General features: G+C 38.4%; 2 protein-coding genes, 1 non-coding gene and 1 pseudogene across 19 annotated transcripts; 1 reads left to right on the top strand and 3 right to left on the bottom strand.

The window, feature by feature from the left end:
- The first annotated feature begins 185350 nt into the window (after positions 1-185350).
- TRPM3 (transient receptor potential cation channel subfamily M member 3) lies at positions 185351-1085129 on the top strand. 16 transcript variants are annotated; one of them, XR_006338659.1, is made up of 29 exons: positions 505826-506296; positions 790576-790655; positions 791973-792177; positions 810427-810640; positions 814463-814587; positions 828199-828370; positions 845263-845337; positions 867567-867741; positions 891115-891238; positions 946381-946453; positions 974969-975069; positions 976738-976872; positions 983673-983723; positions 990845-990880; positions 991042-991182; positions 992513-992542; positions 993358-993647; positions 994285-994513; positions 996805-996972; positions 1003888-1004028; positions 1010472-1010600; positions 1015252-1015503; positions 1021071-1021245; positions 1062466-1062616; positions 1062737-1062936; positions 1064892-1065024; positions 1075310-1075593; positions 1077255-1077362; positions 1084624-1085124. XR_006338659.1 is itself a non-coding variant. In XM_043891374.1 (28 exons), the coding sequence occupies exons 1-28, from the start codon at positions 506120-506122 to the stop codon at positions 1077275-1077277; spliced, it is 4089 nt and encodes a 1362-aa protein (XP_043747309.1). In that variant the 5' UTR covers positions 505826-506119; the 3' UTR covers positions 1077278-1083675. The 16 variants fall into 16 exon arrangements, 14 of the variants coding, with proteins under 14 accessions (XP_043747302.1, XP_043747304.1, XP_043747300.1 ...); XR_006338658.1 differs by having other exon boundaries at positions 505816-506296; positions 1075310-1077362; positions 1084624-1085129; XM_043891374.1 differs by lacking the exon at positions 1084624-1085124 and having other exon boundaries at positions 1077255-1083675.
- LOC122686371 lies at positions 259932-260037 on the bottom strand. The gene has a single exon (XR_006338739.1). It is a non-coding gene; the product is annotated as a small nucleolar RNA U13 (small nucleolar RNA).
- On the bottom strand, positions 882825-892513 carry LOC122686218 (annotated as a pseudogene). Its single transcript, XR_006338661.1, has 3 exons — positions 892504-892513; positions 890637-890644; positions 882825-884151 (listed from the first exon to the last, which is right to left on the bottom strand). The product of XR_006338661.1 is annotated as a histone-binding protein RBBP4-like (transcript).
- On the bottom strand, positions 898044-899773 carry LOC122686220 (ras-related protein Rab-22A-like). Its single transcript, XM_043891379.1, has one exon. It carries the CDS (start codon positions 899518-899520, stop codon positions 898936-898938), a length of 585 nt encoding a protein of 194 aa, XP_043747314.1. The 5' UTR covers positions 899521-899773; the 3' UTR covers positions 898044-898935.
- Positions 1085130-1153433: the final 68304 nt, after the last annotated feature.

Genomic DNA, 1153433 nt, shown 5'->3' with positions numbered 1-1153433 from the left:
TAATTAATTAATTAAAAAAATAAAAATGAATTTCTTTGGGGTGGGAACAAGGGCTTATGTATACAGAGGGAAAGATAAAAGCTTGAAAAAGTAAACAAAAACAAAAACCTGCATTAATGCATTTACATAAAATTGTGTCTGAATATATACATGTCCATAAATATTAATAGAAGTTCATTTACCAGTAAGTAATCCAGGTGATGGTTATAAAGATAATTTCCCCAAAAAGCAAAATTCTATGGAAGGTAATTTACTCATCTATTTATAGTTTTTATTTAGTGGCTTTTTTTGGTCAAAGCCTAAAAGGATCACTCTTTTAAATTATGGTATTATAGAAGTTCAGTGTATACAGTAGGATTTATTAAGCTACTTCTAAAGCCTGTACAGTGCAAAGTTTGTTTTCTTCAACCTCCAGATTTTGCCTCTTTACCATAAAAATGTGAAAATAATCTCTTCTGATCCTGATACTGTGTTTTCAGCCATTTGTATCAGCCTTAGCATGTGATAGAAGGATGTTTATGATTATTTGCTTGTCTTGCAGTGCCTGTTCTTCACTTTCACTTAAAGAGTAATAAAAGTCTATCTGAAGATGCTAATTGAAATATGTAATAGCAATATGGGGTAGTGGAAAGATACCAGCTCTGTCACTCACTATGTATGTAAACCTTGGCAAGTTATTGTATTTCTGCTCTTCAGCTTCCTTATTTGCAAAATATAGATTAAAAATAGGACATAACTCATAGATTTGTTGTGAGGATTGAATGAGATAATTAAGGTAAAGTGTTTAGCAATATTCCTGGCAGAGGATAGTCGTTCATTCATCTGTTCAATCATTCATTTAAGAAATATTTACTGAGGGCCTACTATGTATCAGGCTCTGTGCTGTTTGTGTGGCTATCCAGTGCTGCCTCCAGAAATCTGATTTTGTTTGTGAAAGGTAGAATTTTCATCTAACAAAATCTATGCCTTCCAATTTTGAGCCTTATTTCAAAGGTTTTTGTGTCATTAGTTTCCCTTGCCAAAGTCGCAGAAGTTGGTTGGTATGGGGGGAAGAAAGTTGGCAAGCCACTACAGCATTCTCTAGCCTTACGTGCTTCCGGCAAGAATCTCTTCTATTTAGGATAATAATGAGGCACTAGTTTCAGTTCACTACAGTTTAGCAACTACAGCTCTGTGTTGGCATATACAAATTTTTGGAAAAAAAATATTAAAATAGAGTTCTCATTCAGAAGAAGAGAGATTAATAAAAACTAATATTTTTAGTATTCTACTTTCTTGGAAGACAGTACACCAACCTTGGATGCTAACAGTTGGAAAGAATGAAGTCTAAAGAAAGCTCCAATCCTGCCAAAAACTGTTCTAGTACAGTTTCCCTCCAGTGCTACTTTCTGCTCAACTCCAGTGATTTTAGGGACCACACAGTAAAACTGTCACCATTTTAGCCCTAAGAAAACCAAACAGTCCTGCTACTATGCTTGTCTGATTTCCCTGAGTACTGCTGTACCTTCCTTTATTCATTTCAGTTCTCAGGTCTTGAATGAATGTGCCTTCTTGGTAGAACTTAGGTTACATGTTAAGCTCCAGTTAAAAGGGATTCATAGGAATGAAGTGTTATCTTTCCATCCCCTCTTATACAGAAAGGCATGATAAGGGAGTTGGCATCAGGAATTGGGTGAGCCAGTTTGTAATACCTTCCACAGTCTACCTCTTTAGCTCTGTCTACAAAGACCTATGATTAAACTTCAAAACAACTATGGCAGTAAGAAAACTTTCCTGAAAAACATAATGTAACCATTTCTTACCTTCCTTCCAAAGGGGAGAATCAGTTTCGCCAGTTAATAAAAATATCTTGATATGCATTTATCCTTTAGTTCAGGATGTGGCAAACTGCAGTTTTCAGGTTAAATTTAGCCACCACTCATTTTTTTGTAAATGAAATTTTGCTGGAGCACAGCCATACTCATTTGTTTACATATTGTTTATGGCTGCTTTTGTACTCCAATTGGTGAGTTTAGTAATTGCTATTGATACAATATGACCTGCAAAGCCTAAAATATTCACTGTTGGACCCTTCTCAGAAAGTTTGCTGACACCTGTTCTAGCTAATTATAATGCTATCTTGATCTCCCATAGCTAAATTATTAAATTAATCACCATGAATGCACCATATATGGAATAAAAAGGGGATGAGAATTTTTTTTTAAAAAAGAAAAACTTACTAACATATTCAAGCAATATGAATATATGCTATTGTCATCATTTCTACAACACATTAACAGTTTCCTTTTCTCATTTTCCATGCTTTTACCCTTAGAAAAGGTATAATACCCCTGGCAGAATAACCCATGCTTTCATTTCTAAGGGTCTGAGCCTCATTGGTTCTATATTTATGTGGTTGCTGTAGTTGTTCATTGACTATTACTGCTGAACATGGCAGTATTAGGAGGATCCAAAGGAATCATTGACTTCTAGACACGTGCTTCTCTGCTTACATTGTAGAGCAGAAACCTTCTTTCCTTTTCATCATTAGGTTCTGTTACCTCAACCAACAAAATATCCCCCTCGTCCTTTTGCCAACACATTGCAGAGATATAGAAGTGCAAAATGACTGGGTAGCATTCTTATGTTCTAGATAAATCAAATTATTACTTTGTGAGCAAAAATTGTCCCTCCCTTAGGTGCTGAGGTCTTTACACAAGTTAAGCACAGAGACACAAGAATGGAAAACAGAAATTTTGTCAGGAGTTTATTAGATGTAGTATTGAGAAACATCATTCTAAGTTTTACCCTTCTGTTCCTTGTTTTGGGCTGAATTGTGTTACCTTCAAACATTTATATGTTGAAATCCTAATCCCTAGTACCTCAGAATGTGACTGTGTTTGGCAAGAGGATCTTTACAGAGGAAAACAAGTTAAAATGAATACATTAAGGTGTGCATTAATTGAAGATGATGTGTGTCCTTTTAAGAAGAGGAAATTTGAATGCAGACACATACAGAAAAAAGATAACGGGAAGACACAGAGAGAAGGCAGCCATCTGCAAGTCAGTGATAGAGATCTGGAAGAGATCCTTTTCTTAGGGCTCTCAGAAGGAACCAGCCCTGCCAACACTTTGATCTCCAACTTCTAGCCTCCAGCACTGCAAGAAAATAAATTTCTGTTGTTTAAGCCACTCAGTCTATGGTACAGTATGATGGCAACCCAAGCAAACAGATATAATCCTGGACCAATATATTTTAGCTATTTTAGCACCATATATTATTTACTTGTTTATAATAAACTGTAGAAGAGCAACCCAAACTCCTGGCTAATGTTATGACTTTTCAGTTGGCAATTCCACTACTTAATAGAGTCAGCTGCTTTTGAGTGATGAAGATCATCATAAGATTAGTGACTCCTGTGAGTGGCGCCTATTGCTTAAGATCTGCTGTAAAATTAAATTCATTAGTCAGAATCAATATTTTGTGGTCTGTTTTAATGAGAGCGTCCAAGGGTGGTGATGTTGGCATAAGCATGACTAGCTAGGACTGCAAATCTATATGCAGAATAAATGTCTATTCCAGAGAAGATGAATTACTTCCTCTGCTCCACCAGGTGCCTGGCTGATTTCCCAGAGGTATAGTACTAGCCTTTGGTTTCTGTGGCTTGAATTTTGGATAATCATCAATGGTGTTAGTCAGATAAGCCTTGGTTTACTTTCTAGTGCATACTTTCCATTCCTGCCACTGCTGTTACTTGATAGATGAGCCCATTGAAAAGTGGATTAAAATGCCAGCTGACATCCACAGAGTAAATCATCTTGTCCACATAAATTATTGTTAAATGCTATAAGAGGAGATTTTGGATGATACTGTTAAACAAGTGTTTTACTACTTGGTTGATTCTGAGAAGACCATGCATGTGTGCATGCATGCTAAGTTGCTTCAGTCATGTCTGACTGTGCGACCCTGTGGACTGTAGCCTGCCAGGCTTCTCTGTCCATGGAATACTCCAGGTAAGAATACTGGAGTGGTTACCATGTCCCCCTCCAGGGGACCTTCCCAACCCAGGGATCAAACCCATGTTTGTTAGGTCTCCTGCATTGGCAGGTGGATTCTTTATCACTGGCACCAGCTGGGAAGCCGGAGAAGACCATATATATACTTATTCCTGATACCTGCTCATCAATCTAAGTCCATGACTGTTCAGACAAACCATTAGCCACAAACTTCTGTGAATTATTGTAGACTGAGTGCTGAGTCCATTTGTCTTCTAGACATTTTCCAGCTGCTGTCCTTAGGGCCAGACCTGATTAATGCTGTATTTATGCAGTAGTTCATTTATGGCCAATGCCAGTATTTTGAACAAGACCAATTGTGAATCACGCTAACATTTCAACCTCCCACCCCCCTTAATCAACTTCTGAAAGGTAGCTTCCCACCAGGTCATATATGTGGCAGTGAAGCAGAAGTAGGCATATTAGGAATATGTATATAAAAATACATGCTTATTGCAAGTTGTGCTTTCATGACCTACTTGAACTGATATTAAATATAAAAACTTAATTGATTCTGAGGTGCTGCTGGCTTGGTGGATCAATAACCCCAATTTATCACATATATTTCAGACCTCATGGTTGCTTTGTGTCTCATTGTCCATGTTTTCAGGGACCAGGACCAAGTCAGAAACTTTATTTTAGAAGGAAAATAATGATTTGCTAAAAAGTTAATTTTTCCCCCCAAATTCCAAAGGGCTTACTTACAATGTGATCCTTCTTTGTAGACTTTCTTCAATTACCACAGAATATCCTGGTTTGTGATAGGTATTTTAAGTACCTTTGAATTTATTGGTTCATAAAGGCCAGTTGGCAGAATTTTTTGCCCTTCAATGATATGGGTGGGTTTGAACTTTAGGTCTTTAATCCATTTTGGGTTTCTTTTGTATATGGTGTTAGAGAATATTCTAATTTCATTCTTTTACATGTAACTCTCCAGGTTTCCCAGCACTGCTTATTGAAGAGACTGTCTTTTCTCCATTGTATATTCTTACCTTCTTTGTTGTAGATTAGTTGATCATGAGTGAGTGGGTTTATTTCTGGGCTTTCTATTCTGTTGCATTGATCTATATGTCTGTTTTTGTTGCAGTACCATGCTGTTTTGATTACTGTAGCTTTGTAGTACAGAGAATAAAAAAATTTTAAATTTGTATGGAAACATAGAACACCCCAAATAGCCAAAACAGTCTTGAGAAAGAACTGAGCTGGAGGGATCATACCCCCTGACTTCAACTCCTTTTAAACATGAAAAAGTCTTCAAGTGAGGCAGCAAAAGTCTTATCTGACAGGGAGGTAAAGGCTACTTTTGCTAATAAGAGAAGCTCAATGGGGTTTTAGAGAATGGATAACTTGAAGTCTCCCAAATTCCATGCATTTCCCTATTCCTGTTTTTGAGGTCCCACTCTTTCCAAATTCATGCCTTAACTCTCATATAAGACTTTTGGGTGGGTTGGACTTGGCCTTATATTATAACTTAGCAACCAATAGGATCAGATCTTATAGTTTCTGGGGGCTTCCCTGGTGGCTTGGTTAGTAAAGAATCTGCCATATGGGAGACCTGGGTTTGATCCCTGGTCAGGAAGATCTCCTGGAGAAGGAAATGGCAACCCACTCCAGTGTTCTTGCCTGGGAAATCCCATGGACAGAGGAGCCTAATGAGCTACAGTCCAGGCGTGGTAAAGAGTCAGACACGACTGAGCAACTAACAGTTTACAGGTTCTGGGTTGCATCTGTGTAGCAGCTACAAGAGATAATGTACACACTGGGGAAGTCATGGTTATCTGACTGTGCCTTTGGCCAAGAATTTAAAAGCCCAAGCATGCCATTTTCTTTGTTAAAGCTCTCCAGTACAGCCTGGCTCCCACACGACTATTGTATGCCCCATATTTTTCAAAATAGCTTTCTTTAGCAGTAATGTGACCCATAAAACCCTGCAGCAGTTTCTTCATTCAAGGGGACTATAGTGATAGTTTGACCCTGAAATCCTTGGAAATCCATTAAGTAATTAGTGCCCCAACTTCTGGGGCTTCCCAGGTGGCGCTAGTATTAAAGAACCCTCCTGACAATGTAGGAGAGGTAAGAGACATGGATTCGATTCTTCAATTGGGAAGATCCCCTGGAGGAAGGCATGGTAACCCACTTCAGTATTCTTGCCTGGAAACTCCCATGGAGAGAAGAGCCTGGTGGGCTCAGTCCATAGGGTCGCAAAGAGTCAGACATGACTGTAGCAACTTAGCATGCATGCATGCATGCCCCAGTTTCTAAGGCTAACCAGACTGACTGATCTCATACATACCTAATCAGAATAGATAGCTGTTACGGACTGAATGTTTGTCTCCCCACCCGCTGCCCACAGCTCATGTGTTGGAGTCCTAATCCAGATGTGAATGGTATTTGGATTTGAAGGTGGGGTCTTTGGAACATAATTAGGTTTAGATGAGGTCATAAGGATGGAGTTCCCCTGGTAGGATTAACGTTCTTTTAAGAAGAAGAGCGATCAGAGAGTGCTTTCTCTCTCTTTGCCATGTGAAGACACAGTGAGAAGAAAGCTATCTGCAGTCCAGGAAGAGGGCCTTCACCAAACAGGGACTTCACCAAATATTGGTCTTGCACTTTCTACTCTCTTGAACTTTGAGAAAATAAGTATATTGTTTAAATACCCAGTCCTTGGTATTTTGTTATGGCAGCTGAAGCAGGCTAACCCCATAACCAACATTAAATTTCCATTTCCTTAAAGGATCCAATTTTGAGAAGCATTTCTGGTATAAAGTCCCATATGGACCTGCATTAATAGTTGCAGACAACAGAATTTACTTTCAGTAGTTTATATAGAAAGTGATTAATTTTAGAGCATTAGCTAGCATGCCAAATTTTGAGAAGGGCCAGGGAGCTACATTTGGATACTGTACAGTCAGGGAAAAATAGTGTAGAGAAACTCTAAGCCACCTTGGGATTGTTTTAATGGAAACTTCCTTGTTGCTGTTGCATGTTCCGTGTTATTTATGATATTAGCGACGTGAGAGTAGAACCTCAGCCACAGTTACTGCAGGAGAGCCAAATACCTCTTCTCCTTGTCAGAAGTTTTGATCTCCCTATGTGGCTGCCACCTACCATTGTTTAGATATGCATTACAAGTCTCTAAAAGATATTTCTGCAAGAGAATCTTGTAAAATTTTCTTCTGCAAAAAGCAGGCAAGGTGTCTTTCAAGAATTCGCTTGAATCCTGTATATTCAACATGAAAGCAGTTGTTGAAGATGAAAATCTTCAAGGCAAGATCAACAATAAAGACGAACAGAAGATTCTTGACAAGTGTGAAATTGTCATTGGGTTGATAAGGACCAGAATGCAGAGAAGAAGGAATTTGAACAGAAGGAATTTGAACTCTTCATCAGAAGAAAGAGCTGGAAAATGTCTCCAGCCCTATCATTATCAAGCTGTACCAGAGTTCAGGAGGCATGCCAGGAGGAGTACCTGGGGGCTCGCTTGGTGGTGGAGTTTCTCCACCTGGTGATGCCTCTTCTAGACCCCCCATTGTAGAGGTCTGAGCATACATTTAGCATTGTTCCATACAAAACATTGAAGGACACAAATTTGTAGCAAATTCAATGGGAGTTTAAAATTTGAGCTGCTATAGTAAATAATTGGGCATTGCTTTTTAGGGGGTAATTTTTTAAAGCTTTTTTTCATTTTATTAAAATTTTTTTTTTTTTTTTTTTTGGGCTCAGGAGCGCAGACTCCCGGCCTGCGGGCCTGCGCGTGGGCTCAGGAGCCCATTTTATTAAAATTTTTTAAATTGGAGGATAATTGCTTTACAATGTTGTGTTAGTTTCTGTTGTACAATGTAAACCATCTATACATATACGTATATCACCTCCCTCTTAACCCTCCATCCCACCTCCCATCCCCCGACCCCAACCCCATTGCCCTAGGTAAGTAGACATTCATGATACTTGAATATGGAAAATGTGCACAGGGAAAGGAAATAACATTGCACTTTATAAGCACTGTGATATAAGTGGAAAATTTTGTTGTTCAGTCATTCAGTTGTGTTCAACTCTTTGTGACCCCATGGATTGCAGCATGTCAGGCTTCCCTGACCTTCACTGTCTCCTGGAGTTTGCTCAAACTTATGTTCGTTGAGTCGATGCCATCCAAGCATCTCATCCTCTGTTGCCCGCTTATCCTCCTGCCCTCAGTCTTTCCCAGCATCAGTATCTTTTCCAGTGAGTCAGTCAGCTCTTCACATAAGGTGGCAAAAGTACTGGAGCTTCAGTTTCAGCATCAGTGCTTCTAATGAGTATTCAAGGTTGATTTCCTTTAGGATTGACTGATTTGATCTCCTTGCTGTCCAAGGGACTCTCAAAGTCTTATCCAGCACCACAATTGGAAAGCATAAGTTCTTTGATGCTTAGTCTTCTTTATGATCCAACTCTCACATTCATACATGACTACTGGAAAAACCATAATTCTGACTATACAGACTTTTGTCAGCAAAGTAACATCTCTGCTTTTTAATATACTCTCTAGGTTTTTCATAGACTATATTTAAAATCAGTTATGTATTATGTATCTTAAATATATTTCTATACATGAATCTTACAGATTTCTACAATAGAACTTGGGTGATATAGATATTAGCCTTGTAACACATGAAGACACATACTAGAAAGAACCTGGGGTGGGTGTTGAGTATACCAATCTGTAGTATTGTCTGCAGCTCCCATGAAATCTAATGAAAAATAATTGTGAAGACATAAATGTGTAAGATTGTCAGTCTTGTCTTTTGTTATCTAGTTTACATATTCAAAAAGACCCTTCTGTGTTATTGGACCTAAATGCTTCGTTTACTCACTATAAGGATAAGCCATCTTTTTAAAGGATGCTTAAGGGAAAACTGGCTTTGCGGGAGGAAAACTGGGTTGAAACTCTCTTTTTCTTTTTTCATGTCTGTGTACATGTCTCACTTCTCTAAGATCTAGTTGAATAGCTCAGGACTTTGTTATTGCTTTCATCGCAATGAGAAAGTCATAGCACAGGTTGACAGGCTGTAGCCACTGTTTCCCTCTGTGGTCCTTCTGGAGTTTGTTCTTCCAGTGGCATGCCAGTCTCTTTTTAACCATCCTAATATCAAAGTATGTTTAGCAGTGAATGCTGTTTTCTGGTAATCTCTCATCTCCTGTGAAAAAGCAATTTGTCAAATAATAAACTGGAGGGGTTCCTGTCCTCCCACATGCCATTTTCTCACATTCTTCTTAGGTCTGAGTATTGAAAAAAATCTACAATATTTCTGCAAAAATACTATTCAAGTGCATCTCTGAGAGCTTCCATGTCTCTAATAGGAACGGTGTGGCCTTTAGCTAAGGGCAGGAGCTAAGGGGGTGATTGTATGCTTCAGTGCCCGGTAAAGAAATGTGAAAAAACCACACCTACTTAGGAACATTATTCAGGCAGTGAGGAGAAACTATGGACCAGGTTTTAATGAGAAATGTATTCTGCCTTGGAGAGAAATGTTGGGGTAAAAACTTGTTCATGGGTAAGGATGGTCTGGCTCACTTCCTTAAGAAATAGTAAGTTTATTCTTTGTGGAAGGAAAATAAAAAAATCTTTAGAAAGAAGAATTTTAGAATGGAGGTTTTTAAAAATTTCTTTAAACTTTTATTTCATACTTGGGATATTTGTCATACCTTTATTTTTGTAAAATTTATTGAAGTATAGGTGATTTACAGTGTTGTGTTAATTTCTGCTGTACTGCACAGTGATTCAGTTATACATATACATATCATATGTATATTATTTTTCATATTCTTTTCCATTATAATTTATTACAGGGTTCTGAGTGTAGTTATACAATAGGACTTCGTTATTTATCTATTTTCAACGTAATAGTTTGCACCTGCTAGTCCCAAGCTCCCAATCCATTTCTCCCTCCCCGCCTCCCCCTTGGCAACCAGAAATCTGTTCTGTATGTCTGTGAATCCATTTCTGTTTCATGGATAAGTTCATTTATGTCATATTTTAGATTCCACATATAAGTGATATCATATGGTATTTGTCTTTCTCTTTCTGACTTACTTCACTTACTATGATAATTTCTAGGTTTGTCCATGTTGCTGCAAATGGCATTATTCCATTCTTTCTTATGGCTGAGTAATATCCCGTGTGTGTGTGTGTGTGTGTATATATATACATACACACCATGTCTATTCATTCATCTGTTGATGGACATTTAGGTTGCTTCCATGTCTTTGGTATTGTAAATTGTGCTTCTATGAACATAGGGATACATATATCTCTTCACATTACAGTTTTGTGTAGATATATGCCTAGGAATGGAATTGATAGGTCATATGGCAATGCTGTTTTAAGTTTTTTGAGGGACTTCCATACTGTCTTCCATAGTGATTGCACCAGTTTACATTGCTGCCAACAGTGTAGGAGGGTTTCCTGGTCTCCGTACCCTCTCCAGCATTTGTTTGTAGACTTTTTAATGATGGCCATTCTGACCAGTGTGAGGTAGTAACACATTCTAGTTTTGATTTGCATTTCTCTAAGAATTAGCTGTGGAGAAGGAAATGGCAACCCACTTCAGTATTCTTGCCTAGAGAATCCCATGGACAAAGGAGCCTGGTGGGCTGCCGACTATGGGGTCGCACAGAGTCGGATACGACTGAAGTGACTTAGCAGCAGCAGCAGCAATAATTAGCTGGGTTTCCCAGGTGATGCAGTGGTAAAGAAAAAATCTGCCAGTGCAGGAGATATAGGAGACACAGGTTTGATCCCTGGATTGGAAAGATCCCTTGGAGGAGGAAATGGCAACATGCTCCAGTATTCTTGACTGGAAAAGTCCATGGGCAGGGATGCCTGGTGGGCTACAGTCCATGGGGTCACAATGAGTTGGACACAACTGAGCAACTGAGCACACACACACACAGAATAATTAACTGTGTTGAGCATCTTTTCATGTGCCTGTTGGCTATCTATATGTTTTCTTTGGAGAAAAATCAATTTCGGTCTTCTGCCCATTTTTTTGATTGAGTTTTTTTGGTTGTTGCTGTTATTGAGTTGTATGAGCTATTTGTATATTTTGGAAATCAAGCCCTTGTTGGTTGCATCACTTGCAAATATTGTCTTCCAGTCCATAGGTTGTTTTTTGTTTTGTTCGTGGTTTCCTTTGCTGTTGCAAAAGCTAATAAATTTCGTTAGGTTCCATTTTTTATTTTTTCTTTTATTTCTATTGCCTTGGGAGAGTAACCTAAGGAAACACAGATACAATTTATGTCAGAGAGTGCTTTGCCTATGTTCTTTTCTAGGAGTTTTATAGTATCATGGCTTTATATTTAAGTCTTTAAGCCATTTTGAGTTATTTTTTAATGTATGAGCGTGTGTTCTAACTTCACTGATTTACATGTGGCTGTCCTAGAGGTAGGACATAGGTCACAAACTTACCTGCCTAGAGGTACCAGCCAAGTATTGTATAGTAAATGATCAAAGTGGGCCCTGTGTAATACAATAGGAAGGGGTTGCAGCTATGACAGATTAGTATTTTAAAGGGAGTAGTTGCTTCTCAACACCAGCCCATTGTTGCCCTGTGAAAACGCAGGCAAGTATTGCAGAAATTTCAAACATTGCAAGAGAAACCCAGTGTTATCAAGAGAAAATGATGTGAAATTCTATTTCTAAAAATACTATTCAGGTCAAATGCATCTATCTCTTAATTAAGGGACCATAGAGAATGAACATATCTTATTGCTTTTGTTATAATCTCTGTATTTTTTTTCAGTTTCATAAAATATTTTTCTCCACGTTACTAACATAGTCATTTTTGATTAAGGAGTTTCTCCTGAGATAATATGTGTTTATGGCTTTACTATGTCAGTGATTATCATAAACTAAAGCGCCTCTTGATGAAAGTGAAAGAGGAGAGTGAAAAAGTTGGCTTAAAACTCAACATTCAGGAAACCGAGATCATAGCATCTGGACCCATCACTTCATGGCAAATAGATGAGGAAACAGTGACAGACTATTTTTGGGGGCTCCAGAATCACTGCAGATAGTGACTGCAGCCATGAAATTAAAAGACGCTTGCTCCTTGGAAGAAAAGTTATGACCAACCTAGACAGGCATATTAAAAAGCAGAGACATTACTTTGCCAACAAAGGTCCATCTAGTCAAAGCTATGGTTTTTCCAGTAGTCATATATGCATGTGAGAGTTGGACTATAAAGAAAGCTGAGCACCAAGGAATTGATGCTTTTGAACTGTGGTGTTGGAGAAGACTCTTGAGAGTCCCTTGGACCGCAAGGAGATCCAACCAATCCATCCTTAAGGAAATCAGTCCTGAATATTCATTGGAAGGACTGATGCTGAAGCTCCAGTACTTTGGCCCCCTGATGCAAAGAGCCGACCCATTGGAAAAGACCCTGATGCTGGGAATGAGTAAGGTCTGGAGAAGAAGGGGAGTACAGAGGATGAGAAGGTTGGATGGGATCACTGACTCAAGGGACATGAGTTTGAGTAAACTCTGGGAGTTGGTGATGGATAGGGAGGCCTGGCACGCTGCAGTCCATGGTGTCGCAAAGGGTCAGACATGACTGAGTGACTGAAGTGAACTGATATCAGTGATTTAAGACTTCTTTTTTTTTTCCTAATGGAGATTCTTATGAACGAGGTAGGTAAGTTGGTATGGCTGCAAAAACTCACTGCAGTATCTTAAAGCAGATATGTTTGCATCCATTTCCTTGGAGAGGAAGGATTAATGTGAGAAGGGTATCTAGGGTTCCAAGATTTTGCAAATGAACTTTTTCTAGTTTTTGGTCCAGATGCACTACAAATATGAACCAGAAGATTTCACCTAGTCTTTTCTACAAGGCAATTTTTTCTTCCAGTAATGGGACAGAAAAACAAATCTCTGTGTAAAATTTCTAGGCACTTACCGGGAGATCCAGTGGTTAAGACTCCATGCTTCCAATGCAGGGGACATAAGATCCCACATGCCACATGGTGCAGAAAAAAAAAAAAAATTTCTACAATAGTTTCTTTTTGTTGTCTGGTCTTATTTATACACTGTGATAAAACCATTATTGTTTCTTGGTATTTTCTTCCTTTTTAATTCTTGATCTCTCTTTTGAGAACTCCTAATATTCAGATATTGACCTTTTAGACTAATCCTCTAAATATTGCACTGTAACTTTTAGGTAGAAACCTATTATAAGATTAAGGAAGTTTTCTTCTGTTCCAATTTTGCTAACAGCTTTATGTTTTTATAAATGAGTTTTTAATTTTATCAAGTGATAGTTTTGCATCTATTGAGATTTTAATGGTTTTCCTCTTGTTAATATGAAGAATTTCTTAAACTAATTTTAGAATGTTAAATCATCTTTACATTCCTGAAATAAACCCTGCTTGATTAGGATGTATCATAGTTTTCACATATTGCTGATTTGACTTTCTAAAATTTTAAAAGGAGATGGATATCTTTGTAAGAAACTTTAGCTGTAATTTTCTTTTTTATAATTGTCAGATTTTGAGATTAGGTTATACTGACTTTATCAAATGAATTAGAGGTATTTTTCATTTTTATCTTCTGGAAATAAATAGTATTAAATAATCTTATCGTCTCTTCCTTAAATATTTGGAGGATCACTGATAAAGCCAACTGAAACTACAGATTACTTTGTGGAAAGGTTTTATTCAATTTCTTTACCAAATATAGGACTATTCAGATTTTCTGTATTTTCTTGTGTTAGTTTTGATAAGTTGTGTTTCTCCAAGTTTTTGTCTGTATCACCTATATTTTCAAATTAATTAGCATAAGATAGTTTATAACATCATCCTTTAAAAAATGTCTGTTAAATCTGTGATGTCTCCTTTTTATTTGTGGTAAGGGTAACTTGTGTCTTTCTCTTTTTTCTTGATTGGAGTTTCTAGAATTAATTGTCTTTTTAAAACAATACAACTTTTGGCTTTGTTCATTTTTTTCTGCTGAATGCTTTCTGCTTCAATAAGTATTTTTGTTTTTATAATTTTCTTCTTTTCTCTTTGGGTGTTATTTGCTCTTCTTTTTCCAACTTCTAGAGAGATATATATATATTTAGGTCATTGATTTTTCAACCTTCTTTTCTAATTTAAGGTGCTACATTTCTCTATACAGACTGATTTAGCAATGAATCACAAGTTTTGATGTGTTACATTTTTGCTAACATTTAGTTAAAGTAGTTCTAATTTGCATTGTGATTTCTTCTTTAACTCATAGGTTATTTAGAAATGTACTGCTTAATTTCCCAATATTTAGAGCTTTCTTGTATCTTTTGATTTCAACTATGGTCAGAGATTGTTCTCTGTGTCTTCAGTCATTACAATTTTGTTGAAACTGGCGTTATGGTCCAGCATATAGTCAATTTTTTGTATATGTTCCATGTATACTCGAAGAGAATAAATACTCTCAATTACTGAGAGATGAGGGTTGAAATCTTCAAGCATAATTGTGGATTTGTCTGTTGTCCTGTTAAATTCATAATTTTTAATTGCTGAATACAAATTAAGGTTTTTTATATTTTCCTGGTCAGTTAGCACACATTTTATGAAATGTCCCTCTTTTTCCCTAAACTTTCTTGCCTTAGAATTGACTTTCGGTGACAGTATAGGCAAATGAGCTTTTATTAGTTGTTATTTGTGTGGTATATATTTTCCATCATTTTACTTTTATACATTCTAAATTCTTACCTATTACTTATAAAATGTGCTTGTTGTTGATTATCATGTAGTTAGATTTTGAATTATATTTATCCTCACATCTTTGGCATTTGAGTGTATAAATCCATTTATAATTAATACAATATATATTTTGGTTTAGGTCTTCAATCTTAGTTTTGTATTTGTCCCACATGTTTTTATATTTATATTTATTTCCTTTCTTGCATTCTCTTTGACTAATTAAGTATTTCTTATTATTCCATTTCCCTTCTACTTTCTTATTATTAATATTGGGTTAAACCAAAACGTTTGTTCGGGTTTTCCCATAAGATTGTACAGAAAAACCCAAACAAACTTTTTGGTCAACCCTATATTCCTCTACTCTTTTTTCAATAGTTACCTACCTAATGTAAATTACTACTTTTAATATATCCAGGACAATGCAAGAAACCTAGAAGAGTTTACACCCCTCAGCTTCACCCAGTGGTATGCTGGAGCTGACTCAAATCCATCCCTGAAGACTGATAAATTTTCAGAAATTTTGCAAGCCACTTGTTGAAATGTTGATAGCTTGAAATTGACTGTGGTGGTAGTGTTTATAGCAAAGGAACTGAAAATAATCAAAGTAGATACTTTGGGGTTTTTTGAGAACTTGTCAGACATTACTAACACATTACTATCTCCATTCCCCTTTATATTACTGTGTCCATATATTTTAATACTGTATGTATTTTAGACCCCACAAAATTATTTTACATAGTTAGTATTCTATATGAATAGAATGAGTAGAATCATAGATCCTTGACAGAACTTAATAACTGTGTAATTTAAAATCACCATGTTTCAGTACTCCGAAGGACTAAAGTACAATGAGTAAATATCTAACCAATTGAGCTGACTTCAGATGTGGGCAGAGACTTTGCTTGATTTTGACTTCTTTTTGTATCAACAACCTGAGGAATGTTAACTATTGTTCCAGACATTCAGCCTAGTATTTGTTTAATGAAAAGTGAAATCAGTAAACACATGATCTATAACTTATTAGATAGTTATCTTTGATACTACTACAATTATTACTATTATAATAAAATTAAGAAAGGAATCCCTTTTACTATATGCCTGAAATGCAGTGTGCATTCAATAAATATTTCAGAATTGGTAAATGCATAACGGCAAGCCGCAAACAAGCGCCTACTCATCAGCATAATCTTCTCTAAAACTGGTACTATTACTATTTTATCTCAAAATGTATATTCATTTTTCATTCTCAGCTTCTTCTAGAAAGCCTTTCCTGAGTTTTTAAGCTCATGTTAGTTACCCATTTGTGTCTCCTCACCATCCCTGTCTTTCTCTAGCCTGACACATATCTCAGTGCACTGTGATAGCTTGTTTAATATCAGTCATATCCAGTATCCTGGGTGGCTTTGAAGTCAGGGATTATGGCTCTTTTGTCATATAGTATATGTTAAATACATTTAACTTGAATATAGGAATTGCAAATTCCCAAAGTCAGGTGCTAAATCTCTTTTGCCTGTTTTAACTTTGCAGTGTTGGCATGGTACTATGTTGCTACATGGTTCTCAATTAATACTTCTTGTTTAAAGTTGCCTCCCATTAGGCCATGTGTTCAGAAAAAAGAAACTGCTTTTAATATTAACTTGGACAAAACATAGAAGACTGAGCTTGGCTTTAATAGCCACACAATGATATTTGAAATATTTTCTGTTTTAGTATTCCAACTTTTGTTCCTTTCCAACAATATCAGTGACTAAGCTCTTTTGGCATTTCCAAAAAAAGGGGGGAAGATATAGTCACAAGATACATTAATTAGAGCATTTCCAAACATTTATGTGGTATTGAATGGTGATGTTTAACAAAACTTGGCAGGAGTGAATCAAATATGATAACAGAATGAAGTCAGGAGTCTTGACTTCCAGCTTCATGGTTGAATAGCTTTGTTCCATTTGCTCAGCAGGCAGAATGCCTTGGAAGCTGTTTGTTGTGCCTCATATAGTACTTGGTCCATATCTTACCCAAGAAGTCAGAATCTGTGTTTTTCAATCCAGTCATCATTCTTCCACAAGCCTCAGGCTCCATTGAACAATTAATTTAACTAGAATAACATTTTTTCCTTTGTTTTGCCATTGCCAAAGCATATTGTGAAGGTTTATAGACCAGAATCATGTATTTGGCACTACACAAAGTTTATGGAACTCCCTGGTTATGGCCTTCGGCTCAGAACCAGTTGGCAACTCTGACTGATTGGGTCAATTACATTTGCAAAGATTTTAGTTCTTAGAAAATAATATTCTATGAATAATGAAAGGGAAAAAAAAAACCTCTCTAACTTGGCTGGGATGAGGCTAGTCATGTCATCTGTCCTAAATTTAAATTTGTTGAGAATGGAGAAGACATAATCTCTCTTTTTAATTTGATTACAGGTCATCCTTTCCATAGCCTGACCGCTTTTGGCAACATGTTATTGTATTAAATGGCACGTAGACAGTTTTGCAGAGAAGGCAATGGCAACCCACTCCAGTACTCTTGCCTGGAAACTCCCATGGATGGAGGAGCCTGGTAGGCTGCAGTCCATGCAGCCACACAGAGTCGGACACAGCTGAAGCGACTTAGCAGCAGCAGCAGCAGACAGTTTTGAAACTGATGCCATGAGATTTTCCTGCTTTCTTTTTGTCTTCTTTTTATTTTCTAATCACAGCCTACTTTATCTGGAACTTTTCTTTGACTGTGCTGTTAGAAAATCCTAACCAGAATTTCCTTAGGGAAGATTTTTTGAGTTGGTCACTGACCATATTTTTTCTACTTAACAGAGCAATTTAATGAGTAATTTAAACCATTAGATGGTTTATTGTCTAGTTTGAAGAACTGTTCAGTTTCTAGTGGCCAGGGCTTGGAAGCAAGATGGAGCCTCTGCTTACCATGTAGAGAAAGGTTTGCTGCCAGATCAGATTGGACAAATGCCTACTCTAAGTCACATGCCACATTATTATCTAGCTCCTGCTTCTGTCTTCTCTATTGTGCAAGTGATATCATCCCCTCTTCCCCAGCTTCACACACAATTGTATGTTTATTTTTGTGTGTATGATATGGGGACACAATGGGGACTGTTTATCTTTTTGATTTTCTAACTCTGGGTTTACTTCCTTTGTGATTCTTGTTAAGTACAGAGAAAAACTGAGCGGCAATTCAGGGTTGCTTAATTCAGGGTAAAATTCCCTCTGCCTTAGGCATTCTCTTCAACTTATGACCCAGATGGGCTCCTACCTTCTCAACTCTGAGCCGAGAGAATGCTTGGGCACACCTGCATCCTCTACCTTATTTCCCTTGCTTTTTCTTTAACCACAGTTCTGGAAGGGGCAGCCTCAGGACAGATTCCTAATGTTAGAAGCAGTGTTCTCTCTGTATTATGGCAGAACCTCTCAGAGGTCATCCAACAGAAATCTTGACATCGGAGCCGTAGGATAACGTGGAACTGTGGACTATTGAGAATGAAAATACATTGGTTTAATTCTTCCTCCTCAAGAATAAAACCCTATTATATACACTTACAAAATGGTGCTGCACAATTCATAGTTTTGCAACCTAGTTAAAAAATATGTCACCAACAGCTTCCTGTGTCCGCAAATGTAAATCCATGTGGTCATCCTTACTGACTCCATGGTGTTCGACTGTAGTTGATTAGAACTTCCTTTGTTGATATAGAAAATAGAAGATTTAATTAATAGGCCTCTTTTTGTAATAAATTTCATAGTAGTTTCTATGTTTTATTTCAGGCCAAAAAATTACTGCCTCTGTACTTTAGTGTATTATTTTCTTTTCTAAATTCCTTTTTAATGTTGTAGTTATTATTTTTTATTACAGTATATTTGACTTACAATATATTAGTTTTAGGTGTATAGCATAGTGGTTCATTATTTTTATACATTACAAAATGATCACCATAAAAAATCTAGTTATCATTTGTCACTGTACAAAGTTATTACAATATTATTGACAATATTCTCTATGCTATACATTACATGTTTGTGACTTATTTTATAATTGGATGTTAATACCTTTTAATCTCTCTCATCTATTTCCCTCATCCCCTACCCCCATTCCCTCTGGCAACCACTAGTGTGTTGTCTGTATCTATGAGTCTGTTTCAGTTTTGTTATGTTTTGTCATTTGTTTTTTAAATTGCATATGTAAGTGAAATAATGGTATTTGTCTTCCTCTGACTTATTTCACTTAGCATAATACACTCTAGTTTTATACATGTTGTTGCAAATGACAAGATTTCATTTATAATGGCTGAGTAATATTCCACTGTGTGTGTGTGTGTGTGTGTGTGTGTGTGCATGCGCACATGCGCCACATCTTTTTAATTCACTCATCTACCAATAGAACTTAAGTTGCTTCTATATTTTGGCTATTGTATTAATAAATAATGCTGCAGTGAACATAAGAGCCCGTAAACCTTTTCAAATTAATGTTTTGTTTTTGGAAAAATTCCCTAAACTGGAATTACTGGATCATGTAGTAGTTTTATTTTCAATTTTTTGAGAAACTTCCATATTATTTCTTATAGTGACTATACCAACTTACATTCCTACCAACAATGCACATGGATTTCCTTTCCTCTACATGCTCACCAACACTTATTTTGTGTCATTTTGATGATAATTATTCTGAGAGGTATGAGGTAATACCTCATTGTGGTTTTGATTTGCATTCTGTTGATGATTAGCAGTGTTGAGCATCTTTTCATGTGTCTGTTGGCCATCTGTATGCCTTCTTTGGAGAAATGTTTATCCACGTCTTCTGCCCATTTTCAATTGAGTTGTTTCTTTTTTGATGTTGAGTTGTCCAGTTCTTCAGGTTTCCCTGGTGGCTCAGATGGTAGAGAATCTGCCTGCAATGCAGGAGACCTGGGTTCAATCGCTGGGTTGGGAAGATACCCTGGAGGAAGGCATGGCAACCCACTGTAGTATCCTTGCCTGGAGAATGCTCATGAACAGAGGAGCCTGGTGGGCTACAGTCCACGGGCTTGCAAAGAGTCAGACATGACTGAGTGCCTAAGATATGTCATTTGCAGGTATCTTCTCCCATTCAGTAGGCTGCATTTTCATTTTGTTGACTGTTTCCTTTGCTGTGTAAAAGCTTTTTAGTTTGATGTGTGCCCATTTGTTTGTTTTTGCTTTTGTTTCCCTTACCTGAGGAGACATTCCAAAAAAATATTGCTAGGATGCATGCCAAAGAGTGTCCTATGTACTGTTTTTCCTAGGAATTTTATGGTTTCGGGTCTTACATTGAAATCTTTGGTCAGTTTTGAATTTGTTTCTGTATATGGTATGAGAAAGTGGTCCAGAGTGGTGCTTTTCATGTCGTTGTCCAGTTTTCTCAGTGCCTCTTATTAAAGAGGCTGTGTTTTCCCCCTTATGTGTTCTTGCTTCTTTTGTTGTAGATAATTGTCCATATAAGTGTGGGTTCATTTCTGGGCTCTCTGTTCAGTCCCGTTGATCCGTGTGTTTGTTTTTGTGCCGGTACACTACTGTTTTGATTACCATAGCTTTTTAGTATAGTTTGAAGTCAGGCAGCATGATATCTCCAGTTTTTTTCTTCTTTCTCAAGATTGTTTTGGCTCTCTGTGGTTTTTTATGTTTCCATACAAATTTTAGAATTATTTGTTCTAGTTCTGTGAAAGATAGCACTGGTATTTTGATAGGGGTTGCATTGACTCTGTACATTGCCTTGGGTAGTATCATCATTTTAACAATATTAATTCTTCCAGTTCATAAGCACAGTGTATCTTTTCATTTGTGTCATCTTCAATTATTTTCATCAGTGTCTTACTGTTATCAGTGTAAAGGTCTTTCACCTATGTGATTAGATTTATTCCTAGGTAATTTATTCTTTTTGATGGAGTTGTAAACAGGATTGTTTTCTTCATTTCTCTTTCAGGTAGTTAGTTGTTAGTGTATGGAAATACTGCAGATTTTGGTATATTAATTTTGTATCCTGTAACTTTTCTGAATTAATTTATTCTAATGGTTTTTTGGTGGCATCTTTAGAATAATCTATGTATAATACCATGTCATCTGCACACAGTGGCACTTTTACTTCTTTCCAATTTGGATTCCTTTTATTTCTTTTTTCTTGTCTGACTGCTGTTGGCTAGGAATCCCAATATTATACTGAACAAAAGTGGTGAGAGTGGGCTTCCTTGTCTTGTTCCTGATCTTAGAAGAAATGTTTTTAGCTGTTCACCATTGAGTATGATGTTGGTGCTAGGTTTATCATATATGGTCTTTATTGTATTGAGAAATATACTCACTTTGTTGAGAGTATCATAAATGAATGTTGAATTTTCTCAAAAGCTTTTTATTCTTTTATTGAGATGATTATATGATTTTATTCTTTAATTTGTTAATGTGGTATATCATATTGATTTGTGGACATTGAAAAATCCTTGCATCCCTGGGATAAATCCACTGGATCATAATATTATTCTTAGGTATTACTGAATTCAGTTTGCTAATATTTTGTTAAGGAATTTTGTGTCTATGTTCATCAGCAATATTAGCCTGTAATTTTCTTTTCTGTGTGGTGTCTTTGCCTTGTTTTGCTATCAGGGTGATACTGGCCTCATAGAATGAGTTCAGAAACATTCCTTCCTCCAAAGTATTTTGGAATAGTTTGAGAAGGGTAGATGTTGACTTTTCCTTAAATGTTTGGTGGAACTCACCTGTGAAACTTTTTTTTTTTAATTTGGAGGATAGTTGCTTTACAGTGTTGTATTGGTTTATGCTGTACAACAACATGAATCAGCTCTAAGTATACACATATCCCCTTCCTCTTGAGCCTTCCCCCGACCATCACACCGCTCTAGATCATCACAGAGCCCCAAGATGAGCTCCATGTGTTACACTGCAGCTTCCCACTAGCTATATGTTTTACATCTGGTAGTGCATATATGTCAGTGCTATTCTCTGAATTTGTCCCATCCTTTCCTTCCTCCACTGTGTACTCAAATCTGTTCTCTACGTCTGTGTCTCTATTCCTGCCCTCCAAATAGGTTTATCAGTACTATTTTTCTAGATTCCATATATATGCATTAATATATGATATTTTTCTTTTTGACTTACTTCACTCTGTATGACAGACTCTAGGTTCATCTACCTCAGTATAACTGGCTCAGTTTTGTTTCTTCTTATGACTGAGTCATACTCTATTGTATATATGTACCACAACTTCTTTATCCATTCATCTGTTGATGGACATCTAAGTTGCTTCCATGTCCTGGCTATTGTAAATAGTGCTGCATTGAACATTGGGGTACATGCAGCTTTTTGAATTATGGTTTTCTCAGGGTGTATGATTTAATTTCATTACTGGTCATTGATCTGTTCATATTTTCTATTTCATCCTGATTTAGTTTAGAGAGATTGTACATTTCTAAAATGTATCCATTTCTTCTAGGTTATCCATTTTATTGGCATATAATTGCTCATAGTAATCTCTCATGACCTTTTGTATTTCTGTGGTGTCAGTTGTAACTTCTCCTTTTTCATTTCTGATTTTATTTTTTGGAGCCTATCTTTTTTAGGAGTCTACCTATATGTATTATCAATTGTGTTTATCTTTTTAAAGAACCAGCTCCTAATTTCATTGATCGTTTCAGTTTTTCAGTTTTATTTATTTCTGTTCTTTAATATTTATTTATTAATTTTAGGTTTTGTTTGTTGTTCTATCTCTAGTTCCTTTTGGGTTTAAGGTGAGATTGTTTATTTGAGACTTTTCTTGTTTCCTAAAATAGGCTTGTACTGCTATAGACATCTCTCAGATTGCTTTTGCTGTATCCCACAGATTTTGGATCATTGTGTTTCCATTCACTTGTCTCCAGGTATTTTTGCGTTTCCTCTCGAATTTTTGTCAGTGACCCATTTGTTATTTAGTAACACTGTTTAGACTCCATGTGTTTGTGTGTTTTGCTCTGTTTTTCTTATAGTTAATTTCTAGTTTTATAGCATTGTGGTTGGAAAAGATGCTTGATATGATTGAAATTTTCTTAAATGTACTGAGGCTTATTTTGTGGCCTAGCAATTCTGGAGTATATGCTTCAACAAAAAAGAATATGTATTCTGCTGTTTTTGACTGAAATGTATCTGTCCATTCCAAACATATATCCATTTGATCTAATGTGTCATTTAAGGCCCGTGTTTCCTTAATACTTTTTGTCTTGATTATCTGTTCATTACTATCAGTGGGGGTGTTGAAGTCCTGTTAATATTTATGTATTTAGATGCCCCTGTGTTGGGTACATATGTATTTATAATTGTTATAACTTCTTGTTGGATTGATCCCTTGATCATTATGTAGTGTTCTTCTTTGTCTCGTTAGTCTTTGGGTTTTTGTTTGTTTGTTTGTTTGTTTTGTCTGTGCTTCATTGCAAATGGGATCTTAGTTCCCTGACCAGGGAGACCAGGGATCGAACCTGCACCCCCTGTAGTGAAGGTGTGGCATCCTAACTACTGGACCTCCAAGGAAGTCCCCAGTCTTTGTTTTAGAATCTGTTTTGTTTGATATAAATATTAGTGCCCTAGCTTTCTTTTCAATTCCATTTCCATGGAATAATTTTTTCCATCCTCCTGCTTTCAGCCTATGCCTGTGTCTTTAGATCTGAAGTGAGTCTCTTGTAATTGGTATACATATAGGTCTTATTTTTTTAATCCATTCAGTCACTCTGTCTTTTTTGACTGGAGCATTTAGTCCATCTACATTTAAAGTAATTATTGATAAGTATATACTTATTGCCATTTTATTAATTGTTTTCAGGTTCTTTAGGGAGTTCTTTGTTCCTTCTTTTTTTTGCTTTCTTTTCTTGTAATTTGATGACTATTTTTAGTATTATTTTTGGATTCCTTTCTCTATTTTGTGTGTGTGTATCTCTTATAGGATTTTGGTTTTTGGTTATCATAAGGTTAATATATAACAACATATATATAAGTTTGTGTGTGTGTATATGAATTGTATGTGGCTATTATGGATCTAGATGAGTTTAATACTTTTGTCTTTTAACTCTCTTACTAGCTTTATAAGTGATTGACCTACTATCTTTATTATATATTTGCCTGTATCAGTGAGATTGTTTTCTTTAGTAATTTTCATATTTCTAGTTGTGATCATTTGCTTCTGCTTGGAGAAGTCCCTTTAACCTTTCTTGTAAAACCAGTTTAATGATGCTTAATTCTTTTAGCTTTAGCTTGTTTGTAAGATTCTTTATCTCTCCTTCAAACCTGAATGATAGCCTTGCTGAGTGGAGTATTCTTGGCTGTAAGCTTTTTTTCCTTTCATCACTGTAAGTATATTCTACCACTGCTTTCTGACCTGCAAAATTTCTGCTGAAGATTCAGCTGATGGGATTATGGTAGTTCCCTCCTGCAGGACTGGTTTCTTTTCTTTTGGTGCTTTGAAGATTCTTTATTTTTAATTTTCCATTTTAATTATGCTGTATCTTGGTGTGGCTCTTTGGGTTGATCTTGTTTGGGACTCTCTGTGCTTTCTGGACCTGGATGTCTGTTTCCAAGTTAGGAAAGTTTTTATCTATCATCTTTAAATTCATTCTCTGTCCCCTTCTCTCTTTCTTTTCCTTCTGGGACCTCTATAGTGTAAATATTAGTATATTTCATGTTGTCCCAGAAGTCTGTCCTTATTTAGAAAAATTATTTTTTATTCTTTCTGCTCAGCTTGGGTGATTTCCACTACTCTGTCTACTAATTCACTGATCCGTTCCTCTGTATCATTTAGTCTATTTGTTTGTTTTGGCCACATGGCTTGTGGGATCTTAAGTTCCCTGACCAGGGATCAAACCCAAGCCCCCTGCAGTGGAAGCTTGGAATCCTAACCAATGGACCACCAGGGAATTTCCTCATTTAGCCTATTGTTGATTCCTCCTAATTTATTTTTCAGTTATTGCATTCTTCATCACTGTTGTTCTTTATATTTTCTAATTCTTTGTTAAAAATCTCATTGTGTTCATCCATTTTTCTGAGTTCATTGAGCATATTTATGATCATTACCTTGAACTCTTAATTGGGTAGATTGCTTATCTTCATTTCACTTAGTTCTTTTGTGGTTTTGTTTTATTTCTCCTTTTGCAACATAGATCTCTGTCTCTTCATTTTGCCTGATTCTCTGTGTTTATTTCTTTTAATTCTTTAGTTATTATAAAATATGGGCTGCACTTCTTATGCTTTACAATATATCCTTGTAACTTATTTATTTTATACATAACAGTACTTTGTATCTCTTAGTGAAAAACTGAAAGTGTTAGTCACTCAAGTCATATCTGATTCTTTGTGATCCCATGGATTGTAGCCTGCCAGGCTCCTCTGTCCATGGAATTCACCATGCAGGAATACTGGAGTGGGTTGCCATTTCCTTCTCCAGGGGATCTTCCTGACCCATGGATTGAACTCGAGTCTCCTGCATCACAGGCAGATTCTCTGCTGTCTGAGCCACCAGGGAAGCCCCTAACAATGGTTTGTATCTCTTAACTGCCATCCTTATATTGCCGCTCTCCCCTCTCTCTCACACCACTGATAATAGTTTATTCTTTATATCACTCCATTTATTCCTATGTATTCTGTAGGTCAGTTATATTTTTTGATCACTAGAGAGATGGAATTCTGTACAAAATATCCTATAGGGCCCAGCAACACACTCCCTCTGGTCAACAGAGCTATATATTCTAGGGGTATCTGTTTTGTGGGCTGAATGAGCTGCTTTGTTGTGGCAGGGATGAATTCTGTGGGAGCATTGGTAGGCAGGGCTAACCCCCAACCCAGGTGACTGCCAGGAACTGCCTCATGTAGTGGCTGCCAGACCACTGGTGGGTTGGGCATGTCCCTGCATGGCTGGCTGTGTGGCCTGAGGGGTGCAAGGCCTGGTGCTGCCTACTGGTTGATGGGTAATCCTCCAGCATGAATAGGCCAGAAGGAAGAATCCACATTGGCCCTTGTCAGTACCCATAGCCTTATGGTAGAATAAGCTCCCTCAGATGGCTGCTGCCAGTGTCTGTGTCCGAGGCATGTCACAGTTGCATTCTGCCTCTCTGAGAGGCTCTCTAAGGTCAGCAGGTGGATCTGAACCAGGCTCCTTACAAATTACTGTCTTTGTCCTGGAACTAAGAGCATGTAAAATTGTGCTTGTGCCCTTAAGAGCTGAGTCTGTGTTTCTGTGAGAGAGTCTGTGGCTCTCTTGTATGCAGACTCAGCCATTCTAGTGGCTTATCTTCCTGGTGCAGGACCTCTGGGTTGGGGAGCCTGATGTTGGGCTCAAACCACTTGCTTCTTGGGGAGAACATTTTCAGCTGTGATTATCCTCCCATTTGTGGGTCACCTACCTAGCGGCGCAAGTCTTGACTGCACCTGTCTCAACTTTGGATCCTTTATATCTTTCAGTTCAGTTCAGTCGCTCAGTCGTGTCGGACTCCTTGCAATCCCATGGACTGCAGCATGCCAGGCTTCCCTGTCCATCAACAACTCCTGGAGCTTACTCAAACTCATGTACATAGAGTCGGTGATGCCATCCAACCATCTCATCCTCTGTCATCCCCTTCTCCTCCTGCCTTCAATCTTTCCCATCCTCAGGGTCTTTTCCAGTGAGTCAGTTCTTCACATCAGGTGGCCAAAGTATTGGAGTTTTCAGCTTCAGCATCAGTCCTCCCAATGAGTATTCAGGACTGATTTCCTTTAGGATGGACTGGTTGGATCGCCTTGCAGTCCAAGGGACTCTCAAGAGTCTTCTCCAACACCGCAGTTCAAAGCATCAATTCTTCAGCGCTTAGCTTTCTTTATAGTCCAACTCTCACATCCATATATGACTACTGGAAAAACCATAGCTTTGACTTCATGGACCTTGTCAGCAAAGTAATATTTCTGCTTTTTAATATGCTGTCTAAGTTGGTCATAACTTTTCTTCCAAGGAGCAAGCGTCTTTTAATTTCTAGGTGCAGTCACCATCTGCAGTGATTTTGGAGCCCAAAAAAATAAAGTCTCTCACTGTTTCCATTATTTCCCTATCTATTTGCCATGAAGTGATGGGACTGGATGTCATGATCTTAGTTTTCTGAATGTTGAGCTTTAAGCCAATTTTTTCACTCTCCTCTTTCACTTTCATCAAGAGGCTCTTTAGTTCTTCTTCGCTTTCTGCCATAAGGGTGGTGTCATTTGCTTATCTGAGGTTATTGATATTTCTCCCAGCAGTCTTGATCCCAGCCTGTGCTTCATCCAGTCTGACATTTCTCATGATGTACTCTGCATATAAGTTAAGTAATCAGGGTGACAATATTCAGCCTTGACATACTCCTTTCCCAATTTGGAACCAGTCTGTTGGTTCCATGTCCAGTTCTAACTGTTGCTTCCTGACCTGCATACACATTTCTCAGGAGGCAGGTCAGGTGGTCTGGTATTCCCATCTCTTTAAGAATTTCCCACAGTTTGTTGTGATCCACAGAGTCAAAGGCTTTGGTGTAGTCAGTAAAGCAGAAGTAGATGTTTTTCTGAACCTCTCGCTTTTTTGATGATCCAACGGATGTTGGCAATTTGGTTCCTCTGCCTTTTATATCTTTAGTTGTAGAAAACCTTTACTGCTGATCTTCAGGTTGTTTTCATAGATAGTTGCTCTGAAATAGTTGTAATTTTTGTTTGCCTGTGGGAGGAGGTGAATTCAGGGTCTTCCTACTCTGCCATCTTGTCCACCTGGCATTTTCTTTTCTAAGCCTCTGAAACAGTTCTAAGGCTCTTAAGGTTTTCCAGAACATTGTAGGTAAACGTAATGCTCATTTCAGCTATTGATAGTCAAACAATTGCTGGTGAGATTTGAGGTACCACATTGAAGTTTAGAATATATTCAGAAAAAATTTCCTAACCTCCAGGATATACTGATAAACAGAGTTAAAATACCTAGATCTGATTAACCTTGGGCCCAGTTCCTCTGGACATATGTTAATTGGCCCCACCATTATTAACATGTTGTCAGAAAGAGCTTGTTGCCTTAATATTTTTCTAATATTTGAATACTGTGAAATCCTACTTATAGTGGCCTTATTACTTTACCTTTTGATTCCATTATGGTTATGAAATGCTGCAGCTGTCAGCACCATTTATACTATGGTGAAAGTTTCAGAAGTCTTGTTGATTTTTTTCTCTTATTCTTTCTTAAAAAATGTTGTTCAAGGGAAAGAAGATAATCATATTGGGTACCTCATGTAGGAGGGTGGCCTGACAAGTGTGATGGGGAAGGTTTGGGGGCTGGGTACAGTGGGGAGTATGTGAATAGATGAGGGAATATGGGGGAGGGAGTAGAGGTTTTATGAATTTGGAGTCTGGGATCATTACAGGGCAGTTTGTCCAATCATAGTATTGTGCACCACAGTTTCTGATGTGGTCATAGATAAGAGTATAATATTTAGGCCTTATGGGGAGAAGAAAAAGAAATATTAAAACTCAGCATTCAAAAAACTAAGATCGTGGCATCCGGTCCCATCACGTCATGGCAAATAGATGGGGAAATAATGGAAACAGTGAGAGACTTTATTTTTTGGGCTCCAAAATCACTGCAGATGGTGACTGCAGCTATGAAGTTAGAAGACGTTTGCTCCTTGGAAGAAAAGCTATGACCAACCTAGACAGCATATTAAAAAGCAGAAATATTACTTTGCTGACAAAGGTCCATGTAGTCGAAGCTATGGTTTTTCCAGTAGTCATATATGGATGTGAGAGTTGGACTATAAAGATAGCTGAGCACTGAAGAATTGATGCTTTTGAACTGCGGTGTTGGAGAAGACTCTTGAGAGTCCCTTGGACTGCACGGAGATCCAACCAGTCCATCCTAAAGGAGATCAGTCCCGGGTGTTCATTGGAAGGACTGATGCTGAAGCTGAAACTCCCAATACTTTGGCCACCTGATGCGAAAAACTGACTCATTGGAAAAGATGCTGATGGTGGGAAAGATTGAAGGCAGGAGGAGAAGGGGATGACAGAGGATGAGATGGTTGGATGGCATCACCAACTGTATGTACATGAGTTTGAGTAAGCTCCAGGAGTTGTTGATGGACAGGGAAGCCTGGCATGCTGCAGTCCATGGTGTTGCAAAGAGCCCGACACGACTGAGCAACTGAACTGAACTGAACTGATGGGGAGAAGAGTGTAATATTTAGCCCTTATGGGAAGAAGGGGCAATTCTTATATTCCATGGATGGATCTGATAAGGAGCTTGGAAAAAAAAGCCTAATTTCACAAACTTACAATGAGGACAGTCTCTTTAATATTCAACAGATGTCAAACAATTTCTTTATGTAATGTATTACAGTAGGCAAAGGAATCACAGGCATAAGGGCCAAGAATGTAAGTACTAATTTACTGACAGTTCAACACCTCTTAAAGGATGGCCAGTGGAGAAGATGGTCCAGGATCCTGAATTTTGACTCTTTTCACTTTTTGACAGTCAGTGGGGCAATGCCTGATGCCACTTGAGGAGAAAAAGTGCCTCAAGCCTCATAACCATTCATAATGGAGCAGTGATAATTCCAGCTTTCTTTGTGTCCAGATGTTATGGGAATTATGGTAAGTGGCAATACTTTGCAATCTATGAGGTACTACATGGATGTCAGTAGTCATTACTGCTATGACTATTCTCTGTAAGTCTCTCTGAGATCTTATCTGGAAGAAAATGTAATTTCATTCTCGTAACAGTCCTGAGAAGAAGGGAAGAAACTACAGTTGACTCTTGAACAACATGGGTTTGAGATGCTTAGGTTCAATTATATGTGGACTTTTTTTTGTGTATACTATAGTGCTACACAATCCATAGTTAATTGAATCCGTGTATAAGGAACTGTGAGTACAGAGGGCTGACTGTAAGTTGTAACATGGATTTTTAACTGTGTGGGGGTCACTGCCCCTAACCCCTGTGGCGTTCAAAAATCAACTGTATTTTTAACTTTGCAAAATGAAAATAGCTTTGTTTGGTTTGATCGTGAAATAATACCTATATAGCATATCCAGAAAATAAATATAAACCAAAGAAAAGTTCTTTAAATTTTGATACATATCATCAAATAACTTTTCAAAAAGATTCAACCAGTATGCTTATGAGACATATATGAGAGAAGCCTGTTGCCGAAACACAAAATACCATGTTTTGCTCATCTAAATTATAGCTGCACTGTTACTTTATTTCTATTTCTTTGATTACTAGTGAGACTGAACATCTATTCATATGTTTATTGGTCCTATGTTTTGATGCCTATTTAAATACTTTACCCATTTTTCTTTCTGTTTTGTGCTGATTTATAAGAAAATGCTCTATGCCTATTTACCTTTCCCTGGTACATATGTTGCAAGTATTTTACTCTAGGTGTTGTGTTATAGCCTTGATTGAAATATTTTTGTTGTTAAAAAAGCTTATGTTTTATATAAATAAAGCATAATTAATTATATTTTCATAATTAGAATTTATATTAATAATTTGAGTTAATAAAACAGTATTCATATTAATATTTTCATTTATGGTTTCTGGTTTTGCACCATACATGGAAAGGCTTTCCTCATCTAAAGATGTAAAATTATTCACCTGTATTTCCTTTGAAAATAACATTTATTGGATGTCTACATGTGCTTGGAGCTGTTTTTGCCTTACTACGTGTATAATCTCATTAAATTTTCACCAGAATCTTATGAGTTACGTTTTATCATCATTCTCATTTTGCAAATGAAAAAATTCCAGGACAGAAAGCATGATTTATTCAAGGTCACTCAGCTGAGAAGTGATAAATTCACAACTAGAGGACACATCTATAACTCCATAAAATATGAACTTTTCAAGTATTTCATATTCCAGAGATGACCCTACCTGAAGATATTTAATTTGAATAAATTCATAAGTTAAAAAGCAGTCATTACAAATATTTCCCTAGAAAAAATACCCAGTCGTGAAAAGAATTATTTTACTAGCTTTATGTAGGCCAGGATAATAATAATAATAAAAAAGAAAGAGGGATAATGGCTGAGAATTCCAGGAACTAATTTACAGAGTAAAAATTATTAATTTCCATAATGTAAATGGATGGAATATTTTGGTTATTCAAATATTCTAGTTAAAATGCAAGGTAGTCTCCATGAGTCGGTGGATGAATATTCTGAGGTCCTTCCTGGTCAGAAATTGTATTCTTCTGTAATAATCAGGAAGAAATGAATGAATGTTATGTCCCCCTTAACTATAGCTTCTTAATAGGGCCAACATTTTGTTTCTACATTCTTTACCCATTACATTTGTTAATTTATTTCTGTAGTCAGGCCATGGTTTCATACCTTTTCTTTTTTCCGGTGTAAGCACTGTTTGATACCATATCTGTTTGTTTCCTTTGAATTCTTTGTCATGGCTCGTTTGTGAGCCACTGTTAGCATAGTCAAACAAGTGACCCACAAGATGTTCTGTAAATGAGTTATCCAGGCTCTTGTTAAGATGAGAACTGGTGGGCAAATTAAAAATATATGTAAAGACCCAGAGGAATCGGGTGGAGAGGGAGGTGGGAGAGGGGATCGGGATGGGGAATACATGTAACTCCATGGCTGATTCATGTCAATGTATGACAAAACCCACTACAATATTGTAAAATAATTAGCCTCCAACTAATAAAAAAAAATATATATGTAAAAGCATGATGAAGATATTGGTGTTGATATGGGTCTTTCATGTTGATACTTTGAGTTTTGGCTACTTTCAGAAGATTTATAGAGGAAATGAGATGTTTTTATATTGCATAAAAGAGTTATTAACATTCCTTTGAAAGTTTCATATCACAGAGAAAATAGTGACTTTTCTTAATTGATATTCAGTAGTTAAGGATGATCTCCAATATTTTAAAGTCAAGAAAAAAATACATGGAGTAATAAGGCAATAGGAGATTGTTTTAACCAGCGTAATACCAGAAAATGTTGCAGAATAATTTCAATTTACTTAAAAAATTCAGTGCATGTAAGAAGCAATATCTAAGGATGTTTATTTTTTGTCTAGGGTTGTCAAAGAAAAGATAATTTTGTGTGTACTTGAGTTAGTGATCTAAAATAGATAATTCAAAGGTATGAAGAGAAAAAATTGTAGACAAATTATCCATTAAGTAAGGGAATTGAGTGAAAGTGATAAGTGAACCTAACCTTTGTGTCTTCAAAGAATGTTTCTTGAACAAAAGTCTAGATAAATTCCTTTGAATAAGCCAAATTTCTTTTTGCCTGTTTGACCTTAGAACCATGAAAGAGAGAGTGAGAGGGAGAGAGACTGACTACTGGATAGTTAGTGTCTCAGAGAGAGGGGGAGAGAGACAGAGAGAATGTGACTAACTACTGGGTAGTAAAACTAATTTCTTTTTGGGATGACCCATACGTAATGAGCCTTGACTCAGCGGTAAAGAATTCGCCTGCCAATGCAGGAAACTGGAGTTCAATCCCTTGCTTGGGAAGATCCCCTGGAGAAGGGGATCCTCATGTCTGCATTGAGTCGGTGATGCATCCTCTGTCACCCCCTTCTCCTTTTGCCTTCGGTCTTTCAAAAGGAGAAGGGGATGGCAGAGGATGACATGTGGGGTACTTGAACCCTTGGTAGAACATAGAGGAGACAGATACAGCATGTAAAAATACAAAAAGAGGTGAAAAGATGACAGAATCCTACAACTCACTCCAGTATTCTTGCCTGTGAAATCGCATGGACAGAGGAGCCTGGCAGGCTACACCATGGGATCACAAAGTCAGACATGACTTAGTGACTAACCAACAACAACAAACTTAATGGATAGAGAGTCAAGCAGAGTGGAAAGATGATGACTTGAATAATTGCATAGATAATGGTTTCAATTACTAAGATGGATGGCTATAGGAAGGAAGCCTGAAGGGAATTGGGCATAGATACGTTTGAAGTTCATGACAAGGATCTGGACTGGAGATACAGATGTAGGAGCCATTTATTTATTTGGTCAACAAATACCTATAGGGCACTTAGTATGTGCCAGGCACATTTGGGAAGCACTGTCCTTTGTTCACTATAACTGTAGGCCATAGGTAATTGGACTATTTGAGGAAATATTAGGGAGGGTGCTCTGTCTCTTCTTACATCCCTTTGTTCCCTCCTTACTAAGGGAGAGAGAAAAGGTTCATCAGTAGCTCAGAACTTGAAGTTAATGGACTGCATTTTATTATGGGCTGAGCCACTGTATTAATGGTGAGTGTTATTAATGGTGATAATGGTCCTCTTCTTTCATCTGCTTCTGGATCCTTGCTGTTAGCAGTTTAAACTGTCAGAGACATTCCCCTTGTGTGAACTATGGTTATTCCCTTTCTCTGATCTTCCCCCATAGGTCAGACTGGCTGCAAAATCAGTGGGGGCCAGGTGGGAACTACAAAGTCAGGTAAGCTCTGAAAAAAGCTTTGGAGTTGAGCTTGCTCTGTCTATGACAGTCTCTGTTCCTCTGTGTTGTGGCCGGTGAGGTATGCCTCTGATTCTTATCCAGGTGAGTAGATATGTGAGTGGATTTGAGGTTGCTGTGCAGTTCTGGCCTTCATTGCTCACTAACTCCAGGTGTAGCTCAGTCTTAGGTCTGAAGGCTGGGAAGCAATGGATCTCACTGTGACCTAATTGAGCCTGAGTTGTGTTTCCTATACTATCTTTTGCTAGAGCTCTGCTCTGCTAATGCCTTAGTTTTGTTTGGCTAGTGAGCTCTTGTGCACACTCCATTGGCTAGGTCTTAAAGGGAAGGAGGGGAGAGTGGTAATTCCATTCAGTTCAGTGTGACTTAATTCTGAGTGTATTTAAATAACATGTGAGGTTGTTTCGTTTTTGTGTCTGACTCTTTGTGATCCCTTTGACTGCAGCACTCCAGGCTCCTCTGTCCTCCACTGTCTCCTGGAGTTGCTCAAATTCATGTCCCCATTGAGTTGGCATTGCTATCTAACCATCTCATCCTCTGTTGCCCCCTTCTCCTTTTGCCCTCAGTCTTTCAAAAGGAGAAGGGGATGGCAGAGGATGACATGTGGGGTACCTGAAGCTTTGGTAGTAAATGGTGGAGACAGAGACAGTATGTAAAAATATGAAAAGAGGGGAAAATATGACAGAATCCTAAAACTCACAATATGTAAGGGGACAGGTATTACATTATATAACTGTACTGTGAAAGAAGAACTAAAAAGTCAAATAGAAACAGGCTAATACTGCCCATGTGGACATTGGCGCCAGGGAAAGTTTTGGTATTTCTCTTGTTTTCACTTTATGTGCCTTTTTTCTTCTATCTTAACAATGAGCAGTAGCTACTTTTATAATAATAAAATAAAACTTTAAAAAAGTCATATGGAGAAGGAATTTAGCAGTATGATTTAGGCAGTGGAAAAACTCCTTGGAATAATAGTTTTTTAAGATGTTAGCTGATTCTGAAATACTGCTATTTCTCTATGGTCTCAAGGAAAGAAGAATCTTCCTTCCACCTGAGGGTACAATGAACAAATGTGCATTACATGTGCATTGTAAGTGTGCATCTATGGCAGTTAACAATTGTATGAAGCAAATATGGATTTTGAGGAAATTCACTTTGTGAGGAGCCATCTGGGGATAATAAAGTCTAAGGCTGGGAAGCACATACTAAGACTGGAGAAAGTATGCAAAAGGAAAGACATCTGCTCTACGAGTAGAAGGAATTTATTCTTCTGTTCAGCAAATTCTCACTGAGGGCCTGTTATGTGTCAAGTTCTGTGAGAGGTGTTGGGAATACAGTGGTCAGCAGTATTAATGTGACTTCTGTCTTTACTAACCTTCCATATTAGCAAGGGTACAGGCAAGTAAGGAGGGAGTTACAACAGAGTGAAAATAGTATGATGAGGCATTAGGAGCACCTGAAAGCATCTAAAACAGCCCTTGGTGAGAGATGAAGGGGGTGGTGGTGGTGATGTCGTGGTCGTGGTGGGGAGAAGCATGTAACTGCTGAGGACCTATGCTTTTCCTAGCTGTATATCTGGAGATTCCTCCCCAGACAAGAAAGTATCATTTTCCTTCAGAAACTGAGTATGCAAATTTGTGATGCTTCAGCATAGATATGCTGATGTTTCTGTAAGAGATAAATAAATGACTGTTTGTTAATCACCAAAATAGCTAAATAGCATGAACACTCAGCCCAGTATCTGAATATACTTTTTAGTTTTCCTTAAGAGGCCTCTTTCACTTAAGCTGTCAGTTTTCCATACCTAAATCCAGCTGAAAAGTTAATTTATCAATAGACGATGTCAAAAGTCAAGACAGACAGGCTGTTCTGTAGCAGCTGTAGAAGATTACAGCCTGTTAAGTTTGTAATGACTTTTGTAATGTAGTGCCACTGTGCCACTCTGCTTCAGGAAAGCCATATGTTCTGTTCTTAGATGTTTTGGGCTTGACTTCCCTCATGGTTTCACCTTAATGCTGGTGTGTCTCATAGATGTGTAGGGAGCCAGGTACATCAAAGGTATATCTTCTAGGTTTAAAAAAGGAAAATTGTGTGAGCAGGAGATTGAAACAAAGATCGAGATAAAAATGTGTAGCCCTATGGTTTTATTCTCATTGCCATATGGTTCTGAGCCTATGATCTGCCAAAAAATTCCAGTCTAATTTCTGGTAAGCTTTTCATTAATTAAATGTGGGAATTTGTAAAATGACCATGCTAGCTATAGGGGGAGCTTACCTCTGCCTTTTGGATTTAGAGATGCAGGGAGGTTTATGGGAAAGCATGGCATTAGACCCTAACCTTTCTGGGCCAGGAGGTGCAGGAAGGGGCATGCCCTGAGAATTGTAAGGTTATGGACCTGTAAGGTTATGAGGATGTAATGAGAGAATGCTAGTGAAAACACTTAGCGCATGTAATAGGCGTGTAATAAAACCTCAATAAGTGTTCCCTTTTCCTTTCCTATAATTATTTCCCTCTTCCATCTGGTCCTCAGATTTTACCAGCTCTTCTGCCAACTTGTTTGGGGACATAGAACAGGTTTTGTGGAAGCAGAACTGTTAGCAGGGCCACTATTTCTACTTAACTTTCAGGCAAGGACATAGTTTTTTCAAATTATAATAATTCTGGGTCATCCTTGACCTTGAAAAGAAGTCCCTCTCAAGTTGTCTCAGTGCCCACATCACAGCTGGTCACCCAGTCAGAGCCTGAGGACAGGTGGTTAGGATGCTGGATGCAAAAGAGCAAGGTTCTCACTTACAGCAGTGTTCCCTTCCTTCCTCCCTTCTTTTCTTCTTCACTCCCACCCTTCCTCCCTTTTTCCTTCTATCCTTTCCCACCAGATGAAGAAAATAAAGCAGAAACAATTAAAAAGGAGTAGAAAAATACCTAAAGAGTAGAAAAATTCCTAAAAACTAGGAATCCTAGTTTAGCCGTTTACTAAAGCTATGTACTAAATGTAGCTCTAAAATTCCTAGAAACAAAGTAGAACTACTCAAGCATACAGGAGCCAAAAATAGGCTGTTTTAGCAGTTTGGCAATGATACATTTGTGAATAATCCTAACCTTGGCTTGTTCAGTAGACTGTTTCAGTTCTCATCATATTTATTGCTCAGTTCCTTTTTTGCATCTGCAACTATTTGTAATTACATAAAATTTCATATTTTCTGGTTTCTTATCTTCTGACTTGATTAGACTGTAATCTTCTTGAGGGTAGGGACTATGCCTAAGTTGTCTACTATTGGATACCCATTGCCTGGCAGAATGACTTTTGTACAGTAAATGCTCATACATTTTGGTGAATATGAATGAATGAAAGATTCTGAAAGGTATATTTTCTGTTCACTTATACAGATTAAGTAAATGAAGTTAAAAAGACTCCTCCAAGAATAAGATCAGGGATGAAATTCCCTCAGATGTTTAAATTTAAGGATCAAAGATCAAGAGTAACTTAGTAGTCTGTAGTTTTGTATAGCAATTTGTTGCCAGTGGAACCAAGATATTGAAGAGTATATAATTAAGAGGGAATTACTGGGAGACTGTATACACATATATATGTATGGCTGAGTTGCTATGTTGTGCACTTGAGACTATCACAAAATTGTTAATCATCTATACTCCAGTATAAAATTTTTAAAAAATCAAGGAGAATGCTGCACTCTCTCCTTTGGGGTAATTTTAATCTATTCTTATCCACACAAAATAATAAAGCCCTAATCACTGGTCAAAGAAAAGAAGGAATTGTCCAATAACACCTCTCCTGTATACCTAAGTTATGGAACAAAGTATCGTATTTATGTTGTCTTTCTGCTAGAGTATTTCACAGACAAGCCACACAGGTTTTTTTCCTCCTATGTGGGAAAACATGCGTGTGTGCTCATTCAGTCAGTCGTGTCCAGCTCTTTGTGACCCCATGGATTGCAGCCCACCAGGTTCCTCTGTCCATGGAATTTTCCAGGGGAGAATTCTGGAGTGGGTTGCCACTTCATACTCCAGGGGACCTTTCTGACCTAGGAATCGAAACAGCATCTATTGTATCTCCTCCATTGGCAGGCGGATTCTTTACCATGGGTTACCAGGGAAGCCAGGAAAAACCATATTCTATAAATGAAGAAAGAAAGGGATGACTTGTCCAAATCCAAATAGTGAGCCACTGACAAAGATCCCGGAAATGTCTAATGAGCCATGGGAGCCTCTCTGAGTCACTAATTCCTCTGTGGCTCATCTGGCAGGTGTTATTGTAATAGATGTCCTATAACTTGTCTCACAGGGTTATTGAGAGATTTAAATCTCCTACTAGATGTGAAAGCCTTTCTGAGACTCATTATATAAATGTAACATAAAAAAAGTGTTATGTTTTATTTTGCTTGCAGTATGTGGTTCTGTATTACTAGGGGAAAGCTAAACTGCAAAAACAATAGACCCAAAAGTAATGGCTCCAAACAGCGAAGTTTCTTTCCTTCTCACATAACAGTCTAGGGTAGTTTTAATGGTGACAGAGGTAGTGGTCAGGTGGTGGGAGTAGAGTCTCTCCATGTAGTCATTCAAGGACTTTGACTGACTGTGGCTCTGCCATCCTCAACACATGACTTGTTGCTCTGGGTCATGCTCTTGCCACTTATGGGAGAGACAGTACATTTAATGGGTCAGGCCCGAAAGTGGCAATGTTGGCTTCTATACACTGGAGTACATATCACATTGCCACCCCTAGTAGTGAAACAAGCTGGGGAACACAGTGCTGTTGGCCAGCCCTTTGCCTTTTTTGGTGATAGAAATTGAGAATAGATTTGGTGGGCAGTTGGCAGTAGATGCCACTGCTCTTTTATCTGGATGGGGTAAAGTCCTTCTTTTAAATAGGCTTTCATAGCACCATATAGCTCACATTTTTCACACTGGTCGAACACACAGTTTCACATTTTGTATTTATTTGATTCATTTTCCCCCACTAGACAAGGGTAAGGATCATATATCTCTTGTTCATCATGGATCTCCAGTTCTTGACACAGGGCCAGGCTTGTAGTAGACCTTCAATATTTGTTCCATGAGAAAGAATACATGAATGCATCAAAGACATTGATTGACCTAAAGAACTTCAGATGAGACTGTTTGGATGTGGCTCATAAGGTGCTGGGGGCCTTGTTGTCATCCAACATCTCTTTACAGCTTTTGATGTACTTGGGGAAAGGAAATATAATGGGCAGAATTCTAAGATGGACCCCAGTGACCCTCACCTTCTTATAATCTCCTTTCCTTGAGAGTAGGTAAAACGTTCAGGTGTGATGTTGTTGTTACAGTTGCTCAGTTGTGTCTGACTCCTTTGTGACCTCATGGACTGTAGCCTGCCAAGCTTCTTTGTCCATGCGATTTTCCAGGCAAGATTCCTGGAATGGGTTGCCTTTTCCTCCTCCAAGGGATCTTCCCTACCCAGGAATTGAACTCACATCTCCTGCATTGGCAGACAAATTCTTTACTGCCATTACTCCACAATTGGGTTATGTTATATGGCATGCTTGACTTTGAGAAAGGGAATTCCTGAGTGGACCCCACCTACTCATGTGAGCCCTTGGAAGGGGCTAGGTTCTCCCTGAAGAGACTGAAAGTGTGAGAGGAATTTGATGCAAGGGAGACTCCTGTTAGTGGCTTTTAATATGAAAGGGGCCACATGGAGAGGAATACAGATTGCTTCTAGGAGTTTACAGTGGCCCTCAACTAACAGCCAGCAAGGAAATGGGGGCCCCAGTCCTACAACCACAAAGAATTGAATTTGACTAAAAACCTAAATGAACTTACAAGTGGATTTTCCTCCAGAGCCTTCAGACAGGAACTTAAGCTAGCAGATGCCTTATTTCCACTACAGAAGACTGAGCAGACATACTCAGATTTCTGATCTATAGAAACCATGATATAATGAACAGGTTTTGTCTTACACCACTAAGCTCACGGTAATTTGTTAGGCATTAATGGAAAACTAATACAGGTTTATGTTTGTTTAGTGGGAGCAAACAGATGGGATGGGGCTGGGGCAGAAGGAGGTTGGAGAAGAGAGAATGTTGCCTGTTTCCTTGAGGGCTTCATGGATCTGATATCTGAAACAGGATGACTGATGGTTCCCGTTTGCCTAGGACTGAGGGTTTCTGGGGTATGTGGGGTTTTCAAAGCCAGTCATAGGACAGTCCTGAAAAAAACAGTTGGTAACCCTGCAAACTGTGGGAGTGACTTTGTGAAGAACGGGTACATTGAAACTAGTGGTGGGATGGCCTTCTTTTGCTCAGTAGCAGCAGGATTGCAGTGCTTACTTTGGCCCATGATGGCTTGTTGTTTCCAGAGCATTGACACCAGTGTAATTGTGGTCAGTCAGTCAGTTCAGTCGCTCAGTCGTGTCCGACTGTTTGTGACCCCATAAATCGCAGCACGCCAGGCCTCCCTGTCCATCACCAACTCCCGGAGTCCACCCAAACCCATGTCCATCGAGTCGGTGATGCCATTCAGCCATCTCATCCTCTGTCGTCCCCTTCTCCTCCTGCCCCCAGTCCTTCCCAGCATTAGGGTCTTTTCCAATGAGTCAGCTCTTCGCATCAGGTGGCCAGAGTATTAGAGTTTCAGCTTCAACATCAGTCCTTCCAATGAACACCCAGGACTAACCTCCTTTAGGATGGACGGGTTGGATCTCCTTGCAGTCCAAGGGACTCTCAAGAGTCTTCTCCAATACCACAGTTCAAAAGCATCAGTTCTTTGGTGCTCAGCTTTCTTTATAGTCCAACTCTCACATCCATACATGGCTACTGAAAAAACCATAGCCTTGACTAGACGGACCTTTGTTGGCAAAGTAATGTCTTTGCTTTTTTTTTTCTTTGCTTTTTAATATGCTATCTAGGTTGGTCATAACTTTCCTTCCAAGGAGTAAGCGTCTTTTAATTTCATGGCTGCAATCACCATCTGCAGTGATTTTGGAGCCCCAAAAAATAAACTCTGACACTTTTTCCACTGTTTCCCCATCTATTTGCCATGAAGTGATGGGACCAGATGCCATGACCTTAGTTTTCTGAATGTTGAGCTTTAACCTGCAATCGAGGCTGTTGGGAGGCCCAGCCCTCAGGTGACTTTGCAGGTTGCAGGCTCAAGTGAGAAGTGACTGAGGGACGTTATGTGAATGTCAAGTGTGATCACCGGGACATCTCCAGGAGTCCCCGGAACTAACCACACACATCTCTGAAATGAATCCACAGCTCCTGTGTGATACAGATTGGCAAGTGCCAGGGAAATCTGCATTCTCATTGGCAATGTGATCTTGTCATAATCACAGGCTCATGATGCTAAAGTGCACATGCATTCATTATGCCAGGCATTGTACTAAATGTTCTCACACGTGCCAGGTCACAAAATCTGACAAAATCTTACAAGGTGAATATTATAAGCCCCATTTTGACTATGAGCAATCTGAGGCTTAGTGAATTTACATAATTTGCTTAGGAATAGCCACCTGGGGCTATTTTATATGCATGCTACATCTACAGGAAATACTAAAAACAGCTTTAAGAATCAGTGCATAGATAGCATCTGCAAAACACTCGAACTGTGGGAGAGCACAGTAATAATTCGTCTTCTCTATTTGTCTCTGCTGACTTAGCTTAGGAGCTGGAAGCTCTGTGGAAGAGGTAAGGGATACGTTGAGTCTGAATGCCATCCACATAGTTCCTGCAGGCAAAATATCTGCATTTATCAAGGACATCTTAAACCTAGTATTTGACCATGAGTTGCTATTAATTAAAAGACTTTGGCAGATGGATTAAGTGAATTCAGTAAGCATTAGCACATGATTTACTATGATGCTCCTTCATATAATAAAGACTGTCTGACAAAAAGGTAGAAAAACATACCATGTTTTGTCCATTGTTGTTGTTTGGTCGCTTAGTTGTGTCCAACTCTTTTTGTGACCCCATGAACTGTAGCTCACCAGGCCCTCTGTCCATAGTATTTCCCAGGCAAAAATATTGGAGTGGGTTGCCATTTCCTTCTCCAGGGGATCTTCCTGACCAGGAATTGAACCCATGCTTCCTGCATTGCAGGCAGATTCCTTACCACTGAACCACATTTATTTATTTGTAGTGCTAAGGTTATACAACCAGAAAATGAGCATGTCTCCTTCCAGCTCTTGTTTGTGAAGAAAATAGATTATGGCAACCCACTCCAGTACTCTTGCCTGGAAAATCTCATGGACAGAGGAGCCTGGTAGGCTACATACAGTCCATGGGGTCGCAAAGAGTCGGACATGCTGAGCGACTTCACTTTCACTTTGACAATCTTCCTTTTGGTGACATAGCTGGATAGGAGGTTATCTAATGTGTTTGGTCTTACCTTCCAAGCCTCCAAGCTTTTCTCTGTTTCTACATACCAATACGGTCTTTATTCTCTTTTATTAACTATGTGGAGAACACAAATATCTGAGACTTGGTGTTGTGTTATATCAGCCTTAGATTTTGGAAATGGATTATGTTCTTATCTTCATATATTTCCAATGATATTTTGTTGAAAAATGTGGAGAGGCTACATTGGGGTCAGCATCCTAAACTAGATTTCACATTGTGAGTTTTTAAAATAATATTTAATAATGGTTCAAATACATCTTTTTATTTGATGATTATTAAGGGGACTTATATAGAAAAGCAAATTAATTATTTTTATAAACAAGTCCTTAACATTATTGGAGTAAAAGGTATCCTAAAAAAAGTATCTTTTTTTTTTTTTCAGAATAGTTAAAAGTGATAAATGAAATGAATCTGTGAATAGTGTGAGCCTGTGTAGGCTTGTGTTGCACAGCACGGGATGAATGATGCCCCTGGAGTTGATGAATTCAGTCCCAGTGAAAACTCTGTCATTTAGTAAATGCCATAAAAATATTTTAAAATGGAAATTTTTATCACACACAGATCTAAAACCACATTTGATTTTAAAAAGACATAAAAAAGGTTGGCAAATAATTTTCCTTTCACATAATTGACGATGGTTAACAGTTGCCAAAAGAACTGTGTTAAGAAGGATTCTGGGGACTTCCCTGGTGGTCCAGTGGTTAAGATTCTGCACTTCCATTGTAGAGATTGCAGGTTTGATTCCTGGTTGGGAAACTAAGATCCCACATGCCACTTTGCCAACAACAAAAAGAAAGATTTTGAAGCTACATCCAAACCTACAGGGGATGGGGAGAGAGGTCAGGATTGATTGATCATGATTGTCAGAGGCACTGACAAAGGAGTGGCAATATATGTGTCATGCTTTTCGTATGAAATATGAGAAAAACATGATTAAAGACAAAGAAACTAGGAGAAGCAATGATGTAAAAACTAAGTGGATTAGTTTCAAAAAGTCTAAGATGTCTTTTCCCAAAATAACATGTAGCTTGGTTAAAAGTATGTACAAAACCCTGTACCATGAGCTCTGGGGAGAAAGAGCTATTAGATACAACTGGGATCCCTTCAGATCCACGGATACCCATGGATTAAATTCTGAATGCTGAAAGCTTGACTTTTTTTCAAGCAGTCTTTTATTCAAGACTGTCAAGAATACTGAGACTCCTTACAAACTGATCTTACTGAGCATTTGTAGTGTATCAAACTTCGATGACTACACAGTGATAGAAAGGGCATTTCCTTTATTGTGTTCATTTAAACAATATTTTTTCTCGATGTTTGTTTCATGATTGTGTTAGTCTGCTTGGGCTGCCATGTCAAAATACAACAGGCTGGATTGGATGGCTTAAATAACAGAAATTTATTTCCCCGAGGGATCTGATGTCTTTTCCTCTTCCTACAAGGAAGAGGATTGGTTTATGGCCTATTGGATATGGCCCCACTCTTATTACCTCATTTAACTTTAATTCCTTTCTTAAATGCCCTATCTCAAATATAGTCACCTGGGGGTAAGGGATTTAATGTATAAATTTTAAGGGGATACAGTTCAGTCCTTATCAGTAGTCTTCTACCTTCAGTGGCATGTAGTCTCCTGGAGGGGACAGACATGCTCAGCTTCTTACAATGCAAGGAGATTGAAATCAGTACTGGGAGAGGAGTACAAGAAAGTGCTGAGGGAGTTAAGAGGTTACCACTAGTGACAACCACAGCCTTCTCCAAGTTAACCTTTTCCTTATCTCTCTAGCTATTTGTATCTCCCTGAACATTAGTCATATCTGTGTCAATGGTGTTTCAAACTGTTCTGCAGAGCCCTAGTGTTCCATGGCTGTGTTTCAGTAATTCCTTAAATGTGTGCTCCAGATTTCACTTAAAAGTATACTTCAACTATCAAAACTGTAATAACATGTAAACAAGCCACATGAAATAATTCACGTGTGTTATATGCCAAATTTTAATACATTAAGGACCACTTAACAACTTAGAGTGTCAGGTAATCTTGATGCCCTGTAGGCCTTGAAATGAAACCATTGCCATTTCTGACTAATTGAAGAATATCTTTAGAACACACGACACGCTGTCAGAAAGATTACCTGGGCAGAGAAGCAAAAATATTATACAGATAAATTGAATGTTGAGGTTAATGTAAAATCTAATTCTCATTTACCTCCCGATTTCTGCTTTTTTCCTTATCATTAAAACAAACTGACTTAATAAAATTGTTACATATATGAATGTGTACCTCAAATTAAAGCTAATGAGTTTATGTCCATTAATAACAGCTTTATACTTACATAGTGTAAGGTTTCATCTGAAAGTAGGATTGCTGCTAGAGCAAGTTTGAAATCACTGTTGTATTTGCTTACGTGTATCCTTTGCTGCATGTGCTATTAACCAACTAATGGCTGCTGAAGCCTGTCATATGATGTACATTGAGCAGTGAGGTGTGATTTGGACCAAACAGTTAAAATCAGGCACATGGAAATCTAGGTGGGTACACACACATATCATTTACCTGCCCTTGGGTCACTGGTTTTTCTGTCTGATGGTGAGCAGTCACTCATGATAAATCATTAGAATTTTAATTAAAAAAAATTAGTGTAGGGAGCTGAGTTGGGGAGGGACATTAATATGAGTACTTGGTATTAAGATGAGAGCAGCTCGGTAGGAAACTTCCTAATGGAAATGTCACTGATAGTAATTGCCCCTTTCCAGTCAAGCAGCTCTTTGATTTTCCTCCAGCATTAGGGGACCAGACAGCCTGACAGATACAGTGAAATAAGAAGGGTGATTTAGAGAGCTAGAGAATCTGGAAAGCTGGCTAGGGAATTTGGAGACAGAGTGTAATTTGATATTTGCATTATCTGAAAAGTGCATTGGGTCATGCTTTTTAATTGCTAAGCACAAATTTAGTGGAGGAAAACTGGTGTGGGATATGAGAATGGAGACAATGAGCAGAATCCCAGGCCCATGGATGTGTGCTGGTAGGCAGGGGATGGGCAGGAGAACCAGTCAAATTCAGGGGAGCACTAACAGACAGTTGCTCTCGCCTTTCTCCTATGAGATCTCTCTAGCTGTCTGAGGGCCCAAGGGTGATGTGTCAAGGACCCATGAAACATTAGGAAAATGTATAGCATCATCTTGTAGGTGGCATGTGAGATGTTTATCATCACTCAAAGCTTGTGAAATCTATTAATTAAACTGAATGTGCGAAAAGCTCTAAATACAGTCTCTGAACTAAAGCAGCTTTTTTTAGCTTTAAAAAATTAATTCTTGGAATTCTTAAACCTTGTATAAGCAACATCCTACTTTCAGAGAAAATGCTTACAAGTTTAAGAGTGAAATTTTCTGATGATTACACAGCTTCTTGCCAGTGGATAAATGTTTGCCTTCTATTCTTTAGATTTCCAGTGTTGGTATCCCCTGTGTTTTTTTTAATCATTTTCTCCTTTATAAAAACAGCTCTGTGATCTACTTAAAATGAAGAGGTGGAATGAAAATTCTGGTCCTGGATGTTTCTTTTCTTTTTCAATGATGAAAACTTTCTTTATAAAGTACATTAAGGGAAACATGTAAGAGGGCATAAATTATCCTATATTTTCATGTGACAAGTTAATAATAAGATTGAGTTCTTCTGTCTGTCTCTGAGGTGACTCCTATTTCTCTGAGAATAGATAATACACAGAGAAATACACATTTAGATGACAGTGTATAAAGATGGCAAGTATGCTTAAGGATTTCCATAGTGAAGTTAGATGAATGTTATCAATATTCAATTTTTTTTTTCTCAAGAATGGACATGCTACAGCTGTCCTGTAAAGCTAACCTGAATCTGTATTAACTGGCTGATGTGATGTTCAGGGGTATTTTTTTGGTTAATTTCCTAGCAGTCAAGAGATACCGTGACGATTCACTGTGTCTGATTTTTGTGGGTTGGTAATGGTTCAAACACATGGGAGTAATTCAAAGCTTTGCTTTTGTGGGTTCAATAATTCCATCTCCACTTAGAAATGAAGTGATAGATTTTTTAAAGCAACTAAATAATGCATGGTGTGATGGGATAAGGAGAGTATTGCTAAAATTCACATCAAAAAGCATTCTCTATCACTCTGCTCAGTTCTCAGGGCTGTTCCATTAGTGCCCCCTTTAACATGTAATATTTCCCAATTAAATGTGTTGGTAAGAATTATTCATTTTAATAATTAAAGAGCTTCCCCAGCTCCCTGAAGAGCGTTACCATGGAGGCCCAGCTCCACTGCTGGGAATAATCACAGCATGCTAATGTAGGGAGAGGATGACAGTTGAATGCCAGTATTGCCATTGGGTGAGACTAACGTTGAGCTCATTTCAGTGGCTGGGCCCTGAGACACCCATGAAGTGACCTTTTGCTATGGCAGGTTGTGATATGGGTTTGTTCTGTGACTATTATGGAGTGTAAAATTTATCAGCTGTTATGTATATAGATTATGCTTTGAGACATTCTGATAATGTGAAAAAGCTTTCTGATTGTCTTCAATATTACTTGTTAGCCCAATTGGGTTTTGTAATGCCTCAAGAGCTGCCATGAAATTCTGCCAAGAAAACTTTCTTTCATTTTAATTTAAAGAAATGTATGACCTTGAGGCTTTTAGCAGAGCCTGATGTAAAAGTAAACTTTGAAAAAGAGTCTTAACCAAATACAACTATAGTCATTGGTCTGTTGGCAGCGGCTCTTGAATCTTGGTGTCAGGGGAGTAGTGAGACAGTGCCCTCTTGGGTAGAAAATGCCAGTAAAGATAATTATAGCTGACAGCTTTAGGGTATTGATAATTGCCAAACACTGCAGTTACTAGTATAAGAAAATTATGGAGTACCATAAAGCCAAAGACCCCATCCCATTACTTCATTATTTTTGAATAATGATAAGAATCAAGGTAACCATTACCACTACATCTCATCCTAATAGTTCATGCTTAGAGAGTACTTACCATGGAACACTGTTCTAAGTGCATTACATAAATGGAATCATTTAATTATGATTTACAAAGATTTACAAAGGTCCTAATTCTGATAATTTGATAAAGATATCAATAGTGCTAACTATGTTTACAAATATTAGCAGTGCCCATGTGATGATGATGCTTTGTGACTGTTTAGTACTACTAATCTTTCAGACCACTCTCACACTTACTTATTTGATTCTTGCAACAAACCATTGAGGTAAACAGAGCTATTTTTGTGTTAGTTGTACAGAGACATTATGGACTTTCCACAGTATTAACAGTTAATATTGGAGTCCCCAAATCTCCAAATTGGAAGTATTTTTTACCAATTTTTACCAGTGAGGAAAAAAACTGACTTACAGAGGTTTGTAGTTTGCTGAGGCTTTAGGTCTTGTCACTGTCATTCTTATGAATTTCCCAAAGAATTAGTATTTTTGCTCTGATTTTCAAAATGGAATTACCTTTCTTTAGCTTTCCTTGATAAGAGCTTTGCTTAAGGTCACTCAGGAACACTCCAAGAATAAAAAGAGCCAAGTGGCCTCTCTGAAGGGTTTTCATCAGTTCCCAACTTGGTTAACCTGGAAAATGAATAAAAGATGAGAAGGCAGAAAAGGGTCAGAAGGCAGAGGGGGAGAACAGATTACCTGTCTTTGATTTCTGACACTCTCCCTGGAAGAGGACAGAATTGAGCACTTTCTGGGTTCCCAGGCAGTGAGTGTACTGAAGTGTGGTCTCCCACTGGATTCTAAGCTGCAGTCAGCCCATCTTGGGTAGCTTGCTCAAAGTTTTTTGTCCATGTTTGGGAGTAGTCATAATGTAGTCGTGATGTGTGAGGGATGGCCAGAAGCCTGGGCTGTAGGAGCCAGCTGCCACATTTCTCCTAGGGTGGATCTGATTCTCCATCTGTCAGCAGGCCTTGCCACCATCTTCTCTGTAATTCAGGGCCTATCTTGACAGATGGTTCTTACATGATGTTATCGTGGTTTTTGTTTGGGGGGACATTTTCTCAGTCCTCAATTTATAGTTAATGTTTTAGTTAAATCTTTCTCTGTTATCTTGGGCTGTGCATAGACATAGCCTAGTGACTTTCATGTGTGCTGAGTAGTATAAATAACCTGCTAATCCTGAGTTTGAATACAGCAATACATGCATGTGATGTTTGCATCACCCCTGAACTGAAGATAGAATCATCACTAATTACTTTGAGTAGAAAGGGAGAGAGACTCCTCTCATAGTTTGTCCCCTAAGTTCCTCCATGTACCAGTTGTGCTGTTTTTCATATTCCTAGATAATTATGATCTACTACTTACCTGGCTAACTTAGTCAGGGCACAATCAGTTTGGTTGTACTCCTTACAATCTCCTTACAAAACTCCTTACAATCAGTTTAGTTGTAAGGAATAAAACTCTGTGTCAAATGAATCAGATTAAAAGAAGGATTCATTTTAGGGTACAGTAGTGTTCTTGCCTGGAGAATCCCAGGGATGGAGGAGCCTGGTGGACTGCCGTCTATGGGGTCGCACAGAGTCGAACACGACTGAAGCGACTTAGCAGCAGCAGCAGCAGCAGTGGATTTTTAAGACCGTTCACAGCTAGGAAATTAAGCATGGACTGTTCTTATGGGATCAGGGCTTGGAAATATTGTCAGAGAGCTAACTCTTTCTTTCTTTGCGGTGCCTCGTTGTATTTGTTGTCTGCTTTTCTTGGAGTGTCTGTAGACTGTCTTCTGTGCTGGCATAGCCTCTCATGGCCATCTCCAAATGGTAGCTTCAGCTCTCAGATTTCCCTTGTTCTATCGTCTCATCTTGGCAGCTGATTGACCTGGATTCTGTATATCAGTCTCTCTTCTTAATTGTAAGCATCAGAAATCACCATGGCTAATTTAAGAAAAAAACGAGTTTACTGGGGACACTGGGGAGCTCACAGAATTGTGGGAAAGTGTTGGAAAATGGGCAAGAAACCAAGAGACTTGATAGTCAGAACCACAGCCACAGGTGTCCTCTGAGGACACCACTGCTGCCAAGTATCTGACTAGCACTTGGGACAGTGACACGAGGGACACAGGATTCAGTATTGCTGCTTCTACTGCTGCCCTTCTCAGTCCCCTCAGAATGATTCTCTAGTGTCCCTACAATTGTGCATCACTAGGTTCCAATTCAAAGTCCAGGGTAGGTATTTCTGATTAGTCAAGTCTAGGTCATATGTCAGTTCTTTGACTGCAGAAGAGGCTGGGAAAGCAAGTATCAGGCACTTTCAGGCTCTATAGTAGAAAAAGAACTATCCTTTCTCCCATGTCTCATAAGGTGAAAAATTCCTCAAACCAAGGAAGGATATTTCTATTCTAGGCAGCCCCAAATCATATGGTCACTATACTCAGTGTCCCAGTTCCTCGTGTTTGAATGAATATGAACAATCCATTTTGAATCAGATATCAAAATCAACTTAACAGTTGCCCATAACCAGTGAAACAAAATGGGGTTCCCTGGTGGCTCAGTTGGTGAAGAATCTGCCTGTGATGCAGGAGACCTAGGTTCAATCCTCGGTGGGGAAGATCCCCTGAAGAAGGAAATAGCAACTTACTCTAGTATTCTTGCCCGGAAAATTCCATGGACAGAGAAGCCTGGTGGGCTACTATTCATGGGGTCACAGAGTCTGACACGACTGAGCAACTAAACTACCACCACCAGTGAAACAAGATACTTTTATACATAAGGCTGCAATTTGCAGGATTTAGGTGACAGATTCTTCTCTAAGAAGCTGGGTGAAGTGTGTGGAAATCATGGGTAGATGATCATGGCTACCTCTATTTCTGATACTGGCTCAAGATCAATATACTGAGGTGACTAGTATATTACTTCCTGACTTTCCTTCTGTTGCATTAATATGTTTATTTAGTTTCTCTAGAATAAAAATGACACTTTGGGGCATTTAGTAGCTTCATGGATCCTACCTCTTCCAGAAGACCCTGTTCCTTTTCATGCTTAACTAATTGACAAATTCAAGCCTCCTCCTTCACTAGACACTTGAAATTGTAGTTTCTAATAGTCTCCAGACTGTGTTTAGTGAGATATCCCTGTGGGGCTTTGACAAGGGTCTGGCAAATATGTCTTACATTTTTGAGGTATCTACCTGTGTAATCTTTGAGAATGCGTTTAACTGTGTATCTCTTGAAGATTGGTTAAGTGTAAAAATGGAAAAATGCTTTGGAGAGGTGACACTACTAAATGACAATTTATTGCAATGAGTTTTGCTCATTCAGAAATGTATATTGCATGCCATTATATGCTAGGAACTGTGCCAAATTTCATTCAGCTTTGTTTTTCTTATTTTAAGAAGAAATGCTCATGGTAAATTGAAATAAATCTCTCTCAACTGTAGCCAAGTAAATAACCAGTTAGAGCCATATGTAGACATACATAGTAAAAGCCATATATAGCTTTATGTTTCTATAATTTAATAATTTGTATATTTGGGATTAAATTATAGGGAGACTGGATATGTGGCTCAATATTATAATTCCCCCTCAAGAGAGTTTGAATTTTTTTTCATTAATAAAAAATTCTGAAACTCTTTCTGGAGTTTTTGTTTGGGGCCTGAATTTTAAAAGTACAACTGGGTATTTGTTTTGAAATGGCTAAATGGTGCCAGGAGCAACAATTATCATTAATGTTTACTGTTATTTGAACTTTGGAGGAGGAAAAATAAAGCTCATGGGAAATACTGAAATTTATAGGTAATAAAAGGAGTCTCTAAGAAGAAAACACAAGTAAGAATGAATATTATATGAAAATTTCATCATACTTAGGGGCAAGAGTAGTAAAAAGATTTTCTTAATTATATAGTCTAGTCAGATTTTTTTTCCCCAATTATTTTTATTAGTTGGAGGCTAATTACTTTACAACATTGTAGTGGTTTTTGCCATACATTGACATGAATCAGCCATGGATTTACACGTGTTCCCCATCCTGAATCCCCCTCACACCTCCCTCCCCATCCCATCCCTCTGGGTCATCCCAGTGCACCAGCCCTGAGCACTTGTCTCATGCATCCAACCTGGACTGGCAATCTGTTTCACACAGGTTTTTAAAGTACAAGGCTGTAATATTAAATTTGGTGAAAATATTTGGTCTTTTGGAAGGAAGATGTGGAAGTTTAAACATGGGCGTATATTTAAGAATATTAAGGATCTATCCCATCCTTTTTTTTTTTTTAAAACTAATTCACCTCATGATCTACATGCACATCTGTCTTTGTTCTGAAGGTCTGTTATATCCCAGAAAGATGCTGTAGTTGTGTTTCAAAAGTAATGACACATAATTTTGTGACACAATTTTGTCACAAAAATGATTGGCAGGGCAGTTTTGCTTGATAACATGATTGTGCGATATATCAAAATAATCCATGCTCTTTTACACCATTTAAAAAAAAGAAGAAACATGAAGACATGTGAAACAGTAATTTGTATACTCAGTAGAATTAAGACAAATCACTGTAAAATAATCTCTTTGGCTCTTAGGGGGACTAAGTTTGTGTTAAAGGGCAAATACACATATAGCAAGCAGCAGGCACAGCCATAACTTAGAACCACTTGATATAGAGTAGTCTGCTGGAATGAGATCCTTCTGCAGCCACTCCTATTCAGCCAAAGTATGGATGGAAAAAACCCTCGTTATGTTAAACATTTGAATCAAGGAAACTTACCATCTAACTGAATTCTCTAAAATAAGACTCGGTCAACTTTCTATAAAGGGCCAGATAGTGAATATTTTTGGTTTTGTGGTTCCTACAGTCTCTATCACAACTACTCAACTCTGCTGTTTGAGTTTAAAAGCAGCCATAGACAATATGTAAATGAACAAGTGTGGCTGTGTTCCCAAAGGATTTTATTTACAAGCACTGAAATGTGAATCTCACATAATTTTGTGTGTCACAAAACGTTGTTCTTCTTTTTATTTTTTTAGCCATCTAAAAATGTAAAAACTATACCTTAGTGTATGGGCCATGTGAAAACATGTGAAGGTCCAAATTTGGCCCATGGGCAATAATTTACCAGCCCTGCTTTACAGTGCTCTGGCCATTTCCTTCTTTCATAGTTTCCAAACTATTAGGATTAAATAGACTTTCAGGAGGCACACTGCATCTGTTTCATCACAACTCTGTTTTAAAATACTGTGATCTGAATATTAAATGTAGATAGAAGTGGCTAGAATTTATAGGTTCAGTATTTAACTACTCTCTTCCACATTATGCAATTCATCTTTTCTTTCATAACATAGTTTCTAATCCTTTTTCCTTCAAATCTCATTTGTATGTGACATATATAATCTTCTTTGGAAAAGATATTTGCCTTGACTCAAACAATCCCTTTGTTCACTCTTAGTTTTTACTCTTGAAATGAGAGAACACACATTTTGGTTCTGGATGAATAAGAGCAAAAAAGTAAATGGAGTTGAACATCAGCCAAAATACAGTCTTTGCATAAGATGCCCTAATTTTCCTCAGCTTTGTCCACTCTATTAATTTTCTGCCAGTGGTTATTTTCTCCCAAATCTTACACACCCACTGAATGCAAAAGCAACAGCAGTGAAATCCATATTTGAACCAGATTAGTGGAAAGAACTCAGCCATTTACACTATTATAACCAAAAATAATTTCTTAATTCAATTTAACCAATAATGAGAGTGTGAGCATGTTTTTCCAGAGACAGTACTGTTTAGAGTAAGAGGTGATAAAAGCCCATGCAGTAGAGAAGAAAGAATATGCTCAGCTATATTCCAATAAAAATAAATAACAATAAATATGTCACCTGGTCTAACCAAGAGGGTAACAGCATCAGAGGACAAAAACTGTTCTGTGTGGTCCTTTTACTTTCCTCCTCCAAGTGTTATATCATTAAGAAGGTGTTGGCCCCTCTGAAATTCTACAATGCTGAATAATTTTTCACATTGCTTCTCTTTGTAGTACCATCAAAATATGAAGGATTTTGTTATACAGCTTCTTGAGCACTGAAGATTTCTGCTAGCCTGAGTTCCCCATCTGGATAGTGCCCACTGCTTAGGAATATTTGGTTGTTAATCCTCTGTTGTTTCTAGCTGGGTACCCTGAAAGTCATGTTCCTGATGTGGGAAATGTCGTTGGCCCATTTTTGTTACTCTGCTGCAAAGCTCTGGTGTTTCCACTCAGTGTTTCTTATCAAATAGAGAACACACTTTTAACGTTTTAAATGTCATGTTTGTTGTTAGCCCCTTTCCCCACCTCAGGATTCAGGAACTGCTCCATGAAGGTGGTGATGTGAATAAATTTGGGACCAGACACCAAAATATGATCATTTTTTCCCTTAGTAAGAACCCAGTGACCTCAAAGCAAGTGTACAGATCTCAGTTCTCTCTTCAGCATGAATTTCTTCCCCCGAGCTTTCTCAGACACTCACTTGTCTAGATCCTTGGCCAGATAAATTCCATAAGCCCCACTAAAATTTTTGCTCAGAGGCCACACACAGCTTGGATTTCCATTCTGGAATTTCCGTAAATGAATATAATAGAGTGAATCACACAAGTGGCAGAAGTTGTAGATGAGTGTTCAGGGAGACTAAAGATTGTGCTTGAGCTAGAGTCGTCCAGGGAAGAGTCTAACAGAATCTAGAGTTTGAGCTGGACTTTGGAAAATGGATATGAATAGAAATCAAAGTCAACAGACATAGTCAGTGTCTTTTTCCTTTGGTACTCTGATACACATTTTAGGAGTTGATAGTCAAAGGCCACTTATGTAGACAGGTCATTAGGAGACAGACAATAGACTAGGTATTTAAAAAAATCATGAAGTAAATAAACAAATATTTAGAAGAAATCAGTGGGAGAAGGGATTTCTTACGTTAGTCAGTGTATCAATGTTAGCTACAGATCAGAGTGTGTAATCTGCCCTGTAGCATATTTCAATTATATCTGCATAATATATAAACAAACTTGTGTGCAGGAAAGACTTTATGGGAAAGATGGGATTTCAGAAGTTTTTGAGTACTTCCTGAAGATTTAGGAGGCTCTGACCAATACTAGTTCATAATACTTGTAGGATAAAGTTTCTTGGAATACCACCAAAATGAAACCCAGTGTGAAATATTTTTTGTTTTTGCTTTAATTGCTTTTCTATTGAATAGAGTTTTAAAACTACATCAGACAGGTTGATTTTTGATTGAAAAAGATACATTTCTGTGTAAATCACCTAAAATAGCAAAAAAGAAACTAGAAACTATTAGTGTTGGATTCTCTGGAATTTTTTTAAAAAAATTTTTATTGAAATATAGTTGATTTACAAAGCTGTGTTGGTTTCAGATGTACAGCAAACTTATATATATATATATATATATATATATATATATATATATGCTTTTTTTTTTTTTCCTGGAGAAACGGCAACCCACTCCAGTATTCTTACCTGGAAAATTCCATGGACAGAGGAATCTGACGGGCTATAGTCCATGGAGTTGCAAAGAGTCAGACACAACTGAGCGACTGAGCACACACGTTCTTTTTCTTAGATTCTTTTCCATTATAGGTTATTATAAGATACTGAGTATGGTTCCCTGTGCTATACAGTAGGGCCTTGTTGTTTTTCTATTTTATATATAGTATATGTAAATGTTAATCTCATATATGTGTATAGGTTAATCTCAACCTCCTAATTTATCTCTGCCACCCATTTCCCCTTTGGTAACCATATGTTTGTTTACTGTCTCTGTGAATCTATTTTTATTTTGTAACTCATTTGTCTCATTTCTTAAAGATTGCACATATAAGTGATATCATATGATATTTGTCTTTCTCTGTCTGACTTTACTGAGTATGATCATCTCTCTAGGTCCATCCATGTTGTCACAAATGACATTACTTAATTCTTTTTATGGCTGAGTAATATTCCATTGTGTACATATACCACATGTTCTTTTTCTATTCATCTGTTGATGGACATTTATAATTATATAATATCTTTCTATGGTGGCACATGGTAACGACTTATCACAATGATCTTTTTGAAATGCGTAGGAATATTGAATCAATATGTTGCATACCAGGAACAAACATAGTAGGAACAAACATATGTAGGTCAATTATATTTCAAAAACAAACAAGCAAACAAAAAAAACTCATAGGAAAAGAGATCAGATTTGTGGTTACCAGAAGTGCAGAGTGGGGTACAGGAATTGAATGAAAATAGTCAAAAGGTACAGACTTCCAATTATAAGGTAAGTGTGTGCTAGGGATGTAAAGTACAACATGATAAATATAATTAATGATGTTGTATGTTGTGTATAAAAGTAGTTAAGAGAGTAAATCCCAAATTCTCCTGACAAGGAAATTTTTTTTTCTATTTCTTTATTTTTGTATCTGTAGGAGATGATAGGTATTATTAAACTTATTATGGCAATAATTTCATGATGTATGTAAGTCAAATCATTATGCTGTACACCTTAAACCTATACAGTGCTGAATGTCAATTATAGTTCAATAAAACTAGAAGAAAAATAGTTTTAGTATACTAAGTCCAACATCTGGACCCAATCAACGTTTATTTCTTTTTCACTGTTCTTTTTCTGCCCTAAGTATGGTGGGCCCTACTTTCCTCTGTATTTGCATGTTTTATAATCTTTTGTTGAAATGGACCTTTTGGATAACATTTTGAAGCACCTCTGTATTTTAATTTTTTTCATTGACAAAAAACTTTGTGTTCTATTTTGTAACTTACTTGGACTTGATCTGCAGAATCTTTTCTGTGGTATGTGACCACTGATGTGTCCCCTCAGTTTGTAGTTTTTAATTTTATTTCTGGTCTAGCTTCCTAATGGCTTTTGCTGTGTTTTCTACCTCAGTTGTTAGCTAATGATTTCGGCTGATGTTGTGCTCAAACACCTCAACCCCATAATCTTTCCCCCTCTGCTGACGGATCAGTATGTATGTTTGGTAGCATGTTCAAAGTTCAGATCATTCTTACCTGCCTTGAATTTTATTTACTACCAGACCATCTCAAATTTTCCTTGTACACATGTTTAGTTTTGTAGTCACACAGGGATGAGTAAAGAGCTTATCAAGCTCTTGTATGCCTGCATGAGTGCTCAGTTCCTCAGTTATGTCTGACTCTTTGTGACCCCATGGACTGAAGCCAGTCAGGCTCCTCTGTCCATGAAATTTTCCAGGCAAAAGTATTGGAGTGGGCTGCCAGGGGATCTTCCCAACCAGGAGATCTTCCCAACCCAGGCTCGAATCCTTATCTCCTGCATTGGCAGGTGGGTTCTTTACTACTGTGCCGTCTGGGAAGTCCCAGCTCTTGTATGGTTCTCATTTTTAGGTTTTCCCTATTAACATTCTGGTTGGTCCACAGCTTGCCCCAACTATACTTTAATCTCAAGTTAGCAGAGCTGTGGATTTGCCCCATTCTTTTTCTGCTGCATTTGCCTCTTCTACTGACAGCCTTGCTGGGTATGGATTTATACCTTCTGTCCCAGATCAAGTCTTCCAATACTGGCAGAAAGCCGCTAGTTTTCATGGTCAATTTTGCTTTTGTAATCCTCCTGCACTGACAAACTGGGGGATTCAGAAGTGGAATGGGAGCAGCCCTAGGCAAAAAGGCTGCAGAATCCCATATCTCTTACCCGAAGTTCAGTTGATTTTCATGAATAAATGCTTCTTAATTTGTTGTCTACCTTTAGTTAATTTCTAGAGCCCTGAAGTGATTGTTTTGGATTTTCCCCCCCAGTTTTATGGTTGTCTTTAATGGAGTGGGTGGGAGGCTTTATACCTCTTTCGGGTCCTTTAGACAAAAGTTTTTAAAGCATCGGAGTACAGGTATCTTGTTTTACTTATGAGTCTAGTTATGGCCAGAGGAAGAAGGATCTGCTTCCTCGGGAGATTATTTCCCCCTTTTCAGAAGTATCACATCAGAAGTGATACTTTGATGTTGCAAAATATAATCTATTTAAAGATGGCAGTAACTTATGGGTTTAATTTTATTTTTTCTCATCACATATGGATAACCTATGGCATGCTAACAGTGAGATTATTTGTATAAATGGTGTGGCTTGGTGTGGCTCATCATATTGACGAGTGGGATGCATACTGTTAAGTTCCTTATTTTAAAGAAGATTTAAAAATTACACAGTTTTACAACTTTTAAACTTTAAGTCTCTTAATTATCACTATTCATGGAGATGAGCAAAAGTGTAATAATATTAAAATATTGTGCAATATGAAAATCATATGTGCTGCTGCATATTTTGAAATAGTTTTATTTATTGTACAAACAGTTTTTAGCTACCAGGTTAAACACTGTATATGTAGTCTTTAATTTCGTCTTGCCATTTCCTTGATGGGATTGTTATTTTATCAGAATATATTGTTATTATATTATCATCATTATATTATATATATCATCATTTTACAGATGTGGAAATTGTGACTGAGAGAAGTTAAGTAACTTGTTCAAGGACAGACGTATAAAAATTTATGTATGCATATCAGAAACCCAATTGGTCTGCCTCTCATATCTTGCTTGGATAATATATGGTCATGTGATGTGGAAACTCATAGTATTATTTCCAGCTGGGGGTAATATGAAATTTAGAGGTTAGGCTTTTTAAATTCCTTATCCTTTATTTCTGCTGAACTTCTAGCATTGCTTCTGAGGCTGATTAAAAAGTGTCCTTTTAGAGCAGTTCTGGACTCTTCAGCAGTACCTTGCTGACCTATGAATTCCCTAGGGCAGAGTGGTAATTGCTTTTATATACCTTATCTTACAGCTCTTGCTTTACATAAGGCAACAAAATCAATAAGCACAATTTTTTTTTAAAACCATCATTTAAATACAGATAATCTTCTCTTTGCTTTCCAAGTATTGGAAAAACTTATATAAACAGCTGAGATCTTAAAATTAGTGTCTGTAAAATTAACAAGTGTAAACCCTGATGCATTAAACAGAATGGTGCTCTAAGTTCAATATGTTTTCTACTGCCTTTCTTAAATGCAGAATATATGATGATAGCATAAGGAATCTGAAAGCAATTATAATTTTTGCCACTTGAAAAAACTTTGGGATAAAGAAAAATACTATAACCATCCTTGAGTTTCATTTGTGTAATTTCCAACATGTGATTCTCCCTTAAGGATATCATGCTTGGTCTCTATACTTACAAAAAACATGTTAAATTAGAGTAACACCTGATATATGTGAGAAACTACTTATTTGCTAAAATTTACTGTTTTCTTATCTGTTTGTTTGAGAGTACCTTTGAAGAGTGAGCAAAGTGTTCTTCTTTTCCTGGGAGCCAGCCTAGAATGGACATATAGCCAAATGGACTAATGCTACTAATGTTTACCTTTTGAGAATGAATGTAGCCCAAATCATTTCAGTCTCTTTGATGCTCACAAGAGAGGGAGAGAAAAATCTCATGATCAAGTAACATAAATTAGTTAGTCTTCACTTTTGCCGAGGTCCTGCTGCTAGCTGTGGGCTTTCTAAAATGTTGAGGGAGATTCTGAATCCCGAGTGGCCAAAAGCACACAAATTGTACTAGAAGCTATTCTTATTGAAAAATGAGCAATAATAGAGGTGTGGAAACAGCTCATTTTACCTTTCTGATTTTTCTGAGGTTTGAATCATGTTCCTTTTTTCCCTGGAGGCTGTTTTGACCACAACTTATTTCATTCTTAGGTGGCTCAGTATTTGAATATATCAGAGCATCACTTTGCACTCAGTGTGGCTCAGTGACAAAGCATGATCGTTATGTAAAGGGGGAACAATGAGTAGGGAGTTCTTTGCTTCCAGGGTTTGTCCACAAATACCCTACACCTAAAGATATTCTCAAGGCCCTGAGATGTATAAATTGCCCTAAAAAATCACCACCACAACTGCCACCTACTCTTCAGAATCCTCCAATTCTGTCTGCCCTCCCCAAACATACAGTTTCCACCAACTATTAAATACACAGGCCTATAGAACCAAGAATGTAGTCTGGTGGCCTCTATGATAAAATGCAAACAGATAATTATAGATAATTTCTAGTGCAAAAAATATGTCTTAATTTTTGCTGTAAACTTTTGGGCAAAGTATGATTTTTTTATGCCATCTCTCCTCAGACATGGAGTTTTAAAAGAGATTACTTCAGGAAAGGAAATTATTTGATAAGCAGCAGAAGTTTAAGTATTCTGTGATAGGAAGGAAAGAGTGAGGAAACATTTGTGGCCCCCCTGCATGAGTAATACAATATTCTGGTTTGTAGTCAGATTTCTCAGGAATAGAAGCACACAGATTGGAAGTCTGAGAAAATGAACAAAAGTGATCATGAGCAGATCAGAGTCTATAGAAATATTTCAAAAAGTGATACACTGATGTTCAGAGGCCCTGTGCAAACTACCAGATGTAAGGATTTTGAAGAGGAGATAAATGTCCCTCAATACCTTTTGGGTGAATAATACAGACAAAGTAAAATCTTTTTCTTCTTTATTTCAAATCAGTGGGAAACCTGCTAAGTAGAAACTACTATTCTGGAAAATAAGGGAATTGGATTTGGCATTAAGTTGTAATTTTTCTATTAAGATCTTTAGAATTCAGAATTGATGTGTGGAATGTCAGCTATTGTTTATGACTACATAGCTGTGACAGTACATAAATAATAAAGGTTTGCTTCATCTTATATCCAAGAGCCTGGGATGCTGGGATGACCTTAGAAATGTTGCTTCTTTCTCACTGCCAGTTATTTAAAGATGTTTTTGATGAATAAGGTGGAAATTAACATTCTTCCCCATGAAACACTATGTTCAGGCCTTTGGCTACACACAAAAAAGCTAGGTCTGTTGTGTTCTGATTTATTGGAAGTCTCATTAAAATTCTCAGATGAAGCTTACCTTTGTATGTATAAAATAAATGTGAATACTATTCAGCAGCTATATTATTTCTGTACGTCAGAATGTGTGATATTGTGTATAAGTATCAGCTAGACTCCAAATAGAAACTACTCTGAGTTTAAAACAGGAGATTTAATACCAGATTGGCTAAACAGGTGATAGAAAAGCTGAGAAACCAAATGGGACACAGTTAAGTTGATCTCATCGACTCATTGGGCATGAGTTTGAGCAAGCTCTGGGAGTTGGTGATGGGCAGGGAAGCCTGGTGTGCTGCAGTCCATGGGGTCGCAAAGAGTCAGACACGACTGAGTGACTGAACTGAAGTGAGGAATTAATAGCAGCAGGAAGTCAGTACAATCCTATGTTAATTATCTGTGGCTGTGTATCAAATTATCCCTAAAGTTACTGGTTTAAAACAACAAAATATTATTATCTCATACAGTTTTGAAAGTTGGGAATATTAGTGTGGTTTAAATGGCTACCTCTGACTCAAAGTCCCCCATGAAGTTGTAGTCAAGCTGTTAGCTGGGGTTTCTGTCTTACCTATGGGTGCTTGACCAAGGTGAGACATTTATTTCCAGGTTCACTCAGGTGATGATTGGTAGGTTCTGGTCTCTTGCCATGTGAGTCTCTCCACAGAGTAACTTTACATCATGGCAGCTGGCTTCCCCTAAAACAAGTGGACCATGAGAGAGAGAGAGTGCACTCAAGATAGAGCTGTAGTCTTTTTTTAAAAATTATTAAAGTATAATTGACCTACAACAGTATGTTAGTTCCAGGCACACAGCATAGTTATTTAATATTGCTATACTTTAAAAAATTATCACCATGATAAATCTAGTTACCATCTTTCACCATATAAAGATATTACAAGGTTACTGACTGTATTTCCCATGCTGTACATTTCATCTCCCTGACTAACTTCTCTTGTATTGGAAATTGGTACATTTTACTCTTTCTCACCTGTTTCACTCATGCCCCAGTCTTTTTATATCTGAAGTGATATCCCATTACTTCTGCTGTTTTCTGCTTATTCTGAGTCACAAAGTCCAGCCTACACTCAAAGGGGGAGGATTACACAAGTGTGAGCATACCAGAAGTTATGTATATTAGTTTGCTAGGACTGCGGTAACAAAGTACTACAAACTGGGTGGTTTAATAGAAACTTACTGTCTCAGTTCTGGAGTCTAGAGGTCTGAAATGAAGGTGTCAGCAGGGTGTTTCCTTCTGGGGGCTGTGAGGGGCTCAGGCCCGTGCCTTTTCTGTGCTTTTGATGATTTGCTGGCATCTTTGGCGTTCTTTGTCTTATAGATGAATTATTTCAATCTCTGCCTTCATCTTCACCTGATGTTCTCCCTGCATCTGTGTTTGTCTCTCTCTCAATTTTTCCTTTTTATGAGGATGGCAGTGGTACTGGATTAGGGCCCACCCTAATGATCTGAACTTGACTTCATCTGTAAAACCTTATCTTCAAATAAGGTCACATTCACTGACTCTGAGGGTTAGAAATTCAGTGTATCTTTTTTTACTGGGGACACAATTCAACCCATAACAGTGAACATCACGGGGGCTGTTTTAGAAACAGCCCACCACATGTTGCTAGCTTGGAAGCCAAAGGGAGGAGACAATTTTACAGGAGCCTGCTGGGATCAGCTTCCACCTGGTGGAAGCTGGAACTGTGGTAGACTGTCTGGCCAGAGATGGAGCTGTGGAGAAGACTCTTGCTGCCAGACTCTGATACATGAACATGGAGGGAATGGGAGAATAACCTGGTTCTTCCCCATTCTGCCCCACTCCAAGTCAGTTGACAAGGTCACCTACAAAAGTCAGCCCTCCTGAAAGAGCTGAGCTGGAGAAAGGCAAGCAGTGGATCTGAGGCACATATATGCTCATATGTGTTAGATCTGCAGCAAGGTATCCCAGAGTGATACAGCACACTCACAGAGACATCACAGGATATTTTTAAAAAATTTGAGGTTAACACAGCTGTATTGATACTTGTTGCAACTACTTGCAATGCTAGCTCAAGGTAGTTCACAGATGTGACATTAGATTGTACTACATTTCTTTTTGATATATTGGCAGTTTCTGTGTCCCAATTACTTTAGTAAGTGGAACTTTTAGATATATCTATGCCTAGAGAAGCCATGAAAAAAATTCCCAAGACACTAAGGACTCTCTGAATTGAGAACATCTTGGAACGGCTGACATTAGGCATTATTTATATTATTATTCACCATGGCCATATTTATAGAGCAGTCCTGGGAAGGTTGATTCTTTAATGTCTTGGCAGCTAACTTTCTGCTCTCCATTATCCCATTTTGATCTTAGAATGACTGAAATCAAGGTTGGGCTATGAGGACTGTGGAGTTGGGTTAATCCAAGAGAATAGGAGAAGTCTTACCTAAGAAAACCAAGGTAACATTTATGGATCCCAGAGAGTGGGGCTTTAAAATTTTAGTGATTCATCTGCGAAGGATGCCATTTGAAAGAAAGGAAAATCTGGACACATATATATGTTCTAGCCAAACTGAGTATCACATGTTCGCATGCAGCTTCAGCCCTTGCACCTGCTGTTCTTATTGCCAGAGAAGTCTCCCCGCCCCTACTCCTGTCTCCCCTCCTATCAGGGGATGAATTTTCCTTCTTGGGCTCAGCCAAGAGCTCCCTTACTCCCTTCTACCTGTCCGGTACTCTCTCACAGCTGCTGGTGCTGTCCCATTACAATGGTTACCACAGTGAGCCACGACGCATCTTTATGTATTTCTTCCTGCTGGTTTGTAGGCTCCATGAGGGAATCATTTATTTCTGTCTGGCCATCACTGTGTCTCTAGTATACAGAGCCTGGCACATAGACACTGAATAAATATTTAAGGAATGAGCAATTTTTTTGGAATCAGATTGAAAAGAGATTATAGCTTTTATTACAGTGAGTCAAAGGTGGATGCTTCCATTGGTGACAGAGTATCTTCTGTTATAGTCCTCAAAGACACTAGAACAGGAAATGGTTCTGTAACAGGAAATATAATTTAACCAGATCTGAATATTCACATTGTGACTCAAATACGCATAAGTGATGCTTTATTTATGGTGGACTGTTGTGCCCTACTTGTCCTTTAGAGATCACTCAGCAGTTTTCCATTCACTGCTTAGTCTCTTACATGTTACCTCAGTCTCTTTAAGGAAAGAAAGCTTTTCCATGGAAAGGGTCATCTATCTTTGGGTGGTTTGAGTGCTGTTTGTTATGAGGAAGGGGGCATCTGTTCTGCAACCATCTTCTGACCCCTGGATCCTACTGCAGCGCAGCTTGTCCTGCCTGGCCGTGGGTCCTGTTTGGCATCTGCCTGGTTATTCAGCATCAGCTGGCAGCCTTGATGATGTCCAAGTTCTGTCATGCTTGTGATCTTGAGGATCTTATATTTTATATCTTCCTTACCTCAGATTTGGGTCTCTTCTGGTTCACAAAACATACTGGTCTCTACAAAGCCCAGAAAACTTTGGCTGCCTTCTCTGCGTCCCATCAGATTGTGAACATCCCTCAGGCTCCCATGAGTCAAAACACATGCTGCTTTTTTTTTTTTTTTTTTAATCACCTAAGCACCATGTCCCTGCATTGGCAGGCTGAATGTCAGGCTCCCTTGAGGCAGCTTATACTCTTTCCAGGATATTCCCTGGAAAGTGAGGCTCAGCTGACTTTTCTTTGTTATTCTGCCAAGCCTCCTTGGGGGTCCTATTATTTCACACTCCCTGCAGCTAAGGCTCAGAGAAATAGGGTGTTGAAAACAGTGACCCAACCCAGTCTCTAATTACCTAAATCCTTCTCTTCCTTCTCTGCTTTATGACCTAATTTTACAAACTCTTTGAGGTCAGTCCTCTAAACTTGTTCTATTTTGGCAATTCAAAATATAACCACCTCTCACTTTAGTGCCTAACTCTAACTAATCGAAAGTACTTTGGCTTTTGGAGGATTATTTTTCCTCTGGGTATAAAAATATTTTATTTGAAACTTAAAGCCAAGCAATGACTTCTTGGTTATAGGAGATATCTGCCTTCCCTTTATCCAGGGAGCTTAGCCTTGTGTTCGGGGCTCAGCTTTACTGGTGGAAAGGATAAGTTCAAAGAAGAGAGGTGGGTGAGAGCAGGCAGGGAAGGAGATTTAGTAGAAAAAATATTATCCGACTACATTTGTAGTTACAACTTATATTGCATTTGGGTTATATAAAGCTTTCTAGCTTACAAAATGCTTTTGTGTTTATCATCTTGAAGCAGTAGAGAAAAATGGCTAAAAGCCCACACTTTAAATCTGGGTTTTGATCATAATTCAGCCATGCACCAACAGTGTGATATTGGATGAGCTAATATAAATTTCTTCACTTGTGAATAAAGATGAGAAGAACATATTCACAGAGTTAGCACCATTAAATAATATTTCATTTATGTGAAGAACTTGGCATATGTCAAGAAATTAAAGAGTGTAAGGACTTCCCTGGTGGTCCAGTTACTAGGACTCTGTGATCCCAATGCAGGGGGTCAGGGTTCCACCCCTGGTCAAGGAGCTAGATCCCACATGCTGCAACTAAGAGTTCACATGCTGTGACCGAAAGAGCCTTCATGCTAGTAGTAAGCCCCAGCACAGCCTAATTAATTAAAAAAAAAAAAAAAAGAAAGAAAGAAATGGAAGAGTACAAATAAGGGCCACAGCTTAATTTTTCCGCTGGTATTAATCTCTTTGGAGCTTTCTTCTTCAGTCAGATTTGTTCAAACTGCACCCTTAGTCATGGATTTCCTTCAGTTTGCCTATAGTAAAGAAAATGGAGGCCCTCAATTGCTAAAATATTTGGAAGTTCATGTGTGCCACTCTCAAATGGCCATTTCATATGACCTTGTGCTGCTGCTATGCTTGGGGACTTTGTTGACTGATGCTGAGAACTTGGGAGCTTCCAGCCCAGATTCCCCACGTGGGAGGCAGGGGGCAGGGAGTGGTTCTAGTCTCACTAAAACCTCAGCCTTGCAAATGAAGCCCCTCCTCTTTCTCACCCAGTGATTCTCCTTCTCCCCCAGCCCCTATCCTCCTCTGGGCTGACCCAACGTAATCTCAAGAAGTTCACATTTTAGCAACAAAAGCCAGGAATGGAGGCTTATACCATAATATTTGTACTTTCTGCGGGGCACCTCTTGTGTTCTGCTGTAGCAAGAACAAAGCACATGTTAATATCTCAATATACTATCCTTCTATGCAGTGAATGAATGAAAGGAGTTGTTATATTTATGCCATGGTATAATGGAAAGATAAGAAGCTTTGAAATATACTTTAAACCCAAACCCAGTGAAAGAGTTTTAGGAATGACTATTTCAAGAATACTGAAAATGAAGATAAAGCATCAGACCCAGAATTCTAAGATTTCTATCAGACTTGTAGGAAGGAAAAAAAAAGGACTCAGACCAACACTGAATGTTGGTCTTTGGGAATTTGTCCTTGTTATCAGAATGAATTTAGAAATCAGAAGCTAGGTATCTATAATGATTAAAAATGGGAATGCAAATATGCATACTACAAACAAAGCTCATGGAGGTGATAGAATTCCAGCTGAGCTATTTCAGATCCTGAAAGGATGCTGTTAAGAGTTACACTCAGTATGCCAGCAAATTTGGAAAACTCAGCAGTGGCCACAGGACTGGAAAAGGTAACTTTTCATTCCAATCCCAAAGAAGGGCAGTGCCAAAGAATGTTCAAACTACCATACTATTGAGCTCATTTCACATACTAGCAAGGTAATGCTCAAAACCCTTGAAGTTAGGCTTCAACTGAAAACTTCCAGATGTACAAGCTGGATTTAGAAAAGGCAGGAGAACCAGAGATCAAATTGCCAATATCTGTTGATCATAGAAAAAATAATAGAATTCCAGAAAAACATCTACTTTTGTTTTATGACTATGCCAAAGCCTTTGACTGTATGGATCACAACAAACTGTGGAAAATTCGTAAAGAGATGGGAATACCAGACCACCTTACCTGCCTCCTGAGAAACCTGTATTCAGGTCAAGAAGCAACAGTTAGAACTGGACATGGAACAATGGGCTGGTTCCAAATTGGGAAAGGAGTATGTCAAGGCTATATATCGTCACCCTGCTTATTTAACTTATACATAGAGTACATCATGCGAAATGCTGGGCTGGGTGAATCATAAGCTGGAATCAAGATTGCTGGGAGAAATATCAACACCCTCAGATATGCAGATGACACCAACCTAATGACAGAAAGTGAGGAGGAACTAAAGAGCCTCTTGATGAAGGTGAGAGAGAAGAGTGAAAAAGCTGGTTTAAAGCTCAGTATTCAAAAAACAAAGATTATGGCATCCAGTCCCATCACTTCATGGCAAATAGATGGAGAAAAAATTAAAAATAGTGAAAAGCTTTATTTTCTTGGGCTCCAAAATCACTGTGGATGGTGACTGCAGCCATGACATCAAAAGATGCTTGTTCCTTAGAAGAAAAGCCATGACAAACCTAGACAGTGTTTTGAAAAGCAAAAATATCATTTTGCCGACAAAGGTCCATGTAGTCAAAGCTATGATTTTTCTAATAACCATGTACGGATGTGAGAATTGGACCATAAAGAAGGCTGAGTGCTGAAGAATCGATGCTTTCAAACTGTGGTATTGGAGAAGACTCTTGAGAGTCCCTTGGACTGCAAGGATATTCAACCAGTCCCTCCTAAAAGAAATCAGTCCTGAATGTTCATTGGAAGGACTGATGCTGAAGCTGACACTCCAATACTTTGGCCACCTGATGTGAAGAACTGACTCACTTGAAAAGACCCTGATACTGGGAAAGATTGAAGGCAGGAGGAGAAGGGGATGACAGAAGATGAGATGGTTGGGTGGCATCACTGACCTGATGGACATAAATTTGAGCAAGTTCCGGGAGTTGGTGATGGACAGGGAAGCCTGACGTGCTGCAGTTCGTGAGGCTGCAAAGAGCTGGACACAACTGGGTGTCCTCTGAATGACAACAAAGTCTCTTTAGTAAATGGTGCTGGGAAAACTGGACAGCTGCATGTGAAACAGTGAAGCTGGAACACTCCCTAACACCATACATAAAAATAAACTCAAAGTGGATTAAAGATCTAAATGTAAGGCCAGAAACTATAAAATTCTTAGAGGGAAACATAGGCAGAACTCTCTTTGACATAAATCACAGCAAGTTCTTTTTTGAACTCACCTCCTAGAATCAAGATAATAAAAGCAAAAATAAATAAATGGGACCTGATGTGTTTGTGTTAGTTGCTCAGTAGTGTCCGACTCCTTGCAATCCCATGGATTGTAGCCCCCCAGGGCCCTCTGTCCATGGAATTCTCCAGGCAAGAATACTGGAGTGTGTAGCCGTTCCCTTCTCCAGGGGATTTTCCTGACCCAGGAATCAAACCTGGGTCTCCTGCATTGCAGGAAGATTCTTTATCATCTGAGTCACCAGGAAAGCCCACCTTTTGCATAGTAAAGGATACCATAAAAAAAAAAGAAAAGACAGCTCTCAGAATGGGAGAAAATATTTGCAAATGAAGCAAATAACAAAGAATTAACCTCCCAAATATACAGACAGCTCATGCATCTCAATATTAAAAAAATGAATTTAGTGAAAAACATGGGTGGAAGTTCTAAATAGACATTTCTCTAAAGAACACATACAGATGGCCGAAAAGCACATGAAAAGATGCTCAGTAATTATTAGAGAAATGCAAATCAAAACTACAATGAGATATCACCTCACACCAGTCAGAATGTGTTGTGCTTAGGTGCTCCGTTGTGTCTGACTCTTTGTGACCCCATGGACTGTCAGAAGGGCCCAGTCAGAATGGCCATCATCAAGAAAATCTACAAACAATAAATGGCTGGAGAAGCTGTGGAGAAAAGGGAACCCTCCTACACTGTTGGTGGGAATGTAAATAGGTATAGCCACTATGGAGAACACTGTGGAGGTTCCTTAAAAAACTAAAAATAGAACTAGCATATGAGCCAGCAGTACCACTCCTGGGCATATATATGGAGAAAACCATATTTTGAAAAGATACGTGCACCCCAGTGTTCACTGCAGCACTATTTACAGTAACCAGGACATGGAAGCAACTTAAATGTCTATCAACAGAGGAGTGGATAAAGAATATATGGTATATATATACAATGAAATATTACTCATCCATAAAAATAATGAAATAATGCCATTTACAGCAACATGGATGAACCTAGAGATTGTCATAGTGAATGAAGGAAGTCAGACACAGAAAGACAAATATCATGTAATACTGCTTATATGTGGAATCTAAAAAAGGGTACAAATGAACTTACATGCAAAACAGAAATAAAGTCACAGATGTAGAAAACTCAGTTACCAGGGAGTAAGGGAGGGGGAGGGTCAAGTTGGAAGGTTGAGATTGACATATATACACACTACTGTATATAAAATAGATAATTAATAAGGACCTGTTGTATAGTACTGGAGCAGGAAATGGCAACCCACTCCAGTATTCTGCCTAGGACGTCCCCTGGACAGAGGAGCCTGGTGGGTTACAGTCTCTGGGGTCCCAAAGAGTTGAACATGACTAAGTAACTGAGCATGCAGACACACAAGACATTTAGGGAAACATGTGATAACATTTTTGGAAATTGAAGAAAATATGAGATGCCTTCATGAGGCTTGGAGACAGAAGACTGATGTTATAGTCCAGATCCAGGCAGGATCTCAGGTCACTTGACTTTTTAGTGTCCTTTATTTCCTTATATGGGTTTCCCTGGTGGCTCAGCTGGTAAAGAATCTGCTGCAGTGTGGGAGACCAGGGTTTGATCCCTGGGTTGGGAAGATCCACTGGAGAAGGGCATGTCAACCCACTCCAGTATTCTTGCCTGGAGAATTCCATGGACAGAGGAGCCTGGAAGGCTGCAGTCCATGGGTCGCAAAGAGTCGAACATGACTCAGCACAGCACGGCACAGCTGTGTAGTATAAAGAACTCTACTCAGTACTCTGTAATAGCCTGTATGGGAAAATAATCTAAGAAATAACAGACATCTGTATATGTATAATGGATGCACTTTGCTGTACACTTAAAACTAATACAACATTGTAAATCAACTATACCCCAATAAAATACTAAAGAGTAAAATAAAAAAACACCTTGGGAAAATAAAAATCTATTTAAAAAAATATTCTACTGAGATATTTTGGGCCTCAGTTACTTACTTTAACTTCTGTCTGGGAAAACAGTTCCAAAGTTTAGCCAAAAATAGTTCCCCTGATAAACGTTGAAGCCCAACGTATATTTCTTGAAAAAAAAAAGGTTTTTCAAGAAAATCTAGACTACATAGAGCAGTGTGAAAGAAATGCGTAATCAAAACTGGAAATTCAGACCTATAAAAAAATGTAGTTATATTTATTAAAAGTTGAAAACAGTTATGTGATGCCACAGTCAAAGTAACAAATGATAAATTTAGAAAAAGTATTACTATTACAAAAGACAAAGGGTTTATACCCATAATTATACACATAGCACTTAAAACTTGGCTAAGACAAATAAATCAGTAGAAAAATGGAAAAAGTATGTGCTAAGAAAATACATGAAAAGTTGACATATTGATTTACTGACATTAGACTGATAAACAAACATCAACCCTGGCCTGTGGCCAGCATTACCTAAACAAATTCTGATCTTATCCCAAAGTGAATTTATTCTCCTTATGTTCAGTGATTGCTAAAATGATATTTTCTCATTCATATTCTCATCTACTTTTCATCAGTAGCCTGAGAAGATATTATTGTCCCTATTTTTACATACAGTATATGGAAGAAGGAATCAGAGGTCTTCATTGACTTGCCAAAGGTCATAGAACTAGTTGGGACCTAAATTCAGATCTCAATCTCTGTTTTTTCCTCTGTATTGTATCACAAATGCTCCTAAGCACATGTTTTCCTAACTCCTTCCAAAAACTCAACACTAATCCAAGTCCTAGCCGTGGATGGCTGTAAAACTGCTCACACCCAATAGTGAAACTTTCTTCTCTGGTTGTCAAGGTACCATTTATTTTTTCCCAATCTCTGCTTGGCTAAATGCTATCCATTTGTGAAATCATTTGGGTACCTCTCAAATGCATGGTATCAAAAGAAGACTCAGCTCTATTAGTTGCCTTCTGTCTCAAGTAAAATAGGGTGGTCCTTGAGATAGTCCATGATCAAGATTTTCTCAGCCTGTGTGCTAAAGAAATAAGACAACCTACACACATATAAAGATCTCACAGCTTCAGGCTACTCTGAAAGAAACGGAGAAAGGACCAAAATATATGGTTGCTATAGGCTGAGTCTGTCCTCCCAAAATTTGTATGTTGAGTCCCTATCCTCCAATGTGATATCATTTGGCGGTGGAGTTTTTAAGAGGTAATTAGATTAGGTTATGAGAGTGGGGCCCTCATGATGTAATTAATGCTCTCATAAAAAGATGAAGAGACACAGGCATTCTTTCTCCACTGTGAGAGTACAGCTAGAAGCCTGGAAAAGAGCCCTAACTAAACACTAAATCTGTTGGCACTTTGATCTTGGACTCCTCAGCCTCCAAAACTGTGAGAAATAAACGTTTGCTGTTTATAAGTCACCCAGTCTGTGATATTTGGTTACAGCAGCCTGGGCAGACTAAGACAGAGGTGCAAACAATAAACAGAAATTTGATGCAACTAGTCTTGTAACATAGGCTTAATATGTCAGTGTCTTTATTTCTTAAATTGTGGTAGGCAAGATTCTAAAATGGCCCTCAGTGCGTCATGGCTTTGCATAATCCTGTCCCCTTGAATGGAGGCAAAACTTGGGATTTGCTTCTAGCTAGATAATGGCAAAGATGATGGGATAGTCAGTCCCAGGATTGCATTACATTATGTAAGACTCTATCTTAGTGGATCGGAGATGGATTCTCCTGCTGGTCTATATGAAGGGAATATAATCTGCCAAGTTGTGAGAGGGCCACAGCTGTGGGTGGCCTCTAGTTGCTAAGAGTGGTCCTCAGCTGACAGTTAGCAAGAAAAACAGGGCCTTTAGTTTTGAAACCACAAGGAGGTAAATTCTGCCAACAACCACATGCACTTGGAAGAAAAACCTGAGCTCTGAAAAGAAATGCAGGCTGGCTGACATCTTGATTGCAGTGCTCTGAGACTCTGGGTAGAGGATCCAGCTAGGCATTGCCTGGACTCCAGACCCATGGAAACTACGAGATAAGAAATGTCTGTTGTTTTAAGCCACTACCTTTGTGGTAACTTCTTAGGCAGCTAAAGAAAATAAATATAATACTTAACAAGTACAAACCACAATGTTATGGGAAAAAACACTGCTCTGGAATATAGGAGACCTGGGTTCATTCCTCATGAATCAGTGAGCTTGCTGTGGGGCATTAAGCAAGTTATACAACATTTGGGGGCCTAGGTGACCCCATATGTGGACTGATGATCTGTTCAAGATCTCTTTAAGGTCTTGATACTAATGCCTCCTAGCTAATGTTGACATTAATTGTTATAGGATTTTTACCCATATCAAATATACTATATATTATCATCATATATTTTAGTGTGGCCTATTTGTTTCACTTATTTAGTTTTAGTATTATCATCCTCCCCCTGCCCCGCCAAAAGTCCATTAAAATCAGCACCCTCAGATTTTGATTTAAAAAAGCAAGAAGAAGTCCTAGTTGAGAAAGGTGCTTAAGATGATTATCATTACCTTTCAGAAATTTCATTGTGAAGCTGAGAAGAAGTACATAGCTAAGGTCACAAAAGAGGAAATGAGAATTTTATGTTCTGAAACATTTCAGGAATGTGAAAGTTGGGTTATATGTGAGTCCTGTCTATTTCTGGAGCATTGCACAATGTAGGAAAACAGGACAAACTTATAGCTTCTCTGGAGAGAACTGTACCCATTCCCTATGTAAGACTCGTAAGCCAGAAGGTAGCACTTTCTCATCAGCATCAGGATGCTGGTGGTTCCTCAAGTTCATCTAAATGGTGTGCATTCACTCAAGCATAAAAGAAAAAAGTGAACAGCAGTGCTGCCGCCATTCATTTTATTGTACTTTGTCACTATTATGAAGCATCATGGTTCACATTTATATTTAGTATAAATGATGAGCCTTCCTGAAGCAAAGCCCCATGCTCTCCAGGGTAAATGGTATATTCCCTCCTGATCCCACAAGGCACTGTAAACAAAGAAGACTTCTGCTATAAATAGGACCTGGGTCAGGAAACATTTGTGGGATTATTAATAATCAATGCACTACTACACAGACAGTGTGAGGTGAGGGCCAGAGTCATTATCATCCAGGTAGGAAAACCAACGAAATCTTGAGGAAACAAATAAATATTTCCTTTGCTCTGGGAGGCAGTTGATGTGACCGAATGAAGGATTCTTGATTAATTCGGTTTTCTTTCTTTGCATTGACTCAGCGCCACAGTGGACACAGGAGTACTGGGGTTTCCTCTAGGAGTCAGCCCTTGGAGCACAGGAGTTAACTGTCATTTACAAACTCACCGCGCCACTGGAGGCAAACCTAGAAGGACAGAGCCGCCCAAAGCCAATCGCTGCCCCAACCTGTGGCAGGCTCCTGCCCCGGCTTTCCCCCGCCCCCTGGCGGGGCCCGCCCCTCAGACCTGCTCCTCAGAGTGCCGGCTGTGCTCTCCTGCACCTGTCACACCTTGGATTTGGCAGAAGGAAATGAGGAGACAGCTGGAGTCACTGTAGTTCCTCTGTTTGAAGGTTGCCCAAATGAAAAACAAACAAACAAATCTGGTGAGTTTCGTGTTTCTTTTAAATGTACAGAAATGCAGCTGCTAAGTGATGTAGGAGATCAAAGGAGCCTTTTAAATAGGACACCAAAGTGTTCTTCCTGGCTTGATCCTTGATGGACATTTGTTAGAAAACTTTAGAAGGAAGTTGCAAAAGAGGATTAGGTCTATTAAACTCGTCTGAATTGTGAAAAGTTCTTTATAAAGCTCATTAAGTGTCCTCATTGCTGATCCTGTGGAGAATGTGTTAGTGCAGTAAGCCCTGAGGTTGTATTTCTGTTTTTTTGTGGTAGGAGTCAAGGGCATAGTTGAAAATATTTATTTAATAGAGGGATAAGGTGATATGATTGATTGCCTATTAATTGTCAGGTTTCTTGGAGAGAAACAAGGATATGTTCTAAAACATTCAATAATTTCAGTACTTGGTGTCAATGAAGATTAATCTTAGTTTCCAAATTTGAAGTTATATCTTAAAATATAAAGACATTGTGTAGGGAAAATAACTGGTGTATTCTTTTTGGTGTACATTGCAATATTTTAAATAGCTTAGACTCCAATGATAGGGGCAAAAATGTTAATTGTTATTTCCTATCAGTACCTTAGCAGTTGTTAATTTTCCTAAAATTTCTATTTATTTTTAAAATAATGTAAAATTACTTGTCATTGTAGATTGCAATAGAAAAAGTAATAGTATTTGAGTATTCCAATTTTCTGAATACAAAATCATAAACATTCTTTAAAGTTGCAGTTTTTATTTTATTCTGACCAGAATTGGTTAAATGGCTGGTTTGTAAAGGGTTTATACTTTAAAGTTATTTTTCCTTAATTTGACATGCTTTAAATAAGTTCCTGATCCCTTTAACATTTCTCTTTAGCAGCAGAAAATCTTTAAATGTGCTACAGAGATAGAACTAACATGGGAAATGTGTTCTATAGTACATTTTGGTGGTTGTTGTTAATGTTTATGTGAAAAAAATACCTTGGTTGTTCTGAGGGTTTTTTTTTTTTTTTCTATTTGGTCTCTAAATCCAATTAACTGTTTTTGGTTAACTATTTTTTCTGGTTAAAATAATATATCTAAAAATTAATTTCCACCTGTAATTGTTTTAACCCACAAATTTAATTGAGAACTATTTAATAATTCATTATTTCGGTCAAATTTGAATCTTCCTTTGACAGCTTTAAGGGGCTTGCTTAGGAGGGAAAAGAGAAAGTGAGTGTGGAAGAAGCTCTTGAATTAAATAATGTATAAAGGTTAAACATCAAGCATTCTTGACTGTCATCATAATTCTAAATCATAGTTGACCATAGATATTGATCTCTTCCTCCGATAAGTCCTAACCTCCTTGATGTATTTTTTTCTTCTGTTGATCAAATTTTCATTTTCTTAGCCTCTAAGGTTAGCTCCATAAAAGGTAGGTTTGAGGACAGGATTCCTGAAAGGTAGGTTTTTCATTCCATATTCATAGTAGACAGTTTGCGTTCATGGTGGTCCTGTCAAAGTGCTGAGCTGTAGTATTGATTGGTTCTCCAGCAGAAGGCAAGTGAATATGTGTACCTATCTAACTGCAAGACAAACTCTAGTTTTTAAATGATATGTATAGCATTTCTGGAAATGAAACTTTAAATACAGTTTATAGTGATTCATTGAAGAGTCATTTTATTTCTCCTCAAATTTGAAGATTAATTCACAACATTTTAATTTGGCAATTGGAATATGATTTGACTGTTGGAAAGAAACTATGATTGTCCATCTTTTGCCTTCTATCTAAAATGCCACCATTTTTCTTGTTTCAGTGAGTAAAAGTGAAAGTCGCTCAGTTGTGTCCGACTCTTTGCGACCCTATGGACTATATAGTCCTTGGAATTCTTCAAGCCAGAATACTGGAGTGGGTAGCCTTTCCCTTCTCCAGATCTTCCCAACCCAGGGATTGAACCCAGCTCTCCCACATGGCAGGCAGATTCTTTACCAGCTGAGCCACCAGGGAAGCCCATATTCACTTGCCTTATTTCAGTACCCAGTGGTATATCTTTTTGTCTTTATGTTTATAAAGTAAAGCCATGCAGTTTGTAAAATAAAGCCTCTATTTAATTTCATTAGACATTACCTAGAGTATGTGTTTCACAAGGTACACTGGAGTTGGAAACTTTATCGTGTTGTCTTCTAATTCAAAGTAGTATGCATGTTATTTTGGAAAAAATATTTTAAAAATGGTACATGTTCATTGTAGTTAAGTTAGAAGGTGAAGGAAAGTACGAAAACAATTATAAAGACCAGTTAGTCTCAATAGGTAGAGACAACTATTAAGTATTATGGTGTATTTATTAGTATAAAGCATGCACATTTTTAAAAGTGAAGTCATACTGTGTACAAACTATATTCAGACTTTACCCATAAAATGTTATTTTCAAGCATTTTTGGCTATTTTTAAGTTGCTACATTATATTCTGTTAAATGGATAAGCCATAATTCTTTGAGATATTTGTTTGTTGACATTTAAAGCTTCATTTTATAGTAAGTAGATACAAGAAGATTTGCTTGGTACAGTGCAATGTTGAAAACACTGGCTCTTCCCTATTCCACAAATGTGTTTTCACTTCTCAAAATGGAATGTTTCATTTGGAAATAGATAAAAGAGGCTCTTTGACTGATTTCAACACCTTCATTTTAATTTTAGTGGTAAGCATTGGAAACACCTTTTACTATAGCTAATTTTGATAGAGTTCTACAAAGATTCATTTAAAAGACTTACTAGGCCATTAATACATCAAGGAAGCACCTTGTGAAGAGTCTCCTTTACAAATAATTCAGAACACTTTCCTCTCACTTGTGTATTTGCAAGCAAGCAGGATATTTGTCTTTATTAAAATTCTCAAGGTACTTCTGATACTATGACCTCTAAAATAGTAGTAGTAATGTCAACTGAGGTGTAGTTTTTGGTGGGTTATAAAATCGCTAGGGGATGATGGATTTTTAAATACTGACTATCATCTGCTAGCTTATAATTTGACTAGCAGTCCCTGATTTAAGTTTCCTACATTTCACTAAAATTTTAGGAAGACATTTTTAAAAGAGGAATTCATCATACTTTCAAAGACCAATACTACTAGTATTTGGGAAAAATTTCACTGGGCTGGAAAATATCTGTAACACAAGGTTCATTGTGACCAGAAAATAGGAAGAAATCCACTATTTATCCTTTTTCTCATGTGTGACTCCTGATTCACAACTGTCTATACCAAATAGGGAACAGGATTTCCATTTCTTTACTGGGTACTGCTTTTGAGGAAGTCCAAGCACTCTGTTCATGTGTCTCTGAGATATTAGCATTTCCCTTTCTAAAACTGTCAGAGGTGGCAGACCACGTAAACAACTGTGGAGAAAGAGAGTGGAAGACTGACAGTGGTGGTGGTGCCCTGCGTTCCTCGGGAAAGCTTTGCAGGCGGGCTGAGAGACTGGCAGAAGCCCTGGGTGGTACTTGTGTAGCTGAGGGTTTTAAGGCGCTCCATCTCTTCGGCCAGGGCTGCCAGAGCTGGGCAATGCAGTGTGTGCCCTGCCCCAAGTGAGCAGGGCAGATGGAGGCCGTCTCAAGTAGGAATGGTGCCTTTTTGAAATTGTGTAGTGTGTGTGTTTCATACAAAGTCCCTGCATGTCCTAGTGGTGGCCTTGTCTTTAGAGCATCAGAAACTCAGGCTGTTTAGGTAGGAGACATACCACAGCCAGCAGAACCGTGGTGCAAGTGTGACGAGACCCTGGGAATTGGGATGGGAGCTATGCGAATCAGTCTACCTCCCAGCAGCAGCTCTGAGACAGGAATGTGATCAGAGCCCAACTGACCAAGAGTGAGGTCAAGGGCAATTCTCCTGGCCTTCTTGTTTGTTGGCAAACACCTGCCTATATTCTGTTTTTATGAAAATAGAGTGCAATTCTGTTAGATAACAGATATATTTTAAAAATGCTTGAAGGAGAATAGTCTGGCCGTCATGAGATCATGGGATTCTGAGAGATTTTTCTTAAACTTAAAAATAATCTGTACACAATATTTAATAGTTATAAAAATGAAAATTATCTTTAACTTAGAAAACAACTAAAATAAGTTTTGCATTCCTTTGTATGCCAGCAATATTCAGATCTTTCTTACCTTTCCTTTTATTTGCTTTAGTTAGTGAAGATACCTAATAAGAAGATGTCAGTAGTTCTATTTTCTTTTTGAATTGAAGTTTCAGTGACAGTCACCTTTAAGTTTATCACACACAGGTCAGTTAGGTATTATGGTAAAGAGACAAGGATTGCTTAATCACCTAGATTTTCTTCCTTCTTGTAATAGCCACACCAAAAACCACACCTGAAACAACTCTTATAATCTCAACAATTTCCCCCCTTGCTCTGGTTAGAGAATGTCAGAGTGCGCTGGGCAACTAAGGTTATGTGATCTGGTGGGCCAGATCCGATTAATGTTTTTAATTGTGTTTTCAAGATGTAACACACCCAGGGAGATTTGTTCCAGATGGATGCAGTACAAAATGAAAAATAAAATAAAACCCCCTCCAAGCACAATATTGTTCTGAATATTTCTTTGAGGCATCAGCAGATTTTAAATCATTGGAAGATGAGCTGAAGGCATTCTCTACATTATTGTGCCTTTCCCAGTAATTTAAACTAATTTTTAGTCTTAAAGGCTTTTCTGTGTAGCTCTTTTCTCTACCTGGCATTGGCGATATCACTGATTATATTTTTTAAAAAAATATCAGAAAAAAGTATATAACAAGTCATAATGTGAGTAATTATGACTAAGAGTATTTTCTATGACATACCCAATATTTTGTCTTAGTGCATGAACATTTCTGCATGTTTGTGTGCGAATGTGCATACTTTAAAAGGTCAAAGACAACACAAAAGCTTTATCCTTAGAGAATATTAATGCCAAATGTATATGTAATGAAGAAACCGTTATGTGAAAACTAATGAAACAAATACATCTGACTCTTTTTTTGTATATACACAAGTTGGGATATTTAAAATATCAAATCAGAAAATTTATTTATATGGAAATTTCTGATAGTTACTAGATTTCTCATTTGATACATGCCATATTAACTAGAATTTAATAATATTTTAAATGGCTCTTAGAATCTGCAAGAAAAGCAAATTTGGTGGGGAGGGTGCTTTTGAAAGTATTTAATAAGTTAATTTGGATCTGGGTATAAAGTTCTCACACACGTATGTTAGGCTTACAGATTAGTTTTATTTTGATGCTCTTAGATTAATAACTAGTTCTTATACCTGACAACTCTTGTGTATTAAAAGTGATATTAGTGATGCTAATACCTTTGTGTATTAAAAGTGATACTCCATATTTAATGCCATTTTGGCTTGTTGTTGGGAGCTCTCCAGATTTATCTCTAGGATGTTTTAATTGTGAAAGCACATTTAAAAACATAGGTTTTTATACTCTTTGAAGCAAGTACTTCTCTTTTACAATAAGTTTGCCTTTTCTCTTTGGATTTAAGTAGTCTTAGAAAAATAAAACCATCTTAAACTCTCTCTTTCTTACAATTTAGAGAAAAAAGAAATACATCATAATCAGAGGTACTAGATATTTAAGGAACAAAACTTAGGAGATCAATTTCATGTTAAGTCAGTTACCCAGAATATAGAAAATTAATTGTGTTGAGTATGGAATTGGAGATGTGATATTTGTCCTAAATAGATCATAGGGACAATTTGCACACAGGTAGGAGATGAAAACTTAGGTCAGTTATTAAATAATATGTTTAAAATATGCACGCCTGTAAACCTCAAGCAGTTTAAAACAGGCCTCTGTACTGCAGCCTTAAGTTCCATTCAAAAATGAAGCAGTTTGCTATGAAATTCTTCCTACTGTAAATTCCATAATTTCTAAAACAAAAGAAATAGTATAAAACCATTTCAAATATTTAGGCTACGGTCATTACCATTGAGATTTTTTTCTCAATATAGATTTCTCTATGAAGTTAAAATTACATAAATATAACAAATAGCATGAACGTCTTTGGCTAAATACTGTAACTGTTTGAACCTTATATGTGTAATTGCCTTAAGTTTTTTAAAGTATTAGGAGAATTAGTTTTTTAAAAAAAAATATTTTATTGAAGTATAGTTGATTTGCAGTATGTTAATTTTCACTATACAGTGAAGTGATTATGTTTTATATATATACACACACACACATATATTCTTTTTTATATTCTTTTCCATTAGATTTATTACAGGATATTGAATATAGTTCCCTGTGCTATACAGTAGGACCCTGTTGTTTATCCATTCTCTATATAATAATTTGCATCTGCTAAACCCCAATCCCAATCCATTCTTTCTCCATCTCCCTTCTTCCTGGTCAGCCACAAGTCTGTTCTCTCTGTGAGTCTGTTTCTGTTTCACCGATAAATTCATTTGTGTCATATTTTAGATTCCATATGTGAGTAATATCATGTGGTATTTGTCTTTCTCTTTCTGACTTACTTCACTCAGTATTATAGTGTCTAGGTCCATCTGTATTGCTGTAAATGGCATTATTTCACTTTTTATTTTATGACGGAGTAGTGTTCCATTATATACATGTGCCACATCTTCTTTATCCACTCCTCTGTTGATGGACCTTTAGGTTATTTCCGTGTCTTGACTATTGTGAATAGTGCCACCATGAACATGTTTTTTCTGAGTTATAGTTTTGTCTGGATATATGCCGAGGAGTGAGAGTACTGAATCATATGGCAACTCTGTTTTTAGTTCTTTGAGGAAGCACCATACTGTTTTCCAAAGTGGCTGCACCAGTTTACATTCCACCAACAATGTAGGATGATTCCCTTCTCTCCACACACTCTCCAGCATTGGTTATTTAAAGGCTTTTTAATGATGGCCATTCTGAGCAGTGCGATGTGGTCCTTCATTGTAGTTTTGAGAGAATAAGTTGTTGTTAGTGCTTCTGTGCTCAGTCGCTCAGTTGTATCCAACTCTTTGTGACTTGTGGAGTAGCCTGCCAGACTCCTCTGTCCATGGGATACTCCTGGCAAGAATACTGGAGTGGGGTGCCATTTCCTCTTCCAAGGTATCCCTTGACCCAGAGATCAAACCCACATCTCTTCCATTTTATGCATTGGCAGGCAGATTCTTTACCACTAGCGTCACCTGAGAAGCCCACAGTTAACAACTCCACATGTTGGAAAAGAAGATAGGCAGAGTTCTAAACTTTGCCTGGGGAGATTCTAGAAGATTTGCCAGAACAGATGATCCTAGAGCAGCTTATGCATGCTATTAATACATGTTCAAGAAATGTTTGCCTAACATCATTATTGTTAATCCTAGTGACAACTGACCTTGGAATCAGATATTTTTTAAGATTTTTTTCCCACTGGGTTTAGTTTGACTTTGGTCTCTGGCTTTGGATATCTTAGTTTTCGCACTTTCTTCATGTCTGTAACTACTGTAGCAGATAAAAAACCTTTATCAATGCTCTTTAACATGCATGCAAGTTTTAGAATTCAGTCTTTATGTAAAAACTCTGGAAATGATGTTGAAGGATGTCGAGTTGCAGATTTCGCAAGTGAAAAAGGATGTCACGGAAGTACATCTGTTTCTTGGATAGTTTGAGATTTATTTGAAAAGTCTAGTATATAATGGATGTGGCTGCTAAAATATTATGTGTCCTTTATGTGTCAGGAAAGCTGATGGTATCGAGGAGGCTGGTTGGTTAGGTTCTCTTTAATTATTTCCCTCATGGTACAAACAAAGTAAAGGTAAGTAAGGTTTTACCTTTTAAGTAAGTAACCAAGGTGAGGTGTTTAGACTTTTTAACTGCTTACCAAAGAGAAATTTGGCTAAGAATGAGAGGCAGCTTGAGGCCAACTCATATTAAACCACACTAAAAGTTTAGGACCAAATTCCTTGAAGAGCATTTCCCTACAAGGTAAGAAAAGCTCTGAGTGTGTGGTTAAAGGAAACCTTATATCAATGAGAAACATATTAAACTTCTTTATTAAAAATGTATTTCATTTTGGTTTTTTATTGAAGTATAGTTGGTTTACAATATTAGTTTCAGATGTACAATGTAGTGATTCAATATTTTAAGAGGTTATACTCCATTTAAAGTTATTATAAAATATTGCCAATATTCCCTGTGGTGTACAATATATCCTTGTAGTTTATTTTATATATAGTAGTTTGGACCTCTAAATCCTCTATCCCTATCTTGCACCTCCATTTCCCTACTGGTGACTAGTTTGCTCCTATATCTTTAAGTCTGTTTTGGTTTTGTTGTATTTATTCATTTGTTTTATTTTTTGAATTCCACATATGAGTGATAACATGCATTATTTGTCTTTTCTTGTTTGACTTATTTTACTAAGCAGAATACCTTCTAGGTTAATCCATGTTGTTGCAAATGACCAGATTTCATTTTTAATGGCTGAGTAATATTCCATGTATTTATATACATCTTCTTTATCCATTCATCTGTTGATGGACAATTAGGTTGCTTCCATATCTTGGCTATTGTAAATAAAGCTGCTGTGAACATTGGGGTGCATGTATCTCTTCAAGTTAGTGTTTCCTTTTTCCTTGGGTATATACCCAGGAGTAGAATTGCTGGATCATATGGTAGTTCTACTTTTAGTTTTTTTGAGGAGTCTCCATACTGTTTTCTGTAGTGGCTGCACCAGATTACATTCCCACCAACAGTGTACTAAGGTTTCCTTTTCTTCATATCCTTGCCAGCATTATTTGTTGACTTTTTGATTGATAGTCATTCTGACAGGTATAGGGTAGACAGCTCATTGTGGTTTGGATTTACATTTTTCTAATAATTAAACTTCTTTAAAAACTGCTTTCTGATACCAATTTTAAAATGATGCTCACTTAATAAAAATTTTGCTTTAATTTGCAAAATACTGTATTTTAACAACTAAAAATCCTATCCTTTTATGAGGAAGAACTGACTAGAGTCAAATTTCTGACAGGGCTCTTACCATGTGATTTGAATTATATATTAGAGGCAGCCTTGCCTAATGGTGGCATATTAAAATTGCAAGTTTAATTTCAGTTGAAGTAGGAACTTTCAAAAATGATAAATACTAAACAGTGCAATATAGAAGTGATGTGAAATATCATTTTACTTTTTCTTAAAAAGATATTGTATGAAGCATATGATTAAAAAGACCATAGAAATCTCTGGAAAGAAGAAGGTATAGAACAGTCTTTTAATTGGCAGAATCTCCTTCACTTACAAGATCTTTCTTGTTAAATGTAGAGCACAAAATACTGAGAAAAAATTGAATATCTTTGTTGAAAGATATGTGAGTAGAACATGGTCAAAGCATTGCATGTGACATTTATCAAGCTTCAGCGGGGAAAACAAGAGATTGTCAGTTCTCTTTCAGGCACTGGGATAGTAATTTTTATAGTTATTAAGTCAATGATATGCAGCACACAGAACGATAAAGCAGGCTAATTTCTAAAGGTAAAAAAAAAAACAAAACGGTGTCTAATATTTTAGTAAGAATTGAGTAACTCTGTGGTGGCTCTCTTTATTTCTTTCCTTAGCTATTGTGGCTGTTTCTATTTTTAGTGCCCTTTTCCATCTACATTATTTTTAGTATTGAGAATGAAGAGTCTAATCAGACAGACCATGAGAATCTATAGATAAAATTACTGCTTTGGCATTATGTTTGCAGAAATTGAGTTTTCTGGAATTGACATAAAGGTAGTATAAGCAAAAGCAAAATATATCCTTTTAATTGTGGATTTTTGCATAAATCATTAGCCATTGAGCCATAAAATCACACAGTTCTATTATCTTTTTCATTTGCCTCATTATGAGAATTCCATTATGAAAGAACTGACAACTCTTGATGAATTCGGTTGTGCCATTTAGGCATCTTGTGGAAAAATTTCTTCTGAGAGGTGAGCAACCAAATGTCACTCTGAACTTCTGATATATTAATAGTGATTTCCTGAGAGTCATAAATTACACTCATCCAGGTTTGTATTCTTCTCCTTTGTCTTTTGTGTACAGACCATCCCCCCACCCCCTGCCCCAACATTTCCACAATTTAGCTTCCTCATAGCCTCCTCCTACCTACAAGGTTCTACATTGCTGACTTCTCAACTTATTCAAGTGGCTGAGGACCTGAATATTGGGGAGTTCTTTGTGGCACAGCATAGTAATGATAAAACAGAATTATTAAACATATCTTTTGGAATTCATTCACACACTATCTGATAAGAGATATTATAATCAAGTGGTTATATGTTATGCTATGTGTGCATGCTCAATCATGTCTGATTCTTTGTGACTCCATTGACTGTTGCTTGTCAGGCTTCTTTGTCCATGGAATTTTCCAGACAAGAATACTGGAGCAGATTGCCATTTCTTTCTCCATAGGATCGTCCCGACTCAGGGATTGAACTTGTGTTTTTTGTGTCCCCTGCAAGTGGTAGCAGCAACCAAAGGTAGAAGAAAACTTATGAGATTGGCTTAGTAATGATTTCCTTATTAACCCATTGTTTCCCTTTGAAAATTGGGAAAAAATATTTTGGTTGAAAACTGTGCTGTCCCATCTTTTGAATACCAGTGTTTTGAAACATAGTTAAAAAAGCATTATGCTAAGGTCAGTGTGTCTCAGCCTTGGATATGATTAGAATCACTGGAACACTTTTTAAAAATCACATCAATACCTGGGATGGATTTATCGAGAATTCTTGGGTGTTTTGCTGAGGCATTTATGGTTTCAGAAAATTTTCCTTTCCAGGTGGTTCCAAGTGTATAGCCAAGGCTGCCAATATCAGGCCCAGTAGGGCTGTGGATAGACATTGAGGGAGAGTCTATGCAGACTTTGTCCATGATAAGCAGGTCAGCTGTCACTGTCGCCCCATGAGCTCTGCTTTATTGCAACAACAACCCTAGCCAATCATGTAGCCACCACGCTCCTCTGTCCATGGGGATTCTCTAAGTAAGAATATTGGAGTGGGTTGCCAGTGCCCTCCTCCAAGGGGTCGTCCCAACCCAGGGATCAAACCCTAGCCTGCAATGTGGGAGACTTGGGTTTGATCGCTGGGTTGGGACGACCCCTTGGAGGAGGGCACTAGCAACCCACTCCAATATTCTTAGAGAATCCCCATGGACAGAGGAGCATGGTGGCTACAGTCCATGGGATCACAGAGTCAGTCATGACTGAGTGATTAAGCACAGCACAGTACACACAGAATCAAGTCTTTAGTAGTTCAGTGAATAAACTATGCAGATTAAAGACATTTTGAAATGTGATGCTTTGAAATATTTGTTGAACCCTAAGTAGAATCACCATTTTGAACTAGCATGAAGGCATAATGGAATTTTCATGTAAAACAATTTTTCATTATTAGTCAGGGACTGTATAGTTGTATAAATGCATGCATAAAATCAGAGTCTGCCAAGAACTAATCAACAGACAATTTGCATGTATGGCTTCTTTTTAATGTAAAATCAGTTATTCTGACCTTTTTCTTTGAGCTCAAATATAGCTTTGGTTATATCTGGAGGCTCTGGCTTCTGGTTATGTAGGCTTTCACATTGTGATGCTAAGAGCAGATGGAAAAAAGTGCTATAATACTACAATGTAGTCTTGCAAATAGATTTGAAGAATCAATCTAAAATTTCATAGACTTCTACTTTTAATGGCTACACCTATATGATTGTTGCAAGTGGTTTTATAATGTAACTAGCAGTCCTTCTTTGGAGTTTATCTTTATTTCTTTTAGGCTTCAAGTGATCCTGTGAGGCTTTGTTTGAGGTCCTTAATTTGAAACTGAAATATACAGGAAGGTTGTCTATAAAGCTGAGAGTAGGCAGGGAGAGATAAGGGTGTGTGTAAAGGCTGAAGGTATTCTATGCATGTTTCTGGTCAAAGATAAGGAGCTACAATGAATGGGGGAGGAAAGCCAGGAGTACAAAATATATGTTCAACCATTAGTTTATTGAGAACATAAACACTTGGATGAGTGAATGGAACCCCCACTATGTGCCACACACCACCACTGATTCTTACACCTGTAACTCTTCTTCCTGGTCAACATCTAGACCCTTTTCTCCAACCAATGCTATCTTCAACTAGGTAATTCAGGTTCTGTATTTCATTTTAGTTCACTCTTCAAGTAAAGCTGGTACATTGTTAGAGAATATTTTCAATTTTACTTCCTTCTATTGTTCCATAATCAGTTCAAAAGAAAAGTTACAAATTAAAAAAATGATATTTTCAGTATTCTACATAAAAATGAGTCAGTGCAAAATAAGAGTGACACTTTTATTTTCAAATTCTAGAAATGTATGGGTTTCATGGTACTCCCCCCACTTCATGCAGAGTTACTAAGTAGGCTTGTGCAGATTTTGCACCATGTAACTCTAGGGGTTGTATGAAGAATTTCGTTCTGTCATTATCAAATGTAACCCTTAAATTGTTTAGTGTATAACTTGGACAACTGTACCTGGTGGCCTAGTATATGTTACTTACTCTTCTCAAGCAATAGTGAGAGCTCATGAAATATGGTTATGATGAATTTTTATATTAAGTTTTTTATTCAATACCACACTAGAGTGATATGTGCAGTTGTTTTTAGAGGAAATATTAACTGAGCAGCTATCCCCAATGCTTCTGTATCTCATTCCTAGTTAACTATATTAGATGATCCCAGACTTTTCATTGAGGACCAGTTGATGACTTGACTTTCTCTTTCACGATTTTCTGTTTTACATAAGCCAGTTTCAGTCACCCACTAAAGTACAGATTTCAGGGTGACTGTTTTAATTTCCCATCCCCTAGGGCTATATGTGGGCTTTCCAGGTGGTTCAGTAATAAAGAATCCACCTGCAGTGCAGGAGTCACAGGAGATGTGGGTTCAATCCCTGGGTCAGGAAGACCCCCTGGAGGAGGGCGTGGCAACCCTCTCCAGTATTCTTGCCTGGAGAATTCTTTGGACAGAAGAGCCTGGTGAACTACTGAACATAGGGTTGCAAGAGTTGGACATGACTGAAGTGATTTAGCACAGCAGCACAGGGTAATATATGTCCAATTTGCTTGATGTCAGGAATAAGTGTCTGTAAATACACTGTAAATACAGATTACTACTCTCCTTTTTGTTTATAGAACCAGAAGTTCTAATGTAGGGCCTGGGGATTTTTATTTCTGCCCTGGGGTATTATATTTATTATGATGCAGAATTTCCTTATCATAAAACATTGTTCCAGCAGAGTATCTACCACAAAATATCTCCAGTACCAAAGCCCATAACTAAAGTCAAAGAGGGTAGGTCAGATGTGTCCCAGGAACTTCTTACAGAATACTCAAATCTGCACATTCAGTGAGGAGCTTCACAGTGGCTTTTGCAAGTTAGTCCATTATGTAGTGTTCTTAAGTCCATCCTATTTGAGTTGGAACTTTTCCAAAACATAATTTAGTGACTAATGAGGTCACTAACCAACCAGTGATTTTCTACCACTCATCAAAGACAGGGAGGCATCATATGCATGATTAAGAAAACTCTGGAATTCTGCCACCTTGCTCAGACTGTAGAGAACTTGCCTACAAATCACTTCATGGACACCACACAACAATGGGCATGTGCCACTGATGGGGGAACTGATGGTCCAAGAGGCTAACTCACTTTCCTAAAAACACCCAGTCAGCCAGGGTTATGACCAGAACACATTTATGCTTCTCCAGGATTCCAGATTGATGGTATTTTTTGACATTATGCCCCTCTCTATTACAGTGAGTGCTTATGTGTGTGTGTGTTGGGAGGAAGTACATGTTGTGACTTGTTGATCACTCTCTGGTCATGGGCAGGATGGATGGGCTGGGGTGAGCATGTGGCCTTTGGCAATGTGTGTACCAGTTGTGCTGGCTTGTAGGGTCATGGAAGACCACTCTGGATAGGAAGTTGCTTTTCTAGAATCATCATCTCATCTAGGGGGCCCATTTTCTCATCTCATCTAGGGCGCCCATTTTCAGTGTGGCAAAGATGAAGAAACTCCAAACCAAGAGACACTAACTTTGGTTTAGACTTCTCAGAATTTTTTTTCTTCCTGCCTCCATTTTGGCACCAGTGTTTACAGAGGCTGAATGTTTTCTCTACATGCAGAAGATACATGGTCCTGTAGTATGTGCCTGTGAGGAGCCTTGCTCTCTAGGGAGGTGGATCCCTGTGGATTTTGATAATGGAGTCTACCTAGAAACACTTTAAGAACAAATTGTGTTGGGAGTGCCTACAAGGCATTAACAGTAGCATTATTGAGTGGAAGTTATGTGGGTTTGAATGACTTTGTTGTATTGGGTTCTGGCAAAACACTTTGGGTATTATTTCATCTCAGAGATGACAAGAGTGCCTTCCAAGTGATTCTAAATAAATAATTGGCCTTGACATTTGCTTAGGTTATTGTCGTACTTCGTAATTTTAGGTCTTATGTAGAAAAATTTCAGAGCAAAAGTTCTGATGAGGTAAAATAGTGTTCCAAGGCAGCTGTGTTGACATGGGAGTTCACACACATTGGGGGTTCATGAAGACTTCCCAGACTCTTAACATTCACACAAACTTTCCCCTAATTCTGGGGACCTGAGGTTTGCTGGTTTTCCCTACTCCTACCCTCATGATTATCCTTTCTCAGGTTACCATGAATTTATCATTTGAATTGGAACACTTCTGAGAGTGAGTAGGAGCACTATTAATAATAATGGTGAGGCAGCAAGTGTGAACTGGGATTATTTTAGCTAAAACTACATTGTAAGGTCACATTACACTTTTCTCATTTTATGAGAGGAAGGCAAACTTCTTCCCCGTGCTGATTCTTCCTGTGGTGAATGACCCTGAGTTGGGTAAATTTCTGGACGCCAAACAAAGGGACAGTTGAGAATCCATAAGTGCATAGGAAATAAGTAGTCAGATTAAGGAGAACACGTTTTCAGTAAGAAATAGTGAGGGGGTGGCACCTTACGTCATTCATGCAATAAACTCGTGGTAAGTCACTGTGCCTTCTCTCTCAATCTCGTCTTAGAGGTGGAGTTCAGAAGTGACATGCTTGTCACAGGCTTGTGTAGTGATACACTGACTTAAAATGAAAATGAAATCTGGCTTTTTAAGATGAAAAATAAATCTTACGTGGCTGCTGGGTTTGACAGTGAGTACCAGTGTCACCTATCAGGTTAATATGACAGATATGTTCTGTAAGTCAAGTAAACTAACTCTTCAGCTCTCAGGTTTTGAAAAAACAATTTTTAAGCCATTTACATTTTACCATATGACATAATTATGTAATTAGTATTTAGTAATTATTACTAAATTATTACTTTAGTAATTATTAAACAAACAGCAATGTTTAAATGTTAACTTAAAGGTATAGGTGGTAAACAGCTTCTCATGATTTTTTTAGCAATAATCTTTGAGGACCTTTTGAAGTGTTTGCGTTGAGGCTTCATTTTTGCTGTCCTGGTTTCCTGTCTCACAGTTGCTGTGTCATCCACAATGGCCATCACATATTTTCAGATGTAACCTACCCCTTCCACACATGTGGACCACTGTGGACCCAATATCTCTTCAAGTGAAGAACCTTATGTTGAGAAGGTACCTGAAAGGAAGACCCTGCCATCTTGTCCAGTCAGGCAACTCAGATGTCCTGGCCTGGACATTTTCACTTGTGTTAGGTTTGTCAGGGTTCAAGTATACTTATTTCTGGAAAACTTGGTAAAGCCAGTTTATTCCAAAACATATATACTCCCCCCTTCTATTTGGCAGCAATCCACCCCCCCCTTTTTGTGATGGCATTTAAAAATTAACAGTAAGAAAACAAATTGCTTTAAAATTTGGCACAGCATGAAGATTATGGATGAGGCCATTAGGTAGATTTCTATTTACAGAATACCAGAATTTATACCCAAGCCATAGTAGTCAATCCAATTACATCTTTATTAGTTTGGCAAAATTTTCCCTGTACCGGAAAGGTTGCTGTTTTGTTTTACTTTGTTCTTCAGTGAATCTAAGTACAGTGATATAGATTTAAGCAAAAGGAAGGTGATTGAAAATTTTCTTGAAGAAACTGGAGATCGGTCTTCCTGGTCAGTGCACAGAGGAATAAAATCAGGTTTACACAGAACAGAAAATTATGATAGGAATGATCCTTTTAGTCTTCTTTGCAATTTTAAACTCAAAGTAGCCAAAATGGAACTGGGAACTTGAGAAGTTCATGAAAAGGACCTGCTGCTTTGGAACAGGAGAGGGTAAGGAGGGCCAGGCAGGGCTACTTTGCATGGTGGCTTGCCCACCTGTACAAAGGAGCTATCATAAACATAAACATCATAATTACATAAACATGGAGGAAAGCTTCTTGGGCAGATAGGAATTCTTAACCTAATTCTTAGTCTGTATGTCTGGATACGTCTGAAAAAGTAATTTTCTCTGATCAGGTCAGCAGTGCTGCTGTACCTTTGGTATTTGACAAGAAGATCTATAAAAAGTGCTTTATATTTTTGTAGATTCTTAGTTAGAAATGGCACCTTCCCAGATATTATTTTATTTGATTTCAACAAGAATCGTTCACCACGTGTGCAAATGGCATTCATGCTGAAGAAGGCAACTCAGAGCATTCTGGCAAGCCTGGAAGGTTTATAAAAAGCATCTTCCAGGATTACACTCTGCTTTTTGTATAAAATCTACTCAAATCAGCAAATTAGCCTGTGAAACAGTTAGTTGACTCATGCCTAATTAAAGAATGTCTCTATATCCAAGATGAAAACAATTAAATGAGTAATTTACAAAAATTATTTTTTAACATTTTACAGAGCTAATTATGTCACCACTGCTAAACTTTAGGTAACCCAAAACTAAGTGCATTATAATTATAATGAATATGACTGGCAAAAATTTAACCCATGGTTTCAGGCTTCAAAGATATTTTTTCTTCAGCTCCCAAACTAGTAATTTTTCACAGAAGTCCATTAAACTTTCTAAAATAATATATATACCATTAGAAGGTAAACAGGTGCACATTTTGCATGCTATCAAGGTGAAGGATTGGGTATAAGTAGTGTACATTGAAATAGATGAGTCTGGAAATGGAAAAGATAGGTTGGCACATTAGATATTAATATTTGTATAGGATTTCTCCTTGTTTCCTATTTCCACCTTTTTAAAATTATCAATTTAGCACTTAATATTCATGGTTACAGTGAAGTTTTGACATATATTGTGTTGTTCAAAAAGATGTTATGGGAAAACCCAAATGAACTTTCTGGCCAACCCAATACTTCACATGAAAGTCCTTACTTAATAAACTAGGATGTTAGTTCAATACACAGCAGGGGAAATTACATAAAATTGTTTTAACTATGATTTTTGTTCCAGTTTTTCTATTTCTGCTGCTGCTAACTAGAATCAGACACTTATTTCACTGGACTTTTGTAATAAGTAGCGTGTTAAACAGTCTCTTCCCTTGTGCCTGCCTTTATGCTTCATTCTGCATCTTTAGATTAATCTGAGTGCTTCCTTCATCATTTATACCTCTTCAGTGGCTCAGTAGTTGATATATAAACTATTTAGCCTGCCAATCAAAAGTAGCCACCGTTTATTTAGTAAGTATTTAGCAAACATTGTTCTGTTTAATCCTCACAGTAACCCTTGTGGTAGATGCCATTGTCCCCTTTCTATTAAGAAGGAAAGAAAGGCTCAGAGAGTTTGAATTATATTTTTAAAGTCACACAGCTCGTAAGTGGTAGTGTTGGGGTTGGAACCTATCTGCCCAATTCCAAGGACTTTGAATGTAACTGCTCGGCTAGACTTCCTTCAGAGGGATTCTAAATCTGAACCCAGCTTAAAATCTTTTGCTGTCATGTCAATTGCTATCCTGCATCTAGTATAATTCAGTTATTCATTCAAAAATATTTAGTAAGCATCTCCCATGTGCCGTAGACTGGTAAGGAATGGTTGTCCCCTGCCCTTCCATTTCTTGTGATCTTGTGATGCTGTTGTTCCAGGCAACCTGGTCAAATTACTGTTCTCTAAGCATGCAATGCACTTTTCCTTCCCCATGCTATTTTCCAGTGCCTTCTTGTCATATCCTGTTTATCCTTTGAGAACTATCTCTTTTCCTTCTTTGTGATCATGTCTTTTTACACCACTCAACCGTATGGAGATTTCTCCCTTTCTGAAGGGAGTTTATATTCTTACTCTAAGTTCAAATACTAGCTTTGCCACCAATTTAGCTGTGTGACCTTGGGAAAGTTATTTGACTTCTCTGCACCTTAGTTTCCTCATCTATGAATGAGAGTAACAAAAGTATCTATCCTGTAGAGTTATTGTGAGGATGAAATAAATTTATTTACATAAAGTGTTCAAAACAGTGCCTGACTTATATTAATAATATGTGGTAGCTTAATTAATAGTCACTATTAATACTTTATTATTGTATGGTTTATTTGTAAAGGATCACGTGACATTCCTGGTATTAAGTATCTAGCATTGCATCTCTCTTGTGTTATTCTTTTAAAACTATTTATACTTTCCTTTCTTTTTTTTTCCTATGGCACTTCACTTACCAGAGTTCTTTGTCCCACTCTAATTCTGCTCTGATTTTTCTTTATTAGAGAATTTCCTGTCAGAATAAATATTATCTTTATTTATAAAAGGGTCATGTTTTAAGAAGTAAAAGACCAGGTGGTAATTTAGCCCTACTCTATTTATAGTCTTATGATTTACTTAGCAATATAAAAAAATCCAACTTTTCCTGTGGCTATATAAATGTTTGCTTGTATATAGTAATCTTAAAAATAAAGAATAGACTGAGGAATTCATTATAAAAATCCTTTACATTTGAGTCTACTAATTGTTACTAAACCTTGGATTCTGAAGTTGTCATCTGCTTCAGACAGTAGTCTCCCAAATAACTCTATCCAGAAAATTACTCCTTTGCAGTGAAACAAATACTTGAAATATTTGAAAGGTTAAAGGAAAATGTGTGAATAGTATTGATAAAAATGTTGAAGGAACATTTTGTTCAGGAGAACAATCAGTTTCTTATCTTTTTCTCATGAAATCCAGATGCCTGGGATAAATTCTGATTACGGAGATTTCATGATCTAAGAAAATGCAAATTCCTAGAGAGAGCTTAGAATTCCTTTCTAATAATCTTTTATTTTTCATATATAAGACAGTATGAACACAGATACATTGTTGATGAAGTGATATCCTAGGCTGAAGGAAGAAAAGTGGACATGATGAGTGTGTGAATGTGGGAAAGGGAGCTAATATGAGGACTGCTCTCGGCCTGACACTCTGCTGGATGTTTTGCATGTTATTATTAGACAATGTTCAATAAGTATTTTTTTTTTCTGGTAGCAGGTAACAAGAACTCAAAGCAGCTTATTTTAAGTAAAAATAAGTTACTTTGCTATGTTAGTAAATACAATAATCCAAGCTTGAGAGACAGCTTTATGCTGGGGTACAACTGATGCTAATGAGAATTGGTCTCTCTCAACTCTGCTTTTCTCTGTGTTAGCTTCACATTTAAGAAGACTCTTTCCATGAAGAAGCAAAGGTGGTTGGACATTGATTGATCTAGTCCAAGTTTACATTATTCTTTCGCTAGGAATTTCAGGAAAATCTAGTGGAGAAACTGGTCAACCTTCCCTGGATTTGGTGCACATCCTTGCATCACCACTTTGGTTAGAGGGATGATGCAATCTGATTGGCCTATCTGGGTTGCGTGTTCACCCTCACTCTGGTGCAAGCAAGGCTTTGAGGTAGAGGAAGAACAGTTTCCAAAATGAGATTGTGATGATGAATATCCACTGGAAAAGACATAAAAACACTTTATTATAAAATAAGCAATGATGAAAATATTAATGCCCTTCTTGACTCTCTTTCCTTAAATCCCTCAGTCCTGGGAGGTTGAGCATGTGTGTGTACATATCTGCGTGCAGTTCCTCTTCAGGATCTAGAGGGCAGCGCTGCTTTTAGTCTTAGAAAGATGAGGCCCACACAGAGGGCCCAGGGTGCATAATTTACCAGCACAGCATCAACTTAGTCTTCCTCTTGGTTTCACTCCAAACTTGGTAGTGCAGTTCTCCATTGATTGAGTTCTCACTTTGACTACTTGTTACTGGGTTCACTGTGACTGAATCATTGTCCTGTTCCATACGGTGACACCAACCTGACCACTTCTAACTTTATGATCAACTTCTTTTTACTCCCCTTCTCCAGTTGCTAGGGATTCCAGTTTCTGCCATGTCATTTTTTGGTTTGAAACCTTGTTATCATCCCAGCTCCGCCAGGAATAGGTTTTCTTTCTGTAAACATCTTATGTAGAATTAAATATTGATTTCTTGATCCCTCTTTTCTGTGTTGCAACCCAACTTGGTGTAAAAACATCTTCCATTATCTTGGCTATTAGATTCAGCTACTTAAATGTTCATTCTTTCATCTGTTAAATAGTTATACTGTTTTTCCTTGATAAATCTTATTTTGGTTCTCTTAGGTGCTTAGTTCTAGGTTAGGGCCAGAAATAAAAATAATGAATGGTTCCTACCATCAAGATTTTAAGTAAAAAATCTTAAGGACTTCTCTAGTGTTACAATATATAAGAATCCACCTGCCAACGCAGGGGTCATGGATTTGATCCCCTGGTTTAAGAGGGTTCCACATGCCGCAGAGCTGCTAAGCCTGTGCACCACAACTACTGAACTCGCAATCTAAAGACTGAGCTGAAACTACTGAGGCCAGGTGCCACAACTACTGAAGCCCACACACCTAGTAGTGGCTTGTTGCTCCGCAACAAGAGAAGCCACTGCAGTGAGATGCCCACACCCTGAAGCAGAGAGTAGTCCCTGCTCACCACAATTAGAGGAAGCCTGCATCTGCATGTAGCGGCGAAGACCCAAATCAGCCACAAATAGATAAATAATTAAAGTTTAAAAAAAATCTTAAGAAAAGATTGCTTAATACTCTCCAAATTACTAGAGAGCACTAGGAATGCATATACAAAGGCCAGGCCTGAACAGAAAAGAGGGTCAGGAAGGCTTCCTGTGAATGTGGTCCTTGGTCCTTGAATGACTGGTAGTTAGCTGGAAATGGGAGCTGTCCAAGCAAGAGGAACAGAATCTGCAAAGGCTCAGAGTCATGAGAGAATACAACACTAGAACCCTGTGAGTGATTTATATGGAAGAGTGTTATCAGATAAGGAAATCAAGGTGTAGAGAGTGACAAGATCATGAGGGGTTTTTCAGTCATAGAGAGGTGTTTGATCTTTTTTCCTAAAATAATTATATGTTGTTCCCTTCTTGAAGAGACTCCCTTTATATTTATTCATTTGAGGATTTTGGTGAACATCAGTTGAATTCTTCCTGTCTTCTTTTCTGTCTGACATATGTGCAGCATCAGTTCAGCTGAGCATTTAGACTTCTGTCTGAATGGCTGTCCTTAAAAGCCAGTACTGGATCACATTTTTTGAGATCCTTTTTTAATTTCTTGACTGTGCTGAGACTTACTCTCCTACACTCTAAATTTCTGAAAATATTTAGTGATGGGATAATCTCAGAGATGATGGAGAAAAACCTTCGTTTTGGAATAAGGCAGAGGAACCAGAGATCAAATTGCCAACATTCGCTGGATCATCCAAAAAGCAAGAGAGTTCCAGAAAAACATCCACTTCTGTTTTGTTGACTATGCCAAAGCCTTTGACTGTGTTGATCACAACAAACTGTGGAAAATTCTGAAAGAGATGGGAATACTGGACCACCTGGCCTGCCTCTTGAGAAATCTGTATGCAGGTCAGGAAGCAACAGTTAGAACTGGACATGGAACAACAGACTGGTTCCAAATAGGGAATGTCAAGGCTGTCTTTTGTCACCCTGCTTATTTAACTTATATGCAGAGTACATCATGAGAAATGCTGGGTTGGATGAAGCACAAGCTGGAATCAAGATTGCCGGGAGAAATATCAATAACCTCAGATATGCAGATACCACCACCCTTATGGCAGAAAGTGAAGAGGAACTAAAGAGACTCTTGATGAAAGTGAAAGAGGAGAGTGAAAAAGTTGGCTTAAAACTCAACATTCAGAAACCTAAGATCATGGCATCTTGTCCCATCACTTCGTGGAAAATAGATGGGGAAACAGTGGAAACAGTGAGAGACTTTATTTTTTGGGGCTCCACGATGACTGCAGATAGTGACTGCAGCCATGAAATTAAAAGACACTTCCTCCTTGGAAGGAAAGTTATGACCAACCTAGACAGCATATTAAAAAGCAGAGACATTACTTTGCCAACAAAGGTCCATCTAGTAAAGCTATGGTTTTTCCAGTAGTTATGTATGGATGTGAGAATTGGACTATACAGAAAGCTGAGCGCTGATAGCCGAATAATTGATACTTTTGAACTGTGGTGTTGGAGAAGACTCTTGAGAGTCCCTTGGACTGCAAGGAGATCCAGCCAGTCCACCCTAAAGGAAATCAGTCCTGAATATTCATTGGAAGGACTGCTGTTGAAGCTGAAACTCCAATACTTTTGGCCACCTGATTGAGCTGACTCATTTGAAAAGACCCTGATGCTGGGAAAGATTGAAGGTGGAAGAAGAGGACAACAGAGGATGAGATGGTTGGATGGCATCACTGACTCATTGTACATGAGTTTGAGTCCATGGTGATGGACAGGGAGGCCTGGCGTGCTGCAGTCCGTGGGACTGCAAAGAATTGGACATGACAGAGTGGCTGAACTGAATGTTATTAAAGGGCACACCTAACCCAAAATACTTTATCAATACCTGAGTCTGAGATTATGATTAGAATTATTCTTAGGTTCTTTTGGGGTAAGGTTGGGTATACATTTTCAGAGTAATAGGAGGGAAAACATCCTAGCTCTCTGACACATTGGAAGGGCTTTGTCTATCAGATTCCATGTAAGTTTTTATGAATTTTAATAGAAAGGGGTCAATAAGGAGGACTATGGGGTGTTTCTCAAGTCTGTTAGCCTTCCCTACCACTAAGCTTTAGAAGGGAGCCTCCCGCCTGTAAGAAACATGATGGTCTTCAGATATCAGGTAGAATGGTTGAAGAAGGATACCAGACTCATGTTAGACTGACTCATATTTTTTTATAGAAGGCAAGAAATATTGGCTATGGGATATGAGGTAGAGGAAAATTTAGCCATAGAGCCTGAAAGAAGATCCAGATATGTATGAAGAGGTTAAGAATAATCCTTAGCTAAAAGAAAAGCTTGTAGCTACTGAGAGGGATTGACTAGAACATCTTCTAGACCATCTAGCATATGCCAGGACATGCTAGAAGGGAGTCAAGGGCATTGAAAGTTTACAACAGGCAGCAAATCCACATTTCCACTTGTTTTTGTAAATGCTTTGTATTGCAGGGAGTAGGGGGTGAAGGTGGGATGGGGGAAGCATCAAGCCCCCCTCCCTTCTGAAAGCACTATACAGTTTCGAGGTAAACTGGCTATTCCTTCGTTTTGTGTCCACTTATTTCTAAACTCATGGCAATGATTTGCTCTGACTCTATTTTTGTTTTATTACATGAAGTCGCTCAGTCGTGTCCAACTCTTTGTGACCCCATGGACTGTAGTCTACCAGGCTCCCCCATCCATGGGATTTTCCTGGCAAGAATACTGGAGTGGGTTGCCATTTCCTTCTCTATTTGTTTTATTAGAGAGGCCCTATTTACAAAGGGCATACTCATCTCACCTTTAAAAATACTTTTATGTAAAGAGAAGTGATATTTTGTGTATGCATGTTTTTATTCCCATCAAACTATATCCTGTACTCCAAGCCTTCATCTCCTCATTGTTGTTATTCAGTGGCTCAGTCATGTCCAACTCTTTGTGAGCCCATGGACTGTAGCACACCAGACCTCCATGTCCTACTATCCCGAAGTTTGCTCAAACTCATTTCCATTGAGTTGATGATGCCATCCAACCACCTCATCCTCTGTCACCCCCTTCTCCTCCTGCCCCCAGTCTTTCTCAGCATCAGAGTCTTTGCTAGTAAGTCACTCTTCGCATCAGATAGCCAAAGTATTGGAGCTTCAGCATCAGTCCTTCCAATGAATATCCAGGATTGATTTCCTTTCGGATGGACTGGTTTGATCTCTTTGCAGTCCAGTGGATTCTCAAGACTCTTCTCCACCACCACAGTTCGCCTCCTACCTTTATACATATGTAAGGTCAACACAGCTGTGTTTTGCCATATTACAATGCTGCCTATACTGTTGCTGGTTTTATTTCATAATGCCATTAGCAGAAGAAAAGTATTTAAAACAAACATATAAGAAGTGTGCCTCTTATATTTCCTTGTTTCTTAATTCACTGCAGTTGTTTTCTCTGTAGGATGAACTGAGAAGTTCTGCAAAATTGAGTCCAGTGCATATTCTCCTCCATCAAGTGGCTATAGGACTGAGCTTTCTCCTTTTAGAAGCTTTTGGATGAAGAACTTGTCTGGTGAAACTATCTTAATAGAAAGCTATAGAATTGTAGCATCTTGGAGGAGTAACATGTTTACATAAGGATAACAGATACATGGCGTGTATGGTACCCATCCTCTACTTCTGCATTTCAGCCATGCTACTCTTTGCCAGTGAATCTCAGTGGGGCCTTAGAATCTGTGCCAGAACATGCTCCAGAAGACATTACCAGTTAGAATAGGAGCAAAATCAGTTTGTTGTCAGTGCATGGATTGTGTTGGATTGAGTAGTTTATAAAGTTGATATAGCAAAAAGCCATCAGGAGAGGGTCATTAAAGCACTTACCTTTTGATAAATGTAGGGAGTTGGAGGAAGAGGATGTCTTTCTGACTGTAGAGAAGTGGAGTTTTAAAGAAAAATGGTATACAGCAAAAATAAGTGTTGGGACAGGGGAGTTCACACTTTGTCTCTAAACTACCTCTGCCTGGTTACTTTGTATTTCTGTATGTTCTAATTCCCATAGACAGGAGAACTGAGAATCTGTAAGAAAAAAAATAACAACAACAAAAAACCACATTATGTAATTTAAAATATTTACCCCATTAGTTTCTACCATTTCATAGATCTTTTAGTCTCTAGGGAAGGTCTCTGCTGGGTAGAACACTGGCATAAAATAATCACACTGGAACCTTGTAAGGATCATACTTTCTAAAGTTACTTATTGATTGGGAAGCTTCTCTCTTCTGATCCTCCCAGGTCACTGTAATTTATAGTTATTTCTAAGGTATTTTAAAGGATATCACGTCCTGTTTTCACCTTCTTGATCAGAGCTTCCAAATGGATGAGCCTATTTTATCTAAAGAAAGGTTCTGTTGAATAGAATCTGTTTTCAGTTTCCTCTCTTGCATGAGGTGTGACATACAAAAATAACAAAATGCATCTCACTAAATTTAAAAGGTCCTTTCTGTCATCTGTGTACAGATATATTTCTAGGTGGCTTGATAGGACAACTCCTTAGAGAGTCTGACTTCAGAAAACTGTATTTAGGAGCAGTTAATAAATATTGCCTGAGTGTCGAATAGGTACTGAGGACGTTTTCCAAAAGGAAAATCCTGGAATCCAACCCACACAATGTTTCCATATTGGTCTCCTCTCTTTAGACAGACTTGATGATTGGGGACTGTGGTCTTGAACAATTTGGGGGTTACTTTTTGTTTTGCAACTGTTGGAAATTTTTTTTAAATCCCTATACAGTGAAGTTCATTTATATAGTTCTGAGTAATTTTTTCCTGTGCTATTGTTTATGTCTATGGCCCTGCCAAAAAGAACACAGGCTTCAAATTAATTTTTCCTATGCATACTATTTTATACATGTTCTGTCTTTATTTTTGGTTGTTGTGAGGTCACCAATTTTGTTTTCTCTTTGGTATCCAATATTCTTGGACAATTTTCTGTGGCCTCAGAGAGACTCAGAGGGAACAGATGTTGTATAAGCCGTATCCCCTGCATGTTTTCCCAGTTATATTTTCCTTTTGAAAGAGAAGGCAGAGGACAGCTCTTGTGTATGAAAACTTTTTTTAATGCCCAAAGACTATTTATTAAACCCATCTTACCTCTATTGTGAGAGAGAATGCTGCTTTTCAGATGGAATGATTGGTAAAGTCTCCAGCTGCTCGGAGATTGATAAAGGACATTTTGTAGATACCCATAACTCTGGATAGCATATATGAGCCACAAATCTACTTATTTTTTATTCCTTTATGCGGAGATCTTTTGAAATGCATGTTAAGTTCCTGCAAAAGTCAGCTAGTCCAGGACCATATGTCAGAAATCTTAGCAGTGATTAATCACTCTACTTGGTTGAAAGACAGAGACAACTTCAGTGTCTATGAACTTTATCATCTGGGCTAAATACCTACTATATCCATGGGCCTGTTCCAATTTGCCAAGTAAAGCCAGAAGTCCATGTCACAACTTTTGTCCTGTTTTTCTGTGTAAATGTTGTGCCCCCTCTGCTGCAAATGTTTGAAATAAGCTGAATAAACAGAACACAGTAGGTAACCTGGGGAGTGTTTTAATCAGAAATATTTTCACTCATGGGGTAAGGCTTTATATAACCTACTAGGAGTTGTGATTTGAACCACCCATTGCAAGCAATAAAGCATTGAAATGAGGATGTATTTTTTATCAGATTTCCAGCTCCATATTTATTTATTTTTTTGTCAGCTACGTATGTAAAACTTCATTGTGAATTGTACAGATGCATAACTCTACCTGCCTATTGGGCAATATGTTCAAATGTCAACTTTTCTTCCCAGATAATTTTTTCCAATATACTTTTTCTTCTGAGTGTCAGAAGATAATATAAAAATACAAATGCATTGAAGAGACAAATGCGAAATAAAATCTATCCTTTTGCATTGCACATCTTAGTATCAGATAGCTGATTTCCAATGCACATTGGGTTCTAGTGTCTTCTAAATGATAATTTTGCCTTATAGCATCAACATGGTGAGATATGAGAAAAAAATCTCTCTTTATTTATCTTTCTAAAAACATATTTTGCTATAAACTGTATCCTAAAATGTCATGTAATATATATGTGTAACATGTATGTACCATGTACACTAATAATAAACTGAACACCTATGTAATCACACCTATCTTGTGAAATATATCCATACCTTCTAAGTCCTTTGCATGTCTGTTCCTGAAACCCCTCCTATCCATCTACTCAGAGATAACTTCTATTTTGAAAGCTGTTACCATCTCTTACTTTTATTTTAAAATTGTATATCTCCATGTTTCCATAAATTACTTTTGAGCATACAGAAGTCAAAAATGACTTTTGAACTTTCTGTTAATATAAATAAATGCATACCTATGGCTGAGTCATGTTGAGGTTTGACAGAAAACAGCAAAACCCTGTAAAGCAATTATCCTTAATAAAAAAATTAATGAAAATATATTTTGTCTGTTTATTTTGCTCAACATTATGCTTCATGTTAACGTGGGTAGCTGTGGTTCATTTATTTTCACTACTGTATAGTATTCCATTGTATGAAAGAAAATCCCCTACTATTTATTTTAGCCATTCTGTCAAAGGTCATTTTGAGCTGATATTTATGTTTTCTTATTGCAAAAAACATTGCTAGAGAGATTTCTGGTCCATGTTGCCTGGTGATTATGGATAAGAGTTTTTCTAAGATATATATGTATATTTATCTAAGACTGGAGTTACTGAGTTGTAGAGTTTGGACAATTTCTACTTTCTCAATATCGCTATCCAGCAGTTGGTTTTTATTCAATTTTTTAGAACGTGTATTAAAAAAAAATCAAACTTGTGAATGCAACTTAAACTTGATGTTAAATTCTGTTTTCCCTGGCCACCACATGCCAAGAGAATGGCCCCTGGTTTATAGTTATAAACTGTAGATCTGCAGGAAGCTGTTGTTGGTAGCTTTGCTGTATTTTTTTTCTTTCTTGTCCTTTCTGATTATATATAATTAGTCCGGACAAGCTTCATTAGGGTAATGCCATGGTTCCTTGGCTGACTCATCACTACAGTCTTTCCCATTAGTTATATGATGAACAGTCTTTCTCTGCATCTGTAACTGAAGTGTTCATAGGTTGTTTCATCTGACTGTCACCCTATCCTTCTGGGAATAGTATTCCTCGTCTTTTTAAACAATTTAAACAATTTATTTTTAATTGATAAAATATATGTAATATAAAAATTACCATCTCAACCATTTTAAAGAGTACAGTTTAATAGTTTAATGTTCACATTGCGTGAATGCATGCTAGGTTGCTTCAGTTGTGTCTGATTCTTTGCGACTCCATAGACTGTAGCTGCCAGGCTCCTCTGTCTATGTGATTCTCCAGCCAAAAATACTGGAGTGGGCTGCCATTTCCTCCTCTAGGGGATCTTCCTGACCCAGGAATTGAACCCATATCTCCTGCAGCTCTTACATTGCAGGCAGATTCTTTACTGGTGACCACGGGGGAAGCCCGGTGTTCACATTATTGTAGACCAGTTGCCAGAGCTCCTTTTATCTTGCAAACTGAAACTCTGTGTCCATTAAACAATAATTCCCCATCCCTCTGTTCTGCCAACTCCTGACAATCACCACTCTTCTTTCTATCTCTATGAATTTGACCACTCTAGGTACTTCACATAAGTGGTATCACATAGTATTTGTATTTTTGTGACTGACATTTCACTTAGCAAAATGTCTTCAAGGTTCATCTATGTTATACCATGTGTCAGGATTTCCTTTATTTTTAAGATTGAATAATTATTCCATTGTATGTTTTCCACATTGTTTTTCTATTCATTCATCAATGGGCACGTGTGTTGCTTCCAACTTTTGTCCTCTGTTGATAATACTGCTATGAAAGGGGTGTACAAATACCACTTCATGACCCTGCTTTCAGTTCTTTTGGGTACATACCCCAAAGTGGAATTGCTGTTGTACTTCCTCTTCTTTGAGGAGTACTCCCCGCTACAGGTGGTGCTAGTGGTAAACAATCTGCCTGCCAGTGTAGGCAATGTAAGAGATACGAGTTCTATCCCTGGGTCAGGAAAATCCCCTGGAGAAGGAAATGGCTACCCACTCCAATATTCTTGCCTGGAAAATCCCATGAACAGAGGAGCCTGGCAGACTACAGTCTACAGGTTCGCAAAGAGTTGATCATGACTGAAGCGACATGATATGCATGCATACACCCCTACCCCATTCCAATTGTGTGGTTCTGGTGGAAGCTGCCAATTCAGTCAACACCATGCCTTTTCTTGTCACAGTTGACTGGCTGACAGGTGAATATCTGATCCAAACAAAGTCAAGAAGAATTCTTCCCTGGGAGTTTTCAGAGCAGAGAAAACAATTCAGCCTTCTCTGTGGTGGAAGCTGTGATGCTTAGATGCTGTCACTGGCCAGCTGCTCTGTCATGTGGAGACGACCCTTCTATGAGAGGAGAAAATGAAACCATTAGGCAGAAAAAAAGTGGAGATCAAAAAGTCTTTCTGGCACTTTCTTTTCTGTTCTTTCTACAGTCATATGACCTAATAAATTCCTCCCTTTAGTCAGTTGGTTTGAGTAGAACTTCTGTTTTTTGTAGCAAAAAATATAGTGATTAATACAGTGTCATAATTATACCTGCCTTATGCACTAGGGAAATTAAACTTTACATTGATCAAAGGTCAACATTGATTTCTACAATTCTGAAGGCTGTTTTAATGAAATGAGAAGAAATATAATGATATAAGACAGAGTTACTTGTGCACCACATCCCCTACTGAAACTGGCAGTAGGGAAGAATGAAAGAGTGAAACTGATCGTTTGAAATTAAGACGGTAAAAAGACAGTAATGAGCAATTGGAAGAAAAGATTTGGGTTCATCACAAATATTTGATGGGGAGATTGACTTAGCCTATAAACCTTGAGTATGAAAACTAGTAGATTTTGGGGATTACAAAATGCAGAACAACAAAATTTGTTGGGGGGTGGGGACAGACTTTTGGGGAATGCAGATTCATCTTAAATAAAAGAATCAGTATGGAATTCTACTTACAAATGACCTTGGTCTTCCCCAAAATTTGGAAACTGAGAATGAAAGAAAGTGTTCTGGATTTGCTGATTTGGAAAACAGGCATTTATAGATAGGTTAACTATTTTTTAGTTACAAAAACCAGAAATCTACTTTAACTTCAGTTCAGTTTAGTCGCTCAGTCTTGTCTGACTCTTTGCAGCTCCATGGACTGCAGCATGCCAGGCCTCCCTGTCCATCACCAACTCCTGGAGTTTACTCAAACTCATATATGTTGAGTCGGTGATGCCATCCAACCATCTCATCCTCTGTCATCCCCTTCTTCTCCTGCCCTCAGTCTTTCCCAGCATCAGGGTGTTTTCAGATGAGTCAGCTCTTCACATCAGGTGGCCAAAGTATTGGCGTTTCAGCTTCAACAGCAGTCCTTCCAATGAATATTCAGGACTGATTTCCTTTAGGATGGACTGGCTGGATCTCCTTGCAGTCCAAGGGACTCTCAAGAGTCTTCTCCAACACCACAGTTCAAAAGCATCAATTATTCGGCTATCAGCTTTCTTTACGGCCCAATGCTCACATCCATCCATGACTACTGGGAAAACCATAGCCTTGACTAATGGACCTTTGTGGACAAAGGAATGTCTCTGCTTTTTAATATGCTATCTAGGTTGGTCATCACTTTCCTTCCAAGGAGTAAGCATCTTTTAATTTCATGGCTGCAGTCAGTATCTGCAGTCATTTTGGAGCCCCCCAAAATAAAGACAGCCACTGTTTCCCCATCTATTTTCCATGAAGTGATGGGACCAGATGCCATGATCTTAGGTTTCTGAATGTTGAGTTTTAAGCCAACTTTTTCACTCTCCTCTTTCACTTTCATCGAGAGGTTCTTTAGTTCTTCACTTTCTGCCATAAGGGTGGTGTCATCTGCATATCTGAGGTTATTGATATTTCTCCCGGCAATCTTGATTCCAGCTTGTGCTTCATCCAACCCAGCATTTCTCATGATGTACTCTGCATATAAGTTAAATAAGCAGGGTGACAAAAGATAGCCTTGACATACTCCTTTCCCTTTTTGGAGCCAGTCTGTAGTTTCGTGTTCAGTTCTAACTGTTGCTTCCTGACCTGCATACAGATTTCTCAAGAGGCAGGCCAGGTGGTCCAGTATTCCCATCTCTTTCAGAATTTTCCACAGTTTGTTGTGATCTGCACAGTCAAAGGCTTTGGCATAGTCAACAAAGCAGAAGTAGATGTTTTTCTGAAACTCTCTTGTTTTTTCAATGATCCAGCGGATGTTGGCAATTTGATCTCTGGTTCTTCTGCCTTTTCTAAAACCAGCTTGAACATCTGTAAGTTCACAGTTCACATATTGCTGAAGCCTGGCTTGGAGAATTTTGAGCATTACTTTACTAGCGTGTGAGATGAGTGCAATTGTGCGGTAGCTTGAGCATTCTTTGGCATTTCCTTTCTTTGGGATTGGAATGAAAACTGACCTTTTCCAGTCCTGTGGCCACTGCTGAGTTTTCCATATTTGCTGGCATATTGAGTGCAGCACTTTCACAGCGTCATCTTTCGGGATTTGAAATAGCTCAACTGGAATTCCATCACCTCCACTAACTTTGTTCGTAGTGATGGTTCCTAAGGCCCACTTGACTTTACATTCCAGGATGTCTGTCTTTAGGTGAGTGATCCCACCATCGTGATTATCTGGGTCATGAAGATCTTTTTTATACAGTTCTTCTGTGTATTCTTGCCACCTCTTCTTAATATTCTGCTTCTGTTAGGTCCATACCATTTCTCTCCTTTATTGTTTCCATCTTTGCTTGAAATTTTCCCTTGGTACCTCTAATTTTCTTGAAGAGATCTCTAGTCTTTCCCATTCTGTTGTTTTCCTCTGTTTCTTTGCACTGATCACTGAGGAAGACTTTCTTATGTCTCCTTGCTATTCTTTGGAACTCTGCATTCAAATGGGTATATCTTTCCTTTTCTCCTTTGCTTTTCACTTCTTTTATTTTCACAGCTATTTGTAAGGCCTCCTCAGACAGCCATTTTGCTTTTTTGCATTTCTTTTTCTTGGGGATGGTCTTGCTCTCTATCCCCTGTACAACGTCTCAAACCTCCATCCATAGTTCATCGGGCACTCTGTCTATCAGATCTAGTCCCTTAAATCTATTTCTCATTTCCATTGTATAATCATAAGGTATGAATTAGGTCATTCCTGAGTGGTCTAGTGGTTTTCCCCACTTTCTTCAATTTAAGTCTGAATTTGGCAATAAGGAGTTCATCTTCTCAGCCCCAGTCAGCTCCTGGTCTTGTTTTTGCTGACTGGATAGAGCCTCTCTGTCTTTGGCTGCAAAGAATATAATCAGTCTGATTTCAGTGTTGGTCATCTGGTGATTACCATGTGTAGAGTCTTCTCGTGTTGTTGGAATATGGTGTTTTCAATGACCAGTGTGTTCTCTTGGCAAAACTCTATTAGCCTTTGCCCTGCTTCATTCTGTACTCCAAGGCCAAATTTACCTGAAGTGGAAAAGGAGGAGGAAAGGAAATTTACTGGAAAGATATGGAAGCGTCTACCATTTGGCCTCATAGAGGAGTAGTCCTTCATATGGGAATGCACAGGGAATGAAAACATTTATTTACTTGTTGCTATTTTCCCTCTCTCTGGATCCTCTCTTCTTTTTTTTGTATGTATTTCTACTTTATCTTTATTGCTTCTCTTTATAGTCTGATTTTCTCCATTTCCTCATCATACTCATATCTTAAGCAAGACCACTTCAGCCTTGACTTTACATGTCTTACATATCCAACACTTTAATTTCAGAGAAAGACAATCTGATTGGCCTAGGTTGGGTCCCATTTCCACTCTCGTCCAACTAGCAGTGCTCAAAGAAGCTTGCTATCTATTCAGCAAGAAGTGGGTTAACCAATGATCTGAAAGGATGATGTGGGCATTCTCTAACAGTGAAATGGGCAAAAAAGAAGAAATTACTGATTTGTATATATATTTATCTGGATAAAGGTGGGCATAATACTTATGGAGTTTGAACTATCAAATTTCTCAGAATTCTGTTTCTAGTTTTCCCTGTCAGTGTTTTAGTTACAGTTTTTAATGCTTGTATAGGCCTCACTATGTATTTTTTTTTTTTTTTTGGTACCCAGAAGATATATATGGTTAACTCCCACATTAGTGTAAGAGCATGTTGTCTGGAGCCAGAAGAACCTTAGAAGCACATTAGCCACTCTGTAGTTGAGTGACTTGAGCCATAATTTCCTTATCAATAAGATGGGGGTAATAGTGTATGTTCCACTTATCTTACAGGGTGTTTATAAAAGTTGAATGAGATATTGGGAGTAAAACTGATAATAACCTGTAAAGCAGTTTCAAAGAAATGGTAACTAGAGCTGTGATTTTCAACCCCAGTGTAGATATTCTGGAATCACAACATCATTTGTGAGGGGTAAGTGATTTTTTGCCTGTCATTTATTATTAATCATAAAGATCAAGTGTTTATGAAGCCCTTTTAAAATTTAAGAATATATTCAAAGTTATACTTATAATGATGTCACTCCTCTTCATTCATATTTCAACATTTTCCTTAGTGGGCAGAGAATAGGTGGAGTTTGGGATAGCACAGTGAGAACTGCCCATAATTTTGAATCCATTTCTGGCAGCGTGTCACCATGTGAGCTTCATCTACCACCTGTTATCGTGGCAGAGTGTGGTTGAGGGATTCAGAAATCACTGGACTATAACTGTATAAGGTGGGATGTGCATTTTCTCATTCACTGTATGCCCAGCAGTAAGCATAGGTCTGCTACATAGTTTCTCAGTAAATATTGAAACAACCGGAAGCTGACATTCTAAGGGACTATAGGTAGTTTTTCTATAGTAGGTAATAGAATTTCATTGTTGTACCAAGTGGGAAGGCATATGTCTTCCTTTCTCCTTCACATAGGAGAAAAGTATGATGTTCAGAGTATTTGTGGCTGATTTAAGTTAGTTGCTAAGTTGCTCCTTTGAGGTTCTAGAAGGAGTTGTGAACAGAACATTAAATTATGAGGCATTTTCTGATGTGTGCATCCTAAGCCATGAGGGATTTGTTGATGTTTTAATGAAAATAGTTGTTTAAAGTAATATAAAACCTTTGAATAGAAGGTGATTCTGAGGGACAGAAGTTTAAATGGGTGCTCCCCCCTTTGTTTTTTGGAAGGAAAATAAAATTAAGTAAAATCTTCATCCTGTGTGGGGGAGACTCTAGATAGGGAGGAAATTTGAACTTCCCTAAGAAAGAGTTATAGAAGATGCTGATAACCAGGAGATTAAGAAATGAGAGGGCTACAGTTGACGACTTTAGTCTTTAGATATTATTTCACTTTTAAAAAGTCGGTAACAAGTTGTTAAGTGATTTCCCATGGTGTTGGCAGAGTAGGTGTTGGGGAATAGAACAATTGCTCCTTTGAGGGAGCTTGTTGGGTGTTTGCCTCCTGTAGTTAGATTTTTCTATTTAAGAGAGCCATCTGCTTCATTAAACTTTCCAAGATCAGGCACTATCTGTAGGGAGTTCCACAATACCTTAAAACTGAGAGCTGCAGCAAAGTTTTAAGTTGCTGCCAGAAAACCAGATGTTAACCAGATTGTCAAGTTCTTTTTTCTTTCCAGAACCAAAGATTTCATGTAAGACTGAGTGAATGCAAATGTTGGACAATCCTTATAGTTAGAATTGGGAGGCAGCACTGGTCTCCTTTGGCCTCTGTTCATGAAGCACCTCCAGACTCAGTCAAAGGGAATTCTATTTATGGTGGTTAAAAAAAAGAGGGAGTGTAAAGGGAGAAATTCTGGCCTTTCACATTCTCTAATGCACATTCCTTACTGAGAAATTACATGTGCTAAATGCTGGGGAATTCAATAGATATTCCCAGGGCTGTTTCCTTAATCCAACATGCATTTCTCCAAGTTTTGGTTGGGTTTTCATTTCTAATTGTACCCTACAGACTGCCTACTGATCTCAGAAAGATTCAATGGAGGAAAAATATGTAATGGAAACTGAAAATGAAAACTGCTCCTTTCACGTCCCCCAAGAACTGACATTTGAATATCTGAATTATTTGGACTGGGTCTCTCAGTAGAGATTTGCAGGCATGAAAATAGGTATATGATTTCTAGAAACAAATGCTGAGGGAGGGCTGTGTGGTTAAATACTCTGGTGGGTAGGAAGGCATCCATTTTTGTTTTGACAAGTGCTAATATATTTCCTGGGATTAGGGAGTTCAGAGGTTCTCCCTATACCAACCAAACAAGGTAACGTTCATGTGTTCTTAGGGATCCAAAACTTATTTGTATTTTCTCCTTTTAACCTCTTTTCAAATTAAACTAAATCAAACACCAAGCAACTGAACAACAGCAGCAAAGCAAAACAAAAACAGTCCTTCCTTGTTTCTAATTGTGGGTCTTATATTTTCAAAATGGAAAGCATATGTTTTAGGTGAACACATTCTAATATTAACCATTATTTTCTCATTTCATTAGACAGAATCAAGAAAGAAAAACCTCAATTCTGTTGACAGGTTTGATTTATCTAGCATGGCTTTTTAATATTTTACTATTTAAATAGGTCTTTATAATTATTGTTATTGAAGTATAGTTGCTATACAATATTAAGTTATAAGTATAGAATAGTGATTCACAATTTTTAAAGATTATACTCCATTTATGAAATGGTTAATATGAAATATTGTTTATATTCTCTGTTATACAGTATATCCTTACAGCTCATTTTATACCTAGTGGTTTCTACCTTTTAATCCTTACCCCTGTATTGCCCCTCATCCTTTCTTTCTCTCTAACCACTAATTTGCACTGTCTATCTGTGAGTCTACTTCTTTTGTGTAATACTCATCAGCTTGTTGTGTTTTTTAAATTCTGCATATGTGATATTATACAGTATTTGTCTTTTCTCTGTCTGACTTTATTTAACTTAGCATAATGCCTTCCAGATCCATCCGTGTTGCTGCAAACGGCAAAATTTCATTCTTTTATTCTATTAAAATAATGTTTTAATTGTTATTTATTTAACTGAAGTTGGCCATATTTATTTAACTGAATCCATAGCTATTAATGGGCTTCCCAGGTAGCTTAATAGGTAAAGAACCCACCTGCCAGTGCAGGAGATGTAATAAGTACAGGTTTGATCCCTGGGCTGGGAAGATTCCCTTGGAGGAGGGCATGACAACCCACTCCAGTATTCTTGTCTGGAGACTCCCCCCATGGACAGAGGAGCCTGGTGGGCTACAGTCCATGGGGTCACAAAGAGTCGGACATGACTGAGCAACTGACACATACACACACAATTATTAATACTTATGAAAATCTTTTAATAGCACTAGGAGAATAAAAATACGTTGAATTCTTGGCATGCCAAATGTAAAGATCTTCTATACATATACCTGAATGTCCTGATTCTGTTTTTGACCCACTGATATGTCTTACTGTCATTGCAAACAAAAAGACATTCTCCTCTGTGATAGGAGCATGGTTTTCTGTCATAATGTGCTGTCACGTGATGAAAATGTCTTTAGACACACATATACGTATGCTTCTATTATTTAAAGGTATTTCAATTAAATTGATCATTTCTGTCACTGGAGTCTGCAAATATTTGGACTCAAATAGTATTGTCATAGTTGATTTCAATAATAGAAGGAAAAACTGGCTTAACACATCCGATAAGATGTGTTGTTGTTGTTGTTTAGTCTCTTAAGTCATGTCCGACTTTGCAACCCCATGAACTGTAGCACGCCAGGCTCCTCTGTCTTCCACTGTCTGTCAGGGTTTGGGCAAATTCATATTCATTGAGTCCGTGATGCTGTCTCACCATCTCATCCTCTGCCACCACCTTCTCTTTTTGCCTTCAATCTTTCTCAGCATCATGGTCTTTTCTAATGAGTTGGCTCTTTGAATCAGGTGGCCAGTGTTGGAGCTTCAGCTTCAACATCAGTCCTTCCAATGAATATTCAGGATTGATTTCTTTATTTCTTTTAGGGTTAACTGGTTTGATCTCCTTAAAGTTCAAGGAGATGTGTAGGGTCAGGGATATTCCATTTCTTAGTGTCCTTCATTCTTCACCTACATCAGAGGCCTACTTCAGTTCAGCTTCCTTGAGGACCCTCAGGGAGAGTTGAATGAAACAAACTGTTCCATTGCTAAGGAAGGAGAAGCCTACATTTCCTACATTTCTGCCTTTACAGATAGAATATTTTTGTTCACAGAAAGAATATTCTTACCAATTTCAAAAGATATAAATTGCTATATTAACATCACCTCTCAACTCTGTAGGATTTTCCATAGCTGCTTTTGTGATCATTTATGATATTTTAAATCTTTCTGTTTTTAGCACACATTATCCAATCAAATCAATGTAGCCTTCTGAAGCACTAGTTTGCAGCTACAGGAGAAACATCCTGTTCCCTGTAATAACAATAGTTTAAGGTGCTGGCATCAATTTTTTTATTTACCACTGGCAAGCAGAAAGCTCATCATCGTGGGTGCACTGATCTTTTTCCAACTGTATTTCCTTCTCTCCAAGTAACAATGTATTATACTGTCATTCCCTAGAAAACCTTGCGTTTCTGCTACTAAACCATAGAGCTGCTATAGACAGAACAGCTTTCTTATCAAATGAGCCATGGATTTTAAAACTGCCAATTCAATAAGAATTAACATCAAGTTTCACTTAAAAAATGAGAATATCATTCAAAGAACATTTGAAACCAAAAAAGCAGTCACTTCTTTAAAAAAATTTAATCATCATAATCCCTTTTCAAGAATTCTCTTCACTCCTAGAATCTGCAAATAATATGCCCCAGATTTTCATTACAAATCTGAGTAGTCTGCCTTTCAGTTTTCCAAGTATGAGAAACTTCTTGGCTATTTGCCTGGGTTGTGTATCTCCTACACTACCAAACCAAGTTTGAATCAATCTTAGAGCAATACTGATATAAAAAAAGGAGAAAGCCCTGCAGAGATCTCAGCAGTAGAAACAACTAAATTAGCTTTTGATCATTCTAACAATAGAAATAAATTGTGAGTTCCTTTTTGGCAGAGGCCATATCTCTTTCTTTCCATCTTCCCAATTCTGCCTATCACAGAACTGAGCATGTAGTAGGTACTCAATAAATTCTCCGAACAAGTATGTCTCTTTTTTCCTCCAGTTCAGAAAGCACACTCATTAGACAGCTTTAAGAAAATGTAAGAAGAAAAAATTCACTGAAGGTCTTGCAAGCCAAATTTCAACATAGTTGATTTAGTAAATGCATAGTTTGAAGAAAGGCCTCTATTGACTCTGCCTGCTGTCAGGTCATTTCCCCAAGCCCACTCTTTCTCATTCCCTGTAATCCCCAAAATAGTTCTTAAATACCTTTGCATATGAAAAATTCATATCTGCCATGATTACAGCTGGCTGAATGAGACATCACATTCATACTACTATGCCCCTGTTGTTGGGTTTAAGGGAATTCAGAAATTTACATGTTGATAATTGTATCAGAGCCCTTGTACCTATCCAGTCACGTATGTGGTGAGTGCTCACTATGAACTGGGTCATTCTATGCTCTAAGAAAACAATAGTGAACAAAATAGACCTGTCTCTTTCATCCTAGAGCGTAACACCTGGTGAGAGAGAACAGAAATAAAACAAGTAAGCTTTAGAGTAAGCATAGAATTCTGAGAAAATCAGGAAGCCAAGAGGAATAAGAGTTTCTTTTTAAAAAAAATTTTATTGTGGTATAGTTGATTTAAAATGTTGTGTTAGTTTCAGGGGTAAGTAAAGTGATTTAGTTATACATATACATATACTTGTTCTTTTTCAGATTCTTTGCCCATATAAGTCATCACAGAATATTGAATAGAGTTCTCTGTGCTATGAAGTAGATCTTTGTTGGTTTTCTGTGTTACATATACTAGTGTGGGTTTGTTAACCCCAAGCTCCTGATTTATCCCTCACGCCCACACTACATTTCCCTTGTGGTAATTGTAAAGTTTGTTTTCACTATCTGTAAGTCTGTTTCTGTTTTGCAAATAAATTCACTTGTGTCACTTCTAAAATTAGATTCCACACATGAGTGATAGCCTATGATATTTGCCTTTCTCTGTTTGACTTACTTCACTTCGTGTGATAATCTCTAGGTCCATCCATGTTGCTGCAAATGGCATTGTCCATTCTTTTTATGACTGAGTAATACTCCATCCTGTATATGTACCATAACTTCCTTATCCCTTCATCTATTGATAGGCATTTAGGTTTCTTCTATCTCGTGGCTGTTGTAAACAGTGCTGCAGTGAACACTGAAGTGTTTGTGTCCTTCTGAACTGGTTTTCTCTGGATATATGCCCAGGAGTAGAATTGCTGGATCATATGGTAGTTCTGTTTTCAGCTTTTTAAAGAACCTCCATACTCTTCTCCATAATGGCAATAACCAGTTTACATTCCCACCAACAATGTAGGAGGGGGTTCCCTTTTTTCCACACCATCTCCAATATTTAATGTTCATTTTGTTGAGACATTTGTTTTTCTGTTTATCAGGGATATTGACTTGTTTCTTCTCTTGTACTGTCCTTATCTAGCTTTTGTATAAGAGTTATTCTGACCTTTTAAATGATTTTGAAAGTGTTCCTTTCTCTTCAGTTTTTTGGAAGTGTTTGAGAATTGGTGGTAAGTCTTCTTAAAATATTTAGTAGAATTGATCAGTGAAACCATCTGATTCTGGGCTTTTGTTGTTGCTGTTGGGAGATTTTAGACACTGGTTAAGTCTCCTTATTTGTTGTTGATCTGTTCAGATTTTCTTTTTATTCATAATTCAGTTTGGTAGTTTGCAGGTTTCTAGGAAAGTCTCCATTTCTTCTAGGTTGTCTAATTTATCGAAGCATAATTGTTCACAGTATTTCATGATCATATTGTATCTGTGAGGTATTAATTGTAATGGCTCCTATTTTGAGCCTTCTCTCTTTTTTCTTTGGTTAGTCTACCTAAGATTTGCTGATTTTGTTTCTCTTTTCAAAGAACTGATTTTTATATTTGTTAATCTTTTCTATTTTTCTCTATGCTCTAGTCCACTAATTTCTGCTCTAATCTTTTTTATTTCCTTCTTTCTGCCAATTCTGGGCTTACTTTGTTCTTTCTTTTTATTTCCTTGAAGTATAATGTCAGACTTTGTTTGAGATCTTTCTTTTTTATTGGTGTAAGTGTTCATTGCTATGGAGTTTCATCTTAGATTTGTTTTTGCTATATCCTATAAATTTTGATATGCTGTGTTCCACTTTTATTTGTCTTGCTGTCAAGATTTTTACAATTTCCCTTTTGATTTCTTCTTTGATCTTTGGTTGTTCAAGAGTGTTGTTTAATTTTTGTCTTTGTGTATTTTCCAACTTTCTTTTTGTTATTGATTTTTAGTTTCATATCCTGTGTCAAAACAGATACTGGAAATAAATTTTATCTTCTTGAATTTGTTTTTGTGGCCTAACATATGATCTATCCTAGAAAATATTTCACATGCTTGATCAGAGTGTATATTCTGTTGCTGTTAGATGTTTTTTTGTATGTCTGTTAGGCCCACTTGATAAAATGTTGTTCAGATCTGCTGTTCCCTTATTGATTCTGTCTGGATAATTTGTCCATTGTTGAGAGTAGAGTATCAAAATCTCCAATTATTATTGTATTGCTGTTTATTTCTCTTCTTAGCTGTTAATATTTGTTTTATATATTTAGGTGCTCTGATGTTGAGTGTATGCATATTTACAATTTTTATGCCTTCATGAATTGATCCTTTAATCATTATATTATGACATTTTGTCTCTTGTGACCATTATTAACTTAAAGTATTTTTTTTTTTTTTTGCTATAAGCACAGCCACCTCTGCTGTGTTTTGATTACCATTTGCTTGAAATTTTTCCATCCCTTTACTATCAACCTATATGTGTCCTTAAAGCTTTAGTCTCTTGTAGGCAGGAAATCATTGGATTTTGTTTTTTAATTGTAAAATTAAAAAAATCTATTCAGCCATTTTGTCTTTGAATAGAAAATTTAATTGATTTACATCTAAGGTAATTATTGATAGTAGGAACTTCCTATTGGCATTTTTATTGTTTTCTTTTCTTTTTTTTTGATAGTGGAATGCAGTTTATTACACTGGCAGGCCCAAGGCAGAGTCTCCTCTTAGCCAAGGACCCCGACCAGCATTTGTGAAAATCTTTTATACCCCATGTGTATGTGCCCAACCCACCAGCCCAAATCCCTGAGGCTTACAAAGGAAGGGTAAATACAATCACAATAACCCCATCATTCACGTGTTATGTGTTCAAACAGTTAATAATCAATAAGCCTGTGGTTACATTCCGATAGATACTGTCCGGAGGCAGGGGTGATTAGTGTCTGTTTTCTCTTAGGCAATGAGTAACCTGGATGTGATCTTCAAGATTCTCCTGCCCAGAGGAGGGCTTATCCTTCCATTGTCATTCCCAGAGGTGCTAAGCACAGAGTTCAGAGTCCATTGGAGAGGCGGCCTAGCACGATCAACACGGACAGGCCTGAGATGGAGTCCAGGCCCTATGAATTCCTTCTTCATTCCCCCCTCTTGATGCTCTTAGTTTACATAACGAGCATCATTTATTGAGATATATTGTACCTTAGCCCTCCTGCCACCCACATGAGAGAATGCACTGTAGGAAGCAGGGCCCACAAAGCAGTATGATCAAGATTACTATAACAGCAGTTCATTAGACATGGCTTTCACTTGATTTTGCATATCCTCCAAGGCAGTAGATACATCTTCAGACAGGTCAGGGATGTACACACAGCATTCGCGCAAGTGAGTATGTCTAATGCCATCCTATTTTGAATTACTGCCTTCCTCATCTGAATCTGTTCTTCGTTCAAAGCTTGAATGGCTTTAGTACTGTCTAAGAGGGCCTGTTTAGTGAAATTAGTTAAGGCCTCTACCTTAACCATGATATCCATTGTCCCTACAGAGGGTACAAACAAGGCAGCAAGATAGTCATACCATTGGAACACAGATAGTGTCCATCTTGGCATGCAGATAAGGCAGGTTTACTGGAGGCCGCTTAATTCTGCCATGGGCGAAAGCAAATCCTAATGTGCAACGCCCCACCCAGTCAACTGGTAACCATGGCCATAAGTTAAGCCCACAGACTCGCTGGGTCCCATTGGGGGCTACCCAATGGATTCCAGGGCAGTCGGAACCGGGCCACTGAGCAGACTGATTGGGGTGATAGGTAACTTCCAAGATTTGTTTACATTGTTCAGGGCACAAATAACAATTCTTTTGGGTCTAGGGGATGGTCTCCAAATCCAACTTTCTGTTCTTTTTGTTCCCAGCAAATAGTAGCAGGGGCAATCAACTGTCCTTTCTCAGGAGTCATCCAGAAATATTCATCCCAGACCTGGTAGTATTGCCCAAGGTACCGGGAGGCCTGTCCCCCTTTTGTAAGGGAGCCCTTTTCCTCTTTAATTCTCATATATGAGGTATAAGCCTTTGTTATCTCCATAAGGCTGGTGTTCATGTTAAATGTAACCCTATGTCCCTGGCCCATTGATGGCTTCTTCTTACACCAGGAGAGCAAAGAAAGGTTATGGTTGGTGAGAGAGAGGCCTTTCTGTTGTTAAAGTTCCCATAACGGAGTGGCAATACACACCAGGGGAGTCTGTCCATTACTGACAGGGGCATAGCCCCACATACCCAAGTTCAGAATTGCATTGGTGAGGCCAAGCAGCAGGAGTCGTTTACCCAGCTCCATCCTGTAGAGGGCTCGTCCGGGACCTCGTTTTCTTCTTCCTCCTCAGAATGATCTTGGTTTCCCATGGGTCAGTGGGGTCCTTCTGGGTGGTCCACTCGGCGTCCTCCGGGTCACGTGGTATGCCTTCTTTGCTCTGGTGTGATGGATCAAGGGACAATACCTGCAACTTTAACTGAGGCAAATTTGTTGACACCTGTTTTCTTATGGGAGAAGGCCTCCCATACACAATTTTGTGTGGAGAATAGCCTTGGGACTGTGGGGTCATCCTGAGTCTGAGCAGAGCCATTGGAAGCAAGTCCACTCAGGAGCAGTCAGTCTCTCTGATCCACTTGGAGAGTCTCTTTAAGTGTCCGGTTGGTTCATTCTACCATCTCAGAACTCTGGGCCTATATGCAGTGTGCAGTTTAAAGTTTTGCTTACGTGTTGTACTAAATCAGCTACAAAAGCCGAGCCATTGCCTGATCCAATGCTGGTAGGAAATACTGTCCTGTCCCTGGGCCAGATGAGGTTTTCCGGTGGGCCTGAGATAGACTTTCCCAGAGCAGCAGCTTGCACTGTAAGTCTCTTGTCTGTTCTCTTTCATTCCCTCTGGCTCTGGCAGAGCGTAGTCTCTGCTTAATTCCTATGTCTCCCTCCCCTTCTTGTCAGTACTCACCGGGAGAGGCAGGTATAGCTTGGGCGGTTCGGTTGGAGCGGGATCCTGGAAGTGTTGGCCAGAGGCTTCTGTCACCGGGATCGGAGCCTGCCCAAACGGCGGCTCTGCGAACTCTGGGAGAGCTGGCAGAGGAGCAGCAGCTGTTGCAGAAACTTCACCTGGCCCTGGATTGGGCATTAAGGCAGCCTCCGGTCCTGGTGAAGCACTGGGAGGCAGGCGTGTCATTATCCAGCATGGGGGAGGGGTCAGGTCATCCCCGTCCAAATCCTGCCAGACCCCAGAGGGAGAAGAGGGATTGGCGTGTCTTCACCTGCTGGTCAGCACAGCTGAACCAGAACATCACATGGTCCAATACTGTTTCTCCCTTGAAGTCCGTTCTGCCTTGGTGGGCTGAGCGCTCAGTTCCCCTGCAGCCGTCCACTACTTGCTGACATGAAAGGTCCGGGCGTTGAAAAGCAGAATCCTTCCAGAGGGGCGAGGAGCCTTCCCCCCTCTAGGAGATTCAAGCTACAAAGCCTCGGGGTGGCCTCAAATGAGACCTGTCTCGTCAAAGTGAGGAGTTTCCTGGCCAACGCACCAAATGTTGTAGGCATGCTTTCCGGGAAACAAACTCACTCAGAAGGACAATGCAGATAGTGGAGTGCAGTTTATTACACCGGCGGGCCAAGGCAGAGTCTCCTCTTAGCCAAGGGCCTGTTTTCTGATCCCTTATTCCTTGCTGCTTCTCTGTCTTCCTTTGTCATTTGAATACTAGGGGTAGTATGCTTTGATTTTTTCTTTTGTCATAATCTTTTATTTATTTATTACAGATTTTTCCATTATGGTTATCATGAAACTTAAAATATTTTATACTTACAATATGCTGTTTTGAGTTGATAACTTTGATAGCATAGAGAAACAATATTTTTTTTCTTCTCTCCCCTCTTACATTTAAGGTTTTGGTGTTACAATATTTCTTTTATTTATGTTGTGTATCCAATACATAATTAGTACATAGTTTTTAAAAAATGTTTATTTTTTTACCTTTTAGGCCAGAATTGTGATTTATTCACCATTATTACAATATTAGGGAATGTGGCTTCACATCTACCATTTACCATTTCCAGTGAGTTTACACATTATGTGTTTTTTTATCATTTCCAGTGAGTTTTATACATTATATGTTTTTTACCATATTGATTACAGTAAGTCCCTTAGGTATGATCAAGTTCCATTCCTAGAGTGAATTTGTAAGACCAGTTTGTTCATTAAGTCCAACAAAGTTAGTTAGCCTAGGTACCCAACTAACACAATTAGTTATATAGTACTATATTGCTATAGATTTACAATACTTTTCACACAAATAATGCATAAAAAACAAGTACCAAAAATTGAAAAGTGTTTTTAATCTTACAATATGGTACCTGAAAAGTACAGTAGTACCAGCTACATTACCACTGCTTTTATGCTTACTTCTGAACATCCTGGGCTTGAAATAAAGATAGTGTACTACTGCACTCTATATAGTTCTGTACAGTAAAGTACACAAAAATACAACCATTTATACCATTTACAGAGCATGGTGCCATTTATAGAGTACTGTTCATGAAGGATGAATGCATGCGACAGTGTGCTCCTTACCTAGGTGATACTGGGCTAAACTCCATGTTCAGACAGGGTCACAGGTCAAGGTCCTCAGCTGCACAGAGGCCCAGGCTGTATCTGTGATCAGGCAAGGCCACAGGCTGTGCTCCACGGTTGGGAAAGGTTGCTGGCTGGGCTGTCTGATTGGGTGGGGCCTCCAAATGTACCCTCTAGCTGGGTGGGGCTGGAGACTGCACTGTGGTCAGGCTAGGTCGTTGTCTGGGCTTCCTGGTTGAGTGGGACTTCAGGCTATGCTCTGCAATTGGGTGAGTTCACTGGCTAGCCACCCTCCCTGGACAAAGCCATAAGCTCTGCACAGAAATTAGGCTGACTGTAGGGTCAGGTCTGTAGGCTGGACTCCAAGGCTGCTCAGCGTCACTGTTGAGGCTTGCTGACTGTGTGAGGCTAGAAGTCACCCTCTACAGTTGGGCAGGGTTGCTGGCTACTGGGCGGCTCCATAGGTGGTACAGCTCGTTGGCTCGGGATCCGAGTCAGGCAGAACTGTCAGCTGAGCTCCCTGGCTAGACAGGGCCATCATTTCAGCTCTGCTCATGGGCAGAGTCTCTGGCTTACAAATCTGCTTTGGCATTACTGTAAGCAGGAAGGTTGGCCATCATAATCTGATAGTTGCTATAAGCTCTGGCCCCTTCTCTGTCTCTATTTGATCACCAGCGGTTGAGCTCCTTAGGTTCCCCTAGTGTTCCCTGTAAGGGCCTGAGTGGGCCTCCTAGGGAGGCATCCCACAATGTTGAGGAATCTGGTTGTCTACTTTGGGCTTCCTTTCCCCCTAGAGAGACCTTAGGCCAGGGTCAAGGTAGGCCTTTCTTCCTATGGCACTGTACTGGTTCGGGGCAGAGGTGGTGCAGTCAAAGTGCACTCCTCTTACCTTTCTGAGGCAGTTCTTCTTTGTCTGTGTGGTCCCGGGGGCTTCAGCCGCATCCTCAGATTTTCGGATTTTCACAGTGGTATGTTGTCTGTGAAGAGTTGTTCGTTGATCTTCTTGTGAGAAACACTGAAGTCAAGAACAAACAATGTCACCGTTTTGATGATATCACTCCTCTTCATGATCTGCTGATTTCTGAAGTTTATCCTTGGACCTTATTCACATAGGAAGAATTAGAGCTATGCTGTGCATTTGGAGATAATTAATATCTTTACATAATGTGTAAGAGGAAACTATTTTACTCATGTTCTATGACCTTGAAAGCATGGCCTGAAAGAATCTAAAAGCAGAATAGCTTTATTTTCCTTAAACTGTGTGTGTGATAAAGGGCATTTCTAACAAGGGTTGTTGTTGTTCTTCAGTTGATCAGTCGTGTCCAACTCTTTGCAACCCGATGGACTGCAGCACACCAGGCTTCCCTGTCCATCACCATCTCCCAGAGCTTGCTCAAACTCATGTCCATTGAGTTGGTGATGCCATCCAACCATCTTATTCTTTGTTGTCCCCTTCTCCTCCTGCCTTCAGTCTTTGCCAGCATCAGGATCTTTTCTAATGAGTTGGCTTTTTGCATCAAGTGGCCAAATTATTGGAGCTTCAGCTTCAGCATCAGTCCTTCCAGTGAATATTCAGGACTGATTTCCTTTAGGATGGACTGATTGGATCTCCTTGCAGTCCAAGGGACTCTCAAGAGTCTTCTCCAACACCACAGTTCAAAAGCAACTATTATTCAGTGCTCAGCCTTCTTTATGATCCAATTCTCACAGCCATAAATGACTACTGGAGAAACCATAGCTTTGACCATATAGACCTTTGTCGGCAAAGTAATGTCTCTGCTTTTTAATATGCTGTCTAGGTTTGTCATAACTTTCCTTCCAAGGACCAAGCGTCTTTTAATGTCATGGCTGTAGTCACCATCTGCAGTTATTTTGGAGCCCAAGAAAATAAAGTCTGTCACTGTTTCCATTGTTTTTCCATCTATTTGCCATGAAGTGATGGGACCAGATGCCATGATCTTCATTTTTTGAATGTTGAATTTTAAGCCAGCTCTTTCACTTTCATCAAGAAGCTCTTTAGTTCCTCTTCACTTTCTGCTGTAAGGGTGGTGTCATCTGCATATCTGAGGTTACTGATATTCTTCCTGGTAATCTTGATTCTGGCTTGTGCTTCATCCAGCCCAGCATTTTGCATGATGTACTCTGCATATAAGTTAAATAAGCAGGGTGAAAATATACAGCCTTTACATACTACTTTCCCAATTTTGAACCAGTCCATTGTTCCATGTCCAATTCTAACTGTTGCTTCTTGACCTGCATAGAGGTTTCTCAGGAGGCAGTTAGGGTGGTCTGATATTCCCATCTCTTTAACAATTTTCTAGTTTTTTGTGATCCACATAGTCAAAGGCTTCAGCGTAGTCAGTGAAACAGAAGTAGATGTTTTTCTGGTATTCTTTTGTTTTTTCTATGATCCAATGGATGTGGGTAATTTGCTAGCAACAGGTTGCAGTTTTCAAATGACTTGAATCAAAATTCATGAAGACTGCTGATTTGAATTTCAGTATACATGTATGGGTGTGAGAGTTTGACTATAAAGAAAGCTGAGCACCGAAGAATTGATGCTTTTAAACTGTGGTGTTGGAGAAGACTCTTGAGAATCCCTTGGACTGCAAGGAGATCCAACCAGTCCATCCTAAAGGAGATCAGTTTGGGTGTTCAATGGAAGGACTGATTTTGAAGCTGAAACTCCAGTACTTTGGCCACCTGATACAAAGAGCTGACTCATTTGAAGAGACTGTGATGCTGGGAAAGATTGAAGGCAGGAGGAGAAGAGGACGACAAAGGATGAGATGGTTGGATGGCATCACTGACTCAATGGACATGAGTTTGGGTAAACTCCGCGAGTTAGTGATGGACAGGGAGGCCTAGCGTGCTGCGGTTCATGGGTCACAGAGTCGGACACGACTGAGCAACTGAACTGAACTGAACTGATGCTTACTTATTAACAGTGAGACCATAAGCATGTTAAAGGTCTCTGAACCTCAGTTTGCTCATCTGTAAGGTGGGAAAATTTTCTGTTTTACAGCTTTCTTAAGGACATTAAATAAAATATTCTTTCTGGAACTTTATGTCCAGAGCCTGGCATTTAATAGACATGCAATGGATGTAAGCATTCTCATTCATTATGGATGCTTGCAAGAACCTGTGCATTATTTAGTATCTCGAAGCTAAAAATAATTTGAAAGACTCACTTTCAGTTCAAATACCACAGCGGTTCTTAAAAAGATGATAAATAGTCTTATAAAGTAAAAGCTTATAGTTTAAAACCATTCAGATATGTAAATTGTACAGATCTGTGAAAATACAATAATAAATTCTAATAGCAATAACTATAAGAAAAACAAAAGTAATGATAGTAGCTATAATTAATTGCAAGTTTATTTTGCTCACAGAGAAGATGATCTTATTTAATGTTTGCAAAACACTTGGATGTTTATTATTCACATTTTTTGGATGTGGAGGCATAGAGATTAAGTTAATTGCTCAAGATCATGTAACTAGTAAGCAGAATACCCAGAGCTGAGAACTAGTCTGTCTTAATCTAAAGTCCAAGTTCTGATGTGAGCAGTACCATTCTGGGGCCTAGGCCTATGGCCCCTTGCCTTGCATCCTACACATAGAAGGATCTCTTCTGACCCTCGTCTGGTGTGTCCTTTTCTTAGAGGCCAGAGCCTGAGGAGCCAAGGGGACATGCTCACCCAGAGCCTGTGACCTCTTCTACACCCCAACTTGGATACTCCAGGCCTTGAAATTCTCTGCATTCAGAGTCCCCAGCCAGCTTTCCAAACTTGCTTAGACTTATACCCAGTATATCCTCCTGAGCATGGGCCATCCCTGGTGTGCACACCCCAAGTGGACTTGTGAGCTGGTATGTACGCAAGTGGACAGATGGGGCACCTTGAGGTGTGGGATGAAATTGAGGGTGATAAGAAGGAGGTGGCTTGAATACAACCAGGGTACTGTCATGTTCTCCTGGGGGCTGGCTGTTACATTCTGGCCTGTAAATTTTAGGAGTTCAAGAACTCTAAATCTGAATCCGGTTTTTCAGGTCATAGTGAAGGCATTTTTCTCAAGAGAGGAGATACAACAAATTTTACTTGATAGTTTACTGTCTTGATTGATAACTTTTAGTTTTTGAGGATAGTTACAAGAGCTAATTTAAAAGAAAAATGCTTTCTGCTCATTCCGATATTTGGATTGTTTGGAGGTCTGTCTTTGGTAATTACTTTTTCCTTGGATATGGGCCTTTTTTTTGGGGGGGGGGCTGTGCTGGGTCTTCCTTGCTATATGGGCTTTTCTCTAGTTGCAGTGAGTGGGGGCTACTATCTAGTTGCAGTGCACAGGCTTCTCATTGTGGCGGCTCCTCTTGTCGCAGAGCATGGGCTCTAGGGCACGTGGACGTCAGTAGTTGCAGCACATGGGCTCAGCAGTTGTGACTCCGAGGCTTTGGAGCACAGGCTCAATAGTTGTGCACAGGCTTAGTTGCTCCACGGCATGTGGGATCTTCAGCGATTGAACCCATGTCTCCTCAACTGGCAGGCAGATTCCTTATCAGTGGGCTACCAGGGAAGCCCTGGGCTATATTTTTTGGATTTTTCATAATTCTAGTGATTATGGATTATATTTAGCACATTGTGATTGTATATTATAAAGACTGTACATTTTACTGTGTTTCTCTTCAGGGTTGTTTTGTTTGTTCTTTTTCCATTTTGTTCTAGCAGACAGTTAAATGACCTGAACTCATGCTTTAAACCCAACTTCTTCTTTGTGGGTAGAATCTAAGTCTCAGGTCAGCTTTTTTAACCTTAGCTGAGCTGTGTGGAGTCTTCCCAGATAATAAGAATGGGCAGAGTTTTTATATCAGATTTGGGGTTACCAGTTTTCTGGTTCTTCTTTCTGAAATTTCTCTCCTCACTTTCCTGTTGCTATGGTTGCCTTGAAATCTCTCTCTTTAGTAAGCCAGTAGAACTGCAGGCTTCAATCAGCATGATGGTGAAAGGGACCTGCCCTTAAACTACAGGCTTTAAAACTCAGGAAACTCATTTCTGTTGTCTTCTTTTAAGTGTCCACTCCTACTCTCTGCCCCAGAATCTGCCTTCTTTTAGTTACATGTAAACACAACTAATGAGTTCTTTACTAGTTATTCTCTTGGATATGAATATCACTCATTTTAGACAGCCAAACAGAATTTCATTTTATTTAAAATTTTCAGTATTATTATTTTTCCTCTTGAAAAATAATAATAATCAACCCTTGGCTTTTTGGGTTGATTTATTTTTTCCCTTGTGCTTATCTGCAAAATGCTTATTTGGTCACCTACAAAATTATTTATCTTTGGACCTTTGAACTATGTATACATATATATGTATATAACTGATAGTCAAAGTTATTGTCAATATGTACATTTAAAGAAAAAAATGTAATTTTTGTGAAAGTAAGTATCTGTTTGTTGAAGGCCAGACTGCATTGCCTAATTTCCTATTGTGAACTATAGCAGTGTATACATATTGTCCCTTGATGTTAATTGAGTCCCAGACCCTACTTGCCTTACTACTCTAATCCGTTGAAAAATATGGCAGCGATATTATTAATATTTCCAGGTTGTAGAACTTCTGTGCTCTGGTTTACCAGTTGTGTTTTAAGTTAGAGGATGCTCTATTTGAGCTAAGTAATTGGAGCAGAGTGTACTAAAGACCAATAACGGAAATTCAGTACCCAAGGATTTTGCTAACAAAACATAATCCAAAGAGAGAAAAATCTAAGAAAGATAATGTTTCATTTATATATGTTACTTTTAAATCTCTTAAGAAGGGTACTCATTTGAATATATGGCTGAACACTTGTAAAAAATCTGGGAATTTTTCATTTCAAAGAGAGGTTTCAGATGCAGATGATTCTTTATACTGAAATACACCGATACTGAATAATGAATGAAAGGGATTCAACTCTGGAGGCATTACTGCTGGTTTCTAATAAGCCCAAAAGACAGTCCTTTGACTGAAGAAGCAATGGGAGGGAGCATTTACCTGTTACCCAAACAAAGTTACTATGTAGAGAGGGCCTTCTCTGCACTGGGGTTAGAGATGATAAATGTTCCAGAGACTATTCTGAAATAAAGGTTTTTTTTTTTTTTTTTAAATATATGTATTAACATCACCATATACCTCAGTTTGCTCTGCTTCCTATAACAAAAGTAATGATTCAGGATGACTGAAACATTTTGTAAATATGAGGTTTTTTTTGGTCAGGACTACTATTTGTGTGATTTTTCTGCCAAATATATTTTACTCATTAATACAAAATTCTGTATGTATCAATTTCTCTGTAGTAGCAATGGTTAGAATCTAAGTTTCTCTGACAATAAATATCTTGACTAGTGGAACATATATGTTATATTTTGTTCTTCTTTGATGATTCAGAAGATAACTCAATATCTCATTGTACTTTGGAGCCATTACAATTATGTACATCATTTTCTGTTAATATATTGACTCATATTAATTTTTCTAATACCCATTTGTTGAATCTGGAGGAGGAAATGGCAACCTATTCCTATATTCTTGCCTGGAAAATTCCATGGACAAAGGAGGCTGGTGGGCTACAGCCCATGGGATCACAGAGTTGAATATGACTGAATACATACACACACACACTTGTATGTTTTCAGCATGTAAAATACCATATTATACATATGGCTAGAAATAATGTTTAACAGTGTCATTTAATAAAATGACCTAAAATTAATAATTTATTACACTTTGCATAAGTTTTTGTATTTCCTAGATTATTTTTCTCCCATATCACAGAGGATGACCCTCATGAATCTAAAGAATACATGAATTATTTACTGTCAGAAATCTGATAGAAGCTGAAACATAAATATAGTTACCTAAAATTGGAAGCATAAGTTGCAGTTCTTTTTTTAAATCATAATTTTGTTTGTTTATTTTTAACAAGATGGACTCTCTCCTCAAAGAGAAATTTGTTGCTGTCACATAAAAGTTGATAGGTCTGATCTTGATGCCTTCATCTCTGATGGAAGGTTGATACTTTTGATTCCCCTCTTAAACTGAGAAAGACTCCCCTCACTCCACCTATTTTTTTCCTTTGTCAACCGTTATTTTAGCCCTTAATCTGTGAGTCAGAGACCTAACAGGAAACATATGGAGTAATTTAAGTAAATTAATAAAAGGAACAAGTGTGGCCAGGGCTTAAGGAAACCAGAACGTGTCTTTAGCTTTCTTTGACTGAAGAAGCAATGGGAGGGATCATTTACCTGTTACCCAGACAAAGTTACTATGTAGAGAGGGCCTTCTGATAGGAGCTGTGACCTCCTACAGGGACATATCAACCTGTCACAGCTGGTCAGGGGCGACCCCTGGCAAGAAACTCCCTGGCCCCACTTTCTTCCTAATTTTTTTGGTAGTTCTAATTAGCCAAGTCCAACGAACAGTCAGAGACAAAGGAACCTCCAAGGGCTTAAGGTAAGTATATAGATGTGGACATTGAATCTGAGGACACAGATGGAAAATATTCAGCATGTGCTGCATCATATGTTACCAAGTCAGTATCCTGACTGCTTTCTTCTAGATGCAAGGATCCACGTTTCCCAGAATCCCCTTTGCTGTTGGGTTCTTAATTTTGGTCTGACGATAAAAGCCACTTGTGGGAGGTTAGAAGGATGAGGAAAAGTGAGAGACCTTTCTTTTCCCTACACAGTGGTGGACACGAGTGCCCAAGCAGTTCCAAACAGCTTCTAGGAAATTCCTTGAGAACCATCCACTTCATGGAAGACTGTAATAGCTGGTGGGAACATTTCAGAAGTTTTGGAGATTCCATAGCCACATTCCAACAAAAGGGCCATCAGTTGAGCTCATTGGTAGCAGCTTTCCTATGCCTTTGTTCTCTCAGCACTTTCAATGGCTATATATGTCTCTATTTCCAAATTTAGAAAATGTGGAATGGTTGCAGTTTTTCTGACTGATTTCTGATTGATACGCAGAACATTTCCTGTCTTCTGAAGTGCTTGAAATGTTCATTTTATTTGAAGAGGGAATATTGGGATAAATGATCAGCTTGACACTAATACAAGGCCACAATGGGGAACCCTAAGGATGATGAGACACCAGGATGCTCTGGGAGTGTGTTAAGGTGAAGAAAGGAGAAGGAAAATGGAGTCATGCTGTGCTGCTGCGTTCCCTGGGATAGCTATGAAGAAGAATTCCTTTGTAACTATGGAGTTGGATGGCACTGTCAAATACCTAATAGATATGGGCCAGTTTTGGTTTTGTAAACAGTAGTCAGTTGATTCAAGTATATTGTTATTATGATTTCAAGGCTATTAACCTCTTAAGAAAGTGACATATACCCCTTTTGCACACAATTTAGCTCATGGAGTTGCTCTCTGAACAGCTTCAATCACAGCTTAACCTAGTGGTTTTCTACTTAAGTTGCATATTAGAATTATCTAGGAAGTTTTTTTAAAAAAATCATACCAATTCCTTGCAATAATCCCAGATCAGTTAAATAGAATCTCCAGGCATCAATGATTTTTTTTTTGGAGCCTTACAGGTGATTATAATGGACAATCATATTGAGATGTGGTTCTGAAGCCTTGCTACTCAAACTCTAATCCCCTGATCACAGGATGGGCAGCCATCCATCTATCCACCCATCTGCCTTGATAGCAGCATGGGCAGCTCTATCCCAAGTCTTTTGAATCAGAACCTGCATTTTAAGAAGATCCCCAGGTGACTTGTGTGCGCTGTTAAAGACTGAGAAGCACTAGTTTGGCCACCCTAAGTAGGCAGAATTTACCATTGTTCCATCATATGATCCCATTAGCACTTGTCTGCTTTCAGAAAGCTTTGTTAAGGTATAATTGTGCAGTTTGATGAACTTTCCACTGTGGAACCATGAGCACAATCAAGACAATGAACATATCCATCATCACCAGAAGATTCCTTCTGCCCTTTTCTATTACTTTTTTCACACTCCTCACCTCAGCACTTCCCCCCAGCCTTATCCGCATGCAACCATTGATCAGCTTTCTGTCACTAGGATTAATGTATTATATACATGCAATGATATAATGCATGCTTTGTTAATCTGGCTTCTTTCACTTAGCATAATTATTTTGAGATTTATCTGTACTGTTGTATGCCATTCTTCTTTATTGCTAAGAAGTATTCTATTGCATGATGTAATACAATTTTTTTTATTGATCTGTTGATGGGCACTTGGGTTGTTTCTAGCTTTGGCTTTTACAGAAGAAGTTGCTATGAATTTTCATGTACAAATCTTTTATGGATATGTGTTTTAATCTTTTCTTGGATAAATACCTATAAGTGTAAAGACTAGGTTTTACAGTAGATGTGTGTTTAACTTTTCATAGAAATCTTTTTCATAACAATCCTCTAAGGTAGGTATTATTGTTGATCTCATTTTTCAGTTGACAAAAAATGGTCCAGCGAGGTTAAGTGATTACATTGTCTATTGTGAGATATTTCCTACTCTTTATAGTGATAACTCAGTGTTGACAAAATTTTCACAGTTCTTGGATATTTAATTATAGTCTTTATTACAGTTTGGGGAGCACTCCTTGCTTCTAGGCCAAGTATGAGTCAAACCTTTTGGTACAGGGAGGGTCCTTACATATTCAGAAAACTCCTTTTCCTTCTGGCCATCATATATTATGAATTAACAGATGATGCTGATTGAAGTCAAATCCCATGATGGCTGTTGAGAAATCTACTGGTAGACAAATTGCCATACTTTTTAGAAGATCTCTGTATCAGTCAGGCATTACTGTGTAATAAACCTGAATGCTGAAATCTAAGAGCTTTCATTAATTTTCACTCGTCTGTGAATTGGCTGGGAGCCATAGGATCAAGGCTAAACTTGGCTGGGTAACTGTTTGAAGCTGTATGTGTGATTGAGCTCTGCTTTTCATTGTGTGTTGGGCTCAGGTTAGCTCCATTAGTCTTCGTTTGAAGGCCCAAATATTAATTATCAGTGCAATTATTCTTTACGAGCCCAGCCTGTAAGCTAAATTTACTAAAGTCAACTTGCAAAGGATTGTTAGTAGAACTAATACAATGGAAGAATAGAAATAGCATAAGTAGGAGTAGAATGGGACAGAACACAGAAATTTCACAGAATTTTTTCTTACAAGTAGGATACCTTTAGCAGACTCTACAGTTATTTCTCACCATCAAACTGTGAAGAGGCTGATATGTTTGCTTAAGGACTCTTGGATAAATTAAGGATCAAATAAATTCCATTTCGGTTCAGTTCAGTTGCTCAGGCGTGTCCGACACTATGCGACCCTGTGAACTGCAGTATACCAGGCTTTCCTGTCCATCAAAAACTCCTGGAGCTTACTCAAACTCATGTCCATCGCGTCAGTGATGCCATCCAACTGTCTCGTACTCTGTCATCCCCTTCTCCTCCAGCCCTCAATCTTTCCCAGCATCAGGGTCTTTTCGAATGAGTCAGTTCTTCACATCAGGTGGGCAAAGTATTGGAGTTTCAGCTTCATCATCAGTCCTTCCAGTGAATATTCAGGACTGATTTCCTTTAGGATGGACTGGTTGGATCTTCTTGCAATCCAAGGGACTCTCAAGAGTCTTCTCCAACACCACAGTTCAAAAGCATCAATTCTTCTGCACTCGGCTTTTTTTATAGTCCAACTTTCACATCCATGCATGACTACTGGAAAAACCATAGCTTTGACTAGATGGACCTTTGTTGGCAAAGTAATGTCTCTGCTTTTTAATGTGCTGTCTAGGTTGGTCATAACTTTTCTTCCCAGGAGCAAGCATCTTTTAATGTCATGGCCGCAGTCACCATCTGCAGTGATTTTGGAGCTCCCCAAAATAAAGTCTGTCACTGTTTCCATTGTTTTACCATCTATTTGCCATGAAGTGATGGAACCAGATGTCATGATCTTGGTTTTTTGAATGTTGAGTTTTAAGCCAGCTTTTTCACCCTCCTCTTTCACTTTCATCAAGTGGCTCTTTAGTTCTTCTCGTTCTGTCTTAAGTGTGGTGTCATCTACATATCTGAGGTTATTGATATTTCTTCCAGCAATCTTGATTCCAGCTTGTGCTTCATCCAACCCAGCATTTCTCATGATGTACTCTGCATATAAGTTAAATAAGCAAGGTGACAGTATGCAGCCTTGACGTACTCCTTTTCCTATTTGGAGCCAGTCTGTTGTTCCATGTCCAGTTCTAACGGTTGCTTCTTGACCTGCGTACATATTTCTTAGGAGGCAGGTCAGGTAGTCTGTTATTCTCATCTCTTTAAGAATTTTCCACAGTTTGTTGTGATCCACATAAAGTCTTTGGCATAGTCAATAAAACAGAAATAGATGTTTTTCTGGAACTCTCTTGCTTTTTTGATGATCCAGTGGATGTTGGCAATTTGATCTCTGGTTCCTCTGCCTTTTCTAAAACCAGCTTGAACATCTGGAAGTTCATGGCTCAGGTACTGTTGAAGCCTGGCTTGAGAATTTTGAGCATTACTTTGCTAGTGTGTGAGATGAGTGCAATTGTGTGGTAGTTAGAACCTTCTTTGGGATTGGAATGAAAACTGACCTTTTCCAGTCCTGTGGCCACTGCTGAGTTTTCCACATTTGCTGGCTTATTGAGTGCAGCACTTTCACAGCATCATCTTTGAGGACTTGAAATAGCTCAACTGGAATTCCTTCACTTCCACTAGCTTTGTTCGTAGTAATGCTTCCTGAGGCCCATTTGACTTCACATTCCAGGATGTCTGTCTTTAGGTGAGTGATCCCACCATCGTGATTATCTGGGTCATGAAGATCTTTTTTGTACAGTTCTTCTGTGTATTCTTGCCACCTCTTCTTAATATCTTCTGCTTCTGTTAGGTCCATACCATTTCTGTCCTTTACTGAGCCCATTTCTGCATGGTATCTCTAATTGGTATCTCTAATTTTCTTGAAGAGATCTCTAGTCTTTCCCATTCTGTTGTTTTCCTCTATTTCTTTGCATTAATCACTGAGGAAGGCTTTCTTATCTCTCCTGGCTATTCTTTGGAACTCTGCATTCAAATGGGAATATCTTTCCTTTTCTCCTTTGCTTTTTGCTTCTCTTCTTTTCACAGCTATTTGTAAGACCTCCTCAGACAGCCATTTTGCCTTTTTGCATTTCTTTTCCATGGGGATGATCTCAATCCCTGCCTCCTGTACAGTGTCACTAACCTCCATCCATAGTTCATCAGGCACTCCGTCTATCAGATCTAGTCCCTTAAATCTATTTCTCACTTCCACTGTATAATCATAAGGGATTTGATTTAGGTCATACCTGAATGGTCTACTGCTTATCCCTACTCTCTTCAGTTTAAGTCTGAATTTGGCAATAAGGAGTTCATGATCTGAGCCACAGTCAGGTCCCAGTCTTGTTTCTGCTGACTGTATAGAGCTTCTCCATCTTTGGCTGCAAAGAATATAATCAATCTGATTTCGGGGTTGACCGTCTGGTGATGTCCATGTGTAGAGTCTTCTCTTGTGTTGTTGGAAGAGGGTGTTTGCTATGACCAGTGTGTTCTCTTGGCAAAACTCTATTAGCCTTTGCCCTGCTTCATTCCATACTCCAAGGCCAAATTTGCCTGTTACTCCAGGTGTTTCTTGACTTCCTACTTTTGCATTCCAGTCCTCTATAATGAAAAGGACATCTTTTTTGGGTGTTAGTTCTAAAAGGTCTTGTAGGTCTTCATAGAACTGTTCAACTTCAGCTTCTTCAGCGTTACTGGTTGGGGCATAGGCTTGGATTACCGTGATATTGAATGGTTTGCCTTGGAAACGAACAGAGATCATTCTGTCGTTTTTCAGATTGCATCCAAGTACTGCATTTCAGACTGTTTTGTTGACTATGATAGCTACTCCATTTCTTCTAAGGGATTCCTGCCCACAGTAGTAGATATAATGGTCATCTGAGTTAAATTCACCCATTCCAGTCCATTTTAGTTCGCTGATTCCTAGAATGTCGACATTCACTCTTGCCATCTCCTGTTTGACCACTTCCAATTTGCCTTGATTCATGGACCTAACAGTCCAGGTTCCTATGCAATATTGCTCTTTATAGCATCAGACCTTGCTTCTATCACCAGTCCCATCCACAGCTGGGTATTGTTTTTGTTTTGGCTCCATCCCTTCATTCTTTCTGGAGTTATTTCTCCACTGATCTCCAGTAGCATATTGGGCGCCTACCAACCTGGGGAGTTTCTCTTTCAGTATCCTATACTGTTGCCTTCTCATACTGTTCATGGCGTTCTCAAGGCAAGAATACTGAAGTGGTTTGCCATTCCCTTCTCCAGTGGACCACATTCTGTCAGACCTCACCACCATGACCTGACCGACTTGGGTGGCCCCACACGGCATGGCTTAGTTTCATTGAGTTAGACAAGACTGTGGTCCTATGATCAAGTTGGCTAGTTTTCTGTGATTATGGTTTTAGTGTGTCTGCCCTCTGATGCCCTCTCGCAACACCTACTGTCTTTCTTGGGTTTCTCTTACCTTGGACGTGGGGTATCTCTTCACGGCTGCTCCAGCAAAGTGCAGCCGCTGCTCCTTACCTTGGACGAGGGATGTCTTCTCACGGCTGCCCCTCCTGACCTTGAACGTGGAGTAGCTCCTCTCGGCCCTCCTGTGCCCGGCAGCAGCGGCTCCTAGAGTACTGCATTCTACTCTGGTCCTTGAGGAAAGCCTAAAAACGACCTTGATAGCTTATAGAGAACTCTCAAAGTGATAAACTCTAGTCTGCCCTTTCACTTAAAGTTTGACTGTTAACAGACTGATGATTTAGCAGTATGAATAAGTTTAGCATACTGGATAACAATGAACTTTCTGGCATAATATGTAAGGCACTGATTCAACTGACTTTGAATGAGATCATTAAGTTGGTGTTAACAGAGTGCAAATGAATGAATGACTGGCAGATAAGAGCTTTATATGATTTTAAAATAATAACATTCTTAATCTGAGATAATCCGTTAGCTACAAATGCCCTAAATGTTCTTAGACTAAATCAGACTTTGATTGAAATAACATTTCACCTTTTCCTCTGTAATTAGTGTTTGTGTATCTATTTGGGAGCAGATAAACATTTTCCCACTCATGTTATCTAAACACAAAATGAAAATAAAGACATAATTAGTATAAATATTCAGTTCTTGGTAGGGTGTCACAGTCTAAATTAGAATTCATTAATTCTAATGTCAGAAATTCGTTGTCCTTATAAGACAGGTGAACTAAGAAGACTTGACTTGCAAATAATGGTACCACACCATCACCACCATTTGAACTAATTTGATGTGGCATCATGCAGATGAAACATGGACATGGTTTCCTAGGAAGAAATGCTTTTGGAGATAGGCAAAACATTGGCAGATGATCTCTACCTGCCAGCAGTGGAATAGGTGATAGTCTGGCTAAGAACATTGACATCTCCTGAATCTTTTGTTAACATAGAGGTGCTCTTCACTGACAGGTTAAAAAATGAGTCATTTCAATTTTATATGTTGTTATAATATTCAGCTTACCCTTTCATTCTTACTAATATCTTAATACTAGTTGGGATACAGAATTCATAGAAGATGGAGTTTTTAAAAAATAATTTTATTCATTTATTTATTTTTGGCTGTTCTGAGTCTTCATTGCTGTGTGTGTGGGCTTTTCTCTAGTTGTGACGAGTGGGGGCCACTCTTCATTGCAATGCGAGGGCTTCTCATTGTGGTGGCTTCTCTTGTTGCAGAGCATGGGCCCTAGGTGTGCGGGCTTCAGTTGCAGCCCATGGCCCCAGTAGTTATGGTTCCTCTAGAGCACAGGCTCAATAGTTGTGCAGGGGCTTAGTTACTCCACAGCATGTGGCATCTTCTTAGACCAAGGGTTGTACCCGTGTCTCCTGCATTGGTAGGCAGATTCTTTACCCCTGAGCCAGCAGGGAAGTTAGAAGCTGGAGTTTTAATTAAGCTTATATTGAGGACTCCCATGATATTTCAATGGTAAAGCAATGTAAGACACAACCAATCTTCCAAATTCAAGTTCATGTCCCTCAACTAATGTTGCTTTAACTTTTGTCTATGACATACTGTGCATGCATTAGAGAAAGTTATTTTTCCCTCATATCATTGGTGCTCTAACTTGAACGATAATAAGTATTTCAGGGCTGCTTATTAAAACTGTAGATTCCTAGGACCTACCCGAGAGTTTCTGATTCAATATATCTTGAATGAAATGGAAAATCAGCATTTAAAATAAATCCCACAGGGATTTTGAAGGTGGTCATGAGCTCATGCTTTGATGTAGATGCCGTTAGACCTTTGTGATAAGGAGCAGAGCCGTCTCATGGAGATAGAGGGTGACTTGTCTTATCATCTTGGTGTCTAGATGTATCCCTGCGTGACCTCTTCTGCTCTATTACACAAGACTTGAAGTGGAAATGCCTCAAGGTAAACATAGATTTTAAAACGACATAAGCAACCAAACAATATAAAGCAGAAAGATTTAAAAACAATTTGAATAAGTAGTCAAGGTTGAGAGAAAATAGTACAAATAAGAAGGTATAAAGTCTTGATTATTGTTTGTAACTAAGCTAATAACAACTTGGTTCACATTCTCTGGGCAGCCAAAACAATAAGAAGCTACAGTTAGTTCTCCAGTCAGTTTTCTGTTCCCAAAATGAGGAATAAATACCCCTGATTTAGCAGAATTTGCTGAGTGCTGGGGCAGGCCATGTCCTCAGCTGCTTTCTTCACTGATAGGAAGGGTGACCTATTCCCCCACTTCTCTGTTGTTTCCCTACTCACGAAAGATGAGGTATGTGTTACTATAATCTAGGTGCAGAAGGCATCCATCTGGCCCCAGATTGCCAGATCTTCTTCTGTTTATTTCCTTTAAAAGCTGAAGATTGGCATGAAAAGTATTTCTCCGTAACTCTCACACCTTTCTTCACTCATCCCTTCATTGATCATATTTACAACAATCTTCTGTCTTGCAGCAGAATCATGTTCTTCCATCTAGCAGAGTCCTGCACAAGGGCTACCTTCTCTTGGAGACCTTTAGCCGCATGATGGTATTCCCTGTCTTATTAAACTCTATCTAAGGGGAACTGCAGAATATAGAGTTTTTACAGTTGAAAACATGATAGGAACCAAAGTCATACCACCTTTCCCATAATTTTAAGATCCCACTCAGCTTTTAGATCTGGACAGGAAGGAATAGGACTGACATAGGCTCCTGACTGTTTCTTGCTACTGAATTTAGTAGGATGAGAAAAAATCTTGAAAGCTGCTTTTTAGATTTTGTCTGGAAGCCTGCTTGCATCTTAAAATCATTGCTACACTTATGTGGAGGTGAAATCTAGATGATGAAATTTGAAAGGCAAAAACGAAGATTTTCAAGTACTTTGTAGTTTAGATTTGAAATTCCACCATTGCCAATTCATTCCTTTGTGTTTAAAACTTTCAACCTTGGTTGTATCATGAAATATACAGGATGATTCAATATGAGTACATTCATCAACTTCAGTTTGTAGCAGAAGGACCAGGATTAATTGAGAATGCTGAGATGCTAGAAGCAGAAATCACTTACAGAAGGAACATAGGTGTACAAGGGAAGCAAGAATTAAAGATATTTATCTGTATCATAATTTTATCATGATCATGGCATCCGGTCCCTTCACTTCATGGCAAATAGATGGGGAAACAGTGGCTGTCTTTATTTTTTTGGGCTCCAAAATCACTGTAGATGATGACTGCAGCCATGAAATTAAAAGATGCTTACTCCTTGGAAGGAAAGTTATGACCAACTTAGACAGCATATTAAAAAGCAGAGACATTACTTTGCCAACAAAGGTCCATCTAGTTAAGGCTATGGTTTTTCCAGTAGTCATGTATGGTGTGAGAGTTGGACTATAAAGAAAGCTGAGCACCAAGGAATTGATTCTTTTGAACTGTGGTGTTGGAAAAGACTCTTGACAGTCCCTTGGACTGCAAGGATATCCAACCAGTCCATTCTAAAGGAGATCAGTCCTGGGTGTTCATTGGAAGGACTGCTGTTGAAGCTGAAACTCCAATACTTTGGCCACCTGATGTGAAGAACTGACTCATTTGAAGAGACCCTGATGCTGGGAAAGATTGAGGGTAGAAGGAGAAGGGGACAACAGAGGATGAGATGGTTGGATGGTATCCCTGACTCAATGGACGTGGGTTTGGTTGAACTCCAGGAGTTCGTGATGGACAGGGAGGCATGGTGTGCTGCGGTTCATGGGGTCACAAAGAGTCAGACACAACTGAGTGACTGAACTGAACTGAACTGATTCTTGCCTATCACACTGGGGTAGAATGAAATAGTCTATTTTCTTTGGGAGGTGCCATGTTATCTGCTCGTAAAAGATGTAATCTAAAAAGAAAGGAAAACTTTTTATGTTAGGGATGCTTTTTCACTAAAATTGGCACATGTAGCACTGATATATTTATAATATAAGGGGCCAGAGAAGATCATAGTTGGCAGCTGAAGCCATGAATAGGGGAGTGCAGGACTGCAGGTCACAGCAGATGCCACTGAGAACCTTAAATGAATTTTTCCCCAGACACTACTTATATTCTTTGTAAGTTGTTGCTTTGGTGGCTAATGTGTTGATTCCGTGATCCCATGGACTGTAGCCCACCAGGCTCCTCTGTCCATGGGATTTCCCAGGCAAGAATACTGGAGTAGGTTGCCATTTCCTTCTCCAGGGGATCTTCCTGACCCAGGGATTGAACTCACATCTCCTGCATTAGCAGGAGCCACTGGAAATGAGTGGCTCATTACCACTGAGCCACTGAGCCACCTGGAAAGCCTATATTATTTGTGGATAGTGAGACTTGATTCCACTGGGAGAAGTCACAGATCTGGAGTGGATTTTATCCAGAACATTAGGGAGGGGACATTGTTAGAGAACCTTCTAGTCACTGTTTCCTACTTAATATGGCAAAGTTTGTGTTAATAACGCCTAATGACCCGATGTCTAATAATCTGGTAAAATCTGGGCAAAATGTAAGTGTTACTCCATTTGAAAATGGACAGTCATATGGTCTCTTTGTTTCATAAAGCACATCTCAAAAGTATAGTATGGTGTAATTGTCATTGCACGTGAAAATAAGCCAGCCTTTCCTAAGATTAATCTGAGGGAATGGTCTTAAATGTAAAAGGAAACTGTTCAGTGAAGTGACTGGTCTTGAGAGCATTTTAGTTACACATTATAAAGGAAAATTACATTAGCTCTTCATGAAAGGAAAAATGGGAGAAACTAATTTTCTTTTCTTATTTTTTTTTTTTTAACATTCCCCAGTGGTATATTTTTAGAAGCTATTTTGAAAGTAAGGTATCTTTTTGCTTAACACAAACATCCTCCAAACTTATTTGTAGGCTAAGGCCCAATTTTTCTGTATGAATTTAAAAATGTATTTAATTCAAAGCAAATTATTATTGTCATAATAATAGAACATTCTTATTTAAATCTTCATAGATTTTTAAAATTATAATATCACTTATATAAATTATATAAGTAGAAGTTATATACAATTATATAAGTAGAAATTAGGATCTGAAGTCCCTGATCAGACATGATGGAACCCACAATGTAGCCCAAACAAATCAACCCTTGTCACTCTGCTGCATGTCCTTGGATCTATTACCCAGAGCACAAGATTTGCAAATCCTAATTCCCTGCAGGTTCCCTGGGCTGGAGGTTTGTTACTTTGTGGCCTTCTAATCCTTACTAGGGTAATGTTCTTGCAGAGAATGGGGCCATAGCAAGGGGAGGCAAACTTAAGCAAAAGAGGGACCATGACCCCATTAGCGGTAGATTCTGAGGTCAGACTAGGTAAGGGTTTTTATTATCGTTGAAGTAGGATCACTGTGAGTAATTCATAGCTCTTAAGACTTTAAGGTAGGGACTACCTGTCTCTCATTTTTGAGCATTATCTTTGAGTAGGGAAAAAATTGGTAGACCTTTTTCATATTGTCCCTGGAGTCAACCAGCAGAGTTGTTATCTTGGTATTTTCTTTTGGAGAAAAGAATTGGTTCAAAGTGATGTGGAGTATAATCTTTCCTTTAGAAGTTTGACTCACAGCCAGCAACAAATGGATGTTACAGATAAAAGGAATCACAGTTAATAACAAGGCAAGAAGTATAGAGTTACCTAGGAGATTACTCTTCTTCCAGGTCTACTTTTATAGGTTCCTCTCTTCTTAGAAATGCAGTGGATTAGATGAAGTGCCATCTGTAGGAATTGTGGAACACAAACATGGAATTGTGGAAACAATTATGCCAGCCAAATAAAAAGCCTTTATCAAGTATACATTAATAACATTGAAACTGTCCTTGTAACATAAAAGACATAGTTTCTAGAAAAAGCAAATCCATTCATGGAGAAAATCAGTAAATGAGTACATAAAAGCTATAGAACATTGGAGGTGGGAGATTTCTTAAAGGTTATCTGCCCAACTGCATTGAATAGATGTGGAAACACACTCAGAAAAGTTGGTCAAGTGCTCAGGCTTGCAAGGTCAGAGGCAGGGCTGGAGTTGGATTAGAATACAGGATTCCTAAATCCTATTTGAATCTTTCCCTTTCTTTTCTCTACATACCGTGTCTCCAGAGCTGTGGTTCTCAAGCAGGGGCAATGTTGCTTCCTGGGTATACCCTTTGGCATTATTTGGAGATGATTTTGTTTGTCACAAGTGGGTGTGTGTTGGCAGGGGGAGGGTTGCTATTGGCACCTACTGGGTAGAAGCCAGGAATGTTGTTGAAAACTGTACAATACACAGACAGTCCCTACAACAATGAACGATCTGAACTAAAATGTCAACATTCAGGAAACTAAGATCATGGCATCCAGTCCCATCACTTCATGGCAAATAGATGGGGAAACAGTGGCTGACTTTATTTTTTGGGGCTCCAAAATCACTGCAGATGGTGATTGCAGCCATGAAATTATAAGATGCTTACTCCTTGGAAGGAAAGTTATGACCAATCTAGACAGCATATTAAAGAGCAGAGACATTGCTTTGCTGACAAAGGTCTGTATAGCCAAAGCTATGGTTTTTCCAGTGGTCATGTATGGATGTGAGAGTTGGACTATAAAGAAGGCTGAGCGCCAGAGTTGATGCTTTTGAACTGTGGTGTTGGAGAAGACTCTTGAGAGTCCCTTGGACTGCAAGATCCAACCAGTCCATCCTAAAGGAAATCAGTCCTGGGTGTTCATTGGAAGGACTGATGTTGAAGCTGAAACTCCAATATTTTGGCCACCTGATGTGAAGAGCTGACTCACTGAAAAGACCTTGATGCTGGGAGGGATTGGGGGCAGGAGGAGAAGGGGACGACAGAGGATGAGATAGTTAGATGGCATCACCAACTCAATGGACATGAGTTAGGGTAAACTCCGGGAGTTGGTGATGGACAAGGAGGCCTGGCGTGCTGTGGTTCATGGGGTCACAAAGAGTCAGACATGACTGAGTGACTGAATTGAACTGAAAATGTCAATAGTGCTGAGGCGAGGAAGCCTGCTTTAATAGCAAATCTTGCATTAAGTGAACAGAGTGTGAGAAAAACTAGACTTAAAAATAAGCAAATGCTTTATAAAGAATTTACCAAAGGTTTTATTAATTGATCATGTACTCTAATGTGAGAATCTTAAATAAGGCTTAGTCAACAACAAAGTCAGAGACATAAGTACTGTAAAATATCCTGACACTTACATGAACAAAACATGAACACAACTGAGAAATAAACATGATAATACTGTTATTTCTCTACATTCTGTAGGGTATAGTTCGATTTCACAGGTTATTCTTCATTATTAGAGTCTTTTTATTATTATTTTTTTTATTATTAGAGTCTTGTAACAACCAAGCCAAGTGGGAATGGGAAGCATTCCTATAAATATGAAAACTAAAGCTCAGAGAGCTCAAAATTTTGCCCCCATCATACATCATGGGTATTCAAACCCAGGATTTTTGTCTCCAACAACAACGTTCTCTCTAAACTTCTGTGTTGTCTATACAATATATAGGTATATATATTTTAAAAATGTGTAGTCTAGAACATGAAAGTTCTTAATGTCTTATATGTTTTGGAAGTATGTGCAGAGAGAACTAGTCTTATTTCTCACTGGGAACCAGAAATGAAAATAGTTAATAATATTTTACAGGAGCTTCTCTCCCTAAAAGTGGATTAATTTAAAAATCACAACTTGTTTAAAGTTTCTCTTTGTAGGATCCTTAGAACTGTGTTAAGGTGGAGAAAGTCATGACTGGAATCCATTGAAGGGTCCAGATAAATGTCACACCTATTGCTCTCAGATAATTTCTCATGCACTTTTTACATGATTCCTTTGCTCACTGACTTCAGCAGAGTTATGGGGATAGGGTAAAGGTGACAGGACTTTATTATGATCTCTTGGAATCAAAAGACCATGATCATCAAGAATGTCAACTCTGATACTTTGGGAAAAAAAATCTTTGTTTTCAGTTTCTGAGTTTCTGTCCTTTCTGAAAAATTTTAAAAGGAACAGCATCTCCAAGTGAATATTCAGTAATATTCAGTGACATCTGATGTTAATAAGGTATTTCTGGTGGGTTCTAGATTTTGCTGTATTGCTTTAAACTTGCAAGGAAATAATTTCTTCTATTTCAAAGAGTTGATAATTAAGAACTTCTTTAATTCTGAACCTTTTAATACAGGCATTTTTACAACATGTAAACCCTGGTTTATACACTGAGAGCAAAACTGAAATAAAAAGATTTTTATGGGAATTTATTTTATACTTAGCCAGAATGTGGAGAAGTGATGGGAATCTATTTTAATACTGTTTCATTTGGTTTTCTGCAGCCCAAATCTAAGTATCTTTTCTGTAGGCTATTTCTCATTGGCCTCCAAGGTAAGACAATTCATTCTCATGTTTTCCCCCCATCATTTTAATCTTTTAACCTCTCCCATGGCAGAAATGAAGGCTTCTTTTTATTTCTTTTTAAAAAAAAAATTTTTGTTGTGTTTTTGCCATACATTGACATGAATCAGCCATGGATTTACATGTGTTCCCCATCCTGATCCCCCCTCCCGCCTCCCTCTCCACCCCATCCCTCTGGGTCTTCCCAGTGTACCAGCCCTGAGCACTTGTCTCATGCATCCAACCTGGGCTGGTGATCTGTTTCACCCTTGATAGTATACTTGTTTCAATGCTATTCTCTCTGAACATCCCACCTTCGCCTTCTCCCACAGAGTCTAAAAGTCTGTTCTGTACATCTGTGTCTCTTTTTCTGTTTTGCATATAGGGTTATCGTTACCATATTTTTAAATTCCATATATATGTGTTAGTATACTGTATTGGTCTTTATCTTTCTGGCTTACTTCACTCTGTATAATGGGCTCCAGTTTCATCCATCTCATTAGAACTGATTCAAATGAATTCTTTTTAACGGCTGAGTAATATTCCATTGTGTATATGTACCACAGCTTCCTTATCCATTCGTCTGCTGATGGGCATCTAGGTTGCTTCCATGTCCTGGCAATTATAAAGAGTGCTGCGATGAACATTGGGGTGCACGTGTCTCTTTCAGATCTGGTTTCCTCGGTGTGTATGTCCAGGAGTGGGATTGCTGGGTCATATGGCAGTTCTATTTCCAGTTTTTTAAGGAATCTCCACACTGTTTTCCATAGCGGCTGTACTAGTTTGCATTCCCACCAACAGTGTAGGAGGGTTCCCTTTTTTCCACACCCTCTCCAGCATTTATTGCTTGTAGACTTTTGGATAGCAGCCATCCTGACTGGCGTGTAATGGTACCTCATTGAGGCTTTGATTGGCATTTCTCTGATAATGAGTGATGTTGAGCATCTTTTCATGTGTTTGTTAGCCATCTGTATGTCTTCTTTGGAGAAATGTCTGTTTAAATCTTTGGCCCATTTTTTGATTGGGTCATTTACTTTTCTGGAATTGAGCTGTAGGAGCTGCTTGCATATTTTTGAGATTAATCCTTTGTCTCTTTCTTCATTTGCTATTATTTTCTCCCATTCTGAAGGCTCTCTTTTCACCTTGCTTATAGTTTCCTTTGTTGTGCAAAAGCTTTTAAGTTTAAATGGGGGCATTTTTATTCTCTTTCACTTCGTCTCAACTCTGTTTCCATTTTGTACCCAACAACTAAGGTGAAGCAAATTTCTTCTTTGAAAGTAACATTTTCCTGGATGTTGTAGGGAAGATGATATTCATTCATACCTGACTGATCCTTGGTATCCCATGGCTCAGAGGCAGAAGGCAGGCTTGGTCTGGATTAGGTGTCATAGAATATTTTGAGCTTTAAACATCACCTCATGCATGTGTTTACTCTTAGGAAGACTGCCTGTGGAAAGGTACTGGAACAAAGGGGTCTGGGAGTTGAGGAAGGAAGGGTTTGAGCAGCCATCCCTGGGAGCCCCATGGGAAGGTATCACAAAGCAGGACAGAACTGTTAGAAATGCAAGAAAGTGCTCAAACTATTTCAGGATATTGTCCTGGGAGGCCTCTGCCCACAGCAGCAAATTCAGCTGCCAGTATTCCATGTATTCATAACTTCGCATATTCTTAATTAATTAACTTAGGCATTGGTTAAATCAAACATTTATCGTTGATTATACACAGTTCCCAGCACCACAGTCTCAGGAAATTAGCTGCCCAGTGTTTTCAGGAAAGAGTCCCTTTGTACATGAATATGCCCATGACATGAATTCTTCAAGAGTAGAAGGGTAGGGCTATGTTGTTACTACTTTTAGCACTTGTGAAAAGTACTTGAACTGGGATATCGTAGGGCTGCCTGTTTGGGGAAGCATACTCACAAATACATGCATACATGCACAATCCATAGAAACTAATGGAAACATGATTTACTTGGAGGATATTACTCTACAAAGACATAGATGTGTGTACTTAGGAGCTGTGACCCTGAAATATTGAGACTGACTTTACAGTTAAGCATAAAATTAATTTTCATCATTTTAGAGTTATGATTTTGCGTTGAAATATGATGCAGTGACAGGAAGGGTCAGAATCTAAGAGTCAACAAGTTGCGAAAAAGAGATACATCTGAAAATTCCAGAGGTAGGCTAAGTCAGTGCATATTTAAGGACCAAGGGTATTATTTTATGGAATTAGCATTTTTGCAAGCTATTCCAAAAATGGTATATTGATAATATTTTTGCTTCTGCATGTTATGGATAAAAGTAGATAGATATAAAGAAGTAAAAAGCTTGTGTCCATATTCTCCCAATCCTCTATCCCACTGAAGAAATAAATATCAATCTTTTCTTCTGCAAGAGTGACTACTTTATCATAACATAAATAAAATAGATCAGAAGGAATTAATACCTGGGAGAAGTAACTGAATAAATACATGGAAAAGAACTTGAGAGAGATTTATGTTTGTGTTTTGTGGACTGTAATATTAGATCTGGGCAGCTTAGTGTTGGACAGATAGACGGTGCTGTGGTGTTTGTATCTTCAGATCATTCCAACAGAGCCATCTTTGTATTTATTGAGAATGTGGATTGCAGGGTGGTACAGTGAAACTCCAAATTTATCACAGCAAGGCTCAACAGGGGAAAAATACATGTGTAAGAACCATCAGGAGAAGTCCATTTAGCAAGAGGAAGCTAATTGCTTCATTTTTATTCCATGGCAAAATCAAAACCAGGTGGCTGGCAGGCAGCCCACATGTGAAGATGTTTCTGAGTTTCTCAGTCACGGGTCGTGGATGCTGTCAGATGAAGCTGGAAGGCTGAAGCAGCCATCTGGTGGCCGGTCATATTGTTGAACTCAGTGGCTTTGGCTCCATCATGGAGCTTTCTAGCTTAATCACCTCCTGGTGGTCTGCTCATCCTTTATTAGGAATCAGCAGAGCTGCAAATGCTGTCCAGACAAAGCTGCAGACACCTAATTAGCTCACTTTAAGGTTGATTGATACTCCATTCTTCATAAAAGTAGAACTCAGTAAGCAGTGTTTCTTAGACTTTATAATGAACGAGGATCGCCTGGGGCGGGGAGTTTCTGATCTGGTAGGGATGAAGTAGGTCCTGAGAATCTGCATTTCTATCAAGTTCCCTGGTGATGCCCTTGCTCTGGTACACCATCATGACAGGAGCCATTTGTTACGTTAGGTATAAATAAAACAAGAAGTGAGTTAAATTTTTTCCCTTAACATTTGACTCAAAATTCCCAATCTTTTATTGCTGGCAAAGTTATAAAGCAGGGCTGCCTGTATTAACCTTTTTATAAAAGTTCCTCCTGATCTTTGCTTTTAGGTGATGCACCTGTCTCCACCCTGTCACCCTGATAAGTACAAATAAATGAGTGTTCCTATTTAGAGTGACTCATTACTTGGTTAGAAAACAAATTCACATCCAGTGTGGGCTGACCTTACCTCTAGTTTATTAAAAAGAGAAGCAAAGCCAGTGTTCTTGCCTGGAAAATCCCATGGACGGAGGAGCCTGGTAGGCTACAGTCCATGGGGTCGCAAAGAGTCGGACACGACTGAGCGACTTCACTTTCTTTCTTAAGATTTCTTTTTCTTTGATTCTCTTCTTGGAGAACTAATTGACCTATACCTGGTATACTGTCTAGTGAATGTTTTCAGAGATTGCAATGATAGAGAAGTATAGAGCAGTGACGGGCTACAGAAAGATGGTAGGGTTAAAAAAGGTGCTTTAAAACGTATCCAGAAATGAATTTTTTTTGGTTAAAAGTGATGACTTAGGTTCTGAATATATAACTTTAATTGACTAAAATAGAAGTTGGTTAGGTGCATTAGAGGAAAGAAAAACTTTTTTATAATATAAGTCTTGAAAAAGAGGGACCCAATCAGCATAGGTGAAATGGAGACATGATAGTTTAGAAGAAGCAGTGTTTTTTTACACTTTTATTGAGATATAATTGATGTATAATATTGTGTTAGTTTTATGTATACAACGTAATGATTTGATATTTGTATACATTGTGAAATGATTACAATGTCTAGTTACTGTCTGTCACTGTACGAAGTTTTATTTTTTTGTCTTGAGAACTTTTAAGATTTACTCTCTTAGCAGCTTTCAGATATGCAATGTAATCTTACTGATTATAGTTGCCATCCTATACATTAATTCCCCATGGTGTATTTATTTTATGACTGAAAGTTTGTATCTCTTGACCCTCTTTACCCATTTTGCCCACCCTCCCTATCCATCTCTGGCAACCTCCAATCTGGTCTCTGTATCTATGAGTTTTGTTTTGTTTATCAGGTTGCACATATAAGGGGAATTATACAGTATTTGTCTTTCATTGTTTGACCTATTTCACTTATCATAATGACCTTGAGGTCCATCCATGTTCTCACAAATGGCAAGATTTCCTTCTTTTTTATGGCTAGTATTCCATTATGTATAATGTATATACATTGTTATACATTATATATATATATATATATATATATATATACACACATCTTTATACAGATCGACCTCAACTTATGATGAGGGTACATGGAAAGTTGAAAATATTGTAATCTGAAAATGTGTTTAATACAACTACCCCACTGATCATCATAGCTTAGCCTAGCCTAACTTGAATGTGCTCTGAATACTTGCACTAGCCTATAGTTGGGTGAAATCATCTAACACAAAGCCTGTGTTTATAATAGGGTTGAATACCTCAGTAAATTATTGAATATTGTACTGAATGTTGGAGAAGTCAATGGCAACCCACTCCAGTACTCTTGCCTGGAAAACCCCATGGACGGAGGAGCCTGGTGGGCTGCAGTCCATGGGGTCACCACGAGTCGGACACGACTGAACAACTTCACTTTCACTTTTCACTTTCTTGCATTGGAGAAGGAAATGGCAACCCACTCCAGTGTTCTTGCCTGGAGAATCCCAGGGATGGGGTAGCCTGGTGGACTGCCATCTATCGGGTCGCACAGAGTTGGACACGACTGAAGTGACTTAGCAGCAGTACTGAATGTAAAAGAATGGTTGTATGAACTCACAATGGTTGTAAATGAATCAGTTGTTACCCTTTTGATGTCATGGCTAACTGGGAGCTGTAGCTTATTTCCTCTGCCCAGCATCACCAGAGAATACCATACCACAAATGGCTAGCTAGGGTAAAGATCAAAATTCAAAATTTGAAGTATCATTTCTGCTGAATGAATATTGCTTTCACATTAGCATAAAGATGAAAAATTGTAGGTTGAACCATTGTAAGTTGGAGGCAGCTATATATTTTGGGTATTAGCACATTATCAAATATATGATTTGCAAATATTTTCTCCCATTCAGTAGGTGCACTTTTCATTTTTTTCAGATTTCCTTTGCTGTGCAGGAGCCTTTTAGTTTTTTATGTCGTCTCAGGTATTTATTTTTGCATTTGTTGCCTTTTCTTTTAGAGTCAGAAAAATCATTGCCAAGACCTATGTCAAGGAGTTTATTGCCTATGCTTTCTTCTGGGAGTTTATGGTTTCAGGTCTGTCTTACATACAAGTCTTTTATTTTCAGTTAATTTTTTGTGAATGATGTAAGATAGTGGTCTAGTTTCACTCTTTCCTGTATATGGATGTTTAGTTTCCCCAAAACCATTTATTGAAGAGACTATCCTTTTCCTATTGTATATTCTTGGCTCCTTTGTCATAAATTAATTGACCATAAATGTATGGATTTATTTCTGAGTTCTCCATTCTGTTCCATTGAGCTACGTGTCCATTTTTATACCAAAACCATGCTCTTTTAATTGCAATAGCTTTGTAATTAAATATATTTGAAATAAAGGAACGTAGATGGAGATGGAGATCTTTGTTCTTCTTTCACAAGATGCTTTGGCTCTTCAGGGTATTTTATGGTTCCATACAAATCTTAGAATTGTTTGTTTTGTTTTTCTGAAAAATGCACTTGGAATTTTGATGGGGATTGCATCATCTACAGATTGGGCAATATGGACACTTTAACAATATTAATAATTCTTCCAGTTTGTAAACACAGAATATCTTTCCATTTATTTGTATCATCTTCAATTAATTTCTTCATTTATGGTTTTCAGAGTACCAGCCTTTCACTTCCTTGGTTAAATTTATTTCTAGGTATCTTATTCATTTTGATATAATTTTAAATGGAATTTTTAAAAAATTTCATTTTCAGGTAGTTTATTATTAATTGTATAGAAATCTGACAAGTTTTTCTAAATTGATTTTCTGTTGTGAAACTACTGAAATTGTTCATTATTTCAAAAGTGTTTTGGTGGAATCTTTCTAGTTTTCTCTATCTAAAATGATGTCACCTGCAAGTAGTGATAGTTTTACTTCTTCTTTTACAATTTGGATGATTTTACTTTTTCTTGTCTGATTGCTCTGACAGGACTTCCAGTGCCATGGTGAATTAAAGTGGATATCCTTGTCTTGTTCCTGATCTTAGAAGAAAAGCTTTCACCTTTTCATTATTGACTATGATGATAGCTGTGTCTGTGTCTTATAGAGTCTTTAATTGTGTTAAGGCATGTTTCTTCTGTACCCACTTTTTGAGAATTTTTATCATAAATGGCTGTTGAATTTTGTTAAATGTTTTCCCTGCACCTATTAAGGTGATCGTATGGCTTTTGTCTTTCATTTTGATAGTGTGATGTATCAAACTGATTGATTTGCAGACACTGAAACATCTTTGCATCTCTGGAATAAATCCCACTTGATCATATTCTACTGTTGTTCAATCCCTTAGTCACGCCCGACTCTGCGACCCCCTGGACTGCAGCATGCCAGGCTTCCTTGTCCTTTACCATCTCCAGGAGCTTGCTCAAACTCATGTCCATTGAAGTTGGGGGGCCATCCAACTATCTTGTCCTCTGTCATCCCCTTCTCCTCCTGCCTTTGATCTTTCCCAGCATCAGGGTCTTTTCTAATATGAAGAGTCAGCTCTTCATATCTGGTGGCCGAAGTATTGGAGTTTCAGCTTCAGCATCAATTCTTCCAGTAAATATTCAGGATTGATTTCCTTTAGGATTGACTGGTTTGATCTCCTTGCAGTCCAAGGGACTCTCAAGAGTCTTCTCCAACACCACAGTTCAAAAGCATCCATTTTTTTGGTGCTCAGCCTTCTTTATGGTCCAACTCTCACATCCATAAATGACTACTGGAAAAACCATAGCTTTGGCTATACAGACCTTTGTCGGCAAAGTAATGTCTCTGCTTTTTAATATGCTGTCTAGGTTTGTCATAGCTTTTCTTCCAAGGAGCAAGTATCCTTTAATTTCATGTTTTGCTTGACCTGGAAATTTCCTCATCTCTTCCTAGGTGCCTCCCTAGAAGCCTCTGTCCTTTAATTTGATTTGCTGCTATATTTTGATAGGATTAACTAAATGTAGCTTATAGTGGATGGAGCTGTGTGTTCAACATTCAGGGGAACTGAACATTCAAGATGAAGGCTGTCTACCCTTGCGGCTGATGAACTATAGCATGTACCCCAAAGTCAGGCAGTCTTATCAGTGGAGACTTGACAATGGCAGTCTTGTCAGTGACAGTCAGGGATCTATCAGTGGTGCAGTTACTACATCCAAACAGCTATGGCTAAGTTATACTGGTTCATTCAGTGATTTAAAGTACAATTATTAAATTTAATGATTTGCATTATGAGCATGCTTGTTGATTACTTTGTTGATCTGGAAGTCCTGAGGAGCAGTAGCATGGCCATAGCTTGGGTGAGTCTGTCTTTGAGTCCTGCTGAGACCTTGACAGCACTGACGATGGAGGAGGGAAGGAATTGATGAGTGAGCAGGACTGGAGACAATGCCTTGACTCCTGACTATAGCGTTGACCAACAGAGAATGCTGTTGGTCAATGCTCGGGAAATATAACTTTTAATTCTTACCGAAAACTGACATCTGAGGAGGTAGGACCAGCTCCACCGTCTGCTGCCTGTGAAAATCTGTTAAGCCAAAATTCCCAGAGTAATATCGGAACATTAATAATACTTAAATTTTAGGATGGTTGTGAGGATTAAGTGAAAAGTGTCAAGTGTTTAGCATAATGCTCTCAATGACTATTAACTTCATTAATTACCTATGTCCTCAAACTCAAGCTACTCACAGGCTTCTTTCCATATTTTTTATGGAAAGTGGAAGATTCTCTATTCAGATGTTCTCAAAGTGTATCTTCAAACTAAAATCACTGGCATCTTGCTCACAATGCAGCTCCTCAAGCTCTTCTCAGACACACTACGTCCAAAACACTCGGGGTGGGGCCCAGTAATCTGTGTGTTTCACAAGCATTCCAGGTGATTCTGATGCACTTCCAAGTTTAGAACTACATCTCTAGTGGGACATAATGGAGTCATTTAAAACAAGGGTGTGATGATCATAGCTGATGAGTGAAGCACTGTGGTTCCAGGGATTGGCAACTATAGCAGAGGCTTCTTGCCATCAGCCAGAGGTATTGGGGATGGGGTCTTATCTTTTAGGAAAGGAGACTGAGTCAAGAGGTAGACAGCATAGCAGACTTAACTCTATCTTTCCTTTCCTCATCCCCATCCATGTTGACTGACTGGGGACAGAGTTCTTGTCCTTTGAGGGAACAGGAATGCTAATTATGCCAGAATCCCATCATAAATTAGGGCAAAGTTAAAAGAGTGTAAAGGAAATTTACTATTCTGTGAATATATAGGTAACCAGGTTTCACTTCCTGGAAGTGAAGTTTGGAAGAGCCTGGAATAAGTTTGGAAGATCCAAACTTATTCTTGATCAGATATGAATTAAGTTGGAACTAATGCTGAATATAAAAAAGTCTTCATCCTTCTCGCTGAATAGAGCTTGGTAGGGCAGGGGCTGAGATGCTGGTTGGATTAATACAAACTCTTTGGTAAAGCATAAGTAACTTTATTGCACATCTTGGACTCTCTGCTCTGTAGGCCTATTCTGTGCTCTTGGCTGATGTATTCACAGGCATTTTGGAAAAATACTTTTTACTTTGTTTTAGCATTTTCTTTGAAAGGCCAGCAACAGGCTGTGGCCACGCTATTTGTGTCTGGTGCCAACTGCATGAAGCCCCTGGGATTGCACACTTAACTACAGACTGTGTCTCAATGTCCTGGGCTGGAAATTCAAAATGTATGTTTGTGATCATCCTTGACTGAAGATGATGCTTTCTACAAGTGCTCCTTGTGGAAGTCGCATGGTAGGAAATCATAGAATGATATAATTGAGAGGACCTCTGAGAAATCATTTGGCTTTGTCTCCCATGGAGAGACCAGGACAGAGGAAAGAAAAAGAAAAGGAAAGGAGAGGAAAAGAAAAACTAAAAACAGATTATTGATTCTCTTCCCTCTTGCTGACACTATATAATGTCAGTGCTTTCTCCCCATACCAACAGAGGAAGTTAGGATGCGGGAGCCACTTGGATTTTTTCCCCTGCTGCCTATCATTTGAGCTTTCACAGTGTGATACTCAACAGCTTGGAAATATTAGCACTAATATGTAAGATATGGATGGAAATTCAGCCTCACAATTATGATGGGAAACAAAATCAAGTTGAGCTGATGAGTGTCACATTGTTATTAAATAGAAATTAAAACCTAAAAATGTGAATGAGTTCAGTAAATATTTGAGGTCCCATTAGGGTGGTCCTCAAATATCAAATGGAAATAGCACCTGAAATCTTATGTAAAGTGTTTTCAGGACCCACCCCCAGAATGTCTAATTCATTGGATTGGGAATGAGGCCCAGAAATCTATATGTTTAACAGTTGTCCCCAGACATTGCTAATGCTAATGCTTTACAGAACATACACTGTGGAGCAATGTTTGGAGAAAAGGACACCTACTTTGTGAGTAGTTACTATGTTCTGTCCCTAGACTGTAAGCTTTCCACCAGCTGAAACTCTTCATCTGCCACCATATTGTTCAGTCTTGTGGCTTTAAATACCATTTATATGCCTACAACTCTAAATCTGTATTTTCAGCCCAGATACAGCTTCTAACTTCAGACTCATACATCCACTCAACACCTCCATACAGATGTCTAAGGGACATCTCAAACTTAACATGTTGAAATTGACCTTTTAATCTTTCCCTAAACCAACTCTGCTTATAGTATTTCCATCTCGACTAATGCCAAACACGTATTTTCATTCACTCTTACCATCCTGATTCAACATACTCTGTCTAATCTCTCCTGCACGTGTGTTTGTGTTTGCTCAGTTGCTCAGTTGTGTTTGACTCTTTGACACTATGGACTCCTCCCTGTGGAGCCCTCCAGGCTCCTCTGTCCATGGGATTTTTCAGGCAAGGATACTGGAGTGGGTTGCCATTTCCTTTTCCAGGGGATTTCTCCAATCCAGGGATAGAAAACTAGTGTCTCTTGAGTCTCCTGTATTGGCAGGCAGGTTCTTTTACTATTGAGCCACCTGGGAAGCCCTCCTCTAACCCCTCTTCTTCGTTTAGTTGCTAAGTCATGTCAGACTCTTTGAGACACCATGAGCTGTAGCCCACCAGCCACTTGTCTCATATCCATGCTTTCATGCTTGCCCCCCATAGTCTATTTTCAACATAGAAGTCAAAGCAGGACATGTGACTCTTTGGTTCAACACTTGCTATTTTGAATAAAAGCCACATTTCTTACAATGGACTGCAAAACTCTGTTTGAGAAGTGACTTCTTGTTGCCTCTCTGCTTTATGTCTTGTTCTTCTTGCTTTGCCACATCCACACAATCTCCTGATTCTTCCTGCAATGTCCTCTTCACGTTTGCACATAGGCCTTTATGTTGGCTTTTTGTTCACTTTGCCTGGAGACTAATGTCCCCATGTATCCACATAGCTCACCTCTCACCTTCTTCATGCCTTTGTGTCTTTGCTCAAATTTGTCTTTTTTACCTTCTCAGTAAGGTCTATCTTGACTTCCCTATTTAGTGTTATAATGACTTCTACCCATACCTAGCATTTCTGAACTCCTTCTCCCCTCCTCTGTGCTGTTTTTTCTGTGACATTTATCACCATTTAACATACTATGAAATTTACTGATTCATCATGTTTATTTGTCTTTTTTCCCATTAGAATGTAAGCATCACAAGTGTGGAGATCTTTGTTTTGTTCAATGGTGCCTCTCAGACACCTACAGCAGTGCCTGCCATGTGGTAGGTACTTTGTTAATTTGTTTAACAAGTTAATTATGCATGATAAATTCTCAATATTTATTAAATGAGAAAGCATTTAGAAATATTACTTCATTTAACTCATAGCAACCCTTTAATCCCCACTTTATAAATGAGAAAACCAAGGTTGACATATTAAGTAACATGATCAAAGTCAAATATCCAAATATGCCTGACTCTGAAATTCCTTTACTTTCTACTTTTCAACTACTTATACGATGCCTCAGGCAATATGCTAACTATTTAGAGGATATGAATGAAAGAGGCATATTTCCTTCTCTAAGGATCTCCTTCTCTAAGGATCTTTGTTAGACAAGACAGATGTACAGGAAAAAATAACTATCCTACAGGGAACTTATAGTCTATTACTATAGCAAATATTTAGATAATTAACTATACTGCAAAGCAGAGTGTGGCATATATTATAAAAAATGCATAGGAGAGAGAATTAGTCTTCCATGGATTAACAAGAAATTGAACTTGGAGGAGGAGGAAATAGTCATCATTGAAAGTGTGAATAGCCACTGAATGATGGATGGGATTTAGCAGCTAGAGATGTAAAGGCAAGTATTGCAGCATGAGAAAAGGAAATAAGTAGGAAAGTGAAGATTAGGTATGGGGAACATAGTATTTTCTAGAAACAATCTGTATGAGGAGACATAAAAGCAATAGCCTAGGTAAATCTATTGGATCTTTCCTCTGAATGTACTAAAATGTTTTGGTTGATGGAAAAGCTGTATTCTGGGAGAGCTAGTCTGGCAGCATGCGTTCATTTGTGTACCATTATTTATTAAGTGCCTGCTATGTATTTGATGAATAGTTTAAAATGGAGAGATGGAAGATGCCTCTGTTCTTCTGTAACCTGGTAGAGATGACAGCTAACTTAAACAAGAAAATACAACTCAATGAAATATTTACAATGGAAGGAGACACAGAACTTGTGACAGAAGAATAACCCAGTCTGAAGTCAGGGAAAATATTAGAGACTTATCAGAGGAAGTTACATTTCAGCTGAGAATTGAGGGATGTGTAAGCATTACCAGGGCAAATATGAGGACAAAGAGTGTTGTAGGTAAGGGAATGACAGGTACAGACAACCAGAATTGACCAATAACATTCATTGAGCCTGCCAGGACTCAGAAAACATTCAGTATAGTTGGAGTTTCAAATAAAAAGAGAAAGTGGAAAGAAGTGATGTGGAGGAGTAAGCATAAGCACATTATAGGTGTGTTAAATTTTTTAACTTTACCAAAAGGCAAAAGAGGTATCATTACCGGTTTCAAGCAGAGAAATTGTTATGATCAGATTTACATTTTAAAAGCAGAATGAATTGGAAGGGACTAAAAATGGAAGTAAAGAGATCTGTTCAGGGGCTGTTAAACAATAATCCAATCTGGTGGGGATTGATTAAAGCAGATGGATGATATTACCAGGATTTGGAAATTGATAGAATATATGAGATGAAGATAAGGGAGAGGTTAGAGGTGACTTGCAAGTTTCTCAATTGTGCAAATGGTTCCTGGGTAGAGTCAATTACTGAAATATGACTGGATAGAAAGTATGTGTGTAAGTGGTTATATATATGTAGATGTAATCAGTTAGTGAATTATTGTAATAGACCAGACAAGAGATTAACAATGGTAATGGCAAAATGGAAATCAGGCAAATAATCTCTCACCAAATTTTTAAATATTTAAAAGTTACCAGTAAGAATCCATGTCAACTTAGGAGGTAATGATGGCACAATTTTTATAATCCTTTTATAGTTTTCTAGATCATTTTATTTGATCTAGAAACAGTACAAACAGGTAAACAATAGCCTGTTTACCTACTGTGTTGTTGAGTCAATACTCCATTTATTTAGTCAGTGCTTACATAGGTAGAGTATCTTAAACCATCTTTTAAGATCAAAATTTATTATTAAACATGTTAAAAATATCCATCATTATCATCCAATTATTTCAAATATCTGAGGTAAAGAATAAGTACACTGTTTAAACAAAACGTTAATATATTAGCTACAGAACAACCGGAGCTTCTCGCTAGACCTGAGAATTCTTTTTCAAGAAACACAGTAATTTGCGAGTTGTCTGATTATATAGGTTTAAAAAGTAAATAGAGGCAATAACAAGTTACATATGGCTCATCTATATAAAGGATGCCTGGAAGTTCAACTTAGCTTGATTCTTCAGGGAGTGATTTTATTCAGACACCTAGCTGAATTCAGATATAATGTTCATCCAAGTGGCTCAGTACATCTGCCGCAAAAGCCTCATTCTGGGCTTGTAAGCATTCTTCTTTTGAAATGGTAAACTTAAGCATTACTTTTGAAAGCACCAGTATAGAACATGAGTCTTCAAAATATTCATTTAGGGCAATCATCAGTAAGATGGTAATCTTCCTTGGGCTAAGAATGATGGGTGGCCAGTGCTCAGAAGCTGACTTAACTGTTTACCCTGATGGAGATTGGGATAGTAGCAATAATCCAGCATATAGGAAAATTAGTCTTGTCAACCAAATGGACTTGGTAAGATTCTCCTTCTTTCTACTGTTTTGAGTAAAAAGATGGTCTCTGTAGTTCATATAGTTCTCAGAAGTGTGATCTGCTTTTATTATATATCTCCTTTTCAGAAAATATATAAAGAATTCCAACCCTCCACCAGGGACTTTGTCAGGTACTGGGGATACAAGATATAGGTGCTGGTTTTAAGAAGCTTATGGATTGGCAGTGGGTACCTTCTCTTCATTCCATTCCTAGTAATTAAGTGACTAGCATGTTGGTCTGCTCATGGCAGGTATTCAATAAATGAATAAATGTAATAATAAATAATTAATAATTTATAGTCCACATGGCCTGACTTGACTTCCCTGATTCCCTGTAGAGACCCCTGCACTCGAGTGGTTCTTTTTTTCATGCAGTAGCAAATATTTTGAATAGGAAAATTTTTATGAATACTTACTGCAGAGCCTTTGAATTTGCCAAAATAGATTTTTCTCAATGATTATTGTTCTGTAACACTAAACTTCTAATACCAAGATTGTTCCTTGCTAAATTATATTCTATAAAGTAATAACACATTTCTGCCCTAGCAACCAAAAAATCAAAAATTGGATATACACAACTGAATGGAAGACAGTTTCCTCACTTAGCCACACATGTTGGAGGAGGATGATCAGCACTTATATGGTGACTTGAAGGGCCTTCAGTTTATTGTTTCTCATAGTAGTTCTCTCCTCCACAATTCTGTCTTCTTTGGATCTCTAATGTCATTCACTTTTCACAATCTGCCCTCAGGAAAGCACTCATAACTTTGTAGAAGACAAAAATTTATTCTCCCAGTGGCTCTTACAAAAGCCTAAGTTTCATTGTAAAAACAAAAGTATGTAACCAGACAAATGTATTGTATCTTTTAGGGTCCAGGTGAGGGATCATGAGAGGAAGGATAGGGGATCTTTCTCAGTATCCTTATATAAGAGCGAGTTGCTCTCAATAAACATTCGTATAAATTAATTCATTCTTTCCTTCAATAAGTGAGTGGCTAATAAGACACAAAGTTTTTGGTACTTTTGAGACAAGATGGAGTTATGAAGTGACAGAAGTTATGACTCAGAAGTAAAAAGTATACAGTAAATAAAATGGAAATAATGAAGTCAGAAGATGAGATAAACGGAGCAGACCTAGGAAAACATACATACTACCAAAGAGAGTAGCTGGCTTCAAATGCCTTAAAAGGACTGAGGTCAAGGCCACACTTGACTCACATGCCATTGGAAAAGCGTATGTGTGTGTGTGCTCAGTCATGTCTGACTTTTTGTGACCCTATGGACTGGAGCTTTCCAGGCTCCTTTGTCCATGGGATTACCCTGGCAAGAAATACTAGAGGGGGTTACCATTTCTTTCTCCAGGTGAATTCTCTACCACTGAGCCACCTGGGAAACCCTTAAAAAAGCATATTGGAAAGTATTGTAAAACTTCAAGTAGAATGGAAGTAAGTTAGGAGCCAAGAAATTAAGCTGTATACTCTTTCCTTTATTCCTCGTAATTCTAGCTCTACTTCTCTTCATGACATTAAAAAAAAATTGGCTTATCTTCAAATAACTTAATCTGTTCCCCATTTCCAGAATTCAAATTGTATGAGAATAAGATAGGCCCAGCTCATCTGTGCGGAGAAGGCGATGGCAACCCACTCCAGTACTCTTGCCTGGAAAATCCCATGGACGGAGGAGCCTGGTAGGCTGCAGTCCATGGGGTCGCTGGGAGTCGGACACGACTGAGCAACTTCACTTTCACTTTTCACTTTCATGCATTGGAGAAGGAAATGGCAACCCACTCCAGTGTTCTTGCCTGAAGAATCCCGGGGACAGCAGAGCCTGGTGGGCTGCCATCTATGGGGTCACACAGAGTTGGACACGACTGAAGTGACTTAGCAGCAGCAGCAGCAGCAGCTCATCTGTGCACAACAGACTTGATATATTTATGTCAAGTGTCTTTATCCTTGTCTAATCCATCATCCATCAGTGGCTTCCCAAAGCTGGAGCCATGAGTAAGTAAGACTGTGCCCTTTATAAGGGATTTGGGACACCACAGGCATGAGACTAAAAAAATCTAGAGTAGAAATGAGTTACTAGAATATAAAAAGTGGTAACTTCTCTAAGTATTTACCATATGCTACACTGTGCTTTATACAGTTTAAATTTAACCTTTGTAACAATCCTTTCAGCATGTAGCATCATGATACTTTTTATGTGAGGAAACTGAGGTACTGAGGTATATTCAGTAACCTGCAAAGCTGATTCATCAAGTGGAAGAGTTGAAAACTGAACTTAGGCAGCCTGGTTCCCAAACCTGTGTTCACAATTATGTCCTACTGAGTAGAACATAAAATTATAATTTTTCACTTACTGTTAGTTATGTGTTTCTAGGCAAGTGATACAACTCCTTTAAACTCTTAATTTTTCCATCCTTCCAGTGAAGATAATGGTCTTCCCAGGTGGCGCTAGTGGTAAAGAATCTGCCTGCCAATGCAGGAAACTCAAGAGACGTGTGTTTGATCCTAGGGAGATCCCCTGGAGTAGGAAGTATTCTTGTCTCCTAAAATTCCATAGACAGAGGAGCCTGGTGGGCTACAATCCATGGAACAGCAAAGGATCTGATGTGACTGAGCACACAATGAAGATAATAACCTGCTCATATACCACGTAAGATTGTTCTCGTGATTGAGAAAGAATGTATTTGAGAATTTTTTAAACTGTAGAACAAGGTATTGCAATTTAAGACACAAATATTGTGAGTTTCAATAAGAATAATAAAAGTACAGAGAAGTTTGGTTAAGTAGTTAGATTTCTGATATAGTTGCTTTAAAAATTCATGTTCCCATTATAAAATAGCTGTCATCACCTTTTACTCTTCAATGCAGTAATCTTTTAGGGGATTTTTTTTTTTTCTTGAAGCTAATCAAATTTCTGCTGTGTGATCCAAGAAATGGTAATATTATGGGAAAGGGGCAAATGTTCTGGATCTACATCTATTTTTCCCTTTTTTTTTCCTACTCCTACCCATGATTATTTGTGGGATAGATAAATTTATAACATACTTTAAAAGCTTCAGATAAAAGGTGTTATAGGCAATTTAAAATCAGTATGTTCTGTACTTTTTTTTTCCTTGAGACTTTCAGCAACAAACTGCATAATGGAAAGTTCTTTTATCTTAACTGCTTACCTGTTTAGTTATGTATCTCTTTTATTTTAGCACGCTCAGATTTGCACAGCATACATCTAAATAAATGCTATAAAAAGAAATCATTAAATTTTTTCTCTTATCTATGAACTTTTCTTTCTAACACAGTTCTTCAGATGAAGTAGGAATACCAATGCATTTAAAAGGGAATAATTGGGAATTGAGGCAGATTTTTTCCTTCCAGGTTTCTCTATTGCAGTAGTAAGCACATTAAATGCCAAAACAGTGTTAGCCCCAAGAATGTATTAGCTTTCTATGGGATACTTAGAGCTCCATGGTAACAATTATTTGCAGAATTCACAAGATACACTTTTGAAATTAAAAGATGCTTATCTCATTTCAGGAAGCATTAACATACACAGATGAAGGAAAATAGGAGAACGTTTAAACAAAATTGTTGTTTCAAGAACAGTCTTTATCCATATTAATCTTTTCCTGTGATTATAGTTATGTTTTTTCACTTTCCCTTCGTGTATTTCTCATCTTCTTTCACACTGAAAAAGGATAAGCTTGGGCTTGTAGTTTTCTGGGGATTGTATATGGTTATGAGATTGGGAAGATGTTACATTTCATCTCATAAAGTTGATTATGTCCTCAGTATTCATAGAAAGGAAATTTCCTTTATTTGTTTGCTCTTGGAGTAAGAGTCTCAGGTAAACTACTTGTTTTCATTTTACCTGGGCTGATGGCCATATCCTCTTCCTATCCTTCATAGCATTCCTGTTACATTTTTGTCTCTGGGGCAACAACCTGTATTCATAAACACAGAGATAAAAGAGTTGGGGTAATCATCTGCAAACATGGTAAACATGATAAAAAGTTCAGCTATTATCCAGTGGCCCTGGCAGAAATTATGTTACTAAGGTCTTAGATGAAAGAGATCCTTTGGAGTTTCGAAGATGTGAAATCAATACTATCATCAGTTTCTCCTGGCCACAGAGGCAGTGAAAGCAATAAACTTTGTCAGAATCATTGCTAATTATAACTTCTCTCTCACCTCAGATTGTGGCCCTAAAATTCTTCTCCCACCTAAATATAAAAATGTAATCCATAGCTGAATCAGTTCACATTTAAGATTGCATTTTAATTTCTAAATGTCAAGATTGAGGACTTAATAGATATTTATAGAACATTGCATCCAAAAGCAACAGAATATACATTCTTGTTAAGTGTGCAAGAAAAATTTTCTAAGAGATTGTGTATGAGGCCATAAAACAAGTCTAAGTAAATTTATTTATTTTTCATTTATTTTTATTAGTTGGAGGCTAATTACTTTACAGTATTGTAGTGGGTTTTGTCATACATTGATGAATAAGCCATGGATTTACATGTATTCCCCATCCCGATTCCCTCTCCCACCTCCCTCTCTACCCAATCCCTCTGAGTCTTCCCAGTGCACCAGGCCCGAGCACTTGTCTCATGCATCCAACCTGGGCTGGTGATCTGTTTCACTATAGATAATAGATATAGAAAAGGATTTAAATTATAGCACGTGTCTTTCCAACCATAGTGGTATTGAACTATAAATTAATTACATGAAAAAACTGGAAAATGCACAGATACGTGGAGATGAAAAAATTTGCTACTAAATAACCAATGAATTAGAGAAGACATCAAAGGAGAAATTAAAAAATACCTATCACAAGTGAAAATAAAAATGAAATATATCAAAATTTATGGGATGCAGCAAAACCAGTTCTAAGAGGGGAGTTCAGAGTAATAGAACTCAAGAAACCTAACACCTAACTCAAGAAACAAGGAAAATGTCAATCTAATTTTACACCTCAAGGAACTGGAAAAAGAAAACATATGAAACTCAAGTTAGTAGAAGGAAAGAAATAACAAAGAGCAGAGCAGAAATAAATTCAGATTGAAAAGATCAGTTAAACCGAAAAAGAGCTGGTTCTTTGAAAAGATAAAATCAACAAATCTGTAGCTAAACTTTTAAAGGAAAAAAGGGAGAGAATTCCAATTAAATCAGAAATGAAAGAGGAGATGTTACAACAGAGATCAAAGAAATACAAAGGATCATAAGAGACAGCTATAAACAAATACTAACAAATGGACAACCAAAAGAAGTGGATACATTTCTAGAAACATAAAGCCTACTAAAACTGATTCATTATGAAAAAGAATGTCTGAACAAGTCAATTACTAAGTATAGAGATTGAATCAGTAATCAAAAATCTCTCAAAAATTGAGTGATTAGGAGTCTACCACTTCACTGTTGAATTCTACCAAATATTCAAAGAAGATTTATTATACTTTTTGAAAAAATAGACCTGGATGGAACACTTTCAAACTCATTTTATGAGGCCAGTATTACCAGATCCCTAAAACAAACAAACAAACAAAGACAAAGAAGATTACAGGCAATATGCTTGATGAACATAGACGCAAAAAACAAAATACCTGTAATCTATTAAAAGATCATGCACCATGACCAAAAGGGATTATTCCAGAGATGCAAGAATGGTTCAGCATTCACAAATCAGTCAATGTGATAAGCCACATTAACAAAATGAAGGATAAAAACTATTTCATTATCTCATGGACTGTAGCCTGCCAGGCTCCTGTGTCTATGGGGATTCTCCAGGCAAGGATACTGGAGTGGGTTGCCCTCCTCCAGGGGATCTTCCCAATGCAGGGATCAAACCCAAGCCTTCCACATTGCAGGCAGATTCTTCTGCCGTCTGAGCCACCAGGGAAGCCCATTATCTCAAAAGATGCATAAAAAGAAAATTTGACAAGGTTTAACACCCATTTATGATATAAACTCTCAATAAAATGGATATAGGTGAACATATCTTAACATAATAAAGGCCAGATATGACAAGCCTACAGTGACATCCTATTCAGTGGTGAAAGGCTAAAAGCTTTTCCTCTAACATCAGGAGCAAGACAAGGATGCTTACTTTTGCCACTTTTATTCAGCATAATATTGAAAGTCCTAATGAGGCCAGTTAGGCAATATAAAGAAATAAAAGTCATCCAAATTGGAAGAGTAAAAGTTTCCTATTTATGAATGACATGATATCAGATATAGAAACTCAGAAGACTCCATTAAAAAAAAACTGTTAGAACTAATAAATGAATTCAGTAAAGTTGCAATACATAAAATTTGTTGTATTTCTATATACTAATAAACTATCTGAAAAAAGAAATTAAGAAAGCAATCCCATTTACAGTTATATTAAAAAGAATAAAATACCTAGGAATAAGTTTAACCAAAGAGATAAAAGACCTGTATATTGAAAACTATAAGATGTTAATGAAAGAAATTGAAGAAGACACAAATAAATGGAAGGTTATTCTATGCTCATAAATTAGATAACTGATATTGTTAAAATTTCCATATTATTAAAAGAAATCTACAGATTTAATGTAATCCTTACCAAAATTCCAATGACATTTTTCACAGAAATAGAACAAATAAGACTAACATTTGTCTGGAACTCTAAAGACCCTGAATAGCCAACAGTCTTGAGAAAGAACAAGTGGGAGGCATCATGCTCTCTGACTTCAAACTATATTATAAAGCTATTATGATTAAAGCAGTGTGGTCATGGTATAAAAACAGATACATAGATCAATGGCATAAAATAGAGGGCCCAAAAGAAAAAAAAAAAAAGAAGGCCCAGAAATAAGCCCACTCATATAGGGTCAATTCATTAGCCAAAAAGGGGCTAAGAATATACCATGAGGAAAATATATTCTCTTCAGTAAACAGTGTTGGGTGTGCTCCAAGATGGTGGAGGGAAGGTGAATCAGTGAACTAAAATGAACTGGAATGGGCAAATTTAACTCTACTATTGTGGGCAAGAATCCCTTAGAGGAAATGAAGTAGTCCTCATAGTCAACAAAAGAGTCCAGAATGCAGTTCTTGGGTGCAAGCTCAAAAATGACAGAATGATCTGTTTTTTTCCAAGACAAACCATTCAGTATCACAGTAATCCAAGTCTATGCCCCAACCAGTAATGCTGACAAAGCTGAAGTTGAATGGTTCTGTGAAGACCTACAAGACCTTCTAGAGCTCACACCCCAAAAAGATGTCCTTTTCATCATGGGGGACTGGAATGCAAAAGTAGGAAGTCAGGAGATACCTGGAGTAGCAGGCAAATTTGGCCTTGGAGTACAAAATGAAGCAGGGCAAAGGCTAACAGAGTTTTGCCAAGAGAATGCACTGGTCATAGCAAATACCCTCTTCCAACAACACAAGAGAAGACTCTACACATGGAAATCACCAGATGGTCAATATGGAAATCAGGTTGATTATATTCTTTGCAGCCAAAGATGGAGAAGCTCTATGCAGTCAGCAAAAACAAGATTTGGACCTGACTGTGGCTGAGATCATGAACTCCTTATTGCCAAATTCAGACTTAAATTGAAGAAAGTAGGGAAAATCACCAGATCATTCAGGTATGACCTAAATCAAATCCCTTACGATTATACAGTGGAAGTGAGAAATAGATTCAAGGGATTAGATCTGACAGACAAAGTGCCTGAAGAACTGTGGATGGAGGTTCGTGACTGTACAGGAGACAGGGAACAAGACCATCCCCAAGAAAAAGAAATGCAAAAAGGCAAAATGGTTGTCTGAGACGGCCTTACAAATAGCTGAGAAAAGAAGAGAAGTGAAAGGCAAAGGAGAAAGGGAAAAGATATACCCATAAGAATGGAGATATGAGAAAGCCTTCCTTAGTGATCAGTGCAAAGAAATAGAAGAAAACAATAGAATGGGAAAGACTAGAGGTTCCTTCAAGAAAATTAGAGATACCGAGGAAACATTTCATGCAAAGATGGGCACAATAAAGGACAGAAATGGTATGGACCTAACAGAAGCAGGAGATATTAAGAAGAGGTGGCAAGAATACACAGAACTGTACAAAAAAGATCTTCACGACCCAGATAATCATGATAGTGTGATCACTCACCTAGAGCCAGACATCCTGGAATGTGAAGTCAAGTGGGCCTTAGGAAGCATCACTATGAGCAAAGGTAGTGGAGTTGATGGAATTCCAGTTGAGCTATTTCAAATCCTAAAAGATGATGCTGTGGAAGTGCTGCACTCAATATGTCAACAAATTTGAAAAACTCAGCAGTGGCCACAGGACTGGAAAAGGTCAGTTTTCATTCCAATCCCAAAGAAAGGCAATGCCAAAGAATGTTTAAACTACCACACAATTGCACTCATCTCACATGCTAGAAAAGTAACACCCAAAATTATCCAACCCAGGCCTCAACAGTACGTGAACCGTGAAATTCCACATGTTCAGGCTGGATTTAGAAAAGAGAGGAATCAGAGATCAAATTGCCAGCTTCCATTGGGTCGTCGAGAAAGCAAGAGAGTTACAGAAAAGCATCTGCTTTTGCTTTATTGACTACACCAAAGCCTTTGATTGTGTGGATCACAACAAACTGTGGAAAATTCTTAAAGAGATGAGAATACTAGACCACCTGACCTGCCTCTTGAGAAATCTGTATGCAGGTCAAGAAGCAACAGTTAGAACTGGACATGGAACCAACAGACTGGTTCCAAATTGGGAAAGGAGTGCATCAAGGCTGTATACTGTCACCCTGCTTATTTAACTTCTATGCAGAGTACATCATGAGAAATGCTGGGCTGGGTGAAGCACAAGCTGGAATCAAGATTTCCGGGAGAAGTATCAGTAACCTTAGATACACAGATGACACTACCCTTATGGCAGAAAGAGAGGAAGAGAGAAAGAACTAAAGAGTCTCTTGATGAAAGTGAAAGAGGAGAGTGAAAAAGTTGGCTTAAATCTCAACATTCAGAAAACTAAGATAATGGCATCTGGTCCCATCACTTCATAGTAAATAGATGGGGGAACAATGGAAACAGTGACAGACTTTTTTGGGGGGCTCCAAAATCACAGCAGGTGATGACTGCAGCCATGAATTTAAAAGGCGCTTGCTCCTTGGAAGAAAAGTTATGACCAACCTAGACAGCAGAGATGTTACTTTACCAACAAAGGTCTGTCTAGTCAAAGCTGTGGTTTTTCCAGTAGTCATGTATGGATGTGAGATTTGGATTATCTCTGAGCACCAAAGAATTGATGCTTTTGAACTGTGGTGTTGGAGAAGACTGTTGAGAGTCCCTTGAACAGCAAGGAGATCTAACCCGTCCATCCTAAAGGAAATCAGTCCTGAATATTCATTGGAAGGACTGATACTGAAGCTGAGACTCCAATACTTTGGCCACCTGATGTGAAGAACTGACTCATTTGAAAAGACCCTGATGTTGGGAAAGATTGAAGTCAGGAGGAGAAGGGGACGACAGAGGATGAGATGGCTGGATGGCATCACTGACTCAATGGGCATGAGTTTGGGCAAGCTCCGGGAGTTGGTTATAGACAGGGCGGCCTGGCGTATGCAGTCCACGGGGTTGCAAAGTGTAGGACATGATTGAATGACTGAACTGACTGAAACAGTGTTGGGAAATTGGATAGCCACATGCAGAAGAATGATACTGGACCACTATGTTACATCACATATGAACATTAAATCAAAATGGGTTAAAGATTAAACGTAAGACCTGAAACCGTAAAACTCCTAGAAGAAAACAGAGGTTATAAACTCGTTGACATTGGTCTTGGTGATGACTTTTTGAATCTAATACAGAAAGCAAAGACAGCAAAAGCAAAAATAAACAAGTGGGACTACATTAAACTAAAAACCTTTTATACAGCAAAGTAAACCATCCATGAAATGAAAATGCAACCTACTAAATGAGAAAAAATATCAGTATTTGCAAATCATATATCTGATAAGGGGCAAATATGTAAAATATATAAAGAACTCATACAACTCAATCACAAAAACTAAACTATCTGATTTAAAAATGGGCAGAAGATGTAAATAGCCATGTTTTCTAAAGAAGACATACATATGACTGACAGGTATATGAAAATATGCTTTACATCATTAATTATCAGGGAAATGCAGATCAAAACTACAATTAACTCTTACTTCATACCTGTTAGAAGAGCTGTTATCAAAAATATGAGAAATATCCCATGTTGACAGGGTGGTAGAGAAAAGGAAGCACATGTGCATTGTTGGTGGAAATGTAAGTTCATGCAGGCACTATGGAAAACAGTATGGAGTTTCCTCAAAAAATAGAAGTAACATATGATCCAGCAATTCCAACTCTGGTATTTAGCCAAGAAAACAAAACACTAACTTGCAATGATATCTGCACCCAGAATGTTCATGCAGTATTATTTACAGTAGCCAAGATATGGAAACAACATAAGTGTCCATCAATGGATAAATGAATAAAGAAGAAAAGATGTGCATGTGTATATAATGGAATATTATTCAGCCATTAAAAGAATGATACCTTAAAAAAAAAAAAAAAAAAAAGAATGATACCTTGCCATTTGTGAGAAAGTGAATGGACCTTGAGAACATTATGCTAAGTGGAATAAATTAGAAAAAGACAAATATTGTGTGATCTTTCTTATGTCAAATTTATATGTTATATATTTAATATCTAGTTTATATATATAGTGTCTCTCTGTACATATATATTTAATCAATTATATATATAATATATATATAAATATAAATAAAATCAAGCTTTGTAGATACAGAGAACAGATTGGTGGGTGCCAGGGGCAGAGGGTGCAGGGGTGGGTTAAATGGCTGAACTTATTTTGTTTTTTAATTTAAAATAAATTTGAAAAATAATTTTTAAAATGTAGGCTACAGTCCATGGGGTTGCAAAGAGTCGGACACGACTGAGCGACTTCACTTCACTAATCCACACCTGGAATAGTTTATGAGACTCAATTTTAATTTCTACATGCTAGGGTTGAGGACTGAATTTTGAATGAGTTAGTGTTTCGTGGTTGTCTATTTAGTGTGAACGAGTAATCTCCTCCATTGACTAGAAAGAGCACCTAAAATTATACTCTCAGAAGGCAATTCACTTAGGTGTTGCTTTATTTTCAGTTCTTGAGGTTTCCTTATTAAAATGAAGATTTTCGGTAATGAAGAGTCATTATTTCTTTCTTGACTAATAGGAACTGAAACACTAAGTTTATCCAGATGAAGAAAATTTTTACTCTATTAGTGAACAGCTAGCTATATGCAAATCTCAAAAAGTAACAGAGGGCTTCCATTCTGGACCAAGATAGAGTAGATATATTTTTCCCCATTCCTCCCACTAAGTACAGCTAAAATCCTGAACCTTAAATATAAAAGAAACATAAGGCTTGAGAGTGGAGAGATCAGTTCCCTATGGTCCTGGAGACCTGACGAACCACATGGAAACATGGGTTATCTTTTTGCCTGTGTATCTCAGACTGAGTGCTGGAGAAGCAAACAATCTAGAAATGTCACTGTGAGCAGACAAAAAAGCCCCAAGGAAAGCTTCCTGTTTCTAACCAAAGGGCCAGAAGAAGGGCATCCTATTGAGACAGAAAACTTTTTAGACAATGGCCACTCTACTACCAGGTCACCATGGGAAAATTATAATCCCATAATAATCCCACTTCCCCTTTTACCAGCAAAGGCCCAGCAGAGACTGAGTGGGGAGCCTAGATCTCCAACTTCATCCAGCTATAATGAGGTTCCTCTCATCCCTTCACCCATGAAAGACTAATTAGGAGTCAAGACTTTCATCCATGACTAGGGGAAGTTGAACTTCACTCCCATTTGAGAGTAGTGAGTTACAGCCCCTGTTCCCGAACCTGTGTTGTTAGAGGAGGCCTGCTAAAACAAATTTATATAATATTCATATAACATACAATTGATATACAACTATGCAATAAAAAAACACATCATACCAAGAAAAAGGATAATCACAATATGAATGAGAAAAGGCAATCAACAGGAAGAAACTTCAATATGACATGCTGCTGCTGCTGCTGCTAAGTCGCTTCAGTCGTGTCAGACTCTGTGCGACCCCATAGATGGCAGCCCACCAGGCTCCCCCGTCCCTGGGATTCTCCAGGCAAGAACGCTGGAGTGGGTTGCCATTTCCTTCTCCAGTGCATGAAAGTGAAAAGTGAAAGTGAAGTTGTTCAGTCGTGTCCGACTCTTCGCGACCCCATGGACTGCAGCCCACCAGGCTCCTCCGTCCATGGGATTTTCCAGGAAGAGTACTGGAGTGGGTTACCATTGCCTTCTCCCAATATGACATAGGTGCTCAAATTATCTGTCAAGGCACATATTATAAAAATGCTTCAATGAGTAATTATGAGCATTCTTGAAACAAATGAAAAAAAGTCTCCGCAAAATAATAGAAGATATAAATAGGAACCAATGGAAATGTTAGAGCCAAAAGAGAATAACCGAGATTAAAAGATGGGTTCAATGGCAGATTGGAGGGGAAGGAAGAAATAATCTGGAAACCTGAAAGTAGCAAAAAAAAAAAAGAAAAGAAAAAATCCCCCAATTAGAGCCAAAATAGACTAAAAAAGATAGACTTTTGAGGACCTGTGGGATTAAAATAATTAACCTAACATTCTTGTCATCAGAGTTCCAGAGAAGAGAAGGAAGGTGAAAGTAAAAAAGTATTCAAATAAATGACAGAAAAGTTCATTTGTTTTAACAGAAAACTTCAGAAAATTTGGCAAAAGGTATGTCTATAGAAAGCAGAAGCAGTAAGCTCTTTGACCAAGCGTAGCAAAGAGCTACCAAGCGTAGCTCTTTGACAGCGTGGGAATCTGTCTCCTTGGGCAAGGACAACAAAAGCAAAAATTAAAAAATGGGACAACATCAAGCTAAAACCTTTTGCACAGCGAAGGAAACTATCAATGAAACAAAAAGGCAACCAATTGAATGGGAGAAAATATTTGCAAATCATATGTTTGATAAGGGGTTAATGTCAAAATATAAAAAGAAATCATAGAACGCAACATCAAAGAAAGCTGGACAAACCTGATTTAAAAATGAGCACAGGACCTGAATATACATTTTCCCAACATTCACATGAAAAGATGCTCAACATCACTCATCATCAGGGAAATGCAGATCAAAATCACAATGAGATATACCTTTATACCTGTTAAAAAAACAAGAGATGATAAGTGCTGTTGAAGGTGTGGAGAAAAGGGAACACTTGTGCACCATTGGTGGAAATATGAATTTATGTTGCTCCTATGGAAAACAATATGGAGGTTGCTCAAAAAATTAAAAATAGAACTACCATATGACCCAGAAATTATACTTCTCAATATTTATCCAAAGAAAACAAAAGCATTAATTCAAAAAGGCACATCTATAGAGACAAAAAGTAGATTAATTGTTGCCTGGGCTGGGGAAGGGGGAGCAGGATGGGAAGTGACTGTCAATAGGTCTGGGGTTCCTATGTGAGGTGATGATATGTGGTGAAAGATCACAAGTCTGTGAATACATTAAAAATCATTCATTTTACAATTTATATGGGTGAATGTTATGGTATGTGAATTCTATCTCAATAAAGCTGTTAAAAAGGAAGTTGAACAAACCTTTAACAGTATAAACCCAAAGAAATTCATGTCAAGGCATATCATAATTCACTTTAGAAAACTAAAGACAAAAAAAACTTGGTTGTTTCACCTCTGAAATAACCTTTGAAATGACAACACAAATGGCATTGGATTGTCATCAGAAACCATGGAGGCTGGGAGTGGTGCAACATTTTCAAGTACTCAAAGAAACAAATCATCAGTCCTGAGTTCTATATCACACAAAAATTTCTGTCAGGAATGAAAGCATTGTGAGACAAAGGAAAATGAAAGGAATGTTTTCCAGCAGACCTGTCCTAAAGTCAGAGCTAATAGAAGTTTTTGAAAGAGGAAGGAAATCTTAGAACATTAGGAAGGAAGTGCCAAAGATGGGTAAATTGAAAGAGCCAAAAGATGGGTAACTATAATAGACTTTTCTTTTACTCTTGAGTTTTCCAAATTCTGTTGGATGATCTAAGCGAAGAGTAAAACTGTCTAATGTGGATTGCAATATGTGTAGAGGAAATATTTAAGACAGTTGTATTATAATTAGGAGGAGGAAAGGGGACTTAAAGGAAGCTGTTTTCACTCTGGTTGTATTGACACCAGTAGTTTTTTTTTTTTTTTTTTGTGCTAGAGTAGTTTTGTATCTTGATTTCCATGGTAGTTTCAGGAATCTATGCATGAGTCAAATGGCATAGAATGATGTATATTTCACCAACATCAATTTCCTGACTTAGATACTGTGCTTTATTTACACAAGATATAACCATTGATGGAAGTTGGGAGAAGAGTACATGGAAACACTCTGTAGTGTATTGGAAGCTTCCTGTAAATCTACAAATACTTAGAAATAAACTAAAAAATAAAGGTGATTCAGAAGGTAGAGAAACACCTACGGTGAAAATGTATGTGTATGTGTGTGAGTTACTATGAGAGAGAATGCATGTGCACAAGAGTGCTATATTAAAAAGAAAGATGCTAAAAAAAAAAAAAAAAGAAAGATGCTTAATAGAAGATAGAAGGGGAGAAATAAAAGGTAAATGTCACTTATTCCTCAGCCAGGCTAATGGTAGTCCTCATACTTCCAGTATAGTATATTATCTTCCCACAATTAATTTCTCTTATTTTTTTTTAATCTCAATGTCTTCCGAGTTCATACCTGCTGACTTCTGACACCTTTGTTGTAACATGGATAATAACAACAGTTGCTTGTGTTCTGTTTCAAGAACTGTCCCTTATCTATCCTTCCCCAAAGTCAGGATGCATCTCCTATTTTGTGACTTTGTTTCCCACTTGAGTGTGTCTTTGATGTTTAATAGCATCCTTTGTGATTTTTTTTTTTCAGTTAAAAGACTTTTAAAAAATAGGCATGTACTTGCTAAGTACAACATATGTGCAAAGTAGAGTAAATTTGAAGATTAGACTATTAAACAATATATTTGAGAGAGTAAAAGAATAAGAGATGTTGTATCTCATATTTTTAAACTTTTTTAAAGTAGTTTTAGACCATTACAAGAGATTAAACTAGAAATATTAACTACAATAACCTCAACAATCAGAGAGGCTAATTATAGTTAAACAAGACAGAAGGTGGGATCTCTTGCTGACAAAAAGGAAAAAATAAAAGCAATGATTAAGATAGTGGGAAGGATTGAAGTGAAAAATAAGTCCATTTATAAATAAACAGCCCTTCCTTCACAAAAAGAAACAAAGTTTAAGTTAATTATTATTCCCTTTTATGAAGATAGAATATATGAGAAATATAATAATAACCTTTAGATTTAATTAGATTCAATAAATATCCACTTGTTATGATGAATGACAAATGCTTTCTGGATTTCTGCATCTTTGAGTGAATTGGAAGATTGATACTTCTGAGGTGGAGCAAGTAGGCATGAAGATTAAAAAATATTAAGTTTAATGGATTTGCATTGTATTATTTTTAATAAGTAAATAAAACTGGGATGTGATAGGAATTGCCTGTCATGACCAGATTGAGTGGTTTATCTATCAAGAACTCCTTGAATATATAAACAAGATACCTAGTGCATGTCCCCAAACTCAAAAAGATGACTTAGGAAAGGAATTCAAGTTTTTATGATTCCATTTGTCAAGGGCAAACTGAGAGTGTTTATAGTTAGATCTTGGAACTTAACCTATCCAGCATAAAAGCAATATTTGTTGTACTATGTCTTTATCTAGCAGAGTATAATGATCTGTTTCAGAATGAAGAAGCACAGAAAATAGTACAATTCAGGAGTCCTGGCATTTGCTAGAGAGATAAGGAACTTGGGCCAATTATCCTGCACATTCTCCCTTTCCCTCTACTTTGATATCAGAATGCTGAAAACAAAAATCCAGCTAAAACTAATTTAAAACATGAAAAGAAGTAAAAAACTAATGATGTGCACATTGGCTTGATTGTGGTAGAGGTAAGGAAATTGTGGGCTGAAATATAATAAGAGCACTCAGTTATTTTAAAAAATAATCATTGGTGGGTAGAGCTGCCACCTCCCCACCAACTGCCTCCATGACTCACAGCCCGTTCCCCATCAACCCTGGGGAGCAGTGATGGGGGTGGCTGGGTGACAGACCTTATGTAGTATTCAGTTGTTAGCTGAAAAGTTTGGCTAGAAATCCAGCTGGTGGGAAGTGCTTCCCGAAGCACTGAAATGCTTAATGATGTCGTCTTGGATTAGGCTAAAAACAAACAGCAGGTAAAGTAGTAGCTGCTGCTAAGTCGCTTCAGTCGTGTCCGACTCTGTGCGACCCCATAGACGGCAGCCCACCAGACTCCCCCGTCCCTGGGATTCTCCAGGCAAGAACACTGGAGTGGGTTGCCATTTCCTTCTCCAATGCGTGAAAGTGAAAAGTAAAAGTGAAGTCACTCAGTTGTGTCCAACTCCCAGCGACCCCATGGACTGCAGCCTGCCAGGCTCCTCCGTCCATGGGATTTTCCAGGCAAGAGTACTGGAGTGGGGTGCCGTTACCTTCTCCGAAAGTAGTAGAACCTTATACAAATAAATGTATTATTGACATTATCATTCACAACCTCTAGCACCATCACCCGGAGAAGGCAATGGCACCCCACTCTAGTACTCTTGCCTGGAAAATCCCATGGACAGAGGAGCCTGGTGGGCTGCAGTCCATGGGGTCACTAAGAGTCAGACATGACTGAGCGACTTCCCTTTCACTTTTCACTTTCATGCACTGGAGAAGGAAATGGCAACCCACTCCAGTGTTCTTGCCTGGAGAATCCCAGGGACGGGGGAGCCTGGTGGGCTGCCGTCTATGGGGTCACACAGATTCAGACTTGACTGAAGTGACTTAGCAGCAGCAGCTGCAGCAGCAGCACCATCACCATTATTTTACTAGAAATGAGAAATCAAAAATTGGGTGGCTTTTCTCCATTAAATAGATTGCCAGCATTTGCCTTAAAGCAGTTTAAATATGCATATTTATATCTGTTACTACTATTTGCCTTTCAGCTCTCAGAGGGCTATTTGGGGGAATCTGAAATTGATTATGTAAGTAAAAAGGGAAAGAATATACAAGCGCCAAACATTTTAAAATGTGTATTTGTCATATTTCCTCTAGTTTATTCTGATGATAACTTTATCAGTGATAGCATTAATGAATGTGATGAATAATTCAAATTTTGAGGTACAAAAAATTAGCTGTGACTTTTCCATTCATCACATAACATAAAGGTTATTTTTATTAAAATAAAACTTAAGTATGAATATATACTGACAAGAATAGAGTTTTCAAAGATACTTTAATAAGAAAGATCCCCCTCACCCCTTGTATTTCCAAAAGAAATAGTAAGCTCAGTGATTATTTTCAGGAGTATGCCTTACATACTGGACATGTTTAACAATTTAATTTTTTTGGCATTGAAGTTGGCATCAATAAGGTATTTTTCAGTTGTTGAGGATATTTATGTTAAAAGAATAAAACATTTTTTCACAAACTGTAGGTTCAGTTGTTTAGACAGAAAGATTTTTAAAACTTTTTGTTTAGAAATAGTTATAACTTTTTAGGAAGTTGCAAGGAAATGTATAAGGAAGTCCCTTGTACTCTTTCCCTAGTCTTCTGATGTTAACATCTTATACTATTGTATAATATCAAGATCAAAACGTTGACATTGGTACAATCCATACCATTTCACTAGTTATACATGCGTTCGTTTGCTACTTATTTCTTAATCTCTAAGATGTAAGTTCCTAACTACCACTTTAAAACAGTAAGAAGCAGGTAATCATTATATAGTAAGGAAATGTAGGATGATGGCTTAAAATGAAGCTTCTGGAATCAGACTGCTTAGGGTTTGAATCCTAGCTCTGTCATTTATTTGATATATGACCAAGGGCAAGTTACTTGACCTCTCTTGCTTAACAAGCTAATAGAGGTAACATTTGGAACAGTGTCTGGCACATAATAACTGCTCTGTTGTAATTAACTTTATTTTTTATATATTGTAGTCATTAAAGAGTCCTAATCCATAGTAAATCACAAATAAACATTAGTTATAACTTGTTATATATTTCACTGAGAGAAGGATCTCCTTGGCTAGAAGTATGTTAAGAAACAATTTTTACTTGGACAAGGTTATTATCTTTATTAGAGAAAGTCACAGAATCGTTATTGTTCTATGTTGTCCTTTAGTTTACATGGAGCTTCTCCTGTGTTCAGTATAGCATAAACTCATCCTTTACAGGCTAAGTTGCTAAAGTGAAACGGCTATACAGAATAAGCTCAGTTTTAAAATGTCTGCTGAACAAGGTAAGTGCCATGTAACACTAAAATCTGACAATTTTGTATAAAACTTAGCAAAGACAACACTTCCCAAAGAGTGAGGTTTAGTATGAAAAATAAAAAGTGAGTGAGTTGATAACCATAGGAACTATGTACAGTTGTGTTTTAACACTATCAATGTGATTCCATCCTATTTTCCTCTTTCCTGAAGCAGGAAACTGCAAATCCTAATGGGTAGAACTTGGGTCATTCCAGTGAGGAATTAGAGCACTTATTTTTCTACCTACACATATGCATTGTGGAGCAACCCTCAGGGCCTGCATGTTTTGACCTGCAAAGCCAGAGAAAGAGCTTGACAAATGTGACAGAAGGAGTGATTTTGCCAGATCCGTGCTTGAAATTTCCTGATGCTCAATGTTGCGGTAGCTCTCTTGGGCTTAGGTCATTTTCTGTCAACATTTTATCCTCCTCTAAGGAGGATAAAGTTGCAAAACCCATTTTAGATGCAAGGTGCAGAGAGCAGTGTTGTCACTATCAAGTGCTTGTGATTTCTATTGTGTTTTGAGTTATTAACTTAGAAAAGGAGGCTTTAGATCTTATGTATTCCAATTATATGTGTGGTTTTTTTTAGGCCACAAATAAAAAACAGGTATATTTCTTGCCAAAATAAAGTAAATATTTTTAAGTGGAAAAGAGTTTATTTATGGAAAAGAGAATAATGTCAGTGAAATGATTCTGTTCTCTATCATAAGTAATTACTATAAAATTGAAGAATAATAGTAGGTATCGTTTAACTTCTTTTTAATGCTAGGCAGGGTACACTGTGTTTTGTAATTGATACAACATTCCTGCTGGATTGGTGTTATTAGGCCTATATTACACCACGCTCTGCTCTAAGGACACTGTGGGTCAAATAGTAAATAAGATTCTTGCTTCAAATTGCATAAATAAAGGCTGGAGTATGAACTCAGACCTTTCTGATCCCCATATCCTTCTCTTTAGGCTAAATCTTTTATTTTCCATAAAACATTACCTTTTCAAAGATGAAACTAACATTAGGGTCAAACTTGTCTTGGCCTCTCTTGAGTCCAAGATTTAGCTACAAGTGTATGTGTGGTAGCCGCTCAGTTGTGTCTGACACTTTGTGACCCCGTGAATTATAGCCCTCCAGGCTCCCCTGTCCACAGGATTTTCCAGGCAAGAATACTGAAGTGGGTAGCCATTCCCTTCTCCAAGAGATCTTACTGACCCAGGGATCGAATCCCAGTCTCCTGCATTGCAGGCAGATTCTTTACTGTCTGAACCACGAGGGAAGCCCCTAGCTACAAGTAAAGGCAGGTTTTCCTTGATTAAAGAATTTGATAGTCAAGGGAAGGATCACCTAGGAAACTTTTGTCATTCACGAAAGGTAAATTTACAAAGAAAAACTCCTGCAGTGCCAGTTTACTTAATGCTATTCTCATGGTGGGAGTTTTCCTCAGAAACTTTCTACATTTAAGGGATGATTATAAATATACAGTTTTCAACAGAGATTGCTATGATTTCTTTAAAAAAAAAAAACAAAAACAAATGTACAAACTACCCTCTATCATCTTTTGTAGCTCGAAGAAAAAAAAGCTTTGTAATTTCAGGCATTTTGTTCAGGAGAGAAGAGGTAATGAGTACCATATGGCATGTCTGCTGTGAGAAGTGATGCATTATTTTATCATCCAGAGAACAGCATTGGGTAACAAGACCAGGATTTGTATCATGGGATCATGGAGCCAGAAATACTCAGGGAAGAGTTTGCCAGCCTCTTATAATTTGTCACCACCTGTAATTCTCAAGTTACCACTTTCTCCAAAGACAGGGAAATTCTGGAGCATCCCCAAGTGTGAGAGGCCAGACAGCAAGGAAAAGCAGAACTTAAGGGTCTCACAACTTCCTATGCCACTTCAGAGGGGGTAATGGGTCTATTCTGATAAAACCCTAGAATATACCTGAAGAGTCAGGAATTTTGGAAGCTTCTTTGGTTCTGGTTTCCCCATGGATTGTTCTAATCTTGTTTCAAAGCTCATTGTTGGTCTCAAAACATTATAAGCCTTTACGAGAGGAGAGATGGGTTGAAAGTGGATAGGATATGATAACTGATTTTGAATGGTATGTATCATGCATTGCCCACTTTTAAGGTTGGGACATGAATACATACACACACACACATGATTCTTTCTAACAGTAAAGAATCTTTCCTCTGCTGATAACATTCTTCCTGTCTTTAAGAGTTGTACATAAAGGTTCAGCTGTAAACACCTATAGGCAGATTTCCTAGGGTGAAATGAATTAAATACACTTAGGAAAAATAAGGGAAATAGTAAAGCAAATGATAGGCTTTCAAAAAGAAATTTTATAATTTTTTAAAAGAAAGTAAAAGACGCTAGTTTGGGGGCTATTTACAAATGTTAAAAATGGAAAAGGAAATAGCTCTCTGACACAAAATCACAGGTATAATAAAAATATAAAGGAATGGACGGGGAGGCTTAAATACTTTTTTTTTCCCTCCAAGGTAATAAACATTGTGCCTGAGTTAATGCTCATTTAGTCACTGAAAAATGCATTGGTAACAGTTGGTACAAAGGTCTTTGTAAACAGTAAAAGTTTCAATAGTGCCTCTACACTTAGAAATAATCATCCATTCTGTCAAATTAATAAGAAATTGATGGAGGGAGATGCTACTGAGAAAGAATAAGTAAATATTTGATAGCTAGTGTGAAAAATAACATTAAATAACACCGTGTACCTATATTTTAAAAAAGATGAGCAGAAGCATAAAATAAGGATTCAGAATATTTTGAATTTTGAGTTATTTCATTCCAAAAATGGATGAGTGAGTCCAGTGATGTTATAAATGATAAGGAAGAAGGAGAACGGGAGCCCAAAGTAAAAGTCAAATTCTGTAACTCTTACATAGAATGTTCACAGAGTTGATCATTTGGATGCCTAATTAAATAAATTCAGGCCATTAATGGATCCTTCTGACATTTTGGGAGAATTTGGAATGCTTAAGGTTAAACCTCAAACCTAGGTCCTTGTGTACTGAATAAAAAAGAATAATAAAATAGAACAAAGTTTTTCATGATATGGCAGTAACTTCTTAGGAAATTAAGAAGAGTGGAATCATACTGTTGTTTCACTTGACTTAATGTGAAATATTAGATAAAAAATCCCCAATTCTCATGGGCCTCCTTGTAATTTCTGTCTCCATGACACCTGTAGGCATTTATTGTGAGAATTCTTTAGGTCTGCCAACTTGTATATGAACGAACTCCTAGGGGCCAAAGACTGCAACTGCTTTACTTTTCTCAAATTACATTGTGCAAAACCGGGAGTCATCCCCCAGGATGTAGGCAAATTCCTTCTTTCTCAGTGTCTAGAAATGATTGTCTTGAATCACCTCTCAAATAAATCTCTTAAAGCAGATTCTTTAGCATGGGTCATGGACCTCCTTAAATTGTGTGCAAACATCTGGGAGTATATAGCCATGCTTCTCTTCAGGGAAGAGGACATATAGCCTCCCGAAGGTTTCTGAATTATTAACTCACCCCCTACCCCCCTACCATCATGCTTGAAAACTGTACTTGGATGTTTTTATTTGGTGTTTTTTTGAAGTCAGTCACAGTTGCTGAGGTGTTATTTTATGGTGTTGTATATTTCTGAAACTGTTGTCAAGTAAGGTAACTACTAGCTGTATATGGCTATTGAATACTTGAAATATGGCTAATCTGAATTGAGTTATGATGTAAATGTAAAGTACACACTGCATTTCAAAGGCTTAATACAAGAAAATGTAAAATATCTCATTGATTTTTGTATTGATTACATGTTGCATGCGTGTGTGCTAAGTTGCTTCAGTCATGTCTGATTCTTTGTGACCCTGTGGACTATAGCCCACCAGGCTCGTCTGTCCACGGGATTCTCCAGGCAAAAATACTGGAGTGGGTTGGCATGTCCTCCTCCAGGGGGTCTTCCTGACTCAGAAATCAAGCCTGCGTCTCCTGTGGCTTCTGTATTGCAGGCAGATTCTTTACCTCTGAGCCACAGGGGAAGCCTTGATTACATGTTATAATAAAAATATTTTGGATATGTTGAGTTAAATAACATTAACATTAATTTCATCTGTGAATACTAAAATATTAATATTACATGTGAAATTTGAATTATATTTCTAGTTAAATAGTGCTGACCTAGAGTGTACAGCTCTACTTATCCAGAGCTACAGAAAAAAACAAATAATTTTTTGGTTACTATTAAAAAGCATCTTCTCTTACAGGGAAGGGAAGAGAATTAAGAATGTGAGCAAAATGCTCTACTCATATTAATTCACAGAATTCTCTCAGCTCCCCTATGAGAGAAATAATATTGGCTGAGAGAATCCCCAAGAAAACAGACAATCTCATCACCATTCCCCCTGACTTTAATTCCTGAACCAACTATGACAATCCATTATTTTAATAGCAACAGTTATGCTTTAAATGTTAAACTAGTTTAGCAGTATTGTGGTAAAAATGGTTGAATACACTAAAATAAAGTGTAATGGTTACATCCCCAGACTTGAGAGTCAGACACATTAGAATTGTATTTGGGATACCACCAATAACTACCTGTGTGTTTTGGGAAAGTTGCTAAGACTCTCCAGACAGCAATTTCTTACTTTTTAATACAGAGGAGAGGATGAATTGAAATGGGTGTGTGCTCAGCTGCTTTGCACTGGGTCTGGTTGCATAGGAAATACTCCATAAATATTATTGTTTATTATTCTGATTATTGCTGTTACTCTGAAGAGGTCAGGCTAACTGGCGGTTAATCTCAAATTCTGCCACTTAAAAATTGAATAATTTGGGCCATGTTATTCTTGTTGTGTGTAAGTCTCTGTTTTTCTCACTTGCAAAATGACAGTAATATTTCCTACTTACTCGAGTTACTAGGATTAGTGATCTCATTCAAGACACTTAGCACCGTGCTTGGCACCTTTGTGCCACTCTTAGGCAGTCCCTATCAGACTGCTATAATTATTTCCTTCCTATAGTGACCCCGTAGAAAAGGCCATGGTCTTTGGAGCCAGACTTCCTGGGTTCAAGTCTAGGGTCTGCCACTCTCTAGTCCTATAACTTTAAGCGATTTCTTTAGCCTCTTTTGCCTGAGTTTCCTCATCCATAAAATGGAGTCACTGTGAGAATTAAACAAATTAATCCATAGAGAGGAATGAAGCCTGGTATGTAATAAGTGCTTAATTAATGTTAACCATTTTAATACCATTGTTATTAGTTTTTAGTTTCTCATATTCTACTTTTCCTTTTGTACTTTCATTGTTTTTCTTTCTCCTTTGTATTCTTTTCAACATATTTGAACTTTCAGGGATACTCTTGAATATTCTGAATAAATTATTGACACTTGGAACTAAAATTACTGCTGTGATCTTAACCAGTATGTTTACTTTACCTCATAAAGTAATTTGGAAAGAATGTGATCGTGACAAATACATAGATTTCTCATGTTACCCATTACCTTCAAGTTGTTTCATCACAGGTATGGTCAAGAAGTTGAGATTCTGAGAACATTTTTAAAAAATATTCTCAGAAATTGTTATATCTGCAACCCAGCTGGCCAAACCATATTACTGTTGCAGATCTGGCTAGAAACTTTCAACCAACTTGCAGAGTTGTTCACACAGGTGAATGAATTGTAGCACCCAACAGAATCTTTTTCAGTGAATATGGTGGAAATAATGAATAGGAACACTTCATGTGTTTGCCATGGTTCCACGTTAGGTTTGGTTGAAAAATACTGGTGAAAGTGAAAGTCGCTCAGTCATGTCTGACTCTTTGCGACCCCATGAACTGTATAGTTCATGGAATTCTCCAGGCCGGAATACTGGAGTGGGTAGCCTATCCCTTCTCCAGGGGATCTTCCCGACCCAGAAATCGAACTGGGGTCTCCTGTATTGCAGGCGGATTGTTTACCAACTGAGGTATCAGGGAAGCCCGAAAAATACTGATAAAAAGTAAGAAATAAAGCTAACTAACCAGTCAATGAATACTAAGGCAAAATGTTGTTAGAGATCTTAAAAATCAGTTAAATTTTCACCTTTAGGTAAAAGAAACATTTGTCAATAAAGTCCTATAAAAAAGAAGAGATTAGAGGACTATGACTTTCCCATTTGCATTATCATTTTGGTTAAGTTTTTATTTTAACTAGCTTGGCATTGCTTTATATCTTATTGTAGTTTCTACACTGATAAGTTTTATTTCCATGCCAGTAAACTGGACATATAGCTTCTTACATTGTTACAACATAGTTCATAACTTTCAGCCAATCAGATCAGCTTTCTTTTTGGCTAAATGATTAGCATAACTCTACATAATTTGGTACGTATATTTCCTTTAATCCTATTTAATACAAACCATCTTTTAATCTCAAGTGCTATAGTAGGCATTGGAATTTCCACTGAACGTCTCAAGACCCCATTCACCAGGCACAGATGCAATGAAATATATCATGTTAATGACAATAGCTTGTCTCATTTTGTAGCATCTTGTTGGGTTTGTTTTGTGGAAGTCAAAAGAGAATATGAATCATTTGAGAGTTTTAGTTCATTGAGCTCTGACTTCAGCCTCTTCTCAAGCCGCCAAAATGATTTTACATGAGTTGGAAGAAATGAACTTTGAAATACATCAAAGATGAAAAGGTAATTAAGATGCTGTTTCATATTTAACTAATTGCTTTCGATTCATTCACCTTTGTACTTTGGAGGGGAAAATGCACAAATGTGTTCTGTTTTGAGTGGTGAAAAATGCTTAGTAGGATTCCAGTTAATATGCTCAGATTAAAAATCACACTAAAGAAATCTTTTCCAGTGTGAACAGAAATTGTGACTTTAAGAAATATGGTAATTTTGGTTGGTAACTTATATGTTCTCTTTTCACTCTGTTTTGTATCGAAGCAAATGACATTACTATTTGTCCTTATGCAGAAAAGGACAAAATTGCACAAAAATATCCAAATGGACAGTTTAAAATTTCAGTTTCAAAAGCCATTTAATGCACTTACATTGAGGAAACTAAATGTGTCTTAAGTGCTGGACCTAACTGCTTAGGACACTACTGGATATTTTTCTTGACTGTGTGGTGCTGTGAGAAATTTATACTTTCTTAAAATTAAGAAAGAAAAAGTAAAGGCTTCCCCTAGTGATTAGACCCTGTTTGTTTTGACGATGACCTTTGATGTTCTCCTGTTCTTTATACTGGACAAAGACATAACTGGACTTTAGCAGAAATGATTGCCCTCTGTTCTAATGTTCTAAATCTGAAGCAGGAAGGAAACAATAGTTTCCCTTTAGAAACCTCCAAGCGCTGCATCCTGCACCTCACCTTGCCACATCTGTGCTCTGTATCCCTGTCTCCCAGTCTCTTGGAGTTCTTGCTACTCACCTAAAAAATCTTAACCTTAAAAGGTGTTAATGAGTGATAAAATTTTAAGAATTACTCATCAAGGAAGGAGTGGCATTTTTAAAGAAGCAAAAGTAGTGAAAGTTTCAGGTATCCGTGATGAGGGAAAAGCAGTTTGAGAAAACACGTATCCCTTGTACACGAGTAGGAACCAGTTTCTTTGCTAACAAGAGCAGTTCCTCCTGGGGATAGCAGAACCTTCTATCAGTTGAAAAGTCAGTTAAGCTTAAACAAATTATTTTAGCTTAAAGTAGATTATATTTATTTACTATCTTTGATGTAAGGATAATGTCTTTTCTTGGAGTATGTTACTAGTTATTATGACTAGTATCTCTTTACATAGACCACATCCATCCTGTAGGATCTAATTTTCAGTTAATTTCTATTTCTTTAAAAGAGACATCTTAATGATAACTATAGAGCAATTTGGTGTAAGTGAACTTTTATATTTTTTCTACTTTATTATTTTTATAGTTGTCTACACTACATTATTCATATTGCTTCATCCACAGTTTTGCAGGTAACTGGTTCATTCCTCCTTGTTACTGTATACTATGCCATAACTTATATATCCATATTTATGCTGATGGGCATGTAGGTAGTTTCTAGTTTGGGATTTTCACAAATAGTGCTGCTGTAAATATTTTTTCAGTTTTTATTGATTGCATGCATCCATTTTTGTTGGCTATACACCTTGGAGTAGAATTTCAGGGTCATGCTATGCATACCATCAGCTTTAGTAGACAGTGAGAAATAGTTTTTCAAAATGGTTGTACCAGTATACTCCCACCAGCAGTCTGAGTGTTCCAATAGCTCCACACACATTCTTGCCAACCCTTGGTATTTTTCATCTGCTTAAATTTTCTGTGTACAGAATTTTGGCCATTCTGATGGAAGTGTTATATTAATACTTCAAAATTTTAGACATTATTTTACAATAGGTAAGAATTTAGTTCACTTACCTGACTCTTCCTTTTCTATTCTTTCTTCCTTTTTCCATTCTGTCTCCCTTTTACCCCGATTTTAATTGTTAAATTATTTTCAATTCTATTAATTTATTTTTATACTTCTTATACAACTTTAGTCATGATCTCTTAATTTTAAAATAAAATTTTAGAAAGCTGTGTATATAGAAGGAGGCAAAGTTGTTTTATATATATATATATATATATAAATTTATGCAAATACATGAATGAAAAATAGAGGGTTTATACTAAAAATTCCTCCCAAGTCATAATGTGTTTAAAGAGTAGAAAGCCTGTGCAGTTGGAAGGATTTGTTTGTTCTATGCTGAGAGTATGGTCTAGAGGAAAACTAAAAATAGGAAGGAAGGAAGGGAGGGTGGTGAGAGTGGGAGAGAGAGGGGAGAAAGAAGAAAGGAAAAAGGGAGAGAGGAAGGAAGGAAAAGAAGGAAGAAAGAAAGAAGAAACGAAACAGTATAGATAACACAGGTTCTCTGACCTTCAGTGACTTCTACACCGAAGGACTTGATGGGGTGTGTACTCAGTGTCAGCAGGTGTTTCAGGAAAGATATCACATTGTTTTCATATCAATTTCAGGAAAGATATGGCATTGTTTTCATTGTTTCATATCAGTGTTTTCAGTTCTGTGGGATCTCCAGAGAATTTCATCCACTTAGATGGCAAACTTCTATGACCGGGGTAACCTTACCGCTCCTTGTCTTTATTAACAGTCATCGGGCTTTGGGAGAATTTTTTCGCTTGAGTTGCAGAAATAATTGTGTCAGTTATCACATCTTTTTTTGGCTTTTGTGAGAATCAGCTCTCATTTACTGAAGGGAATCTAATCATCACTAAACACATCGTATCTCCTGCTTTATGGGCGTTGACTAAGCCCACTTTGCTCTGACTCTAGTCATAGTGATTAAGTTTTTAGTGAATTCACAAAACAGTTGGCCCCAAATTCATTTCACACTCACCATTTTCAAAATTCTTAGTTTTCTAGACTGCCAGTTCTGACTTTGTACCTCCATCTGTGTGAGGATATGATGAAAGGAATCAGACATTGTTTAGCTTAAGAGAAGATAAACATTAGGGGGCTTGTTAAGGCCATCTTCAAAAACTTGATGACTATCATGAGGAAGAGAACATATGTTAAATTGGAGTGACTCTAGAATTTGGAATAAAGGTAGAAGGCATGGGTTTCAGCTTAGTTTATAAGGTTGAGCTTCCTAATGCTTAAAATTGTTTAGTAAGGAAATGTCCTTCTTGTAATAAAGAAGGTATCTAATGCTACAGACTGAATGTGTAGACAGAGGGTAAATGATAGCTTGTTGGGTTTCTAAGGTCAGACCTCTAAGCGTCTATTTCATTCTGAGCCTCTATGATTCAATAGAATGTATTATACTGAATCTGAGATACCATCTATTATAAAAAGCATCCTGATTTCAGAGAGGTTAAAAATGTAAAAAATTGAAGGTGTTAAAATTGATGAAATATGCTTCATATTCTCTTATTTTGTGAGGAAAACTTGTGAATCAAGCATAGCTTTGTAGTTTTCATCACTTTCTCTATGTTTAATCTCCCCTCTCACACTTAGCTTGATCTGGTTAGTCCCAGGGCATGCCTGTCTGTTTACACATACTAGAAATAACCGAAGGAAAAAATATTTAGTATTCATGCTCATGCAACACAGTGCATGGCCTTGTGACCCAGAGCAAACAGGATATGGAGAGTTTCTTCTGATTATAGACTCATAATAGAGTCAACAGGCTAGTAGGACTATGTAAGATCATAGAGTACCTAAGACTAACAGAGGACTGTTGGCATCTACTATCATCTTGAAAACATTTTTTGGAATCCTACTTAAAGTTCATGTTCCAGAACATTTCACAGTGTTATATTTTGATTGATTTATACATAAAATTTGTTTTCATTTTATGTAGAAAATCCTGTTATTTTACAATATAAGTAATTTTGCCTTAATCTTATTTTATTAATATTTACATTCTTTAATGCCTGGAAACAATGGAGAAAAAAAGGTTTATATCATAATTCCCCATTTGCCTTTTTAATATATTGACATCCACCTTTGTAACTGCCTTGACTCCTCCAGGAAAGTTAAGACTCTCTGGAAATGTTTTTTTTTCTTTTTTTTTTTTTAAGTATAAAAGTGGCAGCTTTTATTTATTTATTTTTATTAGTTGGAGGCTAATTACTTTTCAGTATAGTAGTGGTTTTTGCCATACATTGACATGAATCAGCCATGGATCTACATGCGTTCCCCATCCTGAACCCTCCTCCCACCTCCCTCCCCATCCCATCCCTCTGGGTCATCCCAGTGCACCAGCCCTGAGCACTTGTCTCATGCATCCAACCTGGGCTGGTGATCTGTTTCACACTGGATAATATACATGATTCAATGCTATTCTCTCTGAACATCCCACCCTCACCTTCTCCCATAGAGTCAAAAAGTCTGTTCTATACATCTGTGTCTCTTTTTCTGTCTTGCATATAGGGTTATCGTTACCATCTTTCTAAATTCCATATATATGCGTTAGTATACTGTATTGGTGTTTATCTTTCTGTTTTACTTCACTCTGTATAATAGGCTCCAGTTTCATCCATCTAATTAGAACTGATTCAAATGTATTCTTTTTAATGGCTGAGTAATATTCCATAGTGTATATGTACCATAGCTTCCTTATCAATTCGTCTGCTGATGGGCATCTAGGTTGCTTCCATGTCCTGGCTATTATAAACAGTGCTGCGGTGAACATTGGGGTACATGTGTCTCTTTCAAATCTGATTTCCTTGGTGTGTATGTCCAGGAGTGGGATTGCTGGGTCATATGGCAGTTCTATTTCACTCTGGAAATGTTTTTTAACCCTAATCCCAGAATTTCAATGTTGATGATTTTAAACATGTTCTTAGATTTGATTCTGCTTTTCTCTGATAACTTTGTGAGAGATATGATAGACATTCAGTCTACTTTTCTAGTTACTGGCTATTAGGAAATTTGAAAAAAAGATAAATGAACATCAGAAGAAGAAAGGGTCAATTTTCTGCTTGACCATAATCATGTTGAATTTAACCTCTTGTAAAGTTCCCAGACATTTGTGATCCTTGTCAAGTGCAAAAAAGAAATGCAGAGATGGTCTTCAAACAAGGCTTTAAAAATGTTTCTCTAAGATGAGGGCAATTGAAAGCTCATTTTTAAACCAAAACAGCAAAAAACAAAAAAAAAGACATATGCAATCACAACTCATCATTACATTTTTCTAAGTGTGTCTGGAAAACTTGTCAGTTGCTCTGAGTGCTCCTGTATGTACTGGTAGCATCATTCATGACAGATACCATTGATTGATAGCAGGGTTATTTTCACCTTAATAGGCAGATGCAGGTGAGCCAGGGGCTTGCAGCTCAGTGAGGTGAGCATTCTTGGATGGAGTGCTTTGATATATCTGGAAAGACCCCTTGTAGCTCCTTTTCAGGGATGTTATCATTATACCTAAAGAATGAACTTTCAAGTTCGTCCAGGTTAGCCGCAGGCTTTTCATCTTCTAGGGAATTCTCATTTCTGTTCCCCTTTGTTGACAACTAAGGGAAAAGATAAATATTTACTTTATCATAATTTTCTGACTTTTATTTTACTCTCTAATTGATATTTAGTTCTCATACCTAATTTGTAAACTATGCATAATCGTTTTATTTTTGTCAGGGGGAGGAATCTGGGATGAATTATTATATTTTCATGAAATGTCACTAATAGTTTCAAATCCATGAACCTAGATAGGAAGTGTGAAAATACAGAATGGAGCCTGTGGTTTTCTCATTAAATGCCATTGTGTATTGCAAACATTGTTTAGAGTCTCATCTTGTTTAATATGGGTGTGTGATTTCTGGACACAGTGGGTTGTTTAAAAAGGGAGGAAGTATGCTCTGTGAGCCCCTTTGCTTAAAATGACAAGATTAATATTAATGTAGCATTACTCACAGGTGCACGGCTGTGGGATTTTAGGGCTCTGTGTTCTATTCTTGTGAACAAGCCACTTCCAAAACTTCTGCTTAATCAGAGTGACCACTGATGAATCAAATGATGATTTTCAAAACTGGTATCACACCACCAGTTTCCCCACAGCATTTCTCACTCTCCTTCCCTCTTATTCCCTTTGCACAGTTTCCTCCCAGGAGGGCCTGGAATTATTCAAATAGGAGGGATAATGCTCGATTTCAGAAAGGAATGAAAATACATCTGTTGCCATTGCAACAGTTAAACAACCAGACAGCCCTTTTCAACTAGGAGCAAGTTTAGGCCTCCTTCTCTTTAATAATGAGCAAGGTCATTGTTCCAACTTTGGTAAATTTGCAATGCCCCCAACGGCCTTCTCTCATCTGATCAAGGACATTTCTGAATAGGAGGACAGCTCAGTCTGGTAAAATAACTGACACAAAGCTGATGAGAGACTGTGGGCTTTCCTTCTAATGAGCAGAAGGCAGTATGTGAACGGAGACTGTGGTGGAGTTGTCAGAAGAATATACCATGAACAGGAGCTCACATACCATTTTCACTGCTTAACAACTGCGCCACCCTAGCCCCAGGAGTGAAAGGCTAAAACTGAATACGCATTCCAACCTGGAGAGAAAAGTGAGTTGATTTAAGAAGTATCACCTCCCTTTCCTCCCCAAAGATCCTCTTCTGCTCTGTCCTTGAAGGCTTTTAATTGCAGTTAAAACAGCAAGAATCACCCAGGGAAATTTTAACTATCCTGATTCCCAGGCCACAGTCAGGGCAATTAAATTAGACTCTGAGGAATATCAGAGTTAATATTTTTTTTTCCTTAGGTAGCTCCAATGTGCAGCGAAGTTTGGGAACAAGTGGGTTAGTTTGACCATGCGTGAGAAGAAATTACGGTGGAGTCTGACAAGGAGATGAAACCCTACTTTTCCCAAGGATGTCTGGGAGACACTTGCTGCAAAGAGGAGAAAATGAAGAAAGGGAAAAGAAAGGAGGACAGAGTTTTACGTTTCCAGTCTTTCTCCAAGCCAACTGGAGCCTCCATCCACCCAGTGTGGGTAACCTAGGCTTGCACCTGCAGCTCGGGTTGGTCTCCAGGCCTGGGGGACTAGGCGGGGTGGGGTTACTGGAAATAGCTACCCTCCAGTATCAGTAGCCCCAGGGGTGGGCCGTGCGTCTCCTTCCTGCCCCCAGGGAAGGCGGCGGCTGCGGCTGGAGAGCAATTTGAGGGCGCAAAAGGAAGCTGTCTCTGGCGCAGGTGGCGCTCGCCGTCCCACGGTTTGGCCAATCGCGGGCGCAAGCGCAGCCTGGCGGCGGCGGCGGCGGCGGCAGCAAACAAGCGCAGGGCTGTGGCAGGAGCCGGCGGAGGCAAAGGCGGCGCCAACAGTGAGCTACACGCAGGCGGGAGTGAGACCCAGTGGCGAGAGGAGCTTGCGAGAGCTCTCGTTGCTGGGGTGTTGCCCGGCGGAGCGAGGCGAACTTAGCATGGGGAAGAAGTGGAGAGATGCGACCGAAATGGAGCGGGGCTGCTCGGACCGCGAGGACAGCGCGGAGAGCCGCAGGCGCAGCCGGAGCGCCAGCCGGGGCAGGTTTGCCGAGTCGTGGAAAAGGTTAAGTTCCAAGCAGGGATCCACCAAGCGCTCGGGACTCCCGTCGCAGCAGGCGCCGGTGAGTGGCTGGGGGAGAGCCCCCGGTGTCTTCCACTGCTTGAGGCGACTCGAGCCCTTTCCATGGTGCTGAACTTGCCTCCTTAGTGGCTCAAGCCAGGGAACTTGTGGAGCTGCTTCTAATGCAAGTGTTGGGGGCTGTGAGGAGGGGCAAGAAGGAACGACTTTCCTTTCCTCAGCTCGGGGAGGGTCTCCTGACGTCGCTGGTGTCTCTGCAAACATGAAAACATGTTCGAGAGGCGAGGGCTCACTGTCAGATCATGAGAGTTTTGCAATTAACAGAGCGTGGGAGATGTCGAATGTATTGTTACTCACAGACGTCCTGAGGGGTCTGCCTGTGCAGAGTATTCAAAGGTACTAGGCATCCGCTGAATGAGAGCGGAATAGGAAGGAGATGTCATATTTTTACTCCTAACACTTGCTGTTTTCCATCCCACACTCCCACTATGTTAATGGTTGCATTTAATTGTTTGTAGAGTTATTTGCATGCAGAGAATAGCAAGAATATCCCAGGTGCTTATAATCCTGCTGTTAACATATACAACGTTCAGAAAACAGTTTTCCCATGTGTCAGCCTCTCTTCAGTGTCTAATTAGTGCAATAAAAGCACTCAGGTGAAATTAATACAGTTGTCATATGTGTGTAGAGAAGTACAGTTGATTTAAAAAAGCTGTGCTTGGATTTTTAGTATTTTAAACATTGTTTTCCTTCAGACTAAAGGGAGAGAACTCTGTTCTAGAAGAGAGTGCAGAGCCCTCCTGTTGCTCCTAGGGAAGAACGGCGCACCACTTTAACTTCTAAGACATCACTGAGAAATCAGTGTGTGTGTACTTATGTTTTACATCCAGAGGAGTTGACAGCAGAGATTGTATAGTGAAGAGAAATTGAATTCATTTTTAAAAAAAGGACGGTACATAAGCATTGTTTAGCATGGATAATATTAGCCTGTTCTGTTTTTGAAGGGTCATCATTGCAGGACAAAAATTAATCCCCCAAAAGCAGGCTGTCTAAAACACTTCTTCAATAGAGTAAAATATAAATGCATACACAATGGTATTTGTGTTTATTGTTTGCTTCTTCTCAAAACTACTAGCAAAAAATGTTATTAAATATTTGAAGTAGTATACTTTAGGGTAAGTTTTCAATTTAAAATAGACATAGAACACTTAAAATGCAATCAATTTCAACCACTGAAATACTGTTTTTATAGAAATGTAGACTTGAAGATATTTTAAAAAGGAAAATATTCTGAAGATAGGATTTTTCTGAAGTACAATATGTAGAACATATAAAATTCATGACTTCCTGGTTTCTATCAATTATGTGAACTAAGAATTAACTTTATTCCCCTTTTAATAGAAAGTCTAACTATCAATCTAAGTAACTTGTGCTGATTCGTTGATTCTGTTCAACAGGTGTGTGCAGAGTCTGTATTAGGAACTTACAAAATCTTCATAAAAGTATAAGTTAGATTAAATAGCTTGTGAGTCTGTTAGCTAGAATAAAAATGTGAGAGAAAGAGGACATAATAGATACCATGACAACAAGATGACATCTGGAAAAGTAACCATGTTCTCCTGTTTACTAAGGGTGATGATGGTGCTGTATTTCTCTGTAGTACTTGTTAGTTGAAACGTTAGTAATTCAGTTACAAATCAGGGCAAAAGCCTGTACTTATTCTCACGTATCATGGCAAGTTTGGTATTGATTTTCTAAAAATCTAAGTGGCTAGATAGCCATGACTTTAATTATCAGAATTTTAAAAACAAATATAATGAGGTTTTATAAATCTTGGGTTTGACGGTTTTTAACCAAGGTTTGATTCCATTAATTAATAACAAAGACTTTTTACTTCATTTGTAAGTAAGACATTCAACTTATTTTTGCAAACAGGAAGGAAACAATAATAATGTTTGCAACATATATGCTTATAAAAGTTTTTAATCTTTAAATAAGATTTTTTTTCTCCCTCTTAAAGTGAAGTGGTGCTATTTTCAACTTTCATTGAATTTCATGTAAAAATAGCTTAAATTATAGAGGTTAGGAAGAGATTAAAGCAATTAATATAATAAATACTGCTTTTTACTTATTCTTATGACTAAATAAGAATTCCGTGATGTGGCTTTGGATCTTATTCACTTTGTGTTGTACTCAGAAATATTGTGGCATCCATCCTGATAAACATCACATAAGGATTTTACTCTTTCCTTTGAAGACAAAATAGATAAATGTGGGAAATTTTTTGTTAATAATAAAACATGAAAGCTTTCATACATCTTTCTGTCTTCTTTCAAGAATAGAAAATGATTATAGAGTTTTATTAATGTGGGCTTTGTTACTCTCTGCTTTAGTTAGAGTCTTGCAATCACTTCCAGTTGAAGTTATTCCCAGGGAATGATACAGCCTATGACTCTGTCCCACTGGGAATGATTGCGTTATTTTTCATTTTCACTACCAACAAAGCAGAGCTACATCATGGATAATGGGGGAGATTTTCTTCAGCAAGAAGAGATCTGCCTTATTCTTGGTTATCCAGGAGTACTTTTCTTCTGTGATCGGAGTCATGGTTATTTTGTGTGTGAAGTATAGGAGGAGGTGTGTTTGAATCAACCTGGGTAATTAGATTTCCCAACTACTTATCATTGAATATATTGGAGTTTTCTTAGAAATATCTTAGAGGTTGGACTGGTCCCATGACTTAAGGCCACTATTAGAAATCAAAAAGTCGTTTTTGGCAACCCCCAGATGGTCTTTGTGGAATGTGGCAGGCCCGTGGTAGGACTGTGTGTGCCGTCCCTGCTCCACCTCCCGGAGTCTGCTTCTGTCCTGCAGAAGCAGCGCCACCCTGAGCAACAGCTGGAGGCCAGGCAGCCGTTCCGAGTCCTAACAGTGGCATTAAAGGCATATTTTCAGTTTCTGGACCACAGCTCTGGGTGTGTCTGACAAATCAATCCTTGCTGATTTCAAAGGTTTTTTTTTTTTTTTTTTTTCAGTTTTCTAATTCAAGAAGCTCCTCTTTCCTTATTTTTAGACTTCATGGTTGACAATTCAAGCTTAAATCTAGTAATCTACAATACTCAAATTCACCCCAAGTTGTAAAATTCTGATAGGGTGAAGTACAATTTAATCATACTCATCCTTTGGAATTTGTTCCTCTCTGAAGTACATCATAGATTATCTTTAAATTTAAAACTACTGGTTTTTGTGTGTGAATTTAAAGGAATTTTGTATCAGCTTTATAGTTAAATTAATATGAAAATTATGTATTTGGATTTTGGATATAAAATTAAGTTTCTGGATGTTAATGTTTTATGTAATGTCACTGTTGAATTGGGCTTCCCTTTTGGCTCAGATGGTAAAGAATCTGCCTGCAATGCAGGAGACCTGAGTTTAATCCCTGGGTTGGGAAGATCCCCTGGAGAAGGAAATGGCAACCCACTCTACGATTCTTGCCTGAAGAATTCCATGAACAGAGGAGCTACCGTCCATGGGCTTGCAAAGAGTCAGACATGACTATCATTTTCACTTTCTGTTAAATTGGTTAATGAATATAAAAGTAATTTAAAACTTTTTTGTCTCCATACTATAGGATCTGGATTTCACATTTCTCCTTGTTCCTTCTATTATTTGTTTTAGTTCCATCCACACAAAAACACATAGAAATCTCCTGAAAGTTGAGTCAGCAAGTGCTATCTAGTGTTAACAAATATCAGATGTTCACCTATGTATATAGTATTTTTAATATTGAAAGACGATTTCCTCCTCTAGCCCATTTACACAACTATATAATGGCTTGCTTTCAAATAGAATCAGATTTAATTTAATCTCTGAGTAACCTCTATGCAAAAGGAAAAGAAACAGCAGTTCTGAGGGAGTCAAATGATGGAGTTGTAATTAGAGTTGTTTTTCAACCTTAGATGTCATGCTTCCTTCCACTAATGCTATAATTACCCTCATCAGCAGGTGCCTACCACAGAACATCACACTTCGTGCAGACAAGAGGGCAACTAAGGGTGTATAGAATCAGCAGTGAGTCTATAGAAACAGCAGTCCTGCAAAGTAGACAAGTCTGGTTCAGCTGATGCCAAATTCCCTCTTCCCATAGCTGTTTGAGATGATGCTGTGTGTGCAGAGCGTATTCCATAAACAAACTTGATTCTGTTTCTGAGGCTGACTTGTCCCTTTTGGGGAAAGTGACTTCCAATTGTTCCTGCCAAAAGCTGGGCTCTTCAAGATCTTAAAATAAACAAGAAAAAGCTGAGTCAAAGACAGGGGAAAGTCAGAAAAACTCATTTCCCAACCAATTGCCCATTTGAGGATTGTGTGGACAGTAGATCCCATGGTGGCTGTGATGGAAACAACAGCAACTTGGTGAAAAGAATCCTTGCTTCCTTTTTCAGAGTCTAATATGGTACTGAGGTGTCATTAAACCCTTAATAGTTTATTCTTGTTACACAAAGGGCTCTCTGGTGAAAGCAGAACAGATCCCCTGTAGTGCTAGTCCATTACTGGATAAACCATTTCTTGACAAGTTGATTTTTGTCTACTGCCTTTTACTCCTTATATTTTTTTTTTAAAGGGACAATGTTGCATCACTTAGGAATATGGCTATTATTTTCTTGTTGTGATTTTTTGATGGGAAAAAAGCCATTTTCTAATAGCCATCTATTTTGTTTAAGCATTTCTGGATTCTTTTTCTAGTAAGTAATATAACAACTAACAAGCTTTTTCTTATCAATCACAGTGAATTAAAATTTAATTTAGTTTCATCTTTAATTTGAGGGCCATGGTATTAGGTGCCAAGTGAGTAATTAAAATATTTTAAGTTCTGAAGAGGAAGAATATCCTTGTAGAGAGATGGTTTTAAACATGTTTATGGTTATTCCCAAGTATATTATAGCAATTTCTTCCGCCATTATTTATTGAGATCTTGAAAAATAATTAAATCATTAAAAATCATTTATAAATAGCAGCAAAACATATTCATTTGCTCTGGCCAGCTGTGCTGGTCTGTACATTGACTTTACTTTTTATTTCTTTCATTGGCAAAGACAAAAGGGGGTATGGTGCTGGTAGAGCAAATATGAAAGGCTCATAATGAACAATGTTTAAAGAAACTTATTCCTCTAACATTCATTGAGTACTTAGGAAGTATAAGGCACTGTGGTAGGTGCTGGGACACTTCTGCAATAGACCTAATGGTTCAAAACAAGAAAGAGATATGCAAAGCAACAAGACAGGGTTAAACACGGTCTAGCTTCATGGTCAAAATACAACAGAGCAAAGACTCAAGTAGTCAGTACCTCTTAATGAATGATGATGGAATATTTAGCTAAGATGCTTCCTAGACTTGGTGCCTAATTCTCAAAATATTAGGAAGAAAAAGAGTTGCTTAGATTTGGCAATTTGAAGAGAAAGCAGTAAATCCTTTCTTAGTCATTTTAACAGACTCTTAAGAGTCAATGCCTGAATGCAGTCAATGGAAGGCATCACAGATGAGACGGAGAAGTAACCATGATGACAACAACAAGGCCAAGCATGTATGTAGTCCTCAGTATGTGCCAGGCACACTTCTAAGCACGTCACAAAATGCATTATGTATTGCCTGCCTTCAGCTGGACTGTGAGCAAAGGTGGGGACCTTTGTTTTGTTTATTGATTTATCCAGATGCCTTGAACAGTGCCTGGTGTATAGTTCAGTTCAGTTCAGTCGCTCAGTCGTGTCTGACTCTTTGCAACCCCATGAACTGCAGCACACCAGGCCTCCCTGTCCATCACCAACTCCTGGAGTTTACTCAAATTCATGTCCATTGAGTTGGTGATGCCATCTAACCATCTCATCTTCTGTCATCCCCTTCTCCTCCTGCCATCAATCTTTCCCAGCATCAGGGTCTTTTCAAATGAGTCAGCTTTTCGCATCAGCTGGACAAAATATTGGAGTTTCAGCTTCAACATCAGTCCTTCCAATGAATACCGGGACTGATTTCCTTCACTTGAATATTTGTTCAATGAATAAATTGGCCAATTAGGAATAAAATGGTAACTTTTAAATTAATGTGAGGTAGACTTCAGGTTCTTAGCTATGAACGAAAATAGAAATATAGGCAATGTTTCTTTCTTTTCTTTATTTTTCAAGATGGGAGAAATTTTAGTAGTTGATTTGCTGGGTGAAGAACTTATTAGAGAAAGAGGGTTTAAATAATAGGAAGAAAAAGTAGAAATGAAACTGGTCCATGGATTTGAAGGAGTTGGGATATTTTTAATGGGAGGGTTGAAGATCTGTTTTCCTTCAGGGTAAATCCTGGCTCTCCCCTTTTTGTCTTAGGGACCTGGCTGGTGGAACTTAGACCCAGCAGTTGATTTTTTTTCAGGTTTCACTTAGTACATATTTAGTCTCTTAAGTTAATGGATAATTCAAAATTATCATGCAAACATATGTAGTTTCGGGAAACTATCATTTATTTAATAATTCATAGATTGCTAAAATGTTACTTTGTATTTTTGACATTTCTAAATATTAATGGTGACGGACAAGGAAGCCTGGCAAGCTGGTGTGCTGCAGTCCATGGGGTTGCAAAGAGTTGGACACGGCTGAGCGACTGAACAACAAAATAGTAATATCTCAATACTTTGATCTCACCAAATACCTGAAGAGATATGGGAAATTCCTCAGATCTCAACAAGGTGGGAATCACTGCTTCAGTTTCCCCCCTACCTGGGATGGTTATCTTAAGTTGAGTTGACATGACAAGCTACTAGTCCCTGCATACAGAGTCGTGGGGTTGCATATTTACTTAAAATACCTCTGTAGAGCATCAGAACTTCAACCATAAAATAGTCACACAAAACAGAACACATTCATAGTAATAATCAGCTACATTTTGTTGATTTTTCTAGGTCTTCCTTGAGAGTGAGCTTTATCATGGTGAAATTAGGAAGGACAACACTTTTGGCTAAGTGTTCCCAACAGGCTCAATTTGAATGCACTTCAGCTCTACTTGGGAAGTTCTGTGGACAATCTGAATGGATTTTAGAGAACAGTATGGTGGCTTTGGAAGCAGATAGATCTAGATTGTAACCCTGGCCTCTGTCAGTTATTACCTCTGTGGCTTTAGGTGAATTATATTTCTATGCCTCTCTTCTGCCCAGTTTTATCAGGAGGATTCCTTCTTCCTTTCCCATTGTTTAAGATTCATTCATGTTCTTTATTTTTTAAAAGAAAGAGTAATTATTGTATTTATTTTTATTTAAAATTGAAATTGTCCCAAATATGCAAAAATAGAAAATATTACAAAAATCATTCACATATATATACTTAATATATATATTTAATACATATACATATGCATATAATATATATATCTAATACACATTAAACCAGGGTTAACAGTTTGCCATGTTTTCTTTATATCTTTTTTATTAAAAAATCTCATTGCTTTTTTATTCACCTAGTGCACATAATAAGAAGGCTCCATGTTTCATGAAAAAAAGTTAAAACCCAGAATTTTACTCTTTTATGGCTAGTAAGTGCTTTAACTGAAATATAGTTGATTTTTACAGTATTATATTAGTTTCAGATGTACAACATGGAACACATTCAATATTTTTATAGATTATACTCCATTTAAAGTTATTCCAAACTAACAGCTATATTTTGATGTGCTGTACAATAGATCCTTGTTGCTCATTTGTTTTGTTTTTTAATTGTTATGAGTGAGTGAAGTCACTCAGTCGTGTCCGACTCTTTGCGACCTCGTGGACTATAGCCCACCAGGCTCCTCCATCCATGGGATTTTCCAGGCAAGAGTACTGGAGTGGGTTGCCATTTCCTTATACCCCTACCATTCTCATGATTTCTTTCCCAAAGCTAAGAATTATTTTGAACTTGAAGTTCATTCTTCTCATATAGATTTATTTTAGAAAAATCTCTGCTACATATTTATGTATTCATAACTGTGTATAAAGAAAGGTTCTGTATATTTAAAATTTTTTACCTGAATGTAAATATGTTCTTTTGCAATTTGCTTTTTTTCCCTTAACATTGTATTTTTTGTATCAAGGAGTTACTTGTACATGTTGCATATTATTTCAGTCTTTTGTACTATAGGTAATATAGTCATTTTTTCCTGGCAAAAAGTTAGTTTATTTCCTTTTTTTTTTTGGCAATTACAAACAATATTCAGTGAAAATCTATGCACTGTTTCTCTGATTCTTTACCTACAAAAGCAAAATGCAAACTCAGAAACTGACCTTGCTCTTTGGAAGATATATGGACCAGGGCTTCTTCCCTACAGTTGTTTTGTACCAGAGAAAGATCAGGATTGTCCAGGTGCTAACCTCTGAACAGAGCCAAAATTTGCCCAGGAGTTGAAAGGGAATGGTCCTGGCCTTCTGCTTTAAGCCTGTATTGACATTCAGATCAGACTGGCCTGATTTCCAGTCTGACTCAGGTCATTAACTGGTTTTGCAGCTTTATCTTTCTGTGTCTCAGTCCTTAATTATAAAATGAAGTTGGGAATACCTGTCTCCAGGATGAATTGTGAATGTAAAGTTCATTGATGTGTGTAGCTAGTTCATTGTCTGGCAAGAGCTACTTTTAAGTGGATGTTACCTAACTATTAGTACTAACCAGAAATTTACAACAAATATCAAAAATAGATGTCTTTGTTTGATAGAGAAGTGTTTATAATCTTTGATTCTTTTGAAATTAACATGTTGGTTACAGTCAAGAGGTAATATAAGGCTAATGATCATTTGTATTGGGCTTCTGGTTTTGAAAGTGCTTTGGAAAATAAGAGTCGGCTTGTCTTTTCCAAGGTAATTGTTTTCCACAGTTGATTTTGGTCCTTGAAATGTCCATTATTCTATGTTTTTACTGAAGGTAAATTTATTGACATTTTTAGAGATAAAATATGAAATCCGTACCATATTGAAATACAGGATACTCTTTGCTTTGGGTATTTTTATCATTGGGTTATTTATGTTTTGAAATAAATTATGGTTGTAAAATTATTATCTTCATGAACCTCAAGACTTTTGAGAAAGGATGCTTTTAAAAATGTATTTATTAAGGAATATCTGAACATAAACAACACTAGAGAGAATAGTATAGTAACCACATTTACTCATAATCTAGCTTCAATAGTGATCAAATCATGACAAATTGTACTTTATTTGTTTACCTCTATTTCCCGTTTTTTCCCTTTTCACTAGATTATTTGCAAATTCCAGGTATCATATTATTTCTTCTAAAGATATCTGGAAAATAAGGACCCCTTATTTTAAACCATTATGAAGTTTAAGCAAATGAACAATTTCCACATATATTAAGTTGGAATCACATTTCCTTAATAATCTCATAATTCTGCTATCTACCCACAGTTTGTTTGAATCAGAATACAGTGGTAATTGATACATTACAAATGTTTTGTTTTTTTTCAGTCTATATTTTCCTGACCAGATCTCCTTTTTTTTTCTGTTGAAAATTATTTTTCAAAGAAATGTATTGTCCTGTAATGTTTCCTACCTTATATATTTTGCAGAATACATCCCAGCGGTGTTGTCTTACATGCTTCTCTGTCCATTGTATTTCCTATGAACTGGTAGTTTGATTGTATGAACAGGAGCCTTGATTGGTTTTGATTTTTTTTTTTGAGAGAATACTTCATAGTTGTCTGTCATTTTAGGTATTAGCTACCATTAATAATCATTGTCGAGAGCAGGTGTTGACAGACTTTTAATGTAAAATCCAAATAGTAAACATTTTAGGTTTTGTGCACCATCAGGTCTCTTAGAACTACTCAACTCTGCTCTTATAGCCCCAAAGCAACTATGGACATTATGTAAATAAGTTGACATGGCTATGTTCCCATACAACTTTATAAACACTGAAATTTGAATTTAATATAATTTTTGTATGTTATAAATGTTATTCTTCTTTTAATTTTTTTAACCATTTAAGAATGTAAAAATCATTCTTAGCTCACATGCTAAGAAAAAAAAAACAAGCCGCAGACTGGATCTGTTCCTTAGCTGGAGTTTGTTGATCCATGACCAAGATCTGTTGTTTTATTAGGACATTGTAGAACGGTGATTTTATAATTCTTTCTTTCCTTTTTCATTTATTAGATGAAATTTCATAAATAGAAACTGCTACATCAACTATTTGTTGAATTCATACCATGAAGTCAAGATAAATATTTGGGAAAGACCATTTTTATTAGTTTTTAAACTAGTAATAATAATAGGAGCTTCATGGTGGCGTTGATCTGTTAGTTTGCCGTCAGACCTTAGATTTTAATTGGGTCACTGTGTTCAGTTAACCATTAGAAACTATTTGACTCTTTATTATGGAGGCCAATTAAATTGTTATTAAATAGAAGATATAAAAACATAGTGTCAAACTATTTCTGTATTAAAATGTTTGCTCTCAGTAGTTAAGAAATTCTGAGCATTGAGTTAATTCTACTGCTGCCATGAAAATTACCACAAACTTAGTGGCTGAAAGCAACATGGGTTTATATTATCTTACAATTCTGTAGTTCAGAAGTCTGATACGGGTTTCTCTAGACCAAAATCAAGGTGTTAACAGGGCTGTGTTCATTTCTATAGTTTCATTGGAGAATCCATTTGTTTGCCTTTTCCAGCTTCTAGAAGGTATCAACATTCCTTGGCTTCTGGCTCCTGGCTGTTTCATCAAAGGCAGCAAATTTGCCTCTCATTGACCCCTGCTTCCATTGTCACAACACTTGCTCCACTCTCTCTTTTGCCTTCCCCTTCCATATTTAAGGACCCTTATAATTACATTGGACTCACTTGGATAATCCATAACAATCACTTTAAGGTCAAATAATTAGCAACCATAATTCCCCTTTGACATATGAAGTAACATATGTATTCACAGGTTCTGGAGATGAGAGTGTAGACCTCTTTTGGAGGCCACTACTTTGCCTGTCAGAGACATTAAGGTATTATTGTTTCATTTGTTAAATCTTTACTAGACAGTTGTGAAGGTGGTGGTGAAAGATCCTCTCTAAGGTATCTTTAAACCCATGATAAATACTCATCTCCTCAGAATGAGGTTATGCTGGACAACAAAGGAACAGAATAGATAAGAATTTATTGCACTGTTTCTGCCCCAATTTCTCCTCAGGTTTGTTGAGTTATAATTGACAAAATTATATATATTTAAAGTATATAAGATGATTTTTTGCTAGAATATACATTGTAAAATAATTACCACAATGAAGCTAGTTAACATAACCATCACTTCACATAGTTACCTTTTTGTGTTTGTGGTGAGAATATTTAAGATCTACTCCCTAAAAAAAAAAAAAAAGATCTACTCCCTTAGCAAATTTTAAGTATATCATACAGTATTGTTGACTTTTGTCACCATGCTGCACATTAGGCTTCCAGAGCTTATTTATCCTGCATAACTGAAACTTTCACTCCTTTGTTTTCTGAATGTTGAACTCATAGTGAAAACTTTAGAAGTGAAAATTACCTTTCCTATTCCTGGATATTCAGTAGATTTGGGGATATGAATGTTTTTGTTTTGACATACATTTTAATGACCACCCACTCTGTACAAGATAAAGCCTCAAATGCTGCAGGAGAAAGAAATGTTGAAAAGACTTCTGGAAGATTTATTTATGATTGGTAGGAGGGATGAAACTGTAATTTGGCATATAGCATGAGATGCTATGACATATTAGGTATATAGTTAGCAATTGTACATAAATGATATATTATGACTCATATTCATAAGTATGTAAAGATTGTCTAAATTACATTATTAGTTTGTTAAAAAGCTTAGTCAGAATCATCATATGACTGAGAAAATCAATTGATTGGACCCATGAACAAACTGGTAGCAGATCTTTCAGTTTTTGAGCTTCTGACTTGAAGTTGTGCAGGTAAAATAACTTTTTGGATATCCTTAATTAATATTTTCTTTAAAAGTTTTTATACAATTTTAAAGGTTAATTTCCATTGATAGTTATAAAATATTGGCTATATTCCCCATGCTGTACAAGGCATTCTTGAGTCTATCTTACACACAGTAGTTTGTACCTCCCACTTCCCCACACCCCTGTACTGCCCCCCCTCCATTGGTAACCACTAGATCGCTCCCTAGATCTGTGAGTCAGATTCTTTTATGTTATATTCACTAGTGTTTTATTTTTAGATTCCACGTATAAGCGATGTCGTACAGTATTTATCTTTCTGTCTGACTTATTTCACTTAGCATAATGCCCTCCAAGTCCATTCATGTTTTGCAAATGGCAAACTTTTTTCTATATAAATGTCTCAAAAAGCAATTTTTACTAGTTTGTAAATATTTTATTGATTTTTGTTCCTTTTAATGAATGAACATAACCCTTAATTTGAAAATTTTAATTGCAACCACTTTTTAAATAAGGCTGTAAATGTTTTTCCCTGTTGTTTGAGGATATCTGATTATTCACATAAGTGCTGGTCTCCTTTACTCAATAATCATTGTAACAATAGATAATTGTTATAAACCACTGTTAACAGAAAAGAAAGAAGGATGAATAATTAGCAGCAACTGAGGACATTACAATAGATAGTGTCTTCAAAATGCTAAAGGTCAAGTAGGTTGAGAAATTGTCTCTATTTATTTTAAAAATGTTCCTATTTCTTTTTTTATTGATATATATTTCACTATAACTTGTATAAATTTAAGATGTACAATGTTAATTTGGTAACATTTATATGTTATAACATGATCACTATAAAATGCAAAAGGACAAAGATGAAGACAAAAGAGCTCGATCTTGACTAAAGATAAGTCAAGGCATTCATCTCTTTCTATCACTCCTGACTCAGGGTTTTCCTGTGATTATGGCTATGTATTATTGTTATTTTTAATTATAACTTTTATGTGTGATTAGGTTTAACATAATGTTGGTCAGTAAACTGTTTATTTTATTTCCTTCCTGTTGACTTTATAAAGTGTGTCATAAAATAAAATCTAAAGAAATTATTGATGGGAAGTAGCAGAATTGGACCTGACAGACATTTGTCACGAACTCATTGTCCAGTATGGTGCCAGTTTCAGAACAGGGTCTATTTCCATTTGTTTGGATTTTATATCATGAAGTTGACCCTCCTTGTAAAGACACATTTTGAACAAAATTTAACTTTAAAATTGCTTTCCTTTGTTCTGAGTTATTGGCCACCATTTTGTAAGAAATATGGGGTTTTAAGTATTTAAAAGTATTAGATACCCTAGCAGTAAGTGAAATTAGTTTTCTTTGAAAGATAAACAATAATGATTCAAATTACTGGAGCCTAGGACAAAGTAGGAATGATTTGGGTTACAGCTACAGAAAGGGCTCACTGTTTAAAAAGTGCATCAAGTTATTGGATTGTAACTATAGAATGCAGTGGAAACAGTTACTAAAACAACAGCTTAATTCATGTTTTGAAGGTCAAATTCTCCAAATGAATAGACTTTGAAAAATGAATGCAGAAGGAACCAGTGATAAATAATGGCTAAATCCTCCTTTTTTGGTCTCATTACCCATTAAGTACACATAGGGAAGGGAAAAAATGTGTGACTATGTGATACCTTGTATTGGTGCCTTTGGATTCACCGATGGAGACAGACAACTTAGTATGATCACATCGTGGTCCTGCATTGATTTGAGCATTGAGGTAATTCACAAGATATTCTATTACTGCACAGTTTGTGAATCATACACATTGTCAGACTTTGGAAGGCTGGGCATTATTTCTTCTTCCTGGGGAAAATGATTATCATAATTTAGTACTTTGGTTTAGGATCTCCTTTAGGATAAGGATTGTGTTTTATTTATCAGCGTAGCCCCACATTTTAGTCTGTACCTGACTTGTCATGGAAACTCAATACTTAATGTGTGGAGTAAATGAAAAACATGATGAAAATGCTCTAGACTTAGGTGTTCCATATCCTGGACAGAAAAAGGGTGAAGGAAAGGAGGAAAATATGCATTATTTTGATATTTTTAAATACCAGGCACTTTCAGTGATCACTTATGTAATCTTCTTTACAGTATTCTGAGGTAGGATTAATTTGGATGCCTAAAGTACAGATGAAGAAACTGAATTTCAGAAAAATCAAGTCTGCTTTAGCCAGGGTAACTGGGAAGTGGTAGAGACAGAATTCAAGTGCAACCATCTATTAATTTTTTTCCCAATTATTTGTTGACTTATGAGTTAGGGATAAAATACTTAAAAAGTATAAACAAGGTTTATGTCTTTTCCCTCACAACGGTGATTTGTTCTTGGAGATAGCTTAAAGGTCAGTACTGGGTGGTGAGACTAAGTCAGAGCAATATTGAGTAATGAAAGCAATTAAACTGTTTTTGACAGTCCTGCAAACAAACTCAGTCCTGGGAATAAACTATTGAATGGAAAAACAAAAACATGATAATTTGTTATTGTTGCTACTTTTCTTAACTGTTGTTGGGTGAGAATAGGACAATATAATTTTATTTACATGATTTTGATACTTTATTTCCTTTATTTAAAAAAATATGTTGAATCATTTGCTTATTCTTTCAAGTTTTACATAAACTCTGGTTATTTCATTTTTGTGATGTCAATCAGAACCAGATTTAGAAACCTTTAATTTCAAGTGAAACTTGAATATAGGATACTTGTTAAATAAAATCTGTGTGTGTGTGCATGTGCATGTGTGTGTGTGTTAGAAAATTGTGACAAATAAGAGATGAATAAAAGCCTTTCCTGGGAGTTTAATCTGCTAAAGTAATTACCTTGATTTTTCTTGAGGTCAGAATAGAATCAGGCCAATATGCTGTATCTTTAATATTGTGTATGAAAAGGGAATTAGTGTCCATAATAATGAACCAAGATACTATATTCAGACATAAGAGAAACGTAGATTTGTGTTTCATGCTTCCTACTTACTAAGACAAAAAGCTGAGTGAAGATCAGGAAAAGAGATGTTCAATAACAATGGGTGAAAGAAAATGAGCTGTTGATTAACTGGAAAAACATTTAATCAAAAGAACCCTTTTCACAAGCATTCTTATTTAATCTTACTCTGATGGAAATAAGAAGTATATGTTTATATTTTCACAACCAAGGATGTTTAAAATCTAATTAGGATGTGCTGACATTTGCTGTAATTCTGAATTATGACCATAAAATTAAAGAGTTTCCATTCATTCTTCTCAGGTCTCTAGGATGTCTATTGTCAGGAGATGAAGGTGGTTGTAGAGATGTAAGAGAGGCAGTGTGCCTACCTTCTTTACTTGTTGTTATGAGGAAAGGGAGAAAATGGACATTTGCTGTGTGCTCAGCACTTTTTATATTTATGAAGTTTTTATATTTTATATGTGTTATCTCATCCAACCCACACAGCAACCTGATTAGGTAAGCATCCCTCTTGGAGCTTGTATTCATTCTAGTGATGGCTGACAGAAGATACACAAAGTACGTAAATATATAATAAAATGTCTAGTGTATAAGTATTATGAGGAAAAATAAAACAAGGCCAGGAGGTAAAGAATGAGTGGGGTTACTATTTCAGCTGGAGGGGAAGCCTCTCTGATTGCTGCTATTAGGCAGATGTCAAGATGAAGTGAGAAAACAAGTCATGGAGTTAACCTGGGGAAGAATGTTCCAGGCAGTGAGAACAGTAGGTACACGTGTCCTGAGGCAGAGCAATGCCTGATGTGTTAGACCAAAGATGGTGGAGAAAATGAGTCAGGAGAAGAGGGGAAGAAGATAAAGATTTGAACCCAGATCTATCTGACTCCAAACCTTTGTCCACAATGTTCCTCTCACACCATGAATTGAGAAGTTGTATGGCAACTAGAGAATGACCCAGGAAACTGAAAACAACTTGAGACGTATAGTATAGACTGTTAAGTGTAGAAAATCAGGAATAGGACAGAAGGATGTTTTGTTGGAGGCAGGGATGACATGGGCCTGGGCTCTAGGAGATGCATAAACGTGGGCTTGCAGATTCAAACTACAAAGCGGAGGTGAAAATGCAAAGAGCAGGGACATGGGCATGTTAATAACAGTTGCACATGTTCAACTTCATGTGCCAGAGGCTGTTCTGTGAGACTTATGTATATTGAATCCTTTGCTCACATAACAACCTCATTGTACCCCTTTATGGGAGAGGAAACCAAGATGCAGAGATATAAAGTAACTTGCCCTATGCCATGGAGTTTAGGTTTGCGATTAGGATGCCTGGTTCCATAATCTGTACTCTTAAAGAGTGATGAGATTGAAAGAAAATGTGGAGCAATTTTAAAAATGCTTTTTAAAATTTTCACCCATAAGTTTCCTGAGATGTGGGTCAAAGATTGACCTATGACCTATGAGAAACAGAGTTTACTCTTATCCTCTGAAGAATATGAAAGGAAGTTTGGGTGGAGTGTGTTGGGGAGGATGGTGAAGATACACATTTAGTCAAAGTATTTTTTTTATCTTAATTTGCCTCTGGCTTTTAGCTAGGGTGAAAATGTGGTTAACCAGTGATGTACAATACTGTGCACATAGTTGATTCTCAATAAAGTGCTCCTTAAATCTGCTTTAAAATATTCTTTATAGTTTGTTTTTCTTTTTTTTAAATGATTTTTATAGTTTTTTCTTTCTTTTTTAAAAATAACCTTTGTATCAACGAAGTCGAGAAGCTGATTATTGAACTAGGGCAACTTCATGATTAAAACGTATTAAATATGTGTTCAAGTATTAAGCCTTGAGAGAGTATACATTTGTTTTCATTATTGCTTTTGGTATTTTTTGTGTCTGTGTTTTGTGTTTTTCACTGAGCAAGACTTTTAGGCTTGTTTCACTTGCAAATTGGCTGCTGAAATAGAAGCATCAGAACAAGTAGTTTTAGATTAAATTTGTCAAGTTCTATAGGGATACATGAGTGAGATTTGAAACAAACAATCTATCCAGGAATTCGGAAGGAATTTGACAAAGAGTAAAACTGTTCATCAAAATGTGTGACCAATTTTAAATAGCCACCACATTGGGTAAGTGTTCCCAAACCTCCTGGCCATTGGGATCATCTGGGAACTGTTTAAAACTAAAGACTGCTAGACTGGCCACACCTTGCCTGTGAACTTTCCATCTCTGTGACAATGCTGGGAAAATTGTGAATTTGACAAGATCCTCATGTGATTTAGATGATAACCCATATTAAGATACTGTTTTCATAAGTATTATCAGTGATGGTGGGTCTCAGTGTTAGCACATATCGGAATTACCTGGAGGACTTGTAAAACCACTCTCCAGTGGACTCTAACTTCCAGTCAGCTTTAATTTCATTGCTTCTCAATAAATAAAGACCTGAGGCGTGGTCTGAGAATTTGCATTTTCAACAAGTTCCCGGATGCAATGGCTATTTATTGCTGCTGCTGGTCTGGGCATTTCACTTTTGGAGCCATGACTTATATATGGACTTCAGAGTAAGATGTGGGTGGCTTCAGGACAGGAAAGCAGTAGGATTTTCATTAATAGCATCAGGAAGACTCCACAGTATAGTGTAGACTCAGTGACCACTTAAAAATAAAGAAATTATAGTGAGTGAGGCAACATTATTGTCCTAAGGTATATTCAGTCAATTCAGTTATTTGTGGTTTTAGTTAAGTTTGTAAATAATGGCTTAACAAGGGCAATATAACTTATTAGACAAAGGCTTTGTTTGGGTTCTAGACTAAGAACTCCTAAAATAATCTAGTTTCATGGCATTGGAAAAAATGGATGTGAGAAGGTAATCTTTTGTTCAAGGTAATCTTTTTGTTCAGATTTACAGACATAAAAAGGAGATTAGCAGGTATTTTTCAAGGCAGAGAAAACAAAATAGTGAATTACCTCTGGGATTAGGTCTGGAAATTTATTTTCCTTAATGCTAGTAAATGTCTTACAACTGTGAATACCATGGTAAATCACTCCGTGTGCTTGGATCCTAAATTCTTCCCTGTAAGAAAGTGCCAAGCTAGTAGGAATAAATTTAGGAAGGTCTTCACAACAAAATCTGTGATACAGGCAGGAGCAGCTGCATAATTTGTGGAGCTCTTTGCAAAATGAAAATGCAAGGCCCATGTTCAGAAATAACTAGGATTTCAAGACTGCCACAGGAAAGCGATAAACAAAGTGTAGCATGTGGGGCCCTATGGGGTAAACCGATCTCATACCCACGAGGCCAGCTCTGCGTATGGAGTCAAAAGGGCTTCAAAAGTCTTTGAGTTAGAGCTAGATTTGAATTCCATCCCTGACACTGTGTCACTTTGAGTGACATACTTTTGCCGTTTGGTTTCTTGATATGTACAATTTGCTGAATAAGTCTTACTTTGAAAATTTATTGAGAAAAACAAGTTAGGTAATAATGAAACTATGGTAGCACGTGGCATATGGAAGATAATTTCTTTAAATTCTAAAAAATAAAAAAGACTTGGTAGGGATGGAGAGGTTACTCATCTCCTCAGTATGGGTATGTCATTTCCCATAGTCTTACTGATTTATTAAAGGTTTGTTGATTACTTATAGAGTGTGAGGCAGTGTCCTAAGTGTCCATGTTTGTGTAGGTCACAGTCTAATGGGAGACATGGCCAGTAAACAAGAAGATGAAACCATAATTGTGAAATGTGAAGTGCAATGGAAAAAAATAACTGGCATTGTGGTATGGTCTTAGAGAGAGGCCCTGGGAAAGTCTCTCTGAAGAGGTGGCATTGAAACTGCTGTTATCTACAGGTGAGGAAAATCTCGTTAGGGGAAAAGAATTCCAAGTGGAGAGAGAAACACAAGCAAAGCCTCTTAAAAGGAAGGACTTTGGTGTGTTTGAGGAACTAAATGAGATGAGTAGGCTGCAGCTAGAGAATGGAGTAGAGAGTGCTAGGAGATGAAATTGAGAAGGAACACAGGACCCTTTGTGGGTGAAAGTTAAGAAGTCTAGATTTTAGTGCAAGTGTGATGGGAAACCATCGGAGACTTAAGCAGGGAGATGATGTGAGATATTGTTAAAATATCACCAGATGCTTTGTAGACAGTAGTGAACAAGGGACAAACAAGGAACTGAGAAGCTATTGTGGAAAACTCAGTGAGAAATGGTAATGGGCCGGGACTAGGTTTGTGGCAGAGGCAATCTGGAGAAATTGACTTTCTTTTTCTAATGTATTTTGGTGATACGAGCAATTGAATTTGCAATTGGGATGTGTGTGAGTGTGGAGAGAGACAGATGAATCAAGACTGGATCTCAGATTTCTGGTTTGGGCAACTGGGTAGATGGTAATATTCTCAGAATTCATGAAGACCTGGAGGAAAACAGGCTTTGGAGGAGAGTGAGAAGTCCAATTTTGAACATATTGATTTTGAGATGATTGAATCAAGTTGGTTAGTTGAATATATATGACTGGAGTCCAGAGGAGAGGTTGGACTAAGATATACTGTGCATATCATCTGTTTATTGATGGTAATAAAGCCCTGGAAATGAATGATGATTTGGATGACAGTACACAGATAAGGGAGTGCAAAATAGAACCCTGTGGATATGTTTACTAGAGGAACCATCAAAGGAAACAGAAAGAACAACCAGAGATGTATTTAGTTTCTTATGTCACAGAGGTCAAGAGAAACTCTTTCAGGAAAGGAGAAGTAATGATAAGAGGGTTGAATGCTGCAGAGACTGATCAAGAAAAATGAGGATACTAGAGACCATTGTATTTGGCAGTTTTATATTCTTGTGAACTTGCCAAGAAGTTTTGTTTCAGTAATGGGGACTGAAGCCAGATTGGAGCAGACTGAGGAATGAGGTAAAATAGTGGAGACACGATTGGCATTTAAGAGGGCATGCACTGTCAATGTGCTTTTTTCCTTGTAAGATGAATAATGCTAGGGCATGTTTGTGTGCTGACAAATGATACCACATAAAGGGAAAGAATAATGGAGAGAAGAGAGACTTATTAAACACAAAGTCATAGTGAAGACTTAGGGGATCTGTAAAATTGTGCCAAAAAAGCAGAGTGACTGGCTGAGAATAAGTGGCCACAAAGTAAATCTAACATTTGAGCTATGTCCTGTCTTATCATATTGCTTGTATTTGGGTTATTTAACTTGCTTTGCATACTTACTTGTTTCTCTTCTTGGCTTACCAGCTCCCAGAGGAAGATAAAATGTCTAATTTACCTGACCCCTTGCACAGTATCTTGGTATACATGTCATCCGGTTGAGTTTTCTGAAATGTAGTGGGAAAAAAGATGAAAATTTGAACCCAGATATCTTAAGAATTGGTAGATGGCTTGCCATAAGGCACAAAATGATGGTTTCTGAACAGTATATGAGCACAAATATAAATTGGACCTAGGGTTACTGAACTGAGATATAAAACAGCAAAGAAATGAGATTTCTCCACAGAAGACTGTGTTTTGAATTATCTATAAGAAGCCTTATGATGATGTAAAGTGATAGTGATCTGTAAGACATCCTTAAGAATCCAAATGATGGGAGCTCTGGGTGGAAACCAAAAGCAGACCCTGAAAGTTGAAAAACTGAGCCGTATTCACTCTCACTGGGAGCCCTCAAGGTCGAGAAGCTCAGCCAGGTGCTTCATTCAGCCCCTTCTCTTACCTTGTCCTAGACAAGGTGAAAACATTACTGGACTTGGAAGAAAGGCAGATGATGGAAGTAGGTTAGTTATGTGAAGACTTGGTTGACATCTTAATAATCTTGGCCCCATCAGAAAAACATTGTTTCTCTGTATTATGAAATTGCGAGCTGCGGTTAAGATTTAGAAAGAAGTAAACTGTGAGAAATAGAAGAAAAATATTATTCAGTGGTTTAGGCAAAGCTGTTATTGCTCTGTAATGTCAATATCCTGAGCTATCCTTTTAGATTTTTTCAAATATATACTTCTTAAATTCCATGGCCAGAGATACTGAAAACAAAACGTTAAAAGCAAAAACATTTTTTTTTAATTTCTAGAAGAACATGATAATGTTTTCTATCCATAAAAGTTCAGTAATGATCATAAAACATTGGAAGAAAACAAACTTAAAACTACTTTCATGGTAGCAGGCTTTAGTTCCAGAAGACTGTTTTGTAGAGAATGGTGACAATAAATAACTCCTAGTGAACAAAGGAATGTTTACTCAAAAATGACAGGTTTATATATTGCTTAGATGGAGATTTGCTTCTTCTGTATTCTGGTCACATTCCCAAATGGTTTTAAAGGATGAATCTTGAAAACAAACTGGCAAATTTTGATTGTTGTTAAAAGGGTGGTTCGTAAATAAAATAAAAAATCCTACTGAAAGATTTTTCTGGCCATCCTTACTGGATTTTTCCTGTTTACTTCATATAATGTTGTCAGTATAAAGTTGCTTGTCGAAGAGTGAATATTTACTCTAAACAGGAGAAGTAAATTTAATGGTAATGAAAGCAACTTGCTCACAGCAGGGAATGGAGTTATGCTCCAGGTTTTTTGCTTTGTTGAGCAAGTGATGAGAGACTGAAATGAAAGTGCTAAGAACTGAATGAAACTCTTAATAATCAGCAATATAGGGAATAGTCATAGAATATGTTTGTTCAGTTTGCTGGGATGGAAATTAGAGCAGTTTTTGCTTTGTAGATATTGCATCTTGATGTGGTAATCAATGTGGGAGGGGCCCTTTAAAGGTCAGCCATATCACTATGTGTGTGTGGTAAACTGATAAAGCCAAAGGTTGATAAATTATTCTTAAATCTCCACTGAACAAAAAGGTAAGATTTTATGAGTTGCTCTAATATGTAGTTGTCTCAAAGATCCGGAGATACTGGAAAATGTCAAATAATGTGTGTATTTTATCAGCTGAATAATCTTCAAAAGCTAACTGTTTATAAGAAGCCAAGCATAGCACTATGACATGGGTTCAGCCGAATGTGTCTCATTTGGAGTCCCTTTTGAATTTCAGTGATCTTGGAAATGTTTTTGTTCACCTGAAGTCTTTGGAGATATGCTTCAAGAAAAACCTTCAAATTATGTTATCTAAAGCATAAGGAGACTGATTTCTCAAACTGCTTGTTGGAACCCCAGGTTTTTGTAAAAGGTTTATTAGGCTTCTATGGGGAGCTAGGTGTGTGGTCAAAGCGGTCATAACTCTGCCTCTGTGTTCAGTGGTGAATGCAGATTGAGCGATCTCAAAGGCAGAAGGTTCCCCAAGTCAAAAGGACAGAAAACCAATCCCTTAAATAATACATACAGATGGCATTGCTTGCTGTGAGTGTCTGTTTGTAACTGTGTAGATAATCTGTCGCGTTTTCCTTCAGCGTCTAACACACTGCTTCCTTTTTTACTTTGCTTTTAGTATGATGTCAGAATGGTCATGGTTTCTTCCTGAGTTGATAGTCGTATTACCGTACCTCTGTATTTGCTCCGTTACTCCTTTCAGAGTCTGTGCTTGACACACTTCCTCTAAACATCAGCCTGAATGAAGGAGGGGTTTATATAAGACACATTTGTTCAGTTAATTAGGTGGTTCTGTAAAGGAGGAAGTAGGCAATAAAGCCAGTCTATGGAGCATTGTGTCCTGGTCTTTTCTTCAGTCACCTCTCTAATTCGCTCTTTTTCCAGTCCCCTTCTTACCAGACTTTCCACCCACACCACCCACCCTGAGATGGTTCAGATTCCTACTGTTCTCTCCTCCTTATGAAGAGTAGTATGAGACAAAGGTGGTAGCCAATGTTTATGAAGATTGTTAAATATGGAACATGTGAAAATTTTTATTTAGAATGATATGTAGCAGAACATTTTATTTTAAAATTAATTTTATATTGGAATATATTTGATTTGCAGTGTTGTGTTAGTTTCTGATTTACAGTGTTTAGTTTCTGCTATGCAGCAAAGCGTATCAGTTATACATATACATACATCCACTCTCTTTTAGATTCTATTCCCATATAGGTCATTGCTGGGTATTGAGTAGAGTTCCCTGTGCTATGCGGTAGGTCCTTATTAGTTATCTATTTTATCTATAGTGGTGTTTATATGTCAATCTCAGCCTTCCGATTTATCCCTCCCCCCTTTTCTCCCTTGGTGACCATAAGTGTGTTTTCTACATCTGTGACTCTCTTTCTGTTTTGTAAATAGGCTCATGTGTACCATCTTTTTAGATTCCACATATAAGTAATATCATGTGATGTTTGTCTTTGACTTACTTTGCTTAGTATGGTAATCTCTAGGTCTGTCCATATTGCTGAAAATGGCATTACTTCATTCTTTTTCATGGCTAAGTAATATTCCATTATATATATGTACTACATCTTTATTCATTCCTGTCATTGGACATTTAGGTTACTCCCATATCTTAGCTATTGTAAATAGTGCTGCAGTGAACTTTGGGGTGCATGTGTCTTTTCAAATTATGGTTTTCTCTGGATGTATGTCCAGGAGTGGGATTGCTGGATCATATGGTAGCTCTATTTTCAGTTTAAGGAAACTTTATACTGTTCTCTATAGTGGTTGTACTAATTTATATTCCCACCAACAGTGTAAGAGGGTTCCCTTTTCTCCACGCCTTCTTCAGCATTTATTGCTTGTAACCTTTTAAAAGATGGCCATTCTGACTGGTATGAGGTGATATCTCATTGTAGTTTTTTTTTTTTTAATGTAGTTTTGATTTACATTTCTCTAATAGTGGAAAATTCTGAAAGAGATGGGAATACCGGACCACCTGACCTGCCTCTTGAGAAACCTGTATGCAGGTCAGGAAGCAACAGTTAGAACTGGACATGGAACAACAGACTGATTCCCAATAGGAAAAGGAGTATGTCAAGGCTGTATACTGTCACCCTGCTTATTTAACTTATATGCAGAGTACATCATGAGAAATGCTGGGCTGGAAGAAGCACGAGCTGGAATCAAGATTGCTGGGAGAAATATCAATAACCTCAGATATGCAGATGACACCACCCTTACGGCGGAAAGTGAAGATGAACTAAAAAGCCTCTTGATGAAAGTGAAAGAAGAGAGTGAAAAAGTTGGCTTAAAGCTTAACATTCAAAAAACTAAGATCATGGCATCTGGTCCCATCACTTCATGGGAAATAGATGGGGAGACAGTGGGAACAGTGTCAGACTTCATTTTTTGGGCTCCAAAATCACTGCAGATGATGATTATAGCCATGAAATTAAAAGACACTTACTCCTTGAAAGGAAAGTTATAACCAACCTAGATCGCATATTAAAAAGCAGAAACATTACTTTGCCAACAAAGGTCTGTCTAGTCAAGGCTCTGGTTTTTCCAGTAGTCATGTATGGATGTGAGAGTTGGACTGTGAAGAAAGCTGAGCACCGAAAAATGGATGCTTTTGAACTGTGGTGTTGGAGAAGAGTCTTGAGAGTCCCTTGGACTGCAAGGAGATCCAACCAGTCCCTCCTAAAGATCAGTCCTGGGTGTTTATTGGAAGGACTGATGCTGAAGCTGAAACTCCAGTACTTTGGCCACCTGATGGGAAGAGTTGACTCATTGGAAAAGACCCTGATGCTGGGAGGGATTGGGGGCAGGAGGAGAAGGGGATGACAGAGGATGAAATGGCTGGATGGCATCACCGACTTGATGGACATGGGTTTGAGTAAACTGTGGGAGTTGGTGATGGACAGGGAGGCCTGGCGTGCTGCGATTCATGGGGTCACAAAGAGTCGGGCACGACTGAGCAACTGAACTGAACTGAATAATTAATATGTTAAACATCTTTCCATGTAGCAGCACATTTTAAATGTAAAAGTATAACCAGTTGGACTGTGGTTGGTTGACTATTTTTAAAAATTTTATATTTTTGACTATGTTGAATGCCATGTGGGATCTTAGTTCTCTGACCAGGGATTGAACCCCTGCACCCTGAATCCGAAGTGCAGACTCTCAGCTACTGGATCACCAGGTTAATTAGTCCAAGTGATTGGTTGACTATTGATAATAATTCATAATTTTATCTAAAAAAGTAGTTTTGTTGGATTTCGTTGAACCTCAGGAGCTTTAATAATTGAGTGTGAGCATTACACCTGACATATGTGTCTGAACCAAGATATGAGCATTGGTATCATTATTCCGATTTTTATTATGGAATGGAAACCATCAGATTGATATATTATGGGAAGGAAATTATCCAAAATGAGATGATTTTTGGTAGTTTTACTTTTTTATTGTGGTAAAATAAGTAACACAAAATTTACCATTTTACCATTTTTAAGTGTACAGTTCAATGGCATTCACTATCTTCACATTGTTATATTAGAGCTTCTAAGGATAAGTATTTTGTGACATTTATTTCTGGTTATAAATTTTTATTGCAGATGTTTTTGTCTCTTTTGCTATTAGTTACCCCGTTATGAAAACTAAGAGAATTCAAGATTTATGGCCACAATAAATTACCTGACTTGATACCTGACTGATTTTTCATCGTGCTCAGAAATAAATTATTCCTCAGGCAAAGAGAAACCTACTAACATGCAAACAAACAGAAACACCACTAGAATTTACACTGAAAAGTTCTCAAACTTGAAACATCTAACCAGTCATTGGGTTTTTTGGTCCTTTTGGAGAAAATTTTTTAATAGGAAAAGTCTTTTTAGAATAAATATCCACACCTTACTACCACTGTAAATAATTATTGTACTACATTAAATCTTATCCATAAAGCCTTTTCTATTATGAGCTTTGTAAGTTATTCTGGAAGAAAAATCGCTGTAGGAAGTAGATGCTATATTGAGATGAACAAAACTTGTAACGGCTCTGACACTTTACATTTTATGATGGCTTGTTAGTTTTATTTTTCTCAAGTTTACGTTCACTACTATGTGTTTTCATATGCCTGCTTTAGGTTCCTATCAGTGTAAGGAAATGTTAACATTTTCTAGGTGTCTTATGGTTTTCACCGCACTTATGTACTTGTATCATTAGAGCCTTTTAGGAACCTTTTAGTTGGGGAGGAAGGGCCATTCTCAGAAGAGTTTTACAGATTGAGATATTTAACTTACCTGAAGTCATTAGTGGAGATTGATTAGTTCCTGAATGCTCAGGATCTTTTTCTGTTTCCTGTAATGCACGGATACCCTTTCCCCCTAGATATAGTCACTGAGGGCTGTAATGAGGGGCCCACCAATACCTGGTCGTGGGGGCAGGTATGAGACCTAAAGCATAGGTGGTTAGAGTCTCCAGTCTTGGAGCATGAACAATGAGATTGCTTGAGGCTGAGGTTACTCCATCTCAGCAGAGGGCATGTCTTGATGAGACCATTCCTGCTAAGAGCACTGCAGAGCTTCCAGCTCCCTCAATCTAGAATCGCCTTGCTGCTTCTTTTCTAGGTTCTCAAGCATTCTGGAGGCTCTGGGAGTCCTTGATATCTTTTCAATAAGTTCCCTTTTGTTTGAGTTTGCTGGAATCTTTCTGTTGCTTGCCACTTCAGAACCAACACAAGATCATTCCCAGTGTTGGTGCTTGGACTCAAATATTCCCTCATTATGTTTCATCAAATATTTGTTCTTTGAAAGCATATTGTTAAAGCTGAATTGAAGCAACTTCTCATCCTTTTAAAAAGATGTTTCCAATTACTTTAATGTTCATCCCCATTTCTTTTCCCGATTTCCATAGGCCCTTCTCACCAAAGAAAAATTTTTATAGTCATCTTAGAAACTTAAATTTTAAACTTAAATTTTTTTCTTTCATGTATTTGCTGACAGTGACAGAGCATAATAAAGAGAAATGATTCATCAAGTACAGGAAAATAATGTATTGAAGGGATAATAACATAAATCTTCCTCAAAGTTGAGGTAAGGCAGTAGTTAGAGATGAGTGTGGAATGATTTTTTTGGTTTTCAAAGTAATCACGTCTTCTCCTAAAGTCATTTTCTTAGAGTACTTCTTGTTTACGTGTCTATGGGAGACAGTGAAAGAACCCAGCGTGCTGGGTTCTTTAATATTTCTGTTTTGTTCACACTTTACTTCTTTTATGCCCTCTCAGATATGCTTCCAATACTTGTTTCCTGTAGATTCTTTATCCACTAACTTAGATTAAGACACTAAGTCGCTTCAGTCATGTCCAACTCTTTGCGACTCTATGGACTGTAACCCACCACACTGCTATGTCCACAGGATTCTCCAGGCAAGAATACTTGAGTGGGTTGCCATACCCTACTCCAGGGGGTCTTCCTGACCCAGGGGTCAAACTTGGATCTCTTGCAAGTGGTCTCCTGCAATGGCAGGAGGGTTCTTTACCACTAGTGACATCTGGGAAGCCCTAAGACACTAATGTCATAGGATAATATAGCACCAAGTCATTCATTCAGTCACTATTGGGTGTCCATGGGTTGGGCATTGTGTTAGTATGGGTAGATATCTTTCAACAAGTAGACTGTTCTCTGAAATATTTGAACAGGAACTTCACAAAGGATGATATAAAAATGGCCAGTAAGCACATGAAAAGATGCTCAGTATCACTAATTTATCAGGAAAATGTAAATTAGAACCACAACTACACACCAGATAGAATGACTAAAATTAAGAAAATTGATGCCCAGTATTGGTAAGCATGTAGAACAAGTAAAACTCCCATATTAGTGAGAATATAAACAGGTGCAACACTTCAGAACACTTTAGAAAACAGTTTTATAGTTTCTCATAAAATTAAACATACACTTACCATATATCTCTGTAGTCCCTATAAAAATATCACCACCCAAAGAGTATCACTTTAGTGTTCATAGCAGCTTTATTTGTAAGAGTCTCAAACTGGAAACACTTGAAAGGTCACTAATACGTGAATTAATAAACAAATTGTGGTATATCCATACAATAGAATACTCAATAATAAAAAGGAATGGACTGATAAATAAAATTGCATGGTTAAATCCTAATAATATGTTGAGTGAAAAAAGTCAAAAACAAAAGAGTACATATCGTATGCTTTCATTTGTATGAGATTCCAGAAAAAAAGCAATCTAAATCTATAGCAGAGCAGTGATTGCCTCGGACTGGGGATGAGAGTTTTGCTGTTTGGGAAGGGGCACAAGGAAGCTTTTGGGAGTGATAGAAATATTTGTATCTCATGGTGGTAGTTTCACAGATATATAATTTTATTAAAACTCATTGATATATACATTTAAAATGAGTGCATTTTATTGTATGTAAGTTATACCTCAGTAATATTGGCAAAAATATAGGTGGGATACTGCCTTTAAAAGGCTTTTTGTTTTATAAATCAATTTGAAATATGATTGTAATTAAACTGGAAACACCACAAGGCACTTAATAGTTATATTTTAAAAAGTATAGTACCTTTTGAGAATTTTAAATAAAAATTCCCATCTGTTTACAATGATGGGGAAATTATCCAGGAAACCAAATATATTTTCCACTGTTAAATAATCTATTATGGAACAAGAGTTCAACAAGTGCTCATACCCTCATATCTTTAAGTAGCTTGTTCTACTCATTTGGGAGAAAAACAAAAAAATTTTTTCCTAGGTGGTAAGAAGATGTTGATCATTCAAACTAATTTATTGAATATAAAAATGATAATTTTAGCCTACTTAACTCAGTGTTTTATTATGTTTTTATAAAATTTCTAAGAAAAAAATATGTGTTAACTTCTCCCATGCTTTCTTAAATGCCTGCTTTAAGTTATGTTATTAAATTGTCTTCATGGACTTGTTTCTCTTAACAGGTGCCAAATAAATCCCAAACAATACTTTGATTCTGTAGGCAAAATGCCTAGATTCTGTTTTTGTGAAATAAAAACATGTTAAAAACTCATATTTTCGATTTGGTGCTGCTCTGCATTCCTCTCAACTAATGGAAGGTGAAGTGAAGGGAAGTTGCTCAGTCGTGTCCGACTCTTTGCAACCCCATGGGCCTACCATACTCCTCCTTCCATGGGATTTTCCAGGCAAGAGTACTGGAGTGGGTTGCCATTTCCTTCTCCAGAGGATCTTCCCAATCCAGGGATCGAACCTGGGTCTCCCACATTGTAGGCAGATGATTTACCGTCTGAGCCACCAGGGAAGGTAATACTTCACAAAAAATCATTGGGATAACAGGATTATTAAAAAATAGGTTTTCCTGAGGCCTCAGGTAATGATAGAAATTCAGTGTTCTACCATCCATTCTTTTAGTGAGATTTCAGAGTAAGTTTTTGGAAAATAGTCTCCTCATAATTCCTTTACATTTCTAGCTTTCTAACACTATTTCATTTTTGGTGCTTATATTTTAAAATCCACACATGAAAAATCTAGAGAGGCTCTTATAGATGAGAGCCTCACAAAGAGTCTTTTGGATACCCATTTGGAAAGACAGGGTATATAAAATTCTCATTGAGGCAGCAACAGAAAGTGGGTGAAGCATTTTGTAAGATGGAGGCATTCAGCTTCTACACTGAGTTTAATGGCCATATGTAGCAGTGGAGGTTTATAATTTCTTAAGTCAGTTAGCATTTTTGAATAGTTCTGAAACCTGTGGGTTTACCTCCTTAAAAGCATATTTTCATAGCATCCTTAATAATGCTTCTATTTATAATTTAGGAAAAGGTTTTTCTTATTAGGTTGTTTTAGCAGAAAAGGAAATGGCAACACACTTCAGTATTCTTGCCTGGAACATCCCATGGACAGAGGAGCTTGATGGGCTATAATTCATGGGGTCACAAAGAGTCGGACTTGACTGAAGCGACTTAGCATGCATATAAATAGGAAAAGATATTTATATATATTTGAAAAATGATAGATAATTACACTATGTTGAAACTTAATTATGACTGTATCAGTTTCTTGTGCCTAAATGTAACAACCACAAAGACAACAAAAACTTATTTTCTTGTAGTTTTGGAGGCCAGAAGTCTGAAATTAGTATCACTAACCAAAATCAAGGTGTCAACAGGGGCATACTCCCCGCATAGTCTTTAGAGGAGCATCTGTTCCTTGTCTTTTCCAGGTTCCGGTGGCTCTAGGCATTCCTTGGCTTGTGGCCACATTACTCCAATCCTTTCTTCCATGGCCATGTCTTCTGTCTAGGTCAGATTTCCCTCTGCCTCGCTTTTATAAGGGTACTTGTGATTCATTTAGGGCCCACTCAGATAATGCAGAATAATCTTCTCAAAATCCTAACTCTATCGCATTTGCAGAGACCCTTTCTTCAAATAAGGTAACAATTACATGTTCCAGAGATTAATTAGGACCTTGTATATTTGAATGCCATTATTCAGGCTGCTGCAAAGACCTAAAAAATGAAGCTTGCTATGCTAATTACATTGCTCTTTTTCCTGTCACTTCAAAGCACATATGGTCTTTCCTACACATTTTTTAATTTAAATATATTACTTATTTACTCAAAAAGAGACTGAATATCTCTGTTGTATAAGACACTGTCTGTTGTCATTTACAATAATCAGAAGAATCTTGGGTTTTTCTGCCTTATGAGTTAATGTCCTATCTCTCCATTACAGTAGTAAAGATTTTGCAGACAAGACCTATGTGATACCATGCTGTGTACTGTGAACCTGAGAATTTCATGGATTGTATTATTTTAAACTATTCAGTCCTGTTGTTAACCGATGTGTCTATTACATGCTAAATTCAGAAAATGTGATTGATGTACACAGACTATCTGACAGAATAGGGTTTTTAAAAGTATCTGTTCAAGAGAATAATGGCATCTCAGTTTTCTAAAGCTAGTTCACCATATCCCACTTCTGTTTTTTTTTTTTCCCCCACTTTGTGAAAGGAAGTGTAAAGGTAATCAATGAATAAGCTGTTAAGAGAGGGGCAATATCAAGTCTTTCACAACATCAGATTATGGCCACCTATTATTGTTATGATGAAATGATTCTTGTAATAAGACTTGATGAAGGAAAAAAATCTATCATATTAACATTTCATTTCCATGGTCTTACTTAGATGCTGGCATTTGCCCTCGAATGGTATATTTTTCATTTTAACAGTATCTTTTAGCTTTGTAGGCCACAGAAACATGCTATTTCTGAGGGGTTAGAGCTACCCTACACATAATAAAGAATGGAGTTACAACAATTGCAATACAATTGGACAAATTAAATTTTATTTTTATACAGCACAATTAAAAGGTTATTTTTCAGTTTAGCCTCATAAATATTACAAAGCAAAAAATCATTCTTCGGAAGCCATTTTTAGGATAGTGTCTGTCAATGAGGTGTAGTGAAGTATAGAGGAGTGAAAAGTGGGTTGACAGTGACGAGTATGCACTATTCACTCATCTATTGAACAAATATTAACAGACTGTCCAGTGTTGAGAGGCTTGTTAAGGGTGTAGTTTGGGGGGGGTCTGCCCTCATGCATACAAATCACATTGTGAGTACTTACTAATTTTATCACCTTGAGAAAGTTACTTAATCTCAGGTACCAAAGTCTATTTTCTTATCTATAAAAAAAGATAATCATAGAAATTATCTCATAATTTTAGAAGTTAAGTTAGATGAACTATAAGAAGCAGTAGAACTGGCACATACTAAGTGTTTAACAGTGTAAATTATTGATTTTCAGGATTTGAACTAGGTATAAAACCAAATAGGAGATAATAGCCAGTTTGATGAATTTGAGCTACCACCACTCTCATTCAAATTAATAAGTAGGCTATATTTAATGCATTTGACCAATAGAAGTTTTTCCTTCAATGAAAATCAGAACTCCATGCCAAACTCCAAACTGGCCCTCAGATTCTGCATATCAAACCTAATTATTGTTCTAAACTTGCATCCCTAAAGTCTGAGTTCTGAAACTCCAGATCACTTTGTTGTCTTTGAGTTCAATGCTTGATCCCTCAAGCAATATCATTATTTCCATTTTTAAAGAGGACACAATACTTCGAAATAGAGTCCTCTAACCCAGTGGAAACTATTATGTTTCATGAAGGTAGTGGCACAGATGACATGATTGCAACAAAGATGGCAGAACAAACCCAACACATTTGTGTTGGGTTGATTTAAGGTCACAATAAATATCTGGAGATGTTCCAGCCATATTTTTTCCCGTGGACAGGATTTCCATTTTCTCTGTGTAAAGACAAAACAAACATTTATTTTTGCTTACTGTGTGTGTGTATTTTTGTGTGGTGTGTGTGTGTGTTGTACTTTTCTTTTGGTAAATTGATGTAAATGGTTTTCATATTTAGGAAGACCAGCTATAGCTAAATGCTGATGTTGGAAAAGTTTAAGTTAATTCTGAGACATTTTCTTCCCTTGGAGTTACCCCTTTCTAACATGCCTTAATATCCTCATTCTTTTAGGAAAATTTTGTTCTACTTTTACTTTTTTTTCTTTTCTACAGAATGTATCTCTGTAGACAGAGGCTATATGTGTGCCTTCTTCCATGCTCTACATTCACCTCTTTAATTCAATAAATACTAAGCACTGCCTATATCCCAGGCATTGTGCTAGGTGCTAGGAATACTACAGTAAACAAAATAGACAAGGTTGGATCTTTTTTCAAAGGGACCTATTTCCCAAATTCTTATTGTTTTAAAATAATGACACTGTATTCAGTAATGGAAGCCTTTATTTTTCTTGTTTTATTCTGTTACCTTCTTAGTATTTATGCACTTAAGTGCGGGGCAATGAAAAAATAGGTACATAGATGTTTTCTTAGCCTTTGGCATCCTTTAAAATATATTTTCATCTTGAATATGTATTAGTTGTCATCTGCCAACTATTAATTACTGTTCTTTGAAGCATGCCTGGTACAGGGAATAAAGACAAATAGAGTTGATACTTTTTGCATAGCACTATGAAAAAGGGAATCATCAGGAGGAGATGAAATTCATAAAATGACACTTGTTATAAAGCAGTTATAATTAGATCTCAATATGTACAAAGCAAACACAGTTTTTCAAGAGAACTCTCTGAACTTACGGTGGTTAGAGTGGTTTAAGCTTACTTTTATCCTCCTCTCATTTTCCTCACGGAAAAAACACACATCTATTTGTATAACATTGACAAGCAGGAAATATCCATTTACGGTGTTGAAGTTTCAGGATAAGATCTTGTTTACGTGGAAAGAAAACCTACCAATTATCTATTACTGTTGGAATACCTTTGAGAATTGGGAGGATGTGGGCAGTGTCTCTACCTAACCTAACCCCAATGGCTGATGATCATTTGTGCCCTTTCCTAAACTCTTAAAATTTAGCACAGGAGGAAGGATCCTATTTTTTTTCCTGATTTCTGACCCTGTTTTTTCTTTGTCTGTTCCCCTAGGCATACGACAGGGCCTACATATGGTAAGGGGGTGCTATACTCTCACGGACTCAGAATGAAGTTGTTTTTTGTGATGGTAGAGTCTATGAAGACAGTAAGACAAGGAGTAATTATCACTACGTTTTGCCAGTCAACAAATATTTACTAATAATTAGTATGAGTCCTATGGACAGAGGAGTCTGGAGGGCTATAGTCCAGGGGGTTGCAAAGAATTGGACATGATTAGAGACTGAGCATGCATGCATAATTAATATGAGAGGATGTCAAGTCAAATGAAAAGGAACCTCTGATTTAGAGATACCCACAGTTTAGGTGAGGGCTTCCTAGGTGGCTCAATGATGATAAAGAATCTGCCTGGGTTGGAAAGGTCCCCTGGAGGAGGAAATGGCACCCTACTCCCATGGGGAAGGAGCAGAAATTACGGCAGGGTAGTTAGCTGGTGGGGACCGGGGTGGGGGAGGCTGGGTAAGAATGTGTCTTGTGGGTTGTGTGAAAAGTTCAGACTTCATTCTTCATACAATGAGGAGCTATTGGAGGTTGTAGGAAGATCAGTGGCATTATCTTAAGACCCAATTTGTCAGTTTCGAGATGGGCTGGAGGAGAGGAAAAGAGTGACAGAGCTAAAACTATTAGAAGATGACAGCATTAGTCCAGTCAAGAGACGACCAGGATCTGCCTGACATAAACACAAGGAAGGAAGGAGAGATTTATTTTGTAACATAGATTTGAAAGAAATTGATGAGTGAGTAAATTGTAGGAAAGGATCAATAAAAGATGGGTAAGAGAAAGGCATCTGGAGTAACTGCAGATTCAAAATATTTGCAATAGAAATGCATCTGATTAGCTAAGTTTATTTCCTAATTTATTACTATAACACACAATTATTGAACACATTTTTATTTCTTATGTGTTGGATACTCCTTTATCCTTAAAAATCCTATGACAGAAACTAGCATTGTTGAGCTACTACTTTGTGTTAGGCATTGTGCTGCACACTAAGATATTTTTATTATCCTCACTGTTACCCTGGGATGTGTGTATTATGGTCCTAATTTCATAAATGAGGCTGCTGAAGCTGTGAGTAGCTACTTTTTCATGAAATGGGACGTACAAGAGGTTTACTAGTTGAATGAAAGTTGGGCATTTCTGATTCTGGAACTCTGCTCTTTTTGCTTCCTCTGCTTCTGTATGTCAGAATTTCATATACCTGCATTTTCAGGATTTTGAAAGGAGAAATATTCCTAATTGGTCATTAGGAAGCACCAACTTGACATACTCTGAATTCCTTTTAAGTTTTATTCCTGTGGATTCTTAATTCTCATTAGGAAAATGCACATGTCCTTTGTCTTCTAGGAGTCTGGAGTTCCATAAGTCTTGTCTCTTTGGATGGCATCTCCCAAAGATTTTGTGGTGATAACTGCCTCATACTTGCCTTACAAGTGGTATAGAGCATAGGAGTTACACCACCTGGGTTCAGACCTCTTCTCTGTCATTTATTAGCTGTGTAACCTCACTTCCATTCTCTCTGCATCTGTTTACTCACTTATCAAATGCAGGTTGTAGTCTTACTTCACGGGACTGTTGTGAAACTTAAATGAAACTTAAATGTGAAAGGATTAGTAGAGTAATACCTGGCAAAAAGCAAATGCTGAAAAATGGTATTCATTATTAATATAGCTTTTTCAACCACCTGTTGCATAAAGTGCTTTGTTACCTGGTCCATATTTATTCCTCTAGTCACGTTCCTCTCCACCTCCCAAGCATGCTCTATGTTCTAGCTACTCTGAGCCACTCATGGTTTACTTTGAAAAAAGCATTTTTTATTTATTTTTTGGTCACTCTGCTATCTTTGCATGTGGTTCCCTACCAGGATGGACAGATCCTATCTCCAAATCCTTTATTACCTCTTTCTCTAGAGTAAGAGTTAGCAAACTGTTTTTATTTTTTTGCTAAGGGCTAAATAGGGCTTATTTTAGGCTGTGGTATGTGGTATCCATAGCAATTACATATTGCTGCCATTGTATCATGAAAGCAGTTATGACAGTAATTGAAGGAATAATTGAGAATGCATTCCAATAAAGCTTTCTCACAAAACCAAATGAATTGGTTTTGACTTGCAGGCCTATTTTGCCAACCTCCTTTCTAGAAAGTTCTCTGGAAGCTCCCAGCCTGAGGTGTGTGCCCTTTTTGATGAGCCTTCACCCACTCATCTACTTGTAACCAAGCATTCTTTACACTCAGGAAATTGTCTCTCTCCTAAGACTGAAAAATTTGAGAACAGGGATTGCATCTTGTCTTTTCTGACTTTTTATACCTTTCCAAGGGTAGAGAAGTCTCATTAATGTTTCTTGAGGAAATGGGTGAATCTCATTAACAAGATGCTGTGTGCTGACTCTGTGATTCAATTGCTCTTTACAAAATCTGGTCTAAACTGATAAGATTAGTGGAAGGTTCAAATTGAGGCCAAATCAGCATGGATCAAAAGGTGTGGCCTCTTATCTCATAGATAATGTGAAATTGGCATATACCATTCCTCTATGTTTGCTTTAAAGTATATTCTGTATAAAAGAGTATAACTTTCAGGGGCCATCAAAGTGAAGTGATTTAATATAAACTGTTCTTTCATTTTTTAGAAATGGGGTGATTCTGTTAAGTGCAATTTTAAGTTTAATGATGTGGAAAAAAATTTGGAGTGTATTGATTAATTGCATGCTTTGGAAATACCTGTCATATAGATTATTGAAGTAGATAGAAGAAATACCATACATTCGTACAAGCCCTGAGGGCATCTTCACCATAGCTGAGTAGGGAAGAGGTTGAAGATAGGGGTTACCAAAATTATCAAAGAAGAATTGATCTGGAGAAGATGGCAAACCAGGTACCTTATATTTGATCATTTTCTGTCATCTCTGTTCCAGTTTTAGGAAACTGTATACACTTCTTATTGTCAACAGGTCTTAAAGCAGCAAGGTTTTGTAGCATCTTTTCAAATTTTCATTAAGTTGTCCTAACAAAAAAATGAATGTAATATCTAAAATAGCTTTGGATTTAAATTTATTTTGGCATATGTAAGCAGCAAAGTGCCAGGCTGTGTAGACTTGCATGCTGATTCTAATTTGTGATAAGGAATTGATGACAATTTGTTCAAGTGTTCATTTCTCCATTTCAGCCTTCCTGACTCAAAGGAGCAGAAGCAATTCTGGTGTGTAGGCAGCCATCACTTTATTGATCATGGATGGTGTGCCCTTTTAGAACTCTTTCCTCTAGTAATCCATGAGAGTGATCTGAGGGGACAACATTAACTTTTACTTTTTGCTTCTTCCATTGACTGTTAAGCTGGATAAATCATTCACTGGAACTAATTCTTCAGTTACTCAGTTAGCTGTCTGTGGTCAGATTTGAGTCTAAGCTTTATTTTGACTTTACGCAAGGAGTCTTAGGCTGTGTCATTCTTTTCAAAAACTGTTTTGAAATGGCAAGCAGGGACTTTGCCTTCCTCCTCATTATAGTTGTCATAACTCAAGTTCAGCTCTTTAGTGCTTTAGCCTTATAGCTCATTTCCTATGCTCTGGTTACTCTCTAAGCACCCTGTGTATTAACTCTGCTTTCAGGATGTCGTTATTTGTTCCAGAATATTCAGTAAATCCTTACTGTGTACATCATCAAGAGCAAACTCTTCACTTCTGCTTTTTTAAGCAGTATTTTTTAACATACAGACTTTATTTTTTATTCTCTTATTTTTTACTGTGTGCCGGCTTTCCTTAGTCGCAGAGAGTAGGGTCTACTTTCTAGTTACGGAGCACAGTCTTCTCACTGCAGTGGCTTGTTGTAGAGCACGTGCTCTCTGGGCACGGGCTTCAGTGGGCTTAGTAGTTGTGGCTTGGCGGCTCTATGACACACGAGCTTCAGTACTTGTGGCACAGGGGCTCATTAGTTATGGCTTGCGGACCTTAGAGCATGCAGGCTTCAGTAATTGTGGTGCATGGGCTTAGTTGCTCTGTGGCATGTGGAATCTTCCAGGCCCAGGGATTGAACCTGTGTCCCCTGCATTGGCAGGTGGATTCTTTATCCAATGTGCCACCAGGGAAGTCCCAACTCTGCTTTTAAGACTTCCAAAATCTAGCTCCATTCTATCCATCCATTCCTCAGTTTTTTCTCTTTTACCTAACTTAAAACACTATTTTCATATCTTGGTTATTGTGAATAATGCTGCATTGAATATGAGAGTGCAGCTATCTCTTGTCAAACTCGAAGAAGTAGAGAGTAGAATGGTAATTGCTAGGGCTGGTGGGGAAAAGAGAAAATAAGGTATAAAGTTACACAAGAGGAATGAGTTCTGGAGATCTAATGTACAACATGTGAAAAATAGTTAACAATACTGTGTTATATACTTGAAATTTGCTAACAGGATAAATTTTAAATTCTTGTCAACACACATATACTCAACACACACAAACACACACAGTTGTGACTATATAGACGTTTTACATTATTTGGGGCTTCCCTCATGGCTTAGCTGGTAGAGAATCTGCCTGCAATGTGGGAGACTTGGGTTTGATCCCTGGGTTGGGAAGATACCCTGGAGAAGGAAAAGGCTACCCACTCCAGTATTCTGACCTGTATAGTCACAGGTCACAAAGAGTTGGACACAACTGAGCGACTTTCACTTTCAATAAATTATTTAGCTTGATTCTAAACTTTCCACACTGTATACATATATCAAAGCATCAAATTATATGCCTTAAATATGTATGATATTTACGTATAGAAGATATCTCTATAAAGTTGTTTTAATAAAACCCACTATTTCCAACAGATGAATTTATTTACTGTGCCTTTTGTTGTTCAGTGGCTCAGTCGTGTCCTATTCTTTGCAACCTCATGGACTGCAGCACGCCAGGCTTCCCTGTCCTTCACCATCTCCCGGAGCTTGCTCAAACTCATGTCCATTGAGTCGGTGATGCCACCCAACCACCTTGTCCTCTGTCGTTCCCTTCTCCTGCCTTCCGTTTTTCCCAGCATCAGGGTCTTTTAAGCCTGCCAAAGCCATGTCCCTCATCTGATGGTCTTTTCTCTAACAGTATGCCTGTATAAATCCTGGGTGACCTTTGAGCCCCTCCAGTTCCCTGCATCCCCTGACTACCCCAGCCTGCCCTGACCTGAACTTCTCTCATCTTTATCCTAATCTATGTCCATTTGTTTCAATTAAATGAAACTGTAAGTTCCTTGAAAGCAGAGGTTATTTGCTATATCATTGATTCTTTCTTTTAAAGATTTTTTTGATGAAGACCATTTTAAAACCTTTATTGAATTTGTTACAGTACTGTTTCTGTTTTATGTGTTGGTTTTTTGGCCCCAAAGCATGTGGGATCTTAGTTCCCTGACCAGGGATCATACCCACATTCCTCTGCATTGAAAAGTGAAGTCTCAACTACTGGACTGTCAGGGAAGTCCCTAATTGATTCTTAATGAACATGTGTTCATTTTTTTAAAAGTGAAAATTAGAAACCCTTTTTTTGAATGTATTTTTATAAAGTTTGTCATTTTCCATGTCATTAGGACCTTGGGAAGATAAAGTGTAGGGGTAAAATTAATATCTGTTTTCTAATTATCTAAAGATAACATTGTTCTCATTTTAGATTTCTTTGTAGTCTTTATTTGAACATATATTTAATAAATAACTATAATCACTGTGACAATATGAAATCTACAGTTTATCTAGATATTTTCACTTAGACTCTAAGCTCCGTGGAGCAGGGAGTTTGTTTATTTTCCACTATGCTCCCAGTGGCTCATATGACTCAATATGTCAGCAAATTTGGAAAACTCAGCAGCGGCCACAGGACTGGAAAAGATCAGTTTTCATTCCAATCCCAAAGAAAGGCAATGCCAAAGAATGCTCGAACTACCGCACAATTGCATTTGTCTCACACGCTAGTAAAGTGATGCTCAAAATTCTGCAAGCCAGGCTTCAGCAATATGTGAACCGTGAACTTCCAGATGTTCAAACTGGTTTTAGAAAAGGCAGAGAAACCAGAGATCAAATTGCTAACATCCACTGGATCATAGAAATAGCGAGAGAGTTCCAGAAAAACATCTATTTCTGCTTTATTGACTATGCCAAAGCCTTTGACTGTGTGGATCACAATCAACTGTGGAAAATTCTGAAAGAGAATGGAATACCGGACCACCTGACCTGCCTCTTGAGAAACCTGTATGCAGGTCAGGAAGCAACTGTTAGAATTGGACATGGAACAACAGACTGGTTCCAAATAGGAAAAGGAGTACATCAAGGTTGTATATAGTCATCCTGCTTATTTAACATGTATACAGAGTACATCATGAGAAAGTCTGGGCTAGATGAAGCACAAGCTGGAATCAAGATTGCTGGGAGAAATATCAATAACCTCAGATATGCAGATGACACCACCCTTACGGCGGAAAGTGAAGAGGAACTAAAGAGCCTCTTGATGAAAGTGAAAGAGGAGGGTGAAAAAGTTGGCTTAAAGCTCAACATTCCGAAAACCAAGATCATGGCATCTGGTCCCATCACCTCATGGCAAATAGATGGGCAAACAGTGGAAACAGTGTCAGACTTTATTTTTCTGGGCTCCAAAATCACTGCAGATGGTGATTGCAGCCAAGAAATTAAAAGACGCATACTCCTTGGAAGGGAAGTTATGACCAACCTAGACAGCATATTAAAAAGCAGAGACTTACTTTGCCGACAGAGGTCCGTCTAGACAAGGCTATGGTTTTTCCAGTAGTCGTGTATGGATGTGAGAGTTGGACCATAAAGAAAACTGAGCGCCGAAGAATTGATGCTTTTGAACTGTGGTGTTGGAGAAGACTCTTGAGAGTCCCTTGGACTGCGAGGAGATCCAGCCAGTCCATCCTAAAGATCAGTCCTGGGTGTTCATTGGAGGGTCTGATATTGAAGCTGGAAACTCCAATACTTTGGCCCCTTGATGCGAAGAGCTGACTCATTTGAAAAGATACTGATGCTGGGAAAGATTGAGGGCAGGAGGAGAAGGGGACGACAGAGGATGAGATGGTTGGATGGCCTCACTGACTCAATGGACATGAGTTTGGTTGGGCTCCAGGAGTTGGTGTTGGACAGGGAGGCCTGGCGTGCTGCAGTTCATGGGGTCGCAAAGAGTCAGACACGACTGAGCGACTGAACTGAACTGAATTGATGCTCCCAGTGTTTTGATAATTGTCAGGTGTATGCTGGATATTAATAAGGACAATTCTCTCTGCTAATTACCATATTAAATAGTCTTCTAAGTCATGATGGTTAATGGATTCATTCTTTGTTTCAATTATACTGTTATATTAACATCCTCTATTTTTGTGCATTTAGGTTGTTGCCATATTTTTCCTAATAAAATTGCTGCTCTGAGGCTTCTTGAACACAGATGTTTCTGTATATATTTGGTTTTTCTTGAAAAATAAATATGGTTTTAGAAATGGGGCAAAGCATATGGCCAAAATCCTTCTATTAAAAGGCAAATTGTGGATAGTGTTAATAATGCCCTTGATAAATGTTATCAATTTTGAGATTGAAAGGAGAACGTTAAGATCTGCATTTCTCACTTATGAAATTGAGCAATTTCCTAACATTCATGGGTTGTATTATTATTATCAATTGCCTGTTCATGCCACGTGGGCTTTCCTTTATGAGGGTGTTCCTCGTATTTCTCACTTTACATTTATACGTGATTTATAGATTCAAAGTACAGACAGTCCCTGGCTTATGGTGGTTTGACTTAAAATTTTTTTACTTTACAGTAGTGAGAAATCAATATACATTTGGTAGAAACAAAATTCAGATACTGACTTTTGATCTTTTTTCAGACTAGCAGTATGTGTGTGGTATGATGCAGCTTCCAGTTAGCCAATGTGATCATGAAGTCAACAACTGATACATTTAGAACCATTCAGTTTTTCACTTTCAGCATAATATTTGCTAGATTATATTTGATGTTCAGCAGTTTATTGTAAAATAGTCTTTGTTGGATGGTTTTTGTCACACTGTAGCTGAATTTAAGTGTTCTGAGCACTTTTAAGAGGCTAAGCTGTGAAGTTCAATGTGTAAGGTGTATTAAATGCATTTTTTACTTTATTTTCAATTTATGATGAGTTTGTTGGTATGTAATCCCATCGTAAGTCAAAGATTTGTACACATAACACCTTATTTACTCACTGTAACAATCTTCTTGGAGAAACAGTGGCATGCGTGAACTTAGTTTTTGCATGAAGAGAGACTCAAGACGCTAAACTTCTTGCTCAGGGTAATGTGCTAAGAGATGCAGCTGGGACTAGAACTGGGCTTTTTTTTTTTTCTTTTTTTAATTAGGAAAGTATGATAACACCTTTACAGGAGACTTCAAAAATATAGAGCAAAGTTACAGATAGTCCCACTATGTATTATGGTTATTTTTTAAGTGGATAAATTAAGATATTTAGTTGAAGTTTCAATATCGAACTGTCAAAAATTAATAGACTGAATAGATACGTGGAAGGATGTAGTACATTTGATAAGCACTATGAGACAATTCAACATAGTTAAGGTTTATATAATTTTCACACAACAGCAGGATACAAATTGTATTCAAGTTCCCATAGACTGTAAACCAGGAGACACTGGAACATATCCAGGGACATAAAACAAAGTGTAAAAATTTCATGATCTAAAGGTATTAAAAATATAATTTAAAATAACCCACATATTTTCAAATGCAATGTGACATTTACCAAGAGAGATCTTTGACTTAGCCTTTGAAAGCCTCAATAAAGTTAAAAGACTGATAAAACAGAAAGTGTGATTGCAGAGAAGAAAGCATTTAAATGAGAAATTAATATGAAAGACACTTTAAAAATTCCATGTGTTTGGAAATTAAATGTCCATTTTTAAATGATGGTTGTATCAGAAGCCATAAGGAAAATTAGGAAATATTTGTAACAAAATAAAAATAAAAAGAGAATTTATCAGAATTTGTTGCATGCAGCTGAAGCTGTTCAATGCAGCTAAATACAATGTGGAGTCTTGAATAAGGTATGAAAACAAATAATGAACACTAGCATAATTTTTGTGAAATTTGAACAAAATCTATACTTTAGTAAATAATACTGTATCACATGTTAATTTCGTTTTTACAGCATAGTATTTCCTTATATTCTCATAATTGAATTAGAAATTTCAAACCTCATTTAGATTTTGTTTAATCACTAAGATAATGAACTTTCTAGACTTTTAGCAGTAATGTTAAATGCCAGAATAAATGGAGCTATATTAAAGTTTATTTATTTATTTTTTCATTTATTTTTATTAGTTGGAGGCTAATTACTTTACAATATTGTAGTAGTTTTTGCCATACATTGACATGAATCAGCCATGGATTTACAAATGTTCCCCATCCTGAACCCCCCCTCCCACTTCCCTCCCCATCCCATCCCTCTGGGTCATCCCAGTGCAATAAATTAGAAATCTAACATTCTGTTCATACTTAGTCAAATGAATGGTACCAAAATGCCATAAATTTTTTAGCTAGGCAAAAATTTGTATGTATTATACATAGTATTTATATATATGTATACAAAATCTTTTCTACTATACTTGATAAAGGCTTGAGGAAGAACAACAAAAAGGAGATGAAGAAATTGGAAAACATAAACCAAATGAAATGGGAGTACTGAATATGAAATAGAAAAGATGAAACAAACTAGATAAAAGATCATATATAGTCCAGTTTTTTTTCCCCCCAGTTGTTTTTAAACATGGCTGCTCATTAGAATCACATCTGGAGCTTTGGGGAAAAAAAAATATCTAGGCATTTGTATTTTTTTATAAAATTCCAGAATAATTCTAATGTGCATCTGGAATTTAAAAAGTGATTACAGGTTTTTCTGTTAAATGGTAGTTTTAGTGATATAAAATTCTATTGTTTCCTGTTGACCAATCATGGTACAATGATATTAAAACAAATACTAGTTGTATTATCACAATAGTAAAAGATATTTATGTTTTCACAATTAATAACCAGACAAAAAACAGAAGATAATTGCAGTTGCAAACCATAATGGAAACATGGTTAACCTAACAATATAAAATAATTACATACATTTTGAGGGGTTAAGTAGAGTGATGTGGTAAGTGGAAGTGTGCATATATGCACATGGTTTTCATTTACTGAGTCAGTCTTCTGGTTGGTGCATTTAATCCATTTATATTTAAGGTAATTATTGATCTGTATGACTCTATTACCATTGTCTTAATTGTTTTGGGTTTACTTTTTGTAGGTCTTTTCCATCTCTTGTGTTTACTGCTTAGAGAAGTACCTTTAGCATTTGTTGTAAAGCTGGTTTGGCGGTGCTGAATTCTCATAAGTTTTGCTTGTCTGGAAAAGCTTTTGATTTCTCCTCAAATCTAAATGAGAGTCTTCCTGGGTAGAGTATTATTCTGTTTCATCACTTTAAATATATCATGCCATTTCCTTCTGGCTTGTAGAATTTCTGTTTATAAATCAGCTGATAACCTTATGGGAGTTCCCTTTTTTCTTTGCCACTTTTAATATTTTACCTTTGTCTTTAATTTTTGTCAGTTTGATTACTATGTGTGTTCCTCCTTAAGTTTATCCTGCCTGGGACTCTATACTTCCTGGACTTGGTTGACTGTTTCCTTTTCTGTTAGGGAAGTTTTCAGCTATTATCTCTTCAAATATTTTCTCAGGTCATTTCTCTCCTCTTCTCCTTCTGGGACCCCTATGATGTGAATGTTGATGTGTTTAATGTTGTCCTAGAGGTCTCTTAGGATGTCTTCATTTTTTCTTTTTCATTCTTTTTTCTATATTCTCTTTTGCAGCAGTGATTTCCATCATTATGTCTTCCAGGTCACTTATCCATTCTTTTGCATCAATTATTCTGCTTCAGATTCCTCCTTCTAGTGTATTGATCATATCTGTTCATTTGTTCTTTAGTTCTTCTAGGTCTTTGGTAAGCATTTCTTCTTTTTCCAAGATCCTGGGTCATCTTCACTGTTACTATTCTGAATTCTTTTTCTGGAAGGTTGCCTATCCCCAGTTTCCTGGGGATTTATTTTGTCCCTTCATCTGGGATGTTACCCCTCTGCCCTTTCATTTTGATTAACCTTCATTTTGATTAGCTTTCTGGTGTAGTTCTTCTTACTTCTTCTGTATGATCTCTGGTGGAGGAGGCTAAGTAAGAGGCTTGTGTAAGCTTCTTGATGGGAGGGACTGGCCTTGGGAAAAACTGAGTCTTGCTCTGTGGGCAGAGCAATGCTCAATAAAACTTTAATCCTATTGTCTGCTCATGGGTGGAGCTGTGCTCCCTCCCTGTTAGTTGTTTGACCTGAGGCAACCCAGCCTTGGAGTCTACAGGCTTTGTGGTGGGGTTAATGGCAGTCTCCAAGAGGGCTCACACCAGCAGACATCTCCCAGGATTGCTGCTGCCAGGGCCCCCACCCCAGTGGTGACCCACTGCCAACCCACACCTCCACAAGAGACCCTCTAACTCCAGCAAGTAGGTCTAGTTCAGTGTCCTGGGGTCATTGCTCCTTTCTCCTGGGTCCTGATGGGTACAGATTTTGTGTCATCCAAGAGTGGAGTCTCTCTTTCCCCCAGTCCCATAACCAGATCCCCCGGCCTTCAAAGTCAGATTCCCTGGGGGTCCCTAGTCCTTTTGCCGAATCCCCAGGCTGGGAAGCCTGATGTGGGGCTCAGAACCCTCACAACAGTGAGAAAACTTCTTTGGTACTATTATTCTCCAGTTTGTGGGTTGCCCACCTGGCAGGTATGGGATTGGATTTTACAGTGATTGTGACCATCCTGTTGTCTCACTGTGGCTTCTCCTTTGTCTTTGGACATGCCTGCCAATGTAGGAGACATAAGAGATGTGGCTTTGATCGCTGGGTTGGGAGATTCCCCGGAGGAGGGCATGGCAACTCACTCCAGTATTCTTGCCTGAGGAATTCCATGGACAGGGAAGCCTGGTAGGCTACAGTCCATGGGGTCACAAAGAGTCAGACGTGATTGAAGTGACTTAGCATGCACATGTCACTCTCTGGACTCAACAAACAATTAAAAGTTGTTTGTTAAGTGCTTTGATAATCATTACTGATGTATAAACATGTGTACATCAAGAGTATCTTCTCAAAAAAGAGTTCCTAAAAAGAATTTATAAAATTAAATGTAGAAAAAGTATATCTGCTAAATAATCCGTGATAAATTCTAAATATAATGAGCCACAGAAGAAGACCATTTTCAAAGTTATTTTTGTTGCCAGCCTGCTTGAGTCCATTTTATGGCTCTAAGAGTTGTTTCTCATTGGTCATGGAATTAAGGTGAAATTACCAAGCTCTTCTTCAAAATAATCCTCTTACTTTTATTAACTTTCCAATTTATATATATATTTTTTCCGTTTTAGCTTTTCTAAGTAGTTTTCTGGAACATTTTCTTCTCCTGACTTTTTATTTTTTGGCCCTCACTCTTACCTTTGTTCATTTCCCAGATTCATTTGGGAAATTCATTTGTTCATCCCAAATAATTTTCCCAGAGAAAATTATTCCATGCTTTCAGACTGTCAGCTCCTAAACAGTTATATTAATTCTCAAATTCCATTTCTCCCACCAAATCTTCTTTACAGATTTAAGAGGGCATTGCTTTTTCCTCCAGCTATGTCTTTTCCAAGGCATGTAATTTCTTCTTTGTTCCTATTTTCTGCTTTAAGGTTCTCTCCTTGACCCCCTAATAGAAGACAAACTTTAGGCCAATTTTGATTGGAATGAAGCTTGCGCAGCACATGAACCTAATAAATTCTTTTGATCATAAAGAATGAACTAATGTAGGGATTTAAGACATTAGTCAAGATGTCTAATCAAATGTTGAAGTAAGCTTTCATTAATTTGCTAGCAGTTAGAAAATAATCAGAAAGGAAAACAGTAACATTTGATCTACTTTGGTACCAATATTGCCTGAGTATAGTACAGGTGTTGTCAGTTACATTAAGGTTAATAATTCATCTCAATATGTGCTTGTTTCTTTAAAAATAACTTCCCTAGAAAATCCAAAGTTTTTGTAATAGTTGTCCTTTTTCTGTATAACCTATTCTGATTTGTTGACATAGTCCTTAGCATTTCCTCGATTATAGTACTCAGAAGTTTCTCACATGACCACACACTCAGGAGCTCACTGTTCAGTTGAGGAAGGCAGAACATTTATATATGAAGTTGTTAATCCTTACGTAAAACCATATAGTTAAGTACCAAATTGAATACAAGAGATGAAGATCCAGAGAAGGTATGTGATGAAGGTGTTAGGGGGAAATTTCCTAGAGAAGACAGTTTGGTCTTGAGCCCCACAAGAGAATAGAGAATGGGAAGAATACAGACAAAGGCTCCAGTGTTTCTCAGAAGTGCTATTCGCATTTTGGCAGTACAACTCTTCTTTATGAGGGACTCCTCTGGTCACTGCAGGATATTTGGCATCCCTGGTCCTTGGGTGCTAAATGGCAGCAGTGTCCCAGTTATAGTGGTGATCAAAATGCCCTACGCTGGTCCAAAACACTTGTGTGGCGCTGTGCTGCCTTGACTGGGAACCACTGTGGAACATGCCATCCTCTTATGGATGTCTTGACTTTGGCTTTCCCATGAAAAGTCTGCGAAGACAGAAAGTAGAGTTGTGTTTATTCACACTGTAACATATTTTAGAAGATGTAGAGTTGAGTGTTTTTAAAGACAAGTTGGATTTTTCTCTTGAAGTTATTTCTAAATGAATTTCTCAGTTATCCAGGAGAAACCTTTTGGTAGGTTAGAGAGAGTAGTCTATGAGTTTGATATATCATGCATAATTAAAAAGACTAGGATGTGTGAGGACAACCCAGGCACCAAAAATATGTAATTTTCTGAAATTGAGTCTCCAGAAAAATTTGGAACTGGTCAGTTTTGGCTGACTGATATACCCGCACAGGGAAAATATCTTCCTATTTATTTTGGAATCCTGTACTCTCTATGTATCTTTATAAATTATGTATAAATAATACAAATTAAATCCAAAAAAATCCTAAAAGAATACATGCTTATTTAAGAAAATTTATAGGACACCAAACATTGTGGAAAAATAAATATTATAGCCTCAATAATTATGGAAATTTTTCCAAAATGTTTTCTATGGTTCACACATGTGATATACACAATGTAGTTTCCTGCTTTTTTTTCTGCTTAAAATCATGATGAAAATATTTTATTGGGTTGCCCAAAAGTTTCGTTCAGGTTTTTCTGTTGGATCATAGAAAAACTCAAACGAACCTTTTAGTCAACCCAATACATATATATTAAACTCTTTATATTTGTCATGCATCAATAATAGAATATTTAATATGAGTCAATTGTAGTACATTTTTCTTTTATCAGTTCTATGAAAACTCTCATGTTAAATGAATTCTGGCAAGTAGGTGTCATTTTTTTTTCTCTCTTAGCAAGGATTCTTTATTTCTTACATCCTACATCTCTTTGAAAAGAGGGCCTTTGGAAGTCAGTGGATCTCTCCTCAGAAAAAAGCTTATGTATATACTCAGAATTTCTAGACCACCTGAAGACTCTCTGTGGATCCTTTAAAGAAATACAGGTCTTGGATTATGAACTCCTATTTTTCAGCATAAGCTTCCTCTCAAATACGGGAAGTGTCAGAGGAGAATGAATGACACTGTTGAGATGGCTGTCACTTGTGGTCTCAGTGGGGCTTAGTAACATGCGTGTGCTGTGTGGTGTGCTCTTGCCAACTGCTCTGAACCCTGAGGCCATCTAGAGTTTGTTTATTCCCAGCTATTGTACCAGAACCTGTTTATTGATGGAACTGGCTGTGTAGTGTTGGAAGGAGTATGTAGAATTTCTAGGTTATTAACTTGGAAAGAACTGAAGCCTACATTTCCAATGAGTCTAGAGATAAATCTTTTTCTCTGGGCAATACTAGTTTGCTGCAGAATTAGGAAATATCTAGGTTTTTGTTGGTGACTTCCCACTTTCCCTTCAGGTATTTTTAATCCTTCTGTTTGACGTTGTGTCCTTAAGTTAAGCTCAACTGCAACTCTCCTCCGCAAGCACACTTAAGTAGCACTTACCAGCATCTCCCTTTTCATATCTTGCCCCATCACTCTGTCATCTGTTTTATTCTTTTCCACTTAGGTCAAATTCTGGAATGTGAGAATGAAAATGGATATTGATTTCTCAACATATGGAGCATTTCACTCCATATTATGCTTTTCAGTATTTATAGAAATATCCACAAAGTGATGTTCTCTCTCTCTCAAACTTAACTCTGTGCTTCCCTTTGACTTTTTTTTTAATTGCCATAGAAACTTTAACACATTTAAAAGTCAATTCATTTATCTCACTCCTTTGGCTTGAATAGAGTTCCCCTTTTCTTATTGCTACATTATTTCAATCACCCCCAGATTCAACTGCCTGGTCATCTATGACATCTTCATTTCACTGGCCATTTAGAACTATGGCATCCTAATTCTTCCTGGAAAACAAATTGCTTCCTCCTTTTTAGTTCTGACTACTGACTGGCCTAATCCAGGCCAATAATTTATGTTCTAGGTTGTCCTTTTTATGTTGTTCTATATTCCTACCAAATAATGTTCTAGAATGTTACTTTGACCACATTACACATGTACTTCTAAGCACTTAATGGCTTTTCCATTTCCTAGAGGGTAAAATGCTTTCAAGTGAGTAATTATTCAAGTAACATGTCTTAAATGCCATTCTCCATGCTGTAGAGGGTACAAATGTAATTTAGATGTAGTCACTCAAGAAATTGCCCCATAGGAAAGTGAAGATGTGCATAGTTAACTATAATGCTAGATAGAAGGTGATCCAAATCTTGAGAGATAGAAAGTTATAGTGAATTTTAATGGGCTGATGTTTCCCTCTGACTGAGAGTTGGAAAGGCTTGTTAAAGCCAGAGCTAAAAGAATGAATGGGATATAGATGAGAGTGAAATGGGGCAGTAGGCTTTAAAAACATGGAAAATAATAGACTCACACTGAGCCTGGGCACGTTTGGGGAATTCAGGTTGTGCTGTTTAAACTTATTCTTGCATTGAGGACCTTACAGATCTTGGCTTAGCCTTCTTTCTCAACTTCACTCCTTCCATCTCCTTATATACATACTTTGTTCTAACAAAATTGGCCAATGCTTTATTTGCCAAATGCCTTGATTCCCCCTCCTTCATGTCTTTGCATTTGCATTTCTGTAAGTAGGCTCTTTCAGATTTTTTCCATAACCAAAATTCAGACTCTCAGTTACAGGTCCTGATTCACTTCTGAAGGTGTTTAGCGCGTATAAAGTTTGTTTTTAACTTAAATTTGAATGCCTAAATGTGAGGCAAACATGCTCTCATTCACTACATTTCCCCTAATTTCTCTTGTCATAGCTTTTAAAAATGGCTTTTCTTTTCAGTTCCCATCTAGATCCTCATCAGCATTTGAGTTTTTGATAATCTTTATGAACTTGTTCAAATCCTACTGAATTTTTCTCTAATGATTTTCCAGATCACTCTAGCCCATGGAAATGACTTCTGTTTTTAAATTGTCTTCCTTCTCTGAACTTACCGTTTTTTCCCCTTCAGCTGGAAATTATGTACTGCTTTAAAATATCTATGGATTTAGTGATTAAGTTTGCATAAATATTTGGCTATTATACCCAGTGTCTTCAGCACTGGTTATGTAGGAGCTAGAAATATTTTACAAGTTTTTCATGCTATAAGAATGCCTTACATTCAGCATGAGTGCAATGAATATTAGGTTGAACCATATGAAATTGTAATTTGTGTTGGTCCAAATGGTTGAATATTAGCAATTTCAAACAGTGCAACATAATAAAAATAAAATTAGATTCTTAAATTTGCAAACTTATATAACTTCCTAAAATGAATTTTTTCATTGTTTGAGTAGAAGTTCATTTATTTAGCATCCTTCTTGTGGAAAAATTCCAATAACATTTAATAAAACTTGATCATTACATTCATGAGTTAGAATTTTAAAAACCAGTTCAATTTAAGTATATGAATAATAACTGTTATTAACATATTTATAATAGGAACAGTTTGGGGAAAAGGTATTGTCTTAGAATCACTTTATATGTTTTACCTATATACATATATATATACATTTTTTTTCTCTCCAAGAAATAGAGGTAGATAGATGTAATTGCTTTTGTATTGTTGTAGAATCAGTTATCTGAACTTGATTTCTGTTCTGAATGTTACTTCATTTTTTTAACCTCAGTTTTCTATGGTATAAAACAGAAATCATAGTAGTATCTCCCTCATAGGTTTGTTGGGATGATCAAATAAGATAATATAGTTTAAGAGGCCAAGGATGGTGCCTAGTATGTAATAGCTGCTTATGTTGGTTTCCTCCCTTTTGATCTCCGGGCAGGGATGGTCTTAGGGAGAATGTTGGTAACAAATGAGGGTAATTTGTAGTGATCAAGTCTACAGGGAATCTGATGTGTAGGACCAGTTCATTAGAAAAGACCCTGATGCTGGGAAAGATTGAAGGCAGGATAAGAAGGGTATGACAGAAGACTAGATAGTTGGATGGCATCACTGACTAAGTGGACATGAGTTGGAGCAAGCTTCAGGAGATGGTGAAGGACAGGGATGCCTGGTGTGCTGCAGTTCATGGGGTCACAAAGAATCAGGCATGACTGAGTGGCTAAACAACAAATGTTGCTCATTTGAGTTGGCCTAATAAGTCATTCTGGCCTTGTGTTCAACACCTTTTACCTCTTCGTTATATTGCTGTTACCTCTGCTTTAGCCAACTCCATGTTATCTTTTTATCTTTGCTGGAACTATCCTCTTCCCTCTGTCTCCTCATGAGGACCAGTCTCCCAGGACTCTGTGCTGCTTTCTGCCTTGTAGCAGGTAACCACAGCTGCAGTAAAACGCAACCGTGTACTTCAGTGTTTATTACCTCCTTCATTAGATTTAAATCCCCAATGCAGTGACCACATCAGTTAATATGCCACCATCAGTGCAAGGCCAAGCATGGTACCTGGTCCATAGTAGGACAGGGTTCAATGAATGCTTGCAGAATCAAAGACTGACATCTAGTTAGTGAATGTCTCCATCTAGAGTGTTGTTGTGTACAATCAAGATGGAGGAAGAGTCAGTTCATGATAATTTTCCAGCTGTAAACTGTCTAAAAGAAAACTGATTCATGTTTATGGTGCTGGTAGAAAGGAGAGTTTAGCTGAACCAATGATTGGGTTCTGCTTTTAGAATGATCAGAATTGAGAGATACACAAGTGACTGAAGCTAAAATTTGGACATATCCTAGAAGTGTAAATGCCGCTCAGATGACAGTAGCCAAGTTCAGTTGTTGGTTGAGATGAGGAAAATTATTTGTTTGTTATGCACATAAACAGGGAAAACTTAATAATCTTAACACAGTGCACTTTTTGTTCTCCCTCTACCCTTTCCCCCTTACATCCTTTCTTCCTTTAAATAAATGGACCCCTAATAGTTGTGCCTCCTGTTCTATGTGCTGGTGAGATCTATGTGGACATAGATTTCACCTGTCTCATATGGAGAATGTAGATGAATGTTTGTATGTGTGTATATATGTCTGTTTATGTGTGTATATGTATGTGTATGGAGATACGCACACAGACACACACAAACGAATATAGTCAGTGCTGTCTTGTCTAAAATATTAAGGTTTCTAGGTGGGTTGTTTGAATTTTATATGAGGTTGAGATTATCTTATTTTTAGCACATAACATTTTGTTCTTCATTTTTTCTCTTAAGAAGCTGTTGCTTTGCTATAGTTCTTATAGTAGGATCAGATTTTTCAAGTGGCCAAACCTATTCACATCAATTCAAGTCCTCAGAATTCTCATTTTGATTTCTCCGAAAAACAGTAGATTCTGTTGATCCCTGGGCTCTGGACTGCAAATGTGCATTTTCTCAAGCTAAGAGTACTCTCTCCTGGGATGCTGAAGCTACATTAGGGAAACTGAAGACAAAAATTCTTTTTTAGTTCTTGAGTTTTAAATGACTTTACTCTGAAGCTAAAGTCTCCCTTGGTTGGAATATGTAGGACCATTACAAAATTAAGAGGCTAGTAAAATGTACCAGTAGATCCTAATACACTGTGTCAACTGTTCTCTAGGCTGAAATAGGTAGATGAGGCAGGAGCATGGATTAATTTCTGCTTCAGTAGCAAACGACTTACATTTGCCTAAAGGGGTTTTTCATACTGTCAATGGCTTTCCTGCATGCGTCCCACTTTATGAGGCCAAGATAATATAGCAAGTGACATATATGCACTGTAAGGCTGTATCTCAGAAATTTTCTGAGGGACTTGTACCAAGCTTTTCTTAACCACTTTTCAATCTTTAAGTCTTTCTTATAACCCGACTTGATTTGATTCTCTCAGGCACATGTAACCAAATAGTCAGATTTTATACTTTTCTTGAAAAGAGATAATGCTCTTTGATTTTTTATTCTCCTAAATTTCATGTAGCTATGTGTGTTTCTGTGTGAGCTTGTGAAAAATAAATATGAAAAAACAAGCCTCAAGGTGAGGTTTTTTCCCCTCCTGGTTCTTCATATAACTGGTGGGTCTTCTTTTTCTTGTCTGGTTATGTGAAATGGGTACTGCCAAAATCTCGACAGTGGCATAGAACTCTGACTAATGAGCCTTTGATTACTGTGAATTCTTTGAAGACAGGAAAAGAATCCTTCAACTTCTTATAACTGGAGCTGTTCAAAGTATATTATTTGACAATGGAAAAGTTATTTGAGAATGTAGATGAAAAAATATATATATATACACATACATATATGTATATATACATGTGTATATGTGTATATATATATGTGGAAATATATTCAATGTATGATTGAGTAGAAAAACATTTGACAACATAGTGTCTGAAGTATGATCTTATTTTTATCCAATGAGAGGATACTTACATGTGTTTGCATCTGCATGTGCCTACATGTGCATGTCTTGCAGAATATGCATTTCAGTGCTAGTAATGGTTATCTCTGGAGATGGTACTTTGGTTTTTGGAAAACTTTTATAGTAAAAGTAGCTACTGGTAGGTAGTCTTGACTACTACATGTCAGGCATTGCTATGCCTTATCTAAATTATTTACTTCTCACATTTCGTAACATTATACATATTTTAATAAGAAACAAGTAACATTTAATGAAAATAATAAAGATTAATGTTTCAAAGTCTTTTTTTTTCATATTTTTCCAGCTATACTAAAAGTGGTATGTATGGTTGTCAAATATTTAATTTGAGAAGTTGTGGAATTAGCATTACTTCCATAAAGATCCAAAGTCTATCCTATTTCCTTCTAGTTTAAGATACCTCTTCATAGATTCAATTTATGGATGTAAAATACCATGGTTCTTTGTAAAAATTAAGATAGTTTTTAGGATCCTGTCACTTTATATTTATCTCTGCATCTGCCAATAGTAAATCCTTTCTTGAGAGATATCCCCCATAAATAATTTGTTGATACCAAATTAAAGATTAGGTTCTAATATCTAGTTTCTTGTAACCATGAAGGTTTAGAATTCAGAATCATGTTTAGTATCATGCTTGGCAATTGGCAGCTCTTTGGTGTCCTGTGGTCTAAAATTCAGTGTTCCTGAAGCTGTTTAGAAAGCTTTTTAACTGGGTTTAGTCATGCATTCAACCCAGATAGTCTCAAGAACGCCTTACCCTTTCAAGGCTATGTTCTTGGAATGGCTGCTAGAGCAGGAATAGTAGGAATATACATTCCAAGGACAAGTGATGGGGTGAGGAGCCTTGAATGCCAGAGTCCAGCTTGTAGGTCAACCAGTAGTCATGTTCTCTTGATGACTTCCTCTAACATGAGTCATTCTGATACATAAGATAACCTTAATGAGTGTAGGAACCATCAGTTGAATAAATGGTATCTCTGGGAAAGCAGGCTATAAGTATTCACTACATTTTCCAATATTCGAATTGTTATTCAGCTGTGTGTTTTCAGTGCCAATGGAGAATAAAGTACTTTTACTAGAAAAGTGAATGTTTTTACATTGTATTTACATCCATCAGTTAAGTTACATGGTCAACTAAGAATCAAACTGAATTTATAGAATATTGTAATTTTCTTCAGAAATTTTATGAGTTCTCTGGTTTTTAAATATTACAGTTATTCCTATAAGTTGAATCCTTATCTATAGCTTATGCTACAGGGCAAGTATATAATGAGTAATCTGGTATCATGATGAGCGATATTATATACTTAATTTTCTTGGGATTACCATTAATAATGGCATGAAAGTTAATAAAGGTTAGTTATATATACACACACTCACAATATTCAGTTGACTACCAGATATATCTGAACCTTGATATTGTACAGGTATTATAGAGTCAGTGATTCTAGATTTATTCTCATTAATTCTGCTACCCCTAGCCCTCTGAATGTATCCTTCTCCTATATTTACTATTTTAGGTAGTAGTCCACTGCTTACCTACTTTTACCTCCCAACCCAGAAATCTCAATCATTCTTAGTTCCAGTCTTTAACTTGTAACTTCTACATTCAGCCAACCATGATTTCTCGCTGATGTTTGTACCTATATATTCTAAGATTACTTAAAGATAACAGATAATCTGTGGATGTCAGCATGGTGACTAGCATGTTTTCATTGTAGATAAGGGCTAGTCTTTTAATTTGAGCATCAAAGTTTGATCATAATGTCATTGGGAATGACAGGGATTGTAGCAAGTTAGATAGTAGCCATGCAGAAGTGCAGATTCCAAGTTTTCAAATAGTCCAGTATTTTAAGAGAAGCTGGAAATCTGATTCTTTGTGTTAGCTTCTGATTTTTAAATGTAAGCCTCTAGTTTAAGTAAAAAAAATACCAGGTATGTTAATACACTCTATAAATCCAGTTTCTACCTTTATACCTGTATATATAGATCATATTGGATACTGTGTTTCATATACATTAAAATTTTTTTTTCTAAGTAGTCATTAGAAGTGAAGTTGCTCAGTCGTGTCCGACTCTTTGCAGCCCCATGGACTGTAGCCTACCAGGCTCCTCAGTCCATGGAATTTTTCAGGGAAGAGTACTGGAGTGGGTTGCCATTTCCTTCTCCAGGGGATCTTCCTGACCCAGGGATCGAACCCAGGTCTCCCATATTGCAGATAGATGCTTTACCATCTGAGCCACCAGGGAAGCCCAAGAAGTCATTAAGGAAATAATTATTTTTCAGAAAAATAGATTTTCTAGATTGATATTTTGAGAATACTGAACAGACAAATGTAGAAATAATACTCTATTTCCTCATATTCTGGAACCATTCTCTGAGACTTAAAACAAACTCCGTAACTCAAATTTACAGCGCTCTGTGTGCTTGCTCAACCCTTTTAGATCTTTTGCTTGTCTTTCCCTTTATCAAGGGAAGAGTTTAGTTTCATTCCTAAAATGGAACGAAAGTTAACTGTGTCCCCATTGAATTATCTCAGGAGATTCAAAATTTTATAATTTCTTGATTACATTTTGCCAAAGGAAGTAGACTTCAAAATCTGTTAACTTTTCCTCTTCATTATTTGAAAGATTTTCATTAACTGAGAAATTATTGCCTTTTGTGACTGTGATTCTTAAATGACATTATAAGTAATCTTAAAAAAAAGAATCTTGAGGATTCCTGAACAGTTTTAAGGCTCACCTGCTCTTGTATTAAAATGAATTCTCCCTGATACTGTATTCATTGCACAGCATTTGATGCCTGAAATAAATTGTTACACTTAGGTACAATATACAAAGAGATTTTGTTTTGTTCTGTTTTCTTTCTGGCTTTGCCAGAAAGTCCTAAGACTGCTAAAGGCTAAGAAAATCATAGCTGAAAATTCAGTGGTATCTGTGGGAGCATCAAGGAATAGAAAGGTTAGTGACTGGCAGTTTCCATGGCAACAGCGGAATTTTCGGGCTAGAAAGATGGTAGGTTACACCATCAAATGTGCCAGAGATTGGTCTCCATGACGACAGCACTGTGAATGGGGAAATACATGCTCATGAGATTTTGTTTTCAAAACCTATTGGGTTATTTTAGAAGGAAATCCTTGATAAATCAGTATTTTTTTTCCTATTATGCTTTCCTTAAAAAATATGGTAAATAAAAACAAATTCCATTTGTTCTAATATTTGAGAAAGTGACATTCTCACTTTCTCTGTATGTTTGTGTTACAGAAGGGATTATTGACTTACAAATAAGTCCTTTGGCAGCATATCTGAAATAGAGAACCCAAAGAATACAGAATTTTCAAATGTATTTACTTTAAAATTTCAACATTTATTTCAGGGAGCAGTGCCTCTAAATGTGAAAATAACTAGTTATTTAAACTTTCTGATGTTTCTGAACATAAATCAACTGCCAGAAAGCATGATGTATTAAAGCTTTACAACTGTTGTATCAAAAAGACAGGATTTATCACACCAGTCATAGAATAAAAGAATGCTCAAGACTAATTGCTACTCAGGTTCTTCTTAGGCTTCAGTTTATAACAGGTCTGGGCAAATTTTCCTTATTGCTGTGTTTTGTAGTCAACAGAATGTGGCGTTAGTGTGTTGTGTACATAATTAAGACCTCATATACAAAGTGTTAGTGAAGGATCGATTCAATCATAGAAATAAACACTGGCTTTATGCTTAAGGTTTAAAACACTTGGTGAACACATTTTGTTTTCATTTCATGGGCAGATGCTTGTGTAATCAGTTTTTGAGACCTGCTTGGTAAGATTGATTTGTTTGTGTTAGTGAGGAAATGCAAAGTTTACAAAACTGTACGCAGGGTTGAGGAAAAGCAAAAAAGGCGTAGTATCCACCAGGGTGGTACTAGCTGGAAGCAGGTAGGCTATATGGGACAAAAAAGAGGTAGTCCCAGAACCTGGAGAGAGGAGCTGCTGCCTTTTTGTAGAGGGACACAAGTAACTAACTTGGAGCTGCCTAGCAGAGCAGGAGCTGAGAAAGGAAACACCCTGATCATTCTTGGCACCCTTGTCAATCTCTTGGTGCTGTTTCCCACCAGCTGATCCGGACAGAGGTCAGAAGACGAAAAAGCATAATAGTCTCTCAAAGTCAGGTACCAGGGGCAGAGGACAGGGAAGAGAAGGGTGGAAAATGGATCTGCAGGGACAAACATAAGATATTTAGCACCAGCAGAAAGGAGACATATTTAAAAAGGTCAAGAATAAATATTCAGTTCAGTTCAGTCGCTCAGTCATGTCCGACTCTGCGACCCCATGAACCGCAGCACACCAGGCCTCCCTGTCCATCAACAACCCCCGGAGTTTACCCAAACTCATGTCCATTGAGTCGGTGATGCCATCCAACCATCTCGTCCTCTGTCGTCCCCTTCTCCTCACACCCTCAGTCTTTCCCAGCATCAGGGTCTTTTCAAATGAGTCAGCTCTTCGCATCAGGTGGCCAAAGTATTGGAGTTTCAACTTCAACATCAGTCCTTCAAATGAATAAATATTAGCTTGATTTAAAAATATCACATACACATATGTATACATTTATATTAGTTTGGATTAATAGTGTTGTAAATAGTGATGTGAAGTGTTGGCAAAATAATTGTTTTTATGCTCTAATATTTTTAAAAAGCCTATTTAAAAAAATGAGTAGTAATATAAAATATTGACTAAGTGTCTTTAATATAATGAGTTCTACTTCATCATTGTTGATAATCATGTATCCAATATCCATCTATAACATACAGTATTGTTTGGGGTTTATATAAAGTAAGCTAAGTAATAAAGTTCCCTTTTCCCAATGTCAGTACTATAGACCTCAAAAGGATTATCAGACACTATTTTAATGTTTATTCTCTAATTTGAGACAATATGTAATATCAACTTTTAGTGAGTTAAGTAAAATGTATGCAGTCGTTTCTGAGTAAAGGAGAAAAAGGAAGTAAAAAACATTGCTCTGGTCTTTAAAGAGCTAAAGATTTGAGCTAAAGATTTAATTGAGAAAGAAGAATCCATTTGAGAGACTAAAAGGACATGAAGCAGATAAAATTTCTATTGCTGTTTTGAGGAATTTTTATTTAATATGTTCAAATAAAATCAGAATACCACAAATTTGGGGGTTCATCTAATGCTTTTACTAGGTCTGCATAAGGCAAGCATTTTCTATTGGTTCTGCCTTATAGTCTTATAGATATGAATTTTTTTCTCTCTGACTGTTTAAATTCATTTCTAAATACCATGGTACTTAGAGTGAAAAAACATGAATCCACATCTTGGTTTTACCATTTTCTAGTAGTGTGGTTTATACTTTTAACATATTGGCTCCTCAGTCACCTTATCTGTGAAATGTGAACTTAGAATAAAATAAAAAATGGACAGATTTTCTACATGCAGCTGCCACACAGTAAACACTACAAATGAAGTGGATTCTAGATTTTTTTTTTTAGTCAGCTAAACACTCAGTTAGATTTTTATGGAGAGTTAAAGATGTAACTGTTTCAAAGTTTAACTAAAATTCTCATTGACTTTTCTAGTCCATGACTTGTTTCCCTCTAGGTGAAACAAATAGTTCCTTTCAAGGACTCGGTTTAATAACTGAATCTTTAAAGTGGCTTCACGAGTTATACATACTTAGCTTCTTGTTAACTTGTACAAGGATTTTGAGTTCCAAGTCTACAGAAACTGAATTGGTTTCCTTGAATTCAGTGACTAATGTGGCAATTATAGACAGTCATGAACAGTAAGAAAGGTAGACATTTGTGTGTGTTCAGACATGTTAGTGCTTTTGCCTAGTGTCATGGAAACAAAGGTCAGTCTAAACTTTAGACCGCAGGACCCCATCACTTATAACACAAGAATGACGGCAGTTTATTGAATGCTTACTCGCCAGATGCCACACCAAGTACATGATCTCACTTAACTTGAATAGGGACCCTGTAGTTCCTAGGTCTTATGATCCTCATTTTATGGATGAATAAGCTGGAGCTTGTTAGAAATTGAATCACCCTATACAAAGCTGTGTAGGTCATAAGTGACAGAAGTAGGATTTAAAATAAAGTCAGACACTAAAGTGGTGTTCTTAACCAAAACCACAACTTCAAATACTTAATTGTGTTAAACGTCATGAATTTGTTTATCCATCCATTCATTCATTTACTCAACTGTGGCCTGTGTCACAGTATACTGTAATTGTTTATTTTCTTCTCTCTCCTGTGGGTCTGTCAGCACTGTGAGGTCAAATTCAGGTGGAGAGGAGGTGCTCAAAAACTGTAGAATCACCCAGCACTTAGGAAATCCAGGACCTTCTCTTAGTGAAGAGAAGACAAATAGGAAGGATGAGGAACTTAGAAAGAACATTTAATAATGCTCCTGTCTGAAAACTAAAGCCATTCTCATATTAGAGGAAACCCTGTAACATAATAAATTGTGTGGGCTCTGAAGTAGGCATATTCACATTTGCATCTTAATTTGCTTGTTGGACTGAATTTGCTTGTTTCTGTTGAGCCTCAGTTTCCTTACCTGTAGGTTGCTGTTAATAGTGGCTACATCATTCATTGTCTTGAATACTTGTATGCTAATAACAAATATTAACATTTAATAGTAAGAGGAATACTTTAGTGCCATCTGTTTTTCAATTTAGCCTGAAATTTTTTTTAAACTTTGAACTTGGCAGTTGCCTGAAGTCCCGCTTAATCACTGAAAACACTAAATGACACACGAGGCCTTATCTAGGCATGGAAATGGCCAGGTTTTGACTTGACCCATACTTAGGGGACTCTTAACTTCCTCCTTCTTGTGGTCTCCAGGGATGTACCCACCTGCTGTCTTCTACCTCTGTGGTTTTGATAATATTCATTCTATGTCTTAGAGATATCAAGGGAACATTTCATTCAAAGATGGGCACGATAAACAACAGAAACGGTAAGGACCTAACAGAAGCAGAAGAGATTAAGAAGAGGCAAGAATACACAGAAGAACTGAACAAAAAAAGGTCTCAATGACCCAGATAACCATGGTGGTGTGGGTGGTCACTCACCTAGGGCCAGACATCCTGGAGTGTGAAGTCAAGTGAGCCTTAGAAAGCATTACTACAAACAAAGTTAGTGGAGGTGATGGAATTCCACCTGAGCTGTATAAAATCCTAAAAGGTGATGCTGTTAAAATGCTGGATTCAATATACCACCAAATTTGGAAAACTTATCTGTGGCCGCAGGACTGGAAAAGGTCAGTTTTCGTTCCAATCCCAAAGAAGAGCAATGCCAAAAAATGTTCAGACTACCATACAGTTGTGCTAGTTTCTCATGCTAGTAAGGTTATGCTCAAAAACCTTCAAGCTAAGCTTCAGTAATATGTGACTGAGAACTTTCAGATGTACAGGCTGGTTTTAGAAAAGGCAGAGGAACCAGAGATCAAATTGCCAGCACTTGCTGGATCTTAGAGAAAGCAAGGGAATTTAAAAAAAAAAAAATCTACTTATGCTGTATCAACTACATAAAAAGTCTTTGTGTGCATCACAACAAATGTGGAAAATTCTTAAAGAGATGGGAATACCAGACCACCTTACCTGTCTCCTGAGAAACTTGTGTGCAGGTCAAGAAGCAACAGTTAGAACTTTACATGAACAGCTGACTGGTTCAAAATTGGGAAAGGAGTACGACAAGGCTGAACATTGTCACTCTGTTTATTTAACTTATATGCAGAGTATATCATGTGTACATCATTGATTCAATGGACATGAATTTGGGCAAACTCTGGGAGATGGTGAGGGACAGGGAATCCTGGTGTGCTGCAATATATGGGGTTTTAAAGAGTTGGACATGACCTGGCGACTAAACAGCACAATATCATGCAGAATACCAGACTGATGAATCACAAGCTGCAATCAAGATTGCAGGGAGAAATATCAACAACCTCAGACATGCAGATGATACCACTCTAATGGCAGAAAGAGAAGAGCAGCTAAAGAGCCTCTTGATGAAGGTGAAAGAGAAGAGTGAAAAATCTGGCTTAAAACTAAATATTAAAAAACTAAGATCATGGCTTCTGGTCCCATCACTTCCTGGCAAATAGAAGGGAAAAAAGTAGAAGCAGTAACAGATTTTATTTTATTGGGCTCCAAAATCACTGCGGATGGTGACTGCAGCCGGGAAATTAAAAGACTTGCTCCTTGGGAGAAAAGCTATGACAAATCTAGACAGTGTATTAAGAAGCAGAGACATCACTTTGTTGACAAAAGTCCATATAGTCCAAGATATGGTTTTTCCAGTAGTCATGTATGGATGTGAGAGTTGGACCATAAAGAAGGCTGAGCTCCGAAGAATTGATGCTTTGGAATTGTGGTGCTAGAGAAGGCTCTTGAGAGCAAGGAGACGAAACCAGTCAATTCTAAAGGAAATCATCCCTGAGTATTCATTGGAGGACTGATGCTGAAGCTGAGGCTCCAATACTTTGGCCATTTGATATGAAGAGCTGATTCATTGAAAGAGATCCTGTGATGCTGGGAAAGATTGAAGGCAGAAGGAGAAGAGGGTGGCAGAGGATGAGATAGTTAGATAGCATCACCAAATCAATGGACATGAATTTGATCAATCTCCAGGAGATAGTGAATGACAGGGAAGCCCAGTGTGCTGCAGTCCATGGGGTTGTAAAGATTTGGACATGACTTAGTGACTGAACATCGACATTGTATGTCTGGGATGATCATCTTTTCTCTTCCCCCATCTGACTGTCACTAGCTTTTTAAAATTTAATTCCAACTTTCATTCTTCTAAAAATTCTTCCCTATCCTCTAGTGTTTATTGATGATTGAGTATTCTAGCCTCTACCACATAATACAACACTGTTTTATTCTGTCTTAGGTCATCTGGCATCATTTCATATTTGTGAGGATTATGGGCAGTGACTGTATCTTATTATTTCTTAAATATAGTCATTAAGTGTTAAGTGTTGGTCACTCAGTCGTGCCTGACTCTTTGCGACCCCATGGACTGCAGCCCACCAGGCTCCTCTCTCCATGAGATTTTCCAGGCAAGGATACTGGAGTGGGTTGCCATTTCTTTCTCCAAAATATACTCATGCTGCTGCTGCTAAGTCGCTTCAGTCGTGTCCGACTCTGTGCGACCCCATAGACGGCAGTCCACCAGGCTCCCCCGTCCTGGGATTCTCCAGGCAAGAACACTGGAGTGGGTTGCCATTTCCTTCTCCAAAATATAGTCATAGTTGGCCCTTATTTCAACCTGGGAACTGACCTGACTCTGCTTATTTAAACCTGTGTGTGTAATGTCCTTCCAGTGGTTATAAGTTGTTCCTGTTCTTCATTCTTCAGTCTTATACTTCCTAGTACCTAAGGGCCAGCTGTATAACTTCTTCACTAGTAAGTTTTAAGTTCTGAGTCAAGATACTGAGTGCTTCAGAGTCTTCTTGGCCAAAGATCAGGGGAGTGCATTCTCCTAGACAGGTCTTAAGTTACTAAGCAGGTCTTATTTATGATGTAGTGAGTGAAAGATTTAGAAATCCGAGAGATAAAGCTCTGTAAAAATGGATTTTTTTAGTAAAATCATTTTTATTTTCTAAGTAATATAATGTTAAATAATAATAACCAGATACAGTCCATACTGGCTTCTTCAGTTCAGTTCAGTCGCTCAGTTGTGTCCGACTCTGCGACCCCATGAACCGCTCTTTGCTAATGAGGGTTCTTCCCCTTGGAAAAATTGTCTTCCTTAAGAGGGATGTTTTAGGGAGACTGATGTATGTATGGTTCAGCCCTGTGGATTGAAGTTGATTACTGCTTCTCCAGGGTCAAAATGACCTATCTCCCTCCTTAGGAAATGAAATGATTGATAAAGATGAAACAGAGTTTAAGCTTATCTGTTTTTTCTTTTTTCTTTTTTTAGTTTTATTTATTTTTTTACTTTACAATATTGTATTGGTTTTGCCATACATTGACATGAATCCACCATGGTTGTACAAGTGTTCCCCATCCTGAACCCCCCTCCCCCCTCCCTCCGCATCCCATCCCTCTGGGTCATCCCAGTGCACCAGCCCCGAGCACCCTGTCTCATGCATCAAACCTGGACTGGCGATTCGTTTCACATATGATAATTTACATGTTTCAATGCCATTCTTCCATATCATCCCGCCCTCGCCCTCTCCCACAGAGTCCAAAAGACTGTTCTATACATGTGTGTCTCTTTTTCTGCCTCACATACAGGGTTATTGTTACCATCTTTCAAAATTTCATATATATGTGTTAGTATACTGTATTTGTGTTTATCTTTCTGGCTTACTTCACTCTGTATAATAGGCTCCAGTTTCATCCACCTCATTAGAACTGATTCAAATGTATTCTTTTTAATGGCTGAGTAATATTCCATGGTGTATATGTACCACAGCTTCCTTATCCATTCGTCTGCTGATGGGCATCTAGGTTGCTTCCATGTCCTGGCTATTATAAACAGTGCTGCGATGAACATTGGGGTGCTCGTATCTCTTTCAATTCTGGTTTCCTCATTTGCAGTGTTCCTCCCTCCGCAGAGCTTATCAGTTCTTAATTGTGGTATGAGAGTTGGGATTCCTTGACTTCTAGTTAATAATATTGATATTGCAAAGTCACAAGCATGCATAATTTCTCATAACATAGGACATGGTTTAAATGTTTACATACCATTTCATATGTTTGTTCTTTTCTGCCTTGTATATATTATCCTTTGGGATTGGAATGGCCAAGGACTTGCTGTGTTAAGCACAAAGAACATCAGTGACATTTTATAAGTGTATCTTTTCCTTGAAAGGAGAATTTCCCTAGGTAGATATTAATAACTAAGAAAACCACTGCACATTGAGGAAAAGCTACAGTCCCTTTAAATTATGGGAGTGTTGAACACTAACATTTTAAATCAAGATTGTACTTCTTGAATCTGCACATCTTAGTAAATTACCTATGTTGAAGGATTGTAAAAGCAGTGAAAATTAATACATGCTTTATTTAAACCTGAGCAACCATTATTTTGCCCTAGGAAAATTGATAATTTAAATTGATGATTGTTCCAAATAATGCTCTTTAATACTTTGTATCTTTCATAAGACCTACTTGAATAATGAAGATCCTTTCTATCATGGCATAAATATATGATTAAGCATTTATATCATTTATATTTTCTTGTAAATATGCCACTTGATGTTTTACATTTATCTAAAGTTAAAATATTTAGGTATTATATGATAAAGAAATAGAAACATCTAATTTCCATGTCAAGTCAAAGTAGTTATAAATTTCTGTGATACAATTCTGTACCTAAAAAAAGAAAATACTGTACCTAAAATGGAATTTAAAAATAAGACAACACATTTTTGCAATTTAAAATTTATGCTCCTTTAATATTTATATCTTCATATTAATATGACAAAGCAACTCTTTTTTTACAGTTGCTGGACTTTTAAGGACAAAGATGCATCTAAATTATACTATTGACTGTTTCAGTGATAGTTGTACCCATTATGTATTATTATTCAGGAATATGTAATTCTATAATAGTATCTAAAGTAAGGGTTGGACATGCCTAGGTCCTAGCAAAGGGAATTCTTTTTTGACAAACAATTCATTAAAATTTTACTTCAATGATATTTTAAGAAATTCACTAAAAGGGGATTGTTATAGTCTAATGTTTTGATAATTTGAATAGTGACAACATAAAAACATCCCCCAAAGGTTTCAGAGGGCGGCAAGAGGAAGCATCTCAGTGTGAAAATACAAGGGAGAGCTAAGTTGGAGTCTTATATCCTCAGAACCTGGTACAGTGTCTGGGACTTCCTAGGTATTCAGTAAGTTTTTGACTGAATAGCATTTGCATTTTGCCCAAATCAAGAAAATTATGGCAAAGGTTTTCAGTGCCTGGGATGGCTCTAACTATAGAATTATTAAATAAAGAATATTACGGATGAAGCTGCCATAAACATTTTTGCTAAGTAGTTTCTTAAAGTATTTGTACCAATTCATAAGTAGTTCTGTCAGCTTGTTCTGTTTGTGTTCAGTCGCTCAGTTGTGTCTGACTCTTTGTGACCCCACGCACTGTCGTCCGCCAGGCTCCTCTGCTCATGGGATTTCCCAGGCAAGAATACTGGTGTGGGTTGCCATGTCCTACCCCAGGGGATCTTCCTGACCCAGGGATCAAACCTGCATTTCTTGTGCCTCCTGCATTGGCAGGTAGATTCTTTACCACTGCACCACCTGGCATCAACTGTGAGCCTAAATTCTAGCTGTTCCATTTTCTTGCCCCTACATGGTATTTTCAGTTTTTTCCATGTTGGCCATTTCAGTCTGTGAGTAGGGGTATCTATTGTGTTTTAGTTTATAGCACCCTGTTGCTTAGTGAAAATAAGTCTTTTTTTGAGATGTTTAGGACTATATGCCTGTCTTTTTTGAAGTTCTTGTTTCAAATCTTTTGTTCATATTTCTATAGGATTGTCTTTATTTTTGATTTGAATTATTCATGTATTTTGGATGTGAGTCATTTAGACATACATACGGCAAGTATGTTCTCCTGCTCTGAAACTTTTCTATTTTTTGAATAGTGTCACTTGACAATCCAAATGCCCATTAATGATGGAATGGATACATATATTGTTGTAATTTCATAAATTGAATATTATTTAAATTATATAGCAGTTTTAAAAATGGGCTACTGCTACATGGGCAACATAGGTGTATCTCACAAATTAATGTTAAGTGAAAGAAGCCAGATACTGAATAGACTAGTAATGTCTTATTTTTATGTCTAGATGCTGTTCACCTAAGTGTTGATTGTGTTGGTGTCTTTACTTAGTAAAATATTTTATACAATAATAATTTGAATACTTTTAGTATATATGTATGGTGGCTCATATATGGTGACTTCCCTGGTGGCTCAGCAGTAAAGAATCTGCCTGCAATGCAGGAGACGTGGGTTCAATCCCTGAGTCAGGAAGATCCCCTGGAGCATGAAAACCCACTCCAGTATTCTTGCCTGGAGAATCCCATGGACAGAGGAGCCTTGTGGCTATAGTCCATAGGGTTACAAAGAGTCAGACATGACTGAAACACTTGAGCATGCATTCTATATATAATATTATTCTATATATAATGAGCTGTATTCTATATATAATGTTATACTTCAATAAAAACTTTACATAAAAGAGAGATTGACTAATCCCACTTATAGAAGGATAATGTATCTAAAATAGAAACACTTTAACAGAAGATGAAATAATGGACATGGTGATTTACTGTAAATATATCTTGTGGTGAATTGATTCAGGTCAAGGTCATATTAAAATTTTGGCTATTGAATACAAGCAACTTAATAGAGCCAGTAACGATGTTTCATATTAAGTTTAAACTTGAGATTTGGTTTGAAGACTTAGATAAGAGCCTTCATATGACTGTTTCCTCCTTCTTGTCAAATGATTCGGATGATTATCTTTGAATAGTGGTTTAATACTCCATCTCTGGATAGTGGTCAATAGTCCATCTCTGAGGTTAAAGAATAGTTAGAAGGTTTTAATGTCCATTTGTCCAAAGTTTATTATAATAATGTTACCAAAATATCTTTGGCTAATAGGACTTTCTAATAGATAGCTATTATGTTTAAATATTTTTTCCATATGAAGCAATATAGCAGGGTGAAAATTTAAAAAATTATTTGGTATCTTCAAAAAGTGGTTTAAAAAAAAAAGTGGTTTGAAACTTGTTTCTGTTATTTATCAGTTCTCATTTGTGTAATTTCCTTAAGTTTTGAGCCATTTTTTAATTGTGTACTGAGAGAAACACTTTTATAGCAAATAGTAGGTACATGATAATTGGTAGCTATTATGCAGTGTTGAATTTTAAATTCCATTCTATGAAAGAATTTTAATTGCAGTGATATAGATGAAAATTACATTTTATAAATAGCATTGAAAATAAAAAACACTTTCAAATTTAACTGAAATATTGAGCATAAATATAAATTTTTAATCCATGCTTCACTGTGGCTTGTGAATAGAAACACAGAGTTATAAAATTTTCAATTTTCTTAGCATGTCATTAAATTAGAATAACCTTGATTATAAATCATGTTACCTATTTTTGATGACTAGAACCTGGATGTATGTGTTTAATTTGGCAAAAAGGAGTTACAATTCTAATGATCAAAATGTTGATGATGATGATAAAATAGCAAGCAATTATTGAGTCCTTACTACATGGCAGGCACTGTTTTATTAGTTTTATATACATTTTTGTGTTTAATCCTAACAACTTGGAGAAAACAGAACATGTAGATAACTATTATATTGACAAGGAAAGAGAAAGTTTAACACAGCATTTAAAACATGCTACAAATACAGAACTCTTGGGAAATTACTAGTTATGTGGCTGTTTACTGATCATTATGAAACACAGTATTGTAGATTTTAAATCTTACATTTATCTATTTAAGTCTTTAAATAGATAAAGAAGTTTCATGTAAATCAAGTGGAGGGGAGACTTGTTTTCTCAGAGTTATGAGACTTGGCCTTAAAATTCTGCATTGCATTTGCATTATTCTATATACTACATTATTCTATATAATATGTATATTACTTAGATTATATTCTATTTTATATAATCCTAAATGAAAATGAGACATAAAAGTTTATTTTTTTCCAGATTTCATTTAAGTTCATTCAGATTTTGGAATATAACTCCCTCCCCCTTACCACTCAATGTTGGAAATGATTATGAGTTAGAGGAAAGAGATTGCAGTCTTGTCAGGAAGTATCTGGTTACATAATTAAAAACAATTTTAAAAAAATTAATTTTTAATTGAAGGATAGTTGCTTTTTAAAATTTTGTTGTTTTCTGTCCAACCTCAACATGAATAAGCCATAGGTATACATATATCCCCCCCTTTTGCCACTTCCTCCCATCTCCCTCCCCATCCCACCCCTCTAGATTGATACAGAGCCCCTGTTTGAGTTTCCTGAGACATACAGCAAATTCCCATTGACTCTCTATTTTATATATGGTAATGTAAGTTTCCATGTTACTCTTTCCATACATCTCACCCTCTCCTCCCATTTCCCCATGTCCGTAAGTCTATTCTCTATGTCTATTTCTCCATTGCTGCCCTGTAAGTAAATTCTTCAGTACCATTTTTCTAGATTCTGTATATATGTGTTAAAATACAATATTTATCTTTCTCTTTCTGACTTACTTCATTCTGTATAATAGGCTCTAGGTACATCCAGCTCTTCAGAACTGACTCAAAGGCATTCCTTTTTATGGCTGAGTAATATTCCATTGTGTATGTGTACCAGAATTTCTTTATCCATTCACCTGTTGATGGACATCTAGGTTGCTTCCATGTTCTAGTTATTGTAAATAGTGCTGCAATGAGCAATGGGATACATGTGTCTTTTTCAATTTTGGGTATATGCCTAGGAGTGGGATTTTGCTGGGTCATATGGTGATTTTCTTTCCTAGTTTTTTTAAAGAATCTCCATACTGTCTTCCATATTGGTTGTATCAATTTACATTCCCACCAACAGTGCAAAAGCATTTCCTTTTCTCCACACCCTCTCCAGCATTTATTGTTTGTAGACTTTTTGATGATGGCCATTCTGACCGGTGTGAGGTGATATCTCATTGTAGTTTTGAATTGCATTTCTTTGCTAATGAGGGACATTGAGCATTTTTTCATGTGTTTGTTAGCTGTCTGTATGTCTTCTTTGGAGAAATGTCTGTTTAGGTCTTTTTCCCACTTTTTGTCTGGGTTGTTTGTTTTTCTGGCATTGAGTTGTATGAGCTGCTGTAGATTTTGGAAATTAATCCTTTGTCAGTTGTTTCACTTGCTATTATTTTCTCCCACTCTGAGGGTTGTCTTTTCACCTTGCTTATAGTTTCCTTTGCTGTGCAAAAGCTTTTGAGTTTAATTAGGTCCCAGTTGTTTATTTTTGTTTTTATTTTCATTACTCTAGGAGGTGGGTCACAGAGGATCTTGCTTTGATTTATGTCATCGAGTGTTCTGCCTATGTTTTCCTCTAAGAGTTTTATAGTTTCTGGTCTTACATTTAGGTCTTTAATCCATTGTGAGTTTATCTTTGTGTATGGTGTTAGGAAGTGTTCTAATTTCATTCTTTTACATTAACTGTCCAATTTTCCCAGCACCATTTATTGAAGAGACTATCTTTGCCCCATTGTGAAAGGAGACTATCTTGCCTCCTTTGTGAAAAATAAGTTACCCACAGGTGCGTGGGTTTTTTCCTGGGCTTTCTATCTTGTTCCATTGGTCTACATTTCTGTTTTTGTGACAGTACCATAGTCTTTTGTTGACTGTAGCTTTGTAGTATAATCTGAAGTCAGGAAGGTTGATTCCTACAGCTCCATTCTTCTTTCTCAAGACTTCTTTGACTATTCGGGGTCTTTTATGTTTCCATATGAATTGTGAAATTTTTTGTTCTAGTTCTGTGAAAAGTACCATTGTAATTTGATAGGGATTGCTTTGAATCTGTACATTGTATTTGATAGTATAGTCATTTTCACAATATTGATTCTTCCTACCCAGGAACATAGAATATCTCTCCATCTGTTTATGTTGTCTTTGATTTCTTTCATCAGTGTCTTATAATTTTCTATGTATAGTTCGTCTCCTTAGCTAAGTTTATTCTTAGATATTTAATTCTTTTTGTTTCTCTTTTAACTAATTCTTAATTTCTCTTTCTGATTTTTCATTGTTATTATACAGAAATGCAAGTGATTTCTGTATATTGATTTTGTATCCTGCAACTTTGCTAAATTCACTGATTAGCTCTAGTAATTTTCTGATACTTTCTTTAGGGTTTTCTATGTACAGTATCATCTCATCTGCAAACAGTGAGAGCTTTACTTCTTTTCCTATCTGGATTCCTTTTTTTTCTTTTTCTTCTCTGATTGCTATAGCTAGGATTCTGAACTATATTGAATAATAGTGGTGAAAGTGGACACCCTTGTCTTGTTCCTAACCTTAAGGGGAATGCTTTCAGTTTTTCACCATTGAGAATAATGTTTGCTGTAGACTTATCATATATGGCCTTTACTATGTTGAGGTCGGTTCCTTCTATGCTCATTTTTTGAAGAGTTTTCATCATAAATGGGTGCTGAATGTTGTCAAAGGTTTTTTCTGCATCTATTGAGATTATCATATGGTTTTTATCTTTCAATTTGTTAATGTGGTGTATCACATTGATTGATTTGCTTAGATTGAAGAATCCTTGCATCCCTGGAATAAACCCCACTTGATGATGGTGTATGAGCTTTTTGATGTGTTGCTGAATTCTGTTTGCTAAAATTTTGTTGAGGATTTTTGCATCTATGTTCATCTGTGATATTGGCCTGTAGTTTTCTTTTTTAATGTTGTCTTTGTCTGGTTTTGGTATCAGGGTGATTGGGACCTTGTAGAATGAGTTTGGAAGTGTTCCTTCCTCTGCAATTTTTAAAAAGAGTTTTAGAAGGATAGGCACTAGCTCTTCTCTAAATGTTTTATAGAATTCTCCTGTGAAGCCATCTGGTCCTTTGTTTTTCGGGAGACTTTTGATCACAGCTTCAATTTCAGTGTTTGTAATGAGTTGTTCATAATTTTGTTTCTTCCTGGTTCAGTCTTGAAAGATTGAACTTTTCTAAGAATCTGTCCATTTCTTCCAGGTTATCCTTTTTATTGCCATATAGTTGTTCATTACTCTCTTATAAGCCTTTGTATTTCTGCACTGTCTGTTGTAACCTCTCCTTTTTCATTTCTAATTTGGTAATTTAATTCTTCTCTCTTTTTCTTGATGAGTCTGGCTAAAGGTTTGTCATTTTGGTTTATCTTCTCAAAGAGCCAGCTTTTAGTTTTATTAATCTTTACTATTGTTTCTTTCATTTCTTTTTCATTTATTTCTGTTGGGATCATTATGATTTCTTTCCTTCTAATTTTTTTTTCCCCTTCTTTTTCCAGTTGTTTTAGGTGTAAAGTTTGGTTGTCTTTTCAATGTTTTTCTTGTTTCTTCAGGTAAAATTATATTGCCATAAACTTCCCTCTTAGGACTGCTTTTGCTGAATCCCATAGGTTTTGAGTTGTCATGTTTTCATTGTCATATGTTTCTAGAAATTTTTTGATTTCCCTTTTGATTTCTTCAGTAACCTGTTGGTTATTTAAAAATAAAGTGTTTAATCTCCATGTGTTTGTGTTTCTTACAGTTTTTTTTCTTGTAATTGATATCTAGTCTCATAGCATTATGGTTGGAGAACATGCTTGTTATGATTTCAATTTTCTTAAATTTACTGAGGTTTGATTTGTGACCCAGGATGTGATCTATCCTGGAGAATGTTCCATGTGCACTTGAGAAGAAAGTGTATTCTTCTGCATTTGGAGGGAATGTCCTGAAAATATAAATGAGATCCATCTCATCTGATGTATCACTTAAGACTTGTGTTTCCTTATTAATTTTCTGTTTTGATGATCTGTCCCTTGGTGTAAGTGGGGTGTAAAGTCTTTACTATTATTGTGTTACTGTCAGTTTCTCCTTTTATGTCTGTTAGTGTTTGTCTTATGTATTGAGGTGCTCCTATGCTGGGTGCATAGATATTTACACTTGTTATGTCTTCCTCTTGGATTGATCCCTTGATCTTTATTTTGTGCCCTTCCTTATCTCTTGTAATCTTCTTTATTTCATGGTCTATTTTGTCTGTTATGAGGATTGCTATTCCAGCTTTATTTTGCTTTCCATTTGCATGGAATATATTTTCCCATCCTCTCACTTTCAGTCTATATGTGTCTTTAGGTCTGAAGTGGGTTTCTTGTAGATGGCATATACATGGGTCTTGTTTTTGTGTCCATTCAGCCAGTCTGAGTCTTTTGGTTGGATCATTTAGCCCTTTTACATCTAAAGTAATTATTGATATATATGTTCCTATTGCCATTTTCTTAATTGTTTGGGGTTGATTTTGTAGATCCTTTTCTTCTGTTGTATTTCTTGACTATATAAGTCCCTTTAACATTTGTTGTAAAGCTGGTTTGGTGATACTGAATTCTCTTAACTTTTGCTTGTCTGAAAAGCTTTTTATTTCTCCATTAATTTTGAATGAGATCCTTGCCAGGTACAGTAGTCTTGGTTGTAGATTTTTCCCTTTCAGTACTTTAAATATATCTTGCCATTCCCTTCTGGCCTGCAGAGTATCTGCTGAAAGATCAGCTGTTAAATGTATGGGGTTGCCCTTGTATATTACTTGTTGCTTCTCCCTTGCTGCTTTTAGTATTCTTTCTTTGTGTTTAGTCTTTGTTAGTTTGATTAGTATGTGTCTTGACATGTTTCTCCTTGGGTTTATCCTGTATGGGATTCTTTGCACCTCTTGGTCTTGATTGACTATTTCCTTTTCCATGTTGGGGGAATTTTCAACTATAATCTCTTCAAAAATTTTCTCATGCCCTTTCTTTTTCTCTTATTCTTCTGGGACCCCTTTGAATGTTAGTGCATTTGATATTGTCCCAGAGGTGTCTGAGACTGTCCTCAGTTCTTTTCATTCTTTTTACTTTATTCAGCTCTTCAGAAGTCACTGCCACCATTTTATCTTCCTGCTCACTGATTCATTCTTCTGTTTCAAATATTCTGCTATTGATTCCTTCTAGAGTATTTTTAATTTCAGTAATTGTGTTGTTTGTCTCTGTATGTTTATTCTTTAATTCTTCTAGGTCTTTGTTAATTGATTCTTGCATTTTCTCCATTTTGTTTTCAAGGTTTTTGATCATCTTTACTATCATTATTCTGACTTCTTTTTCAGGTGTCTGCCTGTTTCCTCTTCATTCATTTGGACTTCTGTGTTTCTAGTTTGTCCCTTCATTTGTGTATTATTTCTCTGCCTTTTCATTTTTTTTTTTTTAACTTATTGTGTTTGAGGTCTCCTTTTCCCAGGCTTCAAGGTTGAATTCTTTCTTCTTGGTTTCTTCCCAACTAAGGTTGGTCCAGTGGTTTGTGTAAGCTTGTATAAGGTGAGATTTGTGCTGAGTTTTTTTTTTTTTTTTTTCTTTCTGATGGGCAAGGCTGAGTGAGGTGGTAATCCTGTCTACTCGTGATTGGATTTGTATTTTTGTTTTGTTTGTTGTTTAGATGAGGGTCTTGTACAGGGTGCTACTGGTGGTTGGGTGATGCCAGGTCTTGTATTCAAGTGGTTTCGTTTGTGTTAGTTCTCACTATTTGATATTCCCTAGGGTTAGTTCTCTGGTATTCTAGGGTCTTGGAGTCAGTGCTCCCACCCCAAAGGTCCAGGGCTTGATTTCTTCATCTAGGACTGAAGAGATGAAAATGACCTCTTTGTTTTTCAGAACTCCCTTGTAGTTATTTCCAATATCTGGTTGACTACATCTTCAGTTTCTCTGCATCCAGCATACCTCAGGAGCCACAGTTCCTCTCACATAATTTTTTAAAGAAATATTTTATTGCAGTATAATATATATGTAGAAGCAACACAGATTATAAGGGTAGAAACTGACGAATATTCACAAAGAAGCACATTAGTGTAGCCATAACTTAATCAAGAAATTGACCATCATCAGCAAGTCAGAAATCCAACACTAGCCTTCTAGTCACTATTCCCCTATATTTAGCACTAGCATATGGTCTGTCTTCTTCATTTAGTTTCTTTAAGTTGCTTTTTTAAAAGAAATATGTCCTTTTACTTATATTTTCAAGTGTGTTGGCATAAGACCATAATATCATCTTATTTTTTAAATGTATAGACTATTACCATCCCTTTTTAAATTCCTGATATTAGAATTCCTATTTTCCCTTTTTGTTTTTTGATCAACATTACTAGGAATTCTATTAGACCTTTCAGAAAAACAAAGTTGTTGATTTCTCCTTTTATATGTTTATCTTTTATTTCATTCATCCATTTTTCTCTACTTTCATTTTCATGATCTTTTTCTTTTTCCCTTTTTATTTTTTTATTTTATTTTTTTTTCACGTCAGACAGGTAATGTGCCGATGTCGTAACAAGGTTTGTGAGGGAGGCACATGTCACGCAGCAGCGTGAACACCCAATCATCATGCTCATGAACTACAAAAGGATCGTCCTTTTCCCTTTTTAAAGGGTTTAATTTGTATTTCTTTTTCTAAGTTAAGATGCATGATTTATTGATTCTTTTAGCTCTTTTCAGCAGCATATCAATATATGTGTAAGACTGTATCCCCAGTAAGCTTGATGTTTTTTTTATATACTACACGTTTTATACATCCTATTTTTATTATTCAGGTTACCGATTTTTAAATTTCCATTGTGATTTCTCTTTTGTTTGGAGGATTTTATGCTTTTCGAATGTTTTATTTTCACTTACTACATTATTTTGCAAAATTGAGTGGATTCAACAGAAGTCCATTGTTAGCAGTTGTCTGTCTTGCTTGTTTTAGTGTTTATCTAGGTGTTTTGTTATGGATAATATAGAAAATATTTGATTCTTTTCATGAACCAGAGTCAAAGCATTTTGTTTATTGCCTGAACTTATGTGCAAAAAAAGAGAACATTTCAGAACAGTAAATCACTAAAATCATCACATACAATTATATTAGAGCTAGAGATGATTGTATAAAAATGTATTACAAATAGTACCACACATTAAGCATTACCTATTTTGATGTGTTGTTTTAAAGCCTTAATACTTATACACATCTGATAATGGAAGATTATGTTCATTTTAGCCTGATATTGAAATTGGTGGATATTTGGGGCTCTGCTTGGGGTACTTATCAAATTTAATTTAGAAGAAACTAGAAGGAAACTATCTCAATGCTATGACATTTAGAAAAACATAGACTGAAATTAATTTGTAGTCTTAAAAGTGCTATTTAAATTTTACTAATTAAGTGAAACTTTAGGCTCCAAAAGAGAGTGTTGAATATTAACATTAAATGCTTTAGGAACAATTGGTACCAATTACCAGCAGTAATTGGTGAGTCATGATCTTATATTTCTACATATCTAAGGATGATTTAACAAGTTTTAAGAGACACAGAGTAATCTTAAAATTTTGACTCAAATCTAGTATCTCATATTTTGACATAAAGAACCCATGCCGATTAAGAGTAACATCGTTTTTAGGAAGAAAAATCAGAGTATCCCTACAACAGGATAAAGTGATAAGACTTTAAAGATATGCATATGGGTATTCGTATAAGAAACTGCATTTTCCAATTACTAGTCAGGAATTTGTGAATGTTTCCAAGCAATACTTTAGGTATGTGCTTGCATGCTCAGTTGCTTTAGTTATGTCTGACTCTTTGTGATCCTATAGACTGTAGTGTGCCCGGCTCCTCTGTCCATGGGATTCTCCAGGCAAGAATACTGGAGTGGGTTGCCAGGCCATCCTCCAGGGGATTTTCCCAAGCCAGGAATGGAACCCATGTCTCCTGCATTTCCTGCACTGCAGGTGGATTGTTTGCCTACTGAGCCACCTGGGAAACCCTACTGTAGGAATATGAGATAATAAAGTATATAGGATTTTTAAAAGTTGCTGTTTGAGTAAACAAAAATCCTTTTTATTTAAAAAAAATGTGTTTATTTTTTATTATACTGCCAGACTGAATCTTTCTTTAGAATTTGAAAATAATGCCTTTTTTTCTTTTTCTCAGCTTGAAATTACTGCAACTTTTTGTTATAAATTGTTAAAGGGACTTATTGATATGTCTATGCAGGTTGTGCTGTAGGCTCAGTGTGTTTTTCTTAGGGTGGGGAAAGGAGGAAATTTTTAGAAAAAAAAATAGAGATTCCATTACAATAACAGAAGTCTTCAGTGAAATAAAACACTTAAGCTTGTAAATACTTAGCATGTATGAAAGTGAGAGGTGACATTATAACCCTCATATTGTATTACTTTTTCCGAAGCACTTCTTGAATGTGACCAACTATGATTTTACTTTGTGTTTTAATGAGTTGGTTTATTAATGATGAAATGGTTCAAGTTAGTTCTGTTTCAGTTACTTGTGATTCTTAAGCCTCTTTTAACTTTAAATTTTCTTCTAGCTTTAGGATCCTAGGAATTAATGGGTAAAAAAACAAATTGTCTGACTACCTTATTTCCCATATTTAAAGGACAGTGGATTACTCATTACTACCTGAAGTCTCCAAATATGAAAATTTTTTAAATGTTTATTTACATGAGAATATGGTTATAAATATGGTTGTATAAGTTATTATACCGTGGTTGCCATTAGGTCATATTCCAGTGACTACTCTATGCAGGCATTATACAGGTAGCCAGCTACCTAGCAAGGTAACAAATTCACCGGTAAGTTTAGCTACTGAAATTCTTTTCACAAAGAAAATGAAAATGAGAAGAAAAAATAGAAAGTGAGACAGTTAAACCAGCAGTATGGTTTGAAGTACACAGGGCCACGTGTGTAGTTTGTGGCTCCTCTTGCTGAAGAGGCACGTCATGTCTGCAATATGCAGTGTAAACCCTCTTGCTTCCCATTGGAGTAGGTTATGACAATATGTGATTTGATTAACACCATTAAGCAGGAAACTCTAGGACACACAGAAGGGTATAGGACAATTGAGAGTTGTAGGAATTCCTATGATTTGTGTCTCTAAATTTTATTGGAAGAAAATCATGGCATAAGTGATAAAAAATTCATGTATCACTTCTGAATTACCCTAGAGTGGATATGGAACTCTAGCTATAATATTTCTTTGCCTTCTTTCCTCTTTTTTCTTTTTTTTCTTTCCAGACTCAACTTATGTACTTTCGGGGGCTCTTCATAGAGTAGAGGCAAAGGACCACCTCAGACATACACATACACATTTTATTGCAGGTCTTTTCACTTGTTAATTCAATAAACATTTCCCAGGCCACCATTACTATATGATGGCCCTTTTGCTCCCTGCTGGGCAAACACAGTTGAGCAGGGTAGACAGGGTCCTTGTGGATGTAAAGGCCTTTCCACCTACTGGTTAGGATACTGCTTTACTCCTTTGGTACCAAAAAAATGCAGTGGTGGAACTTTTTCCCCTGTAGGCCTAATAAGATTTTGAGATAAAAATTTCCCTGCTGTCACTGATATTCACATGGGAGTCAGGCCTGTAGTTTGGCCAGCTGACTGAGGATTATACTAATCCTAAAGTTTGTCAGCAAAAGTTTCAGTGTAGCAATAGCTCCCCGATCTAAGGCATAAACTCTGTAGCTGTCAAACAATTAATCAGAAGGTCTGAATCAGCTTCTACAATTGTACTCACAATCAGAGGAAATAGTGCTGTTGGGAGTCTTCATCACAATTAATTAATACCAAAGAAAATCATTTTAAATTCACTGTGGCAAATCCAAAATCTTGGCCCTCTCTTTAATGGTTGCAGATCCACCCCTGGTTACTGATACTTCTTTAGTCAGTTAGCCTAACACACACACACACACACACTCTCTCTCTCTCTCTCTCTCTCTCTCTCTCTCTCTCTCAGAGGAAGATATTGTGACAGTAAGTTGAAACACCAGCTGTTTAATACATCTAAAGTAGGAGAAACACATCTACTAGGATCCCCAAAAAAGCAACCTTAAACCATCCTAAGAGTAACTGAATATTTGCCCAGGACCCAGGCAGACACTAACTGCACATAGTCGTCAAGAGAGGTGACAAATTCCCCATGGGTATTTTGCAAATAACTTAGCAACATAGAGAAATTGCTGATTCCTTATGCCTGTTCTCTGTTTATAGCACTTTTGCCTTTATCCTTTTACTTAATGATTTTGGTGAGTTTGTACCTAAACTAGATCTTTTTGGATGAGAAAACAGGCTGAAGGAGAATAATGAAACTGTATCTAGAGCTCAGGTCTTCTTTCTCCTCCTGTTACTGTTTTCTGCTGCATAACTTTGTCTCTGTTCAAAACTTCACAAAATGTTATATTTATAAACTTCTATTGTATAAACCATAGTCAACTTGTTGAACTTCAGAAAATCTCCATTTTCTCTGTCTACAAAATGGATATGATAAAATCTTCCTCCCTGAGTTCTCCTGAGGGTTAGTGACCTTCTCCCCATCATATAGAACAGAGGCAGAGACTCCAGGAGGCTCAGCTGTTACTATGCAACACTTTCCAAAATGCTTTACTATGCATGTTCTCTTTTGATTGTTTGTATACATTCTTTTTGAATTGTGCTCTTAGCCTGGGGTAAAGCATTGCTAATATTTCCCGATTTTTCAAACTGTTGTTTTAAGAAAGGAAATTTGATTCTGAAATTACATTGAATGTTTTTCTAATGATCACTTTGCTTTGTTTATCATCTTGTTAGAACAAGACAGTTAAAAAAAAATCTGTAGGAAATTCCTTATTAATTCTATCCATCATATACAAGTTAATGCCCTCTGCCTGGCACTTTGAAACAGTCAATTAAATAGATTCATTTGCTTTATGAAAGTTTTCAGCTTCTTTTAATTGGTGGAATCTCAGCTATAAGAAGTCTATTTGAGTTTGTAGTGACAGTTTAAATTTCTGAATGTGCGGATTCACCACTGCCAAATTATTTCCACTAGAGAGTAATCTACATTGAAATTACTGACTTCACTATTCATAGACCTCTCATGTAGTTAAAAAAAAATGCAAGTTTTAAAGACACAAGTAGAAAGCAATTCTCTTCATGACCAGCTGCCGTGTGGAATAAATTATTAGTAGGAAAACGATCTCCTGGGGAGATAAAATTTTAGACAGCACCTGACCATATGCCCTTAAAAGTACAAAGAATCATAGTGGCTCCACAGGGTCAAGCCCTAAGCAAGTTGATCACATAGGTAGGCTTAGCTGTGGACCCCATATATCCTTCTTTCCTCCCCCCCACAACCTCAGGCTCTCTTCCTGCCTGTTCATGAGACTTCGGGCTATCTGCTGAGCTGCTGAGCTTAACGTGGCTCTGTCCTTCCTCAATTAGTGTGTGTCTCAAGCCCCATCCACCTCCCTGCCCTTCTCCCTGGTGCCAGCCCAAAATGTCATTCCTTTAGGTTCTCTAACTCCGTTCCTCATGTTTTCTAAGGGAATGATAAGAGACTGTTCATGGTAAGGTCCTTGTGGGTGCTTTTGTATAGATTTCCAATAACACTTGTGTATTTTAATAACATGGACTTTAATAACAGAAAAGAAATGAACTTACATTTTTGTTACAACACTTACATTTGAGTGATTACTAGGTACTAAGCATTTACTGTACTAGTTTCTTTACTTGTAAGATTTTTATAATGGTCAATCTTTGGAAAACTCTTTTAACAGCCTTCACTTCAGTTTATTCATGTTTAAGCTCAAGTGTAACCTCCAGAATATCTTTGATAATTACTGTTTATCTCCCTTTTCTATTTCATTTTGTTTTGTAACATTTATTGCATTGACATTATATTTAATATTGATCATGTGTTTGTTTATATTTTCATATCAAGCAAAATGGTAGTCCAGTGAGGACATGACCTTTGTTTTGTTTACTTCAGTTTCCTCCATATTTAGAACAATAGGTGTTACATGCATATTTTTGTTGAATGAAGTTGAATTTATGCCCATTTCCACAGCTGAAAAAACAAGACTTAGAAAATTGAGCTCAAAGTCACACACTAAGAAAGTGCATGGAAATGGGTCAGAACCCACGCTTGTTTGGCCCCCAATCCTTCATCTCTCATTACATCATGGTGCAGCTTTTCCCACCCCTGCCATATAGCAAGGAGGGATCCTAATTAAATAAATGGCAGACGCCACAATCTCTTCAGGAGACAGTTCTTAAAGCCACACCCTTCAGAATCCCTAAAATCATAACAATGGGTTGCTGTAAGTCTTCCCTATAACCCAGCCCCATTCCTGTTTCTATCAGGGGAATTTTTAGAATCTAAAGTGATGTCTTGAGTGAAATGAAGTGAAAAATAACATTATAGGATGAGACAAATAATATGAAGATCAGTCCAATATGTCACTTGGACACTGAAAATAGTAAAAAAAAGAAGAAAGAAAAAAATCTTATGCCTCTACATGGGGTAGAGCTTAGTAGGAAAACAGAACTTAACAAAACCATGCAATTGTATGACTTAATATAAAAAAGCAATTCACTGTGAATCAATGGTAAGAAGTCTATTATATTTGCTCCTTTATTCCAGGGACCGAGGGTCGTGGAATAGAGCTGGAAGTGGGAGCTTTGCCTGTTATTTACAGTGACCTCAAGGAAGAATCAGCTCTTCTGCTCTTGAGTCCCCTGTCAGCTTATTTCCTTCTGTACCTTTTCTTTTTGTTTTACTTTCCTTTCTGACCTAGTGTCACTAATACCAGGTTTGTTTGTTTTTTTTTCTTTGTCTGTAGGTCTACATTGTTAAAATGTGCAGATTCTAGTGAGAAATAAGATTGTATCGTATTATTCTACTTCCTTTATGAAAAACAGACTCTTCCCCCCAGGCGAATGCTTATGAACATTCATGTGACTGACTATTCAGTTAAAAAGAAGAGGGATGTATTCCTGTGTCTGAGTAAATCTTTAGTGATTCACAGTTCATGGTTTTCTTAATTGTAGACTTCTCTGTTGTCACTTTTAATGTTGTGGGTCAGTAACTTCAGTCATCCAGGATGATAAAAGACATTTTATTTAATGAGACACAAGCTGTAGGTATAAATATTCTTTTATTGTGTCATCCATGGAATCCTGACTACCTCCTCTCTCCTAGGATTTGTGAAAATTTTGAAATCACTTCCTTGTCCCAGTTTAGCTCTGAACCTCATGTTAAACTGTTAAGAGGATTTACAATGTTTTAATAGTCATTTGGAATAACCAGTTGGGTTTTGTGATAAGCAAACAAATTAGCCAACCTTTTCCTAATGACTCTCCCTGACACTGCTGAAGGCAGATGTGTTAAGGTAATCTGCCCACCACACGTTTTACCCTGACCAATTAGTGGCTAAAAATGTTCAGAAAATTATCCCATTTAATTCAGCAAAGATAAATGATGACTCCGTGTGTCTCATTATCTTTGAGTGCTTAACTTTCCTTTGATTTGAGAGTTAGTTTGAGAGTGATTTGAGAGTTAGTTTTCAAAATTGTTTTTGAAATTGATATATTCTAATCATGATTAACAGGCTGCCCCAGGAATGGACGATGTTTTTTTATATGTGGGGACCCAATACTTTATTTTAGGCCATATTCTGTGTTCTCTGCTTCTTCTCTTTTTCTCCTTTTTTTGTTTGCATAAAGATGTCTTATCATCATACCATGAGATAGAACTAAATATTTTTCTAGTCCTGTTATTCTTCCTGGTTGACACTAACAAATGGTTTTCAAAATTCAAATGAACTTCAGTACCACAAGTTTAGCATATTATTTCATCCATTTATTTCATAAATGTTTTGTAAATATGCTAGGCTTGGGCACACAGTGGGCTCTAAACCAGGTTCAGGGTCTACTTCTCACAGAACTTACAGACCAGTGGGATGTCAGCCTTCAACAAGCACTTGATTCTAGTGTGATGTGTTCTGGTAGTGAATAGAAGCTATGGGAACATACATGTGTCAGGGTCCTCCTGTTCAGGGATCAGGAGAGAATTCCCAGAGTAAATGCGATATAAGCTAAGATGCAATGGATGAGAATGAGTTAGCTTAGAAAAAGAGATTTTTACAAAGAATACAGTTATACTTTTTATGCGTTTGAGCTTCTAGCTCTGACAAGTGTATTTTACGGAGATGGCTAGGACCAGAAGAGGTGTTTTGTTTTCTAAGGAAAAACAACTCATTGAATTAAAAAAACAAAACAAAACAAAGCATAGTTAGATCATGTGAGGCAATGTAGTGACATGAAAGGACCTTAGAATGCTGGGGGCTTGATTTCAAATCACACCTCTACTGTTTATTACTGTGTGTCCCTGGACACATAACTATGCTGATCTTCATTTCTTTCTTCTCTACCTAGGGTTTTTTTTTTTGGATGAAATAATGAGGTATAAAGTATCAGCATGCAGTAGCTTCTATCTAAATGGTATCATTTTTGTTACCGATTCAGGACTCAAAACAATCTATCACATTAAACATTTGCAAATAGGATGAGCAAATTAGACAACTGAAAGGCATTTGATTTGAGTAACCGTTTTTGCTCTCTATTTATGACATGGCATGGGTGGCACCTTTTTTTCAGAATCAAATTACTCCATGCCAGGAAAGATGGTGATGATCATTGAGATTTTCTTGTAATTAGTAGTGAATCCAGATGAAGTGAGCTCTGCAAGCACAGTGAATTTTATATGTTCTTTATGGGAGTAAGAACCTATGCCAGCATTTTGGAGTCTTCACTATTATGTGGTTTCCTAGAGCACAACTTTGGAGTTCTGTTTTATTCCTTTAGTTTAAAAAAGATGAACTTGATGGAATTAAGAGTATTTATTTAGCAAGCTGTTAATCCAGATTCTGTGGAGAGCACTTTCATGACATATCACGTTTAACCAGCGTTTGTGATCGTATACCTGAGAAGCAGTCACTGTAGTGATGGGGAACCTAGAGTGCTCTTACCCTGACTGTGTTCTAGTTCTGGCCTTGCAGTGTCTTAGCTTAGATAAGTTAATGTCACCAACCCTGTCTTTCCCATTTCTACAGTAATCATTATTACAGTAATAATGGCCATCTGATAGTGATTTCATGGTCAGTTAAGATAATGAATGTAAAGTACATACCGCATGCTTAGCATAGAGCAAGGGCTCAATTAATGGTAACTAATCTCTCAGTTTGGTTTGTAACATAAAAATAAAAAGTGAAACTCCAGGTCCGTTGGCAGGTAGACTACTTACAGATCTATTACAGGTAGAACAAAACTAGTAATTCCGTGACCCTTCCAGGAAAGGATGGTAGGATGGTGATGTTAACCTGGGAATGATGGCAGATATCCTCTTATTTAGCTGGATGTTTCCCTTAATACACTGTTAACTTTCCAGTAGTAATTTAAGTTCTAGCTGAGCCCGTATGCAGAAATTTACCATATGAAAATGTTATCGGAATGATCACTCAGGAGTAAGTCCTACAGGTAGTAAAATGAATAAAGTTAACATTTCTGGTTTTTCAACTGTAATATTAGCAAGGCTTCTTGTTTTCAAAGTATTGCTCTGAAGATGATTTTGCTTTTTTAGTTTGCTCGTTTCATATGAAAGAATTGCTCTTAATGATCTTAAGCAATTCCAATGAAATGCTAGTGTGTTTTCCCAAACCCATGCCTACTAAGTTTAATTCCTAAAGTGGTTATTATTATTATTTTATCTTTATAAGTTCTGGCCTAAATTTTGTACGGTCATTAACTAGAGCCATAATCTGTGTTCCCAAGACACTCAGCTTTAGTAGATATAGGTGATGTTTAATTTGAAACTTTAGATCTAATTCGTTATGTTAGAAGAAAATTATTTAATTAAGTTTTAAAAAATTGTCATCCATTGTGTTCAGGAGGTTTATCTGTAGTCATAGAGACAGGCAGTAATATTAAATAGAGGATTGTTATGAATGTTGGTAGTTTGAAACTTTCATTTTAACTCATTTTTAGAATGTGTGAGTACAAGGGCTACCGTAATTGAAATTTGCTTTAAATAGATAAAAGTAATAGTTCTTCAGGGCCAGCCACAGGGGAAATAGTCAAGTAGACAGTTTTTCTTGGATCCAGTCACAGCTTCCTGTACCACAGCTCTCCTTGCTGTTCTGAAGAAAGCCCCGAGGTGAGCACTTTTAACTTCCTATTCACTGGACCCTGCCCTTCACAAGGTTAGTATCCTTTGTTCTGGGCTGATTGTTTTTAATGGCTTCGGGCACATCTCCTCCCAGGGGATCCAGGTTTGTAATTTCTTATCCCTGAACGAGAAAACCTTTAAAATCCCTATGTGCAATGAAAGATATTCTGGTTGTGAACAGGCCTAGACAGGGGATAGAGAAAACCCTTCCTGAAATTCTTCCAGTTGCCCATATATACCTGTATATGGCCTTATCCATGGGTACCATTCACTCAGTGAGGAACACTAGGGGAGTTAGCCATTCAAGGCTCCATCCCAATGTGGCATTAAGTAAGGTGTGATGATCATAAAGCAGATCACCTCCTAGCTGGACCTTAAATCTCTTGCCAGCGAAATGAAGAAGCTTCAGCTTGAATATCCTGTGATTCTATAATCTCTTTTATCTCTTTTTACACACTTGCTTCCATTGGACTGCAGGGGGGAGAAATGGAAAGATTTTTATTTTTCAAGTATATTTGAAGCTGATCAGAGAAGAACTACTAGTCCTTCAACTCTGCATTAAATCCAGTTTAATTAGTGTCAACTTTTTGGTAGAAGTTGTAGCATGATAGAGACTTTGAAAAAAATTGGAGGAACTTCATACGGAATAATTCATAGGTGCTAGAAACAATGAAAGTCATTTTTACCTACCAGAATTTCTCCATTTCTGTGGCAGTGCCATAGGAATACCACCAATAAAAATGCAATCTGGTCAAGAGAGTGAGCTTCGATGCAAACACATACACAAGAAAAAAACTTGCTCTCTTTTCTAGCCAGCTTGCTGTACCTGAGCCCCTCATGTGTAAAACTTTGATAGCTACCACTGTTTAATCAACAATTTTGGTATGGCCAGCCACAAGGACTGCACATGAACCACTCCCTGCCATAAGTATTTCCACCTCAAGTAGGCAACATTTTTGGATAAAATTTTCTTGTCCCTTGTGCTTCCTTTTATCTCTACCTTGTAACTTTCATTTTCCTAAAGATCTTTGAGAGTTAAACTTATTATTCTGTGATCTTTCAAAACATCATAGGGACATTTAGTGTTCTTATATTTATTAGTTTTTGGAAATGCAAGGCTCATTTCAAGGTGACATGATAGTTAAGATTTATCAATGTCTAATTTTTAAAAATTATTATGAAAAAATTTTAATATATACACACAAAAAATAGTATAATTACCCCCTGCATATCTATCCTCTGGCTTCCACAATTTTAAACATGTTGGCAATTTGCTTTCTTCCTGACTATTTTTCTGAAGCCTTTTTCTACAAACTCCACTGTTAGAGTTCAAAGTCCTATGATATAAAAGGATATACTGGGTTGAGAAGATCCACTGGAGGAGGGCATGGCAATCGACTCCAGTATTCTTGCCTGGAGAATCCCCATGGACAGAGGAGCCTGGCAGGCTACAGTCCATGGCGTTGCAGAGTTGGACATGTCTGAGTGAGGAAGCACATGGAGGAACTACTTTATGGTTACACAGCTGGAAAGTAAAGATGAGGACAAATACAATAAGGATGATACTGATGAAAATAACAACCAATAATTATTTTATCTATATGCCAGCTACTTCCCCACCAACATTGTTCATTCTTTCTCCTTTATTTAATAATTTTTTATTGAATTCCTACTAAGTGCCAGGTAGTGTTCTAGGTGCTGGAGTATATATAGCAAGAAGTAGACCCCCCAAATCCCTGTTCTCATGCATCTTGTGTTCTGTAGAGATCATTCTGTTTGAGTGTATGCTGCAACTTTCCTGATGGCTACTCTTCTTTCCCCCATATTACTGTTGGGGAAATTGAGTCCCAGAGAGTTGAAGTATTTGAAATTCAAGGTCACACAGGTAGGATGTGACACCAAGAATTTGAATACAAGTGGTTTGCTTCCAGGATCTGTTATCATAAGCACCATGCTATATTGTCTCCGTATCAAGCGCCAAAGCCTTTATTTGTAACCACTCTGCTATGCCACACTCCTAGTTCTGCATTTCTTACTGAAGTTCTTAGCTTTATCTTTAAAAGAGAAACATGGGTGGCAAACAGACTATGTATCCCTATGGTTCATTCAGCCTGTTTCCAGGGAAATTCTTTCAGAGCCAAGGGGGCAGTTTTTTCTCCATACTTGTTGAGTCATTGGTATGTTAGGTAAGATCTTCAATTGTGATTGTGAATTTTCTGATGGTAACAGAGAGGGCTGGCTTGTTTTAAAATTTGAGCAGCTTTGTTTCTTGGGATCAATCTTTGAGCTGCCCAGCTAAGATGCCCTAAGTCAGCCAATATAAAATTGAATTTAGAGGAAAGGAAAATGGACTTTTAAAAATATCACTTTAAAAAAAATTTTTTTTTTAAAGATAACTTTCCTATTGAAGAAAAAAGTAGGAAATAGGAAAAAGATTTAGCATATTTCTAGTACTGACTCATCATGAATATGTCAGAATGTGAGAGATATAGTAACCAGCCACAGAAAATGAGTTAAAGCAGCCAAACCTGACATCATGGAAGGTAAGAAATTGCTTTTAACAAAGGCATTCTCTTACTGTGTTTCGTAGAAAAAATGCCAATTGATGAGATGTTTGAATTTAAAAGGTAAAACAAAGACATTCAGTATCTAAGTAGGCTTGCTTCCCTTTTAAAGAGTTCTTACAGAGTAAAGGTATTTTCCTTCCTTAGTGTGAGCTATTAAATATGAGTGTTAAGGATATTATTAAGTTGGGTCTCAAAGGCCCTAAATTACAAAGGCTTCTCTGGAAGAGTCTATCTATAGAAATAACCATGAAGAGTTCTAAAATGGGTTGAAACCATAAGATATTGAAAGCATTTGTGTTGTGGCCAAAATTGAGGGTAGTGCTTAATTAAAAATTTTAATGTCTTTCATAAGCCATCTTGACACTCTTGCTTAGGAACCAAGAAATATTCCCTGTGTGCTCCTTCTGTTAGACTGAATCTTGAAAATAATGAAATTTTCTTCTTAATGTGAAATTCCAGGAACATGTTAAAATCCTAGAAGGAAATATGTACCCAAAGAGAGAATTATTAAGAATATAAAGATTAAAATTTTAAATGTTGGCAAAATAGGAACTATGGGAGGTTAACCATGTTTGTTTTTCTAGCAATTAAATTGACAAGTTAATGCAGAGGCTTTAAAAGTGTTTGTATCTTAGAATAATAGCATTTACTTAGGTGCATTCCAGAATTTCCTGTCAATGTTTCAGTACTTCTCTTAAAGATTTCCTTTCTTCATGGATGCAGCTAAATTCGATCATACATACAACTCACAAAACAAGCATGTTTTTTCTTTTCCTTACTAACCATTTCTTGACTCTTCACCAAATGAATTATTTAAATTATAACAGATTTATTGTCTCACATTCAAGTTCAAAGCCTCTTCTTTCTTCTACATATTGATTGCTATCCCCTAATTCTTCCTCTTTGGGTAGAAGATGATAATTGCTATCATTAATCCTCCCCTAACCCCAGTTCTTAACATTTAGATAAATGACACCTAGCCTTGGTTTCAAGTCTCAAAGAACCACCATATCATAAAAAAAAAAAAAAAAAGAGTATGACCTAATTCTTAAATGGTCAATAGAATGATTTGAACTTATTTTAAGTTGCAAGTTATTTTCAGAAAAATGTAAAAGGCCTGGAGTATAACTGCTGCTGGCAAAAAGTTTGGGAATTATAGGCTATATCTATCTGTTCATCCTTTTGGCAGTAACATCCATGTGTTGCAAGCTCTGATAATTCTCATGCAATTTCTGTAAAAATCTGTAAATTTTCTTCTAAATGTCTTGTGCTTTAAAGGTCTATTTAAGGAAGTCTTTGTGATTTTGAAGTCACAAACATATTCTCTTACATTTTCTTTTAGTAGTTTTTATGATTTTTCCCTTCCACATTTTTATCTTTGGTCTCTTGAGACTTAATATTTGAATTTGATATGCAGTGTTACAATTTTATGTTCTTCTATATTGTGTTGTTGTTCAGTTGCCCAGTCATGCCTGACTCTTTGTGACCCCATGAACTGCAGCATGCCAGACTTCCCTGTCCTTTACTATGTCCTGAAGTTTGCCCAAGCTCATATCCATTGCATTGGTGATGCCATCCAGCCATCTCATCCTCTGACACCCTCTTCTGCCCTCAGTCTTTCCCAGCATCAGGGACTTTTCCAAGGAGTTGCCTGTTGGCGTCAGATGATCAAAGTACTGGAGCTTCAGCTTTAGTATCAGTCCTTCCAGTGAATATTCAGGATTGATTTCTCTTAAGATTGGCTGGTTTGATCTCATTGCTGTCCAAGGGACTTTCAGGAGTCTTCTCCAGTACCACAGTTTGAAGGCAACAATTCTTTGGTGTTCTGCATTTTTTATGGTCCAGTTCTCACAACTAAACGTGACTATTGGGAAGACTGTACCCTTAACTATATGGACCTGTGTCAGAAGATTAATGTCTCTACTTTAAAACTCACTGTCTAGGTTTGTCATAGCTTTCCTGCCAAGAAGCAGTCATCTTCTTATTTCATGGCTGCAGTCACCATCTGCAATAATTTTAGAGCCCAAGAAGAGGAAATCTACCACTACTTCCACCTTTTCCCCTTCTATTTGCCATGAAGTAATGGGGCCAGATGCCATGATCTTAATTTTTTTAATATTTAGTTTTAGACTGGCTCTTTCACTCTTCTCCATCCTCATCAAGAGGCTCTTTAGTTCCTCTTCACTTTCTGCTACTAGAGTGGTATTATCTGCATATCTGGGTTTGTTGATGTTTCTCCTGACTGTCTTGATTCCAGCTTGGAACTCATCCAGCCCAGCGTTTCTCATGATGTGCTCAGCATGTAGGTTAAACAGAGTGACAGCAGACAGCCTGTTGTACTCCTTTCTCAATCTTGAACCAGTCAGTTGTTCCATACAGGGTTCTAACTATTGCTTCTTGACCCACATACTGGTTTCTCAGGAGACAGGTAAGATGGTCTGGTATCCCACTCTCTTGAAGAGCTTTCCTCTGATTCTTATGATCCACACAGTCAAAGGCTTTAGCGTAGTCAATGAAACAAAGATAGCTGTATTTCTAGAATCCCCTTGCTTTCTCTATGATCCAGTAAATGTTGGCAATTTGACCCCTGGTTTCCCTGCCTTTTCTAAACCCTGTTTGGACATCTGGAAGTTCTTGGTTCACTTAATGCTAAAGCCTAGCATGCAGGATTTTAAGCATGACCTTACTAGCATGGGAGATGAGTGCAATTGTCTGATGGTTAGAATATTCTTTAGTACTACCCTTCTTGGGAATTGGGATGAGGATTGACTTTTTCCAGTCATGTGGCCACTGCTAGGTCTTCCAGATTTGCTGACATATTGCACGTAGCATCTTGATGGCATCATCCTTAAGGGTTTTGAAAAGCTCTACTCAAATTCCATTGCATCACTAGCTTTATTAACAGCAGTGCTTCCTAAGGCACACTTGACTTTACACTCCAGAATGTCTGGCTCTGGGTGACTGACCACACCATTGTCATAATCCGGTTCATTAAGATCTTCTTTGTAGGGAGTTAATTTCCCCAATGCTATTTATTAAATAGTTCTTTCTTTCCAGATTGACATGTTCTAGGTTCCTATGTAAATGCTTTTGTTCCTAGATTCTCTAATTCTATATATTCTACATATCTCCTTGTATATGTGTTATTATTCCAGAACTGTGCTGTCATAAAATCTGTGAATTTTTTACGTGACTTGACATATGATAAAGTCTCCTGTTTTTGATCTTTGAAAAATTGTTTTATTTCTGTATTAAAACCTCCGTTCTTCCATAAAAAATTTCTAGATCTGTCAGTTTTATCTCCATTGCCTATGATCAGATACTTGATAGAAGAGAGATATCATATCCCAGCTTTAAAACTTCTGCTGACTTCCTCATTCACCTTGCTTTGTTTTCTGCTTTTTTTGGTCTTCTGACCAAAGTTTTGTATTTTCAATACCTTTATATAGGGTAAGAAATTTGAAATATCTTGTAATTAGAGGGATTGTCAGTAGATTATAAAATATTAAGGCTTATGGTCCGTTTAATCTGAAGAGAACAGAAAGCTTGAGCGAATGGATATGCTTGGAGCCCTTCATTTTGGAGTATATTCTAACCCACAATCTCTACAGTAGACTCCTGTAGTTGTTTTTCCATTATTGGTGGTGGGTTGTATGTGTCCAGCTGTGTATCTTACTTCGCCCTGCCTGACAGATAATGCACGTTTTCTGAAAGATGGTCTGAGGTTTACACGTCCATTGCTCTCGAGAGTGATGTACAATTAACAGATCCAGATAGAGGTTGAACCCATAGCTTTGGCCTCATTAAACCCTACTAGTGAGTGAATTGTTAAAGCCAGGGAGAAAAGAGAAAACAACAAACACTGTTGGGAATGATGTTTGATAACAAATTAAATGGATGTTCTGATAATTACTGAACATTCAGACTACTTTGCTGAAAGTGAGATTTGAACCCAAATTTATCAAGTTTATTGAAGATAAAATGCCTGCTACCTCTTGTCAGTAATTAGGTTCTGTTGAGTAAGTATTATATTCTCTTAACATACAATAAGTATTTTATTTCCACTATATTTATTTTTTTCTACACTTTTTCTCACTCCCCAAGGGCCTTATTGCATTAAGATCTGGGACAGAAATGTAGAGTGAGTAATATAGTCCATTTTGATAAACTGAAATTTGTTTGCAACAGAGTATTATCTTTTAAATTGCTTTCCAAATGCTTTTGGAATTACTTTCCTTCATCACAGATTCATGGGAAAAGCTTTAGAACCGAATAGTTGACTCTCGATCTCTTTTTAATGATTAAAAATTTTTTCTTCTTTCAAAGATAGCATATCACTTAAGTATGAAGCAGTTAAGCTTGCTTTGAACCTAGTCCCAGTGAACTGAGGGCATGATTTGTATTTCAGAGAAGGTTAGTTAATTCTGATGTGTGACATCACAACATAGGCAGTGTTCCCAATTCCAGCAAAACATCTGGCAAATGCATGCTGTTAGAGAGTAGGCCAGGAAATGTTGATGGATGCAAATTCAAGCCAAAGTGAGGGTACAGTATTGCTGTCTTTGTAAGTCATAGAGTTGTTATGAATTTTAGTACAACATGATGTGTCTACTTAAGCTTCGTGTTTGGAACTCCTAAGCTTTGGTTCATTGTCAAGTTACACATCTCACACTGTTTGAACCAGTGGCACTTGAAGAATGTGAACATGCTTTTGGGAAATAAAACATTTTGGTTTGAAGAAAAATGACATGAAATTTTATCTTTAATGTACCATTTGCTTCTTTAGAAATAGCAGACTGCACAGAAAATATTGGTAATGCATTAAGAAGTAAAGCTTGCAGTGTTTGAAAATAAGTCAAATCAATTTTAACTGAATAATGTGTTCATTTTTTAAAAGCAGTTTCCCCCCATAGCAAACCTAGCATTGTGGTAACCCTAAGTGTAGTGGTTTGATGAAGGCTGGGCTGTCTGTTCTATATATCCTGCTGTCTCTTTTTACTGTTTTATTTTTCATGGGTTCTATCAAGCCAACAACCACATGGTTTGCCAAGAACTGCTCTGAAAGAATTTTTTTGTCCCCATTCTGTCTAATCATTTTGTGTTTCCCGCTCTTCCACTAATCTCTTTCCTTGGGTCTCAGGTTTGGCTTACAGAAGAAACAAAGATTAAGAGATAAATATGCATAATAAACAAAATAGTAGAAGTCTCTGGGTTTTGTGCTACTATGTAAAAATGTTACATTGTTCATAGGTAACTGTTGCTAGCATTGATTAAAAACCTATGTGCTAATCATCGACTCAAACAGTTCCCGAAGTTTACCTCATTTAATTCCCACAGCAACATAATGAAATTGTTACATCCCCATTCTATAGCTGTGAAAACTGAGGTCTAGCCAAGTGAAGTAATATTTCCATAAAGATGAGAAGAAGTTGTGATTTGAATTCAAGTGTATTTTCCTAATCACTTCCCTGTTCTACTGTCCTATAGAATGAGACATTAATCTCGGAATTTCCTGAATCACAGACTTCACAGGAAAAAAACTTCAGCTAAAAGTAGTGATCTTCTGGGCCCCAGTCAGTGTTAACTGTATCCATTGGCTGAATGGACAGTCACCTACTTGGCATGATGTCAAGTGTGGCAGAGAGACCCACCTCCTGGTTATTGTCTGAAATTTCACAGTTAGGCATTGTCTTCAGGAATGAGAACACATTGATGCCTAATGAGCTACTAAACTGGCAGATTTTGTTTTTCCTGAAGTGTGCTTTATCCTAGTGCCATGATTTAGGTCATTTGGACTTTAATGTATTAGTTCTCTATTAAAAATCTTAAATTTTTTTCAATGTATTCTCTCCTTTCAGAGGTTGTAACAGTTAGGAAAGTGAAAGTGTTAGTCTGTCAGTTGTGTCTGACTCTTTGTGACCCCATGGACTTTAGCCCATCAGACTCCTCTGTCCATGGGATTCCCCAGGCAAGAATTCTGAAGTGGGTTGCCATTTCCTTCTCCAGGGGATTTTTCCTGACTCAGGGATCGAACTCGGGTCTCCAGCATTGCAAGTAGCTTCTTTACCATCTGAGCCACCAGGGAAGCCCCTAGGAAAAGCAGGGTAGCCTGCAATATGCTGTGATAAAAAGAAATATGCTAACTATCAGAGGTTTGCAGAGACAAAGGTTTTGTCACCTCATGCTGTGTATCCATGTCTGTTATAGGATTTTAGGGAGCTGTGTATGAGGGAATAAGAGATTTTGGAGGATCTCACATCAGCAGTGAATTGCTTTTGCTTTTATGTAATACATATAACTTTTCCTTATAGCTTATTGAAGAAAAATAGTCATATAGCCCCAAATAGTCATAAGAGGGCTGTCTTTATTTCCTAGGGCTGCCATAACAAAGTACTACAAAGTAGATGGCTTAAAGAAGCAGCAATTTCCTCCTTCACAGATCTGGGCTAGAAGGCTGAAATCCAGGTTTTGGTAGAATTGGTTCCTTCTGAAGGTCTGAGTGAGAATCTGCTCCATTCCTTTCTCCTAGCTTTGGTGGTCTTCTTTGCTTGTAGAAACATCACTCTAATCTCTGCCTCTGTCTTCACATGGGATTCTTCCCTGTGTGAGTCCAGAGTCTGCATCTAAATTTCCCTTTTCCTATAAGAACACTAATCAATGGGTTAGTGTTACTTCTGTGAAGATACTTTTTCCAAATAGTTACATTCACAGATACTAGGGACTGGAATTTGGACATATCTTTTGGGGGGAATAAATTTGGGCCACAGTAAGGACCATGAAGTACAATCAGACCATCAAGTTGAAAAAGTAGAGACATGGAAATATTTGGCAAAGGGCACCAGTCACAACTATGCCCCCTTTTGAAATTTTAAGGAGAAATATTTCTTTTCAGAAATTGCTGGTAGTTTAAGAAAGGGTAGCAGCTCAAAGAATTGACTCTGGATGTTAACCAAATAGCCTGACCTGCTAAGAATGTATGAATATAGCAGAGGGATACTATTTGGAAAAGGAGCACACAAATTTTATTTATAGTCTCAGTGGTCTGAGACCTCTGCCTTTCTACCCATCTTTGTTACCTCATGGAAGGAAGTAAATCTGGGCTTATGTGAGCTTAGGGTCAGAAATAAAAACAAAGTCTTTTACCTAACTGGAGTGTTTTATGTAGGATATGTATATTCTCTTGGTGGTGACTTTAACAGAAGACGTTCTAGTGCCAGCCTTGTCTCAAAATTGAGGATTCACTACAAAAATCACAGTTTAATTATAAACAATGACTGTATATATTGCTGATGAAAAATTCAGGGTTAAAGTTGACAAGCTGTATCTTTTGGTTAGTTAATACTCAGGTATCTTTTAAAATAAAATTGTTTTATGTTTAAATACTGCTGCCTAAAAGTGAATTATATTTGGATAAATAATCTGTGGGAAATGAATGGTAATAAAATGTCTTTGGAGTTAAGAAGGAGGTCTCATCAGTAGCTTGTTTAAAGTATCCTTGAGTCGGTCCCATGGGATTCGGGTCATGAGTTTAGTGTAAAGGGTGACGCTGAATCCCAAAATCAAAGTGGTAGCAACATCACAAGGAAACTGTATACCTAGCCAGTGTGAGGGTGGTTAGGATGCAGAGAGGATGCTTAGGACCTGCCAAGTGGCCTAACATAGTCATCCATCTCTTGTTATAGGATGAATCTTCCTGGACCTTGCTCTGTGGCCTTCTATAGCTTGATTGTGAATTTCCCAGTTGCCTATCTCCCACAGTTTTGAGGGGTAGGAATTGGTGGTGATGAGAACTTTCATGCATTAAAATCTCAGCAAAAAATGACAAAGTATTTCAGAGGTAGGGAGGGAGAAGCATGTGGAAATAACAGAAGGGCTCTAGCTACCGCTTATGGTGAGTGACCTGGAACTTAAGGAAGTCAGCAGTTAATCAAAATGAGAAGCCAGGAGATGAAGTTGAAAGACTGAGAGACAGAAGAGCTGGGTTCTAGGTCAGACTTTGTTACAAACCATTTATAGCTTAGGCAAATCCCTCATCGTCTTTACAATTGAATCAGGTATTTCCTAAATTCCTTTCTAGCTGGGAAATATTATGGTTAAGGGCATTAGCATCTTTCTGTTCATCAATATACATGGTCAATGACTCATGGCAAAGATGCAGTCCTCAGCATTGGCAGAAGATTTTTTTCATAAAAACTGCCAGTTGTTTGTAAAGGAGGAGTATCTCAGGTTTGGTATCAGAACTGCATACAACGAACATAAGAAAATAAATAGTATAGTATTTATTGAGTGCAGTAGATACTTACTGACAGGCACTGCTCTGTTTTCTCAGCAATTAGTCTGCATAAAGTCCTAGAGAAGGAAATGGAACTAGAGAAGTTTGAAGTAACTTGACTGAAATAACACTTCTAGTGATAAGGTGGCCTGACTGTTGAGACTTTTCTCCTTACTTCTTTATTAAAATTCCTACCATGGATAAATCCATAGACATTCAGTTGGGGGAAAAGCCACAGGGGTTCATGATGGCCTTGGACTTCACTTACATATATGCATTCACTTATTTACTGAATATTTACCATGCACTTGCTGAGTTCCAGTCACTGTTTTATACACTAAAGATAACAATTGTGATCAAGAGGAGCCCAAGTCCTGCCTTCACAGTGATTTCAGTGTAGTAAAGAAACATAAGACAGTTAGTACTTATAATAAAGTGTGAAAAGTGCTGATATGGGAACAGGTATAGTTAAGAACATGGGTGTGTGTGTGTAGGGAGGTCATCTGCAAGTAACATTAAAGTTGTACCTTGAAGGATGCACATCTGGTGAAGGAAGAAGGAAGTAGGTAAAGAGAGGAGTGTTTGCAGCAGAGAGAACAAGTGAGAAAAATCTAGCCCTTCATCTGGCCTGGCGCTGATGTAGTAGCTTAAGTGTCACTTGAGAACTGTGAACTTCCAGATGTTCAAGCTGGTTTTAGAAAAGGCAGAGGAACCGGAGATCAAAATTGCCAACATCTGCTGGATCATCGAAAAAGAAAGAGAATTCCAGAATAAAACATCTATTTCTGCTTTATTGACTATGCCAAAGCCTTTGTGTGGATTACAATAAACTGTGGAAAATTCTGAAAGAGATGGGAATACCAGACCATCTGACCTGCCTCTTGAGAAACCTGTATGCAGGTCAGGAAGCAACAGTTAGAACTGGACGTGGAATGACAGACTGTTTCCAAATTGGGAAAGGAGTAGGTCAGGGCTGTATATTGTCACCCTGCTTATTTAACTTATATGCAGAGTACATCATGAGAAATGCTGAGAGGGATGGAACACAAACTGGAATCAAGATTGCTGGGAGAAATATCAGTAACCTCAGATATGCAGATAACACCACCCTTATGTCAGAAAGTGAAGAGGAACTAAAGAGCCTCTTAATGAAAGTGAAAGAGGAGAGTGAAAAAGTTGGCTTAAAGCTCAACACTCAGAAAACTAAGATCATGGCATCTGGTCCCATCACCTCCTGGCAAATAGATGGGGAAACAGTGGAAACAGTGGCTGACTTTAGTTTTTTGGGCTCCAAAATCACTGCAGATGGTGACTGCCGCCATGACATTAAAAGACGCTTACTCCTTGGAAGGAAAGTTATGATCAACCTAGACAGCATGTTAAAAAGCAGAGACATTACTTTGCCAACAAAGGTCTATCTAGTCAAGGCTATGGTTTTTCCAGTGGTCATGTATGGATGTGAGAGTTGTACTATAAAGAAAGCTGAGCACCAAAGAATTGATGCTTTTGAACTGTGGTGTTGGAGAAGACTCTTGAGAGTCCCTTGGACAGCAAGGAGATCCAATCAGTTCATCCTAAAGGAGATCAGTCCTGGGTGTTTATTGGAAGGACTGATGCTGAAGCTGAAACTCCAGTACTTTGGCCACCTGATGTGAAGAGCTGACTCATTGGAAAAGACCCCGATGCTGGGAAAGATTGAGGGCAGGAGGAGAAGGGGATGACAGAGGATGAGATGGTTGGATGGCATCACTGACTCAATGGACATGAGTTTGGGTGAACTCTGGGAGTTGGTGATGGACAGGGAGGCCTAGTGTGCTGCGATCCATGGGGTCGCAAAGAGTCAGACACGACTGAGCAACTGAACTGAACTGAACTGAGAATAATTGGTAAATGTGGGCCTGGGCATTTATCTTGTGAACAGAGTGATTTGAATGTCAGGCTGGTTTGTAAACACTGAGTTTCAGGTTGTTTTGACTCCAGGAGTCCCACATATTCTAAGGTCCTACCTGAAGGTTCTGAATCATTTTGGAAGAGGGCAGGAAAAGAACCTGGTTTGATGTGAGAGATTACAACCTCCTTTGGGTTGGGTGGTGTTTGAAACAGACAAAGGTTGGACCTCCTGCAGACTATCTGGAAGTGGCTTGAACCAGCTAGGGGGCATAAGTTAGAGGAGATGCTGAAGTGATATGACATGACCTATTTCCTTCTTATTTGAAAAACTGAATTTGAGGAAGTATTTCATTCTTGAAGATTGTGACAGAGTTACATCCCATGATGAGTAGTGTTCACTTAGGTGCCCACAGTCACATGTGAACCATGTGGTAAGTGTCTGTTAGTTTTGTGACATTTGTAGATATTTTGCATGTGTATCATAGGCCACATACTGTGATAGCTTATCCCATTCTTATCAGTTGAAAACCTTAAAGGAATACAAATGGGACATCATTTTTTATTGTGTCAGTGACATCTTTATGCTATTTTTCCTAGGAAAAAGGTTCATTGTGTAATCTAGTGAAAAAAAATCTTGGAAGTTATACTGTATTTGAATCACCTTCAGAGTATTCATAGAAGTTTTTATGTCAGTTACCCTTTAAAATTTTATCATATTTTTTCTTTCATATTATTGAACTTTTCTTATGTATGAAAAGGTAAGAATAGTGTAATGAACACATATATGTATAATATTCACTTTAAAAATGTTCCCAGTTTCACTCCTTTCTGCCTTATTTTTATTACCCACCCCCACCCAAAACACTTTTTGTTGAACTTGGGGTTCAATTTCAATAGGTGTTCAATTTCAATAATGTTTTAGAACGTCCAATTACTACGTATTTTAGAGTTTATGCCCTTATATAGTAAATGATGACATCTAGGGCATTTAAAAATTTTTTTGGGGTGTATGTAAATGTTTGACCCTAAAATATACAGCAATTGGACATTTTAAAACATTTTATAAATCATAGATTTCCTGTATATATCTTTTTATAGCTTTTTTTAAGCCAAACATTATACTTTGAAGATCTAGCACTGTTGGTATATATTGCCATTTTGTTCATTTTTATTGATGTATAGTATTTCCATCTAGAAAGACCATGATTTGTTATCCCATTGACAGACATTTAAGTTGGAAATGTGATTAATTATACCTATATAAATGATTCAATCTTTGCCATTTATAGCTGCCTCCTTCCTCCATTTTTTTCAATGATCATCAAAAGTATGCAATCATTTTTTCAGAAAGATTAAAGAAAAATAGATAATATTGCAATAACTAAATTTGTGTGAATATGATTACAGCTTGAACACTGTGTGCCTAAGCTTAAATTGGCATTCATGATGATTTGGTAAATGGAGAGGAGTCAGTGAGCCATAATAAAGCTGAAGCTCCAGTCATATTCCATAACCTTGTATTTTCTAGATCCACTGAATTTGTTAGAGGCCAAGTAAATTGGTAGGTTTCTATAAGAAAATATTTTCATATCAGTGTCTTCAGGATAGCCTGGCAAATTCACCTTTAAAAGAATTACTTATTGTAAGAAAAGGTCACCCAATCAGATCCTGTCACACTCTTGACCTTTTCTGTCTTGAATTCCAAATTTTATTTTTAAAAAGTCTTTATTGAATTTGTTACAGTATTGATTCTGTTCTATGTTTTGGGCTTTTGACCCTGAGGCATGTGGGAATCTTAGCTCCTGAACCAGGGATCCAGCCCACACCCCGTGCATTGGAAGGCAAAGTCGTAACACACTGGATTTCCAGGGAAAACCCTCGAATTCTGAATTTTACAATGCCCCCATTTTTAGCCTTCTTAATTCAGAAAGTTTTAGAAATATTTGTTCATAGATATCAACATGGCCAAATCACCAGAGTGTGTATGGAGCTATCATCTTCTCCCTAAAATATCTTCCATGTCAGTTATCAATGATGTTTCAAATGGTCTCATTAGAAGATACATCCTAAAAAAAAAAAAAAAAGAAGATACATCCTTTCTGCTGTATAACTAAAGATAATGCTTATTAAATTTGGATGATATGAATTCTGGAAAATGATTGTAGGTTAGATAACAAAGGTGGTAACTTCATACATTTGAAGGAGGAACCCAAGTTAATGAAATAAAACTAGAATGAATGGGAAAATTCAAAGAATCAATGAGAAAACATTAGACTAGGCCAAGTATATTTGGCAAACTTTTGTATGAAAAACTTCTAAGGATGTTAGATTACAGTAATCTTACTGTGAATCAGCAGTTCAGTTATCCTGTGAAACTAAAATTCAAACTCAAAGTTACATTAATAGAAGTGTAAGTCCACAATCAAGGGACCTAATCAGCCTGTTCTACTCAGGGACTAATCAAACAACATCTGAGAACTTGTTTGCAGTTCTGGAATCTGCAGTTTTCATTGACATGGATAGACTAGAAGTCTGGAAACTGACTGAAGTATTGAAAAGTTTGGAAATTGGGCTACTGAATAAAAATTTTCATCAATATGTATCTTTTGGGATCTAGCTTCTTTCACTTTCACTTAACAAAATTTCATTTGCAATTCATTTATGTTACTATGTGAATCAATTGTTTGCTACTTTATATGCTGTGTAGTGTATCCATTATGTGGATATACCATAGTTTATCTGTTTACTAGCTGAAGGACATCTTTGTTTGCAATTTTTGATTTTGAAAAAAGCTGCTGTAAAAATTTCTTGCATATATTTTTGTGTAAGCATAAATTTGCATTTTTTGGGTGAAAACTTAGGGATAAAATTGCTGCTTCATATGGTAGACTTCAACCTTTATAAAAAACTGCAAAACTGTTTTCCAAAGTAGCCATATCGTTTTGGATTTCTACCATTAGCATTCTTAATTGTTCTACCTTCTTGTTAGCACTTTACTTGGTATTGTCAATATATATATGTGTGTATATATGTGTGATTTTGTGTGTGTGTTTGTATAGCCGTTGTAATGGAAGTGTAGTGTTGGCTTTTTACCTATTTTTAAAACTTTCTTATTATTGAGTTTTAAGAGTCCTTTATATATTTGGATATATGTTCTTTGTAAAAAATGTGATTTGTAAGTATTTTCTCCCAGTTTGTGGGCAGCCTTTTTTAATTTTCTTAATATGATGTTAGTTGCCGTATAAATCATTTTATTTGTAGATAGTAATCAAGGTTATCAATGTGTAATTTTATTGAATATAGATTTTTGAGTTATAGTTTTAGACCATTTCTTATACTTAGGTTACAGAAGAATTCACTCATTTTCCCCCTTGTATAATTGGCAGTTTTATTTTCAAAGTTTAGATCACATATGTTTGGAATTTATTCTAGTATGTGGTATGCAGAATTGGTTCAGTAGACCCAATGTTGTCATTTTTCAAATGGCTATGCAATAATCCCAATATTATTTATTTGAGTATGTTTCTCCCTTGTGGTTTGAGTGGAGAAGGAAATGGCAACCAACTCCAGTATTCTTGCCTGGAGAATCCCGTGGACAGAGGAGCCTGGTGGGCTGCCGTCTGTGGGGTCGCACAGAGTCGGACACGACTGAAGCGACTTAGCAGCAGCAGCAGCAGCAGCAGTGACTTGAGATACTACCTTTATAATATGCTCAATTTCCATAAGTTGTGAAGTCTATTTCAAGGCTTTCTCTTCTGTTTTATTGGTTTGTCTATTCATGCACCAGTGTGTGCTGTGTTTTATTTTTGGAGGCTTTTTGTGTCAGGTAGAGCTAGGTTTTCCTCCAGGACTCTCTTTTTTCATACTGGTTTTCCCAATTTTTATTACAGGTCTGTTTTTTTCCACTTGAACTATAGTATCAAATTTGTCTAGCTCCAGGGAAAAAAGTGATTTTTATTATGATCACATTTTGTTGTTCAGTCACTCAGTTATGTCCAACTCTTTGCAACCCCATGGACTGCAACATGCCAGGCTTTCCTGTCCTTCACCATCTTCCAGAGCTTGCTCAAACAGATCATTGAGTTGGTGATACCATCCAACCGTCTCATCCTCTGTCTGCCCTTTCTCCTCCTGCCTTCAGTCTTTTCCAGCATCAGGGTCTTTTCCAATGAGTTAGCTCTTTGCATCAGGTGGCCAAAATATTGGAGCTTCAGCTTCAGCATCAGTCCTTCGAATGAATATTCATGACTGATTCCTTTTAGGATTGACTGGTTGGATCTCCTTGCAGTCTAAGGGACTCTCAAGAGTCTTCTATAATACCACAGTTTGAAAGCATTAATTCTTTGGTGCTCAGCCTTCTTTATGGTCCAACTCTCACATCCATCCATGACTACTGGAAAAACCATAGCTTTGACTATACAGATCTTTGTCGGCAAAGTAATGTCTCTGCTTTTTAATATGCTGTCTAGGTTGTCATAGCTTTTCTTCCAAGGAGCAAACGTCTTTTAGTTTCATGGTTGCAGTCACCATCTGCAGTGATTTTGGGGCCCAAGAAAATAAAGTCTGTCACTGTTTTCATTGTTTCCCCATCTATTTTCCAAGAAGTGGTGGGACCAGATGCCTTGATCTTAAGTTTTTAATGTTGAGCTTTAAGCTAGCTTTTTCGCTCTCCTCTTTTACCTTCATCAAGAGGCTCTTCAGCTCCTCTTCGCTTTCTGCCATAAGGGTGGTATCATCTGCATGTCTGCGGTTATTGCTGCTTCTCCTGCAATCTTGATTCCAGCTTGAGCTTTATCCAGCCCTGCATTTTGCGTGATGTACTCTGCATATAAGTTAAATAAGCAGAATGACAACATACAGCCTTGGCGTACTCCTTTCCCAATTTGGAACCAGTCTGTTCCATCTCCAGTTTTAACTGTTGCTTCTTGGCCTGCATACAGGTTTCTCAGGAGGCAGGTGAGGTGGTCTGGTATTTCCATCTCTTGAAAAATTTTCCAGTTTGTTGTGATCACATTAAGTTTATGAATTAACTTGGAGAAAACTTACATGCTGATGCTATTAAGGCTTTAAGACCAATAAAGAGATGTTTTCCATTTATACAAGTCTACATTTATATCTTTTATGGATGTCTTTGTAACTTAATAAAGCTTTGAAGTTAACTGACTAAGTTAATTTCTGGGTATGTACCTTTATTGTTGCTACTGTGAATTGTTTTCTTTTCCATTTTATCTTATAACTTGTTACTTGTTATATAAAGAATATTGATTTTTTCCATGCTAATTTTATATTTGCTACCTTGTTTAAATCTTTTATAATTTGTTAGTTTTAACATCAATTCTCTAGTTGTTTTTTGGTATAGTGGTATGTTACTTGCAAATAAAGATAGTTTTATCTCTTCTTTTCTCCTGTCTAATTGCACTGGTTAATACCTAGCATACAGTGTTAAATAGTTTTGGAGATAGTGAGAATTAGAATCCTTGCTTTGTTCTTGATCTTAATGTGAATGTTTATTCTTTTTCCTCACCAAGTAAAATGATGACTCCAAGACTGAGGTAGGGGTATGAGTGTGTATGTATGTATGTGTGTTTGTGTATATGTGTACAAGAAAATATCCATCCTTTCTTCATCAAGGGTTTTACTAGAAATAGTTGTTGAATTTTGTCAAAGGTGTTTTGACTACCGATTTAATTATTTATTTCAGATATTGTTACGTTCTTCAGTTCTAGAATTTCTATTGTTTCTTCTGTAGTTTTCATATCTCTCCTGAAATCTCCATATCTTCACTCATAAATTCATCCTTTCTTGGAGTTTAGCGTTGATCAAAGGTTCTTTTTTTTGTTTTCTAATTGTTGCGTGTTAGTTCCAGTCTGCTGTGTTAATGGATCTGTTTATAATGACCTTTTTTTCGCTTGACCAGAGTTATATTTTTGTTTCTCTGATAATATGCAGGACATTACACTGATGAGGTTTGGGTTCTGTCATTTCCCAGAACACCTTTATTTTCTGGAGGCTTGATTTCAGGATTTTTTTTTTTTGGAGTGGTCCTATATCAGTTTTACCCTTAAGTTAAGGAACATCTTAGTCATGAATTTGATTTTTACTCCTCAGGTAAACTGGGAGCTTCAGTGGAATGGCTGAATTTACCAGGCCCCCCTGACTTAGTGCAGCAGGCAGCTGTTGAAGTCTTGGTCAGTTTTTTCAGTATTCTGGTGGTTTTTTCCTTGGGCTATTTGGGGTCTTGCCTTTAAACATGTACAGTTAGAAGTCACCCAAACATCTTAAGAGAAAATTTTATGTAGATTTTAGGACTCCTTACGTTTTCGGTTTCTCCTGTCAGGGAGTTTCCTCCTTGATTTATAGTTTTTCTAGCAACCCCAAGCTCTGACATTGGACTCCTTAGTTCATTAAGATAACCCTGTTTTCTGCTTGAGGTCTAGCTCTTGCCTTGAAAAGAATAGACTGTGCTCACAGAAGAGTAGTTGTGTTCATGTGGATCTCGTTCAGCATCATTTCTTTTTTCAAGCATGGATTCTATCCAGTTCCTATCTACTTTTCGGTCACTTTCAAATACTTCCAAACATGTTAAAAATATTTTACTTAGAATTTTTGATTTTTATCGACAGGATACTATATAGTCTGATGCAGTGACTCTGTCATTACTTGAATCCATAAGTACAGAACCAAGACTAATCCCAGTGGAATTAAATTCACAGTGTATGCGTGTTCTATTTTATCACACTTCCCAACCGACTCTGATTGGTACTTCTTAGGTATAAGAAATGAGTTTTACTAATTTCTGGTTATTTTTCAAAGCTAGATTGCCAGAAGCATTCTTCTTGGAATGTGGTACTATGCCGACAGTTTAGCTGCATTTAAATGAATTGATTCGTAGTTTGGAGGAGTAACCACATTGACTGTTTTCTCCTGTACTGATGAGTCTCTAATCCCATGATAATTTGCCTGACTTTAGTAAACCCTTCTGCTGCTTTTATGTTGTTTATATACAGAATCTGAAGTTGAAGAGTACCATATCTTGTCACTTTGAACAGGGTTAAAGATATTTTGTACTGCAACCCCAAACTAATTTCCAAATGTTATGTTTGATAGTTCTGCTTGATAATAGACCTTTCCCAGAAATCCCTCATGTTTATAAATTTAATTTTAAGATTTGGAAAGTGTATTACTTATCTATAAGAAACTCATTTAAAATGATTATTTGCTTATTCTTTCAAATAACTCAGATTATTGGTCCTAGGGCATAACAGAGACTAATTTATAATTTCATTTTCATTATTTCAAAAAGGAAAAAATAGGTGAATTCAATTTTGGCAACTGTCTTCAGAATTGTTTCATATCAATGTGAGGAGATAGTTTGATATGCAGCTTCATCAAATTATGAATTGTTGGTTGAGTCATATAATGAGAAGATTATAAAAGGTGTGTCCTACTTTAAGAGTACTCAGTATATGAGAATGTAACTGCTAGTTTGTTAAGTTTAAGAATGGCTACTCATTTTAAGAATGGCCACTCATTTTAGATTAACTTTTTAAAATTGGAGTATAATTATTTTACAATGTGGTGTTTTTGCTCTACAACAAAGTGAATCAGCTATGTGTATATATCTATCTTCTTCCTTTTGAGCCTCCCACCCACCCACCCTCTAGCTCATCACAGAGCACGGAGCTGAGCTCCCTGTGCTATATAGCAGCTTACCATTAGCTATATATTTTATACGTGGTAGTGTTTAAACATCAGTGCTACTCTGTCCCACCCTCCCCTACCTTCTCTGTGTCCACATGTCCTTTCTCTACATTTCCGTCTCTATTCTGCCCTGCAAATAGGTTCATCAGTACCAAGAACAACTACTCATTTTATACAGTATTGTTTTCTTAATGTGGTTTTATGTCAGTGGTCTTCAGATATACATAAAATGTCATCTAAAAGTTTGCTTTGCCAATCTTCTACTGCGGATTTTAGGAGAGTGTTAAATTTACTGCAATCTATGATAATCTGTGCTAATTAGCAGGTCTTGCCAAAAAGGAAAGCTAACTCCAAGTCCCCAGTGAGCCAGGACTATGACTCATGTTTACAGACTTATTAATATGCGTTCATGTCACTAAAATTGATTATGGTTGCTGTTATCCATAATTTCTGGTTATCCATAATCTCCTTTCTAATATTTCCTAGTTCATTGTTCATTTCATTTCATTATGGTGGTTAAAATTTCAGTTGTGATTGCATTTTGTATTGTGGGGCAAAATTCTATCATGTTATCTTTAACAGTTAACATTTTATTGAGTGATATTTTAAAGAGTTCAATTTTGGTATGTATGCCTGTGTGCTCAGTCACAGTTGTGTCCAACTCTTTGCAACTCTATGGACCATAGCCCACCAGGCTCCTCTGTGGGATTTTCCTGGCAAGAATACTGAAGAGGGTTGGCATTTCCTCCTCCAAGGGATCTTCCTGACCCAGGGTTTGAACCTGTGTCTCCTCATTGCAGGTAGATTCTTTACTGCTGAGCCACCTGGGAAGCCCATTGGTATGTATGTATGGTGTAAATTAATAAAAGGGTTTATAGAACCCTTTTTAAAGAAAAAGATGAATAGATGAAAATTACATAGTAATTAGGATGTTAGTTGGTGAGGGCTTGAACTTGTCATCCTTATAGAAATATAAAGGAAGTAATATTTAAGGTAATTAGATTAAAGAAAGAAAGAATATCTAATGAGGCTTGATAACTAGATGAAAATGGCTATGGTGGAGCAGTGCAACAGGGAGGCAATTTGAGGAGAAAAATGAGTACTGAAGAAGAAATAGATTAGCTAAGAGAAAATACAATTTGAGATAAAGGATTGTAGTTTAAGGATCCGGCCATGGATGAAATGCATATTGGGGAGTCATTCTCATAGAAATGATAGATGAAATGTTGAAAGTAAGTAAAATAGGATTAACCATCATTTGTATTAGAACAGATGATGTTATGGTAATTCTGTGGCACAAATTTATAGAAACATTCTGTCTTAAAATATTTCAGTATGACTTATATCCCTGAGTATATTTCTGTATTAGGAATTGGCTTCTTTTTCCTAGCAGTTAGTAACTCATGTATATTAACCACAGTATAGGTTTTTAAATTTAAAAAGGAAAAAAATAATCCCTTGAGTTTACTTTGCTGCTTGCTTATTACCATTTGGCAGAAACACATGAACCAAATGTTAAGCGGCTTTAATATTAGAGCTTTGATTGATTCAAGGTCTCTCTCTGGTGAATTGCTCAGTTAGTTATGATTTTTTTCTTCTAATTTTATTACTGATTACCCTACTGCCTTGCAACAGGAACTTCTTACCTTTTAATATATCATCTCTGTTGTCATTTTATACTTAAAACTAGAAGAAGAAATAGTTTATTATTTTAGAGGACTTTATCCTCATTCCACATGCTTATCAATTCATGTTCACTTTTGATTATCATCTCTAGCTTGTCCCTTGTTAGTATATCGGAAACTGGATATTTGTTATCCCCCTTATCCTTCAGATATTGCTGCGTATTTATCTATTGAATGAATTTTTCAAATTTAAAAATGTTAGGATATTTCACACACATGAATCTGAATTTCCAGATGCTTTGGGAAAATTGGAAAATCTGGTGACACTCTGCATTAACTCTCTACCAGTTAGCACAATATTATTTGTTGTGTCGGTTTCTGTGATTCGGGAATCCAGGTGCAGCCTGACTGGCCCCTCGGGCTCAGGGCCTCTCACGAATCTATTCTCAAGGTGTGTACTGGGATTGCTGTCACTGTAAAATTTCACTGGGAGAGGATCATCCAAGTTCACTCCCAAGATTGTGGGAGGCATTCAGCTCCTCAGGGGGTGTAGGTTAAAGGCTTTCCTCGATTCATTTTTTTTTTTTTAATAAATTTATTTTTTATTGAAGGATAATGTCAAACCTCAACATGAATAAGCCATAGGTATACAAATATCCCCTCCCTTTTGAATCTCCCTCCCTATTCCCTCCCCATCCCACCCCCCTAGGTTGAACAGAGCCCCTGTTTGAGTTTCCTGAGCCACACAGCAAATTCCCGTTGGCTATCTATTTTACATATGGTAATGTAAGTTTCCATGTTACTCTTCCCGTACATCTCACCCTCTCCCCATGTCCATAAGTCTGTTCTCTATGTCTGTTTCTCCATTGTTGCCCTGTAAATAAATTATTCAGTACCATTTTTCTAGATTCTGTGTATATGTGTTAGAATATGGTATTTATCTTTCTCTTTCTGACTCACTTCACTCTGTATAATAGGTTCTAGGTTCACCCACCTCACTAAAACATACTCAAATGCAATTCCTTTTTATGGCTGAGTAATAGTTCATTGTGTTTATATACCACCTCGGTTCCTTTTTATGTTGGCCTCTTCATAGGGCAGCTCATCACATGCCAGCTTGCCTCATCAGAACAAAAATGAGAGCAGGACCAAAGTCACAGTTGTTTTGCAACTTCATCTTGGAAATGCCATCCAGATACTTTTGCTGTGTTTTTTTCATTGGACACAAGTCACTAGGTCCAGCCCATGCTCAAAGGGAAGGCCTCCATTACCCAAGGGAATGAATGCTGTCATGAGCCATTTCAAAAGTCATCGATTGCTCCCTGTTCATGCGTTTTCACAGCACAGGCGTATGTTAGCGCCGAGTCATGACAGGCTCCTTAGGAGTGGGTCATGAACTCTCTGGTCCACAGCCGACCTCCTCCAGTCGCCTTAACCTGTTTATGTTCCCTGCTGGGATTCTACACATAATTGAGTTAGTGACAATGACATTAAAACAGGGATCACAATCTTTTTTGTAGAGATGCTTTTCGACAGTTCCAAATTCCTCTTGTCTCTGCTCTGTGGAGAAAAAATAACCACATGAAGTCAGAATAGGAGATTTGAAAAGGACCAGATTTAATATAGACTAGTTGGTTAAAATATATCACTTAGTTTTGCAGAGGTTCTTTAAGTATTCTCCAAGTTTTGAATTAAACGTTATTAACATAGATATTTCAATTATTTAAAAACTGTTTAAGTATACCTACTAAAGGCATTGATATTTAATAAAAGTTGTCATACTGAGAAGCCAGCAAAGCTTATTTTGCAATACATTTTAAAGTATTCTAAATATGTTATTAATTAAAAGCTTGTGGCACTGTACCAGTTGTTTTTTAAGAAGTTCATTAAAATTATACATGAATGCTCAGTGCTATGAAGCATTTAGGTAGAATGGTATGAGTCAAGTTCCTCATGAAAATATGCAACTAAAATGAAATATTAACTTCATTATCAATTCATTCATATATAACACTGTAACTTTAATACCCTGCTTTCAGATTTTGGGGTTTATCAGATTATGTATTCTCATTGACTTTATAAATACATTTTTTAAAACATGAATTTATTTATGTTAATAAAATGTCACTTTTAGCTCATTTGAAGTACTGTGTAAGAATTCACCTAAAGAGTTTCACTACTAGAAAGCATAAACAGCATTCTAAGCTACTGACCTGTAATAAATTTCCTTTGGGTTAAAGAAACTTTAGCAAGAAATATTTCCAGTATAAGTTTTATTTTTCTTAAGCAAAACCATAAAATAATCATTTCGAATAAAAACTTACTTTTATAAAATAGTGACAAATAATATTTAAAATAAAAAACCCTGAGATACAGCAAGTTTTCAAAGTGTCTTTTTGAAAATCATCTAAGATTTAATATGCATAGTGTAGTTTACAACTTAGAGATTATTAATTATCCAGTTGTATTATTATGTTACTGGACCACCACATTCAATTAACCAGAATTTGCTATTTCCTGACCATACCATTGGAAAAGACCCTGATGCTGGGAGGGATTGGGGGCAGGAGGAGAAGGGGACGACAGAGGATGAAATGGCTGAATGGTATCACCGACTTGATGGACATGAGTTTGAGTAAACTTCGGGAGTTGGTGATGGACAGAGAGGCCTGGCATGCTGCAATTCATGGGGTTGCAGAGTCAGACACGACTGAGCGACTGAACTGAACTGACCATACAGTGTAGCAGAGTTTATTTTATAAGCACTGTATCTACAGTAGCCTATGTAGATACTTGTTTTATTTATAGTAATCTATGTAAATACTTGTTTTATTTAACATGTTGGTTACTATTTTTAAGATACTACTTTAATGATAAGAAATGTAAAAAGTATGCTGAGTATCTCCTGGGATTCCTCTTGTTAGGTATTTTGCCCCCTCTAGATAGAATTTTGTAGAGAATTGTGGCTGCTATGTGCAGTAACAAAGTTAGCAAATCAAATCAGCATTCTTCGAGAATATTTATTACATATGTGTCAAAATAAATATGTGGCTAGTTATCTGAACATTAATGAAAAGTTTATTGTGCTTGTAAGCATAGGTATTTTTAAGAGTTCATAGTATAACTTTTTTTGATGAGTTTCTGTTGTATAGTATTTCCTTTTGTTTCACCTCATTTACCACTCCAACACGGCAGTGGCTTTGTTGTATTTTCTGTAGATGTGCCACATTGTTAAGGAACCTGATACCTAAAAGAAATTGCATCATCCCATGTTTCATGCTAACCCCTTCCCAACGCTGATAAAAATCCCCTCACTCCACACAGAGTTCATCACTAGAATCAGGGTATTACTGACTTCCTGGTTGAAACCCCGAGTTCTATCTTAAATGGCAGATAATTAGTGACAGGCATTTGCACCTGGATATGGGAATCTAATTGCCATTTATAACCCTTCGCTACAATAAAGTATATTCTAAATGTGACTCTAGCTTAGAGTTGAAGTTTTAGAATCCCACCAGTTAAAGCTGAAGATGTGCCGGTACTCTGGTATGCAAACAGGTTTGTGATTATCTTGTCAGTCAATACTTCTAATACAAGTGGCATCCTAGTCTCAGAGTTCCTTTTTTTCCCAATGAGTATAACATTTGTTTTTATGAGAAATTTTATAAATTTATGTGAAATTTATAAATCATCAATTTGAATCTTTCTCACTGTCATTTGACATCCTTGGTTCTTATCCTACTGTTGCTTTGTACTCAGATTCCAACTATCTCATCCAGGACAGACACTTAGGCCTCACATGCAATGTACTGTATCCCTCCAGTGGGTACCATTCACAAAGACTGTCACTTGACTGGTCTCCCGACCACCCCAAACTGTGCGCAGTATTCAGCCAGCACAGTGGCACAGTGGATTGTCTTTTAGCCTATTTGGATGGGCCAGTTTAGCCTGTCAGGATGGTTTTCTCCTCTCACACTTTCCCTCCCTATACTGTATCCATTATAGCCTTTGGATACACGTGCCTCAGCATTAGCTTTCGAGAATACCCATCACCATGGTTCCTGCTTCTCTGAGATGGAGAAATCAGAAATGTATTCTGGACTCTATTATACCATATTGAGAATTTCCTGTATTACAAAAATATTGGCAATAATAAATTCTAAGATTTCAGAGATGTTGTGATCATTAACAGTATAATACCTGGTAAGTGGCTGACATTCAGTAAATAATGCTCATTATCTTTCTTTTCATCCAACTAATTAGTATAAGCTTCTGAATTTGGCAATGCCATTTATGTATAAATTAATACAGTGACTATAAATAACCATTTTTATTTCATTAAAATAGGTCCCACATTAACTAAAAACCTTTTGTTAGCCTAATTGAGTTACCTGTGTTCTTAAAAGTTATTTAACTACACCACATAAAAAAATGCTGCAATTTAGTTTTTCAGAAATCCAGAATACAATTATTGCTCTGATTATCCAACGTTAGTGAGATGCTCCTGTGTGTGGTCTGATAGCCATGAATTGCTTGCATGAAGGATTCACTAGGACTGTGCATAAAGAATATATTTTGGGTTGCTATGTCAGGAACTATGCTGCAGCTGCTACCAGGCTATGATTTGTGGGGAGTTAGCTTTCTTCTATTGTCTTTCTAAATGTGGGTATTTTTTTTCTCACTATTTTTCTCCTGGTCTACCAGCTTACACCCAACAACTCCTTCAAATTAAAACTCAGAATATGATGCATCCAAAAAGTTTTCTATATTTGTACCAAGGTTTATGAATACTTATGTTTGAGTTATTGGTTGGTCAGCATACAGCAAGTGCTCATAAATGCTCCTTTAAAAAAATTCAGAAACCATGAAACACATTTTTACCTTTTTCTGTGTGGAGACAGTATCCTACATTCTGGGGTCATGCATGTATCTTTTTTCCTCAGAATACAGAAAGAGTATAGATGAAATTTACTCTAGTATTTAAGGGGATAAGTGATTTGATGCAAGATACCTACGGTATGTATTGATTTGTTTTTTATGGTTGCATATCATTTTGATTACCCATGGCAATGGTTTTAACCCCTCTTTAATTTCCCTTTTACCCAATTTCAACTTCATTTGAATATCTAAGTTATAAAGCATATGAAGTAAAGCTTCTGGAGTTGAAACTGCATCTTCTTGGCTACTTTGAGCCCTAATTGTATCCCCAAGGCTAAGTTCAGTTGTTTGAGCTTTGAGATATTCCATACCAACTCTTCTTGACCAGTTGAAATATTGAAAAATCATCAAATAATTATTTTATTCTGTCTACTTTATGCTTTAAATCACATTAGATACCACTGTACAAATATAGAAAATTATAAGATCTAATCATGTCTTTACAGATGCTACTTAAGAGATGATATAAGGGTGAACAATCAAGCATAAATAATTGAGAATAACTACATCACAGTTCTGGGGATTCTTGCTGTTGATATGCTTCATGGATGCTGCAAAGCTGGAGATAATAAATAATAGGTAACTTTTATTCAATAGTGTCAGGCACTTCTCTTGCCTTATCTTATCATCATAACAGCTATGCATCTCTCCTCCTTTACATATGAGGAAACTGAGGCTTAGAGAAGTTAAGTGCCTTGCCCATATGCACCAGAGCAGAGTTTTCGAAGTTCACACTATGATTATTATACTTTGCTGGCATTCAGACTTGCCCATATGTGAGAATGGAAGGTCTTGGCATCTGGAGCATGGTGATGGGGATGAATTTATTAGCATGACAGCATTCAAGGTAGCACTTAAAATACAAATGTGATTCGTGGTATAATGCTATACATGAGACTATAAAAATAAAAAAATCAACTGAATAATTTTTTGTATTTTGGAAGCAGTTTTATATACATTATCACAGATATGAAATTATCATGATTAGCTAATGTTTTAACAGATATTGCTATTCACATTGGAAAGATGAGGATATATACCAAAAGACTTTAAATGACTTGTCTGTCCTAAGTCACAGGACTAGGAATAGATTGAGAAATAGAAATCAATCCTGGGCTCCTTTGGAGCCCTTCCACCAAGGTTTTCTTCAGAACTGTAAAACAGAATAAAAAAATGGGTATTTTGTGGGCTGCCTAAATACTTTTATTAGTAGCAATTTTCAGTTCATAATAATGCTTCATGCTTGTCAAAGAAATACTGTACGGAAATTAAACATTAATTACTTGGACATGGAGACTTTATTCACACCTAGTTTTCATTTTTTACAGATATCTTTCAAATACCCCTGAAATTAAACTTGAACCCCTTAATTATTTGATCATATTTTCCCCAGTAACAAATGTGGAAGAATTCAAACCTGCTTGCATGAAACCTAATGGCAGTCACCCAGATAATAGTAGTTACTGGCCATCTTTAGTCTTATGTGCCGGGGTCCAGCCTTGGCAGGATCCAGGGGGTACCCTCAGGATGAACGGCGTTGGCGAGAGAGAGAGAGACCAGACTGGGGGTGTCTGGCAGGGTCTGGCAATGCTTTTATTTTTTACCGTAGCTTTTATACCCTAAATTAGTACATTTCTAAGGGGAAGATAGTTTAACATTACATCAGCTTGTTCTTCACGAAACCAGGGTGTTTTCTGCATACTTCTTTGTTTATGAGGATCTTGTACATTATCTTCTGGCCTTGGGGACTATTAACATTTTATGCAAGTCAGGTGAATGTAAACCTATTTTCCGTTTCTGTGGTGACCTTAACTGAAAGGTAGCAGTCTCATAGGGCAACAGTACAGAGTAGAAGTATAACCATGTTAACACAAAAATTAATCCTTCTGCAGAAGTTGTCAGTTGCATTTATCTAAGAAGTTTACCCCACACAGACTCTGCGACTTTGTGAGGCAGCCTCTGCCTAGCACTCCTGGCTGACAATTAACAACCATCTCATTATTACTACACTAGGGCTAAGCTCTTATTTTTCTAGATCTATAACTATATTAACAATGGTTTCCATAACACAACCTTAGAACATTAAGAGCAAAAACACAGCAAGCAAATGTTAACCCAATAACCACTTTTAGAATAATTTTTCTTATGTTTTCTAATAGGACTCCTTCACCCCCAAAAAAGGCTCTATGTCTATTAGGGCCTTTATATGATCAGGTTCTTTATGCTATTTTATGATTAGGGTATTATAAGCAATCATGCATATTAGTACCAAGGGCATAGACACATTTGTCAAACAAACTAAAATACCAGCAAAGGAATTTAAATTAAAACACTCCTTTCACCCTGGATAATCACATAAAATACCATCACCCAGGAAACTTATTGATTAAAGTTCTAAATTGATTCTTATTTGGAAAGAGATCGGGGAATGCCTTCTGCCTGTGTCACAGAAATTAGGAAGTAGTCTATTGAAGCAAGCATCGGAAAGACAGATATCGTCTTTAAGGTGAGTGCTGGGGGCAGCTTTTCGGAATCCCTGAAAACCTGATCCACCTTGCCTGTCAGGTTTTCTCCTCATGACCTTGTCATGGGTGGGATCTTGCATGCCGGCTCCTAGCACTTATGATCAATCAGTTCTTGAGTATTAATAAATTAGTTAAGAACACTTTCCCTCTTGGCTCAAAATTTCAGAAAAAAACCCACCTCAGTCACATGTTGAGCTCTTGATTATTTGATACCCCATGGCCTGTTAAGGCTGAGTAAAAGATCAGGATGAAACATGAAGTGTCCTAGTTAAATACCCTACTCACAACCTGGGACAAGTTGGACTTTCAGAGAGGCTGCAAAGATGAGCGAGAAGCCAGAATATAGATAGGGGATTGAGGACACTTTGGCCTCTTCATTCTGATCACCTAGTAGCTTTTTCTCAGCACAGCATAACTTTTCCTTGGCTAGTGCCATCAATAGTCATTCCCACCCTTGTTGATATCCAGAGGCTCATCATCATTTCCCAAACAAATTCAACTGAGTAAAGCTATAGAGCAGCCAGCACAGCTTCAGACAGGACTAGCTCCCTGAAGGGCTGCATTCCTGTTCTGCTACTTAATGTTAAATACCACACATAGCTGTCACTCATGAACTGATTCTCCTTATATTCTTTCTGGAAGCAGGGAAGAGATAATAATTAATACATTACAACATTTTTAAAACATTGATAGACCCTCTTCGGAAGATGCTGGTAGGTACAGATTGTTTCTGAAGCAAAGCTAACTTCCGATGGGAATTCAGAGGTTGTTGGAGAGATAAAAGAAGAGTTGAGGGAACCTAGGAACAGTATGTGTTTTCTTTAAGATACACAGAATTAAAAAACAGGCTATATTATTTAAACCTTTTGAAACACTGATTTATTGCTTTTGAGTTGAAAATCAGTGGTTGACTTGTCCTGCACTCTCCCATTTGGTTGTAGTGTTAGTATCTTATTGCATATTTACCTAGTGAATTTTGTCCCAGAAGCTGTCAATGTGACTATTACTGCAGATAAAAATCCTCCTGTATCCTTGGAAAGCAAATACATCTCTGCTGGAGGCAACATTACCTGGGGAGGCCGAGTCTATGATGTGGCTGCTCGGTTAGCTTGTTCTAGCATGCTGGGTGCTTAGGCATCCCTAGAAGTACTAAGATTAGATGGTTATCCACATTGGTTGCTCTCCAAACTCACCTTTCCCCAGTGATTTTTCCCCCCATATAACATTTAAATAAAATCCTAACTTGATGTCAAATCTTCAGCTTCTCCTTAATAAAAGCTGAGACATCCAGCCTCAGTACCACAAGAAAGTAGATGCTGTGTTCCAGGAAAGATGGAGAAGTAACATAAACAGCAGGTCCTAACAGCTAGTCCAAGTGTAAAATCTTGGATCTGATATTTGGAATGGACTTCTGCTATAGTGGAAATATCTTTTGAAACTATAGTCTTAGATTCTGTCCACGCTGGCCAAAAATGAGTGAAATAACTGGGTTGATTTGGTTATGATTTTGCAATAAAAAATATAAGCAGACAGGATTTCCCTGGTGGTTCAGTGGTTAACATTCTGCTTCCAGTGCACAGGGTATGGGTTCAATCCCTGACTGGGGAACTAAGATCCCACATGCTGTGTGGCATGGCCAAAAATTAAATAAAATAAAATTTAAAAGCGATACGCACAGTGAGAAAAATAAAATTCCAAAGGAAAATCATTATCAAATTACCATTCTCATTTAATGAAGTATGTGGCAGTATCTAGATCACTGTATGTATGAGAGAGAGAATGAGAATATGGTTAGTTAGCATCTTTAAGAAGAAAAAAGGGAGAAGGTGCATGTTTGTCAACTTGGTTATTGCCATTATTTTTCTGCCTGAACAATTCTTTCATTTATTAACAAAGCTTATTTTCTTGTTATGTGAAAGGCAGTTCTTCAAAATATGCCTTGTCCTCTCTCACATGTGGGCAAAGATGTGTAGGAAGTTACATGATGGTTTCTTCAGTTCTTAGTTTTATAACTTATAATTTCTGTGACTCTAGACATTTTCTCTCTCTGAGCCTCTGTGTCCTCACCTAAGAAATGGAGAAACACTTTCCTCACGAGATTTTTGTGAGGATTTAATAAGCATATAGTAAAAAGATCACAAATATGTCAGAAGCCTTCGAAGATGATATAAGTGGGTATTTGAAGACATGTCAGTTCCTTTGCTTACCATATCAGCTCTGTTGACAAAAAATTAATCAGTTGATCTAAAAAAGAAATAGAAAATTTTATTTGAGTCATATTGAGGATTATAATCCTGGAAAGCCCCTCAGAATGCTGCAAGAACTATTCTACCCATTTGAAGTAAAAGCATAGTTATAAGTTTTTTGAGACAAAGGGCTGTACATTAAATGATATATTAATATTACCAACAGTTCAGCAATCCAGATCATCAAGTAGAAAGTGGTGGGTCATATGAACCCTTAAAAGATCAAGATGGAAGAGTATCTTTAGAAGAATTGTCTTGTTGGAGTGAGGGAAATGTTGCTCTTTATGGTTAAACAGGTATTTCTGCTGCTAGGGAGGCTTGGTCAATGTATAATGCAGATATGACGTGCACAGTAGAGGGGAGAAGGGAGGCCAAAGGGCAAAGATGTTTTCTGTTTAAATTTTTCTTCTCTTTCCATGAAATATGAATTTTACTTCAAAGCTCTTAATGTAGAATTTGGCTTCTATTGACATTAGTCCTGATTCACAGTCATGTGGAAGATTGTTTCAAAATTATGTACTAGGGAAGATCTGGTTTTTTGGTTTGGATTGCAGACAATACTAATGACTTTGGATCATTTATTCAAGAGATCTATGATTTCCAAGACTCTTTTCATTTAGATACTTTCCTTAATTAATTCCCAGTTGTTACTTTCCTAATTCTTTATATATAAAAATTCCATTGCAATTATAAATGAGACAATAAATATATATCTGTATATAGATTGAATAGAAAGTTATACCAATGGGCATATTCTGACACTCTGTTTAAGGTATCAAAGAAATAAATTTCACAGGGAAGAGCAAATTCACTATTTTGAACATGACAAAAGCAATGGGAATAAAATCCAGAACTTGATGTTAGGTCTTTACTACAGTTTTTTAGTCAAGGCAATTTTGATTGTCACAGAGCCCACTCTAGCTAGCTTAAGTAAAGAGATTCATTGTAATGGGGGAAAAAAAAAAAGAGAGATTCATTGTATGTTTCTAGTAGTTAATTTCATTGTCATCCAAGATCAGGAAGTAAATTACAGCCAGACCTTATGGGCATCACAACTGGATAGCCAAATATAAGATTCTTCTTTCTCCCTTTTAGGTTGCATGGTTCTTCATTTTGTCTTCTCTCTGATCTTAGTGTGTCAACTTCATTTTGTTTTCTTAACCAATTTCTTTGGCTTGCTTGTGTTGGATATGGCTTAGCAAAGTCATTTCTTTTCTGTGGCTTTTCATTATTGATGCCTAGATGCAACAGATAACATCTTTTTGTATCTTGGCTCAAATTCTCATAATCTCATGGGTTGTTTGGGGTCAAATACCCATGTCTGATCCATTTGGTAATTTTTATTGGGAAGGGTACAGACAACTAACCATATCTAGTAAAACCCTTACTAGTTTAGTAAACTTGAAAAAGATTCAGATTAATTTTGTCATCTGAAAAAATGTGGAGAACTACTTTCTTCAACTTCAACTACTTGCAGCCATGAAATTAAAAGACACTTACTCCTCTTTCCTTGGAAGGAAAGTTATGACCAACCTAGATAGAATATTAAAAAGCAGAGACATTACATTGCCAACAAAGGTCTGTCTAGTCAAGGCTATGGTTTTTCCAGTGGTCATGTATGGATGTGAGAGTTGGACTGTGAAGAAAGCTGAGCGCCAAAGAATTGATGCTTTTGAGCTGTGGTGTTGGAGAAGACTCTTTTTTTTTTTTTTTTTTTTAATTTTTATTTATTTATTTATTTATTTTTCTGTCATACATTGATATGAATCAGCTATAGATTTACACGTATTCCCCATCCCGATCCCCCCTCCCACCTCCCTCTCCACCCGATTCCTCTGGGTCTTCCCAGTGCACCAGGCCCGAGCACTTGTCTCATGCATCCCACCTGGGCTGGTGATCTGTTTCACCATAAATAGTATACATGCTGTTCTTTTGAAATATCCCACCCTCACATTCTCCCACAGAGTTCAAAAGTCTGTTCTGTATTCTGTATCTCTTTTTCCGTTTTGCATATAGGGTTATCGTTACCATCTTTCTAAATTCCATATATATGTGTTAGTATGCTGTAATGTTCTTTATCTTTCTGGCTTACTTCACTCTGTATAAGGGGCTCCAGTTTCATCCATCTCATTAGGACTGATTCAAGTGAATTCTTTTTAACGGCTGAGTAATATTCCATGGTGTATATGTACCACAGCTTCCTTATCCATTCATCTGCTGATGGGCATAATATCCCCAAATCAATCAATGTAATACACCACATTAACAAATTGAAAGATAAAAACCATATGATTATCTCAATAGATGCAGAGAAAGCCTTTGACAAAATTCAACACTCATTTATGATTAAAACTCTCCAAAAAGCAGGAATAGAAGGAACATACCTCAACATAATAAAAGCTATATATGACAAACCCACAGCAAGCATCACCCTCAATGGTGAAAAATTGAAAGCATTTCCCCTGAAATCAGGAACAAGACAAGGGTGCCCACTCTCACCACTACTATTCAACATAGTGTTGGAAGTTTTGGCCACAGCAATCAGAGCAGAAAAAGAAGTAAAAGGAATCCAGATAGGAAAAGAAGAAGTGAAACTCTCACTGTTTGCAGATGACATGATCCTCTACATAGAAAACCCTAAAGACTCTACCAGAAAATTACTAGAGCTAATCAATGAATATAGTAAAGTTGCAGGATATAAAATTAACACACAGAAATCCCTTGCATTCCTATATACTAACAATGAAAAAACAGAAAGAGAAATTAAGGAAACAATACCATTCACCATTGCAACAAAAAGAATAAAATACTTAGGAGTATATCTACCTAAAGAAACAAAAGACCTATACATAGAAAACTATAAAACACTGATGAAAGAAATCAAAGAGGACACAAACAGATGGAGAAACATACCGTGTTCATGGATTGGAAGAATCAATATTGTCAAAATGGCTATTCTACCCAAAGTAATCTATAGATTCAATGCAATCCCTATCAAGCTACCAACGGTATTTTTCACAGAACTAGACCAAAGAATTTCACAATTTGTATGGAAATACAAAAAACCTCGAATAGCCAAAGTAATCTTGAGAAAGAAGAATGGAACTGGAGGAATCAACCTGCCTGACTTCAGACTCTACTACAAAGCCACAGTCATCAAGACAGTATGGTACTGGCACAAAGACAGAAATATAGATCAATGGAACAGAATAGAAAGCCCAGAGATAAATCCACGAACCTATGGACACCTTATCTTTGACAAAGGAGGCAAGGATATACAATGGAAAAAAGACAACGTCTTTAATAAGTGGTGCTGGGATAACTGGTTGACCACTTGTAAAAGAATGAAACTAGAACACTTTCTAACACCATACACAAAAATAAACTCAAAATGGATTAAAGATCTAAATGTCAGACCAGAAACTATAAAACTCCTAGAGGAGAACATAGGCAAAACACTCTCCGACATAAATCACAGCAAGATCCTCTATGACCCACCTCCCAGAATATTGGAAATAAAAGCAAAACTAAACAAATGGGACCTAATGAAACTTAAAAGCTTTTGCACTACAAAGGAAACTATAAGTAAGGTGAAAAGACAGCCCTCAGATTGGAGAAGACTCTTGAGAGTCCCTTGGACTGCAAGGAGATCCAACCAGTCCATCCTAAAGGAGATCAGTCCTGGGTGTTCATTGGAAGGACTGATGCTGAAGCTGAAACTCCAATACTTTGGCCTCCTCATGCGAAGAGTTGACTCATTGGAAAAGACCCTGATGCTGGGAGGGATTGGGGGTAGTAGGAGAAGGGGATGACAGAAGATGAGATGGCTGGATGGCATCACCGACTCGATGGACATGAGTTTGAATAATCTCCGGGAGTTGGTAATGAACAGGGAGGCCTGGTGTGCTGCGATTCATGGGGTCACAAAGAGTCGGACACGACTGAGCAATTGAACTGAACTGAACTTTCTTCAAAGTATAATGTGAGAACCAAAGTCAAATACTGTTAGGTAAGGTGTATAGAATTCTATCTATAGCAAGGGAGTCTCTCTAAGGATTACTGATTAGTGAGTAAGTTGAAGTGTTTGGCAGCTGGTATTCCCAAGTCTATAGCTACTCCTCTTTACATTCACTCCAGCTCATCTTAAGGACATAATTCCCAATCATGCTATAAGACATGAAAGCTAATGAAATTGTATCTCTGAAGAATAAATAGAGACCACACTGTGTTTGAATTACTGGGGTGTGAAAACAGGACAAATTAGCTTGATCTGCAGAGGGAAAAAAAATAACTATTTGTGTTCCCAAATGTTGAAATATATTTAATAACTATCCAATCTTGACAGTTAGAATGTATCACCTTTTTTACTTAAAAAAGGCAAAAATAGTTAGAAATATTGCAAAAAAAGATAAATGAAGTGGCTGATCTGTTTGTCAGCAAGCACACTTTTTTAGATGAACTATTATCTTCTACTTGAACTAACCACTTCTTTTTATCAGGTCAATTTACTCAATTTGTGCTTTGCATTTTTAAAAAAGGTTTTTTGGTTTGTTTTTGTTTTTTGTTTACTTTGAAAATGATGGACTCTGGGAAGAATTGCTTAACTGTGCAACTCATCATTTGGAAAATATATCAGAATGTAGAGATCAGGCCAAAAGTAAACAAAAAATAATTAAATGGTTGATCTGGTGCTTTTACATGAAATCCTGGGCTAAATGTCTTACTTAGTGTAGTTTGTTTTTTAATGGTCTCTGTTGACCTCATAAAATGTAAATTGGAAAAAGATAACTGCTTTTTTTATGTCTTGTTCCCAAAAAGCTATTCATGAGATAGGACTCGACACTTTTCTTGTAACACCTCACTGACACAGAACATGTTGGCATAGCCTAACTCTGCTAACCTGAGGCAATATGACTAGCAGAGATGTCATTTCTAGGGTAACATATCAGGTTGAATAGCTAGTTATATATGAAGATGCTTAATGAATTTTCATTTAAGAGATTTACTGCAATCTTAAAACATTTTGAATAACAATATTCATTCCAACAACTATGACATCATCATCTGACTGTACAGTCATTTGAATCACCGTGAAATATCTGTGCAAAATTTACAGGTCAGTATTTATTTAACGTCCCAGTGAGGTCTCTCTTGTCCTCTAAGATGGCTTATGGCCAAATGAATGACAACTGACTTTAGTAATCTAAAATGTTTAGGGCATGAAAGCTACTAAACATTATGACTAATAAACTAGATGAAATACATGGTATACCATTATTCTTCATACAAAAAATCCAGGTTGTCTGTACAACCAAAATTATTTGATGAAAGTTTCCGTAAGTCAAAGCTCTTGCCAAACCATAGGCTACTTCATCTACAACTTCTTACTAAGCACTTAGTTTTCCTACTTCAGCTTTTTCCTATGAAGCTTGTATAAACCTATTAATGTCTTCTCCCTCACCTCATTTTTTTCCTTTCTGTTGTATCTTCTGGTTGTATGCTTTTAAACTTTTTCTTATATATTAATTATGCATCCTCAACTAGATTATGAACACCTTGAGAGTGCGAATCATTTCTTGCATCTCTTTACTAAAAGTTGCTTATCAAATTAATGTACATGTACTCAGTAAATACTTTCTGAATAAGAATGTTTTATACACAATAGCCTCAGCTCAGACGCCCTCAACAGCTCATAGACAATCTCTCAGGTCTAATATATTTACCAAAAAGTTCTTTTTATAGTAACTATTGACATTTAGTTGATGAAAGATATGTATAATACAATTTATATCCTATTAGCCAATGCATAAAATTTTTAAATGTTTATTTTTGTGTTCCTCATGTCTTATGACATAGGATTGAAAAGTCTCATGAATGCCTCTTATAAAAGTGATATTATACATATTCAGTTTCATGTTACTGAATTTTTATTTGTACGATTTCAACTAAGTAGGTTAAGCAAGGAAGAGATTAAAATCTTCTGCTTTAGAACAATGGATGTGACTGAACTTGTAACAGAGATCAGGGAAGCAAAGAATGGAAGTTAAGAGAAGAGTTTCAAAGTGATTAGTATATCCTGGCAAGAGATGACTATGATGATGTCAGAGTCTAGTTGAGTGGCTTTGAGGGTGGAGAAAGGTGGGTAGATTCAAAGAATATTTAGTAGGTAGAATAAAAAATTTTGGTTGAATTTCAGATATGGTGAGGGGAAAGAGAGGATGGTTTTTGTTTCGAAAGATCCCTCTGGCTCATTTGCAGAGTGATGAGAAGAAAAAGAAGAGCCTGGAAGAAGTATGGGTTGGTTTGTTAGGGAGTTACTGTTGTTGTCCATGATGGCAATTTGGATGAAGATGAAAGCAAGTGGGATGGACAGAGGTGGACTGATTTAAGAGAGATACTGTGTTTAGAGGGTTAAAAACAAGAATTGATGACGGCTTAGATATAGGAGAGCGATTAAGAAGAATGAAGTGTCAAAGGTGGCCCTAATGCATGGGTGGCTGGATGAATCATTTGCTGAGGTAGGGAGTTGTGGAAGAGGATCTTATTTGGGAGAAAGATCAAAAATTTATTTTTGGGATGTTGATCTTGAGATAACTTTGGAACATTCAGGAAGATTTTTCAAGTAGGTGAGTGAATATGTAAGTCTAGAGCTATGAAGGATTTGGCTGGAGATGCACTATTATGAGTCATCATGTATAGTTGACAATTAAAGGCATGAGAGTGGATGAGATTGTCAGAGAAAAGAGAGGACTGACAGTTGAGCTTAGAAAAATTTTAGCCTTTACCCACTAGGTCGAGGAAGTTACACCTGAAAAGGAGATAGAGGAGAAATTGTCAAGGTTTGAGCACTGGGGCTCAAATCTGTCATTGGGTTGGAGCAATGACAAAAAAAGTGATAGAGTGTACGGGATATTCATAGAAGGGGGTTTTTCCTTCTCTCATCTCTGACTGACATTGGTATTTTCTTATTTCCATACTATCTGTTGATCTGATTCATTTGTGGAAACTATTCTGATAAGCAGAGAATTCTGTTTCATGAGCAAATTGCTCAGTGCTTAGACCATAGAAAATATATTTGTTTTTAATTAACATTGCAAATATGTTTGTAACACCCGAATAGAGGAAATACAATTCTAGAACTAATGTCATTCTATCCTGCCACTCTTTTTAAAGAATTTTCACAATTTAGGGAAAACAGTATTTTGGAACAATTATGGCCTGGAAGATAGCCCCTCCTGCTTACTCGGGTCTTTATTCCTCTAGATTTATCAGAAGTTATCTCTTCTCTGCTCTTTGCTTGCATTTTCTAATTATATATCACGGTTCTTAAAATAACAGTTATTTTAACATAATAAAATATGTTTTTTTCAAGCTAGAATTTTGTAATTCCTCCTTTTTAGGCATCACGGGAACCAGCAGTAATGGCCCAGGGAGTGTATGTTCTCACCTCTCCAAATTTCCTTCCTGTTTCGTGCAGTAATAACCATTTGCTAAGGATCGTTTACTTGTTGCCAAAGTAATGGAATGTCTGAGGCTGAGATTAACATTTTTAATAGTAATGTTACATTAATTTAATAATATTATCTTGCAAAGTAAATGTAGCATTTGGCCATGGAGAAAACCATGAAGCCCAGCTCATTAATTTGTTCACTCATGGTTAATTATGTGAATAAAAAAATTAGAACTATACTCAGAAATAAAAAGGAACGGTCTACTGATAGAAGCAGCAAAATGATGAATCTCAGAATTATTAGGGCTTCCCTGGTGGCTCAATCAGTAAAGAGTCTACCTGCAATGCAAGTTACCTGGGGTTGATCCCTCGTTTGGGAAGATCCCCTGGAGAAGGAAACGGCAACCCACTCCAGAATTCTTGCCTGGAGAATTCCATGGACAGAGGAGCCTGGCGGGCTACAGTCTATGGGGTCACAAAGAGTCGGACATGACTGAGTGACTAACTTCACTTTCAGAACTATTATGCTTAGTTAAAGAAGCCAAGCAAAATAGAATACATGATGTATGATTTTATTTCTGTAAGATTTTAGAAAATACAAATGTATCTATAGTGACAGAACAGGTTAGCAGTTTCTGGGGCTTGGGGCTGAGGGTAGGGAAGAAGCCTGGAATGTGTCACCAAGGGACTGAAAGAAACTTGAGGAGCTGATAGAAATATTCATTATTTTGATATGGTTATGGTTTCAAATGTCAGGACTAATCAAACTGAACACATATTTAAAGTTTGTCTTACTTTGGTAAATTTTATTTTTTAAAAAACTAAGTAACAATAAAGATCAAATTTGCTCACCCTTCAGACTCTCCCTTTCTGTATTCCTTTTATTTTAGAGATGAGGAGACTGAAAGCAAAGGACAGTATATCTTATGAAAGTTTCTCTGCCTAGTGTTAGGGCTGGTTGGTTATGATTAGATTGCAATTTCTCAACAACTGCCCTCCAACAGAGTATCTCCTCCTCCTCAGAACCTTATCTAGTGAGAGAAAGAGGCCTTGAAATACTACATCCCTGGTGGTTAAAGGAGAGCTGTGTATGTTGTGAACATTGTTTTTGAAAAATGAAAAACTTTACTTACCACTCAGACGTCCTTTAATTACATGCAGTAAAATCTCATCAGTGTGGAGTTGTGGAAGCTCCATGCAAATTTGTAATAAGTTAAAATTTAATATTTTTAAAGGAAAATGTCATTTTAGCTGTCAAAGATAAGTGATATATTAGTGGAACATAGTTAGATTTGCAGTTAAGCCTCTGTTATATAATGTCTCATATTTTAAAACCTCTGATTTTGACTACTTTTTAATAACTTGGAATTCAATAATAAATGCATTTCTGAATTGTTACAAGTCTGTAATAATAGATTTGTCTTAGAAAGCTTCACTTTTTCCCAGTCTGTTTAGAATGTTGAAACCCAACATTCTGCCTGCAATTTTTCTAGGATGTATTCAAAGGATTCATTTTTGTTTGTGTTTTAGATGGGCCAAAATTTGATGAACATGATTAATGTTATCTTTTGATAACTTCTTAACTTTGAATACTTCCTTAAAAAATAAAAATTAGTTCATTGGGTAAAAGAAGAATGAATGAGAGCAGCAGTTCAAAATGTAATTAGAATTAAAATGACAGGATTTTTTGCCATTGTATATTTTGAATAATTTATTTTCTTGACTCTATGGAAAACACAAAAGTTGTTTATATTGATCAATCATTTTCTATTTAACATGACATTGTTATCATTCTAGCCAAGATACTTGCCATTCCTTTTCTGCTAGAAAGAGTTGATTGACCTCTTGTGCACTCATTTTTTGAACCTCTAGTATCAGCCTTCACGGGCGTGCTGCAGTGCAGATGTAATACGATAGGACAGAATTACATCCTGTTGTTAAGAGTGCATCATTGATGTCTTCTGGAGAAGGGAGCAAAGCATTGACAGAAACCAAAAAGCAGAGGAAATATGGCTTACCTATAACCTCAAAGTCATCCTTGCCCCTCAGAGGTGGAGATATCATTATGTGTAGACTGTCTTAATAGAAAAAATACTTTAGAAGTAATATTGTAGACTTATGAATGACTTTACTCATCTGAAAAGCATAGAAGTCCATGTATAAACAATATCACATGATATCTGTCTTTATCTAACTGACTTCACTTGGTATGATAAACTCAGGTCTATCCACATTTTTGCAAATGGCATTATTTCATCCTTTTTTTTGGCTGAGTGGTATTCTGGGAGGGCGGTGTGTGTGTGTGTGTACACACATACATACCACATCTTCTTTACTCATTCATCTGTCAATGGATATTTAGGTTGCTTCCGTGTCTTGGTTACTGTAAACAATAGTGCAGTGAACAGTGGGGTGCATGTATCTTTTTTTTTTTTTTAATTTTTTATTTTATTTTATTTTTTTTAAAATTAGTTGGAGGCTAATTACTTCACAACATTTCAGTGGGTTTTGTCATACATTGGTATGAATCAGCCATAGATTTACACGTATTCCCCATCCCGATCCCCCCTCCCACCTCCCTCTCCACCCGATTCTTCTGGGTCTTCCCAGTGCACCAGGCCCGAGCACTTGTCTCATGCATCCCACCTGGGCTGGTGCATGTATCTTTTAAAACCATGTTTTTTCCTCTGGGTATATGGGATTGCCAAATCACATGGTAGCTCTTTTTAGTTTTTTGAGGAACTTCCATGCTGTTCTCCATAGTGGCTGTACCAGTTTACATTCCCACCAACAGTGTAGGAGGGCTCCCTTTTCTCTACACCCTCTCCAGCATTTATTGTTTGTAGATTTTTAGTGATAGCCATTTTCTGAATGGTGTAAGGTGGTATCTCATAGTTTTGATTTTGATTTCTCTAATAGTGGTGTTGAGCATCTTTTCCTGTGCCCCTTAGCCATTTGTATGTCTTGGGCAAATATTTAGTTAGATCTTCTGTCCGTTTGTTGATTTTTTTTTTTAATATTGAGTTGCTTGAGCTGCTTTAAATTTTGCAGATTAATACCTTGTTGGTTGCTTCACTTGCAAATGTTTTCTTTCATTCTGTGGGTTTTCTTTCCATTTTGTTTATGGTGGCTCATACGATAAAGAATCGGCCTGCAATGAGGGAGAACTGACTTTGATCCCTGGTTTGGAAAGATCCCCTGGAAAAGGGAATGGCTACCCACTCTAATATTCTTGCCTGGAGAATTCCGTGGGCAGATGAGCCTGGCAGGCTACAATCCATGGGGTCTCAAAAAGTCAGACATGACAGTGACTAACACTTGTTGTGTAAAAGCTTTTGAATTTGTTATCAGTTTTCTGTTGCTGCCATAACAAATTCCCACTACCTTAATGGCTTAAAACAATAAAAATTTATTATCTTTTAAATAAATAGGTTCTGTAGGTTAGAAGTCTGACATGGTCTTTCTGGGCTAAAACCAAGGTGTTAGAATGCTGTATTTCCTTCTGGAGGCTCTAGGGGAGAATCCATGTCTTTGTCCTTTTTAGCTTCTGGAGAGCTGCCCAGTGTTCCTCTGTCTTCAAAACTAGCAAGGTAAAACCCCTCTGTAACCTCCGACTCTTAGCCACACATGCTTTTTTAAGGAATCATGTGATTAGCATTGAGACCACCTACTCAGGGTAATCTTGCTTTTGCAAGGTCCTTAACCTTAATCACATCTGCAAAATCACCTTTGCGACTGAGAGTAGCCTGGTCATAGGTTTTAAGGATTAGGGTATAGATGTCTTTGGGAGGCCATTATTATGCTTCATATATGGGTGAAATTCAAGAACCGTTAGGGACTAAAACAAGGGCAGGGAGAGACTGCATTAATAGATATATTTCAGAGAGCATCAGTTGGTGTGGTTTTCAACAGAAGAGTCAACAAATGGGGGAAAAAAAAACTACCAACAGAAAAAAAAGCAGGCATCAGGATAACACTTTTAGTTATCAGTTGCCAAACTTTGCACGTAAAAAGCAATACTCTTTGTTCAGTCAATATTTAAATAAACTAATTACATGAAAGGGTCTGTTCTGTCACCTGGTTTTCAATTTTGTAGCAGGTGAAACTTAATTACTTAGATACTTGAAGTTCTATAGCAAACATTTGTGAGAATGAGTTGACAACTATTAGGGTAAAAGAAAAATTAGGTTAATGCCATTTTTAAACCTAGAGTTTCTTGTTTAGGATGTATTAAAGATTCATAGGAGAATGATGATAATTATACAACAAATAAACTAGAGACTACAAGAGTCTTCTTAGACTCTTTCTTAGAAAGATTTTTTTTTAATTAAATAGATAAAACTATGTTATATGAACATCAATAGGAGCATAAGATTAGTTCTAGCTTTTAAATTAGCAAAACAAAAAAATTCTATTTTCACAAAGCTTAGTTGATATGAAAAGGCAGATTATACTTCAAAATTTTTTAAAAAACACTGCTGGATAATATTCTTTTTGTTTTAGTTAATTGAATGCCCTTAATTCCTTAAGGAATCCTTTTCAACTATATTTTTCTTTTTAAAATTAATTTTAATAAATGGACTGGATAAAATTAATACTCAGTTGACTCTAATAGATGCAAATATAGCTGGATTTGGTGGTCTTAAAATTAACTGTAGTTTGAGATTTGGAGCTCAAGCTATAAAATCTGTGACAAGTGAGTAGAGCACGGGTCTAGGAAGAATTGGAAGATAATTTTGTGTATCGTGGGAAATTCCTCAGCTTCAACTATGTAGAAAGTTTTAAAAAATGCTCTCTTAACGTTTATAAGGAAAAACTGGTTTTACATATAACAAATAGCTGAACTTTGCAATAGAATTATTTGGTCTGTTTTTTAAAGTTAACTCTAAATTTAGTAATTAATGGTTGTAAATTGACGCTATGTTTAAAATGGCAACCCACTCCAGTGTTCTTGCCTGGAGAATCCCATGGATAGAGGAGCCTGGTGGGCTACAGTCCACAGGGTCGCAAAGAGTCGGGCACGACTGAACGACTACACACTTACACTTACTAGTATAATCCTCTTATTCCATCTCCTGGAGTTGGGTAGATAACCTAGAAAGATCCAGAGTTTGCTTTATTTCACTCTTCCTCGAGCCTTAGAGGATAAAAGAAAAGGACTAAGTGAAGTGAAAGTCATCTGGAGGCAGGGAAGGGAATTAATGCCTCTTAACACAAGCTATGCACTAGATACAATGCTTCATGCTTTACATACATTGCCAAAACTTACCGAGTTCATTATTATCCAAGAGAGAGAAATGAAACTTAGAATGGCCAAGAATTTTGTCAAACACACCTGCACAGTACAGCATGACTTGAACTCAAGTAGACTTGACTCTGAAGCTTTGTTCTTCTCATTGTCTCTGTGCTTCCTTCTTGAACCTTAAGATCCATTTTTTTCTGCTTCTGCTCCTTAAATAGAAGGCACTATGTGCCATAAAGAAAGGGCAGGTCCTCAAAAAGTGTGACACTGACAGTTTACAGGATTTTCCAAAGTATCCCAGGGTTCCGAAGTCAGAAAAGCCTTCAATTCATGGAGCCATTCATGTTATAGTTGTGTGATCCATCTACTCCTTTAACCCAAAGTCTCACTTCCATGTAGCTATGAATCTTCTCCAGGAGCAGATGGACTAGGAAGTTGGCTATGTTCTCTGCATGGTTACAGTGTAGGAGGGCTCCCTTTTCTCTACACCCTCTCTGGCATTTATTGTTTGTAGATTTTTGATGATAGCCATTTGCTGAATGGTGCAAGGTGGAACCTCATAGTTTTGATTTGTGTTTCTCTGGAAAAGACCCTGATGCTGGGAGGGATTGGGGGCAGGAGGAGAAGGGGACCACAGAGGATGAGATGGCTGGATGGCATCACTGACTCAATTGACATGTGTTTGAGTAAACTCTGGGAGTTTGTGATGGACAGGGAGACCTGGCATGTTGCGATTCATGGGGTTGCAAAGAGTCAGACACGACTGAACGACTGAACTGAACTGAATGATTAGCGATGTTGAGCATCTTTTCCTGTGCCTCTTAGCCATATGTATGTCTTGGACAAATGTCTGTTTGAGATGGTTATACTTCAGCTCAGATCTTCCTGTCTTATCAACTCAATGAGATTTCTCTGAGGACTCCTGCCTCCTTGTCTGTTCCTCCCTTCCTTACCCTCGATCTGGATAAGGAATAGAATGTAGGGCCTAAGTCATGTTTCCTTATTTTAAAAGAACTTTAATAATGTGGACTGAAGTTGGACCTACAAAACAAAAAGAGTTATCACACAGGCTACTGAAAGGGAAATGACCTCTTATGTGTTGAGAAGTAAGAAAGGCAGGAATATGTGGAAAATATGTTTGATAAGATGGGTACAGATCTCTGTATTCATTTTATGTGATGAGGGATAATATAATTGTGTTCATGGTTTATTGATCACAAGTATATTTTATTTTCAAGGCCAGTATGGTATCACTTAAAAAGCATCTAGGGAAATACTTAAAATTTAAGTAGGCTTTACTGAAAAGGAGTTGGTTACATCTTAATGCTCATAAGCAGGAAAACGTACCTCAATGTGATGTCCTAAGTCTTTAACAGTGGTGTTTATAAGGAATTTATAGTGATAGAACAAACACCTTTACAATAATATTTTAAAAACAAGATGGAAGTTGGGGATATGATATTTACTTAATTATGAAAGTGCATAAAATTCTAAACAAAACTGCTAAAATGTTAACAGTATTTGCCTGGGGAATTTGGGCTTAGTGCTGATATTTTTCTGCTTCCTTATATTTTTTCCCCCTACTTTAAAGTGGAAAATCAAGTAAGGTTCCATGATGAGAAAAAAAAAAAAGCAGACAATTTTATGAGTATTTTCAAGTGACCAGTGAGGAAACAAAAGATCTTTCTGGCCAGATGAGACTTAATATTACTGCAGGTTAATTGATTCTGTGATCCTTCTGTTTAGATTAAAGTCAGTAGAAATCAGATAGTAACTGTACACCTAAATATTGTGTTACTTTAGCAACAGGAAAAAAATAATAAAAGTTATGCAACAATTTTTCAACTATCATGAATCAAGAAAAGGCATCTTAGGAATCATATAAGGCACATTTTTGGAAACTAAAATAATCTTTGTAGAAATAATCATAAATCAATTATATAATTTTGAAGTAAAATAGGAATAGTATCTTAAAGCATTTTGCTATGTTCTACTTTTTATAATTTCCTCTGATATAAGATTAACTTTGTCTAAAGAACCACACAGGTCATTTATGAGTTTGGAAACCAGCTATCAGGTATCAGTTCATACTTTTTAAAGCTGTTAAAGTACTAGACTTGGGGATTAACATCAGTAAGCAATGAGTAGTTAGGTTATATAAATTCATAAATATATTACTTTTAAAATTCTGAGTGTTTCATTTCTTCTAAATGGATGTTGTCAGAGCAGCTTTAGGCTCACAGCAAAATTGAACAGAAAGTACCGAGAGTTCCCATATTCCTTTATACCCCTTGCCTCACATAGATACAACCTCCCCCATCCATCATCATCCACATCAGAGTGGTACATTTATTTCAGTCAGTGAACCTACATTGACACACCATCATGACCCAAAATCCATAGTTTGCATTAGGGTTCAATCTGAGTGTTGTCCATCTGTGGATGTGGACAAATATATAATGATATGTATCTACCACTGTCACATGCAGAGAGGATTTCTGCTTCCCTAAAAACCCTCTGTGCTCTGCCTATCATCATTCCATTTCTCTAACCCCTGGCAAGCACTGATCCTTTTACTGCCTCCATAGCTTTGTCTTTTACAAAATGTTATATAATTGAAATCATATATAGCATGTATCCTTTTCACATTGTGAAAATTAATGTGAGCTTAAGTTTCCACAATGTCTTTTCATGGTTTGAAAACTTGTTTCTTTTTAACACAAAATAATATTCCATAGTCTGGATGGGCCACAGTTGGTTTGCCTATTTACCTAGTGAAAGTCATCTTGGTTGCTTCCAAGTTTTGGAAGTTTTTTTTTGTATTTAAAGCTGCTATAAATCTGTGCAGGTTTTTGTGTAAATGTAAATTTTCAGATTTCTTAGGTAAATTCGATGGAGCTTGATCACTGGGTCATATGGTAACAGCATATTTGGTTTTATAAGAAACTGACAAACTGTCTTCCTAAGTGATTGTATCATTTTCACCAACGGTGAATGAGAGTTCCTGTTGCCCCACATCCTCACCAGCATCTGGTTTTGTCCATGTTGTAGATTTCGACCATTCTGTTAGGTGTGTTTTAATTTTCAATTCTGTCAACATATAATTTGGTGCATCTTTTCATAGACTTCTGGACATCAGTATATCTTCTTCCAGGTGTCCAGATCTTTGGCCCATTTTTAGTAGAATTTTTTGTTTTCTTATTGTTGCATTTAAGAGTTTTTTTGTGTGTGTATTTTGAGTAATGGTGTTTGATCAGATATGTCTTTTGCAGATATTTTCTCACTGTTTGTGACTTCTCTTCTCATTCCCTCAGGCGCGTCTTTCACATAACAGAAGCTTTCATGAAGCCCAGTTTATCAATTACCTCTTTCATGACTCATGCCTTTGGTATTGTATCTAAAAGGCCATTGCTATATTCAAGGTCATCTAGATTCTCTCCTATGTCATTTTCTAAGTGTTTTATGGTTTTGCATTTTACATTTAGGTTTATGATCCATGCTGAATTAATTTTTGTGTAAGGTATGAGGTCTATTTAGATATATTTTATTACATATGGATGTCAAGTTGTTCTAGCACCCATTTTCAGAAGAGACTATCTTTTCTCCATTATATTGCCTTTCCTCTTGTCAAAGACCAATTGACTATATTCATGCAAGTCTATTTCTGGGCTCTCTATTCTGTTCCCTGGGTTGATTTGTCTCTTCTTTCACTAATGCCACACTGTCTTGAAGAGATATCACTTTGAAAACTAATAGAAAGTAGAGTTTTTTTTCTTCTTGACTGTGATACATATTTTCTAAAAAAATATTATTTTTGTAGACTTGTTTCTCTAATGTTGAAATTAGTCCTGATATCCTAAAGAGCTTAAAATGTGTTGAAAATATGAATTTACAGAAAAAAAAATACTTTCTTAGTGACAGTTTAGTTTCACTGTACCTATTTGTATACAAGTTTTAAACTCATTTCTACAAGAATGGATATGAAATAATTATCAGAATGACATTAGATTATATTTTGTGTGTTTTCTTTAAAGTTATTTCTAAAAAGTATGTAAGAATAAAGAGATGAAGAAAGAAAAAGTATAACATTGTGGTTTCTGTTTATCCAGTTCTAGAGTAATCCTGATAATTTTTAGTAGGAAGGTATATTGAGGAATAAAACTCAATTGAGGAACAGATTAAGAAATTAAACCAATATAGATTAGAAGCTGTTTTAATCATTTATTACTATTTCTTAACACTTTAAAAATTATATCTCTTATTTCACCTCTTATTTGACTGACTATGTGATTAAAAAAATATACATAAAGCTGTATCAGGTTTAACTTTCCTTGGTGCCTACAGTTTGGTAAAGAGTGTTATTCAGGATATTGTCCTATGCTTGAAATCTCAGAGCATGTTTATTCAGTCTGAAAGATTGATTTGTATTAGCCAAAGTAACAAGAGACTGACTTATAAGTCTTAATGCCCACTTATTAATTTACAGTGGGAGCTATATTAATACAATAACTGGGTCAGTTAACTATATAAGACACTCCCTTTGGGTAAGTAGATGTACTCTAGTGGCCAAACTGTAGATAGGAAGCTTGTTTGGATGCTATAAAATTAGAGCATTGGGAATTGAATATTAATAGGTATTACTTTCCAGTTAAGGAGCCTGATAATTTGCCCTTTGCCCTTCTAGGGATTTTTCTATTGTAATAACCAGAGATGTTGCCCAGGTCGCCCCTTAAATTTTTTTTAACCTACCACTCCTTTCCTTGGATTGTATAAGGTTACTGAATCATACTGTTATGAAATCATTCTTCATGAAATGTTGGTGTCTCTTTCCAAGATTATAGTATATTTCTCATCTGATTCATTTTACTGAGTTAGTTCTGCTAACCCTTGCAAACAGATCTTCCTCAAAAAAGTAAACTGTCTGAGAATAATAGTATAGGATACAATGAATTCCAGCTATTGTATGTTGATTCTTACTTCTTTTAATTTCAAAGATTAAAAAAAAAAATTTCAGAGATTGCCACACTTTGATTTAGGATTCTATCCCATTTTTTGGCTTCTTCTTTTTCCCTATAGTATACTGAATGGTAGGATATACCTATCATCCTAACTTTCAATTCAGTTCAGTCACTCAGTCATGTCCAACTCTTTGCAGCTTCATGAACCGCAGCACGCCAGGCCTCCCTGTCCATCAACAACTCCCGGAGTTTACCCAAACTCATGTCCATTGAGTCAGTGATGCCATATAACCATCTCATCCTCTGTCGTCCCCTTCTCCTCCTGCCTTCAATCTTTCCCAACATCAGGGTCTTTTCAGATGAGTCAGCTCTTCTCATCAGGGGGCCAAAGTACCGGAGTTTCAGCTTCAAAGTAAGTCCTTCCAATGAACACTCAGGACTGATTTCCTTTAGGATGAACTGATTGGGTCTCCTTGTAGTCCAAGGGACTCTCAGAAGTCTTCTTCAACACCACAGTTCAAAAGCATCAATTATTTGGCCCTCAGCTTTCTTTATAGTCCAACTCTCACATCCATACATGACCACTGGAAAAACCATAGCCTTGACTAGACAGATCTTTGTTGGCAAAGTAATGTCTCTGCTTTTTAATATGTTGTCTGAGTTGGTCATAACTTTCCTTCCAAGGAGTAGCATCTTTTAATGTCATGGCGGCAGTCACCATCTGCAGTGATTTTGGAGCCCAGGGAAATAAAGTCAGCCACTGTTTCCACTGTTTCCCCATCTATTTGCCATGAAGTGATGGGGCCGAATGCCATGATGTTAGTTTCTGAATGTTGAGTTTAAGCCAACTTTTTCACTCTCCTCTTTCACTTTCATCAAGAGGCTCTTTAGTTCTTCTTCACTTTCTGCCATAAGGGTGATGTCATCTGCATAACTGAGGTTATTGATATTTCTCCCAGCAATCTTGATTCTAGCTTGTGCTTCCTCCAGCCCAGTGTTTCTCATGATGTACTCTGCATATAAGTTAAATAAGCAGGGTGACAGTATACAGCCTTGATGTACTCCTTTTCCTATTTGGAACCAGTCTGTTTTTCCGTGTCCAGTTCTAACTGTTTCTAACTATTGCTTCCTGACCTGCATACATGTTTCTCAAGAGGCAGGTCAGATGGTCTGGTATTCCCATCTCTTTCAGAATTTTCCACAGTTTATTGTGATCCACACAGTCAAAAGCTTTGGCGTAGTCGATAAAGCAGAAATAGATGTTTTTCTGGAACTCTCTTGCTCTTTTGATAATCCAGTGAATGTTGGCAATTTGATCTCTGGTTCCTCTGCCTTTTTTACAACCAACTTAAACATCTGGAAGTTCACAGTTCATGTATTGCTGAAGGCTGACTTGGAGAATTTTGATCGTTACCTTACTAGTGTGTGAGATGAGTGCAATTGTGCGGTAGTTTGAGCATTCTTTGGCATTGCCTTTCTTTGGGATTGGAATGAAAACACCTTTTCCAGTCCTGTGGCCACTGCTGTGTTTTCCAAATTTGCTGACATATTGAGTACAGCATAATTGTGTATTTTATTTTGATAGCTATGAATATCAGTAGTATAGCATTTTTGCTATCTACCTTAATATGTTATATATTTTATAAAAGAAATTCTTTTTAAAGATTTATTCTCCATTATGAAGTTCTTTCATAATTTGATCCATTGTTTGAATCATAGAAATCCTTCATTCAATTTTAAATTTCATAAATCACTTTCAGAAAGTAAAACAGCATGCTGGGAAATTTTTTTTGTATAATTATGTCAGTTCTGCCATGATGTTCTTATGCTATTTTGATAAAAATGAATGTGAAATAAACTCAAAATGGATTAAAGATCTAAATGTAAGACCAGAAACTATAAAACTCCTAGAGGAGAACATAGGCAAAACACTCTCCGACATAAATCACAGCAAGATCCTCTATGACCCACCTCCCAGAATATTGGAAATAAAAGCAAAACTAAACAAATGGGATCTAATGAAACTTAAAAGCTTTTGCACTACAAAAGAAACTATAAGTAAGGTGAAAAGACAGCCGTCAGATTGGGAGAAAATAATAGCAAATGAAGAAACAGACAAAGGATTAATCTCAAAAATATACAAGCAACTCCTGAAGCTCAATTCCAGAAAAATAAACGACCCAATCAAAAAATGGGCCAAAGAACTAAACAGACATTTCTCCAAAGAAGACATACAGATGGCTAACAAACACATGAAAAGGTGCTCAACATCACTCATTATTAGAGAAATGCAAATCAAAACCACAATGAGGTACCATTACACACCAGTCAGGATGGCTGCTATCCAAAAGTCTACAAGCAATAAATGCTGGAGAGGCTGTGGAGAAAAGGGAACCCTCTTACACTGTTGGTGGGAATGCAAACTAGTACAGCCACTATGGAAAACAGTGTGGAGATTCCTTAAAAAACTGGAAATAGAACTGCCATATGACCCAGCAATACCACTTCTGGGCATACACACTGAGGAAACCAGATCTGAAAGAGACACATGCACCCCAATGTTCATCGCAGCACTGTTTATAATAGCCAGGACATGGAAGCAACCTAGATGCCCATCAGCAGATGAATGGATAAGGAAGCTGTGGCACATATACACCATGGAATTTTACTCAGCCGTCAAAAAGAATTCATTTGAACCAGTCCTAATGAGATGGATGAAACTGGAGCCCCTTATACAGAGTGAAGTAAGCCAGAAAGATAAAGAACATTACAGCATACTAACACATATATATGGAATTTAGAAAGATGGTAACGATAACCCTATATGCAAAACAGAAAAAGAGACACAGAAATACAGAACAGACTTTTGAACTCTGTGGGAGAAGGTGAGGGTGGGATGTTTCAAAAGAACAGCATGTATACTATCTATGGTGAAACAGATCACCAGCCCAGGTGGGATGCATGAGACAAGTGCTTGGGCCTGGTGCACTGGGAAGACCCAGAGGAATCGGGTGGAGAGGGAGATGGGAGGGGGGATCGGGATGGGGAATAAGTGTAAATCTATGGCTGATTCATATCAATGTATGACAAAACCCACTGAAATGTTGTGAAGTAATTAGCCTCCAACTAATAAAAAAATTTAAAAAAAAAAAAAAATGAATGTGTATTTTAGTTGTAAATTAACATGTCAGTATAAAGGTTTTGGCTTCCCAGGTGGTGCTAATGGTAAAGAACCCTTCTGCCAATGCAGGAGACAAGAAATGTGGGTTTTCATCCCTGGTTCGGAAGATCCCCTGGAGAAGGGCATGGCAACCCACTCTAGTATTGTTGCCTGAAGAATCTCATGGACAGAGGAGCCTGGTGGTCTATAGTCCATAGGGTTGCATAGAGTCATACACAACCAAAGTGACTTGGCGTGCATGCATGTACATAAAGAGTTTTAGGAAGAATTTCATTTTAAGAAAATGGTAACAATGAATTAAATATTCAAGTGTGTCTTCCCCTTGACGTATTTATTAAATACAGTATATTTGTTATTCCTTTTTATGTTAATTCAGAATTATATCAAAGTTGTAAAATCATGAAAATAATGAAAGATCCAGCATTGGAAAAATGCAATTATGGTAGATCTTGACAAGCATACTTTATTTTTGAGTGATAAGTGTTTACAGTGATAGCTGGAATCCTTTGCTTATGTCCGCTAAGTAATTAAAATGAGTTTGTCTTTAACCATTTGTACTAGGAAGCATCTATTTTTCATGCATTGAAAGTGAAACTTTTACATTTGTATCTTTTTGGAAAAAGTATGAGAAATGTTTATTATTACTTTGAGCCTGTTTGTATTGACTATCCATGAAACAAATGGAAATTTTGCCATGAATACCACACAAAAGTGGAATATTTATGAAACTCACCTCAGAAAGTCTAGATGCTGAAAATTATAGCTGTAATGAAATGGGTAATAACCAAGAATGTTGTTGAGTCCTTTTGAAAAAGAATACATAATCTGATGAAACTATATTATTAAGTACACATTAAAAAACTAAGAGTTTCAGATGTTGTTGTTTGTATCTCTGACACTAAGTTCTGTTTCATAAGGTAGCTCCTGTGATTCTTTGGAACATGTAGCGGGACCTTCAAACATTGACCAGTTAAAAACAAAATCCTACGCTATAGAAAACTCTGACAGTTGAGTAAAGGGCCAGTCAATCTTATGCTACAATGTCTCTTGATGTTAGAACGATATAGTTTGTATTAAACTGGAAAGACAGGTATTTAGGGAAGTATTGTATATAATTTAACACCAGTATAGGATCTCAGTTCGTTAGAATTGGCTTCATAATCTTATGTTCCTAAAGACTGGAAAATCAGTCTTAACCAGAAGCCCCCATTGGTCTGTATTTCTTGTCATTGATAGTTGACTTCGGTTTTCTGCTTCTACAGTTTCATGGGCTGTCTTTGAGTTTCAAGTACAGAACACAGCAGTACTGTTTATGTCAATGCCCCCCATTGCTTTGTTTTCTCTAGTGTAAAATAATTTTCATTCTGAGCCAGAACAAGTCCTACCTAATCTCCAGCTGGCCCCAGTAAATGAAATGACTAGGTTCTTCAATTTAAGGGTGTTAAATACTACCTTTAGGCAAGGCGTTTTAGTGAAGTGATAACTGATCATTGAATGGTTATGCCAACTATACATTCTTTTTGAATTGCTAATAAGACCATATAAGTGTAGCAATCACAAATTGATGTTTAAATTATATATATAAACAACCTTATTAATTTCCCACTCCATTCTCCTGGATTCATGCTGAGATAACCTCAAATAATTCTCTATGCTCAGACAGTGACAGTGTGTAAAAACAAATGATCTTTTTATATCTAAAATAACTATTTCTCAGTTATCATTCTTTCATATAGATTATAAGTTATTTTTATTGATTTGGGGGAGTCAAGAATGTGAAAATATACTGAAACTTACATAAATCTTAAACATTTAATTATTGAAATATAAGTAGAATTCTTAGATAAAAAAGTTTTCAATGGCAAGTCACATAAAACATAGAACTCTAACACTAAAATACAACAACTACTGTCACTTTCAGAAAATAAAACTCTATAGTAGAAAAGTTAGAGTAAACAAAAAAGTGAAAGAATGAGCTTACTCAGGCAACTCAGATTTATCCTAGAATTTAATCAATATTAATAAGTTCATTAATGATCTTAGTCATTAAGTCGTGTCCAGCTCTTTGCGACGCCATGGACTGTAGCCTACCAGGCTCCTCTGTCCATGGGGATTTTCTAGGCAAGAATACTGAAGTGAGTTGCCATGCCATCCTCCAGGGGATTTTCCTAACATGGGATCGAACCCAAGTCTCCCGCATTGCAGGTGGATTCTTTACCATCTGAGACATAAGTTCATTAATAGAAGAGTCAAATATCACAAACTAGCAGAAACCAATAGGGTTATGCTAATAGGTAAAAAAAAGACATTTAATAAATATTAGCACATTTTATAAGGCCACTCAAAATATAAATATAAGAATATTTTCTTGACATAATTAATGTATATATTCCAAATTAATATGTATTTCTGCCCAGTTAAAAACACTTACTTGAGTAAAATGCAGAACATGTTTGTCATGATTATTTTAGCATACATTATTTTTAGTATTTTTGGCTATTATACAAATGTAATACAATGTAGACTCCAAAATATCAGTATAATAATAACCAAGAAAATTCATTGTAATTAATTTAAAATAATTTAAATTAAGAAATGACTCAAGTTCTTAGAAAATAGATAACTACTGGTTAAACTTAATTGTAATACATTTACAGTTTTCCCTTCAAAAAAGGGGGAGAAATGCCCAATATAAAGCAGTTTTAAATAAAAGATGGGCAGTTTGAGTAACAAATCTAGTTAGATGCACATTTTATACAATTTACTTCATTGATTTCCAAAGAATTAAATTATAATAATATAACAGAAAATGTATATTTATTAGCTCTTAATTGAAAAAATAATCCAAATTTAAAAGTGCCAGAAGAAGTTTAAAAGGAAAAAGATCAACAAATTTAATTAATCTTTTTTAAAGATAGTCACCCTAAGGAACCAAAATAATTAGGTAACTAAGTAGAATACTTGAAAAATATTAAGAGCAAATAGAATTTTTCAAAAGGCCACATATTTATATTATTAACATATAAATAGATATTTATAAAATAAATGTATTATGTAAATATGCAATTTGGTAAGAAAAATATTTGATTGAGTAGATAAAAGACCAAATCTAAGAAAATATAACAGCAACTAACAAAATTCACAAAAGAGTGGCTGTGTTGATATATAAACATGAAAATAGAGAAAGATCAAAGCATTGTTATATTAGGAATAAATTGAATGAGAGAACAAAGGAAAAAGAAATTTTAAAGTAAGAAATAGGAAAATGGTTTCTCCTAATGAGGTTGCCATGAAACCATTAGTCACAAGTACTGCTGCAGTCAGTCCACATAAAACTAACTTTGAAATTCATCAGTATTCCCAGAAGTGTTTATATTCTTTGACCCAGTAATCCTACTCTGGCATTCCAGATTACTCTAAATGAAGATAAAGCTAAAATCATTAGGCTAAAAATACATGAAATGTTTATTTAGCACAGCAACATTTATTATAGTAAAAATATTGGAAGCATGAATTGCTAAAGTATGTTCCATAGTAATGTCAAAGAAATCTTTTACAGACAGGAACAATGATACAGTCTCAAAATATCCCTCAACAGATACTTGAATTTTTTTTAAACTATCTTTATATTTGAAAAGAAATATAAAGAAACCCTATAGATATTAAAATAGTATTTATATATATGTGTGTGTATATGTATGTATGTATGTATATATATATACACATACCCCACCCTGCTTGCCAGATTAGATTTGTAATATAAAATGAATAAACTTAAAATTAAGAGAAAAAGGGAAATTTTCCATACTGATGAAATGTGTTTATTACTTACAGAAATATCAAACTAAGAGCATAAAATGGAAAAAGAAAGTATTTATGGGACTGTTCCACATTAATTCAGGCAGAGTTCTCTGCCAGCTGGTGCCAATTACAAATGGAGGTCCTAGAGGCCAATAGAAGTTATATCATGGCTGTGAGTCTAGCATGAAGTTGTTAAAAACAAAAAAAGAGAGAGAGAGATGGTCTAGTCACATAACCAGAAAGTTAACAGATCTGCAGGGATTTCCTGGTTAGTCCAGAATTTAGATTGCAGAGTTATGACTTAATCTCAGTGAGCAAAATGTTTCTTTCCATCTTCTAACCTATAACCAACCAGATATATTTATGGTAATAGTTAGCAAAGCCCCTGTGTATTTTTACTTGAGACTATGCACTTAGAACAATTATGTATGTGCATCACAATAAAATATCCTTTTTATTAATGGCAACCATCAAACCCTAGAAGAGGATCAAACTATCAACTTGAAATGCAGAATGAGAAAATTTAGTATTCATGAGCCACTTTTCTTGCATGTTCTCTTTACAGTTAGAGAAAATTGTGAAGAAACATCATGATTAGGAATAAGTCAAGATCGCATAAAGAAATTTCCAAAGGAAATGGCCCTAGTATCCATATAAGTCCTGATGATAAGATGATATAGCTATGAAGAACAGGCATCATGACCTAAAAGAGAAAGTAGGGCAATGCTAAATTTTTACAATTTCTAAACCTAATCTGAGAATTCACATTTTACATGCTTCTCGTGTATTCTGGTAGAAAAGAACCTGCCTGCCAATGCAGGAGACTTAAGACATGCAGGTTCAATTCCTAGGTCTGGAAGATCCCCTGGAGAAGAAAATAGCAACCCACTCTAGTATTATTGTCTAGAGAATCCCATGGACAAAAGAGCCTGGCAGGCTACAGTCCATGGGGTCACACAGAGTCAGATATGACTGAAGCAAGCATATTCTGTAGAATGAGCCTCAACCCTGACTGCATATGAGCATCACCTTAGAGTGCTTAAAAATTCCTGATGTCCAGGCCATGACAGAGCATTAAAATAGAACCTCTGGAGGTGGACCCAGTCATCATTATTCTTAAATATCCGCAAGAAATACCAATATGCCTACAAGGCTGAGAACTAGTGCCTTAAAAGAGTATCAATGGTTTAAGAAAGTTATTTCATAAAATAGGGCCTGAAAATAAAAATATCTATGTGGTCCTGATACATAGTTAAATAGTGCAAATGAGTAAAGCTGACCAGGTTTTCTTTCATAATAGTGTCTTCAGTATTCTTTCAAAGCAAATACTTTGCTTACATATCAATATTACATTTAGGAACGGTTTGTTTTCTACCACCCCCAGCCACCCCCCCCTCCTAGATATTTTCCTGTGTTGTTATTAAAATGTGTTTGGGCCTGTCTTTGGTTTGGGCCTATCTTTGGTTTGCCCAATTTTGATAGAGTTTCAGAACAAGAAATATTTTACTTTCTACTTTATTGTATGAAAACCTGGAACTAGGGTGATAATAAAAGACAATCAACATTTGTCAGCTGCACCATGGCAGCTGCTCTTTATTTGTGGCCTTCAGTTACCATGCAGAAGTGCAGATCCAATCATTGCCATACTTTCTAGATAGTTCAGAAGACCGAGATTCAAATTTGTCTATGAAGTCGTTCAGTATTTATATATTGGTAACTCAATTTAAAAAGTGCAGTGTACATCAACATTGCAAACCAAAGAATACACGTGTGGGCTTTTTCTGCTCACAAACCAAATCTGGTCAGCAGGGTGGCAGTTCATAGGTTTTGTTCTAAGGTAAATCTATTGAGGCCCCATAACTAGTTGACATGGAACAATAGACTGGTTCCAAATATTGTTACCCTGCTTGTTTAGCTTATATGCAGAGTACATCATGAGAAACACTGGGCTGGAAGAAGCACAAGCTGGAGTCAAGATTGCCGGGAGAAATATCAATAACCTCAGATATGCAGAAAGTGAAAAAAACTAAGATCATGGCATCTGGTCCCATCACTTCATGGGAAATAGATGGGGAAACAGTGGAAACAGTGTCAGGCTTTATTTTTTAGGGCTCCAAAATCACTGCAGATGGTGATTGCAGCCATGAAATTAAAAGACGCTTACTCCTTAGAAGGAAAGTTATGACCAACCTAGATAGCATATTCAAAAGCAGAGACATTACTTTGCCAACAAAGGTCTGTCTAGTCAAGGCTATGGTTTTTCCAGTGGTCATGTATGGATGTGAGAGTTGGACTGTGAAGAAAGATGAGCGCCAAAGAATTGATGCTTTTGAACTGTGGTGTTGGAGAAGACTCTGGAGAGTCCCTTGGGCTGCAAGGAGATCCAACCAGTCCATCCTAAAGGAGATCAGTCCTGGGTGTTCATTGGAAGGACTGATGCTGAAGCTGAAACTCCAGTACTTTGGCCACCTCATGCGAAGAGTTGACTCTTTGGAAAAGCCCCTGATGCTGGGAGGGATTCGGGGCAGGAGGAGAAGGGGACAGAGGATGGGGGCAGAAGGGGGCAGAGGATGAGATGGCTGGATGGCATCACTGACTCAATGGACATGAGTTTGAGTAAACTCCGGGAGTAGGTGATGGACAGGGAGGCCTGGCATGCTGCGATTCATGAGGTCACGAAGAGTCGGACATGACTGAGCGACTGAAGTGAACTGAACTGAACTAGTTGCCCTAATTGTATCATTTCAGAAAGAATCTGTTCTTGACTATAAAATAAGCAGGGTTCAGATTCAGTTATAAAAAATGTAACTTGTCTCAAAAGTAAAGTCAAAGAACTAGAATTAAGGCATGTGGTCAGATTTAGACTATTGGCCGACTATTGGCCAAAGGTTTTTGATAATGAATGCTTCTGTAGTAACATTAAATCAACTCTCACCAGGGGCAGTGCATGTTCTGTGGACTCTGGCAGGTTTTAGTAGGGAAGATGAGAACTGTGAGAACTAACATCAGTCATATCTGAGGCCTTGGAATAAATCTTTACACTGTTGACCCTTGCTGTGACTTGTTGATATCTTGATATCTTCCTCTTATTACCATCAAAATCTAAACAGCTCACATAATCTTCCATATGGTCTTTTTCCCAGGTTGGTTCTTGGAGAGAATTTGGGGAGAAAAATATATTTTCCTTTAGCTAACTAGACAAAATATTGATGTTATATCTGGAGAGCAGTGGTCTTCAACCCTCAATGCACGTCAGAATCATCTGGGAAGAGTTATTAAAACACAGATTGCTGGTCCTGCCTCCAGAGTTTCTGATCAGTAGGTATGTAATGGACCTGAGAATTAAGATTTCCAATAGGTTCCCAGCTGATGTTGATTGCTGCTGGTCTGGGAACCACATTTTGAATCCTCAGGTCTAAGTTCTTTAATTCTCATTTTCCTGCTAACCTATTTTTGTATACCTTTGTTTCTGATAGTGGGAAATGATGTTCTTTCGGTGTGTGTGTTAGAGTTCTCCTTTGAATAAAATAAAGTACAAATGCTAAATAAGTATTACAAATTATTTCTTCATAGAGACAGCACTAATCTTTGGATACTGTTAATTGGCAATTGTAGGAGATGCTTGAGATCCATTTCTTGTAAGTTTTCTGTGGCAGTCAGTGGAAGATGTCTCAGCATTCCAAACTTCTTGGCATGTTGGTGGGGATGATAACTGGGGAACCCCAGAGCCCATACCTTATATAGTCCCAGTGCAGGTTCTTAGATTGTCTGGTTGAAAGCATGATATCTGTCTTTTCCTTGTCTTTATGTATCTGGTGTTATTTTCTAAGACAGTTAAATCATGAGGCACATCTTGGAAGCTGTTCATGGTTTCCTTGTTATTATGATGTTAGTTACTGGAGCTGTCATTTGTCAGCCATGGACCTAGTAATTGAACTCTGTGGAGATCAGAATTACTGAGAGAGGGAAAACATAAGTATATTCAGCTCAGCCAGATATTTTTTCTGTATTATTTTCTGGGAAGGATACCATTTGGAACAAATCTTAAAGGAACGAGCCTGAGATTCTCAACTCTGGCTGAGATATTTTAAAAAATCCCTGGGCTTTGGGGTAGGAGACTGAGTGTTTGGACCCTCCACCCCCACCCCAGATTAATTAAATGTGATGCGACAGGGGTGGCACCTGGAATCGTGTTATATTTAAAAATCTCTCCAGGTTAGTGGTTCTCAAATTTTGACCGGCATCAAAATTACTTGCAAAGGCTGTTAGAGATTGCTGGATCCCTCTTCTCGAATTTTTGATTGGGTAAGTCTGGGTTGGGGACCTGAGAATTTACTTTTCCAACAAGTTCCCGAGTGATGCTGTTGCTACTAGTTTTGGAACTGTGCCTTGAAGACCACTGCTTCTGATGATTACCGTGTACAACTCTGGATAGCATGTCTGCTCTGGGTGCCTTTTCTCTGAGCTCAGCTGTTAGTTACTTCATTAACCTCAGCTTCCCTAGCAGGCTAAATAATAACCCCTAAATCCGCTATGAACCTTTCTTTACAGACTGAAGTATTTGCGGGGGGCGGGGCAGGGTGTTGCACTGTTAGTTACATTGGAGCTTTTAAATTATATGGTAATTTAATTTTGTATAAGCAAAACTATATTTGTATCAAATTTGCTACTTCAGTCACTTCTAGCTATATCAGTCAGCTTCAAAGAGCTCTATCTTTGCTGATAGTTTTCACTATATTTTCCTGTAATTTTATTTACTAGACCATGAAGTTGAAGAGAAATAGCAACCACAGCATCAGCAGGCCTAAAATAAATTAGATATATATGGGCTGTTTTCTGCATTATACTCCCCTGGTATGATAAATTCAGTCATCATTTTATGAAGCTCACCATTACTGGAAAGGTTATTTTTACCAAAAATGTCTAAAGAGCATCTTCAAACTCAGTGAATCTTAGGAGTTTCCAAGTCTTGGTTCTTGACTGCTTTCTGGTCCTGCAGAATTCTCAGTGTGTTTTAATCATAATTAAACTTTTTAAACATATATATGTACATTAACTTTCTCACTGTACCCAAAAGTTCATGCCTCTCTTGCTAGTATGATAAGGGTAAGGCCTTCACAGATATATTTGTATTTATATTACTAGCTGAATAAGTCTGGGCAAATTACTTGGGCACTCCTTGCCTTAGTTTTCTTATCTGTAAAATAGGAGAAATAATCCTGTTTCACAAGGATATTGTAAGAGCAGATATAAGGAGGACCAAGTCCCTAGCATTGTGCCTGATATAAAGTGCTATATGAGTGGGAGATATTTTTTGTGGTGTTGATGGTTTCTAAAAAGCTCTTGGAACCCTGTATGTTGAGAGAGGATGCCATTAACAAAACTGGAAATTCACCCAAACCCCACAACCAAATTTTAAAAAATCATATATAACTCCATTGTGTCTAGGCATGGATTCACTGTATGTCTATATTACTTTTGTACTTTATTCTAAAATATTAAATATGCTTCAGTGCAATGCAGGCTCGATCCCTGCTCTAAAAATAAAAAACCTCATGCAGGTATGGTTGTTGACCTAGTTTTTAGTTTTATCTCTCACATTCACATGGTGACATGATATATCTATTAGGCATTATTTTTAATGTAGAGTCTTGGCAATAATTCACTTAGGCTTAATTAAAAATGGAATTTGATTTAATTAAAGGATTACCTTCACAATAGAAGCTAGGTTGGACTTCTTTGAAGTTTCTAAATCTTCATTCTAATAATCATGTGACTGATGCCTTGTGAGACTGTGCTTATTTGCAGCTTAAACCAGTCATTTCAGTACACTTCTCATTTCCCTAAACAAAAAAGGGCTTTGGAACTTTACCCTCCATTGAATGAGGTGGGTACACCCAGTAGTCTACTGTAGTTTTTCAAAGCTAGCACTAGTTTGGAAGAAATAAAGTTCATGTAAAAAACAAAATCAAAATCAAAACCATACCTGGAAAACTCTAATTACTTTTATCTTGGTATGCTAATTTAGCAAAATTACAATATAATTGTATAATTCAATGCCACCCCTGGTAGTTCAGATGGTAAAGTATCTATCTGCCCTCAGTGCAGGAGACCCGAGAGTTTTATCCCTGGGTCAGGAAGATCCCCTGGAGGAGGGCATGGCAACCCACTCCAGTATTCTTGCCTGGAGAACTTCAGAGGAGCCTGGCTGGCTCCCTACAGTCCATGAGGTTTCAGAGTCAGACATGATTGAGCAGCTAACACATATCATTATGCAGATTAAATATATAGCTTATTTTAAGTACATTAGCTCAACTTGTTGCATCGATTATTGCAGCTTCTTCAAGTTAGGAATTTTCTGTATTGGTCTCCAAAATGTGTCTCAGTCTTCACAGGTTTGTTGATGTGTATGTTTTTGTATAGGTTTGTGAGCATTGTGGGGAAAGGAGATTGCTATTATAATGCACAAAAACAAACCTTGAATCATCGTTATAATGAGGATAAAGCATAGTTTCATTTTCCTTCGGTATTTCTGTTAAAAATGTTTAAAATGATATAAAATATTTTCTGCCTTTTCTCTTGAAGGCTTGATGATAGAATTTTCTTTTTTATTTTAATAAGCTAGTGGAACAAACTAGTCTCTTACATTTGATTTTGCCTAACCTTTATCCTATAGCATTGACCTTTCCTTTCCTCTCTTCCACAGGGAGTTTATCTCTTCTTCTCACTGATGACCTAAATACTTAAAAATAGTGATAATGCCAAAAAACAGATAGGATCATGATTCCTGGATGAGAATGGCCCCCCACATTTTTATCCGCTGCCCTCACTTGGACTTCTTGCCAACTGTCTACTTCTCTAGAGGTTCTTTTTGAATATTTCTACTTCTTTATTCTGCCAGTGTTCAAAAGTTAACATCAGGAAAGCGCTGTCATCTATTAGGATTTTCACTACCGGATGCACTGTACGGATACAGAAACTTGACTTTGTTTTCTGCAGTTGAACTCAACTTGATCATGAGCTCCCATTTCTGGGGATGGTGAGACAAAATAAACTTGCTCTTTCACGGTAATTTGTCTTCTTCCTTTATACAATTTTGTCTTTATATAAGGCAGTGGGCCCAGGATTGTTTTCTACCATCCCTTTTTTATTTCCTTCTCTTGAGAAAGAAGGGAAAGCTTATCGAATCCTTTAGTAGTGAGATGGGATGGGTGGAGTGTTCAGGATGTCTTCAGTCTCTCTCTGGCCACCATGGGGAGATAACTAGATTTATTCACCTCTGAGCATTGGTCAGCACCACCTCTATCCCTGAAATCTGTGGTAGAATCAGGCCTCAAAAGTCAGCAGCTCTGAAAGCATCTACTTTAACTTCACTGGCAGCCACCAGGTGGGCCTGAGTGGGCCTCTCAGAGCCCCAGATATGAGCCGAGGCACAAGCCTCCTCTACTGTACCTTTACCTTCAGTCTATCTGTAGTTTTTACAGTTTCCTCCTGGACCCTCATCTTCTCCCCAGCCAGGGTTTCTCAGGGACACAGGTAGTATCTTAATGTTAGACTTCTCATTTTACAGTCTCTTCATTCTGCAATACAGTTGTAATGGGCTTTTTAGAAAACCATTTTTTTGGTTTAAAAAGTTATTGCATATTCTGCAGTTGACCTTATTTATGTTTGAGAATCTTTCAACTTTGACTCATTGGTCCTTTGAATGCATCCTTGCAACAACATCTGACTCTTACAACATAAAAGCATTTGCTCTCACAAGTGTTGTCTTTAAAATGGAAATCAAGAGCCTGTTTTGGTAGTTCAAAAGTAGAGTATTAATTTATTTTTCTCTACTGGCTTTTTGTCTGCAAAATCCCATGAACAGAGTAGCCTGGTGGGCTACAGTGCATGGTGACTGAGCAGCTGAGCAGGGCCCTGGATCCTGCCTTTCTTCTGAACCAGTGGACATCTCAGCTTCAAGGAGTCCAGACTAAGGGCTGTGCTTAGTCGCTCAGTCATGTCCGACTCTTTGCGACCCCATGGATTGTAGCCTGCCTGGCTTCTCTGTCCATGGGATTCTCCAGGCAAGAATACTGGAGTGGGTTGCCATGCCCTCCTCCAGGGTATCTTCCCAACCCAGGGATCGAACCCAGGTCTCCTGCATTGCAGGCAGATTCTTTAGCATCGCAGCCACCAGGGAAGCCCCAGACTAAGGGTTAGCAATAATTAAATAAATTGTATCAAATAACATTTCAGCATTATTTGATATTACTACTTCAAATAAGCTGATTTTACAAATCTTACATAATGGTTTTGCCAGTATTGTTTCAGAGACTATTTTGGTGAATTTTGGACTTTCATATCAATTAAGTAGCCCCAGGCTCCCCTGGTAGCTCAGATGGTAAGGAATCGGCCTGTAATGCAGGAGACTCAGGTTCAGTCCCTGGGTTGGGAAGATCCCCTGGAAAAGGGAATGGCTTCTTTCATTCCCACTTCAGTATTCTTGCCTGGAGAATCCCATGAACAGAGGAGCCTGGCAGGCTACAGTCCATAGGGTTGCAAAGAGTCGGACATGACTGAACGACTAACACTTCCACTTTCATTTACTTAAATTGTTGGCTTTTCAGTTTGATTATAAAGTAGTATGTAATAAGGATGCATAAAATATTTACTAATATTTATTGGAAAATTTCTATGAATTTCTATTGGCAAACACATTAAGAAATATGTGCAATGACCTTTATTCTTATGTGTGATTTAAATAACTACAGTTTATTTTTTAACTGTGTAGGTTTTTAAAACTACAGTTACATAGAAAGCAGTTTAAAAACCTACTGTGTAGGAGTTGATTTGTGACACTGAATTATACATTTTTTGTTTTATATAGACATTTGGAGTTTGCTCCCAAAGCTACAGCAATTATCTCTAATGGTTCAGAGAAAAGAAGGGCATAAACACACAAGCTATTTCAGTAAGGTTCATTCAATGCAGAATTTGTAGAGAGAATAACTGATCAGATTTTATAACTATTAAGAAAACCCCTTGAGGGCAAATCCATGTTCCCACAGAAACATAAAGGGAATTAATATTTATGGAGCATCTTCTGTATGCCAGGCACTACACTAACAGCTCATATGTATATGATGTTTTATTTAGTCTCTGTTAGGAAGGTAGTTCTCATAGTAAAAAAAAAAATGCGCATTTTATAATGAAGCAATTGATACATGGCCAAGCTGGAATTAAAAATGAAGTCTCTCATACATTGCCAAACACTAAAATCAGTTCTTTCTTTCCATTACATAAACAGTAGGAACCATATAATAATAAAATGATTAAGAACATTTTTTAATTGAAGTGCAGTTAATGTAGAATATTATATGTGTTTCAGGTGTATAACATAGTAATTCAATATTTTTATAGATTATACTCAATGTAAAGTTATTGGCTTCCCTGGTGGCTCAGAGGTTAAAGCGTCTGCCTGCAATGCAGGAGACCTGAGTTCTATCCCTGGGTTGGGAAGATCCCCTGGAGAAGGAAATGGCAACCCACTCCAGTATTCTTGCCTGGAGAATCCCATGGATGGAGGAGCCTGGTGGGCTACAGTCCATGGGGTTGCAAAGAGTCGGACACGACTGAGCGACTTCACTTTTCACTTTTAAAGTTATTATGACATATTGGCTATTTTCTCTGTGTTCTTAGTTATATCCTTGTAACGTATTTTTTTGTGTCTAGTAGTTTGTACCTCTTAATCTCCCTTACCCATTTTACCTCCCCCGACCCTTCTCCCCTCTGGTGCCAGCCAGTCTGTTCTCCATATCTGTGAGTCTTGTGTCTGCTTTACTTGTTCATTTGTTTTATTCCTTTGATTCCACATATGAGTGATAACACACAGTGTTTGTCTTTCTCTTACTTAGTTCACTTAGCATAATACTTTCTATATTGTTGCAAATGTCAAAATTTTAGTCTTTTTTTACACCTGAGTAGTATTCCATTGTATGTACCACATATTCTTTATCTATTCATTTGTTGATGGATACTTTTGTTGCTTTCATATCTTTGCTTTTGTAAAGCTGCTATAAACTTTTTTAATTTAGTGTTTTCCTTTTCTCCGTATAAACACACAGGACTGGAATTGGTGGATCATGTTAGTTCTATTTTTAATGTTCTGAGGAACTTCCTTAATGTTTTCTATAGTGGCTGTACCAATTTATATTCCCACACGAGGGTTCCCATTTTCCACATCTTCACCAGTGCTTCCTGTTTGTTGTCTTTTTGATAATAGTCATTCTGACTGATGTGAGGTGATCTCTCACTGGGGCTTTGATTTATATTTCCTGATATTAGTGATGTTGATCTTTTCATGTACCTGTTGACTATCAGTATGTCATCTTTGGAAAAATGCCTATTAAAACATCTTCTGACCATTTTATTTTATTATTATTTTTTTCAGCTTGAATCAGGGTTTTATTTATTTATTTATTTTTTTCATTTATTTTTATTAGTTAAATTGCTCAGTCATGTCCAACTCTTTGCAATCCCATGGACTGTAGCCCACCAGGCTGCTCCATCGGAGGCTAATTACTTTACAATATTGTAGTGGTTTTTGCCATACATTGACATAAATCAGCCATGGATTTGCATGTGTTCCCCATCCCGATCCCCCATTCCGCCTCCCTCCCCATCCCATCCCTCTGGGTCTTCCCAGTGCACCAGCCCTGAGCACTTGTCTCATGCATCCAACCTGGGCTGGTGATCTGTTTCACCCTTGATAGTATACTTGTTTCAATGCTATTCTCTCTGAACATCCCACCCTCACCTTCTCCCACAGAGTCCCAAAGTCTGTTCTGTATATCTGTGTCTCTTTTTCTGTTTTGCATATAGGGTTGTCGTTACCATCTTTCTAAATTCCATATATATGTGTTAGTATGCTGTAATGTTCTTTATCTTTCTGGCTTACTTCACTCTGTATAATGGGCTCCAGTTTCATCCATCTCATAAGAACTGATTCAAGTGAATTCTTTTTAATGGCTGAGTAATATTCCATGGTGTATATGTACCAGAGCTTCCTTATCCGTTTGTCTGCTGATGGGCATCTAGGTTGCTTCCATGTCCTGGCTATTATAAACAGTGCTGCGATGAACATTGGGGTGCACGTGTCTCTTTCAGATCTGGTTTCCTCAGTGTGTATGCCCAGAAGTGGGATTGCTGGGTCATATGGCATTTCTATTTCCAGTTTTTTAAGAAATCTCCACACTGTTCTCCATAGTGGCTGTACTAGTTTGCATTCCCACCAACAGTGTAAGAGGGTTCCCTTTTCTCCACATCTTCTCCAGCATTTATTGCTTGTAGACTTTTGGATAGCAGCCATCCTGACTGGCGTGTAATGGTACCTCATTGTGGTTTTGGTTTGCATTTCTTTGATAATGAGTGATGTTGAGCATCTTTTCATGTGTTTGTTAGCCATCTGTATGTCTTCTTTGGAGAAATGTCTGTTTAGTTCTTTGGCCCATTTTTTGATTGGGTCATTTATTTTTCTGGAATTGAGCTTCAGGAGTTGCTTGTATATTTTTGAGATTAATCCTTTGTCTGTTGCTTCGTTTGCTATTATTTTCTCCCATTCTGAAGGCTGTCTTTTCACCTTGCGTATAGTTTCCTTTGTTGTGCAAAGGCTTTAAGTTTCATTAGGTCCCATTTGTTTAGTTTTGCTTTTATTTCCAATATTCTGGGAGGTGGGTCATAGAGGATTCATGTCGGAGTGTGTTTTGCCTATGTTCTCCTCTAGGAGTTTTATATTTTCTGGTCTTACATTTAGATCTTTAATCCATTTTGAGTTTATTTTTGTATATGGTGTTAGAAAGTGTTCTAGTTTCATTCTTTTACAAGTGGTTGACCAGTTTTCCCAGCACCACTTGTTAAAGAGGTTGTCTTTTTTCCATTGTATATCCTTGCCTCCTTTGTTGAAGATAAGGTGTCCATAGGTCCGTGGATTTATCTCTGGGCTTTCTATTCTGTTCCCTTGATCTATATTTCTGTCTTCTGACCATTTTAAAATCAGGTTGTTTGTTTCATACAACTTAAAATTTGTATGAGTTATTTATGTATTTTAGATAATAACCCTTTATCAGATGTATCATTTGCAAATATCCTCTCCCATTCAGTCAGTTGCCTTTTTGTTTTGTTGAAGGTTTATATTGCTGTGCAAAAGCTTTTAAGTTTGGTTAGGACCCATTTGTTTACTTTTGCTTTGGTTTCCCTTACCTCAGGAGACAGATCCAAAAAAATATTGCTAAGACCAGTGTCAAGGAGTACTGCCTATATTTTCTTCCTGGAGTTTTATAGTTTCAGATCTTGTACTTAGGTATTTAATCCATTTGAATTTTTTAAACAAAATCTTAAATTTTATTGTCATAATAATTTTGACAAGATTAAATGAGAGTGACTAAATTCAACTCAGTGAAAAATAAATACAGCTAATTACTAGCTAATTTGAACAAGATTATCTTAACAACAACAACAAAAAAAGAACAAATAATATACACTTTGTTTCTGATATTCAACTCTAATTCCATTAAGGAAAAATCACATCTGAACAAGGGAAATTACCCTGCTAATAGAACTAAGGTTCTATTGATATCCTCATCCATCATCCAGCTTTGGATTCATGGTTTTCCATTTTACCACTATTTACTGAGTCTCTGCACTATAGCTGATGGAGGTTACAAAGATGATTGCAAATGGTCATTGTCCTCCAGGAGCCTACTGTCCAGTGGAGAAAGCTGAATTTTAAACAGAAGCCACAAGTGGGAATCCTAGGTCGTAGCTTCAGGGTAGCAAGAATTGTTAACTGCCTTTTCTATAACTGCGTTAAATCTCTATCTTGATCTCTCTTATGCTAGTAGTAAGAAGTTTACTTCTAGCCCATTCAGACTGATAGACGATTCAGGGTTTCCCCCTTGCCCTTCTCCCAGCTCCTTCAGCTCCCTTCTCAGATATGGGGGAAGTGAAATTCTTAGGAGCTCTCCTCCCTTCTTGGGCACCCTTGCCCACCCTCATAGTCACTTGCCAGTGGCTTATGCATGCTTGCTTCTGCTTCCCTTTTCTCTGGCTCCAGTCCATGAGGCCTTCCAAATCAGAATGAACTTTGTGCTGGAAGATCCTCTGAACCTAGACCTTTGATCTTTTAAAATATTCTTTAAACAATGAACTACCAATTTGAATATATCTGGGGAGACCATGTGAGTTTATTTTTGTATATGGTGTGAGAAAATTCTAATTGCATTCTTTACATGTAGCTGTCTAGTTTTCCCAGTACCACTTACTGAAGAATCCATCTTGTTCCCATTGTATATCCTTGTCTCCTTTGTCATAAACGAATTGACCATATGAGTGTGGGATTATTTGGGGGCTTTCTATTCTGTCTCAGTGCTCTATATGTCTGTCTTTGTGGGCATACCATACTGTTTTGATTACTAAAGCTTTGAATGTAGTATACCTTTAAGTCACAGCACATGATATCTCCAGCTTCATTCTTACTTCTCAAGATCGCCTTGGCTAATTGGGGTCTTTTATGGTTCCATATAGATTTTGGGACTATTTGTTCCAATTCCCTGAAAAATGTCATGGGTATTTTGATAGGGATTGCATTAAATCTGTAGATTGCTTTGGGGAATATGGATATTTTAGCAATATTAATTCTTCCAATTCATGAACATGGGATATCATTTTATTTATTTATTATCTTCAATTTCCTTCTTTAATTTTTTATAGTTTTCAGAGAAAGATCTTTCACTTCCTTGGTTAAAGTTTTTCCTAGGTATTTTTTTAAGATGTGATTATTTTCTAGATTTCTTTTCCTGATAGTTCATTGTTAGTGTATAAGATTACAATGGATTTCTGTATACTAATCTGGTATCCTGCAACTTTACTATATTTATTTATTAGTTCTAGTACTTTTTTGTGGAGTCTTTGGGATTTTCTCCATGTAGAATCATGTCATCTGCATATAGTTATAGTTTTACTTTTTCCCTTCTAATTTGGATGCCTTTTCTTTTTCTTGTCTGATTGCTGTGACTAGGACTTCCTCTATCATATTAAATAGAGACAATGAGAGTGGGTGTCCTTGTCTTGTTCCTCATTTTAGAGGAAAAGCTTTCAGATTTTTACTGTTAGTATGATGTTAGCTGTGGGTTTGTCATACTTGGTCTTTATTATGTTGAAGTACATTGGGTTCGATTCCTGGGTCAGGAAGATCCCCTGGAGTAGGAAATGGCACCCCATTCCAGTATTCTTCTCTGGAAAATAACATGGACAGAGGAGCCTGGTGGGGTACGGTCCATGGAGTCGCAAAGAGTTGGATACAACTGAGTGACTGAGCACATGTTTCCTCTATACCAACTTTGTGTAGAGTTTTTAATCAAATCTTTAAATATTGTTTTCACAGAAAGTATAACTCTCTTATTTATTGATTTAGGATATGACTTTGAAACTGGGTGTAAGGGATTTAGAGAACAATTGGACACCATAGTTCGGCACAAATTCAGTGACTCTTGGAACCTGGGAATAACAGTAATCGACATAACATATAAAGCATTATTTCCCCTTCTGGGAATTATTTTAGAAGTAGAAGAATTTCCCTTTTCATGCTTTGTTTTATCCATAAAGTGAAAAATTACACATCATCACATGCAAGTCCCAAACATTACTTGGATGCTTATGGGCAAAGTGCTATACCACTGGCTCAGAAGACAAAGATGTGATCTCCTACTTGTAATCAGATGTCTACACTGAATTAAACGGTTTTAGACACATGTTGCCCTGATATGGTTCCCTGGAGGGCAAGTATGTGGTTTTTCTTTTTATATTTAAAATGTATATATATGAACTGCCCTAAACATGCTAAAAAATAAAAAGGAGCCTCAGTGTAGTAGCATGGAGTTTAGCTGTTTTTATTAAAAAATTTTTTTGTAATTTATCTCTACTTTTTTCTTTTTGTCTGTGCTGCGTGGCATGTGGGATCTTAGTTCCTGACCAGGGATTGAACCCAGGCTCCCTGCAGTGGAAACACGGAGCTATAACCTCTGGACCACTAGGGAGGTTCCCATATCAGATACTGAATATGGATTAATTACTTTAAGGTGAATTTCAAAGTGCTATTTAGGCTCGACTGATAGTCCAATCTGGTCCTGAGAACGTGAGTCATTAGCTAGTGTCTTTCTGAGCTCTGAAATCCCATATATAGTTTGGGGGAACATCATTGACTTTTTTTTTTCCATTTCATAAGGAAAAGATCTTTGTTTTTGGGGGTTTTTTTTTGTGTGTGTTTTTTTTCTTAGGAAAAGATCTTTGAATAGTGTCATGTAGGAATTCTACACTTGGAAAAAACTGTCAGGGCTTTTATTAGTAATGAATGACCTTCAGTTGAAGATTCTAAATTGGGAAGTGTGAAAAAATTTCTGACTTAGTGTTCTGTTTAAATCAATATCATCTTTAAAAATAATTGTATATTTTAACATACCTTGCTGTATTCATCATTCAAACAGTCATTCTGACTTAACTGTGCGTGTGTGCCAAGTCACTTCAGTCATGTCCAGCCCTGTGTGATCCAGTGGACTGTGGCCTGCTAGGCTCTTCTGTCCGCGGGATTCTCCAGGCAAGAATACTGGAGTGGGTTGCCATGCTCTTCTCCAAGACTTAACTGTACCGAGTTGAAAGGGTTGAATATTGTAAATTGTGGTTAAATGTGTAGGTCCTAACGCACCTTCACTCTACATTTTGGCAAAACAGAATCCTTAAGAAGGCACTAAGATACCTTATCTAAGGTACCATATATGATACAACCAAATAGGAAAATAACCCAATTAAATAATTTACTGGCTCATTAATAGGCAGACATCTCAAGTCTTAGCTTCCCTGATAGTACCATTATAACTAGCTTATAGCTTCATGCATTTTGAAAGTGTTTTGACTACCAGTGAGAATATATTTAAATTAAATTTTTATAAAGTTAATAGTTAAGTTACTTTTCCTTTGGTTGCCTTATGATTAAAAATACTTCACCATTACAGAGTTCTTTTCATCTTTAAAAGCTATGAAATGAGGGACAGTGCCAGTGCTATCTTGCTTTCTTTATGGCTCTCAGCATAGGAAGAGATAATTTTTAATTTGAAATTCCATTTCCTCTTTATATATGGGAAATAGCACGTGGAGGCAGATGAGTCATCTGCCTGGATAATTTTATTAGACTTTCCTCTACCAATAAATCTCTCCCATGTAAAGTTGCCCTTCTTGTGGATTTTTATCCCATCTTCCTTCTCCTTTACAGTATAACATGTCATATCTCTTTGAATTAAGATGATCTTTGCCCACTTATCTAGAGTTCGCCTAATAGTTTTATTTTTCACAAATTTTCTTTTCAGTTTTTATAACTATGTACAAGACCATTTTTAGGAGAAGGCATGCAGTTTTAGTCACAACTCCAATAACTTTCTAGATGGAAAGTATTGTTTGATTTTTTTTTTCCCCCTGAGAACCAAGTGACACGTTTTACACTAAAACTAATAGTGGAACAAATACAGTTGGCAAATTGGAATAATTTCTCCATTACTGTAGTCCTTCCTTCCTTTTTTCCTTCCTTTCTTTTTCTTCTTCTCCTTTCTCTCCCTTATTCCTTCTTCATAATTCTTCTCTTTCCTTCCTTTCCTATCATCTTTCTATATCTATTTTATTTTTTCACTTTTTACAATTTTATTTTGGTATAGTTTTAGAATTGTAGATGAATTGTAAAAATAGTATAAAGAATTTCCATATACCATCCATCTAGCCTCCCCCAAAGTTAACATATTACATAACAAATGATATGTTTATCAAAACTGTTACTTTTACATTTTTTGTGTACCTCAACCTTCTATTGCAACACCTGTCATGCACTACTAAGTAACAGGACTACCTTATGTCAATGAAAATGATGCATGTTTCACAAGGATATAATGAAATAACATCAGCCCAAATTCTCTTTTTTCCCCTCTACCACTTACCCTTATTTACTCTCTGATAGTGTACTTTCATCAGTGACTTTAAAGAAAACTTTCCCTAATGTAATAATCTCATTAAAGAGGCTGTTTCAGAACTTTAGTGGTTTAATGTCTCCCAAAACTTACTCCTGGAATACTGAAGCCATCTCTGAGCTATTCCCTTACATTTCCATCCTTTCTCCAGCCATCTGCCAGGGTGTTCTTTTTAGAGAGAATTTCAGAATTGTGTCATTCTCCTGCTTCACATTTTCCTATGGTTCCTCATTGACCAGAGCCATGGTTTCCAAACTGTGTGCTTCAGGTGCCCTGGGCATGGCAGTTAACTCACATCATTACCTTCAGTTATTTTAAATATTTGAGGGAAACAAAGCTGTCCATCCATGGAACAACCTCTGCAATAGCTCGAGGTAGTTCAGTTTCAACATTAGATTGGCTCCATTTCTTTTGATGACATCGTATTTTGTAAAACTGAGTCTTCAGTGATTGCTATGATGAAAAGCAAGTATTACATAAAAAACAATGTAAAGCAAAAAAGGTGTCAGTGTACAGTCTGATTCCAAAGTCTGTGAAGATGTGGGTGCCCAACCAAGCATGTCCCATTGGTAAGTAATGTGGCTACTTAAGGATGAATAAAAATATTAATTTTCTTTTAAATATATGTGTGTTATTTTTTCAAATGGTTAATAAGTTTTTAAGACATAAATATTTATTGTTTAGATCTAACTAAAAGAGAACTGTAATTTATCTTTTTGGGTCTAGAGTCTTGATGAAAAAAATTACTAAAGCTAAGAGTGCTGCAAACCGAGAAAATATTCAAATCTCTGGTCAAAAAATAAAATTCAAACTCTATGGCAAGGTATGGTAGGTAGAATCCTTCAAAATCAGTTTTCTGACCTTAAAATGATGAAGTAGTACCATTCTTGCTTACATTTCTAGGTTTCAATTTTCTTATCAATATGACTGGGATAATATTAGTACCTAATATATATTAATACAATTGCTGAAATTAGCATGTACCAGCACTTAGCACATGGTAAGCATTCAGTGAAATTTTGATAATTAAATTAAGCATGATGATGTTTGATCTTTAAATGAACAATCGTCTCAGTCAAAACAGATGCAGACTTAGAATCTAAGAGCCCTAATAGTCTTAAGAGTTCTAGAGTTGGTTAACTTCCTTAAGGTAGTTCAGATAGTTATTGGCAATGTGAGAACTCAGAGTCAGACCTCTTGAATCTGTCTCATCAGCCTTTCCTTCACTCTGCAAACAAAATCAGTGGTTTTCATCGTTGAGAAAGTGTGCATTAGGAAGTACTAGTCATGAGTAGAAATAGGGTTTCAAAGTTCAAGGAGGACATTAGGAAATCAAATCCAGTGTGTCTTTTTTTATTTTCTACTTTTCTTTGGACAAAGGTTTACTGGTATTACATTTATGAAAAGGGGAAGAATAAAATACTGAGTTGTTTGTCTTCCTAAGAAAAGTAGGACAATGTGGGTTATAATTTGAATTGGTTCTTATTTCCATATTGTGTTTTTGATTCTGTATCTTTGTTTCCTTAGAAGAGAGGTTTCTATAAAAATATTCAGATTTATTCTGCAGGTGAAAACACATTGCCTTAATGACGCAAGTGCCCTGAAGGAGGTCTGTTTTGAGCTAGAGAAAGGTGTAGAGAGATGGCAGAGGTGACATTAGAAGGTCTTTTCTGTGTTGCTACCTGCAGTTTGGTCTTGGGCCCTGGCCAAGCAGTGATAGGGCATCTGTTTAGGCTCTGAATTCCTATTATTGAAAGAAATAGAACTGAAACAAAAAAGAGTAGATGATGGTCTCAAGATTAGTAAAGTATCATATAAAGCATTATTGCTGCTGAACAAACTTAAAACTGTGAACCCTGATTGTATTTCTAGGTAAGAAAAATATATTTGATCAGATTATTTCTAGGCTTTTCTTGTTTCATGATAATTTACAGTATCAAATTTACTGTCTGCAGGACCATATACTCATATTCTACACTGGGGCTTAGAAAGGTCACTTAGCTCAGTACATGAGTTTCCTAATCTGTTGGATTGATCCAGCTGGGTCTGTGGATTATATTTCCTTATAGCATGCAAAACAAACAAGCAATAAAACCCAGCAAATCGTTAAGGATTCCCAGATCAAGTAAGTTTAGCATATATTCCTCTGTTCCTCTTAGAGATTCATAATATACATTAGTATATTAAAGACTCAAAATATCCTTCAGGAAAGATAAGTTTATTTGACTCAGTTTCCTAAAGAAAGTTTCTTTTCAGTGACACAGTTGGTTGACGTATCATGGAATGACCACTCTGGACCACTGTGTGTGTGTGTGTGCGTACTAAGTTGCTTCAGTCATGTCTGACTCTCTGCGAACCTATGGACTGTAGTCCGCCAGCCTCCTCTGTTCATGGGATTCTCCAGGCAAGAAAAGTAAAGTGGGTTGCCATTTCCTTCTCCAGGGGATCTTCCCAACCCAGGGACGGAACCCTGGTCTCCTTTGTCTCCTGCATTGGCAGGTGAGTTCTTTACTACTAGTGCCACCTGGACTAGTGTATCTTTAAATTCCAATGGTAAACATTTTTATGCTATGTTTCCAAAAAAATAACTTGGGGCCAAATGAGTTAGTAGCCAACTCTCTATGTCTGCTGAACTATGCCTTTCACCTTTTACTACATACCAGGGTCAGTTGTGTTCTGAGTGTGCTAATGAGTAAACCATGAAATTGTGCAGTCAAGAGTAAGGATAATGGAACAAGCTTCTTGGATTCAAAATTCAAACCCTGCCTCTGCCGCTTACTAGACCTGAGAACTAGGACACATTAAGAAACCCGGTGTTTCATTTTCTATCATCAGTTAAATGGAGATGATGATAGAACCTACATGGTAGAGTTCAGATCAGGAGCAGGGCCTGGTATGTAATAAGTTCTCAACAAATATTACTACTACTATGATGATGGTGATGACTTCTAAAGTAACCTGCAGACTTCTTTTCTACTGATATTGAGAAGGAATGGAAAGTCTCATCTCAGGTTCGCACATTGTTAAATTTGTATCTCCTTGAGCTTTCTTCTCTCTGCAGTATTTCCCGTCTCAGTAAATGACATTACCCTTCAGCCAATAAGTAGCTCAGGCCCCAAACTTAGGAGACCGGTTAGTAAGTTCATTGTCCTCTACCTTCAAAATACTTCAAATAACATCTCAGAACCCATTCTTTTAAAATATTTACTAGCATCATCCGAGTGCAAGCTACCACTGTCTCTTTCCTGAGATCCTGCAATAACCATCAAATGGTTTGTGATCATTCATAGTTCCCTTATCAGTAGCAACTAGAGTGCTCATTAAAACGTACATCAAATAATTTGCTTTGGGCCCCATTGTGTAATATGGGGATAAAATGCAGACATCTAACCATAATCTTCAAAGTCCTACCTGAGCCCAGATGGGGGCTCTGTGAACAACCTGGAGGGATGGGATCGGTGTAAGGATGGGAGGGAGGCTTTAGAGGAAGGGGACATATATAAACCTATGGCTCATTCATGTGGTTTTATGGCAGAAATCAACACAGCATTGTAAAACTATTAACTTCCAATTGAAATTTTTAAAAAACTCTCAGAAAGCTAGTTTCAAATACTGGCTATGGAAAACTTTTTGATAAAATAATGATTATACCTAAAAAAAATTCTAAGCAAGTTTAAGATATTTTGTTCTAGTCAGTCAAGGAATTTGTGGCTATAACAAATTTACATTTATAAAAAGTTAGTTTTTATTAGAAGCACAGTCTGACAATTAAAACCATAAACTTTGTATTCTTAAAAAAACAAACAGCGACAACAAAAAAAAACAGTATCTACCTACCTCTCTAATCTCATCCCCTTCATTCACAATGCTTTGGACCTCCTGGGCATACACCAAATGTTTTTTCTTACCTTGATCTTTTGTTTTTGATGTTCTTTTTGCCTGCAATATTGCTTCTCCAGATTTTTATAAGCCTGGTTCCTTCTCTATTCTGGTCTGAGTCCAGTGTGACCTTCTCAGAAGGTCTGAGTCCAATGTTACCTTCTCAGAAGACAATCCTCCACCATCCTAGTAGCCTCTAAGATTCTGTATCTGAATTTTTAAATTTGTTTGTTTGTTTTTCCATCCTTCAGCATTTAAAGTTGTACAGGGATAGAGACCATACAAGTCTTGAGTATGGGCATTTAGAATAACGTTTATTCCCATTTCAGTATCATTTAATGACTGAATGCTGTTTTGCTTGAGTGTCTAATAGTACCCATATCATAGGCTTGTTTTGAAGGTTAAAAAAAACTACACATAAATAGCAGCCCAGTTCTTAGCAGATGGAAGCCGCCGAGTATCTGTCCTTAGTATTCCTTAGTATTTTTATGCTACTTCCACATTTTTTCATTCTAACACCTCCAGTCAGTCAGTCAGTCAGTTCAGTCGCTCAGTCGTGTCCGACTCCTTGTGACCCCATGGGTCTGCAGCACGCCAGGCTTCCCTGTCCATCACCAACTCCTGGAGTCTACTCAAACTCATGTCCATCGAGTCAGTGATGCCATCCAGCCATCTCATCCTCTGTCGTCCCCTTCTCCTCCTGCTTTCAGTCTTTCCCAGCATCAGGGTCTTTACCAATGAGTCGGTTCTTCACATTAGGTGGCCGAAGTATTGGAGTTTCAGCTTTAGCATCAGTCCTTCCAATGAATATTAGGGACTGATTTCCTTTAGGATGGACTGGTTGGATCTCCTTGCAGTTGACAGGGACTCTCAGGAGTCTTCTATAACACCACAGTTTGAAAGCATCAGTTCTTTGGTGCTCAGCCTTCTTTATGATCCAAATCTCACATTCATACGTGACTACTGGAAAAACCATAGCCTTGACTAGACAGACCTTTGTTGGTAAAGTAATGTCTCTGCTTACACCTCCAAGGTCCTAATAAAGAGGCTCCCCCCCAATATTTGGAGAATGCAAGAAGCAGAGTTAGGGCTTGAGACTGGATCTTTGGGCCATTGGTCCAGGTTGTCTCTCACCGTGTCACTCAACTTTTGTGGTAAAATTTGTTCAGCATTTAAGAGACATTAGATAGTCTTTCATACTCCATACAAATAATTCTTTTTAAAGAAGAAAGAAACCACAACAACAGATTTGAACCCATGATGGAGTTAATTCATTATCCTATAATCATTTCAGATCTTTTTTAAATATATTGAATTATCTATATGTTTTAACATCTTCTAAAATTCAACATTTGGAATGAGTTTTTATTCTATAGTGTTAAACTCAATCTACTTTAGATCGCTTATATAATTAAAAAGTTATATTTCCAAACTTTGAAAGTGCTGACCATTATTATTTATCATTTTCCTTATCTAATCCCTATTCTATTCTTCTGAGCTTCATGTTATTTGCATACTGAATTAGGGAGATTCATATTCAGGTACCTATGTTACTGATCAAATTGTGCACATTGGAAAGTATTGAGATATACATACAAATATGTGTAAAATGAACATATATATGTGTGTGTGTATATATATATATATATATATATATAGTTTAAAAAATGCCAAGCATTTCTATTCACCATCTAGGTTATAAAAATAGAACATGATTGGTACCTTTAACATCAGTACCTTAAAAAAAAAATTCTCTGTGTGCCTCCCTCTATACATAGAATTTGGTAATCATCACTCCTTCATTTTCCTTTATATTTCCTAACAATGTAAGTTTAGTTTTACCTATTTTTCATTTCATACAAATGGAATCATACTGTATATACTGTTTGGTGACTTGCTTTTTCATTTTATGTTATGTGTTTGAAATTCATTCATGTTGATGAATACAACTGTGATTTCATCAGGCTCACTTCAGTACAGAATTCCATTATTTGGATTAATCACTATTTATTTCTCCCTCATCTTTTTGATGGATATTTGAACTGTTAGTTATTTGCTATTATGCTTGCTTATACACGTGTGCAAGAGCTTTCTTCTAAGGTTTATACCTTGAATTGGTTTTTTTTGGTCATAGGATATTCTCACATTCAGGTCTACTGTGTAGTAGTAACTTGTTTTCCAGAGTGATTCTATCAAGTTACGTTTCCCTCCAGTGGTACATAAAAATTCATAGGGTTTTCTATCTTCCGGAAGATTGTCAAGAAGGCTGTCAGGCTTTCAAGTTTTACCAGTTTGGCAGGTGTGAAATGGTATCTCCTTGAGACTTTACTTTGCATTTCTTTGCTTACTAAAGAGACTAAGCATCTTTTCATATATTTATTTGTCATTCCCATTTTCTCTTGTGGGAAATGTTTGCTCACATTTTTTTCTATTGGCTTGTTTGTATTTGTCTTATTGACTTACAGAAATTCTTTTTACATATTCCTGGTGCTATTTTGTTTGTCATATGCACAACAAATATCTTCTCCAAAAATTTGGATTGTCAGTTCATGAATTGCTTTTGATAAACAAGAGTTTTACATTTTAATATAGTTGAATTTACTGGTATTTTCCTTTTTAAAAAATTGACATATAAACCATTCTCTATCTTGATGTCATAAAGATATTCTCCTAGCTTTTTCAATAATCCTTAATGTTTATAGCTCCTCACGTTAAAGTCCTTGAGTAGATTTTTGTATAAATTCCAAGGACGGGATCTTGTGTTTCTTTCTGTATGAATTTATAATTATTCCAACATAAGTTATTGAATAATGTATCCATTCCCCACAGATGTACAATACCACCTCTATCATGTATCAGGTCTCTAGTTACACATGAGTATGTTTCTGAGCTCTCACTTTGATTTCACTGACCTAGTTGTCTATCCCGGTGACAATACCATGGTTTTAAAATTGCTCTAGCTTTATGATAAGTCTTAATAACTTGTAGGGTAAGTCTTTTTAATAATTTTCTACCTCCTACCTGAAAATATTTTGAATCATTCTGTATGGTCCTATAAAACATCTCCTTGGGATTTTTATTGAAATTGCATTGTAAGTGTAGATCAGTTTAGGGAAGGAGTTGATATCTTTACAACACTGGGAATTTCTGTCCATGAAAATACACCTCTAAATTTTGGTAATTTAAATATGCTTATGTTTTCTATACTCACAATAATGTTATCTGCAAGTAATAGAAGTTTTATTTCTTCTTTTCCAAACCATTTGTATGTAATTTTTTCCCTTGACTTATTCCACTGATTTAAAAATCAAAGGTAAAGTTGAATAGAAGTGATAGTGGGCATTTTTAAAATGTAAATTCAAAGGGAATGAGTTTGATATTTCACCATTGAATAAAATGTTTCCTTTAACTTTGCTGTATGTACCCTTTTCAGGATAAAAAATTCTTTGGTTTCTAGTTTTTAAAGAATTTGTTATGAAGGGATGCTGGATTTTATATAGCGCTTTTACTAAATAAACTGAGAAGAATATGTAGATTTTCTCCCTTTGGGTTGTTAATATGATGAAGCATGTTTCTTATTTCTTTTTAAAAAATATTTACTTCTTTATTTATTTGTTTTGGCTGCACTAGGTCTTTAGTTGCAGGATACAGAATCTAATTCCCTGGCGGGGGCTGAACCCAAGCCCCCTGCATTGGCAGCACAGAGTCTTAGCCACTGGACCACCAGTGAAGTTCCTGCTTCTGATTTCTAATGTTCAGCTATCTTTACATTCTTGAGATAAATGCTTAGGATTCTTTTTGATGCATTGCTATGTTTGTCATATATATTCTTTTTCAGATTCTTTTCCATTATAGGTTAGTACAAGATATTGAATGTAATATTTTATTAATGTAACTTTTGCTACCTTTTTTCTTTTAATTTTTTATGTCTTTATAAAGATGCCTGTAGATTTTTGAATCAAATCTGTTACTTTTTCTTAACTGGAGAGTTTAGTTCATTTATGTTGACTATTTCAAGTATATGTGTCTTCATTTCTAACATATTGTTTGTGTTTGTACATATTTTTTCACTTAGCTCTTTTTTCCAGAATTTTTTTCTCATTCCATTATTATCTTCCATGACTTTAGAATTTATATATGCTCTGTGTATTCTTTTTGGCCCAAAACATTTAAAAATGCTAATAACTTGTCAAAGTCCAATATTAATCCATGTTTTTTGAGTTGACCAAAAAAATTCATTTGAGTTTTTCTGTCTGATAGAGAAAAAACCTGATGAACCTTTTGGCCAACTCAATATTATCTGCCCAAACAATATAAGGGTTTTAGAATAATTTAGCTAGTATTTTCTGAGTTGTATAATTGTCCTAGCTTTTAGCTATTAATATACTTTGATTCTTCTAACAGCAGAAATAAGGCCTGTATTATTATATTATTATTATTTTGTTATGCAGTTTCACACATATGTTGCAAATTTCCTTTGTTAATAATTTATTGCATCTTATATATTCCTTTTGAGATCATTTTCCTTTTTCTAACATATAAGCTTTAGAAGGGCCTTTTGAGAGAGTCTCTTGATTCTACACACTGTTTCTCTTGATTGATCTGAATCTTTGTTCCATTCTCATTCCACTGGACATTCTTGATTGACTTTTTTCTCTCTCAGTGTTTTGAAAATATTATTCCAACTACTGGTTTCCACAATTGCATGTAAAAATCATCAGTCAGTATAATTCTATTTCATTGTGTATATTTATTTAAAATATGTTTTCTTTGTTTATGGTATTCTGAAATTTCACTCTGATGTACTTATGGGTCTCTTTGTTTATTCATGCACTGTCTTAAACTTCTTAAATAGATAAACTAGTATCTTAGGAATACTAAATCATTATCTCTTCAGATAGTGCCTCTGTCCTGTTTTGTCTTTCTCTTTTTTGTGGAATTTGAATAGATCTGTATTGCAGTTTCTCACCTATTCCCTAGCTTTTTGGCCTCTTAAATATTTTGCCCCTTTGTGCTACATTAAGGTAATTTTTTTAGATCCATCTTTTAGGTTCACAAATGTTTCTTCAGTTGTGCCCAATCTCCTGGTAAACTCACTTATTCAAGTTCTTATTTCTATTATAGGTTTTATCTCTAGAGGTTTTATTGATATCTTTTGCTAAACTTTGTGTTCGGTCTTTGAAGATCTCTTTTTCTACTGAGTTACTCTCAGTATCAGTCATCTTCTATTTATTGCATTGAAAACATTTATAGGTGCTAAATATTTATGAGTTTACAGGAGTGCTCCTGCAGTTCGTGTTTTCTGCTGACTCTGACCTACTGTTTCCTTACATGTTTTGTTAATGTTTTTCTTCTGAGCTTATGCTCCTTGGAACTTCACCTATGGAAATTCTTGAAGCTTAATTTTACAGTATGTTGTTCCTCTATTGAATATTTAAATTTGCTCTGTGTGTGAATACTAGAGATACTATCCATTCATCCCTCTTTAAAGTAAATGTATACATTAGGGGTATTTGAGCGAATCCAATTGTACAACTGAGTTTGGGATTAGAAAATCTCAGGAAGAAATTTTTCTCTGTTTTCCACCTAGAGTCAAGAGCATGAAGGCATGATGCCCACTGTCACCCTCTGCAGGAGATTTTATTTTTCTCTCAAACACGTAAGAGATCCCAAATGTGTGTTGGGTTGGCCAAAAGTTATTAAAATTTTTCTGTAATATCTACAGAAAAACCCAAGTGAACTTTTTGGCTAACCCAAGATACACAGGTCTTCTGTCTGACTTCCCATTTACTTGAGCCTTAAGTTTTTCCCTGCTATTTTCTGCTCATGTAATCTTCAAAAAACAGGCTCTAGGTAACTGTGGTTTGGCTGATAGTCCCAGAGTTCAGCAAGCTTCACTGCTATTTTACCTCTCTGGATTCTTCCTTTCTTGTCATTTCTGTCCTCCAAGGAATTCTGTTCATTTCTCTACTAGCTCTGACCTGCACGAAAATTAATTTTTAAAAATCTATCATTTTTAGTTCTGTATTATAGAGATGTGTGTATGTTTATAATAGTCTGCCATACTATTGGTGTGTACACATATATACAAATATGTTAAGCAATTTAAAGCTATGGATAAGTAGTATCATAAATTTTAATTCTGTTAATAATGAAACAATTTTAGCTTACATACAGAAAATAATGTAGATGATGTTGTAGACTTAGGAGTTATTCCTATGCTAATATGTTTTCTTCTTTCTCCAAAGTATCTCTTTTTAATGCCATAATTTAGTTAAATATCAGGGATTTAGAGTGAGGAATAATGGTCGGGGGAACCCTTCACTTTCAAGAAGTAGCAAATGTTATAAAATTTTTGTCCAGCCAACAATGGATGAGCCAGTTTAACAAATACTTATATTTGAACTTAGTCCCAAGAGCAGACAATTAACGCAGGCCTTCTGTCTTCTAGGAAGTTTTAAGTTCAGGGCCATCAGGACCTGTCCTTGGCTGTACCTATAAGTAAGCAGACTGGTAGAGAACTTCCTAGAAATGTGACCTTTCCTGCAGAGATAAAATTCCAGTTCTTATTACATGGGTGACATTGGATATTTTCCTAATCTCTCTAACCACCATTTCCTCGTATATTACATGAATTTAATGAAAATTAAAAGTTTATCTGTCTCATTTAGCTGCTGTGAGAAATAAAAGTTTATTTAGTTGGATATTCAGTGCATGACTAATGTAAAGTATTAATAGGCCAGTCTTATTTTTTTAAGTTAATGACATGTTCTATGATTCTGAAATTTTAGCCTTTTTATGCACTGAAATTCGGCAGTTGAATTTTGAAGATCTTCCTCTCTATCCTCCAAATTGAGAACCTATGCTTGTAATGTTCCTAGTTTTCTGAAGTTGCTCAGCATTCAAAAATATTTTGTCTGTTACCAAGAGCACATGTAAATTTTTGTAGATTAGTGTTTTTTTCTATACCCCACAAAAGTTGGAATTTGTGTGCCAGCTCTATAGTAATTTCTAGTATAAAAATCTGTTTTGCAGCAACAAAATCACATTGGTATATATTCCAACATTCCTGAGACTCAAAAGGATAAGCCATTGCTTCTTTTCCGAATGCCGATAATTCTTCCTCTTGGCATTCAATGCGTTCAGGTATTGTTTTTCTTACACACTTATCTCGAATTAGATGATAAATTGCTAGAAGATAGGTATCCTAAAATTTCTTGTATTGATTATTCAATATATATTTTTAAGTTTTTGAGAACAATCATATCCCTAATTCATTCATTCACTCATTTAACAAACAAGTAACCATTAAGCACTTAACTTAAAAAACGCATCTAAAAGAAACGTTCTAGGCCATGGGGTAATGAACATCAGTAAAAGGAGATAGAAGGCCCGTTCTCATGGAGTTTGGATCTGTACGAGGGACAGGAAAATAAACAAGTTAAAATGGATTATTAATAGTAGTAAGTGCTATGCTGTCATAAGAAACGTGGGATGGGAAGACCTCAGTAAGAGGTGTCATTTGAGCTTTGAATTAAACAAGAGAAGCCAAGCCTGTGAGAAGATGAAGTGAGAACAATCCAGTCAGGGGAAAGAGGTTGGCATTTTGAAAAACAGAAGGCCACTGTAGCTGAGAAATAACAAACAACGTACATAGATTTTTACTCCATGAGATCTAAGAAGCTGAGCAGGGCTGGGTCACTTAATAGGTGATTTTACTAACAATATTTCGGTACAGTTGATTAAAATTTACCATATTGATTTCTATTTCATTTTGTCTCTTCTCCCTGTAAATTTGCTGCTATTTTCTTTGCTTAAGCTGTCAATGCCAGTGAATCTCTTTTCCTATCTCAGCCTTCCATACTCATTGTAACTCCTTTGGGCTCAAAGGACCACAAAGCTAGTTTGATTAGTAAGAGATTAAGGGATAAATGTGTTAATGGGTTGGATTCTCTGGGAAGAGATTTTCCCGCTCCATGGAAGACATTCTGTAACAGGAGCTTTGCACATGAAGGGCAGATCACAGCAAGATTCTGGCTTCTTGCAGTAAACAGATTGCAAATCTGAACAAATTGCATGTCCTCCCTTGGCTTAGCTTAATTTGAATGACTATTGTCTAATATGAGTTTCCTGAACTGTTAATCATGATTTGTCAACAAGTTGATTGTGAAGCTATAAAACAACTATCCTTAATATGATGACACAGCATTTCAGTGGTAACCACACCTTCCTACCTGTAGGAGGATCTTTCTGACCCAGGGATTGAACCCTAGTCTCTTGCCTCTCCTGCATTGGCAGGTGGATTCTTTACCATTGGCCCACCTGGGAAGCCCTTCTAAGGATCTCAGGTGACATTATTAAACCTTCTCATGGATATGGGACCCTTGATCTGGTGGCTTATAAGTCTCCAGAAGTGTTGACAAAGGGCCATTCTTTTCTGAAAGTCATGTGGATTTTTGCATTGAAAGAAATAAGCATTGAAAGAAATAAGTATTTGAAGGGAAATTATAAGCAAATATGAACAATTTCATGCTGTGGCATTATGAATCTTCTGCTTTTGTAAAATGGATATGTAACTGTTTTGAAATTATGGGGCATTAATTTGCACCTGCAGGGTGACTGTCAGAGGGAGTCTAGGTGGCATTGCTCCATGAGACTTAATTTTGAAATTTGGTACAGACCCCAGCTGGGAAGTTAGGCTACAGAAAGCAGCAGGAGCAAGCTAAATGTGTATAGAAACTGGTGGTATTGGCCCGTGTTCTCAGCAGAGAAAGCCTTGTATGATGTCTGAGCACTTGAGAGCCTTGGACCAAACAGCATTGGCATTATTTGACTTTGACTGAGTAGCCCTGGGATGAAACAGCCTTTCATTCAACTTTGTTAAACTTAAGGGCATGCTGGGCCTTGCTTCAGTCTGAGTTTGCCAAGGACAGGATTGGCAGCTGTGGAACAGAGCAAGATGCCTCTGCCACGTCAATCTCTTGATGGCAGCAGTAGGAGCTAATAGGCACTTTTCAACTCGGAATTATACTGTTTGTTCAATGTTTCCTTGCTTGTCTGGGTACAGAGAAAGGACTAGAAAGGCGAGAGGCACAGAGCCTCTCTTTACATAATGCAGCTGGGGCCCTCTAGTGGATGATGGTAAGTATGCAGGTAATTTGAATTGCAAGTCTGGAAAAATAGAATTTCTAGCCCTCAGATAAATGATACATACCCAGGCAGGATTGGCTATGCGTTTAGAGGGGCCTAAAGCTTATAGAATTTAAGGGCCCCTTTTAGGGAAAAAAAGCAAAATATTTAAATTTTACAGAAACAAGCAAACATAAACACACCTAGGATTCCTCCCTTATCACCTAAACCTCATGAAATTTACAGTAGATCCAACTCTGGATTTACTGAATCCTGTGTTTGCTGATTTTCAGTAAAATAGAAATTATGGAGAATTTTGTAACTATAGCTTTTTAGTCTATAAAAGATTGAACAAAATTATACTTTTTAAGTGCAATGTAAAATTCAGACTTAATATTTCTTTATTAGATTTAGTTAATTCAACCTTTATAGCATATAATTTTATGGTGACTATTTTTCTATTTCCTAGCTGAGTTCAGAATTGTATATACTGTATATGTGTAACAAATTAGTCTTTAAACTATAAAATCTTACTTAATAAAGATACAAAGTTAATAAAGCTTAGTCAATAACTTTGCCTTCATTAACTTAAAGAGAGTATTTTAATGATCAGCACAGTCAGCTTTGCTTCTTTACTGGTAATTCTAGAAATAGATGAATCTCATCATCAGAAATGTTGGAATTTGCAAATTGGCTCGAAGATTTGCAAAGTGGGAGCCAGAACCTGCCAAGTGTTGATAGAATAAGATTGATTCAGTCTTAAAGTGCAAACACATTAATGAAAGACACGTTTCACTCAAAACTAGGGCATTACAAAGTCCATTTTTTGAAACAAAATAAGCAATCCATTTTTGACTGTTTCCTTGAATTAGAAGGGGTGTATATTTATGGTTTTGTGCTCAGTTGTAAGCTCTTTCTTAAAAAGTAGAGTTCTAAGTAAAGTTACTAAGAGAATTTTCTATACTAAAAAGCTCCTAGATAATGATTTATAGATGAGTTTACTTTTCAAATAGCTGAATTAATAATTGGATTTTAAACATATAATGTGTTCTTTATTGCCAGAAATATGCAGTCTCACCACTCAAAAGGATCATAAGCTAATAGAACAGCATTTATTGGAATCAGATTCAGAGAGACAAGAGCTGAAAAACAACTTGTAAGGTCATCTCATCCAGACCGCTTTGCCTTTAGACTGGTCAGGAGTTGTGTTCTCCATGTTTTCTTAACATATAATAAGGGTGGGTGATTTTAAAGAAAAGTTAACTTGAACTTCTCAATCTTCATAAGCATTGAGGCATACTAACTGAACGATTAAAAACCCTCAACTTTTAACCTGAATCACTAGCTTTTTATATCCAGAAATACAAACTGATTTTATTTTTGCAAAGATAATGTATTCCAACTTAAAATCTAAGGTAACAGCCTTTTTGTTTGGTTGTATTAATATAATACATCAGGCTCTGGCCTGTGTATTATTTTAGAGCTTATGCTTCTCAAGTATAATTTCCCTTTTATCCTTGTAACAACCCATTGAGGCTGGTGTACTACAGATGAGAAAACCAAGGACCAAAAAGGTTAAAGAAATCATCCAGGGTCGTTTAGCTAGCAGGTGGCAGACTAGGGCTCATACCCAGGCAGTCTGGCTTCCTGAAACATTACCTCTCTGTAAGAAGACGGTGAGGAACCCGCTGAAACTTGCGACAGATTAATGCTTTAAAAAAGAAGGAATACAGGTTGGATTATAAAACACAAACTTCGGAAGATAGTAACTGTGTTCACATAGATGTGGGTGTATTAGAAAGTGCACTCAGCTTGGCATCTTAAACTTCTGAATAGTGATAGTAGTATGGTCTACCAGGCTCCTCCGTCCATGGGATTTTCCAGGCAAGAGTACTGGAGTGGGTTGCCATTTCCTTCTCCAGGGGATCTTCCCAACCCAGGGATCGACCAGGTCTCCCGCATTGTAGACAGACACTTTACTGTCTGAGCTACCAGGGAAGTCCAAAAGTGGAGTAGATAGCCATAAAAAAAAGATGAAACCGTGCCTTTTGTGACAACATGGTTGGACCTTGAGGATATTATGTTAAGTGAAGTTGGTTAGAAGGACAAAGACAAATACATGTGATTCCACTCACATGTGGAATGTAAAAACAACAACAAACCAAAATAAATGAACAAACCAAACCAAACCAAAACAAACACATAGAGAACAGTGTAGTGATTATCAGAAGGAAAGAGATGGGGTGGAGGAGGGCAAAATGGATAAAGGGGATCAGTTGTATGGTAACAAAATGAGCAAAGGGAATCAATTGATTAGTTTTCAAATTAAAACTAAATCTTTGGTGTGCACTCTGTTATGTATAACGAAACAGATAATAACGTTATACATATGACACTTCTATAATATAATGTCATAAACTAGTGATACCTCAATAAAAATTAAATTTTAAAAATATAGGAGTAGATACAGTTTCCAAGAAAGGAATTCTTGCTGCAAGTGGAGGAGGAGTCATAAGTGGAAGCTTTGAGAACACCAGAGAAGAGGAAAGGTGGCTGAAAGTGAGACTACAAAGGAATGGTCAGTGAAGTGCCCTAGGGGAGGGAACAGTCTCACCAGTGGAGAGTAGCTGGCGGTGCTGGTCATCCAACACACCAGGCCTCCTTGCAAAACACCTGAAACTGACTTAAAGGTGTCTGGTCACATAAGCCCTATTTAGAGTCTGCTTATACTCTAAGTGTAAGTAAATGGATTACTTTGAGGTGGGGCTGTTAATATTCCTTAGATAAGAACACTGATCCAATGCTGCCCCCCCACCCCCCCACCCCCTGCTTCATTGGTTTTAAGTTCTCCTGCTTAAAGTGAGCCTCAAACAAGAAAGAGCAGGCTGCTGTTTTTTATTTTGAATTCCTGTACAGTTGGTGCTAACAGATGTTTCCAAACAACAGACTTCTAAAAATCACAGCTCTTCTTGAAGCTTCAAACACAAATATGTACAGACTTTGTAATACTTTGGCATACCTCTTGTTTTAAAAATAAAACCATCTTCTCAACCCCTTGGGGTGAGTGAACCCCTGTATAATTACCCTTTTCACATTTAGACATACCTCCCTATTGTTGAGAATGTTCATGTACACTTAAATATGGTTTTCTCCTATCTTTTTAATAGCCTTCAGTTCAGTTCAGTTGCTCAGTCACATCCGACTCTTTGGGACCCCATGGACTGCAGCACACCAGGCCTCCCTGTCCATCACCAACTCCCAGAGTTTACTCAAACTCATGTCCATTGAGTCGGTGATGCCATCCAGCCATTGCATCCTCTGTCGTCCCCTTCTCCTCCCGCTTTCAGCCTTTCCCAGCATCAGGGTCTTTTCAAATAAGTCAGCTCTTTGCATCAGGTGGCCAAATTATTGGAGTTTCAGCTTTAGCATCAGTCCTTCCAATGAATATTCAGGACTGATTTCCTTCAGGATGGACTGGTTGGATCTCCTTGCAGTCCAAGGAGTCTCAAGAGTCTTCTCCAACACCACAGTTCAAAAGCATCAATTCTTCGGCACTCAACTTTCTTTATAGTCCAACTCTCCCATCCATATTGACTACTGGAAAGACCATAATAGCCTTAATGAGATATAAACAGTATGATGGCTCAGAGATCCAACAATTTCTAAAATAACATTAAAGGTACACTTCCCCAGCTTATAAAAATACAAAGAGATGTAGACAACAGTAAAAGTGGAAATTAAAAAGACTTTTCTTTAAACACTCACCAATAGAATTCATGTAGTCATTAAATATTTGAGTGGATACTACATACCAGTTTTCTGTGTGGGGAGACAGCAATGGAGAAATGTTTTCCATGGGAGCCTTGTCCTAGACAATAAAACAGGTCATTAAAATGGATAGTCTGCTAGATGGAGGTGAGTGTTTTAAAAATAAAGAATCAGGAACAAATATGAGTCCCCTTAAGTGTCTCAGGGTGCCTTTGCCTTCTTTTTCAAGGTCATCCAAGTTCTGTCACTGTCCCAACCGAAGTTTGCCTGTCCTCTGTCCCTTGTGACCTGAGCTGGTGCTGCCTTCTTGGCTTTGCTTTGGTAAAGTTTAACCTGGCAAGGCTACAACCAGCCAGGATAGGTCTTTGTCATATTGATATGCCTCTCAGTTTATCTTTTGGGGTCCAGATTTTGTCTGTGGTGGTGTTTCTTCCTCCAGTGTATTCACTGATTGTTTCAGGAGATCTATATTGAGAACATATCATATGCCAGGCACTGTGTCAGATGCTGGGGGCACAGTGGTAAGACCATACATGGCCTTGCCTGCATGGAGCTTATTGTCTAGACGGGGAGGGAAGCAAAAACGTGTAAACACTAACTGCTACAAAGGAAGCCAACAGACTTTTGAAATACGGTAGTCAGGGGACTCCTCCTAGAAAGTGCACCATTCACGTTGAGATTGGAAGAAGGGAAGGAGTCAGCCTTTAAATTTATGTATTTGTGTGAGGGGAGGGTGGAGGGCTGCATTTCAGGCTGTAAGAACACCATATACAAAGTCACTTAGCCAAAGGGGATAAAATCCAGAGCCTTCAAGGATCTGCACAAAGGCTTTCATAGAACTGAGTTGGAAATGGAATATTGAATGGCCTGAATCTGCCTCTTAAAGCAAGTAAAGTCAAGTCACTCAGTCGTGTCCGACTCTTTGTGACCCCACGGATTCTAGCCTACCAGGTTCCTCTGTCCATGGGATTTTCCAGGCAAGAGTACTGGAGTGGGCTGCCATTTCCTTCTCCAGGGGATCTTCCCAACCCAGGGATCGAACCCGGGTCTCCAGCATTGCAGACAGACGCTTTACCATCTGAGCCACTAGGGAAGCCCAACCTGACATTAAAGCTTTATTTGACTCTATTGTTTATTTTTTCCTACACATCCCTCTCTTAAGAACTTGGGGGTCATTTCCATCCATGCTGGGTATTGGTACATTTGACAAAGTATGAATCACCTTTGCTCCTGCAACCTCCTCTCCATGTCTACCTTCAGCTCCACCACCTAGATTCCTTTCTCAGAGATTATTTTCTGAGCATCAGGGGTACTAGTACTTCTAAATATTCCCACCACTCTTCTTCCTAGGATGTCACAGAGTCTATACCAGTCTCCCATGTCACACCAGACCTCCTCAGAGGCTTGACACCCTTCTGAGACCCTAGTCACCAGCACATGTGCTTGGCAAAAAGATACATTTTTAATTTTTTTTCAGTTAGATAAAGTTTTCCTTTTAAGTCTAGATTTGTTTCTTTTATAAGTACTGTATGATGGACAAATATTTAACTACACTCCTATCGGGCTTCCCTGGTGGCTCAGATGGTAAAGAATCTGCCTGCAATGAGGGAGACCTGGGTTCAATCCCTGTGTTGGGAAGATCCCCTGGAGGAGGGCATGGCAACCCACTCCAGTATTCTTGTCTGGAGAATCACCAGGGACAGAGGAGCCTGGCAGGCTACAGTCCATGGGGTCACAAAGAACAGGACACAATTGAGCGACTAAGCATAGCACAGCACACCCGTATTGTCTTGGTGAATCTCAATAAGCCAACACACCTTTGAGCTCTGTTGTATAACTGTCCATATTTGTTTTTATTTTTTTTCATAGTATATTTTTTACACAGTGGGTATCATTCCAACTGTTGATACTTTCACAGGAAGAGGTTGCCCTCCTCTGCTTGTGTGAACATTTCGGGCTTAGTAGCTGGGCCAAAGGAAATATTTGTGGTAAAGGACAATCTGTTAAAGAAACGAAGCTACTTCCTTTCATCTCCACGATGGGGTATTCAGCAGTTTGGAGAAACTGGAAGAAAATAATGAGCAGAAATGGTCATTGGGTGTTTTTTGTGCCTAAGAAGGATAAGTTTGGTGAAGAGAGAAACTGAGAAATATGTAATCTTTGCCAATCTGATACCCAAAAAGTAGCATTTTACTGTTTTACTTGCGTATCTTTGATTACCATCCAGATGAACTGTCCCTGGATGTACTTGTTGGCTACCAGCATTTCCTTTGTGCATTGCTTCTTTGTCTCTTATTCTTTCTTCTCTTGAGGCTTTACTTTTCTTATTGATAAATGAGATTTCTATATACGTAACATATGGATATGTTAGTATGTAATCATTAACCCTCTTATATATGTTTCCATGTATATGACATATGTCATATATGTTTCCAGGTTCTTCAGTTCAGTTCAGTCACTCAGTCGTGTCTGACTCTTTGCAACCCCATGAATTGCAGCACACCAGGCCTCCCTGTCCATCACAAACTCCCAGAGTTTACTCAAACACATGTCCATTGAGTTGGTGATGCCATCCAGCCATCTCATCCTCTGTCGTCCCCTTCTCCTCCCGCCCCCAATCCCTCCCAGCATCAGGGTCTTTTCCAGTGAGTCAACTCTTCGCATGAGGTGGCCAAAGTACTGGAGTTTCAGCTTCTTAGTTCTAGTCAAATCTGTCTATTTCTTTATATCAGGTTGAACCATAGACTGTTCTGTTTCTGTCTGTCAAACATGGTTAAAATAATGTAGCAATTACAAATGGTTCATCCTAAATAGTTTATGCCTTTGATGTAAGACTTGAGTTTGTACTTGCTCTGAATTAGATTGTTTCATATATACTTTTTCTCATGCCTAATAACCTTATATTTGTTCCTTTCAGAATTCTGTTTCTTTGAAAATAAGTACTCTATTATTCATTAGAGTATTAAAAACACTCTTCTAATGTGGTGTAGTTTTATCTAATTTGGCACCTTTTGTTTTTGTCCTGATTCTACTACTGTGGTATTCATAGCCTCCCCTAACTCCTTTTAGCTTCACCTTAGGAATTGCCTCCTCTGGGAAATCTCCTCTGACTGCCTTAGCTTGGTTTGGTGTGAATATTCTGTGCTTTGCTGGGACCTGTATACATCCTTCTCCCATGGAATTTACCTCATCTACTGGGATTGTTGAGTTCTTCCCCTGCAATCTGAGAGCATATTTTGTTTACTTCCAAGTCCTAGGAGCTCAGATATTGATTGCCTCATAATAAATTCCCAAGTAGTATTCTTTTAATTGAATTGAACCACTTGAACAGGAGTTTCCCACAGATCAAAGAATATTTTTTAATAGTTTATATGATTTACATGCAAGTAGTCTTTTTAGCACAGCACTGATAGACATAATAGGAACATGAGAACAAAATGTGCTGAATTGAATTGTGACCTTTGCACTCATTCTAGTTAGGACTCTCTTCCTTTTTCTTTCCTTGTCTTTTATTTTATTTTTTTTGTATTTTCTAAGTAACCTACTTCCTTATATTTCTAGTCTCTGACCTTGTCTCCCCTTCCCTTTGCTGATAACCATCAATGAAGTGCAATGTTTGACTCTTTCATGTGCATGAGTATTATATCATGATGAAGTGTTTTCCTATTTGAATATTTTATTCTTGACTTTACCTAAATATTGTCTAGATGTTTGTTGAAAAAAGTATAATTAGAAGAGTTATATCATTATATTCAGGTTGACTGTAGATTTTTTTTTGGGGGGGGAAGATGTTCTGCATTTTATCTAATCATAAACATATTGTAGGCCATTAAACCTTATTCATAGACTTTAGAATTTCACACTTTGTACTGATCGTTGCTGTATACATCTTTCTTTTTTAATTCTGTGTTTTAAAAAAAAAATCACCAAACCCAGTGATGCTGCTTTGATTTATTGCACTGATTTTTCTAAAACTTTCCATTCATAAATGCTACATCAAGTGTAAATAGTTCATTGTAAACTTTTTTAAAAAGCAAAAATAAACAAAAAAAAGATTTTTATTGAGGAATAAAATCTACATATGAAAAGGCACAGAAAACATGGACTTTAAAAACACTAAAGACCAAGGCTAACTTTCTGAACAAACTGGGCTTACAAACGCACTCTCTGAATGGAACTTGTTCATACGCAGGAGACTTCCTACAGGAGAGAAGTCTGCAACTCAGAAAAGGGGCCTCATCTGGCCATACTGCTACCCTGATCTTGTACCTCTAGCCTCCAGAACTGTGAGAAATAAATTTCTGTTGTTCACTAGCAAAAAAATAAAAAATAAAAATAAAAACACTAAAGAAATACATGTCAGTATACACTTCACTCAAAGCAAAAAATTTATTTACCATTTCCATTTTATTCTCATCTTTTTACTCTACAGGCCTTTGAGGGGAGGGTCATCTTGAATATTGTGTTAATTATTCCCTTACATTTCTTAACAACTTCCAGAAAACAGCCTTTCTAGGAATTCTAAAGTACTGTTTAGTTGTCTGGTTTTGTAGTTCAGGTAATTACAATAAAATCATACTACATGAATTAGGTGATTCGATTTTTATATATTTGAAATTTATCTGTTCTAATGAATGCAACTTATATTCTTTTTCATGGCAGCATAGTATTTCATGGTATGGATATATCACATCTATTTTTCCATTTTTCTTTTGAGATACATGTAGGGGTTTTCCAGTTTTATTGCTATATCAAGCAGCATAATTGTAAATATTCTCATACATATTTCCTGGCGCACATATGATAATTTTTTCCAAAATAAATATTTAGTAATGAATTTTCTGAATCATAGACTAGGCAGCATGTTGAACTTATTTACATGATTTTCCAAAGTATTTTTATGCATTTTCAGAGCTAGTTTCAATGAGATGAGAATCGACTGCTATATTTTCATGGCAACACTTAGTATTATTCTTTTATGTTTTTGCCAATATTATGGCCATGAATTGTATCTCATTGGGATTTTAGTTTATACTTCCATGGTTACTAAAAAGAGTAATATCTTTCAATAGGCTTTGAAGCCATTCATTTCTTCTATTTTGAATTCATATTCATTCCTCTTTCCCATTTTTAAATAGTGCTGTTTGACTTTATCTTATTATATATACTGCTTGGTAACTCTTTGATTATTTGTTTTAAAAGTCTTCTAAATTCATAGCTTATATTTTTATTTATATTATTTTGTTTATATATTTTATATTAATTGATTAAATTTTGTATTTTTAAAATATAATTCCATTTACCAATTTTTCCCTTCAAATTTGCCCATTTGGTGCCCTTGTTTAAGGAATAATTTTCTATCCCCCAAGGTAAAAAGAAATCTTCCCTAAATTTCTTTGAAAATCTTATTTTTTACATGTAAGTGCTTAATTCATCAGGAATTGATTTATTTGTATGGTCTGGAAAGGGATATTTTTTCCCACACATGTAGTCAATTGTCCCAGTACAATTTATTTTAAAAATTTGATTCTTTCTCTGCTGATCTCTATTATAAATTCAATCATATATTGTGACTATGTGGCCATCATTCTTTCCAAGCTGTCTGTTTTTACTGGTTGCTCTATTTGCTAATCCCTTTTCCAATACTTGCTATCTTTATTAGTAAGGCTTTATGATAAAGTTTATAGTATCTGGTAGTTAAGTCCCATGATATTATTCCTCCTCGTCTTTAGTATATTGGCAGTTTAGTATGTTGGAATATTTAATATATTCTTCTTATTTAGTATATAGGCAGTTGTTAGGACTTTGAAATTCCTTATGTATTTTAGAGTCAGTTTTTCAAGCATCACATATAAAACACTCACACACACAGCTGGACTTTTGATTGGAATAGAATTTATAGATCAATTTGTGATCAAATAACATTTCTTGCAATATTAAATATTCTAATATGCTTATAGTTCTACTTTTAAATTATTCTTTCATGTCCTTCAATAAAATATTACAATTTCACCATGGAGATTTTGCATTTGATTTTTTAAGCTACTCTAAATGGTGTCTTTTTTAAAGTTTTCACTTTCTAAATTTTGTTGCCAGTAAATAAAAATTCAAATTATTATTGTACACTGATTTTTATATCCAAAAATCTTGCTAATTGTGTCAAAAGTCAGTAATTTATTGTGTGATTCTTTTTTGTTGTCTGCAACCATAATTATATCATGGTTAATGAAGATAATTTTGTTTTTTTCTTTTCCAACTCTTATGCCTTTATTTATTTATTTATTTTTCTTGCCTGATTTTATTGGCTAAGAACTTCAGGACAAGGATGAATAGAAAAGATGATAGCATGAATCTTTGTCTTTCTTTGTGAACTCAAAAGAGATACTTTCAATATTTCAACGTTGAGAATCAGATGGACTCTCCCTGTCTGTACTGGGTCTTAATATTGTATAAGCCCGTTAAGATAAATCACCGCAGTCAAAGGAGAGAATGCCAAGTTATGTTTAAAGTTATGTTTCCGCCACAAAGCATGTCAAGACCTTAAAGTAACAATTAATTTCTATCAGAGAAAAATAAAATGATATTTTCTTGTATACTTGAGGTTGTAGACTAACATATATTGCCATTATGTAGAGCATAAATTCAGGAAAATAACACTTATTCCAGTGAGGAAAATATCATCAGAACACTTTCTGGTTCTTTCAGTGGACAGAAATCCTTTTAAAAAATTCTCCCAATTAGAGAACAACACAGTGGTTGACAGGTTAATTAGTTGCAGCATTTCTTGGAGAAAGGGAAGGTGGCAGGGCGCTTGCAGTGTCATTTAACTGTCTCAGTAAATGTATGAGGGACCTGGTGTACTCTTTTACCAGTATTTTATAAGGTAAGGGTAAGTGATGGAAAGAAAACAGAATGTTTCTACTACACAGCTGTCTTATTTAAAATATATATATATATGTGTGTATATATGTATTTACATATATATGTGTGTATATATATATATGTGTGTGTATATATATATATATATATATATATATATATATACACTTAAGAAGTTCTGATATATATCTAGGAGCAGCCTGGAGCTTGGGTGAATAATGGACAAGGGAGATGGTTTATTCATAGCTCCAGGGAAGCGGGCGGGGATGAACACTGTACAGAAACCATTGGTAACAGATGAAGAAATGCATGGATTTTATCAGTGGGTGTATGTTACTCTTAAATAATTGCTCAGAGATAAGAGGTACCATATCCTATATTGTCAGGATCTATAGTTTAGACACACAGGGTAACTCAAGAAGGAAAATCATAGGGAACAATGTGTAGGTTATAACTGGGGTGTTGGTTGCCCTAGAAAATATGTTTCATCGTGCCTAGCAGACATGTCTCTTGGGCAGCATAAACTAGGCTTTACTCCAGGCATAAACATTAAAAAGATGCAGAAACTTGAAATGATTTTTAGAGATTCATCATCTCCCCCAAGAATTCCAAACCCATTACGGGCACAACAGCTTAATTGGCACTTGAGGGAGTAGATTAATAGTAAACATTATAAAGTTTCCAGAAGAACGTAAAGTCTTCCTTTTGAAATTTTAAACTAAATGTATAACTTTACTGATGTCCTTCATGATAACCCTAACAGGGAAAAATGCAGGACATCATGATACTTTATCACATTATCACTTATTGATATCAAGTTTGCTTGCCAGTGCAGTCTTTCTGTTCTTGTGATAAGAGAAGAAAGGGGAAACAGAAGACAGAAAAACAGGTTCAGTGATGAAGAGTCAAGTGGCAGGGCCATCCTTCCTTCTTCTAGCATGTGTTGTCATGTTTGTTGTCAATACCACAGTGCAGTGATTGTGGCTTTGCTCTAGCAACCACTGTTGAAGAACTGTGTAGATGGAGCTGGACGTGTGGCTGATAGTGAAGGGGGACATAGAACAAATCAGGTTTTGATTTTTCCCTCTAACTTTAGAAATCTGGTCATGTAAAATTATTGTTATAGAATTAACCATGCTTCAATACAATTTCTATATTATCTTATAAACTTTAATATCTTGGCTCTATATGCCGTACTAGAAACATACATCTTAACTCTCTCTACACAGAGCATAATTATGAATAAATAATATAACATTATAATAAATAAGTGACCATATAAAATGATAAAATATATAATATGAAATTTTATAAATGATTTATATGGTTCCTCTTACAAATCAGCTAATTTCACAGCATTAGTCTTGAGGAATGAACTACATTCAGGAACATGAGCTTGGTCTAGTGGCTACAAATACATTTATCCTTTTCATCAGAGACTATAAACTTCTGAGTCTGTTTCATCTTTGTACCTCCCAGGCTCCTTAAGTAATTATTGAATGAATAAATACATGGATGAATTAGTAAATTAATAAATGAGCTGATATATAAGTACACAAGTACATAAATATTTGGTATTCCTCTGGGAAAAGTGGTTAGTACATATTGTGTACCCTGTTGTCAAATAGACTTTCATTACTTTTATACCCCTTACATCAATGTACAAGGTTTTGCATTTGTAACTTAAAATTTTTTGTTATTGTTTAGAATCTTGTTGTTGTTCAGTCTCTCAGTCGTGTCCAACTCTTTGTGACCAGGCTGTGTGCAGCACAACAGGCTTCCCTGCCCTTTGTCATCTCCCGGAGCTTGCTCAAATTCACGTCCATTGAATCAGTGATGCCACCCAACCATCTCATCCTCTGTCATCCCTTCTCCTCCTGCCTTCAATATCTAGGGCTTCCCTGATAGCTCAGTTGGTAAAAAATCTGCCTGCAATGCTGGGAACCCCGGTTCAATTCCTGAGTCAGGAAGATCCACTGGAGAAGGGATAGGCTACCCACTTCACTATTCTTGGGCTTCCCTGGTGGCTCAGCTGGTAAAGAATCTGCCTGCAATGTGGGAGACCTGGGTTGTATCCCTGGATTGGGAAGATCCCCTGGAGAAAGGAAAGGCTACCCACTCCAGTATTCTGGCCTGGAGAATTCCATGGACTGTATAGTCCATGGGGTTGCAGAATCACCTTTTGGAAATGTCAGTTTCTTTCTATACCACTTGTACTGTCTGGATGTCTTCATCACTGAAAATTAAAGAAGAGAGTGAAAAAAAGGAAACACTTTTCTTTCATACCCAGACACTGTTTGAATAGGATATTCTCATTCTGTGGGGTTCATTTGCCAAGATTCCTTTGAAGGGCAACTCTTAGCTTTCCAAGTTTTGAATTAAAAGGTATTCTCTCTGTTACCCAAAATTATGTTTCAGATGATCCAGCTGTCAAAACAAGGCTGGGATAAGTGGTCTGTTTTTCACAAGACAAAGGATGAGAGCCACTCGTTTGGCCCCCCAGGCATAGAGAATGAATAGATCTTTATCCTTTTCTTCCTCCTATCACACTCCTGTTCACTGGGCTTCTCTCATGTCTTTTGATTGAAGGAGACAGCCTCTGTTACTGTTCATCAAGTGGAAAAATGACTCTGATCCGTGTGTTTGGGACTTTGTGTCACCCTGCTGGGGTCAGTAGTGACACCTCCCACTGAGAGGTGTGTTTGCCAGTTTAGTCATTTTCCAAATCAAACCGGGTACCTCTGGGAGCCCTTTGTGACTCTTTTATGACTCTTTTTTAGGAAAAGGGAAAAAATGCTCATATTTGTCAACTGGGACTCATTTTATTACTAGCACTTATTGTAAAGTATAGGGTTAATATGTTTATTCAAACTTCCAATAGCTCAACTTCCTACGTAATTTTTCTCTTGATTGCATGGAAAGTACTTTTCACATCAAATTTAGGAAAACTGTATTTTATTTCCACTTCAAAGTTTGATTGGAATTTGACACATTGCATAGTGTGTGTTTGTATACATACACCAATGTCATCATACTTCAAATGCAGCTCTACTGGGAAGTCACACACACAAAAATGCACTGCAAGTATGTGAGGGTGTGTGTGGGTATGATGTTGCTTCATTTTTGAGAGCGCTGATTAAACAGACACCTTCTGCAGCAGTGTCTTTGTATAGATCTGTACAGATGGCAGGACTTAAACCAGACAGGCTCAAAGAAAGGACTTTCTGAAATGAAGCCGAGAAACAGATCTAGTTTTCTTCACTGAAAATTTGGGGGGAAAACACATGAAAGTACATGCTATTTGTGTGTACATGCATGCTGCATGTGTGTAGATCTTTTACTCCTATTTTTGATCTTGAAATTATATATGCCATACCTAATATATACTTATTAAGTTTGAAACCAGATACTTATGTAGAAATGTTAAAAAAAAATTGTGTTTTATTTAACAGAAATGGCTGAATACAGAGCAGTTGTCCCTGCTTTAGCTCTTTGAAATGGCTTTGAACAGCTTGGATGCAAATCTCTTAGGTGGTCTAAAGACAATAAAAAGATTACCTCTATTACATTTGTTTGCATTGTTTTCCACCTCATGATCTTTTTCTTTCTCTCTTTTTTTTTTTTTCTTCTGGTGATCATCTCTTCTACCTTAATTCTGGTCCTCTAATATTTTCCCCAGTTGGTTCTTGCTTTAAAAAAAAAAATCCTCTTTTCTACATCCTGTACATTTCTGCTAGATCTCCATATTCTCTGTCCTAGAATCTTCCCTAGATAGGGGATATCATGCAAAACAAAAGAGAACTTTTTTTTTTTTTTTTTTTTTTTTTACCCTTTCTGCTGTTCAGAACATGCAGTTTTGCCCAAGGGATTGCTGAGTACCCTGTTTCCTTTTCTTGACTGAGTACAAGTAGTTCTTACTCTTGTATGAAATCTGAGCCACCACACAGGTTGGGAGAAGGATTCAACTCACCAATCTCTTTTATTCCTTGGAGAAAAAATGAAATCAGTTTTTCACAGAAAAAAGAATTTTTTTCACAGAGTGCTCAGTTTTTCTCTTTAAAGATATCTGTTGAGCATCTATTCTAGTTGACCCCATTCTGGGAATAAACATTGATGAATCAGACAGACAAAATTTCTGCTTTTAAAAAGCTTACATTTCAGCAGTGAGGAGACAGACATTAAACAAAATTAAAATGGGCAAGATAGTAAGCTTAGGATAAAGTATGAGAAAGAAAATAAAATGGAGTAATTTCATAAAATGTGACAGAGTCTTGAAATATGTAGGATTTGGATTACATGTCAGGAGAGATGTATATGAGAAAGCATAATATTTAGTATAGATGTATAACAAATTAACCCACATCTAACAGCTTAAAAGCATTTATTGTATCACGTGATTTTTGTTATATAGGAGTTCAGTACTGACTTAAATGGGTAGTTCTGTCTCAGGATCTCTTAGGAGTTGGCATGCTTCTGAAAACTTGACTGGGGCTGGAGAATCTTCCAATATAACTCATTCCCACTATTGTCGGCAGGAGGCCTTGGTTCCTTCCCCTGCAGATCTTTCTATAGGAGCATACGAGTGTTCTCCTGATATATTAATTGATTTTTCCCCAAACAAATGATCCAGGAGGGTAAATCAGAGCAACAGTATTTTTGTTAGCCTTGGAAGTCTTGTGATATCACTTTTATGCGTTGCCACGCAATTTAATACTGGTGCAAGGAAGCTGACTACCACAGGAAGAGATAGTTGAACTAAGACCAGAATAATTGGAAAAAAATCTGTTAAATGAATACTTTGGGGGAGGGCATCTCAGATGGTGGGAACAACAGTTCGTATGACACTGAGGCAAGGAATAGTTCGTGTTTTCAAGGAATAGATACAAGCTTGGTTTGAGTCAGTGGAAATGTTGCGTAGGGTGAGTCCAAAGAGCAAGGGCCAGATTACACCAGACCTCACAGTGGCTTGGAATATATTCTGAGTATGGGAGGAAACTGTTGAGGGAGATGTTAAGCAGAGGAATAACAAAATCACATAAATACCTGTTGAACAAAAGTACACTTCTAAGAAATGAACTCGACCTGAAAAACTGTAATACTAAAGAGAATGAGTTTAATACTCTTGACTTTGATTCTTGATGGTCATACTGTGCAAATGCATCAAAGATGTGAAGTAAAAATATTTATTCTACTGTACTCTGTTGAGTATTAAAATCAATCCAGGGATTTAAATGTGAAGTATGGGCTTCTCTGAATCAGCCTTCACCCCCTATTCTGTCACCAGAAAGAGGCTATACTTTTGACCCTGATCATTTATAGGAACCAAAACCCACAGGGAATTTCAGGCAGGAATATACCTATTGAGGTATTTTATAAATGTTTCAAATATCAGGTTAAATTCCTGCTCAAACAGTTGGGTGTTCTCCCCTTTGTTTGCCATATAGAGCGTCATTCACTCCTATTCCTCCAGTTCTCTTTCATGCTGTTAAGAGGCAGGGTTTAACTCATTTTTAGAAAATTCACTTCAGACATTAAAGAATAGCTCTTTCTTCCCTTGACACCATGTCCCACTGTCTCAGCTCACTGGCCAATGATGAATCTTGCCCTTAATAAGGAAGTTCTAACCTCCAGAGAGAATGCAGCCTTTTATTTTAAATGAGATTATTCTGCTCTGTTGCTTTGTGCAGGTGCTAAGATTCTGGCTATGGTTCACTGACTTGAAGGGAGGGATATATTCAGTTTCTCTCTTAGCTACCTGCCATGCCCCTCAAAACATTTTAGCAATGATAGAATGTATTTTATGTACATAAAAATGTTCATAGTCTCTCATCTTGATCCTGTACTCAAAATTAACCTTTGCTCCAGGCCTGGTGGTTTGATGTGACCTTCCTATCTCTTCACTGCTTACATTTCCTTCTTTTTACTTAAGAACAGGAACATTTGACTTTCATACAGAGACTTGCATATAATGTACCATATATTTGTACTCTTCAAAAACAAATGTACTACACTTTGTGTGTCTTTATTATTTAAGTATTTCAAACAGTTGAAACGTATCTGCATTGTAGAACTGAATATCTTCATCTTGGTTCACTCTCCACCTGTTCCCACACCCCACACCCCATGTTCTTAGTTACCAATAAGTATACCATGTACTTGGCTGTCTCCCCTCCTTTGTTCATGTGGTTTGCTCTGACTAAGATGTCCTCTAACCTTACCTCCCTTGTGAATTTATATTTCTTTTTCAATGTTCAGTATGAATACCACTTCCCCCAGGAAGCCTTCTCTGATCCCTGTAAGCAGATCTGTGTCCACTTCCACCATAAACCCATCCTAGGACATTCAGGCTTCTGCAAAGAGCATTCGGTTCTAAGTACCATAATTGCTTAATGATATAACTCAGTTCATAGTCTCTGAACTATATCATAGGCTCATAAATATTTATCTTAACCAGTCAGCTCAAAGCCATTTTAAGTAATCAGTGTAAAGTGTTTCAGTGTTTCCAAGCAAATATGCTTCTGTGTCTTTGTTCATTAGAATCTCGTAACAGCTTCAAGAAAAGGAACAACTTCAGGGTGACTGATCTCAAAGGATTTTAAATACACTGAGATGGAACGTAATTCCTGACTTTTCTTGTACACACTGGAAGCTTTGGTAGCAACAGTCAGGAAGATAGAGGTTTATCTTATGTGGCGATTGTTCTCATCATGTATCACCTGTTGGGAAATTAGCAAACATGATACTTGCAAGTCCATCTTCTGTTGTATCCATTTGTTTAGATTATGTGACAGTAAACAAATGCCAACTCAGATCTCTGGACATTCTAAAAAGTAAATATAATTAATAATCACACAGAAAGAGTGAGCCTTGACTTTTAAAATGGGATACAGGCTGTGGAGTTGAGGTCCTCTGAGGGAAGACTGGCAGAGATGATGAAGTGGACTCTGACTGAAGAGCCTCCCTGGGACTTTTGAATGTCTCTGTGACAAGAAGGAGCTTCAGTACACAGTACTTGGAGAAGTCATCATCAGTTTACTTTTCTGTGTGTGTGTGTTTATTCATTAATTCTACCATCTCTCCCTATGAGCAGCCATTGTTCTGGGTACAGTGATGAATGAGACAGAAGTATATTGTCCCCATGTTGCTTCCAGTCTAGAATGGAAGACAAACATAATTACATGAATAATTTGTGTGCTATCCTTTTAATAAATACCATAAAGTAACATTCTGAGGTGTTAGTATGTATGATAATGGGTAGGGTGTTAACTCAGTGGGAGCTCTTAGAGCTTTTCTATGGAGGTGACATTTAAGTTGAATTTTAAAGGATAAGGTAATCAGGCAAAGGTAGTCATGTCCCCAGAATGGGACATGGGGAGGAGAAGGACAGGTAGGCCAGGATGAGGAAGAGAGATCGAGCTCCAGGTGGGTGGAATAGTTCCTTGGGCCCTCTCCATGAATGAGTTTGCTATAAATGACAGACAGGGTTAGCTTCCTTGCTTTTTTTTTTTTTGAAAGTTTGAATTATGTGGAATTAAAATTGACTTTCAGCATGACTTTTTTTTTTTTTTTGCAGGGGATAAGAAGGATATGATATCCAAAGACTTAAAATTTTATTTATTAATAAAGACAGAACACACTAAAACTATATGCTTCTATGCTCATTCTACCATTTATGGAGAGAGTTAGGAAGGGAGAGAAAGAGAGATAGAAGGAAGGATAGGATTCCTAGAAGGAATTACTGGAGGGGCAAAGGGACAGAAAGAGAAGATAGCAGAATAAAATATGAATAGGGCAATGCATTGTTTGTATCAGCAATTAAAAAATGATTTTGTCCTTTCTTACTGGGACATCCAGTTTTAGATTAGTATCTTTTTTTATTCCTTCATTATATAACAATCACAAGGGCAGTCTGTGTTCACAGTCCTCTATTTTGACATCTTCACATAAACTATTCTCCAGATTTCAGTGCCTAGACAACATAGTTTTGAGAGCAGGACAAAATGAAGGCAAGGGTCCAGACCGGCTTCTGTTCACTAGTACTGTGCAGTGGGATGCAAGGAGGTGAGCCAGGTTATGAAAGTAGTCAGGAAATACCAAGTACCCTAGGATTCTGCGTTTGGCTGCAGCAGAGTCCTTAGGTTTGAGAAGTCTGACTGGCTTCAAACATTCACAGCATTTGCACTGGTGGTAGACACCAATTCCCTTTCTCTAACCAGAGAGGGTCCAAGCACAGCATCTTGGTTGACACTCAATGATATGATAAGTTACTTATCTTCAGAGAGAAATCAGGGTGTGACACCCATTGATGATACCCATCAGTTTTGAATTTTAATTGAGTGGGTCAGTTCATTTTAAAATATGGGGATAAAAAGAGGTGAGAGAGAAAGAGAATGGTCACTGGTTAGGAAAGGTGATGGTGTAAGGGAAGAACTACAACAGTAAATAGCCAAACAGTAAATAGTCAACTGTTGGACATTAGAAAGGAAAATGTGAATACATAAAAGATGTTTATTTTTGCTATTTAATACCAAGGGGATTTGTTCTGATGCTTGAGCATTTGTTCTAGTCTTATGAATAGCCCTAGCTGCATATTATGGAGGAGTGAAAGCAATTATTAATAAAAGAGGCTTGAACATCTTTTAAAAACAGATGTTTGAAAACATATGAGGTGGGTGAGGAGGGATTAGAAAATTAGTGAAACTGGAATCGAGGATGTCTTGAACTTGGTTAACTTGATATATGTACTCAGGTGGGACAATAAAGCAATAGCTACTTTGCATATATGTTCACTTACTCATCTCCCAGTGTCACCCATTTCAAAGAGGATTTTAAAAATCAGTCTTACTAATTTATAGTTCCATCTCTTACCCAAATGATTCATCTAAAGGATATAAGAGAAAACATGTTTAATAAACTGCATAAGGAAATTAATGTCAGTAAGATAACTGAGAAGAGTAGTCTATGTGACTACTGTAGGACATCTAGGTATCATTATCCTCAAAGAAAATTTAAAATTACAAAATAATTTTTTATATATTAGATATTTTGTAAGTAATATATAAGAGTGACTTTATTAATCTTTATATTTTTTCTTTGTGTCAGAAAAGTTCGAATTCATCTTTTCCCTTAATTTGTATTGAAATAATAAAGATCCCACATTTGGATTTAAGATAGCTAAGTGGGTGTTTCATATTATAAAAATATCTTTCTTTGCTCTCATCCAAATTAAATGTGTTTCTTTGTTAGAGCACCTTGTGGCAAGATTTAAACATTCTTTCTCTAGTATTAATGAGAAATGATACACCCACACACACCACCAACATGCTTCTAAGAATTTTTTTTTTAATTTGGCATTAAATGGATTTTGAAAATATACCTTATCATAGAAATCTCTGCTTTGGGACACAAAAGCTAGAAGATGGAATACTTTTATAATTGGGAAGAAAGGAAGGCAGAAATGACTCCTAAGGGAAAGGCTGAGAGATGTGATTGTTATGTGTGCGGCTCTGAAGTACACATGTCTAGATTCTTCCTCGGCTCCATTCAAAGGCTACCTTGAACAAATCACTCAAACTTTCCTAGCCTCAGTTTCCTTGTCTGTAATATGGGTGGTATCGGTTCTTACCTCATAGGGGTTTTGTAAGGATCAAATAAGTGAATGTAAATCTCACATAGAGACTGCACGTGTCACAGCCTGATCTACTGGCAGTCTCATCTGTTATTCTCTTCTAAGAGGAGGGCTGTTCCTATGCTGATGTGAGGACTTCCCTTTGGGCTCTTTAATGCTACAACAGAAATAGCATTCACTCTTTGTTTCCTGGAAATATCAGACAGCTGCGAAGGTAAGAGATGGAGGCCACTTTTGTCAAAATGAATTCTCGTCTCCACCCTCTAGACAGAGCACACCATCCCACACTGTCGTTTTCTTATTCAGCTCTTAACCCTGTATCACTTTTGCTACTTCAGAATCTTAGGGATTGAATCAGGGGTAATAGCATTAACTGTGTGAGGTAGAACAAGGGGGTAGTGAATAATTTGACTTAGAGCAGGGGAGAGGGTTGTGTCTTTGAGATCTGAGGTCGTTATTTCCTTGTCTGGTTCTGCGGCCCTTGTACATATTCACAGCATGTTATTTCTGGACTCACCATGATTATGCCAGAATTAACATACAGCTTTGCTTATCTCCTCTCTGCAGAACAATCTTAAGTGCTCTGGAGTATAGAGAAGGTAAATAAGATCACTTAGCCTAAGGAATGTGTCATCACAAACATATACATGTTAACTGACAGTTTCATAGAAATCGGTGTTAAATGTCTTGAGAATTATGGCCTAAAGAATTGAAAGATTAAATAAATTGAAGTAAGCCCAGAAATAGTCTTATCTTTTGGAACTTTTCTTTCTCATGCTCTTGGAAATAAATTTCAAGCAAAATAAACAGTCTTTTGGCCACACCATCTTCTGTTCATTTTTAAAATTTAATTTTAATAGAATTAACCACAAAGAAGAAAAAATATTCATAGATTTGATTACTCTAACTTTTTAAAAGTATTTTTAATTGTGAGCAAACTAAGTCCAGATATTTGGAAGGAAGTTAACTAAGTTATAATGACAAGTAAATGAAATAAGATGCAGTAATTAAAAATGATACTTATAAAACATGACATAATATTAAGTGAAATCAAAATTATAATAGTTTTAAAAAGAAGAGGAATAAGACAATGCTAGTGAGTGTTAAATGTAGAATTATGGTGATTTTTAGGTTTTTTTTGTGGTTTTCCTTAAAGCCATCAAAGTTCTTATAAATGTAGTTTTAAAATAAAACTGAGGAGATCAGGTGCCCAACTAAAATTACTATCAACAGGAAATAGATTACAAATCCATTAGTTCAGTTCAGTTCAGTCACTCAGTCCTGTCTGACTCCTTGTGACCCTATGGACTGCAGCATGCCAGGCTTCCCTTTCCTTCACCCTCTCCTGGAACTTGCTCAAACTCCTGTCCACCAAGTCCATGATGTCATCCAACCATCTCATCCTCTGTTGTCTCCTTCTCCTCCTGCCTTCAATCTTTCCCAGCATCAAGGTCTTTTCAAATGAGTCAGCTCTTCACATCAGGTGGCCAGCACATTGGAGCTACAGCTTTAGCATCAGTCCTTCCAATGAATATTCAGGACCGATTTCCTTTAGGATGGACTGTTTGGATCTCCTTGCAGTCCAAGGGACTCTCAAGAGTCTTCTCCAACACCACAGTTCAAAAGCATTGATTCTTTGGTGCTCAGCTTTCTTTATAGTCCAAATCTCACATCTATACATTACTATTGGAGAAACCATAGCTTCAACTAGACAGACCTTTGTTGGCAAAGTAATGTCTCCTTTTTAATATGCTGTCTAGGTTGGTCATAACTTTTCTTCCAAGGAGCAAGCGTCTATTAATTTCATGGTTGCAGTCACCATCTGCAGTCATTTTGGAGCCCCCCAAAATAAGAGGTCTGTCACTGTTTCCATTGTTTCCCCATCTATTTGCCATGAAGTGATGGGACCAGATGCCATGATCTTAGTTTTCTGAATGTTGAGTTTTAAGCCAGTTTTTTCCACTGTCCTCTTTTACTTTCACCAAGAGTCTCTTTAGTTCCTCTTCACTTTCTACCACAAGGCAGATGTCATCTGCGTATCTGAGCTTATTGATATTTCTCCCAGCAATCTTGATTCCAGCTTGTCCTTTACCCAGCCCAGCATTTCGCATGATGTAATCTGCATAGAAGTTAAATAAGCAGGGTGACAATATATGCCTTGTCATACTGCTTTCCAATTTGGAACCAGTCTGTTGTTCCGAGTCCAGTTCTAACTGTGATTCTTGACCTGCATACAGATTTCTCAAGAGGCAGATCAGATGGTCTGGTATTCCCATCTCTTTCAGAATTTTCCACAGTTTGTTGTGATCCATACTGTCAAAGGCTTTGGAATAGTCAATAAAGCAGAGGTAGATATTTTTCTGGTATTCTCTTGCTTTTTCAATGATCCAGTAGATGTTGACAATTGATCTCTGGTTCCTCTGCCTTTTCTAAATCCAGCTTGAACATCTGGAAGTTCATGGTTCAGGTACTGTTGAAGCCTGGCTTGGAGAATTTTGAGCATTACTTTGCTGGCTTCCCTGGTGGCTCAGATGGTAAAGCGTCTGTCTACAATGCGGAAGACCTGGGTTCGATCCCTGGGTTGGGAAGATCTACTGGAGAAGGAAATGGCAACCCAGTCTAGTACTCTTGCCTGGAAAATCCCATGGATGGAGGAGCCTCGTAGGCTGCAGTCCGTGGAGTCGAACACGACTTCACTTTCACTTTCACTTGCTAGTGTGTGAGATGAGTGCAATTGTGGGGTAGTTTGAGCATTCTTTGGCATTGCCTTTCTTTGGGTCTGGAATGAAAACTGACCTTTTCCAGTCCTGTGGCCACTGCCGAGTTTTTCAAATTTGCTGGCATATTGAGTGTAGCACTTTCATAGCATCATCTTTTAGGATTTGAAATAGCTCAACTGGAATTCCATCAGCTTCACTAGCTTTGTTTGTAGTGATGCTTCCTAAGGCTCACTTGACTTTGCATTCCAGGATGTCTGGCTCTAGGTGAGTGATCACACCATTGTGGGTATCTGGGTCATGAAGATCTTTTTTGTACAGTTCTTCTGTGTATTCTTGCCACCTCTTCTTAATGTCTTCTGCTTCTGTTAGGTCCATACCATTTCTGTCCATAATAATCATTACAAACCCATAATGATCCCCAAAATAGTAAGAAGTCTGTAATTTAAAAAATTGAACTATATTTTATTTACAATGTTGTGTTAGTTGCAGGTGTATAGCATAGTGATTCATTTTTCTTTGCAGATTATATTACATGTTATTACAAGATGTTGGGTATAATTCTCTGTGCTACAGAGCAAATCCTTGTTGCTTATTGTGTATTTTATGTATAGTAGTTTGTATCTGTTAATCCCATGCTCCTAATTTGTTGCTTTCCCCCTCACTCTCCACTTTGCTAATAACCATAAGTTTGTTTTCTGTGTCTGTGAATTGCTGTTTTGTATACAGATTCATTTAGACTTCACAGAGAAGTACTATTATATAGTACTTATACATGTTTGTCTTTCTATATGACTTAATTCACTAAGCATAATAATCTCTAGGTCTATCCAACATTGCTACAAGTGGCAATATTTCTTTTTTATGGCCGAGTAAGACTCTGTTTTACATGCACACATACACCACATCTTCTTAAGCCAATCATCTGTTGATGGGCACTCAGGTTACTTCCATGTTTTGGTTATTATAAATAGTGCTTTTAGTCTATAATCTTTAAGAGGACAACATTCTGGACACCAAAACCAGGGAAAATTTCTTTACCCTTTTGATTTTGATTTTGTTTGTGTAAAATACTCTGTGAACATTGGGATGATTAAATATGATGATGCATGTACACTTACCATGACACCTGGCAGTCAGTAGTCACACAAATATCTTAATTTAATGAGTTCATGTATTTAGAAGTATTTATGTAATTAACTAAAGTGTAAAAAAAATTTCAAGGGATAGAAATTCTAAGTGAAATTCCTATAATGTAAATACCAATTAATCATTATCATAAAAATAATTTATTTTTGAATAAAAGCATATGAAGTAAGAGGAAACTTTTCTCAATGTACAAAATTCAGATCATGGCTAGATACAAAAATCTAGATGGATAGAATTCATGGGGACAGTGGAGGTACCTGCCTGAAAGGTTACTGCTAGACAAGTACAGATAAGGGATAGCCAGAGGGTCAAGAGCTCATTCTCTAAGCCAAGCTGCCTGGGTTCAAGTCCCTGCTTTGCTACATGCACTCGAAAACCCTACCTAACTTCAGTTTCATCATCTGTAGAGCAGGATTAATAATAGCACTGACTTGATACTGTTGTGGTAGGAATTACATGAATGAATATGTGCAAAGATCTGAGAGCAGCATTACTGCAGCATTGGTGCATTAATGAGTGCCATGTACTTTAACTAGAAAATGTGATTATGCAGTTTTAGCCACCTTGTAAGTTTGTTTTCATAATTTCAGCCATTCATCCACTTTTGATGAGAAGCCACTTAACAATATTAATAAAATACCGTTCTTGAAAAATGTAAGTCCTAATGCTTTCAGAGGTGAAAATCTTCATTCTTGAGGTGTAAAGACGTATTGAATGAGTATGAGCAAATCATTATATAGAGCAGTTTAACACATGTGGCATATTACCCTCACCTCAGTTGTTTATCTCATTAAGAAATATCACTTCATCCTCAGGAAGTGAAGCCATCAGACCTCTGGTAAGAATTAAAACAGTTCACTCAGTTACCAGATTATTAGCTAGAATGAAGGAGTATTGACCATCAAATGATATTATCAAAAGACTCACCAGCACTCTGCTTATCTCAACTTTTAAAATCAGCAAGCATTCAGAAGCACACAATACAAACGTGCATTCTTTGTAGTTACAGGTTTTATGGAAGAATTTTCCTGAGGATTTCTATAGATATACAATTTCTCGGTGTAAATCAATTTCATTTAGATAAGTTTGTATATATAAATACATAAAGAAAATGGGTCTCATAGCTCAATCAGATCCAATCATTTACTATTATAATGAAAAATATTTTCTATGTAATATAGTAGTCATCACTATCAGTTCAGTTCAGTTGCTCAGTTGTGTCCGACTCTTTGCCACCCCATGGACTGCAGCACACAAGGCTTCCCTGTCTACCACCAACTACTGGAGCCTACTCAAACTCAGGTGCATTGCATCAGTGACGCCATTCAACTATCTCGTCCACTGTTGTCCCCTTCTCCTCCCGCCTTCAATCTTTCCCAATGAGTTGGTTCTTCACATCAGATGGCCAAAGTATTGGAGCTTCAGCTTTAGCATCAGTCCTTCCAATGAACACCCAGGACTGACTTCCTTTAGGTTGGACTGGTTGGATCTCCTTGCAGTCCAAGGGACTCTCAAGAGTCTTCTCCAACACCACAGTTCAAAACCATCAATTCTTCGGTGCTCAGCTTTCTTTACAGTCCAACACTCACATCCATACATGACTACTGGAAAAACTATAGCTTTGACTAGACGGACCTTTGTTGGTATAGTAATGTCTCTGCTTTTTAATATGCTGTCTAGGTTGGTCATAACTTTTCTTCCAAGGAGCAACCGTCTTTTAATTTCATGGCTGCAGTTACCATCTGCAGTCATTCTGGAGCCCAAAAAATAAGTCTCTCACTGTTTCCATTGTTTCCCCATCTATTTGCCATGAAGTGATGGGACGGGATGCCATGATCTTAGTTTTCTGAATGTTGAGTTTTAAGCCAACTTTTTCACTCTCCTCTTTCACTTTCATCAAGAGACTGGTTAGTTCTTCTTCCCTTTCTGCCATAAGAGTGAAGTCATCTGTGTTTCTGAGGTTATTGATATTTTTCCTTGATTCCAGCTTATGCAATCTTGATTCAGCTTATGCTTCTTACAGCCTGGCATTTTGCATGATGTACTCTGAATATAAGTTAAATAAGTAGGGTGCCAATATACAGCCTTGACATACCCCGGTGGTCACTATCACATGGATTTTTTGACCTTCTATTGAGACCATGACATGAAGGGTTTCACCACATCAGCACAAGATCACTGTTTTGCTCCCAACTTTCTCTTATTTCCCTCTTTTATCAGGTGACCCCAGAATCTGTTGTTACCCTGTTTGACAACACAGGGTCCATCTTCTCCTCCATCTTATTTACACTGTACCCACTTCCCACCCAGTCAAATACCATATTCTCAAAAATCTCTCCCTTAAATATTTGTTATCCTGTTAAAGAACTCATCATCTTCATCTGTACCACTATAACACTTTGCTACCTATTTCTCCCTCTAATGTCTATTGAATTACTTTAGAAGATGATCTTGAAGCAACTCTTCTAAAATGCAAATCTAATTCAAGGCCAAATATTTCCCATATCGCTCTGCAAAACACTCATTCTGGAGAATGTCAGAGATGTTACATTTTGGAAATTCTGGTTTAAATACTGTTAAACATGTTTCTTCATTGTAAGATTTTTCAGGGCTTTTGGGATTTGGACATTATACTGTCCAAAGGATGGGATTTTTTTGTTTGCCTTGTTTTGTTTTTGGCCATGCCTCACTACATGTGGGATCTTAGTTCCCTGACCAGGGATGGAACCTGAGCCTCATGGAAGCCAGGAAAGTCCCTCAAAAGATGTTTTAGTATGTAACTTATGTAAATTTTACTGAATTATACTGACCAAATACTTCTTTTTTAGAAGTACAGAGAAGACTGATGGCCTGCGGAGTGTACTTTGTGAAATACTATTTTGTTTGCCTCTCCAAATCTGCATTAACCTGTAGGATAAACGGCAACTTCTTTAACATAGCAAGAGCCTCTCAGCCTCCTGCTATCACCTCATCCTCACTGCACCTGCTCTAGCAGGTGCATCTTCTGTTCTGACCCTGTCAAACTAATCAGAAAAGGAGTACATCAAGGCTGTATATTGTCACCCTACTCATTTAACTCACATGCAGAGTACATCATGTGAAATGCCGGGCTGGGTGAAGTGCAACCTGGAATCAAGATTGCTGGGAGAAATATCAGTAACCTCAGATATGCAGATGAAACTACCCATATGGCAGAAAGCGAAGAAGAACTAAAGAGCCTCTTAATGAAAGTGAAAGAGGAGAGTGAAAAAGTTGGCTTAAAGCTCAACATTCAGAAAACTAAGAGCATGGCATCTGGTCCCATCACTTCAGGGCAAATAGATGGGGAAACAATGGAAACAGTGAGAGACTTTTTTTTCCGGGGGGGGGGGGGGAGCTCCAAAATGACTGCAGATGGTGACTGCAGCTATGAAATTAAAAGATGCTTGCTCCTTGGAAGAAAAGCTATGATAAACCCAGACAACATAATAAAAAGTAGAGACATTACTAGCCAACAAAGGTCTGTCTAGTCAAAGCTATGGTTTTTCCAGTAGTCATGTATGGATGCGAGATATGGACTATAAAGAAAGCTGAGCCCTGAAGAACTGATGGTTTTTGAACTGTGGTGTTGGAGAAGACTCTTGAGAGTCCCTTGGACTGCAAGGAGATCCAACCAATCCATCCTAAAGAAAATCAGTCCTGAATATTCATTGGAAGGACTGATGCTGAAACTCCAGTACTTCGGCCACTTAATGCGAAGAACCAACTCATTTGAAGTTTGAGCAAGCTCCGGGAGTTGGTGATGGACAGGGAAGCCTGGCATGCTGCAGTCCATGGGGTCACAAAGAGTTGGACATAACTGAATGACTCAACTGAACTGAACTGTCAATATCTAAACCCAATGTCCTGTGTATTGTCAAGCCTTGCATGCCCTGCTCTCTGTCCACCTGAAATGCTTTCTCTTATCTTGTCTGTTTGGTGGACTCTGCTTTATCCTTCAAGATGAGGGATGGGATACAAATGACATGTGCTTTGTAAAACATTCCTGGACTGACCCACGCAGTCAGTCTCTTTCTCCTCCATACTTGCTGCTACTTATCTCTCTTGTAGTTCTAATCAAATTTTATTAAAAGTAAAATATGTGTACATAGTCCCCTTTCTGTGCCAGATGGTGTGCTCCATCACTCAGTCGTGTCTAACTCTTTGCAACTCCATGGACTGTAGCCCACCAGGTTCCTCTGTCCATGGAATTTTCCAGGTAAGAATACTGGAGAGGGTTGCCATTTCCTGCTCCAGAGGATCTTCTGGACCGGCATCTCTTGCATTGGCAGATGGATTGTTTACCACTGCATGACCTGGGAAGCTATGTGCCAGAGTAGGGGTTCTTTAGTGACCAGTATTCTTTGATCCTGTGCTCTGGCCTCTGGTCCATGGTTGGTGCTCAATAAGAAAAGGAATAGTGCTTCTGTAAGGGAAGTGGACACCCTGTTTTCAGAGGAGAGAGATGCTATATAATCAAGTTAGGACTCCAGTGAAATCACAGAGGCAAAGCTGTGATTGCTAATTAATATGTGGCAACTTCTTCCTTGGTAGCTCAGAAGGTAAAGCATCTGCTTGCAATGCAGGAGACCCGGGTTCAATCCCTGGGTTGGGAAGATCCCCTGGAGAAGGAAATGGCAACCCACTCCAGTACTCTTGCCTGGAAAATCCCATGGATGGAGCCTCGTAGGCTATAGTCCATGGGATCGCAAAGAGTCGGACACGACTGAGCGACTTCAATTTCACTTTCTTTCTTAACTTCAGACATGAAAACATAGCAGAAATAGCATCTGTATTCCAATGTCATTGTCTGCTAAAAGAGATGTCCTCAAATCAAATGGTGAGCATTTGTTACATTCCAGGTTGCATCTTACCTTTTATTCTGCTTTCCTGGTCACCATATCTCTGAATAAAAGAGAAAAGAACAGAAGTGCTTTCACAGATACTGAAATCATTTTTGAATATGTTACATCTCAGATTGTGGAGGGAGATCAAAGGAGAAATAATAAACAGGTTTTTTTACCCTTTAGATGTAATCACTCACTCTTGCTTGGCTATAAATCATTCACTTTTGAAATCAAGGTAATTATGGCGATAGCTGTCTATAAGAAGCAAACAGCAGAGTTGACTTTATCTCAGAGAAAGCATATTCAAAGAATGAATTTACTCAGAATAACATTAGAACTTTTACAATTAAAAGGGGCATACAGAATCCATATTATTACATGTACAAAATGATGCTGGAACAGGATAAAAGACTTCCCCACATCAGATTTTATAGGTTGTGAAGGTATGTCTTTATGCACGCTTAAAAATATAACCCATATAAGATTAGAGAAATAAAGCAATGTAGGCTTTAAGCTTATCAGGCAAAATAATATTGTCAAACTTTCGTCTCTCCTTTTTACTAATTTGTATAGAGCAGATGTCTTTTAAGTAATTTTTACTCTACCTGATATTTTAGGTTGGTAGGTTGTTTTAGTCAAGATCCATGAAGAAGGTACCAAGGAATAATTTAGGAAGAGATGGCTGGTGTTTGTGAATTGGGGCAGGTTGGGTGGATGCTTGGTCAGCCAATGGGATTGATAGTGAATCACCGTCTTGTAAGTTTTGCAGGATGAATCTAAAGCATTCTACAGAAGCAGAGTGGTTGAGAGATGGGGCAGACGTGAACAGAGGTGGTCACAGTAGTAGCTTTTGGTCATGTTTGCTGAGAGTAGGCCCAGCAGGTGGATTGGTGGAAGCTCTAAGGACTTTGATGTAATCCTTTTGTGAACTAAGTTGGACTTGCTAAAAGGACACAGCCCCAGGGCTGCAGAAAGCCGTGTACTCCTATAAAGGATGTGGTCTTCCTGGAATGAGGGCTATCTATGAAAGAGGGAGGGGCTCTCTTTTGATATTTGGGTAATGTCAGCTAACCTTATCTGAAGGAGAGGTAGAAGGGATAGTTCATTTTTTCTCCTTGTCCTTACCTCCTCTGTACTTTAGAGGTTGCATGATTTCATCTTACCATTTTCAAAAATACAGAAACAGTAAAAATTAAAACCAGATCAGTAAAATAATATTTATTAAAAATTTATTGTCCCCATAAGAAGAGTTTATGAATTGGGGGCTTTCAAACCCCAAAGTGATGTAAAGCTTACAGAATGGCTTGTAAAGTGAAAATGATGAAATGGTTTAATCTGTACAGTGATTGGTTTTTATAGTGGGATTTCTCCAAGGAAGGATTAAATGTGATTATCTTATACCTTTAGAAAGATGACTTTAATTTCTTTTATGATTGAAATCTAAAAGAATAAAGAAACTCAAAATTAGCTTATATCTAAATTTTCCTTTAGGGGAGGTGAAGGTTCTAATTTTAAAAATCAAAATTCTATGTTATAATGAATTAATATTATACTTAAATTTTTATTTATTTGGGTATCTATTTTAAAGCCCCAATATAAAGGACAGTATTGTGGCACTGAAAGCAATGAAGAAGACAGTGTTTACTCTCAAACACTTATTGTCTTATAGAGAAGATGAGCACAAAATTACTAATTTATCAGAAGGTAAGATTAGTGCTCTAATAGGGGAGTTCAGATGAGAAAGTGAAGAATTATAACTGGTGAGTGAAGAAAAGTAAGCATCAGCTTTTTGTCTTTCTGATTTCCTGAGCACAAGTAATCAAGAATATTTGCAGATCAGAAGTATCATTCTCTAGTATTTATAAAGCTGGTAGAAAGCTATATATATGTCAAGAATATTTGCAGATCAAAAGTGTCATTCTCTAGTATTTATAAAGCTGGTAGAAAGCTGTGATATGGTATCAGTAGGTGTTCTCAAATTTTCTCTTCAAACAAAACATTAAAAGGAAACTTTCTCTAAAAATGCGAGAATACCCTGTCTTGTCTCCCGTTCTTCCTTCCAGTTATCCTGCTGTTTTCCCTGTCTCAGGACCTTTGCTTCTGCACCTGCAATTCTGTCCCCATGCTTTTGGCTCCTGCACTGCGCTCTGCTGACTGTTTCTCATGTTTCACATCCCAGCTTAAAAGTCGCTTCTTAGAAAAGGTTCCTATTTACAGCATTTGTTCACGTCTGCCGTTACACTTCAAAGTACTGCTTGAGAGGAAGAACCCTTTCCTATTTTGTTCACTAATATATCCCTAAACAAGGCATAAGAAATAATGTATACTTAATATGTAAATTTTGAATGAATAGATGAATACATCTCTTCGTGTTTATCCCTACATTAAACTTTTATATTACATATTACATATATAATACATATATGCATATACATATGCATACATACATATGTATATCACATATTATACATACACATTACATATTACTATTATGTATTATATATTATACATACACATGTATACATACATATACATATATATTATATTACATATAAACTTCTTAAGGGCAGGGTAAATGTCTGTTTTGCTCATGCTAGCATACCTAGACGGAGAAGGCAATGGCACCCCACTCCAGTACTCTTGCCTGGAAAATCCCATGGATGGAGGAACCTGGTGGGCTGCAGTCCATGGGGTCGCACAGAGTCGGACATGACTGAGCGACTTCACTTTCACTTTTCACTTTCATGCACTGGAGAAGGAAATGGCAACCCACTCTAGTCTTCTTGCCTGGAGAATCCCAGGGATGGGGTTGCACAGAGTCGGACACGACTGAAGTGACTTAGGTGTAGCAGTAGCAGTATACCTAGAACAGTGCCTTTTTTAAGGAAGATTGTCAAGAAATATTTTTTAAAGATGGAAATGAATTAATCAAAGTCTAGTTAAGTTAAAAAGCAAAATCGGGATGGGGAATACGTGTAAATCTATGGCTGATTCATATCAATGTATGACAAAATAAATAAATAAATTAATTAATTTTTAAAAAAAAGCAAAATGAGCAGTAACAATAACAAAAGCTTATGATCCTACCATTAGGTGCCAGTAGCTATAATTTTAAAAAATTATAGTTTCAAGATTAAATACATGTAAACATCTTCTCAATTTGAATTTATTGTGGGATAATTCCTTAAACTTATTAAGCCAGATGTAATAATTTTAAACATGCTCCCTTTCCCCTCACAAAGAATTGTTACTGATAATCCATTATTAATATTCCTTATGAATCTTTCATCACTCTAAGTTAAATAATAAGTGTTGTTAATGGGGTTTACTATGTTAATGGCAGTTTGGAGTTACCAAGCCTTAAATTATGGACCACATGAAAGACTGATATTCATGTTGTATAGTTTTATTGGTCTAAAGTTATTCCCAGTATTGCCCACCAGATGGCAGTGTACAGGAAAAGTTTTCCACTTCAAAAAGAATTCATTCTTCAGCCACTTGATGGCATCTCTCCATTGTTTTCAGGAACTCTTGACCCATTCTTCTTGATTCCTTTTGTGTTCCCTGTCTGCACAGCTTTCCTCCTGTAGGTCTTCCCTATCACATGGGCTTCCACCTGCAGTGCTAATCATGCATAAGATTCCCTAAAGAGAAGGTCTTTAGGACATTCATTTGAAGGATATTCATTGTGAATATTTTCCACTCTAATTGTTTATACTTTAAAGAAGAAGAAATTGTTTCTTGCATTTTAAAGGCAACAGAAGGCTGCATATGATTCTTTAAATGCTATGAGAATATCATACATACATTTATAATAGACAAAATGTGCATGACCAAGTGATGTTTCTGTTGAAAGGCTTTTGATTACTTTGTACAATAGCATCATGTTGTTGAACTATAATATGATTCCATTTAGGGAGCTTTAAGTTCTACCACTCAATATAGACTATTTATACCTCCTTTGCCTATTAAAAACTCCTGATTTAAAAAAATATATTTGGGGAAAAATGTACAACTATATCAGAATCCTAGTATAATTTAGACTGTGATTTTATAGTGTTTGCAGACAAACGAGTTTTTTTAAAATATGTGTATACACACACACACATATATATACACACATATATTTATAATTTTTTAATAAGGGCTGATAAATTTTCCTCTTAGGATATTTCCTTATTAACATATTTGACTTGTCAACCAAAATTCTTATAAGGCCATTGTATAAAATGATGCTTTTGGGGATCATACTTTCAGAGCACTTTAAAGATGCTCCAGGAAGTTTAGCTATTATAACCAGCTGTCTTTAAATAAATTACCATGTTTTATAAGTGCTATTTTAAGTCAGTATATTCTACATGAAACTTTGTTTTCATTGCCTACTGTTTAAAAGCAAATCGTAAACATCTTAAAGCTCATTAGAGATGATCTGATTTGAAATAAATCTGTTTTCATATTCTTCCCTCGTGAAGATTTTTATCTGTATATCCTCAAATGGCTTATCTTTGTACTCTGTGCTTTAAGACTCTCTTCTTTTCACAGTTCACAGAACTTGTATTTATGATCTTGAGGACTCTTTCAAAGTGTTGGTGTTCAGAGAAGTTGACAACCATAGGGAGCTATGCAAATGTATAACAGTAACACTGTCTGTGTAACTGTGCGCATTTAACACAAACCAGACCTCTGTTAAAAGTGCCTTGGTTGGGTGTGTGCTTGCTGTGTATAGTCTCTCAGTTGTGTCTGACTTTGCAGCCCCATGGACTGCAGCCTGCCAGGCTCCTCTGTCCATGGAATTCTCCAGGCGAGAATACTGGAGTGGGTTGCCATGCCCTCCTCCAGTGGATCTTCCCAACCCAGGGATTGAACACATCTCCCACATTGATCACATTACCATCTGAGCCACCAGGGAAGCCCTTGGTTGGATGGGAGAAATAAGTCAGAAAATGAGATTTGGTAATTTGTGTTGGAGCTTTCTCTCTCCTTGTTCCTTCCACCCCCTTAAATCAGTTAAGATGTAATTTGTTCCAAGTAACAGCAAACAAAACTTAAAGTAAGATATAAGAAAAATGCATTATCTCACGTCAAAAAGAGGACTGAGGTGTGGTTAATATAGAATCTGACAAGATATTCTTTCTGTCTTTCCCTTTTGCCATTCCCAGCCTATCAGGTTTGTCTTCTGGCTTAACTGCTTATGGTTACTAGATGAGTGTATATGTCTATAAAGTGAAGTTGCTCAGTCGTGTCGGACTCTTTGCAACCCCATGGACTATAGCCTACAAGCCTCCTCCGTTCATGGGATTTTCCAGGCAAGAGTACTGGAGTGGGTTGCCATTTCCTTCTCCAGTATTTCTCTAAGTCTCATTCAAATACCAGAACATCCAGAGAAAAAAAGATAATGCCTAACCATACCCAGAAGCCCTGAAATCAACTCCCTCAGGTCTCATTGGCCAGAATTGATTGTATATATACTCGTTTCTAAACCAGTCCATGTCAAAGCAATTTGATTTCCACGATGACTCAGACTGTTTAGTTTACCACTGAGTCACATAGTGGAGGGGAAAATTTTCCAATGAAAACATCCAAGAAGGGTGGATGTGCTTAGGGTAGACAACCAATAATTTCTGGTGCCCTACATTGGTGGAAGTGTGGGAGAGCTTGGAAAATTTTGTTAAATCAGATAAGAGGGAGAGTCTGCTTAAAATCTCAGTAGTTTTAATGTCCTTGGCTCATGGACCCTCTGGGGGTGATGATCCATTAGCCTTTGAGATTGTGCTGTCAACTCGAAAAAAGCTGGTCAATTTGTTCTTTCAAATATTTCACTATTACATCCAGTTTACAGTCTTCACTCTAGCTGTAGAGTATTTGTTATATGATAAAGACTTGGGGTTCTGGGCCTCCTTGTTTTAAACCCTCATTCATAAATGTGGGATCTCATATTTCTGCCAGGAATGGAAATTCTGTTGTTCAGTTGCAAAAGTTGTGTCCAACTCTTTGCGACTCCATGAACTGTAGCCAGCCAGGCTTCTATGTCTGTGGGATTTCCCAGGCAAGAATACTAGAGTAGGTTACCATTTCTTTCTCCAGGAGACCTTCCCAAACTAGGGAACCTATGTCTCCTGCATTGGCAGGCAGGTTCTTTAATTACCACTGAGCCAGCAGGAAGGGCCTAATAGTAATTCTACACCATTAGGGGAGGGGAGAATCTATCCTGTATTCCACTAACTCCAGCAACCATTCCTTCACACACATCTGATTACCTTGTATCCCTGAGAAAATAAAGGTCAGGTCATAGGAACTGCATCAGCTGATCTTCCTGTTGTCACATCTGAATCTCTATTCCTTCCCTTTCATTTACAAGCATGGAATACCTCTCCTCCCTTATAGTTTCCTCCTATTTCCTCCAGTAACATTTTTGTTTCTTTTCTCTCCCAACTCCTTGAGCCCTGTGATCCCAGTCCTTCTCCAAGTCAGCTGGGCTAGAAACTTTGGACTTATCTTTGACCCCCACATGCAATGAGTTGCCAGTTTCTATTGATTCTTCCTCTCAGGTATCATTCTTTCTTTCCTGCTGTCACTGTTGTCTCTTGCTGAAATAATTTTGGTTTTTGGAGCTCAAATTATGTTCTTGAATCAAGTTGTGCAGTAATCAGGCATTTGAAACAGAGTTTCTATTTGCTATTTTTTATCTTTATTCAGTATTCTGAGAGGTAACCTTTTGGTGATCTAAATTTACTTTGCAGTGCACTAGAATTACAGGGTGCACATAAAACCTGAAGAGGCTGAAATGGTAGGAACTAACTACCACGTTCAGAGAGAGCACTAATTAAAGTGTCTTACAACTAAATCTTCCTGATATTAGGGTAGATAAATTAGAACTGTGTGGATTTACAGAGGCTAATTTTGAGATGACAAAATAAATCCCATTATTATTCACATCCTAAAAGTAGGTTGATAATGTTGTAGGCGAATGTCAGTTGATTTTGTGAAACCAGCTATTTGTATAAATGGCTATTAAATAGGGCCAATTCAGTTCTGGGTGCTTTTTGTTCGAGCCATTGTTTACTTTTATTTTTTATTTTTTTCCTTTTAGTTCAAAATTTCAATCCATTTTATATTATGGCCAAGACTGAACAGCTTGCCGAAACATCTCATTTTCCAGAACCATATGCTAAAAAGTATAAAGGGGGAGCACCTTAAGTAATTTTATTTAGTTTGTATAAAATATTCTGTTCGCTGTTCTACTCTTGTTTTCGTTGATTTTATCCATTCACAAATCCAAAATATGATCAGTCTTGTTTGCAGACATGACAGGCATGCCTTTTTTCTAATACTTTCTAAAATATGAACACTTTGAAAATAAAAAATCACTGAAACATCTACAAATCCTAGAGAAGAACATAAAACATTCTTGTAAGACCATTTTAGTGTTAGAACTTTTATTGAAATACTTCTCCACCTATCAGTGGATCAAGTACACCGTACATTAGACAACCAAATGAGGATCCAAATTACCTAGCAATCAATTTCCCAAACCCTCATCCAAGTCTCATAATTTAAAAAGTTTTAAAATGATTTTTAAAAACCCAGCCTTAATCCCTTCCTTCTCAACTGATGGATCTTGGGTTCTCACTCACTGAGAAAATACAAGTCATTCTTTATTAAAGTCATGAGACAGCCTTATCACTTCTTCCTTCCTGTAAATCTCTTTTCCATTCTTTCCCTCTCTGGGCCAGTTGAGCCCTCCTCTTTTCCAATATAAACTCCAAACCTATGTATTTGATAACATTTATTAGTGTCTCCTGAGCCTTTAACCTTTGTTCTTCTAGTTGTCTGTACTGTACACTTTCTAATCTTTGTCAGCCTCTCCCAGGATCTCATTATCATATGATTACTCATCCCAGTTTATTCAAATTCTTCATAATTTTTCTGTCAAATTCTTTGCATTTCCACCACTACTGCTCCATTTAAAACCTACCTCACCTGCACATCGTTGGCACTACTAATTTTTTTTCTTAATGAATTCCTTCAGTTATGTTCTCAAAACCATTAAAATTACTCCTTACTGCCTGTCTGTGGTCTGAAGATAAAATTCAGGTGTCTTCACATTTCATTCATGCTCTTCTTTGGTCTGACACAAAACTACCTTTCCAAACCCATCTCCTAGAATAGTCTTCATTCTACACACCTTGGACTTGCCCATGATGTATTACAATTGCCCTGCCTATGCTCATGTTGTTATAGCAACCCAGAAAGTCCTCCCCACCAGCTTGAACTATTCAAGTCCTACTTATCTTTCATGATCCATTGGATTTTCATAAACTTCTTCCTCTGATCCTTCAGTGAGAATAAACCCAATGCTCTTGTACTCCTGAACTAAACTTTTTATAGTGCAATCAAATCACTTCACTCATCCTGCTTTTTATTGTATCCAGTGGTTCATTTGCGTTTTCCCCAACAAATGACACATCTTTTGAAGATGATGACTATATCTTATTTATCCTTGTAGCCATTCTCCCTTCCCTGCCCCAAGCATTTAGCAGAGTGTTTTATACAAAGCAAGAACTCAACAACATTTGCTAGAATGAAATTACTTACCTGTTATTCAAATAGTCTGGCTTGCATTTTGGTGAGATTTTTATAATTTCATGACATTTTCAATGTAAAGTAAAGCACAGTGCTCAACTTTCTAGTATTTAGTGCACTGGTTTGCCTTAAAGGATCTTTGATGGGTCTAAATATTGATCCTCTTAGCATTTAAGAAATCATGACAGGGCTTGGCATGTCTTGAAAGATTTATTCCAATATGCATTACAAGCATTATCATTTTCTGTGTTTACTGTGATGTGACAAGGTTGACAGAGTGGTTAAAAGCATGGGTATTGAAATCAGAATGGGTGCATTGGAAATCAAACTGCCACTCATTTTTTTAAGATTCAAACTTTTTAGCCTTATTTTTAGACTTGGGTGAAAGGGGTCCTTGCTTTAGAAAGCTCTACTCTTCCTCTGGCCACACCTTTCCTCACAAGAGGAGGAGTTCATGCCACCAAGGGGTATGTGTTTACCTAGCACCTGCATCTCCACTTTTAAAACATGCTTTTGGATTCCGGGGGCCTATTGTGCAGATGACCTTGTACCCACTTTCAGGTCCTACACAGGCATCTCTCCTTGTCTGTTTTCCATGGGTAGACCACAAGAACAAAGTGTCCTTCAGGGAAAGCTATTTAGTAGAGCAGGGACTGAGCTTAGACACAGGAGCTGGGCTGTCCACAGACTGAACACATGTGATCTCTTGAAGAGTGGAATGTGGTCTAGGGCGGGAGATTGGGATCCAGAATGATCTTTCCCCATATCTCTGTGTCCCTTGTGGAGTTTAAGGAATTAAAAAAAAATAAGCCTGGTGTTACATATTTTTATGTTTTTATATTGGCAAGATACAAGTAGAGAACATATTTTTATGTAGCAGTTTATTAGCTCGGTGTATGAATTTTGAATATTTTGACTCAAAGTGTCTTGGTCCCTATTTGTCTTCCTCCCTCAGCCTTTATATGTAATAGGCTATAAAACTGAGATAATTAACACGTCTTTCTCTTACCAGCTGACATTGTAGGTTAATTATGATAATGCAATCACAGCACATCAGTTCTTAGTAAATGATCAGTAAATACAAGCTATCATTAGTAATAATGTATTCCCCCATTTGTTCAAAATATTTTTGAGTACTTACAATGGATTAAGCACAGTTTTATGTGAAAACAGACAAGATTCCTGCCCTCATGCCATTTATATCTTAGAGAGATAGCAAAGACTTGACCAGAAAAATTGCAAGCTATGCCAAAAGCAATAAAAAGATGAGATGATAAGCTAGAGAGTGATAGGATAGCACTGGGCATCCAGGAAAGGACTCCGTCAGGAGGTGACAGTTGAACAATGAAGATGACAGCAGCTGGCAGGAAGCTCCACACAAAGACTGGGGCGTGAGAATTCCAGGTGTTGGGAACGGCAGGTACGAAGGCTCTGGGGCATGAGTAAGTTCAGTAGGATTGGGGGCATTGAGGGCCAGTGTACTATGACCTGTGCCTTCCTCTGTAACCCAGCTGTACTACTTAGGTATGAAATCAGTAAACAGGGCAAGATTATTTATGTTTAACAGGATAAGTAGCATGCATACTTTGAGCAAATGGGCAATCACTGGAGGAGTTTAAGCAGAGGTGTGATATAGTCTCGTTTACACTTTTGAGTGCTCAGTCCAATTGCAATATGGAAAATGGAATGATAAAAGTGGTGAAGGCAATGATGAATAATAAAAGTACAAGAGGAGAGCTAGTAAAACTAGTGAGGAGGCTATTACAGAAGGCCCAGACAAGGGGTGGTTGTGGTAATGATAGTAATGGTCATAGAAGTAGAACTAATAGTGATTATAGAAGTAACATCAATATTAGAATCAGTAATAATAGCAGTGAAAGATATAGAAGTATCTTTCTTTGTCAGGTTCTGAATCAAATACTATAGAATTAAATTTTTAGATAGCCAGATTAAATTTGAATTCTGTTTTTATTGATATATAGTTGATTTACAATATTAGTTTCAGAATCACAGGAGAGTGATTCCACATTTTTACAGTTTATACTCTATTAAAAGTTATTATAAGATAATGGCTTAATTCCCTGTGCTGTACAATATATCCTTGTGTTTATCTACTTTATACATAGTAGTTTATATCTCTTAATCCCATACCCCTGTCTTGCCCCTGCTCTGTTTAACTCTCCCCACCAGTAACCACTTGTTTGTTTTCTATACCTGGGAATGCATTTCTTTTTTGCTGCATACATTCATTTGTATTTTTTTAGATTCCATATGTAAATAAGATCATATAGTGTTTATCTTTCTCCATTTGACATATTTCACAAAGCATAATAAATTGCTGCAGTGGCAGAATTTCATTCTTTTTTATGGCTGAGTAATACTCCTCTCTGTGTGTGTGTGTGCACGCCACATCTTTATCCATTCAGTGTTGTCTGTCCAGTGGACATTTAGGTTGCTTCCGTATCTTGGCTATTAGAAATAGTGTTGCTGTAAACATTGGGGTGCATATTTCTTTTCAAATTAATGTTTTGACTTTTTCTGGATATAAACCCAGGAGTTGAATTGCATCAATCTACATTTCTTCATTGATAGGTTGTTCTTTTAACAAAAATCAATCTTAAATGAACAGGTTGTTTTCACTGCTTAACACATTAAGGACCAAGAGTTTTGAGAGCAGGATTATATACTTATAGGGAGTATTTGGCTGCAGGGAATCAAACATTTTCTCAGCTAACTGATCATTTCACAGAGTCAGCCTTTTAGAGCTGAAAGTCATCCTGTGAATCATTTGCCAGTGCAGAAACTGCCTCTGAGGATTTAGTGAGCTAAGCTGAAGATGCCTCAGTTTCTTTTTGGCTTCTAGCCTGTATCATAGCCACACTCTGCGCATAGCCCAGTACCTTGTACTGCTGAAGAATAATGGAAACTTATGTCTGAAATATTGCTTTCCACATCTGTCTGCCACAAAAAAACTATTTAAAGCTTTGAGAAGCAGTGATTTCCCAAGTTGACACATATGCAAATGTGAGAGATGTTTTTGTCTTAAAGTCTCCTTCCAAAAGCAATATACCTCTGAGTCATTCTGATTCTGTGTGCTCACTGATGAAGTGAGTGTTGCCGCTGGGTTTCTGATGAAATGAATGTCCTGAATAAAGTCACATGAGATGGATTTCCTCTTAAGAATATTTTAAATCAGCACTAATTTGCACAAAGTTCTTCTCTTAAACCTTTAATTTGAAAATGAGTCTGCATACATAAAATTTATTTCTATAATTTGTTTTTTTTATAGTTGAGTTTAGATTTCATAACATCAAATTAGTAAGCTTATGAAGCATTCACACATTACATAATAGAATTTCAGTGTATTCTGTGAAGTATTTTTATAGGAATTCCAATTTCAAACCATAATTATTTTTAAAGTGTCAACCAATTGAATTTTTGGCTTGAGACGGTTAAGAAAAGGCCACCAGAACTATAGTGAAAAGAGCAATGAGGACAAAAGCAGAAAAAGCGCTGGCAGCTTTGCTATTGTTACTATTGAAGAAGATTTTAAATTTAAAAGTATGAAACAAGGAAACTGGTGAATGTGTGATTGCCTGAGATTCAAGGTCTATTTGAAGGACTGTGCATATAGGTGAAGAAATGTATTCTGCTGTTAACTTTAAATCTTACAAAGAAGTGATCATTTTGAGGTATTTTCCTCTATTTGTATTTTTCTTGGAATCCAAGTATCTTAGAGTATTTTGAAAGCTTTTTATGTCTTTGGAAATAAAATAAATAGTTTAACAAGGACACGATGTTCATAAAAGTTTCAATGATCAACTAATAATGTAAAGCAGAATCTACATTGTAGGAAATTTTCAACACAGAAAATTTGGTATCCTTCTAGGAGCCAAAAACATTCAATTAAAATTTTATTCCTGGCATGACCTAGATACCACTCTATGAATTCCTTTTAGCAGACCTAATCCTACGATGGGTAGACTTCAGACTTCTGTTTTGTTTTTGGTTTTTTTCTAAAAAAAAGTTGGTATTCTTGCCTCCCTCTCTCATTCTTGTACCCTTGCTTTCTCTCTCTCTTTTCTTTACTTTTCCAAATCTACCTTAAATACTGAAAATATTTTTGTAAGAGTATTATTAAACACAAGAAATTGTGTTTTCAAATTTCTTTCTTGGTACCAGGCATTAAAAAATATGTTTGTTGTTCCATCTTGGGTATTTAGTACAAGCATTTAAAGTTATATTGACACTTTTAGAAACCATTAACATCTATATTACAGTAAGTATAGACTTACTGTGTTAGAGTAAATATAGACTTATCTGTGTTAGATAAAAGAGGTTAAACTAATGGGCAAAGCCCTATGATAAAAATAATGTATTCCATGGGCTAAACATCATGGCTAGATTTATAATGCATTTATTCTTTTGTTCATTCAAAATGATGCTTGTTTATTGCTTACTCTTGTAAACAGGATGCCAAGGATAAAAAGATGACTATGACATAATTCTTGCTCTCCAGGAGTTTGTAATCTAGCCAATTTCTTCCCCTGATGGTCATTTTAAAGATTATGGCAGAACTTAACATTTCCCTAAAAGAATCCAAATAATTATTCAGTCTCTATGTAGAAAATTATTTTCAAATTTACAAGATAAATTTCCAATAAACAGTCTGACAAATGCAAAAGTTGGTACATCTAAGGCTTATCCAGTTCCAGTGGAGGGAAAAATCTTTACATTTATGTAATGAATATCAAAATGCACTAAACTATTCCTCTGAGCTATATTTAGATGCTATAAAGGTCTCTTTAGTTAATCCTTGACAAAAGAATGAAATCTTTCAAGTGAATGCATTCTTATGTAGCAAATGTTGTGAATAAATTCCACAGGCTGCCCTAATTAATTCCATTTTCTAAATACAATGAAATCCCTCTTTTAACAAAGATCTAAATAGACAAAGTAGTCTTAAACTCCAATTCACGAGGCTGAGTCTTGGTGATATAATAGTTTCAGTGCATAATTTTTATATCTGGCATATTTAAAGACTTGAAGTTGATAAATTGCATGAAAATATATTTTTCTCATTCCTATTTAACTAAAAAGAACCAGACCATCAACAACTTATTCTGAGAAATGCATAATATATTACCATTCAAAGGAATGAATAAGTGTATTATATTTCCTGTTGAAATATATTCTGAGTTTGTATCAAAGAAAACATGCAAATACTTCCTGTAACTAATGCAATCCTTCTTTTGATTCATGACTTTTGATATAGAAAGGCGGTTTTGTTTTAAAATTATGCTACTTTTTAGTGAAGTTTATTTTCTTCAAAATATTTGATGCTTTTTGAAAGACAAATTTATGGATCAACATGGTTTTCTATGTTTTCCTATGAAACATTGAGCTATAGTTAAATATCACCATCACAAATTACAATCATGATTTAATATTTCAGTGATTTAGAAGTGCCCTGAAGATATTTGAATTGTGAGAGCTCTGTACTTTGAAGTGTTTCTCTGTGAGAAACTTTTAAAAATATACCAATAGTAGTGGTAGTGAGCCTATTCTGCCATTTCAGTATGAGAAATGCTATAAATAAAAATCTATTAATAGGGTTAAATTTTAACACATGAAATGTTAAAAATTCCACATTGGATTTGTAGCACTAGATTTAAAAAGTTCTATCATTTTTTTCCCTTCTTCAAGGGAAAGAGGTACGGAAGGCCATCTCAAGAAGAGAGGTACACTTGACCCAACACAATCATATGTATTTTGTAATATTCTAGTTTGAGATATTTTGAGTGTTTTATTTTGGTGGCCACTGTACAGTTGGTAGAAGGCCATATCAAAGAGAGTATTAATATCTCTTAGAATGAGAGTTGGCAGTTTTTCAAAAGTGCTCTTCAGAAGTAACATTAATACTCTTTTTTTTTTTTTTTTAATTTTAATTTTTTTTTTTCCAGTGGGTTTTGTCATACATTGATATGCATCAGCCATGGATTTACATGTATTCCCAATCCCGATCCCCCCTCCCACCTCCCTCTCCACCCGATTCCTCTGGGTCTTCCCAGTGCACCAGGCCCGAGCACTTGTCTCATGCATCCCACCTGGGCTGGTGATCTGTTTCACCATAGATAGTATACATGTTGTTCTTTTGAAATATCCCACCCTCACATTCTCCCACAAAGTTCAAAAGTCTGTTCTGTATTTCTGTGTCTCTTTTTCTGTTTTGCATATAGGGTTATCGTTATCACCTTTCTAAATTCCATATATATGTGTTAGTATGCTGTAATGTTCTTTATCTTTCTGGCTTACTTCACTCTGTATAATGGGCTCCAGCTTCATCCATCTCATTAGGACTGGTTCAAATGAATTCTTTTTAATGGCTGAGTAATATTCCATGGTGTATATGTACCACAGCTTCCTTATCCATTCATCTGCTGATGGGCATCTAGGTTGCTTCCACGTCCTGGCTATTATAAACAGTGCTGCGATGAACATTGGGGTGCACGTGTCTCTTTCAGATCTGGTTTCCTCAGTGTATATGCCCAGAAGTGGGATTGCTGGGTCATATGGCAGTTCTATTTCCAGTTTTTTAAGGAATCTCCACACTGTTTTCCATAGCGGCTGTACTAGTTTGCATTCCCACCAACAGTGTAAGAGGGTTCCCTTTTCTCCACACCCTCTCCAGCATTTATTGCTTGTAGACTTTTGGATAGCAGCCATCCTGACTGGCGTGTAATGGTACCTCATTGTGGTTTTGATTTGCATTTCTCTAATAATGAGTGATGTTGAGCATCTTTTCATGTGTTTGTTAGCCATCTGTATGTCTTCTTTGGAGAAATGTCTGTTTAGTTCTTTGGCCCATTTTTTGATTGGGTCATTTATTTTTCTGGAATTGAGCTTCAGGAGTTGCTTGTATATTTTTGAGATTAATCCTTTGTCTGTTTCTTCATTTGCTATTATTTTCTCCCAATCTGAGGGCTGTCTTTTCACCTTGCTTATAGTTTCCTTTGTAGTGCAAAAGCTTTTAAGTTTCAAAACCTCGAATAGCCAAAATAATCTTGAGAAAGAAGAATGGAACTGGAGGAATCAACCTGCCTGACTTCAGACTCTACTACAAAGCCACAGTCATCAAGACAGTATGGTACTGGCACAAAGACAGAAATATAGATCAATGGAACAGAATAGAAAGCCCAGAGATAAATCCACGGACCTATGGACACCTTATCTTTGACAAAGGAGGCAAGGATATACAATGGAAAAAAGACAACCTCTTTAACAAGTGGTGCTGGGAAAACTGGTCAACCACTTGTAAAAGAATGAAACTAGAACACTTTCTAACACCATACACAAAAATAAACTCAAAATGGATTAAAGATCTAAATGTAAGACCAGAAACTATAAAACTCCTAGAGGAGAACATAGGCAAAACACTCTCCGACATAAATCACAGCAAGATCCTCTATGACCCACCTCCCAGAATATTGGAAATAAAAGCAAAACTAAACAAATGGGACCTAATGAAACATTAATACTCTTGAGGTGTGCTAGGGAGAAAGAAAGCCCAATACCCCTCCACAGGGAGGAGTAGGTGATTGTATGGTGGGATTTGAGTTACACCAAGAAGATCCCTGTTACCCTAAGTTTTCTCGACAATCTCACGTAATCTCAATGCCTAAAGTTCTTCTGATACGTAGAGTTTGTGAGTAAGTGACCCTTGGTGAATAAAGATGTGTCATGCTAAGTTTTATATTCATGGTACTTTCTTTAACAAAACTCCAGAAAGAGGGCTTTCTTGCATAGTCGGATGATATTGAAGCACCGGGAACTGAGACCCAAGAGATAAGGGAAAGATGGTCAAAATTAACTGAGACAAAATAAAGGACACCCAAGCCGTGTTTCACTTTGAATGTTTTTCCTGTGGTTGAGCTGATAATTTAATTTAAATCATTGTGTAATGCTTGGCTACAGAGAGTTATCATTTCACCTTAGTTAGGGAATGATATATGGAGAAGGAAGCCAGATTCTTTTCCTGAAATGTTGGCATTCATAGTTCAAGATCCATGTTAGATGGAGTAAAGGTAGATTTACTGAGGAGAAAATGGCTATCTTAATAATTTAATGCTACTACTGCTTTTATTCTTCATAGAAATGCTTTATGTAAATGCAGAAAAGGTGTTACTTTGAAAAACCTATGAAAAAATAAAAAGAAAAACCTGTGAATTTCTACTAATCCTTCATCATAATGAGCCATTAGAAATTTTATAGGTATAACCTACATGTCTCTACTGGGAATATGAAGATGAAAGATCTGCCAATCACATTTTGGTAGTCTTCTAATCTTTTACTTGGGATTCATATTTATATTGAAAATGGCATCAAAACTTAAAAGAATTAAATCCTATCAGAAGTGCCTAAAGTCTTTACAGTGGAGTTCATCTTTCTGACCACCTAAATGTAAAAATTGGGCTTCTATTGCTCTCTGTATCTCCTCCCCAGCCAATTTGTTTCAGAAACTTGCTTCAATTCCAAACAATATGCTTGGCTGAAGAAATACTACTTACAATCCCAAGATGAAAATATTTCAAAAGGATATGATCTAGACAAATGTTGAAGTCATATGAAACATTCTGTATGTTTACACTATCACCACTTCATTCAGACAAAAGCAAAGAATATTTGAGTATACTAAGAACATTTCAGGTCAAGCTCATGAAAGTGTCAAAAATGAAGAGTCTAACATTTTTGTTTTCATAAATGAAGAGTTATAGACATTTCTGGTATAGCTCAGAATTAAACCGTTTCAATATTTAACAACTTTTTTCTATGGATTTTGTTTTGCTCAAAATGTGCAAAAAGGAGGGGAAAGGATGAAGGGACACAATAGCCCCAGAAGATGAAATTGCCCAGAGTTGCAGTGAGTGAGTGTGTATACACAGTTGCTTGAAGTTTAATAAAATTAAATACAGTGTGATTTTTCCCTACCACATCCTTAAAGGATCATTAGCTTTTGAATGGAAAAAACTATGTTATATTCATCTTCTTATGTGATTATGATACTCACCATAGTGCTTGGCCCTTCGTTTGTGCCTGGAATACATTAGCTGAAGCTGAAACTAAGCAATGTACTGTTGATAACTGGATAGTGAATAAATAATTGTCTGCATGAATGACTTAAAATATAATAATCAATCAGTTTTCAGTGACTGATAACAGTTTCAATCTCCCTAGGACTCTTGGAGTTTAATACAAATCAGAGTCTTAAAGAGTGAAGAATTATCTTCTACCTTAATGGCTGAATTTTGAATAAAATATAAAGCAGTGTGTATCATCAAAGATTAAACTTACAAAATGCTTCATGACTTCCTTTTTGTTGTTTATTAATTTCTCTCCTGAAAATCAATTTGTAGAACTATAAAGCAATTTTTACCTATCATGGTGTGACAGAAGTTTAAATAGCTCAGCAACTCTCCACAGCTTAAAGATGCTATATAATAAGTTAATAGGCATAACCTACCAAAAACACTTTAAGTGATGCAATGTATCTCTATCTGTCCCCAGATTTTATACATCTGTGTGTCTCTTGGCTGGTAATTAGAGCACCTGATTTCTAGTGTTAAAACCACAACTACGTATGGCTGTTAAAAATATAAAATTATGTATGTTTGCATATTACCTATATTATATAACACTTAAAATGGAAAATCACACTGTATTTCTATTGTCCTTCTCTAGGACGAAGGTCAGCCAAGCTTTTCAGTAAGCGGCCAGAGAGTAAATGTTTTGGGCTTGAAGTCATAGACAATGTGTAATGAGTACAGCTATTTTTGCGAGCTGTGTAGGGGAGAGGGAGGCCATATGCCTGTGGGCCATAATTTTTGGATGCTTGACCTAGACCTTCAACTACTAGTGAATATTCAGTCCAAGGATGCTGACTTTAGTTGGTTTTTGAACCTCTGCCTCTCTTGAGTCAATTTTACTAACTTAAAATTCGTATATTCACTTTGCTGTGCAATACTCTTGATCAGCCATTCTCCCATTTTAGAGAATGGAATAAGGCCTGTGCTTGAAGCCCCACAGCAGAGAATCATGAAAGCAACTAATTTGCATACAAGATAGAGCTGATAAATATAAACCAAAACGGTGTGGGAGCACAGAAGGAGGTGGGCTGGGCACAGGGTGCTACCAATTAGTTTGTTAGCTTTCCCTTGAGAGCACTTTTTGATTGGAGGGCAGTCATATATTTTTGTGTGCAGACACAGATTACCTTATTTTACTCTTTAAAACCTGTGAAGTATGTTATTAAGACCATTTTATAAGGAGAGAGTGGCTGAGAAAGGCTAAGGAATGTGTTATTTGAAGGAACATAGGTTGTAAGAGAACTGGGGTGAGAACTGGAGCCCGTCTGAGACCAAAGCTCACAGTCTTTTTTGCTGAGTAGTACCTCTTCCTCGGATGGTCCTGAATGTCTGACATTGTATTAGAATATCACAACGGGGCATAAACTAAGGAAATACCAATTGTCCCTTGACTTGGCTAGTATATTAAAGGCTACTGGGAGCATGTGGTATGGGATCAACTTTTCTTCTTTAACTTACCTATTTGGGTCAGTTGGTAAACTGAGCAACTCCTCCCCGCCCCCCCCCCCCAAAAAAAAAACAGACTTTCTCAAAATTAAAAAGCATTATATGTTAATTTTAAGGACAGTGGACAAAGAAGGAAATAATGATATCTACTGTCTTTACTGTCTATTCTCTTAATATCCTCAGGGCAGGATTTTCTAATACCTAGACATGGCCTTGGCATAGGTTGGCTGATGTCAAAAGTGGGATTGGTGATTCCTCTTAAACTGTGATTCATCTTTTGAGTTCAGTTTTGTTTTTTTTTTAAGTAATACTGGAGAAACTTTTAAACAGAAAACTTTATGTGTACACTTTATTATACAGTGAACCAGACATAAATATATACAAGAAACAATGAATTCTAAAGCAATAGAGATCTGCTATCAACTTCTTTCTTACTAGTGAACACTGTTAGCCTGATGGTTTTAAACCTTCTTGAGGGGTGAGTGGTGAAAGGGAATACAAACCATGCTGAGACTGAGATAAAAATTCATCCTGGACAAATGTAGCTTTGAGCACACATGCAGTTCTGTACACAATATCAGGCAGTTTATGGATCCATAGACTGTAACTTAAGACCCCCTGATGTGTGTTCATTTTCCCACATCTGTTGCTCCTCTGTTGGCCTGTCTGAGTTGCTTAAATTTACCCAAGATTCCCTGGCTCCTCACTCCCACAACAATGCTCACATATTTCAGTATCTAAAACACAGTTGTTAAGACTCCAGAAAAATTTATGTGATATCTTACAGTAGATGCTTAAATACTATGTCAAGAAACATGACAGAACATAAGTGTACAAGACTAAGAAATTTTTAATTATCCTGAGTTAAGAGTAGACAACATTTTTTTTCTCAATTTGGGACAATTTTATTGGTTTTTTGGATGGCAGCTACTTCTGCCTGTCAATGATATAAATATTTTAAGAATGACTAGACTGGCTTAATCTATCCCTTAAAAACTTAATGTATAGATTTAAATAGCACAGAATATCATCAAAACCCTCTACAGTGAACCATAAAGAGCATCAGGAATAGGTATACTACTTGAGATATTAGAGAATACACTGATGTGTTCTATTTTTGTCAAGTTGATGTCATTGTATGTGAGTTCTTAATATTTTGGGAGGTGCTTATTTAAATAATTGTAATTCAGACCCATGAAAAAAAATCTCCCTCACCAGCCTTTTTTCACTTGCTTCATCTAAATAAATACACAGAAATAAAAATACAGCTTTTCTCCCTGGAAAGTTTTGATTGTGGTCATAACATAGTCATGAAACCACCAGTCAATGTTTCACATTCTTTTAGACTTGGTTACATTACCACTCATTATGTAAAACTTTCCTTGCCTTGGCAAAGGGTCACTCTGCCTTCTGTGCTCCTATAGCACTTTGAACAGACTATGCAGCATGTATCGGAATTATGGGCCTGCTTTTCCCAGTGGATTGGGCCAGCCAGGAGTGCTGTTTGTTTTACCTGGGGTTCTTACTCTGGTCCTCGGACCTTCCTTTGTTCTATTTTCGCAGGCTTTTCCCTTCCAGGTCTTTCAGCCACCGCCATTCTGGACTCCTTTTCCCTATTCTAACTACCTAACATTCTCATCCATCTGTGTAACCCCAGCTCTAAGCACAGTGCTTAGAATAGTTGCTCAATAAATGTGTGCTTAATGAATGGGAGAGTGGGTAAATGTCCGTAAGAAGGACCAAAAGAAAATAGTCATAGCAGGAAGTCAAATGGAGCACTGAAATGTCTCTGCTGGGAATTAAAATTCACTCTTGGTGATATTCCTTGGCAATATTAACATAGTGATTATAAATAGCGACACAGGAGCTAGATGGTAAGTTACAGGAGCTAGATGGTGAGTTACTATCACCATCAGTCACTCTGTCGTGTCCGAATCTTTGTGACCCCATGGACTGTACAGTCCGTGGTTTTCTCCAGGCCAGAATACTGGAGTGGGTAGCCTTTCCCTTCTCCAGGGGAATCTTTCCAACCCAGGAATCAAGCCCAGGTCTCCCATATTGCAAGCAGATTCTTTACCAGCTGAGCCACCAGGGAAGCCCGTGCTTCAATTTATTTATCTGAAAATGGTTGTAAAAATATGTCTACCTCATACATTGTGTAGATTATGTTACGAGTTTTGATTAAATGAATCAGTATTTGTAGAGTACTGACATGTAAGAAGTGCTATGTGAGTGTGTTCTTTGTTATTACTTTCTATGTATAATGTATGTGTAGTGAAGAGGAATGAACAGACAATTCACATGTCCTGTTTCACTTCCCCAAATTTTCACATGTCCTGTTTCACTTCCCCAAAATCTGTGGATGCACTGGGATCATGTGGATAAGGAAAGTTAGACCAAAAACCAGACTGACAGAGCTGAAATGTAAATCATGTGTATCTTCTCTAATTTTGCCTTTAATCACGTTTGTTGTAAACAGATGATGAAAATCAGTTAAGAAAAGCCATCTACTTATTGGAAAAATTTATTTATAATAATTCCAACAGTCTGTGATTCAAGTGAAATAATTTATGGTTTGGAAAGGAAACATTTGGATGGAAACAGTTCTTCTTCCTTTTCCAGGTCCTAGTTGCTCCAGGGTTATAAGTCAGGTGGTAGACAGGGTGCTGAAGTCTTCCAGACTCCTAGTCACCTGTCAAGTACAGTCTGGCAGAAGAGCCCTGGAGGGGACACTGTAGTTAGGACACACCATTGCTTGAAGCACTGTGCCCCTGATGCCAAGCGTGCTGGCTTTGTTCCCAAGTGAGTGGTCTGGTTTGGGAAGCAGAATGATCTGGCTAAATGAACACTGGGTTTAATTAGGAGAATTAGATGTCAACCCAGATTTCAAAGTCATTACTTTAAACCTTTAGGTGTCAAAAGTTTTCCTTTCATCCTTTGCCTGATATGTTGTTCACTGTTGTTGGTTTGGTTTGGTTTTAGTGGCTAAGTCCTGGCCAACTCTTTTGCAATCCCCTGGACTGTAGCCCACCAGACTCCTCTGTCCATGGGATTTCCCAAGCAAGAATACTGGACTGGGTTGCCATTTCCTTCTCTAGGGGATCTTCCTGACCCAAGGATCAAGTGCTCGTCTTCAGCATTGGCAAGTGAATTCTTTACCCATGAGCCACTGAGGAAGCCCTGATATGTTATTAATTGGCATAAATTAATTTTTAGTGTGCACATTATAAGAATAATACTGTACAAAATACCATGGATATTAATTCTGATTAATTCTGACTTCAAAGGGAAGTGATGAAAGTGGCTGGGCAGAAAACTACTGTCTTTAACTCTTCACTTGATTGCAGGGACACAAGAAACCTTCCTCAGTTCCCACTCCCCACCCTTGACACCCACATTCTTTAGTGCCTACAGAAGTGTAACAAGATGTCTGTTACATGGCATGTCTTTGCTAAATGTATAATCAGGAACCTCAGTTACCCTGTCTAGAGTCCATAGGAATGACAGTTTTCTAAGAGAGGTCCAGTGAGTATGCATGCATAAAGTTGATCTCATAAATTATGGTGAGGGTGTTCTCATCAAATATTTTTATGAAGTAAATTTTCTTGGGGATCATGTGGAAATATTTGCTCTTTTGCAAGGGATAAGACTAAAAACCTGACATTCAATTCCATGCTACAAACAAGTATTGAACTCATAAAGATAAGAGATTCATCATTTCTTTAAAAGAATTTTCAGGGAAGAGGATCTAACTAAATCTAAATTTTCCAGGTATGCTGGGTTCAATGCAAACATGTTCTTTTTGGGCTTCGCTGGTGGCTCAGTCAGTAAAGAATCCCCCTGTAATACAGGAGACACAGGTTTGATCCCTGGGTCAGGAAGATCTCCTGGAGAAGGAGATGGCAACCCACTCCAGTACTCTTGTCTGGAGAATCCCATGGACAGAGGAGCCTGGCGGGCTACAGTCCCTGGGGTCACAAGAGTCAGACACAATTTAGTTACTAAACACCACCACCACCATACTGGGTTCAGTGCAAACATATTCTTTGCTTAGTTCTTCACTTTCCATTCATCCCTGTAGAATAATTGAAACATTAGTTACCTTTCTGTCTCTATACATGTCTTAAAGTCTTCATGGGCCTATGTACTGGGATGTGAGCACAAAGGTCCAAAGTAAAATTCCCAGTCTTCTGCTAAAGAAAAAAAGTATAGTTATTATTGTATGTAGATTAAAGTATATAGTAACTGGATTAGCCTTTTTAGGCAATTGCAGTGTGAAAATGATTTATAATATTTGATTCCTTTACCGTAACTCACCAAGAACTCTCATAAGCAAATATGAGAGACAAATGAACATAATAATCTCTAAATCCATTTTAATCTGCTTGACAGGTATCTGAGATCAACCCATTCTAAGATGTGTACAAATTAGTAGAAGAATGATTAGTATTATAAATTAATGTTTGTAGTAATTATCTTCTAATAAAATCACATCTGTTACTAAACAACCAAGAATTTTTATAGATCCCCTTAGCTGGAAGCAAAATTCTGTTAGTAATTTTACATTTTAATTGCAGCAAGGAGGTATAGGGTCTCACTGAAGTCATCAAATGATTAACTTTCACAGTATAGAGACTGGACTCTTTTTTGCAGCTGTCTGATGGCTCCACTTTAGCTTCTGATCCGTCTATAGCTATAACATGTGCTTCTACCCTCCCATCTTGTGAACCCACAAGGGGTAGACATTGCCATATGTTGTAAATAACTTTGAAGTGTCCCTGCTACTTAGCGGTATTAATGTCCTCTGTTTTGCATTGAAATGCCTGTTCATCCTGACATTAAAAATTTTTTAAAAGCCATGGAAAACTCTATTAAAAAGTACATGAGCAAATGCCTTTGCAATTAAAGCCGCCAACAAAGAAAATCTTCAGTTCCTTCCCGAAGTGGAACTGAGTACTCTAGAGATTCCCTTCAATTTTATTTCACACTTAAATAAACCTGCCTCCTAAATTTGCCAGTTTCTTAACAGTGATCTTGCTTTGAATTCCCAAGGATGTTGAGAAAATTTAGTTCATTCATTGATAGCGGTCCAATAATGCATTTAGTTAAGTTCAGAGGAAAAAGAAAAATAAATTAACTCTGATTGCTTCTGGAAGGAATCTCTTGAGCTGAAAAATGAGAGGAGTTAAAAAGTTCTGTAATTCTATGGATCCTAACATACTTGTGATCCTGAGCAAAAGTGATTTGCAAAGCAGAGCCCCCAGTCTGACTTAACTTTGCAGGCTTTCACAGAGGAGGCTACAGATAAAGCCTATTGTAATAGTAAAAACAGATGCCATGGAGACAATTATCTTTGTCTTATGCATGCGTTTTAAAAATGAGTGCTTTGCATTATCTCTTCCATGTACAAGCCAAATTCACTGTCTTCTTAAGATACATTAAGAAGTAAGATTTAAAAAGTAAATATTAGTGCTCGGGCCTGGTGCACTGGGAAGACCCAGAGGGATCGGGTAGAGAGGGAGGTGGGAGGGGGGATCGGGATGGGGAATACATGTAAATCCATGGCTGATTCATGTCAATGTATGACAAAAACCGCTACATTATTGTAAAGTAATTAGCCTCCAACTAATAAAAATAAATGAAAAAAAATTAAAAAATAAAAAATAAAAAGTAAATATTGTTTTCTAGTAAAAGTATCAGCCTTGTTCAGGGGTATTAGTCATTCAACAGAAACTTTATGAACCACAACTTTTTGTCAGGCACCTGTGTAAAGCATGAATAAGTCATTTTTCCTATCCTCCTAGAGCTTACGGTCTTGAGAGTTTGATTTTGTGTGTGTTGTTTTGTGTTTCGTGGGATTTTTTTGTGGCAGCAGTGGACAGGTATATATGAATAAAGCCTGTTACAAAGTAAAATAAACAATGATAGGATTATGAAGGTCATGATGAGGCTGAGCTATAAAAAAGGAAGGAGTGAAAAAGGGAAATTATTAGTAAGGAATGCATTTTTTCAGGGAATGTCACCCTCTAAAGGGGAACAGATTATCCTTACCAGTGCTGACTAGGTAATTCCAGGTTGATGGGTTGAAGGTTATATTCCTGGCAGGGGAGGGAGGGCAAGACTGTGATTAGGTATTTAAGGTTTAGTTTGTGACATGAGGTTTAGCACTACTGACTCCATTTGGAGCCTGCTGTCTCATGTTTAACATGGCTTAAGTTTTCAAATGAATTTAAATTTCCACTAGGCTCTGCTTTGGCAAACAGGTTCATTGTGTATTTGTGCTATCAGAAAAAGTTAGGTATTCATGACTTTTAAAAAGTTGATGGATGGGATCATTTCTTTGTATCAATGTTAGTAGTAGTTATAGACCTAATGGAACATAGGGATCATGTGTTGCCTTCTGATCAGAATTTAAAAGCTGAGAATCTTTGCAATATCTCTTGAATGCACTCCCACCTCTTGATTGCTTCAAGAACTACTGTTTTCCATCTGTGTCGTATTCCTTTTTTAAAAGGATGAAGTCAAAGTGACAAGAGATCAACCCACTCTATAGCTATAAATAGTCTTGTGTTTCATGACATCACTATAAAGTGTCATTAGAAGTTATTTATTCTGAGGTTAAACATAATCAACCAAGGAAAGAATTAAAGCAAAGGTCTAGTTTAGAGGTTGGCAAACTTTTTCTGTAAAGGGCCAGCTAGGGAATATTTTAGAATATGTATACCACACAAGTTTAACTATTAAACTCTGCCATTGAAGTACAAAAACAGCCAGAGACAAAATGTCAATTAATACATGACTGTGCTTCTATAAAACTTTATAGATGGACACAAACATTTAAATTTCATGTGATGTTCATGTCATTCTTTTAAAAAGATTTTTTTAATTGGAGGAAAATTGCTTTACAGTGTTGTATTGGTTTCTGTATTGTATTTGCGTGTAACAATGCAAATCAGCCATAATTGTGCATTTATCACCTCCCTCTTGAGCCCTCCATCCTCTTCCCCCTGCCACCCCTCCGGGTCGTCACAGACTCCAGACAGGGCTTCCCGTATATATGTGTATATATGTCAACGCTACTTTCTGTTTGTCCCACTCTTTCCTTCCCCCAGTCCATTCTCCATATCTGCATCTCGATTTCTTCCTTGCAAATACATTCATCACTACCATTTTTCTAGATTCCATATGTACACATTAATAAACTGTTTTTGTGAGTTCTTGCTTCCTTCTAACTTACTTCATCCTGTATGACAGGCTCTAGGTTCTTCCACCTCACTAGAACTGACTCAAATTCACTCTTTTTAGTGCTCAGTAATACTCCATTGTACCTATGTACCACATCTTTATCCACTGATTCTTTTTCACCATTTTAGAATATAAAAACTATTCTCATCTCATGCACCATACAGAAGCAGCCAGTGAGCTGGATCTGGCCTGTAGGCAGTAGTTCGCCTCCCCCATGGGCAGTTCCCCTTCCTCCCTATCAACAAGAGTTCTTTGCCTCTCCCTGGACTTTTTCCAGGCAACTACTATTCTTTGTTCACCAGTGGTGCATATTTGACAGATATAAGGGAGCGTATAAGATGGGCATCATTACCAGGTATTGTTTTGCTTGAGATTATTTTGGAAATAAATATTTTTTTCTCCAACGGATTGTATATTCACGTTAGAGAAGGAAACACTCTCTTCCTTTGCCACCCTCCCCAGATCCCCGTACCTCTCTCTGTCTGACCCTAACTCTATCTCTATTCCTCTAATTTAAATCCCCTTACTTTGGTTAGATATTTTAACTCAAAAAATTTCTTTTGGAACTGACTTCCTCAGAAGTGAGGTTAAACTTAAGAAATAAATTTTGCTTATGAAAATGTGAACGATCACTTGCTAATATTTATAGTGAAATTACTAGCTTGTTCCTTAAAAAGCAAGCAGTTAGTTTTAGCAGTCATTATGCAGAACAGAAATGAGGCATCAATTTGCTAATTCCTGTTTCCTACTCTAACATCAGTTAGAATTCAATTTCTGGCTAGAGCATATGAATAATTAAAAGGGTTGAAGTTTCCTGATTTGCATTATGTCTGGATGGGCTAAGGTGTATTAACTTAAGTTCTTTATAAGAAAATAGTTTCAGGGACTGCTACTAAAAGTCTTGAGATTTTCACAACTGTAAATATATAAAGTTTACTAGGATTTCTAAGACATATAATACAACGTCTTAATAACTTTTAAATCATTGCATCTATGTTTATATTTTCCTGGCCATGTCAATTAATAAAAGAAGAATTATAGTGCTTAGTTTAGCAGATATTATAAAAATATTGAGATGTTATTTTGAACATGAGATCTACTTCTATGGCAGTAAATATGAGGTAATTTAATTTTTTGTGTGTTAATTATAGGGTGCTTTAATTTGATTTACTTCAATGACCCAAGCAAATTCTTGGTTCTTTCTTGGAAACTGACCTCACAGTCAGTGTTAATTAATGTTAATCAAATTAGGGCTTCACACAGTAATTTGATGTCTTTGTTCTTAACCCATACACCCCCACCACCAAATGTTTGTGTATCTTTCACTGCAGGAATGTGTTCTATTTATTTTTATTTTCTTATTTATTTCTGGTCATGCTATGCGGCTTCTGGGATCTTCCCCAACTAGGGATCGAACCTGGGGCCCCAGCAGTGGCAGCACCAAGTCCTAACCACTGGACCACAAGAGGATTCCCTCTATTGGCTTTTATTCCAGGTTTTGGGTAAAGGATGGAAGCTAAGATCTAGCATTTCACTGAAATGTTTCCAAAGCTTTTTAATACCTAAATTATTGTTATTTTTGTGAATGTTTTATTTAAAATGAAAATTTAAAACTGCAACAGCGGTTTGGCCTCTGTTTTCACCTCTGCCCTTGCCCTAGCAGTATCATTTTGTGCTGTTTTCAAGTGGTAAGTCCCAGCTAAGGTCAACACCAATTATTGGTTGGACAAGCATGTCAGATAAAAATAATTAGCTTAAAAATATTCTATCTACCCTGTTTTTTGGGGGGTAGGGGTGGGGGAAACACCAAAATTCTCTTTTCAGGAGCTCATTCCTCTTCCATTTCAGGGTTAGAGATGAAAGAACAAAACTGAAATAATTCTAGCCCTTTCCTGTTTTGCAAACTGCCCTTCCTTATGCCTTGTGATATAAGATGCCTTATTCCATTGGTCAATTGTGGAGCCACCAGTGAAGTCCTATATTGGGGAACTGATGAAAATTTAATATGCTTGACATATATCAACTCTTTATGTTCTTTTATATTGATTTTTTCAAAGGGCAATGAAGATCTGTTGAGAAGCATTAAGACCAACCAGTTTTCTATGACATAGTTATAAATATTTTAAAGTTCATTCTCATTTTGAACAATAACTGATTCAGGAAGTTTCTGTGATTATACTGTCCATTACTGTATGGAAAATTTTGAGTACCACACTATAAAATGCCAAATTTCCCACAGAAGAATTAACTAAATGGTATATAATATTTATCACAAAATATATTTTGACTATTTCATATGTATCTCTTTATCTCTTATGTAAAAAATCACTTTAAGGAATAATAAACAATTTTACTTAATTGGGCACACTATTGAAGTATATTAATTTGTTTTCATTTAAAAGAGGCAAATTATATGAGATGTATTGTTTGTTCCAAGAAGTAGGTCTGTAATTGTTAATAGCATGTTAGATATTTTATAGTGTCTTAATCCTTTTATTTAAGCAAAAGGAATTATATATAAACTGGCTGCTTGTTCCATAAGATTGCAAGGAAGAAAGTTATCATTTCTAATCTGTTTTCAAGGTGTAATGTCATTCAGTCACTGAGTCACCTCCGACTCTTTGTGACCCCGTGAACTGCAGGATGCCAGGTTTCTCTTTCCTTCACTATCTCCCTGAGTTTGCTCAAACTCATGTCCGTTGAGTCAGTGATACCATCCAACCATCTCATCCTCTCTTGCCCCCTTCTCCTTTTGCCCTCAATCTTTCCCAGCATCTGGGTCTTTTCCAGATCAAAGTGACCAAAGTTTTTTAGCTTCAGCATCAGTCCTTCCAATGAATATTCAAGATTAACTTCCTTTAGGATTGACTGGTTTGATCTCCTTGCTGTCCAAGGGACTCTCAAGAGTCTTCTCTAGCACCACAGTTCAAAAGCGTCAGTTCTCAATGCTCATCCTTCTTTGTGCCATGACTACTGGACTACTGGAAAATACACGACTACTGGAAAAACCATGGCTTTCACTATATGGACCTTTGTTGGCAGAGTGATGTCTCTGCTTTTTAATACACTGTCTAGATTTGTCATAGCTATCCTTCCAAGAAGCAAGCATCTTTTAATTTCATGGCTGCAGTCACTGTCCACATTGATTCTGGAGCCCAAGAAAATGAAATCTGACACTTTCCACATTTTCCCCATCTGCTTGCCATGAAGTGATAGGACTGATGCCATGATCTTGGTTTTTTGAATGTTGAGTTTTAAGCCAGGTTTTTCACTCTCCTCTTTCGCCTTCAAGAGGCTCTTTAGTTCCCATTCATTTTCTGCCATTAAAGTGGTATCATCTGCATATCTGAGGTTGTTGATTTTTTTTTCCTGATAATCTTGATTCCAGCTTGTTTTTCATCCAGCCCAGCCTTTTGCATGATGTACTCTGCATATAAGTTAAATAAGCAGGGTGCAATGTACAGCCTTGGCATACTCCTTTCCCAATTTTGAACCAGTCTGTTGTTCCATGTAACTGTTTCTTCTTGTCCTGCATACAGGTTTCTCAGGTGATCTGTGATCTGGTATTCCCATCTCTTTAAGAATATTCCACAGTTTGTTGTGATCCACATAGTCAAAGGCAAACTCTTTTTTTGGAATTCCCTTGCTTTTTCTATGATCTAGTGTATTCTGGCAATTTGATCTCTGATTCCTCTGCCTTTTCTAAATCTAACTTATACATCTGAAAATTCTTGGTTCATGTACTGCTGAAGCATAGCTTGAAGGATTTTGAGCATAATCTTGCTGACCTATGAAATGAGTGCAATTGTACAGTCATTTGAACATTCTTTGACATTGCCTTTCTTTGGGATTGGATTGAAAACTCACTGCTGAATTTTCCAAATTTGCTGGCAAAATTGCTGCCAGCACTTTAACAGCATCATCTTTTAAGATTTGAAATAGCTTTCTGGAATTCATCACATCCAATAGGTTTGCTTGTAGTAATGCTTCAGATGTATACTGTGGATTTAAAAGATCAACGCTTTATTTTATACTGGTAGCTACTTCTTCAGTCTTCTTGTTTAGCTTCTGTGCTCACTTCAACTGGTAAAAAGAACTTCCCAGTAAGGTTGTCTTTGACATAAATTAGAGGAACTGTCTGGTATGTTATAAACCATTTTTGCCCTGCAAGGCATTTTGCAAACCTGTGTACAGTAGTTCCCCCTTATCTGCAGGGGATATGGTCCAAGATCTCCAGTGGATGCCTGAAAAAGCATATAGTATCCAACTCTATAGGATTGATTCTTGAACACTGTGGGAGTCAGGGGCACTGGCCTCCAAGCAGTCAAAAATCCCACAACTTTACAGTCAGTCCTTCATATCCATGGTTCCACTTCTGTGGATTCAACCAACTACATGATTCATGGATTGTGTCGTACTACGTTATATATTTAAGGGGAAAAACAAATCTGATTGTAAGAGGACCAACACAGTTCAAACCAATGTTGTTTAAGGGTCCACTTGTATGTAATTTTTTGTATGTTTTCCTATACATACCTATGATAAAATTTAATGCGTAAATTAGGCACAGTAAAAAATGAACAACAGTAACTAGTAATAAAATAGAACCATTATAGCAATATACGCTAAGCATATTCACATAAGAAGTTATGTGAATATGGCCTCTCTCTTTCAAAATGCCTTTTCCATCTTAACCGAGCACTTGTCACATACTGTGGCTGTAACTTTTGTAATTTGAGGTGTGACAACAGAACTAGCACAAATTTCTTTTCTTCTTTCCCTTGAGGTGTGACAGCAAAACTGGCACAATTTCACAGATAGAAGATTCGTTCTTACCATGATAGATGGTAGATAATAAATCAGTGAAAGTCGCTCAGTCATGTCTGACTCTTTGCGACCCCATGGATTACACAGCCCATGGAATTCTCCAGGCCAGAGTACTGCAGTAGGTATAGCCTTTCCCTTCTCCAGGGCATCTTTCCAACCCAGGGATTGAATCCAGATCTCCTGCATTGCAGGCGGATTCTTTACCAGCTGAGCTACAAGGGAAGCCCATGAATACTGGAGTGGGTAGCCTATCCCTTCTTCAGGGGATTTTCCAGATCCAGGAATTGAACCCGAGTCTCCTGCATCATAGGCGGATTCTTTACCAACTGAGCTATCAGGAAAGCCCGTAGATCTTAGCAACCTCAGCATACAATTTCTTTTTCTTTCCTTAAGTCAAAAACTTTCACCTTTTTACTTAAAGGAAGTGCTTTACAGCTTCTCTTGGGCACATCTGAATGTCTGGCATCATTACTCTTTGTGCTTTGGGGCCATTAAGTAAAATAAGGGTGAGCTGAACACAAGTAATGTGATGCTGTGACAGTGGATCCGATAACCGAATGGCTGGCTACTCAGGGACTGATGGGAGAGAGATGCTGGTCAAAGATGACTTCACCTTCCAGGCAGGATGGAGTGGGACTGCATGAGATTTCATCACTGCTACTCAGAACATCACTCAACTTAAAGCTTATGAATTATTTCTGGAATTTTCCACTATTTTCAGATCTAGATGGACCACGGGTAATTGAAAATGCTGAAAGCAAAACAGTGTAGCTCCAGGGAGTAGAGGGACACTATTGCATTTACTTTACGTGGTAAACTTTGTCTTTACCCTAACTGTCTAGTAACTCTCATCTTAAAACTCCATTTTCCTTTCAAATTCCTGAAAGAGTTTTTTGGAATGGAAGCCAAGGCTTTGTTTGCTGTTTCCTTCCCCAGAGGTAGCTCGTTCACACTCTTATTTTTACTGAAATCATATTGCGCAAACACAAGAATTTCTGTCATTTTTATGGAAACTACCAGAAGACAGTTCAATTTGTTCAGTGTTAGGCGAGAGACATTTATTAATTCGTGTGAATGAATCAGTTTTACTGCTATACAAAATGTGAATTTGAGAAGGATGAACAATTACTTCTTGAGCTGATATTGTTCTGACTACATAGTGTATAGTTCAAAATGTATCAGTATATTTTTTTTAAATAATGCATAATTAGTAAATATAGCTTTCTGTCCTCAAGTAATCCCTAATATGTCTTACCACTTCACACAGCATTGCATATAATTCTGTTCAAAAAATGTTTGCCCAGAAAAATTGACATGAGTGCCAGTCCATCTTCCTTACTCTCCTATCTAATTCTTTTCGTCCTTGACCACTATCTACCTCACTAGGAGAAACCTGGGTTAGACACTCCTGAACTCAAGCAAGTTCAAAGCAGTACAAGTTAAATTCATTTTGAACTCAGTGAGTAGGTTTATATTAAGCTTTGAGAAGAAAAACTAGTGTGCATTTTCATAGACGCAATCTTTTTTCTCCTTTTATACTCAAATCTTTGAAATGGTATTCATAAAATATCTACTATCTGTGGCACTGGATTGCATTTCAAATGTTGATAGTTGATGTTAGCTGATACTTCCATAATGTTCTTCACACTGTAACAAGAACTGTCCCAAGTACCATAAGTATGTCAACTCATTTAATCCACATAGCAACCCTAAGAGGTAGGTGCAACTATAACTGCTGTTTTACAGATGAGGAAATTTGGGACACAAAGAGGTCAAGCAACATGCTCAAGGGCACAGAGCTAATTGAGTTGATAGCAGAGCTGGGATTTCAACCCAGCTTCTTCAAGGTCATTCTGCCTTTCTAATATCATTAGCATTCAGTTTTGTCCAGCCCTTACTGAGATTTCAAGATGCAATTTTGGCAGAACAAACAAATGAGAATATTAAACACATAGACTGAAATTTATGTCTGTTGCATTTTGGTAGCAAATTAGGTATGGTGGATTTCCCTACAGCTTACTGAAAGATGTTAAAAGGGAAAGATGGGGTAACAGTAATATTGAATATGCATTATGAGCCACGATTGTCCAGTCAGGAGGAAATGTTTCAGGTTTGTAGATAAGGAAGGATGAAGCCAAGAAAGGTTAGTTAATAAATGTGCTGAGTAACTATGTCCTGCTCCAAAGCTTCTCTGCTCTGAAACTAGACCTTCCTCAGTGTCAACCAGAGAAGCCTAACAGCTGTGTATCTATGGGGGCCAGCCTGCAGGCCACCAGTTTGTAACTTGGTTTTAAATAATTATACTGTTTTCATACAGTCACTGCATACCATGGTATTACTTGCTTATTTGGAGCTTCCTCTTTTACAAAAAATGCACGATTCAATATATATAACATCCTTTCTCAGAGAACATTTTCTAATACCTACTATGTATCAAGTACCTTTTTAAGCTATTTACATAAACTTACTTATTTATCCTTCATAACACTTCTATGCAGTCAGCCGTACCATTAGGCTCATCTCACAAACGAGGGTACAGAAGAGGAAAGGGCCTTGTCGGTGGCATAGCTGGCGTTTAGATCTGAACAAGCTTAATAGTCTAATCTCTTAAAAATGATTCTTTGCCAAGTGTTAGAATCGAGAGTACTAAAATCTACTAACTGACACATGGTCCTATGTCATTGAACTGAGTTCTTGGGCCCATCTGTCCTCCCCATGAGGCTTATATGTACCTGCCACTCTATACCTGGGAAGAGGCTCGGAGCAAGCACAAAGGAAAAGTTAGGAAGTGTTAAAAGTAACAACCTGGGATCTCTGCCGATGAAATCCATGCCAGATAGCTCAATTATAACAATATCCTTTAAAAGTGTTAGTAATTGAATTATCTTGTGAGATATACACAAGGGCCTAACTTATAATCCATGATGCTCTATAACAAAGAGTGCTTTGCAGTGCCACTAGTATGCATAAACAGTGGTTTAATAACCATAAAGAAAATAGTTTTCTTTACAAATATATAGATGTCTTATATGTATTACTAGAAATTTAAAGGAGAAACCCTCTCTCTTAATGGATCTGAGGCTTACTTGGTTTAGCAGCAATTTTATTACTACGTGTCAATCGGAAAGCAAACACTGGGGATGGATGATTAGGGTGGAGTTAGAGGTGAGGTGACAGCAGCAGGATAGGTGGTCAGTGCATAGGGGAAGAGGAGGCAATCTGGTGAAATACCCATGACATTTGTTAACAGAGTATGTAGACTATAAAACTCCACCTGTGATACGAAGCTAAAAATACAAATATTGAATATGCACGTGTGCGTGTGCATGCTCAGTTGTGTCCGACTCTTTGTGACCCCATGAGTTGTAGCCTGCCAGGCTCCTCTGCCCATGGGCTTTCCATGGCAAGAATACTTAAGTGGGTTGCCATTTCCTACTCTAGGGTAATCTTCCCAACCCAAGGATCAAACTCATGTCTCCTGAGTATCCTGCATTTGGCAGGCGGATTTTTTACCAGTGAGCCACCTGTGAAGCCCCTGAATATGCACACGAACAAGGACCAAAGGGTAATGTAGTTTTTAAGCAATGCACTTGAGGATGTGAGTATAAGTAATTTTTTTTGCTTTCTGTTATTTCAGTACTATCTGAAATGAACTATTTAAAAAGAAGGGAAAGAAACATATTAAAGATCAAAAAATTGGGAAGTGAAATAAATATACCACAAGTAAAACAAATAATATATGGAATACTATTTTGTGGAAATTAAAGAATGCACATTTATTTTATAGTAGTCTTTTATATAATATACATATATATCACTCATTGTATAACAATATGTATATCAATGTATGTATATCATACATTGATTCTAGTGAATTACCTATCTAGAAATTGGTTCAAGGTGATTATTCTTTGTGTATTTGTATTGTAGTATATTTTTTGGTAACATTTGATCCCTTTTTTAAGTCTAGCTGAGTTCTCAGACATAATTGATGTCAAACTGTTTTCTTTTTTCTAAGTAATTTCAATGCATTTCCAACTGTATACTTTTAATATTATCCATATACTGCTGGTGCTACTATAGAAATATTTTCTAATGTATGTATATTAGTTAAGGTAAAGCTTGCTGCTGTGGCAGATGAATTTAATGGTTTAGCACAACAAGAGTTTCTCTCTCACTCGTGTTAGAGTTCAGTGGGAGTAATCTTGGTTGGGTACCTCTTCTCCAAGCAGTAATTCCGGGTCCAGTGATTGTAGTATCATCAGTTTGACACCCAGACTCGCCTTGGGGGCCATATTCACTCCAACCAGCCAGTCAGCTGTAGGGGTTGTTCATGGACTGACAGGGTCCGGAAATAGAATGCATTCTTTTGCCCAATTCTGATGGATAGAATTCAGCAACAGGACCGAACCTAACTAAAGGGAGGTTTGGAAACACGCTGTAGCTGAGTGTTAAGGAAGAAGAACAGGATTTAGTGAGCACATAGTCTCTGCCACTGACCCTCTTGGTAACCATATTTATTTCACTTTATATTTATTTCATTTTTACTTCCTATTTATTCTATATTTACTTCATATTTATTTCACTTCATATTTCTCTATTTTACTTTTCTCCCCTATATGAAACATCCTCATCCCCTTCCCATGAGAAATTTTGAACTATTAAAGCCAACAGTCATTAGTAAAAATTCCAGTGATCTGTAACTGTAAATTAAGTTTTCTAATTTAGCAGGAACAAAGTGGGGGAGGGAGGAGCCTGATTCAAGCTACCCATTACAAAAATCACAAAGTTACAGCTACAAAAGTTAACAAAAATTGCAAAAAAAAATCAACCTCTCAATAAAATGAATTTTCAACATTGCCTATACTTATAAAATTATTTTATATGTTTTCTTTTCAAGATTCTTTTCTATTGTAGGTTATTATAAGATATTAAATATAGTTCCTTATGCTATACAGTAGGCCCCTGTTATTTTTTTTTATGTATAGTAGTGTGTTTATGTTAATCCAAATTCCTAATATATTATCTCCCCACTTTCCCTTTTGGTAACCATTAGTTTGTTCTCTTTGTCTGAGTCTATCTGTGTTTTATAAATAATTTCATTTGTATCACTTTTTAGATTCCAAATATAAGTGGTATCATTTGGTATTTGTCTTTCTCTGAATTTACTTAGTATGATAATCTCTAGATCCACCCATGTTGCTGCAAATGACATTATTTCATTCTTTTTTTTTTTTAGTGACTGAGTAATATTCCATTGTGTGTGTGTGTGCATGCATGCCACATCTTCTTTATCAATTCATCTGTTACTAGACATTTAGGTTGCTTCCATGTCTTGGCTATTGTAAATAGTGCTGCTATGAACATTGGGGTGCATGTATCTTTTTGAATGATAGTTTTCTCTGAATATGTGCCAAGGAGTGGGATTGCTGGATAATATGGTTACCCTGCTTTTTGTTTTTTAAGGAGCCTCCATACTGTTTTCCACAGTGACTGTACCAATTTACATTCTTAGCAAGTGTAAGAGGGTTCTCTTTCCTCCACACCCTCTCCATCATCTGTTACTTCTAGACTTTTTGATGATGGCCATTCTGACTATTGTGAGGTGATACTTCTTTGTAATTTTGATTTGCATTTCTCTAATAATTAGTGACATGAGCATTTTTTCATATGCCTGTTGTCCATCTATTGTAAACTCTTTTAGAGAAATTTCCATGCATTTATTAGTCTCCTTTAGGTTGAACTTTAAACTGTCAATTTGCTTTCAGAAAGCAAAACATCATGCCTTATTTCAGCCCCTCCACCCTCCTCCACCCTGAAGCTTAGGTTTGGGAGAAGACAACATTAAAAATGCTGTAAAAGGAGGGAATTACAATGATACCCTCTAGACTTTCTGTTTAGTGATATTTACTTTTGTTATACTTACATAAACATTTAAGATGGTGCCTTTCTTTAGCTTAGAAATAAAGGTCGAAAGTGAAAGTTGCTCAGACACATCTGTCTCTTTACAACCCCTTGGACTGTAGCCTGCCAGGCTCCTCTGTCCATGGAATTCTCCAGGCCAGAATACTGGAGTGGGTAGCCTTTCCCTTCTCCAGGGGGTCTTCCCAACCTAGGGATCGAAGCCAGGTCTCCTGCATTGCAGGCAGATTCTTTACCATCTGAGCCACCAGGGAACCCTGAAATAAAGGTTACTGGATATCAAATACATTTTTCTTAAGAAAAAAAAATACTTCACTACTGAAAAGTCAAGGCAAAAAAGTAACAAATTTATTAGAATGTTGCATTCATTTGTATGTGAGAGAATAAAGTAGTCAAAGACATCTCACAAGCTCTCCAGGTCACTAAAAGGAAAGGTAATGTAGCTTGCAGATACTATATTACCCCGAGGCCAAGGCTCCCAGTGACTGAATTCAAAGTTCAGTTCTCTGATCCTTGATGAAGTAGTAAGTTCAGAAATTTGTTGTTCAGTTGTTTCTTAAGGAAATAAATACAGATTAAAGTTAGGAGTTTGTCCGCAACAAAAGATCCAGTGTTTATGTTTGAAAAAGAAGTGCTCTGAGTTGTCAGAATAGCAATGCTTACAAATAGTTCTTATCTCATAGTATTGCAGACAAGTAGAATATAGTCCAGCATAGAAAATGCCTGTATCAGTTATCACTGGGGGCCAGGCATTCAGCTAGATGGTGTAAAGAATTCAAAGTTTACGAATTAATGAGACCATGGGATAAAAATAAGTGAAAAAGGTCAACAAATACATAAATGTTACAAGGAATTTGGGCATTTATTGTGATTTTCTAGCATAGCCCATGAGTTAAGAGACTAAAATGAGCTAGAAAGGCCAGTCATGAAAAACATCATGGAAGAACATGAACTTGAAAAAGGGGTTGAAGGTTGCAGGTAGGTGGCCTTTTTCAATATAGTCAAAAAGCAAACATACAAAACCCACAGGATCTTGTTTTAATTTATTCAACAAAAATTTATTGAGTGACTACCATGTACCCAACACCACAATGGCACTGAGAATAGAGACTGGTGTTGAAGTCAGAAATTACAGGCCTATTCAATACAGCTTTTATGCTTTAGAGAGCTTGGATTCAGTATTCAAATGCTGGCTACATTATGTTTGACTTGTGCGGCCTTAGAAAATTTTTATTATCATTTTAAGCTTAAGTTTTCCTCATCTCTAAATCTAAAACATAAAGGCTCCCTGGTGGGGCTATTCTGAAGAGTAAATGAGAAAATGTATCTCTCCTGTTAAATAGTGCCTGGTATGTAGGTAGTAAGAGCTCTGAAAACAAGAGTTGCTTTCCCCTTGGTTGGAGCTTACATTTAGTGGAATAGAAAGAGATTTATTGGACACTTGGTTGGGAGACAATCTGTAAATAGATTTCAGTGCTGTCTGGGGATTTGGGCAAGTTCTGTTAAGTTTTGGAGAGTCCTGCCCAGAGTAATATCATGATCACTGTGGGTGTGTAACAAGTGGACTAGGTCAGAGGTGCAAGGTGGCTAACTGGGTACTTTTTTTAAAGCTTAATATCCTAGAATAAATGATATTGTGGTCCCCTGTGTTTAGGTAGATGTGGGGAGTTCATAAGAAAATGCATGTTATAAATTTATGGAATATATAACAGTATCTGTAGGAGTTTATAAACTGTTAAACATTTCCCTTTACCCAGTCCTTCATTATCCTACACATCCCCTCTTATAGAGAGGCTCAGATGCCTGGAAGTCTTGAATGTTTTCAGATATTTCATACATTAAATAAAATAATTGGATGAGCAAAGAGGATTGTTGTCTTTGAGCTAATTACATTAAAGCTCTGTGGCAAGTGCTTCTTTAGCTTGATGTCCGGATATGCATGGGAGTGCCTTAATTGGTGAGATTATAATAAGGATAGGCATTCACTCAGCAGATGATAACTGCATGCTCAGTACTTAGACATTTGTGCAAGTTCTTTAGGAGTAAGATGGGCTGAGCTGCTTTGTTCAGTATATTAGATACTTGTGGATCCCAAGTGAAATGGGGATTTCAACACCATTACTGCCTTGTTTATATTGAGGAGCTGTGCAAAATGACACGATCTGATTACTGCTCCCGCTTTGTTTACTGAGCTGTCAGCACAGCCAAGCCCATATACCTTTAGTACAACAGTCAAGGCAAAAGACAAGGCATTTGATTTGCTCTTTCAGATTCTTACATCTCTGATGGCCACTGGGGAAATCAGTTTGTAACTTAGTGTATAGGAATGACACCAAAATCAATCAAGAGGAGGAAAAAAATAAAAAATCCTCTGCTGATTTTGCAAATTCTTTCCTGGTTACTGTGGCCTGCAGATGAATTTTTATATGAATAGTGCATGTGAGTGGAAACACTATTATGTATTTTATATGTGAACTCTTGGAGATAAAAGATTGTAAAAGCAAATCATAGGCACCCATTCTCAAGAGATACAGAGTCTCAGTGAAGGGAGAGAGATGTACATATAAGATTATGTGGCAGAAGTTAACTTGAGATGTATATCAGAGAGAGAGGAATGAAGTAAAGGGAGGGACCAGACATTTGAGTTGGGCTTGAAGGATGCATGGGAGTTTGATATTGGAGCGGTTGGGTGGAGAGGACACAGTATCTCTAGGCAGAAGGGCCAGCCTGAGCGCAAGCACAGAGAAATGAATGAAATGAAAAAAATTAAAATGAAAAAGGTATCACAGAGTCATGGAGGGCAAGGTAGAGTGGCACTTGGGAGTGGGTGTGATGGGACTAAAACAAGAAAGCTGAGATAGTCCCAGAATGCAAACAGTGTTATTTCTGGAGCTAAGAAATGTGTGCATCCAGTAAATGAACCATATGGACAACAGCTTGAGAATTCGTGTATGTGCGTGCACCTCAGTACACATTATGTGACACATAAGTAATTTTATTTAACAGAAAACATTTAGGTGGACCTAAATCAAATTTATCAATGCCTTCTTATCTTGATTGACTCATGTGGCAGGAACAACAGGTTTTCATGTGAAATAACCTGAAGTAACCTTCCACTCAAAAATAGGTTTTTTTCCCCCTTTCTTTTTGAAAGGATGAGAATAATATTTGAGAAAGCAGTAAGCTTTTATTTTTCATTTCTCATGCCTCCTTTGATGGAGGTTTATGCTGGAGTGTGACATTCTCATAGGGAAAGGGGAAGAAGGTGAATTTTACTATGTAGTAAATCAAGGGAGTATGTTAGCCTTATGATTTTTATACAAATGTACCATATTGCTGTTCAAGAAAGAGGCTACCACTCAAGAAAAAACTGAATACAAATATATTGCTTAGTGAGCAGAGGAAAACTGTACTTCTAAAGCAGAAGGAAACAAAGTAAACAGATGATCTAACACAGATCTTGGGGAAGGAGTCTTAGAAGTGAAAATGCGTGGGGACTGGCTGATCTTTATCACAGAAATCCTGGACACAAGATAGAGGCCATTGCTGATTAGCTGAGTTTTGGAAGCATCCCTGTTGATATGACGTCACACAAATTGATTTAAAATCCATTCTAGGTATTACGTGCTCCAAGTTTGGGGAAGAGAACAGTCGCTTCCTTTCTTGAATTTGTAAAATAGGTCCTTTTTTGTTTGGTGGACATGTGTGCAAAAAAAAGCATAGTAGTATAAAAATAGCAATTTTTCACATTTACTGTATGTCAAGTACTGTACCTATTACTTTGTATACATTATTTAATTTTATATTGACTTTAAGAGGTAAGTATCATTTACTATCTATACTTTACAGAAAAAAAAGCAAAGTGTGGGGATGTTAAATAGCTTGCTTTTTGGCACAAAGCTAGTGAGTAGTTACCTAGATTCACGTGCAGGTTAGGTGGCATGGTGGCTCCTGGGTCTTGATACTGGGGTGTCTGGAGACAGTGCTCAGATGTGGGCTAAGAGCAGATGTGTAGGTGTTCAAGAGGCAGGCACTTTCCCCCCGGCTCTTGGACTTTCTAACACCCTATTTGCCAGGGCTCTTCAAACTCTAGGAGTTTGTACTATGCGGCATTATAATAAATATCACCTGGTAAAATCAGAAGTATCATCTAGCAGATTAAACAAGGAGAGAAATTATGAAATTGCTTGTACACTCATTATAGGGATAGAAATGTATCGAGGGACATGGTCAGCCTGTGTATGTCAGCTATAGATGGCACTGCTCTTGTGTCTGTATGATGTTTTTAATGAAGAACTTCTCTTTTGCTAATCAGATTGGAAAAGATGAAGATGTTGGTAGTACCTGGTGTTGGCAAGGTTATGGGGGGGCATGCACTTTCACACTGTGCTTCCAGGAGTGTAAACAGCTATAGCTTTTGATGTTTCCCACTCAGATGAAAACAGTGTAGTCATTTTATTCAGCAGTTCCCTTTCTAAAAAGTTATTGTATGGGTGTATTTGTGTCCAAAGGAAGGTATATTCAATGTTTATTTCCATAGTTTATAATAGAAAAAATGGAAATGAACTAAATGTTCATTAAGAGAGAAGTGTTAAATTATTCTAACCATATAATTGAATACTGAAGTGAAGTGAAGTGAAGTGAAGTGAAGTCGCTCAGTCGTGTCCGACTCTGTGACCCGGTGGACTGTAGCCCACCAGTCTCCTCCGTCCATGGAATTCTCCAGGCAAGAATACTGGAGTGGGTTGCCATTTCCTTCTCCAGGGGATCTTCCCAACCCAGGGATCGAACCCAGGTCTCCCATATTGCAGGCAGACGCTTTAACCTCTGAGCCACCAGGGAAGTCCATAATTGAATACTGGTTAACTTAAATAACTGTATATATTAACATTTATGTATAAATGCTTATGTGTATATTGACATGAGGAGAAAAAATATGTTCAGAGAAGAGTATTGTAGAATAATATGGAAAATATATTCTGTTTTTACTTTTGTGTAAAAAGTATGTGCCCTTATATGATCATATATTCTTGGAAAAAGTCTCAAGAAACAGCAAAATTAGGAGTGGTGAGCTTTGCATAGTGGGAAAACAGGGAAGGGAGCTTTTAAATTTTGTGTAATATTCTTCTGTTTTGAGTTTCTTATTTTATGAAGAACTTGTTGCTCTTTTTTAAAAAAAAAATAAACATGAGGTTTAAAAAAAGGACTTGATTTAGTAATAGTTTTCCTCCTAAGATGATTCTGTGTTTCCCAGTTTTGCCAATGCCAGGCTTCCAACTCTAGTTTCCCAGAAATTTACTGGTGGAACGAGTGGTGAAATGTGCACGTGCCTGGTTAGGATGACAAAGAGATTGCAGCCTTCCTCCCCCTCCTTCCTTGCTTCTTCTAACCTGTAGACCTCTGCCCAGATTGCTGAGCTTCTCAGAGGATGTGGTGGAATAAGAGATGAACAAGAATTTCTTGCTGTTGTGACTAGGAATTTCCTGGGGGAAAGAGGAAACTTCATACTGTGTGTTGAAAGGTAATGCAGTTGGAACAAACTATGTGGAAACAAAGATTGTGATACCAGCATATAGTCTCTTGAATGTAGACTGATCAATTAGAAATGAAGGAATAATATAATTTAAATTGAACTAAGGTTTAACGTTATCTGATCTGTGAGAAGAGATTTGCCAAGCACAATAGCCTGTTAGAAAGATAGCCAAAGTCTTGTTTTATCTGCTGTATAGAACTCCTGTTAAAAATTAAGTGAGGGCTCTCTGACCCGCACCACTGCGTTGGTTGTGGGCGGAGAGTCCTGGAAAAAAAAAAAAAAATTAAGTGAGCTAATTATTGGCCTGCAAATGTACTAGTAATTATAAATCAGCCTTATCTTTTAATTAGAGCTGGGCTAGAATTATGTATGCTCACATGATAAAAGTACTATGCACTATTATAGATGATTTTTAACTGATAGGGAAAAACACATTTATGAGATGTCTTTAAAACCTTATGCATTCTCTGATTTGCGCACAGACCCTGTTGAGGGAGAATGAGATAGTTAAACTTGCTAGCTCATCTTTTCAGAGTATTAGTCAAATAGCGATACATGTGAAGAAAGCTTAAAGATTTTAAAGATATTCAGATCTCCTGTTTTTTAAAAGAGCCAATTGATGGCAAATTTTGCCCATATTTCTATTTAGGGATATTGCAAATTTTTATAGAATTCCAATAAATCTCATTCCCAATCCTGATCTGGGCTGACTGCATATTTCTTTGATTCATTTAGATATTCTCTCAGTCAGACATAGTTCATCCCTGGATATTAATCTGTTGCCTTCTGAGGGCTAATTTGCAAATAAAATGCCTTGGAGATAGGAAGTTAAGGTAGGCATAGAACTTGCCCTTAAAAAGCATATAATCTAGGGTTTGCTGGTGATCCATTGGTTAAGGCTGTACTTCCATTGCAGGGGGCATGGGTTCAATCCTTGGTTGAGGAACTAAGATCCCACATGCCTCATGGTATGTATATGTATACATATATACATATGTGTGTGTATATATGTATATATATTGTCCAAGGCTAGTTCTAGGATAGGGGTTTCTCTGGTGGCTCAGTGGTAAAGAATCTGCCTGTCAATAAGGGAGACAAGCATTCAATCCCTGGGTCAGCAAGATCCCCTGGAGAAGAAAATGGCAACCCATTCTAGTCTTCTTGCCTGGGAAATCCCATGGATAGAGAAGCCTTGCAGACTACAGTCCTTGGGCTTGCAAAAGAGTCAGACACCTCTTAGTGACTAAACAACAACAGTAGAAGTTCTAGGTTAATACTTCACAACAAGAAGATTACCTGCCTGCTCAACGCAGAATCTGTTCAGCTGGCATCGTTGCAGAAAACAGTTATGGAATGAATTGAGGATGAGCAGATATCAGGAGAGGCCCAGACCATGTCTATTTTTCAGGGTTTCAATAATTTTGAAAAGAAGTGCCAACTCTGGTCATAAAAGCCGTTCTATGTTTTAAATGATTACATTCAGCAAGTTAACACTTCTTTCATTTAGAGAGAAAGCCAGGAGTCTAGATTTGACCCTTATTAATGAGTATTGGGCCAAGTGGTCCTCTTGGAGCCCCCAATTCCAGGCCCTGGCATGGAGGCATACCCTTAGTTATCCATTGATCCATTTGGAGTGCTTGGGATCAGTTGTTCATAGTTAATAGGCCAGATACCTCATTGCCAGAGGTGTTTCTGTCTGACATCCACAGAGATGACATCTGGAAGAGGGTTCCCAAAAGCTGCTTCTGGAGAGAAAACGTGGCTACCTGTGTAGCTGGAAACCTGTCCTGAGTTTGGCCTAGCTAAGGGTAGGAATTGCTGTTTCCTGACAAGGGTATGAGAGAGGATGTGACAGAGCAGTGATACCACTGCTCACTATTTGTTAGTGGGGCTCTGACTGAATTGCTATTGAATTATCCACTCTGTGTACAGTAATGGGTGTATGAGTGAGGCCTGAAAGCTGTTAACTGCATTTTCTTCTATTCCATAGCCTGTATTTTCCATGGTGGAAACCTCCTAATGTTTTTTTATTTCTAATGCCCCCATAGGTTATACTGTGAGAGATATCCTTGTTAAAAAACAGAAAACATTGGGAAAATTATACCACTTACATCATTCATGTTATTAGTGTGTTCAGTAGGCAGTGTTATTAGCTGCAGTGATAGGATAGAAACTCTAGAGAGGAAGATTTTCCCGGCTTTGAGTATTTGGATGTGAATGTGCTCTAGATGAATCATTCTGGAATTAGCATAAAATTAGTAAGCAAAGCTTAGAAAAGAATAGGTTGGTATATGATGAAAAATACTATGTGATACAACTGTGCTTGGCTAGGAATGCTTTCAGAGTAGTTATAAGAGAAGGAGCCAATAATTGTAATAAGGCAGGAAATTGAAGACCAAAAGAGGAAAGACACTTTCAAAGGGGCTGGATGGCAAAGAGGAGAAATGCCTCCAGCTGAGGAGAACTTCGAAGAGAAAGATCTGATTCAAGTGAGGTATTTTCTTCTCTGTTCATCTACTTTCATTATCCTTAGAGAACCTCGGAAAACATGAACAGGTAGTGCTGAAAACAAGAAAGAATAGTAAATGTCTTGGCCTTGCCCTTGCAGGGTTTGTGGAGTGTGCTGTTCTAACTCAGGTGCACATTAATAAGTCCTGGATCATGAATACTTATTTGATTTTGGGTCTTACCCAAGTGGTGGGTGACAGGTAATCTCATAAAATATGTTTTTCTGTATACCAAATTTGCTATTTACTGCCTTGCCCAGGTACTTTCTATCTATATGCTACCAGATAAATGAATGTCTTTTTTAAAAAATTCCACGTGAGGAATGAGTTAAATCATTCAATTTCTTGATGGAATGAACTGCTTGCTTTTTAATTTTTTTATTAGTGAACATTTTTAGTCATATGTGAAAGTGAAATTGCTCAGTCATGTCCGACTGCGACCCCATGGACTGTAGCCTACCAGGTTCCTCCGTCCATGGGATCTTCCAGGCAATAATACTGGCTGCTGCTGCTGCTAAGTCACTTCAGTTGTGGCCGACTCTGTGCAACCCCATAGATGGCAGCCCACCAGGCTCCCCTGTCCCTGGGATTCTCCAGGCAAGAACACTGGAGTGGGTTGCCATTTCCTTCTCCAATGCATGAAACTGAAAAGTGAAAGTGAAGTCGCTCAGTCGTGTCTGACTTTTAGCGACCCCATGGACTGCAGCCCACCAGGCTCCTCCATCCATGGGATTCTCCAGGCAAGAGTACTGGAGTGAGGTACCATTGCCTTCTCTGGCAAGAATACTGGAGTGAGTTGCCATTTTCTTCTCCGGGCGATCTTCCTGACCCAGGGTTTGAACCCAGGTCTCCCTCAATGTAGGCAGACGTTTTACTGTCTGAGCCACCAGGGAAGTTATAAGTAAGCCATTATACAATTTTCTGTTTTTGTTGTTTATGTTGATCATATAAGATAGAGAGTTGTTAAAAGTGTCTTGAAGGATAAATTGACTCATTTATTTATTTGATAGATATATATGAAGTCAGGGCCATTTTCTTCATTGAGGTTAAATTAAACCTCATGCTAAGGTAAATTAAAAAAATAAACAGTCAGATTTTACTTGCATATGTATTAATATTTAAAGACTCATAGGAATCCAGATTCCTTTCATGGTCCTGGAACCCTGGAGAGCTGCTCTTCCTTCTGTGACTATTTTTTGAGGAGGGAGATTCAGTGGGACAGGAAGTACTTACATCACTATCATGTGTGACCTGGTGGCTTAGCAATATTTTCACCTCTTAATAGTTGTTTTCTTTCATATTCTCTGTTATGACTTCACCTTAAAGTAACATCTCTAAAATCTTAGTACCAAATTATATTTAGGAATAGAAAGGAAAACAAATGAACATTTATTTAATACACACTCAAAGTGTTTATTATATGCTTGTGTGAATCTAGTAAAATACGGTCCATATAAAAAAGAAACAAGAAAACTGAGAGTGATATACAAAAAAGAGTTCGGGGCATGGATGATATAGTTGTTGTTGATTTCATCATTCAGTGTGCTTAAAAATGGCCTGTGGGGCCTGTCAAACATGCATTTCCCAGGCCCCCCATTGATTCTGGTTCTGTATTTATGAAGTGGCTCAGGAATTTGCACTTTTACAGACACATTGGGTGGTTATGATGCAGGTGGTACCAGAGACACAGAGAGGATTATCTTAACCTGTGCTTTATGTTAACCACCATGAGATAATCTTGAAGTTATTACCTGGGGCCAGACATTTGAGCAAAAGTTGTATCTAAGGATTACTGAAAAGCAATTTCAGTTAGAGCAATCCCATGTGAATAAGTGTGTATGGAAGATACAAGAAAATAAAACTGAAAAATGACCTCTTTTTGCTGAAAGACAATGGTAAATTTGATATCACATTTGTAAGTTTCAAAAAGAAAAACTGATCTGTAGCAATGCAATAATTACAGTACTTATCTCATAGGGAGGATTAAACATGATAGTGATTGTAAAATACTTTGTGTAGTATGTCACACAGTGCCTGATAAGGTTTAATAAACACAGTATGTTCTTCTTCAGTTCAGTTTAGTCGCTCAGTCGTGTCTGGCTCTTTGCGACCATGGACTGCAGCACACCAAGCTTCCCTGTCTATCATCAGCTCCTGGAGCTTGCCCAAACTCATATACGTCGAGTTGACGGTGCCATCCAACCATCTCATCCTCTGTCATCCCCTGCTCCTCCTGCCTTCAATCTTTCCCAGCATCAGGGTCTCTTCTAATGAGTCAGCTTTTCACATCAGGTGGCCCAAGTGTTCTTCTTACTTATTATTACCATTTTGTTATTATTTAAGCTATGCATTTCTTATTCTCTGATTTGAGTAGAGTAAGCTGACCTGAGGGCTTGCTTATCATCTTGTGGTTTGAAGAGCTAGGTTTCCTCTGAATCAGAAGAAAATAGAAGTTTTAGACTCCAATATTCTTAAGAAAATAAAAGTATATTTTGATTAAAACAGAAAATGGAATTTTTAAAAAAAGACTTACATATCTTCCTAATAGGGTTCAAAGTTGTAGAGGGCTATGGTGTAATACAAAGATTAGTTTCCATACAGTTGAAAGGAGAACCCTGGATAGTCTGAATGGTGAATGACTGGGATAATGCCTTTGTTCTCAGGAAGATCACAAGATCTTTCTTGCTCTATAAAGTAGGACTCTTTTTTTTTAAAGGCAAAGTTAAGTTAATTTTAATGGAAATGCAACTTCTGAAGCATCTGAGTTCTCAGGTAAGAGCAGTCTTGTCAACCCCCTGTGACTAAATTAGCATGATGGAAGTAAACACTAGAGCTTGCTTCTAGTTTAGCAACTTAATTCTCAGAGGACTGAAAGGCCAAACTTTTAATAGTACTTCTATAATTAGAAAATCCCATATGCAAGAATTTGCAGGAAGATGAAGGGCCTCTTTAGAAGAACTATTAGTCTTTTATTTACTCTAACTGCCTAATCTTGGGATTTAGAAGTTTTAGCTGGGGTCAAATTGTTCAAATCTTGTTTTACACAAGAGAAAAATTTGTATGGACTTAGGCTTTCTTATTTTTGGTAAAAGCTTTCAGAATTCCTTAGGCAACAAAGAGAACCCGTGGTCTAGGACATCTGCCACATCACCCAAAAACTCACTACTAGTTTTAGTTGGGACCATATAGCCATTCTGCTTCTTTCCCTTGTATCAAATAGGCTATGTTTTCAGAAATTAATCTGACCTTAGAATGTGTTTTATGGATTCCCATGTGAGATACTGCAGCTCACATTCCTCACTAAATGTAGCACTTACAGAGTGTAGGTTTCTTTCTAGAAATGGGGTTGGGTCATGGCCCATATACCTTAGGGAATTATATCCAGGTTAAATTCCTTTTCAGATGAACCAAATTTGAAATATATTGGAAATATCCGTTTCTAAGAAAGATGGATGATAAGGATCTCCCCTTTTGTTGTGTGATATAGAGTCTATTATATACTACTGAGAGAGATATGATTTCTTTCCAACATGGTAGCTCCAGCAAAGCAATTTCCTGCAATGATGAACACCAGCATTCCAGACACATTAATGCCATATGGTGGGTCCTGCTGCTATTGTCAGGTGAGCCACTAAAATCTACTTCCCATTCCGGGAAACAGATTTGATTAGGAAATCTCATTATGGTTTAAAAATTTTGTTTACACAGGATGCTTATGGGGGAAAAAAAATTCCTTAAATGGAAAATTCTCCAAGTGGAAATGTATGTTGGTTATGTTTAATTGATATGACAAGTAAAGTGCTTCTAGGTTACTACAAATCACAGCTGTCTACAACTAAGTCAGCATCCTGCTGAAGAAGTGTAGAGTCTGGTTTCCTCATTGCCTTGCTTCCTTCAGGCAATCAATCTCTTTACTAAGTAGATTCCATTAAAAACTGATCTGTTCAAAATTATCTAAATTGATCAAGCTCCACCAAAATTAGTGACTCTTCCATTTTATTTTATTTAATATCTGTTGGGATTTGGTTCTTAATTAAGCAAAACAATGTCAAGAACAAAAATTAGGAGCATGAGAGACATTCTCTGCCTGCAGCTTCAGATATTGTGTACATTTTGCTGTTTTGCTGGACAAATGGATGTTTGTCTGGTGACGATTAACTCCCTTTAGGATCATGAATGGTGATGCCTCCTTCCTTTTCCTGTCGTTCTTGATCAGCTCATCCTATCACTTTTTTCAGGCCCAGTCTGACTCATCCCATCCAGGCCTTCACTTTGGAACTAACAATGCATAGTTAGCTGGCACACTCCATTTCACATCAAATTGTTTTCTGTTTCAAGTGTGTTTGTTTTTTCTTCTAAACTGGGTTGTCAGTTCTTTGAAAACAGGGGAAATGCTGGGATTAAGAACTAAGGAAAATCATGGCTTAGTATCTTATGGAAATTCTTCTATCTGGTTCATCATTTTAGTATATGAAGCTTTTATTTAATACAAGTTTAAACTGACCTCTTAAAATATTTTTTTAAGTTAATTTTTAGAATCTATGGCAGCTGGTGTATCACTGAGGGAATAAAATAGATTAATTACATTAACTTCATAGAAGTAATTCCTCTGAAGTAAGAAAGCAGCCTCTGCTTTGCAGGGTTTCAGAGTGAAGGTAGAAGGAATTTTTAATAGCAGATTGGAATAGCAAGGATGAGGGGAATGATGACTCAGAGATAGTTATAGATTCTATAACATTTATGTCTTATATTCTTAAAAATACTCTTAAAAATTGAGTGAATCTGATAAAATTTCTATTTCCTCTTCATGTGTATTTTCATCTTCTAATTTGCCTGCTTTTCTGTGGTTATTTCTTTAAATACTAAATACCAGTAACATAAAGATAATATCTAAAAAGAAAAGATGCCTGAAATCTTATACAGTGGGAGAAATTTTTGTTTTTACTCTCCTTTTGATTTTACTTATTTCCAGCATTATAAATACATAGCATTATGTAAGCTTAAGGTACATAATATGTTGATTTGATGCATGTAAATGTTGCAGGATGATTACTATCATAGGTTATTTACCACCTCTCCCCCTGCTCCAGTCACGTAGTTTTTATTTCTTTTCCTCCTCTCATTATAAATTGCCTGAGTGTGTAACCTACTCTATTCAGATGCTTTTATATTGAACTACTATGAGAAAGATATATTTATACTACCTAAAACAAAGTGTGTTGAATTTATGTACCTGTTTTCTGTAATATTCTCTACTCTGTTATATTTTAAGCTATAATTCTGTATAACATATGCATATCAATTCCTTCTTGAAAGTCTTACCAATATAAATGCAATAATACTGTAAATTATACATTACCCATTGTTACATTTGCCATGTATAGGTTTATTGCACTCTTTCTGCAGTGTGGCTATGTGATAAAAATCTTATCTGGAGGAAAATAAATGCCAAGAACCACCAAGCAGAATAATTCTTATGCTGAATTTAAGATCATATCTTGGTTTAATGAAAAACATTTTCTGTTAGCAAAGGCAGGCTCATTAGAAGCATTTTTGCTTTAAACTCTCCATTTCATTTCTGGTACAAAAATATAATCTCCCTGTAGCTTAAGGAAAGTAAGGCAAAAAGAAAATGAAAACCTCATAAAAGTCAATTAGGATAGCCCTGTGTGGTGCTTCCACATGACTCAGAAACCAAGCCTTAGAGTGTTAGTCCCAGAGGCAGAGGAAGCAAGAGCTAAAAATCTAAAAAACCCAATGACAGTTGGGGTCTGGGTTTAGTAACTTTAAGGATATTTATGATATTAGATGGGTCTTCTTTAAGTTGGGTATTTGTATATGGGAATAGCTAGGTTTCCTCGTGCATGAATGACACCAAACGCTATGTATGTGAAAACTTGGGTATTGAGTGTGCTAGAGAAATATGTCACATTGCATGCCATAAAATCACTGATTACTTTTCTACCTTCTAGTATTTCTGTTTGTAGCTTAGATTTTTAATGTCTAGCCTATCCATGTCCTTTATCTTTTGATGATTTCATTTTCTATGTTAAAAGTCATCCATTGCTCCGTCACCTGGCTTTAAGCCTTCTTTGATGGCACATTTTTTTTTAGCAGCAGCCCAGACACAGAATACAATGGGTATTACTTTGCTTCAGAGGTTTCGTCTGGGTCCTCTTTCTTTCCCAATTTCACTGCCTGCCACCACTGAGACCAGTCATCACTCCAGCCTGCCTGTCACATCTACATCACTAGTTGCCTGCTAGCGTGTCACAGTCCTTCCTGTGTATTACCTCTAGTCTTCATGATATTGTTGTTGTTCAGTTGCTCTGTCTTGTCAACTCTTTGTGACCCCATGGACTGCAGCATGCTAGGCTTCCCTGTCCTTCACCATCTACCGGAGCTTGCTTAAACTCAGGTCCATTGATTTGGTGATGCCATCCAACCATTTCATCCTCTGTCATCCCCTTCTTCTCCTTCCTTCAATCTTTCCCAGCATCAGGGTCTTTTCCAATGAGTCGGCTTTTCACATCAGGTGCATCATTTTATTTAGAGATTTATTTTTCCTACCCACAGTTTCCTTGATCTGCTTTATTGTTTCTCAGATGCAGTGATAATGCTTGCAGCTGTTTCAGCTCATGTTCTCTGTTCTTCTGTTCCTCAGTTGCCAGACTTGACGGGAAAGAAGCATAGGATTATACAGGCTGAGCCTATGACAGGTTTACACAACTGTAGTTTGGCCTTCACTGAAGTTTCACGAACCACTTCTTTTGTGCAGCCCTAACCTTGCTCTTGCAGAGGCTAATTACAACCTTTTTTCTCTTCTTTGAATCCCAATCCTGCCTTCCCTCACTTTCACATTTGTGGTGAAGATCATTACAGTCTGGCCTGAGCTGCTCTGCCTCTTCAGTTGTGTTTACCTCCATCAGGTATTTTCTTCCTCCTAGTCCTCTTCTCCCTAAACTTCCTGTCTCCGTGGCATTTAGCCCACCTGCCGTTCACTTAGGACTGATTCAAAGCTCTCAGTCTCAGTTCCACTAGCCCCAGTTCTTCCTCTTCTACTTTTAAGCAAGACTAGCCCTCAGTATCTAAAAATAAAAAACCAAATAGACTTTGCTTGGCCTCATTGTCGAATCTTAATACTCAGACATGGCTCTGTCTCTTCTTTTGAGCTTCTAGAAAGGTCCTCACCTGATGGCTGCATCACCTTCATCATCAGCATCTCTTAGTGTCCTTGGACTCTGATTTCTAACTTTGCTGAATCCGTATTCTGTCCCACAGTCCTGCTCTGATTTTCTTCCTGTTACCTAATAGTTCTTTTTTAATCTCAGACTTGAAATATAAAATCTCTTAAAGTTTATCCTTGATGATTTTCCCTTCTGATTCTTTACTTGACATTCCCCAGTTTCAACTATCAACTCTACTTTCACGATGCTCCAAGATATGCCTGCATACAAATCTCTGTCCAGAATTACAACTCTATTTTCCAAGGCCTACTGTACATTTCAACTTAATTTTCCTGTGATTTCCTCTATTTACTTGTCTAAAATCTAACCAGTTATCTTATCCCAAAACCTTTCCCCTTTGACATTTTATCCAAATGCTTTTTTCACTTCCATATTTATTTTAATTTTTGAGTGAAGGGAAATAATACTAGTAGAAACATATTCTCGATTTGGTGCTAAAATAATCATATGCAGACTGAGATACCACTTCTGTAGATTATGAAATATTTTCCTTTATAGGAAGTACATTGAATTGCAGATGATTATTGTGATCTAGTTTATTTTGGAGTGCAGTGAATGTAGAATGATTTTATTTTTAGCAGTTCATAATGCAAAGCAATGCCCAGATCATATAAATTATTTGCTAATCAAATTCATTGTATTTTTACAAATAAAAGCTCACAAGTAAAAAAAATAATTTCAGGAAATAAATTGGTCTTCCTAGGTAATACATCTGAAAACAAATTAAAAGTTGACTCATGCTGTCCTCTAGCCATTTCAATATCATTCTTACCTTGAATGAAGGTAGGAAAAAAAAAACAAACACACTTGAACAATTTGTGATGCACCCATCTCCAGAGCTGGTTTACTGGCAGGTAATGATCTATCTGTCCCCGTAGTCCCCTGTGGAATTTTTCATAAGGAGCCTGGACACCTCCATCAATACACAGCCATGGATCTACCTTCTCTCAGACATAGGGAGATTCTTGCCTATGGATCTATGTTTTAAGGAATAGCATTTTTGCAAAGTATAACTTGTTTCTTTCATCATCAACAAATGTAAGTTTCTAAGGTAGATACACTGTCTTTCCACATATGTTCCATAGGAGAGAAAAAAATTTTCCTCTTTTCTCTTAAGGTTCCTGGCTGGGTCTGAATGTTAAATTGGCAAAGTCAGATTAACAGAAGAAAAGCAGGCAGGTTTACTTAAGTTTTATGTGACATGGGAAACTTTATAAGGAAATAGAGATCCAAAGAAACAATTACCCTAAGTATTTTTATACTAGATTTGATGAAGAGTGATCAGTTGTATAGAAATATAATAGGTCAAAGAGTATGAGGTAAGTGCAGTGACCTAGGGAAAAATTAGTAAGACATATTTTTTCAGATTCTTATGGGCATCGTTTGTCTCCAGAGAGAAGGATGCTCCTTTCCTGGTATAGAGAGGGCACCTTTCACATATCAGGTTCTGAAATCATAACCTATTTCAGGGGAGAAGTTGTCAAGAAAGGCCAGAGTGAGCTCCCTGCTTCTGTTTTCTTAAACTCCTTCAGTTTAAAACATTCAATATACTAAGGTGATGTATTTCAGGATAGCATGTCCTGTACCCCATCATTCACATCTTGCAATCTTTGTTTCTCTTGCTGTCCTTATTATTCTCATTACGTCCTTATTAGAAAAAGTTATTATGATACTCTACTAATTAAAATGGGTGTTTGGAGCAGGAAATTCCTTTTAAGCTGTCTCTATGTGTTTGTATGAAAGTTTAGAGTCTGGGGCAAAGTTAAGTTGTGATGCATAAGAAAGAGGTAGCAGTATTAGAGACAGAGAAGGAAGATCAGGAGTGGTAAATATATTACCCTAGTATATTCCCCCAGTATGGGAAACTCCAGTAGAAAGCCAAGTGAAGGGACTGGAGAAAAAGGAACATGTGGAATGGGGATTTAGAAAATGTGCTATGATGAATGAGATACAATGCCTTTCTCCAAGTACACTATAGTATGTTCAGGAAAGTCAACTTTGATCACTAATCCTTTTCACTGTAACTTCTTTCTGGAAAGGTAAAGAATCCTACACATGGATGGCACTCCTAGATTGCATGCTGGCAGTTGCACATGGTGATGTTACAACTCACATAGCATTAAGCAGTTGGTAATACCATTGTTTTCTATTTATATTCATCATCAGTGTGTATTCGTGGCATGGGATGATATTCAAGACACTGTGGAAAATGCAGAGACAAGGCACTTATGAGTCTAGTTACGAAGAGAGAACAAAAATTATAAAGGCGATTAGACATCGTTGACAGGTGGGTGGTTTGGTCAAAAGGTGTTCAGAGGAGGAAGACATGGTTTGCAGAAAAAAGCCCTACCAGCTGTTCTTCAATTTTCTACTTTGTCCTGTATTTTGTAATTACCTTGGCACTTCAGATACTTCTATTTTCCATGTATGATGTCCTTGCTAAACTTCACACCATCTTTAATTTTGGTCTTTCATACACTGCACTCTGATTGAATCCATTTTAGTTCAATCAGAAGAACCTATGTAGCTATTCTGTTTGGGGCATTCTTTTACATATGTCACATTTTGGGCTACAGTGAGAAAGATTTGTTCCTCTCTGAGTCCTCACAATTTAAGATATGACTTGTTATTTGGTGGCAAATGTCCTTTAAGCATAACAGTTGTTCACTAAAACAGATAGTCACAACCTGAAAATAGAGAGTTATTTTATTTGGTGGGAATGTTTAGGACTGTGAGCCTGGGAGACAGCATCTCAGTAGCTCTGAGAAAACTGCTCCAAAGAGGCAGGAGGGGAAGTCAGGCTACATGTAAGTTTGCAACAAAGAGAGCAGGCAGTCTAACCATCAAAGATCAGGCATCAGGTTAAGGCGTTTAGCATTCTCTGTATGGGAAGATGCAAGCCTTTGGACTCAGAATTCATTCCTTTCATATGCACCTCAGCTATGGGGGCCAATTCTGTTTCCTTGATCACCTTGCTGCTTTGCATTCTCCCAGCTCCTCAGCAATCTTCCTGATGGGGTCTCAGCATCCACTGGATCACAGTTTCAGGAGCCCTCATTATATTTGTAGGGCAGAAATCACTGATGCTTGTGACATTTCTTGTTTATTAATATGGCAGGAGATACTTTCGTTTCATACAGTGATGAAGCTATTAAGGACTTGTAGTGTATTTCTATTTTACTTTTTTTAGCATGTCCACCTGACATGAATGAGATCATCTTTGTTCTCTTCCCTCTCATTCCCAACAAGTATCCATGTGGCTAAATGCCACTGTTACTTTTAAGACTCAGTCCAGAAACATCTGCCTCCAAAAACCCTTCTATGATGTGAAACTTGTCTCCTTTAGATGTTTGAAGTTGCCACATTACACAGTTCCAGAGGACCCATTTACTTCCTGTTTATGTGAGAGGCACTTCCTGGATTTACACATTTCACAGCCTGCGCAGCAGTACCCAGCAGCCTTGGGTGCTTCTCCCATAGCATCCTATGCCTCACTATTCCAGTATTGAGTATATTATATTTATTTATGATTTTAACACATTATATTTTAGAGACAGAAACTGTGGCCTAATTCCTGGCCCATAGCAAGTACAGAATAAAGGTGTTGTTTTTTTTTTTTAATGAAAAGGAAAAAAAAAAAGGCTGAATGGAACCTCTTTGTAAAATTCCTACCTTAATGATGGCTCTAAAAACCTAGGGTTAACTCATACTGTTGCTATGCTACATATCCTGACTCATACGTTTAGCAGTCCAGACTTTCTCCCCGGTTCTGACTCCTGGTCCATAATACTGGGGTTTCCACTTTTTAAGAGTCTTGTACCCATCTGATCCCTTCTGTTCCCCATCTCTCTCTCTATTTGCTTATTCATTGGCCATTTTCACCTTATTCCCCAAGCTCGTTAGCTTTTTGTAAAGAGTACAAGAAAATCTTTTAAAAACTCTAGTACCTCCAGTTTCTCTTCTAGGGCTTTTCCCATTTAGCTTTTGTTATGGATCTCTCATACCATCTTTCTCTACACTTGGCACCACAAATTAGAAAATCAGTAAAGGCTGAATTTAGATTTTTATATTACTGTGTATTTTTCTTTCCTACTTTCTCCCCGAGAAGGGAAAATCCATAGCATTAATAATACCAATTAGATATCAAATCTGTTTGTCTACTTGAAACAAAATAACTGATTTTAGGGTGTTAGTGTTAGTCGCTCAGTCATGTCTGACTCTTTGTGACCCCATGGCTGTGTCCTGCCAGTCTCCTCCGTCCGTGGAATTCTCCAGGCAAGAGTACTGGCATGGGTTGCCATTCCCTTCTCCAGGGGATACTCCAGACCCAGAGATCAAACCCGGGTCTCCTGCACTGCAGGAAGATTCTTTACCATCTGAGCCACTGGGGAAGCCCCAAGTTTGATGCCTCCAAATAGCTTAAACTTTTTTGTTTAGCTACTATCCAGAAATAGTTTTCAAGTGAGGTTTCCTAATCAACCCTTAATCTGTATGCATGGTCTCATTCTGCACATCATTTATCTGTTGCATATAAACAGTATTCACCTACATACTCTCCCCATTCAAGGCTGCACTTACAATTTTCTCTTACATAGAATAGATTTGGGGGTTCCTGTTTGCAGCTATTGGTGAACATGAAGAGCACGCCTTGGAAACCGGAGGCTTTGACCTGCAGATGTGTTTTATTTGGCAAGTACACAACTTGCAAAAGTTATTTAACATATGAAAATTGAAAGACTTCACATAAAAATTCAGCTTTCCAGGTTTTCTTTAAAATAAAGTCCAACAGATGATCCACTTTACAACATGGTAAATACCAGTGGGGGTTAGTAGCTACTTCATTTATACAAATATCCACCCCGCATAGACCAGTTTTCTCACCACTCCTTATTACCTGCCTGTGGAGGTCTAATGTTTATTACCATTCAGCTCTGCTTTTTTTCTGTATTCTCTTATTGTGAAGAAATACTTCCTCATATCCCTGGTTTTGTCAATTATAGGAAAATGAAAAATGACTTGAGAGGGAAGTTTCTTTTAAGCAAAAACTGGAAGTAGCTTATTTCTTTGTGTCAGTGACACATATTTCTACATATCAAATGCAAAAAAAAAAATAATTGTGGAGCTTTAATGAGGCATCTACACTTGTTAAAGTTGCTTCCTAGTTCTTAAAGGCATTTAAGTTTCTAAACTTGAAAAATAAAAAGAATGATATTGTTAAAATAATAATATTTCAGGAACTAACTCATTGCTTGTGACATAGGACAATCCATGAAGAAAGAAGGTCAGGGTTAAAGAAAGGTGTTGGAGGTGCTGGAGTGGGAAATAATAATGAAGCAAAGCTCTGACTTAAACTCCCTGTAACTTTAGGTCACCTTGCAATACCCACTGCTGTCTTCTTCTCTCCACCCAAGGTGAGTGTGGGGCCTGGATTAGGAGAGGACACATAGTATAAGAACTATAGTAATTTGCCCTCTGATACCAAGAAGTCCAAACAAGTGAAAGCTAGACCATACGGAAGATAAGCTTTATATTCAGTCATTGTAGTCTGTATGCCACTTGGAAGCAGAAGTGTCTGGTGGCTTCCAAGCCATACAAACAATACCAATAAATAGGATAGAGTGATGGGTGGTAGTTGATAATTTGGTTTGCTTTGCCCATTAAAGGAACATTTTTGGCAATCTTACTGTTGTAAGATAACAACAGTATTTCTTTCTCCAAATGAGTTATGTCATAGTGCACTTATTTTCTTCTTCAGCAAAAATAATTCCATAGCAGTCTGTCATGGTATTTATACAAATACTGGTGAGATAATTGTGTACCTAATAAAAAGTATTTTTTTTTCTCCATGCTCCCACATCCTTCCCTCCACTTACCCCTTCTAATTTCTCATTTTTTTCTTCTGCAGAATGAAACTAGAATGCTATTAGATTTTAAAAATATATACTGTCATAGTTGCCTCCATAACTGGTTTATGGAGAAAGGTTGGGTAAATCTCTCATAGCTCAGCAGGGAGAACATTGTAAAAACAAAACCAAAAATCTCTAGCTCAGCTTGTACAAGGGGTGAAGTTACTAGAGAGTTTTAATTGGACCTCAGACATGCACCTGTTTAGTTCCCAGAATTCTGGCAACTGCTGATTAGGTTCAAAATTAACTTCTGCATAGAGTAGAAGACTGTTGACTTTAGAAATGTATTGTCACTATGTGGAAATGTGATACCTATAAAGAATCAAAAATGCAAATATCATGGGAAAAAGAAGTTGTGTGTATGTTTTTTTTAGGGGAATGGAGGGTGGCAGGAGATATTTTCTTGTTTTTACTGGTTTTATGGACAAAGAAGGTATTATTTGGATAAGTTAACTCTAGTGTTTGTACTAGTATTCTAGTATAAAATATGGGACTACCAGAGGAAAAGAACAATTAATTTCAAATAAAATATAGCAATATCTATACCATACTCAGTGGTCTTGAGGAAAAAAACTCATGAGAGAAGTAAAATAAATAAATGAGGAAATCATCTGTGTATAGGTCAAATTGAAATTAATACATCTTTCCCAGAATTATTTGGATGCTGACACTGGCCTTAAAACAACTGACTAGCCCAAATAATGTTTTTCATTTGAGTCAAATTTTGAAATAATGGCTGTAATAAATAAATTTTGTTTCTCCTTTTTTTTTTGATAACTCATTTTCTTTTATCTGTGGATCAACTGTATTCTAGAGACCAACTCCATTGATACTTACTTGATATGATATTGAAGTACCCAATAGAGTTCTTCAGTACCTTCTGCTATATATCTCATTTTCCTCAAATAAGATGATAAAAAGCACCTGGGATATTTCCCTGTTATTTGCTCTAATGCCTTTAATCAATTTGATTTAATCAGTATATGATTCCAGGTCATTTATATGAATTTTCAATGTGTGCAATACATTATTTTACATTATTGCTTTTTTTAAATAGTCAATTTCCAAATATTTTATGCTTGATAGTGTATGGCGACATTTACTTTTTTATGATGGTCCATTAGTCCTTTTAATTCTTTAAAACATGATTGTAAAGAATATACTAACATGAAAACATTATATTTTTATTTCTTTAGTACAGTTTTCAACCTATTGTATTGAATTTCCTATTTCATTCAGTCCATTTTTGCCAGCTATCATAACTGTCTGGTCACTTTGGGTTATTGTAATTATTCTAGTCTTGTTTAAATTCCAGTGTCATATCTGATTTCAATGTTTTCTTCCCTTCCCCCAGCTGTAAACTGTGAACTTGGCTGTTTGGACTTTGGAGAATAGGAGAGTCTGCCTTTTAGATTTTCATTCCCTCTTCCTTTTCAAGGTCCAGGCTCTTGAGGAAATAGGGAAATAGAAAGAATAGTGGAAGCAGAGCTTGTATGTAACTAGGCTGCTCTGGTTCCATCTGTGATCTACTCAGAGAATGGATTCAGTTTAGATTTTATGTGGGGGTGGGAGAGTCAGGACTTTGTTCAGCCTCTTGTGGTGACCTCTACTGCTGACAACTCTTGCAGAGAAAAACAGCTAGCTTCCCTTGAGTCCTTCCGGAAGGCAGTCTTCCAATTTCTTTCTGGTTCTTCCTAATCTGTCTCTGCCCTTTCATTGCCCTCCTTGCTTCTTCATATGGGGCCACAGGAGTCATAGGAGTCTTCTTCTGTGTGCTCTGATGGCCTCCGAGAACTTGTAAGAGTCTGCCCCACAATTTTTCTTCACAAGTATCAGTTTTAGTCCTTTTGAGACTTGCTGACTGATAGACTACTCTGAAGACCTTTCTGCTTTCAGACAACTCTAGCCCAGAAATGGGCACCAGGTTCTATGTTTATGTTTATCCTCCATTTCAAGGGGTGGATGTTAACCTTGCTTGAGAACTTTTTCACTGTTCTCAACTCCAGCTCAGGTATCAACCAGCCTGGTTTCTTCACCAACTGCTGTAAACGAGTCTGCTCCTCCCTGGAAATGCTTGGCTTTAAAGCAACAAACTCTTCTTGTCTTTCTCTTGTGATGGGGACAGGGATGAGTAACCTCTCACCACAAAGGGTGCATAGTCATGAAATCTAAGGCTGTCCTTCAGGTTCTTTCTTCCATGCATTGAGGGAATAGAGGGACAGGGAGAAAGTTAATGAGTAGGGGCACTGGTAGCTGATTCTGCCACTTTGAGAAGACTACATCTGAGAGGCTTGTTGTTAGTACAATTTTGGACCCTCCCTGCAATATACAACATCTCTTTCAACATTTTGTTAGGGTGTATTTGTGTGTGTGTACATGTGTGATAGTCTCTCTTCCATGGAATTAAGCTACTTTGAGGCAGAAAACATATATTGCAGCTTTTTTCATCCATACTAACCATCACTACCAGTAAAATTGATATCAAAACAATAATAATAGTGGCATACACTTAAATGATGCTTACTTTTTAGGTCAGGCATTGTTCTAAAAAACTTGTATATATTTATGCATTTAAGCCTCACAAACCCTGTGAGGTTGGTATTGTTATTGCTGCAATTTGGTTTGTGAAATGGAGTATAGAGTAGTTAAGTAACTTGCCTACAGTCACACAGCTGATCAGCAGTGAAACTGAGAGTGGAACCCAGGCAGCCTGACTCTGATCTCTATACTGATTGTCTTTATCACAAACATATGGCATCACTGTGAACAGGTATCGGTAAAGTTAATTAGATACCAGGATAATTTTCTCAGTTTTATTTGGTATGTGAAGGAACATATTAAATTTTAATTTAATTAATTATTTTACTTAAGAGAAAAATAATCAGATTATTATTATTTATGCATACAACTTAATAAATTATTGTTGATCTCAGTGAATATGACACTTTATGGATTAAATATAAGCAAAAAGTTTAATCATGACAGAATGGAGAACATTAAAGCAATCCCTTCTAAAGATGAGTCAGAACAGTCAATGACTCACTGTCATTGTATATGTTTAATGTGTTTACAAAAGCAAGTTTTAAAAGTTCAAAACAAATTGTTTGTCTGGTCTCAGATACTATCTTATCTCTTTGTTGATAAGAAAATAAAAATCAGAGTTCATATGGTAAAGTTCATTTTTGTTGCCTTGATTGCTTCCCAGGTTTAACCAGATACCTTTCATACCATATCTCATCTCCCTTTTCTTCTCCTCCTCTGTCTCCAGCTTAGTGCTGGATTTTGAATTCTCCAGTAAGATTTCTCTGGTCACAGAGACCTTTGACTTCCATATGGCCAAACCTAGTAGCTACAATTCTGTCTTTACATTTCCTGATAATTCCATTGACTTGTGCTATGTTGAACATTCTCTGCTACTTAAAATCTTTTTGTTTTCCAGAATCATTCTTTTCAGGATTTATGGTTTCTCTTTTATTAATAAATAAACATTTATTTTTAATAAACTCTTATTTCTGTTATCTTTACAAATCCATCTTTAGCCACCCACTCCCTTTAATAATGTTTTTCTTCAGGACAGGGAGAAAGTTAGTGAGTGGGGGGGGGACACTGGTAGCTGATTCTGCCACTTTGAGAAAACTATATCTGGGAGGCTGGTTGTTATTCCTGTATCCTATCAATTGACATTCAAAAATCCTGTTGTTACTGAAACGCGAGTCTGTATACCTGACACACAGTAAGCCCAAACACCACCAGAACATGGACATTTGGAACAGAGAATGCCTTATTATTGGGCCATGCAAGGAGATGAGTGGCTCATGCTTTTAAAAACCCTAAATTCCCATAAAGTTTTCAGCAAAGCCCTTTTATAGGAAAGAGGAGGGAGGGGTATGGTTAGTTGTTGCAGACTTCTTGGTCAGATCCTCTGTTCTTGAGGTCAGGTCATGGTCAGGAAAGGATGCTCCTGTCAATCTCTGCCAAACAAATGTTTTTCTCTGTTCTAACAAGAAAGGACAGAGTCCCAAGGCACAACTTTCACCCTCTTTGAGATCCAGATCCTGGCAAAGAGGAGGTAGATTTTCAGTGGGCAGTTCCCTCAGGGCCAGGTCCTCAGACCCTACCCAGCTGTCATCACTGAGGGAGCAAGGTGCCCAAGACCCAGCTGGCCCTCAGGCTCCTCAGGCCACCCACCTGGCAGGAACCAGGTCCCCCAGACTGTGACCCATGCCGACTGTCACTGCCATTAGGTTGCAGAGGCGGAAATGGGAGGGAGGTTCACCACCACCTCAAGGCCTGGGCCCAGCCTAGTGGATGGCCTAGGTGAGGGCTCTGGAACCCTGCAGGACACAGCCCCCAGCCTGTTCCCTGGGCCGCCTAGCTCACTCACTGGCCTGAGGCCAGGTGAATCGGGGGGCCTCAGGAAAAAGGCCAAAATCTGGGTCTTGGCTCACTCTCCACCCGAAGACCACCACTCCACCAACTGTTGGCTGAATGGGTCCACTGTGCCTGCTTAGTCAGTCAGTCATTACCCCCTGGACTGTAGCCCACCAGGTTCCTCTGTCTATGGCATTTCTCAGGCAAGAATACTGGAGTGGGTTGCCATTTCCGTCTCCAGAGGCTCTTGCTGATCCAGGGATCAAATCCACGTCTCTTGCCTCTCCTACATTGGCAGGTATGTTCTTTATTTACTACTGCGCCACCTGGGAAGCCCGAGTGGCCGCACAGACGGTTGCTGACTGACAGCTGCTTGCGTGGGGGAGGGCCTTCTGCCGCACCAACCAATGGCTGAGCAGGCCCGCTAATGGCGGCTCAGTGGCAGTTGGCCCCTTGTGGGAGGGGCCCCTGTAGCACGCAGACTAGTGGCTGAGAGAATCACTGAAGGGTTGCTCTAACTGTCCTGCGCCTTTAGCGGTCTCACAGAACCGTTGACTGGTAATCGGTTGGGACGTAATATTGCTCAGCAATAGCGGCGTTGGGAGGGCTGCACAGTGCCCCGCTCTTTTAGACTATGGGCATGTGCATTAACTCTGCACCTTGGAGCGCTGGCCTCTTTCTCCTCTGATGTAGTGTTTCAAAATACGAAACCAACTTTTGAGGCGAATCATCCTCATCAGTCAGCTTGTCAGTAACTGGAAGATACACTAGCATATTTCAACCAGTTGAAATCAAACTGTTGAACCAAAACCTGTCAACCAGTTGTATTTTTCATGGCAAAATTGTTTTAAGGCCAATTAATTTTGCGGCAAAATGCTTCTGGAAAACATTGGACTCTGACACTTACCCCACGTTGCTGTGGGTGTAATAGGTATGAGTTATTTTTCACTGGAAAGATTTTGACTTCAAGAACAGTCAAAGGAAATTTTTTAGAAAGAAGGTAGTTATGTAGTAAATTTCTGAGAAACGAAAGAGAGAAAATATGTTTGCGGGTTTTTTAGTTTTATTAGGGGTTTTTTAATCGTGTGTGGTTCATTTGGTCAAACATGGAAGTATGCATGCTTGATATATTTTATTTAACATATTGACATTTGGGTTTTCTCTTTAACATAGATGATGTAGCCAAGCTTTATTGTGTTAATGGCCCTCTTGGGCCATTTTCTTCACTACTGCTTGCACTATACTTTATTTCTTATGCTTATGATGACCCTATCAGAGAAAGATTTTTATTCAAATTCTCAAGAGAGTTACCTGAAGCTTACAGAGGTAAAATAATTTTGCCCCAAGATACAGTTTATTTGTTGTGGTGGTGAAATACTGAAAACTGAGGTCATGTGAATACTGAGGTCATATTGCTCTGACCTCAAATCCATAATTTCTACATGATTGAATTGTCATTTTCTTTTAACTCCCTTTGAATCATATTAACTAGAGTCCAGTAGAAGGAATTAACTGTTAATTGGTTAATGGCTGCTGAGTGTTCATCTTTGCCTGATATGGTATTCTAGATCAATTTAGGTAGGCATTTGAAAGTCCTGGATTCAAATGCTAGCTTCCCCCTTATGAATGGTATGACTTCAGTCAAGTTATTATACAGCTTTGAGCTTTCATTTCCTGACCTAAAAAGTGGAAATAATCATACCTACCTTATGGAGTTGTTGGCAGAATTGAATAAGGGCGTATTTTTAACAAGTAAAGCTTTCCATTTTTGCTAATTGAAGACAGTAAGACCTTTTCTTTGTCTGGTTTGAAAAGCATATTTTTATATCATAGATTAATAGTCTAAGCTATGTCACAGCTTAAGGATTACATATAATATAGCTTCATAGATGTGAAGAGAAGAGAAGCCCCCAGCTCAATTTTTGGCTCCTCTTTTTATATGTTTTTTCTCCTCCTCCTGGGCCTGCCCTATGTAAAGTGGTCTAGCCAGGAGGATTGTTTGTTTTACCTGAGGTTCTCACTCTGGTCCTCAGACCTTCCTTTGTTCTATTTTTGCAGGCTTTTCCCTTCTTCATCTTTTAGCCACCGCCATTTTGGACTCCTTTTTTCTCTTCTATCTACCTAACATTTCCCCCTCAAGAGATGGGAGGCCCAGTTCTTTGGGATTAGGGACATTGAGGTCTCTCTGGCTACTTCCTGCTGAACTGGGATGGCGAGGGGCATTGGACTTCCCTCTCTTGCTAGTCTCAAGCCTCAGAGTCCTTATTGCAGTGCCCATCTAAGGGTGAGTAATATTTTCCATGATCAGCTATAGTTTTATATATCCTTGTTAAACTGGCATTGCATGTTGTAGCCTGTTGACCTGTGCAGAGACAAAATGGGTTAGATAATTGATAATGCATGGAGCCATCATAAGCAGCATCAATAAGGTGATAACAAGGATTAGTAGGGGCATTAGCCAACTCAAAATTTCCCATCGCCAGAAGAATCCCCCAAAGAGAGATTATAGCCACCCCAAGAATTCTCCAGCTTGTTCTTTGAGATCCTGTAGGGTCTGAATGTTTTTCTTGAGGACTGCAAGACTTTCTTTAACTTAGTTGGAGGTATTTGCCCAGAAACAATAAGTCTCATTCAAGGTGGCTCAAGTCCCTCCTTCTTCAGGTATCAGGAGATCCATCCCCTGTCTGTTTTGGATTACAACCCCTGCCAAGCTGTGTTGGCTCTTTAGAGCTGTCCTGAGAAGTCTTATGCCCAGAGACTTAATTTTGGGGGCATTCATTAGAATGGCACTCATTTGTAGTCCTGAATAGATATCTGAGATCTCCCAGGGGCTCACAGGTGATTGAGTGTCCTTTTCTGTTTTCTTCCACATCTTGAATTGTGAGTAGTGAATCCAGGAGTCGTGTCCTGGTACCTTGACTGCTGTGGGGGTAGAAAGTATTACAGGGTAAGGGCCCTTCCATGTGGGCTGGAGTTGAACGTTTGGGGACCCATCTCTCTGAACTTTAATTAAGACGTGAATCCCTGGAGCATATAGCGGTGACTCTTTAGAATCTTTTGGGTTCTGGTTGACACCCCACAAGGGTTATGTCTTGTTGGGATTGCCCAATGGCCATGGTATAAGACCAGAGGGTCTGAGCCTCTGGATCTAGGAAGAAGTCATTGACATAAACAAAAGGTCTCCCATATAGCATCTCATAAGGGCTAAGACCAACCTGTTCCTTAGGGGTAGTATGGGTGCAGAGGAGAGCTATTGGTAAGGCCTCCTTCCATCCCAGGAAAGTCTCCTGGGTTATCTTTTTTATCACTGATTTTAAGAATTGGTTGGGTCTTTCTACTATTCTTGAAGATTGAGGCCTCCAGGCACAATGGAGATAATAAATAATTCCCACTGTCACTTTGTAATGACCTGGACAGACCAAATCTCAGAATGATTTCATGGAGCAGTTTTTTATCACCTCCTCAGCCTTCTCAGTCTGGGTGGGAAAGCCTTCAATCCATCCTGTGAATATATCTATCATGACTAATAGGTATTTATACCCTTGAGAAACTGGCATCTGGGTGAAGTCCATCTGCGAGTCCTATTCTGGGTAGGACCCTGGGCCAGCTGGGGTCTTCAGGCTCCTTGGGACTTGTTTAATTGGCAAGTGGGATAAGAGACCACTTGCCTTATAGTCATTTGGAGGCCTGTTCCTCTGAAGGACCTTTCTAGTAATCTTTGGAGGGTCTTTCCCCCTAAATGAGTGGTGGCATGTAAGGAGTTAACCAACTTCCACTGGAGGTTCCCAGGCAGAAAAAGGAGTCCCTCCTGAACCACCCCATGTGATCTTCTTGAAAGCCCTCATTCTTAGCCTTAAGAGTCTCACCTTCAGTATATGAAGGAGTTTCTGGCAAATTAGTCTGTGGAACTAAGGTGGCAATCCCTATTAAGTCATTGTTCTGTAATGCTGCTCTTTTAGCTGCCTGATTGGCTGCTTGGTTCCCTCGTGCCACTTCGGTGCTCCCTTTTTGCTGTACTTTACAGTGGGAGACTGAAACCTCAGCGGGCAGATGGACTGCCTCCAAGAGCCTAAGGATTTGATCACCATATTTGATTGGGGAACCTAGGGTGGTCAAGTGGCCTCTTTCTTTCCAAACAGCAGCATGTGCATGTAGCACCAGAAAGGCATACTTAGAGTCAGTGTAAATGGCTACTCTTTTTCCTTTTCCCAGCTCTAAAGCTTGGGTCAGGGCTATGAGCTTAACTAATTGGGCTAAAGTACCTGGTGGCAAAGGTTTAGCCTCTATGGTCTTGAAATTGGAGACTACTACATATCCAGTGCTTCTTTTTCCATCCAAGACAAAGCTGCTTCCATCAGTGTACCAGATTTCCTCAGTATTGGTCAGAGGATCTTCTGATAATCCCTCTCAGTTTTGTCCAGTGGTCCAAAGTTCTAAGCAAGAGTGAAAGGGGAAAGAGCCCTTGGGGGTAGGAAGGAGGGTGGCAGGGTTAGGAACCTCACAAGGGGATGTAGTCAGGCCTGGATTTTCCATCAGCACTACGTGATATCTGAGGATTCTTTGATCAGACATCCATAAATGGCTTCTCCCATTCAGGAGTTTTTTCACTTGGTGACTGGTAAAAATAGTTAATTTGCCCCCCAGAGAAATTTTTAAAGCTTTTTCTGTCAGTATGGCAATAGTTGGAAGATTTCAAAGGCAGGGAGAGATCTCTTCCCAATAAGGGAGTAGGACACTCAAGGACCACCAGAAACTGGTGGAAAAATATCTGTCCATCCCATCAACAAAGAAGTGCTTGGGTAAATCTTTTTGTAATTGTTTTTCCTGTAGCTCCCAAGATGGTACAGGTTTGGGGGGAGAAGGCTCTGAAGCAGGAGGTCAGGACAGAGTAGGCAGCCGCTGTGTCAACCGAGAAATTCTCGAATCTACTTGCCACATCCAGTTGCACCCTTGGCTCTAGCCCTATGATGGTTATCTGTGACAGGTGGGCATGCTGGAGTGGGCCACTTCAGTCCTGTTGAATCATTGTGAGGGAAGTCTTGGCACTTGGCCAGCACTTGAGGACAGAGTGCCTCCCGGTGTCCCAATTGATAGCATTTGTAGCAAGCCATTTTAGGAGACTTGTCACTAAGTTGGCCCAATGTCCTGCCTGTCTACAGGTTAGGCGTTTGCCTCCTGCCTTGTTCTTCAAGGATTCGCTTTGCCATAGGGCTCCCCTGGAGAGTGGCCAGCATCTGGGCATGCCTTATCTCTTCCCTTTTCTTCCTTTCCTGGGCCTTGGCCTCCCTTACCTGTTCTCTGTTATAAAAGGTATTGGTGGCTGTCTGGACCATCTCATCTAAAGAAGCAGCAGGGTCCTGCTACTGTAGCTGTTGTAATTTTATCCTGATGTCTGATGCACATTGGAATAGGAATTTGTCCTTTAAAATCACCTGTCCCTCATAAGAGTCTAAGTCCAGATTGGTAAACTTTGGGAGGGTCTCTTTTAGCCTTTCCAGAAAGGCAGTGGGGTTCTCACTGGACTCCTGAGTTATTGCTGAGACCCAGCACAGTCCCACAAGTAATAGGCTTCCTTCTATTTTCATGGGTGGACTTCCTTAGGGGTGAGTCTTTCTGAAGCTTATCCTACCCAATACTGTTGCAGCCTGAGAGCCAGGCGTCTCTGGATCAGGGTCTCAGATCCCCAGGCAGGCTGAGGTGTGACAGCCTCCTGGAGATTGAATCCCTGGGCAGGTTGAGGCATGTTGACCTCCTGGGACCCCTGAACTGATGGATCCCCGAGCAGGTTGAGGCGTGACAACCTTCCGAGGACCAGATCCCTAGGCAGGTCAAGGCAGGTCTGCCTCCTGGGACTCCCAGGATGGAGCTGGGCATCCCCAAGGTCTCCAGTATGACCAGCGCTGGGTAGGATTAAGGGGTTGTAACTTATTGCTGGCTTGTCTATTGCTGATGGGAATCGATACCATGATGTAAAGCAATTCAAGTCTGTGCCCTGAGACTGGGAACCTGGTAAAACAGCCATAAGCCTTATCCTTATTGCTCTGAGGGAATTAAGTCACTGATTTCCTCCCCTAGTCTTTCATCAGTTCAGTTCAGTTCAGTTCAGTCACTCAGTCGTGTCCAACTCTGTGACCCCATGAATCGCAGCACACCAGGCCTCCCTGTCCATCACCAACTCCCGGAGTTTACTCAAACTCACGTCCATGGAGTTGGTGATGCCATCCAGCCATCTCGTCTTCTGTCGTCCCCTTCTCCTCCTGCTCCCAATCCCTCCCAGCATCAGGGTCTTTTCCAATGAGCCAACTCTTTGTATGAGGTGGCCAAAGTATCGGAGTTTCAGCTTCAGCATTAGTCCTTCCAATGAACACCCAGGACTGATCTCCTTTAGGATGGACTGGTTGGATCTCCTTGCAGTCTAAGGGACTCTCAAGAGTCTTCTCCAGCACCACAGTTCAAAAGCATCAATTCTTCAGCACTCAGCCTTCTTCACAGTCCAATTCTCACATCCATACATGACCACTGGAAAAATCATAACCTTGACTAGACGGACCTTTGTTGGCAAAGTAATGTCTCTGCTTTTTAATAGGCTATGTAGCTTGGTCATAACTTTCCTTCCAAGGAGTAAGCGTCTTTTAATTTCATGGCTGCAATCACCATCTGCAGTGATTTTGGAGCCCCCAAAAAATAAAGTCTGACACTGTTTACACTGTTTCCCCATCTATTTGCCATGAAGTGATGGGATCAGATGCCATGATCTTAGTTTTCTGAATGTTGAGCTTTAAGCCAGCTTTTTCACTCTCCTTCACTGTCATCAAGAGGCTTTTTAGTTCCTCTTCACTTTCTGCCATAAGGGTGGTGTCATCTGCATATCTGAGGTTATTGATATTTCTCTTGGCAGTCTTGATTCCAGCTTGTGCTTCTTCCAGCCCATCGTTTCTCATGATGCACTCTGCATATAAGTTAAATAAGCAGGGTGACAGTATACAGCCTTGACGTACTCCTTTTCCTATTTGGAACCAGTCTGTTGTTCCATGTCCTGTTCTAACTGTTGCTTCCTGACCTGCATATAGGTTTCTCAAGAGGCAGGTCAGGTGGTTTGGTATTCCCATCTCTTTCAGAATTTTCCACAGTTTATTGTGATCCACACAGTCAAAGGCTTTGGCATAGTCAATAAAGCAGAAATAGATGTTTTTCTGGAACTCTCTTGCTTTTTCGATGATCCAGTGAATATTGGCATTTTGATCTCTGGTTCCTCTGTCTCTTCTAAATCAAGTCAAATTCAACTAAACCTTGATCCTCAATCTGCAAGCTAAATGACACACCCAGAGATGCAAGGACAGTTCCAAAGCACTATCAAAATACTAGAGGAGTGAGTGGTTCCCTAATTTTGGGGATGATACTCCCACTCATTAGCATATGAAATCACCCAGCTCAAATCACCCAAAAACCAACCACACCACATTCCATGGCCACTGCACTCTCCTCTGTGATGGCCCACACCCTGTGAGTGTGCTTTTCTCTGAATCCAAACAAATCCACCTCTTACCTATTGCTGTGTCTCTCACTGAATTTTTGCAATGAGACATGAGAGCCTAAACTTCATTAGGTCCTGAAGCCAGGCACATGGGTTTTGGCTGGGCTGAAGGACAGGAGGAAAAAGCAGTGGGAAAAACATGCTGAGGAATCCCCTTCATAACCTGCAGGAAAATCTGTTAAATACCTGACCTGTGCTCACAGTTTTCATTGGCCTGATCCTTGGCACAAAGATTAAGGACAGAAGAACCCCCACCCCCTTGGGCGACAGCTATTAAGGCACAGCAGAGCCTTTGGGACACCCTGGGGCACCTACTTCCGCTGCCACAAATCACAGGGGATTTGAGGAAACAAGAAATGAGAGGTTGTAAAGGAATTAAGATTTCGTCTTTCCAGCCATAGGAGCAAGGACTTCCTACCCCAACTGGAGGTCTTTTGGAACCTGAGACTGAGCCGCGTGAGCTTTCTGCCAAGTTTGTTTTTGCTGTCCCAGTTTCCAGCATGCTGGGCTTCTTGTCACTTCCCCTAAGCTGGGTTTTCTTTGCATCCAGCTTCACCATGGGAACTTTCGCCAAGTTGGGCTTCTGCTGTGCTTGGTCTCTGCCTCGCTGGGGCCAAGCCGAGGTTGTTTCAGCCAGGTTAAATCCAAGAAATGGCACCATAGATGTTGGGGGAATGTGTAATTTCCTCTGTTCTGTCTCACCACAGCAAAAATTTGAAGCAATAGATGGACCAGTGTTACAGCTCTGTGATACAGCTCAGTTTTATTTAGAAAACAAAGGAAAATACATCCTCGAGTCATGAGGGCGGGCTGACCCAAAAGACGTGAAGAGAGGAGAAACCCTCAGCTCAATTTTGGCTTCTCTTTTTGTATGTTTTTTCTCCTCCCTCTGAGCCTACCCTATATAAATTGGGCTAGCCAAGAGGGCTGTTTTTTTTACCAGAGGTTCTCACTCTGGTCCTCGGACCTTCCTTTGTTCTATTTTCATGGGCTTTTCCCTTCTTTGTCTTTTAGCTACCACCCTTTTGGATTCCTTTTTCCTATTCTACCTAACAGTACCAAGTGCAGAATTTTTTTGACAATCTGTCTTCAGTTTTTGCATGATTTAATTATTTCAGTTTCAACAATCTGTGTCCTCTTCACTTAGATATTTGCTTACTAAACAACTTGATTCCTCCTATTCATGAAAGAATAACTAAAACTAGCATCTCTAACCCAATTCCTTTATTACTTACTATCCACCCTCAAATATTGTCACTTAAGCAGTAGGCCATCACAGATATATAGTTCTTATTTCCTGGCATACTTAAAAGCAATAATGATGTAGCAAAACATTTCTAGGCTAATAGCTTGGCTAATTACTGAACTTTGATCAGAGTTTTAAGTTTCTGGAAAAAATATGTATTAATGGAAAATCAGGATGACTTTTCTTTGACTTATAGATTTTAATTGATATTCTTTTTGTAGTGTAATAAGATTCCTTAGAGGATGCCCTTGTTTTAATTTTATCTTGCTCTAACAAGAGTTGGGCAAATGATACTATCTATATGTTCAAGTGACTATAGGATAGAAAATAGTAGAAAGTCACATCTTTTCAAATTGAGAGCTATAGCCTTTAAAACTTTTTGAAATGGACAGTAATACTTTTTAAAGATGTTTAGATAACACTGTAGACACATTTATGGTAACTTGCCTCTGATTTTTTTAAAGTTGTGATACTTTGCTATTTTGTTTAACAAAGTATTCTTTGCCTTCCGAACTGTAACATTTGTTAGCTCAGAAAACCAAAATGTTCCCTCAGCATTGTGTAGGTGTTATGCTTTTTGTTGATAATTTACTGTTTTTAAATCTTCTGTTAATATTTGGAAAATAAACCTGAAGTCTAAGAAAGTCAGTATGTATCCAGTATGAATTACTGCAGTCAAGGAAGCCCTCACTAATTTTTGTGTGTGGGAAGCAGGCAGACATGTAATATTTTTATTACATATAAAAAGGCATTAAATATTTAATCAAGTATACTTTATGGAAATTATACTGGACTTTGATATTCTTGGACACAATTGTCATAGAAACTTCTTTGTATGATGAGCACTTTCAAGTGATTTTGTCTTAGACAGTAATTGTCATGAAGATGCCTATTATGACATCAAGCTGTGATCATTTTTCTTTCCAAAGCAATTTGGAATGCATATACATATGATATCTAGCATTCTTTTATAAGGGTTTGCAAATTTTCAAGAGGGTAACATTTTTCTGATCCTATATGAAAAATAAGTCTACAAGTTTCTTAAGAATCCTGAAGAATGCTTATAGCAAGTCTTCTTAAGTACAATGATGAGTAATTTAGAAATATAAGTACGTTTTTGTCTTTCTCATGACTTGAAAAGCATTTAATAATACAATCATATGGGATTATATGGATTGCAGCTGAATCACAATCAGTTCTTCTCATTTAAATATTTAAGAGTGCAAGAAGTTCAATTTGCTTTAAAAAAGTAGATTAAAAGACTAGGCTATTAATAATTATGGTTGGTATTTACTGATCAGTTACTATGTATCTGCTGTAGTGATGAGGTGAAAACAATGATGTAGATACTGGTAGTATACTCATATTCTGTATAAAGAAACAAAAGCTTAAAATATAATGATTTGCCCAACTCTGATAGCAGTATTCAAACCAGGATCTGTCTCCAGAATTCAGGATCTCAATTAGGACACATGATGGTCTTTCCTGAACTCCCAATGTACCTGAACTAACAAACATCAACCTAGGGTTGTCCATTAAAGAAGAGAACCCCAACATACAGTCTGGTTACTAGAATATGACAATTTATTGATTAATTTAGAACAATGGCTTTCATCTCTTACTTTGTATTATAATTATTGGGGGAATTTTAAAACATCTTGAGATTCTGATTTAATTGGTCTTGGATGGGACCTGGACACTGGTATTTTTTTAAATTGCTCTATAGTTAATGTTAGTGTATAGCCAGGATATTGATGCATTTATTTAGAGCAAACTATGTCTTATAAGACAATAGCATTCAATGGAAATATTTCAAGTTTATTTCTAATTTAATTTTTAATATATGTGAACTATTAAATAATTAAAGCATATTTTATAACAGATATATTAGCTGCAAATGCTTAATCCCAGAATAAGCCAAGCTTGTTTTAGTCTCAGGGTCTTTGCAATTTGCCTACAATACCTTGAAGATTTGCCTGGATGGTTTCTTCTTTTTATTAATGTTTCTACTCTGATGTTCCTTTAGAGAGACTGTCTATGAGTGTCCCCCAAAATACACCTGAAATTTTTTATCACATTGTTTTTAAAGGTTTTCTTTGAAACACTTCTAATTTCCTGAAATTATCTTATTTTCAGTTGTTTTTTATTGATATCCTTGAAAAATGCGAACAGACGTTTTCTCTGACTTAACATGTGTCTATCCCTAGCACACGGAGTGAAGTTTGGCACGTAGTAAATGCTCAGTAAATGTCTGTTGAGTGAATGAATGAACAGCAAAAATTTAGCATAGATTTTTGGATAGTGCATCTGCTTATAAACTAAGCTGACTCTCCCAACTTCGAACACAATTTCTGTGTAAAGTATTGCCTAGATAATTGAGAAAAGAATACACCCAGTACACAGTAGAGGTATTCTGAATTCAGTTTAAAATAAAGGTGAATTTGACCCAAATCGTAGCTGAGTTTGTGACTCTTATTTGAGGATAAACCTATGTTTCTGGAGGATGCCAGTCGTGTTTTACAACAAATTGCTATCTCCAGTTGTAGCAAGGCGAATTTTTTAGACTATACAGCAAAAAAACAAAAAAAGTCTAAGGTGGTTCTTTTCCTGTGTGTCATTAGTAACACTGGATATGATTTTATAAGTCTATACCATTTTGAAGTGAATCATGATTTTGAATTCTAGACTGTATCATCCTTTGATAACAATGCTTTTCAACTTTGGTACAATATTCTTTGGATAAAGTAAAACTATTGGGGAAAAACTGAGTTTCTAAAAATGGGAAGTTGAATAACAGGGAGTAATTAAAATAACACATACTGCTTGGGCTTTATCTGCTTTTTTAGAATGGCAGTTCCTAGAAAACTCCAAAGCCAGGTATAGGTGCCTAGAATAATGTAAAAGAAAGCTCACATCTTCAGTAAAATTGGCTTAGTGCTTAATGTGACATGGGGAAGTTTTCTTTAGTTAAGATTGTTTTGAAAGAGAGAGAAGTCAGTTGGGTTTCATCCTGTGCAAGTATATTTTGACCAGCTGCCGATTGAAGTTTGTTAGCTTCCAGTATAGCAATAACTTAAAAATCTTTAAGTGTGAAGAAGATTTACATATCATTTGTTCAATCACTTTGTTTTACTTCAAGGAAATTGGAGCCCAAATAGAAGTGAATCTGGAACTCTGTCTTCCCTCAGTAATTGCAATGTAGCTATATGAACTGCCTTTTCAGCAAATGTAGTGAATGGTTTACATCTTTTGATGTTTTTTCAAGAAGTGTTTTTGCTTTGTGCTTGTAAAGACTAAAAATGTATGTTTTGAATATAATAAGTGTGTATGTATAATATAAATGCAAAATATCACTGGATAAGAGACCTAAGGCATTAACAATAATTTGAAATGCCAATTTGAAGGAAAAGTTTTTCTGTGAATTTATCTAAAATAGAATAACCTTTATTTGGAAAATTCAAGAATAATAAGCTCCAAAGTTGTGGTTGTTGTTTTTGCTGTTTAAGACCTGAACTTTGCCACTGCAACTCCCCTCAGGTTCACTCTCACAGTGCCAAACTAAATATACTCCTGGTGTTTTATGACCTTGGCCTTATAGAAAAATGGCTTCATAAGCCTGAAATTGTAAAACATTAAAGGAATTTGATCAAAAATATTCTATTCGACTATGTGGAAGTAAGTAAGGTTGCTAAGTTACAAGAAAAAATGAAGATGCTCACTATACTTTGGCTTCTATTTTAGGGATATAGAATTCCAACTCCTGTGGGAATGTAGTTAAAACGCACAGACTTCAGAGTCAGGCTAACAGAGTACTAGTCTCAGTACTGCTCATGAACTAGGGCCCTCAGGCAAGTGACAGGATATCCCTGGCCCTCCTTTGGCTCCTGCAAAATAACCCTGATAAAAGTACAGTGGAGTGAACTGAACAGGGGTGGGTCCCAAGGCACCAGTGTTAAGGGATTACAAACATTTTCAAACTTGAAATTTTAATGGTGCCGTTTAAAATTGTCATATTTGCATATTGACAGCTTAGTACGTAATTCGCAAGAAAGAATATTTAAAACAGGAAGCTACCTTGTGACAAGTGTTGTTACTGATACTCACACCTGAGACACATTACCAAGATGATCGATGGTTCTCCCATTCTCTAGGCTCAGGATTTATTGCCAATGACTGCTCTGACAATGCCAGCTTCGCAAGGGTGTAGCTGTTTCTCAGGCCTCTAGGTTTAATATTATGCTGATTTTATCACCCTGCTATCTCTTTTACTCGACTTTCTGTAGAGTAAGGTCCCTGCACCGTTGTTTTATTCTTTGTGTCTATGAAGCAAGTGCCTGATGTAAGTCCTCTTTAAAGAGTTCAAATGGTATTAATTTTATTCTATTTTCTGTATAACTTTAAGTGAATGTACACAGTTATCTAAAAGTTACTTAACTGGGGATCTTGTCATTTTGAGAGCTCTAATCTGTGTCCTAATAGGAAAGATGAGCTGTTAAAGGAGAGTTCATTATTAATAACTCTACTTCCTATGATTTCAGTTTTCTTGGGCAGTAGTAAGGCCAGGAAGAGCCAGTGGTGATCACTCTAGTGGGAAGACAGACTATATATCTATATATTATCTCCTGCTGGTTCTCCCCTCTGTGTTTCCAGTTTTGGAAATATAATAGTTTGAAATTAAAAATTAAAATTCTCCCTTGTTTATATTATTTTAATTGGACATCAGTAATCCAGTTTACTGGAAAATAGAACTTTTGGAGGGGGCAGTTAGGGTTATGGGGATGGTCAAAGGTGTATTTGCTCTCCTATTTAAATATTTACTTGAGGTTGAAGCCTTTTAATAATGACTTACTCACATAAGTACAGTACTAATTGTAAAGAAATTTGTCAGTTCAAGTCCTGAGCACCAAGGTACAAGGCAACTAATATTCAGTTCTTTTTTTGAGAATCCATAGCATTTACCCTCTAAAGTGACTTGGATTTTAGCTGTGGCCTTGACTTGAGAAATAAATCTCCAAGTTACTATGCAGTAAACTTCAGAATCATTTCTCTTATTGTTTATAGCAGGGCAAGCTGAAAGTTATAAAATTTTTATCAACAAGGAGTTCACAGTTTTATGTCTGATTAAGGACATGTACTTCTGATTATTTATAATATGTGTCCAGATTTTAAAAACCTGCATTATCATAAAATCAGCTATGATGTATAAATTGATTGAAAAACAAGCCATAGTTCTTGTACCTCTTTTGAAAGAAAAGACATATATCATAGCATGGTTTTTATAATATACATTTTTCATTTGTTGATGGCAGATAGTTAAAGCAAAAATCTCAAAACCATCATACGAAAGCTTTACGCATAATTAGTAATGGAAACATGATTGTCTTTCAACCTTTTTTTTTTTCCATTGGGAGCCCATTCTATATTAGTGTGTATAGAATTGCCTTATACTTTTTAAGAGCTACTAAATATCTTTTTATTTGGATTTATATAATGTGGTTAACCATTCTCCTGTGGATAGAAATTTATACTGTTTCCAAACTTTTGCTGCTATAAACAATGATGCAAAGAATGTCTGTGTCCATGTCATTGAGCTTTTGGGTACTCAATACTCTGCGGAGTAAATACCTAGCAGTAAAATTGCTGGGTCCTAGAGTCTGTATATTTTTTTTATTTTTGATAAAGATAGCCAAAATGTCTATTTATTTACACCCTTACCAGAGGTTTGAGAAGATACATAATTCTTCACATCAAACTTTTAAATCTGTACCAGTCCTGATAGGTGAAAAAATGGTATTTGAACACTTTTAATTTACACAGCTCTTCTTACAAATAAGAGCATTTGAAGTTATTTATATTTTATTTTCTATGAACTCTCTGTATTTTATGTTCTTTTTGTTCAATCTTAGACTGTTCCTCCTTTTCTGATTTGTGTAAACACTTTCTATATTGGAAAACTATGCCTTGGTGATCAGATTTGCAAATATTAATTTTCCTTATTTGCCATTTATCTCGAGGCATCTTAGTGATATGCTTTACCATGAAGAAAATTCAGTTTTTTTAACCTATTCAATTTATGAATTTTTTTTAAATTTATTTTTATTATTTGGAGGCTAATTACTTTACTTTATGACTTCTCCCCACACAACACATGCACACCCCCTCCCTTCTTCCCTTCCTCTCCTTCTTCCTCTACCTCTTCCCCTCTTTCTTTCTCTTGCTTGTAGGATTTTATCTGGAATTTATTTTGGTATGAGAGATATCCAACCTTAGATTTTCCTAAATGATTTCCCAGTTGTCTAAATGTTTAATCTAGTTCTTCTACATGCCACTTACGTCATAAAGTTCCACATTTAATGTCTAGACTCTATTCTGTTCCATTGATCTTTTTATGAACAGAACCACAATATTTTAATAGCAGTAGACATAATAAAACTAGTGTTCATTATACCCCCTCTTCATTAGAATTCTTTTCTAAAAATTTCCCTTTTGTACACATTTATTTTCCATGTAAACTAAATAAACAGCTTGTCACAGGTCTAAAAAATATGTTGCAATTGTTTTTAAGATCTGTGCATCTGTTTTCTTAAGTGTTATTCATTTGTGAATTTAGTGAGAGGCTATTTAATTGGATTTTGGCATCCATATTATACTGACTTTATACAGATAACTTGAAAGAGTTTATTGTTTTTAATGCTTTGGAACTGTTTCAGTAATATTGGAGGTATCTTTACTTTAAAATTTGGTATGGTATCAGAGCTATTTACATAATCCTTATAGATTTTTTTTTTTGTTTCCTGGGAATATCTGAGACTTGTGCTTGAAGGTATAACAGAGGGAAGAGGAATCGCTTTTCTAATGTTTCTTCAATTTTATTTTCACCATTTAGGCTATTTATATATTCTGCTTATATAAAGACTTTATTTTTTAGAGCAGTTTTAACTTTACAGTCAGATCAAGAGGATGGTATAGAAACCCTCTGCTCTCATATGCATAATGGACTCACCTGTTAACAATATCATTCACCAGAATGGTACATTTGTTTTCACTGAGGATGAAGCAACATCATCACCCCAAATCCATACTTTACGTAGGGTTCTTGGTTTTGTATGTTCCAGTGGGTTTGGACAAATGTATAATGACATGTATTCATCATTATAATATCATATAGAGTATTTTTACTGTCCCCAAATTCTCTGTACTCCACCTATTTATTTCTTATCCCTCTAGCTCTGTTTTTGTAAATTATATTTTCCTAGTTAACCATGCATTTCATATAGAAGTTCAAATTCATTTTCAAATTGCTGAAAATATTAGCAGTATCTTATTTCTTTTAATTTCCTCTTTTGTGATTATTTTCCCTTTCACTGTGTGTGTGTGTATGTGTGCATGTCTCTGCAAAAATACCACTTTTCCTTGGTTGTGTTTATTGTTTATTCAATTGTGTTTTTTATTTAAAGACTCATTTCTTATATTTTAAATTAATTCTATAATATTTCCATATACTAATTATTTGTTTTTCATTTCTCTTTACTTTTTTTTTCTTTTTGTATTGCTTAGTTTCATTTTCCTCTCCTGTTTCAAAGTTTTTGTGTAGACTGTTTATTATTCAGTAATTTTCTTTTTCATTATTACATAAATTTTTTAAGACTGAATTTGTTCCTAAACAAACTTTATCTATTTTGTATCATTATTAAGACAAATTTTATTATCTGTGTTTGCTAAGTATTCCATAATTTTTAAAATTTATTTCTTCTAACTCACATGTATCTGTACTAATTATATTTTGGGGAGATTTATTGAGGTTTTTTAAATGGCCTAATACTTGTTCCTTTGTGATTATTTTTACTTCAACAGAAGTTTTTTGTTTGTATAAAGATTATAGAAATTTATATCAATTACCTTGATAAATTTGACCCTTAGGTGTAAGAAGACCTAGTTTATTTCTGGTCTACTTGATCTTTTGTTAGTGGGGGAAAAGGAATTCAAATTCTCTATCACTAATGTGATTCTATCTATATTCTCATTGTGTTTCCTGTAGCTTTTGCTTTATGAATTTTAATGTAATTATATTCACAGATGTTATAACTGGTAAACCTTCAGTGGCTTGAAATCATCATTGAATGCCTTCTTTTTTTTTTTTATTTAATGTTTATAGCCCAGAATTTAATCTGTTTGGTATTAGTTCATAAACCCTTAAACTCCCTTTGTTTACATTTCCTTAAATACTTTCACTTACCCTTTGATTTTTCAACCATCCTTAATCACCTTGTTTTAAGTGTTTAAGGTGTATCTCAGGTATTGCATATAGTTGTTTTGCTTTCAAGAATATCCATCTTTCATTATACCCTGAGGAAACCAGGATTGAAAAAGACATGTATCCCATTGTTCATTGCAGCACTATTTATAATAGCTAGAACATGGAACCAACCTAGATGCCCATTGACAGATGAATGGATAAAGAAGGTGTGGTATATATACACAGTGGAGTATTACCCAGCCATAAAAAGGAACACATTTGAGTCAGTTCTAATGAGGTGGATGAACCTAGAACCTATTATACAGAGTGAAGTGAGTCAGAAAGAGAAAGATAAATATTATATTCTAATACACATATATGGAATCTAGAAAAATGGTTCTGAAGTATTTATTTACTGGGCAGCAGTTGAGAAACAGACAGAGAGAATGGATTTGTAGACATGGGGAGAGGGGAGGAAAGGGTGAGATGTATGGAAAGAGTAACATGGAAACTTACATTACCATATGCCAAATAGATAGCCAATGGGAATTTGCTGTGTGGCTCAGGAAAGTCAAACAGGGCTCTGTATCAACCTAGAGGAGTGGGATGGAGAGGGAGATGGGAGGGAGGTTCAAAAGGGAGGGGATATTTGTATACCTATGGTTGAGTCATGTTAAGGTTTGACAGAAAACAACAGAATTCTGTAAAGCAATTATCCTTCAATAAAAAAATAAATTAAAAAAGAATATCTTTCAATAGATAAGGAAATTCTTTTTACAATTATGTATAATGACCAGTTTAGCATTCTAAATTTTGCCATTATATTTAGTACTATATGTACTCCTGTTTCTTTAGACAATTTATTGGCTCTCTCCTATATGTGGTATTTAAATAGATATACTTTCATTTTGTCTCACTTTCCTTCCCTCATGACCTTCCCTTCACAATTTTGGGGAATTACATTTTTTACTAGTCCTGAAATTTAAATTATATCTTTGAATAGCTCTCTCTATTTGATTTATCACCTATATATGATACCTTTTTGAATCTCCAGTGCTAAAAAAGAGAGAATGTCAGCATACATCCACTACCATCTGCTTCTTTGTCATTTAAATTTTGGTAGTTATATTATTTCTATGTTTCATATTTCTTTTACCGTAATGGCCACAGGGTTGCATTTTTTTCTTTATCCTAGAATCAGATGGCTCCAGTAGCCTCTCTAATTTGCTGTCTTACTCCATTTTCCTCTTTTTCAGATGAAACTTAGCCTCTAATTTTCGAGAAATTTCAAACTCCTTCAAGAAAACTTTCTTGGAACAATATTCTCTGAGTACTTATATGTTCAAAAATGTTTTTCTGTGGCTTTTATACTCAAATGATTGTTTAACTGGGTATAAAATTCTTGGTTCATGCTTTTCCTAAGATCTTCCCAGGCATCACTCACTATGTGCTAGTTATATACTATATGCTAGTTATATACTGTATGCTATATGCTAGTTATCTGCTCTGGAGAATTATGTGAACAATTGACAGAAGAACAAGAGAGGAGATTTTTAAAAATCATAAAATCTATAATAAATTCCCCCTATAGCGAAGCATTTCAAAACAACATCCAATAGACCTCAGTTGTATCTAAAATCATTATTGTAGCATATCATGTGATGATGATATATATAACCATGTCCCAGGGTGTTAAGAAAAGTGTAAATTGCTTTCAGTGTTAAAATTCAAGAAAATGTAAATTTGTTTACAAATATCTTTCCACTAATTAAAAAGTCTAATATTTTAAACATCTTGCAATTTTAGGTAATTAAAAAGTTTGGTTCTCTGACGTTTATTTCTTAAAGACTTAAGGAAAATATGATTCTTCTCCTATAGCAGTTCTCAGTGGGAGAACACGTATGTCATATTTACTGGAGAAGATTTTTAAACAGATGATTATACCACTTTTTCCCTGCCATTTTCATTTGAAAATTTGTAATTTTGTACAAAATGAAATATGATAGTGAGAAGCAGATGGGAACATCGTTGGACCAAATTTTTCAAAGCAGGCTTCTTGATGAAGTGACTCTTGAGCTGGATAGATTTATGTCAAGGTAGAGGAAGAGGGAGATTATTTGTAGATTCTGGAAAAGGATATGTTGGTCAGAAAGTGCCACATAATTAGTACCACTTGTAAGGCCCCTATTTATAGTGTTGCTGCTTTTTCTTATTGATCTAATATATGAGTTGTGCACCTGCCTTTGTCCAGAGGCAGCATTTTCTATGTCTGAGAATATGAATCAGCAGGGCTGACAGCAAATGAAGTTTTTTTTTTTTCCATCAGTTATGTGATTAGAGCACTTCAAACAGGATAAATTCCAAAATGCTGTCTTAACCTGATTTCCATTCAGACTGGAGATTGGTTTAAAAGAATCACTGAATGATTCTCAGTCTAGATCTCTTGAGAGTTTCTGTCAAGTATGGGTCTAGGACTTCAGAGAAGCTCTGAGAAAAAGTTTTCTTATGAGAAAAAACAGTCGGATTTGCTTTCCGTTAACTGCTCAGCACAATTTTTATTGCTCTGGGTATGTGGGGTGTGTTAGGGGAAATATTTAATGACAGATGTGCATGTTTTCTTTTAATATTAAAGAAAAATAGTTACCTAAACCTTGGCATATTTATATTTTAGTAGTTCCTGTGGGGAAATTATGTTCTAAAGGTTCCAAGATCTGTGTTAAACACATGGAGATTTTAAAACAGGAGCAAATTAACCCATGCCTTTCAGCACACTCAGAATCTTTACAGTAATTTCTAGTCTTTTCTGTTTCCTAAGATATAGTTAAAGATATTTTATATTCTTTCTGTAAAGAGAGTGCAGAGAAAAAGAGAGTGAGCCGGGCAGTCAAGCAAGAAAAGGGAAATTTATTAGAGGGAAAAGAGAGAGTGACTGGCTCTTAAGGAGAACTAGTATCCTTCCTTTCTGACAGGGTCCTTCTTATACCCCACCGCTGAAAAATTCTCTGAAGGGATGGTTAATTTTTAGTCTGTAATTGAGTCCTGTGGTCACGTAGCGGGAGGTCTGAAATCTGGTGGCCTTGCAGCTTTGAGAAGATAGGTGCCAGTGAGAAAACGGAATACCATCTGGGCAATTTGGTCAGTCTTACAGATCACAGTGATTTTATTCTTTGTGAGGTCGACATAATGAGCCATCTTATCAATGAGACCCCATGTGGGCCCTATCACTTTCGTTCTTTATTCAACACACATTTGTTGAGCATTGTGAATTGGGGAAACAGAGGTTTATAAAATACCTCCCGTACATTCCAAGAATCCATGGAAGCAGTTGTCTACAGACACCAAATCCACAGGAACTTTGGGAAGTACATAGAACTAAGTGGGAGCTCTGTGCTGTGTTTGGCATTTCCTGGTCTCAGGGCTCCTTAAGCATCCAGCTTCTATTGCTCAAAGTTTGTGGCCTCCCTGTGTATATCATTAATAAGTCAGGCCTGTGGTGTGTCCTTCTCATTGCCTATTTACCTTCTAATCAGTTCTTACTCAATATAAGAAAATGTAAAAGTTGTCATTTATACTAGAGTAGTTTATGAAGTGTTTTTAATCCTAGGATTTGTGGACAGAGGAATTGCATCTCTGAGCTTTATTAACTATGTGACATTAGGCTCTTAATCCGATCTGTAAAACAGAAATAGTATGAAGGATCCTTAAGAAGACTAAATGAGGTAATGTAAGTCAAGGACTTTGCAAAGGGCCTGACATATGATAACTGTCAATAATTATGTGTATGTGGCATATATTCCTCTCACAATGACTGTTTTTAATAAATTGTGAAATCCTTAAAGGCAGGAAGCAAGTCCACTCAGTTTTTTTGAGGATTGGAGACAGTCTGTTCCATGAGATAGTAATGGAACAAATGTCTGTTCAATGAGGGAATGTTAATAAATTATGCTGCTTAGATCTTCAAGAGAAAGCATGTTCTTTCACGGTTCCAAGGACTTGGGCTTGCCTTATTTCTTATAACCAGCAGTGTCAGCTAGAGTACACATTAAGTTGGGTGCTGAGTTTGAAAGACCAACCTAGACAGCATATTAAAAAGCAGCATTACTTTGCCAACAAAGGTCCGTCTAGTCAAGGCTGTGGTTTTTCCAGTGGTCATGTATGGATGTGAGAGTTGGACTGTGAAGAAAGCTGAGCACTGAAGAAATGATGCTTTTGAACTGTGGTGTTGGAGAAGACTCTTGAGAGTCCCTTGGACTGCAAGGACCTCCAACCAGTCCATCCTAAAGGAGATCAGTCCTGGGTGTTCATTGGAAGGACTGATGTTGAAGCTGAAACTCCAATACTTTGGCCACCTGATGCGAAGAGCTGACTCATTTGAAAAGACCCTGATGCTGGGAAAGATTGAGGGCAGGAGGAAAAGGGGATGACAGAGGATGAGATGGTTGGATGGCATCACCAACACAATGGACATGGGTTTGGGTGGACTCCGGGAGTTGATGATGGACAGGGAGACCTGGCATGCTGTAGTTCATGGGGTCGCAAAGAGTCGGACATGACTGAGCGACTGAACTGAACTGAACTGAGTTTGAAAGACCTAGGGTTGATATTATTGTATCATTGTGTAGATTATAAAAGAAAAATGCATAGAATTATAAAAGAAGAAAAAGGAACTTATCTATAGGTGACTGATGATGCATCCACCTCAGTGAGGCTATTTAACATTTATAAAAAAATGGATCAATATATCTCGACACTTTCAGGAGCACTACAACCTATTGATAAACAAATGGAACAGGATGAAAACACATGTAACCATACTTAAAAAGATTCAGTTATTTTAAACGATATATATACAATAATTCTGTCTGTTCATTTACCCATATATCCATTTAGCAATTGATTATTTTTATACTTAATCTATAGAAGAGGCTGTCTATCTACCATTCATTCATATGGCTATTTATTACCCTCTCTCCATCTTTGTAAACATAAAAAAAAAATTCTGAGGATACAAACTAAACTGATAAAAACAAATATGCTGGATGTTGGAGTGGACAAGGGAAATTTTTTCTCTTGTTTTGAGAAAAAGTCTCGAGACTTTATAACGTCTCATAAGGAGAATCCTTCAATGAATTTTGTGTTTGTAAGCTCTATTTAGTAATTAAACAGAAAGCCCATGACACTATCTCCTTGTTGAAAGTATAGTATCCCATGTCAGAAGATGCTTTGCCTGTGTTCTCTTCTAAGAGTTTTATGGTATTGTGCTTAAGCCTTAAATTTATTTTGAGTTTATTTTTATGTATGGTATGAGAGTGTGTTCTGACTTCACTGATTTACATGTGACTGTCTTACTTGCCTGACACCACTTGCTAAAGAGACTGTCTTTTCCCCATTGTATATTTTTGTCTCCTTTGTGGAAGATTAATTGACCATAGATGTGTGGGTTTATTTCTTGACTCTGTATTCTGTTCCATTGATCCATATGTCTATTTTTGTGCCAATATCATGCTCTTTTGATTACTGTAGCTTTGGAGTATTGTCTGAAGTCCTGATTTGTTCTTTTTCCTCAGGATTGCTTTGGCAATTCTGGGTCCTTTATGACTCCATATAAATTTTTAGGATTATTTGTTCTATTTCTGTGAAAAATGTCATGGGTAATTTGATAGGGATTGAATTAAATCTGTCGATTGCTTTGGGTAGTATAGTCATTTTAACAATACTAATTCTTCCTCTATTAGAAAACTTTAATTTGAAGTTTAAATTTCCCATATTTTAAGACACGCTTCTTTCAATTTTTTTGGTATATTACTTTTAATAATATATTAATAGTGGTATACTTTTCTTATTTGATTACACAAAACTAAGTTTAGAATCCTACATGAAAAAAATAGACTTTGGGATGTTTGTTTTGTCCATTCTTTATATTATGTCTATTTTCTTTCCCCAGAAACAGAATTTTTTTTTTTCTGCAGTGTACCTCAAGGCTTCATATCAGTTTGCTAGGGCTCTCAAAGTTCTCTGAGTAGACATAATCTAGTGATTTACCACTTTCTTACTTATAATACTCTATAGAGTATTCTTGCTTTCCTCATAGCTCAGTTGGTAAAGAATCTGCCTGTAATTCAGGAGACCCCAGTTCAATTCCTGGGCTTGGAAAATCTTCTAGAGAAGGGATAGGCTACCCACTCCAGTATTCTCGGGCTTCCCCTGTGGCTCAGGGGGTAAAGAATCCACCTGCAATGCAGGAGACCTGGGTTCAATCCCTGGGTTGGGAAGATCCCTTGGAGAGGGGAAAGACTACCCACTCTAGTATTCTGGCCTGGAGAATTCCATGGACTGTGTAGTCCATGGGGTCACAAAGAGTCTGACACGACTGAGAGACTTATTTTATTTTATAGAGTATTCCAGAATCCATTCTCAAAGTCCCGTATCTTAAGGAACCTACACCTCTTACTGGAAAAGAGGAAGGAATAGTGGAAGTCCTTACCTAAAGGCCCACATTCAATCATTCATCTGTTGTTATTCTCCGCTGGTGTGTATCAGCTATGCGGAAGTTGTGCTATCAGATTTTCAAATGGAGTTCTATCTAGTATCTAAGATAGCATGTATATTTTCTCACATTTCCATGTCCTTTTTGACTTCACAATAGTCTGAAGGATATGTGATCCTTGATTCTTTGCTCTTCATTATAATTACAATTTTAAGCAGCTTTTCTAGTTTCTCTAAGAATAATAATCAAAACTGTGATTTGTGATTTGCTATAAAGTATTTTTTTGTTGTTGGACAATTAGCTAATGGATATTTATGAAAACAAATAATTTTATCTTATTACAATGTTTTAAATAAATAATTTACATATTCCTGGTAATATAGCTATTTGAAATACAAAGAGTATAAACCTGGGTTGTCATGGATACATACGTGTAGAAGTTTAGTCCATAAATTTATTACAAAATTGACTGTTTTCAGTATGTAAACTAGTGTAACCAAAAAACCACTATTGTAATGAGATTCATTTTCTTTTTCACCAAGGTTATTGCATTAAGCATACTGCTCCTTAATTGTGTGTGTGTGTTTTCCTCTAAAGACATTATGTTGCTAAAGGGCACCGTTTAAACTGTGTGTCAAAATGACTGATCAGTAGTTTGGGTTGACTTTTGCTACCTTTCCTTTCTCTTGCTGATATGTCAAGTCAGGTCTGTATAAAACCCAAAGAATAATGCTTATTATAATGTGTTAGGTCAACCACTGGGGAGCTCATAGAAATTTAATTGACCCAAACAGGGAAAAAAGTAAAACCCTTGCTCCTCCAAAAAAGTCCCCAAATTTCACTGTGCTCTGCTTTTCAAGGATACAATAGCAATTACTAAAAACAGACTAGAAGCAAAAAACAAATTGATACCTAAGAAAGTAGGGGAAAGAGAATATGAATATGTCAGTGGAACCAGATATAGGTCAGGTTGCCCATGAGCAAAGAGTTAGATAAAAATAATTGGATTTACATGAATTTTACATGTAAATCCATGGCTGATTCATGTCAATGTATGGCAAAAACCACTACAATATTGTAAAGTAATTAGCCTCCAACTAAAAAAAGTAAATGGAAAAAAAAAAATTGGAAACAGATTTTTAGTTTGTTTGAATAGGCCAAGATTGGATAAGACTAAAATTAAAGTGATCAGATGAGACTTTTTAAGGTAACTTTCTTGGATAAAACACGTTGTTCCTGGGTACACAGATTTGAAAATCATGAACCTTATTAAATTTGGAACTCTTACTCATTTTTGTGTTTTTTCTTTCCCACAAGGTTGGCCATAAAGTAAGGGATATTTTGCTAAAACAGAGAAAACATACATTTTGTTTGAGAACTGAAAAATATAAAAGGAAGTTTAGAATGTATATTTTTTTCTTAGTATATATATTTTATTGAAGTATAGTTGACTTACAGTGTTTCAGGTGCACAGCATTTGATTCATTAATCAATTCAGTTCAGTTCAGTCCCTCAGCCATGTCCGACTCTTTGCGACCCCATGAACTGCAGCATGCCAGGCCTCTCTGTCCATCACCAACTCTCAGAGTTTACCCAAATTCATATCCATTGAGTTGGTAATGCCATCCAACCACCTCATTCTCTGTCATCCCCTTCTCCTCCTGCCCTCAGTCTTTCCCAGTATCAGGGTCTTTTACAATGAGTCAGCTGTTTGCATCAGGTGGCCAAAGTATTGGAGTTTCAGCTTCAACATCAGTCCTTCCAATGAACACCCAGGACTGATCTCCTTTAGGATGGACTGGTTGGAGGTCCTTGCAGTCCAAGGGACTCTCAAGAGTCTTCTCCAACACCTCAGTTCAAAAGCATCAATTCTTCTGTGCTCAGCTTTCTTTACAGTGCAACTCTCACATCCATACATGACCACTGGAAAAATCATAACCTTGACTAGATGGACTTTTGTTGGCAAAGTAATGTCTCTGCTTTTTAATATGCTATCTAGGTTGGTCATAGCTTTCCTTCCAAGGAGTAAGTATCTTTTAATTTCATGGCTGCAATCACCATCTGCAGTGATTCTGGAGCCCAAAAAACATAAAGTCTGACACTATTTCCCCATCTATTTGCCATGAAGTGATGGGACCTGCCACGATCTTAGTTTTCTGAATTTTGAGCTTTAAGTCAACTTTTTCACTCTCCTCTTTCACTTTCATCAAGAGGCTCTTTAGTTCTTCTTCACTTTCTCCCATAAGAGTGGTGTCATCTGCATATCTGAGGTTATTGTTATTTCTCCTGGCAATCTTGATTCCAGCTTGTGCTTCTTGCAGCCCAGCATTTCTCATGATGTACTCTGCATGTAAGTTAAATAAGCAGGGTGACAATATACAGCCTTGACGTACTCCTTTTCCTATTTGGAACCAGTCTGTTGTTCTACGCCCAGTTCTAACTGTTGCTTCCTGACCTGCATATAGGTTTCTCAAGAGGCAGGTCAGGTGGTCTGGGTATTCCCATCTCTTTCAGAATTTTCCAGTTTATTGTGATCCACACAATCAGAGGCTTTGGCATAGTCAATAAAACAGAAATAGATGTTTTTCTGGAACTCACTTGCTTTTTCAATGATCCAGCAGATGTTGGCAATTTGATCTCTGGTTCCTCTGCCTTTTCTAAATGCAGCTTGAACATCTGGAGGTTCACGGTTCATGTATTGCTGAAGCCTGGCTTGGAGAATTTTGAACATTACTTTACTAGCGTGTGACATGAGTGCAATTGTGTGGTAGTTCGAACATTCTTTGGCATTGCCTTTCTTTGGGATTGGAATGAAAACTGACCTTTTCCAGTCCTGGGGCCACTGCTGAGTTTTCCTAATTTGCTGGCGTATTGAGTGCAGCACTTTCACAGCATCATCTTTCAGGATTTGAAATAGCTCAACTGGAATTCCGTCACCTCCACTAGCTCTGTTCATAGTGATGCTTCCTAAGGCCCACTTGACTTCACATTCCAGGATGTCTGGCTCTAGGTTAGTGATCACACCATCATGATTATATGGGTTGTGAAGATCTTTTCTGTATAGTTCTTCTGTGTATTCTTGCCACCTCTTCTTCATATCTTCTGCTTCTGTTAGGTCCCTACCATTTCTGTCCTTTATTGAGCCCATCTTTGCATGAAATATTCCCTTGGTATCTCTCATTTTCTTGAAGAGATCTGTAGTCTTTTCCATTCTATTATTTTCCTCTGTTTCTTTGCATTGATCACTGAGGAGGGCTTTCTTATCTCTCCTTGCTATTCTTTGGAACTCTGCATTCAGTTATACATGTACACATATATTATTTTGAAATTATTTACCACTTGGTTATTACAAGATATTGACTATAGTTCCCTGTTCTGTACAGTAAACCTTTGTTGCATATCTATTTATTTTTAATTAGAAATCTATTTTTAATTAGAAATCTAGCATTCTATTCATACTAAATCAAACAAATAGAATCAAAATGTCATAAATTTTTTAGTTAGGCAAAAATTCATAGGTTTTCTAAAATATATATATATTATGTACATTATTTATATATATGAATACAAAAGTTTTTCTACTATGCTTAATAAAGGCTTGAGAAAGAACCTCAAAAAAATAATAGAAGAGATGGAGAAATTGGAAAACAAGCTAAATGAAATGGGAGCATTGAGTATGAAATAGAAGTGAAACAAACTAGTTGAAAGTAAAAGATCATCATAGTGTCCAGTTATTGGCTTTTTTGAAAATTTATTTATTTATTTTAATTGGAGGCTAATTACTTTACGGTATTGTAGTGGTTTTTGCCATACATGACATGAATCAGCCATGGGTGTACATGTGTTCCCCATCCTGAATCCCCCTTCCTCTCCCCTCCCCATCCCATCCCTCAGGGTCATCCCAGTGCACCAGCCCTGAGTACCCTGTCTCCTGCATCCAACCTGGACTGGCAATCTGTTTCACATATGGTAATATACATGTTTCAATGCTATCCTCTCAAATCATCCCACACTCTCCTTCTCCCACAGAGTCCAAAAGTCTGTTATTTACATCTGTGTCTCTTTTGCTGTCTCGCATATAGGGTCATCATTACCATCTTTCTAAATTTCATATATATATGTTAATATACTGTATTGTTGTTTTTCTTTCTGACTTACTTCACTCTGTATAATAGGCTCGAGTTTCATCCACCTCATTAGAACTGATTCAAATGCATTCTTTTTAATAACTGAGTAATATTCCATTGAGTATATGTACCATAGCTTTCTTATCCATTCATCTGCCAATGAGTCCAGACTGCTCATTAGAAATCTATCTGGAGGTCTGGAGAAAAAAAAATAGCAATACCTATACCTAATATCAGTACCAATTTGTATTTTTTTTAATGTCAAGATAATTCTGATATGCATCTGGATTTTAAAGTGATTACAGGTTTTTCTATTAAATCATAGTTTTGATAGTAAGAGTTCTATTATTTTTCAGTTGATCAATCATGATACAATGATATTGAGTAATAGTTACATAATCACAATAGTAAAAGCTATTTAATCAGTTTCACAATCCATAGCCAGACAAAAAATAAAATATAGTTACAATTGCAAGCCATAATGGGAACATGATTAACTTAACAGTATAAAATAATTGCATATAATTCGTGGCAGGGGTGGTCAAGCTGAGTGATGTGGTAAGTGGAAGTGGATACATGCACATGTTTTCATCTGTCCAGCCAGTCTATGTCTTTTGGTTGGTGATTTAGTCCGCTTACATTTAAGGTAATTATCAATTTGTATGATCCTACTAACCATTTCTTTAATTGTTTTGGGTTTATTTTCTGTTCTGTAGGTCTGGGCTTCCCTGGTAGCTCAGCTGGTAAAGAATCTGCCCTCAAGGCAGTAGACCTGGGTTCAGTCCCTGGGTTGGGAAGATCCCCTGGAGGAGGAAAAGGCTACCCACTCCAGTATTCTGGCCTGGAGAATTCCATGGAGTGTATAGTCCATGGGGTTGCAAAGAGTTGGACACGACTAAGCGACTTTCACTTTCTGTAGGTCTTTTCCTTCTCTTGTGTTTCCTGCCTAGAGAAGTTCCTTTAGCATTTGTTGTAAAGCTGGTTTGATGGTGCTGAATTCTCCTAACTGTTGCTTGTCTGGAAAGCATTTGATTTCTCCATCATATCTGAGTGAAAGTCTTGCTGGGTAGAGTATTCTTGGTTGTAGGTTCGCCTCTTTCATCGTGTTAAATATATCATGCCATTCCCTTCTGGCTTGTAGAGTTTCTGTTGAGAAATCAGCTGAGAGCCTGATGGTAGTCCTCTTGTATGTCATTTGTCATGTTTCCCTTGTTGCTTTTAATATTTTATCTTTGTCTTTAACTTTTGTCATTTTGATTAGTATGTGTCATGGTGTGTTCGTCTTAGGTTTATCCTGCCTGAGACTCTCTCTGCTTCCTGAACTTGGTTGACTATTTCCTTTCCTATGTTAGGGAAGTTTTCAACTATTATCACTTCAAATATTTTCTCAGGTACTTTCTCTCTTCTCCTTCTGGGACCCCTATAATGTTCACACATTTAATGTTGTCCTAGAGGTCTCTTAGGCTGTCTTCATTTCTTTTTTTCTGTATTCTGTTCTAAAGCATTAATTTCCACCATTCTGTACTCCAGGTCGTTTACCCATTCTTCTGCCTCAGTTATTCTGCTATTGATTCCTTCTAGTGTAGCACTCATCTGTCTGTTCTTTAGTTCTTCTAGGTCTTTGGTAAACATTTCTTGCATCTTCTCCATTGTTTGCCCGAGATCCTGGATCATCTTTACTATCATTATTCTGATTCTTTTTCTGGAAGTTTGCCTATCTCCACTTCATTTAGATGTTTTTCTGAGTTTTTATCTTGTCCCTTCATCTGGGACATAACTTTTTGCTTTTTCATTGTGATTAACTTTCTGTAATATGGTTTTTGTTTTAGCTGCTATGGGACTGTGCTTCTTCTTGCTTTTGTCTGCCCTCTGGTAGATGAGTTTAAGAGGCTTGTGTAAGCTTCCTGATGGGAGGGACTGATGGTGGGTCTTGCTCTGGTGGGCAGGGCCTTGCTCAGTAAAGCTTTAATCCAATTATCTGCTGATGGGTGGGGTTGCACTCCCTCCCTGTTAGTTGTTTGGTCTGAGGCAGCCCAGCCCTGGGTTCTATGGTAGGGTTAATGGAGAACTCCAAGAGGGTTTACTCCAAGGGAGACCTTCCCCGCCTGATGCTGCCAGTGCCCCTGTGCCTGTGGTGAGCCCCTGCAGACCCATGTCTCCACAGGAAACCCTCCAACACTAGCGTGTAGTTTTGATTCAGTCTCCTGTGGGGTCTCTGCTCCTTTCCTCTTGGTCTTGGTGTGCACAAGATTTTGTTTGTGCCCTCCAAGAGTGTAGTCTCTGTTTCCCCCCAGTCCTGTGGAAGCCCTATAATCAAATCCCACTAGCCTGCACGACCAGATTCCCTGGCGATTCCCAGTCCCTTTGTCAGATTCCCAGGCTGGGAAGCCTGACATGGTGATCAGAACCTGCCTCACAGTGGGAGAACTTCTTTGGTATTGTTCTCCAGTCTGAGGGTCACTTACCCAGTGAGTATGGAATTTGATTTTATCATGATTGCACCCTTCCTACCATCTCGCTGTGACTTCTTTTCTGTCTTTGGATGTGGATTATGTCTTTTTGGTGGATTCCAGCATCCTTCCATTGATGGTTGTTCAACAGCTGGTTGGAATTCTCACAGGAAGAGATGAGCACATGTCCTTGTCCTCTACCATCTTAGAATGTACATTTTTAAAAGCCAGCTCTACTAACTGATATAGTTAATGGGATACATTTCTATCAGTGGAAAAATACTAAACTGCTTTGAAGATTGTGTACTGTTTATATAAAGTAACAGAATCTGACAGTGCATGAAAAATGCATCTTCACATAGGCAGAAGAGACAGCTTTAATATAAATTGCTAGACAAGCTTCTTTTTATAAATCATCAGTGAAAAATAAATGAGGATGTTACCTTTGTTAAAGTTAGTGTGCTCAAATTAGCTTGGTTGATGTTTTTTGATAATCTGATTTTAATTTTAATATTTAAACATTAGGTTTGAACTCAGGTTAAATTATATGTATAAAATGTATAGAATAATGAAAAGTTTTAAGCAGAATACAGCTGTGAACATACTAGGTAGCTATTCAACATATGCTTGTTGGAGATACTGCTGGGTGAATTTTCTAATATGGCTCACCACGTTTTTGGTGTTGTGAATTTGATAGGAACATTAAAATGTCAGTATAAAATATTCCACTATTTCAATGTGTAAATAATTTGGGTTACAGATAGCAATGGCTATTTGGCATAAGCAGCTGTAGTAATTTCTGCATGCTCTGTTTCCTCACAGAAATGAAATAAGAGACAACTTGGTGAATGCTAAATTTTTACAAAAGAATCACAAGCTTATCCAATAACATTGCTCCAATAGATGGAGGGAGACTATTAAAGACAGAAAGAGTTTAGTGGAGGTAGGAATGAAGTGCCATCACTCCTATAGTGAAGTGTGTGGTATGACAGAGGTTGGGCATGAGGGAAGCTATGCATAGAAGATGTAACATTTGAGCTAGTTCAGAGGATGATCACAAGTCAGCCAAGTAGGTTGGGAAAGGAGCACTGGAAGGAGTGGTGTGGCAGACTCCACCTGTACTTTCAGCTCATTTCAGTGCACATTGGCTCAGCTTAAAATTCCTCACATCTATGTGTCCTTGTTTGAGAATTCTGGCTGCTAGAGCTCTGTGTGGTGATCTGGAGTAGTGAGTCACTCAGTCGTGTCTGACTCTTTGCGATCCCGTGGGCTATACAGTCCATGGAATTCTCCAGGCCAGAATTCTGGAGTGGGTAGCCTTTCCCTTCTCCAGGGGATCTTCCCAACACAGGGATCAAATCCAGGTCTACTGCATTGCAGGAGGATTCTTTACCAGCTCAGCCACATCTGGAAGTGCTGGTGAATAAAATTCTTCCTACTGGGCTACTGAGAGTAGCCCCCAAATAATGACTAATAGGCGTTGGTATACAAATGCCCTGGCTCCCTCAGTCTTTGGGTGGGGTAACTCTGGGAAGCAGATTCTGAAGCATACAAAGCATCCCAATGACACAAAGCTCCAAGCGCTTACTTAGTAACATCCTCATTGTCTCTCCCCTAACTTGTCTCAGTTCCTACTTTCCTGCTGTGTTTCCTGGAATAACTACCAAACACACTTCTTAGCCTCAAATTCCTGTTCCAGGGTTTGTCCTGGAGGGAGTTCAACCTCAGATATTTAAGACATTTCAAAACAGAGTGGCCACCATGTCCAAAGGCATCTTGTAGATGCCTTGTCAAGAAATTTCCCAGCTCAAGCTCTTCTCTTGAGAAATAGGAAACTGGAGGTCTAGAGAGATTGATGTCTGGTCCAGTGTTACAAACAGTAAAGAAAGAATTCTACATTTTGGACTCCCAAGTTTAGTGTTTGACACTAGTCAGCATTAAAATTTTTTGTATAACAAAGGTAAATCTTAAGACAGAAATACTACAGCAGTGACAAAACTTTTTCTGCTCACTTTTGAAAACATTCGGACATTGTATACTGGTGTTTTTGATGATATCCTTCATAGATAGGGATCTTAACTGTATTTCAGACCCAGTGAATGGAATTTCAGAAACAATCACAATACAACAAGTATAGTAACAGGGTATTAAAGATGTTATTGCAGAAGAAGCAGCTTCATTTCATGGAAAATCAAGAAGTCATGCCAGCATAATTGGAATTTTGCAGGACAGCAACTAACAGAATTAGAAACATGAGTGAAAATGGTATATAAAAAAATGTAGTCAGCCTGTGAAATATAATAAAAATATATTGTAAGTGGTAGTAATATTTTAAATTCTATTGTTCATGACCTCAGAGAGATGCTTCAAACACTGCCATGTTTTATTACAGATTCAGTCAGATATTGTCCATATAATCTCATTAACTCAGAATACTCCAGGTTTGTTTTGAAAAGTCCCTTTAACTTAACAAATAATGCACAGAAACAAAAGGATATCTTGGAACCAAAAGAGGAGTGAGGAACAACCTACTTGGAATCATCAGAAAAAGAATAGAATCAGAATCAGAGGCCAAAGGGTAGAGTTATATCCATCCTCAAACTAAAAATTAGATGTTCATAGTTTGTTACAGCAATTTTGAACTTGAAAATCCACCTTAAATATGAGTTTTAGTATTTTTGTATTTATGTTAAATACTCAAAATATTTGTAAGTTTTATAAGCATATATAAATCCCTAGTTGCTATTTATAAAGATGTCTGAAGCTAATAAGTACATTGATAAATTATGGTACTTTAATACAACTAATTAAATTATTGAAAGTATCAGTAAGAATCAGAAGCTTAAGAACATGCTAACTGTCTAACTTTCTTAAGTCTTTGTGGAAATTTTAATTTTACATCAGAGTTAAATGTATTACATTAATGTACTTGCTTTTGGTTCTTATAAAAAAAAGTAAGAGTTGTAAAACTGCAACAACAGAAGTCGTATATGCATAATTTCTTATATTTAAACATTATTGAACACATGACAAGTGAGTTGGACATCAAGGGTATTAACTGCCTTTTGTTGTCATTCAGTCACTAAGTCATGTCTGATTCTGCGACCCCATGGACTGCAGCACACCATGCTCCTCTGTCCTCCACTATCATCCTGAGTTTGCTCAAACTCATGTCCCTTGAGTCGGTGATGCTATCCATTTCATCCTCTGCCACCCTCTTCTTCTTTGGCCTTCAGTCTTTCCCACATCAGAGTCTTTTTCAATGAGTCGGCTCTTCGTATCAGGTGACCAAAATATTGGAACTTCAGCTTCAGTATCAGTCCTTCCAGTGAATATTTAGGGTTGATTTCCTTTAGAACTGAGTGGTTTATCTGCCTTCTTCTGAGCATAGTAACTAATTACATTCAAGCACAGCCTCTTGAATCCTGGAGATGACCCCAGACAGAGCCAGCTTCTCTATTCCTCTGCTAAAATCATAGCTTGTTCACATTTATTTTATTATGCATTTCACAGTATGTATTTATACAGTATATTAAAATACAGTATTTTCCTGTATACGTACATGTTTGAATCAGATGTAAGGCACTAGTCCTGTTACTTGTATCTCAGGGCCAGACACATAGTGGAAGCTCAGTAAATGTTTGTGTGGATGGATGGATGAATGAATGAAAGAATTTAAAATATGCTAATTTAGAGCAGTCATTGAGGAAAGTTATTTGCCTGTTGGCTTTAAAGTTACTGTAACATCAAAATATTTTCAAACATCATTCTAGGATGGCACAAAGGACCACACTTGGGTAGATGTCAGGATGCCATATTGAAGAAGAGGAGGAGATAAGAAGAGATAGAATTAGACAATATTAGGAGGACACAGAAGGGAAGGGAAGTAACTATTTTCAAACACCATGCCATTTCTTTTGAAAATGAAAGACATTTTAGAGCAAGGACTTAACACACTGGGAACAAAGTGCCTGAGTTGAAATCGTGCCTCTGCCACTTCTAGCTGTGTGACTGGGAAGTCAGCTTTTCTGTCCTTCATCCATAATTTGCTTCACAGGGCTGTTATCCTAAAGCATACGCTGCAGGTAACAGAAAACTTACTAGCTGCTTAAATACTAAAGGCAATTAATTATCTAGTGTAAGTAGAAGTCTCAGAGATGGTCAATTCTGGGTTGGCTCAACAACTCAGGATATGAGGCTGCTGGGTGCCTTATCTGTCTTTTAACCACTCACTCATGGCTTCAAGATGATTGTTACAACTCCAGGCTCTCCCTTCTCAAGTGACAGCATCCCAAAGTAGGGACAGGTGGAGGGACAATAAGTGGCTTGGCAAGGGAGCTGCAAGAGAACTTGGTACTTTTCATGTTTTTCAGGAAGGGAAATCTTGTCCCCAACCTGCATCTAATTTCTTTCCTTTTTTGATTAGAACTAAAGGTAAGGGAAGCAAGATACAAGCATCTTGTTAGAAAACAAATATCTTTTTCTTAGCTTTTCCAGCAGAAGAGCAAATAAGAAAGTGGTTATGAATGGCAGGTGAGTCACTAGCAGAGTATAGGTCAATTTTGTTGTAAGGATTATTACTGTGTATCCTCATGCCTGGCACAGATTTGATGTTATTATTACTATTGTTATTATTATCAATACTTATTTGATAAGTATTGTGATTATTACTATAACTACTCTAAAATGCATTGAAGAGAATAAATCCAAAATTTAGTATAGATCTTCAATGGTAATATAGACTCCTCCTTACTGCTTACAGTTCTTTTTATAAATTATTTACTAACTCAGACATTACTATTATTCTCCTGAGTGTTGTCTTCACTCCTGCCCTTTCTTTACCTGCCCCCCCCCCCCGCCCCCACCGCTTTGGTCTATGTAAATTGCCAACTAAGAGAAATAGTTTGTTCCTGTTTTCAAGACTGAAATATAAACATTGGTTTTTCTAACATACCAAATAAAATGAGTGAAGACTTTTATTTGAATTATTTTTCCTATATCCTCAGGAATTAAGGTTGAGTTTTACCTCAGAGTTTCACAATGTATAAACTTTTCATTGTAGAGAACCTCTTGAGGTAATAATTAGCCACACAGCCATTTCTATGTGGACTATTTAGCTACAGGAAAATTCATCTCATATGTTGTTCTCATCAATTTAATATTTGAGGATGTCACTTATTTCAGTTACAACATGAATTGTGGTAAGAGAGGATAGCATTTGAGAGATTGAATAGCATGCATTCAGGGAATCAAGTAAGAATACCAAAGAGATAAACAAAACAAACAAAATGAAAAATAACCTCTAGAGAAGAGACAGAAGGATGAAAATAATAAAATCTACAACCAAATTTTTATGCTAGCCAATTAGGAGACCTCTTTCAATGTACTAATCACTAGTGATATTACACAAATTATTCACTAGTATAACTTCAAAGTCAGAAGCCTTGAACAGTAATATTTTTCATGTTTGTAAGTAGAAAAGCAAATAATCACATTTTAAAAATCAATTTTTATAGCAAGCAGAAACATACATGACTATTTGAAATATATATCACAGATATACTCTAGGATCAGAGATAATTAGAATCTTCCTGGGAAACACGTTGCGATTTCCATTTATTAAATGGTTGGAGTATTAGGAAAATGGCACTAAAACATAGACCTATTGTTTGTATACTATAATCTGTTTCTTTTTTAAAAAATTGTTTCATTAAGATGTAATTTTAATACCATAAAGTATACCTGTTGGAAGCATACATTTCAACGGTTGGTTTTATTATTTTTAAGTGAAGCAAACACACTGGGGGCAAAAAAAAAGATTAAATAAAGAGAGAATGCTTGGAAAATGCTGATTTCCAATTAGAAGTTCAGGTAAATACTAAAAAAAATCAACTGGAAGACCAATTTTTCATTTAAAATCTCGAAACATATTAAAAGTAATATTTATGCACTGTATCATTCTCTGTCTCCTAAGTTCAGGCACACTCAGTGTTAGCGCAGGATCACCTACCTGGGAACAGAAACGCACCAGCTTTTCTCCTCAGATAACTGGGTCAAATATAAACAAAAATAGAGAGGGAAAGCTGGGGGTGGGGGGTGAAGGAAGCCGGGAGACTTCTGGTATGTGAATTTGACAAAGAAAATTTTGTTGTCATGCTTAATTTTCTTCTTTCTTGATTTCTAATATTTCCTCTTTCCAAAGTTTCATAGTCTATTTCTAATTGTGGAAGTTCCTTGAATATAGATTTTTCAGCTGCTTAAATAATGTAAAAAGGTTACTTTCCTAAAAATAGTACTTGAAATGTGTCGCCCAAGCCTGAAGCTTCCTTTTGGACATTTTACAGAACTCTTGAGTCTTTTGCATATGAGCCTTTCAGTGACACATCAGAAGTAAGAAACTGATGAGGATTACAGCTCAAAGTCATGTGCTCCTCCATGTGGAAAATTAAAGAAAAATAAGAGAAGAACCATCTTCTTAAAAAAAGGATTAAAATAATTTGAATTTCTTAGCAATTTTGCCAAAGTTTATGTTGACACAATTGCCAAATATATATGTTGTCTATAATCCCATTAATGACTCTTTAAAACTCAGTTATCATTTCTTCATGTTATTGTGTTATGCTCAGACACGCTTGTTTTAAGTATTTACTTAAGTGCTAATGATAATCTGTTCACTTGATATTTGTTGGACTATTAGATTTGTATTTGCTATTCGTTCTTTATACAGCGAAGAAGCTATACCAAATGTAATAGATTTTTTGTCTTGGTCTAACGCTGTGAAAATGGTGGCATTTAATCTTTATTTCTTTGAAGTAATCTCTTTTCCTTCTTTGTCTGTGCTGTGCCTGTGCTTAGTCGCTCTTTGCAACCACATGGACTGTAGCCCTCCAGGCTCCTCTGTCCATGGGGTTTCTCCAGGCAGGAATACTAGAGTGGGTTGCCATGGCCTCCTCCAGGGGATCTTCCCAACCCAGGGATCAAGCTCAGGTCTTGCGCATTGCAGGCTGATTTACCATCTGAGCCACCAGGGAAGCCCTCCTTCTTTATCTATTTTGGGTGAATTTCAGTGCTGTTTTAAGTGAAGTTTTAGGGAAAAGACACAACATAAAAAATAACTTTTGCATTATGAAGCACGTGCTTGGCACATTATGTTTACCTCCACTCTGGAAGAAAATTTTACCTTTGGGTCTGAAGTTAAAGGAAAATTTGGTATTAATCACTAAAAAATGAAGAATTAATATTTGTTTTCTTTAATTGACATGGTTTGCTTTCCTTCCCCTAGTTTTGTCTCACTCTGATCTGTTTTCTGCAGATGTGTGCATGCTAAATTGCTTCAGTTATGTCCAACACTTTGTGACCCGTGGACTATAGCCCGTCAGGCTCCTCTGTCCGTGGGAGTCTCTAGGCAAGAATACTGTAGTGGGTTACCTTGCCCTCCTCTGGGGGATCTTTCAACTCAGGGATCAAACCCGTGTCTCTTACGCATCCTGCATTGGCAGCTGGGTTCTTTACCACTAGTGCCACCTGGGAGGCCCCAAGAGTAGAGTCATTTTCTAAAATGCAATCCTGATCACAAAACCCGGAAACCTCCCCCACCCCATCCAGTTTAATGATACAATTCAAGCATTTTAGTTTGAACTGTAACTATCCACCTCCAGCCTATTGTTTTGCTACACAAAACTTCCTGTATTCAAAACGTACCATGGGTACTCTCACTTGTTTGTCTTTACCAGTGAATCTTACAATCTAGAGGTTATCTTACTCTCATATCTGTGGCTAAATTGGCCAAATTCTTGTGCTTCTAGAAACTGAATGTCTCTCTGTGCTCCAGACTGAGAGGCTATCCCAAAATACTCTCCCTCCTGTCTCCCTTCAGCATGTTGTGTGTGTCCCTATTTAGATATGGATTAAGGGGCAAACCTGGGAATACCTACCTGGTCCCTGTTCGGTAATGGGCATTTGATTTTCTTAGACATTGATAGTATCACTGGAAATGTTCCAAAGAGGAGGCTTTTGCATTTATTAGAGCTCCTTTCAAGGAGACCAAGGCATGTGGTTGGGAAGCATTGATTGAACAGTACATAGGGTTGAAGAGTGAAAATTCCCAAGGAGTAGATTCCAGTTGTTAGATGGTCCTTGTCCCAAACTACCTTCTCAGGTATATGAGTCTCAGTACCTGAGACACTTTTGAATAATCAGATCGAATGTTTATATTTGCTGTTAGAGCTGAATGACTCAGGGCAATAGAGGAGAGGAGAGGCCTAGTAATCTTAAATCATTCCCCACATGATACTCAACTTACTCCAAAGTAAGGCTTAAATGATTAGTGCTTCTTGAGCCACAACATAAAGAATTGTGTCTTTAGCTCGTCTAAGAGGCAGTCTCTATTCAAGTTTGCCTTTAGTCTGGCACTCACCATGCTATGTAAACGGTTCATTTTCTCAAGTAATGTGCTGACTATGTATTAATCATTTTATATCTTCAGCACCTGGTATAGTTCTGGGCACATAGATGCTCAGAGGGATTTGGTTGGATTAAAATATCTGTCCAGTGAGTTGGCCAAGGTTAATTAAATCACTTTAAAATGGTGTCTTCATAATTCTGCTAAAATCTTAAATTCAAGGTCAAGCTACAAGTGTGGTACCAACTTCCAGACCTAGGGATAGATATTTATGTAACTGCTCAGAAAATAATCAGCAATATTTGTAATATGTTAATAGCTCTTAAAATCCTACTCTATCTGCGAAAAATTAAAGCAGACCTAAAATTTGCAGATTCTTTTTCTTTTTCCCAAAGATAAGCATATGCTGAGGTGTATCTGGCTGAGATGTTTCATAGCATAAACTCCAATAGAATAAAATTCTCTAGCTACATCTATAATGCCACTTGGCTGTGGGTGAATTTAGCCTATGAGATTGTCCCATTGTACAGACCCTGTAGTAAGTGTTAGGCAGTATTCACTTTTTATTCAAAATAGATAATGCTGAAAATGCTTTACTTGTGGCACCATAAAATGGATGGAAACTATCTAGGAAGGAATTAGTACTAAAATTAAAAATGTTAGCTCCAGAAAAAACTCACTAGAACCATCACTCTTACTGTTTTCTAAAATTTACTTTATTGAAGTGTGGTTGATTTACAATGTTGTATTAATTTCTGCTGTATAGAAAAGTGACTCAGTTATACATACATATGTGTGTGCTTAGTCTCTCAGTCATGTCTGACTCTTTGCAATCCCACAGACTGTTGCCCACCAGGCTCCTCTGTCCATGGGGATTCTCCAGGCAAGAATACTGGAATGAGTTGCCATGCCCTCCTCTAGGGGATCTTTCCAACCCAGGGTTCAAACCAAGGTCTTCCACATTGCAGGTACATTCTTTACCATCTGAGCCATCAGGGAAGCCCATAGATATGGATATAGATATAAATATAGATACAGACACATTCTTTTTCATGGTTTATCACAGAATATTGAATATAGTTCCCTATGCTATACAGTAGGACCTTGTTTAGACATTCTTTATATAATTTGCATCTGCTAGTCCCAAACTCCCAACCCGTCCCGCCCCTACTCACCCTCTCCCTTGGCCACCACAAGTCTTCTTCTCTGCGAGTCTGTTTGTGTTTCACAGATAAGTTCATTGTGTCATATTTTAGATTTCATATGTAAGTGATATTGTATGGTTTCTTTCTGTCTAACTTACTTCACTTAGTATGATCATCTCTAGGTCTATCCTTGTAGCTACAAATGGCATTATTTCATTCTTTTGTATGGCTGAGTACCACATCTTCTTTATCCATTCATCTGTTGATGTATATTTAAGTTGCTTCCATGTCTTGGCTATTGTAAATAGTGCCACTATGAACACAGAGATGCGTGTATCTTTTTGAATTATAGTTATGTCAGGATATATGCCAGAGTAAGATTGCTGAATCATATGACAACTCTATTTTTATTTTTTTGAGGCGTCCTCCCACTGTTTTTCATAGTGACTGCACTAATTTGCATTCCCACCAACAGTGTATGAGAATTTGCTTTTCTCCACACCCTCTCCTGCATTTTTCTTCATAGATTTTTTTTTTGATGATGACCATTTTGACTGATGTGAGGTGGTACCTCATTGTACTTTTTTTTTTTTTTTGCTTTTCTCTAATAATTAGCAATATTGAATATCTTTTCATGACCATCACTCTTATTTTATCATTATCATGCGGCATGGAGGAGGGAGGTGCCCTCACTAAGTTCACACTCCTACTTAGTAGAACAGCCTGAAAAAAAATCCACCTGCCTTGGTTCCCACACTACTCCCGTTCTACAAAATCATGTCTCTATGGCTTCAGCTTCTGACTCTCTTCTCTCCCACTAATTAGAACTGGAGATGACAGATGGCAGAATTTGTGTTGCAGAGGGAAATAGGGAACTGAAGGGTCACTGAAAATTTGCTATCCAGTGTATGGAAAATATGCCAACAGAAGATGACCTTACAGGTCCAGAAATAAGTTTTGGCACCAGGTGAATGCTTAAGGAGTCACTAATGTAATTCAGGGATGCTGGAAATTGTCATAATTGACAATTCCAGAAATTTTGGGTTTAGCTATATATTTTTTAAGGTTGTATTATGATGAGTTCCTTTTGTTGACTTTCTTCTCTGTCATTTGCCTCTTTTTGCAAACCTTGCCCATCTTTCCTATTGTGAGGGGTTAGTGAGTTTTCAAGTAGGATTTTCCCCCAACTGGTTTGCTGCTAGGTTGACAGCTCTTAGGACCAGACATTCTCCATTTTTCTGGCTACTAATCCAGAGAGCTTAGTTCAAGTATTGACTTCTGATCCTCAAAGTCTCTAGTGGCTTCAGTTCTGGCAAACTCAGAAACCCAGTTACATTTATTCAGCAGCCAGCCAATGAGATAGTATTCAATTCATTCACTGCTTTTGCCAGTCTTTTTTTGTGGCAGAGGTTTAGTCCAATTGAATCTGCAGGACTGCATCTATCAGAGACTGAGATGACAGAGATTTCATGGCATTTGGATCCTTCATTCTATGGAGATAGTGACTGAGGGAAAGAAGAGAAGCCATAATAATATTTGAAAATATGAAGCAATGGGATTTATTTAGAGCAGATTGGCTTATATCATAGAACAGATGATCCTTGTATTCACAGTTGCTGTTTAAGGAATTTTATCTCACCATTTGGAAAGGCCTCTAATAAAAAAGAGTAATGTACAACTGCACTTTGGTTAAGTATCAGCATAGAAATATTAGTCCAAATGTTTTAAATACAATGAGAAAGAAAGAGAAATTGAGACAGGTGTGCATGTGTGTGTGCACATGCACATGAAAGGTTGTTGCTGAACCTCAAAAAGACACCGGGATTCTTGGCCTCTGGAGGAGAAGAATTCAATCTGGGGCCAGAGACGAGGCTTGATCGCTCAGAGCTTTTGTGTAATAAAGTTTAATTAAAGTATAAAGGAGATAGAGAAAGCTTCTGACATAGACATCAGAAGGAGGTAGAAAGAGTACCCACTTGCTAGTGTTAACAATATAGTTATATACTCTCCAGTGAATCCAAAGAATGTCTAGAGGTTGTAAAGACTTCACCAAACCTACTCCCATAATTTACATTTTAAGATAACAGAATTAGCCAGAAGGTTTAATCCAGAGACTGTCCTCAGGCAGGATACATTATTGTTATATAATCCTAAGGAATGTAGAGGAAAAAAAGCTTGTCCTTTCTTCCTCCTTGAGAATTCTAGACCCCTCTCTTCTTGGGGACCCCTAGGCTTCTTCTTATCAACCTGTCTAGGAAATGACTCTCTCACACATACATGTGTACACACATACACACAGATTTTTATAGATAGTAGGCAAAATAATGAGGTCATAAAAGAAGGAGAATGGACCAGAGATGGTGTTAAGAAGTGCTGACCATGGAAGAAATATAAAAATATATAAATGAGTATTTTTCAGAATGTGTATTGAGGTTGGCTTTCCTTTGGCTTACCATATGATAGGAGCTACAAAGGAAATGACTGTTAGATTTGAATGTATAAATGTTAAAAAATTTTCAAAGTTAACAAAAAGAACAGAAGTCATAAAAGACAAGTGGAAGGACTTCCCTAGTGGTCCAGTGGTTGACTCCAACTTCCACTGCAAGGGCAATGAGTTTAACCTCTGATCAGGGAACTAAGATTTCACATGCTGTGAGGTATGTCCAAAATATATATATTTTTTAGGTGTAAAGTTATATACTTTACATTTAAAAATGAATTCTCATAATGATGGTTTAATAGACTTAGTATAAAAAGAGCTGTTACAGAGTAATAGGAAAAACAAAATTCTATTATAAAGAAGTTTACTAGAAGAACTACAAATGGTCACAGGAAAATGAAGGTTTAGAAGTTACCTAGTGAATGCACAATACATTTCTTTTTCTGTGATCAACTTGGCCAAAAATTAATGTAAATTAATGAGATGCCTGGTTTTGTAAATGATTCATTAATAGGGACATTTTTGTATATTGCTGAGGGGCATGTAAATGGTACATTTTCCTGGATAGCAATTTGGAAGTACTTATCAAGAGCCCAAAAAATTATTTTTAACTTAGGAACCAATTATAGTCTTCATTCTAAATTGTATCTAAAGGAAATGATCAAAGATGTGCCCAAAAATGTATGAGCAAGTTTATCCATAGATATTATTATTTATTACAATAAAAATGGAACCAGGTGACCACAAGAAAGCAGGAGTAGCAATACTCGTATCAGATAAAATAGACTTTGAAATAAAGGCCATGAAAAGAGACAAAGAAGGAAAGTACATAATGATCAAAGGATCAATCCAAGAAGAAGAGATAGCAATTATAAATATATATGTGCCCAACATAGGAGCACCTCAATATGTAAGGCAAATGCTAACAAGTATGAAAGGGGAAATCAACAGTAACAATAATACTGGAAGACTTCAATACCCCACTCACACCTATGGATAGATCAACCAAACAGAAAATTAGCAAGGAAACACAAACTTTAAATGATACAATGGACCAGTTAGACCTAATTGATATCTATAGGACATTTCACCCCCAAACAATGAATTTCACCTTTTTCTCAAGTGCACACAGAACTTTCTCCAGGATAGATCACATCCTGGGCCGTAAATCTAGCCTTAGTAAATTCAAAAAAATTGAAATCATTTCAAGCATCTTTTCTGATCACAGTGTGGTAAAATTAGATGTCAACTACAGGAAAAAAACTATTAAAAATACAAACATATGGAGGCTAAATAACACATTTCTGAATAACCAACAAATCATGGAAGAAATCAAAAAGGAAATCAAAATATGCATAGAAACAAATGAAAATGGAAACACAACAACCCAAAATCTATGGGATTCAGTAAAAGCAGTGCTAAGGGGAAGGTTCATAGCATTACAAGCTTACCTCAAGAAACAAGAGAAAAATCAAATAAATAACCTAACTTTATACCTAAAGCAACTAGAAAAAGAATAAATGAAGAACCCCAGGGCTAGTAGAAGGAAAGAAATCATAAAAATTAGAGCAGAAATAAATGTAAAAGAAACAAAGGAAACTATATCAAAAATCAAAAAAACTAAAAGCTGGTTCTTTGAGAAGATAAATAAAATAGACAAACTATTAGCCAGACTCATCAAGAAAAAAAGGGAGAAGAATCAAATCAACAAAATTAGAAATGAAAATGGAGAAATCACAACAGACAACACAGACATACAAAGATCATGAGCAACTATATGCCAATAAAATGGACAACTTGGAAGAAATGGATGAATTCTTAGAAAAGTATAACCTTCCAAAACTGAACCGGGAAGAAATAGAAAATATTAACAGACCCATCACAACCACGGAAATAGAAACTGTAATCAAATATTTTCCAATAAACAAAAGCCCAGGACCAGATGGCTTCACAGCTGAATTCTGTCAAAAATTTAGAGAAGAGCTAACACCTATCTGACTCAAACTCTTCCAGAAAATTTAGGAGCTAACACATATCCAACTCAAACTCTTCCAGAAAATTTCAGAGGACGATAAACTCCCAAACTCATTCTATGAGGCCACCATCACCCTAATTCCAAAACCAGACAAAGATGCCATATAAGAGAAAACTACAGGCCAATATCACTGATAAACATAAATGCAATATTCCTCAGCAAAATTCTAGCAAACAGAATCCCACAACATATTAAAAAGATCATACATCATGACCAAGTGGGCTTTATCCCAGGGATGCAAGGATTCTTCAATATCTGCAAACCAATCAATGTGATACACCACATTAACAAATTGAAGGATAAAAACCAGATGATTATCTCAATAGATGTAGAGAAAGCCTTTGACAAAATTCAACACCCATTTATGATAAAAAAACTCTCCAGAAAGCAGGCATAGAAGGAATGTACTTCAAGATAATAAAAGCCATATATGGTAAACCCACAGCAAACATTATCCTTAGTGGTGAAAAATTGAAAGCATTTCTGCTAAAGTCAGGAACAAGACAAGGATGCCCACTCTCACTACTATCATTCAACATAGTTTTGAAAGTTTCAGCCATAGCAATCAGAGAAGAAAAAGAAATATAAGGAATCCAGATTGGAAGAGAAGTAGTAAAACTCTCATTGTTTGCAGATGACATGATCCTCTACATAGAAAACCCAAAGACACCACCAGAAAATTACTAGAGCTAATCATTGAGTATAGTTAAGTTGCAGGATATAAAATTAATATACAGAAATCCCTTACATTCCTATACACTAACAATGAGAAAACAGGAAGAGAAATTAAGGAACCAATCCCATTCACCATTGCAATGAAAAGGATAAAATGCTTAGAAATAAATCTACCTAAAGAAACACAAGATCTATATATAGAAAACTGTAAAACACTGATGAAAGAAATCAAAGATGACACAAATAGATGGAGAAATATACCGTGTTCATGGATCAGAAGAATCAATATAGTGAAAATGAGTATACTACCCAAAGCAATCTATAGATTCAGTGCAATCCCTATCAAGCTACCAATTTGTTCTAGTTCTGGCATTTTTCACAGAACTATAACAAATAATTTCACAATTTGTATGGAAATACAAAAAACCTCAAATAGCCAAAGCCATCTTGAGAGAGAAGAATGGAACTGGAGGAATCAACCTGCCTGACTTCAGACTATACTACAAAGCTACAGTCATCAAGACAGTGTGGTACTGGCACAAAGACAGAAATATAGATCAATGGAACAAAATAGAAAGCCCAGAGATAAATCCACGCACCTATGGGTACCTTATCTTTGACAAAGAAGGCAAAAATATACAATGGAGAAAAGACAATCTCTTTAACAAGTGGTGCTGGGAAAAACCTGTAAAAGAATAAAACTAGAACACTTTCTAACACCATACGCCAAAATAAACTCAAAATGGATTAAAGATCTTAATGTAAGACCAGAAACTAAAACTCCTAGAGGAAAACATAGGCAACACTCTCTGACATAAATCACAGCGAGATCCTCTATGACCCACCACCACCCAGAGTAATGGAAATAAAAGCAAAAATAAACAAATGGGTCCTAATTAAACTTAAAAGCTTTTGCACAATGAAGGAAACTATAAACAAGGTGAAAAGACAGTCTTCCTAGTGAGAGAAAATAATAACAAATGAAGCAACTGATAGATAATTAATCTCAAAAATATATAAACAGCTCATGAAGCTCAATACCAGAAAAATAAATGATGCAATCAATAAATGGGCCAAAGAACTAAACAGACATTTCTCCAAAGAAGACATACAGATGGTTAACAAACATGAAAAAATGCTCAACATCACTCATTTATCAGAGAAACACAAATCAAAACCACAATGAGGTATCATCTCACACCAGTCAAAACTCTACAAAGTCTGCTGCTGTTATCAAAAAGTCTGCTATCAAAAAGTCTACAAGCAATAAATGCTGCAGAGGGTGTGGGGAAAAGGGAACCCTCTTACACTGTTGGTGGGAATGCAAACTAGTACAGCCACTATGGAGAAAAGTGTGGAGATTCCTTAAAAAACTGAAAATAGATCCGCCATATGACCCAGGAATCCCATGCTGGGCATACACACTGAGGAAAGCAGAATTGAGAGAGACATGTGTACCCCTGTGTTCATCACAGCACTGTTTACAGTAACTAGGACATGGAAGCAACCTAGATGTCCATTGACATGCAAATGGATAAGAAAGCTGTGGTACATATACACAATGGAATATTACTCAGCTATTTAAAAGAATGCATTTGAATCAGTTCTAATGAGGTGGATGAAACTGGAGCCTATTATACAGAATGAAGTAGGTCAGAAAGAAAAACACCAACACAGTATATTAATACATATATATGGAATTTAGAAAGATGGTAATGACGACCCTATATGCAAGGCAGCAAAAGAGACACAGATGTAAAGAACAGACTTTTGGACTCTGTGGAAGAAGGCAAGGGTGGGATGATTTGAGAGACTAGCACTGAAACATGTATATTTCCATAGGTGAAATAGATCACCAGTCCAAGTTCGATGCATGAAACAGGACATTCAAAGCTGGTGCACCAGAACAACCCAGAGGAATGGGATGGGGAGGAAAATGGGTGGGGGGTTCGGGATGGGGGACACATGTACACCCATGGCTGATTCATGTCAATGTATGGCAAAAACCACCACAATATTGTAAAGTAATTAGCCTCCAATTAAAATAAATCATTTAAATAGGGAAAAAAATGGAACCAGGTTAATCTGCAGTGAATAAAATAGCACAATTAAAGTCTATATACCCATTTAATATTATAATTTCTAGGAATATTCAGTAACATGGAGGTCAGTTTATGATATAATATTAAGTGGTATAATAAAGTATAATTCCTAAAATACTTGATTAAATTTCTGAAATCACCTTAATAGTTATTTATGGGTAATGAAATTATAGGCATTTAAAATTTGTTATACTCCTATAAATTAAAAAAGTTATAAAGTTCTCTGTTATAATCAGGGACAAATATATTTTTCCCAGTTTTACTACCTACAAAAAATTCACTAATTTTATGGTTTTATTAATTGTAGCAATTATATGCAGTTGAGTAACTGAGATTACATTCAAGATACGCCCTATTTTCAGCACCCTAAAAAATTCCTCATGTCCTTTTGCAGTCAATTCTATCCTCAATTACTGGCAATTGCTACTCTTGTTGTCACTATTGTTTTGTCCTTTCTAGAATTTCATACATCATTTTGAGATCCATGCTGCTATATATGCCATTTTTTTTGTTCTATGAATTTTATTTTGAAAGAATACTCAGTATATGATTCACTCAAAGAATTAACCCATGGGTGAAAGGTGATTAGACATAGTGAAAAGAAGAAATATTGAGACTGGAGATTCTAGATAAGTCTTCTACATCTTCTGATTCTCAGTTTGCTCATCTCTAACATGAGATTAAAAATAGCATTTTCCTTATCTATTCTTCAGCATCATTATGGGTAACAAATCAGAAAATGCTTATTAAACCACTTTGTGAAGCATAAGTATCAATTTGTGACTTAGTTATTATTGTATGATATTGATGTGTAGGTCAGTGTACCTATCCCTTTCAAAAGGAGATTCGCCTTCATATATATAAAATAGAGACTCTCCTTCATGAGGGTATATTCTAACGTTAAGTTGCTGCTGCTGCTGCTAAGTTGCTTCAGTCGTGTCTGAGTTAAGCCCTAATAAATTGCTGTCATGGGAGATGTTTGAGAATGGACCAGACTGTCAGCAGTGGTAAATGATTAAATTCTCTAGCATTAGTTATTTTCAGATTCAAGTTCTGATATTCATACTTTCCCCCATCCTATTTCCCTTTTCTATTCCAGATCCCTCTGCGTTCAGAACTTGTTCTCTACCAACATGTTAAGAGTATGAGAATATACTCTTTTATTAATTTTTTGACATCTAGGAAGTTTTTCTTAAATGTTTAAGATTTGCAGAAACAAAAAGGCAGTGAAAACCCAATGTGTTCAACCCAGTTTGCAGATAAGTACTTGGCACCATGAAATAACTTTAAATAACTTGAAAGAAAGAATACTAGCAAGCATGGCTAGATCATTCCTTCAATATTTATTCATTCTACAGTCACCAAATTTTGATTGAGTTTCCATCATGTTCTAGACTCTCTGTGGGACCTGGGGTATAGTTGTTATTTGTCCTAATAGAAATTACATTCAAGTAGGAGATGAAGACAAAAAGTAAATAAACAAACCATTAAATAGTTACAAATTCTGATAAGAGTAAAAAGAATTCAAACAAAAAGCTGCCTTGGGTGATGAAATAGGACTAACAAAATCAAGAAAGGACTTGTAGGGAGATTATACCTAAGCAAGACCTGAAGCATGAGAAGGAGCTAATCTTGGGAAGAGCTGGAAAATGTAGCATGAGGAAAAGAAGAAACACTATGTAAATGCCCTGTGACAGTGAATACAGGAAATAAGAAAATTCAGTATTGCGGGCACATGATGAATACAAAAAGATCCATAGTTGAAGCAGTAGAGTTAATAAGCACTATTGTATCAGACTGCAATGAGGAGATTGGGGGTCTATCCTAACTCCCTGGGGAGAACTGGATGGTTTTATTCATGGGGATGTCTTGATAGTCTTGATCTGTTTTAATCCTCATTGTTTTCATAAAATTAAACTGGTCATTCTCTATTCTGATCTGTAGCCAACAGTTTACTTGCAAAGAATTTAATTAAGATGCAGAGAAAAACTACACATATTAAAGCTTTTTCTACCTGTTTTCTAAAGTAATAGTTTAAGATGTTCTCTTTGAGACAATTTCAGTTACTATAGAACATTCTAGTTCTTTCCTCTATTATTACATCTCTAATTCCTTATTGGGGAAGATTTCCCAGGGACAGTTGGGGGGTCCCATGCAGTCAACCAGATACCTTCTGTCAGCACATGTTATTATTTAGGCTTCTGTGGGTGGCTTCAGCTAGATTTAGAATGACAGCAATCAGAATCTGATTTATTAGTCAATTTAGAATCGACCATAAGTCAAATTTTTCTTTGCTACCTAATTTTCTGTTTTAGCATCTTCAGGTCAATAGTAAAGTTTTAATATTTTGTCTTCTCCCCAAATGCTGTATACATTTTGTATGAAGGTCAAGTAATTTTGAATAATCACCATAAATTTATATGATTACACAGATACCTTTGATATTTAATTACTGTGATAGTTATAAAGTTTTTCTGGCCACGTGTATTTTACTGTATGATTGAAGCTTGTTGTTACCCTAGTAAGAATATTGTCTTTCAGTCATGAAGACCGTTGATTTTATGAGATATCTAACTAAAGTTTCTGAAACTAATTCTATTGCCTTAAAAATAGATTTTTACTTTAAATTTGTATATTATAAAATATTAAACAGTATCTCAAGAATTTATATTTGAATTAAAACCATGGCTCTGAAACTTTGTGAACTTGAATAAATATTTAACATTTTGTGCCTCAGTTTTCTCATCTAGAAAATGCACATGAGGATAAAAGCAAGATAATAATGAGGATTAAATGAGTTCATATATGTATATATGGAGAACTTAACCCAATTTGCAAGAATTATGTGAATCCTTCGGAAGCATTCATTTTCCACTTAATAAATACTGTACCCACTTAATAAATTCTGTACCTCAGGCCTTGTGTTAAAAATATTGACATACCAGTGAATAAAAACAAATCATTGTCTGACCAGAGAGGTCTGAGTCTCCTGCCCAGGACAGGCTGCCCAGGCCAGTTGGCACAGAAGAGTAGAGAAGGACTGTGTACATTAGCAGTGAGAACATGAGAAATCCAGAGTCACTGGGAGAGCCGTTGGTCCTTCTGTGCTCTGCAAGGTTCTTATGTTCAGGTTAGATGCACTAAGTCACTTTTTCCATTTTCAGATTGTGTAGGTGATCAGATACGACCTTTCTTTTGGAACACAACAAAAAACTTGTATGAATCTTTTTGTTTTTAATTGACAACAGCATATTGTTTGAGTAAAAATACAGAGTACAGAACCAGATGCACGGATCATAGAATCAGATAGACCTGGATTCAAGTCCATTTACTACCCATGTGACTGTTAATAAAAATAATCAATAAACAATAATAAGAATAGGAAAGGGTTTTATTTGAATCAAATTGAGGAGTAGCCTGGAAGCCCGCTTCCCAGATTACTCTGAGAAACTGCTCCAGAGGAGCAGGGTTTTCAGCACAGTTTTGTATCTTGTCAGAACAAAGAACATTAAACGTTTCTTCAAGGGTTGCATTTCTAAAAGGTTTCAAAAAAAAAAAGAAAAACCAGACCAGGTACACAGTGAGTCAGTATGGCCTTGGCACCTGGGAAGGGAATCTTGTCATCAAAGAAATAGTGTCATTGGCTTCCTAGAAAGGGGACATTTAATTTTTATTTTTAACATGGACATTCTTTACTTCTTGTCAGTGTGCCCTTTCTTTCATTAATGCAGATGTATAATGTATGTTTGATAGGCCACAGACTATTTTATTTAGTTTAAAATCCATATTAACTCATGAATAAGCCAGAATGACTTCCATATATCTCAATATATGAAAATTTTGTAATCATAACTTACTGCAAGTTTCTTAACACTTTTGTCTTCAGTTTTCTGAGATTGTTTTCTCATATGTAAAATGACAATAATAATGCTATAAATCTCATAGGCTTGTTGTGAAAACTAAATGAGCTGTGCAAGTCAAAGTATTACCACACTTTAGCATATATTAGGTGCTTAAAGTCGTCAGTCATCACCCTAACATCATTACAGTTAGTTACCATGTTTAAGGATGAGGATTCATCAAAGTTGTATAAATTGTTCAATGACTTAATGTACACTCAAATTCAGTTTTCCCTGATTTCAAAATGCATGTTATTTGTATTGATTTTGTGTCTCTTCATAAGAAAAACAAAACAAAAACTTGACCAGTCTCTCTCAAGAACTAAAATTGTGTGATCCCCACCACTATTATTAATTAAAAGTGAAGGACTTACGGTTGTTAAAAATATGTCACCAGATAAACATCAACAGTGATACATTTTATGGCAGACTAACAAAAATAGATAGCAAGTACAGTTTTCATTAGTTTTCTTTACTAAAATCCTCTACTGCTTTGAGGATTTTCCAGATCACAGCATGTCTGTTTCCCAGGTGAGCAGACCTTATGGTTCAACTCAGTGCTAGCCATTAGTGTCAGAACCAGGATACACAAGGTGGAGTGTGCAGCTGGAGCAATCTCACTGCTCTCATGGATGGGAGTCAGATGGTGTTTGAGAAGGTACATGTGAGTCTTGAACTTGTAACTTATTTGAGCACCCATTAATCAAAAGATCTGACTTATGCTACACTGTTAGCAAGGAAATACTGAATTCTCCTCTGATTTACACAGTTTATTCAAGCAGTAATTGGAGAGTCACTGCTTAAATCCCACTCTTAAAAGAAAGTTATCCTTTCACTTGGTTTTTTAACCGAGTTGGCCAGATTTGTGGTTTTCATATGGATAAGTATCTAAAATACTTACATTCTCTTTGTGTATGATGCATATGTGTGTGTGTGTGTATGTGTAACAGACAAAGAGAGATGTCTAGGCTCAGAATAGAGAATATCTGCAGTAATGAATAACATTGCAGGTATTAGAAGAATGCAAATATTAAGCAGTTTAGAAATCAATCACACATCTCAAATTTCTATATTTTTAATAAGCCTCCATGGATTCATTACAATTTCAGGATTGTACAAAAAATAATCCCCTTTGTGAATGAAAGTTTTAGGTTTTTGAAGCTTGAATGAGGGTATAATTTAGCTCTTGGCCTTTGAATACTTGTTATACATTTGTTGTGTGTGTGTGTGTAATATTTCTATTTTTGATGAGACTGAAACTGCTTTTATTGATACACCTTAATGTTTTTCAATTAGAACATTTTATATATTAAAGCTTTGCACTCTGTTACTGGAATATGTGATTCCCTCCCAGCTGCAGAGAGGAGGGAAGGATTAGGTAAAGGCAGATATGGTTCTCTTCTATGTTCTGTGAAGCTTACTCATCCTCTTACTGGAAGAAGCAAAGGAGAAAATGAAGGTGCTATGTTTTGTTTTTTGCTTTTCCTAGAGCAGCAGCTTTGGGAAAGACAGTAGATATGACTTTATGTTGTTAACAATCAATTACTAGTACTTTTGAGCTTTTACCATGTACTGGTTCCACTTTTGAGGGCTCTGCACATACTAGCGAATTAACTTCACAATATTCCTTTGGTATAGGTAGTATGTATCATTATCCCCAAGTTGCAGATGGAAAAAACTAAAGCATAGTCACATTAAGAAACTTCCCAAAGCTACCTGCAGTGGTAGAGTTCAAATCTATGTGATTGACTATGTGGCCTGCGCTCTTAACCACTGTGCCAGTGGTGTCAGTAAAAGAGATAGCCATCATCATCATCATTCATCATAATTACACTTAAATGTGTGTTTACTTTGTAAGCTGATTGTGCTGGTTGCTTTTAATCTTCACAAAAACCTTGAAGTGGAAGCTGTTGTAGATTCCATTTTACAAAACGGAAACTAAGACTCCGGGAGGTAACTAACCAAGGGTTACATAGCTGTGAGAGGTGAGACTTGAGTTTGAGTTAAATCTGGCTTCAAAGCTAGCAAATAAAGACAGGGAGAGGGAAACACTGACAAATCCATGTCCATTTTTAGATAACGCGGCTTCCCATCACCTGTAGCTTATCACTACCTTCATTATGAGTTAGGGGCAAAAAAAGAGGCAATAACATGCATTTCAGGCTTCAGTTACAATGGAGGTCACTTTGTAACAGAGGTTTTATATGGCACAATTCATTCAGTGAGCGAGAGAGGGAGAGTCAGCTATTACTTAAACTGTATACTCAGTAAGCTAATTAATTCATGAAGAAAAATTTTTAAAGAAACTAAATTATTAGTGAGTTTCCCCTCAAAGCTCCCTACAGGACCATTACGAGAAGTAATTCCAGGGACTTAAGAGGATTAGACTTCATTCTATTTAAAATGCCCTATAACATAATATTGACTATAACTATGAAGACAGTTTTTACATGATGATAATCCATCATGTGAAGAAGGATTAAAGGTCCAAGATGTCCAATATGGTTAAAAGGAGATTTGAGTCAAGCTTGTTGCCTATCTTTTGGAGAATATTCTCTGGAAGAGAAACTTGACTGGAAAGTTCCAGGGAGACACATTTTATCTTAGTTGTAGGAAGAACTTTCTCTCAACTAGAGCTGTCCACCTTTGGAATAGGCTACCTTAGAAACTCACCCACGACCTGCCACTGTGTGCAGAGGCAGGATAGCATTCAGGGAACCAGGGAGACACAGAGTAGATAACTATTCTAATTTTGAGATCTTTTAATTTTATACCACATAAAAGTTGTTTAAGCTGCTTAAATGAGAGAGTCATGTATTTTAATAGATTTTAATGCATTTTATAATCTATTATCTATAAAAGATGCCAAAGGGGGAAAAACACCTGAAGTGTAGGAAAAAATTATGTAATCTATTTGGAAAACATATTTGAAGCTAAGTTAGGAACTGTTCTTTATCGGTGGAATCTATAAGGAGATTTAACACCTTAGAAAATATTGTTGAAGGATATAAAATTTCTAAAAATTTAATTTTAAAATTTGAGTGTGATTGAAGAGAAGAAAGCCGGGGCTTCTTTGGTGGCTTGGACGGTAAAGAATCTGCCTGCAATGCAAGAGACCCGGTTCGATTCATGGGTCGGGAAGATATCCCGGAGAAGGGAATGGCAACCCACTCCAGTATTCTTGCCTGGAGAATTCCATGGACAGAGGAGCCTGGTGGGCTACAGTCCATGGGGTCACAAAGAGTCAGACATGACTGAGCGACTAAACATTCACTTTCTAAGAGAAGAAAGAGGAAAAGTATGTTTTTTCAACAAAAATGTTAAATTGCCAGAGTTTACAACACAAATGTTTTTCAGATAAAAGTGAGGAATTATCAAATACAACAAACAGTGTTCTGATATTGGAATTACAAAGTATTGGGGCAAATGAATTTAACTCACAAAGGTTTATTACCCTTGGGCTGGTTCCTACTGTTTTCGTGGGATGTTTGTGTATCGTCATCTTGAACTAGGTACATACACTACATTCACTGTGAGAGCCTTGAAATATCTGTTCTATTAATGTCCAGATACCAATGAATTTCAGTGTTTCAACAACATTGTGAAAAATTACATTGGAGCATATTTTTTTGAAAACACATTTCAGGTGGCTACCAGGATATGGCATCATTTCCTTTCTGTTTTCTTAGGTTTTCATGAGTCAGCCCATTGTATACCCAAGAAATATAAGGGAAGACAGTGTGCACAGTGGCACAATGCTAGGTGGAAGGTGCCATAATTTTTTTTAAAGAGAGGGAATGTGTTTTCGAAAGGATGTTGGGCAGCCTGTCTGTACTGTGGCTCATTAGCAGCATTGAGACAGTTCAAATCTTATCATGATTCTTAAATTTAACATCATTAAGGCAGGAAATAAAACACAAAGATGATCAGTGGGAAGTGGGCTTACATAGCATGGAAGAAAATTAGTTTATTGAAAGGCAGGCTTTGGAGTGCAGAAATTTGATGTGCTGGGTTTGCTATTCTGGAGGATACTGAAAACTAATGTGGTCATGTCAGGCTTCTAAGTCTATTGGAATTTATTCTGTAGATTTGTAAACATCCACATTCATAAAACTGGTAAAACAAGCATTTTGGATTTATGAAATGCAGACGTCTGGGGATGGGCTTGCTCCTCTCTGCTCTTTCCTCATTAGACTCCTCTCTAAAACCCAGAAAGATACCACTCCATGTGAAAATACCATTTCTTGAAGCAGGTTGGGATCCTGAAAACTCTGTTTTAGATGTTGTGATAGCAAACAATTTTGGCCCAAACTATTCCAACAATGGGAGAAAACCTCCTTTCACGCACTATTATTTTTCTTTGATCTTTGCGCTGTAGTCTCCAAGTCTCTGGAGGTTTTGTGCTTGCTCCTCTAATTTCCATTAGAGAGGGCTGTGAATTCTCCTCCTCCTCCATTCCGCAGAGTTCCTAACTATTCTCTTTGACCAAAGTTATTCAGTAAAAATTAAAGGGGCTAGGAGGATCAAAGGCTGTGTGTTTTTGGAATGGCGCTGTCATTTTTTGTGGGGTCCTTAACAGTGAGGAACAGTGGGGGGCAGGGGAGAGTCAATTGCAGTGTTTCAGTGTTTCTACAGAGCTGCAAGGGAACCAACCTCTTAATAGCATCTAATACCTTAGGGAGGCTGGTGCTTTGTAGCCTAACCAAAGGCTACATCTTATAATCTGATGAATATCACTCTGCAGTGTAGCATGAGGAAATCCATACTGCCCTATAGTCTCCCACCTTCCTCTTTACCCTATTTACTAAACTCGTGGTAACTTATAAGAAGTTATCAGGTTTAATATGCCTTGCTTGATTCATTACCTAGTACTGAAAGTGTATACACTTGTGCAGACTTCAGGAAATCACCAGCGGGCATCAGTAGCATCAGCAGCATTAGTACTTGCTTCCTAGGTGATAAATTGTAGTATAAAGGACTCAGAATACACCAGGCACTGTTCAGAGTGATTCACTGATATCTTAGCTCTCTTAGTCTTCACAGCCTTGTGTGTATGTGTGGCTTCATTTTTACCTCCATCTTACAGATGAAGACTAAGGCACAGAGTTGTTTAGTCGCTAAGTTGTGACCGACTCTTTTGCAACCCCATGGTCTGTAGCCCTCCAGGCTCCTCTGTCTTTGGGATTTCCCAGGCAAGAATTCTGGGGTGGGTTACCATTTCCTTCCCCAAGGGGTCTTCTCAACCCCAGGATGGAACACACATCTCCTACATTGCAGGTGGATTCTTTATCATCAAGCCACCAGGGAAACCCAAGCCATAGGGGTCAGAATTAGAATTCAAACCATGCAGCCTGATTCCAGAATTCATGGTTTACTTTTTTACTACATCAAACTCAAACTAAAGATCTGAAACAAATGCTCAACATTTCTTCTTCATGATCTTTTAGTCAACTCTTATGTAAAGTTAAATCACCAGAAAGCTGAGGCAGTGGCTTAATTGCTGTGGGTGCCTTAACTATGAAAGAAGTAGGAGAGAAGAGAAAACTTGTCTTTATAGTCTTGTAGACTAGTTTCTATCTAAATCCCAGTTTTATTAGTTGTGTTAATTCTCAGGAGACCAAACCTGGGTCCCCTGCATTGCAAGCAGATTCTTTACCATCTGAACTACCAGGGAAGCCTCAATTCTTAGCTGCTCATTACTAATTTCTCAGGATCTCAATTGCTCAATATGTGAAATGTGGATATGACAGTAGCATGTACTAAATCGGGTTATTGTTGATACGAACTTGCATAATGCATTTAGAGTGCCTAGTGCAATGCCAGACACAGACATGTTAGATGTTAATGTTTTAAGCTGCCTTTAACTTTTGCTAGAAATAGAATGATGACAGATAATGAACCAACTATGTGTGTCTGTGTGTGGGGGAGTCTATTAAAATAATATTGGTAAATAGAATGTAATCAGATGCATGAATTTTATTCCACAAGGCAATCAGTAATCTGGATTCTACCAGTAGACTAGATTTTCTGCAATAGTGCCCTTAGATCTGTAACACAGGATCATTGTGAGGGAAATACGATTGTAATGTAATGTGTCAGGTATTTATTACACTCCAGGGAGGATCCATATTGCTCCAAATTCTGAATTACAGCAGAGTCCCTGTGTTATCACATCTGCTCTCACATCTCCAATTCTGCTTCAGAATACGTAATAGTCATGGAGCTGGGATTTACCATTCTCTTCTAGTTAATTATAAACTGAAAATCAGTACAATCATAGGGAGGGACATAAAGAGGGAAAATAAGTTTAAGACAGAAATGCTCTAAGGATGTGGGAGTTCTCCTGGGCAGCCAGAAGTCAGTCGACTGTACTCACTAAGGTGTGATTCCTGGGGATGGGGTAGTCTCAATGGGCTGTGACTTCTTCCTCTTCCCGGGCACTGGAACTTAACTGCTCTAAGTGATATTATTTAATTTATGCTTTCAAATTGAAAAGTTCCTTTATTTTCTCTCAACATAGGCACCCTAAAGATTATTCATGCCAATGCAGCAACTCTCTCTTAAAGCTATCCTTAGAAAATAATAGGGGTGGGTATTCCCCAATTCAGGAAACTCCATCTTTTATAGAAAGCATTCCATGTGGCACCTTAAGGGTTAAACTTTTGTTGCAGATAGAGTATCAAGTGGCTTTTCAGGAGAGGATAACCAACCCCCAATTTAGAAACTGCCATTTCTAAACGGTAAGCCAAACATAGGTTAGTTTACACTGCTTTCTATGAAAGGAATAACTCACCACTTCTACTGTGTGTGTTAGTTTGTCTCTCTACCATATACCTCCCGTCATCTATATCATGTGTATATCAGGGTGAGGACCGTCAATCACTGTTAATAAAAACCCCAGAACACGACAAAGATTCTTTTTATTGCAGATCCGTTTTACAATAGCTCTCAATTTATGATGTCACATAAATCAAAAGTGAAGTGTTTATCTTATCATTCCGAGGCATCCCTTCTCCCTCTGTGTCCTAGCCCCTCCCCCTGTGCCAGTTTCCAGCCCTCAAAGATGCTTTGTATAAGAAAGTGCAAGTTCCCCGTTCTGGCTTTATTGATGTTCCCTTTCGCTCTCTTCCTGGCTCCCCCCCAAACCAAGTGAGCAGAGCAAATGGCCCGGGTTTTCCCCCAATGCCTGACCTGCGTTTACTGGGAGGAGAGCAGGAGAGGGAGCGCGCATTCCGAGCAGGCTGCTCTGACTCCGACCACAGGCTGTTCCGTGCAGGCTGTCCCTCTCCTTCAAAACCATGCCTCCCCTCCCCGAAGCAGCAGGCAGTGTGCCTCCATTCAGCCACATTTGGTATGCATGAGCGCGGCTGCAGGGAGAGGGGAGGTGGCTTTCTTAAGAAGGTTCAGTGGCTCAAGCAACGCCACTTTGACTGGTCTCCCAAGTTGCAGGAAGCCTCTGCCCTGATGGAATTCGCAGGTGTGGAGATGACCATGGGATGCCAGGGCCGTGGGGGACCGTTTATTTTCTAGGCATTGCTCAGGTTCGCGGTTTCTGGCTTTCCTGGTGGAATTTGGAAGGGGTCATGAATCAAACTGATGCTCCTCGACCCCTGAACTGGACCATCCGGAAGCTGTGCCACGCAGCCTTTCTCCCATCTGTCAGACTTCTTAAGGTACTGTAACTTGCTGCTTTGAATGGCTCTCATTGTGCTTTGCAGGTCTGCACACCCAACTTCGCTCTTGGCCTGGGACACACCTTTTCGGGAGTACAGAAGCCTGCAGTACTTGCCGTGTTGCCCATGGCTATTGAGACGTCCTCCACTTCCCTCACCCCATGGTGTCAGGGAGGGAGGATGGTCTCAGCCACATTTGAGAATGAGATTATGGTTGCAGAGAATGGGCTGCCTGAGTGCTCCCCACCCCCAAACATCCCTAAAATAGAATTAATTAACTTCTTTGGGAGGGTGGGAACAGTAGTGGGAGTGAAATCTCTTACTCCTGTGTGTTTGACTCCTGGATTTTTTTTTCCCTCCCTGGGGAAACCCTTCGACCCAGTTTCCATTTAAATGGAACCTGAGAGAACAAAGGATTCTCCTTATTATTTTAAAAGCCCTGTGTCCTTAGGTGGTCTCTCAGGTAAAGACAAAGAACAAACCTTATCAGATTGTGACTTTTTTGGCATACTTTTTTCTTGAAAGGTATGATAATTTTAGTATCTTAAGTGAAGTCGGTGGTGGGAAAGTATTGTTAAATATATACAGTGTGCTTCTAGCTTTCTCGATAGCTCTGGGTTACACAAAAGAAACAGTACTATACTCCAGCTAGGATGCTACCTGGTGTCTGCAGCATTTCTCTTTCTAGAAGCAAATACATTAAAAACACTGAGAAAGTCCCCACAACTTCAAGATAATTCATCTTCACCATCTGCCTTGTAGGGAAGGAAATACAAGTAAAAATTTAAAGGTGCAGAAAACAAGTATTTCCCCTCAGAAAAGAGAATGTGGTATCACTTTTTTGGAGAAAATGTATATCTCTGGATGTCCCTCCCACATCCAGGTGAAGTTTAAAAGGCAAGATGAAGTTCTTAATTCTCCTTTCCATATTAATATGATACTGAGAGTAATGATCAGTGAAAAAATTACACTTAGAACATTTTTCTGTCTGAGTCTGTGTTCTGGTTGGGTCAAGTTTGATGTGTACAATTAGTTCTGTCCAGCTAAGTGGCTGCTTGCATTGAAGTGTTAACCCAGTCTCACTCCAGTGTTCTTGCCTGGAGAATCCCATGGACAGAGGAGCCTGGAGGGCTACAGTCCATAGGGTTGCAGAGTCGGACATGATTTAGCGACTAAGCATGCGTGCATTAACCCTATCTGAGTTTCCTTTATCCTATTCAACACACTGATGAACTTTCCCAAAGGTTACACCCACATCCTGTTCCAACACCCATCATTTTGTTATGGTGGTGGTTTGCTTCCTTGAAAGAGTCTTTTGGAGGAAAAGGAGGTTTGGGAGTAGGAGAGAAGCTTCCTTAGACATAAGGGCTTTTGTTATGTTGGAACAACATGCGTGATAGGGCATGAAAAAGAATGAGGCCAGGGACTAACAAACAAATGTAAATTTTCCTCCAGAATTACTCCTGAATCTAGGGTCTGGGGTGAAGAGTATCTTGGCAAACCTAACTATGACTGAAAAAATTGACTCCAGCTATTCCATGTGCAATAAAAAACATTTTTCATTTAAATCATTCATTGGCTTTTCCCCAAAGTAGTGTTTTTTAATTTATGTAATGACTTTTTAACAGGTGTGTGTATCCTACCTTCAATATATTATTCATTAATACTCTAATTTTTAAATGGAAAATGGTATATATTATTTGCTTGTCATAAAATCAGCAGAGGAGTATTCTTTGGAGGTAGATTACTTGTTTTTAGAAGAGCTCTCATCTTTTTTAACTGTGAGTATCATTCATGCTATATATCAGCAACACTGTCAATACTACACCGTTACCATGGGTGGCATACATCTCAGTCTTACCATCCTTTATGAACATGGTGTTTTATAACAAATTATATTCATCTAAAAGGTGCATTAATGACTGCCCTTCAAGTTCTCCCAGTATCTGAAAGATAGAATTTGTTTTACTAGAGAACTTTCCTTTCAAACGACATCTGTATTTTTGAAAGATTATATGTCCTAAAAGACTTCAGACATTGAACCCATTTCCAACTTGAAGAAAAGTACTACAAAATTCTTTCAGCAATACTTAGAAGTAAACACTGGTTTTGTATATGAGTTATTGTACTATCAGCATTCTGGATATGAATGCTGTGTAATTTTCCCGCTCCAGATTGTGGCAGTCTTGTCTTTATTATGTTAATCCCTGTGTGTTCTTGCTCTGCTTTTATATTTCAAGTCAAATGGAAGTTCCAGAGTAATCATTTGCATCTTTTGGCCAGTGTTCTTCCTGATTTAGTCTATAAATTAAATATTTAATAGCAATAATCATACTGTGTTCTTTCCTCACTTTCTGTTTATTCCTTCCCTCCCCCCTCTCTCTCAATTTCTTATTCTGTCTCCCTCACACTGCCACCACATGTTAATATAATAGATGGATTCTCTGGAGTCTATTGAAATTGTAAGCTAATAACCCCAATTCTCCTATTCAACAGGTAATTTTCGTTCCTCTTCCAAGCCTTTTTCTGATGCAGTATGCCCTTTCCAATGCCCTGACGTAGCCATAAATGCAGTTTAGGACATGATGGCATGATTAGATTGGACTAAACCCACATCAGTCACCATTTCTGACAAGACTGGGTGTGAGCCAATTTCCTCCCTTTCCTTTCCTGGAAAATGTGTTTCTTTGCTAACTTACTTCAGTACCACACTAATGTTTAGAAATGGCTTCATAATCCTGTTTCCTGTATTTCCCATTTCTTAATAGAAACAAGATACTAAAGAATTAGAAGGGAAAGACCAGCATCTGAAGCACGAATTAAACCCAATGAGTGTTGGAATATAGTTATTATTCCTTCTGAAAACATCTTGTATTGTTATTTTGTCCATCTCAGAGAAAATTTTGAACATGCCAACCAACTTACATTTTGAATTTGAGATTGCATTTGGGAATATCATTTGAAAATGAATTTTTGGACAGGCACATGATGATGATAGCCAAAAATCAGAGGCTGTTTTCAAACGGATACATTTCAAATGGGACCCTTTCCAAACTGTTTCTCTTCAGTTGTCATTTGTTTCATTTTGATATGTTTCAAGATTTATCTTACTATTAATCGCAGAAAGTCAAATTTGTTTCAGTGATAGAATATTCTTAGCATATTTTATATTCATTTTAAGGTCTGTCTCTGCCATTATTTTCTTTGGGAGATTTTATTTTGGTTACTTCTGTTTAATTTGAATATTAATGTTAGAGCAGACAGCTTTTTCTGCATTGAAATCTTGGTAAATTTAGTGAAGGGTGCCTTTGAAAAATAGGTTGTTTTGGGGGAAAGGGAAGCTGTGCACTTGTAACAGATTTTGGATAAATACATTTAGGCCAATTTCTTGATGAAGACCAAATAATCTGTATCATTTTAGGATTTTCAAGCAAAGAGTATGACTTTGCCACTAGAGCAATGTCAGAAAGAGATTAAAGAAATTATCCTTTGGACAGTTAGGTCTAAAAAAATGAGTCCTAATTCCTTCATGTTCCTAACTACCTGTGTGACCTTGGGAAAGTTACTTAACCTCTCTGTAACTTGGTGTCCTTCTCTTTAAAATAAAGAATTTAGATCTTGATTTAGATTTAATGCTATGATTCCCTGTGGAAAAGGCTGCCATGTTCCGTGGGCATGGAAAAACATAGTCTATTGAGGCTAAAAGTAATTAAACTGGATTGTATATTAAAATGGAAGGAGGACTAGAACAGTTGGCAGAGTTTAGATCATAGAGGGCCTTGCTCACTAAACCAAGGCAGTTGACAATGAGGCTGAAAACTGGGAGGACCATTAAAGGGATCTTAGCAGCAAAGTGATTGCTAGATTCAGCTGTTAAATAGATTGCTTTGACTGTAGTGTCTAGATTGCATGGGAGATGGTGAGACTAGAAGCTGAGAGATTAAATTAGAGGCCCGAAGAGTTGATGAGGACCAGGGGTAATACATTTAGTCTCTCAGTCATGTCCAATTCTTTGCAACCCCATGGACTATAGCCTGCCAGGCTCTTCTGTCAATGGAATTCTCCAAGCAAAAATACTGGAGTGGGTAGCCATTTGCTTCTCCAGAGGATCTTCCCGACCCAGGGTTGGAACCTGAGTCTGCCGGATTGCAGACAGATTCTTCACTGTCTAGTGACTGAACAATAACAACAATAGGACTAATGCAAAAGTAATGGAGGTAAAATAAATAGGGCCTTGTTAAATCAATTAGTTGTGGTAGAAGGAAGAATTTACAATTTCTTCAGATATCTCACTTTGCTGTCTGATGGTCCCAGTGATGGTGGTTCCAGTGTCTGAGAATGAAGATCCTGAGAAGGAAGGACAGAACTCGGTGATTCTTTGGTGAGCTAGAAAGGGTATGCCACTTCCTGATTCTAATGAGACTGAGACAAAAGTAAGGAATGTAATTTCATGTCATTGATGGGTATGAGTCCCATTGATAGCAGAACTCTTTGATGTAAATAACATATAATCAGTAATATCACTTAGAGTTTTCTAAGATGGTTTTTTTCTTTGCTCTTATAAAAGTACCTAGTAAACTCCCATTTTTTGAAATCCAGTTAAAAATCTCAGAGTTTTCATTAATTTCTCCACTTCTTTCTCTGTTTTTATTGTCAAAAGAGGGATTAGTGAAAGTGAACTGGGCTAACACAAGAGAAATAATTGAAAGAACCATGATCAAGTTAGGCTACGAGATCCCAAATTCTGCCCAAGTACACAGTGTTTTCTACTCCTATAATTTCATGTCATGGTAACCAGTGTCCATTATGTTGTCCCTGAAGCTTAGCAAGATCCTGATGGCAAAATGAGTTGAGTCTTTTTTTGCAGGTGATGCCAGACATAGCAGAAACTGACTTCCCTTTGCTATTCTCAAACTCTTAGAAGACAGTTATGTTGAGATTCATTTTGATTTGTTTTAGATTTGTTACTTTTAAGGACTCCTTTTCACATCTAAAATTCTGTATCTTTACATGGCAGGTAGAATAATATTAATAAACCAGAGCTTTTGTTTAGCTGGGACAAGACACTCCTGAACCACATGTCCGTGAGTAGCAGCTGAGTTTCCACAGGAAGAGAGGAAGCATACATCTATCATATCTAGACATATTCGTGAATGGTGGTGAGTGAGATCAGGGAGCTGGTTATGGACCAATTCTGCTAAGTGCCTTAAAGATGGGAAGCTTAAGAATAAATTGCTTTTAGGAAAACAGTGTGTGGTTAGGCAAAATTTTAAGGGCTGCTAATAAACTTCCATCTTTCCATCTCAGCATGCCAGGCTCAGATTCCCTTGAAGAAAATAAGAAAGAAAAAAAAAATGTACCCAAACCAGAACCCAGGAGAGACAAAATCTGTGTGGTGCATTTCAAGTGGTGGCTTCAACTCAGGCTGCTGAACAGTGACCATGTGATTTGCCTCTTTGTGAAATGTTCCTTGGGCATCCTGAGGGAAATTCCTGAGGCACCAAGAAACCGTCCTGTCTCTCTGGAGAGCTCTGCCTTCTGATACGCAATATTGTGGAGTAAGGAATGAAGCTGTGTGGTCACTGTAGAATGAGGGAGGATATAGCTGGGTTGTCCACGCCCAGGGCCATCTGGCTTTGGGAAGACTTGTGGAGTCAGTAAAATAGGACAAAGTCTGTCTCAAGGGCAATGGTTCTGACTTCCCCGCAGATGATTTCCTGTGGAGGGAGGGGTGTGAACACTGCCTTTTCAGCAGTGGCTTCAAATTCTTGCCATCCCCATCTAAGTCTGTTGGTATAACCTCAACTGGCTCCAAGCTCATCTGCACACAACTATCTCCCTTTCCATTAGATAACATGAAAAAGTAGCTCACAAAAGGTATTCAATGAATGCTTATTGAAGAATAAATGAGTGAAAGAACGTGGGAATGATATATGAAATCCTAAGAAAGCTTAAGAATGGAGCTTGTGAGCAAAGCAAATATTCAAGCTCACCCCTGAGGATGCTGACTCAGTAGGTAGGTGGTGGGTCCAGAAATTTGCATTTTAACAAGCTCTTCAAGTGATTCTGATATGAACAGCTCTTAGAAGGACCACACATTGAGGAAAAACTGCCTTAGATTCAACAACGCTGGAGGGAAACTCAATTAAATGCCTTTTCTCTTTTGCTGGCATCTGGGCAGAACAGATTATGTGTTAGTTAACAGTAGGAGCAAAAGGTTTTTCAGAAACAGTTCACAAGTTTTCAAAACGTTTAATCATGAAAAATCATTTAGATAGAGAAGTAATTGAGTTCAGCTGCCCTGTTTTGTTTTACAGATGATGTATCATCATAAAGTGAAGGAATGTTTGTTCCTATTTTTTTTTCTTTTCTGTTTATCTATTTTAGATCTCCCTGTGTATTATTTTCATGATTTATTCAGGCATATGACTTACAATTTTAGATTTTTTTCTAAAAAATTCAAAAAAATTATGTTGAGATATATATAGAGAGAGATATGATTGTGAACCAGGGCTCCCAAAGATAGTGTCCATCATCAAGATTCTGGAACATCCTGCATATGCCCCTTTAAACTTCCCTATGAAATGATATGGACCTAACAGAAGCAGAAGATACTAAGAAGAGGTGGCAAGAATATGAAGAATATCTTCACAACCCAGATAATCACGATGGTGTGATCACTCACACTCACTTAGAGCCAGACATCCTGGAATGTGAAGTCAAATGGGCCTTACAAAGCATCACTGCGAACAAAGCTAGTGGAGGGGATGGAATTCTAGTTGAGCTATTTCAAATCCTAAAAGATGATGCCGTGAAAGTGCTGCACTCAATATGTCAGCAAATTTGGAAGATTCAGCAGTGGCCACAGGACTGGAAAAGGTCAGTTTTCATTCCAATCCCAAAGAAAGGCAATCCCAAAGAATGCTCAAACTACCTCACAATTGCACTCATCTCACACGCTAGTAAAATAATGCTCAAAATTCTCTAAGCCGGGCTTCAGCAATATGTGAACCGTGAACTTCCAGATGTTCAAGCTGGTTTTAGAAAAGGCAGAGGAACCAGAGATCAAATTGCCACATCCACTGGATCATTGAAAAAGCAAGAGAGTTCCAGAAAAACATCTATTTCTGCTTTATTGACTATGCCAAAGCCTTTGACTATTTGTATCACAACAAAATGTGGAAAATTCTGAAGGAAATGGGAATACCAGACCACCTGACATGCCTCTTGAGAAACCTGTATGCAGGTCAGGAAGCAACAGTTAGAACTGGACATGGAACAACAGACTGGTTCCAAATAGGGAAAGGAGTAGGTCAAGGCTGTATATTGTCACCCTGCTTATTTAACTTATATGCAGAGTACATCATGAGAAGCGCTGAGCTGGAAGAAGCACAAGCTGGAATCAAGATTGCTGGGAGAAATATCAAAACCTCAGACATGTAGATGATACTACCGTTATGGCGGAAAGTGAAGAAGAACTAAAGAGCCTCTTGATGAAAGTGAAAGAGGAGAGTGAAAAAGTTGGCTTAAAGCTCAACATTCAGAAAACTAAGATCATGGCATCCCGTTCCATCACTTCATGGCAAATAGATGGGGAAACAGTGACAGGCTTTATTATTTTGGACTCCAAAATGACTGCAGATGGTGATTGCAGCCATGAAATTAAAAGACGCTTACTCCTTGGAAGGAAAGGTATGACCAACCTAGACAGCATATTATAAAGCAGAGACATTACTTTGTCAACAAAGGTCCATCTAGTCAAGGCTATAGTTATTCCAGTAGTCATGTATGGATGTGAGAGTTGGGCTATAAAGAAAGCTAAGCGCTGAAGAATCAATGCTTTTGAACTGTGGTGTTGGAGAAGACCCTTGAGAGTCCCTTGGACTGCAAGGAGATCCAGCCAGTCCATCCTAAAGGAGATCAGTCCTGGGTGTTCATTGGAAAGACTGATGATGCAGCTGAAACTCCAATACTTTGGCCACCTGATGCGAAGAGCTGACTCATTTGAAAGACCCTGATGCTGGGAAAGATTGAGGGCAGGAGGAGAAGGGGATGACAGAGGATGAGATGGTTGGAATGCATTGCTGACTCAGTGGACATGGGTTTGGGTAGACTCCAGCAGTTGGTCATGGACAGGGAGGCCTGATGTGCTGCAGTTCATGGGGTCGCAAAGAGTCGGACACGACTGAGGGACTGAACTGATGATGGTTCTTGGAATTGCAGTGGCCCCTCAAGTGCATGTCCTTTAGATTCCAGTGGTATGTGATAGTACCAACTGAGCTGTGGTCAGTTCACTTGAGGACCAAGGCCGGAGCAGCCATTAACAGAGACCCCCACCAGTGCCACTGTCTATTCCACCCCACATCCGTCAGAAACTAAGGAAGAGATTCTGGACAGGGAAGGGGAGGAAGAGAACATCTAGGGATTTCATTTTAAAAAATACATTCAAAATTAAAATTAATTTTACACTTGAAATTTTAAAAATGATGTCTGATATTAAATATTAAATGTGGGAAATTGAACTGAACCAGATTTTCTTGGTTCCTGAACATGCGAGAAAGATACAGTGCTATAATTGCTTGGGTGAGGTGGGGCAGATATAACAAAATCTCTAAGACGGAGATACTAGTATTTACTTTTGTCTCACATAAAATTTGTGTTAAAAGCATTTGCGAATTTTGTCCTAGCCAGTTGCACTTCCCTACTTCCATTTTCAGAGGCATATACATAGGAATTTTCAGTTTAGAGATAGCATTGATAACTTTTGCTTCTTTTCCCCCAAATAATTAAAGAATTGCAAGGTTTACTATAAAGACAGATAGGTGATAGATAGATGATAGGTAATAGACAAATAGATGATAGAGATAGATAGATGGACAGACAGATAGATGAAAGAAGAAAGGAATTGATTCTGTTATTTAAAAATCTATTGACAACAACATTTTATATATTAAATTGCCTTCCTTGGAGGGAGATTTATCCACCAAATCAGCTCTTAAAGGAATGTTTCTCAAACTGTAGTCCAAGACTACGTATTATAGAATCAGGTTCACGGAACTCAATCCAAACCTGTTAGTTTAAACCCATGGGAGGACCTTGAGAATCTGCATTTTAACACGCAACCCAGATGAACTTTATGTACTGTAAGAGTTGAGAATCTCTCTTCTGAAGTGTGACACTTCAATAAACGGATGTTGGCTCATTAAAATTATGCCTCTGCCATGACCATACCTCGGTATCTGATTATTTATTGTTAAAATTTGAGTACCTGCTATCTCTCTATAAACTTATACAGACTCATAATATTTCCACATCTTTCTAGTCCTCATGCTAACACCCAAAAAAGATGGCCTGTTCATTATAGGGGACTGAAATGCAAAAGTAGGAAGTCAAGAGCTACCTGGAGTAACAGGCAAATTTGGCCTTGGAGTACAAAATGAAGCAGGTCAAAGGCTAACAGAGTTTTGCCAAGAGAATGGCACTGATCATAGCAAACAACCTCTTCCAACAGTGCAAGAGAAGACTCTACACATGGACATCACCAGATGGTCAATACTGAAATCAGATTGATTATATTTTTTGCAGTCAAAGATGGAGAAGCTCTATACAGTCAGCAAAATCAAGACCAGGAGCTGACTGTGGCTCAGATCATGAACTCCTTATTGCCAAATTCAGACTTAAAGTGAAGAAATTTCTTAAAAATAAGAAATTTAACTAGACCATTCAGGTATGACCTAACTCAAATCCCTTACGATTATACAGTGGAAGTAAGAAATAGATTCAAGGGATTAGATCTGACTGACAGAGTGCCCGAAGAACTATGGACGGAGGTTTGTGACATCGTACAGGAAGCAGTGATCAAGACCATCCCCAAGAAAAAGAAATGCAAAAAGGCAAAATGGTTGTCTGAGGAGGCTTTACAAATAGCTGAGAAAAGAAGAGAAGCTAAAGGCAAAGGAGAAAAGAAAAGATATACCCACCTGAATGCAGGGTTGCAAAGAACAGCAAGGAGAGATAAGAAAGTCTTCCTCAGTGATCAATGCAACAAAACAGAGGAAAACAATAGAATGAGAAAGACTCATCAAGAAAATTAGAGATACCAAGGGAACATTTCATGCAAAGATGGGCTCAATAAAGGACAGAAATGGTAGGGACCTAACAGAAGCAGAAGATATTAAGAAGAGGTGGCAAGAATACACAGAAGGACTATACAAAAAAGATCTTCATAACCCAGATAATCACAATGGTGTGATCACTAACTTAGAGCCAAACATCCTGGAATACAAAGTCAAGTGGGCCTTTGGAAGCATCACTAAGAACAAAGCTAGTGGAGGGGATGGAATTCCAGTTGAGCTATTTCAAATCCTAAAAGATGATGCTGTGAAGGTGCTGCACTCAATGTGGCAGCAAATTTGGAAAACTCAGCATTGGCCACAGGACTGGAAATAGTCAGTTTTCATTCCAGTTCCAAAGAAAGGCAATGCCAAAGAATGTTCAAACTACCGCACAATTGCACTTGTCTCACACGCTAGCAAAGTAATGCTCAAAATTCTCAAGCCCAGCTTCAACAGTACCTGAACTGTGAACTTCCAGATGTTCAAGCTAGTTTTAGAAAAGGCAGAGGAACTGGAGATCAAATTGCCAACATCTGCTGGATCATCGAAAAAGCAAGAGAGTTCCAGAAAAGCATCTACTTTTGCTTTATTGACTATGTCAAAGCCTTCGACTGTGTGGATCACAACAAACTGTGGAAAATTCTTAAAGAAATGAGAATATCATACCACCTGACCTGCCTCCTGAGAAATCTGGATGCAGGTCAAGAAGCAACAGTTAGAACTAGACGTGGAACAACAGACTGGTTCCAAATAGGAAAAGGAGTAGGTCAAGGCTGTATATTGTCACTCTGCTTATTTAACTTATATGCAGAATACATCATACGAAATGCTGGGCTGGAGGAAGTGCAAGCTGAAATCAAGGTTGCCAGGAGAAGTATCAATAACCTCAGATACACAGATGACACCACCCTTAATGGCAGAAAGCAAAGAAAAACTAAAGAACCTCTTGATGAAAGTGAACGAAGATTGAGTGGAAAAGTTGGTTTAAAACTCAACATTCAGAAAACTATGATCATGGTCTCTGGTCTTATCACTTCATGGAAAATAGATGGGAAAACAATGGAAACAGTGAGAGACTTTATTTTTGGGGGCACCAAAATTACTGCAGATGATGACTGCTGGTAGGAAATTAAAAGACGCTTGCTCCTGGGAAGAAAAGCTGTGACCATCCTAGATAGAATGTTAAAAAGCAGAGACATTACTTTACCAACAAAGGTCTGTCTAGTCAAAGCTATGTTTTTTCCAGTGGTCATTTATGGATGTGAGAGTTGGACTATAAAAAACTGAGCACTGACGAATTGATGCTTTTGAACTGTGGTGTTGGAGAAGGCTCTTGAGAGTCCCTTGGACTCCAAGGAGATCCAACCAGTTTATCCTAAAGGAAATCAACTCTGAATATTCATTGGAAGGACTGATGCTAAATCTGAAACTCCAGTACTTTGGCCACCTGATGCAAAGAACTGACTCACTGGAAAAGACCCTGATGCTGGGATAGATTGAAGGCAGGAGGAAAAGGGGACGACAGAGGATGAGATGGTTGGATGGCATCTCCGACTCAATGGACGTGAATTTGAGTAGGCTCCAGGAGTTGGTGATGGAAGGGAAGCCTGGCGTGCTGCCTTCTTTGAGGTCTCAAAGAGTCAGACATGACTGAGCGACTGAACTGAACTGATGCTCACAGAACACTGAATGACTTTCACAGCTGTTTCTTATGGGATCATGCAGGAAAGCTGACTTAGGTGCTAAGAATGTGTGGTCGATAGGTAATATCCTAGATTAGAAGAAAAAATGACACGTTAACCTCTGTCTTGTTTACTTCAAGTGGTGATAACTTACATGTTTGGAGGCAGAAATAGTGCAGTAAAGGAAGTTTAACTTCTACTCTAATCATTTGGCCATTGCTGAAGCAAGCAAGCGCCCTTGCAACTGCTCCCTTTCTTGTTTTTCTCCCAATTGCTAGCATCACCCATTCACCACTTTGCCCAGCTGGAAAGCTTAGGCTTATGCCTTTGCTTTGTTTGCCTTCACCCCTTATATAATCAGCCAATCAGTTCTGCCATGTTTTCTCATAAATATGTCGCTGTTCCACCCCCTTCTATCTATTCTAAGTTCCTCAAACCAATCATTCTTTTTCTTGGCTCTAAAATACTACAGCAGTCTACTTCAAATTGATCCTTTCCACAGCTACCAGAATGGTTTCCATAAATGCACTTAAGACCAGGATACTGCCATGTTTGACATTCTTTAATAGTACTCCTTTTCTTGTAGAATAAAATCCTAATTTCCTTGAATTGGTATTTAAGACCCTCTGTGATCTGTCCTCCATCTATTTCTCTGCCTTTGTACTTTGTTTTTCCCTTTCTCAAATCATGAATTTCCTTTTAGCTGGACTTTTTGCACAAGCTATTTCCATTGCCTGGAAAATCTGAACCACATCTTCTCCTACCTCACCCCTACCCATATTTTAATTCTCAATTAAGTTGGATGAGTTTAAGAAAAAATTTCCTGAATTCCTAAACCCAGATTGGGCTCTTCTTTTATTCATACTCATAAAAGTTAGTGGATATTTCCATCTTTGCTTTGAACAAGTATAGTATTATTAGCTCTTTTGCCTCATTCTGAAAAGCTTCTTAAAGTTAGGAACCATATCTTAGACAATTTCATGCATATATCACTTATCAGACAGCACAAGATAATTGGGGTGCTAGGGCATATGTGCTAAGTCACTTCAGTTGTGTCTGACTCTTTGTGACCCTGTGGACTGTAGCCTGTCAGGCTCCTCTGTCCATGGGATTCTCCTCCAGGGGATCTTCCCAACTTAGAGATCAAACTCACATCTTGTATGTCTCCTGCATTGGTAGATAGGTTCTTTACCTCTAGTGCCAGGGATGCTAAATGAATAGGTAAATGTTGGAGGGAATGGATAACTATGCTCCTGATGCAGTGCTCTGAAGCCACTTAAAAGAACCAAATGATATTACAAGGTCTTGGCATTTTGTCTAATTAAAGGATACTTTGAGCTTGAGTTGGTATATTTCATATATTTCCCAAATTGGAAGATTAGTTAAGGAATTGAACCAATGATTAGTACTCAATAAAAGTGATGCAGGATAAAATATTTACTTAAGGAAGAAACTGTAAGTAGGTAGAACCAGATGTCTGCTTTGAAAATATTTACTGAAAGTGAAAGTGAGAGGTTGAAATTACTTCATCTATTGCTTTTGTTGGAGAAAAGGGAATTCCTTAATTTAGTGATTGAGAGACTTTAATATGTTGCTTCATAGTATATAACTTTAATAGTGTTTTTGGCTAGGTTACACTGTGAATTAGAGAAAGTACTATTAGAGGAAAAACTACACTGTTAAACTCAGACTACTCTTGCTTTATCCTTTAAAAATGGCTAATGTCTAGATATAATTACGTGGATACAACTATATTGAAGTATTTTGTCATTTTTATTTAAAGGCAAATATGGCTTGAGATTTGTTTTTCTGTTAGCATTATGTTATTTAACTGTATCCTGAATCACGGATAGAAGTATTCTATCATCAGGTATCATGGATAGGGGCTTCCCAAGTGGCTCAGTGGTAAAGAATCTGCCTGCCAAAGCAGGAGACGCATATTCTATCTCTGGGTTGGGAAGATCCCCTCAAGAAGGAAATAGTAACCCATTCCAGTATTCTTGCCTGGGAAATCCCATGCACATAGGAGTCTGGCGAGCTACAGTCCATGGAGTTGTAAAAGAGTCAGACACGATTTAGTGACCAAACAACAAGAGCAACATCATGGATAGATGGTATCAAATAGAAGGTCTAGTTTATTCTTTTGTGACAACAAAAAAAATGTCTCCAGACATAGTCAAATATCCTTTGGCACAGGGGTGGGAGATGAGGTGGAGAAGTCATCCCTAGTTAAGAAGGGCTGCTTTAAACATTCCTCTTAAGGATGGAGAGTAGGTTGTTGATTTCACTGGAAACCTAACAGATTTCCTAGTGATGTAAAGAGGGTTAACTTTAGATACACTTTCTTTTTAATTTTACAAAGATTGAAATTTAGCTTACATTTAGAAATTAATTGGTCAAGTTCTAGTCACTAAATCTAGAAAGACTAAATGATTATTTTCTCAACTTACTGTCAATCATCTCTTGTAAGATAAGAAAATTTAATGTGACCAATTTGTCTGAAACTGCATGAATTTCCATATATGTATGTATCTTTATGTATTGCAAGCAGAACATGTGTGATTTGATTGATGTATTAAACAGAATATTTAATTTTCACCATTATTCAATAATAACTTCTACTTAGAACTGTTTAAGAATAATACAATATAAAATTAATTTCAATGGATAAATGAAAAAATATTTTACTTCATCAAGATGAAATTTTTGTATAATGTTAGTTCATGTGAGCAATCAAAGATTCTGAGATAAATCTAGTAATTAACACAAGGAGGGTACATAATTTAATTTAAAAGTGAGTATAATTAAAGCTAATTTTCAATCATTAAATTGAGCATGATCAAATGGACAGAAATACTAGATTTTAACCCTAATTCTGAATAATTATTAATCCCAGCTGAGTAGTTTTCTCATACATAAAAAGACAGGATTGGAGTAGATAAGGATTGGCAAACTTTTTCTATAAAAGGCTAGATGGAAAAGTGGCTTGATGGGTCATATAGTTGCCCTCTCTATCACAACTATTTAATTTTGCCATTGTAGCTTGAAAGTAGCCACATACAATACATAATAAATGAATGTATTTGTGATCCAGTTAGACTTATTTAGGAACACTGCGCTATGGTCTGAGTGTTCATGTGTTGAAAATCCATATATTAAAATCCTGACCCCAAAGGTGATGGTATTAGTAGGTGGAACATTCAGTTGGTACATAAGTCATGAGGGAAGAAAGCTTTTGAATGGTATTTGTGACTTGTAGAAGAGGCTCCAGAGAGCTCCCTACCCCTTCTAAAAAGAAACCTGTGCCCTAGAAGAGGGCCCTCTCTTGACCATGGTGGAAACTTGATCTTGAGCTTCCAGCCTCCAGAACTGTTAGCAATAAATTTCTACTGTTTATAACCCACCCTATCTGTGGTATTTTGTTATACTGGCCTGAAGAGACTAGCGCTGCAATTTTAATTTCATGTAATTGTCACATATCATGAAATATTATTTTTATTTTTCAACCAGTTTGGAATTTAAAAGCTATTCTTGGCTCATCAGCTATACACAGAGGGCAGATTGTACTTGCCTGTGTATTCCAGTTTGTCAAACATGGGATGATTGTTAAGTTCCCTTATAGCTCTGATATTCTTGGATTAATTCATGATGACAGAAAGCCATTGTATGCTCCTATTTATTTTAAAATTACTTTGAAAGAACTGAGAATAAATCATTTATTATTATAATTGTTATATCATACTCATTGGAGAGTGGTGTGGGATATACTTACTGTCTCATAATGTAGGTCACATTTAGTAAATGTTTGTGGGGAATATTTGTTTTCTGTCTCTAAAATTCTGAATGCTTCAGTTCTTTAAAAGATGTCTTTACTCAGAAACTGTATTCAAATATACAGAGACTAAAAGTGAAGTGATAGTAAAACTTAACATTTAAAAAGTCCTTTTCAATTTATGAAGTTCTTTACTTTGAACTGAACTTCATAGCAACACTGGGAAACAGGTATAGAAAACTCAATTATCCCTCTTTTGAGCTGGAAAAATTAAATACCTTTACTGTCTCTTTAACTGAGACCCAACTAGATTATGGAGTTATGTATTGATAAGACAAACAATTAAATCATTTGGATACTTGACAGCAAAAACAATTAAATGGCATGTTCTCAAATTGATCATTGACAAAACAGGAAACTTCTCTGAATTTTAATTTCCTTTAATTATAAATTCAGTAAAAGTATTGCTTTATGTTCAGAAATTAATATGTTTGGTGTTGGCATAGTCTGTAGCCAGTTTTCAGTTAATATGAGTTCCTACCTTTCAGCCTAATAAAACAGAAATGGTGCAGTGCAAATGAACAAAATTTAAGATGTATTTTGTAATAATTTGGATTTAGGGGAATATATACTATTCATGTGCAGCTAATTACACTTTGTAGTTATTGTACCATCTGAGCCGCCAGTTATTGTAGGTTGTATTAGGGTTCTCCAAAGAAATAGAATCAGTTGTGTGTGTGTGTGTGTTTAAGTAAAACAGTTTATTCTAAGGAATTGGCTGACAGGATTGTGGAGGCCTAGCAAGAGTCGGACACGACTGAGCGACTTCACTTTCACTTTCATGCATTGGAGAAGCAAATGGCAACCCACTCCAGTGTTCTTGCCTGGAGAATCCCAGGGATGGGGGAGCCTGGTGGGCTGCCATCTTTGGGGTCGCACAGAGTCGGACACGACTGAAGCTGCTTAGCAGCAGCAGCAGCAGTAAATTCAAAATATGATGATGGACACTGGCAATCTGGAGACTCAGGAAAGAGTTGCATTTTTAGTCCAAATGCAGTCTTCTGTAGAACTAGGAATAACTGATGTTGCAGATAAAGTTCAAAGACAGTCTCCTGGAAAAGTCTGTCCTGTTTGGGGGAGGGTCAGTCTTTTGTCCTATTCAGGCCTTCAGCAAATTAGATGAGGCCCACCCACGGTTTGGGGGGCAATGTGCTTTACTCAGGTACCACTGATTTAAATATTAATTTCAGCCAAATACACTCTAATGGAAATATTCACAATAATGTTCAGACAAATATTGGAGCATTGTGGCCTAGATAAGTTTACACATAAAATTAGTAATCACATCAGTCTTTGTCACAATTATGTTAAAGTTGCTATTTGACACATACAATTGACCTTTGAACAATGGACTTGAACTGCGCAGGTCCACTTATATGTGGATTTTTTTTTCAATAAATATATTGAAGTACCACATAATCCAAGATTGGTTGAATTTGCAGTTGTGGAACTGTGGATATAGAGGGCTGGCTTTAAAGTCATATGTGAATTTTCAGCTGTGTGATGAGTCTGTCCCTCACCCCAGTATTATTGTTCAAAAATCAACTGTAGTTTGCTTGCAAATAACAGAAATCCATTCATACACTAACCAAAATTTCTTGTACAGTTATCTCTGGAATATCTAGCAACTGAAATGGAAATATATCCAGATAACAAAGGGACGGCCCCAGGCTTCTCTGTAATAGGGCCCTAGAGTCGCTCATTTTGGCTTCTCTCGATTCGTCTATTCCGTACTTCTGGTTTTCTTTGTAGACTGGCTTCCTCTATCACTGTATTTCACTCATCCTTGCCCAAATGTCCAGTTCTGTATGATCCTGCTGCTGCTCTTCTTATATCTTACCAGTTTGTTTCTCCTATTTTCCTAAGAATCTTACTGACTCGGGTTTGGTCATATATTCATTATTGCCTACAGAGCTTTGGTCAAGGAAATTGAATCACCTGATATAAATATGGGCACCTAGACTTGTTCTTCTAGTAGGTAATGTGGGCAGGTGGCAGATTCTTTAAGCAAAGAAAAAGGCACAAATCTTCATTAATTCAGTGAACATGAATCCCCTACACACTCAATAGTTTAATGGTTCTGAAAGCCATTCAGCCTAAAAAATACAGCAAGCAATCCAAAACAAAAAAATTCATTCTGTAAGTGTAGATAATTAGTGTGCACCTTTTTGCTAATATATAACAGGAGGAAGTGGATTCCAGCTGTAGAACCTGATTTTAGGTGTACTAGAAAAACAATATTTCTGATGAACAGGCTTAGAGAACCAGGAAAAATAGTAAGCTCTTCTGCATTAGAATCAAGAAGAAATGCTTTTAGAGTCCACTACAAGACAGCATGATGGACTCCACTATCCCCTTAAACGCCTCTTTGAGTTTCCTCTACTATTCATGGTTTCACCACTGCTGAAAGGTCCTATGGAGCTTTTAACGGGACTTGTCAATTCTTCTGACTGAATGGAATTGTATGATCCCAAATTTCTATCCTTAAAGAAAACAAAGTAGCACATTGTTTAGAAGTACTAACATGATGGTGAACTAAATATAAGAAAATTTTTATGTTTTTAAAAAATTAACTGTTTGGAAGGAATTCAGTCTAAGAGATTAGTGTTTTAATCAGATTATTCCTGTTTTCCTCAATGTTCATTTGAAGAGGAAAAGCTCAAAGACATTTAATATTGTCATTTTGTTTATAGGTGTCCAGCAATTCACAGATCAAAACAGAAATATAAAATTAGCTTTTCTCCCCATTAATTTATTCATTCTTCACACACATTCATTCTACAATTACCTATTGCTATGTGTCAGAAATGAGCAAAAAATATTAGAAATTCAGAGATGAAAAATACTAGCTGCTAAGTCACGTTGGTCGTGTCCAGCTCTGTGCAACCCCATAGACGGCAGCCCACCAGGCTCCCGTCCCTGGAATTCTCCAGGCAAGAACACTGGAGTGGGTTGCCATTTCCTTCTCCAGTGCATGAAAGTGAAAAGTGAAAGTGAAGTCGCTCAGTCGTGTCTGACTCTTAGTGACCCCATGGAGTGTAGCCTACCAGACTCCTCCATCCATGGGATTTCCCAGGCAAGAGTACTGGAGTGGGGTGCCATTGCCTTCTCTGGAAAAATACTAGGTTCCCCATCAAAAAGAGATAAAATGGAGTTAGAGAATCAAGCAAATTGGAAGGGATACTGTGGTTTGATATGTTTTTATATTGGTAGGCATAGACAAGAGACACCAAATAATAGGCTGGAAGGTGCTAGAGAAGATAACTCCTGAACTAAGTATTGAAAGAGATACCTATGGGAAGTTGGGATAGAAAGAATATTCTAGACAAATAAAGTGGCGTGTACAAGAAGGCCTCCTAGAGAGTATAGCTCATGGAGATCATTCCCATGAGGGAAGCTGAAGTATCAAGTGTGAAGGGATTATTAAGGAAACAAGTGGACCGAGGGGAATGCCATGCAGCTAAGGGATTCCTTCTGTTGGTGAGTGTGGGGTGTATTTATATTGCTCTGACATATACAGCTCGTACTCATTTCACAGCTTGCCCAGTTTAGTTTGCTCACATTGAAGTACAAGCTGCCACCTCCTCACCCTCTTCCTCAAAGAATCTCTGTAGATAATACCACTGCCCCCAGCTGCGCAAATGCAGAGGCGAACTCAGATTCATTAGTCATTAAATGTAGGAATTGTTCAGAAGCTGCAGGATGCTCTATTAAGAGTGTTACACTCTAGGAGAGATCTTTGTTGTTCTTTTCCTTTTTTTTTTTTTTCTTTGTGTGCCCCTGGCAAACTCATTTTCCACATTCAAACAACCTTGCAAACTGCCTCATCATGGAAAAATGTTTTGTCCTATTTTATAGATTTTAAAATGTCTTCATCCAGAATGATAATGGATTTATGAAAATCATAGTAAACAAAAGCTATGACAGAGAGCATCTCTCTTTTGCTATGGACAGCTATAAAATGTTAGGCGCAGGGGATGATGAGCTTACTGTGTAGCTGTCAGTAATGGCGCATCACTGAGTAGAGGGGGTAGGTGTGCATTCAGATGTGTCCCCATTTAGCAAACAAGTGAACTCCTCACATCAAGACTGTTTCACTTCTCTGGGATTTCAGCCATCCTCCACCATTCTGTAAAAGTCTCTACCAGGGGAATTACAAGTGAACAGGTAAAGCATCATCAAGAAAACTTTCTAATGTTGAGGTAAACTTACATATAGTAAAATTCATGAGTTTTCTTTCTAAACTCAACAATTTTTAGAATGTAATCACCTGCATGACCACTACCCATATCAAGATGCATTAAATTTACATCACTCTAAAGAATTCCTAGTCACCTTTCCCAGTTAATACCACTATAACCACCACCACCCACAACCACCACTGACAGGCTTTTATCACTCTATATGATTAATAGTTTTGCCTGACGTAGAATTTTGAATAAGTAGAATCATACAGTGTATACTCTTGCATCTGGCTTCTTCCGCTCAACATAATGGTTCTGAGATTCATCCATTTTGTTTTGTCTATCAGTCTGTATAATATCACATTGTATGAATATGGTACAACTTGCTTATCTTTTTTTCTGTTAATGGACAGAGCTCCTACAGATTATGGTGCTATGAACATACTTGTGAACCTATGCACTTATTTGTGTTGGGGATGCAAAAATAGGAAGTGAAAAACCTGGAATAACAGGCAAGTTTGGCCTTAGAGTATAAAATGAAGCAGGGCAAAGGCTGCATTTGCCCAGAATTTTGCCCAGAGAATGCACTGGTCATAGTAAACACCCTCCTCCAACAACACAAGAGATGACTCTCTACCTGGTTATATACTAGGATTGGAGTTATTCCCTTATAGGGTAGGTATATATTTGACCTTAGTAGAAACTGCCAAAGAATTTTACAAAATGGTCATAGCATTTTATACTCCCTTTATATAACATATGAAAATTTCAGTTGCTATATATTCTCACCAAAATTAGCATTGTCTCTCTTTCTTTGCATTTTAGCTGTTCTGATGGGTATGTAGTTGTAACTCATTAAGGAATTTTCATCTCCCTAATGAGTAATGTGATGTTAAATTTCACATGTAAACATATAGTAGCAAAAAACGTATGGGCAAACCTCGGGAAAAGGGAAGAAAATGAACTTTTATTGAGCTATTATTGTGGCTAGAAACAATGATGCATGATTTATATCCTGTCATCTAATCTTTGTTGCTGTTGTTCAGTCACCTAGTTGTGTCCAACTCTTTGTGACCCATGGACTGCAGCACACCAGGCTTCCCTGCCCAAGTTCATAACCATTGTATCGGTTATACCATCCAGCCATCTCATCCTCTGTTACCCTCTTCTCCTTCCGCCTTCAGTCTTTCTCAGCATCAGGGTCTTTTCCAGTGAGTCAGCTGACCAAAGTGTTGGAGCTTCAGCTTCAGCATCAGTCCTTTCAATGAATATTCAGGGTGGATTTCCTTTAAGATTGATTGGTTTTATCTTCTTGGTGTCCAAAGGACTCTCAAGAGTCTTCTCCAGCACCACAGTTCAGAAGCGTCAATTCTTCAGCACTCCGCCTTCTTTATGGTCCAGCTCTTACAACCATACTAGAAAGACCATAGCCTTGACTAAACGGACTTTTGTCAACAAAGTGATGTCTTTGCTTTTTACACACTGTCTAGGCTTGTCATAGCTTTTCTGCCAAGAAGCAATCATCTACCGATTTCATGGCTGCAGTCATCTGCAGTGATTTTAGAGCCCAAGAAGAGGAAATCTGTTACGGCTTCCACATTTTCTCTTTCTATTTGCCTTGAAGTGATGGGACTAGATGCCATGATCTTAGTATTTTTTAATATTGAGTTTTAAGCTGGCTTTTTCACTCTCCTCCTTTGCCCTTTTCAAGCAGTTCTTTAGTTCCTTTTCGCTTTCAGCTGTTAGAGTGGTATCATCCTTGTATCTGAGGTTATTGATATTTTTCTTGGCAATCTTGATTCCAGTTTGTAATTCATCCAGCCCCGCATTTCTCATGATGTGTTCTGTGTATAAGTTAAATAAACAGGGTGACAATAAACAGCCTTATACTTCTTCCTCCATCCTGAACCAGTCAGTTGTTTCATACAGGTTTCTTACTGTTGCTTCTTGACCAGCATACAGGTTTCTCAGCAGACAGTTAAGATGGCCTGGTATTCCCATCTCTTTAAGAGTTTTTCACAGTTTGTTATAAACCACACAGTCAAAGGCTTTAGCCTAGTCAATGAAACAGTGGTAGATGATTTTCTGGAATTCCCTTGTGTTCTCTGTGATCCAGAGAATGTTGCAATTTGATCTCTGGTTCCTCTGTCTTTTCTAAACCCAGCTTGAACATTTGGAAGTTCTTGGTTCACGTAATGCTGAAGCCTCACTTGGAGGATTTTGAGCATTACCTTACTAGCTTGGGAGATAAATGCAATTGTCTGGTGGTTTGAACATTCTTTAGTACTGCCTTTCTTAGGAATTGGAATGAGGATTGACCTTTTTCAGTCCTGTGGCCACTGGTGGGCTTTCCAAATTTGCTGACATACTGAATGCAGCACTTTGATAGCATCATCTTTTAGGATTTGAAATAGCTCAGCTGGAATTCCATTGCCTTCACTAGCTTTATTGACAGCAGTGCTTCCTAAGGTCCACTTGACTTCACATTCCAGAATGTCTGGCTCTGGGTGAGTGTCCACACCATGGTGGTTATCTGAGTCATTGTCATTTTTTGTACAATTCTTCTTTGTATTCTTTCCATCTCTTCTTGATCTCTTATGCTTCTATTAGATCTTTACTGTTTCTATTCTTTATTGTGCCCACGTTTGGATGAAATTTTCCTTTGATGTTTCCAATTTTTGAAGAGATCTTTAGTCTTTGCTCTTCTGATGTTTTCTTCTATTTCTTTGCACTGTTCGTTGACAAAGACCTTGTCTCGCCTTGCTATTCTCTGGAAATCTATTCATTTCTCCCTTGATTTTCTCTTCTCTTCTTTATTCAGCTATTTGTAAAGGCTCCTCAGATGACCACTTTGCCTTCTTGCTTTACTTTTTCCTTGGGATGGATTTATTTGCTGCCTCCAGTACAATATTATGGACCTCTGGCCATAGTTCTTCAGGCACTCTGTTTACTGGATCTAATCCCTTGATTCTATTCGTCACCTCCACTGTATAATCACAGGGGATTTGATTGGCATTGTACCTGGCTGGTCTATTGGTTTTCCCCACTTTCTTTATTTTTTTATTTATTTATTTTTTTTCTAAAGGAGATCAGTCCTGAGTCCTTCATTGGAAGGACTGATGTTAAAGCTGAAACTCCAATACTTTGGTCACCTGATGTGAAGAACTGACTCATTTGAAAAGACCTCGATGCTGGGGAAGATTGAGTACAGGAGGAGAAGGGGATGACAGAGGGTGAGGTGGTTGGATGGCATTCCCGACTCAATGGAGATGAGTTTTAGTAAACCCCAGGAATTGTTGATGGACTGGGAGGCCTGGCGTGCTGTGGTCCATGGGGTCCCCACTTTCTTTAGTTTAAGCCTGAATTTCGCTATCAGAAGCTGATGATCAGAGCCGCAGTCAGCTCCAGGTCTTGTTTTTGTCGACTGTATACAGATGAGGAATTTGTGATTAAGAGACATTAAATAAAGCAGAGATAGTTAATAATATTAATTACTTTGCAATATAGTTGGAAGAAATAAATGAATCATACACTTTTATACACATTGTGCTGTATATTCTTAAGTACTGAGAATAGTGCTTGGCACATGAGAAACACTCAATTATGCATTTACTGTTTTGAAACATAATGCTACAAATTGTAAATACAAGCCAATTATCTTACAGCTTTTAAGAAAAAATAGAGATGTAGTAGGCTAAAAATTTATCCATCTGAAGTCAACATAGGAAGTTTCATGCAGTGTTGACTGTGCTACTAAGGATGTGTCCATATTAGTGGTGATGGTCACCTTTGAGGAGTTACCAAGCAGGTCTGATTGTTCTGAGCTATAGTCATTCCATGGAATTTGATTTGAATGGAGAATGTCCATATTTCAGAAAGAGGGCATTCTTTGTGACCCCATGGACTGTAGTCCACCAGGCTCCTCTGCCCATGGAACTTTCCCAGCAAGAATACTAGAGTGGGTTGCCATTTCCTCCTCCAGGAGATCTCCCTGGCAGGGATCAAACCCATGCCTCCTGTGCCTCCTGCATTGGCACGCTGATTCTTTACCACTGAGCCACCTGGAAACCTCAGGCTTCCATTAGTTGAGTGATGAATTCACTGTTTCCACTAAACTTGTCAGATGCCTCCTACTTGTGGAATGTCATACTGAGGGCTGGAAATACAAACTTTTGTAGTGATTATAGTTAGACTTCATGGTGATCAAGAGAAGAAAGGGGTATCTTTCTGAATGTACTGTTTCTCCAACCCATCACATCTAGTTCTTTAATCAATTATACTTAGACCATGTTGGGTGTTTTTGAAGACCTGCCAGCTTCCAGGTCTTTGCAGTTAGCAATATCTTTGGTGTTTGGGACAGGCTTTTGTTTTTTATTTCATTTTGAGGTTCCTGTAAATAAATTTCAAAGATTACAGTGACACAAATTATTGTGCTAGTAATCGATAATTTTTCAACTTCAGCTTCTGAAATCTCACCTTATTTGGAAGGCTTCTCAAATACATAGCCATATTTTGATCTCAGCAGGTTGAAAGATTAGTTTTTGTAGGATACTCAGGTAATAAGAGAGAAGATACTCATCAGTTTGTTCTTAAGGTTCCTATTTCACCTTTTCTTCTTCAGTTCAGTTCAGTCACTCAGTCATGTCCGACTCTTTGAGATCCCATGGACTACAGTACGCCAGGCTTCCCTGTCCATCACCAACTCTTGGAGCTTGCTCAGATTCATGTCCATCGAGTTGGTAATGCCATCCAACCATCTCATCCTCTGCCATCTGCTTCTCCTCCCGCCTTCAGCCTTTCCCAGCATGAGGGTCTTTTCTAAGGAGTCATTTCTTCACATCAGATGGCTAAAGTATTGGAGCTTCAGCTTCAGCATCAGTCCTTCCGATGAATATTCAGGGTTGATTTCCTTTATGATTGACTTTTCTTCTTAGTAATTCTCATTTTGTAATGAGAAAATCTGAAAAGAGTATTTATTTTGGTTACAAACAAGATTCAATGGGAAAAAAATAAAAATGTTTGAGAAAACTTCAAACAGTGCAATTCAGCATGTAATTTACTAGAAATAGGTGTTTTTACATGACCAAAGCTGTTATCCTCTTTCCTTATTTACATTCCTTTTATGTCAAAGAGGATCTGAGGTTATAATATCTTTACTTAGAGCTAAAACTGCTCTGACTAGTTCAAAAAGATTTTTACTTATACATCAGAGTTCTATTAAAATACAAATATTTGGAGAGGGGGAAATGTCCTAATTTGTCAGAAGGGATAAAACATATGTGCCGGACTCATAATTTGAAGTCAACTCAATAAATATTTTGAGCGTTGCCTGTGCTGTAAACTGCATGCTAAGTATTAGCCATATGAAGATGAAGATGACATACTCTATATGTTCTAGAATCTGAATGCCTAATGGGAGAAATCAACATGTACAATTAAGCATAATGCTTTTTAATGAAAAAATGTAATCAAAAAATGCTTCTCATATTGAAAGAGAACAATGCAAAATAAATAGTATTTCCTAAAGAAAAAGACATCATAAAATTGGTTATACTGGTATCATATGAATCTTAAAAGTTGACTTCAGCATCTTTTAAGGAGGGAAAGGACGTTCCAGGTAGAGAAAAGAGTATGTGGAAAAGCACTGTGGCCTGGAGAATTCCATGGAGGCTGTCAGGCTACATACAGTCCGTGGGGTTTCAGAGAGTCAGACATGACTAAGCGACTGTCACTCACACTCACATGAATGAGCACGGCACGTGTGGTGATTTGAAATTGATCAATGTAGCTAAGTAAAGTCGGCTTGAGGAAAAAGAAGGCACTGTGGAAGGAACTGGGCGGGGGTAAATGAAATATTTTCATGTTTATTGCTCAGTGGCTTGGATTTTACATCTGAAGTTGTTTGTAAAATGTTCTTAGGGGAAAATGTGTTCAACGAATATTCACAAAAATCAGCTGTGTGAGAGTCTGAACTGGGCCCTAGGAATACAGTATTGAATAAAAATTCATTTCCAGCTCTCAGAAATCCCAGATGGATCTAGACCAACATAGAAACAATGTGGTTGATTCAAGGATAGGTGATTATCTTTACCTCATGGGAAGAGCTTTGGGAGCAGAAAGGAAAGCATTTTGTCTTGCTTTACCTTTGAAAAGACATACTCCATTCACCATGGAGATAGAAGTGTTCATGTTATGAACCAAAAGGTTAATGAATCTGTAATGTCATTTTTGATTTTGCTTTGACATGGAGGAGATGCTTGAAATACATTTGAAAAGAAAACTTTGTGCTAGAATTTCACTTTCACAGTGTTCGTGTTCAGCACACACACATATCCCCTTAAAAGGAAAGTAGAAATGGAGTTTTGATTTAATTAATTAATTAATTCTTCCGGATGGCCCAGAGAGAAAGCTGTTGGCCTTTGCTATACTTTAGCCAGTTTCATTATCAATAATACAAGAGGTGCTTAAATGTGTGTTTCTCATAGGAAGAAATGCTGCCATAGGAGCCAGTGACCTAAATTGTCTTTGAACATAGAACTTTCTAAAGTGAAGAGGACACATCTCCCCTTTGAATATTAAACAAGTCACTAAAGTGGATCAGAATGCCTACTAAGAGCATATTTACAGTGTTCTCCACTCTTCCTCATAGGAAATAATGTCTTGGGCATTCACTAACTTGAAGAAATTAATTGTGTTTCTTGTATAATTCCTGTACAAAATCCTGCTTTTGATGGAACAGGTATTTTGCAATATTCATCTTTGAGAATATAGCCCTGTACCAAGTTTCAGATTTTCTTAATTGAATTTGAGCTAATTTCCTGGGAATTACTTATACATACCACCCGTATTCTCTATTTTTCTCCTCTATATATGTATTCACTACACACACACACACACACACACACACACACACACACACACACACACACACACACACACACACACACACACTGTAGCTCTCCCTTCAGTCACTAGAAATGGTCTTAGCAATTGTTTGAGACTACATCAAGCTGGTTTCTTACATCAGCATCCTTGGAAGGAGGATATCAGCCAAGACTAAAAAAAAGACCCTTGGGGTAAATGATTGAAGGGTCAAGAATGACTCAGTTAGGAGCTATGGTAGGGTGCTCAAGAAGCAAAACACCCACAATCATTTCGAGAGCAGAGCCCATATCCTATTCATGTTTAATTGCACAACACCAACATAAAGTCACAGATGCTTGTGTGTTTCCTGAATGGATGAATAAATGAACAAGTGGGAAGCAGAGGCAGGGACTATGTCAAGAAGATAAGCTATGGAGGAGAGGTACCACAGTGAACTGGCTTCAGGTAGTTAGATGGTCCCAAAGGAAAAGTATGTTTAGCCTTTAGACATAAGACAGAAAGTGAATAAAGAAAAGGAAATTTAGAATTCAAGCATGACTTAAGAAGGAAAGATGAGTCAAAATCAGAGGCCACATGTTTTTCTTGGAGAGAAATTGAACTACATACACACAGTATTTATTAAATAAGTCTATAAATGAGTAAAAACAGTTCATCTTCTAAGACATAAAAATTGACTTAAGGTATAAAGATTTTGATGGAGAAGAAAAGGAAGATGGAAACTGTGACTTAATCATCCTAGATAATTGTAGTAAAGATTTAGGAAATGATTGTTGTATGCCAGGTGGCATGTTATGTACTCTACATATGTTATTTCCCTTAATCCTTATCATAAAACTACAAGGCCATTGGGGGAGGGGTAGTATTTTGGTCATTTATAGATAAAGAAACAAGTCGACCTTAAAGTGATCTAGACACAGTGAACCATTGTAGCTGAGCAAGGATTTGAACTCAGAGACTGCCTGCAGAGGTCATTGCTCCCTAATAGTAATAGAACGAGCCTGGAGGCTTGAGATCCTTTACTTCTAATTTTCCAAGGATTTCTTATTTTCTCATGCTTATGTGAATATTGCTATATGGATGATATACTCATTTAAGGATGAAGACTTTGGCTTGTTTATTTGAATTTCTTTTAGTGGCTACCAAAATGCTTATATTTTGTAGTCAATTGAATGTTTGCTTATTAACTGATGTATTCATCAAAGATGTTAAAATTTGGGATGTGAAAATCAGGAATTGTAAGAAAGGAATTAGTTTTTATAAAACATGATGAAACGTGGAAATTTATCAGTGCCTTGAAGTGTGGTCAATGAGAGGTGAGACAGTGCTGTATGTCAGGCAAAATTGCTAATGCAAAAGCGCATAAAATATGTTTCAGTGTTAAAAATAATGAGCGAGACTACAGCACAGTGTCCAGCACATTGTAGGTTCAATATACATCAACAAGGATGCAGGATATAGTAGGTGTTACATAGATCCAAATTTAATCTCTTTCACTGGAAACTCTGGGTAAATTACCTAAATCTCTTTAAACTTCAGTTTCCTCATCTATAAAGGAAATGTGATACCTCCTTACTAGGGTTGTTAGTAATAATTAAATAAAGTAATGAACACAAAATACTTACTTAAGGCCTTACACATAGTAGATAATAAATATTAGCTATTACTATTTGATGTTGAATGGAGGAAAGAGGTGAGTTATAACACAAATGTAGCATGAATCTCATAGACTTAAATTGCATTTTCTACTCTGGTGTATATGTAATGGGTACAATGGGCTTACCCCAGGTTTCCTGGGAGATTACTCAATTACAAGTATAGTCATACATAGGCTTAGATTATTAAAAAGAGCACACACCAGAGAGATTGTTGTGGAATATAGCATTATACCTACCCCTTGCATTTAAGGAGACAGGGATTATGTATAGTGTGGAGATGAGGGAACTATTTTCCTATAAAGTGCCTGAGATAATGGAAAGTAAAAGTTGCTCAGTCATGTCAGACTCTTTGCAACCCCATGGACTCTATAGTCCATGGAATTCTCCTGGCCAGAATACTGGAGTGGGTAGCCGTTCCCTTCTCCAGGGGATCTTCCCAACCCAGGGATCAAACCCAATGCGGATCATCCCGCATTGCAGGTGGATTCTTTACCAGCTGAGCCACCAGGGAAGCCCAGACACATTGGAAATACGGGCTAACATTGCTCTGGCTACAGTAAATTGCATGAGGCCTGAAGAAAGGGGAACAAGCACTTCCCTCCTTACCTGCACAGTCCAGCCTGGTGCCTACTGCAGCACCACTCTGACAGCTCTGGGAGAGAAGGAAGTAGAGATGCCTACAGACGTGTGGATACCACTTCCTGAATGGTGGGTCTGGAGGTGGTGACACTTGTGAGATGCTGTCTTGGGTTTCAAGGCCATTGAAATCACCAGGGGAGTCCAGGACCTCTGGACAATATTTGAGTAGGATTAGAAATCCTCTGGTTGAGGTTTAGAGACAGAGAACTGCTCTAAGTCATATCTGTACATTTACAACTTCTGGGCCAGTGTGGTCAGGGGAGTAGCAATTATGTAGAATTCCAGAGCTGCGAAGCATGTAACCAGTCATCTGTTTCAATTTTATCTTTTAGCTTTTGGTCCAGAGAGCCTAACTGATGTTCTCAAGATCACCTGCCTTAAGAATCTGTCTAACAAAGTTTGAGTGACAGAGGAGTATTCCCCACTGCATGTGCCTGTTCCCCACTAACATTTTGGAGTGTGAGTGAGATGAATATGTGTGAAAATAGGTGTACTAAACCAGAAAACACCAGTATGAACAACCAAGCAGCCTGCTTTGTTTGTTTCCCTCCGTGTATCTGCTCTTTTACCTCTCTAATGGTTGCTAACTGATAATATGAAGACAGACTTCCTTAACTCCTATGCACTAAATCAGTTAACGTTGAGGTAAAACTAGGTTCCATGAGAACCGTTGATTTCTATCTCATTGTTTTAGTTGTTGCTTTATTTTTTCTCATTACTTTTGGTTTGAGATTGTGTTAGTATAGTGAGAACATCTCCATGATCCATGGCCCAGTTACAGGGACTCAGAGGAGACAAACATATTGCAGACATCCCAGTGTTGACTATCTTGCTGTCATTACACAATGAGACTGTCATGACCTGAGCATGCATCAGAGAGTCCATGCTGGTATGACCATGCTTGGTATGACCGTGGGTATCACCCATGGTTGGGTGAATTTTTGCGTCTTCTTTTCATCCTCTTTATAGAAGAACATTCTTGAGAGTCCCGGATGGTTTGAGGAGCTATTTTCTTGGCATCGTTCCCTTTCTGGATTGATTTAATCATATGACCTTTCCTTTCCCTTCATCTCTAACTTCATGCCATCTGCGATATTTGGCAGCTGCTGTTATATCCAGAGTACCTCTTTGCCCCAACATCTGTTGGTCTGAATAAAGCTGGAAATACTTTATCTGTTGGTAATGTCTTTCAAAACTATAATTGGTTATTTTGTCACCTGTTACATTGGGATAATCATTTCCTTTCTATGTGGCACTGTTGGGCACTTTGATGTCTTGTTTCTTTTTAGGCCCTAAAATGCAGAGGCACATAAGCTTGAATAATGGAAAATTTTATTTTCCTTTGGGGCATATATTTGGTTCTAGGAGATATTCAGTGGTGGCATTCAGAATAAGGAGAATACAGAGTTGGAAAAGTCAGAAAGTTCTCTGTGGTGTGTTTTAAGCTCAGAAAAGTTTAGAAATAAGAAACTAAAAAAGAAAATCTATACATAAAAATTTATTTTCTGTCCATAATATTAAGGATAAACAAATACCATGTAGACATGTAAGTTAAACATACCCTTATTGTATATGTTTGTGTATATACATATACATGTGTGGACAAAAAAAGTTGGCCAGTTGTATATGTGTATATCTGAAAGTATTCTTATTGCTACTATGTGACAGAATTGTAGAAAATTTTTATTATATATTTTATGTGTTTTTCAGTTTTTAAATGAGCACGTGGAGCCCTTTTATAAAAAAAGAACATTGTAAAGCACACCCATGCTTGCAGTCTTTTGACAACAAAAAAAGCTGCCAGTCAGGAAGAACACAGAAACTGCAAATGTTACCTGGGCTCTGGCCAAACAGATCACAAGAATTGGTTCCCCGTGCCCCCACCCCGGTTTCCTTTGAAGCACAAGCTATTTTGAGACAAAATGATATATGCAATCAATGAACTGACTGCAATGGTATAACCAAACAGTTACTCCAGCAACTCTCCTAGAGACTAAGTCTGATTATGTTTCAATTCTAAATTTGTATTTCCTCTTACATAGTTCCAGAGAGTTCATCACACAAATTGCAGAAAACCTAAATTAAATTGACCACCAGCTGATTTGAAAGTTACTGTTTAATTATGAAGGTCTGTCTGTTTACAGATAATGATGGCAGCACACCAGGTAAATAAAATCTGCTGGTGCCATTGTAGGTTCTTGTATTTCCTTTTCCATTTTATTTGTTGCTTACCCAAAGGTTGTTCCAACAAGCGATGGGGAATCCTGCAAGCTTCTCATCTTCAGAGTCCCATTCTCACTCTTAACCTCTGGAAGACTTCCATAACACCCAGAGGCAATGTAGTATGCTCTTTGCTTTTTTGCAAGTTTCCTGACTCAGATTATGCTAACGATTTTCAGTTAGAAATTTGACCATGGATATGACTGTTGTCTTCCTTTAGATCCTAGCAGGTTAGTTCTAGAAATTTTTAGTAAAGAAAGAAAAAAACAACTGTATAAAAAAATTGATTGCAATAAGAGCTTACCACACTCTGCTATTTTGATTCTGACAAAAGCAGAGCATTTATAACATTATTTGGAATTTATTTTTTTTTTTTTTCAAAGCACTGATCCATTTTTGTTGTTGTTTAGTTGCTAAGTCATGTCCAACTCTTTTGCTACCTCATGGACTGTAGCCTGCCAGGCTCCTCAGTCCATGGGATTTCTTCAGTAGGAATACTGGAGTGGGTTGCTATTTCCTTTTCCAGGGGGATCTTCCTGAACCAGGATTGAACCCCAGTCTCCTACATTGAAGGCAGATTCTTTACCACTGAGCAAAAAATGAACTTATTTTTAAAAACATTAACTTGACTTAATCAGATTCCCCCCTACCCCCTCCGCCAGAATCAAGAAAGCTAATCTTGAAAAGTTATCCTGCTTGAATAAACATCTTTTTTTAAACTTAACTTGATAAAGCCATGGTAGTCTCCAGAAAAGAAAAACATAAGCCCACTTTAATTTTTGTGACTGATCTAGCTAAAAATGGAAGAGGAGAATTGTAATTCCTTGAGAAGTTATTCTAATGAAAATCTCAAGTGTCCACTCCCTATCTCTGGCAGCTAAGTGAGCAATGGAAATATCCTTATAACTGTGAGAAGAGAATAAACTTAAATGGGAAATTCTCATTCTCCTGACTTGGAAAAGTTCATTTTATCTTCTACCTGTTTTAAATTGGGTTAAGAGCTTATAAGAAACAGTCCGAGAGCATAAATAAAAGGTTCTCCCTTCATGCCCTGCATCACACCCTCCTCCAATTCCATGTTCTTTCATGAGAGAAGAAACAGAAGGGAATCTGGAAAATGGTTCCATTTCTTATACATGATGATGGAGTCAGGTTGACCCCTCTATATTCATTTAATAAGCAAATCCTTTGTTAGTGAAAAACAGGAGAGTTTTTGTTCACATGAATTTTAACAGCCAAATGTAATCAGAAACTCAGTTCCAGAAGTAAAAAGGGAAATAGTAATATGTCCTTTGAGCCTTAACTTTAGATAAAAGCCATGGCATTTCCCAGGGCTTGGATTACATTCCATTTTGCAGATACTCATCTGCAGGGATGATATGGATCCTATTATGAATACGAAGTAGTTGTTTTGAACGGAGTACGGTAAGAGGACTTAGGAACTTCCTGGAGCTTCACGTACTTCCAAAACTGGAGAGCTTTACAGCTGTACTTTTCCTGGTTCTCCCAATAAACCCTGACTATATTCATTGAGATTAATGTTATATTACTGAGTTGCAAGTCTGTATTCTGGGAATAGATCTTTTTCTTTTTTATTTAAGTATAGTTGATTTACAGTGGTGTGTAATTTCTGGTGTACAGCAAAGTGATTCAGTTACACATATATAAACAGTCTTTTTTTAAATTCTTTTCCATTATGATTTATCATAGGATACTGAATATAGTCCTCTGTGTACACAGTAGAACTTTGTTGTTTACCCATTCTGTATATAATAGTTGCATCTACTAACCCCAACCTCCCACTCCCTCCCTCCCCTCCCCCCGCCCCCCTTGGAAACAATATGTCAGTTCTCTATGCCTGTGAGTCTGTTTATGTTTCAAAGATAAGCTCATTTATGTCGTATTTTAGGTGCCACAAATAAGTGATATATGGTATTTATCTTTTTAAAAAAAACTTTTAATTTTATATTGGCATATAGCTGATTAACAATGCTGTGACAGTTTCAGGTGGAAAGGAAAGGGGCTCAGTCATATGTATGTATGTATCCATTCTCCCCCAAACTCCCCTCCCATCAGGACTGCCACCTAACAGTGAGTACAGTTCCCTGTGCTATACAGTACAACCTTGTTAATTAGTCATTCTGTACATAATAGTCTACATCTACTAACCCCAACCTCTTATTCCCAGTCTCCTCCCTCCCTTCCCCCTTGAAAACAGTGCATTTGTTTCCTATGCCTGTAAGTCTGTTTCTATTTCACAGATAAGGTCATTTATGTCATAGTTTAGGTTCCACCTGTAAGTAATATATGGTGTTTGTCTTTCCTTTCCTGACTTACATAACTTAGTACGATGATCTCTAGGTTCATCCGTGTTGCTGCAAATGGCATTATTTCATTCCTTTTTAAAGACTAAGTAGTATTCCATATATATAGTACATATATATATGTACTACATTTTCTTTGTGAGAATGGATTTTTTTCTTTATATATAATTAAACCAGAGGCAAAGCATAATTTTTATAATGTGCCTTGATAGCAATATCTAATGTACCACAGAACAGTTATTGTCTGACAGGCACAGTGCTTACTACGTTTCATACATTTATCTCTTTCATTTTCCCAACAGACCTGTGACAAAGGATTGCCTGTTCAATATACAACTGAGAGGATTAGATGTTAACACTGTTAGGAAATAGTAGGAAGTGGTAGCTGACATTTGAAACTGGTCTGTGCTGTTAATTGCTAACTGATTTTCTCCTATTATACTCTTCTTGCTATGCTCTTCTGTCTCTTCCATGAAATACTATGGATTCTCTGTAAAAAAAAAAGAAGCTTGGGACCTAGAATTGGAAGAGAAATAGAGAAACAAACAAGCTAATAAAATGAGAATATACGGGACTGGAAGAAGATTCAATTTTCTAATCTTAAATATCTGTCAGAGATGACTTATACAAGAATAAAAACCTCATCCATTTTTCTTTTTCATTCTTGTGTCCCTAGCATTTAGTACAGTGCTTGGCAAGTGGAGGCAACCAAATATTTTTAAATAAATTCATGTTTGTTTTAAATTTATCATGATGTTTAATGTAAAAGATACATTATAATAACATTCAAGCAGCTGAGGACATTGATTTTGTCAATTCAAATAAATGCTGCTGTGTTGGTCTTAAAGATTCAGAAATTTAGGATAAGGGCAGAAAGAAGTAGAAACTTATTCTGCTATTGTTATTCTTAAGTCAGTATTACAGTCTTATTTTGCTGTTGCTATTCTTAAGTCAATATTACAGTCTTAAAAAATATACTGACGTTATTTGTGAATACCTTCCTAATCAGATCCTAAAATTTCAAGTTGAGTATCTTTTATAATTTCTAAAATTATATTTTATAATTTATGAAATATTAAGAGAAAGCAGAAAAATCTATGCTTGGTAAGTGAAGAAGTTAGTCTTATTTCCATTAGGGAAACAAATTTGTGAGAAATCACACTTAAATTTTAGTAAACCCATTATCTCCTTATGTTTATTATGAAAACAGGTAGCCTGTGTTGTTTTATTGTCTGTCATTTAAAAAGCTTGCTCAGGTTGCTTTACTGCACAGCTCCAGAGGGCACCATCCTCAGTGCAGTGAATCTATGTCAGTAGTGCCCTGGGCTAAAACAGGTGCCCTAGTTTCACAGCCATTGGCAACTTTGCCTTTCCTTTTATCCATATAGATGATTTAGGTCTAACCAATAGACTCGTGTTAGGTCCTTGTCATTTCTATCCTTTGTTGTGCCCATTGTTGCATGAAATATTTCCTTGGTATCTCCAGTTTCCTTGAAGAGATTGTTGGTCTTTCCTGTTCTATTGTTTTCCTCTGTTTCTTTGCATTGTTCACTCAAGAAGGCGTTCTTATCTCATCTTTGGAACTCTGCATTCAGTTGGGTGTATCTTTCCCTTTCTCCTTTGCCTTTTTTAATTTATTTATTTATTTATTTTTTATTAGTTGGAGGCTAATTACTTCACAACATTTCAGTGGGTTTTGTCATACATTGACATGAATCAGCCATAGACCTACACGTACTCCCCATCCCGATCCCCCCTCCCACCTCCCTCTCCACCCAACTCCCTCTCCTTTGCCTTTTGCTTATCTTCTCAGTCCTTTGTAAGGCCTCCTTAGACAACCACTTTGTCTTCTTGCATTTCTTTTTCTTGGGGGTGGTTTTAATCACCACTTCCTGTACAATGTTACGAACTTCTGTTCATAGTTCTTCACACACTCTGTCTACCAGATCTAATCCCTTGAATCTATTTGTCACCTCCACTGTACAATCATAAGGGATTTGATTTAGGTCGTATCTAAATGATCTAGTTCTAGTGATTATCCCTACTTTCTTCAATTTGAACCTGAATTTTGCAATAAGGAGTTCATGATCTGATCCACAGTCAGCTCCAGGTCTTGTTTTTGCTGTTTGTATAGATCTTCTCCATCTGCAGCTGCAATGAATATAATCAATCTGATTTTGGTGTTGACCATCTGGTGATGTCCATGTGTAGAGTCACAAAGAGTCAGACATGACTTAGTGACTGAACAACAACAACAATAGATTTCTGGTTGCAAAGAACAGTTTACCCAGGGAATTTTTCATATTTATGTAATGTGATAATTTATTTTTATTTTATCATTTATTGAATACATATCTCAAATTTTGGGCTAAAGCTTGCAGATAAGCAAGACATGATGTCTAAAAGAGATCTGCTATTTGTAAGAATGAAAATTACTAAACTGAAATGATAAATCTTTATCTATAAATAATTGTGATTGATGATTAAGTGGTACAGATAGCAGTATAGATGTATAGAGATAGAAATGATACATGCTTGTGCTTGTATAGCTATAAATCAAGGTTATTGTGTTTTTATTTATTTATTGGAGTTTATTTCTTTATAATGGTGTATTGATTTTATAATGATATTTTAAAATTGAGCCATCCATACAAAATTCTTTATCCTTCAAGTCTACGCTTGCCATTCACAATAGCCAAAACTCAATCTTTCCATGGGTTTTCCAGTATTAGAAGATGCTTGGAAACTGGCCTCTTCTAGGCTTTTTGTTTGTTTGTTTGTTTTTTTCCATTTATTTTTATTAGTTGGAGGCTAATTACTTTACATTATTGTAGTGGTTTTTGCCATACATTGACATGAATCAGCCATGGATCTACATGTGTTCCCCATCCCGATCCCCCCTCCCGCCTCCCTCTCCATTCCATCCCTCTGTGTCTTCCCAGTGTACCAGCCCTGAGCACTTGTCTCATGCATCCAACCTGGGCTGGTGATCTGTTTCACCCTTGATAGTATACTTGTTTCAATGCTATTCTCTCAGAACATCCCACCCTTGCCTTCTCCCACAGAGTCCAAAAGTCTGTGCTATACATCTGTGTCTCTCTTTCTGTTTTGCATACAGGGTTATCATTACCATCTTTTAAAATTCCATATACATGCGTTAGTATACTGTATTGGTCTTTATCTTTCTGGCTTACTTCACTCTGTATAATGGGCTCCAGTTTCATCCATCTCATTAGAACTGATTCAAATGAATTCTTTTTAATGGCTGAGTAATATTCCATAGTGTATATGTACCATAGCTTCCTGATCCATTCGTCTGCTGATGGGCATCTAGGTTGCTTCCATGTCCTGGCTATTATAAACAGTGCTGCGATGAACATTGGGGTACGCGTATCTCTTTCAGTTCTGGTTTCCTCAGTGTGTATGCCCAGGAGTAGGATTGCTGGGTCATATGGCAGTTGTATTTCCAGTTTTTTAAGGCATCTCCACACTGTTCTCCATAGTGGCTGTACTATACAAGCAACTCCTGCATCTCAATTCCAGAAAAATAAATAACCCAATCAAAAAATGGGCCAAAGATCTAAACAGACATTTCTCCAAAGAAGACATACAGATGGCTAACAAACACATGAAAAGATGCTCAACATCACTCATTATCAGAGAAATGCAAATCAAAACCTCAATGAGGTACCATTACACGCCAGTCAGAATGGCTGCTATCCAAAAGTCTATAAGCAATAAATGCTGGAGAGGGTGTGGAGAAAAGGGAACCCTCTTACACTGTTGGTGGGAATCTTCTAGGCTTTATATTCTGGATTTTCTTTGCATGCATGCTCAGTCATGTCTGACTCTTTGTGACCCCATGGATTATAGCCTGCCAAGCTCCTCTGTCCATATTTCCCAGGCAGAAATAATGGGGTGAGTTGTCATTTCCTTCTCCAGGGGATCTTCCCAACCCAGGAATCAAACCTGTATCTCCTGTGTCTCCTGCATCGGGAGGCAAATTCTTTATCACTGCACCAACTGGGAAGCCCCCAAATGGGGACAAGTCCTTTGAGTCAGGGGAGGTGAATTTTCTTAGCAGTGCATGTAATGGGTGATTTCATTTGTGTCAGCTATGCACTCATCTCACATGCTAGCAAAGTAATGCTCGAAATTCTTCAAGCAAGACCTCAACAGTTCGTGAACCAAGAACTTCCAGATGTTCAAGCTGGATTTAGAAATGGCAGAGGAGCCAGAGATCAAATTGCCAATATCCGTTATATCATAGAAAAAGCAAGAAGTTCCAGAATAACATCTATTTCTGTGTTATTGACTATGCCAAAGCCTTTGACTATGTGGATCACAACAAACTGGAAAATTCTTAAAGGGATGGGAATGCCAGACCACCTTACCTGCCTCCTGAGAAATCTGTATGCAGGTCAAGAAGCAATGTTTAGAACTAGACTTGGAACAGTGGACTGGTTTTATATTGGGAAAGGAGTATATCAAGGCTGTATATTGTCATTAAATAAGCTTATTTAACTTATATGCAGAATACATCATGAGAAATGCCAGGCTGGATGTAGAACAAGCTAGAATCAAGACTGCAGGGAGAAATATCAATAACCTCAGATAAGCGATGGCACCACCCTTATGGCAGAAAGTGAAGAGGAACTAACTAAAGAGCCTCTTGATGAGAGTGAAAGAGGACAGTGGAAAAAACTGGCTTAAAACTCAACATTCAAAAAAACGAAGATCATGGCATCCAGTCCCATCACTTCATGGCAAATAGATGGGGAAACAATAGAAACAGTGACAGACTTTTTATTTTCTTGGACTCCAAAATCACTGCAGATGGTGACAGCAGCCATGAAATTAAAAGACTCTTGTTCCTTGGAAGAAAAGCTATGACCAACTTAGACAGCATATTAAAAAGCAGAGACATTACTCTGCCAACAAAGGTTCATTTAGTCAAAGCTATGGTTTTTCCAGTAGTCATATATGGATGTGAGAGATGGATCATAAAGAAAGCTGAGCACTGAAGAATTGATGTTTCTGAACTGTGGTGTTGGAGAAGAGTCTTGAGAGTGTCGGACTACAAGGATATCCAACCAGTCCATCCTCAAGGAAATCAGTCCTGAAAATTTATTGGAAGGACTGATGCTGAAGCTTAAGCTCCAATACTTTGGCCACCTGATACAAAGAACTGCCTCATTGGAAAAGACCTTGATACTGGGAAAGATTGAAGGCAGGAGAAGGGGATGACAGAGGATGAGATGGATGGATGGCATCACCGCTTGATGGACATGAGTTTGAGCAAGCTTCAGGAATTGGGGATAGACAAGGAAGCCTGGCATGCTGTAGTCCATGGGGCCACAAAGATTCAGACACCACTGATCGACAGAACTGACTGATGGCTCTTTGTGAGCTGAAAATAACAGAAAATGCAATCAATCCCCACCAATTAAAAGCACAAAGTAAAATTTTGGATCCTCTAACTGAAAATCTCAGGAGCTGTTTGGCTTCAAGTAGACAGTGTTGCTAGTATTTGGTTTCCCTTGTTTCATTTTTTATTACACTTACTCTTGGTTGTTTCCATTCTCTTGTGGCCCAAGATGGTGGCAACAATTATTTGGATTTACATTATTTTTTTTCAAAGGTTCTAATCAGATCCTGTGGCAAATGCAAACCAACCATTGTTGCAATGGGAATGTGATGCTCTGACTGGTTTAAACCTACATTACATGCTCTAAACCTGAACTGGTATGTATTCTCCAGCTGAAGAATAGTGACTGAAACTGAGAGAGGGGTGGTTTCTCAGAAATTTGAGTTTCAGTTATTAGAAGTGGGGTGAAAGGAATTCTGGGAAGCAGGAGCAATAGATGTCAGTCACACGGGCCACAAAGAGAAAACTGACCTTCTTTATCCTTTAACACAGTTAACACAAGTGTTGTAATAAAAGCTGTTAACATGCTGAAGAATAAGATGTTCTTCTGCAAAGGAATGGCAAGCATAGCGTTTTTAAGTTTTGATGTTTCAAGGTGTTCCTTATTACACTGTTACAAAAAGTAGGGTCAGTAGCCATTAAGCAAAAATCAATTTAGATTGTAAAAAGTGACACTAAATTTTTGTGACTGGTTTAAAGAAAGGAGTGAGGGAGGTGTTAAAAAATTCCTACTTCAGATATAAATCAAGAATCTGAAAGTTTTACTGGAGATTTAAAATCATTGCACAGGACTGTACTACTGACAGTACCTAATGTGTATTTGGTACTTACTACGTGCCTGGCATTAAACTCAATACTTTTAATCCTCACTTAATCTTCTCAACATTCTCATGAAGTATCGGAATGTATCCTCATTTTACAAACGAAGAGGCTGAGGCATGGAGAAGTTAAATAACTTGTCTAAGATCACAGAGTGAGTGTAGTGAAGTCTGCCCTAAAATTTGCTGCAGTTTAAGAGATTACAACTTAGCCTATGCCTACAACTTTTTCCATTAACAGAAACAACCCATAGCAAGAAAAACCTGCTTTTTTTTTAGTGTTAAGGGCAGATAGGAAGAGCAGGGTAACAGCCTGAAATGGTATTTTATGGGAGACCTTCCTAAACATAAAGTTGTGGCGTAGAAGATGGCCAGCGTGGTGATGATTCTGGAAATTGGCAGATGAGAAAGTTCATATCAAGGAAAGAGACATGATGACTTTTGCCCCTGTCTTAGTTCAGACTGCTATAGCAAATTATCATAGACTAGGTGAGTAAAATCGCAAATGTGTATTTCTCACAGTTCTAAAGGCTAGAAGTTTGAGGTCAGTGTACCATCAGAGTTCTGGTGAGGGTCCTCTTCTTGGTTCCCGGAGAGCAGCCCTTTCATGGCTCTTCATATAAGGGCATTGATCCCATCATGACAATTCACCTTCACAACCTGATTATCTCCCAGAGGCCCCATTTCCAAATGCTATCACATGGGGTTTGGGATTTTAACATCAGGACTTTGAAGACACACATTCAGTTCATACCATTCTACTTGTGAAAACTGGCTTGTAGTTATGGAATTATACTTACCCTGCATAGAGTTGTTGGATGTTTCAGAAAGACAGATTTGCAGAGAAGACAGGACTTACTAGCAGCTACCTTTTGGTATATTTTTTTACTTCTGTCTTCAATGCTTCCCCATTCTTTTTACATGTTTAAATACAACTCGTCCTTGAAAGCTTCAAATGCCCTTTATCCCATGAAACCTTGCTTGATTCCTCCCTTCACCAGTGCCATCACGTGAGTTATCTCCTCACAGAAGCTCCCAGAGTGCTGAGACAGTTGCCTCAGGGCCTTGTGCTGTGCTTTATTACTAGAGAGGTCTCATCTCCGACTTCAGTCTTTAAGTTCTTCGAGGACAAGTGCTTTGCCAGCTCCATCCCTGCACATTTCCAGAGTGCCCCATTTGGCCTTGCCCACAGCAGATGCTCAGGACACCTCCTGAAGTGGCCTGGCTGGTGAGATGTGGGCTCCCGTCCCTGGTCATCTTCAACAGAGTGCTGAAGACAGTGATTATGGGGATAAATTCCTGCATTAAGTGGAAGGCATGTTAAATAACTTCCAAGACTGTATTTCGTTCTAAGATTCTGTGTTATTTATGGCATAATTTTATGCTTATTTTTTATTTTTTTTGCATCATTGTTGAAACATGACCTTATACACATGACCGAAAAAAAAATCCTTAATGAATTTCTGGCTCTTAAGTATCTAGATATCTCTAGCTAGACAGAAATACTTCCAGGTCATATAAAGGAAGATACAGATAATATAGACATAGAATGTGATACTTTTATCTGTCCCTAAGTGGATGATTTATATAAATTTTATGGACCTATGAAAGCTATGTATTGTATATATGTGTTTTTGCATGTATGCTATATCCTTGTATAGCATGTTTAGAATTATAAAATCCTTCTGCAAAAAGCATTTCATTTTATAGTTATATAGAAACTATATATACAGACAAGCAAATGTTTGTATATATAACATATATAGCCAAACATATATATATATATAAAATATGTATACATGTATACATGTGTATATACAATGCATATGTATATATTATACATAATCATACTCACACACTGTGATTTATAAACTTGGCTTGATATTTAAAGCTGCCTTTTACCCTGGAAGGCAGCTGAGATAGTGGCGGGATTATTTTTCAGAAAGGATGAACTAGAGAAAGAGGAGAAAAATATATCAGCAACTGTCTCCTTCCCCTTCAAGTTTCCATTACACCTTCTTCCCACTTTTTTCCCATCTTTCTACTTATGAATCTTATCATCTGGTCCCAATGTACATGTGCAAATAACGTATTTGAATGGAGTGAGTTTCAAAATCAGAAGAGCAAAAGAATCTTTCAAAGAGATGAGAATTGTGTAAAATGGTGTTGTGGAAATTTAGTACCTTGCCAACATTCACATACTAATTATGTTACCTTAGGTCAGGCAAGAATGAGGAAACCTCACTATACCTTGGAAATTCTGCTGCTTATACCTAGAAATACCAGTTGACTTTTTTGGTTAGGGCAGAAAATTTTGAACTTTCTAAGTAATGGTAGTTATCTTGAGTCTAGAACAAGAGAGAAATGTTTATATCTTTGGAAACATTTTGATAACCATCTACAGTTTAGTTCATATATCAACTATAATTTAATTTGTATATAAACTATATATTTTTTATATCAATTTATAAAACATGATATAATAGATTTTGGGGTATACCAAACCCATTCAGACCTTTCTGTTCTCACTTCATGGAATGAAGTTCCTCCCTCTCTGAAGGTCTTACTCAGAATCTGAACAGCTTTTGTCCTGAAATCTGTTTTCTCTTTTCAGCTATAACCAAATATTCTGTCTTCTTATAACATGGGTTCATAAATGTTTCTCTCTACCAACACTTGTCTCAAGCTACTTTTCTTCCACAAATGTCTATGGAGTCCCTGTAATCTGATAGATATAACTGTATCTCATTGTTAATAAGAGCTGACTGAAGAATGTGTTTTGGTCTTATTTGTATTTCTAGCAGCTAGTCAATCTCAAGCACAATTGAGATATATAGAAACACACTTGATTAAAGAATGAATGACAGTGTAAGAGTTGAGGCAGATGGGCTACCATAGATGCAATTTTTTTCTGGAAACTTTTAAATCCAGAGAATGTCATGTCCTAAAGAAGGCTAAAGAAGATGTGTTATATATATATATATATATATATATATATATACACACACACATATATAAAATGGAGAAAAGATGAAATCTTTCCCTTTTTGGCAACTTGGATGGACCTTGAGGTTATTACACTAAGTGATGTAAGTGGAGAAAGACAAATACCATATGATTTCACTCACATGTGGAATAGAATAAACATAAATATAATAAACAAATGAGACAAACACACAGATACAGAGAATAGAGTAGTGGTTACCAAAGGGGAAGCAAGGTGGAGGATAGGCGAAATGGACAAAGGGAGTGAACCTTGCGGTGATGGATGAAAACTAAACCTTTGGTGGTGAGCATGCTGTATTGTACACAGAAGTTGAAATATAATGTTGTGCACATGGAACTCTTATAAACCAATGTTGTTTCAATTTTTAAATAAAACAACATCATGTCTACATTTTTTGAGCTTTTTAAATATTTGAACTTTAAATACTTGCTTTGTGTTTATGCAGTGTGTAATTTTCAAAATATAATTACTCTATGTACTCACCCTGAAGTCCTTTATTAGCTATAAGTGTTTTCCTAGCCTTTATACCCAATAGAATTGGCCTAAGCATACAACAACCTATGTTTAAAATGTACTTTGCTGCTTAAAAGAAAGAAATGAGCTTGTACTTCCTTGCTTGCTCTCCCTCGAAGCTTATTAATCCACGTATATTTATTTTACTAAAGAACGTACCCAGTCATACAGTCAAGTGCAAATACATTGAGCACCCACCATGCACACTTCACTGCTGGATTCTGTTGGAGTACAGAGACAAAGAAAATGGACTCTTCCCTCTAGGAGTCTAAAATGGTATTCACAGAATAGATATAACTCAAATAATGTTTTTTGCTTTTTTTTTTTTTTAATAAAAGAGCCCTGAGACACATGCTGTCTCAAGGTTGTGAGCAGAGAGAGTGGTAGAACAAAGAAGGACAAAATTAATTCCCATGGGTAGGATCTGAAAAGGTCTTTCAGAGGAAAAGTGTATTTGAGTCAAACTCTGCAGTCCATGGTATAAACATTGTATAGTATAAGCAGTATGAAGAAGAAAAACTCCAAGAGGAAGAAATGTCTTAGTCAAAAGGCTGGGAGTAGCAAGGTTAAAAGCTATTATTTGGCAGAGATAGGGTATAAGAAGGGAGATGGCATATCAGATAAGACTGGAAAGTCAGATTTGGGTCAGAAGTTCCTGGTGAGAGGTGAGGATCTTGCTTTAATTTCCCAGGCAACAAGGAGAAAAAGTTTTTAAGACAAAGTAAAGAAGAGACAAGCCATTATGTGTAAAAGTTTTCAAGAATCAGAAACATCAGAGTCAATGACCAGTGAATTCATAAGTAGGAGGAAACATGGTAATTTCATAAGGAAATGAAATGCTCAGACATTACTCTCTTCTTCTCAAGTACTCGGACTAGGACAAAGCATGTGACGTGTGTACGGTATAAATTTAAAGGGTCATGCAAGTACATGAAATGATACCTTAACCTAGTTCTGACCCTGCCTGGAATATTAAATTGGCATTAGTGTAAAAATTACTTGTGAAATTTTCTGTGAGAACTCTCTTCCTATGAGTACCCTCAAAGTGGTCTACTGGATTCTTTCCTTGGACCACTATTTTCAATTTCTGCAAGGGAAGAAGAAGGCTACTTTGCATGAAAAGTTGCACTGCAATGAGATATTACATGGAACCAGGCCAGTTAGAAGAAGATCTTACTCTCAGTGAGCCTGAGACTCCCATTTATCCTGATAGGATATGACTCCCAGATCTTTGTCATTTTCACCACTTTCATTTAGATTCTCAGTCTGAGGTAGAGAAAAGGACATCAACTTAATGTTGATGAGTACTAAACTCTGAGCCATAAATTTATGTCAGTGGTCCATTATGATAATCCAAACTTACTGCTCATTTTTAAGGTTGCTGAGAAGAGGAGAAAAAATTAGAATGAATCGCTTCTTCTTTGAAACTGAAAATTAGGTGACACAGAACATTTGCTCATTTGTGGCCAAGATCCCTTCATTGCTAATTCATTATTGATTGCCTGTGTGATGCCATGTACAATCAAAGATGCTTAGAGTAGTTTTTATTTTATAAATATACTGCATGATCCATTGTTAAAATTAGTGTACAGTACATCTGACTATCCCTCAGGACTATCTACTCTACAGTCAGTAGTCCTGTTTCTTACCCAAGGTAAATGCAGGAAATATTCAGGAAGCTCCTAGCACAACATTGGCATTTGCAGGTCTTCAGTCAAATACTGGCTCATTTTCTTTTCCCCTCTCAAAAATCTCCTTCCTCTGTAGAATTAGTTTCTCCCCCAAAGAATGGGTCCACATCACTCAACTTCAAGATTCAACTGTAAAGATAATTCTTCTAAAGTATTGTTTCAATATCCTAAGCTGGGCATTTGATTGGTTTTAATGTATCTTACTACCTTGTAGAAAGAAAGTTGGTTTAAAAAAGTACACACACACATGCACACATACACATACCCTTCAATGTATAGGTCTGCTGATTTCAAAAACAACACATAATATGTAAAGTTATAGTCATTGAAAACAGGGTTACCTTGACTTTTTTAAAAAAACTTTATTTTGTATTGGGGTATAGCTGACTAACAGTGTTGTAATAGTTTCAGGTAAACAGTGCGGGGACTCAGTCACACATATCCATGTATTCATTATATGTTCCCATCCATCAAAAAAGTGGAAAGTGTATTCAGAGAATTGTGATGTTTATAATTTCAGAATATAAATTCTTAAGCTTGGCTCTTTAATATTGACTCACTGTGTAAGATTCAGAGAGATGCAGAATGGAGGATGGGAAAGAGCATGGACTTTGAATCAGTAAGGCTTGGGTTTAAATCTCCTATCTATCGGCCTTGTAGCTTGAGCAGGTTGCTTACTGTTCTGAATATTCGTTTAAAATATTAAATTGCCCTCCTGCGATGCTGTATTAGATGAGGTAATAATGTATGTAAACCATACAGTGTAGTTCTTGATCCATGGTTGGCATTCAATAAGTAGTAACAATAAATAACATTGATTACAATTTTAGGAAATTATTTCCTAACACAGTCATCTACTTTAGTTCATGTATATTCCAAGAATATATACTTGAAATTCAGACTCAAACCTCCTTTATGTGTTCAATGGATTCTTGAAATGCATTACTTGTCATGTCATCTAAATGAAGGCTGTTCTTTAGAACACTTACATAGAGATATTTGGAAGATTTTCCTATTCAAGATAAGTGGATATCTCCATATGAAATCTTCATGTAAAGCTGTCTTTAAAATTATCTTCCAAGATGTTATCTGTCCTGTTCCTGTCTTTTCAGTTCCTTCCTGCTATCCCTAAATCTCTTACAATGAGTAAAATTTAGAATGTATTATGTTTTTATATGACTCTTCTTGCCTTTACTACCACAGAGATCCTGTTCCTGGTAAACCCACTTTCATTGGTTAGATTATTAATCTTTTGACTTCTCCCGGACTCAGATCATTTTAATTCCAACAACATGTTCCTTCCTTGACTTGATGGGATATCAGGCAGGGTAGGATCACATAATCCACTCAGAATCATAGACCATTAGATCTAGAAGGCATTTTATGTCTGTAAACACAAGATGAAAGAGAAATTCTGAGAAATTAAGACACCTTGTGAACTATTATTCAGTGTCTGAGATTTGTGTCTTAAAACCAAAGATGGCCTTTAATTACCTAGGATGAAATTGGAGAGTGGCTCTAATCTACCTTATGGTCATACTCTTTGCTCCTTGTGTTGGTAGGTATTACATGAAAAGACATGACAGAACAATGCAATTATACAGCCTTGTTAATAAGGTAACATTCAATCAGTGTCAGCAAAATTGGCATCATTTGAATGGTTTTCTAACTTTTACTTTTGACATCAGCTATTTTCAGCCCATGCATATACTATTAGGAACAAACACTTATAAATCCAAAGCAACCCTAAATGATCATCAGTATACACCAAGGGAATTTCCCTTAGCATGCTAAGTATATTTCCATGATCCTTGGGATTGGTGCTAGGATTAGTTGAGAGTATATAACTATTAACATGCAGTTAACTAAATTGGTATTTCAGGAACACTGTTACATGTAAAACATTCATAGCCACATAGATGCACTTTTTCTGTGTTCTTTCCAATAGGATTTATTTTAACACATCCATTGATGTTGTTATATCTGTGCAGAGACATAAGGTTCTGCTAGTAGAAAAATCAAAAGATTGGAAGTAGGCAGATGTGACTGTTATCTTATTCAGAATCTTCCCAAATTACAACTCCAATAAGTCAGTGTGGCAGTATAGCTAAGGAAAGAGCCAGAATCTAAGACAGATGTTTACACTTTTATTAGAACTGCTTGATGCCAAATCAAGATTCTGTGATCTTTGGAAAAACCATTGGCAATCATTTCAGAAATAGCTTACAAAGTGTGTAGTTAAATTAAGTCTCTTATTTCTAAGTGCTCTTGTGTGTGTGTGTGTGTGTTTTCAAATAACAATAACATTAGGCATTTTCATCTAGAGAGTCTACCAGAGTTCTTCCTTTAATGAAAGTCATTAAGTTAAGCTCACCGTTCTCTCTTAGCAAAGCCATACAAATTTTCAATAAAGGGGTTTTGTCTTGGCACCTTACGAATCTTTCCATAATTACTCTGAATCTCTCAAAAACTTCCCTTGTGTTGAACCCTTATATATGAACCCTTATATTTAACACTAGTGAAGCACTTTTATGTGCTGGGCACTATTTTAAGTATTTAATCCTTTCAACAGTTACTAGAGAAGTTATTCTAATCATCCTGTATTTAAAGATGAAATACTGAAATACAGAGGCCAGCTTGTCCAGAGGCATGCAGCCTGTGGGAGATGAGACAGGAGTAGAATCCAGGCACAGCCTTCCCAATTATTTCTATAGATTGCTTCACTTGTTCACTATTAATTATGATTCTCTAGTACTATATCCTGTCTTCCCAAGTAGTTGGTTAATGCATTATAGGCACTGTTCCTCTTTATACTCTTTTAAGGCAGAGTAAATTTCATTTTGTTAAAGACTGGTCTAGCTTCATGCCCAGAAGGTTGAGGGTTGAGAAAGTGTCTTGGATTTGCTGAGGGCTGAGCTTGAAGGATCAGTCCTGTCTCCAGGAGCTCCAGTGGCACAATCAGTTAGCATGCAGTAGTTATAAGTCCTGTCTCCAGCCACCTGGCATATCCAGTTTCTTCCCTCAAATGCCCCTGGTCTTTGGTTTTATCCTTTTTAGGTGATGATTGACTCCATAATGTGTATTTAGAAGAGGTTTAGTCATCCCTGTGGAAGAAGAGACTTTCATAAACACAAAACCAGCTATATAACTTGCTAGGTACTAGTGCAAAATAAAAATGTGTAATTTTTTCATTAAAAAAAATTAGGAAACGGTTTACTCCTTCCTTTTGTGGTCTCTCTATCAATCTGTCATGGTGGTTTTTATTTGTTATTTGATGGTGTGCTCCCTTGGGCATGGAAAACTCACTCGTGAATGTACCTAGGGCCCCTGCAGGAGAGAGAGGGGAAAAGGCCAATGGCTGAGTAGAGAAGCAGTTAGAGATGACCAAAGTCCCACCCTAAGGAGGCAGAGGGAGGGGGACTGTGGTTGAGCCTTGACTCTGAAGGTATATCCTTCATTGTCTCTTCAGATCTCACAGAATGCAAATTAAAATGAAAGTAGTGGGAGTTTCAAGATGGCAACTCCAGAGTGAACCCCCAAGGGCCTTTCAGAGCAGTGGTTGCAGACCCATGAAGCTGGCTTTTTTAAAACATTTTATTGAAGTAGTTGATTTATAATGTTGTGTTAATTTCTGTTGTATAGTTATATATTTCTCATATTCTATTATGATTTATCACAGGATATTGAATGTAGTTCCCTTTGCTATATAGTAGGACCTTGTTGTTTATCCATCCTACATATGATAGTTTGTGTCTGCTAATCCCAAACTACCAATCCTTTCTTCCCCCACCCATGCAAGCTAGCTCTTACACGTTTGTTTGGTTTGACTTAGGGGTCAGAGCTAACGTAGAATATGACTGAAGCCCATCTAAACTCTCTCTCACTCCTGCCACTATTAGGGCAATAGCATCTTTTGAGGTTGTTATTGTTGTCTTATTCCAGTGACTAGATTTCAATTCTTAGAGAGCAAAGCATCTCCTCTGTATCTTTATGAGCTCTCACAAGGTGACCAGAGGGCCACTGGGAGTAATGTGGGCACTGTGGAAAGTCCATTGGAGGATGAACAAGCCTTTGCAATCCAACAGAAGCATTACTTGCACCACTTTATGATGGTCGAGAGTCTCAGTGAGAGTGAGTCCCACTGGACTCACTGAGAAACATTGTTGACTACTAAGCAATCTGGAAAGGGGGAAGATGGATGAAATTTGCATAACCAATCACTACACTCCATTGGGAAGACTCACATATATTTTTAATAAAGAACTGTTTACGTCCCAACTTGTCTCCAAATGGTATTGTCCTAAGTGTGAAAGCTGAAGGGGACTTTCAAAATCATCCCTTTTCAGTCAGGCACTTTACCAAAAAGAAAAGTGAGGCCTAGGGAGGTGCCTTGACTTACCTAAGGTTACACTTCTCCAGAGGTACAGTTTTCATTTGGCCTGGTCTTAATTACAGCACACCTTTCCCTCGAAACCTGGCACTACTATTTTGGGACGGAAGCCAACTGGAGGGAACAGTGTGGAGTGCTACCCTCTCAATCATTCCTTCACTCCAAACCCCAACTTGTCAGTGTCCAGAGACAATACAGATAAACTTTTTCCTTCCCCAGAGAGCACATTCTTTGTTCACCTTGCGCATTAGTCAGATGTTCTATCCAGTGTTTTGTTTCAGGACAAATTATACTCTGAGACTGAGATTGTTTTTGCCAATATTTTATTTAACAAAGGCCCACTGTAGGAATTACAATTTCATAAGCCAATAGCATGCATGCTAGTGTCTCTTAAGCCAATAAAGAAGTAAAGTGAAAGTCTCTTAGTTGTGTCCGACTCTTTATGACCCCATGGATTATACACTCCACGGAATTCTCCAGGCCAGAATACTAGAGTGGGTAAACTTTCCTTTCTCCAGGGGATCTTCCCAACCCAGGGATCGAACTCAGGTCTCCCACATTGCAGGCAATTCTTTACCAGCTGAACCACAAGGGAAACCAAAGAATACTGGAGTGGATAGCCTATCCCTTCTCCAGTGGATCTTCCCAACCCAGGAATTGAACTGGGGTCTCCTGCGTTGCAGGTGGATTCTTTACCAACTGAGCTATCAGGGAAGCCCAGTAAAGAAGTAGCATACTCCAAATCAGTGATAGACTAGTTACACTTTTCTAGGCAGAAATAGTCCAAATTTAGTCGAGGTGTACCTTTATGTGAGTTAGTACTCTGGGAAGGTAGCTTAATCAGTCATCAGCTGATGTCCAGCTGCTGGTGAAGACAAAAGTCCCCTGTTGTTGGAGCACATTGCTAGGGAGTAATGGTGCTGGTATTGGTGAGATGATCTCCTTCGTGAGGCCCCTGTATGCCCTTCACTTCTGCTGGTGTAAGAGTGGACTTCCCAGAGGTAAGAGCTAATGCTCTAAGGTCTTTCCATAGATATTAGACCAGCAACAGCAAGGAGCCAGCTTGCACAGATGAAATACTCTCAGATGGTTCTCATAAACTCTGAGAATTCACAGGCCAAATGTCCCATTGCCATTCTCGCTTCTATGTGTGTCCTTTTTAAAAACAATTTTTTTTTTTTGATGTGAACCATTTTTCAAGTCTTTACTTAATTTGTTACAATGTTGTTTCTCTTTTCTTTTCTTTTGGTCTGCTAGCCATGTTGGATCTTACTCCCCCCAGGGATTGAACCTGTGTCTCCTACATTGACTGGCAGGCAGACTGTTAACCACTGGGCCACTAGGGAAGAATCCCAACATTTGTTCTTATTGATAAGCCCCAGTGGTGCCCCCATGGAGAAGGAAATGGCAACCCACTCCAGTGTTCTTGCCTGGAGAATCCCAGGGCCAGAGGAGCCTGGTGGGCTGCCGTCTACGGGGTCACACAGGACTGGACATGACTGAACTGACTTAGCAGCAGCAGTAGTGCCCCCAGCAGCTGAACTACTGAGTACTCATCAACAAATGCACATGTGGATGACAACATCCCCACATACAACTTCACTTTTATATCAAAACAATGTATAAAAACTTTATTCTTAGATCAGAACTTTACTCTTAAAAACCACTTTATTTTTGTCATAAAAAATTAGTGGATTTGAAATCAAACTATCAACTGAGAAAAACACACAACTTAGAAATTGAATGCTATATTTTATTTAGGTGCTTTGCTGAGGACTATAGCCCCGAGAATCAGCCTTTGAAGTAACTCTGAAGGACTGTTCCAGGGCAGTAAGGGAGGAGCCAGGATGTATAGGCATTTTTTTTTGTTGGAAAGAAAAGAACATATAGTTGAACATCAGAAGATTACTGCTAATCACAAAAACACAGATATTTCAAGTTAATGATTTTAGTGCTTCTCTATGTATGGGAACATGTGAGACTGGGCTTATTGAAATTATTCCTTTGATTTGTGTCTTAACTATCTAGGGCTGGTATCCTGTTTCACTCCATTCTGAATTCCCCTCAGGGCACACTGTTATGGGCAGCTGATGATAGGCAATATTAGTTGTTTCCTGGAATGTCAGGCAACATTCTTTGTCTGCAATATCAAACCACTACACAACATCCACTACCAATTCTGGTGGACCCAGTAGAACATTTCCTCTCCTTTGAGATGTTTGGATTGTACAGAGCCCTAGCAGAACGGCTTCTCCCCTCTGCCTCCCCAGGAATTCAAGGTGGATATGAAGGTATGCTATTTAGGCCTGATGTGGGAAAATTGGTTTTCATTCTGCTCTACTGGCATCGAGTAGTTTGAGGACCCTGAAGTTGACCCAGGCTCAGCAGGAAAGAGGGCCTTGACCTTCAGTAGTGGCTTCCCAGGTGCCAGGGTTAAAAGGATGGTAGTTCTGCCATGTAATTGCTTTGTCCTGACTTCTGTGCTTACTCTGGATTTCTTATGCTATAATTTGAAGTGCTGTTGGAAATATTTTAGCTGAAATTCTAGGTTCATAAATGAACTTTTATAACAGGCTCCTCCATTAGGACCGGCCAGTAGAAATCCTCTCAGTATGTATTTAAAGAAGCAAGATGCCTCCAACTAATAAAAAATTAAAAAAAATAAAAAAAAAAAAAAAAAAAAAAGAAGCAAGATGGTCAGGGGATGAGCCTATTGGTGAGCATAACATTGCAAATTTTTATTTAACAAAATGTTATACTCATATATATATATATATGTATATATGTATGTAAGTCTAAATACCTTAAAACTCTTTTTACTTATGGTGATTTCTTTTTTTTAAGAATTATTATTTGAAGAAGTAATCCAGCTTATGGCAAAAATTTTAGAGTACAAGAAAGCATGCAATGAAAAATATTATGACATCTCATCACCAATAATTAATTCCAAATTCTCCCTCCCAAGAGGCAATTACTGTTAAAAATTCCTTCTGTATCTTTATAGAAATTCGCTATATATAAACAAAAGTGTGTGTTTATACACATGAGAAGATATTTTACATATTTTTCCCCAGCTTGCTTTTTTTTAAAGTGAGATTATACCTAGGAGACAGCTATCAGCACAAATGATCTCATTTTTTAACATCTACATATATTTTCATTCCAAAGATGTTTCTTAGTTTATGTAACAAATCATCTAAAGAGGATGGTTTATAGATGTTTGCAATTGTAAACAATGCTATAAAAAGCCTCATGACTATGTTTTTGCCCACATATGCACATATATGTATGATTTCCTAGAGGTAGATTTGCTGGCTCAAAAGATACATGCACTTAAAAGTTGTGATAGTATTTCCAAACACTCTAAGAAGTTTGTGTGACTGGCTAGCATTTGAAAAACTGTGATGGAATAGAAAGAGACAAATATAAAACCAAAGCAGATGACTATGAATTGAATTAATATATTCTACTAGAAGCAAAGGAAATAGGAATTTAAATGGATCTAAAAACAATAAGTAGTTCAGTTTATCAAACACTTGCACCTGTTGTATACTGAGCAGTGCTAGATGGATGAGAAGGAGCTGGAGGGCATGGGGAAGGTGTACACAGGTGAGTATGACTATATGGTTGTCTTACCTTTATGGGGTCCCCAGTCCACTGGTGTAGGCAATTGAGGATGCAAACACAGGTGTTACTGAAGCATGGGTGAGAAGGTTTAAGACCGATATGGAGTTGATAGGAAGAGAGCTCATGTTTATAGAATTTTTTTGTACCCCAGATTTTTAAAAAAATATTTCAGCCTATAATATTTATATACAATTCAGGAAGAACTTATTTACTGGATGTTCCATGTTTAACCATGGGTTGTAGTCCCAAAATTGGTTTTTAAATCTATTTGCAGGTTAGAGGACCTTTCCACATAGAAACGTTGCCGTAAATTATTTCAATTCCTAAACCATCATATAAAAGCAATCTTACCCACAATGTAGCAGAAAAGTTGTGTGTATGTGGTTAAAGAAGGCAATAATTTTGTGGTTGCTGTTGTTTAGTCACTAAGTTGTGTCCAACTCTTTGTGACTCCATGGGCTGTAGTCCACCAGGCTCCTCTGCCCATGGATTTCACAAGCAAAAATACGGAAGTGGGTTGCTACTTCCTTCTCCCGGGAATCTTCCCAACCCAGGCATCAAGCCCTGCATCTCCTGCATAGCAGGTGGATTCTTTACCAGTCAGTCACCTGGGAAAACAGGTAATTAGGCAAAAGATAAAACAACCAATTTAAATGAGTAGCTTACCATCAATGCCTGTACTTGAAGACTACCAGGTTTAGTTAGAGGAAGATGAAAAGGTCTGTGGAGATTCTGAAAGATACTGGCTGTTTGTGTGGAAACTTTCAAGGGTTTTAGGAATTAACCAGTCCATCCTAATTTCTATTTTTGTCCTTTGCACTGCTTTTGTTTTTTTATGAATCAGAAGGAGAGATTTTCCTGATGTGAAAAGGACAGAGTTGGAAGAGTGAGTAGAAAGAAAAATGAATTCAAGTAGAGTGTATATTTCCATGAAAAGAGGTGTTCTTAAATGGAATTGAGGCCTGTGTTGATAGGCAAGTGATTAAGCTTTGAGTCACACAGTTCTGCAATCTGCCCAGGAGGTCATGATGTTTGTCCCAAAAGCCTTAGCTGTTCTTCAAGAGGGAGAGTGAGCTTGGTAGTACTTGCTTTAAATCAATAGTTATCAAATCTAGAAGTACTTCAGAGTCCTTTGGAAATTTTAGAAATGCACATTCCTGGCACCAATACTGGAGATTTGATAAGGAATTCCTATTTTCCCGTCCAAGTGCATGATATATCTAGGTGATTCTGATACTCAGCCAGGGCCAAGAAATGTTATAGGGTTGGCCTTCATAGCCTTAGGTGAAAAGGAAGAAAGACTATATAAAACTTGGTGATGATGTAACAAATACTTCTTTAGGCCAAGTGACTGTAATGTATGGAATGCTGATTTGTAACTCAGGAAAGTGCAGTCTCCTATTTTTGGTAGAATGGAAATTGGTAATCCTCTCTTCCTGGGGACAGGTTGGTAAACGAGGCAGGTCCCTGATGTCTTCGAGTTGATATTCTGGTTTTTGGTCTGTTCAGTGATTCTGGTAAGTAATTCTCAATTGTACTACGCTTGATGCCTGTCCAATCTAGGATGTGATTCCCTGGTTCCTGGTTGAGACTCAAGTGTTGATATCTTTTAAAGGTCCCCAGGCTATTCTTAGCAATGAAAAGAATTGAGAACCTTGTCTAGATTTGCATGAGGTAGAAGAGGAAACTGCCTCTCTGCAGTGTTTTTCCTCTCCCAACTCAGCTTACCTCCCCCACTGGATTTCTTGTGTAGGAAAAGATGCTAGTACTGTCAAAAATTTTTGAGATGAGGAAAGGGGGTGTGTCATTCACTATACTAAGCAGCAGAGGAGCTAAGAATAGCAGAGCAGTGATGTTCAGTGATTTCCAGAGGCTCTTCCTGGGTGTGGAGCAACTCACTTTCCCAGTGGGTGGTTGATGCAAGGAACTCCCCACCCAATCCAGAAATCTGAGAGCAGATAAAAGCTTTTCTCCTATCCCAAAGAATGGCTGGTATACCCAGGAGCAAATTAGTTCCTTGTTTTTATTATAAGATTTTGTGATGTGCTAGTGAATGCTTAACAACCAGCTCTGGAAAAACACAGAATTCCTGGTGGGTAGTATTTGCTAATTTCATGATGTAAATGCTGACTGATTTCAAGTCAATAGCAGTTAAACACCTCTCTTGCAAGATTCCTGAAAACTGAACAAGTCATAATCTTGAGCAGTTAGAAAACAGCACACCCTAGATGTATCTTTCCTCCACCAACCCCCACTACATTCCGATCACTTTTTAAAATTAGACCTCTGAAAATTCTTCATTGACATGAACATCACCATTAAAAATAGTTTGCAATATTTCTACTCTGAAATATCTTGCTATAAAACTCATGCCAAAAGAATTACAGTTTTCCTTAAAGCAAACAAAAAAATTCATTTTACTCTTTGCTTCTATTCAAAATTTAGAAAAATGACCCAGATATTATTTATGGTTTAATTATGAGCCACAGGATATTCATTAGATAGCTTTATAAGGTTGACTTATAATGTGGAAGTTTTATAGATTTAAAAAATAAAGCATGTATATTTGATATGCAAATCAATCAATGTGATACATTATATTAACAAACAGAAAGATGAAAACTGTATGATAACCTCAATAGATACAGATAAAGCCTTTGACAAAAGTCAGCACCCATTTATGATTAAAACTCTTCAAAAAATGGGCATAGAACAACCTACCTCAACCTAGTAAAGGCCATATATGATAAGCTTATAGCAAACATTATTCTCAGTGATGAAAAACTGAAAGCATTCCCTCTAAGATCAGCAATAAGACAAGGGTGTCCACTTTCACCACTATTATTCAACATAGTTCTGGAAGTCCTAGCTATAGCAATAGAGAAGAAAAAGAAATGAAAGGAATCCAGATTGGAAAAGAAGTAAAGTTTTCTTTGTTTGCAGATGACATGATACTGTACATAGAAAACCCTAAAGAAAGTATCAGAAAATTACTAGAGCTAATCAGTGAATTTAGCAAAGTTGCAGGATACAAAATCAATACAAAGGAATCACTTGCATTTCTATACATTAACAATGAAAAATCAGAAAGAAATTAAGGAATCAATCCCACTCACCATTGCAACAAAAAGAATTAAATATCTAGGAATAAAGTTACCTAAGGAGACAAAAGAACTATACACAGAAAATTATAAGACACTAATGAAAGAAATCAAATATGACATAAACAGATGTAGAGATATTCCATTTTCCTGGGTAGGAAGAATCAGTATTGTGAAAATGACTATATTACCAAATGCAATCTACAGATTCAATATGATCCCTATCAAATTACCAATGGCATTTTTCACAAAACTAGAAAAAATTTCACAATTCATATGGAAACATGAAAGACCCCAAATAGCCAAAGCAGTCTTGAAAAAGAAGAATGGAACTGGAGGAATCAAGCTTCCTGACTTCAGATTATACTAAAAAGCTACAGTCATCAAGACAGTATGGTAGTGGTACAAAAACAGAAATATAGACCAATGGAACAAGATAGAAAGCTCAGAAATAAACCCATGCACCTATGGGTACCTTATTTTTGACAAAGGAGGCAAGAATATACAATGGGGCAAAGACGGCCTCTTCAATAAGTGGTGCTGGGAAAACTGGACAGCTACATGTAAAAGAATGAAATTAGAACACTTCGTAACACCATCAGTTCAGTTCAGTTCAGTCACTCAGTCATGTCTGACTCTTTGCGACCCCATGAATTACAGCACACCAGGCCTCCCTGTCCATCACCAACTCCCGGAGTTTACTCAAACTCATGCTCATCGAGTTGATGATGCCATCCAGCCATCTCATCCTCTGTCACCCCCTTCTCCTCCTGCCCCCAATCCCTCCCAGCATCAGGGTCTTTTCCAATGAGTCAACTCTTTGCATGAGGTGGCCAGAGTACTGGAGTTTCAGCTTCAGCATCAGTCCTTCCAATGAACACCCAGGACTGATCTCCTTTAGGATGGACTGGTTGGATCTCCTTGCAGTCCAAGGGATTCTCAAGAGTCTTCTCCAACACCATAGTTCAAAAGCATCAATTTTTTGGTGCTTAGCTTTCTTCACAGTCCAACTCTCACATCATCCATACATGACCACTGGAAAAACCATAGCCTTGACTAGACGGACCTTTGTTGGCAATGTAATGTCTCTGCTTTTTAATATGCTATCTAGGTTGGTCATAACTTTCCTTCCAAGGAGTAAGCATTATTTAATTTCATGGCTGCAGTCACCATCCACAGTGATTTTGGAGCCCAAAAAAATGAAGTCTGACACTGTTTCCACTGTCTCCCCATCTATTTCCCATGAGGTGATGGAACCAGATGCCATGATCTTAGTTTTCTGAATGTTAAGCTTTAAGCCAGCTTTTTCACTCTCCTCTTTCACTTTCATCAAGAAGCTTTTTAGTTCCTCTTCACTCTCTACCATAAGGGTGGTGTCATCTGCATATCTGAGGTTATTTATATTTCTCCCGGCAATCTTGATTCCAGCTTGTGCTTCTTCCAGCCCAACGTTTCTCATGATGTACTCTGCATATAAGTTAAATAAGCAGGCTGACAGTATACAGCCTTGACCTACTCCTTTTCCTCTTTGGAACCAGTCTGTTGTTCCATGTCCAGTTCTAACTGTTGCTTCCTGACCTGGATATAGGTTTCTCAAGAGGCAGGTCAGGTGGTCTGGTATTCACATCTCTTTCAGAATTTTCCACAGTTTATTGTGCTCCACACAGTCGAAGGCTTTTGCATAGTCAATAAAGCAGAAATAGATGTTTTTCTGGAACTCTCTTGCTTTTTTGATGATCCAGCGGATATTGGCAATTTGATCTCTCGTTCCTCTGCCTTTTCTAAATCCAGCTTGAACATCTGGAAGTTCTCAGTTCACGTATTGCTGAAGCCTGGCTTGGAGAATTTTGAGCATTACCTTACTAGCGTGTGAGATGAGGGCAATTGTGCAGTAGTTTGAGCATTCTTTGGCATTGCCTTTCTTAGGGATTGGAATGAAAACTGACCTTTTCCAGTGCTGTGGCCACTGCTGAGTTTTCCAAATTTGCTGGCATATTGAGTGCAGCACTTTAACAGCATCATCTTTCAGGATTTGAAATAGTTCAACTGGAATTCCATCACATCCACTAGCTTTGTTCATAGTGATGCTTTCTAAGGCCCGCTTGACTTTACATTCCAGGATGTCTGGCTCTAGGTGACTGATCACACCATTGTGATTATCTGGATTGTGAAGATCTTTTTTGCACAGTTCTTCTCTGTATTCTTGCCACCTCTTCTTAATATCTTCTGCTTCTGTTAGGTCCATACCATTTTGGTCCTTTATCGAACCCATCTTTGCCTGAAATGTTCCCTTGGTATCTCTAATTTTCTTGAAGAGATCTCTAGTCTTTTCCATTCTGTTGTTTTCCTCTATTTCTTTGCATTGATCACTGAGGACTGCTTTCTTATCTCTCCTGGCTATTCTTTGGAACTCTGCATTCAAATGGGAATATCTAACACCATACACAAAGATAAACTCAAAATGGATTAAAGACCTGAAGGTAAGACCAGACACTTTAAAACTCTTAGAGGTAAACATAGGCAGAACACTGACATAAAGCAAGATCCTCTATGACCCACCTTCTAGAGAAATGTAAATAAAAACAAAAGTAAACATGTAGGACCTGATTAAACTTAAAAGATTTTGCACAGCAAAGGAAACTATAAACAAGGTAAAAAGACAACCCTCAGAATGTGAGATAATAATAGCAAATGAAACAACTGACAAAGAATTAATTTCCAAAATATACAAGCAGCTCATACAACTCAATGCCAGAAAAATAAAACAACCCAATCAAAAAGTGGGAAAAAGACCTAAACAGACATTTCTCCAAAGAAGACATACAGATGACTAACAAACACATAAAAAGATGCTCAACATCACTCATTGTTAGAGAAATGCAAATCAAAACTACAATGAGATGTCACCTCACACCAGTCATTATGGCCATTGTCAAAAAGTCTACAAACAATAAATGCTGAAGAGGGTGTGGAGAAAAGGGAATGCTCTTGCATTGTTGGTGGGGATGTAAATTGATACAGACACTATGGAAGACGGTATGGAGATCCCTTAAAAAAACTAGGAATAAAACCACCATATGACCCAGCAATCCCACTCCTAGGCATATACCCTGAGGAAGCCAAAATTGAAAAAGACACATGTATTCCATTTCATTGCAGCACTATTTATAATAGCTAGAACAGGGAAGCAATCTAGATGTCCATTGAGAGATGAATGGATAAAGAAGCTGTGGTACATATACACAGTGGAATATTACTCAGCCATCAAAAGGAACACATTTGAGTCAGTTCTAATGAGGTGGATGAACCTAGAACCTATTATACAGAGTGAAGTGAGTCAGAAAGGGAAAGATAAATATTGTATTCTAACACACATATATGGAATCTAGAAAAAGAGTACTGAAGAACTTATTTACAGGGCAACAGTGGAGAAACAGACATAGAGAATAGACTATGGACATGGGAGAGGGGAGGAGAGGGTGAGATGTATGGAAAGAGTAACATGGAAACTTACATTACCATATGCAAAATAGATAGCCAATGGGAATTTGCTGTATGGCTCAGGAAATTCAAGCAGGGGCTCTGTATCAATCTAGAGGGGTGGGATGGGGAGGGAGATAGGAGGGAGATTCGAAACGGAGGGGATATTTGTATACCTATGGCTGATTCATGTTGAGGTTTGACAGAAAACAACAGAATTCTGTAAAGCAATTATCCTTCAATAAAAAAAATAAATTAAAAAAAATAAAGCATGTATATTTAAATTAAATCTATCACATAGCATGGAAGAGCAGATGGTTGCTTTCTGAGCATTTATTATCCAAATTTCTAAGGGAATGAGGTTGCATAGGGAAACAAAGTTGACCATATCATACAAATATTCATAAATGAACTGACCACTTATAAAATTAGCCCCCATTCAACTACCCTTTCCACTTGACATCTGGTCTATTTAAACACTGAACAAAATGCAGTGCCAGCTGGTTTCAAGGTGCATTAGAAATCCTTTAATATGTGAAATTTCTTTGAAGCCAATGTTGGTGAATGACTGAAACTTTTGCAGAGCCACAGACAAATGGTGATCTGATTGAGTCAGCTGAATCAAGAAGTCAAGTTAGAAAAGAAATCTTGAGATAAAAATGGGTTAGTTTCTTCAGAAATGAATTATTCAAATATGAAAATATTGAGAGAGACTGTTAAAAAAATTGATAAGACATTTTTCCCTAAATGCTTATCCTACTAGTGGTGCTACAAAGTACCATGTTATCTTATTAGGGAAGTTAAGTACATTCCCATCCACCAGAAACAAACAAAAAACAAAAAAACAGAAAACAAAACAATTACAGTAAAGCCATTAGTTGTTAGAAACAATAGCCTAATTCTAAAAATCAACAAACAGCTGTGGTTTTTTGACATTTGACATAAAAGTTATACTCCATAGCTTGAATTTCATTTTTCCTGGATAAAATTCCATTCAAACTTTTTGCCTTTATTATTTATAATGGAATGTTTTTTCCTGCTTTAAATAGGGTCATTTCAAGTTAGCCTTTCCTAGGTAATTGCTATCCTTGAAAAATCATCATGAGATAGTCCTGAATTCCATCCAGAACTTGCCAGGTCCCAACATTTTTTAGTAATAATGACAACAATAATAATTATTGAGAGTCTGCTGTGTATTATTCTCCTATGACTATGTGCTATTCTGAGCACTTCACAAAAATAATTTCTTTTAATCCTTACAATAACCCTGTGAGATAGAAACATTTATTAACAGTATTTTAGATATGAAGTAACTAAAGTGAGAGGCTAGAAAGTAACTTGCTAAGGAGTGGAAGCAGATTCAGATAGGGCTTTAGAGCCTGCTGCCAGTGTTTACTAGTGACATAAAGGCCAAGAAATACTAAAAAGCTCAACTCCTCAAAATATAATGGTGAAGTGACCGAAAGTCATAATCTTATCTACATTAAAACATAGGATAAATGCATTAATAGGAGTTAACAAGTAACCTACACCAAGAAATCCTCTCCCTAGTAACTGACTTATTCACATACTAATCAGAGTTTGAGTTTAAAATGCTACAAGAAACAGCTGCACAAACTACTTGCCCCATAAGCAGAAAAGTATTGTACAATATTTGGACAGTAACTTAAATAAGAGCTAACTATACATACCTTGCCTGTTCTGGTAGTTACTAAAATAGAACTAATTGCAGCTTCTTGAATTATATTGTTAACAATAATCATGGTGCTCCTGGCCTGTTAGTCAGATGGAAAAAGAAAAGCATGTTTTAGTTATTATTATTTAAAAGCTTCACATTAATAGAATCAAAAGATGTATTCTTTAAATAGAGGAAAAATAGTCCCTCAAAGGAAGTTTAAATTAGAATAGTTTTATATGATAGAAGGGTATGCTTTTCCTTAGGTTAGTGACTTTCCAACTTTTTAATAGCTACTTAGGAAAATAAAATCAAGATAATCATAAATGCCTTTGTGTCACTATAAAATTCAGCATGCCCTTTTCAGCATTATCTCAGCAGTGTTTTTTTCTGGGCTTTTAAAGGTTTAATATATTAAATTTGTGTATCACGGGATCTCTGTATCATATGATCTCATATGTAAGCTGCCAGTTTGAAAAGCAAAGTTCTCTGCTTTCATATTATGTGATACAAGAAATAAGATTTTCCAAATAAATTAGTTTATTGTTCATTGACAATTGGTGGATTGGAATGGGGAAACAAATTACATCTTGCTTTAAAATATAATTCAAGAAAATATAAATGAGTATATTGGAATGTGGGCATTAGTTGAAGCTACATCTCTGGCCAGCAAAATTAAAGCAATTAGATAGTATCAGAACCAAATCACTGATGAGGCCTGTATACTTTCTCTAGTTCATAACTGGGAAATTAAATGCAAGGCTGAGGATATAGTAAGATGCAGCATGTTTCTTTTTGAAAAGTATAATTGTCCTTTTACTATATTGCTGCTGTTGTTGTTCAGTCCCTAAGTTGTGTCAGACTGTGGCCCTCTGTCCGTGGGATTTCACAGGCAAGAATACTGAAGTGGGTAGCTATTTCCTTCTCCAGGGAATCTTCCCAACCCAGGCTTTGAACCCAGGTCTCATAATTTGCAGGCAGATTCTTTACCACTGAGCCACCAGGGAAGCCCTCCTTTTACTATATAGTGAAAACCGTATTATATATTCAGTCTTCCTTTTTGTTTCCGTCTCAAGAAGTTCGGAGACACAATTTTGGCTCAAAGACAGGATCTTGCCTTAAGCCTGTTGTTAAGTCTCACCTTCCCTCTATTCCTTCATTCTCATTCTTATCATTTCAATCTCTGTTTTTAGTCTTCTGTTCATAAGTTTATTTTTTCTCATCTCTATGCATCATACTGTGTATTATTTTAGTTTTTGTAAATTATTTTGAATCCTTGAAAAGATAGTAAAACTTTTTGAGTTCTAGTAAGACTACCTAGGACCAGATCTTGACTTTGCCACTCAAGAGCTATGTGATCTCAGGCAAACAACTGAATTCATCTGTCATTCGTTTTTCTCACTTATAGAGTGAAATAGTAATGATACCTGATTCCTCAGAGTTATTGTAAGGATTAAATGAGTTAATATATGTTCAGTGCTTTAGAAGTGGGTCAGGGTACATGGTAACTTTTCAGTAAGTATTTTGCTCTTGAAGATTTGGATGGATAGACATGCTCTAGGAGGAAGAGAAATAGGGAAATATAAGAAATGATGATAGGTTTAACTACCTGAACTTAAAAGAAAATCAACTAAAGATGACCCTGAAAAGAAAATGTGGCCCTGATACTCACCAACTGCGACAGCAAATAGAAAAATCTTAAACAGTATAAACATTGTCATCAGTGAAGGCATTCATTCCATAAACTACTGGAAACTAGATCTGAAATGTTTGGGTTTCCCTATATAAAGAAGTCAGACAGACATGTGTTTTGTGACATTAGTTTCAATTAGTTCCTCTTTGAAGTTATGTCTTATTGTTCTAAGACATTGTCTTATGTCTTATTGTCCCAAGATTGCTACCTTATTAAAAAGTTAGTCCTACCTAGTCAAGAGATTGAATGCCAAAAGAAAAAAAGAAAAATCAGAATCCTATTTTCTATTCTTCCTACTTACCTCCTTCTTTTTTGCTTTCCTGGCACTGAGATATCTGTGATGTCCCTTGAATGAGTAAAAGAAAGAAAAATACACCTGACTTGTATTGGATGAACCAGCTAGAAGCTCTCTCTAGTCTACATCCTCATGCCTCAAGCCTCCTGCTAGACATCACAGGTTCAGAGGACTTAAATGGATGGCCCAACATGTTACATTTAGTGAACAGCATAGTTGTATTCAAACTCTGGTGTGTATGGCGCTAAAGCCTATTCTCATGGATACAGCCTATTCGATTATCTTTGATCACTCTACTACAGTGTCTGTGAATCAAAATACAACTATAATGCATTAATGTCTTGTTTAATTAGGAATCAGTCACAGTGGATGTAGAGTCTGGGTTACGTTTCCATGTTGTAAATTTTTAAAGAGAGGTTTTCCTCATTAGTTTAATATCATTTATTTCATTGTCACAATTGTAGTCCTGTGACTATATTCTAACAACGTCTCATCCTTTATTTTTTTTTTCAATTAGTTTTGCTGATTTTATTTTATTTTATTTACTTTTTATTTTATTTATTTTTTAACTTTTTATTTTGTACTGGGATATAGACAATTGACAAAGTTACAGTAGTTTCGGGTGAACAGCCAAGAAACTCAGCCATACATATACTTGTATCCATTCTCCTCCAAACCTCCTTCCAGAAGTTGTTGAGGGACGGCCTCTCATCCTTTATTCTTTGTGACCCTGCCCATTCTTGATTACCGATAGATAAGTAATTTCCTAAAACACTCTCCTATTTCAGGTCATCTTTATTAGTCAAGGCACAAGATATGCTTTTGTAACCCAAAGACCCAAAATCTTAGTGCCTCAAGCAAGAGTTTATTTCTGTCTCATGTAGCAGTCCAGAGCTAGCAAGCAGCTCTGCCATTGTCAAAACAGTGTTTTGAATGTTGTCTCTTTCTAAGAGTGAGGAAGAGGTAGGCCAAGATAGGGAGATGGCCCAAAATGGCACATATCACTGCACTAACATCTTATTGGCCCAGATTAATTCATACGGTAAAATTAGGTACAAAACTAGAGAACCCTCTAACCAAGTGACTGTGGAGGTAGATGTTCTATGCTAAAAGAAATAGATGCTCTGTGCTAAAAGAAAGAAAATGCATATTGGGAAATGATCAGTGGTCTGCGACTTATTTCTCCCAGACGGAGGAGCCTGGTGGGCTGCAGTCCATGGGGTCGCTAAGAGTCGGACACGACTGAACGACTTCACTTTCACTTTTCACTTCCATGCATTGGAGAAGGAAATGGCAACCCACTCCAGTGTTCTTGCCTGGAGAATCCCAGGGACAGCGGAGCCTGGTGGGCGGCCGTCTATGGGGTCGCACAGAGTCAGACACGACTGAAGTGACTTAGCAGCAGCAACAAGGAACCTCTAAGACTCTTCATTGTCTCTGGTATTGAAGCTGACCTAGATTCCACTGCCCTCTATGACGACGAATCTTACCCATTCATTTTTTTTCCCCTGGAGATTTGCCAACATAGGATTATGTCAAGTTTAGAGCTGAAAAGAAATCTTCTAAAGCAACAGTTATAGTCTTGACATGTTAAAGCCTGTATATCCCAGGCCCATCAACTGAATTGGAAAATGTTCAGCCCCTCCCCAGGATGAAGAGTGCTGCATGTGTGATGGAGAAAATAAGATTTCTGTTTACATTAATTAGACACAAAGATTTATATTTGCATTATAAAAAGGCAATAACTACACTGCAAAGATAATTTCAGAGTTGGATATCTCTTCTCTCCCTCTCTAAACCTGATTATATAAAAAGAGGTGAATATGTTATTGGCATGGGTAGCAGTTGACAGTATCTGGCCACTCATAGTTTTGCAAATGTTGTCCTTCTAAAATATCTTGCTATGGTTTTGTGTTGTTTTGATTTTTTTAAAAAAGAAAACACATTGATAAGAAATCTGGCCCAAGAGAATTTAGAAAACAAAGGCTACAGAAATTGCAATGGATTTGTTCCACAAGCTGGTGCAAAGTTAAAAGCAAAGTGAAGCATGTTTCTCTGCTCTTTAATAGTCCTCTCTGTTTTAATCAGAGTGCAGAGCTGTATGGCTGAAGTTCTTGTAGCACCATGCATCATTCATGACCTGCTGGAATAGAAAGAGTGCATAACAATCAATGCGGAAATCCGCTTCACTAGTAAGTTCACCAGTAGGTTACAGACATCTCCATTTTGTTTTTTGCTGACCTAGGACATTATCCACTCCCATGTCAGGAGCAAATTACCAGTACATTTTAATCATAACCATTCATCCCGATATGTTTCCTGTTATTTTGGAAGTTGATTTGGGTGATGAGAGTTTTGACAACTTTTCAAGTGAAATATAATCATTTCATGCTCAACACCCATTAAAATCTAAATTAAAGAGAAAAATGATAGCTTGGCATATTAAGTTACTAGATTGGTACTTTAAATCCAATTTCCTTGCTTAGAATAATTTTATGTTAGGGGAGGCATACTTTTTAAAAAGATTTAATTTTGACAAACAGGTCTTCCTGTTCTTACCAACCTGTCTCTTCCACCCATGTGAGGCCCTGTGGTAACCATTTTTATTACTTTGTATGCACTTAGATAAAAATGCTAATACACATTCCCCTTCCATTCTTATATAAAAAGTAGTATTTAAGGTACTATGTATACTGCTGTGTACTTTTTCTTTCACAAGACATCTTAGCTTTTGATAGAAGTACGTAGATAGCCTCATCATTCTTTTAGAGTTGCATGCTTTCTTTTGTGTGGATGTGTCAAGGTTTATTTAACCAGTCAAAGGGGGCATTTTAAATTAAGTCCTCAACTACTCTTATGGTAGGCATTATTATTCTGGATTTTCAGAGAAAACCAAAGCTCTAGGAACTTCTACAGTGCTTCCACCGTGATCTCTATCTTCCAGGATCTGGTAGGTGCATTCATATTACATTACTGTGATGGAAGCAATAGTATCTGTTCTTAAAGATACTTGCTGTTCTTAAGAAAGTCTCCTCTCACATGCTCACAAGTCGTTTTCCTATGCTAGAGATTCTCCACTTCAGAGTACAAGAGAATTATTTGATGCCTTTGAGAATGCAGATTCCTAATCTTCCCCCTCCTGAATTCTCATCAGCATGCCTGGGATGAGTTCTGTAGCACAGCTCTCCCAGGTAGCCCAGCTCCATCATGGCTGTTCACACAGAATGGAAGATAGAGGTCCTCCTGGTTGGCATACACTCCAGATGGTTTGGGGGCAGCAATCCCTGGGCCACACTTTGACACAAAGCTGCAGATAGTCTCTATCATGCTTGGTAGTCAGTGGCATTCCCCGATCCCATTGCCACCTGGTCCCATGTGTTGCCTTGGGCTTCCAGAGCACTTTGCACCCTGGCCGTGTACAGGCTGCCTTAGATACCAGTAGTTGCAGCAGAGCATGAATCTGACTATCTCTTGTGCCTTTGGGATTGAAAAAGACTGTAGTTCTCTGTAACAAATTAGCATATAAATAGGTGCTGTTGGACCGAAATCCTGAGTACACCAGGAATTGAAAGTATGTGTGAGGGATTTAATTAAGAAACTCTTACAATCTCTAATGAGAGAGAAAACAGAGAAATCTTCAGTGAGGAAGAATTGCTCCCTGACCTTATCTTTCACTTCTTTCTTGTTTCCACCAAAGTCAGGTCGGGAATTATAAGAACAAGACCATTTCTATAGACTGACCACTGTAGAATGTCAGAGCTTGAAGAACTGCTAGAGGTCATGTTAACGTGAGGATTCTTAACCTGGATCCTCTAGAAGGGACCTTTTAACATTCAGTGATCCATGAACTCCCCAAAATCATATTGTGTCAGAGGAGTCTCTGATCTCCTCTGATTAAAGACCACCACTATAGCCTAGCACCTTCATTTTACTAATAAAACAATGATCTAAATGATTGCAGTTACTTTCCAAGGTCACATAATTATTTGTAGCAGGGATAGGGAGAGAATATAGGAATCTTCCTATTTGGTGATTGAGATCTTTAAGACTTTGAAAATACCATCTGAAGGCGGCCTAGTAAGAGCCCTTGGCAAGGAACATGCCATTGCCGGGACTTGCAAACTTTTTAATAGAAAATGCTAATTGACTGCTTTGTGCTAGCCACTGTTTTAAGAACTTTACATATTAGTTCATTTGAGTCTCATAATCACACCATAAAAAACACTAAGAATGGATGAATTGTAGAAGTTAGCTTTTGAATACAGAGAGGTAGATAAAGATTAGACATGATGGTGAGATTAGATGAAAAGAGGGAACAGGGACCAGGAGAGACTGGCAGGGGAAAACCGTTATGATAAGCCACAAAGAAAAAGGTGATCAGAAGAATAAATGATGTTCAGTTGTGGTTTTCCCCACCTTAAAAAAAGTAATTCAGTGTGTTGTTCTTATCACCCTGTTTAATTTATGAAGAAAAGAAAGTACAAAGAAATTAGTTTATCTGCCAGGATTTAAAGTCCACCATTTGGTTCCAACAACCATGTTCTTAATCATCATTGTATGCCAAGTCTTTCTTTGAAATGATGATTAATGTCTACTGGGAAAATGAGCACCAAATCATTTACAGATCCATGTTTTCATGAGACATGAGAGAAGGTAATCTTGGCTCTGTTTCTGCTAACTTAGGCAGTTGAACATGAGCACTAGAATGAAGAATCATTGAGATGCTTTCAATGATGAAAGACGAGATTGTTATATACTAAAATGTCCATGGTTATTTCTGAATTCTCCAATATGTGATATTTTATTTTTACTTGGTGTTTTCCTATTTTCTAAATTTTCTACAAATTATATCTGCCAGTTTGATAGTCAAAAGAAAATAAATATTATTTTAAAAACAGTATAAGAAACCCAGAAATTCATTGCCTCCTTTTTTGTCTCAAATCATTGAAAGGGATGATTTGACTTCTTTACTTCTATAGGTATTTGCTGTCAGGTTTCAGGCCTCTGGGGTGTATTCTTGTCTATCTTCAGAGTACTTTTGTAGAGTAGGAATTTCAAGGGCTGACAAAACTGCTCTAATACTTTTTTAAGTTGAACTATGGCACCAACCCCTAAAAGGAATCAGTTTTCCTTCAAACATTATCCCCAGAACACTATGAATGAATGAATCACAGAGTTAACTTTTGCGCATGAACAAAGTCTGAACACTGTGGAGAGATTAGATGAAAAGGGTGACCAGGGGCCAGGAGAGACTGGCAGAGGGGAAACCTTTAGGATAGGACACATAGGAATAGGTGGTCTGAAGAATAAATGATGTTCAGTCTTGGTTTTCACACCTTTAAAAAAAGTTGTTTAATATGCAACAGCCTTCAGTGCTCTTCAGGAATGATTTATCAGTGTGTGTCTGTTATGCCCAAACTTAGGGTGGTTAATTAGACAGCAGCATGAAATTTGCTCTGTATTTGAGGCCTTCAGGGCCCTTCTCTGTTCTTTGCTGTTCCTGAAGAATATAGACACAATTCAAAGACCGCACCCCATCTGCCAACACCCCATTTACAGAATGTTTTTATTTATTTTATTTTTTTAAATTTTTTTTCAGAATGTTTTTAGAATCTATTATTTATGGCTAAGAAGGCCTGTGTCGTGGAGTTTGTGACAGCTTCAGGTTTCAAGTCAATGTTCCATGTCTTGGAAAGTCTACACAGAATTCATTTCTTTCAATTATACCTATTAGTATGAAAATCAGACCCTACCTTAACATTTCTCAATTGTAAGGCTGGACCATAAGCAAGCTTGCCAATGTTTTATTAATATAGGTCACAAAGTTAAATCTTGTTTAGATATTATTTTCATCAAGATATAAAATATTTCACTTTGGTAAATTTTTTTAAAAAGACTAAGTTTCATAACTTGAAGGTGTTAAAGCTACTTTCTCTAGCTTTAAACACGTGCAACATTTCTGAAATATGTGATACATTTCTACCCCTTTTGAAACAAACTACTGTACTCTGGATGGCTAGGGAGTCATCACTGGACATGAAATTGATAATTCACAGGAAGTCTTGGTGCATGTGTAGAAGTTTTCTCCTGCATATAAGTTTCAGACTGCTGTCCCGGGTCAGTTTATGTGTCTGCGTTTGAATTTGTGATCTCTTCCCTTACTGTCCGTCCTACGTCTAGGTACTCTTTCTTCCTTTTGCCAGTGTGCTGGCCACAGACAGGTTGTATAAATTTGACTTTCCTTCATCTCCTGGGTTCCAGGATTGCTTTAGGTAATTGAGGTGATTAAACAAATGTTTTTTTTTTTTTTTAGATGAAATTATTTGCTATGAGCAGCAATAGATATTTTTAATATTTTTAAAATGAATTCACTTAATGATATGCCCTCAAAGTATTTACATTAGTCTCCCCACTGTTTAGAAAGGTGGGGTGAGCCAAGGAGTCACAGAATTCTGTGACTATGATTGGGAGCTGAGACTTAGCCAGGCAGCAGCAGCTTCTCAGGAGCAGCACTAATGGTCCCCTATTCTCCCAGGGGTCGGAGCCCTAATTCATTCACTCATCCATTCATCAAAGTGGTAGTTAAGAAGGATTAATTTTATACTTGTGTGCAGAATGATTTCAAGGCTGTGAAGACTTAAGAGAGAATGGGGCTTCAAGGATTTGTAATGTTGAAAGCAGTTGAAGACAGTTAGAGGCAGTTTCAATAATTTAGCATGAAAAGTCACCCTTACTTGATAGTCCTACTTGAACATGTTTTCTTTATCCATTAGCTTTGAGATTCTTCAGAGACTACTATCTTTAACAATAAAACTCAATCATATGGCACAGTTCATTATTACCTTGATTTGTATAAATGTCACCTGCAAAATATCATGTAAGATCTGAGCTATCAATTGCTTACAAGCCTTACCACCTAAGTACAGTAGAGTGTATTATAAATAAAAGCTTACTCCTGCTAGACATTCCACCTCTAATTCACTTTGTTAAAAACTTGATTTATTGTATTTTTTCAAATCATCCCCTCATCCTAATACGCCTACATATTCTAGTTTCTGACAACTGCAGTGTGCCACACCCTACCCCAGGCACTTGAGACACAATCGCAGCCTACAAAAATTTATGGGCTATGAAAGAATAACAGTAAATCAAATTATACTAATAGTTATTTCATTACAATTATAATAAAGGTTATGAATTAGAATTTTAGCATATTATATTAAAACTTCTTTTATGGGACCTCTTTATCATAAAATATCTCCAGTGCTTATCGGCGGTGCTCTCGTTTAGCCTCTAATATCCATTTTTTTCCCCTTTCCCATGTTTGCAAACTAATCCATTCTCTTCTCATTTCCATAGCCAATCTGTGTTGCGCTTCCATTCCAGACCTTTTCCAGATCTCTGTTTCAATGACTTACACCTCTTCCATACCTCTCTTCCATTTTGTCCTTCTTATACCACACTTCCTGATGAAGCAGCCACAGATGCCACATTGAAAGCAAAAGTCTTCTGCTTCAGAGACACCTTTGGTGGTCTTCCCTCCCCAGCAAGAAGAATGCCAGCCTTCTTAGACTGCATCCTAGGCTGTTTTCAGCCTGGCTTCAGCAGTCAACCCAGCCTTATCTTACCCAGGCTTATTTCTTCCCCTAAACACAGTCTTTCCTCAGTCACTGTAGTCTACTCATTGTCTCAGTGTTCATCTGTGTGCATTATCAGACCCATCAGAAATGATCTCCTACCTTGGCACGTTGAATCCCACCAATCCTGTTTCAGTGTAGATTCTTCCTATAAAGACTTTTGCATCCTCAGAGGGTTCTTTTCCTTTATGAACTTAAAATATTAACCTGCATTTCTCTCTTAACAACATGGCCTCTCTATTGTTTCATTGTATTTGCACTGTGTGATTATACACCTAAGGTTGATGGTTTCTAGATATCAGGGACTATGTTATGTTCAGGACACAGCACACTTTTTGCATGAAGTAGGTTGCCCAGTTAATATTTTGTTTCATAAAAGGATTCTAACTGTACTCAGCAAAGCTGAAGGCATTCTGTAGATCTGTATCAATGAGAATCTTCATAGGAATAGCTTGCCAGGCTTCTCAGAGATGTCAAGAGCTTTCTGACTCTCCTAAGTAGCAGTTCATGAGAGGAGAGTAAGTGCTATGATAGGAATTTAGACTTGCTTTGGTAATATGAGCAAAATGGCCGGCTTCCAGAGAAAGAGGACCAGGAGTGTTGTTTGGTTATTTACTTTAGAAAGCAAGATTTGTCTTCCATGGCAGTTATCTCATCAATATTTTATTTGCTTTTTCCTCTCCTGGGAATATAAGAGTAAGTCTATTGGATTTCATTTACCTTTCAAAGAAACAAAAATATTTAGTAAGCAATATCCACAGTTTTAAGCATTGCTCTCCTGATGGTAGTGAAGTTGGCATGTATAAATTTGCCTATGTGTGATTTTCTAACATATTTGTATTGATAATTCTTGCAATTAACAGAATATAAAATACAAAGAAATGACTCATTTTCTTTGGTTTTGAGTAATAACTTGAAAGCATAGGAGAAAGAGGCCATTCAGACCATAACAATTGGCTGGCTTAATATAAAAATATAAAATGAAAATGCCCTGAAGACCACCTTATTACATTCATTGGCACATCCTGCATTTTAATAAAGGGCAGATAGATGAAAGCTATAGAGCATTAGGAAACTGATTTTCTGAACTCCTGAAGGTGAGATGGCATGTTCCTGGCAAATTCAGGGCAGTGGCACTGGGGATTTCAAGTGGTTTTTTAATATTTATTATCAGTCTTTATTGGAAGTTGGTATATGTCTTTAAATTTTCATCACCCAGCTGTGGCTCACTGCAGACATTTCCAGATCTTAGAGTCATGAAGCAACTGCAGAGATGAGAGTTCCCCATCCTAGCTCACCTTTGTAAACCCTTCTGTGGTTGGAGGGGAAGCTTTGATTACATGATTACTATAGCCTGTGGGGTCAGCAAGGTCACAAGCCAAGTATCAGGGGTCCCTAGGACTACCCTCCCCCACCCCACTAGGTTTAGTGATTCACTAAGGACACTCAACAAGACTTAAACAGTCATCCTCATGGCTAAGATGTGTTACAGGGAAAAGACACAAAGCAAAATCAATGACGGGACAAGATGCATGGAGTAAAGTCTGAAGGAAGCCAAGCACAAGCTTCTGTGCTTTCTCTCAGTAGAGTTGTTCAGGACATGTTTAATCCCCACAGAAGTAGTTGTGAAAATATTTGTGAAATATTATCTACCATGTAAACTTATTGAACACATTGCCCAGGGTTTTTACTGGGGACTAGTGACATAGACACCTTCTGCCTAGCAGATACCAAAATTCTAGACTCCCAGAAAGAAAGCAGGTGTTGAGCAAAAATCATATTGTTTATACAGTTTAGACATGGTGAACCCCTCTCATCAGGTCTTAGAAGGGTGGGAGTCTTCTCAGTGTCAAAGTGTCCTGATGTCAGCCAAGGGCAAGTCTTGCAAACAGGACTTTCTAGAAATAGCAGTCTCAGGTCTACTGTGCCGTTTGTATATAACATTCAACCCCCATGTGCAACTGCATTGAAGACTATGTGATTGGGATGTCCTAAGCCACCAAGTTACCTTTCTCCTTATTTATTCATTTGTTCATTTAGAAAATTATATATTCCACAGAGCTCTGCATAAAGTGGTCTCTGTCTACCTCTCTAGCTCCATCTGATGCCTCTGCCCTCTTTGTTAACAAGTCAGGTGCCCTGACTTTCTTCCAGTTCTTCAGTGCTCCAAGTGGCTCCTGATTTCAGTCTTGCTATCCACTGCACTTGGCCGTGCACTCTACATCCTTCAGCTCTTGCTCTGGCGATTACTGACTGAGAGGTGTCTCCTGATCCTCCAGATGAGATAAGGACCCGCTTATCACTCACTCTGCAAGCACTCTGTTCTCCTCCACATTAATGACAATTGTAATCAAGTGCTTACCAGTACTTTTTAATTTGATATTCCCCTTCTTTATAGATGTAAGTTTTTGATGAGGGTGGGACTGTGTCTATCTTGTTGGTAGTTATATTACTAGATGACTAGTACCTGTGATAACTAGCATTTGTTAATGAAAAAATAAAATTCTTTTGCTTTTAATGCTCTGAAAAGTAAAATGTGGGCCCATCTCCAATGAATTCATCTCAAAGCAGATAAGCATATCGTTGGAGTGCATGTGCTACATATTAAGAGACAGTGACTTGTGGCTCATGCATGCAGTTTTGAAACCTTCTATCACAGGGTAAGGAGAATGTTTCCACAGAGGGTTGCCCTCTACACGGTGGCTATTCAGGAGAACCTGGGAAGTCAAGTGGGCCTGGGTTTGAAACAGTTTTGAAATCTGCGTACTGAATGATGTTGGACCAGTTGCTGAGCTTACTTCTCCTGTCTCTAAAGGGAGGGTACTAAGCCCACCTTAGGAGTTAGAAGGATAACGTGGTGAAATCAAATATCTCAGTGCTGAGCATACTACCTGGCATGCTGAGAGGACTCTGCAAACGGTGGCTGTGGTCTGGGAACTGTCAAGTTGCAGAGGAGCCTCTGGGTCACACTCTTTCCTCTCACCTGATCAAGAAGAACATTTTCTAATTTCCCACTACATATCACAATCCTGTTAGAAAGCCTGTCCCTGGAAGCTGATCCTGCTCAGCTGGTTAAGTTTTTGTGTTTATTGATCCTCACTCTGCCTGCTGTAACTTCTACCCTCAATGTCCAGTTATGTTTCTTGGTGTGACACAGAACAAGGCTGATCTCTTTTCTACATTTTAGACCTTCCAATAGATGAAGGCAGCTGTCAGATTGCACTAAGACTTTTTTCCAGACTATGTATCTTTACTGCTTTCAACCACTCCTCACATACTATCATTTCCAGACCTTCCTGGTTTCCAGATCCCTTTCAGTCTTGGCTGCCTCCCTTCCCACACATACTCCATTTGGGTGGTGTGTCAGTCAGAGTTCTTCAGAGGAGCAAAACTAATAGACTATGACTTTTTTATTTTAAGGAATTGGCACATGCAGTTGCCAAGACTGGCAAGTCTGAAATCTGTAGAGCAGCCTGAAACTCAGGCAGGAGTTGATGCTACAGTCTGGAGGCAGAATTTCTGCTTCCTGGGAAACCTCAGTTTTTGCTCTTAAGACCTTCACTTGATTAGAAGAGACCCACCCACCCACATTAGCTTAAAGTTAGCTTAAAGTAAGCTGCTTAAGTTAGCCACATCTATAACCGTACCTTCACAGGAAGGCCTAACGTAGAAATTGATGAAGTAATTGGGCATTGTCATCTAGCCAAGTTGCCATAAAAGTAACTATCACAGATTATATACTTAAACTATGATGTCAGATCTGAACATGAAACATTCGCTCTGACTAGGGTCCAACACAGGAGAATGTTAGCTCCCTTGATAACTACTTTTGTGTTATATGTAGTCTCAGATTTTTTTAATTGGTGGATAATTGCTTTACAATGGTGTATTGATTTCTGCCATACAGCAGTGTAAATCAGCCATAAGTATACATATGTCTCCTCCCTCTTGAACATCTCTCCCAACCCCTTACCCCATCCCACCCTACTAGGTTGTCACAGAGCACCGGGTTGAGTTTCTGTGTAAGATAGAAACTTCCCACTAGCTATCTGTTTTACATATGGTAATATGTATGTTTCAGTGCTATTCTGTTCATCCCACCCTTTCCTTCCCCTGCTGTTTTCACAAGTCTGTTCTCTATGTCTGCATCTGTATTCCTGCTCTACAAATAGGTTCATCGTTTCCATTTTTCTAGATTCCATATGCATTCAGTTCAGTCATTCACTCGTGTCTGACTCTTTGTGACCCCATGGACTGCAGCACGCCAGGCTTCCCTCTCCATCACCAACTCCCGGAGCTTGCTCAGACTCATGTCCATTGAGTTGGTGATGCCATCCAACCATCTCATCTTCTGTCATCCCCTTTTCCTCCTGCCTTCAATCTTTCCCAGCATCAGGGTCTTTTCCATGGAGTCAGTTCTTCGCATCAGGTGGCCAAAGTATTGGAGTTTCAGCTTCAGCATCAGTCTTTCCAATGAATATTCAGGATTGATTTCCTTTAGGATGGACTGGTTGGGTCTCCTTGCAGTCCAAGGGACTCTCAAGAGTCTTCTCCAACACCACAGTTCAAAAGCATCAATTCTTCCAACAGGAAGCTTCCATAAGCATCTTATTCTTATCTATCAGAGGGCGGACAGAATGAAAACCACAGTCACAGAAAACTAATCAAAATGATCACATGAACCACAGCCTTGTCTAATTCAGGGAAACTATGAGCCATGCCATGTAAGGCCACCCAAGGCAGATGGGTCATGCTGGAGAGTTTTGATAGAACGTGGTCCCCTGGAGAAAGGAATGGCAAATCACTTTAGTAATCTTGCGCTGAGAACCCCATGAACAGTATGCAAAGGCAAAAAGATACATATGCATTAGTATACAGTATTTGTTCTTCCCATTCTGACTTACTTCACTCTTTATAACAGGCTCTAAGTTTATCCACCTCACTAGAACTGACTCAAATGTGGTCTAAAATTTTTATTAACTTTTAAAAAATAACCAGACTACAAAACTTGTTTGCATTAAATATATATACTACTTTGCATTAAATATATATGCTATCCTTGCAAGCAAGGGGCCTGGACCCTGCTGGAGAAATCCCAGTTCAGGTCAGAGTATCCCTGACAATAGAGGAAAACCCCAGATCAGAGGAAAGGGGGAGGTGGGGACTCTGTCAAGGAGCCTGGAGGAGGGAAGGAGGTGGTTTTCTTTGACACACTCCTACTTTATTTCCAGTAGCCTTTAACATACCTTCCCTTATCCTGTGTCCAACCCTTCTGTGCATGTGTCCCTAACTGCCACCTAGAAGATACTAGCATAATACTAGTTAATAGCTACTTACAGTGTTATTTCTCCTGTAGGTTATTTACAACCTAGTGACTCTTGAAATTAAAAAAACAAAACAAAACATGTAATAGCAGTGCATTTATTGTAGCAGAACTTCAGACTCTAGAGACAGGCAGGGAGAAAAGTATTTTTGGAAAACAGATTCATCAGGTGGACAGCTGTGTCCTGCTGTCCATTCCTGACATCTCTTCACTGTCCCCATCAGGAGGCTGACCCTTGCAAGAACCGTTCGCACTCATTTAGCCTTGCAGGGTCGCTCTTTTGCATCTAGGCAGCAGTGTTGCCTCTGGCATTGAGTTGTTTTTCTAATTCCTCTGTTAATATTAGGAGGGACTGAGCAGCTGATGAATCAGCTGAACAAAACAGGAGATTGGAGTGTGTTACTTCAAAAATAGTGTAGCCTGCAATCCCCATCAGTCAAAGCTCTGGATTCGACTGCCAGGTGGCTGCACAGACATGCTTAAAACATGTATATAGTAGCTTTTGGAAAAAATCAGGGCTTGTCCTGGGTTATGCCTTGGGTTATTTTGTTCATAAGTGGTACCAATTTGTAGCGCAGTATTTCACAGAATATGGGCTTCCCTGGTGGCTCAGATGGTCAAGAATCCACCTGCAATGCAGGAGACTCAGGTTCAGTCCCTGGGTCTGGAAGATCCCTTGGAGAAGGGAATGGCTACTCACTCCAGTATTTTTGCCAGGATAATTCCATAAACAGAAGAGCCTGGCAGGTTACAGTCCATGGGGTCTCAAAGAGTCAGACATGACTGAGTGACTAACACACATACACACACATACAAACACACAAAGACACATACACGATACCCATACCATTAGTGACTTGCAGATAATTTTAGGTGTCACATTGATAATCATATTTTATTCTAGACTTTTATGCTTATTTATATTAGTGCATATTCTTTAAAGTGTATTGTAAGGTTATATTCACTTTAATGCCTATTTTAAAATATGATTATCTCATTGAGCTGTATAAGGTATACTTACTGCCTACTACTTAAGACAGTGTTAAAGTAAAAATTTGAGGCTATTTTTAAAAATATTCAATAAGTAATAGCACAGATAGTGTGCAGGGGTAAAAGTTATGATGGTGACATGAGAATGACCACAGTTAGAAAACAATGTCCAATGAGAAAAGTCTGACTTTACTGTCAGAACTTTGTTCAGTTATCAGTTCCATTATGGTCTCTTTATGGTCTTTTGGTTCTCATCAATAAAATGGAAATGTTAATACTTAACCTTTAGGATAGATTTGAGCATTAGAGCTAATAATACAAAGTGCCAGGCTCATCTTAGGTACTCCATAAATAGAAATTATTGCTTTTAGTATTTTAGATCCGTTAGAAGAAAATGGCACACTTATCAAAAAGATGAGAACAAAGGCTGGATATCTTGCTTAAGACGTAAAGTCAGAAAACTAACCTGTGAGACTGTGTCAGTGTAACTAAGCAGCAGTTCAGTGGACTGTGTGTAGAGCGCTTCATTATCTGATACTAGCTTCAAATACAAGAGCCGAACGAGGAGACACAATCAAGGGAGGCCAGGCTAGACTCTACACAGAAACAGACTCAGTGGTACAGAAAGGGCTGTGAAAGATTTTCAGGTAAAGGTTCAGAGAGGAAGGATTGACACGGCACCCTGGCCCTTCAGAGGAAAGGGAGAAAGTGACATGGACCTTCTGGTCCAGCAGAGGGGCAATGAGAGGGACTGTTGTGTCAAGGGTCTCATGAGCCCATTGCATGGTGTCTGGAGACTAATAACACAGAAGCAACACTACAGACTGAATCTCTTATCCTCTTCCTCTATTTTATTGAAACGTAAAAGAGATTACTTTGTCACTCCCAAGCCTCCAAGGCTTCCCTGATAGCTCAGTTGGTAAAGAATCAGCCTACATTGCAGGAGACCCCAGTTCTATTCCTGGGTTGGGAAGATCCACTGGAGAAAGGATAGGCTACCCACTCCAGTATTCTTGGGCTTCCCTTGTGTCTCAGCTGGTAAAGAATCTGCCTGCAGTGTGGGAAACTGGGGTTCGAACCCTGGGTTGAGAAGATCCCCTGGAGAAGGGAAAGGCTACCCTCTCCAGTATTCTGGCCTGGAGAATTCCACGGACCTTATAGTCCATGGGGTCACAAAGAATCAGACATGACTGAGCGACTTTCACTTTCCCAGGCCTCCAAAGCATTTCCTTGTCCATCTTGGTCAATGAACTGATAAGACTTTCCTCACAAGGGATGCCAGGTTCTGGAGTGTGGATGAAACCAGGAATCCTGTATTAGTTAGCTAGGTTTGCAGTAATGAAGTACCACAGACTGGGTGGCTTAAACACAGAAATTTGTCACTTTTCTGGAGGTTAGAATCCTGAGGTCAAGGTGTCAGCAGGGTTAGTTTCTTCTCTTGTCTGTTTCTTCTCTTGTCTTCACTTTGTGCTTGTCTGTGCCCAAATTTCCTATTCTTCTAAAGACACCAGTCATATTGGAGTACAGTCCTCCCTCATGACCTCACTGTTCCTTAATTACCTCTCTAAGGCCCTATCTCCAAATACAGTCACGTTCTGTGATACTGAGGGTTAGGATTTCAGCATATGAATCTGATGGGGTGGGGGGCCCAACTCTGCCCGTGCACATGTTTGTAGCTTGAAAGAAAAGAATTCACACAGTGTGACCTGCTGACTATGCCACAAGCTTCATCTTCATTTCAGTGAAGTGTGTCTAATTATCTATATCTTTGCAGATTAGAAAGATTAGATTTGAGTAATCATCCTTCTCTGAAGTTTTAAAATTAATAAAATCAGATTTCCTTTCAACATGTTATGAAAAAATTACAAGAAGCAGCATACTGTGATTAGTATCTTAATTTCCATTCACAGCTAATGAATACTTTGTAAACACTGGAATATAATTTGTTCTTCCTAAATTTTTCTAGATCCAATTCTACTCCCAAACATGTTATTTTAATATATCTTTAAGTTTGATTTGAATCATGACTCTGCCACTAGCTGCTGGAATGGTCTTGGGCAATTTTGATCCTCTGTGTCATAGTTGATTGCTGTGTGGAATGGGGATGATATTTAGCTGATAGGGAAGCAAAGGGAATAACAGGAAATACTTGCTCTAAAGTGTTTTGTACAATGCCTGGCATGCAACAGGCATTCAATAGATGACAGGTAAAGCTTTAAAGGCTATTTGTGTACAGAGTGTATGGAAAAGAGGGTGGATTCTTAGTTGTCAGATTAGGAAGCACTAAAAAGGCAGATGTGGTTCTCTTCAACTCAGGCTCTTTGTCAAGAACAGAAGCTCTTCTGGATTACAGCCAAATCATTCATTCAAATCAACATTCATTCACAAACTTAGAGGGACATACTCACATTGAACTGTAGTGGCCCCAGTACATGTAATATTATTTTCTAGGATTGGCATAAAGATCTGAACTCTTATTACTTCTATCTACATTATCAATTCCTTTAAGAGAGCAAGCAGCCAGGCTAGAGATTATATAATAAATGTCAGAGCAAATAGCACAAAGCAGTAAGTCATAAGTGATATTGCCTGGACATGCCTGTATTTGAATTCTTACTGAGCTGAAGCTGCCTTGGGAAAATGGTTCACTTGGATATAAGAAAGGATGTGTATTGACTTTTCCTGCTATTCACAAGCCCTTACTATAAAAATACTTGCCAAAATGTAGGTAACTGAACCACTGGTCTTTCCCCTCTTGATTGTGTTGCTCACCCTGATTACTTTTCTAGGCACTGTATTTGTAATCTGGTAGACACCTGTAATTTCCTCCATTTTATTCTCTATCCCCAATGGTGTCTAATTGTCTTTAGACTGCGTCTTTCTTATTTTTATGTCTATTGTACTGACTTTACGTTCCCACTAATTCTTGCCGAGATTATTATTTTTATAGTGTCCTTGACCTTATTATTTTTCCTCTCCGGTGTATCCACTTGCCTGATTAGGTTTCTTAAAATGTGGATTCTGTTCAATGAAGCTCTTGAAATAGTGAATATTTGGTTAGCAGACTGCCTCCAAAATGGCTTAAGCAAAACCTAGTCTCTGACTTTAAACCTAACTAAATAGAGCCTTGCCTCCTAACTCATGTTTCAAATGAACTGGAATCTCCAAGTCTACTCTGAACTCACTACTTAAACTACATATGTAGCAAACATTTATTGAGCCGTGGTATCTACCAAGCATTGTGCAGAATGAATATATGCATTATCTTTTAAAATCATCACAGTAACTCTGTAAGAAAGAACTATAAGATACCATTTTATCTTTATTTTATAGGACGGAAGTAGAACTGAGAAGGTTAAATGGCTTTTACCAGGTCAGCCAACTTACACTGCTGAGCTGGGTTTATCTGACTCCAAATCCTACTTCTTCACATCTACCCATCAGGCCTTTAAGGTGCATCTAAAGCATCTCCACTAGTAAAATTTCAACTTCCTTTATTATAGGGGCTGTGGAGATGCCACTATAGTGGCATATAGTTTTCATAAGATCTAGCATAGAGTTAACCTCATAATACGTAATCAATATATCTTTGATGAATGAGTGGACAGAACAGATGATTTCAAATAAAGCATAAAATAAGGTACGAAGCAAAGTGGTATGCAGTGCTGCTATAAGGGCTTACGTAAACAAAAGCTGAGCTAAATTAAATTTCAGTTCACTTCACAAGTACCTCAGTCTGCCTCAAGGGCAAAATAAACAGATTCTGTGAACTTTATGAGTTCATACCTATGAAGGAACATTGCTAAACTGTGGCCTCCTATGAGAAAGAATAGAGTTTCATAGCAGGCATCCTGAATAACCAAAGATGCAGAACCCTGCACGTGGGAAACATCTTGGCCAACAATATTAGGCTGCTGCCCTCCTGGGGACCATTTTGTTTACCTAGCATCCACTCAACCTACTGGGTTGTCTTGGGTAAGACTTTAACTCTTTGATGACTGTAAAAAGAAATGGCCAAATAATACACTGGCCTTTATATACAGAGCACATTGGGAATGCAGTATAAGAATGAAAAATTCTCCATTTCCCATTCTCTATTTTTTGTGTGTAGTATAGTCTGAGCAGGTATGTGGGTGAGGCAATGTTGTGCTGCCTCCAGCTGAGGGAGGGACACTGGACTTGGAATCAGAATATGTGTGCTCAGGTGTCAGTTCCGTCACTGACGACTTGTGTATCTTTGGATACAGGGCTTACCACTGTAAGCCTCAGCTTCCTAATCTTCACCATGGAGGAGAATGATGATGCTGACCTGACTGCACTGTTGAAATGAGATAATGAATTTAGTGATGCATTTTGTAAACTGTAAAGCACTTAGACACATTTTAGAGATGTGTCATAATGGAGATGCTCAAAGACATGCTGAATGAATGCAAATCAGTTAAATAAATAGTAGAGGCTGAGACTACCAGCCCAGTAGATTCTTTATAGTGTAATACTTTGTTCAAAGACAATCTTTTTTTGAAAAGCCAAGTTTTTCCTGTCTGACGTGACAGGAACTTGAGGACTCACCTGAGAAGCACTTCTGTTTCCATAAGCAACATTGTGCCTTACCCTTGCCCTACTTAAAGATAAAAATTGTACTTTTTTCCTGTTTATTTTTTAAATTATCTGTTACTGAAGTGTATGTGAAACCTACATGAGTCTCACAGAAAATAATTGATGAGTCTAACTTATGTGCATACAGTTTAGTTGAGAACTTTCTAGGTCCCAAGCACTATGCTCTACACCAGAAAAGCAATATGAAAAGGTTGCAATTCCCATGTAACAATTTCCTCTTTGCATTGTCTCCTACTATTCGCATGTCATTATTTGGGGCACAGTTAATAATTTTAGGGTACACATAATAAGGCTCTTGAGCACCTTCTGTGTTCCAAGTCCAGTTGTTATTTTACTGTACATTTCCTATTTAAGGCCCATAATAACCTGGACAGTGGTTTTTATTTGTTTGTTTTTTGTGTGTTTTTTAATTGTGATAAAAACACTTAACATGAACTCTACTGTCTTAACAAATTTTAAGTGAACAATTTATTACTGTTGACTCTAGGTACAGTGTTGTGTAGAAGATCTGAAAGGAGGTTATTGTTAACCGCTGGGTCACAGATGAGGAAACTGAGTCTCAGGGAATGAGGTAACTTCCCAGACTCATGCAGCTGAAAAGTGGAGGAAATGGGATTTTAACCGAGGCCATTGTAACTGTATAAGCTATCCTCTTTTTAGTTACACCACCATGCTTCCTCTTCAAAGAGCCGCAGTCCAGCAGGGCCAGTTCACTATACCTGTAAGGACTAGGCAGAGTAGAACTGGCTAAGTGCCAGTTGCTTCAAGGACCTTCTCATCTGGCCACTTCTTCCCTCCCTCCCTCCCTCAAACCAGGCAACACATAAGCCTCCTTACAAGCTTGGGCTCCTTGGGGCCACTCTTCTTTTTCCTGTCATGAATCAAGTTGGTTACTTTGATTTCTGCATATAAAATGATGTTTTTAGGAGCTAAAACTCGCCTTTTAAGTAGGGACCTGCCAGAGCACTGTTGTCCAATTTTCTCGTGCCCTGAAATGTGAATACTTGATTCTGGTCCTGACCCTGAGCCTTTCAGCTGATGTGGCTCTCATTGGGTACAAGATAGGAGCTGTGTGCCTAGAGGAAGATCAAGTTACAGGTCAGCGTGGCCTTGGAGAGGAGGAGTCAGGGTGTGCCTAGTGATAAAAAGGATAAATGAGAGGATGAAGGACAAAAAGGACAAATGAAAGGATAAAGGAGTCAGCAATAATGACCATGACGCAGGAGCAAGAATGGGGCCAAAAATGTTAATGCGGCAAAGATGTGGTGAAGAAAGTGAGGGTCTTCAACCTGCTCTTGGGAAAGACTCATTTATTGTTATTTTCTGGCAAGCTCTTTTATTTGATCAAACAGCATTGAATAATGTGAATTTGAAGGGAATGAATAATTTTCATCTGCTTTCATCTCATATTGCCTGATGTAGGGCAGAATGGAGCCATAGCTTAAGCTCCTGATGAAAAATCATGTCTCCCTCACATTAGCAATAAGAGGTTTTCAGTCCCTTTTGTTATTTAATACCCCATGGAAATCTGTCTTGACATCCTTCTCTTATCAGCATCAGAGTGAGATTTTGCTCTCTGCAGCAGTCTCAAAAATTGGACACTGCTTTTCTGTTACCTGCAGTTTCTATACATGGATGCAATTGCCTGAAATTGTTCATCCCCACTCCAATGCAAGACTCAGACTCTAACCCATACATGAAATATGGGAGATTCAAATCACAGACTTGATTGAGGTGAGCAGGACAAGGCTTTCCCTGCTGGCTAGAGCTATGAAATACCTAGAGAGGAAACAGAACCAAATGGAAATTCTCCTGATTTTATGGTAGGTAAGAGCCCCAGGATTTTTGCTGAAAGCACACACTGCCCAGCATACCTGCTTGGAGAAAGTTGGATACTTCATGGATGGCTAGTGAGTAAACTGTCCACAAAAATACAAGGATTTAAGGCCCATTAGGCCTGCCCCTAAGTGAAAGCCAACTTCTGTGTAGTTGAGACTAGAGGAGTTACTTAGTTCTTTGGCATAAAATGAGATAGGTAATTCAACAACTAAATGCCCTAAAATATTTAAAGATAGTTTTAGCCATTCTTTCATTTAACAAATATATTGAGGATCTGTTCTAAGCAGAACATCAATCTAGGCTGTGTTGTAGATGGGGAAATGAAAATACTACTCCTCACCTTTTGAAAAAAGTGTCAATAACATATTAGGTTAAATATCTGTACTAGAGTTGAATAATGGTATGGCAAGAGTAGAAAATATGGAATCATTTATTCATTCAACAAATATTCATTAAGCACATAACCATGTACAAAGCATTCGTGAATCATTGGTGGGTGAAAGTCAAATTCTCTGCCCTTAATACCCTTTTGTTCTAGAGAGATGCAAGCAGTAGGCTTGCATTTTGAAGGCAATGATTTTCTCTGGTGATTGTACAAACTTGCAGTTGAATGGTTCATCTGTGGGGCAGATTTAGCCATTGCCAGCTTTCACTGATCATGAAAGAATGAGTTTTTGCATGTGGTGAACCAGAAGACCAGGTCCTGTCTTCTCAGCTACTCTTCATGTGAGATAATCAGATGAGCAAGATGTTGACTTATCTAGAGGGTCACCAAAAGTGCAGGAGATTGGACAGCAACGTTTGTACCAGAAGATTTCAGTCCCTACAAAAAGTCAATCTGTTGTTGAATTCTTTCCAACATTATTTGTGCTGTGCCTAGGTTCTTAATGATAGTTCCTAATTCTGGGGCATTCAGATAAAATATATCATAAGACTTTCAGGGAAAAGTATCATGAAAAAGTTTTTACCTGATAATCGTCAGTTCAGGCTACAGCATTTGAATATTTAGAAGAAAACCAACAAAAACTGGAAGACTAGAAAAATAATTGAAAGTCTATGAATGATGAAAGACTACAGTATATTTATACATGTCAGTGTATAATAATTCCTATTAATCTCTAATGATCTTGATTCTAAAATGTCAGAAGATATCTACATATGAACTTTTTTCTTGGATTGGAGACCTTCTTCATCTGCTGTAAAAGCATTTCATTAAATTGATTTTACACACACACACATACTTCTTTCTCTAAAAGAATAGTTTTGAGGAATTCATCTTTCTAGAACACTGCAAATGCAGCTTGCATTTGGCTTTCACAATATTGCAAGGGGGAGCTCTTAGGGATTACAAGGGTAAGCTATTTTGGCATATGTGTGAAAGTCATGTGGTATTTGGTGCTTATTAATTTAAGGTATTATTTTGAACATTTCTTAAGTAAATGTCATGGCATTTAGAAAAAAAAGTGGACTATAACTATGAAATATCAAAGACCAGATAAAATGTTAACTCAATTCTATTCTGATAAGTTTTTTATTCTGTGGCCCAGGCAAATATCTATTCAATATATATGTTGCTCTAGCAACACTTTCAAGTCATGGTAAATCTATTTTAAATTATGAGTCTGAGAGTTGCATGCATAGTTAATTTTCTTTTCCCCATCTTCTTTGGATTACTAAGAAAATTCCATCCAAAAGAAAAAACAAAAAAAAACATTTCACAAAATGAGAATAGGAAAGAGGGGTGATTTGTGGAGGACAGAGCTGCAAACAGGCAACAAATATTAAATAACTGAAATTATTCATATAATTTCATATAAGTATAGAGGGAGAGAGAGTCTGAGAAATCATCTTAGAAGAGGGAACTGTGAAGCAGATAACATTATTTGGATGCCTGAAAGAGATGTGCCCTTTTTTTCTTGCTATTTTACAGGCCAGCTAATTTGCTTTTTCCATTTCTAAGGTACTGAATATTAAATTGCCTTAAGTTTCTTGTTTAAAAGCTCACAAAATATCCAGCTGCAGAGGTTTAGTCATGTAGTGTTTCACAACATGAATTCCTCAGAAATGCTGTTCTTACAAGATACTCTGTGATAAAAGAATATGTGGTCATATAAGTGTAGGAAATACCACAAGTTGCAGATCTTCCCAGAAAGTCATACATTAGGACACAAGCTGCAGATGCTCCTGGAAAGTCATACATTAGGAAATGAAAGATCTAAGAAGTGGTACAATAAATAAAGAATCCTTTTCATTTTTTATGTGTCCGATTATCTCCTACTATTTGACCATAGAGCCCCCACTTTGAAGAGCTAGCAGCTGTTTTTTTTTTTTTTAACTCAAAACTAATGTTGCACAGTATGCTAAATTCTATGGAATTAGAATTGGCATCCATGCCAAGTATTCTTCCCTGACTCGCTTAGCCTGTAGTTGGAACGCTTCACAATTGAAAACATACTCACATTGCCTCCTTAAATCTCTGCTCAAGGATACTCTAGTCTTTGTTTCTGAAGGTCAGAAGAGCTCTTGTCTGCTTGCTTTATGTCCCATAGGTTCCTCTACCCTTCTTCTGTTTGGCTGCTTCTTTTAGAAGACCTATCAATAATCTCACAGGCAAATTTTAGGCAGAATTTATTTGTTCAGTAAAAAATATTAAGCATCTATAGCGTGGCAAATTTTACACTAGGTACTCAGATACTCAAGTGAGAAATAAAAAACTTGGACACCAGCTCAATGCTTTTCTTCATGGAATTTATAGTCTAGCTAAGAAGAGAAATCATTCTTCACCTAATCGTAACAACTTGCAGATGTGTCACCTGCCATAAGAAAAGTATAAAGAAGGTGAAAATAGAGGAAAAATAAAGTCCTGACGGTGGCCACCAAAGAAGGAAACATGGGGGAGAATTGAAATGGTGTTCTAGGTTGAGTGAAAGCATTAAAAACTAAGACTACAGAAATATTCATAAAATTCAGAGACTTTTTAATGGAGAATCTCCCAGCTTGGTGGGCTTCCCTTGTGGCTCAGCTGGTAAAGAATCCTCCTGCAATGTGGGAGACCTGGGTTCAATCCCTGGGTTGGGAAGATCCCCTGGAGAAGGGAAAGGCTACCCGCTCCAGTATTCTGGCCTGGAGAATTCCATGGACTATATAGACCATGGGGTCACAAAGAGTCGGACACAACTGAGCGACTTTCACTTCCACTTTCCCAGCTTGGCTAGACTGTAACAGGAAACAGTATGAACTAAGCCTGGAAAGGAAGTTTGGAGTGATATAATAGATAATCTCATGTGTCAAACTAATGAATGAGGAGTTTATATGTAAGGTAGTGGCAAGTATTAAAGAATCATTGAATGTCTTTATGATGATACAGTTAAAGCATTGAGGTTAACTTAGTAGCAATTACTAGGAAAAACTCAGGTAAAAGATGGTTAGAGACTGGGTCTACTGGGAAGTTAATAGAAATGCAAATAATATAAACAGATTCAACAAGACTTGACAAGTAGGCAGTCATAGAATGACTGAAAAACAAGAATGAATCTTTGAGCTTTCTTGTCTGAGAGTCTAGAGAGAGAAATAGGAAAGCTGAAGAGCAGCTGCACTGGGGGTGACAAGGACTGGGTGTTTGAGTTTTGATGTATTCTTGTAGAGGCCACAGAACATAGAGATAGCATTTCTAATCAAGTGTTTTGGAAAGGTATACTTGACTCTATTAAGAGAATGTTGGATAAGCAAAATTTAAGTCCTGTGACTAAAATGAATAATTGAGATCACAGAGATGCATCAGATTCTCATGGGAGAAAGAACAAAGTGAAAGTAGGCAAGATTTAACTATGGAAAACTCCAGATAATAGGGGAAAAAATCAGTGAAGGAGATAAAGGAATGGTGTGAAGTGTTGCTAAAAATGAGAATCAATCAGAGTAGTACCATCACAGAAAACAAGGGAGGAGAAACTCTCAAGCAGTGATATGAAATGGTACAGGGGCAAAGAAAGATCAGGTCTGGGCTAAGAGATGGACCCGGAAGCCTGGCGTGCTGCAGTCCATGGGGTTGCAAATTGTTGGACACGACTGAGCAACTGTACTGAACTGAACTTTGAGTGGTTCCAGGAGGGCAATGTTCTGACTTGTAGTGTGTGTTGGAATCCCTTGGAGGACTGGTAAAACACAGATGGCTGTTCAGTTCTCCTCCCTACTCACTCTCTGCCAAGATTTTGATTTTGTAGATCTGCAGTGAGGCCAGAAATTTCGTTTCTAACAGATTCCCAGCTGATGCTAGTGTAGATGTGCTAGCTAATCCAGGAACCATACTTTGAGAACCAATGTAATAGAGTGATGGAAAATTGTAACAAAAGCAAGAGAAGGGAATATAAATTCATCCAGGTATCTATGTGGCAGATGGAGGCAATTCAAAATATTTGCCTATGAAAAAAAGATGGGAAAAGGCTGTAGATCAGGTAGTGAATTTCCCTCCCACATCACCCAGCACAGTAGCTTATATTTATTAGGTGCTTAGGGACTACCTATGTACTGAAGATAACCAATAGTCATTTCTTTCTCCTTGCTTTAGTAGCAAAGCATTCTTAAACGTGGCCTTACATATGCATAGTCACCTCTTCTAAACTCCCCCATCTCTTCTTGCAAGAAACTGCTCCCAAATTCCATATTATGTCAAAATATGCCAGTTGTGTGATAATCATCAGGGCTTCCCAGGTGGACTAGTGGTAAAGAACCTGCCTGCCAATGCAGGAGACTTAAGAGATGTGGGTTCGATCCTAGGGTCAGGATGATACCTTGGAGGAGAGCATGACAACCCATTCCAGTATACTTGCCTGGAGAATTACATGGACAGAGGAGCTTGGCGGGCTACAGTCTATGCGGTCACAAAGAGTAAGACACGACTGAAACAACGTAGCATGCACATGTGTTTCAATCACCCCAGCAACCAAAGTTGAGAGAGAGCAAGGTTTGAGGCTCTCTACAAAGAGTTTAGCTGTTAAAGGATTAGGAGAATATGTCAGCCATCACTTTAGCCTTGAAAATGCAGCAATGTGTGCATCCTTACATTTATGTGCTTAAAAGCTCAAGATCTGTTTTGCAAAGATATCAAATTTTCCGTTTCTCATAAAACTGCCAGAACTTGGCAGAACGTGTGCGCTTTCTACCAAATGCAGTCATGCTCGTGTGTAATCCCAGGAAATAAGAATTAATACAACTTTTGCAGTTTAGAAAAGTCATTTCAAAGTCTCTGTAGTTTTTTTCTTCATGACACTATGATTGTATTACCTATCATTTAAAACACCACTGTGCTTCCTGATGAACTGTTTATGGCCCTTTCATTTTCCCCAACTACTTGGTCAGTTCAGTTCAGCCGCTCAGTCGTTGTGTAGTGCTTATTTAAATTAAATTTTTCCTTTCCTATTCAAAACCTTTTAAGGACTCTTCTCTTTGCAAAATTAACTTTTACCTGGGTAAGAAGAGAATGAAGAGTTACACAAATGTAATCACAGGCTGTCAAAAGGCTGAAGCTTCTATTAAAGATTAGAAGTCAGCTTCAGGACATCCAAAGGTCACTTAGTTTACACGTACATATTAACTTCAATACAGGGAAAATTGAAGGGATGAAAACTCAATATCACAGAATACTGTAAGAGGAAACAGCGTAAAAGGTTAGTGTGTCCCTGCCGGCAATCATGGGATATTTATTGAATATCTACTATGTGCTTAACATGTAAAAGAAACAAGCGTGAGGTAGATTGAGTTCTTCAAGTAAATACTGTCTTTGGGCGACTAAACAAAATTACACAAAACAACGGCAAATGATATTTTTAAAGTGGCTGTTGAGTGACATGGTATACATTATGTGGGGAATGCTGCATAATGCACATGCATTGAAGAGTAGTGACATAAATTAGCACAGTAGAGTTTAAGTTAATTTCATTTAATGCAGTATATCTGAAATGTATTTGACCATTGTACTCCTCCCATTTTTTTTCCAAATAACTTCAGTATTCTAAGGTATACACTTTAGGAAATGAAAATGGAAAGGACAAAGCTGGACAACTAAAAATTTGTCTTAACTCTCAATCTTCAGTTTTCTGAGCTCTAAAGTGGAAACAGTAATGGCAATACTGTAGAAGATGCAGGAGTTAAATTAGATTCTGTGTGTGTGCGTGTTTAGTGGCAGATTTATCTTTACCCTTAAATCCTAAAATGTATTTCCCTCCAAACAAGGATATTCTCTTTCATAATAATAGGGTAACGATCTAATTAAAAAAATTAACACAAATGCAACATTATCTGATCTTTGTAACTTATTCAGATTTTGCTCAGGGTTTTCCTTCTACCTGGGGAAGTGTCTCAGTCTTCCCTTGTCTTTCCTAACCTTGATACTGTTGTTTAGGAAACTTATTTCTGCTGATTCTCTCAATCTTTGAGTTTGTCTGATATCTCTTTGTGATTATGTCCAGGTTATGCATTTTTGCCATAGAAGTTTCATCGTGTCCTTCCCTGTGCATCGTATCTGGAGGCACCTGACGCCTGTCTCTCATTGCTGGCGATGTTCATTTTTATCACTAGGTTTCTCCTGTTCTCCTGTTTCACTTGCAATTATGTAAATATCTTGTTACTAATCAAAGTTTAAACTATGTGTTTTAGCATCCATTGATGACTCTTTCTGAATCAATTATAACCATAATGGCTGCCAAATGGTGATTCTTTAAAAAAATTCCACATCAGAAGCAATTTTTAAAAACTATGTAATCAAAATCAAGAGATGCTGCTCTCTGTAAATGCCTCTAGTTTATAGAATGTCACCCTGAAATAAAAATGTTTTATATACAGCATGAGGAAATATCCCTAACACCCAGCTGTGACTATTAATGTCATAGGGATAGCACTGCTGAGAAGCAGAAAAGCAATATCAGGCTGATGAACAGTTATGCATTTCAAAGCTTCTGTTCCAGAAAAAGCTTTGTCCACTAATGATTATCTTTACAACATATTGAAATATTGTATGCTTTGAGATAAACTATTTTTATGAGGAACTCTAGCTCTGATCACCATGACTTTTTTCCTGCTTTAAGACATAAAGAATTCTGTCTTTTGCCTTTATTTAAACAATAAAGTTGTTGGTAAATGACTGAAAACAGATTAGAAATCTTTAAAGCCTTGTTCGAAATATGCACAGGCTTTTTCTTTCCTGCATGGGACTCCAGTTCCCTTTTACCCTTGCATGAAAATTATGGCAAAAATTAATTCTTGTAACACCTGTGAGATACATTAAAAGAGAAAAAGTTTAGCCACTTTTTAATTATTGCCCTTATAATTAAGTTATCCAGTATTAGCATTTCAGGCATTGTATTTTGAAAAGTGATCTTTGTATACTATGAACAAAAAAAGGTATAACACCTAATGATCACTTATTATGCCTCAGGTATAGGATATACTAATATAATAGTCTATATATTCTCATTTAATTCAAAACCATTCTGAGGTATTATCCCCATTTATAGAAGACAAAACAGACAGAAGAGTTAGGTACTCTTCATTTTATTTCCAGTGTTTGTGAGTCCTGCTCATAAATCCTGAGAGTTAGAACCTATCTTTGTTCATTTGTGTTAATGAGAATGATCTTGAGGTTGAGTTGACCATGACTATAGCCCAAGAGGCTCATCAGTCTTTTATACCTTTATGGCCACATGTGGCATTTCCAGACCCAATATGTTTTCTTGAAATAGTACATCTTTCATCCCTGGCAGTATCTAGCTCGAAACTATCGATTTACATTTTTGTAAATCATTAAAGAGTATCTGTGGGTAAAGAATTCGCCTGTGATGCAGGAGATACAGGAGAAGTGGGTTTGATCCCTGGATTGGGAAGATCCCCTGGAGGAGGGCATGGCAACCCATTCCAGTATTCTTGCCTAGAGAATCCCATAAACGAGGAGCTTGGTAGGCTATAGTCCATAGGATCCCCAAGTGTCAGACACAACTGAAACCTCTTAGTACATTGATAGTATAATTTAAAACTTTTATTTTTTGAATGATACATGCCTTCTTATCCGCTTGTTGAATATTTGTTGAATACTTAATATGCCTGACACTATGCTGGGCTCTTTACATGTATAGCCACTTGGTTCCATACTTTCTGTATAATAGTTTTTAATTATGATTCTGCACATGAGAAAGCTGAAACTTAGAAAGATTTTTCTCAAGACAGAAACATGAGAAAGTTCAGAGTCAGGATTAAATTTCATGATTTGTCTGTTTCCAAAGTCTACAACCCATATAGCACCCTGACAACACTGACTTTGGTAAGGGTACAGGGATGTGTGAGTAAGAAAAAGACCAATGTGCATGGTTGTGGTGACAAGGTTTTAACATGGATGCCAAGCACATATCTCTCTATTTCTTTTTCTTAAGTTTACTTCTCAATGTTTATTCCTGGTTTATTATTGCAAAGTTTAAACCTTAATACAAAAACAAAAATATTTTAGAAGAAACTCGGGGCTATGGATTGGGACCATGACATTGAACACAGTCAGATAATACTCTTCTGTCATTGCCTGATGAGTCAGTTTTGCTGAGATCTTCCAGTGGCTTCTTCTGGCAGCTTTCTGCTGTGAGACACCAGCACAAATTATGGCCTCTGCCTAGAATGTCATACCTCCCCCCATTCTGCGACAGATTGTCTCCTATCCCTCAGGTCTCAGTGTGGATGTGACTTCATCAGAAAGCTTTTCCTGACCCGTGTATGTGCCCTACTGGACTGTAAGATCTTTGAGGCCAGAGCCCCATCTGAATCCCTAGTCCCTAATCCTATGCCTGACACATAATAGGTACTCAGTAAATAATTGTTAAACAGATAAGTGGGTTGGTGGATGAAAAGAGAAAGAGGGAAATGAAAAAGACAAGGGGAAGGAGATGGAGAGAAAAGGAGGAGGGGGAGAAATATTGTTAAGAGAGAAAGACAAGAATGGAGGGAAGGGGAGAGAGAAAAAGGAAAACAGAGAGGGGAAGAAAGGAAAATTCTCAGTAAGGTTATACAGTAAACATGTTGTAGTGTAAAAATTGTATGTAAGGTCAGCAGATATGAATTTAGAGGCATTTGTTCCATAGCATTGAATACATTATTTCCCCCTCTCTGAACCTCTAATTCCTTATCAGTAAAATAAGGATTTGAACTTGAAGAGGCGTCTCAGATCTTTTCAAACTCTGTCATTCTCCAGAACTGCAATTGTTAGTGGGTAAGTGTTCTCAAATGCCTAATATGCACTTCTCCACTTCTCCTCTAATTCTCCAAAGACTAAAACAGCCCACGGCCTTGAACAATACAAATCTGTTTGAAAACACTTCATGCTCTGTCACGCCAGCTTTTATCTCACTAAGCTGTCTAAGACTGTTGAAAATTTAGTAAGGTCATTAAAATCAATTTGTAGATTTCTTTTTGCTTGTAATCTGTAGGCTCTATAGTATTTTTTGACTGAAAAAGACCAAAACAGCATGTATAAGCCTTAACAGCGAGAATGATAGGTTGCAATAATTATTTATTTGAACGCATAAATGTCATTTTCTAGGACGACTGATGTTATCCATGTTTCTCTTCAGTAGGATTCTCCTGTGGCATTCTCGCTTGATGAAACCATGGGTGGGCAGAAGGGAAGAACAGCAGACTGGCATGTATGATACAAGCTGTGGGCTCATATACATTTCTGATTAGATCTGAGGTGATCCATTTCACTGTGAGTCTCTGCATCTGCCTGCCACATCACACCAATGTTCTCCAGGCTGCTAGCTGAGAAATGAAATAAACCACACAGTCAGCTATGGTGGGAAGACTTGAATAAGCAAGAAGTGCAGTTTTATAGCTTAGTTAATGGACGAGTTGTGCTGAGTAGATGGGCAGGGGCCCCTTTTTTGCACATGAGCACACACACATACGTATGAGCTTGCCTTATTTGAAGCCATACATTATATATGCACACATATCACATGTATACATACAAATGTTTATGAACACATGAGATGCCACTGAATTTTAGGAAACTCTTGGATTCCACCCAATACAGTTAAATGCAGTCAGAACATTGGATTTGTGTTACATATTCAAACATTTGTAGCATTTCCCATGATACCAAGATTTAACTCTGAGGTTTTGGGGGTAGCTACTAATTGGTTAAACTAGTCTTAATACCTAAGTATCCAAAGAGTTGAATTCTCCTCACTGTTTTAACTTGAATATAATTATAATAAAACTTGAAAAAGGCTAGATGATCAAGGTACTGTTGATTCTCAATTAACACCCCTAAGATGAAAATAGAGTTTATAGCATAATTTTTCACTTGGGATGCTTTTGAAAGTTTTTCATTATTGCTGATGTTTCTCATACTGCTGCCTCTGTTATTAATCATGACCTGTTTGAGCATAGCGATTCTGTCTCATATTTCTTGGTATCCCAATCATAGCTTCCTGTCATCATAGATGCTTAATTAATGTTCATAATCATGTTGTACTAGATTGTCCTAAATGTTGCATAATTAAAGAGACCAGTCTGTGTTAAATTTGAAATGTGTGTTTTCACTCACATTTGAGTGTCTGTTGTTCTTCAACTCCCATTGAATTTAGTGACATCCACAAAGCACAAAGGAATTGTCAAGTTCCCCTTGCTGCCATTCTTCTAAGTTGCTTCATACTGGTAGGCAGATACTTCAAACTAATGCTATTTTAGACTTCTTTCAAAAATTCTCTTAATCTGGGTATAAGGCCAAAAGCTTCTGTTTCAGAGAGTTCCCCTCAGGCAAAGTAAATTGAAGGAATTTCCTCATGTATTCACCCAGTCCTTCAAAAATAGTATTCCGACAAATGTGTAGTGAAGACTTGTACTGTTAACTTTTCAGTTAATACCCAGCAAATGAAAAATAAATAATTAAATGAACTGGGGTCTGTTTAAAACCCACAAGGCAGTGTGGATTATATACCCACAAATAAGCGAAATTTGGTTGCATTGAGTTTATATGGTCTTACTAAAAACCATGTCAAGGTGCCTGAGACATAAGTGCTTTCTCAAGAAAATTGAAGAGACATAATTTACAGAAATGTGACCTGGAGGTCCATGCTTCATGCATCCTTATTAAGTAAAGCAGTCACTAAAATTGCTTTCTGTCATCTGGATAAGAAGCAATTACAGTTAAACTTCAGGTTGCCAGTTTGGTTAGGGAATAAGGTATTGTATTTAGCTGACTCCTTCAATCAACTGAGGGTTAATAAATTAATGTCCACAGTTGTGAAAATGTAATATGGCAAAGAGGGAAATCTAACAGCTTAGAAGATGGAAGCTTTAAAAGTTCAGCCTGAAACCATCCCCAGATCACAGAATTATAATTAGTGATAATTTTTCTCTTTTACTAAAACTGAAAAAATTGTTTAGAAAACATATTACCACCACCAAATTGAGTTTTATCATGATATACAATAATTCAGTTATAATACATTTCTGATTTCTTTGCAAAACCTCTTATATACTTATTTAGCTCTATATAATAAGTGTTACAATTTGTGAATCTGCCACCAACTAGATGATGAGTTCTTCAAGGGCTGAGACTGTGGAGTTTTTTTTTTTTTTTCTTTGAGAAATCCTAATTCTAGCAGGCCCCCATAAAGTTGGGCTTCCCAGGTAGGGCTGGTAGTAAAGAACCTGCCTGCCAATGCAGGAGATGTAACAGACGTCGGTTTGATCCCTGGGTTGGGAAAATCCTTTGGAGGAGGGCATGGCAACCCACTCCAGTATTTTTGCCTGGAGAATCCTATGGACAGAGAAGCCTGGCAGGCTACAGTACATAGGGTCACATAGAGTCAGACACACTGCAGTGACTTGGCATGCATGCTCATAAAGTTCAATCAAGGAGTATATATTTTTTTTTTATTGTGTTTTTATGTGTTCAGTTCAGTTTGGTGGCTCATTCGTGTCTGAATCTTTGTGACCCCATGGACTGAAGCACGCCAGGCCTCCCTGTCCATCGCCAACTCCTGGAGTTTACTCAAACTCATGTCCACTGAGTTGGTGATGCCATCCAACCATCTCATCCTCTGTTGTCCCTTTCTCCTCTCACCTTCAATCTTTCCCAGCATCGGAGTCTTTTCCAATGAGTCAGTTCTTCACATCAGGTGGCCAAAGTATTGGAGTTTCAGCTTTAGCATCAGTCAGCTTTAGCAGAAGTATTCAGGACTGATTTCCTTTAGGATGGACTAGTTGGATCTCCTTGCAGTCCAAGAGACTCTGAAGAGTCTTCTTCAACACCACAGTTCAAAAACATCCATTCTTTGGCACTCAGCTTTCTTTATAGTCCAACTCTCACATCCATACATGACTACTGGAAAAGCCATAACTTTAACTAGATGGACCTTTGTTGGCAAAGTAATGTATTTATGAATTGGCAAATTTGTGTCTCTTAAAACCTGTTCTTGAGTCTCTAATAGTAGTTTCTGGCTTGTTGTTGTTGTTGTTAGAATATTTTATGGAAAGATTGCAATGGTTGCATCCATTGGTTTTTTGGTAGTTTCATCTTTCTCTTCCTGATCAGTTGGCACTGTGCATTGCTGGTTACTTGATGGATTCAGTTAGCTAAGTGCCTATTAGCTAAGTTTTTACTAATGAAGAAAAGCAAATGAGTTTAAGTGCAAAAGCTTTTGGAATAATTCTAATTATTCAACAACAGACTTGGCCTACTAAAGGAAAGAATAGGCTGGAATTACCAACAGATTGCGATTAGTCCACTATTACCAGCTTCCCACTGTAAAAAATAAATAAGCAGAAGGAAACTGTTAGATTTTGTAGCCACTAAAACCTATATCTGACCATTTAAAATGCATGGGTGAGCTAGATGAAGATTTAAAGTTATTCTGATTAGTTATCCAAAAATTAAATTTCCTGAATGTGTGCATACACTCACATAGACAGACACACACTGAGTAGTGTGCTGGTATATGTTTAACAGTGCCACGTTCTCTGAAAAAGGTAGTGACGCAAATGCCCTGGTTTGTAGCATTGTTGATTTCCAGCATAAAGACGCCCATCATGGCCGTTAGAGTCTACAAATGTGCTGTCACAGCATAGTTGGAAAGCGATGTGCACAGTCAGCTCTCACACTAAAGCAAACCAGCTCAAGACACTGCATACCCCACCCTCATATACCGTTTAACCTCTAATATCTCAGATATTAAATCCTGTGATCATATATAGAGGTGACCCCAAACCCAGTAAGAAAGTATTCATATCTAAGCTGGAAGAATGGAATATTTGAATTTCTTATCCCATGTTGCAGTCAACCAAACAGAACAATGAGGCTTGCCAGAGACCTTGCTCTCAGTGCAACGTACCTACCTGCTTGTTTCATGGGAATAAGCACATTTTATTGAAATGCATTAAGTTAATAAATGATGTCTGTCATCATGAAGCCCTCCCCAAACCTTCTGTCATTTTATGCTGACCCAAACTTACTGACCAAGGTAAGTGCTGACTGGATCTCTGCTATTCCAAGCAGAGATGGGGCATGGCCATCATGAGAACCAGAAAGAGCAACTTCAAAGCCTTGACTTTGAAGATATTCAAGTCAGCTTCCCAGGGACCTTGCTCTCAGGACAGCCTGCTTCTTTGAACAGCTCAGTCTGTCTGTTTGGCATCACAGCAGTTTAGGACGCTTCTCCTTAATGCCTATGATCCCTCCTACTTCAGAGACTGCAGGCCTGAGCCTGCTTGAGATGAAGAGATGACTCATGAATGGAATACCAGATAGGTGCCAGAAGAGTCATATGGAAATAGAACCTGCTTGTTTAACTGATGTAATCAATAATTGGCGCTAAAGTAAGGCAGGGAGTTTTAATCAAAGTAAATGAGACTATGATGAATAGATAGTTAAATGGAGTCCAGGAAGTAATAGAGTATAGTTGAAAAGAAAGATTACATTTAATCCAAATATGTAAAATGCTTCTGAGAGGGAGGAAAGTTACCTCTTTATCCATTCAGTTCAGTCACTCAGTTGTGTCCGACTCTTTGCGACCCCATGAATCGCAGCACGCCAGGCCTCCCTGTCCATCATCAACTCCCAGAATTTACTCAAACTCATGTCCATCGAGTCGGTGATGCCATCCAGCCATCTCATCCTCTGTGGTCCCCTTCTCCTCCTGCCCCCAATTCCTCCCAGCATCAGAGTCTTTCCCAATGAGTCAACTCTTTGCATGAGGTGGCCAAAGTATTGGAGTTTCAGCTTCAGCATCAGTCCTTCCAATGAACACCCAGGACTGATCTCCTTTAGGATGGACTGGTTGGATCTCGCTGCAGTCCAAGGGACTCTCAAGAGTCTTCTCCAACACCACAGTTCAAAAGCATCAATTTTTCGGTGCTCAGCTTTCTTCTCAGTCCAACTCTCACATCCATACATGACCACTGGAAAAACCATAGCCTTGACTAGACGGACCCTTGTTGGCAAAGTAATGTCTCTGCTTTTTAATATGCTGTTTAGGTTGGTCATAACTTTCCTTCCAAGGAGTAAGTGTCTTTTAATTTCATGGCTGCAATCACCATCTGCAGTGATTTTGGAGCCCAAAAAAATAAAGTCTGACACTGTTTACACTGTTTCCCCATCTATTTGCCATGAAGTGATGGGACCAGATGCCATGATCTTAGTTTTCTGAATGTTGAGCTTTAAGCAAACGTTTTCACTTTCCTCTTCACTTTCATCAAGAGGCTTTTTAGTTCCTCTTCACTTTCTGCCATAAGGGTGGTGTCATCTGCATATCTGAGGTTATTGATATTTCTCCTGGCAATCTTGATTCCAGCTTATGCTTCTTCCAGCCCAGCGTTTCTCATGATGTACTCTGCATATAGGTTAAATAAGCAGGGTGTCAATATACAGCCTTAACCTACTCCTTTTCCTATTTGGAACCAGTCTGTTGTTCCATGTCCAGTTCTAACTGTTGTTTCCTGACCTGGATATAGGTTTCTCAAGAGGCAGGTCAGGTGGTGTGGTATTCCCATCTCTTTCAGAATTTTCCATAATTTATTGTGATCCACACAGTCAAAGGCTTTGGCATAATCAATAAAGCAGAAATAAAAGTTTTTCTGAAACTCTCTTGCCTTTTCGATGATCCAGTGGATGTTGGTGATTTGATCTGTGGTTACTCTGCCTTTTCTAAATCCAGCTTGAACATCTGGAAGTTCACGGTTCACGTATTGCTGAAGCCTGGCTTGGAGAATTTTGAGCATTACTTCACTAGCATCTGAGATGAGTGCAATTGTGTGGTAGTTTGAGCATTCTTTGGGATTGCCTTTCTTTGGGATTTGAATGAAAACTGACCTTTTCCAGTCCTGTGGCCACTGCAGACTTTTCCAAATTTGATGGCATATTGAGTGCAGCACTTTAACAGCATCATCTCTAAGGATTTGAAATAGCTCAACTGGAATTCCATCCCCTCCACTAGCTTTGTTCATAGTGATGCTTTCTAAGGCCCACTTGACTTCACATTCCAGGATGTCTAGCTCTAGGTAAGTGATCACACCATCGTGATTATCTGGGTCATGAAGATCTTTTTTGTATAGTTCTTCTGTGTATTCTTGCCATACACAATATGACACAATATGACACAATACACAATATGACAATCTCTAGAACCATCCATGTTGCTGCAAATGGCATTATTTCATTCTTTTTTATGGCTGAGTAACATTCTATCATGGTAAATAATCCACCTGCCAACACGGGAGATGTGGCTTTGATCCCTGGGTTGGGAAGATTCCCTGGAGAAGGAAATGGCAACCCACTCCAATATTCTTACCTGGGAAATCCCATGGACAGAGGTGCCTGGCCCATGGGATTACAAAGAGTCAGATACAACTTAGCAACTCAATAACAACAACAACAAATACTCCATTGTGTATATGTACCACATCTTCTTTATCCATTCCTCTGTTGATAGACGTTTAGGTTGCTTCCATGTCCTAGCTATTGTAAATAGTACTGCAATGAACATTCAGGTGCATTTTTTTTTTAATTAAGATTTTCTCCAGATATATGCCTAGGAGTAGGATTGCTGGATTACTGGTAGCTCTATTTTTGGTTTTTAAAAGAACCTCCATGCTGTTCTCATAGTAGCTTCACGAATTTACATTCCCACCAACAGTGTAGGAGAGTTCCCTTTTGTCCATATGATCTATAGTTCTTTACCTAGAATCCTCAGAATCCCAAGAGTTCAAGATTTTAATTCATAAGGTCTGTGAACTTGGATAGAAAAATATATACATCTTCATATTCACTAAGCTCTGATTGAAATTTAACATATAATTTCTTTACTTATAAATGTAGACAACAAAACACAGTAATGTTAGCAGTATCTATGACTTTGTCACCACTGAAACTCATATATTTTCAAGACACTTTATAGTTGCTATTCTTGCATGCATGAGTGCTTGGTCATGTCTGACTCTTTGTGACCCCATGGATTGTAGCCCACCAGGCTTCTATGTCCATGGGCTTTCTCAGGCAAGATTACTGGAGTGAGTTGCCATTTCCTTCTCCAGGGTATCTTCCCAACCCAGGGATCAAACCCATGTCTCTTGAGTAACCTGCATTGATACACACGTCCTTTACCAGCTGAGCCACCAGAGAAGACTATAATTGCTATAGATAACTTAAAATATCATTGCTTGCATCACTACTTTGAAATTATGTGTTATTTGACCTACTGGCAGACTTGATGTCTAGTGTATTAAAGAAGGCTTACATATTTTTATCACCAATTTCTGCCTTTAATTTTTCAACAACAATATTTAGTTTTTTAGTGTTGTAATATAATAGATTTTCTTTGTGAATAGAAGTAGTTTACTTTATGCACAAAAAACTATTTCAATGATGTGACTATATCTTTCATGTATTTTTTTTACTCTTCCAAACATTAGGATTATATGCCAACACACAACATAAGTACCTTTCTTGATAGTTACACTTCAAAAATATCTTTTGATTAGTCTTCATACTTAAAAAATGACTGTAGAAGAATTGGATAGGAAATCAACTTCAAAATGAACAAAAGGGAATGAATAAAAGGTAGATGGAGAAGAACAAACAAGGATGATCTCAGATGATCTAGAAGAGGAAATTTCTTAACTTTATATTTATACCTGATGCTAATCTCATCCAGGGAATGAGTCACCAGATTAATCAAGATTATTACAAGAAGGCCTAGTAAGACATGGAAGATGTGCTTTCATAAGGGAAGGCAGCAAATTTGCAGAATATAGTTCTAGAAAGAGGACTGTTAAATCTGGAAGCCATTGTTGACTGTGTCCTGAAGTGCAGTAGTGTCTTCAACCAGAGACACCTCCCCTTTCCTACACATCCCTACCATCGCAAAGCTGAATCATCTTCAGGAAGAATTCCAGAAAGAAAAAAAAGAAAACTGTATTCTGATTATTATTATATACCCAAGCCAGAGGTATGTTTCTGGATCCTGTACTTCCACAAAAGAATGAATCATATGGAGGAAGCTGAGTGAGTGGTAACTAAGATGATCAGGGGATGGACATATCCCTTGATTTGAGACTGTGTAGACTGAACAAAGAGTCAGACATGATTGAGCAACTAACACAGTCCACAGAGTGAACAAATACAGGGTCTTTAAAAATGTGAAGATTATAAATAAGATGAAGATGGCTCTACTAACCAAATTCTTGAAACTAGAACTCATAAAGGGATTTGATTCAATAATTTGAGTAAAAATAAATGATATAATCACTATACACTGCAAGTAATAAACTAGTCATTGATATTTGTCGATATAAACAAAAAGGTGGGCTCAGAACAGTTAAGTGTGTGAATAGTGGCTTTCCAAGGGGGATTTCATTGAGGGAATGTAAAAATTATAAACCTACATACCTAAACTCCTGCAGTTATTGACAGGACAACCATTGCATATGACAAAATACTCTTTAGTGACTTTAACAGAGGCCACATGATGGGACTATATTCTGGGGTTCCCACTGTGTGTTTTTGTTGTTGTTGTTGTTTCTCTGGCTGCACATTGTGTATGGTATGCCAATAGCGATGGCTGCCAGGCCGATGCTTGTCCTTATTAAAGAAAAAATGTACCAATACCACCAACTTGGTATTTTCCCCAAAAGTGATCATATCGTGGTTTATTAGAAAACATGAGCTTCATATAATTCACGCCCAGAAACATAAGAAATGTTTATTCCTTTTCCATGAGTCATGTATTGATGCAAGTAAAGCTCAGGCTCAATTAGAGTAGGATTCTCTCAGCTGTCGTGCTGTAGGCTTCAGGGCTACTTCAACAGCTCCTTCTGCGTCTCTCTGACAAGCAGAGCAAGTCTGTCTTTAGGGGATTTAGAGCCACCAACTTCAGTCTAGATCATTACTGTCCGTCAATCTTCATCAGTCAGGAGGGTTACAAAATAAGGAAAAAAATTATCAGCAAAAGCCTGGAAAATGATGATTACAGTTTCTCTTTGGTGAATGAGTGTTTCATTATCTATGATGCATTGCATTTTGTCAAAGAATAAATAGCTTGCTTGCTGATGAGAAGGTGAAGAAAATGCAGAAGTATCTCTAATTCGTGCTGGACTCACAAAACAAAGATTTGTTGGAAATCAGAGTCATGAAAGGGGGGACTGATTTGAGAGAGATGTGTTGAACTGGTTTCCCTTTGCAAGTAACATTGTTTACACTTGAATGGGTGAGCAGCCACCTACACAATTCTGTGCTTCTCTGGCCTGCTTTCAAACAGCTTTAGAATTCAGAGATGCAGAGGTGTCAGTTTCCCCAGACGCTGTGGAATAAACTCAGTAGAAGTATCAAAACACCATAAGTAATAAGAAAGAAACAGAAAAATTTTAGCTTATGTTGCCTTGTGATCTGGTAATAATATAGTCAACTAAGTCTGAATATGAGGTGCTCTTCTAAGATTTTTATATACATTAATTTATTTGGCTCTCATAATAGGCTTATAGAATTCATATATTATAAGGAACCTGAGGCATAGAAGGGTTTCAATAACTTGCCCAGGATCATGCTGCTAATAATTGACAGAGTTAATACCGGGTCTTGGGCAGTCAAGTTCAGAGTTCACACTCAGCAGTTATATTCTATTGTACAGTTTGGGCATATTCTGTTCAAGAAGGCACCATAAGATACTTGCCCTGGATTTTCATCCCTCCTTAAGTAGAAGCTTGTTACCACCTCCTCAAAATGTGTTTCATTCTTAAGTAGTATTTCTCCTACCTCTCTGATATCCTGTATCCAATTTGTCTATATTTTCTAGGAAATAATAATGACTTAATTCTTAATACTCTGTGCCTCTAATAAGGTGCAGTGTGTGTATGTTTCTTTTTATTCCAGTTTTTTGAGATATAATTGATGCCTAGCCCTGTGTAAGTTAAGGTATACACCGGTTTGACTATTTCCTCCATCCTCCCCCTACCCCTTTGGCAAACACCTCTTTGTTCTCTGTATCTTTGACTCTGTTTCTGTTTTGTTATGTTTGTTCATTTGTTTTATTTTTTAGATTCTACATATAAGTGAAATCATATGATAAATATTTGTCTTTTTCTGACTAATTTCACTTAATATCTTCTATGTCCATCCATTACATATATATTCTTTCTTTGAGTTTATAAGGGAGATATATTTTTGTGTTTAATAATGAATTAAAACTTTTTATTTTGAGATAAATGCAAAATTTACACACAGTTATAAGAAATAATACAGAGAGATCCTGAGTATCCTTCACCTGATTTCCCCCTATAGAAACATTTTGCAAAACTGCAGTATAATATCACAGCCAGGATATTGATATCAATATCTTATTCACGTTGCTGTCCAAGTTTTACTTTGTGTGTGTGTGTGTGTGTATTTAGTTCTCTACAGTTCTATCACAGAGTATGTTCATGTATCTAAGCTGCAGTCAAGGTACGGAAGAGTTCTGTCCCCACAAGGATTCTTTGTGCTGCCCATTTTATAACCACACCGTCTTCTTCCCGTACCTCCCCTCCTCTATTCCCAAACCTTGGCAAGCACCATCCTGTTCCCCATTTCTAAAACAATGTTTCTCAGTTGTCTTTTCTAAAATTTTTAGTTTTATGTTTTACAGTTTAAGTCTATGATCTATTTTGAGTTAATTTTTATATGAGGTGTGAGATTAAGTTGAGGTTCACCTATTTATTTATTCATTTTGCCTATGGATTCCAATTTCTGTAGTATCATTTTTTTAAAAAAAAACTATCCTTCCTGATAAATTGTTTTTACACCCTTGTCAAAAATCAGTTTGACATATTTGTATGGGTCTATTACTAGGTTATTTATTCAGTTCCATTAATCTATGTGCACATCCCTTTACAAATATCATATTATCTTGAGTTATGTATACATATAGTAAGACTTGATTTGGGGTAGAATGATTCCTCCTACTTTATTCTTTATCAAGTTTGCTTTAACTGTTTTATATTTAATTATGATGTTAATTTATAATGAAAACAACAGCCCATGCTCCACTTACATTCTTATTCCAACCTCCTGGAGGCAAGAACTGTGAACTAGTTGCATTTTAGTTTCTTTTGTTGGTTTACCTTTTATCTCTTAGTAATATGCTTATATTGCTACCTCTTGATTTATCACTTTTGATGTTATGCACTTGTTTTCTACTATAATGTATAGTGTCTTAGCTTACTTAAATCAATGGCCATTCCCTCCTCTTCTACCTTTTGCTGTGGCTAAACCACTAGCTTTAGTTTGTTCACTGGGCATTTGTGTACCTTAAATGACATTACTGCTCCCCCTACATTTTCACCTCATATTGTCTTATACGTAGTTAAACTTTTCAATACTTTCATTCTGTTTTATGATGGTTAATAATTGTTTTATTTCTTTCTAGTCTGATTTGAAAAGTTGAAAATCAGCTTTTTAAATTAGCTTTTTAAAAATTAGCTTTTTAAAACGGTAAATATTTAATCATAAATTTCTCTGTTGTGCCAAGTAGTACCCTGTGAATCATCGCCATTATAAATATTTCTTATACCAAGTTGAAATACACTATCCCTACCAATTGTCAAAATTAAGTCATCTTTTAGATTACTTCATACTTGAATGATGGATTTATTATTGTTTGCTGAATTGCATATTGTCAGTCTTTTGTGGATAAATTTTCTTATTCAAGTATTGCATACATAAAAAGCTAAGATTATAACTGTACAGCCTGACTTATTTGTTTAAATAAATAATATTATTTATTATTCATATAGTAATATACGTAGTATTTATCAGGCTATACTTCCTTTATTTATCACAATAAACAGAACATTACTAGTACCTCCAAAACCTTGTTTGCACCACTTCAGTCATTACTTGTCCTTCTCCAGTCATTTTCCTGACTTCAAACACTAGATGAATTTGTTTTATTTGATTCTGAACTTTATATAAATTGAGAGATACAAAATTAATCTTTTGTCTGGCTTCTTGTATTTAACATTAAGTTTGTAAGAGACATCACTGTGCTTGCATTCAGCAATAATTATTTTATTTTTGTTTCTGAAAAATAATTTTTGTAGTAAAATATCACAGTGTCTTTATTTTATTATTATTCAGTTTTAAATTTTATGTGATAACATTTCACAATAAAATATTTAAAAAAGCAATCTCCCCTTCATAGAAAAAGTTATTTTTGACAATACTTTAAGGAGACCCAAGTTAGACTACAATTAAAATTTATAAGCACGAGCTTGAATGCCTTTGTCTAGTCCTCCTCCGTGTTCAAGTGGGTTCTGATGGGATAGAAGCCACCACTGCTACCAGGGTCTTCTATCAGGCCTTTCTTCACATAAATCTTTTAGGGTAAACAGAGACCTGACTCACTTTTCTCAGCCGCTTCCTTGAACTGTTGCATGCCATCCAGTACAGCCATCATAGCCTGGTCAAATTTGTGGTGATGCAAGAAAGTGGCAAGTGGGCCTTAGGAAGCATCACTATGAACAAAACTAGTGGAGGTGATGGAATTCCAGCTGAGCTATTTCAAATCCTAAAAGATGATTCTGTTAAAGTACTGCACTCAACATACCAGCAAATTTGGAAAACTCAGCAGTGGCCACAGGACTGGAAAAGGTCGGTTTTCATTCTAGTCCCCAAAAAAGGTAATGCCAAAGAATGTTCAAACTACTGCACAATTGCCCTCATCTCACACGCTAGCAAAGTAATGCTCAAAATTCTCCAAACTAGGCTTCAGCAGTATGTGAACTGAGAAATTCCAGATGTTCAAGCTGGATTTAGAAAAGGCAGAGGAACCAGAGATCAGATTGCCAACATATGTTGGATTATCGAAAAAGCAAGAGAATTCTAGAAAAACATCTACTTCTGCTTCATTGACTACGTTAAATCCTTTGACTGTGTGGATCACAACAAACTGTGGAAAATTCTTAAAGAGATGGGAATATCAGATTGCCTTACCTACCTCCTGAGAAATCTGTATGCAGGTCAAGAAGCAACAGTTAGAACCAGACATCAGAATGATTCCAAATTGGGAAAGGAGTACATCAAGGCTGTATATTGTCACCCTGCTTATTTAACTTATATGCAGAGTACATAATGCAAAATGCCTGACTGGATGAAGCGCAAGCTGGAATCAAGATTTCTGGGAGAAATATCAATGACCTCAGATATGCAGGTAATACCACCTTTATGGCAGAAAGCAAAGAGGAACTAAAGAGCCTCTTGATGGAAGTGAAAGAGGAGAGTGAAAAAGTTGGCTTAAAACTCAACATTCAAAAATCTAAGATCATGGCACCTGGTCCTATCACTTCATGAAAAATAGATGGGGAAACAGTGGAAATAGTGACAGCCTTTATTTTCTTGGACTCCAAAATGACTGTAGATGGTGACTGCAGCCATAAAATTAAAAGGTGCTTTGTCCTTGGAAGGGAAGCTCTGACAAACCTAGACAGCATATTAAAAAGCAGAGACATTACTTTGCCAACAAATGTCTGTATAGTCAATGCTATGGTTTTTCCAGTAGTCATGTATGGATGTGAGGGTTGGACCATAAAGAAAGCTGAGCACTGAAGAATTGATGCTTTTGAACTGTGGTATTGGAGAAGACTCTTGAGAGTCCCTTGGACTGCAAGGAAATCAAACCAGCAGGGCAAGGAGCAGCAGAGATCTCTGTCCCAAGGCTGCATTCCAGCACACAGGAACAAAGGGGAAGTAGCTCAACCTGAACTTACTTGATGGTGATTAAGGGGCTGTCATGCCAGAGCTCAAATGTGGTGTTAAAAACGTTGGTTTTCTCCAGCTGGTTCCACTGAATCTGGGCATATAATAGACATTTCTCCAAGCTTCTCAGCTCATCATGTAGTTCTAGTTGCCATTTTCAATTTACTGTAGTCCTTCTGGTGTTGCATTTCCTGCTGGTGCAGCATCTCAGTGTCTTCCTGGGCTGCCTCAAGATCTGCTGCTACTCTTTCTTGGTTTTTCTCCACCTCCTCCACCTTCAGGACCAGCCTTGCTTCCTCCAATTACACGCTCTTCAGCTTTTCCTGCAGCATCTCCCTCTCATCTTCATTTGTCCGTTACCTGGTCTCCAAACAGCGCTTGTAGTTCTGAATCTCAGATTTTGTGATGGTGAGTTGAATGTCCAGTAGCTCTAAAAGATAATACAGTTCACACACACTGAGTGGTTCACATCTGTTTCACCGGAGAAAATGTCAACAATGTCCCAATAGCCTTCTGGATACTGTTGAGATTTCTCAGAGAATCCAGTCTCTCAAGCAGAGTGAAGTTGAAATTGTCCCAGGAACACCCTACTGCCAGGGAGGTGAGGAAAGGTCCTGAAAAAGACACTGTCTTGTAGATTTTCAAAATTTCCCTCCTCCCAAGGGCCTCCCTCCTGGGTTTCTCCTGCCATTTCTGAGCTGAAATGAGTGTCAAAGCTTCAGGTTCATAGGCCGTCTCCTTGGACTGAGTCTGTTTCAGTCCAGATTCATTTGCCAGTGCTGTAGCCAGCACTGGCAAATGAAGTGGAGAGAGGGCATGGTGGAGGTCTTGATTCTCACCTTGACGCTGTTTCCTCTCGGTCTTTCAATGTCTTTAATCCAACCCTGATGAGCAATTTTTCTCTTTGTGAGAGAAATTTGGCTAATGTGAATATGTTGTTTTAAACTTTCTTTTACTTATCTTTGAGTATATATATACAGACTTTTTGTTGGGCATATATTAGGAGTATAATTACTGTGTTATAGCATATGAATATTTTTAAGTTTAATGAATACTGCTAAACAGTGTTTCTAAGTTTTGCTATCATATAATCTCACTAACATGCATGAGAATTCTACTTGATCAATTTCTTCACCAACAGTTAGTCTTGGCAGTTATTTTAGTTTTACTCAGGTTAGTGAGTAGATGTTTTTACCTTGTTGTAGTTTTAATTTGCATTTTCCTGATGAATAATGAGGTTGAATAGATTTTTACACATTTTTGGCTAGTTATTTAACTATACTGGTTTTGAACCTATTTTTGTTTATTTTGTGGCTTTTTTTTTTCACTTTCTTTAAACTGTCTAAATGAGCCAAAAAATTGTAATGTTATCCAGTTTATCAGTCTATTCTGTTTTGGTTAGTGTCTTTTGCCCTATTTAAAATATATTTGCCTATCCCAAGTTTATAGAAATATTGCATAATATTTTGATCTGGAAGCTTTGTTGTTTTACCTTTCATATTTAGATTTACAATCTACTTGAAATTAATTTTTGTGTATCAATGTGAGGTAGGAGTCAAAATATATTTTTCCCATATAAATATCTGCTACTTTGGTTCCATTTCTTTAAAATTTTATCCTTTTTCTGAAAGTTCTGCAGTGAAATCTTAGTCATAAGTCTAGTGTCCATAGATGAATGGATCTGTTTCTGCCCCTCTATTCTGTTACATTGTTCTATTTACCCATCTTTGTACCAACACACAGTTATAGCTTTTCCTGATTCTTTTTTAAAATTTTTTTAGTTGAAGGATAGTTGCTTAACAGAATTTTGTGGTTTTCTGTCATATGTCAGCAAGAATCAGCCACAGGTATACCCATGTCCCCTCCCTCCCCAACCTCCCTCCCATGTTCCTCCCCATCCCACCCTTCAGCCTGTCACAGAGTCCTTTTTTTAGTTCCCTGAGTCACACGGCAAATTCCCATTGGTTACCGATATTACATATGGTATTGCAAATTACCCATGTTACTGTCTCCATACATATCACCTTCTCCCTCCTCCTCTCCTCTGTGTCCATAGGTCTGTTCTCCATTGCTGCCCTGAAAGTAAATTCATCAGGACCATCTTTTTAGATTCCATATATACGCGTCAGTAAACGATATTTATCTTTCTCTTTCTAACTCACTTCACTCTGTCTAATAAGCTCTGGATTCACCCACCTCATCAGAACTGACTCAAATGTGTTCCTTTTTATGGCTGAGTAGTATTCCACTGTATATATGTACCACAGCTTCTTTATCCATTCATCTGTCAATGGACAAATAGGTCAATGCATCCATGTTCTAACTATTGTAAATAGTACTACAGTGAACATTGGAGTACATGTATTTTTTTCAATTTTGGTTTCCTCAGAGTATATGCCAAGGAGTGAGATTGATGGGTCATATGGTGGGTTTATTCCTAGTTTTTTAAGGAATCTCCATACTGTCTTCCATAGTGCCTGCATCAACTTACCTTCCTACCAATAGTGCAAGAGTGTTCCCTTTTCTCCACACCCTATCCAGCATTTATTGTTTCTAGACTTTTTGATGAGGGCCTTTCTGACTGGTGTGAGGTGATATCTCATTGTAGTTTTGATTTGCATTTCTGTAAATAAAGAGCGATGTTGAGCATATTTTCATGTGTTTGTTACCCATCTGTATGTCTTCTTTAGAGAAATGTCTGTTTCCCCACCTTTTGATTGGGTTGTTTGTTTTTCTGGTATTGAGCTGTATGAGATGCTTATATATTGTGGAAATTAATCCTTTGTTAGTTGTTTCATTTGCTATTATTTTCTCACATTCTGAGGGTTGTCTTTTCACCTTGTTTATAGTTTCCTTTGCTGTGCAAAAGCTTTTAAGTTTAATCAGGTCCTACTTGTTTACTTTTGTTTTTATTTCTGTTACTCTAGGAGGTGGGTCATAGAGGATCTTGCTTTGATTTATGTCATCGAGTGTTCTGCTTATGTTTTCCTCTAAGAGTTTCATAGTTTCTGGTCTTAAAGTTAGGTCTTTAATCCATTTTGAGTTTATCTTTGTGTATAGTGTTATGAAGTATTCTAATTTCATTCATTTACATTAGCTGTCCAGTTTTCCCAGCACCATTTATTGAAGAGACTGTCTTTGCCCCATTGTATATTCTTGCCTCCTTTGTCAAAAACAAGGTACCCATAAGTGCATGGGTTTGTTTCTGGGCTTTCTATCATGTTCCATTGGTCTGTATTTCTGTTTCTGTGCCAGTACTGTACTGTTGATGACTGTAGCTTTATAGTATAACCTGCAGTCAGGAAGCTTGATTCCTCCAGCTCCATTCTTCTTTCTCAAGATGGCTTTGGCTATTCAGGGTGTTTTGTGTTCCATATGAATTGTGAAACTTTTTGTTCTAGTTCTGTGAAAAAATGCCATTGGTAAGGGATCGCATTGAATCTGTAGACTGCATTTGGTAGTATAGTCATTTCACAGTATTGATTCTTCTTACCCAGGAACATGGAATATCTCTCCATCTGTTTATGTCATCTTTGATTTCTTCCATTAGTGTCTTATAATTTTCTGTGTACAGTTCTTTTGTCTCCTTAGTAAGTTTATTCCTAGATATTTAATTCTTTTTGTTGCAATGATGAATGTGATTGATTCATTAATTGCTCTTTCTGATTTTTCATTGTTAGTATATAGAAATGCAAGTGATTCCTGTGTATTGATTTTGTATCCTGCAACTTTGCTAAATTCGCTGATTAGCTCTAGTAATTTTCTGATACTATGTTTAGGGTTTTCTATGTACAGTATCATGTCATCTGCAAACAGTGAGTGCTTTAGTTCTTTCTGACCTGTATTCCTTTTATTTCTTTTTCTTTTCTGATTGCTGTAGCTAGGACTTCCAGAACTATGTTGAATAACAGTGGTGAAAGTGGATACCCTTGTCTTGTTCCTGATCTTAGGGGGAATGCTTTCAGTTTTTCACCATTGAGAATAATGTTTGCTGTAGGCTTATCATATATGGCCTTTACTAGGTTGAGGTAGGTTCCTTCTCTGCCCATTTTTGAAGAGTTTTCATCATAAATAGGTGCTGAATTTTGTCAAAGGCTTTTTCTGCATCTATTGAGATGATCATATGGTTTTTATCTCTCAATTTGTTAATATGGTGTCTCACATTGATTGATTTCTATATAGTGAAGAATCCTTGTATCCCTTGAATAAACCCCACTTGATCATGGTATATGAGCTTTTTGATGTGTTGCTGAATTCTACTTGCTAAAATTTTGTTGAGTAATTTTGCATCCATGTTCATCAGTGATATTGGCCTGTAGTTTTCTTTTTTAGTTTTGTCTTTGTCTGGTTTTGGTATCAGGGTGATGGTGGCCTCGTAGAATGAGTTTGGAAGCATTCCTTCCTCTGCAATTTTGTCAAAGAATTTTAGAAGGATAGGCATTAGCTCTTCTCTAAGTGTTTGATAGAATTCTCCTGGGAGGCCTTCTGGTCCTGGTCTTTTGGTTTTTGGGAGATTTTTGATCACAGCTTAAATTTCAGTGCTTGTAATTGTGTTGTTCCTGATTTTCTATTTCTTCCTGATTCAGTCTTGGAAGATTGAACTTTTCTAAGAGTCTGTCCATTTCTTCCAGGTTATTGATTTTATTGCCATGTAGTTGTTCATTATAATCTTTTATAATCCTTTGAATTTCTGCATTATCTGTTGTAACCTCTCCTTTTTCATTTCTAATTTTGTTGATTTGATTCTTCTTTCTTTTTTTTCTTGGTGAGTCTGGCCAAGGTTTTGTCAATTTTGTTTATCTTCTCAAAGAACCAGCTTTTAGTTTTATTAATCTTTACTATTTCTTTCATTTCTTTTTCATTTATTTCTGGTTGGTTCTTTATGATTTCTTTCCTTCTATGAATTTTGGGGGTTTTTTCTTCTTCTTTTTCCAGTTACATTAGGTATAAGATTAGGTTGTCTGTTTGATGTTTTTCTTGTTTCTTGAGGTAGGATTGTATTGCTATAAACTTCCCTCTTGGAACTGCTTTTGCTGCATCCCACAGGTTTTCAGTTGTCATATTTTTTTTTTTTTTTTGAGTTGTCATGTTTTCATTGTCACTTGTTTCTAGAAATTTTTTGATTACCCTTTTGATTTCTTCAATAACCTGTTGGTTATTTAGAAACGTGTTGTTTAATCTCCATGTGTTTGTGTTTCTCACAGTTTTTTTTCTTGTAATTGATATTTAGTCTCATAGCATTTTGGTCTGAGAAGATGCTTGATACAATTTCAATTTTCTTAAATTTACTGAGGTTTGATTTCTGACCCAAGATGTGGTCTATCCTGGAGAATGTTCCACGTGCGCTTGAGAAGAAGGTGATTCTTCTGCATTTGGATGGAATGTCCTGAAGATATCAATGAGATCCATCTCATCTAATGTATCATTTAAGACTTATGTTTCCTTATTAATTTTGTTTTGATGTTCCGTCCATTGGTGTGAGTGGGGTGTTAAAGTCTCCTACTACTATTGTGTCACTGTCAGTTTCTCCTTTTATGTCTGTTAGTGTTTATTTTATGTATTGAGGTGCTCCTATGTTGGGTGCATAGATATTTACAATTGTCATGTCTTCCTCTTGGATTGTTCCCTTGATGATTATATAGTGCCCTTCCTTATCTCTTTTACTCTTCTTTATTTTAAGGTCTCTTTTGTCTGATATGAGGATTGCCACTCCAGCTTTTTTTTGCTTCCCATTTGCATGGAATATATTTTTCCATCCTCTCAGTTTCAGTCTATATGTGTCTTTAGGTCTGAAGTGGATTTCTTATAGACAGTATATACATGGGTCTTGTTTTTGTGTCCATTCAACCAGTCTGTGTCTTTTGGTTGGAGCATTTAATCCATTTACATTTAAATTAATTATTGATACATATGTTCCTATTGTCATTTTCTAATTGTTTTGGGTTGATTTTGTAGATCTTTTTTCTTCTGTTGTATTTCTTCACTATCTAAGTCCATTTAACATTTGTTGCAAAGCTGGTTTGGTGGTACTGAATTCTCTGCCAGCTCGCTGATTCATTTTCCTGCTTCAGATATTCTGCTATTGATTCCTTTTAGAGTAGTTTTCATTTAAGCAATTGTGGTGTTTGTCTCTGTATGCTTATTCTTTAATTCTTCTACGTCTTTGTTAATTGATTCTTACATTTTCTCCATTTTGTTTTCAAGGTTTTTGATCATTTTTACTCTCAATATTCTGAATTCTTTTTCAGGTAATTTTCTTATTTCCTCTTCATTTATTTGGACTTCTGTGTTTCTACTTTGTTCCTTTATTTGTGCAGTATTTCACTGCCTTTTCTTTCTTTCTTTTTTTAAAGTTATTGTGTTTGAGGTCTCCTTTTCCCAGGTTTCAAGAAAAGTTGAATACTTTCCTTGAAGAAGATTGAATTTTTTATTCCTTTTGGTTTCTGCCCTGCTAAGGTTGGTCCAGTGGTTTGTGTGAGGTTCATGTAGGGTGAGATTTGTGCTGAGTTTTTGTTTGTTTGTTTTTCTTCTAATGGGCAAGGCTGATGAGGTGGTGATCCTGTCTGCTGCTGATTGGGTTTATATTTTTGTTTTGTTTGTTAGTTAGATGAGGTGTCCTGCACAGGGTGCTACTGGTGGTTGGGTGATGCCAGGTCTTGAATTCAGGTGTTTTCCTTTGTGTGAGTTCTCACTATTTGATACTCCTTAGGTTTAGTTCTCTGGTATTCTAGGGTCTTGGAGTTAGTGCTTCCACTCCAAAGGCTCAGGGTTTGCTCTCTGGTCAGGAACGAACATTTCACAAGTGGTTTGTTATGACATTAAGGGAGAGTAAAACAAATATCCAAAAGTGAGAAGCCAAAGATGAACCCCAGACAAATGGCAGTTACAAAATCAGAGAAATAAGAATTAAAATAATGGAATATGCACAAATACATAAACACCCATGAGCAAAGTGAAAACAGCCCAACAAAAATAAAGTACAGTAGATTGATCCAGCAAACAAGGGAAGTCGAAAATCATATTTACCAGTTAAGGAAAAACCTAACTTAAGCACAAACTAGAAAACAAAACTAAAGCAAGGTGCCAAGTAGGGTATAAAGCAATGAAAACAAAACTAACAATATGTTGAGAGGAAAGGAATGAAAGAAAAGAAAGAATAGATATGCAAAGGTAAATAGAGGAAGAAAAAGAAGATTTATATACATTAAAAATTAAGTGCAAGGGGAAAAGAACAGTAGGAAAAGCAAATAAGGAATAAATGTAGAAAAAATAATAATAGGTTTTAAAAATTAAAATTAAAAGAAGAGAAAATAAAAATAAAAAAAAGAGGAAAACTCCATAGAATTGCAAAAGCCCAATGTAGAGGCAGAGGTTTATGACAACAATATAAAATGTAACTGAGGAAAAAGAAAAAAAAATAGCTCAAAAGTTTAATTAGATTTCTTAGTGCCAATAAAATCAACAACTACAACAGAGGTGGAAAAAAGAAGAAAAATCCAAAAGAATCTACAGAACAAGTCAAAAAATAAGAATAATAAGTGTTTTTCTTGAGTCACTGCTGTCAGAGTCCTTTCCTGCGCTGGGAATCACAGTCCACCTTACCTCCCTAGGATGCCCTCCAACACTGTACTGATCTCTGGACCTGCTGTGGGGACTGCTCAGATTTTAATCTGGTCCTGCTCCTATATGTTCTTACCACCAGTGTCCACAGCTATCAGAGCTAGCGAGTTTTCTTTTGTGAGAGCTCTCAATGGCCTTTTATATATTCCATAGACACAGAGTCTGCTTATTTGATTGTGTGGATTTAATCTGCAGCTTGTACAGCTGGTGGGAAGGTTTTGGGTCGCGACTGCCGTGAAGTGCTTGGGTTTGCCCCTGTGAGGGCCAGGTGTGGAGGTAGTGCAGCTGCTTAGGTCGCAGGGGTTCTGACAGCACCAGGTACTCAAGGGGGTTGGCGGCTAGAGTAGTAAGAAATATAGTGCTCTAGAAGGGTATGACCACCAGTATTGGCCAATATGCTCCAATATTCTTGCTGGCAGGCCACAGTCTACAGGATTGCAAAGAGTCGGACAGGACAGAAGCAACCCTGCGTGCATAAACACAAGACATTTTTTTTGCCTGTGGCAGCTCTGCCCCAGTGAGAGTTGATTGTAAGGTGGTGCAACTGCTTAGCTTGCAGGGACCCTGGTGGCGCCAAATGTGCAGGAACACAGATTGCCTCCGTGGCAGGAGTTATGGCTGTATCAGGGTCATTTTTTCAAACCTCTTGTAGCTGGCGATCAGAAGGCCTCTTTGGCCAGTCTTTCTCTGTAGCTCCGCCCATTCAGATACTTAGAGGGATCCCTTGCCTGGGGTCCTTCTCTGTTCTTCGGCACATCAGGCACATAGAGGGGCCCCCCTAACTGATCGGTGCATCAGGCACTTAAAGGGGCATCCTGGGTGGGGTCCTACTCTGTAGTTCAGTGCGTCAGGCGTTTGATGGGCCAGCCTTCTATTGTTCAGCTGCAGATGCTGGCGTGTGAAGAGAGAGAGGCTATGGTGATGACTCTACTCCCTACATGTGAGTCAGCAGTATTGCCTTGCTTCTATGGCTGCCTGGTTTTTCTCCACAGGTATTTCCCACCACAATTTCCTCCATCGCATCCCCTCTATCCGTCTCTCTGCAGTCAACAGCAGCCCTCGCACTGGGAATGCTCCACAATCCCTAAACTCCAGCTCCCAGCCACTGCCCCTTCCAGGAGACACGCATTCCTGCCCAGCATATGTATGGCTGTGACAAGGACTGTCTGAGTCTCATTCCATTTAGGCTGCCACAGATCAGCTGTTTCACTCTCAGCCTTAAATGTTTCTCCTCTGACTCAGAGCAGTTGCCCTGCTGTGGGGATCAGAACCCTGGCTTCAGTTCCCCCACCCACCAAGGGCAGGTCTAGGAAAAACACTTCTGTTTTTCCCCCTAGTTCCTTTGTCCTACTGAATTTTGCATGGTTCTATATATTCTTTTCCACTGGTCAGGTACTCCTGTCCACTCTCAGCTGGTGTTCTGCATGCACTTCTGTGTCTGAAGGTGTATTCCTGATGTATCCATAGAGAGAGATGTAGTCCACATCCACCTACTCCTCCACCATCTTGTTCTCCCACATTTAGGTCTTCAGTCTATTTTGAGTTTATCTTTGTGTGTGGTGTTAGGATGTGTTCTAATTTCACTCTTTTGCACATAGCTGTCCACGTTCCCCAGCACCACTTATTGAAGAGGCTATCTTTGCCCCATTGGATATTCTAGCCTCTTTTGTCAAAAATAAGGTACCCATAGGTGCTTGGGTTTATCTCTGGGTTCTCTATCTTGTTCCACTGGTCTATATTTCTGTTTTTGTGCCAGTACTGTACTGTTTTGATGACTCTAGCTTTGTAATATAGTCTGAAGTCAGGCGAATTGATTCCTCCAGCTCCATTCTTTCTCAAGACTGCTTTGGCTGTTTGGGGTCTTTTGTATTTCCATGTGAATTGTGAAATTTTTTGTTTTAGTTCTGTGAAAAGTGCCATTGGTAATTTGGTAAGGGATCACACTGAATCTGTAGATTTCATTTGGTAGTACAGTCATTTTCACAGTATTGATTCTTCCTACCCTGATTCATGGAATATCTTTACATCTATTTATGTCATCTTTGATGTCTTTCTTTCGTGTCTTACAATTTTTCGTATACAGGTCTTTTGTCTCCTTAGGTAGGTTTACTCCTAGATATTTTATTGTTTTTGTTGCAATGGGGAATGGGGTTGATTCCTTAATTTTTCTTTGAGTTTTCATTGTTAGTATATAGGAATGCAAGTGATTTGTATGTTTTTACCTGTATCCTGTGACTTTGCTGAATTCACTGATTAGCTGTAGTAATTTTCTGATAGTTTCTTTGGGGTTTTCTATGTATAGTATCATGTCATCTGCAAACAGTGAGAGTTTTACTTCTTCTTTTCTGATCTGGATTCCTTTTATTTCTTTTCATTTTCTAATTGTCGTTGCTAGGACTTCCAAAACTATGTTGAATAATTGTGGGGAGTGTGGACACCCTTGTCTTGTTCCTGATCTTAGAGGGAATGCTTTCAGTTTTTCACCATTGAGAATGTTTGCTGTGGGTTTTTCATATATGGCCTTTACTATGTTGAAGTAGGTTCCTTCTATGCCCATTTTTTGAAGAGTTTTCATCATAATGGGTGCTGAATTTTGTCGAAGGTTTTTTCTGTATCTATTGAAATGATCATATGGTTTTTACCTTTCAATTTGTTAATATGGTGTATCACATTGATTGATTTGCATATATTGAAGAATCCTTGCATCTCTTGAATAAACCCAACTTGATCATGGTATTTGAGCTTTTTAATGTATTGTTGAATTCTGTGTGCTAGAATTTTGTTGAGGATTTTTGCATCTGTGTTCATCAGTGATATTGGCCTGTAATTTTCTTTTTCTGTATTGTCTTTGCCTGGTTTTAGCATCAGGGTTATTGCGGCCTCGTAGAATGAATTTGGAAGTGTTTCTTCCTCTGCAATTTTTGGAAGAGTTTCAGAAAAATAGGCATTATTTGTTCTTTAAATGTTTGATACATTTCCCCTGTGAAGTCATCTGGCCCTAACCTCGAGATGTCTCATGTGCACTTGAGAAGAAAGTGTATTCTTCTGCATTTGGATGGAAAGTCCTAAAGATACCAGTTAGGTCCATTTGGTCTAATGTTTCATTTAAGGTTTGTGTTTCCTTATTGATTCTCTGTTTTGATGATCTGTCCATTGGTATAAGTGTGGTGTTAAAGTCCCCTACTATTATTGAGTTACTGTCGATTTTCCCCCATCATGCCTGTTCGTGTTTGCCTTATGTATTGAGATGCTCCTGTGTTGGGTGCATACATATTTACAGTTGTTATGTCTTCTTCTTGGATTGATCCCTTGATCATTATGTAGTATCCTTCTTTGTCTCTTATAATATTCTTTATTTTTAAGTCTATTTTGTCTGAAATAAGTATTGCCACTCTGGCTTTCTTTTGGTTTCCATTCACATGGAATATCTTTTTCAATCCTTTTACTCTCAGTCTGTATGTATCTCTAGGTCTGAAGTGGGTCTCTTGTAGGCAGTATATATATATGGGTCTTGTTTTTTCTTTATCCATTCAGTCAGCCTGTATCTTTGGTTGGTGCATTTAATCCCTTTACATTTAGATAATTATTGATACATATGTTACTATTGGCATTTTCTTGATTGTTTTGGCTTTGTTTTTGTAGATCTTTCCTTTCTCCTGTGTTTACTGGCTATATAAGTCCCTTTAGTATTTGTTGCAAGGCTGGTTTGGTGGTGCTGAATTCTCTTAACTTCTGCTTGTCTGTAAAGCTTTTGATATCTCCATCAATTCTGAATGAGATCTTTGCTGGGTATGGTAATCTTGGTTGTAGATTTTTTTTCTTTCAGAACTTTAAATATATCCTGCCATTCTCTTCTGGTCTGCAGAGTTTCTGCTGAAAGATCCACTGTTAATTGTATGGGTTTTCCTTGTATGTTACATGTTGCTTTTCCCTTGCTGCTTTTAATATTCTTTCTTTGTGCTTAATTAATCTCTGTTAACTTGATTAATATGTATCTCAGTGTGTTTCTCCTTGAGTCTATCCTATAAGGGACTCTGCACTTTTTGGACTTGATGGACTATTTCCTTTCCATGTTGGGGAAGTTTTCAACTATGATTTCTTCAAAATGTTCTCAGTGCCTTTCTTTTTTTCTTCTTCCTCTGAGACCCCTAAAACTCCAATGTTGCTGCATTTAATATTGTCCCAAAGGTCTCTGAGGCTATCCTCAATTCTTTTCATTCTTTCCCCTTTATTCTGCTCTTCAGCAGTTATTTCCACCATTCTATCTTCCAACTCACTTATCTGTTCCTCTGCTTCAGTTATTCTGCTATTGGTTCCTTCTAGAGTTTTTTTAATTTCAGTAATTGTGTTATTCATCTCTGTTTGCTTATTCTTTATTTCTTTTATGTCCTTGGTGATTTTATTAACTGTGTTAAATGTTTCTCGCATTTTCTCCATTCTATTTTCAAGTCTTCAGAGCATCTTTACTATCATTATTCTGAATTCTGTTTCAGGTAGGTTGCTTGTTTCCTCTTCGTTTATTTGGTCTTGTGAGTTTCTTGCTCTTTCGTTTGTGCTGTATTTCTCTGTCTTTTCATCATCTTTTTTTTTTTTTCCATAACTTGCTCCACTTGGTGTCTCCTTTTCCCAGGCTTTAGGGTTGTATTCCTCTTCCGCTTGATTTTTGCCCTTGGAGGGAAAGGTTGGTTGAGTGGTCTGTGTTGATTTTTTGTTAGGGGTGACTTGTGCCTGTTTTCTACTGGGAGGGGATCAAACAGATCAAGCAGGTAACTACAGAAATAGTGGGACATATACACACACTTCCACATATACAGTTACAACCAAAGTATTCTAAAGAAGAAAGTACAGGAGATTGACTTGGTGAACAAGGGAAACCAAAAGTGATATCAACCAGTTAAAAGCAGAGCTAGCTAATGCTCAATCTGGAAAACTGAGTGTAAGCAGAGGGCTCATGGGGAATATAGCAAAAAGAGCTCAACAATTTAACTTACTTGGTGGAAAAAAGAACGAGTGAAGGAAAAAAGGGAGAAAAAAAAAGCGAAGAAGGGAGGGAAAATCGAAAAGGAGGGGGATGGAAAAGAGGGTAAAAAAAGAGAGAGAAAAAGAAAAATAGAAAAGCAAAGATAGATAGATGTATGTGGAAGAGATTTATATGTATTCAGGAATAGCTACAGCTGGTAAGGAACTGTAGGAAAAGCAGTTGAATATATCAAAAACAAAATCAGAAAACTCATTTCAAGGAGCTTAGCCTGTCCCCCTGGAGGCCTGGTGTCTTCTGCTGTTGCCTGGAGCTTGCTTTGTAGGAATTGTTCCATATCTTGATGAGTTTTTGATGTATTTGTGGGGAGGCTGGTGAGCTCCTCACCTTACTCCTCCACCATCTTCTTCTGTCTCCTCCCTGATTCTTGAAATGTGGTCATGTAAGTATTCCAGTTCATGGTTGTTTTGGCTATTTTTGGCCCTTTGAATTTCCATATAAATTCTAAAATCAGGTTATCATTTTAAGAAAACTCTCTTAGACTTATAACTGGGATTGCATTAAGTTTATGGATGCAGAGATATGGCATCTTTACAATATCAGTATTCCAACCCATGAATCTAATATATATCCCCACAATATTTAATTTTTTAAAAATCTCCACTCTGTATATGTTTTTCAGTTTTCTGGGTACTTAGACTTCTTTCATTTCTTTTGTTAGAATTGTTGCTAGATATTTGAAGATTTTCCGTATAAACAGAAACCTTTTAAATTTAAAAATATAACTGTTGATGAAATACAGAAATAAATTGATTTTTATATATTGACCTTTTAGCCAATGAACCAAATTATTTAACTCACTAATCCTAAAATATATATCTGTAGATTATTTTCTAGTTATTATAATCTTTTGTACTTTTAGTCACTTAAGTACATGGTTTTAGTTTGGGAAGATGATACAAATTTTGGAGGTGGATATTGGTTATAGTTGTAGAACAATGTAAATGTATTTAGTGCCATTAAACTGAGCCTTTAAAAATGGTTCAAAAGGTGCATTTTGTGTTATGTGTATTTTACCACAATTTAAAAAAGAGATGCTGATGAGATCTACAGTGTATTCACGGCTCGTAGTGTCTTCAGAATTTCTTTACCTCTCATGATTTTTTATTATTAGGCTAGAAGCAAAGGTGTAGGGAACTGTCCAAAGTGTGCTTCTCAATGTCACATGTGGATATTCCATTCAAAACAAAAATGGGCTCCATATCTCTACTGAATTAACTAAACAACTCTGGTTCATTGGTTTTCTTTTTCCTTTGCAGATTTTCATAAGGAAAGCTCTGGTTTAACTGATAAAAGCTACAGAAAAAAATATGAAAGTCCCCAAATGTTAAAATCCAAAGTGGAAACTCTCATAGTACTCTGAAGTACTCTGAACATGAGGACACAGTGAATAGGAAATATATCTTTGAACTCCTATAGAATGATTCTAGGGTATAGTATCAAGTGAAAAAAAAGCAAGATTCAAATGATTCAAAATATTTAAACTAAATCTAGTCTTGAAACTACATTCAATGAGACTAGTCAGTTTGTTGAAATCTCATATGAGGTAACTGACCCCAGGATCTTTTGAAAATGTCAGTATAATGAATAACCAGAAAAGATAAATATAAAGGTAATAAATTTATTCTAGCTTAAAAGAGATTACAGAGACTTGACAATAAAATGCTGTAAGTAATCCTTTATTGAATCCTGGGTCCAACAACAACAAAATTTTTAAAGACATCTTTGGAAAATTTGAATATGAGCTATATATTAAGTTTTATTTTTCCATGTTACTTTTGTTGGTTGTGATATTGGTTTTGTAGTTGTATAGGAAAATATTATGGTTCTTAATGATATTATTGAAGAATTTGGGAATAAAGTGTCAGAATATCTGCAACTTGTGTTCAAGTAATTCTGAAGGATATATGTGGAGAATAGCTCTAGCTGAAGGTACAGAGATGCTCATTATACTATTACTTCAACTCAAAAGCATATTTGAAATTTTTCAAACAAAAAGTTAAAGGGGGGAAGGGATGTTCAGGCTAAAAGATAATTTAAAATTAGAGCTATGCCCTTTACTTATCTTGTAGTTCATTGCAGTTTGAGTTTACATTTAAGTAATGTTAAAGAGTTAATAAACTGGTCATCCTAACCAAATAAGCCTTCCTTGAATGCCTGTTATATCTGAGGTGTGGTAGGTATTACTAGAGAACAGACATGCATAATGAATAGAAGGAAAAAAGAGCCAAAACAGAAAAATTATCAACATAATGGATGAAGTTATAGTGAAAACCTCAATGTAGAATCATTGTGTGTGTCTCAAAAGTTGGTCTTCATTTTCTCCGAGAGCTCTCATTAAAAAGAAGTGTGTTTGCTTGTATTAGATGGTTTTCTGGAGACTGACATTTATTTTTAAAGTTTGAAAGCTAAAACTATTGGGTCCAGTTTCAATGAAGTGAAATATTTCAAGCCACTGATGACTGATTATGGCAGATAGTACATAAAACGACGTAGTACATGGAGTCGGGGAATGCTTCTTTGCGTTGATGTCAAAGGTGAACTTTGAAGGGTGGGTAAGAGTTAACTAGGCAAATGGTATGAATTAAAGCATTCTAAACACAGGGAACAGCATGTACAAAGAACAAAAACAGAAGGGGAACTTGGCGCTCATTTGGAAGCTAAGAGAAGGTCAATGTGTCTGGAGCACAGAAAGGGAAAAAGATGAATGTAAGAAACAAGACTGGGATCCTCTATCCCTCTTCACCTCTTCATTCCTCACTTCCCCCACCTCTGTTAGCTTGTCAACCATAAGGGGGCACCCAAGACCCAGAACCTGGTCTGTGGTCTGCGTGCCATTACAAAGGTATTTCCTTTCTTCCTTGGGGTTGTACAGAACCATCGTGGGCAGCTCTCGTCTCTTTCACACATGCCTCTGCCAACTGAGTAACGAAGGGAAAACAGAAGTGACTGAGTTCCAAGTTACTGCCACCACGTAATAGATGCTGTGTGTCTCACACTCCCTCTTGGGTTAGAAATCAGAATAGCTGCCTTAGACACACGGGGATCGACAATATAGCCCTCCTTTCATTAGAATGATTTTTTGCTTTGGATTCCACATCAAAAAAGCTAATTTTTCAGGGTTAGAGAATTGCTGTTTTTATAGGAGGACAAAAGAAGAGGAGAGTGTTTGGTTTTATTTTTTACAATGTCTCTATTGTTCCTGGCTTTTTTTTTTTTTGTCCTTAGTGGACATTGTATGACACCAAGGCATTTAGAATAATTCAGTATGCCTGTTTAGAAATCATGTAGATCAGTAAGAATAGTGTGACCTTGGGATACCGTATCTATGAAGTAGCATAAATCTTAGATTTGCTGAGATATAGTAAAGCTGTAGATGACTTTAATAGAAAGAACAAATGTAAAAATCTTGAGAAAGTGATATGATATATTTTTTTTCTTTATTTCTATTTTTTAGTTATTCCAGGGTTGATAAATGAATCAAAAGATGCAGCACTAATGAAATGGTTATAGACATAACCCCACATTGATCTTACTTTTAGGAAGACCTAAGGATTCTCAGACCACACCACCTACCATAGTCAGGACTCCTAGGTCCTGGCATTGGAGTGGCCCAGAACTGGCTTTGGTTTCCAACTGCACTAATATTAGTGAATTAAGTGCTCATTCACTTAATTACCCATCCACCAACCACCATTCATATATGTTCTGCACCAGTGTTTCACCTACTGGAGGGGAAGGCAATTAGGTAAAACTAAGGAAATTCATTGTTATTTTGCATTCTGCATGTCATTTGTTGAGACTCTTCTAATAAGAAACAGTATTTTGTTTTCTAGCTAACATAAGAACAAGACTCATCAGACTCACATCAGTTTCTTCTATGAAAATGACATGACTGATAGATTTCAAGATGAAGTGATAACAATTTATCTTGATTCTGTGAAGACTTTTATTCTGTGCATACTAATGGGGAAAAAAAAAGGAGAAATAGCCCACCTCCCTTTTCAGGGTGTGTCAGTCCTGTGGACTAAATTAGCAGATACACACTTTATTGTCAGTTTCTTATTAACTGTATGAGGGGTCTAGATTGATGAGGCAAAGGGCAAGATCCCTTTCCTTTACGATGGCAGATAATTCTGTTATTTAATCAGTGAACTGTTGGTAAATAATCCACCTGCAATGCAGGAAACCCTGGTTCAATTCCTGGGTCAGGAAGATCCATGGAGAAGGGATAGGCTAACCACTCCAGTATTCTTGGGCTTCCCTTGTGGCTCAGCTGGTAAAGAATCCACCTGCAATGCAGGAGACCTGGGTTCCATCCCTAGGTTGGGAAGATCCCCTGGAGAAGGGAAATGCTACTCCCTCCAGTATTCTGGCCTGGAGAATTCCATGGACTGTGTAGTCCATGGAGTCTTCACGAGTTGGACACGACTGAGCGACTTGCACTAATGGTGATAAAACTAGATAATTTTGACAACTGGAAGAAGAAAATCAAATTTAAAAGAAAAGAATCTAAATTTCTCTGGATCCGAACTAGATTGAAATTTTATTTTGTTGAATATATATACTTTCAAGTTTATTTTTCATTTAAACCCCACACCTCAGGGGATTACTTTTGCACCACAAAAGCCTGGTCATGGGTCTGAAAAGCAGTTTAGCACTTTCTTTATTTTATTTCCAAAACTTAGCAGTACTTTGGAAATGACTAAAGAAAAAATAATAGCTAAAATGAGATGGAATTCAACACTTTAACCTCAGTGTTCAGCCAAATAGAATTTTAAGGCTCTGAATTGTAAACTCATTCCATTTGACTTGATTTTAGGGTCACATTGAGCCAAAACTAACTTATGTGCCTTGAATTCACTGCTTTGAACTGAAAAGTAAACTATTTACTTGCTCCCAATGAGAATACATTATGCTGAAAGATCGCTTCCTGTTTGTCCTAGAGGGGTTTCCCTTCCCTGAAAGAAGTCATAATTTGGGTCAGCTGTCTCTGCAGGGGCCATCCCTGACAGCTTTCTCGGGATAAGTGAGATCAGAAAAGCACCAAGCTGGCGTAATACATGAAGCTAAAGGCTTGGCAGAGCCCCTTCATTGCAGGGGGCTCCAGTTTTAAATATGGCCTGAATGCTGAAGTCACAGAAGAGGAACACATTTCCCCCAAGTGACTTCTGCTGAACCACACTGTGGATTGTTTCAGATGCTTCTGAAAGCCATTAGGATTGCTGTCCTGCGTGGATATTTTAGACCATCTGTAGGAGGAGTGCCCAGAAAGTGTTGTACCTCTTTTTGGTGTGACATTGGAAGGTGCTGGAGAATAAAAATAATCCTGAATCAACATATGAGTCAAGTGCTGTATTTATCCATTCTGCAGTTAGGGAACAAAAACTTAAAATGCCACCTTGCCAAAAATAACAGGCAATTAAAGTATGTCGAATCCACGATACTACATGTGGTAGCCAAGTGTTCTCAAGAAGCACTATTGTAGAGGAATAATTATAATGGGGTTTCTTGTCTTTCATTTCCCCTGATAATTCCCACCTAACTCTTTACCTTTTGCCTTTGGAAAGAAATGAAGATTTCTTCTGGTTTTATATAGGGTAGTATCACTACTTTGGCTTATTATTTTCAATCACTGTCCTGGCAAATTCTGATGCTAAATTCTGGTATGAACCACTGTCTGAAGGAGTCCAAATGAGGAAGTATGAACATCCACAGACTGCCACATTCAAACAGCTGGAAAAATCAATTCAATTGAAAGTACACATGCAATCTACCTCAGGTGTGACTGACAGCATATTACCAGGTCAGTGCCTTCATAATTCTTTCTCTCTGGTGAGGCCCTGTGGGAGACAGGCCACATACTCTGACTCATCTTTACTGAGTATTTTCATGCCAGCGTGCTCCCTTCTCTGAAAGGCAGCTGGAATTGGAGGAAAATGGAAAACTCATCTTATGGTGAAATGGAAGGCTCCAAGGAGCTTAAAGGAGGCAGTGATTGTCAGTTAGGCAGAAATATGGGGCTTTGCTACAATTCTGCCTTGTAAATGTGCCTAGCCTCCATCACAGTGCTTTCTATCTAGCATTTATGGTACAAAAAATTCTGCAAAGTATGAAAATAAGGAGTGCACCATGTAGTATTGCAGGGGACAGAGGGGTAGAAAGTAAAAGTTTAAAGAAAATGCAAGGACCACCATTGCAAAATAAATGGAAATGCAGTTCCAGGACTTCTAAACCACACTAGTGAAGCTGTAGGTGTCACAGTGTTGTAATCTGGGTTCTAAGAGTAAATAATGTATCCTTTTTGTGGGCTAAGGGAGTGGTGGTAAGATAACAACAATAGTAGAAAACAACTGAAAAATAGTGTAGTGATACAAATAAAATTCAGTGAAAGGGGTTACATCAGGATAAGTAAAAAACTAAAACTGAGAAATACAACTGAAGCATGATATATGGATTATATAAATAGAGAATAAAATTAAAAACAATTTTTCAGCAACAGTTGTAACCTGAAAACAATAGAAACAGGCTGGAAGGCATATGGTTAAGGTATTTCTTGTTACTGTGTGGGCTGTGTGCTGTGGAATGTGGGATAGTCTCTTGTGAGGCATGGATGCTGCAGTAAATGGATATTAGAGGAGTATTGAGACAAAAAGACTCAATTCAGGGAAGGCACAACAGTTCATCCAAGAAATGCAAAAAAAAGATAAAAATTTTTACTAGAAATCTACAATGGATTATAATTAACAATGATACCCTGGAACACTGAACACTTAGGATTCTGTCAAATTAACTGCAATGTGTGTGTTCTGAAGATCATCTGGAACCTAGACATTAATGACATGGCCTTCAAAAGAAGCTAGCCTACCTTCTTAAAGGGAAGGTGAAAATATACTCTGATTGACTAGATTAAAAAGATAATTGGAAATGATAGTCTGGGAAAGACTGTGTAAGAGATTTTGAAAAGGTGGAAGGAAGCCAAAGAAAGCTTGAAGTTAATGAGTATAAACATGTGACACATAGGGGAGGAAAGAAGGAAAAAGGAATATACCTTACTGAAGTTATAAAACATTTCAGTTTTGAGCTCTGTAATTTGAAAGTATATTGTCCATCTAGTCCTTAAGGTGCAGACAACAAACCATACTCATAGAGCATAAAGAGATTAAGGCAGAAGAAACCCTAATGTGACCCACAGAGTCATAAACAAGAGTCATAAATCCCCATTAAAGGTATACTTATGACTGATTAGAAGGTTACTCTCATTTATGACAAAGAATGGCAAGCCTTCCCACAAATCCTGAGATCTAGAAAGTGTTCTCTTCATTTACCTTGCCATGGGTGATAAAAAGCAACAAAAGAAATTTAGCCCAAATTTCTAGTTACTTTGAAATACCAAATTCTTTGTGTTAACGCTTTTGAGGACAGTTTAACCAGATAATTACTCAGCCCAACAAAAGAAAACTTTAGACTACTGTTAAGGTGAAAAATACAAGAGGAAATTCCCAATAAAACATTAAAGCAGATAGTATTCAGTACACGAGGAATGACCCAGTGAGAAATTAGTGTGACTTAATATTGTGACTTGGCCATTGATTCACTGTTAGCCCTGCATACGGTCTGAGTGCCATGGCCATGGAATGTAGTTGTGAGTGGAACCATATGTTTACTATCCTTGTTTGCTTAATCTTTCATAAGCCAGCATAACAAATGCTCCTGGGTATCGTGTTCACTTGGTTGGACTATCAGGATTTGTTTCAGTAGACATAAATGACCCAAGTTCTTTGGTGTCATTATGGAGCAATGAACAAGACGAAAGAATTTCTATATCAGATTCCCCATGACTTTCAACAGTATTTAATCTATGTGTATCACCACCTAGGACTTCACTGTCTGAATAGACTGAGCTAAGTATGTATAGATCAAAGTTCTTAATCCCCTTAAGTGGTAGGCAGCGTTCTGGTTCTGTGCATATTCATTTACTTTTTCTAAGAATATATCATTGGCCATTCATCTGAAAAAGTTAAGAAAGACCTTTCATTAATCCAACAATATATTGTAGTACCTTCAACATGTAAGACCCTAGATTCTGTGATTACAAAAGTAAATATGATAGTAGTTGCCCTTAAGCCGTTTTCAGTCCAGTAGGGTAAACAAGCCCCAGACAGTTTCAAAGATGCAGTAATGACAGGCATAGAGCTTGGATCCAGAGAATTACAGAGGAAAGGGGGATAAGATTAGAGTTTCTTCCTGAAATTGCATAAAATTATAGCAATTAGGAATCAAAGTTGGGACACCAAGACAGAACAATTAATAAATGAGTCCAACAATCTGCATGTGTGTGAATCAATGTGCATAGAGGCATACAGCAGTTGGGTTTTGCAGGCCTTTATTTTAAGCAATTAATTTTTAAGAGCCTGGAATACTATGTTTATTTATCATCTTGTGCACACATCTGGAAAGATGCTAGGAACCTCTAACATAACTAATTAAAACAAATGGCTCTTATTGTGGCATTATGAATGGCTAGCCAAACAATATTGCACTGTTCTTTAGCAGATTCTGCCACAGACTAATGGGAAAAAAATGTCAAAATCCTACCAGATATCTTCCCTAATTGATACAAGGACACTTGATAGGCAGGGATGACAAATGGTAAAACAAAAGGAAATAAAGAAAAATGGCCCCAATGCATTGGGTTTGGAAATTAAGTTGTTGTTTTTTCTTTTTTTTAAGGAATAATCTAACATGTATACTTTAGCAAAGATCAGTTAAAAGCAGTAAGTACTCCATCTCTCTTCTACTTGTCATCTGCCCTGACCTAGAGAAAATTTGCTTAAACAGCTGGTTTAAATGTAGTTTTTTAGTAAATCCTTTTAGGAAACCCTGATGAGTACTGTTCAAAGAGAGTTAGATTTCTTATTGTTAGAAAATGGTGACTATTTAAAAAATGATCAGCACACATGCATTGCTCTATAAAGACTCCTAGAACAATTTTCAACCAAATCTAAGATAGAGAAATGAAATGAGATTGCACACACACATAAAGACAAACACCTTTACACTCTTACAAAGGAGGGAGCAGGAATCATGGAGACCTACATGCTCTGATTTCTGCAAAAGTCCCCTGGTGTCTTAGTGGTTATTGTCTATTAGGACCATCCACTTTGACTGAATGAATCACATGTGTAAAGAAAAAGTGGGATAGAGAACACACTCTGCAGAGAAGAAGAAAAGGTGTTTTGAAGCTGATAATACTAGGCTGGGTCCATGTTGCTAATTGATCAGCAGGGATAAATTAATTGTCTGCCATCCTTTGGTTCCTCACATCCATAGTGACCGAAAGTTTATTAAATAGAATACACAATGAAATCAGAGTCAGCAGGCATGTAGCTAATCCACATGTTTAACTACAGTTTGGGAAAAGAACAGTGCTCGATGCCTTGCTGGCAAACCCTGGATGCTGAGTAAGCTGGTGAGGTTTCCCTGGAGAGTAAGGTGGGCTGGGAGGAGACGAGGGGAAACAATGGGTTTCCCTGGCCACACATTTGCAAAGGCCATTTGAAACTGCCTATTTCCTGCCAGATAGCAGTAAGCAGAGCCAGTTTCAGGCGGCAGCACTTTCCAATTAAAAAAAAAATTAAATTTTAGAAATTGCTTTTAGGGAACATTAGAGAAGTAAATCAGAAAGAAGTGATAGAGCCAAAATCAGGTAGTTCTTAAGCACAGGAGTTATGGCACAGCAGAATGATCATAAGCTTTGGGGTTCCATACACCTGGATAAATTCCTTAGGCACAGTAGCAAGAATTTCTGACACTGACCAAGATATTTCATATCAACAGCTTACACACTATGGGCATTTATTATGTATTAGGTATTAGACTTGTATCCATTATTTCTATCAATACTTAATTCTCCTTACAGCTTCATTTTTTGATGAAATTTGGGAGACATTAAGTATCTTGTCCAAGGTTATGCAACCAATAAAGAGTAGAGTCAGGATTTTAGCTCAGTCTTTGTGATTATTTGTGTCCCAGTTGCATTCTCTGTGAAATAGAAGTGCTGTTACTAATCTTCCAGGGTGACATCTAGTAACTGTTGGTTCTCTCTCTCCCTCTCTGTAACTGTTTGCTGAGTTCCAGAGTACACCTCTTATGGTGTGCACTTTGGGTCACTGATGGTTGGGCCCTTGGAATTTGCCCAGTTTGCCCCAAAGAGAGTGATCCTAATATGAAAGAAATAACCACCACCATGTGCAGTTGCTGGTCGGTGTACTCAGCCCTCCTGAAGGCCTTTCTCTTTCCCATCTGGGGTCATTTCACAGTTGACGTCATCAAGTCTCTCAGCTTAAAAGACCCTGTCTATGCTGCTGCCTCCCAAACCCACATTCCCAGTTCTGACCTTTCCGCAGAACTCCAGGCATGACATTTCCACTTGGATATCTAATAGGTATATTTTATGCTTGGCATGTCCAAAACTGAACTCTTGATTTTCTACCCTTGAGCTGGGTCTTGACTGTACCAGAAATCAATTACAGAGAGACATTTTTATCAGAACAGTGTGCCCAGAGATAAAAGAGAACTGTGATGGTTCAGTGCATCTGGGAGCCTGAGACGTTTTGGAACAGATGGAAAGCAGAGTACAAGGATCAACACACAGGCGGTGAGGCAATGGAAGGAGACACGCAGATCATGGGAGGCCTTCTGTGAACTACGAAGGATTTGGACACTATTAGGGAGAGGGCTTGGTGCCACTGAAGAAGTTTAAGTTAAGGGAGTAACATGAACACATTAGAAAGATCCTCTGGAGCAGAGATTCTTCTTGTATGTGTGCCATGGACTCCTTTAGGAGTCTGGGAAAGCATAGAGATCCCTTCTCAGAAGTAGTAAAGAATCTGCCTGCCATGTAGGAGATGTGGTTTCAATCCCTGGGTTGGAAAGATCCCCTGAAGAAGGAAATGGCAACCCACTCCAGTATTCTTGCCTGGCGTGAACAGAGGAGCCTGGCAGGCTATAGTCCTTGAGGTCTCAAAAGAATTGGACATGACTTAGCAGCTAAACGATGATATAGAATTTCAGAAGAGACCAGTTACATAGAAATACAGTGATCAAATTAAAAAATAAACTAACTTGTAATGCAGCTATATATTTGATTCTTTATTAAATGCATTAAATAATAGGATATGTGTGCTTAGTTGCTCAGTCATGTCCAACTCTTTGCAACCCTTTCAACTGTAGCCCACCAGGCTTCTTTGTCCATGGGATTTCCCAGGCAAGAATACTGGAGTGGGTTGCCATTTTCTCCCCCAGGGGACTTTCCCAACCCAGAGATCGAACCACATATCCTGGGTCTCCTGCATTGCAGGCAGATTCTTTACCTTCTGATCCATCAGGGAAGCCCAGTAAGATCTAGGAGCAGGTCTAATAACTGGCAATTTTCAATGGTGGTGAACTTACATGCTATTGGGGATATTTGCTGAAACTTTAGTGAGTTGGGAAAATGTGGTTTTGTTTGGGGACTAGCTCAAATCTACTTAAAAGTAATACTGAAATTTGTTTCTCTTTTCATCATAGAAGGAAATGCTAAATTTTGGTTTGAGATTACTGAAAATAAAGATATTTTCTTTTTCATCCAAGTGTATGGACCAATTAATCTATCCAGGGTCCAGACTTAGAATCTCTATTGTAGGTGATACAGAGAATAAACTTGGGAGTGAGAAAGAGTAAGGGTGGAGACTGTGAGGCTTGTGATGAGACAGGGAAAGTAGTTAGAAAGGTATTACTATAGTTCAGATCAGAAGTGAGGAAGCTTGAAAGGAGCAATTCCTTTAAAACCAGTATGACACGTATTCACTTCCAAAATAGATCATTTGAAGGGTAATGTTTATATTAGGAATGATGTATCACAAGTTCCTTGTAAACAGACTCCCCCTTATCTTATTTAAGGTTTAATTTATATTAAGTTTGAGATATGCAAACTTCAGAGACACAGTATTTTCTGGAGAGATACAATTGTGCTAGTTCTATTTTCGAAGCTCATTTGGAACATGGTGGGAAGAAGACTGAGTAGTTTTAAATTGTGATCTAGGGAAAAGATCTTGTCTGTGTATTTTATGCCTTTGTTTTGTTTTTAAATATGTGCATGTGTGTGCACACACCACACACACACACACACACACACACACACACTGCTTAATATTCTGACATCTGTGGCAGTAACAAATAGCCTGGGATCAAGAGAGCTGAATTGTGCCTTCCTTCATTTCAAACAAGCTTTTCAAGGATAGGGTGTTTGGGGCCAAGAATATGTTATAAAGGAACAGAGATCCAGGCAGTCACCTTTCAAGAACTATTTATCTCGTAAGTTGAACTGAAAGCTTCTATCTTGTTATGAACTCTTAAACTCTCCTATCTGTATTATGGTGTCTTATTGAATTTTCTAGGCTCTAGGCAGAAGCTTTAAAGTAGGCTTTCCTAGCCTTCATTTTTATTGCCAATAGCAGTAGTGAAGGAAGGGAAAAGGTTTGACTCAATTACTGGTTTTTAGATGTTTCCTTCTTTCATGACTGTGCATTTTGCCTCTCCAAGCAGAGAACATTCTTTGACATGACGGTCCTGCATCTTCTGCTAAAGTCTGTACTTTGCGTGTAGTAGATTTGTTGACTAAGAGAAATATCTCATCTCAACATAGAATAGACATTATGTACACAACTTGAGAACCAGCATTTCTGGGTTCCAGCTTCTCCACTTATTAGCTATATGATCTTGGGCAAATTATTTAAATACTATACCATTTCTATATTGTACAAAAAGCATAAGGTTAGAACTTACAATACCTTTCTCAAAGATATCTTATGACAGGTAGTACACTTAAAAACCACTCACTACAGGATCTGGCATGCAATTACTTAATAAATGTTGGGTATTATTATCTACAGGCTTCCCTGGTGGCTCATGTGGTAAAGAATCTGCCTGCAAGATACAGGTTCAATCCCTGAGTTGGGAAGATCATCTATATGGGATATACACACATGCATGCTACACAAGTAGAAATTCCTATAGACACTTGCTTTAGGTTATAAAAAGGGGGGAACAGATCATTATGCTCCTATTAGATCTGAGTTCACTGAGATTGGAAACATGCTTTATTTTCATTTGAAACACTTTACAAGATAGAGTTTGGTTGAATATGTGAGTTCCTGGTCTAAATAACCCCAACCAATTATAATTTAGTTTGAACAACATATAAAGCTTACTACTAACTGAAGTCCCAAATCTTTCAAAAAAATCTTGATCTTCTTGAGCAGATGAGAAGGGCAAAAGTACTAGTTCCCTTCCCTAACCACATAGAAGTACTGAGAAAATGAAAATTCAACAACAGTAACAAGGAAGGAAGCTCTTCACAGTTGTATACCTTTGGGAATTGCTGTTTCTTCACGTTAGAAGTTCAGTTCCTGTCACTTCTATATTCTCAGCTAAGTCTGTGGGTGAGAAGGGAAGGTTATTTCACTGTAGGGCATTTATAACAAACTAAAGGAGATGGAGTGAAAGAGATGTGCATTTATGTAGTCCTTAGTGATATGTCAAAATAGTGAATATGTTGTTTCTCCTTCCATTTGGCCCTTGGAAGATAAGAACTGTCACTTCTTATTTATGTCATAGACATAAGCATAGGTGTCTGGTGGAAAAGGCAAAAGGAAGAATTTGTTTTTCCAATATGTTGTCTTTTAAAAGCAATCATATAATACAATTCCATTATATATATTATCATATATATATATGTTATTGTTATATAACAAAGCATCACAATCTTAGAGATTTAAAAGAATAATTTATTATCTCACAGTCCTATATAGGTCAGAAGTCTGGCACAACGTGGCTGGGTTCTCTGCTCAGGGTACAGCAAAGATGATATCAGGATGTTAGTCCTGATGCTGGCCAGCTGTGTGATCCTCTGGAGACTCATCTAGGGAAGGATCTCCCTCTGTGCTTCTTCAGGTTATTTTGGAATTCATTTACCTGCAGTTGAAGGACTGAGGTTGTCAGTGAGGGGCTGATCTCAGCAACTAGAAGCCACTCTCAGGTCCTTGCCATGTGGCCCCACAGGCAGTTCACAGTATGGATGTTGGACTTCTTCCGGGCCTGCCTAAGTGCATCTCTCTGACTTCCTCTCTTGGACAACCAGCAAGAAAATTCTGTTTTCAAAGGGCTCATGTGATCAACTCAGACCCACCAGAACAGTCTTTTTGTCTTAAGATCAACTGATTTGGGACTTTAATTACATGAGCAAAATTCCTATACAGCAGTACCTAGAATCGTGTTTAATTGAATAATTAATGGTTGGAAATTCAGGGGGACCATCTTAAATTTCTGCCTATCCAAAAATGCATATACAAGGTATATTTACATATACAAGGTATATTGTTGTTTAGTTGCTAAGTTGTGTCTGACTCTCTTGTGACCCCATGGATTGTAACCCGCCAGACTCCTTTGTCCATGGGATTTCTGAGGCAAGAATACTGGAGTGGGTTGCCATTTCCTTCTCCAGACTTTTGACTGTTTGGATCCACCAGTTTATATACTTTACTCTATAGTAGTGGTTCTCAAACATTAGGGTGAATTTGAATCAAATAAAACTGATTAAACATGTTAATTTCTAGGCCCTCCTCCCAGATATTCTGATTTTCTAGATCAAGGTCTGGAAATTGCTGTTCACAAAATCTTGCTCTATAGCAGAGTTTCCCAGGTGGCTAACAAAAGCTTGCCTACTTGAAGAACAGATATTTTAACACCAAAAAAATTAGAACATACAGAATAAGAGATAATATCTTATGTCCTTATTTTTCACACTTATTCATAGAATGGTAACAAAATTGTCATGAAGTTTACTAAGCCTAGGACTGACATTTGGGAATGGATGTTCTTTACCATAATTGGAATATTTTTAAATTAGCTATTTACATAACGTACATGAGTCATTAATTATTCATTAAATAAAATTTTACTGTAATTTAAATCATGAGGGTACTTTAATATAATATTAAAAAATTTTAAAACCCCAAAGACATTCCAGGAACCAACTGATAATTTGTTCTTTTGCAACCCCATGGACTGTAACCCATCAGGCTCCTCTGTCCATGGGATTTCCCAGGCAAAAATACTGGAATGGGTTTCCATTTCCATCTTCAGGGGATCTTCTTGGCTCAGGGATCAAACCTGCATCTCTTGCTTGGCAGGTGGATTCTTTACCACTGAGTCACCTACTAGGTTAACAATATTTTATCCTATATGTATGACTTTAACCTCAGAATGTTAATAATGGCAACAGGAGCCTTTTGATCTTGTTTTCACGGGTTCTATTCCCAAAGTGTTTTCATTGCCTGTAAAATACATAACTGGTATATGTCTGTGTTTACCCACATATAACCAACCATATATGTGGGAATATATATTCTAACTTATTAGTGACAGTTACTATATCACATATACTTGTCTCTGGCTTTCAGCTTTCCAAAATACCAGAATTAGTCATTGTAAATAATCTCTATGGCAACAAAATGATCATATCATGTCAGAAATAATACTGATTCATAAAATATTGGGGAATATAGAGAGTTAAGAGATCTTAATAAGGGACAAAGGAAATGGAAGAATTAAACAGAATTTTCCAAATAATGATCACATTACAATTATCATCCATATCAAATATAGCACATGAAAGTTGCATCTTAGTCTGTGTTCAGAATTTAGCAGGAAATGCAAAGATAGTGTAAAGTCAAAATTTCTTTTGAAAACCAAATAAAAGGAAAGAACAGAGCATACTTTCTTTAGTTAAGCCTTAGTTCAAGTATTTGGCTTAAGTTTGGGGAGGGGCATTTTGTATTTTAAAGACATTATTTTTTTATTTTGTAGTTGTGTTATCATTGTGTTGATTTTGCTGAGTCCATATTATTTCACTGATTGACTTTAATGGATGTATGATACAGTTCTCTAATTTTAAAGTTTTTTAAAAGGTTTAAAGCTCTTTGAGTTGAATTTCTATCCCTAACTGACTGGGGGGCTCTTTGAGTTGAATTTCTATCCCTAACTGCCTGGAGAATTCACAGATATGGTGATGTTTAAGCTGAATGCAACTAAATATGAAAAAGTAGGTGCTGTAGGTAGTGTTAGTCACTCAGTCATGTCCAACTCTTTGCAACCCTATGGACGAAGGTCACCAGACTCCTCTGTCCATGGAATTCTCCAGGCAAGAATACTGAAGTGGGTAGCCATTCCCTTCTGCAGGGGATCTTTCCGACCCAGAGATGGAACTTGGGACTCCCTGGTTGAGGGCAGATACTTTACCATCTGAGCCACCAGGGAAGCCTAAAAAGTAAGAAAAGAAGGCAGATAAAGGAAGAAGAGATAAGCTGAGGGTTTAAAAATAAAAAGCAAGTGTCCACATGTGTTCCCACCATTGTTTTAAATAAACATCTTTTGGAAACAGCTTTTATGGATGCTAAAATAGTATTTTTCAGCTTTGTTGATAAGGAAACTGAGTGCTTAAGAAGTCTTGCTAGGCTTACATTAATAAATCTTGCAAAACCTTACATTTTCTTTTTTCTTTTTCTCATTAAACTTTTCTTCCACCTCCACTCATTTAACCCACTGCTCCCCACCCTGCCCCACCTCTGTGGGTTTTTTCTTTTAGATTCTACGTAGAAGTGAGATCATACAATATTTACCTTTCTCTGTGTGACTTATTTCACTTAGCATAATGCCCTGTAGGTCCATTCATGTTATTAACAAATGGCAGGATTTCTTTCTCTTTATGGCTGAATAAGATTCCATTGTATACATACCACATTTTCTTTATCATCCATCAATGAAAGAGATTAATAATATCTGTAGCCTATTTCTGTACTGTTCAATAACTTAAATGTAAATTAATTAGAATTAAGTACAGTAAGAAATCCAGTTCCTCAGTCATACTAGTTGTATTTCACATGCTCCCAAGCACTGCATGTGGCTAGAGGCTGCCGTATTTGAAAGATGTAGCAGTTCAGTATGACATGCCCTGACATCGAGCACACCAAGCAGGAAGAGAGGGAAGGAAATGTCCTCTCTTCATTCATTTGTCTTTAAGAAAAAAAGTCTTTCCCAGACACTCTTCAGCAGCGGTCTGATTAAATTAGTCAGCCCTGGATATTACAGTAACCACTGACATTTTTGGGTTAGGGAATGTCTGGTACTGGCCCCTACAGCCTCTGCCACAGTATCAGTTCAGTTCAGTTCAGTCGCTTGGTCCGCGTCTGACTCTTTGCGACCCCATGAATCGCAGCACGCCAGGCCTCCCTGTCCATCACCAACTCCCGGAGTTCACTCAAACTCATGTCCATTGAGTCGGTGATGCCATCCAGCCATCTCATCCTCTGTCACCCCCTTCTCCTCCTGCCCCCAACCCCTCCCAGCATCAGGGTCTTTTCCAATGAGTCAACTCATGAGGTGGCCAAAGTATTGAGAGTTTCAGCTTCAACATCAGTCCTTCCAATGAACACCCAGGACTGATCTCCTTTAGGATGGACTGGTTGGATCTCCTTGCAGTCTAAGGGACTCTCCAGAGTCTTCTCCAACACCACAGTTCAAAAGCATCAATTCTTTGGCTCTCAGCTTTCTTCACAGTCCAACTCTCACATCCATACATGACCACTGGAAAAACCGTAGCCTTGACTAGACCGACCTTTGTTGCTGTCCCCAAACCCTGTAGATAATAATGCCATAATTAGACCTTCGTGATCTCATTTCACTTTTTTCTTCTTTTTACCCATCTGTTCCTTTGGCACTCCATGCCATCTGCTGGATATTGTTTACCTCTGCATTTTAAAGTGTATTTAATTTGAGATAAAGAGCCCAACAGCAGAAAGCTGGAACCCAGGATACAGATACAGGGAGCTCCACATGACCCCATAATCTGTCACTAAATGAGACAGTGGATGACATATTAGTTTCCTATTGTTGCTTTGGTAAATTATCACAAATTTAGTGGCTTAAAACAATGCAGTGTATTCTCTTAGAATTCTGGAAGTTAGAAATCCAAAAGGAATCTTAAGCGGTTGAAATCAAGGTGTCAGCAGGGCCGGTTCCTCCTGGAGGCTCCATGGAATCTCGTTCCCTGCCTCTTCCAGCTTTTAGATGGGGCTGGTATTTTTTGCCTCATGGATGCCTCACTCTATTTTATGCTTCCCTTGTCACCTCACCTTCTGTGCCACTGACCCTTTTGCCTCCCTCTTATAAGAACCTTTATGTTTATACTGGCCTACCCAGATAATTCAAAATAATCTCACTATCTTAAGATTCTTAACAGTATAAAGTCCATTTCACCATGTAAGATAGTAGATTCTCAGGTTCCAGAGATTAGGACATGGACATCTTTTGGAAGGGGGCATGGAGAATGGGACATTATTCAGCCTACTACAGATAGGAAATTCCTTTGTATACCATCAAAAATATGTGGAAATAGAAATAAATGTCTAGTTGGGAAACATGACTTATCTGAAGTCTTTAGTGATTACAAGGCACTAAATAAATGCTGTTCTTATGGAATTTTGTATCTCTAAGCAGAACCCTCTCCTCTTTGACAAATAAGGTGACGACTTACCTGAATTAACTGTTTTGGCATCTAGGCCAGAATGCAGGTGTCTGAGTCATAATTTATAAGAAGCATCAGGCAAGAAAAATGACCCCTCAAATGCCCTAGTACATTAATGCTATTATGCCTGCCAAAGCAGATTATATGTAATATGCACAAGAGCTTTATTTGTACTGCTTTAAGAGAAAACTGATCCTGGAGGTCAAACCAGGAAAAGCAGAAAAGGAAGCTTCCCCTTTCTCACTGCATTGTTTCCTACTCACTCTAAGCATCATTCTCATTTGTTTTTAATGTCAGCTTAATACCAAAAAAAGTGGCAGTGTGAATACCAGTGTCAATAACAGATAAAATATGATGTCGTAGTGAAAGTGTTAGTTGCTCAATTGTTTCCAACTCTGCCCATGAACTGTAGCCCACCAGGCTCCTCCATCCATGGAATTCTCCAGGTAAGGATACTAGAGTGGATAGCCATTTCCTTCTCCAGGGAATTGTTCCAACCCAGGGATCAAACCTGGGTCTCCTGCATTGAAGGCAGATTTTTTACCATCTGAGCCACCAGGTAAGAGAACAGTTTTCAAAAGGCTACTTTCTGAACCCTTTTTCTACTTTTAAAAAGGAATTTCAAAATCAAGGGCAGTTTTTAAACTAATTTTTATTGGAGTATAATTGTTTTACAATGTTACGCTAGTTCAAGGGCCTATAAAGCATGAGATAAGGTTGTTTTGAGAGATGCCAATAACACATAACCAGTATTTATTATGCACCCAAGGGCTACAGAGCATTACTATTCCTTGAAAGAACAGTTATAAGAATCCTGTGAGGGGGACTTATGAGTCACATACTATGCAAGGAGCTGGAAGTATGAATGGAGCTATTTGGGGAAATTTTTTTGAGAATTGCCTGGAAATGGACTTTAAATAAAGGAAGTAAGTAATATGGAAGAGAGGAAAACATATCATAATGTCACCTCCTACGTACTCTCTCAGACCCTTACACAAATAATGGCAGATCCTAACAACATGCATTGCCCCCAAGGTACAGAAAAAAATGCTTGAAGCTCAGAGATAACTCTCCAGAGCCATGCAGCTCATCAGGGGCAGGAGCAGGGTGCAAATCAGACTCTTACTCTAAAGTCCATATCCCCTACACTACTATGCTATGTAGCTCCAGGGAGTAAAACATTTATGCCTTTAGTAGTCAAGGAATCTTTTAGGAAATAAAGTACTACATTGACACCCCTTCCTTTTTAGTGTGAAGGAGGGAAGAAGGAATGATCTGCCATGTATGTAGACAGGAACTTATATCTACAGTTGCTTGTAGTAGACAAGGAACTTATATCTTGTTGAGATCATCATTTACAATAATGTGTAGTAAATATAGGGATGGAAGAAGCTTCCTATAATAGCAAATAACAACAACATCAGCAACAACAAAACTTGATCTGAACAGGGGATTTTGGAAGGGTGTCCCTGAAGATATCATACTTTAGCTGAAGAATGATTAGGAGGAGATTCAGCAGAAGATGGGTGGTTAGGATGCATTCCAGATACGTGGTGGGGACAGTGCGTGCAAAGATTCTGTGATGAGAAGGAGCAAAGTTTATTCTGAAGGAACTGAAATAAGGTATGCATACTTGGAGCACAAGAGCAAGGGAAGAGAGTAAGGGAAAACGAAGCTGGACAGCTAAGCAGAGAACAGGCCATGGACGACTATTTTGGCCATGCTAATGATTTGTGTCTTCATCCCAAAAGCAAAGCCAGGAAAGATTTTTAATTGGGTGGAAACAGAAATATGTGTTCACCCTATGATAAGATTAGCAAAGACTATGCTCCTACATAATGCAGATACTATGGTAACTGACAACATCCAAGATGGAGAAAAGAAAAAAGATGTCAGGGGTACCAAGGAAATGATGATGATGGGAAGACTTTGGTGATAGGTTGGGAAATAGGGAGGTGGAGAATAATACCATTAGCTAAAACTTACTGAATATTTACTATTTGCGAGATGTGGTGGTAAATAAACTTTTTCATGGATTATCTCATTTTTCATAGGAACTAAGCAGTAACATAGTATACGTTCAGCTTCCAGTGACAGAAATGCCAACTTAACATGTTCTTATGTTGTAGAATTAAAAGTCTGCAGGTAGGGTAGTTTTGATGAATTCATTCATCAGCTCTAATGTCATCTGGGACCCAGTTTCATTCTGTGAGTCAGTGAACATCATTGTCCTTTGGGTCAGTCAGTCAGTTCAGTCGCTCAGTGGTGTCCAACTCTTTGCGACCCCATGAATCGCAGCACGCCAGGCCTCCCTGTCCATTGCCAACTCCCAGAGTTCACTCAAACTCATGTCCATTGAGTCGGTGATGCCATCCAGCCATCTCATCCTCTGTCATCCCCTTCTCCTCCTGCCCCCAATCCCTCCCAGCATCAGGGTCTTTTCCAATGAGTCAGTTCTTCGCATGAGGTGGCCAAAGTATTGGGAGTTTCAGCTTCAGCATCAGTCCTTCCAATGAACACCCAGGACTGATCTCCTTTAGGATGGACTGGTTGGATCTCCTTGCAGTCCAAGGGACTCTTCAGAGTCTTCTCCAACACCATAGTTCAAAAGCATCAATTCTTTGGCACTCAGCTTTCTTTATAGTCCAACTCTCACATCTATACATGACTACTGGAAAAACCATAGCTTCGACAAGACAGAACTTTGTTGGAAAAGTAATATCTCTGCTTTTTAAAAAATTAATTAATTAATTTATTTTTTAAATTTATTTTAATTGGAGGCTAATTACTTTACAATATTGTGGTGGTTTTTGCCATACATTCACATGAATCAGCCATGGGTTCCCCATCGTGACCCTCCTACTCACCTCCTTCCCCATCCCATCCCTCAGTGTCATCTCAGTGCACCAGCCCTGAGCACTCTGTCTGATGCATTGAACCTGGACTGGTGATCTATTTCACATATGATAATATACATGTTTCAATGCTATTCTCTCAAATCATCCCACCCTCGCCTTCTCCCACAGAGTCCAAAAGTCTGTTCTTTACATCTGTGATTCCTTTGCTGTCTTGCAATAGGATCGTCGTTACCATCTTTCTAATCTTTAATATCTCTGCTTTTTAGTATGCTATCTAGATTGATCATAGCTTTTCTCCCAAAGAGCAAAGGTCTTTTCATTTCATGGCTGCAGTTATGGCCTTTGGGAAGGACTCATGATTGCAAACTAGCTGCATCTCCAGCCATCACTACATAACAAAGCTATGTCCAGAAGGAGAAATTTTCCATCCCTGTCTCCTTTCTGTTACCTTCCTTCCCCTTTAGTTAAGCATTTGTTGTAGATGGTGATTATTCTCTCATGGTTTCTTTTTGAAAATAAAAATAAATAACTAGATGTATTTGTTTCCTCTTTTTTAAAAACAAAACAAACAAAAAAAATAGCATGCTGTACACATTGTTCTACCCATAGATTTTTATTGCATTACAATATATCCTAAAGATAACTCATATGAAAAGGTCTTCATCTCTCCTTTTTATAGCTGCTTAGCACTAAATTTATGGCTATTCTGGAATTTATCCAACTAGTCCCTTTTTGATAGACATTTAGAGACATTCTAGCCTTTTGCTGTTACAAATAATGTTATACTGAGGGAACTGTTGATGCATATCATTTCCTATTTCTTTCTAGGTGTCTTCAAAATAGATTTCCAAAAGATGAATTGCTCTGTTAAAGGGTAAATACTTGTGTAATTTCAGCAGTAAACACCAAAATCCCCTTCTTAGTGTATGCTGTCCTTTTGCCTCCCCAATAGCAACACGTCAGAGTGTTCGGTTAATGTTGGCCTGGCTAGTGATGATTATTTTCAGACTTTGAATTTTTGAAAATCTAATAGATAAAAAGTAGAATCATATTATATTTCATTTCACATCTATCTTATTAGAAGCATGACTGAACATCGTTTAGTATGTTTAGGGATATTTGTTCTGTAAGCTGTCTAGTTTTATCATTTACTCATTTTCCTATTGGGTTGTTAGTCTTTTCTAAAATTTGAAAAAGCTTTTATGTATATTACAGACTGTGATCTTTATGATTTAATTTGCAAATATTTTACCTATTTGTCCCTTGACATTTTATTTTGCTGTTTACTGCTGTTTGTTAGGCAAAAGCTTTTACTCTTATGTACTCAAACATCAATTTTTTCTCAGAATTAGGGAAAGTATTTTCATTTTATCCTTTTTCCATACTTTTGTTCAGTTGTCTTCACTTGATAAAAACAAATCCATTATTTCCCTTCAAATCTTCATCGTATTCTAAATTTTCAAATGTACTTGGATCTGTAAACTTTCTATCCTATTCTATTGGTTTGTATCTCACTTCATATTCCAATGTATACTATTTTAATTGTAGAAAGATGATATTTAAAAAAAAATTTTTTGGATGTAGAACATTTTAAAGTCCTTAATTTGTTACAATAATGCCTCATAATGTTTTATGTTTTGGTCTTTCAGCCCTGAGGCATGTGGGGTCTTAGCTCCCCTACCAGGGATTGAATCCACACCCCCTGCATTGAAGGGTGAGGTCCTAACCACTGGACCACCAGGGAAATCCCCTCATATGATATTTTGATAAGTTGGCCACCCCATCCCCCTTCCCAACATTGATTTTTTTCAAGTTTTCTTGGAAATTTTGCTTGCTAATTTTCCAGATAACTTGTAGCTGACTTATCTGGCTCCAGGAAAAGATCAAATAGTACTTTCATTAGAACCTTATTGTATACATAAACCGACTTAGGAGAATTGACGTCTTTTTGATAGTCTTTCTCTCCAAGAACATAGTATGTCTTTCTATTTGTTCAAGTATACCTTTAAAAAAAATTTTTTTTTAATTGTTTTAGAGCAGTTTTAGGTTCACAGCAAAACTGAGAAGAAGATATAGAGGTTTCCCGTATATCTCTTGCCCTCAACTCCTGCATAACCTCCCCATTATCAACACCCTCTACCAGAGTGGAACATTTGTTAACAATTGATGAACCTGTTTTGACACATCATAGCCATCATAGTTTACATGATCGTTCACTCTTGGTATTGTACATTCTGTGTTTTAGATATAATGTCATGCATCCATCATTACAGTAGTATGTGGAGTAATTCACTGCCCTAAAAATCCTGTGTACCCCACCTACTCAATCCCTCTATCCCCAGCCCATGGCAACCACTAATCTCTTTACTGTTTCCATCATAGTTTTGCCTTTCCCAGAATGTCACGTAGTTGAATCACACAGAATGTAGCCTTTTCAGATTGGCTTCTATCACTTAGTAATTTATTAATATGTATTATTCCATTCTTTTCATAGCTCAATGGCTCATTTCTCTTTATTACTGAATAATATTCTATCACATGATATGCCAGAGTTCATCTGTTCACCTATTAAAGGTCATCTTGGTTGCTTCCAAGTTTTGACAATTGTGAATAAAGTTGCTATAAACATTTATGTAGAGGTTTGTGTGTGGATATGAATTTTCAGTTCCTTTGGATAAAAATTAAGGAGCATGGTTGCTGGATCACATGGTAAGAGCATATTTAGTTATGTGAGGAACTGTCAAATTATCTTCTTTAGTGGCTTCTATTTTGCATTTTGACCAGAAATGGATGAGAGTTCCTGTTGCTCCACACCATTGCCAGTATTTGCTGTTATCAGTGTGGCCATTCTTTGGATGTGTTATGGTATTTTATTGTTGTTTTAACTTGAATTTCTCTGATGATGTGTGGTTTGGAGCTTCTTTTCCTGTGCTTATTTGCCATCTGTATATCTTCCTTGTTGTGATGTCTGTTAAAGTCTTCAACCCATTTTTTAATCAGATTGTTTATTTTCTTATTGTTGAGTTTTAAGAATCCTTTGTATAGTTTGGATAACAGTCCTTCATCAAATATGTATTTTCCAGATATTTTCTCCCAGTCTGTGAATCTGTAACTTGTCTTCCCATTCTTTTGATAGTGTCTTCTTCAGAGTGCATATTTTTTATTTAATTAAGTCTACTTATTAATTATTTCTAAGAGACATGGGTTTGATCCCTGGGTTGCGAAGATCCCCTGGAGTAGGAAATGGCAACCCATTTCAGTATTCTTGCCTGGAAAATCCCATGGCTAAAGAAGCCTGGCAGGCTACAGTCATGGGGTCACAAAGAGTCAAACACGACTGAGCACACACACACACACACACACACACACACACACATCAATTATTTCTTCCAAGAACTGCGCCTTTAGTGTTGAATCTAAAAAGCCATTATCATACCCAAGGTTATCAAAGTTTTCTCCTGTATTATCTTCGAAGCATTTTATAGTTTTGCATTTTTCATTTAGGTATTTTATCTATTTGACTTAATTTTGTGAAAGTTGTAAGGTCTATGTCTAGATTCAGTTTTTTTCTTTTGCATTTGAATATTCAGGTTTTCCAGCACCACTTGCTGAATAAGCTGTCTTTGCTGTATTGTGTTCCCTTTGTTTCTTTACCAAAGATCAGTTGAAAGTTTTTATGGAGTTCTTCCTGGGCTGTCTCTTCTGTTCCACTGATCTAATTGTCTATTCTTTCACCAATATTGTACTGTCTTAATTTCTGTTTCTTTGTAGTAAGTCTTGGAGTCCAGCAGTTTCCATCTCCTAGCTTGGTTTTTCTCCTTCAATATTGTTTTGGTTATTCTGGAACTTTTGCCTCTCCATATAAACTTTAAAAATCACATACCAACTTACTGGGATTTTTATTGCTATTACATTGAATTTATAAATCAAGTTGGGAAAAACTGACATCTTGAAAATACTGAGTCTTCTTCTCTGTGAATATTTCCCCATTTACTTAGTTCATCTTTGATTTCTTAGGAGTTTTGTAGTTTTCTTAAGACAAATATTGTACATCTTTTGTTGGATTTATACCTAAGAATTTATCTTTGTGGGTACTAATATAAATTGTATTGTATTTTAGATGTCAAATTCCACTCTTTCATTCCTGGTATATAGGATGGTAATAGATCTTTTATATTAACCTGGATCCTGTAACCCTACTATAATTACTTAGTAGTTCTTAGGAGATTTGAAGTTGATTACTACAGATTTTCTATATACATGATCATGTAATCTGCATACAAAGGTGGTTTTGTTTCTTCCTTTCCAATCTAAGTGCCTTCTATATTTCTCTCTTGTCTTATTCCATTAGCTGGGACTTACAATAGTGTAATGTTGAAAAGGAGTGGTGAGAGGGATGATCCTTTCCTTGTCTTTGATCTTTGTAGAAAAGGTTTGTGTTTCTTACCATTAAGTATGATGCTAGTGTATCTATTTTGTAGGTATTTTTATCAAGTTGAGGAAATCCCCTTCTATTATCTTTTTTAAATGAAAGAAAAAGTATTACTAGAAATCTCTCAGAATATTTTTTATTCTATTTTGTTGGCCAGAATTGCATCACTTGCTCATTCCTAAAACATTCACTGGCAAGGAAATAAAATTACCAACATTGGCCCAAATAATCAAGATTTACCTTGGGGTCAAAATGAGACCCAGCTCACACGGTGTACACAACCAATTCATGCATAAACATTATATTTTATTAAGAAAGAAGCAGGGAGGGAGAGGATAGAGAATGACTATTGAATTGGCTTCCAGCAGCATTTGCCACAGTTTGCCTCATTGGCTACCCAAGATCCATCAACACCCATCACCCCACAAATGTATATACGTTTCAGAAATGGCATCTCTACCTAAAACACACCCGTTTCTTCTCCTGTGAAGAAAACTTAAAATCTTAACCAGTTATTTGTGCTGCTGGGTCACTGATGGGAAGATGTTCCCCTCCATTAGGTCTAGATATGACTACTCATTTTCAGGTATTTTAGGTATAGAAGATACGTTATTCAACTCCATCATAACAAGTTACTATGTCAAAGAAATAAATGTGTGACTACAATTAAAACTATTTTTAAGAAAAGGAGGTAAATGAGAAATAACATATGCTGAAATATGGCATATATTCAGTTACATAGGAAAGGTGAGGACTCTCTGGTAGAAGTCAGTCATTCTGGTCACCTCTGGTTCACCTAAGGAAAGATCTTTCTTATCTATTGTCATTCAGAGTGACATCTGAGACATTTGTTGGGTAGAAAGTCCTTCCCTTGAGGTAATTGTTTTAGCACTATACTTCTTCTAAGTCTGAGTTGTAAAGCCCCTAAATCACTGTAGATTTTGTTACAGATTATTTTTAGCCAAGCATGTGGTAAATTTAACAATCTAGTGCTCAGCAATAAAAATTATTAGGTTTCCATTCTGATTTTTCCCCCCAGACAACTCCATTGTAAAACCAGAGCCAACAATCTCCTTGTACATAACCCTTAAGAATATGTCTTCTGGTCACTGGCCCATTTCCTCTGCTAAACCTAGAGCTTTGATTTTAATGTTAAAATATGAAATAGCATCTTTAGTCATATGGGAACACACCTCCTTTAAGCTTATTTTGGTCATCTACGTTTTCCCCTTTGTAAAGCACTTTGAAGAGATAATGCTTGGAAGATGCTGGGCCCACTGTTTTCTTAGGTGTATTTCCTACCTCCCTCTCTGCATTTAAGAATGAGAATTCCATTATTCAAGCACTGCAAGGCTTTAAATTATAGAAATCTTGGTTGATTTTAGTTTCAGCTATTGGCACAGAGAGTGTCTCTTAGCAAGTTTGACTCTTAAAATACTATACTGAATGCTGTGAGGCTGTTGCTAACACATATGTATAGGTTGAATTTTCCTTATGTTAATATCAGCCTTGTTAGTAAGTAAGTTAGTAAAATTGTCTTCAATTTTAACAATTGAATAACACAACGATTAAATCAAACATTTTGACATTGAATGAGAAAGCTTCTCAACTTCCAATCTAGAAATAATGGAATTCTCAGTACCCTCTATCTCCTTTCTTCCTTCAATCAAATTCTCATTTTTAGGGTCTGTTATTTATAATGCACCATTCCTGATTATTACTGTACCAAGAACATAGCCAGTAGTTAATGTTCTTAACACTTTAGAAAAGTGTGAGTTGTAGTTGTTAGATAGGCAATAATTGTGTCAGATAAGTCTCCATTCTACTAATTTTTAGGTTAAGCAAACTAAAATTCAAATTTAATTTATTTGTCCAAAGTAACAGAACCCATGTGTGGTTGACCTGTGAAATAGACATGTGATTCCAGAGCTCACATTCTTATCATCATGTTATATTGCCTCTTTACTTTCTGGTTTATGAGACTGGACTGATGGAGTTTAGATGCTGAATATACAGATAGACAATGGTTAGACCATATATAGGGCTTCCCTCATAGCTAAGTCGGTAAAGAATCTGCCTGCAATGCAAGAGACCTGGGTTTAATCCCTGGGTCTGGAAGAGCCTCTGGAGAAGGAAATGGCAATACAGTCCAATATCCTGGCTTGGAAAATCCCATGGACAGAGGAGCCTGGCAGGCTACAGTTCATGGGGTCGCAAGAGTCAGATACGACATAGCGTCTAAACCACCAGACCACATATAAAATAGAACTCTGACCCATAATCAGCAGCAGCCAGCCCAGGAAGTGAACCTACTCTTTATAGTTTCTCCAACTGGAGGAAGCTAAATATATTCCCTCTAACCAGTCACATAGAAAGCCTACTTCTAATTATCTCACCTCCAGCTTCCCCAAGCCAACACCCTCTAATCAGGGCATATCTGGAGCCTTTTTTTCTTGACTGTAAAGCATTTTCATTCCTCCGCCTGCCTTTGAGTCTTTGCCAAACACCAGTGATGGTGGCTGACTCCCTTCTTGGTGAATAAATAGTCTTTGCTTGCTCTCATTTGGGTCATCTTTTTGTTTATTTCCACAGAGTTATCATTCAATGAGAGAGAAAATGCTAAAATGAGAGAAAATCAATCTTGGATAGGATGTGTTTGATGTCTTTGATGTATCAAAATACACATGTCAAGTAGGCACAGTAGATGTATTGGTCTAAAGTGCCTAAGCTGTGAAGGGTGTGTAAAGTTACCTAGAGAAATGTAGAAAATGAGACGATATGGGGTATTAGATATGATCCTGAATGAACTCCTCAATATAATGGCTGGAAAAAGTCATATAATCCTGTAGAAGAGTATGAAAGGATAATAAGGGGATGGGAGAAAGACAAGGATTGTGGGACTATAGATGTCAAGGGAAGAGAACTTTCCAAAGGAAGTGATTGACAACATCTAATAATGATGAGAGTTGAGTGGGTTCAGCACAATGGAGGTCCGTGGTGCTTCCAGAAGAAATGCTACTATCAAGCATTGGATTCCAGAATTGTGGGGCTTGACTAGAAAGAGTGATGAGGAAAGAAAGACTAAACGTTTATAGAGCTTTCACAAATTTGGCTGTGAAGAAGGGGGATGAAAATGTGGCGGGAGCTGAGGTAGAATGTGAGCATCAGAGAGGGTTACTTGAAGATACCTAAGATTTGTGTATGTTTAGATGTTGACAAGAAGGGTCTGTTTGAAAGGGGTTGATTGATTATATGGGAGAAGAAAATGAATAATCCTCTGTCCGATTCCTGAGGAGACTAGAGAGAGATCTAAAGCTTAGGTGACAGAAAGAACAACTCCTTTAATTTAATAGAAGAAGTCAGGGGCTGTTGACTAGGTCAATGGGTTTGTCATTTTCAAGTGGGTTCCTCTGGAAACTTTGATTTTCTGAATAGTATATAGTGATATAAGAAATGTTTCAAATAGTCACTGTAGAAACTAGGAGAGTTTACCAGGGAAATGATGGAAAGAGTGCTAGGCATAGTTGAAGGCCCATTTGAGGTTTATAATCTTGAATTTATTGTCACATCAGTAAATTGATCCAAGAATGTGAGGTTGTGCTTTATCACTGACTTGGAGAAATAATTACCTGAAAGATTCCATACTGGACTGAGAGGTAGAAGAGAATATGTGTGATGGATGAGATGAAATTAGCCTGGAGGTGGATATAACCCAGAACTGAGGATTGGTGAGATTTAGAGGGTGAAATAGCCCTACTCTTCCAAGGTTTCAGGAAGAACAAGAAGCTTTGCAAGGTTCGCTTGAGTCACAGCAGCATATCATGGCACCTTAGCATATGTCCTTTTGGGACTGTTTTATAAATCTCCTAATACTTTTAGTACTCTGTTGAATAGAGTCCAATTTGTTTGGGGATAATAAAGATAGCATTTTCTAAGATTAAGATGCTTCTATGCCTTTCTCTTATTTTTTGAAACTTGCATTAAGTGTTTTAGCAGCACAATCTAATGGAATAGGGGAAAAGATGCTATTATCCTCACATAATAATAATTATTAGCATTAATTTAATACTTACAGTGAGCTGGACAGTGTATCAAATATTTGCCTACATTTCCTCACTCCATCCTCCCAACAACCATATTATTTAGGTAGTGCTCCTTTCTCTATCTTACAGTCAAGGAAACTAAGATTTACAGAGTCTAGGTGACTTGCTGGAGGTACCCCTGCTGAGAAATGATGGAGTCAGAACTAGAATCCAGGACCTTCTCAGGCAAAATTGTGATGTCAGTGAAAGTGATCTTCCGGAATTTCCTGATTCTCTGGCAACTGTCTCCCCTTAAGTTTTACTTTCTCAGACCTTTCCTGACACTCCCACCTCTCCAGAATGACACAGCTTCTCTCTTTTTCAACTAAAACAATATAACAACCCTTGCTAATGGGTTAATCATGTACTCCCAGTCATTGTATTCATTATTTATTAGGAAACTTTCTGGAGACACTGGCCTAAATCAAAGAGATAGCTCTAATGGTGCTTCTACTCTCCTATTTTCAAGCCATTCTGTGCTGTAAAACTGCAGAAGAGGTGTCAGTAATATTTTCATTTCCCAGGGCCCTAAAATCAAAACTTGAAGCTCTGGATCAAATCACACCATTATCTTTCTCAGTAGAAGCAAGCAGGTCTGTGGGGATGGGAGAGCAGAGAAGTGACACAGATTGTAGGTTCATCAAAGCTGATGCTAATTAGGAAGCAACTGCTTTGATGTAACTCTCAAGCTTCCAGTCACCCCAAAAAAGAGGCATCTTGTGTGTGGGTGCTTGTGTGTGTGCACTCACTTATGTGTGTCCATTGAAATTGCTTTAGATTTATTTTTATGTGTTTTTTAAAATTTCAGCTTTGTTGAGGTATGATTGACAAATATAGTTGTAACATATTTCAAGTGTACATTGTGATAATTTGATGTATGTAGGCATTTTGCAAAGATTTCCACCCCCAATCCATTTAATTTATTAACACATCCATTCCATCACCTCACATATTTATCTCTTCAGTTTGTGTGTGTGTGTGTGTGTTTTGCTGAGATAGATTTCTTAAAACAAATGAATATTATCCATGTCCTGAGTCCTGAAACCTAAGTGAGGGTGGAAAGGCCAGAGCAGTGTGCCTCTCTCTGGTGTAGCATCTAGATTAGAAGTTTGGATAAAGACAGCACAAAGTCCCCAAAGACTGGGTTCCCACGCTTTAAAAAATTGTTCATTTTATTTTTTATTGCTTTTGCCTTTTGCCCTTCTTTAGAGAGAAGCTCAGGGTCAGGCAGTTGAAGGGGGTGTGTGTGGGCAGGGATCAGAATGCTAACGAATGAATAAACTGGGGGTGGGAAGTAAAGGAGCTGGAAACAGGATGAGTGAATGTAGAGAGATGAGCCAATCAGTTAACTTGGACAGAGACTGCAGCAAAATAAAAACAGGAAGCAGATGCCTTAGAACCCCAGGGAGCAGCCGACAGAAGTGAGCAGAGGGAGAAAGAAAAATGAACACCTACACACAGCCAGCATTGATTAGCTTCCTACATCAGGAAAATGAAGGAAAACCACTTTAAAACCACTTGAGAAAAGCAAAGGGAAAATATGAAAACCTACCCAGACTGCCCCCTTCATATATCTTCCTTCCTTCTAACTCTGATTTCTCTCGCAACCACTCCCTCTGGTCTTATTATCCTGGGTTATCACTCAAATCTTTCTTTCTGCCCTCCAAAGATGTCCAGAAATCCCAGTTCCTCCATAAAGCCTTTCCTAGCTATATGAAAAGAGGTCACACTGACTTCTCCCTCCAGCAGACTGTCAGAGCACACTGCGAGCCTGGTTTAAGAAGATTATCCTCACTGTAAATATTTAATGACAGGTATTCTCACTACTGCATTAGTGCTTGGCTCAGGGTGCTGTATGTGTGTACATGAGCATGTGCTATGGATTGAATTGCCTGCCTTGCCAGTTCAGATGTTGAAACTGTAGCCCCCAATGTAACTGTATTAGAGATAGGGTCCTTAGGAGGTAGTTGTGGTTGAATGAGATCATGCGGGTGGGGTCATAATCTGATAGGATTTGGGCCTTATTAGCAGAGGAAGAGAGATATCCCATCTTCTGCCCAACCAATTCCCCACCCCTATTCCCCTGCCACCCTGTGAAGACAAGGCAAGAAGGAGACTGTCTACAAGCCAGGAAAAGAGCCCTCACTAGAACCTGAACCCCGCCTGAACCTTGATCTTGGACTTTTTATTCTGCAGAACTGGGGGGGGGGGAAGTTCTGTTGTTTATACCACCCAATCTGTTGTACTTTTTTATGGCAGCCCAAGCAGTCTGCGGGCTTCCCAAGTGGTACTAGAGGTAAAGAATCTGCCTGTCAATGCAGGAGACATAAGAGATGCAGATGCAATCCCTGGGTCAGGAAGATCCCCTGGAGGAGGAAATGGCAACCCACTCCAGTATTCTTGCCTGAAAATGCCATGGACAGAGGAACCTGGTGGGCTACAGTCCATGGGATTGCCAAGAGTTGGACTCAACTAAGCACACACACCTAAGCAGTCTATGGCTGGGGGTGGTGGCAGTTGTGAAGAGTGTTGATTGAATTTAGGTCATCCGTTGTCAGAATACAAGCATCAATTTTTCGGTGCTCAGCTTTCTTCACAGTCCAACTCTCCCATCCATACATGACCATTGGAAAAACCAGAGCCTTGACCAGATGGACCATTGTTGTCAAAGTAATGTCTCTGCTTTTTAATATGCGATCTAGGTTGGATATAACTTTCCTTCCAAGGAGTAAGCGTCTTTTAATTTCTTGGCTGCAGTCACCATCTGCAGTGATTTTGGAGGCCAAAAAAATAAAGTCTGAATACCAGTAAATTCTGCTTTATCTTTTAATACAGAAGTGACAAATGTCTTCTCCCTATTTTTCTTTAAGCACCCATTTGGCTCCCCTGTTTACTTCCCCTCTGCCTCCCCAAACTTCTGTTTACCTGAAACCAGGGGCCCAGAGATAACAGTACAGGTGTTCTTCACTACATCACACTTGGCTTTATTACACTTTAGTAATCTTTGATATTATTACTATGACTCACTGAAAGCTCAGATGATGGCTAGTGGTTTTTGGCAATAAAGCATTTTTAATTAAGGTATGTATAGTATTTTTGTAGACATAGTGCTATTACACACTTAGTAAACTGCAATATAGCATAACATAACTTTTATATTCACTTTAAAACTAAAAAAAAAACTCATGTGATTTGCTTTATTGCAATATTCCCTTCATTGCTATGGTCTGGAACCAAACCCAGAATATCTACAAAGTATGCCTGTACTGGAAGTTCTGAATTATACAGGACAAGGTTGGAGTAAAGTTACCTAATAACCCAAAGAATTCACAGGCTTTGACAATTAGGTGTGGTTCTTTCGCACTGTACAGCATTTCTATTAAAGCTGTAGCCAGTTGTATATATTTTTAGTTGGAGAACTCAACTCAGATAAATTATTTCAAATGAGGGCACTGGCAGTTATCAAGTAGGTATTATATGGCAGCTTAGCTGAAAAAGTGCTTTTCCTACTACCTCAACCAACATGCTGAAAAACTGCCTGGAACAAGCCTGGAAGTAATTGGATGATGTTAAAAGCAGAGTGGAGGAACAATACTTCATTCTTCTCCCTGGGCCAGCACACCCACATGGTAATTTACATCAAGGAATCCTTCCCTCTAACTCAGAAAGAGGATGGTCCCTTTGGGGCTCTCCTGATGTGAGGAATAAATGTGCCCCTGCAAAATCACCCTTTTAAATAATTAGATGCTCCAGTCTAACAACAAGGACCTCAGAAAAGAATATTAGCAAGGTTAGCAAGAAGCATGTTTGCCCTCTGTAATTTAGAGCCAGCTTGGAATGTAAAGTGGCAGTGGTCATTTTAGCAGAAAGCCTAGTTCTGGTTCTGTCCCCATTACAAGGGTCTAGGGGAGGAGGACTATTAAGACACTCCATTTTCTTGCAATCTTTTTTTCTACATTATGCATCAGCATCACAAAAGCCTTTCTTGTACCGGATTCTGTCTTACATGCATCTCTGAACAATGCTGAGTCTTAATTCTGGCAGGGTCCTGGCCAGTTAGGGGGAAAGGAAGAGAGCCCAGGCTCAACATCCTTCCTCCCACTTCCATCCCTACGCAAATCCTGCAACCCCCATGAAAACCACAAGGAGTCCTAAGGTCAGGAATTTGTACCTGGAACACTTTCCTCCCCCAGGACCACAGATCCTCCTAACTCGTATCCTGGTGTCCTGTCCTCCCCATAGCACTGCAGCTTGGCTGGGATTAAAACCCTTGAGGTCCTAAACCCTAAAATTATTATAAAACCACTTCTTCTATGTAAATCAAAAGTGTAAACAAGTCTAACTGTAATAGCCATACATCTTGTCATCTAGATCCAGACACTTGTGAGAGTGAAAAGAGGAGCTACTGACAAATATCAGGACAGCAGACACAAGAGATACAAGTCAGGAATGTCCTGAGCAAATAGGGATGTATGATTACCCAACTCAGAATCATAAAGAGGTGTCAAACAGTTTTTTTCCCATGATGACTAATTTGATTGGGATCAGATTCTTACCCCCAAAATTCATTCTCTACTATAAATATCATTTACTTTTTCTTTTTTGAAAGAATTGATACTTGGTCTGCTTATTGTTAAATTCAGTGATTCTCAAATGTAGTCCCTGGACCAGTATCATGAGAATCATTTGGGAGTCTGTAAGAAATACAGACTCTCAGGCCTACCTGATACCCATTGAAGGTGGGGCCCAGCAGCTTATATTTTAACAAGCTTTCCAGGTAATTCTGAGCCATGCTGAAGTTTGAGAAACATTGGGATAATCAGTACAGCTCTGAAGATAGCTTGTTAGGGAAGTTCATGAGAAATTTGATTGGAGTGGTTTCGCTTTCAGTGGAAAAGAAAAGTGCCTGGATGGACCTAACCAGCATCTGCAGATAATTTATAAGCCTACTTGTCTTTCAAAGTCTTCATCTGTCGACTGGTTGTCTGATTCTGAAGAAGACAGCAGCTGCACAGGCCCTATCTAGGGCTTGGTAAAATGCTTTAGTTCCTTAGAGCTGGATCTCAATATAAAGCATGCAAATATATTGTTTGACTTTCATATCATTGTGTTTCCAGCACACTTTCAGAAACTTGCTATGTGTAATAGTAAAGGAATATCTGAACTTCCTAGCTGTGTGACATTGGTCAAGCAAGTTCTGCATCTTTCATATATGAGTCACAGTAGATTGGGTGATGCTGTGCTAGCTAACAACCCCCAAATCTCAGTGACTCAACATGACAGAGGCCGACTTCTTGCTCATACTTTATGTTTACCATCGTTTGGAGGGGTGGGGAGGTCCTGCTCATTGGAGTAATCCAAGGACTACAAGTCACCAGCCATAAACATTGCTAATCTCCATGCAGAGGTGAAAGAGTTCTGGAGCGTCTCACATCAGCAATTAAATGCTCTTACCTGGAAGTGACACATTGCACTTTGGCTCACAGCTTATTGTCAAAAACTAGTTATATGGCACAACCCTGGGACATCATGTATTAAACAAAAGGCAGAAGAAATAAGTTACGTGATGTGAGAACAGGATGAGTGTGATGCAGAAAGAAAACATACAGCAGATGAGGATGTGGTGAGCTAGGTGGAGGAGAAAGGAAAGAAGTTTGTAAATTTAGACAGGGTGGTGGGGGAAGACCTTGAGGAGAAGGTGACTTTCTAGCAAAGACTTAAAAGAGATAAAGGAGTCAGCCATGCAGATACCAGGGGAAGAACATTCTAGGTAAATGAACAGAAGGGACAGCTAATGCAAGTGCAAATGTACCTGGGCAGATTCAGAGCCAGCAATGAAGCTGCTTATGTAACAGAATGGAGTGGAGAGGGTGGTTGGGAGGTAGGAGGTGAGGCCAGAGAAAGAAAGGTGCCTCCGTCTTCCTCAGGACTTTGACTTTTACTCTGACTGCAACGGTGCTAACCTATTATAGGCATTTGGGAAGAGGACTGACATGATCTGACTCACTTTTAAAATTGATGTTCTGGTTGCCTTGTTGAAAATAGACTATATGAGGGCAAAGTTAGAAGGAAGGACATGCATAGGAAGCTACTGTCATAATCTGGGCTTCTGATGATAGTTTGGTCCAGAGAAGTAACAGAAGGGTTAGAAGCAGAGATCAGACTCTAGATATGTTTAGTAGGTAGAGACAAGTGAGATTTCCTGACCAACTGGACATGAGACGTAAAAGGAAGAAAAGAAGAGTAAGGGACCCACCTTGAGGTTTTTTCTGAAGGAATTAGAAAAGTGTAGTAGCCATCAACGGACATGGGGAAGGCTGAGAGGGGAGGGTTGAAGTCCTAAACAGTCAGTAAATGTCAAAGTAAGAGAATTAGAAAATTCCACACATTAGCACAGGCTGGTTTCCTTGATTTCACCAATCCAGCCAGATATGAGAGACTGGGGCAATTTTTTTTTTGACAAAAAAACAATGATTTTACTGGTTATCATATGTTTTATAGAGATGCCTCAAAGTGTAGTAGGATGATTGGGTAAAAATTTAAAAACTAACAATACATCATATTCATCTTTGCATCATCATGAGTGGAAAATCCATGTTACATAAGCAAATGATAAATATTTGATAAGTGAGCAAATGAAATTACCACTCCCCTATTTCCCCAAGTCTGAGCAATGGAATGGCAAATGGAGAGTTGGGACATGAGATAAGAAAAACCAACTGAAAGATATGGGCTTAAAGAAACAGCCATGTGGCCCAAAGGGGACTTGGTAAAACCAGTGATGTATCACTGGTTTTAAGAAATACTACCCAACCTAACCTTAGAAGAAACAGCCATTTGGCCCAAAGGGGACTTGGTAAAATCAGTGATACATCACTGGTTTTAAGAAATACTACCCAACCTAACCTTAGAAGTAGCTGTGTTAGTTGAAATTCTTTTCTGCTTTAGCAAGGTGTTCCTTTAAGATGACTCATCTCAAGATATCCACCAATAACATTCAATCTTCCAATTTTCTTTCTTCCCTAGGGGAAAAAAGTCTTGTTTTAAAAAACTTGTTTCACTCTGGCATTTGAGGGAAAGGTATGAGAGTGGCATTTTGGAACAATTATCTTCATTTCCCTGGAATATGGGTAGCATCCAGCCTTGAAGTTTTATGTTGAGGACACTGGCAGGGAACCCAGTGAGCATGTAGCCAGGCAACAAACTTCCTCATATGAAACAGGGCTGTTGACACCAACACAAATGTGTTTCCACTCCATGCCATTTCTGTTTTATGAAGTAGTTTGAATCGTGCTGATGGTAAATTAACACTCAGCCAAATGCCTTACCCCACGACAAGAACAATATTTCCTTGTGGAGGCAGTGTTTCAGAAATATGATATAAGCCATGGCATTGGAAGTAACTTGAATTCTTAAAAGCATCTTTCTAGTGGATGCAGGAAATAAATAGGATTGTTGCTGGGAAAAGAGAAAGAACATAAGTCTAGGGAAGGGAGAAACCTATAAGGGGATTTTCTGAGCAACATCAACTGACTACAAAAGAGTAAAATACACCATGCTGACAGATAGTGGAATAGGCATGGGGCTGGTTTTTCTTATGCTTAGTGGGCTGAATTGCATTTGCTTTGGTCACTAGACATAAATATCCAAACAGGCAGCGACCCTGACAAGCATCCAATGCATTTTTCATTTCATCTGTGCACATTTGTTAAAGCTTCGCTCCAGATAGCTGAGGCTCATACACCGTTTTTTCTCTGACACACCGATAGGTTCTTTGTAATCACATTTCTTAAATATTTCTGATCTTCATTCTTAAAGTAATGCTGTGTCTTTCTCTCATTAAAAAAAAAAATCTCTGGAATTAAAGGAGAATCATATTATGGTAATTCACAAATAAGAAAATCGTGACTCAGAGAAATCATTCAGAGACTTGCTCACTGTTCATCTGTGGCTGCACCCAGGTTCATTCATTCTCAGGCAGGAATTTTTATTATTCATAACTATCATTTACAAAGGGCCCACTGGAATCCAGTAGAGTAATGTGTTATCTCATTTAATCCTCACAATAATTGAGTAAGATAAAGACTGTTATTTGTATCTTTTTACAGAATAAAATATTGAGGCATAGAAAGGTTGAGAGACTTGCCCAAAGCCACACAGATACTTGGATGAGAAGCTGGGCATTAAATGTAGGCAGTCTGGTTCTTGGATTCCATGTTTTTAACCACTGCACAGACTGGCTTTTTAAAAACGAAAGTACTTTTAAAGAAATGAGATTTTAGAATATGTTCCCAAATTGTAGCGTATATAACAGTCTCCAGGAACCCTCTGATTCAGAAGCTCTGAGCCTGTGGCCCATAAATCTTTTATGTTTAGATGCCTGTGGCTGAGCTCCATACTTTGAGAACACCTCTGCTGTCCAGATAACTGGTACCTGAGATAGGCTGGGATGCCTTTGAATCTCTTCACTTTAATGTGTACTTTGCACATTCTGGCTAGGGCCCTGGCATCATAAGTACTTTCACCAGTGTGTGGATATTGGTGAATCTAGTTGAGAAATTACTAGTTGTGTGACCTCCTGGAAGGAGAAGTTGAGCTTCCCAGTTTTGTGTTTTCTTTCATGGTAGACAAACCCTTCACTTCCTGAAGTTTAGCTCTGAGATAATACTGGTTCACTTTGCTCCTTCTTGACTAATACCTCACACTAAGTTGTTCTGTACCAGGAATGCAAGCATATCTGTGTTTGCCTTTCTCTTATTATCCAGGAAATCTCGCCATGGATGGTCTTCTCTACACTGGAAGGGGACTATTCTCACTAAGTAATTGCAATGAAAGTACATACTGGATACAATGAAATGAGAGGCCCCTTGGGTTCTGTCCCAGGCTGAGAATGGAGATCAGGCTTGGGAAAGGAGGGAGGGAAAGAAACACCAAAATGTGTTCCCTAGGCACTGTGCCTAATCATTTGAGGGTCTGTAATCTTCAAGGAACCTGTTGTCTACGTTCTTACAGATGAAGACTCTGGGGACAGAGAAGTTAGGTAACATGCCCAAGATTGTTCAACTTAAAGATTCTGACCTATCTGATCCCAAGAATCTGTTCCTTCCATGATATCATGCTGGGCAAGACAATGCAGGTGGCTAGCTGAAGTAAGCTCCTAGGTGATCCTAACATGCAGATTACATCTTTAACCTTTGAGCTGAACCTGAGAGGTTCCCCAGGCCTAAAAGCTTACATGATATTGATCTCTGTTGTTGTTCAGTCATGACTGACTCTTTGTGACCTCATGGACTGTAGCTCACCAGGCTCCTTCATCCATGGGATTTCCCAGGCAAGAATACTAGAGTGGATTACCATTTCCTTCTCCAGAGAATCTTCCTGACCCAGGGATCAAACCCACATCTCCTCCATTGGCAGGTGGATTCTTTATTACTGAACCACCAGCTATCTACTGCAACTAATTAGAGGATCTTCTTTAGAAACTGTGACCATTCAATGTTAGATAAGTGTACATATAACATTTCTTACTGATGTGAATAAAAATGCATTCTGGATTAAGGCCCTGGGTCATATCACATATGTGTTCCAAGGCATTTAGAGGTGTTCATAGCACTGTAGATGTTTAAAAGATTTTCCTTCTAGGTATTTCCTGGGAATGGCTGTGGTATAAGTAATAAGCTCTTTTTCCTTTAAAGAATCATTTATTTAACATTCATTTTTTACTCCTAAAACACATTTTGAAATCAAAATAGCATGATACTGTAAGATGACTCTTTTCAGCAACTCCTTTGCAGAAGTTATCTTTCACTTCTTGAAGAAATTAACAGTCTTTCATTCTCGTGGAATTGTGATCAACTTTGAATTTTTGTCTTTACGTACATTTCTTAATCTTTGTAAATTTCATGTTTCACCTGTTAAAAACAAACACACAAACAAAAAAAAATTTCTCATTTATATCTGGAAATTGTTACATCAATCAAAAAATGCATGTGAAAATGCTTGAGTAAATTAACACGCTGTACAAAGAGAAAGAATTTTCTAATTAAGTCATGATGACTGGATTAGCCTGCTGGTTTCTCTGGTTAGTAGGCAGTCAGTAATCTTTCTAAGTATCATTCCTTTTTATTACGTGCATGTGTACAGTTCACTTACTGTGTGCCAGGCATTTGGTGAGTAGTAACTCAGCTAACTTACCAAGAATGTTGTTCTTTTAAGCATGAACTGTTTTATAAAATTCTCTTGTCTGTTAGTGAGGAACTCTGTCACAACTTTGAAATTGATCAGTTTTAGGCTTTGCAGTTTATAGAACTTTACCTTAAATTTTGTTTTCAGTGACGTTTTTGTTACAGTTGGTAGTATTTCTTCAGTGTCTTTAGTCTGAATTTTTTTTCCCCAATGGGAGATAATTATGACCCAGTGGTGTGCTGCAAATACAACGAGTTGGAAGAAGGGATTAAGACCCTAATTTATATCATTGGCCAATTCCTCTGATGTAGCCATGGCTGTTTCAGTGTCACAGGGTAGAATTGGGAAGAAATGCTAACAAGCATCTCCTGTGAGTGTGGTCTTTTTCTTAATTTAAAGATGCCATAAATTTGAGTTTAGTGAGAATGACCTAAATTCATAGGTAAGGTTTAAAAGAAAGTGTCTTATGAAGTGGAGGGTATTAGTTGCCTAATAGTGTCTACCTTCTCATGTAGGTATAGTTGATAAGGTTTGAAATCTTATATAAACAGAAACCAATAGGAGGACTGCCTAAGAATGAGTCATGTTTACTAGAAATTAAATGTTTTTGCAAATGAATGAGACCTCCCTTACTTTGGCCAACTTGGCTAGAGTAAGCAGAGTAAGCATTGTCCTTGTCAGTATGATAAGAAGACTAAGGAAGAAAGGTCTTTGCTAATATTAACCACCCACAAACTGTCACTGATGTGATAAAGTCAGTTCTTTGAATTAAGAAATAGTTGTACATAGCAAGATGTAAAGTGGACTAGGCTATGATTCAATAGGCTCACATTCCGGGGTTGCTTTCTATGTCACTTAAAATGTCATTGAGGCCTCAATTATTTAATCTTTAATGTTGGAAATAATAATTATTGAAAGCATAAATACCACAGTATTTTAAAAGCCAAAGGTATTACAGACACACAACACATACACACACATATACATGAATGATGAGGCATCTTCATTTCAGTTCAGCCACTCAGTTGTGTCCGACTCTTTGCGACCCCATGAATCGCAGCACGCCAGGCCTCCCTGTCCATCACCAACTCCCGGAGTTTATTCACACTCATGTCCATCAAGTCGGTGATGCCATCCAGCCATCTCATCCTCTGTCGGCCCCTTCTCCTCCTGCCCCCAATCCCTCCCAGCATCAGGGTCTGACTTTTAAAGTGAGAATATGAGAAGGCAGATCATGTGTAGCCTCAATTCATGTTCCCAATCCCTTAAATATCATAGCTTCCATAGAAAATATTAATAATGATGGGTAACAGTGGGCCCCCCCTGAATAATGCTTACCAGTTGAAACTTTTCAACCATTATAAGCCAGATACCACCTGGTACTTGTTTTCCTCTTGGGATATAGAAAATACGTCTGCATTGATTCAAATCCAAAGCCCTCTTCAAGAACCTAAAAAAATTCCTAAAGCACTTTTTAAGTAACAGTTTTGTTGAGATATTATTCATATACCAAAAAGGTCATTTTTTTTTTTTTTTGCCACATCCTGAAGCATACAGGATCTTGGTTCCCCAATAGGGGATCAAACCCATGCCCCCTGCAGTGGAAGCAAGGCATCCTAACCAATAGCCCACCAGGGAAGTCCTAATTCACCTTTTGAAAGTGTGCAGTTAAATAGATTTTAGTATTCACAGAGTTATACATCCATCACCACTGTTTAAATCCAGTATACTTTTTCGTCATTCAAAAGAAGCCCTGTCCCAGTTAGCTAGTTACCATTTCCCCTCATCCTATCCTGGCAAACACTAACCTACTTTCTGTCTCTATAGATTTGCCTATTCTGAACATTTCATATAAGTGGAATTATATGTGGCCTTTTATGTCTGGTCTTTTCACTTTACAGAAGTGTTTTCAAAATTCATTCATATCGTAGCATGTATCAGGCCTTCATTCTTTTATGGCAAAATAATGTTCTATTCTATGGTATACCACATCAGCTTATGGGCGTTTGGACTGTTTCCATTTTCTATAATGAACAATACTGGTATGAACATCTATGTGCAAGCTTCTATATAAACAAACATTTTCAATTCTCGGGCATATTCCTAGGAAAGGAATTGTTGGTTCATGTGATAACTCTATTTAGCATTTTGAGGAAATGCCTCCAAAGCAGCTGCACTATTTTACATTCCCACCAACAGTGTATGTGGATTCCAGTTTTTCCACATCATTGCCATCAGTTGTTATTGTCTGCCTTCTTCATTACAGCCATCCTAGGGGATGTGAAGTGGTATCTTATTACAGTTTTGATTGGTATTTCTCTACTGACTAATGATGTTGAGCCTCTTTTCATGTATTTATTGGCCATTTGTAAATCTTCTTTGGAGAAGTATCTATTCAAGTCCATTTACCATTTTTAATTATATCATTTGTCTTTTTATTGAGTTGAAAAGTTTCTTTATACATTGTGGATACAAGTTTCTTATCAGATATATGATTTGCAGATATTTACTATCATTCTGTGGGTATCTTTTCACTGTGTTGATGGTATGCTTTGGTACACAAAAGTTTTTAAATTTGATGAAGTCCAAACTTACAAATTGTTCTTTTGTTACTTGTGCTTTAGTTATCTAAATATCTGAAATAGATACCTAAGAAAGCATTGCTTAATCCAGGGTCACAAAGATTTACTTCTCTGTTTTCCTCTAAGTATTTTATAGTGTTCACTCCCGAGTCTTAGGTCCATTTTGAGTTAGCTGAGTTAATTTTTCCTTGTGTTGTGGCATTGATCCTTCTATGGTACCTCTACCCTCAGGATCCTAATTCTCTAAATAATGTCTCTGTTCTCACACTGACACACAGGAAAGCCAGGTTCTTCTTTGATTTCTACACACACACTCACCCCCCGCCACACACAACCCTAAACTCCTCTTCTATAAAACATACCTGGGATAGTAGCCTTCACAGAAATTTTAGTAGTCACATTATATATCAAACAAACAACCTAAAATCGTGTTTTCGTAGTCAAAGTTCTTTTGGCTAAGGGATATTTCAGTTATTTGTTCCCAATATAATGCAGTTTCTTTTTCCTCTCTTGAGTTCTTCTCTCTCTCCCCTGCACTTCTTTCCAGGCTCTCTTGAGGACCAAAATACAAATGTCTCTAATTTTCTCATGAAATACCACTTAACTTTTTCATTTCCTTACTTGAGTTCCTCATGGTTTCTCACATTCTTTTCTGCAAGAATGTATTCCCTTCTCCCTGAAAAAAAAAAAAAAAAAATTCTCCCTTAATAGGAATTCTGGTACCATTGTCCATGTCATTATTCTAGGCAAGTCTTGGTAGAGTAACGAATGGAGAGTGATCCTAGCAGTGAGTAGAGAGCCCACACACCTGAATCGCCAAACATAAGAATCACAAAGTGAACAAAGACACAAAAAGAGGAGATGAAAAACACCTATGATGATGAGCTTCAGCTATTCCAACACGTTGACAACAGTTGAAGTAGAAGGATCGTATAGGTCAACTCAATATGGTGGGCGTTAGGGGTTGTAGGGAGATGAATCAGTGAAAAGGGGAAGGAAAACTACTTCTAATACAAAAAAACTATGGTGTTTTGATTTATAGAGATCCACAATCATTTGGAGCAGATATGTTTTATAATTTTATATTTTTCAGAGTTTTAGAGGAGTATTACAGTAGATGTGCATTACATTATATAATACCCTGGTAGGGTCTGAGGCAGCACTGCATAAGCAAACACAGTATCAAAAGTATATAAGACTAAGGGGGAAGAAAATTCTAAATATTAGTTGCTTTATATTGATTGTTTAGGTCTGGTTTTGTTGTCAGATGAGTTAAGAAAAACTCTCTATTTTGGCTTTTGCTTTTGAAAATTCTGAATGTCATATTATGGAAATATGAGATGTAGAGATGATAAACCACTCTTCAAATGTTCTCTTTTCCTGAGACTACTCAGTGAGGCTAGTGACAATGAGGATGAAGTTGAGGATGCTTTCCAAGCGCCAATCTTCTTTCTAGCTGGAGCATCTTTTGCCAGTGATTTGTCAGACAGTTCAACTTTGCTGCTTAAATACACTCACTTCAGCCTCATTTCCTCTCAGCTTTCTTTCTAACTTCAGTCTTACTTCAGTGAATATGGTTGGAACACAAGATGATGAGCAAATGTTGTCCAAGATAATAATGTGAGCTCAAAAAAGAGAAAGAGATCACTACAGAGGGGAGAGTAGCAGCAAAGAAGTAGACAAAAGTAGTATTAGGAAATTGCTACCCACTCCTGAAGGGAGAAAGCCCTATCCGCTGTACTGAAGCTCTCTTTGGAAAACCTTGAATAGTAATAAATGAGAATAGGCATCTACAATCAGTGACTGGCAGCATTTATAGACTTAATGGAGGAATCCATCTTAATTTGCCTTTTGCTTAAAGGGATTCTGATGCAGCTTTGACGATGAAAAATGTCCAGGATTTGGATTCAATATACTGGGTCTTACCCAACTTCTTGAATGTGACCCTAACCAACATCATTTATTTTCATTAGTGAAGATTACCATTTTGTATGAGTGACTGTGGCTGGAACATTTTACATAAATTAGCCCTAATATTCATAACAGCCTTAATGAAAAAATACAGGTCTTCTTAACATCTCCATATAATTGATAAGGAAATTGAGATTTGGAGAATTTACCTAACTTACCCAAGTTATACAGTGAGTGATCTATTCCTTTGAAATTAGACACAGCTCTGTCTGATGCTAGAGCTTATATTCTTTCTATTATTTATGATGCCTCTTTGATTGATACCCACATATAGCACTAATTTTTACTGTACAGTGTAAAGACCTTCAGACCTAGTTTCAAATTAAGCTTATTATATACTAGCTATTCAAGCTTGGAATAATAACAGTAGTGGTAATAGTTACCATTGCTAGGTTTTGAGCACTGTTTTAAGAAACTTTATATAGATACAGCTATAGGTAGATACAAAGGGGATAAAGACACCAACTCGGTTTCCATGGAGTTCACATGACATAAAGTGGATTAGTAGTTTCCACAGTGCATTGTAGGAACTACTAGACTCTTGAACTATCTGAAGAGAAGAGGTTTTATGATAAGAGAAATTTGGAAAACCCTAACTGTATATTTCTCTTAAAAGTTCTCAGTTACATCCACATTGTAATGATGCTGAGGAGTATTTAAGGTTAAAAAGAAATGGTTGTACCTTGTTTAACTCAGGGGTTTCCCTGATATTTTGACCACAGAACCTCTTATTCAGAGTTTATCTGTTAACATCCTTAACTTCCACAGAACATACTGAGAGATGCTAATGTAAATGAAAGTCATTTGTATACTGGTATAAAGTGACACGATCACACATTATTTTATACAACTCGTGTAAGTTCACTAAGTAAAGACAGAGTTTCTTTCAGTCAGAACATGTGTCTGACTTTAGCTTCTCATTCTACCTGTGGGCTTTGCCCACTTGAATATTTCTTTTTATATAAAAGTAAATTTTAGAGTTACGTCTTACCACCCAAATTCAAGGCGCTCAAATCTTCCTCTCTTTCACTGAATCTTCCCAAGCCTCCCTCCCCTCTAGCCCAAAGGGTTCTCTCTGTTCTCTGCTCTGTCTCAGCGCTGATTGTCCCCAAAGAACTGGGGCTTCAGAGTCGTCTCTAAGAAACTAGAATTATGCAGAATTAAAATGTTCCACATTTGATGGAGCTGAATAGGAATAGATTGAAATTTGTGAGAAAGCCACAGTTTCAAAACAAAAGGCAACATTTCCTCCTTAGAATTCCAAAAGAAATTCACAAGGGGAAACTAACTTTCTTGCTTTCTTGCTTTTTTGTGACCCAATCCTTAGTACTCCATTACAAAAATTTTATTTAGCAAAAACAGATATTCACTTTAAGTCTTCTAAATTTGGACATGAATTTGCATTTAAATTTCTCATATATCTTTTTTAAAAAGATGTATTCAAAAAAGAATGACTCTTCTCCCTGTGTGAATTCTTCATTGTTTTTAACATTTAACACTTCCCAGCTATATGGAAATTTGTGAGTCTCTATTAAAAATTAATTTTAAAAAAGGTGAAGTGCAATATTCCTAATTGAAATTTAGCTCATTATTTATTACTGGGGACCCCTTTTACTGAAGTTGTGAAATCAAAGTAAAATGTCCTAAATATGTTCAGTGCTGCTCTTGGGCAAGAACCACCCTTTGGCCCTCTGGCTGCAGCACCAATGGAAATGTAATCTATGCTAAGGGAAAATGCCCACAAGCTGTTTCTACTTTGAATTGTATAAAATAAAGGTTAGCTTGAGGATGTGACTCCGTGTCTATCCCTGGAGAAGCTGGAGTTAGGTGGGAGAGGATGAATGAGTTAGAGAACTAGAATAGTATGATCAGCCACACTGGTGTGTAGGTGCAAAAAGATTGTCTCAGATACCAGTTAACTACATTAACTTGACAATCACTAGCTAAATGTGGTACTCATTATATTACAGAGAGAAAATTAAAATTAGGAAGAGAAATAAAAGTTGATGTAAATTTCTATTGCTTCATGTAATAGGAAAGAGTCAGGAAAGGCTTGATTTTGAAAACGCTCATGCTTTGCTAAAATAAAACTAGCCACCTAAGCAGAATCTTTGGAACACAAAGGATGATTTATTTGAAACCCTGTGGTTAATTATAATACCATTACTCAAATTCAAATTATGATTTATTTTATGAACATTAGTCAGGGATAAGAATTACACCTGTGGCTCTGACTTAAACTGGTGGTTATTTATAATAATTCATATCAGTTCAGAATATAGCTGGAAATTTATACATGAGTTTCTCAGCCACATTATTCCTACTTTATGTACAGAGTCTGCAATGTAATAACTACACAGTAACCAGAATGGAATATTCACTCAAAACCTCTTCTTTGAGCCTATTCTTTGTTCCAAGTACTAGGTATACACTTTGCCTTTCTAGGGTTTATAGTATAGCCGAAGAGACCAAAAATCAAGAAAAATATATAGGCATATAAAAAGCATAATTGAGATAAATAAGACTGACAAATACTTCAGAATGATAGGTCTAGGTGAACAGAATTACTGTATTATATTGATTTGTATTCACTGATTTGCCAATAAGGCACTTGTGACATTTAAATCAAAGGTTAGAAACAACTCTAACCCAAAAAAGGATGCTGCCAAAGAAAATACATTTTGATGGGAGGAATATAAAGATAACAGGATCTTAAATGTTATCATTGTCCCTCAATAGTTAAAAAACAACAAAAGAATCTTGCTTTAAAATATTTATTTAACTGCAGACAGAAACTTTCTAGACTAAAGTATGGCCTACTGTTGATGCAAAAGACTCATATTTTATTCAGTGTCTTTAAGGGCAACAGACCTTGGGGAAGACTATGCATTTTGGTGCAAGAGTGTGAATCTGTGCTCTCCCACATGCTGTTCAAGTGGACATGGACAGATTATTTAACTACCCAGAACCTCATTTTTGTAAGCCTTTTAGTTGACACACAAAATGTACAAAATGTCAATTTACAATTCAATGAATTATCACCAAAAGAAGTTTGTGAAGCCACCAGCCAAACCAAAATGTCAGCCATTACCAACCTATCAGAATCCCCTCTGAGGCTGCCTCCAGTCACTTCCCCTCTCTACCCTCCAAAGTAACCACTCTTTAGACTTCTCACACTATAGTTTAGTGTTATGCTTTCTTTTTAAAAACTTTATGCATATAGGGTCAAGCCATATGTATTGTTTAGTGTCTGGCTTCTTTCATTGAGGCACATTTCTGTATCTATAAAACCAGGGAAATGATGCCTACCTTATACCATGGTTTCGGGAATGACATTGGAGTTTTGCCGCATGAAAAGTACATGGCTCCCAAATAGTTGAGAGAATGGGGGAGTGGCTTATCCTCCCTAGTTCCATGTTCACAGGCAACAGGCGAACATATGGACATGCTAGTGACATGGATGGGATGGATTTGGAAGCATTTGCTAGACCTAACGTTGCCTTGAGATCTACTGTTAAAACTTGAACCTTAATCTTGGCAGTAAATTCTTCTCTTCCCAATGCCATTTCCTCCTATGGAGTAGCTATTCCTTCTCCATTAATCTCTAAATGAATTCAGTTGGTTTGAGCCCCAGAAGCTTATAGAAGTGACCCAGGTAGGTTTTCAGACAGAACAATAGTTACTAGTAATCATTCCAAAAGACTCACACCCCCTACTGATCAGTTCACATTCACATGCTTATTAGCATCTAATCCCACCACAGCCAAATGAGGAAGGTATTCCTATTATCCCTATTGTAGAGATGAGGTACTAAGACTAGAAAGACTTGAAAGTTTACCCAACTTCTAGGAGATGGAGTTAGGATTTCAACATAGGCAGTTGGCCTCCAGAATGTGGGCTAACTGCTGATGTGCAGGCCCCTGGAACAAACAGATCCTATCATTTTTACTGCAATTCTTTAGGAAGTTATGTGTAGATTTCAATTTCTTGGAGAGATTTGGTTGAAAAAAAAATAAGAAAGTCTATTACACTCTCCCCTCTAATGTCCACAGTGAACAGAGCTTGGAGGACACAGGCCACATATGCCTCATTGAAAACCCTAAAATTTAAGGTCTAAATCTATTTTTATTGTGTTATACCTGCACTAGAGCATGTCATGTTATCTAGTAAAGTGCTTTGGGGGATTTTAGTGCCCTGTCTAGGTCTACTACCATTTCCTTCTTTTTATCTTCATAACAGTTTTACCTATATTTTTATTTTTCATTGTTGACCAATAATCACACCCCAATAGAGTCATTCATGAAGCTACTTCAGAAGCTGAGAGAGCCTCTATACCCACTGACAGGTTTAATCCTATGAAGTTGCTGTTAACAGGGGCTATTTGAACATTTTGTATCTTCTTTACAACTTTATTAATATATCTCAGTTTACAAAAAGCAACCTAACAGTATCTAGTGGGTTTTTTTTTTTTTTCCTGTACACAATACCATGCTCGGGGCCATGAATACAACAAAAATTTAAATGACATAATCCCATCCTCAGAATGCTTGAAATTCAGTTAGGGAGGAGGACAAAGATATAATCACAGAAAGTTAGATATTAGTTCAAAGCAGTAGTGGAAATGTTACAGTATAGTGCCTATGAATAAGATAGCATCTAAGGTAGTTTCAGAATAATTACCACAGATGTCCAGAGAAGGTAGGAATCACATGGTCAGAAAAGCAGTGGGATTGAAGGTCCTCCTGGAGCATGAATAGGATTTGCAGAGTCAAACACTCTTGTTGATAAGCATAGCTTTACCCAAGGATTCAGGAAGATGGGAAGATAGAAGGTAGAAGATTGAGTGCATTTATTTCCTGTTGCTTCTATAACAAATGACCACAAACTTGGTGGCTTCAAATAGCACAGATATATTATCTAACAGTTCTGCAGATCAGAAGTCTACAATAGGTCTAAGGTTAAAATCAGGTTTTGGCAGAGTTGCATTACTTTGGTAGGCTTTATTGGATAATCTGTTTCCTTTGTTTTTCCAACTTTTAGAGGCCGCCTGCATTTCCAGGCTCTTGGCCCTTTTCTCCATCTTCAGAGCAATTAATTCCAATCTCTGTTTATGTCATCACATCTCTGACTCTGACTCTCCTGCCTTCCTTTTATAAGGGCCCTGTGATTTTGTTAGGCCCACTGGAATCATTCAAGGTTATCTCACTTCACACTAGCTGAATCACATCTGCAAGGTGTCTTTTGCCAGGTAAGATAGCATGCTCACTGGATCTGGGGGATAGAACTTGGACATCTGATGGGGGTGGGGGGTACATTATTTTGTAGATTATACTCAACACCACACTGAGGAGGTTTTTAAGTGATAAGTTTTGAACTTTATCTTGTACAACACGAAACCATGGAACATTTCAATCTGGGAAATGACGTGAGCAAAGCACAGAGTTAGAGCCAGAGCAGTGGATAGAAAAGCATAGAGACAAGGAGACTAGTGCAGAGAGTGCTGAGTCTGTCACTGGACAGTGTGTGCGTAGTGTATTGTCTTTGCCTGTGTATGTGTGTGCGTTGGTCATGTGTGGATGTGAGAGACCACTCACATATCCACCCACTTCTGTACTTGTGAACGCTGCCTGAGCTTGTTCCAAATGAATATTTGCCTAGCCAAGGGAAAGCAGCCGCTCTCGGAGGCCTGCACCTCTTCCTGCCTCGCAGTATTCCTGTTAGAGCAGAGATAACATGCAGGGGTTTTGGTTTCCAAGTAATTGTTATCATGCATCAAAATATGACACATTCATAGAGCTGGGAATTACCTTTCCAGACAACCTTCCAGGTGTTGCAAAGGGGTTTCCAATCTCTAAGAAGATCTTTAAAACAAAGTAGTCTGTGATGGGCAGTTATACAAGCTGCAGTGATCTCCCAGAGAGACTGTTTCCTGGGGTGGCTGAGACAACTAGCACGTGGTCCTGTCAGGTCCTGCCAGATGGCAGCCAGGAGAAGCCATCTGATTAACAGCAGAAGTCTGAAAGTTGTTCAGAGCAGAGCTGAGGTGCTTTTCATTAACTATTGTTTTCCCTCTCTATATCGTCCAGAATTTGAAATAAGTTGTCACAAACAGCAAGTTTCAATTCAAACACTATTGGAATTAGTTCTAACTATGTGAAATTAAAAAAAAAAAAAACACCCCAAAACCCATGAATCAAATGAATTAGCAGACACACACAAACTAAAAGATTTTGGGGAGAATTTTCACTGACATACAGGCAAAAGCTTGTTTTACCTCTCTGGCAAAGCAAATTTTGATAGTTCAGGAATGAACAAGCCCAAATGGTTAATTAACTCATTTTGGGGGTCCTGTCATCAGTGTAGCTGCTTATCTGGGGTATTAAGATGGTATCAGATAGCTGTACCCAACTACTTAGTAAGACTTGATAACTTGGAATTTTTTGGAACAACATGTGTGTTTTCAGCAATGAAAGAGAAAATTATAATATTGGTATTCAGATTTCGAGGAATTACAACACAATTTGAAAGGGATGGGCATTATGAAATGAACATGTTCCCCTCTTTCCAAGGCTGAATGGTACAGCAGAGATATTTTGGTGGCTTTTAACTATTATCATGTTCAATAGCAAAGTAAGATCCTCAGAAATAAGCCCAGAAGTCTCTGAGGGAAAACATAAATATTCAGCTGTGCTTTTGAAGACTTGTATTTTCTTTCTTAATTGTGTTTACTTTTTAAACAACAACAAACAGAAGCCAAAAACTTGGCAGAGGGCTGCTTTCTAAAGAGAATGTATTTCTTGGCTGCCAACTGAATATGCCTTTTTTTTAATTGGTTCTTTTTTCTTTTAAAAAAAGAGTGATACTTCCCACTTTCTTCAGAAATGTCTTTCCCTTCACACATGAAGAGTATTCAGACTTCAGAATGCTGCTGGGGGTGGATCACAAGGAGGATAAGTTCAGGGATTATTATTACCATCATCTTTATTGTTATATTATTACATGAGATTATAAGACTCAGAGTATGGGACATTAGAGACATACTAGATTGAGAGAAACATATGCATAAACAAATAATGACTACACAGCATAATAAGGCATTTGCACTTAAAGATCACTGTGGGAATGTTATTTTCAAGAGAGATGACCTTCTGTAGTGAATTCATGCAAGTGTTTGCCACCTTTAAAGAGTTCCTTGCCTTGTATAGCAAAGCCAAACAAATTACAAAGCAGCAGCAACCTACCCATTTGGAACTTATTTCCCATGCTCGAGGTGTAGGACAGAATGGGACCACAATTCTGGAGTCACTGACATTGGTGGTAGCCACAACAGTAATCAGGAGAGGTCCCAAGGGAAAGGGGACCTCATCAGTGATCTCCTGCCACCCAATGTCCCTTTTTGTGCTTCATCATAAAGAAGTCGCAGGTTGCTTATCTGGTTAGGCGTTTCATGCATGCTATTCCTAACTATCTGGTCTATTTAGTCTATTAAGTGTGTAATAGTATTATATCTAAAAATATAAATCTAAGGCATATATCTATATGCCTTAATTTTAAAATGCTTCATTACTAAAAAAAAATGCTAACCCTCATTTTAGCCTTCAGGAAATTGTAAGCTTTTTGCTTGTGGACAGGCTTGCCTTGAAGATGATGGTTGCTGATTGATCAGGGTGGTGGTTGCTGAAGGTTGGGGTGACTGTTGACATTTCCTAAAATAAGACAACAATGAAGTCTGCCACATAGATTGACTCTTCCTTTCATAAATGATTTCTCTGTAGCATGCAGTACTACAGAAGATTTTGCCCACAGTTTAACTTCTTTCAAAATTAGGGTCAGATCTCTCAAAATCTGCCATTGTTTTATCAATTAATCTTATGTAATATTCTAAATACTTTGTTGTCATTTCAACAATCTTCATAGCATCTTCACCAGGAGTATATTCCACTTCAAGAAATGACTTTCTTTGGTCTTCCAATAGAAGCATCTACTCATCTGTTAAAGTTTTGTCATGAGATTGCAACAATTCAGCCACACCTTCAGGCTCCGCTTCAGATTCTAGTTCTCTTGCTATTTCCACCACATCTGCAATTACTTCCTCCACTGAAGTCTTGAATCCCTCCAAATCATCCAGGAGGGTTCTTCTAAACTCCTGTTGATGTTGATATATTTTGACCTCTTCCATGAATCATAAATATTATAGAATGGTAAATCCTTTGCAGGAGATTTCCCATAGACTTTGCCCAGATTCATCAGAGGAATCACTGTCTATCTCAGTCAAAGCCTTACAAAATATATTTCTTAAATTAAACAACTTGAAAGTTGAAATGACTCTTTGATCCATGGGCTGTAGAATGGATGTTGTGTTAGCAGGCATGAAAACAAGATTTATCTCATTGTACAACTCGATCAGTGCTCTTGGATGAGCAGGCATGTTGTCAGTGGGAAGGAATGTTAAGAAATGAATCTATTTTTTTGAGTAATATGTTCAATAGTGGGCTTAAAATGTTCAGCATACTGTGTTATTAACAGATGTGTTATCATTAAGTCTCTGTTGCTGCACTCACAGAGCACAAGCAGAGTAGATTGATCATAATTCTTACAGTCCCATAAGGATTGTCAGAATAGTAAATGATCGTTGACTTCAACTTAAAGTCACCAGCTGCATTAAGCCTCTAACAGGAGTCAGCCTGTTCTTTGAAACTTTGAAGCCAGACATTGGCTTCTCCTCTTTAGCTATGAAAATCCTAGGTAGCATCTTTTTCCAGTGGAACATTCTTTGATCAAACCAATAGAATTTTTTCAACTACATTGACAATCTGTTGTTTAGTATAGCCACCTTCATTAATGATCTTAGCTAGATCTTCAACTTTAAACGACATTAGCTAGATTTTCTAGATAACTTTCAGCTACATCAGTGCTTAATGTTTTGCATTGAACTTTTATGTTGCAGAAATGGCTCCTTTCCTTAAATTTTATGAACCAACCTCTCTACCAGCTCCAAACTGTTCTACAGCTTCCTCACCTCCAAGCCTTCAAATAATTGAAGAGGATTAGGGCCTTGCTCTGGGGAAGATTAGGCTTTGCTTCAGGGACCTTTGTCACTGTTTGCTCTTCTACTCTGACAATCAAAACATTCTCCATATCAGCAATAAAGCTGTTTCACTTTCATATCATCTGTGTGTTTACTGCAATAGTACTTATAATTTCCTCCAAAAACTTTACCTTTGCCTTCACAACGTGGCTAAGTGTTTGGTATAAGAAACTAGCTTTCAGAGAACAAGATGGCAGAGGATAAGTGGACATGGAGTACATCTGTCTCCACAGATACATCAGGAATACACCTTCAGGCACAGAAGTGCATGAGAACACCAGCTGAGAGTGGACAGGAGTACCTGATCAGCAGAAAAGAATATATAGAACCATGCAAAACTTGGTAGGATGAAGGACCTGGGGGAAAAAACAAGAGTGTTAGTAGGACTGGACCTGCCCTTGGTGGGTGGGGGAACTGAAGCAGGGGGTCTGATCCCCACAGCGGGGCAACTGTCTGAGTCAGAGGAGAAACATTTAAGGCTGAGAGTGAAACGGCTGATCTGTGGCAGCCTAAATGGAATGAGACTCAGACAGTCCTTGTCACAGCCATACATATGCTGGGCAGGAACGCGCGTCTCCTGGAAGGGGCAGTGCCTGGAATCTGGAGTTTAGGGATTGTGGAGTGTTCCCAGTGTGAGGGCTGCTGTTGACTGCAGAGAGATGGATTGAGGGGATGTGAGGGAGGAGATTGTGGTGGGAAATGCCTGTGGAGAAAAGCCAGGCAGCCTTGGAAGCAAGGCAATACTGCTGAGTCACGTGTAGAGGGTGGAGCCATCACCATAGCCTCTCTCTCCACATGCCAGCATCTGCAGCTGAACAATAGAGAGGCTGGCCCATCAAACACTGGGCACACTGAACTACAGAGTAGGACCCCACCCAGGGTGCCCCTTTAAGTGCCTGATGTGCCGATCGAAAGAGTAGGACCCCAGTTAGGGGAGCCTCTCTATGTGCCTGATGTGCCTAACAACACAGGAGGACCCCAGGCAAGGGATCCCTCTAAGTATCTGAATGGGCGGAGCTACAGAGAAAGACTGGCCAAAGAGGCCTTCTGATCACCTGCTACAAGAGGCTTGAAAAAAGACAGTGAAAGTGCCATAATTCCTGCGGGGGAGGCAGTCCATAGCCCAGCACACTTGGCACCGCCAGGGTCCCCGCAAGCCAAGCAGCTGCACCACCTTACAATCAACTCTCACTGGGGCAGAGCTGCCAAAGGCAATAAAAGTCTTGCGTCTATAGGCACAGTGTCGCTTCAGTCATGTCCAGCTCTTTGCAACTCTGTAAACTGTGGCCTGCCAGGTTTCTCTGTCAGAGAGGGGGTTCTCCAGGCAAGAATATCGGAGTGTATTGGCCAGTACTGGTTGCCATGTCCTTCTAGAGCCCTATGTTTCCTGCCGCCCTAGCCGCCAACTCCCCTGAGTACCTGGTGCTGCCAGAACCCCTGTGACCCAAGCAGCTGCAACACCTCCACACCTGGCCTTGACAGGGCCAAGCCCAAGTCCTCCAGGGCAGCCTCAGGAGCAAACCCTAGTGGACGACCCACATGCAGAGGTGGAAATAAAGCCACAATTGAAACCCAGGGGCAGTGTGACTAAGGAAGAAGACCCAAAACCTTCCCACCAGCTGTACAAGCTGCAGATTAAATCCACACGATCAACTAGGCAGACTCTGTGTCTATGGAATATATAAAGGTCATTGAGAGCTCCCACAAAAGAAAATGCACTAGCTCTGATGGCTGTGGACATTGGAGGCAAGAACGCACAGAAGTAGGACCAGATTAGAATCTGAGCAGCCCCCACAGCAGGGCCAGAGATCAGCAGTGTTGGAGGGCATCCTAGGGAGGTGAAGTGGACTGTGACTCCCATCGAGGGAAATGATTCTAACAGCAGTGACTCAAGAAAAATATTTATTATTCTTATGTTTTGACTTATTGTAGATTCTTTTGTATCCGCCCCCCCCCCCAGTTGTAGTTGTCAATTTTATTGGCACTATGAAATCTAAGCTTTTGAGCTCTTTTTTCCCCCTCGCTCACTTTTTATTGTTGCTATAAACCTCTGCCTCTCCGTTGGGCTTTTGCACTTCTGTGGAGTTTTCCTTTTCTTTTTTTCTTCTTTATAATTTTAATTGTTAATTTTTAAAAATATTTTTTTTCTATATTTATTCCTTTGTTTGCCTTTCCTACAGTTCTTTTCCCCTTGTGGTTAATCTTTAATGTGTATAAATCTTCATCCACCTCTGTTTACTTTGCATATCTAGTCTTTCTTTCTTTTCTTTCTTTCCTTTCCTTTCAACACATTTGTTAGTTTTGTTTTCATTGCTTTATTCCTCACGTGGCACCTTGCTTTAGTTTTGTTTACCAGATTTTGCTTCAGTTAGTTTCGTTCTTAACTGGTAATATAATTTTTGATTTCCTTTGTTTGTCAGGTCAATATACTGTACTTTATTTTTGTTGGACTGTTATGACTTTGCTTATGGGTGTATATGTATATGTGTACATTCCATTATTTTAATTATTATTTGCCTGATTTTGTAACTACCATTTGGATGGTGTTCCTCTTTGGTTTCTTGGTTTGGGGTATTTGTTTTAATCTCAGTTAATGCCATAACAGACCACTTGTGGAATCTTCATTCCTGACCAGAGATCAAGCCCTGAACCTTTGGAGTGGGCACACTGACTCCAAGACCCTAGACTACCAGAGAACTAAACCTAGAGAGTATCGAATAGTGAGAACTCACACAAAGGAAACCACTTGAATATAAAACTCAGCATCACCCAACCACCAATAGCACCCTGTCCAGGACCCTCGTTTAAACAACAAACAAAACAAAAATACAAACCCAGGCATCAGCAGACAGGACTACCACCTCACTCAGCCTTGCCCATCAGAGGAAAAACAAACACAAACTCAGCACAAGGCTCACCCTATTCAAAGCTTACACAGACCACTGGACCAGTGTAGGAGGGCAGAAACCAAAAGGAAGAAAGAATTCAACCTTGAAGCCTGGGAAAAGGAGACCTCAAACACAATAAGTTTAAAAAAAAAAAAATGAAAAGGCAGAGAAATACTACACAAATGAAGGAACAAATTAGAAACACAGAAGTCTAAATAAATAAAGAGGAAATAGGCAAACTACTTGAAAAATAATTCAGAATGATGATAGTGAAGATGATCAAAAACCTTGAAAACAAAATGGAGAAAATGCAAGAGTCAATTAACAAAGACCTAGAAGAATTAAAGAATGAACAGAGGCAGACAACTCAGTTACTGAAATGAAAAATACTCTAGAAGGAATCAATAGCAGAATATCTGAAGCAGAAGAATGAATCAGTGAGCTGGAAGATAAAATGGTGGAAATGACTTCTGAAGAGCAGAATAAAATAAAAAGAATGAAAAGAACTGAGGATAGTTTCAGAGACCTCTGGGACAGTATCAAATATGCCAACATTTGAGTTATAGGGATCCCAGAAGAAGAAGAGTAAAACAAAGGGTATAAGAAAATTTTTGAAGAGATTATACTTGAAAATTTCTCCAACATGGAAAAGGAAATAGTCAATCAAGTCCAAGAGGCACAAAGAGTCCAATACAAGATGAACACAAGGAGAAACACGCCAATACACATACTAATCAAACTAACAAAGACTAAACACAAAGAAATAATATTAAAAGCAGTAAGAGAGAAGCAACAAGTAACATACAAGTAACATACAAGTAACATACAAGCAACAAGTAACAAACTCCATCTGCTTAACAGCTGATCTTTCAGCAGGAACTCTGCAGGCCAGAAGGTAATGGCTGGCTATATTTAAAGTACTGAAAGGGAAAAATCTACAACCAAGATTACTGTACCTAGCAAGGATCTCATGCAAAATTGATGGAGAAATAAAAAGGTTTTCAGAGGAGCAAAAGTTCAGTACCACGAAACCAGACTTACAACAAATGTTAAAGGGACTTATATAGTCAAGAAATACAAGAGAAGAATAAAGATCTACAAAATCAACCCTGAACAATAAAAAAAAATGAAATAAAAACATATATCTCAATTATTAATTTAAATATAAATGGATTAAATGCTCCAACCAAAAGATACAGACTGGCTGAATGGATACAAAAACAAGACCCATATATATGCTGTCTACAAGAAACCCACTTCAGACCTAAAGACACATATAGACTGAAAGTGAGAAGATGGAAAAATATATTCCATGCAAATGAGAAGCGAAAGCTGGAGTAGCAATCCTCATATCAGGCAAGATAGACCTTAAAATAATGAAGATTACAAGGGATAAGGAAGGGCACTACATAATGATAAAGAATCAACCCAAGAGGAAGGCATAACAATTGTAGATATCTATGCACCCAACATAGGAGCACCTCAATACATATGACAAACAGTAACAGACATAAAAGGAGAAATTGACAGTAACACAATAATAGTAGGAGACTTTAACACTCTACTCACACCAATGGACAGAACATCAAAACAGAAAATTAATAAGGAAACACATCTTAAATAATACATTAGATGGGATGGATCTTATTGATGTCTTCAGGACATTCCATCCAAATGCAGAAGAATACACCTTCTCAAGTGCACATGGACCATTCTCCAGGATAGACCACATCGTGGATCAGAAATCAAACCTCAGGTAAATTTAAGAAATTTAAGAAAATTGAAATTCTATCAAGCATCTTCTCAGACCACAATGCTATGAGACTAGATATCAATTACAGGAAAAAAAATGTAAAAAACACAAACACATGGAGATTAAACAACATGTTTCTAAATAACCAACAGGTTACTGAAGAAATCAAAAGTGAAATCAAAAAATTTCTAGAAACAAATGACAATGAAAACACAACTCAAAACCTGTGGGATGCAGCAAAGGCAGTTCTAAGATGAAAGTTTATAGCAATACAATCCTACCTCAAGAAACAAGAAAAACATCGAACAGACAACCTAACTTTATACCTAAAACAACTGGAAAAAGAAGGGAAAAAAAAAAACCCCAAATTAGTAGAAGGAAAGAAATCATAATGATCCCAGCAGAAATAAATGAAAAATAAATGAAAGAAACAATAGTAAAGATTAATAAAACTAAAAGCTGACCATTTGAGAAGATAAACAGAATTGACAAACCCTTAGCCAGGCTCATCAAGAAAAAGAGAGAGAAGAATCAAATCAACAAAATTAGAAATGAAAAAGGAGAGGTTACAACAGATCATGCAGGAATTCGAAGGATTATAAGAGACTGTTATGAACAACTACATGCCAATAAAATCGATAACCTGGAAGAAATGGACAGATTCTTAGAAAAGTTCAATCTTCCAAGACTGAACCAGGAAGAAATAGAAATTATGAACAACCCAATTACAAGCATTGACCCCGTGGACTGTAGCACGCCAGGCTTCCCTGTCCATCACCATCTCCCGGAGCTTGCTAGACTCATGTCCACTGAGTCAGTGATGCCATCCAACCATCTCTTCCTCTTTTTTCCCTTCACTTCCTGCCCAGCATCAGGGTCTTTTCTAATGAGTCAGCTCTTTGCATCAGGTTGCCAAAGTATTGGAACTTCAGCTTCAGCATCAGTCCTTCCAATGAATATTCAGAATTGATTTCCTTTAGGATTGACTGGTCTGATATCTTTGCAGTCCACAGGACTCTCAAGAGTCTTCTCCAACACCACAGTTCAAAAGCATCAAATCTTCTCACTCAGCCTTCTTTATGGTCCAACTCTCACACCCATACATGACTACTGGAAAAACCATAGTTTTGACTATACAGACCCTGTCAGGAAAGTAACATCTCTGCTTTTTCATATGCTGTGTAGGTTTGTCATAGCTTTTCTTCCAAGGAGCAAGCGTCTTTTAATTGCATGGCTACAGTCACCTTCTGCAGTGATTTTGGAGCCCAAGAAAATTAAGTCTGTCACTGTTTCCATTGTTTCCCCATCTATTTGCCATGAAATAATGGGACCAGATGCCATGATCTTGGTTTTTTCAGTGTTGAGTTTTAAGCCAACTTTTTTACTCTCCTCTTTCACTTTCATCAAGAGGCTCTTTAGTTCCTCTTCACTTTTTGCCTTAAGGGTGGTGTCATCTGCATATAGGACTTCCCTGCTGGCTCAGACGGTAAAGCGTCTGCCTACAATGCGGGAGACCCGGGTTCTATCCCTGGGTTGGGAAGATCCTCTGGAGAATGAAATGGCAACCCACTCCAGTACTCTTGCTTGGAAAATTTCATGGATGGAGGAGCCTGGTAGGCTACAATCCATGGGGTTGCCAAGAATCAGACACGATGGAGTGACTTCACTTTCATCTGCATATCTAAGGTTATTGATATTTCTCCCTGCAGTCTTGATTCCAGCTTGTGCTTCATCCAGCCTGGCATTTTGCATCATGTGCTCTGCATATAAGTTAAATAAGCAGAGTGACAAAATGCAGCCTTGACGTACTCCTTTGCCAATTTGAAACCAGTCTGTCATTCCATGTCCAGTTTTAACTGTTGCTTCTTGACCTGCATACAGGTTTTTCAGGAGGCAAATAAGGTGGTCTGGTATTCTCATCTCTTGTACAATTTTCCACAGTTTATTGTTATCCACACAGCCTAAAGCTGAAGCATAGTCAGTTTTGGCCTGATTTCAAAATTGTGTCTCAGGAAATAAGGAGGCCCAAAAGAGATGGGGCAACAGTCAATTGATGGAGCAGTCAGAACACATTCAACATTTATGGATTGTTTGCCATCATACTGGTTCAGTTTCAGGTGCCCCAAAACGGTTACAATAGTATCATTAAAGTCACTGATCACAGATCATCAAAGCAAATATAATAATAATGAGAAAGCCTGAAATATTGAAAGAATTACCAAATGTGGCACAGAGACACAAAGTGAACAAATGCTGTTGGAAAAATGGTACAGATAGACTTGTTCAGTACAGCATTGCCACAAGCCTTCACTTTGTAAAACACACAGCGTCTGTGAAGTCAGGTGTGCTTGTACTAGATCCTTCCTAAATTGGGCTAAACTTAACGGGTCAGGAGTTCTGCTCTTAAGTTGGTGTTGTCATTGCAGTTATATACTAGGCCAGTTTAAAAATAAAACTTCAAGAGTTAGAAACATTTGTAATGAAAAAAGTAGATTATTAAAACTTCATTCATTTAGATATGATACATAAATGTATAGACATGCATCCATATTTTTAGTTAGCACTATTCTTACAGATTTTCAACATCTTTGTTTTAGCTTTAAAAGCTTATTACAACTATTCCATTTGCCTTGCTGATATGTTGAAGATTTTTTTCTTAGTTGTTTCTACTTAAAATTTGTTATCCTTATGTAGAAAAACTGAATTAATTAACAAATTTTTGACATGAGAAATGTGCATTTCTCTTAGAAGAGTCCTGGCTGTATTTATTCATCTGACTAAAAAAAGGTTAAATCCTAAAAGCTATCCAAATTCTGCATTTATTTTTATGTTAAATATATTAAGTATATTCTGTGTTATGCTATTCTCAAGGTTACCCAATTTCTTTATCTCTGATTCTCAATTGAGTACCCTTCAAGTGACATTGCCAAATAATACAATTAGAATTTTGAGAGATCCTATAATATGAAAACTCATTCAGTAGATGTTAGACCACTGACTAATTGGCATTGACCACTGAAAGGTTGTCAGAGATAATGATATACTGTTACTCTCACTTTTATTATACTTTTCCAGTATTCCAAATATGTTAGATGCCAAATAATAACCATGGAGCTGCCCCTCAATTATCTTGCAGTTACTCATTGAGACTATTTCATTAATTTGAGAAATGATATTCAAACAGTTGAAAAGGCTATTCACAGAAAAGAAACATGGTAACTCAGAGTTCACAGAACTTATAGAAAATTTTCACCAAAAATGGAAGTTATATGCAGAGAGTCACCATCTTATTTAGTGAGCTAATAAAAGACTATCAGACACTCTGGAATAGTAGTGGTCAAAAATCTTGGGTTCTGGTTCTAGCATATTGCCTGATTTTCTGTATGACTTTAAATATATCACTTACCTTCTCTGAGTTTCAAATTTCCCACCTATTACTTAGGAAGATAAAATGCCATTCCATTCTAGATGTGAAAGTACCACGAAGATCAAGTGTAATAAAACATATAAATGTGAATTTAGAAGTATTAAGGATAAGAGAGATGTTAGCTACTATTGTATTTATGCAGTCATGTGGGATAATGAAAATATATAAAGACAGGAGTATGAAGTATAAAAATAAATAAAAATAATTAGATAAGGGAAGTAAATAAGGCCAAGAATAGTCCTCATTCTTCCTATAATCTCTTCTGCAATGCAGAAACAGCCTCCAAAAAAAGGCTACTCCCTAACTGTTAAAAAAAAAAAAAGAATTTGATAGCCAAATGCAGAGGAGTGTTACACAGAAAAAAGAAGGATGTGATTGTCACTTGTTTTCAATCACTAATTCAAGCAAGGAAGAATATAATACAGGGAATTAGAAGTTGATTAGAGGCTGATAATAACTGTTGGAAGGGCTATAGAAGCAAAGGTCAGGAGGAAAATTCTGCAGGTTTTCAGCAACCCCAGAAGTTCAGGAAACACAGATTCTGCTACTGATGATCTTAATTGCCTGCAACTCCATAGTGACTCACCAGTGCTCACCCAATAAGCCCCTGGGCATCTGTCAGTGCTCGCCCGGCTGCTGCTGGAGAATGAAGGCTGCTCCTCTTCTGTGCTCCAGCTTTTCTGCAAGGGATTCCCACTGGCATAATTCAGATTAGAACCTAGAGGGCCAGGGATCGCAGAAAGTGCGGGTCGCAGGCTTTTCCCAAAGGATAGGAGTGATGTGTATTTGACAACCCAAGCTGACACACTCCTGCTCTTCAAAACCATATCTGTAGTAACACTTGTGTGAAAAGACTTGAGTTAGAAAACAAGGATCTCAAATGTTAAATCATAGTTATTTGAGAGTTAGAAACTAGACTATTTCTGTACTCTTATATGTTATACTATTTACATAATTCTAAGTTTCCCACAATTAGGAGTTTCACCATTAATTTAATGAGCTTTTTTCTTAAAAAGCAACATAAAAGGTACACATTCAATGTAAGACTTGCCTCTTCCCAAATCACTGTTGTTCACAGTGTAAAGGTTAGTCTCCGAAATAAGAAATAGGATGTAACTGAAATTTTGGGGAGTTCTAATGGGACAAGTTAGAAATCTTATCCTTCTCACATCCTTCTGCATACTTGTAACTAATCCTTTAACAAAACTGGGTCAGGATCAAGGCATTTTACTCCACACCAAAGAGGCCTGGTAGACATGTTCAAGGACATTTTATTGATCATTGAGCTATAGGAGTAATGGAGAGAATGTCACCATCCTGGGCAGAGAAGAAATGGGGATGAAAGAGTGTCACAGTCTTTCTGTACGTGGACCTCCTTACAGTACACTAGGGAGAAGTAGATTGTTCTCTCTTTTTGTTTGGTTTCCTTCTGCTCCCTTCTGACCTTTGTCTCATGTGACCAGGGAGGAGGTGGCCCCCTTGCTCCTGGAAGAACCCTGATCTTCTCTCTGTATTTCTTCCTGGGATCCTGTTTCTTCAGGGATGTTCCTGATGCCCCAGCCTCAGAAGACCTACCCAAGTTTCTCTAAACTATTACTGTAGGCATTTCAGAAAATGTTTCCCCTGCATTCCTCTTTGAGCTTCCTATTGGGCTGGCTCTGGATGAGAGCCTTTGCAGTGGCATGAACAGATCTGAAATTTGGGCTTGGGTCCAGTGGCCTCCTCAGTCTACTCTGGCTTGTGGTCTTTTCAGTCTACCTTGTTTAAGCCATAGTGGCTCTCCTTGGGGCCACTTCCACCTCACTAGAGAGTTCTGCACTGGAACATATTTATATTTACATAAATTTCCATAGAGACCTGGTGAGCAATAGTCAATTTGTGACCTATATTCTTAGACTCTGGGCCAAATTCTGTGATGATCTTGCTTTGTATTGAATAATTCAATTTTTATTGCCTAGAAAATAATTTTAAGAATTTTAGCATATGATCAGTGTTGAGCTAGTGGCATATGTTACCTGTTATCAGGAATAGAAGTCCAAGCACTTCTGCCCACGGCATCTTAGTATTGGAGTTTCCAAGGAAAACTGATGTCAAACACAGGGTGTAATAGTGTTTAACTCATCTAGAGAAGAGACAGAACAAGACCAGCTTCAGTAGTTGGGCATCTGTCACCCATGGTGCCTACATGCACCCCAAATGTGACACAGAACAAAAGACCCATCCCCTCCCTGTAAGGGACAGATAGAACCATGGGGTTGGCCAGGTGCCATGTGATACTTCCTTCCCTTTATTTTCCAGGTGAATTTCTACTTAAACTTCAAGAGGCTAGACTTTAAGCACCTCCATAAATTGCCCATGTCTTATATTCACCTCCAAATTCCTAGTGCTTGTTAGAAAACTGGTACATCAGAGGTGCTCAGAAACAATCAGTGTATCTGAAATGAACTTTATAACTGCATTTTCTGTATTCTTTGTCTTAGTGTCAAGAGTCTTCTGCTTAGGTAATGTAAACAATTAGTAGAAATTGCTCATTTAATTTCTGTGATATCTCATTAGCAGGAATCTTTTTGGTTATTACCCAAGTCTTTATTAAGAGTTGTATTATGAATTTCACATACAAAAATGTGTCCTAACACACCATTTAAGAATTCAACAAATTGCAGTTGTAAGAGCAAGACCATCCCCTGTCAATGAGTTAAGGCTGTAAGATGAACAGTAAAACTTGGCTACTAAAGAAAAATGTGCTTTCATTACGGCCACAAGCTCATTAAATATTAGAGTCTTAGTTGAAAGACCTTGAGCAAATTTTTTAAGGAAGCAATTTGGGCTCATTGATGGTTAGGAGATGATGCTTTACTTTTCAGGGCATTTGTTTTCTGGAGTAGAATCATGGCATCTTGGGTCATGGGTCCCAGGGAGCCTCCTGACCTTGAACATTTTGATCTACCTTAGAGCAGCCATTCTTAGCATGGAGTCAGCCTGGAGGTTTATGGGAAAGCTTTGTTCAACTGAACAGTAATTCTAGAAGGCTGAGATGCAGTGAAACAAATCAGAGCTTCTTTGAATGTATATTAGTTGTTTTGTTTGTTTTAATAGAATTCTATCCTCATTACCAAAACACTTGTCATGTTGAGTCAAAATATTAGGAAACAGAAAAGAACAAGCAGCCCTTCCAGAAGACATTCCTTTAGTTCTGAAAAATATGCATTTCCCTGAAAGTTACTGCAGAAACTCAAGAACAGACTATATAATAGAAATACTGTCAATGAGCTTTACTGCCCTTGGGTTGTATAAGCAACAATTATTACATTCTATTCTATTTCTTGAATTCTGGAAGGATCATAATGGTTTATTACACCTGGTTTATAGATTGTGTTTAGTGAGGAGAAACTAGCAAAGTAATGAAATAAAATATATTTTAAAAGATTTTGTTTACCTCTTATTGTTGTATCTATGAATCCTGTAGAAGAAATGGAGTAGCCATCATAGTCAACAAAAGAGTCCAAAATGCAGTACTTGGATGCAATCTCAGAAATGACAGAATGATCTCTGTTTGTTTCCAAGACAAACCATTCAGTAATCACAGTGATCCAAGTCTATGCCCCGACCAGTAATGCTGAAGAAGCTGGAGTTGAATGGTTCTATGAAGACCTACAAGACCTTCTAGAACTAACACCCAAAAAAGATATCCTTTTCAATATAGGGGACTGAAGTGCAAAAGTAGGAAGTCAAGAGATACATGGAGTAACAGGCAAGTTTGGCCTTGGAGTACAGAATGAAACAGGGCAAAGGCTAAGAGAGTTCTGCCAAGAGAACACACTGGTCATAGCAAACACCCTCTTCCAACAACACAAGAGAAGACTCTACACATGGACATCACCAGATGGTCAACACTGAAATCAGATTGATTATATTCTTTGCAACCAAAGATGGAGAAGCTCTATACAATCAGCAAAAAACAAGACGGGGAGCTGACTGTGGCTCAGATCATGAACTCCTTGTTGCCAAATTCAGATTTAAATTGAAGAAAGTGGAGAAAACCACTAGAGCATTCAGGTATGACCTAAATCCAATCCCTTACGGTTATACAGTGAAAGTGACAAATAGATTCAAGGGATTAGATCTGATCAACAGAGTGCCTGAAGAACAATGGACAGAGATTCGTAACGTTGTACAGGAGACAGGGACCAAGACCATCCCCAAGAAGAAGATATGCAAAAAGGCACAATGGTTGTCTGAGGAGGCCTTACAAATAGCTGAGAAAAGAAGAGAAGCAAAAGGCAAAGGAGAAAAGGAAAGATACACCCATTTGAATGCAGAGTTCCAAAGAACAGCAAGGAGAGATAAGAAAGTCTTCCTCAGTGATCAATGCAACAAAACAGAGGAAAACAATAGAATGAGAAAGACTCATCAAGAAAATTAGAGATACCAAGGGAACATTTCATGCAAAGATGGGCACAATAAAGGACAGAAATGGTATGGACCTAATAGAAGCAGAAGATATTAAGAAGAGGTGGCAAGAATACACAGAAGAACTATACAAAAAAGATCTTCATGACCCATATAATCACGATGGTATGATCACTCACCTAAAGCCAGACATCCTGGAATATGAAGTCAAGTGGGTCTTAGGAAGCATCACTATGAACAAAACTAGTGGAGGGGATAGAATTCCACTTGAGCTATTTCAAATCCTAAAAGATGATGCTGTGAAAGTGCTTCACTCAATATGCCAGCAGATTTGGAAAACTCAGCAGTGACCACAGGACTGGGAAAGGTCAGTTTTCATTCCAATCCCAAAGAAAGGCAATGCCAAAGAATGCTCAAACTACCCCACAATTGCTCTCATCTCACACGGTGCAAAGTAATGCTCAAAATTCTCCAAGCCAGGCTTCAACAGTATGTGAACCATGAACTTCCAGATGTTCAAGCTGGATTTAGAAAAGGCAGAGGAATCAGAGATCGAATTGCCAACATCCACTGGATCATGAAAAAAGCAAGAGTTCCAGAAAAACATCTACTTCTATTTTATTGACTATGCCAAAGCCTTTGACTGTGTGGATCACAACAAACTGTGGAAAATTCTGAAAGAGATGGGAATACCAGACCACCTGACTTGCCTCTTGAGAAATCTGTATGCACGTCAGGAAGCAGCAGTTAGAACTGGACATGGAACAATGGACTGGTTCCAAATAGGAAAAGGAGTACATCAAGGCTGTATATTGTCACCCTGCTTATTTAACTTCTATGCACAGTACATCATGAGAAACATAGGGCTGTATGAAGCACAAGCTAGGAGCACAAGCTAGAATTGCTGGGAGAAACATCAATAACCTCAGATATGCAGATGACACCAACATTGTAGCAAAAAGTGAAGATAAGCTAGAGTCTCTTGATGAAAGTGAAAGAGGAGAGTGGAAAAGTTTGCTTAAAGCTCAACATTCAGAGAACTAAGATCATGGCATCTGGTCTCATCACTTCATGGCAAATAGATGGGGAAACAGTGGAAACAGTGACAGACTTTATTTTGGGGGAGCTCCAATATCACTGCAGATGGTGACTGCAGCCATGAAATTAGAAGATGCTTACTCCTTGGAAGAAAAGTTATAACCAACCTAGACAGCATATTAAAAAGCAGAGACATTACTTTGCCAACAGAGGTCCGTCTAGTCAAAGCTATGGTTTGTCCAGTAGTCATGTATGGGTGTGAGTGTTGGACCATAAAGAAAGCTGAGCGCCAAAGAACTGATGCTTTTGAACTGTGGTGTTGGAGAAGACTCTTGAGAGTCCCTTGGACAGCAAGGAGATCCAACCAGTCCATCCTAAAGGAGATCAGTCCTGGGTGTTCATTGGAGGGACTGATGCTGAAGCTGAAACTCCAATACTTTGGCCACCTGATGCTAAGAGCTGACTCATTTGAGAAGACCCTGGTGCTGGGAAAGATTGAAGGCACTAGGAGAATGGGATGACAGAGGATGAGATGGTTGGATGGCATCACCGACTCGATGGACATGAGTTTGAGTATACTCCGGGTGTCAGTGTTGGACCGGGAGTCCTGGCGTGCTGCAGTCCTTGGGGTCACAAAGAGTTGGACACAACTGAGCTATTGAACTGATCTGAACTGATGTTTTTCTTGATCTTTTTTACATGGATAATATATATTTTATGCCATACTCGTTGAATCCATTCTAATCCATACTTTGACTATTTATAGGAAAATAGAATGCTTTTAGTGTACTCTATTTTTTTCTTTTTTGATTATCTTGGTCATATGGTTCACTAATTTAGAGTTAGTTATATTGAACTGAAAATTACTCAAGAAGTTTATCATCATTATTTGTCAACAATCTCTTTCCACCCATTCAAATATAATTCTTTATTAAGTATCTACTGAGGATGAATCCTGATATGCAATATCTAGTAATTGTTTCCCACAAACTAAGTTGATTAAATCAGAATATGTTCTTATAAGAAATCAGGAGAACTTGTAGGCTGAATACTTGAAAAACAAAGCAGCAAGGTAAATATGCTATAAGAAAAAACTCCAATGCAGTCTGGAGAAGCTGGGTAAGATTTTTAGGCCTTTTCAGATTTTTAACTTCAATCAATTCATGCATCATGCAGTTGGTTTTCTCCTCTTCATCTTGGTTAATTCCATTTGCTTTAGAACTTGTCAGTCCATTAATGTGGAGAAATCCCCTTCTCAATGCCTCAGCTCAAAGAATCCTGTTCCCTGAAAAAGATACATTTTCCAAAGAACTCCCATGTAATAATGGGCAGTCTCAGCTCTATTTTTTCTCAACAAACTTGTTTTTCTTTCTGTGATAGTGTTGCATGGGTGCTGTGTCACTTCTGTTGTATCCCTTTGGGATCCCATGGACTGTAGCCCGCCAGGCTCTTCTCTCCATGGGATTTTCCAGGCAAGAATACTGGAGTGGGTTGCCATGCCCTCCTCCAGGGGATCTTCCTGACCCAGGGATCAAACCTGCATCTTTTATGTCTCGTGCATTGGCAGTTGGGTTCTTTGTCACTAGTGCCATCTGGGAAGCCCTCTGTAATAGTGTTAGGAGCATACAATTAATATTTCACCCAAATCCATAAAAATATTGTGGAGAATTGCCCATCAATTTTTGATGGACCAAGTCAAAAATATACTGTAGCCACTTGAAAAATAACACTGTGAGTGTGCGACAACTCTTAAAAGCAAACATTTCTGTGAAGGGGTTTTTTTGAGGCTACAGATCATATTCTGGTTTGATTCTAAATGCTTCTATACTGTGGCATTACTTAAAAAGAAAGCTGCTTTACTGCTTAAATATTTTCTAAGTTGTTTAACTAGAGCATATTTAGAAGGTTTTGGTAGAAATTACCGTACCACATAGACTTTGCTATTTCTATTTAAGAGAAAGACTGTGATTTCGTAGAGAGTCTTTCGAATACTTTTTTCCCCAAACCTTAGGAAATAAGGTGTGGACAACTCGTCTGTCACGCCAAAGCGAGTTACATTAGCATGCTTCCCATCTGCAGTGCCAAGTCAGCATTCAGGGGGCTTCCAAGTGTCCTGTGGGCTCTGCAAAAGAAATGAGTTTGTTCTGTAGCTTAGGCATGGGAAAGAAACGCAGACCTCGCTTGGCCAAGGCAGTGACTCCCAAATCACAGATGAAGGAGGTGGTTCTCATTTATAGAGATGAAAGAATGTGGAATTTCTTCTGGAAACTTGCATCATTTTTTTTTTCGTTTTCACTTTTTTCACTTAAAGTTGTAGTATGATTGATTTACAAGTTGTGTTGGTTCTAGGTGTCCATCAAAGTGATTCAATTTTATATATGCATTTATATATTTTCTTTCAGATTCTTTCCCATTACAATTTATTATAAGATACTGAATATAGTTCCCTCTGCTATACAGTAGATCTTTTTTGTTTACTTATTTTCTATGTAGTAGTGTGTATCTGTTAATCCAAAACTCCCGATTTATCTCCCTGACCACCACCACTTTCCCCTTCGGTAACCATAGGTTTGTTTTTTATGTCTGTGAGTCTGCTTTTGTTTTTGTTTACGAACGCACATCATCATCATATTATATTTCCTTAAAATCCACTGGCTCCCCTTTTACTGTCCTCAGGATTAAATGCAGACTCCCTCGCATGGCGAAGTCCTTCAGGGTGGCACTTCCCACCCCTAGCTTCTGTGGTCTCACTTGCTCCCTCTTCCTGAAGCTGCAGTCTTATGAACCTTCGGGTCTCCCAGACTCCCCAAACGTGGTTACATCTGCTTGGAACACTGCCACCCCACCTCAGCCATTGTATTTTTAGAATAGAAAAAAAAACCAAACCTATTTTTCCAAACTCACCTGATGAGTCACCTCCTCCATGAAGGCTTTCAGATATACTGGACCACTTTTGGCACTTTTAGGACCAAAGTAATAAATCTATTTTCTGTTTATCTCAACTAGATTGTAAGCTATTTATGGGAAGAAATGTCATCATATTTATTACTATATTCCCAGTGTTCAGCATCATGTTCAGCACAGCACATTAGAAAAACATTTCTTTTTTAAAAACACATTTTGAAAGGACTTCCCCTAGTTAATTAACCTACCTATCACCTCACATATTTATCGTTTTTTGTGAGAATTTAAGTTTTATTCTCTTAGCAAATTTCAGTCCCCACAAATTATTTATTTTATAATGGGAAGTTTGTACAGTTTTTAAATTCCACATATCAATGAGATCGCACTTCACTAGAAAATTTTGAAAATACAAAAATGTATTTTTATAAAAGAAAATTTAGTTTTTTAGTTTATTTGATTATAAAAATAATACAGGCTAATTGCAGAAATGTAATATAAGTAATACTGAAAATAAAAAGAAAATAAAAATTATCATCCAGACATAACCACCATTAATATTCTTTATCATATTCTGTCCTTTTCAATGCACAGATATTTTTAGAATGCACTAGGTATTCTGTTTGTATAGTTCTGTAATCTACATTTTAGCCTTTATGATGGCCAGCTTTCTCAGTCAATAAATGTGGATGATGGTGATAATAGTCCTTAATGTGAAAAGATACTTTTCTAAGTCATTTATATGTATTGACTCATGTAAATTTCAAAACAGTTCTGTTTCAGATTGTCATTATCTTCATTTTACAAACAACTAAAATACAGAGAGATCATGTAACTTGCCCAAGGCCACATAGCTACTAGGCTACTAGGTAGCTGAACCTCAGTTTGAGCCTAGATAGTTTTGCTCTAAATCTGTATTTAGAACCACTGGATAACACTAACAACCATCTTCAACCTTATTTTTATGGATGCACAATTTTAAGTTGTAAGCATGAACCTTAATTTATTTAACAGTACCTTATTGTTTGACACGGAAGATCTTTCTCTAATTTTCAGTGTGATAAACAATGATATGATGAATAGCTTTGTGCAGTCATTGTTGCATCCCCATGTTCAATTTGTTCTTTTCCCTTTGGACATTATGCTACACCTACATGTGCTTCTTTTTAGTTCTACAAACTCAGAAAGCCCATCCCTAACTACTGTATCTGAGAGGCCTGAGCATCCCTACCTCTGTTATTCATTATCACTGCATGCAGTGTATTTCCTTTAAAGCACCAAAGTTCTGATAAAATATGTATCTGATGGTCTACATTTTTTTTTTTTTGATGGTCTACATATTTTTACTGCCTTCTTTACCTCCGGTGGCCTATGGACTCCATGAATCTATAGATCATGTCTATTTTGTAGAATACTATTTCCCCAAGGCTTAGTTCCATTCTCAGCCTATAGTAGGTATTTAAATACTAACTGAAAGAACAAATTGAGTATGATGGCTGAGTCCAGGAGATTTCATGAGAATTTAAGCTAAGGGCATTACACTTTCTCTCCCTAAAAGCACAGTGTAGAGAAAAGTTCCAGAATCAGCAAAAACAGGAGTCAGTCTGCAATAAGGATATAATATGATCAAACTTTTGAAGCAAAAATGTCAGATCTTCCTTCATTAATTACCACTCTTGGCAACAGGGCAGATGGTTTAAGTAGTTCAGGAAAATCTGTGTCAGAAGTGGCTCCAGGTCCAGTGTCATGTGAGTTCACTGGAAGCTGGGATTTTATTTTGGGCTGGCCACTACCTTGAAAAGTGGCTGGGATAGCAACTGCTGGGAGCAGCAGAAATTCTCTTTGCTGCTTGTAAATTCCTAATAGGGGATGTTTGTTTATAGTCTCTCAAATACCCAAGCCATGTTTTTGAAGACAGTCTCTTCAATTGTTAATAGGTCCATTCATCTTTAACTTGCAACTCAGCTCTCTGGTTACAGTTTCAGTTCTTTATAGATATACCTAAACCAGAAAGCATGTTCCAGAAATTTATTTCTGTCTTTAAAGGGCTCTTTGTTTTTCAAACTTAGTGTTTCATCAGAGAAAAAGACAAGGAAAGGTCAGAATAGGGCTGGAAGCATACTGTTGAAACTGTTAAAGCATATTTTGTTTTCAGCAATGATCAATGTTTATCAGATTGGCACAGGTGATTCAAAATGTACCTCTCTGCTCTTTCCCAAGATAAAAATTCTTTTAAATAATTTATATTTGAAAAGGATTCTAGAGGAAGAAATTTCTTTCAAATCCAGAAGAAAAACTGTATGATTTGAACATGAGGTAAGAAGATATATTCATTAGCTAGAACCCTTTTATGAGAATGAAGAGCAGCTTAGTATTCCATCTGAAGGCAAGACAACCTTTGGAGGGTGAGAATAAATATGTAGGAGCTGTATCCTGGATGATTCTAATGCTGTTGTTTATAAAATCTAGTTATAGTAAGGAATTCAATGGTATTTCTGTGCACTTGTAAATATAAAGAAAAGCAGGAACAAGTTGAATGATTTACAAATTACTATTATATCTTATAATAGTAATTTTTCCCTACTTAGTTTCCCTGCAAAAGGCTTTGGAGGAAGTGTGAGAGACTTAGGTATACCTGTATGTGCTAACAGTGAAAGTGAACCTTAAAACCCAAGCTGCAATCATGTGTTCTTCTACAAAATACCTCACGGATGTTCTGGACTGTCATTATTCTCACATATACACCCAACCTTCCTCTCTACCCACACACCTGGCTCAGTTTCAGACATAAATGTCATGAAAACACCTTGCAATCACTAAAAATGGTGTCATGGAGCCTCCAGAAGTAGGTCAGCCTTCCTTACTGTCTTCCCCTCCCCACTCTGAGCACTGAGCTGGTCTGCAGAGCCAAGATAATTTTCTAATTCTACTTTGAATGGCAACAAAAGGAAGTTCAAGAAAATCTTTTATGAAAGACTCCCTCCTTTCTTCCCTCCATTACCAGAGGATAATTCTCTAAATTACAAAAAAAGGAAATGTGAATACAAAATAAAAATAGTGAATGCCCTTGGTTTCTAAAATAAAACTTGTAGCTCTCTGAATAGCTTTGGAGGGAGGCAGTTATTTATAAAATAAAAGGTAAGAATAATTATTTGTAAAATAAAGTAAAAGAGAGCATGTGCTTTAGACTTAGGAAAACAAGTTTAAATCTTGGTGTTGCTTTAAGACAATATCCAAATACCCAATTAGTAGGTGTTTAATTTCATTAGTCATCAAGGAAATGCAAAGTAAAACCACAATAAAATACCACTCTACAGCCTCCAGAATCACTGCAATGAAAAAGACAAAGTAGAATCCACATATTCTACTCATGGGGAGTATTTATTGTACAACTGCTTTCTATTTTACATTGAATTCTCAAGTTGACTATATTAATACTTTATGAGCCAGAAATTCCACTTGTACACTTGTAGGTATATACCAAATAAAAATGTGTACACATGTTCACCAAAAAGCACTGTTGAAAGGTTTATAGAAATACTATTAGTACGTAGCTTAAATTTACATAGGAGCTAGCCAACTGGTGCAGTAGACTGCACATATTAGTTGTGGTAAATTTACAAATGAAATACCATTCAACCATGAGAATAAAGGATTTTTATCCACATATAACAACAAATACAATGTGTAGTATGAGGCCAGAAACAAAAGGTTATACATTGTAAGATTCCTTTTATATAAATTACAAAAACAGGAAAGACTGTTCTTTGTGTTAGAAGTCAGACTATAGGTCATGAAGCGTGTGGAGATATGACTGTACGGGAACATGAAAAGAGCTTTTGGGTGCTACTGATCTGTTTTGTGGTCTGGATGCTGTTTAAATGCGTGTGTTCAGTTAGGAAAATCCATCAAGGTATACATACACTTTAATAGCTTTAAAAATTCTAGGGCCCCCCATAACTAGCTATGTATCCTTATATATGACTAGTACCCATTCTTGTACCAGTTATTATGAGAGTTTTATAAATAATAATACATCTAATCATCACCCTAGAAGATAATTATGATTATTATCACCACTCTTTTACAGAAGAGGAAACCAGTGCATGGAATTTGCCAGAGACCCCATGGCTGGTCCATGTTGGAGCTGGGTTTCTGATTCTGCCTGCTTTTCTACAAATTCAGTTATTCAGTGTTCTTACCACTCTATTGGACTGCTTCCCTAGGAACTTAATATCTATGAGCTATCATTTTTCCTTTTATAGCACCAGCATAATAATACATCAAAAGTTGTACTAACAAGTATTACATCATTTAATATAATACAGTCATTCCTCAGTATTTGTGGGTGGCCCCCCTGTAGATACCAAAATGTATGGATGCTCAAGTCTTTTGCAGTTGGCTTCTGTATCCATGGATTCAACCAACCAAGGATCAAATCCGTAATTGGTTGAATCCGTGGCAGCAAACCCACTGTTACAGAGGAGGGCTAACTATATGTGGGAGTTGCCTAGGTCACTAGGTGTTTAATGTTAACTAAAAGCATGACTGCTCCACCTTTCTGACCAGAGTTAACCCAAGAGCTTCCTAGTTCAGGGTCAACAAAGTTTATTATTCACATATTTCTCTCCCCCTTTTCTGGTCCCATTGGGCCCCATGTCCTCAACACTCTGCTCTATTTCTCTCCTCTTCTGCCAGTTCTTATTGATTCCAGCACTGCCTGAACAGTACAGAACCTCCTTCAATTTTAAATTTAATTCAAGGTTACCTTGTTCTATATTTTAGGGTTGCTAATGGTTGCTAAGTGACAAGAACTCATCTAATTAATCTTATTCCACCAAAGTAAGTAATTTACATTTTAACAGTTATCAAGTAAAGGGACCTAATGTTGAAGATTTCAAGAAAATTTTAAGCCAGGAGGAAACATTTTGGGTTGGGTGGTGTTTTGTAGTAGTAAGAATAACATTCCTTGGGATTTGGCATTCTGTACATTGTATAGACATGATTTCATTGAATCATCACAGCAATCTAGATGGATAGGTAATATTTTCCCCATTGTAAGATGAGAAAGCTGAATGTTTAGTGAATTTAAATGTATTTTTTGACAAATATATATGGAGTAAATACCCTGTGCCAAATATTGTTTTGGGTCCACAGATCTTACATTCCTGAGAGAAGAAAATGACCGTATGCAAATAACACACAAGTATGTAAAGATAATTTAAATGGTAGTTAAAACGGGGTAAAATGGAATGGTGAGAAAGAAAGGGACTAGCAAGGCTGGGGTAAGGGCTTTATTTTGTCCTGAGAAATTCAACCTAGTCTCTCCTTTGCCTTCTCACTTCCTTGTAAACAGTCTTTCTCCACTATGGCTGCACATTAGAATCACCTGGGAACTTTAAAAAGAAAAAATAAAACCTCTGCCTAGGCTTCACCCCACTAAAAGAGTTTTTAATTAAGCATGATACACTTTTAAAAGGAAAAAACAAATGAATGTGACCCAAAGAATAACAGCACTTGCTTCTGTGGATGCTTGAAGTTTAATGCAAAACATGAACGTGTCTACACTGATTTCTGATCCCTCACCTAGTTTTATTGAGGCTTTTATATATGGGTTTTTTCCCCCTGTGAGCAGAGTAATCTGTCTCTGTGTAGTGGAAGAAGATAAAACCTTCCAAGCATAAATGAGCATAAACATTCACTTAAAAACCACAAAAGATTATTGTTAAAATTTTAAAAATCGGGGGCTTAATGTTATCTTTGTGGCAATTTTATCAAGAAATCTTTGAAAAGATTGAGGGAAATATGAATTTATGTTACAATATTTCTACTAGTAGTCTCTTGGTCAAGTTTCTCCTAGTGGTATAAGCTGTCAATATAGAGGAATTTGAATTGGTGTCAAAAGACATTGTCATGTATCTTTACCCGTTAAGGTATGAGAGATGTTTGTGGAGAAGGAAAAAGGGGAAGTCTTTACAGGGAGCATATAGAATACCTCTTCACTTATGATCTCTTTTCTTGAAAAAAGAAAAAAAGATCAGAGAAAAAGAGGAGGAGAAAAAGGAAGGAAAGGAATGAGAATAGAGAAAATGGAGTGGTAGAAATGAATGAGAGGGATGTGGGCTCTGTGGTCTAAAGTAATGGAGCCAACTCAGAAGTCAGAAGACAAAGGAACGTCAGAGAGACAGACTCTTTACTTCAAGGCTGGCTGTCTCTCACTTAGGCATGTGGCTTCCTTTTTGCTGAATGAAGTAGGGATTGTTCAAGCAGGGTGGCCATTCATGATGTGCTGCCTGTTTTCTCTTCTCTGCCTTTCATTCATCCACCTCCAGCCCTCAGACTACTTCTTTCTCTGTACTGCCAGCTAGAGCAGAGACCAGATTGAGCTTTCTTCCCTGTTACTTGTATACCCTATAGAGTCATCTTTTTTGGGAAAAATTACCTTAAAATCATCATCATTATAATGACTAATACACAATTACATTACTATTCAGCATCAAACATTTTTGGAGACTTTGAGCCCTATACAAAATCTTTTAACAAAATAGTAAGATTTTAGTTTTTTTTAGTTTAAAAAAGTAAAAGAATTGCTTAACTTGGAAGTATAGTTTAGTAACTGTGACCTATGTTTGCCATTAGCTAGGATTTTGGTCATAAGTTAAGAGGATTTGCACACAGTCAATAAAAATAACTTCTAACCCAATAGAAGAAATATTTCTTCAGTCTTTGTAAGGTCGGTTAACTCTGGTTATTGAATGGCTGTAAGAAACCAAAAGGGGGTTTAAACTGAGGGCAAACAGGAACTATGTGTTATTTAATCAAAGCATTTTGTGTCAAAAGTTTTACTGAGTGTCATGGGTAAATGCAATGATAGTCATACTTTCAATTTCTACATTCAAGAGATTCATAATCTAAGCCTTAAGAGAGTTTTCATAGAGTTAAGCCATGTAAGTTTTGTGTCTAGAAGTTTCTAAATATGTAAAGAAATTCAAATGTAGTAAGAGATTCTTCTTCATCCAACATCTTCAGCCACCTTCTGTGAGCCACTTTGTCTCATTAAACCCCATGCCCCTTCATGTGGGCATTATTATTCCTGTTTAACAAATGAGGACACCATGGGTCACATAATTTAAGTGACTCAGCAAAACTCCCACAGTTAGTAGGCAATAGAACCCACATAGGGATTCAGATCTTGGACTCCACAAAGACAAAAAATCCTTTGCATTTACTACATAACCCTAGTTAGAGCACACTTATAGATGGCAAAGTACCTGTTGCATTAGCTCTTTATTCTCCAAAATCAGTGTTTCTCAAACTTTGGTGAATATGAAGATCACCTTGAGAACTTGATGAAAATATAAATGCCCAGGCTTTATTCTCCTTTAATTAGTTTTTCCTCTGTGTTGTTCATTGTTTCTCCACCAAAATTTGAGAAACACTGGTAAAAACCACCCATATTAGAGATGATCTGCAGAGGCTGGTAGTTTGCCCAAAGGCAATGCCAGAGCCATTGGTGGCTCCAGTGGTAGCCAGGACTCAGCCCCAAGCTGATCCCAAATCATTGCTTCTGAACTTGGAGTGGGATGTCAATAGAGATAGAAGGCAAGGAAGGCATGTGCTATGTAGAACAGTCTTTATTACTGAAGAAGATAGGAAAATGATATAATCACTGACAAAAAAGGTAATGAATCCCTCCCTGCTCAGTGAATTTTCCAACAAGGTTTTGATCTCCAAGAGCCAGAGTTGATTTGTAAATAATCTGTGCAGTGTATCAATATGGTTGTTGAAGCCTGAGATTCTCATCTCTTCTTCCTGAATCTTGCCATCCTTTTCATTTCCCTCACCTGTCGGAGTTCTGTACAGTTTTTGGCCTGAGTGGCCAATCTCTCCTTTGCCTGAGACTCTCTAACCTGAATGGTTAATTCACTTGTCTGTGTATGCATGTGTGTATGTGTGTATACAAACCCACCTAACAGCCTGTCTGCAATTTCCAAGTTTAAAAAGAATGTAAAAAAGTGGTCCTGGGGTAGATTTTTGAGAAGGAAAATTGTCTCTCCTTTTTCAAAGGTCTGTTGCTGGAAAGTGTCTCAATTAAAGGATGGCCAGTTTACTCCTGCTAGTGCTTGCTAAACCTGAGCTGCATGATTTATTTGTCTCCCAGATAAAAAATCAAATGGCATTCAAAGAGAAGTTGAAAACAGTATGTGATAAGATTTTAGAGGGAAAAAATCTATAGGTTTAAAACAAAATATAAGATTTCCAAGGGTCTCTACTGATTGTTTTTGGAACTGATATAGACTGGTTAAGTTTTTTTGTTTTTTTTCCATGTAACAGATTTGGGGATAGAAACTACTTACTGAATTGTGGAGTCAAGGTAAATAGTAATCAGATATATTTTCCAGAGATTCCAGTGAGTTCTCAGAAGGCATCTGAGATTCAGGGAACAAAATCTGATCTAGAAGCTCATTTGGTACAATCCACCCCCGCTGGGTCTTTTGCAATGTGAATAGAAAGCTGACAGTTTGCTACCTTTAATAAAATGCCCGCTTGCATTTCTTAATCAGCCTGTGTGTCAATAAAATCCACCCAGGGCAGATACCACACTGATAAACCCCTCACACTTTGCTCCACCGCACACGATGATTTTTAGATTTCATTCTTGCATACTTATATGCAAACTGTTAGACATCATAGTGTTTATTATTTTTAAAAAGAATCTTAATAAATGCTTTAGATGCAGTGATTTCTAAATGGAGAGTTGGATTTGTCCATCACTAAGACACAGCAATGCTGATTGTCCTCAGTTGTTTTCAAATACAAGCTAGCTCCTTCTTTCCTCAACCCTTGCACATGTTCCCTCAGCAGGAACCACTCCTGTTCCCACCACTCGCCATCCCCATCCCCAGACTTGTCATTGCCTACTCCTCATCCTTTAGTCTTAGTTCCACTGCCATCTCCTCTGAGAAGCCTTTCCCGGCCACCTTCAGGAAACCTGCTGGTTGTGCCTTGATCTTCCATTTGTTTCACAGTTGTTTCTGTCATACCATGTATATTGTATACCATTACATACTTACATTTTGTTTACTTCCTTCGTTACATATATCTTTGTCTGTTTTCCCACCATACCATAAGCCCCATAAGGGTAAGGAACAACCTGACATTGCACTTAGCACATCATAGATGTTCAAGAAATTTTGAATCCATGGACCACCAAGACCAAGAGATTGAGACCGAGCCACTCTGTTTTCACCATTCCATATTTAGTATTCTCTAATCACGCTGTCTTTACTTTCCAGTGGAATGCTAACAAGGTTTCAGAGAAACTTAGATAATGTAACTTGTTAATGAAAACATGAGCTTAAATCCCAGCTTTTCACTTCATAGGTTGGTGAACTTAATCAAAATATTTTACCTTTTTGTGCCAAAGTTTCCATATCTATAAGCTGAAGATAATACTTGTATCTAATTCAGAAGGTTGTAGTGAGTCTTACATAAGTTAACACTTGTTACAAGTTTTTTAAAACAGTAGCTGGCACATAAATTCTGGGCATTGTTTCTCAGGATATAGTTTCAAAAGCCAAATACAGGGAGGGATTCCAACACCTGCAGGAGTTTTAAATTGGCTGTAGGAAGGTTGAAGCTACCCAACTGAGAACCATTGTCCTGTATTTTAAATACTGAGACATCACCTGGATTCCTCACTTTAACTTCTTAACTTTATCTAGAAAGCAGCTTACTGTTATTATAATGGAGAATCTGCCTCATCAAGCTGAATTCTAAATGATCCTGCCACCTTCACACTTTAAGGAACAACATCTTATGTCATTAGCAGTATTAATTAATTTTACCTTAGTAGATAGGTACATTGATGAGAAGGAACTCTCCAGGGCCAGAAAAAGAGTGAATAAAGATACTCAGAAAAGGTTATAGCAACTCTATTTCATAATCCAGCTCTCAGTTCAAATGATCAAGCTGTCCTTACTTTAGATTTCCTGTCTTGCTCTCAGTATAAATTTTAATTGTATTTATTTTAGGAAATTTCTCTTTCCAGTCTTTCACTGGCAAAATCAACCCTTGTGGGTATGTCTGATCGCTATAACCCAATTAGGGATTTGTTGATTTATCTTAAGAAACTGTTCTTTGAAGCGTTAAGGTAAACCTATCTGCTGCCATTCAGAGCCTGTATTGCTTTAAGCAATTGGGCTGACTAACATTTGCTTTACTGTTGAAATTAAGTGATAAGTCATTATTAATCTTGCTGAATAATTCATATATATGAGAAAAGGGGATGAAGCTCTGAGACAAGTTTCAGGGACTGTTGGGTAATTAGCAGCAGGAGTAGGTGGAAACTCCTGTTCACTTTGAAAAGTTCTGTCATCAATAAAGATAATAACTATGGTGAGAATCTTGGTAACATAACCGTAAAGGGAGCAAAGCTGATTTTAGGTGTTCACATTTAGGTGCTACCCTTTCACTCTTCTCTTCCTCTTCTTACTTAGTTGCTTTGAAGTAGCAGTTATTTGTGATACCCCCACCTTTCACAGAGGAAAATGGCTCTGTTTAAAAGCAGGTGTACTTTAACCCATTTGTAGTTTAATTAGATATCCCTTGCATAAGTTATTGCATCACTATTTAAAGAATGTTCGGAGGACAGGTCATCAGCGAGGAATGAGAAAGAGTCAGTAGAGAGATAGGAGGAAAAGCATGATTAAATGGAGACATATTTACCAGAGGTAGAGAGAGCCTCCAGCGGGGAGGTGCTGTTAGCATGGGCCGATGTGAGGAGAACTCCTAGAGAGTAACACCCATAGAGCATGCAGGAGTTAGCAATAGAGTCATTGGTGCCTTGAATAGAGTGGCTCAGTAAACTGAGAAAGGAACATAACCTGAGGAAATGGGAATGACGTGGTTACTACATGTTTCAAGTGGTGTTTTGCAGTCTGTCACTGTAGTTTTTGATACAAACTCACCCAGAAATTCAAAACTTATGACAAAAATCATGGAGCACTTTAGCTCCCTTTGCCCAACCCTCCCTTACACCATTTTAGTGATGCAACTCCAGATCCTGTTCTTGAGAACATTCAGGAGTCCTAAAAGTGGGCTCCAAACTCTGCTTGCTTATTTACTGAACAGAATATACTGAGAAATTGTAAGGGGAGAAGTTTCGCGTAGGAAAGTAGCAAATTAGAAAACAAATCCTCAGAAGTCAACTAAGAGGTCAAATTTCTGAACTTTATTAAATTGTAAGGGGAGTTCTATGCCCTCCCAAAACATTGATCGCTTTTAGTCTGAGGATCTAGTCAGGCTGTCAGCTGATTTCTGCAGGACCTGCAAGAGTGACAAGGGATCACGAACAGTTGCTGGAGCCCTTCTGCCCCAGGAACTTTGAAAGAGGATTTCACGGTGCATCCAGTAAACACTCAAATTTCTGTTTAGGGATGGCCACATTTTCAGTCCGTCACACTTTGAGGCTTCTTTTCTAGTGAAGTTCCTATATAAAAGGGTCAACGAAATATGCTATGTGTTCAGTTTCTTTTAACTCAAGAATTTATTAGTCAATTTTTTTTTTTTTGAAGTGTTGGGTTTTTTGGGAGGGAGGGAGTTTGTTCATAGGAAAATTTGTAATGTCCCAGTGACTTTGGACATTTCTATTTGTAGTATGCTACAAGTTATTTTAGCAAGAATGAAATAAAATAATATATAAATTACCATGTTTACTGATTCCAGTATAGTTGCAATAATTTAGATCGTCAAAAGATTTATTTTAAAGTCATAAATAAGTCTTGTCATTTAGAGATGGCTACACTGAAGAAGAGGTACCTAACAGATTTGCCCAAAGATGAGTTTGTGGCCAAACTGAGAAGGAAAACGGGAGTAGCATGAAACCTAAGTCTAATTCCAAGCTCAGTGCCTGTTTCTCCACTTTTAACTAACCATTTTTAAAAGCTTTTCCATTTTGAAACATACAGTTATGGAAAGACATTATCTCATCAACTCATGCCATGTGGTGAAGTTTCATCAAAATGTATAACAAAACAAGTTCATTAATTCTTTTAAAACTGTTTTCAGTTCATGACACATTTCCTCATTGTGTTAATATTGAACAAAAGTGTAAGATAACTGATGCTACAGGCTGATTTCCTCCCAAAGGCTTTTGAGATAGTAGAGATTGAAAATTGGTGATAAGCCATGTATCTTTTGTATGATCTGGGAAGCTGAGAGTCTGGAAGATTTTGACAGATATGAGTTATAGCACAGAAATCCTACTTGAATTTCCTCTTAGATGCTAACTGGAGTCAGCTGAGCTGAGTACGAACGAGGTTGATGTTAGTTTACTTCAACAACAAGTACAACTCTTGTCCTGAGCGAAGAGTGTAGTATTCCCTTCGTATCCATGGGGGATTGGTTACAGAAGCCAGTCCCCCACAGATTGAAAGCCACAGGTTGGTACCTAAATCTGTGGATGCTCAAGTCTTCTATATGAAGTGTATTATGTAGTATTATGAATACAGTTGGCCTTCTGTGTCTGTGGGTTCTGTATCCCCCTGCTCTGCATCTGCAGATTCAAACTATCCAGTTTTTAATTGGTTGAATTCACAGACACATAATTCATGGATACTGAGGGTGGAATGTATATCTCATTGAGTCCTAATAAAAATCTATTTCCTAAGTCAACAGAAGTCTAAGCATAGGAGGAGACCTGTGTGATACAAAAGTATTGCAAGCACTTTTGAGGGGTAAAGGTTGTAGATTTCAATTCATCTGAACCATTAGGCAAAACACCCGGCAGCCTAGAAGTGATAATACTGTTATCAGTTCTGATTCCCAGTCCTCCACTAACCCATTCGTGGTCTCTGAATAAATCAATTGCTTTCCCGCTGAAGTATCCCATTTCTCCCAATTGAATTTCCTTATCTGATTCCAAAGGGTTAATTAAACATTTTTTCAAGAGCTATAGAGCACAGAATCCCATTCTTTGCCAAAATTTTGCTGAGGATGGAAATAATTCTCTCCTTCCATGGAAAATTCTGTGTCTGCCAGGTCTTCATACAAAATTTAGTGAATGAGACTGAGTGAAGTTGTTTTTTTCTCTCTTGTTTGTTTTAGAAATCCCTGAAAATTGAATCAAAGCAAAGCAAACTATTGTTCACATCTAAAGATTGGTACATTTAGTAATTGATTTACATACTTATTTACTGCATTTATTGAACTTACAGTACATTTATGCCATACAATCAAGTTTGAAACCCTTGGGGGCTGGATACTTGAAATTATAAAGTTACTTCCAAGGAGCAGTCACCCCAAGAAAGCTTTGTCTCCTATGTTTTTACAGCCAAAGTTAATCCTATTGCTAAGGCAATGCCAGATGTCTTTAGCATTATTAGAAAGCATTTGAAGGGAGGGGAGTGCATAAATGCACAAGTATTTGCAGGCCTTTTGTTCTGTCAGTAACTGGACCACTAATACCCCTTTTCCTAATGTTTGTAGCTTTGAAGCACACTAGAGAAAACTTGGAAATGGGTTACTTGAATGAACAGCATACCTAAACATATTTACTGAGTATGGCCCCACCCATCAGAACAAGACCCAGTTTCCCCCTCAGTCAGTCTCTCCCATCAGGAAACTTCCATAAGCCTCTTATTCTTCTCCATCAGAGGGCAGACAGAATGAAAACCACATCACAGAAAGCTAACTAGTCTGATCACATGGACCACAGCCTTATCTAATTCAATGAAGCTATGAGCCCTGCCGTGTAGGGCCACCCAAGACGGACAGGTCATGATGGAGAGTTCTGATAAAACATGGGCCACTGGAGACAGGAATGGCAAACCACTTCAGTATTCTTGCCTTTAGAACCCCATGAACAGTATGAAAGGCAAAAGATAGGGCACTGAAAGATGAACTCCCCAGGTCAGTAGGTGCCCAATATGCTACTGGAGATCAATGGAGAAATAACTCCAGAAAAAATGAAGAGACAGAGCCAAAGCAAAAACATCACCCAGTTGTGGATGTGACTGGTGATGGAAGTAAAATCTGATGCTGTAAAGAGAGATATTGCTTAGGAACCTGGAATGCTGGGTCCATGAATCAAGGCAAATTGGAAGTGGTCAAACAGGAGATGGCAAGAGTGAACATCGATATTTTAGGAATCAGCAAACTAAAATGGACAAGAATGGGTGAATATAGCTCAGATGACTGTTATATCTACTACTGTGGGCAAGAATCCCTTAGAAGAAATGGAGTAGCCATCATAGTCAATAAAAGGGTCCAAAATGCAGTACTTGGATGCAATCTCAAAAATGACAGAATGATCTCTGTTCATTTCCAAGGCAAACCATTCAGTATCACAGAAATCCAAGTCTATGTCCCAACAAGTAATGCTAGAGGAGCTGGAGTTGAACCATTCTATGAAGATCTACAAGACCTCCTAGAACAAACATCCAAAAAAGATGTCCTTTTCATTATAGGGAACTGGAATGCAAAAGTAGGAAGTCAAGAAACACCTGGAGTAACAGACAAATTTGGCCTTGGGGTACAGAATGAAGCAGGGCAAAGGCTAATAGAGTTTTGCCAAGAGAATGCACTGGTCATAGCAAGCACCCTCTTCCAACAACACAAGAGAAGACTCTACACATGGACATCACCAGATGGTCAACACTGAAATCAGATTATATTGATTATATTCTTTGCAACCAAAGATGGAGAAGCTCTATACAGTCAGCAAAAAACAAGACCGGGAGCTGACTGTGGCTCAGATCATGAACTCCTTGTCAAATTCAGACTTAAATTGAAGAAAGTCGGGAAAACCACTAGAGCATTCAGGTATGACCTAAATCAAATACCTTACGATTATACAGTGAAAGTGACAAATAGATTCAAGGGATTAGATCTGATCAACAGAGTGCCTGAAGAACTATGGATGGAGGTTGGTAACATTGTACAGAAGGCGGGGATCAAGACCATCCCCAAGAAAAAGAAATGCAAAAAGGCAAAATGGTTGTCTGAGGAGGCCTTACAAATAGCTGAGAAAAGCAAAAGGCAAAGAAGAAAAGGAAAGATACACCCATTTGAATGCAGAGTTCCAAAGAACAGCAAGGAGAGAATAGAAAGTCTTCCTCAGTGATCAATGCAAAAAAACAGAGAAAAACAATAGAATGAGAAAGACTAGAAATCTCGTCAAGAAAATTAGAGATACCAAGGGAACATTTCATGAAAAGATGGGCACAACAAAGGTCAGAAATGGTATGGACCTAACAAAAGCAGAAAATATTAAGAAGAGGTGGCAAGAATACACAGAAGAACCATTCAAAAAAGATCTTCATGACCCATATAATCACGATGGTATGATCACTCACCTAGAGCCAGATATCCTGGAAGGCAAAGTCAAATGGGCCGTAGGAAAAATCACTAAGAACAAGCTAGTGGAGGTGGTAGAACTCCAGTTGAGCTATTTCAAATCCTAAAAGATGATGCTGTGGAAGTGCTGCACTCAATATGCTGGTAAGTTTCGAAAACTCAGCAGTGGGCACAGGACTGGAATAGGTCAGTTTTATTCCAGTGCCATAAAATGTTCATACTACTGCACAATTGCACTCATCTCACATGCCAGCAAAGTAATGCTCAAAATTCTCCAAGCCAGGATTCAACAGTATGCGAACTGTGAACTTCCAGGTGTTCAAGCTGGATGTAGAAAAGACAGAGGAACCAGAGATCAAATTGCCAGTATCCAAAGGATCATCGAAAAAGTGAGAGAGTTCCAGGAAAACATCTACTTCTGCTTTATTGACTATGCCAAAGCCTTTGACTGTGTGGATCACAGCAGACTGTGGAAAATTAAAGAGATGGGAATACCAGACCACCTTGCCTGCCTCCTGAGAAATCTGCATGCAGGTTAAGAAGCAACAGTTAGAACTGGACATGGAACAACAGACTGGTTCAAAATTGGGAAAGGAGTATGTCAAGGCTATATATTGTCACCCTGCTTATTTAACTTATATGCAGAGTACATCGTGAGAAATGCCTGACTGGATGAAGCACAAGCTGGAATCAAGATTGCTGAGAGAAAGATCAATAACCTGAGATATACAGATGACACCACCCTTATGGCAGAAAGCAAAGAAGAGCTAAAGAGTCTCTTGATGAAAGTGAAAGAGGAGAGTGGAAAAAGTTGGCTTAAAACTCAACATTCAGAAAACTGAGATCATGGCATCTGGTCCCATTACTTCATGGCAAATAGAAGGGGAAACAATGGACACAGTGACAGACTTTATTTTTTGGGGCTCCAAAATCACTGCAGATGCTGATTGCAGCCATAAAATTAAAAGATGCTTGCTCCTTGCAAGAAAAGTTATGACCAACCTAGACAGTTTATTAAAAAGCAGAGACATTACTTTGACAACAAAGGTCCATCCCGTCAAAGCTATGGTTTTTCCAGTAGTCATGTATGGATGTGAGAGTTGGACTTAAAGAGAGCTGAGTGCTGAAGAATTGATGCTTTTGAACTGTGGTGTTGAAGACTCTTGAGAATCCGTTGGACTGCAATGAGATCCAACCAGTCCATCCTAAAGGTTATCAGTCCTGAATATTCATTGGAAGGACTGATGCTGAAGCTGAAACTCCAATAATTTGCCCACCTGATGCAAAAAACTGACTCAATGGGAAAGACCCTGATGCTGGGAAGGATTGAAGGCAAGAGGACAAGGGGATGACAGAGGATGAGATGGTTGGATGGCATCACCAACTTGATGGATATGAATTTGAGTAAGCTCTGGGTGTTTGTGATGGACAGGGATCCCTGGTGTGCTGTAGTCCGTAGGGTCACAATGAGTTGGATACGGTTGAATGACTGAACTGAACTGAACTGAAACATATTAGGATGTAGAGCATTTGTCATGCTTGAGGTGAGGGGAGTCAGAATCTCTTTTTTCTTTATAAAATGTCCACAAATGTAAACAAGATTACATGTAAGTCTCATCCATAAAACATTTAAGAATCTATCTATTCTTGGAATCAGACTATAGACATAGCTAGTTTTTCAGAGTTCATAGTGCCCCATGACCCAGACTAATATGTTGGACACACATCAGTGAGGAAAAGATGCAAAGTAGGGGTAAAATGGTAATGTATAATGCATTTTCAATAGTACAGGCCAAAGTTTAGGTACATTTGGTGGCTCAGTTGATAAAGAATCTGCCTGCAATGCAAGAGGCCCAGGTTCCATCCCTGGGTCAGGAAGATCCCTTGAAGAAGGGAATGGCTACCCACTCCAGTATTCTTGCCTGGAGAATTCCATGGATAGGCAGCCTGGTAAGCTACAGTCCATGAGGTTACAAAGAGTTGGACATGATTAAGCAACTAACACTGGGCTTCCCTGGTGACACTGACGGTACAGAATCTGCCTGGAATGTGGGAGATCCAGGGTCAATCCCTGGTTTGGGAAGTCCCCTGGAGAAGGAAATGGCTACCCACTCCAGTATTCTTGCCTGAAGAATCCCAAGGACAGAGGAGCCTGGTTACAGTCCATGGGATTGCAAAGCATTGGACATTACTGAGCAACTAACACTTTCACTTTTTCACTGGAAACTGTAAAGTATAAACAACTTCCTGTTTAGAAGGTATTTTTTTTTCTAATATATACACATGTTAGATAATTGTGCAAGTCAGCCTTGCCATCAAAATTATCCCCAGCACTCATTTTTTAGTTCACCTAGCATTTATTGAACACCATGGTACCTAGCCTGGAATAAGCACTAATGTGGTTCCAAAAATGAATTCAGTCCTTTGCCCCTGAGATGCTCAAAGTCTGGTGGGGAAGGCAAATCAACTAACAGACTAATTAAATACAACCCAGTAAATACTATGATAGAAGTTAAGTTCAAAATTTCAGAGTTCTATAAGCCTAGAGAAAGTATCTGTCTGGAGAACTGGGAAATCCATTATAGAAAAGAATATTTCCATTGAGTGGGTGGGAGTTAATGAGACAGATAAAAGAAGCAATGGGTAGAATAAGGGGAAGAAAGGGGCGATGAAGATCATGGTGTAGTTGCAAAGCAGTGCATAGGAAAGTGATGGAAGGTAAGATAATGAAATACAATAGATTAGGGTTCAACTATGAAGGACTTTGGGCTTCCCTGATGGCTTGGAAGGTAAAGAATCTGCCTGCAATGCAGGAGACCTGGGTTTGATCCCTGGTCTGGGAACATCCTCTGGAGGAGGGATCCACTAACCACTTCAGTGTTCTTGCCTGGAAAATTCCATGGACAGACAAGCCTGGCGGGCTACAGTCCATGGGATTGCAAAGAGTCAGACATGACTGAGCAACTTGCACACATGAAGGACTTTATACGAATTTGCATTTCATTTTCTGAGAACATGATACCTTGGGAAAGGCCTTCTAGACTGTAAATGACTCAACTACAAAATTTGTTTAAGCCCATGATTACCCAGTTGTTTTCTCTGGCCATTTCATGGCACAACTCATAAAATCTCAGTTTAAATTTCCCACTGATGACATGTAAATTATAATAAATTTCCCATTTATCTCAATTGCACACCTCCTCATTAAAGATATCAATTGCCAAAAGAAGCAAAGGTATTTTATATTTATTCTGAGAGAAAGGGGAATTTTATTATAATAGGCATTTTGCATACATTATCCTATTTAATTCTTCCAAGTCAATGGTGGTAGGCATTATTAATTCCTCATTTTTAGGATAAAAAAGTTGAAAAAACTGATACTTAGAGTAGTTAATTTACCCAAATTCATCATCATAATAACTTTGCAAGTTACAGTTAATGCATTATACTTAATGTATTGCAAATGCACTTAATGCATGTATTACATATAAATATAGATTTCATATATTATTTAACCTTCACAACTCTGTGAAGTCATATTTTATTCCCATTTAGAGATGAGGAAACTGAAGCTAAGAAAGACTAAATAAATTGCTCATGGTAGAACTATGGTTTGTACTCAAGTCTAGCTGATTCCCACACCTATTTTTTTTCCCCATTACTGTCAATTATACTCAGAAAGCAAACCTGAAATGCTTTCTGGTTTTCCCAGGCCTAATCCTAGAATCATCAAATATGTTTTCCTGCCAAACCCTTTCATTATCCTTCCATATTGTACATTTATCAACTATGCCTTTGTTATTTCTGAGTCTACCTGGGACTCAGCACATCTTGATGCTGCTTTTTGTATTCTAAAGATTTTGCTAAACTTTTGAAAAGATTCTGACAAATGCATGTTTTGGACCACTGGGAAGTTTTTTATTATCCAACACGTTGGTAAAGCAATGGAAGCCAGAAAAATGCAGTTATGTGGCTTCTGTAACTTCAGGAATTAAGTTTGGTAAAAGAGTTTATATACCAAGTATTTAGAATATTCAATTTTATGCTCATTATCCTAGAAACTCCCAAATAAATGTGATAGGCAAACTTCAAAGTTTATTGCAAAACTTTGATTTTAAAGTGGTTTTTTTTGTTGTTTGTTTTTTTTTTTTTTTTTTTTTACAAATCTTAGAAGAATTGGTGAAAATATTGAAAGGTTTTTCATTTGGAGAAAATCCATCTTTGTTCAGAGAGCTCATTTTTCCATTTCTTTCTGATCATTCTCTATGCTGCAAAAAAAAAAAAGAAAGAACTTTATCACAGAAAGCAAAAAGAGTTCAATAGTGATCAAGCCTACCTTTCACTTCTTTAAATGAAATGTTTTCTTCAAACTTCACTTTATTGCTGTTTTTGAAAGCTGATGAGTATATTTCTTGGGTATGGCTCTGTGTTCCATCTCCAATCAGTTTTAGTCATCAAGTGTTCACAGTTATGAAGTCATTCTTTTTTTTTTTTTATGTTATGAAGTCTATTTTTATTTATTTATTTTTTTTAATTTTTATTTATTTATTTTTTGGGGGAGTCTTGTCATACATTGACATGAATCAGCCATGGAGTTACATGTATTCCCCATCCCGATCCCCCCTCCCACCTCCCTCTCCACCCGATTCCTCTGGGTCTTCCCAGTGCACCAGGCCCGAGCACTTGTCTCATGCATCCCACCTGGGCTGGTGATCTGTTTCACTATAGATAATATACATGCTGTTCTCTCGAAACATCCCACCCTCGCCTTCTCCCACAGAGTCCAAAAGTCTGTTCTGTACATCTGTGTCTCTTTTTCTGTTTTGCATATAGGATTATCATTACCATCTTTCTAAATTCCATATATATATGTTAGTATGCTGTAATGTTCTTTATCTTTCTGGCTTACTTCACTCTGTATAATGGGCTCCAGTTTCATCCATCTCATTAGAACTGATTCAAATGAATTCTTTTTAATGGCTGAGTAATATTCCATGGTGTATATGTACCACAGCTTCCTTATCCATTCGTTTGCTGATGGGCATCTAGGTTGCTTCCATGTCCTGGCTGTTATAAACAGTGCTGCGATGAACACTGGGGTGCACGTGTCTCTTTCAGATCTGGTTTCCTCAGTGTGTATGCCCAGAAGTGGTATTGCTGGGTCATATGGCAGTTCTATTTCCAGTTTTTTAAGAAATCTCCACACTGTTCTCCATAGTGGATGTACTAGTTTGCATTCCCACCAACAGTGTAAGAGGGTTCCCTTTTCTCCACACCCTCTCCAGCATTTATTGTTTGTAGACTTTTGGATAGCAGCCATCCTGACTGGTGTGTAATGGTACCTCATTGTGGTTTTGATTTGCATTCTTATTTCTTAATTATAGATTTGTTTTCTTTGTGCATTTTCTTAGTGCATCTTGAATACACTCTTAAAATTACATAACCTTTGCATTTTTGATTGCACTCACAAAATAGAGTTTTAAGCTTTTATAGTTTTTTCAAATGTATTTCTAGTTATTATTAAAATTTTTAACTATACATGCATTCAAGTGCATAATTTACTATAAGGACAATTATCATTATACCAGATACTCTATCCAGCATGAGTTTCATCCGAGTTTGAACATTGTGTCCCCAAAATTGCCTCACTTATTGTTAGCCTTGTAAAACTCATGAAAGGTAGGAAACAATTCTGATACATTTAAAAAGTTGCTTTTAGGAAAAAGTAAATATTATGTTTCTTTATCCAATCTGGAGCTTGGAAAATATAATTATTGGAACCCCAATGTTGAAAGTTATCTGCATTTTCTCAGCTTTGATTATTGCATTTGATACACATGAATGTGCCCATTGTGTTTTTCCATCAGCTAGGTTTTTTTTTATCCTGCTTTTCCTGCTCCCAAGCTCCCATATCTCAGCCAAATACACTGGCAAGATTTTTGTCTTGGTTTTAGTGGTTATTTAAAATGAACAGTTTTCTTGCCTTTGCCAAAGTTTATGGTAACCACTATTGATGTTTTTTAATTGAGTTTAAATCATATTTCTTTATAAGGAAACAGCCAGCAGTTATGTCATAGAACCTCACTGCTCCTTGATAATCCTGCATTTCATTCCTTAATACCTCCTAATGCAACATTAATAAGAAAGTGCGCTGCTATGCTCTATCCTTCACTTTTTATTTACTATGGGCTCAAATATTAACATACTGTGGCTTAAATGTTAAATAAATGAAGTAAGTCAATAATATACATGTTCTTTTTTATAATCAAAATCCAACTGTAAGAAAAAGATAATGAAAGATGATAAAAGAAAATATGAAAATTTCACCCAGAGAAACAATTTCCATGGCACTGCTGAATCCTCACATAGGATCTTATATAATCTGCATTTAGTGACAACAGGGACAGTTTCTTGAACAATTTTGAAAAAGATGATACTAAATAGCTACCATTTTCTGTACACTCTCAATGTAAAGCTTTATTCTAGGTACTTTAACACGTGACTATATTTCTATCTATTAATTTGTTTTTTCACGACCACTCCTGCCTGCATTGTCTCCTGGGGATCTCTTCATTTCTCCCAGCACCCCTGAACAGCTGGATGTAGCAAGAGAAGCTGTGGGGAGTCAGGGATATTGCATCCAAACTTCACCATTTACCATCTTTAGGATCTGTACTTTCTCTTTTCACATTCTCGGAGCATCAGTTGCTGCACAGATAAAATGAGAATAAAAATATCTACCTCAAAAAGTTGTTGTGAAGAAGAAGTCATATGTATACCCACTGGTTGATACTTAAGATTCCACAGTTTCTCTTGTAACAGACAGACTGAAGACCTGAAAGTCTGAGGGCTAATTCTAATTCTATACAGGGAACAAAACTAGAGTCAGGCACTAGGGAAGGAGAACAGCAAAAATGCATCCTAAGAAAATCAAAACACAAAAACTCTTTAAGCATATTCAAGTACTTGGAGAAGCTCTTTGTTAAGATAAGGGTCCTGTGCCAAAAAAACAATGGGGGGAAGCAATTTTTCCCTAACTATAACAGGGAACAATAGATTTTCTGGTTATCAATGCCAGCCACAAAAAGACTCAGCCAGGACCCAGTGGACCATATACTTTTGGATAGAACTGTCCTCATGGACCATCCACAACGTATCATTTTGTAAAACACAATTATCATATAGCTTAGGCTCCAGAGTCATGAAAAAGTGTGAGGGAGAATTATGTTTAAGAAATGAGGCAATATATTTGAAGGCTCTTGGAACTTGTCAGATACCAACTAAATAAGCCAAGAGACTACTTTCTACTCTTTGTAAATATGGCTAGAAAAACCACAAGAATGTAAAATCTTTTCTTTCCTGTTCACGTGCTGGGTCTTTCCTGGACTGTGGAGGAAGCCATGGTCAAATGGCCAACTAAAAATCATAGTAATTCTTATCATATATTGTGCTATGCCATCGCAGGAACCAAGGGTTTTCCTTAGGGAGAGCTTAGTTGCAAGTGGCAGAAACACACTGAAGCTAGATTCTGTGGGGATAGCTAATTGTCAGGGCAACCTCTCAGATACCCAAAAGCAAAGAGCAAAGTTCAGCCAGGTCTCTCATGAGGCTGCATGTTCTTCACTTCATCTTCTCTCCACATACCTGCTTTGTTCTCTCATATCTATGTGAGATCATGTTTCTCAGAGGCTTCTGTCATCTGTGACTCAGGTTTGTCATGTTTCCTTTGGATCCAGTTGAAAATATTCAGCTGCCAGACCCAGTGAAGTGAACAGAGAGGGAACCCTATTTGGTAGTCAACATCACAGAGTTCCAGTGCTCCTTGTTGTCTCAACTATATATGGTATGTGTGTTTCAGATTGTATTTTCAAAAAAGACACTGTAATTGGCCATACTGAATCTTCAGACAGGGTCGTGAAGAGTCAGACATGAGTGAGTGACTGAACGACTGAATTTCTAGACGAGGTCCCTCGGTTTCCTGTTTCCGCATTGCTCTGTTACTTTGGCCAGAAGGTCAAGATCATCTGTATAAAATCCAGCTGTTCCCAGGATCCCCCTTTTGGTAAAAATTGAAGAGTGAAGTCATTTTTAAAAGGGGTAATGAAACCATGTCTTATTCAGACAAGTCCAAATGTATCTAATAGAGCTTCAGCCTGTAGTCCTACAGATACCATTATCTGCAGTTCACAAATGAGGACACTGAGGCTCTAAGATATTAAAGCTCCTTCCTAACGTCACATGCTAGTAAATTACAAAAGTGGCATTTGATTCCAGTTATATGTCTCTGACCCCAAAGCCCATGTTCTTCACATTTTGCCTTAACAGATGAATAATATCCAGATGGCCTGCAAAAATGGGGGCAATTTGTCTGAAGTCATAAGAACTCAGAATTAGTTTCCAAAATAGTTTCTATGCTTCTAAGCAGTGTATTCATTATCTTGGAATTAAGAGATATCACAGGAAAGCTCTTTGTAAGAAAATAAATACTGCATTTAAATACTATTAGGAACTATTAATTAGTGGGAGAAAGCTGCTGCTCCCAAGCTAAAAATAGACAAATCAGTCTAAATTAGAGGGGAATGGACGGTACCCAAAAGGAAACATGAGACCCAATTGATTATTTGGGTACAAAATGCAGGCACTTCAGACCCTGTACCCAAGCCTTAGAGAAACACTGAAAGGAAGAACGCAGGAGAAAAGGATTCAGAAAGTCCTTGCTAATAGCGAAGATCATTAAAACAACCATTGGAAGCTGGCAGCTCAAGAAAGTATATAACCAAAAGCATTTTTACTCTCTCCATGAGAAAACCTTGATGTACTTCTCCAAGTTACAAAATTTAAATGGAAGATTTGGATGCCTTTAAGGTTTTCTAGTTGTGTTGAGACTCCTTTACTTTGTCTCATGCTATGAATTTCCTGAAATGTCTGTTGTTCTACATGACTGTCTGATAGTTGCTTTGTGGATGGTATTTACCAATATCATTCAGGGAACATTCAATAATGTCTTGTCATTTAGTCACTAAGTCGTGTCTAGCTCTTTTGTGACCCCATGGACTGTAGCCCACCAGGCTCCTCTGTCCATGGGATTTCCCAGGCAAGAATACTGGTGTGGGTTGCCATTTCCTTCTCCAGGGCATCTTCCTGACCAGTGGATTGAACCTGTGTCTCCTGCATTGGCAGGTTGATTCTTTACCACTGAGCCACCAGAAAATCCCTTCAATGATGTCTTATCTGCAGCTAAATGTATTTTCACCTCCTACATGCAGTACAGTACATTTGAATTTCTGTTAAAATATAAGGAGATATTCTCTCTCAAACTTCCCAATAAGGGAACTTTTCTTTGCCCCACCCCCAACATCCCTTGAAAAGAGAACTAGAGCACCAATTCAGACACAAAGTATGATAAACAGGAAAATGTTTCAATATGTCGGTAATAACTTACTGCATAAAACCTTGATAAGTAAGACTGAGCCCTTCAATTATGACAGTCATGGAGAATACTAGAATAAATTTTTATGTTACCTGAAATGGAATTTCCTTAGAGATGATGCATTTTCAGATTAGCACTTAGCCTATAAACTGGAAATTTTCTTATTAAATTCAATGCCTGCCATGGGGAGAGCTGTCAACACAGGTCTCCTCTGGTTGGAAGATTTAGTTGACATGTTCTGCAGCGTGGGTATTTGTGATCTCAAATCTGCAAGGATGCTGACAACTTTGAAAATTTAGTTCTTAAAATGCCTTCCCTAAGCACACCCAGGACCGATATTTCCCACCAGTTATGGTATGTTGAGGAACAACACAGCATTGGACAGATGTGCAGAATACTAAATTATAACAAATTGCAAAAGCTGCTTAAAAATAATAGGTCATAGAAAAATGGTTCTGGTTGTTAACTTCTATTATTGAAGTCCAAGACCAGGATGTGAGTAGAGTTTAAAGGTGTCTCTATGTTTCTTTGAAGCAGTACTACACGAAGAAAAAGTAGGGTTTTTTTCCCTCGGATGTTTTAAGATCCAAAAAGTAGTTCTGCTTTTGCTGTCTACCTGCCTCTTTTTCAAATGCTTCCTTTTGAGTGAGCCTACTTTTCATTTTCTTATGACTCTCTCTGTGGAATCACAAGTAATCATGTGATTTTGCAAAAGAATACAGTACATACAGTAGTATCACTGAATTATATAATCAAAAACCTTTACAAATAAATACAAATAACTTCATGGACAAATACATTAGTTTGGGGTAGACTTAAAATATTTTACAAAGTCTTTGTCTCACTTTGGTCTTGTAGACACCTTGCTCTGAAGATCACAGAAGCCCCCAAACCCAGATTTGTAATTTATTTCAATTTCTTTTCAAGTTAGAACTTTGAGAAGGAAACCATTATAGGTCATCTCTTGTTGATATTATTGGTCCCCAGTTTACTTTACCAGCAGCCTATGGACCATTTTTGGCCCTCTTTAAAGAAGGATGACTTTTCTCTGTGTCTTAATAATAGTTGTTTGAGATATGCAGTTTATAGATTGATTTTTAATGGTGAGTGGGGAGTTTTATTTTTTCAAAGCCTTATTCATAAGCCATTTTCATAAAATGTCACATTGAAACTGAGCCGTCACCTAAATAGACACTGTTTTCAGAGTAGTGAGACTGGCCTCATTTCCACGTTGTAAACAATTTCTGAACCCAGGAAGGTTGCTGTTCTTCTCCAAATCCTAATTGTGTTGAAGAGAACTTCTAACCTGTATTGACACTGAAAAATTTTTCTCCATTGGGCTGCTTGAAAGCACATATTGTGCTGCTTCTTCCATCTTAACATTAAATATTTTGGAAAATGAGTCACTGCTAATATATCCCAGTCATCCAATCCATATTCCACCAACATTTCTGTGGACTCTATCATAGAAACAATATAGAGTCTGAACAATGACTCGTAATCTTCTCTGTAACTACCGTGTTTAAGACCCACCTCTGACTCCCACTGCCTCCCCCAAAACATTTTCCTCTGTGTCTTTAAGAAAAAGGTCTGGTTTAACACATCATTGCTTACAGTAGTGAATCATTTATTTGCCCTCAATATCACCAAAAACACATTTCCGTCAATACTGTGTGAAGACTGGTTTTGTATTTGAAATCTATTGTCTCATTTTCAGGTTCAATTTTGAGCCTGTGAGTTATTTCAATAATATCAATGTGCGAAGTAGATTTAATTGAAAACCCTTAAGCAAGCCTGCACAAATCAGTCAAAAGTTAAAATTTGCTGTGTAGCAAACTTAAATGCTGGAAGGACAGCACCATCTGCTGGAAGGGGGCAGGTAGGGAAACACATGTTAGCCAAGTGTTGGAGAATCTGAAGACCAAAATCCCTGATTAACACAAGAGTGTGTATATTCCTGTTTAAGTAGTTCACTTATTAATTGGCAGCTGTGTTATTTCAATGAAAATGACACTTGATGGTTCAGTGGAAAGTAGGCTTCTGGTCTTGGTTCAGCCTTCATCTGTTTTTTGTGTTTTTTCTTTTTAACCATATAGCTTGAGGATATCACTTCTTTAAAATTAGAGTTCCTTATGTGGGTCTTGGGGGTGCATGGGTAGTATTACCTAAGTTTCCTACCTCACGTTAGTCATCTGAGAGAATGGTTGTTAAAGTGCTTTGTAACCTGTAAATCACATTAGAGCTATAAGATATAAATGTTAGCATATCAAATTTTAATTCAGCAAGATGTATTAGAAACAGAGCAGGTCTAATACACTGCCAGAGAGGCCGTTAATTGGTAAAGTAATTTGGCAAGAAGAGGAAGAGCTTTAAAAACATTCATCTAGTCTGACTCAGTAATTTTACTTCTAGGAATCCCTCCAAAGAAAACCATTAGAGATGTGGAAATAGATTTATGGTCAAGAACATTCATACTAACATTATTTATGATGTTGAAATACTGGAAATATAACTGATAGTCATCAGTAAGTAATAAATAAATCCCATGATAGAATCATGTGTAGCATTAAACATCATGGTTTGAAGAATAAGGATGAGGAAATATTCATAACTTACTTGTAAGTAAAAAATATAAGATGTGAAAGTGAATGGCCAGTATAATTGTAATTTTGGAAGGAAAAAGAAAAGTGATCAAGGAAGGAAAAAGATGATCAGTACCATCAACACTGTTGATATTTTAGACTATATAATTCTTTGCTGTAGTTTGGAGCGGGGGGGACTGTCCTCCATATTGGAGGATATTTAGCAGCATCCCTGACCTGTATCCACCAGATGCTATAGCAACACTTCTCTTATATCAAAAGTGTCTCCAAGCATTGCCAAATATCCTCTGAGAACCAAAAATCACTCTTGGATGAGAACACTGGTTTAATGGAAAGTGGTGAAAAAAATTACAAAGTTATTTCTTTGCTTGTATGTGTACTAAGCCTTGTTTGACCAATAAGCTGGTTATAGGAATCAAATGGAGAAAATGGAGAGTAACTCACTGGTTCTCCAGGGTCTCGCTTAAAGTTCTTGGGAAGTGAACTTGACATCTGGCAAGAACAACTCGTAGGAGATATATGTCTATGCACAGATTGGAAAAATAAAAGGTTTTCTGACATATGACCTTTAGGAATTTAGACCTTTTTCCTTTTTACTAGTTACATTATTTTATGGTCATTTCTTGGCAAAAGAAACTGTTCTCATCACTGAAAGGTGATGAATGAGTAACGTACTTTCTTTTTCTTGCATTTTCTATGTTTTCCATATGTTTCTGCAGTAAACATAGATTAGTTTGTTATCAGAAAAAAGCAAATATGTTTTAAGAGACCCTTGGAGTGGACCAGGAAGCAAATGTGTGAATACTGGCTAGTGTTTTCCTGATGTAGTCCTGATGAATTCATCTTTTTTTAAATCCCTCTGTCATCTTAAAATTGGACAAAACCTGCATAAGGACATGTTTTGAAAAGTATAAAATGCCATGAAAATGAAAACACATTGCTATCTTAAGTAACACAACTTCAGGTTTTCCTGACTTATTTTTCACTAATTAGTTTACTCAAATTGTCAAATTAATATATCAAGAAATTTTTAGGCTCCAGGTAATTGTTCCTGGATAGGTACCATAGTTTATAATAGGCTGAATAGTCTAGTCCATTTAGAAAGCCAAAGTCAGAATGACCAATCACTTTTATTCTTGGTGGACATTATTTCTGCCAAGCAGATCATTTATATTGTTGCAGCTGAGCTCATAGCAGATGAGCTTTTGTGGAACATGTTTAGAGAGTCTGTTCTCTTTCCTCAGGTCCCAAATATTACATTTTATATAACATGCTGGTTACCTGCAAAATCTCCTTTTGAAAAATAACCTCTTTGGAGATCTAAAGCTCAATATGTGGAGAGAAAATGAGCCCGAGACCACTTAGCTGCACAACAATAACTGAAATCAGATAAAAATGAGCATGCTGTTTCCCTTTCCAATTTCTTGAAATGAAATTTTCTCAGCAGTGGAGTATCAGTGTGTAAGTGTTTAGCCACAAGCTAAGTTCAAGGAGTTGTAATAAATTCTGAAAGCAATGATTTAGTAAAAAAAAATAAAAGAGAAGGTAATCAAAGTAAAATATAATATTATGTATCTTCAAATACAGTGGAAGACCTGCAGAGATACAAAAATGTAAGGACTGACTTTCTGCCATCTAAATTCCTCATTTAGTAGCTTTATCTAAGTATAATTTACCTACCATTAAATTAATTCTTTTTCGGTTGCTGTTCAGTAATTGTTAGGAAATGTGCAGAACTGTGCAATGAAACACACCAATTGAACTTCTTTTTGAGGCCTAATACTTTATTGTTCAAGTCAAATCTTAATAACAATGCATGGAGACGTGTGTGTGTGTGTGTGTGTGTGTGTGTGTGAGAGAGAGAGAGAGAGAGAGAGATTGAGGACAGGATTTGGAGAGGTGATGTTGATTCAGAATTGAGTCTCTTTGTCTAAGAATGGACTATAAAGGAATGTTGTGAATGCAAAGGAGAAAAAAGTGCTTAGGTTCTTGGGAGTTATACATCAGGAAATCTTTTTTCAACCTGTGCACAGATATGTATCTTCTATGAGTTCTTTTTGCCAGATGTCAAATCCCACTTCCTAAGAATTTTGTTTAGGCAAGACCCTGAAGAGTCAATATCTTATTCTCTACTTTCTCCATTTGATTCCTATAACCAACTTACTGGGCTTTGCAATGTAGAAATACAGGAATTCTTTTTTTACTACTTTCCCTTAAACCAGTGGTTCTCAGCTAAGAATGAGCCCCCATCCCATCTCAGGGGACATTTAACAATGTCTGGAGTCATCTGGGCTCTCACATCAAGGGGGACACTAATGGCATTTAGTAGGTAGAGGTTAGGGATGCTACCAAACATCTCATATTGCACAGAATATCCTCCCCAGCTCCCCATACACACAATAAACAATTGTTCTCTCCGAAGTGTCAGCAGTGCCAAGGTTGAGACACTCTCCTGTAAATTCACTTCATGCATCTGCTAGTCCCCACCATGGACAAAATGTCCGGCAGGATACATATCTTCTCCAGTCATGATAAAAAATCCTGTGGTCACTTTCAAACATGTACAAGTTCACTCTAAGCAAATAATCAAATAATTCTAGTTTCATCAGGTTAAATATCAAAACTTACAAGCTTATTTGGAGTGAACACTTTTCCCACGTAGTAGTGCAGACCTGTTGGAGACCTGCAGCAGAAAGCAGCATAGTTAGCTGATTCCCCCTTCCTAGCTTGTCTAGCTCTCTGTTCCCTGAGCTTCTATTTCTATGCCTGTTACGATCCAGCCCAGGTGGCCAGGGAATTACATGACTGGTACAGTTTCCACTTGGCATCAGTGCTCTCTGGCATCATGCTTGGACAATACAGACTTTTTCATTCATGAGATGCTTTTTCTATTTCTTTAGATCATACTCTTGACCCTACTTTCCAAGGTCTTCTCCAGCTCCTTTCCTCCTCTGGCTGCCTTCTTAAGATACCCTCACTGGTATCTCGTTCTTCCACTGTTCATCCCTTCCTGAGGAGTTTCACTCATCAATCCAGATGCTCTGCTGTGAGCAGATCCCTTTTAATACTTTCTCGGGCCAGATCCCATATGAGGTCCAGAGTTGGTTCCCAAGTGCATTAGTTATCTATGGCTATGTAACAGATTATCCTGGAACTTAATTGTTTAAAACAATAACACTTATTATGTTACAGTTTTTGTGGCTCTAGAATCTAGATATGACTTTGCTGATTTCTCTGGTTCAGAGACTGCCACAAAACCACAGTCAAGGTGTTGGCTGGGGCTGCTGTCTAATGTTAAAGCCTTATTGGGAAAGGATTCTAGTCCAAGCTCTGTCAAGTGGTGGTTGGGAAGATTTAGTTTCACGCTGACTGTTGCACAAAGACCACTGTCAGTTCCTTGCCATATGGGTCTCACCTTATGGCAACTCACAACTTGACAACTTGCTTCATCAGAGAAAGCAAGAGAGAACCAGAGAGGCAGCAAGAAGACCTTTGCCCTGCTAGATTTCGGAAGTCACTCTGGAGTTTGGGGGAGAATGAATATATATATATATATATATATATATATATATATATATATATATATAGCTGAGTCTCTTCGCTGTTTGCCTGAATCTATCACAACACTGTTAATTAGCTATACCCCAGTACAAAGTAAAAAGTTTTTAAAAAAAGAAAAAAAAAAAAAAAGAAAGTCACTCTCTGTGCAGGCTTCCTTCCAAGAGACACTTACCAAACTCTCCTAGTGGACTGCCCATTGACCCACTTGGATCTATCACTTGGCTAATGAAAAAGCAACCTTCTTTTTCCAGTGGAGAATTGTCAAAGCACCTCAACATCCCACCCACAAATATTTTGTTTCTTGGACTATGTTAAAATTAATCTCCTACATAGATCGTAGGAGTGGGAGGCCTGGCTAATTGTTGGCAGTACCAATCTGGAGGTTGCTTCTTTATAAATGCTACAGGGGTGAGCTAGCATTTTGCTCTACAATGTGAAGGAAATTAGCAATTATTTATAATTCAGAATTTAGAGCTCAGCAAAACTGAGGCAGAAAGTATTCACTTTTAATATCCTGCTCCCTTTTAATCTAGAGGCAGCAGAGAATAGAGAAGCAGGTTATAAAATTTTATTTAAATGCATTGTGGAAAATAGAATTTAAAATGAGAACTGTGGTAAAACTGGAAGAGAGAGACTAGAACATCTAGTATAGAAGAGTACAGTTATTCACTTAAATAAGAATAAAATAGGCAAAGAATGAAGAGGACATAGACATAAGAGAAATGAATCTACTTATTAATAGAAATCAGTAGGGGAGGCAATCAAATATTTGGAAGGACTAAGAAAAGATATCGATAACCTCAGATATGCAGATGACACCACCCTTATGGCAGAAAGTGAAGAAAAACTAAAGAGCCTCTTGATGAAAGTGAAAGAGGAGAGTGAAAAAGTTGGCTTAAAGCTCAACATTCAGAAAACTAAGATCATGGCATCCGGTCCCATCACTTCATGGCAAATAGATGGGGAAACAGTGGAAACAGTGGCTAACTTTATTTTGGGGGGCTCCAAAAGCACTGTGGATGGTGATTGCAGCCATGAAATTAAAAGACACTTACTCCTTGGAAGTAAAGTTATGGCCAAACTAGACAGCATATTAAAAAGCAGAGACATTACTTTGTCAACAAAGGTCCGTCTAATCAAGGCTATGGTTTTTCCAGTAGTCATGTATGGATGTGAGAGCTGGACTGTAAAGAAAGCTGAGCACAGAAGAGTTGATGCTTTTGAACGGTGGTGTTGGAGAAGACTCTTGAGAGTCCCTTGGACTACAAGGAGATCCAACCAGTCCATCCTAAAGGATATCAGTCCTGGGTGTTCATTGGAAGGACTGACACTGAAGCTGAAACTCCAATCCTTTGGCCACCTGATGCAAAGAGCTGACTCATTTGAAAAGACCCTGATGCTGGGAAAGATTGAGGGCAGGAGGAGAAGGGGACAACAGAGGATGAGATGGTTGAATGGCATCATTAAGTCAATGGACATGGGTTTGGGTGAACTCTGGGAGTTGGTGATGGACAGGGAGGCCTGGCATGCTGCGGTTCATGTGGTCGCAAAGAGTCAGTCAAGACTGAGTGACTGAATTGATTGATTTATTGAAGAAAAGATGATTTGGGTATGCATTTGATGTCTATTTTCCTTTTACAGCAACACTTATCTGTCCAGAGAAAACAGGAATATTGAACTAAGAGTGTGTGTGCATGCATGCATGCTAAGTTGCTTCAGTCATGTCTGACTCTTTACGACCCCATGGACTGTAGCCTGCCAGACTCCTCTGTCCATGGGATTCTCAAGGCAAGAATACTGGAGTGGTTGCCATGCCCTCCTACAGGAGATCTTCCCCATCAGGGATCAAATCTGCCTCTCCTGCATTGGCAAGCTTGTTCTTAACCACTAGTACCACCTGGGAAGTTCCAGACTAAGAGTGTACAACCTGTATTTGAGGGGTCTTCTAAAAATGAATCCCTAATATTGGTCTACAATACAATTTTCATCAGTTCAGAATGGAATAAGAAATACAGATATCATAGTAAGCATTTCATATTTATTCAGGATAAATATATTTTGGCCATTTTATTTTTTATAAGGGCTTCCCTGGTGGCTCTGATGGTAAAGCATCTGCCTGCAATGCGGGAGACCTGAGTTCAATCCCTGGGTCGGGAAGATCCCCTGGAGAAGGAAATGGCAACCCACTCCAGTACTGTTGCCTGGAAAATTCCATGAGTGGAGGAGCCTGGTAGGCTACAGTCCATGGGGTCACAGAGAGTCGGACAAGACTGAGTGACTTCACTTATTTTTTATATTTGGGAATGTGACTGTTTCCTCTTATGAAACTATTGAGGGTAGATGTCTAATTACTTAGATTGGAGGTTTCATGTTTTTTACTCTTAACAGATTTTTGATGGTGTATTTTATCACTGATAATAATGGATACATACTTCTAGGAAAATATAGAGAAGCCAAAATCAGCTGGTTTAGCTCCTTGTTAGAGTTCTAGCTAGATGTTTGACAGAGGATTCTTAAAATTCCAAAATTATTGACATTTTTAAATGTTCATTTTCCATTATTTTTTGTTTCTGCTTTCTTAGTGCATTTCATTATTTCCTTTATTCCTATTTCATTACCACTGAATAAAGCTAATAAACTTTTCAAAGCACTGACTCCACTCACTAAATGATGAAACAAAATTTTAGTAAACACCTCTTATGTGCAAGACACACAAGCATTGTGTGTGCTACAAATAAGAACAGGGCACAGTTGTTGCCTTCAAGAAGTTTGTAGTCAATGGGAAAGAAAGGTTTTTATCCCACAAATAGTTTATTGATTTCTCACTAACAGAAATTGAACAGCTATTATGAATGAAGCAATAAAAAGAGACATATGCTCCTTAGTCTTTTTGAATAATCACCAAATGCTGAACATGGGATAATTTATTGTCCACAGTAACTATATTTATCTATTATGTCAGGTTTTTTTTTTTTTTTTCTGTTTTAATCTAGGCTCCCCATTGAACCTGATGGGACAAATTAGAGAAAGCAAGCTATACTTGAAAGTCAAACCTGGCAAGAGCTCTTTCTTTACTTTTGACCCCATTTATACAAAAATATCTGCATTAGTTGATGAACAAATCAGCACCTATTTAGACCTTTACAACTAAATAGCAGCATGGACATAACATAAAAGATAAAGTAGAATATAAGCACTATAATAGGAAAGTAAACAAAATAGCACAGGAGTGCAGAGGACTGTAGTATTAATTCTGGCTGAGGAAAGTGATGAAAATAATTCTACTTGAGTTAGCCATCAAGAAACTAGCAAACGTACATTCAGACATTTGTTGTTGTTGTTGTTTATTCACTACTGTGTGTCTGACTCTTTGCAACCCTTGGAGCCCACCAGTCTCCTCTGTCCACAACATTTCCCAGGCAAGAATACTGGAGTAGGTTGATATTTCCTTCTCCAGGGAGTCTTCCTGACCTAAGGATCAAACCAGCATTTCTGGCATTGGCAGGCAGATTCTTCACTGCTGAACCACCAGGGTGGGAGAAGAGTAAAAGACCTTCCAGACTGGGACAGGGTCTGTCTCATGGTAAAGTCATTTGCTAAAGCCAGGCATATTTCTAGAGCAGGGCTCAGTTGGACTGTGGCATCAGGTTCTTAAAGAAAAGTGACTGGTGAAACTGGGAGAGCAGATTCCAACCAGATGATGGAGAGCCTCAGTCGCCACGCTGAGTAGTTCGGATTTGTTTCTTAGCAGATGTGTAGCTGTTAAAGAATTTTTCACTTAGAGTGTGATAACATGGTACTTTAGGAAAATTACTCTTTTGGAAGGGTAGGTTATAGAATGAATTGGAAAAAGGGAAGGCACTGGAGAGACATACAGCTCCACTGAGAGACTGCTGTCGGCTCCTTCTAAGAGACTACTGTAACTACCCAAGAAAGAGGCTCACGCTTGATGAGTAACACTGGAAGTAGAAAGGAACAAGGAGATTGAATAAAATGTGGATTGTATCTGTAATACAGTTTTTAGGTGCTCTATAGAAAATGCTGCATTAGTTTGAGTAGAACAATATAAATCTGCTTTATATGAAAAACATATGACCATCATCTTACTGCATACCAAAAGTATTATGTGTCTGTCACCATAATGTTTAAGTGGAGAGTTAGGTAGTTTATTTTTTAAACTCAAAACTCCACAAATGAATAATCTCTATACCCAAAGCTGACTTTTCTCTCAAAACACTTATTTTTCTCTTTATCCAGTAGGTGCTCTTCTCTGAGCATCACCGACATGGGCTCATTTCCAGTTTACACAATGCCCAAGCCAGTGAGCGCCTTCATTAACTCAAGACTAAGGGTTTTATGACATTGATCTGTCTTTAAAAGAATGCGTTTCTGTTATATTCCAGGGATGAGGACAGGAAGAAAACATATAGAAGGTGGAAGAATCACAGGCTCACCCTCATGTACCTCCTAGAACAAAGCAAGTGACATCAGTTAAATATGCTTGACTGGTGGATGGTCAGTTCCAACAAAGTGGCATGAGGATTTCAAAACAAAAGCAAACCCTCACTTGAAATAGTGATGTTGTAGATGTGCATTTACTTCAAGACTAGAAGTCATTAAAATAATATATTCTAATGGTATTTCCTTTCTTGAGAGTCTAAATGTTTTTAAAATTACAAAGAAATATTTGAAGTCATTATTACAGACTTTTAAAAGCATAGTCATTACTTTAGTTGTAACTGCAGCTTGATCCATGCCTTTTCATTTTACGCTGCACATGTCTATTCTGCTTCAGCATCTATCTCTATAGGAAGTTTAGTTTGACACCACTTTATTTCTCATTATACCTCCAGTGATTCTAAGAGATATAGATTATGGTGTTTAGCAACCATCATTAAAGATTATGATCTAGTTCATTTTGCCCAGGGAACTTGGTGAGAAATCTGTAATTTTATTTCTCTGTTCTTTGACCTGGTCTTTCTCATGCCCAACAGAAAGAACATCTTGGTGCACTGGCATCTACGTGTGGTTGCTGGCCATCACATAAAGGAAAGCAAGAACCTGAAAGCTTGGCATGTTTTATGTTTTCAAGAATCTGATAAACAAGTTAGCATTTTACCCTGGGAACTTTTGGAGAGAAAATTAGATGCTCAGAATACCACAAAGACTTAGGAAATTAGATTTAAACCTAAAATAACCTAATTCATTCATTGGTCTAGTAACAACCTACTGTCTTTATGCTGGTACTACTGGACAACATAGATTCTACTCTAGAACAATTAATACTTTCGTTTGTTTGTTTATTGAAGTGTAGTTGATTTAAAGTATGTTCATTTTTGCTGTACAACAGTGATTCAGTAATATATAAATATATATTTTAAAAAATACTCTTCCATTATGGTTTATCATAAGATATTGAATATTGTTGTCTGTGCTATACAGTGGGACCTTGTTATTATCCATTCTATATATAACAGCTTACATCTGCTAACCCCAACCTCCTACTCTATCCCTCCCCTAGCTCTCTCCCCCTTGGTAACCATAGCCTATTCTCTATGTCTGTGAGTCTGTTTCTGTTTTATAGATAGGTTTGTTTGTGTCCTATTTCAGATTCCCCATATAAGTGGTATCATATGGTATTTGTCTTTCTCTGACTTACTTCACTTAGTATGATAATCTCTGGTTGCGTCCATGTTGCTGAAAGAGCAGTCCTTCATTCATTTTATGGCTGAGGAGTATTCCATTGTATATATGTACCACATCTTCTTTATCCATTCAACTGTTGATGGACATTTAGCTTGTCTCCATGTCTTGATTATTGTAAATAGTGCTGCTGTGAACATAGGGTACATGCATCTTTTTGCCTTAGAGTTTTGTCTGGATATATGCCCAGGAGTGGAATTGCTGAATCACATAGTAACTCTGTTTTTAGTTTTCTAAGGAGCCTCTATACTGTTTTCCATAATGGCTATACCAATTTACATTCCCATCAACAGTATAGGAAGGTTCCCTTTTCTCCACATCCTCTCCAACATTTGTTTTTTGTAGAGTTTTTAATGATGGCCATTCAAACTGGTGTGAGCTGGTACCTCACTGCAGTTTTGATTTACATTTCTCTAATCATTAGAAATGTTGATCATCTTTTCATGTGCCTATTGGTCATTTGTATTTCTTCTTTGGAGAAATGTCTATTTAGGTCTTCTGTTCATTTCTCAATTGGGTTATTTTGGTTTTTGTTGTTGTTGAGTGGTTTGAGCTGTTTGTATGTTTTGGAAATTAAGCCCTTCTTGGTCACATCATTTGCAAGTATCTTCTATTCTGTAAGTTGTCTTTTTGTTTTGTTTATGGTTTCCTTTGCTGTGCAGAAGTTTGTTAGTTTTATTAGGTCCCATTTGTTTATTTTTGTTTTTCTTTCTATTGCCTTGGGAGACTGACCTAAGGAAACATTGGTGTGGTTTTTGTCAGAGAATGTTTTGCCTAAGTTCACTTCTAGAAGTTTCTATGGATTCATGTGTTACATTTAAGTCTTTAAGCCATTTTGAGTTTATATTTGTGTGTGGTGAGAGGATGTCTTCTAACTTCATATATTTACATGCAGCTGTCAAAGCTGTATAACTTTTGAAGAGATTTTTTTCCCATTGTATATTCTTGCCTGCTTTATTGAGGATTAAATGTGTTGACCGTAGGAGTGTGGGTTTATGTCTGGTCTCTTCTGTTCTGTTCCATTGATCCATATATCTGTTTTTTGTGAAAATACCATACTGTTTTCATTACTGTAGCTTTGTATTAATAGTATTGTCTAAAGACTAGGAGAGTTATACCTCCTATTTTAGAACAGTTAATACTTGATAACACTAAGCCAGTCATTCATTGATTATTGATTATTTACATCTTTTTCTGCTATTGGAAGTCACACAGATTTTCAGTTCCGTTCAGTCGCTGAGTCATGTCTGACTCTTTGCGACCACATGAACCACAGCACGCCAGACCTCCCTGTCCATCACCAACTCCCGGAGTTCACCCAAACCCATGTCCGTTGTGTTGGTGATACCATTAAACCATCTCATCCTCTGTTGTCCCCTTCTCCTCCTGCCCACAATCCCTCCCAGCATCCGGGTCTTTTCAAGTGAGTCAGCTCTCCGCATCAGATGGCCAAAGTATTAGAGTTTCAGCTTCAACATCAGTCCCTCCAATGAGCACCCAGGATTGATCTCCTTTAGGATGGACTGGTTGGATCTCCTTGTAGTCCAAGGGACTCTCAAGAGTCTTCCCTAACACCACAGGTCAAAAGCATCAATTCTTCTGCACTCAGCTTTCTTTATAGTCCAACTCTCACATCCATACATGACCACTGGAAAAACCATAGCCTTGACTAGACGGACCCTTGTTGGCAAAGTAATGTCCCTGCTTTTTAATATGCTGTCTAGTTTGGTCATAACACTCCTTCCAAGGAGCAAGCATCTTTTAATTTCATGGCTGCAATCACCATCCACAGTGATTTTGGAGCCCAGAAAAATAAAGTCAGCCACTGTTTCCACTGTTTCCCCATCTATTTGCCATGAAGTGATGGGACCGGATGCCATGATCTTAGTTTTCTGAATGTTGAGCTTTAAGCCAACTTTTTCACTCTCCTCTTTCACTTTCATCAAGAGGCTCTTTAGTTCTTCTTTACTTTCTGCCATAAGGGTGGTGTCATCTGCATATCTGAGGTTATTGATATTTCTCCCAGCAATCTTGATTCCAGCTTGTACTTCTTCCAGCCCAACATTTCTCATGATGTACTCTGCGTATAAGTTAAATAAGTGGGGTGACAATATACAGCCTTGATGTACTGCTTTTCCTATTTTGAACCAGTCTGTTGTTCCATGTCCAGTTCTAACTGTTGCTTCCTCACCTGCATATAGATTTCTCAAGAGGCAGGTCAGGTGGTCTGGAATTCCCATCTCTTTCAGAATTTTCCACAGTTTATTGTGATCCACGCAGTCAAAGGCTTTGGCATAGTCAGTAAAGCAGAAATAGATGTTTTTCTGGAACTCTCTTGCTTTTTTGATGATCCAGCAGATGTTGGCAATTTGATCTCTGGTTCCTCTGCCTTTTCTAAAACCAGCTTGGACATCTGAAAGTTCATGGTTCACATACTGCTGAAGCCTGGCTTGGAGAATTTTGAGCATTACTTTACTAGCATGTGAGATGAGTGCAATTTGTGTGGTAGTTTGAGCATTCTTTGGGATTGCCTTTCTTTGGGATTGGAATGAAAACTGACCTTTTCCAGTCTTGTGGCCACTGCTGTTTTCCAAATTTGCTGGCATATTGAGTGCAGCACTTTAACAGCATCATCTTTTAGAATTTGAAATAGCGCAACTGGAATTCCATCGCCTCCACTAGCTTTGTTCGTAATGATTCTTTCTAACGCCCACCTGACTTCACATTCCAGGATGTCCAGTTCTAGATGAGTGGGAGTGATCACACCTTTGTGATTATCTGGGTCGTGAAGATCTTTTTTGTATAGTTCTTCTGTGTATTCTTGCCACCTCTTCTTAATATCTTCTGCTTCTGTTAAGTCCATACCATTTCTGTCCTATATTGAGACCATCTTTGCATGAAATGTTCCCTTGGTATCTCTAATTTTCTTGAAGAGATCTCTAGTTTTTCCCATTCTGTTGTTTTCCTCTATTTCTTTGCATTGATTGCTGAGGAAGACTTTCTTATCTCTCCTTGCTATTCTTTGGAACTCTGCATTCAAATGGGTATATCTTTCCTTTTCTCCTTTGCTTTTTACTTCTCACACAGATTTTAGCAGTGGCTATTTTCCTCTACTCCTTTGAACTTGGACATTGTAAACAAATGTACATGAACTTGATGACCTTCGTTTTCTGTTTAATATCTCCCTGTAGCCCACTTTCATTAGTGGTAATGATGTGAAAAATGTGAAATCCAGAAATGATCTTTACCAATGCAGGGAAAAGGAGGTCAGTATACTCTGTACCAGTTCTAGCACTGACTTTTGACCCCCAAAGACTTTTAACCCCAGAGAGTATAGTAAATCATTTCTGGGTAAACCAAATAAGACTGTTGGAAGACCTCTGTGTACATGCAAAATTTATAGTTCAGACCTCTGAAATATGTCAAAGAGATAGAGACCTGGAAAACAAAACAAAATATGTGGAAATGACTCATTCAGAAATTTTGAAAAGCAAAAAAAAAAAAAAAAAAAAAGAGGCTGTTTCTACGATTTTGTTTTGGGTTTGACAATTTCAGCGTTAGAGAGGTAAACATATGCACTACTCTACATTTATAGATTGTCCACTTAGACTTTATTTTATAGGATGCTTTCTCATAAACAGGATACTTGTTTATCTAAGTGGTTGCCTGGGATGGGATGGATGTATTATAAAGAAGAGAAGGAAACTTTGGGGGATGGTTAAGTGTGTGTGTTATAGTAAAGGTATCATGCTTGGTATCAATGGTATTGTGTATATATATATATAAACCCATTTCATGTATTTGTAATTTATTTGATGTCAATTGAATCTCAATTACTTTGTAAAAATGAAAAGTAGATTGAGAGAGAGAAACAAAATGATGGAAGAAGACAGAAAGAGAGACAGAGAGAGCAAACTGAAATACCTGTCACAACGGGTGGCTGCTACAGAGTTGGTGCCCGTTGCACTTTAGTTTGCTTTTCCTTCTCGTTATTTATTGTTTTTTTTCCAGGCTTTCTTTCCAAGTCTGTGATCTCAAATGCTTGTTAGGAGCAATGTCCACATTTGTTTGGCTTCCCGTCTGCTCTTTCCCTGAGCTGTGCTTTCTAAACGCTTCTGTTGATCTCAGAAAAGTAACCCAAGCCTGTTCTAACATTTGCTCTACTGAGCTACGCTGCTCTCTCACTCTCTTCACCTACTCTCTATTGTGTCCGAGAAACTAGACTAAGAAATTTCCATTTGTTTTAGCTGTTTGATGTTACTTTGTTTTATCAGTCCTGTGAGGAAGCTATTTAGAATTTCTTAGAACATCTTAGAATAACTGTTTTTAACTCTTTAACAGGTAACAATGTTTGTTTTTTTTTCTAAACATAGTATTTTACCCATGAAAGGGTTGTTTTTCCTGTAGTTTTAACTTTGAGAAACTGTTTAATCTCTATAAAATATTCTTAACTCTGCTTTTGGGTTAAAAAATACTAGGAGAATTTAACATTTCCTGGAAAACTAAAAATCAATATAATGATTCCCAGGGAAGATTGCATTAACTCTTTTAAATATTTATTTGCCCCCTCTTTCTCTCTTTGACTTTTCCTGTCTACATTGGCCAGAAAGATTGTCCTCATATCAACCTGATTGAGGCAGTCATGAGGGATCTACTTTGACTGTTCTGACACCACTCTTACTCTTCTCTTTGGTTAGACATCATTCTGTTTCCTCAAGTCAAAGCCAATTCCTTTATTCTTGTGCCTTAATCCTCACTCGTGGCTACTCAACCCCTGTCCCTCCAAGGTAGGTCCAGCCAGTCCCACAAGGAAAAAGAATGGATGTTGAGGTGTATGCAGGAGACATTTTTTAGTCCCAAGGAAGTAAATGAGGAGACAGGATGATGGGACATCATGAAGTTTGTTAGCAAAAAGAGATGAAGGCATGAACCAAAACAGCTGGCTAGGCAATGGGAATTAAAAATAGAGGACAGGTTTAAGACATACTTAAAAACTACAATCAGTAGGGCTAGGTGACTTTTAGATGGTGAGTAGGAATATAAACAACAGAGGGGAGGCTATTGGCATCCAGGTTTCTAATCACTGGTGGACTCATAGTGGTGACAGTTACTAATAGAGAATATAGATGATGAAGCAGGTTTTAGTAGAATCTCAGGAATTCGCATTTGGACATATTAAAGGTGCCTTTGACGTGTCTAATGGGAAACACATAATAGATAATAGTTGAGATACAGTTTTGTATGAAGTTACCCAGGAAGGGAGTATAGAATGAGATAGTATAGAATGAAGGGAGGGCCTAAATGGAAGCTTATGGAGTCAGTGTTTCATAGATGATCAGAAAAACAAGATCATGAAAAAGAAACCAAGGAGTGGCCAGAAAGGGTGCAGAAAAGTCAAAAGTAACTGGTTTAATTAAATGCTCCCCAAAGTATATGCTATAGGACACTCCTCTGATTTGACATCATATGGGATTCACTTGTCAAATATGTTTGCAAATGCTGCAGGATATATTCTTTGCTGGAAGAGTCCCCATCAGAGCAGTCTTCTGGTAAGGAAAATTGTTCAAGCTATAATCTAGAAATTTCTCAGTGTTGGGCCCCAGAGCATTTTTCAGACACAGTACATCTCATTTATATTCAATACAACTAGTACTCTTCCTGAAACACACTTTGGAACCAGTGTAATAGAAGCCAACAAGGAGGGGGATGTCATCTGTTTCCATCGCTGCAGCAAAATCAAGGGCGTCTTAGGGATGAAAGCCATCTATTGCATTTGGCAGTGATCTGCAGTGGTTAAGAACTCAGGAAATACTATTAATTACCTTGTAGAACTTTCTTAAGGTAGAAATATAAACTGTATGCAAACTGCTTAGAGCAATGTCTGGCCTATAGTAAGTGCTGTAAGCTATTACTTGGCAATTCTTAATCATAGCTTGGCAATTTTGGCTTCATTGTATAGCAGAATTTTTATTTCTAGAAGTTAAAAAGTGATTAGAAAGTGATAAAAGTGATACTCAAAAGATTCAGATTCTAAGGTGTATTTTTCTAATTATAATTTTACCAAATTTTATTCTTTTTGAAGTATAACAAGTAGAAAAACAAGCACATAAACTAAGAGTATATTTCTTAATAAATTGCCACAAAGAGAACACACCCAAGTAGCTACCAATCCGGGTGCAGACAACATCCTAGAAACCCTATTCTTGTACCTTCCCAGGCACTATCCATACCCTCCTCCCTAAAGATAACTATATTCTGACTTCCAACACTAACTTCAAACTTTGTATGAATGGAATCATATATTCTTTTGTATATTATTTATTTTGTTTACCATCATGTTGGTGTTAGTCACCCACATTGCATGTACTGTTTTCACTGCTGCATAGTATTCTATTGTGCCAGCATGCCACAATTCATTTATCTATTCTATGATTAATAGAAATTGGGGTTGTTTCCAGTTTGGGGCTATTATGAATGTAGTGATACTATATACATTCATTTATACACCCTTTGGTGAACATGTGTGTGCATTTCTGTTGCTATTTGCCTAGAAGTGGAATAGCTGGATCATAGTAAATATATACATACTCAACATTAATAGAAATTCCAAGTAGTTATATCAATTTACACTCAAAATTGTAGCAATTTACACTCTACTTAGCATACAAGGGTTTCATTCTCATATCATCACCACTTCATATAGTCCATCTTTTCTTATTAGGGTGGGAATATACTGGTATTTCATTGTGGTTTTAATTTTGATTTTAATTTCTTAATGATAAATGGAGTTGAATACATTTTAATATTTATTGGCCATGTGGATATCTTCGTAGGACCTCATCAAATCCTTTGCCAACTTTCCTGGTAGATTGTATATCAAGCTCAGTTTATATACTCTTCACCCAATTCACTCCCTATAACCTTCATTTTTTGGGCCCTTAGTTACTTGATCCATGGACAGCCCAAGTTGCCAACACTGTTCCTTTTTTTATGTAATACCACAGGAGCCTAGGGTTTCCCCAGAATAAGAGCCAGGCTTCTTCATGGCCTCCCTCACACCCACCGTCGCTGGGGCTATGACACTTCTGGTTCCCAGTCTCAACCCTACAAGACTGTGGAGGATCTGGCTTCTCCCACCACCACTTAGGGTTTCCCTAGAAAGGTCAAGTAAATTAACCTGAAAATACGAAAATTTGACAGTGGAAGACACGAGCTGGAAGGAAACCAACATACAAGTTCTCCTCCTTCTCTCCTTCCCGTATACTCTCGGTATCTTTATGTCCTCTCTGGAAACTGAGCAGTCAGCTAGGTTTTCGTATAAGGCTGTGGGTAGCTATGTATTTGTTTTCCCCTCTTCCCTGCCTGTCTTCTCTGCCTTTACTCTTGCTGTCCTGGACTTTTAACCCTCCAGTAAAACTTTCCCTCTTGTTAACTTTCCCTTGGGGTTAATTTTTAGGGAAACTAAACTATTGATTTAAAAGATTTCACATGTGTAAACTTAATTAGTTATGTGTATTGTATTGGTTATGTGTATTTCAAATATTTTCTCCATTATGTGACTTTTAATTCTTATAATGGAGCTTTTGATTAATAGAAATTTTTACTATAATGAATCATTCTTTCTTTCTTATGATTTATGTCCCAAGAAATTTTTGCTTACTCTGAAGATACAAAAGGACTTGACCTCTTCTGAAAGCTTTATTTCACGTTTCATATTTATATCTATAATCCAGCTGGGATTTGTCATTTGATGATGTTAGATCATAGCATTTTTTCCTATGTGGATGTGTGGTTAACACAGCAGCATTTATTTTTTATCTATTTCTCTGAGATTTCATGTTGGTCATGTATTAAGTGTCAACATATATGAGGGTCTGTGTCTGAACTCTGTTCTGCTGTTCTGTTCCATTGGTCCTCTTGTCTATGTTTGAGCCAGTACCAAACTGTAGCTTTATAATAAGTGTTCAGATATGCTAGTGTGAATACTCCAAATTTGTTCTTCTTCAAGCTTGTTTTGACTATTTGGGTCCCTGGGATTTTAATTGAAATCACATTGAATACAAGCCAACTTGGGGAGACCTGATATTTCCACAAGTATAGATCTTCCAACCTATGGTTATGGTGTATCCCTCCATTTGATTAGATTGTCTTTAGTTTCATTCAGTACTGTTATTCTTACTTCTGTGGACTTCCTTTTTGTCCTGAACCCTGGCTCTACAAGTCCTTGTTACCTTCACAGCTTCCTAATGTCTTCAAAACTCAATGTATATTTTGTCTAGTTCATATAGTTGTTCTTGGTGAAGTTAAACTCTTTCTACCTCTTTATTTAAATAAATATTATTTTATTTGTTGATTCACATTATCTGTAATTATTTTCTGTTAAGTCACCAGGGACACTGAATTAGCAAATATGGGATCATTGCTCCTAAGAGAAATATAGGGTTAAGTTCCTGTGGGCTTCTGCTCATAACATTTTCATTAACTGACCAGTACATAACCTTGATTTATATGTATTTCTGTTTAAAGATTATTTAATATACATTACTGATTCATTACATTGAATTCATAGCCAAAGCACTATAACTTAGGTTTGAATGAAGCTTATATTACATACATTTTCTCTGTAAGGCAAATCACAGACTTTCCATACCAAGGAACACTAGGAGACACTTAAGCATAATATTACAGGAATATCACACCTGTGGCCAATTCATGTTGTTGTATAGCAAAAATCCTTCACAATATCATGAAGTAGTTATCCTCCAATTAAAATAAATAAATAAATAAATTTTTAAAAAAGAAATCACCAGCATGAACTGTAAAAAATATATGTCATTAAATAGACCATAGAAAGTATACAACATGTGAACTGAAACAGCAAGTCAATAGTCATCTTGTTTGACCTCACTGGGGCACGCACATGTCAAGTAAGTCAAAGTGTTTACCCCTCTGTGCAGGAATGAACATGTGCCATAGGTATTGAATTAGTGTTACAAATAAATTATAGTGTGTAGAACAGTTAAAAATACAGAATCCATGACTAACAAGAATCAACTGTATTATTTAAGTAAAACTGTATAATTTTTAATAAGCTTTGCTATAAAATAATATAAATTTCAAAAGGAAATAGTAAATTATACAGAACTCATACATTTGGATATGTTCTAGTCCATTTGAACTCTTTATCCATCCCAAAGTTACCCTGTCTTTCCTGTTTTGTATCTGAACTTTTTAAAAAGCATCATTTTTATCCACTTTAACTGAACATATATTAAATCCCCATCTAGCTGTTTCTCTCTCAGCCTGGAAGATTCTTCCCCAAACTTCCAGGAACTCCCCCAAACTCTCTGGCATTTACTTCCCTGAAATTTAACAAAAGGATGGCCCTGGCTTCACCTGCTAGAAGTCACCAGACCTCTTCACCTTTGATTTCCACCCACTCCTCAGAGTCCAGGCTGTGTGAAGAAGGCATCTTGAGACAAGTGCTCAGGGCTGGTGCACTGGAAGACCCAGAGGGATGTGATGGGAAGGGAGGCAGGAGGGGGATGGGGATGGGGAACACATGTAAATCCATGGCTGATTCATGTCAATGTATGGCAAAAACCACTACAATATTGCAAAGTAATTAGCCTCCAACTAATAAAAATAAATGAAAAAATAAAATTAAAAAAAAAAAAGAACCATGCATCTATCCCCTCACAGGCTCATGGCAGAAAATGACAAAACTATGTGCCATCCCCAGGGTAAGATTCTCTTTTTGTATACCTCTTCATCTCTTTTCTGTGATAGATGTAAACTCCAAAATACCTGGCTACTGTCTGGGGATTTTTGTATAAAATACAATTGTATTGTATACAACACAATATGAAAAAGTGGCTGATTCACAAGACTTTTTTCCTTAAATATTATTACAGAAATAAATATTCAGGAAAAAAGGATTCTTTAAGTTGTGAAGGAAGAACAGAGTCACAGTTGTATTGTCTCCCTTTGAGCTCTTTTGTTAATTTGTGTGTGACTAGAGAAGTCAGGGGATTCGCCAACAAGAAGTGATTCCAATATCAGAATCTAGGTCCAAGAAATGGAGGATGCTTTGTCCTGGCATTGATCATCATTGAGTGTATTTATTAATCACAGAAATGACAAATGTTTATTCATTGCATTTCTAATGCCGAGGTATTTATAAAATGTTTAGCTTCTATTTATGGCTAGAAATCTTGTTGGCCTGTGCACAGTGGTATGTTACTGTTCTGAGTAATTAAATATACTTTATTGAGAGAAATAATATAATTGCAATTAAAAAGAGCTCATTCCCCTCAGTTAGTTTTAATGCCACTTCACTTGTGAGTCAGCTGGTAAAGAAACCGCCTGTAGTGTGGGAGACCTGGGCTCCATCCCTGGGTTGGAAAGATCCCCTGGAGAAGGGAAAGGCTTCCCACTCCAGTATTCTGGCCTAGAGAACTCCATGGACTGCATAGTCCATGGGGGTCAAAAAGAGTCAGACACAACAAAGGGACTTTCACTTCACTTCAGTGAAAATTCTAACCTAGGCCTTTTGGTTATCTTCTAGAAAATATTAACAGTTGCTACCGGTTTGTATACAAAGGAGAAGAGTGACTTTTAATTTGCTTCGAAAATGTTGATTTAAACAAAGTTAAACAGCTTTTTTAGGACTTCCCAAGCAACTCAGTGGTAAAGAATCTGCCTGCCAATGCAGGAGATGGGGGTAGATCCCTGGGTAGGGAAGATTCCCTGGAGAAGGAAATGGCAACCCACTCCAGTATTCTTGCCTGGGAAATCCCATGGACAGAGGAGACTGGCGGGCTACAGTCCATGGGGTCGCAAAGAGTCAGACACAACTTAGCAACTCGACAGCAACAACGCACACAGCTTCTCTACTGAAGCTGTTGTGCTCTTTAACATGTCCATATGTATTGGGCGTCTCCACACAGTTCACCTCACTTTACTCACAAAGAGATGACAGTGTCCTGCAGTCTTGAGCATACACTTCAGAACCTTTTTAAGCAACAGCTTGTGGGAAGAATGCTATGAAAGGCATAAATCTGAAAATACTACTCTAGAATATAACCTACATTACTTTGTAGACATGAAAATTCCAGTGGAGGAAAATAGATAATGACTGGCATGTGCCATATCTATTTGTTACTGATGCTCTTGAGATGGCTTTTCAGGATTATTAGCACTTCCCCAGGATACCCTGAAACCTGCCAAAACAGTTGAGTTTTTGCTTACCTACTTCATTATACTACACTGTAGATGAAGCAGGTGTTATGAGATTCAAGGATCATTAGAAGGAAAGCTTCACCATCCATAAGGAAAATTTAAACTCTGGAATACAAACAAAAATTTTAGAAAAGCTGCTTTCAAATTTGGTTAATCTTAAAAGAAACCAATTGTCAATTTAAAACTCTCCTCTAAATCTTCTTTTAAGATGTCTTAAAATTAGCTAAACTCCAACACCTTCAAAGAGAAAATATTCAAAATTATTTAGAATTTGTTTTTAACTGAATGTATAAAACCCAGTTAGCCCTTCCTTGAGAATTGCATCATTTTGTGTTGAAAGTAATTGCTGCCCCAGGCCTATTAATACACTCTGGACGTTTACCCCATCCCTAGATGGGCCCAGGATGCTCTGCCTTCTGAGGTTACTTCTTATCTGCCCCTGAGTTCCTTCGTTCTTATCCCTCTTCCTCTTTCATACTTTCCACTAGACTGTTTTTAATCTGCTGGGCTCTTGGAAACCTCAGTATGCGTTACACTCATTGGTTAGGTAGTAAATTCGAGAACCTGAGCACCTGAGTTGCACTTCTTTGATTAGAAAGAAGTAAGTTCTCAGAAAACTTTCTTAGTTTTTTATTGTTATTCAGTCACTCAGTACAGCCAACAAATATTATGGCTTGGGACTGTGTTTTGGATGATCAGGTTTGCCATAAAAGTAAAGAATCTTTATTTTTATTGATTAATTTCAAAAGTAAGCAAAAAGAAAATATATGATAACTTCAAATCCCACATAATGCTATATCTCTGAGAAAACATTTTCTCTTTTCTGTTGTTGAGTATACACAGTGGACTCTTATTTGTACAATATTTAAACAAACTCATTTAGATACGTCTTATATATGAAAAGCCCTGCTGTTTGCAAGCAATACAGCCAAAACTATGGCAAACTAGATCCTTACCCTTATTGTCTAGTGTTTTTAGCTAATAAAATTAAACAATATACTATAGGTAAAATTTGCCTTAAATCACACGTTAGTATTGTATATGCATCATTTTGCTTTTTTGTTTTCTTCATTCTAAATAAGCTTAACAATAAAAAAGTAAATTTCTTATCTTTCAAATCCTTCATTATGGAGAAAAAAAGAATTATGTTTATATCTAATTGTGATCTCTTTCTTTTTTACTCAATCGTCTTTTTAAAAATAGTTCCCCAGGAATACTTTTAATATAGTTCTTTAAGGAAAGCATCCTTTGGGAAGGTGAAGCCTCCATTCACTTTCTGAGGTCCAGAATGTTAATGTAGGAGTGCCAGCATGGCATTTCCGTACAATGGAGCTAATCCCCACACAAAACGTGTCAGTCATTTCACTGTGTGTTACTGCCCCAGCTCTCATGTAAAGTCAGGAAAGCTCAGATGTTTGTTTTAAGTGCAAAGCCCTGCTGATGCACTGACTTTGTTCAGGCCTCCGGCACATTGTCTGTGCTTCATGACCTGGAAGAAAGACCCATTATATCTGAAAATGTTAACGTTTCAACACAGGAAAGGACAGTAAGGTACAAACTAACACGGAGTCATCTTTCCTTTGTACTGGATTTGGTTTCTGAATTCCTTCCTGGGAAAGAGTTCCGGCTGTAATTTTCCCCAGCTACACGGATAACATCTTCACATCCCTCTCTACTTGGTTTCCTCTTTTACATTTGCAGCAGAACACACTATGCCTTGTATTACAGCCGTCTTATGTGCTCGGGGCAGCCTCTGCCCAGACTGTAAATTGGAGGCAGGAACAGGACTATGTTGCTCTGTTCTTTATGACATGACACTATGAGTTCTTTCAGAAGGTTCTGTGACTTATTCTAATAACATTCAAGCCAGCAACTTTCTCTTCCCTTGAAACATTATTAGTGGAAATCACAGATACATATTTATTCAGTTGTTCGTTCATTCACCAAGAATCCCCAGCACCTAATATGGTGCTTGGGGCTGAAAACGTCCTTGAAAACTGAATCATTGAATGAATGGCCTGTGTTTTGCTCATTGTAACTTCTCTGGAAGAAGTTAAAAAGCAGCTAACATGATTCTAATTAAAATAATAGATGAAAGATTGGAAGGAAAACTGAACTAACCCTAACTTGTCTATGAAAATGCAATGAATCTGTGTATCTCGTGCAAAATTTGGAATCTGTGTCCCTCCCTTATGTTCCCCAAGATTAAAATGTGGCCCCCAGAGTAACAAAATAAATCTTAACCAGTGTCCCATTCAGTCGTTAGCATTTACTGAATAGATACAGTATCAGGCACAAAGGAGGAAATGAGGCATCCCAGATCTCGAATGCATTGAGGTCAGACATAACCACAGTTTTGCTGAGTGTGTGGGATGTTGAAATGAAGGGGCAAGCCTGAACTGGAGCTGGAGCGGTGACCAGCCTTGCAAGATTCTGCTTATTTGCTCCTGGGACTTTTCTGATCCTGCCTTCCTATGTATTATTTGCTTGCCAGTGGGGTGGATTTGGTTTCTTATTAGCTAGACATACTGGAGAGAAACAGGTCTTGTAAAGGACAATTACATAAAAAAATTGGTGTATTTTGCTGACTAGATATTCAGTGTGGACCCTCATGTTCTACGTGACTCCTCCCGCAGCCACCAAAGAATAAGAATATCAGAAGATAAAGATTGTTTTCTGTGGCTACAGGCATCTACTCATGTCATCTTATCCTATTTCTACAACAAGCACACTAAATGACATTTATTAGAAACATAATTACAGTGGTGGACATCATCAGCTGGCTTAAAATTTTACAAATACATGCTCTCATGAACTTTCTTATAAATTGTCCTCTGGTGTCATTCATTAATTAACAGTAACTTGGAAGTTAGTAACTTAGAAACAAACAAACTCACCTTCTTTTTGTTCTTCTGTACCATTAAGTATCATCAAACCTTTGATACTTCAAATGTTTTAACTTGTCAAAGTCTAATAGTCATTCACAGCTCCACATATTGCTGTTCTTCTCCCATTATAAGCTATTTTTTAATGCTTAAATTTTATTTTAACTTTGCTTGTCGAATTTATTTCTGAATATATAATAAAATTCCTAAGTATATTCTTTCTGTGGTGTATTCCAATACATCTTGATAATTTTATTCATATAAAGTAAACACGCCTCCAGAATGTGCCACCCTTCATATTATTGATGATATTTGGAGCTGCCTCCAGAGGATTTTGTCTCTTAAGGACTGGCTCTGTAGTATCTGAAAATGCTTATGGAGTTGTTAATGAATGTGCCCGTTGAGCTCAGTGGCCAAAGGTGCTTCCTTTGATTTTCTGTCCAGACTCATAACAATTGAGTCTGGACAGAGGACAGAGTGAAAGATGAGTAAGAAAAGAGATGAAAGCGTTCAGAATGTCATGATGAGAAATTTGGATACAAATCCTTGGCAGTGAGGATCTGTTGAATGTGATCAGATTTGTCTGAGAGACCTTGTTTTAATATATAGTAAAGAATAACTGTAAGATTACCTCCAGAAATGACAAGTCATCTGTTAAGGCTACAACAAAATGTGGTATCTAGTTGATAGTCAGTAATGGTAGTTTGTATTATGCTATAAAATGAAATCTTTCTTTTCACACTTTCAGTTTTAGTTGCCCTAATTGCTTCCCATTCCAGTACCACTGATGTCTCTCTCTCTCTCTCTTTTCTCTTGTCTTCCATGCCCTACTCCTTTCTCTGGCAACATCAAATTTCAGGTTTTCTGAACACTTTACACAGGCAATGGCCTTGACTCTGTTTCTTTGCCTAAATGTTTTCTACAGAAGGATAGTACTGTTTCTTTCCATTATCCAAGCTGCATATCGGTAACAAGGTTGCCAGTTAGGCACACATTTCCCAAAGCCTGTGGCCCACCTTCATTTCCAGTAAGCCAGTCCAAATTTTATCAGAAGCTTCTGTTCTTCTCAGGCTGCTTTCAGATTGGCAGAAGAAGAGGAAAAACCAAGTAAATCTTTCAAAAACATTTACTTTTAAACTTATGACAAATTGTTCAGTGAGAATTCAGGTTCCTTCAATACCAAATAAAGACTGTTCTGAGTTGCTTCATACATAGCGTTTGTCAGGGGTCTTATTCAATAGGAATATTCCCAGAGATTGCAAGTAGTAGTAATAGTAGTAGCAGTGTTAGTCACTCAGTTGTGTCGGACTCTTTGCAACCCCACAGACTGTAGCCTGCCAGGGTCCTCTGTCCATGTAATTCTACAGGCAAGAATACCGAATACTGGACTGGGTTGCCATTCTCTTCTCCAGAGGATCTTCCCAAACCAGGGATCGAACCCAGGTCTCCTGCGTTGCAGGCAGATTCTTTACTGTCTGAGCTAGAGGGAAGTCCTCGAGCTTGGAGTGATGCTTTATTTTGTGCTGAGCCATCAATTTTCCCTGGTGTGATGACAACTACCTGGACGCCTTGATACTTGCTATTAATATAATTGACCAGTCTGACACTCCTTGACCTTCATAAAAGATACTATTAATTGGCAGTGAGCTGGTACACAGTAATAAAGAGAACTCTTCTACATTATCAGCATACTTTAGAAGTCACTGTTTAATTTTACAAACCATTAATATTCTCTGATTCTTCCCTTCACTAAATATAATCAATTGCTTCTCCCATTTGGAGACATTTACCTACAGATTACATAATTTTTCTAGGAATTTACCTCTGGGAGAATAATTTCCTCTTCAAAACTCAGCCTAGACTTTTTGGAACTTCTAACCCCAAGACTCTTTGGAGGTTTTTGGAGCAACTCTTTTATATAATCAAAGATCTTCGCAAGGAATTGTTAAGAAATCAATGAATGTCAGCTTTGGAACTAGACCCTCTCTCTTGTGCACCTCGATTTTCTCACCTATGAAAAAACCAGAAGATCTGCTTAGCTCTAAAATGCTTTTTGATGTTAGGAAGTTCTTTTCACTGCTCTGGCATGTAGAACACTAATGTAAACTAGAGAAATTGGTTTTAATAAAACATAAATCTCTTTTTAGGCCCTAGTCCTTACAAATCTCATCATTATTATTTGTTAGTGGTAATCTTTTAATTAAAATCTGCCTAATGCAACCCAAGAACAATATACAATGAACCTGTTAGGCTTTTATTAATAAATGTTAAAATATGCACAATGAACATCAGTAGTGATTAAGCAGCTCTGTGGGGTTTTTTTTGTTTGTTTCTCTCTTTTGTTACTGAAAGTACTCATCATCTCTATCCATTCACAAACTGACTGGTACTTTTTTTTTGTAATAGTTCATGTGCATTCACTTTTGAATCCTTTTGTCTTCTAGTATCTAGTTCTTTATTTTCTGTGACAGCCTGTATCTTGTAAAAGAAATTGAAGATATGGAAGCTAATCTAATTCGTGTAATCAATATAGGTAGCTGAAGTAGGAAATTCATCCAAACTCTATTATATTTAGAAAGGTTTTAGCCTTTAAGTGATCAATCTAGTTAAATAAATGTGTAAGATTAAATCACCACTTTCTACTAGGCTATAGAACTACCCCATGTCACCTACTCCAGTAAGTCATGACAGATAGAAGTGAACAGCCCTAAAATTTGCTACTGTACAGACATCTTCAGTTCAGATGCTCAGTCGTGTCCGACTCTGTGCAACCCCATGGACTGCAGCACACCAGGCCTCCCTGCCCATCACCAACTCCCTGACCTTGCTCAAACTCATGTCCATTGAGTCGGTGGTGCCATCCAACCATCTCATCCTCTGTCATCCCCTTCTCCTCTTGCCTTCAGACTTTCCCAGCCTCAGAGTCTTTTCCATTGAGTCAGTTCTTCGAATCAGGTGGCCAAAGTATTGAAGTTTCAGCTTCAGCATCAGTCCCTCCAATAAATATTCAGGACTGATTTCCTTTAGGATTGACTGGTTTGATTTTCTTGCTGTCCAAGGGACTCTCAGGAATCTTCTCCAACACCACAGTTCAAAAGCATTAATTCTTCGGCGTTCAGCTTTTATAGTCCAACTCTCACATCCATACATGACTACCGGAAAAACCATAGCTTTCACTAGACGGACCTTTGTTGGGAAAGTAATGTCTCTGCTTTTTAATATGCCTTACACAGCAAAACAAAAACAAAAACAAACAAACAAAAAACAGCCTGCACAGAACAAAAGATATCACCTTTGTTAACTAAATCTTTTTTCCAGTTTTATTGAGAAATAATTGACATGCATCATTGTATACATTTAAGGCATACAGCATAATGGTTTGATTTACATATATTATGAAATGATTACCTCACTATGTTCAGTTAACATCTATCTTCTGATAAAGGCACAATAAAAAGAAAGAAAGGAAAAAAAAATTCCCTGGAATGAGATCTCTTAGAATTTAGGATAAAAACTTTCTTATATATCATAGAGGTGTGTTAGCTATAGTCATCTTGTTGTATATTACATCCCTAGTACTTAATTATCTTATAACTGGATGTTTGTAATTTTTGAAACCTAAACCTTTCTATGAATTGCTACTATTCTGGTCTCTATCTCTTTTTCTGTGTATTGAACTTCATCTCATCTTTCTTTCCAAAAGTATTTTAAATCTCTAATGATCATCCTTATACTCGTCAATTATAGTTTTTTAGTTTCTTTTTGATCATTTAGGCCACCTGCTGTCTGACCCATTTGACCAGTAATGCATTTTTTAAGAGGGGTTGCTTTCACCATGTGATGAATTTTCACCATGGCCACACTCCAGATAATCCCCTCATTCCTAATTTAGGGTTATCTAATACTTTTGCTGTGTCTACTTAAATTTGCCTTTTTTTCTAGATGTGTCTCTTGTAAAATTATCCCTTTTAGTTTCTGGGGCTTATTGAGGGCTAGTCTTTTGTCTGTCTCTTTGTGTAAAGTATACATATTATTTAACTTTTTAAGGTCCTTCTGTATCTGTAAAATATATCCTCAGTGCAAATTGCCTCAAAATAGCTTGTAACATGGTAAATTCATTGAAAATGGTGAGTTTTTTCCCCAAAAGTATAGAGATTCACACAATTTAAATATACACAGAAGTATAGAAATGATTATATTCAATAAGCCCATATATACCTATCAACTTGCTTCAGTCTTACCAACTCATGGTCAGCCTTGCTTCAGTGACTCTACCACCCACTTTTTCTCCTCCTAGGATTATTTTGAAACTCTCCTAGACAGTTTTTATCCATAAATATAGTGTTTAAATATATATATTAGAGTATATGTATAACATGTTATACAAAAATACATATTAAAATATATGTAATATATCATATGTATAATATTAAGTAGAAAATTATCTTTAAAGAGTCTCTTCACTCATAAATTTTCTGTAATTTTCTGTAATCCATTTATCTATGTAAACACTGGAGGTTATTGTAAGTCATCTCTAATTGATCTATTCATAGTATTAGATTATTCTAATGAAGAATTCAGATGTGAAGGAGAAGCAAAATTAGGATTCCATCTAAATATTAATTATGTAGTTTCATTTTAAATAGCTTGGGCAGTTAATCCATTCCTCTAGATTTTTTAGTAACATATAAGCTATTTAGTAGCAAGATGGGCCTATTCTAAATGGGCCTGGTGATCCTGCCCAGTTGCAGAAAATATTAACAATTTTTAAAACCTTAACCTTTTGCAGAGTTAACAGGCATTACACATAAGAACATAATTTAAAATAGTGTACACTTCAGAATTCCATACAGAATAGAAAATGCAGTACTGGATCTCTGCAATAGATAGATCTATCTTTGCAGCATAGATCTGTATGCCCATCTGTACAGATCTGCATGTGTATAGATGAGCATACAGAATTGTCATAATACTACTATTGTTTGTATAGCACCTGACACTTTAATATTTCATCTGATGTTCAGTTCACCTTAGAGCTGGGGACTCTTGTCATTGTCCCCAGGCTCATAAGAAATAAAGTTTCTAAAAAGATAAGGCCAGATCTCTGTAAGGCCTGACCCTAGCACCTGGTAGAGGCAACACTCCAGCAGATGTTTTCTGAATCCAAAACTTGTGTTCTTTTTCTCATTTCTGATTCTCATGGGTTCTGTTAAGCCAGTGTACCACTGAGATGTAAGTTTCTTGAAGACATAGACCCTTAAAGATCTGTTATAAGAAGTAGTATAGACATGATGCTGCTGCTGCTGCTAAGTCACTTCAGTCGTGTCCGACTCTGTGCGACCCCACCCCTGGGATTCTCCAGGCAAGAACACTGGAGTGGGTTGCCATTTCCTTCTCCAATGCATAAAAGTGAAAAGTGAAAGTGAAGTCGCTCAGTCATGTCTGACTCTAATGTAGCAAACAGCCAAGTACTGCATAAATGCTAGTAATGTTACCAGATTTCTACATGACAGCTCAAACAGATATAGGTCTGTACCCTGGAGAGGCCCAATGACACATATTCTGTTCTTTGCAGAATTCTCAAGTGCATCATCCTTGTCTTTTATTCTCTTGTTCAACTTTCTCTTGGTCAATACTATATAACCAAATTCCTATTAGCCCTTTAATCTGACCACGTGTGTGTTACATAGTAGGTAAACAAAGAACAATTGTTGAATAAATAAATGAGTGATAATTGATGACAGTATCCCTGGCTCTTGTACCAAAGGCACAGACCTTGATTTAAAGAGAGATATTCCATGAGTTGCAAACACTGACTGTAATAAAACAGAGAGGGATAGTCCCAGGAAGCCAAAGTGATGTCCCATGGTCCCTCTTGCCCAGATATCCATTCACCCCATAGCCCAGGGCAAACCTCTGCTGAGCCCTAAACTTGACTGCTCTTAGCTGATAGTGTCACTAGACAACCCCACTGAAAGCGTTCCCTTCTGTTTGTTTGTTTGTGTAGCAATTTCCAAAGAGTCTTCACAGACATGGTGTTTGAGCCTCAAAATAACTCTGGAAGGAAACTCCCAAACACCTGTACTTCACCGGGTTCCTTGGTCTCTAAGCTCCTTTCCTATTCTGGTGCTGTGATTCTGAAGAACTACTTTCTCCTCACTTGTATTAATAAATGAGAAACATGTGCTTGTCTATCATGAAGTTACTTCCCAACTCTTAAGCTATCGTAAAGCAAAGTAGACTTTTTCTGTGGTAATTTTTTGCATATCATTTTTTATTTTGACTTTAGATCATATTCCCAATTAACATGTGTGTGCACATACATTTTTGTATGTGTATTCTAAAGTTATACATCATAGTTAGATAACTGTTTACATTCAGGCATAGACATGCATCCACTGCATTTGCACACAAAACCTTACAAGAAAACTTCCATCTTTGTATCTCAACAAGAAGCATAAATCCGTGTTGAAATTTAGTAGGATGGCTTCTGAACACTTTTTCCTTCTGCCTTCTGTGCATGTTCTCCTCTGCCTGTTCCTCAAGATTCCCCAGTTCTTGGACATCCGTGACCCAATTTTTCCCTTATTTCCTATATATGGAGTAAACCCTTAAGCATATTATAACTTCTGGTATTTTCCAGTAGAAAAAAAATTGTGCTTACCTCGCTATATTTTTTTCAGGTTCTTTTAAAATAACTGAGAGGCTTAGAATGCTTTGCATAAGACTTCTTTCACATCCCAAGCCTTTTTGGGAGAAAAAAGAATCCTTTGATGTAAATCTTTTTTGATGTAATCCTTTTCTAATATTAATCTTATTCACTGTGTGTCAATCTTTAATTACTATTAGCCCTTTAATCTGACCACGTGTGGGATTTGGGTTATGGTGCGGGCTTTGCTAGCACAGTAATGTGACTCCAGCTACATGAATTAGCTTTTCCTTTTCAATAAATAAGAGTGCAGGTGCCTAACTATTCCATCTTAGAGGTGTTCTTTTAATCCCCAAAGTTATCAAGGACAACTGAAAGTACCCATAGTATACCATAAGCTGTTGGTGGTCACCATGGGGCATCTTGATATTTATGCTGTAATATTATTATTTGTATTAGTAGTTATAGCATTATAACATACTTCTATGGTACTTTATCATTTATAAAAGAACTTCCTATATAGGAGCCATTCATATTCCTTATTCATTTGACCTTAACAAAATCCCTATGATGCAAACAGGACTCCCTTTTTATGGATGAGAAAATTTGGGCTAGGAGTATTTCAATTATTTGATGAAGGTTCCTTTGACAAAGCCTCTTTGACCCAGGTCCCTGGCATGGTCTATGTGACTTTACCAAACAAATTTCCACAGTATGGTTATACAGCTCTTCCAGTTTTGAAGATGTTTGGGCAGTAGTTTCATTAACAAATGTGTTATTGCTGTCTCAGGCAGTATCTGTACCTAGATATCAAAATAGTGATCTGGTGTAGGAGATTGTCCTCGAAGGAAATAGATCATCAATGTTGCCTCTTTTTCAAAATATATTGTACATAAATATGCTTATTTGTGTCAAATTTTAGATTCCATACATAATTGATATCATATGGTAATTTTCTTTGTCTTTCTGACTTCACTTAGTATGACAGTCTTTAGATCCATCCTTGTTGCTGCAAATGGCATTATTTCATTTTTTATGCTTCAGTAATATTCCATCCTATATGTGTACCACATTTTCTTTATCCATTCATCTTTCAATGGACATTTATGTTGTTTCCATGTTTTGGCTATTGTAAATAAGTACTGCTGTAAACATAGGGATTCATATATCTTTTTGAATTGTAGTTTTGTCTGCCTATATGCCCAAGATTGGGATTGTTGGATCATATGACACCTCTGGTTTTTTTTGTTTTTTTGTGGAACGTTCATACTGTTTACCGTAGTAGCTGCACCTTCCCACCAACAGTGTAGGAGGATTCTCTTTTGCCTTTTGTCTATTCTACCACACCCTATAGTTGGAATAACCAATTTTAATGACTTGTATCCTAGTATTGATTAGGAATTAGAGTACTCTTTAATTGGAAACCCTTGACCTACATGCAGAAATAGATTCTTTAAGTTTAATAGATCCCTTGAATAGATTCCTATCCATGATCATGGTGGTTTTTCATAAATGTTTGCAGATTGGCTAATTCTTTATTGGAGTATAATTTCTTTACTATGTTGTGCTAGCTAGTTTTTCCATCCTTTTTTTTTTTTTGAGGTCAAACAGGCCAATACAAAACTTAAATCTAAAGAAGAGTAAATAGTGTATTCATTTGGATTTTTTTTTTCATTTTAAAAGCATAAAGGATTGAATTAACCAAAATTGAATAGAATTGAACCATAGTATTTTTTTCAAGATAATTTGCTGTTATGTTGTCCCTTTGCTATGTCCTACCTGACTCTTTGCAATCTCATGGGCTGCAGCACCCAGTGTCCTCTGTCCTCCACTATCTCACAGAGGTTGCTCAAATTCATGTCCAGTTAATTGGTGATGCTATCTAACCATTTCATCCTCTGCCACCCACTTCTTTTGTCTTCAGTCTTTCTCAGCCTCAGAGTCTTTTGCAATGACTTGGCTCTTCATATAGGTGGCCAAAGTATAGGAGCTTCAGCTTCAGTCCTTCCAATGATTATTCAGGGTGGATGTCCCTTAGGATTGACTGGTTTAATCTCCTTGCAGTCCAAGCAACTCTCAAGAGTACCACAATTTGAAAGCATCAGTTCTTCAGCACTCTCCTTCTTTGGGCTTCCTTATTGGCTCAGTGGTGAAGAATCCACCTGCCAATGCAGGAGATGCAAGAGACATGAGTTCAGTAACTACATGGGGAAGATCCCCTGGAGAAGGAAATGGCAACCCATTCTAGAATTCTTGCCTGGGAAATCCCATGGTCAGAGGAGTCTGGCAGCTACAGTCCATGGGGTTGCAAAAGAGTTGGTCACAACTTAGCGACTAAACAACAACAGCCTTCTTTATGGTCCAACTCACATCTGTACATGACTACTGGAAAAACCATGGTTTTGACTATGCAGACCTTTGTTGACAAAGTGATGTCTCTGCTTTTTAATGTGCTGTCTAGGTTTGTCATAGCTTTCCTTCCAGGGAGCCAGCATCTTTTAGTTTCATGGTTGTGGTCAACATCCGCAGTGATTTTAGAGTCCAAGAAAATAAAATCTGTCACTGCTTCCACTTTTTCCCCTTCTATTTGCAGAAAGTGATGGGACCAGATGCCATGATCTTAGATTTTTAATGTTGTTTCAAGCTGCTTTTTCACTCTCCTGTTTCACCTTCATCAAGAGGCTCTTTAGTTTCTCTTTGCTTTCTGCCATTAGAGTGGTATTATCTGCATTTCTGAGGTTGTTGATACTCCTTCGCGGCAATCTTGATTCCAGCTTGTCATTCATCTAGCCTGGCATTTCACATGATGTACTCTGCATATAAGTTAAATAAACAGGATGACAATATACAACCTTGTCATACTCCTTTCCCAATTTTAAACCAGTCCATTGTTCCATGTAAGGTCCTAATGGTTGCTGCTTGACCTGCATGAAGATTTCTCAGGAGACAGATAAGGTGGTCTGATATTCCCATCTCTTAAAGAATTTTTCAGTTTGTTGTGGTCCACACAGTCAAAGACTTTCATGTAGTTAATGAAGCAGAAATAGATGCTTTTCTGAAATTCCCTTATTTTTTTGGTGATCCAATGACTGTTGGCAATTTGATCTCTTGTTCCTCTACCTTTTCTAAACCCTGCTTGTGCATCCGGAAGTTCTTTGTTCACATGCTGCTGAAGCCTAGCTTGAAGGATTTTGAGCATAGCCTTACTAGTGTGTGAAATGAGTGCAACTGTACGGTAATTTGAACATTCTTTGGCATTGCTCTTCTTTGGGACTGAAATGAAAACTGACCTTTTCCAGTTCTATGGCCATGGCTGAGCTTTCCAAATTTGCTTACATATTGAATGTAGCACTTTAACAGCATCATCTTTTAGGATTTTCAATAACTCAGCTGAAATTCCTTCACCTCCACCAGCTTTGTTTATAGAAATGCTTCCTAAGGCACACTTGACTTCATACTCTAGAATATCTGGCTCTTGGTGAGTGGCCACACCATCATTGTTATCCAGGTCATTAAAATCTTTTTTGTATAGTTGTTCTGTGTATTCTTGCCACCTCTTCTTAATCCCTTCTTCTTCTGTTAGGTCCTTACTGTTTCCATCCTTTATTGTGCCCAAGATAATTATTTAAAAAATAAAGAGTGGCACAACCTCAGGATAGTCAGCTAAAACTATTACCCAGAAAATAGTGAATTGTTAGAAACTGGCTTTATCATCAATCTCAGAAATCAAAGTATGACCCTATTAATATAAAGGAAGAAATGGAAAATACCCTATTTCTAGATATTTCCACTCATTTATAGATGCCTAGCTTAATGTCTGACAATAATAGCAGCTTCTTTCTCTGAAGAAAGAAGTTGTTAAATACAGTTACTCATTTTACTTTTGATAGTGTGTAATACCCTTTTGTGCCTATATGCTGGTGGCTCAGATGGTGAAGAATCTGCCTGCAATTCAGGAGACTCGGATTTGATCCCTGGATCAGGAAGATCCCCTGGAGAAGGGAATGGCTACGCACTCCAGTATTCTTGCCTGGAGAATTCCATGGACAGAAGAACCTGGTGGGCTACAGTCCATGGGTTCTCAGAGTGGGACATGACTGAGCAACTAACACTTTCACTTTCACCCTGTTGACTAAAAAAGTAAATACTCCCATGAAAAATTAATTTTGAAATCTAGTCTTTCAAAACTTTAAGACACAAGATGTTGAAACAATGTGGGTAGTACATACTAAAATAAAGAATTCTCTCAGATCTTGCTTTCCCTTTTTTCCCCTCCTTTCTTTGTAAATCCCCCACAAAAGGATTAAAGATATCATCTAGATGCCCATCTTGTTGTGAAACACTACAAATAGGATAAACACGCTTTCCATAGCTTCTTCGAGCCAAACTTCCATACCATAATTAAACAAAACTAGAATATGATGAGAACCTGAAACTCGGAGTGAAAAATGTTTATGATAAGATGTGACTTTGCTAGCCTTCCGACCTTGGACAGGCCTTTGGAACTCAGCCTGAGTTCTTTCATCTGGGATGTAGGGATAAAAATGCCTGCTTCATAGAGTTCTCATTAGGATTAAATGAAATAGTGCATAAGAAACTGCCTAACACAAGGACTCATAACAGATAATATAGGTTTGTTTTACATAACAGCCCAGGAGGATTTGGAGGATTTGGAAGGGTAACTAATGATCCTACTCAAGTTTTATTGTTGTTGTTCATTTAATTCTTTTCATATAGTTTTATTATAGAGCTTAAAAAATAAAACAGAGATGCAAGGTCTTTTTAAAATTTTTTATAGTAGTTAATGTATAATATAAGTTAGAGGTTTACAATATAGTGATTTTCAATTTTTGAATGTTATATTTAATTTATAGTTATTATAAAATATTTTATGTATTTTCTATGTTGTACAAATGTATCCTTGAACTTGTGTAAAGACTTTAACACAAAAACCGAGTCCTATACACACTCCTCCTCACTCCACATTCCTGCTTTCCATTCACTTTCCACTATTCTAGCTTCTTTTACTGATATTTATCTCTGTTTGTAAATAATATGCTTATACTTGTACATTTTTTATTTTTCATAATATACATTTTTACTATGAAAGGTGAGGTTTAGCTATTTTACTATCTTCCCCAACACACACTTCCTCTTCCCCCTTATTCACAATAGAGCGTTGGCAACTTTTTTTCAATCCGTGTTCAATGTTTTCATCTTTGTAATTATGCAAACTTTGCTCATTGCTGAGGCAAAAAAGATTATCAAACTTCATTTCCTGAACAATATTTTAGGTTATCTGTGTTTCTTGTTGTTTTGATATGCATGATTGTCTTTGGACCTCTAACCAGGTTTTCCCTATACCTTCAGGAGCTTCGTGAAATCTCTCCATCCAGTTTTCCCCGTCAGTCCTTCTGCTCCAGTCTGAGATTGTAGGTCCTGGATGTGCTGCGTAGCTGTCTTGTCAATTTGGCACTTCATTTTTCCATTTTCCTCTGATTTCCCTCTGCCCCTGTCCCATGCTTGGTTCCCTGTTCCTTGAATACCATGTTTTCTCATATTTATGGAGCATGTTTTCCAGTAGCTTTCTGGGAAAGGGTGCATAGGAGGTTAAGTGTTTGAGATAGCGTAGATTCTAAAATTCCTTTTTTTCTATTCTCACACTTGATTAAGAATTACTTTCACTCATAATTTCGTCAAGGTAACTCCCACTGCTTTCTAAATTTCACGGACTCTTGATTTCATTTATTAAACCTGTTTCCCCTGCCTGGAAGTTTATAAATGTTCTTTTTTTCTCAGTCTTTGGATATTCTAGAGTGCTATGCTTCGGCATGTACTTCTCTGGTGGTTCAGTGGTAAAGAGTCTGCCTGCCAATGCAGGAGATGCATGTGTGATCTCTGGGTCAGGAAGATCCCCTGGAGAAAGAAATGCCAACCTGCTCTAGTATTCTTGCCTGGAAAATTCCATGAACAGAGGAGTCTGGTGGGCTACAGTCCATGAGGTCACAAAAAGAGTCGGACATGATCTAGTGACTAAAAACAACAACAGCAATACTTTGGTGCAGGTTCTTCTGTATTCATTGAACTGAGCACTCAATGGCTCCTTCAATTTGGAAATTTATGTTCTGCCATTCTGGAAACTTTTCTTGCATCCATTTTTTTTTTAATAATTTCCTCCTTTGGTGTTCTTTTTTTCTGTAAACCTTCTCTACTGACTCTCTAATCTTACTTTTTTTCTCCTGTTTTCTTTTTGTTTTATTTACTAAGAAATAACCTCACCTTTATCTGCCAGCATTTCTATATAGATTTTTTAAAATATTTTCTCATATCTTTAAGTTCTAATAATCCCTTTTTGTTTTTGAAATGCCCTTTGTTATAACCTCTCTTCTTTCATGCATGGGGCTTCTTTATCTCTCTGAGACTATTGATTATACTTTTTCCCCTTTTCCTCAGTACTGTTTCCTTTGTTGTTGATTTTGATGGTCTGTCTTTTATGTTACAGGCTTCCTTCAAGTCCTGGTAAGCCTTCACTGTTTTTGTATGTAATAATGAGTCACTAAAATGCAAATTAGAAATTCCTTGTACTGAGGTGGGACTTTTTTTTTTTTTTGACTAGTGGCCTTTTCAGTGAGAACCAAATATTTTTTGGGAGAGCCCCCCAAATCAAGATCCTTAGGTCTCTGTTTGGTGCCCTTTAGTATTTCCAAAGAAGGGTCCTCCAATGTCCTGTGTAAAGGTGGGTACAGAATGAAGTGAAAGTAACCAGAGTGGGGTGAGGATATTCAGCCAAGCTACCCATGGTATCTAAGAGAGCTAAGGAACTTCTGGGATCTCACTGGTTTGTTTGTAGACTCACTCAGTGTTTTTGTTTTCAGTCTGGTGCCTCATGCCTTTTTTCAGCTGTGTCTCAGAATCCAATCCTCCAAGGTTCCTAGGTGGGAGAGGGGCAACTTCCTGTCTCTGTGGAGTGGAGGAGGAAATTTGGCTCCTTCTTTCAAATATTTTTAACCAGTTATCCCTGTGTGCTTGGAAACTCACAGCCCCTCCCACACCCAAGCCTTCAAAAATACCTGCTGCCTCTATTCCTAAACCGGTCTGAGGTTCAGCGGAGTAAATCAGCTCATTTGTTGTTGCCCTGTGCCGCCCTTCCAGGCCCTTAGCTTAGAAAAGTCCCTCATTAGCTAAGTCAGTTACCACTCACCCACTTTGAAACTCCCAAAAATGGTAACATCCTTCATGTGTTCCCACCTCCTCTCCACGCTCTTGTCCTCATGAGTTATGCCTTTGTTGTTACTGTTCCTTTACTCACTGTAGAATATTTAAGAATAATGAGGAAAACTGTACATATCTAATCTTCCATGTTTGATCAGAAGTGCTATTGATTCAGTCTCTTTCCGTTCCAAAATGGACATCATCACCTCTTAAGCAAAGGTCACCCAGAGAGGACCATATCTCCTTCCTCTTCTTATCCTAGGCTCAGGAGTCAGTGTCTCTGCTGAGGCAGAGTAGCTAGTCAAAAAGGTTAGTGAATTATTATGGTCTCAGAAGGAGGGTAAAGTACATCCAGTCCTTCCAATTATCACAGGAAACTTAAAAAATGATATGCAATGTACATTAACAGTGGAGGTAAGACAATAAGCAAAATTTGAAAGCAAAATATGTACTTGTCAATGGCAAAAGAAATTCAAAAATGAAATCTAATCAATTAGAACTTTTCTGAGAAAAAGTTTGGAGAATATGTGCTATTTAGTTCCAGTTTTATCTTGATTATTCAGAAAATTTTCATCTAAGATTGGATAAACCACACACACAAGGAAAACATACCCTTAACTCATATTATCTCAATAAGAAATTTTTTAAAAACAAAAATATTATTATAAAAATTCAAGTTTTCAGGGAATTATTATGTGCTAGGTGGTTATAATAGTTCATAGTAAAGACTGAAGCTAAACTTCCTTTAATGATATAAAGCTTCATCATTATAGTGACTTGGGGAAAGCCAAATCTTGTTAATATGCCTTCTTGGTTCTATGGAGCATGCTACAATCTGTGCCAGATGCAATTAAAGAATGGTTCAAATGGCAATCTGTAGAGCTTTGAAGATATCCATGGGAAATAGGCTGCTTGGCTGTTCATTACCATTGTAATAGATTAGAAGTGACATTGGTTTAAAAAAAAATAACAACTCATCATTCTGGTCCAATTGACCAATTAGGGCACTCACACTTGTCATGCTGCAGTTGTACAATTGTTGACATTATTTTTCACCATATGATGGTTATGGGAAAGGAACACAGTACTTTACAGATTTGTACAGTATCTTTGCTTTTGCCCAAATGTAAATCTTCATGCATATGAGAGTTAAATATGTATGTTTATGTACATAGATAAAATAGAAAAAAACAGTACTGGTGATAAGGAATGAATGAGTTGATAGTTGAAAAATGAAAGTTGAAACACACAGCAAACTAGATAGCAAGAAAATATAAGATATATATGAGCTGCCTCACTCAGCCACATGTAACATAAATGTGAAGAATTATATAACTATTGAAATGAAAAACAGTTTCCTGCTAGAAGTTTATTCATCTCATTTCAGATATTCAGAGAAACTCTCCAGTAATACTTCATAAAAAGAAGGCATTCATATTGACATGAATTTTATAGTATAAAATTATACCTGTTAGATTTGTACACTGTATATTCCAAAATGACCTAAAAATGGAAGAGAAAGCATTTTTGTGTTTATATTCCTCATAGTGTTTCCCACTAAGTCTTATTAATATTAGCACTTTAGGTGATTAACAATGTAGTCAGTGAATAATTATCTCTTTGAAGATCTTCCTAGCATTTAAACAATCTTCCATTTTCTTTTTGTAACTTCAACACTGAAATTAAGAGGAAGACTGCATTAGATGTGACACAATTTAGATTTAATATGACCTGAGATAATATAAACTAAATCACCTGAATTCATATCCTCAGCCCCCTTTTCTTTCTAAGCAGGGACCCCATCAGCTAGACAAAGGTAATATGAAAGAAGTCTAGGAATTACCTACTATACGTTAGTAAACTTGGCAGAATGCAGTTACAGATTTTCATGTAGAAGAATGACTCTCCTTTTAGACCTTGTTTTGGTTTTGTTTTCTCCCAGTTATTAGTGACAAATATTGGCACCTTCCAAGCAAAAAGAAAAGTCTCAAAGAACCTCCACCATCACATCTTCCTCAGTAGGCCTTGTTTCACTCTTGAGCTGTTGTCCCCCTCCCTTCCAAGTTTAGGGTAGTTAAGGTGGCCAAAGTGCTTCCCAGGTGGCACAGTGGTAAAAAAAAAATCTGCCTCCAAATGCAGGAGGCAAACGAGACATGGGTTTGATCCCTGGCTCAGAAGATCCGCTGGCATAGGAAATGGCAATCCACTCCCGTGTTCTTGCCTGGAAAGCTCCATGGACAGAGGAATCCTGATGGGCTACCATCCATGGGGTCACAAAGAGTCAGATATGACTGAGCACACACACCCAAGGCAGTCAAAATAGGCGCTTAAGATCTGGGCTGAGGTTGGATGGTGATGATCAACTAGATGCATTTGTTATATGACATGAAGTAAGGGCACAGGGCAAAGAGGGAAGATTGGAGACAAGCTAATTGCTGTAAATTACTGTAATTATTAATCCATTAATAGAATAATTCCTAAACCTAGAACTTCTTGGGAGTTCTCTTTGTAAGAATTCTACCAAAGATGCCAGTGTAGCACCTACTGAATCAGTGATTTTGAAAGATAATTCGAAGTATAATTTATATATTAAAAGAAAGAAAACACTGAAGTGAACATAGCTCATGGGATGTTTTGGGACTGATTTTGTTTAATTTGGGGCTATTTATGAGTAGTATAGTTACTTTTTCTTCCTGATTTTAGCTTAACTCTCGTTAAGGACAATGCCAATTAAATATTCTAAAATATTGATGGCTAATACCCTGACTAAAAGTGTAGTGCTGCCAGTCTAGAGCATACACATTTAATTTTGTTTCCATTATTCTTGGTTATATGTATTTGATATGTATATACATCTTTTATGACTTATGAATTAAAAAATTTGTATTCTCTGTGGTGTGTTTTTAATGCCACAGTTATTCATTTGCACAGATATTAAGGGCCCACTTGTGCTTTCCCTTTGCTCAATGCCAATGGCTTAGGAAGAAATACATTCTGGTTTTACCGTGGAGGGGGAAAGAGGTGGGCAAAAATATGACAAGTCTGAATGAAGAAGCTCTAGACAGAGGCAAAATAGAACCAGTGCACACAAGGAAGAAGTGGAGGAAAATCAAGAAAACTTTGGAGAAGATGAGTTTTGAGCTAAGCTTTGAAGGTATCAGGTTTTCCTGGGAAAGCAAGCAAAAAAAGAAGAGGGGGCTCAAGGCCTGAGAAAAAGCAGAAGCTAATGTACAGAGGAAAATGTCAATTTTCATTCCAATCCCAAAGAAGAACAATGCCAAAGAATGTTTGAACTACTGTACAATTGTACTCATTTCATGTGCTAGTAAGATAATATTCAGAATCCTTCAAGCTAGGCTTCAGCAGTATGTGAACCAAGATTTATGTACAAGCTGAGTTTAGAAAAGGCAAAACCAGATATCAAATTGCCAACTTTCATTGGATCATAAAGAAAGCAAGGGAATTCCAGGGGAAAAAAATCTACTTCTGTTTCATTGCCTATACTAATGCCTTTGACTATGTGGATCACAACAAACTGAAAAATTCTTAAAGAAATGGGGATACCAGACCACCTTACCTGTCTCCTGAGAAACCTGTATGAAGGTCAAGAAGCACCAGTTAGAACCTTACATAGAACAACAGACTGGGTCAAAATTGGAAAAGGAGTACAACAAGGCTGTATATTGTCACCCTGCTTATTTAACTTCTATGCAGAGTACATCAAAGCAAAATGCCAGGCTGGATGAATCACGAGCTAGAATCAAAATTGCTGGGACAATATCAACAACCTCAGATATGCAGATGATACCACTCTAGTGGCAAAAAGTGAAGAGGAACTAAAGCACCTCTTGATCAGGGTGAAAGAAGAGAATGAAAAAGCTTGCTTAAAGCTCAACATAAAAAAAACTAAGATTATAGCATCTGTTCCCTTCAATCCATGGCAAATAGAAGGGGGAAAAGTGGAAGCAGTGACAGATTTTATTTTCTTAAATTTGATTCCAAAATCACTGTGGACAATGACTGCAGGCTTGAAATTAAAAGTTGCTTATTCCTGGGAAGGAAAGCTATGACAAACATAGACAGTGTTTAAAAAGCAGAGACATCACTTTGCTGACAAAGGTCCGTATAGTGAAAGCTGTGTTTTTTCCAGTGGTCATATACAGATGTGAGAGTTGGACCATGAAGAAGTCTGAGTGCCAAAGAATTGATGCTTTATAATTGTGGTGCTAGAGAAGACTCTTGAGAGTCCCCTGGACTCAAACCAGTCAATCCTAAAGAAAATCAGCCCTGATTATTAATTGGAAGAACTGAAGCTGAAGCTTCAATACTTTGGCCACCTCATGCAAAGAGTCAACTCATTGGAAAAGATGCTGATGCTGGGAAAGATTAAAGGCAAAAGAAGAAGAGGGTGGCAGAGGATTGGACGGTTAAATAACATCAATTCAATGGACATGAATTTGAGCAAATTCTGGGAGATAGTGAAGGACAGGGAAGCCTGGCATGCTGCAGTCCATGCGATCGCAAAGAGTTGAGCACATCTTAGCAACTGAACAACGAAAACAACAACAACAATGTATGGGCATGTGTGCTCATTCACTTCAGTCATGTCCAACTCTTTGCAACCCCATAGCCTGCCAGGCTCCTCTGTCCACGAGATTCTCCAGGCATGAATACTGGAGTAGGTTGCCATTTCCTTCTCCAGGGGATCTTCCCGACCCAGGGTTCGAACCAGCATCTGTTTCATCTCCTGCATTGGCAGCTGGGTTCTTTACCACTAGTGCCACCTGGGAAGCCCTATACAACAATGGATGGAGGTGTGAATATCATTGATTCTCGATATTGGATAAACTAGAATGGCCTAGTTGGTGAATAGCGAGGATCATTGAGTAGTTCAGCAATAGGTATGGCTGTAAACATGTTTTGGAGGCAAATTGCACAGGTATTTGAATGCCATGTGAATATTTGGATAATAGAAGAAGAGAACAACCTATTCTCTAAAGTTTAAAAGTAGTGGTTTTCAACCGTGACCTATTTGCCCCAAATGGATATTTGGCAATGACTGGAGACAGTTTTGGTTGTCACAACCAGGGGTGGGGATGCTATTGATTTCTAGAGAGTAGAGCCCATAGATGTTGCTACTAAACATATACAAGGACAGGACAGTACCCACACCCAGCAAAGAATTATTCAGCCCCATGTGTCAACAGTAATGAGGTTGAAGATTTCTGATTTAAGAAGATATTTCTTATGGCACTGTGAAGGATGGAATAGGGCGAGGGAGTGGGGCACAGAGAGGCCTGTTCAGAAACTTAAGAGTGAGAGACAGAACCTAATCTAGGCACTGGCAGTGGGTTTTGCATCTTGCAAATAAACATAAGCAGCCAACTTTGATAAACTTCATTTCTAACCAATGACCAACAGCAAATGTATTACTGTTGATCAGAAAGTATTTCACAGAATTAAGAAATGAGATACTGCAGACCCACTGTTGCCTACAAATGCAAATCTGTGAGCAAGGGAACATAATGTGCCTTTTTCACAAACTCCTGGGATAATTTTTAGCAGGAGTTCCACTTCAAGTCATTGACTCTTAAATCTGTTTTTTAATAAATAATTATTGTTATATAATATAATTACTATATTGCCTATAATTATTTCTAAGCTTATCTTAGTTTTTTTTAAAATCACTTAAGTTAATCAAATTTATGTCCCCCAGTTCTGTGAAGTGGGAACATAAATCAAGCCTATTTAGGATACTGCAAAAACAAAAACATAGCTGTGTCTTCTGTTTGCAGGAAGACAGAGTATTTCTTTAAATATGCCTTGGGGGTATTTGTATAAAGTGCCACATCTCTCCTATAATAAGGAGTACCTTTGCCACAGGCACACTTTGCCCCATGCTGGGGCCTTCACTAGTTCTGCCCTCACATGCCTGGTCAGCATATTCTCAGATGAATGGTTAATTCAGTTCTGCATGCTTTCACCAGGTCACTGCCCCTCAGGGAGAAATCAGACATTTTCCTTGTAGGCTTCTGGGGTATCCTATACTTTTCCACCAAGAACATGAGCCAACATATTATCAAGAGGTCTCTCTGGTTGGAGGTCTAGATTAGAGGTAACACACACACACACACACACACACACACACACACACACACACACATATTTTCCTGCATAACTGTTTCTAAAAGACCCTCAATGAATTAGCACAATTTTTGTCATGGAAAGCATATACAAAATATGTTGTAAAAAAGCAACTTAATGGGTTTGCACATGGGCACTGTTCCTGCAATGGAGCATTGTAAACCACCCCCTAGTACAGAAAGATACCCTAGGAAGCCCTTTATTATGAGCAGCAACAAAGGATGGAGACCAAAAGGGGATGAATCTCACTATAAATGTATGTTTCTATATATCTTATGATCCCCCAAATATGTTTTCAGTACAGCCAAGAAAACAACTACCCAAATGCTAAAAATTAAGTTTCTTTAATTCAGTCCCATTGATTGAAATGTTAGGACATCCAAGACCCATGGATGTCAGAACTAACACTATAACTATTTCCAAAAGCAAAGTAACAACTAGGATCGTGTACCTGATACAAGAAGAATATGTCAGCCTCTTTGTGCTTATCCTCCAAATCAGCTCTTTTTCAGAGACAGAAAATACTCTGTCTTATAAGCCAGCTGACTCTGCCTTCCACAGAGGGTAAATGTGATGGACTGGAGTGCACAGATGTCTGGGTCAGAAGAGCTGGCTTTGTTACTGGCTCTGCTAGTTGCTTGTGGTGTGACCTTGGGTAAGTCATTTCTCCCTCACTGTCAGTTTCTTCCAACATGGAGCTCAGGTAGAGCAAATGAGATGCTGCACTTGAGAGCGGGATCTGTTAACTGTGAAGAAATCAGGATTTTTAGTATCTATTGGCTCATATGATTTTACTGTTACCTTTCCTAGCTGTTCTAATGAGAATCACTGAAATCACATTAGGGGAGAGGAAGTTATTGTGAACTTAGAGACGGACTAGAATTGGCATGGGAAAATCATCAGGAAGCAGGACTAATTTCTCCATCTCTTTGTCTTTCACAGTCTACCTGCTTTCTTTCTTATACACAGTGCTTCAGCTTCTGATTACACAGGCTCTATGGTGTAGTGCTCTGATAATGCACGTTCCCCTCTCTGAGCTTCCACTTATACCTAAGTGTTGTTACCTACTTGGAACTTTCTCTACCTCAAGACGTCTCTGCATTAGATCCCCATGGTTCCTGGCTTCATTTTCTCTGAGTGTTTAAGTTCAAAGTATCAAGAAAAGCACTATGATTCATCAGCTTTTCTTTGAGTGCCAGTCCATAAGTCAAAGGTAATGGCTCAACTTTGCTCTGGAGTCAGGCACAACCACTGGTCCGCTGGTCTGTTCAGTTACAGCCCATGGGTGGTGTGGGGTGCTGGGTGAGGATATGGTATCATAATAAAGATGGGCGCATGTGGGCAGATAGGCACTGACTGAGATCTCTAGGAAGTACACTGGTTCGAGTACTTCCCCATAATTCCTGTCTTTAGTACTCTTATATATGTATCTTTTCGCAGTTTGCTCAGTTCAGTTCAGTTCAGTTCAGTCGCTCTGTCGTGTCCGACTCTTTGTGACCCCGTGAATCGCAGCATGCCAGGCCTCCCTGTCCATCACCAACTCCCGGTGTCTACCCAAACCCATGTCCATCGAGTCGATGATGCCATCTCATCCTCTCATCTCATCCAGCCATCTCATCCTCTGTCGTCCCCTTCTCCTCCTGCCCTCAATCTTTCCCAGCATTAGGGTCTTTTCCAATAAGTCAACTCTGCATGAGATGGCCAAAGTATTGGAGTCTCAGCTTAAACATCAGTCCTTCCAATGAACACTCAGGACTGATCTCCTTTAGGATGGACTGGTTGGATCTCCTTGCAGTCCAAGGGACTCTCAAGAGTCTTCTCCAACACCACAGTTCAAAAGCATCAATTTTTCGGCACTCAGCTTTCTTCACAGTCCAACTGTCACATCCATACATGACCACTGGAAAAACCAGAGCCTTGACCACATGGACCTTTGTTGACAAAGTAATGTCTCTGCTTTTTAACATGCTACCTAGGTTGGTCATAACTTTCCTTCCAAGGAGTAAGCGTCTTTTAATTTCATGGCTACAGTCACCATCTGCAGTGATTTTGGAGCCCAAAAAAATAAAGTCTGACACTGTTTCCACTCTTTCCCCATCTATTTCCCATGAAGTGATGGGACCAGATGCCCTGATCTTAGTTTTCTGAATGTTGAGCTTTAAGCCAACTTTTTCACTCTCCTCCTTCACTTTCATCAGGAGGCTCTTTAGTTTTTCTTCACTTTCTGCCGTAAGGGTGGTGTCGTCTGCATATTTGTTACCATCCTATTATGTTAAGTGTTACAGGGAACATAGATATCTAAAGATGTTGTTTTGAGGAATGAGTCCATAGTTTAAATGATACCCAGTCTAAAACAAAGCCACCACTCACTCAGATGAAGGACCAGAATCAGGTTTCATTTTTCTCTGCGCTTTATGATGTTATGTAGTCATTGTAAATAGTTGCCATGACCTGCAGCCAAACCATCCTTGCAAAGTCACTTTCAAGGGAGAACTTTCCCAGTAAGTCAAGGTAGACCTCATATGATCAATAATATGAGGTGGGAGACACAGGATGGGGATTAATTTTAAAACTAATTTTGAGGAAGGTCCCAGAATACTCAAAATGTCTCAGGAACTTTGAAGCATGGGTGTCATCCTGAGAAAATAAAGTAGCTGAAAAGCCCATGAAGAAGACAGAAACCAGCAGTGATTCCTAAGGCCTGAGTCTCCACACCTGCAGTCTTGCTGATAGTCTAATATCCAATAATGGAAGAAAAAGAATACCAAGATTACTTCTAGAAACATATTTGTTACCATTCCAAACAGCTTTGGCATTTCCTGTTAGGAAATGTTATTTGTATTAGCTGCCCTCAGTATAGCATTTTTCACTGTCTAGTTTGTGATTCTGTTAGAAATGTGGCAGACCTAGCATTCCCAGAGAAATGAGTCCTCTTTCTCTTCATCGTTACATGACACCAAATGCATGTAACCAAATCAACTAAAGTGATGACTGGGTAAAACCAAGAGACTAATTTATTTGGTCAACTATTTGGCTGAATGCTTTGTGTGCCCAAGAATCTATTGGGTAATAAATCATCATTTTACTCTTTCATACAGTCTCTTTCATATGTTGACTCTTAGTCTTTTGGAACACAGAAACTTTATACTTTGGCTAAGACTAACTTCTTAGAACTTGATAACTTAGTGATAATATTATTTTTAGAGCATACTTCTGATTATTTAAGATAATTCATTATTTATTAGGCAAACAGACTGTGTGCTAAATATGCCAGATATGGTACTAATTGCTGAGGAGTCAGATGAGAGACATAGCCCCCACCCTTGAGGTACTTATAATCTGGACAAGGGAATAAACAGAAAGCTTTAGGAGATAGTAGAAAAGTTCTGAGGTCGACACAGGTTGCTCTATAGAGAATGTTTCTATTCGTAGCTCACATTTCATGTAAATAATCTTAATTTCTAGATAACATAACTCATAGGTGACAGGTTTTGGTGTCACTTGAGAGATGCATAAAACTCCATAGGCAGTGCTCTAAAGGAAACTGCAGAAATGCAGAAATGTCCAAAAGCACCATTGTGATGTCGCCTTTTATTAGTTCACAAGAGGAGATGTAATTATTCTGCTAAGTCTTTGTTTGCTATTTGAGAGCAACAAATTAAACCCCACTAATCTACCTCTCTGGATGGTACTTATTGAACCTAAGAGGCTTCAATTATCAACAGCTTAATAAACTTACTAATCTGCATTAAATGAAATCCTTTGCAAAATCACATTGAAACAATGCTTAAGTTATAATCAGCCTGCCTGGTATCTACAGCCTACTGTGGCTGAGCCCCAGAATGCACTGTGTAATCAAATTCCATGTTACTCAAATCTTGGAAAATTCCTATTAGGTGATTGTATATAGTTTGTGTGTGTGTGTGTGTGTGTGTGTGTGTGTGTGTGTGTGTTTTGTCACATGAATTCATACAGTTCCTTTTTTAATCCAGAGAAAATTGACATTTAGGTATAAGTCAAAGAAGAATGTAATTTAAAACTGCTTAAGTTCAGCCACCTACTACCATAAAAAGAAAGCTTAAAAAGAATGTTCTATTCTGCATACAGCAAGCCAGCATTTTGTGTAACAAGTCTTCATATGACATTCAAAGAATATAAGATTGTTATGTTTTCAATCCAGACCACAGTACCTTGTGAGGGAATAAAGCAGTATCCTTTAGGTTTTCAAATGGAGAAATGGAGGCAATAGAATGTTTCATCCCCAGTCATTGATGGGAACACCAGCTGGCTACCATTCCATCCCTCTATTTCTACAGTCCAGACAAGGGAGGACTCTTAGAACGGAATCACTAACTGAGTGGTTTAGGATTCACGTAGGTTTTCTCCAAGTGACTAGTATTGATGTCTGGCACAGGAGCTCAAGTTGATAGTAACAATGCCATGAGGAACTCATCAGTTAGCCCTTAAATGTTAAATAGTGAACAGCACAGTACAGATGAGGGAAGGATTCATGCACCTAAGAACACAAAGAAAGGGAGCCATAGAATTAATTGAACAAAGTGCTTCAGGTTTTTGTCCTCAATTTTATGGACTAATTAATCATTTAAACCTGTCCAAGGCACACACATGCAAATGCTTACTAAAATCCATCTATTTAGAATTCTGTTGGCACAGTTTTTTTTTTGTTTTTTGTTTTTACAGTATAAAATGCAGAATTTTCTATCTGGGTATAACAGAATCTAACAAGGACTGTCATTTAGCTACCTAGGTATTAAAACTTCTGACCTTCTCTATTATTTTGAATTATGCTGATGAAAAATGTTTTTCAGATCATCTCCATCAGCGTGTATTTTCTAAGACTTGAAAATTTTTGAGCAGAGGGAAGGTATAACATGTCTAAATTCAGTGGAGAAACATAATTAATGGGCAATCATACTGTTTAACAAATGGCTGGTTTTAAATAATGACATCTACTGACACTAAGAAAAGACTGCATACCCTCAAAATAGCACTTGACAATCCAGAACTTTTCTAAGATTTTATCCTTAGACTACAGAATATTAATTTGAAGATCCAAGCATTCAAGAATGATCTGTGGACCCATTGTCCTGAAAATGCACCAACAAACTACAATACCAACAAAAAGAAGGGTGGAGATATATTACATTTTTATTTATTTATTTATTTTCAGTACTTACCAGCATGTTTTTGCAATACAAAATAGGTAAAAGTAGGACTTGGTGTGTGCCTACCAGGTTCCAACTAAAAAACAGTGTGTGTGTGTATGTGGCAGGGGCTTCCCAGATGGCACTAGTGGTAAAAAACTGCCTGCCAATGCAGGAGACATAAGAGATGGGGGCTCGATCCCTGGGTTGGGAAGATCCCCTGGAGAAGGGCATGGTAACCCACTCCAGTACTTTTGCCTGGAGAATCCCCATGGACAGAGGAGCCTGAGGGGTTCCAGTCCATAGGGTCGCATATGTGTGTTTATGCACACACACACGGTGTGCATGGGTGTGTGATCAGTCAATTCACTGGCAGTTCTTTAAAACTGACAGTTGCCAATGTTTTAAGACATGACAGTTCTACTGGGGGCTGAATATGTTAGGAATCTAGAGAGCAAGGCATTTAATTAATGAACATGTAAAAGAATGTTCCACCCACAGTTGAAGGATCACTTTTCTTGGTAACTTTATATTACTGATAATTTTAACAAAGATTTATTGATGTATCAGACACTTGAGGTTCAAGAAGATTGTAATAACATAGATAGATATGGTGCCTACCCTACGTGATCCTGAGGACATAGGCTAGCTGCACACAGTTACGGACAGAAAGTGTTAATGGGCAGAGTATAAACAAAGTACATGGATGCTCAGGGAAGGAAACAAACATGTTTGCTGTAAAGATGGCAACAGGGGAAATAAGAGAAGAAAGAACAATTTGAGCTAAATCCTAAAGTGTAGAGTATGAGAACAGGTAATTAAATTGAAACCACCTCCTTGAAACTATGGAAATAAGGAAGAACAAAAGTTAGGTAATTTAGGAAAATGCACCCATAATCATTTAAGTGCCTACTGTATGCTAGGAATGTCAGCTCTGTGCCAGACCCAGCTCAAGTACCTGTCCTGGACAAAGTTAATGCTTCCCTTGACACCCTCTGAAACTGTTCTACTTCCTAGCTCTGTGTCATTAAACTAGATGGCTAACCTCTGCTGCCTTGGTGTCCTTACCTGCAAAATTATCATAATGAAAGCATTTAACTTCACAGGTTTGTTATGAGGATCAGATTAGTTGCTATATGAAAATAATTAGCCCAGTGTATGGATAACTCTAGGGCTTCCCAGGTGACTCAGTGATAAAGAATCTGCCTGCCAGTACAGGAATGGCAGGAGATGTGAGTTTGATCCTAGAGTTGAGAAGATCCCCTGGAGAAGGAAATGGCAACCCACTCCAGTATTCTTGCCTTGGTAATCCCATGGACAGAGGAAACTGGAGGGCTACAATCCATGGAGTCACAAAGAGTCAGACATGACTAAGCAACTGAGTATGCATGCATACTGTAAGGGCTATAAATCTGTTTGCTATTATTGCTTATATCAAATATTGTAATCTCTCATTCCTCTGATTGATTTCACTCTGAACAGTGCTTTTCACATGGGAATCTTATTAAAATACAGGTGCAGATTCAGTAGTTCTTGGGTTGATCCTAAGAATCCACATTTCTAACAAGTTCCCAGATGCTGCTGGTTCATGGACTACTCATCAAGTAGTGCCTTATGGTCCATGAATTGTTGCTGGTCCATGAACTGTTTGTGAATAATAAGTGGAGCAAAAATTGAGAATAAACATTTATAAATTTTATAGCAGTTTGCCACTGCCACAAAATCCAACTGCATAGTCAGGTCATGGCATTTTACAAAACTAAGAGTTTGTAATGAATTGAAAAAAGCTTTTCAAATGGTCCTTCACCACAAATCATTTGAGAAGCATTGCTCTAGAATGCAACATAAACTTAAAAATAAATAGGTCTTCATAAATTTTGTACTGCCTCATCAACTAAAAGAACTTTGTACAAGGTTCATGTTCAACAAATATTCTTGAATGCTTGTGAGAATTCATTTAAAAATAAGCAAGTACACCTCTGATTGCCCATTTTCAAATTCTCCATATAATGACTGGAGTCAGAGTTCCAGGTAGCATCAATTATAATGAAGTACAATTAACAATTTCATGACTAAGCTTCTTTTTACATCTTATGTTTAATGACTATATAAAGACTTATACATACACTTATACAGGGAAGCATGGCATGCTGCAGCCCATGGGGTTGCAGAGTCAGACATGACTGAGAGACTGAACTGAAAGACTTATATATTACAACAGCAAGCACAGGAGGTTATTTTCTCTACTTGATTCTCTCCTATAAAGTATTAGATTTGTACATTTGTAGAAATATATGCTCACTTTTATAATAACTCACTTTCAAATAACTAATGTTAGAATCTGAACACATACACACATGTATGTTAACATGAGTCCCACCTTTCATCCTTGTTCTTCATCTACTGTTGCCTCAAGTAGAGGCAGTATTTATTAGGTTGGTGCAAAAGTAACTGTGGTTTTTGCATTGTTGAAATTCGCTGTTTGATATCAAAATACATTCTAAATAAATGTGATTATGTTATTCATCATTTTAATGTACATGTTTTGCTTTATGTTCTTTTGCTAATGACTTATTACTTGCTGTTTATTTTATATTTATTTTAGACTATGGAAATGGAAATGATGTTAGACAAAAAGCAAATGCAAGTGATTTTCTTATTTGAGTTCAAAATGGGTTGTAAAGCAGCGGAGACAACTCGCAGCATCAACAATGCATTTGGGTCTAACGAATGCATTTGTACTAACGAATGTACAGTGCAGTGGTGGCTCAAGAAGTTTTGCAAAGGGGATGAGAGCCTTGAAGAAGTGGAGCATAGTGACTGGCCATTGGAAGTTGACAACGACAACTGAGAGCCATCATTGAAGCTGATCCTCTTACAACTAACGAGAAGTTGCCAAAGAACTCAGTGTCAACTCAGTTCTATGGTCATTTGGCATTTGAAGCATATTGGAAAGGTGAAAACAAAAGCTCTATAATTGGGTGCCTCGTTCACTGACCGAAAATCAAAAAAATTCATCGTTTTAAAATGTCATCTTCTCTTATTCTTTGCAACAACAAGGAACCATTTCTTGACTGGATTGTGACATGCAGCAAAAGTGGATTGTATATGACAACGGGTGATGACCAGCTCAGTGGCTGGACTGAGAAGACGCTCCAAAGCACTTCCCAAAATAAAATTTGCATGAAAAAAATGTTGTAGTTACTGTTTGATGGTCTGCTGCCCATCTGATCCACTGCAGCTTTCTGAATTCCATTGAAACCATTATATCTAAGAAGTATGCTCAGCAAATTGATGAGATACACTGAAAACTGCAATGCCTGCAGCTGGGCATTGTTCAACAGAAGGACCTAATTCTTCATGACAATGCCCAACCACATATCACAAAACCAGTGCTTCTAAAGTTGAGTGAATTGGGCCCTCATCCACCATATTCACCTGACCTCCTGCCAACCGACGACCACTTCTTCAAGCATCTTGACAACTTTTTGCAGGGAAAGTGCTTCCACAACCAGCAGGATGCAGAAAATGCTTTTCAAGAGTTTGTCTGATCCCAAACTATGGATTTTCATGCTACAGGAATAAACAGTTATTTCTCATTGGCAAAATGTGTTGATTGTAATGGTTCATATTTTGATTAATAAAGATGTGTTTGAGCCTAGTTTAATGATTTAAAATTCACAGTTCAAAACTATAATTATGTTTGCACCAACCTAATAACATTAGTATACATATTAATATGTCAAAAAAAAGTAGAAAGGAAAAGAAATACTTGTTTGAAAAAAAAGAAATGTATTATTTTGGGTGTGTATGTGTGAGTGAAAATCAGTATTCTATTTTATACTTTTACCTATTTTGTTGTTGTTCAATCACTCAGTCTGTCCAACTCTTTGCAACCCCATGGACTGCAGCAGGCCAGGTTTCCCTGTCCTTCACCATCTCCCGGAGCTTGCTCAAACTCATATCCATTGAGTCAATGAAGCCATCCAACCATCTCATCCTCTGTCGTCCCCTTCTCCTCCTGCCCTCAATCTTTCCCAGCATTAGGGTCTTTTCCAATGAGTCAACTCTGCATCAGGTGGCCAAAGCATTGGAGCTTCAGCTTCAGCATCAGTCCTTACAATGAATATTCAGGATTGATTTCCTTTAGGATGGACTGGTTTGATCTCCTTGCAGTCCAAAGGACTCTCAAGAGTCTTCTCCAGCACCACAGTCCAAAGGCATCAGTTCTTCAGTGCTCAGCCTTCTTTAGGGTCCAACTCTCAGATCCATACATGACTACTGGAAAAACCATAACTTTGACTATATGGACCTTTGTTGGCAAAGTAATGTCTCTGTTTGTTAATGTGCTGTCTAGGTTTGTCATAGCTTTTCTTCCAAGAAGTAAACGTCTTTTAGTTTCATGGCTGTAGTTAACCATCTGCAGTAATTTTGGAGCCCAAGAAAATAAAGTCTGTTACTGTTTCCATTGTTTCCCCATCTATTTGCCATGATGTGATGGCTTTTACCTATAGTGACAGTTTTAAGACTGGTCACAGATAGTATTCTAACATATAGAATAGCATTCCAGAGTCAGAAATTTCACGTAAGTGTGTATATTTATGATTTTCACTTGCCATTATATCACCAGCTAGAAGCAGGGTGCCATTCACCAGGAAGAAGTTAGTTTTCTGCTAAATATTGGAGAAAGGGACCTAAGGTCTCTTAAAAATTCAGGGTTTGGAGTTTATATTAATAGATGAATCAAGATAGTCTCTGCTCCATGATTTTCAGTAATTAATGTCTTTACTAATTACTTTCAAAATCTTTATCATACTTCTCTCTCATATGCCAAACAGGAATCTTAAAATAAATTACTTTATCAAATTAAACAAATCTGTGGAGCATTGCTACTTTTGAAAATTTATTCAGAAGTGTGATGTCAAATCATTTACAACCTCCTCCAACCAGGTCATAAATATTATTTGTTTGTATCCCATCAGAAAGCAGTACTTAAAGACTAAATTCTATCATGACAGTTTTACTCTTCTGACTTTTTTATGTGGATCCGTTGTAGATCTGAAAGAAGGTTGGCATGGATGGAGGTAGTGGGATATGGCAGTGCGAGGCATGGGAGACCTGCTAAGGAATGTCAATTTTATTCTAGGAGTCGTGGAAGTCACTGAATGATAAGGGGGTAGGGAGATGGAATGCCATGCCCTAACATATCATTTTAAAAGATCATTAATGAAACTATTCAACATGATATTGCAATGATTTATACACAGTATGCATTTGGCAAAACCCATAGAACTGTACAACATGAAGCGTGAACCCTAAGTAAATTGTGAATTTTAGTTAATGAATATATAGCATTATCAGTTCATCATTTGGAACAGATATAGCACAGCAATGCAAGATGTTAAATAATACAGGAAACCATGGGGAGAAATAGAGGGAGGGGATATTTGAGAACTCTCTGTACTTCTGGTCAGTTTTTTTTTAAACCTAAAACTTCTCTAAGGAATAAAGTCTATTAATTAAGAGGAAAAAATGATCACTGTTTTTGCTGGGTGGAGAATGAATTAAGGGGACCAATTAGAAAGCCTGCACAATCTATTTTTAAAAATAGCTTCATTAGCATAGCTTCTTTCAGAAGTGTTTTGCTATCAGAAATTCATTTTGGCATCAAATATCCAAAGAATGAACTCTCTACATCAGAGTGAGGATGAGATGCTAAGAAAATAGGAGAAAAAAAATCACAATGCTATCCAATGGAATACAATTTAGAGACTAAATCTGTATTTCTGCACTACCTACTAATATTTTTTACACCTACTTTTGAATTTTTGTTCATTTCTATGTGCATCAAGTTTAAATATATTTAGAGAAAGCTAATAAATGTTAATATCTTCCAAGACCTAAAGTCTTTCAGAGGAATTTTATATTAACATGCTAAGGTAGGAATAAGTCAAAAGATATAGGATTTGGTAGGGAGTGTGTAAGGGAATGCATTGCCAGTATATAGATGCTAATAACCTTGAAAACTTTAAACTATCACATTAGTACAACATAACCAGAGGCTGAATTTATGTGGATGGCTTTATTTTCTGCTTGAGAATCTAGTAATTTGACAGAGAAAGATGATTGGAGAATCCCATGGACAGAGGAGTCTGGTGGGCCATGGTCCATGGGATCGCAGAGAGTTGGACATGACTGAAGTGATTAAGCACAACTTAATATCTAATAATTTTTTATTTCCAGAGAGTAATAGGAATAGCTTTACAGTTGCATTGCTAGACCAATCTGCTATTATAACTCACTTTTGATGATAAAAATGGTCTTGATTTGGCCTCAGTTTCTCCAGTTAAGTAAATCTTGATTGTTAGGTTAAAAAAATTACAAATTGTGGGCAGGCTGCATATTCTGATGGGAATGATGATCAGAATTTGATTTATTGTTTGGTTGGGAATGAGGGCAAGAGAACACAAAGTTCTGATCTTGAAAACTCTCTCAATGGCAGAACTAGAAATGTCAAGTTATTAATTAATTGTGATAATATCTTAATAATACTTGAAGTCTTATTGAAAAAGAATTAGGACTTGACACTTGTGCCAGATTGCTGAACCAGAGGCATTCTTAAGAATGGTTGGAGTCTGGGGAGAATTCTTTCAGGGATTATTTATTAATTCAAATCTCCTTATGTGATTTGTGCTCAGTAAGCACAAAACTGTGCTCTGCTACATTTTTCTTTGTTATAAAAAGAATAGTGGTTTCGTGAATTTGTAAAAATTAAAACAAAATACTCTCTTATTTAAGAAAAGTAACCTCTATACCTATCTTGTACACATTAATGAGGAGCCAATGACAGTGCTCTCAGGTTCTGATTCACATGATCCTTAGCTCTGAAAACAGAGCTTGACCTAGAAGATCGCCAAGAGTAAGTCCTCCCCAAGTTTAAACGACTCAACAAGACATGGCTAGGATGCCTGTCTCGGGACTCTTAATCAGCCATGCTTCCACTAGGCTCTGCCTTTGAATGGATAAAGAACGATCAGAATTTCAGAAATAAAATCCCACAGCCAAATTTGTCTATACCTTGTGAGGATAAAGAGTGTGAACTGAACTTAATCACTCATTGATAAAGATGAATCTCTTTCTTTACCCAAAATACTTTAATTAGGACTGATGATAAACTAAAAGTAATAAAAAGAAGAGAAAGAGAGACTGATTTCCTAAGGAGTTAATCCTTATATGAGAACTCTACTACAAATAGAAGTACAGCTACTTATCCATTGTCACTTTCTTCTTAACATCTTCATCCTCCCAGAGCAAAAGACACAAACAAAATAAAAATCAGCCTCTGAATCTATGATATTATTTGTCACATAGACTCCATGTTTCTACATAACAAAATGTAACAATTTCGTGATTCAGCACATTTCTTTGGCTTCTGACAAAATAAGCATGGTGCTGGAATGAATTGTGAAAGCTAAATAGAATTAAGGACTTAAAGGATGACGTTACATCACCCTAGCTCTGCATTTACTTGACAGAAAACAAAGTTGTATTTCCCACATTTGCAGTCTAGACCAGTTTTATATGGCTGACTCTGCTGTAGTTACGCTTTTTGGTCAATGAAGGCCATTGTTGCTAAAAATATGTGTGGAACTTTTAATTTTTTATGTCACCATGTACGGAAACAGCTATTATATTCAAGCGGATGTCTAATCCTTGATCATAAATAGGATACTTTTGAAATAGAAGTCTATATCCTCATTTCAATCTTTTCAGCAGGCTTTTAGGCTTGATGAAGTGTGTATATATATATATATATTAAGATAAGAATAATTGAAATGCAGTTATCCTACCACAAAGAAGGAAAAAATGACTCCACGTCCCTAAAATTCGTCCTGGATTATACAAGATGCAGGGTTCCCTGTGCCCTCTGTAGCCTATAGAAGCACAAGGACTTTGGCTCCATTAGGCTGAGCCAATAGCTGATGTACAACTTAGTGAGAGACTAAACCTCTGTAGGCCCCAGTTTTTAATTCGTGTAATGGAATTTTATGTACCTACCTTACAGAGTTATTGTGAATATTTCATAAGACACTATGTGAGGAAGCATTTGTGAATAGTAAAATACTTTATAACCGTAATATATTACTGCCATGCAATAATTTACTGATTTATAATGAAACAATTTTTCAAAGAAATGCGATATATATTTTTGTTTACAAAAATTCTGAGATTAACATTCATATATATTCATACTAAATCTATGTAAAATTCTGCATGTATTTAGGTATAATTTTTGCAGTATGACCTACTGACAAAAGATAAGTTTCAGTTATAATTGTAAAGCATGATTTATTAAATTTTTTGCCTAACTAATGATAAAAATATAATCTAATTTAACTTTATGTTATGGGGTATATGATTTAAGTTTAGAGGCTATAAAGTGAATTTTAGTACAAATAATTTAAAAATTTATATGTGAATTATAGTAATTAAAGTAGTAATAGTGTAAATAGCTTCACAAATAATTATTCCCCAACTCTAATTAGGAATGAGAAATTGATATTTCCGCAGAAACAATGTTAAAAATAGGAGGAAGAAGAAGGGTAGTGTCCTGGACAAGGCTTCAAAACTCCACTTATGCCATGATAGACTCAGAATACTGTGTGTTTGTAGCAGAAATAGGCAGTGGGGGATTATAAATTTTGACATGAAAACAAATAATTTTAAAACTATATGACTTTACTCCTAATGGAAGTGTGAGCAAGGTATGAAAATGGATCAGTAGTTGTGGTAATTCATCTTGTCTGGCAGTGGTCAGCCAAGCCTGTCAAAGAATGCAATGTTTTGTGCAGAGTTTGGAAGAATAAACAGGTGTTTGCTCAACATAGAAGCAGGAACCTAGCCTTCCAGGTGGATGGGCCAGCATATTCAAAGGTTGAGGAGCTTGGCACAGCATGGTGCATTACGGAAACAGTCAATAATCTAGTGTACTGGAACATAATGTGTTTAAAGATTGGAGGGAGATGGAGTGATTTGAATAGATAGTTTCAGAGGCAGATCCTGAACATTTTTTTTTTCATTTATTTTTATTAGTTGGAGGTTAATTACTTTACAGTATTGTAGTGGTTTTTGCCATACATTAACATGAATCAGCCTTGGATTTACATGTGTTCCCCATCCTGATCTCCCCTCCCACCTCCCTCCCCATCCCATCCCTCTGGGTCTTCCCAGTGCACCAACCCTGAGCACTTGTCTCATGAGCTGGTCTCATCTTGTCGAGGATGGAAACCAAAGAAGAGTATTGACCAAGGGATGTCCTGATTGACTGTTTTAGGAAAACCATGTTGATGATATTGTGCTTCAGAGACAGCTGGCTTTGTCCTGTTTCCCTGGCACTGTTTTACTTTATAAGTCAATGGCAGCTCTGAATATTAGAGAATACAATACATTTATTTACATACATTAGAATAAAAACAAGGAATATTTAAGAGAAATTGGTCTTGTGTTTCCCAAACTTCCCTTGCTTATGTGATACCATCATAATTCTTTATCTTCAAGTCATTTTTAATCTAATTTATTAAATATTTTAATGGATTCATTTTTCTTAACTCCATAAGAGAAAACATATGATGTCTCCAAACAATAATATTTGTTAAATTACAGTTTTAGCCACTGCTTAAATATTATATATTATTAAAAATCCAACTCTTAAAAGAAAAATGCTTCTGGGTACCACCTTTAGGAAACCTGAGTTCAGTCCATCTGATGTCATCATCTTACAAGTGAGGAATTGATGTACAAGTAAATCAAATATTGTCTCTATGTCACCTGTGTGTGCTGACTACATCCCAAACAGTTCTTGGTGTTGGAGTGACAGCACTAACAAAATAAAGTCACTGCCCTCAGGAACTTACATTCTAGCGGAGGACATAGACAGTAAATGCATAACGACTAGGTAATGTGAAGAGCTGAGGAAAAGAAAGGGTGGTTGGAGTAGAGAAGCAGAGTAGAGAATGGTGGCTCGGGTGGTCCTAGTGTGCTGATGAAACAAGCTGTGGGTGAGCTGAGGATGCAGCTGTCCAGGTAGAAGGGAAAACAGTAGAGGCTCCTGAGAACTTGCCTGACATGCTGAGGAAGAGCCAGGAAAAGCCAGCGCTGGTACCACGGAGCCGGGCTCTGAGGCCCACCACGCCCTCCCCCGCTGCCCCACCGGGCGGCGACCCCGTTTCTCTGTTTGCACGGACTGATTAGCACACACCCGTTCCAGCCCACTGCTTGCTTTATTGGAATGCCGCCACGCTCGTGACCTACGAGTGCTTTTGTGCCGCAGCAGCAGAGTTGAGTGTTGTGACGAAGACCGTGTGACCCACAGAGAATCTAAATTATTTACCATCTGGCACTTTACAGAAAATGTTTACTGAGCCCTCCTCCATATCATGCTCTTGTTGTTGTCGTTGTCGGTAAGTGTAGACCTCACAGAATGGAGTGCTTTGGGCATCTTTATAAAAATGAAATACAAATCATCCCTGTCAAAATCTAGTTTATACTTGTAGAAAATCTGATTTCATTTTTTCAACTTGAGTTATGTACCAGTGGAAACTTTTTAGTATATTCAAGTGCGATCTTTTTACTTAATAATGAATTGGGAGAATAAGGTAATCTGTCATTACATAAAGATAGGAGTGAAGAATAACCACAGTTTGCATTACACTTGTGGTTTTCTCTTGTTAGTATTCAAATTATATTCTCTCTAAACTATATCTGAAAGAGGCTGGTGATGTATCCTGTCAGGAGTTGGAGTTGCATTGTTGGGTAATAAGTAGGATTTTTAAAAGATCCGCATGGACAGTGTGGCCCAGAACTAAAATCCCTTTGGAACTAATTACCTTCTCAAATCAAAGGGTCCTGAAGATCATCTGTAACCCTATAGGAAAGCAATGCTGTGCTGAGTTTACCTAGGGCTTCCTTGTTCACTTAGAATGCTCATGGTTCTGGTGACAGTATTTTTGTCTTTGGTGGAAAGTTCATGGAAGGTGCCTCATATTCTTGTCCCTATCACATATTTCTCTCTAGGAAGGAAAAATAAGCAAAAAGAAAACAACAACAAAAAATAAGACTAGAGAAAATAGGGCTAAAAAAATACATGGGCAATATTTACAAGATTCAGTGTGGATCTGACTGCACTCAAGTCAGATGAAGAATTGAAGTAGTATCTAGTGAAGAAGCAAGATAACAAAGCTGAATTTTTCAAATATTTCTGACATAGGATTATCTGTAACCAATTTTAGTCTCGTAATCTACAACTACTAGGTCAGTGTCTCTCAGATACTTGCCTGCCAGCCAACCCTCCCCCTCTTCTTCCTTCTCCTCCTCCTCTCTGTTCCCTTCCCTGCTCCTCCCTCCCTCCCCCTTCCTCCCTCCCCCTCTCTCTGTGCCCCATTATCATAAGGTCGTGCTTAACAGTTGGAAAAAAAATCTGGAAGTCTTCTGGCCACAAAGAATATAGTTTAATGACTATAAGTATATAGTTACAGAAGAAAACTTTGGAAAATATAAAAAAGCAAAACAAAAAAAAAAATAATCAACTAGTTTTCCCTTTAGTATCTTCCCATCCTGTATCTAATTAAAAACTGTAATCATTCTCTACTTACAATTTTGTCCTGCTTTTCTCAGCTAACAGTGTAAAAATGTATATTTCTCTATGTGATTACGTAGTCTTCTGAAACCTGTGATCATCAAACAGCATGAACTATAGTGTAATTAGCCTCCCATTGAGGGACTTTTGTTTCCAGTTTGTCTGTATTATAAAAAATGTTGCCGTGAACACCTTTGTGTGCTCACGTCCCTGTTGATTCCCTAAGAATAAAGGCATAGGAGTGTTACAGCTGCATAGAAGTAAGGGCATACATATTTTTAAGGTCATCACTACATATTCTGGCGTTAACTCCTGAAGACTGTCAAAGGGACTTCTCCATCTCGTGTTTAATGCTAACGTTCAGCCTGATGATTCATTTGCATTTTGCTTATTGTAATGTTTCCTCAGTTGAAAGTCACTTAGTAATTTGTTACCTGCTGTCTCCAGGGAAACCTTGGTAAGTGGGAAACCAGAAGATGGGGGAGCTTGAAAGATCCATCCTGCAAACTGCAGAAAGGCAGGGAGAAGGCTGTGGACCTGATCCTGATCAGAGATAGAAATAAGTTACCCAGTTCACACTGTGACTCCCAGGGAGTGCCCCCGTAACACAGAGCAGGCACTTGAACAGGAGACTGTGGGAAAATGAAGCTCAAAGTGCCACTGTCCTCACAGGTACGCAGCCCACAGAGTTGATAACAAACACACCTCTCAGCTCTGAATTCCATCTGCAAGAAGAGAGAAGTCCTTTGGAGATGAAGTGTTCACATACTCACTTTTTTAAAAAAATATTTTGCCTTGTTGAAAGTTGAACTATCTTCTTCCCAGTTTGTTCACTTATCTAGCTACGAAATACTGTTATCTAAAAAAAAACTTACTCTTGGAAGATATTTGAAAGAGTTCTTTTGTGTTGTGTGAGCAAGAACTTCTAAGTTGCCTTCACCCCCACCCCACCCACCCCCAGATAAGCACATCACAAAGCCGCTGCTTGCAGCCTGTATCCATGTGCTGTGACAGTCCCAGCTCATCTCTTTTTAATAGGGAAACGGGGGAGTGTAGGTTTCTAGTCACACAGTTACAGTTGTGGGGAGGGGCTGCAGGATAAGACGTGTGATCAGTTTTATTATTATTATTTATTGACATTTCAGAAGTTGTGGCACATCACCGATAAACCCCCACTTTATTCTCCTTGGGCTCACATTCAGGGACTCAACTATTCTTTTGAAACATTCAGAGTTTTTAGCAGTTCCTCTTTAAAGAAATGCTATCGTTCCATCCTTTGGGGAGGAATGAACAATGCTGCTTGTGTGTCCAAACCACTTGGAGCATTAATATACTGTTTCTGTAGAAGGATTTGCTTTCCAAAGTTGAACTTTTCAGAACTCAGAACACCTTATCACACTTTCACAAGGCTTCTTTCTGAAAATGGAAAAAGGAAAGGGGGGAGAGCCTGTCAGGACTTGTGCCAGTTAAATCCGATCTCTCCGGGGATTTGTTTTCCTTCTGGCGTCAGATTAGATGTTCAAATCAAGCAGTGTTTGAGGGCTGCAAGGGAATGTCCATGGGATTCTTAGTGAGGCTAATCCCAAAGCAGCACATTCCAAGGGGCTAATCTGCCCAAGTTCATTGCTTACTTGAAACGTCTCTTGGGGGAAGAGCCCGGCAAGTGACTTTTTTTCCGGTGGGCGGTCATAAGAGCATTATTAACGGGATGACCAACCCCAGATGCAGCAAAATGAAAGCAACAGGAGCTGCTCGTGGGACTGCCTTTGCCACCACTCAGAGTCAGTGCTCAGGTAAAATTCTTTCAGCTCATTTTCTTCTTGTTCAACTTTCCGGTATTGGATCTGGGCATCTAGAGGAAGACCCAGGGAATGCCCGGGAGATGTTGAGGAAAAGCAAAAGGTAAAAATGAACACAGGCATTCAGTACCTTGGAGTCTTTGGTATTTTGTTCTGATCAGGGCAGAGTGTAAATTTTAAACCTGAGAGTCTCAAAATGAGGAACGTAGTAAAATTTTGCTCATAATTTGTTCCTGAGAAGTTAGTGAACTCTTTTTTTTTCTTTTTCTTTTCTAATGTGCGATTCCTGGTCTGGGTTGGTGTCCTTCTGTGAAGTTGCTCTACCAAGGGGAGGATTGCAATAGCAGTTTCTGAGGCTTTCTGGAGGCAGATTTAGTTATTATTCCTGGCTGGAGAAGGTCTTAACTCTATAGTGAGTGGGGAGTAGGTGGTAAGAAGAATCATGGAAGTTTGAGAGACTAATGTTTATAGCAGAGTCTTTGTGAAAAACAGTGGAAACTTGGTTAAATGAAACAACTTAATTTTTTTTCTTTTTTTGCTACCTATTATTTTGATGCTTTATTGATTATACAGTTGACTTTCAAAATTCATATGTACTTTATTCTTTGAGGGTAACATACTTTGTTCAAAATGTGAATATCCTTATTTTTGTTTTGAAAAAGATGTCTTTTAATTATTAGCCTTTGAAAAACATTTCCTTATTATACATCACGCATGACTGATAATACAGAAGGACAAGAAAGAAAACAGCTCTTAACAAACTCAGCCATGGTGATGTGACCGTTCTACCTTTAGAAAAGTGATTTTCTAAGGGCTGGTAGCAGTCACCTTTTCTAAGAGTACATGAGTCCTCCAAAGCCTATTTTAAAAGAAAAGATTTTCGGGCACACTGTTGAAGTTTTGCGTTAGAAGAGAATTAGGGTCAACTAGAAACATGGCATGTCAAAACTGTTTTATGCTTTCTAACATCAAGGATAGCCATTCTAACCCAACTTAGTTGGATGTTGCAGCCAAGTATAAAGCTTCACAAAGAGTAGTTCAAAGCCTTTGAACAAAGGAAAAGGGAATTAGTTTAGGGGACAAGTTAAATCATGATTATACACCAAATATGCCAGGGAAATGATTTTAAAAATCTAATATTCATCTATACTGAAGTCTGAATAAAAGCACAGTTAAGCCCACACCAAAGCATAGTAAATTGTACATGATGTTTGGTAGAATTCCTAATTTGTGTGCTATACATGTGCTCTTTCTGTTATATATTACGCTTTCTCAAAAGAAGAATCCAACTCAATTATGAATGATGGAAAATTTTTTTTTACATTTCCTTTCCCCGCTCCCAATTTTCTATGCCTTTGTAAGAGAAATTGTTAGTTTGCTAATAATAAGAAGTAGAAACTGATCCTTAATCCCTTCACTGACAATGAGGTAACTTTTCACCTTTGGGAAGGTAATTAGGTTGCTAAACCACAAGCAAGTCAAATTACTTAAAGACCAACAAACAAGTTAGCAATCCATGTGCAGTTAAAGACCAACAAACAAGTTAGCAATCCATGTGCGGTCAGTCTTACTACACACCATCTGAGTAAAGCTTCTAGGGCCTTCCATGTTGAAACCAGGATCTGTAAGTGAGAGAAATAACGGAGGTGCCCTTGAAATTCTCAAGTTGGGAGGCCTGTGTGATTACATTTCATTGTTGTAGCCATTATAATGATACTCCTTTCTTTGACTTTTCTCACATTCTTATGTCTTCCTTGTGTCCCATCTCAATCCTTGACCTCAGGGAGAGAGGAGCAGAGAGTAGAGTGCCGATTACCTCACTTGTGGGAACTGGAAGGAGGAAATAAGGAGGGGAAAGGTGCGAGTGTGAACTGGTTCTCAGACATGCCTCTACAAGGGCACTCCCAGGTCTGCCCAGATCTAGGGTATTTTAGTACCAATAACGTCTAATTTGGAGAGACAGTTGAGCAGAGTCAGTAAGAGTATGAACTCTGGAGTCAGACAGCTCAAGTTCAAAGTCTATCTTCCAATTTGCTACATCTCACACAGACACGACATAATAGTAGTAATTCCCCCATGGGGTTCTTATAAGGCTCCATGGAGATAATACATATAAGGCACAATTCCAGGCACATGCTAAATCCCAAATAAAAATTAGGCATTGTATTACCTACTGAGCACCTACTAAGTGCCAGATGCTTACCCTGAATCATCTACTTTGATTAATACAGTTTTCCAAAGTAGCTATGATTATCCTCATGTTATAGAAAAGGCCCAGAGAAGTTAAATAAATTTCTAGATACCTTGTCTGTAGACAGTCAGGCCTTCTGGGAGCATATCATCTCCAGGGTAACATAAAGTCAATTTAGGTCAGATCTGCTATGGTAATTTAATAGTGTTTCTCATTTAAACCTTTATCTGAACTTTTAGTATCAGACCAACGTAAGACTGGTTCCTCTTCTTTAAGTGAAAACTTGCTACCTAAATAATGATAACAACTCCGTGTTTCAGGCATTATGGTTGTGCCCATTTTTATAGATGAGGAAAACTGAGGATCAAAGAAATTATATGACTTTGTTGAAGCTGCAGAGTCTCATTCATACCACTTTTCTAACTGCAGACATCATTCTCTACCCATCATACTGCCATTCCTACTTTCTCTCAAAGAGTATTGATCAGCACTCCCTGAAATTCCCAGATGCTTTCCAAAAGATCCTTCTGAATGCCAGCCAAAGTGGGCCCCTAAAAAGTGAAAGTATGCTCTCCCTTTTCTGCTCCCCAAGGTGTAGGGAAAGTTGGTTTCAGATGTCAAGAGAGGAATATTTTTACCATCTATCTGCCAAGAGATATTATCAAAGAAAGTATTCAGTTTCTAGGAAAAAAATCACAGCCTATGAATAGTTTAACTTACAGGCTTTTTATGAAGATAAAGACTGGTTATCTATGCTGCTAAGCTTATTTCTGCTGCAAAGATGTAGCCACTAGTTTTTCCTACATTTTTGAGAAGAAAAACTTTGAGAATAGACACTGAAGCTTTCTCCATGCCAAAATGACAAACAGAACTGCAAATGTTACCTTTGTGGTATGACAGTGCAGAGGGCCACCTGGACCCAGGATCTCTGCGGCAGAGTGGCTGCTCCTTTACATTTGGACAATGCATAAGCACTCAGAAATTACGCGACCTGATTGTAACCATGACTGAAACAGGATGCTGGTCCTTTGTACCCCTCAAGCATCACCCTGTGTTGCTACTTTCAAAATGTGCTTTGTTATGCATCTAAGACAACTACTGCCTTCAGTGCCACATGCTCACATAGACTCCACTGTGAAAGAGGACGGAGGTGCAGTATTAAGGGGCTGAGGACAAGACCTTAGCACAACGTTTACAGCCATTTGGGTCCTTAGAAGAGTTAGTATCAGTTATAGCCAACAAAACAGGGACTTGAAACAGTCAGCATTGGTCACTGAGACAGGCCAAGTAAACAGCGTGTTTGCACTTTGGCCCTGTATGTATTTTTTTTAACTTTTTACTTTATATTGGAATATAGTTAATTAGAGCTTCCCTCTTAGCTCAGCTGATAAAGAATTCGCCTGCAATGCAGGAGACCCCTGTTCAATTCCTGGGTCAGGAAGATCCCCTGGAGAAGGATAGGCTACCCACCTCCATATTCTTGGGCTGCCCTGGTGGCTCAGCTGGTTAAGAATCTGCCTACAATGCAGGAGACCTGGGTTCAATCCCTAGGTTGGAAAGATCCCCTGGAGAAGGCAAAGGCTACCCACTCCAATACCCAGGCCTGGAGAATTCCAGGGACTTATAGTCCATGGGGTCCAAAGAGTCAGGCACAACTGAACAACTTTCACTTTACTTTACTTTACAGTTAATTAACAATGTTGTGTTAATTTCAAGTATACAACAAATTGATTCAGTTATACATATACATGTATCTATTCTTTTGTCTAATGTTTTTCCCAGTTAGGTTGTTACAGAATATTGAGCAGCGTTTCCTATGCTCTACACAGGAAAGTAGGTCCTTATCTGTGATCCATTTTAAATATATTAATAGCAGTGTGTCTATGTCAATCCCAAACTCTCTGTATATTTTAAAAGTAGGAATTTTGTTCTGATCCTGGGTTAGATAGAAGATGACAGCATGTGGAAATAACATTACATGTTACTCTGCCAAACTTCTATCTTAACCACTCACTTAGAGAAGGAATCTTCTGAGTAGTTTACTGGATTACATAGGAGACTCCTATACTGTTTCAAATGCTGGTAAAGAAAGGGGTTAAGGGATGAAGGATGGGCTCTGTTTTGGAACAAAGATGGTACAGTTTGTTGGAACTTGCTTTATCCTTCTGGGAACCTAATCTCAGTGGCCAGGCTGCTGTGTGGACAGTCCCAACAATGTTCGTTCTAAGAAGCTGTGTTTCGTGTGCTGAAAGGCATGTGGGATGCCAAGAAATGTGGCATCTACTTTCCTTCCAAAGGCATTACCTGTGAAATTTTGAACTGTGATGAAGACATTTATCTTCCTTATGTTTCCATCTCCTTTTTCCCCTTCCATATTCAAGCATTGATAATTTGGATTTTAGTAAAAGCATGGTGATGGATTAGAGCTTGAATTAATGTAATTTCCTCACCATTTTTCTTTCTTTCTATAAATAAAATCTAATGGAAGTGTCAGCCATGAAAACTTTATGCTTATTTAGGTATATTTCTTCCTCATACTAATACTTGTTATCTAAAGTGTTACGAACATACTGCTGTATAGCTTTCGTTTTCTCTGTAAATAGCATTATTTTTCTGTTCTTCAGAAGTCATTATGAACTTGTATATAGTTCCATTACTAGCATTTTTTAATGTGGTCATTTTCCTTTAACTCTCATATTATGACATTAAAAAATCTAATTAGCAGTTTCTGATAGTAAGGGATTTTGTTATATACAGCATTTATGTGTGAAATAACAACAATTTCAATTCAGTTTATGAGATATTAATCTGTTAAGTGTTTATGGAATTTTGCATTCTAGTCAAAAATACTTAAAGGCTGTGTTCCCCTTTCCTTTTCCTTTTTTTCAGGCTCAGAAGTCTTGGATAGAAAGAGCCTTTTATAAAAGAGAATGTGTTCACATCATCCCCAGCACCAAAGACCCCCATAGGTAAGTTTGCTGTCTTTGTAATGTAGCAAGAACTTGAAGTGGCAGTTACGGGAACAAAACTATGATAGTAGTCACTATCCATTGCAACAGAACTGATGTGAGATTAAAGATCACTTTTCATTGTTACAGAATATCTTTGAAACAATCTTATATATACACACCATGTAATATGCCATGCCTGTAGTTAATTCTCTGAGAGCATGTACAAAATAACAGGTACACTCTCAGGAAGGAAATTCATCATTGTCTGCAAGAATGGATTTTATATTTATATATACATATATATATGTATAAATATATATTTAATGTGGTTTCCCTTTCCAGCATTTCATCAAAATGGTTGGTTTTTATCAACATGCTCAGCTACAGCGAAAAAGAGACTTTTAAATGAGATACTCCTAGCAAATTACTGACTAGACTGCAGACCTTCAGATTTCTATTCAAGAACATTTTTAAAATTCTACTTACTTCCTAATGATCAAAAGTATAGAAAGTGTGAAGCATTTGGGATAAAGTAATATATGAATACTGGAAGTGCCTTTACAAAAAGACAATATAATGAAGTAGTTTAAAATATAGACTCTGGAATCATATAAACCAGCTGTGCAACCTTGAATGCCTTTAAAACTATAATATTGTACCCATGCAATGAATGTCACACTGTTAGTATTTAATAAATGGTAACAACATATCAGTATTATTGCTAATAGTCATAGTAGTGCTAGTAGTAAAGTATGAGCAACGTTTTCAACGATGGAAGGAAAAAATTTCATTTTCAGATATCTTGTGAATAATTTTTTCTTGTTTCTTCAAGAAAACTTAAGTTGCAAATTTTTATTCTCAGAATTGGATATTTGACAGTGAGTGTCAATTGGGAAAAGACAAGTTAGGTTCTTACTCACATATGATTGAGAGTCCTTATTTAAATGTGCCTGTTAAAATTCTCCCCTTAAAGCTGTTCAGTGGCCTTTGCACAAGATTTAATAGATGGGAGGAGTGAAAAGTAGAAAAACCTACAGGGCTTTCATTCTTAGGTTCCAGTCCTGAACAATATGGCTGGTGTGAAAGGGGGTGGGTTCAGAAAGATGGGAGGCACATTACAGCTAGAGCAAAATGAGGAAGGGCCAGAGAAGAAGTGTATTAATTTGTCAAGTAAATCCTGAGTTCACCATTTGTCAGGTATGCCACATATGATTTCCACCTGAAAACTGACTTGCTGGCTTGCTACAGTTTGTAGGTTTCTCCAGCAGATTGCCTTAAGTGTATATTCCAGTTGTCACTAATACAAGGGGTTCACTTTGACCTCTTACATTATAGGTGTTGCTGTGGGCGTCTAATAGGCCAGCATGTTGGCCTCACTCCCAGTATCTCGGTTCTTCAGAATGAGAAAAACGAAAGTCGCCTCTCTCGAAATGACATCCAGTCTGAGAAGTGGTCCATCAGCAAGCACACGCAACTCAGCCCCACCGATGCTTTTGGGACCATTGAGTTCCAAGGAGGCGGCCATTCCAACAAAGCCATGGTAATCAGAACACTGTAACTCACTGCTCAAATTCTCTTTCAAGTCCTTCAGAGGAGTGGTGAAGAGCTGGACATTTAGTCTTTGGGCTAAATCTCAACTTTGCCAGTTCCTTGCTGGGTGACCAGCTCTAATTATGTTTCTGCTCTGCCTCTCTGCTCTTCTCTATTTAATGGGGAAAAGAAGACCTTATTTTCAGGATTTTTAGAGTAATAATTATGAGATCAGACCTAATGACTATTGTTTTTTAAAATAATAGCAAGTAGCTTTCCATCATTATTCACTGTTTGTTATTTTATTTTCTGGCTCTCATCAACTGAGACATGTTTTTCTAACTCCTTTGGTGAAAAAAAAAAAAATCTTACCCTTAGGTCTCCATTTCATTCTATTGGTAATTAGCATTTCTGTCAATTTAAGGTAGAAATGATCATCCCAGACTATTTCCTTCCCTGTACTAGCAGAGATCTTGCCATCCAAATTAAGTGCTTTTTCTTCAAGCAGCTGCATTCAATAATGTTCTCAATAGAACAGCTCCATATGAAAAGCATTTTTTTTTTTTTTTTGGAAAGGAAGAATTTGGAAATACACAAATTTTACTTTTAAGAGTTGTCACATCTAAATTTTAACTTTCATCATGGACTCCTCCCTAATGGCTGACAGATTTTGCCAAGAAAAAATGTCTACTATGTGTTTTTGGAAGCTCTAGAAACACTACTTTCCAACAAGCTTGCTTCTAACTGTTGAGAAGAGACAGTTAGTTATTTAGTTGAGGGTAGAGCAGTTGGAGGTGACTGTTCTCAGGCACTCCACAGAGTTTTCTGAGTTTGGAGAGGAAATTTTGCTTAAAGAAGCATATTGCAAAATGCAGGGGAAGTCAGTTCACACCAGTTACAGTCTATAAATGTGCAATAAAGCCATCTCTTTTATCTCTTTTTTCCCCCTCTGCTTTCCCCCATCCACTCCTCCTCAGAATGGCTGACCAACCTATTCTCACAGTTCTTTCCTAAAAAAATTAATTCTGAACAATATATTGGAAAGGAGAAATCTATGTGCAACCTCCACCAAGACCTGGGAAAACAAAGAAAGGGTTAGGTAGTCTTGACTTAGACAGAATCAAGGGATATGGAGATTTGGTAACTTCCTCATCCACTTAAGGGATACATGTTCCCACAAAAGGTCGTAAGAGTTACCAACTCAGCTTAGTCTTCATTCAGAGTATGGGGTTGAATCACATATAGTGTGGATCCTCTGGAACCGTGCATTAATTAAAAGTCATGCAAGTTCTCCCTGTAAGAAAAGTGCTGCAGATGATGAAGTGGTTTAGTGGTCAACAATCATTATAGCGTAGTATACCCAGTGACTACATAGACGCTTGAATGATGCCTGTAAGCAACATGCCACAAGCCCAGAGGCATATGGTAAGCTTCTAGCCATTATTCCCTTCATTAACATGCAGTATCTGTCAAGTCTAGAGCATACATTTGCTGTAGGAAGAGCACTCCTCCAAAGTCATCACCTGGGAGACTGTAATTTCCATGTTGCCACCAGTGCACAAAATGTGTTTAGGGAACTGATTTCAGACAATTTATCGATCACAAGAGAAAAGCATTCTGTTATTTTCTTCAAATGGTGTTTTTGAGCATAAGTTAATATCAGTTCAGTTCAGTTCACTTCAGTTCACTCAGTCATGTCTGACTCTTTGTGACGTCATGGACTGCAGCTTCCATCATTAGGCTTTGCTATCCATCACCAACTCCCAGAGCTTACTCAAACTCAAATCCATTGAGTTGGTGATGCCATCAAACCATCTCATCCTCTTTCATCCCCTTCTCCTTCTGCCCTCAATCCTTCCCAGCCTCAGGGTCTTTTCCAGTAAGTCAGTTCTTCATCTCAAGTCCCTGAAATTCAAAAAACAAATGACTTAGTCACAAATGACTCGTGCTGGTTTTTAAAACTCAGATCGGTTCTCAGAAGATAAAGTTTTCCACCACAAAAAATTATGAAAGAATGGAGTACTAGTTTGGTAATGAATAATGTGGGCTCTGAATGCAAACAGTCTATCCCAGACACATCATATATTTATTGTGTGCCATGAGAAATGTTAATTAAATTCTCTTATGGTTTAGTCACTCAATTGTGTCTGACTCTTTGTGACTCCAAGGACAGTAGCCCACCAGGCTCCTCTGTCAACGGGATTTCCGAGGCAAGAATACTGGAGTGGGTTGCCATTTCTTTCTCGAGGGGATCTTCCCGACCCAGGGATTGAATCAGGTCTCCTGCATTGCAGGCAGATTCTTTACTGACTGAGCCACCAGGGAATTCTCTGGGCCTCAGTAATTTATTCTGTTTTCTAGAAATAATAAAACTACTATTATAAATGTTAAATGACATGACATATATAAGTCATCTGGCACAGTGCCAGGGTACATTATCGATGTAAAATTAATTTTAACAATTGTTTTTACTACTATCATCATTATTATTTGCTTCAGGCTCTGAATTTTTTTTTGAAATATTTTGATTAATGTTTAGAAACACATACATTTGGGTACATATCTTGGCAAATTACTATGGAAAATCAAACCATAATTTTTCAGTTAATCCTTTAAAATATTAATAATTCAAGAAGTTCCAATTCTTTTACCTAGTTGTTAAGCCCAGAATGCAAACCCACATTGCTTTGTTTATAAGCTGGTCCGTCACTTACTGGTTCATAATCTGGCTCAGTTTATTTAACTTCCCAGTGCCTTAGTTTCCTCATATGCAAAATGAAAATAGTAATTCCTACTATATAAGGCTATAGCAAGGATTAAATAGGTCAGTATGTATTAAGTACTTAGAACAGTACCTGATGTTAAAGCTAAATCAGTATTTGCTATGTTATTACTTCCACCAAGCATTCACTTACTTTAGTTACAAGAGGGGCTTTGCAGTCAGTTAAAATAAGATGCATAATCTTCAAGTCTTATAGAACTGTATTTATACACTCACTCTCTCTCTACTTGGTCAGAAAATCTTGGTTAAGCCAAATGACTTAGCTGAACCTCAAGTTTTCTTATTTATGAAGTGGACATAATTGCCTTATGGGATTTTTGGTGGCTTCAGACAGTGAAGAATCTGCCTGCAATGCAGGAGACCCAGGTTCAATCCTTGGGTCAGGAAGATCCCCTGGAGAAAGGAATGGCTACCTACTCCAGTATTCTTGCCTGGAGAATTCCATGGACAGAGGAGCCTGACTACAGTCTATGGGGTTGCAAAGAGTCAGACATGACTGAGCGACTAACTCTTACAAGGATTAGAAAGAATATAAAATTACCTGGTATACAGCCAGTGCTCAATATATTTATGAAAATCATAGTGATGGGGCAGTGAAGCAGCCACCTTTACTTCCTGGGACTCCAAAGATATGCTACATATTTCCACCATTTTCCATAGTTTTAGGCTACATAAGATGGCATTAGTGACAGTCACAGATTGAAGGCTAGCACTGCAGACACCTGCTCATCAGTGACTGGAGACATGTGCCTTGAAAACCACCAAATTATACAGTTTGACTTCCACATTACATCAACCTCCTACATCTTCTTATTCATGCAAAACAGAAAACGAACTGTTACCTGGCATCCTTTCTACTTTATTAACTGTAGACCTCAACAATTAGACAGTTACTATGGGTGTGGCGTTTGTGCCACTTATGATGGACAAAGCTAAAATTCCTTCTCAGTTCAGTTCAGTTCAGTCACTCAGTTGTGTCCAGCTCTTTGTGACCCCATGGACTGCAGCAGGCCAGGCCTCCCTGCCCATCACCAACTCCCAGAGTTTACTCAAACTCATGTCCATTGCGTGATGCCATCCAACCATCTCATCCTCTGTCATCCTCTTCTCCCGCATTCAATCTTTCTCAGCATCAGGGTCTTTTCCAATGAGTCAGTTCTTCACATTGGGTGGCCAAAGTATTGGAGTTTCAGTTTCAGCATCAGTCTTTCCAATGAATATTCAGGACTGGTTTCCTTTAGGATGGATTGATTGGATCTCCTTGCAGTCCAATGGACTCTCAAGAGTCTTCTCCAACACCACAGTTCAAAAGCACCAATTCTTCACTGCTCAGCTTTCTTTATAGTCCAACTCTCACATCCATACATGACTACTGGAAAAACCATAGCTTTGACTAGATGGACCTCTGTTGGCAAAGTAATGTCTCTTCTTTTTAATATGCTGTCTAGGTTGTTCATAACTTTTCTTCCAAGGAGCAAGCGTCTTTTAATTTCATGGCTGCAGTCACCATCTGCAGTGATTTTGGAGGCCCCAAAAATAAAGTCTCTAACTGTTTCCATTGTTTCCCCATCTATTTGCCATGAAGTTGATGGAACCAGATGCCATGATTTTAGTTCTCTGAATGTTGAGCTTTAAGCCAACTTTTTCACTCTCCTCTTTCACTTTCATCAAGAGGCTCTTTAGTTCTTCTTCGCTTTCTGCCATAAGTGTGGTGTCATCTGCATGTCTGAGGTTGTTGATATTTCTTCAGGCTATCTTGATTCCAGCTTGTGCTTCATCCAGTCCAGCATTTCTCATGATGTACTCTGCATATAAGTTAAATAAGCAGAGTGAGAATGTATAGCCTTGACGTGCTCCTTTCCCGATTTGGAACCAGTCTGTTGTTCCATGTCTGTTTTAACTGTTGCTTCTTGACCTGTATACAGATTTTTCAGGAGGCAGGTCAGGTGGTCTGGTGTTCCCATCTCTTTCAGAATTTTCCACAGTTTATTGTGATCCACACAGTCAAAGGCTTTGGCATAGTCAATAAAGCAGAAGTAGATGTTTTTCTGGAACTAGCTCACTTTTTCAATGATGCAGCGAATGTTGGCAATTTGATCTCTGGTTCCTCTGCCTTTTCTAAATCCAGCTTGAACATCTGGAAGTTCACGGTTCATGTATTGCTGAAGCCTAGCTTGGAGAATTTTGAGCATTACTTCGCTAGCGTGTGCAATGAGTGGAATTGTGCAGTAGTTTGAGCATTCTTTGGGATTGACTTTCTTTGGGATTGGAATGAAAACTGACCTTTTCCAGTCCTGTGGCCACTGCTGAGTTTTCCAAATTTGCTGGCATATTGAGTGTAGCACTTTGACAGCATCATCTTTTAGGATTTGAAATAGCTCAAGTGGAATTCCATCGCCTCCACTAGCTTTGTTCAAAGTGATGCTTCCTAAGGCCCACTTGACTTCGCCTTCCAGGATGTCTGGCTCTAGATGAGTGATCACACCATCGTGATTATCTAGGTCATGAAGATCTTTTTTGTATAGTTCTTCTGTGTATTCTTGCCACCTCTTCTTAATGTCTTCTGCTTCTGTTAGGTCCGTACCATTTCTGTCCTTGATTGTGCCCACCTTTGCATGAAATGTTCCCTTGGTATTTCTTATTTTCTCTAATTTGAAGAGATCTCTAGTCTTTCCAATTCTATTGTTTTCCTCTATTTCTTTGCACCAATCACTGAAGAAGGCTTTCTTATCTCTCCTTGCTATTCTTTGGAACTCTGCATTCAAATGGGTGTATCTTTCCTTTTCTCCTTTGCCTTTCTCTTCTCTTCTTTTCTAAGTTATTTGTAAGGCCTCCTCAGACATCCATTTTGCCTTTTTGCATTTCTTTTTCTTGGGGATGGTCTTGATCACTGCCTCCTGTACAATGTCACGCACCTCCATCCATAGTTCTTCAGGCACTCTGTCAATCAGATCTAATCCCTTGAATCTATTTGTCACTCCCACTGTATAATCATAAGGGATTTGATTTAGTTCATACCTGAATGGTCTAGTGGTTTTCCCTACTTTCTTCAATTTAAGTCTGAATTTGGCAATAAGGATTCCTTCTCATCATACAGTTTTTCTTCTACCTAAAAATTTTCCCCTCCTGGAGAGTTTTTAGTGAATTTGAAATTTCTAAGAACCCTGGAGATTGATATTCCAAATATATTTACTAGAACAGGTATCCTTCAAAGTATTAATCAAAATGCTTTTGCAACAATTTTCAGGTTCTATAAAAAATAATGAATTTGTTATTCAACTAAAATTGATTAAACATCTACCTTGTGTCCATTGCTGTGCCAAGTATTTATATGTATTTATATATTTCATGTTTATGACATTAGTATTATTACTCCTATATGACAAAATAACATTTTACAGCACAGAAATGTAAATAATTTGCCCCATGTCACACAGCTAATATATGATGTGTGTATAATGTGATACTTAAGAATAGGGGAAAAACTTCAAGAGGCAGCTAGATCTTTCGCTCTGTTCCAGGAGAGTGAACACATAAGGACATTGAACTTTGACAGTTCTCCCCATGGCCTCACATAGTTCTATCAAACTCAGAGTTGTCTCATGGCAGTTGGGTTAGGCAAGGTCAGCTACGTGATTTGTGGAGTCCAGTATAAAATGAAAGTGAAGGCATTCAGCAGGGGTAAGGATATCAGTACTCCTTCCCCATGACTGACAGCCCCAACCCTCAGTGGATGGGCAAACCAACAATGGATTGCCATTTCCTCCCTGGGAAGTGCTCAGTATCCAATGGGGGTGAGACTTCCCACGAAGTTGTTCACAAAACTCACCAAAGTACTGCCAGCCCGAGGCAGGGATAGCTATGTCTTTACCTTGCCCTGAAATACTACAGACCACATGCTCCACCTTGCCCTTGCCCTTGCCTTGAATTATTCTGATTCTGCTCTCTGGACAAAGGGGTGGAGTTATCCACAGGGCAGATGTCTGTTTCATCAAGCAGGACAGTCATTTTTTGCCACCCTGTGCCTTCTTTAGTGGGCTTCCCAGGCGGCTCAATGGTAAAGAATCTGCCTGCCAATGCAGGAGATGCAGGAGATACGAGTTTGATCCCTGGGTCTAGAAGATCCCCTGGAGAAGGGAATGGCAATTCACTCCAATATTCTTGCCTGGAAAAGCCCATGGACAGAGGAGCCTGGCGGGCTACAGTCCTTGGGGTCCCAGAGAGTCAGAAAAGACTAAGTGACTGAGCACACTTGGATGTGGCTTCTTTCCCACTTGTTCTCTCCAGCAAACTGCCGTGCAGTCTGTCCAAGGGAAAAATCAGCACCTGCTGTCTAAGAGTGCCAGTCCTTGGATGGGGGAGGCATGGTTAAATTATTCACCAAGCTGGAAGTGAAACAGGCCAACTAACTTAATTTGTCTTTGGTCACCTTCTCCTAACAAGAATGTTTGAAAGTTGAAATGATTTTTAACAAAGTGGTCAAAAAATTCTAGAGGGCAGATTAACTTTGACCTTCATTAATTAAAAAATAAATAAATAAGGTATAACATTAACTTTTCCCCTCAAGACAGCCCAAAGTGATGCACCTGGGTCAAATGCCAATGTGGTCTGGACGCAACGTGAGGCAGAGTGTGCCATAGTTTGGTGGAAGATACAGTTGAAGTAAAGGAACTCATTATTAAAATGTGGTGGGCTATGTGAGAGCCACATCTCACATTTGTATCTGTGTTACTCCATAGGCAGCGCACCATGATGTCACAGAACTTTGATCACCAAAGACAATGAGGGATCAATGCAGTGGTTCTCCACTTGGAGGCTCAGAATAACCTGTGGGGCCACTACCAATACCCATGCCCAGAATCATTCCCAGAGGTCTGAGGAAGAACCTGGACATCCAAAGTGTTTTAAAAGTTAGCTCAGTTACTCTACTGTTCAGCCAACCTTAAAAATGCTAAATGATATCAATCTCTTTACCTATTTTACAGATAGGCAACTCAAGCCCAAAGAAGTTAAATTATTTTCTGAGAGTCACCCCGTTATTTGACAAAGCTAGTTTTTTAACTCAAGATCCTTAGGACCCTCTGTCAATTCTTTTTCTTCTCTGTCTTGTATGCCTGGTACAGACTATAGTAGATGTTTTGAAAGGAAGCTAGTTACTATATGTTTCTAGTTCCTTTCTGTGAAGAAGTGATGTGAAAGTCGCTCAGTCATGTCCAACTCTTTGAGACCTCATGGACGGTACAGTCCATGGAATTCTCCAGACAAGAATGCTGGAGTGGGTAGCCCTTCCCTTCTGCAGGGGATCTTCCCAACCCAGAGATCAAACCCAGGTCTCCTGCATTGCAGGTGGATTCTTTACCACCTGAGCCTGAAGGGAAGCCCAGTTCCTTTCTAAGAATTTTGAAAACTTTTTAGTAGAATTATAAGATCACTAGTATTTGTTGAGGTTATTGAACTCAAAAGCTGTGAGCACAGAGTTCTTCATAAAATTATATCCTAGTTTAATGGAACTATTTCCTAAGACCTTCCCAGTACTTTTGGTGTTCTGTCCCTAATTCTCAGGCTTGACAAATCCCAGTGAAACAGCAGTGAAACCAGCATCTTTCCTTCTTTATAGAGAGAGAAACTGTGGCACAGAAAGAAGTCTTGTGCAAAGCTGACAGTGAGTGAAGGAGTTGCATTCCTCTCTTCTCTACACCAAGCCACACCCTACCAAACTGCATGCTTCTAAGGTCCATTCCTGGGGATTAAAGACCTAGCAGTTCATTCAGATGCCTGGTAAAATCAGAACTCAGGGACAAAAGAAGGTAGTAAGATACTGAAGCCCTGGTTTAGGCATTTTCTTACTAGACTGGGTTCCAGGCAACTTTTTAAAACTGATTTAGCAATAATAAGATGGTCTGATAGCAGACGCTGGGTCCTTTCTCAAAGACTCTTCATATCTGGGGCTGAGGCTGTTAAATTATTTAGAGAAGGAAGCAGTGCTGGACTTAATTAGAATCTTATTTGCTTACTAATCATCTCTTCCAATTAATGCTGAGCTGACTTATGGACCAGGTAAGTATAACCTAATTAAGGACTTGTATTTAAACTTCTCAAGTCACCTACATAATTCTCTTCAGGTATTCCCTTGATATTCACTCTGGTATTAGAGCAAGTTGAGCCCCTTATTACAGCTTTCATATAATTTAGAGAATTATTCCTATGCCTCATTTTCACACTTAGAGCTCTAAGTATTGAGTGAGCCAGGACGCAGTCTTTCTTTTCTGAGCATTAAGATGAGGGTGTGAGAGGGAATAGGTGAGATTGAAGAGATATAATCCTTGGTGTGTGTCCAGGAAAGGGCATGCTGTCAGCAGCATGACATCTACCATCTTATACGCTTAAAATGCTCTAGGATTAAATCTTCTTGTCTTAAAATTGTCTTTCTTTGCATCATGGAGATTTGATATGAGAATCATTGATTGACATGCACAAAATATATTTAAAAAATCCCAGTACAAAACAAAATGCCTCATCAGTGGACTATAGCTAACTAAGTAGCTTTGTATAGCATGGTGTAGTTTTTGAGGGGTTTTGTAATTGCTCTGTTGCTTTCCATTTTCCACCTTGAAATTTCTAGACAATTGAGATTATTGGCAGTACCTTTGGAAAACCTTTCAGAAACTGGGAATAAAGCTAGAATGTATCATTTAAACTTCTGATCTTAATCATAGACCTGTAGAGAAGTAAGAACTAACCTTCCTCAAGAAACCCGTCTTGCTCTAGAAAATTTTACACAAAAGCAATTCTGGCAGAAAATTCACAGAGTACCCCCCTGCAACTAGGTCATATGCTCAGTGAAGTTTTATATTATTTCTAAACCTTTAGTTTTGGCTTATCAGCATCAATCACCTGGAGCACCTGTTATCTAATATTGAAGAATCATAAAAGCAATATAAAATAAATTACAATGGCATTTTCACTTCCAAAATTTTGTGAGTCAATCAAACAAAAACTCCTGTAACAGTAACACCTTACATTTGCATTCCAAATATTTTCTTTCTAGGGATCTTTCTTTCTAGTGGTTCAGCTTGCACATTAAACCACTGTAAGCATTAAATACCTGGTGCAAAACCAAAGGCTCCATGGACTTGGAAAGCTGATATCAGCAAAATTGTCTCAGGAATCTGATGCAACATATTCTCCTTGGCCACAACTTTAATTAAAACTACTCATTGAAAATGGGGCTACAGAGAATTAGAAAATGAAAAGATGCTTATCACAGTTCTCAATAGAAGGAAAATGGGGCAAATTTCCCACTACATGCTCAGAAGAAAGGCATTAAAAATACTACTAAAATAGGTTTAGCTGTAGTAGTTCCATTACTCAGAGAAAGTACTACTGAAATATACCAATTGATTATTTCTAAGACTTGAAGATGGTTTCTCAGTGATGGTTAGAAAGATTTGCCATTTACCATTTATTGTCCTGTAGTTATTTTACCTTTTCATTTAAAAGCGGGCAAAATGATGTCAGTCAAAATTTAGTTTAAAACCAGAGACAAATAACTCCACAATGGGTCAAGTTCAGAATTCTAAAGAAAGATTATTATTATTTCTAATTAAACAGCCCCAGCCTATTCTAAGTAGTGATGGCTGCTTCTCCACTCAGCCTTCACCACCCTGGGTGTTTTGAAGAGAAGAATGCTATTTGATCTGTGGCACCTCTGTGATTTCCCTCCCAGTTTAATGCAGTGAGGCCATAGCAAAGTTGAGTTCTGCTTTGACAAGTGAATAGTAACGTTTCTAATGATGGAGCAGGTTAAAGTGGCTTTAGAAAAAACTGCAGTGAAACTACCTGCTAAACAAACAAGCAAAAAAACTTAACAACTGGAAAAAGCAAAAACTCAACATTTTTAGTTACCAAAGCCCTCTGCCACTCAAACAAAACAAAAACTCTATTTTGCTGTTATAGACTTATTCACAAAATTTCATTTGTAAGTTTGTGGTTTGGAATTCAAGGTGTTCTTGTGAAAATCATGCTTGTATGCATTGGCCTCCAAAGCACCTAGGAATAGATCAAATAGTATAATCTCAAATAGAACTAACTTCTGTTTTACACAGTGCTTTCTTTAGATACTCTTTTTAATCTCATTAGCTCATCACACAGGCTGTCTGCTGTCAGGCAGGGACACCAATGATGGCAGTACAGGTGTGGATGACTCATTTGAGCTCAGTTTATTTCTAGAAATTAAAATCAGGGAACTAAAGGCATGAGAGAGAAGGATAGGATTGGTGGCCACAGATAGAGGTAGCAGTTTCCCTCTGGATAGGTACTTTTTATAACTTGTACCAGTCATTCCCCAGATAACTCACAAAGGGCTACTTTGAAAGGTACATTAAAGAACTAAAGGCAAGTTATGTAGGTCGTGTGATGCAGAAGTCAATTGTAAGTGCCTATAGTCTAATTTCCATGTGTTGGTTTTCCTTCCAGGTCTTTCCCACAATTTATTCTTTAGTGTTCCATGTGGTGTTCAGGATTACCCTCATTTCACAAGAGAGGGTCTCAAACTGATCAGATGACCTGCAGTGCCAGTATCTGATGCTTGAGTGTGTTTCTGCACATGATTGTGCTTAGTCGCTCAGTTGTGTCCGACTCTTGGTGACCCCATGGACTGTCACCCCCCCAGGCTCTTCTGTCCATAGGGATTCTCCAGACCAGAATACTGGAGTGGGTTGCCATGCCGTCCTCCAGGGAAACCTGTAAACGGGAGCATGCATCACTGCATCAGAGTACTGCCCAGGTCATAGAATTTAGTATACATGTTAGGAAGATTTCTGGTTATTTGTAAGGTGACCCCTTAGCAATTAATGACTTCACAAGTGGACAGTCAAAATTGCTTGGCAACCAAAATAGCTCCTAATTTCTAATCACTTTGACCATTTAGCAGGAATGAATTAATTGCTCTGGGTACAACCATTTATGAACCGAAGCTGCTGATTTTGGCACAAGAATTAACTGTTATATTATTAATACAGTTCCAGGAGAGGTTACTGAATAACATGATTTTTATGGGCATAAGAATATAATTTAAAAATTGAAATCTCCATGTAATCACAAAATATCCTTTTATCCCTTAGTTTTAATTACCCTCTTATCCCTAAACTGTTTCCTTGGGCTGCTAAACAAAAACATGACAAAAGGTAATGGATTGATTCATTTAAATACTTCCATCTTAAAAGATCTTTTATTCTCCAAGGACAAAATAAATCTAAAATAATGGCCAACATTAAAGGGACAGGGACACCTAGTATTTGTGTTATTTATCAGCTTCTGGATAATCAGGGGTGGGCTGATAGATAACATAAATAACGTAGTTAATCATGGATTGCATTGTATAGGAATTAGTCCTGGTGAAAAAGAATCAGGTAGTTGGAATTGAGTAGCTTATTAATGACTGCACTTTCCTATTTCTCATGGCCTGAGTAATTTTCCAGTTTTTCCTCCATTCTTCTCTTTGATTTTTATGTAAAATATTAAAGTGTTCTTTCTTGCCTTTGGCCCAATGATAAACACAAGACACACCACTGAGAATCTTTGGTCTGGGAAAGAGTTGTAATCCTTTCTACTCATGTGGTCCCTTTTGGGAGCTAGTTAAAAATGCAAAACCTCAAGTCCCAACTCAGACCTACTGAATCAGAACCTGAATTTTTTAGGTTCCCCCAGATGAGTTTTGCATGTTAAAGTTTGAGGAGCCCAGCTCAACCTAGAGTTTCCACTGTAACAGTAGCTTTAACAATGGATTGGGTGAGTGGTTAACTAGTAGATAACGATTAATAATTCTGATGTCCCAGTCACTGGCCTCCCCGGGTCTCAGTGTCCTCATCCATAAAGCAGAAGAACTGAAATAGGTGATTTCTAGTTCCCATGATCACTGAGATATTTCCAAACTCCTTTTTATTTCTGAGATTGTAGCTCCATCATAGCCAGGAGAGAAAGGATTATCCAAAATCGTAGGTCAGGTCACACATGATCCCTGCCCTCAGATATCTTGCAAATGGCAGGATAAAACTGACACATGTAAGAAACAACAAGGAAAATATTTATGTATATTATACTGACTTTGACTGAGAGTTATACTGTGTCAACATGAGCTTGCATTCTAGGGAAAAGTCAATAAGAGCCTTTGAAAAACAAGAATGATTTATGTAGATGAAAGGGGAGAAACTCGGTTTTCTAGGACTTGAGGAATAGCACTAACCAAATACAGAAAAGAGTGGGGAAATGCCTCTCAATAAGTAGGGTAAGGCCAAATTGCGGGAATCAGGACAGGCAGAATGGGAGTTTACGTATGATGCAACCCTTTGAATTGAAAAATAGTATTATTAAAAAGGTATTGGGGATAGGAGTCGCCTGTTGGTATCTCATTGAGAACACAGGGTTAGAAAAGCCACTAGGAGTGTTGCCATGACACATACTGACATCCTAGTAAGAGCATTTATTCTTAAAATAGCAACTAAAGCAATAGAGGGAAAGGCCTGGTTGAGAGCACGATTTGAAAAACGGGTCATTAGAACTCACAGACCTCTTGTCTATAGGTGAAGGAAAAGGAAAAGTGAGGGGAGAAAAGGCATTTATGTTTTTGAGGTCGAGTTAGGACCTGGCGGTCAGAGAGACCTAGAGTGTGAATCCACACACAGCATATATGTGCCTGGAACACATATATGTAGATTTGTAGATTTGGGGTGTTTTTCTCAGTAGTTAAAAAATCGAGAGCCAGGTGAAATATGGAAAGAGAGCTTATGAACAAAAGGACCTTACACAGGCCTTCCTTTCTTCCTCTGTAAGATAGAGAGCTGGGGAGAAGGTGATCTAAGGTCATTCATTTATCTCCACTGGAGCACTTATTAACAGGGTAACAAGTGTTTTGTGATCATCAACAAGCTTTTCTTAGTTTCCTAACTAGGAAAAAGATTAATCTAGTTCAAAAGGAATTTTTAAATATTCACTAAATTGGTAGTTTTCCAGTGAACTCTTCATGTGATCAGTAAATTTGGTTCCTTATTGGTAAGTTGTATATATAACGTTAGAAGCTCCAAAGTGAATTATTTACCAAGTGAGACTTATTCCTAAAAACATATTTGAGTTATTCTTACTAGTTACTGTAAATAATTGAACTCCAGAATGCATTATTTAGCTAGGTTAAGCCTAATGAAAATTATTACACAGTCTCTGTAGTGATTTAGTATGACTGTAGTCTCTCTTCACATTGAGTTAGTAAGGTAGGTGTGTCTGTTCCCAGATACTCCCCGTGGCTCAGAAGCTCACATTATTTACCTGGCTAAATGAAACATGTAGGTGGGGACACTCAGTGAGGTATCTTGAAGTTCAAAAAGCCATAATCCTAATCACAAGCCTAAAACTACTATTTAAGCTTAGAAGGGGCACATAATTTTAGAAGAATCTTTATACTTAAACATTTTTCTATATTTAGAAGTGTAATTTAGATCTCACCTTAGAAGAATATGGATCCTTGTTTTTTTGAAGGAATAAGAGAGTGATGTTGAGATATCAAGTTATTGAATAACTGGAAATGCAGTTTTTTAGCATCTCCCATACAGAATATACTTGGTTTATATAGTTTTGAAGCCTTCTGAATCTCAGTTCTACTTTACTTGACCAAGTATCCCTTTCTAGAATTAGTCAAAATTATATAAATTTAATCTAGTAAAGCTCCCAAATTATGACTACTTAAGTAGCATAAATTCAGTGTATAGGCACAGAAAACATAGCGTCCATTATATAGGTAGCCTTCTTATAAACAGTCACTCAATGAGATAACAAATATAACAATGATAATTTTTAAAACTTTTATTTAAGAAACATTTATATTTGCTTCTACCACTGCGATACCCTCTCTCCAGCCCCAAGGTTCCTATTTCACACGTTATAAACTCTAGTCAAATTCTGTTGATATAAGTGATAAAATTCTATTAATATAATGTAGTTAGCTAAAATTGCCAACCTTTACTCTTTCCTTTATGGAATTAATTTTTGCTATGTAGATCAAATCAATATAAAATCAGCTTGTTAAATTCTAATACTTCTTTGTATTTCTAGTACATGTACAATAAATGGTAAACTCTAGCTTTTTGGTATTTCTTGATGATGCAGCTTAATTTATCAAGCTACTTTCCTATTTTGTATGTTTTTGCCTCACATTTCAGCTAAATATACTTAAAATATACTTTCACAAAAGAATAACATATAATTTTTGAGATTTTTATAGTAATGGGATCTCCCAGATCCAAAAAATATTACAATAAATTGTCATGTCCTGGATACCTGTATGTAGTTATACATCTAAAAGCATGTTTGTATGATTCCATGCATGTCTATTCTTTTTGTTATGCAGCTTCAACATTAATATTTAACAAATTCCAAAATTAATACTTTTCTCTCACACACAATATGTAGACTTTAGAATACTTTAATTCTCATTATTGCTTCCTAATATATATTCTATATTATCCAGCACTTTATTCTATCCCTTTCCACCATAAATTAGACACTGTTATCATTTTATATTTTACAACCAACGCTTTTTAAGATTTACTCTGTTTACGCTAATGTCTTTATTTACTACTCTTTCTTGCATCCCAGATCATCCTTCTGGGATCACGTAACTTCTGCCTGCTCCATGTATTTTAAAATTTCCTTCAGTGACGTCTACTAGAGGTAAATACTAGGTTTTAGTAGTCTGAAAATGCCTGTAAAATGATCTTATTTTGGAAAGATACTTTTTGTTGAATTCAACACTGACAAATAATTTCTCTTTGCATATTGAAGACACTGTTCTTACATCCATTGTTGTTGGAAATAAGCCTTCAGTCTAGAGACTGTTTCTTTGTAGGTGATCAGTATTTCTTTTCTAGCTCCTTTTGAATGCTTCTCCCACCCTGACCCTTTGGTCTTCTCTATGACTGATGTATGGATGGGGTTTCTTTTTAGTTATCCTGCTTCAGATTCATTGAACTTCTTGAATCTGAGAATTGGAATCTTTTAGTAATTCTGAGAAATTCCTTGCCAATATCTCTTCAAGTATTGTTTCTTTCCTGTTATCTCTTTTATTTCTAATTGGAATTCTGATTACCTCCTATAAAATTATCACATTTTCTTCTGTATTTCCAATTCTCCTGTTTTTCTAGACTGCATGTGGTTTTTCTCTGTATTTATAGGTTCAGTCCTGGGTGTTCACTGGAAGGACTGATGTTGAAGCTGAAGCTCCAATACTTTGGCCACCTGATGCTAAGAGCTGACTCATTGGAAAAGACCCTGATGCTGGGAAAGATTGAGGGCAGGAGAAGGGGATGACAGAGGATGAGATGGTTGGATGGCATCACTAACTCAATGCACAAGGGTTTGGGTGGGCTCTGGGAGTTGGTGATGGACAGGGAGGCCTGGCGTGCTGAGGTTCATGGGGTTGGAGTCGAACACGACTGAGTGACTGAACTGAACTGAACTGACAGTTAGCGTGTCTGATCTTATAGTCTCATTTACCCACTGTATTTCTCATTTAAATTTTTACATTTTAGTTTCTAGAAGTTCTGTTTTTTACTCTTTTTCAAATGTATGTGATCATTTTTTATAATTATTGTTCTTTATTCATATATTCAGTTTTCTCATTTATGTTCTTAACATATTAAATGAAGCCATTTTATATTCTCTGTCAGAGCATTTTACTATCTTTGAGGATCTTATTCTGCTACCTATTGTGTCTTTTGGTTCTCTTTCATGTTGCTTTATCTCCTTATGTAATTTGTAATATTTTTTACAATGAAATGCTTATTTTCCCAAGAGAATTACTTGAGATCTGGTTTGATGATGCATTCCTCCACAAATAATTTGCATTTGCTTCTGCCAGTTATCTGGAGCCGTTACTCCACTTACATTAAATACTCTGATGTTTCTCAGACCACACTGAGAATGTGGATGTAGACCAAAATCTGTATGAGGGCCCACTTCTGTTTATAAATAACCAGAGGAGAATTTTTCCCCATCTACTGATCAGGGTTGCAGCAGGCAAGTTTGCTTGCTCTCTTCTTCTGACCTTATTTTCCTTCCCTTACACTTATTATTTCCTTCCTTACTTATTTTCCTTCCTTACACTTGAGAGTGGATCTCTTTGAAGTATCTCAGCTTTATGTGAGGTCTCTCCTTATGCCCCCCATACTGCATTAAGCTATTAAAACAGCTGCTCAGGGTCGTCCAGGGTTTAGGAGAAAGCCTCAAGGCCAAAGCTTCCTTTGGTATTCCTTACTTCCTGAGATTCCAGCTTCCACTTTGTTTAGGTATCTGAATATTCTCTCTTTTCATGCCAGCTCAGCAATGCATTGCAAAAGCCTTTTCAGTGCATTTGCCAAGTATTCGAGTTGTTTCCAGATAGAAGTGAAATCTTTATATAATTAAACAAAGATTTAAATGAGAATATTTATATAATTTAAAAAAAAAGATTTAACATGACAGTTGAACAGTCATATCTGACTCTTTGAGACCCCTTGGACTCCTTTGAGACCCTCCAGGCTCCTCTGTCCATGTCATTCTCCAGGCAATAATACTGGGATGGGTAGCCTTTCCCTTCTCAAAAGATGTTCTGGACCCAGGGATAGAACCTGGGTCTCCAGTACTGCAGGCAGATTCTTTACCACCTAAGCCATATGGGAAGCCCATCTAAATGTTTAGTTTTATATATATATATATATATATATGCATATATGTATATGTGTATGTATGTATGTTTGTCATTGTATGTATTTATAGAATTTTATTTATATATACTTACAATAACTTTGTTTCTAGTTGCATATGTAAATACCTTGATATCTGCTATGCACTCTAATATTTTCAACTATTCCTTAAAGATAGTTGTCTTGACTTTTGTCACTTTTCTTTGAAAGATAAAGCAAACATTTGGTATGCAGTTAATTTAGGTTTAACTGAATGTAATCAGCTGTTACCACATTTAAACATTCTCGTTACATTATGTAGAACTGTAGAATTTTTCAAAACCTACCAAAATAATAGGGTCACAGAAACAGTCATATATAGGTCCAGTTGTTATAAAGGGATTACTTATATTGAAAATGGTAGCAACGTTTGAACTGTTGCACAAATGTTAAGGTTAAATATAAATATGATTTCCTTTGAGCAAAGAAGTCATCCTGGGGAAAGTTGTGTTTATACTGCATTTTAGAAAGTTAAATAATTTTAAAATTTATAGTCATTCAGAATTTCAAAAAAACCCGTTAAAGATGGTGAATCTCTTTATCTAATGAAGGTCTTCAGTAAAGCAATTGATTTGCCCCTTTTAAAAAAAAACTTACTTCTTAGAAGACATTTTCTTCAAGTAACTACACATATCATTGCAATCAGTAAAGACAAGCAGCTGCAGCCACCCTGCCCTTCCTCCCTAATCAATAGTCATTCTTTTTCTAGTATGTACGAGTATCTTTCGATACAAAACCTGATCTCCTCCTACACCTGATGACCAAGGAATGGCAGCTGGAGCTTCCCAAGCTTCTCATCTCGGTGCATGGGGGCCTGCAGAACTTTGAACTCCAGCCGAAACTCAAGCAGGTCTTCGGAAAAGGTCTCATCAAAGCAGCCATGACAACGGGAGCATGGATATTCACCGGAGGAGTCAACACAGGTAATGGGAGTGGGCCAGAGAAGGACAGCGTGAGACCACAAGATTGTTGTGACTAAGATCACTTTCTTCTAAGGTTAAACATGTGTACATGTCCTCACCTCAGCCCCTACCCCTTTATGTCCACAGTTGCTGGTTGTTGCTCCTTTCAGTGATTCTCACTCCTTCCTCTACCTAAATGATAACTGTTTTTGTCATTTCTCTACCAAGACTTACTTACACTTAAGACACAGACTGGGATACCTGACAAAATAGAATTTATAAACATGAGTGATGGAATTTGACAGGTTATTTTCAATACCTCAAATTGCCAAATAAGCATCCAATATTTTTTTTAAGGAATAACTTTTGCTCTAAATTGGAGACTCCATACCTGTTCTCTAAGTGAGTTTAAGTTTGATGCAAGTAGCCTTAATTTTTGCAAAATGCCCTTTTCATCTAGGATAACAGCAAACTCTGGAGTAATATGTGTTTATCATTTAAAATATTTCATTGAATCAACTCTGCACCAATATCCCACTCTGAAGTCCAAGTAGTTTTTTCTACCTGCCAAATGAGTTTCTATATTGTGATCCAGGGAGGCTGTCAAATCAGTTCTTAAAAAGCCACTTAGAGTTAAGTGCTTATCTGCAGAACATTGTGAATGTGCATTTGATAATGGAATGGATGCCTGTAAATTGTTTTGACATGTTTCCCCAGAGTGAATCAGAAGTGCCAATTGGAAGAGACAGGTAATGCTGCAGTAAGTTAATTCAGACTTGTTTCAAGTCTGCCCACATGGACACATTTGAAGTTAATGGGACATTCTGAACATAACCATGGACCAACTAGTTTTAAATAAAATGTTATCTCAATGTTGTTTAGTCATTTGTTTCTAGTTTAGATCAGGGGTCCCCAATCCCTGGGCCATGGACCGCCTGTTAGGAATCAGGCCTCACAGCAAGAGGTGAGCAGCAGGCAAGCTTCATCTGTGGCTCCCCATCACTCCCCATCACTTGCATTGCTGCCTCCACCATCTCTCTCTCCCCATCCCCACCCCTGTCCGTGGAAAAATTGTCTTCTGCGAAATCTGTCTCTGGTGCCAAAAAGTTTGGGGACTGCTGGTTTAGATGATGTTTAAGTGTCACCTGCACTCAGAATTCTTCTCCATATCTAGAATTTGTGAACATTCAGCCCACAACAACATAGGTGCATTTCTGCAGTGAACTCTGCCAATTGCCTGTGCCTATCACTGTCATGTGAAACCCTGACTCAGTCTGTAAACTGACATGATCTTAGAATGACCTGCCCAGCCAGCTGTTTATGTTACAGTGATCAAATATCTACAGAACAGTTTTCTTTCTTGGCTGTTGAGGTTGTAAGCTCCAACTTCCACTCATAGTTTAACAGGCATCATTTGCCTATGATTATTCAGTCTTTTGCTTTCCTGACATAACCTGAAACTCCTATGGAGAGCAACTCAAAAGTTTCTAAAAGAAATTCTTACTAGGGAATTCCCTAGTGTCTGGTGGTTAGGCCTTAGTGCTCTTACTACCAGGGGCCCAGGTTTGATCTCTGGTCAGGGAACTAAGATTCCAGTAAGTAATGCAGCACAGCCCTCTTCCCACCCACCACCCCCCCCCAAAAAAAAAGGAAAAGGAAAGAAATGCTTATCTTCTGTTTGCAGGAACTTGGGACATTGTATATTGTTTTTCTTCTTTTATGAAAAGCATCCAATATCAAAAGGAGAATTTATAGCATAAGGATTGTAAACCGAAGAGTTCACCTCTACCTCTCTCCAGGCATAGTGTTCAGTCCAGGACTCAAAGTGAGGTTCTAGTGGTAGCACACTCAACTTGAGTAAGAGGTGATAATGGAATTGTGGCAGATGGAGGGAGGGGTACCATGAAGTTAACTTTCTTGTCCAGGACTGGACCCCAAAGGAGTTTTGCATATAAATAGGAAAAATAAAATTAACACTAATATTGATAGCTTTGCTCTTGTGTTTGTTTTTCTTTATCAATACTCTCTTTTAGAAGACCCGTAGATGGATGAGTAAGTGACATTGATGCTCTTCTCAACACTCCCAGCACAACTGAACATGGATTAGTGGCTGTTTACACTACCTTGTTGTTTGATTTCTTTTAACGGAGGCTCATCCTGTTTGATCTTATGAATATTGCAGGACTGAGTTGCTCACACGTGTCTGTTGTCTCCTGTGATTAAACTGCCTGGTGTGTTTTATGTGCTTAGTCGGTTCAGTGACCGGTTCCTGAGCCCTCCCTCTGTGCTGGCACCTGAAGCACCTGCAGAAAGTAAGACACTTACCTCCAACCTCCTCCTCAGTGAGTTTACTCTGAGCAGAGACATTCTTTCTCACTTGTGATTATGAACCACCGAAGAATATGTTCAGTGACATACTGAACTATTCAAAATACACCAGCTGCAGCCCTGTTCAGATGGAGAAGAAATAAACCCAACTTAGCTTTCATATAGGAGATGACACTAGGTATTAGTTTTTCCTTGAAGAATGGGTAGTGTTTTCCTTAAAGAATAAGTGGAAACATCTTTTCTTAGAAAATATATTTTATATCTTCTATAAAAATGGTCCCTTGAGAGGGCAGTTAAAAGATTAGAAATTACATCTTCTCCAAATAGTTTATTAAATAGTAAAAAGTACATTTCCTACCATCTTGTAAACTGAATTTTCTCTCTCTTAACTATGGTGAGGAAGGTTGTGGTGATGGGAAGGCCATTAAGACAGAGAGGAAAATAATTAGAATGATGTCTAAAAAGATGTATTCATGTATTTTTAACATAAATTTTCCACAGACTGTGTCAACCTTTTCTTTACAAGCAGAGTCTCCACATTATGTCTCTGTATATAAGAAGGTGAAATCAAGAGTAACAAAATCCAAGCTAAACAATTGCTCTATTTGATGACCCTAATTCATATACAAACTTTGGTACAGATTTAATATATTATATATGATGCTTTTTATAGGATATAGTCATGCTGTTAGTTCTTAGTTATGCTAATACATCATTATGCTTATAAGAAAAAGATTCTCTAAGTATAAAGTATTTTTCTTTTCATAGACACTGTATTCTTCTTTTATTTCATTAGAATAAAATAAGGAATTCACTGCTAGAGTTCATCTGTAAGTCCGGCAAATGTATGCAGCATTAGAGCTACAAGTTTATGTTCTCTCCTGAACACGTTGTCAGTTCAGTTCAGTTCAGTCACTCAGTCATGTCCGACTCTTTGTGACCCCATGAATCGCAGCATGCCAGGCCTCCCTGTCCATCACCAACTCCCAGAGTTTACTCAAACTCATGCCCATCGAGTCGGTGATGCCATCCAGCCATCTTATCCTCTGCCGTCCCCTTCTCCTCCTGCCCCCAACCCCTCCAAGCATCAGGGTCTTTTCCAATGAGTCAACTCTTCACATGAGGTGGCCAAAGTATTGGAGTTTCAGCTTCAGCATTAGTCCTTCCAATGAACACCCAGGACCTATCTCCTTCAGGACGGACTGGTTGGATCTCCTTGCAGTCCAAGGGACTCTCAAGAGTCTTCTCCAATACCACAGTTCAAAAGCATCAATTTTTTGGTGCTCAGCTTTCTTCTCAGTCCAACTCTCACATCCATACATGACCACTGGAAAAACCATAGCCTTGACCAGACAGACCTTTGTTGGCAAAGTAATGTGTAGTTTTGTAGAAATATGTCAAAATTTTATATTCAATGCATTTAATCTTAGAAAAAACAGTTACCACAGTTTCCTTTAGATCAATGGAAAACAATGCTTTGAAAGGCAAGATTAACATTTCTCTTTTTCTGCTTAGGTGTTATTCGTCATGTTGGCGATGCCTTGAAGGACCATGCATCTAAGTCTCGAGGAAAGATATGTACCATAGGTATCGCCCCATGGGGAATTGTGGAAAACCAGGAAGACCTGATTGGAAGAGATGTAAGTTCTGGGAGCTGCTCCTCCATGTTACTTCTCATAGAGGCGATATCAAAAGAGTAAAATAAAATTAATCAGGAAAGTCCTAAGTAAGACTTAACTTCCCTCTTGTTTTGAATCAGTAGGGTATCAATCAAATCAATCAAAATATCAATCCAATTTTGCAAGTACTCTTGGCCCAATTATGTTAAAATTAATTAACAAAATGAGCTCATTGACTGATACATAAAATGGGGACTTTTCTTCACCCAGGTCTCCAACTTCTTTGTTATTTGAGTGTCCTTCACCTAAGACAGGAGGCTACAGAGGGAGATTCTTTCCATTCAAATTTGTGGCTTCCCTTTCCTTTGCTAAATGCTTGGGTGAGGAGTGGGCACACTCCTGGGAATCTTTATTCCCCACTCTAGGACTGCTCAGAAGCCCTTGACCAAACTCAGAAGAGGATTACCCTCTCTTCCCTATTCTGATGTCTAGAGCCACACACTGAACAGAGAATTTGATCCTATTTTTTTCTGAGTCATCATTTTGTTTCTGTTCCTTTCAGGGTCTCATTTTTGTTTGTTTAAAACTTGCAAACAAGCCATTCCTTACCTCCCTTTTAGAGTTTTTCTCTGCTACTAACAACCGGATTTTCCCCTTATGCAATGCTCAAAATTCCACTGGTATGAGTTAAACTATGCACACAGATTGCGAAGCATTATTCACTTCTTTGTCCCCAATAATTTTAGCAATTAATTATTTATCAATGCTTCTCTAAATCAGATCAATACAATCCTTCGTTCCCAATAAAGACCTGCAATACAGTATAATAAATGTGCTGAGCAGTTTTTTCTAAGTAACATGAAGTCTGTTACTTCATGTTAAAAAGTTAAAAAATTAAAAAAAAATTTTTTTTAATCAAAGAGGTTGAGAAGTAACTGATCCTAAACCACTTCTTCTATTGTATTACAATATAGTGAAACCATCCTATTTCAGTGAAATATGTGCAGTTTTTAAAATGCAATGCAAAAACTTTGAATTTAAAAGTCAAAGATCATGAAATGGAAGCAGTGAATAAATACTCTTTGAATCCTTCAGAACCTTTAGTAATAAGAAATGTCCATATCTATGCTACCAAATTACATATAGAAACACAAATCTATTCAGAATATATAGAATAAGGAATAAGATAATTTTATCTGTGTAGTATTCTCTTAACTAAAATGTACTTGATGTTTTGTATCACATACAAATTAAATATCTCAAGCAGCAATTCCCAGATTGTTAAGTTGGCAGAACTGACTGGAAAAGTAATTCTAACTTTTTTCAAAGTATCTGAGACTAGTCTTTGTGGAATATATTTTGGTTAATTCTTGCCTTAGATTCCTAGTTGACTTTTAAATATATATCAATTGTGAACTAGAACAAATACAGTTCTTAAAGAATTAGAATATGCTAAAATGTCCCCTAATACCAAGAGCATCTAATTGTTCATTTTATTAACAAATGAATTAACTATTTAAAATGTGATGATTCAGAAGTCATTTTTAAATGTTCATAGTTTCACATCTCTCTTGTAAACCTGAGTTGTTGTTATTCAGCTTTGTGGAGGGAAAACCATTTTGGAACTTTCTCATGCAGATGAACTGTGAATAAATGAAAGCTAATTATTTCTTTATTCAAGATAGAGTAGCCATGTAATTAGCTCAGTTGCTTAATCATTTTCAAAGAATGCTGGCACTGCCTTTCTGTGTCGTTTTTGTTTGTCTTCTAATTCTATATGATTGCACAACGGCAGTACTTATATTGTGTTCACTTGCCTTGCTGGGTTAGAAAAATCACCTCTAATTCATTTTCCTCCAATTCTAGCTTTTTTTCTTTGATTTTACCTCCTCACGTTCTCCTCTTTTTCACTCTCCTTTTCTTTCTCCCTGTATTTCTTACCAGTGCTACACCTATAGGAACTTGTGCCTATGCCAATAGGGCTTACTTACATTATCTGATTTCCCAATGAAAAACTGGTCTTGATCCCAGTGCAGAGAGCAGAAAAAGCCACTTATAAGTTCAGTAAAATGTGCACATTCGTTGTCCCTGCTTACAGGGGTCTGACAAAGGCAAGTCGTGGCTCACCAAGATCCAAGTGACATTGCAGAGAGATTGAGAAAAGGAAATAAAATTGGCAGGTTGTAGAAAGCACAGGAATAGCAATTGTATTTTTGTTCTTTAGTAAATCTTTGACCAAGATCTATTGCATTTCAACCATTCTGGCATATTTTCCCCCAAACTGGGAAACCAGAATATGCATAGGATTTCTCAGGCTCTTATATAATAATAGTGTTTGTTTTTCAGTGATAGTGTTTATAAATTATTTGGAGCAAAAGTGCTGTTTCTGGTTTGCAGGATTTATGACATAGCTTAAGAGACATTGTAATTTATGTTTATTATGCTAATGTGATAATTTAAAATGAATATGATGTCAGATTATCATAAAAGAAGTATTTGAATGAAATATTGGTAGTAACTGGTGAAAATTCCCCCAAAATTCATTGAAATCGAAGTGTTGTCTGGTAAACTTTTTTAAGTAGTTACAATAATTTTCATAACTAGCTTGATTTAATACCTTCTATCTTTTTTCTTCCATTTTATATAAACAAACTCATATGTAGTAAACATCAAAAAGGAAACCTTTTGATATCAGACATCAGGTAGCAGAGGAAAACAACCAACATATTATTAAAATTCCTGGCCATTTCAGAATTCTATCAAAATGCAATCATTTGAAAACATAGGATTGTTGCATTTTTGCTCAAGTGTATATCTATATCCCAAAATAAGATTGAAGTGGCACAAAATAAATGTCAAGGGAAATCTAGGAAATTTACTTGAAATAAATAAAAATATAAGGATAAAAGAAAGGCTCTATATCTAATGCCAAACATTTTATTACAGTAGATTTATATCCAAGCCAATAGAAAATATAGATCATTTTATCTCTATGGGACTGGCTCTCAGTTGAGCCTTTTAGAAGCTGAAAATTCAATTGTTACCAGAGTTATGTTATTGATAGAAGTAGTAGGCATCACAGTTGTATTGCTATTCCTCTTAGAATTTGAATATACCTTTGGAATGACACCATAAATGCAAATGCTAGTCCTAAAAATAAAGAAGAAAGTTCAATTTGCCCTAGGGAGTGCTTGTAGGTACTCTAAAGCACTTACCTCCCTTGAAGTCTTATCTCTGAACTAGATTTTAAAGATACAGGACATGTATCTTTGGATTCTGACTTCAAATTAGAGCCACACGCATAGAGGATACTCAATAAATATTGAGGAAGATGATTGACCATGATGAATTCAGGCTTCTGGAAAAACAAAACATTATGGGGAAAATATATAATAATGAATCTTATCTGGTTCACAACTTTACCACAACTTCATCTCTACTCATTACAGAGCTTGAGCATACTATAGTAACTATAGTGAGGAATTTTTTTACCCAAGCATCTGCATGAAAAACTATTTTCTTACATAGTAGCTCAAATTGGGAGGTGAATGGTGAAAGCTCTACCTGTTGGGTAGGGAGACAAACAAATGTGGAGGCAAACAGGCTCTTCTCTAACCCCTTTGAATCAGATGCATGATCCTCTTGACTGAGTGATAGAATTAGCCTTAATTCTTTAAATGTGAATACTTTCAACTCTGTTTAACCAAATCTTTTCAATTAATAAATAAAAACAACAGAATTTAATGAAGAATAATGCTGGCGAATACTGATAGGATAACAATTGTTTGCCCTGCTGTTAGACCTGAAAATGAATATTGTTCAGCTCTGAAGTTTAATTCTGCCTCTGTGAGTTTCTGGACTATACCTACTGCTCCTTTCTTCCATGGCCCAGAATCCTATACTGCCCTCAAACGAAGCTCAAGCCCCCGTTCCACCAAGACGGTTTCCCTGACTTCACCCACAGTGCCATATCCCTGATTACAATTCTCCCACAACTATCTTACTCCTCAACTTAATTAAAAACTCACCAAAAATAGGTGTTAAATTGTTTTCTTGTTTGTCATTAACCGTTAACATGATCCTCTGCATGAACATGAGGCATTGACATGTCACTGAAACTCTGAGATTTGATTTCTTTGCCTCTAAATTGACTATAAAAATCACTTGCTCTCTCTGTTTTATACAACTTCCATGAGCATAATCATAATAGTAACTTTAATTTATGCATATGTGTGTGAGAGAAAGAGAAAGCTCTTATTTGAGGAAGCTCTCTGTGACTATATATATTAAGCTTCTGAGCTATGTTCTATTTCATAAGAAAACTAAATAATGGTTAGAGCCAAGATTCACTGTCTGCAAAGCCCATACTCTTAATTAGTAGTATGCCAGGTGGTCTATAAGAAAATATTTAACGATATTATGTTTTTATTGTTAGTTGAGATACTGGCAGGTATTTTATGCCTATCGATTGAACTCAAAAGTAGAATGAAAAAAAGTAGTCTCAATGAGAGTGACCAGAGCCCTTTTCTTTGTCCCTAAAATACTCTGAATCTGCAATTATGATTATGAAAATGTTGCCAGTGTGAATTGGGAAGAATATGATGTGGGGAACTGAATGGCCGAGATTTACATCCCAGCTACACAATTTATTACTTATGTAATGTCAGGCAAGTTTCTTAATCACACTGTGTTTAGTTTCACCATCAGTAAAATGGGAAGGATGATAGGGAGACTAAAAACAACAGTTTCTGAGTGCCATTATAAGAATTAAATGAATTGTGATTTTCATATGACTCATTTCAGACTGAGCTTCTTGCTTTACAAAACAGTCTGGCCCAGAATTGTTTCAGGTAATTTAACAGTTTCTGAAGCCTTTATGATTTGTCTTTTCCCAAATTTAAATTAATAAAACATGGCAAATGAAAAATCTAGACATGATTACAAGAAAAAGCACTTTTCATCTTAATCTGAGGATGGAAATTGTGTTTGGGTAGATTTTCAAAACATCATCTCATGTGGTTGTTAAATTATCTTGAATTCAACGATATCGTCTATTTTCCCTAAACTATACATTTATTTTCAGAATTTTATAACCTTTAAAAGTTGTTCCCTTTAATTGGAAAGTGTTCTTTTGATGTCATCATTATAGTTTAAGCCAAGAAATATCAAGTTTAATAATGCAATTGATGGATAATTCTAGTACAGTTTTCAACTCAGTATATTTTTCACTTCAAATGCAAGCCAAATGTGAACTTCATATTGTAAACTCAGAAAACCTCCCAAGAGTGTCCTTACGAGATATTTGTTGGACTTCTATGATAGGTTAGATAAGATATATTCAGAGGATGTGAGAGGAGAAATTGAGACAAGGAGACCCAACCAATGCTGTTCAGTCATAAAGCAGCCAATGCTAGCTAAACCTGGACCGCACTCAGGTTCAGGACTACATCCAGTCGCATGAAAATGCAGTTTCAGTAAGCAGTGTTGAATTTGAATTTGGACGTGTTGGTTTCAAAGTTCATTTGAAATATCTATGTGAAATTGTCCAGCAGGACTGTGAGAAAGCTCTTGTTATCCACTTAGTTTCAGAAGGTGCCTGCATGTAGCTGACAACTGAAGCCACTGCAATACAGGACAGGATTCAGGGAGGGCCTGAGGATATCCCAGATCCTGGTGTTAGCCAGTATTTAATGGTTGAGTAGAGAGAAGCAGCCTGCCAATGGAGACCAGAGGAAAGGCTAAGAGGGAGGAGCGAAAGCAGAGTGTTATGGAAGTCAAGGGAAGAGTGTGCTTCAGAAGGATAGAGTGAAGGGCAATGCCTAGTGTAACTAAGGGACTAAGGAAGATAAGGACTTGGAAGCTTTCGCTCAATTTATCAAGACAGACATCATTTGCATCACTGATCAAAGCTGCTTCAGAAGCCAAATGAAGGATCAAGCCACATTTCAGTAGGTTGAGGAGGGGAAAAATGTAGAGATGGCAAGTAGAAACTACCTTTTAGAGGTTTGGCTGAGATGAGGAGAAGGGACATGAGTAGCCAAAGGGAACCATGGTTGGAGGGATTTTTTTCTTCAAAACTGGGAGAGACTTGAGTTTGTTTATGTTTATGGTATAAATGGAGTTAGGGATGGTGAGGAGATAATTGATTAAATAAGTCCCAGAGTGGCCTTGTGGTGATGAGAGCTAAAGGGGAGATTAACCATCTGTACCCTTGTAACCAAAGGAGAAGAAGAAAAACTAAGTGGGCAAAGAGTTGATGGTAGGATGTTGACGTTTAGCTGGAGGTTTATCATTTATCACAGAGATAATAATATCAACACTATTGTAGAGCTTAATAAGTGTCAGCCTCCAATAAGCACTTTACACAGACATTTAATTCTCATAATGGCACTCAAAAGTTATTTTTAGTATCCCCATTTTACTAATGAGAGAAACTAAATATGATGAAATTAAGTAACTTGTCCAGTGTTACATAATTAATAAATTGTGTAGCTGGGATGTAAACCTAGGCCAGCCAGTACCCTCGATCAAATCCTTACTTGTTATACAATATTACTTCTCCATATACGAGCAGCTGTCATTTATTTGAGTTCATTTGTGGATTGTTTCATGAGTTTTACATCTCACTGAACCCTAAAAATGCCCCAATGAGGTGGTCTATAATCATAATAATCTCCATTTACAAATAGAGACCCTGACATGCAGATGGTAAATAACCTGCTTAAAGTCAACCAACTGGGAAGCATGTAAGCATAGGAGTCAGCTAATCTGTTGAATGAGGATATACAGTGTTTGGGGTCAGACATATGAGGAGAGTGGAGGATGGTAGTCATTGCCCCAGTGGAGAACAGGAACCAGGACTAATCAGAGCCCAGAGATGGAATGCTAGGCAACTCAGAGAACCCAGGGTCACTAGAAGTCATGAAATTGTGATGCATCAGTGAATCCAGCTTAGAGGGAAAAGAATACATTTAGAAATCTCAAAGAAGATAATAACAATACACTATTGTATTAGCTATTTATCACTGTATAACAGATTACCCCAAAACTTAATGGCTTAGGATATATTCATTATCTCACAGTTTCTGAAGATCAGAAATTTGTGAATGGCTTACCTGGGTAGTTCTGAATTGGGGTCTCTCTTAAGGTCACAGTGAAGTTGTAAGTTGGGGCTACATCATCTGAAGACTTAAATGGGGCTGGAGTGCCTTCTTCCAAGATGACTCAGTCACATGGCTTTTGGGGAGAGTTCTTGCCATTTCGATCTATCCAGAAGGGTGCCTTATTGATGGCACCTGGCTCACCCCAGAGTAAGTGATTCAAGAGAGAGCAAAGAGGAAGCCCCTTATGACCTAGTTTTGGAAGCCACACACCATCCCTTTTGAGTCTATGAATACTTAGAAGTGAGTCACTGAATCCAGCCATACTAAGGGAAGATTTTCAAAGAATTTCTAAATATATTTTAAAATCACCGCACTGATACATGGTGATTTCTAAAGCAAGGAACCCCTTTCAAAACTTAAGGTCTTTTCCCGCAACCAGTAAGACCTGTGTCTGAGTGGTACACAGTCTCCCTCAGGACAGGGCAAAAGGAGGCGAGCCTATTTGAGCAGAAAGCCTGAAATGTGGATGGTGCAACTCTCTTAAGCCCATGAGTTGAACACATTTTCAAAGTGCTGTAAAATGATGCATTTGTTTTCCTGTGGATTTTAATAGGAGTCAAGCAGCTAAAGTATCTGGGCATTCTTTACAGTTGGATTTCTGGGTTTGCTGGTTTCTTGTTTGGATTGCAGAGCTGAGAAACAGTGTCTGGGTTTCAGCGTGACCCTGCTTTATTCCTAGACTTCCAGCTGAGCTGCGTGAATAGGAAACAACAAGCCAGTGCCCCGTTAGCTCAGGCTTCACTGTAATTTTAAGGATGCACTGTGCCTTTCTTTTTTTCTTTAATATCATTCTCTCAGTCCCCTTATTTCTTTATCTCAGACACAGAGGTCGTTTCCCACTGCTCTGCAGTAGGCCCTTTTCTCTCCCAGAAACGCACGCCTGATCCCAAGAGAACACTGCCACTCCTTTTGTTTCTCACTCTCCAAAGCCCAAACCTCATTTTGCTGCTGCTGCCTTTCCTGACCTCTGTCTACTATCTAGTTCTAGAGGCCTCATCTGGAAATAATATGATCAGCTGTCAGAAGGATTTTAATGCCTGGCTGAGTCACTGACAAAAATGTCCCAACAGCAAAACCAACCATGATGTCCTTTAGAAATTTAAAATCAGGCTGGGTCCTCTGTCTTTCCTCTAAATGTCTCCTGTCCTGTAAAGGAAATGAAGGCCCACGTGTGATTTAGAGGGAACAGTTTGCTTAGCGGGGCAGATTTGGCCAAGACACTTCACCTCTCTGAGGCGCTATCGTTTTGTCTTTAAAATAAGCATGAAATAGATTAATCCACTTAAAATTGTCTGTCACAGTGCCTGGCATGCAGTAAGTGTTAAAAGAATGCTAATTTTCTTCCTGTAAAAATTATAATCATAGTGTTATTAGGAGGGAAAGAGTAATTCAGTGGGCTATACATCCCCTACCCTGTTATTGCCTGGGCAGGTTGATACACACCTCACCAGGTAATAAGGTCTGGGATTGCAGAGGGCTTGTGATTGATGACTCAAAAATCCGATTTAGCTCAATTCAGTTCTATTCAGGAAAGAAGTCACAGATACCTAAACTACTCTTGCATTGTGGAAAGCACCACAAAATGGAAGAGACCCTCAAGATAAGAGCAAACTACTTTTTTGTAGTCAAAACACATAGCAAGTCATTGTTCTATACTAACCTAAGAAAGGCAAGTGTATTTTTTAATACAGACTGTTCAGACTCAACTTTAGAGATAGAAAGCCTTTAGAATTTATAGTCAAGTCCTCTACCTTACAGATGAGAAACTACCATCCAAAAAGTTTATTTTGATAAATATGTTTTGAACATTTATTTCAGATATTACTTAGATGCAAGATTATATGTCTCTTTAAGCCAATTCAGTACTTTCCACATACATTTCCTAGAGAAATTCTGTGTGTGAATGAATGAATGAATATGTTAGGTAGTTAGAATAGGAAAAAGGAGTCCAAAATGACAGTGGATAAAAGACAATGAAGGGAGAAGCATGAAAATGGAACAAAGGAAGCTCCGAGGATGGGAGTGAGAACCTCAGGTGAAACACACAGCCCTCCTTGCTAGCCCAATTTACATAGGGCAAGCTCAGGGGGAGGAGAAAAAAACATATAAAAAGAGGAGCCAAAATTGAGCCCCTCTCTTTATTTGGTCGACCTGTCCTCACACCTTGAGGATGTATTTTCCTTTGCCTGCCAAATAAAACTGAGCAGTAACTGAGCTGTAACACCATTTCAAATTTTTGCTGCAGTGAGACAGAACCGAGGAAATTACACACTCCCCCGACAAATAAATTCAAAAACTTGCCCAGGGTCACAAATCAGTAATTAGAGGAATTACAACTTAAAGTTCCATCCCTGACTTCCTACCAGGTACTCCTAGGTGAGACCAGAACATGCATAAAAATAGCTAGGAAAATTCCAGCCAGTGTCCTATATCAACTCCCACAAGATTGATTTAAGTCTATCCAAGTAGAACAGATGCTCCTGAATGATGTTCAATTCTTCCACAATGTGTCTAGATCAGTTCTCTCCTGACAATGATAATGGCCCTACAAATGTCTTATATAAAGACCCTCCACCTCATTAACTCCTTGAGCAATTCATGTTACATTTCCTCTTTGTTGAAAAGTCAAGGTACACAGAAGCCTTGGAACCAGACATTACCAAGCAGCCAATACAAAGTGGTGTACAATAGATTAATGAATGAAATACTAAGTATCGAAAATCCATTTCCATGCAGATTTCCCTTCTATGTATAGATACCAATGTAGTTACCAATCATGAAGATCACTTGATATGTAGACCTTTCAGACACCATTCACCCTTCTAAACACAGATTCCTCATTTGAACTGCAAAACACAGAATATTATTTGAGTGATTCTCCTCTCAGTTCTGTCAAGGGTGCTATATAACATGTATTCTTAGGAGAGAAAATGATCTGTTATATGCAATCAATACTGCAGAACATTAAGGTTTGATTCTCCCAGGAAACACTGGCTGAGAAATGTGCTGGAGTAATCTGTATACCTACAGGTCACAGTTGTTCTCACTATGCACACATGCACATGCCCATACACACATGTTTCCAAAAACATCCACTTTTTATGAGCTCTTAACAATAAAAATGGATGCATTACCTCCAGAATTTTGTCAGAGGGAAAAATTCATTTGTACTCATGTGCTACAAAGTCATTATTTTTTTCTATTTGAAAAACATAACAGGAAGATCAGCATATCTTTTGTAGATATGCAAATTGTAAGTTGAACAAAAATAGACTGCTGGTATGTTTGTTATGAGGAATATTAAGTAGATTTTGTAGAAAAGTTGGACCCAAGTGCATTCCTCTGAAGTATTTGGGAAGTTATTTCCAACTCTTCATTTAATCAGCAAACATTTCCAGAATATCACCATCTTAAATGACCTACGAGGACATAAAAAGAAAAAAAACACTTGTATATTTTAAGCAACTGAGTACTAATTTGTTTTCTTTACTTATATTGATTAGCTTAAATACTTGTGTTAAACAGAAGTCAATGATTTGTCTCCCATCATTTCATTTTGGTCACTAGTTTGCAATTGGAAAATCAATTTATAGTTGGTAAAATAAAGCCCGACTTGACAGGGAATTCACATTTGTAGATTGCCTGAAAAATCTACCAGGCATGGTGACAGTTACTTACAGTAATTGTACTTGCCAGTTACACTATGATCTCATCTAATCCCCATGAGGTTAGCAGTTTTATCATTTCCCTTTTACAGATTAAAAATGTGAGACTCATATTCACACACTGTTGACAGAACTGGGATTCAAAGAGATTTCCATGCCCCCAATGTTCATGATTGTTCTAGGAGTCAACATACCTTCCTCCAGTGATGACTAGAAAATAATTTAGGACATTTAACTTATTTTTTGGATTTATATCCTCTATTATTCAGCAGAGAAAAACCTCTGCCAAAATATAACCACCTTTAAGTTATCTTAACGTAAGATTCAAAGAAATGGGAGCAGTAAAATGAAGAAATTAAAATTCACTAGTGACACTGTAAACGACCCTCCTATCATAACTAATTCAGATGTTTAGTATTTCCAAAGAGCTGATACACCATGTTTCACAAGAAAAGAAAGTAAAAACTCTGAAGACTGAAGTACCAATGTCCTTGGAATTTTGTGATAGGGAAAACAGATATATAGAATATAGTCAGATGATTTAATTATGTTCTTTTAATCTCAGATCATGGTAATTATGTCAAGTTGACCCAGAAGCATTTTCACTCCTTTATTCATTTGAAAATGTCAATTTCACTTATGGTCTTTAATTAGGTTCCCAAGAATTAGAAAACATGCCCCGTATCTCAGCTAGAACAAGTGTCTAGGGTTCACCGTCATTAACCTCTAGAACTACATGCCCCTCACAGAACTGCTTTGGGGTTCCGTCTTTCTTGGCATGGAGCCTTGGGGAACTGCTGTTAGGAAAGAGATAACAGTAACCTAAAGCGTTTTCTTTTGTCCAAAAGTACAACGCATAGGCACTTTAAGAATAGGAGACCATCCAAAATAAAGCACACTTTCCTTTCCACCAAAAAAAAAAAAAAAAAGAATAGGAGAAAGTCTTTCTGCTAAGTCTTTTTCAACAAAGCATTAATATTTATTAACTTGCACTCTGCAGTAGAATGAATGTTTTATGATCAAAAACAAGTAACAACAAAATGGAAATTTTGACCACAAGCGACCTACTCTTCCAGTGATAAAGAACTCAGGATGGGGTTAGCCAACCACTCTCTCTGTAGTTCAGGGGTGAGGGGTCTCTCATTCACTCATCTAGACAAAAGAGTAATTGAATACTGCTCCATGTGATTACTGGAAGCAATAATCACAAATTTATGGGCTTCCTTTATCAATGAGAGCCAACAAGAATGAAGCCGTGATTTAATGTTATATTATGCTATATTAACAAATAAAGACATATTTAAAAGGACTGAAGGATATTTTAAAGCTCAGAATTACCCATTTAAAATTTAAATTAGATCACTTCCCAAACAATTCAGATAAGAGAGAGTTTTTAATTTTCAACTTTGAATAAAAGCATGTCTGTCTCAAGTTTTATTTAAATTAATTCATTCACTATTCATTGAGTAGATTCTGTTTGCCAGGCACATAGAAATGTGGGGTTTTGAATCAGCATCAAGGTGTAAGATATGACTTTTATGAGATCTTTTCTACTAACACTGTCTTTATTAAATCACTTTTTAATTCCTTTATCAAACTACTCAATCTTACTACAGCTTTTCCTGATGAGTTATTTCATACCAAAAATGAACAAGAGCATCTCAACTCTATAATTAATGTATATACTGCATAAAGACACAAAAATAAAAGCCCCTTCACATTTATTTCTGTCTTGTCAATTTCAGTGATTCAGTACAGAGCTAACTGTATGGAGATTGTGTAATAATGAGTTTGTTGAATGTTCCTTTTCATAGTCTTGAGTGAAGTTTTTACCTAAATATTCTAATACATCATTTTGTTTCCATTGTGTCTGAACAGTTTGGGAAAGGGGAATGAATAACCATGGATTTTGGAATCAGGCAGACCTGGATGTGAATTCTGGTTCTGTGTGTAGTAAACTCTTATAAAATCTATGCCATCTCCATCTCTGTTTCCTCATATACACAAAAAACATAACAGCATCTACCTTGCATGATTGTTTCAAGGAGGATAGATAATGTATAAAGCAACTAACTCACAATAGGCTTGTTTTTCTTTTTAGATCAAGTCTGAAAGACCATACTAAGCATTGTTCTGTTTTAGGTAGTATAATTCACCATGAAATTAAGATAACACAACCAAAAAATACAACAGAGATGAACATTTTAAGCCTGATTCATATTCATCTCATGGGACAGTAATTTTTACATTCAGCGTTTCCACTGAAGGTATCTAATAAGAACAGTGTAGATTTTTAAATAATAGACCTTCAGATTGCTGAATGAGAGCAGTCACTCCTACTTAATTCCCACCCTCCATTCCTAACCCTGCACTATACTCCCGAATCATGACTGCTCTTCTGTGCCTGGTAGAGTGTGGACATGATAGAGAGAAGAAACATAGAAACAAAATAAACCTAAAAATTATTTTTGGTTCATCAGCATATATAAACAATCAACTTCAAAATGAAACAGACACTCACATGCCAGTTTTTGAGAACAATAAAATCACAAGTTCTTTCTGTATAAATCCAAAAATTAAATAAATACATAATCCTTTAAGTATAATCATGCTTTGAATAGAACATTTACTATAAATCTTGCTTCTACCTGAAACAATATTAAGAAGAGGATATAGACTGGTCTTTCACTATCCCAAAGAATTTATTTCACTTCTCTCTCTCTCTTTCCTATCTGTATGATTCTCCTTTTCATATTTAGTACTCTTTTCTCTGACTTCCGCCCCTTCCTTTTGAAATTCTACAGGTTGTCCGGCCATATCAGACCATGTCCAATCCCATGAGCAAGCTCACTGTTCTCAACAGTATGCATTCCCACTTCATTCTGGCTGACAATGGGACCACTGGAAAGTATGGAGCAGAGGTGAAACTTAGGAGACAACTGGAAAAGCATATTTCACTCCAGAAGATAAACACAAGTAAGTCTACTACTGTCTACTCATGCCTCATAGCAAATAGGATGGAAGTGAGGAAATTTCAAATGCAGACCATTATTTCTACATGGCTAATGGTTAGAATTAGAGGAAGTCACCTAGAGGGGGATGACTGGAGGCTCAAGAAGTGATTACACAATTAGTGAACTCAAGCTCATTCATTATGTATGAAAAATCCAACCCCGTCTGGAGTTTATACATGCAGATAAGCCTTTCTTTCCAAACTTTTTTCTACATCCTTTACACAATGCTCTAAGGAGGAAAAGCACCCTGGAGAAATTTTTTCCACTTATTAAGCTATTTTGGGTGGCTATAAGAAAAGAAAACAGTTTTTGATCTTAGCATAGATCTGGCTGTGCAAAGGCATTTCAAGGGAACTGACATTCTATGTCTAACCATCTTGATGAAACTTTAATTCTGTCTCCTAATTTTATGTATGTATTCATTCGCTGTCTCTAGATACCTACATATTTAGATATATGTGTGTATTTATGGGTACCATGTAATACTTAGCCTATGGTTACACTAAAATTATCTCTTAAGTACTTATGTGTTCTATGCAATATTTATTATGTACCCATTTAACTGTAGAAGGTAGCATTGTAAAAACAATGATGCTCCTGAAATCACTAAATGGCTTGCATTTAAATGTAATAGAGATATATAAACAATCCACTGTCCTTCCTCACAAAATAAAATTCAGTTTGTTTTCACAAAGTAACACATGGCTTCATGGCAGATTTAGGCTTTGTGGTAACTGTGTGTTCTATCAGGGAAACTTGGCTTTAATTGATTGAACTTTCAAAGCCTGCAGTTCCAAATAATAAAAGATTTTCTTTGGCTCAGTAAGTTTTCAGAAGTTCAGTGTAACACAATTCAACAGGTCCAAACGGCTTTTCTCATCTCTTGTCTTTTCTCTGCATCATCCAGAATGGATTGCGCTTGCTGTCGCCACCTTCCTCCCAGAACTGGGATGCCAGACCTGTCAGACCATAACTTGTCTTTCCTATATTCTGTTTTCTGGTTCCACCTTTTAGGAGCCAGTACTGTTTTAACAGTCAAGTTTTATACCTTCATCTTTTTCACAGAGAAGTCTGGAATAATAAATTGTGAGGTAGGCCTGAAGTCAAAATTATATTAGAAAACTCTCTTCTATCTAAGAAACTTCAATAGTCTTTGGAAAGAGAAAACACAGGATTACCAAAAGTTAACCATCTTTTGCAGGAAAAAACAGTAGAAAAGACTAGAGAATCCATTCAGAAACCAGCAGAGATCAAAAGTAAAAAAGCACTATTGCCAATGGGTAGTTGTTATACTGAAATTGAATTTTATTATAATATTTGGTAGAAAAGCAAATCTTATCTAATTAATGTTATCTATTTAGGTTTTCATAGTCTATAGGATTCCTTTTCTTTTTTTAAACCAGCAGGTTAAAAAGGAGCCTAAATAGGAGTAACCTGAAAGCTGAAGGAGATGGAAGCAAGGTAGACAAAGAGCAAATGCAGGTCAAGTTCAGTGCTTAGTAATGAGACCAAATTTGTCCAGACACACAAAGCATGCCATTGTGTCAGGTCCTGAAGGCAGCTGGGCCAGATGTATTCATTAGTGCTGTGAAGAGAGCTAGGCGTGTACTTGTGTAAATTGTATACTCAGCTATGGAGGTGCCAGCGGGAGCTAAAACCTAGCCAGGCCTGTGTGTGCCTTATAGGCTGCCTGAGGAAAGATACTCTTTCCTAATTGGTCATTCCAGAGAAGGCACCCTTTTTTAATTCGGAGATGTGCCTTTCTCCAAAGCTCCCAGAGGTGCTATCTGTGGGGATGGCCCTGCAGAGGAGGCTTGTGGACAGTGGCTGGGCCTCCCTGAGGAGCAGAGCCCAGCAGCATAGAGTTGAAGAGCAGGCCAAGGCTCGTGGCATCAGGGATTCTGGAGAAGCCAGGACACCATGTACACGCCTCATGCCATTCATGTGACACTGGACCCTTGCAAGGATATCAAGGCAGGTAGGGACATGCACACATCTTGACAAGTGGAGTCCCAGTCAGAGGTCTAGGCCACAAAGTAGGGAATAAGCACAGATCCAGGTCCCAAGCTGAAAGACAGGTCAGAAAAGCTGGCTTGAGACTCCTGAAATGCTTCAAGTCCACAGATAAGATTAGACCTCAGATCTGGGGTAGGGGCCGAGCCCCTTAGTTAGACTAAATGATAGTCGCTGGAACAGAATGGGGGTAGGGAGAGGCAAATAGTCATTTCATTCATCATAATTTATAAACATAATTTTCCTCCTTGCTTTAGGGACTGTATTTGAGGCTTTAAGAAATCCATAGGCTTCCATTCAATGCAAATAATTCAATGAGAAGAGGGTTAAAGATGCCCAGAGGAGATCCCTGAAGTCACAGGAAGTTAAAAGGCTCAGGACCAAGACTTTGCCACAAGTTGTAGTGAATGATGCTATGAGTTAGCTCTTCTACCAGTTCTATCCCTGAACTTGGTAGTGGGAGGATGGCCAACTTATTCAATTTTCCAGGGACTTTCTTAGATTTATCGTTGAAAGTTCCATGTCCCTGGGTCTGCTCTGTCTCAGGCAAACACAGATTGTACATCACCCTCCAAATCAGACTCATGAGTCATTAGCTCTACTTCTCTTTTCACTGCATTTACCCCACAAAGCAGGGAAGGAACAACAAGGACCTCAGAGCTTAAGGAGTGACCCAGACTTCTGAAAGTAAAGAAAGACCCTGGAGATGTCCACTTAGTGGACACTAAGAACTCGGAAGTCTCCAGAATAGGACTGACTGAGAAATAAAGGGGGAAAGTTGACCTGTTTAAAATAGGAAACAGCAGAAGTAAGAATATAAACTGTTAATGCAATTCTGCTCTCTAATCTGAACACTCTTTTTTTCTTTATAATTAACAATAGTTTGCTTCTTATTAAATATAAATTTCTATTATATAACTATTCTAAAAATTACATCTTAATTTCCTTCTTCAAAAGTTTAAGAAATCTATAGTACGACAGGAGAACTCAAGTTTAGGAAGCCCTAATTTAGCCTCCTGAAGATTAGGCTCTCCAGCAAGATACCAGAGTAATACTATCACCACCTTTTATGCCTGGGATGACTCCAGGGATGTCTGAACACACTCAGCATTTTCCTCATAAGGCGTGATTCCTCCTCATCACTTAGGGGTGACCTGCATACCATAGGAATCTTTCCACGAGTTTATTTTCTCGCATAAATGACAATCTTCTGAAGAATATTTTCCTTAAATATTAAGTAAATCTTTCTCAAGAGAATTTTAAGCCCTTTCTCATCAACATGACAATCATGAATAACAACGTACTACAAGCACCAGCGTCTCAGGCTTTTCTCAGTGCTCTGGCATTCATTACCTCATCTCTCCCTCCCCCACTCATTCCTGCCGTCAGCAGTCCTTCCTGAAGTGTTGTCATTGGTTACTGAAGGGCTTCTTTGTTTTGAAAGGAGAATCTTTTTGGATGTGAGTGGCTGAAGAGCACACTTCCATTTGCAGTTTTCTAAACTTCAGATTTAACGTGCAAAGCTTTCCCCATCGTGCCTTTAGAAAACAAATATTTCTTGAACTCTTATTATGTACCAGTCATGATTAAGGGCCAGAAAAGCAGCAGTAGATAATTCATTGAGCCAAGTCAAGAGGGGCAAGCAAATGAATAAATAAATAGGTAAATACATGTAGTAAGAAAGCCATTAAGAAAAATAAAACAGAGGAAGGTATATATGTGTTTCTCATGGGTACATGTGCCTGCATGATGCACATGTGTGTATCGGGAGGAAAGTTTAGATTAGGTGATCAGGAATGGCCTCTGTGATGGTATAATGTGTAAGCAAAAAACTGAATGAAGTCAGGGAGCCAGCTCTGGAAAGAGTGAAAGCAAGAACAAAGACCCAGGTCCTTATATGCCAGTAGTATAAGCTGAGATGACAAGCTAGATCTTAGAGTTGGATTTTATTCTAACAGATATCTGATCTGGCAAGTTACAGCATCCCCCTAATGGTTTAAAACATCACTCTGCTGTTGTATGTAGAGATCTGACTGACATGGGGGCAAGATTAAAGGCAGATAGATGTTTCAGTAGACTATTATCATAATGCAGGTGAGAAATGACAGTATTTCAAATTAGGGTGGTAATAAAAGTAGTAAAAAGCAGTAGATTCAAATATATACATATGTGGTAAAATATACATAACATAAAATTTACTATTTTAATATTTTTAAGTATGCAGTTTACTGTGTGAAATACATTTACCTTGTTGTATAATCATCACCACTCTCTATCCTCAGAACTTTTCGTCATTCCAAACTGAAACTCTATATGCATTTAACACTGGCTCCTCTTTATTCTCTCTCTCCAGTCCCTGCTAAACGTGATTCAACTTTATATCTTTATGAATTTGCCTGTTCTAGACACATCATATATGTAGCATCATACAATATTGGTCCTAAGATATATTTTGAAGGTAGAGCTCAAGAAGAGTTGCTATAAATTGAGTATTCAGGAGAAGGAATAGACACATCAAGGTTACTGCACAGTCATCCTTACAAACACCAGCGTATTCTTAAAGAACAGGGCTAGCGGGAGCCCCTAATGAGTAAGTTTTTACAGAAAGAAAAGGGAGTTGAAAACCAGTCTCAGGGAAGGCGAGACAAAGTTCTTGAGGAGGAGGGAGATGTTGAGATTCAGTCCACAAATGAAGAATGTGGCCCTAGGTAGGTCAGGGGAGTTGCATCCTGGGTGAAGGCAGAGTTTATGGGCACAGATGTGGATGGGATGGAATATTTTCTGCTGGGAAGTTTGGGTAGTTCTCTATAGATGCCTTCTGTATCTAAAGAAAATAATACAGGAGATCATTGGCTAAGAGTGTGAAAGGGGAAAAGGTATAGAAGATTATGGAGAAAAAAAGAGAAAACAATTGTAGAGTCCCAGAGAGTGAGCCAACTAGGGAAATGTAGGGTTGCCCACTTGGTATTTGTGGTCATAGCTTTACAGAGGCATGGATCATCATTGCTGTGAGTTTTTTTTTCCAGGCACATTCAGCTTGAGTAGGAAAATAAGCATAGAGTTAGATTGAGAACCTGTTGGGATTTTGCTAAGCAAGTATAAAAGAGGAAAAGAGAATCAAGGGAGTGAAGTTGCATGCACTCTATATACCTATAGCCCAGGAGTATTTTCAGTATCTGAATGAAAGCCATGCTTCCCCACCCATATCTGTGCCCATTTATGACAGCATAAAATCATTCATCTAAAAGATCAGAATACGGTGCAGAGAAGTGATTAAGAGAATTCTCAAAGATGACCCACATCCTTAGTTAGTATTCCCAAGCATTATATTATTTTCAGACTTTTAAATAAAAAGCATTCATCATAAACAATCCCTCGTACTTATTTTATTGTTGTTCACATATTCATTTAAGTTGAATCAAGTTAGCACAATGCTGGGAATATAGTAGCTATTCAATAAACACGTGTTAACTGAAAGACTGAATACCAAGGGACCACTCCAGAAAGTAGCATATAAGTAACCTGATGAGCCTTTAAAATCCCAAGCATATTTTCTACATACATTTTTACTGTCAAAAATTTCCAAATAAAAAGAGAGAATATTATAATAACCCCTCATAACTATCATCCACATTCCACGTTTATCAGCCCATAGCCTATCTTGTTTTCTCTATGTATATAACCACCTACCTCTCTCTCTGGACAAGTTTGAAAGAAATCCAAACAGTATATCATTTCATCCATAAATATTTCAGTACCAAAGCATTTCTTTAACTTGTGTTCGCCACATATAAGGTAGATTTTTTTTAAAGTATTTCCTTAACTCAGTAGCAATATAATGGAAAATATTGATCCAAGAATCCTGTAACAGATCTTTCAAAAAATAAAAATTAAGAACTATCAATATATTATCACATGCTAAAATTTTGATAATCATTTTTTAGTCCCAAATTCTACACTTAGCTCACCAAAAAAAAAAAAAGAATTTAAACAAGTATTACCTTGCAATTCTTAAAAAGAAAGATTAGAAAAATCCCCAACCGCTGTGGTTTTCTTTGAAGTGTTTGAAGGGAAGAATATAACTTTTGGAAATAAAGGAAGTCTTTATATTGCTAGTAGTATAAGCTGAGAGTAGCGGGGAGACAGGGGGTTCAGATCTTCATGGCTCTGTGACCTTAGGCAAATTACTGTATTTCTCTCAGACTTTGTTTCTGTGTCTGTGAATCAGGGATAATAATTTTCCGCAGTGTGGTGATTAAATGAGTCAACACAGGAAAGGAGTCTGGCATGTGGCAATTCAGAAACATTGACTACCTTCCTGCTGCATTGGTGACACACACAGCAATTCCCTGTGGGAGACCATGTTCTGTGTTGGTATATCCCGATGGGCTGCCATAGGGTCCAACCTGAGACCCAGACCTTCATTTAAAGCCCAGCAGAGTCTAGAGTGTCTGTCAGAACATCTTTACCACAAATCAAACCTGGCTATGCTCATTAGGGAGAAGCCATGTATCCCTGGAATTACAGAAAGGGCCCAAAGGAAAAAATGAGGCTCAAAATTATATTCTGAAATGGATTAGCAAGACTCTAATAACTTCTTAAAGAATACATTTTAAGTCTTGATTGTTGCAGCAATAAATAGAAAACTTCTTTTTTCAATATTGTTGAAAATATATTCTAAACTGTAGTTGTTTCCTCTTTCCTGAATAAAGAATATAATGGAGAAAATTTAATATTTCTTTAGAGAGTAAAGCTATTCTAGTGTCCTGGAGCAATCATTATGAATGACAGGTTTGCTGAGAACTCTTATTTGGTGGAGGTGTTAGAATTTGGGCTAAATGTGAATTGATTCAGAATGTATAAGATTGGATTTGTATATAAAGTTTAGATTTGGGCCAATATCAGATTTCCTGCTTATAATTTACCATTTGATTTTAAAAGATTGGAGGAAGAGGCCAGAAATCCACTTCTCTTTGTTCTCTGATTGATTAAAGTGCTACTACTTTGTGTTTGAATTTTATTTTAGGTTTGGCTGAATGCAAAGTTTTATTCAGATTACATATCTAATTACACTGTGAACAATAAATTCGTAGGAAATTTCATTATGAGGCTAGAATTTTCCAACTTTGTCCTCTTCATATTATAAAGTGAAATCTACATCAGACTAAATCCAGTCTAAGGGGACGCTGTTCCACGGCAGTTGTTGTAGATATACCTACTCTGCACTACTAATGATAGGGGCTGTCTGGGTAGGTTCAGATTTTTGTAACTGGCGCTTTTGCTACCGTCAGGGTTTTCTTGAAAGAGAATTTGATGCTCTGCATTTTCTTTGCCCCAGAGTAACAACTGACATTTGAGCATAGCCTCATCTAATGAAGCCACCAAGAATACTTTTGTCTAAAGCAGCAGATTAAAATTGGCTTGGCAGTTCTAAGTAAACAAGTAGCAGAAATGATCACAGAATTCATAAAGCACAATCAAATTTGGTATTTGAGGATTTTACTATTTAGAATTCTCCGGGAAAAAAAAAAACAGATGTTTTATTATGCAGTCCTTAGGCCAATATACCTATTTATGTGTGATTCTGTGCTTACACAAACTAACAAAAATAATGACAATAATAATGTCACCCAGTAGCACAGAATGTCATAGTTCTTGCTTTATAATGGGAACAGATGTCTCGCTTTCCACTGAGTTGTTTGGTACAGGAGAACCATGAACAGGCTAATCCACAGAGTGATTCAGCCACACTGGTAAAGTCCTACAGGTTCCAGGAGATTTTATTTTAAAAAGGTCACCTCCATGATGTGACACTTATCAATTTAAAGCATTTTGTTTCTGTGAAATTTCCATAATCAGAAGAAGTACTCATAACTATATTCTTGTTCCTTTACCATCATTTCATGGTGATAATTCTTAAACATGGTCATAGTAGTTTCCAACTAAGGTGACACTGCCTCCCAGAGGAGGTATTTTAAAATATCAGAGGGATGTGGTTGACAATTTCTGGCACTCCCAAAAGACACAAGGGAGGAGGCATAAATGTTAATATTTTCATACAGGACAATTTCACATGAAGAATTACCTGGACCAAATGCCAATCACATCTCTTAGAAAATACTACTCTGATTATATTTCCTTGAGTTTCTTTTTCTTTTTCCAAATCTTTCTAGTAACCAGCACCTAATTCAGCAGGGTCACACACATCCAAAATACTCTGTCCTATTCTAAAGACATGTAGAAGCAGCAGCAATAGGGAGCCAGTGGTGAGATTTAAAATATTTAACACTCTGTGAAGACTTTAGTATTCTCTATCCACAGCAGAGGCTGGATGTCAGCCCTGGCCTGTCCTTCAGGTCCTAACATCCCTTGCTGTTGGGAAGTTCTCGCTTTTATCCAACTTCATTTGCTCTGAATCTGTTCTCTTCTGGATGAAAACCAAAGTCATCATCTGTGTTAGAGCTCTCAGTGTATTTGAAAACTGTAGATGGACTAGAGTTGACCTCTTTGCCATAATGGCTCTAAGGAAGCTGTTTTTCATTTGCACAGACATACCAACCTGCCTAACAGCAGAACTGACTCACAGAGTAAATCAGAATTTCCACCACTGCTTTGTATGTTTCAGGCTCAGTGACTCCAGAAATGTGCTCAATGCTAGGGGCTGTCCTGTCAGAGTCCTTGGTGTTCAGAGACATCCTAGAGTCCACAGTTACTGGCTGACTTCGGGATAAAGACAGAGGCCCAGAAATGTGGTTGCGTTACCTGCAGGCCCTTGAAGAGCCTACTCACTAGAATTCATTGCCAAGGGAATATTTTGATGCACCAAGGTTCTAAGAGAATAAAGATTTTAAAATTGAATACAAAGAGACCTCTAAATTTAATCTATAAATTACTGGGAATTATTTTGGAAATAAGGGAGCAGAGCAGTAATATAAACCCTGAGTGAATGAAGAAAATCATGACATAAAATGCTATAAAGTAGTGCTTTTTATGTCTCTGATTTCCCTGGACTATACTTATAAGTCATTAAGTCATTTCTGACTCTTTGGGACCCCATGAATTGCAACACACCAGGCTTCCCTGTCCTTCACTATCTCCCTGAGTTTGCTCAAACTCATGTCCTTTGAGTCAATGATGCCATCCAACCATCTTATCCTCTGTCACCCCCTTCTCTTCTTGCCCTCAATATTTCCCAGCATCAGGGTCTTTTCCAATGAGTTGGCTCTAGATCTCTTACATGTATTAGTATTTTCATCTTGTTAAATTATGAAGACTACTTACCCTGGAAATTTGACATAGATCATCTAAAGAACATTATTGACATCCTTACTATTTGCCAACCTCTCTGACACCAGAACTGGCATAATATTATGCACAGTAAGTGCTCAGTAAAGAGTTGTTGATTTGGCATTAAATACATTTAAGTGATTTTGACTCATTCATATTTTATAAGAAATGTGCAAACTTACAGTTTCCAAAAAAATTCCAGAAATATTTTAGCAAAAGCAACATTATTGAAATAAGCAGATAGTTTCCTGGGTGGCTATTTTAAAAGATTTTAGTCATTTATATATAAATAAATAATTTATATCATAAATACTACATATATTATTTACTCTTATTATGACTGTTAAGTAAGTCTCATTGTATTGATGCAAAACACAAAAGATTAGGCCTAATTATCAACAATAACAGAGACGGAGGCAGAAGGCAAAGGTGTGAATTACATCAGAGTTTCCTTGGAAGATTTTCCATTTTGTAGTAAGTTGGACAGAAAAATAGTAAGAAGTTGGAGTTAGCATGGAACCATCATGTCCCTCACCCATGACTGACACTGCAAACCTAGCAAGACATTTTTCCCACTGAGCCTTGATACAGCTAGGGCCATTTTACATTCATGAAGACACAGGTTCCCTGCTGTAACAATGACTCAAAACAGTGGATACCTCAATAAGACAGAAGTTTGTTTCTTATACATGTGTTATTCTGAAGGTGAGTCCAGACCTGATGTAGTACCCTTACAGTGTTGAGGACTCAGATATCTTCTCTTTTTTTCTTTTGCTCTGTACATCCCTATTTTCATGGTCTGTGGGCACACACTATCACATCTACATTCATAACCCTTCCCCTTAAAGGCACAATGAGGAGGTCATATACAGGACTTTGGCTTACATTCTATGTTCACACCTGGCAAAAAGTGAATTCAAAACTGTAGTCTTTATCCTAGGCAAACAGCTAAAATTCTATCACTATGAAAGGAAGAGAATAGATAGCAGAGTACAGTCAGTAGTTTTTGCCACACCTTTCCGGTATAGCATTTCATACGGTTATTAAGAATTGACTGGAGTTGGCACATGAGGTGAAGCTTACCTGCCATTCATAAGTAAGATATACCTATATGTTTCAGGGTGTTCATTGAGGAGCTTGGTCTATAAATAACATCTGTATCATATGCTTCATCCTGTGTCCTTTCACTCTTCACCTGTGTGTTTCTTAGTGATATATAGTTGAAAAGTCTTGCACTGGCTCTGGAGATTGTAATTTCCCCTTGAAATTGGATTGAGATATGCCATCTAAAATTATAAAGATTATTTTAGACTATAGTGATTTAATTAACTTTTTGGGTTAATCCAAACAGATCCTCTTAGCCTCAAACTGATTTCATAGGCTGTGCTGTTATAATTTATATACACTCCATAACAGATCTGTAGCCACATATATTTTGCACATCATTTCTAACCTTTAAATGCCTAAATATTAAAAATAAATAGAACAGATTCTGTTCTATGTTTCTATGATGTTGTGTTTAATATCTCAAAGATAAAGCCTGGGAAATAATTTTCATGTGACCTACACAGGATTATACTCTTGGTAACAGGCAGTAGAATGGAGATTGGTCACCGCTCCGATCATTCCTGAGGCAGAAAGGTTGTAACTGAGTCTTGGCCTAGTTGGGGAAAAAAGGATGAAAAATCCTTCTTAGGGAATAAGAGCAACTTATCTTCTGACTCTGTTGAGGAAATGTTTGAGAAGACCTGAAAAGAAGATGCATTTGTGTGGGATTTAAAGCCTTCTTGTTCCAGTTATCCAATTTGACATTCCTACATTTTATAAGCCCTAAGTGATAACTAGCAGTTTGGCAAAATATAACTGAAAGGCTCTCGAAACCTTCTGAATGCCTGAAAATATATAATTAAGAGTATTTGCTGACCCTAACAGTTATAAAAAATGAATTAGTAGAACTTTGCTTAACAAATGGTAAATGGTCACCTTGTTCTAGAAACTGAAAAACATGTGTCATTACTGATCCAACCCTAGTTAGCTTTCCTTTTGATTTTAAGTTTGTATTCAGTAAAACTAAAAAGGTAGAGCTGAAGATAGCTGTGGTTTCTTTTCTATCTTGTTAAGTAAATAAACCTAGGAGGATCTATTGCCATACACATTTAATAAAACCGTAGGCCAGCACTTTGAAAATAGACCTTACCTTTCCTCTGTAGATACTCTTTGTATTGAACGGTTTCTTGGCCTGTTTTTGTGCTTTGCCTAGTATCCTTTTCCCTCATCTGTTTCTAATACCAAATTCAGAGCTATTGTGAGTTTTTCATTCAGACAGACTGTTTCTGTAGAAAATAGATTCAATGTTTAGAAACTCCATTAGAAATTCGTATATTGTTGTTCAGTTGCTCAGTCATGTCCAGCTCTTTGCAATCCCATGGACTGCAACACACCAGGCTTACTTATCCTTCACCGTTTCCTGGAGCTTGCTCAAACTCATGTCCATTGAGTTAGTGATGCCATCCAAACCATCTCATCCTCTGTCATCCTCTTCTCCTCCTGCCCTCAATCTTTCCCAGCATCAGGGTCTTTTCCAATGAGTCAGTTCTTCGCATCAGGTGGCCAAAGTATTGGAGTTTCAGCTTCAGTGTCAGTCCTTCCAATGAATATTCAGGACTGATTTCCTTTAGGATGGACTGATTTGATCTCCTTGCAGTCCAATGGACTCTCAAGAGTCTTCTCCAACACCACAGTTCAAAAGCATCAATTCTTTGGCATTCAGCCTTCTTTATGATCCAACTCTCACATTCATACACAACTACTGGAAAAACCATAGCTTTGACTATACAGACCTTTGTTGGCAAAGTAATGTCTCTGCTTTTTAATACACTGTCTAGGTTTGTCATAGCTTTTTTCCAAAGGAGCAAGCGTCTTTTAATTTCATGGCTGCAGTCACCATCTGCAGTAATTCTGGAGCCCAAGAAAATAAAGTTGTATGTTTCCATTGTTTCCCCATCTGTTTGCCATGAAGCGATCAGACAGGATGCCATGATCTTCGTTTTTTGATTGTTGAGTTTTAAACCAGGTTTTTCACTCTCCTCTTTCACCTTTATCAAGAAAATAGTATAAATAAATTCAAAAAACAAATGGAAAAACAAAGAAAATATTTGCATCCATGACAAAGAACTCATTTACATAATAAGCAAAGGGCATCTACAAATCCAAAAGGAAAATCCTGTAAGAAAGTGGGCAAAGTATATTAACAGGATAATTGGGGGGTGCGGGAGGGTGGAGTGCTCAACTTCACTCAAAATTAAAGAAATGAAAGCCTAGCCAAGAATGAAATGCTTTTTAACCTATCAGTATGGACAAAAACCAAAGTTAGAATTATCTAGTGTCCATAAGTGTGTATGGAAATCTGTATGGGAGGGTGTGCAAATATGGGCAACCTTATTTGGAAGATAATTTGGCTATCCTGTTAAATTTTAATGTACATATGCTTTTTTACTTCTAGGAATTTATTTTATGTGTATTTATTGCCATATTGTTTACAGTAATAAAAATGGAAATAATTCAAAGATTCACCAATAAAGGACCAGTTAAATTCAATACACACCACTAATCTTGCTGGGAAAATCCCATGGACAGAGCCCATGGAGTTGCAAAGAGTTGGACACAACTGAGTTGAGTGACTGAGCACACATGCAAATTACATGTCGATGTACAGTGAAATGCTTTGAAGTTGTTATGAGTAATGTAATAGTTGTGTTTGGGCTCATATGGAAATATATCCAATGGTAGTTTTTTATGTTCTTTTTCTTAAGTGAAAACCTACTGAACAACAGTATAACTGTGTGTTTATGACCACATTTATGTTTTCTTAATTATATATAACAGGTTTGAAGCTTATATTTGAGAGTAGCTGAAATCAGAACCAAAATTATCTTCCCTGTTTAGATTTGGTAAATGACAAAATGGCCTAAATTTTTTCCCAGTTCTTAGCCATAACCAGAGATATCCTAGTGTGATGGGGCTACTGAAAATACCCTACTTTTATATCTCTACTGTGAGCACAATTCTGTAGAGCTAAATTTTTCACTTTCCTTTTACTAGGCTCTTGGGCGCCCTATAGTCCAGCTCCTCTCTTCCTGGCCTACTCCCAATGATGGAGCAGGCTCACACACAGCTCAGTCAAAAGCCATTTCACTCTGAATATTGTCTGTAATGCTCACACCGGAAAAAAAGTCTCCCACTATATTCCTGACTCCACTATACCCTTAAGATGTTTTGTATGGAGACAAAATACATGTCAAAAGTTCTTCAGCTTTTTAAAATGTGGCAAGAAGGAGAACTCAAAAAATCTGTCACCTAAAAACCACTACAATATTGTAAAGTAATTAGCCTCCAACTAATAAAAATAAATGAAAAAAAGTGAAAAAAAAAGTATCTCAATATTGCAAAAATAAATAAATAGTGATCACTCTCTGTTAATTTCCCCTTGATAGTTCTTCTGTTACTCTACCAGTATTTACTTGTGTATCTTTAATGTACAATGCACTATAGAGGCAGCTAGATAAATAACACATAACTGTGCACTTGAAGAACTTAGAGTTTTGCAATTAAGTTAACAAGAACTAGCTATCAAGAGCTATTCTAAAAATTTTACGAGAAATAACTGATTTAATCCTTACAACAACCCTATGAAATAAGTACTATTATCATTCCCATTGGCCAAAAGAAAAGCTGAGGCCAAGAGAGGACAAGTAATAGCCCCCAAAGTCGGACTGTTAGTAAGTGGCAAATCCAAGAAGTCTGCCTGCATCCGCGCCTCAACTGTTGTACTCTATGTCTTCTCAGTATGAAAGGGCTGCATTGAACAGCAGCAAGTGTTAAATGCCCTTGAATGGTATGAAGTACAACAGGAATTCAGACCAAAAGCTTTTCTGGATAGAATGTTTATGGAGGGGGAGTGGTCAAGGAAGATTTTGATAGATGAAATCGGGGTAACAGATTGCAAGCACCATGCAGGTGAAAGCTTTCAATATTTAGAAAGGTAGTGCATAGCATTATTTTCTACTTACATTATTTTACTTTCATTAAGTTGTTTTTCCTATCTTCACAAGCAAAATTTCAGCTGTAAATATAAGGTCTATATGTGAATTAGGCTTAGTTTGTTTTTTAGGAAACACGATCATCAAACTCATAAGGATAAGATATGGATGTTTCATTGTTTCCCTTTTATTGAAGCTTCTTAATAGAATGTTATCAAGATAGAATATCATATAATATGATAAACAGGATGTATTATGTATGCATAGAATAGATGGGGCAGAAGCAGAGTTATTCATATATTCATATTCTATATTTCATAGCTGTAAATTATCATAGATATTATATATACATATATATTTCATTTAGTTCACTGGCTTCATTTCCCAGATAGGAAGGCCCACTTGGAAAAGGTCAATCATGTGTCCTACCTAAATTCATACAGTGATTAACTGGCACAACTTTTACCTGAACTCAGGACTCCAGACTTCAAATCTGCTACTCTTTGCTCAGCATTGTTACCCCCTTAGTTTGGGAGATATTTCTCTTTTTCTTTTTAACAAAGCACCAGGAGACTTCAAATAAGAAAAGGTTCTCCAGCCACCAGAGGAAGGAATAAAAGCAGGGCACGTGGGATATCAACCTTATTTGATGCAAAATCCTTAGCCCTTTATTCTCCCATTTTTCCCCTTGAGACCATTTTCTCCACTGCATCCTGAAGGGTAAACAAGGAAGTATCAAGAGAATTGGAATCAGAGTCAACTGACAGCAGATGTTCAGACGTTTCCATTTTTAGCCACGCAACAAATCTGGTTGATCTGCACTAAAATGTCATTTAACTTTTGTTCATTAGGGCTTGGTAACTGTAGAGGGAAAAAAAGAAAGAAACTAAAAATACCAATGTGCTGTTCAGTCTGCAGGAAGATGCAGCTAAGCCAATTTTGTGCTGGATTCCTTAAACAAGTGCTTTTGTGTTAAATTTCCAGGAGGATTTGTGTCATCAGCTCTTTGAGGTTTCGCTCATAATATTTAGCAAGTGGTCTAATTGTTGCAGACAGTGAGTAGTAGAGCGGCCTTGGGAGGTATGTGCTCCCAAGCTGAATTTCTGTTCTCAGGAATGTGCTAATTAGTAAATTTAGGGGTTCAATTCCTGGGTTTGGAAGTTCCTCTGGAGAAGGAAGTGGCAACCCACTCCAGTATTCTTGCCTGGAGAATCCCATGGACAGAGGAGCCTGGCAGACTACAGTTCGTGTCATCATGAGTCAGACACGACTTAGCGCTGTCTTTGGAAAACATACATTAGTTACTCTTAGTTTATTATTTTGCAACCCACTGAGAATCCAGAACAGCCAACCCTTATATTTTGTGCTTCAAGGAATATTGCTATGAAAAGGCTGCTCTGGCAAGTTACAGGCACTGAGGAATTACCAAGTCATGTTCTCTGAAAAGTGGGGTGGGATCCACCTAAGCCTCTCACCAACCAGTTACTCCCTGCCCAACCAATAACAACTGGATCTAGAAACCTAACTTGATCCAAGGAAACTAAGTCTGGAAGATCTCACTTGAGGATCTGGGCCCCTCTGTAAATGCTGTTTTAGGGAAGGAGCAAAAGGGGGCAGAGGCAGATTCTTCTGAGACCTGGATTTGAAATGAGATCCTGCCTGAGGCCATCTAGCCTTTAACTAGCTTGTTAATAAGTTACCATTCCAGAGACATGACTCACCACTAAATTTATCTAGAATAGGTAGAATAGCCAAATTGGTAGAAAACCTATTATAATGAAATTTCTTCAACTTCTTTTGAAGATAGATGATGGAGATATATAATCTATATGACAGATAGACATAGAGATAGATGACTCTATCTAATTGATCATTTTCTTGGCTGACAAAAAAAGAAGAGAGGGAAATGTGGGAATCTCTTCAGTAAATAACATTAGGTGTGTTGAGTGACACATTGGCATTGGTTTCAGTTCCCCTTTAAGAGAAAATAAGTACATTAGCCTCTAAAAAAAGTACTTCTGTTAGGTCAAAAGTAGCTAATTTTGTGAGAATAAGACACATATTTCTAGAAATTAATAAAAAAACTTTTTAAAGGACAGTGAGAGGAATCCATTTCTTGTTTGGTCTCAGAAGACATATTATTAGTATAATTAGTATAACAACAACAAACATTTCTTGAGGATTTACTGAGTGCTAAGTATTGTTACAGACACTTAACATGGATTGACTCATTTAACCCTTTAACTCCTATAGCAGTTATCTAGGCTGAAACAGAGTGATGAAGGATACATCCAGCAAAGGGGAGGTTTATTTTAAGGACCTGTTCAACTGAAGCAGCAATGAGGCATGCTATAGCTGGTGCAGAGTGCTGTCTGATGCTCTGCATAAATCTGAATATGCAACCTGAGTTGCCATCACATGTGTAAATTTACAAATTGGGCGATCAGTCTGCTTTAATAAAATGTGTATGCGACGGTTGGGTTGTAGAAATTTCAAAGATTTTATTTTTTGACAGGATGCCTGCCGTTTTTCTCTCTTGACTCCCGCTTGTTTTATTCATTTTGGGGTAGTTGCCAATTAGACCCAATTGGTAAGTATACTTAATGGACAACACAAATCTCCTCTTAAACCCCAACCAAGAAAATTAACCATAGAAATAATACTTTCCTTTACAAATTCCTAACACTATCCCTCCCTTTGACTGCTGTTTATCTCTATCTCTTCTAAAACATCCAACCATATCAGAGATTAATTACTCTCTATTATTTATCATCCTAATAATACCATATAAGATGGAGAAGAGAGAAGTGAGCATTTATTGAGGTCCTAGTATGTTCCAGGCACTGTGCTAGCATTTTCATGTATACTATCTCTTTTAATAGTCACAAAAACCCTTCAAAGTAGGAATTATTATCTACCTTCTTAGTTGATGAAATGGCATCTCAGGGTAGTTAAGCCCTTGTTTTATTATCCACTTAGTGGCACAGCCAGGTACAAACCTAGGCTGATGGGATTCCAAAAGTGTTGCTCTTTTTGTCCCATATAAGGAAACATTATTTCATTAAAAAGGACACTTCTCTAAAATGTTGTTACCTTGGAGGGTTTAGGGGTCATTATTTCACTCAACAACTGTTTGAACATGAAATCTCTGTCAGGCGTAGGTTGAGCATTGATTCAGTTGGGGTTAAACATTGGCAGAACTTTGGGGTGGAGGGATTGTAGTTAGTGGCAAGATGGTAGGGGAATTCCCAGGAACAGGATCAGGAAGAAGTAGGATGGGGTGGTGGCATGGGCGGCAGGGGTGAAGACAAATTGAGGAGCTCCTGGTCGTGTGCCCATGGCTACAGTCTTTCTTCATGTGACTCGTGGACTTCCCTTTGTCATCCTATGCCTGAGAATATATGAAGGAGGCTGGGAAGGCAAAGGGACGTTCAATTGTCATCACCGGCATCTTTTTTGATCATTGCACCATCATCCAATGCATTGGGGATAACCATGACATGAATTTTCCATCACTGAGCTCATAACTATTCCATGAGATAAATAACAAGTAAAAGGGTATAGCAGAACTTCATCCAGGGAGTCCTGAAAGTAGGAAGCAGTGAATTTAGGTTCTCATAGAATGATAGCCCTGGATTCAAATCAAGTGACCTGAAAAGGATGTTAAACTTCCTCTGAGCAGCTTACATATACATCAGGAACATCTCATTGTCTTCCTTGGATGCTCTAAAATGTTCAGCCTCATCATTGAAAATTGTTACCACTGGTAGACTCAACCATTCAAGTAGAAGACCATCCAAAATACATGATCAGTTAACTGTGGACTGTAATAACTTGCCATTTTCTAGATGCTGTCAACTGAATGTTGTTTGAAGTTTTCTTTGCCTTCTAAAGAATTTTCGCTCCAAAGAATAGGTTGTGTGAAGAAGACAGTTACACTTTAGACATCTGCCCTCTCTTCATCTTATAAAATGACTTGACAGAAGTTGGCTGTGATACTGAACTGTTTGCCATGCTTCTTAATGAGAAGTCATTTTGTCAATCAAGATAATCATGGAGTTAAAAGAATAATATTGAGGGAATAGAACAAATTTTAGTGAAACCCATTCCTTGGTATTTGCCTGTCTTATTTATCTGACTTATTTTCCAGTTTGAGCTAGGAGCACGGTCTTTTTTAGGAAAGAACCCCATTCCACATTGGAACTCTCTTTTCTGGGACTGGGGCAGTTCTGTCAACAAATGAGTCTGAACTGGGGAACTGACCACCATTCTAATAAGATCTACTAGTTCTTTTACATGTAGGAAAGGATGCTGAGATCACCTTTCAGATTAGAAAGATTTGGATTGCAAATATTTGACTGACATTTTGGTCTCAGAGTCAGCAACATTTTCTTTTACTGGCAAAACTAACAGCTTCCTCTGATGAAAACATAAACCTCCCTGATGGAACTCAGTCTTTTCCTCCTTTCACTGCTAATTGAAAGACCTTCCATATCTTTTCATCTGTTTTTCTAGCTTTCTTCTCCTTCCTAATGCCTGTGGACCTGTCCCACCCATTCCAAGCTACTTGCAGTTTCTCTTAAATGACATACCCTGTTGGATGTGTTTTTGTCCCATTTTGACATTTGTGGAAATTCCAGCCTTTCCCAACTCTACTTACTGGCAAAATTCTACACTCTTAAATCTCAGCTTGAAAATCTTCTTTTCTCTGAAATCCTATCAGAAACCCCCCCAACCCAACACACACACACACACACACACACACACACACACACACGTGATTGTCTTAGACTCAGTTGTTTACCACATAACCCACGTTCCCACAGCACTCCATAAACCTGTGTTGTAGCACAGCCTCCTTGGTAGAGCGGTTGTCTGTCTGTGTGTACCACTTCCCCATCACCTGCAGATTGTGAGCTCCCTGTGAGCAGAGCCTGAGTCAGCCTCACCTTTGTCATCATGCAAAGCTAGCACAGTGCCTGGCACATGTAGGTGGGTAGGTGATCAATAAATTATTATAAACGTCAATATTTGATTTTCTGGCCTTATTTTTAACTCTCATTTCCAGCCTGTTGTAAAAATGTAATAGACATGCTTAGAAACTACAAGCTATATAGAAAGGACACATAATAAAACAATAATACCTAAACTCAGGGAGGGTAAATAAATAGAAATGTGTACAGGCAGAGACCATCATGCGTACTTCCAATTATCATGGGCATAAAGCATTCATCCTGGAAATCTGACTGTGTTTCTGTTGACTCATGCATGTGGTTAAATCATTCCTATCTTGTGGATTTAGACAGTCTAAGGATATACATATTTGTGGCAACCAATGCCAACATGGCTTCATTATTTCAACTTACATAGAAACAGAAATAAGTATTGAGTTTTCCCCACTTATCTAAAATGATAATTGCCCATGGCTGCTTTTCAGTCTAGATTAGGATCAACCATTCAGTAGAAATGTGTAATTAACTTTAGAAAGTTAGACAAACATAAAATAGATAGGAAAACTTGTGCTGAGTACTTTTCTGCCATAATCAACAATTTTACAGTGGGATATAATTGGAGAAAATAAGATATCTCACCTGGGGGTCTTTTAAAAAGGCAGGCTGAGATTTTAATTCACTGGTAATGGATCAGGCTAGAGAACTTGTCATAGGACCTTTCAAAGCCCGTTCCCAGGATTTAAAATAATTTACCCACCCTTTTGAAATAGTGTTTGGATCATTTCAAGCCATTTAAACTAGTAAATATAAGTCTATATTTCATATAGACTTGGAAAATGACTAGAAATAGTACTCCCAAGATGTCAGAAATAAAACTGTTGTAAGTTTTAACAGAATAAAATGAATGTTTTAACTTACACTCTTAGCTGAAGATCATTAACCCCTGAAAAATATGAGGAAAATAGAGCTGTTATGCCCTCATTTTGGCCAAATAAGCGAGCAGCTTTTTTCGTTTTTTTGGCATCTGTCACTGAGGCAAACAAGCGCTCTTCCCCTCACTGAACAGGCTGTCCCTGTTCTGCAAGGAGGCCAGATTTCACAAGCCGTGCAGTCCCACATGCCACAACCCTGCAGGCAAACACTCAAGTCCTAAATCCCAGGCAGAGGAATCAACAGTTCTTGTTGGCTAATGAGCCTTGGCATCTCTGGGTTCACATGGGGTTCTCTGGCCAATTCCTGGTGGAATGAGGCAGGTGCACCTTTGCTAAAGCAGTAGATTGAAAGTCAGCTTTCAAGATTGAAGATTGAAAAGTCAGCTTTTCCGGCCATCAGACCAATCTGAGCTGAGCCCTTCCTCATTAGCAGCATTTCTTTCACCCAAAAGGAGAACACAGGAAGTGAATATTGACTCTGGTGCACATCAGAATGTAATACGAAATCATGGGGGAGTTTGTGGAGAAGTGGAAAGTTCACTTCACTCTGTACGTCCTTCTATCCTGTTTTCTTGGTGTGCGTGGAACAGGGTTTGTTTAGTTATGTTGATTTATTTATTTCCATTTTCGAGTAATGAGAACTGTTGTTGGGTATGTGATTATTGTTCATAAAGTTGGGTATGTAGGGAATGTCACATAATAGTTTTCCTTAATTCAAATAAATCCAAGTCCCCTTTCCATCTAGTTTTGGTAAATTTAATCTTCATCTATTACGTCTCCTACACTCTCTCTCTTTCCTTTCCCTCCACCTCCCTCCTTGCCTCCCCTTCCCTCTCCCTCTCCTCTCTCTCCCCTCTCTCCTCTTACCTCTTGCCTTTACCCGTCTCTTCTCCTGCTTCCTGCTTCCTCTCTCTCTCTCCCTCCCCCATCTTCCTCTCTCTCCCCCTCCATCTCTCCCTCTTTCTTCTCGTCTCTCCCCTCCCCACCCCACTCTCCTCTCTCTCTCTTCCGCTTCCCCTCCTCTCTCATGCTTATGGTGTACCAGGAGAGTTGAATAAGAGCCTCTTAACCTCCCTCAGCCAAGATGACCAGTGAGAACAGCGACTGTCCAAACCTGCTTGGTCCCAGGTGGAAGGCTCTGGTGCTCCCTGGCTGAGGAAAGCCAGCAGCATCTTTGCTGAAGCTGGCATCCCCACGCCCAGGGCTCTGCCGACCCAGACTCAGCTCCCCAAGGCACACTTCACAGCAGCCTTGTCAGACCAGAGGTCTCTGCCAATCCTGCCCTTATGGAGCTTACATTTGGGTGGAAGGTGACAGAAAACAAATAAAGTACATAGTGTATTTCATAGTGAAATGTATTGGGCAGAGAGAGAGAGAGAAAGCAGAAAAAGCAGAAAGGGGAGTGCAGGGAAGGGGCTGCAATTGTCAGCAGAATGAGAGGAAGACTCCCTGAAAAGGAGACATCTGAGTAAAGACTTGGAGGAAGTGCGGGAGAAAGCCATGTGATGTCTTAGGGGAAACCATTTCCAGTTGGGGAATTGGCAATAAAAAGGCATGGAGGTGGGGATGTGAGCAGCACATTTGAGGAGCATCAGGAAGCCTGTGTGGTCACATGGATGAAAGAGGAGGAAAGGAGTTGGAGAGGAGACCAGAGAGGGAACAAGGGCCAGAGAGGACAGAAAGACCTATGACTTTCACATTCATTCTGTGGCAAATGGAACTTGTAGAGTTTTGAGCAAAGGAATGAATTGTCTTGTATGTTTCAACAGAATTGCTGTACCTGCTGAGTTGAGAGTCATTCAAATCGGCAGCAGGAATGACAGCAGAAAAGTCAGCCAAAATGACAGTAATCCAGGCAAAAGCTAGGGGTGGCTTAGACTAGGGGTGGTGGCAGTTGAGGAGGTGAGAAGTAGTCAAATTTGATCTGTAATTTGAAAGTAGAGCAGGCAAGATTTACCATAAGATTGGATATGGGGTATGGCTCCAGGTTTAGGGGGTTGATCAGCTAGAAGAATAGAGTTCCCATTTCCCAGGTAGAAAAGACTGTGAGGATGGGACTGGTGGGTATGAGACAGTATCAGGAGCTTAACTTGGACATATCATATCTGAGATGCTTCATAGCATGTGTGGAGACTGCAAGAGAAGCACGGTTATGTGAAACTCAAGTTCAGTGGAGATATTTGGCCTGTATTCATAAAGATGGAAGTTGTCCATGTGTTGATGGTATGGGAAACCATGTAAGTGGATGAGATCACCAAGACAGTGTGTGAGGAGAGGACAAGACAGAGAGAACCAAGAACTGGGGTTTGAGACAGTCCTTCTATAAGCAAAGGAGATGAAGGAACTGCTTATTAAGTGAAAGGGAAACCAGAGGCGAATGCTATTTGGAAACCAAGCAAAGAACATATTTCTAAGAGGAAGGAATGACCAACCATGTCAAGTGACAGGACAAGTAAGACCTGGGAACTGATCATCAGGAATGTTGCCAGTCATTCCTGGCAACAAAATATGAATTAACTAATAACTCAATTATTATTGACTTTTCAGCAAAGTACCAAGTAGAGAATATATTAAGTATAGATGGATAATTTCCAGCAGTTCAGTGAAACCCCTGTTGAATTAGAGTGAAGTGGTAAGCCGTTGGATTTTAAATAGTTGGTTGTAGGAGCTGAATTGCAAGAAGAGTACCTACTTTCCAGTGTGGGCAGTAGTCTACCAATCATGTGCAGCTGATACAGGTGTCAGTGCTTGGCTGACACAGGTTTCCAGCTTGGTTGGTTTCTCATTGATCATAGGCATACTTGGCCTTGGCAAACTAACAGGTATTGCCTGATATAAATCATTTTTAACATTAGTTACTCAAAGGTTGGCAAGCGATGGCCTGTAGGCCAAAACCAGCACGTTACTCAGTCTTGTAAATAAAGCTTTATTGGAACATAGCTGTGTCAGTGCTCCTTTCCTGTACCATCTCAGGCTGCTTGCATGCTGTAGTGGCAGAGTTGATCACTTGCAACAGAAACGATCTGGCCTGCAAGGCTGAAAACATTTGCTGTCTGGCCTGTTACAGGAAGAGTTTGCAGACTCCTGTTTAGACTTTAATAGACTATTGGAAATATAACAAGGACATTTCAGTACTGCTTCAGGGGCTTTCATGTTCATTTACTCCAAGGGGCACATCTTAGATTTCACTTCTTTTCAAAGGCCAAAGTCTCCACTCCCTGCACTGTGAAGGCAGTAGTTCTCAAAGTGTGGTCCCTGGACCAGCAACAACAGCATCACCCAGGAACTTGTTAGAAATGTACATCCTCAGGCTTCCCTTGTGGATCCGCTGGTAAAGAAATGCACATCCTCAAATCCCATTCTAGACCCACTGATCAGCTCTGTGTATTTCAGCTGATCCTCGAGGTGATTCTGGAGCATGCTAGGTTTGATAACCACCCTGCTAGAGCAGACACTGATGGTAAGAAGAGCTGAGAACTGAAAAATGGGCATGTCCACCCACTCCGTCTTGTGATAATTTTCAGTGCACAAACTAGTTCTTTGCACATTAGAATCAGGGTTTTAAGAGCAGTCCTTTGAGTGTCACACTCTTTTGTATGTATATAAAACATTAGGATGACTCTAAAGTGCTAACCCTAATAAGTTAGCACGTCTTATAGCAGTCAAATGACTCCTCATGGCAGCAGTAGGAATAAACCAAGCGGCTACTTCACACCAACTTGACAGAATAGGATAATGAGGTTAACCACCTCCAGTGATTAAGGATCCAGAATACCCCCTGCATGCCCCTAGGTTTTGACTATATCCAATTTCTCATCACGACACTCCAGTGTGCGTAAGTGATTGAATGTAATGAGGCATTTATTTATAAGAGAGAAAAGAAGTGATTTATTTCCAGCACCAACAAGGATATGCTAGAACATGAGAAAAACTTTAAATTGATCATTTCTCCCTAAAGGATTTATGCAGGTGCTGCTGATATTGTTGTTGCTATTTTCCTTTGCTTAATGATCTAATCCTTCCTTGGAGGTTCATCCCTCTGTGTCTAGAGGAAGAAATATCTCTGATAATGAACAGCTGTGATTTATTTAGACAGCACTAGAAACTGGATCTCGGGAATCAGGGAGGGGCAACTAGTGAGTCTTGGCTTTTGTGAGCCAGGAAGAGGCAAACAAAGGAACAGTGAATAAACTCAGGCTCCTTTCTAAATATCTGAAATTGGCATCTGTTTTTAAAAATCTGCTAGAAATTCATTTGAGACCCTAGAGAGATCATATGTATAGGTTTGTCCAAAACTAAATAGTTCTTTCTGGTTTTCATCCCCCAGAAGTTATTAATGATGACCTCTTCACTTATGAGAATGCCCTTGTTTTTGTATGATAAATTACATAGTCACCATAGTGAGAGACAAGCTGAGTAGAATGCAGAGTGCAGACCTCTGTTTGAAACCCTGTTCAGACTTGTAATTTGCTCTCAATGCCTCCATTTATTTAACTGTAAAATGTGGATGATAATGTCTCTATCAAATGCAGAAGATGCTGGTTCAATGCTTTGTCCAGGAACCAAGACCCCACATGCCACAGAGCAATTAGGCCTTACACTGCAACTACTAAGCCACATTAGAAAGTCCACATGCAACAGTGAAAGATCTTATACGACACAACTAAGATTCAATGCAGCAAATCAATCCATTGATAATGTCTCTATCATAGAGTTGGTGAGCAAATTGAGTGAGCGTGTACAGTCTGCCTGGCTGAGTGCCCAGCAACTGGTGGGTGCTCTCGCTCTAGTTGCTACTTTACCTGTGGGGCAAAGAGCCTTCATCAGTTGGCTGAGTAGACCTCACTACACATAGTCATTCACTGCAGCCCAGAAATTCATAAGCACCTTGTTTGGGCTCCATTTTTTGGTAAGCTTTTTAAAATCTGTGGCAGTTGTTGTTTCCTTTTAAGGAACTATAAGGACATTGAGGAAAAATTGTCTTCAGAAAAGGCTTTATTTGCATTTCAAAAATAAGATCATGCTCACAAACTTGAACCAGAGGCTCAAATTTGTTAAATGCTGCTTCAAAATGAATGCCAGAAGCAGAAATAACAGCATTGTGATTCATGATGTTGGACCTTGAGGAAGTCCAGTACATTATAACTCACTCTTGACAGGACAAGATTCAAATTGAGAGCTGAACACTAGAGTCAAGCAGATGGAGATCAAAAATATCACTTTTATTAATGATGAAGTAGTTGTAGATAATGACTTAGTGTGAGGGCCAAATGGGTTTGCCTGCTCACCTCAGCCCATAGGCAGCCAACCAGAGGAGAAAACTGAGTCTACAGAAACAACTTTACTAATGTCACTGATGGGCACTGGTCCATGCAGGCAAAGGAAAAAAGATGATAAATCGTCCTCACCGAAAGACTTTTCAACCAGGCCACTCAATTCTATATGTGGAGATGAGTAAGAGAAGGACAGAAGGCTAGATGAGTCACCCAAATGGAGCTCTCTCCTCATGGAAACTTGAAACCAAGAGAAAGAAGGTTTCCCATGACATTTTCACCATTTTCTCACTGAGAATTTAGTAACAGTCAAGTTTTGATCAGATTGGGCACATTATCTTTTGGAAAAGATGCCAGATAATCAAATAAAAATGTATTGCTTTTCCCAACTGCTGGTCAGAAATTGGATTAAATATCAGTACTAAATCCCAAATAATCAGTACCCTTCCTGTGTCTCATACATGCTAATGGAAGTCAGTTATCTTAATAACTGTAATAACCTGGGTGGTAAATGAAGGTCACTCCTGGTCTACAGCAACTTAGCTGCTAATACGTATCCATCGTGTCAGAGGCAGAATTAGATTTCCACTTTAGTCATATAGTTCCCTATTCATCTCAGCCAGAGGAAGTAATAGCTTTTATGGACATTCTTCCAGCAAGGGGAAGAGTGTAAACCTTGCATCTTTTTACCCAGTGGCCAGGACATGTTGTCATTCTAGCTAGGTCCGATTCTGAGAAATAAATAAGAATCTGGACTCTTCCAAATTTAATCCAGATGGACAGGCAAAGTGTGAGCACTCACCCAGGTTACTGAGCATGTTCTTTTCTAGGTCTCTAACCACCGCTGAGGCCAGTAGTGAAAGCCTGTGAAAGAACGCCAGGGGCCATTTAAATGGCTGTCATTTCTACGTCAGCAGTTTTCATCAATGGCATAGAGATATGACACTCAGTCTCTTTACAACAACCTATTTATTTAGTCACTTCTTTTCAGGTGTGCCAGTCCCAAGGTATGGAGAAGGAACTGGCCCCCCACTCCAGTACTCTTGCCTGGAAAATCCCATGGACGGAGAGGCCTCGTAGGCTATAGTCCATGGGGTCGCTAAGAGTCAGCACGACCGAGCCACTTCATTTTCACTTGTCACTTTCATGCATTGGAGAAGGAAATGGCAACCCACTCCAGTGTTCTTGCCTGGAGGATCCCAGGGACGGGGGAGCCTGGTGGACTGCCGTCTATGGGGTCGCACAGAGTCGGACACGACTGAAGTGACTTAGCAGCAGCAGCAGTAGTCCCAAGGTATAGACCCTAGGCATTGTACCTTCTAACTTTGTTTCATTTCACAGGCATTTATTTGAACTGCCTTCTAAGTGTGAGGCACTGTAGAATCTAGAATATTATCTCTGTCCCAAAGAGTTTATAATGTAGTGAATAAAACTTTCATTAAAGCAAGGCAGAATTTTTAAAAATACCAAAGGATATGTAGAAAAATAAAAAACTAAACAATGGGACTACAAAGGAATGAATAATTAATATTGCCCCAGGGAGTTAGGAAGGGCCTCGGGAATTAGTAAAATTTGAACTGGACTTGGAAAATTGAGTTGGAGTTTATAAGGGTCCACAATAAATAGCACCTCCCTTCCTCATCCAAGTTCTAAACACTTTGAGAAATAAAACAAGTAGTTGATGGAACACAGAATATCATTTTTAGTTGAGGGACAAGTTAGCAGACGTGACTTTTAGACTCTTGACCAAGTGGGTTTATTGACTCACCAGCATTATGCAGAATTCCACAGTAAGCCTTCATCCCCCATCCCACTGCACACACCCTCAGGGGCATGACCGGGGGAGTTGGGAGATGTCAGATTTCCTGCAGGCAGGAAGATGCCAAGAGAAAGAAGAGCGAGGCTGAGTGAGCAAATCCAATTATTCTTCTTCAGTTTACCAAGTGAGTAAAAGAACATAGGAAACCCAAGGATGAGTTTAGGAAAAGTTCCTCCTCATGAAATCTAGAGTAGGGAGAGAAGATCCGCTCTGAAAATTAGGATAGCTAAAGAGAAATTTTAAAATAATCCTAGATGGAGGATAGAGAAGATAGTCTGGACGAGACTAGAATCAGAGTGAACAGAAAGTTCTGGAGAGATGAGGCTGTGAATAAAGATTGGGTCCAGCATATAGGGAGCCTTGTCTGTCATGCAAAATGATTTGGACTTTCATCTGTAAGCATCGGGAACCCACTAAAGATTGTTACAGAGAAGACTACAGATGATAACTAGCAGTTATGTGATGTTTGTTGCAGAGGTAGAGAAATCAGAAAGCAATCTCAGTAGTCCACAGGAAAACTAATGAGCACAGACACTGCACATTTGGCATAATTCCTGATTTCATGAGGGCTTCTCTCGTAGCTCAGTTGGTAAAGAATCCACCTGCAATGCAGGAGACCCCGGTTCAATTCCTGGGTTGGGAAGATCTGTTGGAGAAGGGATAGGCTACCCACTCCAGTATTCTTGGGCTTCCCTGGTGGCTCAGCTGGTAAAGAATCCGCCTGCAATGTGGGAGACCTGGGTTCAATTCCTGGGTTGGAAAGATCTCCTGGAGAAGGGAAAGTCTGCCCACTCTAGTATTTCAGCCTGGTGAATTCCATGGACTGTGTAGTCCATGGGGTCATAAAGAGTCGGACATGACTGAGTGACTTTCACTTCACTTCACTTCCCAGTTTCATGAGAATTTAAATCAGATCTGAGTGCCTTGAAACTCAGATCGGTTGACTGAGGGAAACTTGTTTATATCATAAAAGATTTGAAAATTTCTATGGAAATAATTACATTGTTGTCTAATCTATGAGCAATCAGGATATAGTTGAGGAGATTCAATATCTTGCCTTCCTTCTGTACCCAAAATTTAATGAGCAACTACTGCATGTAGAACACTATATGATACACTGTGGATACAAAGATAAACCAACCTATAGAGAAAAGAGATACCCAAACTTGGAATTTAATGAGAGATATATAAGATACTATGAGAATTTTTTCTTTTATACCAAAATAGTTTGTTGAAAAATTTATAAATAATATCCATTGGCATGGGCCTCTTTAAAAAGTAAATACTATAAGAACACACAATGAGAATAGTTAGTTCTGCCTGGTGGGGGGTGAAAGGGGGGCCTAAGGTAGACTTGTCTTTGAACCTGGGAACTGCAGGATGCATGTAAGTTCTCCAGAAAGAGTAAGTTAAAAAGAATATGCCTCAAAGAGAGAATAAAACTTTTCACATTTAGAGCAGGGAGAAATAATTTCAGTCTCCTTCAAATGATGCAGAGAGATTTTTAAAAATTATTTTGGAAGGGCAAATTAATATGCCATTTTGCCATTACCAGCCATATTTTCCTTTCTCTTAGCATTTCCCTCTCCTACCCAGGTATGCCCTGCACTGTGGGCTAGGTCTGTCCATGTTTTTTCAATTCATAATTCCCCTGGCTGCTCTGCTGCTTACGAATTCTGCCAAGAAGCCAATGGAACTTGTACAAGCTGTGGACTTGGTTCCTGGCACACTTATAGGGGAGTGTGGGCAAAGAATTAAAAAGTAAAATGAGTTAGAACCACTTTGATTACCTTACATTTGAGAAGGCAAGGAATGCCTTTTGATGTGGCTTTTGAACGGAGCAGAAACTAAGAAGGCTATAGCTTTGTTTGAGAGAGTTTTCTTGTAGACTTAGATCAATTACATTAAAACATTCAGCCTGAAAACAATGGCCCCAAAGAAAATAATGCTGGCGCTCTCCTTTTATGAAAGTAATACTTGCCTTATAGCCTTTGGGACTGGCTGTTCCCTTTCTTTTGAAATGATTCACATGGGATGTTGTTTGGATGTCCTAGAAACATACAGACATTAATAGCAGAACATTTCAGTCAGAGCTATCTGGCCATGAGAGGATAACTGTTTTCCACTGACTAAGTCAAAAGCTAAGTTTGTTTATTAGCATTTAATATACTTGGAGTCAACTTATGGGTTCTGTTCCTTGGCATTTACATCTCTGTCCAACCCAGAGAGTTCAAAAGACTTAAGTTGATTGAAGCATTGAGGAGAAGCCCCTTGGTAGAAAGCATTTGGGGAGTGACACGAAAGATCACCTACACCAAAGCAGAGACTTCTGGTGTTTTGGGTACAAGATAAAGGAATTGGGCTTCCTAAGCATATTATTGGTCTGGTCTGCATGAGAGAATATTCAGACTTCAGAAAAGTGTGTTTCAAATTATTTGTCTGAGCATTCTTTATGTTTAAATACATAATGTACATTCATCTTCATGAGTCATTTATACATTTAAAGTAGAAACCTTTTATAAGCCTAATAAATATAAATAAGAATCTTTTTATTTATGTTTGTTTAACTACATAGTTCTCAGTAAGTGCCAGGCTCTGTTCTATGTGCTTTACAAATAACTCAATTTATTACTCTAAACAACCCTATGAATTGTATGCCAACTCTGTGTGTTAGACATGTGTAGAATTCTAAAATATATTTTTGGTTTATCAATTCATATCAAGAAGCATTTCTGCATAGTTCCAGCTACCATGTTAGCAGTTTTGTGTAAACATGTTGTCAAAGTTTATAGTAGTAAGGGGGTCCAATAGAAGAGAGTGACCCATGCTGAGCTGGAAAGTGGGGGTCAACAGGAGGCAGCAGATAAATGAAGGTAGAGGCAGTTGTGGAACTGAGAATCAGAGGTGGAGATCAGGACAGGACAGGCTCAGCCCAGTTCCAGACAGGCATCCTGTGATCTAAAGAAAAGTGTCATCTGAGAGAGTGAGACAGGGCCAGGCTTCTGGAGTGTAGGGCTTGGATGGTGGTGCTGTTGCATGACAAAGTGCTTCCAGAAAACTTCACTGAAATGAAGGCAAAATCCCAGTCTTGGGGCCCACATCGCCAGGGAGGGAGCAAGCAATGCCCCAGCCTAGCTGGCTTGTAGAAGAGAGTGCGCCTCTTCAGGAGTCAAGAGTATTCAGAGTGGTGTGATCACTGTGTCTGCCTTTGGACTTAGAACTCTTGGAAAGCCCTCTAAATCCCTTCTGCTGTTGGAGGGAAGTTCCTTGACAGACCTTGTGAGTGAGAGAAGCAGAGGAGTCAGCATGACTGGTGATCAGGTTTCCCACATGAGCATCAGTTATGCTCAAAATGAAGGCCCCCTGACACCGTGTAGATGGTATGCTTACACCCAAGTTAGACCTGAACATTGCCTCTTAAAACCCTACCTCAAAAAAAAAAAAAAACAAACACCTCTTCCATCCCCAATTTTTCTTTTACAAAGGGCCCCCAACTACTGTCTCCTGCCAGGGTCCTCACACTGAGAAAAGAGCATCTGAGGACTTTCCGTATAGTTCAGGACAGGCGAAGGCGAAGACTAGATCAAATGTCTAAAAGTGAAGCATCTTGTTGCGTGTGATTTTCTTCTGACTTCTTAATAGTTTGTGCAGTATTTTATATTTCCAAATACTTTTCTAAGCATGCATTTAGGTGCATAATTATAGTGACAAAAGAGTGTAATAATAATGATACATGACATTGGTTTGAACTGGAATTGGCATTTACCAATTGAGTATATGGTCAGGATTTGTTAAAACAAATGGGTTTATTACCCATTTCCAAGTAAGATCAGGCACATTCCAGTTATAATTCTGTTCTCTTGGATAGATAATGTATTCTATCTCCAAAACATGAAGGCAATATCTAAAACATCTGCTTCCTTTGAAGACTGAAGAGACATTCTAGTTAAAGTGAGGTGCATTTTTTATATCATCCCTAGATATTTTCTTGGGCTTATGCTGCTTCTTAGTAGCTCAAAGATTTCCAATCATGTTTATTTTGGAAAAAAAAACATATTAAAATATTATTTTCTGTAGAGTAATATTCTACAGTTATACCTGAATATTCATGTTCTGGTAAACTTTCTAATTGTAAGAAGCACCTAAACTTAATAACCAAGAATAGTATCGAGTGTTGTCAAACATAGCTGATTACCAGTTTTATTTAATTTTCATAAATCCATCCCAGAATTTCCAGACTACAGAAGAGTTGCATTAAGGATAGCAAGAACCTAATTCTAAAACTATTCAATACTTGTAAAAAGCTGTAGTATTATGCAAACTTCAGTCACTATTTCTCAAGTAGGCAGTAAACTGGTGCCTATTAAAATCAGGTAGATACTAATAGCTTGACTGCTTCTTCTCCCATCACTACAGTAATTGTTGCCACCCACCCCACCCCCCGATCTGTATAAAGTTCTGTTTATAAACTACAAGACCTTAACGGCTTACTGAGTTTATCACCCCTTTATAGTCCAAATACAGGAGACAGTGACCAGTATATCTGTTGATTGAGTCAACCATCAAATCAAAGAGTAGACTATTTAAATGAGATAAAGAGGATGTGTTCAGTGCTTTTTAATAATGTACCAATTTTACTAACATAAATTTAAAATTGTGCAGCATAAACTATATTGACAAACTCTCACTATGTGCATACTTTCAAAGCACATGAATTCTCTTGACAAACTTCTGAATCATTAAGAATCTCATAATCCCAGAACTGGCAAGGCCAGTGAGTTAACTGTGTCCGTGTTACTGCTAACCAGCTTTAGCTGGTAAACAGAAATGTCTCCCCATCACTGACTTGGTCTGAAAGTGACTAAGATCTTCAAGAAGTCATTTCTCATGTAAAGTTTCAAGCCTCTTTTCTAAAGGACCTATACTATAATGATCACATGATCTGTGGCTTTGGTCATTGACTTAAAATCAATCTTCTATGCTCCATCCTTATGTAAATAATAAACTGTTTTCCAACAACAAAAAAAATACAATATTCCTTGAGCCCATTAGCATTTTAGGTCATATACAGTAAGGTTGACAATAAACCAAAGGATTAATATAGTTGGATCAAAATTCTAGTTGTCCAAGAATTTCACTACAGTACATCAAATATTTTTACATGTGGCTGAATTAATTATGGATTATAGTCTCGTGTCAATAGAAGAGGGGAAAAAACTTTTGGAATTTTAAGATGTTCTTCTATCCCTTCCACCTCCCTTCTTCACAGTACCCAACCTGGTCTTTGTTTAATGCCAATTTTGACAATATTTGAATTATTGGTAGCCCAGCCTGGGCTTCCCTTGTAGCTCATTCAGTAAAGAATCTGCCTGCAGTGCAGGAGACCCGGGTTTGATCCCTGGGTCGGGAAGATCACCTGGAGTAGGAAATGGACACCCACTCCAGTACTCTTGCCTGGAGAATCCCATGGACAGAGGAGCCTGGAGGGCCACAGTCCATGGGGCCGCAAGAGCCAGACATGACTAAGTGACTAAACCACCACCACCAGGCTGAACTGCATAGCAGGTGTAACAAAATGAGACAGAAGTCTAAAAGGTTATCTTCTGCAAAGAACCATTAATTGGGGCTCAGTTTATAATTTAAAAGCCCTAGATCAGCCTGGAATCCTCTAGATTGCTAAGTCCATTACTCAAGCTCACATTTTTTTTTAATAGGCTATAATGCTTCCAGTCCCAAAATTACAAAAACTATAAAGAGTGTGGCAAACATCTTGCCTCTTCCTAATTAAGCAACGTTGTGTTGCTCTAAAGTTAAATTCTAATGGAAATCTCTAAGAAGTTCTTGGTTCTGGTAGAAAATGAAAAATTATTGTTATCAAGTAAGGAATTAACCTACTTTCCCCAAAATCAAAAGAGCAAGTATTGACCAAAAAAAAATCTCTCAGGGACCTAGATAAAATGAGAGCTTTTTGGTAATAATAAAGGTTGTATTTTTTAAAAACTATATATCTAAACTACTTTTTGTGAATGGTCAGTAGTTTCAGATGAGCAAGTACATTTGTGAGGCTCTTCAGAGTGATTTATATTATTTCCTATGTGAGCATAAATTGGTAGTAGTCCTTATGAATCCAGTTGGGTCTTCAGTGAATTCCCCACATGCTTTCTTTATTTCACTAATAAAAAATATACCATTCTTGATATTTTAAAAAGCTTTTTTCTTTACTAATGAAGTCATATGCTACAGATTTATAAAATTTATTTTCTCTAGAGACTTTTAAAATATCCCTTATCCAAAATACCATTTAGAAAAGAAAGTGTGAACAGAAGAAATAAAGAAAAACAAGGAAAAGGGAAAGGAATGAAGGATAGGAGGAGAAATAAACTATAGACAGTGGGAAGTTTGGTTAATCAGTATAACTGGGCAGTAATAATGTGATATAGTTTCCCCAGAAATAGTGTTTTGTCTTAAAACCTCTCCTAGAACCTGTCTCAGATGTCTCAGTGAGTTTCATTAGTTAAGTTCAGTTGCTCAGTTGTGTCTGACTCTTTGTGACCGCATGCACTGCAGCACACCAGGCTTCCCTGTCCATCACCAACTCCCGGAGCTTGCTGAAACACTTAGTCCATCGAGTCAATGATACCATCCAACCATCTCATCCTCTGTCATCCCCTTCTTCTCCTACCTTCAATCTTTCTCAGCATCAGGGTCTTTTCTAGTGAGTCAGTTCTTCACATCAGGTGGCCAAAGTATTGGAACTTCAGCTTTAGCATCAGTCCTTCCAATTATTATTCAGGACTAATTTCCTTTAGGATGGACTGGTTTGATCTCCATGCCATCCAAGGAACTCTCAAGAGTCTCCTCCAACACCACAGTTCGAAAGCATCAATTCTTTGGTGTTCCGCTTTCTTTATAGTCCAACTCTCACATCTATACATGACTACTGGAAAAACCATAGCTTTGACTAGACAGACCTTTGTCAGAAAAGTAATGTCTCTGCTTTTTAATATGCTCTCTAGGTTGGTCATAGCTTTTCTTCCAAGGAGCAAGCATCTTTTAATTTCATGGCTGCAATCACCATCTGCAGTGATTTTTGGAGTCCAAGAAAATAAAGTCTGCCCTGTTTCCATTGTTTCCCCATCTATTTGCCATGAAGTGATGGGATTGAATTCCCCTAGTGGCTCAGATGGTAAAGAATCTGCCTATATTGCAGGTGACCCAGGTTCAATGCCTGGGTTGGGAAGATTCCCTGGAGAAGGGAATGGCAACCCATTCCAGTATTCTTGCCTGGAGAATTCCATGGACAGAGGAGCCTAGCGGTCCATGGGGGCACAAAGAGTTGGACACGACTGAGTGACTAGCACTTTGACTTTCAGTGAGCTTCACAAAAGAACACAAACTGATGCTCTTTGCATATATAGTGGTCCTTCGGTATCCTGGGGAGATTGGTTCCGGTCTCACCCCCCAGATACCAAAATTGCAGATGCTCAAGTCCTTTATATAAAATGGTGCAGTACTTGCAGGCAGCCTATGCACATCCTGCAGTACACTTTAAATCATCTCTAAATTACTTATACTTAATACAAATAAATGCTATGAAATTAATTGCCAACACCCAGCAAATTCAAGTTTTGCTTTGTGGATCTTGCTGGAATTTTTTTTTTTTTTTTTTTTTTTTTGCAGTTGGTTGAATTCATGGATGTGAAACTCACAGATACAGATAATCAACTGTGTGTCAATGTTCTTAATTTAGGGTGGGGCTTTGTGAGGGTCCATTAGCAAGGTTTTTATGAATAGACTTCAGGAATCCATGAACTTTTGAAATTGCATAGAAGCATTTTTGTGACTGTCCATATGTGCCTTTGTTTTTCTTGGAAAAAGATGATTATCTTTCATTGGATTCACAAAAATATTCAAAGATTCTTGTCTCCAAAAAAAATAGGTTAAGGATCATTACTTTAGATCATTACTAGTTATTTTATATCATTTCTTTTCTCAAAAAAAGGCAATACTTGAGAGTGGGGTGTGTGTGTGTGTGTGTATTGACAAAAAGTTTTAATGTTACCATATATTGGCACATTTAATTTACACATTTAACTTTTAGGCATGGCATGATTCTCTACCACCTGTAACTAAGAAAATAAAAAATGCTTTTATTTTAGGCTTTAAGGGTTTTTATAGTCTGTGGAACAAATTTTTTTTCACATCTATTGTGTACTTTGGACTTCCCTGGTGGCTCAGAGGTTAAAGCGTCTGCTTCCAATGCAGGAGACCAAAGTTCGATCCCTGGGTTGGGAAGACTCCCCTGGAGAAGGAAATGGTAACCCACTCCAGTATTCTTGCCTGAAGAATCCCATGGACAGAGGAGCCTGGTAGGCTACAGTCCACGGAGTCGCAAAGAGTCAGACACGACTGAGCGACTTCACTCACTCACTCATTGTGTACTTTATTTCTATTACTACATAATCTCCAAATCGTCAGGCGTTACATCCCAGAGGCTATGGACGCCTGCCTTAGAGCCTCCTCTTGCTCAATCTCCACTCCAGTTCCATGAGGCGGTCACATTTATTCCTCCATCATCCAGACGAAGAAATCAGAGTTTAGGAAGATAAAGTCACTTCCTCCAACCCATCTAGCAGTAGGCCGTGGAGTTGAGATTTAAATTCAGGTCACCCCGCCAGTTTCAATCACTGTGGCCCTTGGCCTAGCCTTCCAGTGTCACCACACTGAGGGCAGGGTTGAGGGGGCTTGCCTGGGACCTGGCTCCCTGACACAAATTTTTATCTAAAGAAAATGGGAGAGAATTTGGAGTCATTAGGTATATTGGATATATTCAATTTATGAAAAAATAAATAATGTTTTGATATTTTGCTCCATCCAATTTTTAGCCCTGAAATAAATAAATAAATATGTATATATATACATATATATATGTATATGTAGATATATATATATATATATCTGAATTAATGTAGTTGTTTTCTTCATTTCAGTTGCTTACAGCTTCATTTCAAATACAGGATATCTGACCATCTAAATGCTTCTATATTTCTAGGGTATAACAATTTTATTTATTGATAGATACAACTGATAGCTTATTGCTCACAAATCTGTGCATGAAAATTGATCCTTTGCACCTATGTGTGAGTGTGTGCTTAGTCGCTTCTCTTGTGTTGACTCTTTGTGACCTCATGGACTGTAGCCCACCAGGCTCCTCTGTCCATGGGATTCTCCAGGCAAGAGTACTGGAATGGGTTTCCATGCGCTTCTCCAGGATATCTTCCTGACCCAGGGATTGAACCCAGCTCTCCTGCATTGCAGGTGGATCCTTTACTTTCTAAATCACCAGGAAAGCCCCCTTTGCACCTATGTTTCCTCTCAAAGAGAGGAGAATTTTCCAGACATCTTGCCTATTGTCTGGTAGACTGTAGTTCAGGAACATTCTAGAAGGTCCATTTTATGACTTCTTCCTCCATGAATGGATCATAGTTGGTCTGTGAGGAGCAGTAATGATCCACTGATAGAATCAGTGCTCAAGACTTTAGCCAATTTAGGCTAAACAGAATTTAGCCTCTCTTAGAAGATCCTAGAAGTAGTGTAAATGTTATCATTTGGTATAAAACATCAGGTATGGTGTATTGTCCCTTGACATAAAACAGTATGGGAGTATGTGCTGAAGAAAAGCAAAGGAGAAAACTAAATGGCATGGTACTTTGGAAATAGCTTATAAAATATCTTTAAACATATAAGTTTATGTTTAAACATAAAATGCTTTATAAAATAACTCTTAATGTACCTTGGAAAAGAGTTTCTTTTCCAAGGCACTTTAGAATATAAATCTGTATAGGAATGGGTATTTTTTATGTCAAAAAATTCTCCTCAAAAAGAAGTATGTTGCATTAACATTTCAAGCTAGCCCTTAATCTTCAACATGCCTTTCAATAAGAACTTAATCATAATCAACAGCAGTGGGGAAAGTGTCTCCTTCACAGACACTAAAACAGAGCTTTAAAATGCCCTTTTGTCTGAGTCCTTAGGGCTCTGGGTCAAAGGAGAACAGCATGACCTTTTACTTCCCTCTTCTTGGATTTGAAAGCGTAATTCTCAAAAACTTCCCATCCACAGAAAACTCTGATGAGACTATGAGTCATCTCTCTCTCCCAATTCCTTCCGGGGAACAAAAAGAAATCTTGGCTTCTTGCCTTAATCAACAATTGTCATTTTCTTACATTTTTTAAATGTAAATTTAAAATAGCATTCTTCTTTGTGTAACCAGCATTTCGGACCATTCTTTGCAGATGAAAATCAAACCATGAAAAACACTGACTTAGAGGAGGTAAGGCCCTAGGAGACTGATGTACTTATACTTTAGAAATAAAACTGGTCACACAAGTCTAATAGAATCTTTTATTAATGGAGCAAGAAATCAAACATCAAACTCATTTCTCATAGGGAAGCAGTTTCTTGATAAAAGATAAAATACCATAGCAGAAGGGGGAGGAGAAAGAACTGAGGTGACTAAGGGGTTTTTTCAGTTCATATTCACAGAAATGGTACAAAAGCTTGGTTCTTTCCTTTTTTAAGGTAACTACTTTATATACCTTACAAAACTATCTCGTTTCTATGGAACTGCCCATTTTCCTAACTATACTGAGAAGATAGAGTGAAAAAATACAATGTGACACCAAATTGAGCAAAAGAAGTTATTCACTCACCAATGATGATAACTTGAGGTGTCACTTGAAAACTAATTTGTTTCTCATGGACTTCCTTGATGGCTCAGATGGTAAAGAATCTGCCTGCAATGAGGGGGACCTAGGTTTGATCCCTGGGTCAGGAAGATCTCCTTGAGAAGGGAATGGCTACCCACTCCAGTCCTCTTGCCTGGAGAATTCCATGGACAGAGAGAGAAGCCTGGCAGGCTATAGTCCATGGGGTTGCAGAGTAGGACATCAGTGAGAGACTAACACTTTCACTTTTATTTCACTTTCTTTTCTCATCATGTCTCTCATGGACATTTGTTTTCAGGACTTCTTTTTATTATTTAGATTGAACATACTTAAGTTCTGATTTAGGGTAATTTTTTACTTGAAAACAGCAGTGTCTATTGACTCGGTGCAAATAGCTGAAATTCCTTAATTCAACTGAATTCAACCAATGTTTGCCCATTATGTGCCTGGCAACTCACTCTATAGTGAAGGACACAATAATGGCAGATGGCAGATGCCATATCTCCTGGGTAATTTATTATGACCGTTATATGTTAAAAATCCATAATCAAGCTGATCACCTGTGGTCAGAAATAGACCCCTAATTTAGCTAGCAGTTGATTCAACAAGTTAAAATATACCCCCAGCTGATTTTGGTAGCCTTTAATATAAAAACCATTTAGGCATTTTCTTAGCACTGTGATAACTTCAGGGAGGTAGCTTTTTTTTTTTTTTTAAACTTTCCATGTTTCATATAGGAAACTGGCCATTGGATCCACATGAGACTTGCTTAAGATCACATTTAGCTTCCAATCTTTTGGCTACTGGCTTCCTCTACTAACCAACTTTCCCACCTTCTCACTCTACGCCTCCCCTGTGAGGTATGGTCATCAACACTTCAACTGACCCTGGGAGTTACAGGGGGAGGGCAAAGTCTAATGGACTCTCTGGTAGGAAAATTCTACTAGAGGGTTTTCTGTAAATCTTCGCTCCGTATGTTATCCCTTCATATGTTGTTTCCTCCCCCATGCTCAGTAATTTTAGTTTGTGCTTTTTGTTTCTCTTTTTGTTTCTTTGGTTTGCTGGCTTTGTGTTCTTTTCTCTTTTTTTCCCTTTTCTTTTCCTTTTTTAATGCAGGAATCGGTCAAGGCGTTCCAGTGGTGGCGCTAATTGTGGAAGGAGGACCCAATGTGATCTCAATTGTCTTGGAATACCTTCGAGACACCCCTCCTGTGCCCGTTGTTGTCTGTGATGGGAGTGGACGGGCATCCGACATCCTGGCATTTGGGCATAAATATTCAGAAGAAGGCGGGTAGGTAATTTGCCAGGCCCTGGATTTAAACTATGAGTGCTAAGCTTGTATTCCAAGCTTGGAAGAGAGTGTGTAAGTTGATTGATGGTTTGGCATGGGAAGGAGACTGGAAAGAGCAGGAGAACATAGTCTAAGTGTCCTGTGAAGTGGGAAATACCACGAAAGCTACACTAGTCCACACCGATGATAAAGAGAACTAGGGGAATGGAGGGGCCACAGGACATGGGCTCCCCCCTCTTCATTTCCTTTTCTCTTTTCCTCCTTCCACTAAGGAATTGGGTTTTTTCCCCAATGACTTTTATTGGAATATAGTTGACTTTTAATATGTTAGTTTAGGTGTACATCCCTTATAGATATATATATATATATGTATGTATTCTTTTTCAGAGTCTCTTCATATGTAGGTTATTACAGAAAATTGAGTAGAGTTCCTTGTGCTATACAGTAGGTCAGTAATTGTCATCTATTCTATATATAGTTAGCATATATGTGTTAATCCCAATCTCCCAATTTATCACTCCCTCCTCCATGTTTTCCCTTTGGTAATCATAAGTTTGATTTCAAGATTTGTGTTTTCCCTTTGGTGATCATACATTTGATTTTGAGATTTGTGAGTTGGTTTCTGTTGTGTAAATAGGTTCATTTGTATCATTTTTATTAGATTCCACATATAAGTGATGTCATATGATTTCCTCTGCCTGACTTACTTTACTTAGTATGATACTCTCTGGGTCCATTCATGTTGCTGCATGTGGCATTATTTCATTCTTTTTAATGACTGCATAATATTCCATTATATATGTATACCACATCTTCTTTATCCATTCCTCTGTCAGTTGACACTTAGGTTGCTTCCATCTCTCAGCTGTTGGAGATAGTACTGCAATGAACATTAGAATGTGTGTGTCCTTTTTGAATTATGGTTCTTTCCAGATATATGCCCAGGACTGGGATTGCTAGATCATATGGTAGCTCTATTTTTAGTTTTTTAAGGAACCTCCATACTTTCTCCATAGTAGCTGCACCAATTTACATTACCATAAACAGTGTAGGAGGGTTCCCTTTTCTCCACACCCTCTCCAGCATTTATTGTTTGTAGATTTTTAATGATGGGCATTCTGACAGGTGTGAGGTGATAACTTATTGCTGTTTCAAAGCTATATTACAAAGCTATAGTTATTAAAACAGTATGTCACTAGCACAAAGAAAGAAATACAGCTCAGTGGAATAAGATGGAAAGTCCAGAGATAAACCCATGCACCTATGGTCTAATCTGTGGCAAAGGAAGCAAGAAGATGCAATGGAGAAAAGACAATTTTTTCAATAAGTGGTGCTGGGAAAACTGGGAAGCCACTTGAAAAAGAATGAAATTAAAACACTCTCTAACACCATACACAAAAATAAACTCAAAGTGGATTAAAGACCTAAATGTAAGGATGGATACTATAATACTCTTAAAGGAAAGCATAGGCAGAACACTCTCTGACTTAAATTGCAATAATATCTTTTTTGATTCACCTCCTAGAGTAATTAAAATAAAAATAAACAAATGAGACCTAATTAAACTTAAAAACTTTTGCACCGCAAAGGAAACCATAAACAACATGAAAACATAACCTACAGAATGGGAGAAAATATTTGCAAACTATGCAACTGACAAGGGATTAATCTCTAAAATATACAAACATCTTGTGCAGCTCAATGTCAAAAAATAAAAAAAATTGTCAAAAGATCTAAATTGACATTTCTCCAAAGAAGACACACAAATGGCCAAAAAGCACAGGAACCTGGTTTTTACACATGAAGCACAACTAACCTGGACCATATAATGCAGGAGAAGGAAATGGCAACCCACTCCAGTGTTCTTGCCTGGAGAATCCCAGGGATGGCGGAGCCTGGTAGGCTACCGTCTATGGGGTCGCACAGAGTTGGACACGACTGTAGCAACTTAGCAGCAGCAGCAACTTGAGAGAAGCTGGGATGTGCAACTTCCAGGCTTGACCTCCAAACACCAGCTTCCCCAAGCTGCTATGTGTGTACAAATACTAAATGTTTACAAAAGCGTTTGGTGCCCTCTCCCTTCATATCCCTCTAGACTGACTTGGAAAGTGGACTGTCTGTAATGGTAACCACTCTGGTCCTGTGTAAACTGATCTTGAATCCTTCACACACTTTCCTTGATCTAGCAGCTCCCTTCCGCATGCTGCTTTCAACAGTCCAAAGCACCAACCCCCGGGAGGACTTCCTTGCATAGCCGTCCCCTGCATCTGAGATCCTCTCCTGCAGATGATTAGAAGTAATTCATCTGAAAGTGTGGATGACTTCAAGAAGGAGAACTCAAGGGAGTTACTGAAGCTTTAAATAAGGAATTTCCTAACCTAATCAGTTCTCCTAACACATGAAAGTAGTGGGAGAAAGAAACCCCAAATGAATTGGGCATCTTCTATTCATCCCTTCCGTAAATATACAGTAAGTGTCTACTGGGTGCCATGCACTAAGATATGGGAAAAAAAAATAACAAGCTATTTCTACCCTCAAAGAGTTCATAGCAAGTCTTATAAATTGACAAGTGTATCATTATAATAATAGTACTGACAGGTGAGTTTGTCTACTCAGGTCACTCCCCCTGGCACCTCTCCCTCACCCAGCCTGACTTAAAATAGACTCAGCATGGCAGCTTAATGCCAATTCTCCTCTCCCCGTTCCTCCTCTTGTCTTTGCCACCAGCCGAGCACGCCAGGTGAGGCATCAAGCAGCACACTTCCCTTAGTTAGTACATGTACTAACCCTTAGTATGTGTACCGAGGCATGTGGAAGGAAGAAAATCAGAGGCACAGAGCTCTCGGCTTAACATTGTGAACACTGACAGTGACTTTAGGCCCTGTTAAAGGTTTTGATATTAAAAGAAAAAAGCACCAAGTTAGAGTTTGCTTTCTGGCAAATTCGATGAAGTTATCATTATCTTCTTTAATAGTAAGTATCAGTCCATTTTATAGTTAACAAAGTAAACAGAGAATATTTGCCTACATGGTCCTGTGTCTGTTACCAATAAAAGTTGAAGATCCTCAGCTATGCTTTGCTGTTCAGTCGCTCCATCCTGCCCAGCTCTTTGTGACTCCTTGGATGGCAGCACGCCAGATTTCCCTATCCTTCACCATCTCCCATCCCAGAGCTTGCTCAAACTCATGTCCAACGATGCCTTGCTTTTATTAAAAACTTAGCCATAGTTCTCATTAATTTAAATATAACAATTGGTTATTAAAGAATGTATGCAGCCTTTAGCTTTGGCACTGTTTTTTTTTGTTGTTGTTGTTGTTTTGTCTTAGTACTGGCATTATTTTGTTGTATCCCTACAAAGTAAATCCCAAAGTTGTATCCCTACAAGTTTGCACTCAGAATGCATGTTTCCTTTTGGGGAAACCTTAGCACATCAGATTTCCAGGTTTATATACAATGAAAATACGGACCTTGTGCTTGTTCTTTTTGTCGTTGTCTTGGGTTGGGTACCTCGAAAAAATGTTGAAATCTCTGATAAGCTGCTTTTCCTGATTATGTTTTAATATAAGAGAAATATTACACATTTTGGAGCTGGGCATGGCTCTATATATTATTTCACCTAGGGGACAGATACACAGGGAAATGAAGTGCTTTCTCAAGGCCATACAGCCCATGATCCCAGGCCAGTTCAGTATATTATAAAAATTCACTGAAATGTGTTTTGTGGTATGTGCTCTACTGTTTCCTCATAATACTTCAGTGATACTAGCTTTTAAATATATAAGTGTACTTAAGCTGCCTTCAGCTTTCTCTTTTTGTTATAATTTATTTTTTTATTTTTCTGTGTATTCAAAAAAGATAAAATCAATGCATTTCTGGTTACAAACTGAAATCCAAGCAGATCAGCTCTACATCATATGGATTATTTTCCTTCCCCCACCCAGGTCATTATACCCCAACTCTAAAATTAAAAGTCAGAGATACCATATACTCAATATAATGAGTGTAACTAGTGTGAAGATAGAGAGTTAAGATATTTTTATATCTTTAGAATTATTAAAATTAAAACTTTAATAATTTTCAGAAACATTTAAAAATGATTATTAAGAACATGGAAGACTAAAAGGGAGCATTGTATTTGCTAATCTAAATATGAGTGAGTGAAAGTCGCTCAGTCATGTCTGACTCTTTGCAACCCCATGAACTATACAGTCCATGAAATTCTCCAGGCCAGAACACTGGAGTGGGTATCCTTTCCCTTCTCCAGGGGATCTTCCCAACTCAGTGATCAAACTCAGGTCTCCTATATTGTGGGTGGATTCTTTATCAGCTGAGCCACAAGGAAAGCCCTAAATCTAAATATATATATATATATATGTTATGATAAAATATGCTCTGCTTAAGGAAAGCAGTTATAAATTTAACATGATAAAATGCATTCAGAATGTTTCTGTGTGCTCTCTGAATAGCTGCCAGAATTAATCATGTTTATTTAACTTGATAAGAAATTGTCCAACCACACATGTGCAGCCAATTTTAAAAGTCATTAGTGTGCCTATTATATGCTAAAAAAAAAAAAAATGGCCCAGCTGGACTTTATTCATCAAGAAGCATTTCTTCTTTGATTTCCAACAAAGTCCAACAGAGTTGAGACATATTTCACTACAGGTAAATATAAATGCATAGCTATGTTCATATAAATAGACCTATGCAAATAAAAGTGTGCGATTGTACATATAATATTGAATATAGGGAACATATATACTTGGTTTATGAAAACTGAATTGGGGTTTGAAATAATTTATTTTTATTTTTCAGTTACTTTGGAAATGTAAATATGATTTTTAAAATTTTAACTTCATTTACAAGTTGTTAAATAATACAGGCCCAAGGACTATAAATTTTTATATTCAGCTCTAAAGCTTTTCAATTTCATAATCCTAAAGATGTGAAAAAAAATTTACACATTTTGTATCTTTGACTTTAAATTCTCTGCTAATAACCACCTTTCAAGAACATGAATTTGAAAGGGAATGACTCTGGAAGCAAATTATGATTGGAAAAACTGATTAACTTTTGTAGATGAGATTATGTGAGGTAGAAAAAGGCAGACTATCTCTCCCAGTGCTGTGGGTTTGGATAAACTAGGAGACAATTACAAGTAAATTCTTATTTTTATCTTTTCTCCTCATCTCTGCTCTGAGGTATATACTACCAAAAAAAAAAAAAAAAACAAACGATCAGACTTTGTTTTATTTCCTTATTGATGTACTGGATTTTCTATTTCTCATCTGTCTTAGTTTAGAATGTGTCACAAGTCACTTTCCCTGACTTTCATTGCTTTAAAAATATTATCAAATTTTATTTCTACATCATGAATGACTCAGCACTGCAGACATAAATAGATGAATGCTATCCAAGTAGCACTAGATTCAGTTACCTCAGTTTTTAAATACTAGGATTCCCCTTTTTGCTGTGTTGACTGAGATGACCAGCTTTACTCACAGTCAGGAATACCTTTCCAACAGTAGGTGCCTGAAGTGCAAGTCAGAGATGACTTTGCTTGATAATTGTCAACTCAAGTCTCAGATTTCAGAGAAATATGATCTAGCCCCTCATTTATCAGTTAGTGAGCAAGAGCTCACTGATGAAAAATGTGAGCCTGAAAAAAACATCTGAATGAATGTGTGTCCTGAGATGATGCCCCTTATTCATCTAAATTGTATTATTGATGTTTGTGTTTACTTTGTCAAGTTTATGCCCAAAATTATCACCTGGATTTACCATTTTTAGATACCTGAGGCAAGAAGCAGAACAAGAAGCAGAAAACCTTAAAGTTTTAAGTAGTCATAACTTTTGGAAGGTTATCAATGGGGCAAACACAAATAGACTTCACATCCTTATGTGCCAGTGGAATTTGCATCAGGTATTGTGAAGAATAAATGAGCAATGGCTTGCTTTCAAATAAGGAGGTAAATAATGTATTCAAGATAAAAGTCTGATTTATCTATTTAAAGGAAAGCTTCCTTGGTGGCCCAGCAGTAAAGAATCTACCTGCCAAAACAGGAAAAATGAATTTGATCCCTGGGTCAGGAAGATGGAGAAGGAGATGGCCACCCACTCCAGTATTTTTGCCTGGGAAAAATACAGGAGTATTTTTCAGAGCATGTACAGAGAATCCTGGTGGGCTACAATCTGTGGGGTCACAAAGAGTCAGACCTGACTCAGTGACTAAACAACCACAACATAATAGTGGGGTCCCTACATTTTTGGATTAGATGAAATAAAGGGGTAAATGAAACACAAAGTAGAAATGAAGGGAAGTTTTATTGCATGGCTTCAAATTATATAACTGTATCCTAACAGAGATGTGACAAGGTTGCTTCTCTCCAAAGACTATCAGAATGACCAAAGACAGAAGAAAGTCCATCAGGAAAGTATCATTTTAGATCGCCAGGTGTAGACTGTATTCCCTAAGGCATATCTTTCTGGGTGGTGGCTACTGATTCCTTCTGCTGCTCAAGAGATTTCTAGCTAAAGCTGAAGGATGCCACAGGCCTATCATTTGTCCCTGTAAGATCTGTCCAAAGAAAGTAATTGATCTTGATGGATTGTACTCCAGCCTGATTTAGACATAATTGGAATGTCAAGTCAGAAAGAAGGAAACAAATAGCAAGCATGCCAACTTCGTGTCCATTTTATTTGTTGTTAATTTCATCTTGCCTTGTCTCTTTTCTATAATTTTCTATAAAAAGCATGTCAAAACTGGATTCTGTCTTGTGACCTCAGAAGGGAAGTAAGAAAAGTTGGAAACATCTTGTACAGACACAGAATACTGGTGGCTTTATTTATTTAAAAAAAAAAACAGTGCTACCTTTGTAAACTGCTTTCCTTTTTTTTTTTTTTTTTGTCATCCATTTGATTGTTTTTCATTGTCTTTTTTTTTTTTTTTTAAATTTTATTATTAGTTGGAGGCTAATTACTTCACAACATTTCAGTGGGTTTTGTCATACATTGATATGAATCAGCCATAACATTTCACTGTAAGAGGATAGGCAAGATGTGGCACATTGGAGATTAATTGGAAATCGAGTACCAATAACTAGTATACATATATACATAGTATACATGATAAATGTATAAAGTGTTACCAGAGCACACAGCTCTTGAGTGTGGCAATGCTCTTGAGAATCTATTCAGTGGAAACATTTATGTTAATTATCCACAAAATGGCAATATAATAACTCTATTGCTTCTTTTCCCCTTTCCCATCAAATACTATATCTAAACTGAGAGTCAGTACGAATGATCAAGGAAAAGCTAACATATGACTCTCTTTTATGCAGCTCAACACAGAAAAAAGAACCAGTCTGAACAGGTTGAAGGAAAGCTGGTAAAGGGGACAAATTATATGAGATAGTATAGTATTCAGTGTGTATATATATATATTTTACTAAAGTGAATTTATATATACCCAAATTCAATGTAATGGAATTGATATGTTAATTTAATACTATAAAATTGATTAAATATAATTAAGTATATATATTAACATATAAATAATATATATGTGTGTATGTGTGTTTAAATTTTAAGTGAAAACCTAAAAGTAGGACTGATAACATCACTTTTCAAATCAATCAATCACCAGGTATTTTTCGAATGCTTGTTTTAGGCCTTTCCTTGAGATGTACAATTGAGCTAGTACAATAAAAAAATATTTTTCAGTTAGATGTTACTGAGTTCAAAAAAGCAGAAAGAGGCATAGGTTGGAGTAAATGGAGAAAGTTTTATAAAGAGAATATTACTTTAGTTTTTCCATTTGTGGAATATATAAAGATATAGTTATATGGATACTTGTGTCATTGTATCCAAGTTCCACAAGGCTAAAACAGCTTTGTTTGTTTAGGCAAGTGCAAAATAAGATAAATTTTTTTTTCTTAGAGTTTGCTTGTTTGATCCCTCCATGTGTGTCTACATGGGGATAATGAAGCATTAACTTAAAAAAAAAATCTAGATAATTTATTGAGGAAAGTGCCAGTGAAAAGTTTTATTGATCTAAATTGACCAGTACATTCTCTATATTGATTAAGTTTACTTTAGAATTGCTCAACTCCAAGTTGGGAAAATGTGCCTTGAAATAAAGAGCAAACATGAGAAAAACACAGAGCTGTGTAGTCCATCACCATAAAGAAATCTTTTTCAGGGAACCACTGCCCACAACTTTCAGATAGCGCATCAAGGCAACTGAAGACTTCAGAGGTATCAGTTGTGTTCCTCTGAGATTTGCTTAGCTGACTCGCAGCCATTTGTTACATAAAAACATTCCGAATAAGCATGTGGTCATCACATTTAGGCATGGCTGAGAATCACTTAGAAAGCAATAAAAAACTGAGTCCCCTAAGTATCCTGATTCAGTGTAGCTGGGCTGGAATGCAAGAAACTGTATTTGAAATAAAAACCCCAGGTGATTCTAATGAGAGGGCCCATGGACAACACTTTCAGAAACTTTTTTTAAAAACTTATTTTATTGAAGTACAGTTGATTTACAATTTAGTGTTAATTTCTGCTGTACACCAAAGTGATTCAGCTATACATGGGATTGACATGACATTTCTTTACCCACTTAATTTCTAAGAAATTTTTCTTTCTGAGGCTCAGTGCATAGTTTCTGTCTCATGAGAGCTTTAAAACCAACAAATACATTTAAAAATTATCTGAGTGAGGTATAGATAATAAACTGTCCTGGTATTTAATCCTTCTGCCTTAGAGGAAATGAATTCTGAATCAATCTGGCTGACATTAGAACCTGCAGCTGCTAAAAATACAGTGTATTAACATCTCACCCAGTAGTGTCATTAATAATAGATAATGTTTGGGATGTTCTTAATGGATTTTCCTCAGATTCCCTGTGTAATTCTTAGATGTTGATTATGAACCACGGGATTTATGGAAACTATTTTCAGCAGTAACTACCTTCTTATAAAAGCTTCTTCATCCAGAGAAACACTAAAGATGCATTGAAGTAGGACTGCAAGGTTAACACAAGTTTATACTTCTGTTGTCTAGAGAAGTCTCCATTCAGCTTCAATAAAGCCTTTCCTTTACTGTCCTGATTGTTGGACAGCCATCCTTGAGTTGATATACATGTTCATTGTGTTTTTGGATTTATTCGATGTAAATAAGGTGTCCATCCATGAGCAGTGACCCCTAAAGGTCTTAAGTAAAAAATTAAAAATCAGCTTCTCTAAAACCATGGAAACCATTGTTCAGTGTCTTGGAGAGCAGCTAATGTTTGGAGCTCTTTGACCCTATGATCTTCTTGGTTTTCCCCCTTTGATAGTATATTTGAGATTTTCTATCCTCTGGTGGAGGGATGATAAGCTTTTGTTTTGAGTGTCAACAATTATCAACTGATAGAGATGTCATAGAATGATGTGTTGAGAATGATTCTGAAACCACATCTGGACTCAGAAGAAAGATTACTGTGATAGATTAGCAATGATGCAAAGAAGGAAAACTATAGTCAAAATATCACAGATGTCTACTCTTATTCTAGAATAAAAACAAAATCTTGTAAGTAGCCTGCATATATTACTACCAGGCAGTCATCAAGCAGCACACTGAATTATGAAACCAAGGGAAAAATAAGAAACTTATCTGTCTAAAAGATGCTTAGTAAATAAGTCAATTTTTTATCAACATTGTGAAACACATCAGTGTTTAAATTACCCAATGATATGAGCCTTTTCACACAAGCATAATAAATAGGATATGAACGACAGGAAGCTCTTTATTGTAGGGCAACATTTGGAGCTGAACTGAGGGACAAAGTGCAATTGCCAATGGGTAATTTGCTAGAAAAAAGAATAACTTTTTTTAAAAGCTAGGAACTAATTCATCACAGAATACATACAAAAACAGATAAAATTGCATTTGTCCCAACATCTCATAGCGTAGGATGTGGGGTTAGAAGGAATATTTTGACAAATTACTTTAGAAGAGAATTGGTGTTTCCTGTTCCTTTTTCTCCAGGCTTCCCTGGAGGCTCAGATGGTAAAGAATCTGCCTGCAATGTGGGAGACCCGGGTTTGATCCCTGGATTGGGGAGATCCCCTGGAGAAGGGCATGGCAACCCACTCCAATATTCTTGCCTGGGGAATCCCCATGGACAGAGGTGCCTGGGGGGCTACAGTCCATAGAGCCGCAAAGAGTCAGACACGACTGAGCTACTCACACTTCTTTTCCTCCACATCCCTGACCCTGCCCCCAAGTGCATCCTTGAGGAATTTACGTCGCTATTTTTTTAAAGATCTACATACAAGAACCTGATCTAGACACTTTATTTCATAAACATTTTGAGTTAGCTATGGTGATTATCTCAATTTTATAAATGAGGAAATTGAGGAGAGGTGAGGAAAGTTCAGCATCAAACAGCTTAAATGGTCTGTCCAGGCAGATGGGGCTGGAATGTCGGCTCTTAGGAGCTACATGTCTTGCCTCCTAGGAAAATGAGACCCAGGAACTGCAGGAGGTTTACTTGCCTCAGATCTGAGTTACTCCAGACAACAGAGGGGTCTGCACCCAGCTTCCATATTCTCCTTCTTGTTTTGCATGCTGGTTAACTTCTCCTTTGAATTAAACATTGGACCAGCATTTAAAGCAGGTCAGTTGAAGAGGTGCCAACATTTTTTGCCTGCCCAAGGAGCCTACACATCTTAAGCCAGCTTTAGCTTTGATTCTGTCTTTTATACAGGGCCTAAAACAATAAAAGTTTGACTGTTCCTCTTGCTTGGTTATGTGCAGTATTCACTGATGGGATTTCACTTGGAATGAAATCAGAGTATGTTTTTTCCTTACAATTTTGGCAATAGACAAGCTACCTGACCATGAGGCAGTCCCTGTATCCTTTGGCAACAATTCAATCTTGACTCTTGGACAGATTCATAACCAAAGGCAAGGGGAAGAAGAGACAGTGTAGAGATGCAGCCAGCACTGTTCAGGATTTTCCACCTTAATGTCCTGTTAGGTCCATGCCTCAGGCTGAGGATTTGGCACCTCTGTCTGCCTCAAGAGCAGCGCTGTCCAATAGAACTTTCTGTGATGATGGAAATGTCCTATATCTCTGCTGTCCAATCAGATAGGCACTGAGCCATTGAATTATGGGTAGAGTGACTAAGAAATTGAATTTTAAATTTTATTTAATTGTAATAAATTTAAGTTTGAATTGCCACATGTGGCTAGTAGCTAGCACAGCTCTGACATTTCTATAATTGGATTCTACCACACTGAGAACCCTTGAATGTCTGACAGATTTCCACTGTTATTAGAAATTGTTCCCTTCATTTTTAAATTACATCCTTACATCCAACCAACATCATGTACTCAGGCATCCAATATTTTTGGACACCTGCCATGTTCCAGGCACTATTCTAGATGTGGGCAAAAACATACTTGTGAACCAAATAAACAAACATTTTTGCTGTTGTGGAGCTTCCATTTTAAATTTGAGCAGGGTTAGATAGATAATAATTAATAAACATGTATAACATTTTTAAAGGTGATATACAAGGGGAAAAGGAGAGGGGTGAGGGAAATCAAGATAAGACAGGCAGAGGAAAAGCCTCAGTCTTCAGCATCTCCATGAACATAGAGAGAAGGAGTCCATAAGTACTCCTTTCTCTTAACATGCAATCCATGCATCCAAGGAGTTACAGTCTAGTTAGGATTTTCTGAAATTAATCTGTTTTTATGAAGTGCCAAATATTAGATGTATAGCACAAACTTTGTCTTATAAAATGTATTAATTGCTTCTCTTACCACCACCCTCAATCCCAACTCACCACCTTCTTCTCTCTCCTTTTGTATATGTATCTATGCCTTCTATTTAATATGTCTGGCTCAGGATTGTAGAGTGGGTTTAAAAAAGTAGAGAGAGAGACAGATAGACAGGTAGGTAGGTAGGTAGAAAGAAAGAAATGTAAGACACATCACTCTATGGGAAGTGGTAGGTGGAATTTGCCAGAGAGCAGACTATGCCATCAAGGTATATGCATTGCCCAGTAATAGGCAGCTTCTTGAAGATCTATCTAATTACCTGACATTGCTAGATGGAAACCCTCAGGAAAAGCACAGGTAAACAACTTTTCTAAGTTAGATGTGCAAGCAGGGTCAGAGGTACTATTTCTAATAGGTCTTAGCTGATAGAAGCCATTTGTATCTGAAGCTGATCCTCAGGAAAAGCTTGGGCAAAGTAATTTCTGTCTGTTGGTCGCTTTTCTGCATTCTATTCATATCTCCTCCAACTTCCTAGTCAGGTAGTTCTTCCTGAAAACCACCAATATCAGTCAGTTACAGCTAAGTGAATTTAGTATTAAATATCACTTATCCCAAGAGGTGCTCTCAGGGCTTCTAATTATTGAGTAAAATATTTGCCTTTTAATTAACTAAAAGGAACTTTGGGCATCTGCTAAGTTAAGAAAGTAACTCTGAGAGAGTGATGGTGGATCTTTGAAATCACATTTCAGTCTCCTTACACATAAGATATCTAAAATCCTGTCTCAGTGATACAACAGAAGAAATCTCTCCTTGTGTCTAGTCATTTAAACAAATCACTAACTTTACTGCACTGAGTTGAGACTGTATATTTAGATTAGTATAATTTATTATCAAAGATCATTCCTTCTGATTCTCTTGTCCTTTAAACCCAGCTCTGATGCTTTCAGTTTATAATCTTTAATGAGTCAGTTTAACTCTGCAGACTTCAGATTCTTTATCTGTAAAGTGGTTGTTGTGAAGTTGTATCATTCTTTTATCCTGAACTTTAAATTCCTCAGCAGGATTTTCAGATTAGCACTTTTCCTAGAATACACAGACTCCAGAAATATCAAAATATAAATTCAGGAGGAGATCTAAGTCAAGTAAGAGTTATGATCCTAAAACATATTTGACTTCAAGATGATGTAAAATTATCAAGAGTAGTGGCTTTAGGGTATTTTAGCATCATTTGTTTGCTTTTACTTGACACTGATGAACATAATGAGAGCTTCCCTGATAGCTCAGTTGGTAAAGAATCTGCCTATGATGCAGGAGACCCCAGTTTGATTCCTAGGTTGGGAAGATCTGCTGGAGAAGGGATAGGCTACCCACTCCAGTATTCTTGGGCTTCCCTTGTCATCCAGCTGGTAAAGAATCCACCTGCAATATGAGAGACCTGGGTTCAATCCTTGAGTTGGGAAGATCCCCTGGAGAAGGGAAAGGCTACCCACTCCAGTATTCTGGCCTAGAGAATTTAATATGAGCTAATGAATTCTCTTCATTGATACCCTTCTAAGTGGTCTTGAATTATAGCCTTTTCCATCCCATTCACAGACCTGCTCCATCCAACTTTTACATTAGAAATACTGCAATTTTTCTTTTCTCCACAGAATCTGTCTCTTCCAGCTAATTTGCATACCCAATGCTTTGCTTCAGCCCTGATCTGGGCATTGTTAGGATTCCTTACAGGTGTGAAAGCCCCTGGGGTATTTAATAATAACAAAAAACTACTTATTATTGAGCACCTATTATGTACCAGAAACAGTTCTAGGTGCTTTATATACCTGATCTTTTTTTCTAAGTTTGTGTGTGTGCATGTGTGCTAAGTGGCATCTGTCATGCCCCACTCTTTAAGACCCAACAGACTACTGTAGCCCTCCAGGCTTCTCTGTCCATGGGAGTTTCCAGGCAAGAATACTGGAGTGGATTGCCATGCCTTTCTCCGACCCAGGGATCAAACCTATGTCTCTTAGGTCTCCTGCATTGGCAGGTGGGCTCTTTACCACTAGTGCCACCTGGGAAGCCTTTTTTCTGAATGTATCAATCTATGAAAACATATTCTATCCCCTTTCAACAGATAAGGAGATGGAGGATTAAAGAGATGGAATAACCTGCCTCAGGTCCCTCAACTAGTAAATGAAAGAACTGGATTCCAGCCAGAAGCACCATATCATAGAGCCTTAATTATAATATTCTATCCTCTATAGAAGATTGCAAAGCTGACCTCACCCCTTCTATGTCTGACTTGAAATTAGTTGGAAAAAAAAATGTAGATGTATGTTGAGTTGATTTTTAAATTTTAATTTATTTTATTGAAGTATAGTTGATTTACAATGTTGTGTTAATTTCTACTTTCCAGCAAAGCAGTTCAATTAATATATATATATATATAATTTTTCATATTCTTTTCCATTATGGTTATCACAGTGAGTTGATTTTTTTTTTTTATGTAGAAAAGCAATTTATTGCATTATACGCACTTACACAGTTCGTCAAGGAGAGTAACAGGCCTGCTGGTGAAACAGGTCACCCAAAATAGAGATGGTATCAAACTAGTGGTCGAGGACTAACTCCTTTTAAAAAAAGCAATGCTTATCCAGGATTAATTTAATGTTAAGAACAAATACAAGCTATTGATTCACTCTTCTCAACTTAACTGGACAGTCTACCTGTGGCATAACTGCCAGGTAAAAGCATACATCTTTACAACATGGTGGTTGCAAGTTTTTTTAAAAAACCATTTCACAGAAAGGAAAGAAATAATATGAAAACAGCTCAAGAAATACACTAACAAGCAAAAATATATGGGGAAGGAGGAACACATTGTTTTGACTTAACTGAGGAAACTGAGAGGAGACTGGTCTATGTAAGGAAATGTGCATCCTGGAAAAGTTCAGCGTGTAGGAATTTGTGTGGCTTGAATCTCCCCTATTTCCTGAATAAAAACAACGTCTTGTAGTATTTATACTTCATGGCTCAGACACCTACCTCACTTGGCTCTATTTCTTACTCACTCTAGCCTTTAGTTAAATGAGTTTGAAAAACTTAGGGATATAGCATAAGAAGAAAAATAACCACACACAATATTCCCCTTTTTGTGGCTACTTTTAGACCTCTGTTACTAGAAAATTCCTAAAGAAAATTTAAATATAAGTCTGTGGCTCTGCTGAATCAAGAAGCCCCCAGTTAATATTTAGAAAACACCTTCTATTTGGACTAATGACATTGTTGATAGAACTTATTATAGAGGGATAACCAAACAAAGTCTCTGTCTCAAAACCAGTGTTAAATCAATCTCAGAGTTGAAAGGAAGAAAAGCGGAGTCTAGAGATCAGAAGTGCAGACATGATCTAAATCCTTGTCCTTCTGGATTCACACTTCCTTCAGGGTCTTCATCATTATAAATATTCTCTGCCATTTGCCACACTTGCATGATATTATCTTCTGATAGACAACAAATCACCCAAGGTTCTTTGGGATTCCAGAAGAAATCAGCTATCTTGGCAGTGTGACCACCGTGAATAAACAATGACTCTGGCGGCCCATCCTCTAGGGATTGTTCCTCTCCAATTTTACTTAAATCGCAGACATTCAGTCTATGATCAATATCATTGGAAGCCAAAATAGTCTCATTGTGAGGCGACCACTGAACCTGGAATATTTCATCCTTATGTGATTCAAAGGAATGCAACTTAAGTTTCAGATTTCTCAGATCCCACAGGGCCACAGTTTTGTCAGCTGATCTGTGGAGCTGATCTGTGGCAAGAATGAACTCACTATAAGGACTGAAAGAAAGGCAGTTCACTTCAGCAATGTGAGCATCAACTGAGTGGCTTGGTTTGGACATATTGTTTGAAGGAGTATCCCTGATCATGAGTTTCTGATCATCAGCAACCGACCCAAAGAGGGACTCATGGAGCAGATGCCAGGAGATACCCTCTACTACTGCTGTGTGCTCTGTAAAGATGGTCCTCACGTCCACAACTTTCCCTTCCTTTGGAACAGCACTTATGTCTCACAGGAAGATGGTGTGGTCATCTGAAGCACTCAGTAAGTGCCCACTGAGATTTGGGTTCCAAGAAAGCCCATAGCCTTCCTTCTGATGTCGACAGAAGTGCAAGTCTGGGTTGTACTCTCCAGAAGGGTCTGGTTTAGAAGGATATTTTGTATAGTCAAAAACAAGAACATCACTGGATAGAGTCTTTGTTGCAATGATGCAAGGGTTCTGGGTCATATAGCATGCCCTGTTTACCTCTCCTTCATGGTTGATCTTGATTTCTATTTCAGTTTTTCCACTAACCAAGCCAAAACCTCCAAATTCTCCATTATCACTGTTGTAGTGTGAAGCATCAAACTGTGCATCATCATTAGGGAGCTGCACGCTGGCTATCACAAGGTGGTTCTGTTCATCTGACATGTGTGTCCCCAGGACAAGTCGATGAATACTGAATTCTTTCCCTTCTGGTCTGGTTACATCTGCAAGCCACTGTGCAGTTAGGCTAGGCCACTCTAGAGCATGGGTCATCACCAAATGGTAAAGAAAAGGGGTGTTCTTTTTCCATATTTTGTATTCTTCGTTGATCACACATTCTTCTACTATGTCATCAAAGGCTGCTTCCCTGTCGGCCATGGAGGGTAGGCAAGTTGGCGGGGATCCCGGGACTGAGCGTTTGTAGGAGAGGTGGGGAGCCTGTGGACACTTGCTCTGCACACGCAGCCTCTATTGTTTCCCCAGTGAGTTGATTTTTATGTCATATAATTACTTACAGATGGAATTTAAAAACACCAAGAGTCTATGTGAAGGAAATTATCTTGATATCACCAAAAGCCTTAAAGTCTTCAAACAGTTATTGAGCACTCTTGTGGGCAAGACATTGCCCTAAGCATTATAAGGGAAACACAGTGAATAAGCACTCCTGACAAGAGCAACAAAGCTACTCGAAGGGGGAAAACAGCCTTCAGAATTAGAACCAAATATAGGCTTTAGAGTTTGGTGGCCAGTTTTTTCCTAAATACCATGTGAGATTAAAGAAAACTCACAGAGGCCTAGAATATTTCTCAAAGAAGAATCTGATTAAAAAAAAAAAAAAGAATGAGGAAAATCAGATTGTTGGGGGAAGAAAACCCTATGCCACTTCTTCCATTCTCCCAAACAGATTTGAAGTTTATACCAGCACAAAGAGCCCAGGGGAGTGGGGAGGACCACCTGGTCAACTGCCACAAAACAGGCAGCTACTCATTCCCTCAGTCAACCCACAAACATTCTTCTGGAACCAGTATTGAACTGTGTACTCTGCTAGAGCTTAGAAACAGGCACTGTTAAGATGCATTCATTCCTTCAAGGAGTGCATAATCCACATACATGTAAATAAATAGTTTCCACACAGTCCAATAACTATAGTAATTAATAAGTATCCAGTGCTATGAGAACATCAGTAGAGTGGTAATCAGAGATTTTCACACAGGAGGGGGACTGGGAGCTGAATTACAAATGATGAATTTGAGTGATGGGATCAGATGTAGAGAGTATTTCAAGCAGGAAGTTGAAGGACGTAGAAGCATGCAAGAGTCTGGTGTGTTCGAATGATAACAGGGTTTCATAGAATATGTGTGAGAGAGTGGCAGGGGATGAGCCTAGCCTGGAGAGAGACCATGATAAGTCTTAAATGCCATGTGTAGGTTGAGATGTTATATTACTAATGATGGGAAACTATTTCAGGGTTTTAAGAAGGATGTCACAGAATCATATTCGCCTCGTAAGAGAACCATTAGATCAACACTAAGGAATGTAGTAGAGGAGGATAGAGAAGAAACCAATTAGTGATTTGTCTGTACCGTTTGTGTAAAATCAGTCACCTCTGCTGTGCTCTGCCTGAATTCTTGAATTATCATCACAATAAATAAATGCTGTTTTACATTCCTAAATTTGGAGTGTGTTACCTGTTAATAAATGACCAGAATATGTGAGTTACTTGTAGCTAGGACTAAATAGTATTCATTTCTCTACCCCTAGCCTTAGCGCCTTTCACATAGTAAGCACCAATATTGTTTTTTGAGTGAGTTGAATGGATGTTTAGATGTCTGCCTGGGGTGTTTGCAAGCTTTCATTATAATTAAGCCTCCAAATCTAAGTATCTCCACCGCAAATGTAAGAAAGAATGGTGATCTCTGACCTCCCCGAAGGTATGCGGAGCCCTGTTGACCCCAGGAGAGAGCTATGTATAACACACAGAGCCCCCAGCCCCTGGCTGTGCTTCTTGACAAGAGGAACTGATCAGTGACTCTCTCAAGGAGCACCGTAGAATTGTGCTTGTTTGTCTTTTTTTTTTTTTTTTGGCCATGCTATGTGGCATTCAGGATCTTAGTTCCTCACCTAGGGATTGAACCTGGGCCCCCTGCAGTGGAAGCATGGAATCCTAACCACTGGACCTCCAAGGAAGTCCCTGTAGGACTGTGCTTTAATAATAGCAAATGCTTACATAAGACTTGCTGTGTATCAGGCACTTTTATAAGCATTTTGCAAAGATTAATCCATTTAATATTCATAAGTCTATGAGATAAGTACTATTATAATCCCTATTTTACAAATACAAAAAATATGACATGGAAATGCTAAGTAATTTACACAAGATCACGCAGCTAGCAAGTGACAGTTGAACTCCACGCAGCCTGCCCCTGGTGACAGTGATGCTTTTATTCATGATGCTGTCCTGTCCTTTGAGAAGAATCATGCTGTTACCTGTGACCCCATCCATTTGGGAATGATAATTTTTGGTAAAGAAGTAAAAAAGGGAAGAGAAGAAAGAAAAATACTCGTCTCGTGACCTTAGACAAGATGTAAACTTTTTGTGCTCTTAATGTTGAATTTAGTGATTCACTTTCACTTTAAGCAAATGATAAAATTTCTTTTTTTTTTAGAACATTAGAGATTCCATGAGAAATGATATTTTGTAAGTATCAAATTGTGATATTATTAACAATCATTCTTTATACAAGTAAAATTTTCTCATATTGTATCTGAATAAGTTAATAGAGTGTCTGTGGGGGCATAAGGTCTTCTCTCCCTGAAAGCCATTAGCCTAAGCCTAGTTATCGAGTCCCATTGAATTCTAAATGCATTTCCCAATTTTTAAATCTAGGAACAAAACTCTGATATTGCAGGTAATTAAATTCATTCTGAGAAAAATATGTCCATGTAGGTTAAATTGCCAGCATTTGAACAGAATACTAATAACAAACTGTGGGAAGTTTTGTTGGTTACTTCGAGCTTTGAATAAACACTGACCTATTTCAAATAACCCTGTGACTCATCTGAAAAGCTGCAGATCACAAATACAGCATTTAAATGGAGACACAAATGCCAGAGTGTAGAGATTTTCCTCACTTCAATGACTACACTTCCTAAATCAGAAAACCTTCTAATTTGAGGTTTACCAAAAATAGCACTGGCACATATGGAGCCACAAATCAACAGTTTCCATAAATAGTCAAGATTTTGTCAAAGACCCAGTTCTAGAACTAAAATTTTATATAATAATTGACCATGTTTTGGAGTAAAAAAAAATTTCAATCACCATTCGAGTGCCATAAAAAGAAATCTAAAATGGGCTATTTCTATTTTTGCTCATGATTAAATATAGTAGTCAAGATTTTTAAATTATTCCAATGTTGTGCAGGAAAAAAGATTGCAAAGAGCTAAGAAAGTAATAATTTCAATAAAGTAGGCCTCCCAATATCATAAGGAGGTAGTCACAAAATAAGAAGGGTGCGGTGGAGAGACAGAGTAAGAGTGTGTGCCAAATGGAAGACATCTATGTCAGCATAAAAAATATTTGTGGACAATTAGAAGCAAATGTCATCTTCAAGGTATACTAAATGCACTTTGCCATGGTCCACATTTACCAGTTTCCCCTTGTCTTCTCCAAGCTTGTCTGATTGTCTACAGATATTCTCTATGTCAAACCAAAGAAAAGCAATTTCCTACAACAAATACACTCAAATTTCTACCTCCAGTGCAGATGATTAGGAAAGTGAAAGACATTTATAGATATCAGTGGGGAAAAGCAATACCATGGAAGGAAGGCTGGATTCAATAGACCCAACTAAAGCACAGCAATCATCAATCTTTGTGACCTTGTACGCGTCATCTAACCTTTTAGGACCGCAGTCTTCTCTGGAAACTGGAATTGATACCTTCCTTTCTCACATACTGCTATGAAGATTAAATGAGATTATCCCACCATGGCTGATTCATGTCAATGTATGACAAAAACCACTACAATATTGTAAAGTAATTAGCCTCCAACTAATAAAAATAAATGGAAAAAGAATAAAATTAAAAAAATAAATGAGATTATCTCAGTGAAACTCATTGTGAGTCATAAACCATGCACTATGAACACGTCAAGCTGTTATACAGTATCTTTTTAAATACAGTGTTATTAAACTCTCGGCAAAGAATGTGTGATCTAAAACCTGTTGTTTCTCTGCCCAAAGGGGGGATTTGCAAGTGTTTGTGAGCTGTTATAGGCAAAGAAGCATCAGAAATGAAATTTTCCCTTGATGGAGTCAGAGGATAGAAAAATAAGTTAACCAAGAACAGCAGTTATTTAATGTTTACTAAGTATAACTTATTGCTTTGAAAAGATCATATCACCTTTGTTTCACCTAAATCCACCTCTGCTCCAACAGTGACAATTATCCTACGCTTTGGAAAACACCAACCTGGTGAATTCTTGTACTTCTAGAAGTAGAATTCCATGGGTTCTGTTGCTAAATGGTTTAATCAAAGCCACAATTTTAGTCAGTTGTGAAATTGGACTATAGTATAAGATGCTTAGTGTCTTTAGTTCTCCTAACCACTGAAGTCCACAGTCAGCTAAGTTGCACATCATTTCTCAGTTTTTACAAAGTGACAAACTACATACCAGTGACAGACAGATCCCTCAAAAGTTAATGACCTCAGGGAACTGGGATTTCATTACAAACGGTTAGCAATAGAAAACAAATTTTGAGTTGTCAGAATTAAACACCTGCAGATGAATGATTGGATCTATCAAGTGGCTAATCAAAAGAGTCTCTTCTGTTGCTAATCATGTATAACATTTATGTACACTTGATATTGCGAAAATCTCTAGACTCACCCACACAGGTTACCTGTCAAATAGACATATGCCCGGGCATATCTCATGTCTTCACTCTTCCAGAAAATCAGTTGGCAACACAGATGTAACCATGTTATTCTTCAACTTCAATTCGTCAATGGTTTCTCATTGCTGTGGAAATAAAATCCAAAATCTCTAACACAGTCTTGAAAATTCCTCTTGGTCTTGCCCTTGCTCACCCCTGCTGCAGCCTGATCTTGTTCCATGCTTTCTTATGTTCTCTGTGCTCTAGCCATACTGGCCTTCTTTTATTTTTCCAAACTAGGCCTATTCATGCTGTCTGGTCTAGCAAATATTCTCTTACCCAGCCCTACATCCCCCCAACCATGCAAACACCTCTTCATTCTTCATGCATCAGATAAAACAGTACTTCCTCAGAGGAATCTGCCCTGAATCCCTTAGGTGGATTGTATTCAACTGTCACAAGCTTCTGCAGAAGGCAATGGCACCCCACTCCAGCACTCTTGCCTGGAAAATCCCATGGACAGAGGAGCCTGGTTGGCTGCAGTCCATGGGGTCATGAAGAGCCAGCCACGACTGAGCAACTTCACTTTCACTTTTCACTTTCATGCATTGGAGAAGGACATGGCAACCCACTCCAGTGTTCTGGCCTGGAGAATCCCAGGGAAGCCTGGTGGGCTGCCGTCTATGGGGTCGCACAGAGTCGGACACGGCTGAAGTGACTTAGCAGCAGCAGTAGCAGTCACAGGCTTCTCCACTTCTTTACCACTGTCAGTCATAGTTGAATTCCTAGCTTATGTCTTTCTACTCCACTAGTGTGTAAGCTCATTGAAGGTTGTGAATGTGTACATCTCATTAATCTCTGTAGCCTTAGCATTCATCACAGTGTCTGGCACTAAACAGATACCACTAAGCAATTGTCAAGTGAATATGAACGAATGAATGAATGAATGGCTTTAAACTGGTCTACACCTAAGGCTATGGAGTCCTATGGAATAATTTGGTACTCTTGTGAGGATTTGGTATCATTTTTCAACTCTATCTAGGTCATTCTCGTTTTCTAAATGTGTATGTTCATGATATAAATCTTCCTGTGGGGCAAAAGGGGTAACACAATCCTCCATTGAGCTGAGTGACATTCCAGGGTCCTTGGTATAAATCTGTCATTGGGAATGCACTCACCTCAAAGTAGGGCCACCATAGTATCCAGTCTAGTGAGTCTAAGTGAATCTTCAATCCTGGGGCACAGCAGGTCAGTGAAATCATGATTTCCTGCATAAGTAGCCACCGTGATGAAGAGAGGTGTACACCAAGAGGCATGCAAGTACACTTGTATTGCACTCGGTGTCAGGTGAGGCAGCATGGTGGAGTAGAAGGGGCACTAGACAAGGAATCGGAAGAACTGGGTTCTGGTTCTGGTTTTGCCACTTGTTTTTTTAATGGTCTTAAGTATCTGGCTCTTTCTGGCTACAATATTCTTCCCTTTTGAATTGGACAAATCACTTGCCTATCAAGTTTTTTGTAGGTACCAAGTGAGATAATAAGCATAGTATACTATTTTATCTAGGAGTTGTTGGTACTTCATGTGTGAAGGTGGTTTGTCAATTGTAAAAGATAGCCAAATTGTAATTTTGTCCCTAGTCCTTAGGAGCAGTTTTATCTTCCAGATTTGGAATAGTATCTATCAATATAAAGGGAATTTTCATTCCAGCTATTTGATGGCTAGTGGAGGTATCCCGTTCTCACCAGTCTATTGATAAAGGAGTTAAAATTAGTTGTGATTGTTCCATATTCAAGAGATAATTGAGCTTTGACTGATATGATGCAACTTCCTTGCTTTAATTCACTCTTCTATAATACAAAAACTATCTTTTAATAAAGTAGTCAATATGATACCTCTTTATGGTTCAGGCTTTTGTTGGCAAACAGCACAGTAAAAGGACCTGAATTGTGAACCAGATCAGCTACTATCTCCATGGAATGATTTTAGAGGAAACTTTAGTTCTATTTCTCCTCATTCATTGATACTCAAATTCCACAGCTGGACATGAAGTTGAAATTTAAATCTCCTTCAAATAAGTAATATAGTAACTTTACCAAGATGCAAAGGATTAGTTGAAGATATTTTCTGAGAACAGCACTTGAGCAAGAGGGCATTAGATATATGCCATATAAAAGTAAAAAAGAGAGAACCATAAAAATAACTAAATCCATCTTCTTACTTTACTCATTTAAGTACTGAACTTTTAAAATGGATTTATTTTTAAATGTACTTTCTAAAAAAAATTATCACAAAATGACTGCTGTGAAAAAAAATATGGGAAGAAAAAGCTCCTATCTAAAATAAACGTTCTCTTGTATTCTATACTTGTCAAAAATATGTACTAGATAGGATCTGAGTTAACTCATTTTCAACATTTTTTTTTCACTACAGACTTATAAATGAATCTTTGAGGGACCAGCTATTGGTAACCATCCAGAAGACTTTCACATACACTCGAACCCAAGCTCAGCACCTCTTCATCATCCTCATGGAGTGCATGAAGAAGAAAGAACTGGTAGGTAACATTGTGTCTGTGGGCGGCAGAGACCTCCCCATATCCTCGCTCTCTGTTTAACCATTTTCTTGAATCACACATCAACTGTTTCTCCTTTCCAGCCAAGCTCACAACCATCCTCAGGCTCCACTGGCTCCTATAGCTTCCTCCCCTCAATAGCTGAGACATTGTATTTTCTGCCTGGATTTAATGAAGTGTGGGCAGCAGGGTTCTAGCATCATTTGCTACTGAAGCTCGCCCAAATGTTCTGATTGCCTCAGTGCAATGAGGTGAAGAGAGAACATAGGTTTCCTCCCAGAGAATGCTTCCGCTGATCCTCTTAGGTTTAGGGTTTCACTTGACTTGTGAGTAGTATCTTAGTATCATCGATCTTAGTGGCTCAGGGTACAGGCTAATCTGTTGATCTGTACAGGTAGAAAATGAAGAAATGTACTCAAGGAAGTTTGGAAATTTCTATAATTTCCAAAGTGCCCTTCATAGCTACTGAAGAAGCATTTCTCACATCTGAGGGAAATGTCTTAGAAATGTGCCATCACAGAGACCTTCAGTTAGGGTGAGCAGAAATAGCAGGTGCTAACACTGAAGGAGCCCTTGCTATGTGCCAGGCAGAGTGCCAGATCTTTCCACATATTAACTCATGTGATCTTAGCAACTGTCCTGATGTGAGAGGTACAGTTGTTACCCTCATCTTCTAGATGAGGAAACTCCAAGTCACCTGATGAGTAAATGAGGAACTAGACTGAAAACCAGTGGTATTTCATCTCTGTGGTAAGTATTTTTATTCAGAAATTGTCTCTTTGAAGCAAAAGTAGTGCATCATCCACTCTAGGTCTATTCGTGGTGGGCCTCAGGGAGAAGAGATTATTCTCAAAGGCCATGGGAGCCTACGTGCTGATGAGGAGGTAGAGGAGCAGTTCCCCCTGAGCTGTGGCCTCACGCAGGCTGGGACAATCTCAAGTCTGCTGAGCACCCTAGAATGATTTTCCCTGCGGACTTGAGGGTGCACTGCTCCTCCAGAGGGGCACCGGGGCTAGACCCTAGAAGGAACAGCAGTGAGGCAGGGCGTGTGGAGAGGAACTGGAGTGAGCTGCCTGCCTCCAGTTCCCCACTAGACTACAGGCTCCCCAGACCTGGGCTGGAACTGTCTTGTTCACAGTAGCTGGTACACACTGGTGTTCACTGAGGCTGCCAGGAAGGAGGGAAGGAGGTGATTTCTGAGTTTAAAGAACTAAATACTTAGAAAACAATACCTGCCTCAAATAAACAAGAGCAAACTCCAGAAAACATCACAAAGCCCTTGTGAAAAGCCTTTCAGCAGCTTCTAGGTTTAGCATGAAAGGAGTGAGGTGAGGAGAATGGGACAGTACCTCTAATTCTTGAGTACCTGACCTAAGTAGTCTGGCTGCCCCATATAGAGAAGCCCGCGTGGAGATCAGGTTCAGAATCATGACTGCCAGCGTCCCAGGAGAGCCTCTATCAATCCTGAAAGTGCCACTGCCATCCTCCCTTCCTCCTGTCTTGGAGGCAGTTAGCTCACAAACTATTAGCCCATGTGTTTCCTCCGCTTCTAAGAGGGGCATGAAACTCTGAGCTTCTGCATGCCGCAGAAGAGATTTTCCCCTGACTATTAACGAGTTTACAATGCCAAGGTCAGTGACTGTGAAAGCTTACCAGAACTCTACATTTCAGCAGTCCTCCAAGTTTCCTAGACAGGCGTTCAGGCTCAAAATTCTAGGAACTAGTTGGAAGTCATAAAACCAAGTGAGGCTGAATGTACTTTTCTGGGTATTTTATAGGACTGTTCCCTGGGATTCTTTCTGTTTGGTAATTGCCTTGTTGCTTAATCATGGTCTCTGCTGAAATGTCAACTGTATTTTATTGCAACATAGTCATTGTAAGAAATATGAGGTATCCCTAGCTCTAGACTAAGGACATGGGATCTCAACAAGCCGTAAGTTGTCCTGATCTCCATCCACATCTGGGCAGAAATTAGGATTTTTAAAATCATAAATGTAATTAATTTCCATTTTTGAAGGACTGTGTGTATGGATACTGGATGCTTTAGAAAGGAGGTGGGAGGAGCTCGGCATTATTTTTCTCCTTTTGAAAGAAGTGGGGAAGGGAACAGAGGCCGAAGAGATGTAGGGATGTGCGCAGAACGAGGAAGAGCCATGCCAGGGCTCTCCTGCAGAACCCAAGTATCTTCTCACCACACAACAGCAAGCATCTTTCTAGTTGCTTTTTTTCTTATTTAGATGGTCTAGAGTTTTTATGGGACTTGCCTTGTGTTTTTATTCCCTGATTAGATATTTAATCCATCTGGTATTCGGTACAGAGTTTCCTTGCAACTTTTTAAAAATTGAAGTATAGTTGATTTCTAGTATTTCAGGTGTACAACAAAATGATTCAGTTATATATATGTATAATATATATATATCATATATATATAAAGAATTTTCAGATTCTTTTCCATTATAATTTACTACAAGATATTGAATATAGTTCCTTGTGCTATACAGTAGGTCCTTGTTGTTTATTTTATATATAGTGGTGTGTGTCTGTTAATCCCTGTTATCCCTCCTCCCCTTTCCTCTTTGGTAACCATAAGTTTGTTTTCTATGTTTGTGAGTCCATTTCTGTTTTGTAAATATGTTCCTTTATATCATATTTTAGATTCCACATGTAAGTGATAGCACACAGTATTTGTCTTTCTCTCTCTGACTGACTTTGCTGAGTATAATCATCTCTAGGTCCGTTCACATTTCTGCAAATGGCATTATTTCATTCTTTCTATGACTGAGTAATATTCTGCTGTATATATGTACCACATCTTTATCCATTCATCCATCAATGGACACTTAGGTTGTTTCCATGTCATGAATATTGTAAATAATGCTGCTGTGAACACTAGGGTGCATGTTTCTTTTTGAATTAGTATTTTTGTCTTTTCTGGGTATATGCCCAAGAGTGGGATTGCTGAATCATATAGTAGCTCTATGTTTAGTCTTTTAAGGAACCTCCTTACTGTTCTCCATAGTGGCTACACCAGTTTACATTCCCACCAACTAGTATAGGAAGGTTCCTCTTCAAATTTCTTTTGATTCCCTTTATGAATGAAGTGGGATGTCATATCCAGAAGTCAGTCTAAATTCATTTCCAAGTTCAACTTTAGGATTTGGTTCTAGAGCTGTTCTTACATCTTTCTCATCCCAGCATCCTATTAACAGTGTCCTAAAAACCTGCACTATAGATGCATATTTAGCTTGTGATATCGGGCCTCTGGGCTATGTGGCCTCATGGAAAATATGCCTTGTTGGGCCCTTTGTATGAGTAATTTCTACACACTTCATACTGTTCCTGAAAAAAAGTCACTTCTCCTCTGCTTACTTCCCAACTTGGGTCAAAACACCTCAAATCCTATCATCTTCCGAGAAGATATATCCTTCTAGAAACCAACCCATGAGCTAAATCCCATCACTTCATCTAGGAAAAAATATTAAAAGTGATAAAAACTGTCCACAGCAATATACTAATTTGGGGTCAAATGTAAGGGGTCAATGGTCCTCCACTTCCTTCTTCTCCAAAGGGATGTGATCATAAAGAACATTAGGACAGGAAAAGAGGGCCCCAGTGGCATAGCACACTCTGAGGCTGATTACATGTGGAGAAAGCACAGAGCCTTTTAGTTCCAGAGGACAGTGCCAGCTCCCTCCCTCTGCTGCTGCCTCTTAGAGCTCCCACCTGCCCTCTGAACTTCTGCAGAAGCTTCCCTCACACCCTCACTGCCAACCCACCAGCCTTAGCCTGGGCAGTACATTTGCCAAGGACACTTTGTTGTGATGGAGTATTGTTAGACTCAGCAATGTAAGCCCTATGGTATGTGTGGCCCTAAACAAGTCATGGTGGAGGATGGCACCTGCCTGGCTCCTGGTTTACAATCTTTCATTTCCACGCTGATGGCTCCTCTAATTTGCTACCTTCCTTTCCCAGCTGCTGGACCTCCTAGGGGCCAGTGCTGTTCACTTTGCCACTATTACCAAGTCTAAGCTTGCTTTGCCTGAAGCACAACAGGCCAGTAAGTCTACAGATGAGGTGTTGAGGCAAGGAATACAACTTTATTTGGAAAGCAACAGACTGAGAAGATGGCACACTAATGTCTCAAAATAGCCATATTATCAGGGTCTGGATGTCAGGTTCTTTCATAGAGCAGAGATGAGGGGAGATGAGGAAGTAAAGTAAAAAGGCCATTAATCTAGCAAATATCTCCTGAAATGTCCAGCCATGGGGAGAGGATGTGTTTCTTCCTTCCTATAGCCTTCCACTCGTGGACAGGATCCAGAACAAAGGCATTTTGGTTTAACATTCAGGCAGAGATGCAGGGTTCCCCAAGGCAGATCTTTATGTCTGGACAGTATCCTTTTAGGGAACAAAAGCAACGTAAAGCAAAGGTTCGGAAATAAAAGAAACAGACCCATCTTAGAGTCACAATTGGCTCTTCCCTGTAATACCACCACTTCCCAGTCACACCTGACAAATTATGTCTCCACTCAAAATTGTTGCTGCTCTAAAATCCAAGTCCCAACTTCAAGTACAAAAATCCTACCCCCTACCACCATCACTTCATATCAAACTTGAATGCCAAGCTTCTCCATAATTCACTAGTCTGATACCAAATTCCTGAGATCATCCACATGAAATATACTTTCATCCACATAAAAGTATTTTTAAAGTGTAGTTTTCTGTGTCCTGTTCCTAGTTGAGGGTCCAAACAATCACTCCCAAAGCTGAGTCATTGTTTCTAATTCAGTTAGGTCTTCGGTCATACTGAGCAATCTCTTTATTCATCTCTAGTCAGTGGATACCCTCTCTTGTTCTCTACAATCATTGTTCCAAACCTCTTACATGTTAATCTGACTGCTTCTCAGGATCTTCTGTAATGCATTTCAGAATCTTTATAGTATGACAATATGAACTTCCTTCTTTCTTAGAGCTTGGTCTTATTTCCAAATAATGATTCTAAAATATGGAAGTAAATATTGCAACTAGACTATTATGTTGATCCAGTCCATCAATTCAGGATATATAGGACTGAAAATAAACTGATTTTTTAAAACATTAGTCAAGAATCTTTCAAGGATGTCTACAGATATAGAAAAGAGGTAGTTTGGGGAGAATTGGAGGGGACCTGGTATTTACCTTTATTTGGAAGATGATGGACAGAAACAACCTAAGAAGCTAAATTTAAGGAATAGGATCACTATTATGTCCCAGCAGCTGAAGGTGTAGCATCTCAGTAGCATCATATTCTCACTTGAGTAGGGCACCTTAAGGCAAGGAAAAGCCAAGGACATAGAAAATGTGCTAATGGAATAAATTGAAGCAAAGATATTAGGTCATCAAGTTTGTGTCCTTTTCAGTAACTTCTCTGTAGCATTTGATGCTGTCAACTCCTCTTCCCTCTCCCATTACTTTCCTGAGAAGTCAGTGATGTTAGACTTTAGATTCTTTTTCTGATTCCTTGCCATTTCTCTTACAGTTCATTTATCTTTCTATTGCTAGTTCCCTTCTTCCTCCTCATACTATAAAAAGATATTTATCAAAGACCAGTTCTTGGCCTTTTCCCCTTTCATTCATTATTCTGACTTCAGTTATTTTGAGACAACTCCCAAATGCACACATATCGAGCCCTATCTTCCTCCAGACTCCTTCATTTCCAGAGTCCATGTTTTCAAACATTCCCTTACTCTTCCTTTCTTAACCTATTGCTATGCCCTATTAACATGGTTCCCTCTAACCCAATATCCCCCCCATCAATCTATTTTATACACTGCAGGGATTTACAAACTTCTGTAAAGAGGAAGATGTTAAGTAGGTTAGGTTTTGTGTGCCCCAAACAGTGCTGCCACATATTTTTCTGTTTGTTTATTTGATTTTAAACAAACCTTTAAAATATACGAACCATTCTCAGCTTACTGGCTATAGGAAAATAGACCAGGGACCAAATTTGACCCTCAAATTATGATTTGTTGACCCCTACTGTATAGTATTGCTAGACACTCTTGCTGAAGGATAGAACCAGTTTCATCAGTCCTTTGAATATGGAGTATAATGTGTTGCTTATAGTGCCAGTTTTATATTTCACCACTTTTTTACAGACCCCTCATACTAACCCAGCTAATTTTCTTGCAATCATTTTTTAATGTCCTACTTCCTTGAATTTATTCAAGTCTAGAACCCCCTCTTTAGCCATAGCCGGTTGCCAAATACATGCACATATATGCACGTACATGCACATGTGCACACACACACACACACACCCAGAAGATACCTCACTCCTGGGAGGGGGTGTATATATATGTATCTCCACCTTCCCATATAAGCTGTTAAGAGCAGAGTCTCTGTTTTTTTGTTTCCCCTGCATTCACTATCCCTAACTGTGCTTATTGGATCCCATAAATCTTTGTTTAATGGGTGAGTGAGTGAATGAGTGAATTCAGATGAATATACATTAAAGCAGAAAGATACATATTCAGTATCCACAAATTGCCCTAAAATCTTCACTAACACAGTGGCATGCATCCTTAAGGTTTCATAGATTGGTTATGGATGTAGATTTTATTTGGGGCCAATTGCTTAAGTTACTGGACCTATGGGAGGTATCCCAGTATGGTTGTTATGAGGAACAAGCTCTCAAAACAGAAATACCTATATTCAAATTCTGTCTATGAGTCACTACAGATGCAAGTTAGAGTATACATGTAGATACCTACTCTTTTTTTTTTTTTTTGGAGTGTTAAACGAAACATAGAATTTATTAATGTATTTACATAATTTATAATCTGTAAGCAGTGGTCTCATAAATATATGACTACAACTTTACATGTGCTAAGCAAGCGGCAGATAACTGTTTCCCCCACCAAGACAGCTCGGTTAAATAAAAAACGGACAGCATTTACTCCACTTTCTGGGCTTCCTCTCTTCTTTTGGAAAACATGGCTAGTCAGTTTAAACTGAATCTGCAATTCAACATGTTCCAGGCAGCCTCTCTACCACCACCATTTCGATCGTCAGAGGTTACCTAAAAAGGTGCCAGTGACATGCCTGGGGACGCAGGTGCGACAGGGTCCTGGGCTGCTGCGCCCAATGGAAAGTGCGTCAGAGACGGCAGGGGTGGATGCCTCTCCATCAGCCCCAGAAACAACCCGTCAGCTTCAGACGATCATAACTGCCATCCGTCCATGGTGGTAACGGCACACATTCTAAATGCTACCACTCCCTCTAACAGTGGCAATGGGAAACCAAGGGAAGGAATGTCTCCACAAGGTCATTTTTTCCCCCTCAAGAACCACGAAAGTGCTAATTTTCCCTTTACAAATGTGACATAGAATCTTGACTACAAAGCTACTCAATGATCTCATCCTACCATCCACACAACTGTACATTCCTTTTCAGCAAGATCAGGAGCCAACGATGCAGTGCCTGTGTACACAGAGATTCTTTACAGGACGGAAGTCCACAGACTGACGAATTATTGCTGCAGTCTCCAAAGGGGAGACGAAACCGGTCAATTCCTGTGAATCCTTGTTGCCGGAAGAAGATCCAAGACTGGCAGGCGACCCCCGGAGGCGGGGCCTAGCCCCCCCTAGACCTGTCAGGACCACCTACTTCATCGGGAAGCCCGGGGGGCCGAGGTCCGGTCAGCAGCAGCTCCGCTTTGGCTCCGAAGGCTGTCTGCGGAGTTTGAAGCCCTTTCCACCAGAAGGCGGGCTAGCGTCAGTGGATGGAATTCTTCGACTAATTTCTATAAAGAGTTCATTTATGTTTATCACGTTCTTCGCACTTGTCTCTACAAAGACTGCATGGATGGTGTCAGCGTAGTCCTTGGCATCTCTCTCCATGACCTCTCTTACATCGATAAGATCACACTTATTTCCTGCAATGGCAACTACAATATTGGGTGGGCCGTGCTGCCGAAGCTCTTTTACCCAATTCTTTAATGTTGAAAATGTCTCTTCTTTCGTGATGTCGTAAACAATTATAGCTGCAGCCGAGCCTCGGTAGTACATTGGCGCTAAGGCACGAAATCGTTCTTGTCCAGCTGTGTCCCAGATGAGGAATTTATGTAGTTCATTTTGGTACTGGACAGTCTTGGTCATAAAAGATGCCCCTATTGTTGGGTTGATGTTCGGATCAAAACTGTCTTCCACGAACCGCCACACAATACTTGATTTACCCACACCTGTATCCCCCAGCAGACACACTTTGAGCTCCCTCAGCGCCATGGCCTGGGAGCCAGGGTCGCGGGCCCGCCGCTGCCCTAAGTTGAGAAGGGAGAGGCCTGGCCCAGCACGAGCATCCCCCGGCGCCGCCGCCGCCGCACGGCCTAGCCCCGGCCGCGGGGCACGCAGAGGCGGCGGCCGCCCGTTTGCTGGCCCTCGGCCCGGCCCGTCCGTCGCCAGCCGCGCCGGGCCCGTCTTAGCAGCCCGGACGGTGCCGCGGGTTCCCGGGCGCCACTGCCGCCGCCATCTTGGGACGCCGGCCTGGTCACCTGACCTCCCCGCCCACTTCAGCAGCCACCTTCGCCGAGAGGGCGGGGCCTAGATACCTACTCTTATCCTTGTTTTTTTTCTCTAGTCCTGGTTATAATTGTCATTGGGGCACAGTTTAACTTGAATCACTTGTCATCCATCTTCATGTTCATCTCCCTTCCTGCTCATCTTCACAGACAGAGAGTATAGACAAGAGGAAACATAATATGTAAAGTCCTCCTTGGTAGAAAAGGAGTGAGCCTGTGTCTTCCCTGTTTGACATCAATGGCCAAACAAGGGCAGCAGATCTCCTATGGCCACAAAGGAAAAAAATTTCTTAGAGCTGAAAAAGGTGTTTTTAAGCCAAATGGCTAAAAGTCGTAGAGTCATGTATCAAGGTTAGAAAATAGTTCTATCTAACATAGTACATGGGAAGGAATAGAAATGCTTTTTGAGATCAATGCTGAATTGTACCTAGATTCTTTCAAGTTCATTTAACTCTCCCTATAACATAATTTAGGCTTCTCAGGTGGCGCTGGTAGTTAAGAACCCACCTGCCAATGCAGGAGATTAAAAGGTGCGGATTCAGTCCCTCGGTTGGGAAGATACCCTGGAGGAGGGCATGGCAATACACTCTAGTATTCTTGCCTGGAGAATCCCATGGAGAGAGGACCCTGGAGGGCTACGGTCCATAGTGTCGCAAAGAGTTGGACAACTGAAGAGACTTAGCATGCACACACGTAACATAATTTAAGGCCGGACACAACTGAGCGACTAAGCACAGCACATACATGATATGGTGGAAAGAGGATGTAGAAGTATTACTCCATTAAAAATGTTTCCTTATTAGTTCTCAAAACACAGTGGGTTACTGATTAATTTTTGGAAGTTCTGAAGCTCTTTAGGTGGTTAGAATGTCCCTATCTTAGGAATAAGGATGATGAAGGCTTTGGAGTCAACGTGTCTGACTTCAAATCCCACATCTGTCATTTAATACATGGCATTAGGCAAGTTATTTAGTCTCTAGATTAGTTAGTTTTCTCTTCCAGAAAGTTAAGATAATAATAGTATTTCTGTTATGGGGTTAATTATAAGGGTTAAATGAAGTAATATATGCAAAGAACATAGTGAGCATTGAATAAATACTTCTATTGTAACACTAATGATGATGTCTATATAACACTTTAACAAAGATGATTTTCTTGTCATCTTATTTGATACTGCAGTCAACCTTGCCAAGGTCAGTTTTAGTATTTCCTAGGGAAACCAAGACTCAAAGATTTAAGTACAAGCCCAACATCAGGTAGCTTATTAGAGGTAACCCCAAGACTTGAACCAAGAGCATCTTTCTGCAAGTTCTCAGCTCTTTCCCCAGTATTTCAGCTGATTCCATGTTCTAAATATCAGGTATGACCAAGTTTAAAATGACTTTATGTATATTTATGGCCGATTCATGTTGATGTATAGCAAAAACCATCACAATATGGTATTATTCTCCAATTAAAATAAATTAATCCATTTAAAAAATAAATTAGGAGCCCATTTACTCTTTCATTTCTTGAATATTTGGAGCAAATATTTATTAGATTTTTAGAGTCCTGGAAAGAAAAGAATACATTATTGATATTCCTGGAATGCCCTCTACCCCTATACAGTAGTCATTATAGTCCTATAGGGAAAATGTAAGCACAGTGTCCAAATCACTTGAAATTTCTTCATCAAGGCACAATGAAATTATTCTTTTTCAGCATTACATTTTAATCAGACTAACTGGAAACCCCAAATTAAAGATCAACTTTCCTATTTTCTCATAGCATATTCATTGAAATAAAAAAGAAATTTGAATGAAATTTCATTTACACGGTTTGTTTCTAAGACAGCCAATAATAATGAGAAGAAGAACACCTTTCATCTAATGATGCATAATGTATAATAATACCTTATAATAGACAAAGGTCTGTTGCACTCCTTGTGTTATTAGAGCTGCAAAGTAATGGGATAGGAATTACATCTTTTTTTTCAGTTAACTAGAAAAATTAAACAAATTGAGGAAGATTACAGAAGTATACAGAAAATAGCCATTGGAGCTTCAACCTTACAATCCAGGTCAGATTCTTTCTCATAATCAACAAAAATCCATAGAAGTTTAATGCCTCTTTCAACCATATTCATTTAAAAATACTAATAGAGTAAGGCAGTGGGGAAATATAGCAAGTATTTTCTTTTACTAAGAAAAATAAAATAATGCAATAATTAAAATATAAATAATGCACAGAAATAAACACATTGTTGTATTATTTTATTTCCTTTAAGAGTTGACTTACTAAATAATTTACATGACAGTTGGTTTGAGTTCTAACTCTAGAAAGACTGTTCATCTCGCTTCCACTCTTTATTTTCCCTATCCTCCCTGGTCCCGTGTCTCACCATTTTCTCTTAGATCTTTGGTGTCTGCTCAGTCTCACTGCCGCCAGTCTCTCCATTCCAACTAATACTCAATTGCTGAATGAATCCTTTTAAAGAGCATCTCTTATGACTTCCCATCTACTCAGAAACCCCTATCTCACTCTTCAATGTTCAAAATGAAGAAAACCCACTACCAATTGCCTTTGTGATAATTTCAGGTAGAATGCAAATTCATTTTATTATTTTAAAAGGTATGTTTTTATTTACATATGTATTAGAAATGATTATAATAAAACACAAAACCATGGATATTAAGCCTTAAAAAATATAAGTTTTAAAGGAGGATCAGTTTGAAAAAAGATCTAATTGTCATATGAAGACATAAATAATGGCAGAAAGATGAAGATTGTATAAGAATGACTGTAGGTTGAAACATACTGGTTTTCAGAATTAATTTTCAGTTTCTTAACCTAGCATTCAAGATCCTCTGTGATCCAGATCTAGTCTACTTTTCTGGTCAAGACTGAGCAGTGCTACTACTTTTGTCCCTTATCATTCTAGTCCCACCACATCTAATTTTCTTTGAGAGAAAAGACTGTGCCTTAAACATCTTTCTGTATTTTGTGCAAGCTCTTGAATCCTCTCTCAAATGTTAAATGCACTGGGTCCTACAAGCGGTGGGACAGAGGCTTCACTCCTACCCTTCAGCCTATTCCCAAATAAGAATTTTTCTATTCTAAATGGGAATACATGGACTAGTATTTTCCCTGAATTCAATAGAGTTACAAGTCAGCCTAGGGTCCAAGAACAACTAGAAGTCTCTAAGGAGTTCTGTGAATCCCCTGAAAATGTACATAAGATTCTGTGTGTGTATGCATTTCATGGAAAGAATGCATTCAATTCTCAGATTCCCCAAGGTATGAGTAACTCCAGAGTTAAGAACCACTATATTAGGGGTCTCTCTATGGCAGCAACCAAATTATAATCATGGGAGTCACAAACTTTGCCTCACATTCCTTCTAGTTCCTCAAAGATACCCCATTTAGATAAACATTTAAACTCTGAGCAATTTTTAAATGTGTGAACTTCCACATTTTTCAATATGAGTTTTGTAGAGGTAGCCTCTTCCATGCTAAATAGTCAATCGTGCATTTTAGGAAGTTGTCCACTTATAAATGGACTGTGATCCAAGGATCTATTTATATCCCAGAACCCATTTTCTCATATAGCAGTGTAAATAATTTAGCAAAATTCTGGTTTGCTATAAAAAGTCTAAGAACAGGAAACCACAAAGTGTTGTAGGAAGGAAGGAGAAGATTGTCATTCCCTTCTTTGGGACATCCCCATCGTCTTCCTCCAGTGTTACCCATCCCCCACCTCCTATAAACCCATGTGCTGCCTGCCCAGCATCTTATCTGGAAATCTGAAGTCCCAGCAGCAGGACTGAAAGCTCTTTGACCTCTGTAACTTGCTTAGCTTCCAACAGGGGAAACTTACTGAACCAAAGGAATTATTGATTAGGGGACTTTAAGGTAGTATAACAAATTAAGAGGGGAATACAGGTGGGAAGGGCAATGAAGAGGTAGGATGCTGAGTCTTTTTTGGAAATCTTCTAATGTCAACTCTCATATTCAAATCATTTCCAAACTCTGCTTCCTGCAGCATCTTCATGATGTGGAAAGACCAGGAGAAAAGGCATGCTGAACATGACAGGTGGCAGCCTACCTTTTCTCTGTTTTAAATTCATCTTAGTTCTCCAACCATTTCCCAGTAATACTTCAGTCAACTAAAGTTAACTAAAGTTTGAGAATTACTTCTTCAAAATAGACAGTTGTTTCCCAGCTTATTCCCTTCCTCCTCTTCTTTCATTCCATAGTTCTTTCTTTTAATTTTATTAAAGTATAGTTGATATACAGGCTTCCCTGGTGGCTCAGAGGGTAAAGAATCTGCCTGCAATGCAATGTGGGAGACCTGGGTTCAATCCCTGGGTTGGGAAGATCCCCTTCAGGAGGACATGGCAGCGCACTATAGTATTCTTGCCTAGAGAGTCCCCATGGACAGAGGAGCCTGATGGGCTGCAGTCCATGGGGTCACAAAGAGTTGGACATGAATAAGCACAACTCAGCATGGTTGATTTACAGTGTGTTAATTTCTACTGTACAGTGGAGGGACTCAGTTATACAAATACATATACTTTTTTATATTATTTTCTGTTATGGTTTATCACAGGATATTGAATTTAGTTCCCTGTACTATATAGTAGGTACTTGTTGTTTATCCAGCCAATGTATAGTAGTTTGCATCTGCCAATTCCAAACTCCCAGTTTTCCCTCCCCACGCAACCTCCTCCTTGGAGACCACAAGTCTGTTTGTTCTCTATGTCTGAGTATGTTTCTGTTTGATACCTATGTTCATTTGTGTCAAATTTTAGATTCCACACAAAGTGATATCATATAGTATTTATCTTTCTGACTTTTTAATGTGTTTTTAATTGAAAGATAATTTCTTTACAATATTGTGTTGGTTTCTGCTATATAGCAACATGAATTAGCCGTAGGTATACATATGTCTATACAAAACTACAAAAAAGATCAATATAAAAAAGATCTTCATGACCCGGATAATCACGATGGTGTGGTCACTCATCTAGAGCCAGACATCCTGGAATGCCAGGTCAAGTGGGCCTTAGGAAGCATCACTATGAACAAAGCTAGTGGAGGCGATGGAATTCCAGTTGAGCTATTTCAAATCCTAAAAGATGATGGTATGAAAGTGCTGCATTCAATATGCCAGCAAACTTGGAAAACTCAGCAGTGGCCACAGGACTGGAAAAGGTCAGTTTTCATTCCAATCCCAAAGAAAGGCAATGCCAAAGAATGCTCCAACTACTGCACAATTGTATTCATCTCACACACTAGTAAAGTAATGCTCAAAATTCTCCAAGCCAGGCTTCAACAGTACATGAACCGTGAACTTCCAAATGTTGAAGCTGGATTCAGAAAAGGCAGAGGAACCAGAGATCAAATTGCCAACATCCACTGGATCATCATAAAAGCAATAGAGTTCCCAAAGAACATCTACTTCTGCTTTATTGACTACACCAAAGCCTTTGACCGTGTGGACAACAGCAAACTCTGGATAATACTTCCAGAGATGGCAATACCAGACCACCTGACCTACCTCTTGAGAAATCTGTATGCAGGTCAGGAAGCAACAGTTAGAACTGGACATGGAACAACAGACTGGTTCCAAACAGGAAAAGGAGTACGTGAAGACTGTATATTGTCATTCTGCTTATTTAACTTATATGCAGAGTGCATCATGAGAAATGCTGGGCTGGAAGAAGCACAAGCTGGAATCAAGATTGCCGGGAGAAATATCAATAACCTCAGATATGCAGATGACACCATCCTTATGGCAGAAAGTGAAGAAGAACTAAAGAGCCTCTTGATGAAAGTGAAAGAGGAGAGTGAAAAAGTTGGCTTAAAACTCAACATTCAGAAAACTAAGATTATGGCATCCGGTTCCATCAACTTCATGGCAAATAGATGGGGAGACAGTGAAAACAGTGAGAGGCTTTATTTTGGGGGGCTCCAAAATCACTGCAGATGGTGACTGCAGCCATGAAATTAAAAGACGCTTGCTCCTTGGAAGAAAAGTTATGACCAACTTAGACAGCATATTAAAAGGAAGAGACATTACTTTACCAACAAGGGTCCGTCTAGTTGAGGTCATGGTTTTTCCAGTGGTCATGTATGGATGTGAGAGTTGGACTATAAAGAAAGATGAGCACAGAAGAATTGATGCTTTTGAACTGTGGTATCAGAGATGACTCTTGAGAGTCCCTTGGACAGCAAGGAGATCCAACCAGTCCATCCTAAAGGAGATCAGTCCTGAATATCCATTGGAAGGACTGATGCTAAAGCTGAAACTCCAATACTTTGGCCACCAGCTGCAAAGAATCTACTCATTTGAAAAGACCCTGATGCTAGGAAAGATTGAAGGCAGGATGAGAAGGGGATGGCAGAGGATGAGATGGTTAGATGGCATCACCAACTCAAGGGACATGAGTTTGAATAAACTACGGGAGTTAGTGATGGACAGGGGGGCCTGGTGTGCTGAAGTCCATGGGGTCACAAAGAGTCGGACACAACTGAGTGACTGAACTGAACTGACTGATACATATGGCCCCCTCCCTCTTGAATCTGACTTACTTTGTTTAATATGATAATCTATGGGTCCATCTATGATGCTGCAAATGACATTATTTTATTCTTGTTTTGGCTGAGTAATATTCCGTTGTATATATATGTACCACATCTTTATCCATTTTTCTGTCAATGGATACTTAGGTTGTTTCTGTGTCTTGGCTACTGAGAATAGCGCTGCTATGAACATAGGGTTGTGTGTATCTTTTCTAACTATAGTTTTGTCAGGATATACACCCAGGAGTGGGATTGCTAGATCAAATGGCAACTCCATATTTAGTTTTTTGAGGGCAACCTCCATACTGTTTTCCATAGTGGCTGCACCAATTTATATTCCCGCCAACAGTGTAAGACACTTCCTCCACCTCTGATTACACAATTTTACTCAAACCTGTAAGTTTTACTGTGTTTTTGATGCACAGTGTTTTCAGGAGGAAGAGCAGAGTAGAGGGTTGAGGTGAAAATAAGTAGGAAGAAGCTAGGGAGGCTATTTATATACATGCTGCTGCTGCTACTAAGTTGCTTCAGTCGTGTCCGACTCTGTGCGACCCCATAGACGGCAGCCCACCAGGCTACCCCGTCCCTGGGATTCTCCAGGCAAGAACACTGCAGTGGGCTGCCATTTCCTTCTCCAATGCATGAAAGTGAAAAGTGAAAGTGAAGTGGCTCAGTTGGGGGAGGGGGGTGCTATTGCCTTTATATGCGTAAGTTACTGTAAACCAGGTGTCTGAAACCAGATACTTTCTACTTTCTCTTCCATGCCAATCAATGTGTATAAAATACCTTTTATCATTTGAACTCATTTACCCACACTTCCTTCTATATTTGTATTTATGCTTCTTTTTATTAGATGTGAGGCTTAGTAAATGAATACATTCATCAAATTCCAAGGTTTCAGGCAGGGCCGTTAGCCTGGTGTTGATCACATGTTGCTCAATATATCATTTTCCCAAGTTTCACCAAACCCAAAACTTAACCTGAGAAAATTACCCTAATCAGGTAAGACAAACTGCACAAAGATCACTGCTGCTCTATTATCTGTATCATTTAGCTTTGGGTTTTTACTTGACCATCTTATCCCTCAAAAAGAATTTAAATATTGTATCCACCAATCTCCTTTCCATTAAATAATATTCCGTTTCTTTTTCATTCTCACTTGGCATTTGTGTTTTCTTTATTCTCTGCCCATTTGTCCACTTCCAGTGTTTGCTATTAGCACATGGCTATCAGCAGTGGGCCCAGTGCTCAGGCCTTATTCTGGAATTGGTCTGTCATCTTCATTCCATAATGATGTGACTCACGCTTCAACCTTCCCTGTCCTTATGGGCCTTAGCGTCTGCCTGTGGCAGCCATGTAACTGTAGTTTCCTTCCCCTACTTCTTTTTTTAATTCGTGGAAACATAGACACATAATTCATAGAAGCATAGAGGCTTGGAGTATTAAGAAACCGCTTAGTAGTGATTCTCAGCCTGGGCTGCACATTAGAATCACCTGGGGAGCTTTAAAAACTACTGATGCATAGACCCCACAGTGGATGCCCATACTGATGCCTGGATCCCTCACTCAGTTCTGGAGTATGGCCTAAGTGTGAAAGATGTTAAAAAGCTCTCCAGGTGGGACTTTATCATATAAGACAATGCTTTCTTCTGCACCATTAACACTTATGTGTTCTATTTCCTTCTGTGCCTTTGGGCTTAGGGAAGGTTTAGCATAATTTTCCACAAGGAGATGGACTCATTTTTCTGTGAAATAAATTAAAAATCCACTTATATGAAATACATTATTTTCCAAAGATACCAGCAAATGAAGTATCATGATCCAGTGAGAACAGGCCTGGTGGCACTGGGCAGAGAAAGAGCATTATTAAGTAAAATTGGCTCCAACTGACTTGATTTTAAATGTTGTGATCACATCCTCCAAACACTTGGCCATGACTTACAACAGTGGTGAGAATGACTGTTGGGGTCTCGCACCACATGATGGGCTCTCTACACACACCAGTGATAAGCCATGCAGTGATAAAAGACAGGTAAGAGGCTGAAGGTATCACTGACTCGTGGAGGAAAAGGAAGAAAGGGAGGAAGTAGAGGAGAGAAAAAAAGGAATCATCCATCCCTAGCTTGCCAGTTGCTTTCTGTAATTTTATCTTCCCTACAATGCCAAGAGGCAAATAATGCCATCCCTATTTTTATAGACTAAAAGGGTTCTTGGAGTGACTGGAGGCCACTCGCCTGATCAGACCTCTTCCAACCACTTCTGCCTTACTGTCATCACCTGTCCAAACTCTACTGCCCTCGTTTTGAAGGGGACCTAGACTCTGCAGATCTGAGTGAAATCAAGTTGCAGGTGGGAGGAAATGCAGTCTGCACCCAGGGGAGGAGCACTGCAGCTTTCATCCCTCTGGGTGGAGGCAAGCTGATTTAGGATCCAAGAAATGGAGTTTGAGTTTTTCAGGCAGCATGTTGACCTCCAAAGGGATCTGGGTCACAGGAAAAACAAATTCCAACAGAGGTCCCAGCAGGTGCTATTATACACGAATGCAAAGTCATGAGTGGTGAATCTTTTTGCCAGGCTTCCCCAGGAAATGGGCTGGAGGACTTCTATTATTGAGCTAATGGGGGACAGTTTTGGTTGTTGTGGAGAAGGCAGACCATTCACAAAAACCCACCATTCTCTCATCTAACAACAATAAGAAATAGTCAAATGCTAATAATTCAAACACCTTGGCAAACCTGTACTTCAGCCAAATGGCATCATTTTGTTTCCATAATTGTAGAGGACAGAATGATAACCAAAGGGAGAAACCTCTTACAATATAGTATTTAGGGGTGGGAGGTGGCCAACTTTCAAGAGACATTTTCCCAAGGAATGATTACCAGTGTTCACCCTGTTTTTCTTGCTCTAGCACTGGTCTCTCATCTCAGTCACGCTGGTCTTCTTTCACGTCAAGCACCCCTGAGGCTTTCTTGGTCTCAGACATTTGCTTATATCTTCCATTTGTCTGAAAACTTTCCCTCCAGCCTTCATGTGGCTGGTTCTTATTCTTCATTTGCAACTTGAACATCACCACCTCCAGGAAACCTTCCCTGACCACCCTATATAAAGCAGTTCCCCTTTCCATTCCATTATTCGTTCCCTAGTAGCATTTACCACACTTGACAATCCTCTCGTTTATTTATATCTGCACATATTTTTGTTTATCTGCACCTTTATCTACAAAAGCATACACAAGCATAAATGTCTTATGACATTTAGAAATGTCATACATTTCTAAATGCAAAGTAGATGCTCAATTTAAATATTTGCTGAATACATTAGCAAACAAAGCCCATGTCTGCCATGTCTGATGCTGTATTTTCTCCCCCTACCCTTTTTTATAACTACTCTTTAGGGTGGGCTCTATTTCAGACACTATGCTGTTGACACTTTGCTCATATATCATTTAAGACTCAAAACATTCCTATGTGATAGATGTTATTTCTCTGTTTTACAAATTAAGAAATTAAGGTTTGATAAATTAGTATTCTTGCCTAAGCCAACATCATAACTGAAACAGCCAGGATTCAAACACAGATGTGTCTAGTTCCAAAGCTTATACTCTTTTCACTCTGTGACACTGTCTCTAAAGAAAGAAACAGGAGTGTTGGAGAGGATGAATTATCTTTCCAAAGAACTAAACAACAATGCTTCTCATTTATCTTTCTTCTGCTGCTTTTATTTGTTCATTCCTTCTCTCCATGTCCCCATTTAACATTGCCAAAAACATGCACATTCACTGTCAAGAAACACAGGGAAATAACCCCTGTCTCAGATAGAACCTTATAGAAATCATGAAGTCAGAAAGCCATGTTGAATGGCAAGTTCCTTTCCATGGTAATCATGGAAATCTCCTCTTCTAATATTTACATTTCTAGAGCCTCAATGCAGTGTATGCCCCTGGGAGGGCTGAATGCTCTGAGGAAAGAGTACAGGGCCCAGATAACACCCCCACGTGCATCCCCAGGACTTAGGGCTCACAAGAACCAACTTGCAAGTTCTACTATGGACAAAAAATGAGTCAGAGTGTTGGAGGTGAGTACCCCTATCCTGACATAGATAAATTTTGAGATTGCTGGGACTGTCACTCACTTATCCATAGCTTTAAATGCCCATGATCCAACTCTGCCTAAGACAAAATGTTCTCAGCAACTCGATTCCTAACCAGACCTCAGCTTTCTGCCATCTATGAGCCATAAGCTCTTCATCTTCCTCTTTCACTGGTCTTCAGAAGTTCTCCATCTCCATTACAGCTGTTTTATCACCTGTGTGGGTTGATTCTGTCACTCTTTCTGCTTAGGAATACTTTGTAGCTCTCTCATCCCCAATAGGATAAGACAGAGAGCGCAGAGAGAATTTCTTAACCTTGTAACATGCCAGTCAACTCCAAAACACCCTGTTGTCATGGGCACATAGAAGGGTAGGAAGCAGAGCAGATGCCAGCACAGCACACATCACATACAAATAAACATGGGCATTTGCAACTGAAGCTCACTGCAGAAGACTCTAAGTAGGAAATGCATGTCTTTCTAAAGACAAATCATTACACATGCCAACAAATTATAAGCACTGAACAGAAGTCCAGAATGTACTCAGGAACCACTCGTGGCATCCATGGGATTCCTTCAGCTTAGAACATACATTCTAAGTTCATGTTCCACTCAGGGTCTCCTTCAGGGAAAGGCAATCTGTTCATTACCTGCAATAGTTTTTTGTTCAACAGACTACTTTTGCAGTCATTCATTCCTCAAAGCTCTATTGAATGCTTGCCACCTGCCAAGCACTATTCTAGAGACTAGGGACACAGCAGTATCTGTCCTCATTCAGCCTACAATCAATCCTGCAGAGAAGAAATACAGAAATTATTATCAACTCTTCCAAGTCTGGCTCCAGCAGAGGTTCTCCTGCCCAGGGTCCTTTCAGCCAATACAAGGAGACACATTTGGTGCAGAAGCAAAGCGGCATTTTAATCTTTTGATCGGAGAATGGAGAGGTGGTTGTAGAGTACATGGCCTCCAGAGAGACCGTGGGCGGGATCCCTTTGTGTGGATCTTGTTGTCCGCGAGGAGGAGGAGTTCTGGTGGCGGGTGGGCAGGGCTGTGCTGCTCTGGCTGCAGATCGCTGTCCCGGGCACAGGGTCCGGGCACAGGCTCACTGCCACCATCTAGAACTGCATTGCCGGCTGTAGCACTTTGCACAAGGCGTACCCAGCTGAGGTGTCAGCACAGGTGTCTGTCACTATGAACTCTGATCTGAAGGGCTAGGCACAAGGCCCCGGAACGTGGTACCCCATAAGCAAGGACACTAGACTAAGCACAAAGGGAAAAATATGTTAGATGTTGTTGTCCAGATTCTACTTTTATTTCCTAGGCTTGCTAATGGGCTTTGCTGGTAACAAACTAATAATAAATATATGGCAAGGAATGATCTTGTGCATTTAACGCATCAAGTACTACAAGGATTAAAAATCTGACACCAGATTTAGCAAGACAGAATTCATTGGTGGCCTTAAGAAGCATGGTTTTGGTGGTGGTGTGGGCAAAAACCCTATGAATAGGGTACATTCAAGAGAGAATGAGACAGTGAGAATAGAAACTGTATGTGAAGAATTTTGAAATAAAGGGGAAAAAAGTGGGAAAGAAACTGGAGGAGAATGGAGCTCAAGAGATGATATCACAATAACTTTTCCATTAAAAAAAAATCTCCCATGATCTTAAACATTTACTCTATCCAGTACTAGAAACATAGGACAGAGATTTCATTACTTCATTCTCTTCTAAACCCAAGAGAAATGGCATCAAAATACTTCCAGCCTGGGGCCACTGAGGAATCAAAGAATTCAAATAATAATGACAGTGTTAAAAGCTGCCATTTTGAGGGTGCCTTTAGGATTAAGAAATTATATACATGTTTCCCCTTCCTTATTTAAATCTGAAAAACACAGTAAGAAATTGGTATTTTTGTCAACTTCTCTCTCTAAATTTGAGAGAGGTTAAGTAATTTGCCCAAGGAACACAGAGTTATGGAATAGCATAAGATTTAAGTCCATACTCATTTGAATAAAAATCTTGTGTTTTTTCTTCTTCTCTCTTCTATTATAAGAATAGACTTATGACTCTCTAACCTAAACATCTCACCTAGAAATGACCTGATCATATGAAACATACAACTAGATGACCCCTAGTTCCTTCTAGCACTGCTTTTCTTAGCTTCTGTGATTCATTTACACAGAAAGAATTTTTTCTTATTTCAAAATCTTTTTTTTTTTCAAATTAATTTTATATCTCTTAGTGAACAGTCATCTTTTTTTGTGTGTGTGAACAGTTAACTTAAAGTTGATTTTTAATGTAGTTTTGATTTGGTTTATTTTTTCCAAAGTGAAAGTAATATCTGCTGATTGAAAATGTGTTTTTTATAGAAAATTTAGAGACCACAAAAAAATAAATGGAGAAAAAAATCACTACAGGCCCACAAGCACCAGTCACTTTTGTTTCCTTCTATGTTTTCAGGGCTTCCCTGGTGGCTCAGCTGGTAAAGAATCCACCTGCAATGCGGGAGACCTGGGTTAAATCCCTGGGTTGGGAAGATCCCCTGGAGAAGGGAAAGGCTACCCAGTCCAGTATTCTGGCCTGGAGAATTCCATGGACTGTGTAGTCCATGGGATCACAAAGAGTCGGACACGAATGAGTGATTTTCACTTTCGCTTTCTATGCTTTTATGCATAGATGTTTAGATTTGTTTTGTTTTAAACACAGTTGTAATCAAGTATATATTTCTAAAGTGAAATTTTTCACTTAATATTAAACTATTTGCATTTTTCATACCATTCATAAATATACATTTTTCAGAATTAAACTACTCATTATGTTACAGTGAAATTTCCCCACTGAAAGCATTAGGCTGAGTTTTATTAGAAAAAGATATGGATAGTGCACTTAAGTTCCCACAGTCATGCTGTTAGAAAAGAAGAAGTGTCTGATTATAAGGATACATGAGTCAGTACTGCTAGTAGCTTCTTCCACCATGATTCTCAAAACTACTTTCTGTAGTGGAGCCACCTTGGCAGGTGTAAATTTTAGAATCAGCCTGTTAACAATGTAATGACTTTGCTGAGAACACTTTCATAAACTTTGGATTAAGAAGCAGGCCGACCCCACCTCTGCTTAACAAAACCCTTCCTTCTGCTGACCCCACCTCTGCTTAACAAAACCCTTCCTTCTGGGATGTTTTGAGAGAACAGCATCGAAACATGTATATTATCTAGGGTGAAACAGATCACCAGCCCAGGTTGGATGCATGAGACAAGTGCTCGGGCCTTGGGAAGGGTGCACTGGGAAGACCCAGAGGGATCAGGTAGAGAGGGAGGTGGGAGGGGGGATCGGGATGGGGAATACATGTAAATCCATGGCTGATTCATGTCAGTGTATGACAAGAACCACTGCAATATTGTGGAGTGATTAGCCTCCAGCTGGTGGGGATAAATGGAAAAAAAAAAAAAATATATATATATATATATATACACATTAAATTACAATTTAAAAAAAAACAAAAAACCCTTCCTTCTCTCTACAGTATCCTCGTAGAGGCAGTCTTTACTACTTGTCCCTTTTCACTCATGAAATTTATTTAATACAATTAATTTGAATCACTTAATGCCCAAACAGTTTATTGGGCAGTTTGCTGGTGAGTGCCATGGATTCTTAGATTTATCATGGAATGTAACCTACTAGAGAACCTTTGTTCCTTATATAGATAGTCTATGTGAAGGAGCCATAAGATAAGAAGAAATGGCATGACAAAAAGAAATATGAAGACCCAGTTTGTACTTGACATCTGTGATGAATGCAGCCTTTCACTCATGTACCCTGCCAGTCCTACCTTGTTTGATTTTGCATTCTCCACAAATGTGGTTATAATCTGGCCCTGGTTAAAAAATTCCATTGTAAGCTTTCTGTTTCCAGCCAGCAAGCTTACTTACATTCCAGTTATTGACTCACAAAACGGTGACCTATTGCTGCTGAAGAGGTCCTGGGTCACTGTACAGTATATTCTTTATGAGCAACAAAAGCTATTTCAGGGACAATATTAGAAACCAATTCCAACCACCAAAGAGAATCCCCTTTAATTCCTTCTCTCATATATGTTCCATTTCTCTTTTGGTCTTTCTTTGCCTTTTGTTTTTGCAAGGAGTGTTACCAGTGAATCTGTGCCTGATCAAAAGTAGTTCATTTTATAAAATACAATTGAACTCAAACTATTGATGAATAGCATTTTTTTCTTTTCTGGATTGTTGTTCCCTAGAAAAAGTGTGCTTTCCAGACTGCTTTGTCTGTCACTAGGATTTTTTAATATTTTTTAATGCATTTGGGTGCAATAAATATACCGCTTGGATTTTGGGAAAGCCTAAATATAGGGCAATGTTTAAGGGAACATGTAAGGGAAAAAATGTCTTTTTCAGAAGAAGACATACTCAATACCTCAAAGCCTAATTTTAAGTGGTTTATAACCCCCTGACTAGCATTTATTCTGCATAGGAAGATATTTGAGAAAGAGAGCAACCATTTGGGGGAATGAGTGATTTACAGTAAAGTTGTTGAAACAACTGGCAGTCAGCCTATCCAAACATTTTCCCAGATTTATAACCTAAAATCACCATATCAGAACGAGCCTCCAGGGAGCTAAAATAACCAATTGACAATCTGTTCTACTCCCTGTTAAGGCTGAGCTAGGCCACTCTCCTTATGGATCCCAAAACATTCAAAGCTCGGCCAAGTTTTTAAGCTCTCAGGAGTAATTACCTGTTTATTATTATTTCATCTTTCTGGCATTATAAAAAAGCAGCGGTTATATGTATGGAGCAAGACAAGACAGTTATTTTTATGCTTCTATTTGCTACCATGAGCTCTTAACACCTCAGAGTGAATTTTCATTTGTGTTAAATGTTAGCCTGATCCGCTGATTTAGGATACTAGTCTCTCTGTTGAAGCTTAAAGGACTTTACAGAGGTTGCCAAAACAAAGAAACTATAGGAATCATCAAGATTAAATCCACCCATCCCATTTACAGATGAGGAAACCAGGATTTTAAATAATAACATTAATAGCTACAGCATTTACTGAGCATTTACCTTTTCCCAAGTGGTTTGGTTTTTTCAGCCTGTCTGTCAGGCCAGTTCAGTTTCTCCAAGAATGCGCCAAGGTCTTTTCTGACTATTCTACAAATGTTAGTTAGCTTTCCCCACAGTGGCCTGTGAAGATGATATTGTTAGTGTTATTGTCTTGTCAAACAGTTGGATGACTTGCTTGAAGTCATAGAGCCCATTAAATGGCTTAATATATGGGTATATATCCTTATATTGTCTGTAACTGTAATATATGATAATTCTCATACATTACAGTACAGTTGTTATATATATGTTGAAACTTACAAAAATTCATTTTCCTAAAAGATTCTATGCATTTTGTATTTCATTAAAACGTGTTGCAATAAGTCCATTATATGCTGGTAAGGAAAACCAGGAAAAAATAATGTGTCATATCCCACTTAATAAAGGTCTTCTGATTTTACTAGATATTGGATTAAAACACAAACCTTACATGTTGAGAGGGTGTTCAGAAAATATCTCTTGACTCCAAATCTGACTTTCTCTCTCAGAATCATAATAGTGGATGATATGGGTCCAGAAACTATATTTTCAAAGCTAAAATCTAGACTAGATGGCCTTGGACATGAGTTACAAGCTGGGCAGAACATTTGAAATAGGGACAATTCTGGAAAATTCCATTTGCATAGTGAACATGTGTGTTTAATGTGGGTATTTGGTATGTGTCAGCATAAAATGCAGGATGCCATTTTTCAACTTCTTCTGTTTGATGCCTAATAAAAGCATTTATAAATTTTAAAAACCTGGCTATTTTAGAAACTGCAAGTAAAGCTTAATAAACTTTGAGTTAGTGAGCAGGAATATCCAGTATTCTCTCACACGTTAGCCTAAGTAAGTCACCATTGACGAGGAGGACGTCTTCTCCCTGGATTTCTCCCAGTTCCAGAAACGCCTCCTTTCCTTGTCCATATCGGAAAATATAGGATCAGTCACTATAAAAAGGTATGTTTTGGATGCTTGATTTAGAAAGCTGCTAAAATATGCTTTTTCTTTAAGAGACTTTCCATTTCTCTCCCAGCCTTTGTCACACCAGCCCGGGTGGTTCTGTGATTGCTGAGCATGCTCATCGAAGCAGTGCTTGAAAAGCAATTGAAACTTCAAGTCGACTGGGCTCATAGCAGCAGCCAGTCTACTTGAAAATACGTGCTGGACTCCTTGAGATGGAACTTGTCATGCCCAGCAAAGCTGGTGACTGCCTGTCACATCTGGGAATTCTTGGAGGAACTGAACAAGCCTGACAGATCCTTCGCTTCATCGGGCACCTCCCCACCAGTGGCTGTGGTCTTCTTCCTCACTGGTTCCTGGTGGCATGGTGGTCATGCTTCTAGTGGCCTTTTTTAAAAGTTGATGAGATACTTGATAAGATATTGTTTTGAATAGCTAAAGGATTTGTTATTCACATGATATTTCTTCTTTTGGAAAAAAAAAATTCTTCCTATTGCCCAATTTATTTCAGGCTGCCTCAGTTCTACCACAGAATTACTGTGTGTGGGGGGTGAATTTGGCCTTACATGCTTATTGAGATTGATAGTCTAATTATGGAGAGCCCCTAATTGTGTTGCTTCAGTGGTAAAGAATACGCCTGCCAACACAGGAGACGCGAGTTTGATCCCTGGGTCGGGAAGGTCCCCTAGAGTAGGAAATGGCAACCCACTCCAGTATTCTTGCCTGGAGAATCCCACGGACAGAGGAGCTTGGCGGGCTACAGTCCATGAGGTCTCAAAGAATCAGATACAACTGAACACTCATGCACACACACACTAATGATGTCACTCTCTCAAACACACGCTACTACTTAATTAAAACTAGGTTTTTCTTTTCTAAAAGGTGAATAAAAATAAAACCCACTTTCTTTTCAAGGACTTAGAAGTATCCATTATACCTGGTGTAAACCGACTAGTTTCTCTTCATTCAGAATTTCAAGGACCTGCTGAAAATTGTGTCATTTTCCCCCACAGCTAAATTTAGCTTTGTTTAGCTGCTAATATATTATATTATTTCTTTCTTTAAACAAGTGTGGACAGAAAGACTAACTTTTCTCACTATTAAAGAACTATATTTGCTCTTTTAACTAAATAAATTACTCTTAGGATGTAGTTTTTAAGGATATATACTTTGAACTGAGCTTCCCCTAGCTACAGTTACCATTCCATTGAAACAAATCTCTATTTGGAATCACAATATCACTACACTTTAGTAAAAGTTAATTAAATTATTTATCTACTCAATTACCTGGGTAATTTTACTTTGCCAACAAAGATGTGTATAGTCAAAGCTATGGTTTTTCCAGTAGTCCATACTGTGAGAGTGGATGTGTGAGTTGAACCATAAAGAAGGCTAAATGCCAAAGAATGAATACTTTTGAGCTGTGGTATTGGAGAAGACTCTTGAGAGTCCCTTGGACTACAAGGAGATCCAACCAGTCCATCCTAAAGGAAATTAGTCCTGAATATTCATTAAAAGGACTGATGCTGAAGCTGAAGCTCCAATATTTTGGGCACCTGATGTGAAGAGCTGACTCATTAGACAAGACCCTAATGCTGGGAAAGATTGAAGGAAGGAGGAGAAGGGGACAACAGAGGACAAGATGGCTGAATGGCATCACTGACTCAGTGGACACGAGTTTGAGCAAGCCCCATGAGATTGTGAAGGACATGGAGGCCTGGCGTGCTGCAGTCCATGGGGTCGCAAAGAGTTGGACACAACTGAGTGAATGAACAACAAAAATTACCTGGGACATGAGTCAAAGGAAAAGTGATCCCAAAGGCAGGCACAGTACAAAAATATAAATAGTATAGATATAAAATATAGATACAGGAAATATAGATTTATGCCTAGGTATGTTTATGTATATATATATATATATATATGTATGTATGTGTGTATGTGTGTATGTGTATGTATATACAAATATATCACTATACAAGTGATGGTGCACTGCCATTTTAAAGGCTCCTAGTTAATATGTGTGTATATAATATGCATGTAATTACATATATTACATGTGTAATATAGGGCTTTCCTGGTGGCTCAGATGGTAAACAATCTGCCTATAATGCAGGAGACCCAGATTCAATCCGTGGGTCAGGAAGATCCCCTGGAATGGCAGTTCACTCCAGGATTATTGCCTATATATGTGCATATTAACCAGGAGTCTTTAAATATATATATGTAATTGGAGAAGGAAATGGCAACCTACTCCAGTATTCTTGCCTGGAGAATCCCATGGACAGGAGCCTGGCAGGCTACAGTCCCTGGGGTTGCAAGAGTTGGACACAACTTAGTGACTAAACCACCACATACATATATATTTCATATCTATCTACATTTATGGGTGTGCACAGTGTCTGGTGCTTAAAATATTTAAGTACCTAGCTAATGTTTTGGAAGGACTGAAGGGAGAGAAGGAATAAGGAAGAAAAGAGAAGGGGAAGCTGAAAACATAACTGAAAGAAATGGAGGGGAAAAAAAAAAGAAATGGAGGGTTTGCATGTGAGAGGGACTCAGAATTTGAACGTTTCTTCAATGTTCCCCTGTATCTCTCCATGCATAACTTTCAAGCTAAGGAATGTAATGCTGCAATGGACTGGTAAGGAAGAGATTTAAAGGGAAAGAAATATCTCTCACTGATGTCCAGAAATGAATAGCAAAGTGACAGACTCAAAGACAAGTGCTGGATAGAAAATAATTACATTCTATTTTGCAGCACTGTTATTTCAATTTAGTACAGTAGTTATATAATTGTTAGCTAAAAATGTATATCTTTCCATGCCATTCTACCAAGCCTATTTTTGGTAAATTGACTTTCTTTAGCAGCTTGGTTTATTTCATGTTATTTCTGCTTTGGGGCATCTAGGAAATTCTCGATCTAAAAAGCAAAGTCTAAAAGAGCTGATGATCAGTAATAGAATCTTTTTGGATAATCTGACTCATCAGTAGGTGCTCTTGCCATGCAACAGAGAAGAGGCCCAAGACTGACTAGTAATCCTGTCTCTTTCTTTGTATTCAGTTTGTTTTTACCCTCTCCATAAACTAATAGTTTTCCAGAAAATAAGAGATGAATTCTGAACTTTGGAGAGCAAAAGGGAAAAGGGCTAACAGTCATGATTCTTTTCATCTAGTGGATATTTTTCTGTCCCCTCTACCCACAGGGTAGAGGAATGCACTGCATAAATAAGGGGAAATGAGGCCCCAGTGACTGCAGTGTGAGGGCTGTCAGCCCCTGCTGACCTATAGGACTCTGCTGCTGCTCTGCCTGTTTTCTCAGCAAGCTTTATTTGTTTGAAAGCAATGGCCATTGACATCAAATATGGACACTACCTCTGACCTCTGCAGTTTCCATTCATTCTCCTTCCGTCCCTCCATAGAATCCAGGGAACTCTGCTGGGTCACCTCACAGAATGAGCGGGAAGGTGTTCGATAGCAGTGTTTGAGCACAAAGTGTAAGAATTTCCACTGTGTGACTTTCAGTAACTTACTTTCCCTTTCTAAGCTTTAGGTATCTCTGCTGGACGATAGGAACAATAGTACTGAGGGTCATTGGGATGATTAGTGAGAGCTGTACGTGTACAATGTTTAGAGGAGTGCATGCTCACTACAGCTGTACACTACACTATTATTGTTCATAAGTGAAAGTTGCTCAGGTGTATCCAGCATTTTGTGACCCCATGGACAGTAACCTGCCAGTCTCCTCTGTCAGGAGTGGGTAGCCATTCCCTTCTCCAGGAGATCTTCCCAACCCAGGGATCACAGCCAGGCCTCCTGCATTGCAGGCAGTTTCTTTACCCTCTGAGCCACCAGAGCTTTCTTCTATTCTCATCTTAATCAGACTTGCTAACGTCACTTAGCAACTGCTCTCCTTAAGAGGCTGGACATGTTCAGTTCTTAATTCCCTGGTAGGGATTAGCAGAAAGAGTTCAAGCAAGATTAATTAGAAAAATTTCCGGCTTTAAGTATGACAATGCTTAATTTATCTGAAGATCTCTTATACAGAAACCTCAACTATGCGGAACCAGGAAATAAATGAAAAAAGAAAAAAAGAGAGAGAGAGAGTTATTTGAATGCTGTCATTAATATCAGACAGTCTGACACTAAATCCCACAAAGGCAAAGGCACCAGATGCCAAGCAACCGCCACTCTTCTGCTGGATTGCCAGCACTCCTGCCCTTTATGGCCCAGGGAAGGTTGTGAGAAGAGTTCATCAGACTGTAGAGTGAGGAACCAGTAAATAGCAGATAGTCAGAGACCATTTCGATAGGACCAAATAGCCCTACATTTCCTGACAGTCAATAATACTGAGTGAAGTAAGTCAGATAAAGAAAAACATCATATGATATCGCTTATATGTGGAATCTTTAAAAAAATAAAAAAGGTATAGATGAACTTACCTACAAAACAGGAACAGAGTTCAGATATAGAAAGCAAACTTAACTGTTATCAGGGGATAAATGGGGGAGGGATAAATTGGAAGATTGGGATTAACATATAAACACTACTATATAGAAAATAGATAACTAATAAGGACCTACTGCATGGAACAGGGAACTCAACTGAGTAGAAAAGTTTCTGTCCAAGAGAACTAGCTTCTTTTTTTTTTCTAACTAACTTATTTTTAATTGGTGTCAAGCCATAACCCATACTTAACTAGAAATTTCACCTCTGTGGAACACTTCATTCTTTAGTATCTCCAAATAAAAAGTCATCATCATATTACTGTACAATCAGTATAATAGGAATGTGTGAAAAATGCTAGCATTTGATGGCACCGGTGAATGTAAACATTTTTCTGAGGGATCTTTGTGGGAAGAGCTATGCTGGTTGAAAGGTACATTCTTGATCTAAGAGAACCACACTCAAATTGTACAGAACTGCTTCTGGGATGACAGCATGTTTACTATTGCCAAGTCTTGTGACTCACAAAACCACTGTATGTGTGTATGTGTGTGCATGTGCTCATATCTCCTTGTTGTCATGATAGGATGTAAGTAGAACATTCTTCCAGTTTTGCTGTCTAAAAAGACCAATTTGATGAGAGCTTCTATTTTCTCTGCCCTGGTGTCTCCATGTACACACACGTTGCTCTGTGGCAGTTGTAACCTGAGAAGCTGTTGTTAGTCTCAAGTTTTACCAAATCGTCCCCTTTCCCTGCTCTTCAGAATCTGCCCCCAGGCTTTGGTGTAACTCTGTTCAAAGGCATTTTATAATATCAAAGCGTTCATCTTTTTGCTCACCAATGAACAGGTTTTGAGGGCATTTCGGCAGCAATGACTCTACTCATTTTGGTTTCACTGCCCCACAGAGCACTGTATGAATCACCCCCTACCTTGTAAGGTGCTGCTCTGGGCTAACACTCCCCCCAAGCCATCCTGGCTTTTCTTTTTCTCTTAAGACCAACCCCATGCTCTCAGCACCAAAGCTAAAATTTAATAGTCATCTTGTATTCCTTTCTGTCTCTTGACCCCTGAAAATCACCCCACCTTGTGATTCTTCTTGATGTCCCTTGCACTGAGCCTCCACTCCATCACACAGCCACCTCCTAATCCATGCCCTTACTACTTCATCTTAAGCCTGATGCAGCAGCCCTGAAACGGCCTCACCTTCAATTTGCACCCTGAGATTAATTTGTGTCTTACAGTCTTTGACTTTAGCAAGATAGCCTAGAAGGCTAAAAGCATACTCTTCAGAGCTGAGCAGATCTGAGATCCAGTCTTGACTATGCCATTTACCAGTTAAGCACTCTTGGGTACTAATCTAATCTCTGAGCCTGGCAGAGTTGATGTGAGGATTAACAAGATGATATATATAAAGTGATTGGCACAAGGTCTAAAGAATTATGTCCAGATTCCTTAACACTGAAGATCATTCACAACTTGGTCTCAACCTGCCTTCATAAGTCACCTTCTCTTTACTCAGTACTCCAGCCAATTGAATATGTGATGTTTTAATGTTCACTTTTCTCTTATTTTCTCTTAACATTGTCTTCTGTTCCCCACCACCACCATTGAACTTCCCTATTAAATCTAGCTACCCCACAAAGTGCAGATCAAATCCTTGCCTTCTCATGAAATCTTGAGTCATACCAGTCAGAAATGACCTTTGCCTCCTCAGCCTCTATATTCTTTCCCTAGTTAGAATTTTCTCATCACCTCATCACAGCTTCCTGATTTTGATTATGTTTGAATCTCTGCTTCTGCTTCTGCTGCTAAGTCGCTTCAGTCGTGTCCGACTCTGTGTGACCCTATGGACAGCAGCCCACCAGGCTCCTCTGTCCACGGGATTCTCTAGGCAAGAATACTGGACTGGGTTGCCATTTCCTTCTCCATTGAATCTCTATTTCTCCCCAAATATCTTTACATTTGACCTATGTATATATGACATGGAATAATAAAGTAATCCTAATAGAGATGAAGAGGAAAGAATTGCTCTGTTTACGAGGAAAGCTACCTCTCCTAAACAGTAATTCTCAAAAAAAAAAAAAAAAGATTAATCCCAAAATTTTAGTCTGCAGATTTTTTTTTGCAAAGAGTTTTGACTTGGAGCAGTAATAGCCATGGTTTATGCAATGGGCAACAATGAGAATAAACACAGCCATTCAGTGAGAAGATAAAGATGCTGTGTCTAAATTGGCCTCAGGAAGAGAGAGGGATTACTTGATTTAAGGAAGAAACAATAGAGCTGATAAACAGAATTGTTCTTTCTTGGAAGCAATTCAGTCTGAGCTTGAAAGAATAAAATCTTTTCAAAATAAAGCTCACTGTAGGTTGGTATAATATGACAGTCAGTGGGCCCTAGGCTAATACTCCCTTTCACCATTTAACAAATGTCATATACTTCCATTGTCAGGTCAGAAAATGCAGCTTCATGGGACGACTTTCATTCTTCCATCAGCTTCATTTTCATTTGCCAAACTAGTTTAAGGGGAAAACCTACTGGGGTTGCTTTTTGTTTCCCTTTATATTTCTATTCTTGTTATATGACAAAGGAAATTTTTGCTTCTTATTCTTCTTTAGTGGCCCTAGAAAAAAAAAGCTGTTGAGAAAGCACAAATTGAAATTAAAAAAAAAAAAACTGCTAAAGGAAGAAGGGGAAAACAGCATCTCCAAGCTGGGCATTGTGTAAATAAACAAGAAATTTTCTCTACCCATGGGACTGATGGCCAGACATATAGGAACACTGCCTAGCATGCACAATTAAAGACAGGGGAGGGTCTGGGGAGAGTTTGACTCCCAGTAAATGGTCTTTGTGTTATTTTTTCTTTTGTTTGCCATTGCTTGAGAAAATAATCATCATACTAAAATATAATTTTGCATCTCTATTTGCAGATGCTTTCAAATATACTCACTCAAACACACATATAATTCAGGATTATCTTGAGTCCTGGCATTGGCCCAACATGTCCTTCAAAACACGGGTTTGTGCAAACATCCTTGCATCAGCCCAGAAGGTTTTCTTTCTTTACCCTCTCTCAGGCTAGGAATGTATTTTAATACTACATCTTATGACCACATGGGACATTCTTGACCAAATGGCGGTATCTATTTTGTTTATGATTAGCCTGCAAGACTATGAGTGAAGTGAATCCTAACTTTTTAGGAGGTAGTGCTGAGCCTATCCTGTCTTTACTGGTGATACTGGGGATGGTTATTAGGTAAAAACCTGACCAATCTCTGGCTGGGAAATGATGCAGAGACACACAGGCACCTGAACCCAGACACTGAGTGTTTAAGATCGCAGCCTTGCCCCCTGAGGGGGAAAGAAACATTTACTCTCGGATATGTTAAAGGAAAAAATAATCTGATACTTGTTAAAGATGGTAAGGAAGCCTTTGTTCAAGGGTGTACTGCAATAGCATTTTGCAGTGAAGAAGAGAGATTGGGCTCAACCCTAAATAGAACAAGGAAAAATAGGGATTTATAGCTAAGGAGTTGAAGGAGGAGGGTCCCTGAATGGAAAATTACTAACAGGATAGGATGCTTCTTGCTAAACTGACCTAAGGGGATTCTTGCTGAAAGCAGGCCAGGATGATCAAGTATCACCTAGGGGAACAGGGGGCCGGGGTGGTGGCGCAGTGGAAGAAGATGAGAAATTTTGCCAGATACTGAGGGTGATAAGACACTGAGGGCAGAGGATTCTTGCTAAAACTAGTCAATCAATGCAGAGATGAATGTGGAAGCCCAAAGGTTAGAGCCTAGTGGAGAAGAGTGTTCAGAGGAGCCTGACTAAACTTTGGTCAGGGAGACAGTCTTTGTATGCATTATACAGTCCCCATCTGAAAACTACAGGCCAGATTTGAACTCAGAATGAAGGATTCATTCCACAAACATTCATGATGTGTCAAGGATGCTACCGGGTAACAGGAATGTAGAGATGGAGGACATGTTCTTGTCTCCCAAGAAATCAGAGACTGTGGAAAGAGGCAGACAAGCAAATAGATTTATGCCCTTGAAACACGCTGTCTAGATTCAAATGCACCTTCCTAACTGAATGGGCTTCCACATGGAATCTAACCTCTCTGGCCTCAAGCTCACCAGCTGTGAAATGGGAATAACAGTAGTTAGATGATAGTTTTGTGAGACTGGCTAAAGTCATGTTTATGAAGTGCTTGCACTGTGTTTGGCACATTGTGCAATGCACAAGCAGCCTCAGTAATATTGCTGTCACCTGTGTTGGCATTGTTTGTGGTACAATGTCAGAGGTATATGCACATAATTCCAAGGAAGTACAGAGGACAGACACCTAACCCGAGTGAGGGATGATCAGAATCAAGATGAGTTTGTAGGAGGTGATGCTTCAACTGTGCCTGGGAGGACAAAGGGGTCAGACACAGCTTCAGGGGCAAGATGTGCCAGCAGAGAACAGACAGGCAAAGCCCCCACAATGGGAAGGAGAAGGCCTGGGGAACATGATAAGGGTACCAAACGGGAAGGAAATCAACAGTTATGAGTCCATGCCAGATCCCAGAAATGATGCTATATGATTTAAAAAGATAATTCCACGTAGAGCTTTGTAATAATTCTTTTTATAAATAGAGAGGCAAAAAGTTATCACTATTTCACATAAACAGAAACGGAAGCTCAAAGAGGGCTTCCCAGGTGCTGCAGTGGTAAGGAATCTGCCTTCCAATGCATGAAACACAGGTTCAATCCCTGGGTCAGGATGATCCCCTGGAGAAGGAAATGGCAACCCACTCCAGTATTCTTGCCTGGAAAATTCCATGGACAGAGAAGCCTGGTGGGCTACAGTCCCTGGGATCCCAAAGAGTTGGACACAACAGTAGCACCTAAGCAGTAACCTAAGATTACGTGTCTAGCAACTGTCATGATTCACTTCTGAATCTTTATGAGTCTAAAGTTCACACTCTATACACAATCTTTCCTCTCGAATCTAGAGCATAAAATGTTTCAGAGTGCCAAGAGGGTTGTGGGGGACCATGTAAGATGAGAACTCAGAGGCTAGACCAGTGCCCACAGTATGGGTTTGGGTGTTTCCCTAAGTCATGAAAGTGACAGGGTTTCCTGAACTCGGGAAGGGTTGTCATGTGCCTCTTAACCAATTTCATAGGTATAAGAGCTGGGTATTTAATGGGCTAAGTATCAACAATATGGTATGTGAGGTGTGGAACAGAGATTATAGGGACTTGGTCCAGCAACGTAAAAGGGGAACATTCAAAAATGATTTGTTTCTATGAGTTTGGCTCTTTTAGATTCACACGTAGGTGATATCATACAGTATTTGTCTTTCTCTCTCTGACATCTCACTTAGCATAATGACCTCAAGATCCATCCATGTTGTTGCAAACTGCAGGATTTCCTTCTTTTCTGTGACTGAAAAATATTCCATTGTATACATATGCCACATCTACTTTTTCCATTCATCTGTTGATGGACATAAGGTTATTTCCAAATCTTGCATATTGTGAATAATGATACAGTTAACATGGAGTACAGTATCTTTTCAGTATCCTGTTTTCATTTTCTTTGGACATATAACCAGAAGTGAGATTGCTAAATCATTTAGTTAACTCTGTAGTAGTAATTATATTGCAATATACAAGTGTATCAAATCAACATAGTGTATACTTTAAATTTATAGTGCTATATGCCAATTATCAATATATCTCAATTTTTTAAAATTACAGTAGTTTGCCCAAAGCTAATAGATTAGATAAAACAGCAAATGGAAACAAGATTTTCATATAGAACCATCCATAAAAATCAAGTCCCTTCATAGGGATATTGTTAAGGGGATACAACTAATGTATCAGGTAGAAACCTGAACTTATCAGATGCCCCTAGTGCAGGTTTCTGCCAGTTTGAGCATGAGGAGAGAAATTATGTGATCTGTGGAGCTGAAAAGAACCCCAGTTATCACCCAGTCAGTTATTTTTTTGTGGATGGTAAAACCAAGATTCAGAGAAGTAAGATGAATAGACCAAGATCTCTTTGAAAACAGACATATGTTATAGGAAACTTGTCTTTGTTTTATCTTGTCACTTGTTTTGTTTTTGTTAGTCACACAAAGAAAACTCGGGAATCTGAAAGTATTCACAGAGGCTGAAATGGGTGTTTTCCTCTAAAACATCCCCTCAACACTTTATAGTAGATTCTTTCACAGGCTCTAAAGTGAGTATTATTTAAACAGCTCTCTTTAACTGCTCCATCAGGGAAGATGTAGAAAATCAGCCTGGAAAAAAGCAGATCCCCCATCCTCAACAAGCTTACATGCCCTGCCTGCCAGCTCTTAGTTTCTAGTCTTGTAGGACATTTAGTTCTGTCCAAAATATCCATAAGAGATTTGGTCCACACCAAAATGTCCTTGATACTTGGTTCTTTTGAAACCATTTGGCATGGACCAAATATGTTCATGGATGCTTTGAATAGGACCAAAGTTCAAGGACTTTTTAGCATGGACCAAATGTCTTATGGAGAAACTGGACAGGACCAAATGTCTGCTAACCACTTTAGGTGTTCCTTATGCTTGGGCAGGAAGTGAAGGAGAAGCAAAATGTATCTTTTCCTAAAGTGAGAAAGTAATCTAAAATATTCTTTTTACCCTTAAAGACCTCTCTTACTGGCTAAGACTCAGGGTTGCCCTAGCCAAGGGGCTTCCCATGTGGACTCAGTAACAGGTAGCATGCCCTCCCAGTGGTCAGGTTCCCAGAGAGTTGACCAGGGATATCTGGTCTACCAACCTTAGAAATTGTCAACAAGATTGTTGCCAGGGAAACTGGGCTGATTTGAAAAGGGAGGAAAGAGAACCCCTCAGTCTATGGCATTTTGTGATGCTTTCTGGGCATCACTTCCCCTGCCTGGAGAGATCAAAATCAAAGGACTAGTTGGGCTGCAGAGGTATATGATGTATTGGTAATTGTGACAAACCCAGAAAAAGATGTATGAGAAATAAAAAACATTTCAGACAAGCAAAAGTTAAGAAAATTCAGTACCACCACACCAGCATTACGACAAATATTAAAGGGACTTATATAGTCAAGAAATACAAGAGAAGAAAACAGATCTACAAAATCAACCGCAAACAATTAAGAAAATGGCAATAGGAACATATATATCAATAATTACTTTAAATGTAAATGAGTTAAATGCTCCAATCAAAAGACACAGACTGGCTGGATGGACACAAAAACAAGACCCATGTATATGCTGTCTGTAAGAAACCCACTTCAGACCTAAAGACACATATAGACTAAAACTGAGAGGATGGAAAAATATATTCCATGCAAATGGGAAGCAAAAGCTGGAGTAGCAATCCTCATATCAGACAAAATAGACCTTAAAATAAAGAAGATCACAAGAGATAAGGAAGGACACTACATGATAAGGGATCAATCCAAGAGGAAGACATAACAATTGTGAATATCTATGCACCCAACATAGGAGCACCTCAATACATAAGACAAACACTAACAGACATAAAAGGAGAAATTGACAGTAACACAATAATAGTAGGAGACTTTAACACCCCACTCACCCCAATGGACAGATCATCAAAACAACAAATTAATAAGGAAACACAAGTCTTAAATTATACATTAGATGAGGTGGATCTCATTGATATCTTCAGGACATTCCATCCAAATGCAGAAGAATACACCTTCTCAAGTGGATATGGAACATTCTCCAGGATAGACCACATCTTGGGTCACAAACCAACCTCAGTACATTTAAGAAAATTGAAATCATATCAAGCATCTTCTCCACCCACAATGCCATGAGACTAGATATCAATTACAAGAAAAAAACTGTAAGAAACACAAACAAGTGGAGATTAAACAACATGTTTCTAAATAACCAACAGGTTACTGAAGAAATCAAAAGGGAAATTAAAGAATTTCTAGAAACAAATGACAATGAAAACACGACCACTCAAAACCTATGGGATGCAGCAAAAGAAGTCCTAAGAGGGAAGTTTATAGTAATAAAATATTACCTCAAGAAATAAGAAAAACATTGAATAGACAACCTAACTTTACACCTAAAACAACTGGAAAAAGAAGAACAAAAAATGCCAAAATTAGTAAAAGGAAAGAAATCATAAAGATCCGAGCAGAAACAAATGAAAAGAAGTAAAAGAAACAATGTGTTGTGTTAGTCACTCAGTCACGCCCGACTCTTTGTGACCCCATAGACTGGGGCCCTCCAGGCTTCTCCGTCCATGGGATTTTCCAGGCAAGAAGACTGGAGTGGGTTGCCATTTCCTTCTCCAGAAAGAAACAATAGTAAAGATTAATAAAACTAAAAGCTGGTTCTTTGAGAAGATAAACCAAATTGACAAACCTTTAGCCAGATTCATCAAGGAAAAAAGAGAGAAGAATCAAATCAACAAAATTAGAAATGAAAAAGGAGCGGTTACAACAGACAATGCAGAAATACAAAGGATTATAAGAGACTATTATGAACAACTATATGGCAATAAAATGGATAACCTTGAAGAAATGGACAGGTTCCTAAAAAGTTCAATCTTCCAAGACTGAACCAGGAAGAAATAGATATTATGAACAGCCCAATTATAAGTACTGAAGTTGAAGTTGTGATCAAAAATCTCCAAAAAAACAAAAGCCTGGGACCAGATGGCTTCACAGGAGAATTCTATCAAACACTTGTAGAAGAGCTAATGCCTATTCTTCTAAAACTCTTTCAAAACATTGCAGAGGAAGGAATGTTTCCAAACTCGTTCTATGAGGCCACCATCTCCCTGATACCAAAACCAGACAAAGACAACACGAAAAAAGAAAACTACAGGCCAATATCACTGATGAACATAGATGCAAAAATTCTCAACAAAATTTTAGCAAACAGAATTCAGCAACACACCAAAAAGCTCATACACCATGATCAAGTTGGGTTTATTCCAGGAATGCAAGGATTCTTCAATATACACAAGTCAATCAATGTGATACACCATATTAACAAATTGAAAGATTAAAACCATATGATAATCTCAATAGATACAGAAAAAGCCTTTGACAAAATTCAGCACCCATTTATGGTGAAAACTCTTCCAAAAATGGGCATAGAAGGAAGCTATCTTAACATGGTAAAGGCCATATATGATAAACCTCAGCAAAAATTATTCTCAGTGGTGAAAAACTGAAAGCATTGCCACTAAGTTCAGGAACAAGACTAGGGTGTCCACTTTTACCACTGTTATTCAGCATAGTTCTGGAAGTCCTAGCTACAGCAGTCAGAGAAGAAAAGGAAATGAAAGGAATCCAGATCAGAAAAGAAGTAAAGCTCTCACTGTTTGCAGATGATATGATATTGTACATAGAAAACCCTAAAGATAGTATCAGAAAATTACTAGAGCTAATCAGTGAATTTAGCAAAGTTGCTGCTGCTGCTGCTAAGTCGCGTCAGTCATGTCCGACTCTGTGCGACTCCATAGACGGCAGCCCACCAGGCTCCGCCATCCCTGGGATTCTCCAGGCAAGAACACTGGAGTGGGTTGCCATTTCCTTCTCCAATGCATGAAAGTGAAAAGTGAAAGTGAAGTCGCTCAATCGTGTCTGACTCTTCACGACCCCATGTACTGCAGCCTATCAGGCTCCTCCGTCCATGGGATTCTCCAGGCAAGAGTACTGGAGTGGGTTGCCATTGCAGGATACAAAATCAATACACAGAAATCACTTGCATTTCTATATAGTAACAATGAAAAGTCAGAAAGAGAAATTAAGGAATTAATCCCATTCACCATTGCAACAAAAAGAATGAAATATCTAGGAATAAACTTACCTAAGGAGACAAAAGAACTGTACACAGAAAATTATAAGACACTGATGAAAGAAATCAAAGATGACATAAACAGATGGAGAGATATTCCATGTTCCTGGGTAGAAAGAATCAATATTGTGAAAATGACTATACTACCAAATGCAATCTACAGATTGAATACAATCCCTATCAAATTACCAATGGCATTTTTCACAGAACTAGAACAAAAAGTTTCACAATTCATATGGAAACACAAAAGACCCCAAATAGCCAAAGCAGTCTTGAGAAAGAAGAATGGAGCTGGAGGAATCAAGCTTCCTGATTTCAGATTATACTACAAAGCTACAGTCATCAAGACAGTATGGTACTTGCACAAAAACAGAAATATAGACAAGATAGAAAGCTGAGAAATAAACCCATGCACCTATGGGTACCTTATTTTTGACAAAGGATGCAAGAATATACAATGGGGCAAATATACAATATACAATGGGACTTCTTCAATAAATGGTGCTGGGAAAACTGTACAGCTACATGTAAATGAATTAAATTAGAACACTTCCTAACACCATACACAAAGATAGACTCAAAATGGATTAAAGGCCTAATTGTAAGACCAGAAACTATAAAACTCTTAGAGGAAAACATAGGAAGGACACCCAATGCCATAAATCAAAGCAGGATCCTCTATGACCCACCTCCTAGAGTAACATAAATAAAAACAAAAGTAAACAAGTGGGACCTGGTTAAACTTAAAAGCTTTCGCACAGCAAAGGAAACTATAAACAAGATGAAAAGACAACCCTCAGAATGGGAGAAAATAATAGCAACTGAAAAAACTGACAAAGGATTAATTTCCAAAATATACAAGCAGCTCATACAGCTCAATATCAGAAAAACAAACAATCCAATCAAAAAGTAGGAAAAAGACCTAAACAGACGTTTCTCCAAAGAAGACGTACAGATGGCTAACAAACACATGAAAAGATGCTCAACATCACTCATTATTAGAGAAATGCAAATCAAAACTACAACGAGATATCACCTCACACCAGTCAGAATGGCCATTGTCAATAAGTCTACAAACAATAAATGCTGGAGAGAGTGTGGAGAAAAGGGAATGCTCTTGCACTATTAGTGGGAATGTAAATTGATACAGCCACTATGGAAGATGGTATGGAGATTCCTTAAAAAACTAGGAATAAAACCACCATATGACCCAGCAATCCCACTCCTAGGCATATGCCGTGAGGAAACCAAAACTGAAAAAAACACATGTATCCCATTGTTCAGTGCAGGACTATTTACAATAGCTAGAACATGGTGGCAACCTATATGTCCATTGACAGATGAATGGATAAAGAAGCTGTGGTACATATACACAATGGAATATTGCTCAGCCATAAAAATGAACATATTTGAGTCAGTTCTATTGAGGTGGATGAGCCTAGAACCTATTATACAGAGTGAAGTGAGTCAGAAAGCGAAAGATAAATAACATATTCTAGAGTACATATATGGAATCACGAAAAATGGTACTGAAGAATTTATTTACAGGGCAGCAATGGAGACACAAACATAGAGAATTGGCTTATGGACAAGGGGAGAGGAGAAGAGAGGGTGAGATATATGGAAAGAGTAACATGGAAACTTACATTACCATATGTAATAGCCAATGGGAATTTGCTGTACGGTTCAGGAAACTCAGACAGGGGCTCTGTATCAACCTAGAGGGGTGGGATGGGGAGGGAGATGGGAGGGAGGTCCAAAAGGGAGGGGATATATGTATACCTATGGCTAATTCATACTGAGGTTTCACAGAAAACAACAAAATTCTGTAAAGTAAGTATCCTTCTATAAAAGAAATAAATTAAAAAAAAAGAAAAAGATGCGGTTTCATCCTGTGATGATAAAGAATAAAAGATAAAACTACCTTATGGCAGAAAGTGAAGAAGAACTAAAGAGCCTCTTGATCAAAGTGAAAAAGGAGAGTGAAAAAGTTGGCTTAAAACTCAACATTCAGAAAACTAAGATCATGGCATCCGGTCACATCACTTCATGGCAAATAGATGGGGAAACAGTGGAAACAGTGGCTGACTGTTTTTCTGGGCTCCAAAATCACTGCAGATGGTGATTGCAGCCATGAAATTAAAAGACGCTTACTCCTTAGAAGGAAAGTTATGACCAACCTAGACAGCGTATTAAAAAGCAGAGACATTACTTTGCCAACAAAGCTCTGTCTAGTCAAGGCTATTGTTTTTCCAGTAGATATGTATGGATGTGAGAGTTGGACTATAAAGAAAGCTGAGCACAGAAGAATTGATGCTTTTGAACTGTGGTGTTGCAAAGAGTCGGACATGACTGAAAAACTGAACTGAACTGAACCCAAAAAAACCCACACTAAAAATTATTACACCCTAATAAAAAGCCCATATGGTGTTGACCTATAAGAACCATCTGTTGTCCTGCATGTTCTCCTCAGCAATATCTACTTATTTTATAAAAATACACATGATAATGCATGTGAACACAATAGTGTCCTTCCTGGGATGGAAAATATTACTTTGGGTCAAATTGAATTTCACCCATCTGGTTGGCTGACAAGATTAAAGATGACAAATATTCTTGATTCTACCAGCCAAGACCATGAGGCTTAAAAAGAAATTTCTAGAAATATTGCTGGTCACTGTCATCTGTCACATTGGTATCCAGTAAGGTAGACTACCTGGCAATATAATTCATGAAAGAGGTAGTATCAATTGTCAGTAAGAGAACCAAAAGCAGGAGATAGTAGATAAAAGGTTGTCATCTTGTTTCAGCTCTGTTCTTCCCTCGTGGCTCAGATGGTAAATAATTTGTCTGTGTTGCAAGAGACTTGGGTTTGATCCCTCGTTGGGAAGATCCTCTGGAGAAGGAAATGGCTGCCCACTCCAGTATTCTTGCCTGGAGAATTCCATGGACAGAGGGGCCTGGTGGGCTATAGTCCATGGGGTCACAAAGAGTTGGACACTACTGAGTGACTTTCAGTATTTTGCTTTCTAGTCCTGTAGAGAGCCCCAGTGAAATTTCCCCCAGAAAATTAGTAGATGAGGCATTTAGCCTGTTCCTGTTTTTGCCCTCATCAGAAAATCAGCTGGTCACTTTTTCCTGTCCTCCCTGTGTGTCAGCTTAGAATCACAAAGTGCTCTTTAGACTGTGAAGGAGATTCCAGACATGGACCTAAGGAGCCTTGTTTGGGTTCATGACCAATATTCAACAATTACCGTATTGTGACATGACTTACATGCTAAAACAAACTAAAGAAGACAAGACAAAACAACAGTATCCAAAGCTTATGTTCACCAAATGATTTCATTTGCACCACCTACTTATTTGAGACAGTATGCCTTGGGACCTGTATAGCATCAAAAGACAAAATTAAAAATAAGGGAAACATAGGCAAAACACTCTCTGACATAAATCACAGCAGGATCCTCTATGACCCACCTCCCAGAGTAATGGAAATAAAAGCAAAAATGAACAAATGGGACCTAATTAAACTTAAAAGCTTTTGCACAACGAAGGAAACTATAAGCACGGTGAAAAGACAGCCTTCAGAATGGGAGAAAATAATAGCAAACGAAGCAACTGACAAAGAATTAATCTCAAAAATATACAAGCAGCTCCTGTAGCTCAATTCCAGAAAAATAAATGACCCAATCAAAAAATGGGCCAAAGAGCTAAACAGACATTTCTCCAAAGAAGACATACAGATGGCTAACAAACACATGAAAAGATGCTCAGCATCACTCGTTATCAGAGAAATGCACATCAAAACCACAATTAGGTACCATCTCATGCCAGTCAGAATGGCTGCTATCAAAAAGTCTACAAACAATAAATGCTGGAGAGGGTGTGGAGAAAAGGGAACCCTCTTACACTGTTGGTGGGAATGCAAACTAGTACAGCCACTATGGAGAACAGTGTGGAGATTTCTTAAGAAACTGGAAATAGAACTGCCATATGACCCAGCAATCCCACTGCTGGACATATACACCGAGGAAACCAGAATTGAAGAGACACGTGTACCCCAATGTTCATCACAGCACTGTTTACAATAGCCAGGACATGGAAGCAACCTAGATGTCCATCGGCAGATGAGTGGATAAGAAAGCTGTGGTACATATACACCATGGAATATTACTCAGCCATTAAAAAGAATGCATTTGAATCAGTTTTAATGAGATGGATGAAACTGGAGCCTATTATACAGAGTGAAGTAAGTCAGAAAGAAAAACACCAATACAGTATATTAATACATATATATGGAATTTAGAAAGATGGTAACGATGACCCTATATGCAAGACAGCAAAAGAGACATAGATGTAAAGAACAGTCTTTTGGACTCTGTGGGAGAAAGCGAGGGTGGGATGATTTGAGAGAACAGCATTGAAATATGTATATTATCATACGTGAAACAGATCACCAGTCCAGGTTTTATGCATAAGACAGGGTACTCAGGGCTGGTGCACTGGAATGACCCTGAGGGATGGGATGGGGAGGGAGGTGGAAGGGGGGCGTTCGGGATGGGGGAACACATATACACCCATGGCTGATTCATGTCAATGTATGGCAAAAACTACTACAATATTGTAAAGTAATTAGCCTCCAATTAAAATAAATAATTTTAAAAAATAAAAATAAGGGAAGTGAAACTGGAAGAAAGTGATGAGGTCAGTCTGTATTTCAAGACCTTTTCTCCAAAAAATAAGAGCTTAAATTCTTAGCGGTGACTGGTGGTGGTTTAGCCGCTAAGTCGTGTTGGACTCTTTGCAACCCCATGGTCTATAGCCCACCAGGCTCCTCTGTCCATGGGGTTCTCCAGGCAAGAATATTGGAATGGGTTGCCATTCCCTTCTCCAGGGGATTTTCCCCACCCAGGGACTGAACCTGGGTCTCCTGCATTGCAGGAGGATCTTTACCAACTGAGCCACTGAGGCTTTCCTGGTGGCTCAGACAGTAAAGAATCTGCCTGCAATGCAGAAACCTGGGTTTGATCCCTGAGTTGGGAAGATCCCCTGGGGAAGGGAATGACAACCCACTACAGTATTCCTGCCTGGAGAAATCTATGGACAGAGGAGCCTGGCTGGCTATAGTCCATGGGATTGCAAAGAGTCAGACATGACAAGAGCTTTCAGTGGTTAGTAGTGGTGCCAATAGAGACGGGACTTCTGATCTTTGTAGCTGCTCTGCCTCCATGTGTGAAGTCTGCCCTTTCAATACATGCATGTTTCTCTTCCCATTACGATTTTGGTGCAACCAGCTTTATGAGAGTTGCTACCCTCTCTGCAGCACTTTTACTAATGGAATTGGAGGCCATTGTAACATATCTGATTCAAGGACAACACAAGCTTCCTTTTAACTACAACTAACCGCTATGTCATTGATGTATTTTTTATAAAATATTCATTTCTAGTTATGAGACTCATTTCTAGTGACAAGATCCCCAAACTTCTGGGAATCATCCTAATGACAGAATGAATTAGCCATAAGTATACATATGTCCCCTCCCTCTTGACCTAGGTATGTTTGAACTTCCTTTGATTTTCTCCTTTCCTCCATGTAAATCAGCACGTTCATTACTAGAAGCCCGTCCCTTTGGCAAAACGTTAACTTTAAGAGTTTTGTCAGCAAGGGGCGTTCACTTTTGAAATGCTGGAAATCAAATAGGAGTAAACTTTAGGTGCATAGAATGCCAGTCATCCAGCTTCACTGTTCTCTTCCCTTATACTAAATGACTTTTGATTGTGCCAAAGTGAAAACTGAAGCCACTATCTGCTCAGAGACCTTTATTACCAACCAGGATTCCTGTTTAGATCCTTATCAAGGGGTTTGTATTATTCTATATCATGATGAACATGGATTTTTGCACTTTCTATTAATCACTCAATTATTTTGAATTATCTGGAACATTAATAATTCATCAGGGAAATATTCTGCTACATTTTAAAAGTCTTTGCATTGTGATGATTGAATTACTTATGAGTCTGATTCTTTCCTTCTCTTCCTGCTTCTATCCTCAGGAAACACATCTCCAGACTTTATTAAGTAATTTAATGAGTAAATAAGAAATATTTTAGAGATGTGTCCTTTAAGGAATTTCCAGATGTAGCATGTTTGATGTCTTTAGGTCTATTGGTTAACATTATTATTGTTTAACTTTTCTAAATTCCTAAAAAAATCATATGAACTTTGCTGATTATCTGTTGTGTAGCTATGGTATTTCTCTAAAATTCTCAGACGCGTTACAAAGCATTTGTTAAACTCAGATATCATCTCTTCCATATCTAACACAGCATGAAATGATTGTGAAAATGTTTCTTTCTATTTTTGATAGATTGAACCAAAGTGTTTTTGCAGATTATAGATGTCTTTCAGTTTGATATCATGGTTATTTTCATTTTCAAAAGCCAGCCTCAATCTCCATGTCTGCTTTCACAGATTTATTGCTCACTGTGACATAAATATAAATCACAAGTTAAGCTAATTAACTGACACCTTGAAAGGTAGTCGGTTTAATTTTCTCAGTATTTTTTTTTCTGTACCTTCATCTTGTTCAACTATACCTGCGGGCTTTTATAAGTGGGAAGTCCATGATTAATTCAGCCACAAAATCTCTTATTTTGTTATTTAGGTGGTGACTGTACTTGTTTGCTGCTCAGAAAATGAACCAGACCATCTTCAAACATAAAATCACTTTTCCCAAATCATTTCTGTATTTCTGGGTCTTTTTCATTTTTCCTGTAGTATATTCTTGCTTCAAGTCTTTGTCTAAACTATGATTTAATCCAAAAGGCACCAAAGTTTCAAACACTGTGGTGAAACTTGTGGGTTAATTGGTGCCACCTATATCTCATAAAAGTCATATGAATACTTTTGCTGTTGTTCAGTCACTAAGTCATGTCCACCTCTGCAACCCCCTGGACTGCAGCCCACCAGGCATACCTATCCTTCACTATCTCCCGGAATTTGCTCAAATACATCTGTTTAGTCGGCAGTGCTATCTAACTATCTCATCCTCTCCAGCCTTCTTCTCCTTTTGCCTTCAATCTTTCCAAGCATCACGGTCTTTTCCAATGAGTGGGCTCTTCGCATCAGATGGCCAAAGTATTGGGGCTTCAGCTTCAGCATCAGTCCTTCCAATGAATATTCAGGGTTGATTTCCTTTAGGATTGACTGATTTGATCCCCCTGCAATCCAAGGGACTCTCAAGAGTCTTCTCCAGCACTAAAATTTGAAAACATCAATTCTTCAGCACTCAGCCTTCTTTATGGTCCAGCTCTCATGTGCATACATGACTACGGGAAGAACCACAGCTTTGACTATACAGACCTTTGTCAGCAAAGTGATGCCTTGGTTTTGTTACACTGTCTAGGTTTGTCATAGCTTTTCTTCCAAGGAGCAAGCATCTTTTAATTTCATGGCTACAGTCACCATCTGCAGTGATTTTGGAGCCCAAGAAAATAAAGTCTGTCACTATTTCCATTTTTTTCCCCATCTACTTGCCATGAAGTGATGGGACCAGATGCCATGATCTTAGTTTTTTGAATGTTGAGTTTTAAGCCAGCTTTTTTACTGTCCTCTTTTATTTATTATATATTGTATTATATATTAACACTAAAGCTTCAATAATTTCTAAAACTCAGTCTGCCTAGTTTCTATCACATAATGTTTGACTAAGTGCTTAGCAGTAATATAGTGTCCGGAGACTCTTGTGTTAAAATCAACTCTTAATGCTTAAAATATACTCTTGATCTGTAGCCTAACAGTCCTGTTCACTTTAGCTGTTACCATTTGTGTGTGAAGTGTGATACTTTTTACTTTTTGGTTTCTCCAAACCAGTTTCCTGAACACAACTGTTTGGTGATGATTTATCCACTTAACAAATATTTACTGAGCAGGGACTAGCAATCTTGTCTGCACGTGGTTCTCTCTTTAAAAAAACAGAGAGACATATGTGCAAATAAGGGCAATGAAGGGTTAAAGTAGTATGCTAGACAGCCTTATAGAGTGTCATAAATACACAAAGAGAAGTGAAGGTCCCAATCCTAATTCTATAGAAAGGCTTCTTCAGTAGTACATGTCAATGAAATTCTTGTAGTTTGCTCACCAAGTAGAGAGAAAGGCTTTCCAAAAAGAAAGAACTGAATGAACAAAGGCTAAGAGGCTAGAAACAACATCCAAACCCCTGAAAGGATTAAGTTGTTCCACACAAGGTGGGCATCAGGTGTGTGGGGTTGGGTCATGGCTGTGGTGGTGGGAGAGGTTGCAAGGGCATGGTGGTGAAGATGTAGTCAGCAAGAGACAAGACAAAAGAAATTGCCAGGAATGGAATACCAGCATTCCTTGAATGCCCTGCTAAGAATTTTTAGTTTTGTACCATAAATAATTGAGGCCATTAAAATTTTAATAAGGAGGGTTATATAATCAGGAAGATTGCTTAAATAGCTGCATGGCGAATAGAATGGAAAGACCAATAATGAAACAATTGGAATAGTTAAGGTACTACAGACTGAACAATGGTGTGATAGTAGGGATGGAGAAAGAAGTGAATAGTGAGAAGCACTGCGGTACATCATTTTCCACAATCTGACATGTCATATGATAAGTTATTTTCCCTCTGTCTATCCTCACTAGACTAAATCTGTGAAGGCAGGAGTTGTCAGTTTCATTCACTGCTTTGTTCCCAGCTCCTAAACAGTGCCTAGCACAGAGAAGCTCGGCAAAGGTGTGTTCAATGAATCACTTGTATGCAGAGGGTGAGGGTGACAAATTCTTGACTTTAAAGGGGTGCAAAATGAAGCAGGAACAGAAGCAGAGAAGCTGGTTGGCAGATAGGAGGAAGGGGCAGAGAGCAGGGAAATCATCTCATCTTGAACAGTTGAACTTGCATTCATGGTGAGAATCAGAATTCCACCCAAGCTAAGGCAGTCTGTCCACAAGCAAGCTAAAGACATAAAATGTCAAACTGAATTGGGGGGAAAGTTGTATTTTTCTGTAACAAAAATGTTTGATGTTTGTTGTTTTGAAATCTTGAAGAACACATTAATTTCTCTGTATTCCATAGTGTTTTGACAAAATAACCAACCATGTCAAATCAATTTTAGGCTGCATGTTGAAAATACCAGTCTTACAAGGAAAATCAGGCTTCATTTACTAAATTGCCTTTAAAATAATTAGATTAATGACTTCTACCTAATTTAAAATTTTTTCCTATTAAAATTTGCATTAACAAGATTTGATAGAATGAACACACATGAGTATCTCTTCTACCCTTCAAATGACAAAAAAACCAAAATGACAAAAAATATATTCCTTAAACGCATCCCTATCAGAGCTCAGCATGGACAAAGGTGGAAAAGGGTAACATATTTGGAGATAAGAAATTTTGGGTAATTTCTGGATTATTAAAAGCAGGTATAGACACTATAGTTTTCCAAAAATTAAGTTATTTCACTTACCATAAAGGATCAAAATAAAGATAGCAGGAGAGTCCTGGGAGTAGAATCAGAATAATGAATTAAAGAGCTCCTCTCAGATTAACTAGGCCAAGAAGTTCCACACCTACAAATTTTATCCTATAGATATATTCAGCCATGTGCATACAAGGATATCCCCTGCAGTGGTGCTAATATTGACAAAAGATTGGGAACAACCCACATATTCATTAATAGAAGTACATGCCTATAATGAAACATTAAGCACTGAACAGATAATGGTGCACATCTCTTTGTGGCTGAATGGAATGGTCTCCAGGATAGATTGTCAAGTGAAAAAAAAAGTGAAGTATAAAGTAGCGTGTAGAACTTGCCACCACTTATGTGAAAGGGAGACACATGTGTTTCTCTCTATATGTGTATAGAGCATCTCTACAGCTAATAATGCTGGCTACCTTTCTAAAGAGGTGCTGGAAAACTGAGGACAGAAGTGATACAGTTAATTTTTACCATATATTTCTCTATACTGTTGGGATTGTTTTTGCCATGTGTATGTATTATATATGCAAATATATGATACTATTAAAGGAAAAGGAAGGTGCAGAAGGGAAATGATAATAAAATCTAGACAATGGAAAACAAAATATGATGAAAGAAAACACAAAAAAATTAGTAATTAAATGTAGCTGAATTCATTTCTGCCTTTGAGAGAGAGATTCTATTTGAGTTTTAGAAAAGACAACTAGCCTTGCTGTTTATAAGATCCACACCTAAAACAAAGTGACCACAGAAAAGTAACAATCAGATGGAATAATACACCAGACATATCCTAATCTCCCATAAGTGTGTGTGTGACAACTACAAAATTAACATAAAACAAAATACAGTACAAAGAAACAACATTAAATAGGAAAAGGAGACATTATATGCTGATTAAAACTTCAATCTACCAAGAACAGATTGTCACAATTTTTTTATCAATGTGTATATACTTATAAGAAGTTTCAAAACATACAAAGGAAATAATGTTTACTTTCAAGGAATAGCTGTGACCTAATAGGAGATTTTAACATGAGTAATCAGAAAGAAGAAGCAAGTAAATATGTAGATATTTGAATTAAAAGTAGTATGTAATCTGTATATAATATTGAACTTGTACCCAGCAAGTAAGGAGTAAACACTTTTTTCAAACAAAATAATACATTTAGAAAATGTTATAAATATATATGTACATATACTCTCTAGTATTAAAAACAATTTTAAGAGAAAATAAATTGCAAATATTTTAAAATAAGGAAAATTACATAGGGCATATAAAAACATATGAGACACATAAACATATAAATGTATTTGCTAGGAACAAACAATAAAAATAAATTGACCAGGAAGTCAACTTCTAGGAAAAGAACAGCTAAGGAAGAAAAAGCAGAAGAAATAATGAGCGAGAATAGTAACTTCAAATTTTAAGTAATACTATTATTGATCAGTAAAATTAAAATCTGATTCTTTAAAATAACAGTGATTTTGATCAAATGAAAGAGGAATGAAACAACTTCCATAGATTTATATATATAAAGGAGATTTTTAAATAAGAGAATTATGTGTATAATTGTATACCAACAAACTTTAAAATCTAGATGAAATCTTTGAGTACATCAGAAAATATATAAAACTGAGCCTAGGAGAGGCAGAAAATCTAAACTGATTAATAGCTGTTGAAAATTTATAAAGATGATCAGTGATCTATCCCTAAAAATGCTTCAGTGCTAGATAACTTATAAATATTCTACTAAATCTGCCTGAAGGAGAATTCCTATGTTACATTTATTGTTCTAAGGTGTAGGTAAATTTAAAAAGCTTCCCAACTTATACCGAAAAACTACTGCAACCCTTGTATCAAAACCAAGAGGAATGGTGACATATACCAGCCTCACTTATTAACATAATCACAAAGATTCTAAATAAAATAGTAGCAAATAATATTTTGCTAATTGTTGTTAAATGATAATACATTAATTATTTTTTATTATTTATTTAACAACAATTAGCAAAATATTATACGCTACTATTTCAGCAATACGTGAACTGTGAACTTCCAGATGTTCAAACTGGTTTTAGAAAAGGCAGAGGAACCAGAGATCAAATTGCCAACATCTGCTGGACCATCGAAAAAGCAAGAGAGTTCCAGAAAAACATCTATTTCTGCTTTATTGATTACGCCAAAGCCTTTGACTGTGTGGATCACAATAAACTGTGAAAAATTCTGAAAGAGATGGGAATACCAGACCACCTGACCTGCCTCTTGAGAAACCTGTATGCAGGTCAAGAAGCAACAGTTGGCACTGGACATAGAACAACAGACTGCTTCCAAATAGGAAAAGGAGTATGTCAAGGCTGTATGTTGTCACCCTGCTTATTTAACTTATATGTAGAGTACATCATGAGAAACACTGGGTTGGATGAAGCACAAGCTGGAATGAAGATTGCTGGAAGAAATAATAAATAACCTCAGATATGCATATGACTCCCCCCTTATGGCAGAAAATGAAGAAGAACTAAAGAGCCTCTTGATGAAAGTGAAAGAGGAGAGTGAAAAAGTTGGCTTAAAGCTCAACATTCAGAAAACTAAGATCTTGGCATCCAGTCCCATCACTTTACAGCAAGTAGATGGGGAAACAGTGGCTGACTTTAATTTTTTGGGCTCCAAAATCACTGCAGGCGGTGATTGCAGCCATGAAATTAAAAGACGCTTACTCCTTGGAAGGAAAGTTATGACTAACCTAGACAGCATATTAAAAAGCAGAGACATTACTTTGCCAGCAAAGGTCCATCTAGTCAAGGCTATGGTTTTTCCAGTAGACATGTATGGATGTGAGAGTTGGACTATAAAGAAAGCTGAGCGCTGAAAAATTGATGCTTTTGAACTGTGGTGTTGGAGAAGACTCTTGAGAGTCCCTTGGACTGCAAGGAGATCCAGTCAGTCCATCCTAAAGGAGATCAGTCCTGAGTGTTCATTGGAAAGACTGATGTTGAAGCTGAAGTTCCAGTATTTTGGCCACCTGATGCAAAGATCTGACTCATTTGAAAACACCCTTATGCTGGGAAAGATTGAGGGCAGGAAGAGAAGGGGACGACAGAGGATGAGATGATTGGATGGCATCACCGACTCAATGGACATGAGTTTGGGTGAACTCCGGGAGTTGGTGATGGACAGGGAAGCCTGGTGTGCTGCAGTCCATGTGGTCGCAAAGAGTCGGACACGACTGAGTGACTGAACTGAACTGAATAATATATTAAAACCAAAAAACTTTCTATCAACCTATAATACTCCAAAACTACTATTCAATTCACATCCCCACCAGGAATACTTAAGAATACCTGATTTTCTGCATCTTTGCCAACACCAAGGGTGGTAGGTGAAGACAACTCTGGTTTTCTTGTTTGACTCGTCTTTTTTTCTGAGAAAGACATATAAATTGAGTGATATTTAAAACATTTTAACTTCAAATTTAAATTTAAAGATTTAGAGGAGTGGAGATATAATATCTCAGGTCAACTCAAGGGAAAATTATAAAATAAATTTCATCTTTGGATCCTTCAGTCTCCCTCTGGTCAGACTCTTTCTGGAGTCCTTAGATTCTTCAGTCTAAGCATACCAGGATGGGGGCATGGACAGATGGACAGCTATTCCCTCCACAACAGCTTTCCAGAAAATCTGATGCCCCAGAGCACAATGCCACCTCAGGTTCCTTGATAAACAATAGCACAAATGTCTGTGTCTCCACCACCCCCACCCCAAAATCCTTTAGCAACTCCATACTGTAAACCTTCCTTTCCCCTCCTCAAATCTGTTCCAAAGAAAGCCTGGTAATCTGATATTTGAGAGTAAATTTATCTATTTGCTGCCTCAGAAGAATTTGCATCTGAAGTGGGATCTCTAATTAGTCATTGGAATTTAGGCATCTGCAGAACAAGTAGGTGAGACGTTTAAGGAGTTCCATTTGATGCCTAATTTCTGAATTCTTCTAAAACAATGAAAGACGTTATTCTGATAGTCTGTAATTTGCTACCAGCTCAGCACACAATAATACCTTTCAGACCTTAGCCAGCCCTGGCTTAAAGAGTTAAAGGTTTAGCCAAAATTCCACTTCTGCCTCTTGGTTCTCTCTCCAGTGGACTTCAAGTTTTCTTCCCAACTCAGGCACTCCTGAGTTCAAAACAGAGAACTGCCCCTCATCTCCCAAGTGGATTTTCTGGGAGCATCAATAGCTGTTTGGGAGAATGTCCTGTTTGGCACTTTGGCCAAACTTGTGCTTATGCAGAAGCAGATTTTAGTACAAACCTGCTGGAGGCAGGCGTACCGCCTCCACCAGTCAGAGGTCTAAGCTGTGGCCTGGAGGCCAAACACAGCACTTAGGTGGATTTTGCCTGGCTCCCTCTATATCTTTTACGTTTTTTAATTCAAAGGCCTATGAGGCTTTTCAACTAGTAATCTCTGCCTTATAGTCACCCCAGGCTCTGACTGAAGGACATAAACAGATATGAACGGTTAAGCAGCTACTTAACCCGATTCGAGTCAGGTGCTCAAAGATCTTGCTCCTTCCCTTAGTTCTTCCCCGTATTTAAGGCACAAGACAGAAACAAGAGAGCTACTGACTTCCTGGTATAGCTGTCCTTCTAACTTGATGCTGACCATAAACAAATTACTCTGTCCCCGGGCAGTGGGCTAGAGGATTTCTAAGCAACTGATAGTTTAACAGTCTGCGAGTCTAGGTACCGGTGCTCTTCATCATGGTAAAAAAATTAGAATTATATGTTGTTGAATTGCTGAGTTGTTTCTGACTCTTTGCAATCCATTGACTGAAGCACACGAGGCTTTCCTGTCCTTAACCATCTTCCCGAGAATTATGTATTAGCCAATCCTATGAAGTTTACTTCCTATGTAGTTAGAAATAAGCAAGCCCTATGAGTTCCCCATTTTACAGGTAAACAAACTTGAAGTCTAAAGCAATTGAATACAGTAGTAATTCAATCAATGTAGATATTCAAATCTTTTGGCTTCCTTAAATAGCTTCCCTCTAACTTGGAAAAAAAATCTTCGTTATCATTAAGTATGTTTTACTCCTTCACTGCTACCTCTGTCGGAGAAGGCAATGGCACCCCGCTCCAGTACTCTTGCCTGGAAAATCCCGTGGACAGAGGAGCCTGGTAGGCTGCAGTCCATGGGGTCGTGAAGAGTTGGACACGACTGAGCCACTTCACTTTCACTTTTCACTTTCACTCATTGGAGAAGGCAGTGGCAACCCACTCCAGTGTTCTTGCCTGGAGAGTCCCAGGGAAGCCTGGTGGGCTCCGTCTATGGGGTCGCACAGAGTCGGACACGACTAAAGCGACTTAGCAGCAGAAGCAGCAGCAGCTACCTCCGTACTCTCTGCCTCCTCATTCATCCCCAAAGAATACTTTTCTTACCAAAATTAAAAAGAAAAATGTTATTTTATTGTCTGCTTTCTCTTTCTTACCACCTGGATACTGCTAAGTCATTCTCAAGAAGGTTTAAAGTTGTTGAGAGGACTGAAGGATCTAGAGGCATCACAGTATTGAAACCGTTGAGTAGCTATTGCTAGGAGAGAACATAGTGATGGCTATATTGTACACATGCATAAACACACAAACACATACAGGCACGAACACGTGCACAAATGCACATGGTACCTTTACTGAAGGGCGTACTAACTTTTTAAACAGTTAATTTCTCAACTCAGTTTAAATTATGGCTTACACATTTCTGCAAATCTGGTAAGTTTTTATTCTAAAGGTGAAATGAAAACAGGGACATTTTCCTTTGTGTCTGGCTTCAGAAATTGTAACCATAATCAGTGAATTATCTAAATTGGTTTCTGTTTGGAGGCTACTGAGGCATCTCCCTCTTAATGGATTGCAGAGCCCTCTAATTGAATTCTTGCCATGTATGCTTTCTCTGTGGTTAAGAATCTACCTTATAGATATTAAGATAGTCTGTGTTCAAATATGGTCTCATTGATTTAATTTCTCTTGAGGGAAAAAAATGTATTGCTAATGGTCACCTTCTCTCAAATTGCAGATTACAGTATTTCGGATGGGATCAGAAGGACACCAGGACATTGATTTAGCCATCCTGACAGCTTTGCTCAAAGGTAAAGAGTTTCTATACACAGGGAGTACAAAACTAATTTAAATGGATTAGACAGCAACCTTATGTCTCCTAATGGTGGATATAATCTCAAATAATACCATGACACATCCAATTATTGATAACATAAGGGCTTCTCTTGTAAGACATTCTTTTTTATTTTTTAATTGGAGAGCAATTGCTTTACAGAATTTTGTTGTTTTCTGTCAAACATCAACATGAATGAGCCATAGGTATACATCTATCCCCTTCCTTCTGAACCTCCCTCCCATCTCCGTCCCCATCCCACCCCTCTAGTTTGATACAGGCCCCTGTTTGAATTCCCAAGACAAACAGCAAATTCCCGTTGGCTATCTGTTTTATATATGGTAATGTAAGTTTCCATGTTACTCTCTCCATACATCTCCAGACATTCTTAATGCTATTAAATTTCCCTATAATAGGCCTACTATAGCGTGACTTGATTTCAGAAAATTTATAAATTTTTTAAAATTTTGTTTATTTATTTAATTTTTGGCTGTGCTGGGTCTTCGTTGCGGCACAGGCTTTCCTCTAGTTGTGGCAAGCAGGGGCTACTCTCTAATTGTGGCATGCATGTTTCTAATTGTGGTGGCTTCTTTTGTTGTGGAGCGTGGACTCTAGGGCACTTGGGCTTCAGTAGTTGCGACCCAAGGGCTCAGTAGTTGGGGTTTCCAGGCACTAGGACACAGGCTTAGTTGCTGTAACATCTCAGGGATTGAACCTGTGTCTTCTGCATTGGCAGGTGAATATTTACCACTGAACCACCAGTGAAGCCACTCAGCAAAATTTAAATGTACTACAATTCAGTCATGTCTATTGAATCATAAAAATTTATGAAGTAAAAGGCATGCCTTGTCCCTTGATAATAAATAAAGTAAAACACCACATTTATCTCCTTGAACCAAAACTCATAGTAAATGGAGATGTGGCCCAATTATCAGTTAAAATATTAGTCATCATAATATCTTCTATTCAAAATATTTTCTTTCTCTTCCACCAGATTATGAGACAAGTGTACGTCACCTTCACATTAGTCAGAATTTATTTGTTCTAATATATAATAGTTGTTTTCCAACTGTTATGTGTGTGACAGACCATATAAATGCATTTTATATTATAACCAAGTAGTTACACATATGTAGTTAGAAAGCTGAAATAAAATAAATAAAATAGTTTTTACATTTACTGTATGCAATGAAATTGGATATTTTCAATTCTAACCTATTCTATTCTCTTTAATGCTTATTATATCCCACCAAATTGATTTATGGCCCACTAATGGGTCATAACTTGCTGTTTTAAAAACACGGCCATAGAAGATTAAAGGAAATTATGATTGCTCTCAGAAATTAACATTTCTAATCACTATAATGAACATTACTTATGCAGCAGTAGATGCTAATGGGAATTTATGCCATTAAAATATTATGGTGTGTCAACTCTATTTTGTGCAGGCTTTGAAATGCTCTCTGATTTTAACCCAGTTGATTTGTGAAGGATATCAAGTGTAATGCTTTTGCTGACTTCCTTAGTGGCCAAGAATATATTTATATCAGTTTCAAATTCTTTTAGTTTGTTAAATTTTTCTTCCAGTGTATTTTAAAACTTATGCCTGGGCAAGTAACATGGTTTAACATTTAATTTTTATAATTATGCTTAGTTTTCAATTATCTAATATATAAGTAACTTTTGTGCAATTCAGTTTTTATTCTCTCTATCATCTGGGAAAATCAGAAGTAAGGTGGAATGGAAAGAGGAAGACAAGAAAGAGAGATGAAACTAAGCACTCGTCCATAGATCAGGACCTGGGGGAGAAAAGAATGAACAGGGAAAATATACATTTGCTGTTCCTTCTTTTTTGTCCCATTGAATTTCATTCTTTTTTAGGATCTGTATATATTAAAGAATACTATTTATATGATACAGATTTATTAAGTATGTTCAAAAATGAAGAGAAAAGGGAGTAAAAAAGTTGTTCCAGAGATCTAGGAAGCCCATAGTTTCTCAAATGCTGACACCTGGGGTAGCTTTTGAGACTAGATGATGTCACATTTGTCTTTCACATTAAGGAAACTGCTCTCTGATATGCGTGATCTGAAACTAGAGACTGTACACCCTTCATCCTTCTCCTGCTTTTCAGTTCTGCCTCCTCCCCTCAACCCCTGCTCACACATACACCCAGGGAATTCAAGGACTAGGAGCAGAATAGAGTTGCCAGAGAAAATGCAGGACATTGAATGTTTAGATCAACAGTAAGTAAATTTTTTAGCTTAAACTTGTCCTAAATATTGCATAGGACATACTTACACCAAAAAAAAAAAATTATTTGTTATTTATCTAAAATTAAAACACAGCTGGGAATCCTGTATTTTTATTTGCTAAATCAGGTTATTTTACTCAGAGGAGTTGTGACACTATTAATACTTCTGAACTTCAAACACCTCTAGAGATTCTGCAGGAAAAGTAACTCAAGAATCTAAGATCCCCTCATTCTTCTGTCTGCCTCTGTCTCTCAGGCAGGCCCTGCCTAATCATAGCAATCAGAGATTTCCACTGGAAAGGGCCCCAGACTTACCTTAACAAACTATCCAGTGCTTATCAACTTGCTCTGGCAGTCACCTCATCCTGTCTGCATCCCCCATGCAGCAGTTTCAAGTGAAGCCAGAAAACATGTACTCATAGTAGAAGTTATTGAAAGTGACCCCTTGATCCTTTCTGTGCATAGAAAGAAAAAGTGAAACTGTTAGTCACTCAGTCATGTCTGACTCTTTGTGACCCCATGGACTTTAACCTGCCAGGCTAAAAGTCCATGGAATTCTCCAGACAAAAATACTTGAGTGGGTAGCCATTCTCTTCTCCAGGGGATCTTCCTGACCCAGGGATCGAACCTGGGTCTTCTGCATTGCAGGCAGATTCTTTACCATCTGAGTCACCAGGGAAGCCTTCTGGGCATAGAGTTACTCCCAATTTTTTCCTCTTTTCTTATACACCTTGGAGGTCAAATCATGTGGGTGTATATTCTTTTACTTCTGTACATGCACTGAAGTGTAATATGTGATGACAGCTGTCCTCTATAAAGGAGGAATTCTTTTTAGAATTTAGAAACCTAAATTCTTTAGGTTTAATCTTCATTGGTAAAGTTCATCTGTGGCATAAAGAGAGAATAGCTTCTATTGCTTACTTCTTTTTCTGAAAAGTATTTTAGAAGAGAGTGCAACAATAATATATTCCTCCTCAAAATTGTCAAGATCATCAAAAACAAGGGTAGTCTCAGAAATTGTCACAGCCCCAAGAAGCGTAAGGAGACCTGACATCTAAATAATAATGTGGTTTCCTGGGTAATATTGTTGAGCAGAAAAAAAAAAAAAAGAGCATTAGGTTGAAACTAGGAAAATCTTAATAAAGTATGGACTTTAGTTTGTTTATTTTTTTTTAAGAGAAAAATAAGTTATGCTCTCATATATTATGGATCTGAACAATAGACAGACTGTAGCCAAGAAAACTCCACACTTCTTCATGTCAAAGCGACAAAAAAGGAAAAAGCATCTTATGGAATTAACTGTACAAGTCAAATACAGATATAATCAAAACATCCACAGGCAGTATTTAAAGAGTCTATATAAATCACAGAGGCATGGATAATGTGCACGTGATCAGTCACTCAGTCGTGTCTGACTCTTTACGACCCTATGGACTGTAGCCCACCAGGGTCCTCTGTCCATGGGATTTTCCAGGCAAGAATACTGGAATAAAAATTCAAATACCAAGAAAAATAGCCCATGTTCTAACTTTAGAAAAATTTCTAGTAAGAATGCTAGTGATTAGATTAAGTCATACAAAACAATGAAAATCACTATTTTCTGAGCCATTTTCCTTTAAAACTGTATCTTTTAAAAAACTAAACTTGAATAATAAAAGCAAATAAAATCTGATGTTTTGAAACTACTTCTGAATGCATTCCCCTCCAACTCTATAAACTAGAAAATGCATAATTATTGTCACAAACTAGTACTGGCATCAATACACAACTAGTCTTGCTAAATAACTCATTTTTAAGTGGCTTGATTAATCCTTGATAAAGCAAAATGCTTCTGTGCTGTGCTTAGTCACTCAGTCGTGTCCAACTCTTTGTGACCCAATGGTCTGTAGCCCACCAGGATCCTCTGTCCATGGAATTCTCCAGATAAGAATAGGGGAGTAGGTTGCCATGCCCTCCTCCAGGGGATCTTCCCAACCCAGGGGCTGAACGCAGGTCTCCTGAATTGCATATGGATTCTTTACCATCCGAGCCACCAGAGAAGCACAATATTCTAAATTAGTTTATGTCCAATAATTCTTTGCACCAGATATACTTCATAAGTATCTAGCACCTTAAAATGCTTACTGGGAAACTATCTTTGCTTAAACTTAGATGACTCATGAATAGGTTTTATGGGAATTTATTATGACCCTGCTTTGAAAATTAAAAAACTATTTCTAATTATGTGTTGATCTTTCCCACTCTTTTTTCTGTGTGTAGGCAGCTTAAACAACACATGCATGATTGCTTTCCTTTTAATACTGTTTTTTTAAAACCCAAAACTGTTTAGATAGCCTTATTAAGACAAAAAAAGGGATATTCATATTGATACTTTCATCACATAAGTGCAATGCAAAGTTACCATTGTTATTAATTATTATGCAATGGAAATAGATGATATTTTTTCCAAAAGAGATCACCAAAGTCAAAATGTGTGGCATATTTATTTTAGGCTTAAAAGGGCATAGGAGATAAACTTTTGGAGAACAGTGAAATATTTCAGTTAGAGATGAAATTCACTCAGTAATTTTTACAATGTAGATCCTTTGCAAAAGTATTATTAAACCTTTCTCTATATGAGACCACTTTTCATCTTCCTCATGTGCTTTCACTACAAGCCAGGCTCCCCCAAATCCACTTGTTTCCTGATGGCTCATTTTTATCTCTTTAGCCAAATCTTTAACTTTGATATCATGGAGCAGATTGATCATGTGTATTAGAACCTCAGTACAGACGGTGCAGACCTATGTCTGCTACTGGACTCTTATTTTTACTTCATCCCAAAGCCATCTTGAAGCCACAGTACCCCCTTTCACATGTTTATGTGCTCACTCAGTTGTGTCTGACTCTTTGTGACCCCATGGACTGGAGCCTGCCAGTCTTCTCTGTACATGGGATTTTTCAGGCAGGAATACTGGAGGTGGGTGCCATTTCCTTCTCTAGGGGATCTTCCCAACCAAGGGATCAAACTCGGGTCTCCTGTGTCTCCTGCATTGCAGGCAGATTCTTTACTGCTGAGCCTTTGGGAAAGCCCTTTCACCTTGCTACTCCCATGCCTTTTACAAACTTTGAAATTGAGGCAGAGTCTGAAAGACATTCAGGATCCTTAGGCAAATCAATAGCAGAGCCAAAGTTTTCACTCAGGTCTCCTCATTTCTTTTCTTTCTTTTTTTTTTTTTAGACAACAGAGTGGTTTATTTGGTGCTAAAAAAGATAGGAACTATTAGGTCACAGAAAGACATGGAGGAATCTTAAATGCATATTACTAAGTGAAAGAAGTCAAATCTGAAAAGGCTACATACTATATGATTCTGACCATATGACAGTCTGGAAAAGGCAAAACTAGGGGGACAAGAAAATTTTCTTTATATTACATGTATGAGTCTTGGGAACATCCGGGATTCCTTGGCTTTACACTGCCACAGAGATCTCAGACATTTACCCCTGTGACTTCAGGGGTACCTGAGTGATAACAGATCAGGACATCTGCTTCCCTGAAGCTCTGAGAACACTTACTGGGGTCCTCAGCTACCAGATGATCCTAGCCACATGCACAGTACCTTAATGAGGAAACTAGAATGTCCACAATTTAACCTAATGCAGTGGAAGAAAAAGTACAGTCTGACACTTGTTTTATTTTTGAAGAGTACACCTCTGGTGAAATATTGATTCAACCGGGAAATTTTTAGTCACATGTGACAGAAACATATATCAACTTAGTTCAAGCAAAGAGAAATACAGAACACCAGAAACTAACACAACATTGTAAAGCAATTTTCCTCCAATTAAATTTTTTTTAATTTTTAAAAATAAATAAATCATAAAATTGAAAAGGGGAAATAAAAAGACACGTCATTTAAAAATAGAAAAAAAGAAATACAACGATTTCCATGACCAGGCGGTCTGAGACTTGTGCAGAACAGCCATCAGCAGTAGCAAGCTCACATCAACCCACTGAGCAAACCCCAGTTCAAAAGAGCCATCTCTTCTCATACTTGCAATGAGAAGTCCCAGGGACCATTTGAATTTGCTTGCTTTGGTTCAGTGCCCATCCCTGAATCCATCACTGTGGCAAAGAAGATGGGAGAATCCCTGTGAGCATGAAATGAGAAATAGGATCAGCTCTACCCAAGCCTTGGAGTTACAGATTTCCAACAGTAACAAAAAAAGAGGCTCTATAGCCAGGAAGTAGAGGCGGAAAGGGTGCTGAGAAGACCAAAACCAACTAAATATATATGTATATATACATGACTCACAATTGTATTAAAAAAAGGATTGAGGACCAAAGAGTGTCAGATTTACCTAATATGCAAGCACTTATGCACCTTAGGGGAACAAATTCTTCACTCACTAGACAAAAATGGAAACTAGGTCAAATTAATTCTAATCAGGGTCACACATCCACTCAAGGCATTCTCATATAATTCACTTCAGGTAGGCCTAAATATGCAATCTATGAATATTATGTACTATATAGTTTCTTTATCACTATAGTCATTATTATCCTTTTCAACTTTAATCATCTGTACTTGATTTTTTTATTATTCCTGCTAAAAATTATAAAGATGATTACATTCTTAACACTTTTCCCCCAAGACCAAAGTCTACCCTTAGGAGAAAGTGATTTTATAAAGACCAAAGCACCCCAGGCTTTCCCAACTAGACTCCATCCACCCCATCCTCCACTACCACGCCAAGCCCTCAGAATCGTACTTAGCACAGGGAGACCACCCAGTAAAGGGATTTCTAATAGTATGAATTACAGACACATTCAAAGCATCACTACTCCCTGATTGAACAAATTGCTTTACATCATTGAGGCTTGGTTTCCTAATCTAAAATAGAAATAATTATCATACTTCACTCATAGTCATTTTAATAATTGTAATTAATAATGCAAGTAAAACATTTAGCAGAACCTGGAAAGTTCTGTTTAATAAATGATAGTCTGACTAATCATGCTGATGATGATGTCAAACTAGAAATGAGAACAAGAGCCACATCTGTTTTACTCACCACCATATACACATATACAGAGTGCCTGGCACACCATCAGTGTTAAATATAGATTTGTTGGGTGCATGAATAAATGATCCTCAGACTTTGGGATCAGATGATGTGTGTGTGTATGTGTGTGTGATTTATATATATAAATCATAGTTCTTTGCTGCCTATAAAATTGACCAAGTTATTTAACTTCTGTATGTCTCAGTTCCCTCAACTATGAAAAAGAAAATTATGACAAAAACAACAACCTTTCTCATGTGGGTTGATTTAAGGGACTGGAAGCTCTTTGAGGGCAGGCACTATGCTTTCTTCATAGTAAATACTGAACACTTAGTGCTTTATCAAGCAGTGGCTCAGTTGTCTAGGAGTACGATTCTCGCTTAGGGTACAAAAGGTCCCGGTTTCAAGTCCTGGACAAGCCCTCTTGGGTTTCCCCAGTGACTCAGCAGTAAAGAATCTGCCTGCAATGCAGGAGCCACGGGAAAGATAAGTTTGATCCTTGGGTCAGGAAGATTCGCTGGAAGAAGAGAATGGCAACCCACTCCAGTATTTTTACCTGGAGAATCCCACGGACAGAGGAGCCTGGTGGGCTGCAGTCCATGGGGTTGCAAAGAGTCAGACATGACTGAAGCACACACAGTGCTTTTATACTCTTTCTTTTCTAAAACAGGCTTTTGAATTCCTAGGGAATTAGGATGCCCCCCATGTCCAAAATCCATCATAATCTTCAAATCTTAATTTTGAAAGGACATATAAATGTGGGAACAATAAAAACCTTTGAGCATACATGTAAAGAACCAGAACAGATCACAGAAATAAATTTAATCTTGAAAATGGTTGAGCACATGCCCAGCCTTCTTAAAATGAAATTAATTTTCTGGCAATTTTATTTTCTTGCAAATCCAAGTAGATCTCAGAGCAATAAGAGAGACCAAGGTAGATAGCAATTTTGGACATTTCTATTTGTCTCTAATAGAAGAATGCAATAAAAGAACTTAAATCTCTTACTCCTTTTATTTGTATAATGTTTTACAATTCACAAAGCATTTTCACATAAATTTTATCATCTAATCTTTATAACAACTCTGTGGTATGGTTGCCAGTTAATTTATCTCCAAACTGGGTCTTCTGAGGCATGAAAGTGGGAGATAGTGATAATTAGGCCAGAACAGCTAGAATAAATGAAGAATGTCCAGACAAATTGGGGAGTGTGATCACTCTGATTACAAACTTCACCTTCCAATTAGAAAGTTTTGGAGGAAAAGAATTTTGTTTTCTTTGCCTTCATATTCCAATACCAGAAAAAATGCCTGATATATGCTTAGCATTCAGTAAATACCCACTGGTTGAAAGAAGCTGTAGTCCCAGGCCAGTCTGTCACTGGCCAAAGTCATGTAAACAACCAAGATGCAAACAGGCCCTCCCTACCCCTTGAAAGTTCACTGAGGTGGACTCCAACCTTTCAATTCAGTGACTGACAGAAATGCAAATTCCACATCCTCCCCAGGATTTCTGTAAATTCTTGAAAGATGAAAGTCCTCTTGGTCACCCTTGCCTTCAGGTTCCTGATTCTATGTGTGTTATTTCTGTTTCTCATCACAGAAGACAAAATGTAAAACTCAGCCTCACCACAGTTTCGGAAAAAAATAACAAAATTCACTCACACAAAACTTTTTGTTAAAAGCTTTAGTAGACTTTTATAAAAACATAATAAACTTCTAAAAATATAAGTAAGTTTGGAAAAAAAGTTCAATAATGCACACACTCTTAATCACATAGCAAGCATCTCCAATCTTGATAGCTTTTGGCTATTTCACACAGGGACTTTGCATGGACCCTTCACGTTTGAATCCCCCTTTGTCACACAGTCCCACAGTCATCTCCCCCTCTTCTCCCACTGCCCTCTTCTTCATGCTCTCCTCTAAGAGTAAAACAAATGTCCTCTTCAAACAGAGCACTTTCTCCCCATTCTCTGACATGTTGGTCCTGCCCTGAAAGGCTCATGTACCCTAGGCAACTTTGCAGGATATTTTTACAGACAGCTTCCTCCCTAAGCAGAGTTCTGGTGCCAGACTCATAGGAGAGAGTGACTTCAACTCCTTTGATGTAGGCAGTAAGTGAAGAGTAGGGCTTTGACTCACGTCCCTAATCAAAGGATGAGAATATGATGTTCTTTGCTCCAGGGCCATAATCACCAGCAGGAAAGTACAGTGTATAGTAGGCACGAGTGTTTGCAGAACTATGAACATTAGGGCCCCCAGGTCTGCAGTTATGGACAGGCCATTTCTAGCAGATTTTCAAAGTTATGACCATGTCCATAAGATTGTCTCACTGTAGAATTACAAAACAGGATAGAACTACAAAGGCTTAGGACAGTGAGAGGTCTTGCTGATGAACTGGAATCCAGGTCTGCAGATGTCCAGGTCTCTTCCTCCTTCCCGACATCATGCAGCCAGTTCTGATGGCAGATGTGGTCATCTCATCTCCTTGTTACACGGAAGCTAAGCGCCTTCTACTCTGCAGCTCCCTTGGGCCTCAGGATTGCCAAGGGAACAATGCTGTGTGCATGTTAAGCTAATTACAAACCCAGAGCTCCCTGGCAGCTCTTGGCTTGTGAAGACATCATCATTGCCCACTGGCCACAGTACTACAGAATTGTACCTTTTCTTCTCTAACTTGCCGGAGAACAATGAATCAGCCTCATTTGTTAAATCAATTATTGAATATTCTGAATTATATAACCATGCAGATTGGCAGGAGCATAATTCCAAAATGAATAGTTTATATCAATAACAAAAATAATAGTGATAACAATAGTAAAACTAAAATGTAAGAGTAACAACTAATATGGCACTTACCATAGTACAAGCTTTCTTCATAGTAAATACTGAACACTTAGTGCTTTATCAAGCAGTGGCTCAGTTGTCTAGGAGTATGATTCTCGCTTAGGGAATTAGTTAAATAACTAATTTAATCCTCACAATACTACAATGGGACAGATACTATCAGTATTACCCATTTCACACTTGAGGAAACTGAAGCACATACAGGCTACCATGACCAAGGTCACACAGCTAAATATTGATAGAGCCTAGACATGAACTCAGGTTATCTGAGTCCAGAACACTTGCTCTGCACCCTAAGCCTCTATGGCCAGGACTGCATATTAAGGATTGCCCTCATTTTTTATATCTTCTGAACAATAAGTGAGTAGAATTTCTTTGATGCATAAAAAAGTACAGATAGGTTCCTAGATAAATATGGTTCGCTGAACACGAGTCTACTGTTATTACTGCACACTGATTCCCTCTAAAGCAAGAGTAAATGGTCATTTATTAAAAGCACTAGAGCAGAAACAGTATTTTGTGTTCACCACACCGATTTCTCTTTCTTCACACTGGAGACTAACACCCTAGCTTTCCTTGCAGAGAGGTTGGAACCATGTGACTGAGCTTTGATCAAACAGATTGTGGTCAGAGGTGATGTAAACCATTTATAGACATGGAAGATGAAAAGCAGATGTAAGAATGGAAAATAACACATGGGGAAAAAGCTGAATATCAAGCTGACTTACACTTCAGTATGCTCAAAAGGTCCAGAAAGTTGGGGCACATGGAGTCTTTTTAAATAAGTAGCCAGAGTGCCTTATCCTGTTGCCTATAGTCCCCTGTACTCCTAATTCATCTGCAACAAAAAAGCAAAGATATATTCTCTGAAGAGGGTAAAACATATTCTCTGCACCATGAGACAGCAGGTAAAAGGTAAGGGCTAGGCTATAGACTGAAAGTGGGGATGCTAAATAAATTATCAGATATTGGATGCTAAGACCCCAGCCCTCTCCCCCTTTTGGTTCCCAGCATGCTGGTGGCTGAGGGGTGGGGGTCTTCAATCTCCAAAGAGGAGACTGAAAGGGACTGAAAGGTCCTTTTTTTGTAAAATTTGACCCTCCTAAGAGAAAAAACCTAAAGATATTAATATAAAGGATTCCCCATTTAAGGAACCAGCTTATCTTACAATGAGGTTCATAGTTGATAATCTCCATTCATGTACTCAGGACTTCCAATCAGCCCCTTAGCACCCACTCTTAAGTATGAGCAGATGTCCAACTGTAACCAGCATATAAGAAATATCTCTAACATAGAGGACAGATATGCAAGCAAATAAACAGAGAAATGCAATTTGGTGCAAACAGAACCAGTGTAGGAAGAAAAAAACTTTACCAAAACTATGATTACTACCCTCAGAGGAATCAAGGGAAATATTTAAACCATTAAAATATGAACAGCATCTTTTATTTAGTTCAAGAACTAAAAAGAACCCTTAGAAATTAAAAATGATAGTGGCAAACTAAAAATAAGTGGAAGAATTAAAAATAAAGTTGGAGAATTCTCCAGGAAAAGGACAGACAGAATTAAAGATAACGAGAGAACAGAAGGTCAGAAATCATTAACATAATTCCAGAAAATGTCCCAGAACTCCAGAACACAGGTCACCGGATGATAAAAACCCACTGAGTGCCCAGAACAATGAGTAAAAATAAACCCACACTAAGATTGATTATCATGATATTGCATAATATAAGAAACAACAACAAAACCCCTAAGAACTTCCAAAGAGAAAAACAAGCCACATGCAAAGAACCAGGAGCTAGGATGATGTCAAATTCTGAACAACAGTGCAGAAGGCTGTCGTGAAATGCCTTAAAAATTCTGAAGAACATCTATTTGCAATCCAGAATTCTATATTAATCTTCCAGCTACTTGTAAAGGTAGAATAAAGACATTGTCAGGCATGAGTTGTCAACACATTCACTACCCATGAACCATTTCTTTGGTACTTTACTGGAAGATGTGCTCCACCAAAATGAAAGAGGAAAAAAAAGCAAACATGAAACACAGGAAACAGGAGCTCCCACACATGAGAAGTGTTGGAAATCCCTGGATGATGTGAAAGGGGGACTCAAAGCAACAGTTCTGCAGCAGGCATGAGAGGTAAAAGCAGGAGCTGCCAGACCTTCTGCAGGCTCAAGCCTCAGACTGGCATAGAGTCACTTCTGCTGCATTCTATTGGGTAAAGTGTGTCAAAAGACCAGCCCAGATTTAGTGTGAATACTGGAAGGTACAGTTCCGTGGAAGCTATCTTCAGAGACCAGCTTCCACAGACGACCAAAGTAATCAGCTACAAGAAGTGGTTGCCTCTGGAGAAGGAGGATTGGGATGATCAGATTTGTGATATTTTCTAACAAATCTTGTAGGATGGATGACTCTAAACTCTGTGGATGTGTAACCTTAGTAAAAAAAATTGCAAAATAGCCCCTGGATTATATAGTCCTCAAAGAAAGAGACAGAATGAGTTTAAAAAGAAAGAAAGAAAGAATTGGTAAGAAATCATCAATGCAATAATTCCAGAAAATGTCCCAGGACTCCAAGGTATACATTTCTTTAGAATCCTGCTAAAAATTACAATGTGGAAGGTGCACATATTTTTCTTACCTGGGATTTCCCCGGCGGTCCAGTGGTTAAGACTCCATGTTTCCAATGCAGGAGTCATGGGTTGGATCCCTGTTTGGGAAACGTAGATCCCACATGCCTCTACATGGCCAAAAGGAAAAAAAAAAACAAAACTATTTTACTTACATGGCTATGTAAATGATTTCATTTTGTCATATCACAAGCAAGCAGAATAACCCAATATAATGTTTTTCTTTTCTTTTATTCCCTCTGTCTTACACTGATAACATTCCTCAGTTTTGCATATTGTGTGTAATACGGCAACACTTTTATAAAGTTTTTTAACATGTTAATGGGTAACTTTTGTAAAGTATTGACTTCTTTTATTGTAGAAAGCACACAATAAAGAAAACACGTTTAAGTAGGTCGGCAAAAAGAAGGAAATAGGTGCTTTACGTTGTTAATGATAAGCTATATAATTTCATTTGTCCTTTCTATTTGCATATCTTATTAGGACATGAGAAAATAATGGCAATATTTACACAGAAACTCTTGACAAATATCGTTATGTAGACAGCCTGACTTTGTGAGGTTTTTGTATTGCTTTGGTCCATAAAAGTCTAGCACTTTAGCTCTAAAAATGAAACTAAGAACAGTTTTGCAAAGCTAATGAGACTTTACACAGAAAACAGAGACCCAATAAATAAGAGAAAGACAAAACAAAGCTTAATTACCACCTCCTGCCACTCCTAGACCCAGTAGCCAGAGAATGTAGGGACCCAGGAGAGAAAGTTCAAGGGTACAAGACTGAGAGGAGGAATGACCTTCAGTCCCTGAGGAGTCCTCAGTTAGCTCAGATAGACAGGGAAGGTGCAGCTCTCAGCAGGAAGCAGAAAGTGCCAGGCACAGGTGTGATGTAAAGCAGACAGTCTGCCGAGGAGGGAGCCAGCTGCACCTTCCTAATAGAATGTGGTTATGACTCCTGTGAAGAACACCCAGTATCCCTGGCCTGGGCTGCCCAGGCGTAAATACACAACCAATTTTCCCAATTTACATTCCTACAAAACAGTTACATTCTTATAATCCAAAAGGAACATTTGTATCTGAATTCAGACTCTTGCCTTGTAACGCATTTACCTTTTCTTGCTTATATCTGAGCACCTGTAAACTTCAACTCACTGAGGGGAATGTCTGAAGAAAAAAATTACTAGAAGGTAGCATTTGACTGGGAGAAGGCAATGGCAACCCACTCCAGTACTCTTGCCTGGAGAATCCCATGGATGGAGGAGCCTGGTAGGCTGCAGTCCATGGGGTCGCTAAGAGTTGGACACGACTGAGTGACTTCACTTTCACTTTTCACTTTCATGCATTGGAGAAGGAAATGGCAACCCACTCCAGTGTTCTTGCCTGGAGAATCCCAGGGACAGAGGAGCCTGGTGAGTCTATGGGGTTGCAGAGTCAGACACGACTGACATGACGTAGCAGCAGCAGCAGCAGCATTTGATTGACTCTCCAAGCTCTGTCAGAAAACCTCTCCTAACATTCATTGCCAGCTCTGACACATACATATAAGCCCCTGATAATTTAGGGACTGTCAGTACTTAATTGTGAGACTTACTGTTTTATTTTATAGTTGGTATCCTTTTTATGAAAATTCAATAATAATCATTCACATCAACCACAGTAGAAACAGTAGTAAGTCTGTCTGGTAATTGTTCATCCAGAAGCATCTACATGGCAATACCATTATCACCCTGACAAAATTATTAAAATATTATTATTAATCTGGTAAATTTATGGGTGGGAATATGTAAGACACTCAAAATATTTGCACAGTGCTTTAATTTAACAAAACATTTTTTTCATATATTACTCTTTTTAATCCTCAGTCCCTTGAGAGAGATATTGTTGACCTTGTCTTACACGAAGAAACTCAGTCTTGGAAAGGATAAGTAACTTTTCCCAGTTCCTCGGGTAGTATCAGGGATACATTAGCTGATCACTGGGGCACCTACTATAAGATATTAAGTGCTGCAAAATCTTCAAAGTCTTAAAATATGGTAGAGTACACACCCCAATATAAAATGTAAACAAAATGCTAAAAAAGCACAAATGAAAGAGACTGATGGGGTCAGGGAAAGTTTTATTTGAAATGCACCTCTGCAGTTCAGAATGCTAAGCCTATTATGTCAAACAGACAGCCTAGAGAAATCCAAAATAAATAGTATGCCAGTTATTTTTTCAGAGGAATTTAAAATTAGGATGATTTTTTTTATCTTTTTCCTTTTTCAAATTATTTTCCCATTTAGGTTATCACAGAACATTTTTCCCAAAGGCCAGCTTCCCCTCAACTGACAATCAGTGGGCAAGAGCTTTTATTGGTGGAGGGAGGGGGTTACATGCAGAAATAGCACAGTCATCTCTGACAGTCATCTTGAAATTGATTGTTTTTAGTAGAGTTAGCCTTCAGTTTCCAGATTGGTGTGTTCCCATTTCCTTGACGGCAGTTCCTGGAATTGTAGTAGCTTACGTCATGGTTGTGATCTGGCCATCACGTAGTTACCTTCTTCCACCTGGTAGGGGTTTCATTATTTACAAAACAGCCCAAAAGACATGGCTCGGAATATTATCTATAGCCCTTGAGGAGAAATTAAGTGTCCTTGACTTTACTTAATGACTGAACTATGATTATTTTGTCCTGTTTGATAGTTTTTCTTTACTTCTGCATTTTCTCACTTCTCTGTTTATGCTTATTCTTTGACTAAAGTCTTTCTGTGTGGACCACAATAAACTGTGGAAAATTCTGAAAGAAATGGCCATACCAGACCACCTGACCTGCCTCTTGAGAAACCTATATGCAGGTCAGGAAGCAACAGTTAGAACTGGACATGGAACAACAGACTGGTTCCAAATAGGAAAAGGAGTACGTCAAGGCAGTATATTGTCACCCTGCTTATTTAACTTATATGCAGAGTACATGAGAAACGCTGGGCTAGAAGATGCACAAGCTGGAATCAAGATTGCCAGGAGAAATATCAATAACCTCAGATATGCAGATGACACCACCCTTATGGCAGAAAATGAAGAAGAACTAAAAAGCCTCTTGATGAAAGTGAAAGGAGAGTGAAAAAAAAAGTTGGCTTAAAGCTCAACATTCAGAAAACTAAGATCATGGCATCTGGTCCCATCACTTCATGGCAAATAGGCGGGGAAACAGTGGAAACAGTGTCAGACTTTATTTTTGGGGGCTCCAAAATCACTGCAGATGGTGACTGCAGCCATGAAATTAAAAGACACTTACTCCTTGGAAGGAAAGTTATGACCAACCTAGATAGCATATTAAAAAGCAGAGACATTACATTGCCAACAAAGGTCCGTCTAGTCAAGGCTATGGTTTTTCCAGTGGTCATGTATGGATGTGAGAGTTGGACTATAAAGAAAGCTGAGTGCTGAAAAATTGATGCTTTTGAACTGTGGTATTGGAGAAGACTCTTGAGAGTCCCTTGGACTGCAAGGAGATCTAACCAGTCAATCCTAAAGGAGATCAGTCCTGAGTGTTCATTGGAAGGACTGATGCTGAAGCTGAAACTCCCAATACTTTGGCCACCTCATGTGAAGAGTTGACTCATTGGAAACGACCCTGATGCTGGGAGTGGTTGGGGGCAGGAGGAGAAGGGGACGACAGAGGATGAGATGGCTGGATGGCATCACCGACTCAATGGGCATGAGTTTGAGTAAACTCCGGGAGTTGGTGATGGACAGGGAGGCCTGGTGTGCTGCGATTCATGGGGTTGCAAAGAGTTGGACACGACTGAGCGACTGAACTGAACCGAACTGAAAGTCTTTCTGCAAACAAAAGGCAGGCAGTTGACACAGAGGGAACGGGTTAATAGGGTCCTGCTGAAGCATAACCGTTTCAAATGGAGATCTCCTCTTTATGACCATCAGGAAGGGTGGCAATAGAGATGGGATAATTGAAATGAATGGGGCTGGTAAGATACAATGGATGGAGCCCAATTTAGGACCAATCTTTACTATTCCAAAGGAAAAGAGAAACTCTGAATTCATTTCGTGTCACTTCAGGAACTGGCCTAGACTATCATGTAGTCTTCTAAGGACTCCATCCAAAACAAAGACTAACTAATAGAACCCAAAGGAGAATGCAGGAGATTACATATATGTATTTATTTATATTTACTATAAATATATATATATTTCCTTTGAGAGTAGAAACTTTGGTCCAAACTTATTTCCCCAGGGCCTAATAGAAAGGCTGGCACAGAGTTGGAATTCAATAAAAATCTGTTGAGTAAATGAAAACAGCTTGGGGATCCAGCTCTCTTCTCTAAAGGCTGTCCTTAGAGGCAGTGAAATGAAGACATCAAGAATGTCAGCATAGAGTGAGAGTTGGGAGTAGGTGAAATGGGTGAAGGTGGTCAAAGGTATAAACTTCCAGTTATAAGATAAATAAGTTCTTGGGAGGTAATGTGTAGCATGGTGACTTTAGTTAACAGTGCTCTATTTTATATCTGAAAGTTACTAATAGAATAGATTTTAAAAGTTCTCATCACAAGAAAAAAATGTGTAACTATATGAGGGTAAATTTATATTGTACACCTAAAACTAATATTAACATTAATGTCAATTATATCTCAGTATAACTGGGGGAAATATTTTTAAATAAATAAATAAAATTTTAAGCCCATATGGGCCCATTTGGCTTGACCAACCAAAAAAGTAATAATGATTTTAAAAGCTGATATGTGAATTTTAGATAACATTTAGCCAGCAATTTTGGTCCTAATCATAGGGCATTAGAGAATATTCTGGCTTTTTTCATTAATGCAATGTAGGTTATTTTGTGATAGAGGAAGCAAAAGCCTGTTTGCCTATTTCCCTTTTTGCTGTACATCTGATGAGTTCCATAAAACTTTTAAAATTTCTATGAATCAGGAAAAATGCTCAGCTCTTAAAACTAGGTTGTCTGAGTTTGAATCTAATCTCTGAACAAACCAGCCTTCTCAACTTGGATGAGTTTCTGTGCCTCTGTTTCCTCATCTGTAAAATGGGGATAATGGAACCTCAGAGTTTATTGTGAGAGTTCGATACATTAACACTTAGAAACAGTCCCTGGCACAAGCTAAGCATGAAAGAAACGTTAGTTATTATTATCCCTCTCATTAACTAAGGATAAATCAAGAAGCGAAACCCCATCTTCCCACAAAAGGACTCTTTCACTCAACTGCCTGGTTTCCTCTTATAAGGCAAATCTGAATTTCATCAGCTAAAGTCAATCCAGTCTTTCCTGAGTCCTTTTAACTTTCTCCTGGGAGTCTACCTAAAGTTATTTTTACCGAAAGGAGATAGTTATCATTCAGAGCAAGAAAACAGAGCAAAGAATAGATTATCCACAGCCTTCACATACTTTTTGTGTTTCAAGCCTTTAATTTTTTTTTTTCCCTCAATGTAGCAGTCACATTCCTAAGAGAGGCTCACCAGGGTAGGTGATATCTTTGCTCTGGGAGATAAGTGAAGATGTATCCTAGCAATCAAGTCACATGGCAGGGCCTTTCAGCCACTTTCCTTCCACCTTTATGGTTTCCATGTAGGCAGAAAATCTGAAGTCTTTGAGTGGATGGGTGAGTTTTCATCAACTGAGATCATATTGCATTTAGTTGCAAAACTTACAGGTAAAGTAAATTGATAGAAATGAACATAATCCCTGAGAACAATATTTAATTCAGACAAGATTCTTTAGATAAGACAAGGAAAGGCCCAAAGACCCTAGCAAGAAGAAATGTTGATTGACCAATACAGGGACAGGTGTCATCATCCTATACATCACAGAATCACGGCACTACTAAAACATTGCATGGTCAGTACCTCCTGCCCCTCCTCCCACCACCAAGACCACCAAGCAAGATCACACTTAAGTATCCAAGTCAGATGACTCACCTAATCTTTCAAATTTGCAAACTCTCCCAAAGAGAGTCCACACTTCTATTTACAACCCACTTTCATCAAAAGGCTCTTTAGTTCCTCTTCCCTTTCTGCCATTAGGGTAGTGTCATCTGAATGTTTGAAGTTATTGATATTTCTCTTGGCATTCTTGATTATAGCTTGAGCTTCATCCAGCCTGGCATTTCGCATGATGTACTTTGCATGTAAGTTAAATAAGCAGGGTGGCTATATACAGCCCTGACGTACTCCTTTCCCAATTTGGAACCAGTCTATTGTTCCATATCTGGTTCTAACTGTTGCTTCTTGACCTGCATACAAGTTTCTCAGGAGACAGGTAAAGTGGTCTAGTATTCCTATCTGTTTAAGAATTTTCCATGATTTGTTGTGATCCACACAGTCAAAGGCTTTAGCATAGTCAATGAAGCAGAAGTAAATGTCTTTCTGGAATTCCCTTGCTTTTTCTGTGATCCAATGCATGTTGGCAATTTGATCTCTGGTTCCTCTGCCTTTTCTAAATCCAGCTTATACATCTGGAATTTCTCAGTTCGTGTACCAGCTTGAAGGATTTTTAGCATTACCTTGCTAGCATACGAAATGAGTACAAGTGTGGTAGTTTGAACATTCTTTGGATGTATATATTTGTTTTTATTTTTCCTTGATGTCAGAAATACTGAATATTCTACCTTTCTTATCATTCCATTCTCTCCTTCATTAGACCCTCTTACTTCTTCACTCTGCCATCTGTCAAATGTAAAAAGTACCATGTCTTTAAATCACATATCTACACGAATAATCTCCAGATTCACCTCCAACCCTAACTTCCCTCTCTGCTCCCTTTTCTAATTGTCTAATGGATAACTCCTCTGGTAGTCAAATTCAATAAAATTAATTGTCATAAACATGAATAGAAATAAATAAAAATATTCTTTCCCCCCAAAGCTGATTTCTACCATTTATGTTCACATAGCAGCCATGCTTTTGAGTATCGAGGTTCAGAGCCTTCAAGTTTTTTTCTCTCTTGCTCATGCAAATTCTTGCTAATTCTGGGCATTTTAGCCACCATAATATCTTTCATGTCTATTCCTTCTTTTCCTTCCTTGCTCAGCATCATTAGGCCTTCCGGACTTTTGACCTGAATTATTGCAATGGCCTTTTAAGGAATCTTCCTGCTTCTTAGTGAACATATTCCTGTCCATCTTCTATACTTCAATTTGGAATGCAACGATCTGATCAGAACACTCTTGTACCTATAAAACCTTTCAGGACTTCCAGTATAGGCATGGCAACATAAACTTATCATTCTCTTCTTTTCCTAGAAAGCTTCAAAAATCAATAATGAAAGAGGAAGAAAACAATAAGGCAAAATTCCATTTTTGGTGAACTAGGAAGAATTCCAAAATATTTGTATATGTGGGACATCTGTGGGAGGAAAGGGTAAAAGCTGGGGTGAGAGAAACCAGCAGTGGCAGTCCTCAGAAAACACCAACAAAATTATGATTACTCAGTGTGAGGAACACCCTAAGGTACAAAGTTCTTTCCTTTGTCTAGAACAGAATCTATAAGAATGAAAGTGAGTTGGATGGTGGTAGGAGACTCTCCTGATCTTGACTTAGTACATATGAATAGAGGAGATGAGCCACATACAGAGTTATTCAGATAACCCATGTTCTCAGGAGGGAATTTTCTCATGGAAGCTGGAAAGAAAACCTTCCAGCTGTAAATAATAACTAACCTTTAGTGCTACCCTGGACCTTTTATGACCCAACTCACTAAATGATAAATACAAAAAAAAAAAAAAGGAATTAGCATACAGATATATTCTAAGAAAAAAAATAACAAAAGAGCAAAATGTGTTCACAGAAGACTAATACTCTATAAAAAAATGTTTTCAGGGAACAGATGAACATTATGAATAAATATTTTACCATGAACTTTAAAAAAGTTAAATCTCAATGAAGCACTTATCCATGAAGAAGTACTTCAGAGTTGGAATACCAAAATTCAGGTGAGAGTGGATGAGGCAGCAAGAGAAGATAAAATGCACTCAGGAATGAAGTGTGTGTGTCGGGGGTGTGGGGTGTGGAAATAAAATGATCATGGAATTGCAGAAGAAATGGGAAGCAGTACAAGATCAAATATACATTTTGAAAAACCTAGTGCTGGACGCAAAGACTAGAAATGAGGGAAATAAAAATTAAATTAAATTAAATAGAGTTAATTGGGATTAAAGAAAAGTTATGTTTGTAGAAGATAGAAGAGAGATCCAACATAACTGGTGACTCCACAAAAAAAAACCCAAATAATGGATCAAAACAAATATTTTGAAATATAATTACATAATTTAAGAATATAATTTAAGAATTTTTATTATAGAATTTTAAAACCTTGATCTGGATATTGAAAGGGCCACTTTATGCCAGGAAAAAAAAATGGACTCCAAATTTTCAATACACACACTTAAAATCCTAGTGAAGTTACTGAACTTCAAAGAAAAATAAAAGCTACTTTGGGCCTCCAGGAAAAATAATCAAGTCTTTTATGAGGTGAAAATCAAGCTGGCTTCAGACCTTCTTTCAGTATCATTCAATGCCAGGAGACAACAGGGGAACAGATTTTATATTGAACCGATGTCATTCAACTGTAATGACTACTAAAAAATTAAAACAGTCTAGAACTTTGGAAATACTTTTCTCTCAAATTCCTCTGAAAAAAATATTAGAGAATTCAAGCTACCAACCAAGAGATGTTTGGTTGGTAAAATCACTGTGAGCACTGATACTAAATTCTAATAGAACTAAGATAAAAATAGGAATTTGAGTAACAGAGAGGAATATAAATATTACTTGCCATAACAAGGTAGAAATAATACAGCAACAAAAAAATTGAGTGAAGGAAAAAAGGATGAAGGTAGAATTGCTAGGCTTTTTGCCCAGTATAATATAATATCCCTTTTGCCTAAGGAATATAGTTTGAGACACAACTCAAGTATTATAAAAAGAAATATAATCATATTTGACAGCACAGAGTAAAACATAAAAATATAATCTAATATTCTAAGATTGAACGGTGGAGGAAAGGAAAGGGAGAGAAGGTGCATGTACATGCACTAATTTTATCATGATCACAGTAGAAAACTAATGCATGCCATCTAGAGAAACATAACTGTGAGCCCCAGTGTAGATCAAATGAATCAGAATTACCATTTAAACAAGATCCCTGGATATATCATATGCACATTAAAATCTGAGAATTGATACCATGACAAATTATCATAAACTTAGTGGCTTGAAATAGCACAAATTTACTCATAATTCTGGAGGCCAGAAGTCTAAAATTAAGATGTTAGCAGGGTTATATTGCTTCTAGAGGTTTCAGAGGAGAATCATGCCCTTGCCTTTTTCCGCTTCCAGAGGCTGTCTTCATTCGTTTACTTGTGGTTCTTGCCTGACATAAATCTTACATCAATCCAACCTGTTGCTTTTGCCTTCATATACCCTGCTACTACTTTGATCCCCTTGTGTTCCCCTTATAAGAACTCTTGTGATTCCATTGCATTAGGCCCACCAGATAATCCAGGACAGTCTCCCCATCTCAAAATCTTAATCACAGCTACAAAATTCATCTGCCATATAAAATAACAGCATCACTGGTTCCCAGGATCAAGACATTGACATGTTTAAGAGGTGGGGGCACCATCAGCCTACCACAAACTCCATTTGTTCAAGTCTCCTTCATTCATCCCCTCTCTCAGCAAATTCTACTTCCTCCTTAAGGTGGCTCAGACTCAACTGACAGCAAGTGCCCTAGACTTATTTGTATAGATTTCACAACACTTACCACTGTGTCCTTTGATATAGTGATTTGTATATTGGTCATATCTGTCTTTTTTTCTCATTCTACCTTCATTTTTATTAGATTGCAATTTCTTTGAGGGAAGAGTTTGGGCATATGCTTCCATTCCCACACTCTACTGAAGGTGCACATGCTGATTTCATCAAGGACTTCTTAATTGCCAAATTTAGTGCACACTTTTGGGTTCATTTATTCATCCAACAAATAGTCATTAAACATCTATTATGTGCCGAGCCCTGTTCTGAACTCTAAGAATACAACCATGAATAAAGAAGAGGCAGTCCCTGACCTCCTATAGACATCCTGGTAAAGGAAATAAGTAACAGACTAATAGATACATGAGCCAGTTCCCAGTAATGAGAAGAATTATGGAAAAGGAAGACCAGTCTTTTTCATTTGCCCTCTTTGCCACCTTTGCCCTATTGACCATTCCCTCTTTCTTGAGAATCTGTCTTCCATAGTTTAGGGCACTATGACCACTAGTTCTCCTCCTATCCTTCTAGGGGGGTTTGTTTTGTTTTTTGCTTTCTTTCTAAAACTTTGCTCTACGTTCATACTTTTTAGGTGTTACTGTTATTCATTTACCCATCCTCTGCACTCTTCTTCCTGTCACCTTCATGCTAATATTCCCCAATTCTCTTTCTCCAGGCCTGACCCCTGCCCTGCCCCAGACCTCAATATCTTGTGGCCTCTGATCATTCCCATCTGAATATACCGCAGGCATTTTAAGCTCAACATATGCAAGAATGGATTTTCCTGCCCCCAAATGCTTGTGTTAATCTCGCATTGCCAATCTCAGTTGGGCTTCCAAGCTAGAGACAAGGTGATCACCTTTTACTTCTCTTTCTCTCTTGCCTCCCACTTTAAATTTCACCAAAGCCTATCAGTTTTGCTTTCTAAATATCCCTCCATCAAAGATGCCTCTTCAGATTCTCATTATACCTTTCCTAGAATATTGCAAAACTTTCCTAACTGCTTCTCTTCACTCTAACCCAATGCTCTTCCAGTCCATTCTTCACACTTCTCCCAAAGTGATTTTCCTAAGACATAAATCTGACTGCATTGTTTCTGATACAGAATCCTCCAGTGGTTTCTCCATGACTTCAGGATAAAACAAAACTCCATGTAATTTATAAGTCCTTCTATTCTAGCTTCATCTTTCTCTGCTTCTAACTTGTACTGTACCCCAAATGTTGAATCTTCAGTGTCTTCCCATCAATCTTCCAAATTCACTGAGCTGTTTAACCCCCCAGTCTTTGCATACACTATTCCCTTTTCTAGAATACCTTTCTTCATTTCATTTGTTCTAAATCCCTTAAAACCATGTGTGGCCATTACTTATGCATTTAAATCCTTCCTGATCACCTGCAAAAAGAGGACATAATAAAACCATATTTTAATTCTTATACCTACTTGTATTCATTTCTCTAGCAGGGCCTTTGCACTTGATGTTTCCTTCTTCTAGAATGTACCCCCCAGCCCCCACCCATTCTTCATAGGATGGCTTTTTCTAATCATTTAGGTCTTTGTTCAAGTGTTATTACTCTCAGGCAAGTCTCCTGTTCACTCATTTTAACAGAGCAGCTCCACCACCCTGATCATTATCAGTACCATCCTCAGACCTGTGTTTTAAAGGGCCTTCTCCACGGTCATCTGGGATCCAGCACCAACTAGGGCTCCAGTACGATGGGCAGGAGGGAGAGGAAGGTGGACACTGAGCCCATACCAGACCTGCATAGACCCCAGACCCATTTCAATACTTCAGGGCATTTTTGAAACTTCTATTTCTTACATGGGGTCAACCAGATGCCCCAAAGAGCTCTCAGAGTTGTGCTGTGAGGTTATCCAACGGCTTCATGTCCAGCCCTGGTTTCAGGAGGGCAGCCTAGCCAGCAGATCACTCCAGCTGACTGGCACAATACTTTTGTCCTGGGGTCATGTGAAATGGGTCACCTGAATGGTACTGCCACGTTGATTTGGAATAACTCAAACTTTTTATATATACACAGGTCCCATATAACCTGGGAATCATACTGCTCCTTCATAGCACTTATACATTCTGAAAGTATACTGTTTAACAATTTCTTTATCTTTTTTCTGAGTGTCACACCTCCTGTAGTAAAAGTAAGTAGAAAAGAGTGACCTTAGCTATCTTCTTCACTATCAGACATTCAGTGCTAAACAGTTTCTGAAACCGAAGTTATTCAGTAAATATCTGTTGAGCAGGTAAGTGTATGATTGCATGAAATAGGGTATTTAATTATAGACTTCTCTTCATCTCTAGAATATAAACTCTCAAGATAAAGAATTTTGTCTTATTCACCTTGATCTTCATACTGGCATAGTGCTTGCCATATGTGAAGGCATGAAGTTAGTATCTTTGAATGCATAAATACATGAATAAACAGATGAATGAGTGAATGAATGATCATGTATTATTTAGACTCAAGGTTCTTAACCTTGTCCTCACAGTTCTGATGTGTAGATAAGGTTAAGAACCTCTGGTTCTTAAAAGCTTTTAAAAACTGCAATGCCCAGGGCCAGTTAAATCAGAGTCTCTGAGGATGCATCCCAGGCATGATTCCTTAAAATTCTCCAGAAAATTTCAGTGTACAACCACAGTTGAAAATAGAGTGACCAGCCATCCAGGTTTGTGGAGGACTAAGGCATCTCCCAGGATGTAGAAATTTCTCTGACAGTACCAGGCAAACTTGGATAGTTGGTTACCCTAGTTGAGAACCACTGATCCAAACTGTCAATGTAGCACTGTTCTTGAGTGATATATTTTCAATTTTTGAAAAGTCAAGACTCATCAGCTTCATGCTTTCACTTGACACTTATCCAATTACATTCAGGCAGCTTCTGTTGACCTCAGTGACTGCTTCCTGCTATGTGTTCGTCTTCAGATTTGTGTGACTACAATTGACTTGGGTGACATACAAATGTGTGGCATGCAAATGGCAAAGGAGATGGTTAAACCATTACAGCAGGTCAGCAAGGCCCAACAGAGCAGTGAAGCCTCCTCACCCGGAGGTAGCATGAAGGGCTGCTCTTCCAAATGCGGTCCAGTGAGCCTTCACTTTTTATTTTCCTTCAAAATATTGACAGTACATTCTGACGTATTCCTATGTATTGCTTATTTATGTCAGTTACCCTGGTATGAGCTTACAGTTCCTGCTGTTGTCTGAGGAGACAAGAAATACCTTTCTTAATGGAAAAATCCCTATGTAAATTGAATTAATATTAATCAGTCCAGTTAGTATAATTCCTAATTAATTTAGTACAAGTATGTGATTTCTACTGAACCCATCAATGTCTGGACACCAGAATCAGAAATGCCCTTTGACTTCTGAAGGGAACACAGCGCCAAAGCTGTCTAGGGCCTTGTTATTCAAAGGGTGGCCCTAGATCAGCAGCATCAGCTGGGAGCTAATTAGAAATCCAGAAACTCAGGTCCCACCCCCAGACCTACTAAATCAGAATCTTTAGAGGTGGGGCCCAAAAATCTGTGTTTTAAAAGGCTCTCCAGTTTATGTGTATGCATGCTCAAATTTGAAAAGGGCTCATCTAGAGAACACTTGCCTAATTCTTCACATCATTATCTCAAAGTCCAGACGGTAAGCAGGGAAAAGAAGTAAGTGGGTCAGTTGTCCCCAAACTCTGCTGCACATTGAAAATACCTGGAGAACTTAAAAATTATCAGTTTGCCACCCAAGGCACTGTGATATCATTGGTTTGGGGTGTGACCTAGGCCGAGGGATGGTTTAAAAGATTCCCATGTGATCCTAATGTACAGCAGAGACTGGGAGTCACTGATACAACAGCCATATCCCCAGCTTCTTGCTTTGGGCTTCTGCTGCCAAAGAACCCAGAGGAATGGGCAACATCGGCATTTTCTATCCTTCCTTCCTTCAAACATCCGAATCAGCAGTGACTCTGCATCTCCCCCCTGGCATTATGAATGCTTATTCGGTTTCCTCTCTGTTGGTAGCTGTTTGATCTTTAACTTCTCTGGACCTCAGTATCATCTGTCAGATGGAGACAGTAAGACCTAGTTCCAAGGATTATTTGGGACTTTACATATGATAACATGTGCATGTGCCCAATTTGCCATCCAAAACATCCGAGCCAGGTGACAGCGTTACCTCTTCATGCTGCTCCCCTGGTGGTACCGGGGGCCATCCAGCAGCATGAAGTCGAGCGCATGTTTAGGGATGTCTCGTGCTCTAAACACCGAAGATATCAATGAATTGAAATAACCCTGTTTGCATACGAGTTCATTTATATGATCTCATTTCAGTCTCACATCTCAGCTGGGTAAACAGGATAACTCTCAGTGTCCCCGTTTTACAGATGAGAAAACGGGGGTTTAGAGAGGTCCAGTACCACACAGCAGCAAACGGCAGACTCAGACCCTCTGACTGTAACCCAGTGTTCTCTCCACCTAACCATCCTCAGTTTCACATCCAGCTGCTTGGCAGTTTGCATTTTTGGACAGGATGCATTGACCTAGACCAGCTCTGTCCCAGTAGACCATCTCTGTGATGCTGGAACTGTTCTGTATCTGCACATTCCAGTTCAAAGGCCACCAGCCACATGTGGCTACTGAGCATTTTAAGTGTGGCTAGTATGGGTGAGGAGTTAAGGTTTTAATTTTATTTAATTTTAATTAATTTAGATTAGTCACATATAGAGGCTTCCCTGGTGGTTCAGTGGTTAAGAATCTGCCTTGTAATACAATTGCCTTGTAATGAGTTCAATCCCTGATTTGGGAAGATCCCATATGCCTAAGAGCGCCTAAACCCGTGAGCCGCAACTACGGAAGCCCAGGTGCCTAGATCCCCATTCCCTGCAACAAAAGGAACCACCACAATGAGAAGTCCATGCACTGCAACAAAGACCTAACACAACCAAACATAACATAAACTTGCTTTTTTCGCTAAGTCACTTCAGTCGTGTCTGACCCTTTGTGACCCCATGGACTGTAGCCTGCCAGGCTTCTCTGTCCATGAGATTCTCCAGGCCAGAAAACTGGAGTGGGTTGCCATGTCCTTCTCCAGGGGATCTTCCTGACCCAGAGATCAAACGCATGTCTCTCATGTCTCCTGCATTAGCAGACAGGTTCTTAGCACTAGCACCACCTGGAAGCCCTATAAAAAAAATAAGTAAATCTAAAAATAAAAAGTCGCATGTAGATAGTGCAGCTCTAGTGACGGAGTATGGAGGAAAATGGGAAACTGAGAAGTTATTCAGTGGTTTGTACTCAAAAATCAAAGTAAACCTCAGCCACTTTTTTGCCTTTCTCTTTAAAGATCTTAACTCTTTCAGTAGGGTGTTAAAGCCGGCTCACTAGTTGGTGAGGGCACCATCACTGTGCAATATACAATCCAAATCCTTGAAACCTGTGATTGGCCAGCAGAAACAACATATGTTGTAGAGCAACGCTTCTCAAACATCAGCATGCACAGCAATCACCTGGGAGCTTGTTGAGGACAGATTCTGATTTAGTAGGTTGGGGTGGGGCCTGAGGTTTGCATCTCTAACAAGGGCCCAGGTGATGCTGCTGCTGCTGCCCCAGGGGCCACACCTTGACTGGAAAACAGTAGAGCAGTGATCAGGCTAATAGTGTCTTCCTTACCCCTGGGGGCATTTGGCAACGTCTGGAGATAGTTTTGATTGTCATGACTTGGTGGCAGAGGTGATATTGGCATCTGTTGGGTTAAGTCCAGAAATGGTATTAAATATTCTACAACGTGTAAGACACTATAATTATCCTGCTCAAAATGGCAATGGTGCCAAGTTTGAGAGCCCTCCCTATACAGCCAAGTCTACTTTCCAGGAAGAGGAGGTGGATGGGAGAGTGACGGAGCGGGTCTTCTTGATCTAATAACTGGTTGTGTTCTCTCTCTCTTCTGCTTTGTATATGCAGGAGCCAACGCCTCAGCCCCAGACCAACTGAGCTTAGCTTTAGCCTGGAACAGAGTCGACATCGCCCGCAGCCAGATCTTTATTTATGGGCAACAGTGGCCGGTAGAGTATATGTCATCACCCCTGAAAAGCACGCTTGCTGGGGCAAGGGTATTTGTTTTAGGTATCTGAGAGCGACTCCAGAAACCACTGCTTTATCTTTAGGGTAGAAATATTCCTTTGGAGCGGTCCTCATGCGCGGCTCCCTTTCTTATATTTAGGGAAATACTGCCACCTGGTGGTACAACTCCAAATGTTCCGAACATTTCCATCTCTTGCATGGCCTTTGGTAGCAATGTTTAGCTGCAATTAATGCTGTTTCTTTTATATGCCTGAAAATACATATATGAAACAAAATTGTGTTAATTAAAATTAAGAAAGGAGTGGAATTAGCGGTTTGTTTCTGGTTGTCCTGGAGGTTGCTGCCGCCACGTGATGGCACCCCAGGCTGGTGTGGGACCGGGCCGCACGACGGGATGCAGAATTTGCAGGCTTCCATGAGCAGGTGCCATCTGGTCCTGGAGGCTGAGCACAGCCCCCCCCCCCCCCCCCCGTACCCAAGAACAACACAGAGGCAACCAAAGCTTTATATAACCGTTCTTGGTTTGTTTCCCTTAACTGGGTCTACAAAAAAAAAAACCTTGGAAAATTGGCCATTGGCTGGTGTATGCCTGTATCCCCAGGAGACAGCCAGCAGTCTGGAATTTGATTCCTGTGCCTGAAACCACTGAAGGGAAACACCCCGTGTACAGGTCTTTTTCAACCCTTCCTGTGTCCCAGAGAGCTTCTGCCTGGGGTTGAAACCTGGCTTCCTTTAGTGCCAGTGGATTACTAGTGTAGAAAGATTTGTCACAGAGTCTCTGAGAAATTTTGTGAAAGAAATTAAATAAAACCCTAGTAAACAGACCAAATGACCTAAATAGTTACTGGGTCTCCCTGTAGAAATGGGCAAGATGGAGGCAAGGTAATGATACTTGACTAAAAAAAGAAAAAGAGAAAAAGCAGTCTACTTTCTGGTCTATTTACTAGATCCCTCTTCTTGAGTCAGCTGAAACTCCAATACTTTGGCCACCTGATGCGGAGAGCTGATTCATTTGAAAAGACCCTGATGCTGGGGAAGATTGAGGGCAGGAGGAGAAGGGGACAACAGAGGATGAGATGGTTGGATGGCATCACCGACTCAATGGACATGGGTTTGGGTGGACTCCGGGAGTTGGTGATGGACAGGGAGACTTGGCGTGCTGCAGTTCATGGGGTTGCAAAGAGTTGGACATGACTGAGTGACTGAATTGAAATGAACTTCTTGGGTCAGTCAGAAATCTAATTTAGAGCCTAAATTAGATGATGAAGGAAGATGAAAATGAAGATAGCAAAATACTCACTTTGGCACTTTAGTGGTTTTGTAGAAGTTTGGTTAGAGAGTTGGGAGAGGAAAAGCCTTGTAAACCCTGAACCTTCTCAGAATCTAGAATAAAGAAGAGATTTAGAGGGAAAAAAGTAGCTTTTAGAACTAGAAAGCCCTGTGTTTTGTTTGCAAAGACAAGCCCCCCAATACAGGAGAGAGCGTGGGTGTCCCAAAAATGAAATTGAGATACTCTTGTTAGCATGTTCTTGGAGGTGCTAAGGGTTTACTAGATGTCAAAGACATCCATTTCTAAAGTATTCAGGAAAATGCCAGAAAATTGCATCCTTAGACCCTAGGGCAGACTAACTCAGTGACTTGATTTGCAGGTGGGGTCTCTGGAGCAAGCCATGTTGGATGCCTTAGTTCTGGACAGAGTGGATTTTGTGAAATTACTTATAGAGAATGGAGTAAGCATGCATCGTTTTCTCACCATCTCCAGACTAGAGGAATTGTACAATACGGTAGGACCAAGCTAAGGCACTTTTTATTTTCTCTACTTTTTTTGGTTTTACCTTCTCCTGCCCCCAACATGAATGTGAGTCCCTGCCTTCCCCTCCAAATGCATGGATCATTTTCCACAAATGCTCCCTTCGACAACAAACACCAAGTCACCAGAAATCCACTTGTTTTAACTGCTCAGTTGTCGGCATCTAAGAGGCAGAAAGTTACATGATCACCAAAAGGTAATGTTCTCAGGTTCTTATGCAAAACTACAAGGCTCTGGAAATTAGAACATACTTCATTCTGTAAACCCACAAAGTGTGTGAGGCAATCAGCAGAGCAGGATTGATTTAACTCCAACCATCAAAGGAGGCCAGTTAACTATCCCGCACCATCTTGTTATTCTCAGCACTGTGAAGTTCATTCATTGCAGTATAACAGGATAAAATGTAAAAACTTTTTGTTTGGAGTTACCCAGGAAGATTTTTTTGCTTTGTTTTTATAACGATTTGTTAATTCATTCACTGGGGATATCAAGAAGTAATCAAAAGAAAAACTGCTATTTATGAAGTTTTTGAGAGTATTCAGTGAGTTTAGTACATCAGCTCTGAGCTGATACTCACAAAAATCCAATGAAGTTTAAAGAATAGATATTGTTTCCCTCCATTTTACAGATGAAGTAACTGAGGCCAAGAAGAGAATTGGCTTATTCAGGATTTTAAAGTTTCTAAGTAAACAAAGGAGCCAGTATTGAACCAAAACGTCTTTCTCAGAGACCCTCATTTGTCACAGTGCTTCTTTGTCCCACCACTCTCAGCACTAATGAGATGGAGCTTATTGACCTATCCCCAGCCAGAGGTAGGGATTAGCTGCTGCCACCCTGGCTCGATAAGATTCCCACTGCGGAAAGTAGAAAACAACTCAGCAGAGTGGCCCCACACTTCTCTTTTCTCTACAGTATTTTTTCAGTTCAGCATACTAAGGCTTTCAGTCATAATGGGCCAAAATGGCAGAGTGGAAGACCTAGCCTTTGTTCCTCCACAAAGATCAGCAATTAGACAGCTATTCACAACAAAGACAGCTCTAGGAGAGCTCAGGAGTCCAATTAAGAAAACTTCAGCAAAACAGTGGAACAAAAAAAAATCTGAAAATAACCACCCAAAAAAGAGAACAGCGTCTTTGTGCCTGTATCACCCTGGCCCCTGAGGCTGGCACTGCTCCCTGCCAAGAGGAAGCTCCTCAGCTAGAAGGAGTTCCCCTCTCTGGAAAAGACAGTGGTGAGCCTTTCCGAGCGCCACACAAAGGATTCACCCTACCCAGAGACCTGCAAATCTGAGACATACTGTGATGGCCAGGAACACAGTATCAGCCAGGCTGACAGCTGAGTGACCACAGTTCCCAGTGACCTGCTCTGTAGAGGACCCTGGCAGCTTTCACTGCTAAAGAAACCAATGGCCAGCAAAGCCTCCACAGAACCCTGCAGATTTCACTGGTTTTTGCTCTGCAGATACTTGCATTCACAGACACCAGTCACCTGAGCCCCTCACCACACCCTCCCCTCTCAACCCTGCTGGATCCTGGGGTTCACCCCAGTGGCCAGCTCAGGCCTCTGGCTACGAATTTTAAGAACCCAGCCTAGACCCCACAACTGTCGCCCACTACTGTGCACACTCTGAAAGCTAGCACCTCCAGCCAGGTACCCACGTACGGCTGGGCTGACAGCCAGCACCACTGCCCTGGAAGTACAGGACCCTGGAACTACAAGCCCCTGCAGCCACACGCGTGCACGCCAGCAGCCTAGGCCGCGCATGGGCCCGGGTTCAGACCTATCGCCTGACGCTCACCTGCACCACTGGGCTACCTGCAGCCGGTCCCTCCAGCTGTGTACCTGCGCGTCCCAGCCCTGCCCCCTCCACTGGCCTCTACTCTGTGCACACACCCACGGGGAAACCCTGCAGCCACGGGAGTGCGTGCCAACAGTCAGAGCCTCCAAGGCTGCTTGTGGGCCCAGCTCCCACCCTATCTTCTGTTACTGGCCTGCCTACTAGGATTGCTTTCAAATAGCTTCTCAGCTGTGCCCCTGCATCCCACTGGCCAGACTTCCGTCGCTGGCCTGCACTGGTCTACATGCACTCACAGTGACACCCTGCAGCCACAGTAATGCACGCTGACAGCCGGGGCCCCGCATCTGCCAGCGCACCTGCAGGTGGCCCCAGCCCGTGCTGTTAGCCCAGGATTCTGACACTGCATATATGTTTGCAACTGGCCCCCACCATTATACAGGCACCTGCGGCCCGTCCCCGCGGCCAAATGTGTGCATGCACCACCGACTCCAGCCACCACTGCTGCCTGTTCTGGCCCCCAGCTGCTAGGCCTGTTGAAAAGCCCAGCAGCTCTTTCAGCCTTGCAGAAACACAAGAATAAACAAAGTCTGAAGTTAGGAAAAGGAAGGCGATAACACTGGGCAGAAATAAATGAAAGAGACTAGAAAAACAATTTAAGAGATCAATGAAACAAAGAGTTTATATTTTGAAAAGATAAGCAAAATTGATAATACTTTCGCTAGAATTACCAAGAAAAAAAGAAGACTCAAATAAATAAAATTATAAATGAAAGAGAACACGTTACAATTGATACCGCACAGATACAAAGGATCGCAGGAGACTACTATGGACAATTGTATGCCAACAAATAGGACAACATAGAAGAAATGGATAAATTCCTAGAAACATACAACCTACTAAGTCCAAGTCACACACACACACACACACACAAAAAAAAAACAGAAAACTTGAACAGATCAGTAATACATAATGAGATTGAATCAGGAATCAAAACCCTCCCAATAAAGAAAAGCTGAGGACCAGATAGCTTCATAGATGACTTCTACCAAACATGTAAAGAATTAACTCCAATCCATTTCCAATTCTTCAAAAAATGAAGAGGAGGGAACGCTCCCAAATTTATTTTACGTGGCCAGCATTACCATAATGGCAAAGCCAGATAAGGACACTGCAAGTAAAGAAAACTACAGGTCAATATGTCTGAGGAATATAGATGCAAAATTTCTCAACAAAATACTAGCAAACTAGATTGAAGCACATTAAAAAAGATCAAATACCATGAGCAAGTAGGATTCGTCCCTAGGTGCAAGGATGGTTCAACATGTACAAATTAATAAATGTGATACATTACATTAGTAGAAAGAAATATACAAACCATATGATCATCTCCATGGATACAGAAAATATATTTGACAGGATTCAATACCTTTTCATGGTAAAAACTCTCAACAAATTAAGTATGAAAGTAATACACCTCAGCGTTTTAAAGGGCATATATGACAAACCCATATACGCCTTTGAAATTGATGCTTTTGACCTGTGGTGTTGAGGAAGACTATTGAGAGTCCCTTGGACTACAAGCAGATCAAACCAGTCAATTGCAAAGGAAATCAGTCCTAAATATTCATTGGAAGGACTGATGCTGAAGCTGAAACTCCAATACTTTGGCCACCTGATGCAAAGAACTGACTCACTGGAAAAGATCCTGATGCTGGGAAAGATTGAAGGCAGGAGGAGAAGGGGACAACAGAGGATGAGGTGGTTGGATGGCATCACCAACTCACTGGACATGAGTTTGAGCAAGCTCCAGGAGTTGATGTACAGGGAAGTCTGGCGTGTTGCAGTCCATGGGGTTTCAAAGAGTCAGACACGACTGAGCAACTGAACTGAACTGAACCTCACTCATTAGTGAAAGACCGAATGCTTTCCCTCTAAGATGAGGAACAAGAACAAGAGTGGTGCCCGCTCTTACCACTGCTATTCAACTGGGTACTAGAAGCCCTGGCCAGAGAAATTAGGCCCCAAAAATAAAAAGAAATAAAAATTTTCATCTAAGTTGAAAAGAAGTAAAATTTCTCTGCTGATAACAGCATCTTGTATACAGAAAATCCTAAAGACTCCACACACACAAAAAAAAACTGTTAGAACTAATAAATTCAGTGAAGTTCAGTATACCAAATCAACATACAAAAATCAATTGTACTTACATACACTAATAGTGAACTATCTGAAAAAGAAAGAAAATAATTCTGCTTAGCATCAAAAACAATGAAATACTTAGGAATAAATTTAAAGAAGTGAAAGATCTATACATCAAAAACTGTAAGACACTGATAAAAGAAAGTGAAGGCTCAAATAAGTGGAAAGCTATTTCATGTTCATGAATCGGAAGTGTTAATATTGTTAAAATGTTCATACTACTAAAAACCATCTATAGATTCAATGTAATTGTGATGGCATTTTTCATAGAAAGCGAAAAAGAATCCTAAAATTTGCATGGAACCACAAAAGACCCTGAATAGCCAAAGCCATCATGAGAAAGAAGAACAAAGGTGGAGACATCACACTTCTTGATTTCAAACTATATCACAAACCTACAGTAATCAGAACAGTAGTATTGGCATAAAAACAGACACATAGACCAATGAAACACAAGCAAGAGCCCAGCAATAACCCCATGCGTATACAGTTAACTAATATTAGACAAGGGAACCAAATGTAGAAAACAATATGGAGGTTCCTCAAAAAAACTGGAGCCGAGGCGTGGGGGAACCAAGAAGTTATGGCCAAAGGGTACAAATTTTCGGTTATAAGATGAATGCGTTTCAGGGATCTAATGTATAGCATGGTGACTGTAGTTCACAGTACAATATTGTATATTTTAAACTTACTATGAGATTCAGATCTTTGATGTTCTCACCATAACAACAACAAAATGATTACTGAATTGAAGAATATGTTAACTAATCTTATTGCCATAGACGTTTCACAATATATACGAGCATCAAATCATCACATTGTACATCTTAAACTTATACAATGCTGCTGCTGCTGCTAAGTCACATCAGTCATGTCCGACTCTACAATGTTACATGTCAGTAAAGTTGGGGAGGAAAGAATAATGGGGTTTTCAGTAAATAAAAATACAGAATTGAATGACTCTCATATGAATAGAGAATCAAGGGAGGAGGGTGATTTATTTCAACTATTGGAAAGAAGCAAGTAGGAAAGTTATAGATCAAGAAAGGCCAAGCGATTTCATCACTCCAGTCAGTGGTCATCAACTATCCCTGGACTACTCTTTTGAAAAGGATTATGGGACAATGGGTAGCCTCAGTGAAAGAATAGCTAACATTTATTGAGTGCTATAGTTATATAAACATTTCATCATTTAGTCCTAACAAAAACCCTACCGGATAAATGGTATTATTATCCTCATTTCAGAGATAATAAGACTGAGACACAGTTAAGCAGCTTGTCCATGGTCACAGCCGGTAAGCAGCAGGGCCAGGTTTGGAGACAAGCATTCTGACTCCAGAGTTTGAAGGTTTAATCCCTACACAATACTGCATTCCTCAGTGGAAAAATAGTTCTGATGAGTATGTCCACCTGAAGGAGCCAGTAGTTGAGGCAGTACACAGGGATTGTCTTGAATACTTGAATGTGTTCCAACAGTGCTTAAGTTAGATTTACCATCACTATTCAAGATCTTCCAACACAGTCACCAGATTTAGCAAATAAAAATATAGAATTCCCAGTTAGATGTGAATTTAAGAAAACAACAAATAATTTTTAGTATGTCTCAATTATTGCATGAGACATACTCAAAATTATTCATTGTTATTGGTCAAAATGTACAAACTTCCAAATTTGTTTATAAAATAAGTCATGAGAATGTAACATACGACACAGAGACTATAGTTAATAATATTATATTGCATATTTGAAAGTTTCTAAAGAGTAGATCTTTATGGTCCTTAGCACAAGAAAAAAATTGGGAATTATGTATGGCAACAGATACTACAGAGACACTGTAATGATCATTTTGCCACATATATAAATATCAAATCATTTACATTGTATGCCTGAAATTAATATGTTATGTGTCAGTTATACCTCTAAAAAAAAAAGATGAGAAAACATAAAAACAGAAGAAGTTGTAAATCAAAAGATTAAGAGATGTAGTTACATCTAAAACTTTAAATTTGATACATAAAAAATACATGAATACAAAAGAGAACTACCAAATAGACCATCAATAGGACAAAGAAAAAATAGTTCAACATTAAGAATTAATAAAATGAATGAAAGTTAAAACAAATAAAAAGAAATTATTCATTGTGTATATGGAATTCAGATTTAACTAGGCATCCTCTATTTCATCTAGAGTTCCTATCCTGAAAGACAAGAGGATGGCAAACCACTTACTTCATTTTAGTCTTACCTTAAGCAAACAAACATTTTTTTTTTTTTTTTTTGCGCAATGGCAGAGTTGAATGTTGTGATGAAGACTGTATGGCCCACAAAGTCTAAGATATTAACCATCTGGCTGTTTACAGAAAAAGTCTGCCAAGCCCTGCTTTAGCCAGTTTCTCATTCATTATGTGTAATAAACAAGTTGCAATTGGCAGTGTGCCAAAGTGTAATTCTAAAGCGCTAAATTGGCCCCTGTGTCTCCCCCTGCTCCACAACTAGCCTCTTGAATGATGTTTTGACCCAGCTGTCATCAGAGTTGATGGCCTCTTTTGCATAATTTGAACCTAGAACCTCAAATGCTTTTTCTTGAGGAGCCACAGTCCAAAAACCTGCCCCTGTGTTTATTTAGAAAAGACGGGTACAACTGAGCAACTAGAACAAAGTTCATCTTGATGAACCGCCCCTCCACCAGCCAAAACCCTTCCCTCCAGACCCTTCTTTCCTTGCCAATGAGAGCCCCTGACTAGCAAAACCATTTGATTCTTCTTTGTTGTTTTCAGAGACATGGGCCCTCAAACACATTGTACCACTTGGTCAGGGATGTCAAAAAGGTAAGGACCCTCCGGACTGCAGGTCGGAGGCCCTGTCTTGACTGCTTCCTGTGATTAGAAAGTGCCTGTTTTGCATGAGCTGCCGGAGTATCCCTGTCCCTGTCAGAACCCCCTCATTTCTGGACATGGCGTGCGCGTTTGTCTTTTAACTCGCCGACGTCTCTGCTTATGATGCAGCTGCAGTTTTAGTGCCGCTGTCTGTGGTTTGAGATGCTTTCATCGGACATAATGCTTTTGGATAGTGGAACTCTAGGCTTTCCCCCTATGCTGTGTGGATTTATGCCATTACCTGTATTTTTCCATGTGCTCCTCACTGTTTGGGGAGCTCATTTCCATGCCATCCAACCAACCATGAAAGGCTTATTTATTTACTAGCTCCTGATACAGTGTATCACTGCCACTTCTAGTATGACACAGAGCGTGGTAAGCATAGCTCAAAAAATCTCAGAAAAACAGAGACTACAACACAAATATACCTTCCATGCTGCTAACACTTTATTTTCTCTAATATATTTTTTCACATTCATCATCCAGTTTGATGTGGGGTGGGGGGGGGAGGGGGTGGAGAGTCAATTGGTTTGGGTCTAGTACGTTTATTCCCAATTTAGAAATGAGGTTGAAACACAAGGAGGTGAGAACTATCTTGAGTGGTTAGTAAGGAGCTAGAATTAGAACTCAGATCCTTTAATCATCATCATTATTATTATTATTATTATTAAGTTATGGTACCTTGGGTTTAGTGATGACTAAGTGTATGACATTAATCTGAGCTTTCTGTGTGTCTTAGCTCACTTCATCTTCATAAAAATTATATGAAGTAATTATTTTACTATTATTATTTTTATTATATAGTGTTATCCCCATTTATAGATGAAAAAATGAGGCATAGGGAGGTTACATTTAATCCTAACCAGGTGGTTGTTCTTTTGCCCTGTACAAATTCTTTCCAAGGTAGCTTCAATTCTGAACCCTTGGGCAGGTTCCCAGAAAATGATGTTTTCATTCCAAAAGTTAAAAATAGGTGGTGGCACTTCCCCTATCCCATATACATGCACTGACACAAACACACACACGTATACCCACCTACCAGTTGGTCGCAATTCTTTGCCAAAGTCCATAGGACATTCTCAGAAAAATCTATGAAGTGAGGTAAAAAAATAAGAGTACCACTTCTTCATCTCATGGGAAATCATAGGCTAGAACTACCCTTTAGGTGTCCTGTAGTCACTTACTAACTTTTCCTTTGAAAGGCCAAGCAAAGGCCCTGGGGCTACTTATACTATTAACCAGTTGGACTTTGCTGGTAACAAGTAAAGGGTACAAAAAGCTTCCTTCTGCTGGCCCTTAGAAACTTTCCTCTCACCTCCACACAATCCTACTGAAAAATTTCTCATCTGTGTGAGTGAGTGAAGCCTGCAGTTCCCTCAAAGCAAGGGAAATAGAGGCTGTGCCATCCGTACATTTCACCAAGATCACTTTTCCATGGCTTGCCCCATTTCAAGCCATAAGCGTACCTGCCCTCAAGAAACCCATTTCTCTTTTCCTCTAGTCTTCCTATTTAGTTTAATTTATCTTGGCTTAAAATTGCCTGGAAACTAAACAGAGGGAAGTATCTCAGAAGATAAGGTGTACACACCTAGCATGTATTCTTTGTCAAGGTACTTGTTATTCATGTTTAATAAAACGTTTTAGTTTTTATGAAATTATAAAAAGTAAAATATCCCCCTTACCTTAATCTAGTCTGTGTCCCTGAAGGAATTATGAGGCTTTCTGAAGAAACAGCTGTGCATTTGTCCTTCTGGCCCAGTCACTGGCCAGTCCAGGCCTTCGAAGTTGCTCACCTGCCTCCATCACCCAGTTTGATTTTCAGAGATTTTTACAGTTAGGTTCTACTGAATCTAAATGATCAAAACCTCTCCTAATAGGTTCTCTTCCTCTTTCTTTTTTCTGAAATCCTATTAATTGCCTCTTACATTTGCTTACATTTAGTAGAAGACATGTAGAGTGTTTTTAAGGTATGGTTTTATTTAACTTCTTAGCTAAAGGTGTACCTCAAAAATAATATAAACTCACTAGAAAGGACAGGATGGTAAGAATTTGGGAGGAAGGACTATCAGTTAACAGCAGTTTTATTTCTCTTTCAAATGTGATCCCAATACCAGAGCAAGAATATAGTTATATAAGGATTCATTTATTTACTAATTTAGTAATGGGGAAAATATGATAACAGATCACTCAGGATAGTACTGAACTTACTTAGGAAAATTTTTTCTTGAGAAAAAGAGACTGCCAGTGTGGCTGGAAGAAATGAAAGCCTTTGTTTAGTTTCTTCCCTTGGGAAGAAATAGGGGCAGGAAATGCAGACTCCCATTTATTTCTATGATAAAGGTGAGTGTCTGACTATGAAAAGCAAGAAAGAATCACAATGGTAGTCAAAGGAGCTGGCAGTGTCTACGTTTTATGGGTGAAAGGAGCTAAAAATGAGGTTTTTCTGTTTGTGTTTTTTTAAGAAGTGAATGAGAAAGAAATTAATATTGGTGTGTATCTTCTTCAGAAGGTTTCAGATGACTTTCAGCAACTTATGCCAATAAGATATGCAAAATCTAAAAAGACTAGGATTAAAATGCTAAGAAAATCTTCATCAGTTCAAACAATTTTTAAAATTAAGGACCATAATAATCAGCATATGCTTGTGCTTTACAATTATAGGACTTTATGTACATATTAGTTGATTTAATCTATTATCACAAAAAATTAATCAGTAAGTGATAAATACAAAATGAATGCTGTTCAAAAGTTAGAAACACAGCCTGGACCTTAAACATAATGTTTGATAATATGTCTATTAAATGTAAATAACATTTATGAACCCAGAGAATACATTTAGGAATTATCATACCATCATTAAGTTAACCAGGATATCTCCAAGTCCAACTATCCTTTGAAACCAACAGAATTGAGCATGGCAAATTTGAAGCTAGTTTCAAAATCTCAAATTACTTCTATCAAGAGAGCAATCTAAGAGTAGTGAAGTAGAGTTAGTATTCCACATCAACCAGAAATTTAAAATGATACCAGCCAACCCAGTTCCCTGAGCCATTTTCGTGCATAATCCATTGGATGTACCAGTGCTTTCATATTAAACCAGAGTGGCCTGAGTCTGTCTGCTTTTCCATGAAATCTAACTTGCCATTTTAGTAGCTGTCTGCTCAATTTGTGCCTCTGTATGTTTTAAAGGTAGTTTTTCTTTCTTAAATGTACTAATATTTCAGATTACCTGAATTATCCCTCCCCATAAAGAAGGGTGATATTTGAACATTATATAGGAAGAGTAGTGAAATTATGATAATAATATTCATCTATATGGGAATCAAGACCCAGCGCTTTGCAGGATTTTAAAGCAAAAGCATTTCAGACACACTTTGGTAAAGAAAGGATGTTTTCATAACTTCATCTGCTAAATTTATGCAAAGTTACCAAACCATTATTAATCTTTAAAAGAATGGTTGCCCAGTTTACTGCCATGCCACATATTGAGGGAGTGTTCTCTTTTCCCATGAATTTTCACCAGGATGGTCTTTTCCCCATTCTCCCTTATTAAATCTGACAACCAGCTGTCATTTTATACCTTGCATGTATCAGAAGGAAACAGTCTTTTTTGAAGGCTCGTTATGAAAGAAAAAAAGAAAAAAGTTTCCTAAGCAGCTGAAATCTGATAGTGATATCATGAATTGACATCTGAAAATCATAGTGCATTTAGAAAAGCATATCTAATAAATGAATTCAAATTATTCTTTTAATTAAAAGACATCCTTAGGCATGGCATGGATTAAAATTTAGCTTCAGAGTCGTGGCTCATGGCATGAAAAAAGACAACATTTTCCAGTTGTCAAATTTACCTATCCATAGATCAAAACCTCTCTATTTTACTCTCTGGATCAAATTATTTGAATCCTATGGCTTGCTATGTGTTGTTAAGGCATGAAATGGGAAATAAGTGTTCAGGTTTTACCAGTTATCAAAGTAATTACCAAAAAGGGGGAACAGGGAATAACAGAAACAGCAGGCAGAATGAATATTACTCCAGTGTATCAACTTCCTGTTTGAAAAGGAACCGCGCAAAGGAAGACTCCTCCAGAGGTTTTTGGACATTACCTGTGGAATACGAGGTGGCATTTTTTCTACTTTTTTCTTTTTCCAAAAAGGAAGTGGATGTTATGAGTACAACCGCATCCCTACCTAACCATTTACCTTCCCTTTTCTCTAAGCCTCCATCTCTACTAACCAAATTCCAGGGATTATTGGAAACTGCATCAACTCTGCAAGCTCTGGACAGGTCTTTGCCCAGTGACCTGGCGGCAGAGATATAAGAGCAGCCTGCCAGGTAGTGATCAAACAACCGAACCTTTAGAAATAGGACCTTGAAGTATTTCTGTCCACATTGCCTGTTTGCAGAGCGCAAACTGAACCAAGTACCCAGCGACCCCTCATTGCCTTGAGTTAGGTGACCATCGCCCTCTTGTGGTCAGACAGAATTCAGGCTAGTTCCTTTCAGGCCATCACTCAAAAGCTCAGTAACCCAGAATAGTCATGGAATCTTTTCTCCTGCTTCAGACCAGACTGTACAAAAATCACTATGAAATAATCAAGCTTTATATAAGAAGTCTTTAGGAAAAGTAGATTCCATCACCTTTTTTGGTAGTAAGTAAACCTATCAGCCCTTTATGAATTTGCATACAATTCTGCAAAACATCACCAATGTTTATAGAACATTTGCAAAAAAAATGTTGTCCTTTAAATTTTTTATTTATTTTGAATTTTACCATTGTCTCTTTCCTGAAAACCCACTCTTACATCTCAAAAGCATAAATATCATCATTCAATATTGGTCTTCAGGCAATATTGACTCTTGTTCTTAGAATTCAAACTGATGTTCACACATGGTTTCTCAAAAGAAAATATATAGGTAGTAGGCTCACTATTACCAACATTTTAAATTTAGAAAATTGTTACAAGGTTTAAAAATAGGCACAAATTCATAGACTCACTATGACTATTGTTCGGTCACATTACAATAAACCTTTGTTGCCGTGGGGGCCGGGAGGCGAGGGGGGGGGGGGTGTCCTGAAACCTGGCATTTGGGCATTACAGACCATAAGGGACATGGAGTTCAGCCCCTTTTACCGGGAAGAAAACTGAGGCCTTGAGGGAAAGTGGATGATTTGTGAAGGATGGACAGAATCCAGAGCAGTTGACACACAGCCAGTGCTCTTTCCCCTGCCAGCCTCACAGTGCCAAGGAAAATAGCACAGATGGGGTGAGCCTCCTCTGCAAGTCACCCTTGTAGGAGCCAAATGCAGAGGAGATGAGGCTGACCCACACATGCCCAAAGCAGCTCTGGGGTGCTGCTAATAATAGCCTTGCATGACTGTCCAGTAAGAGCCAGACAATATGGAAACTGCCCAAAATAATGGGGGAAAAGGGTTGCACAGGTAATATTCTTAAATTCAGTTTAGCACTTATGAAAAGGACAATACATGATAAGTTACTAGCTTAAATCTTTCTCTAAGTTCTGTTTTAAAGGAACTAGTTGATTTGGTCTTTCTTGATAGCCTGAGTGGGAATGTTACTGAGAATATAATACTGAAGAACCCCAAATTGAGACTTGACCCCAAATACATTGATTAATTTCAATGTTTTACTTATTCACATTTTTACCCCTCCTCCCCAAAAATATCTTGAATGCCTACCATACACCAGGCATTGGGAATGTGAAGATAAATAAGACAATTAAAAATAGGGAGTTATAGGTTTGATGGTAGGATACAGTTGGCCGCCTTGGATTCTGAATCCCTTTCAGATGATTGCTCTTGCCCATAGGAAAGCTGAGTAAGGATAACTGAGACCCACCTTCATAAGCTAATTTCCTAGTGACAATGATTATCTTCATACACTTTGAATTTCCCAGTGCTGCTGTGTAACCCCATCTGAACTTTATGTCATAGACTCAGAATCACCTGGACGGCTCATGAAGTGCATAGCATCTCATACTTGACGCAGGACAGGGTCCAGACCTTTGCAGTGTGACCACATTTCCCAGGCGGTGCAGATGCCACAAGGCTAGAAAACCACCACTACTGCTGTGGGCCATTTCCATGAAATGGCAGGAATCTCACCTAGCATCCTGAATGGATCCCCCATTAAAGACAAATCGCAAAGTGGATGCAGTCCTCCCGTCCCTCCAAAATATATCTAAGGACACAGTGTGCCAGGCTTCCTACACATGTGGTACCTCTACCATTCATGGTACAGAGCACACTTCTGCACCGGGGAACGAAACCTTTCAGATAGTGAGATGTGATCAGCTGTACCCTTTGGAACTCACTGTGAGCTCAGAATTTCCCACAAACAGCTAATTCTTCCATCACCTAACAAAGCAAAGATTTTCCTCAGGCTACACAGAGGTCCCTTTTGAAGCAGAAACCAATGATGAGGAGATAATAATAATAACTCTTCTGTTTTTGCATCTATATGTACAACATTAAACTTACACCATAGCTCTAGATCTTTAAGAAGCACTGTTCTCTGAAAGAAAATATGAAAAACCTCTTTAATTTTGGAGAAATAAATATTCTGTTGATAAAACTTCTCTTATCTCATCCCTCTTTCTTCTTTAAACACAAGTGATGTTCAGAAAAGTCTTTGTCATAACATCCATCATGCTCTCCTTTTATTTAAAAGGTGCCAGTTTTTAAAAAATTGTTAATAGAAGTTTTGTATAAAGGATATTCAAGCTCTCAGCATATTTCACCTGATGCAGTCCCTGGTAATAACAACTACTTTCTGGAAGGAGTCTTCACTTAGTGAGCAGGAAGAAATAAATGATCAGCCAGAGGCCAGTAACAGGCCTGAGTACGAGGCAGAGCAGTGAGGGGGTCTGGGGGAGCATCTGGGAACCTAGTTCCTTAGTGGCTGGGAGTGGTAGAATTTGCCATTTGTGTTTCTTTCTGCTACACTGGTGTTTTTTTCTCCCCAGCTGAAGACTTGAATAAATATTTTGATTTTCTGTTATTGCCGACGATTACTGCATCTTCTTATTTAACTTATGTCTTCTTTCCAAGCGAGAATATCCAGGTTTCGGTTGGATCTATTTTAAGGTGAATTGATTAACCAGCATAATAATACATTCCTATGTTTCTTTTGAATTATTATTATTATTATTATTTTAGTCTAAAATAGTTACAGAACACACGGAGTAGAATCCCTAGTAAACCCCGCTGTCTCTCGGATGTGTGTGTGTCCCGTTCTTCCTTGGTAGGGGAACCTGCCACCCGACTACAGAATCAGCCTGATCGACATTGGCCTGGTGATCGAGTACCTGATGGGAGGGGCTTATCGCTGCAACTACACGCGCAAGCGCTTCCGGACGCTCTACCACAATCTCTTTGGCCCAAAGAGGGTGAGGCTGGCTACAATTCCATTTCCTGGATTCTGGGGAGGTCTAGGATGCAGTAGATTTGGAGTGTGGCTGCTTTCTTGTCTGCAAGGGGGAAATCAGAGAAGAAGGCAGCTGTCCTGCCTCTTCTTCCCTCTGCCATCAAATCTGTTTAGAAAAGAAAAGGAAAAAAATGTACTGAGCATTACACTCTCTTTTCTTCACTGGGTCCAATTCAAATCAGAAACTGGCATTGAAAGTGAACCTTTTTTAGCTTTTATACATGCTGTGAATTGAGATGACATGCTCAACTTCTAAATAAGTCTTTTGGTACATTAAAAAACTCATTTTTTCATTTAAAAAAGGAAACCTTAATGATCAGCAAATAGTAATTATATTCAAATAATCAGACGGTAAAGAATCCTTCTGCAATGTGGGAGACCTGGCCTGCATCCCTGGGTTGAGAAGATCCCCTGGAGGGGGGCATGGCAACCCACCCCAGTATTCTTGCCTGGAGAATCCGCATGGACAGAGGAGCCTGGCAGGCTACAGTCCATGGGGTCACAGAGAGTCGGATACGACTAAGCACAGCACACAGCATAATCTTATCTACTTTATCAGCATTCAAAGATTTTTGGTCTTGGGATCTATTTATACCTGTAAAAATTATTGAGGACTCCCCCCAAAGCTTTTCATCTGTAAGAGTTCTCTTTAGCTCCATAATTTGCTGAGATGCCTTCTCTTCCATCTTGGTCTGCGCCTGTTTTGCACACTCCCAGTGTGACCAGTGGTGCTGCTATGTGTGCTTACACTGTCCATGCCCTTTGACCTCAACAAACGTCCCTCTGGCCCCATTCACCCTTGCTCTACTGGTCAGCAGCAAAGAGAGATAACCAGCATGAATCATCTCAACATGTAGTATTTCTGAATAATACCCCAAGTCTCCATATTACAGCGGTCTTTCAGAGGTTTGAGGAAAATCTCATCATTTGATTGAATGTCTCATTGTTCACTCAAGTGCTTGATGTCTAAGAGATGTCGACCAAGCAGGATGGTTTTAGGAAGATGGAAAAAATCTTGGTCTATAAAAGAGATTATAAACCTGCAGGGTCTACCCTTTATGCAATCTCATTATACCTCTCCAGTTTCCTAATTTTCTGTAATTCACCAAAGTCACTAAATTTGTAATTCTCTTAGAATTTCCGTAAAGAGCTTCCCCTGTGGTGTTTTATTTAGTGAAATGAATAAATGCTATATGGTACAATAGATTTGTTCCATTACCTGTTTAAGATACATTAGGATTTTTACCTCTATAAAGAAAGATCTAACTTTGTGCATAAAATTTTTTTAACAGCCCAAAGCCTTGAAACTGTTGGGAATGGAGGTAAGTGTTTGTTCAAATTATTAGTGTCAATTATTTATTCTCTTTATTACATGTTTTATATATATGTGTGTATATATATATATATATATATATAAGTTCATTCCAGTGGTAGAACTTAGTTCATGATTCTAAAATAAGGAAGTGACATTTTTCCCAGTGACAAGGGGGTAGGTCACAGTAGCTTTGAAAATTCTATCATGAGGTTATATTAGCATTCCAAACAAAAATAAATCATATTTGAAATACTAACTTAAAAACCAAGAAAGCATATAGGATCCAGTAAGTGAAATCTACTCATGGGTGCTTACAAATGGCAACAGACCCAAAGGCCAGAAATTCTTCACAAATGCATCTAATGAAGTATGCAGAAACTCGAGATAGAGTATCTGTCTCCCATCTTCTGTTCATGTGGTTATTATCCTATATCCAATTACAAGTATAGGATGTCCTTGTCCTTTCAGCAGAAAGGGTAATGCTGTCCATCACGAGGTACAAATGACCCTACCTGTAGAGGAAAAGAATAGATGAAAGTTTTGTTTTGTTTTTTAAAAAGTCCCTTGAAAAAGACTTGTTTAAAATTAAAGTCTAACACTGACTTGTTCTCATAGGACTGTGCTTCTGCATTTATTATAGCTTGTTTTAAAGTTAGGCATGCATGAACCTGTGAGTTCTTTTAGAATAGAAGCTAGGATAGTTCGTTTCTTTCTGTATCTATCCCAGGGCTGGGCTAGTAGTAGATACACAGGAACTATTTACTGAATTAATTGGGTTCTTTTCTAACTCCATCTCTATGTTTTTTTTCCCTAAAATTACAGGATGATGTTCCTTTGAGGCGAGGAAGAAAGACAACCAAGAAGCGTGAGGAAGAGGTGGACATTGACTTGGATGACCCTGAGATCAACCACTTCCCTTTCCCTTTTCATGAACTGATGGTGTGGGCCGTCCTGATGAAGCGGCAGAAGATGGCCCTGTTCTTCTGGCAGCATGGCGAGGAGGCCATGGCCAAGGCCCTGGTGGCCTGTAAGCTCTGCAAAGCCATGGCCCACGAAGCTTCTGAGAACGACATGGTAGATGACATCTCTCAGGAGCTGAACCACAACTCCAGGTTGGACAGTCCAGCAAATGGGGTGGTCAGGGGCAGAGAAGGGAAGATGGGCCCCAAATACTGGTTGTCTGAGCTATCCAGTACTTTAAGAGGAGGCAGTATCCACCCGAAGGTGCACACAGAAGATGGACACAGACAGTTAACACCTAGGGTACACAGTGCTAGATACAGAGGTACACACAGATGCATAGATTTCATTTCACCCTCTCAACTGCCCCAAGAGGTAAGTCCCCTTAAAATACATACTTTACACCTACAGAAAATGAGACTGAGAATTTATGTCACTCGTCCAAGATCACACACTTGTGGTTGACAAGGCTTAACTATGAACTGAGGTCTGTTGCATTTAAGAAGATATACTGTACTCTGATTTATGGATCTGCCTCACCCATCCATATGCCTTGAATTCGGGGCCCTGAGTGCAGGGATCATGACTAATTTGACTTACACCCCCATTTCTAAACTCCATATCTGGCACACAGTGGATTCTTAATGGTGTTGGCTGGGTGAATGAATGAACAGACTAGACCCCATAAGGAACAACTAAACCACACATGGCCTGGTCACTGGGCTGCCACTTTCCTCATCTAAGTCTCCAAGAGCGCCAAAAGACATCTCCTCACGTTCTCTCTTTCAGGGACTTTGGCCAGCTGGCCGTGGAGCTCCTGGACCAGTCCTACAAGCAGGATGAGCAGCTGGCCATGAAACTGCTGACGTATGAACTGAAGAACTGGAGCAATGCCACGTGCCTACAGCTTGCGGTAGCTGCCAAGCACCGTGACTTCATCGCACACACGTGTAGCCAGATGTTGCTCACAGACATGTGGATGGGTCGGCTCCGGATGCGCAAGAACTCAGGCCTCAAGGTCAGTGCTCCCAGAAGGCTCTGTTGGCTTTGAGGACCAGGGGGTTGGTGGGAGTTTTCCAAGCCAAATCTGCAATGGTAGTAGGGATCCTCTTAACTTGGGAGAGGACTTCTAAGCCCCAACTATGCATCAGAATCTTCTGTATAATGGGGCTTTTGTAAAATGCGGAAATGAGGGCCAACCCCAAATTTTGCTAAATCAGAACATCTAGGTAGGACTTCCTGCCAGTCCGGTGGTTGGGACTCCACACGTCCACTGCAGGGGGCACAGGTTTGATCCCTTGTCAGAAAACTAAGATCCCGCCTGCCGTGTGGCCAGACCAAGAGGAAAAAAAAACAAAAAAAGAGCCTCTGGAGATGGTATGCATAGACAGTAATACTTCTCAGAAGACCCAAAGGTGACGGTCACACACAGGTACCATAGGAGGTACCATGGGCTCTGTCACAAGCCATGCTACACCAGGAGACACTTACCTAGACAACCTTTTACCTCCCTGCAAACCTGAACACCTTGGCCCTCCCTCGGCACCGTGTCATAAAGAGACACTGGCTCTTATCAGCTAAACTTAAGAAATCTTTTTAATGAAATAAAAAATAAGATAGATTTATATGTAAAGATGTTGCCAGATAATCCTGATCTATTCTTCAGTGAAGAAAAACAAGTTGCAGACCAATATGCAGCCTAAGACCATATTTTGTTGTTTTTTAAAGCACATGTACATGTATAGTTCTATCCGTATAACTTCATATTTTTAAAAAACAAAAAGGATACACAGTAAACTTTTTGTAGTGCTTATCCTTGGGGTTGAAAATACAAGAAATAGGATAATCAGTGGCTTTTGACTTTTTTATGTTTTCTTCTGTGTTTTACAAGGAAAACATTAAACTGAAAGAGTTTTTTAAAAGACAAAATGGGGAAAGGAGGAGATTGAAAGAATGTTTAAAAATGCTTTAATTTTTTTAGTTTGTAGCTGTTGCAACTGAAACCAGCCATGCTCATATTTACCTAGAACAACCTGATCTAGGTGACTCTGAGGTCAGCCCACAACAAAAGGGCCACCAAACCAGAGCAGTCTGCTGATGCCACCCTGATAGAGCCAGCACCTCTCCCCCACTCCACCCTGTCTGTGGGCTCTTGGCCCAGAGTCACAGAAGGGTTCCATGAAGTGGGTCATGGGCATTCCAGCACCATACTGCAAACAATGCCAAAACTGGCTCTCAGCTCTGAGGACAGGGTGTCATGTCCCCTGAAGGCTGCCAGGCCTGCCATCTGAGCCTTCCCAGGCCTGCCAGGCACCCTGAGGCAGGGCCCCCACTCTCCCCTTTCCCTTAGCTGCTCTCGGGTCCCTGGGCACTGAAGCGCAGGCTGTCCTTGCCTCCTTACTTGAGGATCATTTTTACTTGCCTTTCATGACTTCTCTTAGCCCGTCACGTTGGTACACTTTCTTCAAGGAGGGTTGTACTCAGAAGCTTGTACATAAACCATTTTGGGATTGAGGGAAGAGATGGGAGAAGATTTAGGGAGCACAAATCAGGTGTCAGAAACTTGATCCCAGGAAACAGTGAGGTTCTGGATCTCTGATGTGGCTAGTAGTGAAACACAGTGGGGGGCCTCCTGAGGCCTGGTGCAGGGGCTTCTCATAGTGACACAGAGCCCATGTATGTATGTATACATGTATGTATGTGTGCGAGTGTGTGTGTATGTGTGTGTGTTTCTGCTGGATAATATGAAATGCTGAGGGATGCTAAAATGAATAACATGTTTTCTTACCCAGATTTTCTTGAGGTCAACTTAGGACAGTATTTTTTACAGAGATAAACAGATGATACATAATCAATTCCACTTGGCATATTAGTAAATAAATGCCAGTGGACATACATATGAATTGATTTCACAAAGCTAAGTGCTATCATGTGACTAACTGGGAATCTGAATTTTTTCCTGTATTTGTCTTGGGTAAGGTCTTTTCCCTCAGTTTCCCCTGTGCAAAGTAGGTGTTAATTGGGTAAGATGTATTTGAGTAAGATGCTTTGTCTTGCCAAAATCAGACTGAGCTACTGTGAGTTAACAGTTAACAGATCCCAGTCACGTGGGCAGACGGAACTCTCTTAGCGTGGATGTACTTAGTTATTCAGATATGCAGGTCCTCACTCTGGGCACACCCAACACTCCTACACCCACACATGCACACAAATACAGACCCCACACCCCAGGTGTTCTGATTCTAAGCAACCACCCTTATCTTAATCCTTTAAATGTGATTATTATTATTATCATTATTATTACTTTAGGTAATTCTGGGAATTCTACTTCCTCCTTCAATTCTCAGCTTGGAGTTCAAGAACAAAGATGACATGCCCTATATGACTCAGGCCCAGGAAATCCACCTGCAAGAGAAGGAGCAAGAAGAACCAGAGAAGCCCACGAAGGAAAAAGATGAAGAGGACATGGAACTGACAGTAAGAAAAAACTATGCAGTTATTGTAGGAGGGAAGAACCGCTAACCCACCTCTCCCATGGATATGACTTAAGATTTAGCAACTCCTGAGGTCACCTTCCCACCAGTTACTTCCATTTAAGTATTGAGACCAGGGTATTATAAAAGTGTCTTCTCGGGGACTTCCTTTCTGGTTCAGCGGCAGGTTCAATCCCTGGTTGGGGAACTCAGATCCCACATGCTGTGTGCTATGCACCCCCCACCCCCCAAAAAACAGTGTCCTCTCTATGTACAAGTAACTAAAGGGTCTAATTCTAATCCTTTGGCCAGGATAAGTGGCACTCAACAACCCAGTGAAATTCAAAAGCAAGACAGTCTGAATCTTCCAACTAGGTGATACTTTATAAACAACCAGGTGATGTGGCAGTCTTAGCACATGAAGAGGAAAGGGAATCTGATTTGGGAGCAGCCGGCTCCACTGAACTGAAACTGTTGTGCTGATCAGAAGCTAAGCCTTTATCTGTCTTCGAGGTCAGGCTCACAAATGCAGGACTAATTGAATTTTGAGGTTTGTATGGAAGGCTTTTATTAGCTCTTCCTGGTATAATTATAGAGCATGGATCCTTTGTTCTGTAGGGGGATTGGGGGCAGCTGGGCATGGGACAGCTTCCCACAACTCTAACTGGAGAGCAGTGTGACTGCCACTGGATTGCATTCGAAGTCTAAAAATATCACAGGCTGTTAAAGGGACAAACAAGACTTCAGAGCTTTGGTGACATAAGGCAACAACTCCTTAGAACTTCCTGGATATCCCCCATCACTCTGACTGGTGACCGTGATGAGCCAGAAGAAGCTGTTTGGGGAGAAACTAATAACTTTGCTCAGGTGACAAAAGGCCTTTGCATTATAATCCTAATGGGAACACCCTGTGAGTTGTTTTTTTTTTTAATTTTTTTTTATTAGTTGGAGGCTAATTACTTCACAACATTTCAGTGGGTTTTGTCATACATTGATATGAATCAGCCATAGAGTTACACATATTCCCCATCCCGATCCCCCCTCCCACCTCCCTCTCCACCCGATTCCTCTGGGTCTTCCCAGTGCACCAGGCCCGAGCACTTGTCTCATGCATCCCACCTGGGCTGGTGTCATCGCAGCACTGTTTATAATAGCCAGGATATGGAAGCAACCTAGATGCCCATCAGCAGATGAATGGATAAGGAAGCTGTGGGACATATACACCATGGAATATTACTCAGCCGTTAAAAAGAATTCATTTGAATCAGTTCTAATGAGATGGATGAAACTGGAGCCCATTATACAGAGTGAAGTAAGCCAGAAAGATAAAGAACATTACAGCATACTAACACATATATATGGAATTTAGAAAGATGGTAACGATAACCCTATATGCAAAACAGAAAAAGAGACACAGAAGTACAGAACAGACTTTTGAACTCTGTGGGAGAAGGTGAGGGTGGGATGTTTCGAAAGAACAGCATGTATATTATCTATGTGAGTTGTTTTTCCTCCAGATAAATGCCATTTCCTTCCAGCAGGTCTTTCTTAAAGATCTATTTGCAGGCACATTCCCATCCCCAAGTATAACAGTGTATAAACCTCAAGCCACAGCTTTTCACTCACTGAGTTGAAATCCAATGTTTGCTTTCAGTTTCAGGATCCTTCTGTAAATCAGTTGAGGCATCTGCTTCCCTCTATGTTAGGAGCAAATGACTGTCTTCCCTAACGATCTGACCTTAATTTTGGCTTCTGAACCCCTTCAAGTATAGGAAACCATATTTTGATCATTAGCAGAAACATTGGTGGTAGTAATATCGGATCTTTATTAAATACTTCAGCAGAATCCTGCCCAATCACCTACTCACTGTAGGACCTCAGGCACAGTTTCTTAACCTCTAATATGAGAATAATAACATTATTATTATCAATAGCTCACAGGTACATGTAAACAATGTGAAAAGCTTACATGTAACTAATGTATACTTGTGCCTATCATGAGATAAATGTTTGTTAATGTTGTTATAATGGTGTTCAATGCTTTACTTACACTTACTCATGGAATCCTCAAAGCAAGTTCGCAAGGTAGGTACTATTGTTATACCATTTTACAGATGAGGAAGCTGAGATTCAAGATAGGTTAAGTGGCCTGAGGTTATCCACCTAATTAGTTCCAAAGCCAGGATTAGAACCCAGACATGCAGACTCCACTGGCCACACTTTTTTTTTTTTTTTTTATCTGGGATTTATTTTATTTATTTTCTTCTTTTTTTCCAGTGGGTTTTGTCATACATTGATATGAATCAGCCATGGATTTACATGTATTCCCAATCCCGATCCCCCCTCCCACCTCCCTCTCCACCCGATTCCTCTGGGTCTTCCCAGTGCACCAGGCCTGACCACTTGTCTCATGCATCCCACCTGGGCTGGTGATCTGTTTCACCATAGATAGTATACATGCTGTTCTTTTGAAATATCCCACCCTCACATTCTCCCACAAAGTTCAAAAGTCTGTTCTGTATTTCTGTGTCTCTTTTTCTGTTTTGCATATAGGGTTATCGTTATCACCTTTCTAAATTCCATATATATGTGTTAGTATGCTGTAATGTTCTTTATCTTTCTGGCTTACTTCACTCTGTATAATGGGCTCCAGCTTCATCCATCTCATTAGGACTGGTTCAAATGAATTCTTTTTAATGGCTGAGTAATATTCCATGGTGTATATGTCCCACAGCTTCCTTATCCATTCATCTGCTGATGGGCATCTAGGTTGCTTCCATGTCCTGGCTATTATAAACAGTGCTGCGATGAACATTGGGGTGCACGTGTCTCTTTCAGATCTGGTTTCCTCAGTGTGTATGCCCAGAAGTGGGATTGCTGGGTCATATGGCAGTTCTAGTTCCAGTTTTTTAAGGAATCTCCACACTGTTTTCCATAGCGGCTGTACTAGTTTGCATTCCCACCAACAGTGTAAGAGGGTTCCCTTTTCTCCACACCCTCTCCAGCATTTATTGCTTGTAGACTTTTGGATAGCAGCCATCCTGACTGGCGTGTAATGGTACCTCATTGTGGTTTTGATTTGCATTTCTCTAATAATGAGTGATGTTGAGCATCTTTTCATGTGTTTGTTAGCCATCTGTATGTCTTCTTTGGAGAAATGTCTGTTTAGTTCTTTGGCCCATTTTTTGATTGGGTCATTTATTTTTCTGGAATTGAGCTGCAGGAGTTGCTTGTATATTTTTGAGATTAATCCTTTGTCTGTTGCTTCATTTGCTATTATTTTCTCCCAATCTGAGGGCTGTCTTTTCACCTTGCTTATAGTTTCCTTTGTAGTGCAAAAGCTTTTAAGTTTCATTAGGTCCCATTTGTTTAGTTTTGCTTTTATTTCCAATATTCTGGGAGGTGGGTCATAGAGGATCTTGCTGTGATTTATGTCGGAGAGTGTTTTGCCTATGTTCTCCTCTAGGAGTTTTATAGTTTCTGGTCTTACATTTAGATCTTTAATCCATTTTGAGTTTATTTTTGTGTATGGTGTTAGAAAGTGTTCTAGTTTCATTCTTTTACAAGTGGTTGACCAGTTTTCCCAGCACCACTTGTTAAAGAGGTTGTCTTTTTCCCATTGTATATCCTTGCCTCCTTTGTCAAAGATAAGGTGTCCATAGGTTCGTGGATTTATCTCTGGGCTTTCTATTCTGTTCCATTGATCTATATTTCTGTCTTTGTGCACTGGCCACACTTTTAACTGATAAAGCTAAGGGATGCAAGGAGTTTCTTCCTAGTCACAAATGTAGGAGCTCAGCTCGTTTGGTCTGCCATGTAGTAAAGAGAATCCAATAGGGATGCATGGGCCTCCTATGTCAAGTTTGACATGGCCTTGACTTTGGTGTACATCCTAGGAGGGCTCAGAGTAGGAAACTAGGAAGGTAGTCAGAAGCTAAAGCAGTATTCTCTCTGGTTGGGTCTCAAGGAGGAAAACAGAGAGGCAGCTCCCTTTCCTGCTCCATTCAGAGTTTTGAGGATCTGATGTTTCAAGAAGCCACAATGAAAGGTGCATCTCTGAACTGAGAGCAAATTTTGCTTCCCAGAGAATAGCCCCTGCTGTTGCCTACTGAGAACCCAAATAGAAGACACCACAGTAGCATTAATGCCTGAACTGATTCTCCACAAGCTAAAACAGCAGGGAGAATGAAAGGAAGGAAGGGACTAATGGGCTGGCAAAATCAGAGTTGGACAGCACCTTTTTTTAATGTGGTGCTTCTTTAGACCCTAATGACAAGTTCTGTTACTGCTGGACCACTGGTCTCAGCTCACTCTGAACAGAAGTGGAAAATGCAACTTGTTGACAACTCCGCTCCCTTCATAGGACTGATATTTGAGCTTTTGTGTTAAACCGATATATCCTCTCTTGGAATAGAACATTTTCCCTTGGCCCTTCCAAAGTTGTACATGAAACATCAGCCTCAGTTTGCTTCAGTTTAGTAGCCTTCAATAGCTTAGTTCACCTCAAAGGATCTTTCCCAGGCTTGACATCTGTGTCCAGCCAGCAAAGATTCTGAAATCCATGTTGTGCAGTCTTATCTGAATTCGACCCTGTTGCAATCTGCTTTAAGAAATGTAGCCAAAGGAAATGTTTGACTACTGGAAAAAGAAATCAACAAAATCAGCAAGTTAAGCTGCTTAGGCTGGAATTAATGAAATGCCAAAAGTGCTTTACTTAAACCATGAAGGACAAGCCTCTTAGAAGTATACTCACTTTGAAATACTTTTGAATATTTAAGGCAAAATAGATTGTTCTGTTTTTCTTTTTGTTTTACCTGCCTTGCCAGTGTCTTGAATTTTGCCTAATGAAGTCTCAATACATCCAGAGACCAAAGGCATTGTTGTAACTGTGGAAAAAGCCACTGTCCCTAGAGTTTACCCCGAGATGCTATTCTCTGAGATGCCTAAAACCCTCCAGGCTGCCTTTACTCTCATCTAAGTGTCTACCAAAATGATCCTGTATCTTTGAGCATATAAATAAACAGAAGTAGGATAATTGTGTTACATAAATTATAAATTATAGAAGGCAAATATCATGTACCTTTAGAGTTTCTTGAGGTTAATGATCAATATTTATAGAACCCTATTGCTGTCTAGTATCTATCATGAAGCTCACTGATCAAAATAAATACTTAGACAGGCCAAAGTATGGAGTCTTACTTATTCATTAGTTCAAGGTACTTTTCCAGCCAGAGGGTCAATAAAGGAATGGAAATTACCCTCTCCTGTAATTCTCTGGTTACAGGTAAACCATTTGTGATTGTTACATATTTAAGTAAAGTGAATATTTGAGGTAATGACAGAAATAGTTGAAACTAATATTTCATATTGTGGGTAAGGTGGTTTGAAGCCAGAATCACCTGTTGGTTGCCTCTGTTACCAACTTCAGGGTAAATCGTTTTAGTGATTAGATCTTCAACTTTAAACCATTATTCCTAGTACTTTTTCTTCTCCCAAGCCCTTGTCAGTCTCTGAGTAGTTGTAAGATTCTACCCTTTTCTCACACTTAATAAAAATTTCCTCTGCCAAACATTGTAGAACTAAGCTTGCTTAGAACAACATAGAAAGAATTAAAGCCAAGAAATTATGGTGTAATAGACCCCTAATAACACACCTTTTTCTGGTGAGATATCCCAACTAGATCATTTCAGTCAAGAGAATCTGAGAAATTCTAGTTCACTTTAAAGACCAGCTAATATTTACTGAGGCTTCCCTGATGGCTCAGTGGTAAAGAATCTGCCTGCCAATGCAAGAGATGTGGATTGGATCCCCAAGAGATGTGGATTGGGTTGAGAAGATCCCCTGGAGAAGGGAATAGCCACCCACTTCAGTACTTTTGCCTGGGAAATCCCATGGACAGAGGAACCTGGCAGGCTACAGTCCATGGGGTCGCAAAAAAGTCAGACCTGTCTTAGCGACTAAACAACAATATTTACTGAGCACTTATTAAATGCCAGATGCTGATTGATTTGTAGACCAAGCCTCTATCAGGTGCTATTACTACCTTTATTTTACAGTTAAAGAAACTAAATCTCAGAGAGGTTAAAATAATTTGCCCAATGTGCCACAGATGCTAAGTGTCTAGATTAGGACCAATCTTCTTTCTGAATGTCTGCCTTTTTTCAAGTTCTGCCTTTTTTGTGATGTTTAATCACTGTTGTTCCTGCTGCTGTCAATAGTGAGAAGGAAATAACTGATTTAAGGAAATCCACAACAACTTAAAAATGAGGGCCTTTTCAAGTCAGGCCTGACTTATAGTCCCATCTGGTTGACCCTCGCATGCAGAGGAATGCAGTGTGCCCAGGAATCACCAGACTAAGGCTTCGCAGGGTTTAAAATCAGGAAACCAAGGCATATGCCTAAAAGTTGAGTAGATGCTCCTAACATAAGCTCGGGCACTTCAGATAACTAAACCTCTTGAATATCCATAACCTTTGGACAAATAAGGCATGACTAGTCTAAGGTACCCTTGACTTGAGAGTCATTAGCTTGAGTAGAGAACCCAGACCTGCCTGTCTCATGATAAAGGAAAAGAAGGGGTTGGGAGGAATGAGAGGTTCCTGGTCTTTCCAGGTTATGCTCTTTCTGCCTCTCAGAACTTTGGGTATCTTCCAACACCTCATCTTCCAGAGGTTCCAGGGAGGAAGAGATGAGAACAATCAAGAAATATCCCTAAGGCCTTCCATCCCAGGCAAAGGGTATACAGATTCTATGTGTAATGCAAATGCACACCTAGAGAAGGCACAATCTCCAACTCTCTGAGGACCCTGAACAAAGCTCTCCAGTTCTGTGGAGAACTTTCCCATCTATAAAATGAGCATGTTGAACTACCTGCTCTCCAGAACCCTGCTGTGATGCTATGGGTCCTCTTCCACCACAGGCAATGTTGGGAAGAAACAACGGGGAGTCCTCCAGGAAGAAGGATGAAGAAGAAGTTCAGAGCAGACACCGGTTAATCCCCCTGGGCAGAAAAATCTATGAATTCTACAATGCACCCATTGTGAAGTTCTGGTTCTACACTGTAAGTACCTTTCCTTTTCTCCTTTTTAATGGATGGCCACAGAGAGTCAGCGTCAGTTTCTTCTGCGAGTCATAATATAACGACCACACAGGCAGGAATAACAGTTCTATGACCTTGCTTTTTCCTATAGCTTTGCAAGATTTGTGGAGCTTGTGAGGCAGCTTCCACAGTTTCTACATTTCTCCTCCTTGCAGAAAATAAAGGAAATGGTAAAAGAGCTAACAGAAATAGAGATGAGATGAATGTGAGTCGAATCTAGAAGGGAAATAGAGGTCCTTTTACAAAATGCTCCCATGTTCTGGATGGATGAGTGCTGGATCAGAGTTGCCCATTTTAGATGTCAGTCCTGGTTTTAGGGTGACAGTTGGTGGGCTGAGCAGAGTATTAGAAGGAAAACCACTTAAGATGGGGATCAGAAGTATGTAATTACTCCCAATACGTCATCAAACAAGCTTTCTTGCTCTGACACAAACAACATGCAAACAAAATAGCAAAAAACATGTAAAGAAACCTACAATCACAGCAAATACTGTCCAGTAAGCATACCCTGCACATATTTTCTGCCCACAAGATGAAAGATTATCCCTGAAATAGCCTCCTGAGAGGGGAGAAATGGCCTGACTGCTAGTTTTATGCCTCTGTTTTTCATGATATTTTAAGCTTAAGGTAAGTTTTGACCCAGGTCATTTCTGCTGCTCTCCAGCCACTGTGGAGTGGGGCCAGGTGGAAAGCAGTGCGTCTGCACTTTTGGCCTTTCTCACAGCCAGCTACACACCAGTCACTTGAGTCAGCGGCAGCATAATCTGAGTCTGAGGCCGAGATGACGCAGATGACTAGATGAGGTCCTTTTTGTGTGGTCCTGTGTGCTGACACTGAATGATGGCTTTAAGTCAGGCTTTCCCAACCTCATCACTATTGACATTTGGGGCAGAATAATTCTTTGTTAAGGAGGGCAGCCCTGCGCATTGTAACATGCAGAGCAGCATCCTGGCCTCTGTCCGCTAGGTGTCAGTAGCCATCTCCAACCCTAGATGTGATAAACATACTGTCTGAGACTTTGCCAGATGTCTCCTCGCGGGATAAACAGCACACGCTGAAAATCACTGCTTTAAAGTATAGCCTTGAAAGAGGATGAAAAATTATCAAAATATAAATAAAGTAAAAGGAAGTAAAAATTTTAATTTATTAACATTAAAAAAAGAAAAGTATTCTCCCCCCCTCCAAAATAACTAAGGCATGCAAAAATCATTTCTATTTATATATTGCATGCAGATATTTGTTTTCTGACAACCAGTGGCAAGCATGGACTTTGGAGTCAGACAGCCTAAGTACAAATCCTGTCTGGGCCTCTTTATTGTCGTGTGACCTTAAGCAATTTACTTTAACACTCTGTTCCCAGTTTTCTTAAGATGGGGATAATAATAGTACCTACTTTATAAGGATTGGTAAAGATTAAATGTGTTAAAATATGTAAAGCACTTAGAACAGTGCCTGGAACACATTAAGCATAAGATAAAGGTAACTTGTTATTCCTAGGCTAGACCAATTGCAGAGCAATAGTGTTTTATTCATCCATCCACTCAACAATGATAGACTGTCATTTATTGAACACCTACTATGAGGCACTCTGCTAGGTGCTTTATATATACTTTTCCTAAACTAACATAATGTTTCTTATTGTATTTTATGCCAGGTCTGCCCTTTCCCTTATATTAGACTGCTTTAATTGTCTCAGCCTAGGTCAGAATTTGGCAAACCACAGCTCATGGGTCAAATCCAGCCCACTGCCCATTATTGTGGCCCGTGAGCTAAAAGTGTTTTTCACATTTTTAAAGAGTTGAAATAAAACCAATTAAAGATGAATTTGTCACACATGAAATTCACATGTAATTATATGTCCATAGATAAAGTTTTACTGGGACACAACCCAACCCATTCATTTACCTGTAATCTGGCTGCTTTTATGCACCAACTGTCAAGTTGGTCACTTGCAATAGAGATCATTTGACCCACAAAAACCTTAAACTATCTTAACTATCTGGTCCTTACAGAAAATGTTTACAGATTCCTTTTCTAGAGCATAAAAGAAGCCAATAGATGTAGTAGTTTCAGGAATTATCTATCACCTGCACAAATGGAGTATGTGATTCTTTTATCCTTCTGAGACATCTTTTTTTCCTTGTGTTCTGTATTAATTTTACTTTCTTGATTTTTCTAGTTCCCTTCACGTAGCTGTGGCAGTTTGTTAGCCACGAATATTTTTAGATCACAAATGCCCTGGCCAATGGTTCTGAGCCTTGGCTATACACTGGAATCACCTGGAGTACTGAGAAAAAAAACACCTGGGTTCTATTTATATTTTAAAAGATTCATGGGTTCTTTTTCCTGGAGATTCTAATGTTATTGGTCTGGGGCACAGCCTAGACATCAGGATATTTCAAAGCTCCCAAATGGTTGTAATGAGTAGCCAGGTATGAGAACCATTACTCTAGACAAAGGGCTGAGTTTTCAGACTGGTATTTCTAAAACTTCCATGATGCTAAAGGCTTGTGTTAGAAATGCAAATTCCTGACCCTATCATAGCCCCCACTAAATGAATCTCTAGGGAGGAGCCTGAGAGGCAGTTTAAGTTCTCAGGTGAGTCTTGTGGTCCGGGAAGCATAGGGCACACTGCTTTCCTTGTACAATATACTGCAGGTTGTGGGGCTGCCTCTCTGAGAAGCGGGGGAGGGCACGTGTCCAGGTCCTTTCTTCATGGCTGACTGGATTACCCTCCACATACCCCTTAGACCGATGCTCCAGTTATGTCCGATTGTGTTTCCACAATGATTTCCAGAAATCCATGTGCACTGACAAAGCCCAGGCCTCAAGGAAGTAAATGGAGATGTGGAGTGTCAATCTTTAAAATCCCCAGGGATGCTGACCAGTAAAATGCAGCTTTAAATCAAAGGGCCCATTTGCTTTTCTTTTTTGTCTGTAAGAGTAGGTCCCACCCCAATTTCCAAAAGTATCCCGTTCTACAGTCCCAAGGTTCTGAAAGGTAAGGCACACCTCACTTCCACATAACGTCGGTTCCCTGTCTTAGCAAGTTTCCAGAGAGCAGGTGAGTCCTCTGCTGTTCCAGCTGGCTCCCAGACCTGCTTGTGTGAGCGCCTGCTCCTAGGGCCCAGTGGGAGAGGACGCCAGTTCACGGTACCATGGTGCCAGGTCAGAGGGCACCGCTGTGCTCAGGGCTTTTCCAGCAGAGCAGACTCTTCATCTGCCGACAGCATGCAGCCCTTCCACACTCTTGTGGCGTTAGGAAAAGGCCCCGGAAGAAGTGAGGAATGGCCGAGCCCCACCAGGGACCCCCAGGCAGCTTCAGCAGGCTTTGGTTGCTTACTTTTCATACTTTAGGAGTCATGCATCTTGGTTAATGGAAATTTTATAAGAATACGTAAACAGATTCTTAAAGGAGTCCCACTAAGCTAAGAATCATAAGGTTATGTTTCTTTTCAAAATTATGGAATTCTACACACAGCCTGTTAAAGCTTACAGGATATATACAAGTATGTATATATATGAATGTATATTCACACATACACCCACAGCCATTAAACCATGTCCTGTAGGGTACTGTGCAGCAAGGCCCCATGAATGTTAGCGAGTTCTAAGATAGGTTGTTTCTAAGAGCAGTCAGTCCTCTGTTGTACCATTGAAACATGTTCAAAGCCCTATTTTTGGAAGTCCATATTTTGAGAGTTGTCCCCAAATAGTATATTGTAGCTTGATAATGGAAAGGAAAGCATTGTAGAGTAGTTATGGTTTAAAAAACAGGCAGGAGCTAAAAGAGAAGGTCCTGGAGGAAGCATAAGCAATGAGGTCAATTTAAAAAAGAAAAAAGAACAGAGGTATGAATAATGAACAGGGGTAAAAAGGAAGGACTGAGGTAAGCAGAAGTAAGAAGAATAGAAGTTTCTTGAAAACAGAGGTGTATAATAATGTCAGCCACCATTCACTGGGCTGTGTCAGGAGAGAGATGCATATTCCCGTCTCCCTGTCCTTCCAAAAGCTCTGCAGGGTCAGTTGCAAACATCTCCATTTCACAGAAGGAGGCCCAGGCAAGCGAAGTGATTTGCACAAAAAGATACAGCTGAGTGGAGGATTTTTAAATCCAAGTGTCACTGACTTTTCATCTACATTCCTTCCACCAAACACTAGTCCTTCTGCCAAATTACACTGTACCTGTATTTACAGGACAGAGGCAGATTGAAGGAGTTATTTAAGTACTAAAATGAAGAGGTTCTGGAGGAATTGTGTGTGTGTGTGTCACTGGGCCTACTTGTGACAAGAGAAGATAAGGGTTTGGAAAGTTTTGCAATGAACTAAAATGACAAAACCTGGGCGGTTAACAAGGCCCACCAGAAGCCGTGGAATTTGATCCAACAAGGAGAAAGAAGCAACTAAAAAGAGAAGGGTTTCAGGTCAGAAGATGGCTGAGAGTATATTTTAGCGTTTAACCGATAAAGTCCTTTCCTTGTGTTTTGTAAAGTACAGAACTCATAGGGACTAGAGAGTGGATGCCAATATATAATGGTAAACAGGAACCGTATAAAACAAATTACACCTTAAACACCATCCTACACCGTTTCACATTGAGTAGACAAGATTCTCTCCAGGTGAGGTTTTCACAGTGTGCTAATGATCTCAATGTGGGTGGGGTAGGAACTGAGGCGTGGTTATAAAGAGTGGTCCTTGGGCGGGGTGGGTGTACAGGAGTGAATTTCAGCAAGAAGAGAGGGAGCTCTGCTGACTCTTCAGCGTCTGTTAAGCTGCCCTCTCACTTTCATACATGATCTCCAACATATATATGCATATGCCGGCCCTTCGAGAGATGAGAAATTAAATAGCTGTATCTGTAAATCCATCAACATAACAAGGTCTCAGAAAATGTCTGTAAGTCTTATTCAGGATCTATGTATTCATTTGTTTTTAAAAAGGAAAAAGAAGGAGGGGGAAGAAAGAAAAAGGAGGAAGATGAAAAAGAAGGGGAAACAAAAGAAATGGGAGAAGGAAAAAACATGGAAAAAAGAGAAAGGGGGAAGGAAAAAAGAAAATGGGAAGAAAAAAGGAAAGGGGAGGAGGAAAAGTAAAGAGGAAGGGAAAAAAGAAGGAAAGGGAGATGAGGGGAAAAAAGGAGGGGAAGGAAAGAAGAAAAGAGGTCCATTAGGAGAGAAAGCAGTGTTTTTCTAGCTCTTCAGGGCTGCCCGTACCCCTGTGTCCCCAGCCAGGCTGCATGTTTTTCCACCTTCTAAGCAGCCTCCAGGGCTCCAGAATCACCCTGTACCTCCAGAATTCTCAAGGTCTCAGTCCTTTTGCCCACACTATATCCTATTCTTTGCTAAGCTCCAAAGAGTGCAGCTTTGAATTACTCAGTTCCTATTCACAGCCCCTGAGGCCCCTAAAGCTAGCCAAGTACATTGCTCAACTTGAAGCCTCACCTAGAAAAGGCTTAGCTTCTTTGCCACTGCCCACCCTGGAATGAATTTTTTCCTCAGCCTCTTATGTAAGAGCCTCGCCAGCCCTCCTCCTCTCCACTCATCTAGACATCCCTGCATCCTCCGGTGACAGTCAGCAAACCTGAGCCCTGAGGAGTATTCCTGGGACACACTGCCACTCAGCCAGTTCCATCAGGGCGCAACCTCCAGTGTTACTGCCTCGTGAGAATTAAATCTCACTCCAAGTCACAGTCAGCCTCGCAGACCCATTCTTTCCTATAAATTACTTGTCTTCTCTTGTTTTGTTTCAAAGAAGGAGAAACCAGGAAGGACTATCATCCTACCTTGGATAGGGCAGGATAGTCATGCCAGGGATGAGGTATAACCCTCCCAGGGTACTGCCAAGCCAAGCACATTAAGATAGGAGGGAAAAAAAAAAAAAACTAACACAGAAGAGAATTAAAGTGGGGCTCCAAGGAAGTCCAGGCTATTTTTGTGTTGTTTTGACCAATTCACAAGTATAGCATGTGTCTGCCTTTCCTTCTTATAGACGTTTAATTTACCTGGCATTCTTCAGGCAAAAATTGACTGTGCTGTCCTGGTTCAAGGACCCAAGCCTCATATATAAGCAAGAGCAGTCCCTGAGAGAAGAGGTTCCCTTTTTAGCCAAGAAGACTCCAGAAATGGGGTAATTGCAAAACAAAATGGTGCGTCATGACACATTGGTACAAGCAGAATGTGGGGACCCGAGACATGCAAGGTTCAAAAGGAAGATTGAATATCAATTATTTCAAATATTATAGTCTTTTAAAATTCTCTCGATAGTTGAGCCCCTAGAAGTTCATTTCATCGTGAATAACTAGCCCTGCTTGCTGACCTTGGTGTGTCCTGCTGCATAGCGTCCTTGCCCAAGGGCACGGCTCCCAGGTCTTCGCAGCCAGAGCACTGTATTGTGTTTCCTTACAGCTGGCGTACATCGGATACTTGATGCTGTTCAACTATATCGTGCTAGTGAAGATGGAGCGCTGGCCTTCTACCCAGGAATGGATCGTCATTTCCTATATTTTCACCCTGGGAATAGAAAAGATGAGAGAGGTAACGACTTTCCTAAAAGAAAACAGAGGAGAAAGACAGTGGTTAGTTACCTCTGTGAATGGAGGGGAGTAAGGAAGGTTGGGGTCCAAATGAAGCTGGAAACAATTTCTCTAATGCTGCCACAGAAATAAGGGACTTGGTTTCGGCCACTACAGACAAACCTGGGAGGCTTCAGGGTGTGTTTATAAGATTGTCACGTCACATATGCTTGGGATCTAACCTGTATTTTCTGGAGCATCACTCTTGCCCCAAGAAACCTCCAGCTGTCTTCAACACTGTTTACACCTCCCTTTCCTCATCTTGATAAATGTGACTTTTAAATTTTTTTTCTACTTAAAAAATTTGTTTTTTATCTTTGAATTTTCCACTTTTAATTCCCATTGAAACCCCTTACTCTGGGTCTTTTTGGACCCAGTCTACCAATACCTATGATTCTGCAAATGCATTTCAGCAGCTCCAGGATGAACTATGCCTTTGTTAATTTATTCCCTAGCTTATTCCTTCTCAACATTTATTATCCCCCTGCTGGGCAATAGCCTACCAGCCCCCCGCAAAATGAGCATATTTCTTGTCCTTCAGGTTGAGGGTGTGGGTCTCTCTCTTCTCTCCCTCATTTCATAGCATTAAAGAAGCCATCAAAATGCCACCCTATGTGACGTACTTGAATTCAAGGGTAACCTTGGGCCATCAGATTCAGAGCCTTTATAATAAATGCAGTCAAGCAGGAGTCCACCAGAGGGCTCTGCAACCCTGCCCAACAGGCTCCCAGAGCTGGTTCCCAAGTCCACAGGGATGTCAAGCTTGTGCAGTGAGATTCCTCTGCATTTCCCCCTGAAACTAGTCAGCTGGAGAGGCTTTTTCTGGAAGAATTACTCCCTGTCAAGTCCACTGCATTCTCAAGAGCTCTACTTGCTGTACTATAGTCAGTGGGAAAATATATTGGGCCCCATAGAAAAAATAATTCTTCCAAACCCACAAATTCACCCTTGCCTTCATTACTGCTGCTTGCTGCTAAATTGCTTCTGTTGTTTCAACTCTTTGCGACCCCATGGGCTGTAGCCTGCCAGGCTCCTCTGTCCATGGGATTCTCCAGGCAAGAATACTGGAGTGGGTTGCTATGCCTCCATCAAGGGATCTTCCCAACCCAGGGATCAAACCCATAATCTGTTATGTCTCCTGCACTGGCAGGTGGGTTCTTTACCTCTAGCGCCACCTGGGAAGTCCCTGCCTTCATTGCTAAGTCAGGTTAAAAGGGCCTTACTATCAGGGCTAAAATGTTCTCCTCCAAGAAAAAGTAGGATCATTTTTTAAAATATGTATAAATAGTTAAGAGCCCTTCCCTTGGGTTTTTAAACTACCTTGGGATATTTAAATTCTAGCCATCATGCCCCCATTTTGAGAGTCCTATTTTATAAGGAACAGGATTTTTGTTGCTGTTGTTAACGGATGCCTGTCTACTCTCAGGCTTTCCCATTCATAATGCCTTCCACTTCCTGACCAGTGTTGTGTATTCCCCACTTGTAAACTGAAAACAGTAATAAATTCGCTGTGGTCTTTGTGTAGCTCTCTGGGAACTGAGGCCGCTACTGCTAAGGGCTCTGATGCTGTGAAGAGCCAGCTCGCTGGCTTTGTGATTTAAAGCCTTAGATGCATATTCCTTCCCCATGATAAGCAGAAAAGGGAAAGGCTAGAGCAGGAGATTGGAATCTCTCCAGGGACTAGACTGGAAGAAGACAGGGAGCAGTCTGTACTCCACGGACTGTTCTGGAAGAAGCTGCCAAGCCGGCGGCCTGCCAGGAATCTCCAGGCTGGCTATCCATTTCTCCTGAGGCGGCATATAACAGCAGGGAGGGCAGAGCCTGGAGCCCGGGGTCAGCAGGGGGCCAACCAAGAGCCCTTGTTTCCGAGGCAGCTGTGGGGCGGGAGGCGCTGACCACCTAAGGATCTGACCTTTTCCTCTTCGGCCCCGGGAGGTTGCCCCTCGGCCCACGTGCTTGAATCCATTAAGAAATGCTCAGGCGCCGAGGGTCCCGCCTTGTGCCACCTCTCAGTCAGCACGCAGGCCCTGCAGGCCTCAGACGCAAGAGCCTGGAAACGGGGAAAGTCTGTAGGCTTCTGCGCCTCCTGGGACCTACAAGGAGGGCTTTGTGGTTTCACGTTCTGCCAAGCCCTTCCCGGCACCACATTCTTCCGCGCGGAGTCAGCCCAGCAAGCCGGGTGATCCCGTAACAGCACGTAACTGCTGCGCCGCGCGGGTGCTCATCCTTCCCCTGGGGCCTCCTCCGGCCACTTGTACGGGGGATGATGCAGCTGTGAAGGCGTCCCTCTCCACAGCTGTGGGAACTAAGACTCGGGGATTGAGCAAATTTTCTGCATCCGACAGCTGTAAAAGAGAGCTGGGTCTTAAACCAGACTGGCCCAGCCTTAGGCCCACCCTGCCCGTGGTTACAAACTGGGACGCTCCCTGGATCCCAGGGATCCTAAGAGAGGCCTCACCTCATGCACTCTGCTTTTATCTGTTTCTCTGTTGAGATGTCACAAAGATACTTTCACTGTTTTTTAAAAAATATTTTGCTACAAACCTTAAGAGAGTGTGGGCCAAGGGTTAGAGAAACTCTTTAAGACATTCCCGAACCCCTTAGGACGCCTACAGGAGCACACACACTGATTTTGCCTAGTTAAGATGGAGGGGGGATGGGGAATTCCAACTGCAACAGGAATTCCTCAAGGACAGGACAGTGACTCCCAATCTGTGGTCAGCAGCATGACCTGGGAGCTTTTAGAAATGTACATCCTCAGGCCCGGGATCAGACACATGAAAGCAGAAACTCCAAGGGTGGGGCTCAGGCAACTGCTTTCACCAGCCCTCCAGGTGATTCCAGTGCATGCTGAGGGCTAGGGGTTTAGGAATAAGGTACTCGAAGAATGAAGCTACCAGGGAGGTCCTGGTATCTTGCTCAGCCTTTCAAGCTCCAGTCTTGACTTACTAAGACCACCCTTCCTTACACTTCAGGCCAAGGTAAGCTACTAAAGTCATTGTGAAGATTCAGATCAATAGCTGCAAATGAAACCTGTCCCATCTTTGCACTCCCTTCTTTGAGAGATCCTGAACTGGGAAAGGGGTGGGTCATGGCTTGAAGAGGTGGAAATCTCAGAGAGTAACACAAATGATTCATGAAGGTAGCCCTGCTACATAGCTTCATGAGGTTCCTCACATCCTGTGGTACAGAATGGGTAGTAACTCCTGCTATCCAGCTGTGCATTTCATAGAGTAAGGAGCAGCAAAAAGTCCCCTCTGGATTTAAGATAAATCAGAATACCACCCAGCAGTTAAGATATACAAGGAAGTGGATAGTTACTATGGGGTATCTGTGCAACAGTCAGTCAGGCAGCCAACAACTATTTCTTGAGTGTCTCTTATGTAGCAGGCCCTAGGGAACAAAGGGTCTGTCCTCAAAGTTTATAGTTATAGATGAGAGATCAATGGATATTGAGAGGAATGCATGGATGGATGATAGCTAGTTAGCTAGACCAGCATGTATGTACACACATATATACATGTATGAGGAAGCTTTTCAGTGAGGGAAAAAAATCTTCAAAAAATAAGTAGGCTAATTGACTTGGGGATGTGGAGACCACTGCAAGGAAGGTGGTCAAGAAAGTTCTTCTAGGAGGGGGAAATAGGGGAGACCTTGAGTATAAGCAGTCACCAGACGTGTAAAAATCAGGGAGAAGAAAATGCCCAACAGAAGGAACAAGTGCAAGTGTCCTGAATGTAGAATGGATTTGTCATCTTAAGAGCAGACCATGATGACCTCAGAGCAGGGAACAGGGAGAATATGGTGGGATGTTAAATGAGGCCACCATAAGGAATTTGGATCTTTCTGTATTTGTAATGGAAGCCATCAAAAGGCTTAAGAGTTCTGTTACCACAGTTTGCTCTAGTTTTGCTGTTATTCATCCATCTCTCATGTCTCTCTCTATCTTTTAAATTGAGGCTTAATTCACCAGTAAGAAAATGAACAACTCATAAGGGTACAGCTTGATTCATTTTTACCTACCTATACAAGTGTGTGATCACCACCCAGATCATGGCTCAGGCTTTTAAAGGTCTTTCTGTGTGCTGCTCAGAGGCTGGCTAGGCAACAGTGATGGCCAGGATACCAGTGAGAAGGCTATTGCAGTCATCTGGGCGATGGGATGGGGCTTAGGAGAGGATGACAGCAGCGGAGGTAGTGAGATGAGGTCGCACTAGGTTGTATTTGGGAACAGAGCTGATATGTTGATGTAGAGGACATGGGTGTGAAAGAGGGGAGTGAAGGAATCCTCCTAAGTTAGTGGCCTGAGTAACTCAACATGGTGATACTGTTTACTGAGATGGAGAAGGATTTTGGAGATTTGCAGGGTATTAGGAATCAATAATTTTATAGCGAAACTCTAATGTGTGTCAGGATTGTAAGGCATCCTAAAGGATCAAACTTACTGCTTATGTATGACTGAGCTAAGCTTAGGTCATCCAGAGCCTCTTGAATAGATACAGGTAGACAGAAAAAAAGTTACTAATGTTGGCTAACAGACCAAGCACTTTCCAACTGGGCTGAAAATGTAGACAGAAATCAAACCTAACCTCGCTCTCTTTCCTGACTTTTAGATTTTGATGTCAGAGCCAGGAAAGTTGCTGCAAAAAGTGAAGGTGTGGTTGCAAGAGTACTGGAATGTCACAGACCTCATAGCGATCCTTCTGTTCTCTGTTGGAATGATTCTTCGTCTCCAAGACCAACCCTTCAGGAGTGATGGGAGGGTCATCTATTGTGTGAACATCATTTATTGGTACATTCGTCTATTAGACATCTTCGGCGTGAACAAGTATTTGGGCCCATATGTGATGATGATTGGAAAAATGGTAAGCAGGGTCCTCTGATTCCATGTTATAAGCTCTCAGAGGAGGAGTGATTATCATCGGAAGAGGGAAATCATTCATTTGGGCCTGCCATCGCTGCGTGAGACAGCCCTGGAGGTGTTTTATTTTTTAATTCCTTTCACGTGTTCAGAAGTTTGACTTCATCTGTATACATAACCGGAGAATTCACACTCACTCACTCACTGACAAATAAACATCATCTATTTTGTGCCAGGCACCTGAGTGGGAATTGAGTATATAAAGATCCTCATTCAGTGAGATAGATGATGAGAGAAAGAGAGTGTAACTACCATATGGTGTGAGAATGCTGTAACAGAGATTGCAATGTATAAAATGTATAAAACGCCGCAGGGACGTAAAAGGTTGATCAGAGAAGGCTTCATGTGGAGGTTACATTTTAGCTGGATATTGGAGAAGATATGGATATCTACTCTCATCATTTAACAGATTTCTTTTTTCTTAATGAAGTTCTAGAAAAATGTCTTCTCTGTACATAGACGGAAGAAAAACCAATTTAAGATGAGATGAACTATGTTGAATCTGAGTTGAACATTAAGTTCTGTCAATATATCATGTGTTTTGTTACATTACTAGAAAATGATGTGTTAAAAACTAAGTTCCAGAATGATATTCCTACTTATTCTAAAAAGAATCCCAAGTGCCAACCTAATATGCTTCCCCACATATGGCTTTGGACTTGTTCCAATTTCCCTGGACCATACACTAATTTCTAGACTTTCTCCATAAAGGCTGAGCACTCACAGGACAGCATTAGTGTGAATCTGAAAATGTACCAGTAAATCAACTCCCTCTCCAAACTCAGAAGAGGAAGAATCAGAACCTGATGAAAGTGGGTACTTTATCAGTTAAACCATACACCTCACACAAAGAGAAGGAGAATTTGAATCTAAAAGGGAAGGGTTATGAGACCTTGAACTAGTTATTTAACAGCTTTTTGAGATGCAGTTTAGTCATTTCCAAGTAGTTATAATAAATGCAAATCTCATAAGTTTGCAGTGATACTTAGAAATAACACATGTTAAGTGACCAACTGTGTCTGATTCACAGTAGGAAGTTGATAAACTGTATCTTTTATCATTGTTAAAGTACAATGGAAAAACTGAGCATACTTATTTGCTCCATTCCTAATCCTTTTGAACAAAAGCTTGGTGTTTGTAATACCAGCATTGTTTACGGAGAATATCACAAAGCCCATTCTATAGTGGAAAAACTTGAATTCAGTAGTGAAAGCAAAAGCCACTCAGTTGTGTCCAACTCTCTGCAACCGCATGGACTATATAGTCCATGGAATTCTCCAGGCAAGAATACTGGAGTGGGTAGCCTTTCCCTTCTCCAGGGTATCTTCCCAACCCAGGGATCAAGCCCAGGTCTACCGCATTGCAGGCAGTTTCTTTACCAGCTGAGCCACAAGGGAAGCCCAAGAATACTGGAGTGGGCCGCTTATTTATTTTTTAATTGGAGGATCATTAATGAATTCAGTAAGCTTGAGTTAATTAACCTCCAATTAAAAAAAAAAAAACTTTAGTTACTTACCCAAAACTGAATCCCAGTTCCTTTCAGAGGTTTTTGACTAGAAAACAAATCTGTATCTTATTATATAACATTACCTCTTATATCATTGTGCTGTAGTATTGAATTTGAGATGATGGTGAAAATTTCCACATCTAAAAGCAGAGTCTCCACCTCGTTTATGGGAGAGGTTTAGGAGACAGAATCTGTTGGTTCTCCACACAGTTTATATATAACAACATGTAGATGTATGAATTTTCTGGACAGAGGGGACAAGGTTCTATGAGATTGTCAAATATATTTTCAAATGTACCCAATGAAAGTGAAGAACAGCTGCAAAATTAAGCCAAGTTTTCTCGACCTTGACACTATTGCTGCTTTGGACTAGATAATTCTTTGTTGGGGGTGGGGTGGGCTGTCCCGTGCATCATAGCATGTTTAGCAGCATCCTTGGCCTCTACCCCCTGGGTGCCAGTGATATGCGTGTGCATGAGCACATGCACATGTGTGTATGCACATACACACACACACAACAACAACAAAAACATTTCCATATATTGCTATATGTTCCCTGCAGAGCACGTTACCGTCTGTTGAGAACCACTGCATTATGCAAATACATTATCTGATGGGTTGTTTTTCCTAATTGATCATTACCTTATTTCAGTAAATAGAATTAGGAAGGACTCAAACCAGGTGCATTACTCTTAAGAGGTTGGGTCACATGTAAATACTTGAAATAACTAAAGTCACTCTAATGCCCCACATTTATTTTAAAATTCATCTCTGTCTTTTTTAATAATGACATAATTATTTCCCCAGTTTTGATAAGAATGAAACCTTACCGTGGAGTGAGCAAGAGAGATGTACTGCATTTTTCTACATTCTAACTTATTCTTGACTAGTTAGTGAAATCATTCATAAGTAGAAAATGAGTATTTTGGGGGACTTTGTTGTCTTTCTAGGGCTTTTACGATAACTAGCACAGTAATTGAGCCACTGATCCAGAAGATAGGTAAACTATGTCTATAGAATTATCAGTGAGCCAGGTGGACTGCCAGAGTGGAAGCTTAACAAAACATGCCTAGATATGATTATCCCAAAAGCCCTTATTTAATATTAAGCAGTGAAGTAACTTACCTGGTCCAGGCACAGCTGAGGGCAGCTAAGGTACTTGGACTCAACACTGGTTCAGTATGATTCCAACTGATCTTCAGCTCTAGAATCACCTAATAGGGCATATTCCACTTCTCAGTAGTTCTCTAAAGCCTAGTCCTAAGTTCACTTATGTAATGTGGATAAAAACAACAAAAATAGGTATCATTTACTATGCACCAAATACCATGTCAGACATGTCAATCATCATTACAACCCCATGAAATAGGCTTTAGTTTATTCATCTCACAATTAACAGACTAAAGCTGAGCAAGAAACAAAGGCTTCACACTCCTCTCTCACTCCACACCATGACCTTTTTTCAATTCTAATAATAATAATAATACATTAACTTTTACCAAGAACTACCCACATTGTGTTTCACACATTATATCATTAATCCTTACAAAAATAGTATGCATCATTACTGTTATGATTATTATCCCTACTTTACAAATTAAAAGAAAAAAACCGAGACCAAGCAACATGCCCAAGATCACCTAGTTGTTCTTGCTAGCAGAGCCAAGGTGAGGACTCACGTATTCTGACACCTGAGGACATGCTTAACCACTGCAGTATATGCTCTCCTCTATACAACCCAACCGAAGGATGCTTAAAAGAATGAGAGACGATCAGCACTCTTCATATTGAACCAATTGGACAATTTTGGTTTAAAAGCAGAAGCCAGACCCAGTTCTCACTCATAATGTCTTGTTTCTGCAGTTCACTCCAACAGATATCAGTATTTATATGGAAGCTATGGCGCCTTTGAAATATGTGAAGTTGAGTGTTTGAGAACAGTGTGTGTTTGATTGTTTTGACCTTTTGAATAGGTATTGCGATCAAGCTGAATGGAAACAGTCCTGAGAAATTAGATTAGAACAGTTGCTGTATTTACTGGCTGAATTTTCTTGGATCAAACTAGGTCCTAAATCTCATAAGTAAACACCTTCCTCTCCCCACCCACCTTTTAATCAGTCTAAATAAACATAACAGAAAAGACCCCTTTGTGCTTTTTCATTAATAGAACTTTTTGTAAATAAATGATGAAAGAATTTTGCAAGATAAGAGAGAGGGGATGAGAAACGGACCCATGTTTCCTATAAAACTGCTGACTTGCTCATTTTAAGAGAGTTCTGAGGCTACTAAGTTGTGAAAAGAACAACTAACTAGCATATATTTTTAAGGACAGTGAACAGATATGAATGAACATCAAATTTTGAGATATTTAGTTTCAAAGTCAGACAGTACTTGAGAGATTTTGAAGTTGCCTTGCAAGTTGATTAATTAACCTAAAATGTATTGAGCCCCTAGTGTCCTGAGGCCTACAGGAAGGCTGTAATGTTTTAATTCCAGTAACTGGCACCATGGAATGTATCCTTGCAAAATGAAATTCAAAACTAATTTAAAGCCTTCATTGCCGCTGATAAAATTATCATCAGTCTTTCTTTGTGGATGGGCATTCCTTCAGGAAATTTGATATCCAAGAGAAGACAGTCTTTTGTATTAGGTGGTTTTATGCAAGGGATAGAAACCAGTCTCCTACTAACTTAAACCCAGGAGGGATGACTTGATTTACAGCAGGGCATGATGAAACTACTGCACCCAGGCCCCCAACCACCGTCACAACTCACTGTCTCCTTCCCTGGAATACCTGCCTCATTCACTCTGATCTGTTTCCCCAGTGGGAAACAGCCTTGGACACTCAGAATTCACTTTATTACAGAGACAGCAAGGGAGCTTCTCTCCCCACTTCAGTTTAAACAAATCCAAAGAAAAGATTCTGGTTGGCCTATCTTGTGTCACATCCCTACCTCCTGTCACTGTTGCCAGACAGCAAGTTACCGTGATTGACCCGGCCTGGAAAAGACACCTACATTTAGGGCCAAAATGGGTGGGAAAAACAAAAAACTGTTACTGAAAGAAGGAGGCAATGGGTTCTGGCCAGGCAAAATAATAGTTATTGCATCCTCATCTATTTTCGGTGATAAAAGGAAAGTAATTTGGCATATGAGAAACAGATTCCAGATAACATGTATCATGAAAACAAGCAAAAAAGAAAGAAAGAAAGAGGAACAAGAGATAGCATTGTACTTGAATGGAGTCCAGTACAAGTCAAGAATTTTATGAACTTGTCAAGATGAAAATCCAGCATTTCAACAGCAAGCACAGAAATAGGCCATTAGGCTACCTGATTCTAATTCCTACACAAAACACCCTCTGTAACTGATAGGATACAATGCAGAAGAAAGAGCAGAAAGAGTGGTTCTCTGAGAGACTGGTTTGTGGTAGAAAACTGTGCAATGAGGTGGGGCCAAAAGAGTAAGGCAGTTTAAGATGGATATTTGGGTTGTCTGAGTCTTGTTTACAAATAATTATTCTCGTGGGCTTTTTAGCTCTTGATAAGCCTTTCAGAATTTGGAAAATTTACAGCATGGCAATAGTTGTCAAAATAATTCAACTATCCCAGTTCCAACTTTGCTAAGAAGAAAGAGACCCAGCAAGGACTTTTGTCTTTCCCAGGACCAGAAAAAATGTTAGTAATGCATTCACAGGCTCAAGCTTCTGTGTCATATGACTCTAATGCCTAGTCACGACTAGGTCCCACAGAAAACAATGGAAGATGACGGGGTTCCATTGTACATGTGCTTTCTGTTTTTAAATTATTTTCTTAGTAACTGATAAGAGTTGTTGGACATTGGTTTCAGTAGACCAAGTGGTTACCTGATCGCAGCTCCCTATCTCAACATCCCTTATCAGCAGTCTCAAAAGTGAACCAAGTTTTCCATCAGTGTCAGCATCACAGGAATACTCAGTCATTCTGGTTTTCTTTTGTTTCTCCCTCTGCTTCCCCCTGCTTCCAGATGATAGACATGATGTACTTTGTCATCATTATGCTGGTGGTGCTCATGAGTTTTGGGGTCGCCAGGCAAGCCATTCTCTTTCCCAATGAGGAGCCATCATGGAAACTGGCCAAGAACATCTTCTACATGCCCTACTGGATGATTTATGGGGAAGTGTTTGCGGACCAGATAGACCGTAAGCAAGTTTATGATTCTCATACACCAAAGTCAGGTATTTAACTTTAATTGGGTCATATCTTTTCCAAGTTCATTTGTTTGTTCTCAATAAATGGCTCAAGATAGAGGACTGATTCCTAGCTTGCTATCTTGGAGGGAAAAAAACAATTATAGAAGGTGAATATACAATTTTAGCAAAGTAGTCTTTGGGTGTTTTTTCAGGTATGTCCTTCCTGTGACATCTGGTGTGCCAAATTTGACCAAGAATGAACCATTTTAAAAGATCTAAATTCCTTGGGGATTCAAAATCCTGGGGCCATGTGTTGAATATTTCAATATTAAAAGTATATTATATCATTACCCCCCCATCCCTATCCTAGCCTTTAAAAAATAAATTCCTTGGGTTTGACTTCAGAACAAATAAACAATTCTCAATTTCGCCATCAGAATTCAAGAGTGAGGGCAAACATCTGCATGGTGTTTTCCTTGCACTGGAAACTATTCTCCAGCTTCTTTTCCTGCTGTCTTAAATTATGTGCTATTGAGACTCAAAAGAAGCTAGTATTCATTGCCTGGAAGTATGGAAAATGCCTTAGGTTATGAACTGAGTTGCTTGCTTATAAATGCCAGAAAAAAAAAAAGTAGTATCTATATCATGAAGTGACTCATTGTGGGGAGTGAGTGCCAGCAGGCCCCTGATGCTTCATGCCCTAATAGATGCTGATTCTCTGTAATAAACACCCTTCTTGTACAGGGCTTAAAGATAGTTGTATCCTATGAGTCTGTTCCAGCATTTTATTTGGACCAAATGTCAGGGCACACCAAGCACTGGGAAATTATTTGGGAAGAAAGCTTCAGAAAAGAAGTATCTTTCATTGTGGAGGAGTTGAATCCCAGGAGCAACCATTTCTCATTTTCCCTGAGGAGTTTAGCTCTAGAAATAACATCCTTCCAACATTGTTGAATTAACATTTTTCTTACATTTTTTGCTAACAGGCCAGCCACCTGAGCTCTGGACTGTGGACACAGATTCGAGTTATATAACTAGATAGTATAGCTTATTAAGAATAGGAGCAAAAACTAGTCGGCATCCCCCAACACCCACCCCTGCCAGTTTTAGGTAGGACTAAGACTAGGAAGATAAGGACAAATGACCTAAAAGAGTGAGTCCTACAGGCCTGTGAAGAGTATGTGTACAATAGCCACAGAACACACTAGTCTGTCATTCTCTCCTCCATGATGCGTTTTGAACAAATACTCTTTTCTTCTCAAAATGAGTTATCTGAGGCAAGAAGGTTTTTTTGGAACACCTAATTGGAACAAATACCCATTGCATGAGACTTAGCCAACTCACTGAACAAAAATTCTAACTCCATCTCCCAGTTGGAATATCTTTGACAATGTGCAGCCTTCACCAAGACAGCTTTCCAGGGACTGGGAAAAACTCTTTTGAATTCATTCTTTCAAATGGTCCCAAAAAGCAACATAACACTTGAAAGCCCACCTGTGATCATTCTTCTCAGCAATTAAAGGTACTATTTTTCCCCAACAATTTGCTTTTCCACTTACATTATTTTGCTTTTCCTATCTCTCCGTTCTTCCCCTAAATGAGATTAAGCCCCATAGGTCTGTTGACAATGCGACATTTTGGGATGGGAGAAAGGGGGAGGTATAGGTGTGCTTTATGAGTGAGATTCTGTCCGTCCGTCTACAAGTGGCCATTTATTGATGTTGTACTATGAATGGAGCCTAGTGCAACAAACACCACCATTTGGCTGAATCAGAGGATCTATTATTGTTATTTTAAAGAAGGGCTGATTGTAGTTTAGAACTTGAAAAAACCCTGGAGGTGGAAGTGTGGTGTTTTGTGTGAGTGAAGTATGAAAATAGATGTGCCACAGTGTTGATTAGACCTGTGATGCCCTATGTGTGTGAGGATAAATTTCTACCCTGTATCCTACATACCCCAGTATGTAGCCAACCCAGCCTTGGATGGATGCAACCTTCATGACTCCCTTCCCGCAACTACTTACCTTTTGTTTCGATGTTCTGAGATTGGCCGCAGTAGCAGCCGCTGTTCTAAGCTAAATCAGCCAGTTTATTGTCTAGAGTGCTAAAGAGTATTTGTCCTTTCTCAAATGGGTGTAGAAGGCCGCCTCCAAATCTGTCATTAAATTTGGCCTATGTCATTGAATATCCCTGTCCTCTAAATGATTTGATTTGCATGTTGTGGCACTGAGTGGGCCCGAGAGAGATTGGGTGACAGCCGCCCCCTGTCACCCAGAACCGCCCAGGAGACGCAGTCCCGAGCTGTTTGAGAAAGGCACGAATCATTTATGCTGCCCTGCGGCGTCTCGCCTCCCCTCTGTGCCGTGTCCAGGTTGGTTTGTGAAGCATGTGTTCAGGCTAACTGGGTCCCACGTCCACCTGGACTGCCAGGGCCCACCAGCCCCGTGCTGTGGACCTGCCCTATGGGGGCCTCTCCAAGGGCTGCTCATTCTTGCTCACCTTCTCAGAGGGACTCATTTGTAACATAATGCACGTGCTCCGTGTCTAACTCCTTGTTTTTAGCTGTGAAAGTGCTGAAGCCATTTCATATTGCAGAAATAATCTTTCTTCATTGGAGTGAATGTATTATATGTCGTTGTATAATGGGGGCCACAGGGTCGGGGGGAGGTTATTAACATCTGTCCCGTACCTCAGAAGGGAGGACAACTTTAAATGCCCTCACTTCTGGGAAACAGTGTTACCCAACTACAGATTTTTAAAATACATTTCATTTTTTTCTTGTAGTTTGTCCTAAACCCAGAGAATATCAATAAGGCCAAAAAAAGCTAGAATGACACTTCTAAGGTTACTTTCCAAATGTGCTTAAAGACTAAAAAGAAAAAGAGGGGGAAAAAAAAAAGAGTGTACATTCCCAAAATGACTTTTCACCTCTAAGCCAGGTTGGATGAACACAAATGATAGCCCAGCCTTAATCTCAATTTATCGTTAGTTTAGCAGCTGAGACATTTGCTTTGGTGTTGAGAGCAGAAGTGAGTGTAAGAACATGATTGGAAACAGCAGATAATAAAACTCAGGAGAGGAGGGTGACAATCTGCTCTGTCTAGACAGCTTTGCCAAACACCCTGATTAACTGATGGGGGTTGAACTTGCCGTCATTGTCTGATTGGTTGTTTTTTTTTAATAGCCCTAAATCATCTCAGGTGTCTATGTTTTATATACTAGCTCTCTAAGACCCAATCTATGGGCTACCATGAGGGAATTTGGACTCTGGGTTGCTAAAAGTATTGCTACCGAATGATGGCATCCTTCTGGGCCTCTCATTAAATGAACCCTGTTGCGTGGCTTCTGAGAGCTGGTCAGGATCCCACTGGAGCCTGAGGGGAGAAAAACATTTAAGAGAAGAGAAGGTGCAGAATAAATTTTCAGCACATTCATTCCAAGGCTGGGGCAAAGCTAAAATTAGATGGATTCTAGCCATCTGAGAAATCTGGTTCTACGTTTTGGTGTGTGAGGTGCTTGGAAATACACCTTTATTGGCAGAGAAAATGGGGTGTCTCTGGCTTCCTCAAGTCTCTGAATGAATGAGACTTCCCTTTATTTACAGGGCATCCTTGTGTTGTGTGCTGTACACACAGATTCTCCAGGCTGTACCAGGGCAGGGGGAAAATGAATCATGCTCTTGAATGCATTAAATCAGTATCTAAATTTAGTCCTTCTTTCTGTCTCTCTGAGTATTTTCACAAGTTTGGTTAGTAATGCGAAAGCAGAATGTCCAAAACTTACTTTCTACCATGACAACTTATTATTTGGTCGTTTCTAGTCACCCCAAATTAACTATCCAACCTACTTAATGCATAGATCACATTTTTTTTTCTTTTATTGCGTAAGGCCTTTCCATCTGAAATTAATAGGTTATCTGGAGTAAGAGGGATTTTTGTGCTATCATTTTGGTTTGGTTTTGCTCATTTATTTATTTACTATTTAAAAAAAAAAGCCTCTGTAGGCTTGTTGTCTGTGTGGTATTGACTGGATTTAAAGTGTTGCTTTTGTCATGAAACAAGGAGTGTGTATATGCATGTACAGTTCAAACATTCTCCTGTATTACTTTTCTGTCTCAAATTATTCATTGCTCATTTCAGGTGTGGAAATTAGGATAGCACAAGGCCAGTCTCTAAAATATGCCTGCTGTGGCGAAGCTCAGAACGGCAAGAACAGAGAGGGTGGCTATTGTTAAAAGTTTCACTCCAGTTCTGGAAACTCGGGGCTGTGCGTGTGTTTGGTATTGGGGACTGACCTTGACTAATGAATTCAGAGCACGCTAATGCCTGACAGCTATAGCATGGGGAGTGTTGCCTGACCAAAGAAAGGATTTTGGAAGAGACAAACTTGAGCCAAAGCCAACTTTTGGGAAAGGGGGGGAATTGTTTTGCTGGCTTTTGCTTTTACAAATTGCTAAGGAAGCAAGCCAGTATGAGGCACCACCCCCATTTTCCATCCCTGAAAGTCACCTTACACTCCAGAGAATCCCCACCCGACTTGTTTACTAATACAAACTGAGGCTTAGCAGCCTTACAAACAGCGGAACTATCTGCAGACAGGCCGTTGTGATGAAATTCCGTTGACATTATGACCAGCATTTGTTCCACTGTCATCAGACTGACTTTAGCCTTTGCTCACAGCTCAGGCTCCATTTTTAATTTGTTCATTCTTGATTCCGTGGAATCCACTGTATCTGTTCAATGGATATTTATTTTATTCCTACTGTGAACTGAACATCTAGATACAGAGATGCGTGTGGCAGAGACATTGTCCTCAAGGAGTTTGCAGTCCAGGAGAGGCAGATTGACATGGTCAGTATACATGGGGATGGAGCCCCAAAGAGCAAGTAGCCAGTTCTTCCTGAGGTGAAAGGAGGGGCACAGTAGAGGAACCCTCGCAGAGTGGGAAGGTTGAACTGAACCCGGAAATATAAGTAGATATTTGCTAGGCAGGTGGGAGCAGGGGGTGTGAAGGAGAAGAATGACATTCCAAACTGAGACTTAGCGTGGAAAGTTCCAGGCTCAGCAGGTAATTTAATACAGCTGATGCAGGGTGAGAGGCAGGAGGCAGGAAGCAGGACAGATGGGTCTGAAGAGAGACAAGAGCGTCAATTTTAGAGGAGGTGTGCCTCATGCTCAGGGTAGTACCATGCTCTGATACAAGTTTTAGTTGAAGCTATCAAGCAAAATGTAAACGGTCCATAAAAGGGATGGAGATGGGAGCTGGGAGGACCTTAGCTAATATAGTTGCAGTTGGGATGGAGAAGATAGGCAGCAGGAAACTTCAGGAAGGTCAGTTCAGAAGGACCAGGGCAGAGTCAGATGGTGCAGAAAGTGGGAGTGCAAGAAGCGGATGAGAATTTAAGGTGGAGGAGTTGAAGTTCACTCCAAGGTCTCTGGCTTAGTGTGACCAGGGCTGTCACATACTGAGATAGAGGACCCAGGAGGAGGACCTTTGGGGGGAAGGGGATCTGTTTACTTGGGGTTAGACGGAGCTTGAAGTTTCCATGGCAATGTGAGGAAAATCATGAAGAAGACTATTTTGTCTGTAGAGCTCTGGAGCTAAGTAGAAAGAGCTGGATTGGAGATACAGATTTGGGGATCGAGAATATAATGACCTGTCAAAGCCACGGAAGCAAGTAAGCTTTCCAAGGAGCACAGTAGAGAAGGCCAGAGCAGAACACTGAGAATGCGGGAGTCAGCAGTGCAAGAGAAGAGTGCAATTAAGTGGGTATTTAAGAGTCCGTTCAGTTAGATATTTAGGGAATCACTGGTGACTTTAGCTAGAGAATTTTCCTTTCAGTGGGGAGGGCAAAAATCAATTAAAGTGATTTAAGAGTAAATGAGTAGCAAGGCAAAGCATTTACCAGGGAAAAGTGAGGAAGAGAAGTGTTTTGTATATATGGGGGAGTGGTGTCAATGAAGTGAGGCTTGGCAAAGAAAAAGTATTGTTTTGTAATCACCTCTTGGGAAAGTCACTGACTCAGAACCTATCAAAGAATTGCTTAGGGCCACCTCTTTGCATAGTTCAGTTGTCTGTTTTCTCAGTCAAAACTCAGCAGCCCAGATCAGGAAAAACAAATAGCTGGATTAAGTCAAGATTGAAGCTTTGTTTTGCCAATATAGCAAAAATAAAGGGGCCTAGGGATTTTGAAGAAGCTTGCAAGGATTCTTAAAGTTATGCATTATGAACTCTAAGATGGAGGGTGAAGAAAATAAAGGTACAATGTTGGTAAGTACGTCCAAATTAAAAAAAGTAATCGAAGGACTAGACTTCTAGCCTGAACACCAAGTATTCTGAGAACTAAGGTTCCTCAGAGTAGTGACGATAAGATGCTGTGGTCAGAGAATGGCAAACTTGTACTAAGGTGGGACATTTAGGATAATGATAAAATCTAAGAGTGGCTATAAGAATGGGTTCCAGGATACACTGGAATTGAGGTCCTGTATAGCAAAGCTAGCTTCTTCTGTGTTTGTCACTACAGGTACTGAAGTGTCCATACTAATGACACAAGATGGAGTAGACAGGAGACTTTGAGCAGGATGACCTGAAACTCAAGGGAGCAAGGGCTTTTTGCACAAAAGTGAAAATCAGTGGTTTAGAAGAGGCAAAGTATCAGTGAGAATGCAGACAGGACTTATGGGAACCTCACTGGCAGATGAGCAGAAATGTGTGATTTCCATTTGAGAAGGTTACAGGGAGGTGTCTTCCTGCAAAAGCATTTTAGCTAAGGCAAGAAAATGTGGTATAAGAAAGCAGGAGTCTGTGTTCAGTGGTAAGGGTCTTCCAGAAAGCTCTGGGGAAAGGGAGAAATAGAAAAATTCAGTGGGCAGAAAGCCCAACATCTTATGAAGACAATAGCATAAGGCAGGATAGTTAAGCAGAAGAGTTTGCATTGCAAAAAATAGAGATTGTGGGTAAGAAATGGTTGTGAGAATAATATTTCCAGATTGAGGCAGCTGGAGACCAGAGCCTGGTAGCATAAGAGGCAGATGAGGATGATGAGATCTAGTCTCATAGATAGACAAGAGTGACCATTGCTCAGGTTTCCAAGATTGTGTTGGAGACAAATTATTCTGGTGTGCAAGGAGTGGGTATGGCTCCTAGGCCACAGGTGCAGATGCTGCCAGAAAAATCAACTGTATTTTTATTACAATTCTGCTTATTTCTATTTTACATACCTACCCTGTTACACTAGGGGGAAATTATGACCTCAGGATCACCCCTCTTTACTTTCCCTGAGGTAGATTAATGTGGGGGTGGGTCAGGTTGTAGTTTTGAGTCATCGTCTACACATGTCCACACAGTTTGCTGCTAAAATGTCCATTATACTCATCACTGTGCAAATCTAGTTGACTTTTGAGGTCTTCCCACAGTCTCAAATCCTAGACACTTTCTCCCTCTGGGACTCTGCTACCCCAACTGAGCTGCCAGGAAGACCATGTAACCTGAACCTACGAAGCACTTGCAAACTGGCATCCACTCTGAAACAGCCTCACATGTGTGCATAGACACACATTTCTCTCCTTTTCCCTCCAGTCTTGCTCCTGCCAGAACACTTTCACCTGTTTCCTAGATTCTCCTTTCTGTTGCCCATTCTGTTATATATATATACATTACATATACATATACATATACATATTGGAAAAGGGCATGGCAGCCCACTCCGGTATTCTTGCCTAGAGAATCCCATGGACAGAATAGCCTGACAGGCTACAGTCCATAGGGTTACAAAGAGTCAGACATAACTGAAGCAACTCAGCATGCATACCTATACATATACACATAATATACATGCTTGAAAGTGCAGAGAGCTTATACATCTGAACCACAAAAGCAACCAGAGACTTGAAGGCTGTCTCTGGGTTGTGCCTTGCAACCCTTCCTTCCCTGATTCAGAGCCAATACCTGCTTGCAAGGCAAGCAGGAAAAATGAGTGAGTATTTCAGAATGCTATCCCCCACATTGATTTAACCATCTTGTAACGAAAAACAGGATGCCCCAAAGAAAAATAAACTTCTTGGCGCCAGGCATGCTAGCTGTAATCTCTGTGTTTCAAAGGGAGGATTGTGTGTGAAGGGGTCATGATCTACGTCATAATAAATCATCTCACAATATTGCTGTGGGATTTCCCAAGTTCTCAGCATGGTAGTAGGTCTTATAAGTTCTTTCAGACTAGCCCTGTCCTAGAATCTTCTGTGATAGTGGAACTGATATAGACCTGCACTTTTCATCACATATGGCTAGTGGGCCCTTGACATGTGGCCAGTGTGAAGGAAGTTTTAATTTAAAGGGCTGTGTGTTGCTAATGGCCACCCTACTGGACAGCACATTCTAGTATATAAAAGTCCTACAGAACACCAGCTCTGTGAGAGCCGGGAACACATCTGCCTTCTTCTCTGCTGTAGCCTCAGCATCTCAAACTGTGTCTGGCACACACACAAAAAAATAGCTCAGAAAATAGTTGATGCATGAAATAAACCCCTTAATGTAAGGACTAGAGAGTAAGGTTGTTCTCTGCTTTACACAGTTTCAAAAAGAAGATTTCAATGATACATAATGGAATTTGAAATGTTTCAATTGAGAGGTTGAAAAAGTTACATTTTATTAAACAAGAATGTAAAATTTGGGTGAATTAAATGTAGTGATCATGGATTCATACTTCAAACACACACACACACAGAAAGTAAACTTAGCTGGGATCCTAGAGTTGATAACTTCCTGCAGTGTAGCTGAATTTGTATTCAAGAAGAGAATTGCAGCCACATTTAAGAAGTATTTGTTGAACAAGTCATCATTCTAGACTCTGTGCAGAGATGGAATGTTGGATAGCAGAAGAGAGGACAGAGGGGGCAAGACCAGAAGAAAGGGGGGAAGGACAGGAGGGCGGTCAGGCCACTTGTTGTTGGGGGCCCCTGAGGAGGGAAGACAGAGCTGTGTGAGCCTAGCGGTGGGACCGGATGAGGTCAGAGCAGAACCCCTGCCAATTCTGTGCTGTACCACACTGGAGGTGGTTGCCATGCATCCCATAACAACGGCCCTTTCCACAGGCGCAGCGTTCCGACCAGACGCACCGAGGCAGATGGCTGGTTTCTACTCAGAGCAGAGCAGAGCACATCCCGTCTGATAACGTGGCAAGATTTTAACTGATGTTTATTAACAACAACAGAAAATTAGACTGACCTCCACACAGGTTAACTATTAGCAGACAGTCCCAGCAAGATTCACATGTTAATTGTTTTTTCTCAAATGTGACAAGATAAACCTGCAGCCTCAGTAAGGAAGCGAGGAGGGGGGAAGAAAGGTGCTCAAGATCTTTTACAAGATACTGTCCAGTGGAGCGTAGAGCTTCCTGCCATTAGATTTCAGACTCTGTCTGGCAAGTGAAGTTTGACTGAATTGCTTGGCATTCAGCCAGATATTTGGTGTCTAGAATATCAGGCCTGAAGTTAAGATGAGGACATGCTTTGCAGAAGACCCCTATAACTTAAGGTCAGACGCAGAATTTTGAGTCTTTGCCATGATGACACACTCAGTTCAAGTAGATGACATCCACTGATGAGTTAAAACTAGAGGGGGCTACTTCTTGATCTGGGTCATCATTATGTTTTAGCAGGATGTCATTGTCACAGTGTAATATAAAAAGGAATAAAGCAGACATCCTGCTATCACATTTTCCATATTCTACTTAGAATGGGTTCATTCATTCAGTGACATTTACTGAGCACTTCTGTGGGCCACATACATTACTGCTTTGGCTTTGAAAAATGTCTAATGGAGATGACTGACAAGTAAACAAATCAATACATATTTCCATGGAGATGATGTTTAAGGACTTGGCTCAAAGGAAAGAAAATACTTTCATTTGAGGTGGGCGGGTGTGAGTGGGATGTGAAGCAGAGAAAAACAAGGGAAGGCAAAGTACAGCCAGAGAAATTCTCCTGGAGGTTAACAGTTAAGCTGGATCATAAAGGGTATTAAGAGTTTCCCAGACAGATCATAAGAGGGCATTCCAGACAGAGAGACCATTGTGCACACAGCTCGGGAGAGATGGCGAGGCATCCACGAAGAGAGCAGAGCAGTGAGACGCCCTCCCTGGACCAGTCAGTTAGGGTTAGTGACCCCTACAAGGTGCTCCCAAGCCTCCTGTACCTACCCTGGCTTGATGTATGACACCGTATTGGTTTTTTCTTCTTTCTTGTGTGTATCTCCCCACTGGACTCTATGCATGTTGAGAGGGTGAAGGCCACAATTTGTGTGCATCTTTTCCACCATATTTGAGTGAGTGAATGGAGAAGAGGTTAGAAAGGCAGGTTGTAAAGCCTTTGTATGTTAGGCCAAGAAATTTGAATCTTTCCTGATGGGAAATGCACAGTTTACCTTGTGTGGAGCTCGTTTATGAGTTAAAGCTCCAGTTTATGGAATTTGCACATTGTGAATGTCAAGTGGTGATACTGTGGTTGGAAAATACACAACCATGATACCCATTTCAGGGAAGTTAGATGAGCCATAGAAAAACCTTTTGTTCCAAAATGTGTTTTAAAAAAGAAGTAGCAAAGAGTCAAAATATCATCCCCTGAGTAGGTTAAATCTACTGACTCTTTTGTTGGTGTGAAATATTTGAATCTTTCATCTTAACTGCCCCCCCAAAGTAGCTGAAATCAGCATTCAGGGGAGGAAAGTTAAAGTGGGGGCAGGTAATGAAACAGATGGCTCCAGCGGGAAAGGCAGACTTTGAGCAGCCAGAGGGCTTCATGAGGCGGCTCTGTGCCTGGAGGGCAAAGTGAGATGGGTGTGGGGACATTCAGAAAGAGAGGTGGTGGCAAAAACAGCTATGCCTACCTTGCAGTTTTGCCAAGGGCCCTAGCAGTTGCCCAGCTTGCCTCCAAAAAGTCTTCTATGCTGTCTGCAATAAATTGCTGATGCCTGAATTTAAATATCAGGACTACTTGAAGGTCTAAAAAGCCTCAGGCTCCCCTAGTTCAGGCTGCAGGTGCTGGAGTTCCCCACTCTAGCTTCTCCAGTTCGGTCGGGTTTCTTCTCATCTACAACCTGGCTCTCCCTGTGAGAGGATTAACAGGTATACTAGAGAGGAAGGAAGAGAGAAAAGGAGTCGCATGCATTCAGGTACCACCCTCTCTCACCTTCTCCTTTAGTTCATCCTTCGTTTATCTTCAGGTCCATTAAAAGTCTACTTCCCAGGAAACTCAAGGTTCAAACAGCCCCAGGAAAGCCAGCAGAAGCTAGAATACCCTCAGAGAAGTTTTTTTGTGACCACAGAATCTCCCACCGTTAAGTCTGCACCACTCGTTCTCAACCAGGAACAACTCACCCCGACCCCACTCTCGCCCCAGGGGACAGTTAGCGCCGCTTGGACGTGGCCTTGTGTGTCACAACTCAAAAGACGCTACTGGCATCTAGTGGTAGAGGCCAGGGATGCTCCTACCCAGGACAGCCTCCTAACCAAAAAAAATCATCCAACCCAAAATGTCGGTAGTGCCGAGGCTGAGGAAACCTTGTCTATCAGAACTCAAAATTCATCTTGTTATTGTTGCTCCTCAAAGAAAAATGGTACAAGGTAGCTAGTTGCCATCAACATCTGCAAAGTCCTAAAGGACAGATCTGAGAAGATCCCAGGTCCTCACATCCTGATGCCAGGAACATAGTGTTCTAGGCTCCCATCTGCCATCCCTTACAGGGTTTCTCAACATCACTCTGCGCTCTGCTCACTCATTTGATCTTCAGACCAGAGACCAAGTTCGGACATCATGCAATTATGGTGTCAGAGTAGTCAACATGATAAGCCACGTTTAGCAAGGCCCCATCTCCTGTTCTTGGGGACCAGTTTTGAATGGAATAAATCTAGCTACCACGGCAATGAAGAATGAGGAAAACCCAGAGGCCTTACCCGTGGTTCACAATTCACTAAATATTTTGCTGATCCAGGTAGAGACTGACAAACTTCAAAACTTCCCAAGTTTGTATCTGAGAGATGCCAGTGGTTTTTTCAATAGGAAAGCAACATCCTGCATGACTAGAGAAAGTGACCTGAGTGACCTTGGAAGTCCTGTGAAATTGTCCAGTTCAACCAGTCCAGCTCATCATCTGGGATGGAGGAGGAAGGAGAACCATACTCCCCATGAGCAGACTGAGTAGGTACAGCTACTGGCCAACTTAACACCACGGGACCGGATCCAAAACCATTTTAAAATATTTGCTGCAGCCAGTGATTCTCTCCTGAGTAGACCACAGGATCCAGCTTTACAAAATCACAGTCCTTGAAGCAAAGGAATGGAGTCTCTGGTGTGCCCTTTTTAATATTCTGAACAAGGGCTTTATAAGTAAAATGCCACTGTGAACTGAGTGTGCACCAGGAAAGCCAGTTGCTGACAAGAACTTCAAAGTCAAGGATGCCACCTGAGGAACGTAGCGTTCAACAGCCAGAGGAACTGTGTATGGCGTGTGCGGTTCTATCATACAGCGAGTACTTGAATATACAGGGCGGGGACACCTCCATCAAACAGGCCAGGCACTAAAAGACGAGATTCTTTTCAGTGGATTTAAGATTATACAACCTGTCAGGAGTCTACATGAGAGAACCAAGTGTCGAAGATGTCACTGCTCTTTGAAAATTGTACAGCAGCTGCATTTAAGCAGATTGTACCAAATATAAGGATGCCTGAGTTCTTCATTAGCTGTCAAGTGTATTACAAAGGCTGTGTCATGAAATTCATGGGTTTTCTTCTGACATTTCCAGGCAAAGGGAAGTCAGTTAACATTTGCTGAGATTCTGTTACAATGGCTGGCACCAGTCCAGGCTCAGGATATTCTGAAACCTGCTGAATCCTGATTTACTCTTAGTGTACAGAAAGAGTAGAGATTAAGTAAATTCCTTACGGTGCACAGCCAGGTTGGTAGAGGCAGAATTGGAACCCAGGCCTGTCTAACTCCTAAGTCAGTGCTCTCATCTCTACATTGTAACAGAAGGCTGCTTCCATTTGATTCCACAGCTCTCTCTTCTCCTCCACACCCCGCTCCACTGACTGGACCATAGTTATGCATTTATTTACCTAGAAACTACTTATCAAGTGCCCTACTTGGCCCTGGAGAGAAAGTGGTGCACAAGAGAGATCTCATCTTTCCCTTAATGGGAATTACATTCTCCTGAGGGCAGGTGAGAGGTAGATAGTAAACAAATAAATACTTTGGGAGTAGCAATAGGTTCCATAAAGAGAAGGTCATGGAGTCATTGGGGTGAGGATTCAGGGTACAATTTAGCATAGAATGGGAAAGACCTTGAAGAGATGTTTGTACTAAAATATGAATGATGAAAACCCAGGTTGCAAGAACCGGGGAAAGAACATTCCAAACGGAGCAGAAACGACAAAAGCCATGATGTGGTAGGAATGATCTAGTTGTGTTTAACTAGGATCAGAAAGAATGCCTGTGTGACTGGAGTTTAAGACGTAAAGCAGCTCAAGTTTGTATAATACATTTTGGTGGAAATCCTGGGTTCGAATGTGTGATTTAACTCTAGGTTGTTGTTCAGTTGCTAAGTCATGTCCGACCTTTTGCGACCCCATGAACTGCAGCATGCCAGGCTTCTCTGTCTGTCACTGTCTCCCTGAGTTCACTCAAACTCATGTCCATTGAGTCAGTGATGCCATCCAACCATCTCATCCTCTTTCGCCCTCTTCTCCTCCTGCTCTCAATCTTTCCCAGCATCAGGGTCTTTTCCAGTGAGTCTGTTCTTCACATCAGGTGGCCAAAGTATTGGACCTTCAGCTTCAGCATCAGTCCTCCCAATGAATATTCAGGACTGATTTCCTTTAGGATTGACTGGTTGGATATCTTTGCAGTCCAAGGGACTCTCAAGAGTCTTCTCCAACACCCCAGTTCCAAAGCATCAATTCTTTGACACTCAGTCTTCTTTATGGTCCAGCTCTCACATCCACACATGACTGTTGGAAAAACCATAGCTTTAACTATATGGACCTTTGACGCAAAGTGATGTCTCTGCTTTTTAAAACACTGTCTAGGATTGACATATACCTGTTCTTCCAAGGAGCAAGCGTCTTTAATTTCATGGCTGCAGTCACCGTCTGCATTGATTTCGGAGCCCAAGAAAATGAAATCTGACACTGTTTACACATTCTCCCCCTCTATTTGCCATGGAAGTGATAAGGACCAGATGCCATCATCTTCATTTTTGGAATTTTGAGTTTTAAACCAGCTTTTTCACGCTCCTCTTTCACTGTCATCAAGAGGCTCCTTAGTTCCTCTTCACTTTCTGCCATTCAAGTGGTATCATCTGCATGTCTGAGATTTGTTATTTCTTCCAGCAATCTTGATTCCAGCTTGTGAGTCATCTAGCCTGGCATTTCACATGATGTACTCTACATATAAGTTAAATAAGCAGTGATAATATACAGCCTTGACGTACTTCTTTCCCAATTTGGAACCAGTCTGTTGTTCTATATCCAGTTCTAACTGTTGCTTCTTATCCTGCATACAGCTTTCTCAGGAAGCAGGTAAGGTAGTCTAGTATTCCCATTCTCTTTGAGAATATTCCATAGTTTGTTGTGATCTATGCAGTCAAAGGTTTTAGCATAGTCAAGGAAGCCAAAGTAGATTTCTTTTTGGAATTCCCTTGTTTTTTCTATGATCCAGCATATGTTGGCAATTTGATCTCTGGTTCCTCTGCCTTTTCTAAATCCAGCTTGTACATCTGGAAATTCTAGGTTAGGGGCTGGATTTAAGAACAGATCAGCAACTCTGTAATAATTCAGAAACCAGCCCACCATCATATGCTGATAGGAGGGTAGAGAATCTTCCAGAAGCCAGTGGCTTCCAGAATCAGGAAAGGAGCCACCCTTTCGCCTCACTGAAGGGTTCCCTCAGCACTGGGATGGTGGTACTGTGGATGCTCTCAAAAACACCCATCATGAATGAATTAGACACCCACATGGAAAACTCACTATACTTCCCAAGAGGAAATTTACCTGTCTTTATGAGTGTGTCAGATGGCCTCCATCATCAAAACTGTGAACATCTTAGTAACATAAACAAGGATACACACCTATAAATGAGACATGCTCACAGATGGGTCAGAAGATTACAAATTGTGAAGAGGCAGATAAAAAATGTTAGCTGTGAGAAACCAGCACCATGCACTGGATATAACACACTCAAGGGGAAAAATCTTATAGAAGAGTTTGCTTTGGGGAGCTCCCATTGGTCCCACGGCTCTTCACCTTTGACAGAGTGCCTGGTGTGCTTGCAGAACTCAGTTAAGAACCATTTGAGGTACTGTAGCAGGGACAGCCCATGATGGAACCAAGAGCTGGATACTCTGAATCCCAGTTCTGTCACCGCCAGTAGCTCTGTGACCTTGAGCAAGTTGGTGACCTTCTCTGTGCTTCAGTATTCTTAGCAAATTTAGGACAGTGAGGAAGTTTGCCTTGGTGTACCTCCCACAGCAACACTATTAAGAAAAAGAGCAGTCTTCCCCACATCAATATAATAAACCCAAGAAATACAGGAGTTCGTGCATATTCGTGTTTATGATGAAGCTAAAGTCTGCATCTGTGTCAGAGTGTGATGTGTTCAAAGAAAACATTAATGAATAATGGCCCTGGTGATGTGCAGATAGATGTGCCTAATTAATGAAATTTGGGGAAAGAATGAAACAACATTTGCACTTTAAAAGGCACAGTATCAAGGACTTCTCAGAGATAAGGTGGTATCGGTGGTAAACAAGGCAAGGGGGAAGTGGAAACGCTTATAGAGTTGAGTCCTATACGGCGGATGTTCACCAAGCTGTTGCTGAAACCTCCGGCCCCTCGCAGCAGGGAAGCCAGCTCCAAATAGGGGCAGGAGCCTTGAGCCATCCAAACACCAAGGTGCTTTACAGCATCTTCTATTCCACTGTGTTCTTTTCAATCAAAATCCATTGAAACAGTTATGGCAAAACAAGCTGTCTCAAATAGCATGTCTCTTGCTTGAGTGGCGCAGTGGCAAAGAATCTGCCTGCCAATGCTGGAAGCACAGGAGACACGGGTTTGACCCTTGGATCAGGAAGATCCCCTGGAGTAGGAAATTGCCACCCACTCCAGTATTCTTGGCTGGGAAATCTCATGGACAGAGGAGCCTGGTGGGCTATAGCCCGTGGGGTCACAAAGTGTCAGACATAACTGAGCGACTGAGCAGGCACACACACTCTCTTTACAGCAATGCAGAACCAAGGTTCTGTCACTGCTGATCATCATGAAAACCAACAATCTTCTTTGCCCTATGATGTCTGCCTTCCAGCCAGCCTGAAAGTAATTGTGGATAGCTAATGCAATTTCTCATCTGTTCATAGATTCAGCAGATGTTTGGAACTACTGTGTTCCAAGCACTATGGTGGGTACTGGGGTATAGTAATGACTAAAACCTGAGTAGGGGCATCAGATATCAAACACAGAATCTCACAGACAGTTAATCTTAAGCTCTGGTAAGTGTGTGTTCAAGAAATAGAGGTGATATGAGAACATCAAACAAGGAGACTCAGGGGAAAGCTTTCTGAGGAAGTGACTTCTTGAGTTAAGCTATGCAGAGTAAGTAGGAGTTGGCCAGGCAATGAGCAGGAGAACCCAGGAGTAGTCTTTGCCGAGGCCCTGAGGCAGGGAGGAGGTAACTCTTGCCAGTAACTGGGAGAAAAACAACATGATAGAAACATAGCATACATGGGAATTTATAGTTTGAGAAAAGCTGAAGAGCAAATGAGGGTCAAGTTGTCTAGGACCTTCTAGGCCAGTGTAAGGATATGAGTTTTTCTTAGATTTAATGGAAAATTTTTGAAAGGCTTGTTGCAGAATTGAGCTATAGTAGTAATTGTGGTGGTCATGTTGTTATATATATGTGTGTGTGTATGTGTGTGTGTGTATGCATACTTTTGTCAGTGTGTTTATGTGTGTGTGATGTGAATTGCATGATTTGGTCAATCAGCATCAATCCAGTGGTTACCATGGGGACTGCTGAGGGCTCAACAAGCACCAGCTCTTGCCGAATAGGAGCACAAACCTGAATTCCAGGCAAAGTTTTGCCCTCATATGCTGGCTATGAGGATCTGAACTCAGCCTCTAGCTGAGCAATGAATTGATTGGTCTTAAACTACATCAGTGGTGATTTGACTTGGTAGTGTGGTCTCTGCATTTTGGAAGTTTTATCTTGAAATTCAAGGAGTGTTTCTGCCTCCCCTCCTTGCGTGGGGGGCACCCCTGGTATTTAATAGGTGGGGTTCAGGGAGGGCCCATGTCCTGCCGTGTACAGGACACTCGCACAGTCAAGCATTGTTCTCTGCCCCACACAGCTCTCCAGTGTTTCTGCAAGCATTCACGCAGGTGAAAAACCTGGATATGATTATCTGAGCCTACCTCCATTTTACGTTTAAAGACACAATATTTTTTCATGTTTTTAATAAGCAGTAAATTTTTCCAGGAATGAAACCACCATGAAAATTGATGGCAGTGGTATTTTGTTTTCTTTGGACCTTTCCCAAGGGTTGTTCACCCTTTTGAGAAAATCAGCTCATCAGTGACAATGCTGCCCATTGTTCTTGAGTCTTCCATTCAGTCAATATTTGTGTCTGTCATTCATGCAGATTCTTCACATAGGTGTAAGTACCTGTCCACTTTACTGTGGCTTGTGGAATAGTCAGACCTGAGCATTTATATATCAGAACAGTAAAGGAAAAACTACAAATACTTATTATAAAAAAGAGTTGTTGCATCTGATAAGATTGATAACAATGAACAAGCCTTTTTTGTGCTTCAAAATACTGTGATTTTAAGACTCTAACTACCAAAAAAAAAAAAAAAGACTCTAACTACCTACTATCTTTGGATAGTCTCTTGGTAACTTTAACATGTAAAGAATTCTATGTAAAATTTTACTTTGTTAAATAGCCCAGAGAGTTATCAAGGTTGACACCACGTGAGAAGTCACACCACGTGAGAAGTCATGTGGGTGTCATTTATCCTGAACATAATATGATGAGACAGACATTTGACCTTTGCAGTAGTTGTTGTTCAGTCACTAAGTTGCATCTGACTCTTTGCGACCCTGTGGACTGCAGCCCACCAGGCTTCCCTGCCCTTCACTATCTCCCTGAGTGTGCTCAAACTCATGTCCATTAAGTCAAGTGATGCCATCCAACCATTTTATCCTCTGTTGCCCCCTTCTCCTGCCCTCAATCTTTCCCAGCATCAGGGTCTTTTCCAGTGAGTCTGTTCTTCGCATCAGGTGGCCAAACTATTGGAGCTTCAGCTTCAGCATCAGTCCTTCCAATGAACACCCAGGACTGATTTCCTTTAGGATGGACTGGTTGGATCTCCTTGCAGTCCAAGGGACTCTCAAGAGTCTTCTCCAACACCACAGTTCAAAAGAATCAATTCTTTGGCTCTCAGCCTTCTTTATGGTCCACCTCTCAACATCCATACATGACTACTGGAAAAAACATAGTTTTGAGACCTTTGTGGTATTCTTCCCCAAATTCTTTAATGGAGGGGGAAAATATATGACAAAATCAAATTGAGTGATATTCTTCAAAACACCTGGCCAGTATTCCTCAAAAGTGTCAAAGTCATAAAAAAAAAAAAACAAGGGAAAAAAAGTAAAAAAAAACAAAACAAAACAAGACAGGAGGACTGAGAAACTGTCACAAACCAGGAGACTAAGGAGATTTGATGACCAGATGCAACATAGCATCCTGGATGGGACCCTGAAAGAGAAAGAAGACATTAGCAGAGAATTGATAAAATATTGACCCAAGCCTAGAGTTTAGTTAACAGTAACATACCAATGTACATTTCTTCATTTCATCAAAAGCACAGTAGCTGTGTAAGACTTACACTAGAGGAGACTAGGCCAAGGGTATACAGGAATTCTCTATACTATCTTTGCAACTTTTCTATAAATCTAAAATTATTCAACTTTTTTAGTCCTTTTAAAAAATGTAGGAAGACATTAGGAGTCCCACATTTAAAAAATATAGTTTTTCTTAAGATATAAAAATGCTCATCATATGAAAAGATACAATTAAAACAGAAGAAATGTCATATCTTTCTTAGACCCTTATACTCTAGGGTCAAGATATGAGGAAAACAAAGATGATATGGAAACCATTGTCAGCTGATATAAAATATCTTGTCCTTAGTGAATAAACAAATGCCAAGACACATGGTAGAAATGGAGGGAATAGAGTGGCCATGTCAATCAAATGAATTGAAACCAAGCTTTGAAAAAGGAAAAGGGCCTTGCAGGCAAGACAGAAAGGCTGAATGACAGAAGCAGGCTATTCTTGGGAAAAGTTTGTATCAAGTAGTAATGACATATAAGGGTAATAATAATAGTCAATACTGAAATAGCACTGTCTGTAATCAGGCATTGTCCCGCATGTTTTGCAAGTGCTCACTCAGTTATTCCCCATAAACAGTCTATGAGGTAGGATTGTTGTTGTTGTTTGGTTGCTAAGTTGTGTCCAACTCTTTGCAACCCCATGGACCATAGCCTGCCTGGCTCCTCTGTCCATGGGATATCCCAGGCAAGAATACTGGAGTGCGTTGCCATTTCTTTCTCCAGGGGATCTTCCCAACCCGGGGATCAAACCTGAGTTTCCTGCACTGCAGGCGGATTCTTTACCACCAAGCCACCTGGAAAGCCCTGTGATAGGGTTATTGCCCGATTTCTAATGGATAAGGAAACTGAGTCACAGAGAATATTATGTACATGTTAGATTGAACTATGAAGTTGCCATTTTTGTAGGTCAAAATTGTTTACTCTCAGAAATTTCATGTGGTTTGACCTAATAAGTAACTTGCCTAAAGTCCATGGCTATTTTGAGAGGCAGATGCTAGACTTTGAACCCTGGCAGCTGACTCAAGAGTCTGGGCTAAGAGCCGGCTAGAGGGCAACACATGCTGAATGCATACTGTCTACCCAGCGCCATCTAATGTTTTACACGTATCAACAAGTCATTTATCTTTGCTTCAACACTCCTGAGGTAGGTATGATAATCACCTAATTTATAGTTGAGGAAACAGAGACTCAGAGAATTTAAGTGACCTGCCAAAGCTTACACAGCTAATAAATGGCAGAGCTGGGATTTGAACCCAGGCTGACTGGCCCTGGAGACTGGATTCAGTGCTCCCTGCCTCTCATATATTTGTAGATGTGATGTGACAGAATTTGAACTGAGATAAGCTTTCACTTCATTTCAGTACTCTGGAGAGGAAAGGCTTTTCTTGTCAAACCTCAATACAGATCCTCAGGACTTTGCATTAGAAGGACACACGAGAAAAGGACATTGTATTTTCTGGACAGCTCAAAATGAATGATGTTGTTATTCTGATGGAGTAGAAAACTGACCTCATAATTACTTCAAAAATAAGGAAATAAAAGACAGATGAAAGATAATGGAGCTAAAGGAGAGAAAGAGAATGTGAAAGACTAGAAGATGGATTATAGAAGGTATTTTAGATGTTTCTATGCTGGAGATATTTGGAATCAAGTATTTTATTTGTAACTGGTTAGCTTGTTCCTACTCTTAAATGATTGACTGACCATTCAGTGGGCATTTGGTGCTTGGATCTACTCTGTTGAACAATTAGTGGTCATGTCAGAATGACCCAATATTCCATCTATTTAATTTATACCCAGACTCTCTTAGGCAAAGAAGAAAAACCTAGCCACCGTTGCTATCCAGCAAATTAACTTTTTAAAGTGTCATTTAATAATATGATCTAAAACTCTTCTGATCTTAACTATCACGTGAATCAAATTAGAAGAAAAGTTTGAATTATAGAATATTTTTAAATGCGGTTTTATTTTTACATGTAGAATATCTTAAATTAGGCTAGCTAGCTATGGATTGTTTAGCAAGAAAATTCTACACAAAGAGTCCAAGAATCTAAAGTAATTTCAATCTTGAGTACAAAATAATTCAGATCACTAGATCTACACAAATATGAAAACCTCTTTATCTCTTTAATCTCAAAATAGAGCAAATTAAGGCCCATGAACCATTGTTTGTGGATCAATGTTCTGGCTCAGTTCTGTGGAAATATAATTTAGACTAGAGCCAGGCCCAAACAGGCATAAGTATAAAAAATATTAACTAATTCATATGACTATTTAATTATTTAAATTAAAAGAGGCTGCAGTGACTATATCACTGGCACCCCTCTGCCCACTTGGGCCTGTACCTGCCATATACAATGGCAATTCTTTTGCATTGTGAAGTACATAAACATGACTGTGGACATCTCTGTTGATATCAGATGCTGACATACAGACTTCCACCAGTTAGTAAAGCCAGATCCCTTCATTTGATATTCCTCAACTTGACATCACTGGCTCCTGTTGTAATGTGGAACCAGCTGGAGCAGTGCATATCCATGGCAACCATCAGTATAACCAATTCCTTCACTCACCTAGTAACATGAAATAATGGACTACCCTTTATAACACACAGCAGCTAACAAGATTTGGTTTTGTTCCTTGATTATACATTATTTTGGCTTGGCCCTCAGTCTCTTCTTAACAGAGATCCTACTGCAAACCCAACACTACTATGTTAAATGAAGCTATCAGTCATGGTGGATGCAAATAGCTATAACCTAAGAAAGCTGCTTATTCTTGGGCCCATTTGCACACTTTAGTGAAATGGAGAGATCTCTGTTTCCATGGGTAAAAAGCAGACTGTTTACACAGTCAGCTGGGATAAATGAGACCTATGGAAGGCTTAAACTGAGTCTTCAAGCCTGTGGCTTGAAGCATCAGAGCACTCTAAATGATGCTTCCGGGCCTGGAATTATTCATACCCCTTCCAAAGAATATTAGTTTAATCATTTTCAAAGGTACTGTTGAACAATAAATAAAATAAAACCTGGGATTTCAAATTTCTTTCATTATATTTGTGGTGATAAATATACATTTTTCCATTTACACTGAATGTATTATCCACACAGATGTGGTTCTAAAGTAAGCATGTTGGCCTAAAATCACTTCTGGTTCAATTTACTCTGAAAAGTTTTTATAACATGAAAAGAGTATTATTTATGAACATTGTCATTTGAGAGCCACTGACCCAGACAAAAGAATGAAACACAAAGATAGTCTAAATACAATTGTCTGGGCACAAAAACCTTCACGACTCTAATGTAACTCTCAACTCCATCACCATGAAAAATAACACGATGTGGTAGTTAAGATGATGAAATCTTAGGTTTGAATCCAGGCTCTGAGGTCTCTTACTAGCTGTGTGTCTTTGGGCAATTCACTTGCCTATTTGTGCCTTGGTTTACTCACCTGTAAAATGGACATTAAAGAATCTACCTGATGTGGACTAAATTGTGCCCCCCCCCCCCCGCCCTGCAAAATTCATAGGTTGAATCCCTAACCCCCATTGTGACTGCAATGGGGCCTTTGGAAGGTAATTAGATTTAGATGAGATCACGAGGGTGGGCCCCTCATGATGGGATTAGTGCCCTTATGAGAAGAGACAGAAAAGACCTTTCTTCTCTCTCTGCCTTCTGAGGACACAGTGAGAAGGTAGCCATTTGAAGCCAGGCTGAGGGCTGTCACTGGGGAACCAGATAAGCTGGCTATTTGATCTTGGACTTACTCACCTCCAGAATTGTGAGAAGTGTCTGTTATTTAAACCACCCAGTTGTTGGTATTTTATTTTATGGTTGTTTGAGCTAAAACACCACCTTATTCTTTTTTTCATATTTTTATGAGCTGAAAATTATAAAGCATGCAGAATAATGCCTGAAATATAGCAAGTGTTTTCTTAATTGGTTTTCAAATGAAATTTTTAAAAAAATAAATGAATGGGTGGGAAATTCTAAAGTTTCTTTCAGGGTTTCCACCGTTTTGTCTTATGATTAGCCTCCATAATTGTAATAATCTTTTTTAAAAATTGTTTGTTACCATAACAAGTGAGCTAATATATATGAAGGTATCTGCCATAGAATCTGATAGACCCATCTCTAGGGCATTTGTAACCACAGTTGTCTGCTATAAAAATACTTTTTTTTATTAATACTTGAGTTTGAGACTTGTTTCATCAGACCCACATCAACCTGTCCTTTGAAAAGCTATAGTGAAAAACCTGGCCATCTGCCTTATGTCAGTTCAAGTAGACATGTCCTATTGTGGCCCCAAGGAACAATGACCTCACTCAGCCCACTGGACATTGGTTGTCTATAGTCTTTAAGTAGAATTGCATCTTACACTGGGATTTGGTTGTAGCTAGGTGGTACATTAAGTGCATATAGGAGATCATTCCTTTGTATCTTGTTAGCTAACTTAGCAGTCAAGCTAAGTTAGTTTTCCTTCCTCTTTAGTTTTCCTTCCTCTTCTCTCCACTCTCCTTCCAGGTGGGGGTGGGGGTGTGTGCACACATACATGCTTATCATTGAGCAAGCAGCCCAGAGTCTGCACATTAACCATTCTCTTTTTATGAAATAGTTGTATAAGATAGAAAGAAAGAACATTCAGTTACAAACTTCCCAAGTTTGCAACCCACAAGCTGGTCCACCAGAACCCAGAGAACATCCTTTGTTTCACAATTAGGCAAGAGATCTAGTAGAAAAAGCCCAACTTGTAGAAAAAGCCCAACTTGTTTCCTTTCTATGTAGGACTCAGAAACTAGCCATTTTATATTGCTCTGTGGTTTAGTTTTCAGATTTTCCTACAGGTCTGTTCAGATTAACTTGGCCAAAGGAAATGCCTCCTCTGAGATACTACATGAAGCATACATTTAGGAAAATTGGGAAGGCCTTTAAAAATATATATCATATGTTTTTCACATGTCATTAGCTTGTACTTTGTGTGATAACAAAGTGAAGCCATCTAATTTTCAAATACTTGAATCAACATGGTCAACTCAGTTGATCACTTGTGAAAAAAAGCAGCATCTTTGGTGTGTGTGGGGTTTTGTCTACGTACAGGAGATAAATACAGATATTATATAAGCCATCTATTTCATTTAAAAAGAGGTAACAACCTTCCTATTTTCATGAAGAAAAGATATGCATATTTAAACCCACCCTTTCTTTGCATATGCATTGTGATAGATAGACACACTTTTGAATAAAACCATCTAGAAGTTTTTCAGACTAACTGTGACTACAGCTTTTAGTTAGGTTTCCTGCCCCGGGAAAGGTTAGGATACTTAAGAAACAGAGGGTCTCTGCCTGTCCCTAAGCTTATTGTTCATTCACGCAGCAGGTACAGCAAATAGTTTGCACTAAGAACTACCAGTGAGGGGTTTAAGCGGCAATGAGAGAAGCTTGGATTGTGTTCTGAAGTCATTATAATAAGAACCTTGTTCCTTCTCCCAAGACTCATACTGTGAGGACTTCTTCTATCTATAAAAGTTGATTTTGCTCAAATCAGCTTTCCCTCAGCAGGCTGCTCGTTTGGCCAATAAATGCAGAATAAGTGTTGACGTGGCTAGGATTGAAAGGCAGAGTGAGCCCAGGCACCTGTTCTCATTAGCCCTCCATCTCTGTATGCCGGTGGACACAGGCGGAGTCTGAGAGCCACCCCTGCAGGCTGTGAAGGACCAGGGTTTAGCTCCCGTTAGTCCACCACCTAGGGACAGACGGTTGGCCCCTATTTCATTTCAGGGCATGCGTGCTAATTCAATTTAGTTGTTTCCGACTCTTTGCAACCCTATGGACAGTAGCTCACCAGGCTCCTCTGTCCATGGGATTCTCTAGGCAAGAATACTGGAGTGGATTGCCATGCCCTTCTCCATGAGATCTTCCCAACCCAGGGATCAAACCTCTGTCTCTTATGTCTCCTGCACTGGCAGTCAAATTCTTTACCACTAGCACCACTTAGAAAGTCCTCACTTAAGGGCTTTGAGGGTCTATTGGGGAAAACAGCAGTAATGAAGAAAGGGCTTACTGAATAAATGAAAAAACTGTCAGGCAGTAGCCAGAGTAGATGAGGGGGAATTACTCAGCTGCTTTAGTAAAGCCAATAAGAATTAACAATAAATAGCAATGCCTTATCATGACCTGATCGGATCCTGGGAGATCCTTCCATAGACCCAAAATATGACATCCATCCTCCCTCCACCCATTAGCATTCTTCTTTATTCTCTGCTCCTTTCTGTATCAGACTCAGTCCTGGTTCTTAGAACACAGCAGGAGTGCTTATGGCCCAGGGCCTTTGCCTTAGCCCTGCCTGCAGCTTCAAACACCCTTCCCCAGACTGCTTCTTAGCCAACTCCCTCATCCAAGACTGGGGTCTGTCCCCATTTCACCTTCTCGTTGCCGTTCCCAGGCGCTCACCTGCCCTCATGATCCTTCTTGCCCTGCCTTACTTCTACAGCACTTATCCCCTTCTACAACGCCACTTAGCTTACTTATTTATGATGCTATCATTTATTTTCTGCCCACCTACCACCTCTCCCAATGCAGGCTGAAGAAGGGCAGGGATCTTTGATGCTTCGTTAACTGGTGTAATCCAAGCACTTAGAACAGTGTCTGGCACATCGTAGGGGGTTCATAAATACTTGTGGAATGAATGATGAGGGGATCTAGGCATGTACTGTCATCATTATTAATATTATTTCTATTAATAGTATGATTTTATCACGCTCGGACATTTTATTAATCATTGACCTACTCCATAGTGTATAGATGGCAAATATCAGACCTGGGACTCCAACTGAGCTCACTGAGATTAGTAGCTTATGTCTAGTAACTTCAAAGAACGCTTAAATAAGATGGGTCGCTTATGGATAGACTCCAAAACAGGAAACATACAAGGATATTATTGAAAATATTCAAACCACAATTCAGAGCAAAGTGCCTTTTCCATCTTGCTCCTCTCTATGCACCCCACCACCCTGCTTCTCCACTTCATCAACATCCAAGTTTCTTATTTTTAACAGGTAAACTTTTCAAGATAATAGTGTTTGTTTTCACTGATGTGTGCCAGTGTTGCTCTGGGAAAGAAAAAAGTTGTTAGCCCACTGTACAAGGGTGTACTGTCATCCAACTCTCTTGTTATAATAATGATAATGTTTCTGTTCTGCCTCAGTTGGACTCCTAGTCACGTGACAGCAAGTGGTGGGCACTGGAATCTGAGCCCACCCACAGCAGTTGAGGTTTAAGTAGAACACGAACTAATGATGATCCAGAGTCTTTGTTTGAGGAGCAGGAGTTGAAGTGTGAGATGCTCACATTTTATTAATAGCAGTAAACAGACAAGCAGGCAGAGGGGCCTTCAAGTGAAAAGGGGGAGAGCAGAGTCTGGGATCCGGAGGGCAGTGCAGGGAGGACAGGCCCGCTCTCAGACAGAGCCAGGAGCGCGAGGTCTGAGTATAAACGGATTTCCTCTATTACCTGCCACTTCCCAGGGGATTTGTACATAATGTCAGCAGGAGCTTGTGTTTGCTTGCAAATGCATTCCTGAATGTTAGGGGCCACATTGATTGTTCCCCTTAATGTCCTGTAACTCTGGGGGTGCAATCTGATGGGAGTCGGCAGGAGCCATGGATCATTTCCGTGGAGCTGATCCAGCCTGGTATTCCTGATGAAATACACAGAGATAGCAAAGCCTGGCCTGAAAGATTGGTGACCAATCCTTCTCGGCCCAAAGAGCCCTGATGTCAGGTTGCTGGTTTCTTTTCATGAGACACTCCCTCTGGAAGAAGGCCCTGGCTCTTCCCTCTTCATATGGCCAATAGGACAGATGTGTGGGGTTCTGAAAAATTATGCAGTCCTTCTTTAAACAAGAACAAGAAGCCTATTCCTTACTGTGAGGCATGGTGGCTCGGTGGAATAGACCCACCGGGGGAACCTTCCACAGTCAAGGCAATGAGGAGGGAGTCACGCTCCCTGCACGTGGGCTGGAAGGGACACCTGTTTCTGCCCTCGAAGCTCTGGACAGGGTGTCCTTGAAGCATGAGGAATCGGGATGAGAATGTCACAGTCAAGAGTTACAGTGGAGATGGACATAGCACAAATTCCAGGAGAGCAATTCATATATTTGACTTTTTTCTCTGAATGTTTTTGGTTTCGGTTTGAAGAAGAAAGAAGCTTGTCTAATCTTATTTTGCTTAGGCAGATATCCAAGAGAGTGAGATGAGCCCGCAGTAAAATTGGAACTTAAGTGCTTTTTATTTCCATCCCTCTGACCCCTCCCTGAGCCCCCTTCCTCGCTCTCTCCGGGGCTGCTCCCTAATTCCCGTGAGCCCCCAGCACACTGGATCTGGGCCTGCTCTGATGAAACTACCAGCCTGAGAAGCTGTTCCTCTCTGAGGGGTTCATTGCTGTGTCTTCAACTAGAGGAATGTTGCTTGCAAGAAAACAAAACCCACTCAAACTAGATTAAATAAAGATTGACTGTAAGTGTCTAAGAGGAAACCTCAAGAACATTCAAAGACAGGAAACAAAGCATGACGTAAGCTGACTGGAAATGAAGCTGGAAGTGGTTTTGGGAAGCCAGACTCTGAAGACATGACCACTCGACTGCTTTTCTCTCTGCTTGTTTCCAGGCTCAACCAATCAATCACCTCTCGTTCTCTCTTTCTCTCTGACTCTTGCTTCTCTTTCCTTCCCCCCTTTCTTGCCCTTTCCTCTCAGATGGCTTGCTTTATTTTTAAATGGCTCAACTGGGCCTGACTGCATGATCTCCAGTTAATTAAGTCCCTGCCATCTTCTTCTTTTTTTTTTCATTTATTTTTATTAATTGGAGGCTAATTACTTTACAATATTGTAGTGGGTTTTGTCATACATTGACATGAATCAGCCATGGATTTACATGTATTCCCATCTTCTAACTAAAGTCTCTGCACCTCAGTTTAATGTTTTTAATTTATTTTTAATTGGAGAAAACCTGCTTTACAATGTTGTGTTAATTTCTGCTGTAGAACAACGTGAATCACCTGTATGTATACGTACATACCTTCCCACTTGAGTCTCCCTCCCACCTCACCCCGCATCCCAGCCTTCTAGGTCATCACAGAGCACCCAGCTGATCTCCCTGTTCAGCTTAATTTCTAAAAACCAAGTCTGATTAGCCATTGGTCATTCAGTGAATTGGCTCCTTGCTCCTTCGATGATGGTGGGAAACCTGCTCCCTGGGCAATGATGGGATGTGGCCTGAATTAAGGGAGGAGGGTGAAGAAATTAGGAAAAGGCTTTGTCAACCTGACAGACCTAGGGCTACCTCTTGTAGCCGTGAGCAGGGCCAGGGGAGTGGAACGTGTATATCAGGCATCTTTGACATTATCTATTGACAACAGATGTTGATATTATCTGTTGATAATGCTGTAGGACAAACCACTCCAGAAGACAGTGGCATAGAGCCGTAAGCATTTATTGAGCTCAGTAGCCTGTGGGTTGCCTGGATGGTTCTTCTGTCTTGACTAGGCTTTGGGAATGTGCCCAGGGGTCAGCTGGCTGGCAGCTGATCCAAAACAACCTCAGCTCACACAACAGAAGTAACTAGGACCAGAGGGTCCTGTATTTTATCCTCCAGCAGACTGGCTCAGGCATGTTCCTCGTGGTGATGGCTGAAGTGGAAGAATGGAAACAAAAACACCTCACGGGTGTTTTCAAGTTCTATATGGGTCACATTTGCTAACATCCCCACGGCCAAGAAACTCACATGTCTAAACTCAGGGGCAAGGAATCAAGGGGCAAGGAAATAGAACCTGCCTGTTTAGTCAGAGAAATAAAACTATCAAATCACATGGCAAGGGAGGTTGGATACAGAGGGAGAGAAATTGGAGCTATTAATGCAGTTGATTTGCTGCATCATGACAACAGACTCACTGACATGTACAACAGCGAGTCTAGGCACATATCCTTTCCCGGCAAGTTTTGTACAGGATCTTTTGACAGTATTTCCTGACCACAAATCATGAATTTTGAGTCCTTCTTAAATAACAGCAAGTAAATGACAGGTGTCTCTAAACTAAAGAATAAATTAAAAAATAGCTAGAGCAGAGAACCAAGATAACGGAGGGCATTGGATGTTCCCCACCTCCCCCCTCCCCTGCCTATAATTCACATACAACATACCTAGGCTTATAACATCTTGCTTTCTAATTCACTGGATTAAAAAACAAAAGCTTATTAATTTAATTGTGCTTCCTAAATAGCTAAAAGCTGAGCGTGTGTAACCCTAACCCTCTCAAATTAGAGGCTCTGTTATCAGTGACTTCTTTTTCCCTCCTGGTGGTGTCTAGGTTCTATATCCATGCAAAGGAGCCTAATTATATGTTTGCTTTTCTGATAGGAATGAAAAGAATACAGCTTTTGTAAGTGGCCTTTTATAAGTTAGCTCCTGAGATAGATAGTCCAGTCTGGGGCTTATTCTGGTCTTCGGTTCCTTTTCTTAGATTCATAGAGTAATAAAATGTCTGGACTAGATGGGGCTTAGAAATCTTCCAGCATTTCCCAACTTTAGTTAGTCCCATAAACCATTTGCTGTTTGTAACATCTGTCCACTCTGTAATATTTTGAATTAAGTTATCTCAATTTCAAAACCTAAATTAATTTATTTTTAAAAATTTATACCGTGGCCATAAGTTGAAAACTCAGTGTGATTTGATGTAATAGAAAATGACCATAAAATAAACAGAATGAAAACACCACATTGTTATGAAATTCTGTCCAGATGCTTGGGCCTTCAGCCTGCCCAATCTTTACTAAAAAGGAAGCTTAGCAAATGTGAAGGAAGCATTAAAGAAATATTATCCTCAAATTGATGCATTCCCTCTGATGGAGTCTGGAAGATGTAGAGAGGCTTGAAAAGGTCATGACTTCCTCACTGTCCAGTTCAGAGCTGCTTCGTGCCCTGTTCCTGTATCCTACAATCATCTCGGACTTTCTGAGTTGGGTGGACATCATACTGGAGGGGATGTCAATAGTCCAAGTCCCTCCATTCACAGATGAAGGAGCCCAGGCCTCCTCTTATGCCTTTTTCATGGTTGCCTTTGTACAGTGTCACTACCAACTGGCCTAACATTTAGGCTAGGGGAAGGGAAAAGAAATGAACCACAAAAGAAGGAAACCGCAGAGCTGGTGGGTAGTGCTTTCAACTCTACGAAGTTGGAGCTTACCTGGTTTTCAATTATATCTTCTCTTCCTGGTCTCCTTTCCTAGAGGACATTGGCTATAGCCTATTGAAAGAAACAGAAAGACCCCCTTTCTTCCATAAAGAAGACTTCTGCCTGGGTTTGCTGCCATCTAGGACTCTTAGATCAGGAATCTTATAGACTGTCCACGGAATTCTCCAGGCCAGAATATTGGAGTGGGTAGCCGTTCCCTTCTCTAGGGGATCTACCCAACGCAGGGATTGAATCCAGATCTCCCTCTTTACAGGTGGATTCTTTACCAACTGAGCCACAAGGGAAGCCCAAGAATACTGGAGTGGGTAGCCTATCCCTTCTCCAGCGGATCCTCCCAACCCAGGGATTGAACCAGAGTCTCCTGCATTGCAGGTGGATTCTTTACCAACTGAGCCATCAGGGAAGCCCTCTTAGATACATACAGCTATACAAAAGGAGGCGTCTCTAGTTCTCTTGCCCAGAAAAGCATTGTGTCAGAAAAAAAGGCCAAAAAAGCAGGGCTATGTAAGTCTTAATTCCTTGGAGTAAGCCATAGGAGCTGTGTTAATGGCATTCTAAATTCTCCATGCCAAAAATAAATAAATAAATAAAAATAAATCCTCCATGCCAAACTATGGATTTTCAAAATAAGGTGGAGAAATAATCTTTTCTCTCCTTATCTTTCCAAGATGGAATTTTAGTTGGAAATCCTTTCTTTAAAAAAAAAATGGATAAATGTAGTCATACACTCAACTAAGCTCTTTATTCCATTGCCTATGATTTGGAATAAGCTATAATGCAAAAAAGCAAAATGGCTGTCTGAGGAGGCCTTACAAATAGCTGTGAAAGGAAGAGAAGTGAAAAGCAAAGGAGAAAATGAAAGATAAACTGATTTGAGTGAAGAGTTCCAAAGAATAGCAAGAAGAGATAAGAAAGCCTTCCTCAGTGATCAGTGCAAAGAAATAGAGGAAAATAATAGAATGGGAAGGACTAGAGATCTCTTCAAGAAAATTAGAGATATCAAGGGAACATTTCGTGCAAAGGTGGGCTCAATAAAGGACAAGAATGGTATGGACCTAACAGAAGCAGAAGATATTAAGAAGAGGTGGCAAGAATACACAGAAGAACTGTACAAAAAAGGTCTTCACGACCCAGATTATCACAATGATGTGATCACTCACCTAGAGCCAGATATCCTGGAATGTGAAGTCAAATGGACCTTGGGAAACATCACTACAAACAAAGCTAGTAGAGGTGATGGAATTCCCGTTAAGCTATTTCAAATCCTAAAAGATGATGCTATGAAAGTGCTGCACTCAATATGCCAGCAAATTTGGAAAACTCAGCAGTGGCCACAGGACTGGAAAAGGTCAGTTTTCATTCCAATCCAAAGAAAAGCAATGCCAAAGAATGCTCAAACTACCGCACAATTGCACTCATCTCACATGCTAGTAAAGTAATACTCAAAATTCTCCAAGCCAGGCTTCTGCAATACGTGAACCATGAACTTCCAGATGTTCAAGCTGGTTTTAGAAAAAGCAGAGGAACCAGAGATCAAATTGCCAACATCCACTGGATCATCGTAAAAGCAAGAGAGTTCCAGAAAAACATCTATTTCTGCTTTATTGACTATGCCTAAGCCTTTGACTATGTGGATCACAACAAACTGTGGAAAATTCTTCAAGAGATGGGAATACTAGACCACCTGACCTACCTCTTGAGAAATCCGTATGTGGGTCAGGAAGCAACAGTTAGAACTGGACATGGAACAACAGACTGGTTCTAAATAGGAAAAGGAGTATGTCGAGGCTGTATCCTGTCACCCTGCTTATTTAACTTATATGCAGAGTACATCATGAGAAACGCTGGGTTGGATGAAGCACAAGAATCAAGACTGCTGGGAGAAATATCAATAACCTCAGATATGCAGATGACACCACCCTTATGGCAGAAAGTGAAGAAGAACTAAAGAGCCTCTTGATGAAAGTGAAAGAGGAGAATGAAAAAGTTGGCTTACAGTTCAACATTCAGAAAACGAAGATCATGGCATCCGGTCACATCACTTCATGGCATATAGATGGGGAAACAGTGGCTAATTTTGGGGGGCTCCAAAATCACTGCAGATGGTGACTGTAGCCATGAAATTAAAAGACGCTTACTCCTTAGAAGGAAAGTTATGACCAACCTAGACAGCATAATAAAAAGCAGAGACATTACTTTGCTGACAAAGGTCCATCTAGTCAAGGCTATGGTTTTTCAAGTAGTCATGTATGGATGTGAAAGTTGGACTATAAAGAAAGCTGAGTGCCGAAGAATTGATGCTTTTGAACTGTGATATTGGAGAACACTCTTGGGAGTCCCTTGGACTGCAAGGAGATCCAACCAGTCCATCCTAAAGGAAATCAGTCCTGGATATTCATTGGAAGGACTGATGTTGAAGCTGAAACTCCCATATTTTGGCCACCTGATGCAAAGAGCTGACTCATTTGAAAAGCCCCTGGTGCTGGGAAAGATTAAGGGCAGGTGGAGAAGGGGATGACAGAGGATGAGATGGTTGGATGGCATCACCGACTCAATGGACATGGGTTTGGGTGGACTCCGGGAGTTGGTGATGGACAGGGAGGCCTGGCATGCTGCAGTCCATGGGGTCACAAAGAGTCGGACATGACTGAATGACTAAACTGAACTGAACTGATTGAGGCATTTCTTCAGCCATGTATGAAAGAGTCTATCTTCTTGAAATATCCTTTTTATTCATATTTTAAACATGATGTTCATTTTTATCAAATATTGGTGTTTCATTTCAAATTTCTCATGCTTTTTGAAATCAATATGATGTATATATTAAATAAATAAATGCTTCTTTCCCCCATGCCTTACAGAATAAAATCAAAACAGCAAGTGTCCATCTTTGAGACAAGGATACCAGCACCTGATACTTATTATATGAATCAGATTTTTTTCTTCACACTTTGAATTTTAGTGTTCCATACATGTGTTACCTGATCTGAACAGCTTTGACTATTATTTGTGTTAGTGAAAGCAAGAAACATTCAGAGGTCTCAGTCTGTCTTTACGTTTGTTCACAATTGAGATTCCTCTCAACCCCATATTGGCTCTTTCTGCAAAGGCAGGGGTAAGAGACTTTATAGTTGAGCAAGTTTTCATGGACATCCTGACCCTGTTCTTACTGTCTTTGAAATACTGACAGAGGTACTAAAGCTTTCTGAGCTTCACTCTTTCACCTTTAAATGGGGTAGTAAAATCGATCATGTTTGAGTATTATAAAGATTAAAACAGGTGATGTAAGTAAAGCTTATAGCACAGGACCTTTCCCTGAAGCTTGTGATAGGTGGTCACCAGCACTATTATGTTGGAAAGGCCATTTGAGATAGTGAGGAATACATACAGGCTTTGGGGTCAGAGAGGAGGAGGACCCATTTCTGCTTCATTCATAATTGCATCTCCAGAACCAACTCCCACTGGCGCAGAGGAGGAACTCATTATTTTTTGGATGAATAAATGAATGGTTCTGGCATTATCCCTTATTAGCTGTGTGATCTTGGGTAAGGCATCTCACTCCTCACTGCGTGTTTCCACAGCTGGAAGGGTAATACGTTTGTTATGGACTTGCCGGGAAGCTTAAGTGCAATGGCTGATGTGAAGTGCCCCGCACAGAGGCCAGCACATGCTGTGCTTTCCACAGGTGTTTATTCCAAATCTCTACTGTCCTTCACTTTTGATGATCCCAAATAATGAACTAAGATCAGCAGTTCCTACAGAAGCATCCATTTTAAAAGTTATCTTTTAAAATGGGCAGCAGTCTGTGTCAAGGAGCCCAGGATGTCTGTAGGTGGCCTTTCATCAAAAATGTCAGGGTCTGAGAAAAGCAGGATGTCTAATTTGACCCTTTTGTGTTCCTGGGCAACTTCAAAGTAGTATAGTTTGGGCAAAGGCCAAGCCATGTGGGCATAAGGAGGATCCTGAAAAGAGGCATAGAAATTATCTTTTACCAAGACTTCATTTTCTCATTTTTTAAGGAACTATGAGGAAGGTTCCATTTCTTGTGTCAATGTCAGTTGATTGGTTGTGCTTTCAGGAGTTTTGTCTTAAAAAGGAATCCAAGGCTTCCGCCTGACAGAAGAGTGTCATGATGATTAGCAATGTCTGCCGTGAGTTTAAGATGGGGTGTTATGGCTGGTGTGCCATGAGATTTATACAATAGCATTCAGAAGGGAGATTTGCTATAGACTTTACCCATGTTCCTGGTGGCTCAGAGGTTAAAGTGTCTGCCTGCAATGTGGGAGACCTGGGTTGGATCCCTAGGTTGGGAAGATCCCCTGGAGAAGGAAATGGCAACCCACTCCAGTATTCTTGTCTGGAGAATCCCATGGACGGAGGAGCCTGGTAGGCTAAAGTCCACGGGGTCACAAAGAGTCGGACGTGACTGAGCAACTTCATTTTCTTTCTTCTTTACCCATGTCAGGCATGACCCTTTGCAAGTTAACAGCAAAAACAAATAACCAAACAACGTTTTTCCCCTCTTTCAGCTTTTTGATCTTAATAGGAACCATCTCATATTAGCAGGTCATGGTGGCACTTAAGATCTTGAAGTAAATAGGAAAACAGATACTGACCTAGTGAAATTGATCACAGATAACCCTTACAGAAATGCCTGGCATTGCAGGTTAAATGCACAGTGTGTGATATTCCTGCCTGCATTCTTTTGGCAAATATTTATTGATCATCTTCTATATGCCAGGCAATGTTATGGCTGCTATAGTGAACTAAACAGACAAAAGCACTTTTCCCCATGGCTTTCATTCTAGTGAGGGATACTGTTGACTTTTATTTTGGCTATTATAAAAATTTATCTATGATTAAAAAAAAAAAGACATTCCAGCCACTCCAGAACACGTACAGAAAAAGGAGGGCTTTCTTACTTTCACCTGCATGATCTGGCTGGTTATGACTACACAACCTCTCGTTCTGGAGTCCAGTCATCCATTTCACTTCTACTTATCAATGCACTTTCAGCTTTCTGCCTTGTGATATGCCAATGTGACCCACATAGATAAACCATAGAGAATCTGAATTCTCAGATGTTTCATCCCTTCTAATTCGGCCATAACAGCATGGATGTAGGTGCCCCACTCTGTATCTGTACCCTCACCCTAGGCCTTCTGTGGCCTAATCTTTCTATGATCAGCTTCTAGAATAGGGTTTTATTGACTTTGGGAGTAACTAGAAGCTTTGGCCAAAGTTTCACAAGTGTGTTTCCCCTACCGACTTGATAATAAGTAAAATCTGTGCCATTAGTTTGAGTCAGAGGCCCCAGATGGGCAATTGAACTCTGACCAGTGTAGACCTCATGCTTTCTATGCTTGCTAATGAAAAAGAGCAACAGAGCCTCTGGCTCCTAAAACCCCAAAATTGTGATTCAACCTTGATGTCAGGTCAGATTTCACATTCCCAGTTGCCCCTTCCAGTCTCTTCATGCTACTCCAAGGCTCCAGTGCAGCCTCCCAGGTGTGGCATACACAAAATGTCAACATCTTTAATTATTGTGGACAGGGGACAGGGAAGCAAGTGTGATTTTATTAGCCAGGACTCACTGCAAGTGATAGAAACCCAATTCAAACTGACTTAAGGAAAAAAGGAATTTTATGGTTCATATAACTGAAGAATTCTGGTTTTAGGCATGACTGAATTGGGAATCTATTTCTCTTCTCTGTGATGGAGTCACTCCTGGGCAGGCTGTCTTCACTTGGTAGACTTATATTGCAATGTAAAAAGGGAACTTCTCTTTAACATGAGTCCCAGCAAAGATCTCAAGCCTTATGCTCATTGGTTCTTATTGGTCAGGCTAGGATCACATATCCATCCTTGAACCAATCACTGCCATCAGGGGATAAAATACATGGATAAATCTCCTTGAGATGGAACAGCTCATTTCACCCAAACTTCTGAACTGTGAGTAGCGGGGTGGAGGGGAGTGGGGACAGCTCCACAAAGGGAAACAGGATGCCATTACCAGAGGAAGGGGAAATGTTTACTCAGTAGGTGGAACCACCAAACCTCCTCCAGAGCAGTGGTCCCCAGCCTCCGGGATCGAATGCCTGTTGATCTGAGGTGGAGCTGATGTAATAATAATAGAAATAAAGTGCACAATAGATGTAATGTGCTTGAATCATCCAAAAACCATTCCCTACCCCAGTCCGTGGGAAAATTGTCTTCCATAAAACCAGTCCCTGGGGCCAAAAAGGTTGGGGACTCCTGCCCTAGAGGCACTCTGCTCTGACTGTCACAAACAAAGAGGAAGGGGACAACTTGTCATTTGGAATGAAAGTGGCAGTGACTACACGTTTACTTCTTGCAAAAGGGTTGGGAGAAAAACCACTCGCATCAGGTTCCAAAGCAGAGAAGGAGGAGGTGCAGTGGTAGCTACCAGCCCACATATTCCCAAACATCCACCCATGTGGCATCTTGGGTTTATGTGCCCTGGAGTGTTTCCCTGGGAATATGAACCCCAGATACTGGTTGGGGCCATTTTACAGTCTAGATAACTTATTCTCCATCCTAAAATCTGCTGCTTGTCCTGCCTTAAGGCACCCCATTCATCTTCATCCGTGGTAGACATCTGTAAGTTTGAGTCATAGCACCTTCTAGTACAGATAAATACTCTGAACAAGGACATGGCTAGGAGCCATTACAAAGCAATGTTTGGCACTACCTGCTGCATATAATGTTCACTGCCTCTTTGCTGATTCTACCAAATGAAGACTGTTTCTTACTGATTCATTTTTATTATTATCGCTGTCACAAGGATCATCTAATTCATTTATACTGCACTTGTTGTAGAATCTAGATGATGGTCCTTAAGGCTGATCCTGACTAGCAGCCTGCTTGGTGTCACTCAGGCTAGAGGGGCTACGGCGGTTCTGCTTCTTCAGAGCCCCCAGCAGTGCTCATATCACCCAAATGTGATGTCTGTTCCTTTCTGTGCCGCCTACTGAACTGTGAGTTCCTTAGCAACAGGGACTGTCTCTTTAACCCCCAGCATCTCCTGTATGCAGCATGTTATAACCACTCAACAAATGTTTGTAGAATAAGTGCTATGCTTAGTGATTGCAAAATAAAGAGCATTAAGACATAGTCCCTAACCTTGAGAAGCTTCAAGTCTATTAATTACAAAAATAACCAATGATGACACCAACTAATGTTAATCACTGTTGATGTTAAAGTGCTGAGTGCTAGATACTGAGATAAGTGCTCTCCAACATTATCTCATTTAATGATCTTGACGACCTCCCCCATATATACTAACCCTTTTACAGATGAGAAGGCTGAAGTTCATGGAGTAAACTAACATAGCATCATTTGAAAATGGTGGAATCAGGATTTGAACCCACATCTGCTGAATTAAAATGCATGTTTCTAACCACTGAAGTACTACTGCCACTCTATAAAGGCAGGATGGAAAAAACTGGGGGAGGGTGGAATAAATCAATACTCACAGGATTGTCAGAGAGTTCCCAGAGCCAATTATGATGACACCAAAGCAAAGCAAATCTTATATAAAGATAATGAGTTGGTCCAATTTTGTAACTAGTAGGGAAACCAAGCGGAGATCCAGAGACATGTTGATGACACTATCTGAAGACTCATGGACATGTGCATGGGCCACCTGAAAAACTAGGAAGTACCTACTGTTCTCACTGGTTTTTTTCTGTAGGCTGGAAGAAAGTTTTTTTCTCTAGTGGAGGAAGTGTCTGCATCTTCACTAAATATGGGGTCAGTGGGACTTCCCTGGCAGCCAAATAGTAAAGACTCCAAGCTTCCAATGCAAGGCATACAGGTTCAATTCCTGGTTGAAGAACTAAGATCCTGCATGTCGTGTGGCCAAAAATGAATAAATAAATATGAGGTCAAAAGATGGATGAGTCCTGCCCCTCACAAGTTTATTTTACATTCTCCCAGAATGTAAAGAGAAATCGCAGAATGACATTAAATGGAGATAGGGATCACACTTATAAAAACTATGTGCCCTTTGTCCCTTACCCCAAGCAGTTCTTGCTGCTGCTCTTTGTCAGCTTCCTCACAGGGATCTGAGCAGAAGCCAAAGAAAAGGGCAGCACAGGTCTGACAGCCCCAAAAGAGGTCAAGCCGGGAAGAAGCAGGTAGGATGGGTAGGGATCGTAAGCTTTGCTGAGGAGAGAAAAGCAAAGCGAGCTAGTCCATGAGGCCTACAGCCAAGTGGGTATCAGAGACCCAGGCATCTGGTTGAGCATGAGAAGCTTTCTTGCCAGGCCACAGGTAGGATTTCTGGAAACGACCTAAGGAAAGAGGTGCCAGCAACTGCTTAGAACTAGAACTGTCCAAGATGAGTAGGCTTGCAGAGCTGTGGCGGTTAGTGCTCAGAAACCAAACTGTGTTTAATGATCTCCTTTAGTCACTCAACAAACAGTTTTCACATGTGGATGTGTGTGAATGTGCTGTGTGTATATCCTGAGCTGTGAGAGGAAACCATGAAGAGATATGTTCCCACTGGGAATCTTATGTTGGACACAAAGACCAGTAAATTGGCAACAGTGATACAGTATTGAGAAGGCCCCTCCACCCCCACCCCCGCCCCGCCCCTGCCAAAGGGGCAAACAAAGGGAGCTCTGGGATCATAAGGAAGACAGAATTACTAAAGAAAAAATTATTCATGACATTTGGTAAAGGAAGACTTTGTTCAAGGGGGCTACTGCAATGAAATTCTGTAATAGAAGAGAGAGACTGGGTTTGACTCTGAGTGAAAAATAAAAGGGAAGTTTATAGCCAGGAGCAGGGTGTGGGTCAGTGGATGGAAGATCACTAACAGGAAATATCAGGAGTAAGGGGGGTTTCTGGCTTACTTGAGCTAATGTATTTTTACTGAAGACAGGTCAGGGTGATCACACTTCAGATGGAGGACAGTGGAGGATAAGGAATGTGATCAAATGTTGATGGTGATCAGATACTGAGGATGGGGATTCTGGCTAAATGTACTTAGCAGAATTCTTGCTAAAATTGGACAAATGCAGAGACAAATGTGGAAGTGCACAAACTGAGGCCACAGAAGAGCCTGAGTCGAGTTTGGTCAAGTAGAGGATCTTTGTCAATACCTATCCCAGTCCTGGTTGAAAAGGAGCAGAAAGTTAGCCAAAAGCTAAGTGAGCACTGAAGAATGACTGGGATTCATCCAGGTGAAGCATGGGAGTCAGGAGCAAGGTGTCAGAGGGGCCTTTTGGAAGCATGACTCAAAATCAGGAAGTAAGAGCATGACATTTCTGGGAACTGCAAAAACTTGGTCTAGTTGGTGCTCAGAGGGAAAGGTAGAAAGTGGCAAGAGATGGCATCACGCTAACTACCCTTGGAGTCTGGGCTTCATCCTGGAGCCAGTGAGGGCCTCTGTCGTTGGGTTTTCATTCCCAAGAAGGAAATGATCAGGACCCCTCAATGAGCTGTCTTGGGTCAGTAGTGACACAACTACCAACAACAAAAAAAGATGCCAGCTCTTTGAGAACACCTGATTCCATCCACCCCTGATCCTCTTGCAGGCACATCCAAAGGAAGCACTTTGACCATCTTTTCCTGGCCATTAAAACAGAGTCTTGGTGACCTGATATTATTAAAACCCTCATAAGTTGAGAAGATGTATTTTGGACTTGAGAGCATATCAAAAGTCACATAATTTTTCCAGCCTAATTTTAATTTAGTAGACTCATGTTAGTGGCACTTGAGAATTACTTGGGAAATCTTTGAAAGAAATATCGATGCCAGGGCCACCTTCAGAGATTCTGATTCAATTATCTGGGGTGGGCATTGGCAGTTTTTAAAGATCCCTAGTGCTGCCAGGACTGAGCACAACTGCAGAGCACGGAGCCTAGCCACCTTAACTCCTGAGAAGGAGATGGACTCCCCGTGCCGTCCTCCAGCCAAGAGTCTCGGTCAACTTTGCACACTCTCCCAGCAGATCTTCAGAAGCTGCCTATATCAACTGCTGTGGCTGCTTCACGCCCCACTCCTCTTTTACAAAGAGATGCAAGAGGACCCTGTTGTAAAGCGGGCATTAAACAGCTGGAATCGGAGGGCGACCTCACCTATCCCTGGGCACTCACAGCCATCAGCAGCATCTCACTTCCTGGGCTGTGTAGTCTCTGCAGCCCTGAGGAGCTTTGTCAAGGATTTGTTTTCCCCTGGCTTCACCCGGAAACTCCAAGCAGGCCTCATTAGCACATTACTCATGCTCACCCAGGTCCCACCCATCACTTTCCTCCTCACCCCTACCTCCAGACTTTTTCTTTTTCTCTACTTGCTCGTTTATTCAGTTGCAGTTGGGTTTTGTTCCCTGTGCCCCGAGAAGCACGTTTTTGGAATGGAAATGCTGCTGGAAAAAAAGCAGGTGGCTCCAGGCTCCAGGGTCCCAGCCCATCGCCCCTCGTTGTCCTCCCTGTGAAATGCCATCCATCAAGAGCTCTGAGTGACTGTCCTCCTAAGTCCTTCCCAAGGTGCTACACACCGAGACAGCAGATCATTAACTCAGAGCCCCTGGGTTGTTTCTTGCAACAATTAACAGCTGCCCTGGTGCTAATTCCCAATCGACAGTCTCTCGATGCTGCTGCTCTTCCAGCTGTCGGCTTCTGACCCCCACAGCACATTTTGAAAGTAACATGATGGGGCGATGAGACTCTGCCCCTCCTGAGCTTCTGGAAAGCCCTCACCAGGCTTCCTGGGGAGACCCAGTGCCCCAAGGACTCAGCCAACCAGCAGGGGGCTCCACCCACCTCTTTCAAATGGCAAACTTGGGAAACTGGCAGAACCGACTTCCCTCTGCAGTGGCAGCCCGTAGGGATATTCATGAAGCTTTTGTTTGTTTATTTAGGCTTTTCTGGAATTCTTTTCTGTTTGTTTTGAGATGACTGTATTTTTCCTTCATCTAAAAAAGAAAAGAAAAGAAAACCCCTCTCATTCAAATCAGTCTATGATTTTAATCCCAGAGCCACACAATTTCTCACATCTTGCCTGTGTTGCTTCCTTCAGCTCCCTGTGGACAGAATGAGACTCGAGAGGATGGTAAAATAATCCAACTGCCCCCCTGCAAGACAGGAGCCTGGATCGTGCCGGCCATCATGGCCTGCTACCTCCTAGTGGCAAACATCCTGCTGGTCAACCTCCTCATCGCTGTCTTTAAGTAAGAGGGTCTTTCTTCAGAACCCTTGGAATGGAGTAGGGAGACTGAGGCAGGAGGGGAGTGTGGTGCTGCGGAAAGCAAGGTGTTTCTCACTTGATTATCTCTGGTCTCTTTTTTCAGCAATACATTTTTTGAGGTAAAATCAATATCCAATCAAGTGTGGAAGTTCCAGAGGTATCAGCTCATCATGACTTTCCATGAAAGGCCTGTTCTGCCCCCACCTCTGATCATATTCAGCCACATGACCATGATATTCCAGCACCTGTGTTGCCGATGGAGGAAACACGAGAGTGACCCAGATGAAAGGGACTATGGCCTGAGTAAGCTTTGGGTGACAACCCCCGGCAACTACAGAGCAGGAATCCCCACGGCTTCTATAAGGGATCATACAGGACCACTGGGCACCTGGTTCCTCCTGCTTCCTGCCCACAGCTCTGAAGACTTGGGAGGGATAGGAGGGTATGCTCGATGAAAAAATGGTGCTGGAAAGAAGACAGGAGAGGCTGCAATTGAGCATTCTTAACCTCTCCCCTTTCTTAGATAAAACCGGGCTCCAGCAGGGCTGTCTTAGCACCTTCAGAGGTTCTAAGCTTCTTACTTGCCAGACATCCCACCACAAGATATATGGACCATGTTAACATGCTCCCAGTGCTACTGTGTAAATCAGCATCCTGACAGGCAGAGTTGTAGGTGACTAAGTTTGACTTCCTATGATTGTCTTTGGGTCTATCGTGTTTTTAGGTCTTAAACATTTCCCAGGCCTTAGGGGTTGTTCCTATATGACTTCATGAGGAAACCAACAGTTTTTTCCATAATCCAAGAATAAAAAAGACCTTCCACCAACCACCTTCTAGCCCAGTATTTCTAAAAGAAGGTTCAATTGGGGAAATAATTCTTTATTATATAGAATTGTTCCACGCATTGTAGAAGATTTAGCACATAGAGCCTCCACTCATTGAATACTAACAGCTCCTGCAAGTTCCTAAATGTCCCCCGGGTACACCCACTGTTAAGAACAGTGGGATCCAACCCCATACAAGCAACCTCCTGTGGTTTCTCAAAGAGTGTAAAATAGACCACCTACACTAAATCTACTGAATCAGAGCCTTTAGGATCATGGCCCAAGAATTACCTCCAGGTGATTACTAGTGCAACTAAAGTTTGAAACCAAAGTCACTTAATAGTCAACTGTTTCTCTAAGTCTGAAGCTTTTAACAATTTCTTTGACATAGCAATGCCTGACCTCTTTCGAGACATTAAAATTGGAAAGTTGGAGAGGGGTTAAGAATTCCAAAATTCACTGTTTCCATTTGAAATACCCATTTAGGCAAGTCGAAAGCTCAGGGGAGAAAAGGTTCAGATTTCCACTGGGCTCTTTCTCCCACTGTATCAGTTACTACTTTGTTTACTTGGTATAAACAGAATACCAGATGAACAATAGCACAAATAAGTAAGGTTTTACTACAAAAAGTGATAAGGTAAATAGCCCAGAGCTCAATAATGACTCACTAAAATCAAAGACCGAAGCCTATTTTTAGACTTAGCTATTCCCTGTCACACTGTCTTGTCTCACAGTAGCAAAATAGCTGCTGTCCTTCCAGCCCTCACATGTTCATGGTCAAGGCATAAAGAAGTATGAAGATGAAAAAAGGTAGAAAGTATCAACCACATACCTGTAGTTTCTCAGGAAACCAAAATCTCTTTCCAATACCTTTGAAAGAAAAAGGTGTTGGAGGTGGGGTGTGGATTGAAATGTCAACCCTTTCCTGCAGCATATTTTTTTTTTTGTACCTTGAACCAAACTGTGTTTCTTGGTTGCTGCTAACTCCAAGGAATTCTGCAAATATTTGGCTTTCCAGTCTCAATAGTTGGAAGAGGGAGGGGAAATTGCACTACAAAGGGCTTTTAGTAAGGCAAATGAACAATGTGTGTCTGCCATACTGCTCAGCCCAGGAGTTTTTAATAAACCTTTCTCTGCATAGCTTCCCTTTCCTTTATTTAGCTACACTGTTATCCTTACAACATATATTATTCTAACCAGTCTCTGCAGTAAACCAGGTATACTTAGGTGAGATTCAGAGGTCCATAATGAATCTAACACCCAGAAAGAGGACAATGACACAAGTCACCTTACCAGGTTTGGATTTAGTTTGAGTCTCAGTGAAGAATCGAGGCACCATTCCCTAACCTGATTTGAGTTAGGAATGTCATTAGGTCCACAACTCAGGTTCATTGCTTTTACTTCTCTGCCTCATATCTCTCATCTTTTCCACAGAACTCTTCATAACTGATGATGAGCTCAAGAAAGTACATGATTTTGAAGAGCAGTGCATAGAGGAATATTTCAGAGAAAAGGATGATCGATTCAACTCGTCCAATGATGAGAGGATACGAGTGACTTCAGAAAGGTGTGTTCTCTGGGCACATGTCTCCTGGGGATGTTTTATACCATGGCATGCCTTATCAATTGATTATGTTTGCAGGACCACAAAGAAAACAGAGATCCCGCCCCCCCCTTTTTGCTTATTTTTATTGTACAAGAAATCATTGAGCTTATGAGAGAACAGAACATTGTCTGAAATGTCTATAGATCAAAATCCCAGACTTGTAAGTCCTAGATTTCTCCAGCAGGCAGTAGAAGTCGCCTTCTTGGACACCGGAGATTATTGAGTCCAGGACAGGGCAAGAGTTGTTGGCTTAGACCAGAAATTGGAAAGTTCAGACCTAGACACAAACCAAGAGAGGCCCAGCCCAACTCAAGGCTCTCATCAAGTTTCTGTTTCATGTAGATCACTGAGCATCTTCTCCAAAGGTCAAGATGCTCCTAGTGCCTGGCTTATATGGGTGCTCAATGCCTTCTGAATAAACAACAGCAAGAGACTTGTGAATTAGAATAATCGTTGAGGGTGTTTTTTTCAATTATTTGGGGTTTTTTTATTCTTATAGAACAAGGTAAAAGCAAAGAAATAAAAGCAGATGTTTTTCTACTTACTTATTATACACTTTTAGATATCACTGACCAAATAGGTTTATAGACCAGTAGGGCTGTAAGAAAAAAAAATCTCAAAATAAAGAGAAGAGAATACTTTAAATTTAATGAATCTAACTTTATGCAAATAAATTTACATTTTTTCTGATTTTCCTCATTTTGCTGTAGTCTAATACAAACTTCATTCCAGGCTGGCACATTCCAGCATTTGGAGCACTGCTTTTCTGAAGAACACCCCAAGTATTGCAAAACATTAGTGTAACTTTAAATTTTAAGCACTTGCAATATAAAGATGGCAGAAGTTACTTATAAGTAGTGGGAAAAAGGATGATACATTGATGACATCAGTTGATATATGACTCAGACTTTTAAGATTTGAGTCAGTCACGTCTAGTTTTCATGAAATGACATTTTGTCTGCTTAGCCACTTCATACGTTTTCTCTAATGGCTCAGCAGAAATGACACAAATGACATTTTTCTATCCCTGGCCCATTATTTATTTAAGGAATGCAGTCTAGATAAGTGGTTATATACCCACATGCCATTTAGTGATTGTATCCATAGGTACTAGCCAATATTAATAAAATTTAAAGCCATGCACAGATTTTATACACATCTGTCATTGCAAACTAGAACATTGTATGATGATATGATCTGAAGCAATTTTCTAGCAAACAGAGGAAGGAGCTTCAAATCTGAAGACCTCTCTCATGCTAAGGCCTTGAAAAAGTTATTTATTAATGGACATATTAGCCAAGTAGTTCCCATAAAATTGTGCCATGTGGACACATTGTCTGTTACTCAGGCATATTTGCAAAGCGTGTGTCCAGGACCCTTTGCAGTGGCTTTTTGGATTCAGAAAACCACAGACCTGGGAGGAAAGAAAGGTAGGGGAGGAGTATTAAGATGCAAAGAAGTCTTTGTCTCTCTGGGGAACTCACAGGAGAGGTGCAGACACCAGGGCATGTAAACTGTGACCTATCACAGAGTCCCTTTGAATGGAAACATAAAGGAACTAGAGCACCTCCATCTGAGGCTCTCACCCCACATTTACAGATGCTTCTAGGAGACTTCTTCCCCAAGGCCCTCTTCCTCTCTGGGTAGTTACTGAGCCCCACCCTTCAGGAAGGTGGCCAAAGTGAACAGTTCCCAGAAATCAGGACAGAGTGCATGGCAGCCCTCCCTGTGACCTAGGTACTAGCTGACCTTCTGGAGTCGCGGGGCCCAGAGGGCCAGGGTGAGTTCACAGCTAAGCCCAGGTGCCAGAGAAGTGAATCTAAGCCCAGGCCTCATTCTGCTTCTGTAGCTTCTGTCTGTGTTTATTTGAAGTCCTGCTTTTGGTGGTGATGGTAGTAGTTTTGTTTTGCATCTGCAAATGTACCAAAAATAATGTCTCTAAACACTAGAATTATACTCAGTACAATAGAAACCCATGAGGTGCATCGGGGAACAGAGATCAACCAAGGGAGGAGGGGATCCATATAACCCATTTCACACATTCTCCAGGACATGTCCTTTCCTAAGTGGAGTGGCAGGTGAAATCACCTGTCCTGTTTTACATGAGCTAGATGGCTAGCTAGATGAATAGATAGATGGGTAGAGAGATGATAGATAAGTATGTATAAACTCACATTTGAATACATATGTTAAATTTATATGTTAACTATGCACATTTTATACTATATATTTTATAATTTTCTCCGTATATTAGATAACCTCAATACAGAGATTTGAAATCAGAAAACTTAAGAGCTGGTTCTTTGCTCTGTTTCTCCCCTTGCTACTACCTTTAAAATACAGTTAATTTATTCAAATTCTATTTGCATGAATCTCTGTAGAAATAAAAGTATACTTCTGTAATTGTCTATTTAAATGGATCATTATTAAATTATATTTTTGTCACCAAATAGTATGTATAGGAAGGACCCAATACAATATTCAGGAGATCATTAACACCTTGGAGGAACTGATTCTGAAAAACCCTTGTCTTTGCCATTTTTATATAGCAATGACCATGATGTATCTAAAGCAATACAGTTCCAAAATATAGTGAGCTAATTGATTATAACCAATGCTGTTACTTATTTGGGACAATATCTAGCTAGTGATAATTATATTAAAATAGCCAAATTTTTAAGCTGTTAAGCAACATTGGTAACTACCTTCTTTTCTGAGGATGTTTTTACCCTGGCTTACGATAACCAATCCCTGGAGTTTGTGCCATCAAATTCTTTGCTCATCATCCTTTAACTAGTGGGTTCTGTTTCAATACATGCATACCAGCACTTTCACTGTGTACCAGGCAATAAGGCGGAGCTCTGTCCTCAAAAAGCACAGTCTCACTGAATTCTAGTGTACACCCAAGGCAGGAACAGCCAGGAACATCTAACTCACAGTTGTCAAACCTTAGAAGGCCTTAAAATCAACTGGAAAGCTTGTTACAAGACAGGTTTCTGGGCATCCACCTACATCCTTGGTTTCTGATTCACCATGTCTACGGTGGAGCCTGAGAATTTGCATTTTTAACAAGTTCCCAGTAATGCTGATGGTAATACAGCTAGTCCTGAACCGCACTTTGGGGACCACTAATGGAACATAATGGACAAGCTTGAAGTCCCAAGTAGGATAGGACGGTGCAGAATCATTCACTGTGGAACATATATCAATAAAATTCGGTACCTTACATTTGGAACAGTTCTGAAGGTCATTAAGTACAGATTATGTGTGTGTGAAGGTCACTCATTTGTGTCCAACTCTTTACGACCCATGGACTATACAGTCCATGGAATTCTCCAGGCCAGAATGCTAGAGTGGGTAGCCTTTCCCTTCTCCAGGGGATCTTCCCAACTCAGGGATCAAACCCAGTTCTCCCACATTGCAGGCGGATTCTTTTACCAGCTAAGCCACAAGCAAAGCCCAAATACAGATTACTTGTACCCAAAGCAGTGTTTCTCCCACACACCTGACCAGCAACAATTTAACAAGCATGTGCTGAGCAGAGCCTGGGTTTGGGGTGGGGATATAAGGGCTTTGCTTTGAAAGAATGCATGATCCAGTTACACTTAGCCTCTATTTGAGCACCTCCTGAAGGAGGAGAAGCTGCCTTAGATACCAGCATCATGAATAAATACAGAAAAAAAATTATATTCTACTCTCTCTGAGAAAATGTTTCACATATGGTAATATCACCATCATCTCCCATTTGCTCTATCTTTTCTAAACTAAATATCCCAAAGTCCTTTAACCACTTAGCATGTGTATAGCAGATCTTCCACTACCCTGCCCACTTTCTCAATATGCACTTTGAATTTTCAACATCACCCTTTAAATGTGGTATCTAAATGGAACCTAATTCTGTGTTATAGTTAGAGCCTAGACTCAATGCCTTTATTCATTCACTTACTGTTTTTGATCTTCTTCTATATGCTAACCTAATAATTACAGAGTACAATAGGAAAAGAACATGTAACAAGGGAAAGAACACAGTAAAATGGAAAGATTTTAACACTAATTCTGCAGTAACTAGCTGTGACCTTGAACAAGTTACTTAACTCCTCTGAACCTATGTCCCAATCAGTAAAATGGGGACATACCTGTGGTATTAATACCTAACTAAAATTTTAAAAGTTATTGCGATAACATACATGAGATATTGTGTTTCAACTAGTAGTTATTATTTTTGGATCTACACGTTTTATTTGCTATGGGATTGCATTACCATCATAGCAGCCAAGTCACATCTTTGGTTCAGAGCGAGCCTACAGCTAATTAAAACCAAGCCTTTTTCACATGAGATATTTCAAGTATCTTCCAACTTCTTCTTGGGAAATGTTTGTTTCTAACCTAAAATCAAGACTTAGCATTTATTGCTATGAAATTTGTCTTTAATTCCACTTCCTCTTTGTATGCTCAGTCACTTCAGTCTTGTCCAACTCTTTGCAACGCCATGGACTATATAGCCTGCCAGGCTCCTCTGTCCATAGAATTCTCCAGGCAAGAATACTAGGGTGGGTTGCCATGCCCTCCTCCAGGGGATCTTCCTGACCCAGGGTTAGAACCCGCATCTCTTAGGTCTCCTGCATTGGCAGGTGGATTCTTTACCACTAGCACCACCCAAGTCCCCACCTCCCACCCGCCACTTTGGCTCATTATTATAGCATTTTAAGGACAACCTTGGATCCTGATTTTATTGTCTGTCTATTAATTTTTCATCCTATTCTTTTTATATCATTGTTTGCTTGATAAACATACCTGCTATGCCTTCAACATAATCCACCAAAATCTCACCAGCATGAATCAGGTGAACCAAGACAGAACTAAGATATTGCATGACTCCAAAAACTATCTTTTGTGATGACACCTGTCCATTGTTATGGAGAGACACCATCTCTCACTTGGTTAATCAGCCAGCCAAGTATTCACATTTCTGTAGTCAGGCTGGTGTATCAACCCATTTACTGAAATCGCAATGCACTTTATGAAAAATATTGTGCATCTATGTTTCTTTGTTAGTCTAGATTATCAAAAGAGAGACAAGATTAATATTGAGCCCGTGTAGTCGCCTGTTAATTAATCCTGTCTCTTTAAAGTACCAAAAGATAGCATCAGCTTAATTACCTAAGATTAAGCCATTCTATGGGCTTCCAAGGTGGCTCAGTGGTAAAGAATCCACCTGCCAATGCAGGAGACTCAGGACACACGGGTTCAACCCCTAGGTTGGGGAGATCCCCTGGAGAAGGAAATAGCAATCTGTTCCATTGTTCTTGCCTGGGAAATCCCATGGACAGAGGATCCTGGTGGGCTATAGTCCATGGGGTTGCAAAGAGTCGTACATGACTTAGTGACTAAACACCAACAACAAGCCATTCTATAATGCTGCCTAGAATTAATGTTAAACTCCCATAACTCATAGAATCAGGAATGTTGAGTACTGAGAAACATTTCCTATCTGCAGTCTCCTGGCGTTTCCTTTTATTTCCCTTTGGCTCTTAAGGGTCACCTACATTTTCTGGTGATCACAGATGGAAGTTCTTTTCTGGTCCCTTTAACTCATTTAAAGCAGGTTTTGCACACTGGTCACTCTTGGGCAGCATCTGCCCACAGAGGGCTGTTGTGTTGAGCTGACAGTGATTGTTAGAATTCACTCTGAATGCCTTTGTCCTGGATATACTCTCTTCTGCCACAGAACCTTCCGCTGGTCTCTTATGCTTTGCCTGCTTCACATACTTACTTGATCTGCCCTCCCATAGGGATTTGGTCCTCAGATCCCTAACTTAACAGCTTCCAGTTTATCCTCACCATCACCCTACCTGTTGGGCTCCACTTATCAGAAGTTTCAGTTTGAATTTTCTCCTTGACAGTAACAATTTAGGCAAACTGATATATATATCGTTCCTTGTTATCATCTTTTAATCTAACATTATCTTTCCCAAACCAATAGGCTCTGTAGCCCCCTTTTTTCACTTTACCTAGATCCAAAAAGTATTAGGCAATGACTGTTAATAGTATTTTCCAGTTACAATGTTTCATAACAAAGAGAGAATAACTTAGGATATATGAAATTTATAAATAATCCCCAAATAGTGTAAGTCATAAAAGAGGAGCTTCAGTCACTTGCCACTGTGTCTTTTTCTAAAGCTGATCTTTGCTATCTCCATTGATAGATCCAAGTTTAACTTTTCTCCCCTCTTTTGGTCCCAGAGTTAATTAGAAGGATAACTGGCCCAAAGGGAAGGGTCGTCATCATCATTTAGTCACTAAGTCGTGTCTGACTCTTGGCAACCCCATGGACTGTGGCCCGCCATGCTCCTCTGTCCATGGGATTCTCCAGGCAGGAATACTGGAGTGGGTTGCCATTTCCTTCTCCAGGGGATCTTCCAGACCCAGGAATCAAACCCAGGTCTCCTGCATTGCAGGCAGATTCTTTACCTAATGAGCTATGAGGGAAGCCCATAGGGAAGGGGTAGGTGGCCCTAAAGTTCACATATTAAGTATCAGTCTATGGATAAGCAAGAGTTCACTTTAGCTGCTCTGCATCATTGTCTTTGATCTGAAAACCTGTATCAGCATACCCCCATAAGAGCCCCCACAACTGGGCTCATGTGATCTGAAGTTGTTTCTGCTCTTTATCCTATACCCATCCTACTGCTAGCACTCCAGGGAATATTTGAAATTTAGAACAGGTATGGCCTTCCAGTTGTCTTTTTCCTTTTACCATATTTCCTTTAATCACATTTTGAGGTTATCAGAAAAAACAATGAATTTTCTAGAAGGTAAGCACACACAATACAATAATCCTTAACATATTGCATATTGAAGCTGAAATTTTCTGTGCCGCCAGAATCTTCTTTTGAATGCCCTTTTCCTTATCACTTTGGCCATTAGAGGCTGGTTGTCTTATGACCTGGATTTCTTTTTTTAACCAGCCTATTGAGTCCCCTTTGATGGGCTTCTGGCTGTTGCTTTCTTGGCCTCCTGGGAACAAGAACCACCTCATACCTTTCCAGGTTTCTGTTGGGTGCCTATTGTAATTACCTCTTGAGTTATTCTGAAATAAGTCACACAAGATCTGGAAATTTGAAAGAAGGAAAGAAAAATAAAGTGTTCCTCCCATTCAACATCTTCCTTTCCAAATCCCTTTTTCTTTTCTTACTTAGTCACTGCCATATATATCTCCTTGAGGATTCCTTTTGATCCATAAAATCTTATCATTCTTATCTCCATATAATCTCCTGAATTATTTGATCAGAGTCAACTCCTGGAAACTACCACTATGAGCCAAAACTCTTGATTTGTTTCTCATACCTATTTATATCTGTAATATATGCCCATTGACAAATTAACTTTTCAAGAATTCTTTTTAAAGATTAAGGGAAGAACTCTATTTATGGAACAAGTATATGGTAAGTTTGGCTCTAGGAACTTTCATCTTTTTTATAACTCCTGCATTAAACACCTATCACTTATATCAGTGACCTAACTGACATACAGTCAAGTGGTTAAACATATCCAGGATTCTGAAAGAAAACAGATCAAACAGTCCTTTTTTTTTTTTTTTTTTTTTTAAATTCAAGTCTTACGTTCCAAAGCACCTCAGAGCCCACAGGAAAGTTAAGATTTGGTGAAGAATAGCTCCGTGACCTTGGTCTAGAATGCTTTCCTCCCCTAGTTCCACCCCCTGGAGCCATGCTTCTTTATCTTTGCTCTGGAGGCTCCCACTGGGCACCTCCTTGCCTTCCCGGAGGACCCCCTGCTTCCTTGTACCTCCTCTCTCCCTCCCATTCCTTGGGATCCTTAGTGTCTGGGTTCTGTTTATTCCCCACAACCAAGTCCTTACTCTTTCATTGCCTCTTGGTGCCTTAGCTCAGCCTTTCACCTGCTAGTTTTCTCTGCAGTGTTGGATTCTGGAACTAAAGTGAGGTAGGGTGGGCAGGGGGGTCCCCACAGTGCAGGGAGATATCTTCCCATGCTCAAACCAATAACCACATGCAGTTATACTCAGAGAGCATCTTTATCTCTTTCCATACCAACCTTGTATACACCAGACTCCAGGAAAGGACAGGAGAGGGAGGAAGAAAATTATCCTGCCTTTTGTAACTCTGCCAACACTAAAAAGCTAGGTGGACCCAGTACCTAAGTATCCCAAACAGAAATCCTCATTCTACAGAAATGTACCATCTGTCCCGCTCCTGAGTTTAATGAAGTAGTATTTTTACCTATTTACCAAAAGCTTATTGCATTGCAAAAATGAACTGTAATACTTGCAAACTCCATAGGATAGATGATGAAAAAGTCAATTGTAAGTCTCTAAGACACACAAAATTATTATTGTAAGTAATTTGTTTCTTGGGCTACGTGTATACCACAAAACAACTGAAATAGGAAAAAGTTGAATTTTCTTTCTGAATCATCTGTGCTAGCTGGATGAGTAGGTAGCATTGGGTTTGCCAGATACAGAATTGCTCAGTGTACAAGTCTTTTGGAAATGTACCTGAGCATCGTGGCAGAGTGTGCCTAGACCCTAGAGGTGCTAAACTGGTTATGGAGCAGCAGAAAGGAACAAAAGAAAAAAAAAAAAAGTTTCTGAAGCAGGGCTCTTGACAGCAGTCCAGAACCTTAGACTGATGTAGGGAAACTGTAAGATAAAAGAGCAGAGTGAGCTGTAGGAGGGTGGGGCGGGGAGGGTGTTGCAAAAGTAAGAGAATCACATATTCCCACTCTGGCCAGCAGAAGAGGTAGGTTTTTGTATGTGTATGTGTTTTTCTTAAAGCCTATAGGTCCCTCAGAGAGAGAAACCACATGCCTCTCATATCTCCTTCTGGCATTGAAGTATATATTCTTCTCTGATAGAGGTGCTGCTATTGTTAACACACCACCACCACCACCATCACAACAACTGGAGGGGCCCAGCTCTAATTCCTGTCTCCTTTTGTAAAGCATGCAGCCATGTTCCTTTTAAGGGTCAATGGTCAAGTGATTTGCAGTGCATATTGGAAGAAAATTGGGAAAGTATCTTTATCCTCTCAAAAACAGTTGTGAATAGATCTTATTTAGATTCTCCAAGATTTGCCTTTCAGCATTTAAAAGTGAATGTTTAAGCTCAAACCAAAACTTGGCTTTGGTTTGTCCTTTCCAAGTTAATTTGAACAAGTGAAAAATATGGCACAATTTTATTTTAAATATGTGGTCTCTGTCTTTATAAGTAAATGGCCTAGCAACCCATTAAACAATTGAAATCAAGTTTGTCACAGTGATTTGTTCAGTGAGCCTTTCTTGACATCTGGCAGGTATTGGGCTGGCCACATGGAAGTGCAAAGAGGAATATGAGACAGATCACACCCTTAAGAATGGGGACTATAGAAATAACTGGGATAGAAAGTACCTGGATCAGCTACCTGGAAAGACAGAGAGAAGAGTAGGACGATTTATTGATAGCCACTCTAGAGTTCACCACAATTATGTAATCTTGACTAAATGTCTTGATATTTGTTTATCCTTTATTAATGAAAGGATCGGGTTAAATAAGGTCAACCCCAGGTGACTCAGTAACAGGACCATATCAGTTCCTTTGGAGGCACTACTTTCTAAAAGGATTGTTGTGAATAAGAACAACAACAGAAGATTATTATGTATATGCAAAATAAATATAACCCCAGTCCATAAAATACAAATTTTACATGTACCCTATAGTAAGAATAGCTACATTCTACAATTCTACTGCAAAACTGGGTAAAGTCATCCAAATATAACAGTCTCATTTTGCTGGTGACTGTTAAGCCAACATCCTAGTCCTTATTTAGGTCATTGAACCCTGCTCCAAGCCACAGTGAAGCCAGGAGGGCGGGAAAGAGTGGGACTTTGGTCCCACTCCACTTCAAGACCTCCTTGCCTTGGTGTTTAGTTGTTGGGACAGAGCGTTAAGTTTCCCTGAGGGAAAGGGGATTAGTAGCTGGAAACTGCTGGATTCAATCATCTCTAAAGCCTTTTCCAGCTTAGAAAGATTGGAGTTCTGTGATTCCCAGTGACAGGGTCACGGCCATCCTCTCCTCTCCACCCCATTTCACTACCCGCACCCCCTCAGATCCCCCCAATGGGACAGTAATGGCACCAAGTCGGAGCACAATTCTAAGCCCCTCTATCCCTGCTCCACAGCCTCCTGCAGAGAAACTACCCAGAGTGACTCTGGTTCTCTCTTCCCACCCAGGGTGGAGAATATGTCCATGCGGCTGGAGGAAGTCAACGAGAGGGAGCACTGCATGAAGGCCTCACTCCAGACTGTGGACATCCGGCTGGCACAGCTCGAGGACCTCATCGGGCGCATGGCCACAGCCCTGGAGCGCCTGACGGGTCTGGAGCGGGCTGAGTCCAACAAAATCCGCTCGCGGACCTCCTCGGACTGCACAGATGCAGCCTACATTGTCCGCCAGAGCAGCTTCAACAGCCAGGAGGGGAACACCTTCAAGCTCCAAGAGAGTATAGACCCTGCAGGTGAGGAGACCTTGTCCCCAACTTCTCCAACCTTAATGCCCCGTATGCGAAGCCATTCTTTCTATTCAGTCAATATGAAAGACAGAGGTGGGATAGAAAAGTTGGAGAGTCTTTTTAAAGAAAGGTCCCTGAGCCTACACCGGGCTACTAGTTCCCACTCTGTAGCAAAAGAATCCAAAGCTCCTGCAGTCCCTGCAAACACCTTGGCCATTGTTCCCGACTCCAGAAGACCATCTTCATGTATAGACATCTATGTCTCTGCCATGGATGAGCTCCACTGTGATATAGACCCACTGGACAATTCCGTGAACATCCTGGGGCTGGGAGAACCAAGCTTTTCGGCTCCAGTACCTTCTGCAGCTCCTTCAAGTAGTGCCTATGTGACTCTTGCACCCACAGACAGACCACCAAGCCGGAGCATTGATTTTGAGGACATCACCTCCATGGACACTAGATCTTTTTCTTCAGACTATACCCACCTCCCAGAATGCCAAAACCCGTGGGACACTGACCCTCCAATGTACCACACCATTGAGCGTTCCAAAAGTAGCCGCTACCTAGCCACCACCCCCTTTCTTCTAGAAGAAGCCTCCATCGTGAAATCACATAGCTTTATGTTTTCTCCTTCGAGGAGCTGCTATGCCAACTTTGGGGTGCCCATGAAAACAGCAGAATATACAAGTATTACAGACTGTATTGACACGCGATGTGTCAATGCCCCTCAAGTGATTGCTGACAGAGCCAGCTTCCCGGGCGGTCTTGGGGGAGAAGTGGAGGAATCGTGCTGCCATCCCGAGCGAGAGGCAGAGCTGAGTCACCCCAGCTCTGACGGTGAGGAGAACGAGGCCAAGGGCCAGAGAGCCACGGTCACGAAGCCGCCCCGGGAGGGTGATAGTCCCCACAGGGCCCTGTCCCACAACATCACAGTTCCCAAGGTAGGGCGCGCCAACAGTTACTCAGCAGAGGGGGCAAGCACACCGTACGCACGCACCAGGAAGAGCTTCTCCATCAGTGACAAACTCGACAGGCAGCGGAACGCGGCAGGCCTGAGAAACCCCTTCCAGAGGAGTAAGTCCTCCAAGCCGGAGGGCCGAGGGGACAGTCTGTCCATGAGGAGACTCTCCCGAATGTCTGCCTTTCACAGCTTTGAAAGCAAGCACAGCTAAACCTTCTAATAAGTTTTGCAGGAGGCTCAAGAATCCAGCCCTCAAATTCTCCCTGAAATTCACCGGTTCCCGTTTCTAGAAACTCACCTGCTTTATTCTTAGCTGAGCAAAACAAGTCATTCCTTGGAAGTCGTTAACTAAAAGGTGAATTCTGGGTCACAGATCAAGAAAACATTTGATCTGGCCCAGTGTAAAACACAGGGGATTTAAGTCATGTTCACACTCAATGGGTAGGGAGGGGAAAGAGGGAGAAGAAGGGTTGAGATGAATGTGTATAACTAGTCATTTCAGAAAGCCATGAGCTCTGGGAATGAATGGGGCATCAAGCATGCTCCGTGCCAGGAGGCATCTTTCCATTTCTGACCATTATCAAAAGTTTTAGGATGCAGGGCTAAATTGCAAAATAAAATGAAGTAGCCAGCATACAAATGAGATATTCTAAACTTCAATTCTGTTTTCTTTTCACATTGGCTCCATCACTGGTGACTGATGAAGAGCATCCTTTTTATTCAGTATAAGCCGGCAGCAAGCAGTTCTACCTAACGTCCCACATCCTTCTCATGCCAACACTTCTGTAATTGATCATTATAAAGAAAAAACAAGGTAACAGTCATAGTTCACCTGTCTCTTATATATTCATTTCTGGTGCCACAACTTTTATCTCTTTTGAAGAAAATAAAGGGAAAAGAAATGCCTTTTGTATTGCAATCAAAATGAAAGAAGAGTTGATGTTAAAAACAATTGTCAAATGGTTTATTATATACAGTGGGCATTCAAGTATAGTCAAGTAAGCTCAGGATGAATGTAATTAAATAATTTTATATTTTTTAATTTATTTTGTATCTCACCTGTCATCAATGAAGCCACTCACTGAATATGTAATAGTGAACTTTAAAAAAAATAGTAGGCAGAACTCATCTAAAACTGCCATATGAGATACTGCTATATTCTCACCATCCATGTTATGTGTGATGCTGCTGTGTGAGCCTCATCATGTGTATGAATCCACCATGTCTTCTGAACATCTCCAGGATGTAACTGCCAATTTTCCACACCGCCTATCACATGACCATTTTGTATATGAATATCTGGTTACATGTGGATATTTTCATACCTAGAGTTTTGCCATTTAATCTGAGCTCAGCATAAATTTAATTGGAGTTTTTCAAGGGCTGGTATCTTTTTTATGGAAATGTTCCAAAGCACTTTTTAGGGAAGTTTCAAAACCATAAATAACCTTAGAATTGACTGGGAGTTTGGTATCAACCCAAGCCATCAGTAGCAAGCATACCATGAATATTTTTCTTATACACAGAGCTATAAAAAAGATCCGGTAGACTAAAATAGAAAGCAAATAAACATATAAAGAGTTCTGTAGTATATGCTGCTTATATGCATTTACACAGAGAGACATGTTAATATATAGTTTATAAACAGACATATAGAGCTTTCTTAAAAGGCTTGGACTTTTCTATCATCTTGAGATATAACCAGGATTTTTTAATATCCAAGGAGTTCCATTGAAAGAGTTAATTATATTAAATTTTGACATGTTGAAATTATAAATTTTTAAAATCCTATGACCTTAGCTTTTCCTTGTACAAAACTGGAGTTGCCAACATGACTCACTACTTTCCCTCTGCCTCTTTTTTGTGCGGAAGCACTTGCTATCATGACATCTCATTTAGTCTGGTTTCTCCTGCACAAAGAGATTATGCCAAGTACAATCAGAATAGGTGTACGGTTCTAAACCAGATAGTATTATGGACTGTTGAATATAGGCATACGTTTCTAGATCAAAATCTGGATTTAAAGTGGGATAAAGAAATCTTCATCAAATCTTTGGATTCCTATTTGGATCACTGATTTAAAGGAGAATAAAAATCTTTAAAGAAAAAGACTTAATGTCCCTGACCCCCGAATACTTCCCGGTTATTTTGTTTTGCTGTAGTTTTGAATTCCAGGTTTTCTCATTATGTGAAATCAAGTGAATACATGGACAAAATCTCTAGCCTTTAAATATTTAAAACAAAAACCAAAATCTTCTGAACAAGTTTTCAGATGTAGAGACAATGATGTGGCTGCATATAAAGAATTAAACAATTCCATCTTCACTCCTTGGATTTAAGTAAGAAACAAGTCACCGGAGTCCCTCATATATAATTGCTTTAGAAACAATTATATTTTTACTGGCCATTTCCCCCTCAGTAAACTTGCATTTGGTCTAAGAATAGATCAGTTGCCCTAAAACTTCCTTAAGTCATGAATTTCTATGAGGATCTAATGAAAGCTCTGGGCTCACCTCCCAGGAAAAAAAAAAAAAAAAGTATGTACGTGTAGAGTTGCAATATAACCTTAAAGGGTTCATGTACCCCTGGTTCCATATTGATTGATAATGAGGAAGAGGAACCATGTTTATTCATAATCAATGCAGTTGTAATAGGCACTTTACATTTCAAGACCATTTCTCTGTGATTCTCAGGAAGGCCAAGTCTCAGCACCAGAGTTTAAACCCAGATTTTGTTACTTTTGTTCCTTAGATTAGCTTTTGCTAGTTTGATGTATTTACATCCTAAACACTACGATGATTTTAAATGTGGAGCATACTTATGAAGCCAGAGGCTTCTCTAAGTCTGTAGAGGAACCTAAGAAGGAGGTGAATTATTCTTCTTTGGTCACAGAGCAGGATATCACAGCACCTCCAGGGCCTCATTCTGGACCAGATCGAAAATAGGGGAAAGAAATTATGAACATGAGTGTTTCCATTCATCATGATTTCTGGAGAGAACCAAACCTAGGAAACAAATTATTTAACAGCCCTGACCTTGTGACTACCTGGTCCTTTTGTTGTGCATGAAAATGAAGTTCTTAAATCTTTTGTGAAGTGTGTGAAATATATAAGCCAAATTTAAGTGACTTTAAACACAACCTGTATAACTTTCATGAGCCATTTCTTTCCTGTGCATTTACATGTGTATTATGTTTCCATCCATTTCTTTCCATTTCTGGGTGTTCTGCACACCAATGTGGCATTGATTCTGTGGCCTTGTACGGTCAGCTTGTGTCCAAACCATTTATTCACCATGTCCCTGATCGAGGGGATATTAATTACCTTCTCTGTGAATTAAGCAGCCCATGAGCAGCAAGTTATTGAGGAATATAAATAAAGTCATAGAGCGCTCAAGGAAGTAATAGCTTTGGTTTAATCATATGCTTCTAAGGTGCCAATTTTTATATACTACTATATGTAATGATTTGTTCTAAATTGCTCAGTCCTTTTGAAAAAAAATGTAAGGATGTTTAATGAAAATTACCTTGGGAATTCCTGATTAATCAACAAACTTTATATTTATACTTAGAAACTCTCTCCTGGGTGGATTTGAATGAAGCCGGAAAGCTTGGCTGTAATTGATGGGGCTAGTTTATTTCTCCAGCCAGAAGGTGTATTAGGGGGCAGAATGCAGCACTTTACAGAACTGGATTTTTTTTTTTAAGTCTAAGCTTCCAGGTCTAGGATATTATATAGCACTTTGAAAGTTCCCCCTTTAAAAAATATATATATATCAGAATTATCAAATAAGAAAAATGTACTTGTAAGAAACACAAAATGTGTTTCTTCTGAATGTTTCAAATGTATTCTAAAAGATGGTCTCTATAGATAATATTATGGTAGATAACTGGATAGTACATTTTTTCCACTTTCTAAGGCTACACAGTCTAATCTTTCTGAATGTTTGGGCTGTTTAACTTCTGTAATTATATATTATCCAGTCATCAATCATGCTATATCTATAGGCTATACTGTTCAATGTGTGTGGGGCAATGCTGTATTATAAAACACATGTAAACATATATGTAACCCGTATTTAACTCAGCATAGTTGTAGCATGTGGTTGTATTAATGAACGTTACAGGATAACTTTATAATTATTTACAAATCTGTAACATTCAATAAAGAAGCACATGTTGCAAGGATTAACGATGTTCCCAATTCCATGTTATTTAGCATCCTCGTGAAATGGGTACTTTTGTTCCTGATCTGCCTTATGTTTTTCACATTCCCATAGACCATTGTAAAATATTTGTATGAGCTGATGTGCATCCTCTGACCAGCCCTGCAAGCTGTGGTAGGCAAGTTGTGATTTTGTGAAAGATGAACTGGCATGTTATGCAAAAACTATATGACAAATTGAAAATAATATCTTAAGCTCCAGTTGAATTAGCTGTTTGTTTACATCTGCTAACCCAATGTGAAAGCAGTGTACAGTATTTTATAAGTATGTTCATGTAGTAACACTAATATGTTTGTTTCTAGACAAAGTGATGCTAGCGTGTAGGTGGTTATATACTTGCTCTAAATACTGCATTATAGCTCACTATTCTTTAACAATATTAATGTGACTTAAATGAAGTAATCCCTCTCCAAATCCAGTCTTAATTTTTGTGGAGACAAAATGCATGCACTGCTTTATGCATTTATTTTGACCTTTTAAAGGCACTTAACGTTTTACTATTGCCTGCTGTGATACTTAAACCAGTTAGGAACTCACTCAAATTGTTGGGCTTCTTACACTGTTTGGGGATTATGTCCAATTTTAAAAAATTAAAAACAAAAAAGTAACCAAGGGTTTTTTACTATTTTTTTAAGCTCTGAACAAATAATATGGAATAGAGTATTAACTGCAGGGCATATAGCTATGTGACCCGGAGATAGCTAGCCAACAGCACTTGGGTTTACCAAAGTCTAATGTTGGTACATCTGTGATATATGAAGGACACATTTCTGAGTCTTTAGGGCCATTGGGTGCAAGTTGCTAAACCAGAGATGAGAGTGAGGAGTCCATTCAAGACAGTGTAGAAATGCACGTATCAGTATGGATGAATCCAGTGGATGACATGTGACCACTCTCCTACCTTGGGGCTTTTCTCACGTTGTGTGTGAGCCTGGCCTGGGGGAGGGTGAGAAGTGGGTGACTGCGTGCCTCATTGAGCACAGGGTGACTCTAAAGAGTGTCCCCTTCAGGGAAGTCACTGTTTTGTTGTTAGAAGCCATTCAACATCTGAACAAGGGAGGATCAAATTTGCATAGTCTTATAAATGATGGTTCCTCAAAGAGTAGAGAGAACTTTTCTGTCAGCCTGCACTGGCCTAGGCTTTCTTTTTATGTCAAACAGTCTCTTTCTCAGATTGGAGTCAATCAAAGGAGCAGTTGGTTCTGATTTTAAGGAAAGCAGGATTTTTTTTTTTTTTTTTGTAATTCATTTGAGGAGTTGGTTGTGTTACCTTTTCTCTGATGAATTCCTTGCACTGATCACTGCTAATGAAATCAAGACATGACCATTTCTACATGTCTCTAAGAGAAATTTGGTGGCCAAGTAATCCAGGTGGCAGTAAGAGTGAGCTTAATTTTCCCTTCCCTAACTGACCTGTTCTCCCAGTCCCATTAGACCATCAAGCCATTGCCCGTTCACACAAAGTTTGTGTGCTGGGAAGTGAAAAGAACAAGTATGGCTAGAAGGCCATAGGCTTTCTGAAGAGCGTCCGTGCCAACCTTGACCTAGGCCCTCCTCTGGAGCTGGGGGGCTGCTGAGGGCTGGGGGATGCAGAGAGAGATTCAGCCTTGGGCCTGGATACACAGCCGCCTTCACCCCCTTAACTTTCTTCCTTGCTCTTGGCCCAGCACAAGATTTTTTCTTTTTTTTGCCAGACCAGTTGACTTTATTTCCTATCACCTCCATACCCTCTGGACCCTGGCAGAGTAAACTGAACCAGCGGCTGCAAGCCTTCAGACTTTGTCCAGCCCTCATCTTCCCACTGACTTAGCTTCCTCCCCACAACTTCACCCCATGCTCCTAACTTCACTGGTGTTTGCATCAACCTTATCAATTCTTTGCCTGTCTGAATCCCAAAAGAGTCAGTCACATCTTTACCCGAGCTTATCACATATCATCAGCAGCAGCTGTCTGCATCTAGACTGTGGGATTGCAAACACAAATACGTGAAGGGGCTGGATCCAGAACACAAATACGTCAGTTGGGCTGGGAAAGACAACAGGAAGAAGTAGGGTTTATAGGGCTTGAGAAAGCACGTGTCTGCTACAAAGACATCCACGTTCAGATCTGCAAACATTGTGCTAGCCAAACGTGTCTGCCAGCGGCTTTCAAACCCGGAGGCAATAGTTTGGGACCTCTGAGTCAGAGCCAACCAGGACCATATTCCTGATTCCAACTTAGTGAATACATAAACAAAATACACTGAAAATGGAGATGGGAGAGAAAGGAACTCACCCTATTCAGCGTTCTTTCTGTTCTCCCAAATGATATGTGCATGTATATTTGCTAGCTGCATCATTCTGGACCTAAATGTGGGATCTTGGTGAGGGAGATTCAGAAGAAGAGTACCATAGCATTGTATCAAGGCTTATCTGCTTCCCGTCACTACAGTGTCTGACCGGAGTTTATATTGCTTCTCCTGCTGTTCAGAACAGTCCATGCAGTATACTGTACTCATCGCTGTTCCATAACACAGAACTTAGACTCTCATTTGTAAACGTTCTGACCATAGTTTATAATGGGGAAAGTTATTCAAATATCATTTTTAAATGAATTCCTATAAATAAAATAATTTTGCAATTGGGTTTCTTAAAGATATATACATCTTTTCCTTCTTTGTGTATAGATAGACAGTGGTTTGCATATCTATCAACATTATAAATATATATAAATCCTTAGAGGAATTTTTCTTTTTTAAAGGTCTATTATTGGATTCACAATGCACTTTGAGCTTGTTTGTTTAGATATATAATTCGAAGCAGAAGTTGGCAGATACCACGGGAAAAACTTTCTGAAATTTCTGTAACAAATGTTTTGCAATAAAAAAAAAAAAAAAAAAAAAAACCTCAGTAGTTCAAAACATGCCTTGGACTTCTTTGTGCATTTATTTGCCACCATGTGATTTCTACCATTCTCATGATAAGAATTGTTGGGGTAGAGAGAGATGATTGCCTTGGGCTCTATAATTACTTGTAGAACAGAGGCTACAACTGGTGGTCTGTGGGTCATATCCAGGCAGCAGAGAAGGAATGTTGTTGTCCAGCACAAATGTTTTAACTTCAAATAATAATGGGAAAAGAAATTGAAGAACACACATATGTACAATCTTTTATTTTTAAAAAACATTTGTTGAGTTCCTGTTCTGTGCTCAATGGTATGCCAAGATGAATAAAGCAGGCAGAGTCCCTGTCCCGTGGAGTTTTGAATCTGACTGTAATAAAGTATGATCAGATATAATTTTGTAATTACCATTTCACTGCCTAAGAAATAGAGCATGAAAAATAGAGTCTAGAGGTTCAGAGGAGCAACAGTGCTCTGCAGCTCAGGGCAAGGAAGGCCCTCTGGGGCAGATTACACCAGAATGTGCCCTGAAGAACAAGGAGGGTTTAGCAAGTCGACAGGAGGATCACATGCCATTTAAGGGGGACATTAACTTTTTTAACTGACGTATAGTTGCTGTACAATATTATATAAGTTGCAGGTGTACAATATAGTGATTCACAATTTTTGAAGGTGAGGGGAATGTTAATTTGCTAAGCACCCAAATGTTAAAGTGCTTCATCCTCATTAGAACCTCTAGGCAGCCCCAGCCTCATGGACTTTGTCTCCAGTATGGACCCCAGTGAGGAGAATGAATGAGGCTTTGCTCCAAAGAGTACCTTTATCTTTACCTTTCCCACTGGCTCTGTTTTCAACTTTTTTTTTTTTTTTTTTAATCGAATGGCTGGCATAGTTTTCTACAAGCAGCTTGTCTATGTTCATAAATGTGCACATTTATGTAACACATACAATATTCAATCATGTGTCCTCAGATTTCCTGGAAAATCGGATCATCCATCATTTGCTGCCAAAATCTCAGATTTAGACCAACATGGAGCTTCCTTGAAGGACATATTAATGGAGGTAGAGAAAGATTAAATTTTCTAGAGATAATTTATCACATTTACTTGTTTATATTACCCAATTTGATTAAAAGCCTGAAGATAACTTACCCTAGAAAGGCCTGGGTTACCACACCCTTCTCTGTAGCAAGTTCTCAGTAATTATTTCCTTTCTACCATGCCCAATCTCTGGTGGTTAACTTGGCCTCTGCCGTAACATCCAGCACATTACTTTTTTATAGTATGAGCCATTTCCCAGAAGCCTTGGTCGTGGTCACAGTCATTTTCTTTCAAAATGTCATCAGATAGGTATGATGACACAGTACAGACACCATAGAAAGGCCTTCACTCAAAATCATAATCTATTGTCCCAATATTCTTTATCTCAAGCACTAAACAACTTTTTTTTTTTAAGACTGGGTGTATTAATCTGCTAGGACTGCCTTAACAAAACAGCACAAACTGGGTGACTTAAACAACAGAAATGGATTGAATCTAGATCTGGAGACTGGAAGTCCAAAACTGGTGTTGGCCGAGTCGGTTCCTTATGAGGGCTGTGAGGGAGAATATGTTCCCGGCCTCTCTACTGCTGCTGGTGAGTTTCTGGCGATCTTTGGCATTCCTCAGTTTATAGAAGCATCATCCTATTTCTGCTTTCATCTTCACATAATATCCTCCCTGTGGTTTATACTCAAATTTTCCTCTTTTATAAGGACACTGAATATGGCCTTATCTCAACTAATTGTACCTGCAAAGACCTTATCCCTTAATAAGGTCACAATCTGAACTACTGGAGGGTTAGATTTCAACATATAAATATGGGGATGGCAAAATTTAATGCTTAACACTGGGTGAATTTATGAATAGGAGTGTGGTGGTCATCTATCTTTTTGATATCTTTTAAGGTAAAAAAATCAGAATTCAAGAATCAATTGGAAATATGTTGATCAATAGAAGAAAAATATGGATCAATTGTGCCACCACCTAGAACCATTAAAAATGATTAAATCTTTGTATATTGACATCGGCTTTCCAGGTGGCACAGTGGTAAAGAATTTGCCTGCCACTGCAGGAGATGAGGACCCTCAGCTTCAGTCCCTGGGTCAGAAAGATCCTCTGGAGGAGGTCATGAAATCCCACTCCAGTATTCTTGTCTGGAAAATTCCATGGACAGAGAAGCCTGGCAGACTACAGTCCAAGGGGTCACAGAGAGTCAGAGCATGCACTCACATATTGACATTAAAAAATGTCATTGGTATATTGTCTTTTTAAAAGGAAATACAAAGCATCATATAGAGTGTAATCCCAATTTTTATAAAAACTAAACCAAGTATACAGATACAGATATATATATATATCTACAGTATATATACTGTATACAGATATACAGATACAATAGTAAAAAGACTAGAATACAGAAAAAGGGAGAGAAAGGAATAGATTTTGCAACAGAATTTTTTTCAGAAATTCAAATACTGTTGAAGAGTAACCTAAAGTGACCTAAGTAAAGTCGTTTCAAGTACCAATAGACATCAACCAAGAGGGTTTTCTTTGACTTCCTTCTGTCCTAGATGCTGCAATAATCACAAGCTGTGTAATAGTAAGTCCTCTCCACTAAAAAATGATAAAGGTGGAAGAAAAGAAAAGTGGTAGCAATGGTTTAACTATTAATGTCACGAAACTGTAATTTTAGGCACAAATATAATCAATGTCTTTCTAGCAGGTACTTTGTTCCTCTGGAAGAACTGAAAATTTTATTAAAAAGGCAAGACTGTCATGACTAAAAAGATAATTACATACTCCAGTTATTTAATTAGAGCTGCTGAAAAAAAATGGAATGAGCAGCCCAAGTTTAGCTCATCAACACTAGAAGTGTTCATGTAGAAGCAGCATGGTCACCAGGAAGGCAATGTGTGAATGGTTTTACATTCAGGCAGGAAATTGGGCTGTGTTATCTATTCTGAGAATCTGCATAGAACAGCATAGAGATGCTCTTAGAAGTAGAAGGTCAGAAGGAGTATTGTAGCTAGGCAGGGCCTAAAGGAATGTTCAGGACTGAAAAGACAGGCAGTGAGGGGAATGCTGGGGTCCCAGGCAAAACAAACGTGTAGCCATGAGAACACAGAAGACACTGGGAGAACTCTGGGAAGCCAACCTAAAAGGGTAGAGGGTCCATGCTGGAGACTTGTGGGGAAGAATAGCAATCCCTAATACTCACTTAATCTTCTCAACACATCTGTGAAACTGGCATTCTTCTTCCTCTTCCCCAGACAGGGAAAAGATGACTCAGCATTTTATACAGACATGCCAGGTTTGAGTCTGGACTCCATTCTGTATTAAAAAGAAAGCAACGGAAGAATTCTGGGGAAAACTGTGATGTGTAAAAATACGGTATGGTCAGGAAGGGAGAGGTACAGTCAGTGGAACTGCCGGATTAGGCAAAAGGAGATTAAACCCCCTGGGATGAAAAGACATTTTGAAGAAACTTCACAACTCTTCCTAATTCCAGAAACATTTCATGAGTACTATTTGAGAAACACTCAACCAAGTGCTGGTGCATTGTTTGAAACATCACCCTCTTACTTCATTCCCTGGTGAATAACTAGTCATCCTTTCTAGAGGATTATTTTTCAGTGTGTGCCCAGCTGAGAATCCTTTGAGATACCTCCTTGCTAGCAGTTGTTTTGTACAATGTGGACAAGCTGTACCCTTTTCCTCAGCCACAATTTTGGCTACATCTTTGACAAAAGGTGACATTGACCCAAGAGAGCCAATCAGAGCTTTTTCTTTGGGAATTTGGAATAGGCAGGGGTAGGGACAATCGCTGGCTATAACCATAACTTGCAGACTCAGGAATTGTCTACAGTCATTTTCCTACATGGGCTTCCCTGTAGCTCAGCTGGTAAAGAATCCACCTGCAATGTAGGAGAACCCAGTTTGATTCCTGGGTCGGGATGATCTTCTAGAAAGAAGAGATAGGTCACCCACTGCAGTATTCTTGGGCTTCCCTGGTGGCTCAGCTGGCAAAGAATCCGCCTGAAATGTGGGAGACCTGGGTTCGATCCCTAGGTTGGGAAGATCCCCTGGAGAAGGGAATGGCTACCCACTCCAGTATTCTGGCCTGGAGAATTCCATAGACTGTACTGTCCATGGGGTCACAAAGAGTCGGACACGACTGAGCTACTTTCACTTTCACTTTCTGTCTTACTTAACTTGGTAAGCACAGCAATGCTTCATCAAATAGGGTGTTGTCTCTGTTTAAGAGAGAAAACTGAGCTCTCTTTTGCATCAGTTTTGCCAAGGGACCCACTTTTTCTTTAAGACAGTGGGTGGAGGGGCCATGTGGGGAGGGCCGTGGGTGGAGAGATGGAATTTGTTGATAGAGATCTTTCTCAATGATATTTTCTCTCGGAGCTCAGACGTAATCCACACAAAGGAGCTGCTCCTAAATTATGTTTCTTTCTTAGGAATTTCAACCAGACTTGTCTGCTATTTGGGGTTTCTATGCTGACAGCAAAAGCTCCCTAGTGGCTCTGTTTCATTCAACCAGTTTTACTGGGCCATTAGCTCAATCTGCAGTGGCAGAAAACCAGGTCAGTCCTGTAAAGTATACAGACATTCCCAAAATTTCAATAACTGCTTCTTTTCCTAATTTGTTCTCTCAGTCTCTTTGTCTGTTATGAGAGGTTTAGAGCCTGGACCAGATCAGTGGTGCTTACATTTCCTGAGTTATTACCACTTATGGGATCTATTGAAAGCTAGGAACCCTCCTTAGGGGAAAACAAAAGGTTACATTTGGGAGACCATTTAAAGGGGCTCCTGGAAGCCACAAAAGCCACCCATAGTCACCAAGGGAAGACTGTCTGAACCCTAAGTTAAGAACCAAATGTTTCTCCAGCTCTAAAGCTCTGAGACTCAATGGAAACTGGCAAAGCGGAAAGTACAGGGTCATTTTGAAACATCCTCTGCAGAAGAAAATCAAGTTGACAGTTGCATGAGCCTTGATGCCAGCGACAGGTACTCACCTGTCCTCCTCCACAGCTGCTGAATAAAATGCACTGAAGTCAGACAGAAAGACTGGAATAAAGTTGGTCGATCTATTCCTAATGAAGGCAGTGTGAACCATTTGTGAGCCTTCAAGTCTCCTGCAAAGCACAGATTCCACAGCCCTCCAACTGGAAGCTCTGCCTGCCAATAAGGGTTGATCAATAATCTCCTCAATTGTCTGTTTGTCGAGATCAAGCTCCCTGCCTCCCTCTCATGAAGCACTGTGTACTGATGAGAAAGCCACCCCTATCTAAGCACCCAGCCTTTCTCATCATGACTTTATGGAGTTGACTAATGGTTTTAGTAACCATTGAGACATTCCTTGACTTAATCAATTATTAAATAGGACATTGCAAAATGCACCCTCCCTCCCTCCAGAAAGACTCAATCCAAAGGAGCAGTCCTACACTCTCATTCAAGTGAGGTGAGAACTAGATCTGATCAATCTGCCGCTCCCACGACTTCTTGATGTCACATGGTGTCACTGTGGAACCCTGGCCCTGCACAGTCTCAAATGTCTGGCCTGAATCAGACCGCTTTGAGCCTGTCCCTGCACAAGAGTGCTCAGTGGAGCTGTGGACTTCGCTGTCCTTGGGTTCCCACTTCAGGTCTCTGGTGCACATACACCAACGATCTCAGCACATCCACCCACCCGTGGAGTGTTGATTCACAGTGACTCTGGCATCTCCCACTCATGGACCCCATGATGAAAGTAACTCCATTCCTTTCCCAGAAACCCATATTAGGGAACAAGTGGTTTCTCCTTCATAAAAAGTAGATCTGATGAGCTCCCTTTCCCATGTACCCTTATAGGGGAAGTCATGCTCATGTCCCAGAGATAAAGTGCCCTTCCAAGAGTATCTCCCCCAATGACTCTAAGGTAATTACACCCTTCCTTCTATGGGTCCCACCTTCAAAGTTTCCAAAGTTATTTCTGGCATCTCTACACAGAGAAGAACAAATGCACAGATTTAATCTCCAGTGGACCCTCCTATATGTTATCCATCTGCAAAGTACCTGCTACTGACTCTTACACAATGTACCTGTGCTCCCATGGTGTTATAGCTATTCATGTACTTTCTTCATGAGGTCATTTATACAACTTGCGACTGTATATAAGCTAGTCAGTTAATTAGCTAACCTCTTTCAAAACCTAATAATCTTCAGCCAGACCAGAGGACAGAACTGAAAAGCACTTATATTAGTGTATAAAGGAATCCTAAGAGGCAACTCTACAGGGCAAATAGCTCTGGTTAAACTAAGTGTACTGAATTTAGCAGCACAGACTACAGACACCATTATCACCATCAGAACTACCATTTATTAGGTATCTGGTGACTGCAGCCATGAAATTAAAAGACTCTTGCTCCTTGGAAGAAAAGCTATGACCAACCTAGACATCATTAAAAAGCAGACACATTTCTTTGGCAACAAAGGTCTATCTAGTGGAAGCTATGGTTTTTCCAGTAGTCATATATGGATGTGAGAGTTGGACTATAAAGAAAGCTGAGTGCCAAAGAATTGATGCTTTTGAACTGTGGTGTTGGAGAAGACTCTTGAGAGTCCATTGGACTGCAAGGAGATCAAATCAGTCAATCCTAACGGAAATCAGTCCTGAATATTCACTGGAAGGACCGATGCTGAAGCTGAAGCTCCAATACTTTGGCCACCTGATGCGAAGAACTGACTCATTGGAAAAGACCCTGATGCTGGGAAAGATTGAAGGCAGGAGGAGAAGGGGACAACAGAGGATGAGATGGTTGGATGGCATCACAGACCTGATGGATGTGAATTTGAGCAGGCTCCAGGAGTTGGTGATGGACAGGGAAGCCTGGCATGCTGCAGACCCATGGAGTCACAAACAGTTGGACATGACTGAGTGACTGAAGTGAACTGATTATATTAAGACACTTTATGTACAGTATGTCTCACCTTCAAAACAGTTCTACAATGTAGATTTTTCTTACTTCCAACTTAATGGATAGGAAAATTGGGACTCAGCATGTTTAAAGATATTTCCAAAGTCACACAGCTAGCAAGCAATGGAGCCCAAATTCAAACACAGATCTCTCAGACTCTAAAGCCTATGTTTTTCCCACTTCCTGCCTCTAAGAGAGTGTGCAAACCATGTATCTGCAGCTCCATAACTCTTAGGGTTCTGGGATGCCAAAGAGTAACTCTTCAGTTGGAACTCATTTGATGGAACTGACCAATGAATGCTGACAATGAATTATCTTCTCAAATCTCTGCCTTCCATATTTGTTTTTATAAAGTACTGTAAAATAAGGTTTAGTCTTAGTATTTATCTTCTCCAAATTCTTTTGTGCCAAGAAAATCATTTTGTTTTTTTTTTTTTTAAAAACCTGAATAAGGTTTTTAAGGCACTTTTTGTGTTAAATTTAGTCAATAAATAAAACTGATAGGGAAGGGAGGACTGGAATCATAAATATCTATTTCCTGAGCTTGCTGTTAAGCTAAGCTGAAATGCTTAAATGTTTCCCACTTCTACATTACAAAAGAATGACCACAGCATCTCATTACTTACCATTTTGACAACATGTAATCCATCTCATCCAACTCACCTGTTGGAAAGCAAATGGCTCCACTGAGCAAGTCAGAAGATGATAAATGGAGAGCAGAGTCTCTGCTGGCCGTGGTTCATCCATCATGTCTCCCAGGAAGTGAGACCCAGGGGAGCAGCTATGAGTGAGGAGACACCCCATGTTGCCACCAGGAAGGAAGAGGCCACATGGCATCTCCATACCTGCTCAGCTTCAGGATATAGCATTGCCAGGTTGCTTCCCCTTGTATTCAGGATCTGAGTCCTCTAACCTCACTTCTCTGAGGCAGCCCCCGTTTTCATCAAGAAGCACTCAAATAGACAAACTTTTCATGTGGCATTTTTCAGTTCTCTACTTGCTCACTTTGATAAAAGAGAGGGTGGTCAGTGTTCACCGAGTGCTGGCTCTGAGGCAGCCAGTCTGACACATGTTCACATTGAACAGCTACCGCAGCCCTAGAAAGTGGGCATTATTATTCCCTTTTAACAGAGAGATTATATCTCTTGCTCAAGGACACACAAATACCACGTAACAGCATTGAGAAATAATCCCAGGTCTGTGTGGCTGGCTAGTCTGTTATCTCTTGACCCTCCTTCTAAGTATGTCCCTCTTCTGTTCTTTAAGAACATGTGTCACCTTTTAGCCTCTGGAGGCTTGGAGCTGAAAGAGAAACTTACTAAGTTATCTACTTCCAATGGCTCTTTGCCTCTCTTCTCTGCTATAATGACTTATACTCTCTTGGCTAAGCCACTCTATGCTGGCAGTAATCTCATTCCAGAAAGCAAATCAGAACTCAAAAGAGTTGAGCAGCATAATGGGTCGGGACCATGTTGAATCTGTGTTCATTTTTTAAGTAAATGTTTACAGCCTTCACAATTTTATTATTTTATCTTTAATTACTGCTGTAGTCTATCACAATCCTGGGTTGAGAATCCTGATTGAGTTCAACCAATAATCAAGGAAAGTAAAGCCCCAGTGAAGATAAGTGATTTGCCCAGGTCACACCACTTCTAAGTGGTTTTGTTCCAGCAAACCAGGCCTTGATTCCTACCACTACACCACAATATCCCACTATCAGTCCTGGGCAAGGACAAAGTCTTGTTCCTAATCCTTCCTGACTCCCCTCTCTGTGCCCTCTCTTCACCTTCTTGCTATCTTATCGTTGCTAAGTCTGTATCTTTTATGGACAGAGACTGTCTTTCTCCCCACCCCACTCCCACACCCAATGCCTCTCTTAACTGGCTATCTCAGAAAAACAGAATTCAGCCCACACCCAGAGGAAGATGGCTAGGCACCACACTAGCTGTGCCACAGACCAATGGTCTCAAATAGTTTGATCTCAGGCTGCTTTACACTCTTCGAAATTATTAAGGACCCCCATAAAGCTCCAAGGCAAACAAACAAACAAAAGCATTGTTTTATATTTGCAAACCTCTTTAATGTCTGGCTTAAGAGAAGACAACAGGATTCTCAAATTTGCTTCTGCATTTGATTCATTGTGGTGTCACCTATCATGTAACCTCTGGAAAACTCCACCATACAATCATGAGAGTAAAAGGGGCAGATACTGTCTTCATAATACTATGAAAATAGTTCTGATTTCACAGACCCACTGAAATAGTCTCTAGGAGCCCCAGATGTCCCAGGATCATGTATTGAAAAATCAATGCATGGAGCAATGAACTTGGAGTTACAGGAGCTCCAATCCTGGTGAGCACTTAATAGCTACATGACCTAAATTCATGCCGAAGAAACAGCCTGGCACATACAATATATTTAAAAACAAAGTTTTTAAAGCCTTCCCAAAAGATATTTATGTAACAAGGGAGCATGCCTAGGGATAGTACCTGAATACAGAGAATGACTCTAATAATGGGATTAGATTAGGCAGGCAAGGAAATAGAAAGTGAAATGTGAAAACTGTTGGCAGTGGTATGGATCATCACTTCCAGATGTCTTTAGGGTCACATAACACATGTGCCTGCTTTCTGGAAAGATTCTAGCTATAGCTGCATGTGTTCTATTTAGTCCCGCGATATGTGGGTCTTTCAATCCACATTGACTCATCTGAACCCACCTCTGCCTACAGCATAGAATAGGAAATCTTCTGAGGTTTGCCCTGCAGAACTGAGTCCCTTGACTGAATGATCCATCTAAGCCTGTTTGTCGTTGGGCCTCCCTTTCTCCTCAGCCTGATGGACACCACCTGGGGAGCCCTTCTCCTCCCACCATCCCCATGCCGTAGGCATGGATGGGGTCTGGGATGCATTTCAATCTATTTTCTCTCTAGATAAGGAGCAGGAACTCTTAATGTTACTTAGTTTGGGGGGAACTGCTTTTGTGGGTGTTATAAATATTAGACTGTGGTCTGCATTCCGAATTATGAAAATTATTTTTGGTGGCCTGGTGCACTCTGCTATTCCTGCTCATCTTTCACAGCCACGAAGGACCAAGAATGAGCTGTAAAATCACATTCCTACCACTGAGGAAGCAGGGTTTTGAGGGCCTTCTGAGTGTAATTTTAATTGAAACACACTGTCCAACACTCCCTGTCCCCCACAAGAAAAACACAAAGAACTGAGGAAGGATGGTGAGGCCCTTGCAGCCCTATCTCGCCCATCCTTTGGATTTCAATTGGAATTTAGTTGGAAACCCATGACTAAAATATTTAAGAAGAAAAAAAGGCTTTGGCAGTGGGGAATACAAATGCCATTACCTGCTGCCCTCAACTAGGCACTGTCGGATGGAAATAGTGGTTGGCAGGCAAGTATACTCTCCATCTAAAGGGACTGCTATCCATCACACTCAAATCTCTCTTTCCAAGAGATTCTAGAAATCTGGGCTTTTTTTTTTTTATGTGAAATCTTCCCACACAAGTGTTTATATGTTTTTGAATAATGTGTTTTTTCCCAGTTTCATTGAGATATAATTGACATACAGCAGTGTGTAAGCCTAAGGTACACAGCATGATGATTTGACTTACATACATTATGAAATGGTTATCACAATAAGTTTAGTGAACACCATCATCTCATACAGATACAAAGCTAAAGAAATAGAAAAACATTTCTTTTTCTTGTGACAAAAACTCAGGATTATACTCACCAACTTTCATATGTAACATATGACAGTTTTTATTATTATATTTATCATGTTGTACATTACATTCCTGGTATTTTTTTATAACCAGAAGCTTGTACCTTTTGACTGACTACCTTCATTCCAATTACCCTTTCCCTCTTTTACACCTTGCCTCTAGTAACCACATATCTGATATCTTTTTCTATGAGTTTGTTTCTTTGTTTTTGAAGTATGACTATAACACAATGTTAGTTCCTAGTACACAACATAGTGTTCAGTGTTTCTATATATTTCAAAATGATCACCACAGTAAATGAAGTTACCATAAGTCACCATACAGAGATCTGCTGCTGCTGCTGCTGCTAAGTCACTTCAGTCGTGTCCGACTCTGTGCGACCCCATAGACGGCAGCCCACCAGGCTCCCCTGTCCCTGGGATTCTCTAGGCAAGAACACTGGAGTGGGTTGCCATTTCCTTCTCCAATGCATGAAAGTGACAAGTGAAAGTGAAGTCGCTCAGTCATGTCCAACTCTTTGCCACCCTGTGGACTACAGCCCACCAGGCTCCTCTGTCCATGGGATTTTCCAGGCAAGAGTACTGGAGTGGGGTTCCATTGCCTTCTCCGATACAAAGATACTACATAATTATTAATGATATTCCCCACCCTTTATATTTCATCCCCAAGACTCATTTACTTTGCAACTGGAAGTATATACTTCTTTTTTTTAAATTTATTTATTGACTTTAATTGGAGGATGATTACTTTACAATATTGTGATGGTTTTGCCATACATCAATAAGTTTGTACTTCTTGGTGGTGGCAGTTTAGTCTTCACCTGTTTCTCTAACACTTAAATGTTTACAAGTTTCTGAATAATGCATTTTTTGTATTTTTCAATAAAAATTCAACAATTTTTTTTTTCAAAATCAATTTCAACAAAAACGTCTGAGGGCTGTCAGTTTGTCCTGTAGCCCCAAATGTCATTTCTCATGATGTAAGACCGTTTCTCCCAACCCCAAACACTGTGGCTCCTGCCGAACGTTGCCTAGGGCTCAGTTTTTGTTTTTGTCTTCTACTCTGATGAAAACCTGCACTTTACACTGTCACAGAACACGTAGCAATGTAACTGATGTTTCACAATTTCAGGAGCTGATCTGGTGTACTTTTGACAGATCTGACATGTTTACACAAGAATATTCTTCTTCTGGAAAGTTACCGAGATCGGCAAGTAATCATGGCCCTGGGGTTCTCTCTTACTTCAGCGACCACTGTCGCCTCCCCTTGGTCCCCCAGGGTGCATTGCTGCCCAGCACGGTCAATGTTTTTCTTGACAACCGTGGCACAGATGAGTTAAAGTAGAGATATCAATCAGTCAATCAATCATAAACCATCGGGCAGAACTGAAAGGAAAAGCAGAGCAATAAACAGAGAAACAGAGAGAAAAGCACTATAAAAACACTTCAATTTACCAAGTGCAATTCTCTGTTCCCTTCTTTCATAGGAAAAAAAAGACCTTTATTCCTGTTTAATGCTTTTTTCCTGTTTAATTTATGTAGCCATAAATGATACACAGTACTGTCTCATAGATTTTAATTTTTCATAAATGGTATACTACTGTATTTATCCTATAATCTTTTGTATTTAATATTATGCTTTTGAAATATTTTTTGTTATATATTGACCTAATTCAGGTCCTCTCTCTTTTCTTCTTGGTGACCCTGACTAGAGGATTGTCAATTTTGTTTACCGTTTCAAAAAACTAGCTCTTGGTTTTATTAATTTTTGCTATTGTTTTCTTAATTTCTATTTGTTTCTTTCCTGATCTTTACTATCTCCTTTCTTCTACTGACTTTAGGTTTTGTCTTTTTTCTAATTCTTTTAGGTGTTATAATAAGTTAGGTTTTTTATTTGAGATTTTTCTTGTTTTTTGAGGAAGGCCCGTATCGCTGTGAACTTCTATCTAAGAATTACTCTTGCGGCATCCCATAGGTTTTGTATTGTTGTTATGGATCTAGTTCATTCCTCTTCATTGCTATATAGTTTTCTATCACTTATATCACAGTTTAATTTAGCCATTCTCCTTTTGATAAACATTTAGGGTTTTCTTTTTTTCATTCCCACTACTGTGAATGATGTATGCCTTCAACACTAAGTCTTTCTAAGAAAGAGAATTGCTGAGTTGTAGCCAATACACTTTCCTCTGTTTCAGATTTTGTCAAATTGCCTTTCAAAGTAGTTGTAACAATTGACAGTTTCCAACTGTGTATGGAAGGCTCTTCTAATAGGGTCTTGTTTTTAACTGTGTGGTCCTGAAGACTGTTAAGATCTGGTTAGTACATGAACACAGTGAAAACTATGCCCTTTCAGAAACGTGGACTGTCTCTGTATACTGTGCTGTCCTGTGCTGTGCTCAGTTGTATCTGACTCTTTGCAACCCCATGGACTCTAGCCCACCAGGCCCCTCTGTCCATGAGGATTCTCCAGGCAAGAATACTGGAGTGGGTTGCCATGCCCTCCTCCAGGGGATCTTCCCAATCCAGGGATCACACCCAGGTCTCCTGCATTGCAGGCAGATTCTTTACCATCTGAGCCATCAGGGAAGCCCAAGAATACTGGAGTGGGTAGCGTATCTACTCAATAGTAATAGTCAAGGTAGTTAAGTACAAAAAGCAAGAAGGAAAAAAAGTATGTATGGTATACTATAATTTATCTAAGAATTAGAAGGATATAAGTAGATATATGCACATTGCTTATACTTTTTAATGGAATGATAAAACAATTTTTAATATTAACTATAGATAGAAGAAGAAATAGGTAGAGGGAACAGGAAAAAGGCTAGACTTCTTTGAATATACCTTTGTTTTATACTTTTAATTTTGGGACTATTTACTATCTTCCATAATTATAACAAAGTTAATATAGTACAAAAACAACCCTAAAAGTCAGAAGTAGAATAAAGCAAATAAATCTAAGTATGTGTCTAATTGGTGGCAGAACCACTAATCTAAATCACTTTATGATATAGAACTGAAAAAAAAATATGTTAGTAATTACATTATTGATTGTGGTGTTGGTATTGTTGGTTTTAGACTGGAAGAGGGTGAAAATAGAGCAATTTAGCAATTATATTGTATCATTAGAAATCATACTTTTTTAACATAAGAGAAGGATACACACATATACATACTTTTCACCATATTTCCACTGATGCACCTCTTGAATTTGGGTAACACTTTGAGCCTGTGCTGAATGGGAGGCAGAGGAGACCATGTCTAAAGGGGTTTGACTCCTTCAAGATGAAAGATACTGTGAAATGTCCATTTCTGTAATTTCTATATGTTGGACAATACCCAGACCATTAGAAAATATAAATTATAATTCATATATATTCTTTATATAAAAATATGTCCTTTTATAAAATATATGTAAAAATATACATACTCTTTATATAAAAATGGAAGCTCAGAGAACATCTCCAGAAACTGTTACCATGCCAAGGTTTGTGGCTTTTCTACAGGAAGGGGATTTCTGATATATTGTGAACACAGCATTAAAGGGATGAAACAATTTCTTAAAAGAAGGACTAAAAAAAGCAGAACAGCTCCCCTGCTTCTCATGGTGTCTCAATCTTTTCCATATTTAGTGAGTAAGAGTCAAAAATATCAAAACTCCTGGGAAATTCTCAGTAAAAGAATTTATTTTTGCTCAGCATAATTTAGTTCCATTTGTGGCTTTATCATGCAAGGCTCAGGATCCCTTATATTTGAGAGAGAGATTGGAAACAGGATGATCCATGATTGTCAATCAGCAGTCCAAAGATTCCTTTTCATTTGGTCATTTTCTAACACAGGTTTATGATATCAACAAAATGGGATCAAAAAGAATGAGTGTGGTCTTAAATAACAAACAATCCTTAAATGAAGAACACTAGGCTGTGATTTCATTAATGATAAAAGAGATCTAACATCATCTATAAGACCACATAGTGAAGGAAGCAAATTTATGATAAACAATGCCATGCAATAAGCAGGACATTAATTTTAATTGCTCTTAATCTATTCTGCAAGCCAGACACAAGGCAAGGCTTTGGAGAAAGTAATGACTTTTTTTAAACCTAAACCCTGACATAGAACAGTCCATAAAGACAGAGAACTGGGTTGTGCTTGAATTATCCTTTAAGAAGACATTTTTCCTTCTTCCCAAATAGCTTCTATATCTACTGTCCTGTAACATGGGCTAGGGTCTTCCCTCATAGCTCAGTGGGTAAAGAATCTGCCTGAAAGGCAGGAGACCCGGGTCCATTTCCTGGGTCAGGAGGATCCCAGGGAGAGGGAAACGGCAGCCCACTTCAGTGTTCTTGCCATGGACAGAGGAGCCGGGCAGGCTACAGTCCATGGGATCGCAAGGGCTGGACACGACTTAGCGACTAAGCCATCACCACCACCACCACCAGGATGGGCGTGTGTTAAAATCTTGGCTGCAGAACCAGACTTGCAGTTACTGTGAATGCGGAGTTCCAAGTCTCAGCTAAGAAGGGAATTCGGTGCCATGTAGCAGAAGCAACCAGGTATTTTTAAGGTATAATACTTGCTCTAGGTGTTTGGCTATGCTATTTTTAGTCCATTAGTAATGGCTGATTTAAAAGTTAGCACATCCAAACTGGAATAAACCTTGGGAATAATGACATATCTGCTGGCTATGGGCTAAACTGTATTTGCCTACAAAGTTCGTATGGTGAAGCCCTAACTATATCCCCCACCATATGACTGTATTTGGAGGTAGGGCTTGGAGGAGGTAAGTAGGCTAAAAGAGGTAACAAAGTGTGGTCCTAATCCAGCAGGACTGTAATATTATATAAAGAGGCAAAGGGAGATCTCTAGCCCTCTGTCTCTCCATGGCACAAACTGAGGAAAGGCCATTTGAGAAGAGTGAGAAGCTGAGCGTCTACAAGCCAGGAAAAGGGACCTTGGCCGAAACCAAGTGACCAGCACCCAGAGTTTGGCCTTCTAGCCTCCAGAACTGTGAGAAATACATTTCTGTTGTTTAAACCATCCAATCTATGGTATTTTGTTATAGCAGCCAGAGCTGACAAACACACTGCTACTTTCAAAGTTGCCATGCAGATGCTACAGGTAAATCCATCATGTTTAATGAGCTCGGGTTTCTAATTTAGTATACAATCATATAATTTGAGGATTTTTCAAGTTTAGCAAAATTCTAAAGAATGTCTAGTCCTGGGATACCTTGCATCATGTCACTGGTGGTATGTCTGGGGCACTGTGTTGAGGACTCTGGTTAGGGTTGAGCTCAATGAGAAAAGAGAGCTGAGATCAATTAAGGCTGCTTCTGCCACCTCTCGACCCCTGGAGTGTGTCTGGAGGGGCACGGAGGGAAAGGAGTGATGTGTGGATTACATTAATTTATATCTGCCACCCCTGGTCAGAGCCAACAGCCCACTTGGGGGCAAAAGACCCAGATTTACTTCTAAACTCCACCACTAGCTGGTCAGGGCCAGTAACATTAGAAAGCAAAAATAAGTCACCTAAAATATTTAAGCCGGGGTTTATTCATCAGCAGTCAAGTGAGGATAGTAATTAATGGTACTTGCTCCAGCTCTCAGAGAAGCCAGGTGATGAGATCAAATAAGATGATGTTTATGCAAAGGCTTTGTAAACCCCAACCCTATGCAAATGTCAGTTTAATTTAAAAAATAATTAATCATCCCATGTAGATAGATGGCTACTTATCTTTCACCCAAGTGGAACCACTGCTGGCTGTAATCCCCATGTAGGCATTCCTGTATAATTAGGAAATAAAATCAGCCAGAACCATTTTTAAGCAATGTGGGTTTCTTTTCTAAAGGGGTGACTACTTTTAAAAGTTCCCACTTATTAATTATATGTATTTATATATCTCGTCTTATCCACAAAGCCTTGGAGGCAATGTACAAACCGCATAAAAGTACATACAGTACATGATACTAGAACCAAAGGGAAAGGGCACAAAACTGTCAGACAATATGGAAATTTGGAATCTGAGCTTCCTGGCAACCGAGGAAAAATAAAACAACAGAGTTATATAATTCCCATGTTGAGAAAGGAGAAAAAAGCTTTACATAAGAGTTGTAATGAAAAGAAACTTTCTTCACCGTACAGAAAGAAGATAGCCAATATTTTTCCATCAAGCCCCATTTGCCCATGTAAATGTGGACACAGCTAACAGTCTCTCAAGAGAACTGTAAATATAAAGGAGTCCATGTCACCAACAGGGAGGATGTGCCCCTGAGGCTGCACAGAACCCTGTCAAGAACATGGAACTGAGAATCTAAACCTGTTCAAGCCCCAGGTTTAGATTTTCTTGGCTGGGTGGCCACAGGGAAATATTTTAATTCTCTGAGTCTTGGTTCTCTCTCTAATAAGAAGGAATAATCATAGCTACCTTTGAGAGCTGTGATGAGGAAAACACAAAATCTATTTGGCAAATGCTTAACTTGTAAAGCAGTAATGACATGTTTGTTTTTATTAATCCTCTCGTTTACAGCCCAGGAATGTACCTAAAAGCAATGCACAGCATGTATTGAATGTACACTAATCCCACATCTTCCTTCTTGGAGATTTAATGTGTCCATCAACATGTTGCAGGCCTGAGAAGTCCCACAAATAAAATGCTATTTAGCTGTTTTCACTGCCTATTTCCAGAGTTACTGAAATACAGATCCCTCTTTTTTCTGTATGACTCCTAGTCCATAATCCATTTTGAGAGAACATTAAACTAACCCATGTAGGGGAGCAACTTGGCCAGCATTCTTCCCCCAGTTTTTCTAGATACTCTAGATACTTCTTCTTCACCTTCTCCATCCATATAGTGCCTCTTCACTCAAAGGGGAGTTGAATGTTTTCACATGATCTCATATTTTATCTTCACTCTAGTCACATATGCTAGGAACCTAATGCAAGTTGCGCAAATTACAATGCCCTTGGGATCCAGCTCTCCAAATCACCCCCAGTGAATTTCACCTCCTGTCATTCACACACTTGTGTAGTTCCCTCCCACACTGAAGGAAGTCACTATCTGAACACATTCCTGGTTATCAGAACAGGTATGTGGTGGGGGGTGAGGGGAAAGTGGGAGGAGCGGGGGAGGAATTCCTGTCACTTGATGCGCAGAAACCAAGGATTCTGCTAAATGTCTTCCAATGCACTGGACAGCACCTCCCCTCCAACAAATAATTCCCTGACTCAAAATGTCAGTAATGCCAAGCTTGAGAGTGAATGAAGTCGCTCAGTCATGTCCAACTCTTTGCGACCACATGGACTGTAGCCCACCAGGCTCCTCCGGCCATGGTATTTTCCAGGCAAGAATACTGGAGTGGGTCGCCATTTCCTTCTCCAGGGGATCTTCCCGACCCAGGGATTGAACCCAGGTCTCCAGCGTTGTAGGCAGACACTTTACAGTGTGAGCCACAAGGGAAGTCCTGGTGTACGGGAACCAGGGATGCCAAGGTTATGAAACCCTAAATTAACCCCTTCTTTAAAATATTTATATTTCCAACCTGCCTATTCTTTCAGGGCTGACTGGCCCAGAAATCTATTAATGCTGCCTTCTGTAATGTGTGAAATATTTCCTTCCCTCTGATCTTCTTTAGTTGGCCTAGTTTATGCATCTGTGGTGCTCCAGGGTGTCACAGACAATCCATGGGGCTCTCATGGGTTAAATTCTCACCTTGCTGAGTCAGATGAAATCCATCAGTGCTGTGCATTCCAGGCCACAGTCGTAACTACATAGTTGTGTCGGGGGTCAGCACCGTCCCTGCCAGCTCCCCTGCTTATCTCATGGCTGCCCATCCAGCATCTTCTTTGAGACGGTACAACAGGTCCTTCCTGGAGTGAAGGACCAATCCTACAGCCAGTGCTGCAGATACAGAAGAGCCTTGCCGTGAGCTGGTCCCTTCCAGCCAGAGACCACCAACACACTTCCCAGGCCGCAGTCCAGAGCCAGAAAATATCACCTCCTCACCATAGTTTGTGAAATGTCTTTCTCTGTATAATGCATACAATGAACCAGCTAAATTGTGCCCATAACGCAACTTTCTTTCCTGTTCTGTGATTAAGTTCCCTTTCTCAGCTCCCACTGTGCTCAAGGGTAGAGCCTTAATCTCAGTAAGTTCGGGATTACTAAAGAGTCCCATGACCTCAGAGCTCCCAGGATTTCAGGGGATGGAGTCAGTAGGCCCACTGTGTCATCATCTACCGCAGCGACCCCGCAGAGGGCTCCCCACCCCTGCCGTCTTCCGCCATGTTGTTCTAGTTGCCGCAGTTCACTGACACCCTGCGCCTCATCCATGGCACTTTCAGAAGCACAAGTCCAGGCTGCAGTTCTCACATTACCCTGGGCCTCAAGAGACTCAGAGGATTTGTCTGAGGACCTTCACATTCCATACTCTGCTGGGCACCTTCTTGGGCTCAACCTTCACGCCCTGTGCCTCAGTTTCTCAAAAGTACCTTGGGTACCACCATTTCTCTCCCAGACTTGGGCTGAGGTCAGGCAGGGCGCAGAAATCCTTCCCAAAGACTCGTCTCTCCCCATATTTCTCTTCCCCACTCTGACTTCCACTCTGAAAGAGTCTTTCCCTGTTTGCCTATTTTCATTCTTTTTTCCTTCTCATTATGTATTCTCTCTGCTCTGAGTTCCCTTATGACCCATGCTTTTGAAACTCCAAAGCTTAAGCTTTTCTTTCTTTTTTTTTTTTAACTCAAAGTACCATCTCTTCTTTTTGATTTTCAAACATCTATTTAGACTCTTCACTCTCTTTCTGCATTTTCACTGAGTCATTCATTCACCAAGAGACTAGAAGTAAGATGTTGTTAGCCTGAATTCAGGGAAGGACTAGGGGCCTAAGGAAATGGGGGCGGGGGGGGGAAAACTTTGGTTAAACTTCAAAATAATATAATTATCCCATAATAGTGAGACCCTGGGCATTTGTGGGTCCACTTTTGTGGCCTGTCCATGATTTTGTATCCTATCTTGACAAAGTTTAAAGTTTCACTCCCTGGAAGAGCTGGGTGTGGGGGTAATAGATTTCATCTCACTTTCTAAATTCAGTTGATTGATAGTGGCTGCATGGAATAGTGTTGAAAAGGATTTTTGAGGCCTCTTGGGCTCAGTGGGCAAAAGTGGATTAGTCACAACTGCTATGGGTAAAGGAGGAGAGAAGTGATAGCCTCTGTGCCAAGAATTACCCATCACCAGCTTACTCTTATCTCATCTAGACTTTCCTTTTTCAGTTAATACAAGTAATGTTGTTAGAGGGCCTGATGGAAAGTCTAGGGTAAAAGGGGGTCCCCAATAAAAAGAATGATGAGCTAGTAAAGGCTCCCAGAACGGACTCCGCAAGTGATACCCCTCAGAATGGGAATCAGTTCAGTCACTCAGTCGTGTCTGACTCTTTGCGACCCCATGAACCACAGCACACCAGGCCTCCCTGTCCATCACCAACTCCCAGAGTCCACCCACCCATCTCCATTGAGTCGGTGATGCCATCCAACCATCTCATCCTCTGTTGTCCCCTTCTCCTCCTGCTCTCAATCTTTCCCAGCATCAGGGTCTTTTCCAGTGAGTCAGCTCTTCGCATCAGGTGGCCAAAGTATTGGAGTTTCAGCTTCAACATCAGTCCTTCCAATGAACACCCAGGACTGATCTCCTTTAGGATTGACTGGTTGGATCTCCTTGCAGTCCAAGGGACTCCCAAGAGTCTTCTCCAATACCACAGTTCAAAAGCATCAATTCTTCTGCACTCAGCTTTAGTCCAACTCTCACATCCATATATGACCACTGGAGAGACCATAGCCTTAACTAGATGGACCTTTATTGGCAAAGTGATGTCTCTGCTTTTTAATATGCTGTCGAAGTTGGTCATAACTTTCCTTCTAAGAAGTAAGCGTCTTTTAATTTCATGGCTGCAATCACCATCTGCAGTGATTTTGGAGCCCAGGAAAACAAAGTCAGCCACTGTTTCCACTTTTTCCCCATCTATTTGCCATGAAGTGATGGGACCGGATGCCATGATGTTAATTTTCTGAATGTTGAACTGTAAGCCAACTTTTTCACTCTCCTCTTTCACTTTCATCAAGAGGCTCTTTAGTTCTTCACTTTCTGCCATAAGGGTGGTGTCATCTGCATATCTGAGGTTATTGATATTTCTCCCGGCAATCTTGATTCCAGCTTGTGCTTCTTCCAGTCCAGCATTTCTCATGATGTACTCTGCATATAAGTTAAATAAGCAGGGTGACAATATAAAGCCTTGATGTACTCCTTTTCCTAATTGGAACCAGTCTGTTGTTCCATGTCCAGTTCTAACTGTTGCTTCCTGACCTGCATACAGGTTTCTCAAGAGGCAGGTCAGGTGGTCTGGTATTCCCATCTCTTTCAGAGTTTTCCACAGTTAATTGTGATCCACACAGTCAAAGGCTTTGGCATAGTCAATAAAGCAAAAATAGATGTTTTTCTGGAATTCTCTTGCTTTTTTGATGATCCAGTGGATGTTGGAAATTTGATCTCTGGTTCCTCTGCCAGAGATTTCTTCAAGAAAATTAGAGATACCAAGCAAACATTTTATGCAACGATGGACTCAATAAAGGACAGAAATGGTAGGGACCTAACAGAAGCAGAAGATATGAAGAAAAGGTGGCAAGAATACACAGAAGAACTGTACAAAAAAGATCTTCACGACCCAGATAACCATGATGGAGTGATCACTCACACTCACCTAGAGCCAGGCATCCTGGAATGTGAAGTCAAGTGGGCCTTAGGAAGCATCACTATGAACAAAGCTAGTGGAGGTGATGGAATTCCCGTTGAGCTATTTCAAATCCTAAAAGATGATGCTATGAAAGTGCTGCACTCAATATGCCAGCAATTTTGGAAAACTCAGCAGTGGCCACAGGACTGGAAAAGGTCAGTTTTCATTCCAATCCCAAAGAATGGGAATGGGCTATGACATATTTTCCCTCCTACTCCCCAGCTTCCAGGCCTGCCCTCAGGGAGGGGTGGAAGAATTTATGGGGTTTGTACCCCCTGGAGTTAAGCATGGGATATTTTGGTTACACAAACTAATTATTTATACCACAGGCAGTAAGAGCCAATAAGGATGGGTTTTGAGTAAAGGAATAACAAGATAAGACAGGGCTTTAGCAAAATGAACTTAGCAGCTACAGAGAATGGATTGGAAGGGAGAGTTTGAAGGAAAAGTTGCCATAGTAGTCTAGACGAGAAGTCTTCATGAAAGGGAATGAGTGAAGAGACAATGTGTAGACAACAGAGACAGCAGGCCACCCTCACCTGGATGCAAGCCAAGTCACAGGCCTTCCAGAAGCCCATGTTGCAAACTTTCTTGATAATTACTTTGTGCCTCTAGCCTCCACCTTTTCTTTCAGGAGAGCAAGGGATTTGCAAAAGTCAGAGTGCCTGAAAACAGAATGCTGCCAGCCTGGTCTGATGTAGGGAGACCTCGTTGGCTAGTTGGAGCCCTAAAAGGAGACAGAATGCACCCAGCCCCTGCAGGCTCCAGGGCAGCAGGCCCGGGCGTGCCCAGTTCCCAGTGCCTGCATGGCCATGGGCAGCTTCTGGTCTCGGCTGGCTCTAGGCCATCCTGAGAAAGGTCAGGCTGCACTGGGATGTGGCTATAGCTCTGGGCTAGGCATTTCTCCAAGGCTGGGAATAATTCCTCCAAGGCACAAATCAGTCCCTCCCACTGAAACAAACTAAACCAGAAACAGAAGCAAAGCTGGGTATAGCACAAGGAGATGGCCAAAGAGGAAGACACTCTGGGCTGGGCCTGCTTTTTGACCTATCCAGCTGAGGGTAACTGGGGTGGAGGCACGGGGTTAGGGGGTGCTGTATATCCTGGCATGGGAGTGGAAGGAAGCATAGAGATACTGGGAGTCACTCAGCAAGATAAGGAAGATCCTTTTCTCCTCCCCCAAGGCCGGGGTCCCTAAATCTATTCCCCTCCCCTTCCACGTCTCCATGACATGGATTTCCCTTTTTCTCTCTTCTTGGCTGACCTTCCCTCCCCAGTTTACCTTTCTTGCTCTCTCTACTCTCCCCTTTTCTCATCCCTCTACCTAAACCCAGTCACAACAGAATGTACTTCTGGGTCAACCTAAAAGAACCCAGAGCAAAACATTCATGACCATCTCTTCCAGACCCTCAATCCCAGGGTGACCCCAGGGAGATGTCCCCGGAAGATGGCTGAATTATCCAGAGTCGCCTCCATCACCCATTCCTAAAATCCCACCCATGAATCAGGAAAACGTTTGAGTTCTTGGGCCAGGGCTAACAGAACTTCAGCCTGGCTCTGTGGTTTCTCGGACTGAGGACGCCCAGGGTGAAGGGCTGGGTGGGTCAGCCTTGACGTGGCTGCAGCCCTCTCTCCGAGACCCACCCCACCCCAGCACATCAGGACACGTCAACAGGCGAGGAGGTTACTAACCACATGAGGCAGCAGGACACGTGTCCAGCAGAGACAGACCAGGCTGTCTATTCCAAGTTCGGAGGGAGAGGAGAGACCATGGGAAGGAGCCTCACAGGAAGAGAGGGAAAGTGCATTCCAGGAGGGGATGGAAAAGGGAAGAACCCCAACCCCAAACCCCAAGCAGGGCATTCTGGGGACTGTGAGGAGGGCAGGACTGCATGGAAGGAAGGGAGAATTTGTGGTGGGGAGTGGGCGAGAGGAAAAGTTAGAGAGCTAAATTGGAACTAGTTTGCTTGGAGCCTTGAATGCCAAGAGCTTGGAATTTCTCCATTCATATTAGTGAGATATGGAAGACCGTGGAGCAAGAGGAACATTATCAAAATGATATTTAAGAAGATATCAAACAGGGCCTTTCTTATTGCAGCAGAATTGGCACTCACCCACAGCTGAAAACAACAGCTGTTAAACAACACATATTGTGAAATGTAAAGAAAAAAAAAATGGAGTCAGAGGCCACTCTTCCAGGGGCTGTGGTTCCACTCTAATCCCCCCACTTTGAAGAGCTAGCTAAGCACTTCTGCTGGGGTGGGTGTAGAGATTGGAAGGGGGGGGGATCCCAGTGGCTTTGCCTCTTCCATGCAGCAGGGATGCCCCTTCTTTCCTGCCCCATCCCGCTACTTGTGTGAGGAAGGGACTCCCACAGAGACCCAGGCACTTGAAAGAAGGGGAGGCAGCCATCCTTGGCCTGTTTAGGCAGCAGGGTGCTGTTCTCCATCTGAGCCAGGAAAAAGGAAATCCAGTAACAGCAGGTGGAGACGGAAGGCCACTGTCAGGCACCCGCACAGCCACCATTTGGCACCAAAGTTCTGGGTGGGCTTCCTGGGGGTCACCAGGATGCCTCGAAAAGTAGCTGGGCTTAGAGACACAGAAGGTCACATAATGCGTGGTTCCATATATGTGAAATACCCAGAACAGGCAAATTCATAGAAAGCAGATTAGTGGTTATCAAGAGCTAAAGAGAATGGGAAATAGGGAGTAACTGCTTAATGGGTTGGAGAAGGAAATGGCAACCCACTCCACTGTTCTTGCCTAGAGAATCCTGTGGACAGAGGAGCCTGGTGGGCTGCTGTCCATGGGGTCGCACGAGTCGGACATGACTGAAGCGACTTAGCATGCATGTGTGTATTGGGGAAGGAAATGGCAACCCACTCCAGTGTTCTTGCCTGGAGAATCTCACGGACGGAGGAACCTGGTGGGCCACCGTCTATGCGGTCGCACAGAGTCAGACACGACTAAAGCGACCTCGCAGCAGCAGCAACTTAATGGATACAGAGTCTCCTTTTGGGAATGATTAAAAGTTCTATAACTAGATAGTGGTGATGGTTGCACAACACTATGAATGTATCAAATACCACTCATTTGTATCTGTTCAGTTCAGTTCAGTCATTCAATCCTGTCCTGCTCATGTTTCTGACTCTTCGCGACCCCATGAATCGCAGCATGCCAGGCTTCCCTGTCCATCACCAACTCCCGGAGTTTACTCAAAGTCATGTCCATCGAGTCGGTGATGCCATCCAGCCATCTCATCCTCTGTCATCCCCAGAAGACTCTTGAGAGTCCCTTGGACTGCAAGGAGATCCAACCAGTCCATCCTAAAGGAGTCCTGGGTGTTCATTGGAAAGAATGATGCTGAAGCTGAAACTCAAAATACTTTGGCCACCTCATGCAAAAAGTTCACTCATGTGTATACTTTAAAGTAATTAAGTTGGTCCATTTCATAGTGTACATTTCATAGTATAGTATGTGTGCGTGCGTGTGTGCTCAGTCATGTTAGACTCCTTGAGACTTCATGGACTGTACCGCCAGGCTCCTCTGTCTATGGGATTCTCTAGGCAAGAATACTGGAGTGGGTTGCCATCTCCTTCTCCAGGGGATCTCCCTGACCCATGGATCAAACCCTTGTCTCTTGCATCTCCTGCATTGGCAGGTGGGTTTTTTACCAGTTAAGTCACCTGGGAAGCCCCTTCATGTAATACCAGTTCAGTTGAGTTGCTCAACTGTGTCCAACTCTTTGTGATCCCATGGACTGCAGCACGCCAGGTTTCCCTGTCCATCACCAACTCCCAGAGCCTGCTCAAATGCATGTCCATCGAGTCGGTGATGCCATCCAACCATCTCATCCTCTGTCATCCCCTTCTCCTCCTGCCTTCAATCTTTCCCAGCATCAGGGTCTTTTCCAATGAGTAAGTTCTTCACATCATGTGGCCAAAATATTGAAGTTTCAGCTTTAGCATCAGTAACTTCCAATGAACACCCAGGACTGATCTCCTTTAAGATGGACTGGTTGGATCTCCTTGCAGTCCAAGGGACTCTCAAGAGTCTTCTCCAACACCACAGTTAGAAAGCATCAATTCTTTGGCGCTCAGCTTTCTTTATGGTCAAACTCTCACATCCATACATGACTACTGGAAAAACCATAGCTTTGACTAGACGGACCTTTGTCAGCAAAGTAATGTCTCTGCTTTTTAATATGCTGTCATGTAGTATATTTGACCTCAATAATTTCCTTTAAAAAATAGTAGCTGGGCTTCAGCCATCTTGTCAGTCTCTCACCCAGGGGCTCCCTGTGAGAAGAGAAGATCCAGAGGCAGATGCCATGAAATGTACTTCTGGTAATGTGAGGGGTGGGACAGCGGTCTTCAGCATGGGGTCTGACCTTCTTTGCCAGAGGAGATCATGCTGAATCTTCTGAAGAACCCACGGACTTGCCCTGTTGAAATCATCAGTGCTGTTCCCAAACGTTCAAATGTTAAAAGCACCCCTTCTGGGCACATGATAAGATTGTACTTCCTGCCCCCTTTTCTGTTTGAGTGGGGCCACATGATTAGTTCTGGCCAATGAAATGTAGCTATAAGTCATTCTCGGCCTCCTGATTCAGTCTTGGTATAAGGCCTTCTGCTAGCTCTTGTTCCTTGCCTAGACTCTGACAATGGTGGAAATGAGGGCTGTCCTGTGAGCCTGAATCTGGGTGATCTGGTGAGCAGAACTTCTGCTGACCTACACTGGACGTGTAGCATGAAAGAGAAGTAAGCCTTTGCTGATCTAAGTTACTCAAATTTGGGGATGATTTGTTACTACAGCATAACTTAGCCCGGTTTCTAAGTTTTGATAAACTGAAATGACCGGGGCACAGTGAGAGCTCCCTAAGTGATAAAGAGAGAGAAAGTCTGCAGAACTTGACTGACGGCAGTGATTGGGGCCTCAGGACTTTGCTTCCCAGCAGGAAGCAGACACTACCTTCAGATGGAGGTAATTTAGGAGAGTTTAATAGAACAGGACTATTTACAAGTGGTGGGCAGGTTGAGCCTAGCAGTAGTAGGGAGATGTTATCATCCTGAAGCCAATAGGTGAGACGTTAGGTGTGGCTATAGACAGGAGTCCCCAGCAGGAGAGCTGTGGTCTATGGGACAGAAACATAACCACTGCTGACCCTCTGGCCATCTGGGAGGCAGCCCAGGAGAATGAACACCCCAACCGTATAACTGGCTGAATTCAGTGGGAAGCTAGAGGACAAGGAAGCCCTTTGATACATCCCTAAAGGTCTGTCTCCTAGGACTTAGAGCATGATGGAAAAGGATTTGATCAAGAGAGGCGAATGGAGGCTGTCTAGGACCTCCCCCTCCTGAGTGAGACCATGCCATCAATTGTTTCCAGGTGTTTTAGGAATAATATTTTTTTAACAGGTGATGCTCTAGATAGGGCAGGATGGAGTGGAGATAAGAGGACCACTGAAGAAACAATTATAGTAGTTCTTTTCAGATAATGAGTGGAAAGGTAGAAGGAAAGGAGGATGCAGTCACATCTGGGAGAGGAGAGGATAAAGAGGAAGAAGTAACCTGAGCATGTTTTGGGTGTCCCCGGTGACCACCCAGCTCTTGTGGAAGAGTGGTGAGGATGAAGACTGTATTAGTTAGTGTCCTGGCAGGAAACAGATGGACACTCGAAAAAGTTGACAGTAAAAAACTTCAGGAAGGGACTCTCTAAGGTGTAGGCAGGATGAAAGGAGCCAGAAAGAGATAATGAGTCATCCAGAGACTCACGACTGCTGGGAGCTGTTTCCACCCCTGCGCCTGAAGGAGCAAGAGAGAGGGTGGCGACACTGAAGCCATGAAGGAGCCCCTCCCACCAGGAGCCGGGCCTTCGGGGGAGCACAGCCTCTGCCAGACCCTTCGTGGGGCTGCTGCAGAGGATCCGAGGCAGCCAACACTTCGCTCCACGGCTCTCACACCCTCCAGTCTCCTGCCACGCCTCCCACGGGGTGAATCAACCAGAAACCCCAGGGCAAGGGAGCCCAGGAGGGGCAGAGAATGGATCTGTGGGGAGAGGGGGACAAGCGCAAAAAACACCCACTTGGAGGAAGGAGGAAGTAAAAAGAGGCAAGGAGACGGTGAGGAAGTGGCAGCTAGAGCAGCAGGCTATTTTCTGGGTAAAGAGGAAGAGCAACGAGAGAAGAACAGCAGTATCAAGCAAAGGTGTTTTCTAGGCAAAAGCCACGTGATCTTTCTTTAGATTGAGATCCAATTTACCTAAACCACACCACCGACATCATGGTGATCAGTTAATCCTGGCCCACATCACGTTGGAAAGTTTCTATAATTTCTGGTGCCCCCAAAGATACCAAGGATGAAGTGAAAGGGGCAACATGGGCACAACAACATTACAAGCTCCTGTTGGCTCTAACTATCCATCTTTCACACAAGAGAAAGGTAATCTTTTAGAATAGGAAGACCTTCAGTCTTCACACAAAGACTACCATATTACATTCTCTGGCTCCCTGCAGGCTGGCTGGATCTAGTTCAAATAATTTCTTTCCAGAGTTTCTGTTGCCAGGATTTAGAATAGCAAACAGTGGTGGTGGTCAATCTAGGTGAAGTTGCCTGTGCTTTTTGTCCCTTCCTCCTAAGCAATTTGAAGAAATCAACACTGACTTTCCAGCAACAGGCAAGTGCCAGCAACCTGTGCTGTGTTCATTTTAAAGGCTTAGCTGTCCTCTGCAACATCACTCATCAGGGTGGTTAAAAAGGAAAGATTCTCTTCCTTGAGGTTGGAGTGGTATGCAGTAAGCATCTGAAAAGCCTGCAGAATCTAGATCGCTAATGGGTAGTTAACTAAAAGAGATAGCACAGACTGCTGTATTTGGCATGAAGTGAAAATGTGCAGAAAAGGGGGAAGTGATAAATGATCTTAGACAGTTAGCTGAACAGGAAAATGAGGAATTAGGCTTCAGAGTTCAACCTCCTCAGCGGTCCATCACCAAAGTCAGAGTACTGCCAGGCAGACTGTGCACAGAACAACCCTCCACCCTTGACTGCAAGCTCTCCGGTCAAAGGGGCAGGGACATTTGAACTCCAGTGTGCTTTCCTCCCAGCAAGCCATGCAACCTCGCATGCAGGTGTCTACTCAGAGGAAAAGGTGACTTTTTCTTTTCATGGAGATGCTATTCCCTTGCCAAGTCATGTTCCTTGGAAATGGCACCATTCGGAGATGGAGGGAAGGGTCTATTTCTGATTCTCACAGAGATGGTATATGTTTATAGCAACCCTGGCCAAATTCTTTCTAGTTGCTAATGAAGTTTTTAGTTTTCATGCCTTGCCTGAAAGAGCATTGCATCATAATCATAGTATGAGTGTGAAAAATTCAGAAAAGATGCTAATAGTCATGACAACAATGACAATCCCTCATTTGGATTTACCCCTTAACCTTTATTATAGAAGTACCTCCTGTATAGGATCTCATTCAAGCCTCAGGACACCACCCCCCATTTAACAATTACGGAACTCAGCCAGAGTCAGGACTGAAACATCAGTTTGCTGATTTCAAATTCTCTGCTGTTTGCACAATATAAACAACAACAACAAAAAGTCTACACATTTAGAGAAACTTCTACATATTGAGTTCCTGGACAGCAAGCACCTATTGGTGATATATCAGTTATATCTCCTGAGTAACTGAACAGTAATTTCCCCCTGGGATCTGCTGCCATTTCTCTGTCCACTTTCTTCAGCCCAGCGAGAGGCGTGTATCTCAGGTCTGGCTCTTCAGGGCACTGCCATAGTGATTGGTTCAGGAATGGTATGTGATCCAATCAGAACCCATGAGAGACAAGGCTATATTTGCATTAGTTCAGTCGCGCAGTCATGTCCGACTCTTTGCGACCCCATGGACCGCAGCACACCAGGCCTCCCTGTCCATCACCAACTCCCGGAGTCCACCCAACCCATGTCCATTGAGTCAGTGATGCCATCCACCATCTCATCCTCTGTCGTCCCCTTCTCCTGCCCTCAATCTTTCCCAGCATCAGGGTCTTTTCCAATGAGTCAGCTCTTCACATCAGGTGGCCAAAGTACTGGAGTTTCAGCTTCAGCATCAGTCCTTCCAATAAACACTCAGCACTGATCTCTTTTAGGATGGACTAGTTGGATCTCCTTGCTGTCCAAGGGACTCTCAAGAGTCTTCTCCAACACCACAGTTCAAAAGCATCAATTCTTCGGTGCTCAGCTTTCTTTATAGTCCAACTCTCACATCCATACATGACCACTGGAGAAACCATAGCCTCGACTAGACATAACTTTGTTGGCAAAGTAATATCTCTACTTTTCAATATGCTGTCTAGGTTGGTCATAACTTTCCTTTCAAGGAGTAAGCATCTTTTAATTTCATGGCTTCAGTCACCATCTGCAGTGATTTTGGAGCCCAAAATAATAAAGTCAGCCACTGTTCCCACTGTTTCTCCATCAATTTGCCATGAAGTGGTAGAACCAGATGCCATGATCTTCGTTTCCTTTATGTTGAGCTGTAAGCCAACTTTTTCACTCTCCTCTTTCACTTTCATCAAGAGGCTCTTTAGTTCTTCACTTTCTGCCATAAGGGTAGTGTCATCTGCATATCTGAGGTTATTGATATTTCTCCCGGCAATCTTGATTCTTGTGTTTCATCCAGCCCAGCATTTTTCATGATGTACTCTGCATATTAAGTTAAATAAGCAGGGTGACAATATACAGCCTTGAAGTACTCCTTTTCCTGTTTGGAACCAGTCTGTTGTTCCACGTCCAGTTCTAACTGTTGCTTCTTGACCCACATACAGATATCTTAACAGGCAGGTCAGATGGTCTGGTATTCCCATCTCTTTCAGAATTTTCCACAGTTAATTGTGATCTGCACAGTCAAAGGCTTAGGCATAGTCAATAAAGCAGAAGTAGATGTTTTTCTGGAACTCTCTTGCTTTTTCGATGATCCAGCAGATGTTGGCAATTTGATCTCTGGTTCCTCTGCCTTTTCTAAAGCCAGAAACCAGCTTGAACATCTGAAAGTTCACGGTTCACATATTACTGAAGCCTGGCTTGGAGAATTTTGAGCATTACTTTACTAGGATGTGAGATGAGTGCAATTGTATGGTAGTTTGAGCATTCTTTGGCATTTGCCTTTCTATGGGATTGGAATGAAAACTGACCTTTTCCAGTCCTGTGGCCACTGCTGAGTTTTCCAAATTTGCTGGCATATTGAGTGCGGCACTTTCACAGCATCATCTTTTAGGATCTGAAATAGCTCAACTGGAATTCCATCACCTCCACTAGCTTTGTTCGCAGTGATGCTTCCTAAAGACCACTTGACTTCACATTCCAGGATGCCTGGCTCTATGTGAGTGATCATACCATCGTGGTTATCTGGGTCATAAAGATCTTTTTTGTATAGTTCCTCTGTGTATTTTTGCCACTTCTTCTTAATACCTTCTGCTTCTGTTAGGTCCATATCATTTCTGTCCTTTATTATGCTCATCTTTGCATGAAATGTTCCCTTGGTATCTCCAATTTTCTTAAAGAGATCTCTAGTCTTTCCCATTTTATTGTTTTCCTCTATTTCTTTGCATTGATCACTTTGGAAGGCTTTCTTATCTCTCCTTGCTATTTTTTGGGACTCGGCATTCAAATGGGTATATCTTTCCGTTTCTCCTTTGCCTTTTGCTTCTCTTCTTTTCACAGCTATTTGTAAGGCCTCCTCAGGCAGCCATTTTGCTTTTTTGCCTTTGTTTTTTGGGGGGATGATCTTGATTTCTGTCTCCTGTACAATGTCATGAACCTCCGTCCATAGTTCATCAGGCACTCTATCAGATCAAGTCCCTTAAATCTATTTCTCACTTCCACTGTATAATCATAAGGGATTTGGTTTAGGTCATACCTGAATGGTGTAGTGTTTTTCCCCACTTTCTTCAATTTAAGTCTGAATTTGTAAGGAGTTCATGATCTGAGCCACAGTCAGCCCCTGGTCTTGTTTTTGCTGACTGTATAGAGCTTCTCCATCTTTGGCTGCAGAGAATATTATCAATCTGATTTCAGCGTTGGCCATCAGGTGATTTCCATGTGTAGTGTCGTCTCTTGTATTATTGGAAGCAGGTGTTTGCTATGACCAGTGCGTTCTCTTGGCAAAACTCTATTAGTTTTGCCCTGCTTCATTCCATACTCCAAGGCCAAATTTGCCTGTTACCCCAGGTGTTTCTTGCTACTTTGCATTCCAGTCCACTATAATGAAAAGGACATCTTTTTTGGGTGTTAGTTCTAAAACGTCTTGTAGGTCTTCATAGAACTATTCAACTTCAGCTTCTTCAGCGTTACTGGAGTTTTGCATAGGCGTTTGATTTAAGATGGTGGAGCAGGGAGACTTGAACTCACGGCAGAGACGCCAAGTTCAATATTTGGAATGATTTTCCCTGCAAAGAAACTTAACAACTGGCAGAGCAACCCCATCACATTAGACAAAAGAGAGGGAAGCCTCATGAAAGCAGGTAGGAAAGATGCAACTGCGCCATAAATCCGACCCTCATGCTTCCCCACCCACTGGCACTGGGGCCTGCAGTCAGGAGGGAGCTCAAAACCTGGAGCTTCTCCATGAGGAGCAATGGGTTCCTACCTTATGTTGGGCACTCCTGCTTTTAAGACATTTGCCTTACTTGGGATGGGTGACACCTACTTTTTCCCCATTGGTCTTGGGCAGGGAAGGTGTGCCTAGGGGTTTTGGCTACAGTCTTGCCCCGACGTGGAATGTGGGGATAAATAGAACCAATGTGAGTGATAGGCAGCCAGAAAGTGACTAGAGGCAGGGTCCTAGTGACAGCATCAGAGCCTGTAGATGAGTCCCGTGCCTAAGATAAGTTTTATTTACTTGGGCCACTGTGTTTCTTTTATTGGGCTTGCCTGGTGCCTCAGATGGTGCAGAATCTGTCTTTTGTATTATCTGTCACTTTCAACTAAAATAGTTTGACTAGTTCAGGTAGTTTCTTCCTCTTTCGTCCATTAGCCATATGGGAATGCAGGCAGTGCCATTCACAGCACTGGGGACCAACATAAGGGTTGAGTTGCCAAAGACTGAACTACAGAAATTCCCTCCGTGACATTCTTTGGCTATTCACCAGCCCTTCTCGGCAGCCTGTAAGAGTTGGAAAAATTCCTTTTGCCCAGATGCCGGCAGACTAACCTAACCTACTGGTAATTGTGAGGCAATTGTGTGGTATAAGTAGACTCAGTAGAGGTTGAGCTGGGCTCTAATTGTGCATGGATACCTGGCTCAGACCTGATGGTGAAAGGTTGTCTCTCAGTGGTAGTGAAGGCTACATACAGGTAGTCTTCTCCCCCAAACAGAGGACATAAGCCCTCTCCTTCAGTCTGACTGGACCACCAGAGGTCATGTACTCCCCACTGGATCAATAAAGGTTTCCAGGAGCATGCCATGCCTTGGCTGGTTTAAACTAACCAGAATCTACCCTGGATCTGGAAATGGTGTCACATTGGTTACTTCTGAGTCACACTTGGGAAAGATAGATGCCAAAACTGGAATTGCATCTAGAAGAAAGAATTAAGGACTAAACATTGGGTAAGACTGAGAATGTCATTATTGATCATGACATTACTACTTGATCATGTAACACTGGATATATCCCTCTAACTCTTTTGGCCATAGTGTCCTTGTCTGCAAATTAAAGACAGAATGAAGGATATCAACAGTCCCTTTTCTACTCTAATGTGCTCTGACTCTGTCTGACCCTGACTCTATTTGACTCCATACACAAAACACATGCAGTATGATGTGGAAGGGAAAGTTGATGATGTTGGTAATTAATTCAAAATTGCTTTGCTTTGGGGGGAGAGTTGTTGATAAGACACAGGTGTGTCCTACCTTAAGAAAACCCCAAATCAGATCCACAAAATACAGAAACTTAGGTGAGACTACACATACTACATTTGCTTTGCAAAGGGATTTACCACAGTAAATCATCTTTCCTGATTTGTATTTATTTCTAGATACTGTGATGCTATGATGTCTTAAGTTTGAAGAAGTTGTTTTTACAACCTTTTGATGTTTCCTTGATTTTTTTTTTAATTCTGCTATTTCTCCACACTTGAGAGGGCATTTCAAGTGGTCTTGTGTGATGACTGTGAGAGGGAGCAAAGAAAGTGTGGGAAAACAAGCTTCAAATGGTGCAGCTTAGTTCAGCATCAGCATTAAAAATTTTTTTTAAATTTTATTCTTGGGTGTGTTGGGTCTTTGCTGCTGCTTGGGCTTTTCTCTGGTTGTGGTAAGTGGGGGCTACTATGGAGTTCTAGTGCGTAGGCTTCTCATCGTGGTGACTTCACTCTAGAGCACAGGCTCTGTTGTGGTGGTGCAGGAAGGGGGACCTCTTCCAGGGCTCAGAGTGGGTCCTTGTCTAACAAGGGGAAATGAATTGTCTGAGGAGACACACATACTGACAAAATGAGAGATTTTATGGGGATGGGGCCCCCCGGGGAAGAGAGCAGGAGGGGAAAGGGAACCTAGGAGGACTTCTCTGCCATATGACTTGCAGTCTCAGGTTTTATTGTGATGGAATTACTCTCCAAGTTTTCTTTGGCCAATCACTCTGACTTAGGGTCCTTCCTGGTGGCTCAGCCAAGATGGATGCCAACGAGAAGGATTCTGGGAGGTGGTAGGACATGTGACATCTCCTTTTGACCTTTCTTGAATTCTTCTAGTTGGTGGTGGCTTATTAGTTCCATGTTCTTTACCAGGACCTGCTGTTGTAAAATAACTCATGCAAATGGTAGCTATGGTGCCTGGCCAAGGTAGGCAGTTTCAATCAGTGTGTTTCCTCCTAACAGTGGCCCAGGGGTTTAGTTGCTCCATGGCCTGTGGGATCTTTCCTGACCAGGGATTGAACCCATGTCTCCTACATTGGCAGGCTGATTCCTTACAACTGAGCCACCAGGAAAACACCTCCCCCCCTTTAAAAAGATTTTTTGTGGTTGTTGTTGTTGATGCGGACCATTTTTAAAGTCTTTATTTAATTTATTTCAATAGTGTTTCTGTTTTATGTTTTGGTTTTTTGGCCACAAGGCATATGAGAATCTTAGCTTCCTTACCAGGGTTCGAACCTGCAACCCTTGCATTGGAAGGGGAAGTCTTAACCATTGGACCACCCAGAAAGTCCCTAGCATTTGTTTTAAAAATGTCTCTTATTACTCCTGAACTCTATTAAGGACATTTATGTCCAAGCAATGGTTTTCTCCTTTTCCACTGTTCTTTTTTAGGATGTGCTTCCCTGGTGGCTCAAATGGTGAGGAATCTGCCTGCAATACAGGGGACTCAGGTTTGATCTCTGGGTCGGGAAGATCCCCTGGAGAAGGGAATGGCAACCCACTCCAGTATTCTTGCCTGGAGAATCTCATGGACAGAGGAGCCTCGTGGGCTACAGTCCATGGGGTTGCAAAGGATTGGACAGGACTGATGAACTAACACTTTCACTTCCTTTCAAAGTCATACGAATGAGGGAGAACCATAGCAAGTGTATCAACTGGTTCCACAGGCAAATTTTCATTTCAAAATCTAGCAGCTTCTAAAAGCATGACGACAAATCAGTCTTACTCAAATTTAACTCTCAGCACTTCCTTCTCCCTGTGACAAAATTCCAGTGTCCTCTTGGTGCTCTCCTACCTTTGACCTGAAGTATACTCTATCTTGTGCCTCCCCTGATACTATTTGCCAGACACAAGCAGGGCCATCGTGAGCAGGACCCATGTTCTTCCACAGTACTCCCCTCCTCCCTTCTACCTCAAGACCCATCCCAGGTTTGCCAGACTACTGAAAACCACACAGTACAGCAGGGATGGTTCCTTCCAGCACAAAACTCTTTCCAGACCATCTTGCCCATCTAGCATGTCAAATCCTTAAAGCATAGGAAACTGCCAAAGAATAAACTATGTTTTCTAGTGCCTCTGAGAAGAGAATGCTTCTCCCCTTGCAAAGCAGCCTATGGAGGAGTTAGTCCACAAAACAATGGGAAGTTGTAGCAATGGAGTGATTTACTGAAACAAAAAAGCAAACCAACCCTCCCCACCCCCCAGCCCCGGGCAATTTTTAACAGGTTCCCACCCGTAAAGTTTCAGGGTTCATAAAATGATGATCTAGTCCTCAAAAGTGCTTTTTGACATTCAGTGTTCTTAACATTGAGAAATTCTGCATAGATATTAATGTGTATCTTCCGCCCCCTACCCAACAAAGTTCTGGCAACATTAAGATGGGATTCATTTGGCAGTAATCAGCCAGAGCTGGGTCAGTATTTCCCCTTGAGACAGGACTCCTGCTTCAGCCCAGGGCTGTGCTCCTGGCTGCCTGGTATCTTGCCCTTCTCCAGCACTGGCCAGTCTGACCAAACCCCACCCCCCTGGCAGATATGTGCGATCGCAAATTCCAGTTTACAAGGCACTGCCCCCACCACGCCACTGCTTCATAATCTCTGTTAGGCTTCACAACAGTCCTGTGGGACAGGCAAAGTGCCATAGAATATTTGTCTGTATCTGACTTCTCTTTCTAACCTTCTAGGTCCATCAATATTGTTGCAAATGGCAGGATTTCATTCTTTCTTATGACTCAGTAATGTTCCTTTGTATGTATATGTGTATATCCACACTTTTATCCATTTATCAGTCAATGGACAGTTAGGTTGCTTCCATATTTGAGCTTTTATAAATAATGCTGCCACGAACATTGGGGTTCATCTGCTGATACCTTTTCACGTTAGTGTTTTCCTTTCCTTTTGATATATACCCAGGAATGAAATTGCTGGGTCATAGGGTAGTTCTAGTTCTAGTTTTTTGAGGAACCTCAATACTGTTTTCCATAGTGGCTGCACCAGTTTACATTTCCACCAAAAGTGTACAAGGGCTCCCGTTTCTGTGCAACCGCGCCAACTTTTGTTATATGTAGACCTTTTGATCATAGCCATTTGACAGGTGCGAGGTGGTATTTCATAATTTTGATTTGCATTTCTTTGTTGATTAGTGATGTTCAGCATCTTTTCAGGTGCCTACCTGGTAAAAATTTTTAAATCCTGATGCCGGGATGCATCCCAAACCATGTAATTCAGACTCTGTAGGGGTGAACACCAGGAATCGATAGTTTATTTAAACCCCCAGATGATTCATATAGACTCTGTAGGGGTGAACACCAGGAATCGATAGTTTATTTAAACCCCCAGATGATTCATATATGTTCTCCAGGCTGAGAACCACTGCCTTCAAGTCAGCCCTGAAACCAGCGGCTCAGTGAAAGAAGGAGATGAGTTAAACATTTCCCAGTTCCTAACTATAGCAAAGATACTATTGTTACCAATTTTTTAAGCTAAATATTGTTTTGTTATATTTATTTTTATTTGGCTATGCTGAGTCTTATTTGTAACATGTGGGATCTGGTTGCCTGACCAGGGATGCAACCTGGGCCCACTGCATTGGGAGCTTGGAGCCTTAGCCCCTGGACCATCAAGGAAGTTCCAAATAGTTACTTATCTTTAAAGGCTTATGATTCCTGGGAAATTTGGAAAAGAGGTGTTGCTCTCTCTTAGAAAAGATTCTAAGCTTTACTAACTAGATGAATGGGAAGTCCTACATCTAACAGATTCTAATTAAACCGTACTCTCTTGTAAGATGGCCCATTACCCACCTATCTCACATGCAGACGAGTGGCCAGTCATACCTCAGAAAGTACCTCTAACAGAGGCTGTTAATAAGGCTCCTTAGCAGAAGGTCACTGAAATTATTTTATTATAAAATTATTTTATATTATATTATTATGATTTTACTGCAGAGGGCTTTCACTAAAAGGGGTCAAAGAGGGCACTCTGAATGTTCCAAGTATTTACCAGGAAGAAGCACTTAGGCAAGAGGGACACCGTCAGCTGGGAATGCTCCAACCTGGGGCTGGACCAAGTGTGTGTTCACCTGTGGCCTTGGCCAGAGTCTAAATGCAGGCACTGGAGGTCAGCTCGGACAGCGTAGGGGCATTTAAGGTGAGGCAGTAGTTTAGTTCAAAGCATAACCTGTTCTGTTAAAAGCATTTTGAAATGTTCCCCAGGCTCTGACTTTTGAGACTGACAATATTCCAAGAATCAGAGGCTAAATATTGAAGGCAGGGAAACTATTCCTACCACTCACTCAGAAATATTTGATCATTTCTTGCCCCAAGGGTGGAGAGGAGCTCTGTGTTGGAACCAAGAAGTTGTTCACTATTTGTTCAGTCATTATTTCTGTATAACATGAAGGCTGCAAAGCACTATTAATCACCAGAAGTATTATTAAGCAGCTACTGGCTTAATGACTGTGCACGATGACTAAAAGGGTTTGGTCTCTAATCCCAGTTGGTGCCTATTAATACAGCAATTGATTGACTTATAAAAATTTATCAGGCTTCCCTGATAGCTCAGTTGGTAAAGAATCCGCCTGCATTGCAGGCGGTCCCCGGTTCGATTCCTAGGTCATGAGGAGCCCATGGAGAAGGGATAGGCTACCCACTCCAGTATTCTTGGGCTTCCCTTGTGGCTCAGCTGGTAAAGACTCCGCCTGCAATGCAGGAGACCTGAGTTCCATCCCTGGGTTGGGTAGATCCGCTGGAGAAGGGAAAGGCTACCCACTCCAGTATTCTGGCCTGGAGAATTCCATGGACTGTATAGTCCATGGGGATGCAAAGAGTCAGACACGACTGAGTGACTTTCACTTCACTTCCCTTCAGGTAAAGCCTGCACTCAGTAGCTACCACTCACCCACAGGCTTTACTAAAATGAAAAGTACTCTTGTTTCCCTTCTCTGTTGTCACCTTATTACCATCACTTATAGCTTATAAACCCAGTATAGACTTATAAGCATATTACTGTTTAACTCTTGCTCAGTATGAGGATTTCATCTCATTTTGAGACATGCCTGTAATATCAAAACACAGAGGATCATCTCTTATGTGCAGTGATGCAAAGCCAACTGTTTGCACCAAGGTGCCAGCATGACCAGCATAGAATCTCCCAGTGTACCCTGCGTGGCTGGAGGATATCAGTACCAGGCAAGGGTCTGTGAGAAGGATTTTTTTTAATTGAAATATAATTGCTTTAAAGTATTATATTAGTTTCAGGTGTATAGCATAGTAATTTGGGGGTATTTTTTTTTAACAGATTACATGTTGTTATAGGTTATTATAAGATATTGGGTATGATTCCCTGTACTATATAGTAAATCCTTGTTATTCATTTGTTATGTATAATAGTTTGTGTCTGTTAATCCCACACTCCTAATTTGCCTCTCCCCCCGCTCCCTCTCCCATTTGATAACCATAAGTTTCTTTTCCCTGTCTGTGAATCTTATTCTGTTTTGCTGTATACATGCATTTGTATTATATTTTAGATTCCACATACAAATGCCATCATATAGTATTGGTCTTTCTCTGTGTGACTTATTTCACAAAGCATAATTTTCTCTAGGTCTATCCACATTGCTGCAAATGACAATATTTCACTCTTTATGACTGAGTAATATTTCATTATGTAAATACCACATCCTCTCAATCCAGTTGTTTCTTGATGAGCACTTGGGTTGCTTCCATGCTTTTTTGGCTATTGTAAATAGTGCTGCTATGACCATTTGGGTACATCTATCTTTTCAAATTAGTGTTTTCATTTTTTTAGGATATATACCCAGCAGTGGAATTGCTGGATCATAAGGTAGGTCCATTTTTAGTTTTTTAAGAAACTTTCACTTTTCCAAAGTGGTTGTATGAATTTACATTCCCATGAACAAGGTAGAAGGGTTCTCTTTTCTCACAACCTCTCCAACATTATTTGTAGACTGTTTGATGGTGGCCATTCTGACTGGTGTGAGGTGGTACCTCACTGTGCTTTTGATTTGAATTTCCCTAACAGTTATCATTGTTGAGCATCTTTCCATGGGCCTGTTGGCCATCTGCATGTTGTCTTTGGAAAAATGTCTGTTTAGGTCCTGTGCCTATTTTTTGACTGAGTTGTTTGTTTTGTTTTGATATTGAGTTGTATGAGTTGTTTATATGCAATAGTTTGGATATTAACCACTTGTCAGTTGCATCATTTGAAAATATTTTCTCCCATTCCATAGGCTGTTTTTTCCATTTTGTTGATGGTTTCCTTTGCTGTGCAGAAGCTTTTACATTTGATTAAGTGGCATTGGCTTATTGTTGCTTTTAGTTCTTTTGCCTTGGGATGCAGGAAGGATTGATACAGGAAAAAAGGCCATGCTCCTTTATCCCCAGAGTCTTACTAAATCAATAGATTCACTTTGATCGGACCCTCAACCCAACCTGGACTGGAATGAGACTCAGACTAGGCTAATTAGGGAAACTTTAGTTGTAGGCTATAGAATCTCAATAGAAACCGACCTAAACAAAGAGATATTTATTACTTTAAGGTACAGCAGTGACTGAATCTAAGCACTTCAGAGATGCTTATCCAGAATCAGTTGTTTTCCATTTCTCCACTGTGACTTCTTCCATGCTTGCTTCATCTGGGCTTCCCCGGTGGCTCAGCTGGTAAAGAATCCACCTGCAATGCTGGAGACCTGGGTTCGATCCCTGGGTTGGAGGGAAAGGATACCCACTCCAGTATTCTGGCCTGGAGAATTCCATGGACTGTAGTCCATGGGGTCGCAAAGAGTCGGACATGACTGAGCAACTTTCACTTTCACTTTGCTTCATCTTCAGACAGGTGCTCTATGGGAGGTGACAATAATAACAATAATAACCAGAAATTCCTGGGTCAGATTCAACCAGCTTGGCATCCTCAGATCATTCTTTCAAGAACCTGGGGCTAATTTCCATTGGCATTGCCAGAGTTACATACCATCTCTGAACCAGTAACTATGACCAGGGAAATGCAGTTTCTTACTGGCCTGGGCCGGCCTTGGTCTTATGCCCACTCCTCATTCGAGGTAGAGAGGTCAGCCCTGATCATCCAACATGGACTAATACTTCGGGGGGGGCCAAAAGATAATTGGGATATTTTCCTAGAAGGTGTATGGAAGCTGAGTGTCGTGAACAATAGCTCTGCTTGCTCTGTTTGTGGATGCTGGATACCTCTTCTTTGTTGTCATTGAATTTTCTGTATTAATAGGCAATTTAATAATCAGCTTTAAAATTAATAAATGAATGGATGACAATATAAATATGAATCATTTAAATACTCTACAGTATTTAGTGCCTAAATGGATGATACAAAAGCAAAGATGCAAAGATAAAAGAAGAGATCAGGAGAACAGGCAAAGTCTGAACTGGGTCTTGAATGATTGATAGGTTTAGTGAGGGGCAGGGTGGTGGAGGTGCATTCCAGGCAAGGACACAACATGGACACAGCCACTGAGATCAGACAGACCCCATGCCTCCAGGGACAGAGAGGCAACTTGGCAGGCTGAGTTTCATGTGGGGAAACGGTGGGGAGTAGGGAAGGTAGGATGGGGCCGATTACAAGTCTGGAATGATCTTCTGCATATAGACACGGGGTGGGGTGAAAAGGGTGAGTTAGCATTGAAGGAAAGGAGGAAGCATCCAGTTTGGGATAGGATGAGTTGGCAGTGTCAGCAGGAAGCATGAAGTGGGATGACAGTGCTGCTTTGGAAAGATAAGCCTGGTGGAGATGGGGAGGGTGAAGGGATTGTCAGGGGTGAAGAGGAAAGCAGGGCATTAGTCCAGACACCGTCATTCAGTAAAGTGATGAGAGTCTGGCCACTGTCCTTTCAGACGGCTGTTTGCAACCCAGCCTCAAAAGTCCATTCATCAACCTGCCCCACCCTTACTCCTGCTCTCTTGCTGCCTTTCCTGCCTCTACTTCCTGAATGCATTATGAGATATTTCACTATATTCAAGAAATGTTTAAAATACATGAAGGCTCCACTGAGAGAGGGAGTAACGAGTACCATGAGAAAAGACCAAGCTTTGCCACGAGACACACGAAGGACTGATGGGGATGACATAGAGGCCCAGAAAGCCCAGAGAAGATAGAGCTTATTGTCACTTGCTACTCCACAAGCTGAGTTTGGATCTCAGCTTCACCACTCACTGGCTGGATGATCAGGGGCATGTTATCTCCCTTCACCTCAATATTTCTCATCTGTAAAATGGAGGTACTTGTACTTTCCTCAGAGATTTATTATTAGAATTGTGTTAACAATGTTAAGTAAAGTGCCTGACTCAATAAATGTTATTATCATTATTATTAGCAACAGCTGCAGCAGTAATAGTATATTTGCAGCTGTGAACAAAACAAGTAGTCTTGCTGGTGGAATTCAGCTTGACATCCTCCCAAAGCTAAAAATTCCTACCTGAAAGGCAAGGCTTTGGAGACTGAGTTAAGCTCTTCCCACCCGTCCTCAGACTGAGCTGAGACTAGTGAACTGTCCTCTCCTGAAAGATACCAACCACTAGAGGGAGAGTGGATTTCTAGAAACCACAGCCCCTTAATCTCTATGTCTTTCACACTGCCGATAGCCACATATTAGCAGTTTTGATACCAATTTACTGCAATCCAGTTAGTGTTTTGTTTTTTTAATAGAATGGAATAAAATTGAAAATAGCATTAATTGCAGAAGATTCAGGTAGATTTTGTTTCATGAAGTCCTTTGTTTTAGTTACATAATTATGTTTGTATGTATAAAATGTATTTCTCACTGTGAGTCATGATCAGCCCATCAGTAGCATAAGAAACACTGCCTTAAAGGATATTCAAGAGAAAACTACCTTTCTTCTTTAATTTTCAGACAGACTGTTGTTCAGTGGCTCAGTTGTGCCCGACTCTTTGCAACCTCATGGACTGCAGTATGCCAGGCTTCTCTGTCCTCCACAATCTCACGCAGTTTTCTCAAACTCATGTCCATTGAATAGGTGATGCCATCCAGCCATCTCATCCTTTGTCATATCATCCCCTTTTCCTCCTGCCTTCAATCTTTCCCAGCATCAGGGTCTTTTCTGATGAGTCAGTTCTTTGCATCAGGTAGCCAAAGTATTGGAGCTTCAGCTTCAGCATCAGTCCTTCCAATGAATATTCAGGACTGATTTCCTTTAGGACTGACTGATTGGATTTCCTTGCTGTCCAAGGGGCTCTCAAGCGTCTTCTCCAGCACGACAGTTTGAAAGCATCAATTCTTTGGCACCCTCCCTTCTTTATGGTCCAGCTCTCACATCCATACATGACTACTGGAAAAATCATAGCCTTGACTAGATGGACCTTTGTCAGCAAAGTGATGTCTCTGCTTTTCAATACACTGTCTAGTTTGTCAGAGCTTTTCTTCCAAGAAGCAAGGGTTTTTAAATTTCATGGCTGAAGTCACTGTCCACAGTGATTTTGGACCCCAAGAAAAAACTCTGTCACTGTTTCCATTTTTCCCCATCTGTTTGCCATGAAGTGATGGGACCAGATACCATGATCTTCATTTTTTGAATGTTGGGTTTTAAACCAGTTTTTTCACTCTCCTCTTTCACTTTCATCAAGAGGCTCTTTAGTTCTTCGCTTTCTGCCATAAGGGTGTTGTCATCTGCATATCTGAGGTTATTGATATTTCTTTCAGCAATCTTGATTGCAGCTTGTGCTTCATCCAGCCTGGCATTTTGCATGATGTACTCTGCATGTAAGTTAAATAAGCAGGGTGACAACATACAGCCTACTCCTTTCCCAGTTTGGAACCAGTCTGTTGCTCCATGTCCAATTCTAACTGTTGCTTATTGACCTGCATACAGATTTCTCAGGAGGCACGTAAGGTGGTCTGGTAGTCCCATCTCTTTAAGAATTTTCTGCAGATACCAAACAAGTTACATTCATGTGAGCCATTTTTGTGTGTTAAAGAAGAATCAGATACAGGAATGCAGGACTAGATTTAACTAATGGTGCTTAATATTGTTAAAAACTTGTGCTATTTCTTGGATGTTCTTCCTCTGGTATAAACATCTCTCAAAGTGTAACCAGGCCATCTTTTTTCACATGTGTGTAAATTACTTTCATAGCTCTTTTTCTGGGTGATGACATCAACTCCCAAGACTTTCAATGGTTTCTTTAATGTGGCTGAATCCTAAATTACTTCTCTAGCTCTTAACTCCAGACATGTATTTCCAAATGATAGCTGAAGTTCTCTCCGTAAGATGTCCCATACAACCCTCAACTTCAAACTGTCTGAAAGTCAGTGTATTATCTTCCCCTTATTAAAAGAAAGAAGAAAAAACGTTGAAAAGCCCTTCCTGTATTCCTTCTCTTGGCCCTTGTCTTAGTCTATTCAGGATACTACAACAAAATTCTACAGATTGGATAGTTTATAAATAACAGAAATATATTTCTCACAGCTCTGGATGCTGAAAGTCGAGGATCATGGTGTCAGCAGGATTGGGTGATGGCCCAATCCTGCTGGGCCCTCCAGGGTCTTCCAGGTCTCAGATTTCATGTTGTATCCTCACATGTATCCTCCTTATTGCCAAATTCAGACTTACATTGAAGAAAGTGGGGGAAACCACTAGACCATTCAGGTATGACCTAAATCAAATCCCTTATGATTACAAAGTGGAAGTGACAAATAGAGTCAAGGGATTAGATATGATAGAGTACCTGAAGAACTATGGACAGAGGTTCATGACATTGTACAGGAGGCAGGGATAAAGACCATCCCCAAGAAAAAGAAATACAAAAAGGCAAAATGATTGTCTGAGGAGGCCTTACAAATAGCTGAGAAAATAAGAGAAGCAAAAGGCAAAGGAGAAGAGGAAAGATACACCCATTTGAATGCAGAGTTCCAAAGAATAGCCAGGAGAGATAAGAAAGCCTTCCTCAGCGATCAATGCAAAGAAATAGAGGAAAACAACAGAATGGGAAAGACTAGAGATCTCTTCAAGAAAATTAGAGATACCGAGGGAACATTTCAAGCAAAGATGGGTTCGATAAAGGGACAGAAATGGTATGGACCTAACAGAAGCAGAAGATATTAAGAAGAGGTGGCAAGAATACACAGAGGAACTATACAAAAAAGATCTTCATGACCCAGATAACCACAATGGTGTGATCACTCACCTAGAGCCAGACATCCTGGAATGTGAAGTCAAGTGGGCCTTAGGAAGCATCACTATGAACAAAGCTAGTGGAGGTGATGGAATTCCAGTTGAGCTATTTCAGATCCTAAAAGATGACACTGTGAAAGTGCTGCACTTGGTATGTCAGCAAATTTGGAAAACTCAGCAGTGGCCACAGGGCTGGAAAAGGTTCATTTTCATTCCAATCCCAAAGAAAGGCAATCCCAAAGAATGTTCAAACTACCGCACAATTGCACTCATCTCACATGGTAGCAAAGTAATACTCAAAATTCTCCAAGCCAGGCTTCAACAGTACATGAACAGTGAACCTCCAGATATTCAAGCTAGATTTAGAAGAGGCAGAGGAACCAAAGATCAAATTGCCAACATCTGCTGTATCATCGTAAAAGCAAGAGAATTCCAGAAAAACATCTACATTTGCTTTATTGATTGTGCCAAAACCTTTGACTGTGTGGATCACAATAAACTGTGGAAAATTCTGAAAGAGATGGGAATACCAGACCACCTGATCTGCCTCTTGAGAAATCTGTATGCAGGTCAAGAAACAACAGTTAGAACTGGACATGGAAAAACAGACTGGTTCCAAATAGGAAAAGGAGTACGTTAAGGCTGTATATTGTCACCCTGCTTATTTAACTTAGATGAAGAGTACATCATGAGAAACACTAGGCTGGAGGAAGCACAAGCTGTAATCAAGATTGCCAAGAGAAATATCAATAACCTCAGATACGCAGATGACACCACCCTTATGGCAGCAAGTGAAGAAGAACTAAAGAGCCTCTTGATGAAAATGAAAGAGGAGAGTGGAAAAGTTGACTTAAAGCTCAACATTCAGAAAACTAAGATCATGGCATCCAGTCCCATCACTTGATGGCAAATAGATGGGGAAACAATGGAAACAGTTTGCCAACAAAGGTCCATCTAGTCAAAGCTATGGTTTTTCCAGTAGTTGTGTATGGATGTGAGAGTTGGGCTATAAAGAAAGCTGACAGCTAAAGAATTGATGCTTTTGAACTGTGGTGTTGGAGAAGACTCTTGAGAGTCCCTTGAACTGCAAGGAGATCCAACTAGTCCATCCTAAAGGACATCAGTCCTGAATATTTATTGGAAGGACTGATGCTGAAGCTGAAGCTCCAATACTTTGGCCACCTGATGTGAAGAACTGACTCCTTGGAAAAGATCCTGATGCTGGGAAAGATGGAAGGCAAGAAGAAAAGGGGACAACAGAGGATGAGATGGTTGGATGGCATCACTGACATGATGGACATGAGTTTAAGTAGGCTCCAGGAGTTGGTGATGGACAGGGAAGCCTGGCATGCTGCAGTCCATGGGGTTTCAAAGAGTCAGACATGACTGAGTGAGTGTACTTAACTGAACTGAACTGAAATGACTTAATGAGAATACCAGACCATCTTACCTGTCTCCTGAGAAACCTGTTTGTGGGTCAAAAAGTGACAGTCTGAACCCTGAATAGAACAAATGATTGGTTCAGGGTTGAGAAAGGAGTATGACAGGGCTGTCTGCTGTCACCCTGTTTGTTTAATCTAGGCACTGAGCAAACTATACATCATGAGAAATGCTGAGCTGGGCTAAATGAGTTACAAGCTAGAATCAAGATAGGTGGGAGAAACATCAACAACCTCAGATAAGCAGATGATACCACTCTACTGGCAGAGGAACTAAAGAGCCTCTTGATGAGGGTGAAGGAAGAGAATGAGAGTTGGTTAAAACTAAATATTAAAAAACTAAGATCATGGAATCCAGTCCCATTCCCAGTATTCCAATTGTTAGTCACACAGTTGTGTCTGACTCTTTGTGACTCCATGGACTGTAGCCTGCTAGACTCCTCTGTCCATGGAATTCTCTAGCAAGAATACTGGAATGGGTTGCCATTTCCTTCTCCAGGAGATCGTCCCAACCTAGGGATTGAACCTGGGTTTCCTGCATTGCAGGCAGATTCTTTACAGCCTGAACCACTAGGGCAGCCCTCCAGCCCCATTACCTCATGGCAAATAGAAGGGGGAAAATGGAAGTAGTGACATTTCCTCTTCTTAGGCTCTAAAATCACTGCGGATGGTGACTGCAGCCATGAAATCAGAAGACATTTGCTTCTTGGCAGAAAAGCTAATGACAAACCTAGACAGTGTGTTGAAAAGCAGAGACATTACTCTGCCACCAAAGGTGCATATAGTCAAGTCTGTGGTCTTCCCAGTGGTCACGAACAGTTGTGAGTGCTGGACCGTAAAGAAGGCAGAGTGCTGAAGAATTGATGCCTTCGAACTGTGGTGTCAGAGAAGACTCTTGAGAGTCCCTTGGACAACAAGGAGATCAAACTAGTCAATCTTAAGGGAAATCAACTCTGAATACTCGTTGGAAGGACTCGTGCTGAAGCTGAAACTCCAGTATTTTGGTCATCTGATGCAAACAGCTGACTCAGTGGAAAAGTCCCTGATGCTGGGAAAGTTTGAGGGCAGAAGAAGAGGGCATCAGAGAATGAATGGCTGGATGGCATTCTGATGCAATGGACATGAACTTGGGCAAACTTAGGGAGATTACCTACCTTCGGAAGGTACAGAGAGGCCTGTTGTGCTGCAGTTGCAAAGAGTCGGACATGACTGGGCGACTGAAGAACAACATCTAACGAACCTAAAACCCTTACTGTCAATTTCCTCAGGACATTCAGTAAATTGGGGACCACTGTTGGTTCAGTTCAGCTGCTCAGTCGTGTCCGACTCTTTGCGACCCCATTAACCACAGCACGCCAGGCCTCCCTGCCCATCACCACCTCCTGGAGTTTACTCAAACTCCAGTTCATCAAGTTGGTGATGCCATCCAGTCATCTCATCCTCTGTCGTCCCCTTCTCCTCCTGCCCCCAATCCCTCCCAGCATCAGGGTCTTTTCCAATGAGTCAACTCTTCGCCTGAGGTGGCCAAAACATTGGAGTTTCTGTTTCAGCATCAGTCCTTCCAACGAACATCCAGGACTGATTTCCTTTAGGATGGACTGGTTGGATCTCTTTGCAGTCCAAGGGACTCTCAAGAGTTCTCCAACACCACAGTTCAAAAGCATCAATTTTTCGTTGGTAACCTGAAAGAAATCCACACACTGGAGGCCTTTCCTTTCCCTACAGGAAAGTATCTTTTGCTGTATTTTTGCCCCTTGAATGCCTTAGAGGAAAAAAAGAAAGGAAGAAAGAAAGAAATCTAGGAGAGATGGTGACAGACTTGTTCCTTTCCAGTGTGGAAGCTGGAGGACTGACTCAGAGAAAGGACATCACAGGCATTTTGTTCTTCCAAGAATTGTAATGCTTGGGATTTTTAATTTCAAGCAGTGAAAAGCAAATGATCAGGGCCAAAATCAGAGAGAACACAACGATTTCAACAATTTGGGGGTTATCTTCCCTGTTTTTTCCCCTCTGTGTCTGTATGGTTCCTCAAACAAAGTGGGTTGGAAAAGTTCAAGCTTAGTTCACAAAAGAGAACATTCTGTACTCTGCACAACAGGCTGGGCTGCTCTCTGTAAAACAAAATCAACAGCATGATCTCAGCCACCGCGGCGGCAGGCACCACGCGGCCAGCCCACAGCCCCAGCGTTTGAATAGACCGGCTGTCAAAGGCGCCCCATGGACAGGACATGAGGAAGGTGCAGTGGCATGAGCATGCACCCCACACACAGACACACACACACACACACACACATATGACTTTTTGCCTGATTGTTACTTCATACACACACATGTACAACTTTCTGCCCCATTGTTACTTCTTCTCCCCAGAAGGTCAAGGAAGTTGTTTGGATATTTCTTTTTGGAGAGTGATTACAGCTGAAACATTTCCAAGGAAACAGCCCCCGGATGTGCACTTCTGCTCTGGCATTGATTGGAGATTTTTAGTCTGTTAGGATGTTACTGTAATCAAATGACAATATCAACACATCACTGCTTCCCTACTAAGGGAAAGGGAGAGGAGGAAAGAAAAGGGTCAAGTTGGTGTTTTCACCCCTCCTCCATCCCCTCAGCTTTTCAGTTTACTTCTGGATTTGCAGCCTTGGCTTCTTTTGTCTAGAATGTAGCATGCATGTAATTCAGTAAATATTTGTTGAGTGCATATTTGGTGCCAGGGACTGCTCACAGTAAAATAATACCTATAGCAGGGTTATTCTTGTAAAGTGAAAACCTGGCCTTGAAGCCAAGCAGTGGAAGAAGAAAAGAGATTTAGGGCTTCCCTGGTGACTGAGCGGGTAAACAATCCATCTCAGTGCAGGAGGCCTGGGTTCAATCCCTGGGTTGGGAAGATCCCCTGAAGAAGGGAAAGGCTACCCACTCCAGTATTCTGGCCTGGAGAATTCCATGGACTGTATAGTCCATGCGGTCGCAAAGAGTTGCACATCAGTGAGCGAATTTCACTTCACTTCACTTCACCAGTGGAAGGGGAGAGGGAAAGGAAGCGGGTTCTCCAGGAGGGTTGAGAGATTGAGGTACCAGAAGGCCCCAGGCACAGGTGGGTGAGATTCAGGAAGACAAAGCAGACATCTGGAATGGGGCTGCTAGCCCAGTGCTCCTTCCATGCTGAATTCAAGCCTGTTTGCTCTAGAAAGAAATAACAACAAGAATACACAACTGCCCACAGCAGGGAGTGGAATTGCTGACCCAAGCCTTGTTTAAAGTCACCCTTACTGCAGCTGCTGCAGGACCCAGAGACTGCGGATAGGGGCAGGGCACGTGGAGAAATGGCGAGTGAAAAAGCAGAAGCTTTTTGCCTGGGGAGGGGAGGCTTGGAATCTGGGCTTACTGTGTGGCCTCAGGCTTACTGAGGTTCTCAGACTCTGTGCCTGTGAGTCTCTCCAGCTGTGCCCTCCCTCAGCTGTTAACTGGGGTGAGAAACCCCTGTTTCTTAGGACTATTGACTATTGACCTATTGTTATTACTAACATATAGTAAGTTCTGTTCAGAGAAAGCTGTTAACCGGGGCATCAGTTAAGAATTTCCACCAGTGTGTCCTCTCAGATGTTTTCGTGCCCACGTAGCTCACAACCTGCTGACTTCCCGGGTGTCTGCCATACACCTTCACCCAGGGTCACGCTGTGTGCAAGGTAAGACAACAGGCATCGGACCAGCAGAAGACTCGTCCTCAGGAAGCTCTCTGCCCTGACCAGGGAGGGGGTTTACACAGGGCAGTGACCACCCTGGGGTTCAACGGATACTTCCTCACAGCCGATCTTCCTTTGTGCTCAGGCTCACTTTTTCTGGGTCCCAGACCACCTCTTTGGCTGTCCAGCTGTCCTACAGAGAAAGCTCCTGGGGGGCGGGGATTGGTTGGGAACAACCCTGATGCAAGACATTTCTCGAGACTGCTCTTCCAGAATGTAAACACCCTTCCTCACTTCAGGACCAGAGCTCCTGCCAAGACTTTGAAAAACAAGTTACACAAGCACCTTTGGGGTGGTTGGTCGTGCCACATCACAGGTGCTGCTACTTGGGGAGGTGGGGGAAGGGTGACCTCAAGGACTCAGTCAGGGACAGTGCACAAACGTGTAAATGCCAGACTCACTGGGTCAGGAGTTCAGGAAAACACAAGCCCTTGGGCACTACAGTAAGACACCGCCTGGGGAAGGAGTCAGTCATTTAAAGATCATTTCAGAGTTGCTTCCTGCCATCACTGAAACAATCCCAGGACTCAGTAGAAGAATCATCTGCTATTAGAGTCGGGTCCCAGGCCAAGGTGGCCCTTCCTTAGAACTGCTCACTGTGATATCTTGAATTTTCTCTCCCCCACAGAGATCACCTCCCTGACTATACTCACCCCACCTGTTTAAAATTTGGGGAGCAGACAGTCTGTCACAAAAACACTTCACCCTGTTGAACCTCCTTTGCCAAAGGCTACTGCCAATTCCAGCCAGTTGCAGGTAGAACTTCTCAAAAGGATGGAGTGGGCATGGGACAGCAAAAGAAAAACCCTAAGGATCTGAGGTAGACCAAGCTAACTATTATAAATCCAGGGACTAGGCAGGTAACCAGAATCTCAGGGAAGAAATGAAGGGAAGTGGTTCCTAGTTCATACCCACCCGCACATACTTGATGGGAGGAGAGCCTAAGAGAGTGATGTAGGTTGGCCATTTATTATATGCCAAGTGCCTTACATACATTCTCTCACTTAATTGCCATGATCATGTTGTGTGGCAAGTAGTGGTGTTATCCCAGTCTCAAAGGGCTTAAATAACTGGCCCAAGGTCATGTAGCCAAGTACATGGTAGAACTTGCACTTGAAACCCTGTTTTGTCCAACCTAAAAGACCAGGTTCCTTTCATTATACTAATCTGCCTCCCTGTAGCAAGAATCTTTCTAGAATACCATTGGAATCATCTTGTACATTGATTTTGGTTTTTCAGAGATGGATGTCTCAAAGTTCTGACACAAAGTCTCACTCTCCAACCTCAGATATTTTATTATACTTTATCTCAATAGATACCAGTCAGCAATAGTTATTGAACATGCACCAGCCATTGTGCTGTGCTCCCTGGGGAATAGAAAACTGTTATGCATGAGTGTTACCTTCAAGGAACTTATAATTTGCATAGGATATTAACATACAATTAATTTTTATTTATGTTATTATTTGAATAACCTCTGACTCTAAATGGCATAACACGACCAAGGTTTACTTCTTACTCATACCACATACCCATTGTGAATCAGCTGGGTCCTCTCTCTTACTGCTTCTTCCCTAAAGGGGCTCATGTTAGTTCTGTTCACATTTCCTTAGCCAAAGCAAATTAAACAATCACATATAACTTCAAAGATTAGATAAGGACAAACCTACCACGAGTCTGGAAATGGAGAAAGACCTGAAAACTCTGGTCAGTTCAATTCAGTTCAGTTCAGTCACTCAGTCATGTCCGACTCTTTACGACCCCATGGACTGCAGCACGCCAGCCCTCCCTGTCCATCACCAACTCCTGGAGTTTACTCAAACTCATGTCCATTGAGTCAGTGATGCCATCCAGCTATCTCATCCTCTGTTGTTCACTTCTCCTCCTGCCTTCAATCTTTCCCAACATCAGGGTCTTTGCAAATGAGTCAGTTCTTCGCATCAGGTGGCCAAAGTATTGAGTTTCAGCTTCAACATGAGCGCCAAAGAATTGATGCTTTTGAACTGTAGTGTTGGAGAAGACTCTTGTGAGTCTCTTGGACAGCAAGGAGATCCAACCAGTCCATCCTAAAGGAGATCATTCCTGAGTTCACTGGAAGGACAGATGTTGAAGCTGAAAACTTTGGTAAATAGACCAGCTAATGACCACATTCTGGGAAGAGGAACAACCTTGATGCCTCATACCCCAGATTACAAACAATGAAAGACTGAAAGATCTAGTGCCATTGGAGTGGATGCATTCAAGACAGATGTCCTAAGGACTAACTCAGGAGAGAATCACGCCTGGACCCGAGACCTCAGTGAAGTATCCTGAGGAAGTGAAGAGCTGCATTGAGCCTTAAAGAGTGGGATGGACTTAGATGGACCTACAAGACCAGTTCAGTTGTATCCACCTTGACCTTCAATAAGGTGATGATAATATATCACCAGTCACTCTCATGAACTACATAGGTGCTTTCAGGCCTGGAGAGACCACCCAAATGAGTGCCTGAAGGTGAGAATGTGCACAGTGGGCTTGAGGGGAAAGGCCCATCATAGCTGGGCAGGGTATTCAAGCCAGGGAGAGATGGCAGCTGGCCAGAGCATTACTTGAGAAGGAATAAAAGATCTTTAAGTGAGAAAGTCATGATTACAGTGGAACTTTGGGGATTTTAATCTGTTGTAATATTAAAACAAATTCTTCTTTCATCTGTTTCTTCTTCGATTTCACAAATGCTTTAAATATTTTGCAGAGGAGAAACAAAGGTAGATAAGGCTTGATTCCCACCTTTAAGTCTTCAGTGGGAGAAGAAATGTGTTTGGTTTTTTAACTTTTAAGAGGAATTGATCTCAAAGAGATACTTCATTTGCTGAATAAGATCTAAAATTTCAAGGATGTGTGTTTATGAAGCAGAAAGGGCTAAAAGAGCCAGTCGACTAAATGGAATTGGGGTGGTGATAAGGAATCCAGGAGTGGGAGGAGTGTGAAAATGGAGGAGGCAGAGAAGATAAGACAGCTAGCAATAAGAGAAAAGCCTTTGGGTATGATGGGGATTTTTAATGGGGAGTTTTATGAAGTTTAGCCATATGGTGTTCAGTGTAAGCCCTCCACTTTTCTCCCTTGTGAGCATTTCAGTAAAATATATGTTATTCAAAATGCTTTGGGAGGTGACTTGAGAGGTCACATGGGGGCAACTGGGTAGCAATTAAGTGTTGATTGTGGCCTCAAACTGTACAGAGTGTGAGCCAGAACATGTGAAGAGAGCACAGTCATGTTTATGTTAAATAGATATGTGCAATCACACTTCTCTGGGATAAAGTGGCAATTCTAGGCGTGGGACAGTTTGTCAAGAAATGCTTCATAAAGGAGATTAAAGGAGATCCTGAGGCCAGGTGTTGAAATATCAGAAAGTGTCCTGACCCATCTGGATTAATGAAAAGCTTTCCAGTCCAGGCACAGAGAGCAGCATATACGAAGGTAGTGGGGTGTGGGACAGCCTACATTATTGGCACTACTCCAAGCAAACATTGATGGGTAGGTTTATGAGGGATAGGGCTCAAGGGAGCAAGTCCAGTAGTCTAATCCATTTATCAGGGTTTGTGGCAATAAGGACATATGTTTACCTTCAAAACTATTTATTCAGTATTTATTTACTCTCATATACTTTTCAACTTTTATATTGTTGCAAAACTATTTTGATTTAGCAAAAAAAAACTAGAAAACTAATGATTTCCTGTTTTCTTACCTATTGGTAAGACAAATGGTGGATCCAGAGATTAACTTTTCTAAGGATATCCTGACTTGTTTATATTCACTGCCTGTGTACAGCATGTCAATATTTACCTGGCTGCTGAGCACCCCCTCCCCACGTGCAGTGCAGAGAAGTGCCAGGATCCTTCAGGTCCTGTATCCCAGGACGTGAAGGATTGCCTGAGACAGCAGCAAACAGAAGCAGATAGCTGGTGACTATTAAAACACACCTCTTGATTTACAGTCACCTGTCAGGTAGCAGAATTTATCGCCGCTGATCAGAGCAGAAAGTACCCTGCGTATGAGGTATGTGTGTGTGTGAGTGCCTGAATATATTTTAAGTATCCACCTGGGAACTCTCTAAATCAGCATTTATTTTAATAATCTCATACATTCATATGGCACCTTTCTCCATAAATGCTTCCAAAGCAGTTTGTAAATTTTATATAGCTGGGGAATCATCACTGCTGGAGTAAAAGGAAAGAGACGCTTATCAGCTTGCTAATGAGAACTGTACTTTTGTTAAGAAGTACAGAGATCCAAGAATGTGTGTGTATTTAAATGACTTTGTATTTCATTAAAATAGTATTCAAATTTCCTCTGAATAAACCATTCAGATTCTACCTATTCCATAATAATCCATTCAGATTTCCAGCTCACCTCTAGATTCAACTTTGCAGTTGATGCTAAATTTCGGTCCCCTAGAGCAAAGAACTGTCACTTCGCCCTGGATGTGACTCTTCCCTTAATACCCAGAAGAACAGAATTGGGCGGGAGGCCTCTGTCACTCTCAGGGTTATACATCATGCATTTCTGACCCGTTAGGAGGCTGTGCAGTACCTGAGAGGCCAGTGAGCATCCGGGAGGAAATTAAAGGAACTTCAGTTCATTCATTCAGTAAGTAATTATTTATTGGGCCATTACTATGTTCCAGAAACTGGTAGGGTGCTGGAGATACAACTAAGAGCACCAGAGACAGGGCCCCTGTCCTGGAAGCCAGCTGTCTGGCAGGGGAGGTGATCATTAGTGAAATAATCACACAGATCATTGTAAACTGAGAATCAATATAAGTGCTACAGAGGATGGTTCTGAGCGTATAAGCAGGGAACTCACCCAGACTGGGGAGTCAGGGAAGGCTGCCTGAGAAAGTGAAGTTCAAGGCTTCAGCTGAAGGATGAGTAGGAGAGATACAGAGAGAGAGAGGAAAACAGAAGGGAGAGGGTGATGGGAAGAGGCGGGGAGGGAAAGAAGGAGGGGTGGAAAGGAGTATGTGTGAAGGGTGTGTGTGATGGCCTGAGTTTCTTCATTTGTAAAACAATGATAGTAAGTTTTACAGTCTAATTTTGGAGTCCACAAAAGCAGATCCTGAGATAAGGACTCTTGTGAATGTGATTTATTGGGAAGTGTCTCCAGGGAAAACTGCTAGAGAGGTTGAAGAATGAGAACAGAAAGGGAAGGAGGCCAAGCAAGTTTGAGAAGGAAGCAAAACGCTGTGGAGGGGAGACCTGGAGACAAGACAGGTACCACAAGTAGCTGGGGCACTTGTCCCCCTGTGGAGTTTCATTGCCAGGAAAGTCCTGGGCACGTCTGCTGTCTGTGCTGGGAAGCAGGGTGGCTCCAGTAGCTGGGGGACTGTCCACTCACACAGTCAGGGCGCTGACTGCTGGGAGCACCGCACGTGGTCGTAAGGGAACAGGAATATGAGAAAAGGATGTGGAGGGAGGCAGGCAGAGCACTGGTGGCCTTTACCACATAGGATACAGGGACAGGTTAAAGGAAGCGATGCATATAAGGAAGAGAGCGCAGTGCCTGACACGTATTAGTGCTCAATAAATACTCTCATTGTAATTCTTATTGACTATCCATTGATGTGGCCTGGAACAGGCTTCATCTGCTCAGCTATCTCTGCCTGTTCCGATCCTGCAGGAACCACTCTACCCACTCTAGCCACTCCCCACCACATCTTCTGAGACAAACACATGTATAAATATAGCAATATATATTTATATTTCACAGGATTGTCACATTTTGCTGAGCTTATATCAGAACTGAACAAATAGCCCTCTCATCCCCCGTAATATATCCTATCATTCACTGAGGCCACATCTCTCCCAGTCCTTCTGGACTCCTGGAGCTCAGAAATTCATGAGCCTGGCTACTTCTTAAATGTGATCTGTACCAGCCTGATCAGTTCTCAGGCAGGCCTGCGTTTCCTGGACAAGTTGATAGAATTTTTAGACCAGAAGGACCTCCTCGATCTGCTCATCTTCTTGAGTGGTATATTGAATAATTATTTGCTCCTTCAAAAAGCAGCATTTTAAATAAAAAGGAATGAGCTATGGATATTCTAACAAAAATGAATCTCAGAACCATTATCCTAGGTGAAAGAAGTAGACACAAAAGAATGTATATGGTATGATTTCATATATTGGGAATTCTAAAACAGACAAAATTAATGTGTGGTGACAGAAAGCTGGTCAAGGATTGCCTGGGGCTAAGGCTGGGTTAACTGTAGAAAGGCGTGAGGAAACTTTCAGGAGTTGAAGATGTTCCATGTCTTGGTTGTGGAGGAGTGTGTACATTTGTCAAAACTCAGAGTGGTATACTTAAAATGGGTGTGTTCTATTACATGTAAATTATACCTTAATAAAGTGTATTCAGAATCAGATAGGCATTTTATTGCCTGACCAAGAGATCAAAAGTAGATCCAAGACTTGTCTCAGGGAGTTCCATCTGGCCAGACACACAGAAGCCTTTGTATTGTTCTCCATCCCCACCCCCTATTTTTTCCTTTTGGCAAGAAGTTGGTCTTTATTATTTGCACCAATGGAGGGGAACAATGGCCCCGAGACTCTTAAAGGGGAATAATCCACGAATCATTTACATCTGGTGGCTCTGAAATGTGTTTTGTAGCCTGTCTGGTATTTGAATAGAGATGTGCCTGCTTGACATCCTGAAAATTCACTTCAGATGAAATAATGAAGTTCCCTATAGAGATCCGAACTGTTGGAAGCTTGGGAAGCCCTTCACTTTCCCTGCCTGACCTCGCTTCTCTGTTCTCCTCAGTCCAAGCAGGAAATGCAGTGTTTCACCCAGGCCCAAACCTTCCTTCAGGCCGGTTCTTTCTCGGCTGACACCTCTGCCTTGTGAGATTTAGTGCCTCTGTGTTAACATGCAGTGTAACGAGAGGGACTTGAGACACTCAAGTTGTTGAAAAAGAAACTTGATAAAGGTCTTCTTGCAAGCTAAGTGGAATCAGCTACTTGCATGCAGATAATTGAGAACAGATTCTATAAAAATTGATTTCTTATATTTAGGATAGAGTTTAGCTAGCTCTGGCTCTGGGAAGTCTCTGCTGACACCCCCACACCACCAGCCCTGCCATTCTCAAGGCTGGGTTCACTGCCCCCACTGTTTGTACCACCTCCAACCCCCTCGACTTTGCCCTTCATGGCACTCACCACGTGGAGGGCAAATGCTTGTTTGCTAATCTGTGCCCTGGACCTGACTGAAAGCTCTTTGAAAGCAGGGTCTGCTGAGGTCACCAGTGCATCCCTAACTGCTACAACAGTGCTAGGCTCATAGTAGGTGCTTAATAAATAGTCGTTGAGTTGTTATGACTCTGAACATATCACAACAGAGTTTATTTAAGGTTTTCAAAATCAACTGCACAAACAGGAAAACTCTGGGTGCTTCCAAAAAGAACTCCACCCAGACAAGAGCTCCAGCAGGAAATACCAAAAAGTCAGTATCTAGCACCGAAATCACTGTGTGTTTCAGGGCAAACTCTCGTGAGCTGATCTCTGAGAGGCTGTGGAACAGTCTGGAAAGTCCAAAGCTTTAAAAACTCTACATAAGAATTCTCCAAAGCAAGTGACACTCTCCAAGTGGGGGGCAAGGTAGGGGTTGGGAAGGGAGGCTCCCAGGAAAACGCCCTGGGGCTCTGAAGAAACCCTGAACTTGGGGACAGTGGACAGGCTGGGCACCTAGGCTCTCAGAACCTCTGTAAATGACATTAATGACACCTCCCACAGAGTTCCACCTGTCAGTCCATAAGGATGACAACACGTTTTAGCTGCCTGTATCATCAGGGAAAACAACAAAATACACCAATGGCTTTAAATTTGATACACAAGAAGAGAAAGAATGAGGAAATTCTAAATAAAAATCATAAGTTACTCCTCATTTTTCACACACTGACCTCCAAGATAAAAACCACCCCAGTTCTTTCTTCCTCATGGCCTCCTGGGTGCTCACATGGGGCTCATTTATTCCACGTGTGTGAAGAGAGAACACAGGGTGTTTAATTCACTCAGTGTCACTACATATTATCCACATTAAAATTGGGAAAGAGACAGTTTAAATGAGCATACAATCTGAATCCCAGCTTTCCATAAATTCATCCTGGTGGGCACCTAGGCCTCAATATAAAAAGAACAAAATTAGTTCCTTGATTAATGGTGCCTCTTTCACTAAAATGTTAAGAAGCAACCTCTTGAACTTCACAGAGTACTGTGGCCTAGACCCATCAGGTAACTTACCTTGAATTTAGATAATGAATCATGCCAGTATTTGGGGGAAAGTAAAAAATTGCAGACTATCAGCAATCAGGTCAACTGCCAGAGAACATGCAACTGGTGCCTTTCATGATGTCATCAGTCATCCATTCATTAAATCATTTGTTCAACAAAGGAGAAGATCTTCAAGTCTGGTATGAATCCTTCTATTAGTGATATTGTTGTTCAATTACTAAGTTGGATCATACTCTTTGCAACCCCATGAACTATACAGCACACCAGGCTTCCCGGTCCTTCACTATCTCCTGGAGTTTGCTTATACTCATGTCCATTGAGTGGATGATGCTATTGAACCATCTCATCCTTTGCCACCCCTTTCTCCTTTTGCCTTCAATCTTTCCCAGCACTGGGGTCTTTTCCAGTGAGTCAGTTCTTCACATTAGGTGGCCAAAGTATTGGAGCTTCAGCATTAATCCTTCCAATAAATATTCAGGGTTAATTTCCTTTAGTATTGACTGGTTTGATCTCTTTGCTGTCCAAGGGACTCTCAAGAGTCTTCTCCAACCCAAGAGTTTGAAAGCCTCAGTTCTTCACCACTCAGTCTTCTTTATGGTCCAACTGTCACATCCATACATGACTACTGGAAAAACCACAACTTTATATAGACCTTTATCAGCAAAGTGACATCTCTGCTTTTTAATATGCTGTCTAGGTTTGTCATAGCTTTTCTTCCAAGAAGCAAGGGTCTTTTAATTTCTTGGCTGCAATCACTGTCCACAGTGATTTTGGAGCCCAAGAAAATAAAATCTGTCACTGCTTCCACTTTTTCTCCTTCTGTCATGAAGTGATGGGACTAGATACCATGATCTTAGTTTTTTGAATGTTGAATTTTAAGCCAGCTTTTTTACTCTCCTCTTTGACCCTCATCAAGAGACTCTCTGGTTCCTCCTTACTTTCTTCCACTGGAGTGGTATCATCTACATATCTGAGGTTGTTGATATTTCTCCTGCAATCTTGATTCCAGCTTGTGAGACATCCAGCCTGGCATTTTGTGTGATGTACTCTGCATATCAGTTAAATAAGCAGGGTGACAATATACAGCTTTATCATACTTCTTTTATTAGTGATGCAACATTCATCAAATTGGATGTCCCTTCCTTTGTAGGTTGCAGATCACAGTAATTCCTACCTTGGAGATGTGCCATGAACATTAAATGAGTAGCTTTAATTATTAGTAATAATAGAAACAATAGCTATGGCTCAGAGCAGACTACATGCATGAGGAACTAAGAGTCATCTTGCTTCTCCCACTCTAAGAATGCTCTCTCCAGCCTTAAGGCCTTAAGTGGGTGTCATTGCCCTCATGGTCACATGCCACAGGTAGACATTAAAGAGAATCTTATACAAAGAAAGCTTTGCAAAGTGTCGTGTTTCTAGTAAGATGATAGTTCCATCAGACTAAGCCACCTGACTGTTTTTGGAGAAAGAAAAAGAGCTTGAATGAGTAGGAACTGGAAAACAGAGAAAACAAAGGACGAAGGTAAATACATAAGAAACCCAGTTTAAGCAGATCCTATCTTTCTAGCACAAAGTTTTGATGAGCACAAAAGCTTCTCTAAATATGTCCCTGCTAACCACAATTTAAGCACAGTGTTTTGTAAAGAATGTGTGCTGCCAATATATGCAATAAATATTCTCTTGCCTCCATGGGATAAGCAAGAGTTCAGTTCAGTTGCTCGGTTGTGTCTGATAAGCAAGATGAGAGAACCAAACATGAATTACATGGTGCCCTCCCCTAGGGCATCTGTCTGGTAAATGCTCGATGACTTAGAAAGAAAGTTTTCTATTTCAGTTCTAGTTTTCAAATTCCAGAGCACTTTACCTGTCCCACTCTTAGGAAGCAGTTTCTCCTGAGTCTATAGTTGATCTCCCTTGCCAGAGAAGGCAAGGAATTGGGATGGCCCCATGCCTAGTCCACCTGATCCACTGGGTGGACCACATAGCACCCGATAGAGTGCCAAACACACAACATATTTTTCTCCTTCCACTGCTCTATACACATACACACACACAGTACTAACTCTGTTTAGAACTGTCACACCTATAAAGGCCTTACTTTAGAAGGATGCAGAACTGACCATAGTTGTTTATATCTGACCCCTATCCTTTGCCAGTTGCTTAACACCTAGTTCTCCAAAGAATGAGGACCACCACATTTTCATCTCTTCAAACCTCATCACAGCCTCCCTCCAGACATCTTTCTCTGGCTACCTATAAGTCATTGACTATTTGGAGCTGAAAGAGCCAATACAACACACAGCCTCCACCATACTTATTATATAGTGAAATTAAGATAGTGAAGCAAAAGGGGGATGCTCTACATCATAGAGTCAGTTCTGTGGTCAGAAAGAGGACCTAGGTCCTTAATTTCTTGTCTTTCATGTGTTCATTTTCCAAGGAATTAAAATCCCAATTTGGAAGCAAGACTTTATTCAAAGAGATAACCAAGAGGGCAGCAGAAATATGGAAGCAGTCCCTTCCTTACCTTTGTTGACTTTGAATTTTAAAGGCTACTGGAGAAGAGTTGTTCTATTATATGTAGCAAATGTACATGTACACACACATTTCATTGTGCATAAGTATTGTTGTTGTTCAGCCGCTAAGTCATGTCCAACTCTTTGTGACCCCATGAACTGCAGCACGCAAGGCTTCACTGTACTTCACTATCTTCCACAGTTTTCTAAAACTCATGTCTGTTATGTCAGTGATGCCATCCAATCATCTCATCCTCTGTTGCCCTTGTCTTTCTTGCCCTCAGTCTTTCCCAGCACCAGAATCTTTTCTAATGAGTTAGCTCTTCACATCAGGTGGCCAAAGTATTGGGTTTCAACTTCAGTCCTTCAGTTTCAACTTCAGTCCTTCCAGTGAATGTTCAGGATTGACTTCATAAATATACCCATCTACAGTGTTAAGCCCTAAGATATGTGTGTGTTTATAGCATTATTGTATGTTATTATATATACTATATATAGTATTATAGCATATATATGTTAGATTCAGTTGACCTGGTCAGCTATTTAAATAGGTTGGCTCCTGAAGAATTTTATTTGCATATAGAACCAGGTGACTCATGGGAAAATTTTGACATAATAAAATGTGAGTCTCAAAGCCTCTGCTTGGTTGAAGAAGTCAGTTTGCCTTAAAAAAGGATGCCTAGGGGGCTATTCCTTGGGGTACCTCTGCTCTTTCTTCCTGCTGTGTTTTCCTGAAGTTCTCTCCTCTCTTTGTGATGTTATTTTATGGAGGGTGCTGGGGAAAAGAAGTCTGCAGCAACTGCATCAAAACAACAGTCATGGGTTTACACCTTCTGCGGGGAAGGACTGGTGGCTGTGGGAAGGTGCTCTGGCACTCTTCAATGAGGGCACACAAAGAAAGAAAATGGGATTTGTCCCCTGCAAACTGGTTAAAGACTGAACCAAAGAAACACTTTCTGTTTGTCCCTGGTCTTTTCAATGACGTCAGCACCTCTACACCCAAATCCTAGAACTCAGCTGTTGTTTCTTGAAGGAATCCCTTCCTCACCCAAATTTGAAACCAATTGAGGAAAAGAGGAGTCAGGCAGATGGAGATGAAAATGCTGTCCTTATTGTTTGCTATAGGCTGACTTTGTGCCCCACAGAGTCACATGTTGAAACCCTAATCCTCAATGTGACGGTATTTGGAGATGGTGCCTTTGGGAGGTAATTAGGTTATGAGGATGGGAACCTCAGGATGGGATTAGTGCCCTTATAAGAAGAGAAATGAAAAAAAAGAAGAGAAATGAGAGAGCTTGCTTCCTCTCTCTGGGCTATGATATGTGAAGATACAGAGAAAGGACAGCCATCTGCAAACTGTGAGAGGGCCCTTGCGGCAACCTGACCATGCTGATGTCAGACCTTCCCAGCTTCCAGAAGTGTGAGAAATAAATGTTAAAATAAATGTCATGAGTCTATGATAATCTGTTATAGTAACCCAAAGTGACTAAGACTCAGAAAGGCTGGGTGGGAAGATGTGTGAAGTGTGCAGTAATAATGAGTTTTCTAATACCAAACCCCAGAACTAAGCGACAACTCACCCAGTCACAGGCAGCAGTGATTGAGTGTAAGGCCCCAACCAAGGCAAAGGCTGCTCTATATAGAGGATGCGTGAGCAGAGGAGAATGGGGGTTTTAGCTGGCAGGCCAGTCCCAAGAAGAGGGAGAAACTGAGCCACACAATTCAATCCCTTGTCTCAAAGTCGTCATTCTGCTATGTCACCTAACCTCTCCTGAGAGGGATGAGTAAAAGGGTATGGAAGGGCCAGGAATATTGCTGTAGTAAAAGGCCCTCCACATGAAAGGAATATTGAGTCAGAAGTAAACACTCGCCAGCATGAGCCAAGACACAAGCCAAGCTTCAGGTGACAGTGGAGGTCCCCCAGCATGGCTCAAATATGGTGCTCTACTTCCCAAGTCATCATCTTTCCTAACTTTCTAATCTCACTTTGTTTACAGTCCCTTGGGCTGCTCCTCTGGATTTTGAGTCGTGGCACCCCATCATGAGGGAAAGGAGTAACAATTAAACCCAAGGGTTTGTTGTTTCTGTTCTTCACTTCAATGACTTGGCTGGAGGATAGAGAATGGACAAGGAGGAGCAGGTCAGATGGGTACACAGTACCTCTGCCTGCTCACCTTTTCCCTGTCTTCCCAAAAAGGATAGAACACAAGCAAAAGGACTCTAAAGTCATGGCTTTGCCTTAGCGAGGAAATCAGGAGTCTACCTAAGAGCAGTCTTTTGGATTTACAAAGCCCATTATTTCCTGGTAATACTCACTCATGCATTCATTCAGCATTTTTGTTGAACACCTGAAAGGAGGAGGCATGGGGTCCTGGGGACACAGGCACAATCCAAGCTCCAGTGAGATTTCTGTTGATCCATTAGTCAGACAAGAATTTATGAGCATCTATTATGCACCCCATTGTGCCAGACAGTGAACACCTGAGATTTAGCCACCTCTAACCTACTCAATGCAACTGTGGAAAGTGCAGACTTGGAAGTGTCCAAAAGCATGGTTCCCTTTGGGGTGAGATTTCTTCAGATTGCATGAGAGTGGTGGAGGGTTTAGAAAAACAAAGTAAATGACTGATTCAACTAACTAAAATGTCTCTCGTGGATGACTGCACAACTTCTGCACCCCTTAGAAGGGCTAGTGAGCATTACTCTTGAATAGGTAAAGTGAAAGTGAAAGTCGCTCAGTCACGTCCAACTCTTTGCAACCCCATGGACTATACAGTCCATGAAATTCTCCAGGCCAGAATACTGGAGTGGGTAGCCTTTCCCTTCTCCAGGGGATCTTCCCAACCGAGGGATCGAACCCAGGTCTCCCTATGTGGCGGCTTTAAAAACATTAAAGGCTTGAGAATCTGCTTCCCATCCTTGATGGAAGTGTGACTGCTGACCTGACTGTGGCTCTTGGATGAATTTGTATGTTTGGCTTGAATATGTATGATTGGCTCTTGGATGAATTTGTAGACATCATAGATTTCTTTCTGTCTGAGCTTCTTTTGAGCATTGTACATTTTGATAAAATTTTAAAACAACACGCAGGTAAAAGAATAAAGTCTTGTGTCTCCTTTAGTCTCAATATATCTCTGTATGAAGGGCAGAAAGCCAAAAAGTTCATGTCTAAAAACTCAGGTGCTGTTTGTAGCTTTCTAATGAGCAAGACTATAGGGGCCACTTACTCATTCATTTTGCTACTACAAAACTTAGCATGAAGATAGGCACATAGTGGGTGTTCAATAAGGGATTATTTAATGAATAAATCAATTTCGAGAGATAAATCTCCAGTATGTCCAGCCTTCTACAAGCACCGTGTGACTTTGGGACTGGCCAGCAGTAACTACCGTGTTTATACCCCACCTGGAACTAGAAGCAGAGCAGTTCTTATATGCTGACCCTTAAAAGGAAAAAAATGAAGTATAGAAAGAGGATAGACTCATTCAGAAAGAATGCTGAACCCTAGAAATAGAGAACTAGAGCACTTGAGAGATAAGAGGACTGGGAATTTATACACCCAGTCTTGTCCTCCATCGCGCAAGTGCTGTGAGGGGACAAGGGAGTATCTTTTCAGTCCAGATTCCTGATTCCCCAGAAACTGTGAGATAATAAATGTTTGTGGTTTTCATCCACTAAACTTTGGTGAAATTTGTTACATGGCATGGATAACTGATAGAACAACACTGGAAAATCGGCAAAAGGTACAGATTATTTTTGAGCCTAAGATACTGTTTCTTTCTTCCTTTTTTTGGGGGGGGGGTGCATTTGGCCTGGTATGTGGGATCTTTATTATTGATAGTTCCCCAACCAGGGATCAAATCTGTGCTCCCTGCATTAGATGCTCAGAGTCCTAACTACTGGAGCTGCCAGAAAGTCTAGATACTGTGTTTCTTTAAAATGAGCTTTATTATACAAACTACAACTACTCTCCTGATCCACATTTGTCTAAGTGCCCCATAGCGTAACATTCTGTTGTTCCACCCTATTATGAATATCCCCATTCCACCCCATTATGAATGTCCAGGCCAGGGTCCTGACTGTGTAAGCTAAAAACTAACAGCTTCCCAGTGGGAAGTAGTCCCTTCCTCTTCTGCCTCCCTCCGGCCTCAGTGTGGGCCCACCACTGATGATTGTTACGACCAGGACATCAGTTGATCATGATCTCACAATCATATAATCAAAGAACCATAAGATTAGAAAGAGCCCAAATGAGATTTATTGACTATAAATTTAATAAAGGTAAAAATTGTATGCCCAGTTAGAGAGGAAATCCTTAATAATTCTTCTCTCCCCTACTGAAGAAAGCTCATAGAGCAAAGAGCCCACTGAGTTCTCTCATTTTTAACTTTGTATAATGAAAACCTTCAACATAGAGAAGTAGAACAATATAATAAACCCATAACTCTTGCATCCATCTTCATCTTCAACAGTTACCAACTCAAGGCCAATTTTATTGCATCTCCTGCTCGCTTACGTCACTATTCACTTAACCCTCACCCTGACCCTTTGGGTTATTTTAAAACAGATTTCAGCTATCATATCATTTGTAAGTACTTTAGTACATATCTCCAAAAGAGAAGTTGAGAACTTTTTTTGTTTAACATAATCATGATACCATTCTTATGCCTAAATTTTTTTAAAGGAATTCCTCAATGTCATCAAATACCCAGTCACTGTCTTATTTCCCACAATTGTCTCACGTTTTGTCTTACAGTTGGTTTGCTCAAACAAGGTCTACACATTGCTTTGGTTGATACGTCTTTTAAATCTGTTTTAATTTAATTCTCCCTCCGTCACCACTCCCCACCTACTACGCCCTGAACTAGTGGTACATTTTGAGGCAATCTTTCCAACCTTAGTGAACATGTTGTTCTCTGACTTCCGCTAGTGACTCATCTCTCCTGATCAACAAATAACAGCACACTGGACCTCCTTCTTTAAGATATAACTATAAGAGATGTGCTTGAACTTGGGTCCATTTTAAAGTATCAAAATTTATCAAGGAGAGAGAGACTGATTACACATCATCCTGGAGGAGATAGAAGTCAATTTCACACTACAGTTGATGTAACACTTTTTAAAAACTCTCCTATTGGGGGATATTTCATGAAAGTCAATAAATATTTTGGTCCATTGACGCTGCCCTTGCCATAACTTTTAAATAATAAATATGAGATGAGAAAGTGTTTCAGCAGCAGTACACATCAGGTGGCCTTTCTTCTAAACCTCCTTAAGATTTTTCTTATTTTCTCTAAAGTGGGATAAAACTAATAGCTTCACAGGAAAAATCTCACTGAGGCCTCTTTCCAAGTTTTTCCCAAGCGGAGGCGCATCTGTGGAGAGTTGGTGTGAAGTGAAAACACAGGGAGTAACTGATATCTGTGAATTTATTGGGGTCATCATGATGCTATTAACTACAGGGTTTTGACAGGAATGCTGTGAAATCTCCCAAGCCTGGTGTTGCTTAGGACCCAGGAGGAAGCACACTCTCAGGGCATGTTTACTTTTCAGACCTATCTCCCTGGGCTTGCAGTTCACCTCTGCACTTAATACCTGGTCAGTCAGAGCTGGGCACTGCATTCTTGGAGGTGTGAGCCTCATTACGGCTTTTTCTCTGGTGCATGCCTGGGATCTGTCCTGCCTTGGAACAGGCAGAGTTGAGAGCAGATGGCACCTTTTCATGACTTGAGTCAATTAACAAGGGATTCCAATCCGGCCTGGAAGGCCTGGCTGCCAGAGGGCCCTGGAGCAGCAGCTGGAATAAAACTAATAAAAACAACTACAGAGCAATTTGTGAAAATGTCAAGGCCAGCACAAACACACTGACCCTCGTAAACCTTAATGTGAACTTGGAGGGGTTGGCCCAGCCTGCCTTCAGGATGGCAGAGCGGGTGGGGGCGGCTGCCTTCTTGCCAATTCTGGGGTCTTTCCAAGTCTCCTACTGCCTTGCTCCACTGCCCAACCCTCTCCTGATACGGCTTGCTCCAGTGGACCAGTCATCTGGGACAGTCACTCTCTCTCAGCAGACCCTCTCCATATTAAACTCGGTCTGTGGTGAATGGAAGTGTCAGATGTATCAAAGGGGGCTAGAGCCGGGAATTCTAAGAGCCTGTTAAAAACAAAACAAAACAGCAGTTCCTCAAGCCCATACAGACACTCAGAACTTAAATAAGTAAATGTTAGGATTCCAAACTTCTTTTATCTCTTCCTCCCTCCCTCTAAATGGTTTGGAGTGTACTCACCACTGTTTACACAAAAGCAAATGCCTCTCTCAAGATAAATGGACTTTTTGTAAACCTACAGCTGTGTAAGCTACAAGCAGTTACAGAGGTGATTAATTGATCGAGACAACAGCTTAGCTTATGTAGACACATGGCAAAAGGCAGCCCAGATCACAGTTTTGCAACTACTGTAGGTATTGAACCAAATGACTGTTTCAGGATCCCTAAAGTCAGTTAAACTGAGGTGAGGAAAAATTAACCTATATTGAGAAAGGGAAAATAATATCTGCTTTTATTTCTTATTAATTTGCAAATGTGGTTTTTAAAAATACTTTCATGAGGATAATGCTTCTCCCTGGGACAAGAGGACAGTCGCCCAGAGGGGACATGTAAAGGGCTGCTGGAGAGCTGGCAATGTTGCCCCTATTTGGCCCAGCATGATGGTCACATCAAAATTTGCTTTGTGATCAGTCACAGGGTTGTATATTCCTATTTTGTATGCTTTTCAGCGTGTGAGAGTGCTTCACAATTTTACATATGTATATACATTGTGTGTGTGTGTGTGTGTGTATCTTGTTTTCAAGATTAATAGACAGTCCTAAATAATGCACAGTCCCTAAGATCAGTTTGCAAAAGTTTATTTTTAAAGTATTGGATTGACCAAAAAGTTTGTTCAGGTTTTCCCATAAGCTGCTATGGGAAAACCTGTATGAACTTTTCGGCCAACCTGATAACTTTCGTTTTATGGGTGCCTGTAAGAACTCCTGTAACTTCAACTGTGTCCCTCAGTTGCCTGCTTCTGAGTTATGTGGGGTGACTGTATAAAAGCAGAAAGTGGGATCCCCACCCAGCTCAGCTGACATAGACTTGGGAGAGGGAAGGCAGGAGGGGGATAAGTACTTTCTTAGAACCCAATACCCAAGCCAGAAAACTGAGATGATTTGCGCCTCCCTCTGGTGCACCACCCACATCCAGACAACTGTCCCATCCGTTCTGTGACCCAGCCTCTCTGCTGCTGCCTTTCCCCGCTGACCTCCTCATGTGTCTTCAGGCTCCATTCTTGCCCTCCACCACTCATCTTCTGTACCATTTCCAGGATATATTGCTAAAACACAAGCATGACGGTGATAAGAGATCCCCTTTGCTAAAGCCCCACCTTCCTCCTACACACAGCCCAGCTCCTGGGCCGGGTCTACAACTGTACCTCTCCACTCTCCTCTTCCCCAGGTATACCTGTGGTCCTCCCACACCTCCAGTCTGTTCTGCAGGTTACAGAGGTACCATGTTCTTTTGCACATTCTTGTCTTGGCTAATTTTGTCTCCTCTGCCTAGTTCTGCCGACTCCCTTCTCCAAGCACAGTCCTACTCAGATGTCTCATCTGCCTTCCTTTCCTGCTGCCGGAGACCCTATAAGCCCCTCCCTTGCCATGACAGGACCTCTAGAATGATACCTTTTTTCTGTTCTTTCTTACAGAGAACTTGCCTACACAGTTATAAACACCTAAAGAAAGACACACTGCCTTGTTTCTTTTTGAATTCCTTAAACCTTGCACAGTTTGAGGCCCAGGGTTGGTGCTCAGAAATGTTTCCTCCACTGAATTTAATTGACCCTAACAAAAACCCAGTAAAACCTATCACTTGCCTCCTCAGCCTTGGATCCTCTTACCTAAACTGTTCGCTTTTGGTTCCTTTCCAGTCAGGGTGAACATTTGATCATTTCTGGCCTACACTGATGCTTCTCCTAATGCAGGTCTCTCTCCTAAGCCTCCTCTTATTGGCCAAGCTTGGGCTTGAGCAGCCAACACTGGTGCCAACAACTATAACAATTACACACTTTTCCTGCCAAAAGCAGCCATGACCCAGGGGTAAAATGAGCATGGTCACTGGAAAGTGTTCAGTCTTTGCCGGTTGATGGAACATTCTCTGGTCACCTTCTGAAGCAGTATGCAATAGATAGAATTACCCTCACCTGAGGCAGAGGTGTCTGGGAGGATACTTATCTCCCTCCAAACCAAGCCACCTTTTCTTCCAAGTGCCTTTGCAGTCTAGAATTCTGCCTCCCTTCCCTGGAACTTGTCTTCTTGGATGGAGGTTGATTTTCTAGCCTAAGATGGCAGAAAGTCATCTTGGAATGTTTTGAATTCTGCAAGCAGTTGCATTGACTCAGGGGCTAAGTACAGCTTTTATTCACACTGCCTAGAGACACCCAGGACTGAAAACAGTGGGTCAAGCACTGGGTCCATGAAGTATTATATTAAAATATTTGGAGAGTGGACTATATCAAAAAGGACATTGGGTAAATCTCAAAATGTAATAGGAAGAATTTAGAGGTCAACAAGTCCACGGTCCCATTTTACACACAGGAAGCTGAGGCACGCAGAGAAGGAATAGCTTGCCCATATCACACAGCTGATCAGCACTGAGCCTCACTCCACTTGGGGCTCTTTCCAGCATCCTTCCATACTTAAGTCTGAGGAGTTTCTGGCAAAAACAAAGTCCAGGGTTCTCTAACACCTCTGCTCAATCCATCTTTCATCTGCTCAGTTGCTTTTATAGGGGTTGCATTTCAGATTCCCCACCTACTTATTTACAGTGCACATGTGACCCCCAGTGGCTACGGAGTGTGGACCCTCTCCCGTGCGCTATCTCTTAAGCCATGGTTTCTAAACAGGCACCAGACCACCTGGAGTGATTTTTTAAAATATAGAATTCTGGTCCTCATATTAGTATTTTTCGTTTCAGTAGGAGAGGCTCAAGAATCTGGTTTGCTTTTATTTTTAACTCTTTCGCTAATTCCCTTGTAAGGTAAAAATTCAGGACCACCCTGACAACTTTCCTTTTTAGGTCCCTTCCAACCTGGAGGTTCTGTGCTTAAATGTCATATGGAATCTCTCACTTCTGATTTACTGGCAATCACCCATCATTCCTAAAAAAAAAAGGAAAGGAAAAGAGAAAAAG

The sequence above is a fragment of the Cervus elaphus genome, chromosome 29 (assembly GCF_910594005.1).
Source record: "Cervus elaphus chromosome 29, mCerEla1.1, whole genome shotgun sequence".
Classification (NCBI taxonomy): domain Eukaryota; kingdom Metazoa; phylum Chordata; class Mammalia; order Artiodactyla; family Cervidae; genus Cervus; species Cervus elaphus.
This window is presented reverse-complemented; position numbering and strand designations above follow the sequence as displayed.

Coding starts and splice junctions, on each gene's coding strand:
- TRPM3 (XM_043891365.1), top strand. CDS start 506,120: ATGCCAGGGCCGTGGGGGACCGTTTATTTTCTAGGCATTGCTCAGGTT. Junction 891,239..946,380: donor GCATGAAGAAGAAAGAACTG/GTAGGTAACATT, acceptor CTCAAATTGCAG/ATTACAGTATTTCGGATGGG. Junction 1,004,029..1,010,471: donor TGAAGTTCTGGTTCTACACT/GTAAGTACCTTT, acceptor GTTTCCTTACAG/CTGGCGTACATCGGATACTT.
- LOC122686220 (XM_043891379.1), bottom strand. CDS start 899,520: ATGGCGCTGAGGGAGCTCAAAGTGTGTCTGCTGGGGGATACAGGTGTG.